Below are 1010855 nucleotides of genomic sequence, written 5' to 3'. Positions count from 1 at the left end.
TTTGTAATTTCAGGACAATGTCAATTTTAGTACATTTAAAATTTTTCTGGTGAAAAGTCCTTTGCTTTTGCATTTTAAAATTTACACAAATAAAATGAGGTAAAAAGGAAAACCTTTTACTCCCTTGAGGGAAATGGTATAAAATTACAGTTACTTGATAATTGCTTTTAACTTTAATAATTGCCTTTACTTTTACAACAGAACTATTTTTTTTTATAGCTTTATTAAGGGATATTGGCATACAAGAAAGCACAAGTGATTATGGTGTACAATTTGACAATCTGTGATCTGTATATCCTTGAAACCACCACCTTGGTGAAGACAGTGAACATACCCATCACCTCCAAGAGTTTCCTTGTGTCCCTTGATAATTCCTCCCTCATCTCCCTCCCAAATACCCTCTTCCTCAGGGCAACCACTGAAGTGTTTGCTGTCACTGTAGGTTAGCTCAGCACTAAGTCATCGCTCCTCAGCATCCACCAGTGATTTGTTCCAGGACCCCTGTGGGTTTTCCCTTATTTAAAATGGTGTAGGACCATCAGCCCCCAGTATCCCCGGATTCTCCATCAGCGAGTTCTACATCCACGGATACCGAGGGCTGACTGTACTTTTAATTAGCTATAACTGAACTAAAATCATCATTTCCACTCAATTAAAAAAAATTTGTTTTGTTTCCTAACTGGAAGAAAAAGTAATAACGCTGGAGTGAGGTGCATGATACACAGGTCATTAGAAAGCACCCTTAATTGAGTGATGATTTTGCATATTATTTTTTACTCCACAGCCTAAGGCTAATTGGATTAAAGAGTCAAGAATCCAGGAAATGAAGTAAAAGAGGAGGAGTGTTGATTTTAATAAATAGGGTTTTTTTTTTCCTGTCTCATCTGTCACCTTATTTCTAATTAATAAATGGAATTTTTTCCCTTCTTTTTAAATTAATAAATGGATTTTAAAAACCTGGCCAAAAATGGAGATCTCTGCTGACAATTGTTCAAATAAACAGTATGTTTGAAAAACAAAAAAACAGCTGTATGATGGATCCATGTCAATAATAAAATAAAGTGAACTGTGCAAATAACATTAAAATACCACCTAAGTGCTCTCTTATGAAAGTACAAGTTTATCCTAACCCATTATTATAACATGCACATGTAAAAATTATGTTTGCATATAAGTAAATATTGGCTGAGGGTGCTAAAAACTACAGCAGTTCAATTTTGATGGTTTGTAGAAGTACCTGTACATTTTGCATTTTGTTTTTAATTAAATAAATATTTTTGTAATGAATGTATAATAAATACTTCGTTTCTATCCCTTCCCAATTTACCTTATTCTGGTGAAGTTGAAGATGTGCTTCTGCATTTTGAGTGTTTTTGTAAGATGTGACCTCTCAGGTAAACCCAATACTTCATTTTATAAACCGCACATTTTTCATCCCCTTGACATCACCAAATGAAAATGCTGTGCATTGGAACATAAAACAGAGACCCAACTTAGTTGGAATGATAATGTATGTAGCACTAATGCTGCTTATCGATCACCATGAAGGGGTTGCTTTTTGCTTACTGCAGCTCTTCTACGGTAGAGCAAGAAGCAGAAATACAGTGTTTGTGAAAAGTGGTTGCACCAAAATGCTGTCATGGGGTGAATGCCTCTACCATACTCTCACAAAGCGAATTAATTAGTTTTTCACAGAATGAACTGTTAGTTATTTGGGCTATGTGTATTTCAACTCTTGAAAATGCAGACAATGTTAATAGTAATAAATCTACATAGACCACATGGCCTAATATATATATTTATGCACCAACTTGTATGTGAATTTTAATTAAAATATGTCCCAAATAGTCTATTAATTCCAATCACTTTTTACATAGTTTTGAAAGAGATAGCAGAGACCAACCTAATTTACTAAAATATTTTAATTCTTGGATAAGTCCTGTATTGTTACTGCATTTATACTACTTGCTCATACAGATAACTGAAAGAACACAGCCAAGTCCAATTTCATCACTAGTTTCGAATTTGCTAACCATTTCCCTGACATTTGAGACCAAGGTAGACAGTTTCAATTTATAAATTAAATATTTCTGTGAATCTGATACAATGGGAAGTACAGGACTTTGAGTGAAAAAAAAAAACAACAAAAACAACAAAGTAGATATGATGTCTTTCTCTACAGGATTTCAGAAGATAAGATTTTCATTTCAGATTGGCACTAGGCCAAGCAAAGTCCACACCTTCAAATTTTGGAAATCCTGGGATTAAGTCACAAAAACAGGAGAAATGCTGGACTCTCAAGAATTAAAATTATAACGTACCTTCTTTTTAATGACAATTTCAGATTTATATGTTTTTATATCCCTGGTAATGAATTTAGATTTGGCCAACATGCTTCGAACTAATAGGTAACTATGATTCAATGTACTTTTTTTTTTCTCTGAAATTAAATTCTATATGTTCCAAATAGTATATTCGTTCTAGCCACTGTTTACATAGTTTTGAATAAGATAGTAGTGACCAACCTAATTTACTGAAATATTTTTATTCATATATTTTGGGTAAAGTCCCAGATTTTTAACAAAAACCAGTTTATTTTCATCAATTTCCTTGAGAGATTTGTGTGTTGCTTGGGAATTCTGCTGTTCCTCTATTGATTAGAAGCTATAATTCCATTAAGTAAACTGAGAAAGCACATCACAAACTGATGTTAGCCATAGGTATTTTCTTACATATCTGTCTTTTGAAAAAGCTGAACGGGATATCTATATTTTACTTGGTAATATCTCAATTTCCTCAATAAGTAAGTCAGTAAATTGAATTTATAGTTTATTTTGCCTTTCCTCCCATCAAATTATATGGATAAGAAATACTGTGGTCTCATAACGTAATTCTATTTCCAAGAGAAAGAACATGCAAGTCTATAAAATAATAGTCAATAGTATTTTGTCAAAATATATTTATTGAGCACCTACAGTATGCAGGGCACTGTAGGGGTGATAGAAACATTTTGTCTCATGCCCTTGTGTTCAAAAAGAACATCTTTAAAGAGACAGAGAAACGGATAGAATTTAGGTATGGATCCATGTTTAGGCAGAACAAATAAAGACCATGTTTTCTGATCTATGTATCAAAAGTAGCTTTGGTGGAGCCACACATGTCAATAGAGGTCCTCTGGATTTAGACATTTTCAAAGTAATCATGTTAAAAATAAGTTACAAGCCTCAAAAACTTAAGATGTGAGTGGTGATGGGATGAGGGGTCCAATATGGACAGGCAGGTGGCAGTCAGATCATAGGTGGTCTACATTCTTTAAGCAATAATTCAGCTATTTAAGGGTTTCAAAGCAGGGAGCAATTTTCCAAGCACAGACAGTAAGAATCTGAATTTAGAAACAGTGCTTTGACTAGAGAGGAGAGTCTGAGGTGGTAAGGGAGCATAATTGTAAAAAGGCTTGATCACTGACTGAACATGACTGGTGATCAAAGTTCTCCAGGTTTCTGGCTTGGGTGATGGGATGGATGAAGTAACCACCCCTCAAAGAGAGGGGCTAGGGAGAGAAGCACACATGGAAGAGAAGATTATCCCTTTTGGATATGTTGAGTTTGAAGTAATTTGGGGGACTTTTTAGATAAAAGTTCCACCAGGCAGTCAGGTCCTTTGGAACTTCAGGCGAGGATTAAAGATTACAGATTCAATGAAATAATGAGACTCATTAGCGTATATGGACATGTGCTCAGGGGTACTGCATGGTACATACATATAACAGTTATATTTTTCATGAGTTAAGTTGTTTCTAATTGATATTATTCCTCTTCTGCTACAAAGATGTAGAGAGGGTTGGCCAGAATCAAACATTCATAGGAAAAATGTAAGTTCATTAAGTCACCCAGATAGCTTGAAATAGTATAATTTTCCAACTATGAAGACAAAACATCTGGGTGATTAGATGAACTTTTCGTTTTCCACCTAATTGTTTTAAAGTTAGATACTCCTTCAGTAGTCTGCTGTCACCATGGTAACTTTATACTATGTGTGTGTGTATATATGTACTTTTGCTACATAGGGATTATCTGAAAATCATTTGGGATTTAAAAATCACAATTACAATTCTACTTTCTATTTGTTCAGAGAATTTCACTCCATTGTTGTGTTGTTACCAGAATTTCTGAGTTTTCCTCACTATTTTTTAATTCCAGAATTTTTGTTAAGAGTAATCTATAATTCAAAACTCTTCTTTCTTCTAGGATTTTTTCTGCCCACTGTATTTTCCTAAAGTATTCATTTTATTCTTTTTTCTTCCTCTCTTTTATTTAATCATTAAATTATCTTATTTTATTTGGCTTTATACTGAAATAACCCAATATATTACACTGACTTCACCAAAGCTAGATGTATGTACAGCATTTACTTAATTGAACCTTTCTGGCTTGTCTTGTTCTATATTTAAGCCTCCATTATGCAATGCTATTTACTTGATTTATTGGATTTGGCTTACATGTTTTATAAATTGTGACTGTTGGGAAAATTTTAAAGAGATTGACTTGGCCTGAGTGGGGAGTTTTATATTGAGGACTCATTGCCATTGAAGTTACATTTGTTTAAAAAAATATCCATTTTAATAAAGACCTTGATCTAGGAGTATATAACACAGGCTACCAGAAGCTAGGATGAAAGATTTCTCCCAGTTTTTTTTTTCCCCAATATTAGAATTTGTTTAAAATCTCTACTTAAGATTAAGTCTATGTGATACTAAACACCAGGGTGAGGGGTTAGAAATTCAGTCACTGAAATGTTTCAGAATATCTGAATAGAGGGCATTCTGTGGGCCCTACATTTAAATGGTTTTCTGTGTTGCCCTCTTTCCATCCAGAAATGTGGGCTTCTGCCGAAGTCCTTTTCTAAGGCTACGTTTGTGTAAAATAGGTAGCGTAATTGTTACCTCATTAACAAAGTTTAACAAGCATTTCTTGTTAAATAACTTAATATCCTTTAATATCCTCTGATGAAAGAGACTAATTCAACATAAAACACTGCTTTTGCTTTTACCTGTGGTTTGAATGATTAATTTTGAATGGCTTTTGCTATACTTAGTAGTGTATGGGATGTCACTATGTGCCAAGAACTGTGCTAAGTGCTAGGGAGTCAAAACTAAATTAAACACAGTCCTTGCCCTTAAGAAGCTCACAGACACATGATGAAGTAATGGTGACATTAACAAGGTGTAATGGTGACATTATCAAGGTGCAGTGGTGACGTTCAAGAAGGACAGTGGACACCGGTGGAGAAGGGGGTCAGGGAAAACTTGGGGAAGAGGTGATGCTCCAACTGAGCCTCATAAGAGATTTGGATCTATTCCATCAGCCAGATGGGGAAGGCATTCTGGGAGAGGAAACAGCACAAATGGAGATGTGATGCCTCATCACTCATTCAGTCATGCAACAAATGTTTCCTGAGCAAGTTCTATGTGCTGTGAATAGAAGACACAGCTTTGTGCCAAGAAGTGCACTGTCTGGAGGGGATGTAAGACTTAATAAGCAGAAGTCAACACAGTACCATAAATATAATAATGGAGGGACTCACAGTGTGAACTGGAGCTCAGGGGAGGGACTGCCCATCCAGATTCCTCATCCAGCTTGACTGAAACTATCACTCCACTTGGAGATTCCTGCTGGTCCTTCTCTGAGATACAGCCTCCTCGATCCAGCCTGAGTTGACTCCATTCAGTCTGACACTGTTATTTGGTTTTCAGTGTTACCTTTCAGAGTGCCTGCCCTGCACTGTTACTCCCCAGCCCTAAGTCCACCTCTCCCAGTTGCCCCTGAGGTCTCAGTATGCTTTGTGGTCAGGACTTCAGAATTAAGATGTGAAAAGAGAGTCAAAAGACTCAAAGGCCTAGAGGAGCCACTGAGAGACTGACTGGTCGTGTAGCCTCTGTTATCTCCAAACCAGCAGCACCGTCTTATCCGGAAGCTTGTTAGAAATGCAACATCACAGACCCCTTCTCACACCCAATTTTAATGGGATCCCCAGGGGATTAATGTTCCCATTAAAGCTGAGACCCCCTGGTCCAGCTCACACATTCAGGTACAGTTCTATATAAGTCAATCTAAATGGATGGAAGTCTATTCTTAGGGCTGAAGAGAACATTTACCAACTTTCTTAGGCACAGTAGTCCTCACTTGGATGTATATATACATAAATCCCTCAAGCAACATACCTGAAACCTTACTTTCACTTTTGTTCTAAATTCAGTGGAGATGAAAACGGACAGTCATCATTCTGCATATTAACTTTTCATATATATATATATATATATATATATATATATATATATATATATATATATAAAATTGAGTTATAGTCGGTTTACAATGTGTCAATTTCTGATGTAGAGCACAATTTTTCAGTCATACATGAATGTACATATATTCATTTTCACATTCTTTTTCACCGTGAGCTACCACAAGATCTTGTATATATTTCCCTGTGCTATACAGTATAAACTTGTTTATCTATTCTATATATACCTGTCAGTATCTACAAATTTCGAACTCCCAGTCTGTCCCTTCCCATCCCCCTCCCCTCGGGAACCACAAGTTTGTATTCTATGTCTGTGAGTCTGTTTCTGTTTTATATTTAAGTTCATTTGTCTTTTTTTTTTAATTCCATCTATGAGTGATATCATATGGTATTTTTCTTTCTCTTTCTGGCTTACTTCACTTAGAATGACATTCTCCAGGGACATCCATGTTGCTGCAAATGGCATTATGTTGTCATTTTTATGGCTGAATAGTATTCCATTGCATAAATATACCATAACTTCTTTATCCAATCATCTGTTGATGGACATTTAGGCTGTTTCCATGACTTGGCTATTGTAAATAGTGCAGCTATGAACATTGGGGTGCTGGTGTCTTTTTGTATTAGGGTTCCTTCTGGATATATGCCCAGGAGTGGGATTCCTGGGTCATACAATAAGTCTATTCTTAGTCTTTTGAGGAATCTCCATATTGTTTTCCACAGTGGCTGGACCAACCATTCCTGTATTTTTTAAGTGGTTTCCTTAGCTCAAAATTAATTTGAAAAAGCCTTCCTTTGCACAAGGGAAATTTCTTAGGAAATTTTGCTATCTTAAACAGCACGTGCCTAATTGTGAAATACAGGGTCAAATTTTTCATCTGAGCAGTATTTATTTTCTTGTAATGCTATTTTGTCAACAGTTACTTCTGTTTTGCATAAAGTGTCCTAGAATGTTGCAGTCCTCACATTCTAAGGATTATTTTCTTTCCCCTGAAGTCTTTGGGAATCACTATAACCAGTCACTTCTGCTGGAGAATGATTCCGTCTTGCCCTGTGGTAGGGAATGGCTTGCCTTATACCTCTTCTGGGCCACCACTGACGCCTAGCATAGTGCTACCAAGATGGTAAGATTAGAGATAGGATTCCAATGGCCCACATTTTATAATCTTAGTGCCTGCCCCCCCAATTAAAGTAGTGGTATTAACTTAAGATAGGGCATGTATGGATGGGCACCCATATGTGGTACATTTCCACAAAAAAGCTTGAAAATTCTTTTTACTAGCAAAAACATAGTAAATGTAAAATTTTTAGGCTTTCTTCAAAGACAGGAGTGTATTATAATAGTAGGCATAATACATTCTTCTCTTTATTCTGTAACTTAAAGGAATCATAATCTTTAGACAGCAGTTATTCTCTGCATATTTGTACACATTTTTGTAACTTCTTCAAGGACGTGAACACTCTGCCTCAGGCAACCTGCCCTGTTCATAGCTCCTTGGATCTGTCTTACACAGGCCCATTCTGTACCTTGGGTTTACAGATCCTTTGCCTGGAGGGCCTTACCCTGTCCTCTCCATCTGTGTATGTCCTTCTTTCAAGATTCAGTTCAAGTCCAAACATCTCCAAGAAATTCCTGTTCAATTAACTGAACTCTTAGTAATTCATCTCTCTTCTGATTTTCATACCTTTCTATTAATTTAGCCCTTAGTCTGTGCTGTTATTGTTCAGTGAAACTGATACTTCTTCAGGGCACTGCCCCATATGGTGGAAAGGATGACTAGGGAAATCTACCTTAAGGATCCTGGAAGCTATTTATTTCCCACCAAAGAGTTTTTCTTTTGTGGACAAGATTAAATTTCTTAAAACTACAGTTCTCAAATTCTGATTTATCCTCTTTAACATAATCTTCACAGTGCTGTATTAATTACTCTAAAGCAAAGTTTTGATCATATTAGCCTCATATTCAAAAGGCTCCCTTAGCTTTTAATAACCAAAACTCCAAAGGCCAATGGCAGGCCTGGCACTGAAGGCCATCACATCTGATCAAAGGTAATTTCTGGGGTCACCATTCACTAATGCCCCATAGAAACTCCAGTTCCAGTTGATAGACTCTTTCTCCTGCTTCCTACACCTGAAATGGAGCTATTTTTGCCTTTGCTTTTCCCTTTGCCAGAGATGCTTTTTCCCTAACCTTCTGCCATGCAAATCCTCATCACTTCAAGATCCAGCTCAAGCCTGGATCTCTCGGAAGCCCACCCCCTACAAAGCCTTATTGTGCTACTTATTCAGTGTCCAGGGTGTAACTAAACTGTGAGTTCCTGCAAGGCAGAGTCAATCTTTTATGTTCCTTCACTGGACTTTGAGCTCCTTGAGGACAGGGCCAGCTTTCTAGTCATCGATGAATTTCCAATACTTAGTGCCATTTCTGGTCAACAGTAGGTGCTTAAAATAAATGTTTTAAATGAATGAGTAAATGGACTCCTCTACAGGAATAAGAGGCTCAACATGTGTCCTTCTCTGAGTAGCCTTACACTGAAAGCAGGAGAAAATGTTACAAAAGTGCACCCTACAGCCTGAGAGCGGGGGAAGGGGTGTTTGTTGTCAGGCAGCGAACCCTGACCTGGGGAGGTCTTTATACAATGTGTCATGTTTAGCTACATCATAGGGTGTTGAGCAACTGCTCCAACATGCCGTTCTCGGTGGGGTAGCTGTGCTCTGTTCTTCTTTCTATTTGATAGTGTCTGGCACAGTGTTAACACTTAGTGCATGCTTAATAAATATTTGAATTAAGGGTAAATATTGAATTATTAGCAACTGGTCAAGCGTGTTGCTCTTGAGATGTGAGCACTGTATTTTTATTGCTAAAAAATAACATGCATCTTGACCTTGGTGGTCAACACAGTAATCTTAATGGGACAAAACTGCACAGAACTAAGTATACACCCCTCCCCCCCACACACACAGAGCAATTCTCTTTCTTGGACATTTATCCTAGAGAATCGAGAACTTACATGCACACAAAAATCTGTATACAAACGTTATAATACTTTTATTTATAATATTCCCCCCAAGGGAAAACAACACAAATTATCTTTCAGTGGCTGGAGAAACAAATTATGGTGTCTCTACAAATGGCCAATAGGCACATGGAAAATGCTCAATATTGCTAAGTATCAGAGAAATGCAAATCAAAACTACAATGAGATATTACCTCACAGCAGTCAGAATGGCCACGATTAACAAGTCCACAAACAATAAATGCTGAAGAGGGTGCGGAGAAAAGAGAACCATCTTACGCTGTTGGTGGTAATGGAGTTTGGTGCAGTCACTGTGGAATACAGTATGGAGATTCCTTAAAAAACTAAAAATAGACTTACCATATGATCCTGGTAATCTTACTCCTTGGCATATATCTGGAGAAAACTCCAATTTGAAAAGATACGTTCACCCCAATGTGCACAGCAGCACTATTTACAATAGCCAAGACATGGAAACAACCTAAATGTCCATTGACAGGTGACTGGATAAAGAAGTTGCAGTGTATATATACAGTGGAATACTACTCAGCCAGAAAAATGAATAAATAATGCCATTTGCAGCATCATGGGTGGACTTGGAAATTGTCATACTAAGTGAAGTAAGCCAGAAAGAGAATGAAAAATACCATATGATATCACTTATATATGGAATCTAAAAAAATGACAGAAATGAACTTATTTACAAAACAGAAACAGACTCATAGACATAGAAAACAAACTTATAGTTACCAGGTGGGGAAGGAGGGTGGTGGAGGGATAGATTGAGAGTTTGGGATTTGCAGATACACACTACCATATACAAAATAGATAAACAACAAGGTCCTACTACATAGCACAGGGAACTATATTCAATATCTTGTAATAATTTATAGTGGAAAGCACTGAAAAAAGAATGTATATATGTATACATGTATAACTGAGTCACTTTGCTGCACACTGAAACTGACACAATATTGCAAATCAACTATAATTCAATACAAAAATTAATAATAAAAAACCAAATTATGGTATCTCCATACCATGGACTATCACTCAGCAATACAAAGGAACAAACTATTTATAGACAACAACTTGGGTAGATCTGAAAGGAACTATGCTTAGTGAAAAAGCCGATCTCAAAAGTTCACTTATTATATGATTCCATTTATATAACGTTCTTGAAATGACAATGTTATAGATTTGGAGCACAGATTAGCGGTTGCCAGGGGGTTAGAGAGTGGAGTGGGAGGGGAGCTTTGTGATGGAATTATTCTGTATCTTGACGGGTAGTGGTCACATAAATCTACACATGTGATAAAATTGCATAGAATCAGGTATAGACACACACATATACACACGTACACAAATGAGTGTGTAAAGAACTGAATAAGGTTGCTGGATTGCATCAATGTTAATTTCCAGGTTGTGACATTGTACTATAATTCCTAAGAAGTTATTGTGGAATCAAACTGGGCACTGGGTATGTGGACCCTCTCTGTATTACTTCTTACAACTAGGTGAGAATTTAGAGTTCTATCAAAATAAAAAAGTTTTTAAAAACATAGTAGTTTCTCTGAACCTGGGGCTGTTTTCAGAATTAATAAGGCAAAATATATTGCAATATATATAATGCAGATCTTTTAAAAGCCTGCTTTATGTGTTTAAATCATTAATGTTATTTTTAATTCTGAAGGGGAACCTCAGCATTAGGTCTTATAATTCAAAATTACACCAAACTGATGTACCTAACCTTGAGTCTACCTCTTACATTTGGAGTTCAGGGTTTTATTCATTTCTTTCACTTAATACTGTCCACTAGTTTTGCTAACAACTTCAGTAACATTTCTACTACTTAAGAGATTTTGTGTGAGACGGTGAATGCTGTATTACGGGTACTCTCTATAAATACTGTTTAAAATTAGATGGCAAAGACTTTTAATTCACATCCTGCCAACTGTTTTACCACACTTTTTTTTTTCTTGCCTGTTTGCCTTCTATGTTATCCTCTATAATGAGTGAGTTACAGTAATTGTAGCTGGAAAAATCATCATGCAAGGGGGAAAAAAAAGCTCAAAACCTGCCTTATTTTTAAATCAGTAAAGCTTCTGTCATTTTTTGGCCGAGTTACAGCTTCACAGCAAAGTCAAAGAACCAGCAGAGTAAATGCCACGTGGGGAAAGTCTCCGTTGAAGCATAAATTAACTGTATTTCATTTTCCCTTAATAAAGAATTTCAGTTTTTCCACAGTTAACTGTATAATCAATTTGCTCCCCTGCTGGTTTGCTAACTTGCTGTTGGCTTTACTTCAATAATATTGAGCCCTGCCTGCAATGAGAGAAGGAGGGGGAGCTGATTTCACTGAGAATATGCGGTGGTGATAGAACATAGATTTTCCTTCTGGAATTTTGCTAGGCCTTTTATCCTTAAAGAGCCTAGATGTATTGCCCCAAGACCCCACACTCCTCTGGTCACCTATAATATCTGGTGCATTCATAGAGCTTCTTTAATCATGCTTTGGTGATTGGATGATATGAAAGTTTTAAATCCTCCTCAGTGTACTGCATGCAGCCTTGGGCTTTCTAGCCCCTGAGAGCCTCTGGAAGACCTTTTTGTTTTATTTAATATTTTTAAAAAATCAGTTAAGTATGCAAGAATTGAGAGTTCTAAGTAAGAAAGTATTTCAAGTCAAGTAGCTTCCATGAGTAATGCAACGTAACTTTATATGAAATGCTGCTGTGCAATCAGCACTTTAATTGCAAAATTATCCTACTGGAAAGATTGGAGAGAGCACAGAAAAAAATACATTCTATCATAACTGCTGATTTTGTTCTTCCTGCCCTTCCCATGCCTAGAAATTATACCCTATACTATGGGTTTGTTCACTAACTCACTTGTAATTCCACATTTTTTCCCCCAGCTCTCTGGATTACAAGACACAAGTTAAACATACAAGATAAACAAATATTATCTTTAGTCACAGAATCACCAGACAAAAAGCTCTTCAGAGCAAGCCGTCTCCACCCGTCCACTGTACTATTTCTGCTCCTCATTCCTAAAGCAGCTCTTCAATTTGAGGACAGTACACTCGGTAGACTTGAGAAGATTTTATGCACCAAAGTCAAACCATCAACCGTTCCTTTCATCAGCCTAAAATTTCCTTTGTTCCCTGGATAGCTTCATAGTCACATTAACCCCTATGCTGCCTTCCAAAGGCTGTGGAAGAGTGTAGGAGTGCAAAAACATCCTAGTGTTCTTAGTCACACAGAGAACCCCTCATTCTAAGCATTGGTTATTTCCTTTGTTACCCTTATGGTTGTAGCTTTTGCTGTATAGTGTAGGACTATATTTCTCATGGTTCTCCTTTCTGGCTCCTCATTACATAATGGCTTGGGATGAAGTTTTGCTTTTGTTTTCTTCCCTAAATCTATTGGAAATCTCAGTTTGTTTTTTTTTTTTTCCTCCCTGCCTTTCCCCAGAGAGTCCTCAGGAAGTTTTCTAATTAACTGAACTATTTTTCTCTATTTCACTCAATTTTTCCATCTGAAGGGAGGATCCGCTTTTATTGACTTTTTTTCCAGAAATAAACAGTTCTTTTTCTGCAAGCTATGTAAGAAGGAGTAAGAAGTAGTTAAAGGATAAGAAAATATGACATTTAATATGAACTTTGCCCCCTGTGGAATCTTTAAGGGTTGATGTACACCTTAAACTATGCCTAAAAGGCAAGAAAGCATTCATTATGGTCCTGTCATCTGAACATAAGTCTGAGGCTGCTAAGCGATGCTAGGCTTCCTGAGATTTTTTCAGTCAATTGACCAAATCAAAAATTGAGCTTAACTGGCTTAAAATCAGGGAAATAGTGGAAATTCAAATGCAGTAGAGTGATGACAATTCATCTCTATTTTACAGAATCCACAGGAAAATTAATATGAAGATAATTATGATTGAATTTCCCCTGTGGCAATCTTTGAGAATTATTTTTTGAGAAAAACTGTAATTGAGAATGGCATACTTATTTGAAGAAAACAACCTAACACACTGTCACTGAAGCAGGACGTTCTGGTTACAGCCTTCCCCTGCCATTTCATCTCATGATTGAGCCCAGATTAGGGGCACAGTCAGTCTCATCAAGGCTCAGAACAGCTCTACTGGGCCAAAAAGCATATTGAAGAGAGTTGTTTGACTGCTTTGGGACAAGCCATGACAAGTCTAGGCAATAATTTGAAAGAAATTTCTAAAAAGATCATGTAGCAAAGTCCCAATTTAGAAAGCCGTAGGAATTCTGTCCAGTCAAATGATGGTGGCCACACCCATCGCACCCAGTCAGATAACTGTCCAAGAGCTTTATAGTGTGACTCACTTCAAATCCACCAAGAAGATGTTCTGCAAATGTTTTCTGAGAGACTGAATTTTTTTTTTTTTAATCTTCTAATCCCTGCTTGAGAGTGAATCTAAATTTCCACTTTCCTTTTTCTTCCCAGTGTTTGCTGGGATGGTCACCATTGCTTTGGTCTTTGGTCTGTTACTTCAGTATTACTCATCTTTGATCATCTTTCATAGGCTCATTCATTCTAACCTAATTTCTTGTTAAGGAGAACCTGCATGGGCATTTTTGTTCTTTCTAGTAGATTTTTTCCTTCAGCTACAAAGAGATAAAATGGAAACGAATGCTGTATTTTTTCTTTCTTCTTGCCCTCAAGAAAATGAGAGGACCAGGGATCATTTATGAAAGCAAAAGAAAGTTTTATTAGTCTTTGTAGGGCAGGCAGCTATGAATATCTTGCTTCTGTGGGAAAGCTGATAATGTAAAAGGAATGTCTTTGGATTAGTATGCTTGAAGGTAAGAAATTCCTCTTTCTTTAGCAGAGCCATATGGAAAATACACACACACATGCATCAAAACAGGACAGAAAATCAGAGTGAATAGAGTGAAGACAAAATTGAAAGAGGTAAGAAAACTAAAGTTAAAAATTTAGTCCACTACACCCCAGGGTTATTATTTTTTTTCCTGCCCTGTGATCAGAAGCATTCAGTGTAACAGTTGGCCAAGACAGAAATCAGAATAACAGCTAAGAAATTGCAAGAAAAATATAAGAAGTTTTTGAAATGAGAGAAAAACCACCTTCTCCTCTTTTCCCTTTGATATTAAACTCACACAATGTATCTCTCTCTTTCTCTCTCTCTCTCTCTCTCTCTCTCTGTCTCTCTGTCTCTCTCTCTTTCACACACACAGACACACACACAGGTCACTTCTATAACTTAGAAAAAAATATCAAAAAAATCTCTTGCTTCCACCTTTACATTATTACAGATAATTATATACAATGTCACTTGGCATTTTGAAATTAAAAATGGGTTTCTCAAATAACTTCTACATTAAGTGCAAACTGATAATTTATCAGTGGCATGGCCTTTATCAAACACCTCACCTCTGCCCAAGTAATTGTCAGGGGAAACAAGATGAAACGGAAGCATCTGCTCCCCAGTTTATTCACTTATTAATTATTTAACAAATATTTGTTACACACCTGCTAAAGTATTGGGTACTATCAAGGACTGTATCAGTTAGGGTCCCAAGAGTAAACAGATGGTACATTCAAATTAGGATAATCCAAGGGGAGTTTATTTACAAAAAGGATTAATTGCAAAGGTTTGGGTAAGGAGGGATTGTGCAGGAACCCAAGGCTAGCATCAATGCAACTGTCCCCATACCTGGGTTCTGAAGGGACAAGGAGAGGGAGAGGGCAAAGGAACCCAGGTAGAGATAGTTGTGAGGAGCAGAGGACCTCACAGGAGAGGAGCCAGGGAACCCAGTATTCTGATCTCACTTTCCTCCCTCCCTCTGATCACCACCCACCCACTGAACTTAGCAGGAGTCAGCCCTTGAAGACAGAATCCATGCCCGCCAGCCACCTGGAGGCAGAGCACAGGGGAGCGGTGTGGAATGGAGGTGCAGATGCAGATGAATCAGTAAGAAAGCTCCTGCCTGCACAGAGTTTACTTTCTTTTTAGAAAGTGGGTATGTTCATGTGTAGCCATAAGAGCCTTGAGTGCTAGCAGGCAAGTACCAGCCAAGGGTGAGTTTCCAGTTGGGGCAGTAGGAAACATGGGACAGTAGCCACAACAATAATCCAGTGTGCTCTGAATGGCTGCTATGTTTCTTCCAAAGTCACATTTTAATTGAATTCCAAGCAGGATTGTAGAATAGTGCATACACTTCTCATTTTCAGAGACTTTTCTCCTTACATGTGATCATATAAGAAGTTAGGTGCTTGCTGTAGCAGCACATATACTAAAACTGGAACGATCCAGAGAAGATTAGCATGGCCCTTGGGCAAGGATGACATGCAAATCTGTGAAGACTTCCACATTTTTGGGGATTAGTAGATACAAACTGCTATATACAGAATAGATAAACAACAAGGTCCTGCTGCACAGCACAGGGAACTATATTCAAAAGCTTGTAAATCTATAATTGAAAAGAATATAAAAAATGTATATATATGCATATGTGTAACTGAACCACCATGTTGTACACCAGAAACTAACACAACATCGTAAATCAATTATACTTCAATAATAGTAATTTTTTAAAAAGTTAGAAAGGGGAGAACAGAACTATTATGTGAAACATACCTATTTTCAATTCTTTCTCTCACCATAAAAGCATATGAGGTTACTCTACGCTTCCGGACTCTCCAGCCCGTCTTACACATACACTAAATCCCTCCATAACACACATACTTTTTACAGTAGAATTTCTCTTGACCTCAGTGCTATCTGTCCTCCAAGTCTGAAACTTCTCTTAGTACTCCAACACTCATTTCTTCTTCTTCTAGGCCACCATAGCACCTAAATCCTAACTTTATTAGTTATTTGTTTATGTGTATGTTTCTTCTGCCCTGTCATCTTGACCTTCAGTGGCTTAAAGGATTATGAATTTTTAAATATTTTTTTAGATTCCTTTTCACAGTATCTAGCACTCTGGGTAGTACAGGAAGTGTACTGAGTTTGACTTTTATGATTTATGTCTGATTATTTGGATAGATAAATTGTCCTATTAAAATTAACACAATGTTTATTCTTCAACCTGCTGAATCAAGTTGAACTTCCACATGTGGGTTGATCATCTGTCCTGTTTTGCCTGGAATGGTCTCAGTTTGTGCCTGTATTATCTAAGTATTAATAGCTCTCTCCCCTTGCTTATCAATATATCCTGAAGAAAATACTTGTAATGGCTATACCAGGTAACAGTCTAGTAGTTGTAATATGGTACTACATGGTAGAGGCCTTTCACCATTCAACAATAAAAAGACAACTCAATTTAAAAATGGGCAAAGGATTTGAGTAGACTTTTCTCCAAAGAAGATATACAAATAGCCAATAAGCACATGAAAAGATGCTCAACATCACTAATCATTAGGGAAAGGCAAATGAAAACCACAGTGAGATACCATGTCACACCCATGAGGTCGGCTATAGTGCAAAAGACATTAAAAAGTGTTGGTGAGGATGTGAAGAAATCAGTACCCTCATAAGTGGCTGGTGGGAATATAGAATGGTCGCTGTGGAAAACAGTGTGTTGATTCCTCAAAAAGCTAAATAAGAATTCTCAAATGACCCAGTAATTCCATTTCTAGGTTTATACTCAGGATAAATTGAAAGAGATAGTTACACAAAAACTTGCACATGCATGCTCATAGCTGCATTATTCATCATAACTGAAATGTGGAAACAACCCAAATATCCACCAGCTGATGAATGGATAAACAGATGTCATACAACCATACAATGGAATATCATTCAGCCATGAAAAGGGATGAAATAATTATTCATGTTACAACAGAGATGAACCTTGAAAATATGCTCATAAAAGAAGTCAGGTACAAAAGTCCAAATATTATATGATTCTATCTGTATGAAATGTCCAAAATAGGCAAATTCATAGAGACCAAAAGTAGATTAGTGGTTTCTAGGGCCTGGGGAGAAGAGGACTGAGGAGTCACTGCTTACTGCATATGGGGTTTCCTTTCGAGGAGATGAAACTGTTTTGGAACCAGATAGAAGGGATGGTTGTACAACAGTAAACATATTAAAAAAAAAAACAACACTGAATTGTACACTTTAAAATGGTGAATTTTATGTTGTGTGAATTAAATCTCAATTTTAAAAATTACAAAAAAAATCTGTAACAAAAAAATTGCAGTGTGTCTTAGTTTGGAGCATTAATTATACAATCATCCTATCCATAGGGCAATTCTTAGGAAGTAAATGGAAAAAAGTAAAGATTATAGAGATTGCAAGGAGCTGGGAGCTGAAGAATTGAATGGAGATCTTTTTCCAAGACAAGGTTCTCTAAGAGACAGACAGTTAACATAACAGGAAGAAAGGTTTGATTCTGTATTCTGAATCTGATTTTACTCAGACTGAGATTCCAAAGATTCTCTTGAAGAATAAAGGTTAATATTCCTTAGTACAGAAGGTCCCCTACCTGACAAATTTTAACTTAGAATTTTCAGACAGAGGAGCAAAACTAGAGACCTATCGGTCTAATGTTATTTGGAAGAAGCAAGAGCTTAAGAACTTCAATGCAAAACATTACCAAAGTGCTGCTGCTGAAAATTTTGTGTCAAGATCCCACCATCACCTGAGTTTTTTTTTTTTTTTTAATTTTTATTTATTTATTGGGGGTGGGGAGTAATTAGGTTTTTATTATTTATTTATTTAAGTGGAGGTGCTGGGGATTGAATCCAGGACCTTGTGCATGCTAAGCACACACTCTACCACTGACCTATACCCTCTTCCCATCTCCCTAGTTTTTATGACACCTTCCAGTGAGCTCACAGCCAGAGCCAGCGGCAGGCAGGCAGCACGGACAATCCCGTAGCTGCTAAAGGGTTTCCCCGGGCTCTGGCAGAGCTCAGCAAGGAGAGCAGGGGCCTCCTTCTCTGCATGTGCGGTGGGGGTGAAACTAATCCATTTTGCACGAAGAGCTCTGACAGAATGTGTCTTAGCCTGGCTCTAAAGCTTAAAAGATGAACACACACTCCTGTTCAGGGGAAATGCATTTGAGATTTAACAAGTTTACAAACTTCACCTATTTGTAAGTAGAAAGCTAGACTGAATCTATTCCCTTCTTTTGTTTTAAATCAGGTGTTGAGTGAGGGATTTCCTTATTAAATAAAACCCCCTGATGTCTCAATGAGGCCCTCTCAGCTGGGCATCCTCTACTCTGTCTCCATTTGCCACACCATCATCTTGCTCCTTCCTTCCATTCCTTTCTCCCTCCCTTTTATTATGGACTTTCTCTAGGCTTAGCAATATGAAATACACACATAAGTAAACCCTGGAGATTTGCCCTCATAATCAAGGCATCATAATCAAGTTGAAGGGACAAATAGAAACACATAGAAAATGCTAGATAATCTTACACTTTAAACATCATATGAGTATGTCACTCCATAACATATGATCAAATTCTAAATGAGCAGAACAGGAATACATTCTATGGCTTTAGGAGGAAGATCACTATGGAATGAAAAAGACTGAGAACTGGTTCATGTTTCATTTAAGGTAACTCTCATTTTGAAGAACTCAAAGATTTTCTACCAACTACTGAAATACGTTACCCATTACTAGGGCTTGAAAAGAGTTTTGTTTTACATAATTGTAATCAGATTTATGCGTACTGTAAAATTCTAATACAATCTCCCTTCTTAACTCCAAATTGGATAGCCTCTTAGCATTTGTGGTAACAGGATTCGACCTAAAATACATTGTGTTTATATAATACCCTATATTTAGCATCAAATGGAAAAGTTTTCCAATAATGAGGTTTTGGAACACAGTCAATTCAGAGGCATCAAGTCATGCTCATGACAGCCCAGCAGCTCTGAACTGTTCTTGAGAAGAGAGTGAGTGACAGGATGCAAAACTAGCGATTGTGCAAAGACCTGAGCTGTTCTCTTCATCGAAACTTGAATGTACACTTTCCTTATAAGGGACTGCTTGGTTGTTTGACCTTTCTTTGAGGAAACTGTCCTTTATCTTTCCACCCCCTCACTCCTAAAAATGTTTCATTCTGTATCAGAGGTAGCACTTGACCATCAGCTAAATTATCTCAGAACGTTGGCAGGCTCCAGTTTTCAGTTTGACAATAACTTAACCATACTTTTTTTTTTCCTTTCTGAAAAACCTACCCAATCCCCACACAACAAAACAAATTTACCAAAAACACTACAATCACTGCCAGTAGCAAACAAAAATCCCCCAAATAACAATAGCAACAAAACCCATCCCATGAGACAAAATTCCCCCACTGACCTCACTCTGCAAAGATTTTAGGGACCTATTTTGTGAGCTATCCATACTGAGAATGTTCTGGCCCAAAGAAACAAGAACTTTGCTTGTTTCAGGTGTGGTTTTAAGGAACAGAATTTTCCATGCTGGATTAGATAATTTTTCCTTCAAGTCCAATATCCTGCTTAGCTGACAAGAAGTTAATGATGGTGAAATGCTTTGAAAACATAAATACCACATACACACAAACAATAATGAGCCTGCATGCTAGTAACTTTATGCCCCCGAGCCCTGGTTTGTGATACAATTTTTTGAAAAGAACCTTAAATGTATAGAAGAGACAAAGTAAAGATTAACTTCGTGCCTCCTTTCATATTTTACATGTCTTGAGCAAATAAATAATTTAAAAAACCCAAAGAAACCCTGGAAGTGTCAAAAAATTAAGGATGTTTCCAGAAGCAGTTAAGCATGTGTTTTGGGATACTCATTACAATGTGGAAGTGTTTCTTGGGTCTGGATATAAAGAACTGAGTTAAGCAAGTTGCATGTAACCATAGGGCTCACTGCCTAGAAGTGATTATTTTTGTTCTTTCTTCTCTCCTATTGGACAGGGAATAGGAGGGACAGAAGCTTTATCAACTATTTCTTTAGCCTTAAATTTGCTCAGAAAGAGGGAGCCACTTTCTTTCAGATCTGTTAATTTTGTATTTTTTTTTTAGGAGAGTTTAATTTGTTCTTGAACTATGGGAAGATATTTAAAATAAGCTAGAGTATAGCGCTTGCTTTTTTACAAAAAAGAGCATTTAAAGTGTTGTTTATTGAACAGCTTTTTAAAATTAACAATGACTGACGAATGTATGGGATTCATCAATGAATTATGGTGCTTTGCTCTCTACAAAGGCTGAAAAAAAAATCACACTAGAGTCCTTCATTCTTTGTGTTACTTTTCAAAAGGGATCTCAAATTTTCCATTGCAAAAGTTTCCAGATAACTTTCCCATTTGGTCTTCATTTAATTTAGAACTGTTTAGACCATCCCAGAACACTTGGTTTCTTTAAAAAATTCAGGATAATTAAAATACTGATGCTTTAGGAGCTTGTATTTTTGTTAGGATTTTATTTGAAAGTCTATCTAGAGTCTATTTAATTTTTCTAAGCATTATGGAATAGCAGAGTTTATAAAAAACATACGAAAAGGTGCCAAAATAATAACCTGATATTTGTACATTGTTTCTGCCTCAAGTATCTTGAAGCACTTTGCATGCAAATATTTATTTTATTTCATAGATGAAGAAGTTCAGGGACTAGAATAGCCATCGTAGCACTGTGTTATGTAGCGAAAAGTGCCCTGAGCTGGAAACAGATGTTTCTAGATTTGAATGTACCATCGTAGGCTTGGCTTTTAACTTCCTTGGGCTTCAGTCTCTGCACTTATAAAATGAAGGATTTGGGCTAAATCTACTGAGAATGTTAACACTCTACATGTCTAACCCTGGAGGAGCTGTTGAGAGCAAAATTTAGTTTGTCAACCCCTGAGAGGAAAGGGGACTGGGAATCAGAGGGTATGAAGGCCCTGGGAGGTGGTGGCCTTGAGAGGAGTGTTGCTGGGATCAGCTCTCCACACACCAGTCCAGCACTGGACATCGCTGAGAAGAGCACTGGGTGTTCCAAGCCTGCGCGTCCAGGGGCAGGTGGACATAGATGGGGTTGTGCACCGAATAAAAATTCTGGTCCATTCAGAAAGAAAAAGCCAGGAAGGCCATTGTTTCCAGCCATGCGTGCTTAGTAGTCGTGAGATTCCCAGAGCTCTTCTATCTTTGCTAACTTACTTTTCACTTGCTTTTCCAAAACCAGCCTAAATTTACCAGTAGGTCCACGACTATGATTGGATGGACACAATGCCAAGCAATAAATTAAACTCTTTTCATTTCCAAATTCACTGACACTGCCTAATCACACAATTAAAGTGCTTTTCTGGTTATAAAAGCAATGCATGTTTTCCTGAAGAACTTTAGAAAATGTTTTAAAAATTACAAGTAAAATAAAGATGAGCAATAATCCCACCACCCAGAGAGCGAATAATCACTGTAAACATTTCAGTACAATTCCAAGTTGTTTTCTGTGTGCATATCTACAAGTTTTGTTTTCAAAACTGAGATCACATTGTATATACATGACTTTAAACCCTTCTTTTTCCTATATTAAGAGTATAATGTGAGCACTTTCACATCACAAATGCACTTACATAGTAAGATGGTATTTAATTCTGATGCCAAACATCTGGATGAAAAGTAAAAAACTCAGCCAATTATCTGGATATTTTCAAATACCCAGATGTTTGGCACCAGGTCGACAAAACATTAAAATCCACGATCAAAATTTGCAGCTTTTGCACAGATGTCTGGTATTATGTAGGCAAACTCTCTCTGAACTGACTGGCCCTTTTGGCAGCAGAGAGAGTACTTATTACACGCTTCGGGTCAAAAGTGTTTCAAAGTGTAGCTCATGTGTGCATGGGTAACTTTTTCATAATGAATCAACAGCACAGAGAATATATATATTTTAGGAACCTTCAATCCATTTTGAAAAAGGTCTGCTGTCTTTATTTTTAGTCGTTGCTTAGCCAATTTGACTGTTTCTTGACCTCGAGAGCTGAGCATAAAGTTGTCATTTCATTCAAGTCTTGGAGTTGAGGATTTGTAACCTAGTCAGGGATTTGTTTTGTCTTTTTTGCTTTAATGAAGACAGCTCTTTCTGGCTGATAATTTTATCAACAGATTGCTCTGAATATTTAAAAGTCATATTAATATGCCAATATCCCTGACAACAGTCTCATTTAAAATACATTAAGATTTCTCTAAAAGATATTTTTATGATTTTCTAATTATTCTGTTCCTTGGGTCATAGTCCTCCTTTGAGTTCTGTATTAGTGTTTTATTTTCACATGTGCCTTTTTTTTGATTCCTGATGGCATTATTTATCTAAGTTCAGTGAAATTCAGTGTCATCCCCAATTGTGTCAGGCCAAATTTTATGGACTTGAATATATATTTATAATTATCTTGGAAATGACCATCCTGAATGTATTTTTCTATTTCTCAACATTCTAGCATATGGCTGTCCTTTATCTTCCATCCTATCTGGTTTTCTTTTCATTAGTGCTACTTTGATTATGTCTATTGCATGTCTATTACTGTAAACATGTTTCTACTTCCATTGCTGAAATAGGAAAAAAAAAAGAGAGAGAGAGTGTGGAGAGAGGCTCTATCCAAGTCATGCCAAAAAGAGCAATGCAGCTGAATAATTCAATGTGTGAGTCAATGAGTAACACTGAACTAAGTTTGCGTCTTGCCTCTCACCCACACAACACTGTTCGTCTTGTCCTCTGTGTCCTCTCTGGCTCTGTCGCCAACTTGCTCGGTTGCTACAGGCAGGACATTAGCTGGGGCTTTGCCTCGGGTTCTTCGCCCTTCAGCCGTAAAAAATTAGACATCCCCACATGGGTATGCCATGTGAAATAATTTGCAAAGGTTCTTTAACATTGTAAATATTAAATATGACTGTCGAGTAAGTTGATTTATCTGAAGTAACTGCATTGAAAAACAAGGTGGATGTAAATTTTTGATTTTTCAAAAAACATATAAACCCATCCTGCATTTGAGGACTGATGACTTCATGCCTTAACAAGGCATTGTAAACTCATTTTCAGTTTTAGCATCTGGGTCTATGTGTATTATTAGCTCTTATGAACGTCTTCTTCAGATTTCTTGAGTGTCATTATGCTTGGTGTTCTTACCCAGTTGCAGCTTACGATTTTATACCCTAGGTCTTTTTCTGGAGTCTGAACAGGTCTGAGTAGGGCAATCATTAATGAGGTGATCCGCCACTGCTATTCTTGGGTGATACCTTCACACGATTGCTATGGTTTATATGACAGCAAATCTTTGGATAAAAATGAGAAATTGCAGCTACTTAACTAGATATTTGGAAATCTCTAGAGAGTTGAATTCTTTCATCTGAAGGACTAGAGTGCTGGGCTGTAAAAACAGGAACCTCAGACTTTTGACCTGGTACCCTTCAGATACAGATTTCTCCCTGGCCATGTAGGTTGTGTATATAAATAATAAGACATGGGGACATACATGCAAAAACTGTTGAAAGAAATGGCAGAATCATTTCAAACATTTATTTGGCAACTGATGGTTAAATTCAGTCACTAATTGGTTGCTTTAAAGCAAGCTGACAAACTTCAACTCTTTCACCTTAGTATCGGTGTAGGCATATCTCAGTGTGCGTAACGCCACACGGCTGAATTTTAGTGACTATTTCCTGCTATCTATCAATGATGAGGAAGGTCAGAGTGCTCTGCTTCTCTCACTTCCCTCATCCAATCCATTAGCACGTTCTCCAGCACTATCTTCAAAATGTATTCTGAATCAAACCACTTCTCATAGTTCCTATGACTTCCACCCCGACCAAGGCTCCTGTCATCACTTGCCTGGACTATAGTAACAGTCTCTGGATTGGTTTCTGTCCTTCCAACCTTGTCTCCCACAGGATCAATTACGCGCCCAGTTGCCTCCCCGCCCCCAATGCCGGAGTGATCTTTTAAAAATGTAACCTGGATCATGTTACTTTTCTGCTCTGAAGCCTCCAGAAGCTTTCCAAAACATTGAGAATACAGGCTGAACTCTAAGACTCTACATGATCTACACCCTGCGTATCACCCTTCCTCTCTCACCAGCCACACAAGCCTTCCCAGGGTGCCTTCCTGGCTTCCCAAGAAGCCAGTTTGTGTTCTAGGGCTATTGTAACTACTTCCTGGAGCTCCCTGCCTCATACAGTCCTACATCTCAGGTCTCTTCAATGCCAGCTCCTCAGATAGACCTTCATGCTCTTTTCTCTAAATTAGATTGCCTGCCCTTTGTCATTCTCAATTACTTGACCTGCTTTATTTTGCTTCATGAGACGTTTCCCTATCTAGATTTATATTAGATATACTTTAAAAAATTTTATCTTTTTATCATTTTTTTAAAAAAATGGAGGCACTGGGGATTGAACCAAGGACTTTGTGCATGCTAAGCATGCACTCAACCACTGAGCTATTATCCCCCCATAGATATACTTTTTTTTTTCCCATAAAGTTTTATAAAGCTTTCTTGAAAGACATTACAGACAATACAAGTAAATGGAGAGATCTATTTCCACCAATCCTGGATATGCCTGGATAGGAATGCTCAATATCATAAAGATGTGACTTCTACCCCAAGTGAATCTATAAATTTAAAGCAATTTCAATCAAAATTGCAACTGCCTTTTTGAACTTGACAAAACAATACAATATTACTCTGTAAGAATAAATGTAATGTGTGGTTATTTGAGGATAGAGTAATGGAACATAACAGAACCAGAAATTGACCTATGCATACATAGGGTTTTAGCATATGGTAAAGGTGATATTTTTACACAATTTTTAAAGGTTACACTCTGTCTACAGTTATTACAAAATACTGGCTATGTTCCCCCTGTCATATAATACATCCTTGTAGCTTATCTTACACCCAATAATTTGTACCTCCCACTCCTTCACCCCCATTTTGTCCCTTACCCCCCCATATACTTCTATTTATGGATTGTTATCTCTTTCAGCTAACAGCATACTATCTTCATAAGAGAAGGGATTTTGTTTGTTTTGTGCATTGATGTATCCCAGAACCTAAATTGTTCAGGCACATAGTATGTGCTCAGTAAATATCTTTCCACTGAAAAAATGACTCAGGGTTGACTAATAAAGGACCTTTGTTCTCTAGATTTATATTATTCCATCATATGGCCCTGGGCTTGCAAAATTATTGTAGAAACCTTTCTTGGAGGCACAACTATCAGCAAATAATGTCTCCTAGACAACCTACTTAAAGAAATCTAGATAATATTAGGAGGTGGCTGTATTAGAGCATCACCAGTGGATCGGTTACCTGATTTGTTTTCTCCAAAGTGGTGATAATTTCTGCAGGCAACCCAGACACGGGTCCTGCTGACTTACAGCCTGACTGGGGTTAGATGTGCCATCCTCACGTGCCCGCCGTGGAACAGGACTTGCACACTTAGTCTGTGTGTTATTAGGGTTGGTTTTCTTTTCCATCTTGGTTGACCTCACAGATCATTGAATATTCTGATGCTGTGGTAATTTCCCATGCTCTTAAAAGTATTTGCTTCCACATTATTGAGGAATGAAAAAGACAGACGTTGACCCAAAAGGCCTAGCCACCTATGCAAAAACTTCTATGAATACTTGTGGTTAGTCCCATAACAAGTATATGCTGAATTCTTTCCACGTGTCCAATTATGTGGCAAGCACTAAGAAAAAGCAAAAACACAACTGTTCTTTCATTTGATCACCCTTTTTTAGAGCTTTCATGGATATCCTCATTTATCTCATTCATAGTCCCTGCTCTCAAGTTTATAATTTATTTGTGGATTATATAAATACATGTAAAATAATTAGAGACTAACGTGAAAGTGTATAGCTAAAGCCATGCTTCGCTGGAATAAATGTTATAGTAACTGGGGGCTGGGCAGGCTTGGACTGGGTTGAACTTTTCAGAGAAGGTTCCAGAGAGAAGTTTAGGGCTGATCCAAAACTTTGGCAGATTTCTCCACTGGACAATTGCTTACGTTAACATAAAACATAGTTCATATTCACAAAGATCTTACAATCTGGTGGGAAAGTTATAAAGGTAACATTAAAACAAAGCTGAAATGGAAACATAATATGAGAGCAATATAAGCAAAACAAAGAGGGACAAGAGAACCTTTGATCAGGCTATCAAGGAGGGCTTCCTGGAGAAGGGGCCACAAGGATGAGGAACTGTCCTGTGGGCACAATAAATTCATTCAACTGGCAATGACTCAGCGTCAATGTGGTTAACATTACCAAAGCATTTTTAATATGTAGCTACAACAGAAATAACTTCCCAGAGGAGAATGCCTCTTTTAGGTTTACAACGAGCAGTATTACCACGATAGGCTGTATCAGGAAGCTACACAGGAAGGAATTCAAACCTGCCCACAATTAAGCAAGAAGGGTGAATCACACTCAAAATGGAGCAAATAATTCTGCAGAACTTCACTGATTACTGACAGTTAGCCAAGAAGCTTTTCTCTACTCCCCAAATCCAATAAAACAATACGATTTCCACCTATGAGTACAAAACTTAGTGCCAAATAACCAGACTGTTACATTGTTATGGAAATTAATGCAGAATTGAGAAAAGGGGATGTACCAGACATTGTGCTCTCTACATACAGAATCAGAATCTTCTTTATTAAGGAAGTGTAATCAATCCCATTTTGAGATGGCAAAACCGAGGTTCAGGAAAGTTAAGTACGCAAACTTCCACAGCTCCTAGGTGGCATCACTACTGGGGTTTGAGGGCTGGTCTGTCTGTCTCCAATACCACACGGTGAGTTGCCATAAAGAAAACAAGTGGGAAAGTGGGCTGGGTGGGAGCAGGAAGCCACAGAGCGAAGTTATGCTCCGGCAGAATAATCTGCTAGGTGCATGCACAGATGCCATCAGCTGTCAATACAGGCTGCATCACATGCAGCTAATCTTGCTTTTAATTTTAACAGTGTTTCCACTGTTCACAATAATAACTTACTTTGACTTGTCAGTTTTCTAAATTGACACTGCTTTATTTACATGAAATGTACACATTAGCGAAGGAAGCACTTCACCTCAATCCCAAACAAAACACAAAACAAACGTCTCTGAGTCAAGGAAGATTCAGGAGACAGACGTTGGGGCTGGTGAGTTACCCTCAGTCGGGAATGTTAGCAGACTTAGCCTGGCAGACATGGTAGGCAGAGGCCGGGAGGGGACTTTGGAATAAGGAGCCTAGACAGCATCCGGACTCTCTTGAGTTATGCCTCTGTTTAATTTTGCTTGAATTTTGAGATCAAATCATTTGTAAATACATGTTAACAGAAGCATATTTCAAAGCAAATTAAGCAATGTTTACATCGGCCACCATTTTACATGACTCAGGAAGGGTCTTTTCCCACTAAGGCCATTAGCCCAATGTTGGTTAGTGCTTAGCATGCAAACAAAAATATAACATTTCATGGTTATTGCCCTGGCCTATTTCAAAAGAGAAGTGGCACTGGATGTGATCATTCAAAGGAATTTCAACAGAGAATACTGCCTCTGCCCCCAGTTTTTCCTGCATCTTCAGATAGATTGCTTTGAAGTAATTATCTCATATCACTTATTTGTTGGTTCTTGCTCATGGAACTGGGGGGAGTTCAGGAGATGGCCCTAGTGGGATTAGGAGAGCAGGAGAAACAAGACTTGTGAGCTTGTTTTGGAGGGAAACCTGGGGAGATGGAATTGGCTGGCAGGATGGGATAGGGCACTGCAAATGGGCTGGGGCAACAGGTTCAGCACCACAGGTAACCCTTTCATGGGCCACCTTGGTGACACGAGACTGGGGTCTGTTTTTTTTTTGTTTATTTGTTTTTTTAGGAGATATATATATATCTGGTTCTTGATGTTGGTACCCACACAGCAGTAGTAACTATATTGAGACTTACTTATAGACCTAGACAGACTGATCATAGATAGTTTTCAAAATCTTATTACTATTGCAATATTTCTTCTATCAAGTCTTAGGCCTCTCCTACCAGTTCTAAAAACCAGAATGAAGACTGTAGGTTGTAAGATATCCTTTATTTATTTATTTATTTTTACTATTTTCTCTCATTTATTATTTTAACTCAAAGTCACAAAAGAAGACAGAAATACCTCATTCTAATGCAGTGGGACCATGACAGTGGGTAGCACTTGGGAAATACAAGGAGCCTTTACATGGGGATTATATTCCTAGGAAATTTGCTATAAGTGGAAATAAATGTATTAAATACTATTTTTCTCATAGAAACAGTGCTATAACAGAATGATGAAGTTCCTGATCTAGGGCCTTATGCCAGCTTTTACCAAATGCAGGACTAAATAAACTATAAATGATATATTTTATGTTTCATAGCATAAAGCTTTCTAAAGCAGACATAAATCAATTAAGTAGTGTTACAAGTAGTCAATAAACACAAAATCCATTTAATATGATGCAATCTCTTTGACCGCATTTTCTTGCCAAATATCATACTGAAGTAAAACAACTCGAAGGAACATGTTTATTAGTTTGATGGATTTCAGGATGATTTTCTTGAGGAGCTTTTGACAAGCACATTGAAGGAAAGTCTGGGGCAGTGATTTGATGCCATTTTGGAAAAGAGAAAACAAAGTCAGTTTTCTATAGTTCTCTTGTTTTCTTAAAGTCAATTTTCCTATCATAAAGCCCAGGGTTTAGAACTAATCACGGCCTGCTAGTGCATTTGAGGTTGGGATTCACTTCCTCAAAAGGGGAACAAAACATATGTTCATGTGAGAAACTGCCTGTTTAAGTGTCAGGAGTTGCAAGGCGAGTGTAATTGGCAGAGGACTGTAAGTGTGAATTGCTATGAGTACAAATCACCACAAGGATTGCTTGTGTGACTCATCCCCCTCTCTCCAATTTATCGCTGAGCAGAAGAAACATGAACTGGGAAACTTTGGTTCTTACAATCCCAGTTAATAAACTCAAAACAAGCAGACCATGAGAGGCCCTGAGACTTCTGGGCTAGATCTAACAACCATCCCAGACGTCATCACTTTGAACACTATTTCACAATAAGAAATCATCAGTTATCCTTTAAGAACCCAATCTATGTCGAGGGGAAATGGATCTCTGATAATACTCCTCCTAATCTTGCAATAAAATAAAATCCTGAATTTTATGTCAAGCCAGTTTGCATAACAGGACACAGAGAGCAGTACAATTTGTTCTAATTTGTGTAGGGGGAAGAAAAGAGAAAAAGGAAACTATTCATTTAATTTTGTATTACATCAAAACTGATTTGGGGAAAAGTCACAGATTAGTTCTGTCATTTCTGACAACGTGATTTTTATCAGCATGGCTAAATGGTGTTGGGGGGCGGGGGGAGATTTTATTTCAAATCTTGGGAAAAGACCTTTGCATCAACATATTCAGCTATCATTGCAGTTATCAGCATTCCGAATAACTCTCCTATAGCTGTGTTTACTTTGTGCAGTACTGGCTCTTTGTCAGTTCCATTTATCTAAAAAGTCCCAGTTATTCCTTTCCTATGTACAACCAACTCCACTAAAGCTGTGTTTATCTCTGCTTATATATTTCTAATATAATGGAACCAAGGCGGCAAGATGGTCAAGTATGATTTCCCCTTGAAATGGAAACTGCTGTTTACCTGGTATGTTGCAAAGCAGTAGTCTTGTTTTCTAAAATCACCTAGAACATACTAGAAAGCAAGAAGTTCACAGACTAACCTTTCTGGGATAAAGGCACTGGTCCACGTCCAGAACGTGCTCCTCAGGAGACAGACAGGAAGAGTGGTGTCCGTAGGCTCTGAAAGTGGAGGAGGGCCACCACCCCGTGAGGCTCTGCTACCTGCAAAAAAAAAAAAAAAAAAAGAAGAAGCAAGTAGGGATTGGTGATTCGTTTTGCTTTTTTAGCAAATCCAGTTTTCTCTGGGCTGTTTCTGTTTTGCCTTTCGTGAGAGCTAGTGAATTCCTTTGAAACAAGGAGGCATTTCTTTCTAGAATACCTTTCTCCTCCACTTCTGTTTTCTGATCCTCTAAACCCATCCATTGTTGAATTTGACAGATCAGAGAATGAGCAGGGGGAAATTGGGTAGAAGCTGCAGATTGTGGGGGAAAAGTGTTGAACGCAGGAAAACCAGTATGTACGGTGCTTGAAACCCCGGAGTACACGGACCACTGTGGCTGCCAAGAGCAAAGCGGGGAGCTAAAGCCAGCCTTTAAATGGAATGGGCCTCAGCCCAGTTCAAAACCTGTTTAAATGTCATCACACTCTGAACAGGAGATAAGTCCTTTAAGCAAAATGGTGAAACCCTTTAAGAGGTACTTGTAAGACTCAAATGGAGAGAATGTCTCTCGGGTGACTCCGTGGGGTCCCACCATCTTCCAGACATCCTTAGACATTGACTGTAAAGTAATACTATCCACCATTTATTGAGCCCAGCCTAAGACAGGTTTTCTACATCTCTCATTCAACTTACATAGCAGTCTTCTTAATTATGGTCATTGCCTCCTCACGTGGCTGCCTCCAGGCACTGCATTTGTGGCAAAGCTGGGATTTGAACCTAGAACTTTATGCTTTTTTCTGCTCCCCAAAGTGATTTCCCTCCAAGGAAGTAATCAGTGAAACCACTTTGTAGAGTTCTGTGGTATTTCATAGTTTAGAGCTTTCCTATTCTGCAAAGTCTGGCCAAAATTCAAACCAGAACTCTTCAGCCCCATGGCACGAGCCTGGGTTTAGCGGTCACTCACTGGCTGCCTCACCGACCCCAGCTGGACTCTCAATTGCTTTCTTCTGGAAAATGGTGATGATAATAGCTACTTAAAAACTGTTTTGAGGAACAAATGAAGTAATGTATGTAAAATACTGCCTGGCACATGGTAGGCAAAGACGGCACTCAATAAATGTCCCTTATCCTCTTTCCTCATAACTACTCACAAACAATAAAAAGTGTTCTCTGTTTGGGCTAATATCATTCCTCTGGCCCCTCAGGCCCAATCCAGCCCACAGCTTGTTTTTGTAAATAAAGTTTTATTGGCACACAACCATGCCCATTTGTTTACACATGGTCTGTCTACAGCTGCTTTTGGACTACAAGGCAGATATATGTACTTGTGACAGAGACATGTGCCTTATGACATGTGACCCACAGAGCCTAAGATATTGATGATGTGGCCCTTTACAGAAAAAAATTTGCTGACCTCATCTGTACCATGATACAAAAATGGTCTCTCCAAAAATAAGGCCCATCCTGTCACCTCCTGATTTTAAAATATCAGTGGAATCTGAAGTTTTCTATGATACAACCTTAGTTGGCCCATGTCTTGGTACCCTATCCCATAATTTCACCACCTGGACATCTTAATATTCTCTGAACATGCTAAGATCCTCTCCCATTTCCATGTCTTCCCCCATCTTGTCATCTGTATACAATACCATTCTCCCTCTGCTTCACAAGTTGAGCAATTCTATCATCTGTGAGTTTAATTTTTAAGAATTCAACTCTTCACTCTACAGAGAGACAGGGAGAAAGAGGACAGTTCTGCCGCCCATTCTACTTCATGATTTTGTGTTTCTGAATGAACATGAGATGGGAGGCTTGAGTCTACTGCTTCCTCAGTCTGCTCAGATCCACTGTGCTTCTCATATGTTACTGTCTATGTCTCACCACAGAGGGTGTCACCCCAGTGTTTAAAGAGAAGTGTTTTTCATACAACAGAGCCAATAAACACAAGCCAACTCTTCATCTGGTGCTCAAAGTAGAAGTAACAATCTGTTCCTCAACCGGAGGAAAATCTGGCTGTGTTGGGCTTACCAAATACTGGATATCTAGATTCTCTGTAGGAAGATGCTGTTCCTTATGGGTGATTTAAGGGTTCACTTTAAACATCACCATTTAGAACCCAAGCCCTAGGGGTTGGAGGTATAGCTCAGTGGTAGAGTGCATGCTTAGCAGGCATGAGGCCCTGGGTTCAGTACCTCCATTAAAAAACAAAAAACAAAACAAAACAAAAAACAAAACCTAAGTGCTAAATAAGACCCAACTCATTCTTTAAGTCTTAACACTAATGTCCTTTCTTCTCATTTTCTCTGTCATTGAGTCAGTCTTCCTCTGTGCTCCTGTAAATACCTTCTGCTCCCTAAGTAATTTGTTCATATCTGTATTATAACATTGAACTGTAATTATTTATTTAATTTTCAGGCTCTCGCCATTAGGCAATGAGCCATCCAAGGACAAAGGCATATTTTAGTGATCCAGCACCTGTCTTTCCTAGTACTGAGCCTATTTAACAAGAGTTGATGAAATGGATAAGGTCCCACCTCCCACTCGAGACCACTCCCCTTTCTCTGAAATGATCTATGAACTCCCACTGAACTTTCAGTTAATGCTTATGGTTTAATATTTCAATGAATTTTTTTTAATTGAAGTATAGTCAATTTACAATGTTGTGTTAGCTTACGGTGTACAGCATAGTGATATATACATATATATTCCTTTTCATATTCTTTTTCATTATAGGCTATTACAGGGTATTGAATACAGTTCCCTGTGCTATTCAGTAGGACCTTGTTCATCTACTTTACATACAGTGGTTAGTATCTGCAAATCCTGAGCTGCCGATTTATCCCTCCCTACCCTCGATGCATTTTAATTCTTCCAGTACTCATTTTCTTTTTTCAACCAGATTTAAGATTGTTCAGTGGAGAATCTATAAGCTTACCCTCTTCTGATAACAAAATAATATTTGCTAATGTATTGATTGCTAATTTGAGTGTGATGTGTTAAGAACAGAAAAAAGCTAATCAAATTAGTCTTTCCTTGGCCAGAGATTTGTTTATGCCTGTTTGCCCAAAGTTATAAAGCTACTGCTATAGAGTGAACATTTCTATTCCCCCTTAAATTCATATACTGAAACCTAATCCCTAATGTTAATGGTACTTGGAAGTGTGGCCTTTGGGAGGTGATTAGGCCATGAGGGTGGAGGCCTCATGAATGGAACTAGTTCCATTATAATAGAGACCCCAGAGACCTCCCTCACCCCTTCCATCATATGAAGACACAGTGAGAAGACGGCCACCTATAAACCAGGGAATGGCCCATCCTAGACACCAAATTGGCCAGTGCCTTGATCTTGGACTTCCCACTTTCTAGAACTTAAGACATAAATTTTGTTGTTTATAAGCCAGTTTGTCTATGGAATTATGCCACAGCAATCTGAAGAGATTACAACAAGCCCCCAAAATGGCTCCACTTGAAATAGGGATCATCTCTCCTTATTTCAACAGAGTTCTTATTCAAAAGTGGGTCACACCTACTTTGAGATTATTGTCTGGAGTTGCTTAATCTGTGTCCTTTGCCTGGAACGTTCTTTCTTGCTGGTGGGTTTCTTTCTCACCAGCTGCGCCCTGTGCAGCTCCCTACCCCTTCATCAAATGCCCTTTCTTCCATGATCCAGTTTATCTTTTCTTTATTAAGAATTTTTTCATTTGTTAAGAGTGTAAATTGAAAGTTCCAAAAACATATTTGTCCTGTGAATGCCAGGGTACCACAGGTATCACCCTAAAGATGGAAAGCAGCTAAGCTAACCTAACCCTGTCCTTAAGTTGCTCTGTGGTGAAAAACATTAAAGAGGAAGTAACAGATAATTGGTTACTTAAAAGTTAACCAAACTTTAAAAAGTCTAGTATGCAAGATATTGATTATTCTGGAGCATTGAAAAGGCACTTGGGTCTCATTTACTGGGGATCTTCTGAAGATCAATTTCTTAGAATTCTAAGCAATAGTTCTTTTAAAAACAATCATAGTTTATCACACACTTTTGAAACTTTACTCCTCATAACTAATACACTTTAGAAAATATTTTATTTTTCCTTCACCTACATTTTCAAAAGTGAAATAGAAAGTTCAGCCTATAAAATTGTGCTACAAAGTTTGAGACTAAGTAAAAGGAAGGTCTCTATCCTGGTGAGTGTCACAGTGAGATGGATGTGCATGTGATTGTTATTTTGGGCCTGGACACTCAGGGCTGAGTCCATTTAGAGACACCAGGGAACTCAGACTTTTGCCTGAAAGCCAAGGAGGAATTAGGGGAGGGGACCGAAGGACTGAAGTAGGAGGTATGGGTTTCCCCCTTTGTGTCTCCTTTTCCCTTTCCCTTGTTTTATTTATAGATTTTTTTTTTTGTCCATCCCTTAATCCTCCCACATTTCTTTCTCTCTTTCACCCACAAACCACCAGGATTTGAAACTAAAAAGACTTTTAAAAAATTACTGGCAACAATTATTTTTAAAACACTGTATATTTTCTGATCCTTTTTCCTTCATTCTTCTAATTTTTGTTGCTCCTTTTGATTTTAAAGAAAAAGTATTCCAGTCTTCTTTGTTTACTATTTTTAAATGGTCCAAATGAATCAATAGCTTGAAAATGTACTCTTCTTTGACCCTGAAACCTTACTTCCAGGAATTTGTATTAAGGAAATAGTTAAATGGGTGTGTGAGAACAATTGTATAAGACTGTTTATTCTGGAACTGTTCACCATATTGAAAAGTTTGTATACAAACTATGTGTACAATAATGCTGATTAAATAAATTTAGGGATGCCCATGCAATTAAATGTTATGCAGCCATTAAAGCTAATTTTGTAGATAAATATTTATTCCCATAAAAATATATTTATGCTATATAGTTAAGTGATAAAAGTAGTTTACCAAATGATGTGTATCACGGTCTCTGTTTTACATAAATATATATTACACACACATATATAAAGAAGAAAACACTGGAAGAATAAACATGATAGAAATTCAATACATTGTACGGTGGTTATCTCTGGTGATGTGATTAGGTGATTTTTCTTGTTTACACGTAATTTCTAGTTTTTCTATAATTAGAAGAACTGCCACTTCCATAAAAAGGTAGTTTTCTATAACAGACAAAATTAAGTGCTTATTACAGGCGATAGTCGACTAATGTGTGTAGCAAATGGCATCCAGTTTTGTTCTGATTAACTTTGTACATCTGTTCCCTCTCTCCTGTTCTAACTTTTCCTCTTCCTCATCCCTTCTCAATTAAAGAAATTCTCATGTACTGGAAAAACCTCTGATGGGTAACTTGTTGAGGCCTCTGGAGCTCAAACGTGCCTTAAAGTAAAAAGCAGATAAAATGAAAAATTCACTGCTCAAGGGATGTGCTCTCTGATGGAATGTTTCTTAGACTACTAGGATTTTCTTTCCCTCGGTTTGATTTTAATGGTTTTCAGCTTCAAGATGGCTGGGGCAAAAAAAAAAAAAAAAAAAAAAAAGATGCCTGGGGAGGAGAGACTTCCAAGGGATTCAGTGCAACACAGCCTCCTCACCTGGACCTACAATGATGCACAGTGATGGGGACAGTGGGGATTTTTTAGACGTTATGCACAAAAGCAAAGTCAACTGGAAACTGAGACAGTTTCCTGAGGCCTCCAGCGACCTCCCCCTGACTTGTTTGTGTTTTGCAGATATACACCACCTGGCCCTGAATTGTCCTGATAATTCTGTGTTGGGCATTTTGCCTACTTCCAGAGTGCAGGCCCAGGACACCTCTACCCTGCCCTTGACCGATGGCAAAGCAGGGGTCTGGCTTGGCTGGCAGGAGCAATAGGCTCCAGGGCAGGAGAGAAGCCATCACTCCAGGAGACACGGGGACTTCTACCTTCTAATGCTGTGACCCCAAAGGTGGGGTTAAAGGAGCCAGGGGCAGACCAAGGCCAGGCAACTTCACCTGCTGTTTTTAGCTCCTGTTTGGTCCACGTGATTTGGGTGGGGACACCCATCCTCTCTATGCATTGGTTTCCAATTGACAAAATGAAATGAGATTGTAGGCAGGGGAGCTGCTCAGGCAAAGGCCAGGGAAAGAATGCTACAAACTGAGCATTCTCAGCAGCGCTGACAATGCTGGGGGGGAGGGGTGCAGAATTCTTTCCTAGATGTTATCTCTGACTCGGTGCAATTCCCTGAGCACTTAAGCTATTTCTGTCGCCCCAGCTTTCTCAAGCATAAACAGGTAATGATACTTTGTTCTCTCTCCTTCCATTATATGGGCTCTGTGAGGATAAAATAGCAAGTTAATGAGATTTAAAATAGGACGAAAATGTTTCAGAAGACTTTAATGTACCCTGAGATTTTCAGGTCCTGATTAAATAGGAATTATTGTTTTGAGAAAAATCTGTATAGCTCATATCATGTCCATAGTTTCCTCGAGAGCTGTATTTACCTGACAAGTTCTTTTTCCTTTCTGCACAAACATGGAGGGAAAATGGAGGCAAAGTAAAATAATAAGAACAACAAAGCCTGAAAACGGAAGTTTGGGCCAGCACGTTAAGCCTCAGACCCATATTCTGACTGGAACTAGCATTAAAACTCCTCTCTGATAGACTTGGGACAACGCATTTAATAGGGTGACTTAAACGTCCACCCTCATGCGGAGAAACAGTACAATTTTATCTTGGGAAAGCTCTGAGAACACACTTCTTAAACACATGCAGTCCTGAGGACTTTTCCTGGAAAACTATTGGCCTTTGCCTGGGACAGTTACATCACACAGAAATGTTTGTGGTTCAGGTTTATAAGTAACAACAGGATCTGAAGCCAACGTACAACTTTTATTCATTTCAACCAGGTGCCAGATCTAAAATAGTAGGCACTTTCCTAATTGTACTTTAGAAAAAAGTTTACTAAGTTACACAGGATTCCTCTCCTCTGTCCATAATAAGCCAACAAAATCAAGACAATTAACTACCTTCTGAAGGACACAAGTGTATTTAGTTAAGTCAGACTGTGGCTGACTGACTTGCCTGTGTGCCTTTCTTCTGTTTCATTCTAAAACTACATCTAGAAAGGAGGGAAATGGCCAACAAATGTGCATACATTTTCTACCGAATTTTATGTTGCAAATATTTAGCTTAGAGCTAAATGGACTCTGAGGGAAAGTGTTCTTTTCTAAATGTTATAAAACTATGTTCATTCCAGAAGGGCAAACAAGATTAATAACAGTGAGCACTTGCTGTGGTGGAAGGGGGGGACCTGGAGGGAAACTCCACCTTTTCGTCGGTTTTTGATGTCAGCACGAATGTTAATTACTCACCCCAAATTAAAATGCTACTAAAAAAATGTTTACTTATGGGGAAAGAGATTGGCAGTAAAGAATGAGGAGCTAGAGTTTTTTTTTTTTTAATGGAACCACTCTGAAGTTTTTGTATTTTTGCAATGTGTATAAATAAATAAGTAAATAATAAATAAATGTGCATTCATAGTGAAAAAGAATGAACAACAGGAAACAACAAAAACTTCTGCATTCCCCACTCCCCAAAGAAAAAGGGATGAACCTTCAGTGACTTCTGCACACACGTGGAGCTCTTCCCCATGTGCCAGAGAGCCACTCCACGGTTGTGGGACAACGGGAAAGGACAAAGTCCGTTTGAAAGTCCAAGCCAAGCGGTGATTTCCCTGTATAGCTTTCACTGTGCAGACGCAATAGGGTTACACATTCTCTGTGAAAAAGCTACAGACAGACTTCACCAGTCAACAGATCGCCCTGCACCAAAACTGTAAAACCGCTTCAACACTTACTTCAGATATTATTAAATGTGACAAAGTATTTGAAAGATCAACCAAATAAACTGTTCCTAGGAAAGGTTTCCAATAGAATACTTCTTGAATAACGCTGCTTTTCTTAGGTCATGGGGATTGAATTAAGACACTGAAACACAAAGTCAGGATGAAAACCTACATTTTTAGCGAAATACACTTATAGAAGTCTCTAGATATGATAGTATTTCTCAATCCTTATTTTTTTGGTATATAGAAAAACTGAAATAGATTGTCTGCTTTATGTGGCAGAGAATATTTACATGTGGGACTATAGATGTGACAAGATTCCAGATTTGACATGTATCTAAATACCACATGTCCGTTCATTCAGCCATCAGTCACTCATCTTACTACCCATCAGCCTCTGCATGAGAAGCTCTGAAGATAAAGGAGTAATAAGACCCACTGGATGAGGGGAGGCTGATGTGAAGATCAGAGGGGTCACAGGCTGGTGTGATAAGTAAGGCAGTGTCCTGTAGGCACAGGTGTACTCTGAGTGAGTCAAGAAGGAAAATAACACCTCTCCTGGAGGGCGGTGGTGGAGCGGAAAAAGAGCTGTGCATATAAAGCTCTTAACCCAAACCTGACACATCATAAAGGATTACTAAGTTTTAGTTGTTATAAAGAAGGTAGCAGATGCAGGGAGGGTATAGCTCAGAGGTAAAGTACGGGCTTAGCATGCACGAGGTCCTGGGTTCAATCCCTAGTACCTCCATAATAAGTAAATAAATAAATCTAATTACTTACCCCCTCAAAAAAAAAAAAAAAAACCACAAGGGAAAAAAAAGAAGATAGCAGACTTACAGAGTGTTTTGGGAGCATCTCAGAAGAATATTATAACTTAGTCTGAAAGTGAGGGAGAGAGAAGAGAGAGAGAGGAAACACTAAGAAGATGTACTTTGAAAGCTAGTTGATAATTTCTAGAATGGCATTAGGTTCATAAACAATAAGTTGATGATCTTAAATCAAAGGAAGGCTGGATTTTGTCATGAGCTTGGATTAAAGCAGGGACACATCACTTACCTACTAAAACAAAAGAAACCAAGGAAACCTTTGTCACCACTGACATTTTAGACTGGATAATGCTTTGTTGTGGGGGCTGCACTGTGTACTGTAAGATGTTTAGCAGCATCCTTCATCTCTACCTATGAGATGCCCAGAAGCAGCTTCCTGGTTGTGACAACCAAAAATGTGTCCAGCCATTGTCCAATGTGCCCTGGGGGTCAAAATCACCCCCAATTAAGAGCCATCACCTTAGTCAGGGGGAGGGTATAGCTCAGTGGTAGAGTGCATGTTTAGCATGCACAAGGTCCTGGGATCAATCCCCAGACCTCCATTAAAATAAATAAGTAAATAAATAAACCTAATTACCACCCCCTCAAAAACAAACAAAAAAAGGCTTTAAAAAAAAAAAAAAGAACTGCTACCTAGACCAAGATAATTTCATTAAATATCTATAAGTTTTCTTAAGCTATTAAGCAAATGGAAAATTGAGATTGAGAGAGAACCAATTTAAATATTTTCCTCTTATTTTGATTGCTGCTAAATGTATTGGGATGAAAACTATCAAATTAATATGTCTAGAGAGTGGTTTCTTCTCATTTCCATTTGCCAGTCATAACAGGGTCTGAGACATAATCCGGGAAAATGGCTCAGATTTGACACGGGCACCACTCACTCAGGGAAGTGACTATCCTAGCTTCTCATACTTCTATTAACTTAAGCTTTCTTTGCAGAAACTGTAAAGGGTTTTTCAGTCATCAAAGCCACCAGCTACAACACTGCTGACTCCAGTTCCCTGACACCCCTCCCTGGCCTGTTGACACAGGATCCTGAAGTGGTGACCCCTGCCTTTTATCCTCTTCCCTGCACTTGACAGAAAATTGCAGAAAGCAAAGGCGACTCAGAGGCTCCTGGGAGATTTTTTGTTACATTGCAGAGGGTGCTGGGAGATTTTTTGTTTCCTTGCTGATATTAATTCTATCCTGCCTCTCACAGTACTTCTAATTGCTCAAGCAAACTGAAGTAGTAAACTGAGATTAACTGGAACTTACTGTGTAACAAAAACAAAAAATATTTATTTCTTTTTATCATTTTTTATAAGAAAAATGAAATCAGAAGAGGCATGTTCACATGTATAACTGAAAAATTGTGCTCTACACTGGAATTTGACACAGCATTGTAAAATCACTATAACTCAATTAAAAAAATGAAAAAAAAAGAGGCATCTCCATATCTGAAAAAATTTTTTTAAATAAAACCTTCAGGATAAGAGCTGGGTATGGGATAATGAGTCAAGGGCATCCTTAATCACAATTTATTGATGAGCAGATTAATTCTTCTGCCACTACATAAAGGATCAAAGTGTTTTTTCTCTTTAGACAATATTATTCCAAAATAATATTGAGAGTTTTCCTTAAAAACCATATAACAAGCATGTGTATGTAATGGCCCTCTCTTATTATGAGCCCAAATCAGAGCATAGTCTACACATTTTTCTAAATTGTATTTTTTTACCTAACAATAAAATGTGGAGACAATTCTGTATCAGTTCATGATACTGTAACTCAGTCTTTTAAATAGATGCATGGTATTCTGTCACATGAACATAGCATGATTTATTTAATCAGCTCCTTTTTGGTAGACATGTAGTATTTTGTTCCTAAAAATATTGTAATAAATACACATTTTCATATAGTCTTTGGGAGCCTTAACATAAATGCCTAAAAATAGAGTTGCTGGGCCAAACGACAGTTTTGCATTTAAACTGTTTTTTAACGTTAACAACTTATTTCCGGTAGAGGCAATACCAGTTTATTTTCTTACACTGCCTGAGAGTGACTGTCTCCTCATACCTCTGATGGCTTAAAAATAACTCAGTGTTTTTAAAATTTGCTTCTCTCTAGTTACAAGTGAAGATGAGTATACTTTCCTATGTTTAAACAAACCTGTATGTTGTTCTGTGTGAACAAATTTTTCACATCTTGACACATCTGTCCCTCCCCCTCCCTTCTTCCTTCTTCATTTATTTCTGTCTCTGTCTCTCTATTTTAAGGATGCTTCAAAATTAGTCTTTTTTTTTCTATCCTTTCTGCTGCAAAGATTTTTTTTTTTCTAAGTTTGTTTTTGGTTTTTAACTTTATAGTAGCTTTTCACCATGAAATGTTTGCTTTATGTAGGCAAATGTATTCACTTTATTCTCTGTGGCTTTTTTCACGTTTAAAAAGCCTGTCCTTACTTTGAGGTTGAAAAGGAAAAAATTCATCCGTGTTTTCTTCTAATATTGTCTTACTTTTCATCTTTAAATCTTTGAGCTATTGGGATTTTGTTTTTGAGTAAGGAGTGTGGTAGGAATCCAAGCTTTTTTCTCTTTTTTTCCATATGGTTAGCCAAGTGTGTCAACACCATTTATCTTCCCTCCAAATGGACCCATCACCTTATCTTATACTACACATTCATATCTAGAAATATCTCAGAAATCTTAATTCTTTTCTGTTTATCTCTTTTTTAAAAAATCTATTTTTATATATAGTGGCTAACATTTACAAATCTCAAACTCCCAAATTTATTCCTTCCCATCCTGTTTCTCTCTTTCTTTTCATGTACCAGTAACAAATTTTTCATAACATGTTTTAAAATATGCTTTTTATTTATCAGTATTTTTTTGTGTTTATCAATATCTCTAACTATATATGATTTATATATATATATAAAATCATTCAGATATAGTAATAAAGGTACAAGGTATTAGGACACAACTGTTTTTGTACGGGGAAAATTGTGACACATGCTATTTTGAGAATCCTAACTTAAGCCATTGACTGTTCAGCTAGTTTTTTATTATCTTTCTAACGCTGAACATGAGTTAACTCTTAACACCCAGTTCACCTTCATTTATTATCTAATGTCTCACCTCAAGTGCTTGACACAGAAGTCAGTTTACTGACTAAGTGCAGATGAGATGAACTGTGATGGGTGGGGAGGGGGGTGGGGGGTGGGGGTCCAGGGGTTCCAGATAGTAACTATAGGGAGATAGAAGCCAAGTGGGGTGTGTCATCCAGGGAGCCTCAGTGGTGAAGCATTGATAGCAAGTGGCCATGGGAGAAGCGCAATCTCCCAGGCTTGTCAATTATGGGAACCACAGGAACAAAATTGTCAGGTAATGCAAAGGGTTGTTTGTATCAGAAGAAAAAAATCCAAACCTGACAAACAGGATCTTTTACTCAATTCAAACTCAACAGAGCAAGGAGTACTGGGCCCTCAGGCCAGTCCCAGACTTGAGTTCATTAAATAATGCAAAGCATTCTTAACGAAAGGAAAGGCCAGTTACCTTTAAGAAAGACTGCTGTAAAACCACAAATGTATGTCATGAATCTTCCTCCTACTCTTCCCAAAAGAGACCTACTCAGGGACGCTTCCCACTGGCCCTATGAGTTTAGAGAGGCCTTTGTAGATTAGGACACTGGTGGAACCTGAAGGAAATTTGCATGGATGATCCTGGAGATTAGGGAGCAAGTCCATGCCTCCTGAAACCATTCCCTTTTTCATATGAGAGAACTGACTTGCTACTGTGCTTACAAGTTGCTCATGGCGGGGGGTGATCTGCCAGGGTTCCTGTCTCCGTGTGCTAACATCAAATGGATTCCAGATCTACTACTTTCTAGCTGTGTTATGATTGGTAGGCACTTAATTCCTCTAAATCCCAGCTTCCTTTTCTGTAAATGGTTTTACAAAATCCATAGGTTTATCTCCAAGAGTGGTTGCGAGGATTCAATGAACAAGGATGTATCATGTACTTTAAACATGAACTGGCACCTAGTAACTCCTCCATAAATGTTAAGGGTTGTTATTGTTATTACTGCAACCATTCTATTTAAAGAGCAGGATTCCATAGGGTGCAAGCAAAACACAACAATTTCTTTCCACTACTGCCCATTTAAACCTACTCTGTAGGGTTAGCCTTGCCCTGTCCCTTGGGTGAACTCTAAGGTAAGTCCTAGGGGTACCTCTGGTCACTCTCAGGTACTATGAAGTTCTCTGTCAGGTATAGTCACAGAACAGTCATATTTCAGTTTCATGAACAAGCTGCTTGACTGTGAATTCTGGCTTCATCTAATTGAATTGCTATCCCTTTCCAAACCAGTTTGGTTTTTCCCAGTGAAGTATTGACAGAGGATGAATATACATGGACCTGGTTAATAGATAGCTGTGTTCAGTATTACAGCACACCCCAGAAATTCATTTCAGCTTTATGGATCCCGAACAATAGTGTGGATTTCCATGAACAACAGTGAGGATGAGGATTTCTCCTTTACGTTTCCCACATAATAAAAGGAGAATTGGACTGGATTCACATTTATAAACACTTCAGTTTGGTTTGATGAGCAGGAACATGGAAAGGGCAAGTGTGCTTACAAAGAAGAAACATATAGATTCTGTAAATGAGTTAAATATAGTAGAAATAGGCGATCAGTCACCTTCATGGTAGAGCACAGGGGGAAAGAACTAAGGATACCAGTCATCATATGATTATATTCCTTTGTCCTGAGCAACATCCCACTCAGTGTGGCTGACTCCTCTCCTCTTGGCTTCCTATGTATCTTCATAATCAGTTGATATAACTAATTAATAACTTGAGCATGCATCTATGTCTTGCAATCAAAAGAACTTTATACAATCATATTGTCCTCGAATAATGATGATCTAATCTTTCTCATTCCTAATAGTTATGCATCTTGGTTCTGTTTCTTGTCTTATGGCATTAGCCAGAAGTTCCAGAATATTATTAAATAATAAGGGTAATAGCAAGAATCCTTTTCTTGTTCCTGATATTTATGGGAATGCTTCTGGAGCATTTATTGTGTGCTCTATCCCTTTGAGAATTTTATAAAAATTAATTCTAAAAAAATGCACATATACAGTCAAACTGTAATAATTCTACATAATAAAACTGAAAAAGGGAAAAAATTAATTGATAAAAACTATCTTAGAACAAAAATAAAGAAAAATGCACATATATACAAAATTTTTAAAATAGTTTTAGGAATTTCAAGGAACATGGGCTATGTGGAAGTTTTTGCAAATTTCATTATTAAGTATGAAGTTGGTTATGGTTTTAAGATAATTTTTTAAAACCATATTAATAAAGATTACTTATAGTGCTCATTTAGAAATAAGTAAAAAATGAATTTCATCAAATATCTTTTTATCATCAATCAACATATTTAAATATTCTTTCTCTTTAGTCTTGCTGGTGCTGAATTATATTAATATGCTTATCAATATCAAACTATCCTTGCATTCCTGGAATAAATTTCAGATGAATTTGATATATGTTATTTTTTAATATTCTATCAGATTTGACTTACTACTGTTACATTTATGACTTGGCATTTGAATTTACTAAAAGAATTATAATGCATGGTTGAAATATTTTTAAATAAAAAGAATTATAACAAAAATTATTTGTTGGTTAAACCTCAGTTGGCAAGAAAATACTATCAGTCAAACATCTCTTTTCTAAGCATTCTGGTAAGCATTAAAGAATCAGAAGTTCAGAAAATTAAAGAGCTGAAAAGAGCAGCTGATCCAAAACTCATTTTACAGATTGGAAGGCAGTTGCTCAGAGAGGTAAAGTGACTTATGCAAGATCACACTGCTTAGTAGTGGCAGCATTGGTTGTATAAACAAGATGTATAAGCAAGTTGTCGAGGCTGAAAGAGAAAATAGGGGAAAGACATCTCATTTCTGGTGGAACATTACTTTAATTCTATGGGAGAGTGAAAAGAATGACTAGATTTGTTTCCGAAACAATGAAGATTTCACAAAGAAATGACATAAACATTATAATAAAGACATGACTGTCATCTTCAAGAGATTAAAAATATGATTGGGCTTGATCGTCCCATAGCTTTCAGTTCCAGCCCTCTCACTATCTCTGTATGTGTCCTTGGACAGTTATCCCCAGCACACACCAGGGAAGAATTCCTGCCATGAATAGACTAAATGCATTACCAACAGGGATGAGGGAAACACAGAACAAGTGAAAGAAGCTTTGAGGACAGATATTTCAGAAAGTCTGAATTTTAAAACTGTCTAGAACTATACCAACATATATGTAGGACCCAGGCAATGTAGGGGCTTTGCTTGCTTGCTGTTTGTGCAAGTTCACGCTGCTCATCTGTTAAGGTCTGAAACAGGGTCCTATGAATCCTGGTCAGCTTTCTTCTGAACCTGTCCACCCACCTGTTCCCTCCCTTTAACCTCATTAGCCCAGCATCAGCTGGAGCCTTGCAGAGCTGCACAACACCGTGCCTGGTGCCCAGCCCAGTACCTGACTTCACGCGTGGCTGACAGCTGACTTTTGAGGGCCGTAATGATAGGACTGAAACATCTGCTTTGTTTGGATAAGCCAGCGAGAAACTCAGCCAAACTGTTTGGTGTCATATAGCAAGACAATCAGTTAGATGACTGATTTTTTTCTCCTGACGGCTGTGTTGACACTGCCTCAGATGGTAATCTGATGGTACATTTTATTGAAGCCTTGCTACAAAGAGCACCCTTAAAAATTTTTTTAACCATTAAGGGGCTGTTACAGTCACTATTTATTTGTATCTCCAAACACTCTGCAGCAGATAAAGCAGTTTATATTATCCTAATTAAAAAAAAAATTGAAGTATAGTTGATTTACCAGGTTGTGTTAGTTTCAGGTGTACAGCACAGTGATTCAGTTATACATTTATATATACATTCTTTTTCATATTCTTTTTCACTACAGGTTATTACAAGATACTGGATATAGTTCCCTGTGCTGTACAGCAGGACCTTGTTGTTTATCTAGTTTATATATAGAAAGTTGTATCTGCAATATTACCCTAATTTAATAAAAGATAAAGCTGAAGCCGGGGGGACTTGATTGCTTTGCTCCAGGTCTCATAGTTTTTTAGTGGTGAAGCTAGACCCCAACAGAACCCCCAGGCACCCTGACTTTACCTGCCCATCTCTCTTGCAATGTAACACTGTCCCTATTTCATTAGCATTTCTTTTCTAAAAATGTATACTTTCTGGAAAGAAAGTTGTTTATCTTAGGGTTTTACACTGTTAAATACTTCCAAGCATCTGTGAACTACAAAGCATCCAGTAAATAAATAAAATGTCAGTTGTAAAAACATTTTGATGAGGAAATTTATTTACATATATTTTGGAGGAGCACTGAATACAGTTGGAATCTATTTTTAAAATAATTTTATGGATATATGTAGTGTCTTAAATATTAATATATTAAATTAATATTTATATATTAATATATTGAAACAAAACTCAGAATTTAGGACATTAAAAAATTTTTTTCATCATGGGAATTTTAAACATATAGAAAAGTAGAGAGGAGTATAGTGAACCCATCACCCTACTTCAGTGGTTGTCATCTATGGTCAGTTTTCCTTACCCCAACCCTCTACTGCCTCAACCCCTTCCTTGGATTATTTTAAAATAAATCCCAGACATTATATCATTTCATCCATAATATTTCACTATGTATCTCTAAAACAGAAGGGGCCTTTTTCTTAAATCATAATATTATTACACTTTTTGAAAGTTAACAGTAATTTCTTAATATCATCTAATATCCAGTTAAGTGCTCAAATTTTTCTGATTGCCCCTCAAATGTCCTTTTCAGTAGGTTTGTTAAAATCAGGATTCAAACAAGATTCAAATCTTTATATCTCTTTTAATCTAATTTCTGTCAAGAGAAATATTTAAGAAACTGCTCCTGGAAAAATTATCTGGCATTCGAGGATGTAGTTACATCTATGTATACCATCCTTGATTTATTCTAAGGCAGAATTAATGGTAAGACATGTTATTATTGTAGGTACCACTTAGAAATTTAAAATGCTGACAGTTGTAATTGTAAGATGCCACTAATTATAAGATATATTCCAATTTCAGAGATATATCAATGAGAGAAATATGTCTTAAAATCAATGAAATCTATCACTTGGAATACAGAGAGTTCACATGCCATTTTTTAATTTCAAAATGGGGTGTGGGGAAGGCACATGGCGTGTGCAAAAACCACTCTGAGGTAAGAGTGGTTCACTTCTATCCCAGAGCAGAGGCAGAGTGAAGAGTGAAGAGTGATTTCTGTCCTTTGTCTCTATGGCTTATCTTCCTGAACTCCTCTCTCCTCTGTGTGCTTTGACTTCAAGTTTGGCATAGAACCCGAATTTCTTAGAGTGTTTAATATCACAGTTAATGCGCATCAGTACATTAACTTGTGACACAAATTATGGTCTCTGAGAAGTCAATGAAATGCTTATTCTTTTGATTGCACTGACTTGAGGATGTTATGTGAGCCCAATTTGAAAAATACATATTCATAATCTCTGGTCTTCAAAATGCTGTGCAGAGTGCAGGTACAGACATCTTTTCTTCTTGATCCGTGACAACAGGTGATGATATTCTTTCCATCAGCTGGATGACATGGGGAGGAAAAGGAGACTTGGCCAAAGAATTTGGCCTCAAACCTGGTAGTTTTGGTTTTTCCATCTTAGAGATGTTGACATCACAGATTAGTTCCTGATAAGGTGAGTGGCCACTTCAAAGACTTTCAACCTGTTCTCTTCTTATTAACATTAAGTCTCTTGATAAGGAAGGCCTGGGAGGGTAGGAAGGTATATAATTGCAGCTATGGTCAAAGTATCTATGAAAACCAGCTCTAAACTTTTTTGCCTCAGGTCACGGGCAATTTTTGAAAGGCAAAACCTTTGATTTCTCCCTGGAGAGATTCCAACCCAAGGCTAAAGAATTTTGCTTCTAGCTATCTGTGCTTATAAGAATCTGGGTTGTTTATTTACCAGATCTGAAGTTGCCCAAAGGCAATTTACTCCTAAGGCTCTCGGAAACCTGGGATGTAGAAATTTTTTTTAAAGGAGAAATGCACTGCCCAATTCTTTGTTGTATACGTGCCCTCTGAAGTCCAGAAATGGGTTTGTTCTACAGTTAACTTTCTAAGGATCCAGGAATTTCTAACACAAAGAATGTAAAACCTGGGTTCCTGATAAATCTGCAATTTACTGTTGTTCTGTTTCTGCCTTGATTGTTGAAAAGAATAAAATCTTTGAATTTTGTCATAGGGACTTTGATCCAGCAAATTATGAATCAGCATTTCCTTTCCACCATTTGCGACAAGTTTCAATGATAGTGTATTTGAAATGTATTTGGGATGCTGCCCTAAACTTATCTATTTTTCACAAGTGGCAAAAGAGGAAGAAGACTTAATGATAGCTTGTTGTTTTCAGTAGCCTGGTAACCTGAGAATTTACACTAGTTACTTTGAGGTTGATCCTTGTTACTAACCAGTGAAAATTGATGGTTAAGGGGAAAGAAAAATCAAAGATAATGCAAATAAAGCTCAATGAATACATGGGAATTGGAAGCATTGGAAATTTGAAAATAAGTACTCTTAGCTGGAAATAAATTTAAAAAGGGAGAATTATAATGTTCAAAAGTAGAACAAGTGTAATGGCGGGTACATTTTCTTAGTGAAGTTGACAATAAACACTATTCTTTGTCATAATAGTAAAATAAAGGTTCTGATCTTACATCATTAATTAAAATTAAAAAGAAAAAATTCAAACCCCATGTATCCTTTTTTCTCTTTCAGTGCCTGTAATAAGCCCAGACATAGTCATCATTTCAACAGGATCCTGAAGAATTGCTTGAAGAAAAATTATGTTCCTATCCTTCTGTTTGTGCTGCCTATAAATTTTCATAGATCTATGAACCTACAAGTGAACTTCTTTTTCAATAAATGTTTTATTGAAGTATTACATGTACAGAAAGGTTCAGCCAAATAAATTTTGTAAAGTGAACATACCCACAGAACCACCACTCAGTTCAGTAGACCGTAACTAACACCATAGAAAGCTGCCTGGTCCCACCAATCAGTCATTCCTCACTCCAGAGCTAACTACTACTCTGACTTCTTTCACTGTAGTTTTGCCTGGTTTTGATCTTTGTAAAAATGTAATCAAAAGTATGTCCTCTTTTGAATCTGATTTTCATTCAACATTAATGTTTGTGAAAATGTCATAGTGTTGCATGTAGCAGTCGGTTGTTCATCCTCATTGCTGCATAGTATTCCATAGTATGAAAATACCATGGTATGTGTATTCATTCATAATACATCTCTCCATTGTATATTGACTAATATTTGAATTGTTTTGGGTTTTGAGCTATTATGAATAGTCCTGCTGTGAACTCTTGTGTGTATGACTCTTGGTGCACATATCTATAAGTTTTCCTTGGCTTCATATATATTGATATGATTCTTTGGTTGAATATTTGCATTACAAATATCTTTTCCCACTTGGTCATTTTCCTTTTCACCCTTTTCATGTCTTTTGATGAACAGATCTTATTTTAATATAGTCCAACTTACAGATCTTTATGGTCAGTACTTATTAATGTCCTGTTTAAGAAATTATTGCCTACCTCAAGCTCATGAAAATATTCTCATTTGTCTTCTTTCTAGGAGTATTATTTTTTTATATTTGGAATTAAAATTCATCTGCTATTAATTTTGTGTATGGTGACATAAGGTTTTTTTCACTTTTCCACTTTTTTTCCTGTATGGATATCATATAATTAATAATATAATTAAGACCAAAAAAACCTTCACAACCTTACATTTTACTAATCATTCTTATAGGAGACCTGATAGGATCTATTATCTCCTTTCAGTTTACTGTAAAATGGGGATGACAATGGTACGTACCACGTACCACGGGTTGTTGCTGGGAGATGAAATCAGTATACATAAACTGCTTTAACAGAGCCTGATAGATAGCAAGCATTTTATAAACATTAGCCACTATTAGGTATTTTTCTTTTTACAGGTGAAGAAAACAAGGTCAGGCAAGGGCAAGTGACAACCAGTGGTGGACTTGGTCCTGAAAATGAGATATCCTGACTCTTGCCTCCTGCCTCTTTCCCTAAAATCCTTTTGCTTCAAGAGAGGATTCAGTAGCCTTTTAATAGTTCATCAGTAAGTTTCTTCATCATATGAGAGGTTTTCAAAAGGTTATAAAAGAATGCTTACAAACTGTACTGACTGGAAAGGCTCTTCTATAGATAATTCTAACTAGTCAGTGTATTTAGCGTACATGCTTTGTATGTCTCAGAATAGCAGAATTATTTGACACAGAATTTTTTGTCAAGTTTGTTCCTACATAGACTCTTCTTACAAGTTAAGACAACCACATCACTCATGGCTGCCATGCAAAGAATCTCATCTTCAATCAGCTCATTAAGGTACCTTTGTAAAGATAGTGTTTTTTTAAAGGCCCTTTGCCAGCTCCCTCAAACATAACTTTGCAAATGGACAGCAAGAAAAACATGGCAAATCACTTCCATATGGCTCAAGGCAATGAGAAATACTTTTGATTAATAACACATTCAGTACAGTAAAGTAACTTCCAAATCTGCTAGAGAGACACTAACTTATCTACTATAACTATTTTCTGTTCGATTTTTTTCATTGTTTTGACTCTTGAAAAACCCTCCTAAACTCCCAATTGATTCATTTTTAAACAACAGCCTCTTCCAAGATCATCACCTGTTCCTATTTGTCAGCCCTATCAAGCAAATAGCTGGTCTTAAACTTATTTTAGAACGAGCTGCTTTAAACATAGGCTTCCGTATTCGGGGATGTTTTTTACAGATTCATCAGCTGATAAACTCATTAACATGTTATCTGCATATGCAAGTACTAGTCTGAACATCTAAACTACTTCCTTCCACACCTGTCTAAATGGTAAACCAAGCAAGTTAGTTCACATCATAAATTCCCATCAAAGGGTTTTAATTAATACATAAAGGACCAAATGGGCATCCTAGCCTTAATGTTTTCGTTATCTGGATCTTTCCATTCCCCTCCCAGACAGAAACAAATCACATCATTTTCATACTCTTGACAAATTGAAAAGGTATGACCTAAGCCTATGCAACTTTAAACAACGTGTCGTCTCCCATGAAGAGCTATGTTTTCCTTTTTCAAATGAAATAGGATAAAAATCCAACTGTCTTTTATTCTGTATGCTTTACAGTTTCTCTTGGTATAACTAAACCATCTGCCACCTCTGTCCCTAATGCCTGGAATGAATCAAATCATCTTCCTTGCAAACATTGTTAATCTCACAGTAATCCCTACTAATCACTTTGTAATCAGCACTCAAAGGGGCTGAAGGTCCCTGATTCTTAATCACAATATTTTAATCATCATTCTTGTGAGATGGCAGTTAGTAATCCCTGAATCTTGGGCTTATTTCTTCCCAATTTCCTAATTACTCCCTAGAACAAAGAACAGAAGCTCTCTAGATGATCTTTCTGGCTGGAACTGGTTGGGGAGAACGTGACAGTCCCAGGGTGGTGTTTCTGATGACTGTTTGACTGTTATTTTCAATTTTGGATACTGAAGACAGATCCTTATTTTTGTTTTACTTCCTTATTTTCCTCTGTTTAATTTCCTTATGCTTTTCCTAAATCTCTTTTTCCTTTATTGCACTTTTTCCTTAGTAAAATTTTGCATGAGTAACAATTTGTTTTTCCTCTTTGCCTCCTTAAAATACTTTGGTTTCTGGTTTGTATAACTGCCTTTTTTATTCTTTCTCAAGTTGAGAACATTTCCCTCTATTCTTAGTTTGCTGAGAGCTTTTATCACGAATCAGTACTGGATTTGATCAAATGATTTTTATTCATCTATCCATATGATCATATGATTTTTTTTTGGACTGTTGATGTGATGCATTACATTAATTTTTATCTCTTTATATTCTTAAGGTACAATATACTTATTCTTTTTTTCATTTTTTAGTACATTATTATTATTATTATTATTATTATTATTATTATTATTATTATTATTATTATTATTATTATTATTATTATTATCTGGTCTATTTTTCCTTCCAGCTCTTTCAGTTTTGTTTTTTTTTAATTTTTTTTTTTATTGAAGTGCAGTTGATTTACAATGTTAGTTTCAGGTGTACAGCAAAGAAATTCAGTTATACATATACGTACATATAGTTTTCTCTCAGATTCTTTTCCACTGTATGTTATTACAAAAAATTGAATATAATTCCCTGTGCTTTCTTACTCTTTTATATAACTTTATGATTTATTATTTTTTCTTTCCAATTTTTTTCCCTGGAAGAGATGGAAGAAACTCATGACATATATGTGTATGTACATTTGTGTATATATATATGTGTGTGTGTGTGTGTGTCTGTGTGTGTGTGTGTGTATATATATATAATTACTATGTAAAATTTATTTTTTTGATGAAAATAAAGTAACTTTTTTTTTCTCTTTTATTGAAGTATAGTCAGTTTATAATGTTATATTAATTTCTGGTGTACAGCATAATGTTTTGGTCATATATATACATACATATATTCCTTTTCATATTCTTGTTCAGGTTACTAAAAGATTTTGAATATTGCTCCCTGTGCTATATAGTATAAACTTGCTGTTTTTATATTTAGTAGTTAGCATCTGAAAATCTTGAACTCCCAATTTATCCCTTCCCACTCCCTTCACCCCTGATAAACATAAGTTTGTTTTCTATATCTCTGAGTCATGATATATTTTAGAGATTTGCTGTCTTGTTAAATAATTGCCTATTTTTTTCTCTCCATTCTTAATTTTTTCTCCATCACCAGTTTAAGATTATGCATTATTTTCTCATCTCACAGTGTCTTTCATGGCCATGTTTATATAACATATCATAAAATCTATTTTTATTCTTAAAATTCATTCATTTAATTTATTAAAAAATATAATTGAGAGCTATTATGTGCCAGGCACAAAGCAGAAATTCATTCCCTACTTAGCAGGAGACTCTATGTCAGCTAAATACCTCTTGCCTAGAATCTAAGTTTAAATTCTTGATCTTTAAGTAAACAATTGAGAAATGGGTCTTTTCCCTTGGTTACTTAAATAGTAAAATTGACCACGAGAGAGTTGGGAGCTCCCTTTATGATCTTCTCTTCCGGAGTCCCATCCTCTAGCGTATTTGTGAATTTATCAAGTGTAGATTTGATAACTCAGTGTGTTCTAATTGTGTTTGAAGGGAATGGGCCTAGAGAGTGAAGGAAGAAAAGACCTGAGAAATCTTGTCTCTAAACTTCTAGATTAGAGGTAATGACCTCATAATCGGTCTCTGTGCTTTCTGTCTCTCTCCACTCCCATTAGAGTGATCTTCCTCAAACATAGCACTGGCTTTTGATTTTTTTTGTTTTCTGTTTTTAAACAATTCAACAGTTTTTCCTATGTCCACAGAATTGTGCAATCATCACCACAATTTTAGAACATATTTATCATTCCCCAAATAAACCTGTATCCCTTAAATATTACATCCCAATCCTCCCATCTCTCCATCCAGCCCCAGGCAACTGCAAATCTTTCTTTCTTTCTTTCTTTTTTTTTTTTTGACTTTTGTGTATGTGTATGTATGTAGGTATATATATGTGTGTGTGTATATATATACATATATATTTATGTATATACACACATATACATATATATTTAATTGAAGTATAGTCAGTTTACAATGTTGTGTCAATTTCTGGTGTACAACATAATGCTTCAGTCATTTATTAACATACATATATCGTTTTCATATTCTTTTTCACCATAAGTTACTACAAGATACCGAATATAGTTCTCTGCGGTATACAGCATGAACTTGTTGTTTATCTATTCGATACATACATCAGCTCGTATCTGCAAATCTCTAACTCCCAAAAATTTGGAACACTTCACAAATTTGCACATCATCCTTGTGCCAGGGCCATGCTAATCTCCTCTGTATTGTTCCAATGTGCTGCCAAAGCGAGCACGCAAATCTGCTTTCTGTCTCTATAGATTTCCCTGTTCTGGGTATTTCATGTAAATGGAATCATAGACTATGTGGTCTTTTGTGGCTGGCTTCTTGCTCTCAGCAGATTGTTCTCAAGGGTCATCCGTGTTGTAGGATGTAGAGATACTACATTTTGTTTATCCATTCATCAGTTGGTGGACATTTGAATTGTTTCTGCCTTTTGACTATTATGACTATTGCTATATATACACTCATTTACAAGTTTTTGCATGAATGTATGTTTTCATTTCTCTTGGGCATAAACTTATGGATGGAATTGCTAAGTCATAATATAACTCTATGTTTAACTCTTTAAGGAATTGCCACACTGTTTTCCAAAATGGCTGCAGTATTTTACATTCCCACCAGCTCACATGGGGGTTCCAATTTCTGCACATTCTCACCAACACTTGTTACTGTCTTTTTCTATTATAGCTAACCTAGTGGGTGTACAGATATCCCTGGCAGTTTTGATTTGCATTTCCCTTATGACTAGTGATGTTGAGCATCTTTTCATGTGTTTATTGGCAATCTGTATATCTTCTTTTGAGATATGTCGAATCAGATTTTGACCATTTTTTAATTGGGTTATTTGTTTGCCATTGACTAAAGTATTATATATCCTAGATGCAGGTCCCTTACCACATGTATGATCTACAAATATTTTTTCCCATTCTTTGATTTGTTTATTCACTTTCTATTGGTGTCCTTTGAAGTATAAGAGTTACTAATTCTGAGGAAGTCCAATTTATCTTTTTTTTTCCCTTTGATTGTTTGTATTTTGGTGTCATATCTAAGAAACCATTGCCAAATCCAATATAAGAAGACTTAAACCATTATGTTTTCTTGTAAGTTTATAGGTTAAGTTCTTACATTTAGGTCATTGATTCATTTTGAGTTAATTTTTGTGTATGGTGTAAGGTAGAGGTCCAGCTTCATTCTTTTGTATGTAGATAATCCAATTGTCCCAGTACGCTTGTTGAAAAGATTAATCTTTCTGTTTCAATGTTTTGGCAACTTTGTCAAAAAGCAATTGACAATAAATGTGAGGGTTTATGTTGGATTCTCCATTCTATTTGATTGAGATAGATATATAGATTGATAGATAATATATATATACACACATATGTATATATATATGTGTGTTTGTGTGTGTATATTTATCCTTACATGAGTATCATAGTCTTGATTATTTGTAATTTAATAGTAAGTTTTGAAATTGGAAAATGTGAGTACTCCAACTTTGTTCTTCTTTTCAAGATTGTTTTGGCTATTTTTGAGCCTTTAAATTTCCATATGAATTTTAGGATCAGCTTATTAATTTTTACAAAGAATCCACTTGAGATTCTGACAGGAATTGCATTGAATCTGTGGGTTGATTTGTGAGTATTGCCATCTTAACAGTATTAAGTCTTCTGATCCATCAACATTCAATGTCTTTCCATTTATTTAGATTATCTTTAACTTCTTTCAATGAATTTTGTAGTTTTCAAAGTATATGTTCTGCACTTCTCTTGTTAAATTTATTCTTACATATTTGATTCTTTTTGATACTATCATAAGTGGAATTTCTTAATTTCATATTTGGATCATTCATTGATTAAAAATATAATTAATTTTGCATAGTGATCTTATATCGTACAACCTTGCTGTACTTTTTAATTGGTTTTAATGGGGTTTTTTAAAATGTGGATTCCTTACGATTTTCAGTATACAAGATCATGTCATCTACAATTAGAGATAGTTTTACTTCTTTTCTAATTGAGATGACTTTTATTTCTTTTTCTTGCCTAACTGCCCTGGATAGAACTTTTAGTACAATGTTGAACAGAACTGGTGAAAGCAAACATCCCCATCTTGTTCTGACCTTAAGGGAAAAGAACAGGAAGTATGATATTAGCTATGGGTTTTTCTAGATGGCTTTCATCAGGTTGAGGAAGTTAGCTTCACTTCCTAGTTTGCTGAATTTTTTTCTCATGAGGATTGTTTTTTTTCCAATGCTTATTTTGCATTTACTGAGATGTTTACATGGTTATTGTTTTTTTCTATTGATATGGTGACATTACTTGATTTTTTTTTCTAAATGTTCAATCAACCTTGCATTCCTGGTATAACTTCCACTTGGTCATGTATGATAATCCTTTTATATGATGCTGGACTTGGTTTTTAAATTCTCTGTTGAAGTTTTTATATCTATAATTATAAGTGATATGGGTCTATAATTTTCTTTTCTTGTGCTGTCTTTGCCTGGGTTTAGTGTCAGGGTAATACTGGACTCATAGAACAAGTTGAGAAGTGCTCTCTGTCCTTCAAATTTTCAGAGGAATTCATGAAGAATTGGTATTAACTCTTCTGTAAATGTTTGGTAGAATCCACCCAGTGAAGTCAGGACTGACTTTTGTTTAACCTTTCTGTTAAAACCCTTTAATGGTTACCAATTATTAATGAATTAGCTGCAAGAGCCCATTGTAACGTCACAGTAACGTCACAATCTGCATTCCCAGCCCTATGTTCTACTGTTCCCAACTAGTATCCCACTGGCCGTACTGATAGGCACCTGGACCACAGACTGCCCCACCTCTTGCCTTGACTTATGCTTCTCATGTACTTGTATGTCTCATGAGTCAGACTACCATCCTTCCTTAAGACATCTCAAGACTACTTAAACCTTAAAACCTTGACTCTCCTGTTAAATTAGTTTGGATTTTTTTTAAGACTCTTCCGACCAACTTCCTCTAATAGCCATTTAAAAAATCTCTACTGACCTTCACAGTATAGGACTTATTAAAAGTCTTCATAATCGATTTCTGCAACTAATTAACTTTAAAAGGCACCTTAATGGTGGAAGCCCCATTCCAGTTAAATTGGGACCTAATAGTCACTTTGCTAGTGACACATAACTGTCAAATGCTTTATGGAATCCGCTGTGAACAGTATTTCTCTGTGAGTTCCTTTTCCAATGTCCGAATAATTAAAAAGAATTTTTGCTCGAGGAACTCATAATGAATGACTTCTCTGTGTTTCACCATATTTCTGAGGAAAATTTGTCTTAAAAAATTGATTCAGGGCTGGAGGAGGCTTTGCATGCCTTTTTGCTGACTTTCCAAGTCTCAAATTAATAATCTTCACAGTAGGGAATACCAAAGAAGCTAATGGCAGAGTTACAATGGTAATCATTTTCTAAAAACTATTTCATCTTCCAATAGCTAAAAGAAAGTTTTTCAGTATTTTAAAGCTGCGGTATAATTTTTTGTTAAGAAACTGTATTGCCTGAGCGAATGTAGTAATTTAATATATAACATTACTTTTCAAGTACATCTAAAGATTGCATTTTCTTAATATAATTTTGAAATATTTATGAGAAAAAAAGTTAAAAAATCTCCTGTTTTGCCATATTTTGAGGGGATTACTACATGAGTGAGTTAAAATTTATGGCCAAGCAAATGCTGCACTAACACTGCTAATGTAGATCTGTTTCCCAAATTTCATTAAGATAAAACTTTAATTTAGTGAGGAGTGAGTTAAGAAGGAAACTCTTTAAGATAATATTATCAACAAACACATGTCATAGATCTATACTATTATGTAAATGTTGTGACTACAGCCATAACTTTAGCTGACTTCAACAGTATTGCCAGTTTTATCTCAACATTGGCTGGGGATGTATATTGCTATTTCCTCTACCATTATTATAAATCAAAAAATAATATGTGCTACATTCATTTACTGTCACTTACTGTATACTAAGTATGATGTCAGGCACTTATGTTATCTGTACGAGGCATGATGTCAGGTACTTATCACCTAACTCACAACAAACCAGCAAGGAAGGTATTTATATTAGCTAAGACTAGGTTCAACTGCGAGTAACAGAAACCTAAAATAGCAACATCTTAAACAAGGGAGAATTTTATTTCTCTCCCATAAAAGTCCAGAGGTAGGCAGTCTAGGTCTGGTTTCACAGTTCTGCTCCACAAAGTCCTTGGGGACCCAAACTCTTTCTCCCTGATAAGTGGTCCCTAGCTGCAAGGCCAACAGAGAGGAAAGGGCTGAAGGAAAAGAGGGGCAAAAGAAGCGTACTGGTTCCCTTAGGAAGATTCCTACGACATGACATTTCACTTAGAGCTCATTGGCCAGAACTTAGTCACGTAAACACACCGTGGGTGGCCATGTGCCCAGATAAAGATTGGGAGATCTAAAACATGGAGGAAAGGAGATAAACTGGGGGCCAACTAGGTCCCTTTTCTGCCACAATTATTACTGGCCCTATTTTATAGATAATAAATCTGAGCCTTAGCACTATTAACTTGTCCAAGTCATCTGACTATTCCATGTTTCCAAGAAGACTTAAAACTAGATCTGCCTATCTCAAAGTTCTGTGCTATTGGAGCAGGAGTGAAGGGGGTGGGGGATAAATTTGAGAAGCCTAGTAATATTGCCTTAAATGTTATCTCCATTAGTTATTGCCATGTAACAAATCATGCCAAACTTAAACAACAGGCATTTACTTAGCTCAGGAATGTATAGGTTGGTTGGCTGAGCAGTTCTGATCTGAGGCAATTTTGACTGATCTCTGCCTGGCAGTTGGCGGGGGGCAGTTCTAGAATTGCATTGGCTGTGATAACTTGACATTGCTCCACACAAGCTCTCATCCTCCAGCAGGCTAGCTTGAGCTTGAACTTGTGGCATGGGAGAAGTCCAAGAACAGACGCATGCAAGGCTTCATGAGACACTGGTTCATGATTGGTTCAGTGTCATTTCCACTGCATTCTATTAGCAAAATAAATAACAAGACCAGCCCAGATGCACGGGGTGGGGAAACAGACCCCATCTCCTGAGGCAGTGCAAGTCACACTGCCAAGAGCATGTATGTAGGAGAGTACTTACACATACAATTTTCTCTTCTGCTAGACTGAACCTGGATTAAGTCCAGGAAGGGATACAGAGAGAAAGAGTCTGTGGCTAAAGATTTTCTCATTGTCCTGTGAAACGATATTTTGTCCTGAATTGCATTCTTCCCTAAAATAGAATGCCCATGTTAAATCTTAATTCAAAGTGTGTGGACATCTGCAGGTTCTTGAGAAACAGAATGGAAAGAGTTAGCTTTGTTTTCTGGATTGTTTGGACCAGTTTGTTTATTCATTCATTTAACAAAAAAGCATTGAGTGGCTCCCATGTCCCAAGCACTATGCTAGGCGCTGAGAGATAGTGATTAGCAAATCTCAAAATGGTGCCTCCTTCCCTGGAGTTTACCCCTGGGGCTGGGGAGATGAGACATTGACTAATCTCACAAATACATGCATCGTGACAAAATGCAAAAAGTGACTTGAAGTAAGGGTATATGATGATGTGAGACTTTCTAAAACAAAGCCGATCTGGTCTGGGGCATCAAGGAAGCCTTTCTTGAAGAAGAGATGTCCAAGTTGAGCTGTGAAGGATAAGAATTCGAATTAGGAGTGTGGAGAGAGGGCAGGGTTCCAGGCAAAGAAACAGTATTTTAAAGGCCCTAAAGTTGCAGGGAGCCTGGCACTCAGGAAGAACTGAGAGAAAGCCTGTGGGACCAAAACACAGAGTGGCAAAGGAGGTGGGTTATAAGATGAGATGGAAGGGCTGGTGGCTGTCAGATGACTCTGGACCTTAGGTGGTTATAAGAAACATTTGCTTTTACCTTCAGAATAAAAAAGAGGCAAAGGTAATGACGCAGAGACCTGTGAATGTGAAAGATCACTTTGGGATTATGTGCAAAATTGGGTAGGCAGAGACCAACTGGGCAGCTATTACAGCATCCAAGTGGAATGTGAGAGCTTAGATTAGGGCAATGATGGAGGAGACGATAAGAATGAGACACATTCAGGAGATTCTGATGATAAAACCAGTCCCAGTGTAACGCATCAGCTATGAGAAGTGGGGAAGAGGGAGATGTTGTATGTTGAGTTTTTCACCCCTTCCTGCATCCGTGCTGTTGTCAGGACCTCCCTGTCATGTCTAGACTTTGGGTTTGACCATGGGGCTTCAGCCAGTGGTATCAACAGAAATGTCAGTGTGCCACGCCAAGTCTAGTAGTTAAGAGACCTTGTATTTTCCTACTTTGCTTTTGAGCCACAGCCACCATCATGAAGGGAACATGCCTGGACTAGCCTACTAGTCAATGGAGGGTGAGCAACACGTGGAGTGGAGCCACCCACAGACCTTCAGCAAGAAGCAAGCACCTGGCTGCTGTAACCTGAAACAGAGCGGACCAGCTGAGCCCCAACATCATGTATTTAGGGTTAGGGCCTATAAGAAGGTAAGTTAGGGTTAAATGAGGTTATATGGGTCAGGCCGTGATCCAACAGATTAGTGTCCTTTTTATAAACAAGGAGGGTTCTCTCTGTCTCTCTCCTCCCCTCTGCACCTCCCTCTCCACACACACCTAACAAAGAAGAGGTCATACAAGCGCACACGGAGAAGGGGGCCACCGAAAGCCAAGAGGAGGGGCCTCAAAATGACGCCTGCCTTGTCGATACCTTGATCGTGGACTTCTCAGCCTCCAGGGCTCTGAGAAACAAATCCCTGTTGTTTGTAAGCCACCTGGTCTGGGGTATTTTGCTGCAGCAGTCTGAGCCGATCAGGACGGTGGGTGTGAGGCTGTGAGAGGGCGAAGACGGGAGTGAAATGGATGGGGGATGCCAAAGGACAGCTCTGTGGGGGACAGGGCATAGGCTAGTCGTAAGTGGGCCTCTCCTTAGAAGGACACGCTTTATTTTGACAACTCGGATACTATTCTGCTCTTTATCTACTTGAAGTTCAAAGTGGTCATCAGCGTTTCCCACGACCACGTTTCAGCGCAGTGAGCGATCCTGACAAACATGACACGTGCAGAGTGGAGCAAGGGAAAGCAGGAGCATCAGCCACTGCTGCGCCCACACGGGCCCCGGCTCCTGGCGTGGGACGGGGCTGTGGCTGGGCGGCACCCAGGACAGGGCCCAACGGCCTCATCCAAAGTCCTGCTTGTCTCCGAGGAACAAGCATGAAGAAGGTTGAGTTTAAAGGAGGATTTTTTTTCCTCCTGTTGACCTGACCCAATCCATTTCCCTTCCCCTTGCAGAGGCTGCAGACTGAAGCTGATCTGCAAAAACATTTGCATAATCTTCTTATTTGAATTTTGTTTTTCTTCCTCATTGCTGTGGATAGACATTGAGGTGGGCGTAGAGCGAAAGTTGGGGGAGAGGTTTCTTAATCTCCTGTGTCTGGAAGGAGAGGCTGTGTAAAACCCTCAAGCAGCACGTGTTAAAACCTTGCCTGCCACCTTTTAAAGTGGCATCTAATACATGGCAGAGAATATTCTTAACAGTGCTGCTTCTTTGCTGCCCAAGAATTTCATACCAGTAACTATTGGAAAGCTTAAGTGTCAAGCCAAAAGAGTCTTTGCCCTGACACGGTTCTGACTGAATGAATGCCATTTGTGATGTGTATGCGTGTGTGTGACAGAGACAGAAACAGAGAGAGACTGAGACACAGAAGGAGAGACACAGAGGGCTGGTTGTGGTGGTTCATTCCCAAGGCTGCGCTGTTGGCTGGTCTGGGTTTCGTTCAACAGTTCTTTGACTGACATTTGACTCCGTTGCCTCTTTAGAATAAGGTCTTTTATAATTTCCTCCCTTTCTCCTGCATGATTTCTGTCCATCACTGGGTAGGGCAGAATTATTCCTAATGAGTTTTTGATTTGTTCTTTGGAGCCCCCGTTTTTTGTAAGGACACAAAAAAACTATTCATCCACATTGCTACCTTACACTAAACGTTCTTTGTTTAGTTAAATTCTACAGGCAGGGCAGCATAAACAGTCAAGAAAAAAAAAAATCATTGTACCGCCAGTTCTAAGAAGCTGGCACCAAACGGTCCTCTAAGGTTTGTTTAAACAAGAAATGTATTAAAAGAGAGACATTTTTCACAGTGATGATGGCCTGGACCACAGAAGTCACATATTTGAGTCCTGGACTTTGCAGGAGAACTAAGGAGCCTGTCAGTGAAGCTTTCCTCCAGGGAAGAGCTAATGGGAAGATTTCTTCACTTTGGAAATTCTGCATCTTTTAGTTTTTCTAAGGATAGTTTCAGTTTTTTTAGGCTTAGCACATGTCAATACTTGAGAAGAGGGTCAGAGAAAAGCAGCTGGAAGTGAAAATAATTCACTTGAAGCATTTAAAAGGTTCCTCTATGAAATCATGTTATTTAGTGATTTTTCAATCAAGTTGATCTTAATTTTCCAGCCACTTTGCTTCCAATTTGATCTTGTAGAACACCTTCAGCAGTAAGGATGTCACCGGGCAGAGCTGGGGTCAGGATGCTGTTTTTCTGTGCAGCCTGCACGTGATTGTGGCTGTTCACTCCCTGATCAGACCTCTGTCCATTCCCACCTTGCTGCAGATTAGACTTCATGTTTGTCCTGAAGCATTCCTAGACATGTAGAATGTTTAGGGCTGACAGGGTCATTCACTCGTTCATTCATTCATTCATACAGTCTGGACATATTTGTGCTTTGTGCCAGGCATTGCCCCAGGCCCTCAGTAGCTTCCATTCCAGCAGAGGAGTGGATATAGAAAAAGCCATTATAACCCAATCAAATAAATGTTATAATGGAAGAGTGAACATATAATAGAGAAGAACAAATCAGACTACATATTAGATCTGTTTCTTTTACTTTAACCTTCGTATTCTATAGCTTTTGCTACAGGTTAAGAATGTTGCCTATAGCCTAAAATATACAGGAGAGCCCATTCTCAAGGATCTGACCTTTGAGGGTACAACACTTTTCCATTCATATAGAGATTAAAAAGTTTCAGGACAGAGAGTAACAATTGTCTTGTTGGGGGTTTACAGGAACATCATGACTTGACCTATGGGGACAAGCCTGAGTTCTAATTCAGGTAAGACGATTCTTTGGGACACTAGTCTACCATCTTCTCAGTCTGCTGGCTTTCTGAATAAAGCTGATATTCCTTGTCCCAACAACTTGTCTCCCAAGTATTGGCTTGTTGTGTGGTGAGCAGTACAAACTTGGATTTGGTAACAAGCAGAGCACAGGGGAAGCAAAGGAGTAGCTATCTTGTCAGTCTGTCAGAAGAAGACCATGAAGGCTTCCTATAGCTGACAGTGGGTATAAGAATAATGTTTCTATTGGAGAACAACGTGTGCAAAGACGTGGAGAAGCTGAGGGACCACTAGTGGCTGAGTATTGCTTGGGGTATATTGTGAGCAGGGGAGCCACTGCCAATGGCCTTGAAATGCTGGGATAACATCTTGAAAAACCTTAAATGTCTAGGTCTAAATGCAAGAGCATTTAGATTTTAAACTATTAGCAATAGGAGAATCACTGAAGATTTTTTAGCAGATATTTTATGTTAGAATGGTCACTTTGGAACTAAGGGTTATGGATGGGGTAGTGGATGGAATCAGTGAAATTCAAGTCAGGGAAACCCAGGAGGTGAATGTAATAGTCCAGGCAACAGATGATGAAGGCCTGAGTTAGGGCAGTGACTTTGGGCATAAGGGGGAGGGATATTTAGAATAAGAGATTAACTGGGGATGAATATAAAATGAATCTAGCCTTTTCTGGCCTCACTGATTGGATGGAAAATTGTACCATTTTCCTGTATGAAATCTAGATATTTTCAGAGCAGTTTAGGGCTGAATGAAATGATGAATTCAGTTTTATTCTTCCTACATTCAAACTGAAGACATGGAATCCTGGAAATATAAGTGGCAACTGACATGAGAGAAATCTGAGGAGGGGTCAAGACAGAACTGTGGGGTATTCCACATTTAAAGATTAGAGCTCATCTCAACTCTGAATAGATTCCAGGTCCCACCCTAGAAGATTTAGAAGGCTTAGTGAGGAATGAGAATCTGTTTTTAAAAAGCTCCTCAGGGGATTCTGATGATCAGCTAGAGCTGAGCACCACAGATCAAGTCCCATCCTATTCTAAGAAAGAGCTGGAGCCTGAGGTCCAGGGGGTGGAGTGACTTTCCCAAGGTCCCAGGGCTCCCTGGAGGCTGAGGAAGGCTCAGATTCCCAGTCCACTGTCTGCAGCACTCACTTCTCCATTTAGATTTTATTGTCCTTGTCTTATTTAGATTTTCAAACCTCTAGGGACAGTGAGTATTTACATTCTCTGTATATAAAATGTGATGAGTTATAAATGCACGTCTAGCTGAGCTGTGGATCTGGTAGACTGAGGGAGTGCTGTCTCTCACAAATTCATGCCACGGGATTCCTAACAATGCCACTTTGTATAGCACTCTCAATTGTAGAGAGGAAACATGATCAGTGGCTCCATCTTAACATTCTGTTAGCAGCTTTCTGCAGAATCTGGTCTTGAACCTAACATCTTGATGTATAATCTAGAACGTGGAAAAGAAAAATGCCTCTATTTTTGTGGGATTAAAATAGCCCAGAATATACAGGTCTTTAAGAATTGATGGATGATGCAGAAATAAAATACAAGATTGCTGTGTTTAGAAAAGTTGGGATCTCACTGCTTGTGGGAGACCTTAGGTGAATATCAGGATTTCTCTCCAGTTTTTCTCTCCTTCGGAGCACATGTTCCCCTTGGAATGAGTCACAATAATATGACTTGCTTTAGCCAAAGAAATGTTAGCATAAGCAACGTGTATCACTTCTAGATAGAATAAGCATGATGAAACTTCTCCATTCTCCATGCTCTGTGCTGCTGCCCAGTGAACCCTGAAGACTGACACTGAGATGGTGGTGTCACAAGATGGTAGAACTTCTGCCAACCTGGACCATGGAGGCACTATGATGATCAGAGCCTCTCTGATGACCAGTGTAGGAAATATAGTATAAATTTTAAAAAACCAGAAAAACACCTCAGAAACTATTGTTTTAAGCCACTGAGATTTGGAGATGATTTATTTACAGCAGCATAATTTAGCATAAACTGACCCACGCACGGATCAATAGAACATGTGCACGGGAAACAGGCAACTAAAAACACAAAGGTGTCCCAAAGGGGAAAGATCTCTGCAGGCTGCAGTAGTCCTAGACAGCAATGCTGGTAAGCTGGAATAATGGGATGCAGACCAGATGGAGTTCAGCAGGGGAAAATTCAGGGTTACGCACTTGGAGTTGAAAAGTGAACATGTTCAAAGGCAAGGTGCCAACCACTCAAAGGCAGTTGGCTGGAAAATTAAAAGTATAGCTTTAGTGGATAGCCAGTTGACCGGGAGGAATTGTCACAACCCTGCAGTTCTGTTGATTGAAAAAAATGCAAGCAGAGAACTGTGGCAAATGAAAAGCATGTCTGTATCATGAGGTAATTGCTACACTGCTCTGCACAGATCACAACTGTAAGGGAGCTGGACCGGCTCTGGTCTCCATAGTTCAATGGGATTCAGAGAATGTGGAGGGAGTTCAGAGCCAAAGCAAAATAGTCACTCAGTGACCAGCCAAGAAGGGCTAAAGACCTGGGATTACTTAACCTGGAGAGAAAAAGCTCCAGGATCACTTAAGAAGCATCAGCAATGAACATAAACTTCAGAAGAGCCACTGCATGGAGGATAATGGCTGTTTTTTCTCTGTTGCCAAGAACACAAAACAAATGGGTTTATTAAAGTTCAACAAAAGGAAGAATTTCTTGACTCCAAGGGTTGTTTGACACCAGATAGGATGGGAGCTGTCTCTCTGGAGGACTTTATAAACATCCATGTTCTCTTGAATGTCATGGATTCACTGGTTCCTTCCTGAAGCTAAGGGATGAAAGGGTCTCTGTCTCTTTTCTGCCATGACCCAGACAATGGATGAAGTCCACCGTGGGACACCCTCCTGTGGGCATGCTGACATTTTGCACAACTCCCAGTAAGCTCCCGGCAACTACATTCTTTTCCTTCTTCTCAAAAAAAAACGTATCAGAAAACAAAGGAGAGCTGTTGTGATCAAGATTACCTCAAATCCTCTTCATTAAAAAAGGTAAATATTTTGTAAATGTCAGTATTTTAAATTCTTGCTTGTAAAAATAACTTGTGATACGATCATTCAACACTTATTTAACAAATGGTGACTGAGTGGGGTGTATGTGTGTGTGTTTATCGGGTGGAGGATGCCTAAGGCTAAATCAACGTGCAGTTACAATTCAGTTGTGTGGGGCATGGGATCTGCTGTGAAGGGCTGATTAGCCCCCACTTGGAGCCCAGGAAGGCCTCCAAAGGAAGGCACATGCAAGCTGAAGTCCACAGCGGGAGAAGGAAGTTGGTTAATAGAGAAAGAAAGGCAAGGAAGCAGGGAGAGAAGATGTGTGTGTGAGGGAGTGGAGGCTTGAAGCATCTGGAGGAACAGAGAAACAGGAAAATATCTGAATCCAGAACTAGGGCTGAGGGGGACGGGTGATGGCAGGAGGCAAGGCTGGTTTGCAGGTGGCAGGGCACACGGGGTCCTGGCTGCCATGATGAGAAGCCTGAGTTCCATCCCAGGAGCAGAGTGGAGCCCTAAGATGGTTTAAACAGGGGAAGACATGATCAGGTTTGTATTTCAGAAAAAGCCCTCTTGCCATGTGGAAAATGGGTTAGAGGGGCTTTGAACTTAATCTGGCCTGGATTGGAATCTATATTCTGTATTCTGAGCTATAAAATTTTTGACAAATAATCTCACAGAGTCTCAGTTTCCTCATCTGTAAAATGAGTATCATGATGTCCATCTGGCAGGGTGGCCATGAGGATAAACTTAAATATTGGGTGTAAAAGGCCCAGAAAGTGTCTGATACCCTGAAATAGGTGCTTAGCAAACATAGGTTCCCTTCTGTATGAATGTATCATCAATTTGCAAGTGATAAAGGCCCTGGACACCGTACAGAATCAAACACTTTTTCCATTTGAGAGTGATTATCTCATGGATAGTGTCCATAATCCTCTTAAAACTATAGAGACCAGACTAAATTTTCCTGCAGCCCTTTAATCATCTTTGTGGTTCTTTGTGGAATCCTCTCCAATTTTTGAAAATTCCTCTTCAATTGTGGAGCCCCCAGCTCGATTAGTCGCTGTAGAGAATTCACAATAATTAGATCAACAGAGCGCAGTCCCAGGCTGCTGCCTCCACCATGTAAACCCAGTTAGCTGGTCCCCGTAGACGAATAGGTTGTGTTCCAGGAGTTCATTAGTAAGTTGGTTGTTTGGAACACAGAAAGCCTTTCCCCATAGAAACAGAATTATTGATGGTGGCTGGCTTCCCAGGCCAGTGCATAAAAATCTATTTAATGCACAGGCAGCTGAACCAGGGCCTGGCAATAATAGTCACTCAAGCCCTTGACTTGCCTAAGTCCCCATGGGACTCCCAGTCCCCCAGTCCCATGGAGCCCTGAGAGCCTCTGACCCTGGTCTTGCAACCCCGAGCTGTCCGAGGGAGGTGAGAAGTGGGCTGACAGTTTTTAACTGTTATCTGCAGCATAATTGCAAAAAAACACTTCTCTGAGCTAGATCTTTGCCTGCAATTGTGCCTATTAATATATAAGCAAGTAATCAAGACCTCCCTTATGATAAACACACCTACAATATGCTAAATACTTTACCTAGGTCTACTTAAATTATTTTAAATCCTCTTGATAATCTTGTAAGAAAACTATTCTTTTTATCTTTCCCTTTTTGCTGGTGTCTTAAGATTTTGCATGGCACGAAAACAGGCAGGTAGAAGGCAGTGGAAGTGAGATGGGAGCCCCGGCATTTGTCCTGCAAAGCTGGGAGCTTTTTCACTGCACAACACTGCCTCCCAGTGGAGTGTGCTTAACACAGAACCCAGTGTCACTAAATCAACTATGTATAATCTCCCTCCCAGTGAAGTAACAAGTTCTTCATTCATACATCCAACAAAGAATCTTTGAGTGCTTCCAATGAGCGAGGCCTTGGGAACGCAAAATTAAATTAGACTTGGTGCTCTCACAGAGTAGTTGAGAAAAGAAACAAGGAGATCAGGGACTGAAATCAATGAGACAAGAATATGACCAAATTAAAAAAAGAAGATTACACAGAAACCCAGGAGAGAGATTATTCAGACTAGGGTGGTTGTGATGGTAGGCAAAGAAGGCTTTCTGGAGAAGGTGAAATGAACTGAGTTTTGAAGGATGAGTTGGAGTTAGATGTAAATCTACATGACAAGGGGTCGAAGGATATTCTGTTCAGAAGAAACGGCATGTTTAAATGCATAGGGACACTAAACACATCAAAAATATGTTAAGTATTTCTTTGACCCATCTGCTTTTGTGATATGTCAGCACTTTTCAAAGATGAAGTAGCTGATCTTGTGGGATAGCAGACAAGTGAAAATAGTGTTTATTTTAGCTTTAATTTGCCTTTTTCCCACCGTGATGTTTTTAAATTCTTTATATATTTAAAAGTGTATATTTGTATTTTTTCTGTGAACTGTCTATATTTTATTGATTTCTCTATTGGGTATTTTGGTCATTCAAAAATTGATTTGTTAGGAAATGGAAACACTAATTTGAAAAGATATCTGCACCCATGTTCATTGCAGCATTATTAACAATAGCCAAGATGTGGAAACAACCTCAGGGTCCATCAGTGGAATGAATGGACAAAGAAGCTGTGATACACACACACACACACACACAGAGGAAAGTTGTTCAACCATGAAAAAAGAAGGACATCTTGCCATTTGTGACAACATGGATGGAACTTGAGGGCTAAGTGCTAAGTGAAATAAATCAGACAGAGAAAGACAAAGACAATATGATCTCACTTATTTGTGGAATCTAAAACAAAAACAAACCCAAACACCCTGAACTCATAGACACAGAAAACAGATTGGTAGTTGCCAGCGGCAAGGGGTGGTGAGTGGGCAAAATGGGTGAAAGGGGTCAAAAGATACAAACTTTCAATTATAAAATAAGTAAGTCCTGGGGATATAATGTACAGCATAGTGACTATGGTTAATAATACTCTGTTGTATATTTGAAAGCTGCTAAGAGAGTAGAACTTAAAAGTTCTTATCATAGGACAAAAAATTTGTACCTCTGTGTGGTGATGGATATTAACTAGATTTATTGTGGTGATCGTTTGACAATATATACAAATACTGAATCATTATGTTATACACCTGTCACTAATATATTGTTATATGTCAATTATACCTCAGTTAAAAAAACTGATTTGTTAGAGCTCCTAATTCATTACAGAATCATTTATCTTTTGATTTAAAAAAATTCTTCTAAAAACCTTCCCCAACCCTGATTATTTCATAACAATTAACTTCTCTTTTTACCTTCAGATCTCTGATCCAGCTGGAGTTTGGTCCAGGCAGTGTGTAGTCTTGCACATACTTTTCCCAGCCTGCCTTGTAGCTTTTTGTCCTCATGGCCAGGAGCCAGGAGCTGGGAGCTGGGCTCAGCAGGTGACCCTGGGGCAGAGAGGGGCTCCCCAAGTGTGAAAGGAGTCCAAGAAAGCTGGGGCCACTGCCTTGGCTGGAGCTGGGAGGCCGGTGCCCGTTTGCACTGGCAGGAGGCAGCAGAGAGCGGTACAGACAGAACTGAGTCAACGCTGCCTGGTGCCCCTTCGAACCCTGCCCCCACCTTTATCTCTGTTGAATGAGAAAACCTGGTTCCAGACCAGAGGGTCCTAGGAGTCTTGATGCAGGCAGCAACAAACCTGCCACAGGAGAGGCGGCTCAGAAAGATACGACAAAGCCAACAACACACTGACACCACACCAAAACAAGACAAGGCAAGACAAAACAAACAAAACAAAAATTCCAAAGCACGAGAAGAAAACTAGCACAAAGACACTCAACACACTAAACAGCAGGTAATTCAACCTCTAATTGAACACCACTGGCAGACTCCCCCCCAGAATCTCTTTTCAATCAGGACAAATTAGCTGTGCTCAATCATTCCCGGGACATCCGGGTCACTCCTCCACTCCTGCCGTCCTAATCTTCACGTGGCATCACACTTCCTTTATTCTGTCCACGCCCCCTCCCTCCCTAACTCCTGAAACCCTTATATCCAGCCCTTGGGCCTTAGCAAACTCCTGTGCACCCTTTACCACCTTTCTGGACGCTCTCCTCAGCTTCTTGCTCTAAACAAAACATGATCTCACCCTGTTGTCCTCTTTCCAACCCCCTGCACCACTGGGCCTGGAAGTGTCCTCTCTCCTCATTGGTGCTTCCAGGCCATTCCCTCATCTTCCCTCCATCCATCCAGCTTTATTCTCCTGTCATCAGATTACATCATCCACCATCCACAATATCATAGTGCTGCATCCTCTGACCCAAGGGTACCCCATTCATGTCTCAGAAATGGTAGCTCCTAGCTCACTGTGAGTCTCTCCAACTTCACTCCCGTGTTAATTCTTGGTGATTTTAGCATACACATTGATGGTCGCTTCAATACCCAGGCCTCTCATACCTTGAACTCTCCTTGTCATCTCCCATTCCGCGTCTCCACTTACCCCAGTGGTCATTCTCTAGACCTAGTTACTGTCAATCACTGCAACCTCTCCAGCACTTCAAGTCCAGGCATCCCCTTTTCTGAGCAAGACTTCCTGTCTCTCTAGCTCACCTTTTAAGAAACTGAGATATAACTGACATATAACTTTGTATTAGTTTCAAGTGCACAACCTAATGATTCAGTATTTGTGTATATTGTCAAATATCACCACAATGAATCTACTAAACATCCATCAACACACAGTTACAATTTTTTTCTTGTGATGAGAACTTTTAAGATGTACTCATTTAGCAGCTTTCAAAGATACAACACAGTATTATTAACCACAGTTACTATGCTGTATATTATATCCCCATAACTTATTTATTTTATAACTGGAAGTTTATACCTTTTGACCCCCTTCACTCATTTTGCCCCCTCCCCCGTAACCACCAATCTATTCTCTTTATCCATGAGTTCAGGGTGTTTTGCTTTTGTTTTTGCCTTAGATTGTACATATAGGGCAGGGAAGGGTATAGGTCATAGGTAGAGTACGCGCTTAGCATGCATGAGATCCTGGGTTCAATCCCTGGTACCTCGTTAAATAAATAAGTAAATAAATAAACCTAATTACCTCCCCTATCAAACAAAAAATAAATAAACTACTTTGGTAGTAGATTGTGTATATAAGTGAGATCATACAGTTTTTGTCTTTGTCTGATTTATTTTACTAAGCATAATGCCCTCAAGTTCCATCTGTGTCATCGCAAATGGCAAGACTTCCTTTTTTTAATGGTTGAATAATTTTTCCATATATATATATATATATATATATATATATATATATATATGCATTTTATTACATGCCAGACATTTTATTTGCAAAGCTGTTTGTAGAAATAATTGAGTGAACTTGGATGATGAGAGGATTTACATTTCTAGTGCCTGGAGTGGGGGTAGGGGGAGATGCTAGCAATAATCTGTTGAGGAACTGAGATGATTAGAAAGTTTTTAGTCCCCATTTTTAGGGCCTATGTATTTCAGTTCATTGATTCTCTTAGGAGGTAGTTCTTCAGGGTCCCAACCCAAAGTGGAGGGTTTACTTGGGTCCTACCTTCTTAGTAAACCCTAAATTCCAGTCCCTGTGTCATCAGCCCCAAAGAAGCTGTCAGAAGTATGGACCAGCCTCCCGGGACCTCAGCAGCCCCTCTAAAATGCACAGACACTGCCCTTGGTTCACCTCTTTTGCCCTGGTCCTCCATGCCCACAGATGTGGAACTGTGGATTTAGTAAACCAGAAGTCATGTATATTGTATGCATTTATGGAAAAAAATCCACGTATCAATGGACCTGTGCAGTTTAAACTTGTGCACAAGTTGTTCAAGTGTCAACTGTAAAATAATATGAGGAAAGCACTTAGGATAGTACACTGGCACACAACAAATGCTCAATAAATGATGGCTGATCTTTTCTATTTCTCATATTTTTTATGTTTTATTTCTTTTGTTTTGTGCTAGCTGTGTTCTCTCATAAACAGAAAGCTGCTGAATTTTGTTTTTAAAATGTGGTTTATTGAAATTAAACATTCAGTAATATAATATTGTAAATCAACTGTACTTTAATACAAATAATTCACATGTTGATATGTAATGCACAATGTGAGTGTATTAGGAGGTGGGGTCTTTGGGAGGTGATTAGGTTATAAGGATGGAACCCCCATGAATGGGATCAGTGCCCTTGTAGAAGAAGTGAACAAAGAAATCTCCCCACCTGCTTTTACCATGTAAGGTTACAAGAAAATTACAGCTGTCCAGAAAGCAGGTCTTACTAAATATCAAATCCGCCAGCACATTAATCTTGGACTTTTCAGACTCCAGAACTGTGAGGAAAAAAAGTTTATTGTTTATTAAAACAAAATTCAAGAAGTGCACAAATTCTAAGTGTAGCTCAATGAATATTCATAAAGTGAACAAAGATGTGGAACCAGACTTCTGATCAAGAACATCCAGAAACCCTCCTCTTGCCTCCTTCTAGTCATTAGCCTCACCGAGGGTAACCATTTCTAACACCACAGACTAGTTTCATGTTGTTTTGAATTTTATATAAATGGATTCATCAGTGTGTGCACTTCTGTGTCTGGGCTCTTTTGCTCAACATTGTGTCAATGAGATTCACCCATGTAGGCAGGTACAACTGAAGTTGTTATTTCCTTGCTAATTCTTACTGCTGAATAATATTCCATCACCTGAATATACCACAATTTAATTTTGCACTTTTTGTTGATGGTCTTTTGGGCACTGTCTTGTTTAGGACCATCTCAAACAGTGCTGCTGTGAACACTCTTCTGTGTATATTTCAGTCAACCTCAGATGCACTTTGGTTGGGAATGTGCCTTGGGGTGGAATTGCTGGGTTACGGGATATGCATGTTTTAGTTTTACAAGACACTGATAAACAGTTCTATAAAGTGGTTGTACCAATTTACATGCCCACAGACTGTGCCTTTTAATAAGAGTTTTCAATTGTCATAACTGTTATGACCACTGTCATGTTATTTTGTGGTTTTGTTTTGGCTTTCTTGCTGTCCTTTTTTATTCAATATAAACAGAACTTTGTTTTTGCTTGCCTTTCGCAATATTTTAGAGGGTGAAGAACCTGTTTTTAATTTTACTAATGGTTACTATACAGCAATTCATAATCAATGTCACAAGTCTCACTAATTACCTAAATTACAATAAAAACAATTACTCTGACTCACTTTTTATAAAAATGAAGATTGCAGTGCTTTTACTTTTGCTCCCTTCTCTGATTCCTGTTTTCAATAAATTAATGTTGTGTCATAAATCCTGTCATCCAAAATTTAGCCTATCAGAGAGGTGCTAATCCGTAGGGCTTGATACTGGCCCATATTAAATTGACCCAATGGCATGATGCCATCGACCTTGAATGCTGTAGTAAGAAAAGCCATGAAACTACTGATTGTGATTATGAGGATCTTGCTCATTGCATTCCCGTGTTTTCCCAGCAGGGCATTGTTCTCTGATCACAGAACCAGAAATGGAGCTTTTCAATGAGCACATGGTTTACTTTTACCTTATGAACCTGGATAGTTCCCCCTTTGTAACAGTGGCTCCTAGAAAACTTAGAATATATTTTATCTCTCTGTGTCTATATCTTTGAAAACAGGATTGAACCCTTTTGGAAATGAGATGAAACATGAATCAATGTGACAGGAAAAAGGTGGTTTCCTTGTTGATGGTGGTTACCACCAGGGAGGGAAGTGAGATTAAGAAGAATAAAGAGTGAAAGTAACTTTTCCTGTTTATTCATCTGTGTCATGTGTCTTATCTGAGTATGAATTTGTGTGTTAGTGGTATAATTTTAAAAACAAATGTGTATATATTGAAAAGAAAGAAAATAAAGGCAATTGTATTTAGGAGCTGGAACAGGACTTCCAAGACATGATCTGACTCAGAAACTCAAATCCTTCTCTCCAGCAAAAACACTAAATGCTGACACAGAGTAGGCCCTTAATAATTTTTTGATGAATCAATGAATGAACTGTAAGTATGCACTCCAAGGCTCACTTCCTCATGGAATAAATACAAAACAAAGGAGGCATCAGGGCACCCAGACAATAAATTCCTTCTCCATTGAATCTTCCCAGAACCTTCCTTTACTCTTCTCAGGACGGCGGCTCCTTGCCTGTCCAGTCCAGTGAGGAGGCTCTTACCATCAACTGGGAGAGTCATCCAAGACATGGCAGGTGTTTTCCCCACTTTTCCAAGCTCTGCGCCCCCTTCCCTGCTGTCACCACTGGTGCCTCTTGCTCGGTGGTAAGACCAGAGCTGCTCTCAGTTTATACCGAAGTCGTTGGTTCTCAAGTCTGGGTTCCCTGTGAAGGACCCAGGGCAGAGGGACACGTGACTCAGGAAAGAGCAGGGAAAAGCATGTGCTCCCATAAACTGGGCGGTCCCCACTTAGCCCTGCGACCCTTACCCCATCCAGGCTCCCTCATAGCTGGGCCCCTGCTCACTGGTTGTTGTGGCCAAGAAAGAACACATGGAACCTTTCTGGATAATTTTTGGGGAATTGGAGAAGAGATGAGAAAAGAGAACATAAAAAAAAAAAATGCTCTAGGCCTGTTTTTAAATTCCCCTTCAAGAAATCTCATCGGCTTCCTCCAATGGCTGGACAGCTTGGATTTTGCCTGAGCTAATAGGTATTGAGTAGACTCACCGAATTCTATGTGTGGGTGTGATACCCATGCACATTGGATCCAAATTAATGGAGTTTTATATTATTTTTCTATGTTCTTTAATCCAATCAAATTTTAATTTTAAATCAAATTTCTGGAGCCTTGAATACAACAGTATACCAGCAAGGAAAATAAATGCATTTCAAAAGGGAAAAAAAAAGCAACCTGCTGTTTGATTTACATCATTTTATTAATGGGTTAGTCAACATTTATTCAGAACCCACTGGGTACAGTACATAATAGGCATGTGGGAAAATTACACAAGATGTAGGGAGATATTTCTTCTGCCTGCAAAAAATCCAACCAATTTAGTTGAATGGAACATACCAACTAAAGACATATGAGAACAGCTAAAAATACAAATAATGGGAACCTGGCAATTCCACTAAGGACATGGTAGTTTCAATTGCCCAAGAGCACTGAAGGGCTGGCTGGGTGAGCGGTCCTCAGACCTACGTGCAATGAAACATCCCACTTGGGGATATTGTGGCATTTCCCTGGCAAAATCCACCCAACGGCAAGCCTCACCTTTCTTTGTCACTATAGGAATAACCGTACAGGTAAATGTGGTGACCTGGGAGGGCTGTTTTTCTAACCATAATACCTGATTTTATTTAACTGATTATATCATTGTGGCCATTTGGGGATTTATGCCACAGGCTTTGTGACTATCTCAGCTCAAGACTCTTCTATCTCCCTCAGAGTCAGAAGATGCAGATGTGACACTGGCTCCAAAGACAACACTGGTACCACTCCGTCCTCCGTGTGCCTCCCTTTGGCCGGCCCTCAATTTGTGGCCTTCATGTAAAATCAAGTGTCTACTCTGGATAAATCTGGCTTTTAAGGGGAGTGTACTCCACTTTTCAAAGCCTCCTTATCTGTGCTTTCTGTTGGCAGAAATCTGGAAGGCTGCCAAGGATCTGGCCAAAGACTGTTTTGAATGAGAAAGGGTGGGTCCAAGCTCCCTTCTGACTTGTCAAGAGCATTTCTGGGTCTTTGCGGGGAACCGTGAGGCTTAACTGCTCGTGCTTTTGAGTGGAGTGCCTTTGCGGCCCACTTAGTGGCTCAGAGCGATGGGTCTCAGTGCACTTGTGGGGAAGGACCGATTTTGTTTTAAATCCATTATGGAGCAATATTTTAAAAAACAACAAAAAAATAAGGTACTAGGAAAATTCAATTTAAAAAACCCCAAAGACTATAAAACACAAACTCAATTTTTTTTTGATTCAACAGACATAAAACTACTCTTCCAAACTGCCATAAAAGTTCTAAAGGCTTCCTTCGTCTCTGTACATATCTCATTGCAGATTGATTACAGACAGTTTGCAGATTAGAACAGGAACTGGTCCCTGGCCTGAAGTTTGAGCAGCACTGTCTTAAAAGATGATGAGGCTGTGGGTTATTCTTGACTAATTGCTTAAGGCCAGGGGGCGGACCCCTGAAGTTGATTCCCTGCAGTTTTTTGTTCTGACTTAAACCAGAACTTGATAGTCTGAAATCAACAATGTTTCTCCCTGAAAGCCAGTTACCATCTCTCCTGGCCTCCGGGCTGAGATGCGGGCTGAGATGCGAGCTCTTCTGCCCACCCGCCTGGAATGATTTAGTGCATTGTCCTAGTTTATTAACCTGCGGGGTCTCATTTAATGTGAGGAGGAAGGAAATAGTAAAATAATGCCAATTACGCCTGCTAGAAAATAAGCAGACACTTCACCCGTCAGACCTACCAGTGTTGCTGAGAGGGTCCCAAGAAGTTTCATTTTCACTGGCATCTTTGCAGGAGAAAGACCGGCTAAGAAAACCAGGGGAAAACAAGGGATGGATGTCCTCCTTTCCTGTGACCTGCCCGCTATCCACCTGCCAACCACGCAGGTATCCCCCTGCCAACCACACCTCTCCATGGAGACGGCGGCAGGAGGAAGGTTTCGGAGAGACGGTGGCGCCAAGGAAATTGGGTGGACCTGGAGGCCCCGGGCCTGGTGTCAATGTCGTGAGTGAGCTGTTCTAACCAACGCTCAGAATCTACAGGGACAAACAACACAGGCGTGATTCCTGCCCTCACTGAGTTTAGAAAGTGTGAGGACAAGTAGCCATGTACAAAAACAGAATGACAAATTCTAAGTGTTGTAAGGGTGTATGCCGAATGCTTGAAAGAGACAGAAGGATGGCGGGAAGGGGAGGAAAGGCCTGTCTGAGAAAATTACCTGTAAGCTGAGAAGCCCAGGGTGGGTACCTCTAAGGCCCAAGAGTGAGGGAGGCATTGGTGGAGGATAAGGAATGGGCTGCTGGAGGGTGTTTTGGGGACTGAGGTCAGAGAGGCTGGTTCTTTGCTATACCAGGGTGTTAAAATGCAAACATCCCTTCCCCATTTCTTCCATTTAGATGCAACCTCCCACCCTGGGGCCCTGCTGTGCCCAGGGAAAGATGAAGATGCCTGGGATTCGGCAGAAACTGTCCACTCAAGAACAGACATTTGCAGAGCTCCAGGGGAGGCAGAGAGGGTAGGCATCTGTTAAAATTGAGCTTCTTTGAGATGAGAAACACTAAGTGTAAAATATCCTACATGGCTAATAACTTCAGCGTTTTGTTTACGCAATTGGAAATATCAATTTCAAATCATTTAAAGCCAGAATTTCAGATCAGTGAGTGAAGTTCCAGGACTGCATTCAGCTTGGTGCCTCCCATTGGCCATTCCGTCACATCAAATCGTAGTAAAGTGGAAGGGCTTCGTTGTGGAATTCTGAAGCCCGGTGTGTGAAATGGAAGAGTGCTATTTCAGCTGGAAGTGTAGCGCCTGTATAAAGGAGCAGCTGCAATAATCAAGGCAAGAGGAAAAAAAAAAAAAAAAAAAAAAAAGAAACACCCCACAGGCTGAAAGTGTTTCCTTTAGTAGAGAATTTGTGACATTAGTGTTTTTTTTTTTTTCTTTAAAGGAACAAATGTCCAAGGCAGCTGGGTTAATGAGTATAGTGTGTCCAGCTGCTCTTTCCTCTGGAGACCAAGCACGTTGAAGTTGATGGGGTGTGAGCGGAAAAAGAGGGTGGTGATTGCAGCAGCCCCTAACGAGTCCTCACTGCACATCAATGCATAATGGGGGATGATTGGCACTGCCTGCTGAACAGGAGATGCTGGACTGTAATTAAGATGTTGGCGCTCATCAGAATACAGTGAAACAAGGGCTGCAGTGATTACTTAAACCTGAAGCTACATTCCACAGGATGGCTTTGCTTTTCAAATTCTTTGTTGTTTTAGTGTTCTCACTGGGGGGAAAAACCCACAGGCCATGCAAAATTAAGATGCTGTGTAATAGCAAAATGAATGAGATGAGACTGCTTTCTGTTTAATGGCCAGTATTTAGAGATGTGCTCTATAAAGGTCGATGGAAATCCCTGCAGAATATTTTCGCTCACTTCAGAAAGAGATTTCTTTTTGCTACGTGGTGATTTCCGCATCCTCCTCACATTCCTCTGTTCCATTATTTCTGCGTTGAGACAGAGTTTACCCACCATGTCACATCAGTGGAGAAATGTCTTCTAGGTTTGAACTGGGTTTTCTATTCACTGAGAATGACTGATGTTGCGGTTTTGCAAGCTCTCTTTGAAAATCAGGTTGAACCAAGCCTTGCATATTTTCTGTTGAATTTTTCAAAGCTTCCTCTATGTATTAGGATTTAGGTAAATACCAATTTTATACTCCTGGTGGTCATCTAGGAGTCATCCTTAATCCTACAGAATTGAATTCACTTTTTAAAAACCACACTTGATCTTTCTATCTTTCATTTCTTAGTATAGATACAGTTTTCCCTTCTGACCTGGGTTGCAAGTAACCTGTGTCTTACTGTTTTGTTTGCTTCTTGTGAACGACATCAGCAAGACATAGAAAAGGACCACTCTAGTTGGTCAGAAGATCACTAGTAACCTAAATTAGTTTAGTCAAATTGCATTCTTGAAAAATTAATCTCTAATTGTTTTCCTAAGAAGTTTTATTATAGTTTCTCATATTTGGGGGAGAAAAAAGCTCTTAGTCCAGAAGTCAATCAACCATACACTACAAAATATCCTCAGTCTTCAGATTTTGGTCTGTTTCATATATTACTCACACTTAGGCGTCTATCCACCCCATCCAGGCCTTCCAGTCTATTTGCAGAATTGTAATTTCTAGGACATTTTACGAGATCAGTTTGAATTTCTTGATGAACATTATCTTATAATAACCCTTTTCCTCTCCCCCGTAAATGTTCTCATTTACCTGATGGAGCTCCAGTCTTCCCATTAGAAGGTAAGGTGACTCTAAGCAGCTGTAAGTTCTCAGGAAGTTGTACTCACTCTCATGTAAATGAAACTGTGGTTTCATAAACCATAGGTCTCTAATTTTTAAAAAAATCATTCTTTAGAAACTATACATGCTATTTGCTTTTATGATTATTGTGTTACATAAGCATAAGTGATTCAGTACAGACTCGAAAGTTTGATTTGTGGACTTATGCTGGGTAAGCATGCTTACCGCCGTACAATGATTCAACGTCTGCAATAGTGGCTTAAACATCTTGGGCAATGTCATTACCCTCCCCCACCCCACCAAGGGCAGCAACCAGGGAGCACTGCTCTTGCACTGTGAGCATGAGTGCTCATCGACCTTGTAGCATGCGTCCTACAGGGGAAAGAAGCAACAACTCAAAATGACTCACTACTTACTATGAGCCATTCACCCCCTGTGCTGTTTGTTACAAACTTCTGAGCTAACAACTAACATTTAGTAAGGATCAGGCATGGAGCGATGTACAACCTGTTCTTAGAGCTACCTTGCGGGGTAGGTCCTACTGCTTATCTCAGGAAACTGAAGCATGGACATTAATCAGATCCTACAGAGCTGATTGGTGGAGGAGTCAAGATTTGAACTCTGGCCTGCTGGTCTCACTGCTATGTACCTATTAGTATCAACAGAAATCAACAAGGTTATTTATCACTTGAAGTTTGGTCTTCAAAATGAGAAGAGATTCCTTTCTTTGGCCAAGGTGAAGTCAAAGTTAAATTACTAATGGTTATGGATTAGACTATATAATGGAACCTAAGCTTCTTAAATACTTTTTTCTAATTGGCTTCTTTTCAGGATGTGCAAAATGTTTGATTTCAGCCTTAAGCAAATACAGTATTAATCTTTTCACTAAAAATAGTTAAGCTAGACAAATTGGCTTAGGCTGTTTTTGAATATGGGATAAAGCTGGGTGACGTGTGGCACACAGATACCTAGGGTAGACTTCTGTAAAGCAAGTTAGGCTTAGGTAAACACGGACTAAGTTTGTCTTTGTAAATACTGTGCTCTGCTGTCTTCACAAGATACAGCTGAGCCTCCCGCAAATGGCTGATGGTTTTACGTGGTGCTCAGTAACCAGATTAACGAAGCCCTGTTATTAGAGCGTGACTTCTTGTCTCTTATTTCATCCTGGTGGGTTGGGCTGTCTGTCTACCCAGGGCTTCTACAGTACATTCTCAGTCCAACTCCATTCATTCTCTTCAGGCCCTGGGTTACTAGTCTTTATTCTTCCTCCTAACACTTGCTAATGTCCACTTTGGAATTCCCAACCCAAAGTTCTATAATAGATTCTTCTTAACTGAATTACCTATCACATCTAATGTGATCTTTCTGGAAAAACATCCGTAGAAGCATTACCCTAGAATTTCCTCCAGGGTTACTTTTAAAGCCACTCTTTAAAAAAGGAAAACAGGTGATCAATATCAATTTTTATTGGTGTCCACATGGAGACAGGCAGCAGAACCAGTTTTCAGTGAAAACATTTGGCAACACCCTGGAAATACAGGTGTCATTGGCTGTTGTGAACATTTGTGCAACAAAACATTTCTCTCCCATTTCCTCATCTACACAAGCTTTGCTCCAGAATTAGTTCTGAATTGAAGGACTCTGCAGAATTACTTAATTTCAGATGAACGCCGTTAAAACTTCTGCTCCAGAATAGTCCACTTGGACGACTCACAGCTGTGTCCTAAAATACAGGGAGAAGGCATTTTACAGAGCGAATGACTAAAGCCCAGACTGGCAAAGCAGCTAGTTGGAGGTCACTCAGTGAGACAGCTGTCCTGGCTCACGGTCCTACCACGATGCTTCCCTTCTGACCAGAGGCCGGGTGACAGTGGCAGCTTCTGCAGGATCTGGAAGCCAGTGGAGAATAACCTCCCTCGGAGCATTTGGGAGGAGGGGGTCTACGGCTTATTCTGTACAGTTACACTTGTGTATGAACGTGTGCCTTGTAAAGTTTCACCTACACACCAAGGGCTTTCTCCCCCTGCTGAAACCCATAGTGTAAGCTGTAAAGCACAAGTGCTGTACGTAATTTCACAGAAAAGAAGGCTCCTCAAATGAGCTGGGAAACACTACATATTATCTCTGTTGTCATCATTCTAGGTGCATTAGGAAGCACATCTGCATATCGAGGAATGACCAGTCTTGTAGTAAAAAAAAAAACTAGATTTAAGTTTAACTTAAGAGTCCCTGGATTTATTTGGTTATGAACCATTTTTCTCCCTAGTTATCTTCATTAATACATGAAAGTAATCATCTTTTCCAGCAGAACACACTTTTGGGGAAAGGTTATTCTAAATGTCTATCAAGATTATACTGTTTAAACATGTATACATTTTAATGAGATTATATGCTAAAACAGCACGAACACTTGCTAACAACAAAGAAAACATCCAGGATAGCTTGTGAAAGTAAAAATTTTTATTCTGATTGACTTCTCAACGTATAGTTCAATATAATGCCAGTTTTTAATGGCAGAGATTTGGTTCCACTCAGACTCCATGATGCTACAGAGACCTACTACTTTTCCAGGAAAGTAGGTAAACAGCTGGAAACAGAAAGCACAACTTTCTAGCAGCATGGCAACTTATTAAACTGCAGACCTAGTAGGTCTGCAACTTTTATACTAAAAATGGCGCAAACATTAGCTGGTGACAGAAGTGGGAAGAGGGGAGCAAGATGTGAACATCAAAAGGAGTGATGTATGTCCTGTAAAGACAACAAAAACCCAAATAGAGCTACAAAGATTTTAAAGGATAATTATAGAAAAGGGAACCAAATACTTTACTCAAATGTTTTTTAGAGCCTTTCTGTAGAGATACAAATATATATATATATTTATCCAAAAATATGTTTTATACAGATAAATGTTTCTCAATTAAAGATGGGACCAAAGCTATAGTTATAACATAAAGTACTGTCTTTTCTAAGACTATTTATCCACATGAATTTTCAGTTTAAGGTTAGTGCATTAGATGTTTTCCAAATATATTTACCCAACATCCTTCTTATAGATATAAATAAAGTAGGCATTATTTTTTAAAGGGGTTTTCACGTTAAACACTATTTTTCTAAGATGCTGTGCGTATTGAACTTATGACAAGCCCCATTAAAGAATCATTATTAATAAAAGTATCAAAAAGGGCTATGTTCAGATTTTCTTCTTTATAGTAAATATTTAATTTTCTGATTTCCAGTTTACAAGTGTTGAAAATGCACAAGAAAGACTTTACTTCACAAATACTTTTATGTTAATATAAGATATTTTGATTCAATACATATGGTAATAAATCTCCACACGTCATAACCAAAGTATGCTTTTTTCCCTAAAAAAATGGGGATGTAACATTAACAACCACTATAAAATAAAGTACACAATTATTTTGGTGACTTTACAAATCTTTTTTCCCAGGTGTAAAGGGTACAAAAATTCCTAAAAATTAGAGAACACTGAAAACATATTAAAGTTTGACATCTGACTTTAAGTATTTCCATTTTGCCCTGAATGATAACTTAAAAAATATGACCTTGCTGGAACAGGCCATCTTGCTAATATAAAAAATTGGTGAGAGCAAGAAATTGTATTACTGATATGTAGAATTTTTGTAAATAGTTCTCTCTCCAAATCATTAGAAAAATGCTCTAAGATAAAAAACAAAATGAAATATGGTGGTGGTCCCTAAACTATTCTGAAGGCAGGTAGCTTCGTCTAAGCTAAAATAATTTTTAGTAATTCATCCTCCCCTCAAATGCCTTAAAAAAAATGCATGAAACAGTACAATAGCAAGAATCAAAGAGCACAAACTGTATTTTCAAGAACAGAAAAAGACCTCTAGGGTTGAAAGATACAGTAAAAAGCAGATTTCTTTGGGGACATTAATCAATTAGATTATAATTCATTATGAAGATTTCTCTTTTCTTTTACGGGGAGAGTCTGCTCCATTTGAAGTTACAGTTCCATTTACACCATTTTCTGAAAAGAGAAAAAATCAAGGTTAATTTCTTTGATAAATAAATGCAAGTAATAACATTTTTATACATAAAGGTACCTTCAGAAAAGAAAATATAAAACCCAATGTATACTCAGGGGGGTGGGTGTAAACTCAGTGGTAGAACGCATGCTTAGCATGAATGAGGTCCTGGGTTCAATCCCTCTGTCAGTAACTGAAAAAGCAAAACTCCTTCCACTGAGTCAGTAAAGATACAAAAGACTGAACAACACAAACTGACCTGACGCCTGTCTATAGAGCGTAATACTCAATGGACACAGAATATACAACCTTTTCAAGTCCAAATGGAACATTTACCAAAACTGAACACGTGCTGAGTGAGCCATAATGAAAGTCTCAACAAACTTCAAAGAACTGAAATCATTCAGACTATGTTCTTTAACCAGAGTTGAATTAAGCTAGAAATCAGTAGCAAAAAGAAAACTAGAAAATGCCCAAGTATCTGTAAATTAAACAATGTACTTATACATAATCCATTGGTCAAAGGAGAAGTTACAACTGGAATTATAAAATATTTTGAACTGAACGATAATGAAAAAACATATCAAAACTTGTAAAATGAAGGTAAAGCATTGCTGAAAGGGAAGTTTGCCCTTAATTGCAGGTGATTCATGAGAAGGGATGAAAATCAATGATCCATCTCAACAAGGTAAACCACAAACAACAAAATAGCAAATTAAACTTAAAGAAAGGGAAATAAACAGAAATGACACAACAGAAAATCCGCAAAAGAAGCCAAATGTTGGTTCTTGGCTGATGGAAAAAAAAAAAAAAGAGAGAAAGGCATAAATTACTAACACAGGAAATGAAAAATGGAAATCACTGCTGCTCTACAGGTATTACTAAGGTAACAGGATAGTATGAATAATTTTACATCAATACACATTACAAATTTAGACAAAATGGATAAATTCCTTGAAAAACACAATTTACCAAAAGAGAGACTGTAATAAATAGAAAAATCTGAACAATCCTATCTCCATTAAAGAATGTGAATCTGTTTTTAAAAATCCCCCTCCTAAAAGACCAAAAAACTTCCCATAAAGAAGAGTCCAGGCTAGACAGTTTTACTGGTGAGTCCTTCCAAACATTGTAAGAAATAATGCAGATCCTACACAAAGGACAAAACTGCCCAAAACTTTTTATAAAGCCAGCATAACTCTGATATCAAAACCTAACAAGGATATTCCAAAAAAAAAAAAAAAAAAAAAAGGCTAACCGTAGCCCAACCATTTACATGTACACAGATGCAAAAATTCTAAGAAAATATTAAAAAAAAAATCCTGCAAGAATGGTAAATTATCATCATCAACTTGGGTTGATGCCAGGAATATAAGATTGGACTTCCATTTGAACATCAATGCACCACCCAAAAATACGTATCAATATCCTTCATGAATATAGATGTAAAAATCCTCAACAAAATGCCAGCAAGCCAAATCAAGTAACATCTAAGATGATTATATATATGATCAAGTGAGGCTTATCCCAGGACTGCATTTTTGGCTTAACATCAATTAATACAATCCATGAAACCAACAGAATAAAGGACAAAAAACTATTTAATCATCTCAAAAGATGCAGAAAAAAGCAAGTGAAGAAACCTGACATTCTTTCTTGATAAAAATTACAAACAAACTAGCAATAGAAGGGAATTTTCTCAACCTGATAAAGCCCATTTAAGAAAAGCTCACAGGTAGCATCATACTTAATGGTGAAAGAGTAGATGCTTTCCTGCTAAGATCAGGAACAAGATGAGGATGTTTTTTTTCTGCTCTTGCTATTAGAAATTGTTCTGGAGGTTCTAGCCAGGGTAATTTGGCAAGAAAATGAAAGACATCCAGACTGGAAAGGAAAAAGTAAAACTATCTCTATTTGCAGATGACATGATTTTGTATACTGAAAATGCAAAGGAATCCACAAAAATACTATGAAATAACAAAATTAAAAATTATAAACCCTAATAAGTACAGCAATGCTGTAGGATACAAGATCAATATGCAAAAATCAACTGCATTTCTATACACTGGCAATGAATAATCCAAAAATGAAATTAAGACAATTTTAAGGGGGGAGGGTATAGTTCAATTCGTAGAGTGAATGTTTAGTATGCACAAGGTCCTGGATTCAACCCCCAGAACTTCCATTAAAAATAAATAAATAAACCTAATTACTTCTCCCCCAAATATATGTAAATATCCAATCACTTGTGCTGTACACCTGAAATGAATATGCTGCATGCCAATTATACCTCAATAAAAATTAAAAAAGAAGATAATTCTATTTACAATAGCATTAAAAAGAATAAAATATTTAGGAATAAATTTAATAAAGAAGTCCAAGATTTTTACACTGTTAACTATAAAATTTAACTGACGAGATCATAGAAGACCCAAATAGACAGAAAGATTTCTATGTTAACAAACCCTAAGGCAATCTACAGATTCAAGATAATCCATATTAGAGCCCAGCTGGCTTTTTTGCAGGAATTGACAAACTGATCCTAAAATTCATATGGAAGTGCAAGGCATCCAGAATAATCAAAACATGAAAAAAAAAAAACCTAACGGGTAGACTCACATTTCCTGATTTCAAAACTTACTACAAAGGTACAGTAATCAAGACAAGGGCGTTAAGAATGGACATATCCATGAACAGAATATCCATGAACAGAATAGAATGGAGAGTCCAGAAATAAATTCTTACTTTTATGATCTATTGACTTTCAACAAAAGTCCCAAGACAATTCAATAAAGATTAGTCTTTCAGCAAATGGTGCTGGGACAACTGGGTATTAACATGCAAAACAATGAATGTAAAATGGTGTAGCCACTTTGGAAACAGTTTAGCAGTTCCCCCGAATGTTAAATATACAGTTATTGTATGACCCAGCAATTCCACTTCTAGCTATATATCCAAAAGAGCAAAAAATAGGTATTCAAACAAAAACTTGTACATGAATGTTAACAGCATCATTCAGAGTAGCCAAAAAGTGGAAACAACCCAAATGTTCATCAACTTATGCAGTCAAGTGCTCTACCCATGAGCTATACCCCCATTCATCAACTTATGGCTAACCAAAACACAGTATATCATTCAGCCATAAAAAGGAATAAAGTATTGGTACATGCTACAACACATATGAACCTTAAAAACATGCTATGTGAAAGAAACAGCTGCAAAAAATCACATAATATATAACTCCACTGATATGAAATGTCCAGAAAAGGCCAAGCTATAGAGACAGAAAACAGATGAGTGGCTGCCAGGGGCAGGGGACAGGAAAGGATGGGAAATAATTGTGAATGGGCATGTAGTTTCTTTCTGGGGTGATGAAAAAGGTCTGGAATTAGATGCACAACTTTGTGAATATACTTAACCACCACTGAAATGTACACTTTAAAGGGTGAACTTTATGGTATGTGAATTTTATTCCAAAAAAAGCAGTTATTAAAAAATAGTTACTGAGAGAAACAAAAGATAATCTAGGTAAATGGGAGGTCTTTATCATCTTCATGGGCTGAAATACTCAGTTCTTCCTCAACTGATCTATAGATTCAATGTAATTTCAATCTAATACCCCAGTGAAGCTCTTTTTCTGTGTGGAAATTGGCCAAGATGAACTAAAATTTCTATGAAGTGCAAAGGGTCAGGAGTTGCTGACCCAAGCCTGAATAAGGACAGGGCTGGAGGACATAAACCATCAGATATGAAGGCTTGTAAGGAGCAAACCAATGACAGACATTTTAACACGGCCCTCCTTGTGTTACAGCTCTGACTATTAACATTACAAGGTTGAAAAAATTACTGCACTGTCAATGCATTTTTGATCAAAAGCCAGAAGGAGAAAAGACATCAGATGCAGACTCAAAAACGAAAGACCATTCAATCAGAAGTTATCACAAAAAGCTGTTCCACTTGGGACTAAATGGTAGATGAGAAGGGGCTGAAAAGAGGTTTTGTTTTTTAAATATGAGTAAGACAGTGCTTGAAAGCTCACTTTCCAGGTTAGTTATCCACTAAACCTACCCACGCACACGTCGGTCTACAGAGACTCAGAGTGATTAAGCTGTGGAAAACCTGTGAGAGAAAATGTCAGGGGACAACCTTTAAGGGCGACAGCTGACCCCAGGGAACTACCAACTGCAGGATGGGGCAAGATGATTTTGTTTCTAATTTTGCTAAAAAGTAGAATAAATTTTCTTCATTAAGACATGATTATAAATAGGATCCCATATTAAAAAAAGTTTTCCACTCCAGGTTTTCCCCTGCTGACTGAATACAAACCTGTTCCTTTTCTAGAAGACCTGCCTTTCGTCACTGTTGGTTTCTTCTTCACAGTTGGTGCCTGAAAAGTAGAATGTTCTCTCCATCTCCGAAGCTGAAAATTAATGAACTTCCACATCATGAATGCCTGGGTAATGCAAATGGAGGCCAGAACAGCAATTCTGGGAATATGAAGAAATAAACAGAAAATCAGAGTGCACCAAAACAATGCCACTGAATAAAGTAGTCTATCCTGCTTTTACAGTATTAACTCAGTGCTAAACTCCCACTCTGTTGACAAGATTATGTTAAATAAATAATCCCATGAATAATTAATCGCAGAAGTTAAATAAATGCTTTAGTACTTCCCCAATTTAGACATGGAATTGCAAAAGGTGTGAAATTAATTATTAAATGAATATCTTTCCTAACCCCCATCTTTATCCCTTTGTTTTTTCATATCATAAACTGTTAATACATACTACATAGTAGTGCAAAGTGGGAAAAAAGTTAAATTGACCATACCTAACAGCCAACACATTGAAGTTTCCAGTACTGAAATCCAGCTTCTGATTCTCTGCTCTTGCAAGGCCAAAGCCAACAGTGAGTACCGAAAGAATTAAAGTCAGAAGTCTTCCCAAAACAAACAGAACTGCCCACAGAGAAAATCTGTGAGAAAAATGTCATTAAGTCAGATTATAAAACTGCAAAGATAAAAGATTCTAGGAGTCAGTACATGTATATTAAAACAGCATTTCTTATTGTTCTGAAAAAAGGATTCTGAAATATAACATTTGGGAAATGCTTCATATTATATCACATTCTTGGCGATATATAACATATCAGCACATGTAAGATTCTAGGAAGTCCAGTAAAGAAAGATTTTTTTTGTTTAGCTGATCTCTTTTTTTGTGTAACACCGGTTAATGATCTTCAGAACTACTGGTATACAGAACAATTTTGGGAAATGCTGGATAAAACAGAACAAAAGCTATGCACACAATTCTCATGAGTCCTATTTTTGCTTCTTTTTTTTTTTTTAAGGCTATACACTCTTTGTAAGTCCTACTGCTTCAATTTTGTTTTCAATTCAATCTTCTCATCAAAATATTTTAATATATTTAAGGCTGTATGATCTATTTCAATTTCTTCTGAAAATCCATTCTTCCCTACTATTCCTTCTCCAAAAGAAAACTGTGCACAAACAAGATGGAAAGTTATAACAGAAAAGTAAACCTCAAAAGCCCTCAAAATTACAAGTTCTAATAGAATATCTTTCTAGTTAAGAAAGACTATTTTAGAGAACAAAATACCAACTTCAATTGCTAAACAGTGTGATTTTATTTAAAGCTACCAACAGCTTATAAACCACTATGACTTCCCACGTCACGGACTTTGGCAATAACAAGGTCCTTGGCAACACAGGCACTGACTTTAATTACACAAGAAAACAGAATGGCTCAACAACTTACCCTTTCTGATACTTTTCATCACTAAAATAAAACAAGCGGGAAATGTGGAAAAGGAACTCAACAAAGTAGTGCAGCACCAAAAGAACAAGTCCTAGATGATTCAAGCTGTTAAAAGAGCACATTTACAATGAAAAGATTAATTATCAATTAAGACAGACTAACATACTATCTGCCCAGTCCATATTCCCATGCAGGAAAAATCCCAACTCACTTCAGAAGATAAGCTCCAGCAATGTGGAAGAGGTAAAGGCCAATGTAGACGAGCTGACGTGGAATATCTTCCTGCAAATGGAAAATTGCATAATAGATTAAAACACGATGGCACAGTCCTGCTCCGCAGGGGCTGGGTGGCAGTGAAAATGTACTCTCACAGCAGCAGGAGGCCCGCTGGCTACTCTGGCCTGCACCCTCCCCAGATGCTGCACCCTAGCTGGCCACAGCTCTTTTAACCTCTCCTGGCTTCTGCTTTCTCATCTGCAAAACGTGAATAACACCTGGGTTTGCAGGTATTAGATGAACTCAAAATCCCTTGTAGGACTGAGGTCTGTAGTTCTTTTTATAATAAACATTAAATGATACAATATTAATAACCACGACCTTCTAATATGAAAATTGCTATGTTTATGCCAGCGGAGATGCTTTTGCTCACCTAAATCGTATTCAGGTTTTTTAGCTCACACTTTTAGCCCCTTTCATTGCCAATTAAATCATTAAGACTGAAGGTTAAAATTCATCTTCTCACTTAGGATGCCACCTAAGTGTATATTCTTTCTCTTCTTAACAATCCTGTAAGCTAAGGGTCCAGGATTACTTTTGCTTCTCTTTTTCTCTTCCATAGTCCCCAGTGACCTGGTTATCTTAGAAGGTGGTTTTCAAAGATGTAAGTCAAGTGGATCACGAAATCAACTTTGGGGGGGGTCACCCTAACATCTTCTAAAATATGAAATAGGATAAAAAATGTTAGAGTGCACATTGTATTGTTTCATGAAAATTTTATTCCATATTTCATACACACAATTAGGTAAAATTTAGTTTTTCACCTTGGGTTGTAGTCAAAAATGTCTGCAAAATATTAACAGTGCTAGGCCCAATAAACAACTTATAAAATGTCTGTACCTCTAATTTCTACTCTGTTTTGGCAATGCCTGGCATATATATATTATAAGGCTCTATGAGCCTGGTTGGTTATCCCATGTATTATGGCTCTAATTAATATTATTTAAATGGCAGCTGATGTCGGCAGACTGAACGGACTGGAACCTATTTGTCTGGAACCTCATTAGACTCATCTCTGGCATATAGCACAGTTGAGCACACGCCTCTATTGGTCTTCCATTTTGCCCCCTACATCTCAGTAGAGAGTTATTTCACCAAATCTTGAGAAAGAACGGAGTTTACAAGTATAGTTCTGAAATTGAAATTTTTTTTTTTTTACTAAGCATGGTACAAAGATCAAGTGCTAGAAAGGTGGAACACATGACAGTCGAACAGTACTAGAGTCCTGTACTTCGGACTCTTGGGGAAGACTCCCAAGGCATGGTACCAAGTTTACAGGGGTTCTTCCAACTGGGGTGAGAAATATCTCTGAAAATAGACTGTGTGAAGATCCACATAATTTTCAAGCTTCCAAAGAAATATTTCTCCTTAATAAAGGAGAGAGGGAGAAAGGTGTTGAGATAACATGCTGAAGTTCAACCACAAGGAAGCCTCTTAATTCTTTTATCGTTTAAGCCAGCTCAGTAGTGTTATAAAAGCAATGTGATATGCTATGGATATAGAGGTGCCACTATACATACACGGTATACGTGTTTCCCAAAGTGTGGTGTATATACCATTCACATCATACAACATGACTTTAGATCGTACACAACAAAACACTTCAATTTTCACTGTAATTATAAGTAAAACATTTTAAGTTTCAGCAAGGTGGCATGTCAGTGACTATGTATGGGAAATACTCTCATATTCCTTCAGGTGTGCTAATCAACGTTCCAAATTTCAGAGGGGAAAATAATACTGGGGGGGGGTGGTACTCAAAACTTATAATAGAAGCTTTTTAGTTTAATTGCTGAGTGAACACTAAACTCATTTCATTACATAAAAACTTGTGAAAGTCAATATAAAAAACTAATTTGCTGAAATAACTGCTGGAAAAATTATTTTACAGAAATGTAACTTAGGAGGATTAAAAAAAGTTTAAAAAAAAAGAAACACAAATAAGTTTTAAATATATGTCATTTAGCAGACAACATAAGCTACCTATCTTTTTTCCCTCTCTCACAAATCTAAAAACACTAAATTATAAATTACAGACTACATTTCGAAAAGTCATTCCGTTTCTTTTATTTTTTGTCCTTAAATCTCAACCTAACTGAGTCAAGGTTTTGCTTCCCATTAGTAACGAAAAGCCCAGAGCTTCCTCCCCAATGCAGGTTCAACTTGCATCTTATCCTGCCTCTGGTAGTCAACCAATTAAATCAATAATGGAGACTAAAATGTATCACAGCATCCATCTCCACAACCATCCAATGTCCAGCAAGAGCTCTGCCATAGTTTTGTCTTCAACTTTCATAAGGACAGAGAATCAAGAAACCTTTTTCTAAGTAACGTTCCCTTCAGCCTTATACAAACTGACCAGTGTCTCTAAAGCAATGTTTGCACACTCAAAACCTAACCGAGAAAAAGTAAACATAAAATGAGTGACAGAGATTAGTCCACCACAGGGAGTGGTGGAGAGTGTGGTGAACTGGAGAACATACACCCTAGGTTAACAGCACTTCATGTTATTCTAACAATTCAAAGGTAATGGGGGTGATGTAGCATGATTTTTAAAATGAGAAATGTAATCTAGATTTCATTTAGTAAATGGTTGCCTTTAGCAGCCCTGTTCTAGGCCAAACTCCTCTGACATTGTCTAACTCTCATGAGGTTAGCTCCACTGGTGGGGTTGCTTCCATGTCTGAGGCCAACAATAAAGACCTTGCCCAGCACCGCGGTCTCTGAGGCTCAAATGTCTCCACGAGGTGTGGGGATCGGGGACAGTAGATGAGGCTGGCTGAAACACCAGTGCTCTTAGAGGCTGTTCCTGGGACCAGTTCACAGGCCAGGTTACAGATCTCAGTTAGGGAGTCAGCGCCACTCAAGGCCAGCTCACCACTGTTCTAGAATCTAGAGACTAGGTGAGTATAAAAGTGGCTGAAAGCTATTTTGGTTTTCATGACATTTTTGCACATCATGCCATGATTTTGTTATGTTAATAAACTTATTCTACCAGGAGCCAGAACCGAGGTTTTGCTTATTTGTTTGTTTAAAGATGAATAAACTTTTAAAATACTTGAACAGAAAAAATATATAATGAAAATGAGTTACTAGAAAAGCGTGGCCAAGCTCCTTAACACTAACAGTCAAATAGTTTATATAAGGATGATGTCATGCAGTGATGACTTAAAATTCTGATAGTCTCATTTTTCATGGAAAAATCTAAGAAACAGAGTACAAGTAAATCAAATTCTAAAATTATAAATAACCAGGTGACATTTTTATTCCAACAACTTTTTATTAAAAAGGTCAGCCATATGCTTTAGTTAATTTCTCTTTTTGTAAGAAAGTGTTTTTCTTAACTACTCTGTACTAAAAAACAAACTTTAAACTGAGTATCACATGTACGCCCAAACACAGGAAGCCATCTCATATTTAAATCTTTTCAAAACTCTCACACTATATACTGATTATTATTATTTTTTCTATAAAGTGTTTTTTTAAAACTTTTTTTTATTGAGTTACAGTCATTTTACAATGTTGTGTCAATATACCGATTATTTTGAACAACAACAACAAATACATGTTTGGGTAAGACACAGAGCCTGGAAACCTCAATCAGTGTCATTTCTAAATGGCTACTGAGGTCTAGTGGAGGAATCAAGACAGAAAGCAATGATGTACTCTGGAAAGACTGAGATGATTCAAAAAGTAGCTTTAGTGATGAAGGACAGATATTAACAACAAAGCTGCACATGAAAAGTGTGAATATAACCCTCCTGCAGTAGGAGTGGGGAAAAAGCATTCTTCTACTTTAATACAATTTATATGATACGCAATTATATGTAGAGATAATTAAACTAAATAAACTGAATATCAGAAAGAAAACACTTGGCTATTTCATCCACACTTCCCTGAAACTTCATATATTCAGGTTGGCTAAGAAATTACATTTTGAATCCTTTCCTGGGCAAAAATAGAGATTGTTTATATTGAAGCATATGTATTACATGTAATTAAAATATTCTTCTTATAAGAAACTGAGTAATTTGTGACTAACACACCTCTTGAACCGCTACTAAGTGTTCCTTCATTTCTCTGTAGGATCGGATCAAAACAATCACTGCACCAGTTTTTTCCAGTAAAGAGTTCTTCCAAAAATAATTTTTATAAATTTTAAGAAACTGTTTAACACATATGCAGCTGTTACTTTAAAATTATGTTAATTACTTGCAACAGTTACTTTCAACTGTCATATGTAGGTGTTAAAAATAGTTTCAGTTAAGTTCTAAGTTATGCAAATTATTCCATAAAAATTAGATTGCATTTCTGGAGAAATGCCATCTGGCAGGAATTGATAAGAAATGAGCTTTGAAAACAAAAATGGACAATTATTTTTGAAATGTCCCTCTTTACTTACATGGTCAATGAACAAGATACAGACATATGAATTAATAATGAAACCCAGAGATATTGTATTATGCCTGTGAGTATAAAAGTACATGAAGAGTTTTAAACATTTGGGCCATGGTACTAAGACATCAAGGAACTGTGATGGTCTCAGCAGTGCCGTCCAACAGAATGTTCTGCAATGAGACACGTTATCTCTGATCCAAAATGGCGGACAGTGAAACCACATGTGGCGAATGAGCGCCTGCCATAGGGCTAGTGTGACCAAGAAAGTGTTTAATTAATTTAAACGTAGCTAGCGGCTACTATTTTGGACAGAGCCGCTGTAGGACATCCATGGCTCACATTAGGTGCTTACTGAATATGGACAGGTTACTGGAAATTGTGAGCCTAAGAATTTTATCTTATCTTAAGACAGTTCTAAGTCAAAGGTTTGAAGGCTCTTCATCCTAATTCTTACAATCAACCAGAAAACATCTTACTTTATACACGGACTTCATACTTTATACATGGAATTTGGTGGTGTTTTCTAATTGTAGCAGACAACATTCATGGTGACATAGAACACAGAAAAATACAGACATGAAACAGTAGTAATCAAGAACCTATACTCATAAATTAACTATTTGCAGCACATATAGAAATAAGCGTTTGTGGCTTTTGAGAAGGCAGGAATAAACTAGTCACCGGAAGGGTGGTTACACTTCTATTTTGGAAACCTTCTCAAAGTAAGGGGATTAAAAAAAAGTTTTAAAAGTGGAAAAATGTAAAACACACAGAACAGAGAGTATAATGAACCCCCATGTACCATCACTCAACTTCATGGTTAACTCATAACTAAAATTCTCTTATCCACAGCCCCACCTACAGATCATTTCACATATGGGGGTTTTTTAAAGAATCTCCTCCACTCTCGAAGAGAATAAAAGCGCCTGATTAATTTATCAGAGGGAAAAGGTATTCCAGAAAAGAGAACTGATGCGTTGGAGGATGTCCATGTGAATGAGGCACAAGGAGAGGGAAAGGGGCACAGAAGGGAGAACACTTAGCACACAGGTGAGCAGCTCTGTTGTGGTTTGAATCAGTAGGGAGCCAGTACAGGCTGGAGAGGAGAAAGAGTTGGAATGGAAGTAAAGTCCAACTCTGTGACACCAGGGAAGCCTGACTTCAGAAGCACCGAGGGCGAAACCACAAAGGAGACACCGCAGTGCTCAGCCACTCACGGGCTGTTCAAACAAAACCAACATTTCCCCACTTGCTAAAACAAATAAACATTTCCCCCACCTATTTCAGGAAAAGCTTCACTGGTGAATATTTAACTATGGGTTACTTTTCTCAATACTGAATTTTTCTTCGGGACTTATATACAGTATCATAAGTTGTAGAATAATTTAATTAAGCCTTTTGGTCTCACTTGTGAAAATGATAAGAATATCAATAACATAAAACTAGTATCACATTTCAAAATTTGTTTAAATTTTAATTTAAATTACCGCTAATACAATTTTAAAATGATCAATTAGCATTTTAAATGTAAGATGCCCCTCTAAGTTAAAATGACTAAAGGTTTCTCCAATAAAGACTTAAGGATGCTCAGTCTTTGTGGAAAGAGCTGTGGTGAGAGAATGATGGGGGAAGAGCTGAAGTGAGAGGGAGGTTAGAGACAGGAGGAAATGTTCAATTTTAGATTTCTCAAAAAAAAGGAAAGAAATGACAAGACAATTTTTGAAACTGTAAAATCTCCACTTACTTTTTTGGTTTTCTGGAAGTAGAGCTCAGGAAAAGCATGAAACCAGTATGCCAGCTGTGCTATGTAGAAAAACTTCATTTGAAATCTGCACAACACAAGAAAGTAAAAAATACCTTTTAAAGCATAATATTTTTTAAAGAATAAAGTAAAAACAAATACTGGAAGTCAAGATATACTAAGTAGCTACCTCTGTGTTATCATTTCAGGCCCCCTTAGATACCCTGTGCACTTTCAACCACACTCCAACGCCACTTCCCCCAGCGCCCCAGGGTCTCCCATCATCAGTCAGCTCCCCTGGATTAAACAGCACAAGTGAAGACGTTATCCGCAGAACCCTGCTAACATGCGAGCGAGCTGCAAGGAAACAGAGCCCCCCTCATCCAGTGAATTAACACTGACAAGTGTGCCGCGTGAGCTGCAGAGAACGTAAGGAACACGCCTCGAAGGAGTCGAGTCTCAGACCGCTAAGGCTTCATCAAAAGGGACGTGGGAAGGGCAGAAAGGCTGAAGGAAACATGAGGGTGCACAGGTTGTATAATCCGTATTTCAAACAGCCCCTGGCTTTTTTCTTAGGGAACTAGAGTAACTACCCGGCTGAGACACTGAGAGCCCCGAATAAATGGAGGCAGCCCAGGATTCAAGAGAGGAGCTGGCCCAGGAGGCGCACCCGTCAGTCTAGAATCCCGTCTCCTCCCTACATCGCCCCACCTCTGTCCCCCCCCCCCCCCCCCCGCTCTCTCTGCTCTCCCTCCCTCTCCTCCAAGGTCTAAAATAGAAAACATGAAGCCAATCTGAATAATCCCGGGGGGGGGGCGGGGAGACGGGGAAGACACAATCCCACACAAAGGTGGTATCTGTATCCTATTCTACAACAGTTCACTGAATTAAGATGACGTTCAAGTTAGAGTGGCCCAGCAGAGTGGGTGATGTGCACGGCCGTGTTATTCCTGCTCACGTGGCTTTGTCCGGCTCGCACACCATGGTGCGTGTACTGCGCACTGTCTCGGTGACGCGCACCTACAGCCTGGCCCGACAGAGCACGTGAAAAGGGAGAGTTCCCTTGCTGTCAAGGCCCCTACAGTCCTGGTGAGCGTGGGCACGACAGAAGACTTACATAAAGGAGACAATTACAGAACCACCAAGACAATGTATAGATAAAATATTATACACCAAAATGACACATTCGGGAAAGGAGAAGCCAATGTAGGCGAAAAGTAGCAAGGACAACATGGACTAGCTGTACTGGAGCTGGGCTTGAAGAAGCAATCATTTAGCTGCCCGTCTTTGCAACCCCTGAGCTTCTTAACAGCACTGAACAGAAGCCTGGGGGGAGCTGGGAAAATAAAAAAGAAGCTATCCCTGCCCTCAAGCTAATAATGTAAGAGAATAAGAAACAGAAAGAGTAAGAAGAGACTGGGGCAAAGGAAAGGAGCAGAAAAATGTAGAAGACAGAGCGGTGAAGAGGAGAAAGGGTGAGGGAAGAGAAAGGGAAGACAGAGGACTCAACTAGAATTATGGTTAAAATCAGTTTTCTCAAGGTAACAGGTGTGTTGAAAAGACTATACATGTGAAAAAAGCACACAAGAATTTTTTTTCTTACAGTAATGGGACTGCCAAAGACATACCTATGATGTGACTGCCTAAGGTCCTAAATAGAATAACCAGAACAAGTCCTGCTTACAAGTGACATGACCATGGTCCTTAACTGAGGAAAGCCTGCTAAAAACAACTTACGTCATCAGGTTGTGGGGATAAGCTCGCCACAAGATAGTTGGGTCTGAGATGTAGTTTTCCTGAGAAAGAAGATACAAAAATTAGCCTAACAAGCAGGCAAACTTCTTAGAAAATAAGACAGCATTTGTATTTCTTGCACATTTACAATTTTCCACATCAAGTTCCAAAGAGCCCACTGAAGTCACACTTTTTAGATGTTTTAGTTATTTTCAGTTCAGTTGAATTGCTGACTTTAGTGAAGTGAAAATCAGTATGAGTGACATGATGTCAAAGAAGACGTAATTCCTGGCTTTTGAAATTCTTTCAATCCAGCAGAGGAAAAAATACATGTATGCAAACAAACATACCACCACCAAAAAAAGAGGAATGGTACTTAACTGAGGTACTTCAGCTACTAGAGGGATGAATTTTGTTGTGGGTAATCAGGGAAGGGGGAGTGGTTCAGAAGAGAGGCGGCACCCAACAGGAAACAAAAGATCAAGGAGCTGCCAAGTTTTACAGGATTATGTCCACTTTCTAACCAAATCTTTTTCTCAGATAAGCACATCTATTTAGTGAGAATTATTGTATATGCATATAAGAAAAATTTATCCTTAATATGTTCACACTGAAACATAACACGTTTATGTTTTTTTAAATGTACAAGATAGATTTTTTTTACAGCAATACAGAAGTTTTTTAATGTATAATATAGATGTTAGCTGAACTTTACATGCATCTATAAAGTATTATTAAAGCAGCAGTTTAAAATGGAACAAGCACTGGATTGAAAGGTTTGAGTTTTAGTCTATCTCCAGTCTTAAGTGTTGTACCCTGGAAAATTCACTTTGCTTATTTATTCATCTCTAATAGGTGATTAAAAAAAATTATGTGTCCTGATAAACTCAAAAATATGTAAACTCTGGGCTTCATCTAAACTTAAAGGATTGGTATTACTAATATTAAAGTAGACACTATCTTTTCCCTCAGTAGTCAGAATGATACACTTAAAAGGTTTAGACAGCTTTACTGGAAAAGTCAATCAGTATTTTAATTTCTCAGAAAATATCTGGACTGTTTTTAAAGAAGGAAATGACTGGAAACAGTACAACTTATGTAACCTAGTAAAAGTGTCACTGACGTCTTTCTGCTAATACAGATATCTGCAAATGACTACAAGATATGAAAACATTCAGATTGGCTAAAAATGAGTAAAGCTTTCTGAAACATTAAAGACAGTAGGCAATCTTTGGTGTATAAAAACTAACTAAAAGAGAGGCTTACTGATGAAACTTGATTTATACAAGTTCAACTGAATTCCTAATCTTAGATTAAAACAGTACCAGAGGAAGGATTTTCTAAGGTTCATGGTTTGCTTATATAAGCATTAAAAATAGGACATCATTTTCTGTTCTGAGTATATAATAAAACACTTGGAGATGAAAATTTAACCACAGTACATACTTACAGATATTAGAATGAATGTGCCCCAAATACAAGAAAATAGGTAGAATGCACTAAGCTGACCAGATTCATTAAACTTGCTGTGTTTCGTTTTGGAGAAGTGCATTCGCCTGTTAATTTTCTAAAAATAAAAACAATTGTTAATAATTAAGATTATAAAATATATTTAATATATGACTATCATAGTACAGAGAGCTAGTATTTTGCAAAGTATAGACTTCCAAGATTGTATACTTACATCCAACACATACTCTTGAATTATGGCATGAATAATTATCGCCACTAGCATGTAGAAGAAAACTGTAGCCAAATCTTTGATACCATAGTAATAAAGGAACGCTGATTCAGTAGCTTGTTCTTCTGAAGGCCAAAAAGGACAGGACACACACACACACAAAAATATACATAAGATTATAAAAACAGCACTAAATACAACAGTTATGGAAACAAACAAGAAAAGACTAACCTAATAAATAAACTCTACAGAAACATCATGGTAATTTGTTTTTGGACATCCTAAGTCTTAGAAGTGATGAAAATTGAGGAGACTATCTAGAAGTCAGATTATCTAAAGCTTCAGAAATTACTTACAAAGACTGGACACATGTTAGTTACAGTGTCAAAGACCAAAAAACAGGGACAGGGGGCCACGCTCAGATCCTTGGGAAGACTGTAAAATTGATATTACCTCAGGGGTAGGGATTAGGTTATACAAGTTATACTTAACCCATCTGCTTGTCTTTTCAAAGAACCATGGAAACTTCCTACTACTAGCTCTACATTCAAACTGGACCCCACATTTACGATTCTGATGGAAAAGCTGACTTAACTTCTGCTTGACTTCATTTTGAACTCTAAGCAGTAGAGATAGAAGCAACTGCTACTTAAAATTGTTTTTAATCTTTAAAATTGCTAACATTTTTCAGAATATATCTTAATCAAATGCTTGTGAATTGATAAAAGAGCTTTATTCTTCTCTGGCATACTCAAATTTCAAGACAACTTTGTGGTTTTGAGTAATCTGATACCTGAGTTACTAAATCAAATATTTACAAAATGATATAACTGAACAAAACCCCAACTCAGTGTTGTATAATTATCTTACATTCTAAATAGACACTTGGGGCAAGTTTACTGCCTGAATATGTTAATATTTTGTTACCTGAATACCTCATCCCTCACCCATGCTAGTTAATTTTATTACTGTCTTCAACTACAATCAACTTACCATAACAACTTGATTTTTACATAGTGTCATTTAGGAAAACTTTTTGAAATAAAACCTAAAAGTATAGTTTGGATGCTATTACCAGATAACTCCTAGAGCTCATTGATCAAAAAGACAGGTAGAATGGTCGAGCACAGCAAAAAAATGAAAATTAAATGGGCTTATTAAGAGAGTTGTTATTACAGGTCCAAAACATAACCTATAGGTCAGAAAAACTGAACCTGAACACTGTGCCCTTAGAAACCTTGATTGAACAATGACACTTTAAACAAATATAAAATATCTATTCTTAGGATTTTTCTTATGAAAAGATCACAGGGAAGAGAAGGCTAAAAAAGGTTCATTGATGGAATTTCAAGCCCACTTACAAAAATATACAGTAAACATCAGACACATAAAAACTGATTTTCATACAATATATGGGGTGAAGTCAACCAAAAACATCAGATATTGTATTACAAAATTATCAAAATAATGTTCAGTCTCATCATGAATGAGATCTGTGAAAATAATGAAGAACCTAGTGTTCATGGAAATTTCCAGGTCTGTCCAACTGAATTTTTCTACTGAATTAGAAAATTCCAAAAGAAAACTACCCACCTGTTGCAGGGAGGGTAACATTGTACTGAAGAGTAACAAAAATTATAGAAGCTTTTGCTGTTACCTAGAAAGAAAAAAAAGATCAAGTTCATTTGTGACCTTCTCCCAAATAGCAAATTGGGGGGTGGGGGAACATTACAAGTTCTGTCCAAACATCTAAGTCCCTGTGGCACCACAACAGACTTGACCGGACTTCTTTATTTTTTTTGACTGGACTTCTTGATCATCAAGGAGGTGAGTGTGGAAGTTAACATAATCCACCAGAGCATTCTACAGTTTGGATGAGACTGTAATTCACTCCTATCTTTAAGATTTCAAGAGATACTGTAGCTCCAGTAAACAGTGTTTTGATAAATAATGTTTCTCTACTCTAGATCTGTATATAGAACACAAAATTCTATTCAAGAAAAAATTTAAATGTAAATTAATGAAAGAAAAGGAAGCACAATTATCATGACAAAAATGGATCAAAGGCAGGATCTGTGGAGTGTTTGTGTTAATTTCCCACACACCTGGCATAGTTACATGGTCAATAAATATTTAAATGATCTGATTACTGGTAAAAGTAAAATGGTCAGAACAGAAAAATAGAACACTTACTCGATATTTACAGGTACCAGGCACTGTGCCACATAAGACAGGATAACAAAAATGAGTGACATAATCCCGATGACTAGAAACTTAAGTGTGGTCTGGACGATGGTAAACAAGCTGTTACAGACTGCAGTCAGTGCCAGTGAGAACGCAGGATAAACACTGCATTTTGTTGTTGTCTTTCCTGGGCTGAGGAATAAGGCAGGCTCTGGAAGGGCTTCTCAGGGCATGTGGTGCAGGAGCTGTCTCTTGTTGGAAAATACAAGTCCCCGAGGCTCATAAAGGGGGCTGGGGAGAGGCAGGAGAAACAGGAGGGCAAAAGGTGGAGGAGAAGGAAACAGGGGGTCTGGCATGGGCACGCAGCAGGAAGGGGTAGAAAGACCCAGCAAAGTTACCAAGTGCTAGACAGGGCCCAGCTTGCTGAGTTAGGTGGTTTACATTTTACTCTAGCATGACCAGTGTGAGGAGCTCTCTGGGAAGATGGCTGACGGGGGTAAGTCCCCTTGGATCTGGACTCCACACTGCAACCAGAATCACTGCCATTCCCACACTCACCCTCCCTCCACCCCTGCCCCGAAGGTCCCTCACTGGATTCCCATTCTTTCTAGGATAAGAACAAAATGTCAACATGGCCCACATCACATTCCACTGTCTGGCCCCTCCTCTTGGACTCCCTCCTCCCACCACAGCGCAGGGCAGTTCCGTCTACAGCACTGTGGGGAAACCTCTCTGCTTCAGATCTCAGTTCAACCTCACCTTTTCAAGGAAGCCTTCCCTGCCTCTTAGGGTAGGTCATTTCCTTTGCTAGATTACCTTAGGGATCTGTGTTCCTTTCTTACAAAACACACTCTCCTGGTGTGGTTACATTCATAACTGCTGTCTCACTCACTAGGAAGTAGGTTCCATAGTAGCTGGGGCCATGCCTGTCTCTGCTCACCTCTACATGCTGAGAGCCTAGCATGGCACATGGCACATATCAGGCAACTGATCAGTATCACTGAATAAACATTAGATAAAATATAACTTGGAATAAGGATGCAAGTCAAGTCTAAGGGCTCTGTGAGAGACCACGTGAAAGACAAGAGGCCTGAACTAAGCAGTGGCAGCTGGACAGATGGGGAACTTTTGAGGCAGAATAAGGCTTAGTAAGCAAGAGCGAAGAATCAAAGATTATGTACTGATGCTTCAACAAGTAGATGAAAAGCAATACTATTAGTAAAGGTGTGGAATACAGGAGAAACAGCAGGTTTAGGGGAAGGAGAAGAATGAGTTTTAGATAAACGCAGATTTCTGTGAGAGATACAGATGGAAAGACCAACAGGCAGGTAAGGCCCACACCGGGAACTCTGCAGGGAGACCAGAGTTAAAGATTTGGAAGTCTATTTACAAGAGCACAGAGTTGATGCTGTAGAAGTATATAAATCATCCACAGAGCGCATACAGGATCCGATGAGTAGGAAAACATCAGAACTGTGAAGAGAGCAGAGAAAAAGGTAGTGGCCAAAGAAGAAATAATCAAAGAGAGGCAGATTTAGAATAGAGCACGATGCCCCCAGAGCCAAAGAGGAAACATTTCAAAAAAGTGTGGTTAATAAAGTCAAAGTTTCAAAAGCGACGTTGGGAAAAGGCTGCCGCAGACCGGACAATTTAAGAAGTCATCAGTGGTCACAGCTCGAGTGATGTCAATGAAGGAGTGAGAGCAAAAGCCACATCACAGTGGACTGTGGAATACAAGAGGAACAAATGGTTCCCAGCGACAGGCGCCAGGTCCAGATTTATGTTGTTTTATGATGGGAGAGACTGAACTTGTGTGGGGGCAATCAGGAAACGAGCCAGGGCCAGGGAGGATTGAAACATATAAGGGTATAAAGGGATGGAAAGATCTGCAAGGGAATGAAATATAAGGCTAGAGCTAAAAGTTAATCTTGAGCAGTTTTCATCTTAGACCAGGCAGAAGGCAAAAATGATCAGACAGATAAGTTCAAAAGGCAAGGAAATGAAGACATTCACATCTGATGAACTATTACTTTCCCTGTGGGAAATAAAAAATGGAGTACCACTGTTAAGCATAGTTGGGGACTTGAATGATGAACATGTCTCTAGTTAGGGAAAGGAGCTGGCCAGGGAAAAGTAAAAAGATGCCTGGGTGTTACTGTTGTCTGAGGTTAGGGACCTTTGCTGTGTAATATTATCCATCAGCGTGAATGCACTACTTTCTCTGACAACACTTAACGATCCACAAATGGGGAGGCACAGAAAAGACAGATGGCAGGCTGGATCCATGGTTGGATATCTGCAGGCCAAACAGGGAGAAAGACCAAGAAGGGAAGGCAGCTGAGGGCCTGGGGAGTCTGGACTAGTAGTTAAAGTCTGCAGGACGAAAAGCAAAGCAACGAGGGGGCTAATATACTGGAGAAAAGGAAAGGGGACCAGGCACCGTAAAAGCCTGGACCGGGTGGAGCTGGCAAACGAGCAGCAGCAGCAGCAGGAGGGAGAGGAACAACATGCAGGTTGTAGCTGAGCTCTGCCCTGCTGGAATTCAGGATCTGGAAGCACGGCAGGCCTGTGAGATAAAGTCCAGGGCATGGCCACTACAGTCACTTTGCTGGGGTAGATACAGAAAGGTCACTTGACTGAAAAAGGCCAGTAAGGCTTTTCTGTATCACACTTTGGGTCATTCACATGTATGAATTAGAGGAGAATGATGACATGAGTTTCTAGGGTAACACTGCTTTCATGTGACTATTTTTAATAAAGTTGACTGATTACTAAATTTCATTTTTTAATATCTTTGTTTAGGCTTCATAAACATACACACACTCCACATCCTTGTTTCTAGTTCAGAACATGAACTCACCACTACCATTGCTAAAAAACCTTTTTAAGTTTCCTTTACAATTGACAAGTGTAATTCTTCAAAGATAAATTTAATATCAAATTCCCAAAGCAACAAAAATTAGATTATCCTTTTATGCTAGGCTTCCAAATAAAATTAAAATTTGGCTTCCAGCTAGTTTAGCATGTGACATTAAGTAGAATAAAAGGAAAAATAAACTACATACCCCCAAAAGTTAATAGAAAAATTAAGCCAGTAATCATGCTCTTAGTAATTTCTAGGCCTCCTAAGCTTCATACCCCAGCCAGCATTGTTTTAGCTAAACTAATATTACAGTTAAACAATAGTAAGACAAATTAGCTTGGAATAATATATGCTACAGAAATATATAATGCCCTCAAAAGTAAACATAACTGAACTTTTGACCGTTTTGGACATTTAAAGCACTGCTTTCCACTTAGTAAGAAAGAATGAGACTTATTCAGATACACATTAAGTAGGTTATCACAAACTTTAAAAAATTATCTAATTCTGCATTCCTGACATACAATATCAGGAATACCAAAAATTTCTTGTGTGGTTACCTGTTGGGGCTTGGTATCTTTTCTTGTCATACAGAGATGTTAACTGTTTTGTACTTGTTAGCGGAAGGTGTGACTACTACACTGATTGGGTGCCCAAAAGACAAAGGCAATTTCTAAATAGCAAATCCCACTTCCCCATCAGCTTATATAAAATTAAGTTCTCAAAACAAAAAAGAAAAGAAAAGAAAATGTGTTGGCATTAAGACAAGTCAGGCTTAAAAATAAAACAAGCCTTCAAGACTGTTCTGTGATAGTTTAACTGTAAAGGTCCCCCAAATCTCGCATGGCACAAACAATCCGGACTTCTGAGTATCTGGAAAGTAACTCCGATCCAGAAGAAAATACTCCTCGTGGAAACCCCTAACTCCTCTTCTGTATCCTCACTTTCAGAATGTTTCTCAAGTATCCTTCTATCTTTTGTCTGTTAAAATTTCCTAACCGGAATATGAAGCCATTAATTACATACCCTGATCTGCATTATGTGGACAGATACTGACTCTACTAAAAACATGATTTCAACTTTCACAGCAATTTTTGGTAACATGAAGTCCCCTGGAAATTAAACTCTTACGTTTCCTCAAAACAAACTACTGCTTTATCCGCCTGATCAGTATATATAATCTCTTTAGTGTCCAACTGTTGGACCCTTCTCTCACATAAAAATGCTGTCTTCTATTTTCCAACTTTGATAAACACCTAAGGAATAATGAGCCACCATTTATGGCACGCCTCCTGTAAGCCAAACTCTGAACTAGGCCTTATACATATTAGTTTAATTCTCAGAGTAATTTGATGAGCCCCATTTTACAGAAAAGGAAACAAGTTCTGGGAAGTCAAATGACATGCCCAAGGTCACGCAGTCCGCAAGCGGCAGAGCCGTGAAGTCCCTTTAGCTTCAGCGTCTGTACTGACTCATTTTGGCTAGTAGTGCAGTATCTATTACTGCTTTGTCAATTCCACCATAGACACTCTGACATTTCCTCAATATACTTACACAAAAGGCCTAACAGTTCTGCTGCAAAAACATCAGCTTCTCTATTATTCTAGCACAGACACTGGCATTCTATAGTTACATTAATATTGATATTCAGCAGCAATTAGCTTAAAGGTCAAGCAGCAAAACTAAGCTAGTGAAATTTTTCCCACCTTTTGAAAACACACTTTCAAATCCTAAAACTTCAATATACGGTGAGAAAAATGCAGTACAACTGCACAAACTTCCTTCTGTATACTACTTTAACATTCTTTTTTGAACTGACTTTAAAAATTTCTGTTCAGATCTTGGTTGTATCTATTTCAAATTATAAATTTTATAGATGTACATAAAGGTACACAGATGTACACAAACATCCACTCCTTGCTAACAAATCATTGACATGTGGGGCAAGATACAGGGAGGTGGTGAACTTCCCTAGAAATGTGGTAAGAGAACATGAAATAGTTTACATAGAAGCAAAGTTATGACATTTCTAAGTGTCAGCATTTCTGATTTATATTCCATTTCATACAAAGCACTACAAAATACCTTGCAGGGAATATTACTCCTAAATTATATCTTTAAAGGTAGGAATTCCTACCATGTGGAGACAGGTTATGACAAGTTTTACAAAATTGTCCAAAATATTGCATATACACGAGTATTACTTATATCAAAGCAGAAAGTATACCTAAATGTAAAATTTGGAAGGTGAGTACAAATGTTAGGCAGTGCATTTTTAGTATCACATACATTCATATAGTACTTTATAAACCATGAGATGCTATCACACCATATTATCTGATTTTTGCAACAATGGCTGTGAGAACAGCACAGGTGGTGGTATTTCCTTACACAGCGCAGAAAAACTGGGGTTTGGCTTTGGGTGGTTCAGTAAGTAAGAAGCACAGGCCCAGCCTAAAGCGAAGTATGTGACATATGTTAGTTTCCTTCTACCTTCCCTTTCAGGATGCCTACTACCTCCTTAGCAGTGTACTAAGAGAACACTATTAAGAATTAAAAACATCTACATCTAGATTCAGAAAAGCCCGTTTGAAGAGAAGCAAAAATACGTTAAAAAAATTAGATTACTTAATAACATTTAAAACCCACATAGGCTCTATTTTAGAAAATTATTCATTGTTTTGGCCACTGGCAGCCTCATTCCACCAGATTTTCTCAAGAATTCTTAACGTCACTCATTAAACAAATATTTTGCAAGCACCTCCTATATGCCAGGCACTAGTCTAGGCGCCGGAAATAGATTAAGAAAACCCAAAACTTTCTGCCCTCACTGACATTGCATCTCAGGAGTAGGGCAGACAATAATCAAGTAAGATAATTAGTATATTTGATGGGGTACAGGAGCTACAGAGAAAAATTTAAAACGGAAAAATTAGGAATGGGCGTGTGTATTGGGGAGCGAGGGAAAGAAAGACGTGGGATGTTACACGTTCACCTTGCAAAGTTTATTACCCACATTCAACAGCTGTTAACCAAGTCATCACAATACTCGTTCTGTGGGAGGAGAATTTACACACTCCTGACATTTTCATCCTCTCCTACTTCAAGAAACGAAAAGGAAATTATTCGACTTCACGGTACTGCTGTTCAGAACCTGGATTTATGTATCAGATTTTGTTTCTTTAAGGAAAAAGCAAGTGTAAGAGCAAAAAGTTCGGCCACTGGTAACAATACCAGTTTTTGGGAGACAGGAGTTAAGACAATCGGGTGCGCTTCGGAGCGCAGATCCCGCGGCGATCACTCGCTGCCCCGCGGCCACCGCCCTTCCAGGGGGCAGCGGGCGCCCGGCTCCATCGGTTTCACGCCAGACTCCGTGCCATCGGGCCCCCGCACCCGGCACCAAGCGCTCTCCCGCCCCGCGGCCTGGCCAGCTGGACGCGCCGGGCCGCCGGCGCCGGCCATTCCGCAGCCCGCCCACCGCCCGCGGCCAGCTCGGCACGCAGGGGCCGCCCCCGCCGCCCGCCGGCCCCTCGCCGGCTGCCACGTAACCCTTCGCGGGAACCAGGAACTGCGCGGTGAGGCGCGGCGCGGCGCGGCCGGCGGGAGGTGGGGGGGGGCGGCGGCGGCGGCGGCGGCGGCGGCGGCGGCGGCGGCGGCGGCAGGGGAGGCGCGCGCGGCAGCCGAGGGGGCGACGCGCTGGCCCCGGCCCCGGCCGCGGCCGGCGGGAGGCGAGCGGCGGCCAGGCCCGCGGGGCTCCGCAGCCCCAGCAGGCGCTGGCCAGGTAGGCCCGCTCCCCGGGGCCGGCACGTCCCCCCGGCCCGGGTTCCCCGCGGTACCGGGCCGACCCGCTGAGCTGGCAGCCCGGGCCCAGGAGGAGGCGGTGAGGTGGGCGGTTGGGGCGCGGGCCGGTCTCACCTCGAACATGAGCCCCAGCAAGAAGACCATCGCCACACAGGAGACGATGTCCGCGTGATTCTGCAGGATGAATTCGTGGCTCAGGACCGGGGGGCTCTTGGTGCTCTTCTTGCGAATCGCCATGGTGAAGCCGCCGCCCGTGCCTGCAGGTACTCCGCCCCGGCTCCGCTCTTCCCAGCTGCTCACTAACTCGCCTTCGCCGCCGCCGCCGCCTCCCACTAGCTGCTCCTCACAGCCCCGCCGCTGCCGCTCGCTGGGGCTTCACTTCCCATCCCACAGCCAGTACGCAGCCGCCGGGGCCGCCCGGAGAAAAAAAAAGAAAAAAAAAAAACAAAAAAAACCAGGGAGCCCACAGAGGAGGCGAGCGTGCGCACTGGGGAGACGGCGCTCGGTAGTGCCGCTGCCGCCCCTGCGAGCCCACAGTGCCGCCTAGGGACCGGAGGCCGTCTGTCAGCGGCAGGCGAGTGCAGGGAACCTGAGCTGCGTCTCCCCTGCTCCGCACCAAGCGGGGGTTGGGAGTCGTTTGAGGCGCGAGCTTCCTGTGCTTACTTACAAGCTGAATCCGCTGCGGGGTCCGTGGGCGGCCACGTACTGTGGCGTGCACCGCCTCAAGCATGCTTGGCCGCCCTCCTGGCCACCCTGGACTTGGGTGCCAGTGCTTGCCTGCACGTTGATTGTCACTTCTTGAAAGCCACCGCCACTATCAAGATAATCTAAACATATGCCTGCAGCTTAACTACAGAAAGGTAGGAGCTTTCTTCGGTTTTTAGCATCTGCCTTAAAAATTAACTTGAGTTATTTTAAACACTTATGAGGACTTTTTCCTGTTCCTTGTAGGCTTGAATTAGTTTTTTTAAAAAGAATAATTCCTATTTGGTCTCATTTACCCATCTCCCATCCCTCATTCCCCACCTGGCATCCGACTGAAGATGGGATAAGTGATCAGTTTGAATTTACTTGCCTCATGCTTATTATTAACAACACTTATTGACAATCTAGGGAGATGATAAAAAAAAAAAAGTTTCTGTATTAGGCATGTCCTCCTCTTTCATATTTCTGCCCAAACCAAGACTCCTTTGTATTATTTGTCCCGATGAATTGTACCACTCTCCACCCATTTGCCAAATCTAGAAACCAAAGTCATGCAGGACCGTCTGCGTCCTCTCATATGCAAACTGTTATCAAACCCAGGCCATTCTGTCCCCCTTCCCCCTTCCCACTGCTGCAGTGGGGGACTTCACCTCTTGTCTACAATGTTGCAACTCTGGTGAATGCCTTGGTTTAAAAACATGTTTTGTTTTTTTTTTAATGTTTGCATTAGAAATTCTTTTTTTCCCTCTGTCTCTATATTTTAATTTTATTTTTTAAACATTTTTATTGATTTATAATCATTTTACAATGTTGTGTCAAATTCCAGTGTAGAGCACAATTTTTCAGTTATACATGAACACATATATATTCATTGTCACATTTTTTTCTCCATGAGCTACCATAAGATCTTGTATATATTTCCCTGTGCTATACAGTATAATCTTATTTATCTGTTCTACAATTTTGAAATCCCAGTCTATCTCTTCCCACCCCCCGCCCCCTTGGCAACCACAAGTTTATATTCTATGTCTGCGAGTCTATTTCTGTTTTGTATTTATGCTTTGTTTTGTTTGTTTGTTTGTTTTTAGATTCCACATATGAGCGATCTCATATGGTATTTTTCTTTCTCTTTCTGGCTTACTTCACTTAGAATGACATTCTCCAGGAGCATCCATGTTGTTGCAAATGGCGTTATGTTGTCAGTTTTTATGTCTGAGTAGTATTCCATTGTATAAATATACCACATCTTCTTTATCCAGTCATCTGTTGATGGACATTTAGGCTGTTTCCATGTCTTGGCTATTGTAAATAATCCTGCTATGAACATTGGGGTGCAGGTGTCATCCTGAAGTAGGGTTCCTTCTGGATACATGCCCAGGAGCGGGATTACTGGGTCATATGGTGAATCTATTCCTAGTCTTTTGAGGAATCTCCATACTGTTTTCCACAGTGGCTGCACCAAACTGCATTCCCACCAGCAGTGAAGGAGGGTTCCCTTTTCTCCACAGCCTCTCTAGCATTTGTCATTTGTGGATTTTTGAATGATGGCCATTCTGACTGGTGTGAGGTGATACCTCATTGTAGTTTTGATTTGCATTTCTCTGATAATTAGTGATATTGAGCATTTTTTCATGTGCCTATTGATCATTTGTATGTCTTCCTTGGAGAATTGCTTGTTTAGGTCTTCTGCCCATTTTTGGATTGGGTTGTTTATTTTTTTCTTATTGAGTCGTATGAGCTGCTTATATATTCTGGAGATCGAGCCTTTGTCGGTTTCATTTGCAAAATTTTTTTTCCCATTCCGTAGGTTGTCTTTTTGTTTTACTTATGGTTTCCTTTGCTGTGCAGAAGCGTGTAAGTTTAATTAGGTCCCATTTGTTTATTCTTGCTTTTATTTCTTCTAGGAGAAAATTTTTGAGATGTATGTCAGATAATGTTTTGCCTATATTCTCCTCTAGGTTATCCAGTTTTGTTCCATATAGTTTTTCATAATATTCTCGTATGATACTCTGTATTTCTATTTTATTTGTTGTAATTTCTCCATTATTGTTCCTTATTTTGCTAATTTGTGCTCTCTCTTTTTTCTTCTTTGTGAGTTTGGCCAGAGGTTTGTAAGAACATGGGTTTTTAAACCAGAATTCTGTCACTTATTACCTGTATGATCATGGACAAGTTGCTCAATTTCCATGACACTCGATTTCCTTATTTATTTATGTATTCATGTATTCAGAAATATTTATTGGGAGTCCACCATATGCAAATCACTGAGGATACTGAAGGAAAAACACGAATGAACCTATTCTTATGGGCTTTCATTCTAGTATGAGAAGATAATCTTTAAACAAGATTTAAAAAGTGAAGCATATGTTAAGTTGAGATGAGAGTCCTGGAGGAAAATAAAGGGATTGAATAGGGAAAGTGTGGGGAAGACCTGACAGAGATGAAGGAGCAAAGCATGTGGATGTCATCTATAAAAAGGAGGTTAACGGTAGTACCTAATTCAGCAATTAAATGAGACAATTCAAGGAAAACACTTAGTAGAGAGTTTGGGCTCTATAAATGTTAGCTATTCTTATTTTCCTATTTTCTGATGAAACAATTAATAGTTTTACTTACCTCCAAATCACTTTCCAATTTCACATTAGAATGATGCTTCTAACAAAATTTTTCAAAAATTTTTAGTGGTTTCCCTTTAGCACTTTATGATTTAGCACCTGCCTACCCAAACAGGCTCAAACCCTGCCTCTATAGGCTCCAGTCTCTTAGTACCAGGAATACTGGGCTTCACACCCTAGCCACACAGTAGTGTGCTCGCTTCGCAGGCTCTGCCCTGGCTTTGTGCCTGCTGCTATCTCCGACTGGAACGTTTTCTCCTCTCCTCTCATCTACCCAGCACACTCCTTCTGTTCCTTCAAGTCTCATTCACATGGAACCTCACTGAAACCTTCACTAACTTCTGTGCCTGTCTCTCATTTGCATTTTTAAAAACATCAATTGCATTTTTTTATTTTTCAGTTTTATTAGGTAGAATTGTTATAATTTAACTGCACATATACAGTGCATTGCATGTAAATAATACACAATATAGCACATATTTTAAAAATTTACGTATATGTACTGTTCATTGTTGCTAAGAACGTTTAGAGCTGTAACTTTTTAGACTTATGTAATTATCAAATGAATAAAGCCAATCACAAAATAAGAATTAATTAAAAAAGATACATACAGCCCACTATTAACAGCAACATTATTTATAATTGCCAAGATATGGAAGCATTGTAAGTGCCCATCAATAGATGAATGGATAAAGAAGATGCAGCATATATATGTAATTTAATACAGCTCACCCATAATCAATTGCATTTTTAAAAACAGCTTTAATGAGATATCATTTATGTCACATAGGTCACCTATTTTGAAAGTACAATTTGATGGTTTTTAGTATATTTACAGAGTTGGGCAACCATCTCCACAATCGAACTTTAGAACGTTTTTATTATTCCCCAAAGAAAGTTCTTTAAACTCATTTACCTGGAATGGAAGACAGTTGATAAACAAGTAATTACGAATGTGATGGGTATTTTCAAGACTTGTTTGGTGAAGGGTGAGATGGAAGTATTCTAGGTTATTTGGAAATTCATTGTTCCACTGAAGTGAGCTTTTAAACTGAAACTCACTTTTTCAGACCTTAAGATTTAATTATTTTTCACTCTTTTATGAGAAAATACCCCCCACTGGTCTCTTTCAGTTGCATAAACCTGCCATACTCTGATCAGCCTTAGGACTTGAGATGACTGTTGGATTTGGCAAGACAGAGGATGTGTTTGTGTCAATTTAGGTTATCTAGGAAACAGATGGCAAGACAAAGTTAGAATCGTAAGAGATGGATCGGCAATAACACTGGTGAAAAATAAAGGGGAGGGCAGCTGGTAGGGAAAGCCTCCAGACCACCGGCAGGTCTGACACCTGTGAAGAGAAAGAAGGAGGACTGGGCAGGAAGAGCCTCAGACTGAGGTGCAGCCTGAGAAAGTTGTGGCCAGCCCAGGGGGGAGCTCCTGCGCTAGTGCCATCTTCCAGAAAAGGTCGCAGCTGCTGTCAGGAAGTCCTCTCCCTCAGCTCCCTCTTGGGCTCTGGTACCCACTCCTTCCTCGGGCCCCTTGAAGCACTCCATGGTGATAGCCTCGGGGGATGGCATTATCTCTTGCGGGTTCCTTACACCCTGCCCATACCTCTGAAGTGTCCTTTTATGACCATTTCTCCCAAATTACCCAATTTGAATGTGCCACTTGCTCCTGCTAGGACCCTGACTTATTATGAAGATCATTCTTGACCTTCAAGAGAGTGTTTTCTTTGGAACGGTAGGAATAAATGACTGATCGGAGTGGGTTCAAGAGAAAATGGAACATGGCAAGATGGAGGCGTGAGGATAAGCAACTCATTGAGGAAGTTTTCCTGTAAGAGGAGGTGGAGAAATGGACAAGTAGCTGGAGAGCGGTTGAGGGGTCTAGGGAAGGTTTTTGCTTTCTTTTTGGATATGATCTATTCTGTTTGCATGCAGAGAGAATGACCATTAGAGAAGTTTCTTCTACAGGAGATACTTGCCAATCTGTGAGATGTGGTGGCATCTTGTGGACAGAGCACCCACAGGAAGAGGGCTGGAGTTCCCACAGGAACCAGGGGAAAGCAGGGCTTGTGGACAGGCTGGGAGTGGCAAGATGAAGTTGTCTTCTTCCAGTTGCTTCTATTTTACCAGTCGGCTATGAAATGAAGTCATCAGGAGTAGGGAGAGCATATTGGAGTTTGAGGAGAAAAGGGGGTAAAATTGGGGGAGGGTGAATGGATGAGAGGAATGTAACCAGACAGCAGCCCCTTCGTGAGACTTGGGGACATAAATTTAAAGTGAGACTCGTGGGCAGAGTCACATGATTTTCTCCAGTCCCATCCCCCTGCTTGGATACAGGTACAGAGAAGGCAGAGAGTTGGGGCTGGCTAGAGTGGTATGACAGAGGCAAGGATGTTGAGGGGAAACCCAGATTGGGGCAGGGGTGAGGAAGTGAAGGCTGTGAGGAGGTGGCTGTGGTCCTTATACTCTGTCACCCTCCACCCTTTTATCACTGTGAAAGGCGATCCTCTCCAGACAGCAACCCTGAGGCTCCCTGGCCCTCTAACTTCTAGTTGAGTTCAGCCAGTGGAAGGCACTGGGGCCAAAAACCAGAAGAGCGTTTTGGTGACTTACTCTCCCCTGACCCCTCCTTGCCTGACTGTGGTTCTGTGGTGGCCATGACCCTTGGTTGCCTTTCTCTCAGTGTTCTAGCTCACTGAGCTCGGGACTGATTCTCTCCCTGGCCTCTCAGGCTGTTGATGGTAAAGGCTTCCCACAGTCCTCGTCCCTTGGCGCTTCCCTGTCTCTGGTTGGTTCCCTCAACCGGCCCACTCCTCTGTGACCAGGCCTTTCATGAAACTCTCCCTCCAGTGAAGCCCTTGTGAGCGGGCCATCTGTCCCCTGCCAGTTCTGTATCCCCAGGTCAGGACAGCGTGCTAGGACCTCTGAATTGGAGGCGCCCGTGGGCTTGAAGGTGTTTGGAGCGGGGCTCGCTGTCTGAGGAGGGAGTGCTCAGAGGGTGGGATGCTGGGAGCAAATGCAGAGGTTGTGCGGGCTTTGGCCGTGAGCCGGGAAGGGCAGGGAGAACGGAGTGGGGGGCGGAGGGGGAAGGAGGGGTGGCTCATGGCAGAGAGGAGTCCGGAGGGGAGGGCGCTCTCTGCGCACTTTACCTGGACCTTCTGTCACCAAGAGTGACTGAAGGAGCAGAAAGGGGAGGGAGCCCGCGAGGGCGCCAGGTGGCAGGAATGAGGAGGAGGGGGCCGAGCAGGGGAGCCCGATTAGCAGGGGGTGGGGGGGTGGGGTCGTCACGTGGGGGAGGGAGGTGGTCTAGTTGGAGGGCTTGGGCTTCCCGAGAAGCTGGGCTTTTGGGGGCGAGGGAGGAGAACCGTCTGTCCTCGGCAGAGAGGGTCAGGAAGAACACCCACTCCGCCCCTGGGCTCTGTGGTGTGCAGGGCGTGGGAGGCAACAAGCAGCTGCCTCCCGAGAAGGCTTGAGGGGAAACAGGGTTTAGTTTCCACTCAGAGCTGCCACCAGGTTTCTAAGCGAGAGGGCGAGGGAAATATGCAGAAAGGTGTGGAGGGTGTGAAGGATTTTGAACGACGGGGTCCCCAGGGGTGCCCGGGAAGGGCTGGGGGGAGGTGAGCTTAAGTCAAGTAAGCGGATGAAGGGCCACCTGGGGAGGAGAATGTGGTGATGATGATGGATGAGCTGAAGGTTTGCCTCCCGAGGGGACTAAGGTGGAAAGGGTCCCGAGGCGCGGGAAAATTACCCAGGCGGTCTTTTAGGGGAACGTGGGGGAATCAATTTGAATTTTAGCTTCCTTTTTAGGATGGGCCTCTTACGAAGTTTATAAGGAGGGGCGACTGCCATCAAATCCTCTGAACGAGGGTCCTGGTAGTGAGGAAAGTGGTCTTAGGGCCCTGGAGGGTCCTCTTAAGCAGATTGATTGCTCAGGTGTGTCCAGCGTGGCTACTCCACATACAGAAACCATATTCCTGGTAAATGTTGCTCTGGCAATGTAGCTTGGACCGTAAAATGCTGAGATTCTCAGGACATTTTAAATAATTTTGAAAAGGACAAAAAACAGATTGTTTAAAATTGGGTCTATCCAATCTGTGGTATAGGGTTGCTATAATTATGAGAAACATAAAAGAAACATAAAGACGCTTTTTTGCCCTCATAGAGGTTATCTCTAGCTGGTCTTTCAAGATGTATATAAAGAGGAAAAGTCAGTTCTGAGATGATGAGAAAGTAAGTGCAAGACAGCGCCTAATAGAAGTTAAGAACTAAAATGGAGCTGGTGGATTTCAGCATCTCCTAGGGGAACAAAAGGATGAAAAAGAAGAAATTAACATTTGTTACATGACCACTGTCCCAGGTATTTTGCTGTCACATAAGTTATATCATTTAGTTTTCACAGAAACCCTATGCAATAGTCACTATTCTAACTTAAAAATGGGGAAACTGAGGCTTGGAGATGTTAAGTAATTTGCCCAAAGTCCCAGGGCTGGTAAGTTGGCCTCATCAGGACTCTCTCTCAATGTATCTTTTTTTCCTCTCCTGTCTTTTGTTTCATGTTGGCTTCATTTTTCCCTATTGTAAATGGACTTTATTTACACAGCAGAGAACATGCTCACAAGTTCTATCAGAGCAATCCCAAGGAAAGACCTAGACTAGGCTGGCGTGGTTGTATGATCATATCTGGGTCATGTGGCCTGTCTTGGTCATGTGCTTTTCCCCAATAGTAGGGTAAGTAAGTCTATTATTAGAAGATACAGAGGAAAGGGTGTTGGGCAAATAAGAATATGGACCAACATAGATGTTCCAGAGAACACAGTGGTGGGAAGCTTCTAAAGGCAGACAAATTTGACACAACATTGTAAAATGGCTATAACTCAATAAAAAAATGTTTAAAAAAAAAGTATTTTGCACTTTTAAGAAAAAAAGAAAAAGAAAGACGTTAAAAAAATAAATAAATAAAGGCAGACGAACAGATGGAGGTGGTTGGACCAGGGAGAAAAATCCAACAGTAGTATGAACATGAGAGAATGAGAAGAATAGAAGATGGAGTGACTTGTATTTGAGGCAATGGCCAAGGACTCTGGAGGTGTGTAGTTAGTAGGACTTCTGAAATAATCTCGGCAGGCACAGGTAGAGGTGGGGGTCTTAACCCTGAGTTTGTTATGCTTCCCAGAGGGTCCTAGTTCTCATGAACAGGCAGGAGAATGGTGGTAGGTGAGTGGTTTCTGGGGAGACTGGTGCACGAGGACACAGCAGCAGATTTAGGAGATTCTTCACAAAGTAGTGGAGACTTCCCTCTGCCAGGAAGGCCACCCAGTAGGTCACTTTCGCCTGAGGAGAGTGAAATCATGAGAACATCCTTCTGTGCAAAATACTTTGCTAAACTGCTTCTGAAATTGGAGGGCTTATGCCTCAGGGAACTTGTGACAGTTGAACTGACATGATACCTTGTAGCCATCAGAAGAATGGTGTATGGCTCAGTGCCTAGTAGAACCAAGGTCTTGGGGTGGTGGCCAAGGATTCTTTGGAGCTGTTTCCTTGCTTGCATTAGCCCTTGTGCTCAAAGACAGAGTTTACAGCACAAGTAGAAACAATTAAAATGTATGTAATTCTTGGCAATCCCCTGGGCACTGTTGATGTACATTATTAATTTTAACCTCGTATCAACCAGGAATATAATGTTTTCCCTATTTCCAGTAAGGAAGCAGAGGCTAAGTAAAATAACTAGTTTAAGATTTTATAGCTATTAAATTTTAACACCCAAGAATGTGTTTATCTTATAAAGTTATGGTAAGATCTTACTAAAAGTAAATATGGTGTTTTGTGTTTAATTGGTACACGTCAAAGTGAAATAATTATAAGGGAATATGTGAATGTGTTCCGTTAACAACAACAACATGCATAATATCGATATCTGGATTAAAAGCAAAATGTGAACTTTAAAAAAACCCCAAACAGCCACAATATAATAGCAACTGGTATTTATTGGGTGCCAAGCACTGTGCTAAATATGATGAACATTTAATACTCACAATGACTCCTCGAGTTAGGCAGTATATCATTCTTTTTCTATAGATGAGGGATTGATTGGACAAATATATTACTAAACTGTTACTACCACCACTGTCACCACGATGATGAATGGGAATAGGAATAGGCCACATGCAGGGAAATCAATTAGTAGTTTATTTAAATTTAGGAAATGAGCACTAGGCCAGGGAAGAAAAGAGAGAGAGATCCCTGAGACAGTGTAAGACAAATGATAGATTTCGTCCCTATGAATCGAGCCACTTTCATTTCCTAGGCTCTTTGTCAGTCCTGGTCATCTCCTGTGCCCACCAGCATTTTCTTTGGCCTTCAAATTGCATCTCCATCCTCAAACTTTAGCATAAATATTGCCCTGCTAAGTGGATTGGGATTAAACGAAATAGGAGTGACCGAGGACAAATTCAACTTGGGACGTGGGAGAATAGCGATGCTGTTTACCTAGATGGTGAGCTGGGAAGGGGAGGAATCAGGAAGATGAGGATTTGGGGTAAGCAGAGGTGTTGAGTTTTAGCTATATTGAGTTTCTTCACATTGATGCCTGCACTTTGGGAGACAGCCTCGTGAAGAGTTCCTGCAGGTGGCAAAAGACTTAGACCTGGGGCTTTAGTGAAAGATTCAAGCTCATCCATACATTTGGAAATTGTTCAGCATGGTGGCCACTCAAATGGATTAGCTCTGTAAAGTGGTGAATAAAAGAAAAAGAAGAGAATGAATTTAGTCTTGAGGGTGCCCGTAATGAGGAGACTAAAGGGGGATCATGATCTCAAGTATACATACAGCATTTAATAGCAATGATTTTCAGAATACTTTTCAAACAGTAATTTCCCATGAAGCCTCCATAAACTCTGGATGATGAAACTTTTAAAAGCTCCCAATATTCTTTCACTCTTTAATCCTAATAACTGATTTATTTGAGGCTTAAATGCTATTGCAAGGAATGCACTGGTCCCAAGGATAGTATTATTAGAAATTATTTCCTCTGAAGTTGAAATTCATTAAAAGTGTACTAAATGAGACAAGTAATAAAATAGGGGAGAGAAAAGGACAATAGTTATATTAAAGAACTGAATTCCAAGAAAAACTGCTAAGACTAGCTTCCAGGAAGTCAAGGCAAAATGTGAACGTGGTGAGATAACTAGATATTTGTCCCATGGAAAGCATTTGAAACATAGTTAATTACTAGTGTCACATGGATCCTCCCTAACCTGGATATTAACATGAGTCTTACATAGAGTCAGGGGAGCTGTGCATGTTTTAAAAGTTCCCCAGGTGATTCTAATAATTAGTCAAATTTGACAAGCTCTAGTCTAATAAAGGAAACAGTTCACAGGTGAGAAAATCTTTTTTTTTCTAGCTCTGAAATCTGAGAGATTTTGTTCCATGAACACTGAAGAATGTGGAATAATAAAAGAGACAATGTGCTAAATAGCATTGAAAAAAAGAAACCAGGTAGGGATTTTATATGTGTGGATCTCACACTGACCTTTGACGAAATAAAACCCAACAACATAATAGTAAATTATAATTCTGTTCATGTAAAAAAAGAACTATTTGCATCAAGTGGAAAAAAATTATATTCCTTGGTCATTTTCAGAAATTCTGATTCAGTAAATCTGGTTAAGGACCAGAAATCTGCTCATTTGTAATAAGCACCCCGGTTGATAGTGATGAAAGTGGTTCAAGACCATATTTTTGTACCAAGAGACCAGATGGTTAATAATATTCCTTAGAGTTTCAGGGTTAGATATAAAATCTTGGGATATACCATTTGTGATAGATATTTTCGTTATTTTTGAAAATCGAAGCAGGGGAAGAACCAAGATTAATCTACTTCCACAAAGTAGGTGGGGAAAACTTCTGTGGTATGAAACCAGAGAGCTTCTTCTTTTTTTTTTTTTATGGTGGGGAAAAAGAGGTAATTAGGTTATTTATTTACCTTTAATGGAGGTACTGGGGATTGAACCCAGGACCCTGTGCATGCTAGGCATGTGCTCTACCACTGAGCTATACCCTCCCTCCTGAGAGAGCTTCTTTAGTGAAAAATTTCTTCTGCCCTTTGGGGAAAACATTAAAAGCATAGGCTGCATCACATGCCAGAAGAATAGATGTTGGTCTCACTAAAAGGAAGAAATGGATAATAGAATTGACATTCTGTTATCATAGGTGACGATTTAGCATTCTCAGCCTGCCATTTCCTTTCCTCTCTTATCCTCCAACACATTTTAAAATCAGTGTTTACATTATTGCCTATGTAAAATTGCAGGATCAGATAGTATTTTGCAATTATTTCCTTCCTAGCATAGCCTTTTTTGGGAATCAATAATTGCCTCGTTTTTCCCCTACCAATGTGGTTTTCAGTTAGCTGATCATTCTTTCAGTTGCTCAACGAGAGCTGTTGTATGACTGCCAGCAGGTTTTTTTTTCCCCCACTAAAGGCTCAACCATACCAGATAATCAATTCCATTTCCCCTGACCCTGAGATCTCTTTCTAAAGCCTCTACTTCCTTTTGCTCCAATCTGGAGCAGGCTTTGGGGACACCTTTGTCTTAGAACTCACTTTTGATATTTTTCTAGGTTGGATTTACTATTTTAATTGTGGGCTTTCCTTTTTCTTGTTTTTCTGGAGCATGTTATCTAGCAATTCCCTAGAGAGAGGTGCATGGCAGATAGAATTTTTGAGCCCTTACATGCTCACAAGGTCGATAGTTTGGTTGGTTATAAACCTTGACATAATTTCTCCCTCAGGTTTTGGAAGGTATTATGTCCTAATACCCACTGTTACACTGAAAAAGCCAGCGCCATTTTGATTCATGCTCCTTTCTGAGTGATTCCAGCCCCCCAGTCCTTCCATCACTCCCATACCCTGTAATCTTTTAAGAGCTTCTCTTTACTCCTGATGTTCTGAAATTTGGCAACGGCATGACTTGATTGTTCTTGGTTGTTCTATCTTTCTTACATTGCTGGGCATGGAGTAGACCCTTTCAATGAAAAGACTCATGTCCTTCGGTTCTGGGAAATTTTTGTGTATTACTTCTTTGATATTTTCTGCCTGTTTTCAGTTCTGTTTTTCTGTACCCCCTATTACTTGGATGTTGTACTTCTTGGTTTTCTTTTAAAAAGTCTTCTTTTTTGTTTTTCATCTTTGATGTTGTTTTCCAAAAACTTTCTCAACTTGGTTTTCCAACCTATTTATTTTGGTTATATATTTTTATTTTTCAAGGCTTTTTCATAGAGCTACTTTTTATAGTACCCTGTTCTTGTTTTATAAATTATATTACCTTCTCTTATCTCTCTAAGGGTACTAAGAATTACAGGGAAATATATAGAAGATCTTGTGGTAGCTCACAGTGAAAAAGAATGTGACAATGAATATATGTGTGTTCATGTATAACTGAAAAATTGTGCTCTACACTGGAAATTGGCACAACATTGTAAAATGACTATAACTCAATTAAAAAATAATAAAAAAAGGATACTAATAATTAAAAAAATTTTTTTTCTACAGTCTTTTTTCTTTAAGATCCTGCTTGTTTTGCATCTTCCTGATGACATTTGGATTTCTGTTTATGTTAAGAGATACTGATTGGAAACTATATGTGTGTGGGTGGGGGTATGGGAGGGTTTGTCAAATTGTAGGCCTCATTGGAGATACGGCCATTGCGTTGGAGAACCCACATGTAACTGTATGTGAAAGTTTTTTTCTCTCTAGATTATTTACTTTCTCCTGAGATGAAATTTCCAGTCTTCTACCCGGCATTCATCTATTTGGCAGCCACTGTTCTGGGGAAAGGTGGGAAAAGGGGAATGGAGATCTACTGTTCTAACTTACACTTAATTTTTTTTTTCCAGCTTTTCGCACTGGATGAAACTTAGGTCTCTTCTTTGGGGTGGTGGTTGGCTGACTGTTTAGCACATATAAGCTTTCACCAATCCCACTTTTAGAACAGAGCTGTACCCCCACTTTCTGCAGAACCTGGTGCTGCTGAGTTCTAATCTTCTCAAAGGGTGGTTAGGGTGAGCTGGCTCCCTCCCCTCCTGCAGTGATTTTCGTCTCTAGTTTTATCACTTCCCTGGCTCCATTCACTTTCTTTCAAAATTAGGTTAAGATCTCTGCAAACCCCTCTTGTGCTGTCTTCTCAGGCTTGTACCTTTTACTATTATGTTTTATCTGTATCTCTGTAAACTTAATATATACTGTTTTTTATTGGGTCTTGGAAAGGAGTGGCAACAAACATGTGATCCATCAGCCACAGATCGTCAGTACCTAAGAATTACCTTTTCAAAGAATAATGCTTAATGGGCTTTGAAAAACTGCCTACAGTGTTAATGGCTTCTAATGTAGATTTGTTGGAGCGTCAGGATTTTAGCATTTTCGAGGAATCTTTCAGGATAAAATTGGTAATCAGCAGTCACTTTGTTGAGAATTTAATGTGATGTTATATAATAATGGATAAAATAAGCACAAACAGCACATAAAATTTAATACTATTGACCATCCCTTCTTGGATACCTCTCTCGGTGGCTGTCACACCACTCTCCCAGTGATTATCCCATCCTTGATCAAGCTTCCTTAAATCTTCCTTGCTCTTTCTCTTCCTGCATGCCCACCCGAAGGTCTACACGTTTACCTATTGCTTTAATTGCAACCTCAGTGTGGGACTTCCTACTTTCTCTCTAACCCAGACCACTTTCGTTAGCATCTCTGTAGATTGGGGTGCAAATCAGCTTTCCATCTTCCCCGTGGGCATGTATCTCCCCTCTGCTCTGGGGGACTAGCTCAGTAAATCCTGTAAGACAGACTTGGGTCTTTTATTTTGATTAAAATGTTTTATTATTTCTATTTTGAATAAGCAATACATTCAATAATTTAAAAGTCCAAAGATGTAAAAGGGTAGACTATGATGATTCCAGACTCATCCCTTGTCCCTCAGTTACCCGTAAGTTCTCCTGGGAGGTAATAAACGTTACCAATTAAAATTTTGGGGGGGGGTATTTTTCTAGAGATATTTTCTCCATACACAAGTAAATATACTTACACATGCCCCTCCCCCATTCTCCATTTTAATTCCAGATGTTTTTCAAAAGGTCAGGCATCGATGTGACTGGAACTAAAAATTTCACAATCAGTATTTCAAATATTGAATCTCTTTCCCCCTTCCAAAACAAAGAATCCTTTTAAGCTCTGCCCAAAGTGAAAAGAGGGGAAAGACTGATGAGTTTTCCTGCCTCAACAATGCCTGGAAATTGGTAGCAAGATTCACGCTGGTGCATGGTGCTGGTGAGCAAGAGAGACTCAGAAATCCAGTGCTGGCAGAACAGGAGTTGGCCCAGTCTGTCTGTGAGCTACCGCAGAGGGCTCTGATTTATTACCTATTTCACACACCCTGGAAAGAAGGGAAAGCTATTCGGTAAGGACTCAATACTGGTCCAGGATCCTCCTCTGACTCTCTTCTCCATCTGAGAAAAGATCTCACCCACTCTGACCACAGGGGTAGGCACGGGACCAAAGCTGGGCCAAATCTAGTACCTCATGTTTCCTTGACCACAGGGACTGGCTTAAGGACTGGGTCAGGAGCCAGGATAAACCAAGAATCCTTCCCCCTAGGATTTTCCAAACTAAAGCTGGAAGAACCAGCTTTCCTGGCTGGTTGTGAGTGGTTAGGATATGAGCCCAGGGCTTCCCGTAACCACGACCCCCACGATGTGAGGAAACCAGTCTGCTGTGGGAGCTCTGACCCAAAGGGGGAGAAAAAGAGGGACATTTGGGGTTGTACTGATGCGATCCAAATCCTCGTTACTGTTTACTCTTCTCAGGTTGGTTACAAGTGCCAACCAACTTCTCTTTTTGCTTCCACTAGTTGAAAATTAGTTTTTGTCACCTTCAACAAAGTATATCCTATCTAGTTAGCCCCATTCTATGTATCTAAGTGCTTACTAGGCATCTCCCTCTGATGTTCCTTGGTACTTCAAACTCACATCTATAGTACAGTGCATCGTTCCTCCCTTCCCCACTTTACCTACCCCACTTCCTGTGCTCCCTCGTCCTGGCTAGCAACCCAGCAACTATGGCAGCTGCTTAAAGCCAGAAACCTACAGCTCCATTGGACTTCCTTTCCACCTGATCCCCATCCCTCAAGACCTAATCAGCCTCTAAGTTCTATTTCTCTTCTTAAATATTTCTCAGATCTGTTACCCTGTCTTCTACTACCTTTGAGACTCCTTTGGCTTCTTTTTTCCTTCTCCCACTGTATTGAGAAGGCCATCTCAGAATGCTTACCCTGCGTACTGCCTCTGCTGAATGGGGTACCCTTCTGATAAAATTTCCTGTGATCCTTCTGGTCCCAGATGATTGGCCTAGAGCAGTTACCATAAGGCCTGATCAGTAACATGTAAGACAGGATGGCAGGAAAGCTCTCAGAAAGGGACACGGAAGATTAATTACACCAGTTGGGTCCTCTTCTGTGAAAACTGAATCTGAGACAGCTAGAGGGCTGCTCAGCGGTTGCAAAACAGAAGCTGAAGATTTATAGAGAGAGGGCAGAGGGGTGACAAGGAGGATGTAGAAACTCTTGAATAAGCAGAAAATGGGTAAGTAGAAGCTATGAATAATCCACAACTCCTGGGTTATTGAATGGAGGCTAACATAATTGGCTGGAGTGACAGAAACAAAAGGAAGAACAAATGTATTATAGTGGTTGGGGACAAACTTGCTGTTGAGGAAGCAACAAAATGATACTAACCCTGCCCTGGACCACCGGCCGCTTTCCAGTTGCTAAGTTGTGTTACTCCAGCCTGTGTGAAGCATGGCTGGATGACAGTACACTGGCTCCCGTGACTTTCCTTGTTTTCAGGAGATGCTTCTCAGCCCTGTGACCTCGACCCACAAATACTATTCGAAATAGTCTGGTTATGTAAATTAGTTCCTCAACCACGTGATGCTTTGCCATATCTCTGTTTACGTGCATACACTATTTCTTCCAACTGGAATGAGTCTTCTCCCAAACAAATGCCCCTAACTTCATCACCTGGCTGCCACTGACTCAGCTTTCAAGACTGGGCTTAGGCTCCTCTAAGCAGCTTTCTGTAACCCAACCAGGTTATATATACACTCCTCCTTTACTCCAAACAGACTTACTGATAACTGCATATTGTAACTGTGTGTCTCCACAACTAGAATTCGAGCTTCTTTTGAGAGCTGAGATGCTGTTTTGTTCCCCTTTGTACCCCCAGGGCCTGGCCCAGAACCCACACAAAGCAGATACTTAGTTAACATCGTGGTTTTTGTTAAAGCTCAGTTGCCTAGACTTTAAATAACCAAGTTTAGTAACCTCCCATTATCAGCCCTTTCAATAGATCCACTTGCAGCTTGAAGTGTGCTGTGGTGCCTTTAAAAAAACAGTGATTCCGTGGCTTTGTGCATGTGGTTCCCCCAGTTCAGAATGCCCTTCTTACCCCTGTGTCCTAACTTCTTCCAAGAATGGAAGTAGGGAGACCAGAGTTAAGGGTTGTTGTAGTAATCCAGGCAAGAGAGGATGATGGCCTGGACTAAGACGTATGGATGAAGTAAGAGATACTGATAAATCCTAGAAATGCAATGCTCAGGAAGTCCTTGGTAAAGAACTCAATATGAGATGTGGGGAGCACAGCAAGAGTGACTACTGGGTTTTCTGCTTTGATCAGCTGAATGGTGTTTTCATTTAGAGAGATAGGAAAGAATGGAGAAACAAATAAGAGGTAACTAGACATTTACATATTCATAGAATCAGGTTTCTTGTCTAAATTCTGTGGATGTGTGCTATACATAGGGATGGGAGTACTGGTTTTTCTCTTTTGGTGTTGGTGAGAATACTTAGTTGTTATTTTTTAAATTTGCCATTTTGACCATTTTTAAGTGTATGTTCAGTGGCATTAAGGACATTCACTTTGATGTATGTACAATCATGACCACCATCTATCTCCAGGATTGTTTTCATCTTCCCAGACTGAAATTCCTTACCCTCTAAACAACAGCTCTGGCATCCACCACTGTACTTTCTGTCTCTATGAATTTGACTAGTCCAGTCGCCACATGTAGGTGGAATCATACAGTATTTGTCCTTTAGTGACTGGCTTATATCACTTAGCATAATGCCTTCAAGTTTCATCCAGTTGTAACATGTCAGAATTTCCCTTTTTAAGGCTGAATAATATTCCACTTACATATATACAACAGTTTTTTTGTCTATTCATCCTTCAGTGAACACTTGGGTTGCTTCCACCTTTTGGCTATTTTGAATAATGGTGCCCTGAACCTGGGTGTACAAGAATCTGTTCAAGTCCCTGCTTTCAGGTTTTTTTTGGTACATACCCAGAAGTGGAATTGCTGGATCCTATGGTGATTCCATGTTTTTTTGAGGAACGACTAGACTGTTTTCCACAGCAGCTGCACCATTTTACATTCCCACCAGCAATGCACAAGGGTTCCAATTTCTCCATATCCTCCCCAACACTTCTTATTTTCCATTTTTTTGGATAATAACCATCCTAATGGGCATGAAGTGGTATCTAATTGTGGTTATAATTTGCATTTCCCTCATGATTAGTGATGTTGAACATCTTTTCATGTGCTTACTGGCCATTTGTATGTCTTATTGGGACAAATGTCTATCAAGTCCTTTTGCCCATTTTTGAATTGGGTTGTTTGTTTTTTGTTGTTGACTTCACAGTTATTTTGTAATATGCAGTGGTTTCAGGAACACAACTGGTCTCCAGTGTTTAGAATGGTATGAAAGTGCTAGGGACCTTGGGAGAAGGGGCAGGAAGTGGTAACCATGGCAGAGAAAGTTTTTATAAAGAATTTTAAGTTTTTAAGGAAGATTAAAGAAAGTATACTCTCAGAATTCTGAGTTCATTTTTGTATTGTCATTTGGCAACCTTCTGGGTTAAATAAGCATTGGTTGGCTCCTTTGAACCTAACCACTATTTGAAAACACTACTTACATTAAAAAATGCCCTGTCTTATAATCTTCCAATTTAAAAAAAACTTTTGGTATATAATTCACATAGATATTGATGGTTGTTTATATACTAAAACCTAAAGGTGGAAAGTAAGTTGGTTGTGCTAATGGATTACAGAAATTATTTCTCTGCAACATCTTTAATTGGGAATTTAATATTTTTCTATTACCAAAGTTGATTTACATGAATCATTTGTGGAATTCCATTATAAGAAAATATACATGATACAGAGCTGTAGAACTGATACATAATCATGATGTAATTGATAGGAACATGAAGACAAAGTTGTTAGCTACAGATTTAGACAAATGCTGCAGAAAGGAGGGATTACATTGAAATCTGTGCTGTTCACTGAAGCAGCTAGAGAAAACAGTATTATTGAGCACTGATAATAGATAAAGACTATTTAAATACTATCTAAGAATACTATCCTGTTTAAATTACATACATATTATTACTTTAAAAGAAACTGTTTATTTTACCTATTGAAAATGGATAAACTGTTAGATTTTGAATTTTTGGTAAAATGTTATAAGAACCAGGTTAGATAAACAGCCAGTAGTACAGGTGTAAAATACAATTTTAGAATAAATAGTGATGCTATTTTAAAGTACAGCTATGTTTATTTTTAATGTTATACACTCTATATTCTTTGTAAATAATTCATGGTTAACAAAACATACATACCATCCTCTGAAAACAAAACAATAGAAACTTTCATTCATCTGAAACTAAAGATGAGCTTTCCATTTCTTGTCAGGATCCATGTTGCTAACTGTGGAAAGAAAATTAGAGAGTAAAAATTTAACAACAGAAAAGCAAATCACTAGATTTTAAGTTATCTTGTAGCTAGAAAAAGCATTAACTCCTAACATAATTCTGTTGCTCAATACAAAGCTGGCTTGTGTGTGTGTGTGTGTGTGTGTGTGTGTGTGTGTGTGTGTGTGTGTATTTATATATAAAAACATTGCTGAAGCTTCTACACAAAATCCAACTTTGAACCTCTTGATTTTAAGGCTCTAACTTCTAAGACTATTAATATGATGAATTAATTTCACACTAGTAAACAGTTATAGAATTACTGTTTTAATTTCTTTGGCTTTACTACTGCTAAACCTTTGGCCAGTTCCCAAATCTTCTACGTGTAAAATTCTTCATGGCCGTGTGGTCTGGGAGTGGAGAAGCTATCTTCCTGCTACAGGCCTGTCATTCTGGTGGGTGAGGACTGGAACCCCCACACGGGATTCTGATCCCTGTGGGAGCTTTTGTTCGTATTTGTGGTCCGCTGGCCTTTCAAAACTGACCCTTTCTAGTGCCTGTCTCTCCAGTTTACAGTGACATTCCAGGGAGAACTCCGGTGGGTGGTGTTTTTCTCAAAGGAAACTAGTTCATTTGTTAAAAAATATTTTAAATTGTGGTAGTAAAAGAACTGAAATTTGGTAGAATACTTACATATTTTTCCTTCTTTTTCTAATTTTTTCAAATGAAGCAAGACATTATGTTGGGCCATTTGATGTAAATACTCAGGAGTATTCTAAAAGCAAAATGAGTGACAGTAAAACATTTCTTTTTTAGAAAAGAACAGAGCTGATCTTTTTGAAACTTTTAAAGAAAAAATGCCAAAGAAGAAAATTTTAACTCAAATACATTTTTATATGGTAATAATCAAAACAATTTCATCTTGTACATGCCTCGCTCCAGGTCACTGTATTATGAAAAATCTATTTATAGATAAAATAGACGTAAGCTCCATAAAGATAGTAGTGTATCTGTTTTGTTCACTACTGAATGCCCAGTGCTTGGCAAAATGGCACACAGTGGGAACTCAATATTTTATTAATGAATGAATAAATAAATGTAAAAATTATTCTGATAGTTTTGCTACAGACAAATGGCCCAGTGGTTTATTTATTGGTTACATGATAAGATCTTTGCACATTTTTATAAAATTATATGTATTTCAAGCTTAAAATTTATCCTTCCCCAGACTTCTCTTAGATACTGATGTTTATAGTGAATTGTATCGCTGACGTGCTTCTCTTTTTACTCAACCTGTCTGCCACATCAACATTATGAATTAATGATTCCCAAGTATAAACCTCCAACCCCAAACTCTGCCTTAAGCTCCAGCACCATGCATTATATCCACCAGCATGATTTTCTAGATCTTATTATGTGATTTCCCTGCCTAAGATCCTTCAGTGGTCATTACCAGCTTATTGGCTGAAGCCCACATTTTTTAGCATGGCAACCACGGGCTTCCCATGACCTGCTCATGCCTGCCTTTCCCGCCTCATTTCCTGGGACCCCCGACCCCTTTCCCACCCATCCACAATATGTATTCTGGCCTCCAGTCGAATGCATTTTCTTTGTGGGTTTTCAAACATGCATGATGCTTTTATGACTCCCAGTGTTTGAATACATCTTTCCTTCTGTCTAGAATGACTTCCCTTCCCCTGTACTCTGGCCTGGGGAATGCTTACTCCTTCATGATCTAATTCAATAGTTAGGTTTCTGAAGCTTTTTCAGACAAGCCTCATCACCCTGCATCTTCACCAGGTAGACCTGATTCCTCTTTCCTTTATGCTGTGACATACTGTGTATAGGCCTTGGAGGAAGCTTGGAGTGACAGAAAACACAAGATTTGAGTATTTGACTTCTGACATTTGAGTATGTGACAGCTAATAGTTTTGTGCCCTCAGAAAAATGACTTGGCTCACACTTTTTCTGTCAGTTTTTTTCTTAACCTGTTAAGTTGGAATAATAGTATCTTTATCTAGTGAAAACTCAAGATACTTGAAATTAAGTACCTCAAATTACTGTTGTAAATGTGATGCATTTAGTACAGTGTCTAACACATAATAACGTGCTCAAAAAATGGGAACTATTATGAAAGAGCCAGTATTACAAGTATCCACTGAACATGTCTGTGTTCTCTATAAACTGTGAGTCCTTCAAGGGCAGGGATCTGTAGTCATCTTGGTATCTCTGCATCTAGTCCAGTACGTGAGGGCAGTTCAGAAAATTCATTCCATGTGTGGAATGAATAAATGTCTCTATAATGCCTAATGCTGTTCTGTATGCAACAGATGCTGCAGACGTATGCACAGTGAACACACCTCTGAATGCAGATCCAGCATGTTGTAGGCACACACAGTTACTGGATGACTCACCTGTGAGGGTTATCAGAGAGTTCTGCTGTCTGAACTTAAGTTAGGAAAAACGATGTGTATCAGTGTATCGTCCAGTGGCTTTACTGTAGCACTGAGAGGAAATGAAGTCTTCCACAGAATTTAAATATTTACATTACCCTTTTACTCCTGGCACTTTTCATCTTCAGCCCTTTTACTCATTCATCCCTCCCTTGTAAAACAAAGAGCACTGAGTATGAGTTAACTGGTTTTGGATAACTTAGGCCTATGGGACATGAAGGTCCTTTACTAATTGAAACTGGCCCAATTCCTTTTCAAGCTTGTCTTTAGTTATGCTCTCAGGTATCTTATGGCTGTAGTTGTGATAGTGGGAGTTTGAAAACCTAGGTAATCTTATTCCAAAGCCCACATTCTTTTTCTCTTTTGGTGGTGGTGGGGATATAATTAGGTTTGTTTATTTATTTTTACAGGTAGTACTGGGGATTGAACCCAGGATCTTGTGCATGCTAAGCATGCACTCTATCATTTGAGCCATATTCCTCGCCCCTCCCCCTGCCGCAAAGCTTACATTCTTAACCCCAAAGCCATACTGCCTACACAGCAAATATCTAAGAAACATGTGCCAAGAAACTGAATTATACTGGTCGACTGCCACAGGGATGTGCTCAGAGGCCCCTGAGTGAGGGGCTCTTCCTCTACGGATGGAACGACTCCATGCATGCTCTTCTTCATGCTCTTTCTCCTTTTCATATGCTGGTAGGCTTTGCTACTGCTTCTCACTGCTGTAATCCCAGGATCAGTCCCTGGCAGATCACCCCTTCTCACTTGCTGCAGGTTGGGACACTGGGTGATCAAGATGACTAGACTAATACATAAGTCATAATAAAGCTTATTCATCAGGTTGTTGGCAATGGTCTCTCCCTGCCTGAGCAAAGTATGAAAGCCTTAATTAATGGCTCAGAATGGTTATTTTTGTCCTGCAGGCTGGTGTTTATCTGACTTCTGTGTTCTAGAACGTTGAGCTTACTGGTCTCAAATCTATACAAGTGACATTACTTATGAAACTAACAGACTCATTCTGCTCTGGGATGTGATGAGTTTACCACATCTGCAGTCTACTGAATAGATTATTCTATTACAATTGTGTCTATGTACAAGTAAAATAAACGAAAGTTACCTTGTAAATAATTTTTACAAGGTCCATTGCTGTGAATGATTTTTCAAAGTTCTCATGAAATACTGTAAGAATTTGCTGTTCTCGGATATTTCTGTGAGAAATGTATTGTAGAATTTTAGCTTCGGCATCTTGGATTACTGGGCCATGTCCTGAATCAGAATAATTATAAAAATTATTTCAACCAGATAAAAAAGTTAAGTATAACTTAATTCATTGTTTAAAAATAATTCATATGATATATTGAAAAAGCATACTAAACACATAATAAATAAATTATTTGGAAAACTATGCAGGTAAGAAGAGATTTAAAAATGACATACAATGCCAAAAAACATTAGAGACATATCAAAGTCTATATACACTGTGTTATTTTGTTCATTAAAAATAGAAAATAAATATAGCAATAAAACAGTAACTACAACAGTAAGACAGGTAATACTTACTGAGTGTTCATGATTTGCCAGACACTGCTCTAAATGCTTAATATATGTTATTCTTAGAAGAATCCCAGCAGTTAGGTACTTTTATTATCCCCTTTTGACAGCAGAAACTGAGGCATAGGGAAAATAAATAATCTGCCCACAGTTACATAGCTAAGAAGCTGGGATTCTGACTCGGGAGCTTTTAACCACTTTTTGCTCTTAACTTACAAAAGGCTGACAATGGGGATGTTAAATAGTTTTATGTAAGTGACCAAGAGCTATTAAAAATTCACAAGAACCACAGAAGAACTTAAGAGCCTTCTGTCTACACTAGTAATTCAGAAATGCTAATAACCCAGATAAAGTTATACTGAAATTTACTTGCTCTGTAAAGACAGTGAAATATATTACACAAGTCTGCAAGAGGGATGTTTAAAATATCTGATAACAAAATATTCAGAAGCAGACTAACCTGCTCTATAAAGAGCACAGGCTTTAGAATTCTGACTCATTTATTAGCTGTGTGGCCGTGAGTCTCTAAATCTCTGAGGTTATTTCTTCAGCTGTGCAACGAGGACCACGCTCCCTGCTTCACTGGGTTTTTGTGAGGACAGGTCTGTGAAGGTCCCCGCACAGTACCTGGCGGGTAGGGTAGCAGGCTTTAGTGCACAGTAGCTATGGCTACAGAACATCATTTACACGTGAGCCCCAGCTGTGCTGATAATAAGCCAGTTCACTGGACTCACTGAAGCGAACAGTCCGAGAACCTGTACTAGGCAGCTTCTCGTTAGCTTTGCTTGAATGTGAGTGCATCAAATGTCTATTCTCTTCTCTTTCAAAATAGCTCTCAGCCTCTGTTCCTTTTATGTCGTAATATTAATCTAAATGTCCAGCCCCACTGATGTGTTTCCTATCCCCTCAGCAGTGGGAGCTCATGAGAAAATATGAAGGTATAGAAGACACTTATTTACAGAGCTTTCCATGGCTCTTTGGTTAGGAGCAGGTTAGAAGAACTTAAAAAATTAGGTAATCTAGTCTCTTTCTCCTTCTGGGGCTTCTTGTTGGGTCCTGAATCTTTCTTAGCTTTTAGGATGGAGGGGAGATTCATATTCCAGAGCAGTGCCATCAGAGCTGAACACTAACAACAAGCTTCTTTTTCTGGAGAATTAAAATAAATATACAGTTTATGTTTGTATGGAAGCCTTTGGTATTTCCGTACTGTGAGTTAAAAAATCTAAATCTCAGAGGTCAAATGTTACCCAAGGTTGGTTACACAGCTAAAATAGAGTCCACAACAGAAATCAAGTTAACAGCAAAGCTGAAGATAACTTACGGAATGAAAAAAATTTCTTGTTCCAGTAAGTTTATTTCCTTTTTTAAATAGTTCTGTTAATAGCTGTGTGATGTTAAAAAATAACCCTTATATCTTTATAAAATGTTAAAAATATCTTTATATTTATCTCCTTATATCTTAATAAAATGTTAAAAAATAACCCTTATATCTTTATAAAAAGTTATTAATACAACTCTCAGCCTTCTTTTCATTGCTAGACAAGGCTCAGGGGTATAATTTAGAAAGAAGTAGTTTATATGTATCTCTTCCACGCTGAGAACTCAAAGAACACATCCAGACAAACCAAAATGAATCTTCCTCATCATCTGACACAAATGGTTTGCTAGATTAAAAAAATTACCTACCTGGATATATAACAGCAGCTTTGACTTTTAATAACTCTTTTAGGGAGTTCATATAATCATAGAGGTCTTCAAATACCGTTGTTCCTTCTCCTAGGATGCAATCGCCAGAAAAGAGCGCATTTTCCTCTTTTAACAGTAGAGCCATATGATCATCAGTGTGGCCAGGTGTATGTATAACTCTGGTTCAAAGAAGAAAGAGTAGCAATTATGAACTCTTAGGCTTAGAAGACATTTTGGGAAGTAAATTATTCTCTATCATCTCTGGACAAGACACAAATAAAGGATGTCAACAAGTTTTTTTTAAAAAAGCTCCTTTTTCTCTTGTGGCCCTCTGAAAATTACCAGAAAATTCTCTGCTTTAGCTAAATCACACTTCTCACTCTAAAGTGCAAATTTAATATTTCTGCTACCTTTTCTTTCTTGTAAGTAATAAGCACTGATTACAACAAATTTGGAAAACAGAAAAGGCAAGTACTTAAAGGAGATAAAAATCACCAATCATTCCACTACTCAGATAGTGCTTTTATTATTTAAAACTGTATTTTTTTTCAAACACACACACACACACACACACACACATCACAACACACATTCTTTTATGAGAAAAAACTAAGAAAAAAGCACTTTCATATGTTGCTGGTGGGAGTCCAAAATGGTAGAGCTTACATGGAGAGGAATTTGGCATCTTCTAGCAAAATTACATATGCATTAATCCTTTGACTCATCAATCCCACTGCTAGAATTTACCCTGAAAATACACCTTTACAAAAATAAAAAATATGTACAAGTTATTCATTCATACACTATTTGTAATAACAAAATAGTAGGAACATCCAGATGTCCATCCATAGGGCACTATGGATAAAGTACAGTACAGCCACACAATGGAATATTATGCAGCTATCAAAAGAGGAAGGTCTCTATGAATTCATATGGAGTAATCTGCAGGATATACTGTCAAGTGATAAGAAAGCAAAGCACAAAAGGGTGTTCATAGTATGCTCTTTTGTATAAGAAAGAATGGTAAATAAAAATATAAGCATATATTTCCTTATTTTTGCAAAAAGAAAGGGAGTATAAATAAAAAACTAATGAATATAGCTGCCTATAGCAGGTAGGCAGGTGGGGTGTAGGGAACAGAGATTCAAGCAAGAGTTCTCTGATTAGAACTTTTAACATTTTATGTTTTAACTTTTAAGCTATGTAAATATTTTATATATTCTAAACATAAAATTAAATAAAAAGAAAAAGAAAACCTTAATACTGAATATGGAAAGAAGTGAATCTTACTGTGTACTAGATAGATAACAAAGCCACAGTAACAAATGAATTAATTCAAATAAGCTTTAAATGCAATACTAAGACATCATTAATAGAATATATCTTAAGATAGGGGGAGGGTATAGCTCAGTGGTAGAGCACATGCTTACCATGCACAAGGTTCTGGGTTCAATCCCCAGTAACTCCCTTAAAAATAAATTAAATAAACAAACCTAATTACCTCCCCCCTCCAAAAAAAAAAAAAAAAGAAATATATATATATATATATGAATATCTCATAAGATGAAAAAAACTGCAAAGATATCTTGAACTTTAATATGCTTATTGCTGGCAATATTATTGGTTATTATGTTTCTGAAATGAATTTGTGTTAATTGTTTGATAGGATAAACAAGTAAATAAACTGATGTGGAGAACCAAGGTTTTCACTATGGGATAAGGGAAAAATGCATATGAAATAAGGAAATTAAGGTTTGGGGTTATTTGTTATTTGAACTGAGGAATCATGAATCATTTTTTTCCCTCGCTCTGTCTATAAATAGGCCAAGAAGCACACCTCATGAGATAAATTATAGTATAGTGATATGTCATAGTGTCTGCAATTTCTCTTCTTTTTTGTTTTGATGTATTTTTTCACCAGTTTTACTGAGATATAATTGACATACAACATTGAAGTTTGAGGTACACAAGATAATGATTTTATGTATGTCTACATTGTGAAATGATCACCATAAGTTTAGTTAACATCCATCACCTCACATAATTACATTTTTTTCCAGTGATGAGAAATTTCAAGATCTACTCTCAGCAATTTTCAAATACACAATACATTACTGCTAACTACAGTCACCATGCTGTACATTACATTCCCAGAACTTATTTATCTTATACCTGGAAGTTAGTACCTTTTGACCACCTTCACCCATTTCTCCCACCCCCTACCTCCCAATTCTTACAACTACCAATCTGTTCTCTGTTTCTGAGGGCCTGGATTTTATAGATTCTGCATTTAAGTGAGATCATACAGTATTTATCTTTCTCTGTCTGACTTAGCATAATGCCTGCCCATGTTGTTGCAAATGGCAGGATTTCCTTCCTTTTTTATAGCTCAGTAATATTCTACTGTATATATACCACATCTTCTTTATCCAGTCATCTGTTGATAGACACTTAGGTTGTTTCCATGTCTTGGCTATTGTAAATAGTGCTGCAGTGAACATTGTGGTGCAGATATCCCTTCAAGGTAGTGATTTCATTTTCTTTGAATATGGACCCAGAAGTGGAATTGGTGGATCATATGCTTTTACTTTTTAAGAGTATCAATTTTTAAATTTTAATTTTTTAATTGAAATGTCGATTTACAATGTTGTATTAGTTTCTGATGAAGAATATTAATTTTTAAAGATTTTCTTTGTATATTTATATCTTAAAAACAAAATTGAGATGTTTTAATATCTGATTTAAAATTTTTGCACTTACCACACTGTATTTTTCTGCATCATTAAATTGTTTCTAAAACGGTTTTTAGTGTTTGCAGAGCAGTCTACTATATGAGTGAATCATAATTTAATTGCCTATTGCTGGGCAGTTTTTCTCCATCAGTAATACTGAGATGAGCATCCTTAAAAACAGTATTTTTTGGCTGTTTTTCTGATTTGGTCTCAGAATTTTTTTTTTTTTTTAACAGAGTAGTTATTCTATGTACGTCTCTCCTCCCTCCTCCCTCCCCCATACGTGTATGTCTGACTCACTTCAGTCATTAAGGTTTAAGCTTTCTGGTTTTTAGACTTTCTTGCTGTCACCTTTATATGTACTGCATTTTATTTCCTCTTGTTCTTTTCTTGGTGATTTGTCAGCTACCTATCCTTAAGTAGATGTAAGAAACTGAGCAAACTAACCTCCCTTAATGTCAGTTTTTCACTGAAATGTGAATAATATGTGTCTCAAAGGATTGCTGAGAGGTTCAAAGACAAGCATTTAAGTGCTCAGCATATTTGGCACAAAGTTACATGCCTAATAAATGGTAAATATTTTATTTTAGTAGTGGATAGCTAAAAGTTTAAAAGAAACATACTTTATTTTTTCTTTTACATTAAAAATTGACAGAACAAAGCAATTTTTATTGATTTCACCCTCTATTAAGATAAAAAATTTAGCACACTTATTTCCTTTGTCTTCTTCAGTTTTCAGCTTTTGTTAATAAACAAAATTATTGTAACAGTAAAGACTTAAAACATGACAAATATTTTAGTTCAATAACCTCCATTTACATTTATATAAGGTTTATAACTATACTAACAGTAAGCTAGTTAAACAAAGAGCTAGGTGTAAATAATTTGTTCTGTAGAGAACCTGATTTCTCAGCCACATAGAGATAATCCTTTCTACTGGTTATTTTTTTTCTGTTATTACTCCTATACTTTGAATTATACTTCTGTTATTGCAGGTTTCATGTTGTTTTCCTATTTGTTTACCATTCTAACCTTACAAGGCTATGAATTCCTGAAAGGCAGGACTCCTGTCATATTCCCACTTTTATATTCCCAGTGCTTAGCAATTAGTAGTAGCTAATATTAATATATTGCTTTCCATGTGCCAGGCACTGACTTCAGGGATTTACAGGTATTATACACTTAATGCTTTTACTGGTCTGGGGTGGGTACTATTAATCTCTTCATTTTACATTTCAGATAACTGAATCACAGGAAATAGCAATAAATGTTTAATGAAATATGGTTTAAATTAAATTTTATTTAGCTTAAGAGGTCAATTATCTTTCTCTTTGCTTATTCTAAATAGCACTGCATTTTTATGTGCTTGGAATACTTTAAATACATTTTCTCAATGATGGATTTTGTGGGGGAGGGGAGGGCAAATAGAATTGCAGATTTGTATTTACTATTTAGGAACTGAACATGTATTTCTGGTTAAAGATAGTGGTTTGAACACCTCCATCTTTACTGTTCTTCCTAACACACCAATAAAATTACCATAAAGGGATTTTTTAAAAATGGCATAAACTCCCAGGGGTGAGGACAATGGACCACATCATCAAAATTTTAGAATTTAGAAAGAAGACAGATGAGTGATAAGTGACTTATCAGACATGAGAAAACTGAAGCCTAAGCTGGGGTTGGTAAGAGCTGAGGACCAGCCAGATTTACAGACACTGCAGAATTCTCCAGTCTCAGGATGTTGGTCCCAGGAATCTGGAGTAAAAGGTGAAGTGGGAGGGGAGGCTAAAACGAGGACTGGTTGAGAGTCTGCTTAACAAACATTTAGATCCTCAGATTCTCTTCCCATTTTGAGCAGTTTGACCCCACTGAGGGAGAAGACTGGAGATTTAACCTTTGAAGAGGGTAAAACACAGGCCCAGGTGGCGGTAGTGACACTATACTGAAACCAGGCTGCGTGAATCTCTAAGCCTTCTTTTCACACTCAGCTCCTAGAAAGGCTGGCAGCCAGGCTTTTATCCTACATGAAGACTCTAAGAGTCTTTTCTGGGGAATTTTACCAGCTCAGGAAGAAAGACTCTAAGATACCAGTGTGGGAAGTTCCCCAACTAAATTAAACAATTCATCTAGATTAACCCTAGAGTGAGGCTCACAACCTACAAAAGGCTCTCCTCACATTTTCAGAGCTCCCAAACAGCTGTGTAGTCTCCGTGAGAAGACATCAGTAAATACCAGATGAGCATAATTACTAGACATCTGAAGAAAGCCCCTCTCACTGAGGAGAGCAAATGAAAACAAAGTTATTTGGAGGCCAAAAATTAAAAGGAAGAAAATTACCCCCAAAACAAAAAAAAAGCACACAACCGCCTATCCCCCAAAACTGTAATGTCCTCAGAAAGACAAAAAGTTGCAACTATGAAGGAAGAAAGGATAGTGTGAAAGGACCATTTAGGGAGCCAAAAGAGCTTCTGAAAATTAAAAATGTGAGAAGAGAAAAGAAAAACTTAATAGGATTAGGAGATAAAGCTGAAAGTATAGCAAAACCCCAAAAAGATGGAAAATGGGAGAAAAAATAAAGTTAGAGGACAAATTTAAGAGTTCTTACTAAAGGAGTTTTAGTAAATGAAACAGATCAAAACAGATGAGATAAAATAATCAATGAGCAACTTCAAGAACAATGGTTAGAACTGAAGGACACAGGTTTCCAGACTAAAAAGGCCTATCAAACAAAGACCCAGCACCATAAACTCCCTCCAAGGTGCATCGTGGTGACATTTCAGAACACAGTGAAAAAGCTCAGGAATCAGAAGGGTTTCAGATTTCTCAATCACAATATTGTAACTAGAAGGCAATGAAATGTTGCATACAAAACTGAGACTGAAAAAAGATTTTCAACTTGGAATCCAGACCCAGTGCACCTTAAATCAAATCGGATTTAAAAAAAGACATTTTTAGACATGTAAGTCCTCAAAAATGCACTGTTTTTTTTTTCTCAGAATGCTATTGCAGATGAGCTCCACCAAAAAAGGAGTACCAGGAAAATGATGGGGTACAGGAAATAGGAGGTTCGAGGCTAGAGAGAGGCAAAGGGTGAGTGTGAAGGGAATTGTGGGGTGACGGCAGCATCAGCCTGGTTCCCCAACTAAATGGAACCTGGGGGAAACCAGTTGGAACGCAGCAGGCTGGGAGGCTCTGAGGGAGGGAGGTTCTTCCAGAAGATGAAAGTGCGAGAATCCCTGATACACTTAAATATCCTGAGAGGAGATGTATGTAATCAGAGTTGAGTTAATGATAAGTACCTAGAAAATGATCCAAATAAAAACCAAAACAAAACAATTATTAACTGCAGGAAAGGAAAAGTAAGCACAGTTTACAACATGGTTTAGCTGCAGTGTCTATCGTTCTAATAGTGGAAACACTGAGCACTAATCTCGTCAAAATTTTGACCCCATAAGGTTGGGAGACAGGAACGTTGCCCATAAATGGGAGAAGGGGAGAAACCAATTCTAATTTTTTTTCAGAGTGGGAAATTAACAAATACCTGGAAGGAAAAATGAAGACACAGCAAAGAATCAAATAGTCCTTCAAGATTTGTTACTGTTACTGCTCCACCCTGTTTAATTTTTTTCTCCCTAGAGGTATCCATTTGCACTTCTTTGCCTAATTATTTGCATATGCCTGTATTTTTATGCACAACAAAGCCAGAGTATCACAGGTAATTCTGAATGCCTCCCTTCCTCTAGACCTCGATAAGCCTTGCTACTGACCTAAATGTATTTTCAAATTTGGTTTTGAGATTCTGGAAATCATTAACCTTTCTTTTAACGAAGAAACTTAGATTACATGATTTTTTAAGTCTAGTCTTGTATTAAAAAGCGAAATCTATAGAAAGTACACAAATAAGCTTAAATTACACACGTTAAGCTTTCCTCACAGGACCGTGTTACTACTAAGCAATTATGAACCCTCACCAAAAAGATGTGTAATTGCCATTAACAACTAAAGGTGCAGTATTTCCACAAGCAACTCTAACAAACCTTTAAAAGCCAGATAGTTTCACTACTACTTCATCTATCCCAGAGCATAGAAAAAGAAGGAAAACTTATGACTCTCAAATCTGATAAAGGCTGCACAAAGAGAAAACTACCACCCAATCTTACTAATGCATATTGTTATTAAAATCTTAATTAAAATATTAACAAACAGAATTCAAAAGCAAATTTAAAAATAATGACATTGTGATCAAGTAAAATTTGTTCAAAAAATGCAAGGGTGTTTCAGAATTGTAAGAGCTCTGAAATTAATAATAAAGCTATGGAGAAAAGTAAGGCCATCTCCCTAGACACTACAAACACATTTGACAAAATCCAACTCTTAAATAACAGTATTTAAGAAAACTGAAATGATTATAACTTAAGAGTTTCTCCTTTGCCAAAAAAAAAAAAAAATCCTTAATATTAAATATTGAAATGTAAAGCCTTTGAAAAATCTACTAAAAATGTAATAGAAAGTACAAGAACATGAGATACTAGCATAATGGGAGCAATTATTTTTGAGCGGCATTGAGAACTGTCATTAAAAACTATTAAGCTTTTATGGTTTCTAAGTGTATGCTTTATGTATTGCAAACAATTACAGTATTATAGCTGTACCAGCAGCAAGGTATTAAAGAGATGTTAGAAATCATGTCTTTTCTTATTAAACCCACTACAATCTGTTAATTAAAGTATTCAATGTTATGTGAAAATGATTCTAGGGGGTATATATCCAGCAACTATAAAAATATGAAGTCAATATACAGGATGGGAAAAAAATTGCAAATCATATATCTGGTAAGGAATTAATATCTAAGATATAGAACGAACTTGCTGCAACTCAACAGCAAAAAAACAACCCAATTAAAAAAAATGATCAAAGACCTGAATAGACATTTTTCCAAAGATATACGAAAGACCAACAGGGACATGAAAAGATCCTCACCATTACTAGTCATTAGGAAATGCAAATTAAAATGACAATGAGATGTCATCTCAGCCCTGTTAGACGGGCCATCAGCAAAAAGAGATAACAAATGCTGGCATGAATGTGGAGAAAAGGAAACCCTTGTGCACTATCAGTAGACTTGTAAATTGGTGCAGCCACTGTGGAAAACAATATGAAGTAATATCAAAAAATTAAAAATAGTACTACCATGTGATCCAGCAACTCCACTTCTGGGAATATAGCCATAGGAAATGAAAACACTAACTGGGAAAGATATTTGTACCCCAATGTTCATAGTAGTGTATTTATAATAGCCAAAACAAGGAAACAACTTAAGTGTCCACTGATGGAAGAATGGATAAAGAAGTTGTGGTGTGTACACACACACACACACACACACACACACACACACACACACACACACACACAGGAATATTATTCAGCCATAACAAATGAGGAAACCCTACCATGTGTGACAACATGGATGGACCTTAAAAGCATTATGCTAAGTAAAATGAGTCAGACAGAGAAACACAAATACTGCGTGATCTCACTTATTTGTGGAATCTTCAAAAAAGACAAAAAAAATCAAGCTCATAGAAGAGATCAGACCTGTGGTTACCAGAGGTGTGGGGGGGGGGGACTGGAGAAAGGTAGTCAAAAGGTACAAATTTCCAATTATAAGATAAATAAGTACTGGGCATATAGTGGACAATATGAATACTAAAATTAACACTGCTGTATGATAAATAAAAAAGTTATTAAGAGAGTAAATGAAGAGTTCTTATCACAAGGAGAAAATTGTTTTTTCTTTCTTTTCTTTTTATTGTATCTATATGAGATGGTGGATATTAGCTGAACCTACTAATATAATCATTTCATAGTGTATGTAAATCAAACCATGGAACAACTATGTGGGTGTGGGTATGTATCTTATATTATGGACAGTCTTATGAACAATCACACACAGAATGCATTTATAAGTAGAATCCAATTTTTTTTTTAATCTACAAAAACTCATTTGGAGAACCATTCTGTTTCAGAGCCTGCAAACTGTCTTATCTGTCAATGTGCTTGCAAGACCTCCTTTATTATTTGCCTCCCACTCTTCACACCAGAACTCGCTTTAGATTTTCTTTTGATATCTTCTAGGCTGAAGGCAATAGGATTTCTTAAATCAGGGAATCAGAAATTCCAATTCTCCAGTCACCTGGGTGGCTAATGCTTTAATCTGCATAAAAACTGCATTAAAATTCACTTCACATAGGCAGGGGGAGAAGAGGAAATGACATCAGAGGTGCTTTACTAAAGATCAGAGGCCTTGTAGCTGTGGCCTTCCCATTCATCAGGTAGAGCATTTATCTAGTTCTGCCACCTCTGTGATAGAGCAGACTTTATAAGGATGGCTCTCTCAGAAAATTTGAAACAGCCAACAAAAGCTGTCAGGTTGACTTTTCTCTGAGACTGAAGGTTACAACCAGAACCAAATCCTTACTGAAAAACCTTGATTACTTTCTACACTTTACTAGGATGCTTGGTGGGTATTATCTCTATCTCTATTGTATTTTTTTTTCTTCCAAATTTGGCAAGCAGACAAGATCTTTGAGGTTAAAACCTAATCTGATTAGATGTGGTGGGTCAGGGGAGAGGGAGCGAGAAGAGTGAGGAGGAGGAGTCAGCTTCTGTCTTAGCAGAAAAAAACTTCAGTACAGAGAAGCAGATATTCTCAAGTCACAAAGCAAGTACAGATTGTGGGGAACCACAATTAATTTGGTTTTAAAAGTTAACAAGTTTGCAAGTGACAGAGCACGCGCTCTGCATGCAAGAGGTCCTCGGTTCATTCCCCAGTACGTCCTACAAAAATAACCTAATTACCTCACCCCCCACAAAAACAACAGACAAATACAATAAAGATAAAATCAAGCCCATTAAAAAAAAAAGCAATCATAAAAAAAACCAAAAATGAGTTTGAAACACCTTTTTGAATCCCTCAGATAGGTCGTGGGGGATTATGGGTCTGACCTGAAACGTATTTACTTCAGCTATGGGTCACCTTTTGGAAGTTAGAGCACGAGAAAGCCCTGAATTTAACCGTTGGGTAGGATCCCTAAATCCCCCCAAGCAGGAAATGTTAATCTATTCTTTTAAAATTTAAATTTTTTTCGAAAAAGGTAATCATAGTAATGCAGGAAAACAGATGTGGGGTGTGAGGAGGGCTGAGTCCCAGGTCTCAGTTGAGTGTGGGTCCTTGGCTTCGCGCAGGAAAGAATTCAAGTGCGAGCCACTGTTGAGCAAAGGTAGATTTATTTAGAGAGATACATACTGCATAGAGTGTAAGGCAAGAGAAAGGCAAGGAAAGAGGTGTGGGAATTGGGTGCTCAAGTTAAAGTAAAAGTAGGTCCACACTCCATAGACAGAGGGCCGTCTCCAAAGGGGAGAGAGTGAAAAGGGCCACTAGGCCTGGTGCTGTCACTATTTATGCTCTCAGTAGCTTCATGTGCCTACAAGTGGGATCAATCCAACTGCCCTGGGGAAGGGGCTGGGATTCCCAGGGACTGGGCCACCACCCATCCTTTGGCCTTTTGTGGTTAGCCTTGGGGCTTTCATGGCGCCTGTGGGCATGTTATTTGATCCCGCTGTTACAATGAGCATATAATAAATATCAAGGTCTATTAGAAGTCAAACCTCTTAATCCTCAAGACCAACTAGGAGGTGACTCTTCCACCATTTTGGTTGCTGTCATTCCTTGAGTGGCTGGGCCCTGCCCAGTTCCCTCCTGTCTCAATAGCACAGGGAACTATATTCACTATCTTGTAGTAACCTATAATGAAAACGAATATATGTATGTATATGTATGACTGAAACACTATGCTGTACACCAGAAATTGACACAACACTGTAAGTGCACTATACTTCAATAAAAAAAAGGTGATCAATTAATTCAAACAAATCATTTAAAAAAAGGCAGATAGAAAAGCTTTTTCTTTTGTCATGTTTCTCAAGCAACCCATTTTCTCTTCCCAGAGTAACCAGTGTTACCAGATCTTTTGTATCCCTCCTGAGATACTTTCACTCATGCAAGCAAATATGTAGAAATCTTCCTTACCCTTCTTTTTAAAACACATATATACATTGACACCCCTCACCCCCCGCCCTTCCTGGCTCAAGGACATTTACTTACCTTAGAGTGGCGCCCTCAGTCTTAATCACATCTCCATCTTTCACATAAATGTACTGCTGCTCTCCATCTCCTATAATTTCCTCTCTCCTGGGATTCCGTGGGAGTTTTTTAATGCAATATTCAGTGTCTAGTCACAAAACACGTAAAAGATATTGTCACACTTTAAATGATAATTCAGCCTTTTAAGAGATCAATTTTCATAGAGCTGACTTGTGAAAGGCTACAAAAAATATTAACATTTAGAGGCAATAGAAATGGGATGAATTATAGCAGCGTATATCTGGGATGGTAACTGTTCCTGCTGTCTCAACGACAGAGATTTTTATTCTTTTATGCCCCTCTAGGTCTCTATAAAAGCCTGTGTGTTTTTCTAGTCATTCCTATTTTATACAAAAACTTGAAAGTCACTCTTCATAATTTCAGCTAGCTTTGAGATTGAGATGGGTGTTGAAGAGGCAGGAATACAGAATCCAGGAACGTTTCTCTATTGAGATGCCTAACACATAGTAAAAAAAAAAAAAAAAAAAAAAGTCATGGCATCATGCCAATAGCTAATAATAAAAGGATGATAACATAAAGTTCTTTCTGTGAATGCTGAAAAGAAGCCCCAAACCTGGGGCTAAGATATTAAACCATTAAAATAAATGTAACGCATATTACCCTCACTGACACAAAGAAAATCATTAATTAACCAGTCAAATAGCTAACTGGCAATGATCTAACCAGTATACTATGTACAGTAACTACAAGCACCAAGACATCAAAGTGCTGAAACACTGTCATAATTGGGGAAATAGAACACAAACAGGCAATAATTAGAGAACTACACTCGGTACCATTTAATGGATACCAAATGAACAACTGAGCTAATAAAAGCAACAGGAGTTTAGAGAAAGGAGAAACAATTAGGAAAGGATTCATAAATATGATAGAACTTGCGGTACAACTTACAGGGTGAGGAGGATTGGGAAGAGTTCAGAGAAAGACCTGCAGGTAAGGGGAACAGCATTAGTAAAGGCATAGAAATGAGGACGAGTGTGGCATCTGTGCAAAACACAATGCTACGAACTTGTCTAATGCAAAACACTGGCTAGGAAGAGGGGCCTCTCAAATAAAGAGGAGAGGGGCAAATAGGATAAGCTCAGATCATGGAGGGCCTTAAGATGCCTTTCATAGAGCAGAAGAATTTAAACTTCAGTGGGGGGAGGGTACAGCTCGGTGGTAGAGTGTGTGCTCAGCATGTACGAGGTCCTTGGTTCAATCCTCAGTACCTCCATTAAAACAAATAAATAGATAAACAAACAAATCTAATTACCACCCCCCCTGCAAAAAGAATAAATTATTAAAAAAAAAACTTTATCACACGTGTCTACCGTGCACTCTTTAGTAAGAAAATGAAATAGTGTTAAAAGGTCAATTAGTCTGGCAGTTGTAGGTGGGGGGATTGTAGGGGGAGCGATCAGAAAGACCAGGAGGGGATGACTGCAATAACCCAGCTAGCAGGTAACCAGGGCTAGTGTTGTATCAATGGAAATACGGAGGGAGAAAAAGACATTCAGAGGAAAATTGGCAAGGCATAGAAATCTGGCTGGTAGGGAGGATAAAGGAGGTAGAAATACTGCAAATATAATAAAAACAAAATAAAATGACAGCAACTAGACCTTCCCTCTCCAGCCCCAAACTCCACTATTTTTTATCTTTGAGGCTGAAGCAAAAATAATATGCTATTCGGGGACTGACATTACAGAATAAGGCTGTCTTCATTATGGAGTGAGATAGTGAGGTTTTTTGTTTTTATTTTTAATCTGCGTAATTTTATCTTTCAGTAAAGAGGTGGAGATATTATACTTCTAGTTATGAAATCTTTTCAAAAAAACTCAATTACCTCAAAATTAGAAAATAAATGTCATCCTATAAAAATAACTCCATTTAAGTTTTTAAAATTATATGCAAATATGAAAACACTTATATTCATGACAGCAACTTATATAAGAGCAAGATGGAGAAGGGCATGCTGAAAGCAATCATATAATAATAATAATTTTTAATAAAAGTTTATCAAGATATAATTCACAAACTATAAAATTCACCCTTTTGAAATGTACAACTCTGTGGGTATTTTTTCCAGTACAAAGACTTGTATAATCATAATCACTGTATAACTTTTGAACATTTTCAAAACACTGTACCCAGTGGTACTCATTCCCTATTCTTACCTTCTCCCAGCCTCCTGGCAACCACTTACCTACTTTCTGTCTCTATCATATAATTATTTTATCAGAAGGAAACCCTCATTTGTTAAGGTTTAAATATTAGATTATAACATCATTGCTGATACTAATTATTTAAGTTCATACAAACATGTAATATTGTTCCTGTATAATACTTTCCAATAAAAACACACTTTAATTGAATAGCATAGAAACAAATATTTGACTTCTAGGACTAGAATGTTAAATACATGGCAAAGGCCCAACTTCAGCTGCAAAATAATGATTATCAAATAACAAAATATATTTTGTAAGGTTTAGTCAAAAACTAACCAAAACAGAACACTTAAGCAGCCTGGGGCTGTACAGTTCTCATGTCTAGTAAAATTCTGGCTCCCTGTAAGTCACCAGGAGTTGCTAAATCATACACTGATTGTAATTTAAAATTCTGTAAGCAGGTTGCTTCGGAGTTACTGTATCTTCCCATAGAAATCTTATAAATGGCATTCATAATTTTGGTCTGGCCTGTAAAAACACAGGTTGTTAGTGCTGTCAAGTAGTTGAAAAATTTCTGCCATACTAATAATTCAACAAAGTTATAAAAAATTAAACTAATAATTAAAATATGGAACAGAAATTATAAAGCAAAACAGAACAAGAATGCTAATGATTAAGGATTTAGAGAATGAAGAAACACATGGAACTTTTGCGGGGAGATTCTGACCATTACCTCTGTATAATTTCAATGTGGAATAACTCAAGGTTTGCATATAGCTGGTCCAGCTTCAATAAAGTTCAGAATGAAACACAACCAGCCACTTCTTAAATAAAGTATGAAAGTTTTAGTGGCTATAAAACAGTGTCAAATTTCTCCCTGATTTTCTTTAAATCAATATATTAGGTAATCTAGTATATAAGTATTATTTTGTATGGAACCCAAAACTATTTTAATTTTTACTTTAAAGAAAGTGGGTGAGATGTCCATTAAGAGGTGAATGGATACACAAATGGTGGCACGTTCCTACCATGGATTACTACTTCACAGTAAGAAAGGAACAAACTACTAATGCAGGAAACATGGGTGAATCTCAAAAACATGATGCTGTGTGAAAGGACAGAGTGATTCTGGATCCCTATGTTACGGGCAACTTTGGAACACAGGCAAAACTAATCTACAGTGAAATGAAGCAGATGAGTGGTTGCTGGAGGTGGAGGGGGAAATCACTGCAGAGAGGGATGGGGGGGCCTCTTTTTGGGGAGGTGAGAATGTTCTTTATCTTGATTGATCATATAGGCGTTTGCCAAACTATACACTTAAAATGGGTACATTTCATGTATGTAAATTCAGGCTCAATAAAGCTGATTTATGAAGGAGAAAAAGGGGGCCATAAACATTTTAATTTTGCAAATTGGCTCTCATGCTAAAGAAGCTGACCAAAGCTAATTAAGGAATTTTGCCATAGTGTTTTTTTTTTTTTTTTTGCCAGTTTTTTTTCTTTAATTTTTTAGTGGGCAAGGGGAGGTAATTAGGTTTCTTTGTTTATTTTTGATGGAGGTACTCGGGATTGAACCCAGGACCTCATACATGCTAAGCACGCACTCTACTACTGAGCTATACCCTCCCCCTGCCATAGTTTTTTAATTCACAAAATGGAATGATAGACAAGAGAAAGAAAGGTGAGGAAAAGTCTGATTGATAGAGAATGATTTCCTGTGCCAGGCAGTCCCCTTGGATTGGGAGGAAGGAGGTTAGAGGGGTAGGTAGGCAGGTTTTTACAGTGGTCAGCCTGGTGATGCTGGGTGCTGTAGCTGAGAATGTTCTGGTGTCCCAATTATAGTCTCAAGAATTAAAAAGAAGGTAATTAAAAATGTTAAAAAATATTAGTTGAATGCCTACGTACATTCTTTTTGTGAATGAATGTTCTTAACCTCGTCTTGCCTGGACATGCCAAACATACCCCCATTCCAGGGTCTCTGCCTTTGCACTGCCCTCTGCCTGGAGTGCCCTCCTCTCAGATACCTGTAGGGCTCACCCCCTCTCCCTCCACCCTGGATATAACACCGGTGATTGCCTTATGTTATAGAAGACGTGAGGCCACGTTTAGAACATGGACAGTAACAGCATCCGCCTCACAGAACTCATGAGAAGTTTTCACGCAGGGCCGGGCACAAGGTGGATGCTCAGCAGTAGTTAGCCATTATGCAATCTAAAATAGTCATTGTTACACAAACTAAATTAAAACTGACCTTCATCACTGCGCAAAGGGGAAAAATAAGAGGGAGGAGTTATGAAACAGAAAATAGGACTTTTCCTTTCCTCTCTTGTTAAAGTTGGGGACAGTATTCAAGTTATGTTCATTTCTAAAAGTACCATTTAAATATAATGTATTCAGTACATGGTTTACTAGCTTACTTAGCTTTGCTAACTGAATTAAATTATTCCAAAAACAGTTTTCTTCAATGAGCTTAATGTTTTCTGTTTACCATTATTGATGTTTTTACAAATATCAGTTATGCCTCCAGTGTGATCACGGTGCCAGTGGGTCACTATGATTTCCTGGATTGCTGTGTTAAATTCAGTTAGAGCCTGCTTTAAGCAGCTGATATATTCTGGAATTGCTGGTTCTCCAGTGTCAATGAGGATTCTCCTGAAAATTAAAAGATAATCACACAATTGGAGCACAGAGTTAATAGCAGCATATTTCTCACTCATAAATTACAGTACATTTAAGAAACTGCATAAATTATTTTGCTTCCAACATGCTTGAAAACCAGCTGTATCAGCTTAACTGTAATAATCTCACCTTAAGAAAGCTCTTTGAAAAAACTTATAGCTAAATATAAGCCTGAACAAGGAATATTAGCAATAATATTGAACATTTACACAGCACTTAAAAGAAATACGGCACTGTTCCAAGGACTTTTCATATTTTAACAATTATATTCTTCAGAACAACCTTGCAAGGTGGGCATTTCATTCTTTTATCCAGAAATTAAGTACCTCGCTCAAGGTTACTCTGCGAGGAAATGGCAGAACCAGGTATTCTGGCGCCAGATCTGCCTTCAAGATCTTTTACAGTATCTTCAATATATACAAAATCTTGTAGTAGCTCATGGTGAAATGAATATGTGTAAATTCATGTATGACTGAAAAATTCTGCTGTACACCAGAAATGGACACAACATTGTGAACTGAGTATAACTCAATAAAAAAAATATTTAACAGTATCTTCAAATGTCTCAAAGATATCAAAGAATCTGATTCAATGGTGTCCCTAAGGAAACCAACTCATCTGCACAATGTACAAAATGGATCCTTGATGTGTTTCATGGGCTCCTTACATCAAAGTGAAGGCAGCAGGGATGCGTGGGGAAAATGTCTGAGCTGCTTTATTTCTTTACCCAGACAACCTTATTAGTTGTACTTATGGTTCTGAACCTTCCTTTGACAGGAGAATGTGGTTAGCACATCAAGGAGGGAGCGGTCAACAGTGTAAGAAGATAATGAAGTTCAAATAAGATGGGAATGGAAAAATGCCACTGGGTTTAGTGATACAGGAGCCACCTGTGATCTTTGTGGAACAGACGGATACCAATATCAGAACCTCTTACTTGGACCCAATTAAGACTCATTGCTGATTACCTGACATCTACTTATACAGCACGGCAGTAGCACCTGTACATTAACTTGTTCTAGCTCAACTGTATGGGCTCATGATCATCCTCAGCTCTCACCATTCCACTCCACGAGTTCATGTGAGTGGCAGCATAAAGCAGTACGAGACTGAAGACTGAACCTGCTCTTCCCTCAATCAGTTTCAGGTTCTCTAAGTCTTTCAGCACCAGCGCTTTGCCATGCTGAGTGTGATTCTAGTGTTTAAGGATATAGTGTTTATTTTTCATACGACATGGCCCCTAAAGTTGGCAAGCCCACTTCTTCATCTGGTTTTCAGACAGAACCAGCCATCTGTTTCATCGCTGGAAGAAAAGCAGGCTGTGTTGAACTCACTGAGAGACAGTACACTCATCTTCAACACAGTGTTTTCACGACTTTCTAGGGTAGTTTTAACAATATGCTATTTTCATCTTAGGTACTGACTTTAGAACTCGTTTAAGATGACACACTGAAGAGAGAAGAGAATACCCATGGACTTCCTGGGGTCTCAGCCAACCCAGACTCTGTGCTAGATGTCAGGTGTTTTTCGTGCTTCACTTTCTATCCTCCTAGATCCTGGAGGCACCTAAAGCTCTGACCCTGCCTTGTTTACCCCGGACTTAACTTTTTACCTGCTTGACTTGCTGTATTTCCAGTTCCCCATCCTGCTGTTTCCAAAACTATGATCTACTAGAAAAAGGCAAATACAGTAGATACTTCAAATGAAACCCCAATAAAATATACTTATTAAGCTGTTTTTAGTAGTCAGCTGTATTTTATTAATTTTAATACGTCTCAACTGCACAATTAAATTCTGTGCTCAAGGGGAACTGAATCTTATTTTATTGTCTAGAGTATACTAAAGACTAAGTACTATATAAAAATAGCTCAACCCACTTACTGTGCAGTAAATCACATATGCCCGTTTCTGCATAATTCCACTAAAACAGAATGCAGCTGAACAAGAGAAAACTCTTAGAAATACAGACAAGTTATTCCATCTGCAAAATAACTTAAGGCCACACAATAGTAACGAAAAACAGCTCCTCTCTCCCAAGGGCTAGGGGTCTCTTTTGGGTTTCACAGCAACCCTGCCCTCTACTGCTGATTTAAGAAAAAGGCCTCAGCACACGAATCGCTTTTGCGAAAGGAAGTTATGCTCTGGGCCAAACACCAGTGAAAAACCAGCGGGTGCAAAGTAAACGCTTTCCTGGATTCGTAACAACTGCAGGAGATCCTAGTTTCTCAACAGCTTAACATGCTCATCTTGGCATTAACATCAAGCAAAGTAAATTGGGTCTCAAAAACAGGATTTTGTTTTTCTCCATCAGTCATTTGTAAGTCAGCTGACCACCTGGGGTGGTCGTGATTTAGGGGCTGTCCTGAGTCGGGGCGTCGGCCGCCGTGCGGTGCCTGGTGCTCGCGCACAGCTTCTCCGACCGCGGTGAGTAGTCGTCGCAGTCTCACCTCCGCGCGTCCTGCGGGCCGCTGTGTAATCGGGGTTAAAGGGGACGTTTACCTGGAGCCAGTCCCCACCAGGTAGGTGTTGGTGCCCTGCAGGGTCATGGGACCCGGGTTACAGCCCAGGACGCGAACCACCCGACTGGACAGCCGTTCGACCCGCTGCAGTGCGGCAGCCATCTCTGTCTCTGCCGCGCAGGCGGATGGAGGGCGGAACCAGCAACAAGACCCGGGGCGGGGGCGGAGGTCACGTGACGCCGCGCGAGCGGAGCGGGAGGGGAAATAGCTAGCTGTGCTGGGGGCGGGGCCAGCGGTCACCGGACGCCACGGGGAGGGGCGGAGCGAGGGGAGGGGGCGCAGAGATGGGCAGCTGTGCCGGGGCGGGGCTAGAGGTCACGTGACGCTGCCCGGGTTTCGCGGGCCGAGGCGCAAAGGAGTTCGGCCGCGCGAGGCTTGAGGGGGCGTGAGGCGACGCTCGAATTCTGTCAGCGGGCTCTATCGCCTGTCACAGAGCCTGGTACATTCTTTGGAGTTTGTGTCCAGGCAGGCGAGTTCATCCAAGTGGGTGATAGACATTTTAACCTGGGAAGTCTTGTGATGGAGCAAAGGGCAGGCAGGTTTGGGGTTAGGCACTGAGTTCAGTCTCCGGAAGGGTTGCTCGTCAGCTTCTCGGGTGATGGTGGGGGGTGTGTGTGAGGAGTAGCGCGCCTTTTATAATAAATAGCAGTAACGAACGTTTACTTAGCGTTTACTGCGGTGCTAAGCGCTTTTTACAACCACTATCATTTGCTCTAAACATTATCCCTTAGCTTTTTTTGGTTTGAAATTAGGATTTCCCTTGTGCTTTTCATCACCATTTCATTTAATAAATTGCCACGCTCTTCATTTAGTAGGTGAAGAAATGGGTGCAACAAATAATTTAAAATTTAAGTGACTTGAGTAGAGTCGTGCAAAGTGACAATAGACACTAGCAGAAGAGCAGGAACAGAGGGTCGTGATGAACTTGGGTTAGACAAGTAGAAACTGAGGTGATTGTGGGATATCCCTGTAAAGAAGTCAGTAGACAGATATGTGGGTTGAGCTGAGAAGAAAGTTCTAGGCTACAGATACAAAACTGAGTCTTTGTGAATATGTTTAGCAATATGATTTGAAGTTTAAGTTCTTCCCCCAGAAATAAGACCAATGATTTTTACATTCTGTTCAGTTACATTTAACAGTAATTTATCATCTACCTGTAACCTATAAGGTATTGTAGATGTATGGGGGGGTGTTAAAATGAATAAGATGGTCAGCTTTCTAGAGGCTTATAATAGGAAGGAGTTGTACATGATCTTATTTTAAAGCATATGTGGGTAAGTCCTAGAGAAGTATAGTTAAAGTGATGGGATAGCAAGGAGGAAGGGAGAATCAAATTGACTAGGAAGATCCAGGGACGCTTAAAGGTGTGGATTTTGAGCTGATTTTTAAAGAGCTGATAGAACTTTAACAGGAAATGTAGGTGGAAGGGCATTCTAGATAGTAAATAACCTTGAGCAAAGGCTTGGAAACAGAACTGTAGTGTTTATTTTAGGAATAGAAACCAACAACCATATATTCTTGAGGCACAGGGTTTGAGAAGGTACACAGTTTGAAAAAAGTAGGTCTCAGTTAATGATATATTGTAAATTCTTTATCAGTATTTCAGGTTCAAGAATCTCTCTCCTTTTCAAACATGAATTGTCTGCTTGGATATGCTGTGTGGCAAATTGCATTTTCTTACAACTTAATTGATAATACAGTCAAAGCTTGTAACCTAGGCAGCCTATAAAAGGAGCCATGTAATTCCTTCCCCGATGTGACAGTTTTAAAGGGGTGTCCTGTTGTCACAACTATATGGACTCTGTTATCACTGGATGAGAAATCGCATATATGACTAACAGGTGATTTCAGCTTCATTTTAGTTTCGATCTTAAAGGTTCACACACCCCTTATTATCCTTGCTTTCAGTGAGGAAGAAATAAAAGATTCCCAAGATGAAGATTCTCTGGAAGGGGCTTTGAGTTAAAGAAGGCTTTTTATACTTGAAAGGTAAGTCTATAACAAGTGTGTTAAATTTGATTGACAAGGGAAAGTTTGTTGGTTTGTACTTCAGGTATCTTCTTTATTGTGAAGAGATCATATGAGTTCAGCAGGAAAGGGTTGTGTATTTTGGCTGGCATCCAGGTAGCCAGACAGCTGGGCTGACCTCTGAATGTGATTGGATTGAAACTGTCCGATTAAGTCAGTAAGTATCATGAATTCTCTATGTCAAATTTTGTAGGTGGCATTATTTCTCCTAAGGTGGTATTGATCAGTCGTAGGAATAAAGATGAACTATCTTTCATACAAGTTATACAACTATGTGGTCACTGAAAGAGTTGCATGCCCCCCCCCCTTTTTTTATGAGAGCTTCTATATTTATTACGTACTTTGCTTTGTAGTTTTCTTTCCAGTTGGTGTTATGTTCTGCTTCATTGAATTAGGAATTTAGAAGATGCCAAATCAGATTAGTTTATTGAGTTTATTAGTTTATGTTCTGTCAATAATGCAATTTCTAAGTTTATTAGAAATTATTATTTCCAATCTTGTAAAGCTTGATCCAAAATGGCTAGTGTTTTTCTTATCCATGCCAGGTAAAGGAAGCTCTCTTTGTGGTGAGAGCAATTAAGAAATGCACACATATTGACACAACGTTGTAAAATGATTATAAATCAATAAAAAATGTTAAAAAAAAAAAGAAATGCACACATGGAGTGCTTAGTTATTATAGTCTGTAATTTTAGGGAAATTATCTATAAGGTCTACCTCGTTTTAAGACGCAAACATGCGGAGTCGGGGTAGGGGCACGGTCAGCCCTGAAACACAAGGGGCGCGCGCGAGGGGCGCGCGCGCAGCGAAGGCAGAGGTGGGACCCAGGCGGATATATTCAGAGACGCGTCCAACAAATAAATAAGGCAAGTCAGGAAGGGGCTGAGGTGGGTGCAGGCAGGGGAGGGAGCTGTGAAGGGGCAGGCAGGGCTCCAGAGGTCACAGCTGAAGATGCAGGTATGTGGGGCGTGGGCCGTCTGGAGCCTAGGACCAGAAGGAGGGAGGGCATGACCTGGAGGGAAGAGGAGAGGACAGGGAGCAGGGGTAGGGGAAGGAGTTCAGCACTTCGGAGGGGGAGGAGGTGGAGACCGAGGACGGGCTCCAAAAGAAGTGACGGGAAAGCTGCCGACAGGGGGCTCCCCCTCCCCCAGAGCGCCACACCTTCCTGGGGGTACTTTGCTTTATTGTGCTTCACAGATATTCATTCTTTTGTTCTATCGTCCTTTTTTCTTTCTATCTTTCTCTCTCTTTCTCTTTTTTACTAATTGAACGTTTGTGGCCACTCTGGGTCAAACAAGTCTACCAGGGAAATTCATGGCCTACTAGATTGGAAAAACTCAGTTTTTTTAAAAGTTATTTTTTCCATTTTGTTGGCCACAACGTTCTTGACAGGAAAAGTATCAATAATGAACCTTTTTTTTTTTCCTCTGTAAGAAGAGTGAGATATCTTTTAATATTATTCTGAAGACCTTTAAACAAAATACTTATAAGTGGTAAAATGACAAGAATGCTGTAAGTATTAGGTTGTGTGTGTTTTTAAGTAAAACTTTCCCCTCCTGGTTTTTAAAGTAATAAATGTTCTTTGTAGGACATGTAGGGTGTTAGTCGGCTCAGGCTGCCGTAACAGAATACTATACACTGGGTGCTAAAACAACAGAAATTAATTTTCTCACAGTTCTGGAGTTTGGAGGCCCAACATCAGGGTGCTAGCAGGGTTGGTGTCTGGTGAGGCCTCTTTCTTTGGGTTGCAGATGGCTCCTTTCTTCCTATGTCATGTGGCCTTTCCTCTGTGTGTGTTTGGGGGTGGGAGGGGGCGAGATAGATCTCTGGTGTCTCCTCCTATTCTTATAAGGACACCACTCTTATTGGACTAGGGCCCTATCTTTGTGACTTCTTTTAACTTTATTACCTCCTTAAAGGCCTGTCTCTAGATACAGTCACATTGGGGGTTAATACTTCAACATGATGACTATTGGGGAGAAACTATTCAGTCTATACATATAGAAAAGCATGAAGAAGAAAAAATCATCTATAAGACCATTAATTCCCCAGATAAAACCACTGTTAACATTTTTTTTGGTATTTCTCCAGTTATATTTCTGTAGCATTTTCAAAGCTTGGCAATTATAACGTAGTATTTTTTCATTTAACATTCCTTTAAGTTGTAGATTGCAAACTCAGATGCTTGTAAGTGTCAGGCAGACAGGCAAGGAATAATGATAACTAACATTTGTTAAGCCCTAACTGTGCCAAATAGGTTTCCAGAGGTTTATGTGTATTATATATGTTATCTCTTTTAACCTTCACAACAACTCTGTGAGGTATATACCATTATTATCTCTACATTTCAGATGAAGAAAATAAAGCATAGGGAGGTAAAACAACATATTTAAGGACACACAGCTAGTAGGTAGCTGCATTAACATTGAGGCCTAGCTGTTGAAGTGACTGAAGTGGGGTGGCTGGCTACTGTGGTGAACTTGAGAGAGCATGTCCCATCTGGGGGGCACCACTGCTCATGGAGGAATGGTAGTCTAGTGTAGTAGATCTTTGAGTTTTTTGATAGCCTTGAAAAATCTGAATTTTTATATGAAATGATGGCAATTAGGAAAACTAAAAAGTAACAGTTAAGTCAGATTTCATCTGCAGATTACAGTTGGCCTGTATTTATAAAATAGCATTCTTAGTAGTAGTATCTACCTCCTAAGTGTGATGTGAGAATTAAATGGGGGAATTTTGTATACAACATGTAGCTCAGTAGCTGGCATGTAGCACTAAGTAAATGTTAGCTATCATCAGTAGCACAAATATTTTCTCCAGTCATCAAAATTCTTTATAAGTATCACTATTGTTTTTATTTTGAGAAATTATGTAAGTAATACATTGGTACATGACTGTTGTAAAAAACTCAAACAATATGAGAGAATGTTTAAAGGACTGAAATTGCATTTGCTTCCTACCCCTAACTCCCTAGTCCTCTCCTTATAGAATTAAAAACCACATATGCTGTGCTTATCCTTCTGGCATTTGCGTTTTTTTTACTTAGTATGTCTTAGGAGATCTTCCAAAGTCAGTTTAGACAAAGCTACTTCATTGTTTTTAAAGGTTGCACGGTGTATTCTTTAGTATGGATGTACCATAATTTATTGAACTAGGCTTCTCAATTGTCATTTCAGTTTTCAATTTTTTACTGTTATAAAAAAGAATCTGCAAAGAGCATATATTGCTCTTTGCGCACATTGGTAAATATTTCCCTAGGGGTTTGATCCTCGGATGAAATTGCTGAATCAAAAGTATATTAAGAATTTTCACAGTTACTGTACTTTTGTTAAATGTATTTTTAGTATCTTTGTAATATTCATTTTATGAATCTACTGATATTATCAATTCCTTATGTTGACACATTTAGATTTTTTTTCCAATTTTTTGCCACTATAAATGGTTCTGTGATAAATATCTTTGTAAGATATGTTTTTAAAAAGATAAATAGTCTGAGAGGAAGTTATCAACTAGTAACTATATTTCTGAGACTTTACTTTCTGGGAGCTATTATAAGAGTCATATTAATTGGTAATATATTATTTTTAGGAAAAATAGAGCTTTGATAAAGGCCTGGCCTAGGGTTTTTAATATTATACTCAAGATTTTTAGATTCTTTTATATGTTTCATTTTAGGTGTTGTCATCTAATGAAGAACACTGAAACAGCAGATTGAATAAAGCCTTGGAACAGCTAGATTAGAGGTTTAGAAAAGAAAGTTAAAATTAGTCACTTTGGTTTTTAGTGTTCCAACTTCATAATATTTATTCTTTATTCTAAATAGATTTAGGGAGTAGAAGTTAAAATTCAGTGCTATACCAAAGGAAGCACTTATATTTGTTCTGTTTTTTTTTCTTTTTGTATGAGAGAAGAAGGTAGATAACCAAGAGATATAGTGATTTATAATGAAATATACTAAGTTGAATTTTGTGATGTCAGTTCTTGGCATTATAATCTATATAGCTGATTTAATTGTGGACATCTGGGTGACTGTCAGGTTTTTCCACGAAGGACAATATGTTTTTGGTATTTTAACAGTAGGCTTTATGCTCTTTGGAACACTTGTGGTACAGTGTTTTAGTTATTCTTGGTTCAAGGCTGATTTAAAGGAAGCAGGCCAAGAAATCCAGCATTGTTTTCTTCTACTTCATTGCTTGCAAGGAGGAGTTTTTACACGGTGAGCATACACTTTTGATCCTTAACATTATTATTCTTTTATTCATTTAGAAGCTACCTTTCTGAACGAATATATGTATGTATATGTATGACTGGGACATTATGCTGTAAGCGAGAGACTGACACATTGTAATTGATTATACTTCAATTAAAAAAAAAGAGTTTAGAATATTTAAAAAAAAAAAAAGAAACTACCTTTCTGTATCTGGGTAGTCAATGTACAAAGTTCCCCTGTTTGCATGTAGCACAAAGGTCACTTGCTCCTCACTAACAGTGCTTATGTAAGTTATTGTACTGTCAGAATTTTCCAGGTTCATTATTGGAATGTTTTAATTTACCTAATTAAGTTACTTTTTCTAATATGTACTTACTTTTTATGAGAAGGAAAAGGGCTCATTTCTATGTCTTGTAAATCTTTTATTCTCTATTTTATATTTTAAGACTGATTATGTAAATATAGCCTCACTTGCAACTCTGAAAGAACACTTATTTTTTAAGTTACTTATAGCATTGATTTAACAAAATGAAATTTATTGCAATAATGCAATAGCTGTGGTTAGCTAGGTACAGAATCATCCACAGAACTAAAAACAACCTTAAGAATCATGTTTAAAACCTTTTTTATGGTTAAAGGAAGTAGGATCTAAATAAGTCCTGAGAATTCTACGGTTTTCCATATACCTAATTTCATGACCTTTTCATTATTATCTTAAGGGATTTAATTCTGTTAAAAGAAATATATATATGTGTGTGTATGTATGTATGTGTACACATACATACATACACATACACACACACACGAAAGGAAAAGAGAAGAATTAAAGACAAATATTAAGAGGATAACATACTATTTTGTTACGGTTGGGTTTTGAATTTGGGCTATTTTGATAGCCATCTTTCCTCAGAGATATTTTAGTGGCCACAGAATTCTAGATGAGTAGTTATTTTCTCTTTGCAAATTACATTCTCTTGTCTTTTTGTTTCCATTGTCACTACTGCATAGCTAGATGTCAATCTTACTCTTGTTCTTTAAACGTAATTTGTCTTTTTTTCCCTTTGGCAGATCTTACAATTTTTCTCTAAATTTTTGGGTTTCTACAGTTTATGATGTATCTGGATGTAGGTTTATTTTTATTTCTCTTGTTTAGGATTTGCTGGTTCTCTTGATTCTATGGATTGTTATCTTCCGTGAGCTCTGCATAATTCTCAGCCATTAACTTTTTTGACATTTTCTTTACCACATTTCTGTCTCTTTTTCTTCTGGGACTCCAAAAAAATTAAAAAAAAGTTAGACCTTCTTGCCATTTCTAACATGACTGTTTTATGTTAGATTGTTTACTTGAGATTTTTGTTTCCTGAATTAAGCTCATATTTCTATAAACAAGCCCATATTGCTTTTGCTGCATTCCATAGAATTAGTATTATGTTTTTGTTTTTGTTTGTCTACAGGTATTTTTTTTTTTCTCTTTGATTTATCAGTGACTCATTGTTTAGTAGCATGTTTTTGTTTTGTGCATTTTTTTCTTGTAGTTGATTTCTAGTATCATGCCATTGTGATCAGAACAGATGCTTGGTGTAATTTCAATCTTCTTAAATTTATTGAGACTTGTTTTGTTATCTGTCCTGGAGAGTGTTACATGTATACTTGAAAAAAAATGTATATCTTGCTGCTTTTCGATGGAATGTTCTGTATATAATCTATTAAGTCCATCTGGTTTAATGTGCCATTAGGGCCAGTTTTTCCTTATTGATTTTTCTATCTGGGTGATCCATCCATTGATATAAGTGTTACTGTTGATTTCTCTCTTTATGTTTGTTAATATTTGCTTTATATATTTAGGGGGTCCTATATTGGGTACATATATATTTACAGTTGTTATATCTTCTTCTCACCAATCTCCAGCAGCCAGTTGCAGCTTGTCCCTGATGACTCATGTCTAGGACTGGAGATCGCAGGGACCCTCTGTGTCAGTTTCCCTTAGTTCTGTCTGCCAGGTGGTTGCCATTTTCTCCTCTAGACCTCAGAAACTCCACTTCTGTCCCCACTGACATCCCAGCTGGAGAGGGGGCATCCCAGTGTGATGGTGCCTTTCTTCCTGTGCTACTCCCTCCCCTCATGATCAATCCTGCGCTGATTTTTTCTTTTTTCTTTTTTTTTCCTTTTTTTCTCTTACCGGATTTTGTGAGAATTCTGTATTTCGAAGCAAGAGACAGAGTTCAGTAGGTGTTCTGTGCGATTCAGTTGGTTTGTACTTTCACAACATAATATTTACATTTCTGTTGAGTGGTTATTTCTTCTGCCTTGTATTGCAGCTAGCACTTTATAGGCTTGACCTTCATATTAGATTGTAAGGTCATTAAAGGTGGAGGTCATGTTCTCATCACTTTTGTAAACATTCTTTCCTGGCATCTAGCCCACATTGAATATAATGGGTCATGTTATAATAAAACTGTGATGATAAAAATATACTTCTGTTTGCTAGGTGAAGATTCTTTGCATAGCCATATATGTATCCATCTTGTTTACAACAAAAATATCTTATATTTGTGTTACACTTTCAACTTTTCAAAGTTCTTTCATATCTACGTCTCTTTATCTTTATGGGAAAATTGTTGTGAACTTTCATTTATTCATTCAGTAAATATTTTCTGAGAACCTGCTATGTGCCAGGTACTCTTCTAGTTGTTTTAGGATGTAGCAATGAATGAAACAAAAGTCCCTGCTTTCATGTAAATTTTATTTTTTTATGAGAAGGTACAGATAAAAAAAGTAAACAATGTGTCAAGTGTTGGTAAAGAAAAATAATGGAGGATAAAGAGTTAGAATGTGATGGGTGGTGTGATCTGGGAAGATCTCCATGAGGAAGTGGCATTTAAGTAGAGATCTGAATGAATTTAAGGAGTAAACTTGTACAATTTCTGGGGTTTAGAAGAGTTCCAGGAAGAGTATTAGCAAAGCAAAGGCCTTTAAAGTTGGGAAAAGCAGCAAGATGGGTACACTAGAAGCACGGGAGAAATGAGATGGAGAGGTAGTGGGGGTAGTGTGTCTGTGAAGCAGATTATGGAGGGCCTTGTAAGATATGGTAAGGGCTTTGGGTTTTATTCTAAATTTGATGGAAATCACTGGCACATTTTGAGTGGAGGAGTAACACCTGAACTGTGGTTAAGAGGTTCAATCTAGATGCTGTGTAGAGAATAGAATGCCAAGGGAGCAGGAGTAGAAGCAGAGAGACCAATTATGAGGCAATAGAAGTAATCCCGGTCAGGAATGTTGACTGGTTAAACTAGGATGGAGGCAGTAGAAGTGATAAGATGTGTTTAGATTGGGATATATTTGAAGTTAGAACAAGAACCAAGAGAACCTGCTGAGGAATTTTTATAGGGTATGAGACAAAGCAGTTGGAAATTATTACCACTTTTTGGTCTGAGTAACATGATGAATGTTAGTATCATTTACTGAAATGGGAAACATTGACAGAAGGAACAGGTTGAAACAGAATATATAGCACTGCCCTAGTTTTATATACAAGGAAGCTGAGGTGTGGATAAAGAGTTTCGATAATCTTTGGGCTAGAATGCTGGTTGTCTTATTGCTAGCCTCAGATATTTTCAAAATAAGTGTCTCAATTTTTTGTTATTAATTTACTTGAATGATGATAACTCATGTTTATTTAAAAATTCTTTCTAAAGAAGAGCCTGAGCAAGGATATTTTAAGAGTCTTTGAAACATTGTATATTTTCCAGGATGGTAATGATGGAAGAGCCTAGCACCTTTTAGATTATTGAGTACAGTTGACCCTTGAACAACATGGGTTTGAACCGTATGGATCCACTTATATGTAGATTTTTTTCCAGTAGTAAAAACTGCAGTACTACATGATTTGTGGTTGGCTGAATCCACAGACAGGGAACCAAGGATACACAGGGCCAACTATCAGTTATGCTCAGATTTTCAACTGCACAGAGTCAGTACCCCTCACCCCTAATTTGTTCATGGGTCAGTTGTAATTATTTGCTAGATTAAATTGAAAGAAGATTCAATCTCATCTTCAACCTTGACATTACCTTAAGGGGATGTATCTGTCTTTTAGTTAAGGTAAATTACATGAAGTGAAAATTGCAGTTTGTCTTTCAGAATGTAGTGGTTAAGACTTGAAATCATAAGGTCTAAGTTTGGACTTCAGGTCTGCCTCTTACACTCTGTGTTTCTTTCAGCACATCATTCTGTTCTCAGTCTTACTTTTTCCATCTGTTAATTTAGAATAATACCTATTCATCTCTCATAATATTGGGAAGATGAAATAAGATTATGCATGTTTAACAGTGCTGGCACACACTGGCACATCAAACATGCAATAAAAGTTATGGAGACTGCGCAGATATAGAAAACAAACTTATAGTTATCAAAGGAGAAAAGGGTGGAGAGGGCTAAATTAGGAGTTTGATATTAGTAGATACAAACTATTGTATGTGAAAGAGATAAACAACAAAGTCCTACTGTATAGCACAGAATTAATTATATTCAGTACCTTGTAATAAACTATAATAGAAAAGAATCTGCCGAACATATAACTGAATCACTTTGCTGTGCACCAGAAGCTGACACAACACAGTAAATCAACTATACTTCAATAAAAAAGAAGTTACGGAGTCTGAATCTCATAAAGCCACCATGAGATGTTCACAAAGTTGAGGGAAATTTATAGTAGGGAAAGTTTGTGGGAAAATTCTATACTGAAACACATGTTGCTCTCTTCAGAATTATTATGTATATTAACACATATAAAGAATATATTACTGAAGGTAAATATTCATGTTTACTTTACAGGTATTGGTTTGCCTTGAAGAAGGGTTATCATGTGGCTTTCAAATATAGCAGCAAAACTGATAACTTCGTGGAAGAACAAATTGATCCTCATAAAGAAATTATAGATAGAGTGACAGATTTGAGCATGCTAAGGCTCTTTGAGACCTACCTGGAAGGCTGCCCACAACTTGCTCTTCAGCTCTACATTCTTCTGGAACATGAGCAAGCAAATTTCTCTCAGTGTAAGTCTTTCTTAATACCTTTTGTTAGGTGGTTGCCACTGATATCTTAAGTCAATTATATAACTCTTTGGGTTAGATTTTTTTTTTATCATTTTTCTTTTTAGAATTATTTATATTTTGAAAAGAAGTACATGGTTGAAATATCAAAAAGTGTCTAAAGATACGTTGTCTCCCTCTCCCTTCTTCCTATTCCTTCCTTTGTTTGCCCAGAAAGGAAAATATTGTCAGCTTTTTGATGATTCTTTCAGAAAAGAATTTAAAAGCCTATCATTTTTTCTTTTATAGAAATGGTAACATAAAACTGTTTTTGTTTTTTGCACTTAACAACATAAACAACATATCTTGGAGATCTAAACATATCAGTACAGAAAGAGCTCCCTCATTTATTTTTATTATTTGCATAGTATTACAAATTATGGATGTATCACAAATTAGTTAACATGCCCCTCTTTATGTTAATTTAGGTTGTTTCTACTGTTTTGCTATTGCAGAAAAAATGCTGCAATGAATCATCTTGTGCATGCATCCTTCTGCATGTGTGAATCCCATTTCTGTCCATAAGGTGAATTCCTTATGGAATTGGAATCATTGGGTGAAGGTGCCAGTGCTACAAAACTAATGAAAGTTTTGCAGATTCACCAGTATGTTGCTCTTCTGTAGCGGATTTCCTCATTTGGGTTAAATGTACATTTTTAAAGGACAATTTGGTATTTCCATTAAAAAAATCTTTTAATAGGCATTTAATTTGAGATATTAAAAACTCTATTTATTTGTTAAATAATAGTTTCAATATTCACCATCAGTGTAGCAGATTATCCTCTCCTCCAGAGTTTCCTTTATGCTTAGACTCACCTGTGAGATCAGTTCATCCCCCAGTCTTCCTGTTCCTAGTTTCCCGTGTCTAGACTGGAGTCCCTTCTAATGTTTTTACCTTTACTTTGGTTGTTAGTACGACACTGAAATGAACCTACTGTGTATGAGACCTCTTTTTCCTTGTAATGCAAAGAATATGTGGATTGGGACTTAAAGGTTCAGTATTATACGGTCCCTGAAGCTAGAAGGTCAACATTTAGAGCTTATAGCCTGTATTATGGCTAAAAGCTAATGTGAACTGTGACTGCTTCTGGGCAGTGGGATTATGAATGACTATATTTATTTTATCTTCTTTATACTTTTCTGAATTTCTAAATTTCCTACAATAACCATATATTGCTTTGATAATCAGGAAGAATAACTCAAAATGTAAAAGAAAAAAATTTAAAAAACAAGTTTATATATATAAGTACTTCAGAAGGCTGAACATATTCTTTTATCTTGTTCCTTCCTGAAATCATGCTAAAGAGTAGACTAATGGGGTAAAAACAATATAAACCCACAAGGACAACGAGAATGCAGAGTAGAACAGCAAAGTAGAAATATCAGCAAGTATTTAGAAGATGGAAAGCAGATGGAAAACTTGGGTTATTCAAATCAGTTCTACCACTGAAAGGCTAAATCATTTGAATCAACCCTCCCTGTGAAATTACCTAAAACAATTGGATAAATATTTTCAAAAGTCTTCATAAAAGCATAACACAGTCTGATCTAACAGGCCAAAATGTGCATGAAAGTGGGAATGGCAGGGTTAAGCAGGACCGTGAGGGCATTTGTACCCTGAGGGTTTCTATATAACCTTATAAACAGCAGATTTGGTTTTGATGGCTTCCCAGGGTGCGGAGGACTGGAGACAAAACTCAGGGTACTCACAAGGGAGGGACATCTGGTAGAAAATCCTAATCCACAAAGCTGGCACACCAAAAGTCACCCTGCTCAGGATAAAAGTGACATTATCTACCTCATTCTCCACTTCCAAGAGACTGCAAGGAATATTGCCTTGGTGCTGTCTAGAACAGGGGAAAAAAAGTCCCTGAGAAGTTATAACAACATGATTTGTGACCAAAATTCACATTTCTAACTAGTCCAAAACACAAGACAAAACAAAGCACCTTCAAAACAAATAAAAGCCGAGTTATGATATAGTTTAAAGTGGTCCCAGACTGATAGTGCCCCTAGGTGTCTGGCAGAAACAAGTATAAATCCTCCCTGGAGGAGTCCACCTTCTCACAAACAGTTTTCCAAGGAAAATGAATAGTTTATACTAGTTTATAGCACCAGAAGAAATGAGGCACCAAGAGTAAGAATCAGCAGAAATAGAAAAAAACTCAGTAAGACATTAGATATTAGAAATTACCAGGTGCATTGTATTATGTTGAAAGGAGTAAATGATGAACTTGAAAATATGAAATAGGAAACTATAAAAATGAGTTCTATATTTGAAAAAGAAAAAAGTAGAATTTATGAGATGGGAAGAGATAGAAAATATGATAGATATTAGGAGTCATGGAAGATGGGATGAGAATGTCTAGCATACATCTGATCAGAGTTCATGAAGGAGAGGAGAGGAAGAATGGAGCAGAGGCAACATTTGAAAAGTTAATGGCTGAAAAGATTTCAGAACTGATGAGAGTCACCTACGCACAGATTCAAGAAGCCCATCATTTCTCAAGCAACTAAGTAGAAAGAAATCCATTTACAGATACTAACTGCTATATATATAAAATAGATAAACAACAAGTTTATACTGTGTAGCACAGGAAACTATATTGAATATCTTGTAGTAACCTATAGTGAAAAAGAATATGGAAATGAATATATGTCTGTATATGTAGGACTGAACTATTATGCTGTACACCAGAAATTGGCACAACGTTGTAAACTGATTATACTTCAATTAAAAAAAAAAAAAGAAATCCATACCACAGCATATAACTACTAAAGGAGATAACAAAGAATGTCCTTCAGATAGAACAGAAGTATTCTGAGATGCAAGAAGGAATAAAGAGCAAAGCAGGTAGTAAATATGTGGGTAAATCTAAATGAAAATTGACTGTATAAACAAAAATTCTACCGTGTGGCTAAGAAAAGATAGACTAAATGTACAAGGAAGCAATAACCTGTAAGTCAGTTGGAAGATGAATGGAGTTAAAGTGTTTTAAAATTCCTTGTGTAGTTTAGGAGAAAGGTAAAGCAAAGGTGGATCTGGGTCTTTTGAGATATAAAACTAAAACATTTAGAGGGACCTTATCTTAAAAAAAGAATGTATTATTAGGAAAACAAAATTAGATATTTTGTTAGTCTGCTTGGGCTGCCATAACAGAATTATCACAGACTGGGCAGCTTAACCAACAGAAAGCTATTTTGTTACAATTCTGGAGACCAGAAATCCAAGGTCAAGATGTCAGTAGGGTTGGTTTCTGGTGAGGACTCTCTGCACTTGATCTTAGCCAGAAGGCCGAGAAGTGGTAGGACTCTCTCTTTGGATTGCAGGTTTTGGATTGCAGACCTGCTTGCTGTGTCCCCACAGGGTCTTTACTCTATGTATGGAGAGAAAGTGAGTTCTCTGGTGTTTCTTTCTCTCTTACAAGGACATCAGTCCTATTAAATTCGGGCCCCACTGTTATGACCTCACTTAACCCTAATACCCCCCTAAAGGTTCTGTCTCAAAGTGTAGTCACACTGGGACTTAGGGCTTTAATATGAATTTTGGAAGAATACAATTCAGTCCATAAAAGGTATGAAAGTAGGCACTGTTAAAGTAAGAAAATAAATTACAGCAAATTACAGGGATAAGAAAGCTGACCAGTACCACAAACTTCAAAAGAGAAAGAAAAGTAATATATCTTTATTATTTTAATACTCTTTTCTCTACATTTTTTGGCTGTTTACTCTCTGATTGGCTTTTGACTTGATAATGATTTTATAATATAATTTCTATAGGGAGAAAAGATTCAGTCTTTTTTCTAGCATAGTTAATTGAAATTTGTTTTTTTTTATTTATTTTTAATTTGGGAAAGTTTCAACTTCACAAATTAATGACAATATTATATGTATTTTTTTGATTATTGTCAAATTTGGGAAAAGCTTCAACAATTTCTTCAGATAATATGCCATAAGATTAGAATAGATCAAGATTTTTTATTTTTGGTGAACTAATTTTAAATACTGTTTGAATTAACAACACTAGTTTATTGCCAATGTCTCATTTAGTGAATATTGGGAGTCTTACTGGGAGTTTTCTTCACTGGTGTCAGTAATGTCAAATCAGAAGGAAATTAGTAAGATTCTATATAAGTATGATTGGGCAAGGTCATTTCATACCAAGAGGAGTGCAGAAGCAAAGGCATGGTTTGGCAAAGACAAGGAATTTAGTTTGGATGGAGTGAAATGTATAGATTAGACTAGCAAAATGATCAGGAAAATTATGTTGGGAACAGGTAGGTATGTGGGAAATGGGAAATGATGTCAAACTGATAGCACCAGCTGAATGAGCATAGTCCATTGTGCCTTAACATTAAGTAATTAAAGGCTTGTTGAGAGCAGTAATCGTGTAGTGTTAAGATCAGGAGAACTGCTTGAGAATCCTAGATCTGTCACTTACTAGTTGTAGTTATTCAAGCAAATCTTGTAAACATACCCCTTAAACCTAAAGTGTTCTCAACTCAGTTTCCCTTTAGCCAGATCCCCAAAATGACCACAGCTGCTTCAGTAAACCAGGGGAAAATGTGGGGATGGGTAAGAAGGAATAGAGGCGGGGAATTTGGTCAATTGCAATTAAAATATCTTATTTTTCCAGATTATATAAAAATATATGACAAAGTGAACCTATTGCTAGGGCTTTGCTAGGTTTGGAAGGAGTCTGGGCATATGTGGGTCCTGATTTAAGCTTCACTAGGTTCATGATAAATCTACTTTTGAGGTGAAAATATTGATTAACTTTAAACTTTGATATGTTTAATATGCATGTTGTGATTTCTAGGGAAACTGTCAAAGAATAAAAACATCTTATCACTGAAGGACATGGGTTATTAGATTGAAAGGGTGATAAAAATGGCCCATACCAAGCCCATCATTATAACATTTCAGTTAAGATTAAGATAAGATTCTAGAAGATTTGAAGGAAAGAAAGATCACTTAGGGATAGGGAAACTGAATAGCATTGAAATTCTTAACTGTAACACTTGAGATTAGAACTTAATAGAGCAATGACCTCAAAGTTTCAATGGAAACCATTTTTAAACTTTGAATTTTATTTCTAACAAAACTGTATCAAATATGAGGGTAGAATAGAGACGTTTTGAGACATACGTGGTCTCAAAATTTGGCTGGGGTGCCGCTTTTCTCAGGAATGTCTGGAGAATTGATCAAAACATGGGAATGAAGCAAGAAAGAAATATGGAAACAGGAAACAGGAAGTCAGCACCGAAGAGAGGTGAAGGGAAGCTCGGGGAAGATAGGAAGCAAACCTTGACAACAACCACCTTTGAGCAGAAGGCTCATATTCTTAAAGAAAAAAATAACCTAATAGATGTATATCAAGAAGTTTAATTAATTAATTTACAGAATTTGCTAAGAAATACTGATAAGAGTCATGAAAAACTAAGCAAAGTAAGGAAACAATGTAAAGTTTTAAAAGAAAGGAAATATAATCAGAGTGCTTCACTCTGAAGCACGTGACTGAGCTAAAAAAAAGGGCTGTATTTATGTAGCTATAATAAAGTAAACACTGAATATTGATTCCACCAAAAATTGCGATGTTACTCTTTGGGATAGAAGGAGGGAGAGGAAAATGGAAGGAGGGTGTGTATATATGTGTGCATATGCAAAAATTTCCTTTTCCCAATTAGGAAATCAATAAGTAGTGTCTAACATAGGTAAATTAAGAAATAGCACAATATGTGTTTCACTTAGAAATATGGCAATAAATGTCAGAAGAAAAGCTAGAAAAGTTGATAATGATTTTTTTCTGGGGGTCATGACTGGGGTGGGGAGGGATAGAGCAAGTTCCTATTTTTCTTCTAAGTTCTGTGGCACTTACTGACTGACTTTTGAAAACTATGTATGTTTTAGTTTGGTGGAAATTAAAGCCAATTATAAAAAAGAAATCACAGGGAAATTTAGCAGAAAGTGATATTTTAATTCAAATACTGCTGAATTAAAAAGAAGGAAAAAAGAATTCCAACTCATTGAGCCAATGAGGCTAAGTGGGAATAATGAACATTCTGTATTTTGCTCTAAATTTTTTTTTTCTTTCTAATTCTCCAGTATCTTTGCTTTCAGTTTTGTAAGTCCCCAGCTTTGACAGTGGGGCTAATGGCATGCCTTTCCAGAGTAGTAATGAACTTAACTCTTCTGTTACTTGTTGGGGAAAAAATGGGGTAAAGATGTCAAGCCTATAGAAATTTGTAAGTTTTAGAACACATTTGTTCATTTGATCCATCATCTTAAAGATATGGGAAACTGAGCTTGTTGATATCTCATACTTATGTTGAATTTTCTGTTTAACTTCCTGCCCTCTCTTTCTCCCTGCCCACCTCTCTCTCATGATACTGTTTTTTAGTGACTTAGTTATATGCCAAGGTCAAAGCAAAAAAGACAGGAATAGCTAGGACTGTAACTGTAGTCTCTTAGAGAACTTCCAGAGTATGGCAAGTGTTCCATTAAACCAGTTGCTCAATAAAATTTGTCCAATGCATTTATTTAGACTCTTATAAGCAGTCTTATGTAGTGGTTAAATACACCAACTTTGGAATCAGGCAGATTTCAGTTCAAATTTCACCTCTCTGCAACTTGCTGGCTGTGTGACTTGGGTCAAGTAATATATACATTCTCTAAATATCAATTCCTTCATATGTAATATAGGAATATTAGTACCTATTTCAAAAGATTAGATGAGTATATAAAGTACCTGACATATGTTTGTGGATGTGTGCATACAGGTAAAGCTTGTATGGCATATAGTAATTTAATATTGCTATTATTATTCTTATAAAAATATATCTTAAAAATTTTTTTTGTTTTGTAGATGCAGCCATCATGGTCTCTTGCTGTGCTATTTCTTGGTCAACTGTTGATTATCAAATAGCTTTAAGAAAATCTTTGCCAGATAAAAATCTCCTTAATGGACCCTGCCCCAAACTCATATATCTCTTTTACAAGTTGTTTACATTATTATCTTGGATGTTGAGCATTGTACTTCTTTTATTCTTAAATATTAAGATTGCTTTATTTCTGTTGTCATTTCTTTGGTTTTTAGGCATATTGTGGGCATTTAAAGAGGACACTCAATTTTGTGCTTCCCAGGGTATGGAATTGATGTATAGGATTGTTGTTGGATTCATTCTTGTCTTTACATTTTTTAATATTAAGGGACAGAACACCAAATGTCCCATGTCTTGTTATTATATTGTAAGAGTGTTGGCCACATTGGGGATATTGATTGTGTTCTGGTTTTACCCACTCTCTATTTTTAATTCAGACTATTTTATACCTATCAGCATCACTATAGCTCTTACTCTTCTCCTTGGAATTATCTTTCTTATTATTTATTATGGGACTTTGCACCCAAACAGAAGTGAAGAAACAAAAATGGATGAAATTGATGGAAAACCAGTTCAAAGCGATTGTAGAATGAAGTATTTCCTAATGGAATAAGCTATTCACTTATGAGATATGTTTAATTTTTTTGTTTCATTGGTTAGTAAAGAAAATGTTTGCATATGTGTATGTGTTGTTTTTTATTTTTGCCTTCTTTTATTTGAGATCAGTTCTGCTACATTAATTATGAATGTTAGAGAGTATAATAATATTTTTATTATTTAAATCAATTTCTCATTTGGTTTTGAAGATCTTGGGTACTTAGATATATTTGCTTATTGCCTGGTAGAGTTGCCATCTTGAACCTGAATTGAAAGAAATGGTCTGCTTCCTGTAATTAGAAGGCTGCAATTGAACTTCCCAACTTTTCCCTCATTGTTTCTGAACTAAAACTGATGTACTTATTGTGGGGAACTCAAAGGAAGAGAATAGCAGAATACTCACTCTTCTTTCCTGCATTTTCTTGATTCAGTGTGTGTATTTTGAGCAAGGGACAGATTAAGTAGAGGAAAAGAAAGGGGGGAAGAAGAAGAACACAAAACAGAAAATTTACCATCTTAAAATCATTTTTAAGTGTACAGTTCAATAGTGTTAACTATATTCGCTTTGTTGTGCTTAACATTTTCATCTTGCAGAACTGCGGTTCTGTTCCCACTGAATAACAAATCCCCATTCCTCTCTCTCTCTCTCCAGCCTCTGGCAACCACGATTCTATTTTCTATTTCTATGAATTTGGCTACTGTAGATACTTCAAATAAGTTGAATCATACGTTATTTGTCTTTTTGTGACTGGCTTATTTCTCTTAGAATAATGTCCTCAGGGTTCTTCTGTGTTGTAGCATGTGACAGGATTTCCTTCTTTTTTTAAGAAAACTGAGTAATATTCCATTGTATGGATATGCCATATTTTCTCTGTCCATCACTGGGTTGCTTCTACCTCTTGGCTATTATGAATAATGCTGTAATGAACATGGGTTCGCAAATCTCTCTCCAATATTCTGCTTTCAGTTCTTTGGGATATACACTCAGAAGTGGGATTGCTAGGTCATATGGTTATCCTATTTTTAATCTTTTGAGGAACCACCATACTGTTCTCTGTAGTGTCTGCATCATTTTACAATCCTACCAACAGTGTATTAAAATTCTCATTTTTCCACTCCTCACCAACACTTGTTATTTAATTAATTAATCAATTTAGGAGATAGCAGCTATCCTAATGGGTATGAGGTGATATCTCACTATCGTTTTGATTTGCATTTCTTTAATTATTAGTGATGTTGAGGAACTTTTCATGTACCTGTTAGCCATTTGTATATCCTCCTTGGGGAAATGTCTGTATTTGATAAGGTGTTAATATCCAGAATATAGAAATAACTACAACTCAACAACAAAAATACCCAAATAACCTGATTAAAAAGTGGAGTAAGGATTTGAAGTAACCAAATCATATTTAAACAGTTTTCTGCATTACTCTTTCTAGTAAGAAGTAGGAGTAATAGGTAGGACAGTTGGGTTAGGTTAAACTCCTGGAAATAACGAAGCTTTTCTATCAAACTCTCTTTTCTTTTTCAGTTCTTTACTTTTTCTTTTCCTTGGGTCAGCTCTTAATGAATGTGTCCTCATACAACAGCCTTCTTTATTACAGAGAGAAAAAAATTGCCATTCCTACATTTAGTTTTATAACTTAATATAAAATTGCTGTCTGGCTGTTGGGAAGAATGGTGAATTTACTGGATACGACACATTTCAACTATTAGAAAACAATAAGTAAATGTTAAGTGCTAATTCTCTGTCTAGCACTCTGTTAAGTACTGTTTTGGATACAAAACAAGTGTAGAATAAAATTACGTTTCTTGAGAGAGTAACATACTGAAGCGTTTACAGAAACTGACAAACTATTTTTCAGAATGTTTACTATTTGCGATTTTCACTTAATAGTAACTTAAACAAATCTCAAGTAATAGAAGTGGCTATATTTATATGCTTACAAGGAGTATATATAAAAACGCAGTAAGATGTCCCTTGCACTACTCTTTAAGAAAGTTAGGCAACGTGGAAGAACCTTTTACTCTTGATGGAGCTAGGGAATCTACAGTTTACTTTGGGAACATGATCCTTGTATGTGTGAACCCCACTTACTGCATTTCTCCCTTTCTGTGGATGTTTGGTTTATTTATATATATATGTATATTTGAGAGAGTGAAGATGAGAAAAGAAGTTAAACTCACTTAGCAGTTCTTGAATCAGTACCTTTGAATCATAAAGGACCAAAAACCTTTGAGTCATAAAATTAAAGTGCTTGTCATTCCTTCCTAAAGATTTAAATGCCTCTGTGTTACTTCCCTTCAGCCAAGGGAAATTCTTATAACATCATCTGTAGGTTAGGTTTGTTGGTGATGAATTTCTTTTCTTTTTCTTTATCTGAATATATCTTTATTTCTGCTTTATTCTTACAGGATATATAGGATATAGAGTTCTGGATTGACAGTTTTTTTCTTTAAGCATCTTAAAGATTATTCCACTAATTTCTGGCCTCCATTCTTTCTGATGACAAGTTAGTGATAATTCAAATCATTGCCCCCCTTTTTTATAATATGTTGCCTTTCTCTGGCTATTTTGAGATTTTACCTTTAGTTTTTGGTTTGCAATAGTTTGACTACTGTATTTATGGGTATAGCTTTTCTTTGTAGTTATCTTACTTGGGGTTCTCTGAGTATCTTAAAGCTATAAATTTCACCATATTTAAAGTTCCTGGCCATTATTCTTCATATTCTCTTTCTATCACATTATCTCTCTTCTTGGACTTCACTAACACATATGTTAGACCTGTTGATATTATTCCACAGACCGTGAAGGCTCTGTTCATTCTTTTCCAGCTTATTTTCTCTGTCCTTTATATTAGATTTGTCTTCAAGTTCACTGACTTGTATTTTATCTTAAGTCTGTTAAGTTCATCCAATGAATTTTTTAAAAAGAATTCAGATTTTTTTTTATATTTTTGAATTTTCATTTGGTTCTTTTTTATGGCTTTTATTTCTTTGCTAAGTTTTTATATCTTTATTCATTATGAGCATATTTCCCTTTTTATCCTTGATAATAATTATAATTGATGCTTTAAAATCCTTGTCTGTTATTTCCAATATCTGCATCATCTCAGAATTGGTCTCCACTGATCCCCTTTTCTCTTCAGTATGGGTTGCATTTTCCTGCTTTCCTTATATGTCCTCTAATTTTGAATTGTGTCCTGGATGTTATGAGTGATGCACTTTAGATCCTCTTGATTCTGATTGTTCTTTATAGGATTTTTTTTTTTAGCAAGCAGTTAGCTTGAACTTTAAACTCTGAACTTTAAACAATTTTTTTTTTGTTTAGCCTTCAATGTACTGCTTGGAGTCTGCCCTCATGTATGCATAGTTCAGAGTCAGTCAGAAACTTGGGAAGAATTAATATCTGGAATGAGGTTTACTCTATGTTGGCTCGCTCCTTTCTAGAATTTTCACTGTCACTTTTCAGCTAATGTGGTCACTCCATACGCTGTCCTCTGGGACTTTAAACTGCTAGGACTGCAGATTTTCTACTTGGGTTTGTGTGCTCAGTGTGTTGACTGTGGTCTGTCTTCACTTAGTGCCATTTCTTCCCCTTAATGTTAACCTCTTTCCAGTGTCTGCCTGCTTTTCTTGCTCTCAAGTGCTTTCACTTTTTTTTTTCCCATATTTTGTCCAGAGTTTATAGTGGTTTTTTTTTTTTTTTGTGAGAGGGTTTAAGCAGTAAGAGCTCTACCCATCTTTTTTTATTAACCAGTAATATTTTCAGCAATCTTTCTGTAATATTTGCATTTGTTCTGTGTTATTTGCTTAAAAATGGTGTGTAAATTTATTTAACATTTAAACTTCTCTTAACCCTTACTTATTTGGCCCTCACAAAAAAGGGCAATATAGATATTATTATTATTATTATTATCATCATTATCATCCTCCTCCTCCTCCTCCTCCTGCTTCTCATCATCATCACTACCCTTTAGCTGGGAAAATCAAGCCTCACAGAATTTAAGTAACTCACCAAAGCTCACACAGATCAAATCTCATACTTTTGACCTCAAGTCCTGTTTGCTTTCTGTGGGACCATGCTGTTTTTTTTTTATCTGATAAGTAGATGAACTAACCATTGGCAGCCTAGAGCTGATACTAACATATACATGATTTACAAATTATTAGTAAATTACTTATTTGCCCACAATACAATTTTAAAAAGTTTGGCCCAAATATTTTGGCCTTAATTCAGGATGGAGCTGAGGTTGTATCACTGATAGTTTCAATAATTCAACTAACAATATATGTATTGGGAAGTAGCAATTCATGTAATGGAGAAAACGGGTAGAAAATAATATACATCTGCTAAAGAACTTGAATATTAAATGCCCCACAGAAACCTGGATTGAATATTCAATCCATTCAACTAACATTTTCCCCTTGATTTTATAGCCAAGAAGCAAACAAGTGGATCCGGGTCAGATGTTTTGGCTAGTTAACAAGCTCTTAAAATGAACTTTTGCTATCTAGTGAATTTATTCTTATTCATTTTATCCTGTTATTTTCTGAACCATCCAGTCATGGATTTATAACACTTTAGAATCTCCCCAACTAAATGTTAGCTTTTTCTAGATTATTCTGCGCATATAAGAGGCCTTTGAACATTTAGGAAAAACATTGGAATAATTATGAGCAAGACTCTCATTAAAGAACACTCATAAGCACTGTCCTGGTCAAGGTTCTCCAGAGAAACAAAACCAATAGGATAGATACAGATACACGTAAGAGGAGATTGATCGTGAGAATTGACTCACGTGGTTATGGAGTCGGAAAAGTCTGCAGGCTGGAGAACCATGAAAGCCTGTGTGCTATTCTGTCCAAGTCTGAAGGCCTAAGAATTGTGGGGCTAATGGTGTAAGTACTGATCTGAGTCCAAAAGCTTGAAAACCAGAAGCGCCAATGTCTGAGGACAAGATGGATGTCTTAGCTCAAGCAGAGAAAGCGAATTTGTCCTTCTGCCTTTTTGTTCTATTTATGCCCTCAATAGATTGGATGATACCCGCTCACACTGCGGAGGGCATTTGCTTTACTCAGTTCATCAAATCAAACGTTATGCTCTTTGAGAAGCACCCTCACAGACACACCCAGAACCAATGTTTTACCAGCTATCCTGGCATCCCTTAGTCCAGTCAAGTTAATACAGAAAATTAATTATCACATGCACCTGTATACTTTCACATTTGCTTCAAACACAAATAGAATGCTTCCCTTGGACTAGTAGTTCTCAAATATTAGTGTGCATTGGAATCACCTAGAGGGTCCGTTAAAACAGTTTGCTGGGCACCGTCCATTGAGTTTCTTTTCAGTAGGTCTTACGTGGGGCTTGAAATCTGTATGTCTAAGAAGTTCCTGGATGTTGTTAAGTTGTTGGCCTGCCCACCTGGCTTTGAGAACTGCAGACTTTTGAAGGCTAATATCGCTGTTAATAACTAGTTACAAAATAGCCACCAGAGGGCAGTGGAACCACAGACAAATTGGATGTGCTGCTTAATAGTTTCCCTGGTTTTGTGCTATCAGCCACAGTATTGCCGCAAGCTGTAAGAAGACCAAAGCCAAACATGAATTTCCTGTACAGTATCTTGAAGTTCATTCTCAATTGTAATATAAATCAAATCTTGTCTTTATGATTGGGGAAGTCATAGAGGTATGATGCAACTCTAACTCTGGCTGATGCCCCTTTCATGATCATAATAAATTAAAAATTGGACTTTTCTAAGTGGACATTTGCACATATACCTAGTAGTCTTTGAGGGTGAACATGAACAATTTGTATTTTCCCAAAGAAGCTACATAGGTTTAGTTTGTTATGGAGATAATTCTACATGTAAGTGGTATTTATTATTTTAAGACATGCACCTTTTATTTCATGAAAAAGTGAGACCTAAGTACTTTTTAAAAATATTAAACTTAGTATACACTAAACTTCAGTTCACAGATCTGAGGGCTGTCTATGGGTTCAGCACTGTGGTAGGATAAGTTTTAGTAAATAACCTGTTTCTTAATTGATCACCACTTCAGAGGGAGTTTTGTATTTTTTGGTGGTCTGTGAATGAAAAGCACTTTTTAAAAAATTGTGCGACAATTACTGGGTAATCTATTTATTCTATTTTTAAAAACAGCTTTATTGAGGTATAAGTCACATGCAACTCGTCTATTTAAACTGTACAACTCAGTGTTTTATAGTGTATTCTCAGACATGTTCCATCCTTACCATGGTCAATTTTAGAACATTTTCATCACCTCAAAAAGAACTTCAGTACCTTTATCTATCACTTCTGTGATGGTTAATTTGTGTGTAGATTTGGCTGGGCCACAGTTCCTTGATATACAGTCAAACAGTATTTTGGATGTTTCTATGAAGGTGTTTTTGGATAAGATTAACATTTAAATAGGTGGAATTTGAATAAAGCAGACTATTTTCCATAACATGAGTGAGCCTTATCCAACCAGTTGAAGGCCTGAATAGAACAAAAGACTGACCTCCCCTAAGCAAGAAGGAATTCTGGCCTTCACACTTGAACTACAGCATGAGCTCATCTTGGGCCTCCAGCTTGTTGGCCACCCTGCAGATTTTGAATTTATACTAGCCTCCATAATTGCATGAGTCAGTTCTTTAAAATAAATCTCTCTGTCTCTGTCTCTCTCTCTCTGTGTACACACACACACACACACACCCTATTAATTTCATTTCTCTGGAGAACACTAACTAATAACCTCTTCCCTCATCCAACCATTACCTCCCCATCTTCCCTTCCACTGCTCCCAGTCCTAGGCAACCACTAATCTACTTTGTATCTCTATAGATTTTCCTATTCTGGACTTTCATGTGAATGGAATCATATAGTACGTGGTCTTTTGTGACTGGCTTCTTTCATTTAACATAATGTTTTCCGGGCTCATTTATATTGTGACATGTATCAGCACTTCATTTCTTTTTATACATAATAATATTCCATTGTATGAATATACCACATTTTGTTTATCTGATAGTCCGTTAATGGATGTTTGGATTGTTTCCACTATTTGCTATTATGCTTCTATAAACATTTGATACAAGTTTCTGTGTAGGCATATGTTTTCATTTCTCTTGGGTATATACCTAGGAGTGGAATTGCTGGGTCATACAGTAACTCTGTGTTTAATTGTTTGAGGAGCTGCCAGACCATTTTTCAAAGCAGATGCACCACTTTACATTCCTGCCACTAGTGTATGAGGGTTCCAGCTCCTTCGCATCTTCGCCAACAATTGTCATTTTTGATACTAGCCACCCTAGTGGGTAGAAATGGTATCTTATTGTGGTTTTGATTTGTATTCTCCTTTTAACTAATAATGTCAGGCATCCTTTCATATGCTTATTATTGGCCATTTGTATATATTTTTTGGGGAAATGTCTATTTAGATTCTTTGCTTATTTTTAAAATTTGGTTATTGTCCTTTTTATTACTGACTTGTGAGGGTTCTTTATATATTCTAGTTTCAAGTCTCTTATCAAATATATGATTTGAAAATATTTGCTCCTATTCCTTGATGGCCTGTTTTGAAGCACAAAAGTTTTACATTTTGATGAAGTGCAATTTATCAATTTTTTTCTTTTGCTACTCATATTTTTCATGTCATGTCTAAGAACCCTTTGCCAAAACCAAGGTCATGAACATTTGCCCCTGTGTTTTCTCCTAAGAGTTTAATAGTTTTGGTTTGTACGTTTATGTTTTTAATCCATTTTGAGTTAGTTTTTGTGTGTGGTATGAAGTAAGAATTCAAAATGTCATTCCTTTGCATGTGACTATCCACCTCTCCTGGCACCATTTTTTGAGAATACTATTCTTTGTCCATTTACTGGTCTTGGCACCTTTGTTGAAAATCAGTTGGCCAAAGAGTAATCAGATTATTTCTGGGTTCTGAATTCTATTCTACTGATCTGTATGTCTGTCCTTGTACCAGTACCACACTCTTGTGATTACTATTGTTTTGTAGTAAGTTTTAAAATTGGGAAGTGTGAGTCTTTCTTGTTATTTCCTCTTTTTCAGGATTGTTTTGACTATTCTGGCTCCTTTGCAATTCCATATGAATTTTAGAATCAGCTTGTCAATTTCTACAAAGAAGTCAGGGATTCTGATAGGGATTGTAGATTAGTTTGGAAAGTATTGCCATTTTAACAATGTTAAGTCTTCCAGTCCTTGAATGTGGGTTGTTTTTCCAATTATTTAGGTCTTTAATTTCTTTCAACAATGTTTTATAGATTTCAGAGTATAAATTTTGTACTTTTATTAAATTTAATCTTAAGTATTTTAATATTTTTGATGCTATTGTGAGTGGAATTGTTTTGTTGATCTCATTTTCAGATTGTTCATTGCCAATGTATAGAAAAGCAACTGATTTTTGTGCATTGATCTGGTATCATGAAACTTTGTTAAACTCACTTATTAGTTGTAATAGCTTTTTAGTATTACCTTAGGATTTTCTATATGCAAGAGTATGTCATCTACAAATGTAATTTTACTCCTTCCTTTCAAATTTGGATGCCTTTTCTTTTTTGTGTTTAATTCTCTTGGCTAGAACATTCCAGTACAATGTTGAATAGAAATCATGAGAGCAGATATCCTTGACTTGCTCCTCATCTTAGGGAGAAGAGTTCAGTTTTTCACCATTAATTATGATGTTAGCTGTGGGTTTTTCATAGATACTCTTTATCAGTTTGAAGAAGTTCTCTTCTATGCCTAATTTGTTTAATGTTTTTATCATGAAGGGGTGACATTTTTTTCAAATTCTTTTGAGATGATTATGTGGTTGTGATGATTATGTGATTTTTGTTTTTTGTTCTACTTATATGATGTATTATATTAACTGATTTCAGATGCTAAACCAACCTTGAATCCCTACAATAAATCCCGCTTGGTCATGGATCTTCTTTTTTCTCTCTTTCTGGTACTTCCTTTATCTCTATGTTTGTGTGGCTAATAGTTTCTCGCAGTTCTCTGAGGTTCTGTTTATTTTTCTTTATTCTTTTTCCTCTCTGTTTTTTTGCTTACATAATCTCTATCAATCTGTCTTCAGATCTAGCAATTCTTTCTTCTACTAGTTCAAGTCTATCATTGATCTCTTCTAGCAATTTTTAAATTTCAGTTATTGCACTTTTAACTCCAAATTTCCATTTGGTTCTTTTAAAAAATAATTTTTGTCTCTTTACTGATATTCTCTATTTGGTACAACATTGTCAATAGTCTTTCCTTAAGTAAACATGGTTTTTACATGGTATTTTAAACATGATTTTCTTTAGTTCTGTGAGCATGTTTATAATGATTAGTATGAAGAGTTTTTACACTGAATCAGACATCTGGTTGCTCTCATAGGACATTTCTGTTGCCTACTTTTATCTTTTTTGGAGTATGGGTCATAATTTCTTGTTTCTTTGCATGCTTCATAATTTTTGTTGGTAATTGGACATTTTAGGTAATATATTGTAAGAACTCTGGGCACTAGTCTCCTCATTCTGGGGCTTATTTACTTATATATTTGTTTAGTGATTGGCTGGATTATTTTAGTGCAGTCTGCCCTTCCCCTATCCCCTACTCTCAGTGTTAAGACTCTGATGCTGCTCCTCAGGGAGGCACAGTTTTAGGTTTGCCCACAGTCGCTTTGGGATGACAGCAGCACTGTTCCTGGCCACACTCAGCTGTTAAAACTGTAGTAAGTGTTGGCTGGCTACTCTGTTTTTCACCAAAATGTCCTAGAGCATAAATTCCTCTACAAATGATTCCAATCAAAATATGGCTCTTTGGACAGAATAGTTTCTGAGGTCAGTGTTTGATATGTGTTCTGACCCAGGAGAACTCCTCCCAGCTGTCTTATTTCCCAGTTCTCTCCTGCATATTAACCATCCTACAGTCTAGGCTTTTTCTTCATTAGACACACAAATCTCCTCCCAATTGCCTTTTACCACAACCTCCACTGTTCCTGAGAGTGCTTGTAAGTTAAATTTCTCTAAGCTCTATTGCAAATGAAGTCAGTATCTGTGGGAAGAGATCAGGAACTATCTGTTTTATGACTGCTTCTCCTCCAGGTGAAAATCTCTGAGCTGTGTTTCTGGAGCTGAGGGTGGGGACAGTGGCAAGCTTCTCTCTGGGTGACAACCCCATTGTAGGAGCCTCAGTTCCACAAGTGGGAGTTGAGTGAAAGTAGAAAGCCCCCACCTCTTGACTGTACTTGCCTGGGACTTATCTCCTGTGGCAGACATTTGGGTGCAAGACGAGGAACATTGAAGTCTTGCTGACCCTTGGGAAGAAAGCCCTGAGAGGGAGTCCTGTGTTCCTGGCTGCAGCAGTCTTGAGTGGAGTGTCTGCCTCGCTATGCTAGGTGTGGGGTGGGGAGAGTGGTCTTGATTCAAATACCACAATCTCTCACCTTTCTTATAGAAACTTTCTTAGGTTTTCTTGAGTAGATATTTCTTCAGTTGCTGTTTACACTTAGGACCATTTCCAGAAGCTTTAGTTGCTTGCTTTTTAATAATTCTCACTAGTTTCACGAAGGAGTGAGTCAGTGGAACACTTCATGCTGACATGCCACTATTCACAGCACTGTGTTGTTCTTGACAACTGTCCACTAACCTGACATTATGAAGATTCATACAGCTCAGCCAATAAGAGTCTCTTGATTCATTGTGGGAGTTCAGGGCCCTACAGGTATCCATTTAAACATAACCCTTCTTTGTATGGAGCTGCTCAGATAATTTGAATCTGGGATGCTCTATGAGACCCAGTTCCCAGTTCAGTCCTTTCTAAACATTTTTCTATGACACAATGGTAACTTTTTTTTTGTCTTTCACAGATAACAGCTGTATTTAGACAGTGTCCTTTTTAAGTCAGTCTTGCTGACATAATTTCTTGGGTTTAAGATTAGAGTAGCTCAACAGCTAACATTTTAAGTTGCCACTCACCCTCTTGTTTATACTGTCAGCAATAGCCAAGCCAGAAGGCTTGGGCAGCACAGTTAAAGAGTAATAGCAGAGCTCTGCATGTGTGGCCTTACCCTGCTGGCGCTTCACGTGGAGCTGCCAGGCTGGTCTAGAGGCAAATCTCTGGTGTGCTGGCCTGTGTTACTTGTGATTGTTTGGGATGAATTATGTAGAGGTCTGTCTAGCAATTTGTGACAGGCAGAGATCTTTGAGTTTCTACCACTAAATAGTGATATAAACAAAAAAGGGCAGAAACACTGTTTAACTGTATTGTACAGGAAAACGTATAATTTCTATTTCCATCACAGAATATACTCAAATATCTTAAATCATATGTATCATTCTCTCTATAAAGGAAAAGGTACATTGCCTACACAAAAAGCAAAACTGAGTCATTTAAGGGCTTATAACAAGGAAAGATTTAAAATGGTTAGAGATATAACAAATTTGGCAATATTTGTAAGAGACAGAATTCTTAGGCTTTATTTTATATATGACACTAATCACTAAGATCTGATTTTTGTACATCTTTCACTGGGATTAAAAAATCAAATGTCAAGGAAATTTCCCACTCTTGGTTATAATATTGCAAATGCTTGCTTTCATTAAATCTTCATTCCCTCCCTTTTCATGATAGGTACATTTGGGCTATATAGGGACTTCCAAATCTTTAGAGTTAAAAGTCTTTCCAGTTTTCAGTAGAAATGTGTTTTTTGTTTTGCCAGAATTGTCTTGCCATGTTTTTTTGTTTTTGTTTTTTGTTTTTTTGGTAATGAAGAAGAAGCTTTCATCATGGAATTTTTCATCCAACTCAAGTTCGTACAGTATACAGCTGAATGTGCATTACCCCAGGTACAGTAGGCATTTAGTAGGACTCACTTCTTTAGGAAATAACAGCTGTTCAAAAAGGGGGTTGGGGGCAAGGAAGGGAAGGAGAGGAAGGAAAAAAAGAAAAGTAATAACTCTTCTAAGGACGTAGTTCAGTCATGGGGTATGCGCAGATGAGTTTTTTTCCCTTTTTATTGTGAGGAATGTCTGAAAATCATCTCTTTGACAGATCATACATCATTCTTGACCTTGTCATTTTAATCCAATAGTAAATAGAAAACAAATGTTTTTCTTTCTTGAAGGTATGATTATAACATCTTGCAAAAGCATTTTTAGTAAGTTAAATTAAAGATAATAAACCATTTTTTACTCTGCTATTGTGTAGAAAAGAGACAGCATCCTATGGAGTTGTTTTAATTACCCTATTGGTATGCATTGTGACATCTGGTGGCACTGGTGAGCTCACCTGATGGACCACAAAAAACCCTGATTTATGAACCCATAATTGGGTTTCCAATAAACATTTGTCAAAATAATATATTAGTTCAAACCAAAGCCTTCTTTATTTATTCATATAAAAGAGCACTTAACTTTCAACAAAGAATTGCCTATCATCAAAAACACTCTGTAAATGAATCAAATTTATGAAGACACGGTCCTAGAGGGTGACTGCTCAAAGACTACAGCTTATTTTAACTCTTTAGAGGACATAGCATTCTAATTTGCTTGTTTTCACCATATACCTTCATACTTTTAAGTCCAAATAATGTATATTTTAATATTCACTTGTTAAGGTACATGTTACAAAATGAATCTAGTGACTTTTAAAAATGTTATTCAGTTATGAAATTAGTATATCGTTAGCAGTTATCATTTTATAGTTATTTAAAATTCTGTTACGACAACATATTTTTATCCATTCTTATTTAATTTACTTCTAAGTAAGAATAAAATGTACACTGGCCTGATACTAGTTTGTAAAATGGTAAGGCTTCTGATAAGGGAATCATCATTGATCTTTATTTTAAATATTTCAGCCATTTTACATGTTTACTTTTTAACAGATTAGTCTTTGTTTCTCTTGGAGGTTCACATCAATAAATAAGATAAGTAATTTATACAAAAGTGGGTATGTCTTGGAGCCTTCACTTTGTAGAGCACGTTATTACAGAGCACCTTATGAAGCATTATTTTAATATTTAGTAGTCACGATCTTCTTTTCATTGTGGTATAATATTCAGTTTTGAGTATACAATTCAGTGGCATTAAGTAATTCACAATGATGAACAACCATCATCACTGTTTATTTCCAGAACGCTCTTCATCATCTGGAACAGAAACTCTGTACCCATTAAACAATAGCACTCCATTCCTCCCTCCCCAGCCCCTGAGAAAACTCTATCCTGTTTTCCTTATTAATTTGACTGCTGTAGGTATCTTAAATAGTTGAATCATGCAATATTTGTTCTCTTGTGTCTGGCTTATTTCATTTGTAATGTTTTCAAGTTTCATCCATGTTCATGTATCAGAATTTTCTTCCTTTTTATGGCTGAATAATATCTCATCCTATGTATACACCACATTTTGTTTATCCACTCACTCATCTGTCAGTGGACACTTGGGTTGTTTCCACCTTTGGGGTATCGTGAATAATGCTGCTACAAACATTCATGTACAAGTATCTGTTTGAGTCCCTGCTTTCAACTCTTTTGGAGTGGAATTGTAAGAACATGCAATAATTCTATGTTTAACTTTTTGAGAAACCTCACTATCCCTTAAAAAATGTATTAAAAGTGTCATTCCTTATGCTAAGTATTGGAGTCATCCTAAGTCATGATACTGTTTGAAAATGTTAATATATAAACAGTTTAAGTTCAGCTGTTCACATCAATAAGGATTTAAAGAACACTGATCATATTCCAAGTAGAATGTTAGCCATTGAGGTCACAAAGATAAGTAAGACATTTTTCTTTCTCTTTCTGGCTTACTTCACTTAGAATGACATTCTCCAGGGACATCTATGTTGCTGCAAATGGCATTATGTTGTCATTTTTTATGGCTGAATAGTATTCCATTGTATAAATATACCACATCTTCTTTATCCAGTCATCTGTTGATGGACAAAAAAATGAACATAAATACAAAACAGAAACAGACTCATAGACATAGAATACAAACTTGTGGTTGCCAAGGGGGTGGGGGGTTGGAAGGGACAGACTGGGAGTTCAAAATTTGTAGATACTGAATAGAATAGATAAATATGCATAATACATAAATAAAATTATACTGTATAGCACAGGGAAATATATACAAGATCTTGTGGTAGCTCACAGCGAAAAAAAATGTGGTAATGAATATATGTATGTCCCTGCATAACTGAAAAATTGTGCTCTACACTGGAATTTGACACAACATTGTAAAATGACTATAACTCAATAAAAAGGTTTAAAAAAATTACCAAAGAGAAAAGATAAATAAGATAAAGTTCCTGATCTTAAGGGATCCTTATAATCTCCAAGTTTTAGAAAAATTCAGTCACTAGTAATAGTCTCAAGTCTGCTATAAAATTTGGTGAGCTTTATTTATTAAGTTATGAAGCTGAAATGAGTTTTTCATACTCCTGTTAACTTTTTAACAAAAAGTATAGAGGCATTCTTGAAATTATGAACCATATGGGGTGGATTTCTGGTAAAGAAAAGTTGACCCTGAATAATTTTGTGATCAGATCTAGAATAATTTTATGTTTGTAGGATGTAAAAATGTATTTACATGCAGGGATCTCAGCCTGGGGTCTGTGAGAAGGAGGTTAGAGAGGAAAGATTGTGGGCTATAAGGTAAACTAAGAGATTCCCACTGGTATATCCTCTACCTGTAATTGGAGTGAAAGCTTAATACATGTAAGGGTGGAACAAGGTTCACCACTACTTCTAAAGAGTGGTGATTTAATTTTGAAAAATGTCCCAAGGCAGTGGTCTTGTTTACTTAGTGTACTTGGTCATGGGACCTTCTGGGCCTTTTCAGGATAGAGCAGGGATCATCTGTTGAAGTTCTTTGAGAACCTATCTACCCAAATACATAGGGTTAGGATTAGGGTTAGGGTTGGGTCAGTTTGTCCTCTGCTACTTTTCAGCATTTTTAGAGATTTGGGTTTGAGGTCAGAATCCCCCTGTAGGTATAATTTGAGAATTCATGGCTGGCCCTTGGAGGGGTTCCAGTAATATTTTCCTCCTATTTATAATAAGTGATTTTCATACACAATGAATATATTCAATTTATAGGTGTTTGAACTTTTTGGCCTACATGGACATTTCAGATTAAAAAGCAGATCTAGAATTTATTTCTGAATAAAAAACAAAAAGAAATTCCTTTTCTTCTCTCATCTTATAGTGAATGTAAGGCCAATGAGCTGTCTCTGTCTTTTATTTGAAGCACAAATCAAACAGTGGTGTTGCTTTGCTTCAAATTAGTATTCTAGTGTATTGGGGAAGGGGAACTTATATCCTGGCCTTGTGTTGATCCTTGAGTATACACTGGCTGATAACTGGTGAGCTGGATTTGGTGGACCCCATTTCTAGGTAATATATTGGCATTTGATCCTGAAGTCTGCAACTAATACAACTCCTGATATAAGTTTAAACTCAGCTTTGCCAGGACCTGGTGGTTCATCCTTTCTGGCATGGCCTTATCTTGGCTCTCACTGATACTGCATTTGTCTCAAGTCTCTACCATGAACTGCACATAACACTGGTTGCCTCCTACAGCCTCTTCTGTGGATCTCCTTGCTCTTCAGCATAGAAACCGCACCATGACTGCTATCCTATTAACTTCTCATTCTTTCCTCAGGGGTATGGGGAAACCTTTGGGCTTATTCTGCTAAATGGGAGATTAAGAATGATAATTAGGCTCTCCTTTTGCATGACTACTCTTTTCTGCCTTTTTTTATTTCGTTGGGGCTGTACCCATATTAGCCTTGCACAGTGTGTTTTGTTCCTGACTCCCAAAGGACAAAAAGCCCCTTTGCCCTCAGCATTCCTTTTATCTTACCTAAAATTTTTTTTTCCCCTCTTTGGGACTTCAGCCTGGAGAGGGTAGGTTAAGAAATACTTTGCTTTTTCTGCTTCCCTTCCATCTATCTTCCTTCCTCTTCCCCAAAGCCACTTGCAAAGGAAGGAATAGACTTTCACGCTTCTTGCTGTCTTATCTGGACTTCTTTTATGTGTAAATCTCTAATCAAGTTGGCCATATCTTCCTCTTCACTCATTAAACAAGGAAATAAAGGAATTAAAAAAAAGTCCTTTTCTCTCATACAAAGCCTGGTTTTCAGGACTATTTTTTATCCTTGTTGACTTGAAAATTCCATTTTGTGGCCCAAGTGATTACTACCTTTTATTTCTCTTTATATTAATGCTGCAACAATCCTAATCTCCTCACCCCACTTCTCAATGAAGATGGATACCTTAGGATGTCTGTATGGTATGTAAAAGAGGAAAGCCTGTTAATATATTTCAAAAAATGTTACGCTTGTTATCTATGATCAAGTGACTATTTTAGTTCATCTGACTTGCATGTGACATTAGCCTATAAGTGAAGATAGGGTTAGACTAGCTCAGAAGAAAATGTGGCCTGTGCTGATTGATATGTAAGCTGGTAAATGTTCCTTGACTGTATCCACTAATGATAACTTGTGGATTGACCTTTAGATAATGCATTCTCACTTGCCAGGACCCATTTTCTAAGATTTGAGTAAAGCAAATGGTCCAGTCCAGCTATAGCATGAATCTTTGAGGACCTGACAAAGATAATGTTGGATATTGAGAGATCTTTGCAAGAATCACTTTTTAAAAATACATAAAAATTGGCTTATGATAAAAACCAATAAAATACTCTAAAAGGGTTTTAGATAAACAAAATAAAACATAAAAAATGAAAATGTTTTGCCTGCCATGTGTAATGTACTATTGAATACTTTCATCATTAGACTTTATTTAAGATGGTCCAGCCAAGTACCAAACTTATACATGGCAAGTGGATACCATAACACTATGAGAATACCTTTATCTTTGCATGATTACAGTGTGTTTTCTCTATTAGACTTTAAGCAACTTGAGACCAGGACTGTGTCTTATTCACTTTTGTAATCCCAGACTCTAGAGTGATAACTGAAACATTGTAAATATTAATGTGTTTGCTGTCTGTATAGATCTTCACTGATCTCTGAATAAAAGACTTATGAAAGTGAACATAAAGGAAATGATGTATATCTCTTTTTAGTGTTGTAAGCTTGGGACAATACTCCATGTCAAAGGAAGCTGATAATTTGAATTTTAACTTGTGCTGACCCTGAAATGAATTGGAATGGCCCACTTTTATACTAGGCAGAGATTTGGGGCAAAGCAGATTTCTTGGCAAGCCAATCTAGCTTAAAACACTGTGGGGAGTGGGGAATAGCTCAGTGGTAGAGCATGTACTTGGCATGTACGCGGTCTTGGGTTCAATCCCCAGCACCTCCATTAAAAAAAAAAGTATAAAAAATAAAAAACTCTGTGAAATGCCCTGGTTATTAGTCTTCACAAGTTATCAAGTCAGGAATCCTATAACATTTATGACACTGATAGGAGTTTAAAAGTGTATAATGTTTCATTTTATGTACTGCAAGTACTCTCAATTGGGGTATCTCCTCGTCATAACATCATACTGAAATACCAAGGCAACTTTTAAAAAATATTTATACAAATGTTAAAAAAATAAAATAAAAAAACCTTGTGAGATGAACAGCAAAATCAGTTCTTTGATTTTTTAATTTATGAGTTGCAAGTCTTTGCTTTTTAGGACTTGAAAATGTTTCAATTTTCCCCATTTCTAGCCAGGTATAAAGTAAGGGGAATATTTTGGTATGAAAGTTTAAAGAATTTTAATGGCAAGAATAAAGCATTGTTGGTTCCAGTTGAGTAAGTGTTTTGAGAATTGTTATTGTTTTATATAAAAGGTTATTTGTGCATGTAAGGGAAACATACTTTTGTGATAAACCTATTACATAGTCATTGTGCTATAACAGAAGTCTTGTTACTTTGTAAAAAGCCCCAATATTATGATTACTGAGTGCTCAGAAATGTTCTTTGAGTGGTTATAAACAGATCTGACCAATAGATATGGTGAGGTAAGCAGTTTATAAATCTCTTTGAGGGATTTTTAGTTTGGATTGCCCAGCTGAAAAAGGAGTATTATTTGGCATGCCTATGGATATAATGGTATGCTGGGCGGTAGGTCTGTGGCCTAATTCAGCCAGAGAACATGCATTAACAAATTGGCTCTGTCAATGATGGATTATGCCTGAAAGAAGTTAGCTGAATGCAGCCTACTGGCCATGGTCATAGAGCAACACAGCTTTTTTTCGTCCTCCCATCAGGCTGACTTTTCTCTTGGCTTAGCACTTAACAAGCTCCACATGCAAAACTGGATGATCCTGGTTGTTGTAAAGAGGCCTCAAAGTGTGCATTTTGGAAAAGAAATACTTGGATTAAATTTTGTGTGTTAATCTTTTGGAATGTGTGTGGATCAGACTCAGGGAAGGAAATTGATAGCTTCATGGTGAAATTTGGCATACCATTTCTAACTTCCATTTGTCAGCTATACAGGGTAAGTGTTCAGGGTCAAAAACACTTGATTAATTTGCTAACTACAAAGACAATGAATGGACAGAATGAGTGTGTCATTGTACTATTTGAAATTAAAACCCAGTATAAAGTCAAGCCACTTAATTAGTCCTTGAGTCAGTTGGTTGCAATGGACTCTTCATTTCTTAGTAATTTTGTTAGGTTCAGTAAGAAGGCAGAGCATGACTGTTAGCATGGGGCTGCCTTTATGTAGAATAAAAGTATAGAGATTTAAAATTTAGAGCAGTGGTTCATTAGAAATGATTCCATACCATTCCTTTGGCACTCTTTAATACTTTTCAATTTTTCTTTGCATTGCCCGGAGGATGGACACATGTCACCTTTAACAGCATATTTCTTCATTGAGTTCGTACTTCCAATTTTATGCTTGATGGAAGTTCTCAACTGATGATATGCCAGCTTTCTGGATTAAAAGTGTCAATAAGGCCTTACATTTCTGAGAGAAATAGCACATGAATTGTGTAACAGATCCATTTATTACTAATCGGGCTAGAATGTGCTTCAGTGCAAAGAATGTCCAAATCTCAGTGGCTTAACAAAACAAAGGTTTAACACTCACTCAGTGCTACGTGTCCACAGAATGGCTGGCAGGATCTCTGCACAGGTTGACAAGAGGTTCCATTTGGACAGATGTTTTCACGATTACATTGAAAAGGGAACATGTTAAATCATATCCTGGCTCTTAAAGCTTCCACTTCATATCCATTCACATTGTGTTGGTCAAAGCAAATCAGTATTTGCTTACCCCAAAGTCTCAAAAATTTTCTCCTATGTTTTCTTCTAGGGGCTCTAAATTTTGACATTTAGGTTTCTAAGCCATTTTGGGTTTTGTGTGTTTGTGTGTGGTATGGGACAGGGATTGAATTTCATTTTTTCCCAAATGAATTTGTTGTTCCAGAACAATTTGTTGAAAAGTCTGTCCTTTCCCTATAGAATTATGGATTGTCTATTCTGGTCCATTACTGTATATGTCTTTCCTTAGGCCAGTGTGTACTGTTCTGATTACTGTAGTTGTAAGTTTGAAGTAAGTAGTGTAAGTCCTATAACTTTGTTTATTGTTTTTTAAATTATTTTCATTGTTCTAGGTCTTCTACAGTTCCATATAAATTTTGTATTTTACAAAGAAGCCTCCTGAGATTTTGATTAAGCTTGCTTTGAATCTTTGGGCCAACTTAGGGAGGGGAGATTTATATCTTAATCCTATTGAGTTTTCGAATATTTCTTCACCTACCTTGGTCTTTAATTTTTCTCAACAATATTTTATAATTTTCAGTGTATGTATTTCATTAAATTTATCCTTAAGTATTTCATTTTTCATGCTAATGTGAGTGGTATTATTTTCTCAATTTCATCTTCTAATTATTCATGCTAGGATATATAAATACAGCTGGTTTTTGTAAATTGGCTTTGCATCCTGTAAACTTCCTAAATTTACTTATTAAATTCTAGTAGCTTTTGGGGGTAGATTTCTAAGTATCTTCTATGTATTAATAGTTTCTTTTGCATGTTAAGATAATTTATCTCTTGTTTTTCAAATAGTGTACCTCATTTCATTTCTTACTTTATTTCACTAGTAGGACCTCAAGCTGAACAAAAGTTGTTAGAGCAGATATCTTTGCCTCGTTTCTGATCTTTGGGGGAGAAATATTGTCTACATTCTTAAGCATGATGTTAGCTGTAGGTTTTTAGTGGCTCTAGGTTTTTAGTAGATACCGCTTATCAAGTTGAGGAAGTTTTCTTCTAGTCTCAGTTTTCTGAGATTTAAAAGATAAGAATGAGTATTGAAGTTTGTCAAATGTAATTTCTGCATTTATTGAGATGCTCAGATATCTTTTTTTTCCTTCATTCTGCTAATATGATGAATTACATTGACTTATTTTCAAATGTTGTATCAACCTTGTATTCTTGGGAAAACCCCACTTGCTCATAATGTATTGTACTTTTTAAGTATTACTGGATTTAATGCTTATATTTTATTAAGATTTTTGCTTCTCTGCACATAAGGCATATTAGTCTTAAATTTTTTCTTCTTGTAATGTCTTTGCCTCTTACTGATACTGGGAAAAGACTTGTCTCAGAAATCAGCTGAGGAGGGGTCCATCCTCCTATATTCTAAGAATTCTTTTTAAAGAATGAATGTTATTTTTTTCTTAAATATTTGAAATGATTCAACAGTGAAGCCACCTGGGCCTGGAACTTTATGAGAAAAGTTAAATTCTAATTCAGTTTCTCTAATTGATATGGGGGACATTTAGATTTTCTTTCTTCTAGTTTTGCTAATTTGTGTCTTTAAGGAGTTTATCTATTTTATGTAATTGATCAAAAATTCTTTGTATAAATTATTTTATAGTAGTCTCTTCTTTTAAGTATCTGTAGGATCTTAGTGATTTTCCTTCTTTCAGTCCTAATATTAGTAATTGAGTTTTCTTTTCTTTAAACTAGGTGTTTTTTTCAATTTTATCAAATTTTTCAAAGAACTAACTTATATTTTATTGATTTTCACTTTTCTTTTCTGTTTTATTATGTTCTACTCTTATCTTTATTATTTCCTTTTTCCCGTTTACTTAGGTTTAATTTGCTTTTCTTTCCTAGTTCCCTAAACTGAATGCTTAGACAATTGATTCAATTTTTTTCTTTTTTAATATAAGTATTTAAACTGTTAATCTCTCTCTAAACATTGCTTTAGATGACCTCTCAAATTTTGACATGGTGTAGTATCATTTTCCTTGAGTGCAAAATATTTTTAAAATTGTCTTACGATTTTCCCCCCACAAAATCAGGTTGGTTCCTTGACTTATGGATTTTATAGAAAGGTGTTGCTCAGTTTCCACATATTTTAGAATGTCCCAGATATTTTTCTGGAATTGATTTCTACTTTAATTCAGTAGTTGTGGCCCCAGAAAGTACTTTGTATGACTTTATCCATTAACTTGTTGAAATTTGTTTTGTGGCATTAAATTTATTGAGACTTATTTTGGGTCTGTCTTGGTGAATGTTTCATGTGTACAGTTGACCCTTGAACGACATGGGTTTGAACTGAATAGGTCCACTTATATAGGGATTTTTTTCAATAAATATTTGAGATCCTCTGTATCTGTGGTTTCCAACCACAATGGTATGAAATTGAAAATAAATTACAAGAAGAAAACTGGAAAAAACACAAACACATGGAGACTAAACAATATGCTACTAAAAATCAATAAGTTAATGAAGAAATCAAAGAGGATATCTAAAAATACCTTGAGACAAATGAAAGTAAAAACACAACTTTCCAAAACCTGTGGAACACCTAGGTTATAATAAACCACCAAACTTTCCAACTAAAGAATTAGAAAAAGAACAAACAAAGCAAAAAATTAGCAGAATAAAGGAAATAATAATGATCAGAATGAAATAAGTGAAATAGAGAAAAAAATAGAAAATACGAAACTAAGAGCTGTTTTTAAAAAAGACAAAATTGGTAAACCTTTTGCTAGATGCACCAAGAAAAAAAGACAGAGGGCCCAAATAAATAAAATTAGACCTAAAAGAGGAGAAGTTACAATTGATATCATAGGGATAAAAACAATTATAAGAGATTAATATAAACAGTAAGATGCCAACAAATTGGACAGCCTAGAAGAAATGAATAAATTTTGAGAAACATAATCTTCCAAGACTGGATCAAGAAGAAATAGAAAATCTGAACAGACTGATTATTAATAATGAAATTGAGTCAGTAATTGAAAAACTCTACTCCCAACAAACAAAAGTGCAGGACCAGATGGTTTCACAGGGGAATTCTACCAAACATCAAAAATATAAAGAAGAATTAATACTTATCTTTCTCAAACTATTCAAAAAAAATTGAAGAGGCAGGAACACTTCCAAACTCATTCTAAAAGGCCAGCATTACCAAAACCAGACAAAAACACTAGAAAAAAAAGAAAATTATAGGCCAATCTCCCTGATAAACATAGATGGAAAAGTCCTCAACAAACTATTAGCAAACTGAACTCAACAATATGTTAAAAGGGGGATCATGATCAAGTGGGACTTGTTCTAGGGATACAAGTATAGTTCAATATTCATAAGTCAATCAACATGAAATATCACATTAACAGAATGAAGGATAAAAATTGCATGATCACCTCAATAAATGCAGAAAAACCATTTGGCAAGATTCAACATCCATTTATGATAAACTCAACAATGCTGATACAGAGGGAACATATCTCTACATAATAATGATGAAAAACTGAAACTCTTTCCTCTAAGATCAGGAATAAGACAAAGATGCCAACTCTTGTCACTTCTGTTTAACATAGTATTGTAAGTTCTAGTGATAAGAAATGGATAAAAAGAAAGAAAAAGCAACCAAATTGAAGGGAAGAAGTCAAACTGTCACTATTTGCAGATGACATGATACTATACATAGAGAATTGTAAAGAAGCCACCAAAAAACCACTAAAGCTCATCCATGAATTTGGTAAAGTTGCAGGATAAAAAATTAATATACAAATATCTGTTGCATTTCTATGCATTAATAATGAACTATCAGAAAGAGAAATTAAGGAAACAATTGCATTTACAATTGAATCAGAAAGAATAAAATACTTAGGAATAAATTTAACCAAGGAGGTGAAAGACCTGTACTCTGAAAACTATAAATCATTGATGAAAATAATTGAAAGTGACACAAATACAAAGAAAGATATCTTATGTTCATGGGTTGGAAGAATTAATATTGTTAAAATGTCCATACTGCTTAAAGCAATCTGTAGATTCAGTGCAATTCCTATCAAAATAACAATGGCATTTTCCCACAGAACTATAACATATAATCCTAAAATTTGTGTGGAATCTCAAAGGACTGCAAATAGCCAAAGAAATCTTGAGAAAGAAGAACAAAGGTGGAAGTACCACACTCCCTGATTCCAAACTATATTACAAAGCTACAGTAATCAAAATAGTATGGTACTGATACAAAAACAGACACATAGATCAATGGAACAGAATAGAGAGCCCAGAAATAAGCCAGCACACATATTGTTGTTTAATCTATCACAAAGGAGATTAGAGTATACAATGGGGAAAAGAGAGTCTCTTCAAAAAGTGGTGTTTGGAACACTGGACTGCTACATGTAAGAGAATGAAACTAGAACATTTTCTTGCACAATATACAAAAAGAAACTCAAGATGAATTAAAGACTTAAATGTAAGACCTGAAACTATGAAATTCCTAGAGTAATGACCAACAGGCACATGAAAAGAAGCTCAACATTGCTGATCATCATGGAAATCGAAATCAAAACCACTATGATATATCACCTTACACCTTTCAGAATGGCTATCATCAAAAAGAACACAGATAACAAATATTGGTGAGGATGTGGAGAAAAGAGAACCCTGGTACACTGTTGGTGGGAATGTATATTGGTGCAGTCACTATGGAAAACAGTATAGAGGTTCCTCAAAAAATTAAAAATAGAACTACCATATAATCCAGCAGTTCCACTTCTGGGTATTTATCCAAAGAAAAATGAAAATACTAATTTGAAAAGATATATACACTCCAATGTTCACAGCAGCATTATTTACAATAGCCAAGATATGGAAGTAACATAAGTGCCCAACCACAAATGAATAGATAAAGAAGATATGGTGTATGTGTGTGTGTGTGTGTGTGTATATATATGTACATAAATACATAAATGGACTATCACTTAAATGATTATAATATAGGATAATATTATCATACTATAGTAATATATAATATTATAAAGAAGAATAAAATCTTGCCATTGTGACATCATGGATGGATCTGGAGGGTATTATGCTTAGTGAAATCACTCAGACAGAGAAAGACAAATACAATGTGTTTTCACTTATAAGTGGAATCTAAAGAACAAAACGAATAAATATAACAAATCAGAAATGGACTCATGTACAAAGAATAAACTAATGATTACCATATGAGGAGTGAAGGGAGGGGGAAATGGAAGGACATTAAGAGGCACAAATTACCAGTTATAAAATAAATAAATTACAGGGATGTAATGTTACAGCCCAGGGAATATAGTCAATATTTTATAATAACTGTATGGTGTGTAATCTGTAAAAATATCAAATCACTATGTTACGCACCTGAAACTAATACAGTATTGTAAGTGGACTATATTTCAAGAAAAAAACCTGTCTTCTTTCACTCAGCATAATCATTTGAGAGTTATTCATGTATCAGTAGTTTATTATTTTTAATGATGAGTATTTTATTGTATGGATATACCACATTTTGTTTATCCATTTGTGCATTGATGGGCATTTGAGTTGTGTCCAGTTTTTGGCTTTTCAAATAAAGCTGTTTCAAACATTTGTGTACAAGTCTTTGTATAAACATGTATTTCCCTTCCCTTGAGTAAATACCTCTGAGTGGAATGGCTGGTTATATGTTTAACATTTTAAGAAACTGACAAACTGCTTTCCAAAATGGTTGTATTATTTTATATTTCTACCAGCAGTGCATGAGATTTTCAGTTGTTCCATGTCTTTGTCAACACTTGATGTCTTCATTTTGTTGATATTGGATGCTCTGATGTACAGTGATCTCTCATTATGATTTTAATTTGGGTCTTATTAATGATGAATGATGATAAGCATCTGCTGATATGCTTATTGCCATCATATCTTCTTTGGTGACGTGTCTGTTCAAATCTTTTGTTCACTTAAAAATATAGATTGCTTTTTTCATATTGAATTTTGAGAGTCCTTTATGTATTCTGGATACAAGTCCCTTATCAGATACGTACTTTGTAAAGGTTTCTCCCAGTCTATGGCTTGTTTTGTCATTCTCTTAACAGAGTCTTTTGAAGAGTTGAAGTTTTTAATTTTGGTGCAGTCCAATTAATCAATTTATTCTTTTATGGATTATTGTTTTTGTTTCATATCAAAGAAATCTTAGCCTCATCCAGGGATTAGCGAACTATGACCTGTAGTCCAAATCTGACCTGATAATAATTTTTACATGGTCTGTGGGTTAAGAATTTTTCATTACAAATTTTTATTGAGATAACTGTAGGCTCTTCAAAAAGATATATGCACCCCACTGTTCATAGCATCACTATTTACAATAGCCAAGACATGGAAACAACCTAAATATCCATCGACAGATGACTGGATACAGAAGTTATGATATATTTATACAATGGAATACTACTCAGCCATAAAAACCGACAACATAACACCATTTGCAGCAACATGGATGCTCCTGGAGAATGTCATTCTAAGTGAAGTAAGCCAGAAAGAGAAAGAAAAATACCATATGAGATTGCTCAATGTGGAATCTGAAAAAAAAAAACCACAAACAAAGCTTAAATACAAAACAGAAATAGACTCATAGACATAGAATACAAACTTGTGGTTGCCAAGGGGGCGGTGAGTGGGAAGGGATAGACTGGGATTTCAAAATTATAGAATAGATAAACAAGATTATACTGTATAGCACAGGGAAATATATACAAGATCTTATGGTAGCTCATGGAGAAAAAAATGTGACAATGAATATATATATGTTCATGTATAACTGAAAAATTGTGCTCTACACTGGAATTTGACACAACATTGTAAAATGATTATAAATCAATGAAAAATGTTAAAAAAAAAGAAAGTGAAAGAAAAATACCATACAATGTCACTTACATGTGGAATCTAAAAAAAAGACAAATGAACTTATTTAAAAACAGAAACAGACAGACATAGAAAATAAACTTATGGTTACTGGAGGGGAAAAGGGTGGGAAGGGATAAACTGGGAGTTTGAGATTTGCAGATACTAACTAATATATACAATAGATAAACAACAAATTCATACTGTATAGTACAGGGAACTATATTCAGTATGTTATAGTAACTCATGGTGAAAAGGAATATGAAAACAAATATATATGTGTTCACGTATGACTGAAGCATTATGCTGTACACCAGAAATTGACACAACATTGTAAATTTACCATACTTCAATTAAAAAAATACATACATATAAAAAGAAAAAAGATAACTGTAGGTTCATGTACAGTTAAAACAAACAATAAAGAGGCATCCATGTAAACTTTTCTCTAATTTCTCCCAATGGTAGGTGTTTGCAAAACTGTATAGTTTAATATCACAACAAAAATATTGATACAATCCACAAACCTTTTTCAGATTTTCACAGTTTTACCTGTACTCATTTGTGTGGGTAAATGTGTTTTTTACATTTTAAAGTAGTTGAAAAAATCAAAATAATATTTTTTGACATATTAATATGAAATTCACATTTCAGTGTCTGTAAGTAAAGCTTTATTGGTGCATGGCCACATCCATTCATTTATGATTATCTGTGACTCTGTGAAAGCAGAATGGATAGTTGTGACAGAAACCATATGTGGTGATCTCTTTGCCTCCCACTGCTGCTCAGTGCACTATAAATTGCAGTGATGCAGTTACAACTTGACAACATTTTGTGTACCACATATCACTGTACCATGACATTATATTTACTGTTTTAATTACAAGGGTATTCCTGTCATGTCACAATAAGAAGAGAAAACTTGACTTTGAATATAATACTTTTAAGGCATAGTGGAGTTTAATGATTTAAATTAATAATTTGTTAAGAAATTAGATAGTAACGGATTTATTTATTGTGAAATGACTCATTAGCTGTGCTGAAAGAATGCAATATACATTGACATTAGCATACTATTCATCACAATATTCCCAACTCATAGGAAAGAGGAAAAATTAGAAAATTTAACATGAAATATCTCATCATGGCAAATTTTTTTTTCCCAAAAATAAAAACATGAGGCTGCAACCAAAGTAAGTTTTCAAGTGATCCATTAGTTAGCCACGCAAGGATTTATTTTCTTTCTTTTTTTTTTTTTAATTAAAATACAGTCAGTTAGAATGTGTTAATTTCTGGTATACAGCCTACTATTTCAGTCATACACATACATACATATATTCATTCTCATATTCTTTTTCATTATAGATTACTACAAGATATTGAATATAGTTCCCTGTGCTATACAGAAGAAATTTGTTCTTTTAATCTATTTTATGTGTAGTTGTTAGTATTTGCAAATCTCGAACTTCCAATTTATCCCTTCCCACTCTTTCCCCCTGATAACCATAGGTTTGTTAACTATATTTGTGAGTCTGTTTCTGTTTTGTAGATAAGTTCATTAGTGTCTTTTTTTTTTTTTTTTGATTCCACATGTTAGTGATATTATGTGGTATTTTTCTTTTTCTTTCTGGCTTACTTCACTTAGAATGTTGATCTCCAAATCCATCCATGTTGCTACAAATGGCATTATTTTACTATTTTTTTAAGGCTGAGTAATAGTCTGTTGTATAAATATACCACAACTTCTTTATCCAGTCATCTGTTGATGGATATTTAGGTTGTTCCCATGTCTAGGCTATTGTATATAGTGCTGCTATCAACATTTCGGTGCATATATATATGTGTTTTTGAATTTGAGTTCCATTCCATTTATCCATATGTCTGTTTTTGTGCCAATATCATGCTGTTTGTTTAGTGTAGCTTTGTAGTTTTGTCTGAAGTCTGAGAGGGTTATTCCTCCAGCTTCATTATTTTTCTTTAGTATTGCCAAGCAAGGATTTCTGACGGTGAATTAATTAAATCTTATTTGTAGCACTTAGAAAGAAGAAATATGTCCAGAGAAAGCGTTTGTTTAAGATTATTAGTTGTTTGGCAAAAGTGGTTGCTCGGAATTGAGGACGTTAGGAGGAACATCAGTAGTCAGTTAAAGAACAAGGCAACTGATTTCAAGTGGGTTTCCTTGGTTCTTGAAGAGTTGAAAAATGCTACTGATATTCCTTAATTGTTATGGTTTATTCAAAGAATTAATACTAAGTTTGAAAGGATAAAGCAGCAGCCCTCTGAAAAGTCTGCAAGGAGCAACTACCAGTGAGAATATTTTCAAATAAGTTATGAAAACACTAATTTAGTACAACCTGAGGATGGTATCTGCTAAAATGTGTTACAAATGATGATAATAAAAACATGAATGAAACAGGAAAGATTTGGTTGAACAAATTAACAAAGCTTTTGAAAATAAAAGTTGTTTTAAGCCTTTGGTTATTTGGTGGCACTTTGCAGGAAGTATTTGAATCTATTATTTATTTTTGAACCCGCAGTGTTAACAGTGAACTTCATTCACTCGTACGGGTTTAATCATTATGAGTTCTGGGAATTTTTGTCAGAAACAGAAGCAGAATATCCTAGCTTGCCCTTCCACACAATGGTTCAATGTTTCAGCAGTGCTAATATTTTACTGTGATGTTTTGAGTTCTGGGCTAAGACTGAAATGTTTTTGAAAGTGAAGAACTTTGAATTGTTACTATCAAACACCAAGTGGCTTTGGAAATTAGCTTTTGCTGCAGCTTAATGAAGTTTATTAATGAATTCAACCCAAAATTATAAGAAAAACAGTGCTTACATAAGTAACTTATAATGAAGCAGAGTCATTTTGGTTTTTGGTTTTTGAATCTCTAGTAATGTCAAGCTTCTTTACACACTTCCTATACTGTCCAAAGTTAAAATAAGAAATGAGACTTTCATTCCTATACAAATTTATAGCAGGCATCTGTTTCAGAAGCATTTTTTAGATTATAATGCAAATGCAAAAGAAATTCCATGTTTCAAAATCCATTTAACTGTGCAACTGGGGAGCTTCCACCTAATCCTCAATTAGAAGTAATTAATCTGCAATGTAATAATGTGCTGTAAGGAAAATACCAAGAAAATAACTAATGGAATTCCAAAAATGCCTTCCAAGTGATGAATATACTCAATTAAAATCATATGGTTATGGATTACTATCAGTATTTGGTAGTACCTATCTCTGTGAAAGACATTTTCAAAGATAAATATCTGTAAAATCTCATTACAGATCATTATAGATTAGCATTAAAAGATGTACATTTGCAATTTTTTAAATTTATTTTTTATATTAAGATATTATTCACATATAAAATTAATCATTTTAAAGTGTATACATAAGTAGTTTTTAGTATTTTCACAAGATTGTACAATTACTATGTAATTCTAGAACATTTACATCAGCACCAAAAGAAATGCCATACCCATTAGCAGTCGCTAATTTGCCCCTTCTTCCAACACTATTTACTTTCTATCTCTATGGATTTGCTTATTCTGAACATTTTATATAAATGAAATCATTTATGTGACCATTTGGTTTCTTTCACTTAGCATAATGTTTTCAAGGTTCATCCAGTTGTAGCATGTTTTAGTACTTCATTCTTCTGGCTGAATTACATTCCATTATATGGATATACCACATTTGTTTATCCACTTATTAGTTGATGGGAACTTTGGCTGTTTCTGCTCTTTTTGTTATTATGAATAATGCTCCTATGATTGTGGACAAAATTTTGTTTGAACATTGATTTTCAATTCTATTGGGTATATACATGCCTCACATGGAATTTTTAATCCCTATCTCCATCTTGCCATCCTTTCTGATACCTATTCTTCCTTCAGTCTTCTCCTTCTAAGTAAATGGCATCATCATTTAAGGCAGAAACCTAGGGCCATTTGTATTTTATCTCTCTCCCTCAACCTTCACCACCTTCCTTCAGTCCATCAGTAAGATTTGCAAAGCTTGTCTCCAAAATATATCTTTACTTTTTAAAAATTTGAAGTATAGTTGATTTACAACGTTGTGTTAGTTTGTCGCATATATTGAGTTATACAGTGATTGAGTTATAGGAGTAAGTCAGACAGAGAAAGACAAATATCATATGATATCAGTTATCTATGTGTAATCTAAAAAAGACACAAATGAACTTATTTCCAAAATACATCTAGAATGTGTTTACATTTCTCCATCTCAGCTGCCATTATCTTAGTCCATCCACCATCACATCTTGCATAAACTACTACAGTGGCATCATATTGGTATTTTTCTTCTTTCCTCTTCTCCTTCCAATCCATTTCCATATACCAATGAGGAGAGCAGATGATCTCTTAAAAATGTAAATAGGGTTATGTTAGTCTTCAGCTTAAAACATTTGACTAGTTTCCCAATATATTTATTTATAAATAAAAAACTTTGTGTCATGGACTACAAAGACTTACATGCTCTACTCTGCGGTACTTACCTTTATAATCTCAATGTTCTTCTCTTTGTTCCTGTGTTCCTATGGTCTCCTCTCTGGTCTTTAGATACCATTCTCTTTTATGTTTTAGCACTTTTGCTCAGGTCATCTACTTGGGATGCTTTTTCATATAATTTTTATATGATTATCTCTTTTTCAGCTTAAAATCTCAGAAAGTCCTTCCCTGGTTATCCTATCTAAAAATCATTCTCCATCTAAGTATTATTATTTCCTGTTTTAGAGCATTATTTATTTATTTTTCTTTTGTAGCATCTTTCTTACCTTATAATTACATTCGTTTAATTTAACAATGTGTCTGTTTATTGACTTTCTCTTACCTAGACTCTAACCTTCATGAGTGGAGAGATTATGACTTTTATTAACTGTAATAAACCAACACTTAAACTATGACCATTTACCACCATAAACTAGTGTCTGGAACTATTTGTTAAGTGAATGGTTGAATGAACCTATTTAAAGAACCTTAGAGATTCTGGAGAAATCTATGAAATCTGGGGGCAAATGGCCATATGTATTGGTAGCATTAGATAACATTTGTGCTGGGTCATGCTGAATACATTTGACAGTCTGTGACTTTCGTTTGCATTAAATTCCTGTAGGGAAATGTAACTGGGGATTGAGTGGTCCTAGAGATTGTGCCATTTTGACATACCTCTGCTAAGTCATTACTAGAGAATTGGGTTACACACTGGCCTATTGACGTGTGTGGTTGCAGTTTGGCAAGGCCAAGTCCATGGCTGGCCATCTGTGTCTTAGGTCCTTCTTTAGCTCTGGAATGGTGAGACAAAAACACTCCTGTCTTTCTAAAGCTGATGAAGAACAGACTTCTTCCCTGGAATGGGGCCGAATGGTAATGCGCCTCCAAGGACTGCACTGAGTAAACCTTCAGAGCAAGGTACAGTCAAAGCTGATTAAAATCACACTATTTCATAACACTGCTTACAGGCAAAGACATACACGAGGAAGCTGTGAAGAAAAAGAGCTGGCTGTCCAACAAGCAGCAGTCTGGATCTGTTCTCTCACCCCTGGAGCTGTTTGTTTAGCACTGCATGGAAACAGATTTCCTGGTTTGTCTATTACATTTCCAGCTTCCCCTCTGTGTCTGACTTATTGATAAGATGCCTGTGGATGTCTAGGAGTTTTCCACCTTGAGACTGAAAGTTGAGATAACACTCCTGTTTCTCTGTTGCTTCCTTGAAAGAAAATATTTAATGATATCTTTGGAAAATTGAGAAAAGGAATCAGACTTCTTAGAAGTCTTCAGTTTGTTATTAACATCTGAAGAGTTGCCACTCTTTCCCTTGAGAGACTGGACTAAATTTCCAGGAAGCTGTCTACTGGTGTTCTTGTATTCAGTTTTTTCTGAGGGGTGATGAAAAGAGTGTTGTTCCTGGAATTTAAAGAAGGGTTCAAATTATGACTCTGTCACTTAACAATTTGAGGACTTTAGGAAAGTCACTTAACATCTCTGAGCCTCAATTAGGTAAAATGAAAATAACAGCTGCTCTACCTAGCTTGTAGGGTTGTTTTAAGAATCAAATAAAATAATGGTTGTGAAGGTGCTTTGTATCCTGTAAAGCTCTTTGCAAATGTAAAGTACTGTTGTCCTTGCCAAGGCTTTTTTTCTCCTTTCGTTAAAGAAAATGTTGACATTCTCCAATCGTTAGCTAATCATTCCTCTAGGGCCATACTTTTTTTGCAGACAGAACAGGTGTCAGGCTCTATGATTAGATTTGAAGGAAAGTGGAGAAGAAACCCTAGGGTCTTTTAAGTGACCTTCCAGCCTTCAAAGAAAGGAAGGCTGGCTCATATAAAAACCTTTTCCTTGTCATGTCTCTTCCACCAAGGCCCCTAAGGAAGTACAAATTCTGAGAGAAACCATATACTTGGAAGAATGTCATTAGTATGTACAAATCAAAGGGGGATTATAAATGCATTAATTTAATAGACTTAACCCATTGCTTCATTATAAATGAAAACATATATCAACCTGATTAAAAATCAGTTTAGTTCATTGTATTGCATAATATTTTAAATGTTTTTTTTTTCCAAGCAACAGTATTTTGATTAAAAGCAGTCTTATTTTCATCTCTAAATTTCATCAGGACAGTTTTGATGGTTTAATTATAGCTTGTCCATTTATCATAATTGTCATAGAAGATCTTGTCAAAATTATTTCATGTAGTTTGGAAGAACGAGAATATTTGTGTCCATGAGTAATACAAGTAGGAGATTAAGGATTCTTTTCCTTATATTTGAATTTGCTAATTTTCCCCAAACTATTACACCATTTATATTTGCCTCAAAACTTAGAGAAAGCACCGGATCCTAACCATTAGACCACTAGGGGGCGTCAAAACTTAGAAATTAAATTTATGTATTCTATTTTTATAATAATTAATTTAACAATAAATGATATAATAACTTATATTAAGAAAAGAGGACTAGATTACAATTCTGGCAGCAGGGATATAGGCTAGATAATTACTTTAACTTAATGACTGCCCAGGACAGTTAAATGAACGCTTTCAGTACCTAGTGAAAGTTAGTTTTCCTGAGTAGTAAGTTTAGCTTTAGCAGGAAACATGACTTGTTTCCTTCTATGCCTGCTCCCCACCCCAGATTTAAGATTTTACCTACTCTTAAAATGCAAACAGAACAGACCCCTCACAAGCCCCCAGCCCCAACACTCATATATACACTGAGAGAGCCAAGTTCTTGAAAAAACTCTGTGGTAGGAAAATTTATACTTAAGGAATGTAAAACATTATCAGATAAATTGGATTAGAAATGTTGAAGTTTTTAGTACGTGAAATAAAGAGAACAGTCAGTAACATTTCAACCATTTGATATTAAAAATAATGGATACTTTTACAATTAATTTCCATCAATCACTGCTTGCTTCTTAGAAAATTTTCAGGATCTCTATCTGCTAGTTTCAGTGAAATTTAAAGAAGTGTTCAGTTTGCCTAATAGGAGATAAAACATATATTTCTTTTGTGTCTGATGCCCTGTCTGGATGCCTTTTGAATTTTATGATCCCGAACTTTTGACTCCAGCTTTCCAGACTGTGGTCCCAGAAATACAGCATAATGTAGGGACCTCACATTTATCACACTTTGGGTAGCCTTTTTTTTTTTTTTTTTTTTTAATATATTTGACCTAAGTAAGTAGATATTTCCTAAATTATGTCCTCAACCCAAGAGTCTATATCTTGGCTTTAATCATTGCAATTTGCATAAAACATGTCATCAACTCTAATGTGTAGCTCAACTTCCTCCCTTCTTACAGAAGTAGAGTGTAATTCCAAGGTTACTTTTCCACAGCTTCCTTTGTCTCTGGGGATGGGCCAGTGCAAAAATTTCTGTTCTGCCATCTACTCTGTCTTTTCTATTTCCAATCAAGACTAGTTTTTTTTTTTTCCTCTCCAATTATCGCTGATAAGAATGGCATAATTTAGGTACTCAGGAACTCAAATTCTCATGGTTGCTTAAAAAAGTATACAGGAGACTAGAATTTCTTTTAGGAGAAAATTGCTGCTGGAAAAACATTCTTGTGCTTGGGCGGAGATATTTTTGTTTAGTATTTTAAAATATTTTCCTGTCTCCGTGAGGTAGGTTTATGAGATTGTCCCCTGAGAGAAGTTTTGGATGGCAATGGGAAAGAAAGGTTGAGTCCTTGGCCAAGTGGATGGGGTTTATTTAAAGGAGCTGGGGTGATGCTGAAGGGCACTAGGAAAGCTGAAGATAAAATTTGCCCATCTCACTACTTTGCCTAAAATAGAAATAAAGTCTCCATTCTCCAAGAACTTGAAATCTAGTTTCTACAGCAAGACTTTCTTGCTGTGGAATTGTGAATTACTGCAATAATATATATTATCAAAATTATTTGTAGTCTTTTGAGAATTTTTTTAATGAAAACATTAGATCATTATATTTTTAGAGGTGGACTGACTTAAATATATGTTCAGAAAATACTGGAAAAAATGAACTTTGATTCTGAGGTAGTGACTAAGGAAATACAAAAGACCATTTTCATTTAGGGAAAAGTAGAGCATTTTCAGCCATTAAGTCTTTTAGAAAAGGAATATTCAAATAATTGGTTAACTTTATCCTCTATTTTTACCTATTTTAAATGTTAACGTGGTGTCTGGCACGTAGTAAGTACACAACACTTATCTGTTGTTTTTTAACACAGTTATAGGTACAAGATTATTGCTTTCAATCTGGAATTTAGAGAAGTTAAGACCTATGTTTGCTTTCCTCTCTTTCTCTTTTTCGTTAGGTTTTGTAGCTCTGTTCTTTATTCAGGGCTGACCCTTTTTATTTAGCTGTTTCTTAGCCTCGTCTTATTCTCATTTTTTTTTTCATTAGCATTGTATAGCTTTGTTAGGGCTACCATAACAAAATATCACAGACTGAGTGGTTTAAACAACAGAAATTTATTTTCTTGCAGCCCTAGGGGCTAGAAATCGCAATCAAGGCATCTGCATATTTGGTTTCTTGTGAAGCTTACATCCTTGCCTTGCAGGTGGCTGCCTTCTGGCTGTGTCCTCACATGGTTCTCCTTCAGTCTCTATGCTTGTTGTCTGTCTCCTAATCTTTCCTTCTAATAAGGACAGCATTCATATTGCATTAGTGCTCACTCCTATGACCTCATTTTACCTTAACAACTTCTTTAAAGGCCCTATTCTTCAAATATGGTCTGAGGTATTGGGGGTTAGGGTTTAACATATGAATTTTGGAAGGACACAATTCAGCTTACAAAAACCTCCTTGAACAAATGCCTTTTACTGCACCAGGAATTCAGATAGACCCCAAAATAGGCCTCTGTAAAAGACTAAAGTGAGGACTAAGTAGATTTGAAAATGTTCTGTTAAGGTGATCATATCTTCCTGCCAACTACATACCAAGAACCTAAAAGAAATTGAGCACCAAGTCTAAATAAAATTATATATCCTCATTCCTCATTCTCTCTTTCTCTCTTATTCTATGTAAGAGCCATGGGCAGGCATTTATACCTTAGAACATTAGGAAGGGCAAAAAATAGTGTCTAGTGAATATCTATGATTACACAAAGAAAGGTATTTTATAGTCTTCTTGAATTTTGGTATATGGTCTTAGATTTCAGTGGGCTCAATTTAAATGAAAGAAGCACTTCTTGAAAGATGTAACTCTTAGATACAAGGACTCATTAGAGCAACAAATACGAGCTAGTATTAATAGAGATGTTAATGATAATCACAGAGGTCCTGCAAGATTTTGATGCTTTTTCAACCCTCAAAGTCATGTTAAAATTGTTCATTATGCATCAGTGGCAAGAGTATTTAATTTTGAGTTGAATTAAGTTCCACACTCATCATGATTCTCTGGTTTCTTCTTTGTGTAGACTCTCTGAAACATGGAGTCCTGATGTTTGACGTTTTGCTAGAAGTTCTCTTTCCTCTGTTTGAGTTTTATGGTGAAAAATAAATTGTTAATTTGGAGCTCTTCCCCGTACACCCTGCCCTGCTCTGTTACTGGTCGTATCCTCAGGCTTTTTCCTGTTGGAGTTCCCAGCTGGACTTCGTCGACTTTCCTATCCTTAACTCATTGAGTGGTCTGCTCAGCTACCTTGAAAATTTGCTAGCCTGCATTCTTCTCGGAGTCTCATTGCCTGGGAGATTGATTTCCTCCTTTTATGCTTTCCCTCAAAGTTTTCCTGGAGTAGAACATTTTATTCATACAACTCTCTCACAGAATCCTGATAAGATATCTTACCTTTGGAAAATTGTCTTCAGTTCTAGTAAAAAGGACATTTTCTTGAAGCTTGACTTACTAGTTCTCTCTTCAGCTTCTGAAAATACCAAGTTTCTATAGTTCTTTCATGAGACCACCCTAAAGAGCTTCTTTTGTCAAAGATTCAGTCACTTATATGTGTCCCAAATGATTGCACAGCCATGTCTGTGAATGTCATTGTTGTCCTCTAGAATTTTAATAGATAAGCCATGGGGAACTCTACTAGACACCTGGAAACTTTAGGATCCTTTGAAAATTGATCATTCATTTGTGGGATCTATGGACACGCTCTATTAACTATCCATTTCCTTCCTCTTTCCCTCTCCCATGCAATGACCGTACGAGAAAATCGAATTTTCTGCAAAGAGATTTAAAAATGAATTGTACTTCCTTCAGCAAAGTTCAGTTTGTTTTTTATATATATAATATATATATATTATTTTGTAACTGATTTTTAAATTAGGGAATGTAATAGAATAAATGATTCATCAGGAAAAATAGAGTCTGAGACATCAGAATAGTAGATAAGTGTGTTGGTAAAAATGAATTTCTATTACACCTTATTTTGGGTCTTGTTTTCTAAGGGAAGACTCTATTGGCTGTGTGTTGGGCTAAGCCATTTGTATTGTAAATTCTCAGATGTTGAATTTTTACTCTCATTTTCCAAGATTTGACTGAGTCTTGAGTCAAAACTGAGTGTGGACTGTAGAAAAAAACCAAGGGATGAAGTTTGAACTAATCAGTTTTGTGATGTATCAGAAGCTTTGTAGAAGGTCTATTTGCCTGTCTTCTGTTATTAGCAGAATCAAACATTGACTTCTTTTGGTCCGTCTATTATTATTTTTCATTATTGGGCATTCTTCATCCAATGACATAATTAGATAATGTAACTTTTGCATTTTTTTGAATAGAAGACATCAGTTTAACCTAATTTAAGTCAGAAAAAATGGCTTAAATAATTCTTATATTTAAGTTATGAGAAATTGAAAGGCATGGAAAACTTACCTTCTTCTATCTAGATAAAATTTTTTGTATTGATTTATGTTATTTCCTTTAAGAAATGTAATAGCTCAGGCTGGTTGATTCTGCATGCTTTTCATTGCCCATATATAGATTTTTTTCTGTTATAGCTAATTTGATAAACTCTCTAGGTAACATTTCTGTGCTAGTCTCAAATATTGTGTATGTAGAAATGGAACTTAGCTGTTTAATATGTTGATATAAGTAAAAGATTAGCTTCTTTTAAAATAAAAATGCTCACGTTATAATGTTAAAAATGAATCAATTTGTGTGATGCATTTGTATCCTATATAAGTGTAGTTTAACAACAATAATTTCTTGAAGCTGTTTTTCAGACCACTTAAAAAAAAAGTTTAACAAGTAAAACACAATGCAGGCTACAGGCTCATAATATGTAGCTCCTCTAATGATCCCCCAACTTTTAAAATTTGTTGGACATAAAAGCAGTGCTAATCTGATTAGTAACTGTGATTGAGTAAATCTACTGTAAAAATGGACCGTGTTCTGGTTTTTAACATGATACCATGAACGTCATTTGAGAACTGCCTCTGTGGAACATAAAAGTCTCTTTGATGGAATATTTATTCCATGATTAAAAACTATATCTAGTTTTTATTTATGTGTGTATATATGATTTGTGTTGTTTATTTTCATAAATAGTTATAAAATTTAGTTCTTAGAAAACAGGCAGGAAAGAAAAACAGTACGACACAAACGTCAGTCAAGTCTGGATGTGAACATAGTTACCAAAAATTAAGACCCAAGATTATCCAGTGCTCTTTTTAACTTCCACTCCACCCTTCCCCTGACATATGTAGAGAAAAGAGAACTAACATCTGAGAGACTATTGTGTGTAGGCATTTTACCTGTGGTACCTCATTTAATTAGAAAAGTAAGAAGGACAGTTTGGAAAGCTTATAAGGTTGAAAAAAACCTGTTAGCTATATTGTGAGATCTTAGAAATATTCCTCAGGCCTTCTATCTAGGCTGTAGTATATTTTAGCAGTCACAGATACTTCTCTAAAAGCAAAGAAGTTCACTCCTTGGCCTCCACGTACACTGCAATTAGACATTTTGCAAAATGCCAAAAATCTCTGGCAGTTTAAGCAAAGTCCAGAAAAATGTCAGCACTGCTTATTAATGTATTTATTGGAAAAAGGGAGGTCATTTTCAAGTTGTTAATATGTATAAAAATACACCAAGAAAGGAAAGATTAAGCAAGTAAAATTAAATTTGCTTATTTCATAGTTAATCGAACTTAAACTGAAACTTCCAATTTTATCATAGTAGATATCTGTTAAAAATGTTAAATTCTGTGATCCATTTTAATATTTTTTAATAAATCCAGTGAACACTTTATTTATAAATAAAATCACTTGATGCTTTTATAAGGCTTTTTGTGCAAGAATATTGTTATTAACAATGTCATAAAACATGAGTGCAGACATCATGGAAGACACTTGATAATCTGTGAGATGGGAGCAATTAGCTGAAGAAAGTTAAGGTTTTGTTTCAGCTTGGCTGCCTGATATTTTCCTGACTTGCATGGCAATTTTTGAAAGAATTGACCAAGTTTGGTATCATTTTAAGGATTTTAAACAGCATACTGTTTGCTTTATGGTGGAGTCTTCCATCTTCAAAGAAGATGAAGGTTAATGAAAAGATTTTAGTGAATAAAAAAGTAACTTCCAAATAAACTTGGATTTTAACGTATGATTTAACTATGAAACCAGCAATTCATATATCCCTTAGTTTACAGTTATACTAACACGTGATTGGTCCCCTTTCTGTAGCTTACGCGTGTATAAAGAAGACAGTAGTGGGGATACTATATGGAGACTGGGACAAGAGCTTCTAAGGTTTGGATGGGGGCTTCAGGTTGACTACCTAAACATTCAATTTAATGTGTAGGAAGGACTGGTGGGGGGAATGGGAATAGTGGTTAGGAGAATAGAGTATATAGCAACCGTGATGGTTACATTATCCTTAATTATATTATCCAGTGGGTCACTAAAGAGTCCTGAGAATAAAGTCCAAACTCCCATTCTAAGATCAATACATGTATTAATTTTTCCATCCCTCCCTGTTATTTCCCCAACAATTCTCAGTTATCACCTTTCAGAAGAATTAAACTGCTTTCATTACCAATGAAATTCAATCTGTTTTCACCCAAGAAACAGAAATTTTCCTATTGAAAACCACAGTAACTTTTACCAACAAAATAAATGGAACATATGTATTTCTTTGGCATTTATTGTCACAAATTCTTCTGTTGTGGTTTATCTTTTATATGAAAAGAATAAAATTTATTGTCCAAGTATGAACTAAATCCTAGCTCCTCTACTTACTAAATGCATGACATTTTGCAAATTACTTAATTTTTCTCTGCCTCAGTATCTTATTTGGGATAAGGAAATGATAGAGCTTCTGTATTGATTAAACAGGAAAATACAAGTAAGCACTAATTAATTGCTAGCTAAAACTATTATTGTTGTTGTTGTTTGTTATTACATACTTAATTTCCATGCACTTCTGGCAGTCCTTAGGACCTGGCTCTGGGTTAGAAGGTAGAAATTTTGGACCAAGGATTTGGCTATTTTTAAGCTCCTTGATATTGGACTATTTTTCCAAAAAGAGTCTACTAATTTTCGCAATGTACCTGTGGAAGTTCCCATTTCACCTGTACCAACACACCATTTTTATAATTCTGAGTCTTTGCTAAGTAATGTTCAAACAGGATACCATATTCTGGCTTCAATTTTCATTTCTGTGATGATTAAACAGGTTGATTTTAAAATGAGTTTATTTATTTGAAAAAGGCCTTTGTCTTGTTTTTCTTTGCAGTCTTATTGTTTTGCTCATCAATTTTCATCAGGCCTTTATTGAAGGATATTAGCTGTTTGTCATATTTGTTGTAAATATTTCTTCCTTTTAATTTTATATTTTATATGTATGGAAATTTTGTGCTTATATAGTGAAATCTGTTGATCTTTTTTCCTTTGAGATTTCTTGCACTGAAAAGCTGCCATTCTTAAGATTTGTGAAACCTGCTGGTTCAGACCTAGTCCTGATTAGTGTAGTATAAAGAGTTGTTTGCTCATCAGTTTTAAGGACTTGTAGTCATTTATTTGTGTGAGCTTACAGAGTCACTTACTCTTACTGTAATTAAAACTTATCAATCATCATAGCAAAGGTTTCCTACTAAATATAAATTTGTTTTTATATAAATCAGTTAGATATCCAGTGTCTGTTGATATAGCACATTATAGTTTACAAAGCACTTCTAACAAGTATTCTGTAATTTGATTTCACTCCTCCGAACAACATTATGGGATAGAATAAGATGGGTATCATTATATTATATCTACAAATCTTAGAAAGGATTGACTTTTCTAAGGTTGTGCAAGTAGTGAACGGCAGAGTTTAGACTTGAATAATATACTGAGAAACTTTTTAAGGATTTAACTTCTTTGGATTTTAAAATTCCAAATTCTTGCTGTTCCAGATACATGCTAGAGAAGAGGAAAGGAAACATTTGTTGAACTAATATTTATATTTAAAATATTTACATTTGAGTCTCTACCTTGATTAAATATCCTTTAATTTCTTTTTATTTTCCCTCTAGCAGAAACTATGTAATTTCCTATTAATAAAGACTTCTTTTCATTAATCTCATCTCCATCTCATAAGCCCTCCCCCTTTTTTAAAAAAAATCATTTTTCAGTAAAACTCTGCATTTTTACCCTTCTAGCAATTTGTGCTGATTTTGGCCAAATTAGTCATACTTCTTTTCAAAGATGAAAACTGTATTGGCTCTCATAAATATTTAGATCCAGGATGCTTTATATAATCATTATCTCCTTTAATTCTCAAAGTAGTGTATAAGGTTGATATTATTATTATGTTTTCCATTTTACTGGTAATGAACAAACTTAGACAGATTACCTAACTTGCCCAAGGCCTCACACCTAGTAAATATCCATGCTTGAAACCCAGGTATTTCCCTCCTGCATCCTACTGCCTCCCTGGCAGGGATGACTGAAATTCTTTTCACCTGTTATGATCCTAGAAGTAGTTTTTCTTATGTGTCTGAGCAGCTGTAAATGCACTTCTTGGTTCCTATCCCATAAACCTAATTCCATCTCAGGGTCATTCTGCACAGCTTGACTTACACATAAAAATTAACTTTTAAGAGGTTTACTTTAGCTTGATAGCCATCTATTCACTGATCTAGAAAGCAGGTATCCTGAGTGCAATTTCCTTTCTATAAATGAATACCTTGCCCCACTCTTCTGTGAGCTCATTCTTATAGAGTATCACATTTGCATTATTGTTCCAGACTAGATGAGGGCATACTGACCTACAGTACTGAAATCCTTTTGGTCTTCAAGTTTCCACAAACAACTGGGCCTGGGTGTGCAAGGGACCTGGACGTTGAATTTTGTTGTTGTTGGAAAAAAGTAAAAGAAAAGAGGAAATGGAAAGTACTTTGCAAAAATGGTCACACACAGCTCTTGGAGTGGAAGAAAAGATTTATAGAAAAAGATGAAAGGATCTGAATTCCCACAACACAGACAGAAGATGATTAAGGAGGGAAGTCCTTACTTACAGGATTGATACTAGAAAAGAATTCTGCTGAGAAGAGAATGAGCTGAAAGGAAGGTTAGTTGTAGCCAAGTATTTAATGTAAAACATATTTGTATGTGTGTGTATATATATACATATATATATATATATAAACTAGGAGTGCTGTGTAATTACTGGATTATTCATATTAATATTACTAGCTAACCCCTGTTCAATGTTACTATGTGTTAGACAGTTAACTCATTTAATCCTCAAAACAAGCCCATGAGTAAGGTACACTTTTATCTCTGTTTTATAAATGAGACTTAGAGAGGCTACTAACTTGCTCAAGGTCACAGAACAAGTAAGTTGTGGAACTGCTAAACAAACCCTTAATGGCACTTACCATGCTCCAAAATTATTTATGTTCTTTCTGTCCGTCTCCTCCACCAGAATGTAAGCTCCGTGACGGGATGCCTATGTCTGTCTTTTCACTGCTTCTCAAAGTGCAATCTAAATATAAGAAAAATCACATAATACTTAAGACATACAAAAGATTTAAAGAATAATGCAATAGGTATCCATAGACTCACCAACAGATTAAAGATACAGCATATTACCAAGTAGTAGTGGAAACTCTCCGTGTAGCTCCCCACAATGTACTCACTTTCTCAAAGTAACCATGTGTTTCTTTCTTTTTAAAAATTATATATTTATGTGTTTCCAAGCAATATATAATATAATTCTGCATTTAAAAACTTTGCACTTTTATAAAAATGTTCTTATGTATATATTCTTCTGCAACTTACTGTTGTGTTTGCGAGATTCAACTATGTTGATATATGAAGATTTAGTTCATTCATTTTCACTGACACATTGTATTCTATTATAATAACCATACCAATATTTATCCTTTCACTGCTGATGGACATTTAGGTTGCTTCCATTTATTTCAATGTAGTCCAAATTCCTATTAGCTTTTGAATAACCAACTCACACTGTTAATTTTTAAATGTGCCATTGCTTGTCTATGATTTGCCAATCTTGTTTCAGTTCATTTTCTGAAAAATTTTAATGAAAGATCTTATATTTTGTCCCAATTATATTTCATATTAAATTTTTGAGGTAGATTTTTCACTTAAAAATCTATCTTTTTAGCTTCACGTAATTTTTCAGCTTGTCAAAATTTTTTTGTATTGTAATGTGATCACCTGGTATTTTAACTCTTCTTCCATCTTAATGTTATTCACAAATTTGATAAGAAATCCTTCTGTATATTCATTTAAGCCATTGATAAGAATTATGTTGAGTAGGATAGGAACTGTTATGCAGTGATGCATAGTCTGTAATTTGCCATGCAATAGTTTGGATTTACCATAGATCAAAGCAAATTTATTGTTTAGAACTAGATTTGAGGAGGTAAAACATTTGCTACTTTAAACTACCACAGATTCAAGACAGATCCTGAGACTGAAAATTGTGCTCTGGTTTCTCTTCTCTCTCTTCTCTCTTCTCTCCCAAGTATGATCATTGAGTTAGATTAGTTCACCAGATGAATGAGTAAATAGGGAAATGGAGTAAAGACAAAATCATGCTGGTATTTTTCATCTTAGAGTTAATCCTAATATGATCACATGAAAATTTTTTTTTAATGATTTCTGTGGTTTGAATTTAAGGCTCTTACATCTGTCAACCACGAGGAGGAGCTATGGTCTAATAAGGAAGAGGCTTGCCTTTTCTGGTTGGGAGTGGCAGCTCAAAATATGATTTTTTCAAAAGAGGCCATAGCTTGGAAAATTATCTTTAACAAAAATGACACTTATATAAGAAAATTTAAATGTGCAATCTAGTCTTTATTTTCAAAAGGAAAAGAAACAAGACAATTATATATAATTCAAATAAAACCCCTTCCACTAAGGAAAAAAAAGTGAGTTTTCCTTTCTCTTCTAATTAGTTAGATATATAGAACAGACCAATTGGCTCATTCTTTAATTATTACCCCAAAATCATAGGCTTTAGAATGGACAGAGATCTCAGCATCATCTGGTTTGCTTCTTTGCCTTCATGCCTTCAGGTATTAAAGTTTTAAGAAATATCGTATAGGCTCAATAATCATTTATTGAATGAATGAATGACCATTCATTGATGTAGGCCACATAGTTTAATTAAGTTAACCATGGGAAAACAATAGTCAGCCAATGGGGTAAGGATTTGGGAAGAGGGGAGATATCACACCAAATCCCAGGTTTCTAGTTCCTTGGATTATACTTCATATACAAAATTATGCTGTCCTTTCTGCCTTCTCTGCTTAAGTATAGTCTAAATGTTAAGTTAACAAACTATTTTTAGCCACGTTCAAAGATACAGTAGTCTGCTTTGAGGTATAGTGAGCTTCCAGCCACTGTACATACATAAACGGAGGCTGGCACAATCCACTTGTTTTGGGAGATTGTAGAGGAGATTCCTGCATTAGATGTAACTTTAGAATAGCTGATCTTGAAGATTCTTTTCACCGCCGATATTTTAGTTTATTTTGTTTCATTCTATTGTGTTGTCTAATTTAAGGAAAACAGTTTATTATGGATAATTTTAAACATATAGATAAGTAGAAAGAATTTTATAGTCAATACCCATATACCCACCACACTGATTCTGCCATTAACATTTTACTATAATTGTCCTATCATATATCTAGCCATCTCTATCTTAATTTTTGGGGGCATATTTTAAAGTAAATTGTAGATATTAGCATGCTTCTCCTTAACCTCTTCAGCATGTACAATTTATATGTAGAGTTCTATATTTGTTTAGTTTTTTTAGGTAAAATGTTCACCCCAAAATGCAGAAGTCTTAAGTGAACATTTGCTGAATTTTGACAAGTTGATTACACCTGTGTAACCTAAACTAAACTCCCCTGAGATATAGAGCATTCCCATCACTCTAGATGTTTCCCTCACGTCCCTTCCCAGTCAATCCCTGTCCCCCACCCAGAGGTAACCACTGTTCCTTTTTTTTTTTTTTTAACGTAAGATTAGTTTTCCTTTTGTAGAACTTCATGTAAATGGAAGTACACTATATACTCTTTGTGACTGGCTTCTTTTACTCAGCATACTGTTTTTGAGATTCATCAGTCTTGTTGCCTGTATCAGTAGCTTGTTCCTCTTATTTATGAACAGTATTCCATTGTATAAATACACCACAGGGTTGTTTTTTTTTTTTTAAATCCATTCTCCTATTGATGGATATTTATTTTTTTCCAGCCCTTAGATTTACAAATAAAGTTGCTACAGACTTTTTTGTACCAGTGTTTTTTATGGATATAACGTTTTTCTATCTCTTGGGTGAATACCTAGGTGTGGAATTGCTAGGTTAAGGTACATGTGCATTCAGTTTTATAAATATTTCATTTTTAGAAACAAATGTCTACAGAATACCTATGATATGTACTGTGCTAGGTATTGGGGATACAGTTGTGAAGATTAATCAGTCTCTTAATATGTATCATGTTTTTTCCCCTACAGGTTCAATGTATTGTTTTAAGAGTTTTCTTTTATGAAGTTGATCGGGCACATTTTCTAAATTACTTTGTGATTTTTATTTCAAAATAAATAGCCTCATTAGAAACTATTCCCATGACTACACAGTGGTTAATACCACAGGTTCTGGAGCCAGAATACCTGGGTTCAAATCCCAGTTCTACTCCTTATAGCTGTGTGGCCAGCAAAAGCTTACTTAACCTCTCTGTGCCCCAGCTACCTCCTGTGATAGCTTCTTGTATATACCTCTAATACCACTTATTTAATTATATTGCAATTATTTTCACATGTATTTGTTTTCTCCGCTAGCTGTGGGCTTCTTGAATCAGAGCCCATATCTCACTTATGTATGGAATGTTAGTACAAAGCATAATACACAAAATAGCAAGTACTCAGTAAACATTTGGTGAATAAATGACTTACTAATGCTTTCTGGGGTTAAGACATAGTTTCCAACAAGGCTCCATACGACTGTAAATGAGAAGCTTGGGGATAGGAAACCCTGTACACACGTGCTATCACATTATTGTGGATTTTTTTTCTTTCAGATTATCAGTGTTCAGAGCACTGAGCTGAAGAGATGGGACAAGGGACAGGCATCTTTTGGAAATGGGATATAGAACAGAGGGCTGCCGTGAGCCCAAGCCCTGGCGAAAGGGCTCAAAGGAGAAGATGTACGGGATAAGGGCTTCAAAGGTGAGGAATGGAGCTGGAGAAATAAAACTAGCAAACTTCACAATTAGTCAAGTCCTGGTTGTGCTGGTATCAACTCTGGTTTGGAGGCAACAGAAATGCCTGTTGAATTCTTGTTTTCCTTGGATTTCAGTAGATTCTATAATTGAGAGAGAAGCAGTGTTCTCTTAGGGTCACTGAGCAGGCCGTGGGGGATGCGCGTTCCCTTGCTCTGTTTTTCTGTTTCAACATTGTACTAATCAGAAGCAGATACCGTGAGAATGGTGAAAATTACCAGCTAATGTTGATGCTGAATGAAATGTCTTGAGGTTTTTAACCGGTATCTCTTGTTTATATGTTCATGATTCTTCACTGTTACTGAAAATCATCTTCCCAGTTAGGGCTTGAAATCTCCTTGAATATCATTGCTGATGCAGAAGTTCAGGCATTTGATGTTACTGTTAGTGACAAAAATTTCTGTTCCTTTAGAGAGGAACTTAAGCAGTGCCAAAAAGGACAGCTGATCTGGGGTCAGGTACGATTATCGTTAATCTTTTTCAAGAGTTGATTATTGGATACATTCCTAAATAAGAATAATAAGGATGATAATAGATTTGTTGAGCACTTACTATGTTCCAGGTCCAGTGTAGAACAGTTTTGTATTTCTGATCCCTTTTTATTCTCACAACCCTCCTATGTAATAAATATTGTTGCACCCATTTTATGGCAAAGTTGAGGCTTGGAGAAGGCATATATCAGATATTTTATAGTTTTATTTTGTTAGGTAGTTACCATTACCCTCTATTTCACAGGAAACAGGCTGTAAAAGACTCAGAATTAACACTTACTGAATGCCTAGTATGTATCAGGCATTCTGTTAATAGCATTCCATCATTATTTGATTTCATAACCTCATGACAACCCTGCCAGGTAGGTGCCATTATCCCTACACTATAAATGAGAACACTGAGGCTCAGGGATGTAAGTAATTGGCCCAAATTCATATATTCAATGAACAAAAACAAAACAAGTCTGGGAGTCAGAAGCAGTCACGACTTCTCCTTAAAACCCGTATTACCTCACAGATACAGTGTTCTCTCTCTGATACTTAATTTATCCCAGTCACAAAGTTAGAAGTAGAGTGAAGCTTCTGTCTGTTCTTTCTGCTACATCCTGCTGCTGCTGCTGTGCGGTTTTAGTTTGTTTCATCAGTGTGTCCTCTGCAAAGGTAGAGAAAACAGGTCAAGGGTTTGCTCTTTGCTCTTTGCGAGACATTTTCAAATCCATGTGATTAAGCGACCTTGTATACTCCTTGTTGCTAGACTAAATACTGTGATAGCAAATCCTTTAACCTTTGCTTATAGATCAGCCTCTAGTATTTTCAGCCTCTGATATTTTTGCTTATCCTTTTTCATTGTGATAAAATGAAACATCATGTTTACCATTTAACCATTTTAAGTGTACAGTTCAGTAGTGTTAAGTATATTCACATTGTTTTGAAACAGATCTCCAGAACTTTTTCATCTTGCAAAAGTGAAACTCGATGTATACCCATTAAACTCTAATTCCCCCTGCCCCTAAGCTCTTGGCCACCACCTTTATACTTTCTGTTTCTGTGCATTTGACCGTACTTTAGAAACCTCATATAAGTGGAATCAAACAGTATTTGTCTTTTTGTGACTGGCTTATTTCATTTAGCATAATGTCCTCAAGGTTTATCCACATTGTAGCATGTGACAGGAGTTCCTCCCTTTTTAAGGTTGCTTATCCTTCTAATTTTTTCACCTCCTGTTACTGTCCATTAAAGAAAATAGCACACACAAAAAAGAATATAGCCCAAACTGGTCTATTCTGAGGGGCTGTTTCCTGACACAGAGATCCTGCCGTATTCTTCAAGAGAAGAGTGTTGCTCTGAAGAATGAACTGTGGATGAAACAATATGACCTAATTCCATATTTATAACAGTCTATGACTTGAAGATATACTGGGCAGATAGTGGGGAAAATTTCGTAGTCTAACTGTGTCCTGAATTTTGCCTGCACAGCTGTACCTACAATATAAAGAAGTATGCTTCCAAGGAATTTCACTAAAAAAGGGAATTTTAACCTCTGTTTTGAAGGTTAAATTTATAGCTTTGTGCTTGGAAGCTAGTGTTTCTTTCTCTTTTCTTTTTGTATACCACATGGAAAATACTTTCCCTGAGGGATAAAGACTCTCAGGAGATTTTAAGACTTGATGTTTAAATATGTGCTCAGATAAACCAATGTACTACATTTATGTCTGTTTTTGCTAAGCATAGGAGTCACCATCCCTATAATGAACTTTTAAAAACTTGAAATACAGTCAGTTACAATGTGACAGTTTCTGGTGTACAGCATGATCTCCCAGTCATGCATATACACACATAGATTCATTTTCATATTCTTTTTCACCTTTAACAAAATTTTGTTAATACTTTCTGGAACATGAAGACTATTTTATCTTCAGGATATTAGTGTACTAGTTAGACAAAAACTGATAGTCTTGCAAAATGTGTTTGTCATCTATTTTGTTTCTCTTCTGTTTGTTTTTTTTGAGATACTTTGCTCAGCTTCCTCAGGAGAGTTTTATATCTGTCTAATCAATGGAAAAAGCAGTCTGGTTTTCACAATGAAAAAGAAACTACCACTTGCTGAATAACTGTGTATGGCTTGGGGTAAGGCACAGTCCCTAAATTTCAAAGGTATCTGTCCCTAAGAAGAGAGCCACCAGCAGATGGCAATCCCCCTACGTGGAATCTCCTTCCAGACAAATGGCAAGTACCTAAGTAAGCTGATACCGCAGTGAAGTCACATGTCATTTCAGAGAAACCTGATAGCTTTGGCTGGGTAGGAACCCATTTAACATTATCTCTCAACTATTATCTCATCTCTTCATTCCTTCAACTCGGTGTTTTGTGTACAGCATCCCAGAGGTCAAGCGTGGCTACTAGGCTGGGTACTTTGAACATGGTCCCTGGGTTTGGTATTAGGTGCAGACGTTTTTAACAAGCAAATTACGTTGACTGTTCTCCACAGTGACCTTGATGGGGCTATTTGCTGTGCTCACCTCTGTGATCTCCTGGGCTTGGCTAACCCATGTTTTGGGATGTTAAGCATTGAGTTACAGGAACTTCTGAGGAAACCTTGAGGCAGAGTATGCTCCTGATGTTTTATTTAAATAAGAAATGTGGAGCTTTCTCCCCAACAACGACAACAAAAAAAATGTGATCTTGAATGTGATGGGTTGGTTTAGCTGTCTTTATGCCCCGCCTTTCCTCTGTGGACTGGGCCTGGTGGTAGGCTTCTACAGGAAGTCTGCAGTCTTTTACTTACAAAAATCCACCTGCACAGCACTGTAACCTTCCGGAAACTGATTGAGATGTGGCAACTGTTAAGAAATTTGAGGCCTATGGCTGATACTTCTTGATTTTTATGCATATTTTAAGATTTATTCTCTCTGTAGGAAATTTTCTCTGATCTTATACTTTTTCATATATGTGTATATATGAAGAGGCTTTTGGCTGCAACAGAAAACCCATCTCAGATTAGTTTAAATAATAAGGCTATTTGTTATTTTCTATAACAGAAAATCCCAAGATAAAGCAATCTTCAGGGTTGGTTAATTCAGTGGCTGAACAAGGTTATTGGATGCTAAGATTCTTCTGTATATCCAGTTTGTCATTCTTAGCTTTGGCTCTGTCCTTAGATTCCTTCTTATGGTCATAATAGGGCTTCAAGGAGTTCAGCGTCATCCAGGAGAAAAGACTCACTTCTTTACCTCCAGCCCCCTGAGAAGCCTTTGCATCTTTGAACCCACAACTGACACTTTGTTAATATCCCTCAATTTCAGCTTTTCAAATGTTTCTTCATGGTCACGTTATTCAGTTTTTGGCAATAATATTACAGAAGTGATGGTGTGCTTTCTCATTGCATTCCAGTTGGATGACACATTGTTGATTGCCCCTTTGCTGGTGATGCGAACTCTGATCACTTGATTACCATAGTGTCTCTCCCAGGAGACTTCACTGTAAAATTGCTTTTCTCCTTTATTTCTGTTTTTTGTGTGTGTAAATACTCTGAAACTCTGAAAATACCTGTTCCTTACCTCACTTCACCCATTAGTTTTAGCATGCGTTGATGTATCATGCTTGACTTAATTATTAATATGATGGTTTCTAAGTGATTTTTTTTCTAATTCTGTAATTTTTTCCTGTTTATAAGCAGAATTTTCTTTTCTCCTCATTTATTTGTTAGTTTATTTATGTTGGTAGAGACTCAGTGATTCCTATTTTATTCAATGCTTTGTAATCTGTTATTTTCATTATTATTTTGATGTTCAAATTGGCCCAGATTTGGCTTTAGATGCCCCTTCAAGCTATCTTTTGTGTCCTTTTGATGCGTTTTCACTCTTTTAGCATTTCCTTACCTCTTGATGCCAAAATATGTTTCAGGCTCATCTTGCACTTTCCTTGCCCAGCCCTGGATTCAGCCATTCCTCCAAGAAGTTCTAGTTTCTTTTGGCGTAAAGTAGAATTTAGAAACCAAAACTGGGTGCTAGTTGTGCTCGTTGCTATTGGGATGCTGCTGTTCCCAGGCCAGAGCTAAAAAATACACATAAGTACACACATCCCTTTATCTCTATATTTGTGTATTTTGAAACTGTGAGTTCACACTGATAATGCCAATTCCAATCCAATACCATTAGGTTCGTCTCAATCGTTGAGAACACTGGCTCCCATTATGATCAATATATTTACTCACTTGCTTAGTCTTTTTTATGTTGTCAATTACTGACCTTGTAAGACTGTCCCTGCTTCCCTACTCCACTACCACCTTCACAGGGGCTGTCGCGGTGACACCTGGTGCCAACACCATCTTTAAGGGGCAGTATTACTGAACTGCTCTGACTGCCTTTTGTCCCCAGCTCTGATATCACCCTCCTATAGGTTACCATTACTGTCCTGATGGGGTCTGCCACTTAGACTAAAGAGGGAGAGCGGAAAGGAAGGAAGAAAAGAGGAAGAATGAAGACTTGAGAGATTGTGGTTTGAAATAAATAAAGGGGATTTTAACTATCATTAGAGTTAGGATGTATGCCCATGGTTATCTATTCTTCGCTAGTCTAGTTTTTTTTAAGTTTCATGTTAAAATGTAGTTTAACAGAAAATTAGCATAATCCTTTCTTTAAAATAGAAATATTCAGACTTAAAATACTATTTAAAAAAAAACCAATGAAAATATTTGCATGTCCCCTGAATTTGGCATATGAAGTCACACATACACTTAATATAAACAGATTAATTAAGGCTTCCACCATGAATATCTTAAAAGTAAGTATGGCATGTGTTCTGACTTAAATTGCCTGAGTTTCCTCTTGTATGACTTTGATTAAGTTACTTAAACTCTATATTCCTTAGTTTCCTCATCTGTAAAATATGAATAGTAATAGTACTTATCTTTCAGAATGATTTTGAGAACTACATGAGTTGATAAAGTCCTTGGAATAATACCTGATACTTAGTAAACAGTATCGTAATTGTTGCTGTTGTTATTTTATTATTCTTATTTGTATTGCTGTATCCCTTTTCCAATATTTGTCATGTGAATGTTTACTATCATGTCTCTGACTTCTTTAGAAGTTGCCTAACGTTCTCTAGACTTTATTTATAGTATTTCTTTTTTTTTTTTTTTTAATACGAGCTAGTGATAAATTCTCCTCCTCCTCATATTTCTGCAAAGGCATTCTCTTGGCGATTACTCAGTCTAGCCTCCTCACCCCCATAACTCTACTGTTTTCACCTTTTTCCCCCCTCTCGCTTGTGCACAAGTATCTTACCCAAGTTCTAAGGGCTTTGTGGAATCTAGAACTTCAGAAGATCAAATAGTTCTTTTATGGGCTCTGGATTTGCCTGTGTGACCTTGTGACAGTTGCTCAACTACTCTGAGACCCAAGTTCTTTATAAGATGAAATGAAGTAGTGTTGTTTCATAGGGCTACTGTATGGTTGGTTGCTTGGTTGGCTTATTTATTTGTTTCATTTAAAAATTTAGATATAATTGACATATAACATTATATTATTTTCAGGTGTAGAACTTAATGGTTTGATATTTGTATGTATTGTAAAATGGTCACCACTATAAGTCTAGTTAACATCCATCACCATACATTGTTACAAAATTTTTTTCTTGTGTTAAAAACTTTTAAGACTTACTCTCTTAGCAACTTTCAAATATATAACACAAGTGTTATTAACTGTGGTCATCATGCTGTACATTACAACCCCATGACTTATATATTTTATAACACCTATTTTACCTCCCTATCCCCGGCTTCAGGCAACCACCTATCTGTTTCCTGTATCCATGAATGAGCTCAGTTTTTGTTTATTTGGTTGGTTTTTTTTTTAGGTTCCATATATAAGTAAGATCATATGTTATTTTTCTTTCTCTGTCTGACTTATTTCACTTAGCATGATGCCCTCAAGTTCTGTCCATGTTGTCACAATGGCAAGATTTCATTATGTTTTATGACTGAATAATATTCTATTGAAATTATATACCATATTTTCTTTATACATTCATCCATCGATGGACACTCAGGTTGCCTCCATATCTTGGATATTGTAAGTAATGCTGCAGTGAACATAGGGGTGAATGTATCTTTTCAAATTAGTGTTTCTGTTTTCTTTGGATGAATACCCAGATGTGAAATTGCTAGATCACGGGGCAGTTCTGTTCTTAATTTTTTGAGAAAATTCTGTCCTGGTTTCCATAGTGGCTGCACCAATTTATATTCCAAACAATGGTGTACAAAAGTTCCTTTTTCTATACATCCTTGCCAACACTTGTTATTTCTTGACTTTTTGATAATAACCATTCTGATAGGTGTGAGATGATATCTCACTGTAGTTTTGATTTGCATTTCCCTGATTGTTAGTGATGTTGCACACTTTTCATGTGCCCGTTGGCCATCTGTATGCCTTTGGGAAAATGTCTAGATTCTCTGCCCATTTTTTAATCAGATTCTTTTGTTTTGCTATTGAGTTATATGAGTTCTTTCCATATTGTGAATATTAAGCTCTTATCGGATATATGATTTGCAATTATTTTCTCCTATTTTGTATGTTGTCTTTTCATTTTGTTGATGGTACCCTTTGCTGTGCAGAAGCTTTTTAGTTTGATATAGTCCCCCTTGTTTATTTTTGCTTTTGTTGCCTTTGCTTTGGTGTCAAATCCAAAAAATCATTGCTAAGACTGATGTCAAGGAGCTTACTGCCTATGTTTTCGTCTAGGAATTTTATGGTTTCAGCTCTTACATTCAAGTCTCAGATTAATTTTGAGTTAATTTTTGTGTATGGTGTAAATAGGGATCCAGTTTCACTTTTTTGCATACGTCTGTCTAGTTTTCCCAACACTGTTAATTGGAGAGACCGTCCTTTCCCCATTTTATACCCTTGGATCATTTGTCATAAATTAATTGACCATATGTATGTGGGTTTATTTCTGGGCTCTCTATTCTGTTTCATTGATCTATGTGTGTTACTGTGTGGTTTAAATGAGACAATTTGCTAAAGCACTTAACACAGTGCTCAAAAAATTTTAGCGATGATTATGATTATGATACCAAATTGGAGGAGTTGATTCTGACCTTTACTTTGACTTTCTTCTCTTTTCTTGGATGCCTTTCTTCCACATCTTAAGTATTTGCTCTAATGCTGAGAAGATGGATATATGCAGCTTCAAACAGTTGTTGGTTAGTAGTCTCTGTAAAAAAACCCTGAAATTTTGGATGTTTGAGAGTGATGTGATGAATTTAGAATTGTGGAATTTGAGACTGACAACTGTTGAAAGCCAGTATAATGTTTCTAAGGGCATAGACTCTGGAGCCAGTCTGCCTGGGTTTCAACCCGAGTTCTTCCACTTGCTAGTTGTGTGACCTTGGAAAAGTTACTTAACCTCCATGTGTATCAGTTTCCTCATCTGTAAAGTGGGGTTGATGATAAAATGCCTATTTCACAAGACTGTTATGAGAATTCACCAAGTTAAAATATGTGAAAATACTTAGACTGGTGTCTAGCATTTAGTAAGAACTGTTTATATGTTAGCCGTTGAACTGCTGATATGTAATGGCCTTTCTATGAGCATCAGAGGTTTCCTGTGACCACAACCAAGTCACTCTTATTTCCTGTTGTTTAGACTCTCTTTTCCTTTGTGTGTAGGAAGTTGAATTTTTGTAGTATACATATTACATATGTATTACAGTTACAGATGTATTACAATTACATACGCATTACAACTATATTATGTATATAATTTAGTTTTCTTACTTATCCATTCTACTGATATATGATTGATGGTTTGCAGAGTGGGAGAGACCTTTTCTCTTTAGCCTCTACCCATATGAACAAGTGAGATGGGAGTGGAACCAAAGCATGTCACTGATGTGATTCATTGAAGGATGTCTGGATGGCTGAGAAGCAGTGATGGGTACCTCTCCTTTCCTCCATGTGACCCAGATGCTTAAAGAGCCGTGGAGAACTGAGTCAGCTGAATGTTTTGGCTCAGTCCATCTTGTTTGTAGCATAAACCCCCACATAGTCTCTTAAATCACTGGTCCTTTATTTTCCCTGCCAAGCTGATTAATGCACCTGAGGTTAGAGTTTTTTATTTTAGACTCAAAGTCACTAGCAAAAGAGATGTTTTATTTGAAGAGGTATTGCAATATTTTGATGTAATACCTATTTTTTGAAAAGTTTTTTTGTTTGTTTATTTGTTTCAGATCCATTGGACCAGTACAGATTAGGCTTTGAATATGATTGCTTTTTAAAATGTAGATTATACTTAATATCTGTTCAGATTTTTCTTAGAAGCAGCATGATATGATAAAAAGAACATTCACTCATTAAACAAATATATATTAAGCTTCTAATAAATGCCAGCCAACTGTGCTGGGTGAAGAGGAAGTATGTGTATATACACACACATTGCCTCTCCCCATTCCTTGATGAAAAGATATTTCTTCTTTTACAACTTACATCTGGTGGAGAGACAGACATTAATCTAAGAATCATGTAATTAAAAGAATAATTATAACTAGGGGAAGAACATGGTGTTGAAAGAATGTGTATTTGGAGACACCTGTCTACCTAGAGAGGCCAAGGAAGGCTTCCTGGAGGCAGTGGCATTTGAGCTGAGATCTGAAGGATAAGCAGGAGATAACCCTACAGAGCCATGAGGGAGTGAAGAAAGGTGAATATTCTAGTCAGAGGCATAGTGTATGCAAAGGTCTATGGCAGGAAGGAGCATGAATTGTTTGAAGAGCAGAAAGAGGGTAAGTGTTGTCATAGTTCAGAGACAAGGAGGAGTGTGGTGACATCATGAGGCTGTAGATTTAGGTAGGAGACAGAGGGTTGGGTCTTGTGGGCATGTTAAGCACTTGTGTTATCCCAAGTTTGCTGGAAAGGACCTCTCAGCTGTTGAGAGAAGCTTAGGCCATGGCTTATGGTGTATAAAAAAAAAAAAAAGAAATGCTAAAAAAGGGCTAATAATTAGGGCTTTAATTTTAATACTCTCAATACATAATAATACAATTCAGTACAAATATGCTATTCACAAGATAATTACAGAACGTACTAAAAAACTCAGTTGAAAGCTTACTGCAGGTGGTGCAGGTTGGTAATGGGACTCCGATTTGAAGTTGTATGATGAGCATCTCCTCCCTGGCCCTGTGTCTCTGTGACTACAGCGTGTACACTCTCACTTGGAGGTAGGGCCAAACTTTCTGTCTGTAGCTTTTCATGAATGTGAGGCCACATGGCCTTTTATGATAGGCTCTGAAGAAGGAACTATTGAAATACTGCAAACGAGGGAAAGTGATGTAGTCAGACCTGCAGACAAACAAACAAACAAACAAACCACTCATTGTAAACTGACTAGATTTTAAAGAGGACAGTGAGAATTTGGAAAGATCAGTTAGACAATTGCAGTAGTCTTGACAGGAGATGCAAGAGGCACGTACTAGGGTGATGGCAATGGAGCTGGAAGGAAACAGATTGTTTTAGTCTTTGTTTAGATTGAAATGTATAGAACAACCGTAATTTTGGACTTTATAGAATAATGTCCCCATATTGGTGTTAGAATTAGGTAACTTGACTGAAAGGTAAGCAAAAATCTCTAAATTACACCAGTATAGTGATTCTTTTTTTCCCCTGCATAATAATGTCTTTTCATATTCACATATCTGGATATATTTTAAACTTTTCATTTTCCAAACAGCTTTTGCTTGTATGAACAGTCACTTGAGTATGGAAATAACACAATTTGCACGTGTTAATACTTACACTGTGGCTTTGTTTTTAATGCAGAAATTGCTAGCAAACATTTATTGAGCACCTGCTATGTACCTGGTAATAAAGGATTTTAGTTTACGATCTGTAAATTTGTATTTTTCTCTACAATCTTATAACATCATGATACTTATGAAACAAATTTAAGCTATTTCAACTTAGTTTTAAATAACTCAAAGATTGAAAGTACGAAAATGTAAAAGGAAAAAGAAGTTAAGTTCCTTAGTTCTTGAATATTCTGTGGCAAATGCCCTGTTTTAAGAATCCTCTTAGCCTTTTCACCCTGCTTTCCCACTGTGTGCCCAGAATAATTGATCATCCATGCATGATCCTACAAGCATTGCAGCAAAGAGGCAGAAAACAATGGACAAAGATAATGAAATTTCACATTTTGCTTTGCCTACCCTTTTTCTTTCAAACTAACCTAAGTTAATAAAACTTCACATAAAAGCCTTTGAAATTTCATCATGGGTTTTGTGGAAGAGGTGAAAGTTGACCTTGAAGTGCCTGACCTGTAGCTTGGCAGCTACTGAATGTCTAGCCTCATAATTCAGAGGTCCACTGGCAGCTTTGCCTGTAAACTCAGGTCTTCATTTCACTGACATTTACAGGTTTATTCTCCTTGAAAACGCTAACAAAAGTGAAGCATATCATTTCTCTACTTGGGATAGCAATGGTGATGTTTATGGAACCGTTTGCTGTCTCAGGGGTAATCTCCCGGATAATTTGGATTAACCTTATCGGGTCTCTAGATACCACATTACCCAGGGTGGATGATCTCCAGAATAACCTTTCCAGATCTAAAAGTTTTAACCTCAGCACCATGTTTTATTAAAAAACTTTCAACAGAAATTCATTGAAAACTATCCAGTGCGGTTTATTTCAACCCTTTTGGTCTGAAGTAGCCTTTATCCAGGCAAGAAAACATAATATCTTCTGTGAATAATTCTAATTAGAAAGTGGGACATCCTGACATCTTCTGTTTAGTTTTTCACAGGACAGTTTTTATGTATCAAAGTGTCGCTCTCCCCATATTCGTTCAGGTTTTGAAATTGATTATGTGGAAAAAAAAAGGGAGGAGTGCTTTTGTTAGTTTATTTGCTGGTAGAAAGAGTTTGCTTAAAGGAGTGAAGAATTTTCCCCAAGGAAGAATTTGTCTTTTCAACTGACAACAGAGAGTCTTTTATTTGTATTGATTGAAAGTCCTTGTGTGTGAGTGTGTGTGTGTGTGTGTGTGTGTGTGTGTGTGTGTTCATAGGAAAGAGGGAATTCAGATTCCTTCCCAAACTGGGATCAACCCTGAAATTCATTCCCACTCAAGACATCTACATCCTAATAAAGCTTGCTCTTTTAAAATCTAATTTTATGTTACTAACAATTACTTTTTAGTGTTATAAGGCTAGAGCTTATATTTCCAGTGCAAGGTTATAAATTTCATTGTCTCAAAATTAAAAAATAGAAAAATAAAATAAACTAACAGTTGTAATTGCAATTAGGTGAGAAGGTGAGCCTAGGTGTTTCACTGCATATATGTGGAAAATCTTCATCTGATTTGAATGAGCTTTAAGTGGTGGAACAGAGCAGGGGTGGCTGATAAAACTAATGTCCTATCTGTAATGTCCTATCTGTTGGAGTACTTCATGGTCTTAATCTAAAGGGATAAGAGAAGAAAAATTCACTTTGCTTTCTTCATCTTGAAAACGGGCCTGTGCTTCTGAAAGTGAGCGGTCTATAAATCTTTACCCAGTGCACATTAATGTATCTCTAAAAATGAGACTCTGAAAGTAAGCACTTGAGATTGACCATGAGAAAGCGGCTGCAGTTGAAGTCTTGTGACATCAGTGATGCTAGTTAGGGTGCTTTTGCACATGGAGGGTCAAGGGAAAGTTATTGAGGTTGTCTTACTAAAAAAATAAGGTCCTACTGCTGATTTATTTTATAAAATAGCCTAACCTGGTCAGAGTAAAAGCTCCAACAATTTAACATTAGAAGGGATGGGTAAAACCCCTCTCAAAATAATAATAGTTTCTATTACCCTGAGAGTTTCTTTTGTGCTCGATCCTTTGAATGTATGTAGTCTCGTTAAACCTCACAACACTGTGAGGTGTATATTGTCGTCTCCATTTTACAGAGGAGGAAAACTGAGACTCAGGAGACCAAGGCATTTGACTAAGTGCACCCATCTGGGTTAAAATTCCACAGTGGAGGAGCTGTGATTGGAACCGGATCTGTGTCTGGTTTGTCTTCTTTCCACTATATGCCTTGCCTACAAAATGCTTAGTTAATTCCTGCTGCATCTTATTGAAAATAAAACCGGAGAGGTTAATGGGGGAAAGCCAGGATACGGGGGTGGGAAAAGGAAGTGACTGTGGGTGCAGTGGCATTTTCACAGGAGGGTTGCATATTTGGATTAAAATGTAAGGAATTGTGGCCAGGCAGTTAGAGGATGAGCCAGTTAGCCAGCTAGAGGGAATTTCCACTGAACTTGGGAACACAGTTTACTACAAAGATTAATTTAAAGACTAACCAGTCTTTCCTTGTCTCTGGCCGATGGAATAATGGAAAGAAATTTTGCATTCTAACAATAGAACAATTCTCTTCTAAAACTGGAGTGTGAAATTTAAAGAAATAATAAGAATAATAGTGAACATGTATTATACTCACCCTAAGTATGAACCACTTTTCATGCATTATTTTTAACCTTGTAAAATCCTTATAATGTAGTTACTATTTCTGTTGGACACTTGAAAAAATAAAAGAAATCAAGTATCGCTGAGATTAAATGAATTTCCCTAGGCTGACAGATAGGTCCATCTTGATCTTGAGTCTTCATTCTTTCACTCTGTCTTGCTGTCTCCAAGGAAAATATTTGACATCTTTCCTTACCCACTACAGGTTATTGTGTGATCTGAAAATAAAAGCTTTAAAACTGTATTTTAAGAGCGATCATCCTGCATATCAGGTTCGAGGTACTGGTAAGGGCACAGCATGTTAGAGTAAATCTCAGATAGGAGAAACCTTTCCTGACCTCACGCTAGTGTGGTCTGGAAACAGGGCACAAGAAGGGACCATGTCTGCCTCAAAGTCTCTGAGTGGTTTTAGAGAAATCATGTGACCTCGCTGGACCCCAATTTTCATGTCTTTCTTGTTTTAAACTCAGCTTCTAATGTAGTGCTTGGCAGATGATAGGAATAAAAATGATATAGGATATAAATGAGGAAGCTTGGGTTGATAATTCTTAGAATTTTTTTCAGTTCTAAATTCTGTGATTCAGGCATAGTAATTTTGGTTTTTTATTCTTTCAGTGAGGAAAATCGTGCTAATCTCTTTTGCAAGGTTATCATTAGAATTAACTAGTATGATATTTTCCAAGATATGGAGGTCCTACAGAAAAAGATAAGACAACATCTTCTTTCCTTTCAAATAGTTATGATAACTTTTATTAATATTTTGCATTGATCAAATACTACAATTATGTCAGGTACTATAGGAAAAACAGAACCTTCCTAGCAGGTTCCTAATCTGAATACAATTCCAAAGCACTAGTATTTGTGACTGTCTTTAGAAATGACTACATGCCAATGTTTGAGAGTCTAGTCCCATATACTGTAGCACAGGAAAGAATTAGACTGTCATCAGCTCAGACATGGCCAGAGGGAATAAAGTTCTCTAAAAGCCTGTTCTATTAGTGGGGCTTTTGCATTGCTTTTTATCTTCGTGGTTTGGAACGGCAGCCACCATTTTGTGGTCTCAAAAAATATGGAAGGCCGGTGCTTTGTGCTCTAGGCTGGTAATTTGCTGTGAGGGGGGTCAATCGTCCATCCTGGTTCTCAGTTTGTCTGCTTTTGAAAAGTTGATAGTAGCATTTCAACTGTCAGATTATTGTGGAGATTTGTAATAAATGACTATAGACTAATGTGAGAAAGTTCTATTTCTAAGACACGTATGTGGATATTACCTATTTTCTAAGCCTGTGAAAAGATCAAAATAAATTAGAAGCTTAGAGTTACTAAAATGTTCCAAGTGGAACTTGGGTCACATGATTTTACCACTCATTTTCCTTTGCTGAAAGCCTCACTAGCAAAAGAAAAGAATAGAGAAGAGCAAAGAAAAGGAAAATAAGGGGCAGACAGTCTGTTTATCTACTGACAATAAGAAGCTTATCATCCGCAAAATCTCCCGAAGGCATGGTGTCTTCTTCAACCATAAGAGTGGGCTATTTGAAAAAGTGTTAGTGTATGCCCCAGATTTGTACTAATTACGTATAGTGATTCCAAGTTGCAGTTTATACCTTACTCTTTACTAGTATAGAGACTGAATCAACAAAGAAATAATGTTATGTGGGAAAAATCTGAGAGTCAGATGTTAGGTAATGATTTATGTTAATTTTTTCATTCATTTATTCATCTTTTTATTCATTCAACCAATATTATTAAGTTCCAGATACTGAGTGAGGTAATGAGGAGAAAAAGGTAACTGGTCTCATGTTTTAAAATTTAATTTCTTCCTTATTAATATTTATAACCTTTACTTCAGTAAATAACTTATGAAGGTTTATAGAGTTATTCTGATACCTCTGTTAATATATACATTTCTCCTTATTTGTGAAGAAGTTTATTCTCTACCAGAGATCCCTATGAATGGGGAAAGCTTTGAATACTCTAATATATCTATAATAAGTGGAACTATACACAAGTTAAGAAATAAACAATAAGATGTTAACACAAAGCATGGTGTTTGCTAGAGACTTTCCCTATTGCAAAGAAGCTTTTAAGATTGTAACATGAGCTATGTGACTGTAGTACTGACTCTTCTCAAATACTTAAAAGTGTGAACCTAGAGTGTATCATAGGCTAATCCTTTAGAGAATACTCTCTTTTATTGATAACGGGTTAAGAAAAAAGAAAAAAAGGAATATTTTGACCCCATATCTGAAAAGCCTAAAGCTTCAGACATGGTCTAATCCAGAAACTCAGGTGATGTCAATAAGGTCAAATCTTTCTCTCTTGGCTCTGCTTTTCTGTCTATTGGCTCCATTTTTTTTTTTTTTTTGGCTCAATCTCTTCCCTCATGGCAATAATGGCTATCAGTAGTTCTAGAGTTATGTCCTAGTTTGCCAACAATTCAAGTGGAAGAGCATGCCTTTTTCCCAATAGTTCCAACCAAAATATAAGAATTGAGTTTCATTGACTCTAGTTGGTCTGCCCTGGGTCACATGCCCGTTCTGGAATTTTGTTAGTGTCAGTCTCACCCAAACCACATGAACTGAAAATGAGGAAAATCAGATTTCTGTTATTAGAAAGAGAGGGCATGAATAGAGGTGAATAGAGGTGTCCATTTTAGCAATACCTTGTGTCTAGAAAGATCCTGTTTGTCCTCTCCCTCATACCACAGCAGAGATTTCCAATCTGACTGCATCTCTCATTTTCCCCTATCTTCCACATTTGGGTTTACTCATTACTCTCTTTATGAAACAATGGTTTACAACCAAAAATTTTCAGGACTGTGAAATCTTTAAGTGGAGAATATTTAGCCATATGGCCTGCCTTGGTGTGAAGACACGTATTCTGAGCATTTTTTTTATAACCTATTGACCATTGTGTCCCTTTTTCTGATAACTGCTTGGGGTTTGTGTTTAGTTAGAAAGGTCAGTTTTTCCCACCCTCTGACCCCCACCCAGATTTTAAGTAAATTCACCCAGATCTTCCACTGGTTTCTTTATGGTCTTATTGAGTCCACATTCTTTACTACTGGCAGCCAATGCAAAAATGGTGGATTAAACAGAAACTCCAACATTAGTATAGTTGGCGCATTTTTCCTGAAGTAGATTTTTCATATATGTCTTACCAGTCTAAGTCAAATTTTAGAATAGAAAGAACTTGATTATTTGATTTCTAGACTTGAGTTTTACATATTATTAAACTAAGGGTAGCCTATGAAGGCTGACAAAGTGGAAAGAAAAAAATACAACATTAGCTTCTGTCCATGCACGAGGCCCTTCGGGTTGTAGGGCTAGAAGAGGGGGCTCTGGTGGGGTGTATTCTCATCTGAGGGGAATTCTGCATCTACCTGATGGCTACAGTGAATACTGGCCACACCAGCCATTGGCTAAAAGATAAACACTTATCTACATAAATTATGTACCATTGAGCTTGTTTGTTCTGAAATGGGGAAATATGGGGAGATATGGGGAAAATAAGTGTGTTCCTTTTAATGGACATGCTTTTTGACTTTGTGTCAATATAAATGATACCTTCTTTTTTCTGATGACTATATGAAACATTTTTCATGATAGATTTATGTGTATATGATATTTAACAATTTTTATTTTAAAATTTACATACAGTAAAAGTCACTTTTTTGGTGCACACTTCTATGTGCTTTGACAAATGTGTAGTTTGTACAATTACCACCACCAGCAGGATATAGTTCTGTCACCCCCAGAATTTCCCTTGTGCTATCCCTTAGTGGTCAACCCTTTCTCCATTTCCAGTTTTAGCAACCAATGATCTGTTATCTGCCTTTGCCTTTTCCAGAATCAGGTACAGCATTTAAAAATGGAAATGGAAAACATGCTAACACATTTCAGTCACCATTCCCCATGAAAATTACTGTACTCTGCCTGCGAGAGACCTAGAAGGATTCTGTTTGAAATTCCATGGACTGTTTCATCCCTGCCCAATCTTGGTGGACTCACAAATGTTTTCTCACAGAGTAATCTTAGCTCTTTGGTCAAAACACTGTTACTATGCTGTTTTGTATAAAAGTTTGTTCAGTTAAAAATAATTAATAACGATAGAATAGATTATACTTCCTAAGTTACATTGCCTTTTCAAAAATCTGACATGCCTTTATGACAGTCTGGACTGAAGCCATACCCATTGCCATGACTTAGGACTTTCTATAGATTGAGGTACCCATATATTTAGAATGCCTCCCTTCCTCTCACTTTCTCTTTATCTTCCTGTCTCCAAACAGCATATATACATTGAAGAAAGGTAGAAAATATTGATGAGCATAGCAGAGTTGGGAGGGAGACCTAATTTAACTAGTATCAGCCCTTGTACAGTATGGAAATGGTTAACTGTCTGTGATTGATATCCAGACTTACTTTAGACACCACAATAATAATTTCTGAAAGGTTGTTGCTTTTTCTTATACTCAAACATGACCTTTAACTATTCTGTTTTGATTTTTATCACTTATTTAAAATACCACATCTTATTTATTCTTTTCTTTCTAAGTTTTGCAAAGGCCCTTGGCCAAAAGCAATAATATGCTGACATAACCTGAACTGATTTAACTATTTGAATTAGTTTGAATCCAAAAAATAGAAAGTTATACAAATAATTTGTGCCAGAGTTAAAAGGAAATTATTGTTTCAGAAAATTGAGTAACTGAAAATTGACTTTTTATGATGATTGTCTTGTAATATTATGCATAATTTTCTCTTAATTCTTTGGAACATTACTGAATTAATCTCTGGAGGTCTTGTTCAAGTTAAACTTATTTTTTTTGTACATGGACAAGGTCCATTTTTCAAAAGTTTTCTGTGGCATTGAAATTAACATAAACTATGTCCTACATGTCTTGCACGGAGACTACTTCAATGAGGAGTAATTAATTCATGCATTCATCCAGTAAACTTTTACTGAATATGTTTACTGCATCAGAATCAATGCTAGATACTGGGAATATAGAAAGGAGATTTCATTTTTTGCTCATGATAACACTGACAATCCTCAAAAATGTCTTTTAAATCCATGTTTCTTTCCTTCATCAGTCATATCTAATCCATCACTAATTTCTGTCAGTATAACTCTCTGTGGTTCTCAACATTGTCTGTGCAGGTTAAATCTTACCAGGGAGCATTCAAAAAATACTGATGCCTGGGTTCTACCTCCAGATATCTGACTTGGAAAATGCAGGTGATTCCAATGTGTAGCCAAGAAAGAGAACCATTGCTCTAGATCAGGAGTTGGCAACTTTTCCTGTAAGGAATAAATAGTAAATATTTTAGGCTGTGGGGCCACATGGTCCTTGTTGCTACTACTCAACTCTGCCGTCATAGCACAAAATTAGTCAGAGAAAATATGTAAATGAGGGAGTGTGACTATGTATCAATAAAACTTTATTTGTGGACACTAGTTTTGGATTTCATATAATTTTTTTGCACCATGAAATATTATTCTTGATTTTTTCAACCATTTAAAAATGTAAAAAACATTCTTAGCTTATGGGCTATACAAAAAGAAGAAATGGGTCAGATTTGGTCCCTGGCTGTAATTTGCTAACCCCTGCTTTAGAACAGCTCAGAAACCTAGGTGCTCATCAAAATTATCTGTGATGTTTAGAAAAGAGCCTGGTCTTGTCCCTGCAGATTCTGATTGAGGAGGTCTGCATGGGACCAGGGGATTCTATTGTACAAGCAGGGTTTAAGAATCTTTGTTCTGAAGATGTTTTGAGTCTTTCTTCTCTTCCAAATCCCAAATACATTTTCCCCCTTTCAGGTCTTCATTATCTTGCACCTGCAATTTGGTGATAGCCTCTACCCATGTTTCCAGTCTAGACTCTCACTAATCAGTCTTCTACACTTCCACATTTCATATCTTGCTTCAAACCTTTCAATGGCTTCCATTGCCTACAGGACAATGTTCATATTCTTTAACAAGTCAGACAATGGTATTTATAATCTGGCTTTTGCCTATGAAGTAGTCTTCACAAACTCTAGGTTCTTGGCAAAACAGGCTCCTTATGGTCCACACTATGTTCTCTCTTATATTTATGCTTTGGCTCACGTTGGTTCCCCTGTCTGTAAAGCTCTTTTCTGCTGGCAAATATCTACTTGTCTGTCAAGGTACTGGGGCATTCTTTACCTCCTCTGTCTTCATGTCTGGATTGGATGTCTGGATTAGATGACCCTCCCATGAGTGCCCATAGCCCATTTCTTTACCTTTTGTATAACATGCATCACATGACATTGAAACAATGTGTTTACAAATGAATTATATGAAATTATATAAATCATTATAACATAGCACTGAGTTCAATACTTGATATGTAGTTGCTGCTCAATAAATGCTTATTGACCTGAATATTGTAAAGAAAGCAGAGCAGGTAGTATTTTCTCCATTGTTCAGACAAGAGAACTGAGGCTCTGAGGCAATGAATGACTTCCTCAGGTTTTGCCCAACTACTAAGTCAGGGAGCCAAGAACAAATTTCTTGTTTCTTATTGCCAGCTGCAGGCTTTCTCCCTCCCTCCCTCCATTCCTCCCACATACAGCTGCAAGCCATCTGTGAAGTGCTATAGTTACATGCTGTTGTCAAAGGAGCACTAAACTGGGAGTTAGGAAATCTGACCCCAAATCTCAAATTTGGGATATGAACCCCATTTTTCTAATCTGCAGATGAGTAGATTCCATTGGATTTTTAAGATTGTTCTCGATTCTTAAGAAGTTCTGTTAAGCAGTTATTTTACTTAATTTGTTTATTTTCAACCCCATTTATTTGTAGAACCTGAGATAAAATTAAAACGCAGAAATGTTAAATAATTTGTTCAGAGACTCCCTGTAAACTAGTGATAGAATAGGAAATGAGCCTGTTACTTTTCTTTTGCTACTGTGTTATATTACCACAAATTTAGTAGTTTAAAACAACACACCTTTATTATTTCACAGTTATATAGGGCAGAAGTCTGGGTGGCCCAGCTGGCTTCTCTGTTTAATCTCTCACAAAGCTGAAATAAAACTGTCAGTTGGCCTGGGCTCTTATCTGGAAGCTCTAGGAAAACCGGCAGAATTCAGTTCCATGTGGTTGTAGGACTGATGTCTCTGTTTCCTTGCTGACTGTCAGCTGGAGGCCTTTCTCAGCTTCTGGAGGCTGAGACTCATGTTCTTTGGTTTGTGGCTTTCTTTCTTCATCTTCAAAATCAGCAACCAGGGTATACTCACTGACCTTCTGTTGCATCTCTTCTGAGTCTCTGCTTTCTTCTTTTGCTTTTAAGGGCTTGTGTGAGTATATTGTGCCTACCTGGTTAATCCAGGATAATCTCCCTCTATTAAGGTCAGGTAATTAGTAATCTTAATTACATCTGCAGTGTCTTTTCACAGCACTACGTAGATTAGTGTTAGGTTGCATAGCCAGGAGATAAGAATCTTGGGGGATATCTTTAGAATTATGCCTAACACAAATCCTCAGCTACTTGATTTTTAAGCAAAGGTGCTGGACCTCATTACTTATTTCCTAGTACAAGTTTGTTTTTCTTGGTACTAAATCATTTTTAACATCTCACTTATTCATGTAACTTAGTTACAGACACTCTTCTCCTGACCCCAGCTCACACACACCTAATATATAATACAAATTTAATATATATTTTTGGTAGAGCAATTTTCAGAGCCATCTATCTGTTAATTCATCAAATATTTATTAAAAATATACTTTGTGTCGGTAACACTAGTTCTAAGTGATGAGGATACAGTGATGTAAAAGTTGGAAACTACACACCCAAACCACATTCTTGTATTTGTTTATCACATACCTATCTAGCACTTATGTGTCAGGGACTCTTCTAGGTTCTGGGGATACAGTGGTGAAATAAGACATTGCTCTCTTGGAGTGTCTATCATAAATGAGAAGTCAGAAACTAAACAGATGATCAAATGAATAGATAATACATTGTTGGGTGGTTATTAGTGCCAGGAGGAAAATTAAAGCAGGATAGAAAGTAATAAGGTGGGGAAGAAAGGAGCTGTTGGGTATTATTTTAGATGGGGTAGTCAGGGAGGGCTTCTTTTAGGTAAGGACTTGAGTAAAATTTGAAAAATACAGCTGGGAAGACAGAAAAATAGATCAACGGTGATTACAGTGAGATAAGTGCTGTGAGAGCAGTGAACACATACATGGGAGGTTAAGAGCATACAGAGGACTAGCACCTAAGTCAGAGGCTGGAGAAGCCTGGAGGAGGAGTTGATATCCAAGTCAACACTTGAAAGATGGGTATGAACAAGTAAGACACTGAGATGGGGAAGGGTGTTGAAGGCAGCGTGAGCAGCACATGGGAAAACATGTATGTTATGAGAGGCAGAAAGGAAACTGCATGTAGTTCAGAATGGCTGTGCTTTGAGTTTGGGGAGGGGAGAAATAATGGGAGAGATGAAGGCTGGGTTAAATATTAAAAGATTTTGTGTACTCTGCTTAGAAGTTTTACATAGAAGGCTACTTGGAAACATTTTGAGCCCAAATGTGACAGGATCTGATTTATAGTTTTATAGCATCACTAGAAGTGGTGTGAAATATGAATATGAAAAGGGCATGACTAGAGGAAGAGAGAAGAGCTAGAGTCATACTACATAAAAGCTAGACTGACGTGGCTCTGGTGGGGACAAAAGGAGGGGGCAGAATCTAGAGATAATATAGGTGGAAGTCTTCTGAATGTGGATGGTGAGAGGAACAGAATCAAGCGTTGGCCATAGTTGACTGGGTATAGCAATTCATAGAGATAGGAAATACTGGAGGAGGAATAGATTTGGGGTACAAGCTTAGGAGTTCAGTTTTTGACATATTGAATCTGGGTTCCCAAGGGATAGTTAAATGGATATTTTTTAACAGGCAATTTTTTTTCTTTTTAAAAAATTCTTATTTTTTATTTAAATGTAGTCAGTTTACACTGTTAGTTTCATGTGTACAGCAAAGTGATTCAGTTATACATATACATACATACATAATTTTTTTTGATTCTTTCCATTACAGCTCATTACAAGAAATGGAATATAGTTCCCTGTGCTAAACACTAGGTCCTTGTTCTTTATCTACTTTATATATAGTAATGTGCATCTATTAATCCCTAACTCCTAATCTATGCCTCCCTGCCCCTTTCCCCTCTGGTAACCATAGTTTGTCTTCTATGTCCATGAGTCTATTTCTGGTTTGTAAGTAAAATTTGTATCTTTTTTTAAAATTGCACATATAAGTGACATAATACGATATTTGTCTTTCTCTATCTGACTTACTTCACTTAATATGATGATCTCTAGTTCCATCAATGTTGCTGCAAATGGCATTATTTCATTCTTTTTTATAGCTGAGTAATATTCCATTGTATATACCACATGTTCTTTATCCATTCATCTGTCAATGGACATTTAGTTTGTTTCCATGTATTGCCTATTGTAAATAGTGCTGCTGTGAACAATGGGGTGCATGTGTCTTTTTGAATTAGGATCTTCTCCAGATATCTACCCCAGAATGGGATTGCTGAATCATATGGTAACTCTATTTTTAGCTTTTTAAGGAACCTCCATACTATCCTTCATAGTGGCTGCACCAATTTACATTCCCACCAACAGTGCAAGAGGGTTCTCCACACCCTCTCCAGCATTTATTATTTGTAGACTTTTTAATGATGGCCATTCTGACTGGTGTGAGGTGATACCTCATTGTAGTTTAGATTAGCATTTCTCTAATAGCAATATTGAGCCTCTTTTCATGTGCCTGTTTGTCATCTGGATGTCTTCATTAGAGAAATGTCTGTTTAGGTTTTCTGCCCATTTTTTGATTGGGTTGCTTGTTTGTTTGTTTAAAATTAAGCTGTATGAGCTATTTGTATATTTTGGAAATTACTCCCTTGTTAGTTGCATCATTTGCAAATATTTTCTCCCATTCTGTAGGTTGTCTTTTCATTTTGTTGATGGTATCTGTAGCTGTGCAAAAGCTTTTAAGTTTAATTAGGTCCCATTTGTTTATTTTTGCTTTTATTTGGATTACTCTAGGAGCTGGTTTGAAGAAAATATTGCTGCAATTTATGTCAAAGAGTGTTCTGCCTATGTTTTCCTCTGAGAGTTTTCTAGTATCCAGTCTTAACATTTAGGTCTTTAATCCATTTGAGTTTATTTTTATATATGGTGTTAGAGAATGTTCTAATTTAATTCTTTTACACATAGCTGTCCAGTTTTCCCAGCACCTCTTATTGAAGAGACTGTCTTTTCTCCATTGTATATTGTTGTCTCTTTGTCATAGATTAATTGACCATAAGCACGTGGGTTTATTTCTGGACTTTCTATCCTGTTTCATTGATCTATGTGTCTGTTTTTGTGCCACTAACACAATATTTTGATTACTGTAGTTCTGTAGTATAGTCTGGAACCAGGGGGCATGATTCCCCCAGTTCCTTTCTTCTTTCTCAAGATTGTTTTGACTATTTGGGGTCTTCTGTGTTTCCACACAAATTTTAACATTTTTTTGTTCCAGTTCTGTGAAAAATATCATTAGTAATTTAATTGGGATTGCACTGAACCTTGTATATGGCCATTTTAACGGTATTGATTCTTCCAATCCAAGAACACAGTATATCTTTCCATCTGTTTGTGTCATCTTCAGTTTCTTTCATGAGGGTCTTACAGTTTTTGGAGTACAGATTCTTTGCCTCCTTAGGTAGGTTTATTCCTAGGTATTTTATTCTTTTTGATGCGATGGCAAATGGGATTGTTTCCTTAATTTCCTTTTCTGGTATTTCATTGTTAGTGTTCTTCTTCTTCTTTTTTAATAGAGGTACTGGGGATTTAACCCAGGACCTCATGCATGCTAAGCATGTGCTCTACAACCGAACTATACCCCCTCCCGCCAACAGGCAATATAATATTCTTGTTTGGAGCTCAGACTGGAGAAATTAAAGACCATATTGATGGTACTTGAAACCACAGACATGAATGAGATCATCCAGGGAAAATGCATAGAACGGGAAGAGAAAATGGGCTTAAGAGAGGGGAAAAAAGAGCCTGCAAAGGAAACTAAGAAGGATTGGCTTGAAGTAAGTAATGTCACAGAAGCAAGGAGAGTTTCAAGAATTTTTTCTTTTTAATACCTTAAAAAGTCTACTACATCTTTTGAAGTGATGAAGTAATTAAACAACAAAGATTAGGTAGTTAAATTCCAGTAACAAGGAATACCAACCTTGCCCTGATTCCTCTTTCCATTTCCCCCACAAATACATAAACCAGTGGAAAGTTTTGTAGCACAAGTGAAAAAAAAAAAAAAAAAAAAAAAGAACCCATGGAAAATTTAAAATCACCAAAATGAATGGTCTATAAGAGTGTTTCAAAACAGTGATGGAGGATCCATTGCTTCACAATCAGTTGAAGTAATGTGTGAAAAATGAAAATTCCTAGTCTCCATCCCAAATACTACTGAGTTGGAATTTCTGCAGAGAACAAGAAACATGCACTTTAAACAAATTCCCCAAATGACTTTTATGTACACTTTCAATTGAGAACTACTCAGGTTTAAGAAACATAGCAATTTAAAAAATGTTGAAAATCTATTCTCAGACAGTAGGACAAATAAAATAGATATTAAAGTTGACTTGAATAAAATAAAAGGTATTAATAAATAGTGAAAACTGCGGTTGGTAATTGGAAATATTGAAGAGGATCAGTGAAGCAGATTATAAATCAATATATAATAATACACCCATCAGATTTATATACATAATAACAACATATTTCTAAAAGAAGGAAAATGACATGGAATTTATGATAAAGAAAAACTTAATAGAGAAAAATTCCAGTAATTAGAAAATTATTAACTAGAAATAGAAAGGAGTCATAGAGTCTTAATATTTTTAAATGCATTTTAATTGAATTCAACATATGTAAAAGTACACTAATCATAAATACACAGCTCAATGAATTGTTGCAAAGTGAGCATATCTGTGTCACTATAACCCAGATCAAGGAAGAGAATATTACCAGTCCCTTCCAAAAGTCTACCTAGGTCCCTCCCCAATCACTAGCTTCTCTCCACCCCTAAGGTAATTACCTTGACTTCCAATAACATGGGTTATTTTGCCCATTTTGGAACTTTATATAGCTTGGATCATATAGTATGTGTTCTTTTATCATATATTCTTTTATGTCTGGCTTCCTACATTCAATATTATGTTTCAGTTTTATCTATGTTATGTGTAATAGTAATTCTCTCATTTTCATAGCCGATAGTATTCCTTGTCTCAGTATACCATAATTTATGATATTGTTGATAGACATGTGAGTTGTTCACAGTTTTTGAAAACTACTATACTATGAACATTTAAAGACATCTTTTGGTGAGCCAGTATCATTCACCATCCATTCTTCACTCCATCACAATGCCATTTTTGACAAATCAAGTGATCATGTATGTATGGATCTGTTTCTGTATTCTCTATTCTGTTCCATTGATCTGTTTTTGAGCCACTTGCATGGGAGACTGCCTGGGAAACTATGTTCTGTAGACTTAAAAAAAAGCCCTAACTACTCTAACTTAATTACTGTAACTTTATAATAACTCTTGATATTTGCTAGTATAAGTTCTCCAACTTTGCTTTCCTTCTTTAAGACTATCTTGGCTATTTTTGGATCTTGTCTAAAAATTTTAGAATTGGTTTAATAACCAATGAACAGAATATATCCCTCCATTTATTTAGATTTTCCTTAATTTTCTTCAGTAATGTTCTGCAGTTTTCTGTGAGGGGTTTGTATATCTTTCATGAGACTTGTTCCTAAGTATCTGATATTTTTGATACTAATGTAAATGGTATTATTAAAACTTTTTTATTTTATAGTTGTTTATTGCTAATCTACTGACACGCTGTTTATTTGTTGCCCTATTGTCCAGGAGTCTTGCTAAATCCACTTGTTCATTCTAATAGTTTATCTATAACTTCTTTGGGATTTTTTTATTTATACAATAATGTCATCTGTAAATAATGAAAGTTTTCTTTCTTTCCCATTGTAGAACTTTTATTTATTTATTTTTATCTTATTTACTTTGGTTAGGATTTAAATATATTGTTAAATAAAAGTGATGTTAGAGGGCTCTCTTATCTAGATATCAAAGGGAGATTTCCAGCTTTTCACCATCAAAGATTATATTTGTTACAGTTTTTTTTGAAGCAAAGTAGACATACTTTATCAGATTAAGAAAGCTTTCTTCTATTTTCAGTTTGCTGAGAGGTTTGGAATTTTATCAGATTTTCCTTTGTACATTTATTTAGAGAATTGTATGTTTCTTTTTCTTCTTTTATTCTTTTAATGTGAGAAATTACATTGATTGATTTTCAAATGTTAATCCATATTTGAATTCCTGAAATAAAACCAATTTTGTCATGATATAACATTTTTTATATATTGCTAGCTTCAGTTGCATATACATACCTATATATTTATATAGTATATATATTATGTTTTACCATAAACATAAGAATATATAACACAATATTTATATACATTTAGGCTTTTTTGCATCTATGTTCATGAAAGAGATTGGACTATAATTTTTCTTTCCTTCAAACACTCAGTTTTTTCTTCTAGTTTTATTGAGATATGACTGATATACAGCACTATATAAGTTGAAGGTGTACAGCATAATGATTTGACTTATATATACCATGAAATGATAATCACTGTAAGTTTAGTGAATCATCTCATACGGATACAAAATTAAAGTAATAGAAAAAAACTTTTCCTTATGATGAGAAATCAGGATTTGCTCTTAACAACTTTCATATATAACATAAAGCAGAGTTAATTATATTTATCATGTTGTACATTACATCCCTAGTATTTATTTATCTTATAACTGGAAGTTTGTACCTTTTGACTGCCTTTATCCAATTTGCCCTCCCCTGACTTCTTCCTCCGGTAACCACAAATTTGATCTCTTTTTCTGTGAGTTTGTTTGTTTTTGAATTATGATTGACCTAAGAACAGTATGTTAGTTCCTGTTACACAACATAGTGATCTGATATTTTACACATTTCAATATGATCATCATGATAAATCTAGTTACAATATGTCACCATACAAATAATATTACTTAGTTATTGACTATATTCCCCATACTGTATATTTCATACCTATGACTCATTTATTTTTCAACTGGAAGTTTGTATCTCTTAATCTTCATTACCTATTTCTTTCCTCCCTCAACCCACTTCCCTCTGCCAACCACCTGTTTGTTCTCTGTATCTAAAACTATTTCGGTTTTGTTATGTTTGCTCACTTGTTTTGATTTTTAGATTCCACACGTACGTATAATCATACAGTATTTGTATTTCTCGGTCTGACTTATTTCATATAGCATAATACCCTCCAGGTCCATCCATGTTGTCTCAAATGGCAAGATTTCATTCTTTTTTTATGGCTGAGTAATATTCCATTACACACACACACACACACACACACACACACACACACACCATTATGTATAAATATCTATGTAAATAAATATATGTATGTATCACATCTTCTTTATTCATTCATCTAGTAATAAGCACTTAGGTTCCTTGGATATCTTGGCTATTGTAAATAATGCTGCAGTGATAATAGGGGTGGATGTATCTTTTGGAATTGGTGCTTTCATTTTCTTTGGATAAATACCCAGGAGTGGAATTGCTGGATCATATGATAGTTCTATTTTTAATTTCTTGAGGAAACTCCATACTATTTTCCGTTGCAACTATACCAGTTTACATTCCCACCAACAGTGCACGAGTTTCCTTTTCTCCACATCTTTACCAAAATTTATTTATTTTTAAATAATAGCTATTCTGATAGGTATGAGGTAGTATCCCAGTGTGGTTTTGACTTGCATTGCCCTGATAGTTAGTGATACTGAGCATCTTTTCATATGCCTGTTGGCCATTTGTATGTCTTTGGAAAAATGGCTATACAGATCTTCTGCCCATTTTTAAAGAGGATTGTTTGTTTTTTGATGTTGAGTTGTATGTGTTCTTTGAATGTTTTGGATAGTAACCTTATTGGATATGTCATTTGCAAATATCCTCTCCCATTCAGTAGATGGTCTTTTCATTTTATTGATAGTTTCCTTTGCTGTGTAAAAGCTTTTTAGTTTGATGCAGTCCCATTTGTTTACTTTTGCTTATTTTCCCCTTGCCTGAGGAGACATATCCAAAAAAAATATTACTAACTAGTATCAAAGAGCTTACTACCTATGTTTTCTTCTAGAAATTCTGTGAATTCAGGTCTTACATTTAAATCTTTAATCCATATTGAATTTATTTCTGTGTATGGTGTGAGAGAGTAGTCCAGTTTGATGTTTTGAATGTAGCTGTCCAGTTTTCCCAACACCATTTATTGAAGAGGCTGTCTTTCCCATTCTATATTTTTGCTTCTTTTGTCATAGACTAATTGCCCATACAAGTTTGGGTTCATTTCTGGACTCTGTTCTTTTCCAGTGATCTGTGATTCTGTTTTTGCCAATACCATACTGTTCTGATTACTTTAGCTTTATGGTATGGTTTGAAATCAGGGAGCATGATACTTCTAGCTTAGTTCTTCTTTCTCGAGAATGTTTGGGCTATTCAGGGCCTCTTATGTTTCCATACAAATTTTAAATTATTTGTTCTAGTTTAGTGAAAAATGCCATTGGTATTCTGATAGGGATTGCACTGAATCTGTAGATTGCCTTGGGTAATATGATCATTTTAACAATATTAATTCTTCCATTCTATGAGCACAGTTCATCTTTCCATGTATTTGTGCTATTTTCAATTTCTCTCATCACTCTCTTACAGTTTTCTGAATACAGGTTTTTGCCTCATTAGTTAGATTTATTCCTAGGTATTTTATTCTTTTTGATGTGATTATAAATGGAATTGTTTTCTTAATTTCTTTTCCTGATGGTTCATTGTTAGTGTATAGGAATGAAACAGATTTCTGTATATTAATTTTGTACTCTGCAACTTTTCTGATTTCATTGATGAGTTCTAGGAGCTTTTTTAGTGGCATCTTTAGAGCTTTCTACATGTAGTATCATGTCCTCTGCAAACAGTGGCAGTTTTCCTTCTTCCTTTTCAATTTGGATTCCCTTTATTTCTTTTTCTTTCCTGACTGCTGTGGCTAAGACTTCCAATACTATGTTGAATAAAAGTGGCAAGAATGGGCATTCGTGTCTTGTTCTTGATCTTAGAGAAAATGCTGTCTTTTTTATTTCCACTTGTATGAAGTACCTTTTTCTATCCCCTTACTTTCAGTCTATGTCTTTAGATCTGAAAGAAGACAGAGTGCCCAAAGACTGGGAAAGACCAGTGTAGAAGGAATCCAACACGGGTGGGTGCAGGGAGCAGACAGACTGTATCAGGGGGATCCAGAGAGGGGGAGAAATTAGGTGAGAGCCTGGACATAAGGAGGGCTCCTATCCTTGGAAGGAATTGGAGGAAGCAAAGCCCTCAGATACAAAGGAATCGGATCTGGGAACCAATCCAGAGATTAAGGAATAGATAACATCTTCTTCCTGGACTGGAGTATAAAATAGTTAATGCAACTGGGGAACATCTCAGCTGGACTAGGGCTCAGCCAAGGGGTCTTACAGAGTTCCCATAAAGGGAACAGTAGTGGTCTCAGCTTTGGTCATTTGGTTATCATAAAACTAGAGGTATTTAAGAGCTGGGATCCAAACATGTTGTTCATGAGATCTTTTTACAGTGGAAGCATTGTTGATACAGTAACAGGGACTTGGGCTAGAATGAGATACTTATGTTTCAGCTCTGCTGTTTATAATCTGTCTACTTTGGGTAGGTTACTTAACTCCTCTGAACTTTAGTTTCTCTATCTGGTGAAAAAGAAAATAATAATATATATCTAATAGACATTTTTGGGGAAAGAGTAAGTGAGCTAACATGTGGAAGCATTCTACTGAGTTCCAGGCATGGCATAGAAGCTCAGTGATAGTTTCTCTCCCTGTTGTTAGACATTCATATGCTTTGGTGAATGTTTTTGTATTTGCTGTATTAACAAAATTCATTTTGCCTGCCAAGAGCAAAACACTGTAACAGTGAATGGTTTGATTTGAAGAAGGTAGGAAAAAAGGATGAAGAAATAATACTGAATGTTAGGCCTGGGTGAAGAATCCACTGGGGTATCACTGAAATGATCTAGGGTATTCCAGAGTAGTCTTTTGGCACCTGGGAAGAGTGGCTTGCACATGTCCAGTTAACTGCTTCCTCATCTTTCTCTCCACTCTCCCTGCCATATTACAGTAATTATAGAATGTACCTTTATTCTTATAATTATTTGATTACTAGCTGTCTTCCTCACTGGTCTGCAGGCTCCGTGAGAGTACGGGACCTATTTGTACTACATGCATTGTGCCCACATCATGCAAAGTGACCATGACAGTACCTAGCACACAGTAAGAGGGCACCAGCTCTGGGAAGGGGAACACTAAAAACTTGTGTACTGAGATCAATTAAATCAGACTTCTCTTCCTTTATGATTTTGCCTAGGGCTTTCAGAATTGTTAAAATGCTGCACAGATATTAAGATTCATTTGAAGGCTCTTTGAGATTTATAAACTCTTATCATTATCTCATTATCTACATCATGGGCATACTTTTCTTTCTGGAAGGTCTTGATATAGTTACTTATAAAATCTCTGCTTGGATACAACCTACCACATATGAAATAAACAAGAAGGTCCTACTATCTAGTACAGGGTACTATATTCAATATCTTGTAGTAAGCCATAGTGGAAAAGAATATGAAAAATATATATGTATGGAAAACTGAATCACTCTGCTGTACACCAGAAACTAACACAACATTGTCAATCAGCTGTACTTGAATTAAAAAAAAAAAATCTCTGCTTGTATCAGCAGCAGTGCATGTAAGGCCCATGAGGCAACAGCAATACTTTGCAGCTGCTGTAAGTATTTTAAAGGGAATGAATAAAAATATTATCCATACTTCAGTAAATTTTAGAAAAATATGATGTCTAAATAATTATTCATCCCACCTATTTTTAGAAATACTTTTTAAACAAAAGAAATTATATTAATTGGAGTACCTAAAAGTAGAATCTTATTGTGAAGGTTGAATATATATTACATTAGTGATAAACAAAATTTTGTCTAAAAATATTGTGTGAAATATGAGAGTTACTGAAGAATGAAAATATAAAATTCCACCTTAAAAGTATACTTACAATAAATTAAGTTCATATGTTAACTTTTATTAAGATTTTTTTTTTTTTGTTCAGGCATGAAAAATAACCTGAAAAGTAAACAACTCTTTACTCACAAGAACTTTTTTGTTTTTGGCATTGGCACAAAAATGAAGGTTGCTAAATTTGAACAGCGAGAGATTTTTCTTGGAGAGTGGATATGAAATATGACATCTTCATTTTTGGTAAAACACCAAAAATAATGATGTGGAATTAAGTGAGTTCACCAGTTTTCAAATGAAAACAGTTCAGGGAAAGAATGCATAAGACGTAGACACTTAAGGAAAATGTTTGCGTTTACCTATCTCAATTTGTCAGGACATGATTGTGATGTTTTCCTAGGAAAATGTCTACATTTTTGAGTAATTGTTTCCATTATTTTGAAATGAAGGAAACAAGAAAAAATATTTTAACTCACCAGAGGAAGTGAAATAAGCATTTTCTACATGTTTTCCTTAGCTACCATTTATTGACCCTCTACTGTGCATGAGGCACTGGCCAAGGACTTCACGTGTGTTCTCTTTTTCTTCACAACAGTTTTATAGATGTAGAAACTGATGCTTGCCCCAGGTCCTAAATTGAATAGGAACAGCCTGAATTTTCACTCGGATCTGAGTTTCCATTAAAATATATTGCATCCTCCAAATTAAAGTTCTAAAAATGTGAACATGATAGATATAATTTTAAATGCTTAACAGAATTCAAAGAATCCAATAAAACAAAATAGCTTCTTTTCTGAAGTGGTCAATTAATAATAGAATATATATAGAAAGATTTTCATATAAATCTTTTCATATAAATCTCTTAACAAATCTCTTAGATAAAGGGTTACTACTGATTTCCAATCTCCTTACTGAGAATCATTATCTATTGAGCTAATTATAGTGGTGACATTTTTCTTGAATAGCAAGAATGATGACATTTTATCAGTGTAAACATTCATTGGTCTAAAATCTTTTCTGAGCTGATTATGGGGTATTATCATTGGTGATGAGATGAAGAGGCTGAGATAAACACAGCAAAAACTCCCTAAATGGGCTACTGGGAAAATAGCTTATCCGACAGAGAAAGGGTAGGCAGTCCCTCAAACCAACAATGGCAGGATTCTCTCAGGGACAGCAGGATCTGTCTCTGCCCTTGCCATGTATGGCATATGACAAACAGTAGTGAAAATTAGCCATTATTGGCATTTGTCAACTCTCTGGCTCTGTGGCAGGAAAACGGAAACAGCAGCAATCATGCTCAATTTAAGTCTCTCGTGATGTCAGGCTATTCACGGACTCACACGGACATCAGAAGAGACTCAAAAAGTTTACAGATGTGCAGTCAGCTATGACAGTGATGCTGCCAATGTGGCTCGCGGATCAACTCACGATTAAGATATCAAAAGCGATCCCTGTAGCTTGCTGACAGCTGGTTCAATTGTTTGCACCTGTTTCCCCAGCATTACACATGTGTCTGGAATGGATTATTCTGGCTTGTGCTAGACACATTTCACCTTTCCTCACTGTGACATCCTCTAGGAGCAGCACAGCCGAAGACCAGGTGGCTCTTACAAGAGCCCGTGGAATGAAGAAGTCAGTGTGCTTTTAGAAATAGTTCTGGGATGTTGGGGCTGCGGTTATCAGTTAAGATTGGTTCTTGATTACAGTTAACAGTGATATATGAATACTGCTCTCTTCTCCATGAATCAGGGAAAGCTCTGAATCTCAGAGGGATGCTCTGCTCTCTTCAGATAACAGCATCGCTGTTCATCCTGTCATCTTGAGTCTGTTGTGGAACCAGATAGGGGGTATAAGTAAGTTAGTCAGTGAGCCATGCTGGTCTCCTGAACCTTCGTGTTGACCTGGATACCTCTCTCACCCTAGAGGCAAATTCACCGTGAAACCGACCAAGCTCAGGCGTCAAATTCTTGCAATTGCATGGGTCCTTTCCCAGGTTCTGTGAGCTGCCCTCGCAAGGGGTTCACATGGTTATATATATTTGTAAAATGTGCAAAAGTAAGACATTTTAACCACAGTGGGTTAAGACTGTTGTTTCTTTCCACTTTGACTTCTCCTCTGACATACTTCCCATCATGTGATGTGGTGCTGGAGTGGTTGTGGGCACTTTTAGTGTCTGGCAAAGGGGAAGCTGAGTTGGGGACACAGTTAGTTTGGGTTTAGTGGGATTTCTTTTTGCGGTTTTACAGTCACTTCCGCATATACTTAAATTATTGCTGGCTTCCAGGAATACTCTTGCTGTCCATTATTTATGCCTAAATTTGAATTCATAGTCTATATTATTTTTCTTAAGGAGGGTAAAAGTTTCACATGCCTCAATACCTGTTATCTCCTGCTTGTTCCTTTTATCTGGTCACCAAATCCTGTCAATTCCATTTAGTACTCTGGTAAACTGACTCTTGAAAAACCAAAAAGTCAGATTTATAGTGTTTGCTAATTTCTGTGGCTGATTTCCATTGATGATTCCAAGATACCAATGGTTTAGCAACCAGCTCAGAGAATTTCTGAAAATGTAATAATTGACCCTTGCACGCTAGTACAAGATGGCTTCCGTATGCCATGAATTCTCCCTCAGTAACAGTTCTACAAACTACCCTCTTTTCTAGTCTTTAGTTTTGATTGCGTTGGTTCAGACTCTCTTCTCTCCCCAGCCCCATCTTCCCAAGACCACTGTTACAGCTTCTTACCATATTTCCAGCAAATTGGCTCTTTTGGGCTCAGTCTGTTTTCTAAAATATCACCAGATTTACTTCTTGGGATGCCAATTTGATCATGTGAAACTCTTGCTTTTTTAAAATTGAAGAACAGTTGATTGACAGTGTTTCCCATGTACAGCAAAGTGATTCAGTTATACATATACATGTATCTGTTCTTTTTCAGATTCTTTCCCATTTTAGGTTATTAAAAGTTATTGAATATAGTTCCCTGTGCTATACAGTAGGTCCTTGTTGTTCATCTATTTTATATATGGTAGTGTATATCTGCAAATCCCAAATTTCTAATTTATTTTCCCCCTTCTTCCTCTGTGGGCCTCTCGCTGTAATCCTCTTCTGGCTTCCCTGTTATCCATGGGGGAAAATGTCAACTCCTGACCTTGTTTACAAGCTCTTTCATGTTCTGGCTCTTACCCATCATCGGGCCTCCTCTCCCTCCATAGCACTGGGGCTTCCTGAGTGAACTCAACACTTCCCAAACATGCTGAAACCATCACTTCCCTGTGCCTGTGTTCATGCTGTGCCTCTGCTTGAATTCTGCTTCTTTTCTTTCTCCACTTGGCAAACTCCTGTGTACATGTCTACACACTGGTCTGTTTTTCAGACTGTGAACAAGTTTCTCAACCCTAAGGCCACCTCAAGGATGTCTTCTGAGGGGACTCAGTGAATTCACAAAAGTTCACTTGAAAATCCAGGACACAGAGAGGGACAAAGGAATGAAATATCTCCATATAAGGAGTTATATTTCCCCAAATACCTTGTGCACCTGACCAAACTACCAAATAAGATCTTGTTCCACTATATGAGGCCACTCCCTTCATTACTGGCTCTAACGTGAATCACTATTGCAGGATTAAAGAAACTGTGCTTAAATATAGGCTCCCCAAGCCAGGAGTCAAACACTTAACCTCAAGTTTTCTGCTCGCATCAGCTTTCAGGGGTAGTCATTATAATAATGCTCTCTGCTTGCTGAGCCTATGACCTGTGCCACATTGTCACATTAACAAACATCTGTGTCTCTTGCACTTTCAGTTGAATTGTCTGTGAAGATTATTTACCTTCATAAAGTTCTTGGGTCCTCCAGCAGGGTCCTTTCCATACTTTTTATAGCACTGATGAGAATGCATGTAATCATGAGTTTATTGGCCTGTCTTCTATGACTAGACTATATGCTTTTCAATAGGTGCCATGTCTTGTTAATCTTGGTATTTTCAATGCCTGAGAAAATAGAGTGTCAACAGCATATAGAAACCCTCAATCAGTATGTAGAATAAAGAATAGATGGATGGGACCATGGGAAAACAAAGGAGAAAAAAATGACAGCATGGAGATTAAACAACATGCTACTTAAAAAAAAAAACAGTGGATCAATGATGAAATCAAAGAAGAAATTAAAAAATACTTTGAGACAAAGAACAGACAGATGGGTATATGAATGAAAGGATGTGGTAGGCAAGGCAGTGTTTAGGGTAGGAGGAATAAGTTTTTTCCATGTCCAAACAAGTGGCAGTCAGAATACTCTATTCCAGAATGATAGCATCAAACTACAACTCTGGAAATAACAGTGGAAGCTCTTGGTTTTGTCACTATTAATGTTTACAAGTATAATATCTTTATGAAATTAATCCTTATTTTGGTATGGTAAAATTTAAACATTAAAAAAGAGATATAGTTGGGATGATAGGAGAAACATTACTAGAATAGAAACCTGGCTCATGCATGAAATGGATATACCATGAGCACCCAATGTGTACTTAGTGTTATTTGAGAATAGGGAATGAACAGGGCCAACTGGGGGAAGAGGTGGTTAGATAAGAGAGGAGAAAAGGAAAAGCAGAGTGCAAAAGAAATGCAGAAGAGGCTGTTGTGATTAGTAGAGAAACACTTGCTACTGGGTATGTGGGAAAAACTGGGATGGAACACAGGCATGAGGGAAAGAACAAATACTTAGAAGAGAAAGGCAGTAAGCTAAGTGAAAAAATGATAGGAATTTCTGAAATGGGTGAGAAGATCAGTGCAGGCACTAATTTCAGGCTGATTTACAAAGCACTTTCTGATACATTATAAATAAACATTATATGTTGATGTATCTGAAATTTATGTCAGTGTTTCCCAAACTATGATCTGTGTAACACTAATGTATTCAAGATGGTAAGAGCTGTTTCACTGGGAAAATCTTCCACATACCTTATAAACAACCTTCTTGTAAATTTATTTGCTCACTTAGATATTAAAGGCTCTGAAAATTAAAAAAAACATTTCCCCCTTTTTAAACTCAACTTACCCCAAACAGATCTAACCTTCTTCACTACTTTCGTGAAACATCTACTGAGACATCAAAAGATGAGAATTTTCCCTGGTACACAGTTTGATATTTTTATATATGTATTTCATTTAATTTACTTTAAGGAAAACCCAATGTGTGACATGGAGGTTAACTGTTTGTTTCAACCAGCCTTGATTTTTAATATTTACAGAGACAAAAAATATGTACAAGCAACTTACTGTTTGAAGCTCCATTTTCTTCTCTTTGGTATGGTAGTGGATAACTGCCCCACCGATTGTGAGGATGAGGGGAAGAGTACCTTTGAAAATGCATTCAAAAAGTTTAGAACAGCCACTGGGGAGGCAGCATGACCAGACCGCCAGACTACAAGTCAGGAGAACCTCCTGCCAAACTGTCAGCCTCTAAAGTTAGTTCCAACTTGTTCTTCCTCCCAGATGGCCCAGACATATGATGGCTAGCCTTCTGCAAAGAAGAAGTAGGGAGGGTACAGTGGAATCACATCATGTGCACATGTAACTGAAACAAGTCCAACTCTAGTTGTTCAGAGAGAGAGGGTGGAAATCATACCGTAGATTCTACCCACCAGCTCACAAATTGATTATGCATCTAGGTGTGAGCAGGAAATGGAAGGGAGAAGTCTATTTCCCTTGATCAGTCTTAGTTCTTTTTTGTTTCTCCATGGTGTGAGCATCTCACAGGGCTGAGTGTGATTACAGTATTAAAGATACAAGTTTTACTTATCGCATGATCCTTAAGTGCAATCCAACTTTATTATTTGCTGCTTAACTGAAGAAATAGTCACCTGGGCCAAAGCTGCAGGAAAACTGATTCTTTTGGATCTTCCAGAGCATTCTGTCCAAAAGAACTTTTTGTGATGACAGAAAAGTTTTATGGTCTGTAGTGTCCAGTACGGCAGCAAGTGGCCACATGTGGCTGTCAAGTACTTGATGTGTGGCTAGTGTGACAGAAGAATTTAAATGAGTAAAAGTTAATTTAAACAGCATAGCCTCATGCTACTGTATTGAACAATATTAGGTTTCTATTTCTGTTTGGCAAATTTCCACAAACTCAGCAGTTTACACACCCCCATTTATTAGCTCACAGTTCTTTAGGTCAGAAGTCTGGGCTACCTTGACTGGGTTTTCTGCTTAGAGTCTCAAAAGACTGAAATCAAGCTGTTGGCTAGGCTGGGCTTTTAACCAGAGACTTGGGAAGAATCTGCTTTCAAGCTCAATTCAGGTTATTGACAGAATTCAGTTTCTCATGGTTGTAGGACTAAGGGCCTCGTTTCCTTGCTGGCTGTTGGCCAGGGGTTACTTGCAGCAGATAGTGGCCAGTCTCTGGTCGGTCCTCCCACATGCCCCTTCCATCTGTAAGCCACAGTGGCGTAGCAAATACTTCTGGTGCTTTGAGTCTTTCTGATTTCCCCTTCTGCTATCAACCTGAGAAAACACTCTGCTTCTAAAGTGTTCACTTGATTGGGCCAGGCCTACCCAGATAATCTCTGTATTTTAAGGCTAACTGACTAGGGACTTCGCATCTACAAAATCCCTTCACAATGGTTTTTAGATTAGTGTTTGATTGACTAACCAGGATTGGGACTCTCAGGAGGCCACCTTCAGAATTCTGCCTACCACAGTCACCTTAAGGTTTCCAATGATAATTTTGACTGAGCTTGATTTTTGTATTTCACGTTAACTTTAGAACTCAACTCCCAGGTAAAATATGATCTCACAGTAGAAAAGTTCATTACTTTGGTTCTTAATTCTTTTTTTTTTTTTGTTCTCAAGAATCACATTAAAAATGTAGAAACCTAGAAAATGTAAGCCTGTATCTACTAAGACTTTAACTTTTCACACTCAAGTTAAGATTAGGTAATATGTAGATGAGATGGGCTGGCTGGATTGAGGGGAAGGAGGATGGAGAGCCACCTGGGAAGGGTTGGGAGGAGGAGTCTAAAGGGAGGACTTCATGGCACCAAAGAACAACTTAATTCATCTCTCAGAGTTGTCCTCCACTTTGTTGTTGGGGCCATAAGTTGCCGCTCCATGCCTTGGCATGCTGAGAGCTATTAAGGTCAATAAAAAAACATGATTTGTGAAGAAAGAGGGATCCCTCAAATTGCTTCGAAGTGGTATCAGTCTGTGTTAATGGAAGCATTATGTCCTAAACCAGAAAAAAAATTATTTCCAGTGACTTGGCACTAGTCTTGCCTGAACATATTTCAACTGCTTTTAGTTTGGGGATACCACATGTTGAAAAAGAGACAAATTAGAGAAAATTCAGAGAGCGGCAACCAACATGATAAAATGTCTAGTTAAAGGTTCATGGCATGGCTCAGGGGATTGGTAATGGGATATAAATCCTCTCTCGTCAGCACTTCATTTTCAGCAATGTCTATCTAATGGCTGTCATCACTGCTTAGACTCAGCGACCAGCAATGGGGGAACTGACAGTTGAGGTATGGTTCAGAATGTTGTAGTTCATATTCCAAACAGGATCGACACCAGAGCCATTTTTACCTTTCTGGTGAATAAGTCAAGGGTTTAAGTGCAGAGGCTAAATCAGTTATTCACTTTGACCTGAGTCAGTCAGTTCCAAGTTTGGCTAGGTGTATGTTAATTGCTTTGCATTGCGGACTTTGCTATATTTGAATTAGAAGTAAGAGAAATTCTCTTTCTCAAGTTTAAATAAATGTCCACAGCAGTTGAACTAGTTCCAAGAAGTTTGCAATCTGCTTCAAGTTTAAGTTAAAATAATTAGAATGCCAGTTTATTTAGCTACAATGAGAAATAAAATGATAATCTAGACTACAGTATTCATGTTGATGAGATCTGTGCATTCAGTAACTTTAGGAGGAGCTCCAGTGGAAGCCACATCGTGATCAAGAGGTTGCTCTGTGTTGGCACAGTGCTCTTTATATGATTCTAAAGTAGCTGGATGTGCCCATCTACAATTTTTGATCAGGTCTGGATGACTGGCCAGGTTGCTTGATGGGATGAGGATGAGGCCTAGGGTTCATGAGACTTCTGTTTTAGTCCTGAATCTGTTATCAACTCACTAGGTGATGCTTGGTAAATAGGTAAACATTTTTTAAAAAGCTGGTAATAAATGGTCTCTAAGACCTTTTTAATATAAAATTATTTGGTTTTATGTATATGCTCTATAGGCAGCTATATAGATATTTAGATAATTAACTGTCTCAATTCTATTTCCTAAAGACCTTAAGGCTTTTTACAAATATCAGTCAATTCAGTAAACAATTGTTAATGGCTTCCGCCATGCAAATTATTGTGTTAAGCGTGGAAGTTGACATGGTCTCTTGCCACAAGGAAATTAAATGACTAATTAAAATATGAACATTCTCATTGTGAATTAATGTAAATATTAATAGCTACAAATGATAATATGAATATTATAGTATAATGTGAATAATGACTGATGACAATATAAGCCAGAATTAAAGTCAGCAAGAGGGGTGCAGATATCTGTGGTATAGGATATGGAGTAGGGAAAATATATTTCATTTAAGGAGATTAAAGAAGAATTCATAGAGTATAATATTTGAACTGGACTTTGAAATATGGTATGTTTAGCCAACCTGGAGAACCACTGGTCTAGGGTTAGAGTTGATGTTGCTGTAATGGGATGTGAAATTCAGCTTGTATGGTAAGAGAGGGGGTGTAGGAAGAAGCTAGTGACAGTAGCTTCAGGGCACTCAGTTGCAGACTGTTTCTGTAGTATCTGTTTGGCTGCCATAACAAAATCCCATAGGCTGGTGGCTAAAACAGCAGAAATTTATTTTCTCACAGTTCAGAGGGCTGGGAATCCAAGATCAAGGTGCTGTCCTGGCTAGTTTTTCACGAGGCCTCTCTCCTTGGCTTGTAGATGGCTGTCTCCTCTCTGTGTCTTCTCATGGCCTTTTATCTGTGTGTGTGTGTGTGTGTGTGTGCATCTCTGATGTGTCTCTCTCTTTTTAAAAGTACACCAGTTGTATTAGATCAAGGCCTCACCCTTATGACCTCATTTGAACTTAACTACCCCCATAAAGGCCCCATCTCCAAATATAGTCACATTGGGGCTTTTGGCTTCAACATATGAATGAAGGGAGTACACAGAACAGTTTATAACAATGTCTAAGGCTCTGAGAGGAGCTCTAGCCTTGAATTCATATGACCATATTTTTTTTGTGAAAAATGAGGGGTTTTTGAAATTAAGAATGCCCTCTAAATGGGATAGGCTTCAGGCCCCATAAAAGCTGGGTCCTCCTTCTGCCTGGGAGCAAGATATTCATTAGGTCCATTACCCAGGAGGAGAGGTAGCCCTGAGTCGGGATGCTGTATGGGGGAAGTGGGTAACTGAGAGGTTCCCCTGTCATCTGACATGTGAGACACAGGAACTGATGTGAATCCCAAGTTTGGATGGAGCTATGAATGCTTTTACATTGGGGGATCAATACCTAATAATTAAATGTGTGGCTTTACAACAGTCATCCTAATTTCTTGATCCTACACCACTAGTGTCAAATTAATGGAAATTCAAAGGAATAAAACATAATGGAGCAGCACTAAGGGCTTTTAACAGACTCTTGTTACAGTTGGAAGAAAACGTGGCCAGAGATGGTGGAGATGAAGTGGGAGAACCATTCTGATTCTTTCTCTTTCTGGCATAACATAAATATGTTAGATTTAGAAGATTTCTCTGTCTTAGAGTCAGGAGCAAGCAGTTAATGTTAGTAAAGAATGAAGACCTTCTGCGAGGAGGGTCATGTATCCTATTCCTCCTTCCTCTTTTAAGGTCTTCTACTCTTCCTTCTGTATTACTGCTTCTTTTCAGAATTGCCTGGGATACTTGTGAAAATTGGAGATTCCTATGCCTAATCCCAGACTGAAATGAATCAGAATCTTTGGTTAGTGGGGCCCGAAATCTTTATTTTGAAAAATCAGACTTGATTTTTTTTTATCTTTAGAGATTGGAATTTACTGCCCTACATCCACAGCACAGTCTCTTAATTTCAGTATTTCTGTCATTAATATCTATTAATTATAACAAAACTACCACTCTTGGAACTTGTATAATGAGCTCCATACCGTTCTAAGCAACGTGCTCACCTGATTTTCATGATAAATCTTCATGGTGATAATATTACTCTCATCTTGCAGATGAGAAACCAAGGGTCAGAAAGGTTAAATTTCTCAAGGCTACATAAGTAGAATTAATAAAAAAACTGAAGGGGTAAGAAGAGAAGGAAAATTTGATAAACATTAATTTGTAAGTATTTCTGTTATATAAAAAATACATTAGATTTATATATTGCCTGAATTATGTGGGTGTTATAATAACTCTTAACTCCTAAGCCCCTTGTCTCCTTGGGTGTTGTTGGGCTATACTGATAAACTGATATTCTGATGAAATGGAATGCCAGGAAATTCCAAGAGCTTGTGGCAGAAGAAATAGATTTCACGCACTTTTCTTGCCAATACTAACATCCCTCTATGACACTTACCAGGCTTTGGAGACTTGTTTGGTTGGCTAATATTCAAATTTTTGGTTTGAGAAGAAGTTTGGGCACTTCAGGAATAAGATACATAGTTTTGGAAAATATGAACAAAAAACTGTTTGATAATCTGTTTTATTTCAGTAGTATTTGGATCAGTAAATACCATGTTTTATTTTTGTAGAGAAAACAAAACAACTCATAGTCAGAAGACTCACTGGGAATATTGTAATACCCCATCCTTTAGTTTTCCACAGTTCCACTTAAAAGAAAATAATTCCCATTTAATGGACCAAACAACATAATAAAGTTTCTTGAGGCAACTCTTACAATTACCATGCAAGCTTATAAAACAAGCAAGATGTGTATTCCTTCAACAAATTCGCCTTTCAAATATACAAAAAGAAAGAAAATATTCATGTTTATTACATTTAGACTGAGTGGAAACCAGTTACAACAAATGGTAAAGGAAAAGAGTCCAAGACAATGTAACTCATTTTAACAAATGTCGTTCTCCCTAAATAAAGAGGTCAGTTATTTCACAGATGTTTTATTCTGCAGATGATGAGAACAAATATTTACTTCGTTTAATATTTATTTAAATATAGGCTTTTGGTTTCTAAATGTTTTTCTAATTTAAAAATGTTTCAAAATATATTGGAAAAAAAATAGAATTTACCTATCATTCCTCCATTTCTGTTTGGATTTATAAAATAGGAAGCTACAGACCTCTCCCACCATACGTTTTCCCTGCCCAGGGTTAAAAACTATTGGCTGGCCATTTGATGTATATCATCCCTCTTTCCTAGTTTTATACTTTATATACATTTAATACCCTAAATTAGAATATTATTAAATAAATTTATCTAGAATCAGTTTTATTTAAAAATACAGCATGGACATTTTCTAGGTCATTTCAAGGAGGACATTTTAAGCTCTTTAACGGCAGTGTATTGTTGTATTGAACTATTCCCCTATTAACGTTTTAATTTTATTTTTGATTTTTTCCCTACTTAATTTTTTCCATTTTTGCTATTGTAAACATTTTTTTCAATGAATAGCTTTATATGCACATTTCAAATTTCAATAGCTATTACCAACCAAATTACTTTCCACAAAATTTGCTTATTTTTCCTATGTATTTGTATTTGTATATTTGTATTTGTATATTTTCCCCACATTTGCTGGCACTGGGTGTTAGCAATGTTTTAAATCACTGAAAATCTGCTGAGGGCAAATTATATTTTATTTTACTTTGTAGTAAAGAACTGGATGATTCTAAACGTTGCTGTATATTTAAATTTTTGTTCTGATATATTTGTAAAAGTTACATGTACTCTATAGAGTCAAGAAAAGTAGATGCTAAGATAGGACTAAATATCACTTAAAATAACTGCCATTCACATCTTGGGTTCCAAGCACCTTTTATTTGCCAGGATGGGTAATTAATTCAAAGTATTTTGAACTTTAACTTGAATTTTTTCTTCTTCTGTAACTAGATATAAGGGAATAAGTAATTCTGCTTGTTTTGAGAAATTCAGGCTGTTTTGTTTTTACCATCTGCACTTTGTTTATTGGGAACAATCTTCATCTTTACTGCTTCATATTACAGATTATATTTTAAATTTTGAAATCTATGTGAAATACCAAAAATTATGATGTTGGACAGTTTCTGTCCAGTGTTATTCCTTTGAGCTTTTTCACTTATGTTCTTATAAATTAAACCTTTTTTTCTTTAAAATAAATTATTGGATCTTGGTGGACAAGAGGCTGAAATGAGATGCTCTTTACTCAATCAAACCTGCAAATACCTCTGCAGGCTTAGACATAAAACCCAGCACGGAAGTAATACTTGTCTCACAATCAGGTCAGAAATGATAACTGAAACCATGGAATCCTTAAGATAAGCTACCTGTGTAATCAGGGGAAATAGCTGAAAAGCCTAATAGAAGGCTTTGTGTTGGAGGACAGTGATTGAAGTTCAAAAGGCTTAGCAGAGGTCAAGTTGGCAATGTCAGGTATTTCCCCAAGTTTACTTCATTCAATTAAGTTGGGACAATCTGCTCCTGTGAAAGACTTAGTGGCTTTCCTTACACGGGGGGCCCAGGCAAAGGGGATGCTTGGTTTCCTCTGTACCAGAAGCGGTGTCTGGGATAATTTTAAAAAAGTCATTGAGTCGATTTTCATGAAGTCTCTGTGGGAAACTTCTGCACAATATAATGGCTGAGTGTGCTTATTAAATACATTTAAAAGAGACAGAAGGTGTAGGTATTTATCTACATGTATAAGCCAACCATTGCAACCTAAATTCTTTTCAAACTTTGGTTGTTTCTGAATGGGATGACCATTTGTGTGTCTGCCACATGAACTGAGCTGGTTTTCTTCCTGTTTAGTCTAAACTACTGTTGATTGCTTTGACCCCTGCCCAGCTGAGGGACAAAATGCCCTGGGTTGAGGGCTTTCTTAAGAGTGCCTGTATTCTCAGCTCAAGGCTGCTTGAGCTAGGTAGACTTCAGGGTAGAAAAGTGCCCTAAATTGCTTCCTTAAAAGTAAGTTTCATATCCTTGATGATTTTGTCTTTTTTCTTGGTGTGTCACTTTTTTTTTTCATTTTTGAAATGTAAAAAATGTCTTCTTTTTTAGCTGAAGTAATTATTTTACAAACATGAGTGAACTTTGTGGGGGAATAGAAATGGGACATACCCTGACTGCAGCAAATGATCAGATTACAGAGATAAATTGATATATGAGAGGTTCCGGAATACTAGGTAATTACAGCACATACCTTCAGGAAATACACACACACGCACACACACACCCATTCATGTTCCTGCATATGTGTGTGTATGTGACTATATAGATTTTAATTGTGAGAAAGGTTTGGGAGATAAAACCTATTTTTAAGTTGAATATCACTAATGCCATTATCAATGTGTTTACCATTTAAGACACATTTCTGAAAGTCATAATCCTAATAAATTTTCACTAGTCAGATACTGGGCAAAATAAATATGGACAAAAATGATTTCATCCAGTAGTTCCTAAATGTGGCTAATTGTTGGATTCACTTGGGCACACCCAGCCCTCCTAAATCACAATCTTCAAAACTGAGATCCAGCAATCTATAGTTTAACAAGCTCCCCAGATGATTCTCTTAGTCAAGTTTGTGGAGCCTAAAAAGCATCAGTTTAGGATAATGTCATTGTGTTCTAATCAGTTCGATGTTGAAGCAGTTGTACAGTTTACTAAAGAACCATTATGCCTGGTTTTGGTGATGCATGTGAACACTGTATCCAAAACTGCCTTGTTGGAGCTTCCCAGTATAGTCCCCTGACTTAGGCACTGTGAGATCCATTTTATAGGTGAGGGAACTGATATTGTTAAAATAATTAATCATAAAGTTACCAATTAGGAAAACCAGGATTCAGTCCCAAACTTTCTGGCTACATGTCTAGGGCTTCCAGCACATTGACTTCTGGTAGCCTTGAGGCAGAAATCTTTAGAGGCCTTTTCCAGTAAGATCTCTAGTTTAGATCTAGCATTTTGTCATCCCAAATAACTTTTGACAGTGTTACATCAGTTTAGAATACATTTATTGATTTGCTATACGTCTAACTTTGTGTTGGATGATAGGCTAGGCCTCAGAGGGAAGAGTTTTACCCTCAAAGAGTCTTGTTGGGGAGATAAGATTTACTTGGGACAAGAGTAGGAAGCAGCAGCTTAGAGTGACTAAGTGTACATTGTGGACTTTCAGTGCAATAGCAGTGCAGAGAAAATGATTTTGGGCTAAAATTCTGGGGAAGACTCCAGGAGAAGCAGATTTCAATTGGGTCTTGAAGAGTGGGATTTGGAAGGTTCAGGGGAAGACATTACAAGGATGGGAACAGCAGGAACAAAGGAGTGAGTGCGTGGGTGTGTTTGTGTTTTTACTCAAACTCACTGCTTAAGAGAGGACTGCTTTACCTGAGGAGTGGGGAGAGTGTGGGAACAGCATGCAGAAGATGGGGCCTTGGCCCGTCCTTCAAGGTGGCCAGACTCCATAGGGCACTGAGACTGTCGAGTTAAAAGGTGCCTTTTGGAGTCGTCCCCTTTGCTTAGAGGTGTTATTTGTTTTTCTCTCATGTATGCACTCTTGGCCCCCAGAAAATATTTTAACCTAATGCTCCAAAAGCCTCTGTCACTGTCCAGAATCAAATTAAGCACAGCGAATGTGACCATCGCTCTGAGACACACATGGGATTTGGGAGGTTGAAAGACACAAAAGCCTCAGCATAATAGGCAGAGAATCAGCAGGTTCCTGGGATAGGACTAATTTTTCTCTGGCTCTTTAGTAACAGGTGGTATTTATCTAAGCAGACTGCCCTGGGCAGCTGGTTGATGGGTTCTTCCAGCTGGACATCTTCTCCCCATTTAGTCCAACCACACCTGTTTCAGACAGCAAACAAGAGCCTTTCTCATCTTTAGTATCTCCATGCGGGGGGCTGGGATATAGGTGAACCATTCAGCTTCCAGCTGTAGTGTTTCTTGATGTCCGAGGATCCCATCTGGCCTCCTACCAGAAAAAAAGAAAGGTTTTAGGTTTAGAGGTGGGCTTTTTTTTCTCCCCCCCAGGGAGTGGATTTGTCCTGTTGGGTTGATTTCTTTTGAAAAAGAGATTTCATCATCAATGGCTATCATGTGATCAGATTTATCTCCCATTAAAACATCCTTTCCTTGAAGCATGCACTGACATGACTGTGGCTGTCCCTTCAAGCTTTTATTGTACTGCATTAAGGAATTGTAGAATAATCTCATGAAAGATTAATCACTTCCTGTAAGCATCTTGTATCTGCAGACAGGCAATTACTGAAATATGTCTGAAAGAAAACAACGAAGCACGTTAAAATGTATCGGCCAGGTATTTTTTGGCAGTGTGACTACAAAACTTGCTTGGGTGCCAGCTTTTTTGGAGCCAAAAAGGACTTCTGTGCTGAGTTAATGGATCATAGTTTGTTTTGTACATGAGTAGCAATGTTTTCTTTGTAATGATAGCCAAGACTTTGACACTGCACAGGTATTTCTCTTGAGGCTGTACAAGTGTGTGTTTTCTTATTTATTTCCCTGTCTAAACTGAATGATAAATCAACCATTTGGACTAGATTCAGTCCTGGCAATTTAGAGAACCCTATATCCCCAAAGCTGAGCCTGCCAGATAGTAGGTTCTCAATAAATATTTGATGACAGACAATCTCTATTTTATAGCTGTCAAGCGGTTTACAACAAAAGAGTATGATTTTAGAGGATGCCATAGCCTCAGTCCTGAAAAATCTCCCTAACCGGTATAGTACTGGGTTAACCACCACCTTAACTCAAAACTTTCTGTTTACCAGCATCTGTGCTAGAGGCTGGAGATAGAAAAAAAGGACATGGTCCTTACTTTTAAGAAGCTGAGATTTCCTGGTGAGGGAAATATTAATACAACATCCACAACAAAAACATTTATGTTTATTGAGCACTTGTGTATTGTAGACATTTAAGCCCTTTGTATATATTAATTCATTTAATCCAGAATGTCTTACTAATATTATTCTGTTTTTTAAGATATGTAAACTGAGGCACAGAGAGGTGTACTTTTCTGTAATTTACTCAAAGCTAGTAAGTGATGGAACTGGGATATGAGTAAAAATACAAAGCCTAACACTGACTCTGTGGAGCGCTCTGATGGAGTAAGTACAAAGTGCAGAGAGGAGGCCCCCTCACTGCAGTACAGTGGGGTCAGGGGAGAGTTTCAGGAGCAGTTGATGACCAAGCCTTTTCCTCCTTATCTCTACTTTCTGGCCCTGGGATCTGGGACATCTGTTTCTCCCCAGATCTGGTCCCAGTTCTTTCCATGTCCTTTGCCCATGGCAGGGAGCACTGTGCTCTATGCTGTGACATCTCTCCACTGATGTCTTACAAGTTATTCAACTTCCAGCAGCTCTAATTATGTCCTGCTGTATGTGGCTCTGGAGTCAGACACACTTAGATTTGAATTTTGTCTCTTCCATTTACAAGTTGTGCAATGTTGGTCAAGTTACTTAACTTCATAGAATTACTTTTACTCTTCTCTGTGGTCTGTTTAAAGAATTAATTGAGATGATACGTGTAAGATATCCATCATATAGGCGGTGCTCAATAAATGCTAGTTTTATTTGTCTTGTATGCCCATTTTTTTGCCTGTGTTTCCCCACACCTAGCATTGCTCCCCACAAATAGTAGATGAATAATACATGTTTGTTAATTTGATTTTATGGGAGAAGAGAAGTAACTTCTGTCAGTGTTATATTATTAGATCATCATACACACATCTTCCTAGGATATTTTTCTTTCCCCCTTCCTTCCTCCATCTGCATCTACCTTCCCAGCTTAGTTTAAATCCTACTTGTCTTTCAGGTCTTGGCTTAGATAGAATCCTTTCCAAATACTTTTCCCGTCTGAGTTAGGCCCCCCCTTCTCCCTGCTTCTGTAGCTCCCTGGGTATTAGGGACTAAAAGAGCCAGACAAACTTTATTATTTTTTAAAATTGAAGTGAAATCCATGCAACATAAAATTAACCATGTTAAAGTGTATAATTCAATGGCATTTAGTACCTTTACAATGTTGTGCAACCACCACCTCTATCTAGGTCTAAAACATTTTTATCAGCTCAAAATAAAACTTTGTAGCCACTAAACATTCATTCCCTATTCCCCCTTCCATTAGCCTTTGGCAACCACCAATCTGCTTTTTGCCTTTATGGATTTACCTGTTCTGGATATTTCCTACAAATAGGATCATACAGCATGTGACATTCTGTGTCTGGCTTCTTTGACTTAGAATAATACTTTGAGGTTATAGCATGTATCAGTACTTCACTCCTTTCTATGGCTGAGTAATATTCCATCATAGGTACGTAATACATCTTGTTTATTCATTAATCCATTGGTGGACATTTGGGTTACTGTGAATAGTGCTATTATGAACATTTTTGTGCAAGTATTTGTTTGTGTGCTTGTTTTCAGTTTTGGGGATTATATACCTAGGAGTGGGATCGTTGAGTCATATGGTGATTCTATGTTTAACTTTTTGAGCAACCGCCAGCTTTATTATTTTCCAATTTCAAAATGGTGCCCAAATCAAACCTAAAGACAAGCCCAGAAAGCCCAATGCTGGCAGATCTTGAAGGCTTCGGTTCAGGGAAAAGACATACCAAAAGTGGTAGATATAAATCTATTTTGTAAAAATAATTTTGCTTGTGAGAAAGAAAAACAATATAGACCAATCTGACTATGAGACATTCTAATGAGGGAGAGAGGGAGAGAGTCCTCCCAAGGCCCCTGGGTTAACTCTTAGCAGCTGGGCTGTTTAAGATTTCACTGTTTATCTGGATTCTTCTGGTGTCACTTAAAAGAGCATCAATCCAAGCCTGGTAACTGTAGCACAAAGATCTGCCTACAGCGTGTGGATAACTCAGATTCTGACTTAGCAGATAATGGGTGTGGCAGACACCATGCTGGGCACTGTAGCAGATGCAATTTGGGGAGGATTTAGATCGAGTTTGTTTTTTGTTAGTTCCTTCAGTAGAGGAAATAATAATTTAAGTGAAATTGTGATGTTTAGATATAAAAAATTATTAACTGTGCTAGGAAATGCACGGTTATGCCACATCTGTGCTGCAGACGGGTAGAGTCATAGGAAGAAACAAACACCTCATGTGAGGATTATCAGAGAAAATTTCAGTAGAAAAAGGGAATTTAGGCTGTTTTGCAAGATATGTAGGATTTATATCTAGAGAGGAGCAGATGAAGGTTATCTCCAGGGAAGAAATGGACTGAGGCTACTGAGTTTGGCTGCGATTTGGTCCTAAACAGGTTTATTGTTTCAACAAAACTGAAAACATAACACATAGCAGATCACAATCACTCCAGATCAAGTGAATAGTACATCTGAAGAGGGGAATACATTTTCTTACGAAAAAAAGAACTGAAATCTGGGTTGGAAATTGCGGCCACTTCAATCTGATGAAGGGGGTTTACTGCTTAGGAACCCCAAGTAAGGGAACTGAATTTCTTGAAAATTGTCTCTGATTTTAAAACTAGATTTGGAAGTGGTCTTAAAATTTCTACTTTCTTCTTATGTAAGTCTTGGGAGTAATTACAAATGCTATCCCTGCTGAAAGTTAGTGCTCTCTGTCTCTCTGGACCAGAGGTATGAAATGCCCTTTGATTGTCTAATTACAAAACCAGTAGACTCTTTAATTCTATAATTTGGCTACTTTCAGCTCATGACTATTAGGTATTCACTTTGTTTCTCTTGGAGGGGCAAGCTGGAGAACTAAAACTGTATAAGTTGTGGACCGGAAGTAATAATCTATGTATCTTCTGAGAAAGAAGTGATGTTTTCTTCCAAAGTCTCTAATTTCCACCTAGATAAGGAACCGGACATCTGGTGCTCTTAAATCATGATTTCTGTCATTGAAAAAGGGTTTTATTTTTTCCACTTGGGTAATGTGCTTATCAAACAGTTATATTTTCATTTATGACTTTGCCTAGTCTCTGTGTAAAGTAAGAAAGTGTCTTAGGCAAGCTCCTGCTGTAACAGTGGGATCAGTCTAGTCCTAGGGTAATAGAGACACAAGATGCTTCCTTGTAGCCTAGAAACACATCACCTTGCATCTAGTTAAAGAGTGATCATAGTTGATAACTATATTTGACTTTTGTGGTTCCCTGGGAACATTTCTATGATCTGCCTGGATAAAATCTGGATTCACATTAGAGTACCTTTACAGCATTATGTTTTACAGGAGCCTTGACATTAATCACTTACTTACCTTCCTTGGCAACCTAAAAACAGCCCAGAGGCAAAGGAGGGAGCAACAGTCCAAGTGGCAGCGCGGGTTGGAAAAATCCTTTAAGGGGGAGTGACTGCCTGTTGCTATGACAGCTGCATTCTATGACATTACAGGCCTTTCCCACTGCAGTTTCATTTAGGAATGCTTCAGAGTGCCAGCTTTGAACATACATAGTCTGAGGTTTAAACCAAGGCCCAATCTTTTTAAACTCCAGTTTTCATATCTGCAAAATGGGGATGAAAGTATTACTGACCTCTCAGAGTTTTCATGTGCATTAAATGAAATAATGTATATGGTGCGTGGAGCAAAGTGCCTGGCACATAATAAGCTCTTAGTCCATGGTGGCTGTTGTTGGAGTTCTAGGATCACATTCTGTGGCCAGCTCATAAGTCTTAGCAACTTTTTCTTTTACATTCCCATTTTAAATGGGAAGTTTCATTTTGCCAGTATGTTCCATACTTTTTTGTAAACATGTGCCTTATTTCAAAGTTTGGAGAGATTTATGTTTCAAAAAAATGGCTTATATAGAGCATATGGGAATTTATAAGATAGCCTAGAAAATGTATGAAAATTGTATTTATATTGGCCAAATTAATACTTGAAGAAAGGAAAGGTTTTCTTTGGCACTGGGTTAAAATTGTCTTTTTCCCTGCTATTTTTATTGAGATGTAATTGACATACAGCACGATATAAGTTTAAGGTGTACAGCATGGATAAAATTTTCAACCACTACTAACTGATAGAGAGTTTAAAAACATTTTTAAGTATTATCTGGATGATTTTGAGTTGTCCCCTCCTTGTCATTAACTCATTCACTTATTCATTTATTAGTGTTTAAGACCTAAAGGGTTCAGGATTGTAATAAATACTCAGTTTTCCAAACGTATGATTTATTAATTGTTGGTCAAATAAAATTTAATAATTAAATGACAAAATCTGGAAATAGACCAAGGCTTTTTGGCTGCCAGATGATCTTCCAAAAACAAAATGGTGAAAAATTAAGAGGAATAAGCTAGGAGTGTATAGATTTCATTTTTCTTAAAATACATTTTGATTCAAAAATTAAGGAAAAACTGGAACAAAATTTTTTGAAGCCAGCTTTTAAAAAACGTAAATGTTTGGCTGAATACAAAGTATTATCAAATTCAAATATTTATATTTTAAACAATGTTGTCAACTGCCAAAAGATTTTTTTGTTTTGTTTTTAATGGCAATGAAAGGTTATAGGCCTTTCTTTACCAAAATCTGCTTTCTTCTTCTCTTTCCCATATGATTAAGAGAAGGGTATATCCCCCCATTTGTGATCTTTTGGCACTTAAAAAACATTCAAGTACTAGTTTTCCCAGAGATTTGAACATTCCTATTCAGTGATTTTGGTGTGTGCATAGATTTTTTAAAAATTGACCTTTATGAGAGTTGGGGAAAGATCAATGTTTACCATATGGAAAGACAACAAAACAAGGTGAATAGATGGTATCATCTGGCTTTCAAAGGAAATTAAACTATTGTGTGAATAAATAAATTGTTTAAAAATATGAAATGAAAACCCCAAAACAGAAACAAAAAATTCTTTGGGGAAAGAAATTCTAAGGAAAGCTGCATTGTTAAAATCCTGGACTGGGAGCTTGGAGATTTGGGCACCATATTTCCAGGTAAAGATTTATGAAAATTTTCAGAGATCAGAAACTACAGAAATGGCACTTTAAAGTCTAATTTTAAAACTTGATAATTTTGTTACTATAGTGAATGCTGTTTTCATATTTTAATTTTTTCTTGTAATAGGAAATTTTTTTAGTAAAGTTATATTCTGGTTAACTTTCTTATTAATTAGTACACATCAGTACTTTTAATAATTCAGGTTTGTATATTTGAGTATTTTCTGTAAAATGATAAATAAAAATGCTTCATAATTGTCTGAACTTCAAATAATTCATAAGGCCAACATGTTTCTATGAGTCTTGTCCAGCGTAAGTTCATCTCCCACATATACATCAGGCAAACTTGTACTTCTCAGAGATTGAGAGAATTATTTCCCACCCTCCCCCCTCCAACTCCAAATAGTTCTATTTCATCTTGGAGAGCTATGCCCAAACCAGATTTTCATCTGAGGAAGGAGCTGTTACAGAAGTGTTAAAGAGAATAAATCCATCTTTATAAGCAGATGCTATAAAACAGTAAACAGTGTAAAATATAATTGTCTAGCCTAAGAGAAAAACAACTGGGATTGTTCTAGAGAACAAAGAACTTTGCCAAACACGGGAAAACTCTGTGAGTCAAAAAAAGAACAAACATAATCTTTTTTAGACTATTAAGAATATAAAATTGTGAGAGGAAAAAGTACCCTGAAGAAAGAGTAAATGAGAGTATGGGATCTTACCCGAGATTCCAGTTCTTCCTCCAGGCAGGGAAACATCACCATAGCTATGGGCCATCTCTATGAAGACCGCTCCTCATGTTTTTCATGGTCTGTGTTCCCCATGAGTCTCAGTTTACATCCTATAGCAGCTGGGGTTGAATGAGGAATTTCCTTTCTCTCAGCAGCAGTTAAGTCTCTGCCTAGGAGCCACCTCTCCATGAAGGGATGACCAGGTAGAGGTAGCAAGGAAGAAAGAATTTGAGGAGAGAAGACGATCAGAATGTTTACTTACCATAAGCTTTAGAAGAAAGGGATTCGGTTGTCCCTTTATATCCCATCCCCCTGGCATACAAGCATATAGACAGAAATTTCTCTGTAAAATTGCTCCCCGGTCCATGTCTTCAGGCAGTCTTATAGTTGAGCCTGTCCTGTAATGAAAGAGGTTCTCTGATACCACAGAAAATAGCAAATGCAGGGCCACCTATGATGGATGCTCTGTTATTAAATCCCGATCTGTTGGGATTCATCATTAGGTGAAACAAACAGAGAAAATATCTGCCAGCATGACATTTGATACAAGTTACTTTTTTAAGGAACATTGAATGGTTAAAAAGTGATTTATAGTGATGATTTGGTATAATTTATACCATAATATTTTGTCATTGTTAATTTGCATACATTGAATCTCTCTAACTAAATTGTATGTTTATTAGTGATCTTACCATGTTTTATTATGCGTATTTACTTAATGGATAAAGGTTTGTCATAGATGGTGCATGGGAAGATAATTAATAGCAAGACCTTGGGCATGACTCAGTGTATGTTTAACGCCTGGAAACACATGACGGCCGGTGGGTACTGACTTGGTCTTATAATGCTGAGTAAAGTCTCATAGAATTACGTTAAATGAGAAATGAAACTTGACACTTCTGGCTTCAAAATTTAATTTTGGAAAAGGGAATCATTGCATCCCCCAAATGGCACATGTCTGCTGACTAAGCAGTGCAAGATGCTGTAACTAAATCCTAAAAGTGAAGGCTGAAAATAGAAATAATTGGAGAAAAGGAAAGAAAATTGTGTTAGTAAAGTCAGCAACCACTAATCCCTGTTTTTTGATCAAAGGTGTCTAGACACTACCTAACTCCATTCTAGCTTTTATGACTGCTGCAACGAGTGTGCATTCTTATCTTATTTACAGTGTTAGAGGATGTCTGTATAAACAAACATCTCCTGAACACTTGTCCATTTGTTGGAGTTGCCTGTTCTCTGGACTTATTTAGAAATCTGATTTGGTGTTAACTAGCATTCTTTTGGAAGCTACACCTAGCAGCCCTCGGACTTACTACAACTGAAAAACAGACTTGCTGTTTTGTATTTTGTTATTTCATGCTGTAGTTATAGCCTGTGTAAAAAATTCTCTAGCGCCAGGTAGCACTTTTCCAGTGTGTAGCAGACGCTGCAGACATCTTGCTTCTAGGACTCACATTTGAGAGGAACAATCTTGACCTCCAATATTTTTGTCCTTTTGTCCCCCTATGTCATTTATACTCTTCATATCCTGAACACTTCATTTTTGAAATAAAAATATGATCATCATAAATATGTATCCCCATGTTTCCTTTGGAAAGATTAATGTCAAACACTTATTTGAGGATTTGTATCCCAGGTACTTTGCATATATAGTCCCTACAGCAATCTCTTCAGAGTGAAATATCATTATCCTTGTTTTACAGATAGCAAACTGAGAACTCAGGAGGGGAAGTAGCTTCTCTAAGACCTCAGCACTAGTAAACCAAGAAATCAGGATTAAATTGAAGCCTGATTCTAAAGCCCTTGTTCTTATTACACGACTCTAGGAAGTGTCATTGGTTCAGGCTTATCTTGGGAGTATGTTGAATGGAAGCCTTTGTGATGTAATTTGCCTGTGAAGATCCTCTGCTAAGTTTTTCCTCTGTCCAGATACCTATGAGACACTCCTTTTATGTAAAACATTGCAACACTGGTGAAGGGATGGAAAGTCACATTCACAACCTACTATAAATTAGTTAACTGAATTACCCAGCAGGACTCTGAGAATAGGATACAGGACTGATGGGTTTTAATACAGAGCGGTTCAGGAAGGTAAGTTTTTGCTAAAAGGGATATAATTTGAAGCTCAAAAGCTTTTGTGGGGTCTAGTTTCCACCACCAGGGGTCAGTGTGCAGGTGCTAGATAAAGGCACAAGGCTGCATTGGGAAAACAAACTTGGATCAAGATGGAGAATGGAAGTGGAAACTCTTTCAGTTTGTAAGACTTGACAAAGCGCCTCTGGCAGGTAAACCCCGAACTGAACTATAAATCATAAGCTACTTACGATTAAGTACATCTGAAGACCTGAACATATGTCTTGCCTAGATGAAAGCAGAATGTACCCACCATTATGACTGCTAACAAGTGATGCTTTTAAATGACAATGTGACTAAATTATAGTATGCAGAAAGATACAGACAACAGTCTTCTCAAATTTATTAAAAATTCCTTTATTGGTTTCATTTTAGGGTGATCACATAACAAGGAGAAGAGAGAAAGGTCAACAGAAAGACGAAGACTAAGAGGTAGATTTTATAAATTATCAAGATTTAAGTACAAGCATCTCATTTTTTAAATGAGAAAAAGTACTCTCTTAACGTGTTAAGGGTCATTTCAATCTTTTATCTCTTCATTTTTTTAGCAAGACGAAGTATAGAGTAAGAGGAAGGCATTCCAAGTAATGGGAATATTTAAGAAAACACATAATCCAACAAAATCTTACATTCAGTTTTATTGCTTTCAAGTACTTTTACCTCAGCTCATGTGGGAACTATTTTGCTTGGTTGTACTAGGACTATTTTGCAACAAATATGCATATTCTTTTCTGTAGACATAGCTATTTGGACTTCTTTTTTTAATGTGGTTTGAAAATTAAGACAGTTTAGAATTTTTATGTTAAAATAATTACTGTAGGAAACTGTGAGGTATTTAGACCTAGTCTTATTTTCCTAAATATAAATACATTCATTCCATAGTTGGGAAAACATATTCAAAATGGTTGTTTGCATCCTTCATGATTTAACAACAGCATTCGTCTGGGAAAGAGCACAGTGAAAGTTAATTGCTGTCTACTTGGAAAGCCTGAAGCAGCAGATTTTGCCCTTGGCGAGATAATTTTACAAAAGCGGGAACAAAAAATGAGCCAGGATGTCTCGCAACCATTACTGTGTCAGATGAAAGCTTCTCTCTCTCTCTCTCATCACTTCTATATATATGTATATGATGAACTTAAGAAGAGAGGCATATGTTCAAAATGACTGCTTATAACCCAAGAAGAAAAAAAAAAAAAAACCGTATCAGAACACGTACTGTCATAAAAGGTTTCATTTGTGTCAGTGATGCCTTTCTAGAGTCTAAAAGTACAAATTATCCTTTGGCTAAAATACCTGCCTGTATTTGTCTTATTTCATGTAGGCCTTTCAGCACTGGGACTTAACATTCTGACCTAACATTTAATGTATTAATCCTAATTTTAATCCAATACCAAGACTCTCTGTTGTATTGACTCAATTCAGGTTAATTCAGAATTATGTTGCTCCCACCCAGAATCAATAGACCCACTGTTGATTCTCTCCAAAGCTGACCACCCAGTTTTGTGAGAATCTGCAGTGAATTAGAAAATCTGTCATTGCTGGGGAGACTGGGCAGCTCAGATATGGTCTGTCATTCTCTCTGGTCTGTACAATACCCACTCTTTGTCTACCGTCTCCTAAACTAACCTGACATAACTGAGCCTGCCAGTCAATGAGATCTTTATTCTCCTGGAAGGAATGCCTTGCACACCAGCGTTATTAAGAAATTTCTGGACAATGTTTAGTGGCTGAAGAATAATCCAAGGTTCTATTAAAAAGCCATCTGGGTAATTAATAGCACATTTGTTCTCAGCCTCCTCCCAATTTGTCCATTAGAGGCATAAAAGCTCAGGACAAAGGGTAATGTGGTTCAGTTATACTTTACAAGAATTCTTCAGGAAGTTGAAAACACATGATAGTTTTCCAAAGATACATATGTTTATGGCTCTTAGAGCAGCAAATAGGCAAATCCATGAGCTTTAAACTGAATTTTTCTGCTGCCACCAGCTATTTAAATTAAGAAAACTGATATGGAATATTGACAATCTACCCCTAGAATTGACTAGCGAGCTGCTGGATTGCCTCCCAAACATGTATAGACTGGGATGTCTCCATATTTAAGTTAAAAAAAATTTCCCTGAATATTTACAAATGTGAAAAAAACCCAGTACTTTTATACCCTTTTACCTGATGGTTGAAGGCTTTTCTGGGATCTCTTTTTAATGTATTTTCATGAGTAGTAGCCCCAGGCAGCATATTTCTGCACCATTGCCAAATAAACTCTGTTTTTCTTATTGATGCTTTCTCTGTTAGTTCGCCTTTTTTCTTAACTGCTTGTACAGAGAAACTTTGAAGTCCTAGATATTTGAAGATAAATGTTAAAAACACCTCTGGAAAGTTAAATGAGGATTTAGTGTGTTTCTTTCTGTCTTTTAGATTTATTTTAAAACAGTGATCAGCTAAACAGCACAGGAACCTGGAATTTATAGGGATTACCTTGCCGCAGAGTACTTGTGTGTGTGTTGGGGGATGTGGTGGAGTGCGGATGGGGGCAATGTTAGGGTCACAGCCAGTGTATTTTCAAATATACTCCAGTAGGTTGGGAGGTTATGAGAAAGAAAGAAAGAAATAGTAGAGAAGTATGGGGGTGGAGAGAGAGAGAGGAGAGGGGGAAGAGAGGAGGGGACAAGGGAGGGGAGAGAAAGAGAAAGAGAAAGAAAAAGAAAAATCTCTCTTAGATAAAGGTCTGTATATTTTGGAGATTTCAGATCCTGCAAGGCATTAGTTTTAGGTACTTTTTACTATGTGCCAGGCTAAGTACTTTCATGGATTGTTTCATATAACTTTTATAACAGTGCTATAAAGTAGGTGCTATCATTTTTAGATGAGGCTTTGAGAGGTTAAGGTCACACAGCTAGTAAGTAGTGGAGCCTCTTTGTCTCTCTGGCCTCCAGTCACACCCCCTTGCTCTCTGGCTGCCTTTCTCTTTCTCAAGCACACAGTTCTTCGGACTTGGTAACCCTGTCACCTGGAGTGCTCTTCCCCTAACTCTTTCTATGACTGGGCTTTCTCTGTCCAGCAAACGTCCATTTAAGAAAACATGCTTTGGAAGGGACCCACCTGAGTTGAGTCCTAGCTACATTTATTCATTCACTAATGTATTCATTCAATACTTATTAAATGTCTATTATGCCCCAGTCCCTGCTGAAGGCAAGATGGGGAGAGAAGGTATTTCCAAACTTTTCCCTTCAGGGGCTTACAGTTTTGTTAAGGGAGTGAAACAATCAAATACTCACACAGCTGCAAAATTATAACAATTCCTGAGAGATCTGGGTTGAGATCTGATGGATGACGTGGTGTGATCGAGTCAGAGAGAAGAGGGAAAACAAAGTGTAGGCTGCAGGCAGCCCAGACCTGGTTCCAGGGAGGGAGTGTGGTGAGTGTGGCTGGGTCTTACAGAGCAGGGAGAAGTAAGATGGGGCAACCTAGGGCACGTCACAGAACCTTCGAGGACAGACCGTGAACAGTGGGAGACCACGAAGAGTTGGGATATAGTTGGCTGCCATGACCCTTGGGTTGCACTCAGTGGATACGGAGAGAGGGCTGAATGTCCCTCGCCATTGTATATAAGGAACTTGAGTGTCCGCTGATTTTGGTATCTGCAGAGGCATCCTGAAACCAACCCCTGGGGATACCAAGGGAAGAGTGGTGTACTTTGGTATTTCCCTTGCAGAGAAGCTCTTCCCTTTTCTTCCTTCCCTCTCCTACTCTTCCCCTCCCCTCCCTTCTCTGCACCCAGACTGCTGTCATTCAGGAAATTACCTATCATTTCCTCTCCTGGTGAGATTTCATTGTGACTTAGTGGCACCTTTACCCCAGGACACCTTCAGCACCATGAGTTCAGGAGAAGGTCTGGAGGGCTCAGCCAACAGTGGTCACCTCTCCTCTAGGACAGCTTCAGATATGGGCTGCTCTGGCCCAGCAAGCACATGAAGGAAAGCACAGTTTTATTCCTAAACTGAATTCTGTTTTAGAAACATAGACTCTGAGAGAAGCCAAGGAATGAAACTGTTTAAATATCCGTTTGTGACTAAATGGTTTTTCAATTTCACTGAGTTAGGAGGTCAGCCTGCCTCAGCTGCCAAAGTGTGAGGGGGACACAGAGTTAGAGGCCTCAGGCCCTGACAGAGGCTGTTCCCGGCCAGGAGGGCTGGGCCTCTCCTCAGCAGAACAAATATTTGTTAGCACTTTACACAAGAATACTCTTGAGCTCATTGTATTTACATTGCAAATGATCTGTAAATGGCAAAGCAGTTATGTGTACCTGAAATTTGTTATTTGTTTGAAGACACTGTATAGATAGAAGATGAGAGAAGTGAATTTTGGAAGGGGGAGGAGTGCCATGAAAAAGCAAACACCGAACCCCCAGCAGAACCTCGCTTTGCCAGGGTAGATACTTAAAAGGACACCCCAAAGTGAATCCCAAGTGAATGCTCCTTCCAGTGTCTCCCTTGGCAGGTTAAGTGGACCTAGACCTATAAACCCAACTATCAGTACAAGCTGTCTCTGAGAGGAGTAAACAGACAGCCCTGCCCTGGCTCCCATACAGGGGTCTCTGGAGCATCCTTGGGAGTTTTCTTCCTGTAGGACCTCCCAGTGCTCAGGCCCTGTGGCCTCTAACTCATTAGCAACTTCTGGAAGGGAAGAGAATGCAATCCCATCTGCTAGAAACAATGTCTTCCCACTTTCAAGAGCTAGAAATGTCAACATAGGCCAACATGCTTGGATAGATTAGGATCGTGTGTAGAGGGCACTTTCCTATATGTTTTTGGATCATGCATTTCCATTTTAAAATGAAAAAAAAAAAAGGAAAACATTTTAAATAAAGAAGACTTGTCTTGAGAAAAGAGGAAATCTTTATCTCTATAGAAGGATAACAACACTCTTCACGTTGTAAGGGAAGGTACTGCAGTCTTGTTGTCTCTGCAGCTTTAAAATTGTATTTACATATATTATACATAAGGCTTATCCCTGCACGGTGTGAAGCTTCTGGAAGTATCTCTATCACTTCCAAACCAGTCTCCCAACTGAAGCATGAAACCTCATCATTAATAGATTTTTCTAAATGCTAACATTTTTACTTGTTTGAAAAGTTCTCTAGAGATATAGTTAACAAACATAAAATTCATCCATTTGAAGTGTATAATTCAGTGCTTTTTGTGATATTCACAGGGTTATGCAAACATCATCACAATCTAATTTTGGATCATTTTTGTTCTCCTAAAGAGAAAAGCCCGTATCTGTTAGCAGTCCCTCCCCATTCCTTTCCACCCACTCCATCCCCGGCGGTAGGCAACCACTAATCTCCTTTCCATCTTTATAAATTTGCTTTTGCTGGGTATTTCATATAAATGGGATGATACAGTATGTGGCCTTTTGTGACTTTTTTTTTTTCACTTGTTATATCTTTAAGTTTCATCCATTTTGTAGCATGTATCAGGACCTCATTTCTTTTTATTGCTGAATAATATTCCATCATGTAGTTACACTACATTTTACTTTTTGATGCATCTGTAAATGGACATTTGGGTTATTTCTACTTTTTAGCTCTTATGAATAATGCTGCTTTAAATATTTATGTACAGGTTTTTTTTTTTTTTTTTCTGAGTGGACCTGTATTTTTATTTCTCTTGGGTAGATACTTAAAAGTAGCATTTCTAGGTCATGTGGGAATTTTGTGCCTAACATTTTGAGGAACTGCCAGACTGTTTTCCAAAGAGCTACACCATTTTACACTGGCACTAGCAAAGGGGTTTCAGTTTCTCCACATTCTCACCTATACTTGTGATTGTGTGTTTACTGTTTCTTTATATTAAACATTATTCTTCCTTTACTACTATTTTGCAATTCAAATCCCCATCTTATCCCCTCTCCTTCCCTTCCTCTGTCAAGTTCCTAATATGATAGCATGAATTCATTTATCAAATGGCTTTCTTGTGAGAGTGGGTTGTTCTTAATTTCAGTGCATCTCTGTGCCAGGGTGGGCTGGGGAGAAAGGGTGGGAAGGGATTAGGCACCAGAAGAAACATGGTGCCCATGGGGCTTTGCCCACTTCACAGATTGTTTAGCCCAAGGCCTGGGTTGGAGACAGGGTCATGGAAGTTTGATCAGTAAGCGTATCTCTGGTTCTTTGAAGAAATGGTTGGAATTGTATTAGTTGTCTCTAAGGCTAAGTACATTTTCAAGGACTTCTGGAACTCAGAATGATCCAGCTTGGTAGAACTCTGCTTAAGATCTCTAGTCAATCACTTCCCACTGTGATACAGAGGTCTGAGGACTCTTTGTTTACTGGTCCGTGTTAGAAATTGAGAACGAGACTTGAGAAATATTTTTAATAATATGACACTGTGACATCCAAGCAGGATGAACTCATGATTGGTGAACTCATCTCGTTAAATAGGGTTCAACTTGTTCACATGTTCTTCGCTCGTTGTCAGACTCTCCTGGTGAGTTGCGTGTGGCCTGAGCTGAGTTCTAGACATATACAGTAGAACCAGGGACAGACAGGAATTAAAAATAAAATTAGTCCTTGGCCACGGTGTGAGAGCCACTGTGGCAAACTAATGCTTTTCAGCATTTTCCTTCCTTCACCTGCGCTAGACTTTGATGCAGGAGTGGAGGGGTCCAGTGTATAGGAGAATAATGGTAATAGTGGGCGTTACCCGAGCACTAACAGGATGCTCAGCTCTGTGCTTTCCTCATAGAAACTGATTTAATTGATATGATTACTATTTCCATTCCAGGAAACTAGGGGAACAGAAGAAGTACTGGCTGCGAGTGGGTTTCCATTTTGATCGTGAGTCAGTCCTGCCCCAGCTTTAGCCCTTCTAGTCAGGAGGGTCCTGATTTGGATCCTGGTCCCCTCTCCTCACCTTGGCTCTGCCTGCCTTGGCCTCTGGCTCTACCAGCCCCCTTTGCTGGCTGATTGACAGGATCCCAGAGAAGTGGGGAAGTCCTGGGGGGCAAGGGGTGGGGATGCAAATAGGAAGAATCAAGGCAGGAAAAGAAGCAGGAAAGAGCCCAGAGGAGTGAAGGCGAGCTTGGCCAGAGGTCTTTCTTTAAGGGAAGAATTGTGGCAACTCTTATGGAAAGTGGAAATTGGGGGGAAGAAATATAAAGAACTACGTGGGAGGTAATCGCCCATTTTGTTTCTCCACAGCCTGAGGGACAATCCATGGAACTTTGTATGCTTTTGGAGTGAGGTAAGTTTTGCAAACATGGTCCTGGGTGAGAGCAGGGCAGGCTACTTGGCATATTTTGACTTAGATTTAGATGACCCAGTGCCCTTAAAACTCGTGTAGCCTGGGACATGCTGTATACACTAGAGAGAGGCGAGCCTCAGAGTTCTGTCTGGTATTTCAGGAGGGCTGGAGTTAGGGGTGGGAAGGGGAGAGAGTCTCCCTGCTTATTCTCTGCCCACAGAGTAACCACATGGGTGTGGAACACTTTCTTCCCTCCCTGCTCCACCTGTATGTCTGCAAAATTTTACTCTGCAGAAGTCTTTTTTTTTTTTTTTTTAAGCCAGGATCATCTTTGCTCCATGCAAATTTTCTGAGGTGGACTTGTGCTAAACTCCTTTGCATTGTTTTCCATCAAAATAATTATTTTAATGATTTGTAAAGTGGTCTTATTTAGGGATCGGAGGTTAATGACCCTTAGGAAGAGTGGCTGACCTTGACCCAACTTCTGTAGGCTTTATCCTTAAGTTCATTTCCGTTCAGTGAACATCGTGGGGCTCCTCCTACAGCTCTATGCAGGTGTGTTGGTCATTTAAAATCACATACCAAATCGATGCTTTCAGGGAAAACTGTTCTTATACATCCGTCCTTTCACATTTGCCTGCCAGATAGCAGTACTGACTGTTCTTCACTGGTTTTTCAGGTCGGTTGCTAGAGACGAGATGTGCTATGTAGAATGTTTAGGAGACTTTCCTGAAAGATTCTTTGAGATGCATATTTGCTGGCTGGAGAAGACATCAGTCTTTTGTAAGTCTGAGATCTTTCAATTTAAAATGAAATATTTTGCTTCTGGGGATTCTCCTCCATGGGATTGTAAAGTGCCCCTGTGTCCGTGTGTAATTTATTCAACAAGAGTTTGTCTTGGGAGCATCGCAGTGGCTGGGAATTAAGAAACTTCTGTTTCAATTCCAACCTCACCAGTGACTTCTGTGTGACCTTAGGGAAATTAGTTAACCTTCTTGGATTTTATGTACTTCAGAATGAGGATCAGACCATTGCCTCATAGTCTGGGCTCAAGACTCAATAAGGAGCTGAAGCCCAGTGCGATCCCCAGGTGAAGGCTGCTAAAACCAGGCTTGTTCTCCGGTGTGGAAGGCCCTCCCCCAGTTCAGAAATGCAGTTACTAAGCTGTCAGCCTGCAGTCCTGCGGGAGGTCTCATTGTATATGAACAATACTTTAGAGTTGAGGAGTGGGTCATGATTTTTAAAGGATGTTATGTATTGAATCTTCTCATTTGAGTTTCTCCATCCTGGGGAAGGCAAGATTTTTTTGTCATCTCAATTCTATACATTTAGTTTAGGTCAGGGAACTTGAAAGAGGAGTTAGAAATTAAAGGACTCAGTAGTAAATAAGGCAAGGTACACTCTATTTACATTTTCAGTATAAACTACCCTTTGGTGGTATCTAGACTTAGAGTGGCTAAGTTTAAATCTTGGCTCTGTCACTCAGTGAGGAACCTTAGGCAAGTTACTTAAGCTTTTCTAAGCCTCATTCTTCTCATTTGTAAAATGAGGATAATAAAAGTACTTATAATGTTTTTCTGAGGATTAAATGAAATTATACATATACTTAGAATATTGCCTATTATATAGTAAACTCCCAATTATTGCCATTTTATTACATTCTATTTTCTTATATATCAAGTTATGCCAATATACCATCAGTTATTCTTCTTTTAAGTATATATTTTAAATATATATAATGCATATCAGTTTATTTATGTATCAGAAAAGTGCAGAAAGAAAATATAAAAATGATTTGTGTTGTTTCCACTCAGATGATCCCTGTTGACATTAAAAAAAAAAAAACGAACACACTTAAAAGGTTGGAAACATCATTAGTAGGTATGTTTCATTAGTAGGTTTGGCATCATTAGAAGAGAAGTGTATAAAATGGAAGATGGGACCCTTCTCCTTTTTTGCAAGATAATTCCTATTATCATTTGAGTATTTCCAGAAAAATGTGCACATTCCCACATATATGCATCAACCTTTTTCCTTTTCACACATAAGATGTCATATGAAGCACACTGTTCTGCCCTTGTTTTTCTCTACTTTGGTATCTGGGAGCTTTTCCCCCAGTGAGCTAGCTATTCAGTTCTCTTACCTGCCCTCCTAGTATTCCATCATAAAGATATATCACAGTTTAGTTATCCTGTCATCTATTGGAGGACACTGGGTTGTTTTCAGTTGTAGCTAGTTTGCAGTTTAATTACACTTCAGTGACTGTCCCTGTATGCATGTCTTGTGGAAGTTTTGCAAGTATATCAATAAGGTAAATTCCTAGCACTGGGCTTGCTGAGTCAGGGGTTTTAGCTTTGACAGTTACTTGATAGATCCTTCTCTACCAATTTACACCAGTTTAACACTTCCACTAAAGGCCACTTCCTATGCCCAGTTGCAGGTACTGGGTATCCTCCAACTATAAGCATTTTCAAGATTAAAAAATGGCATTGTGTGATTTTATTTTTGATAAGTGAAGAATGTCTCTTTCTTGTTCTGATTTTATTGTGAGTGAGGCCAAACAGTTTGTCCTATATTTATGGAGCGTTTGTCTTTTGTTCTTTACTGTAAACTGTATGTTTGTATACTTTGCCCATTTTTCTATTAGATTATTTATCTTTTTCTTATTTACTTATGTTACTTTAAATAAATCAATATGTGGTTTTAAGGAATATATTAAATCATATGTAATTTTAATTACATCTTGGAATAAAAAATTTGCTTAGGAGATATAGTAGATAAAAATTGTGTTTGCTAGCTCAGTATCTGTTTCCCCTTCTGAAAACAGCCCCCAGATTTTTCTTTCAGGTAACAGCATGTTTTCACTCCACTCATTTTGGGCTTCTCTGAATCTGAACACATGAGCTAGACTTGCTCACCAAATCCCTCCAGCCCCCCTGGCCACAGTGCAGAGAGAGAAACCCACATCTGGCCAGTGGGAGCCTTTCCATGACTTTGCCGTATTTATTTGAAAAGAAGTGCTCTTTCTCTCATTCCACTGCAGTTGCTGAGAAGGATAGAAACGATGCTGTAGGAAAAACAGAACAGTGGAAACTTAAGTCAGGAAGCAGAAGAAGGCAAGCATATAATCAATAATTGTCTCCTCTAATACCTTATAGGTAACGTTGGCTTGATTTTGGAAGTTTGATATGAAAGAAAGACCTGAAGATATGCAAAGGCAAGTGGAAAAAATGCTATTAAGATGATTGAAATTGAGAATAATCCTGGGAGATCTGTGAGTGCCAGGCAACAGTTTATTCAAGAAGGGGAAATATGTACTTGTTTTGAGTAACTGCACTATGTAACAATTCCACTCTTGGGCATATATCTGGAGAAAACTCTTAACTGGAAAAGATACATGCAACCCAGTGTTCATAGCAGTACTATTTACAATAGCCAGACATGGAAGCAACCTAAATGTCCATCCACAGATGACTGGATAAAGGAGATGTGGTGTATAATATATACAATGGAATATATAGTCAGCCATAAAAAAGAATGAAATATTGCCATCTGTAGCAACATGGATGGACCTAGAGAAAATTAAATTAAGTGAAGTAAGTCAGACAGAGAAAGGCAAATATATTATATTATTTATATGTAGAATCTGAAAAAAAAAGATACAAATGAACTTATTTACAAACTGGAAATAGACTCAACAGACATAGGAAACAAACTACGGTTACCAAAGGGGAAAAGTATGGGGGAGGAGGGATAAATTGAGAGTTTGGGGTTAACATATACACACTACTATACATAAAATAGATAAACAACAAGGACCTACCATATAGTGCAGGGAACTAAGTTCAATGTCTTATAATAACCTATAATGGAAAAGAATCTGAAAAAGAATATATATGTATATGTATAACTGAATCACTTTGTTGTACACCTGAAACTAACACAACATTGTAAATCACCTATATTTCCATAAAAATAAATAAAAAAAAATCCTGGCAGGGCTGTGAATGCCAGGCAAGTTTATTCAAGAAGGGGAAATGGGTACTTGTTTTGAGTGACTGCACCATTATCTCTATGTTGTGAAATGGCTAAATCTTAACAAAAGGCTGGTTTAATAAATATTAATGTACAGTCTAAGGGACAAACTTCCTGTACATGTGATTCAATGTGCAGGAGTCTTTTTCTTTTTTCTTTTTTTGGTAGAATCACACACATTGATAACTACAGAAGTGTTTGAAATGAAGGATGTCTCTTATTTTCATTCTCTCATTTTTTTTTTCTCCCTCCTTTTCTGTATTAATTGGGAATCTGGGATTTCTGTTTCACCATATGTCAGAGGGTGAGGTACTACCACATTACACATATTTTAATAGCCAGAGTCCAAGATTAAAAACATGTAAAGCCAGGACTTAAGAGCACAATTTCATAATGCTGCTTGCTTTTGGCTTTGAGCACCAGTTTATGATCATATTCCTTTTGGCAAGCCAGAAGTTTAACTTTCAATAAGAAGAGGTAAGTGGTGAAAATGTGTAAGATAAACTCATAAAATTAAGCTTCTAAAACAAGAATTAGCTAAGTGAAAAGGCATCAAATCAGCTCAGAGTAAGTAAAGCTAGTAATTTATATCCACTTAAAAATGTTTTTATTTTTTTTCACAGTGTGGTAGTAGTTGGAGTGACAGATAAGCAAAATTCAAACCATGTAATAAAACCAGCCACGCTGATTAAAGAGAAAAGTTTACCCAATGTAGATCAAAATGATTTTCTCTCTTCAGGATAAACTCAGACCAGTACCATATGGGCTAAATTCTGACCAACGAGCCATGGACTGAATTAAAAGGGGAGAGCTGCATTGCCTTTTCTCCCTTTGGGATTTGACCGTGAGATGAGGCTGAGGAACAAGATGGCCATCTACTTATTGTCTTTTGTAAGTTCATCTATTTTGATGGAAGCCATTGTCCCAAATATGCCTTTTTCCTTTTCCATATTTTTTATTGCTATGTATAAAAATGACTGTAGAGTCTGTCATTATTGGGAGTGAAGCATTTTAAATATGTGAATTTTCTAAGCTACTATAGATCCAAACTTTTACATTTTAATTGTTTTATTTTACTTTATTAGGGAGGAGGTGTAGAGGAGGTACTGGGGATTGAACCCAGGACCTTGTGCATGCTAAGCATGCACTCTATCACTGAGCTGTACCCTCCCCCCACATTTTAATTATTTTTAAGAGAACGTTTTCTAAGGGATATTTTCACTTTCCTGGTATCATTACTAGGACTTATTATTGTTCTTTGTGTCAATATAATTCTGTGTCCACGTAACAGCCCTCAGGTCAGACTGTCAACGTTTGCTGGCCAGCCATTTTTGGTACATCCAAGAGCCACCCTTACTTTTTCTAGTTTAAATCCTCAAATATGAAGTGGTGAATATACCTGTAAATCAGCTAGGGGACATATTTTTACAGCAAATTTTGGGCCACAATGTGTTAGTATACCATGGAGAAGGTTCCTATGTGGAGCATGTACTTGAATTAGACGACCTAAAAGGGCTTCAGTGACTGGTCCTTCAAGACTTGGTAAGTAGAATTCTTTCCCCTTTCCTAGACTAGTTTCCTTCCTCCTTGTTGCCTGGCTACTTCTTGTTCATTCCTTTGCTCTTAGCTACTTCCTGTGAGGGACCCTCTGTGACTGCTCGGCTAGGTCTCCTTGTGCGCTCGTAATACTGTGGACTGCCTGCATCGTCACTTAGTGTGTCACATTTTACTGTCATTTCTTGTGTGATGTCTGTGTTTCTTGGTAGAGGCCAGACAGGCTGGCATTGTGCACACTAAGGTTTCCCTAGAAGAAGCACACAGTGCTCTGAACGTAGTAGGTGTTTTACAAATATTTGTTTAATGAGTGGTTGAATGCTTCGTCCTTAAGTCGAAGTGACTGTAATCCCTGCCTCACTGGGCCACACGGCTAGAGTGAAGGCCTTCCAGGGCCCAAGAACAGTCACATTGGCAGCAAAATGCTGATACCTTTGTCTTCAGAGAAAGAGCAGCTTATGCTACAAACTTTGGTGTGTAAGAAATGTCACTTTAAATTTTATATGGATGAAATTACTTCTATTTTCTAAGTTTTCTTCCTGCTCTGCTAGTGGTAGGGCATTTAAAACTCCATCATTATGGAGGGCTCGTTTCCTTTTCATGGTTGTACCAAGAATCTGGGGGGCTTATATGGTTGGTACCTGGAGAAGCGGAGGACCTCTAATCTTCAGTCTCCCATTGTTGCCACTGCTATTGTAATCATTCAGACCCATACACACTGCTTCAAAGGCAGGCTTCTTGGCTGTCAGCAGGTCAAGCGGGACCCAGGGAAATTTCTCTGCCCTCATAGTCATCACCTCTGAAATCCTGTCACCATCCTGTGGGGTCTGATCATCTCTGCTCTCTTCCCTGTCCTGTGAAATCTCTCTCTTAATTCTGTTGAAAACATTTGCTTGCTCCCTTCTTTCCTAGCCCAGTCATCTCAAATAATTCTTGTAAAGAATGATTCTGTAAAACAAAAGCCAGGAAAGGTGGTGAGCTCTAAGCAGTTTCTGCTCTATTCTGCGATACAAACGCCTCAAAGGAGAGGGTGCCCAGAGGCCTAGCTATTTGCTTAAAATGAGGAAAGGGAAAGAATAAAATATAAATGAATAACAACAAAATTATCCTGTATTATTATGGACTGAATTGTGTCCCAGCAAAATACATATGTTGAAGTCCTAACTGCTGCCCCGTGTAACCGTATTTGGGTCTTTAGGAGGTAATTAAGGTCATAATGATGGGGCCCTAATCCAACATGATTAATGTCTTTAGAAGAGGAAGGGATATCTGAGCTCTCTCTCTCTCTCTCTCCTCTATGTAAGGATACAGCAAGAAGGCAGCTGTCTGCAAACCATGAAGAAGGCTCTTACCGGGAGCAGAATCTGCTGATACCTTGATCTTGGATTTCCAGCCTCCAAAACGGTGAGAAAGTAAATTTCTGTTGTTTAAGCCATCCAGTCTGTGGTGTTTTGTTACTGCAGCTCAAGATGGTGAAGATAAGTACTTCATGCTGACTGCATGTTCCCACCCAACAGAGCTACTGGGATACCCAGCAGAACCATTCCACCTTAGGCACCTAAGACACACTGCGGAACTTAAACCATGTATTTAAGAGCCTATGCAACCATTGAGAACTGAAAAAATACAGTAATTGGCTCAAAATAAGAAAACCACAAAACTGAAATTAGTAACATGTTAAATGAAAGATCTATAAAATGTAACATCATGCCCTTCATTAATTGCTAAATTTAGAATCTATAACAATGTTATTACATGTGAAAATAATTTATAGGTTCGATTCTTCTCACATCAAGTATTCACCATGATTTCTGAGAAAGTATAAGTAATAGTAAATTGAGTTATGTATAGAAAATTTTTCAAAAACAAAATTATTTGCTTTTTTAAAGCAAAATGTTACTTAATATGGGGATGTGAGAACATTTTAATAGGTTTGATATGGTATGAGATGAAATCCCTGAATTTCTAAAATTTGCCTGTGCCTCCAGCTCTCTCACTTCCCTTGGCAGTGTCCTGGGACCTCTCTGTTTGAGAATGTGATGTAATTCTGACACCAACTGCCTAGAATTAGCACAGACTTCTCAGGTTAAGGATGCCCTCCAATAACACTGCCGTCACTTCAGACACCAGCCACCAGCTTCAGGGTTTTCCAGACCACCTGTACTTCTGACCAGCTGGCTACAGATATGGGGGTTCCCACTCTCCATCTCAAATTTGGTAATTTGCTAGAATGACTCATAGAATTCAGGAAAGTACTATAGTTATGATTACAATGTTATCACCAAGGATACAAAACAAGCCAAATGAAGAGATGCATAGGGTGAGGCCTGGGATGGTCCCAAACATGAAGCCTCTGTGTCTTTAGTAGGCATCACCCTCCTGGCACAGCCGTGTATATCACCAGCCAGGAAACTCACCTGAACTTCAGGTGTCCGGAGTTTCCGCTGGAGTTTCATTATGTTTACATGTGGTTTTTCTGGCATGGCCAGATCCCAAAACTCAGTAATGGTCCAATAGTAGAAGTGCTTCTTGACCAATCTCCATTTAATTATCTGGATTACTGGAAGCTTGCCATTATCTCTACAAATAAGTAACACTCACTGATGCTTCTGATACACTGAAAGCTAACTGTAGGTAACATGCTTTTTCCTGGTACTCCTGGGTACATCTACTCCAATTGGGTGAGTTGCATGTTTTCCTGGAGTTGGCTGAGTTTATCTGAAATTTCTGCATGCCAGTCATATTGGTATTGCCATTATGTTATTTAATTGAATATTATGTAAACATTTTAAATGGGAGTGCTAAAACCAAGTTGAATACTTTAAAAAAGCTTGATAAAAGTGTTTGCTAAAAGAAATTGCTGTTAAATTAGGTGTAAGACAACTGTAAAAGACTCAAAATAAATGACAAAATTCTAAAGTTTTTCTGCCCTCAGACTACTTTGAAAATGTCCTTAATTTTCTAATTTAAAGAAATTGAAATGGAAAATCATAGACAATGTATTCATGCATTGTAGATGTGGTTATATAAGAAAGAAAATTTGAAATTCTAATCAAGACCCATTCTCACAGAGAAACCCTTAGTCCAACAATGACAAAAAATACAAATTTGTGTAGATTTATGTATTTTTAAGAAAATAATATAAAATCATATTTTATGAATGTAGTAATTTTTTATGATTGTATACTTTAATTAGCTTTTTCTATTTACTAACCAACTACTATGAAATGAGACACATTGTCTAAATAATCTTGGTGGTCTGTCAGTTTAACATTCTGGGATTTTAAATACTGCTTAAACGGAAATGACTTTTACAGTGCTCAGATTGAATAGCCTTTGTGGAGATCTGCTTAAGCAGGTGAGACCTAAGTGACGTCACCACAATGAACTTTTGATGGCATCTAATTTCCTATTATCATAAAAAAGACTGAAATGGACAATCCTTGTACATTGTATTTGAACAATGATTCTGACATTTTTGAGAAGTTATCTATTTTGAAGGTGTGAACATAACCTCTAAGGATGAGCCACAGAGAAATCATTGTCTCTTTTCCTTTCTCTCCTCTGCCTCTTCCCCTGTTTTTTCTTTCTAAATTACTTTCCTGTAGAGAATTGAAGACAAAGATACAAGGACAAATCTGGTAAGAATTTTATTTTTTAGGTTATCATTTTATACCTTTGCTGAGTACACTGTGACATCATGCACAAATATTATTTTAAGAAAGCTAATAAAAATGATTTAAAATAATCTATAATTCTTCTTCCCAAGTAGACATTTTATTAAGCTGAAGCTAATTTTATAGTCATATTAATATTGAAGCCTAGTAAATAGAGTAGAAATCAAAAGATTAGAGGGAAACTAATATGAGAGAAATTCCATTTGTCAAGTAACAGACAAAATTTATTACAGACCAAGTAATAATACAAGTCACAATAGAATTCTTATGTTTTGCAAAGGTTGTGTAAAAGTGAACTTATGTTAAATAATTAATATAGGGAGGCTATATGGAAAAAATAGTGATTTTTGGAGTTAATAAAATTAGAATGAAATGCTTGTTCTGCCATTTACTCTCAGCTAAGCTTGAAGAACTCAACCTTTCTTTGTCTTGGTTTTCTCATCCAAAAAGAAAAGGAATGAAAACACCAACCTTGCAGGGCACTAAACGGTGAATTATAAATCCTGTTTCTCCACTGTATATTATGGAATTGGAGACATGCTCTACTGAAAACTTTTCCACTCTATTAAAGTGTTAAAAATCTCATAAGGGAAAAAATACATATGCTTTTCCTGTCCAGAGCAAGGGGTATCCTTACAGATTGTATGACCCTGGCCAGCAGTGAATCAACTTCTCTCTTGCAAGAATTCAAACTGGGAGCCATAGGTTTGTAGACAGTAGGCTTTTGATTGAAAGGGGACAAAGAAGTTAGCCACCTTGTTGGGTCAAGCGGAAGCTAATTATTATGCAGAGAAAGATGAACTATAGATAAAGGAGTTATGGAAGATACTGAGATGACTCCATTCTGAATATTGTTTTAAACACTTCCTTACACTAGCCCCGCTTACAGATAATGAAATCAAGGAAACTGAGTTAATAAGAGGTAAACCTAACTTCAGGCAGTCTCAGTTGGAGTCTAAACTCTAAACCATTCTATTCCATCATCACCAATAGCATGTAGAAGAGGCACGGGAAGAGGAGCCTTGATTCTAGTCCAGTGCCTGTGAGGCCCTGCTGGGCACAGAGCTCCTCTTACAGATTTCTTTGGTGCTTGTTGTCCAAGAGCACAAGTTTATGATAAGAAAGTGATTTAGTAGATCCTTATTTTTCCTTAAGATTTTTTTCCCCTTGATGGTCACCACTTTTGGAATTTGGGGAAAATAAGGAAGAGTGCAGACTGCCCAGAAGAGCAGTAGAGCTGCCTAAGAGCAATTCTGTAGGGTCTCACACAGGGAACGATTCCAGGTAGGTTGGGGGGACCCACCCAGAAGTGCGTAGGGCCCAGTAAGGCAGCCTGTGGGGAGTGTTGCTTAACTGGCCTGTCCTTGGCACCAGAATCTTGCCTGCAAGCAAGAGTCTGAAATCATCGGATCTGGATATTTTAATAAAATGACATCTAGAGGGGTTTTACATTTTGCTTTTATTAAGACAACAAAGGATAAAAAGAAAATAAATTTATGCTATGAAATGGAGAATTATATGCTATTTAAAGACAATATACAGCAATGTATTGCAAACTGTGTTCTGAAGAAAACTTATTTAGGGAGATACTTATTGAAACCAGGCTTCTTGGTTTAAGTAAATTGAGGAAACACTGGGTTAAAGTTAAGCATTCCTCTTTAGTCAGGCCTTTACTATGTTAATGTGAATCCTGAAACTCCAAGGCGACCACAGGATACTTTCCTTTTCTCTACACCCTCTCCAGCATTTATTGTTCATGGACTTTTGAATGATGGCCTGGTGTGAGGTGATATCTCATTGTAGTTTTGATTTGCATTTCTTTGATAATTAGTGATATTGAGCATTTTTTTTCATGTGCCTGTAGGTCATTCGTATTTCTTCATTGAAAAATTGCTTGTTTAGGTCTTCTGCCCATTTTTGGATTGGGTTCTTTGCTTTTTTCTTAAGTTGTATGAGCTGTTTATATATTCCAGAGATTAAACCTTTGTCAGTCTCATCTTTTGCAAATATTTTCTCCCATTCTGTAGGTTGTCTTTTTGTTTTGCTTATGGTTTTCTTTCCTATGGAAAAGCTTCTAAGTTTAATTAGGTCCCATTTGTTTATTTTTGCTTTTGTTTCTATTGCTTGGGTAGACTGCCCTAGGAGAACATGGCTGAGATTTATGTTGGATAACGTTTTGCCTATGTTTTCTTCTAAGAGGTTTCTAGTGTCTTGTCTTATGTTTAAGCCCTGTAAGAACATACTGGAGAGATACCAAGGGACCTGCTTAAGGAGTGTAGGTTTCTTCCTGTGGGCAAAAGAGTTCCTTTAAGATGTTTGACCAAATGATATATTGTTCAAGGCTGGGCTTTAGGAAGATTAAGATGAGGATGGTATATTTGGCTGGATTGCTACAGAAGAGTGAGTGAAAGAGTTAGAACAGGCATTTTGGGGGTCATAATTGCCATTTCAAAAATAAATATAGGGCACATCCATTAATAACTACTGCAATGGTTATAGTAAAAATGATCAGGGTGTTTTGCATTAGTATCAATTTCTTAATATCTCAGAGTGGGCATGGGCAGGGGGTGTGGTAGGGTGATGTGGGCTATCATGAAAGTGGGGACAGTCTCCCTTTATAGAGTCTTAGGTCTGCTCTGCTTCCTCTGTCTTAGCCATTTACCATTTCTCCATCTATGTTTGGTCTTTATATTGTGGTACAGATTTCTGTTAACATTTGCTATGTTACTTGGCTGTGATTTTTAAAAGAAAGGATGGAAATACCTTTTGGCCACCATCTTGAACAACACAATCTCTGGGATAGGCAGCTGGAACATTACCTGAGTAAATAGTTATAACCACTCTCTGAAGCAAGGATTACCCCTTACTATAGATGAGAAAATTGAGTAGGAATATACAGCTGATCAGAGGTGGAAGGAAAATCCAAACCCAAGTCTATTTGACTCTAGGCTTGCTGCTTTAGGGTCTTGGGACTGTATGTGCATTTCTATTATATCTGTTCAAAACTCTTCAGTGGCTTACCACTTCTCTCCAAGGATAAACCAGATCATTGCAATGAACTGCAAGACCTTACATGATCTGCCACTTCCTCCCATTACTCTTTGATCTAATATCTTACCACTCCCTCTCATCTTCCTCCTCTTTTACGTTGGCCTCTTTGTAATTCCTTATACCAACCAGTCTGGCTCCCACCTTTGGGCCTTTGCACTAGCCTTTCCAGCACTGTGGAACACCCTTACCCATAAATACTGCTTTGTGATGACCTCACCTCCTTTAGGTCTGTACTCAAATCTTCATCTTTATATTTGGGACTATCCTGATAATTCCATTTATTTATTTATTTATTTAGGGGGAGGTAATTAAGTTAATTTATTTATTTACTTTTAGAGGAGGTACTGGGAATTGAACCAAGGACCTCATGCATGCTAAGCATGCGCTCTACCACTTGAGTTATAGCCTCCCGCCTCCCCCGATAATCCTATTTAAATCACAGCCTACCTCCCCACTCCCTCATTCCCAAACCCTCTTGCTCTGCCCTATTTTTTTCACAGCACTAATCATCATCTTCTGTACTATAGTTTACTTTTTTAAAAAAATTATGTTTATCATGTGTTTCTCCTGAGTAGAATGGAGGCACAGTTTTTGTCCTTTGTTGGTTGTTCACTGAAATATGTCAAGCATTAGAAAATAGCATCTAGAAACCTAGCAAACATGCAAAAAAACCCATCGAATGAATTATTTTTCCTACTTTTGTATCTCCCATAGTTCATTTGAAAAATACTTGGAGTGCGATAAAAGTCATGTCACAGCTAGAATGTCTCTTCACGCATTCTCCTGGGAAGACATTAAAGAATGTACAAGCTGTGGAAATAGGCTGGATTTCTTCATTTCAGATGTAAAATGAAGATATGAGGTATATGAGCCACCAGTTAGTCAGATATTCTTTGTTACAAGTTCAAGAAAAATTATTAAGACCTGAAAGTTTGATATCTATATTATTTTAATTAGTTGAGCAGATCTTAATTGCCTAGTAGTTTTTAATGACTCAGTGTTATGCACTGCTTTTATCTACAGTGATTTCAATGGGAAGACAAAGTAGAGTTGTCTCCAGCATCAGAAACAAAACTTAAATTGAATACAATGTCACAGCATTCCAGAGTTCTACCTTTGAACGTGTGCACTAAAGAATGGTTGGGGTTGTTGCTAAAAGAAGAATTTACAAAATATACTTTAGGTCATTTGGTGAGCTGGAATCTCTACCCCCCTCCCTGGCCTCCAACCATTGAATCCCTGTGAAGAGCCTACGTTACCTGTAACTGAGCTACTTTCAATAAAAAATTACTAGATTAAACAATGGTCAGCAAAGCCAAGATGCTGCCTTCATTGAAGTAGCATTAAAGCTGCACTCTGAACTTCAGACTTCAAAAGAGCTCTTTTTCTCATAGTTCGTAATAACAAAGGTTTCTAGGCACAACCTTTTAGCACCCTGTATAGTTCTCAGTACTTCATAGCTCCTCAAATTTAATTGAACTCGCACTCTCTAATCATCCAATTTCTACACTAAGCGCATCTCAACTGAGGGCCTCCTGTGGACCTGTGGGCATTTAGCATGCTCTTTGGTAACCGTACTTCCTCTCTGAGTGATTACAGGTAATGAGTTCAACTGTCTCAAGGAGGACTCTGCTTTTAAGCCTCCAATTGTACTGATAGTTTGCCACCTCACCCCCACCTCATAACATAATGCTTTCTAAACTGGAATGGAAAATGAGTACTTCCCTACCGAGCTTAAGATGTGAGCCACAATTTAGTTCCTGAGGGTCAGAGTCAGATGCAAACATCTCAAGTTTCTTTAAAGGACTGGAAATAATATGAATAACTTTTCGTCCATTTTTGGTCCACTGGTTCTCAAATTTTCTTATTAAGAGTTGCCTGAAGGGTGTATTAAGTACAGATCCCTGGGCTCCACCTGCAGAGATTGTGATTACCGCACTGTAGAGAGGAGCTCAGGAATCTACAAGTGTAACAAGCACCCCAGGGGATTCACATGCAGGTGCTTTGAGCAACAGGAGAGCTTATCACTTGGCATCACTAGTGTGGCATTTGAGAAGGTCTGTGACCATTCCCATGTGTAATACTATGAATGTAGCTGTTGGTGAAACTTTTCCCCTCTGTACTTTTATTCTGCCTAGGGATTGCCTAAAGTTCAGTGAGAACACATGAAAATGAAGAATATTGACAGGTCAGAAGAATTCTGATAGAACAGACTATCATAGTCCCCGCTTATTCATGGTTTCACTTCCCATGGTTTCAGCTACCTGTAGCCAACTGTGGTCCAAAAAGATTAAATGGAAAATTCCAGAAGTAAACAATTCAGAGGTTTCAAATTGTGCACTGTTCTGAGTAGCCTGATGAAATCTCACACCATCCCACTCTGTCCCCCCAGGAACCCCAACTGTTGGCAGTGTCTGCTCCTGGCCTCCAAACATTGACATCATCCTGGCTCTGTGATCCAGAAGCACCTCAAGCAGCTGATCCACCTTCTGACTTAGGGTCAGGAGGTCAACAGTAGCCTAATGCTATGTCACAGTGCCTACATCATTCACCTCATTTCACCTCATCACGTTGGCATTTTTTCCATAGCACATGATCACAAGAAGAAGGGTGAGTACAGCACAATAAGATACTTTGAGAGAGAGAAAGGGAAACATACACACAGAGAGAAAGGGGGAGAAGAGAGAGAGGAGGAAGACCTCATTCACATAACTTTTTTTTACAGTATATTGTTATTATTTTTCTATTTTATTAATCATTATTGTTAATCTCTTACTGTGCCTAACTTACAAACTAAACTTTATCATAAATATGTATGTGTACGAGAAAACCTAGTATACATAGGGTTTGGTACTATCCACGGCTTCAGGCACCCACTTGGAACATATCCCTCATTGATAAGGGGGTACTACTGTGCACTGAATTGGTGTCAGAGTGAGAAACTTAATTTTTTTTTTTAAATTTTGAGAATTTCCCCCAAAGATTAGTTTCTCTTTTATCTCATTGTTTGCAACTTGCTCTAGCTTATAAATAAATAGCTAGTTCCTAATCTATTTTTTTCTGTTCCCAACCATACCATGAGATCTAGGTGTCACTCTTAATTTTAAGTTTTTATTATGACCAAAGTCACTGAGCTATTCCAGTGTACTGCTGGCATTTTAGACAGCAAAGATAAAAAAGTAATATAATCATGAGCCTAGAAAAAAGTGAAATGCCAGTATTCTACCAAATAGATTAGCAATTATGCTAGCAGAAATAAAGGACAGACATGGCTTCAGGGAGTCCTTTTGATCTGTACTTCATGGGGGAAAAAAAAAACTTAATGTGTTCATATATGATTCTCAGTGACTTCTAGAAACTGCTTTTGTCACTGAAATACAGAGCAACCACAAAGTAACAAGAATCAGACAATTTTGCTCTTGTAGTAGCTGTTTCATGTCATTTACAAATTCAGGCCATTGAGATTGTCAAAGTAGTTTAGTGACAAAGTGGTCAGTTTCAAACTCCAGTGTTCCTCACTTTTTTGGGAAGTAGCACCATAACCTAACAAAAACATGTTTTTTTTAAAGTAGCCACTGCATTTATTTCCCATTATATATTTTATATAATGTATATTTCATTATAGTAGCTTATATTGGTCATTGCTAATGAGCATTTCCCTTCTTACCAGGACATTGTATCCTTTTCACCAATTAAAAATAATTATTTATTAAAATGAACAAAGTTCATTCTCATTCTTTTTCACTAACCCTCCTCCAAGAAGAAAGACATTAATTTTATTTTTAGTGTCCATTGAATTTAGTGCACAGTTTATTCACCTAAAAAGTTGTGAGAACATTTCAGATTATTTTGAATTAAATTAGAAATTCTCTATAGACAATTGTTTATTGACTCTAGATAGAGAAAATTGAAATGCCTTAATTCACTATAGGAAATTACAGAGACAAAGATATTTATCATTATTAAATGATTTTGAGCCCAACTCATTCTGTTGACAAAAAAAAAAAAAAAGGATAATATAAGTCATCTGGGTTGGGGTGGGGACTAGGCATTTGTATTTTTTAAAACCACGGACATGATTCTGACACACAGCTCTGCAGAGACCCACCATTTAGACAAATAGGAGCCATTCGATGAATGAGGCACATTGAGCAAGATGAGGGTTCAGATAGTGAGGGATACATGAAAAGGCTTGTGCTACAGGGACGCAGTTCTGATTAAAAGTTGGAAAGTAACTTTTCCAACTTTTAATGTTTATTTAAATCAAATTAATTTATTCAAATTTATGTAAATAGTTTATTTAAATTTAAGCTGTAAGGTATAGAGTCTTTAAAAAGAAAGACTAGATTATACAAAATCCACCCTCCTGCTGTGAGCAGTACACTGTATTCCCGATTTGACAGGCTAAGAAATTGAAAGTAGGTGTCTTACCCAAGATTAGAGAGTAAACTGGAGTCAGGATCAGGGTTGCACTTTGTGGCCCTAGATACCTTAGTTCCTTGTTGCACTGACAGACTCCTGTGCCTTCTCTCTGTCCCCTTTTTCTGCTTTTCATGGTTGGGTCTGTCATATGATCAGCCATGCTCTTGTCTGAACCTGCCGTAGGAAGGTAATTCCTTGGACGGTAGAGGCAGTGTTGTGGGTCCTGTGTATCTATCCCAAAGTGCCTGGCCTCCTGCCCACCCATTGCAGACTTACTGTAAGTACATGTGGAGATGGGAGCCACCTCTTGGAGAGCTGGGAAGAGGATCAGGAGAAGCAGAGAGATGGGTGATGAGCAGAGACCCTGAAGATGTAGCTCTAGTTCTAGGCCTGCCGCTTATTAGCGGGTTGATTTGTGACCCTCCCGAGTCTCAGTTTTCACATCAACAAAATGGGAAAACTCTGTCCCATACTCTTCTCACAAGGTCATCATGTGGGTCATGTAACATAAAAGACCGAACAGTTTGTGGATTAACAGCTAGTTAAAAAAAATTTATGCAAGATGACATGGTGAGGTCAGTGGAAAGAAATGGGCTTGGGATCAGAAGGCCTAGCTCTGGAACCAGCTTGAGCCCTTACTTATTTTACTTCTATATACATTAACGTTTAATTCTCTGACCCTCTATTTCCTCATCTCTAGAATGAAAATATTTATACCTGGCATGCCTGCTTGAATGAAATTACTCATCATGTAAAAGTAGAGGTAATTAGCATGTAACTGCACCCGGCAGAAGGGAAATAACCCTGAACAAGACAGCTTGACTCCTGTCACGGTGGAGCCTACAGTCTCTTGGAAGAGATGATGGATGTAAAACTACTTTGTCAGTTGCAAAGAGGTAAGAAATGTGTAGTATTATAATTATTGCTAATGTTACAACATAGAAGAAGGGCATTCTAGGTAAACTTAAAAAATCAGCCGTTCATCTTGTTCTGTGGTTCCAAATGTTCCAAATATAGGCAAATGCTCAGCAATTTCTGAACTGGTTTTCAGAAACTACATGAGATCTGCTTTAGAAAGTTGAATTTATTTGGGTTTCCATATTTAATTATCAAATATATGTGTGAAAATACATAGCAGAATGTTTCAAATGTTTACAAAAAAGTAGATATGATGACACCAAATCAGATTCTCTAAGTGTGTAATTGAATGCTGGGTATCAGGATGGTCTAAGAGAAATTCCACTACCGTTTTCAGGCTGCTGCGATACCATAAGGAATTCCTTGTCATTTTAGTAAGTGTGGCTAATTCCATCATGTCCTGATAGGCTGTGTCAGGGGTCATAATGCTCTCCTAGTGGCACAGAGAGTATGACTGATGTTAGTTTACCTACAATAATAAAGACTGCAAGGAATAGCCCATCATATCTGCTAAGAGTTTGTTTTAAACAATTTTTTAAAATGAAATGTAATTGATTTACAAGATTATATTAGTTTCAGGTGTACAACATAGTGATTCGCTATTTCTATAGCTTATACTCTATATAAAGTTATTATAAAATGTTGGCTATATTCCCTGTGCTGTACATTACATCCTTGAACTCATTTATTTTATACCTAGTAGTTTATACCCCTTAATCCCCTTCACTGATCTTGCCCCCCACTCCTTTAAGTGATTTTCATTTAATATAATGTTTAAAATAAGGGCTAAAGTTGAGGTAGATTTTTGGCTTTTTCAAAAATAATTCAAGTTGCGTTTATATTAGTTTTCTTTTCAGTGTGTTCTGGGTGACAGCATACAAAATTAGCTTCCTAATTCTGTTTATTGTATATTTGAGTAGATTTATATGAAAGGGTCTAAAATAAAAAGTATAATCTTTGCATTCAATGGGCAACTTCTGTTTTATATAGTCCTTCTTTTAATTGTTTCTTATTGATATTACTATAACTGCAAAAAAAAAAAAAACACCCAAAAACCAACCCCATACTCGCCTTTATATGTGCAGTTGGGTGCATCTTCATAACCATTGAAAGTATTAGTAAATTGAAAATACTGAAACTCATGCTGTAGGAAATACAGGCATGGAAATAGAAACTAGAGGAAAGCCTTGGCAAGCTGTCTGGTTGGACTGCCGTATCACTCAGATAGATGCCTTTTCACGTGGAAACTTCATAGCATTTGGTAAATGACGCTTCTCCCCCGTGGGCAGCAGGAGGTGAACTCTCCAGTTAGGACTGTGTTAGGCTGTCAAAAGAGAAGGGTCTAGTTGGGTGGAGGTCTCCCTTGGCACTGATTTAAGCCAGGAGGGGATGACATTTGGCATCCATGTGGTGTGCTCAGCAATGGACTTCAAAGCAAACCCTTCCAACAATTTTTGAGTTAGTGAGGACATCACACTCAAGTCCTGTCTGGTGCTTGGGAAAGTGTTGCTGTGTTTTGAGTGCAGTCTCTTTCACTCAAGTTTACTTTTGGGCCATTAGGGGAATCGATGCTCAGAAACTCTAAAACTCTTGGTACTGTTTTCCTGCTGGCTTTAGAAGTCGTTGGCCTGATGCTCTCATGTATAACATAAAGGTCTTGCAGCAAGGAAGCTTCAAAGGCAAATGCTCACAAAGAAATGAAGTGGGAGAAAAGTCTCCTGAGCCAGGGAACAATTCTTCAACAATTCCTCCTTTAACTGTAATGGTGATACATGTTGTTTCACCAAGTGGGGCAGAGTTAGAGAATGAGAGAGTAGTATTTTTCTGGCTAATAGTTTTAGTATTTTTCTTTTTCAACCCAAAGCTTACTTCCTGGTCACCTTTTCACAAACTCTCTGATAAACTAATGGATCTAAGACCTAACTAATTCCTGTCAATGTTCCGCCAGGGTAATCTCTGAGCCCTGAGCCTGTCCTGCCGCTCCTAGAGGCAGGTGAGTGGGCTTCAGTATCCCAGTTAGTAAGGACAAAGAAGTTGGCCACACACAGCTGCTTTTTTGTGTTAGGCCATCGGCCCCCGGCATCCTTCTCTATCCCCAGCACCTGGAATGATGTGGAGGTTGTATTAGGCAGTTGATGCATATTGGTTCAGTGAATGAATACAGATGTTTCCCCTGTCTAAACTGAAGATGTAGCCAAAGAGGACAAAGTTATCAACTTTACCAACAATGGATGCTTTGCATTTCTGAGAACCATAGTTCATGAAGCCTCTGACCTTCCCAAGAATATCTTTAGAGGTATTTCTTTGGATATAAGACTTGTAAACAGATAATAATGTTACAAACCTTATGGGAACTCAGAGAAGAAAGCATGAGCTATGTATGCAGGAGAAGATATTTAACCATGATGTTGAAGTATGCCTGGTTTACCAGAGGAGGTGAGGAAGGGCATCCTGAAAAATTGCAAAGGAAACAAGGCGTAACTGACATGGCCCTTGGGGGAGGGGCAGGGGCAGGGAAGGGTGGGTGGGAAATCAGGCCAGTTATGTTGGCTGGGGTCATCCTGAGAGGAACCATGCTATCAAACATGAACTTCTTTTAGGTTCTAAGAAGGAAGCAGTAGAAGAGTTGTTGGCTGCATGGTGATAGAATCGGATACTGAAGGATTTCTGGATAATCTCTGAGTGCTGAGGCTGTCCTGCCACTCTGAGAGGCAGGTGAGTGGGTTTCAGTATCCCAATTAATAAGGACAAATAACCTGGCCACAGACAGGGAATTTATTAGCAGCTTATTTGCCATCATAGAGAGTGTGTGACATAAAGGACACACGGTCATTGTTTTAATAATGTGTGAGGCGTTGTTTGGTTTGGGGCATGAAGCTGACTAAAATGGAAAGACAAATGATTGTAAATGAAGACAGAGGTGCTGCCATTGTAGTGTAGTTGGGAGAGATACTGGGAAGCAGTTCCTTACCAGATGCTGGTAGAAATCAGTGCAATTGTAATGGGAGAATCTCATTTTTGTGTTGTCCCTTTCCTTAATAGGGAGTAGGTGGCTATTTCTAAAGCTGCCACAGAAGATGTCCCAGCTTGAATGCACAACCGTTGTGAAACTTGATCCAAGTAAGTTGGCAAGGAAATGGAGGCTACATTTAGCAAAATCCAGGCAGACCCTAGGACTCTGGCTGGGGCAGGCGGGTGGTAAATGCTCACTGAGTGTGGGAAGAATTGTGTCTGTTGTGGGAAAATCTCTGACCTGGAATTACTGAGGTCTGGATTCTTAATCCTGTGGTGTTGGAAAATTCATTTAATTTTTCTGGGCTTCGGTCTCCTCATCTGTGAAACAAAAGAACTGAACGAGATGCTTTCTAAAGTGAATGTTATGGTTTATGATTTCATGAACTGCAGGGAAAATTCTTACCCACATCTGGCATTGGAAAATATGGGGAGTTTTCAAATAAACAAGTGGGGATGCTTGGCTTTCAACTGAGCATAAACATCAAGGCATATTCTGTACATTTTATTAGAGAAAAAGAATCAAGATTAGAAGGAAGAGATTCTCCCTCAGTGCATTTAGGAGCTGTGTCAGCCCCCAGCAGGGTCTGAGGTCAGAAGGCCAGTCCTGTCCAGTCCTGTCCTCATGTCCAGGAGGGTATTTTCTCCATGCAAGTGCCAAGATGGCACTCTCGCTAACCTGTGGGTGAAAAGCTGTCTGTTTTGGATCTTTACATTTAAGTTTTTATTCAGACACATTCCACAAGGGGAAGGTTGCTCATAAGAAGGGACTTTGCTGAGAATCTAGTGAGTTTGGGATGACACATCTTGGGGGTTATTAGTTGCATGATTTGACCTGAAATGAGCAGTCTAATTTAGTCAGATAAAAGCATGGAATGGTTATGTTCTCTTTGATATGAGAGTTTTCAGGACTCTTTAGCCCAAATAATTAACATAAAGGCAAGAAATAGTGAGTGAAGAGTTAAATGACTAAGGATAGTTACTGCAAACTGGAGAGAGTGGAGACTGACATATATGAGGGATGCCCAGAACCTGAGCCCTTAGCGGGACAAAGTGAGGGTGGGGGAAGAGGACTGTGGTACTGGGTATTGGGCTGGTGGATGGAGATGTCAATGAGAAAATCCCACCCAAAAAAGTGAATTTCTTTCTTGGATATGCCTCCAATCAGAGTACATATGTGATGTGGAAAGTAAAAGAAACAACCAATCAGGGAAATCAAAGTTAATCAGATTATTTTCCAGGAACTCAAACCAATCCATTCGGCATCTAGCTCTATCATAAGAAAGTGTTTGATCTACTTCCCTGTATCTTGAAGGTTTTTGGACTGGAAAACAGACTTAGGATTTAAAAAAAAAAATGGAAGAGGCCATTGTTGTGGGCCCTAAACCCTACAAAGTACATTTGCTTCCACGTGGGTTAACTTATCTTTGGTCTTTTTAATAAAGCAGTGGAGTTTGGGAGACTTAGACGCTAAGCAGCGTCTCCTGGGACCCCAATTAAATGAATAGTGAGTCATACTGGTGATAATAGATCGGAGACAAGTGGATATAGGATTCCAAAAACTTGGTTGTGGAGCCTGTAATAATGGCTCTGTTCATGGACTGTTACTAGAAATTTTGATGTCTTCAGGTTCCCTGTTAATACCAGACAGACTTTATCCTGAGAGTCCTGCCTGAATGGAACCTCCTTCTCACCTTGGCATCCAATTTGTAGCAATCAATTCTTTCCAAATGTCTGTGATGATCTATACCGTAGCTGTGGGTCATATAAGTACCATAATGTGGAACTGGAGGAGACGTGTGGAAGAGGGCTGTACTGTTCCCATGGCCCAAGAATGATGTCCACTTGGGGAAAATGACTATGATCTTGGGAAGAAATGCAACTTATGGGTTTACTTACTTGCTTCAAGTAACTTTTAGGTGATTCAGCATCGAGAGGGTTACAATCTGTATTATGAGGAGCTTGCTGGGCTGCTGTGAATCCTTAACCATCTCTTTTGGGGAACTCTAACTGTGGGTCATTCAAAAACTCAGAATGAAAAGAATTAAAAAATGGAAACTCCTAAACAATAACAAGCAAAGTAAATGAAAAACTTAATCAGAATAGTAACAAAGACTTTATTTTAAAAGCTAGAATGAACATAAATAGTATAAGAAAACTAATAGAGGAGTAAAAATGTGTCGGGTTAAGGAAAGCCAGAATACAGTGTTGACAGCAAAACAAAGAGGTGAGAAAACTAAACCAGAGAATTGGGAAAATAACAAACCAAAGTCTACACTGTTAAAAAGGATTAAAGTAGCCAACCTAATAGGAAATTCAGAATATTCTGCCAGGAGAATAGTTTGGAATCGTATACAAATACATGTGGTATATGATTATCTTTGGGTGAATGGGAGTATGATTTAAAAAAAAAATTCATTTTGCTTGTTTGTAATATGTGATTTCTCTGAAATTATCCTGCATTGTATATGCAATTAAAATTATAAGGAAAACCGCTGATGAAAGACATGAAATTAAAATAAGTAGACAAAATTTAGAAACAAAAAAGCATTAAATTAGACTAAATGGCAAAAGCAGGAAGACAAAGAAAGCAGGGAATAATGAATATTCCATGAAACTGTAGAAACCAGAAATTAAAAGATTAAGAGAATAAAAAATGTACTACAAGAATGTTAATATTTATAAAATTTGAAAGACTATGGGATTTTTGAAAAGGAGAAAATGAAAAAGCCTAAAGAGTTGTTGGGTTCAATGCTCTTTTTCAGGGGCTAAGCTGGGGCACCCCCTCAGCTTGAGGTTCCCACCCACATCCTCCGAGAGGAGGTCCCAGGGCAGAGAGCAAATCTAGCCTCTCCAGTTCTCCTTACGTTGAGGGTCCTGGCTTCTGTGACTCTCTCAAAGTATCCAGCAAATAGTGCGACAGAATCAAATTCCCCTTGCTCCATACACCAACGACAGAGCCGTCAGCAGTGCAGGCCACCCTCACAGTTTCTGAAAATGCCTGGAGCGTGGCAGCTGCGCGTTGCCGCCATTCTTCATTGTCTGGGCGGTTTCGTCCCTGCGCTGAGTGGCTGCTGCAGCGTTTGGAGGCCAGCGCTGAACTTCACACATCCCAAGAGAGGAAGGAAAGGAGGAACGAGAGAACGAATGTGGTCTGGGCATCTCCTCCGGGTCAGGTGTTGTCCTGGGAATGTCACTCTTATGCTCCTTCTTTTGGTCTTTCCTGTATCTTATAAAGTAAATATTTTAATGCCAGTTTTGCAGATGTTGAATCCGAGGCATAGAGTTCATGTCATTAGCTCAAGGTTACATCCAGTAGCAGAAGTCTAGTTCTAAAAGCCTAGAGAGAGGGCTCCTTTCTAGAGGAAGAAGTAAGCCTGTGAGGATGGAGGCTTCCCACTGAAGCCAGGTCAGGGCACAGGGTGTCAGGGCACAGGGTGTCAGGGCACAGGGTGTCAGAACACATCTTCCTGGTAGTCCTGGTTAGTGTGAGGGTGAGGTTGAGAGGGTCCAAACATCTCAGCTCTTCTGCCGGAGAGGAGGAAGGCCTCCAGCCATGGGAAAGTAGCAGAGAGACTAGAAGTCAGGCTGGCAGAGGCCCTTAAAGAGTGGCCACCAGACCATGGGTAGCCACTGGCATCACCTGTGAGCTTGTCAGAAATGCAGTCTCAGGCCGCACTCTGACCTGTTGAACTGGGGACTGCTGAATCTGGGCATGGACATAGGAAACTGACCAAGCTCTTCGGGTGATTTCTAAACACAATAAAGTGTGAGAACCTCTGCTGTAAGCAAGGAGTTGGGTGTGGGATTTGGAGGTAGGGTGAGGAAGCTGAGATGCTGGGGGAGAGGATGATGAGTGGATGAGGGCTCTGAGCTAGTCTACAATATGAGATATGGGGTTTGATGGGAAGGATAAGAAAAAGTAGGCACCGAGATGATGGGGCCAGACATGGCAGTGGGAAATGGCCTCCGTTTCCAACAGCTGAGTGTCATCAGCAATCCCTTTCCTTTCCCTGAGCCTCACTTCTTTAGGATCAGGTGATGGAGGGGCTGTTGTCACTTATCTCATGGGCTTGCTTTAAGGCTGCAAACAAATTAATACAAGTGTGTGTCCTTGACATATAGTCAGTGCTCAAAAAGTAGTGTTCGAGTCTGGATTTAAATGGGGAGCTGAGTGGGTGGGGTGGAAGAGTGACGGGGGAGAGCAGTGTCCTTTACCCTCTTGGTGACTTTGGCCCACTCAGGCAACTCCTGTGGTTGAAATGTTCCACTCCCGTCTCCAGGCAGCCTGCAGTTACTTGGAAAAGTAAATCCTCAACTTGGACTTATTGAAACAATGAAACAAATATTTTGCCTATCTTCTGTTAAGGCAAAAGCTGACTACATCCCATGAAAGATAAGAGGGGTAGGTTTTTCCAAGTTATAAACTTTGTGCTGTGTGGAGAGTGAAGAAAGAGGTTGATTCACGCCACCCGAGGCGTGGGGGAGCACGTGGCATGAAAGAAAGTGTCATGTGCTCGGAGGGAAAAGACCCGGATATGAATCGACCCTGGTCTGTGACTTCCTAGCTGGGTAACCTTAGCAAATTATTTAATCTTTCTGAATTGTAGGTTCTTCATTTCCAAAAGGACAATATTGTGAGGAGTGGAGAACAATGAAGGTGGACGCACTCCTCAGGGTGCCGGGCCCATGACAACTGGTAGGAGATGTTCTCCGAATCTCAGTTCTGTCCCTGGCCTTTGCCCTGAGTGAAGCAGGGGAAGCTCTCCCACGGCTGCACCTGAGCAAGTCCTCCTTGGCAAGGTTTGTCAACGGCCTTTTGAAGACTCTGGTCTTTAATGACCCCTTCTGTGTTTACCTGACACAGCTCTTTCCCCTGCGCATACTTCGTATTCCCCAGTCTTCACTGGGCTGGGGAGAATGTTTGGCAAGCCCAGCGATCACCTTCTCTAAGTAACAGAGGACGTTTCGGCCCTGTCTCTTCTTGTGTCTGCGCTCCCGAGTCAGGGCAGCCCCTCCCCTTTCTGACTGTCTTGTGTTTGGAGTTGGGAGTGGGGTCTCTTTCTGGTCAAGGTGAATGAGACTAAGACAAGAAGCAGTGGGGAAACAGCATCATTTCATGGCACTGATTTTATCATAAGGCCAGGAGGACTGACGGGGGGAGGGGGAGCGTTTTTCGTTTCTGTAATCGTCTCCTCCAGAGGGATAGCAGCAGAGAAAGAAAAATCAAACAGTCTGCTCCCTTGCCCTGGGCTCCATAATTTGCCTTTTACTTTCTACATTTTCATATTTGAGTCTGCAAAACAGAGGACCCAAACAATCAGCAACAGATGGCCTTGTGCAATCTGCACGGGACATGAATTCAGTTAGCATGCAAATTGTCATCCTAGGGCGATTCCAGGGGACTGCTGAAAAGACAGCAGGCTTGCTTTGCAAAATAGATAGCATGATTAAAATGTCTGGATCCAATCATATGTTTAATTACAAACCCTTTTTTATCTCAACGACAATGACTGGTAGCTATTATGACACAATATTGAAAATGTGTATGACGCATGGTGGCACTTGGAAGCTGATAGGTGGTCTGTGTTTGATCAAAATGATCAAAGCTCCTCGCCATGGAGGCCCCCTCTCCTGCTCTCCCATCTGATCCACTTAGACGAGCAAAATATGATTTACAGGAGACAGTTTATGTGATTTTCATTCCCCAAGAGCAGAGGCATAATTTTTACATCACCATTTTGCCTAGAAACAATGGGAGCTTGACAATGCTCATAAACACACAGTAACCCACCCCGCACTCCGTGGCTGTCTACAAGGCATCTCTCCTGATTCAGCTCTAATTTACTCTCCTATGTTCAAACACTTTTGAATTTTTTTATTGGTATGATCAGAAAAAGACCAAAAAAAAAAAAATTGAAAGTGCTGGGAAGAAACTCTATTATTTCATTCTATTCATACAATCAGATTATATTTTGGGGACTTTAGAGAAAACAGAAAGTGAATTTCTCACAAGATGGTGTGTTGAGTGTGAATTCTAACGACTTGGTTGAGGATAAAGATGGAATTTCACTAGGTAACTTGTGGAAGCACTGTCAGCTATAATTGCTGTTGTGTCTGCTGCAAAAAAGAATTTATATTGGAATTTCTTTTGCTGCCCTTTAGCTGAAACTCTGGAAGGCAGAGAAATAAGGCACATCAGTAACTTGGTTGGCGTGCCTCATTGTGGGGATTTTCCACTTGTAACCAGCGTTATGGGGAGAACTGTTTGCAACAACTTGATGAAAACATCCAGTATTAATTTGGACGACAATTTATCAGATGACAGTCTTTTATGCACTTCACAGCTACGTAGTAGTATATTTTTCACTTCTTGAAGGCTTTTGGTTAGGTTCATGTAAAACTTGGGTTGTGGTTTCACATATATTTGCTTCTCTGTTCTAGCGATTTCCTGCCCTATCTTGCTCTCCTTTACATTGGTTATTGTTGTGTAAAGAAAACAAAAACATTCTTCACTAGCAATAAGAAATTGAGTCAAGTATTTCTTGTGCTACTGCTCTGCACACAGTACTGTGCTGGGGGTTGCAAGGGGCTTCGGCTGACTTGTACAGGCTTGAATCCTGCCCTCAAGGATTTTACAGCCCAGTGTAAGTCCACAGTGAGTCAGATCTAAGAAAGAAGCAAAGATAAAGAGATGGATAGAAAGACAGATAAGGAGAGATGCAGAGTTGGAGAGGGAGGGAAGAAGAGAGCTTGGGCAGGAGGGTGGGCAGTGGAAAAGAAATGGTTACAATTCTTTAATCCTTTATCGATTGTGTCCAAGGAAGGGAGGAGGGCATTCCAGGGAAAAGCTCACTGTTTACTGCCATAAAGCTTTGGCTCCAAACTCTTTTGTTGGAATTCCAGCCACAATTGGCTGAGATGGACCCTGGGTGAATCATAAACACTGTTTTTGCATCTGCAGCCTAAGGTTTATCCTAAAAATAGGCTGAATGACCTATTTAGCTTTTACCCTAGTTCAGCCCTTTAGATCCTTTACCAGCAGCTAATATTTACTGAGCTATTATTATGTGCCAGGCATTGTACTAAGTGCTTAATAAATGTTTTCTCATCTAGTCCTCACCGAACTCCCCTTTGAGGTAAGGATCATTACTCTATAGTAAAAGAGACATGTACTCCAGCAAAAAACATCTAACGGAAGCTGTTAGATAATGAAAAGACTATTTCCTTTGCTGTCCTTGGCACATACTTTTGGCTTCAGAAACAGCTCTACTGTCTTGATTTGTTCATCTCCGCTGTACTTTCTGTCACCTAGAACTTACAGCTCTAGTAATTAAAGAGGAATCAGCGGTTTATGAAAGCACAGTAGACTTAGGGGAGGATGGTTTTGTTGGATCAACACAATTTAACTGCAAAGTTACCACTGCAAAATCATACACCAGGGAAAAATGCATAAAGATCATCTTTAAATTAAAGTGCTAAGACCAGAGTTTCAAAGACATTTGTTTTAATGGTGCACCATTAGCTGTGTAAAAAAAGACCCCAAAACTTTTGAGTCACTATTTTATCTTACAAAAGTTAAATATTCTTTGTAGACAGGAACTGTCTGTTAAAGTAATATTTGACATCTCCTGAATCAAAAATACTTTACAATGAAAGGCTGACATCTGTTTACTATATAAAAAAGGCTGCTGTGTATTTTTACTAGCAGAATTTTCCTTTAATAAGGCAGCCAAAAGTCATCTACACACACCAAACCAATTTACAGCCAAGACCTGTTGAATACCAACACAGCATCACATGTGCCTAGCAATTCATTTTTCCAGTATTACTCTGATTTGGTGTTGAATTTGTATAGGAAATATGGTGGCGTTTTTTTTTGTTTGTTTGTTTGTTTTTTGGAAAGGGTATAACAGTAATAAAAAGGCCTGGGTTAATTATTAATTTGGTGAGCTTTAATCTTTTCAGTGCTCTCAACTTTGATTTCATTATATTAGTAGTTGATCTTCCTTATTTAAGATCAAACTACAACTGAGCTCTTTTTATATTTTTCAATCAAGTACTAGCAAAATCTGTATGTTTGGCCAGTTCCACCTGAGATCATCTGTCTAGGTCACTGCAATTAGGAAGAGACCAGACAGAAGGCATTCAACTTGGTAAAGAGTTTAAATCTGTGTGTAATCTCACACAGGTGCTGCTTCCTGTGCTCTGGAAAATCCCTCATCACTAAACAGGCCAACTGAGCCACACCTGGCCTTAAGCAGAACATCTGGACCTACTCTTTCCTACTCGCTCATGTTCTCCAAATTGTCCCTAAACAAATGGCGCTTTAGCGCAAGTCTGACACCAGAGATTTGTAAGCCCTACGTGCACTGCCAAATCCAGTTTGATACAAAACACAGCTACCTTTTCTGAATCAAATACATTACAGATATGATACTCCCGTCATATATTTCAATTAGTCAAGCCTCAGGTAATTTATGGGGGTCATTTCTGCCACTAGTAATAAATTTCATAATGGCATTAACAATTAAATGGGGAATTTTAAGGAAGGTTGAAGCCCAACATCCTATTAAAGGCCCTAGCTAGCTTCATTGGCCGTATGCTCTTTGTCTTCTAGTCATATAGCCATTGGATGGGAAAGTCCTGAAAGTTAAATATGGGTTTAGTTATTATCAACGAGATGCTAGTTTTAGTGGGTCTCAGTTTCCTTAAGAAAAAACATATCTGTTAAACTCTAAATATCTAATTTTTGCTTAATGGAGCTTTCTTAATTCTTAGATTTACAGTTATGGGAGGCTTTGTAATTAATTAATGACTATGTATTGTTGGTATACTCTGGGCCTGGCATTATGCTGGAATAACTGAATTCACAAGTGATCAAGCAAGCTATCAGTGTACTTTGTGTGGCTTTACACGTGGCCTTCCAGTAAGCGCTTTCTGTGGAATTTTGGCATTTCAACTGAGGTACATGTCAGGGATGGGCAGGGTGAAGAATGAATGGTATGGAGTAGGTTTGCCTTTTATGGCTCCCATAAATGATACAGAAACAATGGGGATTGTGTGGAGGAGGTCCTTAATATATATGTACACTTAGATAAACACATCTGAATACATCTTCAAGTGTTAACATTTTGAACTGCTGATCAATTCATAACATTGAATTTATTACACTTGCAATGCTGTTATGTTTATCATAACATTGAATTTATTACACTTGCAATGCTGTTATGTTTATTGTTTGAATTCCTTGGACTCAGTTGCTGTTAGTCAAATTCACTGTCTCCAAGAATGCTTGGAGGTAAAGAGGTAGGAGCGATTGGGGATTGAGGGCATGGTGGGATGGAGGACGTGATGGAGTAGGAGGGGCACAGAGAGCACCTGTCACTCATACTAATGGGTAGTAATCTAGAAGGCAGGCCCTGAAATGCTCACAAAGCAGTTTCAACTCTAAGGGGGTATTGCTAGTTTAGCAGAAAGCTCTGAAGCACCAAATGATACCTTATATTCCTGAAGGATTGAGATCGAGAGAGAGAGAGACTCTACAGGGTACCTTTGGAATTCAAGGTAGCTTGAATCTGGTCCAGATGTTCCTGAGAAGAGCTAATGGGAGGGCACCCTGGATGAGCAGGTGTATATGCCTTGACTTGGCAGTGATGCAACTTGACATTGAATCAGACTCAAGTGCCTGTTGGCACTGGAGCCTAGTCACTCAAATAATGGAAGCACTTAATTTTCTCTTCCAAAAGTTTCTCTGCAGTGTGGTTTGGTTTTGATTGAGTGGCTGCATAGATATGATAGTGAATGTATAAAAGAAATAGGCTTTCAGGTTTAAGAATTTTTGTAAAATTTACTTTGCTTTCAAAATAACCAAAATTGTCAGAGGTTTTTTTCTCTGAACCTCCTATTTTGTGATGTGAATGGATAAATCACCCAGATCAAAGTTAAAGTTTTATTGTATCAATTTCTTGTCTCTAGAAACAGCAGGGATAATTAGGAATTGAAAGGATTGCAGAGAGCCTGGGAAGTGGAGGAGAAGAGGAAAGGTTTTCATGAAGAGAAAAGTAGGCAAAGCATGAGCACCCAAAAGTGGAAGCTGAAGTATTCTAGAACATATGCATAAAGTTGGCCTTTATAAGATTATCAAGAAATGTAAAGGATTGGGAAAAGCAGCTAATGTTCAAGGCTAACAGTTTGGAGAGAAATGGCTCTTACAAGAGGAAGATGTGGTATAATACAGACATAGGATACCTGCCCTAAAATTGTGTGAAGGTCAAAGAATTTTTGGCAGGGAGAAGTAAGTTCCAAAATAGATACCTAATGGAGAGGTGGTGGGAGCTTCCAAAGACATAAAGTGGAGTAACCCAGGTTGTAAATAATGGGGGTAACACATTGACCGAGGAGTAGGAAATGAGTTTTGTGAAGGCAGGGGTCATGGCAGGAAATATCTGATTTCCCATCTCTGGCCCAAAGCTTGGCACACAGTGGGTAATCGGTGCTTGAAGAGTGAGCAGAGCGGTAAAGATGTAAAAATCAGGCAAAATTAGCAAGGATGGGAGAACGTTTGTTAGGCAGTAGGATAAAAACAAAGACAAAGAAGATGATTTTCTGAATAAAAGAAACTAAGAGTGAACACAAATTTGCCTTTTTATGAATGAAATTTAGGTTGGAATAGCTAATCCTGAAACTTTCTTGGGAAATATCTTTCTAAGTTTCAGATCGTGTTTTCCAATCAAAACATAGTCACCTGAGAATATAAACACAAGATAAAATTAAATGGCCCTATCAAGTAGTTTAGCTGAGTATCATTCAAATCTGTGATTGACAGCTGTATCCCACATGTTTCTACAGCCATAGAGGAAGGAGCTGATCATACTTGCCATCTCACTGCCCAAGTAGTACCTCATTGATTTCAAGTTTGTTGAACACCTAAATTATTTTGATGAGACTACAGAATGCTTTTCTTTTGCACTCACTTTCTAAAAATGAGAGTATATATAAATTTTTTCTATATAGGATCCAAGTGAGAGATACCTTCTTTTTCTTCTTTTATTTCACTATCATCTACTCTTCCTGGCCCTGTCAATAAGATATTTTATGGATGGGGACAAATAAGGAAGGATTTGGTGAGTTAAGGGACCTGAGTCTAGAATTTTAATGAAACTCTTGGAAATGATTCACCATCATCCTTATTCAGGAGACAAAGCAGGACAAAGAGCCTAAAGTGAAACGGTAAGGAACCTAGCTCTTAATTTTGGTGTTTACTGCAAGGATTGATCTAGAGGTATTATGAAGAGCTAAATGTTCTGGGTCTTTATTCTTTCATAAGCCATGCGGGAGGCTGCCTGGGAAACTTTTCCTCCCTGATGTGGCTGGTGGAGGTTCATGCCAGCAGCTCGACTGAGTAGCTGCCTCCCCGTGCTGGATCCAATAAAGAGATCAAGCTCTTCACTTTCTCTTAGGGTTTTTAGTGGAACACAGGTTGGTCTCAGAGCTATTCTTTCATGTTTTTGTTAAATCTCTGAGGTTGAGGTTGATTAACTTTTAGATTAAGCTACACTGAAATGAAGTTTAAAATGTCTTAACCTTCGAATAGGGATGGAATTCTCACCAGTCATTATTAGAATTCACTGATGTTACAAATTTGTAGACGGATGTTATCCATTAAGGTGAAAGCAGAAAGAGGCTATAAAGTTGACTCAGAAGGCTAAGTACTTTACCTTCAGGGAAGCACATATAAAAATCTGTTCTGAACCGTATATATAGTAATAGTTAAAGCTCTGAACACCTGGTTCTTAACTGGCCAGGCAGAGTCATATAAAATACTGACATACCTTCTACTTACTGTTATTTTGATCTTTAGGCAGGTTACTATTTTTATTATGCATGCTTAGGAACTTAGTCTCAGTGATCAGCCAACCCAGAGGGCATTTAGTGAATGCCAACCTTGTGCCAGCACAAACCTAGGATGAAGTCTGGTCCTAGGTCAGGACTAGATTTCTCAGTACCTGCCTTGGTCTAGGTCTTGGACTAATGGCAATAATGGTTAAGTTCAGTAGTTCTTAACACCTTTCCTCAGTGATTTGACAAGTTGACATTTTTCAGACAGTTCAAAATCTGCAAAGCGCTCCATGCCTGGCTCAGTTAGCTGTGCTGGTTGGCAACATGGCACTAATGAGGCCAAGTTTCAATTCCCTGGTTGTTCTGAAGGTGAAAAACTGTCCCATAACCCCGGGCTGTATCTCTAACACTGTGTAGTTTCTTGATTTGCCGACAATTGTCATGTTTCAGTAGGAGGACCCCTCTGAAGAGAATGGAGCTCAGGGAAGAATAAAGTTCATGCCCTGTGATGATAATTCAGGAGTAACACCTCTGTCAATAAGCATCATCCTAGTTAGGGTGACCACAGATGGGAGAGAGTGGACCCCAAGATGATCATCATAAAAACCCAGTTTCCATCTGTGTGATGAAATGTATGGAACACAGTAACTGATTTTCATTGAGCACTTCCTGTCTATCTGCTTTTGCTCTAAGCTTTTAAAATATGCATCAACTTATTTAATCTTCATAGCAATCCTATGAAGCAGGTGCTTTCAATAGCCCTATTTTATTCATAAGGAAATTGAGGGATACAGACCTTCATTAGGTTGCTCCAAGTGCATACAGGCAGGCTGATCCCAGAGCTCTTGTATTCACCTCTGCACCCAACACAGGCACTGCTTAGAGAGGAAATGTATTAGCTTGCCAGTCAGCTCTCAAACAGATGAGAGCTACCGAAGGACAAACTCCCAGCTCACTGGTCAATGGTAGCTATGTAATGTTTTTGACTGTTGCTGGACCACTAAATTCACCCATTAGCTAAAACTAATTTATGAAATTTTCATCCTTTCAACACTTATGACACCTTAAACTAAGAAAACTGTGGTCTTGAATGTTACTTTGCAAATGTTCTTGGGTGTTTTTGAAAAAGCCTTCTAAATTATCCATCCAATAAAGCATCGTGTAAGTTATCATGAAAAATTGAACTAGACATTCGAAAATCAAAGTAAAAGACATGGTCTCCCATTGACCCCAACTTTCCAACAGTCTGTTCCTATCCAAATGTTCTTGCTTTTATGCTTGAAATGACAATCGCTCTTATTCTTTAATCTGCTGCAGTGTGCTTTTCTATCCTACTGAAATAAATCCCCTGCAGAGCATCATTCCTCTCCTGTAAGGTAACTCTAACTACCTTCTCTGGGTCCTTGTGGTTTTGCTTGCCCTCTCCCTAGTATTTTCTCTTTCTCCTTAATCCAGCTCATGTATTCACGATGCTATGCCATGCCATGCCATCTAAATTTCTCTCACCTCTCCTGTCTGTTTCCCTCACTCAGCCTGGCCCTGACATAGGTATCACCTTCACTTCTTGTCCTTAGCGCTCTCTTCTCCTCATACTCTACTCTCACCCTGCGTGATCTTATTTTCATTTGTGTATCTGACAGGGACTTGTAGATGGGAGATGCCAAAATTGAATCAGTGCAGCAATGAATTCTCTTCTAAGGTATTTGCCCATCTCCTTGCTATTCCTTTTCCTTCTGGTTGGCCTACGAACATTTCAGATTCAATTTGTCCAAACTGTGCGCCTGTCTCCAGACTGTTCTTGAATTTATGCCTTTCCAAGCTGGAAATCTGACTTATCCGTGGCTGTTATCTTTATTCTCTACTTCCAAGGGTTTGCCAAGTCCTGTTGATTCTATTTCTAAAAACCTTTTGGAATCAGTCTATTTTCCAATTCTATTTCTAAGGTCATAGCTGAGACTTCTCATCCAAAATTACTGAGCACCTACTCTGTGTCAGGCATTGGGCTAGAAGTACAAATGTAGATAAAGGATCATTCCTACATCAGGGATGCTAACATCCTAACACCATGGAACAAATGATTCATAGAATTGAGCCTAGAGCTCGTTCTGTTTGCAGAGGCCAAGGATATATTCAAGAGTTGGCCGGGGGGCGCGGTGTGGGGAGAGAGAGAGCACAAGAGAAAAAGGAATTCAGAGGATTTGTGGCAGTATTAGTCAACCTTGTCTCTAGGCAGCCATGACCTCCCAGTTTCCATTAACCCACACTCCTCTGGCCACACTGACTAGAGCTCCTTCTTATGTAATCCTTCCCACCAGGTCTGTTGCCTTCCCATTGGTCTCCAAGTCACCAGAGGAGCTGTTCTGTGTCAGGAGATAAAGGTGCTTATGCTTCAGGGGCTAGGATGAGACTTGTTCAATTCCAAGAATTGGGGAATACAGATACAATTCTTTAAGGAAAATCAGGTTTCTAATGTAAAATATTCAGTTACTTTGACATATTTACTATGATTCTTATTCCTAAAGAAACAGATAAAAGACTAAATGGAACAAACATTTCAGCTATTGTTTTGTTCATATGATCTTTGAAAGTGTACCCAAGGATATTAATTTTGGGAAAATTTTCAGTTACCAATTGCATTCAGTGTGGGTTTTATTTACTTATTAATATAATGAAACTCTCAGTTTTCTGTTTTGCCAAAATGTGTAATCCAAAGTGAAAGTTATAATTTCTTAACATTATACAGTGTTCTAGAGGCTCTCTGGACATAAATAATAGTTCAGTGTTGTCTATTTTGAAACTATAATATTACCAACAGAGCAAAGATATTAATCCTAAAATTATTATTCTGCTTTAAGGGTAGGTATATTTTAAAATTTTTATTTGATGAAAACATCACCCTATTCTTCTGTAGAACACAGAAAAAAACTAGGAACTAAAATATAGTTTACTGAGAAAAGTTGCTAGTCGTCTTGGTACGTGGACAAAGTACGCACAGTTCTTTTTGAACATTTAAAAGTCTGTTGTACCATGCTCTGGACAAGCTTTTAGGTTTAAAAAAAAGTTGGCTAATTGACCTATTTTAAACTCTTCTCACTATGTCCCCAGTTTGAAGACCAGAGTGCTTTTCTAAAGAGCTGGATTTTTTATGAGGTGTTAAATCAACATTGCCAAATGTGACTTTGTGGAGCTCTCTGCACCCTCATAGTAGAGTGATGCAGGCTACTTGATCATTTGTGTATCTTTAATAGCCCATGATTAACCCTTCTTATAAGGAGATGTGTGGGATGGCTTGGTTATATATAAATCATCATGAATAGAATGCATTTGTATTTATGTAGGACCAAGGCCAGGAACCCTTCCATGTATCCATTTATATTTGTTCTGCAGACTTAAAAATGTTGGCAGGACAGACTGCATGCACGGCATCTTGAGTAGTGATGCATTCTTGATACACTGATGAAGAAAAATTGGTAAACCAGCTTAGGTTTCTTAGATTTTTGTGGGGGGAGGAGAAGGACTTTGCTTCCAGAGTACAGTAGTAATCTCTTACCTCTACATAGTCCTTTCCATTTCCCTGTGTGAATCATCCCATATTCACTGCCATGATCCTCACAGCTTCCCTGAGAGCTGAGAAGGGCAGGTGAGACCCTCAGTTCGTAGTGGAGGAAACCATACCCAGGAACATTTGCTTGAAAATATACTGAAAGTGGCCCTCAAGTCCATTGTCCTTACTAGTCCTTTCATTATAGGAGTCTCAGTGTGGTCTCAGGAAGTTTGAGAAGAAAAAGCTTTCAGAAAACTTTAATCTGTAGCATTTGGTTGCTCAGGCCCTAGACCAAGCTGGTGGTTCATTTTTCTGTAATTGGGAATTTGATGACAGAAATCTAGCCTGAGAAGAGTATGGGAATGCCTGGCAGAGGCAAAGAGGACATTTAGGCGTTGATGGAGTTGATGGAAGTGGAGGAGAAAGAGAACTCCAGTAAATATTTTAATGATTCCCAAGTGAATTTTTAAAGTTAAGATTCTAAATATATTGAAGCCTCATTATAACATTGTTTTTGAGGTTTATGCTTTAGAATGAACTTAGAGGTATTTTGAAATCTTGACCCTTTTTGGGTGAAGTCTCAATTTTCATAATTTAATGAAGAATGTTATAGTCATAGCTTAATAGTAAGGCTATGCCTACTTTCTCAATAAAATAGCATTTCTTCTTTTTGAAAGTATTTGCTAAATAAAGAAGAATAAATTCTTCTCTTCTTTCTCTTGTTATATTGATATTTGTGTGTGTCTTGTCCTTCTAATCTAAACTGTAAATTCCAAAAAAATGGGAGCTAAATATTATACATACTACTCATACAATAAGTATTTGTCGAGTTAAATTACTTGTGCCTTTCAGGCAAATACTTACTATATATTCCATATGCCTGTGCAATTTCTCTTTTGTGCAGTTGAAAATACTTTTTAATAATGGTTTTTAAAATAATGATTCTAATTCCCTCGTTCGTGTATGTCTACCTGCTTAAAATAGATTTTGACCTCAAATTCTATGGCTATTAAATGTTACGCATATGCACACGCCAGATATAATGATTGTATGGCTTTTACTAGTATGAAGGTCACTATGGCATCATTTGGTGATTTAATGCTGTACTTAGTTCAGATTTCAGCTCTGGGACATCTTAGCTGTGAAACTTTGGGCAAATGACTGCAGTGTCCTCATCTGACAGCAGTGAGGATCATTAGAGTGTTGTGAGAACCAAATGAGGCAGGACTTGGCATATAGTAAATTCTTCTATATTAGATGTTATTAAGATTATCTTGAGTTGAGGATATTTACATAAGTGCTTGCTCCAAATAAGATAATTATAAGATAAGTGATATCCTTGAGTGGCAGTTGAATTGCTTTCATAATTTACTTTTCTGATCTGAGTAAAAATGTTGTGGATTTTATGTTTCAAGATAAAAACAGATAGTAGAAAGTGTTTGGAAAATTAAATTATGTAATCAATTCACATTTCTAATTGATTTTTTTTTCTCACAACTCTGGACGTTAGGTCTTATTTTAAGTTATCTTTTAAGTAGTAAATATATAGTATGTATTTGCTTCCTTTGACGTGTATAATTCACTAGTGTGTGGTCTGTTCTCACCACTACACTGTTTTTTCCAAAGATGACACCACCTCCCATCCCACACGTGTCCTTTCATCATCTGAAAACACTGCTGGGTTACTACAACTCTGAGATGCTAAATCTTGCTTTAGGCTTGCCAGGAATCCTTTAGCTATCAAATGTTTATCAGCCTTTAGGAGAAAAGTACTTCCTTATTACATAAAATCACTCATTACATGGTTGGGTGGTTTCTTTTATTTGAGTGGTTTCTGACAGCTGCAGGAAGGACAAAAAAAGCCACAAAGATTTGAGGGACCTCAAATATAATACACAGTATAGTAGAGATTCCAAACTTTACTCAATTATAAGTATTTGCTAAAAATACAACTATCCAGGCCCCTTCCTTGAAGATTCTGAGCCAGTAGGTCTGGGGTGGGGTCCTAAATCTGTATTTTTAACAAATGTGTCAGATGATTCTTCTGATCTGGCCAGCTTGGAAAACACTGCATGTAGAAACCTATGAGAGTACAGGAACAACCTCAAGGAAACATTTCTTTATTTTCCTCCCATTTTAGAAATATCAGTAAGCAAAGAGAAACAGTAGTAAAATAATCTATAATATTATTTCTCAGAATTATTATGGCTGTTAACAAGCATTACAAGTGGGAGCTCCGGAACCAGACTGTTGGGTTCTAATACTGGGAGGTAGCCAAGTCATGGAGAAGCTGCATGTAGGTGTTCTGGTTGCCAGCCCAAGTCTTTGATTCATCCCAGCCCAGATATGTCAGTGAAGGAGCCTAGAGGTGATTCCAGCCTCCTTCTGTCATCTCTAGCTATCAAGTCTTCCAGCTGAGGTCCCAGACATCATGGAGAAGAGATAAACCATTCCTGCATGCCCTGTCCAAATTCCTAAGTCACACAATCTGTAAGCATAGAGAAGATGGTTGCTGTTCTAGGCCACAAAATTTTGGAGTCTTTTTTTATGTAATAATTGTCACTGGAACATATATCTTTCCAACTCCATGAATGTAGTAACCATATGTCTCATTCATGACTTAATCTTTGTCACCTAGCATATAATAGCCCTCAAACATTTGTTGAACAATGTATTATGTTTTAAACAAGTCTTCATTGTCAGGAAACTAGATAGTTTTCCATTATTCTCTGTGATTCCACTTAAGCCTTGGAGTAAAGACCTGGATGTGGAAATGCTGAGTCATAGAGTATGGTAAATGATCTTGATATGGAGATACTGAAACATTCAATTACTGTTATTGCCCACAAAGAATCATCCAGAGAGAGCCTGTCAAAGTTAAACCATTGGCATGTACCTTAAAAAACTAACATGTGCCAATTAAATGCACAGGAATGATTTATAAACCAGAATGATGACTTTTGAACACAATGCAATATATTAACTTAAAACAAGAGGTTTGCTAGCCTGGTGGTTCTTCACTTGATGTCAAGGAGTCCAAGAAAGTCGTGATAAGATGCCCATAGGCTATGTCAAATATTTCTGCAAACCTAATTTATCTTACATGTTCTTGAATTAAGGCAAGATATTAACAAGCATGATGAGTTTCATTTCCTTTGGCCAGACTTATGAGTCATCTCGTGTTGCTCAGGCATTCTGATGTTGAAATCATAGGAACATTGAGGCGTAGTTGCTCTAGCCATATGCTATTAGCAGAGAGCAGAGCCACATATCAATAGCGTCTGAACTAAATGCATCTGATCCATCATTTCACCAACTCTGATAAGTTACAGCGGAGGTAGCCAAAATTAAGGGCCCAATAGCAGTAAGCAGTGCTCACATGTCTAAATCCTTATTTAAATTATTTACTCATCATCATAGCCACATTAGTGATTTATATGATTTCATAATATTACTGTGAGTACTTGCTGATTTTGAATCTTTAGGTAAGACTTAGATTTTGTAACAGAGCACACAATATTTAATATAACCTGTTTGGTCATCAAAAACCTTTCAAATCATGTAACCTATGTGAACAAAATACTATAAAACCATAGGGACAGAAGTTTGAAAAATACAGATGTGTTTACAGGGGTGCCACTGACAATTGCTCCAACACTGAAGAATAAGTTAGGTTGTTTATAAGCACAAACTTATAACAAAGGGAAATGGATTACTTCTTTTCATGTCTAGGATAGTTAGAAACCGCACCCCCCCATTCTCTGAAGAGTAACATAATTGCAAAAACATTGGGATTTGGAGTCAGAGAACAAGGGGGTTAAATTCTAAGCAGCTGATCCTGGACAGTTCCTGGACATCTGTGCACCTCATCGGTAATGTAGGGATAATATTAACTCAGGGTTTTGTGAAGACTAAATGAGCTAACATATGAAAGACCCAATCATAATGGATGGCACACTAGTGTTCAATAAATGTTAGTGGAATTCAAATTCATCTTTCTGGATATCTGTCACTGACTTTCAGGATTGGGGCATCTCTTCCTTGGATAGTAATGTAAACATAATAATTCAGGAGTTTTTTCCAGCCACAAGATAATTCTTGCTTATGCTGATTTGTAATTTTCCCCAACTGTCAGGTGAGAGTACACATTCTTTACATTAGTTGCATTACTGATAACCAAGTGGGCACCACATTTGAAACCATCTCATTATGTGAGTTACCAGAAAGATGATGAATGGTATCTGTTTTGTCTTATTTTAATGTCAGTTCAAGGAGGTGACTTTTTCTGATTCTGTTTTTAATCTCTGAAATTGTATCATATCTTTTGGAACTTGTAGATAGAAATCTTCAGGCATCCACAGTGCCCATGAATGAAATGTAGGCAAGTTAATATTGGAAGTCAGCTTAGAATTCACTTGGTTTTGTTATCATTTCCATTGTATTGATTAAGAAATTAGAAAGTACAACTAAGTTAAAAGAATCTAGGAAGCAGCAGAAGCAAACTAAGTAATCATCTAACAAAACTCTCATTTAATGCTACTTGGGGGGCTAGACGTTCACTGTGGTGAAGCACAGAGACCAGCTCTTGGGAATCACATCTTCCTAGTCTAGTGCTTTTCCCAACAATTCCCTGTGATTTTATAAGTCATGAATTTGATATTACCAAATTAATAACAAAAATGTAGACCCTTAATTTCTAATTGAGCAAATGCCTCATACAAGGTTTGAATAAGGTCCTTATGAAAACATTGGGTAAGATTTAGAGAGTTCCTTTGCTATAAAAGGAATTATAAAATTAAATTGAAACATAAGGTGATTTTATAGTGACAAATCTTCAGGTGATTGCAATAATATTAGTGTCTTTAGTATACTTTTCATTTTGTCTTGAGTTTTAAATCCAAACAAAGTCACTGGAATAACAAAAGAATGAAGTAAGTCCCTGGATAGGTTTGAAGCTCAGTTTGATTCCTTATATGGTTAAATTGTATTAAAGCTTACATCTGTCTTTGGACAATAGGAACATAATAATGTACATTAAATGCTGATAAAAGTTAGATTCATTCATTTTCTCAAATAAATATTTGATATTGTTTTGCTTCATAGACACTGAAAGCAGATAGGTAGGTATTTAAATCTACAGAGTTTATATCTCTCTTCCTTTTCTTGGAAGTGAATTATTTTTAAAGATTTTTTCCCTAAGCTCCCCTAACAAACTGCTATCAGATCAGAGCAACTTGCCAATCAACCTTTGTCAATTCAGTAACAAGCGCAGACTGGACTATATACACTTACGGCTGAGACCACACCATGGATTCAAATCAACTGCTTTCTTTAATCATCTCATATTTGTTATTCTGTCTTTTTTAAGTTGTAGAAACTTAAAAAAACGAGAGTAACTTAGATTGTTTTACTCCAGCAGTTCTCGCAAATAATTCTCCTAGCTCCCTTCCTTTTTAATAAGAATTTTTTGGATAAGAATTTTAACAACTGTAACTCTGAAAAGGGCAGAGGTAGAAGTGAGAATTTTACAAAGGTGATTAGACACAGTTACATATTTATTCTTTGCCATAAAGGAACTAGAAAAGATAAAAAGTAGATTTTTTGCTAAAAAATGTTTGTCAGTAGAATAGTGCCCAAAAGCTGTCTGTAATATTGGAAATATTGCTTGACTGTTTTGAATCTGTTCCAAGCCTTCTTAGGTTGACCCCACCCCACTCCCTGCCACCTCCAAGTCAGGTTACCTATGATGTTTGTCAGTTTGTTAATTGCCTGGGAGTGGGGAAGGGGATTGTGAAGAGGGAAATCTATAGAAATAAAGTGCTTTCTTTGCAAAATAGGGAAGCGTCTGTTCAACTTTTCCCATTTTACATATCTGAAAGGAAATAAATCAGAAGACCATAGTGAGTGATCTCAAGAGTTTGAAAAGGAATCACTGATTATTTCTAATAGAAAAATCCCTATATCTTTTAAATCCTCTGGTAATTGTCTCTTTAGGTGTCTAGGTGTAGGAAATGAGAATTATTATCTAGCATCTATTATCCCAAGATAGGAAAGAAAGCTTAACCATCATGTGTTCCTCCTGCTTAAGCCTAAAGTATGTCTACATGATGATGGCAATGTGGGAAGAAGTCAGCAACAAGTCTTTTTGAAAAAAAAATTTTTTTTTTGCAATATTGTGTCAAATATCCAGTTGGATTTTCTTCAGGCTGATTATTTGACTTCTGTGGGGTAGAAGGGAGGGGAGAGAGGGAGGGAAGGAGGGAGTGACTGCTGGGAGGTTCAGGTTATTTCATCTTGCTCTGGTGCAACATGTGGTGGTCAAGGCTCATTGACTCTGTATAGCTGAACCATATGAAATTGCTGTTTTTATTGGTCAGAATGGTTGCATATCAGCAGATTCATACGCTGTAACTTATTAGATAATAGTGAACACCTATGTTTTCATTATTCATTAATTTAACAAGTATTTATTGGATCCCACCTTATATAAGAGGATGTAAAAAACCAACAGCTCTTCTAGAGCCCCTTGGCTTGAGACTTGCAAGCTCTTATTTCTTTTAAGACTACTTAAGGAGTCAGAATTACTTAGTCTTTACATAAGAGTGATTAACTTGTACATATAATTTTCATCTTAACTTTCTACTTAACATGAGAAAAATATTCCATGTTATAAAATTTTCATAACTCTATTTCAAGGGCTATAAAATGTTCCTTTAAGTGGATAGTTTATTGGCCATTCCTGTATTTCAGGGACATTTAGGTAGTTGGCTTACTGTCTTTGTGCATGAAGTGTTTTTCTGTTATTCAGGTTATTTCCCTAGGATAGAGTCCCCAAAGTGGAATTACTTGGTCAAGGGTATGAACATACAAAAATCTCTTGATACACGTCAACTGGAAATAGCTGTATTTTTAATACTGCTTGAAATATGAAGTTTGACTCCTCATCAGTCACAGGATATGTTAAAAACTGCTTAAAATGACTTGCTTGCATGGTGGTCCAAAACCATATACAATGACAATGTCACAGTCTGGTTAAAGGAAGAGGTTTGGAGTTGCTGGTATCGAGAGAACCACTAGCTTTTCTCAAAGGGATTGGCCTCTGAATAAGCTGATACCAAGAAGAAAGACCAAATTCCCGATGCATGCATGATTTCTTAAAGTTCTGTTTGTAATTATTTTGCCTTCAGGAAATGAGGGAAAAGGAGACCAAGTTTAAGCCTACATTTGGGGACTTTTCTAAAGAATACATTGCAATTTTCACTCCTTGGGAAAGAAGAAGTAAAAGACAGAGTAAGTGTAGGTTTAGATAGTGTGTTTTTGCTTAAAATATGTGATAAACCAGAGGGAATTTAGTATTGGGCAGTAATATCTATTAGAGCATATTTTAAAATTCCTGCATATTTACAGTAGTGTCTCTTGCTCGGTAAGATAAAGCAATTGTACTAATGCTAACTAGACTCTAACTTTGAGCCTGAGGAGGAAATAAGTGACTGAGGAATAAGTGTCTACATGTGATATCATAGCATTTGGTGAGAGGGGACCTCGAGGAAAGAGAATGGGATGACTACCGGGTCAAGGTGTGGCTGCTGTGTGTGTGTGTTGGCCATCTTGCTTGTTCAGATGATGCTTTGAGACCAGCTTACCCTAGAATCCAGATATAGGGCCCAGCCATGGCTCACGTGGGATCATTAACATCCCATGGATCATAGCCATATCCAGAAAGGGAAAATGCTGGGACCATGAGAATATCCTGCTTTGGGGCCAGGGCAAAGCTTCAGGGGGCAGGTCAGGGCCTCTCAGAGCCACTTCCATGGGAGGCAGTAGAGCATAGTGGTTTGGAGCATCAATCCAGACAGCTTAGGTTAGAAACTGGGTGCCATTCCTTGCTAGATGTGTGACCTCAGATGAGTTCTTAACCTCTCTGTGCTTTAGTTTACTCATCTGTAAGATGGGGCTTATAATAGCCCCTGCCTCAGGGTGGCTGTGAAGATTAAGTGAGTTAATACACAGTAAGTGCTTAGAATGGTCCTTGGCATTAGTAAGTGCTCTGTGTATTTTTCCTCCCAGTAGATTAAAATAAACATCTAAAGAGGGTTACAGAAAGATTTTGGTTTACTAAATGGGTATATTTAACAAATTCACCTTTTACACACACAGTATGGTGACTGTAGGACAACTTCATCTGGGGATTAAGGCAAAAGTCTACATCCAATGTGATGTGAAATGTGACAGATGGGCCTCCTGGTACACCTCAGGCAAGGCCCCGGCAGTCAGGCCACTGCTTCCTTCCTTGATCACTACTGCTGATTAAACAGCTGTCTTTTCCTTTTTAAAGAGTGCTTCCCTCAAGTGAAGCATTTGTTGCGCTAGGGAGCAAATTTGGTGTGGTATCATTGCCTCCTCAACTTCCCCAGCTACCTCAGAGCAGCCATTTTGAGCAGAGAACATATCACTGAGGCTCCTGTGTTAGTGCCCCTGAGATCTGGACAGCTTCATGTGTGACACATTGCACTCAGGACCAGGGAGAAAGTCAAATTGGGACATTCATGGAGAATTCATGGTTCTCCTGGTGCCCTGACACTGGATGGTTGAATAGCAGGTCAGATGCTGGTCAGAGGAAATAGTGCAGAACAAGACAAAGGGTTTCTTTTGTCTATTCTGGTCAGAGGAAACCGAAGAATCTAAGACTTACAGGTCAGTACCAGCCATGCCACACTTTGGAAGGCAATCTGGAGTAGCTATGCCTGAAAATGTCTAATTCTGGGTTAAATGTAGGAGATATTACAGATCCTTCTTTGTAATTAGACATTTGACAGGGCACTGTAGAACATTCATACCTGTCTACAAGATCTTTACTGAGGTCTAGAGGACCTCAAGTCATGGTCAGACTTGCAAAAATCCTTGTGCATTATGAAGAGTGGTGCCTGAAATACAGACCAAGGAACCCTAGGCATTTTCGATTTTCCAAAGACCAGATATTATGGAAAGGATGTGTTATTTCATTTCCAAAACACCATCTCACTGAAAGTTTCAACAAAGAATTGCTATTGGCTTTAGGTCACTTGTATGTGCCTGTAGTAAAATTAAGACCGTTTGCTGCTTTGAACAATTCCATTTAGCCATTATGGAAGCTGTTTTCATGGCTCTTCTCCCTCTTAAATAATCATTTTTCCTTGTTTCTCAATATCAGTGTCTCAAAATAAAGCATCTAATTATGAGATGCTCAAAGCATCTTTGATCTTTTGTTTTTCTTTAATATATACTGATATATATATATATATAAAGTTTATAAACAACATTTATTTAAATTATGTTTTTTGACAGTAAAATGGGCTCTCATAGACCTGAAAGATAAAATTACTTCAAAAATGACTTAGATTAAATGAAAATTTAACTGTCTGATTCCAGGGATGTTAGCCATGTGTGAAAAGAAAGACTGTAGCATGTGAGTTCAAGTTCAAAGATTCATAAAAGTTCACGGCAAATCTCATTGGGAGTGAGTCAAATTGGAAAATATTGTTAAAACTATAGCAGAATGTGTATTATACCTCTAGGGGTCACTGATTTGGAATTTTTTCTCACATGCATGCCATATACCTAGATTTTTATCTGTTCCAAGTGTGGTACTTAAGCTTACACGAAGCATGTTAAATCTCCTGCAAAGTGAATTTCTCCCTTGTCTCAGGGAGTGATTTCTCCCCTCACCCCACACGTGCTCTTGCCAGGTAGTTCTTTCAGCTGTTGAGATCACTCATTTGGTGTGCTGCTTTGTGTCTGACAGGAGGGATAATGAAACAGCCTCGGAGATAAAAACTAGTTGTGGTAGTTGCTGGGAAAGATTAAAGACAACCGGAGAATTTGCTGGAGTGGCATGAAAAATAAATTACCTGAGTGAAGTAATGATTAATGAAGCCACTCTTAGGAACCAACTAAAATGGTTAGAGAGTGTTCTTAAATACTTCAAGGAGTGCTTCTCTTTTTTGGTTTGTGCACACAGGGACACATATTGTAACATTACTTAAAATGACTAATTTAGAAATAAAGAGTTTTTTAATTAGATGTTGGGAAATTGGAATATACTTTCTCACCACTGCATATTTCTGACTTCATTCCTTATGTCTTGCCAACGGCCTTTTGAAGTATGAAACTTCCATGGTAATAGAAAGAATAATTTAATGTATTATCAAGAATTATCCTTGAGGATAATTTAATAGTTAAAATAAATTGGCACATATTAACAGCTTTTCTCCATGGATTATGTTATTCACACAAGTAAGTGCAATCAGCCTGTTTTATCAACTGATCAACGAAACGCTTTTATCACAGAAGAACGGGAGCAAAAACTCTGTAGGCTGGAAATATTCCAACTTGAGCACATTCGTAGAATAACGGAATCCCTGAGACAAAAGCCGTAGGTTAATATCATCACTTTAAATTTTGGTGAGGGTGAAGAGAACAGAAAATGGCTAAATTTAAGTGTATTGATTGGTGTACGTATACTTTCTAGATGGGGAGGGGGGATCAAATAGAGTTTAGGAAAATAAAATACTTTTCCATTTCCAAACACTGTGTTTCATATTAAAGTAATTTATCAAGAAGCTGTAAGTTATAAATCTTGAGCTTATGACTACAGCAAGGGCCTCAGCTTGAACCCGAGCTACATACACCCTGAGATTCCAGCAGATCTGAAAGGCTTGTCATGTGCTTGTCTGGGGACTATTTGAAAAAAGTCCAAGAAGCCTCCTAAGAAGGGTGAGTCATCCTAAGGCAGAGAAAAGGTTGGAGAACCAAGCCTGTATGAAGTGGGGTGGGGGCTGTTCTGCATGGACTTCTCAGTTTTGTCTTCTGTGTGCCACTGGTTTTTCCTGGGGATGATGCCAGATCCCAGTGGAGAAGACTCTCAGTGAAACCAGTAAGAGAGATTTTCCCCTTCTTTACTAAAATGTCTGAGATGCTAGGGTACATAATGCAGCGCCACTTTTGGGACCAGGTAGCAGAGTGTGGAGGAAGCAGGGGGCCTCCATATGGAGCTGAGCAGGTTGCCTGCAGTGTGCAGCTCAGGGTAGGGGTTGGCGGGGCTCGATCGCCTGCAGAATCACAGGCAAGGGTCTCAGGAGAGGTATTTTCTCCACTTCAGCAGAGAGGCCTCGGGTAGGGGTGACAACAGGAATGCTTGAGTCTGCTACTACTTTGGCAAGATGCTGCATTGATGGAGGACATGCCTTAGGGCATGGCTGGCTTGGGAGGTTGGCGTGGCTTTGGAGAGTTCATAGTCTCAAGCCCAGTAGGAGGCGTCACTTCTCCCAGTAACAGGAGAGGCCGTAGGAGGAATGCTGAGTGGGAGCTGGGAGGAGTCCGGATTTCGAACCTACTGAAGCTGTCCAGCAGGGGCTCCCAGACCGGCGGGGGAAGTCAGACTTGTGGGGAGAGAGCGAAACTAAAGGAGTAACAGTGTTTCGTGGCTTGTACTCTTACATGTACCCCTCCAAACTCATGTAGCTCCTGGAAAAGTGGATGTTCTATACTATATTCATTTTATATTTCTGAAAGTACAAACCAAGAACTCGTCATTTGGTAACAAAGAATAGAATTGGCACTGTTTATTGAATGGCCATTAAGAGTTAGGAAATATCAATGTCCCCTTAAATGGAGGTGCGGAGACCATCGTGCGGGTTCTTGTTGAAGGCCGAGGTGGTGATGCAGGGACAGCTGAGATTCTCTAGGTGACCAAAGAGGTCTTTCTTTGTATGGATAATATTTCAGACAGCTGTGTCCATTCTGTTCACCCATTTCTGCTGTGTGTGTCCACCTCACTTCCACTTAGATTGCTTTCCAAATTGGAGACTTAACTAGCTCTCAGAGTTAGTGTGTGTCATTCCTTCCTTCTAATCTGTAACCCTCTGGAATGATTCAGTGAGCATCATTATACCCATCTGATAGATGGCAAACCTGAGGTTCATAAGAGTCAACCAAATTGCTAAAGTGGGCAGAAAATAGAGGTAGAATCTTCATGCAAGCCCAGATCCATGTCTTCGTACAACCAATGATCTGTAAGATGTTCTCTTAGAACAAACTACTGCATTGTAAGTAGGGGTAAAAGACCTTACACATTAAAGATTCACTTTTTAGTGCAATTATCTCATTAAATGGTAGAATATACTGATAGTGTTTTCTCTGATATAGCAAATATGATTCAGTGGAGGAACAACCACATAACTCAGTTATAAATCTAATTCTCCACTTTGGCAAATCTTTAAGCTGTGATTGAGTCCCTTGACTCATCCTTATATCTAACTTTGTATAATAGCTATAATGACAACAAGAACAATGGCCTCTAATTGAGGGCTGTTTCTTTAAGAAGCAAGACTACATGGGATGTACCATAAATATGGAGAAATATGAACCCAAGTTTGGTTTCTTGCTAAGTCTATCTATTAGGATAATTGCTTTGTTCTTGGTTTTATCTATATACAAACAAATGGAAAAACTTTATAAGAATTATACATGAGTATTGTCTGTTGTGCAAACACATCATTAACAAAGTTGTGGGAAAGAAGATTGGGTAAGAATAGAAAGTGATTCATAGTTGGCTTGGAAAAGCTAGAGGTCTAGCACAGAACCAAATACTGCCCTATCTGGTTATTTAGCTGTCATGTGTGTGATCTTTACTGTCTAATTAAATTATACCCTCCTGAAGGCAAAGGCCATCACTTATTCTCTGTTTGTACTCTCTGTAGTTCCCTAGTGCAGGGGCAGGCAGAGAAGACAGCCATAAAATTGTTTCTCTATTAAAATTCAACCTTACAACTAACTGGGATCTCAATTCCTGCAAAGGCATATGTTCTAAAACCACCTCCTCTGCATCCATTTTATTTGACCTCCAAAGTGACTGTGTGCAAGAAACAAAGTTACTCTCTTAACCTGCAAGACCCAGACCAAGTGTCAACTTTTCTAGGAAGCCTTGCCAGGCTCCTCAGTGGGGGCTAGATGCATTCTTTCTGTGTTCAGTACATACTGAATGTGAGGCATTAATCTCATCTTTTAAAAATTGATTTGTCTGTTTTCCCTCAGGGCCCATGAACTCCTTTCAAAGGCAAGGATCACATTTTTCTCCACACCCACAGTGCCTACCCCAAGTCCCCACTGTGTGATAGGTGCTCAGTAAGCATGTGTGTGAATGGCTGGTCCTCGGAGTCCTTTTTTAAATGATGACTCATTTGCATGTGAAAATATACTCATTTGCATATGGAAACATTTATCTTTAAGTGGCCAAACCAGCTGTATCCTAATTAGGAATCACTAAAAGTTATTAGCTTTGATAAAATGTGAGACAGCTCTTAAAGTGGGAAACACAGCGAAATTAAATCCAGGTCTTCAGTACCACCACATTACTGGGATATCACGTAGTCCCATGACTGCCAGCTTCTTCCCTGCTAGGAGGTAGTGGGAAAAGCTCATGTTCTGTGTGAATGGGAATGACTGAAAAAAATGAGAAGTCAACCGTTCTCTCCGTGACGTGTAAATATGACATTACTTATTTGAGTCTTATCTGCAGCTGCTGTGTAGAAGGACTGTTGTTGTTTGACTTTTCTTTTTATACCTAACTTGAGTAATAAGACTACTTGAATGAATGCATTTCTTCTCTCCCACCCTGTTGTCCAGCAGGCTGGTCTCTCCGCATCTGTGGTTTTCCATTGGTTGTGTGCCACACGGCTTAAGGCTGAGCCTCCCTGAGTCCTTGAAATGTTGATTTTCTCTTCTTCACTTTTAAGACAATAGAAATGTATCTATTAATAATACAAACATTAAGACATAATATTTTCTATACAGTTATTTACTTATTTATAAAGGTGGCTTCAAATAGGTCCATTGTTTGGTTCTGCTGTTAAAGTTATGAGATGTTTGATAATGACATTATCCTGGCTCTGTTCTCAGGTATCTGAATGTTACCTTTAAATTGCCAAAATGGTTTCCTGAATTTGTACACAGTTCTAGCCCCTGGCCTATAAATCACAATACTGCCATTCCATTTTGGTTCTTGGTGTAAGTAAAATGTGTGTTTCTGTGTCCAGATCCTGTGCATTGAGGGAAGAGATTTTTCTTCTCCATTTATAATGGCTAATAATCATAATTGCTAGTATTTTTCTGAAGTTGGGCAATGGGATATGTGATAAAGAGTTGTTCTGGTGCCGCTTGCTGTAACTGAGTTTATGAGTTATAACTCTTACTCCAAATGAAATACAATTTTATTTGAGGTAGATCTGCAAGTGGGAGAATGACTATTAATTCTGCAATTCCAAAATAACTAATGTACTTGGTTTGAAGCCAGGTACACTGTGAGTTCTGGATTTAAGTGGTCTTGTGGGAAATACAGAGAGAGACTTTAACATATGGATTCTCAGAAGAAAATGCAACTGTTCCATACAAGAAATATTGAGTTATTCTTAGTACTTTTTAATGTGTGGTTGACTCTGTATTTTTGAGTGGTGCCGTTTTTAACACTTGGCAATGCAAGCCAAAGATCTTCATTTCCTGGGGTAGTTTTAATAACTCACCCATTCATACAGCAAGCATTTAGTGAGGATTGATGGTATAGCCCTGTACTTGATTTGATGAGAAATACAAGGAAAGTGGAGGCAAGATCTGTCTTCACTGGATTTATAACATTGTTGGAAAATAAAAAAGATATATGTGTATGCACGTATCTATATAGATAGGTACGCATAAGTATACACACACACACACACACACACACACACATATGACAGGTAGAAAGCAAAATGGAACTTCATGATAATGTATTAAAAAATTCACATTGACTCCCCTCTATGCTGTGATCCAGGCAGAGGTTTTGGAGCATCTGTCCTTTGAGAAGCTCATCATTGGGTAGAGGGATGGGTGGCCCAGATGGATGGGGTGATAATCAAGGGATGAGCCAACTGCCTTGTGAGAACACTGTTGACATGATTGTAAGTTCTTCCCGTGAGAGCGGAGGGAGGCTTCAGAGAAGAAGGGGAGTTTGAGTATGTTCTTGGAAGAAAGTGTAATCACAGTGGGTTTTGTGTACATATGCACCGAGAGAGGGCAGAGAAGAACAGAGGTGCCTGTGATGTCAGAAAGCCTCCTTTGAGAACTGAGTTACATCTTGCAAGAAGTTTACATAGCACAAGGGTAAATATTTATAATTTATATTGTTTGGTATATGCATGTCAAAGAAAGAAAAGTGGGAAGAGAGCTCAGGCGAGAAAACCCTCACAGGCAAAGGTGGAAGAGGGGGAAACAGTTACACGTAAGGAGAGTGGTCCACTGAAATGGAAGACCTTTCACTAAAAAGAGACCAAATTAGGTGGATTTAGGGATAAACAGCATCTGACTGAGGGCTTGGGTCAAACAAGAAACGAAAGCTGTTTAAAAAAATACAAAACATGATGCAGGTGCAGGTTATTCCAGTATATTGGTTAAACACAGACTGGCTTTGAATCACACAGCTCCATTACCATCTGGCTGTGTGATCTTGGGCAAATTATTTATTGTCTCTGTGCCTTAGTGTCCTCATCTATAAAAAAGAGGATGTACTAGTTTTTACCTCACAAGGTTGGTATGAGAATTCAATGAGTCAATATTTTTAAAAGTTTAGAACAAACCCAGCACATTGAGATAATATATGTATATATGTAATATATATAAAAGGATATACACTAGGTAGTAGAAAACTAGCATGGCTTCTTAAGCAGTGGGTGTTAAAATGGTGTGTCATGATACACAGGGCAGAGTGAGGGACATTCTGGAGGCTGGCAGATGAGATGGGACAGATTACATGGATGTCTGGATGAAGACAGTGAGGGCTTGGAGCAGAGTAGAGAAAAACTAAGAGGTTTGAATAGAAGATGTATTTCTTTTTTTCGAAGGGTATGTGTATAAGTTTTTATTGAAGTATAGTCAATTTACAATATTGTGTCAATTTCTGGTGAACAGCATAATGCTTCAGTCATACGTGAACATACATATATTTGTCTTCATAGTCTTTTTCACTGTAAGTTACTACAGAATATTGAATATAGTTCCCTGTGCTATAGATTATGAACTTGTTGTTTATCAGATTTTGTGAGAATCGTCTTATATTTGAAAGTGAGAAACACTGCCAGAGTTCAGTAGGTGTTCTGTGCAATTCAGTGGGTTTGTAGATGTAATTCTTGGTGTATTTGTGGGTGAGGGTGAGCTGTGAGTCTCTTTACTCGCCATCTTGGCACCACCCCCCAGAAGACATATTTCAAAGAAAGAAAGAACTGTTAGAACTTGTGGGATTGGGGTGGGTGTGAGGATGTGAGAAGTTGTAGCCAAAGATGACTCTAACGTTGAGGCTTTGAGAAGCTGGGAAGAGCGGGGGGGTGGGGAGCCATGGACAACAAATGAGAGAGTTATGCATGAATGGACCTCAAAGCTCCGTAAATGAAATCTACAGCACTTAGCCTGAATGTGCTCAAATAATAATAGTCATTAGCTAGAATTTCATCTTCCTTTGTGCTTTTCTGCAATTCTTTTGCCATCTGTTCTGGGAACAATTCAGGATGTCAGTGCTCTTTGAACAGAAAGCAAATTCTAAAAGAAGAGATTTCTGATTTAAAAACATGTACTTTCCAAGCATTTATTAAATTATAAAATAAGACAAAGATAAGGAAAAACTTAACTTTCCAATCCCTTGGAATTTTACAGAATGAAGTTGAAAACTTATTTCAGTTGGGAATAGAAAAAACACAAACAATGAAGCGCAATAAAACAAAACAAAAACTCGGTTAAGAAATGACCCTGAGGCAAAGTCTTAAATCTTAAAGGTCAACAGGTCAGTATACTTTAAAAACTGTAATTATAGCTCTTAACTCTTCCCCGGGCTTACTTGTGTCATGTTAAGGTTATTCACTCCCATATACCATAGCCCATAATGTCACTGGAGGTATCCTTATGGCTTCTCCAGGTATTAAAGGAGCTTGATATGTTTTTGTTTCATTAATCTTTTCTCAGAGGCCAGTGATGAGTTCATCTGACTCTTTTCCATCAAGTTGAAAATTCTTTTCAATTAAAAACTCATCTCTACAGATGGTATTAGCATTAGGAGAGGCCTGTTCTGTCTAAAACAACAAATATTGAGATACTTCAGGAATTGCTCTATAAATCTTTGGAAGTAGAATCAACTAAAGGGTTCAGTTGTGTGTGTGTGTGTGTGTGTGTGTGTGTGTGTGTGTTGTTTTATTTTGTTTTAAGTGAGTAAAAGTTGAACTGATGAGAATTTGGCCCATGTGCTTTATTATTGCTCGAACGGATCAGTTTCATCCCAGTGCTTGGACAATTTTGTTGCACGTTAATGTGAAATATTGTGAATATTTTAACCGAACTATCAACTATGAAATACTTTATCCAAAACATTATGATTACAAAGGCGATAAGAGAAACAGTTTAAACCAGGAGAGAATGCTCTGTTAAAGAGGATTAGAAAGACCATTTATTGAATAGTATGGATTTCTTCCAAGCCCCTGTGTGCAGAAAGCATGCAATGCGTGAATAATTCATCTAGAAATTCTATCGTGAAGTTGTATCAGTTTCCACAGTAAAACCTGGCCACAGAGGAGGAAAATACATCAACATCTGTGACAAGCTCTATGAAGAGACAGTGGCAAAGCCTTTCAGGCACCAGGAGCAAAGCAAAATATAATAAATTCACTTAAGTGTCAAATTTGTGTCGGCTGAATAATGACACCATATGTCTGGGCTGCTATGTCACCGTAGGCTGCTCTGAAAAAACACATGGCTTTATGGAAACGGCTGTCAGCCTGGGGAAGAAACCTTGCTGGCTACTGCCCTTCTATCAAAGAAAACATGGGCCGTCCAGTAAATGCAGCTCTGATGATCAGAAATGACTGGTGTTTGGTTTGGTCTGGTTTGAACTAATTGGCCAGCATCTAGAGAGAGCCTGCTGTTTAGATTAGGGCATGAACAGTTAGAGCCTGTTTTGGGTGTGTTCCTTTAAATCTCCAAGTGAGGGGTAGCAAGGTTTTCAAACTCATCAGTTGGCCTGCTCTGCGTGGGTCTTAATGATACACCTGTCTTCATCTAGCTCTTAGCAACTCCCTTCACAGTATTTTATAGGCATTGTCTCACCAATCCTTACAGCATCCTCGGGAGGCATCAAGGACTCAGATTTATTTTCTTCCAGGGCAAACCGAGGCACAGAAAGGTTATGGTCCCATTAGCCCTTAGGACGCATGATTCTGGGGATGACTCAACCTTCTTTACTCCAGTTAGTCGGCATTTGACCAGGCGTGCCAGACACACTTTATGGGAAGGAGGATTTGTCTTTCTCTCCTGGGCTGCTGCCTCCTTCTCCTGGCATGCACAGTGCTGGCCAGGTGCCCACTTCAAGGCTGCTTCTTCACTCCAAAGGCGCTGCACCAGGGTCAGCTGCCATGTGAGTGGGGATTCCACAGTTGTTTTTGGGAAGCTGTTACCAGAGTTTTCCTGCTTGGACACAGAGACTCCATTGCATGGTGATTACTTCCTGGGTAACTGCTCTGAACAGCCTGGAGCTCTGCAGGGTACATGGTCCCACCGCACACTGGAATCAGCAGCCCCGTGTCAGCTGCACGCCTCCTGCTTTGTCTGGACCTTGGTTTCCATCACAGTTAGTCCAGTGGTACTTACAGTAGATTGTGGCCAAGATAAGCTTTTGGAATGGTTTATGCTTAATTTTATTCACAAGGGCAGAGGCAGGACCAAGAAAATTGTGTGACTCAATCTGATATAAGGAAAACTACCTTATATATATATGAGTTTTCCACGTAAGAGCCTTTCCCCCAAAGAATTTAAAGTTAAAAACTTTTAAACAATGCACTCAGCAAAAGGTTGCATATCTCAGTCACTTAGAGAGTTTTCCTGTCTCTGGGTGTGTGTGTATGTGTGTGTTTATGTGTGTGTGTGTGTGTGTGTGTGTGTGCCTGTCTGATTCACTGGATCCAGAGCACAGCCTGGGATTTTAATAAGCCCTCCCCTGTGAGTCTGATGTGAAGTCAGTGATGCCTCAGAGGGTTGCACATGCCCCAGTTCCTCTAGCCCTGCTGCTCGGGAGTATAAAACATCAAGGGCAAAGTGAAACAGATAAAAAAGATTTGTGGTTTCCTGACCAGACAGAGGTGTTTCCCATTCAGCAGTGTAATGTCAAGAAATGGAGAGGATATTCTAAATGCAGCAGTTCAGGCTGAATCTGAAAAATGGACTTTAAGGCATGTAAAGGAAGCCTGTGGAGCAAGCACAGGGAGGACTTGCAATGGATTTCTGCACCCCATCACTATCCTAGTTCCCCATCCCTAGTTGTTTTTGATAGTAACCCAGTTCTCTGTCGACTGCTTTTCCCTTTCTTGAAATCAAAGGACAGAGGGTATGCAGAGAAATGATGGCCACAAATTCAGAAAGTATATATTTCTCTATCTCCTTGAGCTTGGGCTGAACCTGTGACTGATTTAATCAACAAACCATCAGAAGTGATGCCATGTCCATTCTCAGTCCACATCTTTGAAAGGACTGGCTGCTTCTGCTCTCTTACCTCCTTAGCTCAGGGGTTGCTCCCTCTTGAAACCCTACTGCCATCCGGATGAGTAGCCCAGATCACATGAAGAGGCTGCATCCAAACATTTTGTTCAACATTCATACCAAGCTCATGGCCAAGAAGCAATATTCACTCTCGGCAAGCAGAGTGAACCATCTTGGGAGTTCTAGCCCAGTTGAGCCCCAGATAACCGCAACCTCCATCAGCATCACGTGGAGCAGAAGTACCACCCAACTGAGCTCGGTCAACTCATACAATCTCAAGAATTAACACAACAGTGGATGTTTTATGCCCACTAAGTGTTGGGGTGGTTTGTTACACAGCAACAAATAACTGAAACAAAGTGTATTTTCCAGTCCATGGCAGTCTGAAGGCAAAGATTTGGATCACAACTATAATTTCAATGTAGTATTTTGGCTGTAACTTCACCTACTTTGTGGTAACTACATTCTCATCATTTTCTTCCCACATAATTTCTCTAAGGGATATCCAGAACATACAATATGTGGATCAGTCCTTTTGGTCACCATTTGATATTGGCTATTTTATTTTTATTTTTATTATTTATTTAAAAATTTTTTTAAACATTTTTTATTGATTTATAATCATTTTACAATGTTGTGTCAAATTCCAGTGTAGAGCACAATTTTTCAGTTATACACGAACATATATATATTCATTGTCAACATTTTTTTCTCTGTGAGCTACCATAAGATCTTGTGTATATTTCTCTGTGCTATACAGTATAATCTTGTTTATCTGTCTACATTTGATATTGGCTGTTTTAAAATTCTCACTTGGATGACATCTCTGCTCTTAGGTGATGTCTCGTTTTCCCTGCTGACACTAAGAGTGAGAGCCCGGCCTCCAGTGTCTCTGAAGCTGCACTGCTGTTGACCATGATGGCTATTGAAGATGACCGTGGGCCTGAAGGTGAGGGCCCTGGGATCTGAATCAAAGTGCCATCTCTGTTACTATTGCAGCTACGGGTGCCACTGGAACTTTGGGAAATAGTTCATTATTATAATTAGCAACCTAAGTGGCTATATATTTATAGTAAATAACTGTTGCTTTCAATTGAACTGAAGAGTTAAGATGTACTGCTTAGATGATTCTTCCTCTTCCTCTCCCTCCCCCCTCTTCTTCATGCAAATATTCTAAATTAAGAACCCGGGATCAATGTTGCTATAGTTGAAACATTTAGCCTACAGAGATGGCCAATCAAATTGTTTTAATAGGGTCCAGGTGTGGAGGCTTCTAATCAGGTTTTCCTCAGCAGGAATTCCTGCTTTATTTATGTGAGCTAAAAGTATTTGACTAATTTTTTATTCTTTAAATAATATGAGTAGAAGATGAAATATTGTTCTCTTTAAACACTAATGATATCTTTAACAACATCACAGCCTAACAAATAGGAAATATTTAAAAAACAAAGATTGGAAATCCAGAGAACAGATTTTTGTCTCTAATCCACTAATTTGGTAGATGTTTGGTATCACATTTATTACACCAATATCTTGGGATTATTTCTGGGAAATAGTTGTATGTACTTCCTTTTTTTTCTGTTCTAAAGGACTGAAGTTGAAGCAGATGGAAAATATTTAAAGTAAAAGATCATTGTTTGAAAATATGAGGATACATACAAATTTAATGAGATGGGAAATGAGAGAATAAGAGGAAATAAACACAAAGCAGGAGGGTATCAAGGTGGAATTGTCTTCTGAGCATATGTTATAGAGCAGCTCAATTCTCTTGAATGTGGTTTTGGAAAATTGGAGGGAAGGAGAAAGTCCATGTTTCCTGGGCATCAGGGCATCAAGAGATTAATGGGAAATTGAAGGGGAACTTCATGCCTGAAACAGAACCCTCTTTGATGTTCTCCTTTGAGATCCTTAGAGAAATAAGATCAGAAAAGGATTCTACTAACTGATTAGGCTACTTCCTACAGTAATATGGTGATTGGACAATGATTAACCCCCTGTGACACTGATGCATTTCCAGTGTCAAGAAACATCTTAGAAAAATGGAAACATCAGAAAGAACTGGAAAAATGGATGCTTTCCATACTATTTTACCTGCCCCCCAAAGATTTAAGGGGTCCCTTTTCAGAAAGTTAAATACTAATGTTGGAGAATTATTGTTAAATATTTCTAAAAGCAAACTGAGTTCCTTTGAGTCATGTTAGGCTTGGTAGTTTTCACAGTAGAGTATGAATAAGTCCTTGCTTAGTTAACTCGGCTGTTTTTCCTCATAATGAACATCTGGTTAAATTCTTATATACAAATGTGAAGGAATTCTGTTTTTTGGAGATACAGTTCTAGGAGTCCATGTGACACTTGGAACTCTCTTTAACCTGCCAAAAGATGCTCTGATAACTTTCAAATTTTGAGACTCACTTTGTCAGACACATTGGCAGGAGGCCTTTATTTGAGGAGTAAACCTTTTAGAAGTAGGACCCCTTGGCCAATTTGGAAGATTTTGAATTTTTGTTGGAACAATGAAGTTGAGTTCTAAACCCTTTCACCACATGTTATAAATATTAACAATGAAGGTAATGTGGGTGGTGATTTTTTTTTTTTTTGAAATGGGGATTTCAGTATTGGCTGAGATGATAATAAAGTCATTCACTGAGAAACAGAACAGGAGGTTGTTCTAATTTTATATTTGCCCATTTTTCATGAAGGAGAAGGGAACAAGAAACAGCTTTAGCATAGTAATCAAATTTACAAGGTCAATACTAATGGATATAATGGGTTAGGCCAAATTACACAAGTATTTATAGTTTGAAATTTTGAGGAAACACTTTCCTTAGTAGTTAAGAAGGCAGGCTCTATGGGGCTTATGCCCTAGCCCTGACCCTTACAAGCTACGTGAGCTTGAGCCGTACCGAACTTAAACAACTTGCCTTATTTTCTCACCCTCGTGCCTGCTAGGGTTAATAATTGGACCTAACTCATGAAATAGTTGTGAAGATTTATTTTAGTTCTTGGTATGATATCTGGAGTGAAGCACTAAATGCTCAATAAATATCAGATGTTGCTCTTACTATTACTAAACAGAAAAAAATTGCCCGTGAACAAATTTATTCACCCAGGAAGAAAAAGAAAAAGAATTTCTTCCTAGCATTTCCTGGTGTCTTTCAGATATGAGGAAAGAGAGTGGGCGAATTGAGAGAATTTCCACAATGATGCACATGTTTAAGGAATTATTCCTTACATGAGCGTCTTACTTGTAATGCTTAATTTGTCGGCTTTAATGGTATTAATTCTTTTGGTACCCTTCCTTAAACACATACTGAGCTAGAACTCTTCTTCTGCCTTGCTGGACATGGAAGATCTCTAGCATCCCCTTCATTTTATTATTGAACCACAATTATGCTTCCATAAAACCAGCCAAGCAGCAGAGGCAAGACACTCGAGCCACATGGGAGCATGGCACACAGCAGAATGCAGTTCCAAATTTGGAAGCAAGGTCAGAAAATGTCACTTCTGAAGGTGAATATCAGAAGAGAAAACATTATAGATTAGTTTGTCATCTTCTCAACTGCAGAAGTAAGCCCTCTGGTTGGAGTCTAATTTGTGTGTTGCCCACAAAGCTATTTTGTTTCCAGATTTTTACATTGGAAATGCACAGCGCCTCACAAATTCAGTCAAGGGCCCTGGACCTTTTCCCTGGCCCTGTCAAAGCTATTGGGGTCTTTTGTTATTTTTTTTTCAGAAAAAGAATGTTATAATTTTCTCAATCACATTTTTAAAGGGATTATCACCTTATTGTTTAGGGATGGTAGTGATTTACCTAAATTCTGGAAAAACATTAGGAGACTAATTTATCGGAGGGTCAGCGCTGACCAAAGACTGTCCTCCTGTCCTCTTTGAGAACTGTTCCTAGAAATGGATTGGGTAGCACAGGTTGTCACCCCTTGGTGGTAGTTCCTGTGAGCATCACCCAGTGCCTTTTAAATGTAATTTAGATTCCTATGTGACTTTTCCTCTAGAGGAAATAATGACCTGATTACACTCAAAGGCCACTCTGAGCCTTTGGGAGTTATATTTATCACCATGAATTAATACTTTGGTGTTTTGAATCAGTCTTATAGGTATTTGGCTCATGTCAGTATCTGGAAGCCAGTCACCCTCAGTTAATAGAAAAAACCCAAAACACAATACATTGCAGAGCTGGACCTAGCAGAGGCTGCAGTGGACCTTTTCAAGATGCAGCCACGCAGGGCCAGTCTAGGGCAGTCAGCATCCCTGCTGACCTTGCTCACCTGCAACCCTGCAGCGAGGACCTAGAAGATCAGGGAAATCTAGCCTCCCTTTCTTCCAGCCTCCATCTACAGAGACATATATTACCACACTCCCGTGAGGCTAGGCAGTGTTCTGATTTTTCATAAATTGGCAGAGGGTGGGAAGAAAGTAATTCAATTGACTAAGGAATTAGTGAGAATAACAGCTGAGATCCTGTGAGGTTTCCTAATCTCAGCTCCAATTATGACATCACCGGCACAGCGTCGGAGAAGACGCTCGATTTGTGCTGCATTTTCTTGGCCTGGATCTAATTTTACTAAAAACTGAAGGTGAGATTTTATTTCTTACATCTCAAATTCTTGGCAAATATCCAGGGAAGTACAGGATCAAAAAGTAGTGTTTGTTTAAAGTCTGTCTTGTTCAGTGGGGTAATAATAAGGCTGACAGCTGAGGAAATGTGTCTGAGAACTACAGAAAGGTGAATGCATATAATCAAAATGTGGCTAATATTTAAACTTGCCCTCATCTCCACCCGTGCCGTTGGTTCCTTAACATCTTGGATCTTGATGTGGTTATAAAAACTCATCCTAGGAGAAATAAACTCCTCCCAAAGTCGTTAGGGCCCAGATAATAAAAAGTTTTAATTAGACATATCCTGTTTGTTCTCATAAAATCTAAAGAAAATATTGACTATTTTTGCCTTTCCTGTTTAGTTCATGGAGAAATTGTGTTCAAGAAAATCCATATGCCTTTTGAGAACCAGTTTGAGATGGGGACTACTTTTCCTGGCTTTATAAAAAAAAAAGTGTCAACCCAAACACAGCCGTGGCTGACAGCGGCTGCCCTCTGCTTTACCTGTGGGAAGTGGCGCAAACCCCAGGAGCCTGCGCACAGAGTGCCCCCAGGCATTCTTAAACCTGCAGTCTTAGAAGCCACTAACAAGGTGATTTCTTCTTGCTGACACTTTGCCAGGAACATAAAGAAGATGGGCTACCTCTTAAACTCCTGGCTACCTCTGCTCCCCCTGCAGTCACAAGTTTTTTGTTTATCTTTTCTTTTGGAACCCTGGGAAAAGTATATCAAAGTGACTGGATTTGCCAAAATTTGTGCACTTAGCAGCTGGCGCTGTGACAAATGCCTGCAGAGAAGAGAAAAGATTCCTGTGTTTCTGAGTGTTATTTTCTCCCTTGAGAGGTTTCCAGAGACTTGAAAGGAGGGCCGTGGCGAGGAACTGATTAAATTTGCTCGTATGAAAATTGAAAGTCGGTGTGAACAACCCGCTCTCTCTGCCTCTGCTCCCGGCCCAGCAGCCCAGGTAACCAGGGCTCCTTATCACAGAGACGAGGGCTGGATGCCAGCGCAGCCCCCGTCCCCTAATACCTGGCAAGCGGAGGGCTGTTCCCTGTGGTCTCCATTGTTTAGTCTGGTTGAATTTTAAAACATGCTTCAGAAAGAGAGTGGTCCAGATTTCCTTGAGGAGTTCTCTTCATAGATGAAAACTTGTTCAGCTAATAAGTTGAAGATTTCTTTTGCTTCAGCTCATCCTATTATTTTGAGACAGTCTTGCCTCTTCTGTGCTTTGTGGTCTTAGGAAATTATTCAGTTCTCCAGTTTCTCCACATCTGAAGAGGGGGATTGTATCATTATTAAAATACTGTTTGGAGACGACGGGAAAGAGCTGGGGCCACAGCGAGTGTTTAAACCATCCGCTCCAGGACTAGTTCCATGTGGCCTCAATATTACTTCAGAAAACTCGAGGTTTTCAGAATCTGAAGAAAGCCCTGGCGAATCTTGCGGTTGGCTTGCTCTGTTGTGGAGATGCTGTGCTCAGGACCGCGAGGAGAATCTGGGCGCTGAGCCTGGTGGGACCTTCTGACATGAAGCCTTGACCGAACTGAGAAGGTCAGTAACATTTTTAGGGAGTGCTGACCACCACATCCGAGGCCTTTCTTTCACTGTCAGGCTCCCCATGTGTTGTTCACATCACTCCAGGGGTCTCCTGTCTGGTACCCTTACCCTCATCCCCATTAAGTGTCACCTTGGAGCTGATGCTGGGGTACCCCTCCTCCTGGCCACCTCAGGGCAGTTACCTTTAACAGTGAACATTGCCTGTAAATGAAAGGAACATTTTCCAAACTCCTGAATTCCAGGTGCCTGGGACAGAAGTGGCAATTGTGGAACATTTTTTTCCCTTTGATACTGAGGAGGGAGGGTCTTATCACAACACTTCCAGTGTCATGCCACATAAATAAAAGGATAGATGACATGTGAGAGCCTAGTGATATGCTTATTGAACTTGAACTTCACTTCCACCTCTGTTAGGCCAGTACCATTGTAGTTCCTAGTCTCTGGATAAGCAAACCAAGTCTTGGGAAGCTTAGGTAACTGGTCAAGATTCCACAGTAAGAGACAGGATTGGAATTGAACTTAAGAAATCTGCCCCTAAAATCTATGTTCCTCAATCACATTCACTTTTGGTAGTGGTGGTGGTTGTGACACTCACCGTGGCAGGGGACGTTTACTGACAGCTTATGCACCAGGCTTTGTGATAAGTCCCTCATGGGTACTACCTTATTTAATCCCATTAATCATCCCATAAGGATGGCAGATTTAAAGTATCCTCTTTTTAAATACAAAGAAAATCAGGCACAGAGAGGGAAAGGTTGTCTCATTCAAGGGCGTGTTCATGGTTACCCAGCTAGTAAGCTGCAGAGTTGTGGATTCAAACCCAAGCAAGCTGACTCTGCAGTCTGCTCTTCCTACATACGTGCCTTCCATGAGGACTCAGCCTTTACCTCCACAGAGACAGAAGTGGCCCTGCCACGTGGCCATGATGATGTGCAGGCCTTCAGCTGTTGCTCTAGAAACGGGTCCACTTATAACTTACTCTACTTGCTGAGGATGGAGTTGGCACCCAAAGGAGGCAGCAAGATGACAGAGTGGGCCCAGTACCATGTGGTCCATCATCTCTGTGCTGTCTTATGTGAGTATAGCTATTCCAAGTGGAAGCAAATTTATCTCACTTTAGTTTCTTGTCACCCACTACACATGTAAAACATGATCAGAACGCCAACCAAACGCTGTCTTTCAAAAGGCCTCCCAAATTGACACCACATGGACAACGCTAGGAAGAAAGAGTTTAGATTCTAACCTGAAAGTCAGCTGGGATAGAGATGCCAGGTGACTATATCCCAAAGGGCTGAGAAGCCACCTGGAAGAACCACTGGCCTGAGGGAAGAAGGAACCAGGCAAGATGCTCCTCAGTAACAAAGCTTGGCCGTTAGTAAGGAAGCTGGGATGAGAATCTGAGTGTAGCCTGGAGTATTTAAGGGGCTGTGGGTAAAATTTTAAAGGGTTCTTCTATGCCTAGCTCTGTGGCACTGGAGCATAAGCAACACTGCTTGCTGACTTGCTCTTAGAGATGCAAAAGGCCTTCCCCTGCACTTCTCCCTTCCCCAGGCCTTCAGCCTTCCTGAGGCCCTTGTGTTCCCTGGTCAGAGTAGTTCAAGGATGACCATACAACCCAACTGGAACCAGTCCCTGGTCTTTTACAAAAGCCATTGGTAGGAAGGAAGGCTTATTTCCTCGGGGATTTAAATCTGGGAGGATATAACCTGTTGGTGCTGCTTGTGGCCATGTTTTCATCACAAGAGCCCTGTAAATGAAACCATCATGGAGGACTGCAGATTCGAGAGACAGAGACATCATCTGAGCCTTTGGATTAATGTCGCTTCCTGCGTAAACCAGTCTGATTTGGGTTTTCCGACTTTTAGCACCCAAATTTTCCACAGTGGGGTTGATGGTGATGGACTGGGTCATTTTTTAGTTAGATTTGATGGGGCAGACCTCTCTGAGCATCTGGGCATCTATAGACCAATGTGCTGATAGTGCACACCATTTCCCAGGGCAGGATTAGGGGTGATTTTTTGTTAGAAACAATTGTTTCTTTGTTAATAGCAAAATATTGAATATACAAGTTTCAACTTTTCCTAGAATTGTGAGGCAGTCCACTGACCACACTGCTTCTTTGTCTCAGCTCCTCGGTATTGGAGATGGAACATTTCCTCCTCTCAACTCATGGGGAGGATGGCGAGGGAGCTCACAGCTGGGCTTTTGCACACACGTGCACCTCATTTGTCTTCCTTTAATAAGGTGAGGTTTAGTCTTCTTTCCTGTCACTTGGTTTAGCATCTTTTCTAACCCAACAGATTTCCAAAATCTCAAATCTTGTGAGGTCAATTGCAGAGTTATTTATCAAATAAAATCATGAATTTATTATGATATCCTCAAACTGGGAGCTGATGGTGACTAACAGCTTCCGGAGGCCAGGTGGTCCTCTTGAAACAGACCGGAGTGAGGAGAATCCAAGTGTATGACCAGATTTGTTTTCCTGGCATGTGTATCTTCTGCTTGAACACACCCACACGATTCACAGGAGAGGTAAAATGGGAGGCTTTATTTGAATAAAAGCCCAAAGGTAGGCTAAAGGCTCCACTTAAACCCAAGGTCATCTCTGTCCTCTATCTGGGTAGGAATTAGGAATTGTGCATGGGGTGGGGGGAGACTAGGGGGAGGCATGGGGCCCTTAAAATGATTAAATTTACTAGCTCCTCTGAATCAGCTTCCTGTACTTCATCTTGGGGAAAAAAAATTCAAAACAAGTGACAAAAAAGTACTTCTGGGCTTTTTGAATACCCTCAGGGGGGAAGGCTTCTAACCTTTCAGAAATTCTTTCAAATTGAAGCTTAAAGAGAATGTGTATGAGCTCTTGTGTGCTTTCCACACAAATTCTGCTTTTACTGTTAGTTGCATGGGGACTTAATTCTCCTGAAAATGCCTCTTCGCATTTACCATGGATCACGAGAATAATGCTAGCAGTCAAAACCCAACTGTCTGCTGTGCAGTATAGAGTCTCATGTTAACTGGATTACTGGAGCACTGGATTGTATGCTTAAAAGTTTGCTTAGAGGACAAATCTTAAGTTGTGTTCTTATGCCAAAAATATGTGTAAATAATAGGGTGAGAGGGAAGTTTGGAGGTGGTGTTCATTTCCTGGGTGTCTACATATCTCCAAAATCATCAAGCTGTATACATTAATTATGTACAGGTTTTGTATGTCAAAAAGAAAAACCAGACTGGCCCATCTTACCCAAAATGGAATTCTTCATTTCTTTTTCAATTCTAATAATAAGGAGAGTTATGGTTGCTCCAAAGATGCTGATCAATGTGTACTTCTAGCAGCAGAAATTAGAGGGATGGGATGTGTTTCTCTAGACAGATACATGTGTATCTCTTCCCTTGTGTTCTACTTACATGGGCCATGCATGCATTACTCTGTGGTCATTGTCTGTTAAATAATGTACTATTAATATTTTGCTTCCAAGATTTTGGTAACTTCATAACATATCCTATTATTTCTTAAAATCTTTAAAAAATTGAAGTATAGTTGATTTATAATGTTGTGTTAGTTTCTGATGTACAGCCTAGTGATTCAGTTATACATACATGTATATATATTCTTTGTCATATTCTTTTTCATTATAGGTTATTACAAGATATTTAATACAGTTCCCTGTGACAAATGAACTTAATTACAAAAGAGAAACAGACTCACAAACATTGAAAATAAACTTATGGTTACCAAAAAGGAAAGGGGATGGAGGAGGGATAAATTAGGAGTTTGGGATTAGCAGATATACACTACTATATATAAAATAGATAAACAACAAGGTCCTACTGTATAGCACAGTGAACTATATGCAATACCCTACTATTTTTAATTATGAATTTTTAGGCATATCTTAAGACATAAAATCTTAAGAGATAAGAGTACAGAGACTAGTGTGATGAACTGCCATATACCTATCACTGAGATTTAACACATATTTGCTTCATTTTTCAAAGTATTTGAAAGTCAATCACAGACCTATACCATTCCATTCCTAATAGTTTCTTCTATGTGCATCTCTAAAAGAATTTTTCTATAACAACACTAGTGTCACCACACCTATAAAAATTAATAATTTTTATTAGTAAACATAAGTAGTAAAGTTTTTTCTTAACTTTATGTAACAGAGAATGTATTTTACGTGTTAAGTTTTTAAGTTTATACTCAGAATCTTCTTGAAATTTATATCATTATCAACAGACAATAGTTTTGTTTTTTATATTTGGAAAAACCTTGACAGAACATTATGGAATGAAACATTTCTAGTGTTCCATCCTAGAGGTTTTATTGAAAAGCTCTCAGAATAAATCTACATCATTTTTCTCTCACATTCTTTAACATAATGTTTTCTTGTTCAAAATACATGTGCTCGTATCACCGTGAATAATCATTTATTCCTTTATGATTTTTTTGGTAGGACTTGATGGCTTACTGTGAGAACAGCTGAATCTCCTCTCAAGTCCTATTCCTGGTGTACATGAGAACAGATGACATATTAAACTGTTTCCATTCTATGGGGTTTAAGTCACTAATATGTTGGATGGTCAGGTGTAAGAATTACCACATTAGACTTTCAAAGGTCTCTCTAAGGACCTTGTTAGAAACCATGTATTTTCACAATGTCCGTGTGTGCTTTATAAGAACAGCTACTAAAAGGTGACCAATACAAAAGGTCATCTTGGACACTGGGAAAGAGCTCTAGAATCCCAATAAAAGGCATATGTTGAGTTCCAGCTTGCATCTTACCTGCTGTGTGAACTTGGATCAGCCAACTGACTTCCCTGAGCCTCAGTTACCTAATTTGTTAAATGGAACAAGTCACAAAGTTATGGGGATTAAATGATATAAAAAAATTTTGTTTTTGAAAAACAATACTCTATTGATGTAAAGTGATAGGGGCTGAGCTATGGACAGACTTCCAGCTTCCAGAACCATGAGAACATAGATCTCTGTTAAGACACAAAGCCTATGGTCTCTTATCATGGTCACCCAAGCTGCCTGACATAGAGTGAAAGAAAATAATGTGTCCTATGGGTGGTGATCTCCTCTCTATTTCAGCTAAAAGATCAGGAAAATGGGTGTACTTAGTAGCAGAAGGAAAGTAGGTGAACCATAATGTAGAGGAAGAACCTTGGCCTAGAATGACAGTCGAAACTTCTAATCTTGCCTCGGGCCTTGCCTGTCTGAGAGATGTTGGGCAAGTAATAAAAGATGAAAGCTTTTGGGATCTTAGTTTCCTAATTTCTAAAATGAAGACATTTTAACAACATATCTTTCAAGGTCTTTCTCCCTCTTAGAAGTTTGTTCAAGTTCCATGATCTTTTCTGCCTTCATCTGATGATACAGTGGGACACTTGAGAGCTGTCTGGGAGAATTATGGAGGCATGCACCGTGCAAGTGAGACTGAACCTCACCTGTCTTGAATAATACATGCTGTTTACCTGCGAGTAAACACGCTAGTTTCTCTCTGGCATTCTCTCTAGTCACCAAGTTTTCTGGTACCTGGTCTTTGCTTTAAATAGTTTGTAGATAGAAATCATAGATTTTTTTTCTTTTTTGAAAAACTGAAGTATATTTGATTTACAATGTTGTGTTAGTTTCTGGTATACAGCATAGTGATTCAGTTATGCATATATATATATACACGCTCTTTTTCATTATGGGTTATTACAAAATACTGTATATAGTTCCCTGTGCTATATAGTAGGACTTTGTTGTTTGTCTTTTTTATATATAGTAGTTTTTATCTGCTAATCCCAAGCTCCTAGTGTATTCTCCTTTCCCCTTTGGTAACCATAAATTTGTTTTCTATGTCTATGAATCTGTTTCTGTTTTGTAAAAAACTTAATTTGTTTCACTTTTTTAGATTTTGTATTTAAGTGATATCATATGATACTTGCCTTTCTCTGTCAGATTTATCTCACTTAGGATGACAATCTCCAGGTCCATCCATGTTGCTGTAAATGACATTATTTCAATCTTTTTTGTGACTGAGTAGTATTCTATCATGTATATATACCACAACTTCTTTATCCAGTCATCTGTTGATGGACATTTAGGTTGCCTCCATGTCTTGGCTATTGTAAATAGTGCTGCTATGAACATTGTGGTGCATGTATCTTTTCGAATTAGAGTTCCCTCCAGATATATGCCCAGGAGTGGGATGGCTTGATCATATGTTAAGTCTGGTTTTAGTTTTTAAGGAGTCTCCTTACTGTTTTCCATAATGGCTGCACTAATTACATTCCTAGCAACAGTGTAGGAGGGTTCCCTTTTCTCCACAGCCTCTCCAGCATTTATCCTTTGTGGGCTTTTAAATGATAGTCATTCTGACCAGTGTGAGGTGATATACCTCATTGTAGCTTTCATTTGCAAGAAATGATACATTTTTTAATTCAATAGACAGAAGCTGTGGTGGGGTTACTAATCCAGGTAAATGTACGTTAAACCTTACTTTATACCTTGAGAAAATGTTTTGCTTGTTTTGAGCCTGGCCTTGTAACAGTGATTTTTAAACACACACACACACACACACACACACACACACACACACACACACACACACACACACACACACACACACACACAGACATTAAATGGTGGCCCCTCTAAAGCTCTATCACCTGGAACCTGTGAATATGACCTTAGTTAGGACCATGGTATTTGCTGTAATTCATGAAGGATCTTGTGATCATCCTGAATTTCCCAGTTGGGCCTTGAATCCAATGACAAGTGTCTTATAACAGGCAGAAGAGGAGAAGCCACAGAAGAGCAGAAGGCCAGTGGAGACAGAGGCAGAGATTTCAGTGATGCAGCCACAAGCCAAGGAAGGGATGCCTGGACCCACCAGAAGCTGGAAGAGGCGAGAAGGATTCTCCCCGATGCCTTCAGAGGGAGCAGGGCCCTGCTAACACCGATTTCAGACTTCTGGCCTCCAGAACTGTGAGAGAATAAATTTCTGTTGTTTTAAGCCTCCTAGCTAACTCGTGGTGAGTTGTTGTGGCAACCCGAGGAAACTAATACACATACTCTCTTATTGTCTATACTTTCATTTTATACCATTTCCCAATAGATCCATTAACTAGATTGAAACAATTTTGCATCTTACGGAAGACAGGTGTGTTTCTGGAGTTAAGCTGTGGATGATTCTGACGCTGAAGGGCGAATACTTATCAGCACACCAATACGCTTCTGGTTGAATATTGAGGGGGATCTTCCTGGTGATTAGTGTTGGCTCAGTTCTGAAAGATGGAAGGACAGTGGTAATGTTGAGTAAGATGAGGTTTTTAGTGTGAACAGAATTTTTCAGCCTCGGTCCCAGTGACATTTGGGGCCTGGTAATTCTTTCTTGTCGGGGGCTGTTCCACCCATTGTAGGGTGTTTAATGGCATCTCTGGACTCCACGCACAAGATGCCAGTAGTCCTGCCTGCCAATTCCCCAGTTATGACAACTGAAATTGTCTCCACACATTGTCAAATGTTCCCTGGGGACAGAATCTCCATGCCTCCCGCATTAAGAACTGCTGCTTTAAAAGATGACAGATGTATAGGCTCTGGGATAAGGACAAGAATGTGCCTATGAAAAATATTCAACAGTACCACAAAAATGGCAGAGAATTTTTGAAGCAGAACCATTTTCTTAACAATCATAAATGATTCTGTAACTTAAAAGAGGATGTACATGAGAAAACGTTTGCCATTGCTATGATTATCACCCTGACAGTTTTTAATGTGAAAGAGAATCATCCTGTGACAGAAGAGAGATTTTTTCTCAGAGTGGAAAATGATCTATGTGTCTGTTTATATACATATATATAACACACACACACACACACGTATACATATATACACATATACGTATGAGTGTATGTATGTGTTTTATACACATATGTAGATATGTGTGTGCACGCATGAGTACATGTGTACGGCATGTATATATGCATGCATCTGTGTAAATGCTTTGTTAATGAAGAGGCCTGAAGGGGTTTCATATTCTTCATTGTCCTGCTTGGGAATTCTGAAATTACGGAGCATAATGAGTCATTTCTAATGATGATGGAGTAAATGAAAAGCCTTTGAGAAAGCTCTTCTTTCAGAACAGGTACAGGGCGCATTAGTATAAGCAGGTTGAACAGGAACAATAGTGGTGCTAGTGTTTTCCAAAGGCCCTCATTTCTCTCACAGATCTAAGATTCATCCAACTAATATGAAAACAGAATTTTGTTCTTTTATTCTGTTCTCTGCAAAGTGCTTATTACCTATTTGGAACATTGTAATCTTCCCCATGTAGTGCTGTGAGTCACCCAGCTGAGAACCTCTCTGTCTGCTCACACACACAGTTGCCTAATGTGTCTTATAAACCACATATAATTACAGTGAATGCATCCTTCTAAGGATACACTTGTGGTGAGCCTGGGTCCTTCTAGAAGAATGTTCACATGTGGAGAAAAATGCTTCCTTTGACAATATCTAAAATCTTCTTTAAGTAGAGAAGTATCTATTTATCTCTACCTTTAAAATATGCATTTCACAGGATGCAGACAGAGGCTGAAATTTGCTAAGGGCTGTTTCCTGGCTTGGCAATTAGACCGAACTGGCTGATCTAATGGTTCACTGAGATCTTGTTAGAATGACACCCCTTCCCAGAGACAATGAGAATCATGAGATAAGCTCTGGAAACAAATCAAGGATTTTGTGAGAACACTCCTGGAGTCCCAGGGAGCAAGAAAAACTGTAGGGAGTGTCTTTTTAAAATTGATTTTTGAAATTGAGTTTCATGAATCACAGTGTTCCTCAGATTGTCTACAGATGTTACAAATATTCCAGATGGTAACTGAGAAACAGGTAAATTAGCTTAGAAATGAAGGAGAACATCAGGTCGCCAGACAGCTATGGGGTTTGCTTGGACAGGGTTATTGGGGGCAGTTTGAGAATTCTTTTTCTGCTTACAGCTCATTCTCATGTTTGGAATGACTAGCAGTCTACTGGTGGTGGGAGCAGTGCAGTCCCCTGAGGCTGTAGCCCAGTTTGGAGTCATGTCCCAGGTGCATGTCATCTGGGAAATACCTTTGTGCCTGAAATAATTAGTAAGATGCCCAGTTCTGGTTATAGAACACACTAGCAGGTTTTTTTTTTAATTGAAGTATAGTTGATTTACAATGTTGTGTTAATTTCTGGTGTACAGCATAGTGATTCAGTTATACATATGTATATATTCTTTTTCATTATAGGTTATTACAAGCTATTGAATATAGTTCCCTATACTATATGGTAAGACCTTGTTGTTTATCTATTTTATATACAGTAGTTTTTATCTGTTAATCCCAAACTCCTAATGTATCCCTCTTCCCTCTTCCCCCTTTAGTAACCATCAGCTGGTTTTCTGTGCCTGTGAGCCTTAGAGATGATCACACTAGCAGACTTTTGAAGAGAACGGCACCTGCTCTCGGCCTGCGGTCCCAGGCCACAGGGTGTGGCTGTTTCAGTGCCAGCGTGTCGACCGCTGTGTGGATGTCGCTGGCGTAGGCTGGGTTTTTCCACCGTTAACTGGACGAGAACTTGTTCCTTACATACACTTTTGCTTGTACAAGTGCTGGCTTCTGCCCACACGAGCAACTCCAAACCCCAAACTGTAAGTCTCATTTGTGGTTACTGGGATGGGACCTGATGGAAAACTTGACTATAAAGACAAAAAAAAAATCATGTGAAAAAAAAAAAAGTCCTCTGGTACAGAAATCAGGAAAGGATTCAAATAATATATTTGTGTAACCAACACTTGCTTCCCTAACGTTCACAGCAGCCTGCCGGCAACATGAGCCAGGTGGTGACGACACCGCCACCACCACCACTTTTTGATCTGAATCCCCACAGCAGGGTCACTGGTCTCTCAAGACTAGTCTTTCCCTGCCAGAGTCTGAGGGTCTCCCCCTCTCTCTTTCCCACCTTGGATGCTCTCCTGAGGCTGCTCTGCCTCAGAAGTGGGTCTCTGCAGCCTCACCTCAGCTCCAGAAGTGGAGCTCCCCTTGCACCACAGTGTTATAATTTCTTCTGTCTCTAAAGCAGGAATGACTCACTCCTGCCTAGTGGATGCACTGTGTTAGGCCCCTCAAAACTCTCCTGCTGCCTCCAAGTTATATAGTAATAACAGTAGCAGTCATATTTATATCTGATATAGGAAATGACTGTTTCTCTTATAGATGAAAGTTATAATATGATACTTACAATAAGATACTGTATCTTAATATTAAAAAAACTGTTCATGGACTCATCTTTAGAGAACTTCACTCTTTTTATCAAACTAACAAAGTCTAAAGTAAAACCATATCTTTATTTTTGTTTTTTTTTTTTAATTGAAGTATATTCCATTTACAATGTTATGTTAATTTCTGGTGTAAAGCATAGTGATTCAGTTATACGTGTGTGTGTGTATATATATATATATATATTTCTTTTTATATTCTGTTTCATTATAGGCTATTACAAGGTATTGAATATAGTCACCTGTGCTATACAGTAGGATCTTGTTGTTTATTTATTTTATATATAATAGTTAGTATCTGCAAATTCTGAACTCCAAATTTATCCCTCCAGATCTCCTTCCCCCTTTGGTAACCATAAATTTGTTTTCTGTGTCTGTGAATCTGTCTGTTTTGTAAATAAGTTTATTTGTCTCATTTTTTTCAGATTCCATGTGTAAGCAATATCATATGGTATTTTTCTTTCTCTCTGGCTTGCTTCACTTAGTACGATAATCTCTACATCCATCCATGTTGATGCAAATGACAGTATTCCATTCTTTTTTATGGCTTAGTAGTATTCCATTGTATATATACCATATCTTCGTTCCAGTCATCTGTTGATGAACACTTCGGTTGTTTCCATGTCTTGGCTACTGTGAATAGTGCTGCTGTGAACTCTGAGGTGCATGTATTTTTTTAAATTAGAGTTCCTTCCAGATACAGAAAGCATGTCTTTAGAATACAAACTCCACATGCTTCAACCCCCCAACCAGGAGGCTTTTCTGGAAAATCCAGAACATTTTTTTTCAGGGGGCTAGGTTTGTGTTTGTGTTTTCAGCGTCCTGGAAGCCATTGTTTAAGGGACCTTGCAACTGCTTTCTGAGAACCTGGGTCATTTTTCTATAACAGTGTCCCCACCACCTCTACTCTCAATTGATCCTGGGTCTGTCACGCCAGAATTTGCTTCCAAAGTCACTCTTCATCTAAGCTGCATATGCCACTGCTCTCCATTTTGAGAGTAAAAGCTGGCAAAGTGTTGCTTCTCTTCCTTTCTTCTTCTTTTTTTTCATAATCTGAAATGGAAATCTCATCCATGGGAGACATAGTGGGGGCACTAAGGGGCTGTAGGGCGAAGCCATGTGGATCTTGAGTGCTGGAGGCTGACTTACTGCTTTAAAAATATCCATGTTGTGCTGTAACCACCTTCCACCTGAATTTCCACTGGATCTCTGAGTCTCAGAGTGGGGAGGAATGTGTCACCTTGTGGTTGTGGGGCTAAATCTTTTATTCTCGTAAAACATTGAGCACAATCCATGTTTGACAGACAGTGTGCCATTGCACCTCACCATCATCATCACCATGAGAGAGCTGAATTGGATTTTTGTGTCAAGATGAATAAAGGGCTTTTAAAAGTGGCTGAGGTGGGAAGAGGGGGACCAAGACAGGAAGCAGCCTCTCTCCCGCCCCATCACATCTTCCCTCTGCATCTCGGTCTTCCTTGAACTGGAAGGTCTTCCTGAACTTGTCTGTCAGGGTCTATTGTAATGGTGGTAGAGCAGAGTCAATCAGAGGAGAGCAGTTTGTTATTTACGTTTGGAACTGAGGAATCCTATGAGATCCCAGAACCATGCATTGGAGCTGCTTTCATTTTTTTTTTTCCTTATTTCTAGGGATACGTGACTTTCAAAATGGAAACTTGAGGAGTTAAAAAAAAATTATCAAATCACTTTATAAAGACTTCTTTTTTCCTTTTAATTTCTTTTATCTCATGTAAGTCTTCATGGAAATTCTTAAAGCTTTAAAATATGCCTAAAATCCCAAAAAGAATTGTGTCCATTTGTCTTCTGTCTTACCCACTGCGGATCATGGCTCTGTAGGGTTGGCAGTTCTCACAGTAAACTCTTCAGTTTGGGGTCTCCACTGCTATTTTTGAATACAATTTTTAATTTTTCTCTGGTTGTGATTATAATCGAGGTAGAACTATTCAAAAGACTTAAAGTCTTAGTTGATTTTCTTAAAACAGCAGGTGAATTTTTGAGCAATAATTATAAAAATTAGTAGAAATGTGAGTGGTGGTCAGCTAATATGCATGCCCGCAGCATGGCACCTCACCTCAACCTGGTCTTACTGGGGAGTGACCCTCACAGCACTCTTAAAATTAACATTCTCATTCCTTCCATTGGATAAGTGGTTAACTGTAGGAAAAAAGGGATCAGATAGCATTTACTACTAGATACTTTGTATGTTCTGCCAGGGAAGTTTACATTTTAAATATTTGAACTTGGTAGACTAAAGAGGAGGAGAATGGGACAGAAAATGTGAAATATGCACCTTATACTTTGTACAAGTGAGGCGTCACCTTGCTGTACTAGGAACCCTGCACCCCTCCCTCTCCCCCTCAAAAACCCCAATGGCTGGAATGAATGAGGGGTCATTTTTATCTCATGCAAAGGCAGAATGGAGATAGGTAGTTTGGGACTGGCATGGTGGCTTCATGATCCATCAAGGATTTGGGCTTTGCCTTTGCCATCCTCGAGGAATGTGTCTCTTGTCCTCACGCTCCCAAGATGACATCTGAGCCCAAGCCAACTTGTGCACATATCAGGGAGAAGAAGGGAAAGGGGAAAGGACAAAAGAAACATGTCTCACTTGCATCAGTAGCCTTTAAAGAGTTTTCAAAGCCTTGTCTGGTCCCTCTGCTTGTACATCATTGTCTATAGCTTGTGCCCACCCCTTGCTATAAAGGAGGCTGGAAAACACAGTCGTTTATTTAGTTCTTTGTAACTGAGCACTTGCAACCCTGGAAAAAACTGGGTTCTGCTGGAAAAGGAGAGAATGAGTTGACTCTTGGAGAGGCGTCGGCAGCTCTACACTCTTCTTATCATACAGTGTATAAATATCCCAGTTAGAGAAACACTTTATTGACTAGAATCAACTCCTGAATCTCGACCAGGATTTTTCTATTTGTCTTCTGTCTCTCCCCACTGAGGAACATGTTTCTATGGGGTTGGGAGCTCTCACAGAGAACTCTTCAGTTTTGTACATCCACAACCTGTTCTGGAGCATTTTCCATTGTTAGAGCCATTTATATTTAAACCCATTTATACTGGTAAAACAACCCATCTAACAACCCTGAGCATTAAACACCTCCTTAAAACTACTCATATGGTTTACTCTTTAGCTTACAACGTGGTTTACACCATCCTCCCAAAGAGGCAGTCAACTGAACATAGCCACCTGTTCCCCCCAGCCTCACCCCTACCCTGACCTTTAGGTAGAAACAGCATCAGCCTCTCAACCACTGCAGGGCTTGCTTTGAAGTCACAATTTGCTAAGCTGTCCTGGTAGAAGCAGCAACAGTTAAGTCTGTCTTTTTAACTGGAATATTTGTCTGTGAATTTCTAAGTTAATGCATTTTGACACTAACCTGGTTTTTTGATCTTGATTTTCTTCATGTCCAATTTGTGTTCTTAGCACCTCAGAACTTCTTTGAACTAGTTTTCCACCTTAAATGATGCTACCTTTTCATGTAAACCCTGGGCTGTTGTCTTTACTACTCCATTGCCTGAAGAAAAAGTTACCTTAAAGTATTTTTCCTGCCACATCAGCTATAAGGTAAATCATTCCTTTATTCTTACCATTGTTAAATTATCTGCCTTTGGCAAGAGATCACAGAAAAACCACAAATGGGTCTAACCACACTGTCTACAGTCTCACTGGTCTGGCAAGAAACACTTTGTCTTCCAGACCTCTCCCCATTCATGGCGCTCTCTTCTTTAGCAAGTTCCCTCTCGTGATGTTTGCATCTTGAATATCTCCTTTCTCTCTACACCCCTAACTACATCACTAGCTCTACACCCCTTCACCCGTATCATGACATTGAAATTATCTGAAATAATGAAGTAAAAGAGAAATGATGAGCAGAGTGTGAAAATGACTTTCCAAGAAAACCCTTGGAAAAATCAGAATGTTTCTGATGTATTTTAGCCATGTACACTTTTTTTTTTTATAAAGCTCTTGTATCCATGAATTTGTGGTAGTTCTCCAAATTATATCTTTTTTTTAACCAAGTAAATTTAAAGTTCGTTAAATTGCCTCAGATTTGATGGAGGACTGAGCTCTGAAACGTGATTGTTTGAAGTGAGGCATAGATTAGCAAAATGATTTCCTTTTCTCTACGCATGGAAAAGATTATGCCACATTTAGCGAGGACCTACTGGAATTCTTGACTGCAGTTAAATCATGTTAGTATTTTCCTTCGGATAGAGGCAGAGTGGTTGAGTCTGGTGAATGATTCCATATAGGTGAAAACTTGGCGAGGAGCCTTATAACCTCAGGCTGTGAATCTGAGCTGAGCCATAATTTCCACACATCCCTCCGCATCTCTTAGAATACATATGGGGGACTAAGTTTTAAAGAGGTAGTGGAATTATTTCTATTTACTCAAGAACCGAACAGAGCTATTAGAAAGAAATCTTCAAGTCTTCTGCGGGATGAAAATAATTCTTCCACTGCTGCAAGACAGTGATGGAAGTTTTGTGAGCCAAGAGGAAGGCAGCTGAAAAGGACAAGAAAAATCATTATGAGTGTTTTTCCACTGCTTCAAGTCATTAAAATTGGCTAAAAATATTGAGAGTGATTTTTCATTGAAATGGCTCCTCCTACTATAACCTGTCAACATAATGGTTCCTTTTCTTTCTTGATTTTTAAGTGTTACACTGAAGCAAGGTAAGTTTATTCAGAATCGTGACAGTGCCGACATTTCTAGAAGCATTCATGCTCTCGGGTGTTCCTTTCTCTGGTGGTGGAACTTAGAAGAGAAGTTTTTTTTTTTTTTAAGTTCAAACAAATAAATACTTAATGAGCAATGAGCATAAGGTTTTTTTTTTTAAGACAAATTTTTAGAGCAGTTTAAAGTTTACAATAAAATTGAGAGGGAGGTACAGAGATTGGTTTGGATATCCGCACACATGAATAGCCTCCTCATTATCAGCATCACTCACCAGTATGGTACTTTTTTTTTTGCTAACAATGAGCCTACACTGACACATCATAATCATCCAAGTCCGTAGTTCACCTAAGGGTTCACTCTTGGTGTCGTATATTCAGTGGATTTAGACAAATGTGCACGATTGGTTCTTAGTAGTGGAAATAGTAAGTCAACAGGAAGGTATACTTTTTATTTGATAATTATTAGCAAATTTCTCTCCAAAAAGGCTGCCCCAATTTTGACTCCCCACTAAAGGCATCTGAGAGTGCTCAATACTCCAAGCCCTGACCAGGGCTGGATATTTTAAGTTTTAATTTGGCGGCCCTCTGAGAGGTAAGATCATCTATTATACTGGCAAATCATTAGTACAGGATTTAAACCTTAAAGTCCGGGGCAGTTTCCAGGAGCCTCATTCATGAAGTGCTATCTATATTTGAATAACGTGACCTACCTTCTTCCTTCACTTGGCCTGCCCTTCTTTCCACTGTTTAATTGCCAGGTGAAAATACCCTCCTTCTGCTCCCCTCCATGTCCCTCCAGGCTTTTGCAGAGTCCTGTTTCATAGCCCAAAGTAGAACAAACAAGGGATGAGCTTGTCATCACAGTCCCTCATTGCCAGAGGAACTTCTCTAGGCCAGTCCTGTCTCAAATCGGCAGAGACTGCAATGCTCAAATTGGAGTGTGTATAAAAGCCAGAGCATTGTGAAAAAGATTTGTGGGGTCTCCTCAGTAGGGTCTCATCCTGTAGATCTAAGATGGAGCCAGAACGTTTGTATTCAATAACACCATAGGTGATGCAGGCAGCCCCAAACCAGACTGCTATAGGAGATGACCAGCTTTTACCCAACCAGATTCAGTCTCTCTGAAGATGTCTTTATAGTCATGAGTGACAAGTAGGTCCCCGGTAATTGAGCTCCCCCAGTTACTGTGTACTCTCTGCCTTTAGGCTGTAATGAGACTTCGGGAGGGGCAGCTAAAAAGACAATACCTGATGGCAGTTAAGAAAGGATTTTATCGACGTGGTGATCACTCAGTCACCTGAAAACAACTCCACTGAAGCGCCTTGGTGTGGCCGCATCACATGCCCTTCCAACTGCTCTCTGCACTTCATATCACCTGGACCCCTGTCACCTCAGCGGAACTGGCAAAACTGTCAGGGGCAGCACCGTAATTGTGGTATGTAATTGTGGCTTGCAAAGGGGAGGAGGGAAAAGGGGCACCCAGAAGTAGCTCTTGTTTGTCTCGGAGTTTTTCAGCTCTCTCATCAAGTTTGTAGATGTTGCTATTAATTTGTTCAGCTGGCCTGGCTCTGCTGGCTTCTGATTCCTTTTGCTGGCTTGATCTGCACTTAGCATGGTTCCCAGCTCACGCATGTAGTCAATATGTGTTTATTGAAGGTTCATACGTGCCTGCAACAAACTTCTTTGGAGAGTCTGCCTCTGGGCAGGCATTTGGGTCCTAGGGTATGAAGGCAAACAAGGTGGACCTGGTCCTTGCCCCAGGAGGGTTCACATTCTAATTGTCAAGTCCACTGCAAACTGCAGTTCTATCAAGTGCTACAAAGAAGAACGTACAAGCTATAGTGGGAATGAGTAGTCTAACTGGGGGATCAAGCTCAGAAAAGTGTTCCTTTGGAGCATTCAAGACCAAGAAGAAATGAAGTGATGAATCTTTTTGGTCAATATTATCATCTGTTTCGGGGTACTTTAAGTCGTTCTAATGGAGCGCTTTCCAGGACTGATGGGTTTGTCTTCTAGAGTCAATGTATAATGTATAGGGCTTCTTACTATGGCTCCCTGGTTCATTCTTAAAGACAAGTAGATGTCTTTTGCCTCTTTTTGCCCAATATCCAGGCATGTGCTAAGTTTCCTGTGATCTTTCCAATATCAGAGATAATTCTAGGTCCCAGACATGGCTTCTGGCCAGAGTGGTCATGTGACCAGCTCCTGATGTGCTCCAGGAAGCACAATGACTACTCTCTGGAATGATGATCAGACTTCTCTGAGCAGTGTGCTTTATAGACAGATGACCCCATGGATGGATGGCTGGTGGACAGCTTGAATATCCTTATGCAGTTGATTTTTGGATATCTCTTCATCACCATATATAGGGACATCTGCCATTGGGATTCTGTGAAATAAATTAACTTATTATGATTCGATCAGTCTGCACAGGTGACCTGGATACTCTGGTTTTCTTTTCTCCTACTATGCAAATGAGTAGTTTCTAAACCTATTAAAGTAATCAAAAAAAGTATGTGCTGTAGAGACAGTGACATAATTAAGAATGCTCTCTGATCCTCTGGGAGAAAGCTTTTAATGTACTTATCACTGGTACCATTGTAAGCACGTGAGTCTGGAAGTGGTTCTGGAGTTGCTAAGTGAAACCTCTCTGAGCTAATTTCATAGAGAATCTGAAACTCCAGCAGTACTCAAATTTGAGAATGCATAAACATTAGAGTGTTTGTAAGGGATTGATGCCCTCTGGCATCATAAGATGAAAATATTAAGAAGCAATGGTTTATGCTTATCAAAATCTGGTGATACCTGTTTGCTTTTCTGGGGAATGGCCTCAGACTGCCTTAGAATTCCTGAAGTGATTCAGTGATTGTTCAGGTCAACTCGACATAACTGATTAAAGACCTAAACTGTTCCAGGGACACTGTGCTGGATGCTGGGAGGTGATAAGAATGAATAAAGTAAGGTTTCCACCCTCAATATTTCATTAACCCCAGGGAATTTGTGGTATAGAAATCACAGTGCAGTTGACCAATATCAAGATAGTTTACTGTAATACCCCTTGTGACATAGGACAAGGTGGAGTAGGTGTGGCTAGTGACAAGGGGGTGAATAACACAGTAACGCCAGCCTTGATGGAGTGACCAGAGAGCATCTCATTTTACATCTTTCCTAAAATTTTCACATCTAATATAACAGAGAAGTTCCAAACTAAATGAAGTCTCTCTGGAAATTATTTTATTGGTCTACCATTCACTTTTTAACATTTAGTGCAGTTGTTGCCTCTCCTGTGTGGCCACCCTGCCTGCCCTCTCACTTTGGTTCACACTGTGCCCTCTATCTTCCCACGGCTGAGACGGCTCAAAGCAAAGAATACTGCCTTCTGAGAATCAGAAGTTTTGAGTATTCGAAAACAACTAAAAACTCAATCAACTAAAAAAAAAAAAAAAATTCTCTGCATAGCCCATTTGGATCCAGTCAGCTATTACACTCATTCCCTTAAAAACAGGAATGTACTTTTTGCACCAGGGAAAGGTGGGTGGGGGAGAGGAGTAGGAAGCAGACATCTGGGTCTTAAATAGGCTGTCCTGGCAGGAGTTTTACCACTGGAGGTGGCTGACACCTAGTCGGTCTGCGCTGAAGCCCCATGCTGAAGTGGAATTAGGGTGACTTCTTGCAGGGAAGGAGACAGAGAAGCCTGAACTTGTACTCCTACAACTGTCCAAACCATTGCTCTGGCTGAACCGTAGCTCTTGACCAACTTATCCCAGGAGGCTGTCGACAGGTACTCCTGCAGATGCCCAAACACAGCCATGTCTGGAAGGGAGGAAGGCAGGAGGGGAGATTGAGCTCCTCCTCTGAGGAGTTGAATGGAGTTTGGATGTTGGGATGGAGAAAGATGGAAAGTTGTTCCAAGTGCTTTTTTGGTGCACTTGGAGAGTTAATAAATGGTTCTGTGATTTGAGCTGAGCCTGCCTGGGAATTCAAGTTCCTACTCCCTACACTACACAGCCGGCTAGAATTTGGGGGCTTCTCTGCCTAGGAACCGTCATGATCATTCAGTGTCAGGTAGTGTGGATGCTTACATTTTCTGGTTTTAATGAATGAGTATCATAGTTTCTCAAGATTACTTTTCCTGTTTTAGAATCTGCATTTCATAAAGGGAGTTTGATGTAATGTAAAGGGTGTGGGCTTTGGGGTCAAGTGGACTCCAAAGTGGGATTTGTCTTCGAATCCTGGCTAGGGCATCTGGTAGTGCTATGACTCTGGGGCAAGTTACTGAAACTCCCTGAGCCTTAGTTTCCTTGTCTATCGGGTTGTGAGGAAAATGCTCACCTTGTAGGATATAGTGATTAGCAGTGATGTATATAAGGCATTTAACATAATATCTGGCCAAGAGTAGGCACTGGATAAATTACTACATCATTCATTTCCTTGAATCTGCCAGCAGGGCTTTGGTATAATCCTCTATAGTCATGATTGGGGCTCAGCTGTCTAAACTGAGTTACGGATGTGGCAAAGAGTACCTTTCTCTTCTTTCCATGATCCTCTGGGTGAGCCTGGGCAGAATGGATTTCAGAAATTGCTCTCTTTAAAATCTCCCAAACAGGGCTGCAGTTGGTTGCCTTAGAGGTAGAGAGTCGCTTTAAGGCTGTGGTTCTACCTGTGAAATGCCAGTCTCCAAACTGTGCCTGAGGATGGTGAAAAGACTTCCTTCTGTAACTGTGCAAGCTGGTCAGATGTCTTGGCACCAGATGAAGCAGGGTTTTATGGGAGCTCACTACTGTACATGTTTTGGCTGTAGAGATGGGAACTCTAGACCTTTTTGTTCTGTATTTTCTATTTTGTTTTTGGAAAAACAGGCAGAAAGGTTCCTGGAGTTTGACTGGCAGCAAGCACACTGCTTGTCTACTCCTGAGATGTTATTTCATGTGCGAGATGGCCCCAATTCCGGAGTAAAGGGCGCACCCAGTTGCCCACAAACTATACTTGATGCTGAACTCATGCTGGCTGCTTGATATCTTTCTTCATTTTACCACCTCGGTATGATTACAAAGGGGCCAGATGCTGCAGGGGAGGCAGAGGTGACCACAGTCTCCTCACCTCTGTACCCAGCTTCTGTGGGAGGGCACCAAGGGTCATACACCTCAAGTGTGGAAATAACTACTCTACAAAGTACTGGATGAGAAATGTCTTAGGAGATGTAACATCCAAGTGCCATGGAGATTCCAAGGAAGGCAATGCTAAATCCAGGGATGGAGAGTTGGGACATTTTTGGAGAGGAAAACTCCTTCCTTGTGGTTAGAAGATCACATGTTGGGTAGCAGTAAACCAGGTAAGAGTCAAGTAGGTCTTAAATAAAACCATACTCTGTTATTGAAAAAGAGCATTGGACTAATATGACTCTCAATCACTTTAACATACAAGAACAGAAAAGGGAACCACTAGTGAACTAGGGCTCCCCAAGACACACACTGCAGACTCTTCCAGGAGACAAAAATGGGATTTTTTTTAGTGCAGGAGATTACAGTTTATTTATTGAAGCTTAAATACATAAATCTATATAGACTGAGTGCACAGATTTCTGAAGGCCAGTATCTCTCTGGAGGGTAAGTGAATGATTTTCTAGAGATGTTACCAGTGTTACCAGTGTCAAGGATCCATAAATCCACCATTCTGTGTTTAGTTCATAACACCTTCAATCCTAAAATAAAGCAAGCCTGGTTTTATGACATATTGATAGGGTCTTAACTGGCTTAAAAAAAAAGAAAAAACTTTTTTTTCTTTAAGAAAAAGAAGACCTACTTTTTCTTTCTCAAAACATTGGTGGCAGAAACATGGACAGACATACCAAATTAAAGGGGGACCCACATTCCCATTTTACCTGAGTTTTATTGTGGGCCTGGCGTGGCCTTTGTATTTCTCCTCAGGGCTTTGAGTTCTTCTGGCAGGGCTGGAATTTTATAATTGAAAAATTTTCCGTCTGACTTTGGCCCTTCAAGTAAATACTGTATAAGCTTTTCATTTTAAATCATGCTGAGTTTGAAGGGTGTCAAAGCAGATGTGCAGTTCCTGTCTCCACCAGGAGCCTCCCCCGCAAGCAATCTCAGCTGCTTCTGGTCTTGATCTGCAGGGATGGAGATAGACAAAAAAGGGATTTTGTGACTGTGCCATTCAGTGCCTTTTCATGCTGCCCCAATTACTCACCACCCACCAGGAACATCTCCCAAAGGATCAGTGCTTAACGCGCCTATCAGCATAAACCCTGAATGGCCCCAGCTCCGTGCCTCCCTGCTTTCTCCTCTCTCCTGTGCTGTCTTTTTTCTCCTCTCTCCTGTGCTGTCTTTGTGCTCTGTCTCCTCCCTACTCCTCCCCACCATCCTCTCTGAAACCTGAGTTGTTGCTCACTTGCTGCCTGGGATGCCCTTTACCCCACACTCCACGGTGACTTTTCCAATTGTCTTCCATTCTGCAGCCCCATTAAACACCCCTTTTCTCTCTTGTATCTGCAATCTTTCCCTCCCCACTGGCTTATCTTTTCCTTCTGCTCATAAACATCTTGTTTTTTTCATGTCTTAACAAACACAAAGATTAAAAGCAAAGAAACAGTGACAATGAAAAACTTTCCTTGACATGTAATGGTCATTTCTGATTTCTTTGATGTCTAGACTTCTGATGAGACGAGGCTATATTTCTAAGCTGTTACTTATTCCACTAAATGTTGCTTTCCTCTCTGAGCAATTCAGACAAACTGCTCTCCCAAAGGTTACCCGAGGCTTCCTGAGATCAGATGCATTGCAGTTTCTCCACTCCCATGTGAGTTGACTTTATACAAACCCTGACATTGTCGGCCACCTCTTCCAGCCCCCTTGTCCTCCGTCCTTTAGATCTTCTCCACTGCTGGCTCCTCAGTCTCCCATCTGTTCCTCAGAGGCACGTTTCTCAGGGTTCTGTGCTGATCTCCTGTTTGTCAGGCTATGTTTTCTCCTGACTCATCTCATTTAGGTCCAAATCTTTGGCTATCGTGTCGACAAAGATGACTCCTAAATCTAGCTTTCTAACCCCAATTTCTCTCCTAATTACAAAGTCTCTCCTGAGACTGTTGAAAAAATCTGTTTGTGGATATGCATTCAGGCTTTTTAAACTCAACAGCACATACATCCAATTCATCTCCAGTTTATTTTCCCATCTAACCTTGCCTCTCCCCACGCAGCCCTCATTTGGTAGTAATGTCCATCTCAAAGCCAGGCAGGCTGGGCCCCTTTGACCTGGTTGACATGTTCTCCACCTTCACTCTCGTCATCTGGTCAATCCAAAGTACCCGCAGTCTATTGGTGGTGGGGTGAGAGAGTTCTGTGCCACTAAAGGGGGCTGGGGTCTGAGGAATATATTTTGTACATTAGATTGTACGTTTTCCCAGAGAAATGTGCAATGAGCAGAGATTGCGGGCACCACGATCCACAGAGGGGCCGTGGGAAAGGGACTCAGGTCAGGTTTGGGAGGTGCCTGGGAGACAGTGATTCTCTGATGCCCTCACACGGACTCTTCTAGAACAGTCTCAGAAAGGCTTCATCCTTTCTTATCGTGGTCATTCATTCACCTGCTTGTGCTTAACTTAGGATGACCTGTAATTCTATTAGAAATCTACTTAGCTCTGAAAAGTGACTTTGCATTTTCATTGGTAATTTATTTTTTTTTAATAAAAATTCTCTAGTACAAGCTACTTGCAAGCTGTGTTCAGCACAGTGTTCTTTCAGTGAATGGAGGTGATTCCCATTCTGTAATGTGTGTTCTTCAGTGTTTAATAAAACTTGTAGTAAAAGATGTTTCTAACGTCAGCAACAAAAAGTCCTCAAGTGCTAGGGAAGCTATAATTTTTCTGCCTTGTGATATATTGAAAAGCATCCAAATATCTGCAGGTTAGTGATCTTTAAGGTATGTTAGAAGGAAACGCAAAAGGTTGTAGTGATTTTGAATTCATCTGGGGACTCTTTAGCTGTTGGTGATTTAAAAAATAGACCGAAGAAACAAATGAAATGCTCGAAAGATTATTTTATCGTCACTAAACTCTTTGAACATCCTATGTACAAGTTTTCTTGTGAAATTTTAAAAGTCTGGTAAGATTTGAAATTTACAAGGGTACAAATTTGAATTAGATTTATGATTGAAAAATTTTAACTTAAAAACACTAAAAATCTTTGTTTCTATGATTTACAAAATACAAATCGATCTATATAATAATTCCTTTTCAATTTTGTCTTAGTAGAACAAGAATGTTTTTCAAACTAAAGGAATTAAATATAGGATGTTGGGAGGTCATAGGATGAACTAAGAATGGGTTAAAATTCAAAATTCTATGACTAATTGAATCAAATCAATGACTATTCTAAATATGGATCATAATTCTATATCTCTATATTAAATTTGGATGAGAATTTTGAAATAATTATAACATGTACCATATATAAAATCTAAATGGCAAATTCTTTCTTTATAAGAACAAATTCAAGTTTTTGTGTTCATGATGGCATTTGGCTAAAAGCTTGGGCTCTGGGGCCGTACTGCTAGAATTCAAATCCTAGATCTGCTGCTCACTAGCTGTGTGGCCTTTGCAAGTTTCTGAACTTCTCAGCCTCAGTTTACTCATCTTTAAAATAGTTATCGTCTTTTGAGCATTTAAGTCTACCAGCACTATTTCAAACATTTTACATATATTATAGCAATTAATTTTCATTAATATTCCTATTTTGTTGATGAAAGACACAAAAACACAGAGAGGTTAAGTAACTTGCTTAAGGTCATGCAGCTAGTTAAGGGGGTAACCAACACCAGCCCTATCTCACTCTAGTATCCATGCTGTGCTCTTAACTGCTTAACTACTAGGCTAAACTCTCTGAACATATATCTTAGGGAATATGCCTGTTGGATTTATTATTATAATTAAATAGAAAGTCCATATAAATGGAATTGTCTCATTAAATTAGATGAGCACTTTTGTGTTCAGTAAATGTTAGCAGATGAATTATTATGATTATCATCACCATTACCATTATTTGGCTTTTCACTTGGTTGCTGAGATACATTTACCATAAATGGACTCCCAGTTTTCTTTCACATTAGCTATCATCATAAGATCCATTCAAAAGTATGCAGTTGTTTCTAAAATAAAAATTTCTTTCTGGCATTTCCAACCACAGTGTTTTGCAGTAACAGGTATTTTGAGATGTATAGTTTCTAAGCTGTGCCAGCAAAAAGCCATTCTGGTCAATTTTTTAACATTTGATATCTATCACGATTTATTTTTCTGTCTTGCAAGGTCCGAAAATTAGGAATGACCAGATCTTAAGAAGCTATGAATTCAGTTTTAAAAATTAATGTAAAGTAGTATTGATAATAAAAATGTGCATAAATGTAATAGTGTATAAAATTCTTGTGTCCACTGTAAAGACTGACACATTGAAATTTTTATGTCAATGCTGAATCCTTCTTCAGCAACAGCAGTGTGTCATTTAATACATCACGAACATGAAACTCCACAGGGGGTGAGTGTTCTGATACTTTATGTTGCCTCCTCTGCATGTCTTTTTCATGTTAGCCCCATGCTGCATATCAGCCTCCTGTTCAACCTGTCTTAAGGGCCTCAGTTGCTTAAGTCAAGATCTCCATTCTCATAAACTTGATTTTGCCTTATAACATGCCTTACTAAGACCTTTGCTTGTGAGATTTTGGTAGACTGAGCTTCCATGTAATATGAAAAACATCTTACAAGTTTGGCTGTTTTCCTGTTTCCAAATCCACAGCTCCATTCTGAAATCTGAGTTTCTTCCTTAGAAAAGCTTTTATTTTTCTTCTTTATAGCTGGCTTTCTCTTTTCTACCATCACCACACCTGTGTCATATTATCCTGTAAATGCATATTGAGTGCAAATGTATTTTTCTCTTTGAGGGATATAAAGTAACATGTATTCAGAAATATGAATCCATTTCTACAGAGTATATGCAATCAATCATTTCATGAATGAATGAAACTTTGGTACTATTCTGGTACTTTCAAATAGCTTCTTAATAATTTTAGATATTGATAAATTAGTATGCCTTTAACTTGTATGTATATGGCTCCCTTATGTAACAAGGATGTGTTTTAGAATAGTTTTTCCCCAAAAGATTTTAAATGCAATTAGAGAATGAAGTAGGTATGGGTGGATAAATAAATAGCTTAGAATAGTTGGCTACTATGAATAAAAGTCAGAAGTGAATTCTATAACTGATAAATATGTTTCCTAAAAGCTGTTCATTCTAGGGACTTAAGAATTTGCTTTCCAAAGATGAACCAGCTGTTTCTCACCTCCGTGAGCAACTAGGAGCATATGGTGAAACTTAATAATTTTAGTATATAGCACCTTTCACTCAGGCATCTCCAAAGAGCTAGTAGGTATTAAGCTCCTGCTAGACACCAACTCGATGGCACTTTTCAGAAAACAAGCCATGCTCTCAACCAACTAAAACTGAAGTAAGATTTTGGTGGTGATAGGTCTGCCAAGGTAGTCTTGGCAATTCTTCATTAGCTATTCTCTGGGGAGGAAGAGTGGTGGGAATGAGATAAATGCTGCACAAACAGGATCTGGAGGCCTTGCTACAACATCCTGCAATGTTAGGGGCATGTATATCCCATACTCATTTCTCTGTTGGAAAACCTAAATCCTCTGTCTAAATCTGGGCTTAAAAAGTCAAGTCATAACCCCACACTCCAAATTCCACCTTAGTTTCCCATTTAAACATAATTAGAGCTTTTTTGTTTTGTGTTTTTCCTTAACTGGCTAAACGGTGCTGCTCCCCACTATTGAAACCCTCTTTCTCCCTATTCCTGTTTCCAAGCTATTGTTTAACCACAATTGCTCATTCTCCTCTTGGGAAGTCTTCACTGTGCAATTATTCCACACTTTTTCCATCCTTCTCAGCTACCAAAGACTCAATAGTGCCCATTTCTCAAGGACTTCAGCACCTTCCTTCATTTAATAAATATTTATTGTAGGTCTACCATAACAGGGCCAGAGAAAAGACGGTAATTTTGTTTCCTGCTCTATTGAAGTGTAGATTGGCAGGGTTGATTGTTCACTCATCCATATCTGTGTTTCTCTTGGATTCAGCTGGACATAATTTTCACATACTCACCCAGCCTATGCACATGCAAGTGTTCCATGAATCATTAAAAAATGTATTTAATTTACAAATGTTGACAGGTCTTGACTGTTAATAAGAATTGCTTTGGATTTTTGAGTCTGTAACAGGGGCACACATTCGAGAATCTGCTTTTACCTTCTGAAAAGCTATATTAGGTGTCGGCAGCCTTAAGTGAGTAGGCCGTGGGGCCCAGGCCAAAGTTCACAATAGCTTGCACCTGGTCAGAGGTAAATGTATGCATGCACTAGTAGCATGAGTCAGCATTATGAATAATATGCATGCGCCAGTACATGAGTCAGCATTATGAACACTATGCATGCACCACTAGTATTATAAAAGGACAAGTGTGTACACCTGAGGCACACATGCCACCCGCCTGTACTGCAATAAAGTGCAGTTTTGCTCCATGTCGGCTCCTTGTGCCTTTTTCCAGTTGGGCAGCTCACCTCCTCGAATTCCTCTTCAGCCCCTCCTCGGCTGACATTAGGTTAATAATATGTTGCTCTGTCAGTCTTTGGACTTTTGAAGGATAGTGTTTCAGAAGAGATTGTCAATCATGTTTTCAATAACGTATAGAAATAAACTAGGTGTGTTACTACTTTATTAACTACAAAGATCTTCCAGGGTTTTGTGTGCATGTGTGTGTGTGTGTGTCACTGAAAGCATGTCAATAAGTGTTTACCTGCAAACATCAAGGGCTGTCAAGGAAAATCTCAGGGCTCAAGAACATGTGCAGTGCACCTGACCTAGCCTGAGCATCAGCCCTGGTCCCTGCGGGAGGGAGACTCTAATGGAGATTGGATGGATCTAGATTAGCAGGTCAGATACAAGCAAAAGTGATTCTGCCAGAGGGAGCAGCACGTCAAAGGGACAGAGGTTGTACTGCAAGGTCAGTGAAAGGTGGCTTCAGAGACCAAGGTGGATGGTTTGAGATGAGTCTGAAGAGGTGGGCAGGGGTAGGGTCATCAGGCCTTTAGAGCCACTTTAAGGATTTTGGCCTTTATCATATTGGGTCACCATTTTCCAGTCTCTACCATCTCCCACCATTACTCGTCAGGACCTCAACCTCTCTTTTGTTGATTGTTCTCAATCACTGGCCTCATGATTCCTCAGCATCTCTCACTATTCCTTCACAGCTGGTGTAGATATAGCAGATAGCACAAAAATTGTTAACGTCAGTGCTGGGTGAAGAGTACTAAGGAAGGGACCAACAAGGAAAGGCTCACAGAAAAGGTGATGTTTGCTCAGCAACATTTCTACAGGTAGACATGGGCATTAAAAATCACACCTGGATGCTGCTGTCATTCTCTGCAGAGTTAGCATTCAGAGGCTTTAACGTAGGGTGAGGGTGTGATCTGTTTGATCTCTTAGGAAGATACCTCTTAGAGGTAATTTGGAGAAAGGACAGAGCAGGGAGGGACCAGAGACAGCTTCAGTTAGGAATAGGCCTTGATAGTTTAAGTCAGACATAAGGAGGATGCAAAACTCAGGAACTAGGCTGGCAAAAAGAATGCTAGATTAAAGAGATTTTCAAAGAGAAAGATCTATAGGATTTGAGGACCAAGGAAAGCCAAGAGTGACTTACAAGAGTTCTTTCTTTTGGCTAAGAATATGAATAATGAAGGCAATATAAGAAGTGGTGATGACAGGTGGTAGGATATATTTGGTGGTGAAAAAGGATAACTGAATGGGGGTGAGGAGGAAGAAAGAATGGGGGTGATCTTTGAGATAGGTTGGGTTCAGTGTCTGTGATTAATAGGAATTTCAGACTATCTTTAATTTCCTAGCTTCCATCTCCCTCTCTAATACCTCACCAGTGACTCATGTCAGTTAATTCAAGGACTTTGGTTGGCAAAGACTTCCAGGTTCACATTTCTCATTTCAACCTCTTCTGAGCTCCAGATATGCATGTCTAGGTTCCTGGCACACATCTATGCCAGATCCGGTGCTCTCGGGGACCTCAGATTCAACATATTTAATTGGCCCTCCACGTCCCTTTCAAAGACCCCTGTCTCAGTTAAAGTGAGATAATGCTTTGAGGCATTATTTTCAATACCTCCTCTATCATGCCTACATCCAAAATCATTGCCAAGTTCAGATGATTATATTTCTAAGACTTGCTAAATCTTTTTTCCCTTCTTCCTTATTTACACTACCCTTGTCTTAGTTTGCACCTTCAATATGACTCAGCTGTCCTCTCCACCACCTGTCTTTCCTACTTCAGTTCCATCCTGCACGTGGACGCCCAACTCATTCTCTCAAAGCTCAGATCATCTAATCATGTTTTTTCTAGGCAAACAATAACAACACCAACCAACTGACCAAAAGACAACAACAAAACCACACACACACAACTTTGATAATTCTCCTTTGCCTAACAAAATGTCCAGTTTATTTTCAAAGAAGATGTGTTCTTTCATGCTTTGTTTCCAGCCTACTTTTTCCCATTTCCTTCCAGCAGGCAGTTTCCTGCACCCAGTGCTCCATTCAATGTAATCCACATGCTGTTTTTCTCCCTAATTAAACTGCTCACCTCTGTAACCTATGCAGTACCTGAAACACTGCTCGGAGCATGGTAGGCACTCAACAGATGCATTTGTATTTGGAACTGAAGTAATGATAGCTGTGTCTGAGTGAATGGAGAATTCCCATTCTTTTAGGGGATGGAGCAAAACAGCAGCAAAAAAGGTATAAGATTTACTTCCTTTTAAAGATTCATTAACATTTAAAAATAAGTTAAAAAGGTACTCTTAGAACATGTGTCCCTCATCAGAGTGAAGGAATGCTTTTACCCTGGAGCTTGGGTTGAAGTAAAGTAGAGCCCTCAGGGTTCTAGACTTCTTGGTTTATAAATAGTTTTATAGATTTGTACACTTTGTTTGTAGGGGTGACATGGGAAGCTGATGGAATGTATCACTCTGGAATTTACTGTTTGTTAGTCCATTGTTGTTTTTTTTTTTTAATTGAAGTACAGTCAATTATAATGTGTCAATTTCTGATGTACAGCACAATGTCCCAGTAATTTTTTCTTCTTCTCCCCTCTTCCTTCTTCTTCCTCCTCCCTCTCCCCGCCTCCTCTCCCCCTCCTCTCCCTCTCTCCCTTCTTTTTCTTCTTCTTCCTACATTATGTAGCAATTTATTCCTCTTCTTTCCTGAGGAAGTTAAAATTGTTAATTAGATTATGCCCAATATGTGCTTTGATCACTTCAGAAATGCAGTAAGTATAATTAAATTTTAAATGTCCCCAAATACACAAGGTAATGATACAGATAAGTGGAGTACTAAATCCCCAAGCCTCATTTTAGGACATTTAGCTTCAACATTTCCCCATACTAAACCTTTTAGGAGTTCTGTTATAAACAGTGGAATGGCGTGCTTTATGTCTTAAACCCTTCTTTCCTCAGTGTCAGGAAAATATGTAATTATAAAAGAAAACTAGAAACAATACCCTCAAGAAAAGCCATCAGTGTTCTAAAAACTGGAGATTCAGACGCTGATCAAGTTGACTATAAGTACTAGATTATGTAGAAAAAATGTTCTGACTAATTTTCCTAATTTCCATTGAGCAACACTTGTTTAGAATCCAGGAATATTTAGGGGTCTTCATTTCATGGCTGCAAGAGTGACCCAGAAAACAGGGTGATTTGTCTAATACCCCATGGTTACCTGGTGGCATTGGTGGGGTACCATGTGGGTGAGCAGTAATTTCTAGCTTACAGTTGGGGTGACCATTTCTACATTTCCCGGAATGTGGAGGAAGCTCATCAAAGGTCACGATGTGTATAATAATGCTGCATGATTGAGATTGCCCTGAATGCCACGTTTGTACTTTCTTCTCTGGGCTGATGAGCTGGTGATGGGGGCAAGGATGGTAACAACGGCCATCAGAGCTCACTTCTCTCCCTGAACTTTCAGAGAACCACGTTTCATACATTATATATTTCAGATTATATTTGAAAACTGAAGCTTGGCTGAATAGATAAATAGAAGTCTAGGGAGCTTCTGTCTTTTTCTGTCTGCTGAGTGTGGTCAGGTCTTCTCAGTGATCTTATGAACAATAAATAGTTTAATTTTTTTCTTTTTCTAAGAATCAGTCTGAGGTGTAGATGAACTCATGTGGCTAAAGCTTGTATATCATTGTAATAAGAGACTCTCTAGAAACTTTCTAGAAACAAGTTCTTAATGTATACTTGCTGAGGAAAGTAAATTAATCATACATGCCAGCTATTTAATATTGTAATTAGGTGTATTTATAGATGCATCATCGATGTGACACTAACACTTATTGGTAATGGATACATCATTAATGATCATTGATACTCTGAGGATCTTGCTTCGGTCTTATTAATGCTTTATTGTGGAAAGGTGGAAAGTTCATTAGACCATATGTATATGCATATGTGTATATATAATATATGTATTTTTAGGCTAAGATAAATGTTTCTACATTTTCTTTCTTAGCTGTTTTCACAACATATAATGATGCTTTTTTAGAGCTTTAGAGAGAATAAAGGATGCCGTTGGGGGAAGAAGTGCATTGTAAGGAGGGAGACAGGGTCATGTGAGGGAAAGGGGCAGAGGGACAGTGAGAAGGAGAGGTCAGTGGAGATGTGTGTGAGAGACCTGAGTGTGACCTGAGGGGCGTATGAAGCCCTTACCTCACCAGTTACCTCTCATCACTTCTTCGGTATCACTACACAAAATTCAAAATTAAGTAGCAGCCAGGGTCAGACAGGACTAGCAGGAGGTTGTTTTCTTTCCATTACAGTAAGACCTTCTCTTTTCATTCAGCCCTTTATTGCTCCGTTTCATCTTTCCACTGCTTGAAGCTGTTGCTGTGTTATCTGTGGAGTAGAAACAGTATCTCTGATTTTAGAACTAGAAACCTGGTCATATACGAATGAGCACAAAGGTGGTGCTATCCATGGTTTCAAGGGCAGTTCATCTATTAGGCTAACACCCATGGACTCATCTTTCCAAAAAAGAAAAAAAAAAAAAGACCAGAATAAACACATTCTCTACCATTCTGTAACTTCAGGGGTATTTTATTAAGTAGGTAAAACCCTTCAAAATTAGACTTTAAATGAATCTTATTTCATTCTGATTAATTTGAAGAAAAAGCACTGGTTTCTAAAGAACTCCTTTCTCCAATAGATTATTTGTGTGCAAAATTTAGAAGTACATATTAAGTTATTCAGGAGCATGAGTACTTGGTGGGGGATGGGCAGTGTAGCTTCTATTTTCTTATGCTGTTTAGTTTTAATGCCAAATTGTTTTATGAAAATCACATTGTCGTGAATTCACTCATGCAGAATCTATTTGGTTGTAGGCCATGTTGGTTTACATTAATATTATTTTCATTACTGAATAAATCAGGATCTTTTCAGAGGTTTAATAGTCTGTTTTAAGGAAGCTTTTTTCCCAAACATGTCTCAAAGGCTCATAGGACTATTTTTTTCATATGTGATATATTTATTTGTGTTGGTTTGCATGGATATAGCAATGATTTGCATGGGGAAATGAGGAGATTTGTTAAAGCATCCATCTCTGTTAAGCATGGTAATAAATGTTTTCTTAGATATCTTTTCCCCTTAGTTAACATAGATTCTTTTGAAAAAGTCAGTGGATGGTCATTACCTTAAATTCTGGGTACGCTAATTTCCTGCCATTTTTTTCTCCAAAATCTGTCTGACTGTTAAATTCTCTTCTTCCCAAATTATTCTTATAGAGAGAATCTTCTTGAATATATAAAGGCAAATATAAGATGTCTTTTCTTTAAAACATAAGGGTAAAGCAGCCCAAATAAAGACTCTGTAAGAATAGAAAATGAATCTTTAAAATTAATCTAGGAGCAGAAGATAGATCAAATGTTTCCAATTTATCCTGGAATTTGACATATGGCCTATTTACAATAGAAGATAATTGGGGTCAAACCCAATGGCCTTGGGGATTCTTTTGACCACCCACCTCACTGAGTGCCGACTTCCCAGTGTCAGGTAGCAGGTGCCATGGGTGGACTCATGGCTTTTAATCATTTTCTGTAAGGCTCATCAATGTTTTTTGGTTTGTTTTGCTTCTTTTCTGTTTTAACTTGCTGTATTTCTTAGCCTAAACGCTATGAGAGTTTTACACAACTATGACTGGAATAATTATTTCCTAATTTCTTCGACATACTATTTGAATTTAAATACACCTCACTGTAGAGAAGCTAATGGGAAACTTGACTTTCCCTGAAACTTCTACAAATCTTAGAGATATGCATATTCATATAGGTGTGGCTTAGAGGTATACAGTCAGGGTAGATGTATGTATGCTTTGTGTGTGTGAGGGGACAGATGTAATTATATCTCTTCTGATCTTACTGGAACTACTACCAGCTACTAAGGCAAGAAGAACTCCCATAGTGATTTGAGGCTGATAAACTTTAGCCCATTTGCTCACATGTTTTGCCCTTGAACCAGCCTCAGTGTGTACACTTCTGCTCATATGTATTTAGTATTTAGCTCTGAGAATCCTTGGCTTTGTCATTTTCTAAATAGAGGATTTTTTTTTCTGAGCTTTGGGGGAATTTATTGAGAGCAGCTTTCATATACTAAGATGATGCTGAGCTTTTCCCCATCACTGGCAGGTGTCAAAGCAGGTGGCCCCTTGATTGCCACTAGTGTGAGGTGTGAAGATTTGAAGTGAATTAGTTTTGAATAAAGAATCTGAAAGAATAGATCTGATATGATCACAAAGTATCTCATGATTTTGTAAGCTAGTTGCTTTTCCTTTACATTTCAAAGTTTATTGATTCCATGCCTAATAATGAACTCACATGCAGTATAATTTTTATTGAATGTGGATAAAGATTAAACTCAATGGGAAAATTTACCTGATGTCATCCTTTTCTCCTTGTGTACATTTTTATTCACTTAACAAGTATGAAATGAATGTCTGCAAGTGAGATGGAAAAACAGGTGGCATGCATGCTGTACTTTCTCCTCTAGAGCTCAGAGCAGACATCACTAATCAGTCATCTGCAGGCTTGCTTGGTGTAGTCTAGTCATGAATTCACAATCTTTCTCTGTGTACTTCTCCCTAGACAGACACTGCCACTAAAGTGGAAATGGGAAATAAGACATTTGTTACTCCTACTTTGTTATTTACTCAGCTCTGTTCTAGGCATTGCAGGGAAACATGAGTGTGAGACATAATTCTTTAAAGAGCTTGTAGTCTATTTAAAGAAAAACAAAAACAAAACAATTAAGAGAGCAGCATAAGACTTTAAAATTCAATTTAAAATGAACTGTAATTAGAAAAGGGAAATATTTGAATCATCTGTCATATATTTAATCAACACAGCAATAATGTTTTATTTATTCTGATCTAGTAGTTCGAAATTTTATCTGTTCATTTCTTCAATTTATCAATAATTCACGGCCTGTGGATAGCTCTTGAAGAACAGCTCTGTGTCCTTGAACACAATTTCTTAGATGTTTTGAAGACAATTTTGCTTCCTTTGTTCCTCTGTGTTACCTTCATTTCAGGATTAACTTGGCTAAAGATCAGAAGATAGGCAGCCTAGTCAAAAGTTACAATGTGTTAATAAATTTCAAGGGCTTCCAATGTTTATGTTCAGAGATGTCTGTGAAGAGCTAATGAAAAGCTGAACTTAAAATGAAATCTCCTTAAATTGGATTAATTTGGAATTTATGATAATCTGGTCAGGGCCTGGGTAGATGGTTACCAGTCTGTTAAGTATTTGAAAGGACTTAGAAAATATTAATGCTGCAAATAAAGTTATAAGACAAAGTCCTTAATGATGTTAGAGTATTGTTTTTAACAACTTTAGAAACATCTGCTTTATTTTTTATAATTGCATGTAATCAGAGGTTTGCCTTTTGAATTCTCTTTTGATACAGTAATTATAAATGCTACTCATTAGTAAACTATGACCTTTTCTAGGCATTGTTTCTTGACCTCGTTCAAATTCCATTGTGTACTTAGAAGTAATCATAACATTTCATTAAAAAATTTATAATTCAGAAATCAGGCAAATGTATTGACTTCTCCTTATATAGTATGAGACACTATCTTGGTGCTGGTGGTTTTCTTTACCTTATTTCCTTTAAAAAAAAATTATTTCCCCAATCATACTTTAAACTCCAAAAAGAGGCATAGGATCTTAAAGGTCCTGGAAACCAGATGGCTTAAAATTAGATATCTAGATGGCATTAGGGTCCTAGCTCCACCTCCTTCAGGAGTGAGGGAGGCAGTAGAAAAACTAAGAACTTTGAAGTCCATCAGACCCAAGGCCAGGTCTTAGGTTGGCCTTGCTCTCTAGGTGTGTAAATGCAGGAACTAAATTCATTTCTTCATTTATGAAATGAGGATAATTCCTGCCATCAAGGGGCTTGTCAGTCATGATTTAGTATAATAATTTTTGTAAAGAATTTGGCATAGGACCTGTATATTAGATAATATACTTTTGGTTATAAGAAAAGTAAACCGATTCCAGCTAACTTCACATAAAATCAACTTATTATAGTTTCTCTGTCTCTGTCTCTCTGTCTCTCTCAAATCTAAAGTTATTGCTACATCTTGGGAAGAGAACATATCAAGGCAATGTTGGGGTTCTCAGCAGATTATTTGCATGATTATTTTCTACAAGGGTTTACATTAACAAGGCTCAGGTTTAGCCAGTCTCTGGTTACATTTCTGAGGGAGAGAATCACATGAGCTCATCTAGGTCAGATATAGATCAATCAGCTTTGACAGGGAAGTGTGGAAACACTGATGACGTAGCTCCTGGGGCCCCACTCTGTGTGTAAAGTGTGCCTCCCTCAGAGGGGGAGTCAGGCAGTTAACCGTTTACTGTGTTCCACCACATAGCTCCTGATGCACCTGCTCTTGCTTGTGCATTTGTGTTCACACAAGCCCACCCTACCTTTTCCTTTTTTTCAGATATAAACTGCTATTTGGTTAGAATTAAACTGATTAATCTAACTTCCCTCTGAAATCTTCCATGGAGTCCAAGCAGAACCTAATTGCTCAAAGGCAAGGAAAATTGGGGTGCCAGCCAGAATCATAGATTAAATTTGAGTCTTAGAACTGATTTTATAGACCTTTCCATTCAGGTAGTAGTCTAGAGTCTGGCCTCTGTAGAGGTACAATAGAGATTTCTGAATTCCTTTATCTACCATTAGCCTATCAACAGCGTGGCCACCTCTGAGTCATAGAATTTCTTCTGTAATGTAGAGGAAAAGCCCAAGAGAGTTGGAGGATTTAACTGCAAGTCCACCCTTTCTGGCCACAGGTATTGCGAGGAGACAGACACGTTTAAGGGAAGCATGGAATGAAACACGAGTTGCCCTATTTCTCTCTCAGACCAAAGTTCAGAAGAAAGGAGACCATCATATCAGTTGATGGGGATTTGAGGGTAGAGTGGATTTTATCATGTTCATATCTGGGAGTCTGGGAAGAGGTGGCCCTAAGAAGTGGTTCTCAAAGTGTGGTCCCAGGATTACCAGTAAGCAGTATCGCCTGGGAACTTGGTGGAAATGCAGATTATCGCGCCCCACTCTAGACCTACTGAATCTGAAACTGTGTGATGAGGCTCGGCAGTCTGTGTTTTAACAACCCCTACAGATGTTCTGATGATTGCCTAAGTCTGAGAACTACAACCCCTCTCCTCCTTCCCTGCCTGTCTCTGCTGCCTCCATTTAGGGCAGAGGAGACTGGAACCAGAGATAAGTTTGTTCCTCAAAGGCCCTTGAGATTCTGCACATATAAGATAATTGTGGTCTTCTGACTGTTTACCACTGGCATCACAGTACACAGAGGTGCCCTATGGAGGCTCCTCAGGTTTCAACTGTATTCCTTTTACATCCTGTGGGGAAGTAGCAACCATATTTTCCCCATGCGATGAGAAATACTCTAGCAAAACAAAGATCTGTGCCCCCTTACCCCCAACTTCTGAAATGGCATATGGAAGACTTGCCTTCTAATGCAGTGGAATCATTATTTGTCTCTAGGAAGAAGCATTCCTCTTTTGGGCACTAAAGTCTTCAATCAATAGAGTTTAAAATCTTGGCCATGAAGCAGTTACTTTGCAAATGAATCATTAGGTACATTCATGAGAAGCACCAGCTCCACCTACCCAGATGGCTTCCCAGATTTCTTATATTCTGACCATTAAAGAAATGGCAATATATTTGGGCTGTAGGCCTCGAGTATGTATTGCATCCCTCAAGACCGTATCCCAGAATCATCACTATAGCTGAGTCATAAGGTCAGTGTCATCTTTCTAAAAAGTCATCTACCTCTGGATGACACTGAAAATGAGACTACAAATGTCATAGGGATGAGCCTGTTACCACACTATGTAAGAAGTCAAAGCAGTGTGTAAGGGATTCAGTAAATCCATGTGCAGAAATGATGGTGGTTTATCATCCATGCAGCCTACAGCATTCTGTTATAGCAGCCTGAACACACAGGAAATAACTAAGACAGTAAATAACAAGTAGTGAACCGAGGGGTACAAGTTGGGGACACCAGGGATGACTGTGGAGGAATTCCTCAACCACAAGGCTTCTTATAAGTAAACAGGGAGTTAAGAGGGTCAGTATTATCAGGTGGGGCATTCTCTGACTTGGGGACCTAGTACCAGACATCAGCAAGAATGTAGAACTGAATTCTACTTTGAATAGCAAGAGCCTAGAAAACCAAAATTATTTGTCCAATGTTACATAAGTGACTACTGTCAGATTGAGAGCTAGTATTCCTCTCAAACTAGCCATTCATTAGGACAGATCCAGCACAGGGAAATATAGCCATTATTTTGTAATGGTTTTAAGGGGATATAATCTATAAAAATATTGAATCAGTATGCTGTACACCTGAAACTAACATAATATTATAAATCAACTATGTTTCAATTTAAAAAAGTAGGCAGCTGGTTTTCACTGATGACCAGCATGTTCACAAAAGTCATTCCAAGGAGCAACACAAAAGCAGTGACATCAGCATATAACAAAATGAAATTCTTTCTGGGATAGTTAATTACAGAAATTGTAGTCATACAATGGCTCAAACTTTAGTGATCCCAAAATCTAATTTTCATAATCCCATCAGCAGTATCACTTTACATTTCCAGTGACCAGTTTAATAGTAAGGAGTGATAGTCAGCTATAAAATTATCAAGATTTCATTGCTTTTACAAAAAGCACTAGAAAGCAGTTCCAGGCATGTTACAAAATATCATAATTAAAATGCATCTACTTATTACAATAGCAGGATAGTGATGCCATAGCCTAGTTGTTTATTTCCTTTAGTAACAGTCATTTGTAAAATTCAATAACTTCCAGACGTTAACTGTCATTAGTACAAAATGGAATACCATATATGATTAATGACAAAAGAGAAAATGGGGCATTGACTATATATTTTACTGAAAGACAAGAATTAATGTCTTCATTTGGGAATAAACAATTCAGAAATGAATCAATATTTTGCTAGCATTCAGTTGGAGTTTTGTTTTGGAGACAATTACTGAAGTTCTACTTATGAGTAAATTACAGTTATATTCAACATTGAAATGTTGGTTGAATCTGTCTCTGTTATTGAAAATATCAATATTAAAGTCAAACATCAAAATTCAAAAACCTTTTCACTTGTTTTAATATTAGTAGCTTCATTTGAACAGAGAACACGTAATCCAGCCTCGACAAACTGTGTACCAAGAAACTATGATGAATTTGCAAATTATTTTTCCCAACTATGGACAATATCCAGCATTTGATTTTTTTTTTTAAAGATCACTTGATTTTGGAATTGACTTTGGAATCAGCTTTCCTGGGTTCTTCAGGGTGGTGAAAGAATTAATGGGGCACCATACTGTTTTTCATCGTCTCCTGATGGGAGTGTCTTCCAACAACCTAATATCCTATTTTGCTTTCTCTAGGCCACCTAATTTTTATCCATGTGCTTAATTGCTCCGGCCATTGGCACCATATGTGTCAGCCCACAAGGAACAACGTCAGTATCATTTGCTGCAACATGATCCTCGCTCCAGGTGGTTTCATGGCAAGATGAACAAAGGTGAATGAGAAAGTAATTTATTTTTTAAAAACCAGAATGCCAGTTTACTAATGGACAGTTAGAATTGTAATTGTCACACAGACTAAAATATGCATCAGTAAGAGTTGGGCTGATAGGAATATTCAGGTCTGTGTGACAGTTATGATTGTTATTGTAGCTTATGAGTTTGTTAGCGTGTAGGCTGGTGTATAAGGAAAGCCAACTTTCATCCAAAGAGTGAGTAAAGGAAAAATTTTAATTTGAACATTAGTAGTATCAGGCTGATAAAACCTGGGGCCATAGCCATTTCCAAATGGGGTGAGCCTATTATAATTTTAGAATAGAGTCCTATTGTGTACCTGAAAGTTAAGAGATTGTTATTTAATCACATTATGTCAAAAATAATCCAAATTTTACATGTAGGGGACTACAGCAATAATATTTTGGCATATCTAATTATTCGTTCAAGTTTGTAGTTCCTGAAACATAGGGACGTTAAAGATTAAAATTAACACCTTGAATCTTGGAATAGAATAGTCAGCCAACATGGTGCGTAAAGCACTGACTCATCTCAAGTCATATTTGATGATACATCTCAGAATAAAGAATTTATATTTCACTTTATGTGTTGAAAGCAGATATTAGCACTTTGGCATGACAATTTTAGTGCATGCATTTTTATTTTATTATTTTAATTAGCTCACCAAATTCTTATTGACTTTATAACAAAATCCACAGTCTAAACAAATAGTATTTATTAAAATTAACCCAGTATTTACATTAACATTTTATTGTGTACCTGAAAGACCACACACAAACATAGATTAGTAATTTGAATCCATTTGTGAAAATGACTTATATATTTGACTATATCTAAATAGCCAGCATTTCATCTATGATATTGGTAATGTCTTGTTTTCCTAGGCGTTGTGCAACAGTCATAAGCGCTGAGAAGTCTGACGTTACGTTTTGAACATGGATGTGACTCTTTGGGAAGGTGAGAGGGAGTATTATTGCCTTCCTGTAAAAAACACACACAGACACAGACAAATACACATAGTTTTTCTGACCATTTTTAAAGACACAGAGAAAGAGTTGATGAGGAGTAAACAAGATGGTAAAATGATTTTGAGTGATACCATGTCCTTTAAAACAAATCACTTAAGTTGCGTTAACAAGCAGGAAGTTAGTCCAGTTGACCCTTAAACAATGCGGGGGAGGTTAGAGGGGCTGACCCTCTGCATGGTGGAAAATCCGCATATAACTTTTATTGTCCCTCCTTACCTGTGATTCCACATCCGCAGATTCAACCGACCAGCAGATCCTATAGTACTATGGTATAGTACTACTGAAAAAAAAATCCATGTATTAGGGGACCTGTGCAGTTTAAATCTGTGTTGTTCAGGGGTCAACTGTGTATTGAAAAAGTAGTGCAACTAACTTCAGATCATCTATCTTAATTCATCCATTTGTTCATGCCTCCACTCATCTACTAACATACCCTATCAGGGTCCGTTCAGAGATAGATGAAAATTGGTCCTTACTGTTGACAAGTGCACAGTCAAGACAGGAAAATTATTTAATCCTTTAAGCAGTGAATATTACTTTAGGTCATTGGTCTTAGCTTGTTCTTATATTATTGTGTAGTGTGATCCTTCCCCCATTCAACTTAGGTTTCTGTTCACTATAGCTCTAATTTTTTGTTTTAATGCTTTGCCTTCCTTCGCTGCATTCATCACTTCTCATTGAATTTCTCTGGATACATTTTCTGATAGGTAATTTGCCCGCTTCTTGGTTTTACTCTTTGATGTTTCTTAATTGTTCTCTTCTGGACCTCACAGCCGTCCATTGCTTGGTTACCCACCCTCTCCTAAACTTCCTGCCTCTGATGGGTCTGGCTTGTGTTTTACTGGAAGGTAAACCATGAACCAGAAGGATAGGGACCTGGGTCCAGGTAAAGATGGTGACCATGGTTGCTATAACCATCACCATAGGCTGATGTTTCCCTTAGGGGAAGGGCTTTCAGAAGTCATAGTTTTAAAAGATGAGTGGATTAGTTAGTCCCTGCCAAAAACTGTCAAAATGCAGAAAGAGAAGGAGAGGGGTTTGGAGGAGATTGAGATTACTTTGGCAGGTTTCCAGAGTGTAACTTTAGGATAAAAATGCTTATAGATTTTTTAAATTGAGTTTTACTGTATATGATGAGATGTAACCATTTCCTCAATAAAACTTAAGGCATTCCATTAGTCTCTGGGACTTTGGAGTTGGTTTTGTTTGGATGGAGCAATGTACTGAGACCAGCCTTAAAGAGAGAAAGAGTCTGGTTGTATTCAGGATGACTGCACTGTGGTGGCATCCTGGTCAACTTCGACTTACTCCCTGACGCTATTCCTGACATGATAAATCATAGTTGCTATTAATAGTTCAAAGAATGACACATTTTTTTTCTTGAAAATTGGGATCCGTCAGGGTAAATGTTGCTAAACTTCTGATCACGATGTTTAGCAGGGATTTGAAACTTCGGTGAGCATCACAATTATCTACACACTTTTAACAAGATACAGCCTCTAGATAGGGCCACAAACCAGACCCACACAATCAGCTTCTGCCAGGGGGACCTGCATGTGTGCATTTTCAGTAAGTTTCTTAAGTATTTCTGAAGTTCAGGAGGGTTTGAAACCTCAAGCTTTCATGCCTTCCCTTGTCATGACCTCAGGGGCAAGGAATTCTGACCATGTGCTCTGCTTTTGAAAGTAGGAAAAGTGGATCTGGAACTTAGAAGCCTGGATGTATAAGGGTGTTGAGGTCGTTTTGCTGAGGGTGCAATAGAAAAGGAAAGAAAAGGAAAGCCTAGGAGGAAGTGCTGAAGAGTGCATTTAGTGGAGGACCTTGGAGGAGTTTTGTTGGGGAAGAAGACAAAGACAGACTGTCAAAGATGTTGAGAGCTCTGTCTTACTTCAGGAGAGTGGAATTATTCATCAGGGCTGATGCTGCAGGATGGTGAGAATGCCACAAAGGCAGGTGGACTCTGTGATCCAGAGGTTTTCAGGGATGTTCAAGAGAGAAAATAGTGTTGGAGGTAGAAATCAGGTTGCAAAAGTTGAAGGCTAGTCCTGTCAATCCTGACTGCCTCATAATCACTTGTGAAGAATTAAAACCAAAGGAATTTCCGATTTCTAGCCCAGATGTGCTAAACTGGGATTTCCAGAAGAGAGGCCTGAACATTTGTTATCCAAATTTTCAGAAAGCTACACAGGGCATTTGGTGCAGAAGCTGAGCCCAGGGGCTGGGGAGGATGTGGAATGTAAGGAGGGCGGCAGGAATATAGACCACTCTCTGAAAACAGAGGCAGGGAGGAAGAAAAAGCAGATTGCAGAGAATGAGAGGTAGGTAGAGCAGGTGGAAGGAAACTTTCTGTGCTTTTGTATTTCTCTGGAAGGAAATGAACATGTTTGAAGGGAAAGAATGGTTGAGACCAAGACGTTACAGCAGCTAAGAAAGGGTAGTTGAAGTAAAGTCCTTGAGAAAATAGCATTGAAACCTACCTTGGTGAAGGGGAAGGTAAGGTCAACAATCAGTTCTTATTTCATTGTTAAAAGGAGCTGAAGGTCACCCTGAAGAGCCAGAAAAGTAATTGGTTCTTATCTGTGACTACTGAGGGTTCACCTGTTTGAATGTTGCTTTTCAGTGTAAACCCTTCAACCCACTTCCCAGCTTTGACAATGATGGGCCAATGTCCGGCTTGAACAAGCTAGAATGGGCCTGCGGGGGTGATCCTGAAGAAGTTCAGGAAGGCCTGAGAAAGATGGCTGCACACTAGGTATGTCCATAGGTTTATGGAAATGGTAATTAGGTGGAGTTTAAGCTTCTGTAGACTTTCAGGTCTATTAACAAGTTACAAAGCTTCTGTAATTCTCCACAAAGATGGCCGTTGATTCCAAACAATGATTTTTCATCACATCCGAGTGCTGAGCAGCACTTATTTCTGCTCTCAAAGAAAGTTTCCTTTTGCTCTGAGATGCTTGCTTTTTCATTTTAGGGGAGTTCCTTTCTCCTGCCTTAAACTGCGGGAAATGTGGAGGTGAAGTGTATTCAGCACATATTGCAAGTAAATCATTAGAACTCTTGCAAACACACCTTACGGCTGTCAGCCAGCTTATCCTCAGTGCATGGTTCTTCGGCAATATGTGTTTAAGCTGGTGACAATGAATACAAAACACGGGGTCAAATTTTAACACATGTCGTGCCCAGGCAATAGCTTAGTTCACCCGGCCACTACTTACTTTTCCTTTTCTAGGTGCAGCAAACATAAACTTTCAAAGAAAATAACCTAACTATTAAATTATTTTCAATAAAATCTAGGGCAATGTGGCTGCTGCTTGTCACTATGTTTATCTATTCTTTTCCTTATTGTAGGGGGACAGTCATGCCTACCTCCCCTTTTATTGTATTGTACCCTCCGTTTGGGGATTAAGAAATGCAGGTGAGCTTATTTAAGTGAATGATTTCAGGGTTAGACCTAAGCAAGTAAATTTTGTTAGATTCTCTTTTTCATTCAGCTGTTGCACTTTTTAAGATAAAGTTAAAATCCACTGGGCCCTTGGAAAATATGTCAAAGGGACGCATAATCTACTTGTTGACTTTACAGTCTTTTTGAAGCAAGGGCCCAGGATGGAGAACTCACAGAATTTCTCCAGGGCGCTTATACTGCCTGGAATGAGGTGAGGTTTGCTCCCGGGGCCTCTTGTAGGAGGACTTTCGGTTTAAATTTTAGCAGATGTGTCTGCTCTACAGAGATGCCACATGGACCATTTGTGGTTATTTTAGATGTTACTCTTGTGAGTAAGAAATTACTGTTCCCCCAGATTTTGAAGACTTTATTGCTAAATTCTAAATAATTTTTACAAGTTCATTTATTTATTCTGCCAGCAAATGGAGTCCCTTCTGCTGTGTGTGAGGCACCGAGAGAGGTGTTGAAGTCACAGAAATGGGTAAAATGGATCCTGACTGCAAGAAAATCACAATCTGGTAGAGCAAGCTGGCTTGTAAGTGACTAATGGTTAGTACTTTAGAAATACTTTAATATTATGCATATTTGAATGAAGATCTAGTACTTTCCATGCTGGTGTAGCCATTTAAGAGTGGATTGCTAATCCCTGAGAATCAGTCAGGAAGCCTGAAATACTCTTTGAAAGGAAGTGCCTTCACCTGCGAAGCAATTGAAAGCCCCACCTCCCCCTCACCCAAACCAGAGGGCAACCTCGAGGCGCAAGAACGCCAGTCCTCCTTAAGAAGTTACCTCACCTTCCTTGGCTATCACTCCAGTTCTCTCCCTGTGGTAGGTCACTTAAGTTTAAATGGAAGAGGATTTCTGTTGTCAAAAGCTCATGGTAGGATGAGTTCCTCGGGTGAAAAACCAAGCCCCACCAGAACTGAAGGTGAAAAAGAAATAAATCAAGAGGAGAAATCTATTCAGAGATTGATTTTGTTTCCTTCAACAGCCAAAGTGGGTTTTGAAGATCAATAAGTCCTTTGCAGTGCTGCCAAAAGCCAGCAAATGTGCCAAGTCATAAACTGTCGGAGGAGTAACTACAGGAAGGCTGCCAGGTCCGAGGCGGCTGCCTGGCCGCCTGGCTGCCACTGACCTCGCGGCGGTGTGGAGCTGGAGCTGGAGCCGGAGCTGTAAATCTTCGCCTTGTCGCTGCTGCAGGGAGACTTGGCCTCGCGGGCAACATACAGAGGTGAGTACTTCAGGTCTGGGGAGCCTCTCCGACCTGGTGACTGAGTTCACACGCTCGTGTAAGAACCTAGATATGAGGAAAAGCAAATCCCGCTCTTACTTTTAATTTCATTTCCCCAGGGGGAGATGGGCCCCAACCCGTGCCATCCTTTCTAGAACTGCTGGAGCTGGTGTGATGGCTTTTCAGGGTTTTGGAGCATGTATGAGGGGTCGCGGCTAACTGGCAGAGATAATCAAATCCATGGCAGTGACTGGAAGCTTTGCAAGTAGCTCAATATGAGCTTCTATTAAGCAAACGCCATTATTAAGATAAGCTTTCCATGGGCGTTCAAGTGGGGAGGAGAGAAACAGAAGTGGCTCCCTCCTGGAAAGAAAGTCAACCGTTTTAGTTGTCAGAATGTTCTTCCAAGAAACCAGGGTTATTTGCTGGATTTTGATAGAAATCTTAGGGAAAGTAGTGGATAACTAATGTTGAAGTAACTGAAACAAATTTTAAAATCAGTTGAGTAACTTCTGTGAACAACCACAAAGAACTATTTTGCGACCAAAAAAGCGTGACGTGTGACTGAAGCGTCTCTGAAATGTCATTGCTAGACATGCAGTTGGTTTGCATCGCTGCTGGATTGAGGGGAAGTGGTGCAGAATGTGATTTGGGCCCAGCTGTCAGTTCTGTTAAATGAACCTTATGGACTGGCACATCAGTGAAATAGATGGAGTCTCGGATTTGCATGATAAAGGATTTGTTTCACTTGCCACATATTTTTATTTATTTACTCATTTATGCAGTACCTAATTAACTGTCTCTAAGGGCAAGGGGCTGGGTGAGTAAGTCACTATGAAAAATATCACAGTCCATAACCTTAAGGCACGTAGCATCAAGTTAGTGGAAGAGAGACCTACAGGTGCCGTTAATGAGGAAGCCGAGTGGAACAAACCTGGAAAGCTTGTTTGTGTTTAATAACTTACGTCCTGTCAGTAGAAGTTATTTACTGAAAGTGAGGTGGAAATGGTTGGCCATTTAAATAGTGCTGGAAAGATTTGGGAAGGCCAGCAGGTAGCACTGATTTGCCTTGATGAAGCTGAACCATCCTCATAAATTGCCCTGTGGCAGATAATGAGGACCAGGAACACATAAGAAAGTCCTGTGGGCTGGAGGCCACTGAGGGTGGTTGTCTCAAAACAGGACACTTCTGTCTTCTTAAGAGATAACTCAGGAAGCACAGAGTGGGAAATAATTTCCAGCCTTGCCAAAGGCACAAAAGAGGTAAAAGTCAACAAGCAAAAAGTCATTAGTAACGAGTCAACATCATGGGGATGAGGGTGAGAACACAATCTTGCAGTGCACCACTGAGGCGGTGGGGTGTAGCAGAATTGCTGGGGCTTTTTGTAACTCTGTGTTTAACCTTTAGAGGAGCTGCTGAAATGTTTCCAAAGGGACTGTCATCCCATTTTATATTTCCACCAGTAATGTATGAGGGATCCAATTTTACCTCATTCTCATCAACCCTTTTTAATTCTAGTGGTGTTTTGTTGTGCTTTCGATTTGCATTTCCCTTACAGCTACTGATGCTGAACATCTTTTCATGTTGTTGGTAGCCATTTGTATGTTTTCTTTAAAGAAATGTCTATTTGGATACTTCACCTGGGTTGTCTTTCATTACTGAGCTGTTAAGTGTTCTTTAAGTGGTCTAGAACAGTTGCATATCAGATAAGTGCTTTGCAAATATTTTCTCCCATTCTGCGGTGTTTTTTTTTTTTTTTTTTCATTTTTGTGGTTTCCTTTGAAGCACAGATTTTAAAATTTTGATTAGATCCAATTTATCTATTTTTTTCTTATCATTTGTTTTTGCTGTTGTATCTAAGAAATCCTTGTCTAACCCAAGGCCATGTAAATACTCCTATAGTATGACTTTTGAAATAGGAACTCTTGGATATGGATAGCTGAAGTGTGATACATCCAAACAGTGGAATATTAATCCTCAACATAAAGGAATAAGGTACTAATACATGCTACAAACTGGTTGAACTTGGAAAACAGTATTTTAAGGGCAAGTAGCCAGTCACAAAAGAGCAAGTGTTATACAAGTCCATTTACATGAAAGGTCCAGCACAGGCAAATCTATAGAGACAGAAAGTAGGTTAGTGGTTGCCTATGGCTGCAAGGTTGGGGATGGGAGGGTGGGGGAGGGCAAGGATTGTGGGGAAATAAGGAGTAATTGCTAATGAAGACAGATTTATTTTTGGTGAAAATATTCTAAAATTTACTGATGGTTGCATAACTTTGAGTGTATGAATGTACTAAAGGACATGAATTTTACACCTTAAAGGGGGTAAATTGTGTGGTATGTGAATTAGCTCAATCAAATGGTTATGTGTATACTTTAAAAAAAATTCTGTGAGCAAGACCTCTGCCAAGTCTTTCATATTCATTATACTGTTTAATGATTACAGCAGCCCTGTTGGGGGGGGGTTATTATTACCATTTTACAGATGAAAAAACTGAGGCTTAGGTTAAGTAACTTGTCCCAGGTCATATACCTTGTAAATAACAGATTAAGGCAGGCAATGTGTTTGTGAAGCCCAAAGCTAACCACGGACCTCTTCTAGCTAAGGAGACACTTTATTTCAGCTCAGCTGACCTCTGTGTACCCCACTTTTTCCATCCTTGGTCATACTTTTTGTATCAGTATAGGGAAAGAAAAATGGAGGCTAAAAGCTATTTAAATAACGAGAGTAGCCTTATGAATTTGTACCTACTAAAGAAGAAACAGAATGATGGATGCCGGCTATTTAAGATGACAGCTCAACTCTCCATGTGTTTTTTCTGTATAGACACATTCTTCAAGAGAATTCATGTCTATGAACATTTTTAAAAAAGACTGTTGGAGAGAATGGCTTGTTTAAAACACTGATTTGTGCTGCAATGAATTAAGGCAGGGGCATAAGGCTCTATTTTGCTCTTTTGAAACTCTTTTGCCATCTGGTTCTCAGCGTCCCCTCAACACAGTTTTCAGGCTGTGAAATTCTGTACATCTTTATGAAGCCCAAGACTTGACCTTTGAGAGGGAGAAGTCTTATTTTATTATGCTGACACCACACATCATAACTCTTATTTTGCTTGGAGATCTCATTCAATGTCATCACCAACATGTGCAACAAGAGATACGTCATGTTTATGGCTAGAATATTCCTTTTATTTCCAGTTATAGTTTTCCCATAAAATCTCTACTGAAAATAATCTCCATGCAGTCATTGAATGTTATTACTTGGAACAGAAATGCTAAAACAATTTGCTTATTTAGGGTCCTGAGTATTTCCCAACATTTTGAAACATCTCAATCCTCCACAAAATATCTTTCCAGCCAGAGCAGTAGTAATATAAGTCTGTGGCTTTTCTTGTCATGTATTTTATGGGACTGTTACCTCTCACGTGTGTTTTGTATTCCTCCCATGTGTATTGGAGTACTATGGGTAAATAATTCTATTTGGACTCTTCTAGATATTTTATAGCTATGATTGACATTCTCTCAAGAATTGTTCATTAAAAAAGTAAAATTTCCCAGTGAGATCCTTGGATGGTGAAAGGCAGGGTCTGCTCATCATACTAAAATTCAAAAAATACTTGTATACATCTTCAGAATTAGACCTTGTCTTCTCCCTATCATCTTTTTCTATATGTACAAATTCCCTCTTGAACTGGGTAAGCAGGCTGGGAGGGTGACCTTGCCCCAGGAGGCCAGGGGCAAGAGAAACAGAGGGTCCCTGGAGAACCCTGAAGGTCAAGCCCTGGGAACAAAATTCAAAGGGTTGATGGGGGTGAGGGGGGTGGGGGAGGGAAGGTTGCAAGGGAGGAAGCTGAAAAAAAAGGTCAGAGAGGAAGAGCCTGGCAGAACTAGCAGGATAGGGGCAGAGGAAGCAGTGATTTGGGTGATTTCCATAAATGCAGGTACTTGTGATCTGATGCAGTGAAATGACCGTGGCTTTGGAGTTGGATCTGAGTTCAAATCTTGCTTAATAAACTAGCTCCAAGAAGTGATCTTCCCCCTCTGCACCTGAGCCTATCTATTTGATGAGCATCTTCATCATCACATCAACACCATTACAACAACTGTCACTTTCCAAATACGTGTTATATGCTAGTTATATGCTACGTAGAAAATTGTGTTTAACCACCCATACAATCCAATGAGGCTTTTATTATTATTATTATTATTATCCTCACTTTGTAGATGGGGGAAATCTAAGCTCAGAGAAGTTTTAATTTGCTCAAGTTCCTTTCCAACGGCTGGAAAGTAATAGAACCAGGATTTTAATCCAAGTCTGTTGGACTCTATAGTCCTGCTGGACCACTGGCTCAGAATGACCCAGAGCACATATTACCAGAGGCTCCTAGACTCTCCCATGGACCTTCTGTGCTTGCATGTCTGGGGTGGGTCCCAGAAGCGTGCATTTGAACTTGCCTCTCAGGTGACTCTTATGCTCTACATAAAAGTACTTGCTCCTCAAGGTGGGGTCTGAGGTCTGGGGCCAGCAGCCTCAGCACCCCCTGGGAGCTTGTTAAAAATGTAAATTCCCAGCCCCTACCTTGGTCCTGCTGAATTAGAACCTGCATTAGAGCTAACCAGGTCCCCAGGTGATTCATGTGCCTGTAAGTTTCAGGGAGGCCTGTTCTACAGGGCTGTTGTGAGGATGAGAGATAGTAAATGTAAAGTATCTACCATACCAAAAGTACCCTTTGTTACCATTCCCTTTTTGATCAAGTAGAAGACGGTGTTCTGGGAGGGCCCCCAAGCATAGGGTTAAGGGTAAACACCTGTTCTGCTCTCCCCTTCCTCTGGGATCTATGCCCAGTGCTGTTTTGGGATTTCCCAGTGTATGCCACACCCGCTTCCTTTCCTGAAGGCTGATTGTGATGTCCTTCCTCCACCAACAGTGGAGTCAGAAGATAACGGCTTTGACTCTTGGCTTGGCTAATTATTGCCTGTGTCCTTGGGAAAATTAATTAGCATTTTAATGACCCTCAGTTTTATCAATTATAGAAAGAGAATGATGATGAAAGTAATACATTTTATCACGCTAAAACCTAAGAGTTAGTCCTCTCTGCCCGTAGTATTGTTGGGGGTATCAACTGGAGAAGTAAGCAAGAAACAGAAAAGTCTTAGAATCTCTTTTTCTTCTAAATTTTTAACACTTCAGCCCTTTGAATACATTTATTGAAATCATCTGTTCTGCTCTAAGGACAAAAATCTGCTTTTAGAAATAGGGTACAAATAATCTATAATAAAAAATATAGCTCTAAATCCAGAAAACTTAAAAAAAATGGCCAGGATCTTTAGGAAATGATACAGTCCAAATTCTTGATTTCTATGGTGGTAGAAGCAACAGTTAAGTGACTTTAAAGTGGTACCGATCTAGTTACTGGATGTATTTGATTTTAATTAATATAATTGGCAGAAAGTTCTGTTGAATGCTATGTTTCTAAGTAAAAACATCTCTCTCAATGAATACTGAGTAACCTCCTGTGGTACAATCTATATATTAATTCATTAGTCCCAGCATTTAACTGGGTCACAGCTAGCAATTCTATACTGAAGTTCAACTCAGCCTTACTAGGGGTGTGTTTTGGGATTGTTTTATCTTAGGAAGGACGACAGAAAGTTCCGTTACTCTCAAAGGTGCACTTGGCTGGTTTTTTTAAAAATTGTCTTTTCAAAGCCTTTTACGTGACTCTTGGTCTCAGATGGACTGTGTGTTAGAGTAGATTCAAATGGTGTTTTGAGGTAGCGCTTGGCCCCATCTGTATACATCCCCAGGTCACTTCTATGTGGAGTCCCCTTTTTCAGACATCTGGTTCCCTGTAGCATTTAAACTTCACCTCCTCAAGGAAGCCTTCGGGGGCCCGGGAATGGGGCAGTTCCTCTTCTCCACATCCTCTCAGCACCCCTGCTTCCTCTCTCTGAACTGATTCATTGTAGTTTCCTAGGGCATGTGCTCTCTATCTCACTGGTTCTGCAGGGGATATTTGGCAACATCTGGAGACAGTTTTGCTTGTCACAACTGGTGGCATTGCTACTGGTATGCAGTAGAGAGAAGCCAGGGGTATAGCCAAACTCCCTACGCTGCACAGGACAGCCCCCCACCCCAACAAAGGGTTATACAGCCCCAAACATCATAGTGCTGATGGTGCCCTAGATTGATTTGCCATTTCCATGAGGGCCCCAGAGTGGCCAAGGCAGCTTCGGTCCCCTCTGGTAGCCTAGCACACAAATCTCTAGAAAATGAGTACTCAATAAGTGTTTGTTGAATTACTTTTTTTAAAATTTCTTTTTCTGGGGAGGGGGCAGGGAAATCCTTCCTCACCACCTCCTCCAGGACAGGAAGTAAGCTTCCAAGAGGAGTTTTGTTCTAAGACTACATGAAACATGCTTTGGGATGATTTTTTAAACCTGCTCCATTCACAAAGAGACCAATAACTAGGGATTCAGTGTAATGAAAAGGCATTTAAGCCAGGAGTCTTCTTGGATTGAGCAGTGCATTAATGAAAAGCTTTAAAAAACAGCATTTATTACAATAGACTGCTTGTCTTTGAGAGTTTTCTAAATGTAAATGAATCAGTAGGGGAGATGCCTTGAAACTCAAAAGGTATGAAATCTTACATCTTGGTTGTTGAATTACTTTTAATTAATTGAATGAATGAATAAAAGGACAACTTTTCATTTAGTAGACTGATTGTTAAAACATACAGGCTTGCTTTGAACTGTGAATATTGGTATGAGGGCCTAGTGTGTCAGGCTCACTGAAGAACTCTACTTTTCAAAGTTTGGTTGACAGAATTAATGGAGCATTGAAAAAGGTATGTAGTTTGTACATTCCTGCATATGAAAACAACATACCCTAAGATGAAGCAAGATCACTGAGCTGTGAACCTGGATCACTGTGTTAACTTTTCCATCCTCTGAGTTAGTTGTATGAGCTGTGAGTTGGGGTGGCGCCGTCAACCTACATTACGGACCATTGTGAGAAATGGTTCCACAAGGCATGCGTGTCCTGCAGGGGGTGTGGCTGAGAATTTTATCACATCACAGGGTCCTTATTAAGAGTCCATGGGAGAAATTGCCCTCTTGTTTCTGCAGTGCTTCTGACTCGCTTTTATCTTAGAAATATTATGAATTACAGAATTGACTGTGTTTCATTTGTGGCCTTGGCTATTAAGAAGCTTAAATATAAATTTATGGCTCTGTTTTTTCAAGTCTTTGGGGTATTATGGTAAGCTAATCTCACCCCTGGCTACCTTTTTTGAAAATTTTATTTTTCTTTACTTTTCTTTAAGATTTTTATCCTTTCTGCTCTCTTCCTTCTTCCCTCTCTCTATGTCATGCTAAATGTATTTTGTAAAAAATGCTTTTTCTTCAAAAAGCACATGTTGACGAGTAACTTATTTAATCCATAATTATTTGCTTGTTTTACTACAACTATAGCTTTTTGACAAGGAAATTTACAGTTTGCCTTGGACACATAAAATTTATCAAAATGGTCATCACGAATAAAGACACAACCAGTATTTCTATAAGGTTAAGAGCATACATCCTGAAAAGACAAAAACTCTAATTTGAAAACACATGCACCCCAATGTTCATAGCAGCACTGTTTACAATAGCCAAGACATGGACACAACCTAAATGTCCATCCACAGATGAGTGGATAAAGGAGATGTGGTGTGTAATATATACAATGGAATATTTCTCAGCCATGAAAAAAGAATGAAATAATGCCATTTGCAACAACATGGATGGACCTAGAGATTTTTTTTTTTTTAAACTGAATTACCATCAGTTACAATGTGTTAATTTCTGGTGTACAGCACAATGTCCCAATTATGCATATACATACTTACGTTTGTTTTCATATTGAGATTATCATACTAAGTGAAGTCAAAGACAAATATCATATGATACCACTTATGTGGAATCTAAAAAATGATACAAATGAACTTATTTACACAGACATAGAAAACAAACATGATTACTAGAAGAGAAAGCGTGGGGGTGAATAAATTGGAAATTTGGGGTTAACAAATAAACACTACTATATACAAAACAGATAAACAACAAGGACCTACTGTATAGCACAGGGAGCTGTATTCAGTATCTTATAACCTATAATGGAGAAGGATCTGAAAAAGAATGTGTATATATATTTATAACCGAATCCCTTTGCTGTACACCTTAAATATATTAAATCAACTAAATGTCCATTAAAAAAAACCCAAAAAACCACTATGCATTCATGGCACTCTCCACTGGCTGTTTCTGGACCCTAGTCTCAGAGCACAATCCAAGAGATACCCTTGAGAAGCCTGGGAAGAGAAGTGAGCGGAAGGCTAGGTCTGCAGTAGTCACATCATCTCACGAGCAATGCAGCCAGGTTCCTTTCAACTTAGCACAAATCATGGCTTGTTGCACACTTTACTCATTTCTAACCTTTTGAAATTTTGTTCATTTCAGCTGGTTTGGCTGTCCTGTCCTTATGCTCGATGTGAGGGGCCCCTTGTAGTTCAGGGCTCTCTTGACTTCAGTTAAAAAAGTAATTACTATTGAAAAATAACTGATTTTTTTTTATTCAGCACACTCCCTGCAAAATTTGGGGATGGGGCTGAGGTTAGGGACCGACAAGCACAGACAAACAAACAAAAACCACTCATAATCTAATTTCTGAGAAGTAGTGACTACTACTATTCTGAGAAAATATCTTTTACCTTTTTTATCCTATGTGTGTGTAAGGTTACATGTATTTTTTTAAGTAGGAATGGGTTATTGTATGTCCTCCTTTGCAATTTTTGATGTTTTCTTGTTTGTGAAGGTATCACCTTCCCATGTCATTGATCATTGTTCTGCATTATTATGTTCAGTGGCTAGATGGTATTCTGTTGTGTGGATATATCTTAGTTTATTCACCAATCCAAAGCAGACATTTAAGTTGTTTCCATTGTAAATACTACTAAGGTATGGGGTGTGTGTGTGTACACATGCTTTCTCAACAGCTAGATTCTGTGATACAAAGTCAAAACATTTCACAACTTCAATTTAAAATTGAGACACAAATACATGGTTCCAAGGCAGACTGATATAACAAGGTGATTTTATAATACACATTTACATTAATACCAGTTGAATACTTCATCTTTATACTTGGTCAGAGAAATAATTATAAGTTTAAGAAAATTAATGTAGATAGCCTAATTCATCTGTGTATATAGCATACACCTGTCTAGACTAGGAGTATGAACTAAGTACTAAACATTAATTTAAAGCAACATCAGTATTTGTTATAGACCAAGAATTTCAGATGGACATTTTTCCTTTTCAAGCAGAAGGTAGGAGAAATATCTTAGAGGTTGAATTTCAATGAGCAAATTGTTGATCAAAATTAATGTGCCACTTTCGGGGCAGAACAACCCAATCTTCTTTAGCATAAAAGAATTACGAGGACCATTTTATCTTCACAAATAACTGAAAAAGAGGTAGAGACAAAAGAGGTAGGGAGGGAAAAGACAGACAAATCCCCATAGACATCCCAGATTTACAGGTGGGATTCAAAAGTCCTGCTGTGTGAAAGAGGCACCATTATAGAGAAACTCTCCTCAAATTACCCAGTCAGAAACAATCCAAAAGGTCTCTGATGGAGCACACCCTTTCAGTGTTGTTGCCCTGCCCCAGCAAATTAGGTTCATTCAGGCTGACTTCACGCTATGCATCTCTTAAAAAATGCCTTCTTGTTAAACAACAAGGGGGTACTGTATAGCCCAGGGAACTATATTTACCATCTTGTTAGTCTATAATGGAGAAGAATCTGAAAAAGAATATATATATATATATATATAATGTCTATATATCTGAATCACTCTGTACACCTGGAACATTGTCCATCAACTATACTTCAATAAAAAAAAATCTAAAAAATGCTTTCTTGTCTGTGCCTCCCCCCCACCTCCCCACTCTCAGTCCCCCATCCAAATGAACTGGTTACCTTGGAAACAAGGGCGTTGAAAAACAACACAAGTACAGTGTTAGTAAACTGCATAGGTAAAATATAATAGAGGAACATCTCTATTACATTTTAATAGAAATTCTACTATATTTTAATAGGTGACTCTGCTGCTGTCTTGGTTTTGGGGTCAGGTTTGCTGTGTAACATTTGGTAAATATCTTAATTCTTATATTGTGATATAAACAGTTAATAAGATTGTAGGGATCAAGGAACTTTGTTTTGATGTGACAGAAAGATTGGATTTTGACTGACACGTGGGTTAGTTTGAATGGGTTTTAGGACCAGGTGTTAAAAAAAAAATTCCCCTAAACATCCAGGGGCTCAGGAAGGACCATTTCTGCCCCATGCTGACATGTGTAAGCAAAGGCTCTGGGAGGTTCCTCCTGGTGGGGTCTTCACCACCACTGATTTGCAACAGGAGAGTGAAGTCAACATATGGGCCTCATACTGGAAGCTCTGAGTCATTCCATCTGCCCTCTGCTGTACCTTTGCAACTTCAGTAGCATTTTTCCCACAGTGTGATGCTTAGAACTGCATATCTTCACCCAAGAGTGGGCTGAGTGGTAGCTGTCATGGCATCAGAACAGCTCCTGCTACTGTCCTCCCATCTCTGTCCCTCTCCTTCCTGCTGGAGAAATCGGGTGGCCTTTTGTAGCATATGCTACATCCAGCATCCAGCAGATGTTCACGTTTATTGGATGACACTAAGATACAGTGTGTAAACCGGGCATGCTGTGAAGGGACCTGGCTGTCAGACTCATTTTTTAAATTGAAATATAATTGATTTACAGTGTTGTGTTAATTTCTGGCATACAGCATAGTGATTCAGTTATACATATATATATTCCTTTTCAGATTCTTTTTCATTATAGGCTATTATAAGTTATTAAACAGAATTCCCCGTGCTGTACAGTAGGACCTTGTTGTTTGTTTATTTGGTATATAGTGGCTTGTATCTGCTAATCCCAAACTCCCAATTTATTCTTCCCCCTCCCTTTCCCCTTTGGGAAAAGGGGACTCATTTCAAAATTACCTTTCTATGCACTCTTCTCTTTGGTATGAAAGTTGCTTTCAGCAAGGGTATCAAGCCACTCTGACTTTGCTGAACAGACAAATCTATGTTCAGTACAAAACTGAAAGAAAAAGTCTGTCACATCTTTCTGACCTGTTGTTGACTCAAGCTTTTCTTCAGTGAGTCAAAAATGAGGGAGAAGTAATAGCCTGGAGGAAAGTGTTTGAAGACGGTGCTATGTGTCTCTATCCACGTCCTGTGTGTGTGTGTGTTATCTGTCCCCGGCCCGAGGGCAGGACCTGCCTTCCTGTGCCTGGGAGCTCCGGCTTCTGCTGGGGAGCAGGTATACAAAGCATTCTTTAACTTGCCTGCCATGAGCGGTGAGATGAAAAACGCCCGCTGATGGTTAACAGATCTGTCCCCTAAGACACCGCTCCTCAGAACATGGCATTTGTTGACTCTGGGTAAAGCTTTTAGTACTTTCGGTCTGTAGGAAGGTTTGGCCAGTAGCCCTTCTGTTGATGGTCATATTCCCTAGCCAGAAATGCCAGTTACCAGTTTTCTTTCTTCATCTTCTCATTAAGCCTTTTGTATATTTTTTCTCTGATTCCCAGGATTAGTGATGACATGTGTCGTTTTCATATCATTAAACTTTCTTAAAGGGATAAGGATGCAATTGTTTGCAATTCTCCACTTTGTAGGGTTTTAAATGTTTGAGGATACTATCATTTCTTTTTCACTGAGAGCGAGTGAAATAGGTAAGTGTATAGTACTGTTTAGCTCACTTAACTCCTATTTATTATAGAAATAAGAACCAGAGCAGTTATTTTTAAGTGAAATAAGCCCACAAGCTTATTTCCAAAAAGCTCATTCAAGTAGTTATTTTATCCTTAACAACTTGTTAGAACAAATGAAATTGGCTGAATGTGGGTTTCCTATCTTCTGGTGCATTGGAGAATGATGGCTCGATGGGGAATCTTCTTCCATCTGTTAGGGTAATGAGGGAAAAAAAGTTGTCAGTAGGATGGCAGAAAGCAAAGAACTAGGAGCCTGGGAGATCAGCAGACTGAGTGATCACTCCGTGCCTAGTTAGAAAGAAGTTGCGGCATGGGAGGTGTGCCAGATGCCTGGTTCCACTGGGCTGCTAGACAATGTATCTGATTGCTTCCTCACATGCCTCCAGCATCTTTGAATCTCAGCCTTTGGTCCCAGGGGGATCTTTCCATACCCGGTCCATTTTTGTGCCCCATTTGAATTGCCTGTTCTGTGGCTCCCCAGAGGCTTGTATTCCATGGAGATTCTCATCTTCCCACAGAGCTCTCAAACAGCATTCCATTCTCTCTAGAGGATGGTGGATCAGGGTCTCACCAGAATCTCCCTGTATGGCTTGGAGCCCCAAAAGTGGCCTGAAATGGGCTTGTTTTGGAACCTGACATTTTTTGTATGTTTTAGAGAAGTTTCAGATTGGTGAAAATGTCTAACTCCATTGCTGTTCACTGAGCTCGCTGTGTGCGTGAGGATCTGTAATACACACTGTATGTAGTTTCCTTGTTCAGTCTTATCACATTGAGGCAGGGTCCATTTTCACTTTTTGGATGAGAGAACTGAGGCATAGAAAGATTAAGTCACTTGCCCAGGGTCCCATAGCCAGGCTAGAGGTCAATCCGGCCCACCAGTACAACCCTGTGCACTCTCTCTACTGCTTATGCTGCCTCTATTCCCTGGCTGATCATCCAGACCACTTTCTCACCTTTGATTTCCTGCCATCCTGTGCTCCCACAATGCTCATCTTGCAAGACCCCCAAACTTTAATTTGCCATCCTGCTCCCAAACAGAGACAACTGATATCTGAGAGGGAAAAACTACAGAACTATGTAGATTAGTACCACGAAGATTCCTGTCTGCTAGCTTAGCGGGGCCCTCTGCATTTCCCATCAGTCCTTCAGAGCTCCGTGGTCAGTTTCTCCCCCACCCCCCACAGAGGAATTACAAACCATCACCACTCTCCTCCAGCTCCCTTTCTGCCTCCAAACTCAATAAAGCCTCAAACTTCTGGGAGAAACTGAGTCCATCAGAAAATGCCACCCCCTTTACCTCCAAGGTGACTTAGAGCCACGTCAATCCTTACCTTCATATTGCTGGTTTCAAGGTACCAATTTCAGGTTGGGGTCAAACCCGTTAGCTGGATCCTGTGAAACCCCTCACATTCTCCTGTTTCCTCTGGGAACTGGTTCTATTAATCAAACTCCCTCAATTCATCTACCTTTTATTCTCTCACTCTTTACAGATGTCTTCCCCTCAGCCTAAAATAAGCCCATGTCTTACCCAATCAAAAACCCCAGGTTACAAAAAAAATAAAACCACCCTCTAACTGCCATCAAGTCTCTTTGCTTTCCATGTAACTAGTAGAGGAATAATCTATACTGTTGTTCTCCAGCATCACCTTTTCCCATTCTTTTGTCCATAATGATTTGGCTCTTGTTCTTACCACTTGTACTAATCAGGATCCAACCAGGGAAAAATAAACTACTTCAGTGACTTGTTACAAAGAGAATGTAATGCAGAGAAATGAATTAGATGGGTGGTGGAGTAACTGGAAACCAAACATGATGGTGAGGTATCCCAGAGGTGGCAACAGCTGGAAGCTACTCCCATACTTAGAATGGAGGGACAGAGTAAAGATGGTGCTATCAGACCTTGGCCTTGGATGACCCACGGAGGCAAGACTTGGGTTGGTTGGCTTATCAGATGGGAGCTGAAGACATGGAGAGGATTCAGCCCACATACTGCAGGGCAGACCATCCCTGTCAGAGAAGAGAAGCAGAAATACCTGACCTCTCTGTCCCTAGACCTTTTAAACCCTCTCACCCATGCCAACTGTTGGCTGACCTTGGCCCAGCTGGAGATCAGCAACATGGAGCCTGGGAAGTGCTTCCTGCAGGCTCCAACATCGGGAATACGGAGTAAGAGGAAGTTTGGAGTAACCTGTCTTTAATCAAATCTGGATGGCATTTCAGGAGATTTTGCAGCTGGCAAGAAGAGAAGTTTAAGTGGCAAATGCATAGGCATACACATTTCAAAATGGCACACGATCCCACTTCCTTGAGCAGAATTCAAATTTGATCAGGCTTCTTTCCATTTCTGCAAATTCTGGAAATTCCAAAATCGTTTTGCTCTAACCTCATTGTAAAAACCATGTAACTACTTTCATAATGAATTGATAACCAAATATTTTGTCATGCGTTTCCCATAAAAAGATAAATCCCACCCACTGGAGGATTAATGGAGGAAAAACATAAAACCAGCTAAATCCCAATGATGGTGACTTGTATGCAATTGTTTTAGGTTTTATAGGAATCTGATACCAATTTGTTAGTCATAAAGCACATTACCTGGATTTTTATTGACATAATCATTTGGATTATATCTATTAGGCAAAACATTTGAGTCAGATACCTAGAAAATTGCTTGATTACTATTAAAGCTGACTAAAACAAAGATTTTGTTTTTAACCAAGATCACAAAGTACGGACTGATTTTTTTTTTTTTAATGCTTCATAGTCTGGAGACATGAGCTATTAAAAATCATTCATTTAAAAAAGATAGTGAAAAATCCTGCATGTAGTTAAATTGTCTTTGTTAAGTGTATGGATATTTTTAAGCTTTTCTTAATGAAAGTCCACACAATGTTTAAGCCAAATTTTGCAGTCTGTCTCAAGCTGGGCCTGTGTTACACATACCAATAAATGAGTGATACTACAGGCTGCTCAGGTGTTCCTGGGTGTTCCATATGACACAATTCAGCTGGATCTTTTCCCCTGCCACCTAGTGACTAAATTGCATTGAGTTTTTGTTTGCCTTGTACATAGATAAATAAGCTGCATATGTTTTACAGTATCCTTGGTATATTAGCTATTTGCTGTGATCAGTGTTTCTCACCCTAAGTCATCCTATGAGCAATATATTTAATTCTTTGACAGTCCTGTGAATGAATGAGAGGGAGAGGGAGAAAAGGAAGGGCAGGATGAAGAGGAGGATGGTACCCACTGTCGCCCACTGAGGGAGGGGCAGGCAAGACAATTTTGCTTTACTGAGTAGCATTTGGAAAGAATTCATATATATTGTTTCTGGACTTTTATTTCTGATATTAAACATGATTCTTCTGATTTTTATCTTTATTTGAAAAAGCCTTGTATTCTTTTTGTAGAAAATCTAGTTTGTGTAAAACAGAACTGGAAACACTGCAAATCTTTGCTACTTTTCCTTTAAAGAGTATTTTAAATGTATCTTTGTAACCTCAGTATATGTTCCGAGGCCCTGGTTATTTCAGTTGTCCTGTCCTTAGGGACAGGTGTTCATAGCTTGTTTCCTTGTGTGGTGGTTTGTTTTCAGGCTCCGTTGGGAAGCTATTTTGAAAATGTGCAGTATTAATCATGAGGGAGACTTAGAGAATTTGTAATGCATAAAACCTAATCATCACCATTTCTTAAAGAAACAATTCAAAGACCCCTTTGATAGTGGATAAATAGTTTAATCCCAAGCTATAAAAAAAGATAGCATATTATCTTCCGTGATTTATGTAATGGACTAAGGCTTTATTCTTTTTTTTAATATGTCTGTCTGCAAAATTTGCTGTCACAAAAAGCCAGCTCAGTGGAAGACTCTTTAATCCCCCTAGACATTTTACCTGCAATTAAGGTAGTTACCTCTATACATATAGCGCTGTGGGTTAGAGCACATAAACCAAAATGCTAAGATTTCCTCAAGTGTGGTCAGATGAGGGACTTAATAGAACCCCTGATGAAATATTTAATACTTTACTATAATTAGAAACTCAGATACTATATAGATACAGACCAGGAATGAAAGAAACACAAATATCAAGGTACAGATCAGTTTATTTTTTCTTCTATTGTGCACAATTACTTTAAGAGTCAAGCTTGGGTTCTGGTCATGGTTTCTTGCCAGGTACTTGAAGTTCTCTCATGCAAATTGCAACTTTATAGTTTTACTGATGGTTGATTTTTTTTTTAATTCTACCTCACTAATCTTTTTGTGGCTAGGAGAGAATTGCTCTCTATAGTGAATGGTTTTTCTCTTTTCCCCTTCCTTAAAGCTAAAAATATGGACACTGTGATTATCCTTTAGCCAATAATTATCCATGTTTATTTAGTTTGTACATCTAATTTACCCTTTCTTCATCAGTATTCAATTAATGTTGAATAACCAATTTACTTATCTCCTGTAGTTTTTTTTTTTTTTACTATCTTTCTGTTTACTGAATCTGCTTTATTTTTTAATGAGTCTTCTATCCATTCATCCTCTACCTACCCATATATATCCCACTTTGTTTCAGAAAGAACTTAAGGTAGACTCTTAAAGGAAATATATTTTAAATCTGAAAGATTTGAAGTCCAAACTGAATGTAAATCAGATAGTAATTTATTTGTGACAAATTAACTCCTTGCCTGATACTTTCAAGCAAAGTATGAAAACAAGATATTTAATGATTCAAAATGTTGCCGAATCCAAACTCATTCTACTTGGCACAAGACAGGCCAATATATTGGGAGATGAAGTGTTGGGGCAAGGGATAACAACTTTATTCTGAAAGCCAGCAGACTGAGAAGATGGGAGACTAGTGTCCTGGAGAACCATCTTACTCAAGTCAGAATTCAGACTCCTTTTATACTAAAAAGGGGAGGGGGTGTGGCTAGCTGTTGCAAACTTCTTGATCTTGGAATCCTTTGTTCTTGAAGCTGTTCATATAGGTCAGGTCATGATATTCCTGTAAACCTCCAACAAGACAAATGTTATTCTCTTTCTGCAATGTTTTATCTCTTTATTAATGGAAAAGTGTTATACCCTTAAAGGTCAGAGCCTTGAGAATGGACTATCCTATATATTTCAGACTATAGGCAACGTTCTTTTACAAAAGGTGCAGAACCAGTATGACTAAGCACAGGAGACAGCATGGGGTTAGAGCTAAAGGAGCAGATCTAATATGGAGTCAGAATTGTTCTTCATGTTACAAAAACATGGAAGTCACATTCTTATAAATAATCATATTTTATTGGTTAGAAATCTAACACTTCTTGATTTGGTAGGGAGTTGAATAGGATCCACAGGTAAAAGTAGCACTTTTGTTACATAAATGACAGATTTAAACATTGGCCTTTGATTGGAAGGGAGTAGAAATTTGGAATTTTTAAAAAGGGTTTGAGATCAGTAAGTCAGAATAAAGTGATTTGGGAGCAAAAGTGATAGCAAAATGGTAATTATTACAAAAGCAAGTGACATGTATAAAAGAGCGCTAGTTCTTGGAAGGAAAAAGAATTCAGCCCAGAGTTCCAGGAACAGCAAAAACATGATTGTGTCGGACAGTTGTCATCTGGTACAGGGCAACATAATGTTTAACCTTGCCATGAAAGTAAGCACATGTATCAGGCCTTGAAAAGAATATTATGAACGGACCTGGAGATTGTCATACTAAGTGAAGGAAGCCAGAAAGAGGAAGAAAAGTACCATATGAGACAACATATATGTGGAATCTAAAATGACACAAATGAACTTATTTACAAAACAGACTCACAGACATAGAAACCAAACTTATAGTTACCAAGGAGGGGGAGGGGAGGGGAGGCGAGGAATAAACTGGGAGTTCCGGATTTGCACATACTAACTACTATATAAAAAATAGATAAACAACAAGGTCCTACTGTATAGCACAGGGAACTGTATTCAGTGGCTTGTCATAACCTGTAATGAAAAAGAACATATGTATATAACTGAATCACTGTGTGGTACACCAGAAATTAACACAAATTATAAATGGATTATTTGTCAACTTAAGAAAATAAAAGCAACTTTAAAAACCTCTCCCAATAAATGAACCACATTAAGCACATCAAAAAAAAAAAAATATTGACTGAGTGAAGGTACAGAGTACTATAATTTGAGCTGCATAAGCTGTTTTCTTCTCTAATCATACAACAGTGCTTAAAATTCCAATGAATGGATGAATTTAGATTTTGATGAGTTGGAAAGTGCTACTGTGCTGGGAATTATTAGAGCTATACCTAACCAGCATGTATCAGTACATGCTCATTACAACAGCAGTGTAATTGTTCAGCACAATCCATCATTACCTCTAGAAGGATGCATACTTTAGTAACGTGCATAACATAAAATACATATCCAATGTGCATTTGCATTCACATGTGTAAAAACATATATGGACTCTATTATCTAGGACATGTCAGCATTTTACCTTCCAAGAAGTAAAAATTCTTCAGGAAACTGCATTTCGGTAACTCATTTTTGTTCAAAACAAAAGAATGTTCGCTTTTAGATATTACATTTTTGTCTATCATCCGGCACAGAGCTGGATTTTTTCCAGTCTGACTTGGCTCCAGTAGATGATCTGAGCTGCACGTCACAACTTCTTTTCTCCCCTCATCCAGAGGCATCCCGTGGCTCCGTGTTCAGGGGGAGGAGTCCAGAGGGCAAGAGGAGGTGTCCCTGGCCCGTGGTTTTTCCTGTTGCCAGCTAATCCCAGATTATTTGTGGATCCAAAAGAGAGCAATTGGTGAAATGGAATCCTTCCAATTCCCGAGGCTGGTGCCATTCATCACTTCCTAAAACCATTTAATACTTAGCACCCAGAAAATTGTCCATTAAATTATGACAGAAAAGTAATTCCATACCCTCTCTTTCCAGCCATGTTAGCCCTGGATTTAGTCATTGGCACAGCCCAACATAAAATCAGAGAGTCTGGAGCACATGAGAAAAGAGCAGCACTCCTGTGAAGAGGATGGATGCGCCTTGTCTCTAAGTGGATGATTCTTAAAATGCTAAGGAAGGCTCTATGGAAATGTAAAGCAACAACAGTGGTATCAGCTAGTTTTCCCACCTCCATTTAATGCTGGTCCAAAATTATATGAGAATGAAAGGATTTAACATCAGACTGCCTGCAGACACAAGCTCTTCTTTGAGAACCAGTGATTCCTGACTCTCCCTGAGATTCAAGTTTCATTTCTGATCCCTGGAGTAAGGAGAGATTCTTATCCTTTCCAAAGTTCTAGGCTGACTTTATGTGTCAATGCCAAGTCTGTTTCCTGTAGGCTGTTAAGTCCACCATTCTAATGTGCTTATGTTTACTTTCATACCTTGGATTGAAGGGAGATTTTGGATAGATTTCTGAAAGTTATCTGGTCTTCTGAGAACAGGCCCACATCAGTGGAGGAAAAAACTCTTTGCCTTTGATTTTTCACACTAAAGGAAAGGTAGTAAGTCTGAAAAGATCATTTCATCCACCCAACGCCTTATAAACAAGAGGAAGCCAGCTGACTTGATTTAGTAATTGCCAATTGGTGAATACATCACAGATGGGTGAAAATGACAGAGATGTCTAGGGCAGCATTAAAAATAATAAGTTTGTGTTTCTCTATAAGGTTTTCCTATCATGTGTATTACTAGGGAGCGTAGGGCATGTGTGTGGGGTGGGGGAATAAGAAAAACTTATCCTAGATTATAAATTCAAGATTTTTGAAAAACAGTGAGTAGGAGAAAAATAGGAATTGGGATTTACATGGATTTTTCAACCCTCATCCTTAGGTCTATTGCTGGGTATTCTGCCATCCTGGCTACATCATTTTATTCAAGTACAAATCTCAGGGTTAGCTAAGAACACTGCTTGTCCAATTGAATCAAGGGAGAAGCCCAAGACGCTATGTCAGCTCACGGATGTTAAAACAAATTTGCATATAAAATAAGAAACCATAACTAATTAACACCAGGCAGGTGGTCCTGATGGAAATTTAATATCCAAACCAGGTCAGCAGGGAATACAGACTTGGCAGATGAAACTGTAACTGAAATGAATCCCCCAAGACCCGCCAAGTGAGCCTTGAGCCAACAGCCCTTCGCAAGAGCTTCCTGTGCCAGTCATTTCTGGGAAAACGGAGCCAAGGTTAAATGGCTGGAGATCTTAAAATGAGTATGATTGCATAAAGATCTCAGGGCCTCCAGCCCCCCACCCTCACATAGAGTTTTCTTAGATGCCAGCATGATTTTGTGAGAGCAGGAGGGGGCCCAGCATGGAGTGTGTTTATTTATTAAAAGCAGGGAGGACAGTGCAGGGAGGGGCAGGAAGATCTTCTCAACAAAGGCCAGGGTGTGGGGTTTTGCTGGAAAGAGCCGGAGTGGAGGGGAGGAGATATTTAGACCCCCATGGAGGGCCAGAGCAAAATCAGATACCAGTGAGGGCTGAACCGTCTGAGTAACAGCCGGAATAGCTGAAGTGCTGGGAGTGAAAAACTAAGTTTTACTGTTTCATGGTTGGCAAGAGAAAGAGGGCTGAGAGAAGGTGAGATGAAATAGAGCAATAGAGAGAAGGGGGCTGTCTGAGGTGTGATTTCTATCACAACGCCACGAGGAGATGACTCAGCACCGTATCCCCGCTGGGCTTGCCTTGCCTCCCCGGAGGGGCTCGTAAAGTGGTGGGATGTCCGTCCCAGTGGGCTCTTAGACGTGATCCCCTTCCCGGCCCTGGCTTTACAGCTGAAGAAGCTGTGGCCTGCAGGGGAAGTGTCTCCCCAAGGCCACAGTGAATTCTTTAGCAGAGCCGTCTGGAAACCTGATGCTTGAGTCTTTCCATTTGTCACCCTTCCTGTTGAAGACCTGCTAATGCTTTCATGGCTGCTTGTTCATTCACTTTATTTACGTTTAATTTCTTCTTTACTTTTTTTTTTTTTAGCTCTGTTAGGATTTTATTTTTTATCCGAATGTCTGATTCATTTGCAACTTTTTATTAGTATTATTTTGCTACTAGGGATATAACTGACTTTTAAAAATAATCAAGTTTCCCAGTAATATTTACTAGTTACTGCATTATTTCTCCAGTTACTTGAAGGGTTATTTTTCTCATAGAGATTTTTGTTGCTTTCTATTCTCTTCCATGGCTCTCTTTATCCTATGACATTATCACGTTGTTCTGATTATTGTAATTTTATAAACAGTTTAGCAGTGTCTCTGCATTGCTCCTCATTTAAAGAAAATTGTCTATCCCCATTTCTTTGTTTTCAGATAATCTTCAGAATCACTTTTTCATGTTACAAGATAATACCATGTGAACTGTATTGGAAATACCTTAAACTTATTGAGGGAAGAATAACATAAAATAATGAATTACATTTATAAAATAATATTTTTCCTTCTAGGATTAAATTTATTTCACTTTTGTTCCTTACTTTAATATATCTTGATAAAGTTTTTTAGTTTTTTTTTTTTTACACAGGCCCTGAATGATTCTTTTTTAGTTATCTATCCCTAGTTATTTTGTATGTCTTTTGTTTGAGTACATCTCTTTTATTTTAAATGCTATTTGGTTTTTTGAAATGTCCAAAACAGTCATTGAGGCTTTTGTTGTAGTGAGTTTAATTGCAAAGACAAACTGAGGTTCTGAAGAAAACGGGAACTTGTGTAGCAATCAAAACAATGGGTGGATAATTCCACAGGCACCAATACTAATTTGAAATTGATGGGTTTGAAGGGGTCAGCACTGTTCCAAACTGAGCATAGGCTGAATGGAAGCCCATGCTCAGTTCAGAGCACCTCCTACTGGTTCTGCTTCTCTGGCTGAACTGTGACTGATACAGAGGAAGAGGAACCCATCCATTGACAGGCAAGCCAGTAAATGGCATTGTTGGGAGGAGCATTGATGGGACCAGCAGGCCGCACCCTTGGTTCTGTCAGGCTGCTTAGACGCCTTCCCCCTCAGCTGCCGTTCTCCTTCCTAACTCGGCCCTCCTGGATTCTGCTTCATGTCCTTCTTGGCATTTACTGTCTGTTGAGCCGTGGCATAGAGAAGAAGTTTATTTTTTATCATGTGTTTGTATTAACTACAGACATCTTCCCAAACAGCTGAGGAGTTAGCTTGTGCCTTTTAACCCATGACTAGTCAATGATTACTTTATTAACTTTTGTGAAAATTTATGGTATCATGGTAGAGAATGTGAGATTTTCAGAATCTTACTTAGCTTGAAGTTAAAGTTACTAGTGTGTCTGGAATTCAGTTGTTTTCCCAGTAATTTCACTGTAAATAGCCATACATGCTTTTCTACCCCATGTGTTGAGGCTTTCATTGGATATAGTTCCTTGAGGAGTTATTCCTTAAATTCATGAGACTGGAAGTGACTCTGAATTTTAAAAAGGGGGAATATGAGGGATCTCCTGTCCTCAAAAGGCTTTCCAGAAAATAGTTGGGGAAGAGGCTTTTCATTGAAAGCTAGGAGGCTGCGTACTTCAGTGGTTAAGGAATTGCTTCTCAACTTCTCAGATGCAGTGTCCTGTCTATATGAGAAAGGCACAACTTTTTATATCACATTTGCCATGTTGAAATGAGATTCATTGATAATATAACCAACCACACGCACATTAAAAAACAACAATAGCAATATCATGCTCTAATTAGAATGTAGCTGAAACTGAAGAAAAGCAACTTACAATAAAATCACACTGATTTCTGAATGCGTTTGGGCATGGCTATGTGAAAAGTTAATGAAGGAGTCCGAAGTTTGGCACTGCTACAAATGTGGACTGGAAGGACAAGTTACACCTGTGGCTTTGTTGTCATGGGGAGTGACACAATTAGTGATGTGGTTTTCTGATACAGTGGACAATTCTTGGTGAACTTCAGAACAAAATTAATTACGGTTTCCCCTTGATTTGCATGGCAGTTCCATTTCAGGAAACATAAGGAGATCTTAAGACAGTGCAGGAGTACTTTCTGTTCACTGTAAAACTGGGTTAGGTTCCAGGCTCAGAAAATTAAAATAGATTTTTTACAAGCTCCAGAGAGCAGAGAATTTCATTCACCCCAAACCCCTGAAAGAGTGGTGAGCACATGGCACACATTTAGCTAATATTTGCACGAATGTCTGAAAATTTTTCATCTCCATGAAGTTAGGTGGGACATTTGAGAATCATGCAGGATGAGGGACAGTTATCCGAGGTGCAGGACTGCCCCTCACACTGCGGGATGGCTGGCATTCATTGCCCTTGCTCACTAAAGCCAGTAGGGCTTCTGGTTATTGTGAGAACCCAAAAAGCCACCACCACAAATTTCCAAATTGCCCCTTTGGGTGGTACTGTTGAGAACCACAGAATTAAGTAATGATGTGGGCATGGCGTCTGTCCATCAGATGCCAAGGGAAACCCACTTGACAGAAGTGATGTCTTAGCCAGGGCGATGGGGCAGCCCTGTTACAGGGATTGTCTGCTTTGACGTGTGTGCACCGCAGTGTGGGTGTAGCACTGAGGGAAATGGAGAGCCAGTCAAAGCTTTGAAAAGGGGTGTGTGACATGGGTCACAGCCATTGCCAGCTCACAAGGACCTTTGTATGAGTTATAGAGAGGTCCCCTCTCTGGGCAGACCAGTTATAATAAGGGCTTCCACGGATGAGAGCACATGGAATTCATGTGTCCTGGCAAGCAGAGCGCTGCTTGGATGTCAGGTGCCTCTCCTGACCTCCTGACCCAAGTGTCCTTTTTATAGGACTCAACTTGCACACACCTTTGCTGGGTTTCCACATGAGACCCAAATCAAGTGTTAAGAGCAAAAGTTAAAGTAGTCATGGCGTTGAGAAGAGGACCAAAAGGATCGAGAAATGAACAAAAAAGCACAGGTGGAAAGAGGTTAAGTTTAAGGAAATCTCCCAATGAGTTTAGGGAGCCATCCCCTCATACTTTATGTAGTAAAGGTGGGTTTTCCTGTTGGCTTCTTCTACATGGAGTTCTTCATGGAAGCTTGTAACATCAATAATTAGTGTACTTTGGGGTGACGGAGTCTTGGGGTGTTTATCAGAATTCTGCTGGCTAAATACACCCTTAATTGACATGCACAGGGAAAGCTATTTATGGTTTTCGATGGTAATATATATTTTCGTGGGAACAAATATTCTTCTTGACCAGGACATCAAACTCCAAGAACCAAAGGGCCTTCCTGTTGAGAATGAAACCAGAGAAGATCTTGAGGGACATTTCCTTAATGCCACCATAGAGCCCATCAGCCTGCCCTGCCTTATGCCAAATGTGTGCTGCTTTTTACCACTGACTGCTCACGCCCTTAGGATTCTCCTCCAGCCTGATGGGACAAACATAGAGAAAGGTGGATGGATCCTTGTTCTTTGCCTCTGGCTTGTTCAGGCTCCGCGTGGATCAGCTCCTTTGTTTGAACTCTTCTTTTCATGGTCAGTTTGTTTCATTTTCTCATGACCTTGTTAGAGAGGAGACTTCTCATTTCACAGGTGGCCCACAAGGAGACCCCCTGGAACCACCAAGAGGCTTTCTCCCAAACCTCTGTAGGCTGGGTGTACATCAGCAAGAATAGGCTAAGTCCCCATTCTTACCGATGTACTGTGTAAAAAAAAATGTTGAAAATCTCAGTGGCTTAACAGAACAAAGCTTGTTTCTTCACCCCATGTCCCCTGCAGATCCAGGCCAGTTCTCTAGGGAAGTGGTGGTCTAGAATTCTCGGCTACTTCTCTGTCTTCCAGCAGCTCCCTCTCCATATGTTCTTTGATCATCATGGCGTGGGAAAGAGTTATAGAGTGTTTTGACCCAGCAATTTAATGCTTTGGTCCAGAAATGTGATACATCATTTCTGCTTACAACTCATTGGTTAGATTTGGGAGAATTGCCCTGTTGTGCCCAGGAGAAAAGAACTAAGTATGAGTGAACACTAGGGGTGAAGTCATACCCACCATGGAGGTTTCTTAGTTTGCTAGGGCTGCCAAACGAAGTGCCATAGACCAGGAGACTTAAACAACAGACATACATTTTTTCCACACTTCTTGAGGCTAGAAGTCCAAGATCAAGGTGTCATCAGGTTTGTTTTCTCGTGAGGCCTCGCCATCTTTTCCCTAAGTTGCAGGGCACAGCTTTGGATCTGCCCTCATTTGTACGAATGGGATTCCTTTGTGGTGGTGTTTGATGGTGGCTGGTAGGAACAGGCTATGCAAAAGGAGGACCTGGACTTAGGCTCTCGCCTTGTGCTTCAAGAATATGGCTGGGTTTTTGGCAAAAACTGAAGATTGAGGAATGTTGTCCCTCCTGTCTTCCTACTTCTCCCATCAGCAGCCTTTTCCAATTTTCTTGTGCTTCTCTCTTGTAGTGTTTAAAAAAAGTGGGCTCATTCTTGTCCTTCTCTCCCACAAGGAAGTGTGTTTTTTCCCTAGTGGCTCCCCTCACCATGGACTACCATGAATCTCCTATCTGTGTCCCTTAGGTATATCTGATTAATACAAAAAAGAGTAAGTGTTTCTCAATCCCCTAAGAACCAATTTTTGCCCCCTTACTGACCCTGTTGAAAAGCCATATTCTAGGGCCAACTGGATGAAAAGCAGCTTGTCCAGGAGGTGGTCTACATTAGTGAATGGAATGGCCAGCCCGATGCTGTCTTCTGCAGGCTTGCGATGCCAGCCAAGCCTTCCATTGCGGCCCTCCACTGGTGCACAGGTCACCCTCTATTAGAAGGCCCACCACTCACAGATTTATATGGAGCAGGGATTCATCATGGGCCTGGACATGGCAACCTCAGGAAGGGTTCACAGAATTCCTTCTTCTGAAATTGATTAGCTTCATGCCCCAGAGTACGGGCGCCTCTGGCCCTTCAGGAATGGGCGGTTTATGTGAGAGCAGTGCTAATTAATGGTCGCAGCCTTTCTGGGCTGCATTAATGTGGTCCCTTTTTTTTTCTCATGGTTTCCATCAGGAAGAGCTCTCATTATGTTTAACCAGCTTAAGCAGCAATTTCAATATTAACTCCTCAACGTCAAATGGCCCCATAGCCCCAACTGTGGATAGTTGATGCCTAAAGCAATATGGGATTCTAAAAACATGGTCATCAAATTGCTTATGTTTGTTTCCTAATCCAGCAGGAGTAAGGCTGCTTTCCTTTATTCCTGTGTCTTGGCTTGGACCTACTTCACACACCATGACCTCTTCAGAAAGCTTGCTGTCCAGGGTCTTCACAAGGTCCTTTACCTGTGCCCTCCAGCTCCATCCCTGTGGGTCATCTTACCCACAGTCTTCCTAGTGTCCTTGGAACTATCTTTGCAAACACTAAAGTATGGGCTTGTAAAGATGGATATTACTCTCTCGTCAGTACTCTGCTTCCACCCCTCCAATGGCATCTGGATCTCCTAAAGGAAGCATCCCAGTTAGGGTGACTGGTGGATCAGTGACAGGGACCTTTTCTGAGGTCTGACTGGACCAGTATCCTTACTGCGGGGAAACAGCACAGCATTGAGACTCTCGCTGTTTGCCGGGATGTGTAGAATGTTGTGGGCTCTGATTCAAATCCCACTTTCCGTAAGGCCTTAGAAATGATTTTCCTCTGCCTCGGTTTCCTCATCTGAAAATGGGGACAGAGTAGAAGCCCCTTCACATCAGTTGTTGTGAGGATTCAATGAGTTAACACACATGAAGCTGTTCAAACTCTCATCTGGTATCTATTATGTGCTGATGAATGCTGGCTGCTATTCCTACCACCTGACCCCTGCTGCTGTTCAGCACAGTGAGTGCTCCTTCATCCACGTACGCAGGATGGGAGGTGTGTTTTGAGCTTGTTTCTCTCCTTTACCTGTGGCTATGGCATTATGGACCCTGGACTCTACTCATCTAAAGAGACAGAACAATAACATGAAGCATACATGTATTTGCCACATTAAGTTCTTGCTGCAGTTTCATTAAGAGAGCTTTCATTTCAGTTGCAGCCTAATAGGTTTTGAAATTAGATTGGAAGCTCTGTCAGGTCTGTCATTCATTTATCAAAGATTACTGTGCTCCACTAATCACAGTAGAGATAGAAGACCGAGTAAGATAGTCCCCCTTCTTCAAGGAGCTTATGGTCAGAAGACAGAATAATCTGTGGATGCAAACCATTTTAATAATAATAATAACAGACATTTGTGCCTTGGTAGGCTGTGCTGAATACTTTTCCATTTGTTTCATAAGTGAATTCTGAAAACAGTCCCACAGTGCAGGGAGGCAGAGGTCCTGGGGTTTAAAAAGTAAGTGAAAAAGTGAAGAGTTAAACCTTGGTCCTTCTGACTTCCAAGCTTGTGGTGTGCCCATTCATGACACAGCCCATGCGAGAGCATCACAAGGCTGCCTGGGGGTTCAGAGGAAGGAGAAGTCACTTCCAGCTGGTACAGGTGTGCTGACAAGGAAGGCTTGGTGGCAAAGGTAGCTTTTTAACATTTCATGCCTGAGACTGGTGGATGGAATTTACAAGGGGAAGAAGCATCCTGAGAGGTAGGACCCAAACAGAAGTCCCAGACACAGAATGAAGCTGGGCATTTCCAGGGAACCGTATGTAATTTGTTTTGACCAAAACACAGAGTGTGGGCAGAGGAGCTCCAACTGGAGACATCCGTTAAGTCTGGGCTCTCTAAGGCCTTGAATACCGGCTAAAGAGTTTGCTTTTTTTTTTAATCCCCCCAATACAGCAGTCTGGGAGGGTAGAGAGATGCCTAGCTTTCAAACTGGATAGACCTGCATGTGGCTAGTAAGGTGACTTCTTCCTAGTCACTTTGGGAGGATTGCTCACACTCTCTGACTTTCAGTTTTCTCACTGATGACTTCAGTGAGGACTTGTTCATGCTGGTTTATGGAATGGATGGATGAGGGGGCCACCTCCTACCTTCTGTTACCACTGGGAGAATGACAATAACCAAGGTAAAGCACTAGCCTCACAGTCAACAAATGGCAGCTACAATTGTTCTGTTATATAGAGATGAGTCCTTGAGGCTGTCAAACAAGTGGGCAGCCTGAGTAGAGTCTGGCTTTTGGAAGATTTCTCTAGCACGTGTGTCTGTGAGGAAGAGGAAAGACAAGTGGGGAGCTCAGTAGAAAGCCACTGAGTAATACAATGGAGGGAGAATGAGAACCTGAAGGAAGGTTCTGAGGCCTCTGACGGGGTGGGGGCTGAGTCAGCGCTATTGGATGCCCATTAGTGTCATGAGGTATCAGGGTACCCCAAATATTTTCTCAGTCCTTTTTAACCCATTGGATGTTTACAGTAAAGTAGGGGAAAGTTTCAAGGCAGAATCTAGTTCTAGGTGATTTTCACTCTCAGGCATCAATTTACTTTGTAAAAGCATCTTCACTGTCTGTGTTGTGGCACAGTTACTGCCTTTCTCTTTGAGCCTGGGGCTGCCCTCTCACCACTTCAGCTGTGTTTGTTCATGACTCAGTCACCCACGGTCACACGAACCTCTTTTGGTGAAAGTAAGGAGGAGGTTTGTGGGACAGGCTCTGTGTGCCCACAAGACAGTGGGGGACAACCTTGCCAGTGAGAGGTCAAGCCCTGTTTCATGATGAGGCATGAAATATCAACAGCTGGGATTTTTGTTCCTAAGCCAACTAGGAAGGAGGCGAGGCATGTGAAGTCACTTCCCCCCCCACCCTCCTTCTTCTTTTCTTTTTTTTTTTTTTTAAAGATAACTGGGAATGTAGAAAAGCAGCAGGCTGGACAAACAAGGGGAGAAGAATAAACATATCCCAGTAGACCAGGGTCCGGACTTGCCCACTGGGGCGCTGCTCCAGCACCACTGGGCATCCTTTAGCTGAAACCACTGGCACGTTACCCCAGACTCTGGAATCTGCAAAGGGAGCTAGAAGATTCCCGGAGTCTATAGCTGTGTGTTCAGTATCCCAAGCCTCTTGCTAGGTCTCCTTCTGACCGTTATTTTTATCTGTTGGTTGACTGTAGCATCATCCACACAGGCTGCCATAATCGACACCGACACAGAGTAGGGGTTTAGTAAAAGTTTTTAGAGGAAAACGTCCCAGGACTTGGACTTTTGTTTCTCATGGCCAATCCCCGTCTTTGTACTCTGGGCCAGCGTCACGTTCTCTGGCTTCTCACCCTGGCTTTGCTTGGGACCATTCTTTGAGTCCTTGTAGTCACCTCTTCCTCTGGGACTCAAATCCTGCCATCCCACTGGTCTCCCTAGGGCTTGAAGTTCTGCCCCTGAAACACCTGTCCTCTGGCTGTTATGGGTTGATTGACACCAGCTCTCCTCTCTCTATGCCTGCTCTCCACACCCCTCCACACACTGCCACCTGCCATGTCTAAGCCCATTCCTCTTCTCCACCACTGGGACCCTCTTCTTAGCTGCCCTAAGGTTGGGAGGGGCACTGATTTGGCAGTTACTTAAAAATCTGTGGAAGGCAGCTGGACCTGGGGAAATGGGTGACCAACAGATTCAAGATCTTTTGATGAAAGAGATTTATCTGTGACTTCCAAATGAGAGAATATTCAAAATCCTTACAACACAGCCTTTTCAGAATGTGTGTTGTGGGTCCCTAGCAGTGAGTGTATCGTGGTAATCCCTAATCTTGCGTCAATAAACTTAAAAGGGGCCTGACCAGGATTAGTATTGAGAGAGAGAATTCAAGAAGGTTCCTTTCCTTCTTTCCTCATTTCTCACCCTACCCACCCCCCAGCAAGGCAATATCTGAGGATACTTTTTGATCTCTTGAAATAAAGCCCTTGAAGGAAGCCCCAAAGTTTGACTTTTTCTCCTTTGTACCATTTCTAAATCTGACAAAGGATAAAGCATCCAGGACTTCTCACTGAGCTCCAGGATGCAGAGGAAGCTGGTTAACACAGCCCTTAGGGTTGGTAGGAGGCTCTGGAGCGCTAACCCAGCATGGCAGGGGCTAGACTGAGTTTCATGCTTTGACTTGGCAATTGCACCCCTAATTGGGCACACGGTTGCACTTTCATGGCATTTAAGCACTTTAAAGACCCCGTACTCCAGACAGGAGGCTACTGTGTGTTTTCCTGAGGGTGTAAGCAGTAAAGAATGCTGGGGCTCTTGAAGCATAATTAGGCATTTAATTGCACATGTAGACTTCGCCGATGGTTTTGCACATGCATGTGATTATGATTCACTTGAAAGCCCTCCACTGATGATAGTCTGTATTCCATTTCTTTACAAAGAACATTAGGGAGGAAAATATTTGAAACATTTAATTCTTAAGTCCCATTTCTTTAGTTTCTTTTTAGTTCTAACTTCCCTTCAAGTTTCTAGAGAGTTAAAACAACCACCACCACAGGGAATTCCACATCTGACTCTTATAAAGCACATAAAACAGAATGTACATAACTGTGGGTAGTTTGCAATTAGAGCGTAAGTATAGTACAAATGTGGTATCTCTCATCTACCAAGAGTCCCCCTTTTCCTCTCTGTCCATGTTTTCGGATTGGGCAGCCAAGGTACTGGAATCCAGTCTTTTACGTGAGTCACTGAGTAGCAGAGACAGGTTGGGAATGTGAGTTACCCTTGGTGTCATGCTCTTTCCTGTCACCAAGCCCAGAGACAAGTGTAATATGTTTAACTTTGTTCTCCTATTGCACACATATGACAGTCAACAATGGGTGCCCTTTGAGACTTGGGTTATACAGAAATATTGGACTTGGATTTTTTGGGCCAACTTCATTTTTATTCTCATCTCCATGGTCACAGCACCAAAAAATTTCAAAGGATGATTTTAGAAATGAACCCATCTACTGTCTTCATCCTTTTAAAACCTTCTTATTTTGAGTACTTTATTGAGATTAGTGTGTTGGAATTTTTGCTTTTAGTCCAAGTGTGTGTTCCGTCTTTTTAAATGTATGTATTCCATTTACCAAAAGCCACTTGTCTTGTTTGCTCTGCTACAACGTACACCACTGGCTGCTGCCTCTTCTGGGTTTTCATAACTTGGCCATCCTCAGAGCATTCTGGAAAGAGCGATCTTTAACCTCATTTTAGTTTAATGTGACTTTGGCTTTTTGTAGTAGTCAAGAATGTGTCACCTCAGAGTAGATATCAACGGCATATAAAATCTTGACGAGTGATTAGAGAATGCCTGACCCCCCTCCATGAATCTAGGGCTGTTTAGCCATTCCTGCGTGTTCATCAGAGGCGGATTTGTACATGTAGATGACACATGGTTAATGCTAATATTAAATGTGGGTTTCTAATCTCTTCTCACTACAAAATAAGTGAAAACCCAGCCAGAGACAGCTGGGCTTGTCAGGAAGTTCTTAACAGGAAGTGTGTATGAGAATCACCAGTGTGGGATGGGGAGCTTCTTCAAAATATGGAGGCCCAGGCCCTCTGCATCAGGAATTCCAGGGTGGGGCCCAAGCCTATATATTTTCAAAGTGTTCCTTAGTGATTCTGATCCTTTTTCTGTGGGGAACCATAAGGCCAGGAAAATAGCATCTGTTCTGGACCTTTCTAAAATATATTTCCTCTTGCCATGGCGTTATGTTGGGAATCAAAGAATTTGAAGACTTGGATCCAACTGGGGACTGTACAATTTATTAGAAGTTGTGTGAACTTGGGCCCCAATGTCCTCAGCTGTAAAAGGTGAGATAGTGATGGGATCTGTGCATCGCAGCATGTCTGGTGTGTGCCAGCCATGAGGGGGGCTCAGCACACGGACTGTTCCCACCATGGCTCTGATAGTCACGCCCCCACACCTCGTGCATTGTCCTGCAGTGGCGTCCTCAGTGTCTTGTGTTGGAGTCCTCATTATATTTTGTAGAGACATGCCACGCCTTATTCCTAGTAAACAACCTGAGAGTAGTCAGGAAGCATAACTCCCCTCAGATTCACTCTGTGCAGCTCCTGCCACTGCCTTTACTCTGCCCCAGTTCTCTCCTGCCCTGCACCCCGGCAGTGCTCTGCCAGCCTAGGCGGGGGGAGTCACTTCCTAGTGCGTCTGAGCAAGAAGTGGATTCTCCCACTGGGGAGAGGCATGGCCGACCTAGAACTGTGTGTGTGAACTCGTTCTACCTTTGTCCTGTGGGACGAAGGGTCGGTGAAGGTGACCAAGTCACATAAATGAACACACCGCTCTGGGTGGGTGCATGTGGGTCTCCGTGCTTTGTTTCCTAGCTATGTGGTCGGTTCCCCCGCGACAGCCTTGTCCCGTACAGGGCTTCATGGAGCTCTGGGAACTGGGGATGTGTGTGCCAGGCAGCCCTCTGGCAGAGGCATGGCTTGTTTAACATTCTGGTTTAAATTGCTTCTCTTATATACTAGTATTTATATGTATAACAAATGGGGACTGGCTAATTATGTGGTTCTTAGTGGGAATGAAGTCCCTGCTGGAACCAGCCCAATCTCTGCCCACTATTTATAGCCTTCATATGTCCCAAATTTTCCAGTTCTGATTTCAAATATTCTATCCCACTGTCTCCAGAAGTGCACTTTATGCTTGTCAGACCACATGTCAATTTATGGTTTGAGAAATATAGTCACAGTATTATAACTGCCACCCCAAACACCACATTTTCTGACTGTGAGATTGGAATCCTGCCTTTTAAAAACAAATCGGACATACTTAGGAAGTGTTAAAAAAAAAAAAAAACAACCTTCAAATATTCTTGGTAAGCAGTTGACTCGAGGCTTCACTGAAACACCGTGCAGATCTGGGCTTAAAGGACTATGTAATAACACAGAGCTTGGTGACAGTTGTCCTTGACAGTACCTTTCACAGGCAGCATGACCAATAGATAGGAGAATAAGTGAACAAGTTGAATGATTATGTAGAGATTCTCATGTTACTGGAAACTACAGAACTCTGATCTGAATACACTGTTTCTTCTTAATCCTATATGAAGGCAGAACTTTTTTCTGTATTAAGTGAGAAAGGGGACAGACTTGTGGCACTATTTGGTCCCTTCTTTGTGCTGAGCAAGATGGTAGGCACTTTATCTTACTTAACCCTCTGAAGAGCGCTGGGGCCCAGGTGGCATAATCTTCACATCGCAGATGGGAGAGAGGAGACTCAGAGAGACTAAGGAGCTTGTTTGGGACTCTCAGGGAAGCAGGGTAGTTAGAACTAGAACTTGGGCCTCTGTGACTACAAAGCTTCTTTATAAATCAATGTTTCTCATTTGACTCTTCATTTTCCTCAGAATGGTAATAGATGAAATTTAACTAAAATCATTTCCCATCAGCCCCAAGCCCCCCATTATTTGTGAAGAGATATTTGCAAATGTAACCAGCATGAGAAATGCCCTGTTGCCTTGGTCACAGCTTCCTGCCCGGTGTCTCAGGGCTGGGGCGGATGTCTGTGTGCTGGGGGGCATGCGTTGGTGGGAGTAATTGGAGGCCATGTGGAGAGATGGTCTTCCCAGTCTTGCACCTTATCCCCGATGAAGCCCTGCAGTGGCTCTGTGTGACTGGACTGAATCTTCAAATCTGGTATTTTCGACAGCACATAAACATGCCCTAGTCAGTGGAATTCTACTTCAACATGTCTCAAAAACCAAGGGACGGCTTTGTACACCATGTCTCCCTGTCTCAAATACCCCAACAGACATCACTAAAAGAATCACAACAAAATGGTGGCCATCGGCTCCAGAAAACCCAAAGTCTTTTCAGATATGGCAACCTCTGTTCAGTCTATGGAAAATGATCTCAATAAGTTGTTTATAAATCTAAAGAGGTGGGGTGCAGCTTCTGTAAGAGGAATGGCTCTAGGACCTAGAACAGTACCTGATCCAACATTGGTGCTCAATGTTGTTGAGTAAATAAACGAGGAATTCAGCGACTTCTAAGATTTATTACAGAAAAGTCCGCAGACTGTTGCAGCATTTCATAAACTGGCAGACATGACGCCCAAGACAGAAAAGAGTCTTGATTAATCCCTTTTTGGGAATCATCAGAGGTGGTTCTCTTTTCAGAGGTCCCTGGATGCTACCAGGAGCATGCTATCTGTGAAACCCAGATATCCCAGCACCTATAGCATGGTCCTTAACAGGCAGACAATAGCACAATATCTGGACCATAGCTTAGCAGTGGCCCAGAATGTGAACTGTGATTCTGCTGTTTGTTATGGGATACCCATAATAGAAAAACTCTCTACTAAAAAATATTGCTTTAGACTTATTGGCTGAGGGGGCCAAGATAAATAATATGTGATCTTCATAGTGACAATGATTACCTAATTGACATTGCTGGAACTTTGCTTTATGAATAATTTTCTGCTACCTCTCTGTGAGGATGTACTGAAGTGGCTTCCTGGAAAAACACTGGCCGGATTTAATGCTTATGACTTTTAAACTGCAGAACACTCTAAACAAAGTAAATTACCATTAGATAATCCAAAATATTCTTGGAGAAACTGGGGCTGCATCTGGATTCAGCTGTTACATCTTTTTCATTTAAAACTTAAAGTATGCCTGCCTCTGGGGAAGAAAAAGAATTTGACCATAAAGTCCAATCAAATGACCTCCAATTAGTCAGATATACTTGAGGTTCTGTGCTGTTTATTTTAGAGGGAAGAAAGCAAACAAGTAGGGGCTTGTGGCAGTTTTTCTTTGTTGAAATGTATGGTAGATTATTTGGAGGAAAAGAAAAAAGGATCAGAAGTTCTTGCCTTTCAAATATGACTGGAAATCCATAATCAGATTGGAAACATTTTTCCACCACATGCCTTTGTGCTGGTAAACTTTGGAGTGAATTCCTGCCCAGAAGACTGAGGTTCCAGCCTCTACCAGTTATGGCAAAGACTGGGATTTTTTTTTTTTTTTAATAAGAGGCAGAGACCTGTTTTTATGTGCTCTGCATTTAGTATGGCAGGACATATTAAAAAAAAAAAAAACCACTTGGCTTGAGTGAAAAGTGAGGACTTGTGGATTAACTCTTACTAGGAGGTAATTAAACTTTCCCCCTTACCTCCTGGAGGGTTGCCTCCCATTCTTCCCCGCACAGATGAAGGAGTGATCAGTTACCTTGGGTTGGGCTTGACAGCTGCGAAAGGGTGGATACTGTTTTGTTCTACACCCAGTGGTCTCACATAGAGGCAATCACAGGATGGAGTTCCCTCCTACTGGTAAACTACTATTCCATCTGGTAAGGTGGTTAGAAAGAAAGGGAAGTGGAGGCCAGCCATCAAGGAGGTGGGGTTATGTGGGCCGGGCTGTGCTGTGCCCTGGATGATGTCCCTTCTAACTGGGCACCACCAGGCTCCCTGGTTTGCATCCATCACTCCATCACTGTCCAACCCACCACAAACCAGAAGTTTGGAGATAATGAAGATAGATGACCAAGGAACGAGAAAAGTGAATGTTTAAAGAGAAATGTATAACAAAATAGGTCTGATTCTGTAAAAGGGACTGAAAAATGATTTAATGATTTGACTGAATTTACTGAAAACTGACTTTCCTATTGCCTTATGTCTTTTCCCCTCACCTTCATAATATTTTGAAGCTGTTGTATAGATGCACAAAGGCAACTTGTCTAAGACTGTATTTTTCTATGTTGAATTCAGCAATGCCTCTCTTAAGTGTAACATTTACAAAATATGGACCCTGCTTGATGCTTCTGAACTTGAAATGTGAACTTTTTGAAGAGGAGTGATGTTGAAGATCCGATGGTGTCTACTTTACTTTTTTTTGGAGTATTTTTATTGTATTAAAATGTTTTTCCTCCCGCATTATTGATATAATTGACATACGGCACTGTCCAGGTGGAAGGTGTACAGCATAGTGATTTGACATACATGCATCATGAAATGATTAGCACATTTTAGTTTAGTGAACATCCATCATCTCATGTGGATGCATCACTAAAGAAATAGAAAACAAATTTTTTAAAATTATTAAACAATTTTTTTCCTCATCCAAAAACACCCCCTGTAGATTTAGCACACCTTGTGACATTTGGATTATCCAGAAGGAGTTTGTTGGAAATCACGAAGTTAGGTGACAGCCCAGCCCAGTTGGTGCCTGTGGAGCATTTAGCATTCATTTCGGGGCTGAACATGTCAGTACTCTTGACACAGCTATGGAACTCAATCAACTGGTGGCCTGAGGGAACACTTTACCATTACAATTTGTTACTGATACAACTCACGGGACAGATGCTCATTATAAGACAGAGAGTTAATGAGGCCAAGGATCTCTGTTCAGTGCCTCTAGGGACCAGTTATCTTTGTTTTGTTCCAAGGCTGCCTCCACAACCCATAACCTTTGCCAGCTGTCACACACCAGGGCGTGCTCTTTGTCACACGGGGGCCCAGAAGGGAGGCTGTGAGCCGCTGAGCCCAGGCGCATCACCACTTAGGAGAAATGAAGCTGGAGCCACGCGCTCCTCAGAGAGGTCACCTGCAACAACTGAGTAAGTGGCGAACAGTCCATTTCGTTGCCTGGGCCGAGGGCTGTCACCACGTGTTGTGGTTCTTTGCGGCCAGTGGCTGGGCATGGTTGGCTGAAGATGAGCTCGCCATATTTGCTGAACATGGAGTCACTCCAAAGCCCTGATTCTAGCAAAATACTCAACATACAGAATTCAAAGTGGACTTGGGCCTATTACAACAGCTTACCCCTTCCAGAAACCCCCTTTTGCTAAACCCATATATTTCAGATTATTCCAGTACTACCTAGGAACATTCTTCAAATAATAGAGTGGTATATTTTCTTTCTGGCAAGCCTCACCTTGATCTGCATTATCATTTAGACCCCTTCTGAAAACACCATTCATTTCAATAAGCAATAGAGACTGAAATAAAATTCCATTCATGCTTTACTCTCCAATGTGGTTTGGAAATGCTTTCTTCTTCAGCCAGTCTTATGTTACATGCTGGATGGTCTTTTCTTTGACCACCTCATAAAAAGGGGCTCATAAATACTTTTCATGTGTTATTTAAACTAGCGGTACTCCCCGAGGCACTGCACTCCTTTTTTTTTTTTTTTTTTTTAAATCCTTTGTGTATTTCAAAAGCATTTTTAAACCAGTAGCAGAGGTAAAAGCATCGCCTAACTGGAGAGGGCCATGTTCTGTCACTATCAGGCCACATATTTCCTTTACTGATAAAAAAGAATTTACTTCTCAGCAAAATGTTGCCTGATTTATACGCTTTCTTTCTAAAAATAATCCTGTGTGAGCTATAAGTGTCAGAGTTTGAATATATGTGTCTTTTCTTAATGCTTGGAGTTGTGACTTTTCAGCATGAGGATATGCTACAGTATTTTGGTAAACACAGCTTTCTTTTCTTATAATGACCTGTTAACTTCTAAGTAAGGAGGGAGAGGAGACAGAAGGGTTGTTGTCTGGTGTAGGCTTGTTGTGCTGTGTGTGGCGTGGTCTTGGCTTGGAGATGAGATGGTCCATCTACCCTCCCTAGCAGGTTAGGGTGGGGGCATGGCTGGCACCTCACTGATGCTCTGACACACACGTTGCTTTTCCCTTGAGTCTCTTAGCTTTTGTATTTTTATTACACTTGCCCTTCCCACTCTGAGATAAACTTTGGTTGGCTCTACTACTATGTTCTTCATTTCATTTTTGCACGCATCCACCATTGCTCCCTACTCCTTACTTAAGTCACGGAATAGTAATACAGAGTTAGAAGGGGACTGAGAGACCATCCAGTCCCTCTTCCCTCTAAGTACAGAAATCCTTCCTTCAGTATTCCACATGGCTGCCTCTCTAGTATTTGTTCCCATCATTTTAGGAACAAGTAGTTTTCAGCTTTGCAGGTTGCACCCTTATTGCTCAGACTGAGAGATTCTAAGCATGGATTGTATCTTCACCCCTCTGTTGGCACTTACCTACAAAGCTTATGAACTCAGTGGAACTTTGTGTACCTAATTTCACTATACTCCTTATGGGTTTGAGAAATGTCAGCTCTAATCCTCCTAACTGCCTTATTTACAGTCATCCTTCTTCAGTGTATATCCCAATCCATACGGACGGATGTGACTTCTTGACAAAATTCATGGACCTGTATTTCCAGTTGCTTCCTGGTCATCTCTACATGGGTTCATTTAACCTTTAAATGATGAGGATGTGAGATGCAGAGATTGTATGATTTGTCCAAGTTCGCACAGCTAGACAATGGCAGTCAAGAATCAACCAAGGTCTCCTGGCTACTAGTCCAGGGTAATAGCCTCTGTGTTTACAAATTCCTGTTTGGTGTGTTTAGTGGTAGGGGTAGTGGGCAATTTTTAAAATATTTCTTAAGACACTACCAGTGAAATCCAGGAGATTTTTTATAATCTCACTTAAAATGGGAGCCTTTGTTTTTACTAAATGGAGAGCTGGGGAAACTTGAGGATCATTTTGTGCTGCTGGAGTCTCCTGCTGAATTCCCATACTATCAAGATTCTCTTACAACATCTGGCCACTTTACAGGGCATTTCATGGAGCAAATCAATTAACGTTAAAAAAAAAAAAAGTCAGGGCAGAGAGAAAGAAAGAAAATATTTGAATGGTAGTGTTGCGCTCTCCAAATTCCTGAATTTTGGATGGCAGAGTTGCACAAAATCTTGTAACTAATCACTTCTGTGTAACACAACTTACTCTTTAACAAAAATGTAAACATTTTATTTTCAAACTTAGACCAGGGTTGTGAGATTCTTTGGACCATCGACAAAACATAGACATTATTTTATACGAATACCCTTAGCTATACCACAAATTTATCCTCTGTCTGACAGTGGGGTCTGAGATGAAGACTGTGGGTTGAGAAATTACTTTTAGCTATTAAGACCCCGGGAGTGGTTCTTCTGAGATATAGTTATTGGATTCTGGCTAAACAGTGCAGGGGAATCTTGGCAATGGCTACTGAGATCACTTGAACAGTGCTCGATTTAGAAAAACATAGAAGCTATTTCCACCTGTGAAGTTAAGTCTTGGTAAATTCACTTCAAATAGTTCACATTGGTTGGTCCCATAGAGACTCAGTAGATATGTGCCACAGACATGGAATCATGAAGTCATTCACTTACTCACTTATCTCTATCTTGAATATATAAACACCACCAGATGCTGATCTATCTAAAGTATTTAGAATAGTGCTTGACATATAGTTGGTGCTCAATACATCGGTCATCAAATCAATAGAGGAGCGTGATTAAAGAACAGAGTTGATGCTTTAATGCTCTGTGAACCTAGGGTAGTCACCGTTTTATAGATTCTGTGATATTTTGGAAAGAACCTAATTTCTCTGATTTGCAGAAATCCTCCTCTATGAGAGGATAGCACTTCTCTTGCAGGGCTGGTGTAAGAATGAAATGGAGTGACATTTACCAAGTGGCTCCATCACTAATTAGCAATTCTATGGAAATAAATGTGTTTAACTTAAGTCTGTTTCTTTATCTGTTACGTGGGGCTGAAAATGCCTGGCTTATGACTCTCCTATGGTCCAATAAGTCATAAATGATCAGACTTATTACACTGCAGATGCCATAGAATGTAAGGCACTGTTACCACACACCTCTATTCAGAGTCGACAAGCAAATGCCCTTCTCAGGCACTTAATTCTGACTAAAGTGAAGCTCATTAATGAACATGACTTTGAGATCACAAGGCTTGCCGTGTCTTCATTCACCTCTCCAAACATAATCAAATGAATATACTATTAAGTACCTCCTTGAAAAATCAAAGTTTCTTTACTATCACTGAGCTGACAGAAACAATGCTGAGAATGTAGGGGATGAGGACAGTTCAGTCCTCTCCAAGGATTCCAGTTCACGGGGAAGGGGCTTCCCTCCTCTTGTCCACTCGGGGAACCTCTTGGGCTCAGGCGTTCGTCTAGGTATTTACCGCACTCTTTCCCAGCCCCTCCCCAGCAGACACCCCCTGCCTCGAACATACACATATACTGTAGTGAGACAGACTTCAGGCGTTGTTTTCTCTTACTCCCTTCCCCAAGTCCTTTCCCAGGCTGTGGAAGGCAATGAGCTATAATCTGTTGGAAATGGAAAGTACAGCAATAACTCCAAAATGGAGCGAGCCTCACAAGTTTGAAAAATTGAGCCAAGCTGCATGATTTTCTAGACATTCCATCACATTAATACCTTGTGGGTCTAGGGGGACCTCCATCTAAATCTCTCCAGACACTTTCTTGAGTTTGGTTAATTCTCAGTGTAGCCATGGTGAAACATTCCCATATTTTGGAGGGGCCATGAATGAAGCCCACACTCAGTCAGGACACTGCCCAGGAACCCCGGTGAGAAGAGGAAGCTTCTACCCTGAGCTCTGTTGTCTCTCAGCACCTGCGGGCATGGCTGGCAAAACTGCAGCGGGATGTGGGGAGAAGACAAGGGAGTTTGTTTCAAATCAAATTCAGTTTTCAAATGGAACAAGAAACACATTGCTTTATTTTTCATAGCTGGAAGATTCCATACTTGCCAAACGATGGAATGGAAAGAATCTGTCTAGAATCAACTACTTTCTGTGGCCTCTGTCTGGAATTCTCCCCGTGACCAAATTATTAATGAAATTATTCAATAAACAATTACCAAGCACATTCTAGGTATTCTCCTAGGTTTTAGAAAACATAAATGTGGACAAGAGTACCCCCTTCCCTCACAGAGCTCACTGTGTGATAACTGAGAGGCAACAGACACATTATTGAAATACCACAGGGTAATCTACGTATACCACACATATGTTTGTGAATTCACTCTTCAACCTTAAAAAGAAACTTCTTCCAGGAAGCCTTCCCTGAATGTTCTCTACCTAAAGTTATGCCTCTGAACTGCCCCAGCCTTATATCTGTACATCCCTTGTGGTCCTTTTATCTTTTTACCTTGCATTATGGTTATGTATATACATTATTTTCCTTAGTGATTGAAGTCTATTTTTATATATACATATATATGTTTTATTGAAGTATAGTCAGTTTACAATGTGTCAGTTTCTGGTATACAGCAAAATACTTCAGTCATATAGTAACTTACATATATTCATTTTCATATTCTTTTTAACTATAAGTTACTACAAGATATAAACTTGTTGTTTATCTATTTTATATTTAGTAGTTAGTATCTGCAAATCTCAAACTCCCAATTTATCCCTTCCCATCCCCTTCCCCTTCTGGTAAATATAAGTTTGTTTTCTATGTAAGTCTGTTTCTGTTTTGTAAATAAGTTTGTCTTTTTTTTTTTTTTTTTTTTTTTTAGACTCCACATATAAGTGATATCATATGGTATTTTTCTTTCTCTTTCTGGCTTACTTCACTTAGAATGACATTCTCCAGGTCCATCTATGTTGCTGCAAATGGCATTATTTTATTATTTTTACGGCTGAGTAGTATTTAATTGTATAAATATACCACAACTTCTTTATCCAGTCATCTGTTGATGGACATTTAGGTTGTTTCCATGTCTTGGCTATTGTATATAGTGTTGCTATGAACATTGGGGTGCTGGTGTCTTTTTGAAGCAGGGTTCCTTCTGGATATATGCCCAGGAGCGGGATTCCTGGGTCATATAGTAAGTCTATTTTTAGTCTTTTGAGGAATCTCCGTACTGTTTTTCACAGTGGCTGCACCAAACTACATTCCCACCAGCAATGTAGGAGGGTTCCCTTTTCTCCACAGCCTCTCCAGCATTTATTGTTTGTGGACTTTTGAATGATGGCCATTCTGACTGGTGTGAGGTGATACCTCATTGTAGTTTTGATTTGCATTTCTCTGATAATTAATGACATTGAGCATTTTTTCATGTGCCTATTGGCCATTTGTATGTCTTCACTGGAGAACTGCTTGTTTAGGTCTCCTGCCCATTTTTGGATTGGGTTGTTTGAAGTTTCTTGAATATATTATATTCTGAGTACCTGTAACTTGTGCACAATATCCACTTAATATACGAGTTGAATGAATAAAGAATGAACACATCAAAACTTGGCCAATAATGTAAGAGATCTTATGCTTTATAACAGGGTGATATACATCTTTGTTTAGTAAATATCACTAGGAGCTGGTCAAGTGTAGAAAAGGAGGGGGGGAAGATGGAAGGATGTCTACATATGTAGGATCTGAACATCTGTAGGGAGTTCTCAACTATATTCATGAGAAACTGAAGGCAGTACAACTGATTAAAATGGACTTTTGTTCTCATGATTGATTTAAGTAGGTGAATTAAACAACAGATGGTGGAATTCCCAAAGCATTCAAAGCTCAAATATAAACCTATATTGTGTGTATGGTTTGGGTATTCTTTTGTTTATAGGACAAACTTAAAAAAAACAAACGCTTATGCCCTACACTTTCCTCTGCTCAAAAACAGCATCTGGTGAGGAAACTGGGACTACTTTCACTTTCTAAGGGTGAATCTTTGGTGCTATATGTGTCAATCTGGATAAATAAAAGATGAAAAGATATGAGGAACAGTAGGAATCACAAAATTGTATCTGTCAAGCAGAAAGGCTGAGATGTGCCTATAAAAATAGGCATCAGGAAAGATATTAATTGCTGGGAAACAAGCAGCTGGATCCAGGTGTACAGATAAATGGCAGAGCCTAAGTGTATGGGTGATGATGTAATGTTAGCCATAATAGAGTCAGCGTGCTAGAAAAAAGCATCAGTTCATTTTTTGGAGCTCCTTACTCGTCTGGAAGCATGCTTACGTGGAGCTTAGTAGGGTTACTCTACTAAGCTCCGATGTTTAATTTTCCTTAGATGTATGCAGGGCTTGCTTGGAGCAAAGGGCTGTTGCCGCCTCCTCTGCTGGGCCCTTCTCACTTACCAGGCTGGGGAGCTGGCTTTGGAATGGGGTTTTGGTGTGGTGGACTCGTGGACCAGCTCAGGGCAGTGAGGGGCTGCACTTCTCTGCCGTGAGGAGGGTTGGAGTGCCTTCATATACTCCTGGGTTTCCCTTTCAAGGAATATCTTGGACTAAACTGTCTTCTTCCTGATGGATTATGTTTTGGCTCCTCCTTTACCAAGGATATAATCAGGGGCTGTTAAAATTTTTTTGGACTTTGATTTGGCCGGTAACTACACTGTTTTTGGAAACCTGTTTTCATTTAATTTCATTTCCTCTTTCCTGTTAAGCACATCATTGGACTGGAAGAGCAGAATCTCAGGTTTTTGGAAGTCTTTGTGTTGAGGGCTGCTGCTCAGCTCATATTGGGTACCAAAGGAGAAGAGAACTGAAGCTGACTTCAGTGGTTCCCTCCAAGGGAAAGCCAGAATCCACACTCTGACCTGCCTTAGGTGGTTAGCACTAGTTTCGAAACAATAGTCATTTAATGCTATCATAACATTACATAAGTCATTTCCTTCCCTTCTAGAATGTGAAGGGTTATGTGAGAAGCAAAGAAAAACTCATATTTTCCACCGGCCTCCAATTATCCTTTCATCTGTACCAAAATATGGAGAGTGATGTTAAAAACTTGTGTGAGAATCTGGCAGAGTTTTATACATTAATGTTGGCTCTGGTCTGGTTTCTGAAACCATCCTGGTAATTTGGAAGGTTTGCCAGCAAAAGCCGATTGTTCCGCGGGGGTTGTCAGTTTCATTCTTAGACAGTGGCTTTCCGTGGTCAGTTTGCTGTTGCTTTTAAAGAACACAAAACATGCTGGACAAGATTCCTGCTTACTCCCTTTGGCAAGTGTGTTTGGCATCCATTGGACAGATCAGTGGAATTTTTAGAAAACACAGGCATTTTGTGATATGAGAGGAACATGATGAAACGGGATGAAGAAAAGTCTGAGGGAGCGAAATTCATTCTCAGATACATAACCTTGTGTATCTAAATGAAAGAGAGCCTTTTCATTGCCACCAAGCAACAAAAGCACCACTGCTTTAAAGCAAATATCACAATAAAGTGAATCATACAAATTTTTACATTTCCCAATGTATGTGAAAATTATGTTTACACTCTACTGCAGTCTATTAAGTGTGCAATAACATTATGTCTAGAAAAATCAATGTACATACCTTAATTTAAAAATGCTTTACTGCTAAAAAATGCTAACCATCAACTGAGCCTTCGATGAGTCACATTTTGGCAATAGAAACATCAAAGATCACTGATTACAGATCACCCTAGCAAATATAACCATAGTGAAAACGTTTGAAATGTTGCAAGAATTACCAAGATATGACACAGAGACACGAAGTGAGCAAATACTGTTGGAAAAATGGCGCCAATAGACTTGCTCGATACCACAAACTTTCAATTTGTTAAAAAAAAAAATGCAGTATCTGTGAAGCACAAAAAAGTCAAGCACGCTAGCAGGAGGTCTGCTTGTAGAAGTTAAACTACTGCTGTCATGAAACTTCATGTAGTGAAATCAGGTAATAGTGAAGTGGTGTTTGATTTGACTAGAAATACGTTATTGTCACTTTTTCAAAAGCCACCATGAAAATCTGAGCGTGATATGGTTCTTTAAAAAAAAAAAAAGTGACAGTGACATGGTGACTGACATTCCTTTTATTCTCTTCAACTTTAAGGCTGAGATCTTCCAGGATGGCTTCTGGAAGAGGTGGAATGTATTATGACAAAAATAAAGTGTTAATGAGATAAGACATAAGCACAGGCTGGACATGTGGCAGCATCTTTGCTGGGGAAGGATTTATTGGTCCAGGCAGGTGTGGGCTTCCATCCCTCAGTGTGCTGGCTGGACTCCTCTTACCAAATCTTGGCCCCTAGGATTTGTTTCCCATCAGGGGGCTTTGCTGTATTGACAGCCATACTCCCTGCAAAAGCTTATCGATGGCCAAGGTGGGCTGTACACAGTCAAGCTCACAGCTGTCCACCGCCCGCCTTCTCTCGGTGCCCTTGCTCACCACTGTGCCCCCCATAAACCCGCACCAGACAAATGAGAACATGGGTAGTCATCAGACTCTTTGGATGTTTGTAGACTATTAACAAAGTGATGAAAACATCTGGTGCTCACTGACAACACGAGTGGCATATCTTGCCTGGGGCGGCCAAGGATCAGAGAGTAACTGGGCTTTGTAAATAGCTTTGCTCAGTATCTCTATCCCCCTGCCCCAAACAAGAAAAATAAAATTTAATAAATAAATCCACATGCTCATAGTTTTTTCCTCTTTCTTTTTTTCAGCATCTGATAGAGACTGGGACAGATTTAGTGTCTCATATACTTGTCAACCAGCTATTTCACTGCTGATGTGTGTAAGAAAGATGGCTGGTATCTAGTGAACTTGACTTCAATACCAATAAACAACACCCCTCCTTCCATCACAGTATTTAGCAGGGATGAAAGCTTAGGCAATCTTTTCCCAGCCTGATGCCCAAGTCAAACATGATCACTGTTTGGAATTTTTCAGTGGATCAAAGCGGTCAACCTCAGGCTTGCACAAATGGCTTTTAATGTCTAAGTTCCCACCTTGATCATAAGGAAGTCAAGTCCTACCATTTCTTTCCAGCAGGAGAGAAGTTTCTCCTTGTAAAAGGGAAGAGGAGAAGTAATTAAAAGAAAAAAAAAAAACAAACCCTTAAATAGCAAGCTCTCCCTTTTTCTCCTAGTGAGAAGAAATCGGGTTCTCAGCTTGTTAATTAACTTATAAATAAGTACAGAAGTTTCCTGGTTATTCTCTCTTTGGTTGCAGAGTGTGACTTTGAAGTAAACCTCACTGTTGAGTGGTTGGACATTGAGCTAATGAGATTTTACTGTTTCAAACAGCTGGTCAAATTTGGAGGCCCCTCGAGCCTAAAGGCAACTGCTGATTTACAAGGATCCTGTAATAGACGCAGTCTTGGCTGATGCTTTTGTTGTTGGTTTAGGCTGGAGCAAAGGTGTAGATTTTGTGATGCTGTAAAAATGTCAAGTGATTGATTTGAGAATATGTAATACCCAGAGGCAGCCCCGGACTAGGAGCCGCATCTTGTGTGGCTCATATTCGAGAATGTTTTAGGAAAGCTTGGGTGATCAACGTGGCAGTGTGTTTTAGAGGAGGCAGCTTTGAAAGAACTGGCTGTTTACAGCTGGGTGGAGCTGAAAAGAAGCCTTTGAAAATTGTAACTCCCTCCCCATCTCCCTTCCTTGTTGGTAAGGATGTTAAAGCAAATTCCAGGACTCACATTGTGTGATCTCTGCATCTTTGTATCTCTACAAAATAGAGACATATTCTTCAAAACATAAACATCATAATTCTTTGGTATCATCTGATACCTAGTTTTGTTTTGTTTTTTTGGATTGTCTTGGAAGTATCTTTTTAAGTTGGTTTGTTCATCCCAGGATCCAAACAGTGTCACACATTAGCATTTTGTTGTTAACTCTCTTAACCCAGAAGATTCTCTCCTCAAGTAAGTTCTTTGTCTCCATTACAGACAGGAAAACAGGCTGAAGAGACCCTCAGGGACTGAGGGGGGGGACAGTGGTCTTTCAGAGCCCAGGTCTCTTCCTGCACCACCTGTCTCCTTTTCTTGGCAGATTCATTCTTCCTGCTGGGGTTGGGTTTATTTCCTCTGGGTATCTTCCTTTCCACCTGACTATCTTCTCCTCATTGCACCTTAGTAGGAAATCGGAAACTTAGGGTTCAGCTCTGATTGTGTTCCTGTTACCTGTGCTTGTCACTTTGTCCGGAATTATTTCAGAATAGAGTGGCCGAATCACGGAAGTTGCACAGTCAGCCCCAGAGCCTGGAGGTGGGAACCTGCTGCTTCCCTTGGTAGTTTCCAGAATTCTGGATGCTCTAGGCAGTTCGTTGGCTATTTTTTGTGGGGGAAGGAAGGGAAGGCTGCTGATAAGGAGATAAATAAAACAAGTTTATTTCTCTATTTTTTTGATAGACTTTATTTTTTTAGAGCAGTTTCAGGTTTATAGCAGAACTGAGCAGAAAATACAGAGTTCGCACATAGCCCTCCCCACACACACATATGTACTCCCGTACCCTCAACATCCCTCACCAGTGTGGCCTATTTGGTACAATTGATAAACCAACATGGGCACATTATTATCAACCAGAGTCCATAGTTTACATTAGCGTTCACTCTTGATATTGTATATTCCATGACAAATTTGTAATGACGTGTAGCCACTATAGTATCATACAGAGTAATTTCATTGCCCTAAAAATCACTTGTGCTCCATCTATTCATTTCTTTTTTTTTTTTTTTCCAAAGAGTTAGCAATAGGCCTTCAGTATGTAATCCAGTAACTAGTCTAGGTGCTTACCAGGGGCGGAATTCTTAAACTGTGTTTTCACTAGTACCAGTCCAGAAAAGAGAACTTCCTCTCTGGCAGCAGCGAGAGCTCAGGGGGACCCCCTGCTGGTCCCCTCACCTTAGTGAGGGGGGTGGGATCAAAGGAAAACACAGGAAAAAGTTCACACATCCATAAAAACCTAGGCTTTACCCCTCTTCATCTGGCCGGCATTCCATCTCTCCCAGAGGCAATCCTCCCCGGGTCCTGCCTGCTGCCACTCCCTCACATCCTGCCCAGAAGCCACACTTTGTGGGCAGCCCCAGTGCTGGCGGCTACCTTTGCTGCTGCCTCTGGGCCACTGAGACCCTCCTTCCCCCTCTCAGCTCCCACCCCTGGCCCCTGCTGACACCGAGCCCTGTCCGAGGCCGAGGCCGCCCAGCGCTGTGGCACACGGCTGCACTTTGGGCTTGCTGTGAGCTTTTACACCCAGCAGGCCTGAGTTTGAATCCCCACTCATTCCCAGCAGGGTCTTGTGCAAGCCCGTCAGCCATCCTGGTCACGCTGTGCCTGCTTTCTGGTGACAAAGGATGAAAAGATCTAGCCTCTGGGGTTGGGGCAGCTAGCCCTTTTGGATTTTTAGTCTCCATTGTCTTAGGGAAGCTCTAGTATAAATAAGGTTATTTCTTTTTAAAAAGACACCTTTCCAGAGCACTAATATCCTGAGTCTTGTATCTAGTTAATGGTGTTTCTTTGTAATGATTATGATTTTATTTAGGTGACGTCAAACACTAATTCCTCCGTGTAAAACCTGGCACTTCCTCTGTTCACCCCACACTCTCCCTCTGTTGAATTTCTGTAAGTTGTCATTTATTTGTTTTTCTTGTATTCCACATGCTCTCTATTGTACCTGGCTTTTCTTAAGTTCCTTCGGGTTATGTATCCTGTTTCTCTTATGGGGCTGTGAATCCTTCGGGGCAGGATCTTATTTTAATGTATTGAACCAAACCTCCCACCCACCTCATGGCCCCTCAGTGGCACACTTCAAGCACACAAAGTATTCAGCGCACATTGGTTAATATATGTGTGATCCCTCAAGAGCAGGTTAGGAGCAGAGGGGTACTGATTTCCACTTAATCTCTAGCTTTGGGTCTCATGCTACTTTGGGAGAAGGGATGAAAGAAAAGCATTGTAAGGGGTTGGACAATTACCTGCGTCTCCACCATTGTAAGACATCTTACTGGCCTGTTTCATTTGTGAACACTGACTCAATGTATACTGCCTGGGTTTTTTCCATCCCAATAAACATCAGTGAAGCTCTAAAAAAGCCAGCCCCTTTTAGTCATGGGTGCCATGAGCTCTTTTATGATCTCATGAATCAATATATAGTCAGAACCAGATCTTGTGAGAGAAATCTGTGTACAGATCAGTTGTTGGCACCTACATCAGACATTTCCTTGGTCCTAGAAGCTGAGGCTGTGATAGAGAGGAAACGCTAGGCCTCTGCTGTACCTGAGCTTCCATCTTTGCTAAGTTCCTTTCCATTCTTGCTGGGGTAAGCTTGGGTGTGAGAGGCTACATGGGTGGCTTTACCATGAGAAAAGTTAACTAAGGCTTTGACTCACTTTGATTTGAGTGTTCACGGGTCCCAGACCCCTTCTCCATGGCAGGAGTCAGGGGGTCTTCCATGGCTAGGCCTGCCCAAGGACAGAGGGTCTAGAAATCCTCTGACAGCTTACCAGAGAGCCCTGGGGGAGCCAGTGGCCAAGGGCTTGGGCACTACTGAGCTCTGCTTGAAAGTGTCTACACAGTAAGCCAAACCGTGAGGTTAGGGTGCTGTCCTCCACTGCCAAGTCTGCCTACGACTCTACAGCAAGTTCGGATCGAACAACAAAGTTAGAGGGCACAGTCCCAGGTCTTCCTTCCTTCTAACACCAACTGCAAGTTTGAGAGGTGGTTCCCTAAACCACCTTCAAGTTTGATCATTCGATGGAAGAACTCATAGAACTCACTGAAAGCTGTTATACTCAAGCTATGATTTATTAGGGGCAGAGGCTAAAGACCAAAGTTCGTCAAAGGAAGAGATGCGTAGGGCAGAGTCTGGGAAGGTCCAAACACAAAGCTTCCATCATCCTCATGGATGTGTTACTCTCCGGCATCAATAGGTGATGGTATACGTGGAATGTTCCCAACAAGGGAGGTCCACCTGAACTTCAGAGTCCAGGGTGTTCACTGAGGGCTTCATTCTGTAGGTCTGACTGACTGACAGCCCACGTAGTTGACCTCAGCCACCAGGTCAACTGCATGATCAAAAGCCTTCACTCTAAATCACGTTTGGTCTCTCTCAGGTGGCCAGTTCCCACCTCACACTATTGCATGTGGCTGGACCTACCCTAAAATACCTGGTGTGGCCAGCTTGCTCCCTAAACAAAAACCCTCCTATTGGGTATGATGTTTACCTCCCAGAAATGGAGGGCAAAGGCCAGACTTCTCTTTGGGCAAGTCCAACTTCTTTACCGGACAGTGACTTACCAAGTCTCTTTACTGTGCCCAGCTCTTCAACCTCTGGGGCTCTTTTTCCTGGCAAATCGATTAAAATAAACAAGCAAAGTTGTTACTCTATATAACACCTCCCTTTAACTCTCAGACCCAAACATCATCACTTGCCAGATTAATGTGTATGACATTGTATTAATTCACCCAGCCCTGTATGTAGTACAGAGTTGGCATTCAGCAGACCAGAAGTCCTAGTCTGAACCCCTTGAAATCATATGTAAAATTTTGCAAGTATGTTTGCATTTGGGTTTGGATGGGGGATCAGGGTTCCTACATTTCATCAAATTTCAAAGAGGTCTACATCCCATAAAAGTTGGAGCCCGCCTGGCCCAGATAAAAGTGAATTCTCTCCCTGCACATCACCACTGCTGGACTATTTTTTCATGAGCTCTAGGAGTTTTGTTTGCTAACAGAAGAAGCACAGAGGAGACAGTGCCTGGGCTGGAAGTGTAAGGGCAGTTTTGCTATCTGGTTTACAAGGCCTCTTGGGTTAATGCTAGAAGCATCAAAGCGAGCATTTCTTCTGTCTTTCCTGTGCTTTGCAGGCCAAGAGTTTCTTGTGCTAAAATAAACAACTGGCAGTTTTATTAGGCTCCACAGAAGGAAGGAAGAAGTTTATGTTTCATACCTTTTATATTATAGAGAACATTACTATGCGAACTTCAATTCTTCATTCTGTTTATTTAAACTTAAAAAACAGTACTAATGCTATAAATAGAATAAACCATGTCCACTCCTGAGCATTTACAACAAGCATGCAGCCAGTAATCTAGACCCTAAAAAAATAAAGCACTTACCCTTAATAGTCAGGAGAGGGATGTAGATGTGGATAAATGGATGTAGATCACTTTTAGATTTTATTAAGCTATAGCTGGCTCGGGCAGAGGGAGGGAGAGGTTCTACCTGTTTTAAACTGTAGAAAAAACCCCATACACTTTATTTTGCATCACTCAAATGTCTTACAAAATCATGGAAATTATGACATGATTGTGCCACACAGGACTCAACTTTGTTTTACTCTGTGGAGGGGTTTGAAATCTGATCATAAAGAAGAAATGTGCTTATTTTCAGTTTGTTCTGTTCAGTTCTTACAATACCTTGGTTCTTATCAGACAAGGAAATAAGTGTTTGATGCTCTGTAACCCTGATTCCTTCAGAGGTGTTAACTGAGCACAGTCCAGCACATGATCCAGTACTAGATTCTGAGAAGGATACATATGAAACGATTACTCGTGAAAGCCTTACCATTTAGTGGGGAAGATGAGTGGTTCCCAATAGTCACAGTATTTTGTTACAATTAATGATTTGCATGTCTTTATTGTAGACTCTCTCAAAATCCCAATGTCTTTTTTTTTTTTAACAGAAATAGAAAAATCCATCCTAAAATTTATATAGAATCTCCAGGGACCCCAAATATCCCCCAAAAATATTGGAAAAAAAAAAAAGAAAGTTGGAGGTTTTATACTTCCTGAATTCAAAACTTAATACAAAGCTAAATTAATGAAAACAACATGGTACTGGCATAAAGACAATAGGCCAATGGAATAGGATAGAGAGCCCAGAAATAAACCCTCACATATGGTCAAATGATTTTCAAGAAGGGTGCCAGGGCCATTCAATGGAGAAAGGGCAGTCTTTTCAACAAATGGTGTTTGAGAAACTGGATAACCACATGCAAAAGAATGAAGCTGGACCTTTACCTAATATCACACACAAAAATTAACTCAAAGCAGGTCAAAACATTAAAGCAAAAACTATAAAACTCTTAGAGGAAAACAGAGGAAAAGCTTCACAACACTGGCTGTGGCTGGAGTCAGAGACCTGGGCTCAAGACCACCATTCCCTACCTGTATGATCTTAAACGTGTTACTTACTCTCTCTAGATCTCAGCTTTTTCATCTGTAAAAAGATGACAGTAATGGAATGATCTTGGGAATTAGGTAAGTTAACACATCATTAATTAGTGCCGGTATCTGGCATACAGTTTACTATCAGCCATTATCATCCATTTGGGGGAACAGCAGGCAGCATAATACAGTAGTTAAGTAAGTGGGCTTCGGAGTCAGGTTTTCTAGGTTTATATCCTGGTTCTACCCTTTGCTGCCTCTGGGACTTTGGGCAAATGCTTTACATTTCTATAGCTGAGGACTTTAAAAAAAATTCTGAACAATGGAATTAATAGTAATTATCTCATAAAGTTGTAAAGATCAGATGAAATAATCCCCTTGACCAGCTCTTAGAAAAGTAGTTAGCACTCCCCAGTGTCGGTTCTTACAGCTGCTACAGTGGTCAGTACAGCATCAGACGGATAGTATGCGCTCATCTAATGAAACATCATTCTGCCCTAAATGATGGCTTTTAGGAAGTGCTTAATGACATGCAAAAATAGTAATCATAAACTGTCAGGAAAGACAGGATAAAAAGTCAAATATGCAATTTGATCTCAACTATGTAAGAAAAAAAAGCAGAATAAAAGAGTTATTTAAAAGTAGCCTGTTGAACTATTACTAGTGGCCATGCCTTAGATGGAAAAATTATGGATAGGTTTATTGTTTCTTTATATTTTTGTGGAATTTTCAAAATTTCTACCATGAGTATGTGCTTTGACCATTGGAAATATTAAAATGCAGTTAAATAAGCTGGAAAGAGGCATACCAGTCAATGCTGTCTACTGCTGCTTGGCATGCTGGCTAGCAATCACCAGAGGAGGGCAAAGACTGTGGCCCTGGGGAGATGGGATTGTACGTGTGTGCTTGTGCATGTGTGTCTTGTTTCCCAAAGAGTCTGAGAGATCCTTGAGGGTATAGACTCTGCCAGCCAATCCCCCAGGCTTTCCTTCTAACGCAGGGCCTAGCATAGATAGTCAGGGTCTTTGCACACAGGTGGTCACTGAACACACAGTGAACCAGGAAATGGTATTGATGTTGGAAGGAGAGGTTCAAGCCAAGGCTGCTGCAGCAGGGGGTTGGGGTTGACCTGCCTGGGTGACCCAGTGTCCTTCCACCCCACAGACTGGGCAGATGGAAGAGAAAGATTAGAGATCATGGAAAACCAGAAAACTTTACTCCTTGGACTGGGCAGTCCAACAGTCAGCTTTGGTGGAAGATATTCTCTCTTTGCAGAAGACATGGTGTTTGGGCTGAAACTTGCTAAACGTGGGGAATGGAAAATAGGAAAGTTTTCATTTTAAAATTTAAAAAGTTTTAAAATTATTTTAGCTGTATCATTTGCTCATTGGAAACTTCAGAAAATAAAAACATAATCAAGAAGTTAAAGCGCTTCAAAATTGCACCACTCAGAGATGATCACTGTATATATTGGTAGATATTAGTCTAAATTTTTTACTGTGTGTGTGTGTGTACTGTTTGTACCTTGATTTTTCTTCTTGACTAAACAATATATTGTGGACAGCTTTCCATGATTATAGATATAGCTCTACATAATTTGTTTAGCACTTGCACAGTATTTCATTGCATAGATGTACTTCCATTTTTAAAAATCATTTCTAACGTGTGCTATGTGCTGGAGATGCAATGACCAAAACAGACATGGTGCTTGCCCTCATAGGACTAAGGGGTCCCCTCTCTAACCCCTTAGACAATTAAAACAACACAGATAAAGCATGCTGAGTGTGATGTTGGGGTAGAAGTTTCTCCTGGAGCAGAGAGGCAGAAGTCCCCAGCTTACAGGCACATCTGAGTGTAATTCATACTATGTCTTTATGTGTCATTAAGCTTTCATTTTTTAATGAGGTATAATTGACATGTCACATTACAGGCATACCCCGGAGATACTGCAGGTTTGGTTCCAGACCACCGCAGTAGAGCAGATATCACAATGTAGTGAGTTGCATGAATATCTTGGTTTCTCAGTGCATATAAAAGTTATATTTATACTACACTACAGTTTGTTAAGTGTGCAATAGCATTTTGTCTAAAAAATGCACATACCTTAATTTAAAAATACTTTATTTCTAAAAAATGCTAACCATCATCTGAGCCTTTGTAGAGTCAGTCTTTTTGCTGATGGAGGGTCTTGCCTCGGTGTTGATGGCTGCTGATTGATCAAGGTGGGGGATGCTGAAGTTTGGGGTGGCTGTGGCAAGATCTTAAAATAAGATAACAAAGAAGTTTGCCACATCAATTGATTCTTCCTTTCAGGAAAGATTTCTCTGTAGCGTGCAAGGCTGTTTGAATCCTCAAACCTTGCATTTTTTTAATCAGCTAAGTTTATGTCATATTCTAAATCCTTTGTTGTCATTTCAACAATCCTCACAGCATTTTCACCAGGAGTAGATTTCATCTCAAAAAAAAAAAAAAAAAAAAAAAAAAAGTCTGTCTTTGCTCACCCAAAGAAGTAACCCCTCATTTGTTAAAGCTTTATCATGAGGTTGTAGCAATTCAGTCACATCTTCAGGCTCCACTTCTGATTCTAGTTTTCTCTGTCTCTCTTTTTTTTTTAAAAGAAGCACTTCTTTTTATTGCAGTATAGTTGGTTTACAATGTTGTGTTAATTTCTGGTGTACACCTTCGTGATTCAGATATCTATATATATATTTATATTCTTTTTCATGTTCTTTTTCATTATAGGCTATTACAAGGTATTGAATATAGTTCCCTGTGCTCTACAGTTGGACCTTTTTGTTTATCTATGATTCTGGTTCTCTTGCTATTTCTAAGACACCTGCAGTTACTTCCTCCACTGAAGCCTTGAACCCCTCAAAATCATCCATGAGGGCTGGAATCAACCGCTTCCAAACTCCTGTTAATGTTGGTATTTTGACATCTAATGAATCACACATGTTCTTTATGACATCTAGAATGGTGAATCCTTTCCAGAAGGTTTTCAATTTAATTTGCCCAGATCCATCAGAAGAATCACTGTCCATCATAGAACTGAAGAGAGTTAGGGCCTTGCTCTGGATTAGGCTTTGGACTCAGGGAATGTTGTGGCTGGTTTGATCTTCTATCCAGACCACTAAAATCTCCGTATCAGCAATAAGGCTGTTTTCCTCTCTTATCACTCATGTGGTCACTGGAGTAGCACTTTTAATTTCCTTCAACAACTTTTCCTTTTTATTCACAACTCGGCTAACTCTTTGGAACAAGGGGCCTTGCTTTCAGCCTGTTTTGGCTTTTGATACGCCTTCCTCATGAAGGTAAATCATTTGTAGCTTTTAATTTAAAGTGAGAGGTATGTGAGTTACCCTTTCACTCGCCACGTGGAGGCTGTTGCATCGTTATGAATTGGCCTAACTTCAGTAGTGTCGTGTCTCAGGGAACAGGGAGTCCCCAGAAGAGGGAGAGAGACAGGGGAAGGGCCAGCTGGTGCTGCAGTCAGAACACACACAGCATTTATTGGTTAAGCTTGCTGTCTTCCATGGCCATGATTTGTGGCACCCCAAAACAGTCACAGTAGTAACATCAGAGCTCACTGATCACAGACCACCATAGCAAATATAATAGCAACCCAAAAGTTTGAAATATTGTGAGAAGTACCAAAATGTGATACAGAGACATGAAGTGAGCAAATGAGACTGTTCGGAAAATGGTGCCCATAGACTTGTTTGCAGCAGGGTTGCCAGAAAATATCAACTTGTTAAGAAATGTAATTATCTGTGAGGTGCAATAAAGCAAAGTACCATAAAATGAGGTATGCCTGTATATTAGTTTTAGGTGTAAAACATAATTATTTGATATTTGTATGTATTGCAAAGTGATCACAATAAGTCTAGTTAACATGGGACACTGCATAAATTGATTTTTCTTGTGATGAGAACTTTTAGGAACTCACTTAGCAACTTTCAAAGGTGCGATAGAGTATCATTAAATATAGTCACCTTGTTGTACATTATGTCCCCATGGACCTATTTATTTTATATTTTATTTGGAAACTTATGCCTTTTGATCCCTTCACCCATTTTGCCCACCCCTACACCCTGCCTCTGGCAACCAACAATCTGTTCTCTGTACCTGTGAATTTGGTTGTATTTTTAGTTTAGTTTAGGTTTTCTTTTGGATTCCACATATAAGTGTTACCATATACTGTATTTGTCTTTCTTTTTCTGACTTATTTCACATATATTTCTCTCAAGATACATTCATATTGTTGCAAATGGCAAGATTTCACTAATTTTTATGGCTGTATAATATTCCACTGTGTATGTATACCATATTTTCTTTATCCATTCACCCATTAGTGGACAGTTATATTGTTTCCATGTCTTCGCTATTGCAAACAATGCTGTAATGAACATATCTTTTCAAATTAGTGTATTTTATTTTCTTCAAATCAATACCCAGAAGTTGAATGCTGGATCATGTGGTAATTCTATTTTTAATTTTTTGAGGAACTTCCATACTATTTTCCATAGTAGCTGCACCAATTTACATTCCCACAAACAGTATACAAGGGTTCCCTTTTCTCTACCACCAACCTCACCGATGCTTGATATTTGTGGTCTTTTTGATAACAGCCATTCTGACAGATGTGAGGTGATAGCTCATTGTGGTTTTAACTTGCATTTCTCTGATTAGTGATGTTGAGCACTTTTCATGTACCTGTTGGCATCTGTGTGTCTTTGGAAAAATGTCTATTCAGATTCTCTGCTAATTTTATAAATCAGATTGTTTCTTTGCTGTCAAGTCGTGAGTTTTTTTTAATAAGCTTTGGATATAAACCTCTTATTAGATATACGATTTGCAATTATTATCTCCCATTCAGTTGGCTGCCTTTTCACTTGGTTGATGGCTTCCTTTGCTGTGCAGAAGCTTTTTAGTTTGGTATACTCCCACTTGTTTATTTTTTATTTTGTTTTCTTTGCTTTTGATGCCAAATCCAAAAATTCATTACCAAGACTGATGTCCAGGACCTTACCACCTATTCAATTTCTTCTAGATGTCTTATGGTTTCAGGTCTTATGTTCAAGTCTTTAATCCATTCTGAGGTAATTTTGGTGTAAGATAGTGGTTCAGTTTCATTCTTTTACATGTGGCTATCCAGTTTTCCCAAGACCACTTTTCCCTATTGTATTTTTTGTCTCCTGTGTCACAGATTAATTGCTCATCTAAGAGTGGGTTCTTTATTCTGTACCATTGATCTATGGTGTTTTTATACCAGTACCATACTTCTTGATTATGTAATTTTGTAATACACATTCTATTTTATTTAGTTTTATAATATAGTTTGAAATTGGGGAGCATGATCCCTCCAGCTTTGCTCTACTTTCTCAAGATTGCTTTGGCTATTCAGGGTCTTTTGTGTTTCCATCCAAATGTTTTAGAATTGTTTGTTCTACTTCTGTGAAAAATGTCATTGGAATTTTGATAAAGATTGCATTGAATCTGTATTTTGCTTTGGGTAGTATGGGCATTTAAACAATATTAATTGTTATAATCAATGATCATGGAATATATTTCCATTTATTTGTATCATCTTCATTTTCTTTCATTAATGTCTCATGGTTTTCAATGTACAGGTCTTTCACCCCCTTGATTAAATCTATTCCTAAATATTTCATTTTTTCTGTTGCAGCTATAAATAGGATTGTTTTCTAGTGTTGATCTGCCAGTGGGGTGGGTCTGGTTCCTGACCCAGCTGGCTGCGGGTGTCCCAAAGCTGGTGCTGTCCTGCTGCTGAGGAGCTGGGTCCCAGGGTGGCTGGCTGAGGAGTCCAGGGTATCTCGAAGCTGGTGTTGGCCTGCTGATGGGTGGGGGCCTGGGTGGTCCTGGGGCTGGTACTGGCCTGCTGGTGTGTTGACTGGGTCCTGACAAGGCAGGCTCCAGGACTGTGGTGGTCCTGGGGCAGTGTCTGCCTGCTGGTGGTTGGGCTCAGGGTCCAGGGGATCCTGGGGCTGGTGCCCACACAGCGATGGGTCTCTGGGCTAGTGCCAGCCCACTGGCAGTCCAGTCTGGGTTCTGGGTCTCTGGCTGCAGGGCCCAGGTGTCCCAAAGCTGGAATCGGAGCTGCTGAGGCCCAAGGGGTCCTGTGGCTAATTCTGGCTCATGATGAGTGAATCTAGGTCCTGGGATTTCTTGCTGTAGTCCTCTGGGGGTCCTGGAGCTGGTGTTGGCCCACTGGTGGGTGAGGCCAGATCCTGGGCTGGCTGGCTGAGGGGCCCAAGGTGTCTCAGAGCTTCTGTTGGCCTGTTGGTGGCCAGGGCCAGGGGGTCCTGGGGCTGATACCTGCCCACTTATTTGTGGGGCTGATCCCGGGGCCAGTGCCAGCCCTCTGGTGGTCAGAGGAAGTTCCCAGAATCCCTGGCTGCAGGGCTTGAGGGGTCCAGGAGTTGCTGTGTCAACCCACTGTTGGTCAGGGCCAGAGTGCTGGGGCTCCTGGGGCTGGTTCCTGCCCACTGGTGAGCAGACCCTGGGCCTGGGATCTCTGACTGCAGGGTTAGTGCCACTGCACTGGTCTGTGGGGCTGAGTCCTGGGCCCTCTGCTGCACAGGGCCTTGACCTGGGGCAGCTGTATACTTGAGGAGAACATGCATCCTGCTTTTGAATGAAATATTCTGTGTATCTCTGTTAAGTCCATCGGTTCTAATATGTTGTTTAAAGCCAATGTTTCATTGATTTTCTGTCTGGGTGATGTATCCATTGATGTCAGTGGGGTATTAAAATCCTCTACTATTATTGTCTTGTTGTCTTTTTCTCTCTTAAGGTCTGTTGATACTTGCTTTATATATTTAGGTGCCCCTGTGCATAAATATATACACATGTTATATTCTCTTATTGGACTGAATCCTTTATTACTATATAATGCCCTTTTTTGTCTCTTAAAACAGACTTTAAAACAAAACTGTAATATCTGGTATAAGTAGAGCTACCCCAGTTTTCTTTTGGCTTCCATTTGCATGGAATATCTTTTTCCATCCCTTCACTTTTAGTCTGTGTGTAGCCTTAAATCTGAAACAAGTCTTATACGCAGAATATAGATGGTTCTTATTTTTCCTTTGTCCATTCAACCACTCTGTCTTTTGATTGGAGAATTTAGCCCATTTACATTTAAAGCAATTATTGATAGGTGTGTACTTACTGCCATTTTATTAATTGTGTTCTGTTTTGTAGTTCCTCTCTCTTCCTTCTTCTCTTCCTCTATTCCTTTGTAATTAGGTGACTCTTTTTAGTGGTATTAGATTCCTTTCTTTGTGTATCTAATGTAGGTTTTTGCTTTATGGCTGCTGTGAGGCTTATATATATAACAACTTGTTTGTAACCGTCTATTTCAAGTTGGTAACAAGTTTGAACACATTCTGAGGCTTTGCATTTTTACTCTCCCTTACCATGTTTTATATTTTTGATGTTACATTTTACATCTTTTTATCATCTGTGCTCCTTAGCTAATTATTGCAGTTATAGTTATTTTACTGCTTTTGTTTTTTCACCTTCATATTAGCTTTATAAGTGACTAATTCACTACCTTTACTATACATTTAACTTTACCAGTGAGATTTACACTTTCATAGGTTTTCTTGTGATGAATTAGCACCCTTTCTTTTCAGCTTAAAGAAGTCCATTTAGCATTTCTTGTAAGACCAATTTAGTGGTGATGAACTCCTTTAGCTTTTGCTTGTCTGGAAACTCTCTCTCCTTCAATTCTGAATGATAAATCTGCTGGGTAGTCTTCGTTGGCAGATTTTTTTTCTTTCAGCCCTTTGGATATGTTATGTCATTCCCTCTGGTCTGCAGTTTCTGCTGAAAAATCTACGAATGGTCTTATTGAAGTTCCTTTGTACTAAAGTTACTTCTCTCATCCTGCTTTTAAGATTCTCTCCTTGTCTTAAACTTTGATGTTTTAATTATAATGTGACTTGGTGTGGGTCTCTTTGAGTTCATCTCTCTGGGCTTCCTGGATCTGGATATCTGTTTCCTTCCCCAGATTAAGGAAGTTTTCAGTCATAATTTCTTCAAATAAGTTTTCTGCCCCTTTCTCTCAATCTTTCTTCTTTTCTGGTACCCCTATTATGGTGAACGTTTGTCTGCTTGATGATGTCCTATAAATCCCTCGAAGTATCTCATGTTTTTTTCTTTTTTCATTTTTTCTTTTAGCTGCTCTAATTTGGTGATTTCCACTGCCCTGTCTTCGAGTTCACTGATAGTTTCTTCTGATTCATTTGTACTGCTACTGAACCTCTCTAGTGTGCTTTTCAGTTAAGTATTGTATTCTTCAGCTACGTGACTTCTATTACTGGTACTTTCTTATATTTCCTACCTCTTTTTTGAAGTCCTTATTATGTTTATCCACTCTTCTGATACTTCTGACCATTTGAACTTATCAGGTAGATTACTTATCTCTGTTTCATTAAGGTTTCTCCCCAGGTTTTTATCATGTGGACAACATACTCCTCTGTTCCTTTGTTTTGCTTGACTCTGTGTTGGTTTCTGTGTGTTAGGTGAAATAGCGACCTCTCCCAGTCTTGAAGGGTTAGCCTTGTGTGGGAGATGCATCTTGTTGTTCAACCCTGCTCTAGCTCTTAGCTGTCTCTCAGTGCTTTGTCATTGTCTCAGGAGCCTATTTTATTTTTACTGGCTCCCAGTATTTGAGGGTGTTCCAAGACCTACCAGTGTTCTGAAAGGGCAGATCTTAGCACTGAGATTCAGACTGATTGGAAGCCTGACTTTCTGGCAACAGCTTTTGAAATATGCAAATATGAATTGTCCTGTGGGTCTACAAGTGTAAGCTCCACTAGCCTCCAGAGCCAGGTAAGCTAGAAATGTCCCCTGGGTGGCAGTTGCAAAAATTTGGGTTCTAGATGAGTGTAGAAGCACCTTTCTGGGAGATACTGGCAAGCTGTGCCAAGGCAGAGGGAGAGTGTAGAGATGGTGTCCACTGGCCTCAATTCCCTGAAAGCATCTCCATCAGCCTCTAGCTGTGTGCCAGACCTGAAGTCTTCCCCTCAGACCGAAGCTCTGGGACAAGCAAATAGGCCTCTTTTACAGAAAGACTGGGGTTGTATTTCAGTCGCTCTCTGCGCAGTGCCCTGGGGGTGGAAGTCTGCCCAGCACTGTCTCTGTGATTGTTACAGTTCTGTGTGATCTAGGAACACAAGACCCCCTGGCATCCAGAGCCAGGTGACCAGGGGCATCCCCTGGGTGGCGGCTGGAGAAACCAGGATGCCAGATGTGTATAAAAGCTCCCTTCTAGGAGATATTAGTGGTCTGGAGTACAGCAGAGGGAAAGCACAAAGATGGCATTCGTCCTCTGGAAGGGATTACCGACAGCCCTTAGATGTGTGTTTAATTAGAAGCCTGCCCCTCAGGCTGCAGCTATGATGATAAGATGATACGCCTCTTTGATAGAAAGACTGAGCTCCTGGATTTGTGTGAGCTCTTTTTACTGTGCCCTGGGGGGGGCGGGAGGTGGGTGGGTGGTAGCCATTTAAGAACTCTTTCTCTATTGGCTACAGTCCTGTGGGACCCCTGAGCTTAGGCCCCACAGGTCTCCAGAGCCAGACAATGTAGAGGTGTCCCCTGGTGGCAGCCACAGAAATCAGTGCACCAGACAAGGGTATAAGCTCCTTCCTGGGAGATACTGGTGAGCTGGAGTGAGGCAAAGAGAGGGCGGAAAGTTGATGTCCACTGGCCTCTGTTTCCTGAGGGCACCTCTGTGCCAAACCAGAAGACTGCCCCTCAGGCCAAAACTCCTGGACAAGCAAAAAGCCTCTTTCACAGAAAGACTCAGGGTGTGTTTCAGCTCCTGAGCTATGCAGTGCCCCGGGGGTGGGGGGTGTTGTTCTGCCAAGAACTGTCTCCAATTGTGACAGTCCTGTGGGATCCAGGATCACAAGTCCCCTGGCCACCAGAGCCAGGTGATCAACAAACATCCCCTGAACAGCAGCCCCCCAAATGGGGCACCAGATGTAAAAGTCAGGGTACCAGATGCATGTAAAAGCTCTCCTCCTGAAGACGCTTGTGCTCTGGAGCATGGCAGAGGGAGAGAGCCAAAATGGTGCTTTCCAGCCAGCAGGCTTCTAGATTATGTTAAATTCCATGCCTACTTCTCAGGCTGGTGCCTGAAGATGAATGAATGAGCCTCTTTAGCACATAGTCTGGCTGCCTCTCGATGGGCTGCCATTACACTGAGCCCTGGGGTGGGCAAGTGCACATGTGAGCCCTCTGAGAGTGTTCTCAGATGGCTATCACCTATGGGTCTCATGGACACAGGCCCCACTGGTTTTCACAGCGTGATGCAGGCCTTAGAAGTTGGGGTGCCCCTGTGCGGTTTAAACCCTTTACTCCTCAGGGATAAACTCCAGGTTTTGAATTTCCAGTTGTGGGTTGCTGTGCCAGGGATGGGGTTCCTGGAGAGAGAGTGTTCCAGCCTCTCCTGCCTGCTTTGATGTGGGCCTTCGCTCATTTACCCTGTGTGGAGGAGTTGCTCAGCCAGTGTTTAGTGCTTTTTCCGGAAGGAGTTGTTCCGCATGTCGCTGCGGATTCAGCTGGGAGGAGGTGAGTTCAGGATCCTCCTATGTTGCCATCTTTTTTTTTTTTTTTTTTAACGTACCGGGGATTGAACTCCAGGACCTTGTGCATTCTAAGCACAAGCTCTACCACTGTGCTATTTCCCTCCCCCGACCTATGTTGCCATCTTGAACCAGAACCCAAGCATTCACTTTTATGCTCTGGTCATGATTAACTCAGCCAGGTAATTATTTTTGCTCTCCATTGCATCCTCAGGTGTATTAGGTCTAATTTTCGTGAATAAATAAATCAATGAATAATACTCTTCTGAATAAATTCCCAGACATAGAATTATAGCATCTTATTAAATTTAAATCTAAGATATTAATGTATTTAATATGTAGATGATATCAAAGAAAAATGAAACAATGAATTAGAGTTTTTTGGGTAGCATAAAAAAATGTGCTTGTGGGCCTGCAATATAAACCAGCAGCGCCTTCAGCTGATACTTCTGCATATTTACTATGTGATGGGCTGGGTACTCGGTGGTATAGAAAATGAGACACTGTTCCCACTCCAAGAAGTTTAAAATATTGAGTAGGGGGTTAAGAAACATATGTGTAATAAACAACAATTGTTTTACAAGGCAACAGATAATACTAAATAAGTCATTAAGAGTACCTTCCTCAGTAATTCAGAGGAGTGCAGCGTGATCCAACTGAGTAGATAGTAACAAACAGGTTTACAAAGAGGCTGTACTAATGTATGCTTCCACTAGTGCTATGTACAGATGCTACTTCTCTTCATTTCAGCCATTCTTCTTCATTTCTTCACATTCTGTTGGTATGTGAAGATACCACATGATTGATTTAATTTGCATTTCTTTGACAACCAATGACGTTGAGCAACTTGGTCTATGCTTATCAGTCAGCTGGATATCCTTTTAGCCTTTTTTTTAGTCTTGAGAGTTCTTGCCTTTTCCATATTGATTTGTATGAGCTCTTTATGAGTACTTTATCAGATGTATATGTTGCAAATATCTTTTCCCATGATGGCTTGCCCTTTCATTCTCTTAGTGATGTGTTTTGATGAGAGGAACATCTTAATTTTGATATAGACCAACTTATTTTAAAAATGGTTAATTATTTTTATGTCCCATTAATCTCTATATGAAGTTCATAAACATATTTTATATGTATTTTTCTAATATCTATCTTATCTTACATTTGTACTTAGTCTGTTGGGATTTTATTTTTCTGTATGATGAGAGGTAGGGGTCAAGATTCATTTTTTTTCCCCAAGTGGGAATAACACTGATCAGCACCATTTATTGAAAAGGCCACCTTTCCTGTACTCTCATCCTGGTCATCAGTGACAGAATATGTGCAGTTCTATTTTTGATTTTTTTTGTTTTTTCCTTTAGTCTAGTATGAGCACCACAGTAACTGCTAAGTGATTGGTTTTGACATCTGCTAGGGTAAGGTTCCCTGCTCTTGTTTATTTTAAAGAATCAGATTGTGTTCTGTCTCTGTCTCTGTCTATCTCTCTCCCCTCCCCTTCTGTCTCTCTTTCTCTCTGTTCTTGGACTTTAATTGGGATTACATTGAATCCACACATCAATTTGAGAATTGACATTTTTAAAACATCCAGTCTTCTAATTTATGAATATGGTATATCTTTCCATTTACTTAGGACTTCTTTAATTTCTGTCAACAGTATTCCTTAGTGTTTAGATTTTAGTTGCAATTAGATAATACAGAATTTGATGTTCAGCTTGTACTTAGATCAATGGGTCCAAGCTGGCAATTATTAGAAATACCTGTAGAATTTTAAAATGATACTGACATCCAGATCCTACTTCAGAGCTACAGCATCAGGATCTCTGGGAGCAGGACTCAGAGTCTACAGAGCCTTCCGGATTTCACAGTACTTTTGGTGCAAGTATAAAAATTAGTACAATTTTTTTTGCATAATAATTTGGCAAATTTTATTACATTAAGTAATCATAACTGTTGACCTTGCACTTATATATCTAGGAAGTTAACTTAGATGAATTATTTGTGCACATTTATAAACAGATAAAAGAATGTTTACGACAGCATAGTTTATAAAGGGAAAATCCAGCAACATACCTCAGTCTCCGTCAGTGGAAGAGGTAGACTACTTACATATAGTGGAACATTAGGCAGCTGTTAAAAGTGAGGAACTCGATCTATAAGTACCAAAGTGGACAATATCTAAAGCAGTTGACATTTAAAAAAAAAAAATCAACAAACAGAAAATTATGTAAAATAAGTCAAACTGTACCTACACAGGTCAGCACATGTTACACACAGGTGCGCACCACACCTAAAGGCAGTCACGTGACCGCAGCCTCTGGGGAATTGGAAGCTTCCTGTCACCCCTCCACCGTGAGTTCTATAAAAGAGCAGTAGCACAGTGTGTCAGAGTCAGACTGCAGGCAACCCAGGCTGATTCTAGTGGGAATGGCTGGCATTTTTGCCTGTGGATTCTTCAATTCTGGGCTGCAGGAGCCCAGTGGGGTGAATTCCTAACAGTTTGTGAGGGAAAGAATTGGTTGGTCCATTGTATATTCATTTGGCAACAGGTGGAGAACAAAAATCCTTTAAAATTTTTACATATTTCCGTATTCTTTATGATAAATGGGCTTGCTTATATTACACAATTTTTTTTTACCATGTTCATGTTTCTTAACCATTCAGTGGCATTGAGTACAGTAAAACATTGTGCAACCATCACCACCATCCATCTTGAGAACTTTTTCCTTATCCCAAACAGAAACTCTGTACTCATTAAACAGTATCTCCCCATTTCTCTCTGCTGTCTGCCCCCAGTAACCTCTATTTTACTTCCCATCTTTCTGAATTGTCCTATTCTAGGTCTTTCATATGACATTAGAATCAGACATTTGTCCCTTTGTGTCTGACTTCTTTGATATAGTATAATGTCTTTAAGGTGAAGCTATGTTATAGCACGTACATAAACATTTTAAATATTTAAAACATGTTATGAATGTGGGGGGAAATATTTCTAAGTTCATTCTGGCAAATGGCCAAGTTCAGGACCGTTGCACGATGTGACTTTCCAAAGTAGGAGTGACGCTGTCATTTTAGTCTCTTCCTACCTGAGACCAATAATCTTCTCGAAGGTCCAGCTCAGACATCAGTTCCTCCAGGAAGCCTTCCTCAACATTCCACACAAATATTTCCCATTATCCGAATGTTTTCAACTGTGCCCACAGTCATGTTTTAATCCGTCTACAAAATTTAAAATCTGGAGCCATAATTTACACAGTTTAAGATTCCTGCAACCAACTCTTTCCCATATCAGGATATCTGGTTTTTCTTGAGAGCTGGAAAACCTGACACCCCGAGCCAGCATTCCCACGTGGCCACAGCTGGGTAGAGTTGAGAAGCAGCTGTCGGTCTGCAGACCCCTGCTCTTTTCTGACACCCTCCCTACCTCGCCCCTCTGAGGATGACTGCCTAGGGCTGATTACAGTACACTTGTTCGTGTGTTTTTCTTACAGTGTAGAAAACCTTTTCTGAACTGTCACTACCAAACCAGAATAAGCTGGTGGTGGTGGTGTTTTTAAATGAGAGCACCCTGGGATTCCCAGAGAGGCCCCTGTCATTCACCGATTTCTATTACATGCCCCTGCTGTCATTTGAGTTTGCAACCTTTGGTCAGCTGAACCCTGGGCATTGAAGGGCACTGCACCTCTCTGGCCACTTTAGGAATGTCTTGCTGTATGTAGAAAGCACTCTGTGAATGGTAATCAGTGACTGTCAGCTCATCCGATGTCATGCTTCGTTTTTAGAGCAATTTTAAGGCTCCGTTTCTGAAACTGTCTTAGACTTTCTCCACCATCCCTGCAGCTCTGCTCTTTCTTATTTTCATCTGTGAAACTGCCGCCTGTCCCTCAGTACAGATGAAATGTTACGTTCTCCTAGGAGTCTTCCCAAACAAAGTACTCATCTCCCGGGCCCGGTGCGCCTGGAGCCGCTGGCTCACCCCGCTCCTTACTGCTGATGTCCTGGCCACTCCACACTGCCTTGATCTCGGCAGCACCCTTAACCCCACCCTGGGAAACATGAACTTCCCAGTAAGTTCACACGTCAAAGGGAACTATTTTTTCAGCATCTCATTTTCTTTAAAGCCTGTTGATGTAAGGCTGTTTGGAGCAGTCTGTTGTTTTTCCTGATTCCTGCATTCTCCTTTGTTTTTCATGGAACACATAGCACTGATTTCCTGTAAGGCTTTGCAAATAAATTTCAAGGTCAGGGGCTGGAAGCCTTTCTGGAGCTATCCTGGTACCTTCTGATTTCGCCTGGGCCAAGAAATGCTTTCAACCCCAGAGGGCAGAAGTTTTTCAAAACAAGACTGTTCCAATAAGGGTGTGCCCTTCCCCCATCAACTCCTGCCCCCGCCCGCTTGCATTTTAACTACTTTGAGAAGAATGAAATTCTGCAAAGTCTTCAGTATATCTGAAGAACCGAGCAGGCTAGGTGGTGGGGCCTGCCATGATTTCTCAGTGAGGGGTTGGTGCAGACAGGAACACGGGGAGGCGGGGAAAGAGGCCCTTTCTGAAGAGCCAGTGGAGGGGCGGGGCGGCCTTCACCCAGACCCCCTCTCCCTTCCTCCTCTGCCCTGGGGGGTGTCTGGACCTGTGCTCACGGGGACTTTGATCCTGTGACGTGGAGGAAGGTGGGGGGGGTTGTCCAGGCCTCCTGCACGTCAGGGCTAGAGCAAGTGCAGGGCATCCTGTTCAGTGGTTTAGTTCTTTTTAATGTCCGAGTTGACGCAACAAACCAAGTGCTCCTCATTGTTCACACTCTTTGTCTTGGTTTTTCTTCTCCAACTTCCTTTTCTGTCCTTCTTCAACACTGCCATTCTTCAGAGGCGGGCTCTATGCTTGTAAACAAGGGAGGGTGATGAACATAGTCAAAGGGGTCTTGCATTTAAGGACCTTGGCGCAGCCTTTGGGTACCTGGTTCGTCTCCACAGATGCAGTGTCCCTAAAGGGGGTGCAGGGAGTGAGTGTGGGGACCCTTGTCCTCCTGGAAATATGACCAAGGTCCTGTCCCCTGTCCCCCGCCTCCCAGCCCACCTTCAGGTTCTGTTTTTGGAGGGCGATAGTAAAATCCTCCACAGGAAGGGTTTAGTGTCTTTAAAATCTCCTTCCACCAGCCCCCATCCCCTTCTGCTGATTTGAACTGAAGAAGTGACCTTTGGGCGGAAAGGGCTTTAGCCTGATTGCTACACTTTCTGGAACCATCGGGGAAACTCGATTGCTATTCTTGCCCCTAGAAACAGTTCACTGCTAACATACACGTTCAGTGATACACAATTTGTTCCAAAGACAGCACAGCCTACAAGGTCTGGATTAGAGAAAAGGTTTAGAATGAACCAGCCACTCCCCGCAGCTGTAATCCTCTGACATCATACACAACTTGGTGGCTGGCTGGGTCCCGCCAGATCCTTTGCAGTGCTGGATGGGGCAGGGGGCAGAAAGAGGGCCTTGGAAGCCTGTCTCATGTGCTCATGACTGGCTTTGCCTCTAGGACACCGGCTACGGGTTTCTATCCCCAGGGATGCCCTAGGACAAGCCCTCCTTCCATGTCGCTTGGATTACTGCAGTCCTCCTGCGGTCTCCCTGCTGGCAGTTACTATACATTTCTCTCTCGTTAATCCAGGGATGGATTAAGAGCCCTTTAGCATCTTATTCTTTCATTTCCTTTAGGCTTATGAAAATGTCACCCCCTTAATGAGACTTGTTTCCAACCAACATTCATTGCTGTCCCCTCTGCGCTTCCATCCTAAAATTCCAATTCTTTGCAACATTTCCTGCCCACCCCCCAGATTTCCAGTGTTCTTGTGATCTAGTGAGGCTCCTGTCAGTCTTTTTTTCAAGTTATCTCTGTTTCCCCACTAGATGGCCAGCCCCTTGGGGACACCCCTGACACCAGGCAGACCTCTCCACTCACAAGAGGAACCCTCTAGACGATTAATGGAATTGAGTTCAGGGACACAAGGATTTTGGGGGCATAGGCATGGCCAACTGGGAATCAGAATGGCTTGGAAAGGAAAGGCCAGGAGCCGGGCGAGCACACTGCACACTGCGGCCCTACCTAGCTGGAAGCTGACTTGAACTGGGGGTCTTACTTACAGATCTGCTTGGCCCAAAGCAATGGCCCTTCACTTCAACTGCCAGGCAAGCCCCAACTAACCTAGACAAATGAAACTAGAATCTCTAGAGGGGGGCTCAGGGAGTCTTTAAGGCACCCAGGTGTTTTCAGTGGGCAGCCAATCGAGAAGCACTGGCAGAAGGGAATTAGAACATGTGGGGGCCTCCACTCATAGGGAGCTCCCCAGAGGTCATGGCAGGGTCCTGCCCAATGCACAGCAGACGAGGAGGTGGGGAGGGTGAGTCGGTGGCAGCGCCAATGTGGACAGCACCAGGTAGCTGGTCGCCTTTACCACCTGGTGCGCACCCCATCCTCTGTGGGTCTCGGGGCTTTGAGCCAAGCCACACGGAGAGAAGATCAGCCAGGCCATAGAGTGCCTGTAGCAGAAGAGGGGCTTCCGTCTCAGCTCAGGGGAGGAAATCTATTTTCAGGTTTGACAGTCTAAGCTGTGGTCCCTGCAGCAGACTCCCCCAGTCAAACCAGTGCACAGAACCAGTCCAGAATGGCGATGCGGGGTGTGTCTGCACACACAGGGCTCCGAGCACACTCTGTGTCCCCACAGGAGACTTCTCTCTGAAGGGTTTTCCTTCGGCAAAGCATCCGTGTTTCTTCTGTTGCCAATAAAAACCCCCGGTGCTGTTCTTTCTCCTCCGCGTCCTTCTATTGCTTCTGACAGAGTTTGCCAGTTAGCTGAGGTCAGGATTTCCTTTTTACAAACAACCTGCTTTCAGTCAGTGGGGCCAAAGGTTTCCCAAATTACAAACCCCTTCATTTTTTCTGCCACAAGTTATCCTGTCAGTCTGTATAATTGCATGAATGGAGAGACATGGAAACATTTCTGAGAGACACCGAAAGAAAGAAATGCTTTTACGAGCTCTCCCCTGGACTGTCAGAACTCTCCTGAGCGGGATGGGCAGGACCACGTGAACTGGCAGAAGCCTCTGTAGCTGTGTAGTGTGGGGGTTCCAGTGTCTGCAAGGAAACTTTGTCCAGTTCTTAAACAAACACACAGTGTCCGAGGCAGCATCCCCACGTTCTGTTAAGCAAATGTCCTCCTTTATATTCATTTGAATTGGAGAACATCCAAGTCATATTCAGATGTTTTGAAAAGCAAATTTTAAAAGGTATTACAAAATATCTGTGAATTTGACATTGGTAAATGCTGATTGGAAGACAAATTTTAAACCAACCTCTGGAAGACGTGCTAAGGTTTAAAAAAAAAAAAAAAAGCAGCAGCTTTCAGGTATCACTGACAATTGTACTGACTAAGGACAGGATGCCAAATAGACCTTGAAGATGGAAAGGGCTGCTGAAGCCCTGGGGTGGGGCGAGAGAGCAGGGCACAGAGCCAGCTTTCATTGGCCTGAGAGCTCCTGATCTCTTCACGATTCCGTGTTGGATCCAAGAGTCCGTCGGGGTCGTGACTCTGCCTTATTTGGCTGTGACCTCTCTGGCAAAGCATTTAACCTGGGTTTTGTAATCTGTAAAATAAAGGGCTCAGCTAGACACTACTGAGAGCTAACATCTGAAGTCTGGTCTAGCCTGGTGTGGAATAATCACCACCGTGAAGGGGTCCAGGCTGCGTGTGCTGATGCAGGAGGCTGGATGAGATTTCTGTTCCCATCCTCTTGATTTTCTTTCTCCTGTGGAGGATGAATGGTTACGTTCGTGTGTAATAAAAGCCTGAAGTTTTACTCAGAGGTGAAGGCCAGTTAAAGCTTCAGCCCTGCTCTCCTGACCACGCCGACCCACCCTCCTTGAGCCCCGGTCATGGGGCCTGTGGCTTTTCTTCCCCTTCTCATCTCCCCTCACCCTGCTTGGGCCGGTCCAGCCTGCAGGTCTTGGCTTAGATGTCAGTTCTTTGGGGGAGTGTTTCCTGCCTGCCCTGCCAGCCCTGCCTCCCTCATCATCAGTACTGCTCCCTGAAGCCTGCGGTATCATTGCGATTCTTTTTTTTAATAGCCACCATCCCAATGCTTGAGGTCAGGGTACTAGACTGTTTTTAAAAAATTATTTACTTATTTTTTAAATGGAGGTATGGGGGATTGGATTGAACCCAGGACCCCGTGAATGCTAAGCACGCATTGTACCACTGAGCTCTATACCCTGAGCCCTAGACTGTCTTTTTCATGTTGTTTCCTAAACCATGCCAGTCCCCTTGTAAACAAATCATCTGTGCCATCAAAGAGCTGGTCCTTTAGTTGGGGAGGACAAAAATGTCCGTGAATACTTGGCCATCATAATAACGGGCAGCATTAAATAACATGCCAAGTGGTGTCCCAAGCACTTTACATATGTTAACTTACTTGGTTCTCATAATAATGCTCTGAAGTAGACATTGTTACCCCGTTTTTACATTAAAAGGAGATTAAGGCGCAGTGAAGTTAAACTACGTGGCCAGCTAAAACCGGGAAGATGGGATTCAAACCCAGGCAGCTGGCCCATGAAGGCTGGGCTGTCAGCCACTGGGTGTGCTATCTCACGGTGGTGGGGAGACCCCTACCTCCGGAGGTGTCCAGATTCTTCGTGTCTCACTGCTTCCCTTGTTCAACACATTAGCCAGTGCTGTCGTCACCGTCACAAAGAATAAACCCAGCTGACCATTTCCCCATCCTAATCTGCCCCTGGCTGTTGCTCCCTGCTAGCCTCATAACTTGTGTCCCCACTTCTTCTCTTGCTAGTTTGTAGCCCATTCTTCACCCAGTGGCCCGAGCGATCATTGCAAAGAGGGTATCAGATGGGGTCACAACCCTGTGTAAAGCCCTCAGTGGCCATTAGACTAGCATCCAAATGTCTTAGCAAGACTTTCCGAGTCTCAGTTCCTTCCCAGAGTCATCTCTTCTTGGACATGTGGGTGTGAGTCACTCCTAGAACGCAGTAAATAGAAGTCCTCTCTTCTGGGGATTTTTGCCTCTGTCCTCTGCCCCTGATCTTCACACATTGCCTGCTTCTGAGCAGTTGGTCTCGGTTCACATGTCTTGGCTCTGTCCATCCTGTGACCCACATGCCCTGTCTTCATTTTCCATAAAGAACGTTTCCAACTGAATGTACCTTAACCATTCATTTGATAATTCATTTGTCTGTTGCCACCTATTCCTATGTAAACTCCATCCTCAGAAGTGGGGACCTCCATCCCTAGCATCTAGGACAGTGAGCCTTTATTGAAGGGAATAATGGGAACTGCCAACAAGACTGTGGACATTGAGTGGGAGAAGTTCAAGAGATGGAGCTAACACTGTGCTGTGACGGGGAGGGAGGCTCTGCAAAGGAGAAGGCTCTGGATGGAGCTGGACGTGGTTTGGGTGGATTGAAGGTGGAGGAAGCATTGACAGCTGTGGAAAAGCTCTAGTAAAGATGAGGCAGGGATGCTTACAGGCAGTTGGGTCCATTAAAGAGCCCAGTTAATATATCCTGAAGGTTTGTTCATAAGAATAATGAGAGATAATGGGAAAAAAGTTACAATGTTATTTGGAAACCCTAGAATGTCAGGTACAGAAATCTGGGCTCTAATCTGTGGTCCAAGGGGAGCCCTTTAAACATTTTAGCCAGGGGGTGTCAAGTTCGAAGCAGTGCTTTAGAAAAGTCATCTTTTGGGGATATGCTCTCCATTTTGCCTATTTCCATACTTTCTTTGCCTGAGACCTCATGGTCCCGCTCCTCTCCACTGCTGCCTTATAAAGATGTTCCCCAAACTCTTCATTTTCCAGTGTCGGAGGACGCTCAGACACTTCATTACTCAAGCCACTTGGCCGAGTGTGTGTGTGTGAAAAATGAACATCCTGGGCCTGATAAACAAGTCAGATCACTGCATGTTTGATTCTCACTTGTTTGTACGTACAAATGTTGTGTTGCTAAGATTAAATCCCAGGAGGAAGTGAGTTGTGTTGCTTTATAGCTCTTTGGCGGTGATTAATCTGGCTAAATCTTAGAGGTGTATGTTGTGGGCGTTCTTTATAGATGAAACTGGTTTATAGTGCTGTCTCTTGGGTATTTAAGTGGCTCAGTCTATGCTCTGGCATCCGAGATACTTGATGCTGAATTCTGTTCTATAGCAGATAAATGTGAGTCAGGGTCTAGTTTATATAGGTTTGGAGGAAGCAAAGAGCTTTTCCATTCATCTGTTTTTACAGTGATCAAAGAAACAGCTGTTACTCCCTTCACTTGGTCCTCTCCAGGACTGATAAAGCCATTACTGCAATTGCTTCACACAACTTCCTTTTGTTGGACTCTGAGCCTTAAAGCAACTGAGATCTTGCTGTTTCTCATAACCAAGACAAAGAAAATACTGACATGCAAGGAGCTTACAGTACTTCACAAATCCATTTTATTAATTTAAACACAAATTTAATGAAGAAAAATCCTGTACACAATTGTGGACACAACACACCTTTATACAGTAAGGCCAAGATAAACCTTGTCTTTTCAGTCTGCAGAGTACAAAAACATAAAATGAAAAGGCTAGAAAAATTGTCAACTTCTGTTTGCTTCAAGCAAAAGAAAAAAACTGAATTATTATTATTACACATCTGGAGAATTCACAACTAATTCTAGCAGCAACATGAACCTTGAGAAAAGGATAGAGTAGCACTTTAGCCACTTTGGGTCAAAACTGGTGTTTTTTTCCTCCCAAAATGATATTAAAGAAAATTCATCCATGAAGTAATTTCATGGCAATGGAAGGCTTTAGATGAGAGAAACTAGCGCCTAGATGAACTGATTGATCCCTTTTGGAGAAACTTTCTTAGGGTATTACAAAGGTGACTTTTTATTTCCCAGATTATGCTTGGCATGTAATAAGCCATCCTAAGGGTGAAGGCTAGCGTTGTTTCCTTGGTGATGACGACCGGCAATGTCCACTGCAGGCAGTGAACTTGTCCTGGGAGGGCTGGGTGGGGGCAGGGGGAGTTAAGTGTGGAGGAAAAGACAGAAGGACACAAAGGTAAGAAGTACTACATAGTTTTGCTGATTTCCAGCTATGGGGTAATGTCCTCCCTAATGTCATTTTAAACAGGAAAATGCAGACACTGTCATCTGAGCACAAGGAAACTCTGCGAGTGTCCAATTCATGAACCACTTTATTAATAAAATATATCTATCAGCTACATTCTTTCTGTGGGAAGAAGCATTTGAATAATCATTTTTTCCCCAAGTAGTTACATATAATACACTAGGGTTGAAAATGAAAAAGTGAGGTTGTAAGAGGGCTTTTTTCCCCCAAATTAAGACACTGCTGTGTTATTTTACCAAGGCCCTCCTAACAGCATTTTTTAAAAAAAAGAACTGATGGGGAGAAAAAAAAAAAAAAGGAAAACAAAATCCTATTGACACTTGACATCCATGCTTTTGGTCTTGACAACATTATCTAAAAAAAAAAAAAAAATCCATTATCTACATATTTATACCCAGTACTTGGATAAGGCGCTGCACATCTGTGCACACTGCCTCATACTTCACGAGCAAGGCATTGCTACCTCTCAGCATCCTTTTCCTAAACAATATGTAAAAGAATCATCCATTATTACAAATTTACACCAAAAATTCTTTCTGTACATGATTGTCTCAGTGATGTACATATTATACGTTTAAATTAGACATATTTTAAACTACTTTGCAATGTGCTAAAATTCAAAGTACTTGCTGTGTCGTGAGGCCAGGGTCTTTAATTGCTTCTCTTAAGCTAATCATCTCTTCAATTATTTGATGTCCGAAAAGTCTGTTCAAGTGAACTGTATGGTTCTTGAATTATACCTCAATAAAGCTGTTTTTTTTTTTTTAAAGTCTGTTCATAAATAAGTAGAGATGTAGAGATTACCCTGGATATGAGACACCAAAAAGTAAACCTTTACAAGAAAAATCCCCCCACTGGTATTCAGGAAACACATTTCAGTCTTCGTTGTGCAATCAAGTTGGCTGTATTGGAGAAGCTGTTTATATCACATTGAAAATTCTAAAAACTTAAGCATCTGCAGGTCCTTTCTTCACAGGTTTGAACCATGTAGTTAATGTGGCCAAGACACATCACACTGTGCTAGAACATTCTCATGGCTTATTTTCATGGGCTTCACAGTACGAGAGTCAACAGCTGTTCTGAAGAAAGGGATGTGGTCCTTCACATCCCGCTAGGGCAGAGGTGAGGACCCCCAGCAGCTGGGCATCAATAAGTTGAAATCGCTAGTTTGGAGTCCAGCGCTGACACGGGATGCAGGCCTGCTGGATTCGTTCCTGGTCACAGGGCAGATGTGCGATTTCAAAGTGCTATGTGGCAGTTACAGGTACTCCAGTTCCAAGGCATGATGTAGGGCCATGAGGTCCGAGTGACTGGACACCCTCCAGAAGGGCATGGCGTGCTGTGAAAGGGGCAGACACACAGTGAGGATGGAGAACGCTCCCAGCACGGGCCCTGGAAGCCCACGTTGGAAATTCATTCTGCTGCCCACCCCTGCTTTTTTCAGTCTTGTGAAAATCGCCAGTTAAGATCTTAACACCACATCTGTTTAAAACAAAACTTCAAACTTAATCCTCCCCTAAGAATACTGGACTGCATTTTAAAATGGAACCTGGAGTCTGTTTCTTTTAAGAAGGTGATGGGTCTTTCTTCAGCACATCTACACTGTGACTTGCATGCCGATTTCAAACTTTAACTAAAACACAGTAGCTACGAACCAAAACCTTGTCCAACAGTTGCCTTTCAGAATCTGTACCCAGTGGATTTTTCATGCTGAAAGTTTAAGCAGCTTTCCTTTAGCTGGTGGTGGTTTTACATTTTCCAGAACTTAATGTTACTCATGTAAGAGGCAACTTTTGTTCATTTATTTCCATCAGGCGTTCTTTGCTCTGACGTTTAGACAGCTTTACCAGATGGGAAAATTTTAAATGAACACCTAAGGTAGGTTTTTGTTTTTTGGTAGTTATTGTTTAAAACATCAATCTCAAAATCTAGCTTAAATAATGGGAAGGTTTGTGAAATGTGTGAAATTCAAACCAGAGACAAGAAAAACGGGGGGGGGGAACCCACAGAGGTTACCTCATCCATGAAGGATGAAAACATGATTATAAAGTTGACTGCTCCAAAGCACTGGAGTAAGTACAAATCTTTTTCTTGGGTAAGTGAATGATAATCATTACCTTTCTTTCAGAGGACAAAATTCTGTCTAGCCCATAGGAAAATAAATATTTTTTCACACAAAAAATGTGGAACCCTAAGTATAATTTGAAATTATATAGTTCAAAGGAATTTTTTTTTTTAATTCAGACTATTAGGAGAATGTGGCATGAGAGCAAATAGAATTTGGAACTGAGGAGTTTGTGGGGATTATCTGTAAGGAACAGAGAAGCTACTATTTTGGTGTATGTCACACAGCTGTTGTCACTCGGTTATTAACACTCTTTGTCTCAAGTAATCTGCTAAAAGCCTGACCACAGCTCAATATCACGTGTAGACCTTTCTGGATTTTATACTGTTTTAGAATATGTCTATATTTGTGTTATCACTCAGTAATAGAATTAGCCAGAACCAAGAACTAGAGATCTTTTCAAATTTTTAGAATGTCCTGCTTGGCAACTTTAGATCCTAAAAATACACTGTACTGGCTTTCATTCACTCAATAATGACTTTTTGAATTTGCAGGCAGGGTATAGAAGACATCCCAGGCCCACCCGCTCAGTCTGTGGGTGAGCAGCAGCAATCATGACTGTTTACCTAAAAAGAGGGGGGGGGGGTCATTCCCTTTGCCCGGAGAACTGGGGAAACACTTGTTAAGTGGAGATAATAGTTGAGCCAGTTATGAAAGGCCGATCATTTTAGAAGAGCACTTTAATGGCTGTGAGTGAAGGAGAGGAGCAGAGGATAAAGGAGAAATTCACCACTAGCATCCTGGCTGTGTGAGAGAGACATGACTGTGACCTGATTGGCTGTAGGAGCCCAGTGGAGCAGCACCTGGTAACCCTCTTAAACAGAATAATAATGGTAGTCTTATAATCACTCATTGTTAAATGTAAATCATAACCGAGGCTGCTCATTGTTAAATGTAAATCATAACCGAGGCTGGGGGAGAGGACAGGGAACTCAAACACGTGTTAACAAATAATTAGAACTAATAGTGCAAAATAATATTTTCCCTAACTAAGCACATACTGATGTGAAGATTACTTTGCACCCATTGGGCCTAGAGCTATAAACAGTTTTTTTCTTGCATCAATGTTTAGCTTGGAACAAATATTTCTTACATGAAGTCAGAGAGAGATGGCTGCAAAATAAATAATTCAATTTAAAAATGGGCAGAGGACCTGAACAGACATTTTTGCAAAGAAGATATTATCTGAAGAGGCATTTAATGTTGCTAACCAGGGAGATGCAAATCAAAACCACAGTGAGGTATCACCTCTGAGCCTTTTAGAATGGCCTTCAGCAAAATGACAAGAGATAACAAAGGCTGATGAAAATGCAGAGAAAAGGGGACACTTACATGGTGTTGGTTACAATGTAAATTGGTACAGCCATTATGATAAACAGTATGGTGGCTCCTCAAAAAATTAAAAATAGAAGTACTACATCACTGAACAATCCCACTTCTGGGTATGTACCCAAAGGAAATGAAAACACTGTGTCAAAGAGATAGCTGCACCACCATGTTCATAGCCACATCATTTATAATAGCCAAGACATAGAAATGACCGAAGTGTCCACTGACAGATTAATGGATAAAGACATCGTGGTATATATACACATAATGAAATACTTGGCCATAAAAAGGAGATCCTGCCAGTTGCAACAACATGGATGGACATTGAGGGCATTATGCTAAGTGAAATAAGACAAAGACAATACTGTGTGATCTCACTTAGATGTGGAATTTAAAAACAAAAACCCTAAAGTCATTGAAAAAGATCAGATTTGTGGTTACCAGAGGCAAGGTGTGTGGGGAGGGAAAGGGAATTAGATGAAGGTAGTCAAAAGATACAGCCCCAGTACTTATTTACCTTCTAACTGGAAGTGTGTAATATACAATATGGCGACTACAGTTAACACTGCTACATGGTATATTCGAAAGATAAGGGAGTAGAGAGTACGTTTTCATTACAAAAAAAAATTTGTATCTATAGGGGATGATGGATGTCTACTAACCTTATTGTGGTAATCATTTCACAGTATATGTAAGTCAAGACATTAGGTTGTACACCTTAAATTTATACAATGCTGAATGTCAATTGTATCTCAGTAAAACCAAGAATCAAAACAATAAATTCAGAGAAGGGAGAGCTCAGCTCTAAGCTGGAGAGGGTAAATGGGTTCTGCGCTGAATCTGAAGAATGAGCAACTGTGGTTAGGTAGGTGGAGAGGGATGGGACTCCCAGTCAGGAGATGCTCTGTGACAAAGGTGTAGATTACTTCCTGTGGAGGTGATGGGGCTGGAACACTGTGTTCATGATAAGCACTAGTAAGAAGGGAGATTTTTTCTTTTCCAGGTAGAAGTATGTTAAGCAATTTAGTGAGGCACTGGGGGAAGGATGGAATAGAGGTGTGGCTGGTAGCAGAGAAACCAGGCAAAGGAACAGGGGAAATGGAGTGAGTGCAATGATGGGAGACACACGGTGAAGAGAGAATTCACACTACTCGGCGATGGGTCTGAGGTAGAGAACAGCAAATCAAATTTGGGTGAACTGGTTTGGGACAGGAGAATTCAGCATGTGCTGATACTCAGATGGGATACGTAAATGGAGAGAGTCCATCAGGTAACTAGAGCCATGGGACTGGAAACAGAGCAAACACACAAATCTTAACAGAAATGATAGCTGAGACTGATGTGTATATGACTTAGTTGGTCAAGATTAGGTGTATATTGAGAGAAGTGGATTCTAAGACCTAAATCATAGGAAGTAGCACATGCTTTTGGGTCATTAGAACCAAAATGTTCCGTGACTAATGGGAAAATAATGACACATACTTTCTATTCCTCTTGCCCATACGTGCAGCTTTCCACATCCCATTCTGCCATCCTTCCTCCTTGTCTGGTATTTTGCATTGATCCCTTCTGCGTACACATAAGATTAATAATATAAAAAGCTGGGTGCATGGACACTCATATGTAATCTGAATTTTGCTGAATTGTTAAAAATGTATTAACAAAATATTTCAAATACATAAAAGCACATAACCTTTGCCCCGACTATTGCACTTCTAGGAACTATCCTACAGATACACTTGCCCCCACATGAACCACAATGACTGCTCACTGTAGAACTGTTTGTAATAGTAAGTGCTGGAAACCACCGAAATGTTCAGCCCCCAGGGACTCATTAAATTATAGCGCATCAACGTAACGGAATACGGATGCAGCCATTTGTGAGAAATTAGAGATGCAGAGTTCCATGTATTGAAATGGAATAACTACCAGGATATATAGTAAGTGAAAAAAGCAGGTACAGAAAAAAGTGAATAGTTACCATTTGTATAAAAAATAAAGACTATATCTGTGCTTTCACATGCATATGTTCTCTCTAGAAAATTTGCATATGGAGGTACAGATACTTCCCAGATTGTAAATAAAGAGATACTCTAAGAACTCATGGAGCTTTGCTCTTTGATTATTTGTATATCTGCCTCCCCTCTGGACAGGAGTGAGCTCTTTAAGAACGAAGATGAAATTCAACTTAAAGATCTGGCAGATAGTTTGTGCTCGTTAAGTTAAATGAATGTAATGGCTTTAGAATAATAAAGTTCTGTACTCAGTGTGAGTCATCCCTGTGTCTCACTTAAGTCAAACTAAAAGCAAAAACCTGCATTAAAAACGTCCTTTTCTAAACAAAAGAAGCTCTTATTTTTCTCCTGATTAAATTCAGAATCAAGCATTATTAATCAGATTCTCAGCTTCATCTGGGTTTTCAGCAAGTTTGGGAATGCACATTTAAATTGGACATATTTTGATGAAGCCTTTGTCATTATGCAGAATAATGGATGCTTGCCATCCCCCTTCCCTCCATGTTACTCACAAGAGGTTCATTTTAAATCATTTTCTGAAAAGTAAATAAAGTAAGTTTTGTTACAGAGTTATAAAACGAGGCCATTTCTACTCTGGAACAAAAAACTGCTGTCAGCATGCATTTTTTTACTTACATTTTGATTTTTTAAAAATCATACATATATGCCTGGTTATTTTCACTTATTAGGGAAACAAAGAATTTGATGGTAAAAAAGAAAGCCTGGCAGATTTTGACAACAAAAGAGATACATGAAAGAAAGCTCTCCAGAGGCAGATGACTTGCTTCTTTGCACAGTCTAAGAGCAAAGAGGGGCTTGGAGATAACTCTTAAAAGAGATCTTTTTAGAATAATTTTTTTTTTAAACCAAAGGTATTTCTAACCTTTTCTCTTTGAAGGGTTTTTTTTTTTTTTTAATAATATGAATTACAGAATTAGATGAAATTACTGATGAAACTCCTGGAACACTGGTAAAGAGAACCAGGGGGACAGAGCAGATTTCAGATGACCGAGACAAAACAGGCCATGGGCAGAGAGTACTTCCTGGTTTCCATTTCTGGGCTTAAGTACCTACCAGTAGCAGAACACTATTTAGGGAGAGGAAAGACATCTCAGCAGGAAAGAGAGTTTTGTACTAGAGTTTTAAAAGGTCACAAGGAAACTAAGAGACAAGCTAAATGGTTAAAACTGATTTAGAAGAAATGCAAAATGTTTTGGTTTTGTGAAACATTTTTATGCTCAAACTTGCAGAACTCCACTAGTTACTAGTTCTTTGGCAGCTTTTAATTTAATAATCTGAAATGCTTGCAAACTACAGGATATACTAGAATGAATGATTTATCTTTAAAATTTTAATCATGAATGTAAAATTAGAACGAAACACTGCACACTTTATTCTAACAATTTAAAAAAATAATTTTTTTTATAATAAATCATTAAGATATGAAAATAAAGTTTATAATTTGAAAGAACTTTGTGCTAAATCTCATAATCGGCTTTAAATCCTAGTTTGGCCAATTTCTAGCTGTGTGATCTTGTTTTCACCTTCCTGTGCCTCAGTTTTCTCATTTATAAAGTGGATCTAAGGACTCCTCATAAAATTTTTGGTGAAGATTTAATGAGATGGGTACAAAGTGCCTAAAAGAGGGTCTGGGACATGATGAGGGCTTTAAAATTGACAGTAATTCTTGATACTTACTATTATGATTATGAATCCTTCTATAACCTGACCATCTCTTTATTTCTCTAGCTTGAATTTTCAGTTTTTAAAATGTGATACTAAATTGTAGTCTTTCCCCTGAATTAAATACTTAAATACTTCCCCTATCTGTGCAAAACTCCACACATTAAAGATACTCATTATTTACTGTGAATTATTAGATTCTTGTCTCTTAACTCATGCACAAAGTAACCTAGAAAGGCTAGACAGAATCTAAGAAAGAAATGGTCACTTTGTCAGTCTAGATGGATGATATCTGAATCTTATGCACTATTAATAGGAATCTGCATCTTCTGAAAACTCTGTACACTTTACAAACACACAAAAATCTCTTACAACTCCTAGTCACAGTTTCATTAGAGTTCCCACGCCTACCTCTCAAGCTGCAGAGTTTGTAACAGATGGTACTGGACTCATCCCATACACTTATCTCAAGAAATTACAACAGAAAGTTGAAGCTACAAGTATTCATGCACGGTCAAGAAATTTAAAGAAGATGTTCTTTGCACGGAGCTGCCTAATTCTTTTTGTATAAATGTGTGTGTTTGTCCTGAATAAAAATAACATGACCAAAGAAAGACAGTGGAAGCAGTTTTAACTATTCCTCAAAGGGAGCAAATACTCCTAGTTCTATTACTGCTTTCAATTCTAACCTCAAGCCAAGAATTCCTTTACATTTTCCTTGTTGTGTTCACCCATGCACACATCTAAAAAACATACTTCTCAGAAAGGTATAGGCTAAGACTCACTCACAGAAACCTTGATGGGGGCCCAAAAGATTTTGTGTTCCTTGCATTTTAAGTGATGACTTAAATGACTTTCATAAATATTCGTCTGTCTACCACAAGCGAGAAAGCCACCTTCTGGCAACTTTCTCTTGAAATTCAATCTTTCTGGGGAACACTAGATGGAGAAGGACCAGCCTGGAGGGCAGATTCACACCTTGGCCCTGGGCCATATTGGCATGAAATGCTCCTCTTCAGTTCTACAGAGCTCAGAGGTGTAAACCTATTCCATGTTCCCCTACCCACCAGAAGGTCCTGTCTAGAAATGGCATGGGGATTCCAAAGGCTTTCTCAGGAAAAAGACTTGAGTCTGGATTTCCACCAAACATTCTCTTTAACTCTCCAAGATTGGGTTTTGGGTATTCTATTTAGTCTGGGAAAGACTTCTTTTTATGAAGACAGCCCAAAGGGCTAGCAGATGTACCTAATGGCAATGGCAGTTGGCCACTGGTGAAGTTGGAACACAGAATTAGTGCTGAGATGGCAAACACTGCTTAACATCAGGCTTTAAGAAAGTGTGTGTGGGTTTCCAACAGCACCCATCACACTTGGGGAGACTAACCCTGGGCACATCATGCATCTATGTGTATAAGTGAAATAATCTATTATTTACAGAACTAGGTAGGGTCAGCTTCTGTGCTTCTGTTGGCATTTAGAGGCACTGAAGGTGAATGAAGTTTTCTTTAGACTCTGTAAGGAGGCTGGCCACTTGTCACCCTTAATGCTGCATCTATGGTCTGGTGACTTTATGTGCCATTTCTGGTATATACTGGACTATTCCAGAAGAGTTGAATTGTTGCCTCCATTATGGGAAGATACAGTGATTTCTATGAGTGAGCGTGTAAGGAAGAGAAAAAATTATCCTAATGGCTAATCTCATATTTAATGCTCTTCAATTTAAGAAATATTTAGAGCATGACAGTGCCAAGATTAAGGGATTTGTGGGAAAAAAAATTGAAGACAGAGTCTCAACAATCAAGCAAAATAAGGTCCCTGCCTCTCAGGAGCACACACTTCACTGCTGAAACAGACACATACACAAATAATTAATAATAATGTCCACCACTTGCTGCCTACTTCCTACCTATTAGGCTCTGTTTTATATTTTAACTAAGTCCAATCCTTAAACCAGCCCAATGCACTAGGTGCTGTTATTCACCCCATCTGCAGACAAGGAAAGAGGAAGAGACGGGTAGAGCAACTTGTTCAAAATCACAGAACTGGTAGATAGTAAAGCTGGAATTCAGACCAGGCTGTCTGGCTCAAGAGTGCAAGTTACTTACAACAGCTTCTCCAATTAAAGTAGGAGTGGTGCTCCTGCAGCTGAGTTCTCACAAACGAGGGAGATAGAAAAGGTGGTACAGAAACCGGATTTTGAAAAATGAGTAAGACAATGACAGTAGGGCATTGGAGGAAGGATCATGCTCAGCAGGGGCGGCGGCAGCAGGGACGAAGTGCTGGGCATGGCCAAAGGGAAGTAAGCAGACGAGTGTGGCTCCTGCGTAAGGTGCAGGAGTGAAGGTGCCTGAAAGGCAGGTTGTTACTAGACTGTGAAGACCCTGAGTGCCAGGCTAAGGGATGTGGTCCTCTCTTCCTTCCCCTCTTTTTAAAATGCAACAAAGGACATTAACAAGAAAGCTTTTTAAGGGAAGTGACAGAATTACACTTGTGCAGATACAGAATAGAAAGAAGTATATTGGGCAAATTGGGAGTCACGGGACCTACGATTGGGTCTGCTGCCTTCCTCCTCTCTGAGCATCCCCAAAGAGGCAAGGCACTGACCTCGTGATCAAAAGATGGCACCATACTCTAGCACAGAAAATAGTTTTGCAAGCCAGCTCTGACCAGCTGGTAATTTTTCTGACTTGATGTTTGCAAGGCTACATGCAGGGTCAGGTAATACAGGTTTAATCACCTGTGATGTCTGCTGTGGGAGGCACTCGGGTAGGGAGGGCCACGCTGGCATGAGCAGACATGTGTGCTGTCTCTCTTCTGGATGATGGCCACAGAGCTAAGTCTCCTTTCTGTCCCCAAGTCTACATCATATGAAGACCAACTACCTATGACCCTTGAGCTTCTGTCTGTCACTCTTCAAAAAGATCACTTGATAGTGATTTAAATCTACTCTGCCATTTGTCAGTGCTTACAGTTCTAAACACATTCATGATCTGTTGAGGAGAAATGGAACTTACTTAAATGATCCAGTTGGGAGAATTCTGAGGACTAAGAAAAATTCAGTGGCACAGGACACACCAATGAGGTGCACTCACCTTTTTTGCTCCTTGTTCCTCTTCCACACCATCTCCTATAACGACGTACACCACTTTTCTTCCAAACCTTTGAATTATCCTCTCAAAACAGCTTTCCTTTCCTAATGAACAAAAGCAAATGATCAAAAATGTAAAATCTGGGGACGTCAGCACTCTAGGGATTGAACATTTTATATAAAATGCTTTCTCCATGCTTTGCATCTAACCCCATCATACTCATGCAAACTAGGTGGTTTTATGTGCCATTTGGGTCGCATGTAGAACAGCACAGTACATCCCAAACTGTACATGAATCATCCATGTGGCATCCTGTCCCTTGGAAATGTACAATTTTAGTACATTTTCCCCAAAGACTCACTTATTAGAAAGTAGGACTGAAGTCAATCACAGCGTTTGTTTGACAGCAGTCCTTTTCCCTTACAAGCGAATTCTAAACAAAAGCTCGCCATTCTGGGCAACACATTTGAACTTGATTTAAAAACTATTTCATGGCACATCAAAGTCTGAAGATAATATCTGATCGAAAGGCTATTGAGAAGGATAGAAGAGACTGAAGGATTGGTTTAGTTACGGGGAGAGAAATCACATAGGAGACTTAGCATCTCAACCAGAAAAGGATGGGATAAGCTATCTGAATGAAAGGCTCCCAGGGCCTAATGGGTTCACGTGAAATATTCTTGGAAAGCTGCTTCTGAAATAAATGTCAGGTAATTTGGGGCCCTACAAGAGAGAGCATAGCATGCCTGCCTTGCCCAGGCATCGCACGTTCAATGAAGCACTTTCCAAAAGAAACGCGGGATAAAGGTAAGAGAATGCCTTTCTTTATCTATGATCTTTCCCATGTCAAGACCCAGTTTGGGCTCCCGGGGCTGCTATGCCATCAGCACATCCCTGCAGTTAATACAGCCATTGTTTCTAAGGGCAGGAACTGGGTTCCAAGTCCGTGGCTACCAGTAGGGTCATTTTAATGGACAATGGGACAGTTTATAGTTTTCAAATGTGAATGGCTGAGCGGGGACTGCACCTCTTTCAAATAAGGATCAGATATACACATGAACAAATTGCTTGTTTGCTTAAACAAATGTCAGCTTTATATTTGTATTTTGCACTAAAATCTCTAGTTTGCATCTGACAGAATGAAACAGGGCCAGCCTTATTCAAAGGATGTAATTTCAATGATGCCTTAGTTGCCCACTAACCTGTGAAACATTAAATCAATTTAAGAAACAAATACAAAGGCTAGTTTTCACTGCCAAAACTATACAACCAAACACCTAGATGTCATGAAACTCACCCCTACCCACCGGCCCCGACCCTGCCTTAAAGGGAAAGGCCTGTGTGTTTTTGTAAAGTTTCCTTTTCATGGAAAAAGGAAGGTACTCTCAATGTTACTTAAAAGTGAAGCTCTGGTGGACCAAAAAATCCTCATCTAAACACTGTCTCCTACAGGTTACATTGTGAATTTGGGGTCATGTCAACATTTTCCACAATAAGGATTCATTGAAGCTGCCTTTTAGACATTAATCTGAGGTCTTACATGAAGTTTTCATTTTGATGAATCCATTTTCTCTGAAAGAACATCACAGCTCTGCTGAATCAGAGACCAGTCATCCCCTCCCCTGACTTTGCCATTTTGCCTACAAGGAAATTTCCTGGGTTTTTCTGCACTGATCCCCAAATTTTAACTCATTTGGTGGTAAAATCAACAAATAACTTACAGGACGCTCAATCCCTACTCTTCTTATTAAGAAAAACCACAGAAGAATGATTCTATTGCTGGTTTTGAGATTGATTCTACCACCACACAGTTTTTAAATCTAATTTTTATTCTGTACTAAAAAAAAAAATTCAAGTCCAATATTACCCATTAAAAAAATACCTTCTTGATTGTTATTGTAATTTCCTATTATCCTAACACTTTCACATTATTTGGGATTAAAGTTCAATGTGCATGTAATACACTATTCGTTCTTTCCTTCTGGGAAGTTAAGTACTATCCCTTGGGTATTATACACTTACTTGGAAATATGTTCTTTCTTTCATGTGCTGATAAGCCTGTACCTTGGATCTCTGTTTAAAAAATATATGATTCCTCTTTATTGATATAGATAGAATAAAGAACTGAGCTGATGGAAACTGATGGCTAGTTTACAGGAGAACATACAAAAATTCTGGTTCTATCAGGCTACTATGAATCTTTTTGGTATATTCCTTTTTTAAAATAAGTGCTTTCCAGTATTCTGTTCTTGGCCCTTCTCAGGAGGCTTCAGTCTTTCTCAGACTCCAACTATTTCCAAGTTGACAGGGCTATCTGAATATCCCATGGGTTCTTTAAACTCAACACGGGTAAGATCAAACCCTTATCTTTGCCATCAAACCTGATTCCCCATCAGCGAATGGTGTCACTACTGACCCAGCTGCCTAAAAGAAACCTGTGTGTCAGCCTTTAAACAGCCATTTATTCATCTATTTCATTCAACATTTATTGAGCACCTACTATGTGCTGGTCTCTGTAGGATGGGTGAGACACAGACTCAGTTGTCAAGGAGATTATGAACAAATAACTAAAGTGATTTTTTTTTTAGGGATAATTTAGTAAGTGCGTTGAAGGAGAAGCACAAAGCAGACAGAGAGATGGACCTACAGGGATTCCATTTTGCCCCTTTTTCTTTGGGCAGAAAGAACCTTCTTCCCACCTACCAGGATACTCACCCCCCTTTCCCAGGACTCACTCATGTAATACTTGTTTCATGAGAGTCACATACAAGGCGATTTATGACTAGACCCAAGTCTACCTTTCCAGTGTCAGCTTCCCATGAGCGCTGTTAGTCACCCAGGATGACTCACGAGTCCCTCGGGTCCCTCAGTGGGGACACATTTTAATTCCTCCATCGCTGTCCTCTCACTGGCCCATCTGCCTAGTAAACTCTAATTTACCCTTCTATACTCAGCTCAAATGTCATGTCTTCCTTTAGCTTTCACTGACCCCTGCCCTCTGCCTCCTTCTGGGTGGGAGTGGCTGCTCCCCCACTGAAGTGCACATTCAGGCACGTACTGGTAGGACCCCTTAGGGTGTGGCAAGGAGCCTGCTGGAACTTGGACTCAGATCTGCTCTGACCCTTCCACTTTATTTGCTGTTAACTTCAACAATCTACTTAAGTCTCTGAGCTTTAGTTTCCTCAGCTGTAAAATGGAAAGGCTGCCAAGATTGACTTTAATATCTAAAATGCTTAGTATACTTCTGGGCATCTAGAGAGTACTTGATAAATGCTCATTTACATATGACTTTATCATTTTACAGTTATTTTGATGTCTGCATCCCCTGCTAGACTGAGAATTCCCTAAGAACAAGAGCCATGGCTTTTTTTTTTTAATCCCTACTTTTATTTTGTCTTGGTTTATATTCTAACTAAATTTCACAATTATCTTTTTTCCCAAATTACATTTCCTTCTTACAAGAATGTAATTATTTTTTGGATCCCCATAACAAAAATGGGAACTCAATTGTTTATACACGCTGAATTAAAATAAAGCAAAAAAAATAGTTCTAGTAATGGTGTATTTAATTAGAGTTGTTTTGTTAAAGCTGTTACTAGAGTGCTTTAATTTCTACTTTGTGTATCTCTATACAACTATTTGTTTTAGTTTATAAAATATTTTTGTTGGTGTTGCCTAAAAGAATGAAAATAAGATAATCTAGAAGTGATGCTAAGTTGATTATAGCTAAAACATGCAGGTTTTAATGTTAGCCAGTACAGTAAAATCTTCTAAGTTTCACTGCATGGATTTTGCTTTGTATTTCTCTTGATGTCTAAAGCCAATTTGGACAATAAAATTGGTTAAGTTATTCTTCAAGTTTTCTGACATTTAGCATTCCAAAAAAAAAAAGAGTTCTATCTATTGCTTTTCATTTTTAACAGCCTGAAAGCAACGGGTTGATTTTTAAATAGATAAACTAGAAGCGGCTTACCTATTTTAGTTGCGCTGTAAATATTTTCTATTGGAAATACGATCCCTAATCCATACAGCAGGACTTTCGCCAATGCTGGGATCAGCTGAGTAGTTGTTACTAAAATATTCACACAGTTCGTCCTAGGAGAACAGAAAGAAAGAAAAACAGTTGAAAAATCAATCTCCAAAATGATCAAGCAGAGCTCGCTTTCGGGCAGACAGTGCGAAGAGGCCCGGGGAGGACTTACCGGGAGTGAATGAGCGTGAGAGCTTTCAGGGCCAGTGTCAACCAGGAGTCCGTCAGGGCCTCGATCTCGGCCCTCAGCTGCAACCAGGCTTCCCTCTTGGCCGGACCAAGCAGACCTGTGGGTTTAAGAGTGCAAGAACTACTTCCTCGTGTCTCTTCAACTTTATAAATAATAAACATTTAAAACTACTCTACCACCACCCTCAAGCAGTGGAGTCTACTACGGGATTTTTCACATGATCTCATTCACTCGACAAATTATTTAGCACTGGGGGGAACATCTATTGTTTGAGCATCCCTTCTGGCTATGGAAGTCTTCTTTTGGGGGGGATCCTCACCCCCACACTCCTCCAGCCATGTAATCTGGGCAGAGCTGACCCTACCCTCTGGCTCCCAGGGTAGGCGTATGGCCTCAGGGTGGCCAGTGAAAGTCTGTCTGAGAACTTCTGCTGAATCTATTGGGAAAGACATTTTTCCAGCCCATGGAGGTGCCTGACTGGTAGGTGATAAGTCTGGATCTATCGGTGGTCATCTTTGCCACCTTTTGGGAGGAAGTGACTCCAATGACTCGCACTCAGATGGGAAAGCGCAGGCCAGAGATTACCGATGGCATCATCTAAGCAGCTGGATTTCAGCCACTCCAGAAACCACCCACCTGACAATTTTCATGAGGTCAATATATTCCTTTTTGTGCTAAAGCTATTTTCAGCCACAATCAAAAGATCCAAATTCATAGAAGCATCTACCTCATAGAAGGAGCTTCATAATTCATCTCAAGTCCTTTAGGCAAGAAGTCAAGAAACTTACTCCAGGTCACACTGTTACTAAGTAATGGAGCCAGGACTAGACCATCCTGGCCAGGGCCATGGCTGGAGTATGATCTTTCTGTCACTAAATCACAGCAGGATAAGCACAGGTTAGATGGAACCGCTCTCAACAAAGCTGTTCCACCCAAAACCATATGATGCAGAAGTGTGTGGGACTTGCAGTGTTTTATTGAGACTGTCTTAACCAATCCAGTGAGATACTGGGAGTCACTTGCCTCCGACATTGTTTTTGTAGGTGTTGTAGATCTCTTTGACTCGTCGGTAGCGGAAGGCCAACTTTCTCATCCAGTCTACACCGCCCCGCACACCGGTTGCCAAGCATAAATTAGCACTGGTTGCTGCAGCAGGAAAGCCATCTGTTCCAAAGTTATATGTGCTATTTAGATGCAAGAAAAGCCCAAAGTTAACCGAACAGAAAGTTCATCTTAGTTAGCTGAGCAATTAAACTACAACATGGAGACCATCCCTTCATGGTCAGTGGGCTCACCTTAGGTCCTGTCCATTGTCATCTGAAGAGACATCGTCTATATGAACTTGGTCACATTCCTAAAATGCAATTAAAATGATACGTTAGTTTTCAAAAAGCATCTACATTTTTCGGGAAAACAAAAAACAAGAAACCACACACAGCTATTTTTAACTGTAACTGGAGGGTTTTCCAACCATGTCAATCAGTAGGTGGCAGTCTTGTTAAATTGACATTTTTACCTACTTCAGGTCCTTTTTCACTATAAGAAATGAGCATGTCATTAAGGACTACTGTTATTCAGCTTCAGAAAACACATTTTTGTGCTTAGAAGGGAAAGTGACTGAAAACAATCAGCACATATATTCCATAAGCCTCAGGTACCTGAAGACATCACGCTGGTCTGAGAGCTGATTCAGTCAGTGCCGAAGCATAACTGAAACCAGACATTTCGGTAAATCTAACATGCTAGAAAAATTAAACCTGATGCTAACTGCCAATGAAATTATGACCTTTGATTGCTGTCGAGCCACACACCAACACAGCCCGAGGCCAGCGTGCGGAGGAGCCCAGACCAGAAAATCTGTTACTGCTTTGCCATTGATTTGAGAGATGCAGGTTTTATTCTCTCTCTCTCTCTCTCTCTGTGTGTCTGTGTGTGTGTGTGTGTGTTGGAAAAAAGCATGGGAGATGACTTCACAACCTAAATAAAAATAATCAAACATATTTATTTTTACCATTTTAAAAACTTTTTTACTCTTCTTTTTCCTGCTGTTTCACTGTTATTACACACTCATTTAAAATACTGGATTTCTGAGTTGATTAGACAATAATGTGATTTGAACAGACCTGATTTTTAAATCCCAAACTGCAGGTAAACTACTTAGAATAGAAGGTGTGATTGTGGGCTGAAGCCCTGCTGGACAGTTTCATGGTTATGAACATGCGGACACAGAAGCACCCCACATCTTACTGCTGGGTCCCCAGCCCCGAGCATCTTTACGGGAAGAGCAGACACTCTATAAACACTTGTTGAACAGACGAACGCATACTAACGTGGAGACAAGGTCTCCAGTCCAGAAACAAGTAACATGCACTTGGCATGCGTGAATATTTTAGTCATGATCCTTCTTTTTGCAGTCAGCCTCCAGACACCCCAGAGGGCTTTATGACACTTATTTCCATGAAAAGTTTTAGTTAAAAAATATTTGAAGAAATTTGCAGGCCTGCATCCTGTATTGTAAAAGGTTCTTCTGACTAAAGCTCTGGTCATCTTTACTCTGTAGTTCATTTTATAAAATCTAGCCTATCCCCTGAGTGCTTAACATGCAACTTGTAACAAAGATAACACAGGTAAAGCACCGCCGTAATAAAAGGTGTATTTTTATTTTGTCGGTACCTTCTGAACAAATTCTTTTCTCTCCATGGATTTGTGAGGAAGGGAGCAGGAGATAGAAGTGGAAAGAAACTCAAACCAGCTGTTGCTTTAACAGAATTAAAATTGTGACCCCCCAACCTCTTCTCTAAAGCATCTATTTTCCAGGCAACCCTCTCCCAGCAAGCAGCAAGTTCCAAGGAGGAAAAGACTTTGACCTTGTAACCCTTCCCTGCTCTCCTGAGGTCCATAACCCCAGATAACTGAAAAGGAAGAGAAGTCCAGGAGGCCTCACAGGCGTTTAAATACAGGTCATTCCTGGAAAACATGTTTGGGAATTTCTCAGTTATTAATTTAATCGTAATTCGGAAGATGAATGATAGTTGTGTCTTTTCAACAACATACTTCTGGGTTTAAAAAATTACTAAATCCTAAGTTTCTATTCTAAGCCATGTCAGTAAAAGGCTGTTTCGGGGTGCAGGGCTAGTGTACAATGCAAACAAATGCAAAAAAGTGTACCCCCTTCAAAGAAACAAAGCCACAGCACTGCAGTGGAGGAGTTTCCTCCCTTGGGAGAAAGAACAGAGGGGAGGAGGAAGCTGAGGAATTAGAAAGGATACATTAACAAGAATTTAATTCAAGGAATCAGAGCCGACCTAAAGTTGTGTGGCTAACTCGGGATGGGAAGAATTCTTTGGAAAAGCAAGGTGTTAAGAGGCTTTTCTTAAGCTGATGCAGTCGATAATCTCCATCACTAACAGACAAGCCTTATCTTCCCAGGGCTGGGGGTGAGTCCAGGCTTCCTATTGTCCGGCCACATCCGGTATTTGTTTTCTCCTGCCAGCTTTAGCTAAGGCTTTTTGCTCCCAGGCTGAGGTCCTCATTTGAAGTATTGTTCAGTATCTGGGTTTGCTCTAATTAAGGGTCAACAGCTTCTAGCTTTTTACCTGCAGATACCAAACTCACTTCACAGTGATCTGATTAAAGCGAAGTTTGGTGTGGTGGCCACAAGGAAATCCTCCCTCCCCCATCTTCAGCAGAATTTTTGTAGAACGATTTATTTAAAGTTTTTTAAAAAATTACTTTTTTGTGGGGGGGGAGGTAATTAGGTCTGTGTGTGTGTGTGTGTGTGTGTGTGTGTGTGTGTGTGTGTGTGTTTTAATGGAGGTACTGGGGATTGAACCCAGGACCTCATGCACGCTAAGCACACACTACCACTGAGCTATACCCTCCTCCGCATAGAAACATTTTAATCAAAATAGATTCAAAAATCAAGAACATTTTAAAGGGCCTGAGTAGTGCTTTTAGGAATTAAATCATTAAAATGTCTATGGAAAATGTGCTTTTGGAGTTGGTGTTCCTCTCACCTCACAATAGACAAGTATTCTGTTGCACAGTCTTTGACAAGATATATCCTAAATCTTCATCACCGCTAAGTCTTTGTATGAGTTTACAAATAATGGCAAAAATGTCTTGGGAAATAAAGTTGTGTATTTTTTTAAAAAATTAATGAAAAACTAGGATATCACGATTTTGATGGTGACCTATTAAAAACTTTAATTCCTCAAAGAATGGAGAATATTAAGATACCAAAATACCATTTCCTGTCTCAGCAGAGCCGTGTGATGTGTGCACCTGTACTAAATGCATCTGCGCCCATGTTAGAAATGGTGGGTCTCTGCATTCTGACATCCTGAAACTGTCCCCACCGTGGGGCTGAGACCCCCATCCCCCACCTTCTTCTACTTTTCAGAAGCCATCTAGCTTTTTGTCTGTCTTCCTAAGAGCCTCATTTTAGGTTCTCATTTTTGCTTTCTATAGTTGGTTGTTTTTAGTTTCTGCATTCGTTACAAACCCAGACAATTAGAGAACTTGGGGGAGGGGGAGCAAAAGGGGCCCCGGACCCATCGGAACAACAGAAGCAGCAAAAGAGCAAAGCCCCAGTGGAAGAATTGAGAGACTCAGAGGACAAAAATGGAAGCTTTCTACAGTCTCAGGTGCGAAATATATTCCTAAAAACCCTAATCTGGTGCTTCATGCACAGAGTGCGGAACATACAGGAGTCCACGAGAAAATAAGTTTTTATTCCAGAAAGACTGAATGTGCTGAAAATGTACTTTTGAAATAAACTTCCAAAAAGTATGTGGTAGGGTTTTAAAGAGTTCAAGTCATCACCGAATCCAAGTCTCGGCAGAGCACCCACACAGGGGCCACCACCGCCAGTTCAGCCAGTTCAGCAAATTTCACGCAGTAATCTGTCCTGTTGAAACTTGAAATGCCCAAAGGACCCCTAACCTGTTTGGGTGTCAGACTCGGGGCAGAAAGTACTCCTGGTAGATGCTGCACTCAACACCCATCCAAGCTGGCTGACAGGTGCCTTTGCTTAGAAAGGTGGCCATTTACTCATTCATGTGTCTGATTATTCATTAAGGGGCAGCTATGTTCTGGGTACTGTTCTAGATGCTAAGGACCCACCACTGAACACAAAAATCCTTACCATCTTGGAATTCACATTCTAGTTGGGAGAGATACCCAAGCAAGAGAATATGCAAAATGTACAATCTGTTAGGGTAAGTGCTAAGGAGAAAAAGACAGCAGGTGAGGGGAATATGCAGGCTGTGAAGGTGTCTGGGAAAGAGCTCTGCAGGCCAAGGGAAGAGCAAGTTCAAAGGCCCTGAGGCAGGAGGGGAGGAGTCATGTGGGCCAGCAGGTGACAGTGAGGAGCTGGCTTTGCCTTGAAAGTAGCATCAAGTGATCGTTCCCTGCCCTCAGGGCACTTACAGCTTAGCAGGAAAGACAGAAGCTAATTAACCACATACGTGATAAATTAATTGCAGTTGTGGGAAATGCCACAGTCCCTTCCTGGAACCCAAAGGAATATCCTCTTGCTAAGTAGTGGAAATCTGTTTAGTCCAAGAGGGTTGCAGAGGTCCGAAAAACTGAAATGGTATTTTGCTAGATCAGGAGGGACAGCCTGGCCCACTGTTCATGTTGCTGCCTTTGTGATGAAAGGACTCCAACAGAGATATTCAGTGGACGACAAGAGATGGTGCACATTCACCGAAGCTGTGGTAACAAGCAAAGCATAGCTCTTTGATCCTAGACTCTCAGTGCTGGTCCTCTACTTCTGAATGGCTGTGGGTAGGAATGGGGGAAGGAAGGCAAGCCAACCTTCTCTCTAGGAAATACCCCAGCCTTAGAGATGCAAAGGGACTCTGTGGGGTTATGAACAGATCCCAGAGGTGAGACGGAAGGTTCCTAAATATAGTTTCTTTTACCCCGAAAATGAGAGATGTGAGAATTGGTGTGGGTGCTGGAAAGGGATCAAGAGGTGGGCAAAGAGTTATTTTTTTTTCATGGCTCTCAAAAGGGATGTCAGAACCAACATTTTTGTATAAAGGCTCTGTGTCAAGCCAATGCTAGAAGTATATCATTAATATCTTCTTTAACCAGTTTTCACATATATTCACATCTCACAAAGAGATGCTAAGGAAGAGTGCTAGGCAAAGTTGTCAATGTCCTTTACTAAGAAAATGTCATGATTAACCCCATGAGCTATTGCCAAAGGGTTGGGCCACTGTTTCCCTCCCAAGATGAGTTTCTCCCTTTTCAGAAGTTCTAAAGCACCAGGGCTGCACCCCTCGCTGGCACGCAATGGCTAAAGAGCCTATACTGACGCTCCATATGCCTTGAAGAGCATCTTCCTCCTCCTCTCAAAGTCATGGCGAACAACTTCAATAAGGGTCATTTATTGCAAGTCTGAGGAGTTCCTGCAGAGGCAGGCCCTAGGGTCTCTTACACAGACTCCCATCTCTTGTTGGGTTGAATTACTGTTACTTATGTTGAAGACAAAATAGCATTTCACATTATCACCCATTTTATAGGTACAAGTATGAAGACTCAGAAAAGTTAAATAACCGAAGTGCCAAGATACCATACAGGTCTCTGACTGCCATTCACCATTTCTTCCCAGCACCCCTCAATGCCACACAGCGTGGACAACTGCCCACTCCATGTGGGGGCCAGCATCCAGGCCCTTTGTGGCTTGTCACTTGTTCTGAGTTTAGCGGACCCCAGCCTGCATCCTCCCCTTCATCTGCCCCACTCCCACCTGTGTACAGTGTTTGTCACCATGGTCCGTTTCTCCCCTCCCATCCTCCAGTATAAGCCCCAGCCCTTCCTCTCTCCACCAGGGCTTCAAATGATTGGCACTTTGGAGGGAAACTCCGGGAGAGCCACTGTGGCAATCAGGCATTTCCTGGGGTGGAGGGGTACAGAGCATGGCTGTAGGCAGTGTGAGCGAAGGTGCGGAGCGACTCTGACACTGGCGTGTCCTAATAGGAAGCCCAGGAACAAGGATCTGACCAGAGTCACGGTAGCTGAACTAGGGCAGCTGGGGAGGATCAGAGAGACATGACGCGGACCCACCAGTACCAGCCTGCAGACTCTGTTCCACTTGACAGGCTTCTGTGATCACCCTTCAATAAGCACCACAGACCAAGCAACCAGAGCTTGCCCTGTTATGTTCCACGGCCTGTACTTCACCGACAGAGCTGTGAGATAAATAAAATCAGCAAGCTGCAGTCACCACTGGCCCTCAGTGCGCAGACATCTCAGCACCCGTGGGGCTGGACTATAAAACGCTCCCATGCACGGCTGGGGAAATCTGCCAACACACAAAGCAGCCAAATACCAGGCCTGGCGGTGGAAGCGTGAAGGAAGCCACCCCGGCTACGCTCTCAAGGCCGAGCGGCCAAGGCACCGTCTCTCCCAGAACTCCGGTTGCACTGTTATTCTGCCTTTTTGGTCCCTTCTGTCATTATTCTTGGCACTGCGACTCACACTGACCTTTTTCTGATCCATCATCCTCTCTGGCCTTTCAGGGCCGGGCCCCAGACATGTTCTTTTGGACCCAGCCCCGGGAATAACTCTGATTTTGTATGGGGGCTCATATGCAAAATATTAAGTTATGGCAGAAGCTTTCTGCAAATATTTATCCTGCTTTGATACTGTAGTGGTTGTACACCCCCACCCCACCCCCCAAGCCTTTCACTTGGGCCATAATTATGTCAAAATACACCATATCATTCAGGTTTGCGGAGGAAAAATTAATAAAAAGAATTAAGGCAGTCACAACGGGTCTTCTTGTCTGTGCCAGGCCCAGTGATGTCACAGCCAGCAGGTCAGGGCACGAGGCCTCTGAACCTGACACTAGAACCATAAACTCCAAGTAAACCTGCAGTCTCTGAATAAACAGAGACTCTTAGAAGACTGCGAGGCAGCCCACGTGTTATGAAAGGGAACAATATAAAAATGTTACAGACCCATCTTTGGAGAAGTTGAGTTACATAAAGCCCCAGTTCTGCTGACTGGAGCTCTATTTGCTCCATTTCTCAAATTAACCATGAGAAAACTAACACCATACTGCCAACTAATTGTTTCAAGCCTTTCTTTTACAAAGTAAAAATGGAAGGAGAAATAGTCACCAGAGAAAGAATTATTTTCATTGTCTCCACATCCACATGACTGTTGAGACCCACTGGAGTTGGCCAGCCCGAGGAAAGGATCCGGGGGGGCTCTTAGTCCCCTCCTGTCTGTCACCAAGCAATTACATTTACTGCTCTGACCTCCCCTCCAAACATACAGACACTGGCTTGTTACCTCTACAAGTTACTAGAAAGAAGTTTTCCTTTTAGCCCTAAACATGAAAATGTTTAATTAGACAGGAGTATTTCCAGTATGTTAGAGACAATCCACACAAAGCTTTGTTTTGATAGCAGCACTTTAAAAAGAAAAAGGAAAAAAAAAAAAAAAAAAAGAGAGAGGGAGAAACATCCTGCTGCAGATCTCCCCACACTACCCTCTTTCTCAGAGAAAATCTACATTGTACAGAAGGCATCACAGGGTGTCCAGTGTTTGAGTGACAGAGGTTTTAAAGCAGTGATTTCCATGGCAGCTTTTGGAAATAACTCCTGACTGCCTAGATATTTGTATAACTTCACTGGAAAAACAAGGGGAAATGGATCATCCCCAGAGAATCTGTGATTCAGAAGTTCTAGTAGGGGAAGGAGTGGTCAAACAAGCTAATTGGTGGGAAAGAGGTGCAGAACCCTGCTTCTAATTCGCTGACAATTAGATTCAGTGCGTCGATCTCTGTGGTTAAGAATTTCTGTCCGCACTGTGTGGCACAGAGAACTATATTCAGTATCTTGTAATTACCTATAATGGAAAAGAATCTGAAAAAAACATATATAATATATATAATATAAATAACTGAATCACTGCTGTACACCTGAAACTAATACAACATTGTAAATCAACTATATTTCAATGAAAAAAAAGTCTGTCCATGAGGTAGTAAATTCGCAGAAACCAGGGTTTTACTTGCCTGTTTCGCTCTGTAAAAAGGAGGCTGTCTAGTCAACGTACTGTGTGTTTATACTTAGTGATGGGGAATAATACGCTTGCAGGGTACTTTCTAAAGGTGTGTCAAAACCCTCACTGCACTTTCAGATGGATGCAGGGAAGACCCACAGCCCTGCTGTGCCCCTGGGACCGCCTTGTTGGACTGGCGACAAGCCTATGGCGTGGGCCACCTGGAAGGAGGGGTGTGTGGGTCGCAGCCCCAAGACTCTAGCGCTTGGAGGAAGCAGGTCCAGTCATGCCTGTCCAGGGCACACCTGGTCACCCTTGCTTTCCTACCGCCAATCCTTCCTTGCAAAAGAAAGGGTGCAGATTACCCATGGCTAAGGCACAGGAGATCGAGAACAAAGGGAGTTTTTGAAATCTGCCTCATTCTGTTTGACAGTTTGAGAAACACAAGTTAAGGAATTAAAATATACTTGGGCAAATTTATCTTTAAATTCCCACTTTGAAACTATTTACTCAGGCACAGCATTGGTGCCAATACGTGTTATAAGTCAATATTTAAATATCCCTATCTGTTTAAATAGGAATCAGACGACACGACTATAAACTACTAGGAAAAATAAAATTAAAACAGACTTTCAAATCTCAGAAACTGATGAGAGAATGTTAACATCTATTTTTGAGATTTGGTAATAAGATGTAACGTGTGGAGACATATGCTGTTTGTAATTATTGTTTCTTACTTAGAAAAGCAGTATTTTAATATATTTAAAGTTATAATAACCTGTAGGAATTATCTAAACGCAAGAGATATTTTACTAGAATCATGTTTATGTTAGCTAGAAAACCTAGGTACCTGTATGCAAAACCCAAGTTTGAATTACAGCAGTTTCAACAAAGGTAAGATATTAATTAGCCCTTTCAATCTGATTCTGTGTAGATGAATATTCATAAAATATTCAGAGAATAAAATCTTTATTGAAGGTATCTGAAGATGGCATATTAAGGCAAAAGATAAGTTAAAGTGCTTAAGCTATGTTTTTGTATGTGTTCAAATCTGTAGTAATATTTAAGATCACTAAATAAAAAATTTACAGGACTCTCAAGCTTCTTATAATAATTAAAGATGAAAACATGATTTAAAATTCTTAATATTTTCTTATAATATTTATTCCTTTTAAAATGTACTCATTAAAAGTAAGATGTCATGAGGATACCACTGTACCATGTCGTTCAAAGAACCTGAAAGAGATTACATGAAGATAGTTCCTTCTTAGTGAGTGGTACAGTGTTAATAAAAAAATACTAGTTTCTCTCTGCTTGGAGTTCCTTTTTTTCTAACCATAAATAACTTTGTTTACATGGTTATATGACTACATCTGTCTTTATTTACACTCTCAACTTAAGGGTGAGAAAAAGAAATGCTTATTAATGAAAGCCAGAAAGAATTGAAAATAAGTTTTTAAAATAGAATGGGCTGATTTAAAATTGTTCAACACTATGTCTCTAAAAGTAACAGATTTATTTAATTGATAATTATGGCAGATATTATATCTGATCAAATATCAACACAATTTACTTTTAAAAAGTATGCAGTGAATTAAGAAAACTACAGTGAATAAGAAGTACCCAGTGAATGAAAAGATATGCAGTGAATACCTAATATCTAATGCTACCAGATTTGTCTTTTACTAAGTTATATTTTGTGCAATAGCACAATATATTTCAGGGCATTCTATACCCCTGCCACATGGTATTATACACAAAAAGCTTCAGCCCAAGTACATAACTTCACTTATAATTCAGCTAATTTAAGAAGATATGGCATTTTACAAATTTGCACAGATATCAGTGAAAATGTTGCATAACTTTAAATACAAAATAGGGCAGTGCATTAGTGTTTGATAATGTGTCAAATTATATTATAGTTATTCATTAAAATGTCAGACATTTTAATTGTATCACCTAATTTAAAATAAAATAGTAAGACAAAAGATTAAAGGCTGATAATGTACAAAATAATAATTCAGAATCTTAAAAAAAAGGAAACTCAGCACATATCTAAACAAATGTTATTCTTTTGAATGTCAAGTCAGAACTACTCTTAAGAATAAGCCTTTGATTTACTACTGAACTGATTTCTCAATTTTCCAAGGGTTTGCCCATTATTTTGCAAACGTAATTTGTCACTGGCCACAATGTTCTTTGTAACTCCTGTTCCCTTTCTTTTAGATCTATTATTCCTGCTGAGAGTATCTACCAGAGAAGAATTTTTCATAGTGACACCAACTCTAGCCTTGCTGTGAATAATCACATTCTCGTAAAAATCATTCTTTTTATTGCCAACCTGCTGCCCCAAAGCACAGAAACATACCCAAACCAGGAAACCTTTTATCCTTTTCTGCCATCACTTTCTTTTAACCCTCATTGCCATTTGAAGAAAATGAATCACATACTAATTTATACACAGAGCATTTAGCTAGACATTTAAATTTACACAGAACATTTCCATTTTGATCCCATACAAACCAAGGAATTAAATCTGTAATATTAAATAGGTCATATTTTGAGAGACCTTTTTTCTGAAACAATTTTAAACTCTAAAATTCAATATTTGCAACAAAAGTTCCAGTCTATTACCATATCTTATTGATTCACCTTTTTTGAACTGCCAACCATACGTCAATACAATTTTTAAAGAAATATTTCAACATAATTGGTTTTTGTAAGTGGCTCTTTTTTTTGTAAGGGTAGGGAGTGAAATCTGAAAGTTTAAAAGAGATCAATTAATTAATTTTGGTTAACTTATACAGCCAGACGGCTTGACAGTGGTCATAAATACTCAATTTTGTATAAAAGAATGTGTAGCTCAGAATAACATTTTTAGTTAACAAGTTAATAAAAATTCCCCAAGCCGATTTCCTCTGCCGTATAATTATTGCTGACTCCAGAGAGAAAAGTATGCAGAACCGGACACGGGCACTTTAAAAAAAAATAGGTTCCCTGTGAGCTTCAGGAAGGTTCCATCATCACCTTCCCTCACTGTCAGCCCCTTGTAGGGGAGTGGGGACCTCTGAGGGGGCACTTTCTTACTTAAAAAGCTCTCTCTTCTCTTCCAAGTATCGGTGGGTCTGAAATTCCACCCCCGAAGTCATCCCTCTTAAATCTTCTTTTATAAGACAAAGAATTCAGGTAAGGGTACATTACTTAAGCTCCACTACTTTGGTGTGAACTGTCCTATCTGATAAATTTCCCCCCGAAGGGCAGCTCTGGTGCGCCCCAAACCTCTGGGGGTCAATAGGGAAGCAGGGGTGAGTGGGTGCCTGAGAGGAAGACTAAGGAAATATTCTGTTCATACTCATTCTCACTCCTTAGAAAACCACCGCCACCCCTTTCCCCGTGAATTAACCATTTCAAGCAACAAATAATATGTTTTGGTAGTTCATATATTATTCAGGAAAATACTAGAAGATACACCACTAATAAGCATTAACATTATCTGTGTTGTATATCAGCTGTGGAAATACCTTTAGAAAACACACAGGGTGCGCATCCTGTATCCTTTCCTTTGTTATGTCATGTATTCAACTAATGATGCCTGACCACCTATTTACAGACCAGACACTGAGCATACAAACATAAATGAGAAGCAGATATTGCCAGGAAGGCTTCGTGAACACAGGGAGGGGCTGGAGAGAGAGAGGACAAATGAATGTCACGGTGATTTTCTCTCAGGGAAAGAACTAGAATTCTTGCAAAGCTATGGGAACAGAACGTGGGATTCCTCGTGCTTCTAGGCTTTCTCCTTGCAACCCAGCCAGTGCATTAATCACCATCAAATGCAGTTTTCTCAAAGCAGGTTTTGCTCTCCCAGGAAACAATTTCCACTGGGAAGGATTCACCTCTTGGGAGCAGGTAATACATTTCACTTCTATTTCTGTCTATCTGTTTCTGCCTTTTAACCAGGAGGTGATCAATAGATGCTTTGGAAAAATTAAATTGGAAACATTGAGTACATTCCAATGCGAGCGGGCTTCTAGAATGAACCTTCACTTTGCCCATCCAATGGGAATCCCTCACCGCCCATCACAAGGATCACGTGCTCCTGGCTGGCTGGTCTCCATCAGCCTGGCTTCCACTCCACTCCCCTCTTTCACCAGACAATGCTGTGTCTATTGCTGGCTGGAATACCTTCACTCTCCTCCCTCTCCTGTCAAGGCAACGTTCCTCTTTCAAGCTTTTATTGGATTCTTTTTTTCCAACCCTGATGTCTGCTCTGGAACTCACTGTCTGAATAACAGAAGCAACACTGACTAAGAGCCTACTCTGTGTCAGGCACTTGTATTACATGCTATTTCCAATCCTCCCTTAAACTCTACATTTGATGGACAGGGAAATGAAGACTTACACAGATCACTTCAGTGCATCCCACCATGTAACACATTCTTTGAAGGAGGAGAGAACTTTTCATGTGTCCTTTTCTCTCTATTCATCTTCTAAATAGGACCCTAGTTCTGCCTCTTCCTTTTCTATGTGGACCCAGCACATGGAGGATACTGAATGGAAAGTTCCAGATTGTGTGACTGACAGAATTTCATGTGAAAAGATGGATGACCCAAGCAGAAACTAACTGCTAACATGATTGCATTTTGTTGACACAGCATTAAAAAGTGAGTAGTTTTATGAAAATAAATCTATTATTTTGTCTGAGTACAAAATGATACATACTCATGTAGAGAATTCATGCAAAACAAAAATATATAAAAGAAATAACCTTCAATTCCATCCCTCAGAAGTAACCACTGTTAAAATTCTTCTGTCATCCTTCCTAGTCCTATTCACTCACCTAATTAACCAAAGTTCCTCATGGTTTTTATAGAGTTTAAATTTTAGTAGGGGATGCAAACCAAAAAAGCAGGACAAACTAGATCCATGTTTTGTAGCAATAATATGTAATAAAGATCTTTTTATATCAATGAGTCATCTATATTACCTTTTAAATTGCTGTATACTATTCCACATTATTCATGTCTCATATTTCTTTTAACTAAGCAATGGCTGATAGTCTCCAATATTTTCTTGGACTGTTAAGTAGGGCAACAACTGTCAACCTTCCTTACAATTCTATTTTAAGCATCTAAAATAATCGACCTTCATTAGTTTTTTATTTATTAACATTTTAAGCATCTTTGTACACAGCACAGTCACTGCTTAATAAATGTTTAAGTGAATGACTGTGGTGATGAACACACTTGGATTCATGAGATTCATTTATCTCCTTAGGCTATGTTAGTACTTCCCTTCACTGACATTTTTAATCACCCAAATCTCGGAGCCTTGTTCACTATTTACCTTCTGCTTAGAACACACTTCTCTAAGGCCCAACCCACACAGCTCTGTTGATTCCTGTTAATCCTTTGTGGCAGTTTCAATGTCCCCTCATCTTTCTGAGCACTCCTCCTTACTCTGAGCTTACATGACTTTAAGGTCCTTGAGAATAAGAATAGCTTCATCTTGTTTACTGTCACTCTTAAAAAGTTTTACAAAATTCAAGTTTCTTAACTCATATATAAAGTTTTAAATTTTCCCTTGGATTTTGGGAAGCCCTTATCAATTTCCTTAAGGCCTTCATCAGTTATGGGGTGACTTGGTTCACGAATATTTCAATAGGTACATGCTTGCAAGTACAGTGAATTATTCATTTTTGCCATTTAGAATTTAAGTAATGTCCCTTATATGTTAAAGAAAGTAAAGATTATAATTACTATTTTAAAAAGAGAAAATATTATTTCACCTCACCTCTACACCTTCTTATTACATACATGCTAAAAACTACCTTTCAACACTTAATTTTCTAAGCTACTTATTTTTTGCTTAGTACAAACATCTTATCTGCAAGTCCAGTAGGACTGCATGAATATGTGTTTAAAACAGTGCCCACCAATGAAAAGGGATGCCATCTAGAGATTTAACTTATAACTTTTGGACAAAACATCAATACCCAAAGATGATTCCCAGTCCATTATTTCCGAAGAGGCAAACAAAAATCACAAAATAATGTTGATCAAAAACCAGCATCTTCTCTGCCGGCCTCGGCCCTCTACCTGCTTTACAAAGGCGTAGCACGCAATTAGCCACAAGAAGAATCCAGGCTTTGGAAAGTGTTTCCTTAGAAATGCCGTTCGCATACTGGACTGGCTGAGCCCAGATAGAGGCTCCATTGTAACTGCCCGAAACGGGAGAAAACTCCAGGGACTGCCACTGAAACACATTTTGGAGAAGCTGAAGTTACAGGCTTTCTCTTGCACTAGTCAATTTGAGGAAAAAAAAAATTCTCGACTGAGCAAACTTCCTATGAAGGTAACCGAGGAAAGTCTGGCTTTAGAAAGTAGTGACTCTCTCCTAGGTTGAAGATTAGTGAGCACCTGTCAAAATCAAGAATCTAAACAAAAAGGCTGTCATATGTGACTCCAACAGGTCAGCTTCTCAGGATTTTTAAATAAACTGACGGCCACGCAGCCGATTATGTGAAAACTGAAGCGGCACTGCTATTCAGCAAGATGGGAAGGCATCCTGTATACCGAGGCCCACCTTGTGCCGGGGACTGGGTGGGGGGCCCCAGATAACCTTATCTCCTGACTGCACCACACCGCAGGGCCATCTCTGAAACCCGCCAGGTTTGATATGTCAAGGTCACACATGAGTGTAAGCGAGGCTCGAACTCAGGTTGCTGCATATATCAAGCATTCACTCTTTCCTCAGGCCATGTGGTCTCCCAGCTACTTCATCCACAGAACAAAGCCAATATTTTATAATAACCATACATGGGATATCACCTTTAAAAACTGTGACTCACTCTGTTGCACACTTGAAACTTACATAATAATGTACATCAATTAAGCCTCAATAAAAAACATTGTAAGAGACTAGGGTACAACCAGGAAGATACGTTCACGGGCAGGTGAATTATCAGTGTGCTAGAATGACCACTCTGCTTTTCATATGTTATTTCATTTTCTGAATCAGGGATCTTCAATATACTTTGAGATTTGGTGTTTCCAAACAAAAATCTCACACAGGGACCCCTGCTCTGAGAGAACTTTTCTTGTTCATTCAATATGTTCTTCCTGGGAAACCGTAACCAATTTCATGGGTGATGACTTCAAACTCCCGCTGCTGAGCTTCAGACCTGCTGCACTGCTGGAGTCCACCTGCTGCTCAAAACACTTCAAGCTCAACAGCAGAAAACCGAATTCAGCATCTTCCTTCCAAAGCCAGCTAAGTGTCCCGGGTTTTCTAGCTCTACCTTATTGCTCAAGCCAGAAACTAAGATTCTAACCTCTCAGTTCACTGCATTGGATATCGTCCCCCTTCCTCTCCAGATGACTTTCTTAAGAGCTTTCCCATCTGCCCCCATACTGTTCCCACAACCATACAAAACCCTGGTGACTTCTCACCTGCTGACACCTGTGACTTCATGCTACAATTCATCTCCTTAGCAACGCCAAATATCCTTTAATGGTTACCCTCGGCATTCAATATGACATTCAACCTCCTTAGCAGAGGGTACAAAGCCTTTCACGATTGGGCTCTTGACTCCCTTTCTGTCCTCTTACCTCACAACTGCTCTGCAGGGGCTCTGTGCTTTCTGTCTACTCAAACTCTGTTCCTAAATGCCATGCTCTCTCATGCCAAGGTGACATCCAGGGGGAGCATTTCTTCTGCCCTCGCAGCCCTGCCACCTCTCCCCCATCCTGCCTTTGGACCATACCAATGTCCTCAGGTGTCTCCATCACTGTGGAAATACACTACGATATAGCTGTTCTTTTGCTTTTCTGTCTCCACCTCCCATCTTGGCTCTTTGAGGGCGGTGATCATGTTTCATCTCTTCTCCTCAGTGCCAAGCAGAGTGTCCAGAACAGAGTGAGCAGGAGTGCATTTATAGCACTGTAGTTTTCTTCTCTGTTATGTAGATAGAGGCAGCTAAAATAATATTTTTGTCTACTCAACAATGACATGTGCACGTGTCTGTCATCTATCTGACAGCCTATCTACCTATCCAATTATCTCCAAACCTTCCCAAAACAGATTTTAGGCTGCTTGAGCAACCACTGTTTGTAAGTCGCAGTGAGAAACAAAGCTAACGGATAATACACCCGAGGAAACGCATTCCGTTACTGGGTCTGCTCTATTACAGCAGCATGTGTCGGCACCGAGATGCTGCTACTTCCTTTATAGAAACAGCCGGGTCATGGGACCCAGCTGGAGAGGTTTGTGCAGTGATATTTGGAAGAGGAAACCCCTGTTCCCACCTTAGCTTTACCATCACCTAACCAAGTGGCTTTGGGCAAAAATCACTTCAATTGCCCACATGTGTAAACTGGAGATAAGACTGACTTCACAGTGTTGACAGAATCGAAGTCAGTGCTTTGGACTGACGTGAGAAGAGCTTGCCTAAAGCCTGCTGCCCCCTCCCCTCCGATGTCACCTCCCACACGGCAAGTCTCTGCCCCCTACTGCAGACACCGCCAGCGAGCTCCACGAGCCGTCCTTCCACACGCAAGGCTGGACGAGGACGAGGGAAGGAAAACAGACCAGCACACCCGACGGCACGCGTGTCCTTTCCACACGAAGCCAGCATCCTCATTTTCTACGAAGGGACAGCACGGCACGGGGTGATGGAAGCAGGTACAGCAGCTATTTAACTGCTGAAAGCAAACCTCCCCTTGTGGAACCGGGGGTGGGAGGAAGGAAAGGAGAGGAGCGCTTTGTGATGTGTCTGCAACTATTTGTATTTGCCAGCTGAACACTGGCAGAGCTTTTGCTGGTGTCGTTTTTCTGGTATGATTTCTGTTGGAATTCTACACGGAAATTTTGGCAGCAAACCACTCATTGTCTCGCCCTTCACTCCCTAACCACTCCCTAAGTCACTCCCCTCCCTCCCCCACAGGCCTACTGTCCAGTGTGTTGCATCAAAGATACTCCATAAACCATAACAGCAGATCAGACTCTCTTACTGCTTCTGTGTTCCAGGGCTCGATCTATGCACCGAACAGGTAGTCATGGATGGAATCCTCACAATGACACTAGGAGGTGGGTACCCTCATCATCCAATTTTACAGCTAAGAAACTGAGGCACAGAGAGGTCCTTTAAGAATAAACAAATTTGTGAATTCAACCTCTGGTACCCCTAGAACTGTAAGAGAACACAGAGAGCTTTCAGTCCAGTTGGAACAGCTGAGTCATGATTATTCAACAATTTTCTAATTATAAGAATTATTAACTATAGAAAATAAAAATATAAAGAAAACTTGGTTTAGTTCATGATAGTATTATCCCGCTCTTCAGAGATAAATCCTTTTCTTATTATAGGAATTATTTTTCATAACATTTTTAATGTCAAAAACCTTTTACCTTTTTTTGGATAGATACACTTTTTTTTTTTAAACTTAAAAGTGGACCTACACTGTGTATCATTTTATATCATACCTCTTGAATTGTGTTTTGTCACTAAGGATTTTGAAAATACCACTTAAAAAAGGATAACATCAAAATTTAACATCTTGGACAATTTCAATTATTTTTAGGACTGAATTTAGTCATTTACTTTTATAAAGTGAATGTTTGCAAATTATCAAAATAGTAGTACTCACTGTAGACAATTACTTTAAAACATTTGGTAAAAATAAAAGAGACATAGGAGAGTCTTCTGTGGACCAAACCTGGTGTTAACTGCTTAGGCTTCAAGTGGACAAGTCATGGTCCCTGCCCTCAAGGGGCTCTCTAGTGGGGGACAGAAAGTAGACAGAAAGTTGTAACACAGTACGGTAGGTATTTCTGCGGGGAGGAAGCCTCCTCTTCCACTACCGAACCCAGCCACCTGCCTGCATCTGTACCCGGAGCTTCTGCCTGCCTTCCTACCGACGCCCAGCACTGGAACCTGGCTTCTGGATCCCACCCTCTCTTGCCCCACAAGGACTTCTCTGTTTCAGTTGCTCCCTCTCCACATACCACCCATCTCTCCACCTCTGGTCCCTGTGCAAACTCTCAGTCTTACCTGTTTTCACTTCGTCAACCCACATCTGATCTATTAGCAGATTCTGTCCATGCTTCTACCAAATTATACTGTAAATTCTGTGACTTTTCACCATGTTCGGAACTGCCGCAGCCTCAGCCCAAAGCAACCATCTCCTAATTGGTCTCATGGGTTTCACTTTTGCCTTATTCCTCATATGATAACCAGGCTGATCTTTTCCAAGTATAAACACTAGCCTATCATGTTCATGCTTAACACTGTTCAAAGCTTTCCCAATGTGATTAGAGGGGGAAAAAACCCAAAGAAACAAACCCAACTTCTTTACCACAGTCTACAAGGCCCTGCACAACTGGACCCTATCACTTTCCCCTCATTCACTCTGCCCCAACCACATGGATGATCTTTTTATTTCCTGAATGAGCAAAATTCATTCTTACCGCAGGGCCTTTGCACAGGCCATTCCCCTTCCAGAATGCCTTCCTGCTGTTCCAGCTGCTTCCTCCCAACTTCCTGATTTCTTCACAAATGTCCTTTCCTCAGAGATGCCTTTCTGAACATCTCAACTAAAGATGCCCCACTCCACAACCTCTCTTATCCAATCATTCTTTGATTTTCTTCCTAGCACTTATCTCTACCTGAAATTATTTTACTTATATAGTGTTTATTTCCTCCTTCCCCTCCAGTGTGCCAGCTCCATGAAGGGAATAACCTTGACTCAATCACTGCTGCATCCTTAGCATCTAGAAATGTGCCTGACACTTAGCAGTTACTCGACAGATATATATGGACTATTGGATGACAGGCAGAGGTAGAGAGATTATAAAATGCTACCGAGCATCTCAGTTTTGGAGCATCACAGAGAAACAGTATTTTATAACCCCGCCATCCAGACCGCAACATTTTAAGATATTTACCTCCAGTTATTTTTCAATAAGTCACAGATGTTAAAATCAGAATCATATTGTACAACTTATTTTTCAGATGGCTTATTTTCATTTATTTATTTATACTTTTTTTTTAATTGAAGTATAGTTGGTTTATATTGTTACGTTAACTTCTGGTGTACAGCAGGGTGATTCAGTCATTCATATATATATATGCAGTCTAACTACTGTATATAAAATAGGTAAGCAAGGTCCTACTGTGTGTATGTGTGTATATATATATATGTAATAGCCTATATATATAGGGTATTACAAGGTATTGAATATAGTTCCCTGTGCTATACAGTAGGACCTTGTTTACCTATTTTATATATAGTAGTGAGACTGCATAGTTTTAAACTTAAAGTTACATAATGGTAGCTTTTAAAAATATATTTCCCTCCAATTTTTTAATATGCCATAATTTACAAAAAATTAATGAACTTTACTTTTTAAAGATATATTAGGTTTATAGCAAAATTGGCCAGAAAATATAGAGATTTCCTACACACCCAGTGCTTCCATACTTATATAACGCCTTCTACTATCAACGTCTCACACCAGAGTGGTGCACTTGGTACAATCAGTGAAACGATACTGACACATTGTAGTTTACGTTAGGGTTCACTCTCAGTGTACTACGTTCTATGGGTTTGGACAAATGTACAGTGACATGCATCCACCACTGTAGTATCATACACAATAGTTTCACTGTCCTAAAAATCCTCTGTGTTCCACCTAATTCATCCGTCTCTATCCCTAACCCCTTGCAGCCAGCAGATCCACAGTTTTGCCTTTTCCAGAATGTCCAGTGGTTGGACTCACACAATATGTAGCCTTTCAGATTATGGGCCATAAACTTTAACATTAAAGCTACACTGTATTACATTAAATACACTGTTCAGCCTATTTTGAAACTTGACATGGACCATGACTATTTTCCCTATGTTTAATAAGCAATCCTAAAACAATTTTCAGCGAGGATGTATCATGAATCACTATCAATCTATTTTAGGATGTTTAAAATATTTCTCCATGTTAGAGGTAAAAGACATCATGCAGGAGACAACAGCGTGGGGTTGCGTGGCCTAGAAAGCACTGGCCCTGAGCTTGAACCTGCCGCTCAGTAGCGGTGTGGCCCTCTAAGCTTCTCTTGGCTATTCCATAAAGTGGAGAGAACAGTGCTCCCGTCACAGAAATGCCAGAGCACTAAGTGGAATAATGCACGGAAAGCACTGAGGACAAGTTCAATAAATGTTTATTACTATTGTATAAGTTCTCTGCCTACAACTCCTTTCTTGGAACAGAAGCTAAAAGTGAAATTGCTGAGTAATAGGATCAACATACTAGGGTCCTGAATACGTGTCATCAAGCTACTCTTCTGAAAACCTGTACTAATTTATACCCTCCTCAGCAATGCACACAAGTGTCGTCTTACTACACAGTAGACTGTATCACTGATTTTAAGTCTCTGCCAATTTGATGGGCAACAGGCTGAACACTTACTCTCTGACATTTCTGGTTACTAGAGGCGAAAATGCAACACGATTATTTCCTTGGCCTTTGACTCATCAAACCCCGGTCTATTGAGACCAGAGCCTTTGGTCTCAGACACTTTCTGCATAGAAAATATGAAAATGAGGAGCTACAAAAAGTATGTGCTTTTAAAAATCAGAGCTGGGACAGGAGTCTCCATATCAAAGGCCCAAGAAAGGGCTGCATATTCACGTGGTAAAGCCTGACACCAAAGAATCCTCTGGTCTGTCTCAACTAACCGAGGTACTAGGATTGTGAAGGAGAGAGCTGAAGGCAGCTTTCCACTTGATACTTCCCAACCCTGACCCTGCAGCCTGAGAGCAGGCTCCTGGAGGCCACCATGTTGGTAACACCAGTTAGGATGGTAACCATGATGCCAGTGAGATGACATTAACACCAGACAGAAAGAGAAAATTCAATATAAGTGTGCGCCTTATTTTTCATTAGACTTATATCCATCTTGATGAAATATTTTCCTTTAAACATCCATCAGGAGATCCAGCGGCAAGTTACATTGAAACATTATCATATTCAGAAGGCCTTTCCTCTGCTTGCAGATTACCTTTCAATAAAAATCCAACAGAAAGAGCTCTTTCCCCATTAAGTTAGAAAGAGGCAGACTTTACTAAAGAACCTGAAAAAAGCCTCCAATGTTGTACTGTGATTCATAAAAAAATAACTTCCATATAAGCACCATTGGATTGCACACGGAGATCTTTTGATAAAATGATATGCAGGGAATAGTCAGATGTGGAAACAAGAAAGGCAGGAGTGCACCAAGGATCTCGAGTCTAAACCCTCCTCTGGGGGTGGGGGTGAGGGTGAGGGTGTGGAATATTATTTCCTCTGATAATTGTGTCTTCCTGTCACTCATCTCCCTTCACAAGTCAAACAGTCACACATTTTTAACGGTTCAAAAAACCAAGCTTTCTCCTCTTTATTTATTTTTTCCAGAAGTGTCAACAGAATTACTTCAAACTGTGATTGCTTTTGTTAAAAACTGTCACCACGCGAGGTGACAAATAGGACTTTTAAAACTAAAAATGGTTCACTTCTTTATGTCTTAGAGCACAACTAGGATATTTCTAAATTGCAAAAATCATATCCAAAATTTCCTAAATAATATTGTTAAAACCATTTTAAGCCTTAAGACTTTGAAGTTTAGTACTCTGATAACACAAGGACTGTCCCTGGAAGCTCCTCATAGTGTATTTCATTATTCAGAATCTCTTTTAAGCCACAGCTGTGAACTAACCAAATTATACAGAGGTGCTGGCAAAAAGTTAAGATTTAAAAAAAAAAAAAAAAGAGGCCAAATGTCAACAATTAGAGTTCAGAAATCACACTTCATGCTAACCAATAGGTTGTTAATCTCCTTGAAATTACATGTCCTATAGACCTTAAAATGCTAAAAACATGTAATTAAAATATATTAAAATATTTATGTCCCTTACCACAGCACATTGCTAACTGGAGTGTGAAATCAGGCATTACCACATCATTTTTGCCTGATGAGATAATTTTGGTTTTCTAAAGAATACTACGCTCATACATTTATTTTCCCCCAGAAACAACTTTACTTTTTATCATGAAAGAAACTAACATTTGCTATGGCCAGTCTCAGATTTGAGTTACAAAAATATGAAATGAAAGATTTAAATAAGTCTACGAACCAATTTATTATTAAAATATTGTGCAAAATCTAGAGCAAGTAAACCATTTCCAAAGACAGAGGCTAAGTGAACCTTTCATTTGTCCTTTTGCTGACACCTTAATATTATTCTCAAATAAAATAGCTTAAAATCAACTTTTGCATGGTTACAAGCTTAAATAATTTTCCGTGATTGATTTTTACATTTGGCTGAATTAGACCGTCATTCTCTTTTCTACTTTAGTTATAAGAAAGAGTCCTCATGCCAAGAATAGATCTGATATCACAATATCTATGCAGATGTCCCTAGTTGTTGTTTTAAATTTGGGCTTATGAAAAAACTGCATTCTCTACATATCTAAACTAGAACTTTTATTATTTACTCTTATTTCAGATCTTCTCCCTTTATAGTCCAGTGTTGAATAAGTCAGTAAACAAATAAAAATCTGGTTATATCCCATCAAAATGGAGGCAGGCAGTTTTTCTCTCTTCATTATACCAAGTTACTACTTTGCCCAAGTTCTCACTTTCCACCACACAGTCCTGGCACTGTACAGAGAAGCTTTGGTGCTTTAAGAAGGCAGAGTTTAAAAACAATAGAAAATTACTACTAATTTCTTCTTGATGGGTACTATTAACACTTATTAACATCAATAAGAGTAACCAGGTTGTACCCAAGACAAAACATCAGCCCAGTCTGTGTCATTGGAAACAAATGGAAACACGGGAAAGGAATTTTAACGTACCAGTGAAATACGAAATTTTTTGGTGCTGTTCTCTTATGAAATGAATCACAACCATAAATCAGAAACAGCTTTTGAAAATAAGTATGATTATTAAGCTTTTCTAAAGGCAATTCTGAGTTTGTCACTTATATGGACTAATTCTACCTTTAAAAATAGTAATGCCTTACATGTAATCTCCTTAAAGCAAGCACTTGAAAATGCAGAACATTTTTGTATTTCACCCTAAGTGTAAAAATAAATATTTCACTAAGGAATGGGGAAAAAATGAAGCACACTTAAGTAATTTTATTGCACTGGAAGTTGCCAATTCGTCTGCGAGTAGTTTCATTGCAGATGAAAAGAAATCAAAATACAGGACAGATGGAGAACAAACCGCATTTCAGTTCTGTGACACGCTGGCTTTTTTCAAATGATTTTAGCTCATCTATTAAGTAAGGTGCATTTTGCTTGATTTTGAAAAGGGAAACATCAGGAAATATTTAAAGGCCAATTGCTGCCAATTAACTTTGATCAGTAAAAGTTCTATTTGAATCTTTCAGATTCTTCTCCTGTCTGAAATAACATACATTTATAAAATCTAGCAAAACAACAACGTGATGATTAATGCCTGTTGGCAGCCCTTCCACCAGCTTGCTTAAGAGCAGGGTTTAAATAAACAGCTATCTCTATTGAGAAGAGAGTGGAATGTAGTAGTTATAAGTCAAGTTTTCTCATTATGGAGATACTAAAAAAAAAAACAACAAACTTCCTTCTAATCAAGATCAGCATGTTTGTCATTACCTGTAACACATTTAACCAGCCATCTTACAAAAGTTTCCACTCGAATTATAATGGACAAACAAGATCATCAGCAGTTTGACATAAGGCAACCCAAAAAGCAGACGCCTGACTGAAACACAACCAGTTGGGCCAACCAGACAGAAAAGCATCTGACCCAATATCATAAGAGTCTAACATGGACAGCATAGCAAGGATCACAAATTCTGGATTTCTACTGTCTTCTGAACACACTGCCTTCATTCCAAAGGTCAAGACTTGCTTGTGTCTTACTCTGGTGGATTCTAAAGGTAATCCATCTCAACAGTGATTATGTAACTGAGAAATCTGTAGCTTCTGATAATCAACACGGTTTAACATTTAAGATTCTTGACATCAACTTTTAATCCTTATCAATGGTCATGTGGAACAGAACTTTAAAATGCAACAGCCATAGTAAAGCAAAACAGAAATTCCATGAAGGCAAAATACACGACCATATAATCAATAATTAGTTAATCTCATTATTTCAGTTATATATATATTCAAAAAATTATACCCCATTGTCATTTTAAGACCAATCACCTATTTCCAAACATGCAAAAAGAGTATATGAAATAATTAGAACTTACCTCTAAGTCATTAAAAAATAGATGTGTGTCCGCCAAGTTGAAGATCATTTCCTCCATTCGAAGTCCAAGGGAAACTGAAGTCGGTGGATCCTAAAAGGAGAATTTTGCAGGTCAGGAACATGCGTACTTCAGGTTACAGGAAGGAGGGTGTCACGCTGAGAGGGAGTTTGCATCAGGAAAGGCCAAAAGGGCTTGGGCTCCAGCTGCTTTTTGAGTGTGTGGTGTACTCTGGATGCAAACTTCAGTGACTTATTTAAAGAGTGCCCCTAATATTGTTGGTACTTTGCATAAAGAAGAAAAAACTCGCTGCTTAAAAAAATTACAAAAATATAAAACCTAGGGTTACTTAAACATATAAAGTAGAGAAAACTGATCTTCACATCTGTTTCAGGAGCAAGAAATTCAGTGAATCAGGAAGACATTGTTTATGTTATGCCACAATCCATCAAGCAATCTAAATGCATTGCTACAAACATCAGAAAACAGACACAGAGCTGATTCATTTCAGAAGGGTGGTAAATACCAGTTTTACTCCAGATGATAACTATCATTACTGTTTATTTGCTCGGACTACCTGCCAATTTTGAACATACTCAAAATAGGAAATGCTGGCCACTCTGACCAGCTGGCTTGCTGTCCAGCTCGGGAAGGCGATCTTGACATCCTTGTGACACTATCCAGCCATCAAACAGCCAGTACAACACAGAGGGAGGTAGCAGCATTCTGAGGTGCACAGTGGCTTCTACCCAATGCTGTCTGTCCCACACAGTTCATACCCTGATGACATCTGCTGGCCCTGAGACAGGGGATGTGGAGATACTGGCAAGGTGCTACTGTGTCATGGTGTTACTGTATTCATTATGAATCGAATGCAGGAAGCAACACTGTTCATGGTGAACATCCTGCATAATTAGCGAAGAAGAAGAATTCTGGGGAGGATGTATTCAGGAATGTAATGTGAGTTTTTGAAGTTTTTATTGGCATTCTAATAGCAACACCAACTTCCACTTGTCTGGCATTTTAAATTTCTCCAAAGAACAATAATTTCTGATATATTATTTTATTATCACAGCAAAACTTTGGACCCTACATGTATGTGTATCACCACTTAATTAAAGAAATTATGCCTTCACATAGGTCACCCTTCTGGCTGAAGTGCACTCTGTGTATCACCAGTCTTTGAGTCTTACAGTGGAGAACATAAAACCCAGAGAAAATAAAAGAGTCTTGCTTTCTAACACTGTCCAACATAAACCTTGTACATTTTTTTCTACTGTCTTCATTCCAAAGGTCAGGACTTGCTTGTGTCTTACTCCCCACCCTCCACGTATCTAAAGTCCACCATGACCTTGAGTAATAACCTCAAGTCCCATCTTCTCATGGGCCATGGGAAGTAGCAACAAGTGGTAGAAGGAGAGCCCTAAGCCCAGAGGCCAGGCCCTACCCTTGCTCTCCCACTTAGGTGTCTTTATTTTATTGAGCCTCAGTTTGCTCATCTAATAAATCAGATAGCTAGTTGGCAACTACATTGCTCTCCCATAGGGAAAAAAAAAATCTCCATGTCCTAATTGGGTACAATAACATGTTTAAACACATCTGAGAAAGCAGGGTTCTGGGATGGTGGATGGGGGTGGGGACTCGTGGGGTGCCAACCACAGGCCAATCAGCTGTGGCCAGGGAGGCGCAGTCAACACCATCACTGCATCACCCATCCCACTCACTCCACCCACCCCACTAGCACCACCACCCCCTCAGCATCTTGCAGGAGTCCCTGAGGACCAGAGGAGGGTTGGGGACGATATGGCAGGATAACAATGTGGCCTCAATTCCCCTCTCATGGAAGCCTTCTCTGCCAGCCAAATGGCAGTAGAAAGGGGGCAGAATACACAGTATTGCCAAAAATCTGGGGTTAGACTGGCAAAGGGGCAAAAGCAAATACCCCAGGGTTTGTAAGTGTACAGGCAGGAAATAAAAACACAGGGGTTAACTGAATGTCCAAGAACTGTGTGGGGAGGGACAAATGAAAACACATCCCTCAAATTTCCTGTGCCTTGTTAAATCGTCCCTACTTAATACCACCTAAAATCTATGAAATTCTGTAGGTTGTAGAAGAATTAAAAACAGTTTAGAAGTAAGTAAAGAAAAACTCCCATTGACTCTTTGTTTCATAGGAAACTGCTCACTCACAAGAATTCTAAGTATCAGTAAGCCTGCTGGAAAACAAATGCTCAAATACAGCCTAGAGGAGAATTAACCAGGAGGGGAATTTCAAACAGCTGTTTCTAAAACAAAACACCTGACTCAGGTGTGCACTTCGTCTAGTTGAGGCCAATAAAAATACACTGACTTGTCTCCTAACCACATCAATGAATCTTTTTATGTGTCAAGGCAGTGAGATTCACCGCGTTTATTTAATTGGCAATTCTGGCATTTATGTGCCATGATATCGTTACTTTTGAAAAAGGATTATTTCCCCCTGATATGGTTGCTTACTTATGCCACCCTCAAAAGAATTACTCCATTGTTTTTTAATGTGTACCACACTCTAACTCTTCTTCATAAATTACAGTCATGACTTGTGAGTCGGAACAGTAATAAATTTTAAAAGCATGTTCAGTTTTGTGGTCAAATATAACACAGATGTTGGCCTTATTTACCTTCTAATGTTTTTCTCTTTTGCTAATAGCTGTCATTCCTTAATAGTTTTCATACCTGCCACTCCATGATATTGTCAGGAAACACTGACTAAATCAAAAGAACAGTGTGATAGTTAACTGGGATGAGAGACTCTTAGAATTGGAGGAGGGATTCTAGTCAAGCGCAGTGTTGGTCAAACATCTTTAAACCACAATCCACAGTAAAAAATATATTTCACACCATGATCTAGCAACATTCCTCTCTCTCTTTCACACACACACAGACACAGACACAAACACACGCACAGAACTGAAATAGCTGAAACCTGAGTTTGGCAAAAGAAGGCTTTACACACTGTGTGGAGTGTATGCTGTCATTTTCCATTTCATCGCCCATTAATGTGTGCCTATAGTTTGAAAAGGAGGTTCTAGAGAAGGCTGACTTTTGATTTCAGAGATAGGAAAACTGACTTGTAACAATGCTGTGATTTGCTCGTGGTTAACAGCGGTCAGCGTGCAAAGCTATCTCACCCTACGTGTTTTACTAAAAGGAGACTTAGCCAGGACAGCAGGCAGACAACTGTGGCCACAGATACAAGTCAGATGTCGCAGAAGCTAACAATGAAGAGCTAATAAACTAGCCACAGCTTGATGGCTTCTTTTGGCATATTTAGAGGGAGAAAGAAAAGACATATTTTTTAGACCCAAAGTGAACATTAAAATCACCATGTCTTTGGCTTAATCTTACTCTTCTTGTGTTTTGCAGTAACAAATTCCAGAGCTGCAGTTGTGAAATGGTGGCTTTCAAAACACCATTTTTTGCTATATCACTTTTGAAAAATTATTTAGAACTTTGCCTCCACTTCAAAGAAACATTTCAAGTAAACCTTGTTGCCAAATGTTTCCATTCTTTTCTGAACTTGACTCCTCTGCCGTGTCTGCCACTGCTGTCTAATTTCTTCTTAACATTTCTCCTTCCCTGATGTCTATAACACCATCAATCTTTTCTGGGCATCTTCCTAGAATCTGATTATACATCACCTATCCCTTAAGTGATGTTGGTTGCTAGGACTGTTTTCATCCATTCCTATTCATACTGCCTCACAGACCACAACACACTCATGTCTTCATCCACCACCCTACTCCCCTCTATTAAATCTTAGACCTCATTTGTAGGTCCATATATAATCACTACTGGTCAGTTGTACTTGATACCATGCAGAGCACCTGAAACTCAATGGGCTGCAATTTGGATTCATCATATTTCCCTGGAAACCTACTGTTTTCCTATGTCAGGAGAATGGTACCCTACTGGCCCCAAATCTTGGCATTCTTCTAAAAAGCCTCTCTTTACTTCCATATCAACTCAATCACAATCTCCTGCCACTTGGACCTCCAATTCCATGCCTTCCTTACACTCACCATCATTTTCTCTTCCCCAGACATATATTTTTTTTATAACTATGTGCAGTAGCATAGCTCACTGGATCAGTCTCCCTCTGACATGAATACATAGAAGTCTCTGCTCAACTCACACACCCACGTCCTGCATCCCTGCACAGGGCTTCTCCCACTGACCTCCATCAGTCTGGAGTCTCCTCCCTGACTCCTCTCAGCCAGGCGTGGCAGCTGCTAGGTGTCACACCTGTCTATGCTATTGCAGAGCCACACCCCTGTATCTTGATCTCTCCATCCTTGAGACGGTGCACAATGCCTGGCGCAAGGGATTTCTCAAAGTTTGGCGGAGTAAATGAATGAAAGTAATAAACAATGGGTGCTTCAAATAATTCTAATGAAGAAAAACTATTAAATTTGATCTTTAGTTAGTTGTCAGTGTTCAGTTGTCAGTAAAAAAAAAAAAAAAAAAAAAAAAAAAAAAAAAAAAAAATCCCAGACAACTAGCTTAAGGCGAAAATGGACATTTGATTCCTAAAGTCATTCTATCTCCATAAAATAGTATTAAACTTGTTCATTTATAATTTGTACCTGATTAAAGAGCAGCCCATTTTTAGAATAGCTGCTTACAAAGCCTTATCTATTTGATGCAGTGGCTAAGACTAGCATAAGATCAGCATACAATTATTTATTTTTTAAACTCATCAGTGGTATGCATTACCACATCTTGCAAAATATATTCTTATGTGCTCTGCAATTTAGTTCCCTAGTAAAAATTGAATAGTTCAGTGAAGAGGCTCAAATAGAGAAAACACAGTCATATATTTTTATCATAGTCCTTGTTTAATACAAAAATTTACTAGAGTGTATATTTACTATATAGTGTAAATTTTCTATAGTTCTTATGCCGAAGAAATTCTATTAGCTGTTTCTTTTACTAAAACAAGACAGACAGCATCCAACACCACACACACGTGCGTGCACACACACGTGCGTGCACACACACACAAACAGGAATGAAATTTAACCCTGATCTTAAATTATTTTGATGTGATATAAAATTGTAAAATTCTGCTTAAAGTCATGAAAATAAGGTGAAGGAACTCACTGCAATGCTGGACTACCCAGGGCTGTTTCACATAAGTCAAAGATGGTTATGTTTATTGAAGAGAAAGCAACATTATATAGAAAAATTAACTATAAATGAAATCTGCTGAATGTGGACCCAGGCCTAAAACAATTGTTTTGCTTTCAACAACTATCCAGGGATCTTTAATTATCCCATTGCCTCAAGATCTTTTACTCCTGTTTCTAGAACACAGAACTGCCCACAGAGATTAAAGTTATCATCATCCTATATTCAAATTATCAGCATCATCCTTGGCCAGCAGTCATTCTTTTACTGTTTCTTGATTTTTTTTTCAGCCTGAGCACTGCACACTAAATCTTCATGTGATGAAAATGCTTTAAAAAGAAGAAAGAAATTCGAGAGAAAATTACTGCATAGAAATGTTGAAATGCCATTAAATTCATCCTCTAGGGAGACTCATGTCAGTCTTGAATTCACATGTTGAAATTCTATAATCTGATCTGAAGTAATGAAAGAAAAGGGTGCCTATAAATGCATGAGGGTATTGAACATTGGAAAACTAGGATATGGTCTGTTGTTGCCCTGCTTTGTTTTACAGATGAGCTAGGGCATTTGATAAACTTTAAGGGCCATTACAAATGCACTTTTCAGTAAGCACAATTCATAGTGATTCAGAAATTTAATCTCACCAAGACTCAACCACCAGAGGAAGACGTTGTTGTCACTGCAGGGCTGTCCCACAGATTCCACATTTCCATCTAAGAATTCTCTTAGGATGACAAATAATGAAACTCCTTGTGATCTGAGCTTACAAGGATGACATCCAGTGCATCTCTTGACTGAACTAGGTCTAACACTAATCCTAACACAAGGCATTAGCAGGGGTTCTCTTTTGCTACACGTGGGAGGAATGGAAGGAGTTTATTCTAAGACAATTGTGCTCCTAGCCTGCAGGCATGCACGGCAGAAGGACACCGGAAGTGCACAAGTTCATGGTGGTCATTCTGCAGGCTTTGCAGTCAGAGTCTAGATTGGAATTCTAACTCTGTTATTTACTAGATGGCTGATGGGCAGGTTCAGTTACTTAAATCCTGGGCTTCATTAGTAAAATAGGAATAAAACAGGTTTATTTGAAAGATTAAATTGGTCATATATTTAAACTTCTTAGCATAGCCCAGTGCCTGGCAAGTATTAAGCTGCTCTGCTACCACTGTCAGTGGTGGTGGTGGTGTTTCCACTATCACTAAACTACAACAATAGCTGCGGGGCAACATGTCCCCACTACAAAAAGATGCATTGACATTCTGCATTCAAACTGGATGCGAAGTTCATGATTTTTAAAGATAGGGGCAACCCTAAATTCCTCATGCCAATATTTTTCAGGTGACTGTGTTTTTAAGAGCCCAGTCATCAGCAAAGCTGATCTGTGTGGATGTTAAACAGGGAACATGCAGTGTGACCACTCCCAGGAGGAGTGCCATCAGTTCTCCCAAAAGATGCCTACCAAGCTTCTTATCACTAAGAGAGATGACCCAACTCTAGGAAACCAGCTGTGGTGTTGCCCTATACTCTGAAGATCTCGGAACTGAGGGGGAGGTGGTGGCATTTAGATAGGACCCAGGTACTGTATCAATTCAGTAGAAAACTCAAAGTATTCTTAAAAAAAATTAATTGCTTGCATCACCAATCAGTGTGACCTCCTTGGGTTGGACATAGATGCCTGTTAGTTTATTCCCTTTAATCATTAAAGGGTCAGATCTTGTGACAGGTACTTAAGCACAGCCCAAATCCATTGCTTAACAGTTAATTTACAAATAACTTAGGAGAATAGGTCTTGGCAAAATCTTGACACCACCCAGATTTATCAACAAAGGGCTAGTAGTGATAAATGGCAATAAACAGTAATGAGGTACATTCCAAATCTAGTACCTTCAATATAAAGACCCTGAAAAATTTCAGTGCTCCCAAAATGATGCTACGCTTTAGCATTTGATGAGTATCATAATTTGGCGAGGTCTTGTTTGTGGTGGGGTCAAAGGATAAATCTGTGGGAGTACTTTAAGGATATCAACTTCAGCTATCCTAACAAGAAAGGAAAGTGAGGTCTTCTAGGATTAGTTCTTTCACTAATAGCAACCCTGACTGAGTAGTGTGACTGACTACCAGGGAAAGGTATTCAGTTCCTCAGCTCCCTGATGTGAGCACAGCATTCTGTCCCTCATGTAAATAATTGATTACTTCCAAGTCACGGTTACTTTGTATATACATTGTACACAAAGCGCTGTTAACTATTATTCTTGCACTGAGGTTTACAAGGAAACTACCTACAGAGAAAATGCCTAAGGCCAGACCCCAGCCTCAAGGTGCAGGTTGGAGTTACCTTTAAAGTTAGCCACCAAGCAGCAGGCTCACCTATCGATTAATCACATTAGTTCACTAACTCAAAACTCTGGCTGATAAAAACTGACATTCACTATGCTGCTGAGAAGATAATAAAGTAATGTGGCACCTGCCTGAGCCACTGAAGGTCTACTAGTGGTGACCAGGAAGCCTTAATCAAGGATCTGAACTAGTACTGAATATATTCAAAGAGAGGAGATAGTTAAGAAAATCTCCAAATTCAGAAAGTGCTTTAGTTTCATCTCAAAACTTTGTCCCACCGAAAGTAGCAATGGGATAGTTATTTGCAGCACGAACTGTCAATCCTTTTATTTCTCATGTAGATACACATATACTTGGTTCTGTAGTTCTTGGGGGGTTTAAAAGAACCCTTAAACTCTTGAGTTTTCTCCTTCTTAATCAACTAACTTTGAGTCAAGAAGAAAGAATTTACAGGATAAGTAAGAATATCCTATGGATTGGTAAAGGAGACTGTCCAACCAGAAAGCCGAAGTTTAAAAAAGAGAACAACTAGACAGCAGGCATCTCTTACTGGAAGGATATATCCCACCTATGAAGTCTTGACTGAAATGAACAAATAAACCATCAAACCTGAATCTAATTAAGCTTCTCCATATAGCTACTACTAATTCATAAGAAATACAGGAGGCAAAAGAGTATGTGACAAAGGAACAGAGTGAAAATTGAACAGAAAGGAAACCCAGACTCCCAGGAACTCTGCAGGATGAATAATCTGATTATTTCAATAGAAATACTCAAAGTTAAGAAAAATAGACTGAGTGAGAACACACAGATTAAAAGACATAATATACATATAAAAAAACTGCAAAAAAAAAAAAAAACTTATAGAACCACTGGAGAAAAATACTTTACAAACTGGGAACAGAATACAGAAAGAAACTATCTCAATACAGTAAAGGCCATATATGAAAAGCCCACAGGCAACATCAGACTCAGTGATTAAAGTCTGAATGCTTTTCCTCAGGAACAGGACAAGGATGCTTGCAGTTACCATATCCATCAGACCTAGTCCTGGAATTCCCAGCCAGAGCAATTAGCTAAGAAAGAAAAAGAAATAAAAGGCACTCAAACAGGAGAGGAAGAAGTAAAATTATCTTTGTTCACAGATGACATGGTCTTATATGTAGAAAACTCCAAGGAGTTTCTAAAAACTGTTAGAACTAACAAATGAATTCAGCACAGTTATAGGACACAAAATCAGCACACCAAAATCAGTTGTATCTCTATACACTTACAATGAAGAGTCCAGAAAGGAATTTAAGAACATTTCATTTAAAATAGCATCAGAAAGAATAAAATGCTTAGAAATAAATGTAATCAAGTAGGCAAAAGACTTGCATACTGAAAACTACAAAATGTTGCTGAAAGAAATCAAAGAAAACACAAATAAATGAAAAGACATTCCACGTTCATGGATGCAGATTTAAGATTAAGTTGACAAGACTACCCAAAGTGACTTATAGATTTAATGCAATCCCTATCATATTCTCAACGGCATTTTTTGCAAAAATAGAAAAATCCATTCTAAAATTCATAGTGAAAATGAATATATATATGTATATGCATGACTGGGATATTGTGCTGTACACCAGAGATTGACACATTGTAACTGACTATACTTCAATAAAAAAAAAATTCATATGGACTCTCAGGGAACCCCAAATAGCCAAAACAATCTTAAAAAAGAAAAAAATTGGGTCTCACACTTCCTGATTTCAAGTCTTATTACAAAGCCACAGCAGTCAAAACAGTGTGGTATGGAGACATACATAAAGACAAGCATAAAGACAGATATATGGACCAATAGAATAAACAGAGAACTGAGAAATAAACTCCTACATATATGGTCAAACGACTTTCAACAAGGGTGCTCAGATTATTTAATGAGGAAAAGACAGTCTTTTCAACAAATGAAACTGGGAAGACTAGATACTCCTGTGCAAAGAATACAGCTGGATCTATACCTTAGACCATATACAAAAATAAATTCAAGATAGATCAAAGACCTAAACCTAAGAGCAACACTATAAAACTCTTAGAAGGAAAGCCTCATGACACTGAATCTGGCAGGAATTACTGGCTATGACACCAAACCCACAGGAGCCAAAAGAAAACAGAGATAAATTAGACTACATCTAAAAACTTCTGTGCACCAAAGGATCCAATTACAATGAAAAGATAACCTATGGAATAGTAGAAAATATTTGAACTCATACCTGATAGGAGGTTAGTATACAGGATATACAAAGAACACCTACAACTCAACAATGAAAAAGCAAACAACCCGATTAAAAAATGGGCAAAGAAATTGAACAGAGACTCTCTAAAGAAGATACACAAATGGTCAGAAAACACATGAAAAGATGCTCAACATCACGAATCGTTAGAGAAATGGAAATGAAAGTCACAAGGAGATACCATGTCACACCCAATAGGATGGCTACTTAGGATTATTATGTGATCCAGCAATTCTACTTCTGGTGCCCAAAATAATTGAAGGCAGGGTCGCAAAGAGAAATCTGTACACCCACGTTTATAGTAGCCTTATTGACTGAGTGACCAAGTTGAAGTTCACACTGCTCAGGTTATTTTGTTGGCCATTTACATTGAGAAATATCATCGTTACATCTGCATTGCAAATTTATATTTGATCTTAACCGTCTTTTAAGTAAGCACTACAAAGACTGTTTTGAAGGGAGGTTTGCACTCATCCCTAATTTTCATTTCGTGGCTTCAATGGCAATTTAATCTGTTTTTAATGGCAAACACGATCCCTGCCCTCAACAAGCACCTACCACCCCCTTGAATGGAGACTGGTTCAAAAGTGCTTTTCTCAACCCATTTTCATTAACTTTCTCAAAATTCTATTTTTGGCTCGGAGGATCCGTAGTCCTTTGAGTCTCGGAATAGATAGTTTGAAGAAAACCTGTTTCCCTCTCCTCAGGTTTTTAGAATAGGATCCAGAATGCTTTCTGAGTGGAAAAATAAAATATTTGGTCCCTTCTCTAGAAACCTTAAAGCTAACCATTCATCGAATCATAATAGTATCTCTTCTTTTTATGTATTTTAAAAGATACATCACAAAACTTTTAGTTTTGGTTTAATGATGCTTCAATGCCAAATATTACATTAGATCTCATGTAGTTTAAAAAGAGTAACTATGAGTCACTTAAATTTCACAACAAAAACAGCTAAAAATAGCACCAAATGTTAGTAAGACAGCAGTTTCTCTGCGCTGCTGTGTTACCAGCAAAGCATTAAAAGAAAAAAACTGTTCCTGTTGTTAATGTGGCTCTGGTACCTATTTCCACACCCTTGCACGTTTTGCCCTTTAATTCCTTTTCTTTTACCATCTTATTTTTCTAAGGTGAAAAGCAAAACAACAACCCCCCCCCCCAAAAAAAACAGTAAAATAAACCAAGCAAATGTATAAAGCAATATAAATTTTCCAATTTAAATTCTTCATGTTGAGACATTTAAAAAATATTTTTAATACCTAAATCATTGTTTTAATTTTAGGCAGCCACGGCATTGTGAGTTAGTAACTGGGTTTTACTAGTGATATTGGGGGTTTATTTTACTGAAAGCCCCCAAATTAATTTTGCTTTTTATTTTTTATCTACTACTATTTCCAACTTACAAGTACATTTTCAATATATGATAAACGTCATTTGCGTCTCTCCTATTTGAATATCCCCCGTTGCATCTACGAAAGCAAACCTACACAGACTTCCGGCAATTGCTACTCTACTTTGAATCAAAAAGTATAATATATGAAGTTTGAAAAAAATGCTATTTGAAGAATTTATCTTAGGCTAGAAAGAGTTGCTAGAAGATGGCCCAACTATTTCAGAAAGCCTGACTAGTTTCCTGGGATATGGTACTTAAACATTTTAAATTTGTGGAATAAAAGATAAGGTTCCTAAAAATTCTGTCTGCACGGATCTTACGTGGGTCACTAAGCCTCCACTGGCAAGCAGTTACTGGGGGACAAAGGTGCCCAGGGAGGTGTGATGTTAAGGATGTAAGCAGGTTTATGAGAATTTGTTGGTCATTGTGAAAGTCTTATAAACTATGCTCAAAGCAAAACAAATCTTTGGCTAGGATCAGTCCAAGGAAAGGGAAAATACCCGTTTTGGACCCCTTAAGCAATTCCTTATTTTATTCTGATATTACAGCCACAAACAGGGCCTGAATGCCATTTAAAATAAATTCTCCCTATTAAGATCTTTTGTTTTGGAGGAAAAAAAAAAGCAGAAAAACAGGAATGGGCACTCTGCATCCAGGAGTGGCCCCATGCTGATTGCTCAGAAGGGAAGGATTAAAGATAAGATGAGAAAATTAGCTCCATTATTGGAGAGAAGAAAATAAATATGCTAAAATGTTATTTCTTTAAAAAATATTACTGAAAGTCTTATGTAAATGATACGTACAACCTCCGAGACCCAAAGGTTCCATTGTTTTCTCCCCACCTGTCTAAAGTTATCAATACCATCAATGGACTCAACTTTTTGCAATTTTATAAGGCCCTATCACAGAACAGCCGATGTGAAATGCCAAGTTTTAGGAGTTGGGCGTAGGTCTGATGCCAATGAAGAAATAATCTGGATTACTAGAATGTATACACATGAAAAATAAATCACGGTTGAATTACTGGCTGAATGATTTAAAAAAGAAAATATCCCAACTTGCGGTGGGGCTAATCAGGTCCTTTTTACTGATTAGATATGTGACACTCGACTGCTCTAATTTTCTCCTTACTTAAGAGACTCTCTTTCAACATCATGAAAATAATACCCAAGTAGAGCATAGGAGAAAGAACTTCACCATTCCAAAGATTAACTGTGATTGTGGAGAAACCCCAATGAGTCCCAAACATGGGACAGCTGCCAAGGAGTGGTACAAAGAGGGAGGAAAGAAAAGAAAGCCAGGGTAGATCTGGCCAAGTTGGCCTCAACACGTAGGGGCCCGCGCAGTGCCAGCAGAAAGCTTACACAGTGAAATCCAGTCAAAAGACCTATCCAGATTTCACGTGCAACCTCTCTCCTATCTCCTTCCTAGTATTACAGCCATTCTCTTAAGCCTTTGTTATTTCCCACCAGGAGAACCATAATAATCTCTGCTATCAGATCAATCTTCCGAACTGCACACATCCATCATGTCACTCCAATGTTTCAATATTGTTCATGGCATCGCCATGCCCATGGTGCAAAATCCTGGTACCCAAGGCTCCTGGCATCCCTCTTTTGAGGGCGATCAGAAGGCTAGATTATATTCCTGATGAGTGCTTCCATGGGCCAATCATTTAATTTTTCTGAAACATAGCTTCCTCTTTGGGAAAAAAAAAAAAGAGAAGGAACTAATTAGATATAAGAAACTAATTGGAGATGGCGGTCTGAAGTATGAAAGCTGAACAAAAGTGCAGTATTTTTATTACCATTACCACACTCTCTGCCACCTGTCTTCTGCAAGTATGAGTCTGATCTTCCAAACATACTTGACAGGTATCCAGCCATTTTGCCTCTCGTTTCCCTAAATGGTTATGCTCCTCTTCTGCCTCTCCCTGTCTGCTACCTGGAACAACACTTGCCCACTCTTGCCCACCCCTCCTCTGAACCCCCAAAGGAAGCAGTGATCGCTCTTATTTAGGGAGTGCCTATGAGTATTTTTCTAGATGCTGTATATTGTTTTCCCAACAGCCCTGTGACTGCTCCCATTTTATAGATGGGATGATTAAGACAGAACAAGTGAGACTTGCAGATATAAGATGCTTTTCCTGCCTCTGTGTAAGGGAAGTCCCAAGCTGGTGGTAGCTGGAAAGCTGTGGTGATTCATATGTGTTCACTGCCTTCCCTTTCACATATATGAATGTGAAAAATAGGGCTTTATTCAATAAGGTAGCAGGAACATGCATTTCGGCTATATGTCACTGCCAGTCAGGAGGGAGGGGCTGGCAGTTAAAGGGGAAGAGAACTATTATCAGGATAAGGGCAAAGAAAAGTGCTGCAGGAGGCTCTTTCAGCTTGAAACCCCTTTGATAGTCAAGAGCAGTGTGTTTTTGGTTTGTTCTGGGAGTTTAGATTCTATGTCATCTCATGGCATTGAGAAGTTCTGCTGGGGACCCTAAATTATTTCATCATTTTGATCTCACTTGGCATTGATCCATAAAGAAGAGGATAAAATCAGGGAACCATCCTCCGGGATTAACTGGCCATTCATCACTCTTCAGTACACCTGTCCCATAGCCTGAGGGTCCGGCTCTGCTGGGATGGCCAGAGCCACCACAAGGATTTGAAAGTGGGCTTTGTGTTTTACTCATTTGTCAAATATTTCTTAGCTGAAACCTGTGGCTGCTGCTGCCACCCATCCACCAAAACTCATTCTCTGTTTCTTCCTGGCCTCACAGTGAGGCCACATCTCCTGGTCTCCTCTGCACTGAGCCAAGGGGGCAGAGGTGTGCACCCTTCTAAGCTCGGCCCATCAAGCCTGCCCTTCATGCTCCCCTCTGCTTCTTCTCGCTGTGGGTTAGAAATCTGACAGCGGTCACAGAAGAAGCCTCAGGAGCTTCTGTACATGGTGAGATGTACAACCATTATCTGCATTACCTAACCCTGCCCAAACCAAGCAACTGGGAAAATCCACCCGAGACCCTTCAATAGGAAAGAGGTACATTTCTACTGTGTTTAAGCTATGCGATTTGGGGCCTATTTGTTACAGCCGCTTCACCTACCCTGACAAATGCATGTGCTGGCTTGTGCTTTATTGGATGTCTGCACTGAGTTTCCAGTCTAGGTGACCACAGTGTGGCTGTCACTGAATTGTCCTGGTGTCCTAAAGGCAGGAGTAAATAGAATCAACACAAAGGTCAGAGCACGATCTAGAGCAGCGGCAGGCAAACTTTTCCTTTGAAGGGACAGACAAAAAGTATTTTAGACTTTGCAGGCCACATAAAGTTTCTGAGACAAATTCTTTTTCTTTTGTCTGAGGCTGTTCCTGCACTACCAGGGCAGAGCAGAGTAGTTATGACAGGCATATAGCCCACAGAATCTGACCTCTTTATTACCTGCCTCTTTACCAGAAAAGTTTGCCAACTCCTGGTCTAGAGGTCCCAAAAGAGAGATCATTCTGTATAAGTAACCAGATCCTCTAGAGCCCGAGGAGGATGCTAGCTGTCCAGCCACTCTGGTGCCATGCTATGAATTCACCATCTACATCAGCCACCATGGAAGATGGCTGCCTCTCAACAGATTTTGGACTTTAGTGTTGCATCCTAAAATGGGGTAAGAACAGCAATCCATACTGGCTAGCTGGGGTGTTCTGATGAAATGGGTTAGATAAACTACTGTCGAACTTTTCTTTCATCAGTATGCTGAATGATCACAGTACTACACTCACTAGGGAGGCTGAGTTCATCTAAACTCACTGTGACAAATGGGACCCTCCTAGAAGCCTGGTGTGTTAACAGGCAAATGCTTATTTAGACAGCAGATACAAGGTTAATCAGTGACATATACTGTTTTTATTACTGGATTATTGCTATTAATAAGACACGGTGCTGAGCCCTTCAAACTCATGACCACAACTTGAATCCTTTTTTTCCCCTCCAGCTTTATTGAGATGTTGTTGACATAGCTTAATTCTTAAAGCAATTCTGCAAGTAGCCAGATTTATAGAAGAGGAAACTGAGGCTCAGCATGGAGAAACAATTGGGCCAAGGTCAATGAACTGAAAATTAGAGCTTGGGTCTGAGTCTAGCTCTCTGTGAATTCAAATCTGACGTCCTTCCTATACACCAGAAGGCATATGACAGACACATTGGTACTTCATAAATGTAAAGATACTACCACGTATTACTCACTGGCCACTATGCCAGGCTCAAGAGTTTTTGTTTGTTTGTTTTGTTTTTTCACAGTCAAGGTTCAGCTACACTAAAATTAGAACAATACGTATTCTCTGTCAGGACTAGGTGCTAAGTGTTTCTCACATCTCTAACCTCATCTAAGCCTCAGTTTCCTCATCTGTAAATGGGCTTGGCAATAGATTCAGAGCACTGAAGCTGAGTTAAATGGGCCCTGGGCACATAGGAAATTCTTAATAAGCAGGGCCTATAGTTAAAAATGCAAAGCTTTATGCTGTCTTAAATGTTCACATTTAGGTTTTCTTGGAAAATGAGGGGCGAGCGCTCAATGCTTTTAAGGACCACTCTAGCCCAAATCCGTATGATTTGTTAAGCAACAATAGAAAGTCTTGAAACAATCATGATACTGGGTACCTTGTGAAGTCCTCCCCCAAGGAGCAAACCATGCTTGGGGCATCAGCACAATACTCATTGGAAATATAAATTTGGGGTCTGTGCTTTGACGTTAACAACTAGATTATGATATTGCCTATTTCAAGGAGAAAATTCAATGGAAAAAAAAAAGTCAAGACTAGTTTTCTTCAGCAAAATTGGAGAATCTGGATTTAGTTGGAAAGCCACTTTACAAAATGTATGAAAAACAACCAGGATAGATATTATTAACAACAACGTAATATACAGTAACACCCAGGGGCTTCATTTTCCTGCTAATATGCTGTTTCTCTTTCCTAAAACCTGACCTGTACCCAGCATCCTTTTTTTGTTCCCATCACCTTTGTTATAAAACAATACTTCCTTATAGCACCCAGCATGCCTGCTTCCCACAGCTAGGGTTACATGGAAGGTGGGACATTCTCAAACGTTTTTTGGTACACATTGCTGTAACATGCTCTAACTTTTGCATTATATCAACCAGATCCCGTATCCCCTTACTGAATGGCCTACTCATTGAGCAGCCTAAGCTACTGTGACTAAGCTACTTCTCAAGTATCTGGTTCCCATAGAGACAGAACAGCTATCACATTGTCAGGCATTCATGTCTTTGTGTGCCTGCAGAGTAAGGCCCAGCCACATGATCCCCGACAATGGCCAGCAACATCCTTGAATCTGTGCTCCAAGAAATGTGGCTTGCCCCTGAACTGCTTTCAGACTTCTCTCCTTGTGCCGAGTCAGCAAGAGGGATGCAAGTTCTGATCAGCTTGGTTCTTATTATTCTTTGGAAGTATCCTTGTTGATCTACACATTTTTACCAGACACAGTGATCAGATTTAAGATTCTAAAGTTCTCTAATAAACAGAACACGGAGCAAACTTTCTTGCATGCTACAGGCTACTATTCAACATCCTCAGTGACGCATCTTCAAAAGTCAACCTGTCAGGATAGGGGGTGTCCCCGTAATGAGATAACAGCTGACCATGAGCAACCAGCACGATGAAGATGCTCACAAACGTTTAGGAAGAAATCAAGCTAAGTGTCTGAGGAGCTTCTAACCCTGACATCTGCAGCTCTCACCATGCCCACATGTCCTGGGCTCACCTTCCAAGGACCTCCTTGCCTGGTCCAAGGGTCCAAGTGGATGTCTAACAGGCACCTCGAACTTGTCGAACACTGAACTTTCCATTTCCCCTCCAATTAATTCTTCCCCATCTCAACAAATAGATGACTACACTCCCAGTTGCTCAGGACAAAAACCCAGGAATGACGTTTTCACTCCTATTACTTATTGCTCAACAGCACAATCCAATTGAATCCCAATTCTCTATCTGCAGTAGAATCTGTAATCCAATCAGTTTTCTCCATCTCTACAGCTAGTGCATCAGATCACCCCTAAGACCTCCTCCTCTCTGTTCCCCCACCCCTCTTTCCCTACCGTTAGTTCACACACAGCCAAATCAATCTAAAAATCTAAATCTGATCTTGTTATGTCCCCCCTTGAAGTCTTCCAATGACTTCCCATGGCACGTGCAATGAGATCAGCCCTGTTGAGCATGGCTGGGAGGCACTTTGCACCTGCCCTCATCCCAGCCCACATCTTTCTTGATTATGCATCTCCATCACTAAGTTCGACACCACCAGCCTCTTTATCCCTCAAACATCAAACCCTTTCCTGCCTCCACACTTGCTGTTTCCTCTGCTTAGAACATCCTTTCTCCTGATGGTCACATTATCAATCGGACTCTTCAGGTCATCCTGACCTCAGGCTCAAAAAGTCATACACACAGAACAGACATAATAAACAAACTTATGGTTACCAGGCAAAAAAGAGGGTGAGAAGGGATAAATTGGGAGTTTGAGATCTGCAGATACTAACTACTATATATAAAATAGATACACAACAAGTTTCTACTGTATAGCACAAGGAACTATGTTCACTATCTTGTAGTAACCTATAATGAAAAAGAACATGGAAAGGAATGTATGTATATGTACGACTGAAACATTATACTATACACCAGAAACTGACACAACATTGCAAACAGACTATACTTCAATAATTAAAAAAGAAGAAGAATAAAATCACCCAAGCAATGAGTGCAGAAAACAGAATTTAAACTGGAGAAAAAGAAAGTCACGCACAGGAAGACCTTCTCTCAATCAGGTTTTCTGTGGCCACTCTCTCCCCAGGCCCCTTCAACTTATAAACAAATGGTAAGCTTACATTTAAACATCTCAAATCATCCATACTTAAAAAAAATACATACATTTGGCTTGAGAAAATTACATAAAACTTTTTATCACATGCCCTAGGAGGAGAAAACTAAACAAACAAAATACTATTGGTTGAAGTCTCAAAATACTAATGGTTGACACTTGTAAAAATAAAATTTATGATATTTGTTTAGGTATTGTCAAGAATCCAAATGAAAACTCTAAGCTGCCAGTGGTTTCTAGGTTAGGTGTGAATCCCATGTGTAAACCAATCATTTACAGCTAGAGATTGATGTGAGGTCAGTGGGTCATGGGATGTTCACCACTTTGCTCTAAGCTGGCCCCTTTCAATGGCTAACAGTGCATGGATGGAGACAACTCTCTTTACGTCAATTTGGCCTCTAGTGACAAAGCTTTTAAAGACTTGAGACTTTCTAAATGGTTTTCAAATGTTAGTTTCCTAAGTGTAAGCTCCTTTCAACACTTGTGTGCAAGTTCCAGGAGCCCATTCTTGACCTTAGGAGTTAGTTGGAGGAACATTAAAATGGTTCAGCTAAGATGATCTTCAAGAGGCTTCCTACTAACCACACTGACATTTCAGGCTTTTAAAGGAATAGTTTTGAAATCAGGATATTCCTAGTACTGAGACAAGGAATGATAGAAGAAATAAAGCAGCTAATATTTATTGACTCCTTCTATGTGCTAGCTTCAAAGCAGAGACCTATTCTGAATGATTGAGTCTATGGCTTTATTTTTTTTTTATAATCTGTGTTTTTGTTAACTGTCTTCCTCTCATAGAAAATTTGTTTGACAATCAGATGGGGCATGTTGAATTTTACAGATATCTTATTTCTCATCGAAATTCAAATGGTGGAATATTCTCGTTCTCACAAATGTGCGTTTTTCCAGTTTTTTGGATTAGGTATTTCTTTAGGGTTATGAGAATGAAGGCAGTACTGTGAAGCTCAGCTTATAATTCCTCTACTCTCACTTCCAGATACCTACAAATCAGGTGCTCGATATGTAATTATTGAAATAAATATCTGTTGAAAGAATAAATACCTGGATAAAACCTGTAGTGAGAGCATGCACATTTCATGAGTGTCAATTTTAACACGTAATTTTGATAAACATCTGGAGTCACCAAAACACAAGAACTCAGCTTTCTAAGGCTCAAAATCAATAACTTCAAGGATCTATGACTTGTAATATTATTTCTTTAAAGATTACAAAAACTGAGAAATACCATATTCACAGGGTAATTTCAGAAATAACTAAAGGCACTTTAAACAACATGATTTTTTTTTGTGCGGAAAAGGTTTATGAGGCCAGCAAACAATCAAAAAGAATTTCCAAAGTTTTGGGAAATCTAATACAGAAAGAACAGTGAAACTGAAGTTCTATTCATGGAAGATGATCTATAATATTATTGTTTACCTGCACCTATCAAGATAAGTATTGTCACAACTCAAAATTGGATGTATTGGTCCTTTGTCATTCAGAGGCCCAATTTTATTAAGCATCATGTAAATTTAGCTCCACAGCAAAGGGACTAATAAAGACATTCATAACAGGTGCTTTAAAAATAAAATGGTAACACTGCCAATCACTGAAGACAGTATCAAGTGAAATATCTTGCTTCATGGAATACCTCAAGAATAAAGAGAATAAAAGAATGTGGCAAATTAAAAAATATAACACAAAAGACCTTTCTATGTCATCTATATATTTTAATATTCCATCCTAGAATAGCATTCAATCACCTTTACTCATTGAGGTCTGAAAGAATGAACGTAATTACATAAATATTATCTCATTTTTAAGAACCCAAAAGAAAGAAACTTCTTCTGTTCATTTACATTTTTTTTTTGCCTCACATATATACTTGACTATCTCAATAAATCAAGTTACATTCAAAGTTAACCACATTCCCCTTTGGACAAAAAAAGATTCAATTCTAGGCATATTTACTCTAAAGAAATTAGAGTAAATTTGGTACTCACCCTCCCATATCTGTTGGCATAGGACCCAGTAAGCAATGAATGGAAAACAATGATTGTCTCGTCCAGGTCCCAGATGAACACCCTCTACAAAGGAAGAACCAAATCAGTGTGTCTTTCCCTCAGGCTGAAAAACCTGATAATCAGTTAACTTCAACATGAAAAGCTAGTCTTGAAACGGGAGGCAAATGAAAAAACCTGAATTTACTATTCTTTTTTTTTAAACACACCTGTTCTAAAGAGTATCTCCCAGCTTTTCTCAGATGGAATCTCAGATGAGGTACAAGAGGATACACATGTTGGCAAGCCCTGATATAAATACAGGAAAGAAATACATTCTTCCTACTTCCATATAGCTTCTCAGTCTAAGTTCTGAAGAAATGGAAAATGAGCTAAAATGAGTCTGTTTATAACTTCTGAGACAGAGAGGGGCAATCCATTAAAAGTCATTCAACTTATCGTTTCCTTGTCTCTGATCTCAGCTCATGAAGAAGTGTTAAAATAACTAATCTGATGTTTTATTCTTATCAAGCCAAGTATTTAAATAAATAAATAAGTCACCCATAGAAACTAAAATCTTACATCATCTATTCACCTTATGTTACCTATGGGGATGTTATCAAATGGATGGTATATTATTCCTGCCTGATTTTGTTCAGATTTCAGATAGTTAACAACTTAAGCAGACACATCCCACAGGCTCTTGACACACTCTTGGGGTATTTGAAATTGAAAAGGTCTCTGAGATACCACAAAAGGAGTCCCAAGCCTGCTTTTCTCCTTCTCAATCCCACTCACACCAGTACATATTCATATCCACAAGTTTTGCTGGACATTGTTCATCTTTTCAGCCAAAATAATCATGTTTTCCATCATCAGATTTCACTTTGGCAGTAAAAAGAAACTTAACTGCAGTGGATTCAAGGCTATGAAATCTACCACCCTTTAAAGTTTTATGTAATCCCTCCTGCTTTTGAACTCCACCAAAACATAAGGTGATAATCATCTCTGTTTAGAATATTCTAGATTTTTTCCTTTCTCGATATATATATGTATGTGTGTCTTTAATTTCTAAGTGGATTTTATTAAGCGTTTTTTGTACAATCCTTAATTTTAAGTGGCAACAACACAGAGCAGTACAAGAGAATTTGGTCAAAGCAGAACTACATGACTGATTATGTTTCATTAAAGAGAAAAAGAAAACAAATGCTTTACGACATAGCTACAATGGAAGAGAAAACAGAAATGGATAACTGCTTTATCTTTAATATGGAAAAAAACCCAGTTTACTTATAGTTAATACGGGAGGGGGGAGTGGGGGGAAGCAGTAACAAAGGCATTTGGACACCCTGATCACGGCAGGTGTAGAACCACAAGACTCCTGGCTAATTACTCGGGGGCTGGCAATGACATACCTCCAGATCAGAGTCCGGGGGAGGCGAAGGGTTATTGTTTCTTCGGCCCCGCCCACGTGACTTCCCATCTGAACCTCGTCGCAATCGATCAGAGTCTGAGTCTTTAATGGGTGTTGACGGGCTGTGGATCGTACTGTACTCTGTGGAAATACAGAAAGAAATTTCATCTCTTGGTTCTATCAGCACTGTGTCAAAATTAACCTTGTTTTAATTCACAGGGAAGTCTGAAGGGTCAAGCACATTCCATTCTGCTCCAACTCTACTTTATCTTTTACTTGCATTGGTAAATAATTCAAGAGATATATGATTTGAGACTTAGTGCGTGATTAGAAATAATTAAAATGTATTGTAAGGTGGGAGTCACCAGGTTGTACTAAGATGCATAGATTTTCTTGGTGGTTTTGTGTGATGAGACAAGGCTCCCCAATCCCCATGTCCACACTGCTTCTCTCTCATCCTACAGATAGTACCCAGCCATACCAAGAGGTTCACACGATTGCCTTACCAGCCGCTCCCCCACCTACAAAAAGGCTTCTGGTTCATGGAAAGAAATAGAGAAAAACCTCTGGGCCAGGGAAAACTGAATCAGACAGATTTTTTTTTTAATTTAAAATTCTCCATTTTCTCCCTTATTTTATGTGGGAATGAGGGAGCGGCAAGATGAGGAGAGCTGATGTATGTATGAGCAACTCTGTACTCTGTACAGCATTCATCACAGGCTCTTCCTGTGCCTCAGACTCTGAACCAAACATCCTAAACCAGGCAGCACCTTAAAATTACTCATCTGGGAAACTCAGAGAAACCACAAAAATAATTGTATAGAAACCACAAAATAAAAAAACAACCCACAACCAGCTCAGAGGAAGAGCTGGGCAGTGGTTGTAGAGTTGGGGAAACTCTTATCCTGTTTCCAGAATAAACAAAAAAATCATCTACTCTTACCCCTTAGGTATTTTTTTTCCCTTAGTTCATCCAGTTCACCCATCAGACAATCTCCACCTCCCCAACCTCCAGATGTGCTGCCTCTGCCCCCAGACCTCTTTGCTAGATCACTTAACTAGATGTGGGTTAGAATCTCTCAGTCTAACATCAAGAGTGATGATTCTCACGGGGACGCTGATGTTACACTGTACCAAACAGAAAACTATGGACAACAGCTGAAGACCTGGCAGCCTTTACTAACATACCTGTCAGCCTTGATTCTACCAACAAGGTCTTCCATGTGTCACATGGTGGGTCATAGTTTTACCTCCAAGTTTAAGTGCTTCTCCAAAGCCTTGTGAGTCAGGGTAGATAAGAATGGAGTCTGACAGAGTAAATTTTGTTTTGAAATCATATGAAGTCCTATACGTCCTGTTTAACCTTGAAACCTAATTGATTCTACCATTTTCAGACAAGACTCCTGCATGCCCTCTGGCATAGCAAATAAGACAGCAAACTTCTTCACAGAAGCTGGATATATGCTCCTCATACCCAGAAACCACCATGATGATTTACAAGCCTATTGGTTAATTACAGCCAGAAATTTCAAAACAACTCCACTCGATGGTCAGTTTATGTAGTTATTTGGGATACACTGTTGCGCTAACTCATCTCATAGAACCGTTAGAATGCAGTGCTGGCTGGTCAAAGTTAAGCGTTCTCTAAGCCTACATTAGACTGTTTTCCTGTAGAGGTTGATAATGGCATCTTCTCAAGATGTTCCAAACCAAGCTTCTCCCTTCTGTGTTCTATAAAGAACTCAGAGCTCCAAGTAAATATATTTTTTTAAGGAGTTCATTAGATTTCAAGCTGTGTTTTGAAGAAAAAGTCTCGGCCTCTTTTTTCTTTAAATATTCTGCAGTCTACATCTCCATGTGGAACCACCTGACCTAGAATACACACCCATCTTCTTAATCGTTTCAAAATGGAGCATATGCTTTGCAACTGGCACAGTTGGCATCTAATTTGACCTGTATTTCAGGTGCTTTTCTGAAAGGTCTATCTTGACTTGTGAGCTCTTCAGCTTTTGGAAGTTCGTATTTGAGAAACAGCTAAAGACATCAAGCAATGTGTCTTATCACATTATGTTTTACACCTTGACTTTCAGATAGTTTAGAGATAATTTTGTCCTCAAAGCAGTTTGTCTTACCTAGGTTTTCTTAGCCTAGATGTCCTCCTATTGATTGCTTATTCCCTTATTTCTTGGTGTTCACTTCTTTTTCCCTTTTAAAAAAACTCAATTAAATCTCTAAAAATATATACCATCTCAATTTTGTTTGGAAATAGAAAAGCTGTAATTAAATCAATTACTCTCTTCTGCAAATCTCCCCCCAAACAAAACAAATTCAATGATCAAAGCATACAAGATTTTTATATCATGTTACCTAGTTTTCCAGGTGAAGAAAAAAGCCCTAAAAGATGGACAATTTGACACTTTGAAATATTAAAACACACACACACACACACACATGCATACACATGCACACTTTACAGGCCTCAACTTATCAGAAGGAAGATGAAATTTAAATAATGCAAGCTAGTTAAAAAAAAAAAAAAACAACTCTTTCTCTTTGTTCTATGGGGTGGAATTAAATGCTTCTTTTCTCCTAACCAGCTTTTCTGACTCCTACTTCTCCTTCCTCCTACTCGTGCAAAACAACCCAACAAATAATTTAATCTAATCCACCAACATCTCAAGTTTCATTAAAATCCTCTCCAAACTGTTCTTTACCCCCACTGAGATAATGGGTGTGAAAGTACTCAGAAGAACATTCGTTTCATTTAACAAACACTGACCAAATTGTTTACACTATTCTAGGCACTGTCCTAGGAGCTTGAAGTCTAATGATGTACCAAACCTGATATGATCCCTGCCCTCTTGGGGCTTAAAATTCAGAGGAAGGCATTAATTCATGAACAGAAATGAGAAATTACAAAACAACATGGAAAGGGTTACAAAATGGGAAAGGTAGAATGCTAGGAGACCTCAGAGGAAGTCCATCTAACTCAGATTTGCAAGGTCATGGAGGCTTCCTCATGAGGAAAGCCAAACTCACCAATAAAAAGAGTATATAAACATACTCCAAGTAGTCGCATGAGCATGTGTGAAGGTGCGGAAAAAGAGAGCATTTTGAAAAACTGAAAAATAATCCATCTGACCCGAATCTATAGAGGTAGAGTGCAGAGATGAGGCTGGAGTGTCAGGAAAGAATTCAACAAAGGAGTGATGTAACCACACTTACACTCTAGGTAGATGACTTGGCTCCTGTGTGGTGAGGGTACTGGAGACAAGTGAAGGCTGAGAAGAGGAGACCAGTTGGGAGGATAACTCAGTCATCCAGGTCAGGGATGTTGGTGGCCCAATGCAGGTAGCAGGGATAAGGGAGAGTTACAGAGTTGAAGTATCATTTGGAGGTGAAATCAATAAACTAATGGGATAAGGAAGAAGGATGATGCTCATGCCAGTGGCTGGGCAACTGGGCAGACTGTAGTACAAGTATGGGGCTTGGGAAGGAGGAGGAACTGTAGGGAGGGAAGAATGCAAGTGAGAATTTAGGTCCAGCTTTGGATATACTGAAATCGAAGAGTCTGTGGCATTCGAGTAATGATGTCCCCTAGGCTGTTAGACTGCTCTAAAGCTCAGGAGACAAATGCGGACTGAGTTTAGGTTTGGAAATTGACACCACGTATAATGTACTGAAAGAAATGGGTGCAATTAAAAACACGCAGTGTGGGCAAAAGGGACGGGCGGAGGACAGGCGGGGTATGAAGGAAGACCAAGGTCGGTGCGTTGCAGAAGAAAGAATATGACAGCAAGGAGAGAGGGGTCAGTAACTTCAGATCAGCCGAGAGAGAAGGTAAAATAAAGACTGAATCCAAGAGTATTTTAGATTTAGAGTCAAAGAGGTCTTTGGCACACACGGCGAAAGTATAGGTTTGAGAAGTATTTAGGTAGATTGGTGGGAAAAAAATGAGACAGCAGAAGGCAGAAGAGTAAGCAGGGGGTAAAACCGCCTAAAATGTACTTATGACCCTAAAGTAGCCAAATCCAAATCATTATTTTTTAGTCTGCAATCTCACCTGACCTCTCTGTGACCGTCCTGACACTCACTCCTTCAAACCACGTGTCCATGAGAATAACCCGACTTCCCTTCCTTCTGCCTCTCACCCTACCACTCACCCTGTTCCTTCTCCCTCTCTTTGGGTACTTTTCCCTCTGCCCAAAGCTTCCATGTTGGTGTCCTCTCTATCAGTGATACTAAAAGTGCTGATCTGGGACAAAATAAGGAGTTGGCATCAAGCTGTTAATCAGTGCAATGTGATGCTTCCTTCATCAAAAAGTCTTGCTAAGATTGGAAACAAACAAACAAAAAAGCTCGAGTAAATGGTGTGCTTAGTGATAGTTACATGAGGAAGCAATCCCTTCTGTTCTCATGGACTAGTAATAAACAACTGGTGGACAGGCAGCCCGTGGGTGGACTATATTTTGAGAAATACAGTGACCTAGGGTTCCCTCGATGGTCCTCTATCTCACTATAGGCTCTAAGTGGTTGGTAGAGTCTGTAAGAAGATTTCAATAACTTCCAATTTGATGATTCTAAAGCTTTACCTTCTCATCTCTTGATCTGACTATCCTACTATTTGCCAGACCTCCTGAATAATCCATGAACACCACAACTCATGTCGCCCAAACTGAATCCTCCTCCTCTGTAAGTCTGATTAATGGTACTAACATCCACCCAATTTCCAAGCCAGAAATTCCTTATTGGCTCCATCAAATCAAAACCAAGTTCTGCAGATTTTCCCTCCTAAATACTTTTGCTCCAAGTTTAGGTTTTCATCATCCTTTGTCTTGATTCTTGCCACAGGCTGCTTCCTAGCTTGCTACCTGTAGCCTTTCAGCTACTGTCTGCACCACCATGACAATGAGCTTGAAAACCCATCAATGCTCCAAACTCCAGTGTGGAACAGGAAGGAGAGTCTAGATATTAGGACTCTGAGCTGTGGACTCAATGGCCATATTTCACATCATGACCCTACTACTTACTAGTCGTATGACTTTAGTTCAAGTTATTTTCCTTTTCTATGACTCAGTGTCACTATCTGTAAAGTGGGAATAAATGAAATAACAATACCTTGCAAAGTTACTTAGAACCAAGCATGGCACTAGTAGAAGAAAAGTCCCACTGAGTCCCTCTCTGACACCTGGTCTCTAACTGCTCTCCCCCCTTCAGTCTGCACTTCAGACACCCCTAATTATCTCAGCTCTCTGAAAGTGCCACACTGTTCCCAGACTTTGCACATGCCCTTTGCTTAGAATGGCTTTTCTCCATACTTACCTGTCTTCCCTTGACCTGTGAAATTTCTATTACTCCCTATAATCAAGCTCTAGCATCTCCTCTGTGAATTCTCCATCTGAATTATGGTTCCTATTTTGTATTTACACTTATCTCTCTGACAGGATTATATAATTTTTGCAACTGTTTATGTTCACAGTGGATAACAAGTTGTTTGAATTATTTTAAGCAAATGTCCATCGCTCCTGCTCCCAGAGGACAGCCCTGGTTGTGTTCGTTTTGCATTCTGAGAGTGCAGTAAGGGTCCAGAGAGCAAAGCAGACATTAAAGAAAAATCAAGGATCAAAAGAATGAGTGTTTCTCAAGTTTAGCTTTTACTCTATTGAATCTGTAAAGATTATCTGATTACTTCTACTAGCAAGTCAAAATATTTACAAATGGGAAATCGTTGTAATTCTTTTTAAAGCTTATTTAAAAGTTAATGTCTACATATCCAATCATAAAATATTAAAATCTACATAAGATCATTGAAATTCTGCATTTGTAAATACTACTAAAGAGTTCCATAAATCCTTCAATATTAAAAAGGAAAACAGAGCTGCGACTCAGAAGATTCTATCTAGTTCCCCTGAGCTCACAACTCCTACTTGAGCCTTGGGGAAGTTACCTCCATAGTTTTTAGTCCTCAGTCTCCTGATTTGTCAAATTGAGGACACGGCCTAGATGACTCAGCTTTAGGTGGACAATATTTACCAAATCTCACTAGCTGATAGCTTCATCTCTCCCTCTTTGTTATCTTCAAACTAAAATGCCTTGGCCAACTCCAACCCTCAGACACCAGCGGGATTTACTGCCCAGAGCATCTATCTGGCTTTATTTCTCATGCCTCCCTCAAAGTGTTACCTGGTTTCTTACATACATTACCAAATAGTGTTCAAAAGGATTGTTATCAATTTCCAATGTATCCATTTTGCCACAGCCTTACATGCACTGGTTGTCGCTGTTTTAAAGATGTCGTTACTACCTCATTAAGCATAGAACAGAAGTGCATGGTTTTAATTGGGAGATACTGGAGATGCTTGTATGCGTGTGCCTGAAAATTGTATTTCCCTCTATGAACTGTCCAAATCCTTTGCCAAATTTTTATATTCCTTTACTGATATATATATATAAAAGTTTTAATGCTTCTTTCATATTTGCAGATACTTACCCAAGCCTGAGCTCCTCAGATTATGCTTATATTTCCTCCAATTCTGTCTTCCTTCACAGAAATCTTTGACTTTGATGTAATCCTGCTGCATCGCTGGAGGGGTCCTTGCAGATTTAGGGGTCAATGTTCACATTTATTCTAAGGTTGCAGGGAGTTTCTGATCTAACTTTACACTCCTTGGGACCACATATGCCAGGGGTACTTGGAAGGGAGGCAGAGCTCAGGGTTCCTGCAGGACCCTTTCTCTGTGCTTCAGGGAGGATGGAGTCCCTCCTTACTCAGTTCTCAGTCTAATCGAGGTGAAAGATTACTGCCCTGAAATGGAATTAAGTAACCCCACTCCCTGCAGAGAGGAGACTCTTGCTACATGTGTAACGACATGGAGTCGAGGCCAGGGGAGCCCCCATCTCTGGCTAGACTCTGAACCTTATGCTAAAACAACACAGATTACAAAATGAAGTGCAGAGCTTTTGGGGAAAACCTGTATAAAGATTATCTGAATTTAGTGAACATGAGACATGGTAATCAGCAATTATACAGTTGACCCTTGAGCAACCTGGGCATTAATCTGCCCATAATTTACAGCCAGCCCTCTGTATCCACAGTTCCTCCACATCCACAGAGATGCAACCAATCTCAAGACTGCACATAGTGTTTACTGTCGAAAAATATCTGTGTATAAGTGGGCCTGCACAGTTCAGGTCCATGTTGTTCAAGGGTCAAATATATTCTGTGTGCTACTATGGAGGACCAAGATGAAAAGAAAGGGGTTTAAGTATTACTTCCCTAAAAGCAGGTATTGTCATGTCTGAGACTCAAGCCTTAAAGGATTGGGGGCAGTTATACGGGTGTGTAGGAAGATGCCGCCAGACGGTAGTCAACACTGAGGCTCCCTGAACTTTGAGACTCTCAAAATCAACTTAAGTGTATGCAAAAGTCATCTTGAAAGGTGGTATATCAAGCCCAAATCAGGAAGATCAAAAGAAAGAAAGCAGAAGTTAATTCTGATTTACAGAGGAAAGGATATCACAGCACAGAACGAGGAGGACACCTTACCCTTCACAGTAAAAGAAAAGTGAGGCCGTATCTGGGTTGAAAATCAGAGGGTAGATTGCAGGGCTTCCTCTAGGTTTTGAGATGATTTCCCTCATTCTACCAGCCTTCTCCTGCCTCACACACCTGACTGGACCTGACTCGACTTTTCTGGGAGACAGCATCACTTCTCTAAGTCTTACTTTGCAGGGATGAGGACAAAGTTGGGTGGTACAGCCTCTGAAGGGCTCCTGGATATGGGAGGTTTGGCCATCACCTGCTCCTGGAGGTTTGGGGCTGGAGGAGGCGAGATACCCAGGACCAAGGCTTAGCTGCATGGATTACAGAACCTGCACTGACTCCAAAAATGTGAACTTCTTCTCATTCAATGTTTGGAAAATAATCCACCTGTGGTGGGAGAGGACTGGATCCTGCACATTTCATCTCTACATCCTCTCTAATTGACAGGACAGAACATGAAAAGATGAGCAGTTCAAATTTCATTGTAGTGGACAGCATAACCAATGAAGCCAGACAGTATGATCTGAACGGCTCTGCTAACTTACCATTTAAATAATTATCTGCACATTATCTGGACTTTAGCTTCTTTAACAATAAAATGAGGACGCTACCATTGTGAAGATTATATAAGATAATTCACGCTGAAGTATTTCATATAACATGTTAGTGTTGTCATGTGAAGTGAATTGTTCAAGTCATCTCTCTGGGCTCAGGTATCTCACTGGTAAAGATGATCATAAAGTGATCTTCCAGCTTAAAAATGCTTTCATCCTTCAGTGAAATTTAAATACAGTTGAAGTTTGTTCTGATGGAGATGATACCATCACTGAGTCCCTGTGAAAGGGTCTTCATCTCCAGCCTTGAATGAATATCCTATCGCTATCCTCTCCGTCCCTCACTCATTCACATCTTTTGATGCTGAGGATAAATTCTACCTCCTTCATTAGTTTCTTTCTCCAAACACTTTGGAAAAGAAATCTCTAGTCCCTGCATTCTTCTAGAACATACTGCTGCTTCTCTTATCATGCCATTTTTAAAATCCAACCTTTATTAGGCTTGGCTGTTCACAGAGAATGTTCCTTAGGGACAGAGAATAACCCTCTTGCTCTCAGTATCCCAATCAAACCTAAGAGTACCTTGTAATTAAGAGATGCTCAATGATTAGCTAAGGGAATGTTTAAGAGCATGACCAAAGCCGCATTTACAGGTGGCAGTAGAAAAAACTATGCTCTCTGCCTTTCCTTCAATCAGAGAACAGCGTAATAGAATTTAGTGGCAAGTCCAAGGAATACATCTCAAAAGCAATGTGCTTCCTCTATAACCACTCTCAATATCAAAGCTGAGTCAAGGGAGGTAATTAGATGAACAAATGTACTGAAACGGACACCTCAGGGAGAACGCTAAGTGGAAGACTGGAAAGGAAAGAGTCTCCACAGAGAGAAAGTTCTTAGCATGCTTAGAACATTTAAAATGTCACCAGGGACAGAAAAGAAAAGAAACCACAGACGTTGAAAATGATGTCTGGTATTTCCAAATTGTAGAATAGATTAAAAAGATTATACTGTATAGCACAGGGAAATATATACAAGATCTTATGGTAGCTCACAGAGAAAAAAATGTGACAATGAATATATATATGTTCACATATAACTGAAAAATTGTGCTCTACACTGGAATTTGACACAACATTGTAAAATGATTATAAATCAATAAAAAGTGTTAAAAAAAAAAAAAGAAAAAGAAAATGATGTCAGTGGCAGAGAAAATGAATTCTTACATTTGGGGAGCATGTTACAACTGGAAACATGCTTTTTTATATAAATTAGCCAAACTGAAATGAATACAAGCCTATTAATTAGACAGGGCAGATGTGAGACTCCGCCAAGTGAAGGAAAGGTGGAGATGTGTGAGCTCTTGGGGGGGCTATAATTATGTGAATCTTGAAGAGGTTTTGGTACACATATTAACCAAAATGGTGTCATGTAAGAGATGGTTGTGGAGGGTGGGTATGGCCTGGTGGCAGAGCACATGCTCAGCATGCACAAGGTCCTGGGTTCAACCCTAGCACCTCCATAAAAAAAGAAAAAAGATGGTTGTGATGTAACTTGCGAAACAGGTACTTCCTGAGCATGGAGTGGTCATGGTGAATCTTTTCCTTGGCCCTTAATCATAGTGAATAAAACACTGTAATTCTTAAGTTTATTTTCTGAGTAATTTATATCCTACCTTTCCCCCAAAAAGGTTTAAGATACCCACCAAATATATACACAATAACTGTATAGCAACCCTTTAAAACAATGAATGAGCACCTCAGAAGAAAAACTGAGGTGGGGAATGTGAATAAAATAAAGTCGGGTGGGGAGAGTGGTCAGCACCCGCCCAGAGGTCGGCAGTCAACACAGGCAGAGGCAGGACAGTCAATGGCTTACTCGGTACATGAGGTCGGACAAACCCATCTCTCTACAGAAACGTGAGTGTGCCTCGTACAGAGACGGGACAGAAATGCCTTACAGGACTGCTCACTGGGAGGGTGTTGTGTGACCCCAGGAACCCACCCTCGTGGTAAATAAAACAGCATGTTTTACAAGACTCTTACTTCTGAGGCCGATTACAGCGGATTCCTCACAATGGACTGCGCTTCTGAGCACAGAGCACTGATGTTGGGCATTTTGCTTATTTTGAGGGTAAAACTGAAGCTATCTGGAAGAACGAGGCCATTCTTTACCCTCTGGCAGCTGACAGAAGCAAGCTGCTACCTGAGCCTTAGACAGCGATGAGGCAGGAGGTTATACTATGAGCTACGTGGAGTGGAGCGGTTCTTGGCTGCTGTGTTGAGAGAGACTCATAAACTTTGTTACCAAGTTAGCTGTGCTGAGAAGGGAAATGACATTCTCTTATGGAAATTCAGAGACCTAACCAGGGAAGATTCCCAGGCAGAAGGCCACAGCCTTCAGGGAAGGCCTGTGATGCTCCTCAGAAAGCTACTCGGGAGCCACACAGACCCACAAGGTAATGGGCCAAGAAGCCTCCACAGTGGCATGTCACGGAGGGTGAACACAGCCTTGTACTGGGAGACTTTTAAAGTGGAACATGGGTGCTCCTGGAGAATGTCATTCTAAGTGAAGTAAGCCAGAAAGAGAAAGAAAAATACCATATGAGATTGCTCATATGTGGAATCTAAAAAACAAAACAAACAAACAAATAAAAACAAAGCATAAATACAGGACAGAAATAGACTCATAGACAGAGAATACAGACTTGTGGTTGCCAGGGGGGCGGAGGGTGGGAAGAGAGAGACTGGGATTTCAAAATTGTAGAATAGATAAACAAGATTATACTGTATAGCATAGGGAAATATACACAAAATGTTATGGTAGCTCACAGAGAAAAAGATGTGACAATGAGCGTGTATATGTCCATGTATGACTGAAAAATTCTGCTGAACACTGGAATTTGACACAACATTGTAAAATGATTATAAATCAATAAAAAATGTTAAAAAAAAAAAAAAGAAAGAAAGTGGGAGCTATCTACCTTGGCAACAAACAACCTCATCAAGACCTTGAATAAAATACATTACGTTATGTAAGATTCTCAGGGACTGTTATCTCAAAGGATAAGAGAAGACTTCAGAAAGAGACCCACAGACATAGCAAACAAACTATGGTTATCAAAGGGGAAAATGGGGAAGAATAAATTAGGACTTTGAGATAAACAGACATACACTACTATATATAAAAGAGATAAATAACAAGGACCTACTGTACAGCACAGGGAACCATATTCAATTTCTTGTAAAAAGCGATAATGGAAAAGAATCTGAAAATACATGTGTGTATATATATGCATGTATTTGTATAGCTGAATCATTTTGCTATACATCTGAAACTAAAATTGTCAATCAACTATACTTCAAAAAAATTATTTTAAAAAAGGCTAAGAGAAGACAAAGAAACTTTGATAACTTTACACTGTCAGCCATAGAATCCTCTCATAAAAACTTGGGTAAAATAAGCCAAGGCAAGTAAACTTGTTGACTAGTCTTACAGAGTTAACCAGAAGTCAGAGACCAGTAAGTATTAATTAAATTAATTACAAAGAATTTTTTTGATTTCTCTATCTGTATTCTATAACCATTGTTTCCCTTTCACAAATCACTAATTGAGGTCTCCCAGGTAAATTAAGTCCTCAGTCAAAATTGTAACTAACTTACAGAGACCTTTGTCACCCCTGGAGTCTGGCCTTCATCCACTCCACAATACTCTATGGACAACCTCATAGAAATGTCTACCATCCTTCTCACATGTTTCAACCTCTGGCTCAAATACCCCACAGACATTTCATGTGGAGGAAACAGGTGAGGCATGTTTTGAGGGCTTTATCTCTGAAAAAAACCCCACAAAGCACAATGCACCACAGTCATCATCTTCAGGAGGGAAGAACACATCAGCCTCCTGAGGCCATGGACCTTGCCTCTCTTGTCACCTTTATGTCCCCAGCACAAGGCACTGATGCTGGGCACACAGCACGCATTTACGCATTTCTGTTGAATGCATAATTGAAGAAACAAATATTTGAAGGCCTAGCATCCTTCAGTCACTTTGCAAGCCACCACATAATTTCATTCTCACATTCATCCTGTACAGAAGAGTGGTTTTATCCTCATTTTATAGAAAGCTGATACACTAAAGAGCTAAGTGACGTGCCCAGAGCAAATTACAAAGCCAGGATTCCAAGCCAGGTTAGCCCAATGCCAAATCCCTAGCCGCCACTCCAATTTCTCTGAGTTATATTCCAAGGAAGTGTGATGCCCAAGAGAAGTTCACAGATGTGCCCCATGGGCGTGGGGGCGGATGGAGAGTGGTACCCTGGCAGGTGTGACTGGAAAGCATTGGACAGTACTCAACTTTTGTGAATATTACTGGATCAAAGGACCAGAAAAGCCTTAACATAAAAGAATCCTGATAACTTTATACCAAAAACTTGTGTCCCTAACTGATCCTACCTTGGAACTCATTAAAGGACATCCATCTCCATCTTCAAGAGATAGCAGTGCTGCCCAGGGCACTGTGGGAGAACCCATGATGTCAAGTCATGACATCTTGCATGGCTGCTACTCCAACTTGCCCTCAAGAGATGCCACTGATGGCAGGCTGGCTGTGCAGCTTTGGCAAAATCCAATCTTTCTGGATTCCTTACTCATAATCTGTAAAGTGAAAGTCCTAGGCAAAAGAATCTATAAGGTCACGTCTAACTCTAAAATTCAAAACTTCCCTATCGTTCTACTGCCTCATGCTAACGTTACTCAAGTGGATTTGTGCATAGAAGAGAGTTGTCAGTTTTCAAATCTGCTCTGTTCGAAATATTTTTAAGTCAGTTGCTTGAAACTCAGACGCTCTGTTCTCACAGAAACAATGGTAGATGTGATTTCCAATCCATGATTGCCAATCAATAATCTAGGTGAAAAATGCATGAGTACAATGTAAAATACTAGAAACTTACACTCAAATATCAGCAGCAACATGAAAACGAAAACCAGTAAAATTTGTCTTAAACAATGGCACTGAAGAAAATGCAATTTCAATTTTATAAAGAGGGACTGAGTGAAGTTTCTGAAGGGGTCACAGAAATGTTTTCAAAAGTGCTAGAAGGTGATTGTCCTGGATTAAGATGGTTTCCCTCTGCAATGCATGACCTCCCTTGTCCTTGATACAGGAATATCATTATCCTCTGCTTAGTGCTGCTCAGCCATGAGCTGTGAGTGGAGAAATAAAGAAAAAAAGAAAAAAAGTTGGCAAGGTGGAGAATGAGGTCCTTGCGGGGGAAGGAGAGGGGAAGGATGAAGAGGTGTTGTGAAAGTTGTTTCCTAAGCAAGTCCAAGGCAGATAATTACTAAATAGGATAAACAGGAAGCAGGGACAGAGCAGATTCAGGAAAGTGGAAGATAAGAGATTTGTGGGATCATCCAGGAGACCCACAAACTGATCTTTTAACTCAGGAAATACAGTACAAGATCACCTTCAATATACTACACACCACTTGCCTGTGACTGCAGACCTACGTTACTTTATCAGCAAAATAGAGCTCAGTTAACACATTTAACTGAATGCCTCCTGATTACATGCCCTCCTGAGTGATTACGCTAATATATGCTACGAATGATTAAAGAAAATGCTATTACCATATAGCTACTATCTTTTGTGACTCTTTGCTTACATTTTCATTTTTCTGCTTGTTTGAAACTTCAGACTCAGTGGTTTCAAGAAGCAGCATGCTTTCCTAATTAAGAACTCAAGTCTGAAGCCAAGCTTCCAGAGGTTAAACCCAGTGTGGTCACTGATCCCTCCTTAGCTTCCCTGTCTGTAAGATGCTGCAAATGACGTCGCCACCTGTCTCCTGGATCTGGGTGGGAATGAATTAAGTTTGTGCATGAGTAGAGCTTAGAACAGTGCTCGGCACATAGTAAGTCCTCAAAATATATTCACCATTAGTATATTTGTATATGAAATATAAAAACAAGAGAACTACATATTGAATTTTTACCTGTATATTACTAAGTACAAAATGTAGGGTATAGAATAGTGTGTATAATATGCTAAGATCATTAAGGAAAAAGAGAAATAATTAAAAGTATAGCTCTTTGAATGTGGAAAAATAAAAGTGCTCAGGGCAGGGGCCACATCCATGTTTATAGGAGCAAAGTGTGTCCCCAGAAGGAGACACCAGAAACTCTGCGGAGAAGAACTGAGGGGCTGGTGCAGAATCTGAAGGCGGTTTTGCTCTTCTATGTAAACCCTTGTGGACCTTTATTGTTTTGTTCCATCCTCATTTGTTAGCCTTCAGTAAATTAAAAAAAAATTATTAAACTTAATTTTTCTTTGGCTATGAAGTTAGGAACAAAATTGGTAGCCATAAGTCCTCAATACTACCTTTATTTAGAACTTAATCCAAAATTCATCCATGAAACCATCTAACCCCAATTAAATAAGGTGGAGGGATGGCAAATATAACTTTCTATGTCCTTTTCTGAATCATCTCCAATTAAAAAACTGAATCAGTAAATGCTGATGTCCTTCAACTTAGACAAGGCAACTTATCACATTGATTTGTGTTGGTCCCATAGGACACTTAGCACTTCACAGAGACAATGACTCAGTTAGCTACAAAAGAAGATAAAATAATAAACGCTTGGGAGGTTAGTAAACTAATTAATTAGCTCAATAATACACATTTTCTTATTTATATGCAAATCATGTGTTATATTAATATGAGAAAAAATTACATATTGGAATCCAAGTGTACTAAATTTGACTCTTAAAGGTATCCTGATTTCAGGCCAACTGAAAATATTAGTCAAACCAGTACTGAGGCACAAAACAGGTAAATGCTAAAACACTGAATTTTTCACTTGTTGGAAACAAGTCCAAAATTCAAAGGTAAGGCAATTCATTTTTACTACATTCCTGGCAATATAAACAAAGAGTGGATTTTATTCCCAGGAATTTTATAATCTCATTAAGGAGCAAGAAAAGAAAAGAAAAGAAAACAACAGAAAAGAAAACAACAGAACAGAACAGAACACCTTTAGACAATCAAACACAACAACCCCAGACAAAGATCTGTTTTGTTTTCTCACATCTTAATAGCCTGGCTATTTTAGATACAGATGTTTGTGTTGCTGGCAAATGTTTCCAAACTGCTAGTTAAAATTGTTTTGGTGAAATAGTTTCTTTCTAAGCTGAACAAACCCCACAAGGCATCAATGAACAGGAGCAAGTATGGCCCGCCTCAAGATCCGCAAAACCGCACACTCAGCCAAACAAGAGTCAAGATGGAAGCTTTTGCAAAACCCAGGGATTCTGTCTACAGAGCGCAGATGTAGGCACGCTAGGTAGTATAGACGTGGCCCAAATTTCTTGCCTTCATAGGGAAGATGGCTGGCAGTCTAGTTTTTCATCCTGTCACACTGAATTCCCGTGAGAGCTCAGAGCTCTCCTGCCACTTTGCACAAGAATGTTCCCCTGTTTTTCATGCGCTTTGCTCCACTTTCGTGTGCCTTGGCAAGGATCAAAGAAGCAGAGGGAACAAACGGTTTCCCATGCATATTGAATTCCCTCTTATACTGATTTTTCCTCTGTCACTTGAAATTCAATATTGGCAAGATCCCTGTACATCACCTTAACCAGTAAATTGTCTGCGTGCAGTCAGGGCATGAAAAGGTAGATTTCAAGATTTTGTAAGAAATTCAAATGAACAAATCCTTTGAAAAAGTAACTTTTCTATGGCATCCGTACTGAAATTCATTCCTAATAAATAAATAACTAGCATTAACCTAAAATGTTTACTTATCATTTACTTTTTTATCTCTCTCTGATTGCTCTGTATTATTTTCAAAATACAATGTTACAGGTGAATACTCCTTTCAGAAGAATTCCACATCCTCAAAATTCTTTATTAACTTAATAATACCTAACACTTATTGAGCATTCAAGAGCTATGTGCCTCATTTTCCTCATCTGTAAAGTGGAGACAATAGTACCTACTTCATGGCTATGCTTGTGAGACTGCAAGTAATGGAATGTAAAGCTCTAAACACAATAATTGTATTTTTCCTTATAATATGATCACTGTCATAATTATTGAGATGTTCTAAAACATTATGGACTAGAAAAATGTTTTCAAGCCAAATTATTTCAATACAGCAGAGTGACTGGATTACAAACGAGTATTCATATTTTGATTATACACAGGTGGGTCATACAATAAAGAAAAATATTTTTGAAAGGATGGCTTAAGTGTTCTTCTAAGAAAAGTCAATTTAAAAAATTCTTTTCATGAATTACTCTCAAGTGGTTAAATTATTTTTATGACTTTTTGAAAAAATGTATTCAGTTATGTTGGTAACAACATGCCTTAAGATTTCAGAGTCCAGATAAACAGGTTTCTCCTGTATTGCACAGAGAACTATATTCAACATCTTGCAGTAACTTATAATGAAAAAAAATGCAAAGAAGTATATGTATTTACATGTATGACTGAAACATTATGCTGTACACGAGAAATTGACACATCGTTAATTGACTAAACTTCAATAAAAAAAGATTTTAGAATTCAGTTTAAAGAAATTATATACTATTTACACTTTAGTGGCTGAGAGATAATAATATCAGAGTTTAGATATTAGCACAAAAGGAAAACATCCTGAAATGTCTTTTTCTTTTTTCCTTACCTCTATTTTTAAACATAGAAGAAAACCATTATCTTTGCAAAAATTTTTTAAAAAATAAATTTAACATTTTAAAGAAATTTTTCTTTTAAAATGTTAAAAGGAATTGAAAATGAAATCTGTCGTTTAAAATTAAAGTAATATTGGATTTAATATTATCTTACAGTCTTAGATTTGAATAGAGTTGACTCTGACCAAAATTTTCTTCTTTAGATAGTGGAATCTGAAGGTACCATGTAATACCCTTCTCTCAGAAACTAAACACATTCTCTAACAATAGAAAGCCATTTAATTTGGGAGATATGAGCAACTGGACATCTGTAACAAATGACACATACAGTACACTATCAAACTTCTAAGATTTTCATCCAATAAAATGTTTATAAATATATACCTCTTTCAAAGGGAACGTTTAAATGATAGTGAAAATATAAAAAAAATTTTGAATTAAATGAAATGAAAAAATACCCAATCAAATTTTGTGGGATGCAACAAAAGCAGTGCTTAGAGGGAACTTTGAATGTGTATATGAGAAAAGGAAGAAAAATTTAAAATCAAGAATCTAAACTTCAAGCCTTAGAAAACTAGAAAAAGAGGGGCAAATGAAATCAAAAGTAAGCGAAGAAATACCAAGAATCAGAGAAGTTAATGAAAACAGGGAAACAACAGAGCAAAATCAATGAAACTAAACGTCGGCTCTTTGAAAAAGGTCAATAAAATTAATAAACCTCTAGCCAAGTTAACCAGGACAAAAAGAGAGAAGATATAAATTACTAATATCAGAAATGAAAGAGGGGTCATTACTAGCAATATCATGAACATTAAAAGGATAATAAAAGAATTTTATGAACAACTCTATGCCCACAAATTTTCTAGATCATAACATAAGAGAAAATCTTATTTACAAAAAAGAAGCAGACTCAAAGACATAGAAAACAAACTTATGGTAACCAGGCGAGAAAGGGGGTGGGAAGGGATAAATTTGGAGTTTGAGATTTGCAGATACTAACTACTATATATAAAATAGATAAACAACAAGTTTCTACGGTAGAGCACGGGGAACTATATTCAATATCTTGTAGTAACCTATAATGAAAAAGAATATGAAAATGAATATATGTATGTACATGTAAGACTGAATTATTATGCTGTACACCAGAAACTGACACAACCTTGTAAACTGACTATTCATCAATTTAAAAAAAAAGAGAGAAAATTTTTAGTTTGACAATGAATCTTCAGATACAAAATAAAATGCATGTTCCATGAAAGGAAAGAAATTTGTAAGACGGAGTTCATTAAAATTAAAAACTTCTGCTCTGTGAAAGATACTGTTCAAAGAATGAAAAGACAAGACACAGAATGGGAGGAAGTATTTGCAAAAAAAAAAAAAAATCTGATAAAGGACTTGTATCTGAAACATACAAAGAACTTCTAAAACTCAACAATAAGAAAACAAACAACCTAATAAAAAAGTGGGCAAAAGATCTGAACAGACATCTCACCAAAGAAGATATACAGATGGCAAATAATTATATGAAAAGATACTCAAAGTCATATTTCATTAGGAAAATAAAAGTGAAACAACTAGATACCACTACACCTAGTAGTAGAATGGCCAAAATTTGAAAACTGACAACATCAAATGCTGACGAGCATGTGGAGCAATGGGCACTCTCGTTATTGCTGGTAGAAATACAAAATGATACAGCCACTTTGGAAGACATTTTGGCAGTTTCTTATAAAACTAAACATACTCTTACCATATAATACAGCCATCACACTCTTCGGTATTTACCCAAATGAGATGAAAATTTATGTCTATACAAAAACCGACACAAATGTTTATAGTAGCTTTATTTACAACTGCCCAAACTGGAAACAACCAAGATGTCCTGCAATTGGGCATGCGGAGGCTGGCATTGCTAGTTTAAGAGTAGGCATAATTTTCTTGAACCCAAGGAGTAAATTAAAATGTTGCTGAATGATTGGCTAAATCTCACTATGTTTCTCAAAGTAGATGGATTCTTATATATCTCCAGATGATGTAAATTTTATTTTGTTAAGATGTTCAATGCATGAGTAATAAACCCATTTTTTTAAATGAACGCAAAGGCACTGTTTTTAGTTTTTAAAATTTGAGATTAAATTTTCACATTCAAGTTACGTTATTTTTAATGTATTACACATGTCTAATGAAGGGAGGATACAGCTTTCAATATTTATTTATAAACATACTAAAATAATTTTCACCTTAAGATTCATGAGGAGGTACATATTTATAAGTAATACTGCATACTATTGTGGACTTGAAAGATTACTACTGTTCCTATAATTTTTTAAATTAAAAACAAATGAATCCTTACATGTTTGCTCTGAACAAACCTTACCAAGGTTATCTTTATCTGTTCATTGTGATGTAACAATTCTATAAACAATAAAGAACACTTGTCATAAGGGATGGGAGAATTCATGTACTGTGGATTCATCTGTATGGCAGAATTTCATGAAACTGAGAGCAGTAAATCTGGTCATACCTAAGATCACATAATGACTAGAATTTAACTTTCCAGTACTAGAAAATACCAACTTTAAATGCAATAGACTGTTAAAATAAAAATTTAAAAAAACACCTGAAATAATTTCAACAAAAACTGACATTCATTATTTCAACTATTGTTTACTTCAAACTCAAACAAAAACATTAAGTTAAATGTAATAAACCATTCCTCCTAACTCTTTAAATGATTTTCATGTACTTTGTCATCAAAACTCCCTTTTCATCAAGAAGGATAAATCTATAATTTTATATGTGACTAGGAATAAAGGAAAGTCAATACCAAAAAACTTAGGCTGAACCCCCAATCTTACCACAAATTAAAAAAAAAAAAAAGAAAAACCCAGATTAAATCTTCCTTGAAGTTTTAAAATAATCCACATTTCTTTTTTAATGTGTAAACCCGCTGACCTTTCCACTTCTAACTACATAACACAAGGAAGGCTGATCCACACACATGTATTCTAGTGGGAAGTAGTGAACATAAAAAAAAAATCTGAAAATATTATTTTCTCCCCAGTTCAACTCATTCCTATTCTGTAGTCATAAAGATACTGAAATTGTAGTAAGTATCTAAAACATTAAGCATTTATTCAAATAAAATCTGAAACAGATTATTCAGTCTTAAAATAAATTTATGCACCTTTCAAAAATGATATATAAATTTTGAAAAGTACCTATTTGACTATAATTTCGCATCATCCCCCACAGGGTGTGGCTTCGTGCCCACTCATCCCCACTCTTTCACATGGCATCCCTTTTATAAATAAAGTTCACTTAGAACAATGTCAAGTTTCAGAGATCAACTTTTATGACATGTCCTAATTCTAAAAAGCTCTCATCAACCTTAATTTAAGAAACATGATTAAGTCTTCACCAGTTTGTTTTATACTGTGCTCTTCATAACCAAAATATGATGAACTAAGTAAAACTGTTCTGCTGTCTCCTTTTCTCAAGCTCTTACTCCACAGACCCTAAAGAGCTTTCCTAGTTCTCATTCACATTGCTTTCCTCATTTCAAAATGCATTTTGGTCTCAAGAAGCCTGCATGACCCAGAAGGTTCATGTAAAAAACACAAGATATTTCTAAATTTGAACAAGCCATTACTTTCCCTCTTTGATGCTTATATGAAGTTTATGTGAGTGGAGAGGAAAATTCTACATAACTTCTACACTGCATTCCATACTTTCTGTAACAAAGTTTATTTAAATGTGATTACATAGATGTGGAATATAATCAAAAGACAGAAGAGGTCCGTATACGAGGTTCTATGAATACTGTTTTTATACCTGTGAACTGAGTGAAAAATGTATCAGTCTAGTTTTTTTTTTTTAAATAAAGGTAAATGGAATAATGATGATCAAAGACAAGCACGTCCAGAATTGAGATGTGCAACAGAAATGCAGAGTATTTGCAGTTAGCTGGAAGGCAAGATTAAGAATGATTCGACTTCCTACTCTAGAATAAAACAGCATCGCATGCACTTAAGAGAAAAGGTAAAACAACTAAACACTTAAGAGTCCTAAGGAGGGTCACCTGCTAAGATTTACAAGATAAACCTATAGTCAAAATTTAAATAAGCATCCATTACATAAAAACTTTCCCCCTCCATGATTTGGGGTAACTGCCCAGAACTGACACTCTATGATCAAGTCGTAGAAGTGAGTCTTTCACTGTAAGACCATTTTAACCTGACTGAGTGGGCTTTGGCTCTAGGAATAAAAGCCAAAGGGAAAAAACTCGCTGCTTCTTTAAGGATAATAGCTCACCTCAGAATCCACGAGAAGAGAGATTACGTTTTAAAAAGTTAACATAAGGATGCAAGGATTATGAGAGAAAACATAAGAAAAATAGGTAGAGACCAATTTAGGAAATTAAGCATACAATAGTAAGAGTTCCAGAAAAAATTAATGGAGGCGGAGAAGTATTAAAGACACAGTAGAAAAACTTTCAGAGACTTTCATTTGAAAAGGCCCATCAAGCTCTGTGCAGGAGTTAAAAATGCTCACACTCAGATATACTATTATAAAGGTCACAGCAGGTCATCAGTGGGAAAGGGTGGACACCGAGAATCACATTTCCATGATCAACCCTTTAATGCTACTTGATTTTTGAAAAACATTAATGTTTCTCACCATTAAATATTTAAATTTGAGGTGATGTTATTTATTTTAATATTCATATGTCAACACATTAGTTATAATTATAGTTAAGAATTATATCTAAATATTTATAGCTATGCATCAAAAAAGCTATTTTTATCTTGAAAATTGACTATCTGCACTGCTAAACAAAATCTTTCATGCACTTTGGAAGTTATGTATTTTATAGTAAAATTTTAAAGCAAATATAAATAAAGCGAAGTTCATGCCACAATCATGCTGCTCGACTTACATTAAGGCCTTGCCAAGACTTGTCAAAAGTGTGCAACCATGACATGAATATACGATTGCAGAAATTTGCATTTAAACCACCAGAAATAGAGCCTGTGGTGCTAATCAGATGCACGCAATTACCTGCCGCAGGATCTGTGACTGCTTGGCTGGTGATGCCAGATGGTGGCTCTTGAAGCTGGTAAGTGGTGTTGGTGGATGGCGTCGTGGGGCTGGTGTTGCTGCTCGTCATATAATGTGCTGGATACGGGGAGCTGTTATAATACTGTGCGTACTGGCCCTGGCCGAAACCAGGATAAGACGGATAGTCCTACCAAAGCAAATCACACAAAAGATAATCTGTCAGAATACTGCTGCTTACTCCTACATTTCAGAGTATAACCACAATTACGTCTGTGTTTCTGTCTTCTCTGCATTCGCAGAGGGACCCACAAACACCCACTGACTGAAGGTCTCAGACTTGCAAACAAATTTTATGTAAGATCAGAGTCAATCTTCATATTTCTCCTATTCCATGGTGTATTACTAGGTAAAATTAAACCAATCTGAAAATCAAACCACTCACCATATAAGATTGCTAAAGAGATTTTTTCAAGAGAAAAAAATATATATTAGAAGGCTTAAGAAAGCTCTCACAGTGTAATATAAATGGGTCTTTTTATGTAAGAAAATCATCTGTTACATTTTTTAAAATTTCAGAAGTTAAATTGCTTTTAAAATTACCTGTTGTGAACTGTTAAATCCAGAGGAATTTGTGAGTGAATTATTTCCCGTATATAAGCCTGATGATGTTGTAAAACTGCTACCTAGAGCAAAATAAAAAGAAACATCGTTGACGAAGCTACTTAGAGTGATGTGTCTATGGGAGATTAGTACTCAGATAAAGCAGTTGTAGGTTACTGCAAATGCATTTGGTCTATTTCCCAAACCAGAATCCACTGCCATGCCTAAAGTGTTGTTTTCTTAAAATGGTTGACAATTTCAGGTTCACTATACTACAAAGAATTAAAAAGTAAAGAGGTTTAAATTTCTGAGGCCATGAGGAACTCAGTTAAATTATGGACAGAATTATACATTCATGCAAAAATATTAGACGTCGAGCTTTCCATTTCAATTTGTAAGACACACCAGGATTTTTCACATCTTTACATTAAATGTGCTTATTGTAAAGTAATGAGATCAGTTTAGATGATCTTTAAAGTTCCCTCTAGCACAAAAAACAAAATGCTTTCCAAGTCGTACTTGCCATTTGAATAACCTGCCGAAAAAGCTGATTATTTCATTTCACAGAGGAATGAATGGAAGCACCTGAAGTATTTGATAAAGATCAGAGAGGAACATGATCGATGTTTTATGTATTACACCTGCTGTGCAGATAACGCTCTATTTGTTAAACGTCTCTGTGCTCAACAATAAACAGCAGGTGTTGGGCAGGATACAAACAAAAGAACAAACCTGAGCCTGCTCCTTCAACTGATTTACTGTCTTATAGTTAAACTATGCAAAGCAACAATGCATTATTTTTGATGATCATTCTGGCAACAATTTTTGAAAAGATCAGGGAATGGCAAATGTATAAAAAATGGTGTTCATATGTGACAAAATGGGAATCTGAATAGGAGAAGCTGTTGGGCTTTTAGTCATGATCAAGAAATTTTAAGTCAAACTGTAATAATTCTACCTGATAAAACTGAAAAAGGAAAAAAAAAGAAAAAAAATTATATGCCATTTAACCTAGCAATTTTATTGCCATGATTTACTCTAAGGAAAAAACCATGGATTTATCCAATGAGGTACTTAGCAAAGATGTTCGTCAGTGTTGTTTCTAATAACAAAACATACAAAGCATCTCCAAGTCCTTATAAGTGTTATTTGGAAAATGGATGACTATGAAGCTATTAAAAAAGTACCATAATGACCTTGAACAACATGGGGAATTATTTCATACTAATTTGTTAAAATAAAAACTAACACAATGAAAACTGTTTTTTGTGATCTCATTTGAAATATTTTTAAAAGCATAAAATATTTCTAAAAAGCACAAAAATCTCAATCCATGGAGGGGTGCAATCTATGGTCACATAATGTTCATGGAGCCAATGTACATTACAAAAATTTTCTACTCAGAACCTGTGTAATGTCTGTAAATAGAAAAAAACTTTTTTAAACTAAAATTTTATGGCAAATGAGCATCCTAGGCAGTAAATATGTTGGCACCTTAAGGAGGACGTCTTCAGTGTGAACTACCTAAGGCACAGATGCATTTAGTTACAATGCGGTTGTTAATATGCACTAATTATACACTTGCTACTGAACATTTAAGGACTGGCTTAAGAGTCAGAAAACATAGATTAGAGTTTCCAGTTCATTACTTATGATCTGTTTGGACTCTGGACAAATCATCTAACTGCTCTAAGATTTAACTTCCCTGTCTGCAAAACCCTATTTCATAGGTTCTTAAACAGATCAAATGAGGTCATGTTTTGGAAAACACAATGAACAATCCACAGTAACACAAATGTTCAGAACTATTCTTGTTTATTCCAGTAAATGTTTCTAAAATTCTCCACTGTACTTATGTATCTTTTCCCTCCTTTTACTGTCCCAAACCAGACAAATATGACTTCCTCTCTTTTCTTATCTAAAATTCTTTTCCTACTTACTTATCAAGCATCTATGAACTTTGAAAACCCAATCCAAGGATTTGTTATTTTTATTAAGAAGGGAAAAGATTTCCTAAGATAGTTTTAAATTTAGTTATCACAGACTCTTATTTAAGGTTTCCTCAATTATAAATTTTAGGAATGTCAGTTGTTCAAAGTTCTCCAAACACCTATCACAGAGAAGCAGAGAGCTCTCACACTCACACTGCTAATACTTGATCCACCACGAGCATCACAGCCTCAGTAGACCAACTTCCCAAATTAACGTTCACTTACACGTGGCAATCACGTTATCTATTAAACAAGTATTAAAACAGGCTCATGGTGATAACTGCATGAGGACAAAAGGATAACTAAGATAGAGGCTTGGACCTCTAGGTCTTATCAGGTTAACAGTTTTGTTTTCTATTTCTTTAAACATTGGACTTCATGGGCATATAAATCACTCTATATATCTGTACATCAATGAACAATTAATATTAACTATATGTAATATAGTAAACATATGTTATATATTATTAGTTAATATATTAGTTTCTATTTATATATCTCTATATTAATAAACATTTATATATTATTATTTAATATATCCTATATTAATATTATATGTATCACAAACTTATAATGAGCATTTAAAAGATTCCTTGTAAAAAGATATAAATTTATTTTGGATAAGAGTCTGACTATCAATACTTTTTAAAACTTTATTCTATACATTTGATAGGAAAAATTACTTTGGATTATGGCTTGTTATGTTCATTTAAACTCCACATTTTTAGGTTATGACTTGCTCCTTTCATTTATACTATACATTTTGGAACAATAAATACTGACCTCAATACTCCCCATCCACCAAGAAAATGAGTAAGATATAGAAACTATATTTTAAAAAGGGATGTTTTCATTCCATAAGTTACTCCCTGGAACAAAGTAGAAAAGACCATGGAAGCTATCTGGGCACAAAGAGGCCACTGGGGACTGACCAAGTAAATCACAGTTCAGTACTCGAAATGGTACTCAAGTGACTTTCCAGACTTCACGCTACTCCTACGACTGTACATTAGCTGGAATTCAACATAAGTTATACTCATTTACTGGCTGACTGCAGGCTGAGATTCCGTTCCATTCCATATGCTGAAGCAGGAGTTTAACGGCACTCCAGTGGCCCAGGAGACTTAATGCAACTTCCACAAGGATCTAACTTACTTCAGGCAGAGGGGTACAGACTGCAGAGTCAGGCTCAGGCAATATTCATTTTGAACCCCCAGAATCAGATCTGCAGGGCCGCCCCAGCTGCCTCCACATAGGACTTAGGCAAAGAGAGCTGCTAACTTCCAGTCCAGGCCACCAGCACTGAGTTTCCGGCCCGCCTCCTGGCCCCTCCAGTTCATCCTCCACAAATCCAGTTGAGTACTTTCTCTATGTGCCTATCTGACCTTCTCACTCCCCTGTTCAATAAGTAACTGTTAGTGGCCCCTGTGACCCTCAGGATAAAACTCAAACTCCTTTCCAGGGCCTACTTGGTCTGACTTCAGTTTATCTCTTAGATTTCTTTGGTCTCCTCCCAGTAACCCCAACCCCACCCAGATACACATTCCAGCCTCACAGGCGGTTCTCTTAAGGCTACTCGTTCACCTCTTACCCTCTCCCACTGCATCCCGGCTAACTTCTAATCAGCTCCTCAATTCAGCATGGACCAGAAACGCCTTTCCTTAGAAAAATCATCCCTGAATTCCCCTCCTCTCTTTCCTCCTAACTTCGGTTATGGAATTTCTGTCTCCCTCTCTAGCTCTGCTATATGCATATATTACATATATGATTAGTAACAACGGATAACATGCATTGAATGCCTACTGTATGTTAGGAGTCAGTTTGGCTTTTACATGCTCTATCTATACGTGACAATAACTTGATACTGTAGGGAAACAGAGGATGAGGTTGAGATAATAGAGCTTACAAGGGGTGGAAGTGAAGCTCAGCACAGCTCTGTCTGGTTTTAGAGTCAACACAATGCTCTCTCATGTGCTCTTACCCTGTTCTTTATTGCTTCATGGGAAGTTCTGAAATTCACCAAGTTTTCTAAGAGGATGGAAAAACACAGGGGGTGCAAACATAGAATCCAAAAAGGAATGACAAGAACAAAAAATCATACTTAAAATGCATTGAGTGCTTACTCTGAGCCAGGCCCAAATCAAGTATTTTGCATGTGACAACTCACAAGCTCTTAAAACCACCACCCCACCCCCAAGGCAGGTGCTATTCTGTCCCGTTTTACAGATGAAGAAACTGCCCAAGATTATAAGCAGTTGTGGCAGACCTGGGATTCAATACCAGGCCATCTGGCCCCAGAGTTGAAGCTCTTAATCTCCACAGTATACTGCCCCTCAAAGTCACCAGAGTTCTTTTCCTTTCAATATTTTTTTACCAACATATTCAACATACAGCTAACTATTTGCTACAGAATCACCAGGAGTGATTATCACCAGTTAAGTGGCACAAATCTGGGCCTCTCCTCAGACACAGGAATCACTGTCTTACTGTGGCAGGAGGGGGAGGAGGTGACCTGAAAATCCACAGGCTTACCAAACACCCGGAGTACCTGATTTCTAGCCACTTTGCTTTAGGACCAATTCAGCAGGTGTTTAAGCAACTGCTTCAAAAAACTCGTACCAGTATAAGCTTTGTTTTTACACTAAGAAAGGAATCACACTCACCAAGCATTTACAGAATGGAAGCATCTCAGTGTGTGTTTTGGGGGCTTGTGGCCCTTGTGCTGGGCTGCATAAAGCTCATAGGGAGAAAGGGTCCCACTTTGACGGCTGATCTGATGTAGATTTGGTACCAGGACTACCAGATGAATTTCACGCAAGTTCAGAACACCACGAAGCAAAGGCAAAACAGCGATGACAACGCTCCCAAGAAAGCTTCCATGTGTAGCTACTAAACCCACTTCCGATTCTGCACAGGCCCAGGAGAAGAGGCACATTTGTGCAGAAGGCTGCCATGCACCAAGCTTGAATATGGATGCCACAGGGGAGAAAGGGCATCAGACATGACCCGGAAAAACAGACCTCCTTCTTCCATTAGGATTCATCCTCTAAGAGTTTTTGTTTGATTCATGAGTCTCCACTTGCAACTTTAGGTCATAGATTTAGGCTTAGTATTGAGAATTCATCTATCAAAAGTAATATGGAGGTACTTCCCTTCCTAGACACAAATGACTTTACATGAAAAGTCATCTCTAGATAAAGAGAACAGAAATTTTCTATGATAAATTGTTTTACACTTTATGTAACATTATATAATGAAAATTCCCCCAAAGTAGAATGAATTTCCATTTAGAACCCATTATTTCTCACTCAGGGAATTTAGCAGAGATTAGTTCAAATGAAGCTCCAGTAATGCTCAATATTCTTGGTAAAGTTTGGAATTAAGTTACCCTCCAAGTGGGGTGGCAATGGGGATCCCTTCTTCCCCATTGGTTAAAAGGAAAACATTAGTTAAAAGTTTAAATAGTTTACCATCATGAAAAAAATTGCCTTTTTTTTTCAGATTTCACATTTAAGTGATATGGATGACTGAAGCATTGTGCTGTCCACCAGAAATTGACACTACATTGTAAACTGACTATACTTCAAAAATTTTTTTAAAAAAGGTTAAAAAAATCACAGCTCTGCTTCTTTTCTGGCGGGGAGGGGAAACACTAATTTCCAGAACAGAATGCTGGAAAAATCTTTCCCTTTAGAACATCTCTAAAAGACAAAATTATTTTTTTCATTCTATTGCCTTCTTTTTAAAGTTGATAAATTTTATAGTCTGAATGGGAAGGTTACACATGTTATTTTATGGGGGAAAAAAAAAAACTTCTCAAGTCAGTTCAGGCAACAGCGTTTACTGGCACATCTACCTGGCGCAGTAAAGGCACAACTGCCACTCTAGACAGTGTTGTGGACCAAAAGAAGCTGTGTTATGAGTCTATGCCTGGGAGGAAAATTTAAAAACACACAAACTCATGAAAACAACACAAAGAAACACGGACTCATGCTCCCTACGTGGGCACCACAAGCTCTGACATGGAGCTGCTCAGTGGATGAAATGAAAACACCTGGTTAGATTGGGAAGGAAAACACACAGAAAAACATCAAGAACAGTATTCTGGGCAAGACGTGAGGATAAACTCTCCAATGGAGAAGATCAGAGAGTGACAGGTTGATAAGGCAGCAGGGGGAGAAACTTAAGGTAGGTGACAGATGTTTCTTGATCATTTGTTTAAGAAAAGAATAACAGTTCAGAAAAAGAAATGGCATTCTTTAATGGGAAACCCCCCAAATCTGAATGTTGAACATACCATTAATAGCATATTGGGACACAGGAAATGTTACAATTCTGATTTTCCTTTTCAGGATTGGAGGAGGTGGGGGAAAGCTATTATAAGTGAAAGGCTATGTGTGTTTATATAACTGGGCCTGGAGATGTTGGAGAGTTGGGAGTGGAGGTGGTGAGGAGAGAAATACCCCACACCAAGCAACTTCCTAACGCTTCCTGTCCCCAGCTCACCCTATCCATTCAGGACAGGTCCCTGCTCCCCTGCTCTCTTGAAAATTCATCTTACTCATCCTTACTCTTTTTTATTTAGTGCTTCCCTCTGTCAGTCCCCATTTCCCATCGTTTAAGATCTGGCTAAAGTCCCATCGCCCCAATCAGCTTTCCCTGACTATTCCCCTCTGCACTGATTTTACCTTCTGGGAAATAGAGCTCACTACAAATTGTTACCACTGTTCTTAGAACAGCGCTGAACGAGCCCTTATTAGTCTTATTTTCATCCTGACCATAAGTTCCTTAAATCCATGTGTTACATTTACTCACCTGTCTCCCATGGAGAAGGAGAAACTGTGTCTGACTCATGCCTTTGAGGGGGGTCATGTGGGCACCAGCAGGAGACAGAGCTGGTACCTGAGAATTTCAGTCCAGGGTCCAGTGAAGATACAACTGTCATAAAGAATCAAGTGTAGGAATGGGAGGAACCCTTTCCATGACTTTTTTGGTGGTGGTGGTAGGAGGCTGTTTGGAAGGGTGATGTGAATGGGCCCAAAAGACATCAGGAAAGAAAAACATCTCTCAACTTCCTTATTTGTTCAGCAATGAAAAGGGCAGTGGGGAAAGGAAAAATAACCAAAGCATAATTGCTGATTTCTCAAGTTTTTAACCTAAAGGACACATACTTTGCTGGTTTCTTTTAAACTAGATGATGCATAAAGGCTTAGCTTTAAAAACTAGATTATAATCACTACTTCAGATTGCAATTATATGAAGAATATTCAATGCAGGACCCATAAGCTCCTTGTGGAAGGATTTAAAATATTTCTGAATTTCCAGAAGGAAAATCTAGCAGATTTTTAAATCAAATCAAATCAAATCATTTGAATAGCTCATAAAATCTCACTGCTCTAGCTCAGATATTGGTATATCATGGGTCTACAGATAAAAGTAAGGGTCTTGCTCGCATATGAAAAATTTCAAATTCAGAACGCAGTAACATTCTACATTTTTATAGTACATTTATACTTCGGTATTTCCACATTCCATTGTCTCGGGTTATTTGCCACATCAGTAGGTGAGGTAGCTGAAACGGGATCCTTGCCACTTTCCAAAAAGCAGAGAGAACGGTTGATTTCCTTGTGCAAGGACTCCTTGTGCAAAGACCATTAGCCTCACTTCTAGGTCAGTTTTCCACCCAACCACACCAAATCCACCCTTTAGATGTTCCAATTCAGTCATGTCAAAAGTGAATTATATAATGTGAAACACGGTATTAATTTTTGGCTCCACAAACATTACGGACACACAAGGGCATCTGAGAAATTTCATAAATAAATCTGGTATCAAACTATCTCATTTATAAAGGACTTCATCATAACTTTATTTTTTATTTATTTTTAATTTTTTATTGAAGTGTAGTTGATTTACAATGTTAGTTTCAGATGTATACCAAAGTGATTCAGTTATACATATACATACATATTTTTTTTTCTTTTCAGATTCTTTTCCATTATATGTTATTACAAGAAATTGAATACTATTCCTTGTGCTCTACAGTAGGTTCTTATTGTTTATCTATTTTGTATATAGTAATGTTAATCCCCAACCCTAATTCATCCCAACCTCCTTGTGTTTGTAGTACAATGGTGAGCATAGCTGCCTTCCACTGTAACTCTTTTGAGGCTGGTAAACAAGTTTAAAAGTCAATTATATAAAGTGGTCCAAGGATAGTGTATCAAACTGACTGGCTTTCTTTTTGTCCCTGTCAGGAGTTCCTACAGAGAAAGGGTGGTGGTCTCGTCAACCGTAACAAATGAGAAACAGTCTTGCTAGAAGACGCTGTGTGGGCCACCTGGTTCTATAGGTGCTAAGCGACTGTAGTTTAAAAATAAATCAACCCCTCAAAACCTTTATTAATAATAGATGAAAGACAAATTTCTTCTGTGTAGCACAGGGAATTATATTCAATATCTTGTAACAACCTTTAATGAAAAAGAATATGAAAATGAATATATGTATATATGTATGCCTGGGTCATTATGCTGTACACCAGAAACTGATACATTGTAACTGACTGTACATCAATAACATTTAAAGATAAAATACTGGCTGAATAAATAAACTGAAAAAAAAAATTAAAAATAAATACACCTTCTTCACAATTAAGAAGAACCCAGTCTAGGTTGATTCATAACATGATTTAAAGTATTAAATCAAAGTTTTGTGTGAGACTGAAGCTGGAGAGCACTGCCCAGCTATAACTTCAAAAAACTTCAATTAAAAAAAAAGGGTTACGTGTAGGTCAAAGGTCTACTTCACAGAGAACAAGGACTCACATTAAAAACCAGAATCCCAGCCAACGTAAGAATGCTGGAACCTGCTGGGGCCTGTCTGTACTTCCCATGTTTTAGAGCATTTTCTAGCACTTACGCGGCAAGCAGGATGCTAACTGTCCCTCGTGTATTTTCACAGAAGTGCATTTGCTTTCCTTCCCTGGCCTCTTTGCCATGGGCTATGTCCATCATCGGGTGCGATCTATGTGGCAGAAGTTAGTGCGGCTCCCTGGGGAAAAGCCTCTGAAGGCCAGATGGGCTATTTAAAACCACAGTTTTCCCCTTTTCTTATAAGAAGGAGTTTAAATGACCAAGTTTTCCTTTTTATCTCAATAATAGTTTGTATATTCCAAAGATAATTTTTAACTAAGGTAATAAACACAGCAAAGCCTTGACATTTATCTTTCTTGAGCTATTTCTATAGATTTTAATAAAAACCAATTTGTTATCAATAATATTAGTATTGATCACTGATTAATTATTGTGATTACCAGATTTCAAAAGATAGCCATACAATTTTCAACACATGTCATTTGAAATAACAGGAGATGCCAAAAGAACTGAAACAAAATATTACCGTTAAAAAATCAACTGAAGCAAAAAAAAAAAATTCTAGAATGCTAAAAAAGCCACAAACTAAAATATAAATGTGAGAAGACTGGCAAAGCAGTTGAGGAGAAATTTTGAACATCAATGCAGGCTCCAGTTACAACTCTATCATGTCATTTTATGCCAGGAAGTGCAAATCTCAAAGGTTTTATCACAGCAGATTATTAAAAAGGTTTAATATAGATTTTCTTAAAACCATATATCTGGAGTTTGACATTTTTCCTTTTGAAAAATACCACTTCTATAGATAATGAAAACACTTTAACAGTGTATTTTGCTAAGCAATTTTGAGGTTCTAAAACATGAATAAACTGAAACACTTCAGCTATATTTGGAAAGCTACAGACAGGCAGCCCAGAGGAAATAAGGGTGGTTGCCTTCGTAGAGAATTATTGGATCATTCCCACTTCATTATGAGCCCCAGATCAGTGAGGTGCCAAGCGCTGAGAGCTGTCACCCCTCCACGTCCCACTGACAAACCTCTGCCCTTATTTACTGACTCTCCTCACTGGCTGGAACCCCAATCTCTTTAACAGAACAAACAACGTTATATACAAAGAGAGAGAATCTGTGTTATTTTCTTCTCTAAGTGAGAGCAATAAAGCCTAAAGGAAAATAAACAAAGCAGAGTTTCCAGGGCCCTCTGGGTTTCTCTCCTGTGCATCCGTGTCGTCCCTCCTATCTATCATGGCAAATCCTGACACCGTCTCACTGCAGAATGACCGGAATGTACCCACCATCCCAATAAAACACTCAGAAGAGACTTCCGTACAAAGATGGCAATTCTGTGATGCCTCCAACCAGCTCCGTCTACTATGAACAAAAGGGAAGACTGCTTTGAACAAACTACGATAATAAACTAACCAAGACTTTCATGATGCTCAATTCCAAATTCATTTCCCCAAAATGAAGAGAATTAAAGTCCTTATGAATCTTAATTTCTAACTTTCATCATGACAGAGCCTTTCCACTCCTAGCACACATTTGTCTATTTCAGACAGACTTACAGATAGTGGGGGTGAAAATATGAGAAAAGATGGTCCCTACCTGCAACTGTCGAAAATCAGTAGAACTAAGTTATTACAGAAAGCTGGGTTTGCTTCAAAGCTGAAGCATAAACCGTCGAGAGACCAGACTTCATTTTCATTGCTTTTTCTGTGAAAATCTTCTTTGCATTTCCTCACCTCAAACAGACTGCTAAGCAAAATGTCATTGTCCTCCTGTGATTCAGCCTCAAAATTATGATCACAGTTTCTCGTTTTTTGTGGTTGGATGGAACTCTAAGTCTATGGTATACAGGATGTGGGGGTAAATAAATGGGGACGTGACCAACAGGTTTGGAACTTGTGTTTTTAAAAAATTGTAAGTAAAACTTGCTTCCAAGTCAGATGCTTCTTTTGCATAAAAGAATAAAACTTGCTCATGACAAACTGGGCAGATACTCTGTGAAACTGGTCAGTGAGTCAAAGGTTGAAGAAGTTTCTTGTAAGTAGTTTTCTTGCCCTTAGTACACGTACGCATGTGTATGTGTGTGCGCGCGTGCACACACACACTCTCACACCCCCCTTCATTCTTGTGTCCGTGCTCTTTGATTGAAAACACTATTTACACGATCTGCACAGTTGACCCAGGGGTCTCCAGGCACCCCTTGTCCATCTACACTCCCCCATTCAGCTAGCTCATTTGCATAAGGTTTGTCAATGGTGTGTGAAGAAAAATCTCACACCATCTAAAACCTCTTCCAGAAACATGGAGGCTGACTCTGGGGAGCAGGAAGATGTCAAAAACTAACAGCAAGGATCTCACTTCCTCGGAAGGAACTCTACAGTTCTCTATGAACAGAGACATTTCGTCTTTCTCTGTTGAACTTAAGTTTCTAATCTTTCACTGGATGTACAAATGAGATCCAATTAAAGCACAAAGAGAATTTTCTGGAATCTTGCAGCAAAGGTGAAAGCAATCAGATTTCCCAGTCCCTGAGGTTTCACTCCATGTGCTCAGTATTAGTCAGTGCACCTAAAACAAAAATCTGATCCTTGTTTGGCTTAAAATGGCATGTGCTGGATTCACGGAAGTCTGCCATGGACCACAGTGCTGAACACCGGAGCTGGAAGGATCGAGAAGGTTCACTTGGACTAAACAAGGGCACCAAGGGCACCTAGTTCACAAGGCAGTGCCACAACATCCACAGATTACAACACAAATCTTTCCCATAAGTGCCATGAAAATGCCAAAGCACAGACAGTGCCCAGAAATGAGTTCTCTAAAGAAAACTTTCTAGAGCTTCATGAGCTGGCATTTTTGACTACTTCCAGGGCTAGCTGTGTGACGCAGTGCCTCAGTTACCTGAAGAGCACATCTATCCTTCAGAGAAGATACACTACAGGCAACTGCATTATTTTTTTTGTAGTTTTCTGTAAGCACCTCCCCTATAGGTGTTTCCATTTATGTGTATAGAAAACATGGCGGGGTGGGGGTGGGTATAGCTCAATGGTAGAGCACATGCTTAGCATGCATGAGGTCCTGGGTTCAAGCCCCAGTACCTCCATTTCAAAAAAAAAGAATATTAAAAAAAGAAAACATGGCAGGGTCTGATAGTTCTAAACCATTCTCCTTTTTGATGTATTCTTCAGCATTTTCAGGTTCCTACCTTTGAAAGTCATTGTTTCCAGGTTGTTGTAAGTATTAAATGAGATAATATACGTAAAATAATTAGCAAAGTCCTGGGCATATAATAAATGCGCAATAAAAATGAATGTCGTAAACATGAAACTAAGCATTTGAATGGTTACTATGTGCCAAATGTTGTTCAGAGTAACATACATGGATAATCTCAATTAGATCTCACAACACTACTGTGGGAACAGGTAATGTTATCACCAAATTTGAGACAAAGAAGTAGAGACGTGAAGAAGTGAAGTCCCATGCTGAAGTCCCACTGAGAGCAAGGGCAGGGCTGTTCGACAGGCAGTCTGACTCGGGAACATACACTAGACACTGTTCACTAGAGCGCAAGATTTCACTGTACCTTAATCCAGTCTGCTAGATCTGACAGAACCAAAGAGCTGATCATGATAAAATATCCCTTAATTTAATCAGTGTAACACCATATGCATATATACCACTACTGAGTTAGCCTGAGTCATCTGGGCTACTAGAGTATTTCTCCCAGTATTGTGAAATCCTAAAATGAAGTTATAGTAGTTAAATCAGAATAACTCATCATCAGACCTTATAATTTAAAGTTCAAAATATCTTGGAGGAAGTTAGGTAAAATACTCCCAGATAACTAAAATACATACACTCTCATCCAGGATTCTAAGAATTTTTAATAGCTGTAAGACTGATACAAAGAAAAGTCGCTGTTAGTCATTAAGGATAACAAGAAGTTAGAAAATTTTAAAAATAATTTCAGATATTATAGAGTTTTTTATTTTTAAAAGGTATTTTAAAAAGTCAACAGACTTCAACTGGGCACATAAATCATTTTATACTGGTGAAGCATTTTCCACAATGCAGTTAATATTTAAGAAATACAAATTAATTGGAATTTAATTATTTATCCAAATTTGACCATCAGGAGTCTACAGCACACTATGTAGCATTAATTATCATCATATTGGCAAGCTTCAAGTTAATAGCATCTTATCTGGTTTGCTATATGAAAATCGTATTTTTAGATTATTCTAAAAATAAGTGAAGTGCCATTATGGAAATACTTGTATGAAATACTACAGAAATACACCTCTAGAAATACCCATATCTGTTTCAGTCATGAAAAATGGGATCTAAAACCCCATTCTGGAAAGGCCATTCAACCAGGGGATACATAAAAACACAAAAATTTTAATACAACATCCCAGATGCAATGAAACCAATGACTAGGAAAGCAATGCTATATTTGCTATATTTGGGGCTACACATGTCCTTATATCTTTTTTTTTTTAAATAAAGAGATTTTTCCTCCTTCATTTCCACTCTTTATTCTAAAGCTCTGCCTATAACTCCAATAGCTAGTTAAGTCCTCTTAGGAAATTTCTGCTGCATAAACTTTTGATATGAGAGGAGAGAAAGATAAAACTCGTGCTCAAGTACAATATTTCTCGAACTTTCTGAGGTGCAGCACCAGTTTTTTCTCCTAATCCTTCATAGACTGACAATTTAGCAAAATATAATAGTTACGTACTACTAAAAGAATGAGATGAAAAAAGAAAGACAGAGTACAAGTCCCATTTCTTAAAAGCAGTGTTTGAGTGCACCCACCTAGGATTGACTAGCGACCTCCTATAAAAGTGTCTAAACACTCAACTCATGATTTCTGTGCTCAGTTCATTGTGATAGGAAACCAAGGGGCAGAACGTGGGCTCAGGCCGCATGTAGGTAACTCTCTTCTCCAGAAGGCGCATCACCTGTTTCCTTCTGACCATTATGATCCACTTCTCCTCAAGGACACCTGGATGCCCAGGGCGGGGATAGTGGGACCTACCATGATGTCTGTTTCCCTTGTAACTCTCCCAACACTCTGCAACCACACAACTTAATTGTCTGCTTGTCTATCGTCTCTCTCCTTGACACAAATAAAAGCTTTTCATTACTAAAGCCTAAGACTATTCAATTTTTTAATGAAGTCTCTTCGTCACATCTTGTTCTTTTTATCTTTTTCCTCAACTGATATTTAGCACGTGGGGAAACAGTTCTTTTTCAGGGGAGCTTTCAAGTTTTGGAACCAAGCGCATAAGTCATATCTTTTAACAATAAATACTATCTGTTGTAAGACAGTTTTAATTTTGTAGCCATCAAATAAATCAAAACGTTATAATTCAGGCCTTTTTATACCAAAGGCAAAAACAAACATATGAAAGGATTAATGGATCTGGTCCCAGAAAACTTTAGTTTCCGGGGCAGGAAAAAAAAAAAGCTCTTAAAAATGATAAGTTGGAAATATATCTATAAAATATTACCAAAGTTTAAGAAACATAAGAAAATATAAGACAAAGATGAACACAACCACGAAAGAAAAAAGTGGTTTATCTTGTCAATTTTCAGAAAATGAACATGAAAACAACAAAAATCTTGAATGTTTCAAAATGACAATTCTTAAAGTAAAATATTTAATGTTTGCTCTAAATCACAACTCCTTCCTTGTGTAAATATATAACAAATCTTTAAAAGAGCTTAAAACATCTACCTAGCAATTTCATACTTTACTCAAAGGAAATAATTAAGGATGTACACAAGATATTTGTAGCATTGCTCTAGTGTCTAATAATAGGGGGGTTAGCTAAATAAGGTACAGCAACGAAACCATGCAGCCATTAAAATGATGCTGTAGAATAAAATTTACTGATGTGAAAAGATGTTTACAATATATTTGTTACTAAAAATAGCAGGTTGCTAAGTGCCCATCAACAGAAGAATGGATAAGATGTGAGATTTTATTTATATATATATATATATACACACACACACACACATACACAAAATGGAATATTACTTAGCCATAGAAATTTTGCCATTTGCAACAACATGGATGAACTTGGAGGGTATTATGCTAAGTGAAATACATCAGACAGAGGAAGACAAATACCGTATGATATCACTTACATGTGGAATTCAAAAAGTAAAACAAACTAGTGAATACAACAAAAAAGAAACAGACTCACAGATATAGAGAACAAACTAGTGGTTACTAGTGGGGAGAGGAAAGGTGGGAGGGACAAGATAGAGGCAGAGGATTAAGAGGTACAAATTACTACATATAAAATAAATAAGCTAGAAGCTACATACAACACAGGGAACATAGCCAGTATTTTGTAGTAACTACAAATAAATATAACTTTTAAAAAATGTGAATCACCATGCTGTACACCAATAACTTATGTGATACTGTACATCAATTATACTTCAATAAAAAAGAAATAATTTTTTAAAAGAATAGCAGGTTGTAACACTATATTATACAATATAATCCCATAGTGCATATATCAAAGTGCTAACAAAAGTATAGGATATTCGATTATAATTATTTTTGCTTCTTTGTATTTTCTAATTTATCTGCAATAGACAATATTTTTAATGCAATAAAGAATAAGATAAAAGATATAGAAAAGGATTAAAAACTATAAAAAGAATCTCTTCAATCAAAAAGTAGTGATCAGGGCTTTAATTCAGCTATAGCTCGGCACTATTAAGAGGATGAATATGATTTGTTAAACTCATTTGTAGCAAAAACCAGATACTAGGAGAATGTTTAAACTATGCGAGAACAATTTTCAAGTACTTCACAGACACATCTGCATGGTAAATAACCTGCTAATTATAGTAACATGTATTCTTGAAACAGCTTTGACAATGCAAACTTTCAACTGCCCCTCCATATGCTTTGCACTTACATTATGTTTTGTCTATAGTTTCAAAATCAGAATCCAGGGACTGGTTCTTGGAAGCAATATCTTAAAGATGCACTCAGTGGCTGTTGATATGATCCCCTGGTCCTGGGTAGATCACTTAGTCAACACATATCATATACTCTATTTCTAGAGCTGTGATCATGACAATGAAGAGAACATAGCCCTTTTAGAAAGGCTGACACCAAGTGCCAGTTTTTAGCATATATCACACCACAACCCTTACATCACTTTTTTTTTTCCATTCGTTTCTTAACTGATAGAAGCAAAGGCAGAAAACTTCAACTTCACAAAGAATTTTTGAGCCTTCTGAAAAAGAGACTTAGTGATCATCCAATGTTTTCCCTAGAAATCCAGGCCCAGAGAGTAGGTAAGTATAGAGCCAAATTAGAACCAGGCATCTTGCCTCAAAGCCCAGTCCACCTTCACCATCATCCACTACTTATACCATCAGGCTCTACTTTAGAAAGTAACTACTGTCATACAGGGTTAATGAGAAGATCAACGTCACTGTGAATACAGACCTTGCATCTGGTAGCTGTACGGCGCCTGTCCAGGTTGAGGGGTACCAAAGCTTGTGCCATAGCTGAGGAATCCTGTCTGTCCAGGTGACTGAGACTGTGACAATCCACCTTCAGTCTTGATGCCTGCCCACAATGCACCTAAATCAGTTAGTGATAGCTTATCTATCTGTTCATTTTCAAAAGCTGGTAAATATACAAAATACTCCCATAACTATTCAGTCACAAACGCTTCCCAATATTATCTCAATAACCAAGGGTATATATGCTTACAGTGAAATACCCTTAACTATCACATCAATGAAAAAAAAAAAAACCAGGATTATTACAGATTTGGATTCCTATCCCCATTGTTCTTCCATATTGTTTTTCTGAATTCCATTTTCTCTAAAATTTAACTCCAGTGATATCATTTCTACACTTGGTTGTGTTGTTTTAGAAGAGTTTAAGATCATCTTCAGAGTGAAGAAATGGCCATAATAAATTTGAACTAAATTATTCTAAATGTTGCTATGTTGATTAACATCAGAGTCAAAATTTTAAAAAAGTGATTAATTAGTCTCTAGCCTCACAGAATTTTTGTTTTATTTTTTTTCCTTTACTTTTTCTACCACAAAGCTGATTTTAGTACACAACTCACTTTGAAGTCAGAGGTAGCAGTATTGGGCAGAGAACTAAGCAACACAGGGGAAACCTTCTCCCAAATATCCAAAACCTACCAGGAAGCAGGCACGGGGGAAGCAGAATAGTAAAAACTCAATCCTGTAGAACAGCATAGTGATTTATCAACAGCACAGTGCGGTTGACCAGTAGTCCCCCTTTTGTCCCTTGTAGTTGCACATATTTATTCAAATATAATTATTTCAAGTGTAACCTAAAGTACACTTTTTTAAAAAATCATATCTCAATACAAAAACAGTGTATTTGTAGCCTCCAAGTACTTCCCAAAGCGACAGGCTGACATCCTAATTTCAGGGGCTGGGTTTGGCAGTATGGCTGTACAGGGCTCAGCCCTGGATCATAATTAAAGACAGTCATGAAAGTTAACAACTGTCCTTAATTCCCACAGAGGGAGGGGATGAAAATTCCTGCCAAGAGAATTCACATTTTTGAATAACTTTACTTTGCACTTTAGATAAATAATATCTTTGAGATCTAGAATACACAGTAGTCTCACTGTTTATTTCCATTTTAGGGGAATTTCATGAGTAGAATGAAGTTAGGTAACTTTCCTAAGGCAGTGGAAGAATCTGACTCTTGGCCGAGACAGCCTACTCTAATTCCTGGAGTAGCTCTAAAAAATAACCTCATAATAGCCTTAGCATTTAAGTCTTCACATAAACTTAGCATTTTAAAAATGTGACTTTCTCTGTACAGGCAATCCCAAAGCAGTGAATAACCAAGACTTATAAATGGTCCCTGGAAAAGCATGTGCCCAAGACAGGTGGCTTAATGGCTCTAAAAGCTCCCTTCCTTCCTATGTTGTCACAGCAGCAATTTTCCCCCTTCTCTCTCCATCTGAGGCTACGATGATCTGCTCCCCATCTACACCTGTACCACCTTTGTTTTTAGCTTGGAGGTTCAGGATGGGAATCTTGTGATAAGAACAGGTAAGGAAGAGCAGGAAGAGGCAGAAAATGCCCACAGCCACACCTATCTCCATGGCTTCTCTCCACGAGCTGGAAAACTCATCTCGTCAGTCAACTCCATGGAGACCCAGCGAAAAATGGTACGACCTCTTCTTCCCCACTGACCTATTATTCCATGCATTGGCCCAAGAAAAATAGGCTGCCTAGTCAGAAGCACTGGGGGCATCTTCCTATCCTCAAGGCACAAAAAAGAAAAGAAAGGAGGTGATCAGGAAAACACTCAGCACTGGGGATTATTCCTGGGAGACTGTAAGCCTGGAAGGTCCTGGGGTCAAAGCCCTTTACACGGAGCCTTACTCTCACCACCTCCCCGACCCCCACCTACCACACTAAAACCTCCATCCTCACTCTGCTCTTCTGAGTCTAACCTCAGAACCTCTGCTCATCTCACGCTGCTGGAACAACTATTTGAGACAACAGGGACATTTGATGATGGTTTAGAACTAGAGGAGTCCCTACACCACTGGCAAAGCCCGGAGACTGGCAAAGCGCCCGGCCGTGACTGAATGGGGAGGAGAAAGAACAGGAGAGTTGTGTGACTGGCAGCCAAGGCAGTAACAGGAATGGTACCTTCCTCTGGCAGCACTGGTAGGTCTGGCAGTACTTGAGTATTGTTTGTATTGGAAAATGCATTTACACTTCAGATAGTCAGCTTACAAAGGAATTTTGAGAATATAAATTGGAGACTGCCTTAACTCACATTATAGAATTGAAGCTACAGAACTCAAATCAGGGAACCCATCTCCTCATTTAGCACAAAAATTGTTTAAAAGTAAATTACATGCAAATTTGATCGATATTTAGTATTTTGAGAAACCTGAATAAAATTTACAGAAATGAAAGAGAATTCTAGAAAGTCCATTTTATGACTGTTTTTAAAGGCTGGCTGAAAAACCTCTAGCTAGATCACATTCAGTTGTGATAGTTTAAAAATAAGACGATAATAGGTAAAATCATATATAGTTTACATTTTAATTTCTATGTATTTTATAAGAAATTTATATATGGTCAGTCTGGTCTAGGGTAAAGACAGAGTAAAAAGCCAAAAAACAAAACCAAACCAAACACACAAAAAAACCCACTTACTTTCTAATAGTTAAGGAAATACTTAAAGAAGAACATTATTTCTTTCGATATACTGAGAAAACATTATTACAAGACAACAGGAGCAGCAGAAACACAATTAGAATATCAATCACAAAATATTCTGTATCTTTTCTATCAGTCTTTGCTTACAAACTTTCTTGTATTTTTTTCCTTGATTACTAGGTTTTATTTATTTCTCAACAAAATGCCAATAATCCATATTTTTCTATTCCAATGAGTTGCAATTTGTTTAAAATTACCATTGCAATTCAATTGAAGAGGAAGCATTTGGGAATCCTAAGATTTTAAAAAATTAAACTTTGAGATTTTGCTGGATTTATTTTTAATTTACAGGTATTGACCTTGTCACAATGGAGTTAAATTACACTGAGATAAAGATCATCTCCAGGTGGGAAGCAACAAACAGGGATATAAGTTTTAAATGTTTCCTGATTTACCTCTTTAAAGTGCAGCCCAAGCTGTGATACATAAATCACTTTTCCTAATGGTTGATAACACGGAAATTTAATGACACACTCCCCTCAACAACCTCCCTCAAGTTTAGAGTGAGGGTTGGTTGAAAATTCTGCTTGGATCTAATTACAGCTAGGCATCTAATAAACAGGAAATGAATCTTTACGCCAAAAGACTTCCTTCACAGAAGTTTTATCGGAAATATATATTGAAATATTTTGGATTCCAGAGCCAAGTGTTCAAATGGCCAATTAAGAATTGAGATATAAATGGAAAAAACCAAGAGCAGGAGGGCATGTGAACCATGCCATCTATCTGCCACCTCTGACTTCAAGATAAGTAGCCACCAGTTCTTATGATGCTCATTACAAACAATCATATTAAGAATTTGGACACAAAAGGTGATGATCCTCCCTAAGGTGGCCCAAGAGGACAGTCTTTAAGTACCACCCAGGTGAAACATTCGCACGTACAGGCATGCCCACTGGACGTCATCGCTAAAGTGGCAGGATTACTCACCATATGAGGAAATTCCGTAGGGCTGTCCCGGCTGTGGGTACGTGGCGTACGCTGTAGCCTGTTGCATTCCTGTGGTAAACTGGGTTTGCCCATATGCAGCCATAGTTTGTGAGGAAGGGGTAGGAAGAATATGTGGGTATGGTCTGCTATTTGTCAGAAATGACAGAAAATAGAAAGCCCATGCATTAGATGGAAACATGCAACATAACTGATTAACAACTGTATCACAAATTCCAGTTAAAGACTGTCTCTTAAAGTGTAACCTTCAGGTATAATATACAAAGTACTGAAACCCTTCAGTGTCTCTCCTTAGGTGATGCTTCAAATAAATCTACATACATACATTTAAATCTTTATGAAACACACTCTAAATTAAGATGTAACGTGTGGGCACAAGCCATGACTTGACATAAGGTAAAAGGCTACTTGGAAAAGTTACTTATTAAGAGAAAATACATCTTACTTGGAAGAGTAAATCTGTGGTGGAGAGAACTGGTGAGTTGGTCTTGGGCTGAAGCTACTGCTCCCAATTGCTGGAAAAAAAAATAACGCACAATAATCAACACAAAATACAAAATATGTATAAAGCGTTGATCTAGTTTGAACCTCAGGAGCTTGTAAACCTTTCTGACCTGCAGAAATGGCAATTTCATAAATCAACCTAATAGAAAGTTAAACTAAATTAAGGAACCTAGAGGAACTGATTAAGTGATTCTAATTTTAAATCAACTCTAAGAGAACATAGTCACAATCTTCTTAAATACCTGTCAGCATGCTGTGAGGATTTTTTCAGGGGCAATATTTTAAGAGCACAAGGAATCCTGAGTACTGTTTGGAATGAGACGCTGAAAGGGGAGGGATGAACTTGAACAGCAGGGCTCGGCAGGACCGGAAGGTCATCTGGTCTGTTGTGTGTACGCCAGGGGACACACACACCTGCGACTGTGTTACCAAGAAACACGGCCTAATCTTCTCTTGGGGGAGGAGAAATAGGACAGATCCTCATTTGCCTGCGCTGATTCAGCAACTTTTTTTTTTAATAAAAATGTATTCCTATAACTATCTTAAACTTCTCAAGTTGCAAGCTAAGCCTGTTTTATTCTTGTGTGGAGGTGGATGGTCCTTTGCCTTTCAGTTATACGTGCTCAGCTTCAACATCCAAGTAAAAAAAGGTTTTTTTTTTTAAAGAGATTATTTTAGTATTCAAGTAGAATTTCATTTCTTTTTAATCGCATATACTTGATTCAATATATCTCAGAAATGCCCTAAACTCTATCAAATATTCTGACACTCTTTCCGAACCAAAGAAGCAAAAAAACCCATTTTTTTGCTAACATAAGACCTTAAAGTGGTACGTCTCAGCTTCTTTCACTGCAAATATGCTCTAAGCACTATGTACGTGAATATCCACATACATTTACATACATTCATTTGCATATGTTTGCATAAATTTACATGTTTGCATATGTATATATTTCCCCTTTCCCTCCAAATTCTTCCTATTCTTTTCCTGGCTAAAAATGCACATGCTTTGGGTAAAATTACTGTAAGATATAATGTTTATTTTCTTCTGTTAATAATCACTGTCTGCCAAGGCTCTATTACTTATTCATCATATTCTACATTAAGACCCTTCCTAAGCTTCCATGGACTCTAAGTTTTATACATTCCCATGACATCACATTGATGCAGTTATGCTTTTCAAATGTAATTTTCTAGCTTGCATTTGGGAGAACAGGGTGGATTTGGGCTCGAATCTCAAAAATCTCTGACTAATCCCTTCCTGGTAAAGTGAACAAACCTCACTCAGGGACAAGAGAATAGACGGGGATCAGAGTGACTCTTGCGAGCTGCCGGACTTCAACCATCTGGCTGTCGGTTGGGCAGAGATGAAGACCATATTAATAAGAGAGGGCAGGTCAGCTCAGTTGGTGTCCCCTGTCTCTTGGCACGTGTTGGGTCACTACTCTGTTCCAGGCACTGAGCAAGATGCTACAGATGCAATATGCAGACAAGTTCTGTCTGCCACACATGGGGAGGCCAACACACAAGTAGCCACGGGAGGATTAGCTAAATACTGCAATTTATAGAAGGGAGGGATTAGTGAGAGAACACTTGGACCACAAGCACTGCCACTTGCCCTGGTCATGTGCGACTACAACCTTCCTACCCCCCTTCTTCTTGGCCTGCAAAGGGCAAGGACAGAGTAGATTTATCTAGCGGAGTTGCTGGAGGGATAATATCTTCCCTGGATAATCACAGTTAGAAAAAAATTTTTTTTTAAATGAAATGAACAACACAAATGTGTCCTACGACACAAAAACCCCAAAGCCATCCGATGATGAGAGCTGCAGAAATCCCTGATTCTTTCCTGGCTCTATCCCTGTGTTATTCCAACTGTGGGTCATGACCCATGAAAAGAGCATAAACTCAACTTAATAGGTTCTGCTCCACAATATTTTACAAATAGAATAACAGAATGGAAGACGTCAGGGTTGTTACACAGAGTAAGGTAGGTTCTGCAAAGCTTGGATTTAGCCCATATGCATCATATATATGTGCGCACATGAAAAAAGACCTGGGAGGCTGCAGAGTGTGGTAATTAAGCACAGGTTCTGGAATCAGAATTTACTTTCAGCTCGGATTCAAGAGCCAACTCTTCTGTGCGCTCTGAGTCAAGTTACCTGCTCCCTCTAAGCCTGGATATGTTCTCATGAGAAATGATGGTAGTAACACTACCCACACCTACAGGGTTGTTGTGAAGACTAAATGAACTAATGACACGAAGTGAATAACACAGTGTTTATGTAAGAGGTGTTTATTATCTCAGATGCCCACTTCCTTTGTCCCCGTATCTGCTCTTCCTTCAGTATTTTTAATTCTACTCAATGGACAGCATCACCACCTATCCAGCAAAATGCTTAGAAACAGGATTCTTTGTCCCCATTTTACATATGGGGATAGAAATTAAGTAACACATTCAAGCAAATAAAAAGGAAAGCTGGTATCTGAACCCACATATGCCTACTCTTTCCACCAAAACATAAAATCTCCTGACCTCCTTCATACAAACTGGAAACCAGAAACCTCAAAATCATCTCATTTCGCCCCCGCCTCCCCCGTTACACAATTCTCAAGTCACCTGTCCCCAACCCAGAAGTGCCTGTTGAGCAGCCTGTACTCTCTATGCCTTCTCTCCTGTCCCAGGTCAGGTCCCCATCATGTCTCACCTGGACTAGAGCAACAGCCATCCAGCCACTTTCCCTGCATCCCACCCACTGCCCATCGACTCTCACAACTGCCACCACAGTGGCCTTTCTTACATGGAAACCTCTTCGTGTCCATCCTCCAGTTTACAATTCTTGACTGCTCTCACATTATCCCTAGGAAACAAAATGTCAACCCCTGTGGCAGCGTACACAAAGATATTTCAGCGTCCACCCTCTGTGAAAGTCAATAAAATTCTCAGCATTGGCTAGTGCTCAGCTCGCCCCTGCCCTGGGCTCCTGTCTCACTCGTGTCAACATCATTCCACTGCACACTTGGGTCAAAAGCCTAAAAGGAAGTTTGGATTCTTCTCTTTCCCCCTTACTCTTACATCCTAGGTCCAGTCAGCTCTCTCTTCAAAATACAGGCTAAATCTGACAACTTCTCACTCTGTCTGTCACTCTGCTCCGTCACCCCCATGTGGCCATCAGAGAGGGCGGTTAGGGCATGACCCCTTGACCTCCGTTCCTCCCCCACCCCAGCCCGTTCCCCTAACAGAATCCCAAAACATGGAATCCTGCCTCGGTGGTTCTTCTGGGAAAGATGTGGGCTAACACAGTCCCCTCTCTTTGGAACCAGGGGAACACTAGTCTCCTTGCTTCTACTGACCATAGAGAACTTTTCACACAACAAACAGTGATCTCTTCAAAACATACATGAATCCTTCCACACCCCCATTCCCTTGGCCTCAACTCCAAGCCCTGTTATCCTATTACATTTAGATGAACCCAAACTTTTTCTCTCACTTCCCTAAGATCTCCACTCAGATGCCCTCTCCTCAGAGAGGCCTTCTCTCTAAAAGATCCCCCTCCACTCTTCACCATAGTCTTTGATCTGCTTTCGTTTTCTTCTGAGCACTTCTTACTGCGTGTTTACCCACATTACCACTTACCTAGTTATCATCTGTCTCTCCCACAAGAATGGAGTTTCAGGAAAGCAGGGACCCTGTCTACTTTTCACTACTAAGTTCCCACTGCCCAGAACACAGCCTGGCATATAGTAGGTGCTCAATACATAGCATGAAAGAATGTATGAAAGAATCTGATTCAAAAAGTTAGACCTTTTCAGGAACAATTATAAAACCAAAGAAATCACATTTCTCACATGTGATCTTTTTTTTCTCCTTTAGAAATTCCCAGTTTTCAAACACCGCCAGACATCAATGTTGTCCGATCAGTATCATCAAGTGGCATTTTATTTAACAAATCAGCAACCAGGCTGGGATTTGTGGACGTGGGAGGAGCAGCAGGCAAAGATGCTCTGCAATCCCTGAAAGCACATTGTCTTCAACCCCAATGGCTCTTGACATTTAAATCATTAAAATTTTGCTTTTCACTGGTGAAGAGTAAATGAGCAGAACAACACTGTGTTTTAAAAACATAATAAACAAGGTCTTGCATTTTTCAGCTTAACCATGTGCCTTGGAAAGTCAACCCCTCTCCTCCAGTCTCCCCACACCAGGACACCTGGTGATGTCCCTGGAAAAGAGGGAGACTCAATGCCTCCTTAATGCTTTAAGATGCTAGGATTCCTTGAAGGACAAAGGTGGAGAAGTCTATTACCGGTGTCAGAATAACTCCATTTCTTCTTTATCCTTATTGTCTTTTTCCTTAAGAGACCCAGAATATTCAAAATGTGAACTTCTAAGCCATCACAGAAAAGGAAGGAGGCGTAGTGGCTTCAGAGTTATCACTTGGAGATTGCTTTCTCCAGCCTCCTCTTCTTCTTATAAATTCTAAGTGCTATTCACAGCCAATGCAGCATGCCTTGGTTTTTGCATCTTTACTCATGAAAGGGCTGGGGGAAGTAAGGGGCATGGAGAGAAAGAGAAAGCAGAGGGGCAGGGGGAGAGAACACGGGCAGGTAGAGGAGGAAGAGAAGGAGAATAGAAGAGAAAAAGGAAAAGACAGTAAATAAAAGTCCATCCCCATGGTTCTCTGTGCCTCCTATACCTTGATCCAATTCTGCAGCTCACCTGATCCTTTCCTCTGAGTCCAACAGACAATCAGTCTGTGGCAAACAAGATCCCCTACAGCTTCAGTCTTCTTACCAAACTGTCCCCAACACCATCCTCCAAGGCCCTGGATTCTCCTGCGTGTCTTTTCCCAGTAAAGGCTGCTCATTCTCTCAGATTCTAGAATCACAGAGACCTGAAAATACATCTGCATCGTTTCTTCCAAACCATTGTTTTTCTGCTCTCGCATGAAACCCTTCCTCCTCTGACGTTCATGACATCTCAACACTTCCATGAATGACCCACCTCCTAAGCACTGCCTGGCATTTATCAAAAACTTTAGTATTTGACTCTGTCCCCTGATGTCCCAACATCATCCTGGAACATGCATCCAACACTTCTTTCACCCCGTCCACACCTCAACTCTGGCCTTCTATGTCAACCATCACACTCAAGACCACATCGTGGACCTTTCCCTCCATTCCAGTCTCGGACTAAAACAGCACCAATGGATTCATTTGTTTATTTACAAACATGCACTGCCCATTACTCATGGGCTCCATCCCATGATGGCCACTGGGACTGTAAGTGTGAACAAGACAAACAGAATCTCTGTTCTCATAGGGCTACAGGAGGAAAGAATGAAAAATAATTTTTAAAGTAGTGATGAAGACTGAGGAAGGGGAATACAGAGAACAGACTACAGAAGCCTGGGGTGGTGGTCTTGCTGAGTTTTCAGATTAAGGAAGGAACAGCTTCTTTTCCCAGAATTCTCATTCCTTTATTCCCATCTCATCTGTTCTCCAACCCATCAAGAGATGCAGGACTCCTGGCATCCTGACATTCTCTCAATTTATTATCCCCTTCCTTCACTTTTTGTCTATCTCTCCTAGATATGTGAATAGTTATTTCAAACTTTTTTTTTTAACTGACACCTTCAATTCTCTTCTCTTCACAGTCTTCCATGCCCTATCTGGAAAATCCTCAACTTGGATCAGGATAAATGTCTTCTGACCTGGGCAGCAAAGCCCTCATATAGAAAGGCTGCTCTACCATAAAGTCTTCACATTCATTAGTTCCATGTGTTTGGACTTTCAGCTCCACTATCATTTCTTCCTTTATGTTTCTAAGCAGCTTCAAACTTCTCAGTTCCTCACAGTATCTATTTTAATTGTCTCCATCTCCTCAAGCTCATTAGCCCATCACTGCTCTCACACAGAAGTCACTGAGGAGGAAAAAGTAGAGGCCATTCATTCGTTCATGTATTCATGAATTCATCTAGTAAATATCTGAGTGCCTAACATGTGCCAGATACTTCTTCAAGTGTCAAGGATACAAAGGCACAAATGAAGACTAAACCCCTGCCATCTCAAGCTTACATTTTGGTAGGGGTGAGAGGCCAATGATACACCTAACACACAAGTAAACAATGTAGTTTGCAGAAGGTTCTAAGTGTTATTGGGTGGGTGGGGGACTCAGCATGTTAGAGAGACTGGAAATCTATAGTGAGAGTTCCATCACACTGAATAGGGAGGGCAGGGTGGGCTCCCCGAGAAGGCGGGATTTGAAGGTGGTGAGGGAGTCGGGCAGGTATATAGGGAGGTGGTCCAGGCAGAGGGACTGTGGTGGCAAAGGCCCTGATTAGAGGAATGGCAGGAAGCAAGGGAGGCAGGCGATGGGGTCTAGTGGGGCTTGTAGGTGAATTGTAATGACTCAGCTTTCACCCAGAGAGGAATGGGAGCCACTGGAGGGTCTGAACAGAGGGCTCAGGCACGAAGTCCCTAACCATACTGCCTCCTCCTCCACTTCAGACTTATCTACCTTACTTTCCATCCACCTTCCCTGATGTTTCTGTGGGAAAGCTATTCCTTTTCTAGGCTGATCCACTTCTGTTTTGAATTTAAGCCCCTGCTGGCCCATCAGAGATTTCCCTCCATCAGTTATCTCCTTTACCTATACCATTAACCTCTGCCTCTATAAAGTCAGTGTTGGCAGCCAAAACTACCCTGACCTTCCAAACGCCATCCTCAACCCCCCAGCCCTCTTCCTAAGGGACTACCCTCTCCTTTTAACACTTACATACTTGAAAGACATGTTTCTCTTCCTTGTCTCCACTTCCTCTCCTTCTTCATCAAGTCACCCATCCATTCAATGAACTCAGTGAGCACAGATTACCTGCTGGGAACTATGGTGGAGGCATAGAAAAACGGCATATGGGCCAGGGGGCCCAAGGGGAATAAAGCTCGCTTGTCCACTGAAACCTCTATAGGCTAAATCCATTCATGTTTCTCATTTTTTAATTTTTTGACATAATTTGATAATTGCAGGAAAGTTGCAAGAAGAGGAGAAAAACTTTCAAGATATCCCTCACCCAGATTCCCCAAATGGTAACACTTTATCAGATTAGCTTCATCTTTTCTTCTCTCTCTACTGGTGCCTAGGTATGCATATGGAGAGCTCACGTTTTTTTGGTAGATAGATGCCACTTTACTCATAAATATTTCAGTGTATATTTCATAAAATGAGAAATTTCTTCTCTAGGAGGATGCTACTTCATGATCAACATGCCCCAAACTGAGCCACTGTCTTTTTCATCACGCTCCTCTCAGGGTCCCTCGCTCTTCACCCTCTCTCTGCATCACTCACCTCCATGCTCATTGGTCACTACGATCATATATTCTATTTTATAAATACATTTTAATCCGCACCCATTGCCAGCACCCTATATCTGGGATTCAGTATTTCTTGCCCAAATTAATGCAAAAAAACCCTAACTGGTCTCTCCCCTTCAGTTCTCCAGCCTCTCCTCCATCCTGCTGCAGTCATTCTGTAAGTGAACCTGATCATACAGTCCCCTTCCTCTGTGACCTCCCATGGCACTCAGGATAAAACACAAACACCGTGCAGAACACATCTGCCTATTTAGACTCTGGTCCCTGCCTCCCTACTCAGTTCAGCACAGCCCCCAACCCCCCATAGTTCACACCACATACACCAAGAATGTTGAACCATCAGCAGTTCCTCCAAGTTCCATGCATCTGTGCCCCGGTCTCCTCCCATGGAATGTCCCCTCTGTCCAGCTTCCCCTTCCCCAGTTCTACATGTGCTTTACTCCCAATCCATTCTTTCAGTCTGAGTATGGGCATCTCCTCCAGGAAACCTTCCCTGATCACCCCATCCCAACTGGTCTCTGCTGGGTCCTTCCTGGGTGTTCTCAGGATTCTCAGAATGCCGGGATTCCTCCAGCATTACCAAGCTGTACTGTGATGGTCTGGTGATTTGTTCACCCTGTTCAGCCACAAGCCAGGACCATCATCATACAGCTTTGAATCCATAACAGTACCAAGCGCGTTGCCTGTGGTAAGTCAAATTCTAGTGAATGTTTTCGAAAGAACTATGAGTATAACACCTTTTGTTATTTCCTTATTGCCTCCAGCTGGTATCATCTGTATAAAGGTTGTACATTTGCATTTCATTTTACATCTACATATAACTCTTTTTAATTACGGTATATGTGAAATGACCCTGAGAGCAAGATTAAATCAATCACAATTTGACAAAAGTATGGCAATCCCAATTGAGAGGTTTTATAAACACAGCAGATAATTTGAAAATGGTTAAAAATTTAAGAATTCTAATAAAAAATAATTTTTAGTTGAAATAGCCCAAGCTGGGTAATTTGGCAAAGATGCAATCATATCCTCACAATTAATTTATTATCACAGTCACTTTCTTAGCAATTTCAGGATCACAGATGTCGAAAGTGGAGATTTTGTTTGTTGGAGGCAGCCTTTATTAATGAGAAGGAGATTAAAAGCTACTGTAAGGATTTAAAGCTGCTTTACAAAGTCTGAGCTCTAGCTGACATGACAGTTACATGGCTAGTGGGTATCAGAAGCCAAATTTTGTGTGATTAGAAGAATCATACAGGTGAGAGACAAAGGGAAGAAGTCAAAAATATAAAGATAATTTAGAACAAAACCCCACATGATTTTATTTCCTTTTATAGGACACCAGGATTTCAGCAAACCCTTCATCACACTGAATAAAAATACTAGAACTGCAAATATGGGACTCTGAGAAAACCTATGCAGTGTTATATAGGTAATACACACATGCACATGCATATGCATGCATATATTTGTATATATATCAATAGGAAAGATAACGTTTGACATTAATGTGAAAAACTAATATTTACTCCTTACCTGAACCTGAGAAATTGTCTAAAGACCCGTCTGCTGTTGTAGAAACTATTTCACTGCTGCTCATCGGCTCTGTTTTAACTACAAAAATAAACAATATAGATCATATACCCAACCAACAGTTACTGGAAAAGGCACAGTAGAGAAGATACAACATTCAAAATAATGACAAGAAAACAATTTAAAAACCAACCTTTTCATATTTGAATATAAATCAGATTAGAATTCCTAACAGTCTTTTTTAAAAAAAAAAAATTCACGTTTTTCTTCCTAAGGAAACAATCGATTGTGACAAGTTGACCTTTAAAAGAAACACTTTAAGCTAAAAGTAGTTCAATTCATTGTTATCTTACATATTTACTAAATCGCTTACTAAAATAAATAACTTATCCCTCAAATTTACATAATGTGGACATGAAATTATTTCCTTGGGTTTATAACCATTTGGCCAAATAGAGTCAAAAGGATAGACTAGAAAGACTTGAAGTGGAAAATAACACCAACAGGCTTTCATGGTGCTCAAGGTCAGATGCACACGTTCTCACATACATGTGTGCATGTGTTCTCACAAACACACACACACACACACACACACACACACACACTTACTCAGTTATCCAGCATGGCTGAAAAACGGTGCTCAGTTTAATGGGTTATTATTACCACTCAGCCATATCTAGCAGCCAAATCATCAGTGTCTGATGTACACTTAGTACCAAAACCATACTAAATGTAAATGAAGAATAAATAAAATTTCCCATTTAAAAATAATGATAGCAGTCAGTCTATGGAAAACCCGAATTTTAGTTGAGTCTGTAAAATAAAAACATTTAAATTGATGCTATAGGTTCTCCACTGATAAAATGATGGTATGATTGTACCCCTACAGATAAGACAAACCACCTCAGAATCCTTCCCCCCACTAGTTTTAGATTTTTTTTTTTAAAAAAGAGCATTATTGCTTTCCCTAGAAACTACTAGTAAAGTGCTATCATTGGAATCTGTCTAGCCTACTCAGTGGGAGTCACACATTCCTATTAGCAGGTTTTCAAAAAGGGAATATCTTAGAGGCACCTAGAAATCAATTACGTGTTTCCCAAAATAAAGGCCTTAACGAGAATATCTGGGGAGGCGTCTCTCCCAATGTAACAAATTCTGAACTGGGAAAGGGTGATGCCTTCTCTCAGCACTGCCGATCTCTTACAAACATCAAGCAGACACACTCACCCTCTTGCTGAATCTTTTACAAGTAAATGCATAGTCAGTAGTTTTAAAATACACATTATAAATAGTTGCAGCAGATTAGTCACTTTCAAAAAAAATTAATTACTGAAACTGTTTCTAAACCAAGTTGAAAAATAAAACCAGTGAGTCCAAATGGAATCACTTCAACTGACTTTTAACGTAGACCAAACAATAGTGTGACTGAAGTCTTCACTTTTCCCCCAGTTGTTTTGGATCTGAAGCCTTTGTTGATGCTTATAAATTTTGATACAAGCCTGTGTCTCCCTCCTCTCTTCACACCTCTGGGAAATTGCGTTTAATACAATTCTCTTCTTCATAACCATTCCCCGGCCACAGATGGAGGGAGGCGTGTTACGCCACGGCTGGTGCACAGGTTCCTACTCAGTTCTCCACATTCTAGCTCACCCCCTTCGAAAAGAACTCATATAATGCCCTGGGCAATTGTTCTGTTTCACTCTGCATTGGACAGATTAGCACGAGGATCTGAACTCTGTGTCAAATACCACATGCCGAGAAAAAGAATTAGGCCCAAGGGTAACAGGTTGTACAAAGTACCTACCATGTGTCAGATTCTTTGCAGACATTGTGATTAATTCCATTAAACAATTCTGCAAGTCGGTCTCGGAACACAACCCACAAGTTTGCCAGCTGTGAGGCACTGCCTTCTAATGTCATATGCAAAAACTACAATCAGAGGGGTCTGGAAACTGCCCAAAGTCCCACAGTAAGTGGCAGAAATGGGATCTAGTTTTGGCTATTTTGTATTCCAAGTCTTGAAGAAATGGCAGTAAGTGACACTTCCCAATGATCAGAGCTTCTCTGCAGCAGAGCAAGGCAACTGAGTTGCTGCCACACCCTGTGGAGACAGTGGGTAAACCCCTGCAGTCCTCATCTTCCTAGAGGGTTAACACTTCCAGGCTAGTGAACTTACTGGAAGATCTCAAGCAGAAGGTCCACACCAACCTGTCTGGAAAGACAGTGAGAAGGAAATTTTTCCATGGTGTGAGACGTCCGCCCAGATTACTTCCCAGTTTTTGCCAAACTTAAGGTCTATGATTCTGTAGACTGGACTAAAAAATTCACAAAACTTGACTATGCCAAAACCACTCTCACTCCCAGACCCCTAAGACCTGCCCCAACTAGTCCCCATAATTAGCATGATCACATACAGCTTTCCCTCCCTAGAGGCGCATTCAATTATACTTGGGATTCCATTAAAATAGGCAAAAAGAATAGGAAGGAAAAGAAGAGGATATTTTTTCTTGTGGGCCCCCAGCCCATCGCTTTTTGCCATTGTTCAAATATACCCATCTATACACTAAGGAATAAAGACTCCCTTTTCCTGATGAACCCAATTCTTTAAAAGGCTCACTGTTGAAGAGAAGAGGCAGTACCTAAAGTAACTACCAGGATATTCGTGATTTTATCACGTACTGTAATTGAATCTTTGATCACCAGAGACCTGATGCTTAAGAGACTGGTGATTTATTGTGATGTAAAATAGTTTCTGAATGAAAGTCAAATAAACAAAGACCACTTCTGGCTTTGCGGTTGCCAAGCATACACCCACCAAAAAGTAAAAAAGACAAGAATAATCTCTGGCCACCAAAACTTTGCCCATCCTGACCAGTGCCATCACATTTATAAATATTTCATAGGTAATATAACAGAGCACCATTCCAAAACTTTGAATTTAAAAACACAACACACTAAATTTTTTTAAAAGTTTGAGCAATTTTAAGTATTACCACGTCTGAGAACAATGATCTCACCTAAGCCTCCTATCTGAAAAGAAAAACCTATGAATGACCTGTTTGCCTCTAAATAAGGTAGGATTCTTTCATCTCCACCACACTTCTTCCTTCATTACATGACTTCAGTCTATTAGAAAACAGCAACTTTTATTCTCTTTTGCCCACTAATCAAAAGTCTTTTTTCTACAACTCCAAGTTTCCTGTCGTGCATCTGATACTTAAGGACCTACTCATCCTTTAAAAATATTTGGAAATTCTCCTTTGCCCCTTTAATTTCTCTCAATCCCTTCAAGAGCTTCCCCCAACCATGCATTTTAGGCTTGAGCTATACTGGACAACCTGTGACACTCCAGAGGTGCCACAGACTTCCATCTATCAATGTCTTTGAGCTTTGGTTTTTGGACACAAATAATCCAGTTACCTGCTATAACACTTTGTAAAAGCTGTATAATCTCTCCATCCTTAATTATCTCACATACAAAACTTAAAAAGTGATATCTACAGTGATATATAGAGATACAGACACATACACACATAATGGAATACTATGCAGCCATAAAAAAGAAAAATCTTTCCATTTGTGACAACACGGGTGGACCTTGAGGGTATTACTCTAAGTGAAATAAGTCAGATAGAGAAAGCCAAATACCATATGATTTCACTTATATGTGGAATCTATAAAACAAAATAAACAAAAAAAGCAAAAATTATAGACAGCGAGAACAGATACTCACAGATAGAGAGAAAATAATGGTGGTTGCCAGAAGGAGGTTGGGGTGGGCAAAATGGGTGAAGAGGGCCAAGTGGTACAAACTTCCAGTTATAAAATAAATAAGCCATGGGGATGTAACATACAGCATGGTGACTATAGTTAATAGTGTACTGCGTATTTGAGAATTTCTGGGAGAGTACATCTTGAAGGTTCTTGTCACAAAAAAAGAAAATGATATCTACATTATACGAATGCAATAGAAACCCATAAAAATGTATGTGAAGTATCTCATGTAAAGTAGGAACTGCAATTATATTTATCACCATCATAGCAGTATCATATAACTGCTATACTGACTGCCTTTCTCCTGGGGAGTAGGACCAGGAAGCAACAGTGAATAAGAGTTACAATAGATGATAGATAGATAGATAGATAGATAGATAGATAGATAGATAGATAGATAGATAAAGAGTAAAAAGTACCAGCTGCGGTATTATCAGTTGGAGTTTAATCTAGCTTTGCTATCATCAGTATGGACCTAGGAAAGTCACTCAACTTCTGTGTGCCTCCGCTTCCTCTTCTGTAGGTGGGGATAATACACTCATAAGGTTTATAAATGCCTATAAGTCACTTAGCACTGTGCTAGGTCCAGAGGCCATGCTTTTATAGCTACCTTATCATTATAGCATCTTTTTTTAAAAAGTAATTGTGAGAAATCAAAGTGTTTCTCATGTGACAAAAGTCTGTCATAAACTTCACGGTAAAGTTAAGCTTACCCTTTGAGAAGCAAATGGAAAGAATATAAAGCTAAGTGACTTGTCTAAGATCAACCACGAGGCCACTGCCTCAGGATAACCAAAATCAAATCAAGGCAACTTGGATGTAACTCAAGAAGGCAGGACCAAATCACGATTGTATTGAGAAAACATTCATTATAAGTTGGGTCATTACAATCAGAGTATATACTCTTTCTGGAGAGACAAGCAAGCAGCAGGATGGTGAATATGGCAATGGTGATAGAGGATTCCAGGAGAAAATGTGGGCATCTCTCTCCAGCACTGCTTAGGATGAATACACTGTCAGTGGCCCACAAAAAAAGAGAACACTGTCTTTGTTCACCATAAATTTAAGTGGAGATAGATCTACCAGATGACAGAAGCTTGGTGACGTTAGCTATCAAGCTCATCCAACTAGCCCATCATACCATGATTCTGTGCTCATCAAGCAACTTCCAGTCACACTTTAAATGCTGCAGTCACAATCCAGGGAGATGATAGGCTGATCAGAGGAGACAAGTACCCAGTCCATTGATTAGTTATATTTCTCACTATAAATTAAGAGGGCAGTTAAAGCAAGTTCTCCCCCCAGAGGGCAGCTCTGCCTGCTGGTTTGGGAGTTGGCCTTTGTGCTAAGAATTTGCCCAGGATTACAGCGAAGGCAGCAGCCTGAGTGAGCCAGAGGTCCTCCCCGTGCAATATCTAAACTCATCTCATAATTTTTCTTTCAACTGTAATAGTAAAACTTGCCTTTGCTTGGCACACTCTTGTTCTTCCTGTTTTGTTTCCTACTATAATGCTCAAGGACTTCAAATCTCAGTTCTCACAGACATAGACAACCTGATGGTTACCAGGGCGGCAGGGGGAAGTGGGTGAGAAGGGTTAAATTGGGAGTTTGAGACTTGAAGATACTTATATGAAATAAATAAACAGCAAGTTTATACTGTATAGCACAGGGATCTATATTCAATATCTTGTAGTAACTTATGGTGAAAACAAATATATGTATATTCATGTATGACTGAAGCATTATGCTGTACACGAGAAATTGACACAACATTGTAAACTGACTATACTTCAATAAAAATACATACATACCAAAAAAAAAAAAAAACCCCTCAGTTCACCATCTCTGAATTATTCTTTATGATTTCCATCCTCTCTTCTATCTCAGTGAGATTTACCTTCATTCCACTCTGGTTATTGAACAGTTCAGCTACACTGCTTCCTAGAACCGCATTGCCTCTAAATAATGTCACCTTTTATCTTTTTCATTTGCTTTCTTCTGCCAGACTTGCTCTTTAAGGGTCACCAGTATAGCCTCTATCCAAACCTCCATCCATTCCCCACTCCAATTTCACCAGCCCATCCTGGAACCCAGAGCTAAAATCAATCCTACGTTGCTTCATTTTACAAAGTTTTCTTTTTTTAAAAAATCACACTTATGTAGACAACTGCTAAATCTACCCACATACATATCTTTTTCATGGGGACCAAGCCTATGAGCCCAATCATGCAATGCCCTTGCCTGAATCAGGGACACGTCAACCTGCTCAGATGCAAAACCATCATCCTATCCCTCTGTAATGGTCATGCCACCTAGACTGCAAGTGTCCTTTTCACTCTGATTCCTCCAACCCCCTCTTTCCTCACACCTTAGTGCCAGGTCTATTATTTCTACCACTCTAATCTTTCACAACCATTTTTCCTAATTTCACAGCCACTAGCCTAATTACCTTCTATCTTTTCTCTTGGAAAAGCTGGCAAATTGGCTTTTCAGCCTCCACTCTCTGTATCTGAAGCAGAGATGTTTCTCTTTCCACAGCCTCGATTTGAGCAAGTCCCTCCTAGCTCTGTAGTCCTCAGCAGGCTCTCCATTTTCTCTCAAATTAAGTTTTCACTCCTTTGTCATGTTTTCAAGGCCCTCTATACTCTAAGACCAAGCTTTTTTTATTTTTTATTTTTATTTTTTTGCTTTACTTGCCACTTCTTCCACACACACTTTGTATTTGTATAACAACTAGTAACTGACAAGAATATAAGAGTGTTACAAAATACAAGGGCACATCTAATTGTCCTAACTTTTCTCTGTGACACTTATTACCTCCATTTTACAAAGAAACACGAGTCCATATACATAGTCAACATTTAAACCAAACTGGTCTACCAAGTGTTTAATGCTCCCTCAGATCCACAATAATGCCAGTGCCTTTTCTTCTGACATGTTCTACAAACATCTGACCAAATCCCACACTTCCTTCAAGGTTCAACCCAAGTCCCACCTGCTTTGTCAAATCTTGCCTGATCTACTATGTAGGGGCTGATTCTTCTCCTTGAGCGACTAAATCTGAGTTTGTACCTCCTTTAAAACACACATCCCACTCAACCTTGTTTTAAATGTCACAGTCGTATCCATTTGAACATATTATAAATGTCTTCAGAACTACAGCTTTTCTATCCCTACAGAACTTAGCACCATGCTTAACACTCAATATTCACTGAAGGAATGGATAAAGGTTAACAATGTATAATTGACTTTGAAAAGGAGATCACAGTGGACTTCATACCACTCAGCACACCGCATGGGACAATTAAACACACTGTGTATGATCAAACGTAGGATCACATTTTCTTCCTTCCAAATTATCACTCAGTCAACATATGTGCAGGTTCTTGTGAAGCCCTTTGCTTACAGGACATATGCCCCTTATGCTATTTTGAACAAAGTACTCTTTGGAGAAGAGACATTAGCATAAAGGAACATCTATCATTGGAGTTTTCGTATGTTTAAAGAGAGCCTTATTTTTGTTTGTTTAGAGATAATCAGTCAAAAGAGAGGTAAATAAGTCACACAGATTTAATAATTCATGAGGCATGACCACCCAAAGGCAAATATTAGATATTGCTATAAGTAAGCCTTTAAAAAGCCCTTTAAAAAATCTATACCACACATGATTTTGCTGTACAGATAACAAATAACCTATAAGACAAGAGGAAAGTATAACCATCATGATGTTAAGTCACAGTTGGAGTCAAGGACAGTATCACTCACAGATTTAATGAGCACTCTTTCTCAAATCATGAGGCAGAAGTGGAAATGTATGTTTTTAAAAACTGTGTCAAGATGTTTAAAGATAGACATTTCACCTGGTGCCAAAAAACACAGGAAGATTCCCTAAAGCTTTTGTATTTTGAAATATTTTGTATGTTTCATACAAATATATATAAAGATACATTTGTAGAAAACAATGTATGTCATCTTAGAAATGTATAGTAACTTTGATACTGGAAGCACTCTAGGTAATGTTCAAGATCTACTGAATGTGGAGAAAAGAAATTAGTTATGTTTATGTGTAGGAATTCCTTGTTAATTATTACACTCCTGAGGACTTCTGATATGCTACAAAATAATATCCAGAATCTCAGGTTAAAAAAATAAAAGTTAATATAATTTTTTTTAATTAAAAAAAATAAAACCTGTATCAAATGACTAAAAAAGTGGCATCAAGGGATACCAAAGACATATGTAAAGAAAATAAATAAAATTACATGAACTATAAAAGGGGAACATAACAGTACTCCTAAATTTAAATATTTTATATATCTTAAAGACATGCAATGAATAAGTATTATATGCAGCCATTCAACTATTTCTCCTTTATCTAAAAGTATGTACATCCATGAAACAAATGTTTTTTTCTTTGATAAATACCCATTTGGAAAACCAAGTATCCCTTTATGTTTAGATTGGCTCTGTAGCCTGGAATATAGTTGTTATCCCTCCATAAATTTGAAGTCATCCTCTTTTTCTTAAAGGAGAGAAGACAAACAGCAAACACAATCTTATGAAAACCAAATCAACAAACATACACAGACTAAACCTGCACTTAAGGGTACACATGGCCAACAAGGCATGGGAGTCAATTTCAAAACCTGTAATTCACAGGAAGTGCAGCACATTGAAGAATCTATGCACACTGATTTGTGTAGCAGTCTAGACTAGCTGACTTTTTTTTTGGTAAAAATGTCTCTTGCAACTCTACCTTTCTTTGTTTTGTTTTGTTTTGTTTTTTTCAACTCTCCTTCTTGCCATGCTAGCTTAGGTTCCTGACACATGGAATCTGGACAGATCGCGTGAGCCTCCATCCCACTGCTCATCTCTGCCCCAGTCCAATCTCTCCCTGGAACCACTGCCAGATGAATACTTAAAACACTTGCTCAAAATATGCAATGGCTTCTCCAGGATGAAGTCCAAATTCCTTAGCCTACTGTTCAGGGTCCTCCACAGTTTGGCTCCAGATGATCCTTCCAAGCTTATCTACCATCAATTCCTTCCTTCAGTTCAACTGCTCTCCTCACAGCCTCCTGAACTATCCTACCTTTGTTCAGATTAGTCCCTCGTTTAGAATGCATTCCATCTCTTCTCAACCTATTCAAATGCTCCTCATTTTCCAACACTAAGCTCAAGTTCCCTTTCCTTCTTGAAGCTCAGCAAGCTCAAGAGCTCTTTTTTCTGAACTCTGAGAGCACTTTTGTTTGGATCAGTGGCTTCTAGCCTTCTGGAGAATGAAGCCCTCTTTCTAACACCAAAATATTTCAGAATCCAGATGATAGCCTATTTTCGATCTGTTGATTGAGAAAGTGCATAATGACAAAATCCCACTGTGAATTTTTGTGAGAAAATTTCTATTTTAATAAACATAACAGACTGTCCATATGTGAAAAAGAATTACATATATATGCAGCCTGTTAATTTCCTCATCCTTCAGAAAAAGCTTTTTGCACAGAATTTGCTGAACTTCAGTACTTGTTCAATACTTGGGCATCTCTAAGCCACAGATTGAAAATCCTCACCTTCATAATTTAATTGACATACCATGATCTTTGAGTTTTTGCCAAATTTTTTTTAAAGTCCTATTTTCAGACTGAGCTTTTTCAGGCAGGGGTAATGCCACATACTTCACTGTATATTTGCTAGAATCTGGCATAGTTCTCTGGATACAGTGAAAACTAAATACATATTTCCTCCCTAGGACACTGTTAAGTATCTGAGGTTCACTTTTATCACCAATATTTTATTATAAAAATTTTCATACATACAGAAAAGTTGGAGGAATTATACAGTGAACAGCCATAAACTTACCACCAGGATTTCACAATGAACATTTTACTATATTTACTTTCCCACATCTATTCCTCATAAAACTGTATTATTCTACATGAACTAAAAAAAATAAGTTGCAGACATCATACAGTTCCCTGAAACACTTCTGCATTCATATCATTAACTAGAGTTCATATTTGTTTATGGTTATTTTTTCTTTTCAGTAAAATATATATATAATGAAATGAAAAGACCTTAAATGTGCCATTTGATGATCTTCCACAGATACCCACATTTAGATTCCAAAGTGGGATCTAAACAATTTTTAGTGTGTTATAATAATGAAAGCATGGCACAATGGTGTGGAAAGATTGCTCCAATTTTAAGAATCAAAGTAGCAATAAAACATACTCAACTTATGGCCTAGGCAATATTTATGTAGAATTTTCACAGGGAAGAGTAATCATTTAAAAACTAGTTTATGTTTACTGAGCACTTACTCCATGCCTGGCATTGTGCTCATAAGAACTTTACAAACAATAGCTTATTTGCTCCTCAGGGCAACTCTCTGAGATTAATTTATTGTAATTGTCACATTTAAAAGATGAGGAAACTGCAGCTTAAAGATGTTTAAAAACTAGCCTAAGGTCACCCAGGTAGGCTTCAAGTTTCTTTGATTACCATACCTTTTATGAAACCACTGAAAAGTCAAACATTGTCCAATTAGGGTTTTATCATCCTTAATCATGCCGCTCGTGGAGATCTGAACAATCAGTGAACGGCACAGCAACAGGAGTCCCAGAATAGCAGGGCACTGGACAGAAGTGTATCAGTGAATGTTGCAAATTAGCGGATGGTAAAATAAACTAGTGTGTGAAGATTGGAAACAGATGAGCTGGCTCAGACTCAGAACCTCAATCATATCAATCTGGCAAGAAAACGGTTGACTTGCCTAAAATGTTATCAACCTACCAAATTTACATCTCAGGTCATACCCTTTTCCCATCTTTTTCCACTCTTCACCAAATCACAGGAGCTCCCAGACATACATCCTCCCTGCACTGTGTATTAGTCAGGCAAGTACTGGGCACCCCAGGTAGTCAGAGTACCTGCAAAGGCTATTAGGCAATGTGAGGATCTCAAAGTGGGAGGGGACATCCTCTCCCTCTATGCAGACGCTGCCGTAGCCAGTCCCAGTGGACATGTTTGTTTAAAAAATATAATATGTATTATTATTTAATAATAGTGGTGATTCTTTGATCACATAGGAGATGGCAGTGACTGTGCTTAGTATTTTAGGTCTGTTGCTGCCTTTAAAGAACCTTGAGCCTCCACTACGTGAAATACATCCAGTGATAAAGATGCCATCCCCACGCTTCCCAGTGGGGAAGGCAGAGGCTCAGAGATCATACATCATAACAACAACAACAACAACAAAAGCAGCCAGTGGGTATTAAGGACTTCCTCGGAGTCAGACTGTTCTAAGCACTTTACCAACTCATTGAACTCTCCTTGCACCCCTAGAGGTGGATATTATTATTGCCTTCATTTTACAGACCGACAAGCAGAGATGGAGAGCAGCTCCGTAATTATTCAGCATCACACTCCCTGACTGGTAAGTGGCAGAGCTGGTATCTCGGCTTCAGAGCCTTCTCCCAACCCCCTGCTCTGCTGTCCCGCAAAGCCCACACGTTAGTAATGCAATCAGTCAACAAGCTGAACTTTTTTAAGCGCAGGTTAGTTTGACTACAAAATCCATGCTCTCACCACCATGCAATGCAACTTTCATTCTCCGCCTTCCTTTAGGCAAGTATCGGACAAAAATTTGTGCTGAGAGAGTAATATATAAACAAGCACATGATTTCAGATTAAAATGTCTATAATTTCTTATGTGGAGTCTTTTCTCCACATCTACCACCCATTGAATACTGTTTCAAAATACTATCTAAGTGTATTTCCAAGACACAGACTCAATTACATTCCTCTCCTGTGTGCAAGCCTTCAGGTCACCTAGCTCCTTCAGGTTTGAATCCAAACCCCTGAGCCAGGTTCACAAAGCCCTTTATCATCTGCTAAAGGGTGATGGTCTCAGCCCCATCTCTGTGTGCTCTGCCTGGGTCTCACACCACACACATATGCACACACGCACAGCACCCCTGGGATTAGGGATGTCTTTACTACAACAGAATAGTCCACGGTCTCCCTTCCTTCCTGGCTTGGCACCTAGTGTTTTTCTACCTCTCCTTTGAGACTCTGTTGAAGCATTCCCAGAATGCAGAAACCATCCTCAACCACTTCAGGCATGACTAGGTGTTCCTCCTCCTCTGGAAAATACAGTCCTTATCATAAAGTGTGGTGGCCCTCTGATCATAGTTCTGCAAATCACAGTAGACTAGGAACTTGTCCTTGGCAAGAATGGCATTTGGTAAATTTCTAGACACAATCACTTAATAAGTATTTCTTGAATTAACAATGAAATGGTAGATACATAGTATGGTATATATTCCTATATATCACATATCCTTAAAAATATGTATATTCTTTTCACTGAGGTGTGTATATATTCTTGCTCTTATAATTTTCCCCACCTTAAAAATGTTTATCTCCAATCATGATTTCTTTCCACCTATGTTTTTAGTAGGTGTATTAACCACTTGATCTTTATATCATTCAGTTGTTTCTTGGACTATGTGGAAGTTGATTCATCACTGCTGATTGCTATGAAGTCCAAGTTGAAGTTTCCATATCTGACACAGTTCATCCATACATACCAAATCGAGCCCATTACTACAGAACAAATTAAAACTCAGCAGAAATGCTAACTGTTCTCTGGATGGATAGCCCTTCACTCCTACACGAATTGGTCTGTGAAATGATCATTTTCAAAAATTTGAAAAATGGGCTTTAGCGACTTGTTGAATCTGTTCATGCTTTGTAAATAAAACTAGTGAGTCTCTCCTCCTGTAATCATTCACCTGCATTATTTACATAGTAACATGCAGGAACAAACATCTGCTGACTGCTTAATCATGGCTGAGCCTCAGCTGGCTGCTGAGGACGCGCTAGTGAACAGGCCTGTCTTTGCCTCTAAGGGAGCCTGACCCTCGATGAGCTGAAAAACACATATAAATGGAAGCTGTCATTCCTTCATTGAGTAATAACCTTAGATAAGGTAACAAAAATTTCTTAAGGCAGGTAAGTACTTCAGTAAGCACTAGGATTTTAGGCTACTGGGGAACCCATGTTTCAGGGTGGACAAGATGTGGGTGGGCTTTGAAATCAGCCCGACATGACTTTGAACCTCTTTTCTGACACAGGTGATACACTGTGTAAACATAGACTAGTCACTTTAACTCTTTAAAAAGAGATGTATAAAAGTTACCCTAAATTTTTTTTTTGAGGATAAAATAAATAAGGTGGGTAGAGGGAATAAAAGATGTGCTCCATCAGCTGTTAAGAACTCAGTCAGTTCAGCTCATAGTCCTTGTGTTGTTAAAGAAGTATTCTTCCCACCCAGAATATCCCCGTATCAGTAAGAGATGCAATGATAAAACAGGGAAGTATTTTAGATTTTGATTTAGATTCATTTTACCAGAGGAAAAAATGCTTCCAATTTGTATTACAGGGAGTACTGTAACATAACCTCGTTGGAATGTATTTGGTGGAATTTGCCCGCCTTTTTCAGTATAATGGGATACTGGAGGCATGAAACAAAACTGAAAAATTCACAAAACCGGCCAACTACCTTGTAGACAATCATAGTAAGCTTTTCGTTAGAAATGATTTGGGGTCCTAAAACTTAACATAAATCCTTGATTAGTTTCTCAAAATTTATATTCTCTCAGTAAAGGCAATATTTAGCAGGCATTGAGGATAGCTATGTGCCAGATAATTTTCCCTACCCAAAGTGAAAATGGAAAAGTAGAAAACTTGCAGATATGTGTGTGTGCATATATATATATACACATCTATTTTTCTATTATGTTGTAAGTTTGGAGGCAAAGAGAGGAGAATGAATTACTCTTGGACTTTCCTCCAAGTCAGCACAAGCACGTGCACATGCGCACCACTTTATCTATATACTGCTCACCCCAAGACACCCTTGGGCATCATTACTTACAGCTGGAATCCATGACCACAGGGATAAGGATTAACCTAAATATTAGCACTTGTTAATGGTTTGCACATCTCTCTGGGGAGAACCAGTTTCTCCCAGAGGTAGGATGCTCATACGGAGATACATATTTCTGTTTATACAAAAGTTCTGGCCCAGCTAGGGGAGGGGTGCCGCAGAACTATGAGGTATGGGGAGTAGGTGAAAACTATCTACATAGAGTTTATCATTTATCAAGAAACTCTGAGCCTAGTTTCAGGCAGTAAGTATTGAAGTTCCCACTTTTACTACAGAAGATACAGTTAGTGATACAGAACAGGCTAGAGCATTTCTGCCAACCTGCAAGACCCTACACACACCACCCTTTTACTCCTCCCACTTGACCCCTTACAGGCCGTCATTCTCCTCCCGCCCCCAGAGCGGAGCATGCGTGCTCCCACCTCTTGGCTTTGGTAACTGCTCTTCCCTCAGATCTTCAACAAAAGCCAATGTAGCTGCTTCTTTGAGATTCACTTGGTTAATATCACCTGGTTTTCAAAGTTCAGAGAAATGTGACCATGTATATCATCCACTTCAAAATCCTTTTGAGGTAGAAAATACCAATTCTGAGCAGTAGCAAAACTGCAACCACTTTAAAAATTTCCCAGTAACACTGCTTCCATCCAAATGTGCATATAATAATGACTATTATAATGAAAAGCAGAGATGACTTCCCATCTCCGTTTGATCCCAGAGAGGCTTAACATAGACAGACAGCTGAAGGAATTATAATTAAGTCTAAAGCTTTGAAAACTAGTAAGAGACAATCCCCTAGAAGTTAATCTATTGATGCAACATGCTATGTGCACACAACACGAGGAAGAAATCTCACACACTCACGCACAAGAGAACTTAAGAACCAGAGTAAAACTACCCTTGGGAGATGTCCTTATAATGAAGTCCTTTTGTCATCAAAGCCTATGCCATTGGTCCTTTTACAGCTCTGCCGTTGGCTGGAGAATGGTGTCCTCCAGTCATGAAGACACCAACATGACAGTAGAGGCACCCATGTCTAGTATGAAGGTATTAGAAAAGGCACCAGCAGACGATGGGAATCATCTATTCTCCCTTGAGTGATACAGTGATTTGAAAACCCAGGCTCTGGACTCAAATAGAACTTGACTCAAATACCAGATCAGATACCAGTGGTACTAATTACAAACCACGTGCCTTTCAACTTGGTATTTAACTTTCCAAGACTCAGTTTTCTCGTGCATAGAATAGCTACGGTACCATCGAAGAGGCTACAATTTACACATAGCCTAGAAGTTAACAGATACAGAGCACTTAGTAAGTTCCAAGCACGTTACAAGTTTTACTTATCCTTACAGCAAGCCTGATACAAGAGCTGCTCTTATGCCCATTTTACAGATGAGGAAACTGAGATACACAGAAGTTAATGTGCCCGAGCTCATACAGCTGGTAAATTACAGCTGGGATTCAAACCCAGTGACTTAACCACTATGTTGGCAATCTCAAAGGATTTTCTAAAGATTAATGAATCACAGAGAATGGTCAGCTTAGTGACTAACAATAGGCTATTCCCCAAAATTAGCCATTATTATTATAAACTAACAGCAGGCATGTGAAAATTATTTTCATATACTACATATGCAAATATTAACTTTTAAATTTTTTTCATTCTTTCATAGCTTTTGCTAAAGAACAATTTAAAAGAGGCCAATTCTGGGGCTATACACAAACTCTAAAACGTCATTTATAAACTCCTTTCCTCCCAATGTCCCTTAATCTTTCAGAAACTAAAACATGTGCAGAAGGTAAACAATAATAAAATTAGATTATCATTTTTTATATTGACAACAAAATATCTGACCACAAATATATAAACATAGCTTTTAAAATGTAGCCTCAAGCCATAATTTTGTACACATTCATTTGAGCTTATATATTTCTCAAAAATAAGATTTTAAAAAATACTCTAGTTGGATATAACTGTATTTTACTAAATTAAAATTACAGTGAGGAAAACAAATTCAGATAATTTGTGTTCTAAGCTTTGTAGAAATGATAAAGCAACTTTAAAATAACTTCTGATAATAGAAATTTGTACAATTGAATTAACCTATGATCCTAAAATATGCAATGCACAATTAAATCCATCTTAACATGCAGAAAACTTAGCCACCTAACTCAAGATTGCATCTCTTATCATCTTGGAAATCTGATATACCAATTCAAAATTACTATTTGAATTACCATCAGAATTCCTGAAACCCTGTTTGGAGTGAAGATTCCAATTGCATCTGGTTTTATGTCACTTAAAGGCAAATTCCTCTACTTTTAAGACAACTTTAGCTTCTTCCTGAGTTTGAATCTAAATTTACAATAGAAAAAGCTCAGAATTAGAGCTCTTAGTTCTGCTCACTCACACCTCTTTTTTGCCCTCTCCCACCCCTCACCCCCAGACAACCAAAAATAAACACTCAAACTAGCAATATATGAACTGACCAATCTTAGGCTCCCATGGACTTCAGACAAACAGAAAAAACAAAGATGGAAAGAATCACTGCTTTGCAAACAAGGCTTTAATTAGGTACGCAAATAAAAACCCTTTTACTGCTAGAGCCCTGAGTCCTTCTGAAGAAATGTGTCCCACCTAATTCTCACACTTACACACAAAACAAACATCAACACGCAGCCTCTACTAAAGAGAGGCTTGAACATACACCCACACAGTTGGAAATCTTCTCCGATTAGATGCTGCAATATTTATCTAAGAGAAACATTACCCCCCAAAAGCCTATGTCTTAAAAATGATGCTTTAACAATCTCTCTAATAAGAAATTTCTCTTCCATCCTGTCCTGGAAGACAAACTGCCCCAAAGACTAGGAAAAATAGTGAAAAGAAAAGCCATAAATGATGTTTTCATAACCATTCCATCAGTCTCTCCAGGTCAAGCTTTAATTGTTTAATCGTAATTAAAATATTTATTAATTCATCTGGAAACATAGCACTTCTAACAGTGCTTTTCTGAATGCAAGTCAAGCATTTAGGTATGCTATTTTATATTTTTTGCATATTTATGTTTTCTATTTCAAAGACTTATAAAGTGGGTGAAACCAACTGTTCACTGCACCAGTAACGATTCACAAGAGAACCTGGAATCAAATATAAAAATATGAAGAGTTGCAACTTTTGAAATAGGAAACATTCAAACAACGATTCTCACCAAAGAACATTTCAACTAGGAAATCTGAAAAAGCAAAATGTTTGAGGCTGTAGCTCAGTGTCTGTCTTTATCCCTTAGATGAACCATGAAAAGAAGCACTAGCCTGTGAGTACAGAACCTACAAACACTGAGTCTTATGATAATTTGGCAGCAGACTTAAGAAGAAACTTAATATTCTCTGCCTCTCCACTCCATTCCCTTCTTGTTTGTTCTTCAGATGAAGTTATGGGTTTTGATACAGGAGATTTTCATGTTTTCTTAGCCTCATTATAGGAACAAGTGGTTGCAGGAAATTGGGGGAAAAAAAGGCTCTGGTGAAAGAAGACAGTCTATAAAAGTGGAGGCAGGGCCAACAACTGTGTAAACTAAAGGGAAGCTTGGTTGATCTAATTAAGGAGACAATTCCAATCGGGCCACAGTGAAGTCACTTAAAATCAGTCATGGCAGAGATAGGTAGAAATACTCCTTACGGAGTTAGGAGAGGTGATTGATCTTTTAAACATGCTTTGAAATGCGAAGAAATTTCTTGTTCTTTCATTCCTCCAGTTCATTGGTAAACACTGCTGGTTGCAAAATAAATAAGATTTCAAAGAAAGAATAGGAAAATCCATAATGATTATATCCCAGGAAAGCTGGCCAGACACTATGAATTTGCTGATTTTAAGCTCGATTCCTCTAGTGGTGACTGAGAGAAATGATACAAATGCATTATGGAACATGTAAGTAGCATGAGAAATTGATTCACAAACTTAGTAATAGCCCAGAACTTTCTGATATTGTTTGCCCCTGAATAGGCATGTAATATAGATGGTGAAATTTTGGGTCCATATTTTCAAACTGCAGACTAAAATAAAACTGAACACCCCACTAGATTGACTAAAATCCCATGTAGTCTTTGGATAATTCATATTGATATCTTTCAACTTCACTTTCTAAACACAATAACCCTTGCAAAGTTCACCAGTGCAGAATGCCTGGAAACAGAGTGAGTTGAGTACCTGGGTACTTGTCTGAAATGGGTCTAAAAAAAATGCAGTTCTAAGGGATAAGATAATTAAGATTTTCTTTTAGGGTAAGAAATAAGTTCCGAGTACTTCCCAGATTGATGGTTTGGCAAATGACACAATTCCCTAAAATATTTCATTATTTTGAATTTATTTTAGATACGCAAAAATCTTATCAAGTACATATTAATGTGATATTAAGCTATTAAATGTAAATATTCAGAAATATTATCATTTTGCATGCCCTTAAAACACAAGCCACACATCATTCACACAAAGCCATCCAAGGGGGCGGCCCCCAGAACATGCTCTGTTCAATATTGCCTGGTTCTTATTTTGTAGGAGACAATTTGCCAGTAAGATGATGACAAAATGAAAACACCTTATACCTATTTCATTTTTTAATATGTAAGAAAATTAGCAATTATAATTTCATAATTACACTTATCAACATGTATTGGTATTAAGCTGAGTAATCTAGCATACTTAGTCTTTTTTTATTTTTAAGTCACTTTAAATAAGTGTCCCATTTGGACTTCACAGTGATGAGAACGGCTGTTAAAGGTTTCCACCTATGGTCCTCTGATGCTGCCCTGCATGCTGACGCTGGCGTGGGGCCGACCAGTGCAGGGCCTGCCGCGGTCTGTGTGCCTGCACACACCAGGCCACACCACAGCAGTCAGGCTCACACCTGAAGCCACATTCCAAAGGAGAAGGAAAAAAGAACTGCTTGCATTTATTTGCTCTATAAAATCTATTTAAATGCTAGAATGACATTCCTATAAATAACTTAAATTTCTTTTTGATTGCCCATCGAAATAGGAAGAAAAGTGTTTCAGATGAAAAGGAACCTTATTCAGGGATTTCTTTTAGCTAGGTCAGCAAAGTTTTTACTTTTGACAGTGACCATTTTTCATAAATTATTTACTCAAAAAAGAAAACAGACTACTTACACGTAAAAGCACTCACTGTTGCTACAAAAGTTATTTTATATTGTGTCTATTATCATAAATTACGTATTGTTTCAGAAAGGCTTCGCTAATACATACTGGAATACTGCACCAAACAACTTTATGGCACTTAGTTTTGTTTATTTTTAAGAACTGTGATAAAAGATCAACATGGTGATTGAGAAAAAATGATGGTTAAGGGTTTTGTGTATGGATGGAATTCTAATATAGATAATGTATTGAACGTCTAGTGAAACTTATGTTCTAAGTTCATCAAGGTCCTAAGGCTTAATAAGGAATAAATAAGCAAAAATATCACCTGCAAAGAATTTTTCAATAGGCTAAAGTAGAAATAAATACAATGCAATATATAACATATCCACCTATCTGTTGAAATTTAAAAACATGCATAGGAACTGAATAAATGTGCATGACAGCTAACAACACATACAAATAGCTTTATCTATATGTTTAGACTTAGGTATATATAGGTATGTATGGATTAAAGTATGTATTTTTATTTACATAAATATTCATATGTATTAATTATACAAAAATAATTGTAACAGTACTATGTTTGAAATATGCTACTTAATCTCTAAGAAAGTAAATTAATTTCACGTTATCTTCCAAATCAGGTTGTATATTTATAAACAATAAAGGTTTTGTTTTTTTTTTACTTATTTATATTTTAATGGCCAAAGCCACAAGAACATTAGGCACACAAATTGTTTTATTGATGTTTAAAAACAACCCAGCCCAATGCTGCATTTAAACAAATTTGGTTATATTTAGTAACAAAGGGAAAGTCAAATAAAGGAAATAATTCCAAATTTTCATTGCTTAGATAGCAAAACAACTGCAAATTGATACTGTGCTGTGGAGAACGAGCAACAGGAAGAGAAAACACACTCAAAGGTTAAACATGTCATGCACACATACACAGGTGTACCATGTATACATATACAAAATAAAGCCAGTCTACGTAATGTTACAATAATGTGAGCCCCTGAGGGTGACTACTGATTCATAAGTCAAACTACCTAAACAAGAAATGGAATAGTAGTTGCATGGATGTGACAACCGAAATCATAACCACCTAAAAAACACAGTGTATATTGATGAAGAAATAAAGCACAAAGTAAACAGTGAGAAGGCAGACACTCACCTTCGGTGCCATTGGGAGTCATGGAATTACTATTTATATGAGAGTTATCGAGTTTGGGGGATTCACTACTACCACTCAGACGGCTATGCGGGCTGGTTAGATCCTGCATTTCCATAGACCTAAAGACAAGAAGCCTTCCGTTTGACAGATGTACCAAATTCATAACACCACTCTAATGCGCTAACGACTTCACACCTTCTTTGAAACACATTCGCACAAAAGTCCCATTGTATCTCTTTTCTTAGCCTCAAAATAGTTCATCTTATTTGAACTTCAGTCATCCTTTCATAACGTGTATTATTAAAAATGTCACTGGCCTTACCTATCCAGCCAAACGTTCATATGGAGATTTTTTTTGTTTTTAAATCTCTTTTTCTCTCTTAGATAGCTCATCAAGTCACAAGATCTAAGGAGACAATTCCACCTATCTTTATTCCCAAAGAAAACATGTAGTCATGCTTTGTGTTCTGTATTGGGGGGGAAAAAAAAAACAAACCCAAGATATTATTTTTTCTAAAAGAAAAGATTAAGGTGTAAAATTGAAAAAAAAAGAACATTTTTCTATGGAATCTGTTTCATCTAATAAATTAGCACTAGGTACTCCCTTATAATTTACCGCCCAATTGTAATTTAATGGGTCTCCAAACCAAATAAAACACTTGAAGCCTAGAGTCCAGTGACAGGGAATGAGATAGCCTTGATGCATGTGTTTACTCTGGCAAACTGCTTAATTGTTCCTCTGTTTCCCTTGAAACAAATGCAGCATTAAAACATTATGATGCTGGCTCACTTGTTTGCTTTGTGGATTACATACAGCGTGCCCAGCTGAGCGGGATGGGCCAGCATTCAGTGAGTCCCCAGGAACACTGCTCTCAGAGTACCTCAGCTGTCACTTGGGGAAGTAAGATCAATTCCACTTCACTGCTAAAACTGGGCATTTTCACAACACAAAAACAGCAAAACGCCCCCCCAAAAGTTCTTCGACTCAGCAGTTTCGTAGTCTCTCCAAGGTACAGAAGCCACTACTCATGCTCACAGTTTCAGAACCAGCCATTTATCGTTCATCTTCTATTAATGAAGAGAGGGCTTTTCTGTTTTCTGACAGCCAAGTGTTAGAAAGTCTGAGGCCCATTCACTTTATTTTAAACTTTATGTGTTTTTCTTAAAAGGGGGGGGGTTATTATTACATGTATGAAGACAAGACTGTCTGCTCCTCAGCCCAACCATGTCAATAAAAACTAGTCATTTTAATTCAGAGGTTGCACTTAAACTGACTGTAAACACCAGTTTTTAAAATGGCTTAACATGAAACCATTTTACTTCTACAGTGAGTTTTTACTTCCCTAAATCTTCTGAATTCAAATGAGAAATGGCTAAAAATCCAACTTCTGTCTCCTAATTCTCATTACACATTCACAGATTTCCTAACACCAGGAACAATTTTCAAACCCAAGCTCCTAGTCCCTTTCTACACAGTTAAAATTTTCTCTACAAGCACATACACACACACACACACACACAAATTGTCAAGTAATTTCCAACTGAAGCTGTGGCTATTAATAGAAATAATTAAGAAATACTAGATAAAAATAGATAGGGGGTCACAGAAAGGTAATCTCCCCAAATGTCAAATATCAACAATCTCCTTACCTGCAACTTGAGGAAACAGCAACATCTGAACGGGTTTGAGATGTTTGCACCTGTGATCAGGGGTAAAAAATTAGAAGCTGTTGTTACTCTGCTTCAGTGTCAGCTCTTAATTATACAGAGCACATGGCTGAGGACGACAATGCTCTCTTTTAACCAAAAGAGAAAAAAGAGGATACTGCAGCGGTGAAAGGCATATTGTCTTTAAGTTGAAGCCTCCACTGTTGTTTCCTCCTCCAGGTCTACCCTCCTCCTCCCCTTGTCAGGGGGGGAAGGCAGCCAAATGACGGGATAGTGATTCATCACTGGCCTATGACAGCTGCAAACGGGATTACCCCTCCCCCAATCAACATGCAAAGCAGCCTTACCCAGGCAGCTTGGAAAAGGTGCTTGGAAAAAAATAGCTATTAGCAAAATGAGCGTGTTTCACAGCAGCAGTTCAAGCATTAACCCTCCAGCATCCTCAGAAGATCTTTCATCTTCTGCTATCACCCGCTGAAATAGAGTTCTCGCCCACGCCTTTGACTCCTGACAGTTCTTATCCTTATCCTGGTGGTTTTCTCCTATATTTACCATTGGTCATTTAGCATTCACTAAAACAGCTTCTGGGCAACTTTCAGGCGATGCCAGGACTAAATTCGGGATGGCCAAGGTGAGTTCTCATCCCTGAAGTCCCACAGTTGAGCACTGGGCTTCATCTACCCAAGCAAATTTAAAATGCAGTTCATTTTAAAATTCAGTGAAATCCATCAGTGCCTGGTGCAAGAGAAAAAGCAGTTTGCTTTTTAATTTCCCATCTTTTAAACCAGGAGCAAGAATGCACAGTTTAATACTCAATTCACTGTCTCAGTTTGCCAGAGTTTTGGTCTCATTTGCCTCCAGATGAATCTGTATCTGGGATTTCACTGAACAACTAACACGCAGGCTTTGCTAGTTTCTGCCCTTCCTCCAGAGGCAGCACAAACTGCCAGCAGGTGACAAGCTCAGGTGAGGGTGGGCTGCTGGCTCACAGGCTCAGGCTAACGCCTGTCTCTGAAGTAAAGAGCATTCTGCATAACGTTTAAAATGATTCAGAATTCCAAATCCTTGATGTGCACTTTCATTCAACCTGAACTAACATCAATTAGGGTTACAGAACAAAGATGAAAACTGAAGCATCTCAAATGGCATTAAAGTTATCCATCCAAATTTCTTCTATTGAGTCCTGTTATTTTTTAATTATGATTTATGAAATTAAGAAGTACTACCTTTTTGGCAAGAATAAAGCATCGTTAAACTCTAAATATCTTGGTGTAATGTTACATGAAATTTCTAGGTATATTTTCCTATAATATGTGCAAGAGAAAAAGCAATTTTTAAGAGATGTCTGCATAGTCAATGAAAATTTAATTTTAATGCCTGTAGATAGGTCATTTTGTGGTAACAGGCTTCTGTAATTTTTGTTAAAATTAATGTTCTTACACAAGACTGAATGTTTTCCTTCAGAAACTGCAGCAATATACCTCAAGGATAAATTTTTTTTTTCTTTTTTCCACTTGTATACACCTGGAATAAATTATAGGTGAGAACTAACTTAGTTTTAAGAACTCTCTTGGCTTAATTATGTGAAAGACTATGTAAAACACACTTTCTGTTAAATGTTAAAATACATTCCTATTTTAGTATTAGCTAGAGACTATAATCTTAGAAATATAATTTTAGTTTCATTGTATACTTTGAAGGTCTGATTATATTTATATTTGAGGTTTAACCTATCATATTTAAATTTTAAAGTCAATCTGTTAATAAAAAGATTAACTTCAAAATAAGAATTATTCTAACAGGTTTTCTCACTGAAAAAATATGCATTCTCACAACATACTTTTTTAATGCTGGCTCGACTCGGTCTGTACTGTACTTGGTGCACCACAAGTTTTGATTCTGTATCCATGATCCTCATTTCATTAAGTGTACTTCAGATATATTCTTTTGTGTCTCAGGGATTATTTAAACCATGTGTTGTGTGTTACTGTTTTTAAAAATGACTCTTTAATCAAAATAACTTTAAAACAACTAATCCTCACTTAGGCTGGTCAGCTGAATCCACATCGTGGTCCAGGAAAAATAAATCTACTCTCAAGAATGCGAATGCAGACAACAATTAGACACAGATGTGAGCAAAATTAGTTACAGTTTACAAAATGCTACACTTCACATGCTTTTAGTTTTTTATGTGTAGTACAAGATTACAGTGCAGTGAGGAAACATACTCTTGTAATGACTTATCTAAAAAGAACACCTATTTCTGATTGGCTTTGATTTTCTCTTCTGTTTGACAATATCTCTGGAAGTTTCTGGGTTTTAAAGTCTAAAATCATAACGTGTTGCAAAAAATAATTAATGAGGCACGTTTCCATTCAAAGGAGAAAAACATTATTTCATGGTTTTCAGAAAAAGGCTGCTGGGCATTCAGTAAGCTCACATTTTCTGCTTTCCATCCCTAAACCTAATATGTTTCTTGTCTTCTCCTAATCTGGTATTTTTAATTCAAATGCTCCTATGAGTGCAAAACTATTTCCCGTAACGTTATAAATGGTCATCTTATATTACAATGAAGTCATTTCACTTTAATGCTTTTTAAAACTCTTTGTATAGAACACCCCGTGTAGCGTACTGACAGAGTTGTGAAAATACAGAGAAAACAAGATAGCAGGGCTTCTTAGAATTTAAATTCAGGAATCCTAAAGGAGTAACTTTGACTTCTGATTAGTTAATGAGGTCTTTTAAGTTTGCCTTTTTTTCTAATTAAATTTATAATTCTTCACAGATGTAACTTTTGTTGATGTTCAATTTGTCTCTCTCATTTTGTTAAACCTCACATAGTACTTCGCCAATCCATTGAATAGCCACATTAAATCTGTTAATACCATGCTCTTCAACCCCCAAAATTATTTCCAGAAGGCAAACTTGCTTTGAGAGATCATCAAACAAGACTTAAGGTACACATTTTATCACATTTTCCCTACCACAGAGATCAGGATGCAGAGCAAAATTCATGACTTTTGCACTGTTTATTATACTTTGCTAAATTACAAATCAAAAGCATCTGACAGAAGATCATGGATGAAGCCAAAAAGTTAATAATGTTCTGTGAAAAGTAAACTGTAAATGGAAAGGGATTCTAAATCTCAGCAGCAGAGAGCAAATAAAATGTAGGTACTTGTCTAAATTATGGGTTTTCCACTGGCTTTTTTTGCTTGCTAGAAGCAATTTTTATAAAATGACTATAATTTTAAACTTTTTTTTTTTCAAACTAAAAAGAAATTTTCAAAGTGAAAGTACTGAACTTTTCTAAATAGACTTGGCAGGCGAGCTGGTTTTGCCCAACCACAGATCAACCTGAGTCCTCCCAAATTTGAAAGACAATGGCAATTTTCTAATCAGAATGTATTTTATAGGGGAAAAAAAAATGTGCCTCAGGCACAAATCTGCTTTTAAATCAGAATATATTCTTGCTAAAAAGCTCCTTAATCAATATTTCCAAGTACGGTGTCAATGATGTAATAAAAACCTAAACCTAACAGTGAAATGAACTTCCAGGAAAAGGTAGATGTCTTTTAAATGTATAACGCTTACCTCCTTCTTTATCAAAGACTCCAAAAAACTGTTTTAATACTCTTTACAGATTTTTAATGTAATATACGGTATCACTGATTCAAGTGCCTTGTTTAAAGAAAATGACAAAATAGAGTCCCCGTGAAAACAAAAACAAGTAAGTATTTAAACAACGTTGATTCTACCTATAGACTGAAAGGACTGTTTTCAAAAGTAGCATTTATTTAAGATGCTGAGTGAAATACTTTTGATATCTTATTAAATGGAAGAAAAGGTTTTATTCTCGCTGCAAGGTTTTTTTTTTTCTTTCAATGTATTCTTATAAAATACATTTTCACAGTCAAATGGAAATTTTCTTTTCAGAAAATCACTTATTATGTCTACAAAACTCCCAGATCAGTTGACTTCCCTTTGCCATTCTAAAGCTGAACAGTGGCTCAATTAGGTTTTTCTGTCTGTCACCGCGAAGAATTTTCAGGATTGAAAATCCAGGGCTGTTTGCTCACTTACTGAACACTTTGGGCCTTAGGAGAACTCAAGCAGCGAGAAAGTCAAATATGAAATATTTGATAATGCCAAAAAGCATGACTGTTCGTGGATGCATGTCTTCAAATCCCAAACAGTGGGCAAAAAGACTCGCACCCACCTAAAATAAAACCTACTCTGAAAGACACATTGAGCAAACAACCCCCAGCCTATAAAACTACATTATGTGCTTAACTAGCGACTTTTCGTACCCCTTGTCATTTTAAGAAATGAAACCTAAAAACGTTTGTCTACGTGCAATGACAGCTCTGAATTTATTGAATGCCCGCAAATGCTGTGCTTAAATGTGTTCAAAAACTCCTCCCAAGAAATATAAGCCTATGAGTCATGAGCAATTCGTATACTGATTCAGAATGACAAATATTTTAAATGGTAATTCAAAAGTTTAAGAGCCTTGTTTTTGATTTCAAGGTCCATTCAAGTCATATTACGTGTCAATAAGTGAGAAATACATTAACTAGGCAAATGTTTATTATTTCACCTTTTGAAGATGAGCCTGTTTAATATGTTTGGGAAATCTGTTTATTGAAACAAAAGGATTTCCTTCCTTAAAAAGTGGTTTCAATTTATTTCTGTTATCTGTTGTCCTTTGAAAATGTTAATTCCTTCCTCATCTTCTCAAATCAAACTACAATATGAAGGAAAAGTTATCTGTGTGTTGCAATGGATAGATACATTTACCGCTTTAATCAATATCAAGGAGTTACAGCTGAGGTCTGTGCAGAAAAGAGAGATAAACTAACCTCCCTACAAGAAAAGAGCCATGTATTATATTTATAGAGAGCACAACAAAATTGTTAACAATTAATTTGTAATTACCTCTTAATGATTCTAATCGCTCAGCTAATTTGGGGGTTAAGAACTTACATTTTTATGATGCAACTCTGTGGCTAATAAAGCACTAAGTACAAAGTGTCATAATCTTCCCCACACCCTAAAGTTTTTATTTTAAAACAAATCAAAACAATAACTCAAAGCGCTCCGGTTATCTTGGGCTTTGCCCACAGGACAGCTGTTGTCATTCACTACTATTTTTCAAACAGTCAGCTTGTACTTACAGCGCTTACATCTGCTGCATCCACCAGTTTAATGTGCTCCTCCGAATTTTCTGGTTTAGCAAACCTCCATTCCTGACATAGTTTTGCTCCTGGATCAGGACGCGGGAGGGCTTTTAGGAGCTCTGAGCGGAGCCCGGCGCTTCTGGAAGCGGAGCGCGTCTGCGGGGGTACGCCCGGCCGCGGGGACGGCCGCCTGGCCGCTGCTGCAGGCTCGGGCTGCCGAGCGACTGAGCGCAGACGCTTTCCCCCGCGAGGAAACCGCCACACCGGACGGCAACAGGAAGGCTTAAAGTCGGAAGTGGCACTGGAGAGTTTCTACCTCGCCCCAAACTCGGAGCCATCAGCTCCCACCGTTCTGCTTGGTAACCGCCTTGAGCCCTGCGCTCTTTCCCCACTAAAGAGCAGCAGCAGATAGCATCTGAGAACCCCAGACAAAGAAACAGCACAATCTCACCCCTCTTGGATTTGTTTGCGCAGCCTTGTAGGTCTGCCCGTGGAGCCTCGGGGCTTTTTTTGTTTTTGCAACGCAAACCACAGCTATTCTCTTGTCCTAACCTTATTGGTTTAAATGCAACAATTGAAGGAGCACTGCTCTCTCTGACTCAACCTTGCTGCACAGGAAAAATTTATTATGTAAATGAACGCGCCCCATGCTATCTGAATAAACAGCTGTGTGAGAATCACTTCTCCGAGACACTGTCAACACACAGCTCTGCTGCAGCAGCTACCAATTACGAGCTTTGGGGAGTAGTTACACGTTATCTTTAATACTTTTCCAAAACTTTTTTTTTCCCCCAGGCCCTGAAACTTGGGGAACCGATACTTCTCAAAAACCGTTTTCCTGAACGTAACAACAGGTCTGGGGAAAATAAAAAATAGGATAGCCATTTCCATATTAAGTAAAGGGAGAGAAAAAGCAAACGTGTAAGCTATTATCAGTTTAACAATGAAAGCCTGACTGTTAAATCTGCGAGGATCTCCAGAATGGCAAGTTTTACATGAACAAGTTTTTTTGGATATGAACCAGATAGCATTTCACCGTTGATATTTTAAAATGATTTGGGGGGAAAGGATTTATTTTATCTAGGACTCTTTCTTTACAGTCAGTTCTTTTAAAAACATTCTAACTAAACTCAGAATCTATGCATAATAATCTATACACTCACCTAGACAGTCGAGCTCTTCCGATTATGAGTAAATTACAGCTTCAGTTTAAGATATTTACTTACTATCATGTTTTAGGCAAATAAAGGACTTCAGTTATTAGATCAATGACTTAACCATTATATTGATTTCAAATATTTAAAGAAGGCATCACTTACATGACTAATTATCATATTTATATTCACCCAGCCCTATACCATAGTTCAAATACAAATGTTTATTTTTGGTGCTATTCACTCATCATAACCAAATTTGTACTCTAAAAATAGAACCTTTTACACACTGGGTTTTTCCTTAAAACTGTTTCATCATTAACAATGATACTATTTTATGTATCTGGTCTTTTTATTTGTAGAAATAAGCATATTTTTCGTTAAGGTTCTTGGCTTGGTATGAGAAAAGGGTTTTAAAGTCACAGTAACTTCTTAAATGATTTTATAATACATTTTCAGATCATCAACTCATAAAGATAGACACAGTCTTGCCTTTACTTTGCTAATTTGTAAATGAAAGCACCATTCCAAGGTAAACAGAACAAGAAGGTTCTAATGACCAAAATTCAATATGGACTTCACCACACCTCCCCCAGAAAGGATGCTAATCTAAATTCCTCAGAAGAGAACACTTTGTCAAACCTAAGAGACAGCTTAAACTGCAAACTCACCTTGGATTTCATTTTGTCTGGTACTGGCAAGGAATCAAGGGCCAGGCATCTACCATATTTGGGAAGCCAGCTCAAAAATCAGTTGATTGCTATTGGATCTGTTCATACATGCAGCCGAAATAGAACTACGTTACCACCTATGCCACGTTCTCAGACCAGAAGTTATCGGTTATTCAATATACTAAGGGATATCTGCAGAAAATAAAATACAGCACATAATGGAGGTCTCTAGTGCTGTGAGACAAAATGTAACAATACATTGTCTATGATATCAAACACTCACACAGTAACTGCTTTTGCTATCATGTTTATTTTTAAGCTCTATAAAATATAAAATTTGAGCTGTTGGTTGAAGAATTCAACCCTGTTTGAAACTTTCCATTAAGGCATTGTGCCCAGGCTTCCCATAGTTTAAAAATTATTTCAGATATAAAAAGGCAAGATGTTATTTTTCTGATCCATGAAAGATGGTATTGGCAAATCCAGAAGGCACAAACTGGATGACGTCAACACAGTAGGAATATTGTGTAAAGTACCTGACTTTTGTATATCATTGCCTACATTATAATCAAATTTATCATGTTATATTGGTTTTTATATTGAAATTTAATTATTTTTATTTATATAACCAAACCGTAACCATTAAAGGCATGATGTATGTAATAATGAAGAAAATGATGAAAAGCACGCTGAACGTAATGTGAGCACTAATTGATATGACATAGATCAGGCTGCATCGTTATGTAACTAAGAGCTTAGTCATTGGCTAAAAGGAATATCCCACTACATGTATCCCACTTCTAAATGCTTTCCTTTTCCTGAAGCAAAATTAGATGGCTTAAAAACAATCACATGCTTATCCACAAATTTTGTCTAGTTACTAATTCTGAATATCAAATATGTACTAGATATCATCAACTCACACCAAAATAAGTTATCTTCTGATAAACAGCTAAGACATAAGCCATTACTAAGAAGACCCAATTTCTAGTGTAATTCACTAACCAGAATAACATAACTTAGCTATATCCTTTAAGGACCAAGGTGCTCCCAAAATAAAGTCAGACACATTACAACAGAAATTAGGAAAATGTGCTGAAAATTTGCCATTAGTAAAGGCAAGTCATAATAGAAAACATTACTATCTGATATTTCCTGGAAAATTTTCAACACATAGACATATGAGTAGGAATTTAAAAAATTCTAATATGCCTTTTCCCCACTAAAGCAAAAAATTAACGTCATCTGGTAAAGGAAAACACTTGGAATAGTCAATTGTAACAAAATGTTGACATACTCTCAAAAGGACACTTTCCTTCATAAACCTCCAAACAAGTTTTATCATACAGAGTAAGCTGGCCAGATATGTGTCTGGTTATACAGAAGCCTGCAATTTTGATAGAAGTTGCTAGTGCTGTTCGATTAACAGAGAAGTTTAAATAAAAGCATGATTTCAAAAATAAACAAACATGCCTAATTAAAAAAGAAAAAAAGAGAAAGGTAGATAGAAGGGATCCATTAGAACGATCTACAAGGTTAACTCAGAACTTTCCCAAGATGACACGAATCAACAGTTGATTAACCCAGTTCAGTACAACAAACACTGAGGAAACAAAGGGTAAGATGCTTGTCCCTTTCCCTTTTTCCATTCCAGTAACAATAATACAATTCTTGAATAGTTGTGACGTTTCCAATAAAAGATAGGCTTAGATATTTTTTTCTTCTATTTGTGTTTACCTTTAAATCATTTTAGAATTAAGCATGCATGCTTTACCTGGTCCGATGTAAACCATCTCTTATATCTCTGTTTCTACCACTCTTTAGGAAGATTATAACTTAACAATGGCATAGTAAGTTGCAAAATATACTTAGCACTTAAGGACCAATGCTTTTCCTTCGAAAGCAAAATCCTAGTTATTATTTCTTCCATATTCTTAAAATCCATACTCTCTGGAAATAGTCAACATTTTGCGATTTAAACTGTTCAGAGTAGAACAGCAAATGGAATATTCCAAAATATTGTACTTCTAGTGCTTCTGCTTCCAGATAACTCTCGTCATGGTCCATGCCATGGCTTGACATTGCTGGCTCTGTCCTGGACCCTTTGGAACAGTGTCTGGATGGTTGATATTACGATCCTTGCTGGCATCTGGAGTGGTCACTTCCATGACCTACTCTTTCCCCACTGGCACGAGACCTGCAATGAGGGCCCTGCTCCCAGTAGCCTTCTGCTGAAACACAACCAAGGAAAACATCCTCTATTTATTTTAAGAATGATATTAAATTCCACCAAACTGAATGTCTACCAGTGTTTTGCTAACTGTTTTCCAAACTCCAACATGAATAGTAGTTAACAGTACATTTAAGGAGGCAATTACTAACTATTCACTGTACCATGGAAAATTATTTTAATAAAAATGAGTCTTTATGCCAACACAATATGGGCAATATAACCTACTTCCTGTGCCCCTAATAAGCACATTGGTTATTACACATGACTAATAACCATTTATTTATATAGGGTGGGAAACTTGTTATCATATGGAGTGATAACTGCCTATAGGATGTTTTAATTATTATTCTTAATAGAAAGTTTGAACAGCACTGCTTGAAACTAATAATGAAACGAGGGCAGTGGCAGATTTTTAAGAAGAGGGAATGGGATGATAGAGGTCCTTAACCTGAGAAAAATATGACAAATCAGGTTTTCTATTTTAAAATCAATTGTTTTTCCAAAATGGCAAACAGAGTTACTTTTTCTTTCTTCTGCCAAAGATATGTAAATAATTGGTCGTGGGAACATATGCTTATTCTGAGTAATAAGCTAGTTTGCTTTCTCCCACTATAAAATGGATTTCTGTTGACATGAAGCCACCTAAAAACCCCAGATTATCTCTTCAATCTTTTTGTCCCTAAGCCATGGGCAAAACCAATCTTGTCAGCACCTCCCAATACCTTTAAGAGGATCTGGAAATTTGCCTTGTGTTTTCCAGGTTTCAGGACAGCTGAGTTTACAGTTTTTAAATTCTTCAGAAATGATGACTATGTCATGGAAGAAGGAAGGGAATGAGCATTCATTGAGTGCTTCCTATGGGCTAGGCACTGTGCTAGGCACTTCATATACAATCTTCATTCATTTTAACAAATAATGTAATAGCTTATCTATATGAATCCTATTTTCTTTTAATATGCTTTTCCCCTCACTACCTCTTTGTTCTGGAATCTGCCTTCTTTAGCACTATCAAAATTACCACTAAACAGTTGATGGAGCACTGGGACATCACAGTGTCCTGGTCGTATCATCATTTTGGAGCAAGGTGACCCCTAGTAAAGCAAGTAAGTCCAGAAAGGTGTGTGACATATTGAAATGATATATATTGGAATGATATATTCAGTATAGAATAGACATCCCCACTCTACAATGTCTGATTATTTACAAACATATTGCAAGTTACTTTGCTGGTTCAGAAATCAACGTACATACATTAAATGGTCAATAGAGGAAAAATGTGATGAATCCTTAAACTTGAAATGATCAAGTCAGGAGATATATTTTTTTCTCATTATTTATCAGAAAAGGTGGATTATCTCCCTAAAGTAGAATTATAAATATCCCCAACTTTTTCTTTATAATAAAAAGAGCAGCTAAGGGTCTGAGTTTATAACAAGCAACTGTATGGACAGTTCTGTCAACTTCTTCCCTTTTTATTCCTTAATTTCATTTATCCAGTGTGATATTGTTTTGATCTCAATAGCTGTTACAGCATAAACACTTGATTTGTTCACTGAGGAAATAACTGCATACAGCACGCACTCCAAGTCTCCTTATGTATTTGGAGGTATAATTTTAAGTACTCGAAATCAAGAGGCCCTATTATTGTTACAAAGGAATTGCCAGGAAGGGGACAAATGAAAAGCCCAAACTGAATAAACTATAGAAATTTTTTCTTCCTTCAAACAGCATTAACTTCCCCCCCACCTCTAGTCTCCCAAATCGGGGGAAAAAAAAAAAAGAGTAACCTCTAAAGCTGTTTTAGACAGAAGGTCAGAATTCAAAGGATCGGTAACTTAATCCACAGTGCGCTGCAATCACATTGCTATTGGAAACACAACCAGAAGCACCATTATTCTAGATGTTTTCATTCAGCAATGTCAATAGGTATACAACCTGGACATTTCTCTCTACTGTAAAGATTCAGGCTTACAGGCGATCAAGTTGCCTAGGGGTTTTGAGTTTTTTCTTTAGAATTGCTGTAGAGTAAGGAAAAAAAAAAAACAGAGCCTGCTTTACGTACTAAGGGAAACAAGAGCTTTAGTAAGTTTGAATACTGAGAGTACCTTTTTATGGCCAAAGTGTAATTAACACTTCAAGACTTTAGTCTTTAGATGCTCATAATTAATACAATTGCTTATTTGAGGTGGCTTGACATTTGGAGTATTAGACTGATTCTTTATATTTGTGGTTCATACTCTTTCAAAGGGGAAGTCTGGAAACATCCCCTGTTTCTTTCAGGAATTCTGTTTTACTGTCATCAGTTATCTGGCTTACCTGCATCACAGAGTGAAACAGAGTCAAGGATCTGGGCTTTCCTGAACTCCTGTATTTTAAATGCGTATGATTCTTAAAAACAGTTGGTAGGGAGCTGTTGGTAGGGAGTTATAGGCTGGTGGCTTGTTTTCTTTAATCAATATGAGGAAAAACAAATAGTTTACCAAGAGGTCAGACAGCCAGGAGAGGAGACCTCTACCACACAGTTACCATCCACAGCCTCTGCTGAAAGATTCGCAAACCCCCATGAGCTCTGGCCTCCTGGGAGAGCTGTTCACTTTCCTTCCCATCCTTGCCTGAGAGGACAGATCCTCCTCACCAGCAGGAAGTGGCTGGAGAGGGCCACGGAGGAGGTGAAGGAGGGCCAGGACACAAAGTGGGAGAGAAAGGAGGAAGTTATTCAAGACGATAATCAGAAAGCCAGCTCAACTCCGAGGCCTTTTTAAAAGAATAAATGTCGTGACTTAGACATTCTAAAGGGAAGAAAAAATGTTTTTAGATGTGCAGACTTTATGTGTTTTAAATTTACAGCACTGTTACTAGGGTACTCATTGCTTTGGGGAGGCACTGCACTTGATAATTTTTTTTTTTTTAATTTTAAAAGAATGACCTAACTCTGCAAATAAATGAATTCATGATTAATTACTTAAGATTATTTAAAAGGAGGATCTACCTCTCTAAGCTTTCTTGTTTACAGTCTCCCCAAATCATGCCTATTACCAACCAATGAAAGATGCGTATTTGAAAAAAGATATTTTAAATGAGATATTTATGAAGCAGCATATGATAACCTTGATCTTCTTCCCCTATATTTTTATACTTTTGGATCTCATGTCTATCACTAGTCAAGGTTTCAGTGCTGTCCTTTTCCTTAAATGTGTAGAATTATTAAAAATTTATCTGGATTTAAGAGTGTACTACTCACTGGACTAAAGCAAATGCATGAGAGATTCAAGTTCTCATTCTGGCTTCGGCATGGGTTTTTTCTGTGCCCTTTTTTAATTAAGATTACTTATACTCTCAATTTATAATCTGTAAAGAGGCTAAACCATCAAATAGATGCAGGAAACTCACACACATTTCCAAAACAGCATGGGGATAGAAATGTTTACTGCGATGTGAAAGCTCTTATGGATAGTAAAAGAGCACCAGCTGAATTTCAAATCAGTTTAATTAAACAAGTGTAGAATGGGTGGGCATGTGAGTTTACAGTTTGGGCACAGCTTGGTACACATCTCAGGTACTCAATAAGTGTTGTTAAATTCATTAGTACATGCACACTCGGCTACTTGATGGAACATGGCCAGGGTAGGCAAACGAAAAATGATTTCTCTGAATTTCCTTTGCTTCTACGTCTTCCTTTATTTCCCTTACATGTTGTTATATTTGCCTCTCACTGGAAACTACAGTTGGACTGAGTAGGGCGTCATCTTCATAAGGGAGTTAATTTCATTCTCACATTCAAAACGTACTTGAATTACTTTGTGGCGCAAAATTGAGTCATTGAAAATGTGCCAGAAATTTGCCATCCTAACGTAAAGGATGGCAAATTTAACCAAAACTGTAACCAAACTCTAAGGAAATTAAGAAATCAGAAGAGACCAGAAATCACTGTATTCACCTGGTATATGTGTTGGGGTGGGACAGGAAAATGGAATAAAAAGTTAAGACTCAGTTTCAAAAATGGTCCCATACATTGTATTTTAGCTATGCCCATTATATTCCTCCTGATGTGCTCTGTTACTACATCAGTTTATAGTTAATAAAAAAAAAATCCAGAAAAATAATTAAAAAAAAATTTTAAGGAGACACAAGGGAGAGAAAGTATCTTTAAAGAAACCCTACATCTTCTGCCTTTAAGAAATACCTCATTGTGGATGTATCCACAATGCTGTCACTTAAAAATTTTGCAGCTTTTAGGCTATACAGAAATCTAAGTAACCAAGCTAGTCAGCCAGCTAGTCATTCAGCAAATGCATCTAGTATGTGCCACGTACTGCAGGCACTAGAGGATGAAGCAGCCAGGCAGACAGAATTCCCACTTGTCATGTAGGCATAAAAGAGAGTAAATAAATCAAAAGGTGGCCAACTGGATAAAAGTGTTTATTTTTTGCTTTCTCTACAAACCTTACCAGAGCAACAACAGTAAATATATTTTTTAAAAGCATATAGTTTCCTGGGTTATACAGTAGGCCCTTGTTGTTTATATTTTTATATACAGCAGTGTATGTATTTAATAACCTATAATGGAAAAGAACCTGAAAAACAATACATATATATGTATATGTGTAACTGAATCCTTATGCTGTACACCTGAAATTACCACATTATAAATCAACTATACATCAATAAAAAAATTTTTAAAGCATAAATCCCAAAGAACAAAGAAGGCAGGTAATAAGAAAACAGAAACAAATTTTAGAAGTGAAAAAACAATCAGACCACTCGTAACTGACTTAGCAGATCTGAAAAAGCTGAACCTAGCGTCAAAAAAAACTGAAAAGCAACCCAGTTTACCCCCTACATCTCAGGAATTGGTAGAAGCAGGGACTTCTGGAAGTGGAAGTAAAAGGAAGGCTAAAAAGAAAAGGAGGATAAGGTGTAAGTCAAGAAGTGGTTAGATTCCCGTTGCTACTCAGAGAGTAAGATAAGTAGACTCAGGACTGAAAGAGAAAGCTCTGGAATGCATTGAGGAAAGGGGCTCCAGGTGGACTCTGTTGGAGTCTGTTTACTGAATGTTGAATGCTGGGACACAAGGAATTCTGGCACAAGTGCTCCCACTTCCCTCCACCAAACATTTTCCTCATTAGGATTTCTAGAACAGTGGCAGCTGGACCTAGGTTATCTGGGCAGAGCCTAAAAGGGCTAACCATCCCAAGAGGAAAGACTTAAGATACTTATACCTGGTGGTCCACCAAGGAGAGGACTCAGCCTGATTGCCCTGTAGTAGAAAACATAGTCTATAAGTCCTTAAACATTAATCAATTTTAGGGTGTCCCACTTACATCTGAGCCAATAGTCAAGGATTACTTACATCTGAGGAAAGCCTCTATCAAAAATGTAGAAATCAAATGAACAGACAAAAGCAGGAAACAGAGATAATGCAAAAGCAAAAAACCAAAAACAAACTCTTACTAACGTCCCCCAAGAAATAAGATACTGCAGCCATGAAACAAGATAGGAAAATAATAACAAAGCTATTTTTTTTTTAAAAAAGAAGAACATCCAACAACAAAAAAGAGCCCTTAGAAATAAAAAGTAGGATAACAGAAATGTGAAATTCAGTGAGGTTTGAAAAATAAAACTGAGGAAGTTTCCCAGAGAATAGAGCAAAAGAGATGGGAAAAAGGAGAGAAGAAAAGAAAATATAAGAAAATGGAGAGCTGTAGGAAAATCTGGTGGTCCAACATCCAAATAACTGGAGTTTCAGAAAGAGAGAAGAACAAATGAAGGGTAACATTTAGATAAATAATTCTAAAATATTTCCTAGGACATGAGTTTTCAGATTGAAAGAGCTCAATGTATATCCAACAAAGTGAGTGAAAAAAACCCCACACACCAATGGACATTGTTGAGAAATTTCAAAACACTTGGAAAGAGGGTAGCCCCTACAAGCTTCCAGAGAGAAAAAACGGATTGCATACAAAGCATGGGTCACGACTTCAGACTTCTAAATGGGAACATCTGTTTCCAGGAGGTAATAGAGCAATGGCTTCAAATTCCTTAAGGAAAAATAATTCTCAACCTAGAGTTTTGTATGCTAACATACTTTATTACAAGTAGGAAAATTGAAGATATTTAAAATAAGGCTATTAGTCAAAATATCAGGTCTCAAAAATTTATTTTCCAAACATCCTTTCTCAGAAAGCTAATAGAGGATACATTCCACTGAAATTTGGGACCAAGTCTCCTTTATGAAATAAGTAAATAAAATAGGAGAGGGAAGACTCTGATCCCTGGTGTTGATGGTAAAGGGAAGTTCTAGGATGGCTCTGCGCCAGGCAGTCCAGATTGGAGAAGGTCAAGAGGCACCAGGAAAGTTTTCATCAAGATGAATAAAATGACAGAGCAGTTGGTACACCTGAATATATGGAAAGGAGACATAAACTATAGGGGAGAGGATGAAATTGACTTATTAAAAGGAATGGTGGACTACTACATGGTGTGGCATACATGTAAGTGGAGTGATTTTTGTAGAATTATTTGACATTTAAGATGATGTACATATAATTTTGATTAAAATAAAAATAGAAAAATAGATATTTTCCTGCTCCTGTGTGTGTATGCGTGTGTGCCTATGTGTGTATTAGTTATTGACAAGCAGGAAAAAAGTTTCAGGTAGTTTGGTAGAAAAGGACATGGGGGAAGTGGCGGGTGTTAGCTAGTCAAGGAAACCTGCTTGGAGGAAGCGTCACTTGAGTTGAGACACAAATGATGAAAAGGTAAAAAATTGGGGTGGGGAGAGAGGAATGTGGTCCACACAAAAGAAACATCTAGTTAAAAGGGGACAGCTTGGCAAGTAGGAGGGAAGAAAGAAAGACCCGTGGAGGAGGGAGAAAATGAAGCACAGGACCGGGGCCGGATGTGGAGCATGGAGCACTGCAGGCTGGGTAAGGGCTGGGGTCTTATTCTAGGTGGAACAGGAAGTTACCAGAAGTGCTTTCTTGGTTGCTTGCCCTTATTTTGTTTTTGAGCAGAAAAGTGGCATGATCTGATTTACGCATATGAGACCACTCTGGCTGCTGCATTCAGGACAGACAACAGGCAAACAAGAACAGAGCCAGGGAGGCAAATTAGGGAGCTAGTGCAGCAGTAAATCCAGGTAACGGGTGGCAATCATGTAGACTAGGTTTTCATGGGGAGAGGGTACGTAGTCGGCCTTAGGGCATATTTTGGAACTACAGCCCATAGGGCTTGGAGACTGGATGTGGGTTTGAGGCCAAGAAAGAAATTAAGAATGACTCCAGTCTCTCCACATGAACAATAAACACCACTGATTTGACTTTCATCTCCATTCAGTTCTTCTTTCTGCTTTCTTGCTCATACAATAACATGACATAAGCACAAAGAGCCTGAATAATTAGAATCTAAATACTTGAAAGTTAACTGAAAGCCTTTTCATGACTATCTAGTCAGACTATCTGACACGCCTCCTCGTCCGCACCCCTGTCCTCGCTCCTCACCAGCCTCCTCTCTGTCACCCTGGATACCATGCTCACTCCTGTGTCTATATTATATTTCTTTATGCTTCCCCATACCCACCAGCCTGATATAATAATGTCATTACTCCTCTTTTCTGCTGGCTTCCCTCTCATCATGGTCGGCTCTTACTTTGGTAGCCCCCATTGAACTCATACCACCCCCAAAAGATTAATTCTGGGCTTGGCAGATGGGTCATTAGCAAGGATGATGCAAGCAGAGACCTGAACTGGGTTTGCACCTTGGGGCTTATCCTCTGGGAAAGCTTACTCTTTGGATCTAGCCATCCCTAAGAAGCCCAAGCTAGTCATGTGGTAGAAGAGGGGTCCCAGTCTACCAGCCACCAACCATGGTACGGACATGAGAGTGAAGCCACTAGACATTCCAGTTCCAGCCACCATCTGACAGCAACTGGGAGAGATTCCAAGTGGTTCCAGAAGAAGAGCCACCCATCTGAGCCCAGCCAATCCACAGCATCATGGGCAAATAAAATGATAGGACAGTTTGTAATATAGCAATAAGTAATAAAAACACCTACATTGAAGCTACTCTTGCAAAGGTTAGTAATCACATAAGTACTGTCAAAACCAATGGACACATTTCTGTCTTTATCTTGTCTTAATTGTAACATCTTTTTTTTTTATTATTGTGGTAAAACATACATAACATAATATTTACCATTTTGACCATTTTTAACTGTATCACTCAGTAGCATTAAGGACATGTACAATGTTGTGCAACCATCACCACCATCCACCTCCAGAATTGTTCTTATATTCTCACACTGCAACTCGGTACCCATTAAACACTAATTCTCAATTTCTCCCTTCCCCCAGCCCCTGGCAACCACCATTCTGCTTTCTGTTTTTATGGATTTGAATTTTCTAAGCATCTCATATAAGTGGAATCATAAAACATTTGTCCTTTTGTGTCATAATTGTTACATCGTAATTTAATCTGAATTGTAGCCTCTCACAGTGCTGCACTTTCCTTTTTGAGATTTTCTTCTCCCTGAGGTCTTGTCATACCGCTCCCTTTTGGTACTTTCCCTTCATTTTTCTGATTCTTCCTTCTTGGTCTCTTCTGAGGATTGCTCTTTCTCTGCTGATGCTAATTCCTCTTAAATGCCATGCTCCCTCAAGGGTTTTCTCCTGTGCGACCTCATTACCTTCTATGCTTCAATTACCACATGTGTGCAGTGATAACCAGAGCACCGTCTTTGATATCACAAAGTTAATTTTTAGAAATTTGAACTAATTCTTGATATCTTTCCTTTTCTCAGCAATATGTCTCCTCCCCAAACCCCAAAGTCTTTCTCCCATTGAGGTTAGGCTTTGAAGCTAGGATGGGGATGATGGAAGATACAGTGTAAGAGAAGACCCTCTAAGACAAGAAAGGAAAGAGAGAAGCCTTCCATTTCTGGGCGCTGGCTGTGAGAATAAAAACTTACACAATTGGTTAAAGCTCAGTGGGCTTATGAAGAGGTGGCTGTCAGAAGGGAGACCATGCCTAAGTTATAGGCTCAGGTTTGAATCTCTTTAGGATGTGGGACTAGACCCCACCCCTCCACCAAAAGCACTGAATGGTCTTAGCCATAAAAAGAATGAAATAATACCATTTGCAGCAACATAGATGGACCTAGAGATGATCATACTAAGTGAAATAAGTCAGACAAAGACAAATACCATATGATATCACTTATATGTGGAATCTAAAAGAAGGATACAAATGAACTTATTTACAAAACAGAAATAGACTCACAGACACAGAAAACAGATTTATGGTTACCAAAGTGGAAAGGGGAGGGAGGGATAAATTAGGAGTCTGGGATTAACAGATACACACAACTATATATAAAAGATAAACAACAAGAACCTACCATACAGCACAGGGAACTATATTCAATATCTTGTAATAAACTATAATGGAAAAGAATCTGAAAAAGAATATATATATATGTATGTGTATATACATATGTAAAAGTAAATCATTGGATGGTCAGTAACCAAGAACTAGTAACCTTACCTGCTATTCTCTTGGAGTTGTCATATAACTCCAGAAATATACAGAAATATGTTTAAAAAATAAAGAACTATATATATGGGTTATATTTTACAATAAAAATGTAAAATGTGAACACATGGATGAAGACATCAGAGACTTTTTACTATTAATAGTTAAAAATTTGAGGACCAGCGAGGTAATGCATTTTATAGTCATTGGGTTGTTCTCTCTATTCCTCATCAACTTTAAGGATATTTGAACTCTTTCTTGCATCTTGAAATCATAGACTTGTGATCACAATTTGAAATGGTTAAGGGAATTTGATTAATTAAATGGGGTTAATGTTTCAAGAAGATACAATTGGTTAAACTTATGAGTTAATTAAACAAATAAATGGAAGTAATTTCTCTTATTTTTGTGAAAAATAACCAGATTCATGAGTAAAATGAGTTCTGTAGGTTGACTTGTTAAGCTCTGGGCTAAACAACTATCTATTACAACACAAATGAATAGTGAATTCCTTTCTATACACAAAAGTCATCATCCTTTGTATCAAAGGAAACCCAGGCATGAAAACCCATCCCATTATTGCAGAGAGAGGGCAGCCAAGAATTCCTGGGTCTCCCGTAGGGACATGAAAGTGCTGAGAAATCTGACGAACTGAGTCCTTTTGTGAAAATGAGGAGGCCACAAATGGGTCACCTGAGCCTGGAGGACACTATGGGGACCAAGGACTTGAAGAGTAGGGACCAGCATGGTGCTGGACAGGACCACACAGGACCAACCACACCTGTGCCCACTACCAGGGTTCACAGCCTTCCAGCAAGAAGAGGACACCTCCATGCGGGCCACAGGTGACACCCAGCATGGCACATGTACCAGAGATGCAACAGTGACACCCACCCCAAGGCCAGGATGGGGCATGAATGAGTCCCCTGGGCACTTAGATCACCTCAGGGAGAAGGGTAAGCAAAGGAGTTCCAGAGAATCCAGAACTATCAGGGATTATTACATCCTGAAGGGACCCTGGAATAGACACATTTAAGGATTTTTGTTGTCGTTACTGTTGTAACTGGTATTAGTTTTTATTTTGCTGCTGTGTGCTTGGAAGCAGGATGCAATCAGTTGTGGGAAATCAAATGAACTTTGATTTAACATCTGAGTCCTGCATAAAGTGTAATAAACAGCACACTGCCCTAACAGATGACATCTTCTAAGCTCCCAACACAAGCTACCCCACAGCAGGGTACCTACATTTCCACAGTCTCCTTATAAAATACAAATCTCATCATAACTGATTGAAAAAGGCTTCATTGATTTTTAAGGTGAAGTTCAAACTCATTGGCTTATCACAGGGGCCCTGGGTGAATGAGCACAAGGCTCCTTCCACAGCCTGAAGCCCTAACACTGCTTCCTTCTGGCTGTTCTGAGACAGGAGTAGGTCTCAAACCTGACCTGTGGGTTCCTGTGCCTGGAATTTCCAGTGCCTATTCAGAGTTCGGTTCAGCATTACCCTGGCCATGCTTCCCTCATATTCTATCCCTCGGTAGTGTAAACACCTAGCTTCTCCATAAACACCTGGAATGAAATTTGTATCAAAGGAAACCCATATTCTTAGCCCCCAACCTGCTTTCCCTATTTCTCTCTTTCATTTGGGCACACAACCAGTAACCTAAGATGGAAATGTCAAGGCTTTCTTTGACTCTTCCTTCTTCACATCCAAATCCAGTACCAAGTCCAGCCGATGCCACTTCTCCACATCCTGCACTCGGTCTCCACGCATGCTGCCCTATTTCCACTGCCCAGATCAGGCAGCTCCAGCTGGTCCACTGCCTCCAGCCTCCTCTTCACTCCACACTGCAGCTAGCATTGACTTCAGACGCTGGGATTCTGATGATTTCACTGCAGTGCTTAAAATCCTTTAACAGCTGACAACGCTCTATCATCAGAGATTAAGACTGAATCCATAAAACAGCTGTGAGCCTCTCCATAGTCCAGACACGGTCCACCTTTCCAGTTTGACCCCCAGGACACGCTGGTGCCCTTTCTGCTCTAGCCCTAAACCAGCCTGTAGTTTCTGGAGACACACGTGCTCTTCCTCAAGATACCTTTACTCATATTGTCCCCACCATTTGGAATATCCTTGAAAACTTCAGTTAGATACCAATTAAAAGAAAGAAAATTGGGCCCCTGGTGTTCGTTCAGGTAAGTTTCAATAGGAACACAAACAGAAGGAAAGAGTCTTCTGCACTTCCTGTCTCTGCATTAACTCCCCACCCAGCCTTGAGCCCAGCCTACAGGCATGCTCGAGTCTCCTCCACGCCCATGTGAGATGAAACTTCCCGTAACTTCTTTATACTCGCCTGGATTGGGTACATGAGAGCATCAGGAAACTGGGAGAGAAAGAGCAAAGAGCAGACCATTACCAGAGGCCAGGTCGAAGCCTGGGGCAAGGTACACACACACGATGACTGAGGAGCAAGTGATTGGGCAAAGTTGTAGTCTTCCCAAAGGCAGTGAAAAATTAGAATCCACTTTTACCAGGGCTAAGGTAAACATCTTTTATTAAATTTATCCTTATGGTATTATCTCTAAAGTCAGGGTTCTACAGATGTGAGTACCAACCCTGCAGATGCACATTAGGACTTTGGTTCTCAAATTATTTTGAAGATATTCCCCCTCCTAGTCCTCTTAGAGGGGTCTAAGATACTCCAACATACTACCCCCTACCCCAGACACTTCTGCACATACACATTTCCCTCCATCCCACCATTTATAACTGTCTCCCTCCATGTGTCATTTGGGATTTACCGGTATTTTAGTTAACAGGATGATTCTAGGCTCTTATAATTTAAAAAACACTCTGTATACACAACATAGGCACAGATCCAGAGTAATGTCTTTAAAGCCTGGGGCACTTTAAAATTTGTTTTACATCAAGCTAATCATGTTATGAATCTGCATTTTCATTATACATCACAACCATCCTTATTTTTACTAATGACATACAAGATGAGAAGAAACAGGACGCATATGTTAAGGCTACCGTCTGATCTCCCATTTGTTAGAGTAAAACTAGACATTTTAGTAGAACCGCAGATGAATTACATAATATTTATGAAGGGATCTTATAATAAAAATGAAGAAATCAAAACCAGATGAAAGTAGATAAAAGCTTTATTTTCATAATTAAAATTATATTATACTAAACTGAAGTAATACTTATACACTGGTAACAAATTACTATGTACAATATCGTATTACTTTGCATTGCAAGTTGTTAAAATATACACAAATCTGTGACTTTAAAAATATCTCAATGTTCCCTACCTTAACAGACATAAATTAAGTTAAAAAGATCAAGTACCCCAACTGTTGTCCAAATGGTTAACAGTATATTAGACGTAAAGTATCCACCTTAGTCAGAACATTAAATTTAATTTTAGATTCAGTTCACATATATTTCAGCACACAGTATTACTTTATACTATAAAGATTTCCTTCCAATTTTTTTAAAGTTGTAGTTTATCTCCTTAAAAGGTATGCATTAATAGGAAACAGATAAGCCATGTTTATGTTTTCCAGGGCCTGGCATTTTCTCATAGACTAGTAAAGGATATATATGCTTGTTTCTTAAATCACTGCACAAAATAAAGCAGAGTTGGTGATAAACCAAGGAATCTCCACAGCATGGACAGTCAAACTAGATACATGTAGACAAAAATTGGCTCTGATTGCTCACGAAGTCAGACGGTGTACCTCCAAGTTCACTCAATTATAGAATTCTACGATTTGGTGACCTACACTTTCTAAATACAGCAATTACATGCTTCAATCTGTTATTCAATCTGAATAAACTGACAGCTCATAGCATGAAATTTCTAGGCTCTTAAGAAAATTCTACAATGAAGGAATCATTTCAATTCTTAGTGTTATAACAGTAGAAAATTTGCATTGGTCCACATTTTGAAAGAATGATATAACTAAAATGGATGTGGCATGTCAGACCAACAGGAATAAGAAACATAACTTAAAAAAAATTCTAAGACAATAGCCTTAGCATATGCATTCTGTTTCTTCTCATCTTGTATGTCATTAGTAAATATAAGGATGGTTGTGACATACAATGAAGATGCAGATTAGAATTTTATGACAATTTTGTGGGGAGGCGCACCTTTGCTTAAGTTACTTTTCTTCCATGGGGTACTTAAATTAATATAATGATATCCATAGATATGCTGTCTTCTAAGATTATCCTTTTTTAGACCAATTTTTCAAAGATTACCTCATTTAAAAAATGTCAATTAAAATGACTTAACATTTCATTCTCAACTCAACCAAAACTATAAATTCTGACCAGTCCAAATGTTGGTGAAGTTGGAGCAACAGGAATTCTTATCCACTACTGTCAGGAACATAAAAAGGTCCATCACTTTTGTTAAAAGTAAAGATGCCCTCTCACCCAGCAATTTCATTTTTAGGCACATTTCCTAGAGAAACTCCTATAAGTGAGCACAAAGGAAAAAAAATGAAACATCCACCACAACATTGTTCCAAATAGTTAAATTTTTTTTAATATTTTTTAATATATGTGTGCATGTATATATTTAAAGCAATAAAGCAAGTTTAAGGATAAGAATAGATAATAGGCTACTTTTTATCTAAGTTTTAAAACAATAATATGAATTGGTATAGAGACAGATTGGTAGTAAAAGTAGAAGGACTTGAGTGGGGATGATGATCACCAAATTCAGGACAGTAATCCCCTCTAGGAAGAAAGGAAGGTGAGAGAAAAATGAAGAAAATGAACCATGGGACTCAACCTGAGCCTTCTTTAATGTTTCATATCTTGAAAAAAGAGAAAAAGACATTTGAACAAGACAAGGCCAAAATGTTACATTTTGGCAATCTGGATAGATGTATGCAGGTATTAATTATATTATTATTTCTAATTCTCTGTATGTGTAAAGTATTTCCATTTTTAAGAGCAAAACCATTACCTCCTCACTGCAATAAGTATTACCAGAACATTTGTTATTATGTTTACATTACTTTTGAAAATTCACTGCATCTCAGAGAGAGCAGCTATAATGTTAAGTGTTTTCCACGTTCATAATCTTATGTAGATTTTTAAGAGGGAATCCAATTTCCCAGCCTGGCTAAGGGATGAGCTTAGACCTCTGATGATATACTATTTGATAAGGTAGTTGATTGTTTTCCTGTTGTTGACATTATTAGCCTGCATACATTTTAAATTGGCGTGTCTGTTCCACCTTGAGCATTTATAGGAAGGTTTATTTCAAGGGCTTAACTTCTTTGTGCAGATTTCTTCTTTTCGAAGCATTGTAAGATCCAGGATAGGGACGACTTACCCCTCCCCAGGTCCCACTGCCCGTTCACAGTGGGGCTTTTCATCCTTTAGGACTTGCCCCTGGTGGGACATACCCTGGTTTGCTTTTCTAACCAACTGAGGCCAGGTTGGGACCCCTCCCTGGGATTTTTGTTCCTACAAATATCTGGACTGGGGAACAGATCACTCTGCTGTCTGGCAGATATCACCTCCTTTCCTGGAATAGAAGCTTCCTGAAAGCAGCAACTGTGCTCTGCTTTTATCTTTTCAAGATCTTAGTGCAGTCCTATATTTCCTTGGTAAGTGTTTGCTGAATGAATAAATGAATGAAAGAAGCAGTAAAAATGCCAATATCAAAATCTTTCTCCACCAGTATTATTCTTTAGCTGGTGCTTTTGTGTCTTAGAAAGGAAAGGCAAACTCAGCATTGACTCCTGCTCTTAGGAGATGGCAGTGCTCCTGGAGAAGAAAATGCAACTTACTCTTGAATTCAAGTCTGGAGCACGAAGGCAGATAGTCTGCAGTGCCTTGACCTAATAATAGTTCTCAGAAGGGCACAGTCACCGATACAGGGATTTTTAAGTAAATACTAAATACTTCTATGCCAAACTGTGGAGAGTAGACCCTCAGATTTAGGACTATTCAAGTATGATCTAAAAGATTTCTCTAATGGACTCGTAGTTATTGAGGAATGAAGCTGATGGCTTTCAAGACATAATGTTAGCTCTTATTTTCTAATAAAGAAGTAAATTCAGAATTATTATTTAATTAAAATGAATGACTAGAAACATATTCTGGAGCAGCCAGGCAGCAATCATCAAGTGGATGAGCCCAGGCCTCAATATGACCTCAATATGATGGGCCATCGTCTAACCATAAGAGTTCAATCTCGTGCTCGCCATCACAGGAGACAGAAATTGGGAGAGATACAGGTACAGAGGGAGAGAAAAATCAAGAAGAGGAGCACCAAAAACATTCTTCCTGTTACAGTAGCTACTGATTATATAGCAAAATCTTGAGTTTATACAGGCTTTATTTTATTCATAAAGCACTTTGCTTCCTTAATCTCACTGAAGGCCGTAACAATCCTGAGATTAGAAAGGTCAGGTAGCATACTGATCACATAGTGCACAGTGATCCTGTAGAACCCTACAGATGAGAAGGTGGAGGCTGAGGGAGGCTGAGGACAAAGACAGAAGGCAGAAGTAACACTTAACCCCCCCCCCTTTTTTTAACTTTTAATCCAATCTCTTTTCAAAATGTGACCCTGTCATTCTTCCTCAGTTAATTTTCCTCCATTTAAAAAAATAATGCTTCTAAGTGAATATAATTGAAGTGGAATTTAGAAAAATTTGAAACTCTTCTATAATTGAAACATATCTATCTGGGTTCTACCTAGCTGTACATTTTATTTCTGATTGCATAAATATTCATAGAGAAACACCTAAGAGTAGACTATTCAAGGCACTGAGTGGTGTGGTTCTTATTAACATTAATAAAGATCAGGTGGGTACATTCCCATTTAATGCTTTGAAAAATGTGTCCCCGACTTTTTACCACTGAGGTAGCTAGAAAACACACTCCTGCTTGTTTTGGTTTTGTAGTAAAAAATATACTCAACTGCATTACTCTCACACCACTTAGAAAGATGTTTCTGTTTTCCAGTAATGCTAATTCTCTGAATTAGGTCAAATTATTCAGTCACACTTCTTTAGTTTCTTTAATTTTACCACTTCCTGAATCTCTGAGCCTCACAAATCTTAAACTCATGTGTCTGAGATTAGCAGTGTCTCCAAAACCAGGGTCCACACTGATGAGGTAGTTGGCAGACGGCAACACCTTCAGGAACCAGGATGTGTGAAAAAAAAATGGGGAAGTGGGGCAGGGCACAGTGTGGTGCAAGCTTTCATGAATCTGAGCTGGTCACTTGCTGTTCAGCACAAGTGGGTTGTTGTCATACAGGAATGTAGATTACTGTTACTGTATCTTCCAAGTTTTTGAGAGAAGCCAGAAATCTGTATTTTTTCCACAAGAAACTTTCTAATCTTTAAATATTATCATAAAAATATTTTTTTAAACAGTGTATGGGCCAGCAGTACCTACAGCAATCAGCATTTGTGGGCCTTCAATGCACAATCGCTGACTCAGTTTTTTATTCCAACATGCAGAATGGTTGACCCAGATTTCAATAGGGAAGACTGTTTTCTTCCATTGGTTATAATCTAATTCCTAGGCAAATTTCAGGGGAAAAATAGGATTATATAAGCATAATTAGAATGTTAGAGAGCTAAGGAATGACTATGGACAAAGAAATGGCTTGTTCATGTCAGCATGAATGTTGATGAGAAGCCAAGAATAAGGAATTTTAAAAAGGAAGAGATCACCTACCTTTTGACAATCTGATATAAGGAGTCAAAAAATAACTGTAAACAGAAATTTTCATTCTGCATCAAACTACCTAGTATTATCTTTTGACTAATGGCTTTGTGAAATGGTTCTAGACATGGATTTTATTGGGCGGAGTGGAGTTAGTTCAATTTTTGTCCATAAATATCTTATGGTCCCTCTTGTGGGCCAAACTGCCAAGTGCTGAGAATACAGACAAATGAGATATATTCCCTGCCCTTGTAGAGCTCCATTATCTGCTAGGCAACCACAGCACATGATGTGATAGATTTTTTGGAGGCTTCTAGGGAAATACAGGAAAAGATTAGGGTGCACAGAGGAAGCAGAATGTGAAAGTCAATGATGACTTACTACAGGTGATCATGGAACTAAACACTGAGGAATGGAAGTCATTCAGTTAAACGGGGAATGCCAAACAAAACAGCATTTGCAAAGGAATAGAATGTGGTGTCTTTATCAGTGTACAAGCAGAAAAGCCATTGACAACATTTAAGAAAAAGAGGAACTTTGCCATCTATTTCAGATAGATAATCGTGGTAGGCTTTGTAAATGATAGAATCAAGAGAGACAAATATAAGCCAGAAATACACTAAAGAGACCCAGTTGAGGGATAAGGACTTAGACTAGAGAAAAAAAAGACAGAAGGGCTTTTGAGAGAAAAGGGAGCAATCTGAAAAATATTGGGAAGATATTGTTGGAACTAAATGATTTATATGATGGTAGAGTTGAAGGGGAGCAATGCCAATGACTCACAAATTTTTGCCTTTGGGTCATAATGTAGATAGTGGTCATGTCCACTGCCATACAAAGAGATCAAGAATAAAGAAAAGGAGCAGGTGTCAGAGATGGTGATACATTCAGCTTGGATGCTCTAAGTTAGAGATAACATGGGATATTTAAGTTGAGGTTTTCAGTTCTAAATATACCCTTGAGAATTCTTAGAAACCAAGTGGTGGTTAAAGCATGAGAGCAGTGGAAAACATTTAGGGTGAGTGGAGAACAAGGGCTGCACATAGATGCCAAGGGCAATGCCATATCTTAACACAGACAAAGGATCATCAGAGAAGTGGGAGAACTGATGGACTATGTGACAAGGCTTCAAGAAGGGAATACACAGTTATCGTACAGCTAGTACATGTGAGGAACTGTGCTAAACCTGTACACACTGTCCATAACCCCCAAAGTTCTTTATCAATATGTTGTACTCATCTTCCAGTCAAGAAAACTGAATTGTCCCAAAAGGTGAAATACTTTGCTCAAGGTCACTCTGGAATGAAGACACCTGTTATTCAAACCCAGTCCTGCCACATTTCAAAGACTGAACAATTTCTACTTCACATGATGCCAGTGATCCTCAGGGTCATATAATAGAGGGGTCAAGTATGTTAAGGACTGAAAAGTGGCCAGGATTTGCAATAAGAAATCCACTGGTAATCACAGCTAGAAACTCGAAGCAGCTGGAATTACTGGCAAGTTAGGAAATGGAGTTAGAAAATATGTACAGCTCTTGTAAAAAAAGCTTGGCTAAGATGACAGGAAAAAGAAAACAGAGAGAGATACGAGTTAGATAGTGAGGTGACCATAGTTATTCAGTTGTCTGCTCACAATTTTATGAGGATTCACTATTATAATGGATACTGTATAGTTTAATAGAGAGACAGACGGTTAAAGGACGTTTCTGGAACTATGACATTACTGATCATCTCCAGCTAGCTTCAATCTCAGCTACTTACGAATAGGAACTAGAGAGAATGATAATAAACTATCCAATCTTCTAATTAATGTCACATGAAACAAACAAAAATGCAGAGCTCCTATGACTCTCAGATGCTAAAGCTTCATCACACATTTGGGAAGAGGAAGTGAGCAGGTCTTTCTTGGCACCGTAGCTCAGATCAGAGGAAGTCTATTTTAGTAACCAAGAGAATGATAGTCAAAATCATCTTGGAAATGAATGGAATTATATGTCAAGTCTTAAAGCAGATTGGTCTTGGTTATCAAACGTCAATTCTGGCAACTTCACAGCATCCAGCTAGTTCCTGGGGATTTGGGAAGCCAGCCAGTTCTTACACACAAGTTCTTCTGTAGACTAAAAGACGTAGAGAGTTCCTCTTCTGGGCGCCCCCCACCCCTCCACACCAGGATGCCGGCCAATCTGGTACACCTCAGAACTTTGCCAAGACAATTAAGCAGCAAAAACAACAACAACCAACAACCAAAAATAAAAGAAAAAAAAAGAAAAGGAAGAGAGAAACTAAGTTTCTCCTGCCTCCCCTGCCCTTTTTTTTACAGGGAAAATACATTTCTTCCAGGAAACTCTCATGATCTTTTTATTCTCTTTAATAGGATTTATAATTCAATATATAAGACTTACTTGTTTATCTTCTTCTTTGCTTATTTGAATCTATTATAAATACTTTTGAATATAGCAAACTATATTGTTAAATCTCTGCTTTAGAGAAAACCGTTAGGATATGTGTTCTCTCTTTTATTAATTATTAACAACAACAATAAAAAAAAAAAAGCTCCACATTATGCAGGTTAAGTAAGACCTGAAATGCATCAGAAATCCTGTCTAATGAGATGTATTAAATGCACTGCATAAAACCACGAGCACTTGGCAAGATTTTCAGAAAGTGATTTGGCAAAGCAGATTCTGTATTACTTAAACAGCTCTTGTCAAAGAGGGTCAATATAGAAATTTCATGTTTTCTTACTGGGTTTGGCTTTTCCCCTCCATCTTCACTGAAGTATAATTGACCATTTTTTAAAACATATTTAAGGCATATGACTTGATGTCTTGATATACTTATGCACTGTGAAATAATCACCACAATCAAGATAATGAAGATATCCATCATTTCACATAGTTACCATTTTCCTTCTTTTTTGGGGGGGGGGTGTGAAAACACCTAAGATCTCCCTCTTAGCAAATTTCAAGTACTCCATATAGTCAGTATGGTTAATGGTAGTCACATTGCTGTACATTAGATCTCCAGAAATTATTCCTCTTCAATGACTGAAACTGAATTTATAAATGAACTATGAATTTAGGATTTTTTTTTCTATTTTTGTAAAGAATGCCATTGGGATTTTGATAGGAGTTTCATTGAATCTTTAGATCACATTGAGTAGTAGGGACATTTTAAACATATTAATTCTTCTAATCCATGAACATGGGATGCCTTTCCATTTATCTGTTTCTTCTTTAATTTCCTTCATCAATATTTTATAATTTTCAGCATACAAATTTTTTACTTCTTTGGTATAGTTTACTTTTAAGTAGTTTATTCTTTTTGTTGCTATTGTGAATGGACTGCTTTCTTAATTTCCTTTTTGGATAGCTTATTGCTTAGGTATAGAAATGCAACTGATTTTTGCATGTTGGTTTTGTATCTTTCAACTTAACTGAGTTTATTAGTTGTAACATCTTTTGGTGGATACCTTAGGGTTTTCTACATATAATATCATGTTATCTACAAACAGATGCCATGGATTGTTCATTTGAGATCTTTCTTTTTTTTTTTAATGTAGATATTTATCACTATAAACTTTAAACTTTCTTATCAGTACTGCTTTTCTGCTTTTGCTTTTGGTATACTGTGTTCTTGTTTTGTTTTAAGGTACTTTTAAAATTACCTTTTAATATCCTCTTTGATCCAATGGTTATTTAAGAGTGTGTCACTTGGTTTCCATGTATTTGTGAATTTTCCTTTTTTTTTTTTTTTTTTTTACTGTTTTTAATTTCTAGTCTCATTCCACTGTGATCAGAAAAGATACTTGGAATAATTTTGATGTTATTAAATTTGTTAAGTGTTGTTTTGTAATCTAACATGTGATCTATCCTGAAGAATGTTCTGCATGTGCTTGAGAAGAATGTGTAGACCCCTGCTGTTAGGTGGAGAGGTCTGTATATATGTGTTAGGTCCATTTGTTCTATAGTGTTGTTCAAATCAACAGTTGGCCTTAGCTTTTGAAGGTAGAAATTATCAACATTGTAAAAAAGTTTTCAAGCAAAAGACACTAACACCTGGGCAAAAAATGACTCTAAAAATATCTGATGATCCATGTATGAATGACAGGTTAATGTTAAACTCTTTTTGAAACTGATTTTGGTACCAGTTGAATTAGCTCTCTAGTCTCTGTAGGGTTTTTGTGCTGTCCACTTTTATACTGTAATGCGAATAGTTCAATTTGAAACTTTGAATATCTCTAGATCAATATTCAATTTTCTGGATTTCCCAATCTATCCCTCTGTTTAGTTAACATTATTTCATATACATCTTTTCCCTAGTCGATGCTTAATTTTTTTGTAGTATTATTGAATGTATAATATGAATACTGTTGCATTTACCTGATGCTTTTATATTTTGCATTTAGTGACACAGTCATAGCAGTTTTTCTCCTTTAAATTTTTGATGTAATGACATGTATGTTGACAGACTTCCTTATGTTAAACAAGTCTTAAATTCTTGGAATAAATTTGATTTGGTAATTTTTTAGTACACTACTAAATTTGACTTGCTAATCAAATTTCTTTAAAGATTTGGAAATCTTGTATTTACAAATGAAGTTGGTCAATTTGTCCTTTTTAAAGTTTATGATTGAATTTTAATGTTAAGCTGTATTATAAAATGAACAGGAGAAATTATCTTTTTGTATAATGTGAAACAATTTAAAAATTATAGAAATTATTATTTATTTAAAGACAGAGCCACCTAGTCTGTTACCTCTTCTCTTCAATTTTTTTCTGCACCAATTTCTCTTACCTTTCCTTCTTAGACTCCAATGGCATGTACCTTTTGAAATTGTCCCCTACATCTCTGAGGCTCTGTTAATTATTTTTTTCCAATTTCTTTTCTTCCTATTTTTCAGGTTGGATTATATTGATCTATTCCAAGTTCACTTCCTTCCTCTGTCATCTGCTACTGAGCCAGTACAGTAAAATTTTTATTTTAGGTATTGTATTTTTCAGCTTTAAAATTTCTATCCTTTTAAAAAATAGTTTCTGTGATGTTGCTGAGAACTTCTATATTTCCATTGATTTTAACTGTCTTTACTCCATCTAGCATAGGTGTAAAAGCTTCTCTAAAATCTCCAGCTATTCCAATATCTCAATTTACAGTTGGCACTTATTGGTTGTCTTTTTCCTTGAGAAATAGTCACATTTCCCTTATTCTTTGTATGTCATGTAATTTTGAATTATATCTTGGACATTTTGATTACTATGTTGTGAAATTCTGGGTCCTGGGAAAATGATGATTTTTTTTTCTTGTTGTTGTTTTAGGAGACAATGAATTTGGTCAGTTTCAGACTGCAAGTTCTATCTCATCTTTTGTGAATAATGGTCCCAATATCAGTTTAGGTTTCAAAGCTTTTGCTATGCTGCTCTGGTACCTACCCATGTGTGAGGCACTCAGGAGCTAATCTGGGAACTGGACAGTGGTTTATATATTAATGCAATTCTAAAAGCCTTTGTTATGTTCTTTTTGGTCTGTTCCAAGCATGTAGAGCTCAGATGTAAGCCCAGACTGCTTACCAGTTCATACACAGAATTAGGGAGTCCCCTTTTCCAATCTTCTCCTTTCTGGGATCCCACCAAACTACACCTCTCATGGGTCTCCTTTATCTATCCTCTGGCTGCAGCTGAAGCTCCTTGACTGGGGCCTGCCTATGGTCAAAACAGAAAGATTAAAACGAGAAAAAGAAAAACAACAGGGATTTTTATCCCACACTTCTCAGACTATAGGGGTCTGTTTTCCCAGTTCCTGGGGACAGGAAAACAGGGTTTCTCTGAGTTTTAGTGGTCTGTACCTTCTACCCCCGCAGCTCCACAACTGGGGCTGCCATTAGGACATGGAGGGATGAAAAAAAAAAAGGAAAAAAATCCTGAAGATTTTACCTCCACACTCTTTGGCTGGCATTGGTTCCTTTTCCTGGTTTTATGGCCAGGAAGATGAGGTTTTTCTCCATTCTTCCTTCCCAAATAAATCTCTGCAGCTACAAAATTAAGACTGGGGGAATCATCCTCAAATCAAAGCCATGAGAGAAAAGAGAAAAAAATGGGACTCACTCCTGTATAATTTGCTTCTTAAATTTTGACCTTCTTTTCCAAACTTCCTGCTTTTTTTTTTTTTTTTTTTTTTTTTTTTTTTTTTACTTTTCAGAGTCCTGAGTGGCTGCTCTTTGCATTTTGTGCAGAGTTTCCATTGTAATCAGTGAAAGAGAGAGGCTACAGTGAGCTTACTCCAGCTTGGTTGTCCTTGGAAGTACTGATGCTTTTTAAAATACAGACCTCTATTTATCTTTCTAACCTGCTTTATGGTTTTTTGGACTTTCAGGGTTTTAGTTTCTTCTTGAGTAAATATTTTTAGTTCATATTTTGCTAGAAAATCATTCATTTCTCCTAAGTTTTCAAATGTATTGCTATAGATTTACCAAAAAAAAAAAAAAAAAGCTTTCTTAAGTCTCTTTCTTTCATATATGTGGTTCTATCTCCTCATCATTATGTGGCATATCTTTGTTTAACTCCCTTTTCAAAAAATCAGGCATAGCAAAAAATTTCTCTATTTTATTAATCTTTTCAAAGAGCAGACTTCAGTTTCCTACTTTTTATTTCCTTAACTTCAGTCAGTATTAATTACTACCATCCCAGTACCTTCTATATTGTTAGTTTCTCATTACTGCAACTAAATAATTTATTTTCATACTTTTTTCAGAATGAAATCATTTAAAGCTATAAATTTCCCTCTGAAGCATATTAGCATATGCAAATTAGCAATATTGCATGGGTTTTGCTCTGAATCATTCCTACAGTATTGTGATTAAGAGTGCAGGTTCTTTGACTTGTAACTCTTGTTCCTTCTTGTATTCCCTTGGGTAGGTTATCTAACCTCCTTAAGCCTCAGTTTCTTCATCTGTCAAATAGGAAAAACAATATACACAACTCCTATGATTATTCTAATGGTTGAGGTCCTCTAGGTAAAATGGCTTAGAAACTGTTCTTGGCATTGAGTGAGCATTCAATAATTGTTTATTGTTGTTGCTATGATTAGTACCACTTTCTGAATAATTTTTACTTTCAATTTTATTTTCTCTTTGAGTTATTGGTTATTTAAAAATGGATTTCTTAATTTTTAATATCTAAGAGTCTTTTGGTCTTCTTTTAATTATTTATGTCTAGTTTTACTAGTTAATGATCAGATATTGCAATAGGTAAAACCTAAATTACTTCACTCTGTTAGTTTTCTTTGTGGCCAAATATATGATAACATTTTGTAAGTATCGCATAAAAATTTAAAAAGGCTAAAAAGTTTACATAAATGTGTATATTCTACTAATTCATGCTTGTAGACTGTATAATTCACATGATGTATTTATGTGCTTATTATTTTTATTTACTAAAGCTTTCAAATTCTGAAGGAAGTTTATTAAAGTTTCCCATTGTAATTGAGTTTAAATAAACATCTTATATTTCTAGAATTTTTGTTCCATATATATGAATTCTGTGTCTTTTGAACTCCTTTGCTTTATTAAATCTCTGATATATGACAAAATTTCTAAAAATGTACCTTATAATTTCCACCTATTTTTGTTCTGTCATGAGATTCTTCTCCCATTGATCTTTTAAACCACTGATTTAGTACCTAGAGGTGGCCATTTTCTTTTTCAGTTCACCTATTTTTAAAAAATTAATAGCAATGGGTTTTAGTCCCAGAAAATCTTTTCTATGCTGCCAGTGCAACTCTAATATTCTTTTTGTTTTTTTTCAATTAAAGTTTTACTTCATTGGAATCCAAAAATTTCAATTTGTTGGTTTTCCCTCAGATTATTGAGCCCCAATTAAATAGATTGTGGTTTTTCTTTGTCTGCTTATGGTTTTTGTTTTCCCTTAGCATTCATACCAGGCTATTATGGTCTCTCAAGTAGAGATAAATGAGTGAACAATGGATGTCAATGATATTTATGTTCTTGCGGGCTGTCCAATCATTTCCCCTGTTAAGCAGTGGGAGTTAGTCTCTTGTCCCAGGTTGGACGGTTATAAGTAATGGTCTTTTCTCCAACCTCGGGAGCTGTAGGTTATTCTGCCCACCAGTGTAGGTTTCCTTCAAGTTCTGCAGAGTTGGTAGCAATGAGCCATCTGAGAGCCACATGCAGCAAATGGGCAAGTTACCACCTCTGGGATTCTCTCAGGGAACTACAATTTGTGACCAATTTCCCCAAACCTCCATGAGAGGTGAACTTTTCTTTTGCTTTGCTCTTTCTCAGATTCGAGATGAAGTCTGGGGTTTATTAGCAATAATAAACTGAAAATGGGGGGTGAGTGGGGGTAATCTCTTGTTGAAATAAGAAAGTTCATTCGAAATAACAACACAAAAGATAAGATGCCAAAGAACAAATTCAACATGAAATGTGAGGAGTTTTATAAAGAAAACAGTAAATTATTATTAAATATTATAGACCCAAACTCATGAGTAAATGTAACATGCTCAAACTTAGGAAGTCTTAATATTCTAAGTTAAACGAGTAAGATAGAACCATGTCTATAAATCTAAAGGGATATGCATTTGCAAGTGAAAAAGCGAGTTACAGAGTAATGTGCATGGTATGATACCATTTTTGAAAACAAAAGCAAAACCTAATAAATAACACACATGTTTAGAAAAGGATGGAAAAAGTTAAGATACATCCCAAGCTGTTAGCAACTTGTCACTTCAAGAGGATGGGAATGGAAAGGAATTGAGGGGAGGTCACTTTTTCTTTAAACATATTTGGATTGTTTCACTTCTTAAATTGCATCCTTGATTTTTGTAACTTTAAATACAATCATTAAAGGCGTTTAAAAATGTAATCGTTCTTGTTTGGGGTACAAGTTGTAAGTTAATTTGGCTATAGCATCATGACTGGGAAAGAAAGAAGCACTGTGAAGTCAGTTTCAAACCAATGTCACAACCCATTAATGGGTCTTGAAGTGATGTAACTGGTTTGTTATTAACATTTTTTGAAAAATGGAACAGAAAATAAAATATCAGAGGGCATCACCCCTAATAAGGATAAGTATCACTCCATGAATTTTTTTTCAGGCATATAGATGTTCACACATACAAATGTGTTTGTACTAGATTGTGACTGGAAAATATTTTCAACTGTGGGCTGCTGTTAAAAAAGTTTAAAGGTTGCTGCTTTTAGAAGTAAAAATGAAAGAACACATCAACTGACAAGATTCTGCAGTAAAGGAAGAGAGAATCAAATAATGTTAAGGTTTAGAAGTCTAGAAAATGAAAGAAAAATACACTTCATTGTATTTCACTTGGCCTAGCCACCTCCAGGAATCCATCTCTTTAATTAACATCTACTCCAAGATGCCAGAACAAAATTAGGATCCAGGTCAATTGTTAAAAATAGGAGTAGTCCATAGGTGCCAACCTGGTATCATATCAGGCATTCCAAGAAGGCAAATGATTACAAATAGGCCTCCTCTTCCAGGACCTAATATTCTGTTGTTATATTGCGTTCCCTTTTCTGAATCATTGTCCATTCCAGGGCAGCTCTCTCTCTCTCTCTCTCTTTAAACAACCATTTAGAACAATGATTACTTAATCATCCCACTGTCATTCCCACTCTCACCTCTTCTCCAACCTTTTTATGGTTAGCTATCTCTTTAACACACAGAATATAGACCAGTCAGAATTAAAAACTAGACCCCTCTCTCCTTTGAGCTACCCAATGTTCCCAGTAAAGACACCTACAAAACCAATACTTCATTCCCTTATTAGTTCACATGGTGGTCTCTCTCTTCTCGAACATAAGCACATACGGCCGTTGAATGTAGGGTAAGTTTTTTGTTTTGTTTTAAATTTATCTTTATTTCCTCAGTACCTAGTACTATGCCTGGTACATAGTCTGTAACAAGTGAATAAATGAATACATACTAAGTCACTCACTAAATTTTAACTCCATAATTTACAAGACTTTGCTTCATAAATGTCCATTTTCCTGTATCTTAAACTACTAATCATTTGGATCTTTTCCTTTATTATTCTGTAAGCATGTATGAGCTTTCCATATTAAACTATTTCCTTCCTTCATGTCACTGCCAAACATTCTGGAAAACTAGTCAAATTTTTCTACCTTCACTTTCTCAACTTGCATTCACTCCTGAACTCTTAAAATATGGCTTCCCCTGATCAAAATACTAGATCCAACTGCAATTTACAAGAAATATGGATGACAAAGGAACATATCAAAATACAACAGAGAGGAGGTGGCCAAGATGGTGGAGTGAGGAGACTCCAAACTTACGTCCTCCCACTGACACACCAAAATTACAACTACTTATAAAGCAGCTATCTATGAAAATGATCTAAAGACTAGCAGAAAGGATTTCTCACAATTAAAGATGTAAAGAAAGAATTACAATGAGATCAGGAATAGGGGCAGACATGCAGTATAGTCAGGACCCACAAAGAGGAAGAATATCAATCACAGAGGAGCAAGGAACAAGGGGTCTGAACACCATATAGGGTTCCCCAGCCCAGGGATCCTGCACTGGGAATATAAGCACCCAGAACATGTGGCTTTGAAAACCAGCAGGGCTGATGTTTGGGAGATCTGGAGGGCTTTAGGAAACAGAAACTCCACTCTTAAAGGGCATGTGCAAAATCTCACATGCTCTGAGTCCCAGCATACAGGCAGTAATTTAAAAGAAGCCTGGGCCAGACCCACTTGCTGATCTTGGCGAGCCTTTCAGAGTGGCAGGAGGAAACTGGAACTCCCCCTGGGGAGGAAGATGCAGTAACAGTAGCCATTTTGGGGTGCATGTTCCATCACAAGGACACTGATGCTGGCAAGTGCCACTTTGGAATCCTCTCTCTAGCATACAAGCACCAAGGGCTTACCCACCCACCAGTGGGCTGCCACCAGCCCCAAGCCCACATGCAGTGAGACAGCCACACTATAATGTGGCCCCACATTTCAGTAGGCTGGCACCAGCTCCATGTTCCCCTGGGCTGGGCATCCAACCACACGGGAAGCCTACCTTGCCCTCCAGCAGGCCTGCAGCCAGTGCATGACACAAGGTCTGCTTAGCCAGACTCATCAAGCAAAAGAGGGAGTCCAAACAAACGTAATGAGAAATGAAAGGTGAGAAGCTGCAACTGATACCACAGAAATGCAAAGGATCATATGAGATTCCTTTAACAGTTATATGCCAATAAAATGACCTTGAAGAAATGAACAAATTCCTAGAAATGTATACTCTTCCCAAGACAAAACAGAAAGAAATAGAAAATATAAACAGACCAATTACCAGCAGTAAAAATAAATCAGAAATAAATAACTCCTAACAAACAAAAGTCCAAGATCAGATGGCTTCACAGGTAAATTCTAAAGAAGAGTTATTACCTATCATTCTCAAACTACTATAAAAAAATTGAAGAGGGAGGAATGCTGCCAAACTCATTCTATGAGGGCAGCATCACCCTGATATCAAAACCTGGCTAAAACACCACAAGAAAAGAAAATTAAAGTCCAATATTACTGATGAGCATAAAGTCCTCAATAATATATTAGCAAACTGGATTCAACAATCATTAAAAGGATCATACACCATAATCAAGTGGGATTTATCCTAGGGATGTAAGGATGGTTCAATATTGGTAAATTAATCAATGTGTTGCACCACACTAACACATTGAAACAAATCATTTGATCCACTCAATAGATGGAGAGAGAGCTTTTGACAAAATTCAACATCCATTTATGATAAAAACTCTCAACAACGTAGGTATACAGGTAGCATATCTCGATATAATAAAGGCCATATATGACAAGCCCACAGCCAACATCATATTCAACAGTGAAAAACTGAAAGCATTTCCCCTAAGATCAGGAAGAAGACAAGAATGTCCACTCTTGCCACTTTTACTCAGCATAATATTGAAATTCCTAGCCATAGTTATCAGTCATGAAAGAAGGGGGATTGAAATTGGAAAGGAAGAAGTAAAGCTGTCACTATCTGCAGATGAGATGATACTATATATAGAAAATCCTAAAGACACTACCAGAAAACTATTAGAACAAATAAATGAATTCACTAAAGTTGTAGGACACAAAATTAATATACAGAAGTCTGTTCCATTTTTATACACTAATATCAAACTATTGGAAAGAGACATTAAGAAAACAATCCCATTTACAATTGGTTTGAAAAGAATAAAATACCTAGGAATAAACCTAACAAAACAAGTAAAAGACTTTTACTCTAGAAACCATAAGACATTGATAAAAGAAACTGAAGACTATGCAACAAATGGAGAGATATACTGTGCTCATGGATTAGAAGAATGAATATTGTTAAAATGACCATACTGCCCAAGGCAATCTATATATTCAATGCAATCCCTATCAAAATACCAAAAACATTTTTCATAGACTAAAATAATTCTAAACTTTGTATGAAAACACAAAAGACCCCAAACAGCCAAAACGATCTTGAGAAAGAAGAACAAAAATGGAGGGATCAGGCTCCCTGACTTCAAACTATACTACAAAGCTACAGTAATCAAAACAGCATTGCAGGGTAAGGTACAGCTCAGTGGTAGCACACATGCTTAATATGAACAAGGTGCTGGATTCAGTCCCCAACACCTCCATTCAATCAATCAATCAAACCACCCCCCCAAAACAAAAATAAAACAAAAAAAAAAAGTAAAAAATTTTAAAAATCAATTAAAAAAAAAAAGTTTGGTACTGAAACAAAAACAGACACATAGATCAATGGAGCAGAATAAAGAGTCCAGAAATAAACCTACACCTATATGGTCAATTAATCTTTGACAAAGGAGACAGGAATATAAAATGTGTTCAATAAATGTGCTGGGAAAACTGGATAGCTACACATAAAAGCATCAAACTGGACTACTTTCTCACACCATATATAAAAATAAACTGAAAATGGGTTGAAGACGTAAATGTTAGACTGAAACTATAAAAGTCCTAGAAGAAAACATAGGCAGTAGCCTCTTTGACATCAGCCTTAGCAATATTTTGAGGCATCTGTTTTCTCAGGCAAGAACAAAATAAAATAAACAAAAGCAAAATAAACAAATGAGACTACATCAAATGAAAAGGCTTTTGCACAGTGAAGGAGACGATCAACAAAACAAAAGGCAGCATGGTGAATGGGAAAAGATACTTGCACATCAAAGAACAAATAATTCAATTAAAAAACGTGCAGGGACCTAAATAGACATTTTTCCAAAGAAGACATACAGATGGCCAAGAGAACCAAGAACAGGTGCTCAACATCACTAATCATCTGTGAAATGCAAATCAAAATCAAAATGAGATACCACGTCACACCTGTCAGAATGGCTGTCTTCCAAAAGACACAAATAAGAAGTGTTGATGAGTATGTGGAAAAAAGGGAAACTTGTGCACTGTTGGTGGGAATGTAAGTTGCTGCAGCCACTATGGAAAACATTCTGAAGATTTCTCAAAAAATTAAAAATAGGACAACCATATGATAGAGCAATTCCACTTCTGGGGATTTTTCCAAAGAAAAGAAAACACTAATTTGAAGAGATATATGCACCCCTATGTTTGCTGCAGCATTATTTACAACAGTCAAAATACAGAAGCATCCACAGACAGATGAATAGATAAAGAAGATATGGTGTATATATACATATAATGGAATATTATTCAGCCATAAAAATGAAATCTTGACATTTGCAACAACATGGTTGGATCTACAGGGTATCCTGCTAAGTGAACTAAGTCAGACAGAGGAAGATAAACACTCCGTGGCTTCACTTATACATGGAATCTAAAAAACAAAACAAAGTAAAAACAGACTCACGGATGCAGAGAATGGGTAGCTGCCAGAGGGAGGATGAAATAAGTGAAGGGGATTAAGAGGGATGAAGTTTCAGTTATAAAATAAATGAACCATAGGGATGTAACATACTGCATAAGGAATGAAGTCAATAATATTGCAATAACTTAGTGTGGCTAACAGACTCATTGCAGTGATCATTTCATAATGTATGGAAATCATTATGCAGTAAACCTGAAACTAACATAATATTGTGCATCAACTCTATTTCCATTTTAAAATGTCAATTAAAAATGAATAAATGAAATAAAATAAAATACAGCATAAGGATGGAATCAGCAGAATCAGGTTAAGGAAACAGAATCGTCATGCAAAGTCAAGGCCACAGGTAAAAGAGGTTTATTTCTACAAAATGAGGGAAGGAGCAAAATGGAGAGACTTGCAAAGGTAGAAGTTTGGAGGTTCAGAAGTGGAATAGAATCAAAGATGAGCAGAAAGTCAAGATGATCGTTAAAATGTCAATACAAGTGTGTTCTGGGGCTCCAGCACCTGTGTGGTGGTGGTGATGACAGCCTGGGCCAGCAGCCCGCCTCTCTGACAGGACCTGCTCAAACTCCTGCTTGAGTAACTCCCATCACCCCTAGACACGCAGCAAGTATTTGAGTGCCTTCCATATGCTCAGTATATTATCCTAGTTCTGCTTCTCATTTTACTTACACCAATTGTTCTTAAACTTTCAGGGGGGCATGGCTCCTTTGGGAATCCAGGGAAAGGCATGAACTATTTCCCCAGGATAAAGTGCCCGTAAACACCTATTCACAAAATTTGGCGTGCCATTTATTTTATTGCATTGGAAATTTACTTCAGATATGAAGACTATAAAACAATCTTCATGTCACAAATCAAAGACTAGCCATTTTTGATAATGGGAAAGGAACAAAGGCGTTTTCAACAAAAGTAACCTAATTGTGTTCAAAAGTAAATTTCCATGCCGTTGTTTCACTTGACAGCAATGCTGTTAACCATCGTATAGCTCATGATTCAATACATTTGTGCCATTTTTAGATATTCAATCAATTTTGAATTTCTATTTAGTTACTAACGACTGCTAAAAATGTTACTCCTAAAGGTACGCCCCAAGAAAGGAATTATTTCGCTTTGTTCCCTCTGTTAGTTGAAGATTAAGTGTTACAAGTTGGGTTTCCTAGAGAATATTGTCTAAGACAATTAGCACTCGGTCAGCTGATGAGGGTGTGCTGTTGGGGTCAACACTGTGGAAGGGTAAGAAGGAAAGTAGGATGGGCAGAGAAAGAAGCTGCCTGCAAGGCAGGCTTCAGGAAGGCTTTGGCCACACAAGAGAAGGCCCTGCAGGGGTAACCTGAGTTAGGGCTAGAAGCAGGGCCACTGTGCTCCCATATTAAATAGTCCTGGGATGCGCGCTGCCCCAGGAAGGTTGTGCCCTCAGGCAAGGCTGTGCTTTTCAGCCGAGGCAATCCTGAGAGAGAGCTGACAGCTGGCAAGCGCCTTCCAGCCACACTGCCAGTGGCAATCCCAGCAGCCGGGAATAAGTCTTCATCCGGACGGGGGATCTGGGCAGCACACGACAGTGTTCACTGCAGGAGGCTCCTGTCAGGAAACGCCAGGATTCTCGAAGACTCCTTGAACTGAATTCTTATCCCATCATTTCTGTGTCCAGTTCATACTCCACCTTTGACACGGTCTGCCGTCTTTCTCATTTTCACTGCAGAGGCATGGCTACAGTGTTATCACTCTTGGCTCGTCTATAGACACATTTGCCCAGCACTAAAAATTTCACATTAAAACCCACCTGAAATGACCCTCTCCTAGTTTCCTTAGGCTGTTTTCTAAGAGTTCCTTCAGATTCTTGAAATAAAATAATTACCTCAATCATATATGTCTAAATTTTCTGCAAAGTCAGTCAAGCTGGGTTGGAACTCTGGTCAATATTCTGAGTGGCTTCCCTCTTTACTTAGAGGAAATGAAACGTCCATTTGATGGTTAAGTACTTTAAAGCCTTGACCTCTGGGATTGCTTGTGAACTTCAGGTATCCCACTATTCAGAAGAAGCAGAGAAAGCTGTCATATTGTTTGCCCATTTCTGAACTAAACTTCTGGAAAAGAGACTGATTTAAATCTGCAGCTCTAATTGAGTCCATGAATCTCACGTAAGATGATTATTTGGAAAATCCTTCAATAAAATAACAAATTCTGACATGTTCTTGGGCCTTGCAGATTTTCCACTTATTTGCGGAAGATCAATATTTCTTTTCTGACCCAAAACTTATAAAATAGAATCTCTTTTTTTTTTTTATCAGTATGCACATCACAGAAGAAAACCAGAGACACTAGGCATCAGATGTTTTATCTGGCTGTAATCTGAAGGGAATTAGAGGAGTATCAGTGAGTCTTAGTGACATGCTTTGATGAAGGAACCACTTCAGTTTTCTTCCTCTGCCTCTGCCCATTTTCAGAGCACTTTGAGGTTGCGCTAATTTTGACCCCATTTATTTGGATTCGAGACAATCACCCTTATAATAACAACAAAGCTACTAATTATTGAGGGCCTTCTACATGTCACATACAGTTCTGAGTGTTTTACTTGTATTGCCTCAGTTAATTCGCACAATAACCCAAAGGCACAAGTACCACACTATTGCTCCCATTTTACAGATTCCCATTTTTAGACGAGAAGGTTGATACCAAATGTGTTAATGGCCAGCCCACACTCACATAACTAGCGAGTGGAAAGCTAGGACTCAAATGCACATGACTACTTGACTTTAAAGTCCACTCTCTTAACTGCACTATATGGGGTTTCAAGCATCTCTGGCAGACAAATTGTGGTTTGGGAGTCATCCTAATATTTTTAAATTGAGCCTTCCTCTCACCAAAGAATTTCCTCTCACCAAAGAATTCTTCTGCTTTGCCTGGGATGCTTTCACACACACACACACACACACACACACACACACACACACACACACACACACACACCGCTGCTTCTTTAGTTTCTCTGGCTTCATGCTTCCATCGAAAGGAAGCCCTGGGGCTCCTTGCTGTGTTTTCAGCAACAGAAGTAGAATCAAAGAGAGCTGAGCTCTGTCCCACTTTCAGTATCGTTTTTCAGTAAAGGCCAAGGCCAATATAAACAAGACAAATTTCTATGATCCTAATAGCAGATCTTTTATTTAATCCCTATATATTGGAGACGATGCTCAGTATCCTACCGTGGGGATAATGGCAAGTATGCATTGTTTGAGTATGCCCGTCTTATGTCTATCTAGAGTGTACATTAGCTATTGTTTGTATGTCCCTTCCTTCCTCCAGACCCATTCTCGGCTCTTCTCCACCCTCTCCTGCCTCAGCAGGCTGATCTCTGCAGACTATATCACCCAGGCTCCCATCCAATGACCTTCAATTGGACTTGGCCAATGGGAAGCTTCAGGAGGACCATCAGAGTGCAGGAGGAGAGAGAGGCAGGGGTATTTCTTCCCTGCTCCCTCCTGCTGTGTGCCACGGTTCTCCCAGGGTCGGCTTCCCTCCAGGACTGCAGCTCCCCCTCAGTAGTCCTTCCTCCATGGTGCCAGCACTCTTTGGACATCCCACTGCTGGAAGTCTCTTGGTGCATCACCATGCCTTATTATCCCCTTAATCTTGCCAACACCTATGTAAAGAGCTCCCTTATTAAATACACTTCATTTGTATCACCTGAGAGGAATTCTGTCTTCTCCTGGGACTTGAACCAATCACGAGTAAAAGGGTGCATTGCTCCTCTAATAAGAATATTTGAGATATAAAAGAAAAATAAACAATTTTTCTAAATAAGAGTGAGAAAATGAAAGAAAACTATCATTGGGAAGCCTAATTCACAACTCCCTTAAGCCCACATTTGCAGAGCCAAAACCCCCACTTTTCACAGCCTTCCTGAGTGAGCCAGGTCTATTCTCATGATTTCCAGTGTCACCTGAAATCTTGCACTCAAAGCATGGTCCCTGGACTGGCAGCCCCAGCATCGCCTGAGATCTTGCTAGAAAAGCAGAATCTCAAGCCTTCTCCAGGCCTACTGAATCAATATCTCTATTTAAAAATAGTCTCAGTTATTCATACTCATATAAAAATTTGAAATACATTAGACAGACATGATGAGCCTAAATTTTACATCTTTCATTCTGTGGTTCTCAACGGGGAGCAATTTTGTCCCTCAGGGAAATTTGTCAATGTTTGGAGACATTTGCAGTTGTCACAACTGGGAAGTGCTTTTGGCTTCTAGAGGGAATACACCAAGGATGCTGCTAAACGTTCTACAAGGTACTAGACAGCCCTGTACAACAAAGAATTCTCCACTCCAAAGGTCAATAATGCCAAGGTTGAGAAACTTTGCTTCATCCTAACTCCTATGTCCCTTGGCCCATATTTCTGACTGCCCAGAACATATCTCTATCCTGATATCTAGTGATAACTCAAATCATATTCTCTTACAATCACCATCATCATTCTCAGATCTCGATAATCCTTGCAGCCAAACTCGGCTTTCCTAAACTAGAAAACTGGAAGTCATCCTGAAGGCCTCCCTTTCTCCATCCAATTGTTCATAAAATCTTGTCACTTTTACCTCCTCTGATAAAACCTTCCTCCACACCTCCATCATTCTTGCCTCACCCACCACAGCAGCCATTTAGCTAGATTCTCTGCCTCTTGGCTCTCACTAGGTGAGCCTGCTCCTCACAATGATGCCTAAGCCACTTCCCCAAGGTCAAATGTGATTCTCATTTTCCCATCTGAAAAGCTCTTCTGGTCTCCAACACTTGGTGTTGAAATTGCAAAATGTCTACTGAAGATGATTAATTTGGTTCACACGATGTTTTTAAAACCAAGGAATTTCACAGAAAGTTTCACTTTTTTAGATTCTCCTTATAAAAATTAGAAGGTGAATCAACCCTGAGCTCAGAGTCACCTATAAATTTTTCTGCTACTCTCTCAATGGGCATGAGCTCTTCAGTTTGTCTCCTTGGCCTAATCCCATCATTCCTGAACCCATTTTTTGCCTTGACCCCGTAAGCACTTTGGCTTGCAGAATAACATCTTTAAAAAGCCTTAAATTATGATTATGGTGATGTTAATGACACAAATTGGTCCTAATTTACCTCTCCACCTCATCCTCCCCCACCCCCACATGAAAAAGAACCACATCATTATGGGTATTCAACATCCACGTTACCTCAGAAAACTGAACCAATTCTTTTCTTTCATTTATTTGGCAAATATTCATTGAGTGCCCTATTATATGCCAGACATTGTTCAAGGCAGAGGAGATACAGAAAAAAACAATACAAAGACAAAGTGCCTCCTCTCATGAAACGCATCTTCTGGGAAGACCAATATGTCAGACAGTGATGAGTGCTACGAAGGAAAACAAAACAGGGAGGAGGATAAAGAATGGTGGGGTTGGGGTGTGAGGTGCTGTTTTGTACAGGGTTGCTAGGGAAGGCCTCTTTGATAGGAAAAGGTGGGCAAAGAGCTAAAGCAAGTGTGAAAGTAGGCTACAGAGATGGCTGGGGAGGAGCAGGTGGGAAGGCCTTGAGGTCTGAACATGCTTCAGGGAGCTGAGCATCTCCAAGGTCACTGCTGCTGGAGTGAAGTAAGCAGTGATAAGAAGTGGGAAATGAGACCAGACAATCAGTTAGGAAATCAGATTACAAAGGGGAGTTTTGTAGGCATGATGGGCAATTTTCATTTTACCCGGAGTGAAATAAAGAACCACTGGAGGGTCTGGAGCAGAGTCATGACATAATGACTCCTTTTAAAAGAATCATTTTAACTGCTGTGCGGAAAACAAACTTATAGTGGCAAGGGTAGGAGAGGGGAGGCCAATTAGAGAGCTATTACAACAATCCATTACGTTACTACATATATATGCATACACAGGTAATCAATATCATATATACTATAATTTTTTAATAATATGCTTCCTACCGTCTTGACTTAAGACAGATCATACCAGAAGAATAATTAATTATATATTGATGAGACTTGATAGAACTCATGCCACAAATTGACATTTTGACATTTATCATCACAGCATTCACTAAACACTCAGTCCATTGTAAAACAAAAAAGTTTTGCTTTTGAGATACTCAATAGTTTTTCATAAAGACTGTCAAAATATTATCATGTCTCAGAATTGCTTCAGTTGGATTGAGAGGAGGTGGAGGGTGACAGTTAAAACTAGATTGGCTATGAGTTGACAACTGCTGAAGCTGGAAGATGGTTACCTGGGTGGTTCATTACACTATGCTATTTTTGTAGATTCTGGAATTTTCCATAAAAGTCTTTTAAATCAGCACTTAAGATATTACTAATATTAACATGTTAGTAGAGGATTGGTACACAACTTTATGATTTAAATGCATAATTTACTAGTTCCATAATTATTCCTATATGTAAAATTTCAGCTATATTTGATATGTTTGGTAAGTGCATAATAATCAAAAAATCCTCAAGGATGGACCACAAACTATACTGGGTGTGTTTATAAAAACTGGAAGTCTAGAACACTAGACTATCTGACAGCATTTCTCTTGACTATTTTTCCAACACAGTAATTTTAAACCTTATTATAGTAGTTTTTAAGAGGGCTAAATATTTATCCCCATTAAGGCCTGCCAGGTATAGTATCCCAAATGTACTTAATAAATTGCACCTTCCTTGAGAAAAAAAAAAAAAAAAAGGTGATGGATTGAAAAATGTTTAGCTCAACCATGCATAATTGATAGGTTCCCTAGTGCAAAAAAGTGTCTAATAAATAATTAAGTTTAATCTCATTATAAGAGTTTTCATAATGGGATAATTTAATTAAATGAAAGCCAAAAGCGTTTCTAAGGGTTGAAAGATGTTAATGTTGCTATATTTGGCTAATGGTCTGGGGATGCTATAGTGAAGAAAGTAATTCACATGGGCGCATGCATTATTTAATGAATCCCTCTGAGATGGAAGAAAGGACACATCAGTGGTAAGTTGTCATTTTATCATTGCTTACAAAGCACATTTAAACAACCTAGGGTATGTTAAAGGTGGAAAATATGCAAAAATTAACAATTGTTTTAAAAGACAAAGTACCTACATTCATAATATTATAGTGGAGGTTTTTTTTAATTGAAATATACATTTTCCCTGCACCATTCTTTCTACTTTGGATCTATTACTAAGATGAAAATAAATAAAATCTCTTAAGCTGCTATACAGTCAGGTCAGATCTGGCTCTAAGTGAAAGTAATAATGGATACAGCATGTCTATCTGATACTAAAAAATTGATAGCTGAGTCATGAGGGACCCATTAACAAGCTTTTTGAGTGAGCAGAGTTCTGTGCTTCAAGTCTCCAGGAGCACTTAGCCAGACTAGGATAGTAAAATTGTAGTCTAAGTAGTTATCTCAGTTACAGGTGATCAGTTATGAGTTAATACGAATGGTGAAAGACATCATTCTTCTATCAGATATTATTTTTAAAAGCATCATTTTGTGAGAGGCAAAGGTGCAAACACCACAAAATTTGAGCCAGGTGGTCCAGGCAAGTTTTTTTTCCTTCCAATAACATTGTGCCTAATGATGTATAGACCAGGCACACTTGATTTTTTTTTTTTAAGTTAAACATAATTTCATGTAGTGCCCATGTCCAAATGTGCACTTAAAATGACACAAAACTAACCCATTGTCCTGAGAGTACAGGGTCTATATCTGGGACAAATGGCCCACCCCCTGAAACCTGAGTCATGGGGCTCTCCAAGTCTTGGAAAGGAGGTACCTTGTTTACAGGGAAACTCCTTGTTTTCATCAGGGATAAGGAGATGGATGAGCAGTGGTCGCTACTTCAGTCCCCAAGAGTGATCAATCAATTCCCTTAATGTTGTTGCTGTTTTCATGAATCCTGCTGAAACTTTGATGAATCTTTCTCCTCGATAGGAATTTCTAATAGAAGTACAGATGAAAGGACTTGTGACATCCCCTCGTCCCAGTACATCAAGGCCAAAAAAGGTGACTTGCTCAAGGCCATCCAACTGTTTAATAGCAGAATGAAATTGAAACTCTAGGCTTTCTGAGTGCTAGTCTAGGGGTTATTTTTTAACCATGCCAACTGGCCCAGAGGAATTTTTTTTTTTAAATAATGGTGACATAATACTCAGTGTATCTCAAAACTTGTATCCATCATTACAAGCTCAAGTGTGTATGTGGTGGGGAGGGGCAATCTGTGGATAGGGAAGTCCTGAAAGGTTGAGGAAATAAACGATTCAGCTCTTTGAACAAATGTTTGACCGTGGCAGCGGTCAACCAAGGGTTACACAAATACAGTGACTTGGCTTTATCCAGGTCTTCACTTGTCCTCCTCCAAACTTCCTCCCCACTCTCTAACCTTCAATTAAGACATATGGGATGTCAAAAAGGTAGCTGAAACACTGAACTAATGTGCTCTCAACAGCTGCTGCCACCGCACCTGCAAAATGAACAAAGGTTTGTGTTGTCCACATGAATACGTGTGTGCAAAGGGTGAAGCTGGACAGGGCTGACCCTCAGATTGAAAAAGCACAGGCATCAATATTCTAGGTATGTTGGGTAGTGTTGGGATAAGTTACTATCACTACCCATTTTTAAAGGAGATGTTTCTGCAATGCTCGGATACCAACTTCCAGATTTATTTGATCTGAATGTCTGGTTTCACTTAAAGGAAAGATAAGAATTCTGCACCTGGGAATTTCTTTTGTAGTAAATATCCTTTGCTTTGAATGACTCTGGAAAAAAAAAAGGTTACTTCGCTTTTGATAAGGAGACCTTATGGTTTTATTCTGTTCTGTTTTACAGAGAAGTCAGTGATAGTCAGGTGAGTTTTTCTGGGGAAGGACAGAGGATATTTAGGACAACTTTTCTAATCCATTCTTCCTCTGGGGACACTAAGGGTTTTATTCTCTAGGGCTGCTGTCTCTTCTATTGGTTATGGGTCTTTAGAAATGGGATGGCCAGGTGGCAGAATATTTGCTCAGTAGTTTCTCAGGCATAGCAAGTACAATGCCCCAGGCAGACATGGTCCTAATCTGTTCATAACTAGAGTTTGGTCTTTGTGGTTGTCGGTGCATTCTCAGGGGAAGGAACGTATCTACAGACATCTACCTTTACTAGACCCAATACTCTAAGACAAGTCTGATTAATTTCATTTTACACTTGAAGACTAAACTTAGAGACATGCAGAAATGCAGCCCAAATCACAAATATAAATGGAAAAATTGGGATCTAAATCCTGGGTTTTTTTAAATTAAAAAATGTATGTTCCCTTCAGTATAAGATGCTATAAAATACTATTGCTCGGAAAGGAGTTATGTTTTCATGCTGTTGTAGTTAGGGTGGGGTGTGTATCTTTGCTACCAATCCAAAGTTTAGATCTCCTACAGCACAAAACTAGGCTGACAAAAATATTCTTTAAGGCTGAATTTAAATAATAATGATAGCATGCTGTTTGAAACATCTGAAATAATTTCCCCTGACAACAGTACAAATAGGATTGATGCTCATCTCAGTGTTCCTAATTAGAATGTAACTTTCATGATTGTTCTTGGAATGTTTTTATCTTTATGTTCTCTGATCCATCCAATTGTAATGGGATAATATTTGGTTTTATTTTTCAAATTTGGGAGAGAAATCCATAATTAAATTGATTCCATTTCTTTAGGATATCCAAATAATAGTAGTAATTTTCAACAAATGTATAATATTTCATTGGCTTTCTGGTTTAGTTACCCCCATTTTCTTTTCATTGCACATTGTGTCTCTGTATAAAGGATTAGCATTCCACGACAGACAAGGTAAGGAATGAAACAAACATCTTCTTTGGTGATTTCATTTAATGTCATTCATGTATGCAATACCTCTATTTGAAAATGTCTAATGAAATCATTTTGATGTTTTCTCCTGTATATCCACTTCGTTTTTTTTTTTTTTAATAAAATAGTTAACAGCAAACTATATATGACTCTTGATTCAAAGGTGTACATCCCCAAATAACTCTATTGTATACATGTTTTTCCAGAAACCTGAAAAGAACTGAGTAGATACAGGTCTTGGATAGCAGGTTAGTATCACTTTCTAGCCAGGTGAACTGTTTTTATTTTGTTCCCTTATCTTTTGCTAATGTTTCTATTTCTTTTTTTACCTTAGGTGAACATTAGGCAACAGTCTCATATGTTTAGAAGAATGGTCTCCTCCTTACAAAAGTTGCAATCTTCTCGCTACTTTCAAATATAAAACAAAAAACTTGATGAAAGTACCTAAAAGACCCACATCACCTGCCACAGTTACTTTCTGAGCATTCCCATTCCAGGCCTAAGAGCTTTTCAGTCATAGAATGTTGCCAAGAAAATAGACATCTTGAGAATCACACAAGCAATCTGAGTTCTTACAACAATTATAGTCAGATCCACAATCTCTAGTTAATATATTCAGACCTATGACATGCTTAGGTCCTCATGAGTTAAAATTCAGTGATTCAGATAGTAACAATGACTTATAAAATATATTAGAAAGTAAACATGATTGTTGGCTCAAAAATTAAAATTCAATTATTGCACTTAGAAGGTCCTAAAATTCTTTGCCAAAGAAGAATCCTGGGTTTTTCATCCATGGACATACATTGTATATGGGATATTTGTATGAAGACAGAAGTTTTCCCCAAATCCAAACCTCACCTTAATAAAATGTGAAGCTCATTCAAATTAAAACTTATCAGAGAACAGAACTATTCAGACAGGGAATGTTGATCTCAGTAAGACGGCAGAATGTCATCTTATCTGCTCAGCTGGAAAAGTGTATGTTTGCAGTCTGTGCATTTTTTTTTTCCTTGCTCTATGTGATCGATGCTAGTTCCCCTTGAACTTTCTGCCTGCTAAGGGTTTTCACTTTAACTTGTATAAGGTGAGAAGTCTTTTGTGACACTCCAGGTGTCTGTCCTCACCTCGGCCCAACGGATGGTGTCCATGGGTTTCCGGGTTTCCCAGGCCCCGCCCAGACTCTCGCCTGGGAGCAGGGACCAGGCCTCTGTAGGAACTGCCACCAAAAATCAGAGAAAATTCCCCGCAGAACTTTAGGGAGGCAAAAAGAGCTCCCTGAGTCTTTTTTTTTTTTTTTCCCATCGTTTCTAGGAAAATGCATACTTAAAAAAAAATTCCTTGAAGAGGGAGAGGTTAAGAAAGCAAACAACAAACTCTTGAAACAGTAAAATGTCATTTGTAAAAATAAGATATGTGAATGAATTTTACTAATCTAAAAAAATCCTCATTTGTCAATAAGCCTATGAAATTTTTCCAGTATTTTTAACTCATACATGTTCTGAAATGTGAATAATTATTCCTCCCACAGCACACACATGAACGGGAAAAACCTTCTGTGTACAGCCGGTTAGTGGGAAATGCCCCTCATCCAAGGGGCTTAATAGCTAAAGTACCTAACTCCTTTCCAGGATTTGGGTCTCCTTGGATCACATAAGGCTACTACCTTAATTCTCCATTAAATCCTTAATGTATTTGTGCATGTATGTGTGTGTAGGTGAGTGTATTTGTTGCTTTGGTATCATTGGGACCGTGTCTCAGGATTCTAACGTAAACAAGCATGCTTACTGGAATAGTCTGAAAGAAGGCTGATATTCCTGGGACTCAGTGGACAGGCCAGCACTGAGATGAGGCAGAGCCAACGATGGGCAAAGGATCCGAAAAAGGAAGTTCTGAGACAAACTCAGTCCAGGCTGGATGTCCAAAGACCTGGGGGTTCGGGGAAGAAAAGGCGAAAAGGTCCTAATTAAAGCCACAGAGACCTCATGAAGCTGAATCTGATTTATGATACAACTTTATATTTCTTTTGCTGGGATGTTTGGATTAGGGGAGTGAGACTAAGGAAGGAAATATGACATCACTCATTCTGGTGGATACTCTGTAAAGTTGAATAATAATGAGTATGCATTTATAAGTTAAATCAAATACTTCAGCATGGCCTAAACTGACTGCTGTGTGGAATTTCTTTAATCATAGGTTGCAAATCATAGCTCTTGATAATATGATTTTGTAACTTCTAAGAGAACTTTAAATGGCAATCTGCTCATTCTTACATAGAGACATTAAGAAGAAAAAGTCAAATTATCACTTCCATGTGAAGCATCCTAAGAGTGAAATGAGGATGGGGGCTACATCTGGATGGTAAGACAGTAGGTGTCCCAGATGTATCTGATATACCAGAGCTACCATTTGCCATAGAATCTGGCCAAGGAAACATCACTGGAGTTCAGATAAAGAAAGAGTCGGGTCTTTGTGGAGGATGAGGTATGCAGGTGACTACCAACTCAGGACAGTAGAGACATACTCTCCTGTGCCTCCTGGCTTCCCCAATCCCCTTGACCAGATTAAAAACTAGGTCTGCAAAATAGAGATCTGGTATACTCAAAATCAAGTAAAAACTTCCATAATATAAAAGATCAATAACTCATCATTTTGTTTTATAAATTAGAAAGACTGATCCCCAAATCCAACCTCTTTTAATATGGCAGTACTTGGACTCTCTGTCTCTCCCTATTTTTTTTTTCCTAACATAGAGTTGTTCTTAAAAAAATAACTTTTTTTTGTATGACTGAAATTTTTGTCCTCCTTAAAACATAGAATTTATCCTTTAACCCTAAAGATTCCTAAAGGAGAAAAGACACAAACAAACAAACAGGAAAAAGACCTAGAATGAGAAATCTGACACCCTGACCTAAAATTGGCATGAAGTGGATTGCACAATAGCATCAATCATGATTGCAACTTGTGAGATTTATGTGATTTCTAACTGAGTATGAAGTTGGTCTGCCTTGAAGCACTATCTTTCCTTTCTCTACTTCAGCGTGACTGATCTAAACTTAGAAGTGGTTTCCGAGCTATGATGTTTGTCCTCTCGAAACATTGCAATCTTTTTGGTCTTTTTTCCCATCTCTTGTTGCAGACTGACATTGGCCTTGATGTTGCTAGATGGGAATTTCCACGGGGCAAGCCCACTGCAGCACTTTGTGGGTGTTTTTCTTCCCACCTCATTTACTTAGCTTATTCTGCGTCTCCCGGCTGTGTAGCAACCTGCTTGTAGTTTTGCTTTATGGGCTTTCTTTTTAAATGATAAAGATTAAAAACAAAAGAGGATAAATTTCCTGGGCATCAAGCCAAAATATACAGGGAGAAAAAGAGACATGGAACACTCAAGAAGATATCTCCATTCAGAGCAACTGATTACTCTCCAAATTGTATTTCATCACTGCCTTAGTGGATGGTACTGAATAAATCACATACTTCTCTCACCTTGTTGTGGACTAAGATCCTGTCTCCTTTTATGCTTTAGGTAGTGCCTAGTGAAGCCATTGACTTAAAAATTCGTAATGTGTTAATACACAAATGCTTTATCCACTTCTTCCCTCTCAATTTCTTTTTTCTGTCTTTAATTTTTTCTTAATCTACCCTTGTGGTCTCAGCCACATAAATGGTTAAATACAATGCCAGGTGTGGTTCAATATACATTAAAAAATGTAAAAACCCCAAACCAGGAAACCTAGTGCATCTCAAAACTAGTCAGAGCTAGAGTAGCAATATAATTTATCCTTTCAGGAAAGGGTCATGTGGGTGAGTCTGCATTGGCTTGTGACCATGTTTCCATTGAATGAATCTGATGAGATAGGTTAGCAAATGTTTGGAGCACGGGAAAGAATACCACTGACTGACGGACTGAAATGGGTTGACCAAGAAAAAGCTTTGTTTAGTAGGGGTTTTTGTGGAGGAGGTGGGCTACAGAGGAGGTGTGGATAAACATTTTTTTTTAGGAGGGGAGGGAATTAATAAAATGTATTTAGTGTAACATCAGTTGCTATTCTAAAACATTAACAGCACCCTATGTTGTTACGTGGCAATGTGGCACTAAAAAAAAAAAAAAAAGAAGAAGAAGAAGAAGAAAAGAAACAAAATAAAACGAGTGAAATGCCAGAATAAGATTTATGCAATAGTTACAAAACAAAAACTCCCTCACGAATTAAAAGTGTAATCAACTTCCTTTGTATAGGAAAATTTGGTAATGCAAAATACATGAGTAAAATCAATTTTCAAGGCTTAAATGTTCAAATGTTCATTCTTATCTAAGTGCAGAAAGAACTGGGGGAAATAATCCGTACAGAACAACAAGAAATAGACAAACATTCCTAGAACAAGATTCTGCGTGTAGCCAATTCTAGCCCGCTGGCTCGGCAAGTTACCTCAATCTGAATAAGAAATGCTGTTAAATTTAACAAAGAACATCTGTTTTTCATTTGAGGTGCATTCAAGTGTTCATTAAAGTGTCCTAACTGCTCTTTTCTTTTTCTATTTCACAATGGCTTTCCTTTCTAATACCATTGCAAGTTCAGCATGTGACTTAAAAAACCTCGGATTCCTTGTGGCATTTCCTTTGAAATATGCCAGGAGAAACAAGGGAGAAAGCTGAATCTCTAAGTTTAATAACATTTTACTACCATTCACCTTTTCCATACTTCCTAGGGGTGTTTATTTTCTACAATTATTCCACTAGGCTCTGCTGAACCTGAATACCCCAGAGGCTTTCACTCTCGTCTGCAGGGAGGCCAGGAAAACTGAGCTTGAAAGCGAGTTACTCATGTTAGCCCCTTTGATGGAAGTATTTGGTCACCTTCTATAGGAGGAGAAATCAGTTCAAAATAGTTTAAATGCAATGCCTCAGATTGCTTTGTTCTGCCAAATTCATTTGAATACATAATTTATCCTGAACATCAAAGTCATCATTTTTCAAATATTTCCTTTGTTTTCTAGAAAGCATTAGGCCCCTGAAATTAACAAACAAACTTGGATACTTATTTTCTTGAAGAAATAGAAAATATTTTACAGACTTACAGGGCAGAGCCATCAGATTTTAACCAAGAAATAGCATGTAAATATAATCAAACCTATTTTTGTCTTAGTAAATGATTAAAGATGTTTAATCACCCAAGTACACATCTATGCTGTTTTGGGGAAAAAAAGCATATTTTTAAGCACACTGTAAAAATGTTGCTAAACACATACACTCTCTAATAAAAATCTTTGTATTTTAGATAATTTAGGTCAAATTATAATAATATACCACATTGGGAAGCACCCGGTAGTAGAAGATATGTAGAATTATCTTGTGGTTGAAAAGCAACACAGAAATCATCAGTCCCAGTATGAAATAATAGATCTTTGTCAAAGATCACTTATCTAATATGATGAATTGTTCACAATGTTATAGATGGAAAAACAAAGCCTGCCTTACAGTAAGCTCTCAGTAAACATTGGGCCCTCACAAATAATGTATTGAATAAAGAGGTGGAGGGGACAAGCCAAGAATCTATCATTCTATTTCATGGAAAAGGGACTCATGCTGTTTCCTGTTAGTGCTTCTGATTCCCTGCCCAATTTGCCCTCTTGAGATAATTTTTTTTATTCAGCTTTATTGAGATATAATTGACATATAACACTGTGTAAGTTTAAGGTGTACAATGTGATGATTTGATACAAAGATACACTGTGAATGCAATATTTTGCATAGAAGGGACAGGATGGTTCTCATATGTTTACTACTGCTACTCTATTATTCCTATTGATAAAAAAGGTGAACTATAAATTAGCAGTTATTTAGTCTTTCCAAATTAATTTTTTTTTATCATTTGGGCAAAAACTACCCTGTAGTTTAATTTTGGCATTATCAACACAATCAAGTACTTGATGGAAATTATGAGAATTGATGACTGAGATATATATGTGTGTATGTATACATAAATGGCTTTAAAATGCAAGTACATTTGCGCTAGTAGAAATAAATTACAAATACCCATGGTGAGCAATGTTTTACTGGTATGGCCTGAGCCACTGTATATATTTGAAAGAAATAAATATATTTTACTTAAAATTTACTAATCCTATAATTAAAATCTTAATTTACTGGTTTTATCTTCTCTGAGAGGTCTAATAATAACCAGCCTTTATTGAACAATGTATGTGCCAGCAGATTTGCTACATCCTTTACATGTATTATCTCTTTCAAATGTTCCTATAATCAGAGGGAGCTATCTTTAAGATAATTTTTATCCTCATGTTACAGCTTTAGGAGAGTGATGTTCAAAAAGGTTAATACAATGCCCGGAGTCATGTACAACTGGTCAGTGGCAGGGATGGAAGTCTTAATTTGCAACCTGTTAACTATACCTGAGCACAAAAGAATCCAGTAGGGCAAGAGAATAAATTAGAGAAATGAATACTGGGAAACCTATATTAAAATCTTGGAATAGGGGAGATATGAACAAGATGGAGCTCATGAATCAATACTGTTTGGAATAGTGCCCTGTGTCATCAACCCTGATTTGGGCTAAGAACTTCCAGTTGAGTCATGCCTAGAAATAACCTGTGGTAAATAATTAACTCCCTTAGGAGAGGCTGGAGCCAGCCCATCTGGGATGCTGGCCAAGGGGTTGTTATCCCTGAAACCAACTGGGGCTGGAGCTGTAAAGGTTCCTGAAGCAGCCAGAAATGGAGAAGCCAAAGGATAAAGAGTCCTTGTAGAGTGCAGCATCAAAAGCTACCTGTCACTTTCATATCCAGCTCAAAAAGTGAGGTGGGAGAAGATGAGGAACAAGCAAAAGGCTGGAAGAGACGAGGAGGCAGAAACAAAACCTGCAGAGCCTCAGAACATGGGAGAAGAGAACTGGGCTCTCATTAAGTGGATATAGCCTTTGCAGATTTGAGACAGACATCCAAAAACCTCTCAGATCTTAGAGGAATTTTTAGTTTTGCTCTGATGGTTATGGATAGCTTAGCATGTCATGTCTAAATAGTCCTCTCCCTAGTATTAACTCAGATGCTAGACAAGAAATCTATTAATACCTACTTGTATATGGATCAGGTTCTCAGTCCTCTGTTAAGTGCAAAGAGAAAGAGAAAGGAAATAAGATACAGTCCTTGTTCCTCAGCCTTCCATCCTGCCTGCCTCTCTTCCTCCAAACTTTAGCATCACTCATGAGTGTCTCTTTCCCTTGACCCACGGAGAGATCGCGTCAACTCACTCTGCCTTTGAGATGTCTCTTGAACCCAGTACTGTCTTTTACTTTCCTTTTTCCACCACTCTGGTCTGGGCCCACAAGCCTACCTTAGCAATTCCTAGCATTGCTCTTCTGTAGATGGCTAATTCCATGGGGATGGTTGGAGGCGTTACTCTGCCAACCTCAACAAAAAAAAAAAAAAAGGAGAAAAAAATTTAAAAATAAGGTCCCAGGGGTAGATAAGTATAGGAAACACAGCATTAAACATAATTAAACAGGTGTCTTTACTGAGGAACTGCTCTGGGCCTTTAAAATATGCTAATTTGTTTTGTGCTTCCTCAAGACTATGCCACAGAGGGTCCAAATTTATGATTATTCAACTTACAATTATTCAACTTCATGATGGTGGGAAAGTAATAGCCATTCAGCAGAGACTGTACATTGAATTTGGAATTTGGATCTTTTCCTGGGCTGGCCATGTCTGTACAACACTTTCTCATGATTCCGGACCGCTGCAGTGAGCTACAGCTCCCAGTCAGGCACACAATCATGAAGGCAAACAGCTGATCCACGGACGATCATTTGCCTGCAGTCAGCCCTTCTGCCTCTCACTTTCAGTACAGTATCCAATACAGTACATGAGACATTCAACACTTTATTATAAAACAGGCTTTGTGTTGGATGATTTTGCCCAACTGCAGGCTAATGTACATGTTCTGAGCACTTTTAGTGTAGGCTAGGCTAGGCGACGATGTTCAGTAGGTTAGGTGCATTGAATACATTTTTGACTTACAGTATTTCCAATTTACCATAATCGGGATGTAACCCCATTGGAAGCTGAGGAAGATCAGCATATGACTTACTTAACCACAAGTTGCCTCTTTTGAGGAAAATTTTCTTTTGAGGAAATTTAGGATAATACTTTGGGAAGCATTAGCCTGGGTGACTGAAGTGACTAAAATAGATCCCGAGGAGTATTCTCCTCACTCCCCTCCCCAAAACTCTTCCACACATTTCTACCATATTGTTTTTCCAAAGGTATTGTTTTGGATATATCATCCACCTAATCACGACTTTCAGAGGCTCCTCTATGACTACTTTATGGAGTCTAAAGTTGGCAACCTGGCAAGACAGGTCCTCTCCATTCAACTAGTCTGATCTACCGTATTTCCTAGATTATCCCAGCCTCCACATATTAGTGTGTTACTTATATTTCTTGGAGTAGAATTCTTACTACTCCGCTAGTCTTGGTCTTGCAAAATTTTTTAAGATTTTGCTTAAGTATCATTGGAGTTTCTCACAGTTGCCTCCTTCCTTGAATTTTTGCCAAACTTTTTACGGACTGAATGTATCATTTTCCTCAATAGATGATAAGGCCCTAGTGGTTAAGAAACATCTGTTTTTTTTGTTTTGCTTTGTTTTGTGTTCTTTATTTGTATCCCAAGGACCTATAACAATGTTCTCTATACATAGATGTAAAAGATGACAATATAAGAAAAATAATAAACAACTAGATTTTAGAATCCAGCAAAGCTTGGTTTGCTGATCATCTGCCTAACAAGAAGGCTGGATGTAGTGTGTGTTCAGAGTGGCTGATCTGGAAGGGCTTGTGGCCATCAAACACCCTCATCTGGCATTCCTCAGTAGGATGCTATACTAGTTTTCTGGGGCCACCACAACAAAATGCCACCGACTGGGTGGCTTAAACAACACGAATTTACTTTCTTACAGTTCTGAAGCTAGATGTTCAAGATCAAGGTGAGTTTGTTTCTCCTTAGGTTTCTCCCTTTGGCGTGTAGATGGCTGCTCTCGTGCTGTGTCCTTGCATGGTCCTTGCTCTGTGCACGTGTCTGTGTCTTAATCTCCTCTTCTTATAAGGACACCAGTTAAATTGGATCAGGCCCACCCATATGACCTCATTTTACCTTCATTACTTCTTTAAAGATCCTATCTCCAAATACTGTGCAGTCAGATTTTGAGGTACTACAAGTTAGGGTTTCAACATATAAATTCTGGGGTGGACACAAATCAGCTCATAAAGGATGCCTTTGAGAAATGTATTCAGATCAGTGGAACCAAGCAGACTGAGACATTGAACAAAGACTAAGACAATTAGACATTAGGAGAACCACCATAGTTCTACTCCAAATTTCCATTTTTAAATTGCTTTAGATTTTTAAAAACTTATTCGTTACTCCAAAATAATGCCTGGTGCATGGTAATAAATCTTTTGAAACTAAAAATGATTACTTTCTCTGTCCCAGGAAACATATAAGCCAAAGGCAAGGTTAAAGAGACACAGGCTACTGCTAGGCTGGATCAGACACGTGGTCGAACCCCAGACTGCTCACACTCGGGAACCCTGCACAGAGGACGCTTTCCTCCAGTCCCAACTACTGTGGCTTCTGGAAGCATGAAAGGTATACACTTAGAAATTCCTCCTTAGAGCTTCATATTTTTGCAGATTTCTGGTATATAGAAAATAATAGTCTATTGTACATATGAAAAGGTGGAGAGAAAGATTTGAGGAGGAAAAAAAGAATATGAAAATTTCAAGACTTTCTAGTTCCTTCTAAGACTTCTTAGACGATGTCAATATTAGGAATTAAATAAGTATAAGAATATACTCCAATGGTGCTTGAATAGTTTTAAACAAAGCAGAAAAAACTTCCTCTCTCATGGAGCTAACCTTCAAACAGGGAGAAAGGCATGAAAGAAATATGGGAAATACCTAGTAGGTTATTCTGGTACAAGAGAAACTATAGTTCCCAGCTTGAATTTAGAAAGCTGTAATTTAAGTGGGGACAGGGCAAATAAAGTATCACCAAGAAAGTGCCCATGTGAGCAAAGACCAAAACCTGGAAAGGGAACAAGCCATGGGGATGTTGGGGAGAGAGAACATTCTAGAATATGGGAACAGCACATGTGAAGGCCCTGAGTGGGCATGTACTTGGTGGGTCTGGGGAACAATAAAGAGGTCAATATGGCTAATGCAGAGTTAGTGAGGGGGTGTGATGAGTAGGAGGTGATGTTGGAGAGGCACCTGGGGACCATATCATTCAGCCCCTTTGAAGGCCATTGTTCTGTTACTCTGAGTGATGCGAGAAGCCATGGAGGATTCTGAGTAGAGGAATCACAGGAAGAGACCTGCATTTTATGTGGGACACATCTGGCTATGGAAACTAGACTAAGGCAGATGGAGCAGGAAGCAAAGAGGCTATTTTAACACCTCAACTAGGAAATGGTGGTGGCTTGTTCCAGAGCTGTAGCAGTGAAGTTGCTGAGAAGTGGTCAATTCCTGAGTTTTGCAGGTAGACCCAACTGATCTGCAAACTGATTGGATACGGGGTGTGAAGGGCAAAGCAAAATCAACCATAACTCCAAGATTCGGGGACCTAATCCAAGGGAGGATGGAGTTGCCATTAAAGGTATATTTAAATATTTACACTCCTGTTACTCCCAGTGATGGTAATAACTTTTCGGTTATCATTTCAGTTGCAAGTGGAAACCTTGAGAAATATACTTTAACACCTCACACACAATTTCACACATATAGGCACCCCAAAGTTTCCTTGACAAAGACAGTAATAAAATATGTGTAAGTAATAGAATAAAGCATTTCAGTTTTCTGTAAACCTGTCTCTCAAAGGACATTCTTTGCACATTACTTCAGTGATAAGAGGAGTTTTGCAGAAGGAAAAGTTGTATACAATTGAATAAGTTATGGCATTAATTCAACATGAAAAGCTATTCACATTGGTTCTCTTGGTGAAAGACAAGTTGAATAACACAGACTTCTTACAAAAGGAAAAATTAGAGGTTATTTAGAAAGCTAAAGAAAGTTGCCAGGGAAACAAGGTCTTTCAGAAATTTGGTGACAATGCCTCCCCATGAATGCCAAACATTTTAACTGTAAAGTTGTTCAGCTTCTAACTACAGGTAGATGTGAGCTGTTATGGACAGTGAGGGATAAATTAACTGAGCAGCCATACACAAGACAGAGAAAAAAAATGGTTTGGTGATCAACAAATTTTACTAAATATGAATAATAAAACAAAACAGAAGAGTTGAGTGTAATGTCTATAAAAAATAGGTGTGCAATTAAACGCCCAAATATATTTAAAGAGGCAATCCAAGCTTTCTTGAAGTGACTTTACCAAAGCAAGCTTTAAGTAAAAAAAATTAACTCAATAGTATGTATGTGTGTATATATCTCTCCACACACATACACACACAGAACACACACCCATGAAGCTTTTCTTTTACAGAATCATGAAAAACTTTCGCAGTTCTGAAAATGTGCCAAATTCACCTTTCTGGGAAGCAAAGTCAGTTTCTCCAGATTATTCTCCCCATCTATCTAATTCCTATCCACCATTCAAGGCTCTCGGAAGGCTTCTTAGATTTTTGCAATCCACAGTGGTTCTTCTCTGAACTTATCTTTATGATTCTACTCGCATGATCGGTTCAGATCTACATGTAGTTCATATCTATATGAACTTAATCTGTATGATTTTACTCACGTGATCAGTAACCACAGCTGCCCGTGACAGCTCTTGTATTGCAAGACTATACTTCTAATGTGCTTTTACTGTTTGTCATTTCAGTGTCTCACCGGTGCTGCCCAAATGAATGGTGAGCTTCTTGAGGGCAGAGTACCCATGGGTTATGCCTTATTTGCTAATTACATAGTGGGATAGGGGCAGCAGGGTGCTTTATTGAATATATAAACTGATTCTTGTACAATTGGTAAGATGGATTCATTTCCTTCATTTTAATTATTAAAATATCTATTGGAACAAAAGCTTCATAAAAGTCAGCCTAAAAAATTGCTTATCATTGGGATAAAAACATATATGGAAATGATCCAATCACTTAAATAAGAATTTTGAAAGGAAAAAAAAAGCTATTAAATTAACTAGAAGACTGTTTAGGCTCTTTTCTATGTTTTCCTAACCATGTTTATGGTATTTTCCATGCTGCTTAAATCTCAAACATATGTAACTATATACAACCATAATTAAAAATAATTTATTTAACATTATCCTATAAAGAGGATTGACTGAATTCTATGGAGAGGATCTCTAATCACTGCTTTTAATATCAGCCCTTAAGAAAAATCTCCTGATCCAGAGCTTCTCTCAACACCATGCAACCCACTTCAATAGGGCAGGGATTCAAATACAGCAGGAGCCTAAAGGCAGCGTGGTCTATAATGCCAGTTTTGGATCTGTATCTCCACTCCATGGTTAAGAGTTTCCACTAAACTTTGACATGATGGGTTTTCAAGTATCTAAATATATAAATGTATGTCTCCCATATCACCAGGATCATTTTGCCTTCAGTCCTCTAAATCTCTCACTACATATTATTGACACTCAATGAGGCAATTTTTTAATTGCAGCACAATAAAACTGCAGAGCTTTAGGCATCTTTTGGCAAAACAACCGAAACACCTGAATATTCCAACCTTTTGACAACAGAATCTAAGCATCTTAAATGACGTGGGATAATGTACATGCGAATAGCTTATAAACTATAAAACGCTACGGAAAAGCGAGATCAGATGACACAGCCCGCAGACTACCCAATGCAAGATTTACATTTCATTCATGCGTATTTACAGTAAGTAACACGAAAAAAAGTTTTAAATAACCCATTGCAAGGAATACCCTAAAAGGGAACTATTATTTATTTGTGTGATGTATATATGGTACACTTATGCCGCGCCATCGCTCTTCCCCAATAGTACCATTTAGTACAAACAGAGAAATAATTTGTTTAGCTATATAATCAGGAGAGGCTGCACACAATAAAAGAAAGCATTCTGGTTTTTAAATGAATAAAAATTGATTGTGTCCCTATAAAAACTAAATTGGCAGAGTGTTAACTGCATTTCACATAAACATCTGTAGCAGGCTATGCCTCTCGGCTGGGCTGTAATGCAATATGAAACACTTAGGGATAAATGCATTCTCCAGATGAGTTCAGAGAGATTTTCTAAAAGCGCCTGATGAGATTGTAAAAATCGGATTAGTCAGGACTGCTAATGACACTTAAAACAAAGGGAAATCTTTAAACAAAATTATTTTGTGCTTCTCTCTTGATAAATTATATGCAAATTAGTGTTGATTGAAAAATGTTTGCCTTGAAGGTAAATTCACACTAATAAAGGAGAGGTCATCCTGCCTCAAACACAGTACCTCTCATCAGGGGGACTTTAAAATTAACCATGTTATTTCCTTTCTGTAAACAATTTCAATAAAACAGTGTGATGATGTTAAAAACATTTCTATTTTATCTTTAGTGCATTCCTGATATTATAATCATCATATGCATAATTTTACATTACTTACAGTTCCAGGTGTGTGTATATATGCACTTGTGTATATTCATTTTATGTGTGTATACACTTTATATATAGTATATATATAGTATATCAGCATACATCCATATATACATGCATATACACACTATGTATGTGTAAGTATATATATATGAGCTAACAAAGTTTTTAAGCTGACAACGTTTTTCATTTTTTTCAATCTGTTAGTTTGAGGAAGAGCTATTGTTGCAGTTGGGACTTCTTAGATTTCTGGATAGTTTCATTCTTGGCACAATTTTTTAAAAATTTAGTACTGACTGTTCAAGTAGATATTTTTGTGTCATTTATTCCCTCTACCAAAATATCAGTGTACTATGTTAGACAGAGTAGAGTTCAAATTCTGTGCCAGCTTGAAAACCAGGAAAAATTTATGAAGAAACAGCTTTATAACCAAGGACCCAAGGCTCATCCTTGAAGCCTCAGTTTCTGCATCTCTAATATATGGAAGGTAATATGCAGTTTTTTGAAATATGTAAGATTATGCATCTTTCATAACCAACTCACTTGATCATCATCAAATGATCATTAGTGAATTAAATACATTAATTTATATAATATATGTATATAATAAATAACCTAAATCAAGAAATGAAGTAAGGAAATTCAGATACTTAGTACTACACACATAGCAGTGTACTAGGCACTGAAGAATGCTGTAGACATGTCACAACTCTTGTCCCCCAGGATTGTAAAATTTCATGAAAGAATTATAGACACTTAAAATATTTAATAAGATTAAAATGAGTGTTATAGGCAGGAAGTGCTCTTAGGGTTGGTCGATGCAGAAGGAATGAGAGGTGATTACTTCTTGAAGGATGTGAGGATTGTAAGAGTGATGCCTGGAATGTTGAAAGTGTTCATAGGTGGAGAGAAAGGAGGGGTGCCCCAGTGAGGGGCCCACCAGGAGCTGCAGTAAGCACAGTGCACACAGGGATGTGGCTGAGCCTGCCTTAGCCACAGTGAGAGCTCCAGCCAGAAGGAGAATCCCAGGAGATAGATCTCTAGTGGCAGCTTATATAAAAATGTGTCAACAATGTAAGGAAGGGCCAAATCTGTGTGTGAAGATTTGAAGAATATCTTCATTCATCTTACAGATCAGAGCAGTTAGTAAACTTGGAGTCTGGGAGGAAAACCGTGAGGTTTTCCTTGAGGAAGAAAGGATTGGCCAGAACAGGCAAAGGGTCAAACTCGAAAGACAGGCTACGCTGGATCAGTGTAGTTTCGAGGAGCCAGCCAAGCGGGGAACTGAAGACGAGGTCGGAGATTTTGATACAAGGATCTTCAGTCACTGAATCAGCAAGACCAGTGAAGGCCTAGATAATTCTGTAAAGCTGAACCTTATAAAGGTTAACTCATTTTCCCATGTTCACTATGGGAGGTGGCACCAAAGCTGGGACTAGAACCCAAGATGCTTAACTGCCTCTTCATTGTTCTTCACCAAGGGCCACCCCTCGGTCCCCTGCTCCCCTGCTATTAACTGCTTTACACTTTGAGCTTGCTTGCCTTTCAACGAAGGGGAAACACTGTGATCAGGTTGTACACCGGCTACTACAAGCTGGAGAAGGGGATATGTAAGAAACTTAGGAATGGACCTTCTAAGCTACAGTTTGACAGAAAGTTATGAATTAGTTGGGATGCTGGTCATTCAGCTTGTCTCCCAGGAACCACTTTGATGCTGTTCAATGTCTTCCCATGTGACCATGATTCTGGAACCTGTCCTTCAGGGTAGATCATGTTTTCCAATTAATTCACTCAAAAAGGCTCACTGGGCTCTTCCATCATTTCTTACCTTCATGGAATTACTTGGCTCACATTCACTCTGGTGTCAGTGGCACGGAAGTAAAGCTGTAAAATGTAATGGCTCTGTCAATCCTAACCATAACAACATTAGCTCAGTTGCAAGAACATTTGCTAATTCATTCATTCCACAAATACTCACTAAGCACCTACAGGTACTAAAGGAAGTGGAGTGAGTAGTATTACGCTTAATGAGCAGGGAAATTCTCAGCTCTCCTACTAAACTAGCTGTGTGCCTTAGCTCTGATTATGAATACATTCAGCAGCACAGAGTAATTATGAGGACTAAGCGGGCTCAGACATGTAAAATGCCTAGAACATGGCCTGGCACATGTGACTCCTCAATAAATATTAGCTACTATGATTACTGCCTGTAGAGACTGGGTAAGCCAAATCAAAGATGTCTTGTAGAGTTGGAGACACTTGTATAGAACTTTGAGGTGTTATTAGGCATTTTCTATTTAGAAGAAATAGGAGAAGGTCATTTGAGGCAGATTAAAATAGGCTGTGAAAATAATGGAGGTGTGTGGCAACAAGATAAGGACTGCTCATTGTGGCTGGAGCCTGATGATTTGGAAGTAGAAGCCAATTGCAAAGGCCCTGGATGCTATGCCAAGAGGTTTGAGTTTTGTATTTAAAGCTGTGGGAAGTCATTGGAAGATTTTACAGGGGGTGTTTGACAGGATTCTTTTGGTGCTTTAGAAAGATCGTTCTGGCAGTGGTGATTAAAAAAATCATTTTGAAGGTCTTTGAGCAGCGAGGGCAGGAATTAGCAAGGGCTGGAGTTAAGGTTGAGTTGTTGCAAATGAAGACAAGGGATGCAATCAAGAGGAGTTTGGGAGGAAGTCTTCATGTGACTTGATAACGAACTAGATGTGGGAAATGGATGAGAGAAGTTTAGGGTGACAAAAGTTCCAAGACTTGAACGAATAGGTCAAGGATGGGCACTTTCTGAGATGGGGAAGACTGAACATGCAACAGGTTTAGGGACGTAATGGTGAGTTCAGGTTCAGACTTGCTGAGTCTAAACTGTGTGACACGCAGGTGAGGATGTGCAGTAGGCATCTGGCCATGAATGTGGCACTCACACACCAAGTTCCCATGGTCATCTCCACCTAGATGTCACTAGAAGTATGAGCTTTAGAGTTATGAGTTTTTAAACTGTAGTTAACAACATGAATATGGATAAAGTTCCCTGGGAATAGTACATAGAGAATAAAGGAATGTATAAATGATGGAGAAAAACAGAAGAAACAAGTTCATGAGAAGCAAGCTCCTACTAAGATCCCTATAGGTGGAAAGAACAAAATAAGATCACCCTCCTCTGGACACACACAAGCTTAGGCAGAAGCTCACTTAAATCCACACGTGGACCATTTTACAGAGCAGGCCATATTGATTATGAAAGTCAACATTTTCCAGACATTCATCAAAACCACAGATAAGTCCAAAAACAGACCCAAATGTGTATGCACAAAGGAAAGGAAAAAACAACAAAGGAACTTCAAAGATTTGGGGTCTGAATGACAGGCCCCATATCACAGTCATAAACAGGAGTTTTTATAAGAGGCTTGTACAGTATATAAGCAGCAGAGTGCAGTTAAAGAGGTACACCTATAATTTGCTTCGGATTTACTTACATATTGAAGACAGTTAGAACCACCCAAGTCAGATTGAAAGTCTAAGTTCTATGCATTCCCCATAGAAACAATACTGGAACAGCAATGGGGCAAATCTAGTGCTCAAACAGCCCCCCCCCCACTACAGCTTTCTATCCATGGACTTGAAGCAACATAGTATGGTTTATATACAGAGAATGAGAACGCATATTGGCTTATACACTGGGCATTCCTGGATTCAAAATCCAACTCCTCTCCATATTAACAGTGTGACTATGGGCAAGTTAATGAATTGGTCCAAGTATCATCTTCTTAATATTTAATTCAGTCTAATCCTATAGCCCACTTGTAGTCTGTTGTAAATGAGGATAAAGTTAGATAAATTACTACAGTTAATATTTATTTAGCTCTTGGTATGAGTAAGACAATGAACTAAGCTCTTTACAGATACCATCTTTATAACTCTCACAATGGCTCTCTGAGGGGATGGACTGAACCATTAATCAACAAGTTTCATGGGAAAAAGACATTTTCTTTTGACAATACTTTCATCCTGAGGCAGCTGGACTTCTTTCAAGATTACAAGATTCCTAGGTAAGGGAATCTTATTTTTGTGGTATAAGCTATCATGACATGTGCACGTGACCTCCTCCAAGTTTAAACACAAAGCAATTAGGATGTATACCTGTCTCTCAGAAATTCCATAAGATATAGGTAATTTCTGGGTCTGCTCCTTTACAAGAGGGTGGTTGTCATACGATGTGGACCATTTTACAGCACAGGCATTTTGATTGTGGGAAATCACAGGGCTCACACACAGAGCAGGGTCACGTGTACCCTATTTAACATGTCCTGGCCAATACTGATGTCATAGTACTCATAATGCTGAAATACTTTTCATGTGTATTACAGTTCACCTTTTATTCTCCTCCGCTTTATATTCACAGTCAAATGAGAGCCAGTACAAGGCAGTCAGCTATATACTTCCAGCTATATACTCTTAACTTGTGAGAATTTATGAACCACACAGCAAGTACTGTTAACCAACCCAGCTATCTACTAGACTATAGCAGATGGGCTACTTACTGTAGGATCTGCCACAAAGAGACAGAAGAAAGAATATCATGCTAGGTATTAAAACACAAATTCAAGAAAGTGGTCCAGGATGGAGAGAGAATGATGAGCAAGTGCTCCGACAGCAGGTAGACGGGGATAACTGACCAGTGGTTCTGTGATTCTTAGCTGGAAAAATCTGTGGCCAGAGACAGTTCAGAGATTTGAAGAAAACAAAAGAACTATTTTTTACTGTAAAATACACATCTTTGAAGAGAACTCTGCTATAATGATTACACACAACCCTACACAGTGCTGGTTTAATTAGCATTTTAAATTACCATTTCCAAGACTATGTCCCCCAATTGCCCACCTGCCAAACTAAACTGGCTGTGCATGGTAGTGTTTGCCCCGACATACCACTGAATGATATTACTCTAACTGCCACTGTGTCCACCCTCAAAACCTACAAGTTCTGAGACCGCTTAGTAAAAGATATCTTAACATTGAATTTAAGTTTTGCCCTTATGTAAAGCAAAATTTTTTTAAAAAAAATTAAGAACGTTATAGTTTTAGAGAGCAAGTAGTCGGCTTTCTAGAGTATTTCTACAAATACTAATGGGATCAACCATTTGTTTTCCCTGGGAGATGAGATAAACAATCTCATAATTTGATTCCAGAAGCCTCTATAACCTAGATTCCAACCTATGTGATGAAACTGTTTTCTATAAATATCTACCCACTAAATGAAGAGTGGGTTTGCACCAGGTATTCATTTCCAAGGAGAAGAATAAGTAGTTGTGCTTATTTCACTCATTTTATGCCAAGGTGACCTCTGTCACATAAGTTTACTGAAACTTAGGTGTCCAGTGTACATAAAATGAATTTTCTTCAAAGCACAGAATGAAAACCCTATCTTCCTTTCTAACAAAGGAGAAGGCATTCATGAGCAAAATAAGTCAGAATAGTGGTAGAAATAGGCTTCCAGAATTGGATCTAATCAGGAGCCCACAGTCAGGCATTCACTGTTCTAAGGAAAGACTTGTGGGGACACAGATTCAGAAAACAGAATAACAACAAGAAAATACAATCAGAAATTAAGTACCATTTGCCAAGAACAGAACACATGACCAAAGAGAGGCAACAGAGAGTTGTAGATCACAGTATTGGGATGTTATTCAACTAAGATGAAGATGTGAAGGACAGGAGGTCCTGCTGCTGGTATTGGGTGAGAACAAATCGGTACCCAGGCAATCAGAGAGCAAACTTGGTGCCGAGGAAATGAGCATCCTTATGTGCTTCTTGCTCACAGCACTAATTCTACACAGAGAAGTTGGAAATATAGGAGATGGAATTATACATCTAAACTTATACCCTTAGAAAGGACTCTGCCTTTAACCACTGAAGTTGGATTTGAACTGTCTGCCCATTAACTAGATTTTGCATCGTGTGAGGTAGTGATAGTAAAACTATCTTTAGAAAAATATTCCTCAAGATGGCCATTACCAATCTATTAATGGAGAATATGTAGTTTTAAGTGCAATTTTAAAATGTAATATTTTTTCCAAGAACTAGAGATGTTAATTCAAACCATGTGTGAATTTGGAGAGGAATGAAACTCAAATCAGATCCTATCAAAAAAAGTCTCTGAATTTCCACAAGATAATTAGCCCACTGTTTTAACATTACCACTAGTAGAATACCTTTTGTTTGGTTTTCATTTAGTTTAGGTTTTAGTGTAGGTTTATGTTTTGAAAGATTTTGAATGTGCTTCCAGAATCTGGCTGAGTTCAGCAGTTGAAAACCCACCTTCATCATGTATTTCACTTTTCTTTTTTTATTTCCATTCCATATTACCTCTTTTACTGCTCATTACTATTCTGCATGATTTGTTCTGGGAAAAGAAGCTGGGTTTTAAACCTGATATAGTGATTAATTGAAGAGATACTGAAATTGGTAACTGAAATGGAGACTTTGTACTAACAGGAAATCAAAGACTGACTAATAAAACACTTTTTAAGAAAAACTATCAGGTAAGCAAAATGCAGAATTAGACCTAATGTTAAAATATGCTGAAGACAAAATAATACTTTTGTCTGGCTTGACATCTAATGACAGTAAGAATGTTAAGCGTTAGGAAATTATTTTTTTAAGTAATGACATTAATATTAATTCAGGCTCTTATTTTTTAGATGTATATTTTGCTTTAAGATTTTTCTCATTATCACAAATCATTCTAAACTTTTCAGAAAACAAGAAGCATGTGAGTGCTACAGGGCTTCACTTTGCATCATAACCTCCTTTCTAGCCCTCTTGTATTCATTTGCTCTCGAACTACACACTAGGAGAGTTAGTTGAATGAAACAGGTAACCAGTCTCAGACATAAGGCCTTGGTAAATGTTTTTTTTTTTTTTTTTTAGAAAACTCTTTTCTTTATTTCTGAAAAATCTTCAGGATTATATGAAACATTTAAATCACTATTTTGCAATATTATTTATTAAACATCCATATGCCCTCAAATTCACATGATTAAAAAAATGCAGCCCCTACCTCGATAAAATCCCATACTAAAGGACATGATCAAATTGAGCTGTCTTTTCTATGATGATGCAAATGTAGTTTTTTTTTTTTTTTAAGTGCAGGTACTGGGGATTGAACCCAGGACCTTGTGCATGCTGAGCACAGACTATACCACTGAGCTATACCCTCCCCCATCAAGTGCAGATAAGAATACAGGTGGCCAGTAATTCTTCACACTCAGCATAAATGTTAAAAAAAACCATCTTCCTAATTATGCTGACAGCTACTCTTTTCAGGACTGGTGGTTATTTCTGACTACACTGCTGCATTTTCCATCTGTGTGATGCTTGCTCAGAGTGGTTGCTGTTAGCATGCCTCATTGCCCCAGACTTTCAGAAGGTGAAACAATACTGAAATATTTCACATTATAGGCTGGTGGGTCTTTATAAAATGTTCCTGTCCATGACATCTGCAGCTTAAAATACACTGAAACCTCTTCTTAGGTAGCAGGTACTGTGCATCTATTTTATGTCTAGCAGAACTCAAAGGATGCCAACTAGCATGAATACTGCTCTGCTGTTGGTCACACTGGTGTGCTTGGAACCTCATGACTGGTCATATGTTACCATCATTAATAGACACAGAGAGGCAGAGTGAAGGGCCTGAATTTTGTGCTTCCTCCACCACAAAAGGCAGTAGCCCTATTTATCCTCTGTCACTTACTCACCACTAGGCCCTCCATTTCTCTGAGGTCTTCAGCTTCCCCATCTTTCAATCCATATAAATACATCTTGCCTTAAACAATCACAAAATGGCTAGCGGTCATCATCCCCAGTCCATTCTTTAAAAAGTCTGAAATATGAGCTACTGAAAAGTCTCCAAAAAGCCAGAAGATCCTCTTTGAAGGCCTCCTCTGTGTGTGCTCCATGAATCTTGTGACATTTCACCTTTTCATGAGAGCCATCTCACAGTGACTGACGTTACCACATCACAGAACAACTATCTGTAGCTGATTGCACTTCTAGACGATTCAGATCACTCTGATTTGTGGAGTTCACATCTATGGGAAAAGTTCTGTCTAATTGCATTGAATTCAACTGTAGTAATTCATAGCTATTCAATGCTAATATATACACAAGGAACTACAAAGACTCCCACAGAGGTCCTCACCAGGGTAGAGATTGCAATTTGTGGCTACTAGATTCACTATAAAGTTTTAACTGTAAATGTATAAATTAAAATGGAATCACATTTCACTAATGCTTTTTTTAACTTCCTTAAAATGATTTCACAACTAAGCAAAAATCATGAAATAAAATACACAAAAGAATAAATACCAACAGCTAATAAACAGGGAAAAATGTTCATCTACTTTAATCATCAGAGAAATGCACATTATAATACTGTTATCACCCATTAAACTGGAAAGGATTTAAACCATACTTTTAATTTTATGAGAGTACAGTGAAATTATAGATTTTTTTTCACTGATGATGGGGATAAAAATTGATAAATTGTTCTGGAAAATGATTTGGCACTGAGTTATAATAACTCTCAAAGGGCACATGATTTTAGATCTAAAAATCACACACCTGGAATAATTCCTAATGTACACGTGTTCATCACAGCAATTAGTTTAATAGCATAGCAATAAAACAACCAAAATATCCACAATAGAGAAATATTTTTTAAATTTTGTGTGAATGGATTAAAGATCATGTTGTCAATTAAAAGTATGCCTTCAGAGAGTATTTAATTACATGGGAAAATGTTTTAATGTAATGAATAAAAACAGAATATAAAACTATATATGATACAAGGCAAATCTATACATTATATATGCACACACACACATCATAAAGAAACAAATTAAACAGCAACCTGGTTATGGGTTTATGAGGAATATTTTTTGTCTATTTTTCCAAATTTGCTTTTTATTTTCTACTCTGTTAATCAAGGTTCTTCTTTACAACTATTTGCTTATATCTTTGCCTTTTACCAGAGAAAACAGCATTGCTGTGGTTCCTCATCTGGAAAACTATCACTTGGTAGAATGGACACATCTTTACTAACTACCTTTTCTGATTTACAAAGTTTTTAGTTTTCCAAAAGCAAGTCATAGGAGATGTTTCACCAACAATTCGCATATACACCGAGGGCACTTTATCTTAAGTCATGAATTTGAGTTTGACTCTCTTACTTCTTAATTAGAGGCTCCCATTCTGCTAAAGCTAAAACCAATCTTTGGAAACTGTAAACTCTGAAAGTCAAAAGTACACATATTGCAGTTTGCAGAGTAGAGAATGAATGTCTTGTTCTAGCTGGATATAAAGATATTTTGCTTTAAAAAAGGCAAGAGAGACTAGAAGATATAAACAAAAAGATGTTTTAAGCATAGAAAATAGAGGGAAGATTTAAAAACATTTATCAGTGGTATTCAACCCTGGTTACATATTTGAGTCACCTGGGTACTTTAAAAAGCTACTAATGTTCATGTGAAAATACTAAAATTTTGACTTATTTGGGTTAAGGTGGGCCATGGACTTTGGAGTTTTTCTTTTAAAGTTCCTAAGGATATCAATGTTAAAATCACAGCGGTACTTCCTGACACTTTCAGTATTTATTATCTGGACAAAAATTCACTAATTATTTGTCTTTTCACCTAAACCTTTATTGTAATCCTAAGGACTTCTTAGACTCCATTACCTCACCCAGCCAGAGTTTGCTTTTTATGTCATTAGCCATATTCTATCAACCATCAAGAGCTGTTGGATACACTACTAAAGAAGGATATTAGGCACTACATTGCTGTAAATATAGCTACACATAAGCTCCTTTAAGTCAAGTCAAAATGCAGTCAGTTCTTGGTGATGGACTGGATATGGATGATGAAGAAGAAAGTGGTAGTAAGGAGGACTCTAAGGTTGAGAGCCTGAGCAACTAGGTAATAAGTGGAATCACACCTGAAGATAAAGAAGACTGGAGGAAAGACAGGCTTGGAGGAAAAGCTCCTGAGTCCAATTTTGCACATATTGAGTCTGAAGAGCTTTTATGACATCAAAATGAAGATGCTAAATGAAGCAACCACATAATGTATATGGAGCACAGAGGTAAAAAGGAAACCAATAGATGGGATTACCGAAGAATGGGATTTTGTTAGATGAGTGAACAAACCACACACACACACACACACACACACACACACACACACACACACACGGGGCAAGAGGATTTTACAATGTTAGCAAGAGTGTTATAGAAATAATAACTTATGGTCTTGAAATTAGATAAAGAGGGATAGGAAGATGGGAAGGGGCTGATGTGTAGAAAGACACTGGAATCAACAGATGGGCTCATAAACTTCCAAAAAGTATTTGAGGCAAATTACTAAATGCAATCAGGTAAAACAAAAACAAAACAGAGAGAGAGACATTATTAGCACTGCAACATCATTTTGTGTCTGCATGTGATACCACTTTCTTCTTGACACCATTACATTGGTTTCTCTCATGCCTGTCATGGTTGTGGGGATCACTGTACAGCCATGGAGAGTGTTGGCACTCTCCTCTTTCTATTTCTATATATGCTTTCCAGATGTGTTTCACTTAGCATCTACATATTGTTATGTCAGTCAAATGTTCACTTACCATTGCTTATTTGAAAACTAGGCTGGTTTCTAACCCTAGTTCTGTCATCAGCTATTGATGGTGATCCTATCATCTGTAAAATTGCTAAACTGATATCTCAGTGGTATCCACCAGCTTTAAGATTCCAAAACAATGACTTTATATGATGAGCTTGTCTAATACTCTTACATTCACAGAGATTTGGGAGGGGGAGGGGAGTGCAGGGTGGCTAGTTTTAAAACCTCTTCCTACCCTAGGCTTACTAAGAGACTTTCACATTTCTCTGACATAATTTGGGCCTTCTCCCAATGTTTTCCCATGCTTATTATGGCATGCCCTTTGGCTTCATACCTCAATTCCCATTAACTGAAATTTGCTGGAGAAATCTCAAAAATCTTGTAGAATTAGAGTACATGACTAAATTCTTACTCGCATTTCTCAGCTCCTTAACTGTAATTTTTGCTTTCAATTTCTGCAAAACCCCCACCTAACTCAATTATTTCTTCTGTTTCCTATCTATACAGGTTCAAAATATTTTCAACTATCTTATTTTTAAGTTTTGCCATAGTGGGCTTTTCCAGCTCCCCAAATTGGCCACATTGATCTTCATTCTCTTCAACAACATAGAACTCTAGGAATGTGCCTTGATTCTCATCTCCATATTAACCTAGGTCTATACAGGCTTATTATTTATATTTCTATTTTTGCTATTTTTGTTTCAAATGAGTTCTCTTTAACATTGTTTACTGATTTTTCAAATATGATTATTCTCTTTTATATATATATATTTTATTGAAGTATAGTCAGTTTACAATGTCATGTCAATTTCTGGTATATAGCACAATGCTTTAGTCATACATGAATACACATATATTTGTTTTCATATTCTTTTTCACCTTAAGTTAATACAAGATATTAAATATGTAAATATTCTCTTTTTTGAAAGTTTTTCTTTCTCCCTTTTTACTATTGTCTTCATATTTATGTTAACTACTGTACTGTTCATTGTATCCTGAGAGTAGAAATTAGTTACAGGCTTTTAATTTAACACTGCTCTTAATATTGTTTTATATTCCTGGTCAAAACCCTTCTCATTTGTCCAATTAACTTCAATTTGTTTTTCCTGATTAAGCAAAAGTAACCTTCAATTTGTATATCCACTATCTGGTTTTTGGTAAATACATTGTCCTACAATTAAGCCTGTTTTCCAATTTTGCAAGTGTATTCTAGATCATCAGCATATGAAATTAGAGAAGTAGCTCTCCTAAGATTTTCAAAATAGGTTTAAATGATTTCCTTCACATGCTAATTTCTATCACTGACCTCATCCACTCATCAGCTCACACTAAGTAAAGTTCATTAAACTATTCATTCCAAAAGTATTTGAGCCTTTTTTCCATATTCAGCATCTGTGATACCAAGGAAACAAGATGTTGTCCACATTGTCCAGGTGCTCAGTCTAGAATGAAGAGACATGTGGGAACAAATAATTATAACTGGGGTAAAGCTCAAACCACCAAATGTGGGTCTCAACCCCAGCATCCTGAGGAGCTTTGGAAGAAATAGGCTGCTCTCCATGACCTTTCTTAGATCAGGTAAGTCAAAACTTTAAGGATTTGACCTGAGCGTCAGCAGTTTTCTCAGGTGATTCAAATGTGCAGCTTGGGTTGTGCACCCTTTTAGTAGGAAAACAGAGTAGAAAGCATTTGTCTCTGCCTGGAAGCTGGTTCAGTAGACTTGGAAGAGATTCAGATAGCATTACTTCAAAAAACACCCCAGGCCATCTGATGATCCTGTGAGTTTGGGAAACACTAATTTAAATTAAATAATCTCTAGGGAATGAGAAAGTAGCTCTAGGGCCATTAAAGTCTTTGGCTAGAAATTAACTTGGAATTTGGGATTTTGTGTTAATCATATTGTCTGATGAAATCTAGAGCCTAGTTAAGGAAAAGGAGAACATGCAAATAAAAGAATGGTTGTAAAACTTACTCATCTTATAACTAAATGTTTGTACCCCTTCATCAACTTCTCCCCCTTTTCCTCACCCCCTAGCCCCTGGCAGCCACCAAATTACTCTTGTGAGTTAGACCTGTTTTGTTTGTGTCTCTGGGGATCCATTTAAAATTCACTATTTTGTAATTAATTTTTGCAGTTTCTTAAATGGTTCTAAGTGCCTGAGGGCCTCTTCCCATTAGAGTCATTGACTAGGGAAGAAAGCATATCAAAATACATAACATCTCAAGTGGTCATTTGTTCGTATGACTACTGGCAGAAATGATACATTATTCTACATGGGGATGCATGCTCAGTTCTCTGCAATATTCATAGCCTGATAATAATGATTTTCATACATTAGAATACCTAGAGTATGAATTCCACTATTTTTTTCTGTAATACTTCATTGCATTCAGTTCAGTCTTGAACAACATGAATTGTTAGTTGTTTTACTGTCTCAGTAGACTGACACCATATTGAATTGAACTTGAGTAGGAAAGCTGTCTGTAGCCCTGACTTTGAAGCTTTAGTTGCTCAAAGACAAATTCTAGATGGCATAACTGGACAGTCCAAGGGCTGTCCACAACTGAATTAGACTGCTACTTTGGCCTCTGTTTCTAGTACTAAGGCCAAACTACATCCCCATTTCAGAGTAACAGAGAATTTTCTCATAAGCTATTTTAATATAGTTGGATTCATGGGATTTACCACTGGGAAGGAATCTTAGAGATACAAATAGCTGGCCCCAGTTTATCCCAATAGGCAACAGAACATGCCCATTAATAGCAGAACTGTTGTTAAAACTCTGGTTTCCTATCCAGTAGGATTTCACCGCTCTCTCATCTGGTATGGTTTATCCTGAATCTTTTGACTTCAAGTTTCCACATACACCAGCTTAGCAATTCCAGGTCTGTGGAAATCATGATGTAATTTTTCATAAATAAGCTGAGGGGACTGAGGACTGGGGAAAATGGTAGAATATAATCAAAATGTACATGCATCTAAAGAGAATTTCAATCAGGTAACTGATTGGAACTTGTCAGAATGTTCCAAAAGCAACACAAACATACATCATGAATGTGCATCATGTCACTGAATTATATGCTTCAAACTGGTTAAAATGGGAAATTTTATGTTATGCATATTTGACAGTAATAAAAAAATTTAATGCCCACAAAATTTCTTAATGCTGTGCTGTTGTCAGTTCTACTTTTGCCTGAAATATGTTCCGTACAGCTGTCCAGTATGTTCAATGCCCACGTTGAGTTCTATGTTCCCATGACACTTTCCCCAACGACCCCAGTCTCTGGTATAATATGCTTCTTTGAGCTCCTACAATATTTATGTCCATAAGCTTAATATTTATCAAATAGTTCTATTTCTTTTTATGAACTTTATCACTGTGAATAATTATAAGCACTCTGAGAGGAGGTAATATGTGTTATATTTCTTTGACTATCCACACATTCTTCAATTGTCTGTCCCATAGTCAGTAGGAGCAAAATAAATGATTCTTGAAGTCAACATGCCATCTAGCAATAAAGTGTAGCTAATTCTCCCGTGAGAATTACTATCTTTGAAACTTAGTACCTGATTGGGTCAAGTGTTCATTCATTTATTCTTTTATTCATCCAGGCACTGAATGTGTTTATCAGGTGCTCTGCTAGGTGTTAAATATAGACAGAAGTAAAACAATCTGTTCTCCACTGGCTTAAATCTCAGGAGGAGAGAAAGGCTGTACACAAACAGCTAGATTTCAATGGCACATGTCAGGTGTGTGTGTTTTTTTTTTTTTCATGGAGAAATGGTAATGACACCTTAAAACTGTGGGTTCTGGAATCCAAGATGGATATAGATATTCTCACTACTTAGATAACTGTGATTTGGAGATACACCACTTTTCTAACACTGCAGCTTCCTAAACCTCTGTAAGATGGGCATGAGAGTAGTACCCATCTCACAGGGTCGTCCTGAGGGTCAAATGAAATAATCCACATGTCATGCTTAACACTATGCTTAGCACGTTGTAAACACCTAATAAACATTAACATTTTTTTGCCCTTTAATATGACCTTGAATCAAAACCATGCCTTTTTTTTCCCCTTGAGATCTAGAATCAGGTGTGTGTGTGCACACATGCATGTGCAAATATGTATAACAGTCAGTTGTTTCACATTATCTGTTAGCACCCTAGGGACTTAGTAGTTGCCAATTAGGTGCATCTCCAGCTCATAAGGGTTCCTCTTTCTCTGGGAACAGCTAGATATGCAAATATGAACTTCAAGTGTCTATCATCTCTGTGCCCTTAACCTTCCCCTTGGCCAGGTCATAACTAACTGATATGAGGGAAGGTGCATGACCTGGGCTGGATCAATCAGAATCTTTCTCTGGAGCATTTGATCATTAAAATGAAGACATGGAAAAATGGCAGATCAGTGGAGCTGAGAAACCTTAACAGCAAAACTTTGGAGTGATGGTCCCTGAATTGCACCAGGTGCCACCCTTCTGGACATTGGGTTGTTCAGCAAGTCCTTTGATTCTATGAGCTATGATGGCATCTTTCCAATAAAACCCTTCTTCACTTCAGTTACCACACTAGGTAACTGCAAACATGCAAACCGACAAAAAATTAATTAATACTGGGAAAGCGTTCTCCCTTTGCTAGGGTTGGCCAGATGATTTCTCTTTCTACCAAAACTTGCAAGACTCCCTGAACATGATCTGATCAGCTGGTTTACACAGTTGCTTTCAAACAGGATTTTAAAGAATCAAGGGAAGTTTGGGTGTCTGGTTTTAAATAATTTGTTTTCTACCATGGCTTTTACTTTAACATCTGATACTTAGAGCAAGTCATTTCTCTATCTTTCTCTTTTCTCCGTCAGTCAACAGAAACAATGGTTTTCCTCTGATTGAACTCACAACCCACCTATGAATTTCATAAGAAAAGTGAAACCAACTCTGAATTTACTAGAAGAGCCTAAGGCTTCTGTTCCCTTCTCTAGAAGGTGAGGTGCCTCGAGTATGTAATCTCTAGGGCGCCTTCTTGGTTAAAGTGCTAAATGATTCAGTCACGCTGATCAAAAGAATACAGATAAAATAAATATTAATAGGATATAGAAAAGATCAATCATATAGGAAATACAAAGACATTTCATTATTTTTCAAATGTCCTAAATATTCAAGGATGAAGGAGGAAAACGTCCATGGAATGATACAAACTTAATACTGCATGACTAAAAGATGTATGTAGAATTTTTAAAAAGTCTTATCTCCTTAATACTTAATATGATGAAAAAATGTTTGATTTGCCTTTAATTTCTGACAAGAGTTATTGCTGTAGTTGCTCCAAAGGTTGTGACATATTAAACAGCAGTGCCAATGAACTTTATTCAAAAGGGAAAATGGGAGGAAAACCTTACTCTTAAGACATTTGTTCATTTTCCCACATCTTTTAAAAGTTTACTACTCTTACTTAACTCATCTTGAGACATTAGTAGTTCTCAAACAATGTGCGGTTCAGAATGTTATATATGGTGGTCCTGGTTAAGCCCCAGAGGCCAGCAATCCCACTAGTAAAACTGATATTTCATGAGACTCTCATGACTCAATGAGCACAGAATCCGAATTGCCTCTGACTCTGGGGAAAGGGTCAGAATTCAGATCATTTAGATAATGTGAACACAAATAGAAAACAATTGTTACACAATTGGGTCTTAAAATTCATTTCAGGGATGCCAGAGGCACATAATCCTTATTTTCTGAATGTATGGGGAGTTTCATATTAAAACTTCTACACAAAGCAAATTATAACATAAGCCGGTTGATCTATATTGACATATTCTCACATAATTTTAACATAATGATTATATATGTGTGTATAAGGATTGTATATGTATCGGAGTTTGTGTTTATGTATACCACAGTAAACTATATTCAATTTCTTGTAATGAACTGTAACAGAAAAGAAACTGAAAAATATATATATATGTATGTATATGTATAATTGAACCTCTGCTGTACACCTGAAACTAACATTGTAAGTTGACCACACTTCAATAAAAAATAAGAATTTTAGAAAAGGCTGGGTTTATGTGTGTGTGTGTGTATATATGTGTGTGTATATATATATATAAAATATATATATATATAAATTGAAACTAGCAAAAAATAACCATTTTCTCATAAACAAAACACAAAAATTATTCTCTCTTACTCAGTTTCTGGATTACTTTTGTCCTAATTAAATTTTCAGCCCAGAGTAATATATGAAGAAATTATGAAATTGTTTCAAATTTTTTGATAATGGGTACGTCCTCCCAAAGCACTGAGATTCCAACTTCCCAAAGTAGAAAAGGAATTTTCTTTTCTTTTGTTTCTCACCACGTTCTGGTCGGTGGGATGCTGGGGCAGGATGGGAGAGGAGGATGTTATCATACAAAGGAAATTAAGTCTCCAGAGTTGTGGCATACTTGTGGTTATCAAACATCTAAACTTTACTTTTGATTCCAAATCATGCAAACCCCTTTTAGAGCCCACTAGTTCTCCATTATAAACTGGTCATTTAAACCGGCAAAAGCAAAATCACCTTTTGTATGCTTATGAGAAGGTTTGCAACCCTCCTCCAAATACACATGCCGTTCTGCAGAAGGATCCACTACCATTTCCTAGGAACCAGGAATCCCGTGTGCATTGGGAAAATTCATAGAAACAAAGATCATTTGGAGCTTAATATATGTCTCACATTCAACGATAAAAACACTTATCCTCTTTTGCAACCGCATTTCTCTCTTTTATGAAATCGTCTGTAAGCCTGTGCTTGTCTAATGTTTACAGCTTGGTTTCTTTTTTCACTTTAAGACAAGGCATTCAGCCAACTTTAAACACTGCCTCCTTCTAGCCAATTGTCCTTTTCTCTCTGTCAACAGTTTTGTTAAAGGAAAAACACATGACCAAATGCGATGTTTCAAATACCTTTAAAGAGAAACTGTAAGGCTCACTCAAGTCAAGGAGATGATAAATTTCTACTGAGATGGTGGTGATGTCTAACAGATAATCACTGCTGGTCCTTTCCTGGAATAGTGTTCCAAAAATGCTTAATTTCCTCCCTGTAGTTTTGGTTGCTGATTTAACCCTTACGCAGTCTTGAATTAAAAATAGGTCAAGGTCATGACCGTTTAATCATTAATTATTATAGAAAAGTCATTAAACATTAAAAAAACAGCCATTCTTATTACACCGGTCACTATCTAAATCTTCTACAATGCATAATCCCATTTAATCTTCACAACAATCCACCTAGGGTAATACTACTATTTTTCTTTTACGATGAAGAAATTGAGGCTCAGAGAAGCTAAGTATCATACATAAGGTAACTGCCAGCCATTAAGTAGCATTATGGCCAAAGTACAACTCAGGCTGCTTAATCCATGTCCTTTAACCAGTACACGGTGCATGTATTGGGTACACAGATAATGAGCACATGTATTTTAGATATAGCTTTGGAAATATGGATATATGTACATGTTTATGTGTACATATATGTATGTATGTATGTACATATGCATGCATGCATCTGTGTATCCATGCTTATATTTTTATATTTATTTATATTTCCAGCTTACTATCTAGACAGAAAAAGAGCAAAACACCATATAATAGAGGGGGAGAATACATAATTGTTAAATTAATAGTATAAACAAATGGTTTTCAAATATTTTTCCAGTAAGACATATATGTAAAAAAATACTCTCAACTAAAATTCTATGGCTTAGATAAAAATTAGCCCAAGTAATGTCCAATTCCAGCTTGATGGTTCAAATAAAGGCAGGCAAATATGAATGATGGCTTTGTAATGTGGATTGATTAATTCACTTATTTATTGAATAAGCATTTGTTAAGCAAGAGAAATAATGATGAAGAAAAAAAATGTTAAGGCCCCTGCCTTCACAGCATTAGCTGTCTAGTGGGAAAAACAGACATTAATCAAATAATCCCATATGTAAAGTTCCAGCCAAAGGCCAGTGCCATAAAAGGAGCCATATGGGGACAAAAGTAGAGGCGCTCGTCGGGAATGTGGGTAAAGCTTCCCTTGAAGTCGCAATACCTGCGTATAGATCTGAAAGATGAGGAGGCAAAGAGGAGCGGGAGTGGTGCTTCACATGAGAGGACAGGCTGTTCAGACTCTGGTGGAAGGGAACAAAGCAAGAGAGAGGCATGGGAGATCCGTGCGGCTGTGAGGGGTTCAGGTTCATGTGGGACACTGTGGGGTAGAGAGCACAGTACTAGAGAAGGCAAGAGACAGATGGAAGTAGCTCTGATCTGCTGCAATCCACAGCATATCAATACAAGACCCTGGAAAGAGCAACACATTATATGCAAACATCATATAATGGATCCTATTACAACATGCAAGTTGAGAACTGTTAGTATATATAATGATTTCACCAGAATCAGAGAAAGGGCATGCACTCAGTAGGAGGAGGCATTTTCATGAAGAGAATGGGACTTCAATGGCCTTAAAAGAATGGGTATCCACTAGACAGTTGGAGAAGAGGAGAGAAGTGGGGAACCAAAACTGGAGCAAGACCTAACAGTGGTCATTTACTGAATGGAATCAATGCCTTTACTTGGAATGGACTGGTGCTTTTGCAACCTGGCAAATGCCTGTTTGAGGGCTATTGAAACTCCAGTCTGCATCTCCTTTGTTTATACTTGGTCTTTGGGACAACTTGTTCCAGCACATCATATTTAGTTCTGGACAAAATTCTGGCTGCTGGCTACATCTACCAAACAGGTCCAATGGTCTTTGTGCATGTGTGTGTTGGGGCAAGGGATTTAGGAAAAGAAGAGCTCAGATTCAAATGGAACTTCCCTAGTGCCTCTCAGGAGGGAACCCCTTTCCAGATGAATGTACTACATGAAGGGCCCCAGGGGTGAGGTCGAATGGAACATACAAACAAGAGCAATAATAGGGGACAAGCTATCTCAAGCCACTCTGCCAGCAACTGTGCCATAAAGACACCCAGCCATCCCACAGGCACCATATTATTTATAGTGCAACAGAATAAAGCTTCCACCTAGAGAAGCCCACTGTCAAGATCACAGCTATCACACACATTCATTCTCAAGTTTACAAATTGTCTTCAATAACATTCACAATCAACTTGAAGAAACTATTACCTAATGATATATAAAATTGTGAAAATGATCATGTACATAAAACACTTTACTCCAGAATGCAGAGAATAATTTTTATGGTCAAACAGTATTTTTTATTTCTCTCTTCTACATCAAAATTTATAAATACCATTTGTGATTAAAAAGAAAAAGAAAATCTACATGGTTGGCAACAGGGGACTGGCTAAATAAATTATAGTCCACTTGTACAATGGAATACTCTGTACCAGCTGCAAAGAATGAAATAGATGTTTATGTGTTGATGTGGAACTAACAACATAGACCATTTAGTTTAAAAAATCAAGATACATAATAGTGTGTGCAGTTTGGGTCATACAAGGCTAGGTATATCTATATTTATGGAAGTGTTCTGAAAAGAACAAGAAATAGCTGAATGGTTATATCTGGGGAGTGGGACTGGAGGTTTAGAGCAAAAGGAAGATTTGGTTTTCATTGATCTCTTGTCCTGTTTAAATATTTTTAAACTATGTGCGTAAGTTTTTTTAATAATAATAAAAATAAGCTAAGCTAGGTTTCAAATGTTAACTATTTGTTATAAAGACATAGGCAAAAATAATAATGTAAAACCAGAAAGAACTAGGTAGTAAATTGAGTGAAACTTCCTTGATTATATTATTGTCTCCTGCTCTCATTTGTCCCAAAGTCTAACTCTATAAGACTCAAAATAAGCACAACAGTATAATTATTGGCAGCCAGAAACAAATGCTTTGGGTCGTCCTCCAATTTCTTTTCATGGCCGTCAAATTCCTCCTTTTCAGTTTGCATAGCTGGGCAAATGGTTAGAGATTGGAGATTTTTTTTATAAACAAAAATCCTTGCTGGCTATAATTTTCATTTGTTTTTTTTATTACTCAGTCTATCGTGAAATAGAACCTCAAATTATTACCCATCTTGTTGTTGATATAACTAAAAGTAAATTTCAAACTAATAAACAAATTCTTGAAGACTTTTTTAGTCTTCACTAGATATACCCTTAAGTCACAGAATATTTTGAAATTTGGTTTCCCAATTTAAAATAGTCATTCAATAGAATGACTGCATCAAATTATCTAAGTCTTTCTAAGTCATGATTCACCTGAAACTCTCATACAAAACTTCATGGTGAGCAAATTGGTATGGGCTCAGCTGATCTTACAAACAACTACAAATAAAAAAAAAATCTGAGTTTCTGGTCCTCTCTGCCTACCCCAACCTCCAAATCCCTCAAATCCACTTGAACCATGTGATATTCTCCAAGTCTTACAAATTACAACATTCTTTTCATCATCTGTTGGTCTCAAAGAGTATAGAGCTTATACAGAAAATTTACAAAACTCAATTCTTCTGGGACAGACATGACAAAAATCCAAAAGTACTTTTACCTTTAAATCACTGCAATCTTCCTATAGCCTAGCTAAATTCTAATTAAGAGATAACTACACCCAAATCTCTAGCTACATTAATTTATCAAAGATTAGCAACATAGGTGTATTTATTTCTCAAAGTTGTTTGAACTGTACACTAAAGATTTGTACATTATCTGAAAGTGAAATTAAGAAAACAATTCCATTTACCATAGCGTCAAGAAAGAATAAAATACCTAGAAATAAATTTAACCAAGAAAGGGCAAAGCTTGTATATTGAAAACTACAAAACACTGTATGAGAAATTAAAGAAGAGATAAATAATATGAAGACATTCCACGTTCCTGGATTGGAAGACTTTCTATTGTTAAGATGGTAGCAATCCCTAAACTGATCTTCAGATTCAATGCATTCCCTATCAAAATTCTAACTGCCTTTTTTATAGAAATGGACAAGCTGATCTTAAATAATATGAAAATGCAAAGGACTCAAAACAGCTAGAACAATCTTGAAAGAGAAGAAAAAAGTTGGAGGACATACACCTCCTGATCTCAAAACCTTCTACAAAGCTACAGTAATTGAAACAATGTGGTACTGGCAAAAAGATAGACATACAGATCAATGCAATAGAATTGAGAGTTCAGAAATAAACCCACACATCTACAGTCAACGGATTTCCAACAAGAGTGCCAAAACCATTCAATGAGGAAAAAGCAATCCTTTCAAACAAACAGGGCTGAAACAATTGGATATCCACATGCAAAAATTTTAAAAAAAGAATTTAGAACCCTATCATACATCATAACTGAAAATTAAAATCCAAGACCTAAATTTAAGAGCTAAAACTATAAACCTCTTAGAAAAAAAGCATTAGAGTAAATCTCTGTAACCTTGGGTTAGCCAAAGATTTCTTAGATGCAATATCAAAAGCATAAAAATTTTGTGCTATAAAGTGCATCATCAAGAAAGTGAAAAGACAACCTATGCAAGAGAAGAAAACATTTGCAAATCATCTATCTGCTAAGGGACGTGTATCTAGACTATATAAAGAACTGTCACGATTCAACAATGAAAAGACAATAATCCAATTCAAAAAGGGCAAAGAATCTGAGTAGACATTCTCCAAAGAAATGTACAAATGGTCAATAATCACATGAAAGGATGTTTAACGTCATTGGTCACTAGGGAAATGTAAATCAAAACTAGAATGAGATACCACTTCCTTTGCACTAGGATGGCTATATTTTTTTTTTTAAGAAAAGAGGAAAGGAAAAAGTGCTGATGAGGATGCAGAAAAACTGGAACCTCTTATATTGTGGATGGGAATCCAAATTAATGCAGCCTCTGTGGAAAATAGTTTGGCTTTTCCTCAAAAAGTTAACATTTCCATATGACCTAGCACTTCCCCTCCTAGGTACGTACCCAAGACAAATGAAAACATATGTTCACACAAAAACTGGTAAAAGAATGTTCATAGCAGCATTATTGATATTAGCCAAAAAGCAGAAACACCCCCAACGTCCATCAACTGATGAATAAATGTGTAAAAGTTGATATATGCATACAATGGAGTCTTTTTGGCCATAAAAAGGAGTGAAGTACTCATACAAGGTACAGCATGGATGAACCTTGACAACGTCTTGTTCAATGAAAGAAGCCAGACAGAAAAGGTCACATATTTGAGTGACTCTGTTCCTTTGAAATGTCCAGAACAGGCAAATCCATAGACATAGAAAGTAGATTAGTGGTTGCCAGGGGCTGAATTGGGTGTGACCACTAATGATCATGGAGTTCCTTTTTTGGGTGATGGTAATCTTTCAAAACCAGATAGTGGTGAATATGACACTAAATTGTACACTTTAGTATAGTTAAAATGGTGGGAAAAAAGACTTGTGTATTTCACTCTGTAAATGATAACTCAGTAAAGCGAATGTGGGGGAATAAAGGTCAGGAATAAAGGCTATTAAGGTGAAGAAAGAGAAGAAAAAGTTCAGCATTCAACTTTATAAACAGAGGCGTCCACAGACATCACTTGGTTTAAATGTACCCGTCAAATCTATCACTGATACCATATAGAAGTGGCACACTTCGTGACCATCCGATGGAGCCGTCTATATAAACAAAGAGATGAGAAACAGGAAGGGAGTAGTATGTTCGTACTTTCTATAATAGTCATACAAAATGCTGCCCTTGGAGAACCCATGGCTACCCTGAAAATGATGGATGGAGGTGAATGAATAGGGCTTCATAAAAATTAAGGTCTTACTTTAAAGACCTCTACCTACAAACAGCCACTCAGCCAGAGAAGCAGCCAGCAGACGTGCTGCCTTCTCTGTGGACACCAGCCATACAGACAGGCATGGTCTGAAGATCCTTCTCCAGTTCCTGGGCTCTGACCCAGAGGCAACAGCCCCCAAACCCTGAGCAGGCTCACAGCAGGGCAAGAGGAGGCCTGTGAGACCTTCCACTGAAAGTCTAATCTGTCATTGAGTCCTGGGCAGAGAAAAGACAACAATCTCACAACGAGGCACTTTATCATCAGATGGATCAAAAATCTGTGAACGGGTGGGTTGCTATTTTCATCCACCCATTCAACAAATGTTTACTGACCCTGCCACACACCAGGTACTGTGGGGATACGAGAGAACAGATATCTTTGCGTAACATTCTTTTGTGGGTATCAAGAAAAATGCAAAATGACAGGTTTCTCCGCTTACAACCTTGTCATGACTCCTCATTTTTCCGAGAACAAGAGCCAAAGTCCTTACAGTGGCCTCTGAGGCTCCATCTGACCTGAGCCCACTCCCCACCCACGCCACCCCCTTGACCTCTCTGGCCTCACCAACTTTGCTAGCTCTCTCCCTGCCATGACAGTCAGTGGCCTGTTTCTAATCCTCCCACACACCAAGCACGCCTCCTCCTTCAGACCTTTTCACTAGGAGTTCCATGCCTTAAAAGGTTTCCCCTGATTTCCTCATGATTCCCACTCTTTACTTCCTTCAAAATTTTGCTTACATTACACCTTTTCGATGAGGCCTACCTACTCTGTCTTATTTAAAATTACAATGCACTTGCCCCACTATTTCCTATTCCTCTTACTCTGATCTAATTTTCTTTCTCTTTCTGGGTTCCATTGAAACACACTGTATAAGTTCCTTATTTATCATGTTTATAGTACTGCCCTACCCGCTACCATAGGCTCCATGGGGGTAGAGATTTATCTGCACCTGGACTGCTCACTGCTATCTCTCCAGCACCTACGACACACGTGCTCCATAAATATTTACTGATTTCTTTTTTAATTGAAGTAGAGTTAAGTTTATGATGTGTCAATTTCTGGTGTACAGCATAATGTTTCGGTCATACATATACATACATATATTCATTTTCATATTTTTTCATTATAGGTTACTACAAGATATTGAATATAGTTCTCTGTGCTACACAGTAGGGCCTCATTTCTTATCTATTTTATATATAGTAGTTAGTATTTGCAAATCTTGAACTCCTAATTTATCACTCTTTACCCGCCCCCACCCCTACCGGTAACCATAGTTTGTTTTTTATGTCTTTGTGTCTATTTCTAGTTTGTAAATAAGTTCATTTATGTCATTTTTCTTAGATTCCACATATAAGTGATGTATGGTATTTTTCTCTCTCTACCATAAATATTTATTGAATGTACAGAAGAAGTCAACACCAATACCTTTATTTACAAGAAATTCCCCTGGGACTGGCTCTTGCAGACACTATTTTTGAGCATCTGAAATCACAGCTGAAATCCCATGGCACCAGTAACTAGACCCAGCCTCTGCAGCACCCTGTCACTCAGCAGTGGATAGCATTTCCTGAGATGCCTGAACACCACTCAACTGTGCCTCCCATCTCTGCGCCCCCCATTAATACCTGTCAGTGAGCTATGTGGGCGGACAAAAATGATTTCTACATAAAGTGTTTATTATGTAATGGTCTGTGTTTTCCACAAACAGTCCTAGAGAGACTGGAAACAACGAACTGGAAGAGAGTTGTTTTTACTCTTGTTTTCCTAAGTCTTCTCTGATTCTTTATAATCCCCGGCATTTCAAGCAGTGCACGCAGTCACTTAAAATGTTCATTTCCTCCTCTTGTTCTTATTTCTTTCACTCTCCAAAAAAATAAAGAAGAAAAAGAAAAAATAAATCCCTGGTGCTTTACTGCTAAGTCAAGTTTATCCATAACGCATTGTTAAAGTTTCCTTGATTTTGTTTGTAATTCTTGTCAAATCTCATACATTCACAGGCCAAGAAAACCTCAGGCCATTTAATCATGACAGTTTTAATCAACAGAAAAGACTTCATTAAAATGCTCATTTAAAAATGTGTGAAAAATGTAAATGGGGATTATCTGTATATGACATGAGATAATCCAGATACAAAATGGGGCTAAATAAGGCACTTTTGTTCACCTTCATACAGCAGAACAAAAGCAGTAACTTGGCTGAAAGCAGGTGCTGTTTTCTGTTCTTGTCACCAGTTAGGTCGCTTGTACATACGCATTGTCCTGAACCATTCCAACTAAATCCCATTGATTTGTCTGTAAAATTGAGAGATTAAGATTAGCCTCTGAGCAATTTATTTACTTTCTAGAGTGAAAAAAATGCAGGCAACTTCAACCAAAAAGTAAAAATCCCATAAATGCCTTTGTTGTGTTCAAGCCTGAGCTTAATTTCCCAGTCCCGTGGAGTCCAAAATAATGGATGTCAATGGACTTAGCACTAAGGAATTGAAACATGACACCTAGTTTACCAAAAAGAAAGAAAGAAAGAAAATCAGTAGAAAGGACAGTTTAAGCTTCAATTTTAAATAGATCTTTAAGCAAAATATCAACCTATTTAGAGTATTCTAAAACAAACATCAGTTATTTACATCTACCCAATACAAATTCAAAGATTTTGCCTCTATGTGTATATTAACTATAAAAAGTCTGATGAAATTTCCTTGAGTAAAAAGGGCTTTTCTCAATGGGCAAGAAAATTAGAATTGTTTTTTTCTGATGAACAAACTTTCAAAAGCAAATGAGATAGCAAATGTACAAAGTATATATCTGCATTTGAATGAACAGTAATTTTTGATAAGAAAAAGAGGAAGCATGAGCTAGCCAAGGCTGCCATCAATTTTAAGATGGAAATCACTGAATGACCCAAGAAACATTTATTATACCATCTTCCATATTGTACTGGAAATAATGATAAACTTCTCAACTGTGATATTGACCACAAGAACCTATTCTTTGATTTTTTTTTTCAGAATCAATTCACTAATCTTTCAAAAAATATTTTCTGAGTGCCTACTATGTGCTGGGACTGTGCAAGACACTAGGTATTATAAGGAGTAAAAATGATACTGTCTTTGCCTTGTGGTGTCTACACTTGGTCTACATGTAACTGAACCAATTCCCTTTACCTGATGAGCTTAATATACAACCGTAAAACTGGTTGATCTGCAAGAGTCCTCTGTTATATTCCCTCACCCCCTTTCCCTGTAATCCAGCTGGGCAGTCCTGCGAGTGGCCTGGAAATGATCAGCAGCATCAGCAGGTGCTACACAGGAAACTGAAGCCAGAGATCTATCCTCCCACAGAGAAAAAGGAAGGAGGGGGAGGAAGAGGAGAAAGAGGAGGAGAAGGAGGAGAAGGGTGGGGAGGAGGAGGAAGGGAAACGAGACGGGGAGGAAGCCAAGAGGAAGGTGAAGGGACAAGATATTTTAGTGGGTGGTTAAGTCTCAGGTCTACCTGAATACTGGTTAAACGAAACAAAGTTGGTTCCATTTCTACATTTTTTTCTGCTTAGAAAGAAAGTTAAGAGAAGACCACACTTTCTTTACCAGGGCCCAGGAAGCATCCATAAAAGTAAGTATTAGTAAATTAGACTTCATTAAAATTCAGAGCTCCTATTTGTCAAAAAAACACCACCAGTAGTACATGAAAAAGTACCTAACATAATTATTAATTAGGAAAATACAAATTAAACCACAGTAATATATCTAGGAAGGTTAAAGCTGAAGGATTAATAATCTCAAGTGTTACTGAGGCTGTGGAGTAATGGAGAACTCATACATTGCTGATGGGAATTGAAGCTGGTTTGTTCACCTACACTGGAAAACTGTTTGACAGTATCTTCTAAAGTTAGACATAGGCCATGTACCTAGCCTATCACCCAGTAATTCCAATTCTAGGTATATACTCAGGAAAAAATGAATGTTGTCACCTTTGTGGATGAATATACTAGAAAAGTGGGTACAGTGGAGGTGCTGAAAATATTGTATCCCTTTTCAGTGGTAGTTATAGGGTTGTGAATAAAAACAAAAATCCATAAGCCATCTCATAATGTTCCTCTGCTCAAAAACCATCAGTGGCTCCCATGTCACTCAGGGGAAAAGTCAAGTTCTTTACAGTGGCCCACAATATCCTACACCATTTGGCCCCCACTACTCTTCTCTTTTATTCTGAAAGAATAAAGCAAGCCCTGAATACCACTCTCCTGGGACTTCTGCCCTGGTTGTTCCTTCTTCCTTCTTCTTCTGTTCTTCCCTCAAATAGCTACAAAGCTCACTCTCTCACCTCCTTCAAGACTTGATTCAAATGCTATTTTCTCACTCAAACCCTTCTCTTATCTGGTTTGAAACTTCAAAGCCCTCATTTAAGTTTGGGGGGGTGCTTTTTTGGTGGGAGGTTGGGGGGAAGTGAAGGGAGAGAAGGGTGGACTGGACCCAGTTACAATCAGGTTGACAACAGTGGAGAAGAAATAAAAAAGAAACTGAAGGGTTTTTTTTTTTTTTTTTTTAATTTTCAAGAAACATAAATATACTTAGGCTTTTTTTTTTTTAAAAAGTTGTTTTTTAAAAATATGCAAAATTCACTCACATTCTTTCCCCTTTAGTCTTCAGCAAATATTTAGAATATACAAAAGACTTTTTATGTGGCCTCTGGGGAAGCTGGGAAAAAACCAGCGGGATGTGGGAAGACTATGACCGTAGCCCCAGTAGTGTCCGTGGTGTGTGCGTGCGTGTGTTTTCCTGGGTATGCAAACATATAGGACAGAAGGTAAGGATTGAAAGCAGTGATGTAATGCATAGAAATGGGCCCAAATGCCAAGTTCACAAGGGCTTTTCCTTCACTGTGTCCTTACACTGACCCCCAGAGACAACAGAGGGCTTGCTTCTCGTTCCTCCTTCAGGCCGAGGAAATGAGTCTGGCTCAGTAAGGATGAGGCACTGGACTGGGAGCAGCGAACAAAGGCTGAAAGAAGCAGCATGAGAGGGTGAATTGTTCTCTTCCATCATGGGGTAAAGTTTAGTGAAGAAGAGAAAAGCGTTAGCTCCAGGATTCCCATATTTCTGGGACTTCTGCAGGGTCTTTCACAGCTACTGAATGAAACTTGGGACACACACATCAGTCAGCTGGTTGACCCTACTCATCCAGGAAGGTAATGCAGCAGGTTACCCAGCTCTGTGGGACCTGATTACCCAGAGCCGCCCATCCACACCAGGAAAAGGGAAAAGACTGATGCTCATCTCAAGGGAGTTTTAAGAGATGAAGGTGTGGAAAGACCTTCCCTTTGTCCTGTGGAAAAAGACAAGAGAGATGGAATGTTGTGTTCAGAAAATTATACGAATTAGTTTTGCTGAAGCATGCACTGCAGAAGGATGAAGGACAGGAAAGTAAGCATCAAATTAGTCAGTGAAAGGGAAAGTGCATATTAACCATAAAGTGCCAGGCAAAATGTCCCATATATCTTTAATTACCCAGAGGATGGCTGTGAGGATCACATGGGTCCATGCACTGGCTGTGATGGCTGGGTTTTGCTATTGTCATAAATGACTCTAGCCTGCTCCTGACCAAGCATGTCCAGGCATGGAGGCTGAAATCCCTTTGGGGTCATCCATCTGCTATGGGTTGGGGTGGTAGGCACACAGGACGAGTACAGTGACTTCCTTACCCCTGTCTGAGGCCCCACACTTTCATTTCACAAATGATGTAGCCAACCTTTAATGTGAACTAAGCATGCAGGGAAATCCTCTTCAAAGGACAGGACAAGTTACATTCCTCTTATCACCCAGAAGGAAGCACAACCTTTCTCAGACCTCAGCAGGTTTTGGGGGCAACATATTCTACACAAAGGGATCCTACTTCCACTCATTTCTCAGGCGACTTAAAACATTACCAGGGTGCCTTGCAAACAGAAGGTGATGCCAGCAGCCCTGCCAAGTGTACCAAATGACATGGCAGGTCTATGGTACTGGTGACATCTGCCGTGGGAGAAGATGCTACATGGAGTGTATGGCTAGTGACAGCAAGAGAATCAGAACACAGACCTCTAGGATTCTGGAGCCATGCCATCTGTAGCGGGAATTATTAACTGTCATTCAAAAGCAGCCCCTAGCATTCTACAGGGCCAGGCAGAGACAAAGCCCCTGACAGTGGTGGTGCCTTGTCTTCTGATGCTCCAGAGTTTCTCCCAGGTAACCACACAACAGTCTAGTTTGCTTGTTACATGAGCCATGTGTTTTGCTGTCCAGTAGCAAATCCTGACTCTCCTTCGTAACCTTATTGCAGACTCCTGGGAAAGCGCCAGGGATCTATTATACCTGCTACCATCAGGGATCATCCTGCTGCTCAGTGTGCCAACTCTGAGGAGTGCCATCTTACCACACCTCTCCCTTCCATTTGCTGGCTGAGAGCGCAGACCTTGGCTCCAGGCTGGCCTGTCCCAGGGGAACTGGAGGGTAGGGAACACATGCTGAGTTGGGAACCACACCTGTGAATTCTTCACTGGCCACATGGAAGCAATATGCAAAGTTCTGTGCCCCTATCAGTTGCCTTCAAATGCATATGCCAATCCCCCTAAAGAGCCTCATGGTCATTCATAAAACTAGATTCCAAGGCTGAAAATTTAGGGAAGATCTGACTGACTGATATACATTTCAAGCCAAAGTGCTTGGTGGTATATATTACATTTTGTATATTTATTGTTGTGAATAAAACATAGCTTTTCAAATTCAAACTTAGCAATGTTACATAAAGTGTCAAGATGGTTTCCTCCAACCAAAGATTCAGGTGAATATTTTAAATGATCAGATATTTCACATGGAGAAAAACTTGTGATTTTTCACCTACATGTAACTAATAAGAATTTTATTTTCATATTTTGAAACATTTTCATTTAGATTGGCAAAAGTAAATCCATTAAATACAAATAGTGGGTTCATTCTAAAAGTTATGGGTGACATAACACTGACAAGAAAGAGCTTGGGAATGGAGCAAAGTCACAGGCTAATAATTTCAAATCCCATATCCACAGTTTTCTCATTCCTCTGAGTCATGCAAGAACTTTTAAACAAGAAGACAACAGACTTAACAAGAATAAAAGTACAAGTGAATAGAAGAGTAAACCAATTGGGGGGAAAAAGAATTTCCTGGTTTTGGAAGCTGCCATTCCAAGTTCTTAATTAGCTCTGGATAAGTGGATTATGGTTTTTGTTTTCCTTTATATTGTATTTTTAAAGTGTATTGGGTCTTAAATTAAAACCTGCAGAGGTATTCTCTTAATCCACTTACAGGGGGTTGTCACTGAGGTCCAAGGCATCCTAAGGGCTCTGTGATTGAGTTCAGGGCTTTTCTGCATCTCCTGGAACAATGAAGAAAATTCTGTTTGAAGTGCTTTTCAGTGACTGAAGAGACCATAGCTTCTGCCAACTTTTTAAGAGACCTGTGAAATTCCCGCCCTCCCTCCAAAGATTAGGATCTCAGAAACAGAGCTTAATTAGCGCCAAAGGTTTGGGGGGGTGGGTAGAGAATCATGGTAGTATCAGGTTTCATGGTTTGAGGGGCAGGGCAGAATCATCACAGCAAGTCCCGAACGCCTGGTGTTGAGGCACCATGCCTCACTCAGAGAAATCCCCATTATAATGGTGGAAGCAGAGTCAGAATTCTAATGGTGTTAAAAGCGCTGTGCAGACACAGTGGGATTCCTCTTTACAGTGCACTTGGGATGGTGCCTCCGAGCCCTCAAAAACCTTAAGAGGTGCACAGAAGAAACCGAGGTATTTGGAGGAATTGCTCTCTTTCCCTCATGTTCCTACCATGGTCTTTAGATCATGAAGCTTCTGCTTCACTCCGCAGGGAAAACATTTGGGAAGAGCCTGCAGGCCCCATTCTCTGAGGCTGAGTCATGTCTCCTCTCAGGAGAGGCAGCACCCCTGCCTGGCGGGTCAGGAAGGAACGGGCCATGAGCAAAGTATCTCTCACTCAGCATCTTCTCGCTCCAGAGAAGATTCTGCTGCTCGGTTACCACGCTTCTCTGTGCAGCCCGCGTTGGTAAGAGCCAGGAGCCCGCAGCCCAGGCCAGACTCCAGCGGGAGACCTTCTGGACTGCTGCTCTCTTTCTGTCCCCAAAGAATTCGAGGGTAGGGTTCTGGGTAAGCACATCTGCCCTGCAGACCCAAATGCTCTTGCAAATAGGTGGTCTCAAGGCCACGCAGGCGGAAGCAGAGAAAGAGAATGGATATCAGAGACTCCAACTGTGTCAGGTGACCTCCCGTTATCCAGTTCAGCCTGGGCTGGCAGTAAAGGTGCTATTGTATATCTTCATCTGCGTGGCCCTATGTTACTTCTCAGGTAGTTCCAAATTCAGGGGTTGGGAATGAGGTCTGACTCCTTGTTGTCCCTTACAATCCAGGCCAGAGTTTCATAGAAATGAAATGATTTAATCAGGCTCGCCCAGCTAGTAGGTGGTTTGTCCACAGTAACCACATTTTCTCAGTTCCCTTCCTTTGGGAAAATTCTGTACCAAGAAACAATCTTAGAAATTCAAGTGTATGATTGGGATAATGTAACAAATTATTCAAAGTGGGGGCTAAGCCAGAAAATCTTCCCAGGTGTAGCTCACTTACTCTTGAAGAAGCAGCTCTAATTTCACTCTCTACACCGTCTCATTACTTGCTGTGGTGATTTAACATTCTTTGGCCTCATTTTCATCTGTAAAATGAGTTCGAGTAGATGGTCTTCAAAAACACTCCCAGTGTGAACATTCCCTAAGTCTTTGAGCCCAAACCAATCTACAAAGATCTGTAACTTTCCTGTACTTACCTACCGTACAATTACTACCTTATTCTTCACTGTTCTATTTTCCACCTGTACCTATAATTTAAGTGTGTTACCATAACATCATACTGCCCCGTAAGTTTTTGCCAGAGAATATCATTTGTAACCCTCTCTTTTCTGCCCAGCTCCTACCAAAAGCTCACCATCTTTTGTTCATCTAAAGGCATCAAAATAGTGAAGAGGTAAGGCACAAACTGAGAGAATGGATTTGTAATTCATAGACCCAGCAAAGGACTCATATTTAGAATATGTAACGATTCCTACAAGTGATTAAGAAAAAGACAAAAAAATCCAATTAAAAAAAAATTGGGCAAAAGCCACTAACAAATGACCAACAGGCATGAGGCAGGGTATTTCACTCACCAAGGAAATACAAGTTAAAATCACAGTGAGGTAACACTGCATAAGCACCAGCATGGCTAAAATGTTTTAAAGATTAACAATGCCAAGGGCTGGTGAAGATGCAGAACAGTTACAAAGCTCACACATTGCTGGTGGAAGTGTATGTATACTGGTTTTGGAAAACAGTTTTGCTGTATCAGCTAAATCTAAATATGCATCTGCCCTGACCAGCATTTCATTCTGGAAGAAAGGAGAGCATATGTCCAACAAAAGACATACACAAGAATTTTCATAGAAGTTCTATAAGTTATTTTTAAAAAGAGAAAGAGTCCAAATGTATGTCAGTGTTATAAGGGATAAATAAATTGTGAGTATTCATATAATAGAACACTGCATAGCGTGAAAAGGAATGAGTGACTGCTATATATTAAAACAAACAAACAGGGATGAATCTCACAGACATTATATTGAGAAAGAATTACAAAGTAGATTCAGTTTACATGAATCTCACTGAGAGGCACAACTAACTAATTGTGATAGAATCAGAACAGTGATGGGTATTGACTGGGCAGGAGGAAGAGGGACTTTCTGAGCTGCTGGAACTGTCCTAAATCTTGACCTGGGTTATTGTTTTAAACAAACATGTACTGATGTAAATATTCATCAAACTATACATTTCAGATATGATCTTTGCATTTTTGCTACGTGTATGTTATGCTTCATTTTTCAAAAACCAACAAAAGAGTAATAAAAGACCAGATTCACAAAAGAACATTCATGAGAATTAACCGAAAAATATCCAACCCACTGATTCCTTGGGATAGTCTAAAATTTTACTCTTGAATGAAAATAGACCTCCACAACTCCTCAACCTCATTGTGTACCCTTAGCTGCTAATTAGAAATTTACTGGATTAAACTTTAGTGTTGTCTTCTGTCTATGTTGAGGGCTTTGTAAGAAAACAAGGGGAAATCTGATGTCATTCGGAACATAAGGATGTTGAGGACATTTTCTACCATTTCCCTTTTATGGAGAAGCACTGGAGAAAATTCTTTCAGTGTTCATGTCAAGAAAGCCGTTTCTCTTGAGCAACTGTTATGTTTTTATCCGGTGAGTGGCTGCACGTCATCATGCATTTGTCAAAACCCATAGAATGTACAATGGATACCCTTAATCCTATAGCTGAACTTCCTGGTGGTCACAGCAAAAAAAGGAAAACTCACATCAAGTTGCTAGTCACTCCTTCCTGACTCTCCACCTACCTCTTGAGCCACTCTCTTTTTTGGAACTTTCTGGAATGTTCATCTTTGTTAGCTACTTTTACCCCGGCTTCATTTTATCTCTATCCTTATTTTCGTGACAGCTTAGTTTCTTTATATTTTTATCCCACTGTACTATTTGTTATTGTACTATGTAACAAGCACTGTAAATGCTTTGTTTCAAAACAAAAACGACAATGGAAAAAAGCGAGACAATCAAACAAATATATAAATGCATATATAATGCACACACAACAGAGGGTATTACTGTTAAATACTATTCAGCTCACTGACCTTTCTCCATAAGCCTGCTTTACCTCCTTTGCTATACTCGAAGCTCCATGGGTCTGGCCCACGTGTGAGTTTTTAAATGGTTTCAGGTAGACAGTAGGCGCTTAACAAGCACCGTTTGCCTGCTTCTGTGCAATGAGGGGTGATGGCAGTGGTTTGAGATCATGTGGTGGGGAGCACGAACACATTTTTAAACCATGAAAGGGCTCTTGCTCCAGGCCTGCAAAAACTTGCACACCATTTGGAAATTGGGTTATTTTAATTACAGTGTCATAGAGAATGACATGCATTTTAATCAACTTCAGTTGACAATGCTGCAACCACATCATAGTCGATGCTGATTCCAAACCATCTAAAGAATTACTTCCAGGTTTTAAGAACTGGCAGCTTAACTAGGCCAGTTAGGAGCACAGCCCGCCCAGCTGCTTCCCGAGCCCGAACCCGAGCCTGCAGGATCCGGGCCTGGTCATTAGGAAGGTTCCGAGGACCAGGGTGTGAGGCCAAGTGTGATCTCTAGGACTGGGGCCCAGGCCCTGGGTGGAGGCACCTCCCAGAGGCTGCGCTTTTCCTCACAATTTTCTCAACTATGGGCAAGAACTGAGCTTCTCTGCCCTTCAGCACAGTCAGCAAACAGCACCAGAGTTTTGCTTGGCACTTCCTTTTGACAACATCTTGCAGTTTACACAGCTGGTCCTCTATTATAAAAGTTGTGGGTGACCTTTAGTACATAATAATGCCTTCAACTTTTGAGAAGCTGGTTGCCATTTTTGCCCACTGACCACAAGACTTCCTGAAGGGAGATGCTTCTGCACCATCAAAACTGACTGACAAGGTTTCTTGATTTGCTTAATTAAGTAACCATGGGGTAGCTAATGCTGGCATAGTCATTTCAGAATTAAACCTTGCTGGTTCTTTCTGTTAACGTTATTCTACCCAGTAAACAAAACCATAGAATCATCTATAATTTATGTTTTTAATGAAGTAATTTGAAAATTAGTTGTTTATAAACAGATACTTGAGATATAATGGTGGGGATAATATATATATAAATGGTGGGAATATTGGATCCACCAATGCCAGTATTTATAGAAAACATACAAGTACTTTAAAAAAAATTTCATGGGCTGATAGATATACATATTATATATATATACACACACATATGGTATATATATGTGTATTATATATTATAGATGTATATGAGAAAATGGCATGATTTAGGGAGTTTACAAGGTAAGTCTTCTTTGAGAAACTATTGTGTAATTATGTTTTAAAATGTGACTTAAAAATCACAATGAGAAGTTTTAACATCTTTTGGAAGGAGCTTTTAGAAGCAAAAATCCAGTGGAAAAGAATCCACAACATGAAAACATGAAAAGCTGTTTAGCTGAGAAGGTTGTAATCTGTTAAAACTTAAAATTTTTTCATTGAGGAAGCGATTTGCATGCTATTAAGAAGCACTGACAAGAAAAGAGAATGAAGTCGTCCCTTAGAATCCTAGCAGGATTGGGTCCAGGAATCGACCCCCACCTCCACAACCCAGGATACCCAAATCCACACATGCTCTGTTATATAAAATGGTGCAGTATTTGCATACAACCTACACACATCCTCCCATATACTTTAAATCATCTCTAGATTACATATAATACCTAACACAATGTAAATGCTATGAAAGTGGTTGTAAATACTATGTTGCCTGTGCACAGCAAATTCAAGTTTTGCTTTTTGGACCTTTCTGGATATTTTTTCCCCCAATATTTTCAATCCCTAGTTGGTTGACTCCACGGATGCAGAACCCATAGATATGAAGGACAATGAGAGAAAGGGAGTGAGCAGTTAAAACATATGTAGAGCACTGGCTACTTGGTTTGGGCACCACTGCTCCTTCTTGGGAGGAAGGTCATACAAAGCAAGTCACACTACTGACACTCAAATAATTGGAGAATGAATAAATTAGTGACTAAAGGAATAAAATAATTTCAGGTAAAGTCTCAAAATATTAGCTCTAAGAGAAACCTAAGCAGTCATGGGGTCTCATTTCTTCATTTTATAGAGAATATAAAACACATGTAGCCAAGTGGCATCTTTAAGACCATTCAGCTAATTAGTGGCAGTGGTGGGATGAGGACCCAGGACTTCTGCTTCCCGGGTCACTGTTTTCTGCATGTCACTGTGTTCTCTTTTTATTTTTAAAAGAAAGCAGGAAGAGAAAAAAAAGAAGCATTGTCTGAGGAAGCCGAACTCGTTATTTGTGGGACCAGGTGGAAACTAACTCCTCATTCCCATAGATAAGGCTCAAAGAGAAGGGAGTTTTTAATTAGAGATTAAAACATGATCAGTGTCCTTATAAGACAAAGAGGTTAAAACACACACAGACATAAAAAGACACAAGGAGAAGACGGCCACCTACAAGCCAAGGAGGGAGGCCTCAGTCATAACCAACCCTGCTGACACCTTGACCTCAGACATCTAGTCTCCAGAACTGTGGGAAAACAGATTTCTGTTGTTTTAGTCACCTAGTGCATGGTACTTTGTTACGGCAGCCCTAGCAAACTAATACACAAGTATCCACAGCTTCTGCCCTTAAGAGTCAGAATGCAAACTGCAACCCCAGATACAGTCATGTGGTGGTTGCTAACATAACAGCAGATGAAGGTGTGAGGCATATGTTGTTTCCTGTGACTGTGTTCAGCTTCCTGAGTGTAGTCAACCAATCATCATTATTTTAATTATAATTTGCATTTCTATTTAATAAGCAAAGTTGACTGTACCCAGCATTTAGTTCATACCAACCAGCATTTTACAGGGAAGGAACTACTGGCCTTATCTTACTCTGGATGGCAACTGTCAGTCTTCCAGGAGCTGTGATCCCTAAGCAGGATGGTAGATGGGTTTGAGGTCAAGTGCCAACTCTATAGTCCATGGCAGTGGTCAACTGGTGTCATGTTTAAAACTGAGTCCAAGATGCTGTCTTGGTTTAGGAATAGGGGGCCGATTGTAATGCCCACAGCAATAACCACCAGGGGCACAAGAGGGATGACAGCAGCACATATGCCCCAGAGACAGGACCAGCCAACTGCAGACCTGTTAGCTACCTAGGAAACATGCTGATAACCTCACATGTTCAGCTATTTTTGAAAATTGTCTTAATAGACTAATAATGAATACAACATATTTTCAATGGAATAAAAATATGGAGAAGAGATGGCAGAAGGTAGAGACAGGAATGATCTGTCCCCGGCAGATGATACCCTCTGTCTGAAGGATGATGGTTTTGAGAATAAACTGACATGTGCACATATGTTCTTTAGGAACAGCTAGACCTCTTCTGCTCCCCACAATCTTGTTTTTTCTCCCATTCACCAGCCTCACTACTCTACCTCCATGACTGAATATGCTCTCTTAACAGCTAAAAGGCCTAGAATTACACCACTGTAGGTTATCAAGTAAATAGTAATATAATAGCCATTGGTACACAACAGTAAAACTGTACAGAAGGAATTTGCACCTTTCTTACTACATAAAAAGACCACGGGGAATTAACTACTAATAGAAAATCACGTCATACGAGCTTTTTGAAATCCTTCTTATTCAATACCATATATAAAGATCATTTTATTCCCACTAGGGGAGAAATGGACTTTCATTCTTCTGAACATTTTAAATTATTGTGAGCTTCATTATATAGTATACATTTTATTTTTTCTAAGTGAAACTTTCTGTAGTGAATTTCAAGAGGCTTCTTTGGTTTACATAGGATTGGATTGGATCAATTAGGGAAAATTTCAAAATAAAATTCAGCTTAACTTTTTACAAGTTTCATTGTAAATCATAATTACAGTATTCAGGCAGAATAGCTTTGCACATAATTTCAGAGCTTGCCTGTGTAGATCTGAAATTAGATAGTGCTTCATTTCACAGACTCCAAACAAACCTCAGAAACAACAAAATTGTCAGACAATCATAAAATTATAAAAGCTGTTGGTTCCCTGCAAACAGAAATGCATTACACTGTAAGGTTAATTCACTTAAGAGTTCCAGTTCGCTTATTTCTTTAGATTATACTTTTCCTCCATTTAATCAATGCATTATTTTAACCAATTTCAGCAGTGTGACATAATGCTACATTATTTAAATGAAGACATGATGAATAATAGGTTAAGAAAAATTCTTTTTACTTGTGCATTCAAATTACTCTTGTGGCCTGAGCAATGTATACCCTCGCCAAAATCAGTACTCTTGCAAGTAAAGCACAGAGGCAAAAGAATTTTAAGAAAGGTAGATCATTAGCTTCAGTCACCATATAACATTTGTGAATAATTTGCTCAGTTTCAAAAAGTGCAAGAAAAATGCTGCACATTTGAAATCTGGTGAAAGGTAAATGAAGACAAGGCCTAGAGAAAGCACTCATGCCAAGGGGTAAAACGGAGTGAACCCACAGCTGCTTTAAGTCAAGCATTTATAATCTAAAATATGTAGAAGAAAAACACCCTGTAAATAACAGAATTAAGCATGAGTACCACATATGTGAATACGTCCAAGCCAAATTCAATAAAATATTCATTAAACAAGTTCACAGATAAAAACGGAACCATAAGTTTTGAAATTTGTAATAAGGTTCATTCCATTTCTTCAGGCCAAAGCAACATTGTATTTATAAACACAGCAATAGCAAACTCCCAAATAGCTTATGAATATTTTCTGTCCTTCTGGAAGATACCACAATACAGAACATACTTAGGCGAACCACCAACCCAAAGCTGATGACCTTGCAAATTTATACAAAAAAAAAAAGGAAATTGAGAAAAGCAAAATCCACACATTAGAGAGATAAACATTCGTGGTTCTTTAAAATTTAACTGCTATGAAAGATAATTCTTTTCTGCAATAAAATGCTTGAAATATTCAAAATTACTACCATAGTATGGCCAGGACAATGTTTTTTTTTCCCCTCCACAATAAAAACAAGCTGTGGCCATAGCTCTGATTTGATGTGAAATTTATTTTGAAAGTTCAATAAAATTTAATTCTAGGAATTATGGGAACTACTAGACTCTTAGATATAGTTTTAAGTCAACATTCTGTGCTGGTTATTTTTTCTTCCCTAACAAAATGAATTCCTCAGAAGTCCTCTATTTAAAAAAAAAATCATCAAAATGACACCTACGATTCAATAATTAGTGACTATGAGTGGCCTTCCCCAGTGAGCAACAACATCTTAGCTCCCTCCATACTCCTACCGTGCCAGGGGCTGCCTGGCCAGCAGGTCATCCCCCAGTGATGGCCCCTGCAAGCTCTGCAGGCACATTGTTCATTTAAAAACTAAAGTTCTGCAATAGGTGAGCAGTGAATTATTATTCTTATATATCGGTCTTATTCTGAAAAAACTCAAACCAAGATTTTTTACATTTTTAAGTCAAATTAACTTTTTTAAAAAAAAAAGCTCATGTACGAAGACACTCTGTCTAATTTTTAAAAATGTTCCAATGAATGAATTTTAGGAAAAGGCCATATAACTAAACTGAAATATGTAGAGGCAAGTCTGATAATCCCCAATTGCCATAAAACTCAACACCTGCAGCCTATGTAATAAATCAGTTTGTGAATCTAATTGCTCTTGTTCTGCATGCTTCCATGAGCCTGTGGAGCTAAGCTAACACCATTGTCATAGCCTTAATCACAGCCAGGTTTATTTTTGTTGGCAGCCTTATGCAAATCATTGTATTATGGGTCTTTGCACTTAATTCACTCAGATTATACCCTGATACTGAAAACAGACTGTAAAACAGGAAGGGATCTTCAAATTGTTTAATTAACTATGAGTTGTAATTTCTATTTATACCTACCTGAAATGTTATAGCTCCAACTGTGTTAAATATTCATAGGAAAACAGATTATTCTGTTTCTAATTTAAAATACTTAAGCTTGCTGTAATTTAGAAGTTATAGTTACCCACAGAGACTATATCAGCATTTCTTCAATGTTTTAAGCCAATTTCTCTTATTCTGTGAACTAACCTCTGGAACTAAAATTCATCAACAAAACACTAATTTACTAAATGGTACCTTAGTAGCCTAAAAGAGTTACAGCAACTTCAAAATGGCCGCAAATTTTACCCTCTGTCTTTAAATCTTTTACCACACAGTCTTTCCCAGGAACCACAGGGAAACCAATTGTATCAGTCAATTACCACCAATTATCATTGGTCGATTAAATTCTCAAGAGCCAGAAAAATCTGATATCTATTCCACATTGTTTACCTCTTTCACATTTTCTAGTATGGTGAACTTTCTAGAAAAGACCAAAAAAAAAAAAAAAAAAAAACAAAACCAGACGGGCCACCAATTAAAATCCAATCACAATGCTGCACACCAGAAATTGATACATTATAAGTTGACTATACTTCAATTAAAAGCAAATCCAAGCACAGTACATTCTCTTGCCCATGAAGGAGCTGTTGCATATTGGTATCAACATAGTTAGAGTAGAATTAATTTCAAACTTTTCCTTTTCCCATTGTGATGAACCTGGTTTCAGAACTTTTCTGGATGCTAATGTTTTTACACTGAGAAGTGGTAGGTAAAGGAGGAAGAGGATAGGAAAACACCCCTACATTCACTCCAGGAACATTGATCATTTGGTGGGCATAATGCTTATGAGCATTAGCTCTGAACCATATTCTGTCTACCAGACCACATACATGGTGGGAAGGGCTCAAGGCAGGGGCACTCTTGGGATCTCTCTGCATATGAGGAGAGGAGAGACCCAAAGACCAGAAGAGAAATCAGGGAAGCCCTCTTCTACCGCTGGGCCATCAGTCTCTATGCCTGTTATGGTATATGGAATCTACATTTACAGTAAAAAGGTAGCAGCAGGACTCGGAAGGGCACTTGAGTGAAGCATCAGAAACTACACTGTGGTCATGAGAAGAGCTAAAAATAAATGTCAAAAAAGAATGATCATTCATTGGTTCCAAATGTCCATCATTTTCATGCCACTACTGAGCTGTGGCCCAGAAGCCTCCTCCTGATGAAAGTACCCATTATCCTCAAATAGGAACCAGGTTGTGGCTCAACAAGTTTAATTTAGACAAGGACAAGATGCCTTCCTCCAGCTCTAGAAGGAGAAGTGGATTCTACACAGAATGGATCAGCCCTCAAGGATACTGGGGTACTAATCCAACCAGGGTGTAGTTGTGGGGCCAGGGACCCTCTGCTTGGAGATTTCCCTCACACCCTACATAATGCTCACCAGCACACATGGTCCAGCCCTACTTCCAAATGAAAAGTAGAGAGAAGGTCAGCTCTCATCACTAGTCAGAGCCTCATCAAATCCTAACTGGTCCTTGTCCTGCAATGACTTCTGGTTATACACCTTCAGTTTTATAAGGTATTGAGCATGTTCTCTGCAATAATGTATAACCATGGGTTGCCTATTGTATGCCAAATACTGACTGTCCTAAATGTCTGACATTTAATTTCACAAGTCTTTGAAGCAGGCGCTACTGTCCCTATTTTACAAATGCAGAAACTGAGGCCCAGAGGTGCTAGTAACTTAGCAGAGACTGTGTATTCCTAAATGATAGAGCTAGCACTGAGTGCAGTCTGAGTCCAGGGCCTGCAGAGAGCCATTATGCTTTGCTGAGCCTATGAAAATGAGTAAGATTCTGTCCCTGTCCACTGGGAGACCAGAGATTTTGCTTGGGGTTTATTTGCTTATTTTCAGGAATAGGGGTGTGTTGAAGGTTATAGAAAGCTCAACAAATTATTTAAATACAGTGATATGACTATGACAGATTTATGAATGGGGCATCTAACTCAAACTGGATTATAAAAGAAAGGGCTGAGATGTTGCTGACAGGTTGATATGGTGAAGCCATGAAGAACTTCCTACGCCAAGGAATTCAGGATTTTTACTGTAGTTTTAGCAAAATTGTCTTCCAGATAGATCATTCTGGTTGCACAGACCAGATATAAAAAGAGCAAGAGTGGGGATAAATGAATAAATTAGCAATTACTGAAATAACCCAGTCAAGGAAATTTAAGAAGCAAGTCCACTGAACTAGGGTGGTGGTAATTAACATCAACTTGAAGTAAGGATTGAGAATTATTTTGAAGGTAAAATGAGCAGGATTTGATTGACTGGATACAAAAAAGAGGAATTGACAGGGGGAAAGTAAAAGATGACTCAAGATGAATGGAAATGAAACAAACACACAATGAGGTCAGTTTCAGGCATGTTGAATACCTCTCCATGTCTTAAGTAGAAGGGATGCCCAGAAAGCATCTGAATGTTCGAATATGACTCTCAGGGGAGAGGTGTAAACTGAAGCTAAATGTGTGAGAATATTAATATATTTGTTCTGATCCATTGCAACCATCTTAAAAGGAAAAAAAGATCACATGTTACCAGGAAACAAATACACAGAAAAGAAACCTAATTTGAAAGATTGACCTCCACCTACGAGGAAAATAGAAACCAGACTTGATGTACAACTTCTACTGCTGTCAGAAGCTACCAAACACCCAACAGCTAAGAGACGACATCTTACAGCATTTCTAGAATGATTCTTCTGGATTCTTCATTCCTTTCTCAAAGAGCTCTCCCTACTCCCCACTGTGTTTCAGACACTGCTTTGCCCTTTCACTCCTAATTTGCCAGTGGTGTCCCAGCTCTCCTCCTTTTGGAATCTTCCTACGTGCTGGAGGAGGTGGCTGTATATACTTAGTAAAAAGGAGAGGAAATCACCTGCCATGAATCAGTTTTTACTCTAAGCAAGCTGCCAAGGGGCTACATTAACAATGAATACAGGCACCTTCTCCAACCTTGATATTTCTATATTTTTGCTTCAATCACGTCTGTGATCCAAGTGAAAGGGAGTTATCTATATTCTGCATTTTCCTACTACTTTCCTACAGCATGAGCTTTTTTTTTTTTAATTGAAGTATAGTCAGTTTACAGTGTTGTGCCAATTTCTGGTGCACAGAAAAATAATGTTTCAGTCTGACATATACATACAATATATTCATTTTCATATTATTTTTCCTTATACGTGACTACAAGATATTGAATATAGTTCCCTGTGCTATACAATACGACCTTGTTGTTGACCCATTTCTGTGAGGATTCTTCTTGTATTTCTGAAGTAAGAGATATTGTGCCAAAGTTCAACAGGTATTCTGTGTGTAATGTGTAGTTTTTGATGTAATCATGGGAGACGGTGAGCTATGCATCCTTCTACTCCACCATCTTGGCATCTCCCCTCAAGCATAAGAGTTTTTATTCACACACACACACACAGGCAGTTTTGTCATGACTTTCTTTCCTACTATAAAAAGTAAAGATATTTACAAGCAATATGGATTCCTCATCTCAGCTGGTCATTCAGAATCTTTACATTTTAAGTCAGACCCAAACTTAGGCCAGGTAAAGAGAGGTCTAGTGGTATGATTTGATGAGGTCTGAGAGACTTTGTGCAAAAAAAACTCCCCCTTAATCTCTACCCATTCCAATTTATGCTTACATTCCCATCTTGGCCTCAGCTTGGTGTTGAGCCATAAAAGGTCACTACTAAAAGGTAGATATGTCATCTGGAGTAAAAACTCATCCAGCCATTAAGTTTTATTAGCATACTAGAATAAACTTATCATATTAACCCACAAGTCACTTGATATGACTTTAAGAGGAGAGTATAGTGTATTAAACTTGGGTGGTGGGACAGAAGGAAGAGAATGATCTAGAATATGAGGCAAAGTCGGGGATAAAAGGAAAGCAGGGTCCTGGGGGGAGGGAGGCGGGGGAAGGACGTCAAAAAGAAGGAATAAACACATTTGCCTAGAGCAACCTTGCGTAGATGATGAAAAAGCACTTTTACTTCTGAGTCTCTGGGTTTTTGTTTTTTTTTTTTTTTTTTTGAGATGGCTTGGAAACATGGTCATTATTTGCCTGAAAGCCTCCAGGAAACTTTGAATTAAATATGTACATATTGTACTAGTTATCTTTGAAATGTGATTGGGCTGCAATTATGTCAGTAAAGCTCTAACTACCAAAAGAAAATTGTATGGCATCCTCTATCATGCCTGGACAAATTTAGATGATTGAAAGCATAAACCAGGCCATATTTTATACCAGAGTGATGCAAAGAAAAGTAGGAAAACACTGAGTTCACGCATGCTGGATGCTAAGACAACTTCGGGTCTTTGTAGTGGAAGTGGCATGCTCCCTGGGGGAAACAGACTCTCGGAAAGAAGTACAGTAGCAATTCTGCCACAGCTACACAAAGTCAAGAAAATGGTTCACTCAGACTACTGGAGAGCTCCATTTGCTTTGAAAAACCCAGCTTGTAAGTCAGTTTTCCTGGAAATGGCAAATATCGCATACTTAAGGATTAACTCTTTCTGGGCAAATATTGCACATTTAACTCTTTTTGCTACAGAAGTCTTTCTCATAATCCTCAGGCTGGATTTACTTGGGAGACATGTGTAACCAGAACAACAGCAAGCACTGCATCTTGTCTCTTTCAATGTCAGGAACTGTCAGACTGGAAAAAGCTCTCAATTCTAGGACCTGTGAACACTATCTTTCAGTTACGAGATAAGCATGTCCAAGTACCTGGGATGGTACCTGATAGATATTAGATGCTTGGGAAGTGTTTGTTAAAAATCAGGACAAACAAAAAGATTTTTAAAACACATCTCTCAGAAAATTTTAATCATTGGGATCTTCAAACAATGCAACACCAGATTACTTCTCCCCTCTCCTCTGATGTTCCATTAGACTTGGTGATACAAAAGGGACTTGATCAGCACTGGAATGACAGATGTGTGAGCTGTGTGATACTTCCTATTCTAGACACATCTTTTCTTATACCTGCTTTTCAGATCATTTCCTTTCTCATTATTTTTCTTGTGCTCCACATATTATTTTGCAGGGAAAGAAACTATAAGACTCCCCAGCTCTCATCCCCCATACTAGCAGGGCTGGAGTTTAGTAATTCTAATTCACTCAAGGTTGCTTGCAGGGATTGCAGATTTAGTGAATAAAAATATAGGCTGCCCAGTTAAATTTTAATTTAGATAAACAGCAAATAATTTTTAGAATAAGAATGTCCTGGGAAACATTTGGGATGCACTTTACCAAAAAAATTCTTCATTGTTTATTTTATATTAAAATTTAGCCAGACATCCTGTATCTTTATTTGGCAATACTAGTTATTTGATAGAATCATAGATTATGACTTAGAATTTAGCACTTTACAGGTAGGGATGGTCAAGCCTGGAGATAAAGAGATCAGCGTAACTCAGACAATAACAGCCTTGACCACCACCTAGACCTCTGAACCCCTAGTCAAGAGCTCTTCTACAATCTTGCCTCTTTGTAAAAGCATCTGGTTAAATTTAGCCACTTGCCTTTATTCAGCTGAGTACATACCCTTTCTAGCTTCCAAGTGTAGAGGGCATTTTTATTACACTGAATGGTTGGTTCTGTCCCCATTTTTTGTTAATAAACTTGGTAATCAGTTAACTATTACCTTTATTGTAGCACTTCTGATACTGAATTGCAATTACTTCTATACATATATTTCTTTCCAAGAAAAGTATATACTCCTTAAGGTCATGAATTCTACTCATCTCAAATGCTCAGTGACTAGCCCCAGGCCTTGGATCACGGTATCCTCTCACTAAGTACTTAATAAATCTCTAAAAATGGTTAAACAGCTTAAACAAATAAATAGTATTCAAAGTGAAGGAGACAGCCTTCAGTACTCCCAAATAAACATGGAAAGATCAGACTACAGATCTACCCTTGAGGTCTACATGCTCAGAATGTAGAAATACACGCTTTCACAAAGTAATCTTTGACACTGTGATGGTTGAATTTATACGTCAAGTTCAATGACCAGCGTGTGCCCAGATTAAACATTATTTCTGGAGGTGTCTGTGAGGGTGTTTCCTAATGAGATTAGCATTTGAGTCAGTGGCCTCAGGAAAGTAGACTGACCTCCCCAAAGCAGGTGGACATCATTCTATCCATTAGGGACTGGATTAGAATACAAAGTGGAGGAAGGAGGAATTTGTCCCGTTTCCCTGCCTCCCTTTTAGGCTAGGACACCTCATCTCATCTCCTCCTTCCCTTGGACTTGGATTTACACCATCAGGCCTTCAGACTCAGGACCTGAGACTGAACTAGACCGCTGGGATTGTGGGACTTCTCAGGCTCCACAGTCACCAGAGCCAAGTCCTCATAATAAACCCCTTAACTGGTTCTGCTTTCCAGGAGCACCCTGACTAATACAATGTCATTGTTGGAATAAATACACACCAGGTGGGCCTTGATGATAATCTGGTACTAGGAATACTACCTCTGTAACAAATGATACCCAACACTGAAGGTCAGTAGTGTACCCAATGTGCCCACAGAGCACAGGGGAAGAAACAAATCTGGACTTGAAGTCAGGTGTCTACAGTTCCAAGCCCATGTACTTAACTACCACCTTGTAGGGGTCCTACTGGTGGTCTCCCATCTCACTGGTGCCTCCAGTTGTTGGATATTTCAATATCAGCTCCTCCCTGGGATGAGAGGCACCTACCTAAATTGTGTCAATAATTTTCATAGGTAGCATGATCACTTCTTGTCTTAAATAAGTATTTGTTTAATTTACTTTTTAGGAAATTATTTTTTAGGAGGTGAATGTGTTCATGTATTTGCTTCACCCTGCATCTCTTTCTGGTTGGGAAACAAACAATACAGATCATACTTTCACTTACTCTAACTTTTAAGAATTTCAATTTTAAATAAAAAATGTAATACTGTAGAAATAGAATCACTAATTGAATTACTGATTATAGAGGGATTTTGGGTGGTGTACAGCTTGCATTTAATTCTGAGTAAAACTCAACTCGTTAAGAAAAACTTCCAAATTTGTAAATCAAGTGAATTTTAAAATACGTAAAATACAAGTACACTATTCAGATATGTTTCAAGTCCCATTTATCATATTTCTTTATAAACCACCCAACTAATTTTCTATTATTCTCTCCTTGATTTATATTTTTACTACTAAAACTCATATTTAGGTTTATATATATTTTTATTTGCACATATTTTTAAATCTCTTATAAAGCACATATTCTAAAGCTTGTTCAGAGAAAGAGTGAGATCCAAAATTTCTTCCATATCTCTACAATGATAAAATTCATCAGATTTTGTTCCTATATTCCAGAACTTAGTTCTGTATCAGTTCTCAAACTTCAGTGAACATCAAAATCACTTGAGGTGTTTATGAATGCAGACTTCTGGCCTCCATCTCCAGAGATTCTGCTTTGGTAAATCTGGAGGCAGGGAGTCTCTAAGCCTCCCTTTTAACAATGGAGGTGATTCTGACCCAGGTGGACCAAAGACTTCATCTTAAGAAATTCTGATTTCCGTCCTCCATTATGGTATTTCACACGAAAATAAAATAAAATGAAGATTAGTGTTCTGGTTCTCAACCCTGGCAGCACATCAGAATCTCTAGGTCTGGAGAGGGGCCAAGGGCCTTCAGTTTGGTCTAGAGTCCAGGTTGAGAGCTACTGGCTCAGTAAATATGAGGCAGGACTAGAGGGCGCTGCCACGTGGTTCCTTATGTCGCTGGTAGGATATATCTTAATTAATAAGCAAACCTTGTATGTAGAAGTAACAGCAGCAGCAAATACACTTTCATTAAATTTATTTGTTTTTTCATTCCTTAGCAACTTGTGACAGGAATAGGTGAGTCTCGAGGTGACCACCCACATAGGAGAAGCCATGTTCTCCCCTCGGTCCAAAAAGACTGAAGTTTAGGAATGCTTTTACGGCAGCAGAGTTTGCCATCTTCTGCATTCCATCATTTTTTCTGATCTAACAGATTTTTGTGGGTGCTACAATGGCCACGGCCAGCTTGGAGAGCGCAGCCAGCTCTTTCCTCAAATATCGGTCCCTCAAATGCTTTAGACACCAGAAAAGCTGAGTTCATTTGCCCAGTCAGCTTTATTACCCCTCCTGCACCCATTTGAATTATTCTGTATTAAAACTGAGAAAGCGAAGAGGTGGACTCTGCATTCACATCCAACACCCTACCACTGTGACTATGTGTACCAAGGAAGAGCCAAAGGCAAAAAGCATTTAGAAAAGGAATGAAGGTGACTTGCAAAGAAGCATTGCCAAGGAGGCCGGCCTTTAGAAGTACCAGCTCAAGATTCCACTGAATTTGTGGTTTTTACTTATGTGTTTGTTTCCCTCAGCATTCTTTACCTCAAAGTGTTCTTCTCCCTGACTGGGAGACATGATGTATATCCTTTGCCATCACTGCCTCAGAGAGGCAGATATCGTGGGAGTTCCTTCTCAAACCTATGTGTGCCTATTACAATAGTTACTATTATTGTAATTTTGCAATTTTAATCGTATTACATAAAAGGCATTCTGTGTGTATTGTCATTATTTGATAACTAATGCTTGGGAAAATACCTTTGATAAAAGCAAATTAAAAAATTTTCTGTAACCATCCATCAGTATAAAATCCAAATGGATTAAAGGTTTACATGTAAAAAAATGAAATCATAAAGATACTAGAGAAAAACCCTGTGGAGAACTGCTTAATAACCTGAAAGAGGGAAAGATTTCTCTAACTATGAAGCAAAATCCTAAAACCTAATAGAAGAAAAGATTGATAAATTCAATAGCATAAATGTTGAGAGTGGGCATGACAACTTACCATAGGCAAAAATAAAAGACAAGCAATAGACTGTGCAAAAATATTTGCAGATTGTATAGAAAGGGCTCAGCTTAACATATTAAAAGCTCATAAGAATCTGCAAGAGAAAGACCAACAAATAATCTAAAAGGGAAAGGACAAAAATTCATAGAAAAGAAACAATAACAGACCCTTAGAGACAGAAAATGTTCAATTCCACTAACAATAACAGCAACAATAATAATATCCCAACTATACTGTGTGCCAGATACCAGTCTAGCTCTTTATATATGTTAACATATTTAATCATTAAAACAACCCTGTGAGGTAGTTTATACTCTTTTCAATAGAAGTATAGAAAATGGAGGCACCAAGAAGTTAAGAAATCTGCCCAAGGTCACAGAGCTAATGAGCAGTAAAGCCCGAATTTAACCCAGAGTATCTGGGCCCCAGAGTAGGCGCTCTTAACCATCATGCATACATCCTTTCCTAATAAGAGAACCGCACATTGAAACTACATTGAGATTTGAACAATTTTGCCAACTCTCAGACAGACAAAAATTTCAGTTTGTTAATATACTCTCTTGGCAAAGGAGTGGAGAACACAGGCACTTGGATACACTGCTGGTGAAGTGTTTGCACTTCTGGCACCTACTGAGGGCAATCCAGCAGTGGCTGTAAAAATTACAGATGCATGTGCTTTTGGATCCAGCAATCCCACCCCTGCGAATTTATCACACATACATCATTGTGCACATACAACATGACACGTTTCTAAGATCATTATGCACATAGCGTTGCTTGTAACAGCAAAAAAAAAAAAAAAGAGAAAACTTGCAAATGCCCATCATAATGGCATAGCCACTTAATAGAATACTATGCATCTATAGAAGGAATAAAGCAGCCCTCTATATACTGATACGGAATGATCTCCAACACATAGTAAATGCAGAAAACAAGGTGCAGACCACTGTGTGCAGTGAGCTGTCTTTTCTACAGAGAGAAGAAATAAGAGTATATATTCGTCATACGGGTAGGGAACAAGAAAAGAGGATTCTGAATTCCATACCTGGAACCCTTCTCAAAGGAAAAGTCTTAGCCTAACCTCAAAATACTGACAAATAAATAGACCTTATGTTTTTTAAATTAAAAGGGACTGATAAAATATGAATTCATTATATTTTTATGAGTCACTAGTCAACTTTGTCAATGAATCTGATCAAGGCTTGTTGGGTTTAAACGTGCTGCTCTGACTAAGGGACCCTCCATGTCATGGTGCTACCTCACCGCCCAAGTCGGCTGAGCTGTGTCTCTGTGCATCTGCTGTTGCACTTTCTCCTTTGTCTGGATTCACATTTCTCTCCATCAGACAGAAAAACTTATTATCCAAACTCTTCTTCGAAGTCTTCAGTGACATTAAAACTATGCGGAACTCAACAGAACAAACTGGTTTTTCGAAAGGGCACTGTTACTGGTTATCCAGAAAAAATACATTTTGTCACTCTTGTTCTATAGCACAAAGGGGCCAAAATATATTACTCTACCATATTTTTCATAACAGATTATTTTGTTTGACTTCTTAAAGTAAGCAAATACATCATTTTTCTGGAAGTAGCCTAAATCACACAATTCCATAAATATTAAAAAACAAGAAAACCAACTTTTCTTCAGTACTATTCCTCCACAAAAGGTCAACTTTTTATAATCCATGCAATAAATTATTTTAAAAATTACCTTCATACAAAAAGAAGCAGACAGCTTGTTCCTTAATCAAGCTACTTTAGAAATTACACTTATGCAGGAAGAAAGCCATCCCTAAAATATCTTAATTGCCTGAAAAGAATTTCAGAATTTCTTAAACAAAGGAAACTCATTATTTGGTACTGGACTATTCATGCTCCTTTCTATGTGAACTTCAATGCAACTTGACTTTCAGTACCTTAAATATAAAGTTCAGTAGTGTCTTAGCCACTGTGAGTCAACAGAATATAAAAAGAAAAAATCTCTACACGCTTCACTAAGAATGTCCACAAATACGTTGTAATTGAACACCAACAGAATGCCATTTTTATTTCAAAAATATAGTTAAGGTTTAAATACATAGCATTTTTACTATACACTTGAATCTGCTCCATTGGAGAGTACAATGTCATTGTCATTAAAGACAATAAATTGCTTTCTGTTTTAAAGAATTAATGCTTTACTAGTACAAAGAAGAAAGTGCTGTTCGCAAATAGAGTGGCACAAGAATTCCAAACCCAAACAGCGCTCCTAGCTAAAAGAACCACAGATTAGGGGTGTGCTATTTGGGACTGTTGTTCTGTAATGATATACTATCCTACCCTCCCACAATAATTTATTATTTTAATCTGTAATAAAATATGGAATTGTTTTATTAAAGTTAGGCTTGACCATGTGACTTTCTTTGACCCATGGGATATAAGCAGATGTGACACTAGTAAAATCTTTAAGCGTGCTGTTTCAAGTGATCATCAGATCCAGTGTGATGAGAGACTTATGGAGCAAATCTGAACCAAAGCAAACCCTAAAGCAAACACAGCCAGCCCATGGCCTGAAACAGAGCTGCCCAGCTGAGCCCAGTCTAGATCAGCCAAAAGTAGCCAATCTGCAGACTCTTGGCACAAAAATGGCACATCAGCTGTCATAAGCCAAGAAAATATTTGTTTGTTATGTGGCATTATAAGCCGCCTGACGATGGGCTTTGAATTGAACATAAAGGATGGATAAAATTTCAACAATGAAATTTAAATATCTAAAAAGGAGGAAAAGGACTTCCCAGGCTGAAGAACCACGTGAGTAATGACATCCATCCCATCAATCATTCATAAAAATCTGTCATTCTTTTCATTCTTACTGCTTTGACATTTTTGAAGAAGATGCTGAATTTATCTTCATATCTCACCTACTATTGTAAGAGTCTCCTAAGGTGTTTTCTTCACTTCTTCACTTTAAACTACCCTGTCCATAAAAGCCAGATTAATGGTGCTAAAAAAAAAATGACAATGTAAATTTCCTATTGAGAAACCTTCAATCCATCACCATGCAGACTGAACTAATCTGTTGAGCTATTCTTCATTTCACTAAATATCTTTTGGGTACCTACTATAGTCCAGCATGACTACCAGATGTAGGCAATAAAAAGCCAAACTCAGACATGGTCCCAGATGTGTAAGGAAACCAACTGTTTCACAGCTATCAGACAAGACCATGATGGAATTGTGCAGAGAGCTGGCAGACCTTCAGGTTCAGGCAAAACATCTTCTCAAAAGAGGTGATGCTTAAATTGACTTTTTTTGTTTTGCTTTGATGAGTAGAAATTAACTCCAGGAAGAGATACATAGGAGTATGTAAGACTTGCAGGGCATTCTAGGCAGAGTAAACAGCATAGGCGAGAACACTGATTGTGCCATTGCACAAAGGCTCATGGTTAGAATGAAAGGTGCATGTGAGGAAGAGAAGTAGGTGGCAGTCCATTCATGAAGCCATTAGACTTCCTGTAAGGTCCACGTCCCATGCCGCTGCTTAAAACATGCTGTCACTGATGTTTTTGTTCTCATTTAATAAATCAAACCTCAGGATTATATTAAAAAATTGGAGGAATTTATGCAACTAATACATTAATCTTAAATATTTTCTTTCCATTAACACAAGGAACAAAGTGAGAGGGAGAAAATACCACCAAACTAGGAACCAGAGTGGGGTTTCAGTACTGCTTTACCGTGTCCTGGGCCTGGTTCACTAGCCTGGTGACCCTGGCCAAGACTCATACACTCTTTGAAACCCAGTCCCCTTCCCAGTATGAAGGCAGGTAACATTTTCCGTGTGTTCATATTTTGGTGTCATGATCAAGTGATACCTATGGAAGCACGTCCCAGTCTAGAAAGTGCCACATCAATTCTAAGCACACCCACAAAATGTAAGAGATTTTGCATTTTGTACAATGCTAACACCGATTTTATCAAAGAATACATCGCTAGCTTCCCTAATACTCTTTCAGAATGGCTTCACAAATGAATGATAATGACTTCTAAGCTCATTAGAGTTCATAGGTAAATTTCAGAAAGATTCCCAACAGTCCAGAACTACATATGTCCCATGAGACATTATGCAGGGAGAGTCAAAAAAGAGTTTAGAAAAAGAATTTTTAAATAAATTATAGAATACATGACCCCTTTAAAAAAAAGTTCAACTAAGACAATATAAAAAAAGGTGACAGAAAGTAAGCAGGCAGAACTCTAGAAAGAACCAGAAAACTAGGAATGTTACAAAACTAGGAATGTAAAAAGTACAGAGAACCAACAATAAATAGAATAAATATGAATTAAACAGTCAGGGATACCAAAGAGAAGCTGGAGAAAATAGTTCAAAACAAAATGGAAATGAATTAAAACTGATATCATAAAAAAAAAATATATGGACAGATAGAAGATATCTAACATATACAGAGTCAGGCTCCAGAAGGAATTTATTCAGTAAATGAACCAGACTAAAATTTTCAAATATAATGAAACAAAATGTCGCCTCAAATTTTTACTTGAACTTTCAGTCAAAGGGCACACCAGTCTCACATAACATTAATATAGTTTTCCTAGTAAATAAAATTTTTAAAAGCCACAAAGAGACACACTGTGTGCCACCAAAAAAGGAAAAATAGTGATACAGACAAATCAATTCCCAAACATAATGTTGTTATTAAACCTCAAGGACAAAGAAAGATCATAAGGATATTCAAGGAGAAAAGAATCTCACTATTCACAGGTAGAAAGATCAAGTCAAACTCATCCTTCTCCACAGTAACATGCACTAACAGAAGACACCAGTATGACGTCTAAAAATTTAAGGGGAAAAAATGAGACCCAACAATCTTGTACTCTTCCAAGTTGCCTATTAAGTAGGAAGGCAATCTAAACATTCTCAGTCTTGCACAAAATCAGGGAACACAGCACAACATGAGCCTTTCTTAGACAACCACTCTACTAAAAATTTCAAAACTAACAAAAAAGAATGACAAACACTAGATTCATTGAAATAGCAAAGAGTATTTAGTACTTGATATTAAATAACTATTAGGATTTTCATAACAGAATGTTATAAACCTTGACAATGTCAAAAGAATAGCTAACAAAAACTGTCAGAGAAAGAGGAAGTGAGCAGTAGGCTAATTTTCTCTGGGGTTAAGCAAAAAGTCAATGGTCTGTCTAAAGGTGATACATACAGCTAAAAGATAATTCTTACTTGGTAGTTTCATATTAATCTTTCCCCTTAATTTGAGATTGTCTTTCATCAATTAATATTCTTTGTAAAAACAACATATTCCTGGAGTTCAGCAATTCTTTGACTTACCTCAATTTTCTTCTTCTGAAATTAAATAGGATTAAATAGAACAATCTAATTTCTATAAGATTATTTTTTATCTGCATACATCCACCAAGGAAAGTCTGGGAAGATACATACCTAACACTATCAATGGTTATATCTCAATAGGAGGATTTGAGGTGATTTTCTTTTGCTTTATTTTTAAATAGTTTTTTTGTGTGTTAGGAAGTTTTATTTCCATTGTACTATTCGTAATTAGTACAGCCTTTTAAGAAAACCTGACATATAAATGAATAAAGAAGACAAAAAGTAGGGAACTATACAAAGATCTAGAATCAGACAACTCCCAATAATTAGCACAAAACTTGCCTCTGATCATCCTTCCTGGCAGCAAGGTGAAAAAGAACAATGAGGTACATATTTTTAGTGTCAAGTAAAAGAAAATCATCGCGGACAAAAGAGAGAGACCAACCAGTGTTAGCTGAGTAGTTATCATATGCTAAGCACCATATCATGTATTTCTTGCAACTCCATGATGTTTCACTAGCTCATTTTTCAGAGGAGGAAGGCCAGATGATAACTTGATATGGGTCACAAAGCCAGTCACTGACAATGGCCAAATGAGAACCCAAGTCACATGACCCGAAGCCATGCTCTCCCTCGCCCATGCTCTCCTTCCCAATTTCTTGATCCTAAGTCTAAGAGAAATTAATCTCCTTTATCCTTTTAAAATGAATAAAGTGTTCAGTTGCTGGCTCTGTAAAAGTATGCAGTTAACCACGAGCTCACAATCAAATTGAATCTGAATAACATCAAAACAATTAATTAATTATACAATAGCATATTTTCACTGCTGATACAGTTTATACCAGGACATTCCCATGACGGGAAAGTGTCACGTCTAGAATGTTGGAATAAATGATGGGAAACAGAAATCACATAAAACATTTCTTATCCAATCCTTTTTCTTTTTTTTACACTAATTTGCATTCCACTTACTTTGATGATTCTTATGTAGTGGGAGTGACTGTTGTGAAGAAAAGAACTAAAAGCAAACAAAACTTTTCAACAATAGTTCACTGAGCATTCTAGCCTCTATTAAAACTACAACTGTGTATTCTAAATACTCCCAACAGGACAGTTTGCAATTCAGACTTCCTTTTGAAATTCTAACTTATTTTCTCATACTTGACAAGTAATGATGACTATAATAAACTAAGTACATCTCCACTCGACATGTTACATACAGTATAAAACCTACACAAATATATTCTTTTCAAAAGGCTGAGACAAATAAACTAAGTATATTCCTACTTTTGAATAAATAGGGGTCATGACTGTGAAAACATAATCTCAATTAACCATAATAATTAGCCAATCTTTATAGGATGAAGGTGGCCGCTAGCTAGTTACACATAGATGAGTATAATGGGTATAAATAATCTGTCACCACAAAGACAGTGTTTTGGTGCCTCTCACAATACTTACAGTTTGTCTTTTCTCATGTCCTCCCTCATCCATTCATTCATTGAAGCAATATTGATTAAGTGTCCACTAAATGCCAGGCAATGTGATAGGCTAGTGATTAAGAGACAGGACAGGTGCTCCTCCGAGAATTCACAGTTCATTGGAAGAGAGATAGGTAAACAGCTAGTTGTAAATCAATATACTGAGAGCCTCAGTAGAGCTCTTAAAGGACCACAGAAGAGAGAATTCAACTGGTTGGAGTTACCAAAGCAGACTTCATACAGAGGTTGGCCTTTGATTTCAAACTAGAAGGAGGAGGAGGCTTTTGCCAAGCAGAAAAGTAGGCATGGAATACACGAAGCCAAGGAAAAAAGTACAGCTTCTAGAAGCATGACAGTTAGTACAAGTTGATCTTCACCCAGCAGCACATACATGATTATTTGCTACTATGCAGATATAAATATCCTGTGGCCCCAAATACAGCTTTCCTCATACGTCTCCCATTTCCTACCATGTCGTGCTTTCTGAAGAGCAGGGGCATATGAGACAGTGACTTTGGAGGGAGTTTAGAACCCGAGGAGGAAGGATGGGCTTTCCATGGACTCCCTCTGGCATGAACACCTTCTCCTTTAAAAATCCTCCCTCGGTCCTTCATCTCGCTCTAGCTAAGGCTCTAACTCTTCCTACTCAGTCAAACTGCTAGAAAGGGTTGTTGAATCTCAATACTTCAGTTCTCATTTACTTATCAACACAAGTAATCTGGATTCCACCCTTCGCTCTCCCATCGAACTGCTAGGACTTACGGTCCACTGTCCACTGTATACCTTTTAGTACTTATCCATCTTGATCCCTCAAAGGAACCTGGTACCACTGACATCTCCTCTTCTGGGTGCTGTCTCACCATCTCTGGCTCCTCTCCCTCTCCAACTGCACCTCAGACTTCATACTTGCACCCTCACCCTCTCCTCAGCTCTAATATCCCTCTAAATCTTCTCTTGTTTGGTCCTTTTCTTCCTCAGCACACTTTTCCTGGGATATCTTAGATATTCGCTTCAGAATCATCCAATTGCTAATGGCCCCAAATCTATACTTCTAGGCCAGTCCACTCTAGAAACTTATGTCCAAATTTTCAGCTGTCAACATAAATTACCCACATATCTTCCAAACCGCTCAGATTCAAATTGCCCGAAACTGAATTCATTATCCTTGGGCATCTGCAGTTAAACATACTAAGATGAACTCTTCTTCTACATGAAAATATTTTAATCTTTTATTTGGGAAAAAAAGCACTAAGTCTTTTATTGCCAAGTAACTATAGGGTTAATTATCCAGATGTCAAATTTATAGTAACTTGCAGACAGAACAAAGTGATGAACCTATGCATAGTATTGAGGAAAATAGTTATCATCAAGTCTATTCACATAATTTAAAAAAAAAGATCAGCTACCTTTTACTCAAGGTTCCTCACTATTATATGTATGCATAACGTAATATGTATGTAATGATATACATTCACATTACACTGATTTTAAGTAAAGAACTAGTATTACTTTTTAAAGATAAAATATCTTTAAAATCAAGTGGGTCAGGCCCCACTGAGATTTGTTGTTCAGAATGTAGAGAAAAATATGAAATATTCATCTTCAACATGAAAATATCTATATGCATTTATTAATCATGAATACAAAGGAGTTTTGTATTACTTAGATTCCCTATCAAAGTATAAAATTGCTGGTTCCTAATGGAAAATATGCAGAATAAAGCATATAGCTAGCTATTATCAAAACTAACCATTTCCAAACATCTTTTAAACATTAATTCCTCATCAGTAAAAAAAATTTGAGCAACATATATCTATACATTAATGCAAACAGCACTTAATTAACATATTACACATAAAACCTACACAAATACTTTTTTTTAAAAGATGGAAATTTAAAACTAGAAATTCTATTTTCTTCCCCTGGCTCAGTGGATTGTGCGACCCTGGCAGATATTCTCCGCTGTAGTCCACTGGCAGAAGCAACTACTATCTCCTAACTGTCCTCCTATATTTTCAGTTGCACACGTTTCTCAAACCTCTACCATGTACTTACAGAGAGTCTTAGCTCTTATTACCAAAGACAGCTTAACTCCCCTTCCCACCTAAATTCATCAACATTGCTGGCCCCAGTCAACCATTACTTAAACCTCTCAATTTACTTCTTTTCCAAAGGCTATTTCCCACAATTTATTAAAGAGCTGAGTTTTTTATTTATTTTTTACTCAGAATTTCAGTAGCTAAACGAAAAACTTGAAAATGATATAAAGGTGAATGACAATACTATTTTCTTTCTGCAACACCCAAGAATAATGTGAATGTCACCTCCCATTAGAACAGTCTGCCTTCAGAGATTTTTCTTATATTTACCGTGCACTTTAGCTTTGCAAGGGCAGCCAATCTAATGGAAAACTGGTACAAAAAGATAAAACTTAAAGGAAAAAGGTTTGACAGCTTCAGTAATTGCAATTCAAAACCAGCAAACAAACCTGAATACAGATCAAAATCAATACAATTACAAATTTATTTTTCATTTAAATTAATCCAGGACCAAGAATGACCAAGTGCCTGCAACAGGATTGGCATACTCATGGCCTAAAAGTACCTAAATTACTGTGTAATTCTCCAAAACTGTAGAATAAACTCTAAAACCAGAAAGTCAGTTGGCATCTACTAATACCCAGAAGTCTTCAACTACAAGTATTATTTAATCCTTTTTTTCCTAAATAATACTATTAAGTGCGTAATTGTGCTATAGGGGACATGGGATGTACTGTGTAAAAAGAAGCAGTTCCTATTTCTATCTTAATGTGAAGTTATTTGGTTACCAATTCTTACTTTTAATTCATTTTTTTTAACCAAAACCAGAAAAGGTATTTTTCCTTCTGCAACAATGAATATGTATCTACAGTATAATGAAGGAGTCTCTTCAAAATGACTTTGATCTACTCTGAGCTGGTAGTCAAAAGACACCTGGATGGTCTCATGCTTCAGCTCAGGTGACAGTTGGCTTTCAAGAATTAATGGCCTTAAAGATTTAATTTTTTTGAAAATTTGACAAATATGAAATACCTACTTAGGGCTTCCAGTAAACCAATTTAGTAAGGTAGGCTATTTTAAAATATAGCCTCCTGTTCATTTAATAAAATTAAGATTTTAATATAGCAGTATTTTTAGGTGGCAACTAATCAAAGCAATGAACTCTCTCTCTTTTTTAATACTAAGAAAATAATGCAGGTATAGGTGATGAAAATGCAGATATACTGACTAAAATATAGCTTCCTGTAAGGTTTTTTAAGGGTATAATAATTTTGATTTTTGCCAGCAACCTAAGCCCAGTAAATAAGCTTCTGCTATATGTACCTTGGAACTTTATTCTCAGTCTGGTCGCCTTCCTGATTACTAAGTCTTTCTAAATTAGAGCAAGCAATTTCTCTTTGTTTTACCTAATATTTGAAAATGGCAAAAAAATCCCCTGGGTCACTGAAAATTATCCTTTCATTCCAGCCGCCTGTTTCAAGTCAGTCAAAACATTCCAGACTTCAAAAGGAGGCTCTGCCTTCTTAGGCCATTTTGGTGTCCCTCTATGGTTGGCCTAGGAGGGATCGGTTATTTGGATAAATTAATTTCTGGAGCCTGCTGGCCTCCTAGAAGACCTCAATGTCTGACTGCAAATTAGTTCTACTGAACATGAAGAAATCCCTGGACAGGCTAGAAGAAATAAATGGTGATAAAATCTAATACTACAACGTTTGTAATGTGATTTTATTCTGCTATGTGGCTTGTAAGCACACTTAATGTTGAATTAAATATTTTAAATTTTTTTTTAAAAAAGGGCCGTGAAAGCAGAAAATCAGATCAGCATCCAAGGCACAGCAAAAAAAAAAAAAAAAAAAAAAAAGGCTAAAAGCCAAGTTTAAAATAAAACTTCCAGCAGGAATCTTTTATAAGAACAAACAAAAATGTCCCAGTGTTCCACAAAATCAACTATATTTTTACATTACAGATACAAACCCCCTTGTTGGCCACCCCCTCCTCTGAGACAGGAAGTGAGGCAGTTGAATTATGCTTTAGCCGGGGCTGTGAATAAACTGTTAGGCAGCCCCTGAGTACCGACTTGTACAAGTGCCTAAGGAGAGCTTATCCTGAAGGAAGAGAGGTCCTCGGGCCAAAACTAACAAACAGGGCCCCTCAAGCGGAACAATGGTCCAGAAAACTCAGCAAAAAAGAAAATAAACTTCACTGGCAGTTTGTTTTTGACTGTTAAGAGCTTAGCTACAACTCTATCAAGATTTTTAAGAAGGTAAGAAATTTCACACATAAGGCATTCTCACAGCTGCTTGAGAGTTTATAGTGCAAACGTATCATCTCCTCTTGCCATGTCTAATCCACTTTAGGAGATAATTGTATCTTTTCTCTCCAAAGTAAACAGAACCACACCTCAGAGAAGGAGATGAAGGAAAGCTTCCTCTCCCCACCTCCCCACCCCCAGGCCAGGGTTCAGCTTGAGTGAGCTGAATTGAGCTCCTCTTGATTTGGGCTAATTCCATCCAAGAGGTAGTGAACATTGGAAATAAAAACTGAAGCTGGGAACATTTTTTTTTTTCAGATCCAAAGTATACAGACAGAAGATAGATGAACCCCAAATATGGCATCTTTAAGTATTAATACACTTATTTATTTAATTAATAATAAACCTAATTATCCCCCAAAAGTTCACATTAGACATTAGAATTTATTTTTAATTCTAACATTAATTATTTATCTAAGAATTTAATTATTTAATAAATGTATTTTTAAAAGTCACATCATTTTAAAATTTACATAAGAGACTGCAGTTAGCCGTCTTTGTAATTAGTTGCAAATATATTCTGGTTCCCAGGGTTTCATGAATCTCAACATCTAAGTACATTTGCAAAAGTTTTTTAAAAAATATTTATCATGAGACTGGACATACTAGGTTAATTATTCCCCCAATCCTATACTTAGTTCCCTTCTTTAAAAAAAAAATTTTTTTTTAATTCAAATTAAGCCAGCATTACTTGGAGTTGAATCAAATATATACATATATAGTATCATTAATAATAGATGAAAACAGCATCAACAAATAATGAGAAAAAAGCTATAAAAATAGCTGAACATGATACCTTCAGTCATAGCACAAATTTGTGCTCAGTATCACTCATACTTCAATATCATGGAATTAAGTCTAACAAGATGAGCATATTTGTGAGTTTTATTCTAACTTAACTGAAAATACTCATACTAATTTTTTTTTTTTAATTTGGAACTACATATGGGAAGCAATTCATGTATATACAAAGAAACAAGAGAAGCTGAAAGACTGTTCAAAGCAAAATGAAGAAGCATCCATGGACGCCCTGCAGAAATTTGTGAAACCAGAATGCATGGAAAAGCAGGCACTTATTAACTGGAGAAATCACTGCAGAATTCCTTTACTTTTGTAAAACTTTAGAAGTGGGATATATGGTCTCAATATACTTTTTTTAACCATCAACTTCTAAACATACTTATTTTTACTGTAAATGCAAAGAAAAGTGAGGTAAATTGCTTTGTGTTTTCTAAACATTTCACAAGAAAGCTTTGTTATACTTTTCTCTTGAGGCTGCACATATTTTCAAAGGTTTTTATTGCTTATTCTACAAGTAATTAGTTAGATTTCCCATTTTAAGGTCAAATTTGTAACTACTGACCTGAACTTGAAAGAAAGAAAGAGAAAGAAAGAAAGAGAGAAAGAAGGAAAGGAGGAAAGGAAGAAAGAACAAGTTTATTACTTTGAGTTAATTTATAACCAGCTAAAGCCTATTCTACTTAATTAAGGGTCAAGAATTAATTTTGTTAGATACTATAAAGAATTAAGGGAATTCATTACTGTATTTTAGAACTCACAGAGGGCTTGGAAAATGGCAAGAAATAGCAGAAGTATTTTTAATCTGTATGTGCTTTGTGTGAGCCTTTCTGGAAAAATATAGCACATTTTCTTTAAAATTATATGCTAACCCCAAAGGAACACAGAGAGCATTATGCATTTTGCCTCCCTGAATATGGAAAAACCACCTTGATCCTTATAGCCCTATTTCCGCTCTTTCATTAAGCACTAGGTAATAAATCATGGATTCACTAAATCTCAGTGGTGAAAGGGATTTTAGAGGTAATCCAGTTCCACCATATTCCCATGCATGAGTCTTCAACAGATTATCACCAAGTAGTAATGAGCTAAAGCTATATGTGAAAAGTGCTTAGAACAGCCCTGTTATGTAGTAAGTGCCTAATAAATGTTATTTATTCTTTGTAGTAATAGTAGGCACCACACATCTCCAAGGACCTAAAGCGGATACCTCCCAAGAAAATCAGCCCATTTCATCTTCTCCCGTAACTTGTAGTGTTTAAGGACTATTATTGGTTTAAATGACTTCAAAATACACAGTGCATAGAAAATTTAGCTACCAACGCAAACAACTTGTTTGGCAACAACTTAAAAGGACTTGGAACAATATCTCAATTGACTTAATATGCAGTATTTGTGGGTTGTTTTTTTTTTTTTTAGCAGAATACATTTATCATCTTAAAACTTTTCATTAAACTAGAGGTTTAAAAACTTAATTTTTTTTTTACAAGTGCTTTCATATTATACCATCCTTTCTCATTGTTTAAGGTAGGTGAGAACTTTCTAAGATTTTAGAGCCTGCTCTTCCAAAGTAATATGAAAATCTATTCAACTCTTACTGGCAGTATAGGAAATACTAATTTCAGTTAAAATTGCAGCAGATCACATTTGTCCCAAGAAGTGAAAGATAATCTTCAAAGGACTTGAATGCTCTGAGTAATGAATTCACTCACCATAGACTCACATGGCACTTGTGTGAATTAGTCCAGTACCTTCCCTGCTGCCACTGCTGATGGTTCTGTGACTTACAGTCCCCAGTCAGTATCACAAATAGATCACGCATTCATTTGAAAATGTCCATTGGTTATATTGTTTTAAGATGGCAGCCTAACTCACAGCTTGATTTGAAAACAGATAAAGAGCATATCAATTTTGACTGAAGTCAGTCATCATATTTTAAAAACTACCTCAGGGCAACCAGAAAAATAATCATTTTTTTAAAAAAGACAAGATAAAATGCTAATTGATTAAGTTAAAATATAGATCTGTTTGTGTTGGTCCACAGTAAATGGTAAGTCTATTTTTTTTCCCCAGATAATTTGGAATCTGAGCAAACAGCTAATTTCTAAGATCTAATGTGAATGTTTTTTGGTGGAGGGGAGGTAATTAGGTTTACTATTTATTTATTTATTTATTTATTTATTTATTTATTTATTTATTTATTTATCTATCAATGAAGGTACTGGGGATTAAACCCAGGGCTCCGTTCATGCTAAGCATGCGCTCTACCACTGAGCTATACCCTTCCCCATAATGTGAACTTTTTAACAAATAAACTTGAATCAAAGTCAGCTTTATGGATGAAATTATTTTAAGTTGCTTAAGTTCCACTTCACCACCAACAGTCTCCTATTTTGAGAACACAAGTGGTTAAATGCAGGCATAGCTAACCAATTATCAACATTTTTCAGGGCATATAATTTCACATACTTGAACACAAAGTATTTTTGAACCCAGTTTTTGAAGTTAACCCTCCCAGCCTACCACATAAAGTCAGGTAAATGTATGTTTGTTTTTTTTAATGTTTCAGAGAAACTTGGATAGACAAAGCACTAAAAATCACTAATGTAAACACTGAGGGTAAAAAAAGTGAAACATGTATTTGGTCATTGTTTCTTATGCCAAGAAAATCTATTTCTTTTTTTAGTAGAAATTAGGGAAATTAGAAATGCAATTTTAAATAAATCACTTTAATGATAAATAATCTAGGAGGTATTTTTTTTTTCTCCTTGTAAAACATGACTGGTGTTGAGGTGAATATTTGGTTACTCAAAGCATAAAATTTTATTCTTGAAAAACATCTCAGATGGTTATCCTTTGAAAGAAATACAATAGCTTCATTAAAGAGAGAAATGAACATATCCTATATGCCTTGCCAAATGATGTTTGATATAATAAAAAAAATTGAGAATTTCTAGGGATTAAAATAAATTTCCATAAATTTTAGGATTCTTCAAAGGAATTTTTAGTCCATACATGATTTAAGTAAAAACAAGAACTACTGAATGAACAGTCATCTATTTCAATATTTGAACAGCCCAATAGCAATTATCTCATGTCCCTTCGAATTATGAACACCATATTTCAAAATGAAATAAAATCAGTAATTAAAAAAAACTTTTTTCCTTTCTCTTACAAAAAAAGGGAAAACTATTGAAAAGGACCCAGGAATTTTTTTAGTACAATCTGGAAGAAGAGAGATGCATTTGTTGTTTTTTGATAAACACACAACATGTGTACATGTGTTGCTTAATAAAGACACGCGTGTTCTCCTTTTGATCCTCACAAGAATTCTGAGATACCCAGGAGTGAAATATTATCTTGTCTTAGAGATGAAGACTGTGGCTCAGAAATGATCAGAGATTTGCACACACTTCAGCCAGCGGCTGAGATTGGAACTCCAACACAAGCTTCCGGCTGCCTGCCAAGCCCATGCTCCCTCCTGTACCCCACGGGTATCCTCTGACTTGAACTAATAAGAACACAAGCTCAGTTATCACTTTATTGATGCGAGATGTGAGCATTGCAGGAATCAAAAATTTTTTTAAAAAGAGACTGTTAGTCTGATTTCTGTTCAGTTTGAATTTGGGAGACCTCTCAAAGAAATTTCAAGAATTCCTCTGAAATATAAACATTAATTGATCTAGTTTAACATAGTAGAGCACTTGGAAAAATTTCTTCAATGAATAACATTTATTTGCAAAAAGCCTATGAAATTTTTGTATATGATATTCAGCTTATTTTGCCCTACTTTCGTATATTTCCTACAGTTAAAATTAATCTATATTTTTATTTTCTTTTATAATCCTATTTTCCTAAAGGACATATGTAAGAATTAACTTCATCCTCTGCTTAAATTGTCAGAAATTTTCCATTAACGGAGGTCCAATTAATGAGGTTTCACAGCAGTGATGTTTGCTTTCAGTGTTCCTTTACCTTGATGAAACCTGATGGAGCAAGGAAAGCTCTGAGCTTGATTCTGGTCTGTTTCCAAAGGTGCCTGGTTCCCAGGAACCACGTGGAGCAAAAGCTGCCAAACTAGCACATGTGAAGATTTCTCTCTGTTTACAAAACCTCTGCTCCAGGCAACTGTGCCTATTCATTCATTCATTCATTCATTCATGCAACCAAAACATTTTTTGCATCTACAGTGTACAAAGTAGAGAGGGCTGAATGCTAGAGGAGGGTGATTATTCCGCTCATATCCTCTGCCCTCAGACAGCTCACAGTCTGGAAGGTAAGCAGATTTGTAAGTAAGTGTGGACAATATAAGAGAGAATAAAATATATGTTAATTAGCAGTTTAAAGCATTTATTGTGTGAGGAAAAAAAACTTCTGTCTGAGGAAGCAGATAAAGATAAATAAACTGACATCTGGATGCAACCAGTTTGCAAAAGAGAGAAAACACCCTGTGATTGCTTCTACATGAAATGGAATAGGAAAAAATAGTTTTATTAATTTTATTTATATGTTTATATAAATAGAGTAAAGATAATTTTAATGCAAAAATAGTTGATGAGATTACTGTATTAGTTATCTACAGCTGTGTAAAAAAAATGCCCCAAAACTTAGCATCTTAAAATAACACACATTTATTATCTTGCACAATTTCTGAAAATCAGAAATCTGGGAGCCATTTATCTAAGTGTTGCTGGATATGAGGGACTCTCATAGGATGCACCTCAGTTATTTGCATCATCTGAAGGCTAGACTGTGGCTGCAGGACTCACTTCTGAGAAGGCTCCCTCACAGGGAGAAAGGAAGAAGAAGGCTTCAGAGTCTACCTCTCCACACGGCTGCCTGAGTGCCCTCACAACATGGCAGCTGGCTTCCCCAGAGTGAGTGACCAAGGGAGAGCAAGAAGGAAGCCACAGTGGCTTTCATGACCTAGTATCCACACTGACACCTCACTTCTCCCTTGTTTCCACTTATTGGAAATGAGTCACTAAGTCTAGACCATACCCAAGGGGAGGAATTCATCTCAAGGGGTTCCTCGTCAAGAAGCTACATGTATGAAAGGGAGGAGTATCCAAGAATTTATAACCATATTTTCAACTCGCTACAAACACAGGAAGTGGAAATAAAATGTAGAAGTGCTTCTTTAAGATATTCCAAGCACCTTTTAAAATTAATCATAGGAATGTTTGTATATAATATTACATATAAGTAAAATAACACATGTACAGAAATGAAGACATCAAAGAACCCTTATCACAATATCAGTGCCAATATAAAAATATTCTATGGGCTCTACAATAATCATATTCATTGACTGAGGGATAAAGAAGGTCACAAAAAAAAAAAAAAAAAAAGGACACCTTAGAAATGTGAAGCTGCATCATATTAGGGTCAAAGGCAATCCTGGAACTGTGGAATAAGATCCTCAAACTGAGCACTTCAAAAAGATGCTCTATTTCCCAATGAGTCCTCCTGCCCAACCCCTGGCAACCAGCACACATTTATTTTGCAATGCATAAACTTTACAAACTTCAATTACCCAGTATAAAATGAACATTAATAGAATCATACTTGTTAGAACCAGAAGAGATCATCTCCTCAATTCTCCATCTTATAAATGAAGAAAACGAGACTCAGAGAGAGGAAATAAGTCAAATCCAGGATGACAGAGCTACCCTGATGGAAACAAAATGGGAAACCTTGAAGAGGGTGGGAGTGCAATGGTAGGCTCACCTGTGAGTGCTAACAAGAGAACACAGGCAGGGATCCTCCATTTACTGAAGCACATTAATATCACCCTGGGGCTCTGTTCTGTATTGCCAATACTTTCACGACACAACTGCAGAGCTGAGTGCATGCCATAGAGATCTTCTAACCGACAAAGCCCAAAGGATCTACTCTCTGGTCCTTTATTGTGTTTTTGCTATACTGAAATGGATTTCTTATTTGAGCTCACACTTTTGGTGACTTTTCATCTATAAAAAAGTTGTAAACCAGAAAGTGTTGTTTTTTTTTTTTTTTCTTTTAAGTATTTAAGCTGCATTTACCTCCAAAGAAAAAAAAAGTCCCAAAGTCTGTGCCTTTTCCTCAGAAAGAGAGATGCAAATGGCATGATTGGTAACTGCTCGTATACATCCACTTCTGAGCACCATGGTCACTGTGCTGTCAGCGCCCCACACATAGGTGCCAGGTCAGAGGCAGTGAGTCTCAGTGGTTAGAGCCCCTCTTTGCTTTCTTTACAGCATCAGCCACAAGCAATTTTCATCCCTGTCACACTGTAATTGTTTGGTGCATATGGACCAATTGAGCTGTCCCAGGACACAAGATCCCGGTCAGCTCAGATAAACAAATGTTTATGGAGTGCATGCAAAGGGCTTGACATTGTGTTTGGCCCTAGAAATATAAACAAGTCACTGTCCTGGCTCTGGATTAATTTTCCTGTCTAGGTTTTATTCTTCACCTAAAATACCCAACTGGTAATACAACCTGGTACCCACTTTGAACTTTGACAGCCAGTCTCTTCCAAACTCTCAGACCATATTCCAACCTGAGCTCTTTTAAGGGGCATACCAGCCTTGCCCATGCAAAGGGAAATGTTGCTTTATTCCTTCCAGCATGGTCTGACATCCCACACCATCTCCCCTTGACCCTGTGAATGTGTGTCTAATAGAATTCAATTAAGAGGTAGTATCTCATCGCCCCAGTCAGATCCATCTTAATTAAATAACCACCAGTGTTTTTTAAGCACTTACTATATGTGTGCCTGGCATGTTTGAGATAATATTAGTAACAATGGCAAACACAGAGATAGCATTTCCTGTATGTGAGGCACCAGTCTGAGCACTCTCCCGTATATAATTTCATTCCATCTTCACACCAACCATGTGATGTAAGTTATTAACATCATCCCTGTCTACAGACGAGGAAAGTGGCCCCAGGGAGGCTTACAGACATGCCCAGCGTCACACGGCCACTGAGTATTGCAGCTCAAATCTGAATGCAGGGGGTCAGGCTCTAGAAACTGTGTTCTCATGCACAAGCTGACTTTCATATGTTCTTTCCAATCATATAAGAAGGTATTATTATCTCTTCTTTACAACTGAGGAAGAACTGAGGATGAGAGAGGTTTAAAAACTTGCCCAAGTGCAGGGCACAGACCAGAGCAGATATGTCTGATTCCAAGTGCCCTGCAGTTTTCCAAAACTATGCCCCACAGGGCTTGGCACTAATGGCCATATATATTGCTCTACAGTTTACAAAGTGCTTTGGCATATGATATCCTATTTCTACATCACAGAGACCCAGCAATGTAGATCTTACTATCTCTATAAAAACAAAGTTGAGGCTTAGAAGTTGAAATAACTTCCCCAAGGTCCCATGGTTAAGGAAGATGTGACTCAAAATCAGGTATTCTGATTCCAAGTCAAGGCTTTCTTCATGATGCCCAATTGCCTGTCTTTTCACAAAAGTATCTATCCCATTATAGCCAGTTTAGCCCCAGCTCTAGGCTTTACTGCCTGGAGCTGAAAATGCAAAGCATTGCTACTGTCAGATCAAGGGAGAGAAGAGAAACTAGCTTATTAGGGATGCAGCTTATAACTGACAGTTGTAAAGAGACCTTAAGTCATCAGGAAAGAATTGTATATATTTTCACCTGTAGGTTTTTCTATCAAGATGATTAGCATGTAGGTGATGGTACGTCAAAGGCTAAACCTCCCCATCTGTAAGATCATGAGATAGGACTAGAATGGTGGTTTCAAACTGGTGCCTCCATCAGTACACCTGGGGGTTTCTTGAAGGTTCTATGGGAGGCACCTATTGGGTGGTGCACCCAGTCCCTACTCTGGGCACTGCCATGTTTCTGCTGCAGCTCCTGGCTCCATCAGCCACAGAATTGTGACTCACGCCAGACCAAGAGGAGTCTTTCTTTCTGCATGGTAGATGGATCAGTAACATGTAACCTGTGGTCGGCAGGCAGCCAGTGCTGTACAAGGGGAGTACAAAAGCCAGTCTATAAAGAAAAGGAGGACAGAAGAAAATGTGCAGAGAAAAATAGAAAGAAATCTCCCTGAATTCCCCAGATACCTTTTTCCTTAAGACTTTCCTTTTGTTTGCTTAAGCCAGCTCATGGTGAGTTGAAATATTTGCCACCAAGTAAACTGAGTTATTCCAAGTGGTGAGATGGAGGGAGGTGGGATGGGTAAGCAAATAGATAAGGTTTGAAGCCACATATTCTCATTAGGCTTTGTTACAGGTTGGATGGTATAGGCCCGAAAAAGATATGTTGAAGTCCTAATCCCCGGTATCTGTGAATGTGACCTTATTTGAAACAAGGATCTTTGTAGATGTTATCAAGTTAAGATGAAGTCATTAGGTTGGTCCTTAATCCAATATAACTAATGTCCTTATAAGAAGAGGAGAAAAGACAGGCGTTAAGAGGAGAATGTCAAGTGACAACATGGCAGAGATCAAAGTGCCATAGCTGCACGCCAAGAAGTGCCAAGGATTGTTCTAGATGTCCAGAAGCTGAGAAGAAGCAAGGAAAACTTCTGCCACAACTTTCAGAGGAAGCCTTGTCAACAACTTCTTTGGACTTCTAGGGTCCAGAACTGTGAGACAATAAATTTCTGTTGTTTTAAGCCACCCAGTGTATTGTGCTTTGTTACAGCAGCCTGATGGAACTAACACAGGCTCCTGCTTTAAAAAAGGAAACTGAAAACTACCTGAATTCTATATTTTTTCATTTACTTAAAAAATTCGCTTATATAAAGTATCTCATTCTTGGTAAAGCTGAATGAATGGAATCCTGATTTAATTTATAATTTCCCAGTTAATTTGACTTATGTGGATGTACTGTACCTGTATAACTACCTTCAGTAAAATATTCTGCTAAATAGTGTCCTTCTCTCCATTAATAAATACGTAGTTAATTTTTACATTTTGGTCAAAAGTCACTTTTCATTTTTAGAATGTCCAAGTATAGCAATAAGATATATACATATTTTAGTTCATGGTTTTCTTGCAATAACAGCTGTTAGCATTTCAATTTTACCATATAGTTATGAGAATACAACAGAGCCCTAAAATACAATTATTCAAAAAAGCTCTAAAATATTACCATCTGAAGTTTTGTTAATAAAAGGAAGTTAACTGTCTACCATTTATAATAAAATGCTCCTTTTAGAGTTTTGGGAGACCTGATTCCCTCCACAGCTGATAACATAACCAAACACTATGTAGTGTCAGAATTTATAACACCTGGCACTGGTATAATGGTTGCATTTAAAAATTTTTATTGTGGACTTGAAGGTGTCCAGATAATTTTTTATCCATGACCGACATTTTTCTAATGATACTTACAATAAAAGTGCATTAGAATTATAATGCACTTTTCAGTTATCAAAGAATTTTTAAATACACGACCCCACTTGACCTACAAAATTATAACTTTATTTTATTTTAAATTTTTTTGCAGGGAGGATTTACTTATTTATTTTTAGAGGAGGTGCTGGGGATTGAACCCAGGACCTTGTGTATGCTAAGTTAAGCATGTGCTCTACCTCTTGAGCTATATTCTAGCCCCTACAAAATAACAATTTTAAATAATAGAAGATAAATACTGTCTCTGTTTTATAGAGATTTACAATGTTACATTAGTTTCTGGTGTACAGCATAGTGATTCAGAGGTAGATAGACAGACAGACAGACAGACAGACAGACATATTCTTTTTCATTACAGGTTACTGCAAGCCATTGATATAGCTCCCTGTGCTACACAGTAGGACCTTGTTGTTCATCTACTCTGTACATACTAGTTTGTCTTCTGACTCTGAATCTAAAATGTAGTTTTCAAGATGCCAGGACTCTATCTAAATCAGACACAAGGTTTAGGTTTACAGCATGCAGGGTTTTTAACTATAGGGATCACAGCTTCATTAGGAAAATACAGTGATTTTTTTTTAATTTGCTTTTTTTTTTTTTAAGCGCTAGTAGGTACCTTTCTCATCTTGACATAATTTCCCTTTAGAAATCCTCATAAACTAAAGAACTTGAAAGATGTAGCCATAGGTTGGCCTTTTGATGTCTGTGTTTCAGAGGCCTTTACCTTGAGAGGACCCCCAAGAGACAGTGGAGCTGGGCTCATCCAAATGGGGCTCCTCCAGAGGGGCTAGTGGAGGGGCCAGAATTAACACTAAAGTGATGTAAAGCCCCACCAACGTCCTCCTCTCCTTTTTGTCCTCAGAGGCAATTGGAAGAGTCAACAAGACCTGCAAGAGCTACTTCAAGACCACATGAGCTACTTCTTCCAAGATTTGGAAAACACACAGAAAATTCCAGAATAAGAAAGGCAGAATTTCTCATTTCAGTCTTTGGCCCAGTGCCACACGTCCTTAGGCTCAAAATGAGAAGCTACCTCACCTCTGCCAGTGGTCTCTTGCCAGCGTCTCTTGTCACATGAAAGGCACATTTCCAAAACTCCGCTGCGGTCCAGGGGCTACATCCGCAGACTACTGGGGGTACAATACACTCTTGTGTTTATTCTGAAGATGTTGACTTTCTCTAAGAAAAACTTTGTGAGCAAAGGACAGCCTAATTCACGTTTGGAAGTGCAAGCACTTCGGGTACCAGGTCTCCCTCTACTCCTTAATTTTCCTGTTACTTTATTGCTTTCAGCTAAGTTCTAGGTCCTCTTTCCATCTTGAGCCCATGTCCCCACCTCCCTCAGGAAAGGGGAAACCTGAGAGCCAAAGCAGGTGAGCTGGGAGGAGCCCACCCCGCACAGGGACCTCTGAAACCACTGCGTGCCCTTTGCAGTTGAGTGGGCAGGGGCCAAACTGCCCGGAAACGGCTTCTCTGATGCCACATGCTGTCTGCCCTTGAGAAACAGCCCTCCCTAGTCTTCCACCTCTGAGACAGCCGGGTATCTTTGAAGGATAAAACTGCTTCACTCTTCACGGAACAAAACCCCTCAAAATGGTACATGATGAGCTAGCCCACTAAACACCTCTTTGTGTTAGGATAGGCAGAAAAAAAAAATTCAATTATTATATTCTTTACCTGTTTTTTTTTTTTAATATGTCTCACACCTTAATTTCTTGTCTTAAATGAGAATTGGCAGAATATAAAATCTCAGAAGAAATTCTGTAGCATTTATTTGCAGATACTGTTCAATTTGTTAGCGATTCTCTGACACTTTACCTGCATCAATCTAAAGAAGAAAGTTACTTTTAGGTAAGTAAGTAAGCAGGTTATCCGTGCATTTATTTTTCATTTATTTTATATGCACTACAAAACCATCTTTTGTATCATAAGAAAATCGAAGATCACAGGCCCAGGACAGGAGTTTAAAAGAACACAAATTAAATGTGTTAAGGGTGCTTTTCCTGTTCAGTGTGAAAGCTACACCGTACAGAATGTTCTCGAAGTGCTTTCTGTGAATTACCTCACAAGATGATTTGGGAGATCCATAAAATGCAGTTGGTAATTGCATACAGTGTGACTGCCAAAGGACCTTGATAGCATTTGACCCTGTGTTATTAAAATTCTAATCCATTAGCAGTTACTGCTTATTGCATAACAACCAGTAGGTCTTGTAAAACACACATTTACAGGAACCACAACAGCATTACTAAAGATCACTCTTCGGGTTTGTAATAATTCCATGGCGAACAAAGCTGAGCTACAAAACCACACGTCTAAAAGTGCCATAACTGATCAGAGAATTTACAAGGCAAAGCTATATAAGGCTACCCCAAATATTGCTATGGAAATTTTCCAAGAAAACAACTCTAACTTACTGAAATAGGCTTTTTTTCCTTAACATTAAAATCCACTGACTTTTTCAAGCTCTAAATAACTCAAAGGTTATTTATAAGATTACCTCTAATTGGGAATATTCATTTATGAGCCAAAGGATACAAACCTGAGGAAAATTTCTGAGCCCTTTCTCTTCTGCTCGCAAGATAAACAAACAAAATAAAACCCAAGAGACCTAAGGTTCTCCTTAATTTAAAGCCAACTCAAGAGTTTGTCAAAGTGTGAAAACTACCACACTAAACTACACATTTTAAAGACATGCACACCCACACAAGTGTTCTCATAAATAACAAACACATACAAAACAATCCAAACTTAGGCATTCATTTCAAGTGTCATGAGACAAATCTATGTTTTCCCTGAGGCAAAGGAAAATCTAAGTCTGAAAATTACGTTATGCATGTTGGTATAATCAAGTAATATTAAAGGTTAGCTTTTTCCTCTAGACCTCTACTTTTGATAACTGATGCCTTTAAGAAAGATATAAATTAGGTTAGGCTGATGAAATCATGTCCTACTTAATTCATAACTTTGAAAATCATTAAAAATTGGTACAGAGCTTTTGAGGAATTTCCAGACACTCAGGTTACAACAAAAATAGTAATTACGATTTTAAAAGTAATAACTCTTGCCTTAGGACTGACATTCTGTTTACTTACAGACTGTCCATTTATCCCCCAAGGGTCTTCCATTGAAGATTTCTTCTTCCGAATTATATATGGGCTATTAGCTACACACTTCTTCAAAGGGTTCCAACTCCCCTGCACCTGTGAAGAATAGAGCATCGAGCAGCTATATTAATTGTGTGGCGTGAAATTAAGAGCTTATTTTTTCATATCTGCAGCTTTCCATTCACTAGCGTGTATACACAATGTCAAGAATACTTACCTTCACTGAATGAATCTTTAAAATAAATATTATGGGCTCACTGTTTATCACAATTTACACGAGCCAAATGTGGCCAAATTATAGCTCAGTGTGTCTGCTGTCAGCAGCTGCAGCCCAAGGAGGGGGAAAAAAAAAAAGAATGAAGAGGGCAGCTAGAGAGCTTTCCACACACATCATTTCTGAGCCAACAGTACAAGCGCTTTTTTTTCTTTCTTTTTTTTTGAATTCAGTTTCTCCATGCTATCTATCAACGTCAGCTGTACCACAATGCAAAGAGGAAATACTCACAAAGAAATATGATTGTAGTCAGAGCAAGGATAAAAGGGAAAAAGCTAGAGCTGAGTGTTTTGCCCTCAGGGCAAGGATATTATTATGCTATTTCTTAGCAAGTTTACATTAGGTCACAGTTTCACGGTTGATCAATTTTGAACCTTCAGAGACTCAACACTTTCAAGAAGAATGGGAGTTTGCTTCAAGATATGGACAATCAATATAGTGTTTGGAAATATATTCTAAGTTCAGCTATCTTCAAAAAGGAATAATAATATTATTATTCACCTAGCTGCCCATCAGTATCACTTTTTGTACTTGAACTTCTGCAGGTTAACCTGGTGGGAAAACCACTGCAGAGGAAGTCAAGAGGTCTGAATTCAGGTTCCGACTCCACCCCTTATTGAATGAACTCTGGCAAATAATTTAGGCTCCCTGAGACTCAGTTTTATTATCTGTGAAATGGGAGGCTTCAGCTGGATGACATCTTATATTTTAGGTTTATAATTTAATGAACACAAGCATTTACACACATAATTTTCAGGTACAACATTCCAAGCTTGGATCCTTTGCGACGTAATTCTGAAATGCCGGAGTAATTCCTATTTATGATTGTTTTGCTCACAGTTATCAATGCCAGAAAACATATGCCTCATCCACTGTCAACACAGATGTGATGCTTGTTGGATAACATAAGACTCATAAATTGCTCCTAAAATCTGGAGAATACTTACTAAAGCTAAATATTTTTGTAGTTTCAACAAGAAACAATTTCATAATTTCCAGTGAGCAGTAAATAAAAATCACATGGATGTATTTATGATCTGCTAGCCCAAGAAAACACAACAGACCACTCTACTTTGAACTGCACAAAATTTCAGAACTGAATCTTAAAATCCACCAGCATTGCTTTTAGAGGATTTCTTACATAATGAGGGAAGAGATATTACAGAAACTAGATTTGTTTCAATGCTTACATTACTCTCTGGAGGTGTGTTAACTTTTCCAGGCGATAAAGTAGCATTTTAAAATAATGATAATAACCCTGCCTCACATTGGTAAAACTTTTACAGTTTACAAAGTGCTTTCACATAAATTGCCCACAGTGCACCTATATGTGGTGAGACAAAGTCCAGCCTCATTCCTCACAGAAGGGGGCAGACCCAGGACAAAACCCCCTCTGATTTCCCCTAAATTCCTGTCCTCTCCATACCTGTCCTGAGAGCATGTTCCAATCAAAGTCTGTATACTTGATATTCCAGGATTATTTCCCATGTGTTTCTTTTCCGTGTTTCCCTATTGGACTTACTGAACAGTTTAAGGCATTAAGAATGGTCAAGTTACACGAGCACAGAAGGTATTTCACTCGTCATTTTATGTCTTCTGAAGATGAAACTCTTCTGCACTGAATACTATGCATGTTATTGTTTCCGGGGCTAAAGAGAAAAGACTGAGACCACTGAGAAAGCCAAAAGAATCAGCCCTCATCTAGTTCAGGTAGATGTTTCCACTACCATCCCCAAATCAGAAAAGCACAGAGACCCACGGACTTTATTTACAAATCCTCCCCTGCTTGTCAAATCAGCATAGTTGTTTCCAGATTTCTCCATGTCAACCCGAACCATGAAATATATGCCATGACTGGGTCTACTGATACCTGGGAGCCTGGCTCTGGGAAGCCCTTAATTCCCTTGCTGGACTTGATCTTTCATGGTTTATACATAAGCCTGTGCCTCCATTATGGCACTTATCCAATGGGACTGTAATTACTTCTCTCCCTGTCTCCCTGACTGGCCTGTAGCTCCATGGGAGCTAGGACCATGCCTCGCTCTCTAGTTCTGGCCACATATGGTGCTCATTAAATATTTTGAATGAATGAATATTATTGATACATGACAATTTTTGAAGACATGTAAACTCTGAGCTAAAATTAGATAGGCAGGTAAGTGGTGGTGCTACCATTCAATCAACTTTTTAAAAAATGATTTATCAAATTTTAGGTTTTGAATTATTTGTTCCAATACCCTAAGAAACAGGCTCAAGCAAACACAGGTTCATCAATTCATGCCTATCTAGCTACCTGCCTACATACATATTGTGGACATAATTCATAAAACTATATAGATCTAGAGGGTACTTAGAGGTGAACTGCAAAGGGACTTCATTTAAACCAAGGAGTGGTTCCTAGAGAAGGAACAGAAGAAGGTCCAAGGAGGCTAGTCTCGGTATAGGCTGGGAGGGGAGGTGCACACCAATGGAAGGATCAGTGAGATGAAGTTTGTTTGGGGAGATTTATAGAGCAGTACAGGCAGATGTCTTGGTACCAAAAGTAGCCCTATATGACAGGGTGCCAGAAGTCTGGTGGCAGTTACCCATCCATACACCCATCCCCAACACCCAGCATGTCAAAGCAGGGAACTGGATTAATTACCCACCTGTGCATTTACCTCCAAAGACCAAAGCCTTTATTTACCCACTCCTGGGTCAACTATTTGGTACCTCTCCCGAAGTGGAGGGAGAGTTGTTGGCACAGTACATAGTGGAAGGCCATCTTTCCACTAGTTGTACCCAATGGAAGGCTACCTGTCTATCATTAGTACACCATGGAAGGCCATCTTGCTAGCTCACTTTCTATCTCAAGTGAAAGATCTCTCATAAAGAGAAAAGGGAATGAAAGATGTCCTGGGGCTCTACTGGCCAAATTCAACACCCAGTCGATTCCGTGATCTAGTCTGAGCATAGAGGAAAAGCCTGGATGCCTCTTCCTAAAATGTATGTCACTACTCTTTAAGTAGGGAGAAAAGATCAACTGAGCAAAACAGTGAGAAAAAGCTGCACAGCTGGGTGCACATTTAAAAGCTGGGCATACATTTAAATATGGCCTGATTCTTCATATTTGCTAGGCAGACCACCTGGAAAAGATGCTCTTCCTGGACAGACAGCAGTATGTAGCCCCTTCCAAGGCCACTGAAGCCCACAGGTGACAAGGTAGGGGCACCCACAGCTCACGGTTGTAGAGCTCTTGACTTGCATTCACAGCCCCAGGCCAGATGCTACCCTTGGCATCAGTGCTGAGCAGAAGCAGGCAGGTGGCCAGAGGGACAGTGGGTGGTAACCTGGGCAAGGGAAAAACAGAGTCCTGGCCCTGTTTGAATTGACCTTTGCAACACCTCAGGGAACTATGCCTTCTTCTGTCCCAATCACCTGGACTGTTGATGAAACACGACAGAAAAACCAATTTTGTTACATAGACTCTCCTGACACAAGATTAATGGAAGCCTGAGGATCTTTCTTTATATTTGCCACTCTTGGGGGAATGAGGTTGGAAGCAGCCAAAACTAGTATAGACATGCTAGCAAATAAACAATGACAAATAAATGTTAGATTTATACATGATGAAACAGAATGTACAGGAAAGCATCAAATTAAGACTGCACTCTGACAAATCCTGCAATCACACAAAATCCCCTCTGGGGGCCCAGAAGCATTATGAAATTGAGCCCCTGGTGAGGACATTATAATTATACCTCCAGAGCTCAGTGATACACATTTGGAAGTGATATTTTATCCCCTACTACAACTAGCAATCTTATTCATTGTTAAAATATAGAATAGTTCTAAATTTGGAAATTTTAACACATGTGAGACAGAGTATCTATTTTGTGCACTCCTGCTATAATTTAAGCTTTCCCTGGGATAACAGTTTTTTCCCCAATTCTACAAATAACCCTAGCTACCTAAAAAAAAAACCTCAAGAGCTTTGAACCTCAGGTTTTCTAGGTTCAGTAAAATCCATATTCACCACCCCAGACAGACACTTTCTAGTCTTTTCCACCCATTGGTTAAAGCCAGGCAGTTGCTGAAACAAGCAAGAGCACCTCATCTCACCTGTAAACATGACCTTACTTCGGTTCTAGCTCATCACAAACATCCCGACTATTGTCAAGTTGGAGTAAGAGTACAAGGTACAGAGAAAGGGTGGGGGTAGGCAGGTGCATGGGGCAGAATTTCTAGATGGAAGAAAAATAAGGTCGGGGTGGATATGGAAATTAATGTGATTGGGAAGAAAATAATCTTTGCAAAAAATTTATATGTCACATATATTTTAATTTTCCTGTTGGTTTTGAAAAATGGGTTATAGTTTAGACAGAACATAAATCATCTCTAATGAACCAGAGATCCATCAGACACTGTTAATAACTTGTGGCTTCTTGGATGAAAGAGTATTTTCATTACAACACACCATCACTTTAATCTTTGCCTTCTCACCAAGTGTTGAGTTTTCTAACATTCCTGAGAAGCAGAAGGAAACTAATGGTGGAACACTGCTTTGTAGAAAAGAAAAAGGGCCACTCTGAAGTGTATCCCCAGAAGACTTCAACTGCAGATTGAATAAACATATCAAATCAAGGGGGTCTTTAAGAAAATTTACAAACAGAAGCCTGCAGTGAAATGAACCATTGGATAAATGACGTCCAGAGACTTTTTCAACTCACTATTCCCTGGCTCCAGAAGCCACAAGCTGCCTGATCTCAAGGTGGCCTCTTCTCTGCTGTCCTCACCTTCCTAAGAAATTTGGTTACATCAAGGAAAGCAGAGACTGGGCATGCCCAAGTGAGTCAGAAACCAGATTCTCACTGACCTTTCCAATTGTTGGAAGGACCACGTCCCAACCACTGAAACCATTAATGAAAAACAAGTTCTGCCCTGCATTGGTGAAAGTCTTCTACAGCCAGAGATGTAGTTTCTATAGAAATAAATGTCGACACCAATTTGCTTTTATAGCTTTTCCACTGATTTACTGGTACTGCTGTTTTAAAGTTTTAAGTATGAAGCCCGTTTATTCTTTATAGGCCTTCTCAATAAATATGACCAGATTTCTGCTTCCACCATCAGCAACTTCCTTCTGTCTTTTGGGGAAGACTTTAAGGCAAGGGGACAATCACATGAGCTGACACTGCACTGATTAGGAAAATGATGACATGTGTGCATTCAGTAACTGGACTTGAATTCAAGCTATGTTTTCAGGAACATTAGACCTACACATTGTTTTAATGTAGCACTTTCTACATTAACAATATTAAGAAAACTCTAAAGAAACACACGTAGAATCCCCTCAACCCCACTGTCTTGTCACAATTTTACATAACTATGATCACAGCAAATATTCAAGCTTGTGTTTTTTGGGGTTACTTTTCATGTTGTTTCATAAGCATTTTACAGTCTGTATTTTTAACAGCCATGTAGTATTCCATTGGGGAGGTATTCCTATCAAGTGCAACATTTGGGGTGTTTTTCCTTCTTTCACCATCACATATAACACTTCAACATTTTTATTCAACAGGTTTTTTCCTTCTTTTTAATTGTTTAAGGATAAATTCTAAACAGTCTAATTAGAGGATCAAAAGGCATGACAGCTAAAAATAGTAATTCTTTTAAAGTGAGGTCAAATTCACTTATTCAAATTTCTCTCTCATACAGCACTGGCCCTAGTGGAAGGATGAAACACAGAATTCATATTTTTTAAATATTCAAATAAAGTTGCTAGAAGAGGAATCTGTAACCTTGACAACATTCATGAACCTCCCTATATTAGAAGTTATCAAATTTTTGTGTTGATGTCAAACTTTTGAACACTGAACAGCATGGCAGGACACTTGGAAGCCTTAACTAAATCACTGGTGTGGGCTATCACTGTGTGGATAACAGTTGGCTGGTTATTACACACTCATTGCTTGCTCTTTCACTCAACGTCACTCTTTGAGTGGAATCTGCTCCCCTAGACTCAAGATGAAAAGTCAAAACGCATTTCAGTAAACACAGGATCTTTAACCATTAATCATTTTGTCCTCTTACTTTCAGCAAAGTCAGTCACCATGTCCCCTGACTCAGTAGGTTGAGTCTGACAGCCATTATCATAAAATAATTTCTACTGAAGCACAAGAAAAGTCACCGTTGCCCACTGATTATGACAAGTGGCACACTCATGAGAGGCTTGAGCGACAGTGGTATGCTATAATAGGATGATGCTTGAGAACCCCAGATTTATAAATCTTACATAGAATGAGGAAATTCAGGCATCTAAGAGAAAATATTTCCAAGCATAATCACCCATGATAAGCTTATCTAAACTTTCCCCAGGCTGGTGCATTAGTTCTGCTCCAGCTACTGACTTTAGGCATTGCTAGTTCCCCACGGATGTCACTCGTACACAGTGCATCACAGAAGTAGTTGTTCAGCCTACCAAGGCTACAGTTTTAATTTTAAAATAATTTAGGCTTTGGAACAACTAAACTGGTCCCATTCAGTGGTTGTCTGTTGCTGTCCAAAAAAACGGTAACTAAATGATGAGTTTTCTGACTTTATTAAAAAGAAAAAGGGATCTGAAATATCAACTCCTTTACTTTTACAGAGAAAGCTCTACCATCGAATATCTCTGAAGATATTAAAAATACACCCCAAAAACTCATCCGGAGGGGTCGGGGGCAGGCTAGTGATTGCCTGGAGTCAGGGGCAGAAATGGAGCTTGAGAGGAGTTTGATGGACTGCAGAGGGGCAGGGGGAACTTTTGGGGGTGTCATAAATGTTCCATATCTTGATGGTAGTGGTGACATAGGTGTACATAACAGTCAAAATTCATTGAACTACACACTTCCTAAAGCTGATTTTTTTTAACGTGCCACAATTCATATTTCCTATCAATTGTCGACCTCCTTTTTCCTGATACTATTAACGAGGTAACAAGTGGTTTTGATAGTGACTGCCTTCTTCACTGGGAATTATAAGCCCTTGCCCCTCCAAATCAAACAAGGTGTTAGGGCTGATCTTTAACCAGATGTTCATCCACCGACACTCCTCTCTAACACAGGTGGTACTTACTCCTGCTGGACTGTTTAACCCACAATAAGTTCAGCTGTCAAGAGTAAAAGAAGGGGATTTATTTCTAAAAATAAGATGAAAACCTATTTCTCAGACTCTTATGTCATTTTGCTTTCTTTTGCTGCTAAAATTCAAAGGCAATTTTAATCATGGATGGAGGCAGAGACTTCAATGTCCAGCTCATTAGGTATTGTATTTACTACAGGGGAACCGAGCTCCTCATTAGAGCTTAGAAGTTATGCAGATTACATGTGTAGTTTAGGAAGAACAAGGGAATGAATGCCTCCCTGCACCCTTACCCTTGACAATCACAACTAAAGTTTAACAAAGCAATTTCCTCATTTCTTGGAGGCTGACTCTTACTTATACTTGCGTCCTGCCCAAAGTAAGGATTGCTTGATGCAGAATAAGACTGCAGGACTGCAGTCTCCAATGCCAAAACACCAAAAATAAAGACAGTAATGGAGAAAGCATTAAGCTGTCAGAAAAGAGGCACTGACTCAGGGTTTCTTTGCAATTTCACTCTTTCCTTAAAATCATAGGACATCTTTTATTTAAGCAAAACTAGAAAAGTTTAAAGTGGTTAATCCACTAAGAAAGTTAATCCACTAAGAAAACAGTTAATGAGTATATAATGGGATGGGGGAAAAATGTGGTAGGCGACACAGAAGGAAGCTATGGAATCCAAATTCCATCTAGGGCAGGAATCAGCTGAAACCTCCTTGACAGATCTCCAACTTGCTTCTGCATGAACACTTCTGGGGACAGAAATTCACCAGCTTGCCAAGCTGCTTGGTCCACAGCTGGAAGGTTTAACCTTTATGAGGCTTTCCCCTTATAATGAGCTGAAACAGACCGATCAAAACTCTCTCTTCTAGGGTCAGTTTTCTTCTGCAGCAACACAAATACATTTTAATATGCTCCTGATACAAAATCATCCTTGAAACAGCTGAAGATTACAGTGATCCTTCCTAAAAGCTCTCCTCTCTAGGCCCAAAACCTAATTACTCACCTTTTTAGAAACGAGTTACTTAACTTTCTGATCCCCCTCCACAGAACATGTCTGTTAGCCAGTGGCCTCTGGAGCCAAACGCCACTGGCACTTATTGAGCTTAGGGACACACAAACTCTTTTGCAAATGACCCGTTTTCAAGTCATAATCCCTCTGTTCTATACTTGGGGAACTGGTTCATTCCTGTGAAATTCTCATGTTGTTAGTTTCTGCCTGTCAGTCAAGCTCACTCAGATTCTCTTTGACCCATGATTCTGTAAGCCAATGACTGAGCTATCCAATCAGCTTTGGGTAATATGCCAACCTCAAAATCATTCCTTTAGTTTCCTTCTTTTAAGTTACTGCTGGAAATGATAAAGAGGAGAGAGCCCCAAACAGCTAGCTAGTTGTGATGACATCAAAGGGTAAAGAAAAAGACTACTGAAGACTTGGGGGGCAGGTGGGTAGGGATTTAGCTCAGTAACTCTGGCACTCATCAACTCTGTATGCCTGGACAAATGTATTAACCTCTCTGAGTTTATTTCTTCATCTACACAATGACATTAATACCATCTAATAGGATGGAGAAGTCTGAAAGCACCCTATACATAGTCCATGCTCAATGAACATGTGAGTGAATGATAATAATCACTCTGTAAAGGATGAAGTCATAAAACTACAATGCAATATGCTTAATTGTCTCTCATTTTTACATTCTAAAATGATCATGTAAGTCAGTCACTCCAGGACAACAGGACACATTTCAAAGTTGCACTTCAGGTTACTAAAACAACAATTAGTAAAACAAGATTGTTCTGATAGTGCTCCCTCACTTTGATTACCTTCTGTGAACACTTTGACTTTTTTATAGGCTAAATAATCCCACTAATAGATTTTTTTATACTTCTTATTTTGTAACATCTTAATTACGCTCTCCTCTGCCTTCTCCCTAAGGCCTTCACATGTTCCAAATTGTGAAACTTGTTGGATTTTACTCTCTTCCAAAGAGGGAACAAGTCTGATTTAGTCTGTTCGGTCTGACATTGAAGCCCTTTCCAATCTGTCCCCAGTCACTGTCCCTGCACATCTCTCCTGCTCCCTGCATTTCTCCTGCTCACCTGTGGCTACATCAGGCCCCTTCCAGATGCCCTGCTGACCACAGCTCTCTGCCTGTTTCTATGAGACTTCACCCGACTGCTACGTCACCTTCAAGGAGCATTCAGTCCTGCCTCAGGGAAGCCTTATCCATCTGTGTTTCCCCATCAGAGCACTAGTCCTATTAGGTCACAATTGTGCACCAGACTGCTCCTTCAGGGCAGAAATCATTTTAATCCATGTAACAAGATGTTTGGTACATGGCACATTCCCCTGTGTTGGCTGAGTGAACAGCTCTGAGCTAGAGACACAGGACACATAGGTTGCTAGGGTCTCTGAAAGGATGGAAGAACGCCTTCCCTGACCTGGAGGGCCATCCTGCTCCACAGTATCCCTGCACTTGCCACGCAGAGCTGGGATCCTCTCTGCTGAGTAGACACTCACTATTGGTTCTTTTGAATACATAATCAATTCACATCTCTTGACAGATTTGAGTCGTTCTCCCACCCAATTTTTTTCAAGAAGCGTTTAGTTTTATGAGATGACTCACCTAGCTAGCTAGCAAGCATTAGTCAGTCTGGCTACCAAAACAAAAAAGCTGCAGTTGCGTGGGTCTTAATTAACATAAACAATGAGAAACATTTCTGCAGTATCCATTTTTCCCTCCAATCCTCACCAGAGCTAAAGCGGAGATTATTTTCCCTGCTTTAATGACACCTCGCCCTTGTTGGCCCCTCCAATTCATCTGCTACTGCTCGTAACTGGCCTCTTTGAGTGGGACCAAACAACCCACTTTGGGCCGAAAGAAGAAACGCCGGGGACTAGAAAGCGCTAAATATAAATAGCCCCTTGCCCAGACTGCTCCCCAAATGCTTCCCCTACTGGAGCTTCAATTGCAAGCACATGTCCAGGACGGCAATCACGACATCAGATAAAGGCAAGCTGACCCTCTCCATCCTCTGACGTCCCCATCAGTCAACACCTCCTGGAAGAAAACCAACAGACCCCCAGACACATCCCTCCACGTGAGCGCCCTGATGCTGAGGGACAACGCCGGTGTCCCCCGGAACCCTTCCGATGCGCGTCCCCATTATTGCGCGAGCGTCGCCGCGCCCTTCCAGGTGGCTCCGCATACCTGGCGGCGGTGCCCACGCCGAGGCGGCGGCCTTGGAGGCGGCAGGCTGGCAGGGGCGCGGGCGGCTCGCGCGATCGTCGGCGGGGGGCCAGGGAGCCGCGTCGGCTGCGCCCCCTCCGCCGCCCCCGGGCCGCGATCGTCACCCTCCCGGCCCGGGTCGGGCCGCGGGCTTCACGGCCCCGGGCTCTTGGCCGCGGCCTCGGAGCCAAAGGGTCAGATCTCGTTTCACAACAGAGTCTCCCGGTCACCACAACCCAACTGGAGGCCCGGGCAGGGGCGGGAGCGCCGCCGCCGGGGGCCAAGGTGGGAAGAGAGCGCGCCAGGGGAGGGTGGCCGGCGACAGGGGCCCGGAGGCTGGACTTACTCGTGTCACAACTTCGGCGACGCGGGACCGAGGAACCGGTTCTTCCAAAACCAAATCGAAAATGGGCAACGGAGAGGCCGGGGCAGCGTTAAGAGGGGTTCTGTGTCGGTGTTTAGGGCAAAAACTGCTCTGGCTTCCAGAAATCCGAGCCAGTCCGGGCTTTTTTCTTTCTTTTTTTCTGAAATGCTCCTGTGTCTCCGGGTCGAGGGGCGTCCTTGGCGCGGCTCTGAGTGCGCTGCGACACCGGGGCGGGCGCTGGCGAGGGGAACCCTCTTTCCAGCTCCTCACCCCCCACCCCGATTCTTCCCAGTACCCACTTCCTCGCCCTTCCCCAACCCCCAGCCCAGGACGCCGACTCCCCTCCGCGCGGGAGCTGGAGCTGGGCCTGGTGCCCACGCCCCGAGGAGGGTGTCTCTGAGGCTGGGCCCTTGCAGTGTTTCAGCTGAGGGAGACGGTGGTGGGGTTTGCTCTGCTAACACAAGGGGAGCTAGGTGTGCAGGAGGTGGCCCTGAAGGAAAGGTTGGTAGAGTGACATGGTGATTTTTTTTTCCTGGTGGGGTGTGGAGGTTATAAAGGAATATGCAGTCAGACTGAAATTTCTCAAAACATCCGGAATTCAAACAATTTTGTAAGAGGTCTTAAAATTATGTTCTCTTCTTATAGCTAGGGAAACTGAGGCAAAGAGCAGTAAATGGATTGCCCAGAATCACGCAGAGGGGCCTGGACTAAACGTCTACGTCTAGCCCTTACTACGAAATGTTTTGTCTCTCTTGGCATCAAGGAACCCTTTGGGGGGATAAGGGAAAGTTTGTCACCCTCAAGTCCCTTTGCATCTGTGATTTAGTGGGGGCGAGAGAATCTGGTTTCAACCTGTGAAGTATTTCAGCATTGGTTGAAGCATCCATTATAGGCCGGTAATCTGAGATACTCCTTTGGGAACTTCCTCTTACTTGACTAGGATCCAATCACAAGCAGTGAAAGAGATGAAAACACCTTGAGGATTTGCTCTTATAAGGACTCAACGCTTCTCAGTGAGCGTTCAAATGTTTGCACTTTTCTCTCCTTCTCAAGTGAATCCCTGCCCCACCCCTCCCCCTCCCCCTCCAACTCAATTATTCACATCGAATGAGATCGTGTGAGCCAAAGGGCCTCGGAGAGTATAGAGCGTGGCATGAATACGGGTATTACTGAACACACTCTTCCAAAATCTACTGGATTCACACAGTTTGCTGTAGTTTCCCATCAGTCATCGAGTATCTGTAGGCTTGTAGTAGATACCGTGAAGTTTGAGTCAGAACAATGAGACCTAATCCTTCACCTTCAAAGACCACAGGCTATAGATTTGGAGATAAAGCCTACACAGGAGATAATTGGTAATATACACAAAGACTGATTTTTCACCCTAAGCTGTTGGATGTTTATATATACACAAAGCCAGAAACTTTTCAAAATAGACCATGTGTATTGGATGAAGAGGACTTCCTATAGAAGTCAAGGCATTGATCAATTATGTTAACCCAGTAATACCCCAGTAACTTGTCCAAATAGAAATATTAACCAGTTTAGCCAGCTGATGAGGATGGTTTTGCTTTTTTGAATTCATTGCTTATCATTTCTACCCATTCATAAATAGAAAGAATTTCCCTAACATAAAAAAGCAAGTCCAGAGTCTCTTAAAGCACAGGTGATCAAAAGTATTATTTCAGGAGGAAGCAAACAATAACCTCAAAGTTCCAAATACGTGTCTGCTAAGAACCCACCAAAGGCAATGTAAGTTTCTCTTGTCAAAGACTACAGGCCTGTGATTTATTTGAAAATCACATTTGGAAAATCGATATAATTCAGAAGCAACAAATAATCTAAAAAGTTTATGTTTTAGGACAAGGAGTCTTTTGATCCTTACTCCTGCTACTTTCTTAAAAATAATATGTAGAACAACTTTCAACCCGAATATCTCACCATTTTATTTTTTTTAACTTCTCGAAACCCAGATTCATATGGCCTTTGAATAAAAACAGACCTAAATTTTGAACCAGTTTCTGAATTCAAAGGTATGGGGAATTATTTTGTTATTGCTTTTTCAGAAATGCCATGTGTTTAAAATATTGGCAAATCCTAGATTCAGAAGATTTAGAATTTTCTTTTAAGGAAAATTGTTATTTGGTCAAAGTACATTTACTTTAGCACAGTATACAGATTCTTAATATTCTCCAAAACGGGAGTAGCAGGAGCCAATTTATCGAGTATAATGTATTCCAGACACTTGCTGGGATAAACAATGTTCCTGAGCCCCTCAGATGCACAGCCAATAGGGAGCTGTTGACTACTTGAGGTTTTTACACATCTCTCAGCCAAATCAGAAATCCAAATACCAAATCAGTCACAGGCACACAGCGTGGATTTACAGTCCTGCCTGGGCATAGGGTCACAATCTGCAAATGAATTATACCACCCAAGATAGGTTTATTCGTGACATAAAATATCCTTATTTTTTTCATTTGATATGAACACTACCATGAATAAAATTTTCAGGAAAAACTTAAATGTCCTTTGCAATGCCAAGCCAAAACCCAATAAAACATATATTCATAATTATCCATTTGAGGATATATATGAGTTTATTTTCATCTATTGATGTATATATATAGATATATTTATTTGTTGGATTTCCATGTGTGTAACTAGTAAATGCCATAAGGACTCAATTATGTATCTGTTAGTTTATATTGGACTTAGAACATTCAGTTGTTTACATGTCATAAAACGCTAACCCTAACTGCTGGCCTAACTTACATTGTGTAAAATAGAGAAATGACAAAGTTTTTTGCACATAAAGGCAAAAAAGATTCCTTAAGTGTAGAGTTATACCAGGGCTTATGGCATAAACACAGAACACATGTGACAGAAATGTACATTTAAATCCGGGTCCTACTCGGATTTTCAAATACAGATCCACAGAAGGCAGAGGGCAAAAATCAACAGGAGTTTTCTGGTTCTTTGAGCATTTGTATCCTGCCTATACTGACAGGTATGTTATGACTAGTCCCGATTCGAAAGAAATTGCTCTCTCTCTCTTTCTCTCTCTCTCTCTCCATCACACACACCCACACTCCACACTCACACATGTTTTTTAAAATTCCTTTATTATTTAGTTCGGTAATGTAATTTCTTATAGAAAAACTTGTCAAATGCACCTAATGGGAGTTTTCTTAAGGAGGAGGAAGATCTGGCCACTAGTTTAGATCAAGATTTACCCCTGAGCATCAGTGAGAGAAGACTGGACCACGTGGGAATAGCCAAGAGAGAAGTCAACTCTCCAGGTGTGAGTTAGAAGTGCTCTTATGTACAGGGACTATTTAAAGAACTTTTAATAGACCAGTCATTTTCCCCTAGTACTGACCTCTCTTCTTATACTCAGTTAAATTGCTTAGTCCTCGTAGGAATCATGTTAACTCCTTCAGTGTAGAATGCATCTTGCTGGAGAGCATTGATTGAAGGCACTAGAATAATACTAAGAAAAGTTATGCACAAGACTCAAGACATGGTCCCTATACTCCAGGACCTTTATACTATAAAAGTATCTGTGTACTTTAGTCTACTGGAATATCCTGTAATCTTAAAGTCAATGTTTATGCCTACGGCTCCCCTAAAAATCATACGAGGTAAGCCAGGGAGAAGTCTACTCCCTACACGGGAACTTATTACATGAACCATACATTTTTTTTTACTTTTCCATCCAATTTCTTGTTACATTCAGACTGGTTTTCTAAAGCATTTATAGTTGACCAACCTTAGGAAAGACATTTCCCCCATCAAGACTTCTAAAAGAACATCTTCAAATTCTTGAATCACACTAGGAATTCTGAAGGTCTGCAGTGAGAGGGCCTGGGGTGAGAGAACAAGTTTAAGTTTACTTTTATCTTTATGCACTTACAGCTTAGGAGACCAAGTGAGGGGTGCAACACTAGGATTCTTGGCCAGATTTCTACTAAAGCAGACTTGAGGATAATTTTCAGGTGATGTTCTCCCCATATCCTATGTCTCATAAATAATTACTATGGTAAACTTGATTGTATGTTTGACTAATTTTTTAAAAAACCTGTTCTGTTGATCTTTTCCTTTTCAATGAATCTTCCAAGGGTACTGAGATGCAGTCCTTCTGTGTCTTTAATCTCACTTGCTTGGATTTTCTTTTCTTTTTATCATTTTTCTCTCAGCATATATATGCTTTCCATTGCCAATGACTGTTATACGTGGAGCTTTCCTGAGCTTCCAGTTTGCTTTTATCCAGATCATTCTACTTATTAACATATCCACTTGTGAGCTGCCTTTACCTTTATAAAAAGTGGATATCTAACAAGGGCTTTGGGGGAACATGATTCCTCAGAGTGGAAGTCACTTATCCCCCCCCAACCCCAAATGCAATGGCTTGATTGTTCTTTTTACATTTCTATAATATCGTATGACAAACAAGCATCAGATTTATTCTTCTTTCTCACACCTAGGAAATTCAAAAAATTGCACCTCGTCCCCCAAGAATAAAATTGCAGGTGCATTTAAAAAAAAAAAATCCAACATAATTTTTCTTCCAGTGCAGTTTAGAACAGAACTGCATACTTCATAAGTAAACTCTAATGGCCAGAGGAAGGGAAATATTTGGGAGTTTGATTCACGAACAGTGTGGAGTTGGACCTCAAGTTTATGACTCCTAGATTCAGTTTCCCTAGACATACTACTTCTACTTATCCGGCTTAAATCTCACTTGCTATTTCCTGACCATGTATTTGGCAGAGAGCTGACAATACTTTAATTGACTTTAGGTTTATAGTTATAAATTATTATTAAACTTTTTGTTTTAATCTATTCCATTTTGTGAGTTCTGTCATCATGCAAAAAATAAAACAAAACAGGTACACTCTGACTTCAGACAGCCCAGGATAAGAAAGCTTGGATTCATTGAAAAGATGTAACATAAAGGGTTATTCTATAAAAGCATAGATTGTGGGCTGAGGCCCATTTAGACAAAACAATCAGCTCTCTATTGGCCAACAGTATGCCTGAAGAACAGCACCAGAGGTAGCTGTAAAGATAATTTTCAAACTGCCTTGCCCTGTGTGCCAAGCCAAGCACCATCTAGGTGCCAAATTTAGTGCCAAAGGAATAGTGAAAAGGAGAAAGCAAACAACCCATTGTTTGCTTGATAAGCATAAAATATTTAGAGTGAGGAAAACTGTGTTTCCAACATTGTAATTGCCTTTATTTCTTAACATGTAACAAGAGGCACTAAAGAGATGTTCTTGGTAATGAAACCTACTGTGTCCTTGAATATTAGTCAGATATTCAGAGAGCTGAATTGCTGATTGAGGTTGACTTCTTTTGTTTCTGTTTTTGTTTATGTCTGGTTTTTTTCTTTGTTTTGTTTTATTCTTTGCCTCCATGTGGTTTCTCTCCTAACACCAGACATTTTGTTTGTGTGCTTATTTTTTATAGGTTGTTCTATTTTATTAAACAAATGTTTGCTAGCTTCAGCTATCTTTCAAGGAACAACGTTGAAAATTGCTTTGTGCATCATTTAAACCAGTGCTTTTACATGATATAAAATCTGTATGTTAACTGAATCATAGCCAAACACATTATGTCTATAGTGAATATGAAAGGAAGGAATCTAACAGATACATTTTTACCACTTTTCAAAGAGTACACAGCATGCTAACTGCTAATGGCCATTCTACTCTAAAATCTTCGTCCCAGGATTTCACTTTTAATTTGCTGTAGATCCTGAAGTAAATGGCAAGCCCAATAATTTGCCTAAATCTAACATGATATAGGTATCTCCCTTCAAATCAAAAAATTTATATAGCAAGAGGAAAACTTAACCACTTTACAATCAGCTAAGGAAATCACTGGTGATCAGCTGGGGCAAAAATATTTGTTGGAGTGAAAAAGGAGTTGTTCTTCCATATGTAAGAAAACAAGATCCCTGTGGTCCCAGCAGTGTGACTGCTTTTAGCAATCTTTACTCTTTAAAGTTATGTAAAATTTCTTAGCTGTCTCAAGTCACCGATTCAATAGGTTTGGGTGTCGTTCCAGCAACACAGGGAATTCTGAAGTGAAATCAGATGCAGTGACATCAACAGAGGCGAAATCACGCACCCAGCGTTTACCTGTACCCTGTGCTGTTGAAAGTGGACTTCCAGCGAGGCCAGGCACTAGGGGGTATGAATGTCTGTTGAAAATTAAACGTGAGCTAGAAATGCTGATCAAACCGTTTGCCTCGGAAAGAGGTGTTCACTGTTCAAGAAATACTGCGAATGTGGCTGCGAGGATCAAACGTGGATGACCCATCTGATGTGAAAACTGAGCTAGGAAGCTTGAGAAGAGAGACCGAGAGTCTGGGGCGCGCGCGGGTCCTTGGCGACGTAGGTAGATTCGCACGAACACAGATCGTGAAACGACTTGAGTCCGGTTCAGAGAGTTAAGCGAAATTCACCTCAGGTAGGAGGGTTTTCTTTGTCGATTTCGCCTTCACTCTACGGAAGCCCAGCTTCTTTCGTAAGACCCGTGTTTTTCCGCCTGCCTAGGACGCTGGCACATGTGGATTTGATGCAGTCTCCGAAAAGCCCGGGGAGACTCCCGGTTGCTGGTAGTGTTGCAAGCGCGTCCTGTCGCTCTGCCTGGTGGCTCTGCAATTCGACTTCGGGCCTTCCCCCCCACCCCCCACCCCCCGGCATTATTTTTCTGACTACTTGAGAGGAAAAAAACAAAAACTACCAAGAAACTCGAGAAGAGGCTGTGGGATGTAGAACCGCACACGTGGTCCTGCAAATTGGATAGGAGGGTGGGGGAGGTGGAGAGGAGAGAAGTGAAACTGGAAATTACGGCACAGCTTTAGAATTCGACAATCTCCCTTATGCCTTTCCAATAATACTGTTTTTGGTTCTTCACAGCTGCACTTATCCAAGAAAAGTGGAAGAGGGACAGCGACGCGTCTACGCACATAGATGTACGAGCAGCTCCGCGGTGGGGAGTTTTCGGGGAAACCTCACAGAGAGATGCAGTCCACGAGGCTGTTTCCAAGTAGGAGTAGATTTTTTTCCCCAAAGACTATGAACAGTTCCTTTGTCCAAAGCTAAGATACAGAAATACATAATCTCCCTCAAACAGGACATTCGAATTTCACTTATTTAGAGAGATCTGAAGCCCTCAAATATTAGAGAAGCAAAATGAAAAGACATCTTTTTTTATAATATGTTTTGGTTAGCTAAACAGGTAGGCAGATGCATGAAAGAGAGTGGTTTTCTTCTGGAAGCTGTTTTGCTTCACAAGATACCTTCTACTTGCTAACAGTATATATACGATTGTAAAAAGAATCAAAAGACAAACTTTTTCAACATAGATGCACCATTTGATAAATAAAATCAAACACAAATTTCTTTGGAAAGGAAAGATTAAGTGCTACCGCTGATAACTCAATCAAGATTTAAGAAAAATTATTCCCTCCATAGGAACGTTCAGTTTTGTTTTTCTTTCTAACATGTCTTGAATTAAACAAAACATGTTAAACAAGATTGTAACGAAAACTTTGTATGATGTAAACATTCAAGGAAAGAAATTCTAGATTGATTATATTCTGGGACCACAAAGATTTTATTACTAGATATCACTAAAGTAGTGGAACCAGAGGCCACGAAAGTAGGACTCTAAGGGGGGGTGGAGAGGGGGAGGGGAAGACTTTAGAGAACTTCCCCCAATTAAAAAAAAAAAACTGCATAAAATGTAAATGCAATAAATTGAACCGAATTTTATTTTTCCAGGATTGAAATATGTATTTAGTAGGTTTGGAAGGCCAATTGCCAATTCATGAATGTATCGGAATAAAACTCAAGAGCAAATGCCAAATGTCTGTGGTCTATGTAAACTACATAAAATCACAGGGGGGTTTATATTTAAATGCATCAAGGACAGATATAAAATGATGGATAAAAATCAGTTGTTATGGTTTGTCGTGGATTTTCATGTGCTTATTAATTTTCCTAAGTTTCCAAATGTTTTCATTTACAAACACTTGTCTAATAGTTAAAGCTTCCGAACAGGCATCATTTCCTTATTTCCCTTCTCAGAAGTACGTGGGAAAAGATAATCAAAGAAACAGTTTTAAGTGAAGCGAGTCCTTGCTGCCCGACCTCAGAACAATGGGAAGTGTTTGGCCATCTGCGCAAGGGTGCTGGGTGTTGGGGGGAGGAGGCCAAGGGACTTGAACTGTCATTCACCGTCCCACCGCCTTACGAGGCTTGGGATAACGCACATCTAAGCATCATTCTTAGGGTGCAAGGAGGTAAAAAGTTAAGCGCTAGTTCGGGTGCGAGAAGCGGGAAGTGCGGTGTGAGGGGCTTTTTACCACGTCTTGGTGAGGAGGGTGGATCAGGAAGGCCCTCTGGGACTGACAGGTCCCACAAAAGTTAAGGGGGTCTGCACTGAGGCCTGCCTGTGGAGCAGGCTTCTCCGCTGCGGGTCGCTCCTGCCGGCGATGACTCTGGCCGCCCGCGCGCCCGCCGCAGCCGCGAGCGACCGGGGCTGGGAAACCCGCTCCCTCCCCGGCGGCGCCTATTACCAGCAGCTGCTTCTGCTTAGCCTCCAAGGATCAGTTTGCCCCAACCCACGGCCTCTCCCTGGGCTCCATCTCCTCCCGCCCCTCCCTTCCTTCTCTTCCCCACCTCCCCCGCGAGCTCCGCTGCGGTCGGGCGGGTGGACGCGGCAGCGCAGTCACGCACTCAGGTTCGGAGCTCCAGGATACGGGAGCTGGGGGAGGGAGCGGGAGGAATGAGCCAGAAGGACCACGAGGCTTTAAGCCCACCGTGGGAGGCAGAGGAAGGAGCAGCGGCGGTGATATTAGGAGGCCGCGGGCGAGAAGGGCGCCGGACTAGGCTCGCAGCAGACCGCAGCCTCTCCACACGCCGGGGCGCGCCGAAGAAGGCGCAGCAGGCCTGGGCTGGAGATGGGGGTCGGTGGCCTGACTGCCACCTGTAGCGTTGGGGAGATCGAACGGCCGGAGAGGATGCGGGAGCGCGGCTGCCCCGGCGCGGGGCCCGGGGGTCGGGAAAAGCTTGCCTCGCCGGCGCTGGTGGGGTGCGCGCGGTGACCCCAGAGGCTCGGCTGGCGGAGGCAGCCGCCTCCCTTGTCCTCGAACTCCACTTCCAGCGTGAGCTGGAAACAGACCCCTGCGAGGCGAGAGCAGGCCCTCACAAGGTTCGATGGAAACTGGGACTACAAAGCCAACGCTGCTGGGGGGCGCCGCGATGGGCGCGGTACCCAGGGCTGGGCTCTGCAGCGCGGGGCGGCGCAGGCCGCCGGCACGGGCACCGCGGTGGTCCCGGCTCCAGCCGGCTGGAGTCCGTTCTCCTCCGAGTGGCAGGCGAGAGTGGGACCCCGGGCCGCGGCAGGAGTCGCCTGGTAAGGACAGGCCGGGCTCCGGGCTGTAAAGGGGCCTAACGCCGGCCGGCTGGCTGCCGAGGCCTGTTCTGACACCGAGGATGGTCAGATATGGAAGAATACGCCTCTGAAAAGAGGTTTCACCTCGGTGTGCGGTCGTATTTTGGAAAACAAGCCTTTCGTGGCCGCGATGAGGTAGATCCCGCGCCTCTGCACGGTTCTGTTGTGCCGGCTTAGCACGAGGAACAATATTATCCTGCCTGCCTAGAAGTGACCGAAGCAAAGGGCCTATCGGGTCCTTCTCCCCGCCCACCGCCTAGAGTAGGGGGCTCATCCGTCAGCGGAGGGCACACCCATTCGCGCCTGTGTCATATTTGACAGCTGGAAGGGATCCTAGCGGCCTTGTAGTCGTCCAGCCCTGAAGTTGTATGGATGAAGAAATGACATTCCGAGGGGTCAAGTGACCCTGCCCAAGATGGCAAGGCTGTACGCCCAGCCAGCGGCTAGAATAATACCTAGCGCGGGGCGAGCCATCAGGTAATATGTGTTCAATGAAGGAATACCCAGCTAGGAGGTCGCAGACTCGGGATTCGAGCCCAGCTCAGACTCCCAGGGCAGTCCCTCTTTAACCGAAGCGTAACCACGTGCCAGGCTGTTTCCCGCCCAACCCTGCGCGCTCCAAGGCCAGGCCACAGCATCTCCAAACGCAGATGCCCCTTTGCCCACAGATTCCTGAGAACCAAACCTTTCGCCCTTTACTGATTTCTAAGAATCAGAGGTCTCCAACCTCCACCCCCACCTCGGTTTTCATTCTGCAATTCTGCGGACTGTCCTGTGGTCAGTGTCATTTCCTTAGCATCGAAAACTGCCGCAGCAGAAAATTACAAGGAGTAAAATCCTCTCTCCCCAGTCTCCTTTCTCCTTAAGGACACCACCTCCCCACCCTCGTTTTTAGGCGACTTTAACCTCGGCCAAGGTCCCTTTCAGGGCAGGGTTAAAGCTTCTAAAGGTCGTTTGGGGAGGCTTAACATCTCCCCCAACTCCAGCCCCGCCAACAATCCTTCTCCGTGAACATACAATCTAAGTGGAAAAAAAAGCTGCGCATCACAGCTTGAAGACCGCCGCCCCTCTACTCCCAGCCGCACTCAAATCAATTGCTGGCCTGAGCTAAAGCCTCGCAGAATTTCATGCAGTCCGGGGAAGGAACGAGGCCAGGCGCGGGAAAGTGCGCAGGAGCCCAGACCCGTCCGCGGGATCTCGGCTGTCTGGGCTCCTCCTGCAAAGGCTGTGAGCTGGCGGTGCTGGACGCAGTCAAAGGATCCCCAGTACTATTGACTGGAGAAACACCTTTGCTAATGCGTTTGGGAGATTGTGAATCCTCTGGGCCAAGTGCCACCAGAAGACTAATAATAGTGCTTTTTCCAGGTAAAGACCGTCTGCCATAGAGGGCAGATTTGCCAGTTTTCCAGAGGTGGAGAGAGATTCAGGGGGCATTTTCGAAATTTAGATCAGCAGCTTAAAAACCACTTTCTGATAGAAAAAAATGTGGGTAAAATTCGACACTCGTTGTGGGGGCACCTGCAGGAAAGGCCAATTCTCACCCCTAACACAGGACTTACTTGGCACATAAAAGTGCAACGATCATTGAATGAATAAGAGTGACCATTTGCAATAATACAGATGATAACGTTTCTTCCTTTGGTGCGTCCTTTGCAGCTACCATCTACTCTGTTTTTAAGACTGTTGTGGGACCCAAGCAAATAATTTCAATTTCACGATTATCAGCTGATCTAACACAAGTGAGATACATACGGAATCTGACACTGGGGTTCCTTCACAGTTGTCACTATTTTCTGAGATTAACTCCTGATCAGAGAAACAGGAATCCATGTTTATACTCACAATTAAAGTATGTAAAATAATATACAGTTATTTTTGACAATGGAAAGAAATTGGCTTCTTTGGAAGAAAAATGGCTGGGAGAGATGCTCCCAGATCCCTTTACTGATAATGAATTTGGGCAGTACATATGTAATGCCTAGGGAATTCAACAGTGTAGCAGAGAAATCAGAGCAGTAAAGCTATTTTCATGATGCTACCATCTTTTAAAAATATCCCCAATCTATTGTACCTGTGTGTCCACACAGGAGCCCCACATCTTTCCATTTTCCAATATTAGCAAAAGTTGCAGAAAATATTACAAATCATTCAAGAAGAAAATGAATAATGGCATTTTCAAAGTATAGCTGTAGACATGTGCAAATCTCTCATTTTCCTGGGGTTAAGCCTTTGCTTTCCCTTTCTGTTGCAATTTAAATGCAAAAGAATATTTATAGGTAATCTGAAATTCTTGGTCCCCCTCTTTCAACAAAGATTTTGTTTTGCCTCTACCATATAAAACTGGAGGCAAGACATTTTGCAAAATGAGGTTTCTTTTTTTTTTTTTACTTCCACCTTTTAATGCTACACACTTTGTCTTCCTAGTAAACTTCCAGCAACCATTGCCAATATGTGAGTTGAAGCAATATAAAGACAAATCTCCCCTGCACCAGCCATTCTGTGGAGTCTGTGGGGATACACAGCACTGTTAATTCCTCTGAGCTCCATCTGTGGGAATGATGAAACTCTGCCATTATAGAAGATTATGAGGTTAAATTAATTAGGTTCTTCCATTATACTGCAGTCTTTTGGAGATGATTGCCATTTTCCCTTTAAATGTCATTATTTCTAGATCTAGTTAGCAGCTGATGCAATTAAAGGGGAGATAATGTAAATTTAACAATACAAATAACACTTTCTTTCATGTCTGTTGAAAAAAATGCATGGAGAGGACCAGCCATATTGTACCTGTCTGCCATAAACAACTGATGTAACTTGTGCTTTAAAAGAATAAAATAAAACCAGCCAGTGTGCACTTGGATTCTTCAGTGAATTCTTGAATCAATACTTTTGTTTCATGTTTTCATGTTCTCAGTAATGTTAATGTATCCAGTTACAAACTCTTGCCAGTAAGAAAGAAAATATGCCCTGCTGTGCACCCTTCTAAACACTTTTAAAGAATCACGTTTTCTTTTCATTTGGACTTATGATTCTGATTGTTGTATCTTTACAATCTTCAATGGATAATAACTAGACACACTTAATTCCCTACACTAATCACCTGAGTTGAAAACCAGGGTCACATTAGCAGACCCAATAACATCTCTGATCTTGTACAAAAAGGGTACATATAGGCACTAAAATAGCATTAATTATGATTTTTATTCTGCCACTGGAGAAACAGATCAGAAAGACCGGTAGGCTAATGATCTATACAGCAAGTATTAGAAACAGATGTATTCCTGTTGCATTACAGAGTAAGAATGTACTATTAATAGGTGATAAACTGCACATTCCTAATAAAAGTAAATGCAATATAATAATTTTTTATTCTTTTCAGCCTTTCAAGAATTATTTTATTAGCTGTATAGTTAATAAAAACTTTGGTAATTCAATAGCCAATATTTTTAGGACCAATATTTAAATAGCTCACAGATCACAAATGAAAGTCCTTTTGTCCACAAAAAGAAAAAAATTTGTTTTCTTTGCTCGAGGTATTTTCAGCTTTTCTCTGTTTCCTACGAAATGGCCATACGTTTTAAATTGTAAAGGGCACTTCGAGATGCGGGTTTAGCTTATTAAAGACGCAGCCCGCTTAGGTACAGGAGATCCGGGTATATGGTTGGCCTTCTAATGCATCTGTGGATTTCCCTTGATGGGTGGATGGGCGTTGCAGTCCGGGTTACCGCGCCGCGTTCTCAATTCAGAGATTTACGTGAAGATGTGACGTTACCACCACTCCCTCCTCCGCCCCAGGGTGCCTGAATTTGGGCGGGGATTACACTAGGGCATTTACTGTGGGTTGTGCAGCCTCGGAGGATTCGAGGTGAAGACAGCGGGCAGCCAGGAATGGTGAGGTGCACGGAGAACGCGGACGCCCGGGCACAGTAGGCTCAGGCACCCGCAGGCAGTGACAGCGCCAAAAGCTGCCTCTGATTTAAAATCTTAAACCCTTGTCCCACATGCGCGTCAAAACCTTTATGTAGTATCCGTAGCCCGGGAATCTAAAAGTGCAAGCGTATTTTGAACTGAGAACGTCTCTACTTTATGGAAATCCCCCGTTTAGGAGATGGTAATTGGATTGAGACTAGGAAAGAGAACAATTAAGTCTCAAGATTCGAGCTAACTAAAATATCTTACAAACATTACATTATCAGATCGCCCAAAGGATGCACCAGCAATCTAAAAGCCATGCCTTCCACTTTTTTTTTTTTTTTTTAACTTTCTCTCTTATGTCAATGTTCCCAAATCAACACTGTTCTTAACTTTCAAAACAGAGAATCTAGATTTTGGACCCTCAAAAACTATCCTTCCAGAACTACTAGAGATAGAAATATTAACTAAGACTTAGGTAGTCAGATGGGGTGGGGCGGGGAGAGAAGGGGCAAACTCTTTAAAAATGTAAATCTCTCCACATTTTTAAAGAGTTTGCCTCTCTCCCCCTCTCTCTCAAGGGGGAACCATAAAATTCTCTGCAGCACACACTATAAATTGCATTTTGCTGAAAGTTTTAATACTTAATTTAAAGTCAAAGGATATTTTTTTGACCATTTTAGCTCTTGCTGTTCATCTGGGATAAAGTCCAGGGGGCAAATTTAATGTAATTCAGTAAAATTTTCCAGTGTAGCCTTGTTTAAGACAAATATCTTGAGTGGAACAGGTACTATGAGATGCAAATCAAACTCTGTTTTTGTTGACAGGAGAGGCAATTAGGATTCATTAATATATTCAGAACTTTGAAAGTGGACTCAGTGGATATTCAGAGGAGGAAATGAAGTGGATGAATAATTAAGAGCAGGATCACTGTTTGTAAAGATACCTTTGGACAATCTTATCTGTCAAGCAATATTCAAAATCGGCTGGGAGATGCTTTTGTATTGTGAAACAGAGTTAAAGAACTAAGCCAGCACTTCTAGAAAGACAAGAAAAAAATATGGATTCTGACACTTAAAAAGAATTAATCACTTTGAATTAGCCTAAACAGAAAAACACGAAGACTCATTCAAGGAAAGTTCTTAATCTTTTCTTATTTGTAACCTGATAGGAAATACTTTGAATAATTACATTAACTGCTTTCTGATTCAGACATATTTTTCCTGCATTATCAAAATAATCTCCTATTATTTGAACGCATTAAAAAAAATTCTGCAGAATGCAAAAAGAATTCACCTTGTTTTGAAAAACAGAAACTAAAGTGATCCTAGTGTAGGTAATACTTTTTTTTTTCCCCACAAGAGATGTGATGAAACCAACCCTCAGAACATTTTTTAATGTTGATAGAGCAGGCTTGAAAAAACGTGTCATATAAATCAAACCGTTCTGGGGGCAAACCCATGTTGTTTTTAAACCACAGCGTGGGTCAGTGGGTGTGGTAAGGCGCATGGTTGAATGGTGAATGTATAGATGAAAATACATTTTGCCACACTAGTTTCCATAGGATTGTTTTGGCCTGGTGTTCCAAACCATGAGCCAAAACTTTGGTCAGTATTTTGACAACAGAGCCAGGAAAAACAAAAAAGGCTTAGCCTGTGAAAAAGAAATGAAGATGTAGTGAAGGAAAACAGTAGTCTCTCTGCCACTGCCTTACTCAATCCATATGTGGGCTTAAACACAGGAAATACCCACCATTCACCGCAATCAAGCCAGAGGCTTGTGCATCAGAAAGTGCCTTGTGGAACTAATTGGACTCTATTAAGATTGTCATTGACATGGGAAAGCATTTTGAAATTTTAAATCAGAACATGCCATGTACATAGAAAAAGATAACAGTCACATTGTGGATTCAGGACTACAAATACAGGCATAATACACAGACGGCCATAAAAGATTTGTACGCTTTATTCAGTGATGTGTTGTATTAATTATCATTCGGGAGCACGTTTGTCTTCCTTCACATTATGTGTTTGCTTTTAATCTACAATCTTTCCAGGATGGGCAGATTTCACTGAGTAGGTTCTGGCACCAGCTCACAGCAGAGAAAATCCAAGCATTGCCAAGTTAAAATGATAATCAACAAAATTCATGGTACTTGCCATAATAGCAAAGTTTAGAGAAAAACAATATATAGTTTGAAACAATGAAACATCCAGGGAAGTTTTTCACTCATGATGTTGGGCAAAACCACCTATAAGTATTCATGTATACACACACACAAATCTAACTCGGCCAACAAATCTTTGGAAAAGAGTATACTTCAGCATTTCCCTTACAAATGTCTTTTAAAATTACCCAAATATCACGTATATTGGAAGCTTAGCCTCCTTTTGTTCTTGGTACAGTCCATCATAGTATTACTTAGAGCGCGACCTACAGTGGTGTGTGTGTGCTTAGATCTGACAACTATCTCAATGTAGTGGTTGTCACTCACATTTGTTTTCTAGATAAGGTGAACTCGTTGCTAATATTCTTGGGACTGAAATCTGTATCTGGTTTGCCTTTTTAAAAATATGATTTCCCTCTGTTACGAAGAACATGCTATATTTCATCTACCTAAAGTTTTTGGAAGGCATTCTGTTGCACAGTCACTTAAGTCGAGATTTCTTTCCTATGAAGGGTGACAATAACCACAGCCATGGTCTATTTCAGAAAATAACTGATGATGATGACTTCTCACCAAAAATTTCAGCCCAAAGTTTGCTGCCATTTTTTAGTAGGAAGCTTCTTTATTTTGTTAGTTTCAAAATGTCTTCCTTGCCATGGGTCACTTCCAGTGGAGCTTAGCATTTCTCCAATTTCAAAAACAAAATGATTGCAACTAGGGAGGGTATGTAATTTGTGTTCATGAAACTTAGATTGACCATGAAGATATTGCCAAAGGAAAGGGAAAGCTGGACAAGCAACAAGTCATTGGAAGGCTCTGATGTGTGTGTGTGTGTGTGTGTGTGTGTGTGTGTGTGTGTGTGTGTGTGTCTGTGTGTGTGTGTGTCTGTGTCTGTGTCTGTGTCTGTGTCTGTGTCTGTGTCTTTAAATACCTTCATAATCCTAACATCATGAAAATTGAAATCTGGTCATCCATTTGCCAGGTTCTTAATGTGAATTCTGAGATCGAATTCCAGATTTTTTTTATGAATTAACTCAATTAACCCTCACAACAACCCTCTGGAGTAAGTGCATTTATTATTCCCACTTTAAAAGGAAACTGAGTCACAGAGAAATAACTCGTCTGAAGTCACACAGCTAGAAATCAGAACTAAGTAGTTTCTTGGCAAATAATAAAACATTTGTTTCACTGGATTCCTGTACTAAGCTGGAAGGTGTGCAGAAAAAATTAAAAATAACTTTTCAGGTGATTTAAGTGTGTCTACAAAGCCTCCCACCTCCATTTAAAAACTTTCTGGTGTTGGAAGTAGAATATGAAAATATCAGATGAAAAGTAGGCAAATAAAGATAAAAAAAATAGCTACTGTGGAAATACATTATTATATTGGTTTGAGTTGTGTCATGTCCCCCCACAATCACACTGTCTGTTATATGTACACATCATGTGTGCACACCTCATGCCAGGTGACAGTCATAAAAGGCTCTCACTGAGACAGCGAGAAGGAGGCCACCAGTGACTGCATGAGCAGAAACACTTCCGTTTTTAGCCACATGGACAAATTCTCTCTAGTGGGAGGATAAAGTACTAGCCTCTACAGAGGGAGAATGGTACATTTTTTTTTAAAGTAAAACAGTTTGGAGAGGGGTGAGTATGAGATTAAGGAGGTGGCCCAGTATAGGAGGAAGAGCTTTGCTTTGAAGTCAAGCAAGGCTGTGATCTTGCCCAGGGCGAGGGCCTCCGTTTCTCCATCTTGCAAAATGGAGGTAGTGTATGCAGTCTCACTGGGTTTTGAACATCATGGGTGACAATGTCCCTTAACTGGTTTAGCAGCGTAGTTTAAGGCAGATGTTCTGGAAGCAGGCAGCCTGGTCTGAATCCTGACTCTGTGAGACCAAGGCAAATAAATTAATCTTTTCAGCTTGCATTTCTTCTTCTGCAAAGCACTTGTGAAGACAACCACCTTACCACATTGTACTGAGAATTCAATTAGATAGTGTAGATTAAGCACTTCATTGAATTCTTGGCACAGAGTAGGTGCTCACCGAGTGCCAGTGTAATTATTGACATCACTTGAAAAACAAGATCAATAGGATTTGAATCCCCACACCCTTTCTAATCATCCCTTTTTTAAAAAATTCAAATAATACATTTCTGTTTTCCATACAGCAGAAATCTGGATTCTACATTTCTTTCCCTTCTTGGTGATTTTTAAATTTGAACTTCAGTTTTTTCACCTATCAAATGGGTACATATTCACCCTTAACACTGTCATGGTAAGTTTTTAAGATATCTTTAGGACATCTTTACACGGAATTGAATTTCTCAAAACGGCATCTCTGTGGTCTGCACATAAAAATTATTAATGAACCGACACTGGGTGAGACATGAGCTATCACTTTTGTTAGGTCAAATTCTTAACCTCAGAAACCCAGGGGGTAATAGTCCTTCATTGGCTTGGATAGGATGATAATTTATCCAAACAGACTTAATTCTAAAAAGTAGTTTCAGGATAAATCTTTCTTCATTATCTATACACATATATAATGGGTTTTATGAATATGTTTCAGGCCACAGCTTACAAACACCAGTGGGAAAAAAACATAAGTGAAAGAACGTATCAAAAAATATTCCCAGATTTAAAGGAAAGACTGTCAGTTGAGAATGCCATGAGTGACAGTTACACTGTGAGTCACCAATAAAAGATCAAGGCACTTTGGACAGTACTTCTGTGTTCTTTATATCCTGACCTTTGTTACAGCAGACTTGGAGTGATCTTGACTAAAAATCACCCCTGAGGGTACAATGAAATTTGCTCGTTAAACTATTCTAGTGTTTTTTCTGGATATCATGCATAACATGCTGCTGTCTTTCTGTGGCGGAACCCAAAGCTAATAGCTTTTACTGATTCTGCAGATAAATATCATATGTCACCACTCATTAAAAAATCTGTTCTAAAACCCACTTTCCCATTAATCAACATTGTCTTTGTTTTCAAATAATTAATGCAAAAAAATAACACTAAATAAACCTTATAGAGAGTCTATAGTTGGTTATGGATAGAAAATTTTAACTCAAATATTATAAAGTCATTTTATAGATTCATAATTGGCCCCTGTACATTCTATTTATTTCTTTTAAAATATATTCCTAAGCACTATCCTGTAGCTCATTTGTGTATAAGTAATTTGACCATATATTTTATTTCCTGAACCAGGATATTTTGAATATTACTCAGAAAAATAGGGATTGTCCTGGGAATAAAAGGAAGGAAAGTCAGCCTGCCTATAAGCATAGGTTTAATCAGCCTCAGCATTTAATTCTGTAGATTATGGAATAAGTTGGTGGTTTCATGAAAAAAAAAAAGCCACAGTTTTTGTCAATGAATACTCATACTGATACCAGAGTGTAATGAAAACAAATGTGCAAGGATCTTTAAAACCTAATAGTTTTTCAAATTAGCCAGTGAACGGTCAGAAATTCACATTATTCTGGACTATTTGTTGTTCTTTGAATCAGATTACATGACCATTTTCGGAAAATACTAAGTACTGAATACTAAATCTAGACTTTTCTTTTCTTTTGGCATTATATCTCTGACTTTTAAAACAGTAAGTTGCACTTATGAGGTATTCAGCAAATATCTGTTGAATAAATGAAAAAGTAAATGAAGATATTTCTGGTTAACCTGGGACCCCTTGGATAACTCAGAGCTAATCAACAAATGAAAAAATTTCCTTATTACAAATTTCTACGTAAAAAGAAAGCCATAATCCATGTCTTTTTGGAAGATACACATGTATTAATACAACCATATTATTTACAAAAAATTCAAGTCACTATGGGCACATTACTGATGAAATCACACAAATCATTTATAGACACAGAAATGCCACTTCAACAAAATGAGCAGCTTTGCTGTTTTATCTTAAGGGAGCCATTTTTATGACTAGCATGTTCTTTCAAATTCTTGAGAAATAAGTATCATCTAATAATATCCTTTTTTCTTCACCATGAAATAATTATTTAGCAATAGCTCTTTTTTTTCATATTTAGACACTACTTAATACCACAAACTAATTTCATCTTCCAGAAAACAAGAATTTTTGGTATGTCTCATTTGAGAAGCATCATGTCCAGGCAATACAAATACTTTATGACATCTTATTATCCTAGGTTCTCAAGGTTGGACGGCAACCTGGAAGTTATGTGTTATAAACACTTGACCAATATTCCACTCTTCAGTCATTCCTGAAATGTCCTTTATTTTCTCATCCTTGACACAGCTCTGAGCTGTGGGAAACAAAGAAACCACTTTCATGAATACATTTGTCTATTTCCTAACACCACACACCACTCAGGATTATTAATCATCTACTGTTTGAAGCCCATCTCGTTGGGCTAGGCCATTCTTCTTTGAACTTCCTAGCCATTGAAAGACACTGGCCTTTGGCTATGGTCCTTTCCTCCACCTCAAGCCTGACCATCATCTTGAGTTACTTCAGTGCCCACAGGTTCAGCTGCCATCTTGGTCCCCCCTCCTGCTGACCTCACTCCTCACTCTCCACTCCAGTTCACTCAGGTTATAACCTCACCTCCGACATCATCAACATCTCATCCCCAATTTCCTTACCTCCAATATCACTAATTTTGGAGTCCATACCTGACCACGGCCCTCCTGCTTTCAACTTGTCTTTTCAACTACCCCCACTGTAATTCTTCTGTCACCTTATTTGGGACATCTAGGTCATTGACCATTTCACTTTGTACAAATATATTAGCCTTTGCTTTTTAAATTTTGGTCCTATCCAAATTAGAGCTTGCAAGCCATCATTCCAATAATAAAAACAATCTTTTCAACAACCTAAAGTTCCTCCACCTCTTCTCTTTCAACTATATTTACTTATAAATCATCAGGTTTGGTGAGCCCAACTATTTATTTCCTCTGTGTCATACAACATGGCAGCTTGGTTCAACTACATTTGTGGCAAGCCTCAAATGGGATCTCAACAATGCTGCATTATTTTGATCAAATAACTTTCTTACTCTCCTTAAGCCTCTTATATGACACCTCTACCTCTTTCCCAGCAGATTATCTTACCTCCTAAGAAAGAAAAAAAAAAAAAAAAAAAAAAAAGAAGAAGAAGAAGAAGAAGAAGAGATCAGAAAGGAACCTTTTCATGCACCAAATATACAAAAATACCTTTATCCATATCTATTTTATATTACTTCTCTAATTAAAAATAATCTCTAAGTTTTAATCTAAAGTTAAATCCCCTGCCATTTAGGAGGTTACTGTAGCTGTCTAAGTGGAATATGCTGTTGGCTTAGAATAAAAAGGTGATAATTGGTTACAACTGACATATATTCAGGAAGATAGAACCCACAGCACTTCCTGGTGGTTCAAACATGGGTGGTGATATAGGAGAAAGAGGGGAAAATCAAAATTGACTCCTGTGGGTTCTGCTCTGGCTATGGTGGATTAGAATTTATCAGACCATGCACTAAGAACTGGAGAAACTAGATAAAATATTTAAAACATGGATATAAAGTCATCATGGAGCCACCAAGACAGTCAAAATATGAAGCTTCAAGAATCACGCTCCTCCCCAAAAAAGAGTAAGTACAGAGAGTGAGCCCGACACTCAGTGCTATTTTTCATCTTGAAACATTTACAGAGCCGTGTATGGTAGTACAGAAGCTGAAAAACTGAGCAGAATTCTCAGCACTCTCATGGAGCTAGGGAGACAAAAGTTGGAGTTTAGGGCTTATCAAAATTCTCTAGAGGAAATTATCATCCAGAGCCTCAAATGTCTGACATTCAACCAAAAATAAACAAGCATCAGGAAACATGACTAAATAACTGAAAACCAAGAGGGTAACAGAATATCAGCAGACCAACTGGAGATCCAATTATTTGAGTATCTGACAAGAACGTAAAAAAACACTGATATATGTTTAAAATATATAGAGCAAGATAGTGACTCCCAGAAAATAACCAGATATAAAAAAAGTATTAAATAGAAATATTAAGGCTGAAAAATAAAATAATTAAAATTAAGGACTTACTAGTTGTGTTTAAAAGCACATTACATTCTCTGACATAAATTTTAGCAATGTTCTCCTAGGACAGTCTACCCAGGCAGTAGAAATAAAAGCAAAAATAAACAAATGGGACCTAATTAAACTTACAAGCTTTTGCACAGCAAAGGAAACTATAAGCAAAACAAAATGACAACCTAGGGAATGGGAAAAAATATTTGCAAATGATGCAACTGACAAAGGTTTAATTTCCAGAATGTATAAACATCTCACACAACTTAATAACAAAAAGAAACCGAACAACCCAATCCAAAAATGGGCAAAAGACCTAAACAAACAATTCTCCAATGAAGACATACAAATGGCCAATAGGCACATGAAAAGATTCTCAGTTTTGCTAATTACCAGAGAAATGCAAATCAAAACTACAATGAGGTATCCACTCACACCAGTCAGAATGGCTATCACTAAAAAGTTCACAAATGATAAATGCTGGAGAGGGTACAGAGAAAAGGGAACCCTCCTACACTGTTGGTGGGAATGTAGTTAGGTGCAGCCATTATGGAAAACAGTATGGAGAATCTTCAAAAAACTAAAATTGAACTTACCCTATGATCCAGCAATCCCACTCCTGGGCATATATCTGGAGGGAAGTCTAATTCATAAAGATACATGCACCCTAATGTTCACAGCAGCACTATATGAAACAGCTAAGACATGGAAGCAACCTAAATGTCCACTGACAGATGACTGGATAAAGAAGTTGTGGTATACTTATACAATGAATACTACTCAGTGATTTAAAAAAAAAAGAATGAAATAATGCCATTTGCAGCAACATGGATGGACTTGGAGATCATCATTCTACATGAAGTAAGCCAGAAAGAGAAAGAAAAATACCATATGATAATAGTCATATGTGGAATCTAAAAATAAGAGGACACTAATGAGCTCATCTACAAAACAAAAACACTCACAGACATAGTAAACAATCTTATGGTTACCGGGGAAAGATGGTGGGAAAGGATAAGTTTGGGACTTTGAGATTTGCAAATGATAACCACTATATATAAAAATAGATTAAAAAAACAAATTTCTTCGGTATAGCACAGGGAACTACATTTAATATCTTGTAATAACCTATAATGAAAAAGAGTACATAAATGAATATATGTATATAAATGCATGATGAGGACATTATGCTATACATCAGAAACTGACACATTGTAATTGGCTATACTTCAGTAATAATAATAAAAAACCCACATTAGACACAGCCAAAAAGAGGATTAATGAAGTAGACAATAAGTCAACACAAATAAAGCACAAAGAGAGAAAAGTATGAAGAACGTGTAAGAGACAAGGGAAGCATGATGAAAAGATTGAGCAAATTGGTTTTGGGGTTCCAGAAGGAAGGAAAGGAAAATGGGGTTAAAGATTTGAAGATATGTAAGTCAAAAATTTCCAGAATTGGTTAAAGTCATAAAGTTATAAATTCTGTAATGTCATACAAGTTTTTGTCTGAAAACCTGGGTGAATAATGAAGACATTTATTAAAGTATAACTTTGAGAAAGAGAGGCTTGAGCCAGGGTAGGAGTAGAGGAATCAAGAACTCAGTTTGGGATATGTTAATGTCAAGATGCCTATCAGACGTGAATGTGAAAATGTTGTGTAGGCAATTTGATATCGAACAGATGGGTGGCAAAAAATCATAACCCATAGGTTTCTATTCTGTTCCTACCTACCAGGCTGCTTTGTGACAGTAGACACATTATCCTCCTTGCCTTTCTCTAGGAATGACTTTTCATTTTTTATTACAGATTAAAAACTTTACTAAAAGACAAGACTATTTGAGTACTTAATGATATTTTGAATGCATATTCCCATAAATTGTGGGACATGTGGAATCTGGTATTTGAAGACATTTAGCGGCTGGGGATGAGCCATGAGGAGCTCTGGTGTGGCTCCATTCATTTTCTCATTAGAGTTCTAGGAGACTGATTCAGTCACCTTATCTTCCATTTATTATCCTCTGCCCCATGCTTTTCTCTCTTAGATGTGGAAACTTAAGGTACAAATTTATTAGATCCTAAGTACTTTGTAGTTAGTTATGATTGTGCACTTTCCATTGGCATGGTTGCCAACTGATAAGCAATGGAGTTCTTCAGATTTTTATAATCCATGACATGTATCACCCTTGGCCTTTTTTGTCACTAAAAGTTAGAGTGAACCTAGGGATAGAGGTGGAGAAGGGTGGCTGTATCACAAGGAAAAAAAAATATCTTGCAGGGGAATCCTAAATCCAAATATTACATTTGAATTAAATTTTAAATTAAACCAGCCTAAAATTAAACTAGTGTATATATATATATATATATATATTATATATACATATATAATATAGAGAACTAAAAAAAAAAGATGAAAGGTAAATGTCTCTGATATTTGGATTTAGGATTTGGTTAACAATATGTGACAATCAAGGTGGATGTGTATGCTATTTAAAACAGGAGGAGATCACCTAGGAAGCAGACCCAGGAAAGTGAACATTTGCAAAGACTTGCTCTGGCCACATTGATATTTAGGATCCAGTTCAAGTTAAGAGACATCAGCAAAGGATCTTAGGGAAGGATCAGCTAGTTGAGATGGGAGAAAAATCAGGAGAATAGGAAGTCCCAGAAACCAAGTGAATAAAGCAAAATTTGATCATTAATACTAGATGCTACTGAAATGTCAAGATGAAAACTGGGAATCCCATTGGAAGTGCAAATTTGGGAGTCACTGGTGACTTTGAGAAGAACCGTTTTAATGGAATGATAGGGATGAAATTATGATCTGAATGGGTTCAAGAGAGAACAGGAGAATTATGTCCTGGTAATGGTAGTCTAGGTCATTCACTTCTTTCCACTAAGAAAACTAAAAAATATGAACAAAATATTTTCAAAAACTTCTAAAAGCATTAAAAAGCTAACACAATATTGAGTAACTACAAGGATGCTATAAAGGAGGAGATGCAAATCCAGAGGATGGAAATCTGCACTATGGGGCTGTTTTGCCCTGGGGATGTCTGTTACTGTGGAAGATTTGCTGATAGAGTAAGCAGTACATCTAGTAGTTTCAAAGAATTGGGAACCAAAAGTTTAGTCTGGAGTCTTCCAAGGGAGAGAGTCTCCTTAAATCACCATGTGCTTTGGGTTAGTGCCCTGAAGGAATGGACGCACACTCACAAGGAAAAAGGAAGGAGGAATAAAACAACTTTTGCAGTGACTGCAACCTTCATCTCATTTTATTTCTCAAGCCCTGAAATTAGATTGAAACGATCCCAGATTATTATTTTTCTCCTGTGTTTGGCAGAGAAAATAATAACCCATGGATGGATAGATATGTGATAAGAAAAGTGTAGTCAAATGTTTAAAGATGTTAAAGGTAGAGTTTGGTGAATATACAAACATTCACTGTAAAATTCTTTAATTTTTTTCATTTTTTGGAACTTTTAAAAGTAAAATGTTAGCAAAAGAAGACAGTTGTCTCTGGAGGAAAGTATATTATCTCAGGTCTCAAATCACGTTCAAAACTTATTTTCCAAATGCAGTGTCCAACAAACAATTAAACTAGGCATATGAGGAGTCAAGAAAATATGATGAAGATCAAACACAAACTACAGACAACAGATACAGACCTATAGATATTGCACACAGAAAAGGCACCAGACACAGATTACAGAACAATTATGATTGCTATGTACAGAGAAATAAAAGCTCAACATAAATACAGCAAAAAGCTTTAAACTAAAATATGATATTGAGTATGTGAAATGAACTAAATAGAAAATTGAGAAATGAAAACTATAATAACTAAAATTGAGAATGCAGTGGCTGAGTTTAAGAATAAAATAAACTCAGGAAAAGAGACAAACAGTAAACTTGTTGGTAGCTAAGAATAAATGGTCCCTAATAAAGAGTGGAGTGACAAAAAAGATATGGAATACACAAAAGATAGTGAAAGACTGAGTTCAGTGAGTTGGTCTAACATCCATTCAACTGTAGAGGAGGTGAAGAATGTAGAAGATGCAATATTTAAAGTGACTGTGGACTAAAATTTTCCAAAAGTAATGAAAACTATCAATTCACAGATTTTAAAAAGTTTAACATTCTAAAGTCATAAAAATAAAAGAAATCCATGCCTTTTAGAGATCATAGAAAAACTGCCAAAGACAAAGAAAAATTCTTGAAAGTAGCAGGGGTGGTGGTAGTAAGGGACAGATTACTTTAAGAGCAACACTGGACTGACAGCTGCTTCTTAACAGCAACAAAGCTAGAAGACAGAGGAATGATATCACTAATGTATGGAAAAATTTCCTCCCAACCTAGAATTCTTTATCCAGAGAAAAATCCTTCAGAAATAAAAGTGATACAAAATATTTCCAAATAAAGAATGAGAGCAATTTCCCTTAGAAGTTCTGCATTAAAATAAATACTCCAGGATTTTTTTTTTCAGGCAGAATAAAAATCATTCCAGTTGTAAGATAAGAGATGCAAGAAAAGATGGAGAAGGAAAAATGATCAAATATAGGGAAATATAAATGCTGACTATATATAAAATAAGAGTTTCCTATGAGGATAAAATTACAGAGAGAATTAAAACACACAACAGTAATCTAAATGGGGAGAGGGATAAATTAAGTCCTTTGTCTAAGATAAGGATAAGAGTACTTATTAACATGATATATTTTTTAAATGTAAAGGTTTTCTTTATTATTTTTCTTACACATGTAATATCTTTATGGGCTCTTTTTAAAAAAGCTTTTTGAAGTATAATTGATATATAGTAAGCTGACAAATTTTAGAAGCTCTGACGTGTATAAATGCCCATGAAACAATCACCACGACCAAGATAAGAAACATATACATGCACCCCAACAGTTTCTTTGTGCCCCTTTGTAATCTCCCCGCCCTCAACACACCATTCCCAGGCAGCTATTGAGCAGCCTTCTAGCACTATAGATGAGTTTGCATTTTCTGGACATTCAGGTAAATGGAATCATACAATATATTCTTCTTTTCTCTGGCTTCTTTCACTCAGCATAATTAAGATTTATCCATGTTGCTGCATGTAACAGAGGCTTATTCTTTTTATTGATGAATTGTATTCCATTGTATGGATAGAGTACCACTTGCTGATTCACTCATCTACTGGTTATGGTTACTTTCCAGTTTTTGGCCATTTCCTATATAAACATTTGCATACTCGTTTTAGTGTTGACATATGTTTTACTTTATTTTTGGTGAACACCTAGAAGTAGAATGGCTGGGTCATATAGTGGATATATGTTTAACTGAAAAACAAAAAACAAAAAACAAATGACAAATGAATTCCTAAAGTTGTTATACCATTCTGCATTCCCACCAGCAGGGTGTGAGAATTCCAGTTTGCTCCACATACTCACTAACACATAGTAAAGTCAGTCTTCAATTGCAGGCATTCTAATAGCTGTGTAGTGATATCTCATTATTTTAGTTTGCATTTCCCTAGTTACTAAACATGTTGGTTATCTTTTCATGTACTTATTTACCATCCATACATCTTCTTTGGTGAGGGGTCCGTTCAAATCTTTTGTCCATATTTTGAATTTATTAGTTTGTTTTCTTATTATTGAGTTTGAGAGTTCTCTGTATTTTCTGGAAACAAGGCTTTTTAAAATTAGATATGTGATTTATAAATATTTTCTTGCAGTCCTAGCTTCTTTTCAGTCTCTTAACAGTTTCTTTCAAATAGCATACTTCTTTATTTTGATGAAGTCCAATTTATCAATTTATTCTTTTATGGATAATACTTTGGTATACTATTTAAGAAACTGAAGCATTATCCATAAAAAATAAACTAATAAATTGGACTTACAGAGAGGGAATTTGCTTCTTGTAGGAAGTATACAACTGAGAATATTTTTTTCAATCCAATCTGAGTGTCTGCAACTTTTTATGGGAGTGTTTAGAACACTTACATTTAATGTGATTATTAAATCTACCATCTTGCTGTTTGTTTTCTAGTTGTCCCATGTAGGACTAACTACATAATTTGGGGGGACCTAGTGCAACACAAAAAACATGGGCTTCGTGATCATAAATTACTAATCATTTAAAAATGTCAGCAGCAGAGTGCTAATCCAGACATGGGACTCTTGTTAAGTGCAAGGCTTCATATGACTGTATAGGTCAGATGTCTATGAACCTGGCTCTTTTTTCTTTTTGTTCTCTTTTTCTACTCTTTCTGGATTGAGCAACTTTTAAAAAATGATTTCATTTCAGATTTTTTATTGATCTATTAACCATAACTCTTTGTTCTGTTATTCTACTGGTTCCTTTAACATATATATACACACACACACACACATATATTTATATTCAAGTGATATACTAAATCACTTGTATTATAAAAACCTTACAACAGTGTAATTTCACTTGTCCTGTTCCAGCCCTTCTGCTATTGTTACCATATATTTTACTTTTGTATATGTTACAAACCCATAATACATTGTTATTGTTTTGCTTTAAATGTTGATTATCTTTTGTATGTTTAACTGTCAAGAAAAAGTGTTTATGTTTACCCATGTTGTTACCATTTCTGATTCTTTCCATTCCTTTGTGTAGATACAGATTTTCATCCAGTATCATTTTCTTTCTGCTTTAAGGATTTTAATATTTCTGTAGTGCAGGTCTGCTGTCATCTTTAACTTTGTACCTCCCTTTTTTTCCTCTACTGGTTTTTAAGATTCACTATCATTCAAATTGCATTTTGATAATAATGAGCCTTGATGTACTTTTCTTGGGTGTGTTTCTTATGTTTGGTGTCATTGAGCTTCAGGACTCTGTGGATTAGCAGTTTTCACCAAATTTGAAAAGTTTTGGTTATTACTTTTTAAGCATTTTTTTCTCTCTCCTCTTTCTCTTCAGAGATTCTAATTTCATTTAAGTTTGGCTGCACAAAATTGTCCTAAAGTTTAATGATCACTTATCCTCTGTACTTTTTTTCAGTCCTTTTTCTGTGTTTCATTTTGGATAGTTTCTATTGTTATGTCTTCAGGTTTAAATATGTTTTCTTCTGCAATGTCCAATCTACCATTAATCTGATCCAGTGTATTTTTCATCTCAATCATTGTGAGTTTCATTTCAAGAAGTTTCATTTCTGTCTGTTTTAGACCCTTCCTGCCTTAAAATATTCAATTGTTTCTCTAACATAATAATTGTTTTAAAGTATTTTTCTATTTGTTTTACCATAAATGTGTCATATCAGAATCACATTCAATTGGTTGATTTTTTTCCTTATTATGGGTTATATTTTTCTGTTTCTTTGCATGCCTAGTGACTTTTTATTGATGCTAAACAAAAAAGAGTATTTTGTTTTGAGGGGTGTTAGGTATTTTATATTCTGAAAAATTTTCTTGAGCTTTACTGTGGGATGTGGTTAAGTTACTTGGAATCAATTGTATCTTTGGGGGTCTTGTTTTATCCTTTGTTATGTGGGATAAGAGCAGCATCTAACCTATGGTTAATTTTCATTGGCTCTGGGATGTGGGGGTGATCCCTAGTCATCGGGTACCTGGCCCTAGGGAGATCAGGGCAAAGGAGCATCCCCTCCTGGAGTATGAGAGTTCAATAAAGAAGACAGCTGAAGTATGGGCTCTTGGTTGGTTGGTTTACCTATGAAAAGTGGAGTCATTTGCTTCTCTGGGAATTAGCTGGCCCTGAGGGGTAATCTCTCCTCTGTCAGTGAAGCCCAGACATCAGAGCATTAAGAACACAGAAAATAAAAAAAATAGAGTTAATATAGGAGCAGGCACTGTTTCTGTGCCTGGTGATTTAGACACTGTTCCCTCTAATATTTTGGGTGGTTCCCTCCATGGCCTTGGGTCATTTTCTTCATATGCATGTGTTGATCAGTATCCAACTAAATACTTGAGACAAACGTTTTACAGCTTTCCACAGTCCGCCCCCGTGCAGTTCTCTTCTCTTCAGCGCTCTGCCTCACAGGCCCTAGCAAATGTGCTTTCCTTGGCTCCCAGATCCACCTCCACAACTCAGAGATACCACCAGCTTCCCTTGGGACCCTCCTGCTTCCCCACAGCCTGCAAAGGCTTGCTGACCTGCTCTGGGCAATAAGCAGAGGCAACTGCAAGGCCTGGCTCTTTGATCTCTGGCCTCTCAGGGACCACGGTCCTCAGTTCCTTTATGCCCAATGTCCTTAGAGATACCTTTTCATATATCGTGTCTAGTGTTTCAGTTGTTTCAGGTGAGGGTAAATCTAGTCCCCTGTTTTGTTTGGAATTAGAACTCTAACACCCGATTTTGAAGAGTCAAGGTACATATTATAATTTCTAGGATAAGAACTAATAAAATATCTCCCCTCAAATATAATTCCCAAACCAATAAAGAAATAAATGAAAAAAAAAACTAATCTAAAATAAGGATGGAGTGAAAAAGTAATAGCGAACAAGCAAAACAAATAGAACAGCATAGTAAAATGATAGATTTAAGCCAAAATAAAATAGTAATTACATTCAAAGTTAAATATACTAAATTATACCATCAAAGGCACACACAAAAAAATACTAACCATGTCTTGTTTTCATATATACAACAAGAACAAATTCTGAAAATAAATGAATTAAAAATTTACCTCAGGTAGTTAGAAAAAGAACTACAGCTCAACCCAAAAAGAATAAGGAAATAATAAAATAAGACCAGATATTAATGAAACAGCTATAATGGAAAAAATTCCAAAAGATCCATGACAACTGAAGAAGTTAATTCTGTAATTTTGAAACTTCAACAAAAACCAAAACAAATAAAACAAAACAATCCTTTGGGACTAGATGGATCACTGGCAAACTCTACCAAACATTTATGGGAGAATTAGCACACAGACTTTTCCAGAGAACTGAAAGAGAGGCAACACTTCCTACCTCATTTTTATGAGGCCAGCCTAACCTTACTATTCAACCCTGGTGAATCTTCTATGAGAAAGGAATAATTGAGGCTGCTCTTACTCATGAAGATAGATGCTAAAAATTCTAAACAAAATATGTGCAAGTAGAATCCAGCAATACATATATTGGACAATAGATTATGACCAAATTGGACTGATTCCAGGAACACAATGTTGGGTCTACATTTATAAAATTCATCAGTGAGGTCTGTCTCATTCCTTCCATAGAATAAAGGGGGGAAAATTATACGGTTATTTCAGTAGATGCAGAAGAAAGCTAAGATTCACATTTATTTATGATAAATGCCCCTAGGTCAGACAACACATGGGATACTCTGCTGGTTCCTTGGGGCTCTAGTCTAATGGGGGCATGGGCAAACTGTAGAGAGCCAGAAAAGATGGTGAAGACTATAAAGCATGGTGAGTGAGCAATGACGAAAACAGCTAAGGAGAATAGAAGTTTAACAAGTGGCCAGCATTTTCTGGGAAGGAGGTCTCGACTTTGAGTGTTTGGGGAAAATATAACTAGTACTAGAGAAGGGTAGTTAAAGATAGATGCACTTAGGAACTCCACAAAGAAGAACATTTTAACAAATAAAACTCTCTGAAAATAAGAACCATCTGCTAAGTTCTCTGATGCTGCTAGTGTTTATGAAGAAGCTGGATGAGCCTTCAGCAGGATTATTCAGAAAGGGTTGGGAGGAATTAGCAACATGCAAGAAGGTTTCTAACCCAAAGATTCTATAATTCAATAACCACAGATCAGAACTTCAGGCTTTTGACAAAAAGGCCATTGCAAATTTACTCCATGCTGCCTCTTGGTTACAAACACAACAGCCACATCAGAGAATCTCTAAGTGTTCATTGCTTTGTAGCTCCTTTTTGAGTTTTGTTAGAAAGCTCTGCTAAAACTTACTCTCCAAGGGGATATTTTGCTTATATCATCATTGATAAACTCTGAAGTCATTTCACAAGACTCTACCTCAGTCACCATAATGTTGCACATGGTACTTGCAGCTTCATCACTTAGCTTCTGCTTTGGGAATCAGGATACTTAATGAATAGAAAGCTTGAGGAAGCTGAACTGGTTTCTCAACATCCCTGAATTTGCTCATGACTTCTTGAACTCTTCTCATCCTTTATAGTGAGTTCACATATCACATTTCCTCTTTTGAGATTGGCTTTATTTCCAAATTGCCTTGCATATTTCTCCCCAACTTAATAGTTTTTAAATTAAATGACAGCAAAAAAAAAAAATAGCATTTAAGTAAAATTTCTCATCTAAATTTGAGAATTTTTATCTCCTTAATGTACATGTCTAAGTTATTTGCCTAAATATCTACTGTCTCTTATTTGAGCTGTGTTCTTTTGAAATTGTACATTTCTTTGGCTGTATGGGTTTATGAATGCATCTTATTGCTACTACATTTTTCTGCATGTAGGTTCCATAAGAATACCTAGGTGGTTTTAATGTTTTGATAGAGAATTAGGGAATTCCTCTATTTTTCCCTACTCACCAATGGTTCTTTTCAAGCAAAGGTTTTGATAGTTCAGTAGGGAGAAAGGGTGAATCACAAAGTAAAGCCTATAAACCAGCTTTAGTCAAAGACCTTTGTGGCTTTGTGTCCAGTGTCTGAAAACCACTCCTGATATTATGTTTTATCTCCTCAGAAACATCTAAGCACTGAGATAATGGTTAGTGTCAAGGCTGGCCCTCTAGCATCTAAATCCTAGTATCGTATCAGGATTTATACACATGGGTATCATTTTTTCCCCATCTTTTGTGATTTATGGTTTGTTCAGATTTTTAAATTTTTTTTAATTGAAGTATAATCAGTTTGCAATGTTTTGTCAATTTCTGGTGTACAGCACAGTACTTCAGTCATATAGGAACATAAATATATTCATTTTCTTATTCTTTTTCACCATAAGATACTGAATATAGTTTCCTGTGCTGTACGGTATAAACTTGTTGTTTACCTATTTTATGTATATTAGTATCTGCAAATCTAGAACTCCCAATTTATCCCTTCCCACCCCCTTCCATCCAGTAACCATAAGTTTGTTTTCTATGTCTGTGAGTCTGTTTCTGTTTTGTAAATAAGTTTGTTTGTCTCTCTCTCTCTTTTTAAGATTCCACATATGAGTGATATCATATGGTATTTTTGAAAGAAGCTTAAGAAGAGAAAATATTCACCCTCTTCTTTTAAATATATAATTTTATTTTAGCAAATAAATATTGTTTACTTTCTTCTTTATAATTTTACTCACTACTTAATCAAACATATTTTAATAGGGCCAGAATAATTATATATTGTTAATACAGAGATATTTTTCAAGTGCAATGAAAGATACTTTTAAGGATTACTCCTTTTCAGATCAGTATTTGTCTTTACTTACACGTACATTTTAATAATACCTCAAGTATGTGTGTAGTCTTAAGGAATCCTTTCTGATTAGTTTTTAAACTTACCTAAAAATTTTACCTAGAACGTATGCTATTGCAATGACTATATAAATCAGAAATGATGTACAATATTTTAAACAACACACTAGAAACCCATCAAATGATATCTTAAAATGTCATATTATAGATTTTTACCTGACTGAGTGCTATAAAAATTTCACAAATTGAAGCATTTGAATGACTAGAATCAGGTATTTCAGTACTATACATACCTAATTATCTTCAAATTAATTTATTTAGAATTTCACAAATTCGATCACAAGCACCTTTATTATAATTTGGCTAAGTAAAGTTGTGTTCTAGATAATAAATTACAAAGCACTCAGAAAAAAAAAACATTAGAAAATGCATGAGTGTTTTATAGTAACCAAAGATTGTGTAGAATTTGGTATAAGACTAATATGTTTTGGGTTCCTTCCAAGAGAGGCTCATTACTAGAAATTTAGAAGTGCTGGAAGGAATTTATTATGACCTGGTCCTACAGCATAGACCCTGAAGGCACTGTCAGGGCAATAAAGAACAATTAAAAATCTAAAAGTGGTTAGCAAGCCAACACAAATCAAATTTGATCTTATAGTAATTTTATGTTAAAGAGACCAAACCTATACTTCGGAGCTGGGTTTCCCAGAGCACAGATCAAGCTAGGCTTTTCCCTATCTTCATTGAATACATTGTGTTTTCTAAATAAATAAAAGGCAAATGAACTTTTAGCAATAGAGTAAGTTTTTAGAGAGACCAATAAAGAACATTTTCCCCATGGGATATGTAAAAAGAAAGCAATTTTTGTGCTTTATGATTTGCAGTCAGATTTGGAAATGACATGAGGAAATGTAAATATATCTTATTCTAATGGGTATAATAAAAATGAACTCAAAATTATACAACCCAAGACTCGTGAACAGTACTAGCCAAAACAGTGCTAGGTGGGGCTTCTTATGTTTAAATTTTAATTAATCAAATAAAGTTAAAAATTCATTTCCTCTGTTGCATTAGCCACATTTCAAATGCTCAATAGCCAAACATGGCTAGTGGCTGTGGTACTGGACAGTGCAGATAAAAAGTATTTCCATCGCCATGGAAAATTCCACTGGACAGCACTGCTCTAGAATAGAAGAGAGGAAAGGTCTGTGCACATTGAAGGGAAAAGAGCCCAGACTTGATGCATGAACAGTATCCTGAGCCCAATCGGTCCTTCTTTTCCTCCCTTTTCTCTCCTTCAATTTTTATTGCACCAGAAAATCCATACATTTCAAGAAGTCATTCTCTGGCCCTTTTGAAGAAATAGTGTATTTTTTTCAGAGAGCAAGCACTGCTAGCAAAACTGATCAGGTCTTTAAAAACACAGCCCAAACTTCACTAATTGGCAAGACACTGAAAATTCATACCAGTACTGGAGTAGCAGAACTGATTGACATTAAGCTTTTATAGTTGTAAGGGGAAATGATCATTAGTATAGAATATGTATGGACACTGAGACGGGTAGCTTGGTTATGGATAATGGACTGGGTCTCCCTAGCCGGGACTGCCTTAGATCCCACTGCTGTCTCCTGAAGGAGTTCCACCTGGGCCACCAGGAAGAGAGGAAGCCACACAATCCTGCAGGTTGTCCATGGAGACATCCCTCAGGCCCACGACACAGGGGGGCAAGTGAACCAGAGAACGGGTTGGAGTTGGGGTCGGAGAGGCCCTTTAAGACAGAAAAAATGCTCCACCATGTAAATTCCAACCTTCAGAAACCAATTCCAGGAAAACCACAGTGACTCAGCAGGCAGAGTGCTTATTTGAAGAATATCTCTAAATTGGAGACTCCCAAACTCTGCATTTGATTAAACCCACTTAAGAAGAAAACACCGTCATTTTTGTGTTGGTCTATTAGCTGCAAATGATTAAAATGATATCATTACCACTTATAAATTTTATATCTCCCTTAAAGATTACATTAAAAAAAAAAAAAACACTTAAATGATACCATGCTGCCATGAAAGGCAGTTTCTCCTCTCACTGAAATAATATTCCCTTAGGGTCAGATTTACATCTCGTGCAATGCCATGGGAGAATTAGACTCCAAGAAAGCAAAAGAGAATCCTCATAGAGTTACATAGGATGAAAATTTGACGCAGACGTTATTTTTTAGATAGAAACCGATAAACAGAATAAAAGTTAAAATATACAGAAATGGGGATCTGGGGTAACAATGCCAGAAGAAAGGGGCCTTTTGTTGTTGCTGTTTCCAGGGCTTTTTTTATTTTTCCTCCCTTCTCTGTGCTATTTTGACCAATTCTCTCCTAGTCTCTTTTATGCTTGTGCTCTTAGGGCTTCCTAATATGAAATTACTAGGACTTTAAACAGAAAGAAAATGGTCCCTCATCCTATTTACCCTTCATAATGATGAGCTCTGAACTGCATACTCTACGTGCCTCAAACTGTGACCTCAAAGTCCAGACTCCAGGCTGAAATCATTCCATGGGACGTGGAACTACAGGGCAGCAACGACAGAAATGCCCCTTCTACTCTGAGAGAGACATCCCCCTGTGGCAGGGCATCTCCATGTTTAGAAAACTCATGTGGACTTATGCTTCTTAGAATTGCAAATGTGAAACTCGTGTACGTTGCACATGTAGAAGTGGTGCGGTTCATTTCTTGTTCTTATAAATCACTTTCCTGCTTATGTATTTTGTGCTTTACCTTCTCCTTATTGCTATCCACAAAATAACCTAGTATATTTTTGTGGAAATTCCAAGACCAGATTAACTTTTACTTATTATTATTCAAATAGCCTATAACAGCTCTAATTTCAAAAACCCAGACTGTGGTGTTCTCTCTTACTCTTGTGAGATACATAATTTACTTTCAAGTTGCATATAACACTTCTGTGTTACATATTTTGGGCTACTTCTAAATTACTCATTGACTGATATTATTTGGCTGAAACTCAATTCCACAACCATAAACCATCGTAAGAAGGTGGGAAGTGATTTATACTTGCATTAGGCATATTTTCAGATATTCCTAATATGCCAATTGCTGATTTTAGAGACACTAAGCTAATGAATCCTAAGAATTTTATGTGGCACAAATCATTGCCTTCTTTCTGTTGCTGTAGTATCTGTGTGTGGTTTCTAGGCTATGAGTGGTTGGTACATTTCAAACTTCCAGGTGTTTTTCTGATAAAGAAGCCAATTATGCTCCAGCTTGCAACCTGAAAAACCAGACCACTGTATTCAGAGAGTATCCACTACGTGCCAACACTGCTCTAAGCCCTTGAATGTCGTATTGTCTTCTTTCATTTTCATAACAACTCTCTTATTGTCCCCACTTTGCAGACAAAGAAACTGAGCCTTGGAGATGTTAAGTAACTTCACCTGGAGATGTTAAGTAACCTGACCAGCTGGAAGATGGTCCAAGCACAATTTGGGCCCTAGAACACCTGACATCAGAGAATTCATCACAGTGAGGAGAAAGCACATCTGCATGTTTAAACCATCACGAGGAACAGTAAGGAAGTTTTTGTATTTAGTTGCTAATTACTATTTAATGCTCATTGACGTCCACAATACAATAACTTGATTATTTGAATGGGTTGACTGAAGGATGCTAAACTTGTTGGTCACCTGCCCTGTGCTCAGCACTATGCTTGGCACTTTATTTGTCATTTCATACGATTAGCAAGAAAGTTTTGAAATGCTGTTTGATTTCCTATTGTGCCAAAGTAAAGCCACTTCTCTTTTAATATTACAAGTTTCTTAAACTAAATTGTGCTGAAAAATCTCTCTGAAAGGAGAGATTATGGTAAAAGCATCACTAAGATAAGAAACAAATACATGACTGAACTGAAAGATTAATTGTCTGTTTTCAACATTTGTCACAATATGGAGATATTTGAGATATTAAGCATACAATATTATGGTAATATATAATATATTAAAAAGGTAACAAGATATTTTTTGAAAGGAGGAAGATATAAATCTATTATCTATCTATTCATCTGTCAGTCTGTTCACGTACCCATTCATCCTTTCATCCATCCATTTTATTTTCATACAGGAATCTTTGTAGAGAATTACGGTTTTTGTCACCTTGTGCCATGGATGTGTAATACCTCCAAACTTCTTTTTGTGGATAGACTTCAATCCGTGATAGTTATGGGGCTTCATTAAACTTTCTTTTCTCTGCTGGGTGGTGGCCCCAAGGAAAAGATGATGAAGAAAGAAGTTCTCTGTTGGAACAGTACTGTTCCATTTTCCTCTCTTCGGCTTCCCAGAGTCCCTCCTACCATTGGCACTTCCCGCTCAGTCTTCCCATCTATTCATCCCAATGCAGTTTCTGGTCATTGTGAGAACTGCTATCCAGTTCCAGGTAGAGTTATTATTCCATATGAGCGAGGAGCTTGGTTGAGCAGCTGGAGCAAGTGTGCACACCTGTACCTGTGTTGGGGGATGATGTGGAGAAGGCTAAGGGTGGGACTTCAACCAAAGACTTGTTTGGGTGAATGAAGGGACCGAGGTGCCTCCAAGAGATGGTAGTGGCATGTAACATGTGCACGTGACAGGAAGAGAGGAGAGAGGAGGAAATTGTTCTTTTGCCCGAAGGCAATAAGCAGGTGCTCCCACAGTCTCACTGTGGGGAACTGCAGGAGGCATCTTCCATCTTTGTTAGAAAGTTGGCCAGGACAAGAGTTGGTTATCCCCTCCAAAATGTGGTCTTAAAAGCAGGAACACTGAAGTATCTATATTTGTATCTATAAGGCTACCATACTGTCCAGCATTCTGTTGTTGCTTTATATGAGACTGCATGATGGATGCTGGAGTGAAGAGGTGCATTTGGATGCTGCTGGGGATGCTGGATCACAGGTAAAATGTGCTAGGAGACTGACGTAAATATATTGCAGAAGGGGATGGTGTGGGTACACGCCTTGAGGAAAAGCCTGAGACAGAGGTGAGTGTTGATATGGTGTGTGAACAACCTGGAGAACCTGCCTGTCTTCACCCGAAGCCCCATTCTCCCACCCTGCTCAATTTTAGACTACAGATGACATTCTGGGGATCACGTGTGTGTGGGTGGAACTATCACAGAAAGGGAGTCAAGATTTAGATGTATCCCACTATAGCTACCCATTCACTATTTCTTTCATTCATTTATCTACTCATCAATCCATGAAATATTTATCGAAGACCTCCTATGTGTTCCAGTAACTGTTGTAGGGACTAGGGATAAAAGATGGATAAGACACTGTCATTGCCCTAAGAAATTTGCAGCCAAGTGGGGGAAATAATTACAACAGTCTATGGGAAGTGTCAGGACAAAGAAATGGAAATAATAAAGTGTAGTTTGGGACCCACCTACCAGAGCCCTGGGTAGAGAAGTCTTCCTGGAGGAAGTGATGCCTGAGTTAAGTGCTGAAGGTTGTCTGCCTTAGTCAACGATGTATGTATACAAGAGGAGAGAAAAGGCTTTAGGATGGTCAGTGGTCCTGTGAGGGAGGATGAAGGCTCCACAGGTGAGGCCAGCAGGGACCAGGTAAGGCAAGGAAGGCAGAGCAGGCATGATGTCACTGCTTTCTGGTTTGGATGACTGAGCAGATGATGGTGCCTCAATCTGGGCAAGAGAATTTGGAAGAAATAGGTTCCAGAGGTGATGAGTTCGATTTGGGGTATACTGAGTTTGAGGGGCTTGAGAGCAATCCAGATGATGTGCATGAGTTAGTCAGTTAGAAGCATCTAGAGTGGAGAGGAGTGTAGGTTGTAAACAGTTAGAATGTTCCCCCATCTAGGTGGTCACCAAAATTGTGAGTAGATCGTGTAATCCAGAGATGGTGGATGTAGTTAGAAGAAGCTTAAGCCACATTGGGAGAAGGAAAGGGAGCTCTCCAAGGAGAGAAAGAATAGGCTGAGATGCAAAAGAAATAGAAAGAAAGTATGATGACAGGGAAGTCCTCTCGGCACCTCCCCTTTAGATGCTTTTATTCTGTGCTCCTGTAACATCATAAGCATAACTTTTGTTGTAATATCTACTGCATAGTATTGATGATATTCTTTCTCTTGCATCAGCCTTTTCCCACCAGAGCAGAGGATTCTAGTGCACTGGGGCTGTGTCTTGGTCATTCTTGTATCTCCAGTGCCCAGCACAGAGGACACACTCAGCATATTGTAAGCATTCAACACGTTAGGCATTCAACACAAATGCACTGCACACACACACACATGCTGATACACACATGCTCCTCTGTCTCTTACTGGAGACTATTCTGATTGTAAGTTATAAACTCAACTTTAACTTAATAGGAACTGGCTCTTGGCATCCAAGAAAGACTTGAACATTTTAACTCTGTGAATGATAGGATAAGTCCTGGGCTTCAGGAACAACAGAAATCAGGAAACTGAAAACACTCAGGACTCTTCTTTATCTTTCATTTTTAGCTGCTTTCTCTCTGCAGATGGCTTTTTATTAACATACTGGGACATGTAACCACTGATAGCTCCTGTATTTTGCATTTTACATCTTCAATGACTGGACAGAAATTGACTTGATACTTTCACTTGATTCAAGTCCAAAAATTCATTGGTCTAGCTGGGTTGAGGTGACCATCTTTGGACTAATTGACTATTCCTAGGAGGTCCATTAAATTTTTACAAATGTCTTCCCTCACTGAAACCATGAAGATTCCCCCAGAATGGCCAGTCTACCAAAGATTTATAAACCTATTCAAGAGTTAAAGAACATGAGAATTTGAGCAGAATCCTGCTTTCCCAGAAATTTGGAGAATCTTGGAGATAGCCCATGGAGTAAAGCAGCATGGTGGAGTACTGAAAACATGGTCTTGGCCAAGGCTTAATGTTCACTGCTACCCAGTACTAGCTCCATGGACTAGGGTTGAAATTATTCTATCTGGCTGAGTGTTTTTCCTTAGATGTAATATGTAGATAAGCATTATTGGGTTGTCGTGAGGACAAAGTGAGATAGTGTAATAACAGCTAGTATTTACTAAATGCTTACGATGGGGGAAGATATTGTTGTAAGTATGTTGTGGGTATCTATGAGGTGGGCATTCATTTTATTTTCACTTTTTTTGGGATAAGGAAAGTGAGATCCAACTATTCAAGTTTCACAGCTAATCAGAGATGAGTTAAGATTTGATCCTGGGGTAGGTGAGGGTATAGCTCAGCAAATGCTTAGCATGCATGAGGTCCTGGGTTAAATCTACAGTACCTCCACTAAAAAAAAATTGATCCCAGGACTCTGGTGCTAGAGTCCACACTCTACCACTGTGTTCTACTGCCTCCCTGACTAGCTATTGATGTAAGAATACATGCAAAGGGCTTAGCACAGTACCTGGTCCACAGTTAGGGGAGAAAAAATTCATTCATTTGGCCAACATGTGGTAGACACCATTCTAGACCCTGGAAGTAGAGCAATAAGGCAAAAATCCCTGACCTCACAAATTTTACATTCTAGTATGGGGGAAAAATGCAATAAATACGTTAATAAAAATACATGAATAACTGTAAGTAGTGATTAATATCATAAAGGCAATAAAATACTCCAGTGGTACAGAGCCTGTGTGAGTGGTATAGGGAAGGCCGTTTTAGCTCGCGGGCAAAAACAGCTGAGGGAGTGATCCCCGATCTGCAAAGACCTGACGGAAGGATTTTCCAGGTGGAAGAAATAGCACTGCCAAGGCCCAGAATGGGAATGGGTGTGGGTTTGAGGAGCATGAAGAGGGCTGATCTGGTGGAGGCAGGTGGGGTTTTAGGGGTGGAAGGTAAGAGTTGTAGGTGACAATTAGCTAGATTATTAGGAACTTTAGAGCATGGTGAATAGTTTGGAATTTTTCTTGGTATGATGGGCCATTTGAGGATTTTATGAAGGGTAGTGATATCATCTGATTTAAGCTTTGAGAAGATCATTCTGACTGCTAACCGGAGAATGGAGGGCAGACAGGAAGGAAACCAATAAGATGATACAAAAGATGATGATGGCTCAGGCTAGGGTTTTGGGATGCTAAGAAGTGGTCAGATTAAGAATATGTATTGGAGGTGTTACTGACAAGATTTGCTCATTCATGGAACATGGGTATGAAGACAGAGAGGAATTAAGGTTTACCATAAATAACCAGAGGAATGTTGGGATAAGGAGGCGAGGGAGAGTGCTTGGGTAGAAGAACAAGGAGTTCTGTCTTAGGCGTGTTAAATATGAGCAAATATGTAGCAGTTATCAGCTGTCTGCCTCCCAAGGACATTATAGGGGGAGAATGAATATAGTTTGCATATTACATACTAATTTGAATTTAAATTGAATTAAATGTAAAATGCAATTGGATTGGAAATTAAAACTGCCTTTTTAGGCTATTGAATCTATGTTCTTGAGGGTAAAAAAGGAGGAAATTATTCCTGTAAGATTGTATATTGATCAGGTTTTAGTTCTTAGCACTCACAGGTAGCAAGCTATCAGGCAGCACGTTGATTCACAAATCCCATGAGTTTGTAGCCCCATCACCTCAATCTGAACTCACAGCTGCCTGACAGCTGAGACCTCAGGGAAGGCATCATCTGAAAGCTGAGTAACCTGGGGCTCCAATTGCCACGGCCACTGTGGCAAGGAGGCTCTCAATCCTGCCTCCTTTGGTCTTCAGCCCTTGGGACAAAGATTGGATTTTCTCAGAGAGTGATTAAGTGCAGGGCTGGTGATCCACGTGCTTCTAGGGGCGCGAAGGACTATCAATTTCTGCTTCTTTGCCAGTTTACCCTAACTTCATGCCGTGGGAAATTGGCCAGCCTGTCTTTGTAGGTGGTCCACTCCCCACTTCCACGTCTGTCATTTGTGGCTTCCGTCTTGGAATCTCACCTTCGCGAGTTGTAATGACCGCCATGATAGCAAACTACCAGGGCAGGCTTGACCTCCGGCACCCTCTGGGGAATTGGCCCAGAACTTTCCTTCAAGCATCTACAAGTGACCACAGTGTGACTTCTGTCTAGGTGCTCAGTGTCAGAGAGCCTCAGGTCAGTGGTTTTCTGCAGAAACCTAAGGGAGGGGGGAAGCCAAGCACAAGGAACTCTGGGCCTCCTGCCTCCATTTCGGCCACAGCAGCTCCTCAGTTCTCTGTTTTATATTTCAGAGCTCGGAATGAGGTTACATGTGGAACCGCTGGAGGAAAAAACATGTTTGAAAAGCACTGTTTAGATGAATAGGTCTCATACTTTAAAAAACAGGCTCATAGATTAGATTTGTGCCTTTCCTCTAACTTTAATTTGCCTCAGAAACATTTTGCAGAGAAGTCAAAACAGACCTGGGAGCTGAGGTTCAGAAATACCGTATGTGCCCTTATCTGCGGACCGTTTATCTCCACGAGGAGGAAGGGAAGAACCGCATCTCTTTCTCCATTTGGCTCTGAGGGTTGGCCTGGATTTTTAAAATTTCTTCTGGCCCCAGTTTAGCCTAGAATCCTTGTCAAGCTCATATGTTGTTGCAGAAACAAATATTTAACGATTGCCGCTTTGCCATGTGCAAGTTTTCCAACCATTCTTGTTGACCTCCGTGCATGTAGTGAGAATGGGTTGAGTAGGTGAGGTTTTTTTTGTTTGTTTCTTTGTATTTCTTTCTTTCTTCCTTCCTTCAAATTTCTGGTGAGTTTTCAGGATCCTAGCTCCAAACTCAGCAAAATAAAACATTTCCCTCCCCCTCCTTCCCGGTTATCTTTTAAGTCAAGAAGATGTAAATCAGCTTGTGGGTTTACCGGGATAATTTATTGTTTCCCACGTAGAATTAGAGAGTTCCGTGAGGCCCACAGCTTCCTCCTGCCTCTCTCTCCTCTCACTCCCTAGCCCCTGCCGTTGTTGGGTTTACAAAAGGGAAAGTTAAAGAAAAAAAAAAAAGAAAAGAACATGGAAAAGTTTCTCAACTGCACTAACACACAGGGAACTTGTACTGTATCCAGAAATCCAGCAAGTCCTCCGGGAACCTGGCAGACGGATTCTGGCGTCAACAGGGCACCAAGCTCCAGCTCCAGCTAAAGGTCTACAAACAATGGAGCTGTCCAGAGAGCTGGGTGGCGCTGATACCTGGACCCGCTACAGGTACCACTTTCCCTGTCTGGGCTGGGTCCCATCAACTCCATCTATAAGCTTTGTTTAACAAGGCTGCCATTAATGAGGTTCTGCCATGGGCTCGAGGAGGCTTTTTTTTTTTTCCCCCAATTTAGTTTCACTGGGCTGGACATCTCAGGATCATTATACTTTATCCAAGTTGCTCATAAGCTGAACTAAAGTAACCTTGAAGAAACAATATAAGTATAGCAGGACCTGATATTAATTGCACGGACCTCAAGGAAAAGGTTTCAAAGAAGTTTCCTTTGAATGCTCTCCGTCCAGAATGACTGCCTGTGGTCCTTCCAGACACTCCTCCCTACCCCGCCAGTCCTCCTGGTTACTACATGGGTTTGCCAAGTCCTTACATGACCCCCCACCACTGCTTAGAGATTAGCACAGGGCCCTTCGAGGTAGCCCATCCATGAGTGACAGTTTATTGATTAACTGGGGAAAAGATACCAGATCCAAGTGAATTCACTGGGCTCACTGACTGAACTTGAGATAGAGATGTGAAGTCCCGCCTCTGTGGCTGGAAGATAAAACACTGGGAAACCCTGGGCAGCTAGGAATTGTGCCACTTTAAGAAGCTATTTCATATCAAGGGCAAAAGAAATCTGCATGTGGAGAGTGGCAGAGACTGGGCGAAAGCAAGGTCAACGGTTTCAGTTGTCCTGGTACCAGCTCGCACCTCTAGCCTTCCCTGACCTCTGGTGTTCAATTTCTTGTTTTTTGTGATTAAATACACTTCTTTCAGCTAATTGGACGTTTGCTTCTGTAACTTGCATCTGAAAAAGTCCTACAGAATCACCCTTTACTACCTCTTTGAGGCAAAATCTCCTTTCAGAGACTGTCTGACAGTTATCAGTCAGGCAGTTACTACTCACTTGACTATGAAGACAAATTTGATGGGAAGCATTCTAGGCAAGAAAAACACAGCATTATGAGTTTGATGAAGTTTATCATTAGATTCCATACCCCTTAACTTTAAGAAGCTCACTTTCCTAAGCATTTGACCCAGGCTCATGTTACCAGAATTGATTGAAATTGATTTTCCAGCATCTTTTTTCTCAGGCTTTATGTTATCCAAAGTGCCTGATTTAGTAAAAGAAACCTGAATCAAATAGGCTTAGGCAAAGAAAGGAATTTATTGTTGCATAGTGCAAAAAATCTAGGGTAGATCTACTCAGAAAAGATTCAGAAGTATTCAGCTCATGTCATCAGGATTTATTCCTCTCCATCTCTCTGCCCTGTTCTCTTAATTGGTTTAATTTCTCAAGTAGCATCTCTCCTCTTGGTGACAAGATGGACACAGTATCTCTAGGCCAGAAGTTAACAATCACTGGTGAATTTGCCCTTCAAGGGACATCTGACAATGTGTGGAGATATTTTGATGGTCACATCTGGGGATACGGGTGCAAGAGGGCTGTTGGCATCTCACAGGTAAAAGCCAGGGATACTGTGATACATCCTACAACACACAGCCCTTTCCCCCCCCAAAAAAATAATTATCTAGCCTTAAATGTCAATAGTGTTGGGGGTAAGACACCCTGCTTGATTTCATTGCTATCACCAATGAAAGAAAGCTTCTTTTTCTAGAGAGATCTAGTGATAGCTCAGGGCTTGCTGGCGCTGGTTGGCTGAGCCTGGGTTGTGTGTACATCCCTGAGGAAATCACTGTGGCTAGAGGGTTGTTGTATCCTCATAGGCAGGTATGGGTCCAATACTCCTCTGGTTACTAGGCAGGGCATTAATTCTATTCAAGTCCCAGAGAGTTGGAATGGGGGCAGGGATGGTTCCCTAAAGGAACTTTGCACGGCAGCAAAGTACAGTAGCACCTGCGAGAGTATCCTAGTTGGTAACCAGGAATTGTATTAGATCAATGCATGCAAATACGCCCACATGAGAGATGTGGAGAAGGATGCCCCCGCTGTTGTCTTCCTCTTCCTCCTGGTCAGCGTGGCCTCTAGAGACAGTGTCCCTTTGTTTGCTGGTTAACCTAGGTGAGTAACACCAGTGGAAGAACTTCAGAGTTAGGAATGGTAGGTCAGTGGGGTAGAGTTCGGGAGCAGGTAATAGTTTAGAGGGGCTTTTAATTGTCATCGCCTTCCCTGTCTACACTAAGCTGAATCACAGCCACTGTCATGCTCATTGCGGCAGGCAGAATTCCAAGATTTGCCACCCTGCTGTAAACACCCTGCCTGATCACTATGAATAGGATGGGTTTCACTCCCAAATTCAGGTTGCATTATATGCACAGTAGATCTTAAAATAAGGAGATATATGCATGAGCCTAACCTAATCACATGAGCCCTCTAAAAGCAGGGAGTGTTTTCAGTTGGTGGAAAAGAAAAAGTCAGAGATTCAAAGCATGAGAAGGATTTGAAGCACTGTTGCTGGCTTGAAGATAGAGAGGGTCAGGAGGCTAGGCTGTGTGTGTGTGTATCTGTGCATGTGTCCTCTAGAAACTGAGAGTGTCCCCTGTCTGAGAGCCAGCAAAGAAATGGGGATGTCAGTCCCACTGATTCAGGAAGATGAGCTCTGCCAATAATCATGAACTTGGAAGAGAACCCTGAGGCTCAAGTGAGAACAGCAGCCCTGGCCGCTACTGTGATTTCATCCCAGTGAGACCCTGAGCAGAGAATTCAGCCACGCCACATCAGGACTGCTGACCCAGAGGAATGGCGAGGTAATAAATGTTTCTTGTTTAGACAGCTAAGGTTTTGGTAATTTGTTACACAGCAACACAAAACTAGTATACTCATTTATTAGCTCACGTTCATCCAGTTCCACTGCCACATAATGCTTAAACATGGGATGGCAGAATGACAGATGTTGTAACCCTACAAGCAGCAATAAAGTTTGCAGGAGGGCAGATTAGATTACATAAAATGTTACTTGATTTGAAAAGACAGTGGTCCAACTCCTGCGTTCACTGCTTCTCAGCCTGAGATGGCAGACTGGTCTGGAGGCAGGCAGGTGCCCTCTGTGCCTGTTCAGCTCTTCCCTACTGAAGACTGGAGCGCTCAGCCCGCCACTGAAGACTGGTCTGCAGCTCCCACTGCTCAGGCCACTGAATGGGTCACAACAACCACTGAGTGGTCTTAAGCTATTCTTCCCACCAAGTCTCAGAATGGAAAATGGTTTCTAAAAGAAAGAAAGAAAGAAAGAAAGAAAGAAAGAAAGAAAGAAAGAAAGAAAGAAAGAAAGAAAGAAAGAAAGAAAGAAAGAAAGAAAGAAAGAAAGAAAGAAAGAAAGAAAGAAAGAAAGAAAGAAAGAAGGAAGGGAGAAGGAGGAAGGAAGGAAGGAAAAAGGAAGGAAGGAGGGAAAGGAAGGAAGGGAAGGGAAGGGAAGGGAAAAGACAACAGATGGCCTCAATGCAGGAAGGACCACAGCTATTTTTCCCATCCATGAATCCACTAATGGATAACTAGCAGCATTATTCTAACTCTTCTCTTTGCCCTTTCCTCTCACTGAACTCCAGCCATGATAAATTAGCCTCAGTTCTCTGGATTTGCCTTGTAGTCTCATACCTGCCTGCTCTGGGTCAAGCTCTTTCTTGAGATGTTCTTCATCCTTGACTTTCCCTGGAAATTTGACTTTTCCCTCAAGGTTTGGCTCAAGTGTAATTTCCTCTGTGAAGAATTCTTTCAGTTCTCCAGCCCTTGGTACAATAAATGTTTCATCTCTCTGTGCTTCAGATCGCCTTGATGATAAGGATTTTGAGAGACTTCCTGCTTTTGGTAATTCTCATAGCCCCTGAGCACAGGGCGTGGAACATCATGGGACTGTGGAATAGACGTCTGCCCCAAGTCTTGAAGAGTTATCATCCCAGCAGGTCATCATTTGGAGCACCTGGGAGTAAGACTTCTCGATTGAGTTTTGCTTTATCAGGTCTCTTGGCAGCTTTGGGTGAAGAATCTCATGTCCCCTGATGTTATCAAGGTTTCACCCAGCTGGTGATGCCGCGTGGGTGATTTGTTGGAACAAGGACTGGTTCCCTTGCTTTCACTGAAATTGTCAATAAAATTAATTTTTTTCTGCAAAAGTTCACCGTTCTTGAATATCAGCTTCATCACAAAGCACACAGTGTGCACAGAACCAACTTCTAGAATAAATAAAAGACAGCAGAGCATGGTTTCATGAAGAATTCCTATGCTTCCTCACCTGTTAACACTATTCGGGTGTTCACACATTTGGAAAGTACACTGTATATACCCTCAGGAGTCTGCAGGCTGGGAGAAATAGGAAGCATCCCTAAGAAGGGCTGAGAAATCTGCCTGACTCAAACATTATTGGTGGGGACCCCATGCTCTAGGCTAATGTGCAGGGGCTCTAACTTGCCCCACCACCTGTTGACTGTGCCTCAGACAGCACTGTTTGTGAGAAGAGACTGGTCTCTTATTCCTGGTATTGAAAAGAATTGTCAGCTTGTGCTGTTTGGTGCTCTTGGGACTTCAAATGCATTAGCAAAATCTAGCAATCTATTTTTATTGCAGTATATTGGATTTACAATATTATATTAGTTTCAGGTGTATAGCATAGCAATTCAATATTTTTATAGATTACATACCATTTAAAGTTATTACAAAATAATGGCTATATATTCTTGTGCTGTACAATGTATCTTTGTTGCTTATCTATTTTATTATATGTAGTAGTTTGTATCTCTTAATCCCATACTCCTATCTTGCCCCTCCCTTCTCTCTCCCCATTGAAATCCAATAGTTTATTTTCTATATCTGTGAGTCAGTTTCTTTTTTTTTGTTATATTCACTAGTTTGTTGTATTTTTTTTAGATTCCACATATAAGTGATAACATACTGTTTGTCTTTCTCTGACTTATTTTGCTAAGCATAATACTCTCTACATCCATCCACATCGTTGCAAATGGTAGAATTTTATTCTTTTTATGGCTCAATAATATCCCATTATACACACACACACACACACACACACACATATATATATATATATATATATATATATATATATATATATATATATATATATAAAATATCTTCTTTATCCATTCATCTTTTGATGGACACTTGTGTTGCTTCCATATATTGGCTATTCTAAATAACACTGCTATGAACATTGGGGTGCATGTATCTTTTTTTAATTCATGTTTTCATTTTTTGGATGTATACCCAGGAGTAGAATTGCTGGGTCATATGATAGTTCTATTTTCAGTCTTTTGAGGAACCTCCATACTGTTTTCCATACTAGTTGCACCAATTTATAGTCCCACAAACAGTGTACAAGTGTTCCCTTTTCTCCACATCCTTGTCAACATTTGTTATTTGTAGACTTTTTGGTGGTAGCCAGTCTGTCAGGTGTGAGGTGATATCTTACTGTGGTTCTGACTGTCATCTCCCTGATGATTAACAATGTTGAGTTGATATCTTACTGTGGTTCTGACTGTCATCTCCCTGATGATTAACAATGTTGAGCATCTTTTCATGTGTCTATTAGCCATGCATATACCTTCTTTGGAAAAATTTCTATTCAGGTCTTCTGCCCAGTTTTTGGATTGAGTTGTTTGGTTTTTTTATTTTGAGTTGTATAAGCTGTTTATATATTTTGGATATTAACCCCTTGTCAATCATATCATTTGCAAATATTTTCTCCCATTCAGTGGGTTGTCTATTGTTTCCTTTGCTGTGCAAAATCTTTTAAGTTCAATTAGGTCCATTTGTTTATTTTTGCTTTTATTATTTTTGCCTTAAGACACAGATTAAAAAAATACTGCTGTGATTTATGTCAAAGAGTATTCTGCTTATGTTTTCTTCTAGGAGTTTAATGGTTTTACGTCTTACATTTAGGTCTTAAATCCATTCTAAGTATGTTTTGAGTATATCGTGTGAGGAAATGTTCTAATCTCATTCTTTTACATGTAATTGCCCAGTTTTCCCAGCACCACTTATTGAAGGGGCTGTCTTTTCTCCATTGTATATTCTTGCCTCCTTTGTCGTCAATTAATTAACCATAGGTGTGTGGGTTTACTTCTGTCTTCTTTATTCATTTCTATTGATCTATGTGTCTGTTCTTGTGCCAGTACCATACCATTCCATCTTTTAATCCATTAATTCATCATTCAGCAAATATTCACTGAGTGCCCACTATATGAATACAACAGGGGGACATGTCTTTGTGATAGTGTCTTGGAATCTACCTCCAGTAGGGAAGAGAGACGCATAAATTAATATAAAGATGCTACTGTAATAGACACTACAGAAGAGAGGTTCCCAGGGTTATGAGAGATCATAAGAAAATTTGACTGAGTCAAGGAGGTGAAGGGAAGCTTCCCAAGAAAAGTGAAAAGAAGAAGGAAGAGCATTTCAGTCTGATAGAAGACTGTGTGCAAAATCTGTGCAGCAGGACGTAACATAGGGATCTCAAGGTGCTGAAAGAAAGCCGGCATCCCTGAAGTGCAGGGAAGGAGCAGAAGGCTAGTGTGAGAGATGACCAGGAGGGCTTGGACCATGCTATAGGGGTTTGGCTTGACCCTGGGAGCCACTGGAGCCTTCAAGGGTTTGAAACAAAGTGACATGATCAGATTTGCACTTTCTGAACACTTCCTCTGGTTGCAAGGCAGAAAATGGATTGGGGGAAGCCAGAGTAGATGCAGTAAACTGTGTAGGGGACCACTGTGGCTGTGATGAAAAATGATGGTGGATTGGACAAAAGTGATAGTGGAAGAGATATATTCAAGGGGAGGGACTTGAGAAGTATTTAATATGTAGATATGCATTTTCCCAGAAAAAGCTGTAGAGAATCACTGCTTGTAGTAGGATCAGCTTCTGAGCTTCTGATCCTTATGTTGAGAACTGAAAGCGTATTAATACAGAGAGGAACAAAAAGCACTTTTTAATGCAAAAAAACAGACAAATTAAAAAATAATTTAAATAACAAAACTGCAATAATAATAAATAATAATAAAAATAAGACACGGCACTAAGCAGAAATTATCTGAATCTTCGAGACACAAAAACAACCCTATCTCATGTGACTTGTACTTCATCCTAAAACTAGGTAGAAAATGCTTATAAAGTGGAGACTTTAATGTGATTCAAAGCTACAAATGTGCAGCCAGAATGTAACGTGACGGTTCATGTTTTTTTTTTGTTTTTTTTGTTTTTTTCACGTGGGACTTCTCATGGCTAAGACATTTTGGAGGTTACATGACCATTTCTAGTCCTGAAAATAAAGTCAGTCCAGTCGAAGTAAATAATTAGAGTCAAAGAAAAATAAGTTATTTGAAGTAGTCAGCTTCTAGTGAAAAGGTTCCAAGCCCAACAAGCAATTCTGTTCTTGTGTTTATCCTGGGACTCCAGCACTGCACCACAGAGACGTGGGTCTTCTCTGTGTCTCCGTGTGGAGATTTAATTAACCATGAAGGTGCTTGATGGGGAGGAATCCTGCTTATTCATGGTGTTTTAACATCTATGAAAAGGAAATACCATGGTTTTCAGGTCTGGTCATGCAGCCATTCGTTTCTATTCAGAAACAACTGGGAGGGGGCGTATTCCTTAAATAAATAAACTGAAAATATGTGCTGCAGCACACGAGATAAAATGACTGACAGTCACTGTTCTTTGATCAAAATGACTCAAAATTAGAAGGACTTTAAAAATATGTGTGTGTGTGTGTGTATATATATGTATGTTTGTGTGTGTGTATAAAATGAAAGTAAATGCTGACTACATGAGAATATATCATGACCCTACCCTGAAGCAAATATTTCAATCAGGAAACATCTTAGAAAACAGTTTAAAAACTTGAAATCGCAGGCTCCAGTGAGACCACTTGACTGTAACTTCAAAAGATGTGATAGAGATTTATTCCCCCGTGAAAAGTTATGTTTCGACAAGAACAGCCCCAATTTGGATTAACGAGAGGACTGGAGAAGGAAGACTGGGAAAGCCACATGTGCCGCCACCAACTGTAAAATATGAAACAAAAACTGTAACTGTAAAGAACAGATTTCCAGTGCTTTCCACTTCTAAGACCTGTTTGAAGAAGGCGCAATGCCATTTTCATGTGGTGCCATGTGTTACCTGGTGGTAATTCTTCCCAGCACTGGAGCCATTTTTACCTTCATGAACCAGTAACTTTTGTATATAGCCGTCAGTTGGTCTAGACAGACAATTCTTTTAAGATCCATTCTCTTTTGATAGGTTTATCAGATTTCCGCTCTCAATTTTCCTTTATACTTTTCTCTATCCTTCTGTCTCTCCCACTTGAACATGTGATGTAATGACATTTACTGGCAAAGGTCATTCAATGACCCAAAGTCTCCAACTGCAGCAGGAAGAGCAGGATATAGTGGATTCTGCACGCCTCCCGGACTTTCCCACTGGGAATCGCTCCTTCCTCATCTATCCCATAAGAATAACCACCCCCTACCTGACTCTCAGTTCCCTTAAAGATTGAATCCCAAGGAAAGTCAGGTCATCTAAGAAGCAATGAAACGGGGGAGTTGGGAACCCATTCTTTGGGTGACCTGGCACCTAGGTCCAAGCCCTAATTCTGTCACTGCAAGGATGTGAGACCTTAGGCAGTCATTGACCTTCTCATATTTATTTTCCCTCCTATGAGAGGAAGAGTAATTGTTGTGACAATTACATGGGGGAAAAAAGCCTAAAAATGTCCCTGTACAACACCCAGCATGTTATAATCAGCCAATAAATATTAGTTATTCTTACTAAAGCTCAGAGATGCCATCATTTGAACCCCAGCAGGGAGACCCTGGGCACATGGCATATAAAATTCAGTATTTCTACTGCATTGTACAGATATTTATTTGCTCTGGTAAGCTTTATTTTTGTATGAGCACAAAAAAAGAGTTCTGTTGATACAGGGGATGACTTAAAAAAAAAAAGAGTGGGGAGAGCTTTAATCAAGTTGCGCTCAGACATGGGGATATTATTTTGTTTATTTTCAGAGCAGGAGCATTGGGCTTTGGTAGTCCTGTCCCACCGGATGTGCGAGATATTTAAAAATCAATTCCAAATACCAAAGCAGTCCTGTTCAAGATGCATTGAGATTTGAGCTACACGGTCAATGTAAACAATGCAGAGGCAGAAGTCACCCTTTATGGTAAGCCAGCCAAAATAGGAGTAAGACAAGCTAATGAAATAATTAAAGTGGAAAATAACTAGTTGGAAGCAACAAGTCCATTGCTGTAGACAAACCACTTCGCTCCAAATACATATACACGTTCATATACGATGGCTACAAATGAGCTTGCGATTCCCCTCTGCAAGTATTTGGGCAGGAAATAAAACCTTTTCCCAGTGGATGAAATAACACTCGTTCCTGCCAATCTAAGCAAGGCAGATTTAAATTTTATATGTGTCCAACTGCTTGTTCCCCCTTAGCTAATAACCTGCATGGTTGAAACATTTCAAATGAAAGGGAGTTCACAGCCCCACAGCCCAGCTCTGAATATATCTACTGCGCATGTAAACAAGTAAACCATTATGTTTCTTATTGCGATAAAGCTCACAATGATAAGTGGGGACTTTCACCAAACAAAGAGCTTCCTATTGGGAGTGTGGATAATCTTCCAGAAAACCCTGTGTTTTGGCAAATCACACCAGATTAATCTATTAGGCATCTCCTTTCATTATCAAATTTCCGCTGCCTATCACAGGGATGGCCTTATCAAGCACCCCTGTTTTCAAAAGCAGCCCCATTCCTAAGATTTCAGATGCTGGCCTTCCCTGCTCAGAAAACAGGTGTCCCTACTGTTTGCAGGCAGCAAAGGTCCCTGCACAGAAGCCTGGGAAAGGGCAGGGCTATCAGACTCTGTTCTACCTGAAGGAACAGGTAACAGGAAACTGTTGAGTCGATGAATAGAACCTAATTGGCACACAGGAGCCAGAAGTGAGTGTTTTTCGGAATTAAAATTCCTTAAAAATTTCCCACTGACAAGAAAAGCTTAAAAAAGAAAAACACAGAAGATTGTTTTGTGATCATCAAACGGACAGCTCCAAACAATGGAACTATTCTTTACGGAATTCTCTTGTAAACACAACGTTCCCCCAAATTCATTCTTAAAATCAGGTATCGAGGTTGATGACAACATCACAGAGTTACCTATGGGCCTTAAGCTTGAGAATATATTGTCTATATTCAGGAGGAAACGAATTCCACAGCTCAACAGAAGGCTAATATTCCAAGTCAATTAGTATGATGTATCAGGTTTTCTAGTTCTCAGTTTCTCCACTCGCCAGCCCGTCTTCTTTTCTTACTTAATCAAACTGGGCATGTGGTTTCTGACCAGACCTTTTGTGTGCTAGTCCAGGGTCACCCACCACCATGGGGCACTGAAATGTACCGCCAACAAAAAATTCAGCTTTCCTGGGGATGCACCTGAATACGCACATATAAGCACCTGATTGTTTATATTACAGATTATATTTGTAGTCTAGATATATGTCAGACTCAGATTGAAAGTTACTTGTAGACGGTCATTCAGAGGAAGACGATCATTTTGTTTTGCTTAGTCAATGCCAGGATTTCTTCAATTTCTTCTTGTCAAATCCGTACCCAGCAAGTTCTGGTCTCGTTAGCATTATCCAGGCCCATCTGCATTCTCCTGCAAGTAGAAAGACTTCATTCTCTGCTCTGAGCTGAGCTCTTAAAAACTTGGCCGCTGTGTGCCTTACTGTAATAAAATAAAGGCATTCAGGAAGGCCACTGTACTGACAACCGGAAGATCCAGTCTGCCTGCAGCTCCCCCACCAGCTGGCAGGATGGCTCAGAGATGGGTGCTGGCTCTCGGGGTGGTAGGAAGCAATTGATAAGCACATGCCTTTGCTTCCGGCCCGCTACAGCACCAGCTTTGTTTCATCTACAGATGATTAAATAGTCTACGAGGCAATTATGAACTGGAGGAAGGAACAGCCAACTCTCTCCAGGTTTCCTCAATCAGCCTGATTGAATTTCTCAAAGGCAGAGAGAGCAGGAGCAGGAGCTGTTTCAGAAGGGACTTTTCCTGGAAATTGTTCGGCAGCTCAGAATTGAGCCTTTCAGTTAACTGCTTGCTGTTTCATTTTATTATGTGCAAATTGTGGCTTAATAGATTTACAGTCGCTATAAACTCTCAACCCTCAGGGTAGCCCAAGTGGCTAGTACTTATTCAAATGACTGATACAAAAAGTGATGGTTGCAAATTTTAACCAGAGGTGAAATAAACTCTACTTTAATAAATGGCATGCCAGCATCCTCCACCATTCCAGTCACTGGGCAGGGTTTTTATTGCCCCTTATAACTTATAGAAAAGTACATGGTATTCATTCCAGCAGGGAGGGAGAATAAGGGACAAGTGCTGGAGAAAAGTTGAAATAATTATCATGTCACAGTTGAGAGGGTAAAGTGCTATTATTTAAAGATGTTGTTTTGGAAATTTATATAGGAGGTAAATATGTATATAAAAACAAAGTTTATAAAGTTTCATTTTTTTGAAAAAGCCATTAGATATTGGAATGAATTCCTTTCCTCCCTGCACATAAAATAGCAGTAAAACAAAACAAGGCAACATCCTGCAGTCCTATACACTCCTTAGTAGCGTCTCCATCATGGGTTACTCTCAGCAATGATCACAGATCGGAATCCCTACAGTTGAGATGTTTACAGACATGTTGAAATCCTCTGTTACCCAAATGGGGCTTTTGAAGATCGCTTCACTAAAACTGTGCAACTCATTTTGGCAACTGGCTTATAAAAAGAATCCCTGACTGGGGGTCATAATCCCTGCCTATGGTTCCAGAAGCACAGATACTTGCTGCTTGACCTTGGACTCAGTGACTTAAGCTTCGTCGTGGACCTTGGGGACTCAGGTTTCTCATATGTTAAATGGGCTTTTTTTCTGCCCTGATTGGTTTATGCCACTACAAAAAAACATTTTTTTAAGTGAAATAGCTTTGATAAATACAAAAGGGTATACAAACAGAGGACAAACTAATTTGACAATAACACTCTGTCTAAAAGACGTCATCGGATGGGTTGGACTGGTCATCTATGCTTAGTTTGAGGCATCTACAAGGACATGGATCAAGACACTGAAAACATGGCCCATGAGAGAAAGGACTTCAGCAATTTAATGGGATAAATTCTTCTACACTATGACTTAAGTTTCCAAGAAGATCACATCAGCAATGGCACATCTTCATAACACTCTGGAATGGCAGGCAGCCTTTTTAAAAAGCATGAGCAACCAGTGGTTTAGACTACGGTTTGAATGCTCAAATCCAGGGCTGGTTAAGTCTGGACCATTTCATGACTGAGCAGAGCAAAGTGAGTCCTAATTTTACATGACTTGTCGGAAACACACACAGATCAGTAAACACTGAATATTAAACACGCCATCTGAAGCCGTCATCGGGATAACATAATTGCTCTTGGTGTCTTTTAGACTAAAGGAATCTTTTCACTCTAAATTATATAATAAAACCTATGGTCAAATACTAATTTTGGGAATCTGAGCTCAAGCCACTAATTTAAATGACATAATCTTTAAATATTTAAATAATATATTTTACTACAGAGTAATTTCATTGACTAATTTATTTTTCCTATGCATGTTTTCCGAAGGAAATCAACTTACTCTATTAGAGATTGGATTAAGTAATTAGCAGATTATTCAGGAGGCCAATTATCTATTTCAGCAAAATCTGTACAAGGAGGAAAAGGATGTGAAATTTAAGCCAATTGGATTCCTACCTTTTTGGAATTGGTAAAAGACTTGAAGCAGCAGGGAAAAAAAAAAAAAAGAAAAAGTTACCTTATATATTTTATGTCAGGCAGAGGATGTGAAGCTGATTTAAATAAATTTAAATTCATTACTGTGCTTTAAATTCATTACTATGCCTATCTGGAGAAGATTGGCATTCTGCACTTCATTTGGAAATAATAATATAAATACAAGACATCATGCAAATGGGGCAATGAAATAATTTTAAATATTTGGGTAAAAATGTGTTAAAGCAAAAACCAACCTTACAGAATGAAAAATATTAAAATGTTTGCCGAGGAATTTATTTTACCCACAGCTCCTCTGAATTGTACTCAAAGTCCCCAAGATGCTTTTTAAAATGTGTACATAAAACATTTAAATATTACAGTTAATGTCTCCATATATTTTTCTTTTGTTTACAAATTTCTCATCTTCCTAAAACCAAAGGAATATGTAATTATTCACTGAGTAACAACATCATTTGGGGAAAAAAACTGTATAATATGCCCTTGAAATAACATCTGTTTAGTATAATGCAGATAAGAGAACAGTCTTTAATTCATCCATCCACACAGCCACTTAACGTATAAGAATATATAAAGTATAATGTGATTTGCTACGTTTTTGTTGTGAAACATGATATTAAAATGGTTCAGAAGCTCCCAAACGTAATTTTAAAATTGCATAGGCTTCTACACTTCATTAACAAACTACAGATGGACAGATAATAAGGCTCTTTCTTGGGGAATATGCTATTGTGCAGCTGTTAGCACAACACAGTAAAGGAGGCCAGTTGCAAATCTCATCAATAGTTCTACCGTTTTCCACCACTTGAATGGAAAGTGATAATGTATAGATCTCACAGTCATTAAGAACTTTCCGTTACTCCTTTAGGATTAATTTGCATTGACCCAGAGTTTTGTATTTGCTTAACACAAGCCGTGGGTTACTTTGATGTTATCTGCTTCTATAAACAGTAATATACAGTCCTCTCCTGGGCTGAAACAGCTCTTTTCCAGTGAGAATTGACGATATTAATCATTCTGAAGTCCAAGAGTGCTGATCATAAATTGTGTGCAGGGCCCTCACTTAGTACTTCCCAGGACTCCCATTTATCACTAATTCCTCTTTCCCACCTGGATATAAATATATGAAGAACAGTTTGTCTCAGAACTTGGGCTCTGTGATCTTCTTGAGGTCTAGATGACAGGAGAACCGTTTTGTTAACAAATAAATATTTATTCTCTATTTTTTGAAATAAAGACCTAAATTATCTGCCATTTCTAAAGCCTGATTCCCTCAAGTGGCCAGAAAAGAAAATGCATGGCTTGCCTGTTTCACGTATGTGAAATAAACCGGGATGGTAGCAGATGAAAGGAATCGTTTTGCAACAACGTTAAAAATAAAAGTATCTTTAAATCATGTCCAAGATATCAACATGGACTTGTTTTTACCATACATTGAGGCTAAAAATGCTAGCTTACAATTTATGAACTGTCGGGTCTGAAAAAAAAAGGTGTCTGGAGAGCACTATTTTTTTTTTAATGCAAACTTGCAGAGATCTGCAGAAATTATTTATCCTAAACAAAAACCGAATAATTCAGCTCAAGATCAGTACAAATCAAAAGAAAACACAGAAGTAAACTTTGTCACATAGATATTATTAGCAAAGTCTTCCTTCCACACCGCCCACATTAGCTGCTAACTCAGAGAAGGGGTTGAGTTTGGTATCTATTTTTCAGGGGAAAATATCCTTACACAGTGTGGAAGAAGATAGGCAAGAGGAACAAAAACCAGAAAGAATATTTAGAGACCAGCTATTTAGAAACCTTTAATTTCAGGGGGTGTTCATTTCTTCATATGACTGATTTGGTAGCTTTGGGGATTTTCCATCACATAAGTGAAAGAAAGCAGACCAATACACAGAGACTCAAACTCTTGAACATAGAGACATTTCTGCAACATGTTTGGTTTCATCCCTGGCTTAGCCTGGATTTGTGAATTTCAAAGCTCTCACTGTTTCATTGTGAACCTGTGGTTTTAAAATTTTGTTGGGCTCCAAACTTATCAGTGTGTGAGTTTATTTTATGTTAAGCACCTTCAAATTCCAATCCTTAAAAATGCCAATAGAAACAACAAAAACATAAATAAACCATTGCAATGAGCCAAAAAGATCCAACTGAAGAAGGTAAACCTAAAAAAGTTTTATCCACTGTCTAAACGGAAAGGATTAAAAACTTTGCGAACACAATCGTTTTCTTTTTGCTGAAACTATAAACTCCACAACCTTCTTTTTTTTAATGTGATCAAAACAAAAACAAAAATGGAGAGTGGAAATATGTGAGTCCTCAAATTATTCTACAGACTGCCATTTGATAGTCTCTTTTGGAAGATTAGTTTGTGCTGAGTTCTGCTATCACAACTTTCTTGGTATTACTGTAGTTTCACATCAGATGGGCTGAAGGAACCTCTTCCCATGTTAAGATGTGTCTGGGTTTGCCATTTGTAAATTGCACCGTTTGCAGAGTTGAGCACTGAACCAGTGAAGTCAAGGGCACCTGAGTATTCCTGTTCCTATCTAGAGCTGCCTCCGGTTCCCTATAGGTTGTAATCTGAATGATACAAGGGGCTTACTAACCAAGATGTCTCCCCCAAACAGGGGCCAGATGTTTGACATTCCATCTCTAGACTCCTTTTGGATTCTTCTCTTTGACATCACGTTGACCAAGTGTAACTCCTGGGAGGCACCACACATTCCATTAGTGTACCCAAGAGGCAGGGGTGAGGGAGAGAAGTCAGGAGCACTGGAAGACTGCATAACCTCTTTACCCATCTCTGTGTGGGTATAGGCTCTTCCCACTCCAGACCCCTCTCCCTGCTTCCTAGACAACTGCCAGTCACTCTTCTACATGCATCGAAACATCTCATCCCATCCATCATCTTTCATCATTCCCTGCACAGCTGATTAGACCTTCACACACACACACACACGTGTGCATGAGACTGTCCCAGTGAATTTCTCATCGTGCCAAGCTCTTTCATTATTCTTTATTTCACTTTCATTTCTTAACTTCTTTGTATGGCTCGTTTTTTCTGCCTGCAGTTCCTTGTCCTATTTTTTTTTTTTTTTTTTTTTTTGCTTGTTAAACTCCTACTTAATCCTTCAGGATCCAATTCTAGTGACACTTTCCCAGTGAAATCTTTCTAAGACCTTTATTTACTGTTTACTCATCTATTCAACAAATATTTATTGAGTACCTCCTGTCTGCCGAAAAGAGTCTTAGGTGTGGGGGATGTAATGGTAAACCAAAACAGACCAATCCAGTTTTTGAGAAACTTCAGGTACAGTGGGAGAAACAAATATTCATCAAATAATCATCAGAACAAGTGAAAATCTGTACCTGTGTCAGTGCTATGGGAGAGTTTCTCGTTGCCATGATTATTAAGATGGGATTCAACCTATCCAAGAGGTCAGAGAAGACTTTTCTGTTGAGGTAATGTTTGTGCTGAGAGTTGGAAGGACAGATTCAAGTTACTAGGTGAGGAGGAGGGGGAGAAAAGAGTGTCCTAGACTGAGGGAATACCATGTACAAAGGTTGGGTGGAAAAGGTTATAGCAAAAAGAAGAGAGTAAGAATAAGCCAGAGCTGACTTATACAGTGATTCCTTAGATAAAATGTTAAAAGCACACAGAATAAGAGGGGAGGATATAGTTCAAGTGGTAGAGTGCATGCTTAGTTAGTATGCACAAGATCCTGGGTTCAATCCCCAGTACCTCTTCTAAAAATAGATAAGTAAATAGAAGTGCACAGAATAAAAGAAAAACAAAAAGATAAGTTGAACTATAAAAGTTAAAAACTTTTGCACTTCCAAAGACACACTAAGAATATGAATATATGTATTGGCATGTATGACTGAAGCATTAGGCTGTATGCCAGAAACTGACACAACATTATAAACTGACTTTAAAACTTCAATAAAAATATATATTAAAAAAAACAAGAAATGGATTTAAAAAATTATCAGTAAAAAGCTAAAAAAAAAAGTGAAAAGATAACCCATAGAATGAGAGAAAATATTCACAAATCATATATCTGACAAATGACTTGGATCCAGAATATATAAAGAATTCTTACAACTCAATAATGAAAAGACAACCCATTAAAAATGGGCAAATGATCTGAATAGATATTTCTCCAAATAAGATATACAAATACTCAATAAACACATGAAAAGATATTAAACTTCATTAGTTATCAGGGAATTGCAAATCAATACCATGATGAGATACCACTTTAAAGATGGCTATACTATGTAGAGAATAACAAGTGTTGACAGGAATGTGGAAAACTTGGAATATTTACACATTGCCGGCAGGAACATAAGAAATTGTGGTGCTACTTTGGAAAACAGTTTTTCATAAAAGGTTAAACATAGATATCATATGACCCAGCAATTCCACTTCTAAATATCTCCCCGGGAGCATTGAAAATATATGTCCACACAAAGACTTGCACAGGAATGTTCAGAGTAGAATTGTTCCTAATACCCCTAAAATAGAAACCACTCAAATGTCCATCAACTGAGGAATGGATAAACAAAATGTGGTCTATCCATACAGTAGAATACTATTCTGCAGTAAAGAGAAACGAAGTACTGATAAGTGTTCACAACATGGATGACTCTCAGAACATAATGCTCAGAGAAAGAAGCCAGGCACAAAAGGATGCACATTATATGATTATATTTACATAAAACGTCCAGGGAAAAGGCAAATGTGTAAGGATAGAGAGTAGATTAGTAGTTGTTTGGATTTCAGGTTTGGGACTGAGGAATGACTGTAGATGGATATAAGGTTTATTTATAGGGTGATGGAAATGTTCTAAAGTTAGATTGTGATGATGTTTGTATAACTCTGTAAATATAACAAAATCTTCTGAACTGTACACTTGAAACAGGTTAAGAGTGACTTTTATGGTATGCAGATTATATCTCAATAAAGCTGTTAAGAAAAAGTATAAGCCTGCATAGCTGGAACCCAAGAGTGAAGCAGACACAGGGACACCAGAGCAGGGTGATGTTGGGCTTTGTAGGCTACCATATTAAGGAGCTTTGTCTTCATTCTCAAAGGAGTAGAACACAATAAAATGATTTTAATATGGGGTGAGTGATGATGATATAGTTGGATTTGCATTTTGAAGAACACTGTGGCTAGAGTGTACCAAAAACTTACAACTGGAGGTAGACCAGGTAGATTGACTGTGTGTGTTCTCACCACATCCGTGTTTCTGATTATGGAGCTACTGTATTCAGTAATGATTTAGGCATTTATCTGCTTTATTTACCCATTTATCTGCCTTTATTTACCCATTTATCCTTTATTCCTGCAGTTCTGGAACGTGGGAATGATGTCTTATTCAAACCTTATATTCCCAGTACCCAGCACTTGCCTGGCATTCAGGAGGCTCTGAATGATTATACAATGAATGATACTAAAAGGAGCACAGGAACGCAGGGGAAATCTGACTTCTGGTCTGCCACTCTCCACTAATTTGATAGGCTGTTAGCCCTGTTTGATAGATTTGCAAATAGGATAACAGTCTGACCTCTAATCAGAAGATCACATCATTGTCATGCTTCCCACTCTGCCCTGAACTCTTCTGGAATCAATATTTTAGGCACAAATAAATAAATAAATTACTATTGTGATAGGAACATATGCTCTGTGTGCCCACTGCAGCTGTTCAAACATTGGCAACAAAATTCTAATTTAGGTATTTTCTAAATTTTGCATACTCTCAGCTTGAAGTCTTGACAGCTTCTTCTATAGGTTGTTAAGCTGAACAAAATGTTGGTAACATTGATTATGCTACCTATAAAACTGATGCATCAAGGTGTGTGTGTGTGTGTGTGTGTGTGTGTGTGTGTGTGTGTATACTAATAATATTACAGGAAAGCATCTTTTTTTTGAGAGGGTCCTATAACTGACTATACACTATAATTCACTTTTAAAGGAAAGAAGGGAATGAGATGGAAAGAAACATGTTCCATAGAATATGTAAAAACAACTCCCAGCCTGCACCCTGCAGGGTCCATGTTCAACCCAATCATCTACATTTCAGACATACATACAGTGTATTGAAGGAGAACACAAGGCCAGAATTAAGATCATGAGAACCTGAATGATCCTAAATAAGAAATAAAGACCCTATTCTGTTGAATAAAGAGTTATGAATGAAGACAAGAACAAATAAAAAAAAAAGTTTTTGAAAATTAATTGGCCATCTCCAATATAGTACTATCTCCTATTATTTTATTTGTTTAAAAATCAACTTCATACGAATTTGACAAAATTGTAGTAAATTATGCAAAAGAAGATAACTGGCACCAAATAAGTCCCATCGCACATTTCTTTGTATTCACTGTTTTGCTAGAACCTCTGTTGAGTCTGTACTCCTAGCACCAAAGACTTGGGGATCAGTGTAGCATGTATTACTTGTGGTTGCCCTGTGGTTTTTCTCCATACAGGATTCATGAGCTATTGGGCACAAAAAGCCAGATAGACACTGAAAAGAATCTGTCCCCAAACCATTTCAATCAACCGTTCTGTTTCTTTGTTTGTTTTTTAAGTCTGGTTGACCAGTCATCTAAATTGACTGACTGCTTTTACACTTGCATCTAGGGAGTAACCATTGGTGAACTTTTTGATTTGCTGTAATTAACTGCGCCAAAATCTTTGCTGTTTTAGCCAACACAGTTTTCTATTCCACAGAAGTAGTCTGGCATTTTCAAACCACTTCATTACATTTTGGAGAACTTCTTTCTAATTTGCTTTTCACATCCAGTTCAGCCTACAAGGATCGCCTGGTGTCTACGACTTAGATGTTTTTGAGTAATGTGAAAGAGAAAAAGGCAAAAGAGGTAAAAATATACGTACATATATTCCTTTCATGTTGCTATCACTCAAAAATAAAAGCAGATTTCTCTCAGATTAGACCTCTACCCACAAATCAACTTCGGGAAGCATCAAGCAGTAATGAGATTTCAAAAGAACATTTCTTAGAAAATCACATAAGCCGTTATGATTGGATCCCTAAACAATTTGGAATCCCATCTATAGCACCGAGTTTTTATAAAGTCCAGGTACTGTTTTAAACATTTTAACTTTAATAATTTAGATTACAGGCATGAAATGAACCACCTGCATCTCCCTGATGCAGTGAATTTCCTTCTCAGAGCTGGCCTGCACTTAAATGCTATAAGCCAGGGGGCCAGCTAACCTCCCCATGTGTGGTAGCCATCTTTTGTAATAGAATCTGAAATGAGCCTATGTTGTGCAAAGTTGTGTAACATGGTCCGAAACTTTAATAAACCTGTTTTGAATGCTGTTTAAACCTTGTGGATTTTAAACTCAAGTTGCTGTAGTTGAAAAGTCAGGAAGATTTTATGAAGACCTCATACTTTGGATGACAAAGTCTTCAAATTTTTCAGTAACCTGGAAAGTTCATATTTTAGCCAACTAGATTTTAAAAAATCCATTAACGGGTGTTGAGAATAGTCCACCCAAAGTTGGCAATATCTCAGGCTGTTCAGTGAGGCACACTTAAGGATATTCTTAATGAATGCTTAAAGGTGCAGTTAGAATTGGTTGCAGAGCAGAGGTGACACTATGGGTCATGAAATCTTTCCTTGACTTGTGTTTTAAAGCCAGAAACAAACAGAGCTAGCTCTTTTGGACATCTCATTAGTATCCAAGGAGAGACTTAGTTAAAGGCAAGTCAGAATGGTACTCACCTCTGCAACCCAAGGCCACCTTCAGCAAGTCGGAGACAAGTGGATAATGCTTATCCAGATGCAGTCAAGTATCTTGGAGAACCGTTTAAAAGAGGAATGACCAGCATCAGCAAATGGAGCAAGGATGCTGAGTCAGCTTGCAGAATCAGCAGTGAGGCAAAAGTCATCAAGAATAGGAAGATATCACAAGGAGAGAGGGGTTGCACCTGGCACCTTGCCCCTCAATCTCACGACAACATCGGGGTTTCACTCTAACCCACCAGTCTCCGTGGGGTGCTGGGCCAGCAGATGCTCCTCCTCGGAGGTCCTCAGGGACTCGGGCTTTGGGTCAGATGGGCGCACAAGCCAAGTGGCCACTTTGCAATGCTTAGACTTGGCACTTCTGTCCTCGAACTCATGCAGCTTGCACCTCTGTCTGCCAGACACTGCAATTTCAGGCAGATAAAAACAAGACTGCTAAGTAAAAGGTAATGCTATTGGAAAGAACAATTCAGCGACTTTATGCAATGATGAGTTCTGGGTTCATTTTAACATGTCAAGGAGAAAAAAAAAAGTGGTCTAGCCATGCATGATGAAACAACTTTGACAGCTCAATGGAAGTTTAGTAGGTAGTGGCTGGTGCAGCCTGAACTCAGTCAGCTGCATGGAAACAGAGCCAGGTGCTCATCTAGTTCAGGAAAGGCATAGATGCCCAAGTGATACCGCCCAAATACCCCAGCAGAATACAATTCCGTGACCACAGCCTGTATGGTGAAGGCACACTGGTCAAAATGGAAACTATCAAGCCATTTAAGAGCCATGTTATATCATTACTATATATGTATGTGCACAGACGTATGTATATACACACATACATATGCATGTACGGGTGTCCACACCCTCACACACACACTTTAGTCATTTTGCAATTAGAAAATACATGATAGAAATAAAATTAAGGACCATTAATACCCTTCAGCTCTGAAACTGTGGCAGAGTGGGGGATTCATTTATCCTTTGAAACAGTAACACTTAACTTAGGAAACAGAAAATTTAACTTAGGTTAGAAAAACCCCAACTCAGTTCAATAAACATTTATTGAGCACCTACTAGGGACTAGGGTGGATGTTACAAAAATATGCATAAAATATAGGCCCCACCAGAATCTAGTAAGGGAGAAAGACTTGTATAAATAACTAATTATAATAAAAGAAAGAGTGAGGCTGCTTTCAGTAGAGGTACCCACAAAATGCTAAGAAGGTATTGTGGAGGATGGCTTTATTCAATAGCATTTCTGTAAACATCAGCAATGTGCCATCTCATGTGTGTCACTGTTGTGTCTAATGCCTAATGCTACAGTAGAAACAACTGAAGCTGTCAGGTCAATTCAGTCTTGCAATTTGGAGTGTAGACACCTTAGGGTCAATCAACAACTCAGGGTTCAGGCTCTGTTATTGGCAAGGTCAAATTTATATTGAACTTTCTCCTTTCTCAGGGGACCTCAGGAGGTTTCTGAGTGTAGGGGAGGCTGTCTGGATATCAGAGTGTTGCCTCTTTCCTCTCTGGTCTCTGTTGAGATATCTTCACCCAGGTGGGCTATCGCTCTAGCCTGGGTCCTGCAGTAGCAGCAGCTGCTGTACGTGGCCTCGTCTGCCCATGGGCAGCACCAGCACCTCCTGCTGTCTGAGCACTCTACACCTTCCTCTTCTTACCCAGCACTGAGAAGACCCCCAAATGCGTGCATGGGGTCATACACCTGTGGGCTCTCCCCCAAGCCAGGTGTAGAGGCACCAGCGATGGAGGGCGTTGCATTGGGCTTGCTCTAACACTGAATATTCCACGCTGCCTGTTGTCTTTATCACATCCACACCCCATACAAAAATGGGAAGTGCTGTGAGGCTGCCTCCTCCCAGAATTGCAGGTGGGAGGCAGGGCCAGATCTCTTCCACTCTCAGCATCCTAATCTGGAACTCAATCTTGGGGCTTCTCTTGCCCTTTGTAGGTAACAACCCAGATGCAGGTGTCAAGGAACACAGTCACAATCTGGGCTTCCTCTCCTTTTATCTCCAGCCTCCTCCACTCAGACTTGGACAGAGTTTAAGAAAGATGATGTCACATCCAGTATGCTCTCTTTTCTGGCTTAAAGACCCTTTCTTGATATTTAAAGGAAGTGTTTGAAATTCAGGAAAAAACTTTTACTCTCAAGAGCCAAGCTCCTGCAAATCAGGAGATCTTTGACTTCAAACCTAGGTACCCAATTATTGTCTAAAATCGCCTTCATATTTTTGGTCACATTCATCCTCCGAAGAAGCAGTCAGTAGATGCCTCAGGCAGAGCCGCAGAGTTCTAGCACATCCAAGGTAGTGAGTATATCCCTCTGGATGGGCTATCTGCATCTTTCATTGTCTGAATTATTTTACAACTCTGAATGTTGTAGACAACTGATGCAATGCAAATGATTCTTGTTCATTGGAATGCAGATAAAGTTTCTCTGGTGGAGATACAACCATTTTGCATGTATTAGCAAATTCATTCCAGCATTTGTAAAGGCATTCATATGTGTGTAGATCTGAATTCTCCTTTGTGCCAATTATAACAGCTAAGGTTTTCCTTATTCATTAATGAGTTAAAAAACTCTTTGACAGTGCATTCATTTTATATTTGTATGAGAATTATTTTACCTTTGTTAACAATTACTCTTTAACCATTTCTAATTCCCATTGAACTGACGAGGGGATTAAGGTTCAAAGAAACTCGTCAAAGTGCCCAAGGTTAGCCAAGTGGTAACTGATAGAAGGAAAATGTGAACTTATTTGACCCCAGATTCAAGCTCCTTAATGCTGTACTGCTCTCTGATTAAAACATAAAGAAATCTGAAAAATATCTAGAAGGTCCCTAGACAGGTATTCTAAACATTCCAAAACTTTCCTGTGATTTTTCTTCTTTACTAACTTTGCCAACACCAATTTTGAGCCCCTGTTGAGAGATAACTTGTCTTTATACTGCAATTTTAAAGCATAAAAAGCTGTGGAATACACTGTCACTGTGTGTAATTTAATAAATAGCACCCCTACCTCTCAGGTTCAATGACTGTCAGGGGAAAAAAAAGAAAATACGATGGTAGTTTGTGGACATATCCTATGGAGATTTTTCAAAGTACGTTTTTATGTACAAAGTACTAGGCTTTATGGAAAAAACCATGAGACAACCTTCCTATACCTAAGAAGAAATGCCTTCGATGTCTACGCCACATAATTAAATACTCTGTATGGAGATGAGGGAGGATAAAAGTAGCTTATAAGGATAACTTAAAATTGACTCTGAAGAGAGTCTGGTTAGTGTCATCTCAAATGTATTTCTGACTACAAAAATTCCTAAAACTAAAAACATTACCTATATCTAGATATAGAACAAAGAATTCTTTGAGAAAAACAGAGCGACATTTCAACTATGTCATTTGTCAGCATTTCACAGTGCATCAAATGTCATGCTAATTCAACCACATTTCAAATAGATTCCCTTTTCTTAAAAAAAAAAAACTCACAATTGTGTAATATCCATTATAGAAAATTTGGTCAATGTAAAAGGCACAATGATGAAAATGCAAATTACCCATAGTACACCTGTATGTTTCAATATTTAACACAGATTTAGAGATGCAATGCCCATAAATCCAAGGCAAGATTCCCACCGGTAGGAAGCTCTGGGCCATGGGCATTGTGGGGACGTTTATATTCGTGCAGATCTGGGAATATCTTTGGGATTGCACTGAATGCTGTCCATGTTTGTGCTGCTCTTCCCAGGGCAAATGGTTTGTTACCTGTGACTACTTTAAGATAGCCACTCATTTCCAGATGTCTTGTTAAATGGCTGTGTTTCCCAGCCACATTCTCCCCGAAGGCTCTAGGCAGGCAGGAGAGTGAGAGAACAGAAGAGGAAAACCCACCTCATTCTAAAAGTCTGGTCCCTTCTGTTTTACATGCATGGTAAGACCACACCAGGATGGCAGTCTATAGTTTAAGAGATCTGACCATTCGTCCTGTTTTCAAGGAGGCTGGATTTGATAGAGAAGAGAAAGAAGGTAAGGAAACACCACCGAGGGGAAGCAGGGAACAGAATTCTCTTCCGGGTGGTCAGAGGGAGTTTTAGCAATGGGTACCACAGTCCCTTCTACCGCTGGTGTTTTGGTTTCACTGGGGAGGGAGGGGTTTGTGTTGCTTCCAGTCCCAACAAGGCCACACTGCTTAACAGAGGTGAAGGCTTAATGTCAGAAACACCAGCAAAGGAAGAGAAGCTTTCCTACAGCAATTCACTGTGAACACATTTTTAGTTTTTCCCTTTTTCTTTTGGACAAAATAGCCAACAGTGTGACCACTAGAATCAACCAAAATTCTCAAAACCGGTCAACTGCTGAGTCACTCCTGAGTTCAACTACCTCTCAATGATGGATTAATTCCCCTTGTCTGAATCTGCATGCTCCCCCCTGGCCTGATCACCACACACTTTTGAAAGTGCTCTGAGCTGGAGGTGAAGCCCCTTTCCACTGGAATGAGAACGTGGAAAATAAGAATCTGTTGTGTATCTATCTGTTGAATTTCCCATCACATATTGAAGAATTCCATGTGACTTGTGGAAGGATATGATAATACACTGCACTTTTCACCTTCCTGCTCAGAAAAATTTTTTCTATTGTGGAACACTACTGTAATTTTATGAAGCTCCTCAGGAGAAAAGGAGACTCATTTTAAGAAATAGGGAAAAATAATCTCCAGGGAAGAGAAAGCAGCGGAAGACCACAAGGAAATGTGATATTTCCAGGAATCCAGAAACGTAACTTTTGCATTTGATGTATCACTGAGATTAGAGGCCCATCTCCAGTTTCAAACCTGCTGGGTAACTCTTTCTATCATTAGCCAATAAAAGTCTCCTTGGTTACATTTTTGTGGCACATTCCCAGGGTTATAGAGTTTCTCTTTGAGTTTTTTCCCAAGGCTTAAGGAAGGAAGGAGTTAATGCTCTTGGTCATCAGCAAAAAAGTTACAGGCAGAGGGAAAATATATGATTGAAGAACTCAACACTTAATTACACATAGAGGTATTAAAAGAAAGATCCCTTGAGCTAGCAGACCATGGGACAATGGATCAGCAGTTTTAGAATCTATTTCTGACTCTGCCATTGACTCAGGATACTGGGAAAGTCCTATGTTTCTGTTTTACAAAAATGTATTGCACCACCATGGCAATCCTTCTTGATAAAAAGGTTGCTTATTGATCACCCAGAATCTGGGGACTTTTCACCAGAGCAGGAAGTAAACTGATCTTCATCTTCAAACAAAGGAGAATATAATATAAATTCAAACAGTCATCAAAAATCATTAGCAAAGACATATACAGGAATGAAGGAATAGGATCTGATGGAAATCTTCATTTCAGGGCTCCTGTAACAGTTTTATTTTCCCCATGAGTTTATATATTTAGAAGGGGGCTAACAATTATGGAACATCATTTCCATATGCCCGGAATGTAATGTGCTTTGTTTGCTTTAAAGCCTATGGTAGGTAGTATGTACGTTTTACAAATGAGAGAGCTGAATGTGGATTTGCTCAGAAAGCTTATTAAAGCCCCCTGTCTGGGTGGCTCTCAAGCCTGTACTTAATGCCTTTTAATTCATGGACCTAAAAGTATCTCCCATAGGTGAGTGTTACTGCCAACCAGTTGACTGCTTTCCTGTTCTCCCCTTCCTAATTCGAGTTTCTCTCTTAAATTCCAGAGCTAGATCTAGAAATACAGGGATTCCCAGAACTCCCTGAGATTCAACTGTGCATGGCTTACATGATCAAATAGTCTAATGAATATGAAAGTCTCTTAAGGGAAGGGAGGCTCTCTGGCTCTTTTCCTTAGCAGAAGTGATTCAGACTGGGGACAGCTCAGGACCTGGGTTTTCTTGCCCTTTCTGTGCCTGTGGGAGTGCTTCCCCAACCGTGTGTTCTGTGAGTGAGAGGTCTTCTCTCTTCTGTCTCTGCTCCTTTTTCTTATGTAGTTGGTAGCAGGGTTTACTATCGCCTGTGCCAAAGTTCCACGTGGGCCCAGCAGGACTCTGTCAAACCACGTGCTCCTACAGCTTCTCAGACAGACTTGCCATCCTGCCTCTTGAGTACAAGGCGGCCCTGCAACCTTCACACACAAGCCCTAGCTCTGCTCCAGGAACAAATACAATTTGGGGAGAAATTCGGAACACTGTGCCAGTCAGCATCCGACCAGAGAAGCAGGACCAGTAGGCAATAACATATAAGATGTTAATCACAAGGCTTTGGCTTAGATGACGTGAAGGCTGGCTCAGGAAGTCTGAAAATCCACAGGACAGGCTGTCAGCAAGAGCAGGCTGAAACTCTCTGTACAGGCTGAGGCCGCCGTCCAAAGGTGGAATTTCTTCCTCATCACCTCTGCTTTCCTAAGGCCTTTCAGCTGCTGAATCAGGCTCGCCTGGAGTACTTCAGTTACTCTCCCTTACTCAGAGTCAACTGATTATGGGCTTTAGTCACATCAACAAAACACCTCACTGCAACACCTAGAGTAGTGTTTGACTGTACAACTGGAGATCATAGCCCAGCCAAGCTGCCCCATCAAAAGGCCACCACAAACCTGGAGTAGTTGGTTGTATCAAGTTTTCAAAAGCCAAAGGATGGCAGGAAAGTCCAAAGCAGGTGAGAGGGCTGCAGTGATGGAAGGCAGGAGGAGGGGAGGGGCAAAGGGAGGAATAAGTCTCATGTCGGAACTGCCTGGATCAGGCCCAGAGGGCTCCCAGAGCCAGGTGGGCAGAGCCCCTTCACTGGGTAGTTGGCCTCTCATTCAGCTCCCATCAGATCCCCACCTCCAACCCCGTATTTACATATCACAGTGACACTTGATATTCATAAGAGATTTATAACTATCAACTAATTCTGGCTCTCTGGTGACATGATAGGAAATTAGGAGAGTCTGCTTAAAGTTTTATACAAGGCAAACAACAGAAGAGGATATGTCTGTTCTACAAAGTAGACACTGAATCTAAAAGTGATGTATGACTGTAAATAAAACAAAAAATGTGCAAAAATACTAGTGGAGAAATCCAGAAGAAAAATTCTAGATCTCATTGACCACCCCCCAATATTTTTTCCTGAGCATCTTTTCTATTGCATTTCAAAATGCTTAGCCTGGCAGTCAAATAAACTCAGAATGGATTAAAGACTTAAGTGTAACACCTGAAACCTCAAAACTTCTTGAGGAAAACATAGGCAGTAAACTTTCTGAAATCACTCTCAGTAATATTTTTTGGGTATGTCTTCTCAGGCAAGGAAAATAAAAGAGAAATAAACAAATGGGACTACATCAAACTAAAAAGCTTTTGCACAGGAAACTATATGTTTTGATAGAAAACTACCAACAAAACATAAAGGCCACCTACTGAATACGAGAATATATTTGCAAGAGCTATGTCTGATAAGGTGTTAATGTCCAAAATATACAAAGAACTCACACAACTCAACATCAAAAAAACAAAAAAACAAACAACTTGATTTAAAAATGGGCAGAGGATCTGAATAAACATTTTTCCAAAGAAGACATACAGATGGTCTACAGACTCATAAAAAGATGCTCAGCATCACAAGTCATTAGGGAAATGCAAATCAAAGCTACAGTAAGATATCACCTTACACCTGTCAGAATGACTATTATCGAAAAGACAACAAATAACAAGTGTTGACCAGGATGTGGAGAAAAGGTAACCCTTGTGCACTGTTGGTGGGGATGTTTACTAGTGCAACCACTATGGAAAATAGTATGGAGATGCCTCAAAAAAATAAAAATGAACTACCATATGACCCAGCAATTCCACTCTGGGGTATTTATCTGAAGAAAACAAAAACACTAATTAGAAAAGTTATGCACAACCCTGTGTTCATTGTTAGCATTATTTACTATAGCTGTCATATGAAGGCAACCTAGATGCCCATCAATAGATGACTGGATAAAGAATATGTGATAAGTGTATTTCTATGACAGAATATTACTCAGCCACCAAAAAGAATGAAATCTTACTATTTGGGACAACATGGATGGGCCTAGAGGGTAATTACGGTAAGTGAAGTGATTCAGACAAAGAAAGACAAATACTATATGATTTCACTTACATGTGAATTAAAAAAACAAAACAAAACAAATGAACAAACATAACAAAACAGAATTACAGATACAGAGAACAAAGAGGTGGTTGCCAGAGTAGACTCAGTGTGAGAGGGGAAAGAAAGAGTGAGGGAGATTACAAGGTACAAACTTCCAGTTGCAAAATAAATGAATCCAAATTATGAAATGTAGAGTATGGGGAATACAGTCAATAACTATGTCATGTCTTAGTATCTAACTAGACTTATCCTGGTGATCATTGGAAATGCATAGAAATCTTGAATTACTCTTTTGTGTAACAGGAACCAACATAGTGCTGTAGGTCAATTACATTTCAAAATCAATCAAACAAACTTATAGAAAAAGAGACCAGATTTGTGGTTACCAGAGGTGGGCAAGGGTGGGAGCAGGAATTGGATGAAATTGGTTGAAAAAGTACAAACGTTTACTTATAAGACAGATAAGTACCAGGGATTTAATGTACAACATGATAAAAATAATGAACACTGCAGTATGTTATGTATGAAAGTTTCCGGGAGGGTGAATCCTAAGAGTTCTCATCACAAGTATAAAATTTTTCTATTTCTTCCATTTTGTTTCTATATGAGATGATGGATATTCGCTAAACATATTATGATACTCAATTCATGATGTATTTAAGTCAAGTCATTATGCTGTACACCTTAAACGTATATAGTGCTGTATGTCAATTATGTCTCAAGACAACTGGAAGGAAAAAATAAATGTAGGGTTGGAGGTAAAGAGAAAGAGGGGGAAAAGGGAATAAAAAAGGTTAATCTTCTCTGATTGAAATCACCAATTAGCTCTTGAGGATATGACATGAATTTTGAGGGAGCCATGCATCTCAGATGCGAGTACAGATGGACAGTCAGATCTACGACATGATCAGCACTTTATTGTTTCTTAACTTTATAACATTCATAGTTAGACATGTGATTTCATAATATTGTGTCCCTTTCCTAAGTGTAGATTGTTAAAATCTGGAATATAACAAAAATAGAAAAATTGTGGGAACACCACAGATGGAATGAAATTTCTGTAGGATAACAGTAACTATCTTATAAATCATGAATCTTGGGGTGGGGAGAAGGAATAATAAGGACCATTTCAACAAATAATGTTCTTGAAGTTTGTCAGATTTGTTCTGATGTCATTTTTAAATAGTTACTGCCAAAACCTTATCTTATAACGTCCACACCCAGTTCTTAGTGAAAACACATCCTGAAGATATTTCAGTTTGTATGGTTAAAAATAAAATAAAACAGACAACCACTGAAAATCCAAAAATTACAAATGCTCAAAAATAGGGGCAATCAGCTTTTATAATACTTGCTCTAAATATGTTCTCAGATATATTTTCAGAAATGCAGGTAGTGTTGTCTTCATGTAGAAGCATCAGTGAACTCTGCTCAGAACATCTCTACCTTTTCCTGGATGCCCAGTCACACCACCTGTACTGAGGCCAAATGCATTATCTTCTTCCCTCTTGAGCTATTTGGGTATTCAGTTTATGCTTAAAAACTTTTGCATGCTTAACATTAACATGCTGATGCTGAGGACTTGGTCCTGCCTTCATTCTATCGACTTATTTTCTAGCAATCAATTCGAACTGAAATTGAGTTCACAAGCCTAAGAGATGGGACTTTTTGTCACCTCATATGTCTAACTATGAAAGTCATGAAGTTAAGAAACAATAAAGTGCTATGAGTCTTCTTGCTCAATGACAGAGAGGTTAAGGCAGGGATTATAGAAGCATTGTTTGGTGGAGGGTCCCTCTTTCTATCCATCCCTTTTTTATTTTGCATCCAAACATGAAGACTTACTAAATTCACATGGAATTAAATCACAAAGGATGAAATGCTAGGCTACCCCAAGCAAGGGGAGGAAGGAGAGAAGGATAGAGGTCTTTGGAGGATGGAGGTCCCTTTTTGTATCCACATTGGAAGCTGCCCCCTTTCTTTTTAGATCAAATCTGCCATCAGAGCATATACATCCTCCCACTTACTCAGATCCTTCAAGTTGAAGCTGTTGCCTCTTTAGACTCTTGCCTGACCACCTAGAGTGATCTTTCTCTTTTTGGAATTGTTGTAATACGTGTGGTCTGAAAACAATCCAGCTCCTGATTTCATACAGACTCGTATGGCTCCCTAGCAATTTTGTATGCTCTCTTCTTGTTTGGTAGACTGAGATGATGTCTCTTCTTTCTTTCATAACTCTGAACACAGCTGGCGCTGAAGACGCTTGTCCACATTTCATCCTTTCCCTTTCTCCTACTCCACCCGCATCTGCTCTCCTGGCCACCTCTGATCCTACACCTTTTGTTTCTAACTCCTTTTTCTGTCAATATATCACTTTCCTGTGTCTCTTTTCTTTCAAGCCCTATTATCTGCTCTTTAAGAGGTTGGTTAATATCTAATTATTTAATTCTATAAAACATAGCTTCAACCATACAAAATTGCCACTTTTTGACCTACCAAAGCAACTACTTTACATGGTTTAACCTAATAGATGAAGTATTATCTCTCACACATGATATCTGGTGAAAAAAAATTATATTCCAGAGGAATGAATTCATCACAATTCTAATTTAGCCTTAGCAATTTAGCAGGGGAAATATTTGGGGCATTAAAATGCCCTGACAACATTTCTCAATAGTACCTGCTAGGCAGCTAATCTGCATGCAGAAGTTCAGGCCCTTGTCCTTCCTGGAAACACACCATCAGGATAGTTAGTATCTGTTGACTTCTTTCTTCCTTCAGCGCCCTTCATGTTAACAATATAGGCTAGAAATTGCCTGTTTGGTGCCAAGATGAATGGAAAGTGAATAGATGAAAGCTTACTTTTGCTACCAAATATCTTTCACGTACATACAGTTCAAATTAACAGATGGAATAAGATTGTAGGCAACACATAGAACGTTGGAGAACATGGTACTTTCAAGAGATATCAAGTTCATCAGATAACCATTTACAAACATTTGCTGTGTCATTTAAAATGACTTCTCTCTTTGGGGCCTGGAATAACCAATTTGTATGAATTTTCCCATCTGTACACTAAGAAGGTTGAACCAGACATACAGGGGGCTTTCAAATTTTATCTTCTGCAAAAGCCATTTTGTAATGATTTCTAGGCAATGATCCTTTAAACCCTTGAAAGTAAAACTAGAAGTCATTAAAATCACATAATGCCCATATCCTATAATGGACTTTGCATTAAATCTCAATTCTCACCTTCCTTGGTCTGAATTATTGAGGGTTTATTCTATTTTATTGGAGTGAATTCCATTAGTGTTTGCAACAAAGCAGATTCCTATTTTTATTGGCTTGTTACAGTTTGGGATTTTTGAAAAGAATTTGTTCATATTTTAGAGAGCTAGATGTCCAAAAAAATTGAAAATGGCTATAGAAGACAATTCAGAAAGACAGCTTTAGAACTCTTATTGAGGCTGTTTCCAACTTTCAGGCACTGTATTTGTTTTACTACAGGGGCACTCTTATTTTGCCTTTGCCTCAATTATCTGTATGTTGTGTCTCCTATCAAACTACTAGCTTCCTGAGGAGAGAGACTGCATATTACTCACTGTGGACAACTGAAGAGTCTAGCACAGTATTTTGCACATCTTAGGTGCTCCATTAATATTAACTGAATTCCCCTAAATTATAACATTGTAGAATTTCAGAGCGAGAGGAGAACCTCTGAGATCATCACAAACATTTTGCAACTAGAAAAGCTGAGGCCCAGAGGAGTTAAGTCACTGGTGCAGTGTTACACAAATGTTATGATCATGAAGAACGATAACTGTGTGAGAGCCCCTGGGATCCAGCCCTGTTTGCTGGGTTTCAGAAATAAGGGAGGCCCCACCAAATCTTCCTCATTCTTGGTGGCCCAAACTAATGCGGTCACATTTGCAAGTGCAAGAAAACCCTTTTTTTTTTTTTTCTTTTTTGGTGGCTTGATTCATGATGTAGCATTAACCTGCTTTCCTGTTGTTATAGTCACTCCTTCCCCCAGTAAAGACTCTGTATTGTGTTGCATCCACATGTGCCATGGAGGAAGTAATGTTTCCATAAGAGATGGATGGTCTCTGAAAATAAAGTTTGTTGATAAGCATAGGATGTTGCAATAGACCAAATCCAACAGACCTTTAAGTGAGTGTTGGTATAACCTCCCCAGACCCCAGACCCACATTTCATGCCACGGCCACATGTCACCAAGCTCCACCAGCCTAGCAGGTCGAAGCAGAAGAGATTCTTTAAGACCAGCCCCCTATGGTTTTGAAATTATATTGCTTGCTGTTTCCTGCTATAAAATACTGTGAGCTAAAATATTTTCAGATGTGAGTTTTCATAACAGCTTCCCTTCATCTTACTGCAAGAGTAATATAAGTTGATTACAGAAAAAAAGAAAATGTAGATAAGAGGGGAAAAAAAACAAAATAAAAATTAACTGGAATCCTACCACACTGAGACACTGCGATAACCACAGGTAACATTTTCATGCATATGTGCACACAGAGTGATGTCTATTACATATTTTTCATGTAATATTAAGTATCTTTCCTTGATAATACATTTTAATATAAATCTTTGTTAGTGTCCACATTATTTTCCAGTGAATTGATGTACTCTAGTTTATCAAATTTTTTCCTGTTGCATGTATAGATTATTTCCAATCTTTCCATATTTAATGATAATCTAAGCATATTTAGTAAGTACCAAAGTCATTATTTTTTTCTGCCTTTAATTGTTCATGTTTTAGTATTTTAAAACACTGACAAAATCATTGTTAAAATTGGCAGTGTAGTACCATTTTTATGAGTTAGTATATAGCTAGAGATTCTGCTGAAATGACCTTCACAGGAAATATCACCTATGAACAGGCACAATTTGTTTCCAGTAATCCAAGCTAGCTCATGCTAACTGGGAAACAGAAAAAAAAAAAAAATGATGTCGATATACTGAGAATTTTCATATGAAATTTATACATGGCTTTTCCCCAGCATGATAATGTTTTACATCATCAAATAACGGCAGTTAAATGCAAATTACATGAGCGCCACTGACTGCGAGCTGCAGGGGTATTCAGTACTGTGCTACGTCCTTGTACCCTCTAGCCTCCCCATTAACTTGGTTTTGTTTACATGCTCTGTCTTTGAAGTCCTTGCTATGATGTCCTTCTGACACGTGGGCATTTCATCCTGGCTTCCATAACTCAGTAGCCTCAACCTTTCCTTATTTCTTTATCCATAAAGATGAATTCACCATTAAAAAAAAAATCAACATCTTTTAACTTTGTCATTAACTTAATTAGATTATTTTCTTTGTTGATGCTCTGATTACAAAGTTGCATAGGTTTTGAGTGATCTATATCTAATTTTCTTTTCTCTATTAGCCTTGTTATGTTTTACTACAATTTTGCAGGATGTGGAGTTATTCAGAAATGCATATATTGCATTGCAGCCAAAACCTTTATCCCATGCTAAGGCTTCTGAGTAAAGATAGCAGAATAAAATCAAATCACTAATAATTCTTCTCCTGATACCTCACAAAATGACCCTCCTTTTCCCCCAACCAAAAAGAGGAGAAAAAAAAAATAGCAAGCTGATAAGGAAATGGATAAAATTCCATGATACAAACTTTAGAAAGAAACAGAATATTTGTGTGTGGTTTCCAATCATCATCCCTGTGTTTCCAAAAACACGGTATCAAGGAAAGAAAGCAAAACAAGAAAATCCAAAGGACTCTTTTTTACATGCTCTGGTGTAAAAGATTGTATCCTAAAAGGATGAGTACGCAGTTTTAGAAAATTAGAGGAAAAATTCTTCAGAGTAGGAAGCCCTAGCTAACTACAATCAGCAGGCTAGAGATGAAAAAAAATTCTATGCTCAGTCATTTTTAGGAGCCCATGCCCTAAACTTAAAGATCCAAAGCAGGAGTGTGCATCCAGGGAATAAAATACACCTTGACTGGGGCTGGGGTCGGAGTCGGACTGAGTCTGGTACAGGACAGTTAACAAAATCAGGGGAAAGAACAGAGCTTCGGTTGTCTAACAAATGCTGTTCAGTTTACAAAAAATAGGTAATACCATAATCTTCCAGCTCACCAGTGGTCACTCGGAGTGGGAGATAAACAGGAATCAGCTAAAAGAGAGTGGTGTGCTAAAAAATTTTCAACCTCTATCACACTTTTTGGAAGTCCTGGATTGAGAGGTCAAGTTGAAATATGAAGATGATTAGAAACAGTATGATAAGTATGCAAATATTTTGTCTCTCTCTCTCCAAAAAGAAGAAAAATATGTGTGACAAGATCTCTAATTTAATTGTGTACAACTGAGTTGTGTAAGGAAACTTTATTTTCTCTAGAACTGCTCTGATCTTCTTCACAAGCATACACCTCAGTGGGTAGCAGGGGAGACGTCACCAGAGTGTCCTGATACAGTCATCAAAATAGACCCCTAGGTAAATACTCAGTCTCTGCGTTGCAGCTGCCACATGTCTTAGATCTACACTCAGTGAGAACTCCACCAGGCAGTGTTATAAATTTTTATTTCTACAGTCATAAATATTTTAAAGACCTTTCAGGGAAAAAAAATAGTCTGTCATTTTCACCATTTCTGTTATTCTTTCTTCATTCCTGATGTTTCATGCTTCCCTCTTTAGCCTGAAAATTTTCTTTTAGCATTTATTTTAGGTCAGATCTTTTGGTGATACGTTCTCTCAGTTTTCAATTATCTGAGAATGTCTACCTTGTCTTCATTCCCAAAAGATATGCCTTGCTGAACAAAGAATGACAGTTCTTTCCTTTTGGCACTTTAAAGATATTGTTCCACTGTCTTCTGGTTTCCATGGCCTCTGATAAGAAATCCACAGTCATTCAAATAATCATTCCCCTCTATGTAATGTATCCCTCCCTGGCTGCTTTCAAGATTTGTCTTTTTTTTTTTTTTAACATTTTTTATTGATTTATAATCATTTTACAATGTTGTATCAAATTCCAGTGTAGAGTACAATTTTTCAGTTATACATGAACATATATATATTCATTGTCACATTTTTTTCTCCATGAGCTACCATAAGATATTGTATATATTTCCCTGTGCTCTACAGTATAATCTTGTTTATCTATTCTGCAATTTTGAAATCCCAGTCTATAATTAATCAAACTGCTAAAAATCAGTGATAATGACGTGAGTGGGCATGGTTTTCTTTGAGTTTATTCTTTTTTTTGGATTTTCTGAGTATCTTCAATCTGTAAATTGATTTCTTTCACAAAATTTGGGGATTTTTTGGCAAATGTTTCTTCAAAATTTTTTTTCCTCTCCTAAGACTCCAATGACCCAAATGTTAGACTTTTTGTTATTGTCTCACAAATCCTTGAGATCTGATCATATTTTTCAATATTTTCCCTCTTTTTTTTTTCCAGATTAGATTATTTCTCTTGGCCCATCTTCAAGTTTGCAGAGCCCTTCCTCTGTTATCTCTATTTTGTTATTGAGCCTAGCCAGTGAATTTTCTTACTCCAATTATTGTATTTTTCAATTCTAAAATTTTCATTTGATTCTTTCTCAGTCTTTATTTCTTTGTTGAGAACATCCAGCTTTCTACTCATGTCAAGAGTGTTCACTATTATATCACTTTTAAAGGCTTCGTCTAATAATTCCAATATTTGGGTCTTATTGGCACTGGCAACTGTTCATTGTCTTTTTTCTTGGGAATTTATCAGATATTCCTGAGACTTTTTTGTTTGTTTATTTTTGGTATGCAATTTTGGATTGTATGTTGGGCATTTTGGATATAATCTTGTTCAAATCCCCTGGAGAATGTTGATTTGCTTGTTTGTTTTGGGAGGCGCCAAGCCCAGCTGTATTCAGCTCACACATTCTGTCTTGCCTTCTCTCAGCAGTGGTTCCAGTTAGGTTTTCAAAGCCTTTGCTATGCTGTCTGCATCTGCTCTGCATATGTGTCACTTAGTGGTTAGTCTAAGATTTGGGTGGTAGTTTTTATTATAGCTCAGCCCCTAAAACTATTGCTAGATTTCTTTTCCACAGCAGCTCAGGGGTTAGCCAGGAACTTGGGTCGGTTGACACATAGATACGAGAGCCTTTTCTCCATCTTTCGTCTCTTTGAAATATCCCCCACTTTCTCTGGCTTTCAGAAGTCCCTTTTCCTAGGTGTCCAGCTAGAAAGCAGGAGTTCCTCTAAGATATTTATCCCCCAGCACTGGTCTCATCCTAAGTGCTAAGTAGTGAGATAAAAGAGAGACAAAAATAACAAAGATGAGACTTCCCCACACTCTTCAGACTTCAGGAGCTCCCTTCTCCCAGTTCTGGCCAGAGAGATGCATTTTCTTTTAGAGATGACAGGTGCCACCACCATTACTTGGCAGTGCAATTCCATGACTGGTGCTGCCCTCAAAAACGAACCAGAGGAGGACAGAGGGAGGGAGACAGAAGAGTCTCCCTCTTACATATTCTTTAAAACTCACAGTGTCCACATTTCCCCGTCCTCCTCTTGGAAACAGGGAGATGTCTCTTGGAAGCCTTACTATCCACACCTGCTACCATGTTCCAGGACATCAGTTGCCCTCAGGTCAATGTCAAAATATAAAGGAGGGAATAGAGCCCAATAAACTCAGTGGCACCTGGTCATTCTCCAGCTTTTGACATCCTTCCCTAAGCTGCTTGCCATCGTTTACTTTCAGAGTGCTCACATAATTGCTCTTTTACTCTGTCCAGAGTAGTTAAATGGAATCAGTAGAAGATATGGGCTGTAGTGGGCATACTCTGTCTCACCTGGCACAAGAAGTTCCTCATCCTCTTTATGAAAGGTACCCAGCCTCTCAGATTTTTTTCATCTCTGTCTCCTGTCCCCAGTTCTCTCCAAGATGATCTGGGTGACTGGGGAGATGAGTGTGTATTTGAGTATATAAATGTGTGCATGCATCTGCACGTGTGCACGTGTGCATTCTGCATAATCTAATGTTAGCAGTAGAGTATGAGGGCCCTCATATTCTTGTCTGTGTCCTCTGGGTGTCTGCAGATAGGCTGATGTGGTTCTATGAACCAGTGCCCATTGGGTGCTACTGGTCCCATCTGGCATTTGGGGGCAAGGTTTTGGTTCACTTCTTGGAGTCCACGGTACCAATTATTTCCCACTGGTATCAAAGTCCTCACCTATTTCATCTTATATCTTGTGATCATGAGCCTTTCCTGCACCCTCTCTGTGCCCCAGGAGAACCAAAAATATGAGTTGGGTTCACCCTTTTACCTGTCTGCCTTCTGACACCTCCTCTCCTTGGCCCCTGTGCCAAGAAATGTCAGAAGTGGGGCTTCTTCCAGGGGCTTACAACTGCCCCTATGTGTCCAGGGAACCAAGTCACCTGGCCCAGTCTTCTAGGGGGATTATTTGAAGAGCGTATTGTAAAGGAGATCTGTGCATCACAGGCTATCTCTAACTTCAGACCTATCCCTACTCTGAGATCCCATAATTCTGGAAATGTGAGAAGGCAAGGGAGTATCCACATTCTAGGTCTTTTAATTCTGAAGTAGTAATTCTGATCTTGCTCATTGCCTTTGTTTCCCATCGGAAAAAAAATGAGAGGACTATTGAAGGTGATCACTATTACTTTTTCAGTTCTAAGATCCTCTGAGCCTACAATCTGCTGTACATGATGATTTTATATAGTTCAGTTTCAAGTCAATTCAGCAAATATCCACTGCTTGCCAACTACACACTGGGCCCCATGCAAGGCACTGAGATCGTGGCTTTGCTCAGTCTCCTCAGGGTCTGAGAGGTAATGTGTCTTCAATGTGGTTTTAACACTGTGTGAAAAACCAAAACTAGCACATTCCAAAATGCACAGTTTCTATGATTGGAAGGGTTCTGATGTTCTTTTGTGCTGACTGATGCCACCAAATAGTTACTTGCTAGCTTGGTGTGTAATTCTTCCTGAAGAAGGCATTCTGACAATAAAAACTTAAAATCCACACAGCCCTCTTCATCTGCACAACTACAAGGATGTGAAGAGGTGTTAGATTAATCTAAACAGCCATTCAAAAGGCATCCTAAAACAGTCAACCTCAAGGCACAAATGGAAAGATGTCTCTTTAAGAAGTTGTGGAGAAATGACATGGTGACAGATTCCTGCTGCCTACTGAGATGAATAAAACATGGTATTTCTTTATTTTTTTTAAAAAACCAATAGTGACTATATGCAAAAAGGGTCCCTGAGAAGAACTCTCTCAAATGCATTTATTTTCTGTTGTAAAGTGATATGTAAAAATAGTAACTGTTGTAAAGTCACATGTTGTAAAATTTATATGTAAAACATAAGATTACAACTAACTACCCAAAATTCAGACAATGAAATTTTGTATTTACTCAAATTATGCTTTAAGAATAAGATTTTCTATCACTGGTTTTCGCCTCCACCCCATCTCTGAGGTTATTCCCTCTGAGCACTGTTTATTGAATGCAGTCATGGGGTGGAAAGTAAACAAACCAAGAAGATGCAGGTGTGTGATGTGATGAAATCTGATAGAGCCCACAGTCCCGGAGGAAAATAAACAGCAGCCATTGATTTAAATGAACTTAAATGTTGTCTGTAACCCTAAGGTCACTATCCTTCCTTTCCCCCTTCCTTTATCTTCTACACATATGCATTTAAGTGACACATAAACATTTGGTCTTACAGGTGAGTTGGGAGCAATTCCTCAGAAACATAATAGAGCTCACTCATCATAGAAAATTCAAAATTAATAACCCCAAGGGTGATAGCTCATTAATCAGTATCAACAAGCAAATTTGTCCAAATCTGCCACCCATGATGAAAGGCCGACCCATTGGATTGGTCTTGAAGTACCACTCATTTTTAGAAGGTACCTTTGAGAAAGCATTCCCTTCGAAAACAATGAAACAAGCCGGATCATTGTGTATACGATGACTCTAAGAGAATCACAGAAAATACACATTTCTTTCAGTTGAACCCAAACTTGCCTCAATTTACAGTAATTCTCTTCCTTGTCCTACTCTTTTAACATGATAGTTGATTTGAAATTTCTCAAAGTCATTTTTGCTTGGTTGGCTGTGACAACTTTCATTTCAGTCAACAATATTTGGCCATAGTGTTCAGAAACAAATGGATTACCTCTATATTATAAAAACCTGTCTTCCAATTTCAGATAATGACAGGTAGTAGCCCCCGTCAGTGCCACTTTTAATCTCTATTAACATATCTATTACATCTCAGTACCAATGGAACACTGCAGGATGGTAACAAGTATTTCAGAGTTTTCTCCAGGATACCTGTGCACCTTTAAGATGCTGAGAGGAACAGAGGATTCTAGGGTGTGAGATTTCTTATCCTTATTTAACCACAGTTTTTCTTTTTTGTCACCTACGGATGCCTCTAGAAACAAGTTTTTTAGTGATACTTAGGTATACAGGAAAAACTAACACAAGACCCCAAACTAGCATAATATAAATATTTCTTGGTCTTTCTTCTCCTTTAAGGCTCATCTCAGCATAGTGTCACATTCTCAAGAAATAAGTCTAGTCCTCAAATACCGTTCAAAGTAATGCATTTTCTTCTGAAGTTATTTAGGGACACTGAGGAGAGGGTTGCATGGCACAAAACACAGCAAAACTTCCTTAAAATCCAATTTATATTCCCTTCCCCAGTTGCTATGCCTCATGGCATCACCACAAATCTCTCTCTAACCTGTCCTTTGTCCCCCCTCATTCTCCCTCTCAGTTATTTTCCCCTCCTAAGCATTTGCAAGCTCAGTAATGCTGTGCAAACCACCTCATTTGCATCCTCCTCTATTTCACCCTTCAGCCAAGCAAAGGGAAATTTCTTTGGACTGATCCTATTTTAAAGACCAGAGAGAGAACTGCAAATATTAACCCTATAAGGGGATTCTTTAGGCAAGAGTAGGGGATTAACTGGGTCCTTTTATTTTTATTTTTTTCTTGTTCTAACCTCACCTAGGAAAAAAGGAAAAATGGAAGTATGTAGTTTCTTTTACCAGTTACTCCTACTCCCTTCTCTCCAGAAAGAAGTAGCCAGACTTTCACGTCAAAGGGATGTTTTTCAGGGCCAAGTGGAAGTAGAGTTTCTTGGAAGGTAATATCTTCTCTTTGAGGGCTGGGCCAGTTTGTGGCTAGAAAACAATCAGTGTTTTCAGTCTAAATAGGGTGGGCGGGAAGGGGCCAGGGCTGGGGGATGCTTTGGGGCACTCAGAGGAAGCCTGCCTGAGAAGCCTGAATACTGCTGACATCAGCTAGGGCCATCAGTAGCCCATACAATGCCCTCTTTTAAAAAAATGAGGAAGGTATACTCTCTCCTTAAGATGTTGTCTCTATCTGTCAAAAAATTTTGATACTAGAAATTTGGTTAGAACAAGAGAATTCACTGCCATCTGATGAAAAATTTGTTGCAATAAATATGTGTATGATGTCAACGGCGCATATGGTGCCCCCTTAGCTCGTGCAGTACCCAACCTGCACAACTGTCGGTGACGGCCCCCGTTCTAGCCTTGGAAGCTGTGGCGAGGCTCTCTGTGCTGTGTATCAGGGGATAGTACCTTGATGGCAAAATTGGAAGCCTACCTTGTGTCTGAGAGGACACTGTTTAGCAGAAGAAGCAATGTTCAAAATGGGGGCTACTGAGAATGAAGGAAAAGGCTCCCTCCTGGAGGCCAGGTTTTCAAGAGAAAGCCCCAGGATCCAATCCGAAAAACAGTGTGGAGGAGGCCTGGGAGGGATTTCCCCTGATGGTAAGACAGAGGTTCCACTAAGAAAAGGAATAGGAGTGGCTGTTCTTTACTTCTCCTCCGAGAAGAGGGGAGGTGCCGTCTGCCCCCTGACTCTGTGCAGGGTCAGCAGCCTGTACCCCCAGGACCTACAATGCCATTGGCTGCCACTGTTCTGCCACCCAGGTGCCGGCATGCCTGCTGTAATGTAGAGTCAAGAGGGTGGCTTTTAGAAGCAGACCTCCCAGGTTCAAGGACTGGCTCCACTACTCACCACAAAGAGCTTGACTCTCTCTGCCCGAGTTTCCTCATCTGTAAAATGAGGATAATAAGAGAATCTACCTTATAGAGTTGGCATGAGGATTCAATGAGGTTTTCAGGGAGTCTGTACAATATACAGAACATGGCATGGCACATGGTGGTGCTGGATCTTGCTGTTATCCCCGGCCAGCTTAATCCCAAGCACTTCCATTCACCGGAAGACTGAAACTCCCAGAAAATGTAAGGAATAAAGTCATGGGTATGAGTGGGTGAGACGGGGGAAAGGGAGACTGAGGGGGTTACTGCCTCCCAAGAGCACAGAAGGCAGAGGCAGACAAAGACGGCACTGCATGTGCTATGGGTGGAAATATTGCAGATATTTGGTTCAGTGCTTTAGAAACTGGGAGAAAGGAAGAAACGATCCCACTGAGAAGAGCACGCCTATCCTTGGTAAACACCCATGAGCCAATAAGCCTGTTCTGGAAGCTGGAAACGTTAACCTAACCCCTGCTATAAAGCTGGAAGGGTGTTTGCCCGTGAACAACGGGCAAAACCAAGGAAAAGTCAGAATCCAGTCCTTTAGCAAAGGCGAGAGCTCATTGTAGAATCAGCAAAGAGTTGGAAGAGCAATGGCTTATCAAAGAGTGCGTTAAGCGGCAGGCACTACAGCAAGCCCTTCCATGGGTTAGCTCCCTAAATTCTGGTAACAACCTTTAATACTTTCATTGTCCAAAGTCACATGGTTGCACATAAGTGGAGAAGCTAGTTTAAGATCTACTAGCAAAAAGGAAAAAAGGCATATTCTTTTCCTATTTCCATATCCGTCAGATCTTCATACTTCTTTACCCATTTCTTATGAATGAGGCTTAAAGTTTTCATTACTATTACAGCTCTTACAAAATGCAACTTTTTTTCTTAGTTTTTTTTTTTTAATCTAACCAAGATATATCTGCTGAAAATTTTCCCAATTCCTGTCTTATTTTTGCTTTGGCCAGATTTTTCCCTACTTTGATTTCTTATGAAGCTTGAAGTACAATTTCTTGGGCTACAAGCCAAAGAAAATGTGTGCAACCTCTTTCTTTTCCTTCTTTAAACATCTCTGGAAACTGGTGAAGTTTAGTTTAAAAATTTCCTTTCCTAATTATGTTCAAATTTTTGTATTTTTGCTGTTTTTCCTGTATAACCTCATTAGCAAAGAGGAATTGAAAATTGATAGTCTAAATCAAAGTTTTTTCTTATATAATTGAGTTATCCTCACATAATCAGGGATTAAAAATGAAGCAAAATTCATTATGCAGATACCTTTATGGTATGTTGTTTTATTAATAAATCTTTCCATTCAGTGGGACTTTTTCTTTAATTCCAAAGGATTAATTTCCTCTAAACATATTTAAAATCTAATTTTCCATCTTCTACCCAATTGTTTCCATACAGAAGCTCCTACTCAAATATCAGTTTTATCACAGTAGAGTCAGCCTTGTTTGGTTCCCTAAACTTCGGATCCTATTTTATTCCTTCTCTTGCTATATTCAGTCACTATAAAATCTTGCCATTTCTACATGCATATCTCTTGCTTTTATATTTCATGCCCATCCCCATCACTATCACTGTTGCCCAAGCTTCCATCATTGCCAGATCCCCCACCTCTGCTACATCAATGTCTTAGCTGGTTCTCCTTCTACTCTCTTGATCTGTCTCAATGGACTGTCCATTTGGCTATAGGCTTGGTCGCCATCAAACATTCCATGGCAATCATCAAAAATCCTGCAAATAATAATTGCTGGAGAAGGTGTGGATTAAAAAACTACACTGTTGGTGGGAACATAGTTTGGTGCAGCCACTATGGAAAACAGTATGGAGCTTCCTTAAAAAACTAAAAATAGAGTTACCATATGATCCAGCAAACCCACTCCTGGGTGTATATCTAGAGAAAACTCTAATTCAAAAAGATTCATGCACCCCAATGTTCAAAGCAGCACTATTTACAAAGACATGAAAGCAATCTAAATGTCCATCAACAGATGACTAGATAAAGAAGATGTGGGATATACATATATATGAATACTACTTGGCCATAAAAGAGAATGAAATAATGTCATTTGCAGCAACTTGGATGAACCCACAGATTATCATACTAAGTGAAGTCAGTCATACAGAGAAAGACAAATATCATGATATCACTTATATGTGGAATCTAGGAAAATGATATACATGAACTTATTTACAAAACAGAAATAAACTCACAGACATAGAAAACAAACTTAGGGTTACCAAAGAGGAAAGGAAGGAGAAGGATAAATTAGGACTTTGGGATGAACAGATGCACATATCATATATAAAACAGATAAACATCAAGGTCCTATCATATAGCACAGGAGGGAAGGGGGCCCTGGCCCAGATATGCAAAAGTGTGAGGTGCAGACTTGGGGGTCTGCTTTCTGTTTTTGAGGCAAAATAACCCACTTGGATTTATAGGGATCCCACAATCAAGTTCCACTTCCAATACTGCCCCCTCCAGGGGAGCGCAGTGAAAACCTCATCTTACCTGGAAAACTGAGAAGCATGTAGTAAGGGGGCCCTGTCAACAGAACTCATGTGCTAGTCTCAAGACTCCATGAACTGCTCACAGATCGCTAGCAGGATGCAACAGGCCACAACACGCAGCACAAACTCTGCTAAATAGTCCTGCTTTCTGAATAGTTAGGAAACATGAACGGTGAACACCAGCCTAAATACCTGTGGGTAGATGACTACACTACATGAAGCAAACAATCCCCGATCACCATCATTATTATTGGATAGAAAGGCTTTTAGTGTTTATTAGTCACAATTGACATCGTTAGTATACAAAGAAAAATGTGCCGACTAGGAACTCTTTAAAACAAATTCACTCTGTTTTAATAGCTGCAACTCCTGAAGGGTGGCCAAAGAGCTTGGTTTCAGTTATAAAATTATTTATAAAGCATTAAATAAGTTTGCTTAATAAGTCAAATATTATAATAATGGAGATTAAATGAACTTCTACACTGAATGCGCATTGCACATATTAATAAATACACCCTAAAATAATATAAATTATTCTTCGCTAGGATTTGGGATGCCAAAATCAAGCTATCTGTATACTTTCTGAAGCACTCCTCAGCCCAAGCATGTTAAATAGAGCTTGAAATTTAAACTTTTGTTTTCCTACTAGAGAAATACATAAAGCTGCTTTAAGTCAGGTAATGAGGAAGGCATGCTTATGTGGCAAAAATTGTTGCTTTCATCAGTAATATTGAGGACATTATTTAAAAATAATACTCTAAGAGCAATGGTTCTGAGTTTACCTGGTGAATTGAAACTCAATTCTGAAAATGACCTTTGGGAGATGGTGTGAAGGTAGCACTTTGTGGAAGTTTGCAAGCATGATAGGTACTTCCTGAACCCCAGTCCAGTATTAGGTGCTGGCTTCAAGAGAGAATGAGAGACTGGAGGAGCCCTGGGTCCACTTGGAAGAGGCCAGGACCTGAGGAAAGGGTGGCTCCTCAGTGGATCAGCTAAAGTGTGGTATCAGAGATAAGCCCTCAAAAAGGCTGGTCTGACCTATGTATAACTTTTTGGCTGAGTGTTTTTTTTTTTTTTTTTTTCCATTTTAAATGTGATTTCTATTTAGTTTTTAAATTGGTAATTTATTCTGTGATTTGAAAGGACAAAAGGACTGATAGTAGCCTCCCAATGTACATTCTTGCTTTCTTCCTTACTTCAGCCTTAAAGTACATTTCCTAGAAGCCCCTTGGGAAACGAGGTGTGGCCACATCCTTAAGGTTCAGTCAGTGACCTGCAGTGAGAGTGCTGGGTAAAACTTCTGGGAGGCCTCCTGAAAATGGAGGGGCTTCTCCTCCCTTCCTCCGCCCTGCTTCCTGGAAGGGGGTCTGATGGTGGTGCCATGAGGACACAGGTCACAACCTGAGAGGGTGGAGGGCAGAGGCTGGAACAGTCTAGGGAGTCTAACTTTATGGAGCTGTAGCATCAGCCCTAGAGTGCCTACCTCTGGACTTTATTCACATGGGAGAGAAATTCGTTTCTCTGTCTTGCTTAAGCCTTGGTTATTTTTCTTTTTCATTTAAATGCAGCCAAACCAAATTTGACTAATGAAAAGCCTCCCTTTTGCCAGGCTTCAAACAATGTATTTCTCTCTCTTCTGAAGATATTTTAGCTGGTAACATATACAGGTGTGTGCATGTGCACATGTGTAAGAATGTGTATGTATCATGGGAAATAATCCACATCAATACCTCTTCATTCTCTTTTGGGGTTGGAGATTTCAAGTAGACTGAAACACTGTAAAGTATTGATGAACATTTATGTCATTTCCAATCTTTGACCATTACAAATAATTCTGTAATAGATAACTTTGTACCTCTTCTGTTTAGATCCTGAGAGTTTATCTGTAGGATAAATTCCTGGAAGTCCGAGCACTAGGTCAAAGAAGATGTGCATTTGCAATTTCGACAGCTGCCCTTAGTAGATTTCATACTGATTCATCTTTTTAGTAGCAACGTGTGATAGTGCCCTCTCCCCCACGTCCTTGCTGACATGGTGTTATCAAAGAAGGCTGGATTCACATTCTTTCTGGAGCTGCTCAGGGAAGAAGGAAGGAAAGACTGAGGGAAAGTTGGGAGACAGGGAGGAAGGAAGGTTTAGGCTGAGATGCAAGTATAAGCTTTACCTTCATAACTGTCCATGTTGCACGGAAGCATGCGCCATTGAGGGCACATGAATTGGAAGAGACAGCCTTTTAGTTACCTAAATTTAGTTTTGTTATGGAGGAGTTGTAAAGCTGAGCATATAGGACTTAACCAGACAGCTTAAAAGCCATGGAAGTGAATTGTGGTACATGTGAAGCATCTACCAGAGGTTAATCTGTGGCGTGATTGACGTGTTTTTGTTATCTCATCTTACGAGGTGTGGTACTTGCACTGATGTCGTGGTCTAGAACTGAAGAGCTCAGTCTCTTCAGGAGTCTCTGTAGGAGGCTCGGAGGGCACCAGGCGGGAGGCTGCATGCCAGGGGTTCTGGGAGAGCCAGTGTGGCACTGAACAAGACCTCGCCCACTTTCTTGTAAGACAGGAACCAAATCTAGCTCTGGGCCAAATCTTGCAACTGAAGGACCACCCAGGAGCCTGTCCACCCTTCTTTCCCTGCTTTCACTGCAAGCTCTCCCCCTGGGCTTAGCATGCTTGTGTTCCCGGAGGGGGCTGTAAAAGATGTCACAGCACAAGTGAGGCAAGCGGGCTCACCTGAAAAGCACTAGCACCTATTATGGGCCAGGAATGGTTCTAAACACTTGTTACATATTAACACACTGACCTGCATCACCAACCTGCGAGTAACACAACTACTTACCATCATCTACATTTTATTAGGAATTGAAGCACAAAATGGTGAAGTCAAGATCATGCAGCTAGTGAGGGCTAGAGCTAGGATTCGCCTCTAAACTGAGTCTGCAGGGCTTCACCCCACATGATCACTGATCACTGCATGCCTTTTTCTGGGTGGCCAGTGGGGCAGTGCTAGGATCAGATTCACTGCTGGTTTCTTAATAGTCTCTGTGTACCTGGCTTCTCTCACAGTATCTGGTAACCAGTGCTTTTCTCCCAAAAGCACATGGCCTGAGGGGACAATTAAATAGCTGCTTCCACTGTGCTCTGAGGAGGAAGATCCAAGAGAATCAACATGAGATGCTGCTCAAGGCAGAGGAAAGAGAAAAAAACAAGCGAACCCAAGAGGGAAGAGTCAGCACAAGAATGAAAAAGACAAAACAGTAGAAAAGGGAGCAGCAACGTGGACCTGAATGTAATTGCATTTTTGATCCTGGAAATAACAGCAATGGATGGGCATGCAAAACTGTAAAATGCACTCAAATCCTTATCTCACTCACAATACTCAGACATCAATAGGAGGACCAGTCAGGTACCAAACTAACAACTTAAAAGCTCTGTGACCTTTGTGCTTATCCCTGTCACTGTTCCTGAGTTTGTTCCTCTTTGGGAACCTAAAGTTTTAGCTGAGTCATGTACAGAGTCCAGGGGCTGCTTGGCCTGAGCTAGGGGCTTTTGAACCCCACCCATCTATCCACCCCCTTCCTCAGCCACACAAAAGTAACAGACAATTTAAGGAAAAGTAATGTGCTTCCAGGAAAATTTCTCTAGTCCTCCCTTCCAACCCAAAATTGTGGCTCCTAGACTGCTTATTTATAAATATTCTGAGATGACTTGGTGTCTCGTTGCTCTATGCTGGCCACAAAGACTATTCTGGCGGCTCCCAATCTATGGTCTTCAACATGAGGGATGCTATCAGAATACTGTGACACAATATACATCTTACGACTTGTCATCATCTTTACAGGCACGAGGAAATGATACACATTATGCAAAGGTGAAATCTGGAGTAAGAATTCACCAATAGAAATAAGCAAAATTTTCATAAGCACATGCATATTCCAAGTATAAAAAAATATAATTCCTGCTCTTCCCATCTCTCATAGAATTCTCTCTGTCATCTCTAGAAGGTATCTTGTTCTTCTCCCATGGTTCCCCATTTTTATTTCTAGACATCATGGATAAACAGCTGCATTCGAAGAGCTGTGCCACAAACCAATCCTACGACTAAAGTCGTGTGGTTTGGGGGCGATGCTTGCACTGAAATGAAATACCAGAGGATGGAACTCGCTGCTGTGATGAGAAGGGGACCAGAGAAGGCAACATACCTACAACACAACCCGGGGATGTCTAAGCAAAAACTGCGATTTGTTTTAAGGAAATGTAATTTTATGTAATTTAAATTATTTTATCTTTGCTTCCCGCATTATTACCTCAAGGATTTTTATTGAGATTGAGATGCTTAATTGCAGGAGACTTTTCTAATAAAATGATTAATAAATAGCCCAGATGATTCAGGCAATATATACAAAATATATATGTGTATAAGAATTATCAATGAGGGATTAAGTAGGCAAACTCTAAAAAAGCAGAGGGGAAAAATCATTAAGTTGGGGCCTCACAGATGTTAAAACTAAATACAAAATGGAGACAAGACTTGAACGTTCCCTGAGCAGGCAAAACCATATAAGCCACGTAAGCAAAGCTAAATCTAGCTTATTCATGAACAGAATCCACATTTAACTTAGGTTATTTCATAAACATAAGCAAAACTTAACTTCTATAAATGCCTCTGACAACCATAAAAGAAACACGTCATCTTCCTAAAATTGATATGAGCTCATCCTTTTAAACCATCCCCTGCTTTCTGGAAAACCTCCATTCTAATAACCAATCATTACAAAGGTTAAACAACTTTCTCGTTTTCACTTTAGAAGCCACTCTGTGACGTCAGACCCCTGAGCTTCACAACAATTTTACACTAGAAAACTCCCGGTTGGAGAACTGTTCTTATATGCACTATAAACTCTTACTAAATCTGATTTACCGATATGGTGGTTTTAATATAGCTATTTCTGGATTTTTGAAAAGAGGATACAGATTTCTGGAGAAATGAGAAAGGGACTAACTGAGTCTTATAAACTGTTTGATGACTCACTCAATTTAAAGACAAGAGACTTGTGACTAAAGAAAGGAAAGGAAAGGAAGCCAAACATAGATGCCGGCAAAGGAAACTGAATTGTAGCTGCAGGATTCCCAAGAAAAGGAATACAACTCTGTGATAATATTAATGGCTTTTGACTGTTTAAGTACCTTCAAATGATTGCTTGGAGCCGACGGTCCATTTGTTTTGAGGCAGCGATGTTTTCCTTTATCTTTAAGAGTGTAATAGAGGCTTTGAAGTAACAAGGTCAAATTCAACCACTTTTGCCCAGACGCTGTGCAAAAATGCTGGCTTTGAATTTCCAGAGAACATGAAGAAGTCATTTCAGCCAAGCTTTTACCACCCAGAAGTCCTTTTAAAAGACTTTCAGAAGCATCCCGAATTTGCACATTACCTCCTTGACCTTTTGAGCTTGAGGTCAGGGCTGGAGCACGTGGTTTCAATTGTCTGATAAGATACATCGCTTCAGTCTTGGCCTGGCTGAAGTTTCAACCAGCTGTTTTCTATCTCTTTTTCTCTAATCATTAGGCACTAGGCAAGCCATGAAAATGTTATCACGGCATTTTATTAAAGTCACTACCAAGTCTCAAGATGAGTGGAAAAATAGAAACAAAGCAAACAAAAGGAGACTTCTCTAGCAAAAGCCCAGACTCCTAAATAAATTTAAAAACCCATGACTCTGGGTTTTCTAAGAAAAACTTAACAAAAATTTTGTTAGGAAGTTTGTCTCTTCTGAATAACTGACAACCTTCCTTTTAACAGACAATGGAAATTAGAAAGTCCCTTCTGCTTTTCTTTTGGCCTTTAGTTGCTAGAAAGCTTGCACGTTAAGTGTATTGTTTAATGACAGTACCAGAATTCTGTACTCTGTTTTCTAGACAGTGATCTCTCCTTTCTCTATATGATTTTCAATTCTTTAAATTTTGAATTTACTATTAGCTAGTCATTTTTATTTAAGGGTTATCCTATTAAGTTCATCAGGCTAATCAAGTGTAACTTATAACAACAAAAACACAAACTCAAAAACAAATAAGACAGCATAAGCTGTACTGTAACTCTGAAACACTAAGTTATTAGTGACACTGAAATATAAATCACACTGGTAGAGCCGCTGAAGATATCACTTTTTAATTGGCCATTGGGGCTGTGTGGAAAGTAACCTGAAGTACTGGGAAAATGTATTTGCTACCATCTAAAACTCAAATATTTAAGAACATCGTGGAACCTGGTGCTTTCATAAGGCAGTAGCTATAATATTAGGACTCTTTCAATCATATGTGGTAGAGAATTCATCTCGAATTGACTTAAAAAGAAGATACATTGGCTCAAGCAACTGAAAAATACCAGGGTGAGCTTGAAGTATGGCTAGATCCAAGAGCTACACAATGTTATCAGTTCTGCCTCTCTCCCTTCCTGCCTTCTGATCTAGCTTTTCCTCTCTCTCTCCCTCCTGGTTCACACTCCCGTCCCATGTTGGCACCATATTCCCTGGAAGTCAGCTTCCTTATGGTGGTACTGTGGCTGCCAGCAATGACTACATTATGGCCTATCTACTCATCAACCCCACGAGAAAAAGAGAGATTCTTTATTTTAACAGGCCAACAAAAACTCTGGTATTGAGTCCAGTGGGTTCCAACTGGTTCACAATGTTTTATTTGAACCTCATCTACGTCCCACAGTTCCACTCAGACCACAGAAACAGAGACTAGGGGATGGGTATTTTCAAGGCAAAATCACGGTGCTATTTTCAGAAAGGGTGAGCAAAAATCACAGATGTCTGCTACAATATTTCACTCAACCAGACCATTTTTTTAAGACCTTGTTTTTCCAGGAAATTTGATTGCTACTAAACTGTTAAGATTGATCAGTAAACTAGCCAGGAAAGGAAACCCTGGTCTTGATTATTCACATGAGACTCCCATTAACCCCTGATGAATTTATTAATGAAAACTGTACAGGGACGTTAATGAGTGACATAGACCAAATTTTGCTTTCTCCCACCAAATTGTGCCTGTGTGTTAGTTTATACAAAGACTTAACTGCACACTGTGCTACCACCTTGCTAAACTATTTCATATTTCATGTGCTGCTTATAAAATCTGCAATGTTTTCACCATTTTTCTTAGCCATGATATTTTAGGAGATTAGATGAGAATTAGTACCTCCTTGATGAATCCCCTGAATCTCTTACTCAGTCTTAATTATTATAAATCAATAAGGTATATTAAAAATAAATAGAAAAATGATGATCAGCACATACATGTAAACCAAAAAAAAATGTGCAGTATAGTGTATATATGTATTTATTTATATGGAATATAATGTGTATGTGCAATCAAACTGTAATAATTGTACTTAATAAAACTGAAAAAGGAAAAAATTAAAATTAAAAAATAAAAAATAAATAATAGACTTTTTTCTAATCACTCCTGTTGAATTAAAAAACAAAAAAGAAATTCAAACACATATTTATGGAGAAAAAGCAGATCGGTTTAGTTATATTGTGTGCTTGAAGTTCTTCAGGGAGACAGAAAATAAAGTTCCAGAAATGTCTGCACCCCGTTCAACTTTACTTAGTGGTTTTATGCATGGAGGTTATGATGTCAGTGTCAAATGTACAGCCTATGCATGATTAAAACGAGAAAGAAAAAAATTCAGCTCAAGGGTAGAATTAGGCAAGGCTGCAACAGGCCAGGTCTCTATAAGCAAAAGAAACCCTTGGCTGTTTGTTCCTCTAGTCAGTAAACATTTATTGACTGCCTCTTCTGTGCTGGACATTGTGCTGTGTCTTAGTCATAAAGAGAACTCGAAGCACGTCTATGTAATTAATTCAGGAGCAGCAAACAAGCAACAATAGCAAAAAATGTATTTCATCATCCAGGTGACCTGGGGGTGCAAATACACCTGGGTTTGGATTCTGATCCAGCCTGGACCATCTGGGTAACCTTAGGCAAGCTACTTGACCTTTTAAAGTAGCAGTTTGCTGAGCTGCAAAATGGAGACAAGAATACCTACTTTGTAGAGTCCATGGGAATGTTAAATGAGGTAATGAGAACAGTAATAGTGATTATTTATAGGATTCTTAATACTGGCCCGTCAGTCCTCTAAGCGCTTAGTCGTCACATAACTGTCACATAACCCCGTGAGGGTTACCAGCTTTGGCCAGTTGTTACCAACACCGTCATATACTTGGGGAAACCAAAGCACAGAGAAGTTAAGACCTTACTTGGAGGTGAAGCTCAGCAGCCTGGCTCTGAAGTCTGTGCTGTCTGTGGTAGACCTGAGCTGTGCTTCCAGATCCCCCTTCAAGGGGCAGCTTGCAGCCCAGCGGCAGTGGGTGCGGGGAGGAGGGCCCTCGGAGCTAGGCCCGGTGACGGGCCCCCTCAGCTGCAGAGAGGCATACTCTTCCCGGGGCGGCCTGGACCTGGCGATGGAGCAACGTGAGCTTATTTATGAAGGTCGCACAGAACACTCTGATGGGCATGTTCAGCCCCGTGCTTCCTGCCAGGTTGGCCAGGGCTCCCTCGGCTCCGCAGCACCCTTAGACCTCTTTCTCTGCTCAGGCTTGCTTCCGTTCACAGGTGAAGACCCCTAATCCAATTACACGGCTGTGTGAAGCTGCCCCAGCCCTCACTGATGTTTTGTTCATGTTAAAAGTTCTCTTCTTGAGATGGGCCAAGATGGTAGAGTAGGACGCTCAGAGCTCACCCTCTCCCACAAATACACCGAGACTGACATCCACGGACCCATCCATCCAATCAGAACACCTGCTGTACTTTGACAGAACACCACTTCCTTCAAAAGACAAAATACACCATCAATGTGGTAGGAGAAAAGGAAAAAAGGAAGAAAAAAGAAAATAGTGCGGGACCAGTCCCGCAGGGAGAGAGAGGCAAAGGAGGAATAGTGCTCCTTTGCTAGGTCTCCCCCTCTGCACCCGGAGAGGTTAGCAGAATGGAGGGGGAGCCTCCGAGGCTTGAATCTGTATGGAATAGCCCTTTACTGACAGAACTAAGTTAAATGGGCACAAAGGGTCCCTGCCACCCCCAGCCCTTGGCATGAACTAGCAGGGGTGGGACGGGACAGGCTGCCCGAGCCAGGTGGAGGACTGGGACTGTACAGAGGCAACCCCGGGGGACTGCAGGGTGCTGTGCTATGCTGAGCAGAACAGGCCTGGGTCCCCCATAAAATACACACAGAAAAAAAGCAAAGCAACATTGCTGGTGTGCCCTGGGGGGAGGGGCGCCATAGCTTTTGTCTCTGCAGACCTGTGGCACCATAAAGGCCGGGCTCAGCCACAGCCACCATGTTCTCTTGTGTGCGGCTCCCCGGGCAGAGGCCGGGCGGAAACCTGAATCCTTATCTGGGGGCCCCGCAACCTCACAGGCGGGGCTGAGGCTTGTTTACAGCCCCAGGCAGAGGGGAGTGTTCTGCCCCGGTGCCTCTGTGAGCTTGCGCTCTGAGACAAATGAACAGGGAGCGGCGTTCTGGCACAGAGCAGTGGCGTGGGCTGGTAAGGCCGCTTTCTTCCAGCCCGCCTGCCAAGCACGGACCCTATGCAGTGCGCTGAGCGGCACCGAACGGGCGAGCAACCCGCCCGCCTACCGGTGCACGAGCCTGGCCCCGGGACACGGAGTCAGGAGGGGCACGACTCGCCCAACTAGACCCCCCCGCCTACCGGCACAGACCCGGGGCGCTACCAGAGGGCCTCTGGAACCACAGAGCGGAGTTCCCGCAGCAGGGCGAGGGCAGGAGCGGCGACAACAACAGAATAAAAAGGAGGCCCCACTAAATAGCCAGGGCATGCTCTTGCCACCAGAACACTGGCCACACCCCCAACCAAAGTGATAACAGGCAAAAGGGAAGGAAGGAAGACTTGGCAATGACCCATACTTAAGAAGGACCTCCCCCCAAAATTAAGAGCACACAGTCTCCAGGGGAAAATTTTTTTCTTTTTTTCTTTTTCTTTTTTAATTTTTTATGTTTCTAATTTTTAATCCCCTTAAATTTTTTCTTTTAAAATATTTTTTATTAATTAAAAAATTGTGTGATTTTTATTTGTTTTGCTCTGCTATCTATTATACTTTGTTTTCAAATCTTTTTTTCTTTTTTAAACTTTTTCTTCTGTAGTTTTATTTCCACATCCACTTTAGATAAATAAATAAATAAATAAACAAACAAACCCCTTCAGGACCACAGTAGATAAACTGATACTCCATAATCCATAGTACCTGAGAGATATAAGTAAAATGAAGACACAGAGGAACCACTCCCAATTAAAAGAGCAGGAGAAATCCCTGAAAGATCAATGAAATAGACCTTGAAAGTCTACTAGATCATGATTTCAAAAAAGGAGAAAAAGATACAACCTAGGATACTTTATCCAGCAAGGCTATCCTTTAGAATAGAAGGAGAGATAAAGAACTTCACAGCCAAGCAAAAACTTAAAGAATTTAGCAAAACTAAACCCATGCTAAAAGAAATATTGAAAGGTCTACTCTAAATAGAAAAGAAGCAGGATGCTGCAGAAAAGAGAAAACCATAATTGGAAAGGTTATATCTACAATGAACTACAAGAGAATAAACATGAAATTGTAAAAGAGGACATCTAAATCATTAAGTGTGGGAGAGGGGAGCAAGAAAATTTTTTGAGTTTTTTTTTTTTTTTTTTTCGGTAGGATGAGTTTGAGCTTACATTACTATCTGTTTAAAACAGATATAATAATGGGTTACTATATGTACAAAACAGGGTAACCACAAGCCAAAAGTTTACAATAGAGTCACAAAAACTAAAAAGAAACCAAGATAATACAAAGGAAAATTATCAAACCACAAAAAGAAAAAGAAATGAACAAAGAGGAAATACCAAATCAACTACAAAACTAAGTCCAAAATGGCAATAAACACACATCTATCAATAATTACTGTAAATGTCAATGGACTAAATGCTCCAATCAAAAGACACAGAGTGGCAGACTGGATAATAAAGCAAGAAACCACAATATGCTGCATACAAGAAACCCACTTTAGGGAGAAGGACACACATAGATTGAGAGTGAGAGGATGGAAAAAGATATTCCACACAAACAGAAATGACAAGAAAACAGGAGCAGCAATACTGATTTCAGACAAAACAGACTTTAAAACAAAGGCCATAAAAAAGATGAAGAAGGACATTTTATAATGATTAAAGGAGCAATACAAGATGAGGCTATTACATTCATTAACATATATGCATGCAATATAGAAGCATATAGCAAATACTAACAGATATAAAGGGAGAAATTGATGGGAATACAATCATAGTAGGAGACTTTAACACCCCATTAACATCACTAGACAGATCCTCCAAACAGAAAATTAATAAGGCAACAGAGAAATTAAATGAGACAATAGACCAATTAGACTTGGTTGATATTTTCAGAACATTACATCCCCCAAATAATTAAAAATAATGATCTAAACAGACAGTTCACCAAATAAGACTATGAATGCCAATAAGCACACAAAATCATTATTAATGAGGGGAATTCAAATCAAAACCATATGAGGCAACACTACCCACCCTAGACTGGCTGAAATTTAAAAAGACTGACAGTACCCAGTATTGGCAAGAAAAAGGAGCAATCAGAACTCTCAAACTTTGCTAGTGGAAGTTAAAAACATTATATAACTGCTTTGGAAAACAGTTTGGCAGTTCCTAATAAAGATAGCCATGTCACTATTGTATGACTCAGCAACTCCACTCACAGGTCCAAGAGAAATGAAAACAGGTGTCCACAAAAGGCCTTATCCATGAATGTCTATAGCTTCATTTATAAAACTTAAAGGTTGGAAACAGCCCACGTATCCATCAATAGTTGAATCATACATAAATTATGGTATATTAAACACTACAATATGAATATGCAATAAAAAGAACCAACTACAGATATACATACAAACACAAATGAATTTCAAAAACATTATACTGAACAAAAGAAACCCCAACGAGTACATTCTGTGTGACTCCATTTATATAGAAATGGGAATAATTGTCTGTGGGCTAGGGTGTTGACTGGAAAGTGGCAACAGGGAACTTCATAGGATAATTGAAATGTCCTATATCTTGACTTGGATGAGGATTACAAGGGTGTATAATCTATCAAAGTTTATTAAAATATAAACTTAAGATCTGTGCATTCTGTAATGCAGAATTTTAATGCATTTATTTGCCACTAAAAGGTTAAAAGGTTTACTCATCCATAGAAATATTTTTTGTTATTCTAACATCTTTTGCCTCTCATCATCTCTTACAAATCTCCACCACAGAGCAGAAATGTTAGAATATATGGCAAATGGAGCACGTTAAGTATTTTTAAAATTTGGGTTTATGAGCAATTGTGTGCAGCAGGTAACTTATTAATATTTTCAATATACACAGCTCTATGGCACCATTTTGGACAATCAGATTTCCTTGATATTAAAGATAAAGTTGGCATTTTTGTCAAGAAGGTATTTTAAACCTGTTAGGGGGGTTTTTATAATGTAAAGGTAAGATCTGAGGTATATAAATTATATCTCTTTAAAATTAAAATAAATAATTTGCAAATAAACAAGTAAGAGAGCTTCAATACCTGCCTGTAACCAGCTGAGTTCCCAGGTCTGTTCTAGCTTAACATAGGAGATAGAATACTAGCCCATGGATTATGGGACTCTTCAAAGCTGTAGGTAGACTTTGGAGCAAATAATTCCCATTCCCCACTGGGCCAGTTGACCTCTTTTGGGACTACGCTAGCAGAAAAAGTAGGTAATCATGAGGAGATGCAGTGAGTTAGGGACAAAGTCTCAGCCAGGCCAACGTGGGTGGTGGTCAGCTCAACCAGAATAAAGCTACTGAAACTCCATAGTGGCCTCCAGGAACTAAACAAGTTCTTTCACCTCTTTTAGGGAAAATGCTCTCAGGCTACAATGGCAGAAAAATGGAGAATGAGCACCAGTAATATATGGGGAACTCCTTGAGTAAAGGAGACACAGCCTGAATTAACTCCTCAGTAGTGGGTAGAGAACAAGAAAGGATTTAAAGTGAATGATTAGTGGCAGGGAGTTGGGAAAAAATGGAGATAAGAGGTATGGGAATGACAGGAAACCACGGAGGGGTGCTTTAAAAGCCCATCTGCAGATGAGCTTTCGAGGGAGGGAGGCGCTGTTGGGATGCTTTGGGTTGCCTTGGACAGCGGCAGGAAGTTGTTCTGACAGAATGTCCTTTTTTCACCCTGTGACTGCATCATGTAGATGCAGCCACCGTCTGTGTTTTGTGCCCACTTCAAAGTAATATTTTAAAGGGAAAGAATTATAAATGCTAGAAATCTGGAATCTCCCTTTGAAAAATAAGCTAAAAGTAATTTAAATTAAAATGTACTGATTAAAATAGCCCTGTTTCAGATTTTGAGGCATGCTGTTTCTTTCTGATTATTATCTCCCAGTGACTTAAAAAACCACCCCCAGATCAAGAGAATCAGGCAGAAATTTTGTGATAAACTCAGGAACTACTCATAAATGGCCAAGTACAGCTTCATGGAGAGCCTCCTGAAGACATTTAATAAGTCTGTCATAATTAGCACATGATCCTCAAGAAAAGAGAATAAGAAACAGCTGCTTTGTAGCAAATCCTAACTACAGTAGGGATTCATTCTAAACTCACATCAAATTTAGTCAGTTTTCATTTGGGACAACAAGGGAAATCTTTGCCAGGCTAAGGGCAGTTATGCATTTGTCAAAACAGATGAAACCTAAAATGTTAATTTTGTTTTTCTCTCAGACAAATATTTCTGTGGAACATGGAACCTTTTAATGTTGGAATAATCAGTGAAGAAAGCCATCTAACAGCCCTTATTGTGCCCTGCCTGTTCTGCTCTGCTTCACTGTTTTAAGTCTGGTCTTAACTCACTTTGAAAATTCTTCAGTGGTGATGGTGGGTCTTTATCCTGCCTTCTCTCCTTTATTTGTCTCTGTAATATATTCATTCTTCATAATCAAACATAATGATAACCAGTGGGGTTTCTACACATAGGTATGAACATTTCCAAGGATAAATTGGAATTAAGATTCCTACTTTGGGGTTCTAAGAACTGGAGTTTGAATCCCAGATCCATCCATTACAAGCCATGTGCCTTTTCAAATTTAAAAATGTTTTTGGATGTCAGTTATCTCATCTGTAAAATGGGAATAATAATAGCAATTTCTTCACATGGGTGCACTGAGATGATTCATGTGAAGGAACAGTATTAGCCCAGGACGAATGTGAAATACATGGCTTGCTACGATGGGGGTGGTAACAATGCTGAGCGCTCTAGAGGTGCTTTTACACTTTAATTGCACAAGAACCATCTGGGGGAGGGGTAGTTAGAATGGATTCTGATTCAGTCGGGCTGGTGATGGGTCTGAGAGGCTCTCTATCCAGGACCTGCCCAGATGCCCATGCTGCTGGTCCATGAACCACCCTTTGAATAGCAAAGACCTCTTTCTCTTTCTGGAGGCAATCTGGTCTGTTTTCTGACTCATTATCACCCATATTTAATTTGCCTCCCAAATCTTGACTATGTGATGCGAATTAGTTAGGTTTTATTTTTCAAGAGGCCAAAACAACCAGGATAGAAGTCAAGTTTTTAATCACCCAGATGTTTGTTCTACACCATGCCAAACTTGGATGTCACAGAGAGCCAGTATCTGAATTTCTGTCTATTAATTCTTAAATCTTTGAATCATATATTTTTCTTCTCACATAAGGACAGACCAAGTACTTAGACATCTCCCCCCTATTGATCTGGCCTACGGATATTTATTTTACTTGCTCACAGGTTGAGGCTTATAGTTTGTGGTTCATACCCTCTGTACCTTCACCCATAAGCCAGGATTTCAAAAAGGTTCTGAACCAAGTCTGACTCCTTTCCCTCTACTTCAATAAGAAATGCATCAATCCTGTTGTCCTCTGACTGTCCTAAAGGCCTTTGTGCTGGACCCAACCATCCCCAACAGGTGGACCAAAGAAAGCAGAGGGTAAATCCCTTCTGCCTGTGGATCAGACTCATCCATCTCCTCCTCCCTTCTCTCTGGTGGTGCCCCTTCTCTAGCTCCCCCATTCGTGCTCTTCCCTTCCTTGACCACATCTCTGATTTAAAAACCTAGTTTTCTATTTATCGTCATGGACTCTAAACCTTCCTTATCCTCCCTCTCGACCTGTGACTTCTCAAATAGTGGAATTAGCTCCACAGAGCTTTGAGCTCTGATACCAGCTGCAGACAACTACCCTGTTATGTCTTGATCCTCACACTTGTCTAGCCAGTGTTACTAGAAGGCCTGCACCACAGTAGACCAACTGTTGGGGACCCACAGGGGTCTAGAATGTATTTTCTCTATGAAGATATCACCTGATTTTCAGCAGTTGTGGGTGGTCAGACACAGAGCCACAAACCCTACCCCAGTTCCTCTGCCATTTAGTATTGTAAATTACATCAGGGAAGGCATCCTTTCCCTTTTGGAGTCTGGAGCTGATGGATTGGTGAAGTTGAATGAATTGACACTGCAGGAACATTGTCTCATCCAACGTTTAGAGGCAGTACAGTGTCATCAATGAAAAGAAAAGGGGCTCCAGCATCAGATCAGAATTTGAACTTCAGCCGCATTCCTTACCAGCTATGAGAACTTGTGCAAGTTATTATATATACACATATATGTGTGTGTGTGTGTGTGTGTGTGTATCTTTTTAAAAGAAAATATTCTTATAATGGAAAAAATTTTTTAATGTATATTAAGTAACAAAACAAACCCTGAAATATTTGTGTACTCGTAACTGCGCTTCAGCAATTGTCAGTTCATGGCCAATCTTGTTTCATCTCTATCCTCACCCTTTCTTCTCCCTGTATTATTTAGAAGCAAATCCCAGGCATCATATGAGTGCATAAATATTTCAGTATATACATCTCTAAAAGACAAGATATCTTAAAAAAAAAAAACTAACCATAGTGTCTTGCTAATAAAAGTTAAAACTCCTCAATGTGATCAATATCCAGTAAATGCTCACATTTCTAATTATCTCATGATTTTTTAAAATGTATTTTGAATGAGGATCCACATAAGATCCATACATTGTGACTGGTCAAAATGTCTAAGATCTCTTGTAATTTATCTTTTTCCTCCATCACATTTCTTCCCTTAAATTTATCTGACTGGATTATCTGTCCCGTAGGGTTTTCCATCATCTGAATTTTAATTAGTGCAGAACTGTGCTATCATTCAACAGGTTGCTTTATCTAATTTCCTGTAAACTGGTATTTGGATCCAGAGGCTTGAAAAGTTTCAAGTTTCTTTCTTTTTTTTTTTTATGTGTGTGGTTTTTGGTTTTGTTTTGTTTTTGGTTTTGGTTTTTTTTTGTGGTTTTTTTGGTGAGAGGACTTCATAAGTAGTGTTATGTTCTTCCATCAACAGGCACATAATTTCTGGTTCTCTCTTTTGTGATATTAACAGCCATCATTGATCCACTAATCCATTAGTGGCTGCAAAATGGTGATATTTGAAACCTGTCATTCCTTTCATTTATCAGCTAGAATATCTCTATTAGGAGAAACTTACCCTCATCTGCTATTGGGTTATCCAAAGGTGTAGTCTGCATGGAAAGGCCAGTTTTCAAAATAAAGAGTTGATATTTGAGCATCATTCAACAATGACCAGTAAGTTTATCTTTATGAACTTATATATATAAATGTGTCCAAAATGCTTGAATCTGATTGCAATTATTACCCTTTCCTTATCTATCCTAATCCATTTTTGACCAGTGAGTGACTCTTTGAGTTGATTCCTGTGTTCTTTGACATGATTTAAGTCTTCTTTTATAGCTTCATTGCAATGTAGCATGATAAGCTGATTCAGATTCATAGTGTATATTTCTTTCCAAAACCTGGAAATCATTGAAATCTTCACTGAATCTCCCTGGTAGTAGGAAAATGTATTTGGAAATTATAATTCAGGCATGAAGAATATTCATTGTTACTAATCATTATTTCTGGATCTTTTTAGCAAATACATCTAGGAAAATTTTTGTCTTAAGTAGAATTCATCATAAATTTAAATAATTCCAATCCAGATTGAGGACTGGCAGGATTTATTTTAACCTTTTGATCTCAAATCTGAATCTCCTTTACCCCAATGCTCAGAATTTGAGTTCTAGTGACACAGACTGATAGAATTAGAATATCAGATACTTCTCTTTCTGTCTCCCATAATACACCCAAAATCATTCAAAATAACAAAAAAAAAATTACTACCAACCATATGATTAATGAAAATAGTATAAGATTTTTTTCTTGCAGTTTCAAGAATTTTTCTTCCAAGATATATTGTATTAAAGATTATAATCAAATAACTGTTTTTTAGACACTTTGAACTTCTGGGTGGTTGTGCTACCAACTAATTCACCCCATTTTTATTTTATGGACATTTTTACTTTAAATTTTTTAAGATTATGTAAAATATTTACACAGTCCAAGTCAAACCTATAAAATAAATCTTGTTTCTATCCTTGACTGTGTCTCCTTATTTCCCCCCTCCCCCTTTATGCAACCACTCTTTTCATTTTATGTCTTCTTTCCTGTATTAATTTTCTATTTCTGCCATAAAAATTACCATAAACTTTGTGGCTTTAAAACAATACAAATTTGGTTTCTATAGTTGAGTAGGTTGGAAGTCTGACACAGCTTTCACTGGGAAAAATTGATACTTCAGAGGGCTGTGTGCCTTTCTGAAGGCTCTGTGGTAAAACCCAACTCCTTGCTTTTTGCAGGGAGCCATCCATGTTCCTTGCCCAGTGGCCTCTTTCCTCCATCTTCAAAGTCAGCAACCTTGCATCTCTTTGACCATTCTTCTGTAGCCATGTCTCCTTCTAACTCCCCTTTCCTGCCTCCATCTTGATCCTTGGGATACTCTGCACCCACCTCAATAACCCAGGACAATCCCCCAATTGAAGGTCCTTAATTTAACCATATCTGAAAAGTTCCTTTTGCCATGTAAGGTAACATATTTTGGGTTCCAGGGATTAAGACCTTGACATCAGTGGGGAAACCATTATTTGGCCTGTCACAGCTCTCCAACTTCTTAGATGAGTAGGTGCATACTACACACATTTTCTCCATCTTGCTCTTTGCATTTAACAGCACATCCACTCCAGAGTAGTGTATAGATATATCTCCCAATTCTTCACTCTTTACAGCTGCATAGCATTCTAATATGAGCATATGTCTTGATGTATCCAACCAGCCCCCTGTTAATGTACATTTGATTTTGTTTCTAGTTTATACTATTATGAATATCCTATGATAAATGGCCCTTATCTTTTTGTATTCTTACACTGTGCCCATGGAATAGATTCCTAAAAGTGGGTTTGCTCAAAGAGTAAAATAAGTGTGTATTTTTTTCTAGAGACTACAAGTTTCTTGACAAATGGCTATGTCATTTGCATCCACACCACAAATGTATGGGAGTGCTATTACACTTGAATATGTTGCCAAACTTTTGGATTTTTGCCAACCTCAGTATACTTTTAATTTCCATTTCTCTTATTATGGGTTATTTGTGTCTATTTTCATATGGCTAAGGAACAATTTGAAGTTCATTTTCTATGTGTTCTATGTTTGCATTTCCTACCTATTTTTCTATAAGGTTTTCCATCTTCTTTTCCTCCCTTTTTGAAAGCTCTTTATAAATTAGGATGGTCCCTGTTCTGGGTTATAACTTGTAAGTATTTTTCCAAGTTTGATTTGGTACTTTTACTTTTCACACTTTATCTTTTGCTAGGCAACAATTTTTATTTTATGTAATTAAATTTATCTGTGTTTTTCCTTTATTGCTTCTGGATTTTGAATCACTTCAGAGCATAAATGAATTCACTTTTTATTCTAATGTTTTTATAGTTTAATTTTTATATTTAAATATCTGAAACATGTGAAATTTATCCTAGTGTAGAGTGTGAGAAATGGATTCACATCTCCTTTTCCATATGCTCTCTAGTTACTCCATTTGGAAGTTCTTTACCTTCTCTGTGCCTCAGTTTTCTCAGCTATAAAATCAGTATGCTAATAGCACTTCAAAGTTTAAATGAACTAATGCATATGTATCACTTAGCATGACGCCTGGCACGTGGTAAAAGCTTAATAAATGTTATCTATGATGATGATGATGATGATGATGTTGACATAGAAAATAATTCAGTGGTTCTAGTCCCTTATTTGTGCCCAAGGTCAAGTCACCCTTGATAATTAGCATAATCTTAATTTTTTAGTCTGGTGGAATGTTGTGTTTTGGTCTTATTTTTGAGATTCAGTTACTAGTCCTTTTGCCTGATTTGCTAACCTGGATACTCTTCCTTGATTCCCAGGCTAGCCCCTTGCTGAGTTTCCTACCTTCCTCCTAGGACAAGAGCCCTCCCTGTCTTACTGTTTCCAGGCCCTTTCTGTGAATTCATCAACTTCATGAACTGATTCTCCTGATGCTGACTACTCATCTGGAATTCTGATACTGGCTCCCTCCTCCATCATCTTGTTGGGATTCTGTCTAATTCCTGGGAAATCCAAATAACATGTGTGAAAACTGCTGACTCTTTCTCACAGGGACATCGGCTACCCTTGCCTTGGAGACCAGGTTTTGCTTACCAAACTCCTCTCTGATGAACATGTAACTGATTCAGAGTCTTTCTCCTCTCCTCTCATCTTGGGACCAGGAGTGGGGAGGTGGGGTGGGGTTTTGGTGTGTTGAGGTGGCTTAGCCAGTAACAGGGCATGTGGTTGGAATAGGGACTGTGTTCCAACAAGGTGAGCCTAAGGTGGGGGAGATTATACTCTGGGTAAAGGATCCTTACTAGTGGGTGAAGGATCTGAAACCAAAGGGTTAAGACAAACTAAGCCTTGTAGAAGAAAACAAAAGCCAGGATATAGGGCTACAAAGTCAACAGTTCAAAGTTTGCAAGAAGATGCAATTGTTTCTAATATCCAAATATACGATGTGTGGCTGCACCCTGCTGGCTCAAAGGACCAGGATAGAGAGAAGAGTTTCCTTAATGTCTGTCTTACCTGATGACTAGGCTTGGTTGCAAACATTCCTTGTCCATATGCCCTCCAATTTATATTGAATTCCTGACTGTGTCACAAGACAGGATGAACCATGTGTTTTCAGTTGATAAGTAATATCCAGCTTCATTAGACAAAGTTATGTCTTGAGTGAAGTACACATTTACTTACTACATGATATATCAGAGTCAATCAGCTGCCACTGCAGTGTGATTTGAGGATTCCTTGAAGACTTCCTAACTTAAAACACCCCTTCCTTACACAACTTTTCTCCAGATGCTTTACTCTCTCATGTCTATTTGCAACGTATACCTCCTACTTGAATGACGACACCTCCATCTCTGCCCTTCTCCACTTTCATTGTCTTGATTGCTGCCAGAACAACACTGAAGATATTAAAGATATGATTATTCCACTCTCCCAATTTAAAGCCCAATGAATGGTTCCCTCTGCTTTCAGAATTCTTTAGCCTGATGTTACAGAAATACATTTATACTCAATGCTCAGATGAGGTGCCACATTTATTTATTTTTAAAATCAACTCACACCAATATGAACCCCCACTGATTAAGGTTGTTAGTCCAGTGTCTGTAATTTTTCACACTTTGTGGGTAGTGCCTCCAACTTTGCATTGTAGTAAAATTCTAAAACTTAAACAGTTTAGGTTACTTGGAGGAAGAAGCCTCTGAGCATCACCAGGCATCCTGGTCATGCTGAAGACACTCCTTGTCTAGGTCTTCATGGTCCATTCAAGAGCTGGTGCTCATTGGCTCCATATCAAGTTTGACCTCTAGGGTATTTGATGGGGCCTTGGAGCTTGGACCCAGCCTCCACATGGACTGGTGCATCCACTCTTATGGAAGTCTGACCTCTCTTACTTCTACTTGCCTTGTGTCTGGAAAGTCCACAGTTCCTATTAACCCTGAAGTCATGGAGTCAAGATCTGAAGTGTGTGTGCGTCTGAGTGTGTCCTCGGGACTGACTGACCTCACCTGAATGCCAAGATTATTAATATCCTCACATAGAGCCCAGAGTTGCAGAATCAACAACACATTCTTTAGGGAGGGGGGCAAATTACCTTTTCATATTTTATGAGAGTTTATTCTAGCAAAAAACAAAAATAAAAAACCCAAAACACAGAAGTGATTAAATCAAAGTAGAGTATTATACTTACTTATTAATAACTGATACTTCATCCAACCCAACATACTATTGATTATAAGATACATCATTACTTTATGTACTACTCTGAAAGAAAAAATGCCAATTAAACTGTGGCATAATGCTTCTTATCACTTAGAATTCTTAATTTATATTTATTGAAAGAATGTTGTCAGAATTACTTCTCAAATACCAAGGGTAAGCCCCGCTACTCTGTTTCTGTGCCTTTCTGCATAAACAAAAACCCTTTTTGCTTCAAAGCTGATGAATTATGTGTAATTTTTAAAAGAAATTTTAATGGTATTAACCCAACATGTTGTACATTAACTGAAACCTGGAACAGCCATGACATATGCCAGCAAATAACAACAACCTCCCAAATGACAGTTACTGAAAGATACCATCATGTGAAGGAGGCATCTCAATCTCAGGGATGTTAAAATGTGAAAGCACGTGCATCTTAGAATTATTGGAATCCAATACAGCTCTATACAGTCTGTGTCTGCCTCTACAGCTTATCTTTCACCATCTACTACCCTCGCACCCCTGTGCCTCACAGCCACACCAAAGCGCTGACAGTACTCTGCATATTACAAGTTATTTTATGCCTCCACAGCCTTTCCACATACAGTGCCCACTTTCTGGAAGTTCCTCATCCTTCCTCTTGGCTGTAAGTTCAACTCTTACTCACCTCTCCAGCCAGAGCTCACGTATCCTTCACCTGAGAAAACGTCTGTTCCCCTCAAGCACAGCTCCCTCCCTCATGCCCATCCAAGCCTGGTACACATTTCTGTTCCCGCACTAACACAGAGGTTGGGGATTTCCTCTGCTCCACCGGAACTCCTGAAGAGCAGGAGTTTTCTTGTTTACATTTTGATTCCCTAATGCCTTGCATGGTATTTATATACGACAGACTCTAAACCAATCTTCAATAAATGATTGGATAGTTTGTCAGATAGGTTTTCACTCCAGAACAGGTTGTCAAGGACAGTAAAATGTGACGAAGCCAAGGACAGAGGCAGATTCTGTGTAATAAGAGTGAGAAGAATCACAAGAGGCTAAGGCTGGATCCTCAAACAAATATTTCAACTTGTACAAGATTTATATGAGCCAATAGCACGTTCTTAGGTCTATTTTCAGCAAAACCGCTTTTACTAGCTAAGCAATTACCATTCCTGGCATACTTAGTGGCCAGGCTAAGAGAAAAAAGAGGTTACAGTGTTGAGTGAGATCTTACCAGTTAAGATCTTTTGTTAAGCACAGTGTGTTTATAATTCTGATTTGCATGCACAGTTTAATATCAACTTCATTAATCTTATCAAGCTATTTTTCTTGACCTCCTGCTTGTTGTAAAAGAATTCTAAATGAACAACGTGGTTTTGCATCCAAAAAAATGATGTTCTTTCAGATGTAAGGCATGTGTTTCAAAGACACTTTGCTGTTAAAAAAAAAGTCATATCAAAAAGGCTTGAGCAATATAAATGTGAAAGATCTCTAGTTTATAATTAATATCCTGCATTCTGTTATGAAAATCAACTGACAGACCAGTATTTATTTAAAATGTCCATTGACTATGTTTTATCCTCTTCTGAAGGATCCAAGCTACTCATCAGAGATCTACTGTTAAGTGTGGGTGTCTCTTAAATAGAAATTGCATAGTACAGACCTCATCCAAAGTAGCTGTTTGGATGAGACAAACAGTACAGAAGAGCTGACATTTCTAAGCTGTTCTGATCTGTTGTGTGTACTAAATATGACAAGCTTAAGTAGATCCAAAGTGGATAATATTTTTAATCTTCCAGCTATTTATACAGTAACTTTACAGTCTGTGTTTCAGTTTCAAGCAGAAAATAATATACAATATAGATGTAATTTATATTTATCACCAAAAAAAATCATATACACTATACCACTTCATTATATTTAGTATACGGGGAAAAAATTGAGGAAATAGTTTTTTGAGAGCAGTTGGTAAGTATTTGTGTGCCAAGGATGAATCAATGTCTATTATACAACCATTTTATTTTTATGGTTTCTTAATTTTAGGGGTGGTTAATTATATAGAAACTTAAGTTGTCTGTATCTATAAAGTTATTCATAAGTGGGCAATAAACATTTTATCTGTCTCCTACTCTCTTATAGATATAGTTGAGTTGAATCTAAGAGAAGTAAATTTAATATATGACACCTAAGAAGTGGGAGAAATCTGCCATGATTTACTAACTTTTAAATATTGTGTACCAATTCCACACAAAAAATTCAGTTAATACAGGATTGCTGATATTGAAAGTCTGGTTTAGAGCCTCCGTGTAGAAATGTCACTTACAATGAAAATATGAACATAAATCTCTTAGATTGTGTAATTTTAAAATGCAAGTAATATAGAAGTTCTATTTTCAGTTTTTCAAGGAACTTCCATACTATTTTCCACATTGCTCAAATTTACATTCCCACCAACAGTGTACGAGGGTTCCCTTTTCTCCACATTCTTGCCAACAATTGTTATTTGTGTTCTTTTTTGTTGTTGTTGTTGGCCTTTCTTTCTTTCTTTCTTTATTTTATTGTCAGTTACAATGTGTCAATTACTGGTGTACAGCACAATGTTTCAGTCATATACCTACGTATGTATAATTGTTTTCATATTCTTTGTTGGCCATTCTTTTTTTTTTTAACATTTTTTATTGATTTGTAATCATTTTACAATGTTGTGTCAGATTTGTGTTCTTTTAGATGATAGCCGTTCTGACAGGTGTGAGGTGATGTCTCACTGTGCTTTTAATTTGCATTTTCCTGATTAACGATGTTAAGCATCTTTACACGTGCCTGTTAGCCATCTGCATTTTCTCTTTGGAAAATTCAATTCTTCTGCCCATTTTTAATCGGGTTATTTCTTTGATGTTGGTGGTACTAGCTGTTTATATATGTTGGATATTAATCCCTTATCGGTCATATCATTTACAAATATTTTCATCCACTCAGTAGGTTGTCTTTTCATTTTGTTTATGGTTTCTTTTGCTGTGCAAAAGCTTTTAGGTTTGATTAGGTCCCATATGCTGTTGCTGTTGTTTCCTTTACTTTAGGTGATGGACCCAAAAATTACTGCTCTGATTTATGTCAAAGAGTGTTCTGCATATGTTTTCCTCTAAGAGTTTTATAGTATCCAGTCTTATGTTTAGGTCTTTAATCCATTTTGAGTTTATTTTTGTATACAATGTTAGAGAATGTTCTTTCTTTTACACAAAGCTGCCCAGTTTTCCCACACCACTTATTGAAGAAACTGTCATTTCTCCATTGTATATTCTTGCTGCCTTTGTCATAGATTAATTGACTATAAGTGCATGGGTTTATTTCTGGGCTCTCTAACCTGTTCCATTGATCTGTGTGTCTTTTTTTGTGCCAGTACCATACTCTTTTGATTAGTGTACCTCTGTAGTGTTGTCTGAAGTCAGCTCTGTTCTTCTTCCTCAAGATTGTTTTAACTATTCAGGGTCTTTTGTGTTTCTGTACAAATTTTTAAATTATTTGTTCTGGTTCTGTGAAAAATGCCATTGGTATTTTGATAGGGATTTCATTGACTGTAGATTGCCTTGGGTAGTATGGTCATTTTAATCATATGACCCAGCAATTTTACTCCTGGGTATATATATTAAAAAAAAACACTAATTCAAAAAGATACATGCACCCCAATGTTCCTAGCAGCATTATTTACAATTGCCAGGATATGGAAGCAACCTGTGTCCATCAACAATGAGTGGATAAAGAAGATGTGGTGTATATACACACACACACACACACACACACACACACAATGGAATACTTCTCAGCTATAAAAAAGAATGAAATTTTGCCATTTGCAGCAACATGGATTAACTTGGAGGGCATTATGCTAAGTGAAATAAGTCAGAGAAAGGCAAATACTGCATGATATCATTTATATGTGGAATCTAAAAAATACAATAAGCTAGTAAATATAACAAAAAAGCAGATTCACAGATATAGAAGACAAAATAGTAGTTACCAGTGGAGGGGGAGGCACAATAGAGGGGTGAGGGAGTGGGAGGTATAAACTACTGGGTGTAAGGTAGGCTACAGGGGGGTACTGTACAACATGAGGAATACAGCCAATATTTCATAATAATTGTAAATGGAGTGTGATCTTTAAAATTTTTAAAAATATTAAGTTTTGGTATAAGAATAAAAAATAAAATTAAAAAATATAATTTTACTTAAATCCAGAACTGATAAAAGATGAGAATTTTCAGATTCAGAAAGGATAATAATCCAAATAAAATAAATAAAAATTATTCTACACCACATACATTGTAGTGAAATATAATACTAAAAACATAATTTAAAGGATTAAAAGAAGCAACCAAAACAAAAGATAGTTAAATTAACAGCTGTTTTTTCATTGGTAACAATAATGGAATATCTTTCAAGTGCTAAAAGAATATAACTGTCAACCTAGAATTTTATAGTCAGTAAAATTACCTTTGAATAACAAGTGTAAAATCAAATCATTATCAGAGAAACAAAAGCTTGGAGTATTTACCACTTTGACACCATCCTAAAAGAACTTCTAAATGATCTATTTCAGGCCAAAGGACAATGATCCCAAAGCAAGGCCAGAGATTCAAGAAAAACTGGTAGACAAACAAAATGGCAAAGATGTGTGTAAATCTGAAAAGAACACTGACTATATAACACAATAAAACTAATGTTTAGCCTGGAGAGTTAAGCAATGAGAGAAAACAAAAAGACTTATATGATAACATGTGCGGGGATGTGGGTGGGTGATCAGCTGACCCATTCTAAACTCTTTTATGATCTGATAGGAAGTTAAAGGTTTTGATTAATTTTACATTTCAGTAAATGCTCATGTTAGAATTTTAAGAGTAACCATAACCCCTGGAAAAAAATTGTAATAGACTGTGGAAGTTTCAGGCTATTATAAAGAAAATGTAGAATAAAAAAATTGAAAACTCAATCTATATCAGAGAAGATAAAAATAAGACTGCAGTAGAAACAAATTTAAATGTATCAGGAATCACAACATATTATTTTCAGATCTGCATGCATATTATAAAATGATGATAAAAGCGAAGGAATGATAGACCAAAATTTCATGATAATATTTCCTTGGGAGTGGCAACGTTGAAAGCCTGTCATAAAAAAGTACAACAAAGAGTTTCAAGTGCATTGGAAAAATTCTTTTTCTTAAGCTGAGTGGTACATACACAGATGTTTCTCTGTCTCTTTATCTCTCCCTCTCTCATTCTATATATCCATATACACATGTGCATTACATTTACTTTCATGTGTTTTAAAATAGTTCACAATAAATTTCAAAAAAGAAAAAACTACAAATTGTAGAAGATTCAGAGAAATGTGATTATGGCAGCATTACTAGTGCATAGGAATCTTATTTTATGAGGAAAGCATTCAGAAGTATAGTTTTAAACTACTCTTTTCAGTTCTAAATGAAGTTATTAGACTTGGCAAGTTTTGTCTGTTTAGAGATGCTGCTTTGGATCCTTCTTGGCTCCTCTTCCAGTGTTTACTTCTACTTACTGTTGAGAATTTATTCTATACATCCAATGAAATCATCACCTTAAGGCACCTTATAACATTTTACATTTTGTAAGAAAAGCAGCTGAAATATTGTTCATTATTATTTCCAATCAAATCAGTGGGATTTATTCCAGCCTCTGAGCTGGAGCTCTCCAGGCCTCTGTTGTCAGAGATAAGTATAATTGAGACCTAACCTAAGCAGGCAACTCTGGTTTCCATTTAAAACATCTCTTCCCTTGCAGAGAGGCAGAAGTGTCCACTTGAACATGCTTTGAACTCTTTTTGTCTTTTGTTTCTGCTCTTCCCACTGCCTGCTCGATATCACCCTCCCCCAAGACAGTACAATTCGAGGTCCTTGCTGAGGATGGGGGTTCTCATTGATAGAGTAACCCTTCTTGCCCTACCTTGGCCACCAAGTGTACAGCCAGTGTCTCTAAGGCGAAACCCCGGAGGAGAGATGGTAGCAGCAGCAGCAGGTGAGTTACAGAAACAGGAACCTAAAACTACAAGGCTGGGGTCCAGCCATAAATGACATGCCAGTGTTGTAACGCTGCCCATGACATCACGTGAAACTCGGTGAGGTTCATTTCTCTGAGCAATGACTACTTTGAAATAGTCTGAAAAAGGTAACATTGTCTATATTTTTAGGAAAAACTAGATTTTCTTGGTAATGCATTCCAATGCCTCACAATGCATAGTGGACAGTCAGGATTGGGAGTGGGAATCAGGGCAGCCATGCGTAAGCTGTGGACATGGCTTGTCTAAGGTCAGTTTCATCACCTGTAACATGGGCCAGAGAGAGGATCTGTTGTAGCACTGCATCACGTACAGCTACACCACCCTACGTGATAGTACTCCATTATACAATACTTGGGAGGATTAAAAACACAGTGCAAGCAGAGTTATCAACAAATATTAGCTACTCTCATTACTGATCTCTCAGAGCAGTGCTTTCAAGCTTAAAAAAATGTAAAGATCCATTTTAAAGGAAAACAATTCTAACAGGCTCCAAGTTTTTATTCATATGATTTTAATACTTCTCAAATATGAATGAAAATAAAACATAAACCCTGTATTTCTATAACCATTACACATCTATAAACAAGGATGTGTTTATAAATCAAGCTCAAACCCAAGAAACCAATAAAATTCAAATTAATAAATTAGTTTAATGCTTTGTCACAAATGGTACTAGGTGCCAGCACAAATTCTTTTGACATCTTCTGAGTCCGGCCTTCCTAAATTACCATGTGCTATGTGATAGTTCCATTTTTCCAGTATTTAAAGTCTCTCTGAATTATTTTATCTGAATTATTTCAAAACCACGTGTCTGAACACCTTATTGACATACAAAGCTCTCCTCTTTTTTTTTTTTTTTGGGGGGGGTTAGCCTGAAGTTCAGAATTAACCCAATGGCAGCCAATGCTATTGAAAAAGCAAAGGCAAACATGAGCACTGAGGCTGAGAGGCAAAGGCTCAGTGAGAGATGCCCATCTAGGTAAGCCAGGGACGGCTTGACTAGCTTTTTAAGATAATCATCTAACTAATGAAAACATAGAAGTAAAATATTTTCACAGAAAACTTGCAAACCTCCTGGATGAGCTAAATGGACTATGGACTTTAAATTAATACATCTTGGTTGAAATTGAATAATCATTTTTTTGAGTGCTGCGGGGGACAGTGTTAGACAATAGTTAAGCAATGTTCTTGATAAATTCCATGAGCTCTACCAAGTGCAAAGCATCACTTTCCATGCTATACCTTTTCACTGAAGGCGAAAGACATTTCCTTCCCGGGGCAATAACAGGTCTTCATGGCGTACACATTAATCTGAGAACTCAGAAACTTTGACATAGAATTCTGAGTGCTAATGGTTGTGGGTGTAAAATGAAGTAATTTATGTGTCAGAGCTAATTAAGATTACAGTGTTTCAAGCACTTAAAATTCAAGTTCAAAGAAATTTTAGTGCTTTGGTCTGATAGGTGGTGTCAAGGAGCTTTTGAGAGTGCTTCCTGCCTACAGCAATTGGCGTGCAGTGGCTCATTCACCACATCCCATAATTAAAATAGAACAAAACTTCACCCTTACTTCTTGGTGGAACTAAACGTTCTCAAAGATGATTTAGTTATAATTTGCTACAATTTTAGGAAAAAAATAGAAAGCTTTTGTGGGACTTAATTTTGTTGTGATTCTTTTCATTAGGAAATGACTTTGATTGAATTAATCTATATTTCTGATGTAGATGAATTATGCAAGAAGGAGCAGAAAGGAAGACAGAGGGACCCTGCAGGGAAACAGTGCAGCTTTATCTCCTAATGCTAAAGACCGTCTTCCCCCGCGTGATGTATATACCATAACAATGTGGGTGCATGTAAACTAAGAATAACAGCAAAACATGCATAATAGTCAAAAATTGGAAATGACAGAAATGTCCAAGACAGTACAATGGTTAATAAATGTGGTATAGTCATATAATGGAAAATTACACAACTTGAAAATGAACAAATTACAACAACACACAACATGAATGAATTCTACAAATGGTATTGAGTGAAAGACACTAGACACCGAATAATGCATGCTGTATGATTTCGTTCATATTACATTTAAAATAGGTAGACTAATCCATAATGGTAGAAGTCAGGAGAGTGGTTACTGTAAGGGAGAGAGGGCTGATTGATCAGGCACGAGGGGGTTCTAATGTGATGGCAGGGTTTTATGTTTGAACAATACTTACTAAGTGTTCATGGCTGAGCTCTTTAATTTCACTTGTTCAGTGGGATTATGTCCACCTCAAGAGGTCATGGAAGGGTTAAATAACAATGTGTGTAAAGTGATGCGCATTATACCTTATATATAATCAGTGCTCAAACAACTATAATTGTCATTGCTATTATTGTCAATGCTATACTGTGCATACAATATGTTTTGAAAACCATGCTCTTAGAAGTGCTTTTTTGAATCTCCATTTAGTGTTACACAATTCTTGAACACTGAGGCACATTCCTGAAAATAGCCCTATGAAACCAGCTATAAGGGTATTAGTGAGGACATTGTTTTTTACAGTACACATGTTCTTTCGATAAGGACCTACAGAAGAAATTTCCTTCTGATCTCAATAGGAAAATAGAATACTTCTCCTGAGCAATGGATCTTGGTTATTGTTCAAGTTTAATCTTACATATATTGTGAATCTGGTAAATAGTTATATCTTTCTTCTTGTCTTGCTATCAATTCTGTACTCTAATTTTATCTAATGTGGAGAGAAAAGATATATTTTCTGGATAAATTCCATTGTCCTTATTTACTTGATTTTATTTTGTTTTTATTGCATATTAACATAAGCCATCAAATTCTTTTTGGAATAAGGGGAAGGTATAAATGAATAAGTAAAGAACAAACAAATGACATTATGTTGCATTCAGTTATGGACACACCGTTAAAAATGTACTGAATAAATGAATAAAAGAATGATTTGGCATTTGGGGATGACTCCTTATGGGTGGCTCACTGGAATCTCAGCAAGGTTTGGGGAAAATAAAAGCCTGTGGTGTGAACAATGGACTGGAATGGATTGAAATGGGAAACAGAAGTAAGGATGGAGTTAAAGCCAGGATGATAATGTGGTCTGAAGAACATTCTATATAGAGTGCTTTTGTCACATTGAGCAATAGATGTTTGTGGCTGATGGCGATGGGGACCAGGGTGACAGCAGTGAAAATGGACAACAAGGGGCAAGTCCAAGTGGAAGAAGTAACAGTCTGAGTGACAAATTACAGAGAAGGCACAAAAAAATAAGAAACCAAGAGTGACTTCAAGATTGCTTTGAGTTTAGGAAAAGTATGAGAGTTGTAAGGAACAGCTTGCTGAGGAATAGGTAACCCAAAGCTCAGAAGATACATGTAGAAATCTAGGAAATCAGTTCCTTTCTCTGATATAAATCATTTACAAATTTAGAATTTGTGAATTCTGACAATCTAGGCTTTGCATTCCGTACATTAAATCACTGGAATGTAAGGTTGCTCTTTTTGGGTTAGGAGGAAGTAAAGACCAGTTAGGAGTGACCAAGGAGAGGGAAAAGGGAAAAAAATCCATTGTGATTTTAGTACTTTAAAAACAGAACAAAACATAAAACATGGGTTGTATGATAAAAGTCAATAAAACCATTGTTGCAGTGATCTACAATCATTATTCTTGATTGATTTGCTTACTCAAAACTATGTATTAGAATAAACTTCAAGAAAGCTGCAATGGTGGGCAGTGGCCTATAGTTCCCGACCTATCGAAGCTTATATTTTGGGAACACAAGCCTAAATAAATATATCTTAAAAACAAGTCATAATTTATATTGAAGTTTTGAACTTATTGATAAAATGGCTTCCATTCTCTCTTAGGCTGTAAGAAAATATTTCCCATAAAAATACAAGTTGCTGTCTCTTTACAACCTATTTCGGTAGATTTAACATCACGTTAATATTCACAAAGCAGCATTTCTAAAATAACGAAGAATTCTCCCTTATTGAGTTTCCTGGAAACTACCTTCCATATTTCATCCACACTTCATCTATAATTGGGAAAGGAAAAGTACTAAGTCGATCCATTGTACAAGGGGAGAATATACCTTGAATATGAAGTGTTATCACTGTTGACAGTCCAATAAGAGAGACACAGCGGAAGAATTTATGGGAGTTTCTGAAATTGGCTGAAGCAATTTTTAACACACTGTATTTCATTCTTGGACAAAACTAAAGCTATATTTCTTACACTTTTTTTTTTTTAGAAATCAACATATAGATACTTCTCCAAAAGTTACTTGACATTATCCAATTCCATTCATTTTAAAACTCCAGTATTTGACTTTTAGGACTTCTAATTGGGATGTCTGGCCATTTAATAATTCTAATAGATTTATTGTACAGAGAACATATTTTACAGACAGTAAACATTCCATAGTTGCTTAAATGCTGTATGCTTTCAAACTGCCCATGGAGGGTACCTTCCTAGGGTCCTACATGTTTGCTAGGCAAATAGGGAAACCTTCATAAACTAAACAACCTTGAGACATTCATGTGCTTTATCTTTCAGTGTCCCCAAGTTTCATTTGATTTATGCATCTTTTTTTTCTCCCTGTCAGGCAAGTTTCTCAGAAAAAGCTGGAGTCACTTCCCTGTGTCTGCTTAGCCCTAACAAAAAAGTAAATCTTATTTTTCCTTTGCTTGAAATACATGTATCAATGAGTTCTTTCACACAGAAGTCCTGAGGGTCCAGGATAAAAACTGCAGCTTGAGGTGGAGATTTGGAGAATGTATTTTTAAGAACATATTTTCATTTTGAAGGTGAAGAAGCCAAGTTTAAGTCAATTTCCCAGAGCAGAGTGAGGTTTAGAACTCAGAAGTCATACACAAATAGCACACCAACAATGAATGCTGGCTTCTCAATTCGATTTTTCTGAATTCTGCATTTTTTCCACCTATGGACTGTATCTTTATTTTTCTCTACATGTCATCATTGTAACCAATATCTATTTGAGGTCAAATTAGAGCAAGCGTACCCAGTAAGTTGTGAAAATAACTCTAATGTTCTGAGCACAAAATTATTGTATTCATTGTAGCTTAAAAAAAATTATCTGGGGTGTACTGTTAAATTTTAAATTATTTTAGTTCATCTTTTTATGATTTACATTACTTTTGAAAAAATATTTGTCCTCAAAGATATTTTTCAGGATCAACTTTTCTTCCAGGATTGAAATTATAGCAATAACTGGATTATTTAGAGAAATTACAGTATTTTTTTTTTCATGTGTCATATGCTTCCTTCCTGTTACTCCTGAAAACACCCCAGACACAACCCAAAAGCATGTGCACGGTCCAGTCCATTGTCCACACATAGTGTAAGCTGAGCAAGTGTTTGCTTAGTCTGGAAGAGGAAGAGAAGATAGACAACTGGCCAGTTTGTAAAGAGCTTGCCCTTCAGTTGTTGGAGATGATTTTTGTCCGTGTCATTCTCACATTTGGACAGCGTTGATGACCATCTTTTCATACCTAGAGTGGCTGTTTTCTGCTGTCTTATGCACTGTGACCTCACAGTCTGAAGGCAAGGCCAGCGCATTTTATTTCAGTACTGACCGTCACTCAAGTACCTCATCAGCTGGTTCGAAAAGCAGATCAGCTAACACTCCTGTTTTCCATCATTCTATTTTTTTAGGTGCAGAACCCAAGACCCAGGAAGTGAAGTAATTTATCCAAAGACATGCGGCAGATTAGTGTTAGAAGTGGTCGTCGAAATAATTTCCAAGCATCAGATTCAGTGAGAAAGAAAATTCTCCAAATAGCTGTTTCCTCTCTCTTAAATGCAGCCAACAGCTTTTTATCCGTGCGCACCCTACAAACACAACATGCACACACACACCCATGCGCATTCACCCAAACGTTTTTAAAAGTTAGGAGTCAGCCACTCTTACCAGATTTTCACTTGTTCTACCTTTTCATCACTTTGTTTGGCACTTCAGCTTAAGTTTGGAGGTGAGATTGGCTCTCAGACCCCAGCCAGGGGCGCAGATGGTGCCCTCCAGGGGCATGTCACCACTTCACCGGCTCCTCGTGGCCCTCGGGTCCCTCAGGACAACCTACACAGGCTTATCTCTCTAGGGTCCACATTCTGGCATCGTCCTGACCTGCCCTGTTCCTCACCCTGCCTCACTGCCCACATCACCATACCCTCAACCTGGGTCCCAGTCCTTCAGTCTCCACCAGAGGCCACAGTAGTGGCCGGCAAGGGGGGATGTTAACTTCTGCTCACAAGTATTTCTACGTTCACAGGGCCTTCTGCAGGCCACGCCTAGGCCAAAAGACTGACTCCCACACACCGAGGATTTTTGTCACCCAGGCAAAGAGGCCTTTGAAACCTTTGACAGTAGCCACACTCTTTAGCCAGCCACTTTCCATTTCTCGTCATATTTTCCAGTCAAGTTGGATGGTGGATGTTACGGCCAGGGCCGCCATAATAAAGTACCACAGACTGGGTGCCTTAAACAACAGAAACGCATTTTCCCACAGGCTAGAAGTCTGAGATCAAGGTGTCAGCAGAGTTGCTTTCTTCTGAGGCCCCTTCTCTCATCGGCATTTAGATGGCTGCCTTCTGCCTGTGTCTTCACACAGCCCCCCTTTGTAACTGTGGGTGTCCTAATGCTCTCTTCTTCTGAGGACATCGAAATATTAGATTAGGGCCCATTCTAACGACCTCATTTTAAGTTAACTACCTCTTTAAAGACTCTATCTCCAAATACAGCCATATCCTGAGGTGCTGGGAGTTAGGGCTTCAACATACGATGTAGATGGGGGAGGCAGTTCAGTCCACAACAGACGTGAAGGTCAAAGTCTCAGTTCATCTACTTGTCTTGTATTCCACCCGGTATCAGAGTAATTCGACAATGAGAGATGACTTAGACTTGTTTATGTTATGGAATTTCTATAAAACACTTTGGTTCTGGAATAAAAAGTGATATAATTCAGTTACCGATAGAAATTTTTGCTACCACAGGCGTGTTCTTTCATATAGTGTTGTGGGCATCTGTGTTCTAGAATCTGCACTAGTTTCAGCTCTTCAGGATAATCCTTCCACTGAGACATGTTATAAAATATTTTTTTCAAAAATAAATTTAGTATTGCTATTGTCTAAAATTATTTTCCTTTATGTTTTAAAATTTTTTAAATGTTTACCTAATTATGTTTGTAATATTAATAATAAAACCTTATTTAACCCATTTGGATTTCCCCCTTAAGTATACTCATAACCATATGTGAAAATGTTAATTTCTACGCTCAGTAATCTTTATGACTAAAGAAGAAAATTTGATTAATGTCATAATTTATCTTTTCTGCAGTGGTTCAATAAAACATTTGATAAACCATGGGTCTCTAAGTCATGACTATTTGTGGTTCATTAGCCAATGAGGTATTACGTTGATGAGAGACCAATTTCTCCATTAAGATAAATACAAACATGATCTTCTCCAAGTAAAATATATACTTTGAACAGTAAGAATTGGGGTAATTTTAATTTTCTTCTGAATTTTTTATATTTTCAATACAATGCTATGTTTTAATTTTATAATTGGAAAAATAAAAAAATTTATTTTTTAAAAAGAATAAAAACATCCAAATGTTCAGTCTATCTTATAATGGCCCTATCAAACTAACCATTTAGCATATTATTCTATGGTCTACTTGTTTCCTAAAGTGGCCAAACTTTATATGACTTTAAAATGGTTGAACTAAATTCTATTACGATTGACATTGAAGGATATTTAAACACAAACATATTTATGAGGCAATCGTGGGAAAATAAAATGCACCCACAAGAGCCCCACAGATTTTCACAGTTTATACACAGACAACTCTGCTCTGGTTCAGAGAGGATTGCTCCAGGCCATGTTTTATGATTTCTTGTCAACAAATTATACATACTAGACTGACAGCCTGAAGCCCCAGTTTTCTGCTTTAGAGAACACAGATAGTAAGAGCCACCTCTCCTTCCCCCACGTCTACTGGAGCCCCATCAGCTCGTACAGAAGAAAAGCACAAGATAGAAACAGAAGGTTCTAGAAAACTACTTAATAGAGTTAGAAAATATTTTCTTTGTTTAGATTTACTATGAGGGTGAGAAAAACTATGTGGAAATATCCCGAGAATATGGCAATATTCATTCATTAATTCAATAAATATTTTTGAGATCTAAGTGCCAGACACAGTCAGAAGCCCTGGGACTATGATCAAGAATAGGACAAGGTTCTTGCCCTTGTGGAATTTGCAATCTAGCAGACAAGATAGATAGCAAGTAAGGAACTAAACAACAGGTCAGATCATTATATAGTAATAGCCCAATTAATACAAATAATAGCATAATCACATAATTATTCATAGTTAACTACAAAAAGTAATCGTTCTATGAAGGAAATTGGGTACTGTGATAAGAATAACAAAAGGAACCTATTTAAGATAACGATTGCACTGAGCATAAACGTAATTCTTTGTAGATTTTATATAGGTTGGGGTACTTGTGTTTTGCCCTTTAAATCCAGGGATTGAGCATGCAATGAGAAATCCTAATGATACAAAATTAGCTGCATTAAGGAGAACTAATTACTAGTTACCCAAAAAAGAGCACTTTTCAGTATTAGGGACATTTTGTTTCTCTAGATTGATCTCCTCTTTAATCACATACATACACACAAGTCATCATTTTAAAGTTTTTGCAGCACCTTTGACTTTGTTGGAAATCTCAGAAAATTGCCGAACCTTTACTGAGCCCCTACAGAGCCATTATAAACCCATTTTGTGAAAGTCACAAGTGGAAGGATGGGTGGAAAAAAGAAAAACAAATTTTGTCACTCATGAAATATGCCTAGATCCAACCTTCACTAACCCCATTGTGTAAAACATTCAGAATATTATTGAGAGAAAGCTTACAAGTGTAAATATACTTATTCTCAATGAAATCAACACCATCCGACTGATTTGTAACTATTCCCTTAATGCTGCTATAAACTTTATTGCAGTGAAAACACTGGTTCTACAGATTGCTTTCCTCTTCCTCAGGATGTGTTTGACCTTTGTGGCATTGCCACTATAAATCTCATGGCCCAACAACCCCTTGTCTGCAAGTGATTTCAAGCACTATCATAAAAATGAAACAGACAGACTTAATTTGAGTTCCAGACTTGAGGAAACTCAACTAAAATATTAGCATAATTTTGCTGAGGACGGAGGAAATTGTTAAAATATGTGTATTAGAGAGTGTCTGCAATTTGATCCATCTTTTCTGGCTCTTGGGTGCCACCCAGTGATTAACTTAGCGGCAGGTTTCTCAAAGGGTCTGTGGTGCACAGACAGCCACTGGTCACAGGAGAGCAGGGGCAGAGATGCTAGGTAGGAAAGGCTGAAGTCCTAAATTAAATTTAGGGATTAAAAAAAAAAATCACTGTTTAGAGATTTTTGTGTCCCATCCAGAAAAACCCAGCCTCTAATGATGTGTTCCTTCCAGACACCCAGACGTCCAGATGATCTGCATGAGAATGAGGAAAATCAGATCTTTGAAACACAGACTGGGTGTGCATTACGTAGGAAGAAAAGCAGCAAGAAGTAACTGTTACTGGCTTCCCTTTCTTTCCTCATCTTCTTCCCCATCCCTGTTCCATGCTGTCTGGTCCCTCTCCCCGATTCTGTCCTGAGAGAGAGCTTGAAAAACTCTGCTGTATAAACACAGAGACAGGAGGCTGATTCCACCAGGTGATTATTTTCATCTCATACTTACTAGACTGCTTCTTGCTTTTATAATTCATGAGGTGGAGATAAGAACGCACACTGCCCTTAGCCTCACACTCCGTGAAAATCAACAACTATCCAGTGTTGTGGTTGTTTGTCAACAGAGTTCTCTCTCTTTCTCTTCATAATATTTGTGGCATATATAAAACATTTTAACAAGGATTCATGTTGTTTTTTGGGAGGTAAAGCAATATACACTTATCTTAATGGGCCTGTGTTTTCTTTTAGAAAAATATGTTTATACATAGTACTTCTCTATAATGATACATATCTTGATTAGTATGTATTATATGTTACATGTTTTATTGGTATATATCATATAAAATAGTACATATGTAATTTTATTCATTATGTCTATTTTATATATAATACATGATATTATCTACTTATTTTATCACTTGTCTAGTCTCTCCTGCACTAACTGCTTAAAGGCCCACCCATGTCATGCAGAGGGCAGGGGTAGATCTTACACAGAAGTACCAATAGGACATGGATTCCTCAAGCCATTGTGTTTTCTTCCTGCTCAGCTGCTATCATTATGGTTTACAAGGGAGGTAGGATCAGAGGACAGAGAGTTGAAAAAGAAAAAGGAAACATATACTTCAAAGGACTAAGAAGATCCCTATGAATGAGGTGGGAAGGGTGGAGCAGGCTCTGGGATGGGAAACGAGTATCACCATTGGTCCCCTAGTCTCCACCGTGTACCTGCACCATCACCCCCTTCTGCACAATCTGCTCCCCTCGCCCCACACCCTCTCAGCCCTCTGTCTGCTCTCTCTGCCCTGGATCTACAATCTGGCTGAATAAAGCCAAAGGGTGGTGGTGATGGTCACAGCAGGTCCAGATGTTGGCCCGAGGCAGGTAAGGACAGTGAGAGCTCATCTGCAGAAACTGGATACCATCAAGATGCTGAAGAGCTAAAGCAGTGGCGGATGTCAGATGAACTGGGGACAGACGCAAAGACGTCTCCCCTGGAAGAAACCTCTAGAGGAACCCCATGGACCTTCATTCACATTCATGAATGTGACCTTCATTCAATGCCACGATTTGAAGAGGCTGGAGGTCCTCTCAGCCATATCCCTGTCCTGGCAGTTGTGGTGACACCTTAGGAGGAAAGGGGGAAAGGGGACTACGTTCTCAGACCCTCTTAGTTACAGGCTGCCTCCTCACAAGGAGGCTGCTTTGTCAAAGCCAAGTTGATGAACAGACCCTTACACTGGTCCCCGACTGAGATGCGTGAGACCCCTCCTGATTGTGGTTTCTCATGGCGGTACCACACCAGCAGGGAGATGAAGTGCTTTCGTTTATGATGATATCAGACTTTTAGCCAGTTTTACTCATTTATGGACTGTTCACACATGCCAGGCACTGGGCATGTGCCGTTTAAAACTTAAAACCTCTAAATACATGTTATTATTATTACCCTCCTACAAATTTGTATAGTTGTATAAACGGAGGCTAACAAGGTAATAAGTACTTGTCCAAACTCACGTTGCTGGTAACTAGCAGGTAGGATTCATCTTCTGGCAATTTAACCCCAGAGCCTTTTAGTAGCTCATCATTTGACACAATGTTCAAAATAACATACATTATAAATGCTTTAAAAATTGCGAATTAAAATGAACTGTCTCAATATGGATTAAGCAAACTGACCTAGTCTTAACATGGATTAAATATTAAATAAGCTAATTTCCTTTTTTTAACACCATTATAACACCACTGATTTTGGAAATACACTCTGACTTTGTATCAACTTACAAATATAATGTTGAAACACAACCAGCTGGTAAGTTGGGTATTAACTACGTACATGATTTACTGGGAAAACTTAGCAAAATCGTTATATACCACAAAATCTGATAATTTAAATCTGTAATTTCTGAGATCCATTCCAGTCCTGTTTATTAACATAAATGTTCACGAAGGTTAATTCTTTTACCTCAGAACTGCTGGCAGTCAAGACTTACTTAAATAGAAGCTTTGGATTCATCCAATTAGCACCTAATTGAAGCCCTGGGTTTTTATAGTTTAAATCGCAAAAGAAATAACCTGACTCAGAGAGATTTTCAGCCTAGGCTTCCACAGATCTCTGATTCTCAAATGAAACATTCAGTGATTTCATTTTGCACAGGCTTTACCCTGATGTATCCACTACGGGCCCCTGAACCCATCCTCACATAACTAACACATTAACATGTTGAGTGAAATTGTTTTATATTATCCAACTGGATGTCAAACATAATGAGTTTGATTGGAGTATAATTATTATTTGTCCTTGAAAGTTATTGACCAAAACATCAATGTACTGGTTAATTGCCAACAACAGTGGGTCTCCAGGAATGAAAGAGAAGATTCAACTGCCATCATATTAATAGGTGAGTGTTTTTCCTGTTTGTTTTAGGAGGAGAGAATGATTCCAGTCCATCTAAAAGCAAACTCTCCAAGGAAGAGCTGGACAAAGCCTCATTTCATATCATTTAAATAAAAATTTTACTGAGTCAAAAGGCCATCACTGCTATTCTAGGGCTCTGAGTTGCCCTGTAACAAGAACTCCAAAGGAGCATGATACATATATACCAGACTGATGCTGAATTCCAGAACTGGGCCTAAAATCATAGATCAATATGGTGCTGCCCAAATGCTCAGCTGTGCTCTGGAAACAGACTCATTCCTGGAAGGCCAGGAACTGGCTTTCTTTGGAGCAAGGCAGCCAAGGATGTTCAGGAAATGGCGATTCAACAATCAGCAACTAACCCCAAGGTTTACCACTTTGGAACTGGACACATGGGCAAATCGGACAATCACATAAATACACAAAATCAGCCACTTTTTCACTGCTTTGGAGAGGATATGTACCTTCCTCACATCTGCTCCAGTGTTATCGTATCAGAGCTTCCCTTGACCGCTGACCCTCTGCTCCTTCCTCCTGCTTCGACTGTCTTCAGAGCACTTATCACTACTGAATACATTATTTATGTATTTGTTTACTGACAGTTTCCACCAGTTAAAATGTCAGTTCTGGGAGGGCAGGGCCTTGGCTCTGGTCACCTAACAAGCTTTCAGTGACTGGTGGATGAATGAACTTTGGGGGTCTCAGTCTATCTCTCTGTATAAACTTGTTTGTTGAGATTAAACAAACCTGTGCCTTACACATAGTGGGCACTTTTCTGCATATTTCTCACACTGATTGGAGGGAGAACAGCTTTGCTTCTGGGAACCTCTAACTTTTATACCCTCTAATCTACATCATCGGGACCATCAAAACCACAGGCTTTTCTGTCCCATGGATAGAAAAGACAGTCTGCTCATTTGTCACCTATTCACTCAACAAACATTTATGCAGCATATGTAGGGACTCCTCTGATACTCCGGGAAGATTCCTTGTAGCTGAAATTTCTAGAACTTTCATTTTTCCTGGGCCTAGAATGTTCCTGAAGCTGGACGCTGCCCCTCATCCTCTCTGGTCTGGCCTGAAAAACTGCAGCGGCCTCTGCAGGAAGGGCCCTGCTTATTTTCCGCAGCTTCTTGTTGGCATGAGAGTGATGCTGTTTTATCTTTCCCTACTGAGTGAGAGCGAACCTAATTTCTTTCTTAAGCTACTTCATCTAGAAAATCTTATTTTCCTAAGGGAAAATGACAGCAAAGAATTTGATTTCAATTGTAGTAGCAGTAATCCTTGTTCTAGCCCCAGAATTCTTAGCAAAACCTCTTGTTTGTAATAGAAACGGGCAAAATTATTGAGGAAAGCAACCACTAAAATATGGTATTGTCTTAAACACTCATGCAGCCATTAAATCTGGATTGAGTTAGCCAAGGTACCTCCTGATGTGTATTTCAGCAAAACAGATTCTTTTTTGCATTCAAGTGGAGAGAGTTGTAGCATCAATCTCTTCCAACAATTGCTCTCACAGTATCCTCAAGTCAATCACATTCTCATCTGGCTAATTATTCACTTCAGAAAGATGAGGTATGGGGGGGAGGGTATAGCTCAAATGGTAGAGCGCCTGCTTAGCTTGCACTAGGTCCTGGGTTCAATCCCCAGTACCTCCACTGAAAAAGTAAAAAAAAATAAATAAACCTAATTACCTCCCCCCTGCAAAAAAAAAAATTATAAAAAAAAAAAAAGAAAGATGAGGTATGATGGTGACCACCTGAGCAAGGTTCTACTCATGAATTCCTACAGTCTGGTTGATAGTTGTCAGAAACAATGGCATCTGAAAATCTGTAGGTTGTGAATAACTGTTCTGATTTTATTTTAGTATCTTAAGCCTGATGAATGGAGAAGTCCTGTGAAACATGAGTCGATTTATTAGAACACAAGTTCATTCTGCACGATTCCTATGGAGCCTTGGCCAAGGTTTCTTAATCCACTCCCGTGGAAAAGAACATGCCTTTGACAAAGTAATGATGCTTTCCAATCTTTGCTTTTAAGCTAAGATATCCCAGATACCAAGATAATGCAGTGGTCACCTTCAGCCAATGCAGTTTACCCACAAATGGAATGTTTTATGGCCAAAGTAATACATGCACATTGTTTGGGGATAGCTTTCACTTCTCTGGCAGTTTCTTGACTAACTACATCTCTATAGAAAATATAAGATGCAGAATCTCCAAATCTTGTATAATCTTGTGATTTGGTTTGTCATCAGAGATAAGCCAGAATTGACGTTATTATGAAAATGTCCAGTGATGGTGCACAACACGGTTTGGATGCTCAGTGGTAGATGGAGCACATTTGCCTCTCCTGTTGCTCTTTAGAGTGGTGGGTGGCTTTTTCAGCCAGAAGCATTTTGCCAAAAATATAGCTGAGGGTGGGAGAGTCCAGATATAATTTTTGATCACTATGAATTTTAAGACAAGGCCTTGGAAGTAACTGTAGAACTTCCTGATTCTGACAAAAATCGTTCTGTCAACTTTGATTTGGGTCTGTGATTCCAGTCTGTCTGCTGTTTTTCTTGAATAATGAGTAATACACATTTTTCGAACATTGTGTAGCAAAACATATTTCCAGCACACTTGTACTGCAGCCTTCTCAGGATAATTTGGTAATGCTAAAATGTACTATAGCTGTAAGTTTTACGTGTAGACTTGACTTTGGACACTGGCTTTCAAAGAAACATTGTTTTAGATTAAAACAAAAATTTTTACAGAATAGAACCCCAATTTTAAATGTATTTTAAAGCTGAACATAGGATTTCAAAGAAGTTCTGACCTTGCTGGGCATCCCTTCTGGCCAGGCCCCCAACCTAGGGTCTATGCAATCCTCTGTCTGCTGTTGGGGGTATGTGGTGGGAAAGTTTCCGGAGAATGTTTTATGCTAGAGTGCTGGGATAAGAACTCTTAATGTGTTCACAGACTTAGAAGTGAATGACCACTTCACAGCTTAGAAAACTTTCCTTAGACTGTAATACAGCATCATGGAATGCCTTTTTTCTTGCAGGCAATAATGAGGCTCTGCAATGGTTGCCTTTTATGGAAGAAAAATGTGGTAGAAATTAGATAGTACCAGAATGACCTGAAATGCTTAGTTTGCTTTTGGAGGAGGTGTATCATGGTTTCTTCCCTCCCTCCTTATCTTGAACAAAGTAAATATCTATCATTCTGGGGCAGTGACTTAATAATGAACCTAGCGCAGTTCTGATTTTACAGTTTAACTTTTCCACTGTTAGGTCAAATCAATGTAGGACTTCCTATAATATTTTTGTGAGTCTCTTTTCAGTTGATGACACATTCACTCAGTTGTCCTGTAGAGCCTTTGAATTCATCAGAGCCCTAAACCTTCTTCCTGCATGCTAAGAGTTGGCAGATTGCTCTGCAAAGACTCAGATAATAAATATTTTAGGCTTTGCAAGCCACAAAGTCTCAGCTACAACTACTCAACTTTGCCATTGTAGCAGGAAAACTGTCACAGGCGATATGTAACAAATGCGCGTGGCTGTGTTCCAATAAAACTTTATTAACAACAATATGGAGACAGTAGACTTTAGCTGAGGGCAGTTTGCTGACTCTGCTGTATGTTCTTGCTTAGCTAGTTCCACAGCTGCCTATTCACTCCCCCGTGACCAAAGTTCTCCCTCTCCATTCAGACCCAAATGAAGATTAAGTCCAATATTTTCCCCTCTTATATTAGTTTTGTAGGGCTGTTGTAACAAATTATGATGAACTTGGTGGCTTAACACAGCAGAAATTTATTCTCTCACAGTTCCAGGGGCCAGAAGTTCAGAATCGAGGTGCTGGCAGGGCCATGCTCTCTCTGAAGGCTCAAGAGGACAAGTCTTCCTTGCTTCTTCCCAGCTTCCCTGGGGCACAGGCAATCTTCGGCTGCAGCGTCTGGTCACTGTCTGCATTGTCACATGTCCTTCTCTCCTGTGTCTCTGACTCTATGTCCAAATTTCCCTCTTCTCATAAGGACACCATTCATTTTGAATTAGAGCCAATCTAATCCAGCATGGTGTCATCTTAACTTTATTACACCTGCAAAGACCTTATTTTTAAATAGTGTCACATTTACAGGTTCCGGGTGGATGTGAATTTTGGGGGGATACATCCAATTTCCTAATCTGTCCTCTGTTTTCTATCTCAGCTACCATAGTCCTAATTCAAATCTTTATCACCCTGCCTCTCTCATCTGACTATTCCAACAGCCTCCACAGAGATCTTGCCTCCTACAATATCTAGAGTGACTTTTCTCAAATGCAGATGTCACCATGGCCCTCTCCTTTTTACAATCCTTCTTGTCCCTGTCATCTCAGCAGAAGTCCTCTGTCTTTTGGCCAGCACACATGATGGATGAGTTCACTGTGTGACAATGTATTGGGTGCCCAGATGATGTGCAGACTGACTACACCTCTACTCAACTGAGTCTGCTTGAATTTACAGAGAAAAGCAAGGCATTTAAGTTACTGGCATTGATGATGTTACTTTCAACTCAACACTGATTGGGCCAAACTGCTTTTCAACTCTATGGCAGAAAGTCACTGGCATTCTGGAAACAAGCTCCTCCCTAATGGGACCTTAGCATGCCCTCTTTTTCTCCTTGTCTTCTGGCCGGTGCTGCTTCTCTTTATTTTTTTACTCATACTCATTACTCTTGTCTTTTTTTCTGGAATAATACATACTCTGCCTTCAAGTAACTTAATGATAACACTCTTTCACTTTAGCCTTGGGAATCTGAAGTTCATTGGCATAGCTGGACAAGTTCAACAAGTACAAGTGTCCTTTGGGAATAACATGACCGGGTATCTGAATAAGTCTATCCCAGAAAACCGAGGACATGTGGCTGCCCTAAGAAAATATAACAATATATTAACAACTTCTAATGTATTTTCCAAATTTTCTGCAACGAAGAGATGCTATCATAAAGGAATATGGTAGACAGAAGTCTGTCTCCTGGTCTCAGTCACTCTCACCACTTAGATCAGTTCTCTTCATGTCAGGACAGTTTCCCTCAAAGGCAAATCTCATCACTTGCCCCTGACTGTCTTCTGGGTGAGACCCTTATTTTCACTGTGTTAAACAAGACCCTTCATAGCTTGCTCCTGCCAGTTTGTCAGTCACTTGGGAGCCCAGCCCATGGTTCAGCCCTCAGTAGTTCTTCAGAAATATATGTTGAATGAATCAATCAGTAAATGGATGGCTACATGAAATGTTTTACAAATTAAAGAAAATGCTTTAAAATAAGCTGTAGCTAATTTCATCACACAAGTAAGTCCTTTGGTTGGAGGATATAATCAAGAGGACTTGACCACTGGCTGACCCTGAAGCAAGACCCAGGCAGTCAGAGGCTCCTCACGTCTCCCCTGCCCTTGGAATATATGCTCTATCTACCATCCCCACAGCAGGAGCTGTCCCAAGGACATGGCTTTGGGAGAGGAAGGCATTGTGGAGACCATCTGGATTGAATGCATGACTGCATCCTGTTACAGCCTCTATATACATTTTTAAGATTTGATGGGGGGATACAGAAAACTATCCATTTTGTAACCACTCAAGAGCAGCCTCATTAGTGAGTTTCCTGGCTTATTAAACCTGCCACCTACCAGTCTGGAATGTCCTGCCTCTTTCTTGGGCCTCTCCCTGCTGTCTGTGTGCAGGAACCACTTTCAGACCACATCCAGGAAGCCCCCAAAGCTGTGACTCAACACCCCTCTGGGTAGAGAAGAAAAGTAAAACAGAGAAACTAAATCATTTGCCAAAAGTCACACATGTGACCTATAGGTATTCGGACTTCAAATTCTGCTCCACAAAAGAATAATATATCTACTTTTACATCATCACTTCAAGTGTTCTAATCAAACTATGCTGCTATATAGTCAACTTTACATTTTCAAAAGCCATTGGCCTGTTAGTAACTGCATGTGAGTTTGACATAAGGAACATCTAATGGGCCTTAAAAGCTGCACGCTGCGCTGTTAACCACTGAACACATGGGAAGTAATCTTTTGTGTTCAGTTCATTCATTCATTGTAAAACTGTGAACAATCAAATGACCATCTCTCCATCTGTCCTTTATAATGTATAAACGTCACGGCTAAGTTACATGCTGTTCAAAGATTTGAAAACATCATTCAGTTTCTACTTTAGCACCTGCTTGACAGTTCTTTAATTATTTAATGTTATTAAGGTACTTAGGTTAAAGAAAAAATACTTGCATGTCTTCCTCTGGGTGTGACTAATGCTCTGACAATGCTGCTAAGAAAGACAGGACTTGTCAGAAGATGACAATGAAGGTGATGCAAAGATAAATGCCTAATAACTTGTCAAATTAAAGGAAAACTGTTGTAGACCACCAACTTAACTATACTGTACGAGCTATCAAAAGAAATTTCACACTAAATGACATGATCTCTCATTCCTACTAAATGCTAAGATAACACAGTCAAGGAAAAAAAATATAAAAGTAAATATTTCATCCTAATAATGTTGGAGAAAAATAAGAGAAATAGGTTTGGAAAAACGTATTTTTTATTTTGATATGGTAGCAGCACATACAAATCAGCATTATTTTTCTTTTGTCTTGATGCAGAAATGTGCTGTAGACATAAGCTTAATGTCAGGTTGCCAAGACCATTACAGAGCACTGTAGGGAATACTGTAGTGAGCCTTGTTCTTGTGGGTGGATAAAAAGAGGAATGTTAGAGACCAAACTCCCTCAGCCTCCCTCCCTACTTCCTGGCCTTTCTGTTCTCAAAATTTTCCTGCATCTCCATCCAACTTCTCCTGCACTTCACCTCTTTCCTCCTACTCCATTCTAATCCTTCTACCTAATCCCTTGTTCCCAACCTGAAACTCTGCTGAATCAATTAAGTGGCTCCTACCCCATCCCCATGAACATTTGTTAGTATTTCCCTCTTCAAAAGTCCCTTCCATTCAGCTTGCCAACATGCTATTGTTTTCCTATCCAAACTCAGCTTTCTCTTGATCCTCCCATTCCCTCCAGCTCCCCCATGCTTCCCTGGTTCCTCCTCTGGGCCACAGCCAGACTCCTGGAAAGATGATTGTCCGTCACGGTCTCCCAGCACCTACTCAGACCACTGATCTGGTTCTCCCAACTCCTTAAAACATCTCATTCCCAAACTCACCTACTTTGGCTTATATAACTCTCATCTCTCCTGCTTCTCTAACTTCTCTGACGATGCCTTCTCTGTCTCTTCTCCCACCTGACATTCTCCATGTGAATATAGTCTGGAAGGATCAGTCTTGGCTCCTCCGTTTCTGTTTCTGGGACCATTTTCCTTCTTTCTTTCTTTTTTCCTCTTTCCCTTCCCTTCTCTTCCCTTTCCTTCCCTCCCTCCTTCACTCTTTCCTTCCTTCCTCTCTCTCTTTAATTGAATAATCTCATCCAGTCTCAACCATTCATCCATATCGGTAGATACCAACTCCTGCTTTCACTTTAAACACTCTCCTTGACTCTGGACATGCACTTCCCTCTGTCCCCAGATATGTTTATTTTAATGTTCTAACTCGGTCTTAAGTTCATTCATTAATTTGCTTATTCAATCATTCACTCAGTATATATTTATGAAGTGCCTACTATGTTAGCTAAGATGAGAGTTAAGCTCCTGTCCAAATACAATGACTTGAATAATGCAGGAGTTTGTTTTCTGTTTCACAAGATGGCAGAGCACCTGTACTCTAGGAAGTCATCCAGAAACCCAGGGCCCTTTCAAATTATCGTTCTGCCCCATGAAGTTGTTGTCTACATATGTCTGGCCAGAACTGGGTTATGTTCCTGTCAGCATGTGAGAAAGAGAAAAACAAAATGGAGAAGTCCATGCCTAGGGTCAGAAGACCAAGCCCCAGAGTGGTCTCTGTCACTCAGCTCACATGTCATTACCCTGACTCAGTCATGTCACCACACTGAACTTGTCAGGGAGGCTGAGTCTCTAGCTGGGTGGCCCTGCCTTCTGCTGAACTCTGTTGCTATGGAAGAAAAGGAAACTATATTTTTCAGAGGAGGGACATCTAGTGATCTGTCACTCCCAGTGGGACTAGGCCTTGTGCCACACATTCAAATTCATTATTCAGAATAATTCTCATTCTATTTCCTCTGGTTTCTGTTCAGGATTTTAAACCTCTATGAATGGTATTGTCATCCTTGTAGCCACTTTTTAAATATCCATGATATCTTTTTTTATTGAAGTATAATTGATTTATAGTATTATATTAGTTTCCTGTGTATAACATAGTGATTCAGTACTCCCAAGATATCTTTGATGCTTTGTCAGCCATTCCTAACCCCCCCCATAGCAGTCACAATTTTCCAAAGTGTGATGTCATCTTCCTCTGTCATATTCCTCGCTTAGCACCATTCTTTCTCTTTTCCTTAATCCATGTGAAGAGTCAGTGCCCATCATTACCATTTATTTGGGGAAGAAAAAAAGACAGACTCCCAATTTATCTCCTGTGTTCAGTCTAACTCTGCTCTTACTCATTTGCACACCCCACAGTAATGTCTCTGAAGCAAGTGCAAACCCTGTGTGTAAAGGAATGATGCAGACTGCTAGGAATGGCATTTGAGGTTTACGAGAAGGATGTGTGTCTTGTCTAGGACTGGGGATTGGGCTGCCAGCAGCTTCCCCGCCCACTTCACTGGCCCTGAGACATTCTGCTTTGAGTCATAGTACAAGCTCCATATTATCTTCCTCTGCACATTTGTTCACATGTTCCCCCTGGTTATCATGCCCTTCTAGATCCAAAATCCAAATACTCTCAATATTTCAAGACCCAGTTTAAATTCCATCTTTTCAAAAAAGCTTTCTTTGTTTCTTTTATGAAAAAAAATTCTCTCTCCTCAGATCATCTATAAACCTTTATGTGTACCTCACTTGTGGCATTTAACCCTTTATTAATTGTATTATAGCTTATTTATTGTATTATAGCTTGTAGTTGCATGTCTTCTTTTCCACAGAAAGCCCCTCAATATTGGGACTAAGGCTTATTCTTCTGTGTTTTCCACTTAGGCTCTAGTACAATGCACAAAACAGTGAGTGTTTAACAGAAATCAATTTAATGAATGAATGTTTGAACAATCAGTTAAAGACATCCAGACTGTGGTAAATACAGGGCAGAGAGTCTATTAGGAAAATATGTCATTTTTGACTGAAGGATTGATAGACTATTGATTCTAGAACTGATTTCCACTCAGTTAAAATATTAGTAAGACATTAGGAAGACACATTTGTAATAACAGCAGATGGCATCTTGGTGTTTTAAGTTAGGAAGAGGGATACAGGTTTAAAAGAATCATCATAAAAGTGTTTTCCTCAACAAAACACACTTCCATATGACTGTCTAAGATGCTTGTGAGGTCCTAACTTCTTGAACTATTGTGGGGTGTTTTGGGGCTTTTTTTTTTGTACTACATTTTCCAGTTAAGCCTAAAAATATTGAAAGCTTTTTCATTCTAATTATTATGTGGTATTTCCAGTCCCAGTCAGAAGTAAGGCTATGAAAACTCTTATTAGGAAGACTCTTTTCATAGTATGTCCCAATTGAGTTTTATAGCCTGGAGATATTGCAATTCTTAAGATAATTTCCCCCCAAAGTCCAACATTTTTCCAAGCAAGAATTCTGTCTCTTTTGACATTTATGTATCTGAAGCATTGGTAAAATCAAACAAACACTTACTTGTAGCAATGCTACATCTCCCTTCTGGAGCTAGGACAATATTTTAAAGTGGCAGAATCTCATAAATGTTTCATGGAAAATAAGAAGAACATGCTATAAAAATCAGCAAACCGTGAGATAAGAAGGAAGAGGAAGGAGTGGGTGATCAGTGAATCCCTCTGGGATGATTGTGGAATAAGTTCTTCTAAATACTGGCCACATTTTCACAACTGACAAGTGACTTTCTGGCCATACATTAACTAATTCTGGAAGTTGCTTTAACCCTTTCAAGGTTAATCCTTTCAAGAACCGCACTTCTATTATCTACACAGCTAAACTTGGTCCTTTCTACATAGTCTACATTTTATTCTGGAATCCCCCACTTCAGTTAGAAGTGGCTCCTTATCAACTGTGAAATCTTGGCAAGTCCCTTTACCCTCTCAGAGCCTTAGTATCAGTATATATTAAAACGTCCATTATAGAGGTTTCTGTTACACTGACAATGGTGGGTACATAGACTCATTATTTTTGAATGTTTGAAATATTTTATGATAAATTTAACATGGGACTAAAATATAGGCAAGTTTTGTAAGAATACAGAGATTATGAATGCAAACTACCCAGTTCAACATGTGGCTTAATAGTCGATAATTATTGTTGCTAATCATGATGCTGTTGCCGGTGGTAATTGATACATTTCCTTAGCAATAGTTATGTACAGAGGAGTGTATTGGGCATTGGTGGGAGTGGGGAGCAAAGAGAGAGGACAGTGATTTAAAAAAATGATAAGAGGCCTAATCCCAGTCCTCTGTGATCTAAGCATTTTATTCTGGAAGAGTAGCATTTATAGACATAAAACTATTAAGTAACAATGCAAGGTAGCATATGATGAAGGTTAAGTGAATTATGCAGATAATATGTTCCAAAGGAGTTCAGAGAACCATGTGTTCAAATAATTTGTGTGTGGTGTTTGTGTGTGTAAAATACATGTTAAATAGGACCATGCAGGACTTTAAGAAAGGAGAAACTTTCACATTGCAGCCCAGAATGACAGAGTACCACTGGAGTTTGTTATTTAAGAAGAACTCTTTCAGGGGCCATTTTTTGAAACCCAGAGACCTGTTTGTGACAAGTCTTTCCCCTCCTGCCTACAAATGCCACCCGTGTACTATTATCCTGACATATATGGTAAAGCATAAAATATGCAGAAACCGCTGAATTGATGAGTTAACAAAATACACATGAGCACCAGGAAATTAACAAGATGATGGTCCCAGGTTAGCAGGAGGCATATAGCGTTCTGCTCTGTGTGGTTTTCTGGCATGCTTATTAGACTCCTGGGCAAGGAAATACCTCTACCTGGAGATTTAGACACTCGAATTGATACTCCCCAGCGAGAGTATACTGTTTATAATAAAAGCAGTCTTTGTGTGGAGAAAATAAAACTGCAAGCTTTGTACACTTGTAAACCACCCCTGGCTCACAAAGTTACTATCCCTGCCTTACTCTCAGATTGACAAGCTTTTAAATCTGATATATTTTAGTCTGGGAAAAAAAAAAAAAAGAGCAAGATTCTGTCAGCCTAATCTCATTACACATGTAGCTATTACAGTCAAAATGAGTTTCCTCTGAGTAAGTTTGGGTGAGTTTCAAAACCAATTCTCGGAGGAAAAGAGTCATTACGTTGAAGTGTGTGTTGCGAGATGGTGCTTTCCTATTGTACCAGGGCTTTTGCCTCTATGTTTGCTTAAGCCAGAGGGTGATGAGATGAATAACTCAGATTTTGTTCAATGAAAGAAGGGGAGAAAAACATTTAAAATGCATACTGTTAATACCTTGTTAAAGGCTTTCTTTAACAAGGAGAAAGTAATAGCCTTGGGGAATTATCTCATAATACTCCTCTCTTGCCTCTATTTGCTGTCCTACCAGTCTCTTTATTTGGACATTTTCTACTCAGAATCATTTGTCTGTTGGCCCTTTTGGTCCCTTAAACCACCTCACTTCCATCTCCTTCTTTGTTCTTTTATATAAAACTGTGTCCTCTCAAAATACATGCTGTTTGATGGCAGGGACTGGGCTTGGTGTTCACTGCATCTTTAGGGACAAAAAGTATCTTATTCCCAGTAGGTCTTCCATTAATGTTTGTCTGTAACTGACTTTACTCTGGAAGCTCCCTCTCTAGTGACTCCCTGTGAACTCAGTACCAGAAAAGATAAAGTCCTCATTGTGCATTTTGATAGTAAGGACAGTAAGGGCTGCATGTGCCATGAGAGCAGCCTGGGTCCTAAAACAAAAGTTCAGAAAGAGCCCTGATGGCGAGGCCTTGTTGCAAAAAAGTCTGCTGGGTTAGGACATGGAAAAAAAAAGAAAAGGACACGTCTTTGATTACTGGGCATTCATTATTTATTTCCTAGTTTTCTTCAAAAGTGTAACCAATGGGGCTTTTGTTCGTGTTTAGTTACACTAGGAACTTGCTTTTATTATTCTTACTGCTGCTCAATTGTCCAATCCTTGGCCAGGAGAGCCTGTTCAAGTTGGCTCCTTGGTTCTTTTGACAAAACACTAGATTTCTTTCCTTGCTTTGTGGTCATGACAAGATGTGGTAGCCTCACCTTGCTCATTTCTTGCCATAGACCTGTAATTGGTTCTTTCTCTAAGAGTATTTGTTTTTTTGCAGCAGGAAACACTTGGAGGCTACAATTTGTGCAATAGGGCTATTCATTGCTGTTCATTGGTCATCATTCATAGGTTTCTTCAGTGGATATATTAGGGAGTGTGTGTGTGTGTTAAAATAAATCATTAAGTCATATTGATCCAACCAAATCAAATTCAGGGATGTAGGGTTTTTACTTAACCTCTGTGAGTATTATATTTGTATCTACTTTCTTACACAACAAAAATCTCAGTTCCCCCACATGGGGAAGGGGGTTCTGAGAGATGTAACTACCCGATCTCTTCTGTGACACAGGGGACACCTTGTAACAAAGTAGAATGAGTCAGATACTAACTAGCCTTTGCTTGTCCTTCAGGAAACAGAATTTTTTCCCCTCTACTTTAAAATTATTTCATTTTTTATTCATTTTTAGATGGGAAAGGGGGATTGTGAATCCAGCTAAAAATAATAAAAGCAATAGCCCTTAATTAGCATTTATTATGCGTTAGGTATTGGGCTAAAGTCTGTGCACATGTGTGGGGACAAGAAAGGAGGTTCTTATCCTCACAGCATTTTCTCTGAGTTTAAGTAGTTATAAGGCTGCGCAGGGAAGAAAACATACTAACAGGCCAATATTCACTTATGAACTGGTAACACAGTAGAATTTATAATTAGACTACACTTAAAAACCTTCTTTATTTTTACTAGCATCTTTTCTTGACTATAATTTAAATATCTTTTGTTTGTTTTTCCTTTTTCAGTTTTATTAGGTAGAATTATTATAGTTCAACTGCACATACATATTATATTGCATGTAAGTACATATATATAGTACACTGCACTTTTTTAGTTTACATGTGTGTACTAATTATTGTTTCTAAGAACAGATTTGAGCTTTAGCTTTTTAAACTTACATAGTTATCAAAGGAATAAAGCCAACTACAAAATAAGAATCAACAGAATGTGGTAATCCAGTCATAAAGGACAGTTAAATGTGTTTTGATTTGTGATAATCAAAATAATAATTAGTCTATTTGTGTCCTGATTATGATTTTTTTTTGATTCCTCATATAAATGATGTCATCTGGCTTATTGGTTAAGCTCTTGAAGATTGTACCATGTTGTAAATATTTAGCAATAAAATAGCCAAGATGATTTTGAAAAAGAACAAGAGTGCCCAGTTTGTAGTCTCTAAGTACAATTTTCCACTAAAAGGAATCTGGCTCAGAGAACTATAGAGAGAAAATATCAGGAATAGGAAATGTGTAACATCAGCCTGGCAGGTCTGTTTGTAGCAGAAGGAAGGAAATAACAATGACTATTGGGGTGGTACCAAATGGATTCAGAAGAGAGTCCCATTAACCAAGGATGAGATAACCTGACCATTACCAGTAACACTGTCAATGGATTAAAATATATCAAGTATGTTTAAATCCATGGGTTCACAATGATACACAAATTGATTGGGGGAGAAACTTCATGGGTTATCTTTAGAGGATGCTAGGGAACAAACTCATTATTCTATAAACTGATAAAGGGGAAAAATGAGCATTTAATCTGCCTTTCCTGTTTAAATTGAACCTCAGAGTAACCAAAAAGTTCATGAGGAGAAATTTCTATGTTTTTAATAGAAGTTTTCTACCAAATAACTGAAGAGGGAATGATAGACTATCACCACTTTTCAAAATGCTAATTAATTAATGCATCTTAACAATCATCAAAGGCCACAACATAACAAAATGTGAGGCAAATGGAAATTATGCCCCTATTGATAGGACATAGAGTCATGTGCAATTATTCTTGAAAAAAAAATTGAATCTAATCAACCCCTAAATCTAACCACCTTTTGATTTCACTGGCCCAAGAACACTGGCAAGGAAGGCAGATGTTATTGCCTGGGTGTAGACATTGCTAATCCTGGTTAGCCATGGCTGATTCAGATTTTTAAATGGGGTGGGCTGTGTGTGTATGTTGTGTGTGTGTGTGTTTGCACAATTGAGGACAGGTGGGATAGGGTGTCATCTCGTTGAGAGAGGATATTGAAATTTCACATATAGAATTCTTAACACTTTGTTGAGATGACATCGATTGTCAATGTCATAGAAAGGGGAGCTTTATGGAAATTCTGGAGGGGAATCAAAGATCCCTGTTCCCGTACAGCTACAATAATGTTACTGTAGCCCTAGAAAATAGAGCCATGCATATTTGGGTTCTTTTATTAGTCTCAGGAAGGAGAGGAAAAAGATGTTACATTCTAACAAATAAAATTTAATAAAGGAACTATTTACAAAATGTGGGAATCCAGCAGGCACCATAAGCACCTGGTAGTTAGCACTAGCAGGAAGCCATTACTACCCCAAGGCTATGGGGAAGGGGTCACTGGAATTCAGAGAGAGCTGTAGCTGAAGCTGTCAAAGAAAACTCCCAGACAAAAGATGTGGCCTTTGGTAGAGGAATTCAGTCACTGCCAACCTGCACCTAGTGGAGAGGGAACTGATGTCGGTCCCCTCCTCTCCTCTGACCTCCTGACCTCCTCTCATCACCTCCCAGTGGATGAACTGAGCTTGAAGTCAACTGGAAGCCACACAGCAAGAGAGCCCACTGGAGACAGTCCTATGAAGGTCCATCTCCCAAGGTGATGTCAGCAGGTCAGCAGGGTGACAAGGGGGGCTGCACCCTTGCAGTGACAGACAGAGGCTATCCACCGTAGACCTGCTCCTCATCTAGGGAAAGCTGTCTGTTCTTGGGTGATCCTATCATCATTTTTTGATAAAATATTGAATCTCTGACTTTGACACTATCAGTAATCAAGTCAACGTTTTATGATTTTATGGTTCTAGGCAGAATGTGGGTTCTTTTCCACCTTGCACATCTCCAGTGATCCCTCTATATTCTAGAAAAGAAAACAGAGAACAGGCCACTCACCATTTGGTTGAGCCCAACCTGCTCTCAGTTTACCCTTATTCCGTTCCCCTTATTCAACTCTGAACTTCCATCCATTTCCCCTTTCTTTGCCTAAGACAGGCATCATCAATTGGTCTTGGCTCTCTTTCATGATGAGGTAAGTTGCAGCCTCAGGATCTTTCTTAACTAGTTGATTTAGGAGTCAAATCAATCAATTGGAGTTGGGGTGCAAGATGAAAGCTATTTATTTTTTTAATCCCTGGTCCGTGAGTAGCCTTCAGTTAGATGTTTCCACATTTTGTTTAATAGGTCATTTCCCATTAACTCTGAGAAACATTCGCTACCCACACTGTTTGTCTTTACCAACTGGAATAACATCACCATCATCACCGTCATCATCACCGTCATCACCATCATCGGTAGTAGTACTAGTATCATTAATTGGAAGCCTTTCTTGATCTTTCTAAATAACAAGGTCTCACAGCTTCACTTTTACTGTGAGTTTCTTTTCTTTTGTGTAGCTTAGGTCCGACATTCCATCCTTTGTTTACCACTTCTACCACTGACTATGCTTTCATGACCAGGTTCTGATCAGAGCTTTGATTCTCTTACTTACGAGATGCTGCTGCCTCACAGGATCCGTAATAACAGTGATACCTCGTATTTATAGAATGCTTTACAATGCACAACACACACACACACATATTCATAAAAGTCTTTCTGATGAAAGGCAACCTTTTGTGATATAATTAAAGGATTTCAGATTTTTGGTTTATGGGACTAAATTACTCTTTAGATGTTGATTATCTTTGTATGGCTTTCAGTCACCTTTAAAAAATAATCTTTCTACCCACAAATTTCAGAGCTTCTTTTTCCTCGCATATTTTCCTTCAACCGCATGGTAATTTTGGCTTTATAGAGTTGGTCAAAGGAAGCAAGCCTTTAGAGAAATAAATCTATAAAACAAACTTCCAATTTCAGAACTGAACTACAAATAATTTCTTCCTCCAAGATGATATTCAACAATTGGACTTAATGTAAACTTAAGTTCACACATATATTGTTTAGCAATTTACATACTACAATTTACTTACAGAAACATACTGACATCACTTTTTAGACACTTTTTGTTAAGAAGGGATCTTTTTGAGGATATTAATGTTCTAACCCGCTGTTTTTGTTGTTGTTGTTAAAGAAGGGGAATGGTTTGTTTGACATATTTTAGCTGGTCCTTAAAGAAAGTTACACGTGAAATTTACATTTCTTGTGGTCTTTTTTATTGGGGGCCTTCTTTAAAAATCTTTTCACCTTTTTAAAGCCTGTTGTACCAATGCCTTTCCATAGACATATTTCATCCAGGTGTTCTGGCTGAGCCTGTAAAGCTTTCTACCACGATGAGCAAACTGGAAGCCTTACTAAACTTTTTAAAATAATGAGACCTCATCAGGCAAATTTATGATCAGGCTTCTTTTCTTCCCAGGCTAACCCATTGAATCTCACATCAGTTCATAGTTGGCCATGGCATGTGAGACAGTGGTAGTAAACAATGAAAAGGGTTTCCTAGGTGTCCCAATCTCTTTATGAGAAAGAGGAAATGACCGAGTGATTTCATGTTAGTCTGTAAAGTCATTGGATATATTGTAATGCCATTATTAACCTTGAGTCCTGATTCCGGCTCCTTTATTTTTCCCTCCAGACTGTTTGCTTCCCTTATATGATAAAGCCAAAGCCTGCAGTATGTTGGAAAAATAGAAAAAGAAAAAGGTAAAATTAGAGTGTCTCTTATCCTCTTTTAATATTCCTTGTGTTTCCCAAGGAACTTCTACTCTCGGTCATGGTTAATCTGGAGTTTGCAGCTTTAGCATTCTTACAGTATTTTGTTTCTTCTGTAATTCAGGGCCACTAACACCCCAGGGAGTATCTTTAAAACAGGAAGTTGCTCAAGCAAATTATTATCTTTAGGAGGACAGATCTATGACCAAAACACTGCAAAGGCCAGTTGCCTTTTCTTCAGGGAGGCAAGCTGACAGAGGGATACTTGAGCAAAACCAAACACACAAGGATGCTGCTTTCTGTCCTCTCTCTTTTACTCTTCAGTGAAGCCACTGATGAACCAAAAATAAGAGTCACTTAAGATGAATTGTTAAGAAGCACTTGCCAGCTTCAATTGAGTTAGTTCCTGTTTTTCTGTAAAGCATTAAGTGGTTACAAACACGATCTGCATTTTCCTTCAACATCCCCACCTTGCCCATGGTTCAGTGGCGAGCTTCATGAAGTCTTTTCATTCAAGTTTTACTTCTTTTTCCACTTCATTTGTCACCCAGCGCTCTAACGCACGTGTGCCCCTGCAGTAGGCTCCAGACCTTCACGGTTGTGGGGGAGGCGGCAGAGAGCCCGGGTGAGGAGTTAGACCACTTTGATGAACTCTAGCCAGTCCCTCTTATACTGCTTTGATTTCAGGACTTGAAGATTCCTGAATCTTATTTCCTACAGCCCCTAACAGAAATGGGATGTAGGGGGCATCCGCTGAAGGACATATCAAAAGGCTCTGTACTAAAGTTGGGAAGGATGTTAATGGATTTCAGCTTCAGGGTTAAAATCTCTTCCAGAGTAGAATTGAAATTTTTCACTGCACAGAACTTTGAAAAAGCAAACGACAGAATGATTTTGTCGTAAATGTCTATGTTGGCTGTCTGATATGGGAAAAAATGGAGGTCAAATAGTATGCAGAAAAGATAAAAGACCTGTGCAGTAAATGCCCTGTGGAGTGTGCACTCCTGTCTTAAGATGCCTTTAGGCCTTTGGGTCACCGTAGGCATGGAACCCAAGTAGGCATTTAAGAATTGCTCATGAAATAAACAGGTGTCTAGCAAACTGAGTTAATGTTGAATCCCAGATAAATTTAGACAAATGGTCATAGAAAAGTAGAAAGTAGTAAGTGAAAAAAGCATTCCGTTCAATTTTCTCCAAGAGAAGTGGACTCATGGTGCTTAGTCAGAGATGAACCTGAGGTTACAGATGCTTGAGTCCCTTCCACTTGCAATTTTTAAGGTAAAAAAAGCTTATTTTAAAAACAAAGTATAACACTATGAAAACACTGAATGTTTGATGTGGAAACCTTTTTTAACACCAGTAAAAAAAAAAAAAATTCTTTTATTTCAAAAACAGGGAAATGGTTTTGGATTTCCTTGAACATTTTAGAATTTAAAAGAATTTCCCATGCATGAATAAAATCAGATTATCATCAAAAGGCTTTTAAGCAAAACTCCACACTTTTCTCCATAAAACAAAACAAATATTTTGCAGAGCAATATTCTCTTACACAAAAGATTTTTACAAATCATTAGAGTGTTCTGTGTGAGGAAAATATAATTCAAAATTATTCAGTAAAATATTTTTCTTTCATTTTTTATTGCTACTGTGAATAAGAAAGCATTAAAGAGGATGTATGACTATAGATGAAAGTTATCCTGCCAAACATTAAAAAAAACGCTTTTAATGTTTTGGTCATGAACTCTGACAATGATAAATCACTTTTCAACAGCTGCAGACAGCTGTTAAAGTCTGGAGCCTAAAACGCTTAATTGGGGAAGTGTGTTAAAAGTTAAAGGGCCAGTGTCCTTCTAGGCTACATGAGGCTTTCTTCAGCACGCTCGATACAGTGCATTCTAAGGTTTGGGAAAGAATCCTCTGTAGATGCATTAAACATAAAATGTTAGATGGATAAATGTAACATCTCCCATTATATGAGCAAGAAACAAGTGGCAGAGTTTAATAAAAGCACACAAACTCCTTCACTTAATAAAGTTTTCATACAGTATTTGGTGATGTGACTGAGATGAGTGGTGCTTTTATTTCAGATGTGTGAACTGGCAATTCCTAAGCCTCTCAATGTGGGTTTTATCACAATAAACACATTTACCCGGGATTAATTTACTGAGCCATGATTTCCAGCCCGATTCAAATCAGTAGAACAAGAAAAAAATTTTTAAAGCTTAATGGGCTTTTTGTGTTGCTTATATTTTATTCTGGCAATATTTGGGCAGTGAGATACTCCAGTTAGTTTAGGGACTTCTTCACCTCAAAATTTTTCTTCATTAGGATATTTCAAACCAGTTTGCAGTCATAATGTTTATCCAAGGCACACAACTGCTGAGATAGTATCCTTTTGAAGCAGGCTTTGTTGATTGCATGTGACTTTTTTCCAGTGTGTGTGTGTGCATAATACATTGCATATATTATATATACTCACTACACATACTATATAATAGTCACTGTATAATGATATATTCACTGCAGAACACTATATATGCATGTGTATATATATATAAACTCTGCAAGAACTGAACTGGTGGTTTTATTTTACTCTTTTCCACGGGTAGCAAGTGTGTAAAGTTAAATATCATATATCTGTTTGAGGAGGGACATTTCCCATTGAGTAACTGTCGGTAGGTCATTTCTCCTCTGTAAAACTCCTGACATTCAGGAAAGGGAGTAGTTCTGTTTCACACTCCGTAGCAAAGGTGAACTCTGGGAATTGTTTGCTGAGTAATTTGCTGTTACGCAATACATCATTTTTATTGGTAATAAGGCAGATGTCACCAACAGCGGAGTTTGTCCAAGGCTGGCTCTGAAATTTCCTTTAAGGCATTATGCTCCCAATCAGGCAGAAAATCATCGTCAGCTATTGCAGATTTAAAGATCATGTTGCAGCGTCCAAGGACTGTTTATGACTTTTCCAGCTATACACAGAGTGGGTGGTGGAGAGTGGCCTTGTGCAAGCATATTTGTTCCAGATATGATGTACCCAGTGTATAAAATTTGGGAAGAAATGCACCATAAAAATATGTCATGTGAAGTTCGTTTTTTGTGAAGCAGATGAGTTTATATCAAGGATGGACGGAAAAAGACCCATTCGCAAAGTCTGTTTTATAAAGGTGTCTATTTCTAGCAATTTTACCTAGGTCTTAAAAAAAATCTAAGATGCATGGCTTTAAATGAAAGCTCTTTATTGCTCGTTTAATTAGAGAGACAGGTTTACACGTGTCATTCATTGGAATCTGGTGGGCCCTTCTTAACACACTTAATGACCAGTGTGTCACCATCTATACTTTTTCAAAGTTCTGTGCTACATAAATACAAAACAGAAACAGACTCAGTAGACATAGAATACAAACTTGTGGTTGCCAAAGGGGCGGCGGGTGGGAAGGGACAGACTGGGATTTCAAAATGTAGAATAGATAAACAAGATTATACTGTATAGCACAGGGAAATATATATAAGATCTTATGGTAGCTCACAGAGAAAAAAAAATGTGACAATGACTATATATATGTTTATGTATAATTGAAAAATTCGGCTCTACACTGGAATTTGGCACATTGTAAAATTATTATAAATCAGTAAAAATGTTAAAAATAAAATAAATTTTAAAATTTCTTTAAAAAGAATTTTTAAAAGGTTCAAATTCAACAAATTACTTCAAACTTGAGACAACATGGTACTAACACTATACACTAAACTTGTGACTTTCAGTCTCCCAGGAATGTAGACAGATCTTCTTTTACCAGGAGCTAAGAGCAGCAGAGCCAGAATATAAATGTCACCTTTGCATCACAAGAGTGGTGAGATGGCTCATGACCAACACTGCACCAAGCCATACATTCTCTTGCTGCTTTGTTAGTACAATAAGGACTGTGTATTTCTAAAGGTAACACTAACTGGTAGAGATACCACCCTAATATTTCCATGGCTTTAACAAAATTAAAGTTTATTTCCTCTCACATCACAGTCCAACGCGGATGTTCCCAGTCAAGTGATTCTATCCCAAGAGGTGATTGAGGAACCCAGGCTTCTTCAGTCCTGTGGTTCCATCATTGTCAGTATAAAATAGCCCTATGGGATGATATTCATTAAGGAAGGGAGAGAGTGGAAGTGTCTGGGGCACTCATCCCATGGGCCCACATGCCATTGGTCAGAACACAGTCACACAGCCTGACCTAGATGCAAAGGATGCTGGGAAATGTAGTCCCCCATTGGGCAGCTACTTCCCAGCAACTCCATCTATGGAGGCGAGGCAAGCAGGGAACTTAAGTGGACAGCTAGCCACCTCCACCAGAGAGCAGAGACGTGAAGATCTCATGTTCACATTCTCTTCCTCTCTCCCTCATTCTTTCCTCAACACTTGGTTACTTGTTTTAGGGATTAGAAAGTAGGGTAAAACCTGCAGTAAAAATAAACAAAAACAGTAAATAAGAAAAATCTTATTTTGTGGGATTTGCTAAAAGTCTCCAAGCAAGAGTAGTTCTTTGCTCTTGTTTTTGTGATAGCCAACTTGCTAGTGACTTAAGACTTTAAGTATTTGAGCTTAATTAATATAAAGAAAATGTCTATACCAGCCTCCATCCTTCCCCCACCTCCATGCCCATCAACCAGGCTGGGAGCTCATGGAGTTAGGCACACAATTCTTCTCAGTGTCCAAAATGTCTAGCACATAATATGTGCCAAATACATCTTTGAAAGTTGGCCTATCCTCATGCATGGATAAGGGAGCATTTGTGGGAGTGCATATATAAATTTAACCTTGTTTCCTGTTGGAGATCATTTTCAAGAGTAGATAATAAATACATTCCTTAAAATGTTTGTAATCTGGTTTTATAAAAGAAAAGGGGATATGCAAAAATCTAAATTTGAAAATTAACCTTAAAAAGAGACAAATGCTAAAACTGGGGCTTCCAAGAACAAGAGGAGACTTTTTTATGAAGTAAGGAAAATGTATTTCAATCACACAGTTGATTTATGCTTATCAAGTTAAAAAAATAATGTGTGGCAAATATATTGCAGAAGTATTTTTAAAGGCTAAACATTAAAATAGCAAGAACTATAACACAGCACTTAGGATATTTGAAAAAAAATATTAAAAAAGTTTCCACAATAATAACAACAAAAAATAAACAATTCAAGAAACCAAATGCAAATGTGTATGCCCACAAGAAAAAGTTGGCATTGATTGCTCAAAGATAAATCCAGAGAGAGAACTAAGCTAAGACATATAAGAGTAAAGGTAAAGAAAATGAAAAGACGTGCTTGTGTAAAAAAAATAAAAAAAGACAAATGCTAGTGTTTCCATTAATTACATAGACAAATACATCTTTTTATTTTTTTAAATAAAATATTTACTTTAAAAATACTGAGGCCAAGCCATGCTTTGTAAATGGGCAGGAAATCACTTTGTGTAGGAAATCATTTGATAAAATCTAGGTTAAGAATAATTGGCCAACATCTCTGAAAAGACTTGGGACAGAGACAGGAAAGAACCAGCACTGCTCATAATTAGAAGAAAAGGAAAAGCCTTTGCCTTTCATGACTGGGTAAGGAGGAAAAAGAACCCAAACAAAATCCATTCGGACTCACAGACATGAAGGGTCTAGGTTCTTAAGAACAAATTCCACCAGGCTGTGCAAGGATCTGCCTCTAATGAAGGAGAAGCCAGCATAGGGCTGAGGGAAGGATTCCACACTCCTTTACTCTGCATATTCATCAGTGGACCCAGTAAAGCACCCGAGACCACTTAATTCTTAAGTATCTTCACACCCATGAAGCATTTCTTTCTGGGAAAATGGGCGGTGGAAAATAAGCATCTATCTTAGAAACCTCACGTAAGTTAGAGGGCAGGGATTGGTCCTCTCAATGGGTACCATTTTCAAGTGACCTCTGCATGCTGCTTTCTCAGGGAAGCCCCAGGCAGATCTTAATGGATTTCCCAGCTGCCCTGATGCCTCTTGTTTGTAGCCTTTATCTTGATTGTAATTTATATCATTTGGGGGAGTGATGATGTGTTTAATATTTGTCTTCCCCACTAGACCAAATGCTCAGAGAAGGCAGGGCTCCTGAGTGGTCTGTTGCTGCATTTCTAGTATCAGACACCATCTCTGGCAAATAACAGGCTCCCAATAAATGTTGCTTAGTGAAGGAGTAATCTGAGGATTGGAAGAATGTTCTTCCCTCCACTCTTCACTTGGTATATCCCTCCTCTTACTTCAGAACTTGACTTAAGCATGGCTTTCTCAGGAAAGCCTTCCTTGATCCCCCCGATGAAGCCAAATCTACCTGTTCTGTCACTGTTTTTGTCAAAGTTGCAATTTTATACTTACTAACAGGAGTAACTGATTAATGCCTCTTCCCTCAATAGTCTGAAAGATTTATGAAAGTAGATCATTTTATTCCTAGTACCTAGCATAGTGATCAGCATATAATTGGCATGAATTTAATTAACCAGCATATAACTGGCTCCTATAGTTGAATGAAGGAACAAATAAATGAATACGTGAATGAGTGAAGAGACTGGTATTTATAAAGTTTGCCATTAAACATGTCCTAAATCTGGAGATAATCTATTTGCATATTATTCGAGAATAAAAATGTAAAGTGATCTTTTAAATTGATAAGGTAATGAAAAACAAAATGTGTAGTAACATAATAAGGCTAAAATATAAAATGCACAATGTAATAATGAGAATAATATACATTAGATACATCTTTGCTAGACAGGAGTGAAGTCAAAGTTCTGAGATTAACAATTGAAAAAGAATAAGGAAAGGAATATATATATATATGTATATATGTACAACTGAATCACTATGCTGAACATCTGAAATTAACACATTGTAAATCGACTATACCTTAATAAAAAAATTTTTTAAAACCCCAATACTGAGATTCCAAAATTATGTGGGAGGAATTCTCAAGGTCTAGGTTGAGTGAGCACCAGCGAGAAGCGTGTACCTATCTGGCTACGCCACTGCATACAGTTAAAGAAAACCTGAAGCAGATTCAGGGGAATATCCATCTGAAGAATGAGTCAGGGAATGAAAATTAATCCTTAAGAACATGTTAAAAGGACTAGTGCAACTGAGCTCCAAGGACAAGGAAAGAGGCAGCACCCTTCATGTAAAACCTTTTACACTGAGATGCTATTAGTGAGCTATTTCCAACTCTTCTGTTGCCAGAGTGATAAAAATGAACAAAATTCAGCAAGTGGGATCTATATTAGAAGTAAGGATAATTATTTGAAATTGAGCCTTTCAAACTTTGGACTAACTGATGAAGGGCACTGTGTTCCTCTCAAAAGTCTATAGGGGAAGGTCTCTTCTCAGTGCGATGGGATGATTTAGGGGCAGTCAGGGGAGGAGGTCCAGGACAAAGACCTTCGTGACCTCTGCAGTGCCCTCTACCTTCACACTGAATAATGAGAGTGAGCTGGGTAAGGAAAGACTGTTTTTCCATGGAAATCTTTTATGTCTTCACTGTAAACTTGCTCTGTGTTCAACCACATGATCTGCCTACTTTGTTAGTGAAACATCTTCAGGGGTTTATCATGAAAGGAGACAATCATAGCAGATTTATCCAGAATGTGAGTCATAATACAGAATTACTGGATCATATGGAATCCAATGGTGATTATTTCAAATTTGGGGTCAGGGATTATAAATTGAGACTGAGGAAAAATTCATACTATTAAACCAGAAACAGACTGAAATTAGTGCTAAGTTTATGAAATACAAAGTTTTCAAAAGTTAAGTAACTGTTGATCAAGTGTCTGAGTATTAAGAAAGCTACAGTTTTTTTGTCCTGAGAAATTTTCAGATATCACTGGTTCATGACAGAATATGGAACTGCCCTGTGACCAGCTAGTTCACATTATTTTTTCATTCAGTGTCAAGAGAGTATTAGCTGAGCACCCATCCTTGTGTGCGTGAAGTCAAGTGTGAAGTTCTGTGGAACTCAAGAAATTTAAAACAGGAAACCCTCCCTCATGAGGTTTGCAAACTAACCTTCTTTGGATTCAGTGTATCAGAAACTGGGTTTAGCAAACTCAAAAGTATCTATGTTTATTCTGCCCTAATATAATTAAACTCATTTATTTATTGATTCTTTCAATCAACAAATATTTATTGAAAGAGAAATGAAGCTATATTTTATCTCAAGGAGTTCTGGGTTTAGTAGGAAAGAAAATCAGTTCACACCAATATCCAGGATATCAGACAATCCACTTTCAATGCCCAAGGCAGATACTGTAGGTTGGCTCTCTCTCAACACAACCATTCCCAAACCACTTTTCTTTGTTTTCCTAATCTATCATAAAAACTAGAAAGCCAAATGTTTGATTTTGTAGACTCTCTTGCAGTGAGGGTGGCCTTGTGACACAGTCTTCTCCCAAAGGATGCAGGGCAAAGTCTGCTGAGGGAGACTCTGTGAAAGCTTTTGCTTTCCAGGTGAAAACAGACACAATCTTTTGTTATCCTTCCTAAGCTTCCTATCTGGGATGAAAAATGATACATAGAGAAACAGCAGCCATCTTGCGTCAAGAGGCAAGAAGTATAAGAATAAAAAGTCAACATGACAAGTCTCGTGCAATCTTGGTGTCTAAGGACACCAGTGATCAGTGGAATCAACCCTAGCAAGGGCCCACCTCCAGATCTGGAAAGAAACAAATTCCCTCCGTTTGCCCTGAAATAAAATAAAACATAACTAGGAAACATTTATTGTGTCTTCACTGTGCTCTAGAAACTATGTTAGTTGCCGGGGATATAAACATTAACTGTCTCAACCTTTCAGGAAACTTACTGTTAGTTGGGAAAAGAGGCAAGCTGCCATAGTTTCTATGAGGCAAGCTTGTCACTGCACAATGGAGCCATGAAGGAGGGATTCAAGCCAAAGCTGAACAAAGTCAGTGCCATGAGCTGACAGTCATTAAAATGGGGTTTGCATTTTTACTTACTAGTTTTACCTAAATAAAACATCCTTTATACTTTATTAACTAACAATCAATTTCTTCTCACATTACCTTTTACTATGAATAAAAGTTTTGAATTAACTCTTCTAAGAACAGAGTATTTGTGCCATAGATGTGCCATTAAAAATTGTCTTGGAAGCACAGAGCTGATTTTTTTTTTGGCATAATGCTGTGCGTAGCACAGGTCAGTCTTGGAGTCAGCAGGAATTTATTTTTAGAAGCAGAAAAACAGCTCTTATATAAGGTGGTCTTATAAACCATCTGGCCCTAGAGCCCACAGCATGGCTCCTAAGGATATTATTGAAATAAAATTCTGGATTAAAAGATACTTTTTAAATGATTTAGAAAAGAAAAGTATAGTTGCATATTTTTAGGAAAGATAAAATACGTGCATTAAAATTAAAAAGTTGTTTTATTTTATACTCTACTGAAGAGATGAGGAAAACTTAGAAGAAAATTAATTCCTCCTTTAATTTTAGCCATTGAGCCCCCACAACCCCCAATTATTCCTAAGGTGGTTTCTATACACAGTACATCCTCATTTTTAGATCCTGGGAAGGACAAGGCTCTTTGCTTCAAGTCTTTTGACTTCCACCCCCTCCCCCTCCACCAACCCCCGGTGACTTTTCATTCAACACCTCCAGGAGCAAATGAGTTTCTTTTGTCTAAAATTGTCTAGACAGATACAAGGGGGCAGGGAGATCACCAGACTGCTTTTTTTTTAGCTTGGTAATTGAGGCTGTATTAACTTACTCCATCCCAGTTCATACAAAAGACTTTGAAAACTGCTAATGTAAATCCACGTATTTAGATAAAACTATAGTGCTTACTTGTCCCTTATCTGGTGGTGCCTGAACATTATGAATATCCTTTTAGCAGGAATAATCTCCTATTTGGCTCATGATGAAAAATCTTCGTGCTTAAATCTCTTTGCTCACAAAGCCCTAAAGTACAGGAACTCTTCTGCTTTTGGGGGTCTACTTGAGAGCAGAAAGCCTGATTATTACACTCCTGTGTTTTAGCTGAAATGTAGGCTTTGTTTTCACGTTCCGGGAGCTTTTTCAGCTTCAGCAAGATTTTAATAGTAATTTTTATTCACAAAGAGAGTGACAAGAATTCCTCTCCACTCATCAGTGGACAAACAGATGACCTTGAAAACTGGCAATCTGCATCCACTCCTAAGGATGGCAGCTGGATAAAGAAATGTTTCAGGGCTCAGAAGTGACTGCTTTCTGCATATGTACTTACACGCATGTGCATGCAGGTATGTGTGTGAGATGCTTTGCATATTAGTGTGTTGTGTGTGTTAGTACATATTAGTGTATGTGTATCAGTGTGTATTGACATGTTAGTGCATGTGCCAGTGTGTATGGTGGTGTGTGTGTGCACCTATCAATGTGTGTTGGTATATGTGTTGTGTATGTTGGGGTATGTGTTACAAACACAGGGGCAAGGATAAACCCCCAAGTAGGAATAGGAAATTTGATGAGCATATTAAACAAGGAAGTCTGGGTTCTGGGTTTTTTACTTCCATGAAAATGCTAGCTGGACCTATTCCATAAAGCTCTGGGGCAAAGAAGATGTTGGGAAGAGAGGAATCAATTGAGAAAGAGAAAAAGCAAGAGTGAGGAGTGAGTGAGTGAACTAAATAGGGAGGGAGAGAAAGACAGAGAAAGTACTCGGAGGAGGCTGGAAAGGCAGCAACACTCCCTGAGCCCAGGAATGCCCCTGGCTTCCCCACAGAATGTTGAGAGTAGAACGTGCAGGAAAAATGATTGAAAGGTCAAGTTCAACCACACGGGCTGAAATCCATCTCACCTCCGTTCTGCTTTGCTCTCTTTCTGAGGAACGTTAATGATCAGTCTGATGAAGGCGAGTGCTGGGCCAGGACACCTGAAAGCTTCTGAGCTGCGGGTGACTGCCTGGGGCCAGACCACAGCGTCCTCCTGTGGATGCAGCACTGGTCCCAGGAAGAAAGGGGGAGCTGCCCCGGGGGGCTGATTCTCTTTGTGTGTGGGGTGGTGGGGGGAGGACAACCGAGGCAGAGGGAAGCACAGTTCCCCTGCAGAGTGAGATCCTTTGGAGCTGTTGGGTAGTCCTACCTGTTTTCATCTTGAGATCTTACTAACGGCATTTTATTATGATTACTAGTAAAGATTTAGTCATATTATTTATCTACACACACACACACACACAAAATCCTAGAGCCTTGCCCTGCAAAACAAAAACTTTAATTGCATTTAAAAATAAGGGAGGTTAAAAAAAATAAATAAGGGGCATATTTGTAGAGATAAACATTCATGGCAAACGTGAAAATGTGGTTTGGACCAAAGTCACAGGTAACATAATTAACAAGAAAACCACTGAAGGATTTGTGAGAAATATACCCTAAAATGCCTCAGAAGGGAGACGGGCTTTCCGAGTCCCCTCATTCCTCATGCTCAGCCCCCACGTCAATCACTTCCCTCCCAGCGGTCACTAACCTGGCTATTTGTCTGTTTCCACACTACTGCATCACAAAACATCATGCCCACTTGCCTGGAAAAGATAATATCTCACACATATGGGGCCTGCCTTTGATCTCTGTGGTCGAGCTAGGGGTCAGAGGCCTGCCTTCTCCAGGCCCTTACTTCAAATGATTCCTTTCATTTACTGAGAAACCAAAAGTTAGAAGGGCAAAGGCAGGAAAAATAAAAGCCGTGATTTAATAGCAATTTATGTGTTTGGCCTATTTCAGTTTGGGTTTTATTCCCTTTGGGGCACATCTAACTCGCCCTCCCTCCCCCACCATTTGTTTGTTTTTGCAGCCCTCAGACAAATTGGCCCTCAAAGGGATGCTTTTAGATCCTCTTCCTTCACTTCTGCTGCTCCATTTTGTCAATGTAGCATTCAAGACTTAATTCACTCTCTTGTTGAGAGGAAGGAAATACTGTACATAAGTCACAAGGCACAACTCTGGAGGAGACTCTTGTAAATTGCATGTTTTACATTGTGGACATAAATGGCTTTTTTCAAACTCACATGATTCACTGAGGGAATGTTCTGTTTGTACACAAATAAGGAAAGGAGGTAGAGGATGAAGCAAGTTGAACCCCAAATCGGAGTGGAACTTACCCAGGGAAAAGGATTTTATGATATTTTCTTTCATGAAAAAAATAAAAATTATAGTATCAATGGCTGTTTCAGATTTTAAAAGTATGAATTTTCATGTAAGTTATAATCATTTGTTTTGCAACTATTTCACAAGGTCATTAGCGATCAGCCCAATGCTATACTTCACTGCATAATAACGTGGAACGTTTGCATTTATTAAGGGCATCCCTTGTGTACCAGGCACTGAGCAAGGTGCTCAGTTACCTTTACTTCAAGTCATCCTCACAAATAAGCCTATGAGACAGACTGTATTATTCCACTTTTTAAAATGACAAGCAGTTTGTTGGTGAGTTGCAAAGAAAAATGCAAACCACTTTGATTCTTCTTGAATTGACAGCTCCCCTGGTGAGACTGACTGGAATGGATGTGCTTTACTGAAAAAAAAAAAAATGAAAATACTCTACTGTGCTCCTAGAAAGGGAGGACTGGAGAGCTCCACTCAGTACTGCAACGCTGGTGTCCTGGGGGCTCAGCACTCTCCCTGCTGTGCGTGTGGGCAGCCTCTGGAGTTAGAGGGCAGTGGAATCCCAAAGCCAATGTTAGCCATGTGCCGTGGGCAAGTTATGGAACCCCCTGGACCTCAGCTTCTCTATAATGTGGGTTGAAAGAGAGTACCTACTGCATGGGGCTGTCATGAGGATTAAATGGGATGACATGTGAAATCTTAGTTTTGTGCTTTCTGTATTCCATTGTACGTGTGCACACGTGTGTCCCATAGATCTAGGCCCCAACATGTATGTATATATGGGGGGCACAGAAGGAGAAACTTGGAGACTGAACTGACTACTGTGCCTGAAAATGGATAGCAGTGTTGAGTGGAAACTGGGACTTGTGGAGACATAGCAGCCATGTGATAAAACAGTCAAGACTTCTGCAGCTGAAAAAGGGGTAGCAGCAAAACATTTCTCAAAAAATTAGAAGTAAAACTACCATACAATCCAACAATTCCACTCCTATTTATCCAAAAAAAAACCCAAAGTAACAAATTAGAAAAAGATATGTGTACCCTGACATCCATTGCACCATTATTTACAATTGCCAAGATATGGAAGCAACAGATGAATGGATAAAGAAGATACGGTGTGTATATATGCAATGGAACATTATTTGGCCATTAAAATTGATGAAATCGTATCCTTTGTGACATTCTGGATGGACCTGGAGGGTATTATGCTAAATGAAATAAGTCAGACAAAGACAAATACTATATGATTTCACTTACATGTGAAACCTAAAGAACAAATGAACAAATAAAATAGAAACAGAGTTATAGATACAGAGAACAAACAGGTGATTTCCAGAGCAGAGGTCGAGGGCAGTAAGGAAAGAAATAGGTGAGGAAGATTAAGAGGTACAAACTTCCAGTTGCAAAATGAATGAGTCACCATATGAAATGTATAGTATAGGAAGGATCGTCGATAACTAACTAATGTCTTTGTGGTGACATATCATAACTAGACTTATGTGAAGATTATTTTGAAATGTATAGAAAAAAGTCATCTGTGTAACAGGGACTAATGTAGTATTGTAGGCCAATTATACTTCAAGAACAAACTCAGAAAAAGAGATCGTATTTGTAGGGGTGAAGGGAGAGGCAACTGGATAAAAAAGGTATGGAGGAGGTAGTCAGATTTCTCAACGTTACAGCGTGGTTAGCTTATGGAGACTTGGCAAAGAAGACAGGAGCGAGACCTCTGCACATACTATTGCCTGACTATTAAAAAAACAAACATGAGTTCAGTTGATCTGGTCTAAGCAGCTTTCTGTGCACAGCAGGAGGGCAAAGGAACTGTCCCAGGGTTGCTATGTGGGGCTTGCGCAGTCTGTTGAGGACAAAGGCATGCTACATTTCCTGTCAGTGAAAGGGCAGCGGTGTGCAGTTAAGAGCCTAGACTTTGGAGCCACGCAGCCTCTGTTCAAATACCAGCTCTGATTATTAGTTGTTGGACCTTGAGCGAGGTCAGCACCTCCACCTCCCCATGGGTGTGGCACATACAGGTGTGGGGGCTACATGAGTTCATGCATGGGAAGCACTTGACAGCACTGCCTGGTACAGTGTCAGGGTTCAAAGGATGCTCACTATATAGGAACCAGGTTCAGGCTGGGTGGATTCATGTCCATGCCAGGGGCTGCCTGGAATATTTTTCAAAGCTTTCTCTCATGGCTCTCAGAATCTACTGGAAACTTTATTAAGAAGGAACGATGCAAAATTGAGAGGGGATGACATGAGCTTTCAAGAGGCTTCCAGTGTCTGATCCATTCATTGTTGGGTTATGAGAGCATACACCAGGCCTTGCACCAGCCAGGGTACCATTTGCTTCCTTTGCTCCTGAGTGAAAACACTGATGACCCAAGAATAGCCTAATGGCTGAGAAGAAAAGACTCCAGTGCTTCTGTCTGACTGAGAGAGCAAAAGACTACAAACATTTAAGAAACAAGAGTTGGATGGGAGCTAATGTCTATTTTTACCGGATGGTTCCATGAAAGTATGAAATTTAGGATTCTGAAGGATGGATTGGAACTCGAAGTTAATCCAGTTGAGAACCAGTTGATGCTACAGTCACAAGACGAGCCCAGGAAACAAAGAAGATGGCTTAGTTATGTTAGGTTAGCATTGTATATGCTTATCGTGTTCATCCAGCATTAGCTACACTCGCTTGACAGATTTGTGATAGAAAAGCCTTCATGATAATGGATTTTTAAAGAGTAGGTTCTCCCTTCACCCCAAAATGGGTGAATCCCTTATTTGGGAAGGCTCCTTGCTGACACCTAAGAGAAAGGGACAATTACACAATTAACATCAGTTTCTCCTAGAGTTAGAGGGAAAAAGCAACTGCAGTGGAGATGTATATATTTGGCAAAGAAGTTAGTTTTTTACTGGCATCCGAGAAGCAGGGTCTGGGGCAGGAGACACAGGGGGAGATACCCCTCTCCGGGTCCCTGTTACAGCAGCTGAATTCTACCTCTCAGGTGCGCACTCCACAGCAGGAAACGCTGCAGACGGGGATCAGCACCTGTGACGGTCTAAGCTCGGGGTGACCTCGGAACACAGGAAGCTAAGCTTGTCTGGGGAGGGGTTCTTACTTTCCACTCGTTTGAACTGAACCCCATGCTGCTTTCCTACACTTTTCACTTCCCACTGTGCCATCTTTCTCTATTATTTTTAAAGAAACTCTCTTGGGGTCTCCAGCTGAACCTGGTCCTGATTGGCTCACACTCACTCATCTCCAGACATTAACAGTCTGAGGTCCTGAAGACCTGGATCTCCTATCCACCTGCTAGCGGTTAAAACAATTACATGGTCAGGAGCTCACAAACAAAGCGGTTCGTAGTGGACCCAGCTTCTGTTTCCTCCTAGTCCCTCATGTAGGAGGATGAATTATGTATGTCCTTGTCCGCCCAGGACCTGTGTCTCTGAGACAATGGCGCACACACACAAAGAAGAGTGGGTCTTTTTTTTTTTTTTTTTTAAACACTGCTCCCAGTAAAAAAAAAATCTGGACACCTATCTCCCAATCCAAAAACGTCACCTCGCAGTAAGTAATTGCTCCCAGTTTGATATTACAACTTACATTTTAAAATCCTTTTTTTTTTTTTTGGTCCATCATGTATCAATTAATTTTTGCTCGTTAATCCGATACTTAGCACATACTCGTGAACTGCTTACCGTCCCCGGGGTCACGGTGTGACGATAAGCAGAGAAAATCCTTGATCTCTAAAACTGGTGCTCTCCGGTCTGGGTGGTCCGGCAGCGCCAGGGCATGGCTGGTTACATAGAAAGTTACATCCGAGGGTAAACAGGATGTTTTTCAGTCTCCTTTTGGTAAGTGTGAGTTTCAATACTAAGTCATTTGTGATAATTTGTAAAGAATTCTGGTCCTCCCGGAAGGCACTGTCTCTGCTGGGGCTGGCTGGCTTTTTCTGAGTTATCCTGCCTCCTGTTTCTCAGAAATCCTCAGCATGTCCCGTGGCAATCCAGGTAGTGTGGCCCCTTTAAACTCACTTTAAATTAAAAAAATAACAATAAAAGCCATGCTGGAATAAATCTTTAAAACATACACAGCAGAGTGTAAACATTAAATTCAGAAAACAGGAAAAAGTAACATTCTGCCTGAGGAAAGGGGCGAGGGGCGTTAAGCCCATTTGCACCAAGGGATTGTGGGAGCTGCCTTTTCAGTGTAGCTTCAATTAGGAAGCTTCCCCAACCCAGGCCCGTGTGGCTCAGGACAGAGGCTTCTGGAAGAAAAAGCTGTGGACCCAAGAAAATAGTGAGAGCACAGGACATTTTGGAGCTTGGGGTATGGCAACCCTTTTCTAATACAGCTGATAAATTCATTCCAGTTAACAAACACGTGAAAAGCATCTTCTCTGTGATGGGCTTTGTGCCAGGTGCTGTGTGAGGAGTGGATTGGGGGGTGAGATTGTAAGTAGGGATATAACTTATTTTTTTTTTTGCTGTGAATAATTATTTTTAATTGAAGTAGAGTTGACTTACAATATTGTATTAGTTTCAGGTATACAATAGCGATTTGATATTTTATAGATGCTATTACACATAAAGTTATAAAATATTGGCTTTATTCCCCGTGCTGTACATTAAATTCTTCTGTCTTATTTATTTTATTCCTAGTAGCTTGTACCTCTTCATCCCCTTCCCTTCTGTTGCCTCTGTCTTCACTGGCAGCCACTAGTTTGTTCTCTGTGAGTCTGTTTCTGTTTTGTTCTATTTGTTTGTTCCATTATTTTAGATTCCACATATAAGTGTAATCATACAATTGGCATTTAAGTGTGAACTTGGTATAGTTGCAGATATAAAACTGAGAATTATCAGTCAATAGTGACAAGGCTCTTGATACAAGAAAACAAGAAACCCAATGTGTCCCAGAGTGACCACAAGTAAGAGAAAACAGGTATGGAGGGGAGGGTGTCATGAACCCTGGTGTTAATTAGAACAGACAATTGCTGCCAAAGAGATTCAACCAATTCCTATCGACGAAGAATAGAAATCCATATGAAAACACTATCACATAAAGTTTGTTGTGTATGGTTATGTTTAAATTAATTGTATAGTGAGCTGTGTTCGTTCAGGCAACAGATATGTATTGAGCGTTTATACAAGTGGTTCCCACCCTGACAACATTAGAATCACTTGGGAAGAATTTTATACTCAGAGTCCCCACCCCAGACCAAATCAAAACCTTGGTGGTGGGGTGCATACACTGGTATTGCTTTAAAACTCACCCAGTGAGTGACTTGGATGTACAGCCAAGAGTTGAGAACCATTGGCCTAATGTGGTGGTTCTCAAACCTAGTGGTACATTAGAATCACTTGGGGAGCTTTTAGAACGTACTGACCTTAGTTCCCGAGACTGACCAATGAAGTCTGACTTTAGATGGGCGAGGCCTAGACATCAGGACTTAAAGTCTCCCCAGGTGATTCTAATGTTCAGCCACGGTTGTGAGCCAAGCAACCCCAGACACCCTGGTTAGGTGCTTGTCAGCAGAGAACAAAGCTAGGGAACAAATACATCAACCCTGTTCGCATAGAACTTAAGATTTAAAAAGAAAAATGCAAACAACATGGTACAAACAAATCATGATAAACTGAAACGAACATGATAAAAACTAAAAGGTGGCAACAGTTGAAAGTTATGGTGGAGTGTGAGCAAATTTAGGCAGAATGGTCAGAGGGGTGACATTTAACCTGGAAATTAAAGACAAAAGAGCTAGTCTTTGGAATAGGAGGGAGGGGGGGAGAAGGAATAGGGTATAGATGTTTCCAGGTAATCTGAACAGCACATCCTAAGGCCCTGAGGTGAGACAAAGCTAGACATGTTCAAGGATGGCAGGGAATAAAGATGAACACATGATATGAGACGACCTAGAGAAACTAGGCAGGGGCCTCATCGTGCTATGTTAGAGAACTTGTATTTCATTTTAAGCTTAATGAGACTCTATCAAAGGTTTTTAAGCAAGGATGTGAGATGCTTCCATAAGTTTTTTAAAAAGATCAGGCAAGAGATGAGAGAGGCCTGGATGAGGGTGATGCAGTGGAGATGTAGAAAGATAACTTTTATCAGCTAGGAATCCTATGTGATTGTAACAGAGACCCAGGATAGTAGTCATTTAATAGAGATTCAATTTTCTCTTACATAATGAGCATTCCAGGGCTGAAATGGCGGCTCCTTCTGCTCTCACCACTATCTTCCCTAGAGTGTGCCTCCACCCTCAGTATAATCTTATGATTGCAACACAGCTGATGCAGCCCTCGCCAGCCTGTCTTCACTCCAGGCAGGAAAAGAGAGGCAGAGCAAATAGTTCCCCACTTTAAAGCTCTTTAAAGCTCTTTACTGGAAGCCCCACCCATTTCTTCTACCTGCATCCTATTTGCCAGGACTCTGGCTAGCCCCCTGTGCCAGAGAGGCTGGAGAATGAAGCTTTGCAACTAAGCACGTCGTGACCTCCAACAAAAATTAGAATTTTGCTGAAAGGAAGAAGGGAAAAATTGACGTTGGGTAGGCATTACTGGGTTTGAGATTATATTTGGAATTAGAATCCCTATACCTTGCTGACTTGGAATGGAGAATTATCGGAAAGGGAGCAATAAAGATAAGGGCTGCAGGAGACGGGGGAAGGGCATGGAGCAAGAGGTTAGGGAATCACGTCCACCTGGGAAACAGCAAGGTGAAAACATCTGATACCTAAATGGCATTGTTAAGCAAGCGTGTGACTGAGAAAAAGAATTGAAACCAGAGAAATGGTATGGGCTGAAGATACAAATTTGGGAGTGATCATTTAGTTCAAAATTGAAGCTCTCGGTGGAAAGAGGCTGCACAAAGAGAAGGCCGACAGGAATAGCAGAAACTGGTTGAGGACTGAACCCTGAAAAATGCCAAAATGTAAGGTTCAGTCTGATGAGAGGGAGCTGGCAAAGGAAACAGAGAAGAAGCCGGTGATTTTGGCAGGAAACTGGAGGGTGGGTCAGGGCAGCCCTGAGTGTAGAGAACTTAAGGAAGGTTGGACTCAACCTGTCTAAGGCTTTTGAGAGGTTGAGAAAGTTAAGGACAAGGGTGTGTCCATTGGCTTTGGCAAATGGAGGTGACCAGTGACCTTGAAAAGAGCAGTTTCAGCAGACTGTTATGATAGGAGCTGACGGAGGAGAATTGAAGAGAGAATGGAAGATGAGGAAGTGAGTGCAGACAGCATGTCAAAGACCCCTCTTAAAAGAGGTGTGACTTGGAGAGGAGCAGAGTAATGAGCAATTGCTGGGAAAAGACTGAGAATCAGAGGGTTTATGTTGGTAAATTGGGAGACACTAGGGAATCTTTGCAGGCTGAGGGGAATTAGCCAATAGAGAAGGAGAGAATGATGATGCAGAAGAGATGGGGAAACCGGAGAAGCTGGCATCTTTAGGAAGCCAGGAAGGATAGAGTCCAGGGCAAAGTGGAAAGCCTGGCTTGTGCCGGTAGCACCCCGCAACCTCCACCACGTGGTAATGCGTTGTGTGAATGTAGGTCAGACACTCCCGGGTGATTTTTTTTCTTCTGTGATAACGTGCTCTTTAAAATCTTAGGAAATTCTGTCGGGGACAAGGATTGCAGTTAAGATCCTTGGACCCATCGTGGGCTGAGCAGATGAGCAACACCCCCTGTAAAATGCAAGGATTGTTCCCCTCTGCAAGCACAGAACAAACTTAGTAGCTGCACTACTTTTTTTTTTTCCTTTGTCAATAGCATACACTGAATATAATATTATTCCTCATTTTCTTTGTACTGTAACCTCAACCCTCATCTTTGTTTTGAAGAAAGCAAACATCACAAACATTTTCAGTGATTTAAACTAGCACGTGTATTTGGGTACTATTTAGTTTTCAGGCATGGAGTGCTTGTCTCCAGACTAGGTGATATTACAGGGGAAAGACAGCTAGACAACATAAGATCCCCAGAGTTTTGAAGTGTCCAGTCAAATAGTAAAGTTAAGACCATCCAGAAGTAACCATTGGTAGAAATCTGAATCAGTAGTAAAGTTACTAATCCAAGTATTTCAACTCCAGCTGAACAGAGAACTTAAAAGGAGTTCTTTTTTTTTTTTTTAAGTTTATTGTGTTGTGAATTTCAGAGAGGCAACTTTAGAATGTATTTCACCAGATTGCTTTAAGATTTTCTATTTAAAAAAGCCCTCTAAATGGTAATGATAAACATGAATGAAAGTTAAAACCCAGTAATGAGGGAAAATAAGTTACTATGGAAAAGTACTTTCAGATTTTATTTTAAAAGTTGTATAAAGGAGACTAAAAAGCCATGATAACTAAACACACAATGTGGGATTCTGGATTGGGTCCTGGGACAGAAAAAAAGGATGTTATTGGAAAATCCGGTGAAATCTGAATAAAGTCTGTAGGTTAGTTAATAGTATTGTACCAAAGTTAATTTTTTAGTTTTGATAACTGTACTATGGTTATGCACAGTGCCAACATTAAGGAAAGCTATAGAAAGCTGAATGAAGCATGTATGGAACTCTGGACTATTTTTTGCAACTTTTCTCCAAGTCTAAAATTATTTTGAAATAAAAAGCTTAAAAAATCTATAATGATAAACATAAAACAACAATAAAGCAACAATCAGTTTTGGTCTCCTAAAATGTTAGAAGAGCCAGGCAACATTTCATAATTATTTATTCTGAAGCTTGTTTAAACAAAGGAGAAATGCGCACATTGAAACATCAAAGTACCTGATGGAAATCATCAGATGCTTAAAAGTGTCCATCTCTATTCAATGCCAGCTCAAAGTTACAATTTAAAAAATTTAATTCTGTACCCCAGAGGCTGCACCTAAAAACGAATGAAGAGTTGCTTCATAGTATTTTTGTCTGTTCAAGCTAATTGCTGACAACGTGGTTTAGTTTCAGAGTCTAATAAACAGCAATCATTTTCTTCTTTTCTTCCAAATGCCTGAAAATAAAGTGCACAAAACCTCTGCGAGTTTTGTCATTAGACTTAAATCTAGAGCCACATATACTTAAGAAAATATAATTTCCACATATAAATTCATATAAAAATTGATAAAGCATCCAGATGAATTTACATGAAATACCCAAACTAGCCATATATATTATTTTAATTCATCGTGAGCTTGTTACATTTCTACCATCTTTATTAAACAGTTGTATTAATTTTTTATTAAACAATTTTTAAAGTACAGAGTTTAGCAATTTACCTTGTCTTGTATTTTATGACATGAGTCAGCCCAAATATACAAAGTTTATAAACTATTCTCAGCTACCACACTGACCTAGTTTTTATATTTGGGAAGCAGTATCATCTAATAAATGAGAGTGAAAAAAAGTTAGGCAAATACTTACTAGAGCTTTGCAAACAAAAAAGAAAATGTAGCTGACAAGTATTTGCAATTTTTTCTTTTCAAAATGCATCTCTAAACTCAGTGATTACTTTCCATTAGTATAAATACAGTACTAAAATATTTCCAGAAACTGATAAAAATAGAAGATTGAAGGTCTTTACTCAAAGTTTCTCTAAAATCTGCAACCCTACAAATAGATATTTACATACTTTTGGCAAGTAAATGCATCTATACCAAAAACAGAGGGAACTGGACTCATCTTGGTGATACCCTCCCCATACCAACCGGTATTGAAAAAGTAAAATTGCTCAAGGTTCATCCGCCTGATTTGAATGAGAGGAAGTTTATTCTTCATTTCCCAGCAGATTCTCTTTAATTTGGAAGCCACATTGACAGGTGGCCTCAACACTCAGGGCATTGCAGACCACCTTGAAGATCTTAGTGCCAGTAGCCTTTGAAGTCAGAATAATCAGCAAGTCATTTGATACCCGATCAGATGAAATGGCCCCATGGAGAAGGCTGTCTCTCAGGTAGACCGATTGTCTATCAAACAGGAATAATTTGATACAGTTTGCTGAGCCAATTCATAGACTTAATGGAACTCTAAAGTGGAGGTAAATGGGCATTACAGACTGATTTTCAGTGCTCTTACTTTCTTTATAAGTATTAATACATTTTCTTTCATGAGTGTATAAGCATCTATTAAAAAATGGTTCTTTACTAATAATGAAGGGAAGAAAAAAATAGTTTGTATTTTATGGGCAGATAAATCTCCCTCTTTTTTTGTTAAGCGGTGAAGTATTTGATCAAATATTTTGAATAAGGTGTCATCTAAAGTCATGTATAGTACAAAGAAAAAAATTAATTTTTCCCCATGATGTGTGAATAGACAGAGAAAACAATTTCCATTCTTGGAAAGGAATTGATTTTTTTCCATCAGGACAAAATAAAATTTTCTGGACATTGAATGTTCTCTACTCTAGGATGATGTTTATTAAGATTTCTGTTTCTCAAACCTGATTCCATTTGCATTGATTGAGTTCTTAGCTGGGTTTTTGCCCTTAGTTGAGCAGGTAAATTCATAGTTTTACTTTATGTAACCAACCCTTTGTGTTCAATTGAGGAGTGATTTATAGCTGCATTGTGTGCTCAGGAAAGGACCTAACAACATTTACTTGTACCTTTGTGACACTTATATTGTTGATGCTCATATCAATTCAACTTAGTACAGAAGTGTCTGAGACCCTCCTATAGTTCACTCACTGGGCCAGGTGCCATGTGAAGGCTGTTCCATAGATTACAATGGCTTTCTCAGTAGTACCGACAAATGTCCTGGTCAATCTCCCCAAAGCGAAGGATGTGTTTGACATCCTTTACATGGCTGCAGTTTCCAGAAAATCAGTTTCCTAGTTCACAGGAATGCTTGACCTTATGGAATAGGAAGAGGTTCCCATTAACAGGGACAGATCCCATGATTCACTACCTGTACTTGGGAAAAAATACCATTTTTGTTAACCTTTCCCTCACCTACCATAACCGGCCCGCCTCTTTAGAAGCTCAGACAGAGTGAAGGAAGAGATGACAATAAACAATGTAAAAAAATAATTCTTTGAATACAAACTAGTAGCCCTGGGAATGTTCCAAGACAGCTGAAGACTCATCTCTCTATGATTCCTGGATTTAATAGTCACTGGCCTCATCTTCAGTGAATGTTTGCCACTTGATTGTTGCCACATGGTACTAAGGCAGTTAAAGTGGAGATTCAAGGGCAGACTCAAAAGCTACATGCTGTAGGATTCATTTAATGACATTCTAGAAAAGGCAGACTTTTAGGAACAGAAAATAGATCAGTCATTACCAGGGGATTAGGGTGGAGGGAGGGATTAATTACAAAGGGGCAGTGCGAGAAAATCTGGGGAGGTGATGGAACATTTCTGCATCTGGATTGTGGTCATGCTTACACAACTGTACATCTGCACCTAGAGACCTGTAAGCCAAAAAGAGTTCATTTTTTGAGTGAGTAGAATAACAATAAACCAGAAAAAAAAAAATCAAGGTGTTTGAACTTGTGTGGTTAAGAGGAAAAAGATTAAAAGGTTAAAAACTAGAGAAGACCTTAGAGAACTAGAAAGAAAACCAAAACTATGTAGAGTCATGGAAGGAAAAGGAAGAGAGACTTTCTAGCAGCAGATGATGGTAAACATAGTGTCAAAGAAAGTGATTGTTGACTTCAGAAAGAGCTGTTTTAGCAAAAGAGTGACCCCATTTAGCAACCACTTTATTCTTTCTTAGATCAGCAATTCGATGTGACTTAACCACTCTCATAAGAGGTCTGGTAATGATAAGAAAAGACAAAGGTAGTTATTAGATGTGGCTTCAGGTTCAAGAGACAGTTTTAAAGATGGGGACAGACTTGGGAATATAAGACAAAGGGGCAAAGAATTCACAGGGGAAGAGGAGTCTAAAGATGTTGATGGGAGTGAGAATGTCCCCTCGGGATGGGAAGAGCTAGAGGTTAGCCTTTAAGGAAGGGCAATGGCCTCTCTTCCCTTGAGTCAGAGGGAAAGACCAGAGATAAGACAGTGAAACTAAATCACTGAGGGGCAAAGGGCTGGATCCTGGGGTGATTATCCCAGATGGCTGTGAACTCCATTCTTTCTCTCCAGTGGTGATGAGTTTTCATACAACTTACTCCTTCCTCTGGTAATTTTCATAATGGCTGGTGGGAGGTTTGGGGGGGTGCTGTTTTTGTTTTTGTAGCTTTGACTACTCTCTTGGGCAAACTTACACCAAAGCTTACACAGTGGGCCAGGAAAGTGTTAAACCAGTGCCTCCTTGTGGCCTCAGGGAAGAATGGGGCCCATTGTATACTTGGAAACACAAACTCCTAGACTCACGGTGCTCTGTAAGAGGCATACAGAGGTGCCATTACATCCACCAACATTTTCTTCTCTGTAACGTAACCACGGTTTACTCAAGTGTTGCCCTGAATAAATATTCAGGGATAATGTGCAAGTAGAAATATTAATAATGAGTACAATTACTGTTTGAATGAATTCTACTTCCAGATGTGTTCAGGTACATGTACAGCCTTCATTCAGACAAGACTTGTGAGTCTATAACTTTTGGCATCAACGAAAAAAAAAAAAAGGAGAGTAAAACTGGCTCTGAAATTGTTCTGACTCTTCCGAAGCTTAATGGGTGTCATTTATAAATCTGTTCATAAGCCTATGGACCAATGGCTGAAGGACTAGAAACCAATTTGCAGTGGTGTTTGGAATGGGAGACTTGGGGTGCAGATGTTAAACATCAGCAAACTCAAGGCAATTGTTCATGAACAGGCCTAAGAATTGATAAAACTTGACATATGCCATACCATGTTTGCCAATTAAATAAAAACCCTGCGGAGACACATGTAGAGCTTTAATTGCAAAAATAACACCTACACTAAGGAGAGGTGCAGCAAGAATTCTCATGATTGTCATTACCTCTAATTGGAATCAAACAGCAAAATCCCTGGCCTCCGTAAGCCATATTCATTTCACAGCTGACATTTGTTTTTTTTCCCCTCAACTGATATTTTAAAGTTATCACATAGGAAGGAAAATGTTTTAGAGCCCTGCTCCATTCAGTGTTCTAGCCTTGATTTGTAGGATTACATTCAGAGGCCAGGCTCAGCCCTTTCTCCACACTTCCTTTAGGTCCATATGGCAAAACGAAAATTGTAGCTCTTCCTCCTAAGCCATCATGTCCATGGGAAGGTGTCGGGGCTAAGCAGAGGAAAGTGTGAATTTCCACACTCAGAACCTGTTAGTAAAGAAACAAATGACTTTATGGTTTCCATCCTTAAATGGAAACAAAATGGCTTCACCTTTGACTCATGACAATTTTGTCCATTCCGTCCAAGTGGTTCCCAGAGGCCACAAACTTCCATATCTGGAAATGATTCGATGTGGTAAAAGTGAATGGCAGGATGTGCCCGAATGTTTAGACCCCGGTTGCCTGTTAAAGGCTGCTAACCTGAAAGCTGAAATTTATAACAGCTTCAGAGCTACGATGGTATTGATTTCTCAAATTGGCCTGGTTGAGGATTGATAAATCTGTCAGGAAGTACCACTGGGAATCCCTTCCCTGTTTGCTTGAATGGTGGAGAAGAATGAAAGTAACATGGCTGAGAGCTGAAACGGTATTTAGGGACTGCCCTGAGTCTACAACGGCAGATGCCTGAATAAAAACCAAAAATGCAGTCAATTACCCTGGATGTTTGGCCCATCCAATAGCTAAATACACAAAAGGAAATAAAAGCATAGACACAATGTCTTCCCTGCACTATTGTTCTTGGATCCACTTGGAGTTTTCTATGGAGAAATTATAATAAGGTCTATTTTTTGACTTTCTATTCTTTTATTATTTTTAAAGTTGTCATATAGCAAAATTGTTTCCTTTTTGGTGTACAGTTCTACAAGTTTTAACCCATGTATACACTTTTATTACCATCCCTACAGTCAAGTTACAAAATAGTTCCCCAAAATGCCCTCTTGCTTTATCAGTCCATAGTCACGCCATCCACACCCCAATCTCTGGCAACCACTGGTCTATTCCTCGTCACTGTAATTTTGTCATTTGTGAATGTTACATAAATGGAATTACACAGTGTGTAACATTTTGAGACTGGCTTCTTTAGCCTAGCATAATGCTTTTTGAGATTTATCCAAATTGTAGCACGTACTAACAGTTCCCTTCTTCCCCAGTAGCTGTGTATCGTGTAGATGTATCATAGTTTGTTTATCCATTTACCCCACTGAAGGACATTTAGGTCCTGGTGATTATGAGCAGAGCTTCTTTCCATTTTTTGTGTGTGCCGGGGTTATCATTTCTCTAGGACAGACACCCAGAAGTGAGCCTGCTGGGTCTTATGTTAAGCGTATGTCTAACTTCATAAGAAACTGCTCAACTGGTTTCCCATACCACGGTACCACTTTGCATTCTTACCATCAAGGTGGAAGAGCTCCAGTTGCTCTGGAACACCTCTGTGCTTGGTACTGGTGTTGTCTAAAATAGACCTTATATCAGAGAATGTGACCCCAGAGGCTAATATGTCAGAGAATGCGACATAAGTTCTGTTTTAGATAACACCAGCCAGAAGAGTGAATTCACCCCCGAGAGTGATGGTAAATCAGGACTAGAAAGAAATAGATACAGACATAAACTCACACAACAGCCTTAGGGAGGAACTGTGTGAGCAGATGAATTTCCCACACCTCAGAGCACAGAGAAGGACCATCAGAAGGTCAGGGAGAGGTGCCTGGTGGGTACATGTCCAGCATCACACTCATCTTTATCCCCACCTGACTTTATATACTTATTTAGCATCTGTCCTCCCGACCCCAACCCTATTTAGAAGCTCTGTAAGAGCAGCTGTTTTGTATTTTTGAAGTCACCGTGCCTAGATCATTGCTTGTAATGTAGTAGATCCAAGGAAAACACACAGATATGGTGAGTGAGGTGGAGAAAAAGACAAAGACAAGAGATGAAAAACTGTGGAAAGAATCACAAGAAGTAGGTTGCTCATTTCTGGCTGATGAAGCTGAAATGTACAGATGCAAAAATTCTAGGAAAGGGCTATACACGAGGATAATGCCTCAGAGAAAGGTGAAGTGGCACTGAGAGCAAGCCGACCATGTCATGAGTGGTGTAGCAAGCCTCCTACTGAGAAACATTCCTCCTGGTGGTCTTCCTTAGCACCCAGGAGTCTCTTTTCAATTAAGGCAAAGCATTTAAATTGCAGTGGAAAAAGCAGGAGGCAGAAAAGAAGATTAGAAGCTATTAACACAGATATGTCTCTGATTGTCACCTTTCCGCTTCACTATGTGCTTTTTTTCAAGATGACAACACAAAAGTGTGATGTAACACATGACAAAAATGTCTTCCTGATTATTGGGAAAATTTTCCAAAATTAAGATTGCTTATGGAGATGAGGACTGAAATGTGTTTGGAGTACATGATGTGATCTTATTTCAGCACAATTGCATTTCCTATTCTGATCAGGTTAATATACATGCAGCTTTGTTGTTTGCAAGTATTCCTGTTGAGGGCAGAACAAATGACCTCGGAGGCTAATACGGTGCAGGGAAAGCAACTTGAGATATAAATGTGCTCTGAATACGTACAATGAGCCACCTAATACTTCTGCGTTATCGTTGCTGGTCTAGGGCAGCCAGCCAGAGGAAATGCATGTCCTAGAATTCAATGGTGGTCTGGCTCAAGCTTGAGACAATTCAGCTTTTTAATCAATGACACATAAAATCTAATAGAAAATATTGCCATTAAATATATGGATGGCTAAATTAGGCCACTGTGGTGCTATAGAGAACCAAATTAAAAATAGCAAAGCAACCTTATTAAATTGTCAAATAGAAAATGAGGATACAAGTGAGCAAGACAGGATTGAAAGTTACAATCTGACAAGAATCAATAAAGGAGGAGGAAAGGGTGGGTAGGAAAGTGGGTAAGGAGGACCCATTCTGTGCAAACTGGGCAGAAGAAGATCTGATGGTCACAGTGATCTGCAAAATGAATACTAACCAGTAATGTCAAGAGTGTTATGTGCTTTTATGAAAGCAGCTAGTATCATTAATACATGAATAGGGACATGGGGGTGAAGGAAGTATCTATACGAGTTGTTCCCTCTGTTTTTTTTTTTTTTTTAAATTCAGACTAACAGAGATTGAAGTCAACCTGCCACAGCAAGCTGCCTTTGCCACTCAAGCCCACCACGTTAGGCTGCTGAGATCTGCTGGAGTGAGGCCATCTCTTCACAGATAGGTTTTCCCATAGTTCCTGCTTCCTCCAGGCGACGGTGACCACTGATCTTGAGCATTCTCTCCTAATCTCCAACCCACAGTTATGTGAGAGCAAAAAATTAGTGAGAAGGAGATGCCCCGTAAGAAAAGTGGCCCTTAGCCATCTGGGGAAACTGACTCTTTGGTCTAGTTGCTTTGCTAACAACACCTGGAAATGAGTGGCTATCCTTTGTAGCTGGAAAAATTATTCTGCAACTTACCAAAGCACACTTAACCATCTCTCTGCTCCAATGCCCAACAACCCCCACCCAGTCACTGTTGACTCCCACCTGTCATCACTAGTAAAGGATGGGGGCTGACTAGTTACATAGGGATTGAGCTGAGACACAGGTGCCTGGAACACACACGCAGGTCATGGGAGTCCTGACTGCAACTTCAGTGTGTGGCAGACTGACTTGGAAAATGCTCAAAAACAGTGGTTAAAAAAAAAAAGATATGATTATGGGTTCAGGAACCTGATCTAGTGGGGAAAAGAAAAATGAACTGTATCTATTTTATGAACAGAAGAGAATCCTGACTGGGGATCCTGTTTGTGATGGCTAGTGGCTGTTTTATGTTTGAACTTAAGAATGGTTCAGGAGCCTTGCTCTGCAGAGTGATAGATGCAGGTGAGACACGAAGACCTGCCTAAATGAATCATTTACAAAGATAATGAACTTCGCTATAAATTTTTCAGAGGAGACACAGCATTTTGGAATGTTTGAAATCAATCACATTAAATGTATATGAAGGTGTGTGACTTTTGAACTAACCCCAACTAGGATCTTCTGGGGAAGCATGTACACATTTAAGGGGCAAAAATAGTCTTCAAAGAAAGCTCACGTACCCAGGTCTGTTGAGCCATCCAGCCTTAAATATTGTTTTGTGCTCTCTATTCTCCAGATTTTTTTTCTCTTGAGCACTACAGCTATATTTAAAATATGGTGATAATTAAAGTTAAAGGAAACTTTTAGGGTCAAAGGAAACGGGCTTGGAGATGGATGAGTCAGGATGGAGTGGTGTCCTGCTCACAGTAACCTTTTCTAGAAAGGAAGAGAGGCATGGCAGTGTTGGGCTCAGGCCACAAGTTTCGTGACTTCTGACCCCAGATTAGTGACTTAACTACCTCTGAGACCCTGAATTAACCTTCCTGAGCATAACATTTTTTATAACATGTACAATAGGGATAATGATATCTACTGTGCTGTGCTGTTAATAGGATCAACACTGATTTAAATAAATAGCTGACATACAACTGGTACTCAGATTGTAGTCATGATTACACCTGTCCCTTCACATGCCACACCGAGAGATTATACCGTATTGCATTGTATATAATGTGATGTTTACCTCTACAAACATGGTAGATAGGCAGCCAACTAAATCTGATCTGAAATTTAAATTCCAGATAAATAACATTCTTTTCAGTGTAAGTGTGTTCTACGCAATTTGTGGGACATACTTATACGAAAAAAGTGTTTGTTGCTTATCTGAAATTCACATTTGGCTGAGTACCTGGCATTTTTGTTTACTAAATCTGGCCAGCCTGCCTACTCAGCATTTATTCAGTTTATCCCTTTCTAACAGTAGGTAGACTTTCGTTCTGGTAATGAACCCTCCCCTACAACAGTTGACAGTGCATTTCTTCCCTCTGGCCGAAGTAACTGGTTATTTGGTAGGCATGTGATCTAAGTCACAGTGAATTTAGGGACTCTTGTCTGGAACCCCTTATTGGAAATACTTGCTCTCTGTTGAGTGTAAACAAGAAGTAACGGCTCTCCACATTGTTGGTAATCATTTGGCTACCATGCAAGAAGCTCACCTATAAAAGATGAGAAACCCAGCTGGGGAACTGCCATCCCTGGAGCTTGGGGTAGGACCAGTTTCCTTCGAGGTACATGGCCTTGTGGGATGTAGGGAGAGATGGACGTCTGAACAAAATTTTTTTCCTCTTTTTTTGGGGGGGGAAGGAAGGTAAAAGGGATAATTAATGCATCATGGGGAACTGCCAATATCCACTACAGGGTGAAAAGTTGAAGCAAGAAAAAGTGTGTCCTCTGGGTTAGAATGCTTTAGTTGCAGGTAATAGAAAAAACCTAACTCAAGTATAAACAATAAAGGGAATTTGTAGGTTCTTGTAACACAAAATCCCAAGGGTAGGGGAGCTTTGGTGTTGTCTTCAGGGTCCTGGGGAAGCTGTTTATTTAATAGTGAAATATAGCGACAGAGGGGAAGGGGGGTAGTTCTCTTTTTTTTTTTTTTAAGTTATCCACTTATTCCATTTTTCTGATTCCATAATTTTATGATAATTTGGCCAACTCAAAATGCAGCTGTACTCATCAGTTTTCCAAATGAATATTTATATAACTTGATGCAGACTCCGGGGCCAAATTTTTAGTGGAACTTTACAAACATTTCATTGCATTTCAGTCTTATCTGCTTAGAAAGGCAAGCATCACATTTTCCTATACACATCCCAGAATTACTTCTGCCAATTTAAGATTTCATGATAAGTTTGCATTTGTAAGCTTCATTTCCTGATGACTTGACGTGGGCCCTTGCAAATTATAATTCTGTGTATGTTCCATAGGATTAAGAGGGCAATCACAAAGCCTGGCCTGCAATGGCCCTTATTGCCTGATTTTAGAGCTCAGATTTTTTATAATAATATTTTTCCCACAGCTGATTTTAATAAGCTCTGTAATACTAATTGCTATGAAAATGAAGGGCATGTGATAAGGGTTCTTCCTTTCAGCCCAGCAGACTTGTTTTGAACACACTGGTGTCTAGCACTGGGATATTTTTACACACATGAACTATTAATATGCATATAATGGGAAATCTTTGATCCAGGGGTCGGGACACTGGAAATATCCAAACAGTGGAATTGTTTTGAAATTTTTTTTAAGTGGCCATCCATTTTTAAAATTAAATATTGAAATACTTGAAAATAGTATAGCTAGGTACCTTCCAGGGGGCCACAATGGCAGCTCAGTGTTGCTCTGTGGCCTCAGAGGTGCCAGGGTGGCCATCAGAGTAAGACAATCACCTGGCGGGCATTTGGGTACCATACTAACTGCCTTAGCTCTCGGCTGGTACACAGTTACCATACTAACTGCATTAGCTCTCGGCCGGTACGCAGTTCAGAAGGCAACCACTGTTTTAAAGTGTTATTTTTCAATTGTGCAAATATGTGTTCTATAAATCATTCCTTAATTAGGATCATGAAAAGGGATACCACAAGGATGTACCTAGGGGCACAGAGCAAGTCTTTCCCTAATCGCCAGGTTCCATTGGAGTTCAGACAGCTCAGCTCCTGAAATACTGTTGGTCTGGACTAAGATTTCAGACTATCCCAATGAATTCTCCCCTACTAGAAACATTATTTTATTAATGATGAAAATAAGACTGGGTCTTATTTACTAAGCTGTTATTACATCAGGAACTGAGCTGAGAGTTTGACACTTATAGCCCTGTCCTCATTTTGTGGAAGAGTTTTTTTTCCCTAAATCCAGAGTCATGGTCGGCCGCTTGGTCCAAGTGTCTGTAACAGCAGAGCTAATGAGGACACAGATCATTCTGGGCCCTGCTGGGGATCACAGGCAGTAAGGGACATCCTGAATAGGAGAGTTTTGTGAGACAGGCACTCATCTGCCCATTCCGGAGAAGAAACTAGTCATTTGCCAAACTCACAGAGCTGATAAATGCAAAGCCTTTAAATTGAGACTTCTGACCCTAGCTTCATTGCTCTTTCTACGAAGTATCTGCTAATGTCCCATTCAAATACTGTATCAGTTTTTATCAATTTGGCATAAAAAGCTTAGGAATGCAGATGACATCTCCCTTGACAGAAAGAAATGTCCAATGGCAGAGCTAAGATGAGTTAAGGAAATTTTGTGGTGTAATTGATTTGGAAGGGTAAACTTTCAGAACACTCAGCCTCAAAGACAACTTCTTTTTAGTCACTGTAAGCAAAGGTAGCTTAATGCAAGTAATAGCATTCTAAACCCAGATATTTCTTCTAGCCATAGACAGAAAAAAAAAAAAGCTGCAAAACAACATCAACTTTGAGAGAGGCATTTTCCTTACCATGCGGTCAAACAGCACACACAAGCTCTATTACTGGCATTGCTGAGAAATTGTTTCTTTTATGTCATTCAAATGGCACCATAGTCTTCCCTTCAGGATCTGGCTTAAATTCAAAAAACAACAAACTACAAATTAAGACCTCCCTTTTCCAATTACTCCTTTTGTTCTGCAAAGCTGGGGCTAGCCCTCCAAATCAGAGAAATCGGTATTCCAGCAGAAAGCTGCTGCTTTAAGCAGAACAGCCTTTAATATGGGAAGATTCTTTCTTAGATTGGCCAAAGTTTTGCCTTTCTACTTGTAATCAGCTTTATAATTATAATCTACCAACAAGAAAGATGTCTTTCATGGGACAGTCATGAGAAGCAGACAGACTATTCTAAAGGCCAGGTTGTCCTTTTCTCTCTCTATGCTGTTGTCCTCGAGGAGTGGCCCAGATGTGGCAGTGCGGCTTGTCCTCCTGCCTGTGTGGGGCAGGGTCCAGAGCCTGACTACCCGGGACTTGATGTTCATGTGCCTACATGCATGTACATGTGGGTGTGCACGTGGGTGTGCACCTGCATTTTGCCATATTTCCGCCTCTCACCTTGGAAAAGATCACCTTTTAGGCTTCAATCTCCTCCTCATCAATAAAACTAAGGCATTGGACAAGATCAGCCACTCTCAAAGGATGGTCTGGCAATATCTGGCGGTTCCCAAGACCCTTTCAAGCAGTCCTCATGGTCAAAACTATTTTCACGATGACAGCTAAAGGTGTAATTTTCCTTTTTCACTCACGCTCTCACCAGTGGACCATGGAGTTTTCCAGAGGCTCCCTGACATGTGATGATGTCATCAATCTAAAAGTGTGCTTAATCATTTTTAGTCTTAAAAATCTAATAGGATTCTCAGTAGGTTTGAGGAGTTAAAAGGGATCTTAAGATCAAAAAGTTTGAAAACTGCTGGACTGGATCACCTCTGCCTTGATGGTTTCTAACTACTACTGCTAGAGCTCAAATGTCCTTTTTGTAAAAGGTGGTGATGATAGGTCTTAAATGCTCAAATACTTTTTTAAAAACCTTCTACTTGGTAAGACAAAAAGCTGTATCCTTTATAAGTCCCTCCATTAAAAAAAATTATTATACTACTGGTTTATACACAGGCAGCCCTATGAACCCTTCTTGTTACTGCCAAAGATTCGGAAAAAAACATTACTTTTTATGTAGACTGCTATCACTCAAACAGGCATTCACAGTGTTCTATGAAACTGTCCTCAGGCCCCCAGAGCATTTATATAGAGTTTGCACTTAGCTGAAAATGTAACTAATAAGGAAACACTTCTCTCCATTACCACCGATTCTCTAGTGTTGAGTTCTGCCCTGTTTTGTCTTTACTTGGGCTTTCCTAGGTTTCCCACTATTAATTTCAAGTCAGATCCTGAGACAAGTCGAAAGCTCATTCCTCAAACATTATTTTAAGGTGTCAGAAAGAACTGATCAATGTAAACTCTTCCAGGAGGTGCTCAAAAAAATGCCTACTGGCAACCTCCAAGGGGAACATTCCCAATTCAATCAATAGCTCTCTTTGCAACAGTATATCTTTGACAGATTACTTCTGGGTAAGCTACAAGACAGAAAGTTCAATTTTCAATTTTGAATAGGAATCTTTATGCTTAAAGAATTGCAACTCAGGATAATATCAATGAATATTTCCTTTCCCGAACCAATTATGTGGTAAAATAGGATTATTGTGTTCATTTTATCTGTATAAAGTCCATCACATTAAATGATACATCAGCTAATCAACTGATTCCAAAGCACTTTGGGAGTGCCAAAGAATGCTTTGGTAACTCACAGACTCCCTCTTTAATTGGCTTTCCATGGTACTTTTCTCTTGATTTTTTTAAAGTACTTCTTTTTATTCTCCATTATCTCATCTTTTTTCCTCCTTGTTGGACTGATGTGACAAAGGGTGTCGAATTCATGATGAAAGAAAATAATTGAACCCAGTGAACTCACCACAGGAAACTCTGAGTTCCAACTCTGGCACCGTCTCCCCTTCATTATCAAACCCTGGAGTTTCACAGTTGGGACAATGTATATTGTTATCATACTTCATGGAGATGTTGTAAAGATTACTGAGTGCATTTCCTTTGGCATCACTAGTCTAAAAGGCGAGGCAGAGATAAATCTTTTTCCAAATGCACTCCCCTTGAGCGAGGGTACAAGATCTGGGAAGCAAATGTCAGCCCAAATGGCAATCAGGTCAATAGCACTAGAAACAAGGTGATTAGTACTATGCTTTTCTTCACTTGTAGGAAGTTGCAGTTAGCTTAATTTCTTTGGGAGGAAATCTGAGGGACTTATCACCTGGGAAGTAGAACCTTGTTTGGAAATTGACTTCATTCTGGTATGGGTTTCACAGGTAGGTGAAAGGATCAGGGAGCAGGTTTCAGACCCAAATGCTCACCCAGCTCTATTACACTTTTCATTTGCTCTCTGGGAAATCATCAGCTAATAATTTTCAGTGCAGAATCCCTTTGATCGCTGCAAAGTTCTATTCTCCTATGGAAGGTCCTTCCCAGTGATGACATCCCTGTCTGCAGTCGGGCTTCTCAAACCTGAAGCACCACTGACATCTGGGAGAGCGTAGCTCTTTGTTTGGGAGTGGGAAGGCCTGCACGTTGGAGGATGTCTAGCAGCAACCCTGGCCTCTGCCCGCTAGAAGCCAGTAGTGTTCTCTCTTCAAGGGGTGACAATCAAAAATACCTCCACACATTGCCAAATATTCCCTGGGGGCCAAAATCACCCTCAGTTGAGCACTGCTAGTCTAGAGTCATAGAATGTCAGAATTAGAAAAGACTGTTCATATCATATAGTTCTTCTTTCTCCCCAAACTGTAGCTCATTGAGGTATGTACCGCTTGAGGTATGCCTGATGGTTTTAGGTAGAAAGCAGCACTAAACAGCATCGACTTTCATAGCAGACAGTAATTGCCTTTGCGGTTGTCTCTTGGACATTCTTTTTAATCAAGTAGAAAGTCTCTGTTTAGTACTACAGCCTCGTTAACACCTCCCTAGTATTTGCATATGGCAGCTGCCAAAGCCAGCGAGGCCTCAGGCACACAGCCTTCAGCAGCCATTGTTGAGCTGGTATGTAGTAACATTGTTTTCTTTTTTGAGGTGGGGTGTAAAATAGGTTTGTTTGTTTATTTCTTTGTTTAATGGATGTACTGGAGATTGAACCCAGGACCTCATCTGTGCTAAGCACGCACTCTACCACTAAGCTATACCCTCCCCCCACCATTGTTTTCTTTTTATGGCATTTCTTTTGTATGGTTTTCTTTTTTGTGGTAAGTGGCATTGATTCCCCATCTGCCCTACTGATGCAAAAGTTTCTTTTAAAATTAATGTATTTGGTAACCTCACTGGAAAACACTTACCTACCACTCAGCAATGCCATGCCTAGATATTTATCCACAGAAACTTGGATTTATATTCCCTGAAAGACATGTGAAGAATGTTCTAACAGCCCTGTTTGTAGCAGTCCCAAATTGGCTATTATCCAGAAGGCCATCCACAAATACACTATAGACGCTCACATAAGGGAACTTACACAGCAAGGAGAAGAATGAACCAAGACATTACACAGCAGTGAAGGTGAATCTCACAAAATATTGAGTGAAGGAAGCCAGACCAAGCAAAATCTATCTATTTGGTTATCAGGAGAGTAGTTACCCTTATGCACGGGACAGGAAGGAGCTTCTGAGTGCAGGCGATAATCTGGTGGTGTGGGTGTGTCAAGTGTGTAAAAGTTCATCTAGCATATATTATGATTTGTGAGTGTGTATACACTAAATTTCCATAAAATTTCAAAATTAAAATAAAAAGATAAGTAAAGTAGTAAGTAGATTGAGAGACAAATATTAAGAAATATTAAGTAAATAATTGTACCCATCATATGTTGAATGAAGGAACATAATTATGCATACAATTTGTAAACAACTGAAGTTGGGGAAATCCTGGTTTCGTACAACCCTGTGGGTGTTAAAAATAGGACACGTCAGATCAGGAAAAGGAGTGACCTTCCCAGAGACCTCAGGCCACGGGTAGCTGGTGACTCTGCAACCATAATCAAAGCGTTAACTCCCACTTCAGAGGCTTCTGTAACAAGACAGGTGCTTGCCAGGTGCCCTACCACCTGGTCTCAACCCTCCATTTCTGGCATCCCCTTATTCCTGCCTCTTGAATCAGCCACCTGCCATGGTCACACCAGCGCTTTCAAGTGGACAAATCGGAAACTTATTGACACGATGCACCTCAGTTTTGCCCAGTGTCTCCAGAACATCCGGGTACCCACGGGTCTGCGCAGGCACTGGGCCGCCTAATCGTTCCCCGTTGGTTGATGTGAAGGAACAGAGCAAAGTGGGGAGGACTCCCAACCCTGCTTGTTCTCATTATCTTAATAGAAACCACACTGATAATTTCTAAAGCTTGATATTATTCTCAAATAATTTCAAAGCATTTCCAGGTATCACTGTCTAACATGAAAGCAAAATGCAGAACACTGACTGTGAAAAGGGAGAGGGCAAGAGTGAAGGCACCCTCTTCTTTCTTCTAAAAGACGTTGGTTGAAAAGCTCCTCTGCAGCCCCTAAGGAGCAGTTTTCTCCATTGTCCTTCGTACAGACTTACTTGTCACCTCCTAAGGACACTGCTCTTGAGTTCAGAATCATTGTGGTGAGGTGGAAAGGGAGGGGCCTGGGTTTGGTGTGGGATGCTTTCAGCGGTGGGGGGGGGGCTGCTGTTCATCTCACAGAGCCTCAAAATCATCACCTGTGAGATGAGAATGAGAAGCATGCACCCTGTGTATCCCACAGGGCTGTCACGGGAACCATGCAAAATACAGCATGTGGGCAACGACGTGTATGAAAGGTGGAGTGAGGATAATTGCTTCCGCCGTTAGGCAAATACTTTGCCTCTCCTAATGGACATCATAGTTGGCATATCTTAATATTAACATGGTATTGGCAATGCTAGTTTGCCTCCATAACATATTTTAACTTGACCAGAGACAGCACCTTACAGTTGCTTCATTTATAATGGGGCGAACCCAGGCTTAAAGTTCTAGAAGAAATGTTCCATTTCATTGCAATGAGAAACTCAACTGAAACAGATTTACTACTGTGTCCCTGGGATGATTATTCTTCTAGATGGAAACGCTTCTCTGCAGTTTTCCCCAAGATAAGCAGTGTGGCATTCTGGGCATCCAGCCGGCTCCAGTGGAGAACTGGGCATTATGGAAAGTTTTGCATGAAAAGTATACAGAGGGATTCTGTATTGGTGTTAGAAATTATGCCAATGACACAGTGGATGATTAAGCTATGATTTCTTCTCAGACGCTACTAGACCTCTTCGCATACGGAATCAGGGTGAGAATAACGGTGGTCTTCAGCCTGCATTACACAGAAGTTCGACTTCTGAAAGTGATTTTTGAGCCTAACTGGTATGATTTTTTATTTCCCAGGCCAAAATTATGTCAACAGCAGAGGCTTAATTGCTGTCTTGTCAATGTGTTTAGGTACCATGGAAGGTGCTTGTTTTTACTTATGTGTGACAATCACATTGGGCTGAAGAAACAGGAAAAGCTCCTGCGATGAAACGCTCTGCAGTGAAAGGGACTCAACCTTTACAGGTTTACAAGTTGCTGGATTTCCAGTGGCATGAGAGGAAGCCCCTAGAGCTGGAAGTTGGCATGTCATTGTGTAGCCCTTAGCCTGACCTGCTCCAAACATCAGCTCAGACACAAAAGACACTTTGCTCCAAATGACATTTTTACCTCCAGGCTGGTAACCCTATCATCTTCCTGAGTGACACCTCCACCACATCCACTCTTGTCAGAAAGGAAACCTTTTCATTCTTTGAAGCTCAAAGCCAGCAACTTTCTTCACAGTGACCTTGAGGGGCTGATCACCCCTTGGTACTTGCCAACCACAGATTAATTTCTATTGTTCCACCCAGAGACACCTGTCAAGGAGCTATGGATTCATGTAAGCCTCCTCTGATGGGCTAAGTCAGTTTAAATTTATTTGCAAGTGAATTTGTTTGTGGTTGATACTTTGATGGGAATTACGGAACATAGCAGGCTCTTGAAAACACTCTCGATTAGAAAAAATAGCATGAAATATCAGTGGAGCTGAACATATTTGCATCCGTGTAAGGACTACAAAATTGTTAGAAGAAACAAGTTAGGTTAAACCGTTCTATTTTGTTAACTAGACCAAGAGAAACAGAGCCAAAGACTTGATTTGAGGGTTGGCCTCAAATAGCTTCCTGTAATGAAAATGGGGAGGAAAGAAACAATCCAAAGGCAATGAGAACCAACTTCAATTTAAATCAAGCTGTTGGAAGCTCAGAGAGAGTACTTTTCCTTACCTTGTTTTCCATTTTAAAAATCCTCTTTCTCACTTAAGGCTGTGTGAGAAATTGCCCAGAGATTATTGGAAAAACTTGTTAGATGGGCCATCTGACACATTTTGCTTCTGAGCAGCAAAAGAAAAGGCCCAGGGGTCCTGCCACAATATCATTCAAGAACAGAGTTACTGGGAGTTGAATTTGGAGATGCTTTTTACAGTTTTCTGTGTTGCATTGAACTGAAACAGAAGGCCTTTGGGACTCCTGGAGTACCATGCACTTGTGCTGGTCCTCTGTGTCTTAGGGTCTCTGTAACCCTTAAATGTTGAGGGGTCTGTGTGTGTGTATTTGTGGGTTTTAGTTGAGGTGAAATTCACATCTCACAATATTAACCATTTTCCAGTGTGCAACACAATGCTTTTTAGTGTATTCAGAATGCCATATATCCATCACCACTAACTAGTTCCAAACATTATCATCCCCCAAAGAAATCTTGTGCTCCTTAAGCAGTCACTCCCCATTCCCTGTTCCCACTAATCCTTAAGCAACTACTAATCTACTTGTTGTCTCCATGGATTTGCCTATTTTGGCTATTTCCTAGAAATGGAGTTGTGTAATATGTAACTTTTTAGTCTGGCTTTCACTCAGCCTGATGTTTTCAAGGTCCGTCCGTGCTGCAGCACGTATAGTACTTGATTTCTTTGTATCAACAAATAATATTCCATTGCATGGATAGACCACATTTGTTTATTTATTCATTGATGGATATCTGGGTTGTTTCCACCTTTAAGCTACTATGAAGAGTGCGGCTGTGAATATTTGTGTGTAAATATTTGAATACCTGTTTTCAATTCTTGTGGGCATTTACCTCCGAGTGGAAATGCTGGGTCATATGGTAATTCTGTTTAAATTCCCTTGGGGAACCACCAAACTGTTTTCCACAGCACGTGCTCAGGTACTTGTGTGCATATAATCCATCTGTTTTCTTTTCACATCTTTTCGAACACAACTCAAGCAAAATAGATAAATCTTTAGAGGACCCTGTCTTCTTGAAGCTTCTCAGTGTGGAGTTGGAAGCAGCAGCTGTCATCTGTTCCATTTGGAAACCCTTTCTGGGGGCCTGATAATATGAGACTTTGTTCAGCCTGCTTTATGAATCACCCCCAACTCCAAATCTGTCTCCATCGGGGAGGACAACTGTCCTATTTGGGAAGTATTAAACACAGTAAACACTTGCTATGCTGTGGCCTCTTAAGACCTGGATCTGCAGTTGGAAATCTGCCCCCTTTCCTCACATTTGTGCAGAGCAGCAAAGGGACTTTTAAATCAAGGGAACCAAGCTCCTGAGGCTGTTGGAGGCTCTGAGATGATCGTGTTCTTGTCATGCCCCCAGGTTACATCGCATCCTCTTCTCATTCTCCTTCATGTATCTAGGGTCTGGGTCCCTGAGCCTTGAGAGGTGGGAAGATGTTCAGCAGGTGGGCCTCCAGGAGAAGGGAATTCCAGGCAGAGAAAATGGTCCATGGAAACAAACATTATAAAGGCTGAGTGAAAGGAAGGACTCTTGAGAAGGGTGTGAGTTATTTCCAACTTTCTCTGTGGGAACTGGAAAACTGTTGAGAGGAAGTACGGAATCCCATAGGAAACAGAGATCCTCTCTTTAAAAACAATGTTTTATCCATATTATTTTTGAATTTTCATCCAAAGTTAGAAAGAAAGCTCCTTTACTTTGTTAAAACAAAAACAAAACCCGACAGACGTCTTTGAACCCTACACATTGCCCAGCTCATACGTGGATACATAGAAATAGGAGGTTCTGACATTCTGGAATATCATCCAAACCATTGTTTAAGTTTTGAGACAATACTTGTTTTTACTCAGTCTTTCCTGGAGGCTTCCAAGTTCTCCAAGATTAATAAATAAATGAGTTATTTAGCCATTTCTGTGAATTGTTTATGTTACAAAGTCACCTCCATCCTTTAGTCTCCAAGCATTCCGTTACTGCCAGCTGATGACTGTTAATACACATTCTCTGATTCCCTGAGTGTTCAACGGGGCTAGAGTTTCTTATTAAGCATGGATTTAAGAAAGAGTTCATTCTTTCTGACTTCAGGTCATAATGACTTCTCCATCTCTGCTCATTTATCGGGAAGACAACTTCCTCTTGGAACCACTTCCTTGGTTCTTGAAATATCACTGGGTTTGACTCTTACTTGCTAAGTTATGGATTCAAAAAGGCCCAGTTTGCTACCTTGGACCCCCTGGTGGCTAAAGAGACTTAATTTACACTCCAAGTAATTAATTTATGATCCTAGGCTAACTTGGACACAGTGCAGTGGCAAATTTGAGTCTGTTTTTTTTTTTTGAATGATGTATTTAAGATCTATATAATTTATTTTTTCTTTTTGTCCATAGACCATCTTTGTACTGACATATTCTATGTTGTCTATTCTTCCATTTTACTCTTACATAATAAAGTCTTTGAAAATCCTACCTCTACATTTTCTCTTTTCATGGGTTAATATTACTCATGAGACCAGGAAATTTCAACAGTGTCTCAGATCTCACTTCTTTTCCCTATCATCCAAAAATGGGAGAGCTCATATTTAAGAATTGTGTTTCCAGGGACTTGAATGGGCGGTGATGTCCTGAGAAAGAGGTTGAAAGGGGCAAATCTTCTCCCAGGTCTTCCGGAAAAGGCAATGCAATGGCTTGTGTGTTGTTCCCAGACTGGGGCAGGACCACTGGAGACAAGCTAGGTCACAAAGGAGCCACTGCTCAGCTCCCTGGAGGTAATTTATTTGAGTCGGTTGTGGAACAATCCACACTTTTTTAAACTCAGCTGTTCTCAAGATGCAGTGCAGGGAGACAGGAGTGAAGTGCTGAGAACTCCGGGCGAGGGTCATGTCCTGTGTTATTACATGCTTAAGAAGGTAGTTAAGAGGTTGGTGGTGGAGAAACCACCACTCAAGGGAGAGGACGGACTCCCAGACACACCATCTTTGAGCTCCTTTTACGCACCACCGAGCCAGGCCCTCGGGTCTAGCCCGATTTGTATGTTAGACAGTCTCCTTTTCTTTTAAGGGGGTCACGGATTCTGTTTTGTTTTCCATGCTTTTTCCTGAAAGCATGCCATCGTGTTACTGTACCTCTCTCCAAAGTGAGTCAGATGTGCTGACCATTAGAACACCAAAGTGGTGGTTCCCATAGCAGCCAGAACCACATGGAAGCAAACAATAGAATACCAACCCTGTTCTCAGACCAGCAGAGAACTATGATCACTAGAGCAGATCGGGGATGTCGTCAGGACGCCGTGCCTTCCTGAACTTATCATTTCTTTTCCAAACTGGAGGAGTTGTCCCTCCTTCTCGGAAGGCGTCTTCTCAAAGTGAACGTTAGAGTTGCTCAGACTTTCCGAGGAAGGATGCTCTTAAGTTCCCTCCTGTATGCACAGTTCTGGCTAGGATGACGTTATACGGTGGACTCACAAACAAGACCCTTTTGTGGTCTTTCAAAGTAAAGCCAGATGTTAGTTGCTGCTTCCACAGAGACTAAATGAGGTTTCAGGTAAATCAGATATACGCATGATTATGAAATTGCATGGTCCATTTCATTGAAGTCTGCACTGGTGCAGAACATAATCTCCATGGTACAGCCTTAAAATGTGGAGTTGAACATTTACCTGGAAATATTTTCAACTTCCATAGAATCATATTTGGGTGAAATAATTACAGGGACTTGCCAGTTTTAGAATATTTACCTTTGGAACAAGGAGAGAGAAGAAGCAATTGTTCTTATGAATATGACCAAAAAGGATTTCCTTGATTCTGTATAAATAAGACAAAGAAGACATTAAGTAGGAGACAAAAAGGGAAAATTTCTAACTGATACATTTGCTTGTGTAATCGGGAGACAGTATAACTCAGGGGCTAAGAGCATACACTCTGGAATTAGGCAGATCGGTGTCTGTCTGCGAGCTTGACGTGTCCAAGCCTTGAGTGCCTTCCCTTAAGAGGGAAATTAGAGTAATAGCAATAGTTCCCATTTAGTGAGCATTTCCTGTGTGACAGGCACTGTGTCAATGTTCTATCCTCATTTAACCCGCCAACAACTTTACAAGATAGGTGCTATTATTGGCCGATTACAAATCAGGAGACTAATACAGAGATAAGTAAGTTGCCCAAGTGCCTCACAGAGCTGCCCTGTGGGTTAAGCAGTTACTGCTGGGCCTGATACATATCAGCACTAATAGATGGTACCTATGGGGGAATTGGACAGTTTGCACAATGTGTATCATTATTTTCTGTTTCATTTAGAAACGCATTTTTAGAAAGTTTTTTTCTCTCTTTCCTTTTCTCCCAGTTTTATTGAGGTACAATTGGTATACAAAAACTGCACATAATTAATGCATACAATTTTGTGAATTTGGATATATGCATATACTTGTGTTAGCATCATCAGAATCCAGGTAATAAACATGTCCATCACCTCCAAAAGTTTCCCTGTGTCCTTTCATTGTTTTTTTTGTTTTGTTTTGTTTTGTTGTGAGTGATAAGAACATCTAACATTAGATCAACCCCTCTTAAAATGTTAAGTATAAAATATTTCATTATAATTATTATAATATTATATGATAATATTAACTATGGGCACTGTGTTGACGGGCAGATCTTTGGAACTTACTACCCTTGCATAACTGTAACTTTATACCCATTTTCAAACATCAGGTTTTAAATCTGGTCTTCCCCACTACAAGAAGTGAGCAATAGATCTTCAAAAGAAAGATTTTCTTCTGCTGCTGCTTCTCTACCTAGAGTCACCATTAAATGTCACGGGGCAGTTTTACTTTTTTTTTTTCTCTAATAAGTGAGTTTAGTAAGGTTGCAGGATACAAGTCAATACGCAAAAATTCTTTTTTTGTAGTATAGTTGGTTTACAGTGTTGTGTTAGTTTCAGTTATACAGCAAAGTGATTCAGATATATTTATATACACACACACATATATATTCTTATTCAGATTCTTTTCCATTGTACATTATTACAGGATACTGAATATAGTTCCCTGTGCTATACAGTAGGTACTTGTTGTTTATCTATTTTATATATAGTATTGTGTGTCTCGTAATCCCAAACTCCTAATTTATCCCTCCCCTCACCCTTACCATAAGCTTGTTTGCTATGTCTGGGACTCTGTTTCTGTTTTGTAAGTAACTTCATTTGTATCATTTTTTTTTAGATTTCACCTATAAGTGATACATATGATATTTGTCTGACTTACTTCACTTAGTATGATAATCTCTAGGCCCACCTATATTACTGCAAATGGCATTATTTCACTCTTTTTTATGACTGAGTAATATTCCATTGCATATATATACCACAGCTTCTTTTTCCAGTCCTCTATTGATGGATAGGTAGGTTGCTTCCATGTCTTGGCTATTGTAAATAGTGTTGCTGTGAGCATTGAGGTGAGTGTATCTTTTCAAATGAGAGTTTCCATCTTTTCTGAGTATATATACCCAGGAGTGGGATTGCTGGATCATATAATAGTTCTATTCTGAGTTTTTTTAAGAAGCCTCAATACTGTTCTCCATAGTGGTTATACCAGTTTACATTCCCATTAACAGCGTAGGCTGTTTCCTTTTCTCCACACCTTCTCCAACATTTATTATTTGTAAACAGTTTGATGATGGCCATGCTGACCAGTGTGAGGTGATACCTTATTGTAGTTCTGATTTGCATTTCTCTAATAATTAGTGATGTTGAGCGTCTTTTCACATGCCTGTTGGCTATCGGTATGTCCTCTTTGAAGAAACGCCTCTTTAGGTCTTCTTACTTTTAAAAAGCTATTTTTTATGCTACTCTAAAATTAGTCATCTCACCTCCAAACTTTTTATACATTTTTTTCCTATGTTTTTGGGAGGGTATTTCTCCACTTTCTCAGCTCTCATGGGGAAAGTATAGAGCAAACTCTCTTTAGGGAGAATTTCTTCCAGTGAAAAGGAAAAACCTAAAAACTATATCTGAACAATCCAAACACCCATAAGTGCTTTAAAAGAAAATATTCGGATCCCCATGTTTATACACATCCAGAGATGTACATATCCCCACAGGCTGGACCAGAGCCCACCTCAGACAGTTTCTGCAGTGATGAGAAAAAAAATAAATGCATATGGAGCCATGATATAGTGAAACTCTTATAAGCCTTATTGTTTCATGCCAGATAAAATAAAAGTGAGTTGATTGGGAAAGAATGCCTAATAATGCTAGCATCATCAAGAAACAGGTTAAAAGATCTTGTAGGGAAATGAGAGCCAAAACAGATCATCATAGGCTTATTACATAAATAATAATCTGTCCTCATATTGTGGTTGTGGCCCATAAATCTCGATTCATTTTTCTGGCTGTGGGGATGAATGTGACCTGACCCCACTCACACAGCCTTGTCTGGACCGCCTCGTGATGAGGGTCAGGAATTTGTGGATGTGGGTGGGATCTGAGTGCAATCCAGAATATGAATCAGGGGCACAGCTTTCTGGTCCAAATCCTGTCCTGGCCATGCTGCCATGGGGCTCTAACCAAATGAGTTACTATAGGGAGCTGACTGCTTCCACACAATATTTCCAGAGTTTCAAAGGATGTTTCATTTCTGTTTATTGAACTCACATATCTGAAAAAGATAGCTGTTCTTAGAACTGACATCCAGCAGGTATGTCTAGGGACACGAGCATTTCTCCTAAATATGGTGCCTATGAGTTACAGGTTAGTAAATATCTTGACTATCACCCTGAGTGATTGCATGGTACGATATAACCTGTTCATACAAATACTTATCGAAAGTCTGAAAGCATGTTAGATTTTTAAAATACCAATGCAAATCAGACATTCAGAATCTGATGTCTAAAACTGGCTTTGCTCAGTCCACTTAGATACGAAGTTTTCAATTTTTTGCCTTGGAGATGTCTTCTTTCCAGGGTTGCCAGCTGAGTGTTGGTAAATGATTCTTCCAGGAAGGACTAGGCTCTCGCCATTGAAGAAATGATTTCTGTGACCAGAGGATCTACCTGCTTAAGCCAATCACCGAGTCTGGGGACCATCCAGACTTCACAGCAGTTTCAAAGTATACATTTAGACATTACAGTTTTGAAAAACTTCCAAAACATTTGCCAAGTGCCTCCCCCATCCCCCCCAACTTTTAATATTTGAACAGATTTAAGGGAAATCTAATCCATATGTTTCTGACTCATTTACACTTGAATCATATATTATTATCTAAGAGCCATTTAATAGCCAACAGCTTTCTGTCACCTGCAAAATATATATTTTTAGACCTTCTTCCCTTAACAACAACAACAATGACAAAAAACAATTTTGAGCAAACTAACGTGGAAAATAGGTACAATTCTAGTTCAAAGTTCTGTTTCGGGCTCATCTTAAACTTGGCAAAGGGTGCTCCTTACATGTTCTCTATTTGTTATGTTAACTTCAGAAGCATGCCAATTTTTCATTCTTTTACTATATAATTATTAACTTTAGTGCCGTTGTGGTTCCTGTTAATTCATTCCACACGTTGGATATCCTCTGAGGACCTTTATTTTTCAAGTATCTTCAAGCTTAGGTCATTTGGGGCTGAAAGAGGAAAAGAAACAATTTGGGGGGTAATTTTGCTTTTTTTGGAATGGTGAATAATTTTTCAGCAAATAACTTCTTAAAAGGCATATACACTCTGTGATCCCTAGCCAGCTCTGAATTATTTTTTCTTCATTTTGAAAACAAATAAATAAAATTCCAGACAGCACAATCATTCTAGGAAAATGCTCTAAGGAGGCCAATAGCCATTAATGCAGTCCTTGAATTTAAGGTGATTTGAATCAGAATCTGCTGTTTCCAACGCACTCATGAATAAAGAGGACTGAAGGACTGGGAACCTCAAAAACACTAGTATTACACATTACTGTATGACAGCCAAAAGCTTTTATTTTTTTAGCAAATATTATTTTTTCACTTTCTCCAAAAAGTTCATCTTGTTTAATGCATTTCAGTAATGGCCGTAGATATGTTTCTATTTCTCACTGAAAATACTTCTATTAATTGCTTCCATGTGTTGGTATCCATGCTGATGTAAAGTTGTCTTTGCTGGGAAGCACCCAGTTATTTACTTTGACATGATGTTTTAAGTATTCTGTCTTTTCCTTACATTTGTTTAACAGCTCCATACACTTGATAGAGTTCAATTGCTATCAGATTTATAGCTCTATCTTGAGAAATAAAATGGAGCCCAAGAATTTTGGGAAGAACAATTACTGTTGGTCCCATGAGATATTTCATGCATGTGTATGTGATCTGGCAAACTATCTTCCAATGCATATTTCTCATGAGGTATAATTAACACGTGCCAGGAATATCCAGGCTCCATTAAGCTATTTATCTCAAGAGTTTAAAATTCACTTTTCATTAAAAAGGAAACTACACGCATTCAAATATATCCATGAAGGTTTATTTTGATTGGAGGTATATCAGAGGTTATTAGAAGATTCAGTAAAAATAGTTCATACTACATCTACGTGACAAATTCATCATAGTTTCATAGTGCATAAGTCTGCAGCAATTCACAGTAGACGCAAAATCAATGGCATGATAAAAAGAATGGTTGGGGTGGGTGGCCAGGTCTTTGCAGTCAATTGATTTGCTGTCCCCACTCGCCTCCCCCAGCCCAGGAGCCATTTCATCAGCTTATGTACCTGACTGACATCATCTCAAGACTTTTCTTTCTATTCTCCCACTTCCTTGACTCCAGTGCCATCGCTCACCCTCCCTGCCACATGTAAGACATCCTAAGACACCCTACTACTGCCTGCAGCTCCCACCAACACAGACAGAGACTTTAGCTTGGAAGATATCCTTGCACACATACAGAGGAAAGGGAGCTAATATTTTTGAAAATCTCACACTGATTGAGAAGACTTTCATTATCATTTTCCATGAATGAGCCAAGTTGGAGAACATAGGAAACTTTCAGTGATCAATAAAATCCTAGGATCCCAATGCCTTGCATACCTAAGCATGCTTTAGAGAATCACCGGCTCATTGATAATCTATGTGGTGTAATTTACCTCTATGAGATAGAGGTGTTTCAAGGAGACACGCACAAAAGGTTTTGTCATCTCCTTTAGTAGCCACATTGCTGAAGCCTGAGTAGCATGTGTCAAAGAGACAGACACTGATCTGAGCAGTGCCAGCAGTTGCCTGCTATTATTACATCCACATTTTAAACACCTGATCTTGTTTTAGAAGTAAAAATCGCTGTTTTGATTCCTACTTCAAGCCAGAGAAACAAAACACACATTTTGGCAGTATTGGACAATACTAAGAAAGTCTCCAAGCAGAAGCCAACTCCTTTACAGTTGACATTCCAAAGGTTTATTTCTTAAGGATCCTTGGTCAAATGTTCAGAGAATTTATGTTCTGAAATCCTGACTCTACCATTGGCTTGGCACACAGCCTAGGGCATGTCACTTGGATACTAAGTATCTTGAAAAATTAATATATGGTAAGAGACTGTGTGGTCCTGGAGGAAGGGCGAGCCTGTATTCAGGCCTAGGTATGATGATATGACTACAAACATGGAAATAGGGGAACCCAGGGTGGTTCATGGCATGGCTGGGGAGCAGAGAGACAGAGAGGAAGTAGCAAGAGAGATGACCTGGGGCCACATTGAGATCAATTCCTTAAGCCATGCTCTTGAGTTTGTGCTTTATCCTCAGTGGCCAAAGGGAGCCATTGACATGGTTAAGCAGGGAGGTGACAGTCATTTAGAAAGCTCACTCTGGCTAAAACAGTGTATTTTTGAAGTTCAAGGTCAACAGAAGCACTGTGGACCTTAGGAGGCAACTCAGCATTACTCTACCAGGATCAAGGGGGAGGCCACCACCTAATCAAGACCTACATTTTTAAGGTGCTCTTAGTTCTGTATAATAATAGGACAAGACAGATAGTATCACATAAGCTGTTTTAATGGCAAAAAAGCTTGAAAACTAAGTGCCTGCTCTGTGTTCACCTTCTATTGTTAACAGAATAGTCTAGTAACAGTTTTCACCACATGATTAATCTTTAATATTGCTATTTATATCTACCAAATTCATACTAGGTGATAACAAATGTAAATTATTCCATCTTCTTCTAGGTTATCTGTAGGAATGAGACCAATTAATCAAATTCTCAATATGATCTTCAGATGTCCCTATGTGACAGTGATTCTGAATAATTTGCTAATGTCACTAAAGGACACATTTCCTCCTATTCCAACTAAAATATTGTACTGAAGTTGCCATTTCTTTGAATCAATTCAAAACCCATTCCTGGACCACTCAACTCCTTTAAAACCTATCAGCCTCACTAATATTTCTTTAACTTTGGCACCTAGAAGGGACTGTTGGAGAACTGGTTATGATGACCAGAAAGAGAAGGAGCAGCAGAGAGACAATTTGAGGTATGGACTGAGAAAACACCAAGTGGAGAAAAAAAGTCATCAATCTGCAGTGGGGCTTTTGCTCAGGAGTAGAGAGAATTAAACTTGGCCCAGGCTGGGGAGAATAGCTGTTCTGTAATCGTTAATACTTCTGATTGTCATACATTCATTTTTCCACTGGAAAAAAAATATTTATTCCACTAGCCGCTCCATGGGACATGACAAATACATAATAAATGGAAGCAATAACTCCATTTGATACAATTTATTTCAGTGGGTCAAGGCACATTTTTATTGCTCGCGGTCAAGGACCTTGTGTTTGGAGTGTGTTCCTGTGTCTATTTATCAAGAGACAGGTACTGATATTGGCGGAAGAGGGGGACCAACAGGAACTAATCAATTCCAAGCTTGTGGTTTCGTTGGAGTTCTTCAGCTGCCAAACGCACAGGCTGCATTCAACATTCTAAGAGCCTAGGAAACCACAAGCCAGTAAAACCCACTTTGCTCTTGCAGTGGCACATCCTGCAGAAGGACAGATTTCCCTGGTTCGAGGTGCACCAGTGACATTTGGTGGTGAGCAGGAGGTGGGGGCTGATGCCGGCCTTCGGAGAAGCCTGGCACTGTTGACTGTTGAGCCAGCTGCCTGGCCTCACATTACTTGGAAAACAAGCCTTCATTTTTCACTCCCCCAAAGCTGGAGGGCGGTAATTCTCGGGCTCATTACCCTTCTCTGTAAAATATTGCAATGTGAGAATGTGCTGGAGAGGGTTTCAAAGCCGGAGGACTTTGTGGTCTCGATATCTACTTGGGTGCCCAGCTCTGCATTTTATGGCACCATCGCCCTGGGTGCTCTGTGGGCATTGTACTGGATAAGCACATTGCTGCAGCCAAAGCCAAGAGGACCCGGGGTGACCAGACCATTTTTCTGTCTGTCATTAAAAACCTGATTGTGTAGAGATATTTCTAAGCTATATATTGTGAAATGAAAAAAAAGATGGATAGATAGGTATGTATGTAGATATATATATATATTTTATTTGTAATATTCATAGGGGAAAACCTGGGAAGCCACGCGACAGCGATGTTGCAGATAGTTCCTTCTGAATAGTGGGATTTAGGTTAGTATTTCCACGCATTTATTGCCTGTGCTTTTTTCAGAGAGCCAACTCTGGGTTTGAGTTCTTCCCCCACACACGATACTAGCTGGCGATTTAGGGTGTTATTTAACTTCCCTAAATCTCAGCGTCTCTACTTGTACAAATGGAAATAATCATCAGACCCACTACAAAATGAAATGAGGTTAGATATGTAAAAGCTTGGTTCAAGTCCTGGCTCACGGTGAGCACCCCGTGAACGTCCGTCCTTGCGCACACAGTGCTATTCTGTCGTGCTGTTGGTGGTGCCATACATGTATTTGGTGAAACTGACAGAGGCAGTGATCACCTGAGACCTGTGCCCACCTGCTCACATGTGTATGTCGTTCATGAACCTCATGGACCAGGGTTATCCATCCCAGCAGTGCTTCCCAAGATGGGTGGGATTGGTGGGTTCCAAGCTCACCCACACCACTCACCAAAGTTGCTTGGTCCATACCTTATCTAAGAAAATCACACATTCATGTTTTCTGCCTTAACTAAAAAGAAAATAATCTTCAGACCATGGCTACTCACAGGATCCTTTACATTCTCTTAAGTCACTCGGGCTATAGTGAAAGTCCCAGGTAACTTAATCGGAGGGTCCTGTGAGAGAATTTCAGAGTGAACATCCCACTCCTACAATCAAGTCCCTCATCTGAATGAAACGAGTGCATGATTCTTGCCATCTCGCAGACCCTGAGAGTATTTTCAATGGGTGAGACTGCATGCTTCCAAACCTATTTCCTTAGGATGCTGGAAATCCTTACCTTCATGTTTATCAGAGTTGAGATGTTTACGAAGGGTTGTTGAAATTTCAGACTGATCTCTAAGTATTTTGAGTTTCTCTACAAGGTTCAAGAGATTGCACCTGCATCTCCTCTCTGTAAAGACACGTGGATGAGCTCTGCATTTTTATAAGGAGAATCGACCTTAGGCCGGAGCATCTTCCCATGGATGAGATTCCAGAAACCTCAAACTGTCATGTCTCCCAAAAAGCCGTCACCGCACCCATCTGCCAGGATGTTGCCCTCCCCACCTCTAACTGGTCTGAAATTCCCTCAGAGGAGTCATTTCCCTGGATTAGTCATTATCTCCAGAGAACTGACATTTTGATGGGAAGGGGTTAGGATTCTAGTTTGAGGAGCTCTCTCAGCCTGCCTGCTTTCCACTGGCCTGGGTAAGTCATCTCCACTCTGAACAACTCTTAGCAGTTTCCAAAAGGCAAGTTGACCCCTGCACGTATTGGCAGATGCAGGCAATGTGAGGAAATAATTGTAGCCCAGTCTGATCAGACTTAGTGAGGCAGGAAAAGAGGAGAAGCTTCTAGAGGCTGGGCCTTCGACTCTGGGAGTGTTTTAAGGTGGGGAGTGGTGGTGGGTGAGGTAGAGGAAATATCCAGGGCTTGCTGAGGGGGTTGTGCCCCAAAGGGAGTGGGGAGAACCTAAGCCCGGCCAGGATGACTTCCTTATTTTGTCTCAGGTCCAATCTGCCCTATAATTATGTTAGTGCAGGGAATAGTAAAGATCGTCCTGTCCAACGGTTCTGGATGGATTGAATGTCATGGGGAGCTAGTAAAAATGAGTTTTCCCAGCCCACTTCTAGGAATTCTGATAGGCCTGGCAGAGCCAGGGCAGAAATCTGCATTATCACAAGTATTGGTGATGCAGGGGACAGTTGGACAAACTGTAGCGTCCAGGGATCTTGAACTCCCAAAAGTGGACAATGTCCTGTGTCTGCAGACATCATTCAGCTCCATCCTTTTAATCCTCAAGTCCTTAGATTTGACTCAGACGAGATTAAGGTGACAGAACATGGTTGGAAACTTCATTCTCCACCTTTAGGGCTCTATTGAGGGAAGACTGACATTGATAATTATAAAAATCAGAGAGTGGCAGAATAAAACAAATAGGATTTTAAAAATATTGAATAGGGAGAAAGTTGCTGTAATAATAAATCAAGCAGTTAAATAAAGTCATGGGGAGAGATGTGAAGTCTCTCTCTTGCTCTCACACACGCAAATGTACAGGGAATTGGCATAATGCCAGAATTTTTTTTTTTTAAAGCCAAAACACTAGAAAAAGAACAATAAGTCCAGAGTAACTGAATTGTGGTGTAAAAACATAGGGCCAATGTTTCTGTTTGCGAATTGTGACATTTTGGCTGTCAATTCTATCTTTCTGAACTTCGCCACAGAGATCTGGAGAATTAAACACTGAGCTCCCAGTTTTGCTTTTCTTCAGTATTTGCCCTTCATTATAGAAGCGCTTTAGAATGTGGAGACGCTGTTTTGCTCGGAGAGATTTAATCATAATATTTGGGTATCTGATTCACGGAGGGTGGTGATGAATGCAGCCTTTCATTCTTATGCACGTATCCATTCACTTACCCACTGAGATTTAGAAGCTGACCTCCACTTCAAAATGATCTCATCGTCCTCCCTCAAACCCTCCTCTTCTCCAGTGTTGACTGCTTCTGTAGTGGCATTATTGTCCTTCTCTTCTCTCTTTCCCTCACTAGCCACCCTTATCCCAACTCCATGACAAGCATCCTTGAAAATCTAAGTATTGACTAAATTATCTTTCCCCTGCCTCAATCGGGGATTGTCTGATTTTTCTTTAAATCTCTCCTGTGAGGCAGGTACCTGATCAGAGTAGGTGATTAATGAAAGTGGAAGGAAGGAATGAAACAGGGAATGAATGAATGACTCATCCTTTAATCTTTCTCACATGCATATCTTCTTTTTACTACCAGGGTTATAATTCAGATCTGCAACCCCCCTGAACAGACCACTGAAATTGTTTACTGACACAGCCTCACTTCTATTTTCTCCCCACCACTACCATCCGTTCCCCACACCCTCCCTTCAAGCAAGGATCTGATCTCGTTACATCTCATGAAGTCTAAAGGCCTAAAATTGGCACTCAAAGCCCCCCCACCATTTGGCTCCAATTTATCTTCTCAGCCCTACCCCCTACTCCACCCCCATTAAATCCCTGCTTTAACTGGTCCGGACTACAAATATGGCTTTGCCAGTTTCTCAGTCTTTCTTTCTGTCTAGAATGTTCCTGCCTGGATGCCCACGGCCACCCCATCTCATCCTATCCAAATCCTACTCACTTTGAAGGCTTACTTGTACAGAGCAGTTTGCTCTGTCCCCTTGGGGTAAATTTTACTTACAGCATTCATCATTTGTCACCATATCTTATCTTCCTCTACTAGATTATTGTATCGTGATGGGGAGAATTTGTGCTTCATTTATCTTCCTTCCACAGTGTTTAGAAAGTGCCTTATACATTTTAGGTACTCAGTAAATGATTCTAATTGAATTGAGTTGAACACAGAACTGCAATACAGTCCCTACCCTTAAAAGAATTCGTGAAAGAACACAACAGAGACAAAGCAGTCAGCCTTTGGCCCTAGAGATATTTTACTGCCAGTGAGAAAATGCAGATTTGTACCATGTTCTATCAGTGTTTCTTATGTGTCTGACACTGGGAGTGTAGAATCCTTCTGCTCCGATCAGGGTATTAGCAATAAAGCGTTAAACACACATAAGATTTAGCATTTTCCGTTGATAATGGACTTAAAGATCTCTTCTATGTCCCTCATACCAAACATGAAGATGCTGAATGAAGCCCAACGAGGTTAATAATATCCTTGCACCTTTACTATGTGCCAAATGCTGAGCTAAAGGCTTTATGTGCAATTCACCCTGAATCCTTATCACCCGGTGAAGTGGACACAGTTATTAGTCCACATTTCACAGGTCGGGAAGCTGAGGCTTGGAGAGGGTGAATAACTTGCCCAGGTTACATGAAGCAAGAAGCAGACAGAATCAGGGTTAAATATATAGACATAGGTATATATATATAGATACATAGTCTGGTTCAACTATATTCTTCATTATGTAGGTAATGCAATGTTTTCAAGATCTTCCAGTGAGTCAGAGGTGGGTACAAGATGACAACTCCAGATTTCTGAAACCTGTTCCATGTCTCCTTCATTTATCACTTTCATTCGGATTTTGCTAGTAAATATGGCAAGTTTGCAAGTCCTTAGGAAATGCAAATTAAAATTGAATACAATTTCCTTCATATCTCTGAGTGGGGGTGGGTACTCTTCTTTATCTATTCTAATGTCTTCTGTGCTTTTCTATATGTTTGCAATTACCTATAATTTTAAAAGTCTAAAAGCAAATACTTTATAATAACCATAAATAGAGTATAACACTTATAAATTGTGAATCACCATAGTGTAGACCTGTAACTTCCATAATAGTGCATATTAATTTATTTCAATTAAAAAAGAAAGAAAGAAAAATAAATTTAAAAGGCTATGTCCAAAACATAAATAAAATAGGATTTATTATTCTTCAACACTAGAGAATCATTCTCTAGGGAAGGGCCGTGTCAAAAGCTCCTTGGCAGGCTTTATTTTATCAGCAATAATCCTTTTCAAGAAGATTTTCTACTGAGACTCATCTGGGAACACAATTTTTAATTTAGGTAATGAGTTTGCAGGACAATGTATCAGAAATGAGGGAAGATCAGCATATAGTTAAGATTGGGTGGGGGTGCAACGTAGTCCTTTCCCAGGCAGAGGCTGCCCTCTGCTGCAAGAAAGAAGCTTTCACAGCCCCCTAGCGGATTCAGCTGCTGAATTCTTGTATCAGGTGTGCTACATGAGGCAAGATTGTTAGGTATTAAGTGCCACATTTACATTCATTATGTGAAAATCTTATTGCCTTGGATCTGAAAAGCAGGATCTGAGCTTCAGGTCTGTGGATTCAGCTAATGAGATGATTTTCACACATGGCCTAAAAAAAGTCACCTTTTTACTTTATAATGCCTCCCCAAATGACCAAATCTTATTTAATGGGAGGTCAGCGCCACTAACCAGAGCATTTCTTTTGCTCTCCTGCCAAAAGGAAGTGCCAAGTTTCCGTCGCAGGATAGTGGTCCAGATTAAAAGACGTATGCAAAGCACCCAAGCGCGAAGCCAGGCACATAGTAATTGCTCAGCAAATAGAAGTTTTCCTCATTATCTTTATCTTCATCATAATCATATCTAGAGCAGGATATTAGTGTGCTAGGGCTGCCATAACAAAACACACAGACTGGGGGGCTGTAAACAACAGAAATTTATATTCTCACAATTCTGGAGGCTACAAGTCCAAGATCAAGATGACACTGGGGTTGGTTTCTGGAGCGACGACTCTTCCTGGCTTGTAGATGGCCAACTTCCTACTGTATTTTCATGTGGATTTCTCTCTGTGCACATGCTGGGAGACAGAGCTCTGGTGTCTCTTCCTCTTCTATTGAGGACGCCAGTCCCACTGGATTAGGTCCCACCCATATGACATCACTTAGCCTTAATTACCTCTGTAAAGCCCCTACCTCTAAATATAATCACATTAGGGGTTAGGGCTTTGGGGCAACACAACTGAGTCCATAACACGGAGGACAATAAAACGTCTCTCGGGCACATCCTGGAATGCACAGACAGGTTGGTTGCCCACCTTTTACTGTTCAGGTCTGCAACTGGGTAAAATGAGCATTCAGGTGTGATAAAATGACCCCACGGCACTGTACAATTCCATGGGACCATCTAGCCTGAAATTCACAGGCTGGCCTCCCGCACTTCAGAAAGATTTTCAGTGGGAGCTGAATCAATTTATATTCAACACGAAAGGAGTTGGATAAACCTTAATTTAAGCTGAAAATTCAACAGGAAGTATCCCAGTCCTCAAAGCCCGTCTGCTTAGTGGAAGTTTCACTCTTTTCTTTTCCAGTGGTTTCATCTCACATCTTGAAGCCAGAGTAGATTCTCTAGTGCGGACCAACCATAGGACCAGTCAGCCTGTCCTTGTTGACACCAAGGCTCCAACAGAATCGAAGCAACTGTTGGTCCATAGAGGGAGGTCGCTTTGTACTGGGAATAAAAGTTATGTTGTGCCCCCAGGGCTATTTTTTGGCCTCCCAAATTGCTAATTCATTCGCAAGTCATTTAAGACCCAAGGCACTATTTGGTATACGGTAGTAAGTATAGCAGAAATGCTGAAAAAGTGCTCAGATTTTTGTGGATTTCACTTAAAAAAAATTATGAGCATTTTGGCCAGAACATCAGCTTTCACTGGACCCACCACCACATCGATTTCATAGAACAACTCAGGGAAATGAGAAAATGCATTCACATCATTCCTATTTTGCTTGCTGAGATTTAAATGTTTCTTGTGTTTTGTGGGTAAGAAATCAAGCAGAGGAAGAGAACAAATTAATACAGAGAAGAAAAATGAATCTATAGGTTTAGAACAATGGGCATCTGGCCTTCCACCTCCTCCTTGTCTTACTATGGAAAATATTTCAGCCTTTGACAAGTGGTCAAAGCTTGTTGCCCTAGAGTGCTTTCCTTTCAGAAAAATAACAATCCCCGTGGTTTTAAAAATCTTCTTGGTCAGCCCAAGATTATTCCCAATAGGTTTTTGTTTTTTGTTTTTTTTTTTTTTTTTTTTTTTTGATGCGTAGCAGATACTTTTGTGACTTCATTCTTTCAGGGATCTCGAGGGACTTGCGAGGAATGAGACTTCTTCACCAGGCCAGCTAGACTCTTGAGAATCCAGCCGCAGGCTCAGACACTTCTTCTGCTCCTCCTCCTTCTAACCATTAACTCACTGATCCCTAAACACGCTGTAATTACTCTCTACTTCACATGCCTTTGCGTAAGCTGTTGCTTCTGCCTAGAACGCCTCTCTAACCCCATCTTGTCTGTCTGTCAAACTGGTAACCATTTACATTTTAGATTCAATCTTTTGATGCTTTGAAACATCATAACTGCAACAGAATTCATTTGCATAGAACGTGCCTTTGTTATAAGAAGTGACAGCACCTCTTAATAATGAAAGGCAACTCTTTCCTTACATAATTGCAATAGCGCACATTTTTGAATCCATCATGTGGTAAGAACTCTGCTGTATATTTCACATGCGTTGCTCCTTCTCCTCCTATGAAATTGCATAGTTGTGGAAATTGAGGCTAGGAGGAGTTAAGGGGTTGGCCTGTGATTACACAGTTCCTGTGTGTGGAGCTCAGCTGGAAGCCCATTCATTTCCTTTTGGTCCACAAGCCAGGCGCTTCGTCACCCGTTACACTGCCACTCTATTCCCCACCCCCACGAGATGACGGGCTCCTTTTTGTCAGGCTCACACTCAATGATTCCTTTTGGCCATCCGAATGTGAAGCACGATTCCCTATATCTAAATGTCGTGTCAAAATGCATGCTGAATGAATCAGTGGATATTAATGAATCATTGTGAAAGTGCTTTGAAACAAAAGTCAAATAGAAGTCTGCTTTCTAAGGTTGAGAAAGGAGGTCCTCCTGAGGGAGTCTACGTGAATTTCTCCTGGTCTGGCCCCGTGTCCTCACCTCCCATCCACTTCCCTGATTTTCCCCTGCCCCCCTGCACTTCGGTCCCGCAGAGTTGGTCCCTGTCCATGTCCTCAGACACGCCAGTGCAGCTCCCTACACTGCATTAGATGTCCCCACTCCTCTCTCACCTTGCTCACCAAGCCCTTTTTCTTTTGCATCCATGCAGCTGGTGAAACCCAGACTCCCACCAGCAACATTTCCTGGACTCATCAGACAAGGAGAGAGTCTAAACACTAAAAGCTGTAAAGGGCCAGCCCGCGGGGGCAGCAGTGCCAAGCAGTCAGATGCCAGGGCTCTGGACTCAGGCACACCTGAGTTCATCCAGTGATGCTGCCACTCACTTTGCTGCATCATTTTGAAAAGTAGTTGAAGGTCTCCACACGGCAATCTTTCTCAGTGTGCCCATCTCCCAGGGTGCTTCTGAGAATTCATGCCTCTAAAGCTTAGGATTTGGTTCAGTATAACCACTCCAGGAATATTACTAATAAAACAGAAAAGGAAAATGAATCCTTCTGTAGATGAGTGGTCAGGCAGAATGGGAAGGGAAGAGGGATCTTTAGCCTCTCTGCAGATTTCAAGGCCCAGCTTTCAGGGATCTTACAAAAATCCCTAACTCCCGGGCTAAGTACATGGATGTAGCCATGGTCTGTGCATCTTTCTTTGAAAGCACATTGAAATTTGGGAGCAGGAAGCAAAAACTATAGCCCTCCCGCTAGTAAGCCAGGTAACAACTCCACACCCTGTGATTTTTGGCAAGGAGATTGATTCAAGGGCAACTATTCAGGAAAAACAGGCCATTTCCTGTTTTATGGAAACAGCTCGTAAACACATGGGCTGTAGTCTTTGAACTCGAGCACGTCAGGTCTCCAGTGACTCATGTTCATAGAAATTATTAATTGCAAGGCAGGGACACTTAACAAGTGTTGAGTCTCACGGAAAATGAATGATGGTTTCTTCAAAGGTTCATAGAGGGAACATGGGTCAGGGCAGGGGAGAGGAAACAGACTCCCATAAGTAACAGGGACCCGGGAGAGAAGGCTGGGAAGATAATATTGTCCTTTACCCTTATGCCTACAGAGTTCCCAACAACCTCTTTGACAGGAAAAAGGAACATTTTCTCTTCCAAAGTGTCCCTTTGAAGTAAAGGCTATGTCCCCAAATGATGCTTCCTTGGGGGAAAAACCTTTGGAGGAAGCTCTAGGGTGTGGTAGTCAGAGCAGAAGCTTGAAGTAAGGACACCCTGGGCTTGATCCCAGCTCTGTCACTCAGTAGTTTGGTGACCTCGGGCACTTTGCTCAATCTCCCTGAATCTTGGGTCTTTTCACTGTAGCAATATAGATAAATAATTTCCACTTCAGAAAGTTATTGTAAGGATTCAATGCAAATACCTACGAAACATCCTTAGCATGGTGCTGGTACTCAGTATTTGCTCACACACACACACACACACACACAAACACACACACATATACATATAGCCAGTCTTGGGAATCCAGCCTCACACTCCCTCTCCAGACATACCTTTTCCTCACCTTCTCCTGCTCCGTCCAATCAACCAACTTGCTGACCCCTAAACTCTATCCATAAATACAGGTATACATATATATTTCTAATTAACCAAATTATATTTGCAGTAGAGTCCCCATGCCCTATGATAATACATCTATTTTATTTTATTTCATTTCAGTTGATTTACAATGTTGTGTTAGTTTCAGATGTACAGCAAAGTGATTCGGATATACATGTATCAGAACTTCATTTCATTTTCTGAGTTACATTTACTTATCAGAATTACATTTCAAGAATCTGAGAAAGAATATGTATATATCTGTAAAACCTGCTGAACTACCTGAATCTTCCAGGAGCATGTTCTCTTTCAGTCTCCTAAATAGGGAAGCACATTTGAGAAATTAATAAAACCTCCCACCAAATGGCTAAATACTCTATTGTTAATTTAATTGGGGCCCACGACTAAAAACAAATTTACAGGCTGATATTAATTTTGCTAGTTTAATGTTAAACGAACATGGATGCAAAGTTATAAATTGGGGGTGAAAAGATACAACTGTGCAAGGAGAGATAAGTAGGTTAGTGGTGAAACGTGTGAAAAACAATTAAACGAAATCAGTAAGAATTGAAAGTGACATGCTTGTCTATAGAAACACTTCTGGGTCGCAGCCATGAGAATGCAATGAATAGAGCCAAGGAGGCCGTAGGCTGGGATCCTTCCCATGCTGAAAGTGACGTCTGCAAACTTGAACTCATCCAAGGGAGGGCAGTGAAGGCTCTCGAGTGTAGGTGTTGTGACAAATGAACAGCAGATGAAAGGCCTTATGATTCGCAGCTTGGAGAGAATCTAGAATGAACGTGATGGTGTTTTCTTGCTTCAGATGACCAGTATAGGAACTAGACTGGACTCTGGGTACCACCGGGCAGAAACAGGTGGAGGTGGGGGAGCCTTCAAGAGACCAAAGAAATAGCCAGGGAAGGGGGCGGGAACCAAGAGTGTAGTTATATCACAGAAGCCAGGGAACAGCTCCTAGCCTGGCGGTGTTCCTCTGGAAAGAGACTCATGGCATGGTGCGGACTGCCCCTCACCATGGCCATGCCAACTGAGAGACCAGGAGGGAGAAATCGGATGCTTCCAGAAAGGGGGAAATCCTGGAACACTCTCACATTTATGTACATTCTGTGTCTTGTCTCATATCTATGTCCTTGATTTGGGCTAATCTGGGGGGTGGGGGGACTCAATTCACCTGTCCGCTGCCTTTACTCTGGGTCTAAATGGTTGTTCACTGCTGCCAACCACCTGTGAGGAAAGTTCCTGAAGACCATCAGAGTCAGGAAAAATAAAAACAAGGTAATAAGTTTTCCAGTTGAAAGAGTTGCCCTTCATTTTGAAATAACATCCTTCCTACGTTTTTGTCTGAGTGTTAAATACTCCATCTTTTTTGGACATGATGATAGTTTGAACATGACTTTTTTGTATCTGATTTTGGCAAAATCAAAATTTATCATCCCTTTTATGAATTTTCTTTTTTTTTTTTTGTATAATTTCTTTTACTGGCAAACCCAGAACTCTGAGATCCAGGGCTCCAGAATACACTAGAAGGAAAAAGACTAATTTTTAAAAAATTCAAAGACAGGAACCTCAAAATTATTGTGGAAAAGGACTTTTTCCTAAGAAATCAATAAGGAAGGAAATGATGTCTAGATATGTTACTTATCATTTGGGAAGGTTTTAAAATGCATAGGTTGGGTACGTTTCAACATAAAATTAATTAATTAGAATGAGTTTTGGACTAATTCAGTTCCAAGCTTTTGCATCTAGCATTTCGTTTGAGGTTGTTCTAATTTCATAGGGGAAGGCATCATCTCTTCGGTGCTCACCTGGGCCAGGAACAGAGCGAAGCCTTTTCACATTTCATCTGCTCCCAGCCACTCTCTTAACCTCTCGTATTTACTCCATTTTACAGAAGGGGAATGTGCGAGTTTGGAGAAGTTAACAGACAATGGAAGAATTAAATTCTGTGCCATAGAACAACCAAATTACACGCAGCCTTTCCAAAATAACTGCCTTTTTGTTTCTCACTGGCAACCCTCATTTCTGTTATACCACTATTGACCACAAGGGAGAAGTATAGACTTATATTTTCATGTGTTCATTTTAAATGACCGGTTTTACCAATTTTTAGATTAATTAAAGCAGTTCAAAGTGCAAAGATATATGTTAACCATTTTTTTTTTCAGTGCTTCTGCTTTTATCCATACTATCATTTGGCTGGAGTGAAGAGCCAAAATGGAAAAAAAGTAAACAGAAGTCAGTACTGCACTAGAACGTGTGTTTTCATCTCAACGGTCCTATGTGAAATAAGTGGGGGAAATGACTATAATTATGGCCGCTTTACTCGTGTTAGACCCAGACCTTGTCTTTGAGAATAAATATGGGGTGATAGATTCTCTTGCTGTGTCTTTATGAAAATACTAGAATCACTCTGGTCCTTCTCATGGAAAACCTACATCCCACATGTATAAATTCCTTGTCTGTTTTAAGATGAAAATACACATTCTAGTGCAGTGGGAGCCCCTAACATTTAGACACACATGCAGAACCCAGTTTATAAGCCTCTTTGGGTTCCCTCCAGCAAGGACTGGTCTCTAGAAAGACCCCTTCCAGCAGCTGCTTTCTTGTTGGTTGCTTAGGAAGAAGTTCCACCTCTAGGGAACGACATTTAATGAGCTCCATGGCTGCCTTCAGTAAGGGGACCGCATCACCAGCAGGGACTCCTGACATCGTGGAGGGTTGGGGGTGGGCACACCATCACAGGGCTGTGTCCTTGGAGGAGGGTGTGGGCCTGGCCCCAAGTGGTGCCCAGGGCAGGTGTATGGGAAGGAGACTCCAGGTGGGGTGGACCTCCAGGAAAGAGGGATAGAGAAGGCAGGAAATCCATCCCATCCCTTCTGCAGGACCTCCACCAGAACCACCACCCTCTGGGGACCCAGTAGTTTCCTGCAGCCTCTCTGAGCCCTGCTCATCCCCAAACTGTAAGCAGCTTAGCTCTGGACCACCGTATGTTTGCTCGCCCTCCTTCCCTGCCTCTCTTCCATTTCCCTCCACTTTTCGCTCTCCTTGGATCCCTGTTCCCCAGTCAGGTGTTAGCACACATGCTTTTGCCTCAGGCTCTGTCCCTAGGGAATCCAGGATACGACAAATGTATTCTTATTGTAGGAATTTGAAGTCTTCAAGAAGGCGTGTAACCCTGACCTTTGTATTCGTGACCAGTAATCTTAAACCACTTGAGCTTGAAAAAGCAGAAAGTAACCTCAGGGTTGATATATGCAAGCAAAGGATTTGCTGCAACTTACAAACTGGTCACTAGATGGTACGCTGATCACAGCCTTGCATGACTGGGATGGTTGCATGACAAAACTCAAAAACTTGACCTTCAATTCCGTTATTTCTCTGATTGAACCCTGTGGTAAGTACTGGAGCTGCAGAGTTCCCAACACAGCAGAAACGGTGGTTATGGAAGCAAATAACATAGTGTGGAAATGTCTATTGACAGATGTATTTACTGTCCTTGAAGGTGGATTTCAGTGACTCATTTTCTTATACTTGATAACAAATATATGTTATTACTTTAAAAACATCATTTTTTTCAGATGAAATTCACATGACATTAAAATAAACAATTTTAAAGTGAATAATGTAGTGGACATTAGTACACTGACAATGTTATGCAACCACCATCTCCATCTAGTCTGTAAACATTTCCATCATTACAAACTAACTACCTTTTAAGGGGTTTCTCCTTGTTCCCCCTCATCCCAGGCCCTGGCAACCGACCAATCTGCATTTTGTCCTAATGGATTGATTTATCTATTCTGGATACTTCCTATAAATTGCATTACACAATATGTGATCTTTTGGCTTGGCTTCGTTAACTTAGCATATTGTTTTCCAGGAATATCCACATTGTGACATTTATTCATTTTTATGACTGATAATAGTGTATTGTATGGTGATGGCACAATTGGTTTATTTATTCAGGACATTTGGGCTGTTTCCATCTATGGGCTTTGTGAATTGTGCTGCTATATACAGTCATGTGCATATCCTTGTTTGAGAACCTGTTTTCAATCCTAGGAGTGGAATTGGTGGATCATATGATAATGCTGTGTTTAGCTTTTTGAAGAACTCTCAAACTGTTTTCCACATCAGCTGAACCACTTAACAGTCCCACCAGTAATGTGGGAAGATTACAATTTCTCCACATCCTCACCAATACTTGTTACTGTCCTCTTTATAATTATTAGCATAACCATCCTAGTGGGTGTGAAGTGGTAACTCATTGTGGTTTTGTTTCAAATGTTGCGAGTGACTAATGATGGTAAGCATCTTTTCATGTGCGTGTTAATCACTAGTATAACTTCTTTGGAGAAATATCTAAGTCCTTTGCCCATTCGAAAAAATTTTAGACTGTCCTTTTGCTATTGAGCTGTAAGACTTCTCTACATACTCTGGTTACTAGACCCTTATCAGAACACAATTTGCAAATATTTTCTCTCACTCTGTCAGTTACCTTCACTTTCTTGGTAATACTATCTGATACACAAAGGTTTTTAATTCTGATGAGGTCGAATATGTCCTTTTTGTTGCTGTTGCTCATTTTTGTGATGTTATATCCACTGCCAAATCCAACATCTTGAAGATTTACCCCATGTTTTCTTCTAATAGTTTCATGGTTTTGACTGTTACATTTAAGTCATTTATACATTCTGAGTTGGTTGCTGTGTGAGGTAGAGATCCCACTTCACCCTTTGGCATGTGGACACCCCAATGTGCCATTTGTTGAAGAGACCATTATTCCTTATTGAATGGTCTTGACACTCTTTCAAAAATCAATTGACCATAGATGTATGGATTTATTTCTGATTCTAAACTCTAGTCCATTGGTCTTCAGTCTATCCTTATGCTAATATCACACTGTTTGGATTGCCGTAGCATTGCTGTAGTACGTTTTGAAATTGGGAAATGTGGGTCCTCGAGCTTTATTCTTTATCAGGATTGTTTTGGCTGTTGGAGGCCCCTTGCAATTTTGTATGAATTTGAGGATCATCTTTTCCATTTCTGCCTAAAAGCCATTGGAATTTTTATAGAGATTGCATCGAATTTGTAGATCACTTTATGTAGTGCTGACATCTTAACAATATTAAGTCTTCCAATCCATGAACACGGGACCCCTTTCCGTTATTTAGTTGTTCACTTTATTTAAGCAATGTTTTATGGTTTTCAGTGTACAAGTCTTTCACCTTCTTGTTTTAATTTATACTTTTGGATGCTATTACAAATGGAATTTTTAAAAAATTCCTTTTCAGATTGTTTATTGCTAGCATAGAGAAGCAGCTTATTTGTGTGTGTTGATCTTGGATCTTGCTGCTTTGCTGAATTCATTCATTAGCTTTTGCAGCTTTTTGTGGATTTTTGTGGACTCTACTGTAAGTATATAGGACTAGGATCATATCATCGGAGACGAGATAGTTTTAATTATTTCTTTTTAATTTGGATGCCTTTTATTTGTCTTTCTTATCTAATTGCTCTGGATAGAAATTCCAACACAATATTGAACAGCAGAGGGGAAAGTGGGCATCTGTGACTTGCTCCTAATTTTAGGGGGAAAGCTTTCAGTCTTTCACCGTTGAGTTTGATGTTCGCTGTGGATTCTTCATAATTGCCCTTTATGATATGGAGAAATTTCCCTTCTTTTTCTACTTTTCTGAATTTTTTTTTTTATCATGATAGGGTATTAAATTTTGTCAGTGGCCTTTTCTGTGTCAGTTGAGATGGTCATGTGGGTTTTTATTTTCCCTTATTCTATAAGGTGATATGTTACAGATTACATTGATTGATTTCATATGTTTGAAAAAACACCCTTGCTTTCCTGGGCAATCCCTAATCCCAGATGGTTAAAACACCTCTTATCAGGCAGCTTCCTTAGGGGTACCCTAATTCTCACATGTTTCAATTCAGACATATTATCTCTTGTCCTGTCCTTGTGAAAATGGATAATGCAAGGAACCACCTGTTGCTAGTGGAAAGTTATGTCTTCCTCAGCTGACTTAAACAATGATCTATTAGGCACATCTAATCCAACTGGCCATTGTAGGCAGGGTGGGGAGACAATCAGAGAACACTTGTGGTGAGAAGGGCCCTCAGTCATGGCCCTTCCCGGCTCTCCCCACCTCCTTTTGCCCTCCAGTGGTTCGTCTCTGATCTTCAGATTAGCCACTTCCTGCCTCCTCTGCTGGGCTTTTCAAGAGTGTACAATCTTCTGAGCTAAACTTTCCAGGTAAGGATAGATCTACGTCTTTCAGCTCAGCATGTAGACATCAGGTGTTTTTCAAATCATCTTCCTCAGAAAATAAAGAGGAAAACACAACCAAAGAGGAACAGATATCTTTATAGATTTCAAGTGCCTTTCCCTGGGTTGCTGTGGTTGGCACTGCCAGCTAAGCAGACAGACCCTGGCTTCTTTCCCCATGTCCACACCAGCTGAAGAACTCAGAGCCAGTGTAACCCTGTGGCTCATCCATTGGCCCTAGGTCACACCCAAGGCTAAGGTGGCCTTGTTGGTGGAGACATCCTTGGGGAGGCAATGGGATGGGGCTGGTTAAGGGTTCAGATGCTGAACTAAAGAGAACTGGGTTTAAGCTCTGAGTCTGCTACCTATTCCCTGTGTGGCCCTTGGAAAGTTACTCAAGCTTTGTGGCCCTCGGTTTTCCTCTCTGTAAAAGAAGAGAATCACAGACTTACTAATAGTCTAATGAGAGACTTAAAGGGTTACTATCTGTAAAGTGCATAGCATGAGACTTAGCATGTTTACAATATTAATGTGTCTCTTCCAATTTTAAAGCTTTGTGCTTTATGATACTGACTCAATAAGTCTCCTTTCTGTCCTGAAGGATCCCAGGAACCATCAGATCACATGCAGAGATGGCATGCTGCATTGTGCACCAGGGACCAGTGTCACCGGTCAAGCAGTGTCCTGGTTGTTCTGTGACAACTGCGTGTCTCAGGTGTCTCTAGAGAGCAGGCTTTCCCAAATCACCATCATTTCACAACAGAAACATAATTTAAACCAAAGAGTAGCATTAACTATTTTCTATTAGCACTAATTCATTAAATATTTATTGAGCACTTGCTTTGTACCAGAAAAACAATTTCATAAAAACACACACTGGAAAACCATGACCCCTGTGCTGAAGGCATTTACAGTTCAGTAACAAGAGCAAGCCATGGTCATGCAGAACTGGGGCAGGGACATTGTTTCCAAGATTTGTGTCTCTGAACCAAGTAGTCCTTGTCTCTCCTTAGGCTCTGAGCTGTTAGTGTACCCACTTCGAATCTGAATCCCTGGAACAAAACCAAATTTGATAAGAATCTTGTTAGGCCCATGCACGGTAGAGTTCCTGAATGAATGGTAGGGTTTCTAAATTCTGTACTCTTTCAAACTTGCCCTTTTAAACTTTAGTGATAAATGATGACTCATGACATACTGTATGTACACTGTCTGGCCCAAGTCAGAAACCTTGTAGTCATCATTAATTTCTTCCTGTCTTTCATCACCCACATCCAGTCTACAATCCAGTCAATTCAATTCTAGCTGTAAAATGTCTTTCAGCTTCACCCCTGTGTCCCCACCACCACTCTCAGCCTCAGGGCTCGGTCTCTCTTGCCTGGCCTGTCCAGATGGGACCTCCTTCAATCCATCCTGCAAACTGCATGCCAGTGAGCATTCTAAGAGCCCAGGCTCCGGTGAATCACATCTTGAGACGTGAAACAAACTTACAAAGTGTGCTGTTAAAGCACCAACCAAAATTTTGAAAAATCACACAGGTGAAAACTACAAAAGTAGCAGTGGGGAAAGAACCTACCTAAAGAAGGAAAGGCTCACTCGATTCTCAGAACCAGAGAACAGATGTCAACATTTCCTAGGCTTCTAGGCATATTAAAGAAAGCCTTTTTTTTTTTTTGTTTGCCTTTTTTTTTCTGAAGTTTCTTTTATTTGGATCTGATGTTTTTCCACTATAATTCTGAATCTGGGGCAAATCAAATATCATCATAGAACACTTGTTCAAAGGCCTGACAAATCTCCTTGTCTTATCATATTTTCTAATACTAATGAAAATCTGCCTTCAGAAAGAAATAGCTTTAAACATCAAAACTTACTATTTTTCGATTTCTGTATCACACAGAAGAAGACTTTAGTACCTTTGTAAGACTGAGCATTTATCATAGAAATGAAGAGTCTGTAGTGAAGTTTACAATTGACAATAAAATCACGCAGAAATAGCACAGTTCTTCCATAGAACAGACAAGTCAAAAGATGCCTGCGGGGTTTGAACTCATCTAGAACGTTTATGGTGGACTTTGTCCTTCTGCTCAGGGTTTCAGCCTCCCTGTTTGTGATGTACCAACAAACTGCAGGAAGGCATCACCGACGGCATTCAGAAGACCCACAACAAAGGGGGCACTTTAGAACTGAGAGAGGCTGGAGGCTTCAACCAGCCCAGGCCCCTCATTTTCGATGAGAAAGCAAAGTTGGAAAAGGGAGTGGTTGCCCGGGGCCACCCAACTAGTCAGTTTCTCACATCACCCCACTTGTCACCCTAGGCAGCCTCCCCAGTGCTTGGCCAGTGCTCTTCGAAAGCAGCTGCAGAAAATAGCTGTCGTGGTGCCAAATCCTTATCTGCTGGTGTCCTTCAGATCGAGTGGGCCGAGTGCCAACGGGAAACTCAGAGTCTGTGAATTCTAGTCCAGGACAGTTTGGGTCAGAGGGTCTTAAATTTCCCTCCAGAGCAGAGGTTCTGTACCAGATCGGAGGGGAGCTGAAAGGCAGGGGTGCATACTGTGGGTGCATCTGTATCAGCACAGATGGTTGGTGCTGTTTTTAACCCCGGTATGTTATAATGGCCGTATGATCAATGTTCACATTTTTCTATCCAGCTGTCCTAACCATGCACATATATTTTAACAATCTATCCTCACACCCCAAAGTGATCTAGGTGTGTTGCTTGTCGTGCAGATCAATACCTTGGAGATTTCAAAATTTGGAAGAGGCCAATCCCTTTAGAGGAGAGCTGAAACAGAATCACAGTTAAAGGCTGAGAATTTTCAGATTTAAGGAAAAATCAGGGACTCTGAATAGTCAGAGAGATTCCTAGCAATTTCTCCTCCATGCGGAGAAAATGACTTTTCTCAAACGGTCATCTCAGTGTGCAGGTGTCACTGACGCTGAAACTAACAGACTCACATTTGTTGACCACCTATGATGCCAGGCCCTGTGCTAAGTGTGTGACATTCACTGCTGGTTTGAACCTTCATGAACAACCCCATCAGGTAGGTTCTATTCTATCTTAATTTTACAAGAGAGAAAGCTGAGGTTCAGTGATGTTAAGTCACTAGTAAGAGTCTGTGTTCTTCACTGCCATACTGGACGTTACCCTTGTCATCAGACTAGAGTTGGAAGCCTTTCTCCTGCTTTGTCCAGACTGGCCTCACCTGTTGGCTCTGTGGGAAACCTTCCATGATGATCCAAGGCTGGGTGTTGTGCCCTTCCTCGCAGAGCATCACCTTCCCTCATGGCACTCGGCACACCGTACTTCAACGATCCGTCCATTCATCCCTTTCTTTGTTCCTTGGCAGCTCTTTGAGGCCAGGCAACGCTGTCATTCATTTCATTCCATCCAGCACTGTCCTGGCTCATAGCAGATGATCAGTAAGTGTTTCTTGAATAAATGGCAGAGGTGGAAATTGACTTGACAATATGTTTTGCTTATCTATTGCTGAGTTCAGAAACTACCCCCAATTCAGTAGCTTGAAACAGCAACTGTATTATGATTATGTCTCACAATTTTGCAGGTCAAGAATTAGGACAGGGCCTGGTGGGGATGGCTTACCTCTGCCATCTGTCCTCCAGAGCTTCTTCACTTTCCTTAAGACACCTCCACTGTTGGCTCTGCTGGGATCATCCATGTGGGGCCTCAGTCCTCACTGTCAGCTGGGCTCCTCAGTTCTTAGGGTCTCTCTCCTGTGGCCTCTCCATGCAGTCCCTTCAGAAACATGGTTGGAATTCTCACACAGAGGCTCAAGGATCCCAAATAAGTGCATGGAGAAGTGTTTAGTCCTTAAGGCTTAGGCTGGGAACTGTCAGAGTCACTGCTGCCACCTTCTATTGGTTAGAGCAGGTCCCTGGACCAGCCCTCCACAAGCGTGTGGGCAATGGGAGGCCCGGTTCACCAGAAACCATCTTTGATGGTTAAGTTCCCCATCGTCTAGTCCAGCCAACCCCATCCCAGCCCAAGCATCCAAAGAAATGGTGTCAGACAGAGGAGGTGGATAGCTTGATCTACTCCATCAACACTGTTTGAGGGAAACCTGTCATGAAAGCACATAAAAGTTAGGGATTGCCAGACCGTTGTGTGCATGTAAACAGCGAGTGGTACAGTGCCTGGTCAGAAGCGCTGAAGATGTTCTGTTTAGTACATAGCATCCAGCCTAAGCCTGGTGATGTGGAGGTCTGAGACAGTGTTAGAACTGTGGTCTTTCCTCCCCTCACCGCTCCCTCCTTTTCTCTGTGTACATTGGGTTCACCCGCCTGCTCCCCTCAGGCTCCTGAGGCCTTGGCTTCCGCCCCTTCCAGCACTGCCCTTGGCCACTTTGATGCTCCTTAATTGGGTTCAGCCTGAGGAGTTTCTGCTATTACTTCTGCAAGAGGATACTCCCTCCTAATTCCTGGCTCTCAGAACAGTTTCTTCAAGGATCATCCAAGTCCCCTGGACCTCATGTTACTGAACTTTTGAGTTTATGGGATCCTTTCTTTGCATTTGAAGATGCTAGCTTCCAAAGAATTTGAGGACTCTGTGCATTTTTGCTGTTGTTTTTGTTTCTCTTCTACTCACATTCTGCATGTCAAGGCCTTCAGTTACTTCAGTGATGTGCCCTGTAGAAGTTAATCAACATTGTCATGAATCAATATATTTTCCCCTACTTGGCAAACCTACACGTGAAAACTCTTAACTGAGGAACAGTGCAAATGATTCCCCCATTTCCTTAAGTAAATTTCTTACATTAGTGCTATATAATGAGATGATTCTAACATAGCCCTCAGGGAATATTAACATAGGGGCAAAAGAAATTGGATTTTACCGTCATGAATTTGGAACATCACTTTCTCTTTCATCTGAAAACCAGGTCCAGTCCTGAGGCTACAAACGCTCAAAATTAAGAGCCTATAGGGACAGGAGAGATGGGTATGAGACAGAAAGAGTAGGAAATGGTACCGAGATCTTTCTGAGAAGCAGCCTGTGTGGAAGCAGTACACACTTTGGTCCTGCTGATTTTTCTGCCTAGACCAGAGCCATGTTGCCTGGAGAAGGCCTGCCCGTCTAAGTTGTCATCTTAACCTCTCCAGAGAATCTTTTGGATGTAATGTTTGCTCCTGTATCCAACCTGGACGTGATCTACAGGCTCCTGTCCTGCTGAGATCACCACAAAAATCAAGAAAATGTGAATTTTATCAATGAAAAGGGCCTTAGGAATTATCTAGGTCAGTGGTTCTCAAACATTTTTGCCTCTGATATTTTTACATTTGAAAAAAATCTTAAAGACATTGAAAAACTTTTGTTTATGTGGCTTGTATCTGTTGATATTTACTGGATAGGAAGTCAAAGCTGAGAGGAAACTTCTGTTAATTTATTTAAAAATAATAATGAACTAATTACATGTGAAAGTAAATAACATATTTTCAACGAAAGTAACTATGTTTTCCAAAATATTTTAGTGGGAAAAGTGGCAACGTTTTGCATTTATGCAGACCTCTTTAATATCTGACTTCATAGAAGAGAGCCTTCTCATTTCTTCTTTCCACATCAATCTGTTGTGATATGTTATTTTGATTGATGTATAGGAAGAAAATTCAGCCTCACACCAAGTTGCAATTGTAAAGGAAAGAAGTGTTTTAATGGCCAGTTTTAGGTAATTGTGATATTCTTTGATTCTACACCTAGACTGCACAAGTATGGTTTCTGAAAAGTTGGCTACAATGTGAAATCTGAAATCATATCAATGAACTTTTTGGATTCTGTTACATCAAAATCCACTGGTCCATCTTGCATTCCTAAATGGATTTGTTTTGTATCCTATGTATAATTTTTGATGTTAAGTGTTATTTATGATCTTCATTTTTAAAGAGAAAACCAAATGAAAATTTCTCCTTCATGACAACAATATAGGACAACTAGATGTGGCATAAAAGAGCAAGGCGATAAATGTGATGGTGGGGAATGGCAGGACAAATGTGCAGATGAGGATTAAGGGACAGCAGAACTATCATTAGAGGAAGGAAAGAAGTCAAGTCTTCAACTTTTTAAAAAAAAATTAATGTTTATAGAATATTGCTCAGGTGCTTAAAAGAATTATCTCATTTAATCCATTTTCAATACAGTCTGTGATGTAGGATGTATCAGTCGCACCTCACAGAGAAGAGGGAAAATGGGTAAGGGTGTAGGGCTGTGGATGGCAGGGCTAGACTGGAACCAGCTACATCTGACACGGCAGCTTGCAATCCTTTTAAAAAATATGAGTTTTTAAAAACTCTAAAAATAATATATAAACTTTTTAACAAAGAAAAGTGAAAGATAAAAACCTCTTGCTCTTTACTCCCTACTCCTCCCCATTTCTATTGATAAGAGTAATAGTCAATACGAATACCATATTTCCATCCAGCTGACAGCTCCTGCCTTTAACTGCTCCACAAGTCTCTTTACCACAAGCAGTGAAGGATCTCAAAGCTGATCCATAACCTATCATGGTGAGAGGAGAACCACAAGGGCTGAGATCATTCAAGGCACTAGTACTCTCGTGCTAATTACGTTTACACAATTAGATGTAGATTTCAGGTTCCAGCTACTTCCTAAACTGTCTTAGAGTCATGGATTCCAGGGATTTCTCTGGACCATTTTTTTCACTGTTCTGAGAGAGAGAAGAAAAAATAATACAAGAGGCAAAACAGCATAGAAAAGGCGCTGAATGGTAGGTGGTGAGTGCAAAGACGCAAGCCCACTGCCCACCCTCAGGTGGATAAGCTGAAGTGCTCAGTAGGAAGAGAGTAGCCAGGTGCCCAGTACAAGGGGAGCCAATCTGTACCTCTTAGTGAATTCTCCCAGAAGTCAGATGCTTGGCAGTGAGAAGTCAATTATGAACTTACCTACTTTTTTGCCCTCCCAGACACTTTCTTGGTCATTTCATTTTATTTTGAAAGTATTAGGCAAACCATCTACCTATTACCTATTAAAATAGGGTATGTTCCACATAGTTCTTTTTATGGAGCGGGGATGTCTTTCTTATTTACTTTTGATTTATGAAGCATTTATTACTGGGGGAAAAAATCTCATCTGTAAATTGTAATGGTCATTGTCACTGTCTGTTGAAGGAGCCATCAGAACATGAAGTTGTAACTGGAAGCTCATTGCAGAAGAACACGCCCCCGGTCAATTCTCCATCCACAACCAAGAGCAATGCCGAAGTGTTTCAGAATTACAGGGCTGAAAACATTTCTTTTAAAATATTCATCTTAGGAAGAGCCTGTGAAAGGGGATTTTTGTTCTCTTTGGTTGAGTCAGTCTCACTAATAATAATGCTTTGGCCCCTCAAAAAGCCCCCTAAAGAATATTTTTCAATTTACTCATTTGATTTGTCATTCAGTACTTTTACATTATATTTCTTAAAATTTTTTTCCCTCAACTTTTCTCTCAGAGTTGTAGAATCAAATGGAAATAACCCTAAAGACAATCTTACTTCTCTTTCTTTTTAATTCCCTCATTTCCCCAGCCCCAACTGCTGTTTCTCCAACCCAAATCCCTAAAGGAAAATGATGAAGCCAAAATAGAAGAAAGGAAAGTCTGGGGGTGCTTTTCTACCACTTTGAGCACACGGTAGTCAGAATAGTCAGTAGTTGCGGTTGATCAAGGAAGGACCGATTTAAGCTGCTTCAGGCTTCTCCCAACAGCATCCCTTGCCCAGAAGCTTGAGCAATTTATACTGAATCATTGGGACTTACTAGAAATTGGCCTCTCTGTTTCTTCTCTTTTTGTAAAATAACAATTCTTGACATTGGATTTTTTACGGAAACCACGAAGTAAAACATTCTTGAGAAAATGTTGTTTATTCTTTGTAAATTGTCGGATTATCAAGTGCAATAAAAAATGAATTTGCAGAGTACAACACTGTGGGTCTGTGAGTCAGCAAACAGTACCATCTGAATGGGTGTGGGAGGCAGAATAAGGGGCAGAAAATCTGTGAGTTTGCCCTTGAAGTGTCCTGAAAGAATATAATAGTATTGTAATAGTAACACATATTTAAAATATTTTCTTTGGTTTATGAAAATGTGCCCTAATATTTCCTTGTTTATTCAAATGCTTTTTCTTATCTGTATTTGCTACAAATATAGCTTTTCTTTTCTTTTCTTTCCTTTTCTTTTCCTTCCTTTTCTCTTTTCTCTTCTTTTCTGTTTCTGCTCTGGTGGGGCACTACTCTCACTGTTTTCATCCAGGCATCTCAAAACAGGACCCTGTCTTAAAGACTGGATTCCTGAGATGTCCCACCTGTTTAAAGTGTCCTTCTCTGCCAAAGCCTCCCCTCCCTTTTCTCATAGTAGTCAGTCAGCAGTTAGGGCACTGCTCACTGCCTTAGAAGAGTTGCTGAAATATTGTTATCACATTTATTCCTGATGACAGTCTCCTGAGGCTGGCACTGTTATTATTCCATTTTGTAGATGAGGAAACTGAGGTTGAGAGGGGTCCCTAGTCTGTGGGGTGGCAGAGCTTGGATTTCAAGTAGGGGTCTTCAGACATAAGGTTCACCTTCAAAAGATGCCTAAACTATGATGCCTCCTTTCCATGAAAAGGACCTCCTTGGCTGGAAGCTTTGGAAAAGACCTTGACTAAGAGCTGGCTTCAGCCGACACCCTTCATCTAGGCACCCAGAACTTACGACCAGCCAAAGTGCCTTTAACCTCCATGGTAAGGTTTCCTGTCACTACTTACTCCCCGGTTTTCTTTTACCAGAGAGCCAGATGCCACAGAAACCAAGTAACTAGACCCCCAGACTCCTACCCTGAAGACTGGACCTGTGGGCTGGATCCCCACTGAGCATGAACAAAAGCCCAAGAAAATGGTGCCAGAAAGCAGTTCTCCAGAGTTTTGGTTTGGTTTAATTCAAAACAGGAAATCACGTTCCTCACCTCCCTCTCACCTCCTAAACTCCAGCTGTATTTTCTCTCTCTGGTCAAGAAAACTGCCTTTCAATTTTATAAAATAACAGACACACCTCAAATTGGACAGTTGTTTAGGTAGTTTTTCCCCTTCACACTTTTCTACATTTTCTAAATGTTCTACAAAGAAAATGCTCCTTTAAAAAAAAAAAAAAAGACCTGCATTTAAAACACCATGTCATGGGCTTCCCAAGTCATTACTTCCTGCGAAAACTGCAGTGGAAATGGAAGAAAATAACAAGGAAAATAAGGTGGTTACGTCAAAAGCTCTATATAAGAATTATTTGAAAAAAAGAAAAGCGCTACTGAAATGCAAATTGGCACCTTGTATTACGGTTTTATTCTGTCAGTTGGACCGGAGACCCATCCCCCACTCCGGGTGTGTGGGCTTGAACTACCCAATCGTAGGCAAGGGGGTGTGCTTAATAGGTTGATGAAAGTGTCCAATATATGTACGTGTGTGTGTGTGTGTGTGTGTGTGTGTAAGGAAGAAAGAAGTGCATCTATATGCCTTTGAAGAGTGTATACCTTTCAACCTGACCCTGACCCCAAAAGACTCTTAGGGCCTAACAAGCCTCCAGGGTTTGCCTTCCAGTAGCCCTTGCCTTGAGAAGAAGAATCAGAACCATAGAAATTAATGAGAGTTACCTTTGGAAATGCGCCCTTCTGCTGACGCGACCCAATCCCTGCCTAGAGACAAGAGGGCACCTTTAAGTGAATTCCCAGGCCAAGCTCGCTCAAGAGCAACAAAGACCACACTCTGATGCCCCAAGGGCACTCGGTTTTCACAACGCGTTTTATTATTCATAAAAAAATAAATTTATTTACATCTGCTAATTATGGTAGTGCAGCCTGGGGCAGCGACGCGGTCCCCTTGAGCAGGTCACTAGGTACCGAACAGCCTCCGCGGTCCAGCCCGAGGTCCTGCCACGGAGGAAAACGTGGGCGGCGCCGGGAGGCAGTGTTGGAGGAGGAGGAGGCCACCTGAGCTTGGAGATGGGAGGCCAGGCGGGGACAGTCAGGAGTTGCAGGGGACGTGGGGTGAGTGGGCTGCAAGTAGGTGTGGGAGGAGGGAGTAGAGAGAGGCCCCGAAGGAGGCCCAGCTAGGTTGGTGGTGGGAGGCCTCTGGGAGGTTCGAGCCTAGAAGGGGAGGAGGGTAGACTGGAGCCCGGTTAGGAAGAGACGGGAGCCTGCGGAGAGTGAAGGGCTTCGCCATACCGGAGGCCGAACTGCTGAGAAGCTCCCGGGAAAACCCAGCGGGGTTTGGCCTCTGAAAGCGCGCCTCCCCATCTCCCCGCACCGAGAGGGCACAGTCCGTCCCGCAGAGGGAGCTGACCTGTAGGGTACAAACCTGGGCCAGGTGTGCCACACTCCTCTCTTTGCAACTGAAGAGCGTACCCCGATGTAGGTCTTAAGTGAAGACCTCTGTTTTTAAAGCCGACCATGGAGAGCGCGTTCTAACCACTGCCTAACCGTGAGGGCCTGGCCTGTGCAGAGTCGTGCCACCGCAGATGTGTATCTGGCTTAGCTTGCAAACTAACGCTTGGGCGGCTGGCCTGGGCTCAGACTGCAGCGCCGGGGTTAGTCTACACTGCTAAAAGCCAAGGTTGGATCTGTGTCCGTGCGTAAAGTGTCGTCGCCCGGACGCGTGGCAGCCTAGCGATCCGCGCCCTGTGATGACAGCTGCGCCTCCGACCCTCAGGCTCTGCCCCCAATGCCCGCCACCTGTTGAGTTCACAGTTCCGGGGTGGGGGAGTCTAGGAGAATCCAATGGAACTTCCCATTTCTGGGGTTTCTCACGCGGTCTCGCTTCTCTCCTTGGCCCCCAAACACAGGCGCTTAACCAATAATCCTGTCGAGTTGGCGCTCCTTCTAAGCGGTGGTCCCACATAATCTGTTAGCTGCGGCAACTTCTTTGGTGTCAGAGTCGGGTCGTCCCGAGACCACAAAAGGCCAAGTCTGTAAAATCAAAAAGAGCATTAGATACTGTGGGAGAAACAACCGTTTCAAACCGAAACCGCTCTCCAAAATGAACCCTGGAATATCCCTGTCTTTGAGTAGATCTGAATTTGTCAATATTCTGGGAATCTGCCTGTTTTCTCTCTAAACTAAGACTTTAATTTTACTGGAGTTTGATAACGTGAGACGTGAGGTGTCCGTCCATGCTGCCCTCACGATGATTCGGTGAAACTTGCATGAATTAGGGATTTTGCCGCTTAATTTTCTTCTCCTTAACACACACACACACACACACACACACACACACACACACACACACACACACACACACTCAGCCATTCGCTCCAAGTAGGAACTAGGATATGATCTTTCTCAAGCCCAGAGTGTTGGCAAGTCGGAGAGGGACTTTCCAGACAAATCCCGTTTGGGGAAACCTCTGCTGTTCTTCAAGAACTGAAAAATCCAAAGTCTTTTAAAAAAGAGCTCGGCCTTTGCTCCTTCCTTTCAGAAAGTAGAGCTCGTTGATTCAAACCTGTCACACTCAGCTGGAAACAGTTAGGGAAGGGCGATTTGCCATGCAATCTGCAACGGGGTAACGGACTCAGATGGAACCTAGATTCACCCCGGAAGTAGGATTTTAACCAATAGCTGTCACTGGGCAAAGCACCAAGTACAATGGTCAGAATGATGCAAACCCAGAAGGGTGGATGGTTCTCCTCCAGGAAAACCGCTGGCATCTCCTATGATTTGGGAGAAACTAAACTGGTCTCCTCACCACCCAGTCCGGACTCCACCCGCCATCCCCCTTCAGGGTTCCTCCCGTCCACTAGACTCTGCCCGGTGCCCGGGAGCGCGCTGGGCATCTCTGGGCCGCTCGCCCCGGGCCTCGCGCGCAGCGCCCCTACCAGGTTCACCGGGTGCACGTAGCTGTTCTCGTAGCGGTCCTCCTGCAGCAGCTGCCGCAGGTGCGCGATGTAACTGGAAGCCAGCCGGAGCGTGTCCAGCTTGGAAAGCTTGGTGTCGGGGGGCACCCAGGGCAGGCTGGTTTTGAGTCGGGAGAAGGCTTTGCTCAGCACGCGCATCCGGGCGCGCTCGCGGGCGTTGGCCGCGTTCCTCTGCGACTGCTTGCACTCGGCGGCCGAGCCCTTGGGCGGGAGGGGCTTCTTGCCGCCGCCGCCCCCCGCCACCCGGGGCCGCTTCCTCTTGCAGCCTCCCGCGCCGCGGGCCGCTCCCAGGGCACAGCGCTCCTCCTCGCCGTCGGGGTCTTCCTCCTCCGCAGAAGAGTTGTCACTGGGCGAGATGTAGCTGCGATCGGCGCCGCGGAGGGGCGGCCTCTTGGAGGCGGGGACCGGGTACCCCCGCTGCAGACCCCGCAGCTCCATCTCCTCGGGGTCGCTCACCGAGCCGGTGGACATCGCTGTGTCCCCCACGTCCCCGCCTTCCTCCTCCAGGCCAGCCTCGCGGTCTCCGCCTTCCGCTCGCTTGCGGAGGCGGGGGGACAGGCTGAACTCCCTTGAGCTCTAGATACCGCGGCCGGGAAGCGCGGAGCCCCGCCGCTGCCCCGTGAGAGCGCGGCCGAGAAGTCAGCGCCCTGGCCCAGGCTCAGCGCTCACAACCGCGCGCTGCGCCTTTTGACAGGTCTATTTATCCATACTGCTCGGAGCAAACCACCCCGGGCAAAGAACAGGGGGTTGGAAAGTGGGGCAAGAGGTGGGGCGGGGGCGTGGAAAGGGTGGGGACCGATTTTCTGAGTGCAGAGGATCTGCTGGTGGGGCGGGGAAGGGGAAGTCTCTGCTGAGCAGAGATTTGGGCCCCTGGGCCACACCGACGGGTCACTGCGAGATAAGTGTGAGTAAAGTGAGTGGAGGAGGGACCTTCGTTCCCACCCACTTCCCTCCCCATTCATCTTAGCGATGGCTAAGATTGCCGGACACTTGGAAACCCTAGGATTGCGACCTTTGCTTCTGTCCCAAGTTTTTTCCATCAGAACTGTATTTTCCAAGTTCATCACTCATAATGTATGACTGCCAATCCAAGCCTGGCCCGACGAAAGAGTAAAAGCTAAACAAGCAAACAACACCGAACTATCTGCAAGTTACCTCTCATTTTCCTGCCCTCTTTTCCTTTAACGTCAATAAATGATTTACACAACTTTCATCTACATTGGTTCCTTTATTTTCAAACATCTGTGATTTAAATGTTATTATCTCCGCTTTGCAGAACTCGGAGCTAAGCCTCAGACGTAGATTTTAAGGACCCCAAATCAACAGGGTGGTAAATAGGATATGGAGTCAAAATCCATGTGTAGAATCCCTGGCCCTTCGGTATTCCAGTCGCTACACCCCTCCTGGCCACACAGCACAGGATGCTGTATCTGCTGTTTTCTGCTGTCTTGAGAGTTCCTTGCGTCAATTTTGTTTTTAATACCACAGTGCGTAAGACAGAGGAGCCTACCCCAGCTCTTCAGGTTATAGTCTAGGGAATGGACTATTTTAGATGGTGTGTTGAAGAGAGCACTCCTGGATGCTAAGGCAGCACAATCATCCAAAGTAAAAACAAAACAAAACAAAAAAGACAAAACAGCACCCAGAAGTATGCTCCGCCCCTCAAAGGAGACAAAACACAACTGCGGTCTCATCATTTTCTAACTCGAGGGGCGTTTGCAAAACGTGGCCTAGGGATGTGTACTTCATTTTGGAAGAGGACACCAATGGCCAGCTATATTGAATGCCTGCTGTGTGTGCCAGGCACTGCTCCAGGCGCCACGCGACTGCCCACTGAGTAACTAAAACACACAAAAGTAAAACAACAAAATAAAACTCTATGAAGTCGGGGTTTGGTTAGTTACTCCGTTTTACACTGAGAAAATTGAATCTTCAAGTGCAAATTAGGTATTTACCTGTCCTTTTCCTAAGAGCCCACAGTTTCCCAAGCTGAGTGAAGCTTAAGGAGACAGATGTGCAGGCAGCCCGGGGCGGATTGGGCAGAAGCCACCGGGCCAGCCTCCCTCCACCACCTCCTCCAGCAGAACAAATGCTCCCGGCTCCCTGCCTGAAGTGCAGCAACAGGTGGCTGGCCCGGGCTGACTTCATCACTCAGGCATCATTCCACCTTCGTCTCCCGTGGGGATGTTTCGCCAAACCCCTCCAGTTCGCCCCCTTTTGCAGAGATTTTTCTCCCCGTATATTTTGTCATTTTGTTGGGTGTGGGGTTGGTGGTCGTGGTGGTGAGGCAGGAGGGGAACTGGGGGAGAGGTTCCTTTGGGAGCAGTTAAGTGAAAAGATCCCTTGCTCTTGGTTCTCTCTGGGCTGGGAACACCCAGGGAGTACTTGACAGAGCAGAGAAATCCTTCCTGGGATGCCTGAGCTTGAACTTGACTCTAGTGGGACAGGCGAAGGAGAAAAGTAAAAAGAGAAGGGGGAGTAAAAAGATGTAAAGGGGAGATCTCAGGCAGCTTTCTGCATCACCTATTGATGACTTGAAGCTATCAGTATAAGTACAGAGTCTCACACATTAGAGGCAGGCATATAGGTTTTGAAAATCTGGATTGTTTATACAGGTGCAGAACAAAGTCTTTCTTTAGAAAAGATTAATGGCAGAGAGAGCGCTAGATTTTCTCTAAACAGTCGCAAAAACTGTACCCAGCCTCAACGCGAGGCAGGTCATGGCCAGTTTCTTTTTCTTGAAGCAACTGCCTGACCCCAAGGATTCGTTCTTTTTTTCCCCCCATAGCTCTTTCCTTTGCTTTCCCTTCTTCTTCTTCTTTTTTTTTTTTTGCTGTTCTCTTCTTTCTCCCTTCCCCCCTCCCTCCCTTCCCTTCTCTCCCTTCTTCCCGTCCTCCCTCTGATCTCTTTAAAGAAAGACACCTATTTTCTCTATTTTATCTTTTTTTCATTTCCCCTTCCTTCCATTTCTTCTAGTTATATTTCCATCCTTTCACTCTTTTTTTTCTTGTTGCAGACTCCTAATGAAGTTAAGAAATGTATCTTCATATATATTTCCTGTTTGTATGTAACTGAAGTTTGCTTTTAACATGTTTGTAATGAAATCTGACTTTTGTCACCACTTCACACTTTCAAAATGCTTTTACTTTTCCTTCTCTCTCAGTGACTCCAAAAACCTCATGAGCTGAATAACGCAAGTAGAATTCTTTTGAAAACCCAGTTGTTTTAATTGTTTGGCCTAGTTACCACACATTGCAGGTGAATAATAAAACTTTTACTTTTGTATTTTAAAAAAAGCACATTGAAACCAATTCCTACCTGCTCATGCTTTACAACCTTTTAGATGTGAAACATGAATACACAGTTGCTTATGGTATATATTGATGATTTTGAAATTAAGATATTCTTTTTAAGTATGCAATGGGAAGTGGGGTTAAAGTTATCTTATCAGACATTAATACATTTAATTATAATTAATACATTAATAATTCTGGCTGTTCTGCTTATTAGCTGTATGACCTTTGGCAATTTACTTTTCCTGAGGCTCAGATTACTAATCTACAATATGAAGTATCTATTTTGTTGTGAGGAAGGGAAGTATATAACCAATTGCCTGGGCCACAGCCCGATGCATGGGAGAAAATCAATAAATGCTAGTTATTTTTATTACTATGAATTGCCTTCTCAACATCACACATTTACTAAGTGTCAGGGCCCAGAACTGACCCAGAGTTTGTATATCAGGCCTTGTTCTGGGCTTCAGAGGGCACCAGATGTTTCATTTGCTTTGACTGCAGGTTTCTAGGGTCTGAAGTGCAAGGTCCCATAGCCCAACGTTTTCCATAGATCTCATAAGAGACTTTACTGAGGGAAAATGGATGGAACTACATTAGAATCTATCTTTCTCCAAGTTTTCTCACCATGAAAGTCATAGCACTTCTCCAAGGTTCATTTTCCCTATCTGAAAACTGGGATGAAATGCCTACATCAGAGTTACTGACAGGATTAAATGAGAGTGTGGAGAAGCAGCATGCTACGTGTAACACAGAAAAGGTGCATAATTTACTAAAATATTAAAAAATGCAGACTTTGGCTTTCTAAAAAGGGAGAATGAGGTGGACAATAATCAGAGACTATAGAAAAAAGCCATTTAATGCCACTCGCCCACCAGAAGTACGTACTAGGTAAGGACGTCTGACACTGAGCAAGTCAAGTACCTTCAGAATTTTTTGGGGGGGGGGGCTGTGTCTATACTCTGTGAACACAAGTCAAAGCTTGTAGTAAGTAGGTTTAAGAAATGGTTGTTGGTGGGAATGCATTTGAATGGATACAGTCCTCCCCACATGACTTTCCTAGTGGTGTCCCCAGAGCCTCCTGATGTTCTGGGTTGTCCAGTTGGCCGAAGAAACTGACCATACCTTGATCTAAAAAAACAGTCTAGATCAGCACTGGCCACCATGGAAGCCACCAGCCATATGAGGAAATTGAGCACTTGGCATGTGGCTAGTTGTATACAGTATTGTAAAATACACATCAGATATTGAAGACAATATGAGAAGAGTGTAAAATATCTCATTGATTTAAAAAAATAAGACAAGGATAATACTTTGGATATACTGGGTTAAAGGAGGCATATTATTAGAGATAATTTTACCATTTCTTTTTATTTTTATAAAATTCCTAGAAATTTAGAATTACAGATGTGACTCACATTATTTATTTCTATTGGATAATTCAGGGATAAACGCTGCAAATGTGCATTGGGTGTCTACTCCTTGCCTCGGGCAGGTGTTGGTGAGACCAACTTCCGCCCACTCAGAAGGCACATTCTCCTGGGAAAAAGCACCATAATGCGGGAAGCACACATGGCAACACGTTTCCTCTTACTAACCCTGTCCTCTGCCTGCACCATTTCACGTGTACCCAGCTACTCGAATCTGTGCAACCCCAGAACAGGCTGAGAAACGCTTCTGGTTGGTTTGGATTTCTGCAGCCCGCGGAACCGAGAAAACTACCAAAGAGGCGCTGGGCTACGTTCCCCAGGCAGGACGGACCGCCCTGCAGATACCAGCCAGGGCTCCAGGGCCCAGGTCGCGGGCCTTTTCAGGGCAGCACCGGGTACAGAGTGCGACGCCCGAGCCTGGGAGCTGGAGGTTTCCGCGCAGGCGCCGCGCAGGTCACGTAGGTGCCGGTCACACGGGGGGGGGGGGGGCGGCGCGCAGGTCACGTGGGTGCCGGTCTCGTGGTTTGCAAGTCACACGGCGAGGGGCGGGGCGCGCAGGTCACATGGGGTGCGCAAGGTCAGGCCGGCCATGTTTCTTCGTCTCCCCGAAGCCTGGGGCCGCTTTCGCTCCTGGGCTCGTGCAGGGTGTCTCCATGCTCCCTGACCGGGAGAGAATGGAACTTCTGGCACTTGGACCCTGCCAGTCACGCGCCTGTGGGAACAGTGGAACTGGGATGGGAGGAGTCCTTTGTCATCCATGACGCGACAAATCCTCCTCTGCTCATTTATTTATCCAAGAATTGCAGCCAGGTTTTTCCCTCCTTGGAGCCCCAGGAGGCCTTAGGGTTTAGGCAGGCCAGTGCCTGGACACATGAGGTTTGCGAAGTTTGAAGGTAGACAAGCTGGAATGAAGCATGAAAAAGGGGAGCGGGAAGTTGATGAGACTCAGAGACTTGATTTTCTCTGCCATTTAGGGCAGAAGGAAAAGCCCTCACTGATTGTGTTGGCAATTGAAAATGCAGGAGACTGTGAAAAAGATTTTTTTTTTTAAAGCTGTACATGTGGATTCTTGGACGCCATAACTGTTTTGCAAACCCCAGATTACTAGAACGCTGCTTGTCTCCTGCAAATGACTTTGAACACTCCATTAGGAGATTAAAGCAGCCCAGCTCTCAGGAAGAAAAGCCCCGTTGGGCGAAGATCTCCTTGGAAGGCCTGTTTGCAGAAACCCTGGACTTCTCCGATTTGGTGGTTCCTGAAGAGCAGGTTAGTCTGGACTGTGGGTCATGGGTCTGATAGAAATTTTATTTAAAAAAATTCCTTGAGACAGCCTTTCATTCCTAGGCAGAAGCTAAGACTCTGACATAGGAGATTTTTTTCTTTTACTGTTGAGTTTTATTGGCAGTACTTTGGAAGTGTGAAAACCTTCCATTACAAAACATGCCTTGAAATGTAGCAGCCAGCTCTGGTCTCCAGTATGTGATCCCAAGCCTTGGATTTAATTTAAGGAGAGAGTGACATCCTGCCATGTGGCATGTTCTGGGAAGAGGCACCTCTGCTCTAGATATTAGGAGGTTTCTGCCTATCAGCTCAGCCACCTTTGGCCACTTGCTGGCCTTCTTGGAGCTGTTTCTCTGTGCATAGCCACCTCCCAGGTGGTCGTGGTGAGGGACAAGCAGACCGCCGGTGTGCAAGTTCCACTGGAAACTGTAGAACATTGTACAAGGTCAGTTATTACGTTATTGTCCCCATTCTCTCCCCTGGGGGCTCGTTCTTGTCCTCCCCCTCTCCCAAAAGTAGGCTCTGCTCAGAGTCACTCTCATTTCAGCAGCCCTGCACCCTCTGTCCCCTTCCCCCTCAGTGCCCCATCCTCTATAGAACATTAAGTAAAAACTAAATGCTGCCTGGCGCCAGAAGGAAGTTCTCATGTAATAGATACTTTGTGGTGTCGGAGAGCAAGGATTCTATACACTTTGTCAACCAGTCCCTTAAACTCTTCTGTAAAAGGAGGCCTGGCTTATTTACATACAAACTTTGTTTTCCTAGCCCCAAGCCCCTCTGACCTCCAGTTCTAAAATGAGCTCTTATAACGATCAGAAAACTGGGAGGTGTTTTGGGAAATGTGCCCATTTTTTCTTGATTTTTTTTTCCTTTGGCTTATTTGTGCTGCTCTGCCCAATTAGCAAGGATAATGAGCCAATTAGCTAGCAGAGAGGGGAAAAATGCTGCTACATTTCTCTGCAGGTTTCAGTCTCAAAGGAGAACTCTTTGAGGATGTTGGAAACAGAACTGGGTAAGTTATCCTCATGCCTGTTTCATCACCCTGCCCCTAGTCCTTCTTAGATTGCCACACTCAAGCCACTCCCTTTAGGGAATAGAGGAGCAGAATTAAAATAAATAATAAGAAAAGTAAAAGACTAAATTGTAAACTCAAGGAAGGCAGAGGCTGTGCCTTGTTCATCTGGGTCTTCCCAGTATCTAGCACTGCCTTTGAAAGGTACTAACTAAATATTTGATGATTTAAAATATTCACAAACACGTAAACACAGTCCAGTATTCACTCGTTATTCATGGGAGACACACGTTCAACCTATCCTTTGCCCTTCATTTAACCAACTCAGTTTATTGCTCTCCCCCACTGTCAACACTTACAGAGATCCAATTTAACTTTTCATTAATTGAATGGACTTCTAAAGAGTATCTTCTGTTTTCAAATGTAGCTTTATATGTCTGTTTACTGATACTATACTTGCCACAACCACGGAGTTAATTCTAAATAACTAAAGAGTTGCATTTATGGTAAACACTGCAGTGCAAGATTTCTTATGAAAATGAAATCTGACTTTAAATAGAATTTGTAACTTTTTTTCCTGATTGAAAAAAATTCAAAATTTTTAAAAAATTTCAGGGGATCACAGACTTACAAAGCCTCAGATTAAACCTTTATCATAGAGTAAGGGGAGACTGAGACCCTTAAAGGCCCACACATTTACTGGGTGAACAGAGAAAGGGGATTCAGAAAAAGGGGCAGTAATCAGAGAGGTGAGAGGAAAACCAAGGGAGAGTAGTGTCTTTGAAAGCAAGGGAGGAATTTCAGGGATAATGGGGGTGGGACTTGCAGTTGAGGAAAGGTCTTATTTTGAAGCTTCCCCTGTGCTCCGAACACATGGCAATAAGAGTTAAAGTGTAACAGTAGGAAACTAAAAAGACATAGCCATGAGCAAAAGCTAGAAAAATACCTCTGTGGACCAGGAATAGAACAGAAACTGAACGTTGAGTGGAGTCAAAGCTCCTGGCAGGTCCTCAGGGTCTCCTCCAGGCAGGAGCATCCAGGAGTTGAGTTCCTTTGCACAAAGGGGAATGTAACTGTCCCAGCTGAGGAGGGAGACTGACCTGGGTCACTCCCTAAATTAGGATGCTGGAACAGGGCTCCACCTTAGTGAATGCAACCACTGAGGAAGTAAAGGAAAGCAGGCCCAGACAGCATGTTGGCTGTGTGACTGGATCAGTTTCTATTGTATTTTTTCTCTTAATTGTGGCTCACATTTTCCTACTACTTTGCATGCCTAGGTGACTTTTGTTTGGATGCCAGACTTTGTGAATTTCGTCTGTTGGTTGCTGGCATCTTTGGATTCCTGGAAGTATTATCTGTCTTATTCTGGGATTCATTTAAGTTAGTTGGAAATCATGTAATCCTTTTCGATCTTGCTTTTAAAATAGGTAGAAGGAATCAGCGCAGTGCTTGTTCTAAGCCTAATTATTCCCGCTGCTGAGGCAGGACTCTTCCGAGCACTCGACCTAATGCCCTGTGAATCTTGAGCTTTTCCAGTCTGGCTGGGGCAGGTATCATTCCTGGTCCTGTGTGAGGACCTGGCACTGTTCCCTCTGATCTTTTTTGGTGGGAGTTCCTTTCAGCCTTTGGTAGGTTCCATGTATTCTTGTGCTGATCAGCTGAAAACCCCAGGGGGACCCTCTGCAGATCTCCAGAGTTCTCCCTCTGTGCAGCTCCCTTCTCTCTGGTCCTCTTCTCTGTGAATTCCAGCTGCCTTGTTCTGCCCAGTCTCTCAGCTCTGTCTTTTCCACTCAACAGGTCAGTCTGGGCTCTCGCTTTCTGCTTCTCAGCCTGGAAGCCTCTGTGGTGGCGATAGCCAGGGCGGCTGTAGCCGTTATAGGGCTTTCCTGTCCCTTAGGGTCCCCTGTCCTGTACTACCTCGTGCCCAGTGTTTGGAGAACCATTATTTCATGTATTTTGCCTGTTTTGTGGTGGTTTCACATGGAAGGGTGGGTCTTTAATTTTATCTCTGGAACTCAATTTTCGTCAAGTGGAAGTCTTTGGAATTGCACTTTAGTAAGAAAATTTTCTTTCTCTCTTATTTCTTTCTCTCTCTCTCTTTCTTTCTTTCCTTTTCTTTTATTTTCTTTTCTTTCTCTTTCCTTCCTTCCTTCCTTCCTTCTTTTCTTCTTTCTTTCTTGAATTAGACTTGCTTAGACATGCTTGTATTTTGAGGAAGAGATTAAAGATTTTAAAAATATGAGAAACAAAAAGGAATAGCAATGGGCCATATTCCCAGAGAGATGGAGGGGTTAGCTTTGAAGAGCAGAAGATACACCTCTTTGCCTGAAATGAGTTGAAAATAATGTAGGATGCACTGTAGATCAGCAGAGGTTTCTCATGGGAAGTTAAAGTGCTGCTAGCCGCTGAGAGGCTTTATTTGCTCAATGGACTTTAAGTTAAGGTTATTGGCTTAGAATAGGTGAGTAGGCATGAGGAATCCAGATTAACAGAAGTGGGAAATGTGGAGTAACCATTTTGGACAATGTAAGAAAGGACTGAGTAGGTGTAAGGAAAGTCTTTCAGAGCTGCACTAAAGGCCCTGATGAGGTTGGCTGAGTAGCACTTACACCCAGTAACAAATGTGAAGTTTTCTAGCACTGTGGTTGATAGGTACTGGTTTTTAGGTAAAAATAGTTGAATCTTGATAATGAGGTTGCATATTTAGTATGAAGAATTTGTGGGAATAAGCTGCTAATGGGTTCAGTTAGGTTTTAACGAGGTAGAGAGGCAATTTAAGAATATGGAGATATTAGGGGAGATACTCTGAGTTTTAGAAGAAGTTTCTATGGTTGGAGACCCGTGGTATGCAGGAGGGAGGCAAAATGAAGGCACATTTTGTTTATTTTTTTCTTTTTGGGTTTAGTAGAAACGGAAGGATTTGTAGACACAGTGCCACTGAGTTGCACAAGTCTCGAGGGTGCTATTGGCACAGAGTACAATATGGAAGTGTCCATATATTTATTTTCTATTTATTTTTTAAATATTATGTGTTTTTTATTGAATGTATATTATATCTTTCAATTGTGCCTTGGCCTTACAACTAAAATACATAAATACATGCATGCATACATACACACAAACTGTTCTTCAAAATTTGGGCTACCTGCAGGTATTGGCAGATTTCTTTCAATATATTCCACAGCCATTTAGAACACAGCAAATACTGGGTATTTTAAGTTAATGGTAAGCCCCTGATTTCTTAATATTAGCCAAAGGGCACTCACTGGCGTGTGATATATAATTTAATGGGTGGAAAAAAACTAGTGTAAGTCAGATTAGTCCCTGACTGCCCTTATTTTCTCACCCTGCACACCGAATTTCAGTATCCTCACACATTTTACAATAAAGGTATTGAGGTTAAGAGAGGTGAAGTCCCTTGCTGAGAGACAGCTGAAGGAGAGCTCAGAATTCCAGACTAGGAAGTCTAGCACTCTTGTTACCATATGCCCACAGTGGTTAATTTGATGTTTCAGTTTGGCTAGGGCATAGTACCCAGATATTTGATCAAACTCTATTCTAGATGTCTTTGTGGAGTTTTTTTTTTTTTTTTAAATGAACTTCACATTTAAATCAGTAGACTGAGTAAAACAGATTATTCTCTGTAGTGTGAGTGGGCCTTATCCCATCAGTTGACTGTCTTAATAGAAAAAGACTGGCCTCCTCCTCAGAAGAGGAGATTCTGCAGGGAGATTGCCTTCAGACTTGAACTCCAGCTCTTTCCTCTGTCTCCAGCCTGCCGGCCTACCCTGCACAGAATGTTCATAAAGACAGTTAAATCCTAGAGAATTTAATAAGCATGATCATGTGCAATACTAGGCATTCTGTGCTTAAATTGGGAATATTTAAATTACAAAGGGATAGTGAATCTCATAACCCTTGAAATTTAGTTCTCATCTTAGAAGTCATGGAAAAATTAGTCTTGCCAGGGAGGAAAATGCCCCAAGTAACTATTAAGTATCAACACGTTGACTTTTCATATTTCCTTTTGATATTATTTATGCTGCTTGGTTGAAAAATACTGATTTTAATTATAAATTTTCCTTTACATTGTTTAGATGGATATGACCCCTGAATCTTTTCCTTTAATAGAAATATAATTCTCCTACCACAGAATTCACCCTTCGTAAACATGCAGTTCATGGTTTTTAGTATTTTCACAAGGTTGTACAATCATTACCTTTGTGTATTTCCCAAATATTTTTATCATCCCAAATGAAACCCCAAAACAATTAGCAGTCACTCCTCACCTCCTGGAAGCTACTCCTCCACAGCTCATGGAAACCACTGATCTTTCTGTCTCTGTGTATTTGTCTCTTCTGGTTATATTACATGAATGGTATCATTTAATTTCATTTATAAGCCATCCATATAATAAGCTACAGAACTTAATGCCTTAGTTTATTTATTATAAACATATTATTAAGTATAATGTTTTTCAAGGTTTATCCATATTTTAGCGTATATTAGTACTTTTTATATGGCTGGATAATACTCCATTGTGTGTATACACTGAATTTTGTTTATCCATTCATCAATTGATGGACATTTGGGTTGTTTCCACTTTTTGGCTGTTATGAATAATGATGCTATAAATATTTGTGTATACAATTTTGTGTGAACATATGTTTTAAAGCCTCTTGGGTATATATCTAGGAGTGGAAATGCTGAGTCATATGGTAACTCTTATGTTTAACTATCTGTCAGGTTACTTTCCGAGGTGGCTGTACCATTTTATGTTTCCAGAAGCAAAGTAGAAAAGTTCCAATTTCTCCACACCCTTATCAACATTCTTTATTGTACTTTGTTCAGGTTATAGTCATCCCAGTGGGTGTGAAGTGCTGTCTCATTGAGGTTTTGATTTGCATTTCCCCAATGACTAATGATGTTTGGCATTTTTCTATATGCTTGTTGGCCATTTGTATATCTTCTTTGAAAAAAAAGTCTATTCAAGTCCTGGTCCATTTTTTAATTGGAGTGTTTGTATTTTTGTTGTTAAATTGTAAGTTTTCTTTCTTTATTCTGGCTGCTAGACCCTAATCAAATATATGATTTGTAAATATGTTTTCCCATTCTGTCTTATTAAACTATAGTTGATTTACAATCTTGTGTTAGTTTCAGGTGTACAGCTTCAGATTCTTTTCCATTATAGGTTATTACAAGATATTGAATATAGTTCCATGTGCTATACAGTAAATCCTTATTGTTTATCTATTTTATACATAGTAGTGTGTATCTAGTAATCCCCAACTTCTAATTTATCCCTCCCCCCACCTTTCCCTTTGGTAACTATAAGTTTGTTTTCTATGTCTGTGAGTTTGTTTCTGTTTTGTGAATAAGTTGATTTGTATTACTTTTTAAATTCCACATATATGTCATATCATATAATATTTGTCTTTCTCTGGCTGACTACACTTAGTATAATAGTCTCTAGGTCCATCCATGTTGCTGCAAATGGCATTATTTCATTATTTTTATGACTGGGTAATATTCCATTGTGTGTGTGTGTGTGTGTGTGTGTGTGTGTGTGTGTGTGTATATATATATATATATATATATCACACATCTTCTTTATTGATTCATCTGTTGATGGGCATTTAGGTTATTTCTGTGTCTTGACTGTTGTGAATATTACTCCTATGACCATTGGTGTGCATGTATCTTTTCAAATTAGAGTTTTTGTCTTTTCTGGGTGTATGCCCCAGAGTGGGATTGCTGGATCATATGGTAACTATTTTTAGTGTTTTAAGGAAGCTGTAGACAGTTTTCCATAGTGGCTGTACCAATTTACTTTCCTACTGACAGTGTAGGAGGGTTCCCTCTTCTCCACATCCTCTCCAGCCCTCTCTCTCTCTTGCTTTCTTGCTTTTTTCTTTTTGGTCTAATTGTCCTAGCTAGAATGTTGAAAAGAAGAGATAAAAGCGTATGTCCTTCTCTTATTCCTGAATTTTGGAGAAAAACATTCATTCTTTCACCAATAAGTATGATGTTAGCTGTGGATTTTTTATAGATGTGCTTTGTCATATTGAAGAAGTGTCATTCTACCCCTAGTTTGTTTGATGTTTTATCATGAAGAGTGCTGGATTTTGCAAAATGCTTTTTCTGCATCTAATGAGATCATCATGTGATTTTTGTACTTATTTCAATTGATATGGTGAATTACATTAACTGGCTTTTGAATGTAAAACCAACTTTACATTCCTGGAATAAATCCCAATTGGTTATGATACATAGCCCTTTTTATATATTGCTGGGTTTGATTGGCTAATATTTTATCAAGGATATTTATGTCTATATTCAGAAGAGATACTGGTTTCTTTTCTTGTTATGTCTTTCTCTGTTTTTGGCATCATCAGTGCAATACTGGCATCATAGAATGAATTAGGAAGTGTTCCCTTCACTTCTGCTTTTTCAAAGAGTTTGTGAAGGGTTGGTGTTAATCGTTCTTTAAATGTTTAAAGGAATTCACCGGTGCATTTATGGGCTTTCCTCTGGGAAATTTTGTAATTACTAATTTAATCTCTTGTCACAGGTCTATTCAGAAATTTTATTTCTTCTTGAATCAGTTTTGGTAGTGTGTATCTTTATCTGAATTTGCCAATTTAATTTAGATTATCTAATTTGTTGGCATGCAATTGCTCATAAAAGGTTTATAGAGAACCTTATAATCCTTTTTATTTTTGTAAAGTCAATACTAATGTCCCCTCTTTAAAGCCTGGTTTAGTAATTTGAATCCAGCCTCTTCTTTTTGGTCATTCTAAGTAAAGGTTTGATTTCGTTGATCTTACCAGAGAGCTAACGTTTTGATTTTGTTGATCACTCTTTATTTTTATATTCTTTGTTTTATTTCCACAGTGACCATCGTTTTCTTCTTTCTGCTTGCATTTGCTTTACTTTGCTCTTCTAGTTTCTTAAGGTGGAAGTTTAGATTATTGATTTGAATCCTTTTTTTCTTTTTAAATATAGGCATTTACAGGTGTGGTGGATAATTTTATGTATTGACTTAGGCTTAGTGATACCCAGAGATAGCTGCGAAAGCATTGTTTCTGGACACATCTGTGTGGGTGTCTCCAGAAGAGATTGACATTTGAGTCAGTGGACTGCATAAAAATGATTCCCCTCACCAACATGAATGAGCATCATCCAATCGTTTGAAGGGTCTGAGTAGAATTAAAATGTGGAGGAAGGGCAGGTTCACTTTCTCTACTTGAGCTGAGATATCCATCTTCCCCTGCCTTTGGACAGCAGCTGTCCTGGTTCTTGGGCCTTCAGACTCAGACTGAATTCCACTGCGAGCTTGCAGATGGTGGATTGGATTGTGGAACTTCTCAGCCTCCAAAATCCTAGTGAGCCAATTCCTATAATAAATCTCCTCTTATATGTATCCTTTTGAGTTTGTCTCTCTGGAGAACCCTGACTAATACAAAAGGTATAAGTTTCCCTCAGGCACTGCTTTAATTATATTTCTCAAGTTTTGGTTTCTTGTGTCTTCCTTTTCTTACATCAAAGTATTTTCTAATTTCCTTTGTGATTTCTTCTGTGACTTACTGACTTTTTAAGGAGTATGTTGTTTAATTGCCACATCTGTGTGAGTTCCCAAATATCCTTCTATAATTGGAGAAATACTTCTTATTATTTGAGGCTTTTACTTTACTGACACTTGTTTTATGATGTAGCATACTCCCTATCCTGGAGAATGTTCCATGGCATTCTCCTGTTGTGTGGAAAGTTACATATACGTGCATGTATTATAGTATTGTTCAGGTATTCTATTTCTTTGCTGATCTTCTTTCTAGTTCTGTCCATTATTAAAAATGGGATATTGAAGATCCAACTATGATTGTTTATTTTTTCCTAATTATTCCTTTAATTCTGACAGTTTTTACTTTACATATTTTGGTATTCTTTATATAAGTTTATAATTGTTACATTTTCTTGGTGAATTGGCATTATTATTATTATTATTATTATTATTATTATTATTAGTCTTCAATCTGTTAAAAATGTACTATAGTCTGTTCTGTCTGATATTGGTATGGCCACTCTAGTTCCTTCAGTGACTGTTTGCAAAGTATATCTTTTCCATCCTTTTATTTTATACATATTTGTTTCTTAGAATCTAGAGAGTATCTTTTGCAAATAGCATACAATTAGATCATGTTTTTTATCTGTTCTACCAGTCTCTGCTTTGGAGAGTTAAACTGGAGAGTTTAATTCATTTATATATAGGCAGTTACCAATGAGGTAGGATTTATGCCTACCATATCACTGTTTGTTTTTTGTATATCTTACATGTTTTTTATTCCTCTTTTCTTCCATTACAGCCTCTTTTTGGTGTTAGATATTTTATAGTGTATGATTTTAATTCTTTTGTCATTTCTTTTACTATATATTTTTGGAATTACTTTATTTTTGGTTGCTCTGAGGGTTACAAATAATATCTTAATTTATAACAATCTATTTTGGATTAATACCAACTTACTTTCAATAGCATACAAAAACCTTGCTCATATGGGGCTCTGTTTTCTCCTCCCCCCCTTATTTTCTGTTACTGTCATACAAATTACATCTTTATGCATTGAAAGAAATCCATCAACACAGATTTATAATTATTGCAGTATGCAGCTGTCTTTTAAATCAAATAGAGGAGTTATCAGCAACAGAAAACATTTATACTGGTTTTTTTTTTTTTTTTTTGGCTACATTGTAAAGAACAATGCTCTTTTTTCTTTGTCTGTATTCAAGAATTTGCAGAATACTGCTTAGCTCCCTTTAGTATGTCTTGTAGGGCAGGTTAGATAGTGACACATTTTCTCTGTTTTTTTTTAAACTGAGAATGTCTTAATTTGCTTCTAATGTTTGAAAAATAGCTTTGCTGGATATTGACTATTTTCTGTCAACAATTTGAATATGTTGTCCCACAGCCATATGGTTTCCATGGTTTCTGAGAAGAAATCACTACAATCTTATTGGGGATCCCTTTTATGCGATGAGTTGCTTCTCTTTTGCTGTTTTCAGGACTCCCTCTTTGTTTTTTTTTCAGTTTGATTTTGATGTGTCTCAGTGTGGATATCTGTTTATCTTATCATATGTTGAATTTCTGGAATGTATATAGATGCATACCTCTCATCAGATGTGTGAAAGTTTCAGCCATTAGTTTTCAAATAATTTTTATGCTTCTTTTTCTCTCTCCTTTCCTTTTGGGACTCCCATAATTCATATATTACAGTATGTCTGTGTCCTACAAGTCTCTAGTCTCTTCTGTGTTTTTAATTCATTTTTATTTCTCTTTCTCAGATAATATTCTCAGTTCAGCTGTCTTCTAGTTCACTTGTTCTTTTTCTGGCTGCTCAAATCTGTTGAATCCTCTCTGGTACATTTTTCATTTAAATTTATGTACTTTCAATTTCCAGAGTTTCTATTTGGTTTCTTTTTATAATTTCTGTCTCTATTGATAGTCTTTATTTGGTGAGATATTATTCTCATACTTACCTTTAGTCTTTAGACTTTTCTTTTAAAAGTTCTTTGAACATATTTAAAATAGCTAATTTAAAATCTTGTGTCTAGTAAGTCCAATGTCTAGGACTTCCTTAGGTATATTTTTCTATTGGTTGCTTTTCTTCCTCATGTGTGGGCCATACTTTATTGTTTCTTTGCATGCCTCATAATTTTTTGTAGATAACCAGACATTTTGAAAAAAAACCAGACATGTAGTGGTGGCAACTCTGGAAATCAGAACTTCTTCCTCCCCAGGGTTTGCAGTTCTATGCTGTTGTTTTTGTTTGTTTAGTGACTTTCCTGCACAAATTCCCTAAAGTCTGTATTCTTTGTTGTGTGTTACCACCAAAGTTTCTACTTAGTTAGCTTCATGGTCTGCTAATGATCAGGCAGAGATTTCCTTAAATGCCTGGAACCAGTAAATCTCCCAGTCTTTGCTGAGGAGCTCACTGTGTGTGTGCTAGGACACAGCTTCAACACTTAGCCAAGCAGTTCACAATTCTCCCTCAGCCTTCCCTTCCTGTTTGCAGAGAGCCTCGAGGTCTTAAGCATGTGCACAGCTCTGGGAATGTGCACAGACGTACCTCTATTTGTGGTTTTCTCAATTCCCAGGAGCATTTCAGAGCTTTTCAAAGCCCCTGTAGATGTCTTATCCAAACTTTTCCCTTTAACATTTTTGGTTAGCCTATTATTATCCGGGTACATTATTTACTACCTTAAGCAGCTTCAGAGTTAAACAATTGCCTATAATTTTTGACACATGCACCTGGAGAAAATACTTTTTGTACTGGGTGAGCTCTGAGTCAGGTTAAATAAAGATATCACTTCAAGTAGGGTCTTGCAGAGAACTAAGTTCAGATAATGACAAGTCTTTTGGAATGAAACTTTAATGAAGCTCTACCTCATTCTGCTCCCTCCAGTGGCTGTTAGTCTGCTGAATTTCACTATGATTTTGAGCTGTCAGCTTTCAAGGCTAATGTAGAGAAGCTGGAGAGGAGGAATGGGCATAGGGCAAATTAAAATGCCACAAAGCACACTGTTCTTACCAAGATTCAGCTATTTTTTTCTTGCAAAGCCACTACCCAAATTTCTGGGAGCCTTTGGTTAATTTTTAGCATTTCTGAAAATATTGAATCTGACAATTTGTTTGTGAGTTTTCTCATTGCTTTAATGGAGGAGTTGGAGGAGAGAATTTTTGGAGGTCATTGATGGGCCGTTTTTGCTGACATCATTCCCTTTCCCACTGAATTGTGATGTATTTTACACACACACACACACACACACACACACACACACACACACAATGAGATCTAATTAGAAACGCAGTAAATGAAGTGTCAGTTCTCCTGTTCATGTGTAAGGAGAAGAATGTTAAGAGGCCTTATATATATTGAGTAATTTGCTTTCAATCTTTTCTTTCAACTTCTCTTGGTATGAAGTGTGACTCTAGGAGCAGCAGCTAGCTACTGGGATTTAGCTAGACTATTTGCACACTGCTTGTCCACCACATCGTCCTGTGTAGACCACACTCCTGTGCAGACCACACTCCTGTGCATGTGTGCATTTGTGGTTTTGCTTCTACATCTTCCTTAATAGCTTTTCTGTGGTTAGACTTTCCATGGCAAGAACTGAATCATTCTCTTGAGAGTCTGGTGTAGGAACAGCTGTGTTCTAAAGGCTTTCCCTCTACATCCAAGAGGGAAGGCTACTGAGAAGGGCGTCCTTAACTATTTGTCTCTATGATGATGACAAGTTAATAGTACCTAATACTTCAGTTAAACAGTTCCTAGGTGAATAAAAATAAAATGTATTAATTTTTTTTCTTTTATTCTTATCTCCCTGATGCTTTCACATACAAACACAAGACTCCCATTGCTACCAACTAGCAATAGTCATTTTAGCATACATTCAATCAATAAATTCTGTAATGAACCCAGTTAATTTAAGTTCACTTTTTCGGCAAGGACATGGTGAGCACCTACTATGGACTAGGCATGTGATTCAATTTGTCGCTGTCATTCTCCCAGAATAACAGGATTCTCCTGTTTCTTTTATATCCTGGTTGTGAACTATAGACTGTGAAATTGACTTTTTTACTGCCTCTTGCTTTATCCATAAACACAGAACAAAGTAATCCAGATGTCACACAAAATAGTCAATATTTTTCCTCTCTCTCTCTCTCCCCTTGCCTTCTCTCTCCCTTCCCTTGTGCACGTGCACACGCACATGCACACTACACATACAAAGTGAAATAAAAGTAGAAAAACTACCTATAAAACCAGTAAGTGTCAAATGAATATAATTTTTAAGCTCACACCACTTCCTAGTGTGAGACAAGATGTACTAGAGAATGGTCATCAATTAGTTTTTTCTCCACTGGTTTTGCTCAACATCCAGAGGCATGTTCAGATACTAATTTGAGATTTTGAGACTGTGGGGAAATTCTTCTCTTGAAAGATTCCACCTCTGCATCCAATATGTGGAAGGTATTGTTTTCAAAAATATTTCCTCAATTTACTGTGTAGAGTTCAGAATTTGCTGGTTGGATATTAGAGGTAGTGAGATTGCCAAGGTTGTCCTATTTCCTGTCTGTAACCTTGTTTCCTCTTTGTACATAAGCAGACAGAGCCTGCCTGGGACTTGGGACAGTCACGTGGGGGAGGGTGGGAACACTGACAGCTGCCAGCACGGCTGTGGTGGGGGATGGCTGGATGCAGGTGCACAGGCTGCCTCAATTTGACAGGCTTTAAGGCTTACATTATTTCTGGTGATATCCAATATCCTAGCCAATGAGGTGCTTAAAAACGACAGAAGCAACACAGTTACAGATACTCACCAGGGCATCCAGTTCCATAATATTCACTCAGATCTACGTGGATAAAACATCTGCAGTGTGTTATTTTTGTGATCTGCGTGGTCCTGGCGTCACAGCAGCTTAGACATTAAATCATGCACCTGACATTCTGATGCTTTGTTATCTGCATGATTTTCTTTTTGCCTGTACCCTGTATCCTATATAAAGATTTGAATTCTGAAGTTTACATAACAGTTTCTTGCCAGAGCAGTACAGGGATCAGTAGTAACTGCTGGGTGAGTTATTCTTCTGGTAGAATGTTCTTGTAGAATTTTGAAGCTATAGAATGAATGTTAGTGTGCCTCTGATTTTGAGATTTTAGTCTCGTTGTCTGATGACCTGGACTTAGTCTCACTCCACCGCTAACTAACTAGACCATGGCTGAGTCACTTAACTTTTCTAAATCTCCATTTTCTTGGCTATAAATTGAAATGAATAATCCCTGCCTGGCAGTCTCACAAGGTGGTTTTGAGACTGAAATGATAAGAATGCACATGAAAGTAATTTGGAAATGGCTGTTAGAGGCAGATAAGAGCTCGAGGTGGCCTCTCACCCCTGTAGGGTTCTCACCTAGAGAGAGAAGAATCACTAGCCAAATTGGGGTTCATAGTATCACCATTTTAGGCAGAGAAGTAGTGGATAAAATTCAAGGCTCTGGGAAATCTAGTTTGGAGAACGTGGCTCAGACATTAAAATTCAAGGTTCTGGGAAGTCTACATAAGGGAATATGGCTTAGACCTGAGGTCAAAATTGCATCCCCTTCCTCCCAGCCCAAAGAAAAACCTTTGTATTTGCAAAAAGAGCCAAATCTGCTGTGTGGCCATCCGGTCCACTTACCGCCAGTCCAAGGACGGCTTCCGCAGGGTGGGAGGAGTTGGAACAGGAGAAGATGGCAGGTGTCCCCACCAGCTGGGGCAGGCTCTTCTGCAGCGGGTCAGTGCTCAGGACAGGCAGTGCTGGGCTCACAGCAGAGGAGGAGAGGGCTCTTACTGCCTCAGCCCAGGTCCATCCAAGAGAACTAGATGTCCTGCTGCAGGCGAGCAGTGGCCTGTCATCTCATCAAGCAGGGAAATAGGCGCTAGTGGAAGCCAGGCTTCCACCAAACAGATCAGCACCGCTCCTTCCTGCAGGGAGGAGCAAGTACGCCGGGAAGAGACAGGGAGTGTCTGCTTCCTCCCCTTCAGAGGGAGGGAGAGATTGGAAGTTTGCCCCTTACTGATTTACAAAGGAGAGCAGGAGTCCCCTCCTGTCACCTGGTCATGGCAGTAAGGCACAAAGGGATCAGGGTTCACCTTTCTCGGGTGTGACTCAGTGAAAGTCTGAGGAAGTTGTTTATTAATGTCCATTAGAGGTGACTTAAACAGTCCTCTCATTTTACAGGAAGAAGGGGCCCAGAGCAGGTGGGGCACTGGCTCAAGTAGCTGATGTTGATTATCTAGTTCTCAGAAGGAAGATTAGGTCCAGAAAACAGGACACTCACCAGGGAGGGGAGGACTCTGGTGGGGGCCTGGGCTGCTGCAGAGACCAGTAAGGGAGCAGGGGAGCGTGTCCTCAGACAGGAGAGGGGAGAGCAAGATGGATGTGGAGGGCGTGACGATCATCATTTTGTTTAAAGCCATTTCCTTCAAAGAGTAAATTATGGCTGTGATTCAGATACTCAAGTGGAAATGATTTTAATGATGTAAAGAAGGGACAGGTATTTCCTTCTCACTGCCTTTCAGAAGCACATCTTCTTCTCTCTAGTCTTTACCCTCCAGGCCTTCTGATGGAAAAAAAAATGCACGAGGTTCCTTTGAGCAACTCCACTCTCAGTCCTCGTGGCAAGATAGGGCTGACCTACTCCCAAGGCTCGTGGGTAGTCTGCTGACACAGACCTGGCCAGTAAGAACATTGCATTTCCTGGACTACAGGATCTGGTTTAGGGAAGGGTGTGTGCCCCAATCCAGGCAAATGACACCCTTTTCTGGGCCTCTTCGAAATGAAAATGCCCTTTGCTGGAGAGTTTGGTGCTGACACATTATGATATAACCTAAATATAAAGCATCTTGTCACCATGAAGAGGGAGTTGCCTTGAGAATAAAGCCAGCCTAGAGGAAAATGAGCTGAAAGATGGAGAGAAACATGTTTTTTAATGATACTTTTGAGCAGCTTAATCCTGCATGTCCAAGGTCAGCATCCCAATACAATTTTCAGTTGCATGTACCAATACGTTCCATAGTTCCCTTTATTTTATTTTATTTTTATTGAAGTTTAGTTGATTTACAGTGTTGTGTTTGTTTTTGGTGTACAGCATAGTGACTCAGTTATGAATATATTTATATATTTTTATTCATATTCTTTTTCATTATACGTTATTACAAGATGTTGAATGTAATTCCCTGTGCTTTACATTAGGACCTTGTTATTTATCTATTTTATATATAGAAGTTTGTGTCTGTGTTTTTTTTAAAGCCGTTTAATTAAGGTTTCCATCACTTGAAGTCAAAAGAATTCTAACTTTCTCTTTCTCTTTGGGACCTTTCAAACATGTGGCCTGTGAGTAACATTTTTCTTTTCTCCTCTTCTTCCGTTCTCCTCTTTAGTCAACCAAGTATATTCTAACTTGAAAAATAAAACAAAAAATCATATCCCATTTATCAAAGATCCAGAGAATGTTTTAGTTTTCAACAATATTAGGCTTTTTTTTTTTTTTTTTTTTTTTTGCCCGGGGCTGTCTTAGGTTTACGGTCTGGTTGTATCACAGAAGAAATTGTTTTTGCAGTTTTTTATTATTATTAAATTATTGTTGCAGATCTATCTACCCCCAAACTTTGTGCTCACAGCAGCAATCATTTTATCATGTTATGACGTGGTCTGTCAGGAATTTGGCTAGGGAGCAGATGATGCTTTTTCTTCTCCATGTGGCATCAGCGAGGGTCACTTGGAGATGTTCAACTGATGGCTGGCCTGGTCTGAACAGTCCAGGATGGCTTATGCCTGGCGTCTTGGTGAGGATGACTAGAAGGCTGGGTGCAACTGGGGCCCCTTCCCATTTAGTCATGGAGCCTCTTTACATGTTCTCTCATGTTAGCTCAGGACTTCATGAGCAACCATTCCAAAAAGTCTTAGGTGTAAGCTACAAGACTTAATGCTTCCTAGATTCGTAAGTCCAAAGATGTCATTTTTACCTCATTCTAACAGTCAAGCAAGTTACTAAGGCTGACCCAGATTCAAGGGGAAAAGACAGTTAGATTTCATCCTTCAGTGAGAAGAGTGGCAAAGTATTTGCAGCCATCTGTAATCTACCACGGCATGGGACAGCAGTGGGAAGAGCTTGAGCTTTAGGCTTGGATCAGCCTGTCTCAGGGGGCTTCATCCCTCCTTAGCTGTGATTACTCAGCCTCAATTTGTAAAATAGGGGATAATAAAATCTCACTCAAAGACTTTTGAAAATCAAGTGAAGTACCCCAAGACAATGCCTAAGAGTAGTAGTTACTCAGTAAGTTATAGTTGGATTTCTTTAAAGAGATTTATCTTTTGATGAGATAAGTTCTCTTTCAGCAAATAACAGAATCTCTCTCAATTGAGATGGATTATTAAGTGTGCTGGCTCTGTCTCCATGTGTTAACTCTGGCTGTGTGCAGGCATTTGGGGTGGTCCAAAGCTAATTCATGGACTCTAGCTGCCTCTTCTTGGTTTCAGAGTTCACCTTATTGCAGGTTGTTAACGATGATATCAGTCTGCCTGGGGCCAGAATCATTTATTTTGTAGAGGAATAGTGTCATCGAAAGATAAAAGTTCAGCATCTTTCTGCAAGACTGCAGTCCTTTCAGCACAGGATTTCTCAGTTCACCATTGCCCTTGCCACAACCTAGACTCATATCAGGGCTGAGTATAGTTTAGCCATGGACTGCCATTGAAGGGCTTCAGAGAATCCAGTTGAGGACTCAACAGTTCATCTGTATAGAAATCTCATCGGTGACATCTGGGGTCCCTAGTCAGCCTCAGAATTCCCTTGGTATTGACGTTGGTGCAGAGGGGTTGTTCTACATTTGTGAAGTCCCTTCCTCTTGAGCCATAGTCCCTTCTCCCTTTGTGTCATGATAATCATAATGAATTGGCTGTACGTGCCGGCTGCCTGGGGTGGAAATAAATTTTATGGCCCTAGTGTAATGGGAAAAAAGAAGAGACATGCATAATACTCATACTTGGAATTACTAAACTCTGGGAGCCATTATTATTACACCCATAGCCGAGTCTGTGGGTTTGCATTTGGTACATGAATTCCTAAGTGCTACTGCTGAAAGTTACGTGCAAGGAGGTGTAGTTACTGAATTATGAGTCTTCTGTATTTGAAGGCTTAATATTTTGTTCAGTGCTTTTGCATAAAATTGCTCAGATGTCATGAGTAGTATATGGGTCTTGCCATCATTTTTCAGTTGTTTGAGAAAAATGGTACCCTTTAAAGGCTTCTAGTTTAAAGTTTTATAAAAATGTCATTGTTTTATTTCCACTGATCGTCTCTTAAGCTATTTGTGTTTTTACTTCTTTAAAGCATCTCATGTTGCAATATTGAGGCAATCTGGAATGTGGGTTTGCAGATTCTGTTCTGAGTAGCAGGCCAGCTGGGAGCCCTGCACAGATACCACACATCACTGCTGTGGGAAAATAGAAACCTCTTTCACCACTAATGACCCCTATAAAAGCAATCAATTTTTAAAAAAGATACATATTCTTAATAGCAGCTATTGAAAATCTCTATTTTTTATGAAGATATTTCAACTCAAATATCTGGAAGAAATGAAAGAATGAAAGATGATAAAATATCATAATTTTTAAAATTGATGGTAATGTCAATAAGGTCATCTATCTTATTTCAAATTTTAAGATCAATTTAGGTAAGGAGATAACTTTAAGAAGGTATATATTAGGTTGAATATTACAGTCACCCACTGGTATATTGCCACATTATTTTTCTGATAATTCAGGCATCAAACTCAATTTCTTGGAGGGAAAAAAATCTAGGCTTTGCTCTACTCATTGTTCTACCTTTTTAAGTGCTTCATTGTCACTGTTGGGCCATGTGAGCTGTGTTCACTCCACTAAAATACGTAAGACCTATTCTTACATGGAAGCGTCCATTGGATAATGTTTGTACAATGCTTTGAACTCCTCCAAAGTATGTTGTTCCCCAAATTCAAAATGTATTAATAAGTCTCATAAAATTCACACAAAATTTTCCCTTTATAATTACTTTAAAATAACACAATTTTTGAATATATGAGTCCTGTTAACTAAAATACCTACTCTCCTTCCACTTTATCAGTATTCCCACTGCCTACCTATTTCCTCTGCTAGGTTACATTTTATCACACAGGCAATATAAGTATTTCTACACTAATGGGAAAACAGTCACACTGAACCAATTAAAGCAAGCAAAAGGAAGAATTAGCTGAGAAAATCTGTGGTGTTTTATGGATGGAATTTCATATACAATATCAAACCTCACATTATCATAACTCACAGACTTCTTACTTTCTTAATGAGTGACAATAGCAAATCTGGAAAACATCTGCCTTGAAAAAGAACACTGACTGCTCTCTGCTTAAAAAATGTTGCTCGGCTATTACTGTATAGCAGCCATGCGTATCATATTGTGGTATGAGATGTCTTGGTTGCAAGAAATTAACATTCTCATGTTTGATTTCAAATTGCCTAGAACAGAATCCCAGCATAATTCAAATCATTGTAAAGCCACAGTTGCAATAAAGAACGTGATTTACTGTTCAGCAAATCTTCAACACTGCTGCTCAATTCCCAGGAATCACTATGACTTGGATGAAAGAAACTTAGCAAACTGTTGCATGATTTTGTGCCATCTAAAAAAAAAAAATCTGCAATATAAAAAGAAAATCTAAGAATAACCTCTTAGATTTAGTTATATATATATATAGTTAACCATTGCAACTGGTAAGCATGTTTTGGCTACACAAGTCAAGTATATTCTATAAGTCTCATTATCACCTCGAGAGTGAGAGCAGCTGTCATCAGAATAAGTTTATTAACATTCCCACCTGTGTTTCTATCATGGACAAGAGTGTTCTTCCTTTCTTCTCATTACCAATTGATAGGGGTTTGGAAGATGAAAGAATGACACTTTTAGAAGAAGGAACAAAAAGCAGTTCTGGTATCATTTGTGTCCTAATTTTTCATTAATTGTCAAAAACTCTGAAAGTTAAAGGTATCTGTTCATTCATTTTTTTATTTCTCCTGAAAGTGGGAAGTAAGATCACAGTAAAGCACTTTCTCTCTCTGAATACATGTTCTCATTGTACTAATACTGTATTATTAATTTCTAAACCATTGCAAAAGCATAGAGTTTGGCAGAATGCTCATTATTTCTTTCTTGGCTTAGCAAATACATTTGGTCATGGAAAAGAATTCATTTCTGGACTATCTGGGATATTTGTCATCATCTTTTTTTTCAGTAGTGATGCATTATTATTACAAAGTGTGAAAATTTTCATTGAAGAGTGACTTTATCCAAGACATTATCTAATGGAACAGCTGGTACCCTTGTTCAGACTGACCCTGAACCATAGAATAGTTCGCAATTCTTGTAGACCTTTGATTTGTCTTTGTTATAAACAGAGAAGGGTCTGACTCACTTATATTAACTATTTAGCTCATCATCTATTGTTATGTTTGATGAAATATTTCCCATGAACTGAAGGTAGAGTTCTTCCATATACTGAGTTTTAAATTACATAGTTGATTTAATCTCAAACATTCATGACTAACAAAACTACTCTCAAATTGCACCCTCAAATTCATAAATTTTATATATCTGTATATATACAGATATAAATATATATCTGTTTTTAGATAATTCTACTCTTTAGCTCAATGCATAAGCAGATTTGAATTTTTAATCTTATTAGTTCCAGAAGACAAACCTAGCAGTGTATAAAGAAGGCTGAGCCAAGTCTGATGGTAGTTTGTGAATATTTCTGACTCTGAACAGAATCATATACCGTTTACAGTTGTCTTCTGCATGCAGGTGCATTATGGGAAAGCAACCCACCTCTGAAGAAGTCACAGGAATCCTTTGCTTCAAGTCTTTTAGAATCACGTAGTAAGAAATTAACAATACTATATTTGTTTTCTTTTTAATATTTCTCATATTTCTTATTCTCATTCTGTAGGAATGCATTCTAATCCAAGGACACATTCTCATACATTCATTAATCCTTGTGCTCCAAAACGATTCACATGAAAACTCAGAATCAGATGGTTTCATGTGTTCCAACTTAGCTTTTGCTAAAACAGGGTCGTCCTTGAACTTGTCATCTGCTAAGGTATTGAATTCCCTATTTCACTCAATTACATGATCTTGAGAATGTGGCCATTTGCCATTTGTTTCTCAACTTTTGAACACATGTTTTTACATCTAACTGTCCAGCCTCAGTTATAAATGACCTTCTGGGAAAAAAAAGTAAATCATTTAAGGAGCTACCCAAGTAATACATTAAAATGTTATTTCTGTTTAAAAATGAAGTATTATTAATGTAATTTTTCTGGTGATGACAAGTTTCAGCTCTTTAAAGCATGCTACTGTAATATGTGAGATACAAATTAATTGTTTAAAGAGTAAAATGTTCCTTTAGTTTTAAGAACTCTCTTATATTTAATGAAGTTTTAATCAGGGTGATATTTTGAGAGGAAATCAGTTATTTTTTTCAAATTTAAAATAGTATCCTAATGTGGAATAATTTAATTGTAAAAAATTATTTCACACATGTGTATTGTGTTACTCAGTTTTCTCCTAAAAATGAAGTGGCCAGATGTTAGTTTCAGATAATCACAATTAAATAGCTGAGTCAGGTTAAACATAATTTGTCTTCTCTGCTGGACTAAAAGCTCCTTGAGGGCACAGATTGTTTCCTGTTCATTCTTCAGAGGGAGAGATGATCAGCACAGAGTCTGCCGTAGAGTAGATGCTCATTAGATGTTATTGAACTTACCTGAATCTTTATGTGACCAGATATAAAACACCTGTTTTATTTTTTATCATATAACCTTCAACTAAAAAATAAAATATAAGCTCATGCTTTGTATTTATACCATAGCTGTTTTCTTTTTCTTTTTTTCTTTTTTTTTTTTTTTTTACTTTTCAGATCATTTCCATGTAGTTGTACCATTTGATCCTTTTGGAGTGATGGGTCTAATAAGTCTTATCAGTCCATTTTTCTTATTTGAAGTCACGCTCCTGGTTAATTAATTATGTGGCAGGAACTGAAAATTTGTTTTTTTTTCTTTAAAAACTTGTAGACAGACATAGAAAACAAACTTATGGTTACTGGGGGGAAAGCGGGTTGGAAGGGATAAATTGGGAGTTCGAGATTTGCAGATAGTAACTACTATATATAAAATAGGTAAACAACAGGTTTCTTCTGTATAGCACAGGGGACTATATTCAATATCTTGTAGTAACCTATGGTGAAAAGGAATATGAAAACGAATATATGTATGTATATGTATGTCTGAAACAGTATGCTGTACACCAGGACTGTTGACACAACATTGTAAACTGACTATACTTCAAAAAAAAAATTAAGAAAAAAAACCTTGTAGGCCCTTTATACTTATTCACTGTTTTATGAGAGGTATGTGGGATGAGTCAAATTGCCTCTTTGTAGAAAGACTTATTATTTCAATTTGGAGATAAAGAGTGCTGAAAGGCTCTATCAGTCCTAAAGAAACAACAAGAAAAAAGCTGACAAGCTGGAAATTAATGACCTTTGAACCCAGGAGAACTAAAATTGCAGGGCAAAACAACTACCCTGAAATATGGGGAGAGACAAGTGCTTGCAAAGAAAGATGTTGCCAAACTCTATATAAACCAAAGGGAAGATTCAGCCTGGAAATTTTCAATGAATTGCTAAAGGCTGAGTGGGAGTGTGAAGTCCCTGGGGCTGCAGACATGTGTGTGTGTAGAGGGTCACAGTCTTGTGAAGGGTTTTCCTCCAGGAATTCCTCTAGGAATTCACAGGGAAGGTTGGGGAGAGGTCTAAGAAAACTTCCCTTGTAATCCTGGCTGGAACAGGGGAGGGAACAGAAACCACTGCTGAAACACTACCAGATTTATCCTCTGTATCATCTCAGAGGAACCAAAGCCTTAATATGCAGGGAAAAGGAAACTAAAGTGTAGACTAAGGCCATGGAGGGAGTGGGGCTGGGACCCTGTAGACCCAGTGTTACCCCTGGAGAAGGAACGGGAATACTAGAGATAATCACAGCCGCAGACCCAGGTTCACAATGCCTCCCTAAATCTGAGGCTTAATCAGAGCATCAGACAACACCTCCTTCCCCTATTCCTGCAGCTTCATTGCCCTGTCAAGTGTCAAATAATATTAAGAGTAGAATGCAACTGGGAGAGCTGCAAGAGACAGATTCTCTGTCTGTTGCACAGAGGACAAAAACCTAAGCCAAGTGTGAGACCCAAACCCAAGAAGGAAGCAAGCTTCAGACCAGCCTAACTCCTGACTAGACTGATATGAACCCTACACTAACGGCCCAGCAGAAGGAAAGGTGTATCCCATCTCCAACTGTAACTATCTCAGTATCTATTGTCATGTACAATACATCCAATTCTAAACAAAAAACTTTAGAATGCAAAGGGGGAACTAAAAACACAGTTTAAAATGACAAAGGAGTCAACAGAGTCAGACTCAGATATGACCTAGATGTTGGAACTGTCCGATGGGAAATTTAAAATAGTTGTGGTTAATAGGTTGAAGGTGCTAACGGAGCAGGGAGACAATGTTCGTGGTCAAGTAGGTACTTTGAGCAGAGACATGGAAACTATGAAAATGAAAATCTTAGGAAAATAATTCAGGAACAGATGAAGAATGCCTTCAGCAATTTTATCTGTAATTTTATCTGATTTGATGTAGTTGAAGAGAGCCAGTGAGCTTGAAAATGGAGATAGATCAACAGAAATTACCCAAAGTGAAACACTGGGAGAAAAAAATGCATGATAAAAAAACAGAACAAAGCATCTAAGAGCTGTAGACAACACCAAATGACCTAACATACACATAAATGGAATTCCAGGAGAACAAAAAAAGAAGAGGGCAGAAAAAATATTTGAAGAAATAATGAGTAAGAATTTTTCAAACACCCAGCACCTATGAACATCATATTCAAACTTCTGAAAGCTGAAGGCAGCCAAAGAACACGATGTTACATAAGTGAACAAGGATGCAAATTACAGCAGACTTCTCATTAGAAAGCATGTAAATAAGAAGGCAATGAAATGCTGTCTGTAAAGTTCTGAAAAGGAGAAACCTGACATCTGTAAAGTGAAAATATCTTTCAAAGGTGAAAAAGAAGCAAAGCCTTTCTCAGACAAACAAAAGTTGAGGTAACTCATTACCGCAGGTCTACTCTGCAAGATGTGTTAAAGGAGGTATTTGGGTGGAAGACATATGATATCAGGAACTTGCATTATACAGAGAATGAATAATGAAGATAAAGTGGATTTTTCTAAATTTTTAGTTCTAAAAGCTAACCATGTAAAGGAAAAATTATAACTGTTTATTAGTAAAAGTTGAGTGTATGACAACAGTGGGGTGAGGAATGGGAGGACTGGAGAATGTATTGTTACATTGTATCTGAGGGGGTATAATACTATTTGAAGGTAAACTCATTAATCATTAAAAAGTTAAATATTAAAAAATAGTATCAAACCTCTGCGAGAAAGACACTGTGGCCACTGCTCCTGACTCACCACAGTTCCTTCCTGCTGAGGAAGAAGTCAGTCAGGAAATCATGCCACAGTCACGTGGCAGCCACGGCTTTTACTGATACTAGAAAGACACTGGTGGAACCGGACATGGTGGTTCACTGAGTAAGAATTACCCTAACTGTCCCCCATGTAAATTCCCTGGGGAAGGTGTGTGCTGACTTGATCAGATGCTCAAAGGAAAAGAACAGTAAAGTGAAAAGATGGGTTTGGATGTCTTCTGAGATTGAGAATCATTATGAGAAAAACTCTTCATGGTGAAGGTTCTAAGACTTGCCGCATTTCCAGATGAGGATGTGTAAGTGATACACTGTCTTGTACAGCCCTTCCAAGCATGTTAGGCAGATTACTTCTGTCCTTTTTGAGCCAGGAGTAGAGATTGAAGTCATCATTGTAGTTGCTTACATCGACTATTTTAATAAGTTGATTATTGGTTGTTTAAAAAAGAGATATAAATAATAAGTAACTGTAGGAGATAAAATAGAATCATAAAATCATTCAGAGAAGGGAGAAAGTAAATAAAAAAGCAACTAAGACCAAATAGAACAAGTCGAAAACAGCAAGGAAGTAGATTTTAGTCCAGCTGTAACAATAATCACTTTAAATGTCTAAATACATCAGTAAAAAGGCAAAGATTGCTAGACTGGATTTAGAAAGAAGACTCGGTTATGTGTTGTCTATGGAAGACTCACTTTAAATATAGAGAGATAAATAGATTGAAAGTAAAAGCAAATACAGGTTACCCCCTCTATCCAAAAATAGAGCGTTCCTGTGAAACCTCTCATAAGCCAAAATGGCTTAAAGCGAAGAAGCAGTTGCCTTAGGACACATCTTGCTGACAGATGCAAAAATTAAATCGAGATAAAGCACAGATGCTCACAGGCACATTTGAAAGCTATGGCAGCTTGACTTTGAGATGCTGAAGGTCTCTTGGGGAAGGAGCTTGGTGGTGCCCTCTCACTGCTGGGGGTGTGCTACCTCTATGCTGCAAAAAATGCTGAACACTAGTTCTTTTTTATTGAAGTATAGTTAATTTACAATATTATATTAGTTTTGGGCATACAACACAGTGATTCAGTATTTTTATAGATTATACTTCATTTAAAGTTATTACAAAGTAATAGCTGTATTCCCCTGTGCTCTACAATATATCCTTGTTACTTATTTATTTTATATGTAGTAGTCTGTATCTCTTAATCCTCTACCCCTATCTTGTCCCTCACCCATTTCCTCTCTGCTTTTGCTTTTTGCCATTTTTATAAAAGCAAAACTCCTCTTCAGATTTCTTTCAGTTAGCAAAAACAGGCACTAATATAGGTCTTTCATAAAAAGGAGGTGCTGTAAAGCAAACTTTCAAAAAGCAAAGGATACCTTACCAATCAAAGGCTGTCCACCCATCTGCCCCACCCCCCCGCACACAAAAACAAAAACGATAAACAAAGCTAGACTAGCTACATTAAATTCAGTCAAAGTAGACTTCAGAAAAAGGAGTATTATCAGAAATAAAGTAGAACATTACATAATGATAAAGTGGAAAGTTCTACAAATGGACATAGCAGTCTTAAAGGTGTACACACCTAATACCAGAGCTTCAAAATACATGAGACAAAAACTGATGAATCTGAGAGGACAAATAGACAAATCGATAGTTATCAGTGGTGACTTGAACATGCCTTTATAGTTATTGATAGAACAAGTAGGCAGAAAATAAATCAATAGGGATATAAATGGTCTGAACAACATTATCAACCAACTTGACAAAATTGACATTTATCACACCACCAGCAAACTTCAGAATACACATTCTTCTTAAGTGCACATATTTTGTGACCCATATTCTGGGTCACAAAATAAACTAACAAATTTAAAAGAACAGATGTGATACCAAGTATGTTCTCAGGTCATTTAAAAATTATATTAGAAATCAATGAAATAAATATATCTGGAAGATTGCCAAATATTTTGAAATTAAGCAATCTGAATCCAAAAAGAGGTCTCAAAGGAAATTTTAAAATATTTTGAACTCTCAACAATAGGAAAATAAACAAGCCAATTAAAGCAGGGTAAATGACCTTAACAGAAACCTCATCAAAGAAAATACACGGATGCAAATAAGCATATGAAAAGATGCTCAACATCATTTGTCATTAGGAAATTTCACATTAAAACCATTACATGCCTATTCAAATGGATAAAATTAGAAAAAAAAAAAAAACCAAAGAAAACAACCCTGACAATACTAATTGCTGGACAGGATGAATAACAAGAACTCTCACTATCTGTGGGAATGCAAAATAATACAGCTACTTTGAGAGACAATTTGGCAATTTCTTATAAAGCTAAATATAGTCTTATTATACAACACCCCTTCCTACCAATCAGATTCCTAGGTATTTATCCAATCGATTTTAAAACATGTCCACACAAAAGTTTGCACATGAAAAACAGACATTGTATCATCCTTTAGGCTATAGTAACTTCTGAAAAAAATCTTGCGTTGCTGGATTAGATAGTATATGCATATATATATGTGCATCATATGTAAAACACACACACACACACACACACACATATATATATATATAAAATCAAGAAGAATAAGATATCTTGAACATATACCTCTACAGTTCAGAAAAAGTGAAATAGATAAATCACAAATCACAGATTTTACTGTTTGTTGTAGTGCAAAGTGGTTAAAGAGAATCATTCCTGGAATTTTTTTTTCTTGTGTATATATTACCTGGAGATTAAGTAGATTTATTACCTGGGCTCTAAGTAGTGAATTAACATATGAAATGAAAGGTTTGAACCCAGCTAGGGTAGAAGCCAAGAAGCTGGCCACCATTATTCCCTCACTCGTTATGAATTTCCTCCTTCAAATTCCTGGAACTTTGTGTTTTAATTTGGTAGGTAGATTGGGAGATTATGTTTAAACCATTAAGGGATTTTAACTGGAGAAAGGTGAGAGCTGAGGCGTAATTGTTCCTGGATGACAGTAAAAGGTGCTATCAAGCATTCAGCTTCAACTTGGATAATCATTTATTTTCTCTGCATCTGGAGTGCCAGCTGTAATCCTAATCAATTACGTGTTCTTTCCTGTTGACTTTTTTGTTTTCTTTTTCTAATAGAGTGACTGGGGCTTTGGTGGGAGGGGGGAGCTGAGAGGCATAAAAACCCTATTAGTCATAGAGAATTATTTGTTGTATAGAATTACTTATTACCGATGGTGAACTGTTTTTATGGGCCATTTACTAAAACTTAGAAATGATTTACCTGGTGTAGGGGGAAGGCCATGGACACTGTACAGAAAGACCTGGCTTAGAATCTCAGTGCTCTCACTTACTACTTACATAATCCTTGGCAAGTCCACCTCTTTGAGCCTCAGTTTCCTCTTCTCCGTGGTGGGGATAATAATACCTGTCTTAATGGAGCTGTTGTGAAGAGTAAGTGAGCTAATATGATAAGGTATGTGGTAGCCACTCAATGCATTCTCGTTTTCTTTCCTTTATGACGCCTCACACTTCTGTCCACAGGCTCATTCCCCCTGCTCCTTCTGGCTGTCGAGAGCCACTATGGGCACTATGTCCCCACTGTGTCTGTTCTGCAACCCTTCATTCATCCCAGGAAAAGCACCTCAGCTGTGGTCCTCCAGGCTCCTGCAGGTCTCAGCATGCTGACGACTGTCACTCCTCCTCTCCTGCCTGCTCTAATGGTCATTGAGTGCAATGTTAAACTCTTTAGATGTATGTTTACTTACTTAATTAGCAATTAATAACATAATTAATCATGTCTACTTAAACTCCACAACTATGTTATCCCTATTTTACAGACGAGGCAATGAGACTTAAATGAGATTTCCCTCAGGTCACATAACTAGCTAATATGACACAACCTGTCCACTCTTGGTTGGCTCCAAGTTACCCAAAGGACCCAACATCAGCTTCTCAGGATGGAATACAGTTCTGTTCCTGGTGGGGTCTCCTGTCCCTCCACTCTAAGCTTCAGCCATGCTCAGAGCCGTTCCCTAAGCATTCCATGTTCTTCCATGCTTCCCGCCTTTCCACACGCTCTTCTTTCAGCCTGCAGTGCCTTGGTCTTCTTTTTCCAACCATCTAATAACCTTTGGCTTCTGTCTTGTAGCCTGGTGAAGATGTCAACCCTCTGTGAATCCTTCCTGCCTTGTTGCAGGCCCTTCAACTTCTGTAGCCCATGGCACAAACTCATAATTATAGCACTTTTCATACTCTTTGGAAATCAGTAATTCACCTGTTCCTTTTACTGTACTATTATTTATCCTATACTATTATACTGTACTATTATTATCCTTCGGCTGCTGGCAAGGAGAAGAATTTTTGCCTCCTAGTTGGTGTTTAATAATGATTTGTGTGTGTGCATGCATTTAGTTGAAATTTCTATTAAGATCATTTTAATTCACATGCAGTTAGAAGAAATAATAGAGAGCCCTTGTATATGTTGCCCATTTTCCTCCAGTACTAACATTTTGTAAAACTATAGTGTAACATCAACCCCTGACTTTGTTCAGATTTTCCCAGTTTTACTTGGAATCATTTGTGTGTGTGTGTATTAAAATTACGTTAAAATTTATCACCCATGTAGGTTTGTGTATCCGTCACTGCAATAAAAATATCAAGCAGTTCCAATACCACAGGGATTTCTCCTGTGCCCTTTTAGACCCACATCCATGGTCTTCTGTCCCTTGCCCATTTCCCTTGACCTCCTTAACCTCTGACAACCATCTGTCAGGTCCTCCATTTCTAAAATTTTGTCATTTCAAAAATGTTACATAAATGGACTCATACAGTACTTAATCTTTGGGACCTGGCTATCTTAACTCAGTGTAAATCCCTGAAGATTCATCCTAGTTGTTGCATTTGTTAATAGTGGATCCCTTTTTATTGCATTGTAGTGTTACGTGGCATGTCTACACTGCATTTTATTTAAACATTCACCTGATGAAGGACATCTGGGCTGACTCCAGTTTGGGGATATTATGAATAAAGCTGCTATGAACATTCATATTCAGATTTTTAGGTGACCATAAATTTCATTTTCCCTGGGATAAATACACAAGAGTGCAAATGCTGGATGAGATGGTGATTGCATGTTTAGTTTGGTAAGAATTGTTGGCCAAATTGTTTTCCAGAGTAGCTGTACCATCTTGCATTCCCACCAGTAATGCTTGAGTGGTTCAATTTCTCTGAATCCCAGTCAGCATTTGGTAGTGCCATTATTTTTTATTTTGGCCATTCTGATCTCTCTCTCTCTCTCTCTCCCTCCTTCCCTCCCTCCTTACCCCCCCCCCCCACTTCCCATCTTCCCTCCATCCTTCCTTTCTTTTCTTCATTCTGAGAATTATTCCCTCCTTCATTGTGTGTAGTCTTCTACTGTGAGGGCATTTTTAGGTAAATGCTCACTTTCCTCCATGGGTATTTATTTTCTTGCCTCCTGTACGTAGCTAAGTTGCTTACATGAAAGGGAAGGCAGGGGTCTTTTATTTTGGCTGAGGTGCTGAGCACTCTTCCTGCTGTGGCTCCTCCTTTTCAGCACTGACAGTTCCTTCTTATTCCCAAACTTGTTTCTCCAAACACCCTGCTAGGTGAACTTCAGTATGTTTTCACAAGTTAATCTTTGCTTCGTTTAGCCAGATCTGTTGCTAGCAGTTTTGAATCTGGGTTGATATAATTTGTTTTGTTAAATGTAAATGATTTTAGTGATGCCATTATGGAAAACAATATGAAGATTCCTTAAAAAATTACCATATGATCCAGCAATCCCCTTCCGAGACATATATCTGGAGGAAACTCTTAATTAAAAAAGATACATGCACCTCAGTGTCCATAGCAGCATTATTTACAATAGCCAAGATGTGGAAGCAACTAAATGTCCATTGACAAATGAATGGATAAAGAAGATATGGTGTGTATATAAATGTGTGTGTATATATGAAATACTACTCAGCCATAAAAAAGAATGAAATAATGCCATTTTCAGCAACGTGGATGGACCTAGAGATTATCATACAAAGTGAAGTAAGCCAGAAAGAGAAAGGAAAATACCATATGGTATTACTTATATGTGGAATCTAAAAAAATGACAGATGAACTTATTTACAAAACAGAAACAGATCAACAGACATTAGAATACAAACTTATGGTTACCAGAGGGGAAAAGGGATGGGGTAGGGACAAACTGAGAGTTTGAGATTTGCAGATACTATCTACTACATATGAAATAGATAAACAACAAGGTCTTACTGTATATAGCACAGGCAATTATATTTAATATCTTGTAATAGCCTATAATGAAAAAGAATATGAAAAGGAATATATGTATGTATAACAACTGCATCACTATGCTCGACACCAGAAACTAAATTTAAAAAGTAAATAAATGTAAATGATTTTAGTAGTCATAGTAAAATATTTAACATGTATTTCAGTGTCTGTTCTTAGTGATATAAACATGTGGAACCATTACATAATGTGGAATAGTGCTAAATATAAAAGACAAATCATGTAGGTTCAGAGGGAGAACTATTATATTTACCTGAGTGGAGATGGGGAGAGGAAATTAGGAAAAGCTTTATGGAGGATGTAGAATTTGAGTTAGGTCTTAAAAAGCAAATAGCATTTGGACAAATTATAATCCACATTGAATAGCCATTTGCTGAGTTTTGGTTTTATTTTCATCCAAATAGGCAACATAATATTTATTGACCATCTTTTCTGCATTTTCACTACTTCTTCATTTACCCATGCTAGATACATAGAAAATAGATCCTGTGCTCTAACACAGTCTGATCACCTTTGATTGGTGTAAGTGTATCCCTGTCTGCCCTGAAAGAATGATGGCAATTGTGGTGGAACTGAATTGTCAGCACTGGGGAAGAGGACACAGTATAATATATTAGTATTAGGTACTTTACAAGACAATACCCATTTTTTTGTTTTGTTTTTATGATTATTGGGGTTTTTTTTTAAGTTTTTTAAAACATACTGAGTTTTATCTAGTTGCAAAACAAGATGGAGATATGAATTTTAAAAGTATATATTTGAATATGCTGGCAGGAATTGCATCACTCCAAGGGGACCTACCCACCCATGCCATGCTGACGGGTGGTCAGGAGCAGTATCAATGAATAGAGCATAAAGTAAACTTGGGCTATCCTGTGTATATCAGAGTATAAGCAACATTCATAACTCGAAGCAAAAGCAGGTTGAATATGAAGGTTATGAATGTTAAAGTAAAAGAAACAGATACAGAGTCAGATTTGTTCTTCCCTATTGCAGTCCCTCCCAGAATATCTACCTGAATGCCACAGCATAGCCAGGAGGAAGAGCTCACAGAAGTTTCTCCTGGTGGAGCCTCACACGTGGTAAAACCTAGGTAGAAGAAACATATCTGCTAATTACCCAGTCCAGGAAAACCCAGGTAATAATTTTTGTATTGACCAAACTGCTTTATTAGTGTTATTTTTTGTTTGTTTTGTGATAACTGTGAGACGTCTGATATTTTTTGGTGCTATTTTAGCTGCTACATTAAGTAAAAAAGAAATAATGCCCAAATGTGTGATAACAAGTTGAAAACATTTCTAAATAATTAGAGGAAGGAGTGATTCTTAAATCCACTCAGGAGGCATCCAGAACAGCTGGAGGCTGCGCCTGAGTCCTAAAAAGCTGATAAAATAATGCCAGGCAAACCAGTGAGCTGAGGATGAGCACTGAGCAAGTCACTTTGATGAACTTCGCACCTGTTGTGGAGTCCAGCTAGCTTCCTGCCTTTGCCTTTCTTCCACTCGCATATGTTTGGTACTATTTTGCATATATTGATAGACTCCATGGAAAGATTTGTTGGGTCTTTCACCCTCTGTCCCTGGTGGTCCTAATGGGCACAGATACTCTGGCAAAGCAAGGAGGGAAAAGAGGAAAAAGTTGGCCATGATAAAAACAAATAAAGGAATTCATGTCCCTCTGGAGAAGTTTTAATGACACATGTGTCTCAGGATGAAAAAAAAAGACTAAATAAGTTTTAGCCAGTTTAGGGGTCTGCATCTTGCTAGAAAATGGGAAGCCATCAACTAGGACTTGGTGTCAGATGCTGAGGATGCAAAGAATTGCTAGAATTCTTGGTTGCTCTCAAGTTTCAGTGCACAGTGTGAGGTCCCAGAGACCGGGGAGGTGCACACAGGAACCAGTGCCCTCAAGGTCTCACCTGCCTAGTGGGGAAAAGTAACAAGCCCCAGTGAGGACAGCCGAGGGGAAGGGTCATGCGAAGAGTGATTGTCTTCTCACTTCAAGTTCATACTGGACAGACCATGAGGCGGTTAACCCAACATCCATTCCCAGTTGCCTACTTCTCCGAGAGCAGCTGGTGGGAGAGCTGAGCGCCTACTTAGCCTCTCCTACGGCTTGGGGTGGACATGAGATATGTGCAGAAAGTGCTGGGGAGTGGGGGTGAAGAGTGTGGGGTTCTCAAAAAACTTTTGCTTTCCCATTAAGAGGGTCAGCTGTGGCTTCTTTCTGTCTTAAGTGGGGATGTGCTGCAGGAGCTGGGGGCAGCTATCTTATAAAGGAGAGAAAGGTGTTCAGAATCATTGTCCCTGATGTTGAGCTGCTGACCTAACACCAGCTTTGGCCTACGTGCAGAATTCTCTTGATGTGAGAGAAATAAACCCCTATTTGTTGAGACTGCATAAAGCTTTTTTGATACTTCCTGTTGAAACGTCCTACCTTACCTTATGACGTGTATTTCATCTGAGTTTTCTCTCAGTTAAAACTTCTGTTAACTATGCAGTAAGTGTTGTAGTCCTGTGTCCCAGGTATTTCTGGGTCGGCTAGGGAGGGCAGCGGAACCTCTTGACAACATGCTGTGAAACCACCTGGAGGAATTAATAAGATAACACTTGTATGGATGAGCTCAAATGCAATGGCATGTTATCCACAAATGATCTCACTGACTCATTGTTGATTTTTTCTGAATTGTTTTCCCAATAATTTGATAAATTAATGATTCATCCACTATAAGGTCATTTCCATTCCTGTGGTTTTGGGGTAGTCTGTGCCCCTGGTACTGTTGAAGCTAGCGGATCCTTCCAGATGAGGTCAGTGAGGGACACTTGGTATAGAGAAGAAGACACAGAGAACAAAGTCTGTGAGAGTGAGAAAGTTGGAGTTGTGGGAAGATTGGAACAGGGCTTCCAAAAATGTGCTCAATTCTGTTTTCTCTTAGTTAATATTTCTGGAATGTTTTAGATGAAATAGCATTATTAATTTCAAAATAACAGTCTCATCTCTCTTATTCTTGGTTTATTTTAGAGTCAAAGCCCAAAATTGAATTACCCTAAGGGAAACTTCCAAAATTTGCATCCCCTGTCTTCCATCCCCACCCTTGCCCACATTCAAAAAGGACAAGAAACATACTGAAGTGTGTCTAATCTTACGAGCTTGGTGGGTCTGTTTCCAAGCAGAAGTGTGGGGGATCAAGTTGGGTGATCTGAACCTTTAGAAAAAGGGGTGGTAACCAGTGAATTTTACATTTCACTAAGTGTGATGAAAACAAAATAAAACAGGTGCCTTTCAAATGAAGGCCTGAAATCTGCAAGGCTTTTTTTTCCACTCAGCTTAACTGGAATGGTTTTTTCCTGTGTCAGATTTGGTAGGGGGCTTAGAAATTGAGTTCTCTGTTCTGGGGGTATTGTCCCCGGCAATGAGGCAGGGGCCAAACAGCAATCAGGTTGGAAAGTTAAAGTTGACTGAAAGTGTCTTCTAAAACTATATTATTTCTGGTCTTCTTCCCTGCAAGTCAAATAAATCTTCAGAACTCTTCACATTTCAAACATAATATTTTTTCATGTCCACCAACTGATTTTTTGAAGCTCGTGAGTATCCTTGCTGCATGTGTGTGGCTTTTCTGTCTGTACTGGTGTTTCCCAGCCATGTTATTAGTCATGCTTCCTGAGAACCCCGAGGGTGAACTCATATTGTTAACCTGGTTTGATCCTTAAGAAAACTGGCAGAGACTTATCAGAGGCCAGCTCTGTGAGCTCTTGGAATGGTGACATGTGGCAAATGGCTGAATCGTTCTGTACACTATGTTTTTAATGAGTTTTTAAAACATATCCTAGTTAAAAAAAGAAGACCCCACAGCTTAGCTATATTGCCACTTAGGATATCTGAGTCTCATATCTCATATAATATCTCATATAGCTCAGATTTTTTTTAGGTTTAGCTACTTCCTGATTTAGAGTTGATATAGACCATTTTGTGTGTGTGGATTAGGTAACATCCCTAGAAGATGATACACTTACATACAGGACCCTTTCCAGAGACAATGCTCCAGTTCCAACTAGGTGTAGAAGGAAAGCCCTAACTTTGCTTCCTTATCTGGAAAACTGGAAACTATTCTATTAGCTGGGGATTTTGACCTATCATTGACACCTAGTGTAAGAGGCTCACTGAATGTAACTAAGTTCCCCGAAGCTGGCTGGGAGCAGGACAGACGGGGGGATGGATGTATTATGGAAAGTCGGGAAAACCAGTGGCTTTCACCTCTGTTACCCTGAAGATGGACTGTTATTTTGACTTCTCTTGGGACTATTTGGCATTTAGCTCAGTGAAGGATGGTTTTAGAATCAGGGGTGACTGGGGAGAAAGTAAAGAGCTAGATTCTTTGGTGCTCAGTTTCGTAATTTTTCAGGCTTCTCGACGTGTGTATGCTAGGAGTCAGGACTACATTGAGACTGCTTGTATTGCCTTTAATGGGGCTCAGAACCGTCTAGAGAAAGCATCCACCAAAGTCGTGATTTGGGGAGGAGGAAGATTTGGCAACTAATTTTAAGGCTTCCACTTACACTGAACTTCTTTTCTATGAGTTAAAAAACTATCTACATTTGACAACATCATTCTTTCTGATCTAACAAGTCCCTCTCAGCTCATTAATGCTATATTTGTAGGAAACACAATGATAAACATTTTCTAATTTTGTTTTCAATCTGTAAAACACAGAGTACTGTAGAAATCAAATTATTGATGTGATTATGCAAGTACAAAGTTGGGGATTTTTTGATACCAGATACTGTTGTATTACAAGAACATTTATTAGGGGAAGTTGGGGAGGGAGCAGGTGTGATCCAAAAATGTGACAGCACATGAACTTTCTATCTCTGGATTTCTCTTTACACTAGGAGTGAATGGTTCATTCTAAGGAACTGGAATTTAGCTGTTTGTTTTTGCTTTGTTTGTAAAGCACAAGCTCTTTATTTCTGAGCATCAGAATGGGCACTTACCCCAATGAGACCTATAAGAAAAGTATGTTTATATTGGGAGATAACTCTGAAGAGTTTGATTTTCCAATGTTTCTTTTGAAGTTGGAATATGTATTAGAACATTGGGAAAAGAAATACAGGAAAGGGAGACAGCCAGGAAAGGGTGAGTTATGAAGGCAGCCACCAGTGTGGATGACTGGAGCTTAATTCTATGGGGGAAGCCCTGGGGAATGGTGTGGGGTCTTAAAATAATTCCTTTGAGGAGGTGAGGAAGCTTGAATACCTATACACCAGCTCCCATCATTGTTGGCTGAGTGTCAGTTCCTGGCACTGGTATTTCCATGGTTCTGGCAAGAGTCCCCTGGCACTGAGAGGTGAGGCAGGCCCTGGCCATTGGATGTCATCTGGAGGAACTGAATAGTGGGGCTCAAGGACTTTGAGTGGGACACTGACAGTGTCTGGTACAAGGGCAGTGACTCATAGATCATCAGAGGATTGTCTGACATGATTCTGATTTTGTAGATTAGGAAGCTGAAGTTCAGACAGTTTTAATGACTGGCCAGTGTCACAGAACCACTTTCAGCACAAGGGTCTCATGATTTAATAAATTGTGATGAATGAATGATCTGGCTATCATTAATTTGATTAACTAGAAATTTCAAAAAATTAACACTTAGGCAGAATGGCTCCAGTGCTCTTGGCCTCCACTTTCAACACCATTTCTTCTGATCCCTATGTGAAGCTCACCCATCATGCGTGGCATCCTTTCTGAGTTCCAATACTTGAAAGCCGTTTTCTTCCAGAAACTTAACTTTACTCCATATCCCTCAAAACTTGCTTAGGAAAAGGTCTTTTAAGTTTATTGCTACTAAGGTATGAAAGATTAAATTAATGTTACATTGAAATATTTGTTCTATTAAGAAAGTAAAATCTTTAGCTTCCATGATGAAGCTTTAGTATTTTCAGGTGAAGGAAAGTTCATTTTGAGTTCGGAGGGCCTAAGACTAATTTTAAGTATTCATACACATGAATTGTCACATACTTTAGGAAAATACTGCTGATCTTGTAATCATTGAAGTGCATTTTATCAAAGGAGATTGATCTACCCTGGAAACCAGGTTGGTCCTTAGAAGAGGGAACTGGGTGTTAAACAGCTATGAGTCATGATAATATAGTCATCACTAGAGCTGTACAGTTTGGAAATATCTAGTTGTGTTTTCCATCATACTGGGTCAAATACAAAGATAATGTCTGTTTTTAATTACAAACTAATGGAAGTAGCAACTCAGAGGATCATAAAATATTCAAATTGCAAATTAAAAAAAATTCAGTATTTGGTTTTTACTGTAATCTTTCCCAAACCATGTTTTGTTTTTGACTAAGATGAAATTGCATCTCATTATATTCAGTACTGATAGCTATCATTTTTTGAACTCCTATGCACCAGACAAAATGTCAGGGGATTTACATAATGTAATTCATTCAACTTTATAAGAATCTTGCATGATAGACATTTTTATCCTTGCTTTATGAACATAAATGAATTAAGTACTTAATTTATGTAGCAAATTCAATATTTGGCACATAATACACATTTAGTATTAGACATTAAGTAAATATTTCTGAATTCAGAATGAGTGAAGAAGACATGCCCAATGCCAGAAAGCCTCTGAGTAGCCCGTGTAGCCGGCCAGCAGCACTGCCGCCTTCGGGCTGGTTCAGCTATGAGTGGGGAACAGGTTTCCTGTAGTGGTTCCGAAGCCTGGGAAATTGGACTCACCTTGGCCGGAGGTTGCACTCCAGAGTTGGAGCCCTGCGGTCCAGTTGATGCTGTGTTGTAACTAACTCCTGAGAGCTGGGTTCGTCCTCTTCAGCAAGTCCGCTCTATTCAACATTATCAGCTTATAACTCTTGTCAAGGACTCTCTTCTTACCATGGAGGGTCATGTGTTACTCATTTGTCCATGTGCTCATCAAACGTTTGTTAAGAACCTACTATTTGTTGGGAAATTGGCTGGATTCTAGAGATAGGAAAAAGAAAAACCACTTTGTCAGATCAATATTGTGTCAGAGGCAGGCACAAGCAACCTAAAAAATGACTAAATGGACCTCTTAAATTGTTCCCAGGATCCCAAAGGAAAATGCTTTTGTGCAGAACATGTTAGTAGATCAGTAAACTACTGATTAAAGGATAACATACCATTCAGATGTTGGGTTTTAGACTTCTGTACCACTTAATGTAAAATACTTGAGAGCTAAGAGAGCAGGGGGAGAAGCATTTCCTTACACCAGGTCCCATTCACCCAGCGCTCACCCTGAGAAGAACTGCTGAGCTATTTCTCATCACCCATCTAAGAAGGATCTTGGATCAGACATACCCAGCACAAAACCTAAAAGGCAGGCAATGGGGTGCGACCACTTTGGGAGTCACGTTTTCTTTAGCGGCCATAATTCCCAGCGTGTGATTGTAACATGGCTTCGTTGCACATTCTTGATGGCTAGTGATAGGGAGCTATTGTTTTTGAAAGATCCAAGCATGCTCTGCAGCGTGGTGTCAAAATGAAAATACAGAATCAAAAAAGGCAGTTCTTAGAATCTGAATTCTTCCTGAAATCAAAGATCTCTTCTGTTAAAAAAATTTTACTTGTGATAGGTGAACATGTCCGGGTTTGTTCATAGACTTTTGGAGGAAGGCATTTCAGTGCTAAGTTTCAGTGCTAAAAGCTAGTTATGGTGTCAGGAAAGAGTTGAACCATCCTTTAGAATTTTTTTCTGGGATTTCAGATAAAATGTTTTTGCAAGGAACATTTTTTTCCCCCTTCAAGGCTCACGTTAAAATAAAGGTCAGGAAATTCAGTTGAGTAAACAAGTTAGCCACAACTTTCATCCAAAGGGACACGCATCACAGGTGTCGCTTGGTGCTGCTGGAGTTGGTTTAAGCACATTGGTCATGGTTATAAATAGCACACGAAGTCCAAACACTCACTCCAACTCCATCATCACTTACTCAGGTTGTCCCAGCAAATTCCTCTTGGACTATTTCTTTGCCAAGTTTAAAAAGTAATGGATTCTAAACTATAACAGAGAAAAATCAACTTCTCCATTTTTGAAAAAGGTAAAAAAAATATTCTCTTCCTTTCCCTAAAAAGGAAACTTTTCACATACAAATAAATTTGTAAGTAAGTGCATTTAGTTACTATAACAATGAAAGCAATAAACTAGTTTATCTCAGTAGATGAAATTTTTATAAATTAAAAAGTTATAAGTAAATGTCATATTTATTTTATGGTTTTAAATGCCATGGAAGATAAGAAGATAAGAAATAGCAAATTAATTTACCTATTATGCTTTTTAAGTAAACCTTTCTCTGAAGGAAAGTATACGTATAGAAATACACAGTTCATAAGTGTGCACTTTTTCACAAAGTGAATACACCCTTGCAACCAGCACTCAAATCAAGAACTAGATTTTCATTAGAGCATTATCCCAGGAGTTCTTCTCTTGTTCTCTGCTAGTCACCATCATTTCCTATTATTTAGGGTAATCATTACCCTTGGTTCTGACACCATAAACTAACTCAGTCATTTTTTTTTTGTACTTTGTGTAAGTGGAATTGTGCAGTATGTACTTTTTGTGTGTGTCTGGATAATGAATAGAACTGGCAGGAACATAACTGTACAAATCTTTTGATGAATACGTGCATGCATCTGTCTTAGGTATAAGCCAAACACTAGAGTTGGTGGGTCATAGATTGTGTATGTGTTCAGTTATATAGATAATGCCAAACTGTTTGCAAAGTGGTTCTGTGTGCTTTTTATGCATGCCTGTGCTAAACTATAATGCTTTTCCCTATCTCATTTGTCATGAGAGACTTTTAAATTGAAAAAAAAATCTGAAAAACTTCTGCTTCATATATTTAAAGATAATTTTGTTAATATAGTTATTTTGAGTGAAACTTTTTTGTGACCTAAATTGTAACTTGTGAAAACATATGTTCATAACGGTACTGACAACTCCACCTGAAGTCCAGGCTGGAAGTTCTGCAATGAAAGGTGAATCATCATGAGACAAGGCTGTAGTCCAGCTTAGAAATAGTGTGCATATTCTAATTTTACGTAACCAAGCTTTCTATATTGCAAACAGATACTAGGTTGCTTTCCAGGATAATCAGGTAAAAATGTGTTTCTAAGTCTTTTCCTCAAAATAGCTCAGACAGTTTTTAATCACCAACAACTGAGACCAACCCTGGTTAATTTAGCAAAAAGAAATTTGATAAAAAGATATTTAGAACCACTCAGTCTCTCAGAGGGTCAGAGAACCAGTCTTGGAGACATTTCAGTCATATAAGATGCCTTTGAACATGTTTTGGAACTGCCACAGGATATAAATCCACAGACTGCCCTGGGTAGCTGTCTTCAAGATGGCCCCTGTGAGTCTCCCATCCTGGTATTCATATTCTGTGCTGTCTCCTTTCACATGAAATTAGAGTTGCTCTGTGTGACCAATAGAGTTTGGCAGAGGTGACAGTGTGTGACTCATGAGACTAGATTATAGAGAACATTGAAGCTTCCCCTTGGTATCTGAGATTGTAAACTCAGGGGGAAACCAGCTGCCATCGTGTGTCAAGGAGCCCTGAAGAGAGGAACTGCATTCCCAGCCAACAGCCAGCACCAGCTTTCCAGCCACCTGAGTGAGCCAACATGGAAGCAGGCCCTCCCTCCCCACTCACACCTTCAGATGATTGCAGTCTTCCTAATATCTTGACTGCAAACCACTCTGAGCCGTGGCCACTCAGCGGTGCTGCTGAATTCCTGACCCACAGAAACTGAGAAAAAGAAATGTTTATAGTTGTTTGAAGCCATTACCTTTGGAGGGAGGCAGAGAATTTGTTACACAGCAACAGAGAGCCAATCATCAATCCTAGATACGGGGTACAACTGTTGGAACTGTTGCCACCACTGCCTTTGGGAACTAGATGCATCCGTAAGCAGCATCACCAAAATGGATTCTGCACGGTCTCCCTTTCTTCAGTTTATGGCTTCTGATTCAAAATCAGGGCTCTTTGCATTTGACAGACACTGCCTGGAATGATGTGCCCATATTTCAGTTGCAAAGAAGGCTTGGAAATGCAAGTAGCTGCCCACTGACCATTTCAACTTCTAGTATAGAAGGTGAGTTCTGCCTCAGAAGAAAGTTCCCCAAACCTAGGAAGATAGTTTTGACACCGGGCAGCCAAGAGGAAGCCAAGTGTCTGCTGTGTCATGACTCCTCCAAGTGTGCTGTTCTGTGAATTTTCTGTACTTGGCCTGTGATAGACAAACACAGAAAGTGAGAATGAGCTTTCAGAAACTTTTATAGCCATTTGAGATGGCCACAATATTTTTACTGTGTTTGACAACAATGTTGACCCACAACAAGTTGAAAATAAAACACAGAACTGGTTCTTCCTAAAACCACAGATAGTTTGAGAAGCACTGTCCTGCACCATATCTATCACAGTAGGACTCTTATTTGAAACTACTGTGCCTCTCAACTCTGCCTTGAGAGCCTCAGGAAGACATTGTTTTCTCATGTGACTGATGTCGCCGAGGGACAGTTTTCCCTGCATCCCTTTAGCTACTCAGAGATCCTGACATCCTTCATACCTCAACTCCTTGCATTAAAAATCAAATTGTTTTGGCCCAGGGACATGATGGGAATAAGAGGAGTAATTCTGTAATCCTCACAACAAATCTATGAGATAAGTATTAGCGTGGCACCTGCTTTACCAATGAGATCAATGAGGCACAGAGAAGATAAGTAACTTGCCTGGTCACGCAGCTCCCCACTGGGCAGAACCAGCCTTTGAATTCAGCCAACCAGCTCTACCTAGAGATCGCACTCTTGGCCACTCTACCACATAGCCAGCCTCTCTAGAGGACGAGGAAAAAGACTGATATGATCCAAAATATTAAATCAAAGGGTTTCTTCGATATGGAGTTTGTTTCCTCTTTGAGTAAAGACCTTTGTGGAGATCTCTAAGAAAGAACTTTTAGGAAAATGCTATTTTTTCTTAGTTGTTAATCTACTGTATATTTCAAGAGCTCTGGTGCCTGCCTTCTACAACATTATAAAGCCTTTGAAACATAATAAGTAATCACATTCCAGGGTTATGCTTTTAAGACAAATACCTTTATGTTTTAGGTCATTTGTGAATATGGCTTTAAAAAAATATATTGGAGTCTCTCAAGACTGAGATATACAAATCTTTCAGAATTTTAACTTCCAAGGGATGAAATGTTAGGTGGATTTCAGCATTACACACCAATCTTATAAAATGTATATGTATTATTTATATATATATATACATATATATATATATATAAAATTTTATCCCTTAAGAACTGTGGTCCATTTAGCAGACCATAAAGCTAATTTCCAGAGGTCAAAGAACCAACTCACAGTTATGAAGCAGCTGTCCATGACCTCAGAACAAGTCAAGGCAAGCCTGGACTCCAAGTTGAAGGCTTTTGTACACCTTGTAACAGTCCACATCCATCTCTTACTGACAGAGTCCTAACTGGATTTCAAACCCTGTAAATTCCCAGCACACCTCTAAGAAGTTGAGGATGGCTAAAAGTCATTTCACAGTAGGATTGATTTGCAGCCAGAATCAACCAGCCTTTGGCCTCATTTTTGTGTAGCTTGGATGATCCTATCATCAGATCTGCCTCTCTATATAAAATGTTTCCTGTTTGAATTTCCTTTTTCAAATGAATGGATTTATTATCCTAGAGAAAGACTTGGCCTCGCTGTTCTCAGAAGGGCAGGAGGAATGAAAGGTTATAGATCAAATGCATTTCATGTGGCCCTGTCAGCTGAGAATTGGTTTATGTGTATCATTTTATGGAAGGCAGAGGAACAGAGACACACACATTGGATATATTGACCTAGGTGTAACACCACTGGCTAGGTCCAAGAAAACAGATATGTATATGGAGAGAGAAAGAGAGGGCCAGAAGGGATAGAGAAGGAAAGAGAGTGAGGGAGGTGGGAGAGGAGAAAGAGAGAGAGATCACATGGTCCATTCTTATCTCACTTGGAATGTGTGGACCAAAATGGAATTCCATGCCAGTAAGTGGAGTGGAAGAGGGAGGGATCAGTGTTGGATGAAAAAGACTGAGAAGCCTTCATGGAAAAGCTGAAATCTTAGGCAGGATTTGGATAAAAACATGGCCCATCACTTACTGAATACCTGCTTTATTAAACATGATCTTAAAAAATCTTTAGCAGCCGTTTGAGGTAGGTACTACTGTACTTTACTTTCTGTTTCACAGTTCAGAAGTAAGTTGCCCATATCACATAGTTAAGAGGTAACTGGAGTTCAAACCAGACTCTAAAGCTTGTGCTCTTAACTCCATACTTCTCTTTGCTGCCTCAGACCAGGCAGAGGAAAGGTACCGAGTCCAGGGATGGAGAGGGAGACAGCAATCTGAATGAAGGTTGGGAGGTGAATGAAATCATATTCTGGGGTCAGTGCAACTGGCCTGACCAGTAGATGACTTAAGTGGATGGTTTTGAGGGAGAAATTGTGGTTGATAAAACTGGAGAATTGATAAAGTTGAAAAATGTTATAGGAACTAAAGATTACTACATAAATGGATTCTTAACATGGAAATAATATTATGGAAAATATGATTTTCTTAGGAGGGTGAACTCAGCAGTCAGTCCTGTGTAGATGAACTGACAGGGGAAGGATGGGAGGCTGGGAAGTCACTGAGAAGATCTGCACAAGTGACAGAAACAAGGCAATGAGACATGGACTAGTGTAGCAGTTCT

The 1010855-nt window shown here is 38.8% G+C and overlaps 5 protein-coding genes, 1 long non-coding RNA gene, 1 other non-coding gene and 2 pseudogenes across 30 annotated transcripts; 4 read left to right on the top strand and 5 right to left on the bottom strand.

Annotated features, from left to right (window-relative positions):
* The first annotated feature begins 15585 nt into the window (after positions 1–15585).
* Positions 15586–15692, top strand: LOC116660550. The gene has a single exon (XR_004316147.1). It is a non-coding gene; the product is annotated as a U6 spliceosomal RNA (small nuclear RNA).
* Positions 15693–53718: 38026 nt separating this feature from the next.
* On the bottom strand, positions 53719–53815 carry LOC116660555 (annotated as a pseudogene).
* A 27411-nt stretch (positions 53816–81226) lies between these two features.
* On the bottom strand, positions 81227–107689 carry TRAM1 (translocation associated membrane protein 1). Of its 2 annotated transcripts, none has more exons than XM_032470277.1 (11): positions 107368–107689; positions 99999–100062; positions 98409–98530; positions 98175–98291; positions 96728–96786; positions 94994–95078; positions 88787–88857; positions 88576–88680; positions 87629–87772; positions 87125–87285; positions 81227–82800 (listed from the first exon to the last, which is right to left on the bottom strand). In XM_032470277.1, exons 1-11 carry the CDS (start codon positions 107488–107490, stop codon positions 82727–82729), a joined length of 1125 nt encoding a protein of 374 aa, XP_032326168.1. In that variant the 5' UTR covers positions 107491–107689; the 3' UTR covers positions 81227–82726. The 2 variants fall into 2 exon arrangements, with proteins under 2 accessions (XP_032326168.1, XP_032326169.1); XM_032470278.1 differs by having other exon boundaries at positions 98409–98527; positions 107368–107664.
* Positions 107451–281133, top strand: XKR9 (XK related 9). 8 transcript variants are annotated; one of them, XR_004316111.1, is made up of 7 exons: positions 161561–161670; positions 215318–215465; positions 271047–271103; positions 277454–277506; positions 277870–277912; positions 278592–278695; positions 281071–281133. XR_004316111.1 is itself a non-coding variant. In XM_032470280.1 (5 exons), the coding sequence occupies exons 3-5, from the start codon at positions 156351–156353 to the stop codon at positions 169198–169200; spliced, it is 1122 nt and encodes a 373-aa protein (XP_032326171.1). In that variant the 5' UTR covers positions 107451–107516; positions 152287–152367; positions 156082–156350; the 3' UTR covers positions 169201–169272. The 8 variants fall into 8 exon arrangements, 6 of the variants coding, with proteins under 6 accessions (XP_032326171.1, XP_032326175.1, XP_032326170.1 ...); XM_032470280.1 differs by lacking the exons at positions 215318–215465; positions 271047–271103; positions 277454–277506; ... (1 more) ...; positions 278592–278695; positions 281071–281133 and adding exons at positions 107451–107516; positions 152287–152367; positions 156082–156622; positions 168572–169272 and having other exon boundaries at positions 161450–161670; XM_032470279.1 differs by lacking the exons at positions 215318–215465; positions 271047–271103; positions 277454–277506; ... (1 more) ...; positions 278592–278695; positions 281071–281133 and adding exons at positions 107856–108113; positions 152287–152367; positions 156082–156622; positions 168572–169272 and having other exon boundaries at positions 161450–161670.
* On the bottom strand, positions 125750–150519 carry LACTB2 (lactamase beta 2). Of its 2 annotated transcripts, XM_014564869.2 has the most exons (8): positions 150359–150515; positions 147669–147832; positions 143926–143961; positions 142975–143101; positions 132076–132254; positions 129956–130104; positions 127079–127160; positions 125750–126401 (listed from the first exon to the last, which is right to left on the bottom strand). In XM_014564869.2, exons 1-8 carry the CDS (start codon positions 150478–150480, stop codon positions 126358–126360), a joined length of 903 nt encoding a protein of 300 aa, XP_014420355.2. In that variant the 5' UTR covers positions 150481–150515; the 3' UTR covers positions 125750–126357. The 2 variants fall into 2 exon arrangements, with proteins under 2 accessions (XP_014420355.2, XP_032326176.1); XM_032470285.1 differs by lacking the exon at positions 143926–143961 and having other exon boundaries at positions 150359–150519.
* A 1557-nt stretch (positions 281134–282690) lies between the features above and the next one.
* LOC116660528 lies at positions 282691–487001 on the top strand. 7 transcript variants are annotated; one of them, XR_004316115.1, is made up of 25 exons: positions 282691–282838; positions 284806–284905; positions 287110–287142; positions 290944–291091; positions 292622–292839; positions 295352–295547; positions 298170–298284; positions 298612–298689; positions 303192–303280; positions 330680–330806; positions 334381–334493; positions 339399–339709; positions 341844–341959; positions 346502–346697; positions 348986–349025; positions 349120–349386; positions 353468–353608; positions 355930–356159; positions 377846–377982; positions 378886–378958; positions 381650–381781; positions 382378–382444; positions 382891–383020; positions 383463–383702; positions 484832–487001. It is a non-coding gene; the product is annotated as an uncharacterized LOC116660528 (long non-coding RNA). The 7 variants fall into 7 exon arrangements; XR_004316116.1 differs by having other exon boundaries at positions 303192–303384; positions 382891–383006; XR_004316112.1 differs by having other exon boundaries at positions 303192–303384; positions 341801–341959.
* On the bottom strand, positions 456899–740250 carry EYA1 (EYA transcriptional coactivator and phosphatase 1). 9 transcript variants are annotated; one of them, XM_032470269.1, is made up of 19 exons: positions 739925–740250; positions 728962–729069; positions 591724–591773; positions 590074–590192; positions 570020–570097; positions 561054–561123; positions 560591–560733; positions 556866–557003; positions 540514–540596; positions 539914–540100; positions 518072–518211; positions 516660–516743; positions 496608–496697; positions 472605–472663; positions 472333–472493; positions 471292–471406; positions 471063–471184; positions 467093–467193; positions 456899–458188 (listed from the first exon to the last, which is right to left on the bottom strand). In XM_032470269.1, exons 2-19 carry the CDS (start codon positions 728992–728994, stop codon positions 458108–458110), a joined length of 1854 nt encoding a protein of 617 aa, XP_032326160.1. In that variant the 5' UTR covers positions 728995–729069; positions 739925–740250; the 3' UTR covers positions 456899–458107. The 9 variants fall into 9 exon arrangements, with proteins under 9 accessions (XP_032326160.1, XP_032326163.1, XP_006185902.2 ...); XM_032470272.1 differs by having other exon boundaries at positions 556866–556988; XM_006185840.3 differs by having other exon boundaries at positions 560591–560736; positions 739925–740248.
* A 219186-nt stretch (positions 740251–959436) lies between these two features.
* On the bottom strand, positions 959437–962399 carry MSC (musculin). Its single transcript, XM_014560220.2, has 2 exons — positions 961523–962399; positions 959437–960617 (listed from the first exon to the last, which is right to left on the bottom strand). The coding sequence occupies exons 1-2, from the start codon at positions 962030–962032 to the stop codon at positions 960531–960533; spliced, it is 597 nt and encodes a 198-aa protein (XP_014415706.2). The 5' UTR covers positions 962033–962399; the 3' UTR covers positions 959437–960530.
* A 4944-nt stretch (positions 962400–967343) lies between these two features.
* On the top strand, positions 967344–992233 carry LOC102505898 (annotated as a pseudogene).
* Positions 992234–1010855: the final 18622 nt, after the last annotated feature.

This window comes from Camelus ferus, chromosome 29 (assembly GCF_009834535.1).
Source record: "Camelus ferus isolate YT-003-E chromosome 29, BCGSAC_Cfer_1.0, whole genome shotgun sequence".
Taxonomy (NCBI): Eukaryota; Metazoa; Chordata; class Mammalia; order Artiodactyla; family Camelidae; genus Camelus; species Camelus ferus.
Note: the sequence above shows the minus strand (reverse complement) of the source record. Positions and strands in the feature narration are given on the sequence as shown.

Coding starts and splice junctions, on each gene's coding strand:
- XKR9 (XM_032470280.1), top strand. CDS start 156,351: ATGAAATATACTAAGTTGAATTTTGTGATGTCAGTTCTTGGCATTATA. Junction 156,623..161,449: donor CAAGGAGGAGTTTTTACACG/GTGAGCATACAC, acceptor TTTACTTTACAG/GTATTGGTTTGCCTTGAAGA. Junction 161,671..168,571: donor GCAAGCAAATTTCTCTCAGT/GTAAGTCTTTCT, acceptor TTTGTTTTGTAG/ATGCAGCCATCATGGTCTCT.
- EYA1 (XM_032470268.1), bottom strand. CDS start 728,994: ATGGAAGACCCTTGGGGGATAAATGGACAGTCT. Junction 561,124..570,019: donor AGACAATTTCTCAGGTTCAG/GTAAGGAGTAAA, acceptor TTTTTTTTCCAG/CAATTGGGAGCAGTAGCTTC. Junction 471,185..471,291: donor CTCACGCTCATTCACTCCCG/GTAAGTCCTCCC, acceptor CTGTTCTCCTAG/GACGAACTGTGTGAATATTT.
- LACTB2 (XM_014564869.2), bottom strand. CDS start 150,480: ATGGCTGCCGCACTGCAGCGGGTCGAACGGCTGTCCAGTCGGGTGGTT. Junction 130,105..132,075: donor AGCTGCTGTTATATATCCAG/GTAGGTAATTTT, acceptor ATTCTGATTCAG/GACATGGCCCAGTAATCCAA. Junction 126,402..127,078: donor AGAAAAAGAAGGAAAAATAT/GTAAGTATTCTA, acceptor TTCTTTCCACAG/TTAGCAACATGGATCCTGAC.
- TRAM1 (XM_032470277.1), bottom strand. CDS start 107,490: ATGGCGATTCGCAAGAAGAGCACCAAGAGCCCCCCGGTCCTGAGCCAC. Junction 95,079..96,727: donor TATCCCCACAACCTGATGAC/GTAAGTTGTTTT, acceptor TGTGTTGTGCAG/ATTTCAAATGAAGTTTTTCT. Junction 87,286..87,628: donor TTCAATGTGTTGGCTGTTAG/GTATGGTCAATT, acceptor TCATATTCCCAG/AATTGCTGTTCTGGCCTCCA.
- MSC (XM_014560220.2), bottom strand. CDS start 962,032: ATGTCCACCGGCTCGGTGAGCGACCCCGAGGAGATGGAGCTGCGGGGT. Junction 960,618..961,522: donor ACGTGCACCCGGTGAACCTG/GTAGGGGCGCTG, acceptor TTGATTTTACAG/ACTTGGCCTTTTGTGGTCTC.